A 1,153,433-nucleotide genomic window follows, 5' to 3' on the forward strand; every position below is an offset into this window, starting at 1 on the left:
TCAGACCAGATCTGTGGAAAGCGGGCGCTGTTACCCATCTGTACGAACAACAGGTAACGAGCCCACAATACAGGGGCAGATTTCACTAGGGCATTACATATACCGTCCGATCCGGCATCACGCAATGGGTTTAGTTGTTCGATCATTATTGTAATGTCCAAAATAGTGGCGCTTCAGGTACAAGATGTGTTAGGAAGACGGAATTGAACATCAACATCCTCACCTTGACACAGCGTACTAATTATGCGATTCTTCCATTCTGGCAAAGTCACTCCATTTATCAATAGCCCTCAGGACTGTTTTTTCTCAAAACCGTCCATATATTTATATTGTTCTTTTGTGTTGCTCCAATTGCGATTTCTTTCCAAATATTAAGATTGCAATTACGTTGGTAGCCCTTTAACCACTTTCAGTAATCCTGTTTTACTGCCCTTATGTTATGACACACTTCATTAGGCGTGATAGGTATTAACTGGATCATGATGTATGCGTCTAGACAGAGCTATATTAGTAAGCTCAATAGTACCTTTATAGATCCGCCGTACTTTAGAGCAATCTTTAATGTGACTGACCAGAAGGGAGAATGCAGCCACAATCGCATTCACGTCTTCATTAGCTGCTTCAGCAAAATGCAAGACAAACTCATGAAGCAGCACATTAGACAGCTGGCCGGCACGAGCCAAGGCTGATGGGTTCCATCGAATACGATTACCCTGTGTATTAATTAAGATGTCACCGTTGGTAGCATATTCACAAGGGTTATCCCATGTAGCTATGGAAGATAGGAGTAGACAAAGTGGCAGATGGTCACTTTCTGGGTGGGGAATAACCGCCATATCTTTAACTAAGTACATAGCACATGGGTTAACAAAAATATAGTCTATGGCAGTGGCGGATTTCCAACTAACTCTTGTGAAGGCCATTGGATTATCGCCAGGACATAGGCCATTCAGGCATCACATACCACATTCATCAAGAGGTTTGACCCATTTCCGTCCTTCCCTAGCGGGCTGCAGCTGCGGGTTACTGGTCGAAGATTTATGATCATTACTATCATGATGCACTGGGAGATCAATAAGAGCATTAAAGTAGCCTACAAGAATTGTTGGGAGATTACCCAGATATTTATTCAGTAAACTTTGACTGTAGCAACATTGGACTGTGTAGCTATATTGTTAGGGGGATCGTAAACATTTATCAAAATCAGGTGAAGGTAGCCCAGTTGGAGTGTAGAAGCGTGTACCATAGAGGTAGTGCCAACAAGTTCCTCTTGTGTCCACGGGGATGCTACTGAGATTAATAGGCCTCCTTTTGGTCGCCCTTTAGCACCTTAAGTTGCTGCTTTTTGTATTGTCGCACTACCATCAAAATCATCATGATTAGTTAGCCAGGTTTATTGCCTGGCCAGAATTGTAAAGTTGAATAGATGAGAACTGAATCATTCAACACTAAACAGATGAGAAAAGCCTTGAGTGTTCCATGAAAGTATAATCTGAGTGTCATTGAGATTGGTTTGCAAAGTGTGGCTTGAAAGCTGCAGGGAGCCATTGCCAGTACCCAGCCTCTTGGTCTTTATGACTATTAACTGTCGAACAGGTTTGTGTATTGGAATTGAATCAGGCGGTACCTGGCGTTCAAGGATACCTTCTTGGTGAGGAGGCAGTACTGTGCCCAAGTGTCATCAGAGAGCTCCTGACCTGTATCTGATTCTGTGCGAAATAGTCCCACGCTCCAGCTGTATTTTTGCATACAGTGTCAATACCATTCTATGGCCAATTGCATCTTGTATAATGACATTTATCAACGTGTGTCTCTCTGACTCTAAGGGTAACATAGTCCTTTCTTTCTTAAATGCTGTGCTCATACGGATATATATGAGTCGTAGGGTCAGCGTGCCATCTAGCTTAGTTGTAAATTGCAGCATTGTAACAAACCATCCTCAGGGGACATGTCACCCATTGTGAGCTTATTGTCAGGGTACTATTTTGCCTGTATACACACTTCTTTGGTGGGCAAAATGTCCGGGAAGCCCCATAATGGCGCTTTCCTATTGTATGGGTATCAATCCCCAGACACCAAAATATTCTAGCCCTGGGACTAACTGTTGTTCGGACCGGATCAAGCGTACAATTATCATAGTATTTCTCACCAAATAGAACTCAGTGTAGATTGAACAGTCCAGCCCCAATCTTTTCTATCGACACATGTCAGTGGACCAGAATTGTTTCATACCAGTATGTCGCAAATTGGGCTTTGGTCACTAGATAGTATAATTCACAGTCGGGGCCTTCAGACCCCCTTGGTCTCATCATATCTGACCAAGAAAATCTTGCTGTTCACGGGCCCCAGAAAAATCGGGAAGTCAATGAACAAAGCGTGTTAAAGAGCACCTTGCCCAGCCAGCTAGAAATATTGATAAAATAATATAGGAGTAATATAGGAGTTTTGGGAACAAAACCATTTTCAGATAGGTGCTGTGAGGAACTCATAGTGCAACAGTACAGACAGACACAAGTGATCACAGTTCAAGGGTTTTTATTAAACTGTAAATGCAGGCTGGAAAAACACCTAACCTAAATCAAAGAAGGAAGCAAGCTTTTGACCATCAAATGTGGTGTCTTGTCAAAATAAAAAGACCTATACTAAAGAAAACGATTGCTAATTCTTTACAACTAATTACAGAAAGAGTGTTGGATAGGGTTTCAAGAAAGAAGTGTTCACAAATAATAAGTCAGGATGTGATTGCCAGGGGTCTCCACCACGTTTTGAGCACGGACAAAGCCGACAGTTCTGTTCCAACTATCAGGGTCATCAATGGTTAAGTCTGTTTTCAATAAACGTCTCTTACCTTAGAGGGCCTGATGTATTCAACGACAAAAAAAAACAAGTTCCTTTCCAAACAGACGTTGGGTGATGACTTTCCACCCCTGGATTTCTCTCTCTTTCGTGCTTGGACCCCTTCCAGACATTAACCCCCCCTTCGGAATCACTGTGGCCTCCTTTGCATTCATGAATCTTAATGTCTTTTCAAACAATTCACTATGGATATACCTCCATCGGCTTCATTCCTATCACTACACTGTTCATGGGACTTCAGACTTCGTCCCTTCTTTTTAGCATCCCTCTGCCGGGTTCACTCTTGCCAACCTTTACGAAACACAGTTCATACAATAGTTTCACCAAGTAGGACTCCCATCCCTTTTCTTCACAATCATGTGTTGGTCAAAAACTTTCGATGGTAAAGTGATTTTACAAGGCCCCTGTATGACCACTTTGACCTCTCTTCGCCTCTTCTCAAGGCCGTCTGGTTACGGTAGTCTCTACCATTTGGTAATCGCCCAGAGTTTCCTGCGTGAGCACCCACGTGGTGCCAGACGCCTCTGTTGCCGGTTCACCCGCTCTTTCATCAATATTATCTTTAAACCTTTCACAGTTAAAATTAGCCGTTGGCAACTTTTCATCCAACACAATTGGGTTTCTTATGGACTCTCCCCTCGACTCACCAGCTGTGATGAACCACCTGGCTTTCCTTCTCTTTGGAGTCAAGGTTGGTACCTCCGAGACAAGCGTCTCTCCCCAGCTTAACCAACAGAGGAGGGTCTCATGTACCGTTGACATCTGCTGCAACACACACTGGCTATTGTTTGCGGTCTTATGATTCCTTCTGTAGAGGTTTCTCAGGCTTTGGTCAGAAAGGGCAAGGTCACTTCTCTCCTTGTCACCCTCTCGGTATGCGTCATCTTCCTCCTCCTCTTGAACTGCTGTGCTGAGTTAGCTCTCATGTTGTGCGGTCTGCCTTGCTCGTCTTGTGCTCATGTGCTCCACCTTTTATTCCTGTGGGGAAGGGAAAGGGCTGTCAGGTGTGTGTGTGATTCTGGTAAATTGCCTGACTTTGCCTGACCCTTGTATTGGGACATGTCAGGTAAACGGCTCTGGTGTTAGTCCATTGTCTTTCGTGTTGTGTGAAAATGTTCGTGTGGGAAAGGGGGGGGCAGTGTTTTGAAATATCCTACGTGGTAGGATGGGGAAAGGTGCGTCTCACCCATCGGTGTCCCACTCCCCAAGGACCCCCCATCCAGGTGATCCTCCCTCACTGGTCCACCCCCAAGAACTGCATCCAATAGCGATGGCCGTGTCCTGGCCACCTGGATGACAGTTCCCTGGGGACTAGCTAGGGAGACACCTTCAGGTTTCTGACAGTGCCTATATAAGGACTGAGGGATTCCCCGACCAGAAATCTAGTTTTGCACTGACAGTTGTTAGGTAAGTGGCAAGGTTATCAGTATAAAGTGTTTTGGTGGACTTGGACACTTTAACCCCTAAATATGAAATATCTCTGGCGCACGTCGGAATCGCAGCATATCACAGAAGGGTTTTTGTATTTCGTGTGATCAGGAAAATGCTCCGACTTGGACCAGTTTATGCAGTCCCAGAGTTTTGAGAGAGGTCCTCTATTTCTTCCAGGGTGAAGCGAAGGTTCAGATCCAGGTGACGGACATAGAGTAAAGCATTGTCCGCATACAGAGATATTATATTAGGCGAGCCGAAATATGGACACCTTTATGTGTGTGACTTGTGCGGACCATGCGCTTGAGGATCAATTTGTGAGAGGAGAGCGAATAGACATCTCAAGTTCAAAGCTGTTGACCCAGAGGGAACCAGAGGGAACAAAGCCAGATTGATCCGGGTGGATCAGGTGCAGCATGAATGGCAACAGTCTACCCGCCAGGAGTTTAGCAAAGACTTTATCGTCAGTGTTTATGAGAGACAGTGGCCGGTAGGAGCGCATTTTGTCCAGCAGATTATTTGGCTTCAACAGAACCGTTCTAACCGCTTCCCGTAATGTGGCAGGTAATATGCCCCTATCCATATTAATTCCACACTTGCAGCAGTGAGGATGAAGGATGAAGATGAAATCATTTCTAGATACTTAATTGCATGCTATCAATGTATCAATCCCTCTAATATCCATGTCCAGGGAGCCTGTTATAAAACGTCAGTTAAACAGAACAAAGTTGGTGCCTCAAACGTTCAGGAATTAAAGATGAAAACCTTGAATTGTCATAATTGTTCCTTAATGAGAAATACTCTACTGTAGAATTACAAACTCTTTCCGTAACCTCCCCTTACTGTAATAACTCTCAGTTAATGGAACAGTCTGACTTAGTTGAAAATAGCATGAACCAACTATAATGCTAAAAGTACTGAGACGAGCAAGAGAAGTTCAGAGGCAATGAGAACTGAGAATTGTGAATATTCAAAGGTGCAGTCTAGTTGCTGTCACTCAAAGCCCATGAGCAGGATATTTAAAATCTAAGATGAGGCCCAACTAGGGAATTAAGGAAATGAAGGGGATGAAGGAAACGAAGGTGAAGCAGAAGTAGAAGGAGCAGTGAATGTCTGATTGGGGTTGTTTGTCTGAAAATGTTCATGTTGAACTAACCGCAATAAATGGGCTTGTCTTAGCAATTTGTTCACAAATGGATGCATGCAAACCGTCCCTTACACCACCACCCCAATCCCCCCTCCCCTACTTACCTACTTGCTCGCCTCCACTTCCCCTGCAGCGTCAGATCTGTCCCTCCAACGTGGGTCGGACGTGACGTGCAGGGACCCTTTTTCTTTTTCTTGCTTTTTTTTGGGTTCTGTACTTCCAATGTTAAGGAAGGGGGGGTCAAGGCCAAAAATACCAACCATGGAGAGCGGGGGACACCTTCGGAACCCCTGCTCCACATGTTCAGTATTTTTTATAATTGATCGAATGGTACTGGTCGAATTCGGTCAAATGTACCATTTGAGCAATTATATTCAAACAAAGTGGCTAATTCGGTGAATGTCCATGTCGGAGAAGTAGCTGGGCAAGCTGAAGCCATCCTAGGTGCAGGAGCAGCCATGGAAAGAATCCCGCCTGTAGGAGTCACCCCAAAGGGTGAAAGTAAGCAGAACTGCAGAGTACACGCAGCAGATCGCGTTTACTAAGAAGAAGCCCAGCTGAGGCGGGGACATGCTCCCACAGCAGCGTGTGGCAGACCGGTGAAGCCTGAGCTGTCAGCACTCCCGAAGACCAATGCGCAACTTAACCGAGCCTCGCACAAGCGGAAGAAACAGCACGCAAGATGTAAGAGGACCGTCACAAAGCCAAACAGCAAGAGGAAGCCGCCGCAGAGAATTAGTGAGTTGCAGAGAGTGAATATTGACTCCGGGGTGCTCCATTAATGCAAATTGTTACAAAACAATAATTTTGAATACTGAAAAATTAACAGTAAAAGAAAACAAAGCCAAGTGGCAAAGATGAAAGCTCCCTTATAAGTGACTGTAAGAGGGGAATGTTTATAACCAGTACTACCCACTGCCAAGAGGCTGTCAAAAGACTTTGGGAAAACTACCACTGGGGAAAGCCTCTAACCAATACTTTCCACAGCCAAGAGGCTATGACAATCACTGGAAAAAGCTCATAACCAGTATTACCATCAGAAGTTGTGATATACTCTTAATAAAGCAACCAAAGCATGAATCCCCTTTACAGAGATATACTTTTGGGAAGGCTTGTATCTCACATTGCCAATAGCCAAGCAACTGTGAATCCTTACTAAGGTGACAAGGGCGCAGCTCTTCCTTTTTTGGGATGTCACGTGGAGGAAGCTTGTAACGCAAACTGCTATCAAGGAGAGGCCCTTTGAGAATCATTTTTGTACTTTCGTTCTCAGTTTAGGGAAAACTGGAACACAAGATGTCAGGAGTCAAGAGACTATAAGAAAAGGCAGTTATTGGTCAAATCTCCTTCCAAGAGAGAGTGGTTGGAGAACCTTGGAATTAATATTGCGAACAAGTTTAAAATTCCTTGTAGGAGTTTTCTTCCTGGCAGGCGAATATACCAGGAAATGGCTTAAAGTAGTTAGTCCTGGCAGGCGAGTGGACCAGGAAAGAAGATGGTGGTTTGATAGCTTTCTGACAGAAAGATATGTGAAAAGAAACTTTGTTGAATAAAGAGAATTCATGTAGTGTATTATTTGTTTTACAAGCAGTAGCTTCACTGAGACAAGTTGCTTTTTGCTATCCTGACATAAGTGTTTATTCAAGAAGAAGTGTTGAGAAAGATTGAAGTGCTATCTTGACAAGAGGTAGTTTATTTGAAGAAAAAGTGTTACATGATAACAGAACATTTTCATTTGGTTTTGAACCTGTGTATTGAGGAGAAAATGAATCATCCTTTCAAGAGGGATATTGTGGAAGACATTGGGCCTCATTACTGGTCCGTCGGTAACTGCGTCGGTGTTACCGGGGGGTTCCCGCCGGACCCATAAATATTTAGCAGCGCCTGACTTCCGGGTGCCACTGGGAGATTACAACTCGGACAGCCCAGAAAGTCAGGCGCCGGTAAAATGTAAGTCCTCATTCCCATAGAGTCCCATTGGACACTACAGTAGTGGGGACACGGAAGCACTGGCACCGTTATTAACGGTGCCATCCAACCTTGCCCGTTTGTGGACATGTTGGTCACAGGCAGTGCTGGTGGGCTGTGTGTTAAAGCATGGTGTGGTATCGGCCATGCCGTGGTCGTACTCTTCCCTCTCTTCCTCATCGGTGGTAGGGATATGGCCCTGCCGCGATGTGCCAGTAGCGGCACACCATTCAATGGGGATGAGGACATGCTGGACCCCTAATGTCTGTGACCCACTGCTGGGACTGCATCAGTGTGTGCCACTCCAGGTGGTGGCTGTGGCATGGCACTGGAAGTTGCAGTGCCAGCTGTGTCACCTGCATGGCTGGTAGAGGGGCCACTGAGCACTGCCATAGGGATTGTGTCTCCCTCAGGTCTTGATGGTGTGTCCCTGGCAGTGGCAGGTGGTGGAGGCGGTGGTAGAGGTGGTGGTTGTGGTACTGTTAGCCCTGCCCTGCTGTATGCTCCTGCTGGCGATGGGTTTGGCCTGTGCAGGGGTGGAGGCAAATTATGTGCTTGTAGTTGAGAGTCCAGCCTCTTCACTGTCCGTGGACTGTGTACCTGTTGGGAATGAAATGACATGCTGTTAGTTACTGCCAGACAATTATTTCGGCTTGCGTTACTGTCATGCGACTTTGTGTGCATCCTAGAGATTTCATGTCGATGGCTTGGGTGGCATTGCTCAATGAGTGCTCCTGCTTGTAGGTTGGTGGTAGTGCCTGCCGAGTGTATACACGGTGCATGCATGTGAACATTGCCTGTTTGTTTTATTTGCTTGTATAGCGCGCCAAACCCACAGGTATCTAGCGCTTTTCTTAGGTACATGGTTACAATATGTATACGAAATACAATAATAAATGCAGTAGAATATACAGTAGTAAATATAGTATTGTACAGATCTATACAAGGTGAAGGATATATACAGCATGTGCAGGTTCATAGCAAAGCTTGTGCCATAGGTTTCAGGTGGGCTGAGTCAGCCCTTAGGCGTTTCCAGGTTAAGCTATGGCATGTCAAAAGGATAGCTGAGTCAAGTAGTCCCGCTAGTAAATAGTAGCAATATTACATTAGTTTGCTTGTGAGAACATCCAGGTTTTTACTTTATTCCGGAATGAGAGGAACATGGGGTCATTCCTAAGTTCTAGAGGTAGTTTGTCCATGTCTTAGCCGCGAGCACTGGAAAGCTAGTTCCTCCCGCTTTGTTGAGTTTGAATTTTGGAATGTTAAGACAGTGGGCATAGTTAGTTCTAGTGTGTCTGGTGGACTCTTTTCTAGAGAATTTGTCCATCAGATATTTTGGAGCTGAATTGTTTAGACATTTGTGAGTAATCATGAGCGTTTTAAAGGTGATCCTATCTTGCGTAGGGAGGCAGTTGGTGTTGCGTCGGATTTGTGAGATGTGATTAGATCGAGGAATACCTAGGGCAGATCTGAGTGCGTTATTTTGTAGAACCTGTAGCTTGTGAAGGTTCCTCTGGCTAGTGCCCAGGTAAAGAGTATTACAATAATCCAGTTTGGAAAGTATAAGGGCTCTTGCAAGGGTGATTTGCAAGGGTGATACAGCTATTAGTGGTCATAAATGTTCTGCAGGCGTTTATCAGTTTTGAAGTGTAGGCGGTAGAGGAGGAAGGGACATTGATTTGTCTTTGAAGGGTTAAGGCAGAGTCTAAGGTTTAAGGTAAAAGCCTAATGTTTTTGCCTCCTTGTCAACTTTGATGAGGTTGCCATCAATGTTGAATGAGGAGTATTTGGGACCTAGTTTATTAAGTCTTAACTTAGATCCAATGAGCAAGAGCTCGGTTTTGTCGTTGTTTAGACATAGGCCATGTTTGGCCATCCAGGCCTGCATTTTGCTATATTTATTTCGTTTAGGAGTATAGAGTCAGATTAGTAGTCGCCAGAGAGTGATGAGTATTTGCGTATCATCTGCGTAATTCGTATATGATATGCCTAGGTCATCCGATGGTCAAACAGGAGCTTCGTGAATATATTGTAAAGGGTGGGGGAGACACAGGAGCCTTGCAGGACTCCACATGTGATGGGGCAGGGGTCAGCTGAAGCAATTGGGGAGAAGACTCTCATGGATCTGTCCGCCAGGAAGCAGTTGACCCAAGCTGCAGCTTTAGTGGATAAGGAGGCGGCTGTGGTGGTTAGGATGTTGTTGTCAACTAAGTCGAACACTGCCGACAAGTCCAGTAGGAGGAGAAGAGCAGGCTTCCTGCTGTCCCTAGCCTCGCCATTTAGATTTTCAGATCCAAGAGGTCAGTTTCTGTCCCATGTTTTGGTCTGAAGCCAGACTCTCTGAGGCCCAGAAGATTATTATTCTCGAGATGATTTTGTATCTGGACATATGCAGCCTTATCTAAGATTTTTAGGAGGAAGGGCACTGTGGTGATTGGTCTGAAATTGGTTGAAATATTAGGATCAAGATTAGGTTTTTTGATAAGGGGCATGACCCAAGCGTCTTTGAGATTTTTGGGGACAGTGCAGGAGGCGAAGGAGTCGTCTATAAAGGAGGTGATAAATGGTGCAAGTTCTTTGGCTCCTTCTTTTATGATAGAGGCTGGGCATATTTCTCCTTGGCACCTAGACGGCATGAGACTTCTGATGATGGCCTCGACCTCTGTATTAGTGACGGGGGTGAATTCAAAGACAGTGGGCCTCAATACAAATCAGGCGGTCCGGAAATAACGGTGGCGGTAAACCCGCCGCCACCGTTGTTTCCGGACTGCCTGATCCCGACTCCTGCAGGCGGGAGGTGATGTTCCCACCAGGTTTGACCTGGCAGGTTTAACATCGCCCGCCTGCAGGCGGACAGGGAAACACCGGCAGTATTACGAGATGCTGCCGGTGTTTCCATGATCCCCATTCCCATTGAGTCCCATGGGAATCGGGATTAACACCATTCCGCCTCCATGATTCCCGGAAAACCGGGGTTGTAATGCCCCGGTAATTCCGGGAATCACGGAGGCGGAATGGTAATACGAGTCAGGCGGTAACCAGGCGGTTTTACCACCTCGGTTACCGCCGGACTCGTAATGAGGCCCATTGTTTTGATTGGAAGGCATAATGGATTGGGGGGCTTAGATTAGGCAGTGTATTGTCAAGGTTGCAGGTTTTGGCAGTGGTCGACAGGCTATTTCTTTTTGCTTCTATTTTTGCTTTAAGTAGAGAGATTTTGTTGAGTAAGGCCTTTTGGATGTTGGAAATCTATCTTACAGGAGTCTGGAGGGGTGATCGGAGATTCCAATTCTTTGAGGATAGTGAAAAGCTCCTTAGTGCTAGATTTGGCATTGATATTATGTTGTTATAGGTTTCCCTTTTTGTTTCTAAGATGGCAGTTTTGTAGATAGCTTAGGCAGTTATGAATTTATCCTTGTTCTGTGTGATGGACTTTTTTTTCCAGGACGCCTCTGCGTCTCTTTTAGCTTTACGGAGTGTTTTTAACTCAGTAGTGAACCATTTGTTCAAATGTGCTAGAGGTTTGGCTTTCCTTAATTTAAGAGGGGCTAGTTGGTCTAGTGCCTTGTTAGGGAGAATTCTCTCTTTAGGCTGAATTTCCTAACCTAGTGAGTCCCCCATCAGCTTTGCTGGATTTCTGGAGTTTGTTTTTTTCCTCCTGCCAAGAGTGAGACTCTTTTTCCTCCCACTCTTGGACATGATTTATGGTATTCTATTGACTGGTAATGTGTTTTATGGGCTATGGGGTACTTTACTCCATAGGGTCTCATGTGTTTTTACTATGTGTGTTACACAGCACCCCCCATGCAGTAACACAGGGGTGTAATACTGACACCCCACCATAGACTCCATACCCTGGCACTGACTACTGTCTCCCAGGGCATGTAAAGTCACCATTGGCTTTACTAGTCCCAAATTATTAACAGAAACCAGTACAAACCATCATATTGTGGACGTACTGGTCGGGGCAATTCGATTGCCCCGGGGTCTGTTAGTCGAGGGGGCACGTCTCCGTCCCCCCTGATCGAGTTTTGGCTGGTGGCAGTGGAAACTACTTTTTATATTCGACCGCGAATATTTCCCTATGGGATTTTCCCATTGTTCGAGGCTACCAACTTTAATTATTTAATTCTCATAGCCTCGAACATACCGCCGGTTTATTTAATTAATATTAATTCTCCGGTTGGTATTTTTTGCCAAGACTCGATTCTAAAATGGCGTTTGTGTTCTCTTCTGTGACTCCAACCCAAGTCGAGCCCTTTGTTCCACTTTTTGGCGGGCTTCTCCACAGAAGTCTCCAAAAGTGGTGCCACTCTGTCTGGGTACCACAGGGGGTGTGGGAGGGGGTTTAGGCACCCTGGACTGAGTTACCTTGGTAACTCAAGTCGCACTCTTGTGTGATTGGCCCAAGTGGTGAGCCGGCCGGCTCACCACTTAGCATGTTTGATTGACAGCTAGGCTGAGTGAAAGGGGGTATGCTGCATAAAAGCAGGGCTTTGGGGACTGGAACTTCAAACGTCGCCACAGGACCTGAGAATCCGACGAGGGAGAAGCTGAGCCGACCTACCACGACGACACCACCGGTGGAGCCCTGCAGAACCGACTCACCATTTCCCGACGACAGAGAAGATCTCCCGGCTGGAGAGGCTTCTTCCCCTGACTGGTGGGCACAACCAGTTTACCTTTCTTTCTTCGCACCCCAGACCGGTTTGTGGCCGAACTGCCCGTGCCAAGCACCCTGGCGGCCGGATAGCTACTCGCCACTGAACCGCGAATCAACGGACCGCTCCTTGTACCTGAGAAACTGGTTTCTTCCCTGGCAGTGCAACGGACTCCTGTCTTCCTCCACGACGAGATCCTCTCTTCCCCCGGACGAAGCACCGACTTGCATCCGCTGCCAGGAACAACTGCCCCCGCTGGAGTGTTCTCACCACTTTAAAGTACCGTGTCCGCCAGGCCTCCCTTTCTAAAGATTGCAATAAGGTAATAATAACTCTCCTTAACCTTCTGGACTGGGCTGGCCGCCTTGACCCTCTAACTGGTCCCTATCTTTGGTCCAACTCCTTTTTGAACCATTACAAGACTTTTGTGCACTGCAACCGTGTGACCTTGGACACATTTCGTTCCGATCCTATTAAAGCGGATCCGGCCTACTGACTCTGAATTCACGGTTTTACTTTGCCTTCCTCTCTTGTTATGTTCTTGTAAAAGTGTTGGGATCTGTTTCAATTTGTTCTCTGCTTTTCTCTCCCTTTTTAAAACGAACTATTAGAGTGCCATCTACGTTAAGCGCTCACCGCTGTCTGAAAATAAGTGGGGCTTTACTTAAGACTTGTCTAATATTCTTTTAAGGGAGTGTATATCTTTTAGTCACCGTGTTTTTGAATTGCTTACTATTAGTGCCTGTGTGTTTTTCTAGATGTGGTTTTAAATAAATAATTATATCTCCTTTACACCAAGCCCTGGTCAGTGTTTACTTGTTCTATTGTGTGCTCTTGACCTATTGTGAATACTCTGTATACTGCCTAACTCTTCTTGAGGGAAGTCTGACTGCTCAGCCACAGCTACCAAGTGAATCTGTGTGGTACAGACTGCTACCAAGTGGGTTTACTGCCAAACACCTGTAGTCTTAAATCTTTTGCAGTGGTCCCAGAGGGAACTGCACAGGTTTCTGCCTAACACTGGTGTACAGCGGTGGGATTTGTATTGAGTATACACTTTAGAGTGCTTGTTGAACACTTTAGGACAACTAATCACAGAGCTTAACACTAAAAAAGCTGATTTTCTAACTATGTCTGATATGGAGAGTTATACCCTAGAATCATTGTCTGCCAAAACTGCTGATTGCTTAAAAGTATTGTGTAGACCTAAGAATCTCTCTGAGAAGGGCAAGAAAATTGAACTTATAGAAAGATTGTTAGAAAACCAAAGTCTGGGTGGTACAGAGGAATCTACCCCCCCAGCAAATGTAGAAAACAGTAATGGTATTGATCTGAATCAAAGTCTTGAGAATGAGTCAGAAGAGGAAAGTGAACCTAATGAAGTTAGCCACTCTGAGCCTCTGTCTGCCTTACCTACTGGGCCTATACCAGGTCCTACATGTAACCCTGTTTATTTTGAACTTGAAAAAATGAAGCTTGAATTAGAGTACAAACGTTTTATTGCACAATCTGAAAGAAACCAAGAGCTAGAGTTCAGAAAAATGAATGCCCAGGCTGAGCAGAAGCAAGCTGAGTTAAGACTCAGAGAAATAGAGCTTAATCATGAATTAGAAATGAAAAAGTTGTGTGTGGAAAATGCTTCTCTCTCCTCTGGTTCTTCTAGGAGTGCCAGTCCCAAAAGACCCCGGATGCCTAAGGAATTAGTGGGTATGTATGAACCTAGATTGGATGTCTTGGATTGGTTGAAAATGTTTGAGTATAATCATGGGCTCCAGGACATCACAGGGAATGAGTTACTTCCCTGGTTGTACTCTAGGCTTCCCCCTGTTGCAACTGATATGGTAATGGAATTGGGGGAGGTGGATAAGAAGGATTATGAATGTGTGAAGCTAGCTTTGATAGCTAGATTTGGGAAGACCCCTTCCCAGTACCTTAGGAGGTTTAGGACCCTCAAAAAGCATGATGGTACCCCTTGGGCTACCTGGGTGAGTGAAAGTTTGAAAAACTTAGAGGGATGGATTAAGGGTTACAGAGTTAACACTTATGAAGGAATGAAGAATCTTGTGATGTTGGAGTCAATTTATGATGCCTGCTCTCCTGAGCTCAGACAGCACTTGGCTGATTCCAAGGAATTAGATTCCAGGAAGTTAGCTAAGGCTGCTGACTTGTGGGTTGCCAACAGGGCCACACACAAGGATTCTGGGGCTACTCAGAAAAAGGATGAGGGAAAACAGCTGAAAAAGGACTCCAAAGAGAATTCTAATAATTCCAATTCCAAAGAGGGCCCCAAACAGAACCAAAAGGGTAAGCCACCAGGGAAGCCAAATCAGGATAGTGTACCTCCTGGTGCCAAACCAGAAGGAGGTCAGAACAAGCCACCATTCCAGAAAGCATTTGGTAAATGCTTTGTTTGTGGCTCTACTGACCATGTGAAAGGAGATCCCAGATGTAAGGGTAAACCTTCAGGGGTCCAGCTTGTCTCCTTAGCCTTTGCTCCAGAGAAGACAGTACAAAAGGCAAGTTGAAACTTTCTATTACTGGCTGATGAACCCATTGGAGTCTCAGCCAGTGTTTCTTTTGTGACTCTGGGTCTGTGGGAACAACAGAACTTAGATGTCTATAATTCTATCCCAGATAATACTAAAGAGTATTATAAGGACAGTGTCCAGGTAAATGGTCAGGAGACTCCTGCCATCAGGGACACTGGGGCCAGCATAACTGTGGTGGACACATCGTTTTTTCAGGCTGAGGATGTTGCTAAGGCACCCAAATGTCTCACCAAATTAGCTGGAGGCCCCGTGCAGATGCTTCCCCAATTACCAGTTTTCATCCAGTGTAATGACATGACTGTGAAGATACCTGTCAGCATTCAAAGTGAGGTGCCAGGAAGGGTTCTGCTGGCTAATGACTTGAAAACTCGTGGAGTAGTGTCACACACCCCCAGAACTCCTAGTAAAAGGTTACAGGAGCTCACTAGACCTGCAAGGGAGAGAACCATGAGAGGTACTCCCAAGGAGATGATGAAGAAAGAGATCACTCCTGCTCCACTGGAGATGTCAGCTGCTGTCTCTAAGATAATAGAAGAAAAAGGGAAACCTAAAACTTCTAAAAAGAACCTCACAGCCACCACTCCAGTGCAGTCAACAAGGACTTCCCCTAGGTTGTCCAAAGTTACACCAGTAACTCCCCCTCCAGCTGAGGCTGAGAGGGAGGTATAACCCTGTGTGGTTGTGCTAGACTCTGAAGAAGAGCTAGTGGAAGGCCAGGAACTCATTGGAGATCTGGATCCTGTTGCCCATCCTGAGCTGCAGTCTTTACTGGCAGAAGGTGGACCCAACAGGGCAGACTTCAGTAAGGGACAGAGAGAATGTCCAACTCTGGAAGGCCTTCGCCACCAGGCAGATGCTCAGGCTGAAGGGCAAGAGCCTGGGAAATATAGGTGTCATGATGCCCGCTCCCGGGGAGCCGGTTCAAGCCCTGCGTCCGCGAAAGCGGACATCCAGTCCCCAAGGAAGGAACCAGCAACCCCATATACGGGCCTTTTGGACAGTGTCCTGGCGCCTATGGCGCCAGGCTCATAAAAGACATCAGTCCTGGCTCATTATGGAAGTGCTTGGGTGCACTTACCTGATGCAGACCATGCTGCAGGATCCCGGCCTCCTTGAGGCCTGAAAGGAACTACTTTACCTGTGGGACTAATTTACCATCCGGGCGTGGTCGGGGAAGGATACATACCTGATTGGAGGAAGGATACATACCTGGAACTTCTTCCAAGGCTATTTAAACCCCACCCGAACAGCCACACGTGCTTCTCGTTGTTCTGCATCTAGCAGCTGGACGCTCACCGTGTCTGCTCCTGCATCCTGACTTCTGCCACGCCTGCCAGCATCCTGGATCACCTGCAAAGGAAGAGAAGAAGAGAACAGAAGAAGGAAAAGTCCTTACCTGCTAAATCCGCATCCCGGCGACATCTCACCGACAATCCTGAAAAGGAAGACTTTTATTTAAAAGCTCATCGCGTCGATCGCTGCAGCGCCGCATTCCACTCACCTTTACAGGGCGCCTCCATGTTCAGCAGCGATCATCCGGATTCGCAGTCACGCCCCAGCGCCTAGGGAGAAAAAGACCAGAACAAAAGGTGAGAGAGAGAAGGGAATAAGGAAAGCTAAATCTCCATGTTAAGACTTACCTGTTGATTCATTCCCTCTTCATTTCGGGTCCGCGCCGCATCCTGGCATTTCCGGACCCCGGCCCCTAAGGGGAAAAAGAGACATCAGCGTTAATGAGCGAATGAAAAGGCATTACCAAAAAACGCTCATTAAAGACTTACCTGATTTCTACAAGGATTTCACCTCTCATCTCGGGTCGGTGCCTGTTCCCCGGCATTCCGTACTCCGGCCCCTATGGGGAAAAATACACCAGCATTAGTACATTAATGCATGGACACAAGGGGAACCTCTTATCAAAAAACTTACCTGGAAGCCAAGCAAGTTTGGTTCTCACCAATCCGAAAATCCAGTGAAGTAACTGGATACCAACGCGCCCCTGCATCAGAAGCAGGATGGAGAGCTCGTCCTTCCAGACCCTAAGGTGAGACGCTACGAGGAATCACAGAAGGGTTTCGAGGAGGGTGAGAGGGGAAAGTGGGAGGCTGATTGCATTACCCCGCAGACAGTTAATCCCCTATTTTCGCCTACAGAAGGATACTTCTGTGAGCCAGACAAGCCAGATTTGGGGGCCCGGTCCAGTTCGTCTTCCGAACCCTGCGCATCACCTTAGAAGAGGTCACAGCAGCGCGAACCAGGCCAGCGCCTCCATGGGAGTCAGGTGAGCGTTACAATAGGTTACATTGGGAAGATGGCCTCTACTACAGTGAACCAACCGAGTCTGCACCTGGGGACAACACACGACTTGTAGTACCCCAAGAGAACAGACCACAGTTCTTGCAGTTAGCCCATGAGATTCCTTTGGCTGGTCACTTGACTTTCAAGAAGACTAAGGAAAGTCTCTCACTCTACTTTTATTGGCCAAAGATGGGGGCTGAAGTAGATAAATACTGCAGGAGCTGCCACACCTGCCAGGCTTCTGATAAGGTTGGCTCTAAGAATGTGGCACCGTAGTGCCTCTCCCTGTAGTGGGAGTCCCATTTGAGAGAGTAGGGATTGACATTGTTGGTCCCCTTGATCCTCCAACTTCCTCAGGCAACAGGTTTATACTTGTTGTAGTAGACCATGCTACTAGATACCCTGAGGCAATTCCTATGAGGACTGTTACAGCTCTGGCTGTGGCTAAGGCTCTCCTTGGTATTTTTACCAGGGTTGGGTTTCCTAAGGAAGTAATCTCTGACAGGGGGTCCAATTTTATGTCCCACTACATGAAGGCCATGCGGAAAACCTGCAGAGTTACTTACAAGTTCTCAACCGCATACCACCTTCAGACAAATGGGTTGGTTGAAAGGTTCAACAGAACCATGAAGAGCATGATAGGTGCTTTAGAGGACCCCCTTAAAAGAAAGTGGGACCTTCTACTGCCATGCCTTCTCTTTGCTTATAGAGAAGTCCCTCAGGAGGGAATAGGTTATTCTCCCTTTGAACTTCTTTATGGTCATCCGGTCAGAGGTTCATTGGCCCTGATCAAGGAGGGGTTGGAGAGTGCTCTTTCCCCCAAGCCAGTCAGAGTGACTGACTATGTGATATGTCTCTGGAGGAGAATGTCACAAATGATGGCAGAAGCAAGTGATAACTTGAAAGCTGGACAAGCATTGGTCAAGCACTGGCATGACCAAAAGGCTAACATGGTCGAGTTCACTCAGGACCAGCTAGTTCTCGTTATGATTCCAACAAGGCAGAGGGCCTTGCAAGACAAATGGATGGGACCCTTCAAAGTTGTGGGTAAACTTGGAGAGGTCAACTATCTGGTGGACTTGGGCAACCCCAAGGAGGCTCCAACAGTGTTCCACACCAACAGGCTAAAAGCGTATGTCTCCAGACCTGATATAGGAGCTTTGCTGCTAGCATCATCAGAGGAAGAAGAAGAGAGTGAAGCTCTTCCTGATCTCCTCAGAGGCTTACCTTTAGACGAAAAGATTGAAGGAGTAAATCTCTCTTCACATCTGACACCTGAGCAACAGGAAGAGTGCAAATCTAAGTTAAATCAGTTTGCCTCTCTGTTCTCACTTTCACCAGGCTTGACCCCTTGGGGACAGCATGACATACTCACTGGTGACTGTCTGCCAGTCAAAAGCAGAGGATATCGAATGTCAGAAAATGTAAGAAACCACATCAAAGGTGAGGTCAACAAGATGCTTGATCTCGGGGTAATAGAGCCCTCTACTAGTCCATGGTCTAGCCCAGTTGTGTTAGTATCAAAGGCAGGATCTAAAGAACTTCTGTGTGGATTACAGAGCTCTTAATGCAGTCACTAAGACTGATGCCCACCCTTTGCCAAGGACAGATGAGTTGGTGGATAGACTTGGTGCAGCCAAGTTCCTCAGCACATTTAACTTGACGTCAGGATATTGGCAAATAGCCCTGACAGACCATGCCAAGGAGAAAACTGCATTTTCTACCCCAGTTGGCTTATACCAGTTTAAGGTTATGCCTTTTGGATTGAAAAATGCACCTGCTACGTTTCAAAGGATGGTAAACCCGGTTCTGAATGGGATGGAGGACTTCTGCCTGGCATACTTGGATGACATAGCAGTGTTCAGCAATTCCTGGGAAGAACATGTAGACCATCTGAGATATGTTTTGCAGGCTCTCGGAAAGGCCAATCTGACCATAGAGGCAAGTAAATGCCAGATTGGACAGAGTAAAGTGGTCTACCTTGGACATGAGGTAGGAGGTGGAGAAATAAGGCCTTTGCCCAGTATGATTGAAGCTGTGCAAAATTGGACAACACCTACTACTCAGATCCAGGTGAGAGCCTGCTTAGGTCTCACTGGGTACTACAGGAATTTCATTGAGAACTATGGGTCCCTAGCTTCTCCACTGAATGTCATCTCCTCTCCTAAATTCCCTAAAAAGGTTAGGTGGAATGAGGAATGCAATCAGGCCTTTGAAACCCTGAAAAAGGCTCTTTGCCAAGCCCCAGTACTCAGAGCTCCTGACTATCACCAAACTTTCATTGTGCAAACAGATGCTTCAAATGTAGGAATAGGTGCAGTCCTCAGTCAACTGGATGGGAAAGGTAGGGAGCACCCCATTGGCTTCATCAGTAGAAAACTGAAGGATCCTGAAACAAGGTGGGCAACCATTGAACGAGAGTGTTTTGCTATATTGTGGGCTCTGAAGAAGTTTAGGCCATACTTGTATGGTTCTACTTTTGTCATTCAGACTGACCACCAACCCTTGAGATGGTTAATGCAAATGAAAGGGGAAAACCCAAAACTATTGAGATGGTCAATCTTCCTGCAAGGGTTTGATTTCACCATTGAGCACAGGTCAGGGTGTCACCACCAAAATGCTGATGGTCTCTCTAGGATGTATGTCATCGACTAGAGGTATGAGATTCATCCAGGAGTGGATTAAATCCTCCTTTCCCTTAGTCTGGGGGGGGGGGCGAGTGTTAGGGAGAATTCTCTCTAGGCTGAATTTCCTAACCTAGTGAGTCCCCCAGCAGCTTTGCTGGATTTCTGGAGTTTGTTTTTTCCTCCTGCCAAGAGTGAGACTCTTTTTCTCCCACTCTTGGACATGATTTATGGTGTTCCTTTGACTGGTAATGTGTTTTATGGGCTATGGGGTTCTTTACTCCATAGGGTCTCATGTGTTTTTACTATGTGTGTTACACAGCACCCCCCGTACAGTAACACAGGGGTGTCATAGTGACACCCCACCATAGGCTCCGTACCCCGTGAATGACTACTTTCTCCCAGGGCATGTAAAGTCTCCATTGGCTTTACTAGTCCGAAATTATTAACAGAAACCAGTACAAACCACCATATTGTGGACGTACTGGTCGGGGCAATTCGCGGTCTGTTAGTCGAGGGGGCACGTCTCCGTCCCCCCTGATCGAGTTTTGGCTGGTGGCAGTGGAAACTACTTTTTATATTCGACCGCGAATATTTCCCTATGGGATTTTCCCATTGTTCGAGGCTACCAGCTTTAATTATTTAATTCTTATAGCCTCGAACATACCGCCGTTTTATTTAATTAATATTAATTCTCCGGTTGGTATTTTTTGCCAAGACTCGATTCTAAAATGGCGTTTGTGTTCTCTTCTGTGACTCCAACCCAAGTCGAGCCCTTTGCTCCACTTTTTGGCGGGCTTCTCCACAGAAGTCTCCAAAAGTGGTGCCACTCTGTCTGGGTACCTCAGGGGGCGTGGGAGGGGGTTTAGGCACCCTGGACTGAGTTACCTTGGTAACTCAAGTCGCACTCTTGTGTGATTGGCCCAAGTGGTGAGCCGGCCGGCTCACCACTTAGCATGTTTGATTGACAGCTAGGCTGAGTGAATGGGGGTATGCTGCATAAAAGAAGGGCTTTGGGGACTGGAACTTCAGACGTCGCCACAGGACCTGAGAATCCGACGAGGGAGAAGCTGAGCCGACCTACCACAACGTCACCACCGGTGGAGCCCTGCAGAACCGACTCACCACTTCCCGACGACAGAGAAGATCTCCCGGCTGGAGAGGCTTCTTCCCCTGACTGGTGGGCACAACCAGTTTACCTTTCTTTCTTCGCACTCCAGACCGGTTTGTGGTCGAACTGCCCGTGCCAAGCACCCCGGCGGCCGGATAGCCACTCACCACTGAACCGCGAATCAACGGACCGCTCCTTGTACCTGAGAAACTTCGCGGCTGGTTTCTTCCCTGGCAGTGCAACGGACTCCTGTCTTCCTCCACGACGAGATCCTCTCTTCCCCCGGACGAAGCACCGACTTGCATCCGCTGCCAGGAACAACTGCCCCCGCTGGAGTGTTCTCACCACTTTAAGGTACTGTGTCAGCCAGGCCTCCCTTTCTAAAGATTGCAACAAGGTAATAATAACTCCTTAACCTTCTGGACTGGGCTGGCCACCTTGACCCTCTAACTGGTCCCTTTCTTTGGTCCAGCTCCTTTTTGAACCATTACAAGACTTTTGTGCACTGCAACCGTGTGACCTTGGACACATTTTGTTCCGATCCTCTTAAAGTGGATCCGGCCTACTGACTGTGAATTCACGGTTTTACTTTGCCTTCCTCTCTTGTTATGTTCTTGTAAAAGTGTTGGGATCTGTTTCAATTTGTTCTCTGCTTTTCTCTCCCTTTTTAAAATGATCTATTAGAGTGCCATCTACGTTAAGCGCTCACCGCTGTCTGAAAATAAGTGGGGCTTTACTTAGGACTTGTCTAATATTCTTTTAAGGGAGTGTATATCTTTTAGTGACTGTGTTTTTGAATTGCTTACTATTAGTGCCTGTGTGTTTTTCTAGCTGTGGTTTTAAATAAATAATTATATCTCTTTTACACCAAGCCCTGGTCAGTGTTTACTTGTTCTATTGTGTGCTCTTGACCTATTGTGAATACTCTGTGTACTGCCTAACTCTTCTTGAGGGAAGTCTGACTGCTCAGCCACAGCTACCAAGTGAATCTATGTGGTACAGACTGCTACCAAGTGGGTTTACTGCCAAACACCTGTAGTCTTAAATCTTTTGCAGTGGTCCCAGAGGGAACTGCACAGGTTTCTGCCTAACATGCCTTTATTAGGTTCTGATTATATAGTTCTACCATAGTGGCAGGATCTTGGTCAGTGGACGCCTGGTGATGGGTGATAGGATGAAGCAATGGGAGTATGCTTTCTAGGGAGATAAGGCGGTTGTTTCTAGTTAAGGCTGGCAGGGTTTGGAAATCCTTAGGTGATGGTTGTTTGGCGTCATGGATTTCAAATAAGATGACATTATGGTCTGACCATGCGGAGGGCGTATTAGAGAGAATTTTCGTGTTACAGTTAAGGTCTGCTATCCAGTCTAGGATATTGCCCTTACAGTGAGTAGGGACAGATATCCGTAGTGAGAAGCCTAATTCCAAAATAGTGTTTTGGATGGCTAAGGCATTGGAGTCTAGGTTATCGTGTAGGCCGAGATTCAGATCGCCTAGAAGCAGGATTTGCGAGCCAGGTTTTGTATTTTGTGTGAGGAGGCCATTTATGTCTTCCTCAAAGGAGGAGACTTGGCCCGGTTGTCTATATAAGATTTGGATGAGGCGTGTCCGCTCTGATGAAAGAGGGAGTTTCACCGAGAGGAGTTCTCCCGAGGGGAAAGAGGTGCTGTCACTTTTTCTAATGGCTAGCGAGTTTTTGGCAGGAATAGCTACCCCACCTCCTCTCTTGGTAGTTCTGTCAGATCTGGTGATATTATACTCATCTGGGACAGCTAGTAGAAGAGCAGGGCCTGCAGCTGGGTGAAGCCAAGTTTCTGTAATTGCCAAAAAATCTAATTTATTGGTAATGATGAGGTCTGTGGTGTCTAGGGCATGAGCAATAAAGGATCGGCCATTAATAAGGGCTCCTTTAATAGTGACGGCTTCTGGATGTGATGGATTGGCATTGAGCATCTGTGTTTGTGGTGTGGAGAGTGCTGAGGTGCAGGAGTGTTTAGTGGTTTTGTGGTTATGAGTGGGAGTCTTGTGTTGTGCGTAAGGCTTTGCAATGGTGCGGGAGCCAAGTCTTTTGTTTCTACAGGTAGTGGAGCATAGTAAATTCATGATAATGTCTGCGGTCTACTAGGATGGGTTACTCATGATCATTATAGTTTTGGTACAAGGGGGCATATCTTAAATGCCGCCCCTGCACTGTGGGCATCTTGTGACCTTTGAATCTGCTCTACACCACGAGCCGAGCAGGCGCTGCGGATCAGGCTAGTGATGCAGGATGCAGCAGGGCACAAGGACACTATGGTTTGGGCCTGGAGTTGACGAAAAGGGGAATCTGGTTGGCAGATGCCCCTTTTGGAGATGGAATTACCCACATCATTTTATGTATTAAATAAAATAAAAAATCAGGTCTTGGCACCCTTGCCAGGTGGTTATTACTCACACTGTGTCCATTTTAGAATGTGACATACAGTAAATCATGCTCAGGAATTGATTAAATAAAACAGGACATTGATCAGAGGCGACCCATAATATGAAGAATATGTCTCAAAGAAAGCACAAATAAAGTAAAGAAGAGATGAAGTGGGCTATTATAAAGCCTGCTTTGAGAAATGCTAACATCACATCCCATTGGCATTTTGCATAAACCAGTAAATGGGTGACACTGAGAAATGTAGCAGCTATCATTTATCTTGCAATGCTGTTCTTGCTATAAAATATATTGGTGTGAGGAAAGGACACACACCATCAATAGCTAGACTGGCACCATAATGACGCTATTTTAGTTTACATAATTAGTTCTTTTTATTGCAGGTATGTTGTTTAGTAGCACAGAAAGTGCTGCCATCAACAGCATGGATATGCACACATTTGAACACAGATCTCTACAACAAGTGCTTAACTCACTGAGATATCTTCTTCACCATGGTGGAACTCAAACTTATCAATATTCATTTCAAATTCGATTATTGCATTTTATTCATATATTCCCAAAGAAAGATGATATTGCCACGAAGGCTGTGCTGTAGTGAATACACACACTTGGCATTTAGAGGTTCAGTTGATCTGATCTGCACTTGGTTGGAATACCTCATCTGCACACTATGCATTATCATGATGTGTTTAAGTTTTACAGGTAGCCAGGTAAGTGCCCCTCCCACAGTGCAACATCTCAGTTTATGCAGACAAATAGATCACACTTGGCCTGCCTGTTATCACTCTCCTTTTGTTTTCAGCCATCACCTTAGCTAGCCGATGATTGAGAATTGGGAGGTGCTAATGCAGTAGGGTTTGGATACCAGCCCTGCACCACAGATGAACTATAAAAAAGCATGCACTCGTAGAGAAGTAAGCATGTCAGTGGGCCTCATTAAAACCCTGGCGGTCGCGGTAACAGTGCCGATGAACTACGGCACCGTTGTTACTGGACCGGCAGAGTAAACGTTTGCGGACGGGATGCCCTCCCAGCCGCCAGGCCTGACCTGACCTGGCGGGTGGAAGGGCACCCGCTCGCAGACTTTGACGGTTGCACCAGGCACTGTTGCAGACACTGCTGGTGTATCCGTCCTCCCCATTCCCATTGAGTCCAATGTGACTCGAATGAGAAGGGGGAGTTTCTTTTTCCGGCGTCTGGCCGTAGGGACCGCCGGGGCTGTAATGCCCCGGTTATTCCCCATTGCCAGGCCCTGGAAAAATAACATGACTCCGGTGGGAGCCTGCCGTTTATACCGGCACGCTCCCGCCAGTCATAATGAGGCCCAGTGTTTTTTGTTTTCCAAATGATAGCCAACATTTTTTTTCAAATTTATTTGCCTTTATTTCAGCGCACAGGATTCTCAGGCATCCAGGCGCTAGTTACCTAAAGTGCATAGTACATTTAGCAAGAGTGCAAGAATACGCATATTAGTTAAAGATTGAATGGGCGTGCCTAACCTCATGGTACAGGGGGCTACACCAGGCATGTAAACAAGCAAGTGAAATATAGACTGGCAGAGTCTCACCTCATGGTACAAGGGGCTACACCAGGCATGCAAACAAGCAAGTGAGACATAGTAGGTATGAGTGTATACAGACTGTCAAAGCCTCACCTCTTGTTATGGGAAGGGTCTACACCATGCATGTAAACAAGCAAGTGAGACATAGTAGGTATGAGTTTACACAGACTGGCAGAGCCTCATCTCATGGTATGGGGGGCTCTACAATAGTCAGGAGTCTGAAGCCTTACTTGTCTGCCTTTCTTATAAGGCAGTAAGGCGCTTCCAGGCCTATCAGGTCGATCAGTATAGGAGGGCATCTGGAAGTGGATTACCTCCCTGATGGGGGTCGGGGTCATGGCGGCGAACATCTTGCTGTGGAGCAGAGGCTCACAAACAGCCATGGGCTGAATTTCGGACACTGCAGCCATGCGATGGTAACGAGGCCTGCACTGTTAGCAATGAAGGTCCGATGAACATTGAGCGCAGGGACTAAGGCATGATTGCAACCTATGGCTGCTTATTCTATTTTATATAGCTTCGCCCTCAAGTTTGACATGCAAATACTTGCCAGAGATAACATTCTCAATGAAAACCTCCACACACCAAAACATATTTATTGTGCATTGGGTCAACTTAATTTCCATTTCCATTCTCCAGCATGGGGTCTAGCATGGATTCACATGCTCATGACTTTAAGTTAAAAATGGCTTGTCTCCTCTATAGCCTATCAGTGTCACTTTTGTTCATACTGCCCCATCCAATGACACTCGGCCTCCTAAGCTTCACCCCTAGGTGCCATTTTCAGACCTTTTACTACACGTTTCTCGTGTTGGGAGTCATCGTCCTCCGTTTCTCAAAAAGCAATAGCTTTTAGCTCTTTGTTGCCTATTTTTGAGAATGTTCTTCATCTCTTCATCGTCTACCGTCATGTTGTGACTACCAGTGGCGGGAACCCATTACTGGAGAAGATCCTCAGTCCATCGTCGGATCTCCAGCTCTTGGCGCCACAGGTCCCGGCTTGGGCCTTGCTCTAACACCATGGTGGATGCCACGAAGAAAAGTCTTTTCAGGTTCTGTGAACACTGCGGCATGAAGGATATTTTCATCAAGGATTGGCACCTCAAGTTCATTTACTGTCTCCATCCCGACCATGATGCCAACGGATGTCCAATTTGCAGTCATTTTCCTCGAAGATACAAAAGGACCATCACCAGAGGTTGGTGGCGTGGATTGAAGATGGGAAGGCCTCTGATGGTGCCTCTGGGCCTAGTCATGCCTCTTCCAGGGCCGGCAAGTGCAAAGAGTCACCATTGTGAACGCTGTCGTCGACACGATCCTTGTCAATAACTTCATCCACTAAGACCGTTACCCTGTCAATTACCGTCCCGTCAACAAGTACCTCGTCGACAGCTCTATATGTGAAGTCTGCTCTTCCTCCGACAGCTGTAACACCAGAGGGCTCATCCACGACCGTCACCTTTACCACTGTGACGATTAACACGCCCAGGGTTTCCTTGCTGCCTAGACCTCGGTCAGCTGTTCCAACGACGGTCCTGTCAACGACGGCACCTTTTCCTGCTCTGCAGGCTCCACTTGTTGCCACTTTCCCTAAGGGCTCATATTTTGTGAGGGACATGCCTCCAGACCTGGACTTCCTGCCCATGCCCACCAAGGCTGCACTACGCTTCACTCCGGCAACTCTGGGATACCACAGAAGGTCTCCAGCAATCTAGACCAGTTCTGAAGAAGACCTTCCAGAGGGGTTTTACTCTGATCAGGAAGAGGGCCAAGGAGAACCCAACCCCATTCTACCTATGCCTCATCACAGTCACCGTCCCTCAGACCTTCCCATCCGTTTATCCCTCCAAGGAGCCCAAACCTGGCTTTTGCACCTGCCGGACCTGTTCCTGCACTGAGGGACATGTCCATGGACATACTGACCCCTTTACACACACTGGTGGCTGAGATCCAGCAGCAACTGCCCACTGCTCCTGTGCCCATACCAGCAAGAAGCCCTCTGAATCCTCCTCAGGCTCAGCCGCTGCCGCCTCATTAGGCTCCTGTAACCCCTCAGCCAAGGCCAGTGGCGCTGACCCCTGTGGTAGAGGAACCAGCTCAGATGGATACTGATACAGACACTGTCACCACCGGTACACACACAGATGTGTTTGATGATTACATCCCCACGGATGGGGAACCTCTGGATGTTGATGCACCCGCATCTCCTGAACGAGATTGGTTCCTTCCGCTCTATAATATCGAAAGCTTCCTAGCTTTTCCATCTGGTACCGGAGAAGAAAAAGTAGGATTTCCTTTTTGAATGACGGGAGTCCTCCACGAAGACCATCGTCTCGGTCCCCTTGTTGGATGACATATGGGAGGACTGCTTAGCGGTCCTAATACCACTCCTGCTAAGCGTGACCGGTTGGAGAAGAAGTACCGGTTTCCAGACTTGGCCCCTTGGTGCCTCAGGTCCCATCCCTCGCCAGACTGTGTGGTCTTCTTCATCCTTGGTGCCTCCAGACCCGGAGGGTAAGAAGCTAGGTACTGCAGGAAAGCTCATCATCACTATGGCAGCATCAAAGATAAACTTGTCAGGGCTAATAGAAGCCATCATTAATGGTTTAACCCTGAGTTAACTCAACTGAAAAGAGAAAAGAGGAGAAGAGAGGGCAGATGGCTAAAAATAACCTCAAAGTGTAACAAGGATAATTGGAAGGACACAGAGAGACTATATAAAAAAAGTATTATAGACGCGAAGAAAAACTTCTTTAATGACCAGATTGCATTGGCATCCAACTCGACAAGTAAATTGTTCAAAATTCTAAAATCTATGGAAAAACCCAAGGCCTTGACCCCACTCTTCCAAACATCGTAGGAAGACTGCGATAAGGTGCAGGAAGTATTCTCCAATAAAATAAACAGGGGATATGGAAGGGCGTTTGGCATCCATGAAACCTACCTCTTGTGTGGAGAACATACTTCCCCCGAAAATGATATTAGATAACAGGGCGATTTTCGCACCTCTGCTTACTAGGATGGTGAACACGTTCTTCAGAGATGAGAAGATACCTGAGTGGATCAAGGCAGTCACTATCACACCACTGGTAAAAATAAAAACAGGCCTGGACCAGAAGGACCCGGGTAACCTTCGTCCAATAACCAACTGCAATTTCTTGCTGAAAATCATGGCTAAGGTGGCCACCGCCCAACTCCAAACATTTGTAGTGGCTAGGGACATCCTTCATAGACAACAATCAGGATTCAGAGCATCCCAGAGCACCGAGACAGTGATGTTGGACCTACAAACCCATATGCTGAGCATCATGGATAAAGGTAAAACGGGCCTGCTGGTGCTATTAGATCTAAGCGCAGCATTTGGTCTACTTGATCAACAGCTCCAATGGGCACTGGAAAACGTAGGCAACTGCTCCACAGAAGCCACCAGATGGTTAGTCTCATTCCTATCAGACAGGAGGTCCACAATTCACTGGGGGGAAAAATTCTCAAGTGAAACACCCATTAATTGTGGTATTCCCAATGGCGTAAGCGTATCTCCACTTCTTTTCAATCTTTACCTGAGGTGTCTCTGCATAGTGCTCGACAACACAAGCTTATTTTACGAACTATGCAGATGACACACAGCTGGTGTGGAGTTGAGCGGCTGCTACACAAGTGATAGTACCAGGGTGGCAACCTTATATAACATCATTGATGCCTGGATGGAAAGGAATTGGATGTGCTTAAATGGGTGCAAAACAGAGCTGATGATTTCCGGCTCACACCAAGCTTGAGCCAAGCTAAATCAAGAGTACAAGTCATTTTACATCAAAGTCTCCCCCATCCCAGTGGTAGGGAAAGTGAAAAGGCTCCCGTCTAGGGATATTCTTGGAAGCATCAATGGGCGCAGAAGCGCAGTTTACATATCTTAACAAATATTGCCAATGCTACCTGCGTCTTCTTAATCCATTAGACACTATTTGAGCGAGCAAAATAGTGCAGCTATAGCAAGGGCCACAATACTATCCCGGCTCGATTACGGCAATGGACTTCTGATAGGCGCAAGCAAGGGGTGCATAGCAAGGTGTCAGACCATTCGAAACAACGCCGTCAGAATAGTACGAAAAAAACCAATGAGAAATCACGTCACGGCTGACATAAAGGCCCTCCACTGGCTGACTGTAGAGGACAGGATCTATTTAAAGGCTATGACTATAGTTCACAGATGTCTATTTGGGCAGGCTCCAGTCTACCTAAAAGAAAAAATCACACACTATGTCCCAAGGCGACCATTAAGATCAGACGCATTGGGACAGATTGTATGTCCTTCCTCTAAACGGTCAAATGGCCTGGGCCGGGCATTTCCAGTGAAAATGGCTCAGAAATGGAACAGCTTACCGACGCAGGTAAGACAAGAACAGTACTACTTAATGTTTAGGAAAGCCCTGAAAACAAATTTGTTTAGGTGAAGGAATCAGACCCAGAGGATATGTACCATGATTTAGGTAGACAATTATGTCTCGCTCTTTTATTTAAGTCTGAGTCAATGTGTGTGCGCCCCGATGCCTGAGAGCTTTTGGCACAATACAAATATATAAATAAGAAAGGTATCATCGATCAAGGCCGCCAATGCCCTCGCCATCCTCTCAAGGTACGACATGGAGTTGTGGTATAAGTTGGGGTCCATCCTCTACTTCCTCCCTAACAATAATGTCAGGAAACTGCGTCGGCCCAGACACTTGGGGAAAATAAGAACTTGTATTCAAGCAAGGGTTCCGCTCCCTAGTTCTCCCTCACGTTCGCACTCTCAGGTAACTGTTCCACGTAATCCTAAGGCTGTGGATATCCGCCGTGTATCAGTTATAGGAAGTTACCATGGAAATGAGGTCCTTCCGCGTTCATCCAGTCACGTGTCTTTTCACGTTAAGCTCTGTTTCATCTTGTCATGTGATCTATGGTTCCTATTTATGTCCTGCCCAATTTAGCATTCACTGCTTCTGAATTTGTTTTCTACGCCTTTGCATTGTTGGTGAATTTGCTTTCTTGGTTACCTACCCAGCTACGTCCTACGGAATTTCCTTGTCCTGCTCCCTGTCTGTCTGTTCATGAAAGCCACATTACAACCTTTGGACGTTTTTGACCTGCTAAGCTTGCCGATTTTGTACTTCATTCTGTCTGCACGGATATTGGCCCTGAACCCCCGACTACTCTTCCTGCTCTCGCAACTTGGTGTTCATCACACGCATTCCGCATTCAAAAACTATTCCAGCACTACCCTTAGAATCCTTGCTCTCTTACCTTGATCGAAACTCTTTACCTTGCGTGTACCGGGACTGCCTCCAGGAATTTCATTAGGCGTCCTCGATCCGGCGGGTGTTAGGAGGAGCATTTCTTCACTTCAGTTGGACTTGTACTGCTTCCTGGGAACTCTACTAGGCGTCCTTGTGCCGGCGGGTGTTAGGAGGAGCCTTTCTCCACGTTGGTTGACCTGGGACTGCCTTCTGGGAACTCTGCTAGGCGTCCTCGTGTCGGCGGTTGTTAGGAGGAGCATTTCCTCACCCCTGTTGGACAAGGACTGTTTTTCGGCTTTCCAACATCATTCCCTAACTAGTCCGTTTGCAGATGCTACTATCTACAGAACCCTACTCTTGGGCATATGGTAAGAGTGTTGTCTTGTTTTTTTATACTGTTCGTGATAGTGCTAACCTTCTTGGTTAACTAACCCAATTTCATTATGCTGTTATCCACTTCATAGGCTACGCCTGTTAACATATCATCAGGATTACTGATCTTAGTACTGGGACCTTACCTGCTAGTCCAAAGGTACTACTCCTCGATCTTGCCTTGTCATTTGTTCATGTGCATACATTTTGTACTAACCTTGACTTTCCTTTGCAGGTCAGCGGAATCCTGTGGCGTCCATCCATCTTTGGGTCAATTAACTCCTGAGGCAATTGTTATACATTCCTGAGAGGTATATTGGCAGAAAGAACTTGTCAACTACACGACGGGTTCAACTGCCGGAGCAGAACTCCAACCAGGAATACTATAGAGTTCTGACAAATAAGAAGTCCAAAGCCTTAGCCCTGTTCTCAGAAGGGGAGGTGGCTTCTGACCAAGCCATCACCGTTGCTCTCGACATTGCAGATTCCAGTTTTCACCAGATGGGGAATGGTGTGGCTCTCTGTCTCTGTTTCCAAGGTTCGCTCAAGACCACAAACTACCAGACAGATGTGCAGACCAAGGTAGTTGACATGCCTTTCGATAGGGACAACTTGTTTGGCAAGGCAGTCGACAAAACTCTTCAAGCCATAAATACTGACACTGAGATGGCGCGTTCTCTGGGCACCCTTCAGCAAAGGAGGCTGTGCTTTCGTTCCTCTAAGGGGAGAGTCTTCAGATACTCAAAGAGTTTCACCAGCCCCTATCGTGAGCACTCCCACTCCACCACCAAGGAGGCCTATAGGGGATGCCCTCAAGCCTACGGCAGTGACACCCAGTGTCATCTTCGCCCCTCTGTCCAGGACGCAGACGCTGAAGCAGGTCTGAACCGGCACAGGACCCGTGCCCCCACATCTTCACCCCAGTGGCTGACTATCAAACTTTGTCGATCAGTGGCGAAAGATCTCCACGGACAAATGGGTGCTCAATGTCCTTGAACAGGGGCATGTTTTGGAATTCCAGGTCAATGCCCCCAAATTCTTCCTTTTTTACACAAAATGTTGTCCCAACCAGAAAGTTATTTTTATATGGAACTAAATCACCATTATTCTAACATAGGCATGGTAATATTGGATGTATTGATTTACAAACCGTACATTTATTTCTGAAGACCGAAGGAAAACGGTTATTATTCACTTAGTCAGATATACATTCTCAGAACTATTAGACCAAAATAAACAAATACCGATCATAAATGATAACTGGCGCAACCTATAACCAGTTAGCTCCAGGTTAGTTCTTTGACTTCGTGTCAACGGTGGTTTCTGCAAATGTCGACTCCAAAAAGTTAAGTTGGATTCTAAAGCAGAGTGGGAGGATTTCCGCCTCTGTATGTTGAAAGTATTTGAGAACGCAGCTTTTCCCGCCCCTTCGAGGGAGCCAAAGAAGAGCTCAGATCCTGTGGAACCTTTTAAATCTGAAAAGGTGTCAAAAAAGGTTTCCTCTTGCGGGCCCTTAAGCCTGCAACTGAACCGGGTGACCCCTCGTGAGAAGGCAAGACCTAGCCTTCATCCTTCCATTACCTAGACGAGTCTCGAGTCAGGTACTTGAAGCCTTCGTTATCATCAAGGGAACCCTGGAAGGTTTACAAACCACAAGAGTTTACCTTTTTAAGTCAAAATCCTCAATTTTTGAGGAGGACGAGGCTTCTGAGCAGGACACTCGTCCTTTTGGCTTGGAATTTGGGACACCTAATGTTCCTGAAGCCTTTATTTCCGAAGAGTCAAAGTTGCGCCAACTGATAGACCCATTCAGGGATGCAAGTGACCTTGACACCGCTCCTGAGGTAGAGTGTGCTAGTTCAGAGCCCCTTGCTCATGCAGATGCCTCGCACAGTGCACTTATGAGGTGGGGTGAAAATACAGCTCCAGAGTGACAGAGATCGAGAGGCCATGCTAGGCCCATATTGTGAGAGTGAAGCTGGCTAATGTGGAGTCTCATTGAAATATAAAAGCCAGTACAAAACAGTGATTTCCAACATGAGGCCTAGTGAATGAGCAAAAATGGGCCTTGCTCAACTTTATCAAAATGGAAAGGCACTCAGCTGAAGGAGAGTGTGACTCAGAACCGTAACATTGATGACGATGCCCAATGAAGGGGAAAAGAGGAGTGCTGCAGATGCTGACTTCGTGTGAACTGGGAAGAGGCACTGTTTGACCGATTCAAAATGGCAGCAGTACATATGGAAAAAGATACACTGAAATGATAGGCATGTGAAAAATACCAAAGTGGAATTGTACCATACATTTAAGAAGGGAAGCCAAGTGACATATTTCAGCGAAAGAAACATACTTTTCACAAATAAACTGACATTCAAATGGAAAGGCCCACTTGTTGGATTTTCTATGTAACTGTGGACTATGTGTGAATAATACCTAAACCAAACGTATATCTGTTTAAATAGTATGCAATGAAAGATTGTATTATACACTACATGCACAGATATAATGCTAAATGTTACATGTAAGGACATCTTGTTGATTTTAATCTAAAGCTTTATTTTCTGAAGTAAGGATGCAGCCGGTGTTTTCCTCACTGAACTGAAACGTCGGTGTCTTTGAAAAGTTGAACTCAAAACCTGTAGGCTGGGCTGCCCAGGATAAGCAGGCCTGGTTCTGTTGGAAATACACAAAAATAACAGAGAATTAGGTCAAAATTGTGGGAGTTGTGGATAACACGGCTAACAGAGATGACCTATAAGGGCAGGTTTCCCCATTATCTGTGCATTAGTGGCCATCAGATATGACCTTTTCAGGGTTGACTCAACCTCAAGAAATGGTTTCAGAGCCACAAATGGATGATCAAACATTGTGCCCCATTATGACCCAGGCGGTAGAGGGTTAACGGTGCCAGTAGAGCTGCCGGTGCCGTTAACCCTCTACCGCCTCATTACGAGGTCTGCTCGCGGGTCCCGCTAAGGACGTCTGGTAAAACCAGGCATTCTTAGCGGGACCCGCTAGCAGACCAGGATGCTAACAACGGGCCCGTCATTAACGGGCCCGTTGTTGGCATCCTCCCCATTCCCATTGAGCCCTATGGGGGTTCATATGGGAATGGGGATGTACCGGGTATTGGTCCCAGGAAAGGGAATTACCGGGCCCTGCAAGGTCAGAATGGCCTGGTAATTCCCCATTCCAGAAACCCGGACCCGGTACCCAGTATGGAGGTAGCCATACCGCTAAAAGTGGCATGGCTACCTCCATGCTCGTAATGAGGCCCAATGTGTATGAAACAGACCTTGCTGGTAAGCAGATGTTTGTGTCGGGTCACAACAACAGAAATTAATCTTACAAAAAAGGTTGAGGCTAGTGTAAAGATGAGGGACACATGTGATGGCTTGCCATGTGATTAACATAGGCCATCTTTTCTTTAATTAAATGAGAATCTTATGTCCCAGTGAGTTCATTCTGGACTCGTATTAAAGGGGATAAGAAGCCTGTCGGTATAATGTAAATATGAATCCTGTGTGTTGTATACAAGTTGAGTTATAAAGACATTTACGATTCTGGCCATCTCATAATAACGAGGGAATGGAAAGTTGGGGTGGTGATAGGTTATTGAAGTAAGGTTTGAATCTTGAAGGGTCGGAGTTATGACTATTTTGGCTCAGGAGTAAATCGGTAAAAAAAACAGTAGCTCCTCCCTGGAAGGGCATGCCGAGATATGATTAGTATTTTCCGACTCGCCATATAGTATAGACCTCAAATATATACATGTGCCTGCAGTTATATGAAAAATTAGGGTGCTGCCATGTTGCATGATTTTTAAGGACAATGAAAAAGTTAAACCCACTCGTCATTTTGGAATGATGAATCTTTCTCCTCCATCATCCACACCTCCCAACTCTGTGTCCTATCAGCAGGCAGTGGGCGTATTGGGGGAGAGGGAGGGAGAGAGCAGGCCAATCTGTAGTGTGGGAATTATGATAACAATGCAGTGTCACCAGCCCTATATGAGATCCGTTTTCAACCTGAGAGGAACTTTTCTTTGACATTTGACACTTGGGAACTTTCTTTGGACTTTTGATTTTTCCCTTGACTTTCCCACTCTATTGCTGGAGGTAGTCTACTTTTGGACTCTTGCAAGGAACAACTAGCAGGGAGAGCTACCAAGGCCTTAAACATTGCGTGGGAGACACAGACTTGGTAATGTAGAAGCTAGCTGGCCCTGCCATTTGAGGGCCCAGAGGAAGTCTGAGTGCTGGGGACTGACCGAAGCCTTTGAAAGGCTGTGCTGTTCTTTGAGGAGCCCTGCTGTTTCCCTGGATGCCCCATAACCAAGGCCTCCCATGTAAGTAGATTAATCCAAATGCCAAAAAAGTGTGGGGGGAATCTGCCAGCTTAATCTTCATCTCGCATAGCGGGTAGGGGGGGGTGGACCTGAGGAGATCTGTGTCACATTTTGTTAAATCTAACTGAAATTAATTCCACTATAGAAAATCACCCTATCCATTTAAATTGAATTGTGTTGGGAACTGCCTCCTTTAATCCTTTCCATTGAATTGTGGGGAGGGGGTGAAACTGTAGATCCTTAGCACATTGAATTGAAGTTAATTCACATATAGAAAATCATGGGATGAATGTTATTAGAGTTTGAAACCAACAAAGTTCATGCCCAGTGTGTTAGAGCCATTATAGACAGTAAAGTACTTGGGTGACTCTACCATTCTGAAACTCCTGTCTTTTGTAAAAAAAAAAAAGGGGGGGTGTCCATAATCCCAAATTATGTAACCCTAAAACTCTGCCATTCAAGTGAATGTAGAGTATGCAAAACAAAATTTCTCATTTATTCCCTTGCCTCCCAAATCAGAATCCAAAGGCTCTGCATTTTATGCAAACTAATAGCCCACAACGATTTTCCCATTGAGTTTCTTTTCTAAACTATTTTTTTTCTTTGTGTCTTTTTCCCAAACCCCGCCTTTTTATAAAAAGCCAGTACGATGTTTCCATTGTATTCCCACTCCCTATACCTTGCCTCCAAACCAGAGTGGTCATATCTAATTGATGCCTGGGGTTGGGGGTTACTGGGAGAAATGAACTTGATAACAGACTAAGCAATCACGTTGTGAGTTATATTGTTTGTGGGTGACATTGAGAGAAATCTAATGTAATGTGATGACTGTCCATCTCTACATTTTACCTGTGTGCTGTGGTATCTGTAAGAAATATATCAGTCAATTGGTGCAAGTAATTTGACATTGTGATATTGTGTTGTGCCACAGCATTGGTGGCTGATGTTTTGCTTGTTTTTATCATTCTTTGTCAAACATTAAATTAATATATATTCTTACCATACACAGGCCAGGTTTGTTTTGTTTGTTTTGTTTTTATTACTTGTATTGTGCACCAGACCCAACGGTAACCGGACGCATTTTATAAGACAACTTACAGCTTAGTTACAGGAAAAACACATGGCAAAAAGAAACAAGAAATATACAGAGAATATATATACACAAAATACACAGCACAGAAACAAGGAATATGCAGAGAATATATATACACAAAATACACAGCAGGCAGGAATGCTGGTGTATGTATTTACAGTTCTACATAAGCAGGCAGTAACTGCTGGGCAGTAGGTGTGAGCAAAGTGCAGAAGTGGAGAGAGATGCAGGAAACGTCCAGGCGGGATAGAGGTCTGTTATTTGTCTGCGTCTTTAATCCACCTTGTAAGGTTGTTTCGGAAGGTGAAGTAAGGTTGGTTTGTCCGCAGGGTGGGTGGTAGGGAGTTCCAAAGTTGAGCTGCTTTAACCTGGAAGCTACAGCCACCGACTCTGGACAATTTAAATCTTGGTGTTGAAATGTTGTTAGAGTTAACGGATCTGGTGAGTCTTGTTGGTTTTGTTCTGGTGAATCTCGCAGAAAGGTAGCATGGTGCGGCATTGTTTAGGCATTTGTAAACAAGTGAGGCCACTTTTAGCTAGATTTTCTCCTGAGTAGAAAGCTAGGTTCCTAGCTCATTGGTGGTACGGAGGGTATTTATTGTGTGGTGTAAGATAGGTTGAAGGCCTCACAAAAGTTGAATCTGTATAAGCGCTTTGGGTGCATGCCACCTTGCTTGGGTGGGTGGGTAAGAAACACCCTGAGTTGAGAGTGACCGAATATCTAGGTTGAGGAAGGCCTGGTCCAGTTTATGAGCAGGATGACCTAACTAATATTTTGTATAAGGGTCCTCAAATAGATCCCCTCCTACCTTTTTATACTGCTCTAAAAAGAAGAAAACAGTAAAGGCCAATTGGGAAGCTCCAGATACAAACCCTGCAGTTAGTAAGGATCTCACAAGGAAGTATAGGCCTTCTTGTGTGGATCCGAACTTTCTTTCTGCACATCCATCCCCTGAAGGTTTGGTAGTCCAGGCTGCCACCTTATCTAGGGCTGCTGCACACCCAACTATTCCACCCGACAGGGATGACAAAAGGTTTGACACCTTGGCTAAGAGTTTTTCTGCCAGTAGTATGGCTTTAAAATCTATCAATACTACTTGTGCTCTGGACAAGTTTTCCTTCACGCTATGGAATGTCATAGCTATGGCAGTAGGAACATATCCCAGAAGGGGAAGAAAGGGATGGTTACATAAACATCATTAAAGATGGGAAGGAGGCCATGTGCAAGTCTCTCCAAACTTGGCTTGACTCAGCTGTCAGTGTCAGCCGGACGATGACAGCAAGCACTGTTTCAAGCAAGTTTTCTTGGCTACGTAAATTTAGTTTTCAGGCAAGATTGTTAAACATGCCCTTCGATGGCTCCCACATGTTTGGTAGCAAAGCTGCTGAGTGTTTAGAAAAGCTCCAGTCATCAAAGGCAGCTGCAAAGTCGCTTGATGCGGTAATTCGCCAACCATAGCAGTGCCACTCAGCTCCTCAATCCAGGAGGGGCCGGTACTTTCCAAATTACTCATCTTTCAGAAGGACGAGGGGCCAGACCACTCAAAGGAGCCAGAGAAGATATCCTCACATGGACGAGGATAAAAAAAACACTCAAACAGCTACAGCCTCCTTACCATCAGTTGCCACCACAACAACACCAAAACCTCTGAGGCCTTGGTCCACAGGACCGTAGTGGGGGGCAGGCTGAGTCAGCATTTGGAAGAGCGGTGGGGCATTATTTTCGATGCTTGGGCCTTGCAAACTGTATCCCAAGGTTACTGCCTCCCATTCTTGAGAAGGCCTCCTGATTGCCCACCAAAGAGCCAAGCCCTCAAGGCTCCTGGATTTGCTCCTTCTGCAGGAGATTGCCATACTGATGGAGAAAGGTGCCATGAGGCCGGTGCCTGTGGCAGAGATCAGCTGAGGGTGGTAATCCCTGTATTTCTGATCCCAAAGAAGAACCGAGGATTGAGACCCATCTTGGAATTGAGACGAACAAGTTCCTCAGGAAGGACAAGTTAATGATGGTCACTCTTTCTCAGATCCTCCAGGCCCTCCAGCTCCTGGACTGGACGCTATCATTGGACCTTCAGGATGCTTACTTTCATGTGACTATCCATCGCAAGAACAGGTAGTACCTGAGGTTCGCTATTGGCAGTTCTCATTTTCAGTTTCGGGTTCTGGCATTCGGGCCAGCCTCCGCCCGAGGGTTTTCACCAAGTTAATGTTGGTAGCGGCAGCAAGTTTCAAGAGGGGGGGAATTCACATCTACCCCTACCTGAACGATTGGCTGATTAGGGCTCATTCCCCAGAACAGGTCTTAGAGCATCTCAGCATCACCTCCCACTCTCTACACAAGCTGGGCTTCTACATCAATTTCAAGAACTCCCACATGGTCCCTTCTCAAAAGCATCAATTCATTGGAGCAGTCTGGGATGCTTGCCCTGGGAATGCCTCGCCACCCGAGTTGATGGTTCATCACATTCAGCAGATGGTCATGGAGTTTCAAAGTGCCCACCGTCTACCCACCCTCGAATTTCTGAGGTTGATCAGCCTCATTGCATGCTGCATTTTTCTGGTGCCAGAGACTTGGCTGAGGATGTTGTCTCTTCAATGGGACCTCAGAACCCAGTGGTCGCAATTCACCAGCAGAATGATGGATCTACTTCAGGTCCTGATCAAGGTCAAGCAAGATCTCCTGTGGTGGGCATGTGAGGAGAATGTGCTGGAGGGGAAACGCTTTTGGCAGCCATTGCCCGAGATTACAGTAGTTACGGACGCCTCTCTCTTGGGGGAGGTCACACCAGCGATCTGATGATCAGCAGTCGTTGGTCTCCATCGGAGTCCAAACTACACATCAACTTCTTAGAGCTGGGGGCAGTCACACTAGCGCTGATGGCCTTTCTGCCCTCTGTACGGGGAAAGAATGTCCTGATAATGACGGACATCACCACTTATTGTATCCCTTTTTAATGATGTATCTGCCCTCTGTACGGGGAAAGAATGTCCTGATAATGACGGACATCACCACTTATTGTATCCCTTTTTAATTATGTATAGGATGCATTATTATATACAGTGCCTTGCATTACCTCAAAAGGAGAGGAGGTGTAGGTTCACTACCACTGTGCAGAGAGGCAATGCAGCACTGGTTTTAGGCACTTCATGAACAAATCTCCCTTCCGAATGAATCAATTGTTCACCTAGGAAAACACGGCGGTGGACGCTGTGAGCAGGCTGAGCACGGTCTCCCACAAGTGGGACCTAGCTCAGGAAGTTCTTCAACAGACCTTCACCCTTTGGGGAACCGCTCAAGTGGATAAGTTTGCTTCCCGTGTCAACAGGAATTGCGACCTGTTCTGCTTCTGCGAATTTCCTCCAAGAGCAGCTCTGTGTAAGGTTCCTCAGAATCCGTAGAGATGGAACAAGACTTGGACCTGTAGTGTAGCCGTAGAAATCTTTCTACAAATATAACCCTCTGAACACCCAAGGTAAATACAGAGGGATCTATTAGCTGAAAGATAAGGAATACCACATGAACGACCAGGCGCTGCAGGAAAGCAAGAGAAACAAATTAGATCACGGAGTTGATAGCCAAGGTACAGGAGAATGGGCAGTAGTTGAATCAGAACTGACCAGGCTAAGGAGTATACCGGGAGGTTCTAGTCAGGCTGGGTCAAGATGTGGACTAAGAGGAAATCCAAGAGAGACAGTGGTGTTGATTAATTAGAAACAATAAAAGGGCAGTCTAAAAGGGCAGTTGTTGACAGATGAAAATTGAAGGCTTACCTGGGTCCTGAAGTAGATGGCATACCGAATTGACACCCAGTGTACTATCCTGAACCGACGACACGTCGACGCCTAAGCGGAAATGAGGCAGTCTCTAGTCCCAAGCCCTAACCCGCCGGCACAAGGACGCCTAATGACTAGCGCAGGATGGCAGTCTCAAGTTCTGCGCTATAAGTACACTGGGATGTAATTGGTAAGTTATTCAGAACCAAGATGAGTTGTTCCTTATACCAGCAATCCAATGGAGAGAGATTGTGAGTAAGAGTTCCAAGTTCAACACACACAGGTGCGTAAGCAAATCCAACTCGAAAAGCAAAGATTTGTAAATGAATGTTCCGGGTTCGGTACACGTGGAGTCAAGCAGTTTCCAAGCGGCAGGCAGAGATTTGTAAGCAAGCGTTCCGGGTTTGGTGCACGTGTAGACCAGCAGATTCCAAGCGACAGGCAGAGACTTGTAAGTAAGCTTTCTGGGTTCGGTTCACGTGTAGACCAGCAGATTCAAAGCGACAGGCAGAGACTTGTAAGTGAGCGTTCCGGTTCGATACACATGGAGTCAAGCAGTTTCCAAGCGGCAGCCAGAGACAGGTAAGAGAGCATTCGAGTTCGGTGCACATGGAATACCAAAGGAGGTATAGGGGCAAGGAAAAGCAAAGGCAAGGGCAAGGACAAAGGGCATGAGAGAAATACAAGACGTAATCGCGGCTCATAACAAAATCAGAAGCGAAGAGCAAGCAACCCGGAAGTCTTTAAATGGTTGCCAAGGGAACGCATTCCTAACGTCGTATGTAGCACGGAGGACGCAAAGGACGCCAAAGTCACCATGGCAACCCGTATCCGTGAATCCTATGGAATCGGGTATGGCGAGAGGGTTGTTCCACGCTCTGCTGTGGTTTATTCTTGCGAGGAAAAGAACAAGAAAACGAGTAACCAGGTCGGAACCGGACAGTTCCCCTCCTCAAAGATGCCCTCCGCCGCGCTGACCAAAAACGAGAAATCAGTAAAGGGGCATGGATGTTCCCAACTGGTTCCCAGGTCCTATCTACAGGACTGTAACCGTTCCAATCCGCGAAATAAAGATGTACACCCCGGGATACTTTAGTATCTAAGATGCACTGAACCTCGTATTCCTCTGAACCTTGAACCGTAAGAGAGGGAGGACGATCAGGCAGCCTAGTACCTAGATGGAAGGGTTTCAACAATGATACGTGAAAAACAGGATATATACGCCAAGAAGCTGGTAAGGCCAACCGCACAGTAACTGGATTTACAATGGCCTTGATCGGATATGGACCCACAAATCGAGGAAGAACAGACTGACGGCCAGGAAGACTCAGATTCCATGTGGCTAACCATACTTTCGAGCCCACCTTATAATAAGGGGCCGGAGATCTGTGTAGATCTGTATATTTCTTTTGTTGAGTTTTGGCGGTTAGCAGATCTGCAGAAATAGAATTCCGAACCTTGGTCAGATCACAAACACAAGCCACAGCAGCGGGACTGTTGGATGAGATCGAGGGTTCCAATGGAAGAATACGAGGATGTTGACCATACATAGCAAAGAACGCCTAGTACCGGTCGAGGTATGCAAGGAATTATTATACGCAAATTCTGCCATGACTAAAACCGATAACCAGGTATCTTGATGCTGTAAAATAAGACAAATTAAGTATTGTTCAAGAGTGGCGTTCAAACGTTCTGTCTGACCTTCCGTCTGTGGATGATATGCGGTAGAAAAACGATCCTTAATACCAAGAGAAGTCGTGAGGCTTTTCCAGAATTTAGAAGTGAACTGAGTACCGCAATCAGATATAATGACTTGCGGTAGACCAAAAAAACAATACACCTGCTTGAGGAACATGTCAGCTAAGACCGGAGCACTAGGGAGACCTTTACAAGGGATAAACAAAGCCATTTTAGAAAAAGAATCAATCACCACCCATGTAGAGTCATACCCTTGATCATCTGGTAGTTCAACGATGAAGTCCATGGACAACATTTCCCAAGGATGATTTGGAACTGGCAAGGGATGTAATAACCCTATGGGTTTGGAGGGTACATTTTTACACTGAGCGCAGACAGCACAGGATTTAAGGTACTCCATGACGTCTTTCTTCATTGATGCCCACCAACACCAGCACTGTAATAGCTCCAGTGTTTTCCGTATCCCCGGATGCGCAGAAAACCTGGAATCATGGCACCATCGGAGCGTGGTTTCCCGTGCTTCACAGTCAGGAAGGCATATCAAACCCATATGATACGGTAAGCCATTGCAAACGATCAATCCTAATTCATGAATGAGTGCTGGGTTATCACGTACCCAATTCAAGAGAGAAGTGCATAGGGGGGTTTGTATCACACACGCAAAAACAACCTGATGGGAGGACAGTTTCCTTGTTGGAACACCATGTATACGTGACAGTGCATCCGTTTTAGAATGTTTGGCACCAGGTCTATACGTTATTTCAAAATGGTACATGGAAAAAAAACTCATGCCACCCAGCATGTCGTGCGGTAGTGCATTTGACAGACTGCAGGGCAAGTAGATTACGATGATCCGTAAAAACCTGTACCAATACTGACATACCAAGAAGATGATGCCGCCAGACTAAAAAGGCATCCCTAACTGCTAGCAGCTCTTTTTCAGTAATGGTGAAATTAGCCTCATACGAGGTTAATTTCCTAGAATGAAAAGCAACTGGGTGTAGCTTCCCTGAATCCTGACATTCCTGTGAAAGGATTGCCCCAACAGCCACGTCCGATGCATCGCCCTCAACCACAAATGGCAGAGCAGGGTTAGGGTGTAGCAGTACAGGGGCAGTAGTGAAAGTCGATTTAAGTTGATCAAAGTCTTCCTGAGCTGCATCATTCCAGACAAAAGCATTTTTGGAACTGGTAAGAGTAGCCAACGGTGAGGCCATAGAAGACAAGGACTTAATAAAGCGTCGGTAAAAATTGGCAAAACCAAGGAAGGACTGAAGTTGTTTCAAGGTAGCAGGAACTGGCCATTCCAAAATAGCTTTAACCTTGGTATTGCTCATTTTGATTCCACGGTCAGTTATATCGTTACCCAGAAACTCAACCGAAGAGACATGAAAACTGCATTTTTCTAACTTGCCATACAATTGATTTTCTCTAAGCCGTTGTAGAGTGAATGAAACATGGGACACATGAGAATCGTAATGAGATGAATATATCAGAATGTCATCCAGATACACCACTAGGAATCTGTCCAACATATCTTTGAATACATCATTGATAAAATGTTGGAATGCGGCTGGAGCGTTACAAAGGCCGAATGGCATAACGCAATATTCAAATAGACCTACTTGGTTTTAAACGCGGTCTTCCATTCATCACCAGCCCTCATTCGGACTAAATTATAGGCCCCCCTTAAATCTAGTTGGGTGAAAATTGTGGAGGCACCTAATTGATCAAGTAGGACTGAGATCAGAGGGATAGGGTACTGGTTCCTTATGGTGACAGCATTGAGTTCCCTATAATCAATAGAGGGGCGAAGGTCTCCTTTTTTAGGTACAAAAAACATGGGTGAGGCTGCAGGAGAACGCGAGGGCCGAATAAACCCTGTGCTTAGAGACTTCTCTATGTATTGTTTCAAAACCCGTTCTCTTTCTGGGTCAAAGAATAGATTCTACCATTTGGTATTTTAGCCCCAGGTATTATATCGATGGGACAGTCATAGGGTCTATGTGGAGGAAGCACTTCAGCACCTTTGGGGTCAAACACATATTTATACGCTGAATACTCACGAGGTAATGATACCAGGGAAACAGCGCCAACAATGGGCGCAACTCCCAAGAGGGATTGGCAAGGGCTCTCACAGATAGTTTGTGACAAGAAACAATGTTCTGTGCAGTATGAAGACGAAAGCTCTATTTCCCCCTTAACCCAGTCAATGGTTGGGTTATGCAGTTTTAACCAGGGAATGCCCAATATCATTTTGAATTGGGGGGCTGAGATGACATCGAAGGAAATAGTTTCCGAAATGTCCTGAATCCGAAGTCATGATAAGAGGTGCCGTCTGTTGAGTGACTAAGCCAGACAAGGTATTACCGTCAACAGCATTAACTATCTCGGGATGATCTTTATTCACAAGAAGCACCTCGTTTTCTTGGGCATACATGAGATCTATGTAGTTACCCGTGGCTCCTGAATCAACCACAGGATCCCCGGACCAACATGAGCCCTTTGGAGGTCTGAAAAAGGCTGCGAACGTGACAGGCATAAGCATAGTGGAGTCCAGAGATACAGAACTCAGTAGCTGGACCCCTTCCACTACCAAGTTTTCGCGTTTCCCGACTTCTTAGGCTTTTTCAGGCAGACCTTTAGTAAATGTTCATTAGAACCACAATAAAAGCATAGGTTTTCCGTGCGTCTCCGTTCTCTCTCCTGAACGCTTAGTGGCCCTCGTAGAGCACCAATCTGCATTGGCTCAGGCTGGTTAGATACCGTGGGAATTAGAACCAGAATTTTGGGTCTTTTCTCCCCTTTTCCTTCGGCTCTGCGAGCATCAACTTGGAGAACCAAATCTAGTAGTTCATGGAAGGCAGTTGGGACCACAGGGACGGTGGCCATGGTATCCTTAAGCATGTCTGAAAGACCCTTATAGAACAAGGAGGCTTTCTTGTCCTCGGGCCAACCAGTTTCAGCTATGAGCTGGTTAAACCTAGTGACATAGGAAAGGAGTGGAGTATCACCTTGTTGTAAACTCAATAATTCTAACTCTGTGGCTTGGGTCTAATATCGTGTATCAAAAACCCGACTCATAGCCTCTAACAAGGCATCACAATCAAATAACAGTGGACTACCTGCTTCCAATAACGGGTTAACCCATGCTGCAGCCATACCGGCTATACGGGAAAGAACAAAAGCCGCCTTAGTAGCGGGATCAGGAAAAGCATTTGAACGACATAGAAAGTATAAACGACACTGATTCAAGAACGTCTTGGTTCGGGAATGGACGTATTTACTTCATGTAGGGGTGCAGGCAAAGATGGATTTGCAGCTGTGATATATTAGACAAAGGATCCTCTTTAGACTATATTGGACACCGTCCAAGATGGCTAAGTTGGGACTTTCGGACTCTGATTCATGTTGGGTTTGTGGATATGGCGGGGGTTCTTTGATACATATGTTATGGACGTGCTCGAGAGTTTCTGATTTCTGGACTGGGGTATTGGATAGACTAGACCTTGTATTGGAGGAGAAACTTCCTCGCTCTTTCCTATCAATCATTTTGTTATCCAACAGGGGTAGAGAGGACAGAGCTAGGGACTGTGCAGACTGGATTAATAGAGGTTTGGTCTTGGCAATGAAACAAATCTTACGGGTCTGGAAGTCAACGAAGAAACCGGGTGTGGAAGGGTGGTTATCAGATATGCAGGTCTTGTCGAACTTTGATAAAGTTATGCTATTTGGACAAGGTAGAGAAGGGCGTTATTCCCGGCTTTGGGGACCTTTCAATGACCTATATGGCTGAGGGTTGGGTTCCAATCCTTGGTGGATAATCCCTTACATGGGTTGGGGATGCTTTCTAGTGGTGGGGAACTGTTTGTTGTGTGTTTTTGTTTCTTGTTGTTTTGCATTATTGGTTGTGTGTCGGGGATCTTTTATAAAATTGTAATTGTTATTTACAAATATTATTGATGTTCATGTGTTCTGTATTATTTTGTTTAATTCTAAGGTTCTTATAGGCATTGCAATTTGAACACGATACGGTGTACTGGAGATTGCTGTATTGTTTGTTGTTAAAATTTTAAATAAAGTGATTAAAAAAAAAGAATGTCCTATAAACCCTAGGATCTCCATGAAACCGTTCAGGAGGAGCTAATGGATGTGGTGTGGACATATAGACTGAGGCAGCCGGTGCCACTTGAGGAGCAGGTACCCTGACACCAGCAACGGGTACCTGGGGAGGGGGCTGCTCAGTAGCCGGCAACAATGCCTGGAGTCCATCAATGCGTGCCTGTGTGGTAGTATGAACCGTCTGCATGTCAGTACGCAATTCGGCTACCAGTTGCATTAATGCAGCCAAGGTCTCGTTGGCGTCCATTTTTAAGGCTTCTGATTATGTAAGGTTCCTCAGAATCCGTAGAGATGGAATCAGACTTGGACCCGTAGTGTAGCCGTAGAAATCTTTCTACAAATATAACCCTCTGAACACCCATGGTAAATACAGAGGGATCTATTAGCTGAAAGATGAGGAATACCACACGAACGACCAGGCGCTGCAGGAAAATAAGAGAAACAAATTAGATCACAGAGTTGATAGCCAAGCTACAGGAGAATGGGCAGTAGTTGATTCAGAACTGACCAGGCTAAGGGGTATACCGGGAGGTTCTGATCGAAGAAATAACAAGGCTGGGTCAAGATGTGGACTATGAGGAAATACAAGAGAGACAGTGGTGTTGATTAATTAGAAACAATAAAAGGGCAGTAGAAAAGCGCAGTGTTTGACAGATGAAAATTGAAGGCTTACCAGGGTCCTGAAGTAGATGGCGTTCCGAATTGACATCCAGTGTACTATACTGAACCGACGACACGAGGACGCCTAGGCAGAAATGAGGCAGTCTCTAGACCCAAGCCCTATCCCTCCAGCACGAGGACGCCTAACGACTAGCACAGGATGGCAGTCTCAAGTTCTGCGCTATAAGTACACTGGGATGTAATTGGTAAGTTATTCAGAACCAAGATGAGATGTTCCTTATGCCAGCAATCCAATGGAGAGAGATGGTAACTAAGAGTTCCAAGTTCAACACACACAGGTGCGTAAGCAAATCCAACTCGAAAAGCAAAGATTTGTAAATGAACGTTCCCGGTTCGGTACACGTGGAGTCAAGCAGTTTCCAAGCGGCAGGCAAAGACAGGTAAGAGAGCACATGGAATACCAAAGGAGGTATAGGGGCAAGGCAAAGCAAAGGCAAGGGCAAGGACAAAGGGCAATGAGAGAAATACAAGACGTAATCACGGCTGATAACAAAATCATAAGCGAAGAGCAGGCAAACCGGTAGTCTTTAAATAGGTTGCCAAATGGAACGCGTTCCTAACGTCGTCCGTAGCACGGAGGACGCAAAGGATGCCAAAGTCGCCATGGCAACCCGTATCTGTGAATCCTATGGAATCGGGTATGGCGAGAGTGTTGTTCCTCGCTTTGCTGTGGTTTATTCTTGTGAGGAAAAGAACAAGAAAACTAGTAACCGGTCGGAACCTGACACTGTGGGAGACGCATTTGTAGTGGACCGGGACTTTCCACTTCTGTACGTGTTTACTCCGGTCCCAGTCATTCTTCATGTCATCAGGATGTCGAGGAAGTTTGGGAAAACCGTGATCCTGGTTGCTCCAGATTGGGCCAGGAGGACGTGGTACCCGGACCTTCTGGACATGTCCATCTGCCCTCCAATTCATCTTCCCCAAAGAGAGGATCTGCCCTCACAAGAGGGAGCCCACATTATTCACCCAGAAATCAGGACCCTGAACTTTGTCACCTGGATTCTGAAAGGTTGAGATACAGGTAATGGCACCTCACAGAAGATGTAATGGAGGTGTTGCTTTCAGCCAGAAGATCAGCAACAAAGTCTCTATACCGCTGCAGTTGGAATATGTTTTTCCTGCTGGTGCAGAGATATGAATGTAGACCCTTTCGTCTGGGACACACCGGTGATGCTGTTTTTTTAACTTAATTTGGCCCATCAGGGGATGCAGATTGGGAGTGCAAAGAGCTATCTGCCAGCGTTTTCTATTTCTTTTTTTTAACTTTATTTTTCACTGACAGTAATAATACAAAAATACAGGTTACATATATCACGGTACATTGCGCATTACGAAAACCATTACAGATCTGTGTCATGGATGGAACATTTGACCTGTCATAGGGCATACTAGATCCTCCTCTGGTCAGTTCTCATCGGACATGGTGGCCAGGTAGCGGCGGAGTGGGGACCATATGTCTTTAGGTCGGCTTGTTGGTGCCACACCTCTTACATAACTTTCTTCACATTCGTACACATAAATCCGGTCTTTGAGCCATGCATGAGTTGTGGATGCTGCATTCGCCTTCCAGTGTCTGAGGATGTTACGTTTGGCCACGGCACTTGCCACCGAGAAAAGCCTGCGCGTCTTGATGGGTACTTTCCCTATGTCCCCCAGTAGGTATTTCAGTGGGGTGGCAGGGATTTGGATGTGAGTATTTCGCTAAGATTGGTGGCCACTTCCTGCCAGAACTGCTGAATGGGTGACAGTCCCAATACATATGTATAGAGTTGGCCTCTTGGAGTATGAATTTGGGGAACAAGGACTGTTTGGAGTGGCCAAACCTCGCAACCTTTCCCGGGGTGATGTGCAAGTGGTTACGAATTTTGAATTGCACTAGCCTAAAGTTAGCATTAAGGGATATGTATTTAGTGTGCTGGCAGTACCTAGCCCATTGCGTGTCCTCATTTGTTATGTCTAGGTCTCTCTCATTTGGATTTCATAGTGTTTCGGGAGGGGGTGTGGGACTGAACTGTGGTGTTGTATAGCATAGAGATGTTCCCTCTGAACCCCTCCGGTTCTCATGATATCGAGTATAAATGGGTGGTGGCGGTTCTGCCAGGAAAGATGGCCATCTGTGCCTGCATGCTGCCTTCAGGCGATGGAACTGCAATGTTACTGTGAACCCTGAGTCGATCCTTCCCTGCACTTCCTCCAGTTTTACAAATTCCCCTCCCGGAAACAAGTCACCCATTGTCAGTTCTTTCCCTGGATCCCAGCTCCTCTGCATCATGGTATCCAGTGTGGGGGCAGTCCCGGAGTAGTACCAGAGCGGAGAGGTGGCCCAGTATGGCACTGCACATCCCACCCTCTGGTACAGAGCAGCCCAGGCACGGGTCGTCCAGGCCACTGAGTCTATCCCCCCTGTAGCTCTGTGTTTCTTAGTAAATATCATAGAGCATATATCTATGGGGGCTGCAGTGTATTTCTCTACTCGTATGTGGGCATAGTTCTCTGTATTCTGAAACCAGTATTTGGCAAAATGAGCTTGTGCCACATAAAAATACAGCGCAAAGTGCGGGGCTGCCAGTCCACCTCTGTCATATTTATCACATAATTTGCCCCAGTTGTGTCTAACCGTGTCTCCCCCCCATACTAAGTTGCAGGCAAGTCTCTGCAATTTATCAAAGAACGTTTCGGCCAGGCTATATTGTGATATTACTGAATAGGTATAATAGTTTGTGAACCTCAACCATCTTAAGCAGGGCTATACGGCCATATATGGATATTGGGAGTTTGTTACATAGGGATAGTTTGGTCTTGAGTTGTGTTATGTAAGGGACATAGTTGGTGTTGTATAGTGTATCTCTATCGGTGGCTACTACAATCCCAAGGTATCGGGCAGAGTTTGGGGACCAGCGATCTTGCGTTGTGGCGTCCGATCTTACTGTCCCCGGCGTCAAGGGGCTGATTTCAGAGTTGGTTCGGTTAATTCTATATCCTGAGAATTGTGCAAATTCTGTTACATCTCGCATTACGGGGGTTAAATTGGTTTTAGGATCCCTCATGTAGAGCATGGTGTCATCCGCGTAGAGCGAGATGAATTGGGGGGGGACACGAATCCGGATACCCCAACACGAATGTCTGTGTTGTAGATATGCCGTCATACCTTCTATAGTGAGGGCGAAAATGAGTGGGGAAAAGGGCACCCCTGGCATTTGCCTCTGTGTAGGGACAACCCAGAGGATAGGGTGTGTATTATGGCTTTGTGGTCTTTGTACAATAGCCGAATGAAGATCAGGAAACATGGTCCAAATCCCATTCGGTTCAGTATGGCATATATATATCTCAGGAATACCGAATCAAATGCTTTTTCAGCATCCAGGGAAATCGCTATTGCTTCTGCCTGGGAGTCTAATTTGGGGTCCAATTGCGATGTTATAGCAAAGACATATTTGTCTCGGGAGGATAGCTCAGGGGCAGCGTGCTCGAATTTGAAGCAAGACCACACGCAGCAACACCGTTTCGATCCCCAGGTCCACGCTTAGAAACCTCTGGGTATTAAGCGCATTGTAAATAACCTATCATATCATATCAAAGAGTCTATGCAGATTTAGGGAGGTGGATCTTGTGGGGATGAATCCCGACTGGTTGGGCTAGACCAGTTTATTTATGTGTGGTAGCGGTCTATTTGCTATGGCTTTTGCAAATATTTTGGTTTCTGTGTTTATCAATGACGGGGCGGTAGGATTTGGGGTCTGGCATGGGTTTGTGTGGTTTGAGCAGGACAGTAATGATTACTTCCCTCATGGATCCCGGGAGCATGCCGGTCGACAGGGATTCCTCCCACAGCTCCAGTTGTTTAGAGACTTGTTCTACCGTGTAGGATATATACAAGTCTGCTGGGAGACCATTGGGGCCGGGGGCCCTCCCGAACGTCAAGGGCCTCATTACGACTTTGGAGGTAGCCACGGTGCTATTAGCGCGATGGCTGCCTCCAAAATCGTGTCCAGGTCCGGTCTGGTGGAGTGGGGTCTTATCGGGACATTCCGCCCTAGGCGGACCCGGTAAATCCCAATCCAAATGCCATTCCCCATTCCCATTTGAGCCCCTAGAGGGCTCAATGGGAATGGGGAAGTAGCTAATACCGGTACCGCAATTTGCGGTACCGTTATTAGCGCCCGGGTCCTTTAGCGGGACCCGTAAAGGACGTGTGGTCAGTCCACACGTTCTTTGAGGCTCCTGCTAAGGGACCTCGGAATTGGGCGGTAAGGAATTACCGGCACCGGTCTCCTTACCGGTGCCCGGTATCCCTTACTGCCCAACTTGTAATGACCCCCCAAGTCTTTTATCGCTTGACCAATTTCCGTCAGCAGCGGTAGAGCGGAGGAGGGGACCAGACGGATACCCACGCAAATGGCGCCTTGACAAAAGACTTCCAAATTAAAACTCTGTCTCAATGCTTGTCGGCAACACGTTTAAATCACAAAGAGGCACCACACAGCGCAGTAATCCTTGAGACAAGGTGGACAAGTAGGGAGATCCCTCCCATAACTTGGGCTCCCCGCTCAGAAGCGGAACAGGGGGCACAACAAGGTGCCGGCACACAAAAAGCCCAAGAAACGTAATAGTGGCCAATACAAACATGAACACAGTGCGGCATGACTTCAGACCTAGACCTGCGCTTTAAAGGCAAAATACTAAACAGCAACTACATGGGACCATCAAGTCCACCAAGTCACTGCTGCCGCTGTCTGGAGGAGGGGGGCAGGGCCCCACAGCACCTCGACCTGCAACGTGGAAGCACCACTGAACCTGCACATCACCCCCACCAAATAAACCCAGCCGAAATATTAGGGAAATCAGCAACAAGCAAGTAAGCACTCTTTCAAAATACGCACAATAATTTGGCCACCCAAAGGGGTCATGACAAGAGACGCGAAGGATAACAAGTAGGGCCCAATCGACACCTATATAAGTGCGACCAACATGGAGGACTCCCAGGAGCGCCACCTCCCGCCCCGTACCGAACCAAGCCTACACCGAAACAAATATGGACACATATATGGCGGCGCTGCAGACGGGCTTGTCAGCAGTTAATAAGAAGCTGGACGATATTGGCAGCAACATCGCCTTCATTAGGGCCGACATACAAAAAGTCAACACCAAGAGTCATGGAAGCAGAGGAAAGAGTGAACACGCTAGAAGACACAACAGCTGCACACGGCAAAGACATAGATGAGATCAAAAAAAGTCTAAAGGCGGCACGGGATAAGTGCGCGGATTTAGAATCCAGATCACGCCGTAATAACATCAGGGTGGTCGGTATGGCTGAGAGCACCATAAATGTCCCAATGGAGGCGTTCCTGGAAGATGCTCTCCTCTCAATGTTCCCGGAAGCACAATTTTCACAATTCCTAGTGGAAAGGGCAAACAGATCACTGGCTCCACTGCCCAAACCAGGTGCCCCTCCAAGCACCATCATTGCTCGCCTATTGAATTAATGTTACCGGGACCTGATCCTTCATTTGTCACGAGAAAAGGGCTCCCTGTCGTACGACTCAACCCGGATTCGCATCTACCACGACTTCTCGAATGGGGTGCAGGCAGCCAGACGCACGTATGACCAAGTCAAGAAAACACTCGGGGACAGGAAGATACCCTATGCCATGCTGTTTCCAGCTAAACTCTGTCTGCGATACACGGGCAGAGCACACTTCTTCGAAACACTGGAAGAAGCCATGACTTACATTGAACAGCACATTCCTGCTGTGCCGAACGATGGATGACAGGTGAAATATCTTGGCTCAAGTACTGCAGACCTTAAACTTGTATAGCCCTCAACCTAAACACAGTACAAGGGTCATCCACTCCGCCTAAGCTAGAGGTTGCGGCTCCATTTGTGTTTGGTTTTCACTGTGCCGTTTTGCTCAGTTTTCACTCTTGCTCAAACTTGTCTACAATTTAACCAGGGAGTTGTGAATGCTTTTCTTGAATGATTTTAACTTGCTTTAATAACTGTGATTAATGTGTTGAATTAGAAGTGTGTAAAATAAATATATATATTCTTTTTAATACAAAGCTTTGGTCAGTGTTTCCTTGTGGCATAATGCTGTAGCCCTATTGTGTAAACCCTGCGTACTGCTCATCTCCCTCTTGAGATAAATAAGTCTGACTGCTTAGCCACAGCTAGCAACTAAAATGTTGTGGTACAGACTGATACCAAAGGGGATTTATTGCTCATACCTGTAGTCTTAATCTTCTGTAGTGCTCCCTAAGGGAATTGCACGGGATTCTGCCTAACAGACACATACCACACAAAAATGTAAATGCCATGAGTCACACAGCGTGCAGGCCCAAAATACTATGCATGTCAGATAGCATTGCTCTAGGCCAACATGAGTGACGCCGACGTATGTCTGCATAACCCACCCATGTATCAAAGAACGCGCTCATCCAAACACAAATGCCTATTACCCCCAATTTTGTGGATAATCAATTGTCCTAATGTGTGTATGATTCCTATAAAAACATCACTCATGCCGTCCCTCTCTTCGACCCCCACATGCTATGATCATGAAAGCGATGGGCAGGACGCAACCCCTGCACACTCCACACCCCGGGATGACAGCAACCGCCCTTTGACCTCGAGGGGGCAACCCAGGGGGCACCGTACACCAACAGGCAAGCCACCCCAGGTACCCATTACACCGGTGCCACCAAGGCCCGTAGAGGGCGAAGCACCACCACCACCCATTGGCCATCCCGAGGATTCAGGTGAGGCACCACAAATAGAGGAGTCCAGTTTGGCTGGGGTGGTGGCAGACACAGCACCCCTGGCTGTGGAAGACCCACAGGACGACATATGGGTTCCCATTGAGGACGATGAATCGGAAGTGGTCCGTACGCCAAGTCCACTGCCAACCCCCCAAATATCGTCCCTCGAAACAGAGCATGCCACCACTCCTGAGCAGTCTGGTCAGGAGCAGACGGAAGGGCACTTCAGTCCCATTTTGACAACTAGGGAGGCTGAGCAGGCTGCGCAGGACAGCCAGGGTCTGACCAGCTTACTGCCCTTGTGTGGGAGTTTTTCAAGAACAGACTGGCCAGACAGGAGTGGCATGAGGACAACATTGCCCCCATGGCCAAATCCTTTGCTGACAACACCAGCCGCCTCTGCAAGGAGGTCTCAGCCCTCCGCCAGGTCTTAGGCCGCATAGCAGATGCTATGGAGGCAGGGCATCCACTACACAATCACAGCAGGCGGCCACTACGTCTTCATCCAGTTCCACCCAGACAAGCCCTGCCACAGGTCGGCGCGTACCCTGCGCCGGCAAGACATGCCGCCACCTGGACCAGGGAGTGCCAATTGATCGTCAGGGCAGCCTCATGTAGGCATTGGAGACTCAATGGGACATGTGTGGGGGAGTTGTAGGGGCAGGGGGGTGAGGGTTTGTGGGGTAGTTGTAGGGGGAGGGGGTGAGGGTATGTGGGGGAGTTGTGGGGGGAGGGGGTTGAGGGTGGTTGAGGTTTTTTGCACTTACGTTTACATTGTTATATTTAATACACCCGTTGTGTGAAAAATAAGACCTGCGTGGACATTCTTCATGGCGCATGTGTCATTTATTCATTTACAGTGCATAGTGTACATGTACCCCCACACCCAGTGCCCTCCGTCCAACCATCATGTCACCCTCTGCTGCCATGTGTCTCAGAAATATTGTGCAATCACTGACTGGCGCACAGCACGTCCCTCCTGTGCATCAGCACCGCGATGATGTCCAGCCACATCTTCTTCTTCCCCTTCATCATTACCAGGTGGTAGCAGTTCAATATCAGGGGGTAGGGGCACGTTCCAGCGGATGCACATATTGTGCAGCATGACACATGCCATGATGATCTTGGCCACCTTCTCATGCCTGTAGAGGAATGCCCCACCCGACCTGCTGAGGCAGCGAAATCGTGCCTTCAACAGGCCAAAGGTCTGCTTGATGACCACACGGGTACGGTTATGGGAACAATTGTAGTCTTCCTCGTGCCTGTTCTGAGGGTTTTGGACAGGGGTGAGGATCCACGGCTTCAAGGGATAGCCATTATCACCTGCATGAGAGGCAATAAAAGGTAAATGTTAGTCGATTCATGATGGACAGCTGTACTAGTCACACATGCCTGCAGTTTATCGTTGTCCACATGCACATGTTCATCGATGTATTTACGCCATCCTCAGCCCCTCAATGTGGCCTGTGGCATGGACTAATGATGTGGGTTGCATCTTCAAGATGATACATGGTGTGCACTGACGTATTGTTGCACATGCATCCTGTACGCATACAGCTGTGTTTGTGTCAGAATTGTGATGTGTTGTGTTGTGTTCTGTGAGATTTACTTGGAGGGAGCATTGGCAGTAGTCTGTGCAATACTATGCGATCATTCCCATGGTGACATGCAGCACTCCTTTGGGTGTGGTGGCCCTGTGACAGACTGTGGATTCCCTAGTTGGTTCAGTTTAATGCACTCACAGGGATGCTTGTCCTGTGTGGTGATATGCTGGAGACAGCAACATAGTGCATATGCACTGCATGGTGCAGGAGGGTGAGGGCCGCTGATGAGTGGCGCACGTGATGTGGGGTGGTTTCATGTTAGTCATGTAGTGATAGGTGTCAACCTTACTACATTCCTATGCGATTTGGGTGTCATGTACCGTTTCTTATGCTTTGGGGCACAATGTTCGTTGATCACATCAACATTGGCAGCATGGTGGTGTGTGCATCTCTCCCCCCATTTCAATGCCATGTGCCAGTCATGCAATTTACCAAGCAGCCAGGCACATCGTCCAGCATGTATCTCCATGAAGCGAGCTAACGTGGAGTTCCGCAGGACCATGGAGTCATGAGTTGATCCGGGATATCAGGCACAACAATGTGTGATGATCTTGCTGGCGTCGCATAGTATCTGCACATTGATGGAGTGGTATTGCTTGCGGTTGCGGGACACCACCTCCATGGCATGCGGGACCACCAACTCCACCTGGGTGCAGTCCAGGGCACCTACACATTTTGGCATGCCTGCCAGTGCATGGAAGCCAACTTTTGTATCAAATATCTCCTGGGGGGTCTGTGTAGTCCCTTGTGTGCTTGAGGAGGGCATCCAGCACTTGGTTCAGAATCTTAGAAAATAAGGGTTGTGATATGCCATGCATGTGCCCCACTGTGTGTTGGTGGGTGCCTGTGGCAAGGAAGTGGAGCACAGACACTACCTTCAGTAGAGGGGGGATGGCGGTGCATATTTCAATGAGGCTGACAAAGTCGTCGATGTGTCAGGTCCACAATGGTGGTGATGGTGTCCAGGTCCAGACGGCACAGGGTGTGGATCTGCTCAGGGGTTAGGTTGAAAGGACTGGCTTTGATGCAAGGGATTGGGGGCTGCCTGCCTGGTAACGGTGGCTGAACTAGTGGGGCTGTCTCACCTTCCTTATCCTCCTACGTCTCCTCTGTGGTGCCGCCTGTTGTTGTTGCTGCTGTTGTGGCAATGCAAACATGTCCTCCAGCTCCAGTAATGCTACTACTATTGGAATCATCTTGGTGTGGGACGGGGTGTGGTGTGTGGGTGTGCTCCTTTTGTAGTGGGCCCGACTCATAGAGAATGTCTGTGTATTACACCCTCCTCTCCCTCAATATTGGGTCAATCTTTGGCCTTGTGAACTTCTGTGCTTTTGGCAGAGGAAAAACTAGAACTGAAGTAACGCCCGCAGTGCGTGCTATATATATATAGTCAAGTGACGTCATGCCTGTGAGCAGACGGAGGCCATCAAGGGGCATCGAGTCAACAACTCACAGTGCCCTCTGCTGAGAAAAAAGGTTTCCGAAGCAGTTGGCTTTGGATGACACATATCAAAGTTGAGAAATACGTGGGAGGAACATCCAGACGAAAGAACATAAGCAGGGTTAAGTAATTTGTTCTTCTCCAGCATGGGTCTTGCATGGATGCACATGCAAAGCCCCCTTCCTTCCCCTCTTTGGCTCTTCTTGTTCATAGTGCCACTTTACGTGTGCAAGCAAACCTGAAGAAGGCCACCAGGGGTGGCGCTTAGGAGGACAAATGGCATTGGAGATAAGCAGTTTTTAATTTTAAAGCTAAACTGCTTTAAATTGACAGAGGATTCCCAGACTGACATGAAGGAATATTCATGACAATGTGAATCCATGCAAGACCCATGCTGGAGAACAAGAGTTACAGGTAAGTAACTTGATCCTTACTATTATTTTACTTTTACATCTGGGGACATGGCCTATCTGTCACCTGCTTTTCTTTCTCTTGGAAACTCTGTCTCCAGGGAGGTTGCCCTGGCCAATAGCGACTGCGAATCAACTGTGCAATGGCTAAGAGTGTTACAGTATGTGACTGAGATAGCATTTGCCCGCCCTATGTGTGGTACAAGGCGCTGTACAAACAATTAGAAGACAGAAGACATGATTCATGCCATGGGAAAACTATACTCCGTTGCTTTCAGAATTGTTGTCCTTGCGGGCTATACATCACTGCTTTCTCAAACTATACACTTGTTTATGGACCCTGTGGATGGAGGAGCCTCCTCACTGTGTGCCTTGCAGAATCAAGGTCTCATGGGGGCTGTAACGGCAGAAATACTTTTCACTAATGTGACAACCTGCCAGTGCCCTCCTAATGCTCCCTCCCCAATGTGACGACTGCTTTTCTTCCTCAGACAAACATTTTTTTTAATCTATGAGTCATGTTATTTTGGGCACTTTAACCTGGCATTTAAATAATCAGGGCTTTCAATGCCTAGCTAAACATTACTCATTTTGTCCACCTCTGAAAGAATGAAAGGCTGAGTCATCCCTGATTGGTTCAGAAACGATGTCCTGCAAGTTACAGAGCTCAGTGCCCCATTTCCTTTTCCTTTAACTTGGTATACATTTTTTGTACTCTGAGCAGGTTATTACAAATCCAACATAATGTAAAAGGTAAACCATTACTGCCCGTCCCCTGTATCCTGCTGGATAAAAGCTGATATTTGAGATAGATGGCACCAGGGCCCCCTGAAACATGCGCAACTGTGCATATAACAATCTGGCCTTGGGGCTGTTGTATCCAAATGAGAGAATCCTAGAAGTGATGGGACGATATTAGCTGTGGCCCACTTGGCTTTAAAAGAGGACCCAGACCCTCTTTTGGCAGATCATCTGAAGACCTCACTTGAAGTAACAAAGAAGAATGCAACCTTGGACCCTGGCTGAAGTTATAGTCTGCCTTACATCTTCCCCCAGTGAAGGAATTCCAGGATTTCCAAAGAGGGAAGCAATATCTCTCCCCTAAAAATCTCCCAGGGAACAGAGGGAGATAAAGAGCTATGAGGACCCTCCAGACGATCCAGAACTGGTAACAACAGACAGGAAGATGGGTGGGAGTTAGTATCACAGGTTTTCACCCTTTCCCCTTTCCTGTTGCAAAGCCCTCTGGATATGACCTCATACCTACAGAAGATAGTTGGTAGGGCCCCCATGATTGGTTCATTAAGGTAGGCTTAGCCTGCAGCAATCACTCTGGCTCACTTGGCTTTAAAAGAGGACTCAGTCATTCTTTTGGCAGAACATCTGAAGACTACACTTGAAGTAACAAAGAACAATTCAACCTTGGACCCTGGTTGAAGGTATAGTCTGCCTTACATATTCCCCCAGTGAAGGAAGTCTTGGATTTCCAAAGAGGGAAGCAAGATCCCTCCCCTAAACATCTCCCAGGGAACATTGTCATCTAACACTGCTTATGGAAGTTAAAACACTTGGTATGGTGTTGGACTCACAATGAAAGCACATGTCAGCAGTCTTGTGTCCGGCGTTTCCCATTATGTTAAGCTACTGGTGCAGGTTAGCCCATTCCTTGATACAGCAGATAGTGCCACATTAGCTTGTGCAATTATCGGCTCTCGGCTGGACTATTGTGCCAGCCTTGTTCAGGGCATTGTAAAGACGCCGCTTAATCAACTGTAGGTAGTTCAAAATAATGCCGTCAGGGCAGTCACTGGCCTTTGTAGAACGGAGCATGTGTCTGCAGTAAGAAGGGCACTGCATTGGCTGCCCGTACAAAAGCGGGTCCTTTTTAGGATGCTATGAATTATGCATGCGTGTCCATATGGGAAAAGCCCGTCATATTTGACTTAATGGTTAAGTTGACTGCCAGTCCTGCGTACGCTACGATCCAATAACACTGGACTTTTGGAAGAACCTGCAGCCATGCTATCCCATGTACAAGATGGCTGCTTCGCTGTAGCAGCCCCTCGGTTGTGGAATCCCCTTCCCCCTGATCTAAGACTATGCGGGGCATTATCAGTCTTTAAGCGTAAGCCTAAGACCCTTCTATTTGAATAACTTCAGTAAAGAACCCCCATGATTCTCTGTCCTGGCTAACTCCCTGTTCTTGTTTTATGGTGTCTGTTTTGTCCTCGCGCTTCAATGCCCACGGGCGTTGTGCCAGCTTGTTACAAATAAACTAAATAAATAAATAAAAGAGGGAGATAAAGAGCTCAGAGGACCCTCCAGCCCCTCCAGAACCGGTACCCAGTCAGCACACAGCATGCTCTGCGAGGCTCTGCAGAAAGCCTCCTGGATAGGAAGTGCCAGAAGGCCTCTGAAGCTACAACCAAGGACAAGGCAGATGACAGCAACACACTCCTCTGCTTTGGGCAGTCCTCCTAAAAGGACAACACAAGCCCATTGAAGAAGCTGGTAGAAATCTCTTGACGAGTATCTACCGACATCCGCCTTAAAGGACATTTTCAAGCCAGACGAGTTCCTCGAGCTGCGACGCTGACAGTTGTGAAGCTGCAGTCACTTAAAGACATCCGTGACCTCTCGAACAGTGCTTCAGATCAACCTGACAGCAGTGAGACGATTCCTGACCCCAAGCCGCCGTGTAGGCCAGCTGGCAGCCGTTCGTCCAGCTTCACTCGGCGAACCGTGCTGCTGCCTGATATCCACAGCTGACTTCCATCTTGAACTCTGTTAAGAAAGCCTGCAAAGCGTCCTGAAGCAGACTAGACTATGTGGCGCACCAAGAACACCTACAGCACAAGGTACATTGTGGTTCTGTCCCGCTAGTCTTTCCCAGAAGGCCCCTAGAGACATATTAAGACCAATGCTCTTTTTATGCTGAAGCCAAGAAACCTTAAACTGTTGTGGTTATTAACCATACTAATTACCCTCCTGTCAGTATCCAGAGTTCATCCCTTTTCCTTCTTTGAAACTGTCTGTCCTCTGCATTCCTTTACAGGGTGGGTTGTATTTCGTAGTGTTGCTAGAACTGTCTGTTGTGATATAAATAAAGTAGATATTTTTGATACAACCTTGACTAGAAAGTCACTTTGATCACGATCCACAACCTTTTGGAGATAAGCCTGCTGTTCCGTCGACATTACCAAAATTGGACAAGGAGATTTATCATTTGCTTGTTATTTCAATCTGTTTGGATCCCTTCTGGTGTATTAGATGATTGATGGTTTAGAAACCGATATTCACCCCGGACCACTGGAACCCCAGAAGTTGATTCATTACAGTTGGCATTGCCAGTGCTTCTTTTTTTGTCTATTAAATGTGCCTGCAGGCAAGCTCGCTATGAGCATATGTTCTTTTCAGTGTCTAAATAATTATGTAAATGAGAGAAAGAAATAAAGAATGCAAAATGTTTTCTGTCCTGATGACTTGGCGACACATCATGAAGTCTCACCTCCCATCCCTCAAGTAGTGCCACACCTAAGCCCCCCAAAGGTGGGGGTCCGGGGCACGTCCCCGATTGCCAAACCTTAAAACATCTCTGCCTATTTTGTTTCTGAGGCTCCAACTGCCAATGTCGCTACTACCACCTCTGGGACATGTTTGCCTGTTCGAGTCCATGGGCCTCATTCCGAGTTTGGAGGTAATCATGGCGCTATTAGCGCCATGACTACCTCCAATACCGGTACCGAGTCCGCCCTCGTTCAATGGGGACTCACCGGTCTATTCTGACCTTTGCGGGAAAGGTAAGTCCCCATTGAAAATGCCATTCCCCATTCCCATTTCAGCCCCCATAGGGCTCAATGGGAAGGCGCTAATAACGGTAGCGCAAATTGCGGTACCGTTATTAGCTCTGAAGTCCCTTAACGGGCCCCGTCCATAACGTCTGGTAATACCAGGCGTTAAGGACGGGACCCGCTAAGGGACTTCGGAATAGGGCCCAAAAGGATTACCGGCACCGATGTCCTTAACGGTGCCCGGTATCCCTTTGCACCCTACTCGGAATGAGGCCCCATAACTCCATCTCACGCACTCCTTGTGCCTCAAGGGAGAACAGTCATGATGTACTCTGATTCCCTTCCCTCTGTCTCCACTCTCCCCAACATGTGTTCCCCTTATCCACTGACAATGCTATGCAGTGCCATCATCAGAAGGATTCTTATTCCACTCCTGATGATGGTGTCACTGCAGAAGCCGGGCCTTGTGCATCTGCGAGAGAGGTGGCGTTCTGCCCCATGACTCACCATGCACAGTTCCCCAACACGCAATTGACTTCATATGGCAGAGACAAAGCCAGATAGAACAATGACAGGCAATGTCTATTATATTTATTATTAATGTGTAATGACATTTTGGATTCATCAGAAAGGTTAGCATCCACTGTGTACAGTCAGAACAGGGGAGTAGCACATGGCACTGCTCCTTTCATGGTAGTAGGTCAGAGGATTCAGGAGTTGGCCGACTCAATTTTGGCAAGTAATGAGACCATGCTGAGGGCCATGACCCTCACACTGCAGCATATTCCGCGGGAGAGATGACTCAGCTAGTTCCTTCTGAACCACACCCAGAGAGGGATCTGTCCCCAGCAACTCAGTGTGACACTCGTCACAGAGTATCCCCAAACCATCAGCAATGCATGAATGTGGCACACCATCACATGTAGGAAATGCCATGCCACAGCCATTGTTTTGGGGATGTGGGACGTGTGTGGACATTGATTTCTAGAATTAGGGTTGGTGGTGGGAATGGGGATGTCCCTGTTAAATAAAATTGTTATAGCAAAAGAATCAAGTTATCATTTAGTGTCTATCATAGATGGGCTTTTATTGATAAGTAATCGTACAGTGAAATGTGAATAAGTATGGCTCAAACATAGTTCAAAATGAGCTCCTGATGAATGATACGTCCTTCCCTTCCCTCATCATGTCCACCATGAGGTGGCCTGTGATCCCCTACATCAACATCAGAGTCTAGGTGAGCATTGCTGTCCTCTGGAGGCATAGGGACATGTCCCCTAATGCATATGGTATGCAGCATTTCCTAGACTATGACAGTCTTTCCCACTTTCTTAGGGCTGTACGTGAGTCTGGCTGAATCATATGTCTGGCAGAAATACAATGGTCCTCATTATAAGGGGGGCGGTGACGGTATGAACGGTGCCGGTAAGGCACCGGCACCGTTCATACCATCCCGCTGCATTACGAGTTCTGCTTCCGGTTCCTGACAGCCCGCCAGGTCTTACCTGGCTGGCCGTGCGGCACCCGCGAGCAGAACTCGTGATTGCACCGGCACCGTTCTCAACGGTTGCCGGTGCAACCATGCTCCTCACCCCCATTCTGCCCTATGGGGCAGAATGGGGATCGGGAGCCCGGCAATACCGCCACCCGCGAATGGGCAATTACCGGCCCATTCATCTCGTATGTAGTGAGCCGGTATCAGTGTCAGTGCTGGTAGCGAGCATGGCAGTAGCCGTGCCTGCCATACAGGCATAGCTACCGCCATGCTCGTAATGAGGCCCAATTACCTTCTCTTAAGCAGTCCAAATGTGCACTTCATACACACACCCTGGTTCATATGTGTGCCTCGTTGTAGGCCATCTCCAGTGGTGTTTAAGGGTTCCTGATGTGTGTCATCAGCCATGCAACAGCAGATAGCCAGAGCCACCTGCAATAGTATTTCCTGATGGGAGTGTTAGTTGTCTAAGTGGTCATCATTGTCTGTGCTGCTGGACTTATCTTTCTGTCAGGCATATATGGAGACTTTTACACCACAACGATTGGAGTGTCTGTGTCTAAGAATCGGTCATGGCCTAATCCTGGTCCATGGTGAATGAGCTGACCATCGTTCTCCCCTCACTATCCAAACAGCTACCTCAGATATAATCAGTGCCCAATTGCTAGACTGCTGCAGGTAATTTATGCTACACGTTCTGTGCATTGTTGGGTGGGTTTGCAATTTTAATGCTTTTCACAATGTTACAGAGACTATGGTCGAGGAGTGGGGTCTGTGTCTTACTGTGTGCCTGGATGCCTGACTATTGTGCCCACTCATGTTACACTGTATTTCAGGCATCTTGTGCTAGGCATTATGGGAACTGTAGTTGCTTCCTGGATTTTGTGTGTAAGTGCCTAGAAAGCACTTCAGCTATGCCAACACCGAATTTACAAGAGGCATGTGCACACTAATCTTGCTTTCTTATAGGCATATGCAACATTTAGTGACAGTCGTTTGGCTATGCACGTAACATGTATATGGCAGTAGTCCTGCTCCCCAACTCTCATCCCCTTCTCCAGCCCACTTGAAGCCCCCTTCTCATTACTTGCTCTACATACATATTTCATTGTCAGTCTTGCTGCTTAAACAATATCCATGTAGGATGTTCCTTGTGGGTGTCCATTTACCCTGGCACGGTGCTGCTCTGCTCTGCAGCACCATGGCATCATGTGTGGAACCCGGAAAAATGAGCACAGCAGTAGCTCTCCTTCAGATCAGCATCACACATCATTTGTATGTTTGTTGAATGGTACTTCTTCCTGTTGCAGTAGACGTGCTGGGTACCTTTGGTGAGAACCATGCCACATGCATACAATCCAGCAGATAACCATACAAATTCAGTTGATTGACTAACATCTCTCTTTAACCTATCAGGGTAAATTGTTATACACCCTGGTATTCCCTATTCTGTAGGAACAATTTGCTTCCTACCGGGATTGTTTTTCAATTAAGTTGTTGAAAACTATCCAAATTGCTTTTGATGAATATACTTTTCTTTGTGAATCTATGTATATATGATGAATGCTTTGTTTTATGTCTTTTCTTCTTTTTCAATACCTTTATTTAACTTTTGTAAAAAGTGATTTGAATATAAAGTGTGTTTTGCATATAAAATTTATTTTTGTACTTTATAGACTTCTCTTTGGTTCCTTTTATGTGCCTTTTTTGAAAGCACATTCCTTTTGCATTATTTTGGAGATATAACTAAAATAACTGACAGAAATTAGGACTGTCTACAGCGTGGGTACCTTGTTTGGTTTTGTTTAAAAAACATGCATACAATCCAGCCAGCAATGACATTGGATAAATGTGCTCTTGCATAGAAACGTGCCTTGGTGGCATACCCTTTGGTGAGGTTATTGGGCAATTAAAATGAGATTTGGCACATGTTTAGTTCATGAAGCACCTGTTTCAGCACTTTTGAGAAGGTTGTCTACGACATGCCATGTAGCATTCTGATAATATGGCGATATCTGCCAGTTGCTGTGAAGTGAAGGATAGGCTTCAGCAGGGGTTGGATGACGGTCCTGAATTTGGTCCCATTCTGGAGGTCCACCTTTATCGGGTGAGCAAGTCTGCTCAAGTCTGCTACAGCGCCCCTGTTCAACTGATAGAGTGTAGTTATTTGTTTGTTGGTGTGACAGGTAAGAAATGAAAGCCAGACAGAAGGATGATATATTTTCATTCAAAGACGTTTATTAAATAATAATGGTTTGGGAAAATACCTCTCTGACCCTATGCTAAAGAGGAACTACCCTACCTAAAACTAAAAACAAAGGATCTGGCTGAGTCAATGTTAGGCAGAAACCTGTGCAGTTCCCTTAGGGACCACTGCAAAAGATTTAAGACTACAGGTGTTGGCAGTGAGGGTTCTATTACCCCGAGATCAAGCATCTTCTTGACCTCCCCCTTGATATGGGTTCTCACATTTTCTGACATTCGGTATCCTCTGCTTTTGACTGGCAGACAGTCACCAGTGAGTATCTCGTGCTGTCCCCAAGGGGTCAAGCCTGGTGAGAGTGAGAACAGGGAGGCAAACTGATTTAACATAGATTTGCACTCCTCTTGTTGCTCAGGTGTCAGATCTGAAGAGAGATTGACTCCTTCAATTTTTTCATCTAAAGGTACACCTCTGAGGAGATCAGGGAGAGACTCACTCTCTTCTTCCTCTGCTGCTGAAGCTAGAAGCAAGGCTCCTACTTCAGGTCTGGAGATGTACGCTTTCAGTCGGTTGTTGTGGAAGACTCTAGGAGCTTCCCTGGGTCTGCCCAGATCCACCAGATAGTTGACCTCTCCAAGTTTTCCCACAACTTTGAAGGGTCCCATCCATTTGTCTTGCAAGGCCCTCCGCCTTGTTGGGAGCATAACGAGAACTAGCTGGTCTTGAGTGAACTCAACCATGTTAGCCTTTTGATCATGCCAATGCTTGACCAAAGCTTGTCCAGCTTTCAGGTTATCACTAGCTTCTGCCATCATGTGTGACATTCTCCTTCGGAGACCTATCACATAGTCAGTCACTCTGACTGGCTTGAGGGGAGGAGCGCCTTCCAACCCCTCCTTAATCAGGGCCAATGGACCTCTGACCGGATGGCCATAGAGAAGTTCAAAGGGAGAATAACATACTCCCTCTTGAGGGACTACTCTATAAGCAAAGAGAAGGCATGGCAGTAGAAGGTCCCACTTTTGTTTCAGAGGTTCCACTAAAGTACCTATCATGCTCTTCATGGTTCTGTTAAATCTTTCTACCAGTCCATTGGTTTGGGGGTGGTAGGCGGTTGAGAACTTGTAAGTAACTCCACAGGTTTTCCAGATGGCTTTCATGTAGTGGGACATAAAGTTTGACCCCCTGTCGGATATTACTTCCTTAGGAAACCCAACCCTGGTAAAAATACCAAGGAGGGCCTTAGCCACAACCGGAGCTGTAACAGTTCTCATAGGAATTGCCTCAGGGTATCTAGTAGCATGGTCTACTACAACAAGGATAATCCTGTTGCCTGAGGAGGTAGGGGGATCAAGGGGACCAACAATGTCAATCCCTACCCTCTCAAATGGGACTCCCACAATTGGGAGAGGCAGGTATGGCAGCTCTTGCAAAACTTATCTACTTTGGCCCCCATTTTTGGCCAATAGAAGTAGAGGGAGAGCCTTTCCTTGGTCTTCTTGAAGCTCAAGTGACCAGCTAAAGGAATCTCGTGGGCTAAGTGCAAGAATTGTTGTCTGTTTTCTTGAGGCACTACAAGGCGTTTGTAGTCTCCAGGTTCAGACTCGGTTGGTTCACTGTAGAAGAGGCCATCTTCACAGTGCAACCTATACTTCCCAGGCTCTTGCCCATCAGCCTGAGCAGCTGCCTGTTGGCGGAGACCCTCCAGAGTTGGACATTCTCTTTGTCCCTTACGGAAAGCTGCCCTGCTGGGTCCACCTTCTGCCAGTAAAGACTGCAGCTCAGGATGGTCCTCAGGGTATAGATCTCCAATAAGTTCTTGGCCTCCCACTAGCTCTTCTTCAGAGTCTAGTTCAACCATACAGGGTTTTACCTCCCTCTCAGCCTCAGCTGGAGGTGGAGTTACAGGTGTAACTGTTGGAAGCACTGGAGTGCTTGCTGCTGACTTTTTCCTAGGAGTCTTGGGTTGCCCCTTTGCTCCTGATCTGGTAGTAATTGCAGTGAGTTGCTCCAGTGGTAAAGGAGTGATCTCTGTCATCATCTCCTGAGATAACCCTCGCAGGGTTTTCTCTCTTACAGGTTTTGTGAGCTCCTGTAACCTTTTACTAGGTGGTCTGGGGGTATGCGACACAACTCCAAGAGCTTTTAGGTCATTACCCAACAGAACCCTACCTGGCACTTCACATTGTACACTGACAGGTATTTTTACAGCCATGTCATTACACTGGATGAGAACTGGTAACTGGGGACACATCTGCACAGGCCCTCCAGCTAACTTGGTGAGGCATTTGGGTGCCTTAGCAACATCCTCTGCCTTGACAAATGATTCATCCACCACAGTTATGCTGGCCCCAGTGTCTCTAATGGCAGGAATGTCCTGACCATTTACCTGGACACTTTCTTTATAATACTCTTTAGTATTATCTGGGATAGAATTATACACATCTAAATTCTGTTGTTCCCACAACCCCAGAGAGACTAAAGAAACACTGGCTGAGACTCCAATGGGTTCATCAGCCAGCAGTAGAAAGTTTCCACTTGCCATTGGGACTTCCTCTTCTGGAGCGAAGGCTAAGGAGGCAAGTTGGATCCCTGAAGGTTTACCCTTGCATCTGGGATCTCCTTTCACATGGTCAGTAGAGCCACAAACAAAGCATTTACCAAATGCCTTCTGGAATGGAGGCTTGTTCTGACCTCCCTCTGGTTTGGCACCAGAGGAGACACTATTCTGCTGTGGTTTCCCTGGTGGCTTACCCTTCTGGTTTTGTTTGGGGCCCTCTTTGGAATTTGCAGTATTAGAATTCTCTTTGGAGTCTCCTTTTTAGGCTGTTTCCCCTCATCCTTTTTCTGAGTTACCCCAGAATCCTTGTGAGTGGCCCTGTTGGCAACCCACAAGTCAGCAGCCTTAGCTAGCTTTCGGGAATCTAATTCCTTTGAATCAGCCAAGTGCTGTCTGAGCTCAGGAGAGCAGGCATCATAAATTGACTCCAACATAAAAAGATTCTTCATACCTCCATAAGTGTTCACTTTGTAACCCTTAATCCATCCCTCTAGGTTTTTCAACCCTTCACTCACCCAGGTAGCCCAAGGGGTACCATCATGCTTTTTGTGGGTTCTAAACCGCTTAAGATACTGGGAAGGGGTATTCCCAAACCTAGCTATCAGAGCTAGTTTTACACATTCATACTCTTTCCTATCCTCCTCCCCCAACTCCATTACCACATCAGTTGCAACAGGGGGAAGCCTAGAGAACAATCAGGTGAGTAAGTCATTTCCTGTGATGTTCTGGAACCCATGATTATATTCAAACAGAGACAACCAATCCAACACATCCAACTTAGGCTCATACATACCAACCAATTCTTTAGGCATCCGGGGTCTTTTAGGACTGGAACTTCTAGAGGAGCCAGAGAGAGAAGCATTTTCGACAGATAATTTCTTCATTTCTAGCTCATGCTTGAGCTCCATTTCCCTTAGCCTTAGTTCTTGATTCATTTCCTGATGTCTCTGTTCAGCCAGAGTATTCAGTCTCTTGAACTCTAGTTCAAGTTTCATTTTCTCTAATTCGAGATATTGAGGACTTAGTGTGGGACTTGGCAAAGGCCCAGTAGGTACAGCAGGTAGAGCAGACAGAGGCCTAGGGGGGACAGTCACAGCAGCCTCACCCTCCTCTTCTGACTCTTCCTCAAGATTATTAACATTTTGATCAATATCAATTTCTATACTGTTATCTACATTTTCTGGCATGGAGGTTCCTCAGACCCATCATCCAGACTTTGGGTAGCTAATAACCTTTCTATTAATTCCATTTTCTTGCCTTTAGTCAGGAGGTTCTTATGCTTACATAATACTCTTAAACAATCAGCAGTTTTTGTAGCAAGGGACTCTTGACTATAAGTTTCCACAGTTGACATGTTAGAAAGATTACTTTATCAGTGCTAAGCTTTGTGGTTAGTTGTACTAAGGTATGCTAAAGCACTCTAAAGTGTATACTCAATACAAATCCCACCTCTGCCACCAGTGTTAGGTAGAAACCTGTGCAGTTCCCTTAGGGACCACTGCAAAAGATTTAAGACTACAGGTGTTGGCAGTAAACCCACTTGGTAGCAGTCCGCACCACCCAGATTTACCTGGTAGCTGTGGCTGAGCAGTCAGACTTCCCTCAAGAAGAGTTAGGCAGTATGCAAAGTATACACAATAGGCACTCAGATACAATAATACAAGCAAACACTGACCAGAGCTTTGGTATCAAAGTATATAATTATTTATTTAAAAACACACAGTTGAAACACTCCAGCACTCTTATTGTAAAATATTCTAAACACAGTTACTATTGTAATATATACACCCCTTTTTCCTTATCAGATAAGTCACAGTAAAACACCACTTATTTTCATACAGAGGTGAGCGCTTAACTAGATTGCACTCCAATAAGTTTGTGAGAAAGGGAGGGGAAAAGACAGAATATGGAAAGGTACACCACTCTAAGATTCAGGAACACTGTTAGCAAGGCAGAAGAGCAAAAGTCACTGGTGAGCCAAAGTCCAAAGACTGGGCCCACTCTTAAAGCGAGCAGAGCACAAATGCGCCCAAGATCACACAGTTACACTAGGCTTAGAAAGTCTTGCAGAGGGTTCAAAAAGAGTTTAGAGAGGCTTTAGAAAAGTTTAGCCAGGGTGTGCCAGACTAACCCAGGTTCGAAAGCCGGGGGCTAAATCTACCCCGTACAGTCGGTAGCAAGGGAAGCCAGGCGGGACACGGTACCTTAAGTGGGAAGGATCCTCCAGCGGTGGCAGTTGTTCCTGGTAGTGGGTGCAAGTTGCGTCATCGTCCAGGGGAGGAGAAGATCTCGACTTGGAGGGAAGAGGAAGGTCGTTGCACTACCAGGGAAGAAACCAGCAGCGGAGTTTTCCGATTAAAGGTGGTACCTTTGTTTCGCGGTCGTGGTAAAACGTGGTATCCCGGTTGCTGGGGTGCTTGGCACGGGCAAGGCGGCCACGAGGTACGTCGGGAAAGCGAAAAGACGGTGAAACTGGTTATCCCCACCAGTCAAAGGAATAAGACTCTCCGGCGGGAGATCTCCTCTGTCGTTGGGAAAAGTGATGAGGCAGTCCAGCAGGGCTCCACCGGTGGTGGTGTCGTGGCAGGTCGGCTCAGCTTCTCGCTTGTCGGATTCTTAGGTCCTGTGGCGACTTCTGAAGTTCCAGTTCCCAAAGCCCTGCTTTTATGCAGCAGACCCCCATTCACTCAGCCTAGCTGTCACTCAAACATGCTAAGTGGTGAGCCGGCCGGCTCACCACTTGGGCCAATCAGGATGGAGTGCGACTTGAGTTGCCTAGGTAACTCAGTCCAGGGTGCCTAAATTTCCCTCCACCCCTCCTAAGTACCCCAGACAGAGTGGGTCCACTTTGGAGGGCTTCTGTGGAGAAGCCTGCCAAAAAGTGGAACAAAGGGCTCAACTAGGGTTGGAGTCACAGAAGAGAACACAAACGCCATTTTAGAATCAAGTTTTGGCAAAAAATACCAACCGGAGAATTAATATTAATTAAATAAACCGGCGGTATGTTCGAGGCTACCATAAATAATTAAATAAAGGTAGTAGCCTAAAACAATGGGAAATCCCATAGGAAAATATTTGCGGTAGAATATAAAAAGTAGTATCCACTGCCACCAGCCAAAACTCGATCAGGGGGGACGGAGACGTGCCCCCTCGGCTAACAGACCCCGGGGCAATTGAATTGCCCCAGCCAGTACGTCCACAATATGATGGTTTGTACTGGTTCTGTTCAGAATTTAAGACTAGTAAAGTCAATGGTGACTTTACATGCTCTGGGAGACAGTAGTCAGTCCCAGGGTATGGAGTCTATACTGGGGGGTCACTATGACACCCCTGTGTCACTACACTGAGGGTGCTGTGTAACACACATCACAAAAACACATGAAGCCCTATGGAGTAAAAGACCCCATAGCCCATTAAACACATCTAGATTCAAAGAACACACACTCAAATCATGCCCAAGAGTGAGGGTAAAAGGGTCTCACTCTTGGCAGGAGAAAAAAATAAACCCCAAAAATCCAGCAAAGCTGCTGGGGGACTCACTAGGTTAGGAAATTCAGTCTAAACAGAGAATTCTCCCTAACAGTCAAGAAGTCAATAACTGAATAAAAAGCTGTCCCTGTGTCCAAAATGTCCTATCCTGACCCTCATACTACAAACAAACCAATTAAATGTGTAAAGAAATGTCTTCAACTCGATAGTGGCAAAAAAGTGTTCACAACTGCAAATAAGAATAGCTCCAACAAAAATGTTCTCCAAGGTGGAAAACCTTGGATCCAGAGGATGGACCCCTTCCCCAGGATTCTTAAGTAGGGTGGCAATTGTCTCTTTTACTAGCAGTGCCTAGGTGTCTCGCCTTGATTCACAAGGTTTCTGTTTAGGCAAAACATTTTGAAACAGTCTTTCTTTAACACAATTTCGCCTTTGTTTAGAAAACACTGTGCCTCATTACAAGTGCTCCGGTCCGGAATTAACGCAGCCGTATAACCATACCGGCACCGTTTCCGCTTCCGCCTAATCATGACCTGCGAACCCGGAAATAGCACCACCTCCAACCGCCACCGCAGAGTTAAAGCTCCCGTAAACTCTGCCTGCACGGAAACTCCTCCGTTGCCAGCAATACGAAACACCGCGAGCATCACAACTAGCGCGGACATGGAAACACAGACAACAAAATGGTGGTAAAACCGTGATCACGGTGGCGGTACCGCCGCCACAGCGAACATGACGTTAAACTGTGCCTGGTGTCCTGAATCAGGCCACAGGTGCACCAAATCAGCCCAGCTGGACCCAGCAGTCCACTGGGTGCATACAAAAGGGCCACACCCAGCCAAACTCAAAACAGAACCATGCAAGCAGCAGCTCTAGTAGCATTGCGACTGGGCCTACTCAACCAACAGGCAGCACTGCACATGATGGCAGTAATGTTGCAGAGGAGGCGGAGGCATAGGAGGTGCAGGCGGCAACCAGCTAACCCTGTACCCATGACAAACCCCATTGTCCAGCCGGCAGCACCCCGCAGGCAGCCTGCAAAACCACGCATCAGGGCCTCACCCTGGAACCTCAGCCCCAAGGCAGATCCACACATTATATCGGCTGGACCGTCCAACAATCCTGTACATCACTGGCCTGATAGAGGACGACATCAGCAGCCACATAGACACCCCCACCGCCACCCCCCCCTCCCGAAGGTCGTGTCTGTACTGCACTTTCTTGCCACTGGTACTTATCAACACACAGTCGGTGAGCTGCACGGCCTATCACAACCCTGTTTCTCAATAATCCTGGTTCAGGTACTGGATGCCCTGTTGCGCCATGTGTCTGAACAGATTGCCCTACCCCGTACCCTCCTCCCAGGTGATTGCCACCAAGTTGGCCTTTCATGCGATAGCAGGCATGCCAAATTGCATAGGTGCAGTCGACTGCACCCACATTGAGCTGACAGTACCACGTGCAATTGAAATGGTGTTCCGCAACAGGAAACAGTACCACTCACTGAATGTACAGATGGTATGTGATGCGACGCAAGTGATTACACATTGCTGCGCACGTTTCCCGGGCTCAACCCATGACTCAATGGTACTGTGGAATTCAACATTGCCATGGTACATGGAACGCTATGCTGGACAAAGCACATGGCTATTGGGTGAGTACAGCTGCCAATGCTCCGGACCTGTGTAAGTGGGGTGTGTGTGTGTGTGACCAGGGCAATGAGCTATGTTAGTGGGCTGCTGCGACTGCACATGCATCACCCCCCGCCCATCCACTGAATAGACAGCAGAACCCAAACTTCACAAGGCAACACATGACAGGTAGCCACAGTGTGGCCGTGCACACCCTGCCACCTGACACACACAGCCTGAACTCCCGCTGGCACACACACCTGGAGCCACAGCAAACCTCCCCCCCCCCCATAATATGCAACACAGCACTCACAATGCACATGATGGCTGTACATGAGACGCCCTGCATCTACTATATCATCACTGTGGAGTGACCCTGGCATGTGTGCACATCACTGCACAATGCCATACTCACAAGCCACATGCACACCAATGCATTGGTCAATGTCCAGCTGCCAACCCCCACTATGATGGCCATAGAAGATTAACGCCCATCATTGAAAACACTGCATGACACATACGCATGAATGAACAATGACACAAGATTGCACTGCATCTGATGAAGACATGATACTGCCAACACTGACATGTCTCCCACATCTACATCCCATGTAGGAGATTCCGGATATGCACTCGCGCCATGGCTGATGACGCCTGTACGGAGGCCAAGGAACAGGCATGAGGATGCGTACAACAGGGCACATGTCGGCACACGTGGCATGATTGAGAGGACATTTGGACTACAGAAGGCCCGGTTCCGCTGTTTAAGCAGATCTGACGGATCACTGGTGTACAGCCCAGTGAAGACGGGTAAAATTACGCTTGTTTGTGCCATGCTGCATAATCTGTGCCTGCGCAGGAACATTCCAATGCCCCCAGACGGGGATGATGAAGATGGGGATGGTGACGGAGACGGAGACGGAGATGGGGATGGGGATGGGATGACACAACCACCTCCTGGGGGTCCACTAGATGGACAACGAGCATGGGATGCACTGATTCGCATTTACTTTCGAGAGACAGCACATCCACAGCATTTCAGGGATATGGTGATGCCACTAAATGAATAAAGGGTATTTCCGTGACCAAATTGTAATTGTCCCTACGGGTCGGCCATGTGTTTTCTGGCATAGATCTGTCGATCGTAGAAAAATTTCCTATGGACCTTACCCGACTTTTCGTCCATGAAACAAACGATAAATCAGGCTGCTGTGCACCGACATTAGGTGATAATCCTATCACTTGCCCCTTCGCCCTGGCTGACCTGCTTTTGCGGCACTAAATCATATCCCCCGCCCCTGAGCCTGACATCAATAAAGCATTCATATTCCCCGCGTCTCTCCGTGACGTTACTGGGCTGCGTAGCCTAACGCGCCCAGTCGACTTCTACGCGACTTCACACAGAACCCGTAAAACAACACAGATATCTCACAACACAGCGCGCCACAATTTGGAATATGAAACTGTGGTTTAAAAGCAAACAGCAAGATTGTACAATTGGTAAAGTACATTTATTTGATGTCAAATGTTTAGAGAATATTCAGCGATTCGCATTTGTCTTTGCTCTCGATCCACAAAAGTTCATCTTGAGTCACGCGCTGTTCCTTTGCGGTACACAGGGTGTTGGTTTACGATAAAAGAAGCACTATGGTTGCACTGATAATCGCAAGGCTGTTCCAACAACGAGGCACTACACCACCGTAACGGTTGGTATGTTGTTTCTAGACGCTAGTACCGCGTAAGGGCATATTGGTCCTTGCCGATCATCCCATAAAATGGTCAGGGTGGTGAAGTTGTTGACATGGAGCTGCACCTGGCAGCTGAAGAACCCGTCGGCCGGGGTCTGGAAATTATGGCATTGGCAGTATGGAAGGATGTACCTGTATTAAAAATATAAATTAGTCTCTCCAGCCGATCTTCATTAAAATTATTCATTTTATTTATTGGGCCTGAAACTATTTGCTAGCGAGGATAGTGCAACGGAGTATGTTACGTTATTCCCACTAACCCACCTGTGGGATGTTTTTACCCATGCATCCAAGACCTACCATAAAACTGTGCAGTATTGGCATGGAAAACATCATGATGGCCAGAACTCCCCAGAGAGTGCACAGGGAAAACATGAAGAATAGGCTGCCACCCATTTTTGCCTATGTTGTGAGCACAGGAGGGCACTGCCTAAAACCACCATTGGGCTACACACACAGTAGCCTGAAACCATTGGGAATGGCAATGCTGATTGCCAAAAAGCAACTCAGAACTGTGGGGAATTAATTTTCTTAATCCCAAAAATGGTTGCATTACCAGTACTCACCACTATCAGAAAGCCGGCGTTTTAAAACCACCAGACTTTTGTGTAAAACTGAACAAATGAAACAAAACCAGACCAAGGAAAGACTTGCTAAGAGGTGGATACAATGTAAAACCATATTCTGAAATGACTTGAAGGAAATAATTATTTAATGTATAGGTAAAAATTGTCAGTTTGATTTGAATGTAGAAAACTGGGAACAAAAAGTGACATTTAGCTGAAACCTGGCTTAATGAAACTGAATTCTGCCTGACAACTACCCCCGACAGGAGTTGAAACTGGATCAACAGCCACTCTTCCCAGGCCTAGCTGCATCCTGCCACCCCTTGCCAAAAGGAGTTGACACCTCTCTGATTAGATTAGGGGTGGAGCACCTGGGAACTGGAAGGGACCGAACAAGGCAACTTCCTTGACTCAGGCAAATGTTATATTGGGGGCGTCGTAAAATAGCTTCCTCTTGGGAGAAACTGGGGGGCAGCTGTGCCTCTGTGAACAAGCTGGCTTGGGGGAAGTGGATAAACCAGTTATTCCACCATGTGATGTGGGAAGCCACACCCCTTTTTGACCAGGGCATAATTTAAAAAAAGATGGATAATTCATAGTACGGACTTATATAAGTAATACCATTATTCTTGTGATTTTTCGGTGCACATTTTAAGAGGCGTTAGGACCCAGTGGTGTATTCTGGGGGGTTGCTAGCGGAAAATAGTGTCTTACTCCAAATGTCTGCATGTTAAAAATCTGACACTTCATCAATTAATGTCCATACTCCTTGCGCACATGTGTGTAATTTTGGGTAAATGTCCGATATTGCAAAACCAGTTAAAAAGCGCAAAATGTTGTCATTTTTGAATGCAAGCCCCCAGGAAGATCAGAGGCGGACAAGCATGGACCATAAGGAATACATAATGTGTACATGTAATTTCAACAAATTGTGTATCTGGGAAAGATGTATTTGAATCAAATATAGATTTGTGGCCAAACTGACCAGGGGAGGATCCTCTGACCCATAAACAGGCCTCATCATGATGACAATCCATTTCCTTCCCCCAATCATGGGAGAGGGGAGAATTGGGCCAATGACAAGTAGAGAGGGGCAGGCTTAGCTAGGCCCAGGCACACACCTACTTCCAAAACACATAAAAAGAGACTGCTGGGACAGGTAGGGACATTCAATTCCATTTGCTGCGGAGCATGCTGACCGACGACTTCACATCCAGAGATCCAGACTTCAAATCCATCAATCTCCAGAGCCTGTAGCAGAAATTAACTCCAGAATTTGTAGCAGAGAGGCCTGAATCCACCAGCTGAATCCTCTTCAGCAGGCCTCAAAACTAACCAAACTATTCGACAGCCGAGCGAGCTGTTTGAAGTTTTGCCGAGAATTTTTGCAAGAACCTGTAGCAGTACGCAGAAAGCAGTGTTACATCCAGAATCCAGAGAGGCTAGACCAGCAGAGCAGAGCTGACCCAGATCGCTGTGAGCAGAACCGGTGCCTGATTGACCCGCCGAGCAGACAGAACCACAGCCGGACGTGTTGACCAGATCCGTGACGAGGCCTAGTTCAAATTTATATTGTGAGTACCTAGCATAACTGTGCAGAACCAATCTCTTAGTTAAAATAATCTAATCCAAACTATTTTAACCTAAGTAGAACTGCCTCCTAGAAATCGTGTCATCTGTCAATTCTGTAGCTGCAAGCTGTCACCTGTCATTTTGAGTTTACTTTAAATCCGAAAAACTACCTTTATTTAATCGTCCGTATCTCTGGAACCATTTGGGCTAGGAACGAAATTTGCTAAAGTGAGCCTGAACTAATACCAACACGCATCTCCCACTCACCCTGAATCTCTAGAGGGAATTAAAATCAGTTGGCACATTTTCCCATCCATTGGCATCACAGTTAAAAGCATTTTGGGCCTGTGTTTCAAACTCCTACCTGTTTCCTCTATGCTTGCTGGGGGGGAACTGAATTTCGTATTGCATTTGATTGCATTCCTGAGAACTGTGTGCTCCTCTTTCCATCTCCTTCAATTACTTACATTGCATAGGGGAGGGGAGTGAATTGTCAAGGAAAAGTGATTACATTGCCTTTTGTTGAAGCCATATCAAGTTATTTTCTGTACTGCATTTCATTCATCATTGCATTGTCCTTGAAGCCATAAAAGCACTCTCAGCTACCTCATCCTCTATACTACTCCTAAGTAATCAAGTGTACCACTGTAACATTACCCATTGTGGATCCACATCATATGTCTCAGTGTACTATCAGATATTAATTTATTATAAAAGTGTGATATATATAAATATTGTTTCATTTTTCAAATAAACCTTTTAATTTGCAAAACAAACCTACTTCTTGGCTCAGTGGGGCCAGGGGGATTCTAAGAGGGCGGTGTTATACAAGGGTTGTCATCCAGAGTACTGAACTGAATATAAAAATACATCAATAAGGGTTTTCCTCAGCATCCCAGACTAGGCATTGATTTAGCTGTAGTGTTGATTGAATATCGCTTACAAAAGTGGGGGCTCGGAGCCGGGAAATTCTGCGTTAGATTTACCACTTGTGCAGATTAATACAGTGTGCCAACTGACCAGATACACATATCCGGTTAGATCACCACGCTGTTTTACACTGTGAAAGCATCCCTCAAAGGAACGCTCTAAGGAAACGGTCTGCTTTGCAAAATAAAATACAAACTTCTGTAAGTCAGGAAGGAACTCAAATTCCAGAATGACGACCTTGGTAGATATGAAAATAGCCAGAGAGCACTTCTTACATAAGCTATTTGTGAGAGGTGAGTGGACTCATCAGGACCAAACGGTGTGGTTGCACTCAATCGCGCAACAGGTCACTGAAACAGGGTCAGATACATGGAGAGATCAGGGTCCATTACATGTGCAGGATAGCGGCATATTTGTATCTATATATGGGAGCCATGCAGGACAAATGTGCTGAAGGCCAAGATCTGGCAAATAGGCAACAGATGGCGTTAGAAAAGGCCCAATCTGACCTGGACTCTTCTGAGCAGAGGCTGCTCAGGAGCCAGGAGTCAGAAAATGACAGCAGACAGTACATCACTAAAATAAAGGAGGATATGGATACGCTGCAACAGGAAAAGGCTGACCAGGAAACCAGATTTCTGGCCTTGCAGAAGGAGTACCAAGAAGGTTTGGACTCCCTACTGCAGAGCCAGAAAAAGCTGGAGCAACAACTGGACTTCAACAGGGCATGCACAGAGCAGGTAGCCACCCTGCAAATTCGATTAGACACAGATAAAGAGGAAAGCAATAAATTGATTCTGAAAGACCTGGATACCCAGGCAGAGTTTGATCAGGAGCGCCAGAAAGCTGGTGCCTTCCAAAGGCAAAGGGACGACCTGGCGGCACAGATGCAGGCTCTTAGTCAGGAAAGGGATACCTTAGGCCAGGAAGTCTGCCACTTAAAAAGGAAAATGGAAGAAAATCACCTGGCCCTCCAGGGACTGGGTGACCTCCAAAAAGAACACCAGAACTTGTTAGAGCACACCAGGAGGGTGGAGGATGCTCTGGCAAGAAAGGAGCAGGCCAATAGGGACACAGCTCAGGAGGTAACCCTCCTGCAGCAAAGACTGGCCCAGTACTCCAGGACCAATCAGGAGGCACAGAGAGAGAATGAGGCTCTCTGCCAGCACAATGATAGGCTCCAGCAACAGGTAGCGATGCAGGAGAGACTGATAGAGTCTAGTAAGGCCTTAACTGAGGAACTGAAAGCGCAGGCTCTTGCATTGCAACAGGGAGCAGGGGCGGATAGAGATGAGGTTCGCTGGGAAAGAGAAACTCCTGAGCATAACCTCAGGAGCCCTAGTGCCAGAGGCCTTCACCTCTACCAGTCCCTGGACTCTGCCACCGCCATGTTCCCTGGCGCACATGAGCACGGGGCCACAGGGATGACAGATTACTATCCAGCTAAAAGTATGGGGCTCGTAGGCCAGTACCACCCAGGAATGGAGGGGCGGGCATCCGGGTATGGGCACCCAAGCACAGTACAATTTAGTGGGGAATCCCAGGAGAGTAGGACCATTAAGGGCATCCTGAAAACCTCTGCCCAGTTAGGTCAGTGGGGGGGTACCCATCAAATCCTGGCAGCAAGGAGGGGTCTGAAGACTCCTCTGAGCATTACAGGACACAGGAGACCAGGTCCCCACATTCTGCCAGCCATTCCCAGGCTCGCAGAATCCGGGAAATCCTGGAATATCAGACGGGCACCTCTGGGAGCAGTGCTTCTGAGTCAGAGGATGAATGGACCAGGGTTACCCGAACCAAAAAGGCCAATAAGGCAAAAAGGGCCTTGCTTAAGGACCCATTGAAAAAAATAAAGGCAATCAGGAGTGTCATCACTCCTTATCATAAGAAAGCCAAGTATTCCGTTTGGGAACACTTGGAGCTCTATGAGCAAATGATGGAGACTTTCCATTTGAAGGACAGCAGTAGCTGCATCCAGTACGCCAAATGGACATTCTCCCCAGAATACTCCAGTTTCTTTGCGGGGCTGGAGGACCAACATCATTTAAGATGGTCCACCTATAAGGCGGCCATCTTGAAACATTTTTCTGTTCACAGAAATCCTCAAGAGGCTCGCAAGGCAGCCTACAATTTGCAATGTGTGGAGGATCAGGCCCCACAAGAGTTTGTGCAAGAATTAAAGCGTGCTTTTGCGCAGACCACCAGAAGGGTGCGCACGGATAGCCGAGAATTTATCAATACGTTTTTCCATGCCTTACCCAAATACATAATGACCCAGCTCGTGAGAGATTTTCATGAGAAAAGATCTTTAGACTGGGTCATTGAACAGGCTACCCGGATCTATGAGGTGCAGAAGCCCATCGAAAATAAAAATAATGCACAGAAAAACCCCAAAACCAACAGCACCCCTCCTGCTGCCAAGGTGGCAGAGGTAAAGGTTGCCCCCGTTTTAGATTTGGAGATGGGGGGGCCTAAAAACCTGCCTGCACCAAATAATTCACAGCCCAGAAGGCCCTCGGGCCAGTCACAGACAGGGAGTCGAGGAGGTAGTCCCACAAATGGGGTCCCCCGCTCCCCTGACTATGTAAGTCCCCGCTACAAGGGAAACCGACCCATCCTGGGTTATGTGTGGACTCCTCCAGCCCAAGGGGGGGGATCCAGCCAAGCGCCTAACCCGGGGAACTTCCCTCCTAACTTCCCCCAGGAGGGCAGAAATTCACCAAATCCTGGGCAGAACTTTTTTCCCAGGCATCCACCCAATTTCCAACCCCAAAACCATCCATCCTTCTTTCCCCAATTCCCTGAGCCCAGACAACCTAATCCGGGAGAGGGGAGGCCAAGGGTGGAGGGGTACCCAAATCTTCCCAATCCGGGGTATTACCAGAGAAGGGATAGCTACCCTTCCCGGGATCAGCCAAGGGGAGAAAATAGAGCCCCGTATCAGCCTGAGCGGGTTTCACAAATTGAGCGCCAGGTCCAAAATATGGCACGGGATCTGGGTCGCATACTGAGGGCTCAACAGAACCCTCAGATGAGCACGCCACCGCAGAATGCCCCAAACTCTGAACCTGGTGCTCCAGAACAATGACGGGGCAGAACCCCGATAACCCACCGTTCCCCAGGGAGGAGGCACAAGGGGAAGGGGGGTGTAAAGCCTTGGAGGAAGCTTCCTTCCCAACTTGTAAACAGCCCCTGGAAAACCAGGAACCGGAAACAAAATCTCCTACCCCTGAAAGTCTGCCACCCAAGGAGCAGAGAGGAGGTAGGAGAAACAAAGTACCCAAACAGGCCCAGTTTGTGGAGGAGGTACAGATCTTCCAATTTGAGGGAGAGGGATCCTCAGAGGATCCTGGGGAAAGGATCTTCTCCTTTAAAGATGGGGGAACTCCTCCCAAGGAAAAATGGGTCCCAAGGGACGCCAATTCAGACTGGGTAGATGTGGAGACTGAGCTACTGCCGCCCATCATCTCATCCCAGAACCCACAATACTGAAATCCCCTGGTTCAAACCCATCCTGTTGACTGCCTCCAAAAAGGGGGGGTGGCCAGAACCGGAACCAGGGGAACCCACAATGGCTCTGATCTCCAGTTGCCAACTTTTTCTTTCAGATTCCCAAGACTCTCCACAGAATTCTGCCCAAATCTCTTCTCTCGCCATGTCCAAAACCAGAAAGTTAGCCCACCAGTTGTCCAAAAATGTGCATTATCTGTGCCCCCTTGAGGAGAAGGAGGGAAGATATTATGCCCCGGTACAAGTACAGGGGCAGGGTACAATTTTGGCACTGGTGGACACTGGATCCCAAGCTACCCTTCTGTCCAAAAGGGCCTTTGATGAACTAAATGCAGGAAGGGGGGATAATAACCGTATTCCTCTCACCTCTCTTCCTGGACAACTGCAGAACTTTGACGGGAAGGAAATTCCTGGCGAGGGGACTGCAGATTTGGACATCAAAATTGGGCGACACAAGGTGAAACACCCGGTCATAGTAGTGACTCCAGAGAGCACCCCTTGTTTACTAGGGAATGACCTCCTGAGAAGGTTGTTACCCCTAATAGATTGCGTAAACAATGTCCTCTGGACCCATAATAGCCGACCAATAAAATTAAAACAGAGTGTCAACCATGTAAGTTTAAATGGCACCTGCCACATGGTTGAACAAAAATCTGACCAAGTAGAATTTCACTTCCAGAACAACCAAATTCCAGACGTGACAGTAATAGCAGTAGGACAACAGACTGGTGATGGGGGGTCCTCTCTATTTCTGAAAATCAACCTTCCTTCCAGTTTTTGGTGGTATTCCACACTGGAAGGAAACACCCTGAAATTCTTTACTAATCCACAATCAGAAACTCCCACTCCGATAGTCCAGAAAGATGTGAAATCAGCTCAGAGCCTGGCTGATATTCAGCAAATTGGAGGGCATTTGTTCATCCCTGTTCAGTTAAATGATGGGAAGGACTCTGTTCTCGCTCGAGTGTGTGTGAACAACGGTAAGAGCTTCATCAGCGAAGCCATGTTCCGCCAACTCCCAAAAGATCTGGCCATTCCCACATTCAAACTGCTAGACAAATGGGAAATGGACCTGGAAGCACCTAATTCCAAACATCTCCTGCCAAGCAGGTGTATGCTCAAAATCTCCATTGGCAACAAGAGCATAGTCCATAATTGTTGGGTCGTGCGAGACGTCGCTGCCGCCTTTTACTTAGGCAGTGACATTCTCAATCGCTTTGCCATTAGTTTGGACCTTATAAACTTCAAAGCTTGGTCCCGATTAGCGGATAATCCCATGGGCTTTGATGATTCAGAAAAAGCATTTAGGTCAGCTCAATTGCTACCTTATGCAGTTGAAATTCAGATTAAAGAGGAAGTCACCATTCCAGAAAGGACCCGACAATTCTCCCTGGGAGTGAAAGCTAAAAGAGGACAAAAATTGAAAAACCCTGATGCTTATATTCATCTAAATGCTTCTCTCCAACAGCAAGGGTTAGGGGTAAACCCAACACCATTAGTCAACATAGAACATGACACCATTCCGATAGCGGTGGATAACAGCGACTTAAAGAGTATTACTCTAGCCGCAGGCACCATTATTGGAATGGCGGTTGATGACCGACATTTCTCCATTGATTTAGGAAATTAACTGTTAGGACCAATCCCCAAGGACTGTTTTGACTGTGACAGTGATGACGACACAACACCAGACAGGATTTTCACTCGGCATGGGGGGAACTTCCTGGTGTACACTTCTCGCCCTTATGGTAAGGAAGATGTGACTTGTGACTTCAGGAGGGATGAGGTGATTTTCCAGGTCCATGAGGGCTGCCTTTCCCACCTGAAGCCTCCAGTCCAAATCAGCACTCTGACCAGGGACTTCTCCACCCAGCTGGAGGAGGCCTCTGAGATGGCCAAACCAGAAGTATTTCCAGGCTTCAGGCAGATGGTGGAAGAGAGAGTCAAACTAGCTGATGCCTGTGTGACTCTGGAACAGAAGCAAAAGTTGAAACAAGTTTTCTTGGATTCCCAAGATCTCTTTGCGGTAGACTCATATGACTGTGGTCGCACCGACATCCACAACACAACAATTCCCACGGACCCTGGAATCACTCCAGTGTTTGTGAAGCAATATCGTTTGCCTCTCGCATCCATGGAGTCCCTTACTGAAATAATTAAGAACCTTGAGTCCCGGGGAACAATCCGTCCAGTACACAGCACCTTCAATAATCCGGTGCTGGGAATATTGAAGCCAAACGGCCAGTGGAGACTCTGCGCCGACCTTAGGGAGCTCAACAAATGGATCAATACTTCCCGATGGCCTCTGCCCACATTGACCAAGGGCTGGCCCAGATTCAGGGGTCACAGGTATTCACATCAATGTACCTGACCAATGGATACTGGACCGTGCCTGTCAGTAGGGAGGACCAATACAAACTGGCTTTTACCTTTGGGGGCCAGCAGTACACATGGACCCGGACTCCCTTCGGATACCTCAACTCCGGCAATGAATTCAACATTTTCCTACATAAGGCCATGCCCGACCTGGGTGCGAGGGGTAACCTGGCTTATGTAGATGATGTCCTCATCAAAAGTTCATCTGTGGAAGAACACATAGCGGAGATCCATTATGTTCTGACACAGTTGAGGGCCGCCGGAGCAAAACTTTACTTTCAGAAAGCTCAGTGGTGTAGAACCCGTGTTAATTTCTTGGGGCATGAGATTACTCCTCAGGGTCTCTGTCCCCAAGAAAAGAAAGTGGAAGCACTCCAGAAACTGAAAGACCCCACAACTCTGTGGGAACTAAGGAGCCTCCTTGGACTGACTAATTACAGCAGAAAGTTCATTGAAGGCTACGCAGAGATCACTAGACCCCTGATTCATCTCTTGAAGGGGGGGTCAAGTGGGAATGGGATTCCAGAACAATCCGAGGCGGTAAGACAACTCAAAAGAAGCCTCTCACAAGCGCCTTGCCTAGCTTACCCTGTCAGAAACAAGGAGTTCTTCCTGGAGACGGGGTTCTCTAATACGTGCTTGACGGCAGTATTATACCAAAAGCATGACAAGGTCAATAAAGTAATCTCCTATGCGAGCAAAACTTTATCCTCTGTGGAGGAAAAATTCAACGATTGTGAGAAGGCACTCCTGGCAACGGTGTGGGCATTGAAGAATTACCGCCCGTTTATCCATGGGGAACACATCGTAGTGGAGACTCCACACCAGCCTCTGCAATATCTCCAAAGTGACAGAATCCGGGCCGGAAATGTGAGTAATTCCCAAATTATTTCCTGGATTCTGTCAATGCAAGGCTTTCCTGTGGAGGTCAGATATGGCCAAAACAAGAAAAGTCCCCTCGCGCAAGGTCTGGCTGACTTGCATGATTGTGCCAGAGAAAACTGTCTCGAGGACGAAAGTCTAAAAATCAAGGACAACATGGAGGCATACCTTAATTCCGCACACAAAGTCTTTGAAGAAGACAAGTGTGAGGGAATGCCCACTGTCTATGTGGATGGATGCTCTTACCATGTTGTCAACAACGGGGAGAAAGAACTGGTGGCCGGCGTAGGGAATGCATGGGTGAAGGAGTTTCCAGAACCCTCCGCTGGATACAAAATTGGTCCCCGAAGTAGTCAGGTGGCAGAATTGATGGCTGTGCATCAGGCCATCCTCATTGCTGTCCAACATCAACCCCACGAACTGGTCATAATCACAGATTCGGATTATGTACGGAACGGGTTCGTGGAGCACATGGTTAATTGGAAAACCAGAGGCGTGTTATGTGCTAATAACAAACCCCTGAAACTTGGGAAGTTAATCCAAAACATTGATGATCTGGTCACATCGAATGGGATGACCATCTACTGGAAAAAGATCAAGGGTCATTCCAAAGTAGAGGGACCAGACAAAACTGGAAATGACTTAGCTGATCAGCTGGCCAAAACCGGGGCCATCCAAGGGGATCTAATAGAAATAGAGTCCCTATTGGGGGAAATACAGGTCACTGCTATCACTAGGTCCCAGACAAATGCTCACAATGGAGTAAGGAGACTCCTGATGCTGATTTAATTACAGCTCAGAAGGGGGATCCAATAATTGGTAAGTTTTACCAACACATTGAGTACCCTGAGAACTTTCCCCTGATGGATACCGATTACATTGGGAAAGAGGACCTAAGAGTGTTGATGAAATGTCCAAAAAGGTTCAGAATCCAAGACGGTTTGTTGGTAAGGAAATCCCAAGCTGGCCATGATCAGTGGGTGGTCCCTACCTCATTCCGAAGCCTGATGTTAAGTCACACCCATGATGCGGCCACCGCCGGTCATAGGGGGTTTCACACAACACTGGAAATCTTAAGAGAGGTTGCATACTGGCCACACATGGGGCAAGACCTCGACCAATACTTGAAGGGGTGTCTTGTGTGTGCACAATTTCAGCCATCATCCCTGACACACCGTGCGCCTCTCCAAAAGAGGGGGATGACACTGCCATGGTCAGATTTGCAAATCGACTTTGTAGGCCCTGTATTCCGCTCGTCTAGAGGAAACAAGTACATGTTGACCGTTACATGCTTGTTTACCAAGTGGGTGGAATGTCTCCCAGCCCCAAACTGCAAGGCAGAAACAGCAGCTGCCCTGATGATTAACCACATCTTTTCCCGTTTTGGTCTACCTCAAAGGATTGAGTCAGACAGAGGTAGCCACTTCACCAGCGAAGTAATGACAAAGATGTGGGAGATACTGGGGGTTAAAAGGAAGTTACATATTGCTTACAGGCCAGCTTCTTCTGGAGCAGTGGAGAGATATAACCGAACCATTGTGAGCATCTTAAAAAAGTTTGTGGCAGATTCTGGGCCAAGTTGGGATATCCGATTACCTCTGGTCCTAATGGCCATCAGATCTACCCCTTCATCTGCAACTAAAATGTAACCATTTGAGTTGATGACTGGACGCAAGATGGTACTTCCCCAGCATTTGCTCTACAGGACTCAAGAGCAGACACTGATAAATGCCTCCACAACTCATGAGTATGTGGAGAATTTAAGGAAACACCTTCAGCATGCTTTTGCCTACGCTCAGCGGAATCTAGAAAGATCAGCTGATAGCATGAAAACCCACTACGACCTGAAGACCACCAGGAAGGAATATACTGTGGGGGACCGGGTCTATCTATACAATTTCCAAAGGAACCAGGCCAAACAGCAAACATTTTTGCCTACATGGAAGGGACCGTTTGAAATTATAGACAAGATCTCCCCTGTTGCCTATAAGATCTGCATCCCCAAAGGCAGTCTGGCGGAAGGGGAAGACAAGTGGGTACATATAAATCAGCTAAAGTGTTGCCATCCCAGGCACACTCTGCAACAACTGGAGGAATCCACTGGAATCCCAGAGGGGGCCGCTCCAGAGTAATTCAGTTCCAACCCTAAAATATTCCACATATAGCATATAAAATTCTGTGATCCTTGTATATATATATGTTCTTGTCTCCTAATTTAAAAAAGAAAATGTATATGTTCATATCTTCTGATTCATAAAATGTATATGTTCGCCACACCATTAATAGTGGTGAAGAAATGTCTACGAAAGGTATTGCCGCTTTGCTTTATCATCCTAGGAGAGATGAAACCATGGAGACTGACCAAGGATGACGACCGGGGACCGGAAGCAGAGACCCGAGGGGCCCGGGGTACCGCCCAATCCTCCCATCAGGACCAGCAAGGAGAACTGATTGATCGACTGGAGGGAGGAAAAGATGCTGAACTGTGCCATCCATGGAATTGGAAGAAGAGGAGGTGAACATCCCAGATCTTGCGAGTTCCATCAGCGAAAGGACAGAATGGCCATCGCAAGAGGGGGGGCTTGTGGGATGTTTTTACCCATGCATCCAAGCCCTACCATAAAACTGTGCAGTACTGGCATGGAAAACATCATGATGGCCAGAACTCCCCGGAGAGTGCACAGGGAAAACATGAAGAATAGGCTGCCACCCATTTTTGCCTATGTTGTGAGCACAGGAGGGCACTGCCTAAAACCACCATTGGGCTACACACACAGTAGCCTGAAACCATTGGGAATGGCATTGCTGATTGCCAAAAAGCAACTCAGAACTGTGGGGAATTTATTTTCTTAATCCCAAAAATGGTTGCATTACCAGTACTCACCACTATCAGAAAGCCAGCGTTTTAAAACCACCAGACCTTTGTGTAAAACTGAACAAATGAAACAAAACCAGACCAAGGAAAGACTTGCTAAGAGGTGGATACAATGTAAAACTATATTCTGAAATGACTTGAAGGAAGTAATTATTTAATGTATAGGTATAAATTGTCAGTTTGATTTGAATGTAGACAACTGGGAACAAAAAGTGACATTTAGCTGAAACCTGGCTTAATGAAACTGAATTCTGCCTGACAACTACCCCCGACAGGAGTTGAAACTGGATCAACAGCCACTCTTCCCAGGCCTCGCTGCATCCTGCCACCCCTTGCCAAAAGGAGTTGACACCTCTCTGATTAGATTAGGGGTGGAGCACCTGGGAACTGGAAGGGACCGAACAATGCAACTTCCTTGACTCAGGCAAATGTTATATTGGGGGCGTCGTAAAATAGCTTCCTCTTGGGAGAAACTGGGGGGCAGCTGTCCCTCTGTGAACAAGCTGGCTTGGGGGAAGTGGATAAACCAGTTATTCCACCATGTGATGTGGGAAGCCACACCCCTTTTTGACTAGGGCATAATTTAAAAAAAGATGGATAATTCATAGTACGGACTTGTCAGAATTATATAAGTAATACCATTATTCTTGTGATTTTTCGGTGCACATTTTAAGAGGCGTTAGGACCCGGTGGTGTATTCTGGGGGGTTGCTAGCGGAAAATTGGTCTTACTCCAAATGTCTGCATGTTAAAAATCTGACACTTCATCAATTAATGTCCATACTCCTTGCGCACATGTGTGTAATTTTGGGTAAATGTCCGATATTGCAAAACCAGTTAAAAAGCGCAAAATGTTGTCATTTTTTAATGCAAGCCCCCAGGAAGATCAGAGGTGGACAAGCATGGACCATAAGGAATATATAATGTGTACATGTAATTTCAACAAATTGTGTATCTGGGAAAGATGTATTTGAATCAAATATAGATTTGTGGCCAAACTGACCAGGGGAGGATCCTCTGACCCATAAACAGACCTCATCATGATGACAATCCATTTCCTTCCCCCAATTATGGGAGAGGGGAGAATTGGGCCAATGACAAGTAGAGGGGGGCAGGCTTAACTAGGCCCAGGCACACACCCACTTCCAAAACACATAAAAAGAGACTGCTGGGACAGGTAGGGACATTCAATTCCATTTGCTGCGGAGCATGCTGACCGACGACTTCACATCCAGAGATCCAGACTTCAAATCCATCAATCTCCAGAACCTGTAGCAGAAATTAACTCCAGAATTTGTAGCAGAGAGGCCTGAATCCACCAGCTGAATCCTCTTCAGCAGGCCTCAAAACTAACCAAACTATTCGACAGCCGGGCGAGCTGTTTGAAGTTTTGCCGAGAATTTTTGCAAGAACCTGTAGCAGTACCCAGAAAGCAGTGTTACATCCAGAATCCAGAGAGGCTAGACCAGCAGAGCAGAGCTGACCCAGATCGCTGTGAGCAGAACCGGTGCCTGATTGACCCGCCGAGCAGACAGAACCGCAGCCGGACGTGTTGACCAGATCCGTGACGAGGCCTAGTTCAAATTTATATTGTGAGTACCTAGCAGAACTGTGCAGAACCAATCTCTTAGTTAACATAATCTACTCCAAACTATTTTAACCTAAGTAGAACTGCCTCCTAGAAATTGTGTCATCTGTCATTTTTAAAGCTGCACAACTGTCACCTGTCAATTCTGCAGCTGCAAGCTGTCACCTGTCATTTTGAGTTTACTTTAAATCCGAAAAACTACCTTTATTTAATTGTCCGTATCTCTGGAACCATTTAGGCTAGGAACGAAGTTCCAACGAACCTAGAACCGACGACTCCCTATACTTTTCCCGTAATCGCGAGACACGCACTCGCAAATTTTACTGCGATTTGCGATTTTGGCTCAATTTCTCCACTTGTCAAAATAGCAGCTCCATTCTTTCTTTTGTTAAAATCCGTTTGCAACTTGGTAATAACTCAGAGAGCATTGCTAAAGTGAGCCTGAACTAATACCAACACGCATCTCCCACTCACCCTGAATCTCTAGAGGGAATTAAAATCAGTTGGCACATTTTCCCATCCATTGCCATCACATTTAAAAGCATTTTGGGCCTGTGTTTCAAACTCCTACCTGTTTCCTCTAAGCTTGCTGGGGGGGAACTGAATTTCGTATTGCATTTGATTGCATTCCTGAGAACTGTGTGCTCCTCTTTCCATCTCCTTCCATTACTTACATTGCATAGTGGAGGGGAGTGAATTGTCAAGGAAAAGTGATTACATTGCCTTTTGTTGATGCCATATCAAGTTATTTTCTGTACTGCATTTCATTCATCATTGCGTTGTCCTTGAAGCCATAAAAGCACTCTCAGCTACCTCATCCTCTATGCTACTCCTAAGTAATCAAGTGTACCACTGTAACATTACCCATTGTGGATCCACATCATATGTCTCAGTGTACTATCAGATATTAATTTATTATAAAAGTGTGATATATATATATTGTTTAATTTTTCAAATAAACCTTTTAATTTGCAAAACAAACCTACTTCTTGGCTCAGTGGGGTCAGGGGGATTCTAAGAGGGGGGTGTTATACAAGGGTTGTCATCCAGAGTACTGAACTGAATATAAAAATACATCAATAAGGGTTTTCCTCAGTATCCCAGACTAGGCATTGACTTAGCTGTATTGTTGATTGAATATCGCTTACACACCCCCTCTCCTCCGCCTTTTTCAGAGCCGCCTGAGCTCCAGGGGACCACTTCGGCGTTGATAGTGCGCGGTACAAAATGCCACATTGAACGAACAAGTACAACTTAACCGGCCTTTAACGCTACGCTATTGTTAATATATTCCGGTATAAAATCATCTAAAGGGTTACTTACATTAGATTTGCATTTTCCATTGTCTAGGCGTAATGCAGTCTATAAATACCACTCCGTCTGTGCCAACGATCTTTCTCATAGTGAACAAACATGAAAATCGGTCTCGTTTCTGAAATTTCATCCTTATCATCTCTTACGTTATTGCACCCCTCCTTCAAAAGAAGTCTTTAGGCACGGTGCCTGTCTCTCAAGGTCAAAAAACAATAGAATCTTATACTGCGAGTCGTGGGCCACTCCGGCCCGCGAGCAATAAATCGAAGCAGCTGACCTTCACTGTGAACGTGCATACATTCTTACTTTGCAACATTCTGTGTAAAGCCATCCCTGAGAACTTGAATTTTACACTCCATCTTTGTATATTGTCCGCGTGCTTTGCAGCCCTAGAGAACCGTAACTATGGAGATAATTTATGTAAAAGTGAGATTTATCGTTTGTTTAGTGGACGAAAGGTTGGGTAAGGTCCATAGCAAATTTTACTACGATCGACCGATTAATGTTTAAACACACATGGCCAACCCGTAGGGACAATTAAAAATTTAGGACCGGAAATACCATTTAATTGTACTGCATATGAAATGACAGATGTCCACTCATTATGGTACTTTTCAAAGGTGTATTTTCGATAAACCAGGTAAGAAAGTGCATTCGGTAGGTAAGCTGTACACCCGTGCCCACCCACCACCCAAACGTACACACCCCTAACCAGGCCCCAAACAACTAACCCCCTAATGGATCTCCCCAACGTACCCACCCCCCTACACCCATGGTGTCCCCAAATGTCATGTTGACTGGCATCCCCACATGGCACTATTTGCGGGGGCGCTTATGCGGTGCCGTGTCCTTGCTGGCGGCTCCAGTGACCCGACTAGAACTCCTCCGTGTCCTGGCAGTGGCAGAGCTGGATGGGGTGGTGCTGGCTGAGGTGACTGTCGGTGTGACTGTGGGCAAGTGCCCTTGAAACACCTGCTGGGCTACCAACATTGACTGAGCAATGCTGGATTGCACACTGTTCCCTTCCCTGACATGGCGTGCCAGGGTGACAATGGTGGCCGCAAATTCTCCAATCGACCTGGAGAGCCGCCACACCGACGTAGCATTGCTCTCACGCTGCAGCCTGGCCTCCTCCCGCTGATGCACGGCCTCCTCACGCTGCAGCCTGGCCTCCTCCAGCAGACTTTCCACCAGCTGCGTCAGGGTGGCCTGTTGTTGCTCAAAGTGCTGCAAGCGTGTACTGAGCTCAGCCATTTAGGGAGTTGGGGAGCGCATGCGGCTGTGCAGTTCTTGGGGGCTGAACTGTAGGCCATGGATGGGTGACATCTCATCCATGTTGTCCCCCTCACCCTGTTGTACTGCTTCGGCCTGCATGGCCGGGGCACTTCCATCACTTGATGCAGCCTCCTCAGCTGTGCAGATGGGCTGCAAATCATCATCCGGGGCTAGGGTGGGTGCCTGCATGGGGATGGTGGCGTATGCTGGTGTGCCTGATGTAGCCGGTGTGCCTGATGTAGCCGGTGTGCCTGATGCAGCCGGTGCTTGTGTGCTGGAGCAGCTAGCATCATCCTCCTGGGCAGAAGTGCTGAGTTGGGCACGTGCAGGTGGCCGCTGCGTTGCCTCTTGGCTGTCGCTGTCACTTGTCTCGACTGTGGGGATACTGAGGGCATGCTGTTAGTTGTGTGGTGTTCCTACATGTGTCCATTACATGCATCCAACATGATAATCCATGACCACTTGCATGTACACACTTGTGACTATTGATGCACTCGGGTGTGTGTGTGTCTGCTTCCAGTCAGGCATGCACTGTGTGCATTTCCAGGGTTCATGCTTTGGGGATGTGTTACTTGTCATCTGGCCAGTCAATGTGTCCATTGGGTCACTCCTGCCCTGTTGGGGGGGGGGCATTGTGAGTGGGTCCATTGGGTCACTCCTGCCCTGTTGGGGGGGCATTGTGATTGGGTCCATTGGGTCACTCCTGCCCTGTTGGGGGGGGGCATTGTGTGTGGGTCCATTGGGTCACTCCCATTCACACTTATGGCTTTGCACTATGTGCACTTATCAGCATGTGCAGGTGGGCTCACTCCTGCCTCTGCCTCTCCTATGCCGTGGATGCCTTCGAGGTGCATGACACTGCTGCAGCGCTCCTCCCACGGTTGCAACTTGAGAGGGGATGCAGGGCCTCCACCAGTGCCAGTGCTGTGTTGGCGGTGTGCAGTCATGAGGTTGCGCACCCGGAGCCTGAGGTCATCCCACCTCTTATGGCAGTCATTCACAGAGCATGTGGTCACACCGACCGCTGTGCACTCGCTTGCTGCCTCCGCCCACACCTCCTTGCGCCGTTGCTGAGTAGCGCTCCGCTGATCTGTACTAAAGAGCATTTCCGCATGCTCAATAATGTGGTCCACCAGAACTGTGAGCTCAGCCTCACTAAAGCGCAGCTTTCGCTGTCTGCGTGCTGGTATCCTGGATGCCATTCGGTGAGTTGTCAGTCTCAGGGAGGTAATCTGACCTGTGGTGTCTGAGGATGGCAGTGGATTGTGCTTTATATAATGGCCGCCTCTCTGTTTCAGTTTTTTCCCCGCGGTCATGCTGTTTCCGCTTCCGGTGTTGGTGTTTCCGCTTCCGGTGTTTCCGTGTCGGCGGGGGCGGACACTGGTTTAGCTCCGTTTTCTGTGGCGTAAAGTCCATGTGCGTGGGTGTTTACATGACGGCGGTGACTCCGTTTCCACCTCGGTGTGTTGCGCGCGACCCAAGTGCCGTAATCGGCCCTTCTTTCCGCAACCTTGCGGTCGCGGAAGTGGAGTAACCATTGTCACGGAATCACCGGATTCCGGCCGACTTGTAATGAGGCCCACTGTCTTTCTTTAACATCAATTTCTCCTTGGTTTAGAAAACACTGTCTTTATCAATTTCTCCTTGGTTTAGTACTGTCTTTCTTTAGCGTTTCTGGAAGCTTTGAAAATTGCCTGGTATACTCTCGTGCCAGGACTCTATGCAATTCCGACTGCCTGATGTACTCTACTGCCAGGACTCTTTATGCAATGCCAACTACCTAGTATACTCTCCTGCCAGGACTTCACTTGTTGTTTTCACTTGACTGATATACTCCCCTGCCAGGACTTTGTATATAATTCAATTGCCTGGTTTCTTTCCCTTGCCAGGACTTCTCATGCTTTTCAATTGCCTAGTCTTGTCTCGTCTTGTCAGGACTTCTCATGCGTTTCAATTGGCTGGTTTTACCTTGCCCAGACTTCACATTTTCTCTGTATCATCAATATTGTATGTATTTCTCTGGGTGTGGTTAATATGCTTGCGGCAAGGTTTGTTCAAGTTTTGCCCACACTTCACACTCATTGGGAATTGCACTTTGCCTTTTTTGTTTTCAATCAATTTTCTGGGCATTTTAACAATGTTATCACATTAAAATTGTCATTGGCGCTGCTATCCCCAGGGTCCTGTAAGGTTGGCATGGTATCAAAGTAAGACAGACACAAGTGATCACAGTTCAAGGGTGTTTATTGAACTTTATCAGGGGTGTGAAAACGCCTATCTAAACCTAAATCTAAGATGGGAGCAAGCTACGACCATCAAATAAAAATACCGTCCTATTGGAGTCTAGTCAAATAAAAAGGGTCTATACTAAAAAATAACTATTGCCAATCCGTACAGCTATGCTACAAAATAGTGTGGTATAATGTTCACAAAAAGAAAGAAGTGTTCACAAAATGATAAGTCAGGATGTTTGGGCCGTTGGCCTCCCTTGCTAATTTTTTTTATCACAGGCCTATTAGGGCCACTCGTTGTGATGCTGGAAATGCATCGGAGGGACAGGGCCTCCGTATTCTTGTCCTTTATTGCTTTATTATGTATGTTCTGTCATGTTTTCAGCACAGGCGTTCATGTGGGACTCCTGGCGGTGCGGCTCTTCCTCTTTTTGGTTTGGTGAACAGAGCCTTGGGATACCCTTATGCCATCCATGGGTGGGAGTACGACCCTGTGCTTGTAGTGTATGTTTTTGGGCACCTGTGTGTGGCCCACAGTGCAGGGTATGGGCCGGTGGCAGCTCCATGCTGACTTTGACAGGTGGTCTGGGTATCCTCCAATTGGGATGCCCAGGTCCTACCACTGGAATCAGTTGATTCCTGATGGGAAACAAGATGGCCCCTGTGGCCTCTCACTTTCTATCGCCTGTTACCTTATTTTTCCCGAAGTCCCGGGAAGCCCTGACTCTGTCCCTCCCCCCTGACTGGCTGTTGGGTGGAAGTTCCATATATGGTATGGTGGGGAAGTCCAGTCCAGACCGGCTGGAGCCTTCCAATGACTGTATGTTGTGGGAACGCCTGTGGGGTGGGTCCTGGGTGAATGGAGTGTGTGACGAATATGCATTTCATGTTATGTGTCAGGTGTCAGTATCTGGTGTTTGACACTGACTGAGACAGCCCAGCCCGAAACTGGTATGAATGCAGAGTGGAGTGCTGAATGTCAGAGTGCTTGTCCGAATTCACATTCCATGTTGTGAGTGTCTGGATGGAGAAGAATGGCCTGAATGCACTGTGAGCCTGATTGGCTGCCTGCCTGCCTGAATGCCCTTCCTAATGATTGGTTGCCTGAGTGTGACCCAGCGGAGTGAATGAGAGACCAAACAGTATATCTGGGGACCTCTCACTGATGAAAATCGTTTAGAAGCTGAAGTTGATACTTGATGCTTAACCTTGAAGCCCACTGGAAGAAGAAGAATTGCTGCTGCTGTCCTTCGCCAATCTGAAAGCTGCGCAGTGCCTTCAAGGAACTGATCCAAGAGATGACCTGGTTAGGAGACCTCTTCCCAAGCTACTAGGGACAATCATGCACCAGCTGATCTTTGCCAAAGCTCCGTGGACGTCAGATCCTCGAAAGATTGCCGACCGGAGACGGGGACCGCTGCGGAATCGCAAAGCGCCCGAACATTGAAGTCCGTCTCTGACCGCCGTCGCCGACCGGAGCCGCGCCGTGCTCCTTTGCCTAAGAACACTTTGAACAAAGGACTCCCTTGCTCATCACCGACGACCGATTTGTCCCGCCGGAGAAAGTCAAGGCTGCTGACACGCCGAGGAGAATCCACTGGTGGGTTTCCCGCCAACTGAAGACTGCAGAGACCACGACGACTTGACGCCCTTGCTGGGCCAAAGTTCTTCATAGACTCTTTGCGGCAACAAACGTTTGTCGTTGAGGTGCACCACAAGCATCATCTTCGCAGGACGTCCACGACCGATCGTTGACGAGCACCTCCAGGAACGAAGCTGCTGTCTCGACACCTATTGTTTACCATTTCCTCATGGGATCTTGACGATCGGTGGCTCCTGCCTTAAAGGGAGCTGCTCAAGAAGGATCCGTCGACGACCCAACGCCGAACTCTGCTATTCCAGGTACATTGGGGCGGTAGAACCGTTTTAGAGGGAAATAAGACTCATATAAACAATATATGGACTGGACTTGTATTAAATCTTTATTTACAGGTTGCCAAGGTGGGGGGGATCCTCACACAGAACTGTGCCTAGCGGTAGAGGCCCAGTATTCTGCCTATTGTTTTAACCAACCTGCTTTCCTCCTATGTCTATTATTTACTTTTTTTTCTGACATTTGAACTGAGTACCGTTAATGCATTTTAATGGAATCAAAGAGTAATTGTGGTACCACATAGAAACAGTATATATTTACCATTTTAGATTATCTTCAGCACAAAGTGTGTTATTGTGATTGTGTACATAACGTGAGGCTATTTATATAAAGAACGTTGCTTTCACTAACATAGTGTGTGGACATTCCTTTTTGGGTGCTTGGGGACTACTCTGTACTTAAGAACCAGCCTGCATCACCTCCTGAGAGCTTAAGCCTTGATTGCTCGTCCACAATACCACATAGAGAATCTTGGCTGGGTTGCTCTGTGTCTCTACTCTGCTATATAGAGAGCAGGAGTACAGATACCCCCCCTCCAGTCTTTACACTCGAGCACAGCACACTCTTGGGCTTCTTCGGCACAAGCTCACAGTTCATTTTACCAACATCAGGGCCTTCTGTGCCTAAGTCTCTTTCCTTCAAAGTCTCTTGCCTCAGAGGGTCTGAGGTACCAGAACAATAAAGAAAAGATCCGACAAAGAAAGGTTCCTTTTCAAATATTCAAGTTGGCCGATTCACTCTTCGCCCGGGATCCCCCTCAGTCAGGCTCTGATCCTTCTTTCACAATTAGTCTCCCTCAGTCGGGTTCGGATCAACTTTAATTCGCAGGCATCCCTCAGTCAGGTTCACATTTGTCACAACAGTATCTTTGCGGGTGAATTTTACTGTTCACCCCGGATTCCCCTCTTCTGGGCTTAGACTAATTTCAGTTTGTAGGCAATCGAAGACTTTCGAATGTGCATAGGATTCAACTTAACCCGCTCCAGGACCACTTCAATTTCACCGTTCAATGTTTACTCGCTCTGGCGGTACCAAACAGAGACCTTAGAGTGAGCAACCAGGGGTGCCGGACCGCTCTATCTGGTAACTATTTTGTTTGGTTTCATAAAGTTCAATCACACACAAGTTGTTTGCTCATACCATGTTGCCGCTTGCAGCCTTGCGCATAACACAGGCGGGTCTGCTATCGTTTTCTCCCGACTCACCGGATGTGCTGAACTCGTTGGCGTTGCTTTTCTGTCGGAGTCAAGGATAGTACCACGCTGGCAATCGCTTCTCCCCGCCTTGGCTTTCAATGCTGGAGGGCCCTGTGTACCTTTGACACACGCTACACCATTCGTCAGCTGTAATTCCTGGTCTTATGTTTCTTTTCCTTGAGACTTCTTGAAAGTCGCGATCCTTTCTTGAAAAGGGCATGGGTAACTCCCTCTTTGTCGTCCTCTCTGGTCTTGCCGAACTTTCTCCTTGGTTTAAACTGCCATCTCGGAATAGCTGCCTCCTCATGCATTTGGCCTTGCTCATAGTGTGCTTTTGTGCTCCACCTTTTATCCGTGTGGGGAAGTCTGTTGGAAGTCAGGTGTGTGTAGTTATCAGTAATTGCCTGACTCTGCCTGACCTTTGTGTTGGGTCATGTCAGGTATACGGCTCTGGTGTTAGTCCTTTGTCGCTCACGATGAACTGCTGTGAGAAAGTGTTTATGTCGGAAGAGGGGGGTGGTGGGGGGGTGTTGAGTTTCTAGATATCCTACCTGGTAGGATGGGGAAAAGGTGTAATAAGGAAGGGGATACCACATCTCACCCTTTGGTGTCCCACTTCTACTCCCCAAAGACCCCACATCCAGGTGATCCTCCCACACTGGTCCACCCCCAGGAACTGGATCCAATAGCGATGGCCGTGTCCTGGCCACCTGGATGACAGATCCCCGGGGACTAGCGGGTGTGACACCTTCAGGTTTCTCACATACTCTTACTCCATGCGATGTAGCCGCATCTACATCACAGGGGAACCGGGAAAGGAAATCTACGTTCCCTGTGATCTTTACCTTTTCAGTATAGTATTCCACAGTGAAGCAGTAGGGTGCAGGTCTAAGAACAATCACATGACACAAGGGTTGGAGTCTTTTTGTTGGCTAATCCAAACTAGTGGAGAATGGTCTGTAACCAGTGTGAACTTTCTTCCTAAGGTGGATAATGGCCCACTTCATGGCAAGGGCCTCTAATTCCAGCACAGAGTAATTTTTTTCACGTGGGAAAAGTTTGCGACTCGTAAACAAGATGGGATGTTCCAATCCATCGCAGACTTGTGATAGGACTGCTCCTAACCCTGTAAGGGAGGTGTCCATTTGCAATACAAATTCCTTTGAGAAATCTACTACCTTTAGGATAGGGTTCTGGCACATGGTTTTTTTTAAGGTGTTGTGACATATATCATCCTCGTCAGTCCAATGAAGTTTCTGGGGTTCAGTGTTTTTAAGTTTATCTGTCAGCCTAGCCCTTTTGTCCGGAAAGTTAGGGATAAACCTACGGTTATACCGTATTAACCCTAGAAAAGCTCTGAGATATCTTTTGGTTTTAGGTGTAGGGGTATCCAAGACGTCTTTCACTTTCTCATGTTGAGGTTGTACATTACCATTCCCTACAAAGAAGCCAAGATATTTCAGGGCTGACTGGGCCAGTCTGCATTTGGATGGATTAGCCATTAGGCCGGCCTCTCTGAGGACTCTCATAATAGTAAAAAGATGGAAGGTGGTCCTCCCAGGTTTTACTATAAATGACGATATCGTCAATAAAAGCTCCACAGAAATCGGAGTAGGGTTGCAATATTTTATCCATGCGGCGTTGGAAAGTGGCTGGAGCGCTGTGCAACCCAAAAAGGAGGACTTTCTCAATTGAAATAGTCCTAGGGGCGTTGAGAAAGCAGTCTTTTCCTTATCAGGCCCATATACTGGGACCTTCTGGTACCCTTTAGTTAAGTCTAGGGTGGATAGAAAGTGGCGATTCCAAATTTATCAATTAGGTCATCGATGCGTGGCATGGGATAGGCATCGAAGTAGGAAATGGCATTAACTTGACGGAAATCTATGCAAAACCTCCAGGAATGGTCAGGTTTGGTGACCAACACGATAGGGGAGCACCATGGGCTTGAAGAAGCCTTGATAATATTTGCTCTTATCATCTTATCATTTCCTCAACCACTATCTGTTTACAAGCTTACAGGCGTCTATACGGTTTTAGATGAAACACTTTTCCCTTAGGTGTTCTAATGTAGTGATAGGTACCTTTTACTCTTCCTGGTTTTTCGGAGAATACATCGGAAAACGATGCGAGTATATCTTTTAGATCATCGTGTTGTTGAATAGATAGCTCTGGAGGAATTCATTCAAAGTTGTCTATTTCTTCTGGAACCAAACAGGTTAGTATTGTGGCATGAGTGGCTGACGGGTTCTCCTTCCACACAAGAGATTTACAGGATATCGATGGACCTTCTGTTTCCTGTCCGGTTGGGCAACCTTATAAGTACAGGTTCCTGTTTGTTCCAATATTTCATATTGCCGTGCCACTTTCTTCTAAGTCTTTCTTCACTGGCTACTTTTCGATCTGCAGAGGCGGACCTAGCCCATTAAAACTCCAGTGCTAGCTGAGCGATCGGAGTGCGAGAAATGTTGTGGTGTCTGGCTCCTAGCCTTGGAAAGCTGTGCAAAACTGAAGTCTTTCTTCACTTGCTACTTTTCGATCTGCAGAGCCAGACCTTGCCCATAAAAACGCCAGTACTAACAGAGCGAGCGGAGTGTGAGGAGTGTTTGTGGTGTTTGGGGTTTCGGCTCTGGTGTGACCGAGTTTGCTTTCTAGGACCGGTCCCCTCCAAGCCCATAGTTCCCCTGCAACCTGTATTATCTGCTCTGCTTAGCTGTTATTGACTCCACTAATGTGGTAAGAGTGCTTCCGATATACATACAATTCTATCTGAGTGATTGATTGTTTAACAATGACCTCAAAGAAGAAATATGTTTTGCGTATTTGTATTTTCTAGTTGTACTTGGTTATTTATATAGCGCTCTTTCCCCATTTGTATGGCCTGAATGCGCTTTGTGGTTGGAAAGCCCTCAGTGACCGTAGTCAATGTGCTGGAGGTTGTAAGAGTTTTAGTTTTGGAGTTGCATGTGTGCATTTTCGCTAGGATTTAGGTGGCTGGCTAGGCACGATTAAGCAGCCCAAAAAAAGAAAAGAAAAGACGAGGCACGCGGGTGGGCGTGGTGGTTTGCGATAGAGTGCTATTGTTGAAAAGAGTCAATGTGTGGCCAGCTATACAATGTTTCTTTCGTTGGTAGTCGCTGTATACTAGTTGCAGAGGTGTTGAGGTACGTCAGGTGTTTCAGTGTGGATGGCTATATGTGCTGCTAGACCGGTTAAGCATAGCCATAGCTGCTTTCTACGTTGCATGGATGCTTGGCCATGCCTGTGGCCTGTGTCCACAGATGAGGTGTAAGGAATACGTACCGTAGGCCTCGAAATGTTTGGCTGCATCGATCTTTGTCCAGTGTGGACGGCATTGTCTCATTATTAGTGGTCTCTCTGGTGCAAAAGTCTGAGCGTTGAGAGCGAGTGAGTTTATTGGGGTGTGCCACAGCAAATGCTGCTGGCTTCCCTGATGTATGTGTCCGGTAGGAAGTTGTTGTTCAATATAATTTGGGTATGGGAGAAAATGGCCTGGATTAGGGTCCTTTACAATGGGAGAAAGAGGCCTAGGTTCAACAGTGCAATTTGGATATGGGAGAAACACACCTACATTTGAGAGTCCTGAATAGTGTGAGAGAGGCGTAGTGAAATAACTAAGGCTGGGAAACATACCCAGAGCCCTGTAAAAACTCTTAAGCATTGAAGCCGTGCGCCACGGGTAAAAAAAGGTAAACTGTATAACGCCAACAGCTAATTACCATCACCTCACAATAAAAGCTAACTGGGTTCTGGGAAATGACACCGGCTCCTGCGGTGCCTGAGCCAGAGCTTTTACAAACGGCTGTAACCCCCTAATGAAGATATGCAAATGATCAAGGTCCAGTCTCCTCTTAACAAACTTGTTGAGAATTGCAATAATAGTCTTTTATATTGTTCGGCGTCCATGGATGATGATAGTTCTCTTCTCAGGCTATGTAGTGTAAGAAAACCCAGGCTGTTTCTCCATCAAACCCCTTGGAATCCTCTTTTTGTATGACCGGAGAAGGGTCCTCGTTGTTGGGTTCAGAATCGGAGAGGGAGGAGTCTCAAGGTGACACATGGGATCCCCCTTTCAGTAACACCTGACTACCCGACCTTCCCTAGTCACCATACATCATTTCAAAACCCATACCGTTAACCCCTCCCCAATTCCAAAAAGCACCAACACGCAAGAGAGGAAATCACATGTGTTACCCCGTGCCCTACAACAACAGGACTACCCCCCTTTTCCTGACCATATTTTAGCAGATTTTCCTAAACTCCCTAGTTAAAACTACACTTGCCAGAATTCCTCTCCTCTGTTGCCAGAATGCCACTGAGACGAGGAGGAGAGAGATTGGGAGGATAAAGATTACAACGGGGAACCACAGACACAGTCAACAGACTCTCTGCTTATTAGAGCAGACTGTCCCGCTAACAAGGACCGGCAGAGTCAGGCATTCCCTTCCAACCACTCACACCTGGTTCTACTTAAAACTCCCAAGAAGTATAAAAGGCGGAGCTGGAAAGCACACTCTGAGTGAATGAGAAAGCCTGAGTGAATGAGAAAGCCCTGGAAGAACTGGAAAAGGACCCTAACACTGGCCTTGCTATTTGAGAGGAGACTGCAGTGTGGAGGAGGGAGCTGTACTTCCAGAAGACAAGACCAGGGGCAGCTGGCATTGCCTGTTGGCACCTATAGCAGAACACCTCCCCTTGGACCAGACAAGCGAACCCAGGTAAATGAGGGGCAGGAGGTAAAACCCTGACCTCATTGAAACATCCCACTTGTGGCTCCTACAGCTCCCAAAACATGGAATGCTGTTTTGGGGAACTGTGAAGTGAAAGCAAAATTATCACAAGTGCATTCTAGGACTGGGAGTCCAAAAGCATACTTTTGTAGATTGTGAACTTTGTGAGAGGGGTCTGAGCCTGGCAGAGGGAGACCTTGTGAACCTTTGTGAGAGAAACTGGCACCAGAGATAGAGTGGTCCAGCGCCACGGGGGCTCTCATTCGAAGGTCTCTGGCTGGTGCCCTCTCTCCCGAACCAGGGGAAACAACAAGTACCAAGGGGCCTTAGGGGAGGCCGGCGTGAGGTGTCAAGGTGGTCATATCAGTGTCAAACCAAACCCCTTGTAGAGTAGTAAGTCTTTGACATGTTGTGGAGACGAATCTGGGTGAACCCTAATACACCCTAGGACATTGTGATGAATGAACTGTGCGATGCCTGACTGTGGGCTTTAGAAAAAGCCTGACTGGGGGCTGAGACCCGGACTTAGGTAAAGGGAAGAACCTAAGGGTTGTAGAATGTCTTTTTGTTGAAATGTGAACTGTGGCACATGTGAACCTGATGGAGGGATGCGAAGAGAAAGCTAGGGGAAGGGAAGTCCCGCTTTCGGATGAGATTTAGAAATTGTACGACTGTGGAAAGTGTTAACGCGATTTAGGGAATTGTGAAACTGGCGTTTGCGCCCGGCTGAGGGGATCACTGTGCGAACTGTGATATTGTGAAGCATGCGCTTGCCATAGAATAACATAGTGACCCAACGACACATGATCACCCTTCGGAAGCTCATGTTTAAATTGGCAAGTCCTTTGAGAGGCTTGCGCTGAAAGAAGGATCGATGCCCTGCTGAGGGGGATCCTAGGGTGAAGTGTAATCACCCGAAGTGAAGGTTACCAGAAGGAACTGTTCGTTTTGTTGTTTTGTTGGCTATCAGGCTCTCTGAAGCAAGAGACATTGCATGAGAAGAGCCTTGGGCACAGAAATCCCTGATATAGAGAAAAGGAACTGTAAGCTCTTGCCGGAAAAGCCCAGGAGTGTGCTGTGCTCCAGAGTCCCACCTTGTCCCGTGTTAAAAACGTGGGGAAGGGAGTCCCCGGCCATAACATCCTGACTTATCATTTTGTGAGCACTTCTTTCTTTTCTTGTGAACACTATCCCACACTAGTAACATAGCAGTAAGGATTGGCAATAGTTTTTTTTTTATTATAAACCCTTTTTATTTGACTAGACGCCACTATGACTGTATTATTATTATTTGATGGTCGGTGCTTGCTCTCATCTTAGATTTAGGTTTAGATTAGGCGTTTATCTCACCCATGTTTACAGTTTAATAAACACCCTTGAACTGTGATCACTTGTGTCTGTCTTACTTTGATACCATGCCTTCCTTACAGTAGGAAACCTAAAAGTAATTAATTGGACTCTTCTTTGGCCGGTGCTAGCCACGACGAGGAGTCTAACATCTCAGCTACACCTAACCTGGAACGCTTGCATCCCTGCTCGAGTCGCTCTATGAAGGCAGTGGGGATGAGGTAGCAGAGTCTTGAGGAGTGTTGGAGGAGTTTTGGAGGCTAAGCTGACTGATTCATTCTGCTACCTTCTTTGCACTATCATTGGCGTTTTCACAGTCTCTTGTCACGCTCCATTCCAGGAGGTGGGGCGTTACCATAAAAAACACTGGTGACCCGCGGTGCGGCATGGAGTCAGCAGAGTCTTGAGGAGTCTATGGGAGACGCAGGGGAGACCTGTCCGAACTCCCGACCAACCCACGTCAAGTTACTGCTGCATACAGTCCTACATCGATAGAACAGTGGGTTCGCTGACCGTGAGTGAAAACACAGCGAGCGAGGGAAGAAATGCCCATCACTTTAGGATTGCACAATTGACAGGAAGAAAAGGAAGACATGAGCTAAGAATCATCTGGTGAATTACTCCTGTTTAATTGAGGAACCCCGGACTCATTGAAGGGGCCCCCAAACGCAACATCGCACAAAGAAAGTACCGCCCACGAAGCACCGGCTCTACCAGGCTTTGCCTCTCTCCTTGCTCCACCCCAGTCACCATGCAAACTGAACAGAGCGATGACTAAATTGAAAAAAGAACAACACGCGGCACTGCAGGTGAGTGAACAGGCATAGAGTGCTAGCTTAAATCAAGACCATAGGGCCTATGATTCAACACAAGGAGATGTACTACTAGATAGCGTGCACTTGGTGGGTGGGGAAAACTTCATAAAACTGTCTAAAGTCCTGGGAAACCCATATCAAGACTCACTAACTGCAGATCTAGCTGCTTTGGCTGGATACAAAGATATAAAAATGTGAAAGGCTTTGCACTATAGATTTGACCCCATGCTTTCAAGCCACACAATCCACAATGTCGATACAAACGGACCACTCCAAAAGACAACTGTGGAACCTTATTCCTACTACCAACAAAAGGACAGAGAACAAACTGACAATGATAATCCCCTTGTAGGGATAGACTAGTAGGATAAAAGGCACGAGAAGTCCTTTAATAATGGAAAAAAACAAGCAGAAAACATTGAATCCCCTGGTAAATGTCGTCCTATAGACGTAAGCTTGGCTAATGGGGCATCAACCAAGGAATTGATTTACGGTGCTCATCAACAAAGGAAATAGAAAAGTATACATTACAGCTGAAAGAAACAAAAGATGCGCCGATAGAAAATGATATGACACCAGTAATGGCACAACAGAAAAAAGCGGCACAAGCAAAGCGCTTATGGCAACAAAAGTTTGAGCAAGACAACAAACTCACCAATGTATTAACGACAACCCCTATGGTAGAGCGTCAGCGGCTGGCATGTCTCTCACTTGATATAACGGAAATCGAATCATTGATGACAAACCATGAAAAAAGACATATGGGCCTCATTACAACTGAGGCGGAACGGGTTAACGGGCTCCGCTCAAGAAGGCGGACCCGTGAAACCCGTTCCGCCTCATTACGAGGTGCCCCTCGCGGGACCCGGTAAGGAACGCCTGGTCAAACCAGGCGTCCTTACCGGGTTCCGCGAGGGGACCAAGGAGCTACCAACGGGCCGACCATAATCAGCCCGTTGTTGGCTTCCTCCCCCATTCCTATTGAGCCCTATGGGGGCTCAAATGGGAATGGGGAAGGTCTGGGCCCGGGTTCCTGGAGGGAGGAATTACCGGGCCCTCCGAACTCGGAATGGCCCGGTAATTCCCCATTCAGGGAACCCGGACCCGATTTTGGCGGCAGCCATCCCGCCAATATCGGCATGGCTACCGCCAAAGTCGTAATGAGGCCCATACAGTGTTTAACAATCCCTCGTCATCACATACAAAATTCTGGGAAATAGAAACGACAACAACACTAATGGATGATGTTATAGACTTCACAACAATACCGACATTTAGGATGCCAAGGTAGAACCGGAGAAAAAAACAAATGGGAGCTCAGCTCAATCAAATAACCAACAATGAAACGTTCAATACAGGACACCTACAACAGAGAACAGAAAAGGATTTGAGCAATATGACTCCTAATTGTTGCCAGTGTGATCCAAAGCAACAGGAACATCATCCAGCAATTCCCACTACGATGCTAGATTTACAGAATACGCTCATGGAAGCATCAACACACGCTCTAACTCCATTTCTCAAGCTATATGCACCATTAATGACTCTATGAAGGATCAAGCAACGCTATTGGCGCTAGTCCATACTAAGCAAATCTTCATAGACGTTTATAAACAAAATTCAACTTAGACTACATACAGGCAGAAACCACTGCACAATGGCAAGCCCGCCTCTTTGACATTGCAAGAAATGACAGAGCTGATAAAGCCTACATGACATTGGTCGTGATAGACATGATGAGTAATATGCAAAAAGAAAGGACTCGACCCCAAGACCCGAACAAGGAACAAGGACTACTAAATCCACAAGATAATGAGATGCCAGGCAATCAAGCCTCAGAATACTTATGCACCCAGGACACAGAACCATCAAATGAAAGGAGCGTCTAAACCAGACAAGAGTGCTTGGGCAGCATTACTGATCTAATCCACCCAAATATGTTGATAGATTTGAATTTGCATGTGCTAGTACAAGTAACATGTCAAAGCGCATAGGAAAGGCATCTAAAGTCGGCCAAGTAAGACAGTTAAATAAGCCGACCAATAAAGAAAAGGAAACCTCAAGGCAGGGAAAGCCTGTATCAAAACAGAATATTTTAGAGCAGCTAACACAACCAAAAACAACCATCCGAGAGACTTTCCCCATATTTGACCGTACGAAAGATGATTCGATGACTACAGGACCAAATATGGATAAAAAAGAGGAACAAAAGGAGAAGAAATCTACAAAAAAGGAAACCAGAAGAGGAGGGGCTCAAGAGCATTCTTGAGAAATTTGACTCTATTTGATTTGAGGCCTATTAATGACCAACAAAAACAAAACCCTCACAAATTAAAGATGTAAATACAAGGAAAGATGTGATAACACAAAAAGATCCTCCAGCGAGTCAAATGACAGAAAAAGATCCTTCAATTAGCCAAATGACAAATGAGAGAGACCAACAAGAATTTCTAATGAATCTCTTGACTTATACAACAGGGAGTGAAAACAGCATACCCGACCAAGAAATAGAAGAAACCATCTTCAACGAACAGGAATTGTCATTGTACATCATAGACAATGTGATGTACAATATGAAGAAGGTCATTCAACGTATAACAAGGGAATTGATCTCTCCTGTGAAGACATATCAGAGACAGAATTAGAAATGTCAAATGAAAAATCATTAAAAATAAATGAAACACTGGGATACCACGATATGCCTACTCCTCAAAGAGACAGATGCCCCCAAATCCCGACTACATTACCAGCAGAGGAAAGGAATCAGACCAACTATAGAAAATCAAAACGAGAAGAAAGATGCCACTCTCAAAACTCTATTTCATTAGAATTAACTACCCCTAAGATTCAACTAACAAGAAGTAGAATAAGTGGAGGCAGAGATAAAAGATCACAGAGTACAGAGCTGGAGATAAAGCGACAACCAAGGAATTCAAGCAATATAAAACAAATAAGTTATAGAACACAAAGAAGTATGCATCCATAACAACCACAAACCCTAAAAAGCTTGACACTTACAATTTGTTCCTGGAATACGAGGGGTTCGACACATATATTCTGAAATGAAAATGGAGATCTGCTAAATTTTGACATCTTGTACCTCCAGGAGACATGGCTTTCTCAACAACCAATTTTTGATGGATATTTAACTCTCATGAATCCAGCAATAATGAGATTAAAAGGCCGACCATCTGCAGGCCTGCTAACTTTGATAAAAGTAAAAGCAAACCTTGTCATCATGGAGTCATATAATCATAACACTTTCATTCAAACCACAACCTTAGAAACTAAACTAATAAATGCTCATCAAGAAAAGTGCCAAAAAAAAGAAGGGGAAAAGATTTGCGCTATTCAATTTATATTGGAGCACAGCTGCCTTACAAGCTATGGCATTTATTGACATGGTGTTATCAACCATCGATGCCACCGAGCTGAAATATAACCAGATCGAGATCATACTGTTTGGCGACTTGAATATACACCTGTTTGGTACAGATGGAATGAAAATCCCCTATGAAAACCTTACATCTATGGCACAAACTTGGATGAATGAAATGGAAACAAGAGACATGATACTCACCAATGGAATGTTGCTAGATGATTTATCCGCTAAACCAACTTGGACAAGCGGGCGGTTAACTGCATATCTGGATTATAGCAATACCTCAGATTCACGGAGGGCGGAAATCAAAAAGATAACAGTTATTCCGTCCACAGAGAGCGACCATCGCGAAGTAACCATGGCATGGGAAACTAATCATGAACGTGCCTTAAGACATACACTGCCTAGACTTGAATTAAACAACGGCTTAAATAGATTACGTAGCACTGATGCCCAAGTCAAAGGCTTAAAAGAAACATTCTGTAATACAAGGATGAAGGACTTAGAGAAATAGGAATATGAATGGTTACTAATACCCTTTAGATCTAAGCAAGGGGGCATAAGAAAAGAAAGAGCTGGACATGCCCATGCCTTTAAAAAGCAGATTTCCTTGAAGAAAAGGCAGCTGCAAAATAATATTAAATCCATAAGATAAATGGATACGGAGAGCACTTAAAATGTTCTAAAGCATTCTCATGCAACAGTATAGGAACTGGCTGAAAAACTCCCAGGCAATTATGTCTCAAAATGACGCGGAATTGATGCTTAAGGCAATGTCGAATAAAAACTCCAGAGATCTGTGGAATCTAAGTAAAGGAAATGATCATCAATATGAGCGACTAATCTCAGACGTTCCTGAACTCAAATGGGTGACATACTTCACAGCCCTTTATGGGGAAAAAACAACACCGAAGTAGAATCTGGACCAGAACCGATGAGAACATTGAATGTATTATGGGATCATGAAGAAAAAAGCACGCACATTAAACAGCTGAAAAGATCATGAGCACCCGGCCCTGACGGGCTGAGTAATGCAATCCTTAAACGGAATTCAGAAGCGTGGGCAGAATTATGCTTACAGATGTTTGCCATCATTGTGGAACAGAACCAACTGCCGATGACTTGGAAAACCGCCACATTGATTCCTATATTAAACATGGTAATAGGAAATTACCCTGTAACTACCGCCCAATAGCTCTCCTCGGCCCATTGGTAAAGGTATTTGCTTCAATACTTTTGCAGAGACTCACAGAATGGGCTAGAAGGAATGGGAGGTGTGATCCAAGGCAAACAGGTTTTATCAAGAATGTAGGAACGAACGAATGTCAACTTAATTCTACTAAACCTGTTAAAACTAGAAACCCTAAGGAAGAAAACTCCCATCCATGCAGTGTTTGTAGACTTAAAACTAGTTTTCGAAAATGTAAATCGCCGAAAGCTATGGGAAAAGCCAACCATTTGGAAATGCCCTACAGAATTTCTGGAGCCGATAAAAGCACTCTACTCAGAGACATCGATTAGAGTCAGATTGTTGCAACAGGGCACAATATCAACTGCAATTCCAACATGGCACGGCTTAAAACAAGGCCGTACTCTGGCTGCAACGCTATTTAACTTATATACATCAGACCTGTCAGAGGACCAAAATACGATAGTTGCAAATCCTCCGAAGCTGAATGCAATGGAAATCTCATATATCATGTATGGAGATGACCTTGTTGTTCTTGACAGAACCCAAGTGGGTGTACAAAAGAGACTAGCCAGTCTAGAAAAGTATATTGAGGCAAACATGGGTCCTTCCTATCGTCTATCTTCCTCTCTACCTGTGGTGTTCCCCAGGGGTCTAACCTCTCGCCCTGGCTTTTCAACCAATACCTGGCAACTCTTGCCCACTGCATTGCGATTTTCTGCTCAAATTTCCGGTGCTAAGCTGACGACACTCATCTCATTTTCTGGCTGCCCTCGGCCACCTCCTCTCCCTCTCTCATCTCTAATTGCCTAACTGCCATTCAAGATTGGTGTTCCGCCAATGATCTTTGTCTGAATGCCAGCAAGACGGAGATCCTCCTCATCGGCACACCTTCACCATCCTTTCCCCTCACTCTCTGGCTGACTTCACTTGGCCCTCCTCCTACCCCCACCTGTGAGGCTAAGAACCTCCTGGGTTATCTTTGACTCCACACTTTCCTTCTTAGCCCACATCTCTGAGGTCTCTAAAAAGTCAAACTTCCTACTGCACCTCCTCAGAGGTACTCTGCCTTTCCTCTCCTTCCCCCAGAAGCTCATGATCTCCCAAGCTCTGGTTCTCTCTAGGTTGGACTATTGTAACAGCCTCTTTCTAAATCTACCTTGCTCTACTCTCCGCCCTCTGCAACTAATCCAGAACAGGATTGCGAGGCGTGTCCTTGGCCTCAAGCCCTGGGATCGTATCTCTCCAGCTCTGAAATCTCTCCATTGGCTCCCAGTGGATGCAAGGATTAAATTCAAAACCCTCTGCATTGTCCACAAGGTTTTCTGGGACCTGGGTCCAAAATACCTTTAGCTATCCCTCTGCAAATACCTCCCCTTTTGAGCTCTTCGCTCCTCTACCTCTAACTCCCTCAGGGTCAGTTGTTTTTCAAAGAAACAAGCTGGGGGTAGACCTCTGTCTTTGGCTGGGGCCTCCCTCTGGAACAGCCTACCTGTCAATCTAAAACTTGAGGAGAACCATCTCCGGTTCCAGAAGCACCTCAAGACCTTCCTCTTTTCTTCTGCTATCGCTCCCCCTCTCCCCTGCTGATCTGTTCTCTCTTGGCACCATGCACCTGGCCACCATCTGTCTCCCGAGTCCAGGTACATGCTCACCCTGCCACCCTCCCACACTGCCTCCGGGCCACCCCTTCCACTGGGGTCTGTATCTGTACCCATACAGCCCCCCCTTTTTTCTTCCTGCACTTATCAGACCTACCCTGTCTGCTGCCTTAAACCTAGCACTTGCAAATTGCTGGATGCACTAACACTGTTTGTTGCCTTTATTATGTATATATTTATTATTATTTAGCTGTTTTTCCTTTGCTTCGCACGTTCCACTTCTACCCCCCTTCCATCCTCTTTTCCCCCTCCCCCTCTCCCATGCACTTGCACATTCTCAATGTCGCAGAGCATAGTAAGATCGTTGTTTTGTTCTCCCATGTTCCACTGCCTTGCCTTGTCGCGCTCTGAAACACTTGTGTACGAGTGCGATAGAAATAAAATATCAATATCAATGATCGAACGATTAACATAAACAAATCACAGGCAATGTCAAAGACACACATACTCAAAGAACAAACCTCTGGCAGTCTATATCAAAGAGAAAAAAATTGAAATCGTAAAATCAACCAAATATCTATGAGTTTGGTTAAATCAATCCGAAACTGAAAAAGAGTGGACAGAACATTTTAAAAATAAATTGCTTTCATTAGCTCGACAAGGACTTTAAATACACAGGAAATACTGAAAATTCTTGATGAAACCGGTAATGGCATTTTACCAACAAAAGGTGGTAGCCATATTAACATACGGGAGTGAAACCATGCTCAACTTGCCCCGTCAAACATGGAATCTGATAGAGGGTATCTTCTGGTGGAAGATACTGTCTCTACCTCCTGCATATCCGATCCCTCGTATTAGATTAGAATTGGCTATCCAATCGCTAGAGTCTATAGTAAATTGGAAATATCTTGACTTATTCAGAAAAACAATAACAGATGATGACATACCTCCAATTGATGTTTTGCGATCCACACCTAAATCAACAAATACTGATGAGCTAAACATATGGAAAGAAGCATGCATTCAAATCTTAACCAATGCCGACTCAACTCAGGAAATCTTAATCAATCTCCCACTAGAGGTGAAAAAGAAAATTCAACGCAAATGATTGGATCAATACAATAAACCAAAAAATGCAATATCAGTTTGACTTTGAACTCCCACTTTGAAGTGAGAGCACTAAATCAACTGCCACAGTATCTGATCCTCTTTCCAGAACGACATATGAGACACCTTTTTCCAAATGTGCTTAAATTTGCTGCCCGCTTGTGAAGTTCTTGCAAAAACAAAACAGTTGCCCGCTGGAGAAGCCTACTGTAGATTCTGTAAACAGACAGACCAACTGGGATCACTATACCATATTATCATGGAATGTACAGCCCTCTGTGTTAAAGGAAAACTGTTTGCAGACATGCTTCCTCGAGACATTTCGCAAATGGAGACGGAAGATCGAGGGGAACAGATATTAATAGGCAATAACAAAGCCATCGTCTTTGGAGTAATTCAGTTTTGGGAAAATGTAATGAACACAAATCAGCAAGAAAATCAAGTGAAGATGTACACCCGATACGTACCTTAACTGTTGAGTAGGAAGCAAGAAGCAGTCCATACCCTAAGCTATAATGATAGCAGATGTGAATAAATTATATTGGACATAAACGTGAACCAGCGGAAATTGAATCAGAAACCAAGAATGTAGATGTTTCTATCTAAAATATTATGAACGTTTTTAAAAGGCTGATTAATGAAAAGTTTGTAATCAAACTATATCATTTTGAAATAAAAATAAAATGGGGGGAGATATTACTGCCATCAACTAATACAATCTTTACGAAAGTGGAGGCCATACTCACGCTAAGTCCCAACATTACTGCAGAACAACGAGCGCATAAACATATGCTGGTTAAAGTGGTTGGTGTAATGCTTGATGAGAGTGCCTCTTCTTCAGATCTTGGATGCCGGCAATAATAAATTAAACACTGCGAAAGACACCAAACTGGTAAATGAAGCAGAGTGCATAGTCGATTGTGCTATCAACCAAAATGCTATTGTGATACCCGATACGTTAAAAATTGTGGCGACTTCTGAAAGTGATGCTATGGAGGCACTTTGTAATAAACTATCGATGATCGCTAGCCCTCCTATTCAATGTAACAAGAAACAACGGAAGCGCCTTATGGGCATCAAAGGAGGTCTTAATAGGAAATGTGCGTTTTATTTTTAACACACCTGCAAACTGCCTTTATGTTAACCAAACCCACTCTATCTATGTCTTTACCCACCTCTGGACATAGGGTGGTAACAAAATCTCAGGGTGATGATACTACACGCCAAGTGACTTTGCAGGGCCTTATGGACAAATGGGTACACTCGGCACAGCCAAATACTCCTAATCTCTTATCTGCCTTGCCTGTGAAAAATCCAAATTTAATAGCCAACCCTTTGAGGAAGATGGTAGATAATGCCTGTATAAACTCAGAAGGTCTTGGTTGTTTGATTACAAGCACCACCCTGATACCAGGCCTTGACCAGTCCTGGCCAACGACATGTCCCCCATTTAGCTCAAGCATAGGCAAACTTAATTTAATTGCTGGGAAAACTAATAAAACTTGAAGAAACCCCTCCCAAAATGGAGAGACCTTTTTTTAATCGTACAAATCTCTCATTATGGAAAACTTTCCCTTGCCTGGCCGCTATTACAAACTTTGATATTCTTTGCATTGAGTTGACAAAGTGGGACAGCACACTGAATTGGATACTCATAGAGTTCCTGATCGCCTGCTGTAGTATCACTACTATGGACATGTGTTGGAATGTTTACATCGATGAGTTTAAAACTTATAGGATGCAATAGGAATGCTGAGAAAAAAGTTCTCCACCGCACTGCTTCCCCATTTCCTAGCGGCCTGAGTAGTCAGTTTCCTACCTCTGAAATGGGGGAACTTATTATAAGCCAAATTGCATGTGCCCCTACTCTAGGGGTGGCAGGGGGAACGGCTACAGAGAACTGGATCCCATGGCCCAGGATGCTATCTGACTCTGGCGTCAGGCTGCTGCTTCTAATTGGCTGTGTTGGAATACCCGTGGCTTTCGATCGTTCCTTGCCCACCCCTTAGGTATATCCTACATTAGAGCAACTGATGTATTCTTATCACTGGAGACTTGAGCTTATGAGGTGTTTACTATCGATGGCTATAATATATTGTATACCCGGTAATACGAGGTGAAAGGGGTAGACCACATGGGGGCCTGGCAATTGGTGCTCAAGCTAAATATATATTAAAAGCTTACGATATGCACACACCTTCATCATATGTTATGGCTGCCACACTTTTTGAGTCTACTAACAGAATCCTTATTATTGATATGTATGACACTTCCGGTGGCATGGTCACAGCTGGGAGTATTATTAATATAGAGAAAACCTTGGCGATCTGGCAGGATGACTGTCCCAGGGGTGGTATCATTATCGCAGGGTATCTTAATGCTCCTCATCTTTTACAGAAGGTGTTACAATGTCAAGATGTGATTGATAATATCGGTGAAGGCGGAAATACGAATCTCGCTTCTTCCAATGACTCCGGACCTGTTTGAGGTACAGGATCTTATTAGCCTAAACAATAAAAACAGAGTTAATATGACTGCCAAAGGCACCTGGACTAACAGTGCTACGTTGTGTTTGGACTACCTCATGGTTGAAAGGCGTTATTGGGAAAACTGTGGGAATCTCCTCACAACATTTAATACTGATAGCCATCACACCACATTTTGCTGGATTTATAAATTGCCTACCCCTAGATATTTGAAACGTATGTATTCCTCTAAAGTTATGCATTTCCTCAACAATCAGCTACACTTCCGTTTGTAATGTCACTACCCCGCTGATCAGCCATCCAAGTAATTTTTATATTGTCAATCATCACGGCAAGAAAACCCATCGAAGAAGATATAATGCCATCAAGAAATCTGTAATTCTTTTTATTTTTTTTATTGTTATAACTGAAAAATATCAACTTTACAACATTTCAAACCACAAAGAAGAAAAAAATAAAAGAAAAAGAAAAAAAAGCATCTAAAGTTTGCAAAATTTACAAGCATGAAAAAAAGGAAAAAGGTCACAAAAGAAGAAATCACAGAATAAAGTTGCTCACCTGTATAAATATAAGATAAAACAAAAACAATAACATGCGAGAGGGAGCATTGATTTTGTATACAAAACATACAGGCCTTGAGGCCAAAATTAAGCTTCTGCACCAATTTCCCCAATGTTCTCACGCAATTTGAGTCCACACAGCAGCGCTAAAGATCGAATTCTCTCTTTCACAGAGTAGCCAGAGTGAATCATCTGCCACAAAGTGGTAGAGGTTTTAACTTAGTATTGATCAACAATTGCTTTAAAGTGGTGTTGGCGCTGGGGTAACAGTGCTTTGCACTCAGTCAATAGGTGCTGTAGATCTTCTCTTTTAGTGTCATCGAAGCAAAAACGACAAATGTTCAGGGCTTCATTAATAATCTTCCTACGCATCAAGACTTGTCTTGTCGGCCATAGATTTAGTCTTAACCGTAGAAAGTAAGATAAGTAGTATGCCTCAGGTATGCTGCGTTTTTAAAATCGATAACCTACTGGATCGCAGTCGCGATATTATGCGCACTGCTCGCAATTGTTAGCCCAGTCCATAGCATACAATCGAGTTTTGACTTGCATGGGATTTTGGAGCAAAGTGGTTAGAGATACATCTATTCCAGCCATAGCCTGAACCACATGGGATCGCCATTTACTTATAAACGGATCGGTTGACGTGAACACATAATTAGCCAGAAATCCCAAAACTGAGTTGTTTGCAATGGCCATAATGCACTCTCTAAATAGTGCGATCACGTGCCAGGTGTATCTGCTGGACAGTGAGATAAGACCAAGTTTGTATTATATTAAAGGAAGCGGTGTACAATTAGGCAAGTTTAAAACTCCTCGCCAATATTTCCCTTCTAACAAAGACCAGAACTCCTTGGTCAAGATGGGTCTGGTTTCAGCGGCGTAAAGCAAAATGGGAGTAGCTTTCTGTTGGTAATAGATGTTTGTTTAATACTTGGCTGTGTTGACCTTATCAATCAGAAACTGTTTATAGATTTCGGTAGCCCCTTGGCTAGCTATTTGAACACCCAAATAGGTGTAGAGGTGAACCACTTGCAAGCTTTGCCCTTTGAGAGTCCAGGTTTTTCCCTTAAGTCTGCTCTTGCCTTGTACATTAAATTCCATGATCTAAGATTTGTCAAGATTGATGGTTAGAAAATTATCTTGAGTGTATACTGCAATTGCATTCAGTGCATTCTGGAGTCCACTTGGCATTTTGGATATAATGACCAAGTCATCCGAGTACATTAGGAATGGTATTTTTTTCTGGGCCAATTTCAGAGGATCAGTTAATATGTTTTGAAATACCTTACATGCATCAGAAATGAAAAAATTGAAAATTGCGGATGCCAGGGTACATCCCTGTCTTACTCCATGATGAACGTTAATTGGATCTGAGAGTTTACCATCAGCAGACAATCTAACCTGCATCGTGTTGTTGTCATGCAGATCTTTAATAAGGGAAATTATATGACGCAGACAGCTTTGTTGCAATAGTTTGCGTATTAGCAATTCTCTGGAGATTGAGTCGAAAGCTGCTTTCAAATCTATGAATGCCATATACAACAATTGTTTTCTGATTTGATGACTATGAATGATAGATGATAAAGTCAGCAGATTAACACCCATTCCGGAGATAAAACCTGTTTGGAAAGAATCTCTAATACCTTCAACACGGGTCCAGTTGTTGAAATCTCTAAGTATAAATTTAGCCAACAACTTGCCAGGGGCGTCCAAAAGAGAGATGGGCCTGTAGTTATTGGCCACAGACCGATCTCCCTTTTTAAAGATTGGAACAATCCTTGCAGAAAGCCAGGAGGAAGGGATCTTATTGAGAATTTGATTGAAAATTTTGTTAAGAATTCTTGCCCACATTTCATCATTTTGTTTAAAGACATAGTTGCTTAGCCCATCAGGTCCAGGGGCACGAGAGTTATTACATTTTTTTTATTTCTATGAGAATATCCCCCTAATCAATAATAAGGCCATCATAGTTGGAAGCCTCCATAGGTGCATAAGATTCCCATCCTGTCGGCCTTTGATACAGGGTAGAAAAATGTGCTATCCAGTCTGACTCACTGGCGCCATTGATCTGGACAGATTTTTGGGTGAAGTTGTTCGCAATGTTTCTCAAGGCTCAGGTTTGGGCAGAGTTTTTACATCGAACACTTCTCAACATTCTTAAGCCATCAGTTTGCAACAGCTGTATTTGATGACTATGCATCCAGTTGCGATACTGACAGTGCAATGCACGTAGCCGCTCATGTTTGTTCGCACAATTAGAGGAAGCCTCAAGCTTTTTGTTTTTTCGCAAAAGCGCCTTCTTGAATTGTACCAAGGGATCGAATTTGTACCGCAGTTGAAATTGGACTTGTGAGCAAGAGATTACCCTCTCACGGTAGCAGTGTAAGTGAGTGGTATAGTCGTTATTTGTCGCTATGGCATCCTGATTACAATTCGCCACCTGATTATGAAAAGCCAATAGAGATTGTGAGTTCCAACTCAGTCGCGTTCGAGCATTGTTGACTGTCAACGTCTGAGGAAAGCTAAGTTGACCATTGTTAGGAGCCCCCAAATTGACCGACCACGCAAGGATTAACATGTTGTGGTCACTAAAAACTTGGGGTATTTCTCTGAAACTCGTGGCTACCTCAAACGTGCTTATATCGACGAAAGTATAATCAAGAATCGATGTACATCCTCCTCTCTGCCATGTGATTTGCAGAGTCTTATCTCCAGGTAATGCGCCATTGCACATGTAGAGGCCTCTGTTTTGTACTACCGGCAGCCATCTTAAACATGCCAAGTTGAATTTCGGATTATTTTCTGGGAGAATTTGTAAGTTTAGATCTCCCATGACAATGATGTTAGTAATTTTGGGAGATTCAAAGACTTCATTTAGTAGGAATTCTAAATCACAAAAGAAATGATCATCCGACATCCCCATTAGATTGCAGTAAATATTCAAAATTGACACTGGTCCTCCCGGGAGGGTAAGCTTAGTGAGTAGTAGATAGGGATTTGGAGCAGCCCACCAGACGAGTTGCCAATCCCTATGATTTTTTATTTGTTTTTGAATATTTTTTATTGATTTTCTACATGAGAAAGCATTACTAACAATTATACAAACAATTAATTTCATTATATTCAAATCTAGATCCTCCTGTCCCCAACAATTCCTCAGTATTTCACATATTTGGCTTTAAATAACAGTATTTGGCTCAAATTATATAGTTCATTATATGTCTTCAGTTGATTAATCAGGGGTAACAAGAGAGGGAAGGAAAAAAAAGAGAAAAGGAAAAGAGATACGAGAAGAAGAGAGAGAAGAAAAAAAAAGATGAGTTTTTACAAAGTAAAATTCATTGGGTCAGCTGCATCTCACTTGACAGTTCATGAACATGAATTTATTAAATTAATGTTTCATATCCAGAGCTCATAGGCATGACTTTCATTGACTCGCATCACCTATCAAAAGTGCATAAGTGCGAGTCTGACAAACCAACAATCAAATTAGGAATTCATAAAGTGCTTCAGAAGCTGTGGATGGAAGAACATATGCACTCTATAAGAAACAAAGCCCAGGAAAGGGCACCAGGTTTTCTGGAACCTCGAGAGCTTTCCTTCCAATATGGCCGTAAGTTTTTCCAAGCGTTTCCCACGTTTTTATCTACCAGTGGGCCTTCTATCGTTTTCCAGAATCGGGCTCTGGTGATGCGGGCCGCAACAAGTAAATGTGAGACCAAAATTGCTTTATGCCCTGACATGGGGAAGGTTCCATCGTCTGATACATCCCCCAGCAAGAGTACCCTCGGGTCCATGGGGAGCAGGGAGCCCGTGATTTCTTTAATTCTTGACCGCGCCTCCAGCCAATATGATTGGATAACCGGACAGTGCCACCACATATGAGCCATCTCTCCCCGCTCACCACACCCATGCCAACACGTGTCTGGGTATTCTGGATTAATTGAGTGGAATCTGCTGGGGGGTGAAATACCACCTAAAACAGACTTTGATGGCACTTTCTTTTACGAGAGCACAACGAGAAGTGGTCTGAGTTCTATGCCAGATCCGCTGCCAGGATTCATCTGAAATTTCCAGGCCCAATTCTCTCTCCCAAGCTTTCATATATGGAAGTTTCTCGTCTATCGAAGCTTTCTCTAACAGCCGGTAACATAGCTAAATCTTATGGGATTGCTGACCCTCAAGAATTTTGAGTTCTATCCCCAGTGGGACCGTTCCAGCTGCCCGGCGGATGTCCCTGTTAGTAAGCCAGTGGCGTAACTGTATGTATCGGAAACGTTCCGCCTCTGTGAGGCCAAACCTTTCCTTACATTCTTGGAAAGTCAGGGGTTCTTGATTAACACACAAATCTCTCAGGCGCAAGGGTTTATCTTGGCTCCAAACTCGGAACGTTGTGGGTGTGAGCCGTGGGGTGAAAGCCGGGTTCTGAGTGATGGGGGACAATGGCCCTAGTCCCAGTGGGATGCCCCTCTGCGAACGTGCTTTATCCCAATTCTGCAGTGTGGACAAGGTGGTTGGCAATATCCCACCCCTATAACTACGCGCTTCTTTCTGGAGAAATGGGAGGTGAGCCAAATGGAGTGAGGCAACCGCCTGTTCAATCCTAAGCCATTTAGGGGGATCTAGGCAATCGCCCCAAGCAAGCATTATAGCTACTTGAGCTGCTCTATAATAGCGTTGTATCGAGGGAAGACCCAGACCCCCCAACATCCTTCCCCTTGTTAGGAGTTTACCAGAGACACATGGTTTCTTCTTCTTCCAGATGAACCGATATATCTCTTTTTGGATGTTTATAAGTTCAAATTCAGGAATGGCAATTGGCAAGGAGTGGAATGCATACAATAACTTCGGGACGAGCGTCATCTTAACCACATTAATACGGCCTAACCACGAGATCTCTTGGGAGTCCCACCGCTGCAGCCATTCCCTTACCTCTTTAAACAGAGGGGAAATATTCGCCCTGTAAAGGCCTGCATATGTTGGAGTCAGTTTTATACCCAAGTACGGAATCTCGGTTGGAGACCAGGGAAAGTGCGTTATTGCTCGCATTTCTTCCAGTCTGTCGGGATCCTCAGAAAGGGACATTCCCACTGATTTAGCTGGGTTCACTTTGAAGCCGGATATTGCAGCGAACCTGTCTAGGAGGTCTAAGAGGGGAAAAGCGGGCGGGGGGGCGTCCCTCAAGAAACAAAGCAAATTGTCCGCATATAACGCTATTTTATGGGGCTGCCCCTCCACCTCAAAACCCTGGATATCTGGGTGTAGCCTAACGTGCTGAACAAAGTGCTCCATTGCCAGGGCAGAAATTAAAGGCGACAAAGGACAGCCTAGCCTATTGCCTTTGGCTAACCTAATTAGAAGAGTCCAATTTATATTTACCTTGACTTTGGTTGAGGGAATTTGGAAATTTGAGAGTATTAATCTAGAAAACTCAGGGCCGAATCCAAACCTATCCAGCACCATTTCCAGGTATCCCCAAGACATACTATCAAATGCCCTGTGGGCATCTAGGGATAGCAGAGACAGGCTACCTGGAATCTTCAGGGCAAGAGCAATTAGGTTAATAGCACGGCGCACATTGTCATAAGTGGACCGATTGTGTATAAATCCTGTCTGGTCATTATTTATCAGGGACGTAAGAATAGGACACAGGCGGCTTGCTATTATTTTCCCCAGCAATATAGCATCTGTATTTAATAATGCAATTGGCCTATAGGAGGCACAATCTGTAGGATCCTTCCCAGGTTACTACACTAATGTAGTAGCTGATTCCGCCATTGATGCTGTCACTACTCCCGCCTTCCACACCGAGTTAAAAAGTTCCATTGGATGAGAGGTAATTCATCCTGGAAAGTCCTATAGAATTTGTTAGTAAAGCCATCTGGCCCCGGAGCCCTACCCAGCGGGAGGGAGCAAATTGCCGTTTCTGTCTCCTCCGTAGTTATCGGGGCCTCTAGACATTCACGAAATTCAGGAGATATCTGTGGGAGATCTGCCCTCTGGATAAAGTCTCTGGCTAACTGTGGGTCTGATATATGAGGGGAGGAGTGGCTTCGAAAAAACTCTTCCACAATCTGAAACTTCCCAGATTCAGTGAAAATGTGCCTCCTATCTGCTTCTTTTAGCGGTTGCGCTTTGCCTGCTGCCTAAGTTTAGCCGCTAACAAGCGATTCGCCTTGTTCCCCCTAGAGTAATAGTATTGTTTAGTGTGCATTATTCCGAAGGCTGTCCGGCTCATATGGTGAGCTTCAAGTGCTTTTTATGTTATACGAACCTCCCTGAGTGCGCGTCTAGAGGGTTTCCTCCTATGCACCTCTTCTGCCTCACAAAGCCTCAATTCCAACTGAGCCTGAGACTGCCTGTGAACTTTACTCCGCTCAATTGTTTGAGTTATAACCTGACCCCTGATGACAGCCTTCGCCACATCCCACACTACTGCATATTCCAACTCCTCAGTATCATTGTCTGCAAAATATTGGTTTATGCAGTTTGCGATGCAGGAGCGGGTCTGAGGGTCCAGCAAAATTAGCTCGTTCAGGCGCCAGACCCGAGGGGGCTCTGGGGAGTCGCTAAATGGAGATATGGACACTAGTACCAGAGCATGGTCAGATAAGGCCTTCGGTAGGATCTCTATCTCTGTGGTGAGGGGGATAAGAGTGTCTGAGAGAAAGAACATATCTAACCTAGGGAACCCCCTATGCACAGGAGAGTAAAAAGTATAATCCCGTTCCCCTTGGTGAAAAAAACGCCACCCCTCTATCAATGAGTGTGCCCGGAGAAGAGAAGTGAGAGCCATGACATTTTTCTTATTATCTGGAGTTGGGGGGAGGGATTTATCTTCCAACGGATTAATCACAAAATTAAAATCCCCTCCAATTATAAGGTCTCCCTCGGCATGTTTACTCAATATTCTATATATAGAGGTAAAAAATAGGTTTTGATTAACATTGGGCGCATATATCAACAACAGGTCACCTTCTTCCCATACAACGTGGCCACCACCAGAGCATATCTCCCCTCAGCATCTAGCAGGGTTCTATGAACCTTCAGCGGGTTCCCCTTCCGAACAAGAATAGCCACCCCACATCGCTTTGTCCCAGAGGAAGCACAAAATTTGGTTGGATAGAGCTTGTCATTCAAACGGAATTAATCAGTTGGCAAAAGATGAGTTTCCTGCAAAAATAACATTGTGGGGTTGTATGTCGCCAATCACTGAAATAAGGCTCTCCGTTTTAATGGGGAATTGAGACTCTGAACATTGAGGGTGAGACAGATTATATTCAGGTTCGTTATTTCAGTATTCCCTTGTGTTCTAGACACACTTGACATAGTTGGCAAATTACATGGGTTATTACATTACATTCACCAGTCAACACTCTCTCACTCCATATCTTAAAGGCCTGGAAATGAACCTTCAGTGAAGCACTTAACTCACTCCAGATGACCCAAACCATAGAGCACCTTGATAATATTTCAGACTTGAGATTAGCATTATGCGAGTTGCTTTGTTGTTGACAGTTTCCTCTCGAGACAGACCCAACATCGGAATTCCATATAGGGGGAAAATAATGAAAATAATACTGGACGACTGCAAAACCAAAAAGAAGTAAAAGAAAACAATTTGTACTGTTGAACAATGAGATATAATACCTTGTAGAATGATAAGAAACAAGTTGTGAAAAGCTTTTGTGAGCTTCAACTTCCATTCAAACAACAACAAACCTTCACTGCACTTCCCCTCCCCCCACCCATACCCAACTGTTGCCCAGCTCCATTCCTGGATCTCAGGCGCCCCCGCATCTAGCCTCTTTCCGGCCTAGCAGCTCAACGGGGAATCGTCACCCTAGTGGTGACCTAACTATTCTACTACTTGGGGGTGAGCCTTCTCCTACAAATAGCTCCGACTTATTTTGTTAGACTGAGCGCCATCTGCACTGCCCATCTAACTTTTAACTTTTCACTGGTTATATTCAAATCCAATATGTCCAAAATACCCTTAGTGCAACTGAAGTTCTTGAATCACTATACCATCTCACACAATTACTCTTTGCCAATTGCCCACTCCCCTCCCTCCTTATGCAGCATAACAGTCACTTATCGCATTCTTGTTGTGCCTGCTCCTCATCTCGATCCGGACAGCCATGCGCATCCAGCCACTTTGCCGCCTCCTCCGGGGTGTCGAAAAACAGCACCTTATTCTTGTAGACAATTTTGAGCCTCGCTGGGTACAGGAGCATCTATTTGTGTCCCGCAGTGCATAGTCTTCTCTTGACCGCCACATAGCTATACCGTTGTCTCTGCACCAGCATGGTGTAGTCCGGATATGCTGAGATGGTCGCCGGTCCTCTCTCTATCGTCCCTCCTTTCCAAAAAAATTCTAATATCTTCTCGCAGTCCTTGTAATTAAAAATTTTCGCTATTATTGCCCTAGGCGGAGACCCGGGTTGCGGCCTTCTCACCAATGCTCTGTGGACTTGCTCAACCGCAAATCCCTGTGACAGCTCGCCGGCTCCTATCTCTTGCAGCAACATGTTTTCCACATACGCGTAGGGTCTTGTCCTTCCTCTCCCTCCGGCATTCCAACCACCCTGACATTGTTGCGCCTCGCGTGGCCTTCTGCCTCCTCTGCTCTGCTCTCTAGGTTCGCCACCTGTTGTTTCAGAATATGGACCTCTTTTGTGTTGTTCTCTCCAGTGTCCATGTTGACCTTCACCGCACTTTCTAGTTTGCTCGTTCTTTCCGCAAGGGCCCTCACGTCTTGTCTCAACAAATTCACTTCGATCCCCACTGCATCTATTTTGTTCTCAAGTGCCGTTCTCATGTGCGCCATCGTTGTACCCCACTTGGAGTTCAGATCTGCTATGGCTGCTAGAATGGCGCTGTCCTCACGAGGGGCAACTGTTTCCACGGGCGCACTCTCTGTCCCTTGTGCTGGGGTGGTAGGGGTTTGTTGGGACTTTGCAAAAATGTCCATTGTGGGTTGTTTGCTCTTAGCTTTGCCGCTCTTCCCGGACATTGTTCCTCTGCGTTCCTGCCCCGAGGCCTTTTCTTGTCGGGGATGGCTGTTGCCGCTTGCCATGCGTGTCTCACCCATGAGGTAAGTTCTTATGCTCCCCAGTGCAAGTTTCGCCAGGCCTTATTTCTGTGTTGTGGTTGTTGGGACCTTAGTATGCTCTCGGGCTTTTGTTCCCACCTATATCCCCCTTGCTGCAGCCGTTCTCTCATCCCCAGTCCGCTAATAAGTCTTAATGTGCCCTCTTCGTCTTCCAGCACATTTATCTCCCTTAGGTATGTTACACACTGGCCCCTTCTGACTGGTGACCAGACTGCGTAGCGCAGAGACACTCGTCCGGCAATTTGCTCTTCCTCAGCATCCCAGGGAGGGGGGGCCTTGCGTGCCCCCACCCTCTGTGTTAGTTATTGGCGTTCTCGCCAGTCTTACAGGTGGGGGCACCCTGTCATTGTGGCTTCTTTTCCCCCAGCTCATCTGTCGCCCGGTGTGCCAGTGGTATACCCCTTATAGGCCACTACCTGTCAATAGCCCATGTGCATGTCCTAAAGACACTTGCCCAGCACTTTCACCTTTTCCAGCAGCCCAGAGTAGAAGGAGCCTCGCATCACTCTGTTCTGTTATCTGTTCACTTCGCGGAAGGGGCCATCTGCTCCTTTCTTCCATCTGCCCTGTTCTCCTTATTTGCTGGCTGGACGTTGCGCATTTATTCTGATACGTGTGGCTACCTGCCGCGGCTCCAGTGCTGTGTCTCCTTTGATCTCACGATCCGATGCATCTGCCGCTCCCCGAATGTTCATGTTTACATTCCCAGTGCCTGTCCTCCGGCAGCGATTTTGTAGCCCACGTTGTTCGTGGGCTATGGCGCCTGGCGCCTGCTCAGCGTTTGCAAGCGGGTGTTATTTTATATTTACATTAGCAGCGGTCCCATTTATTCTTTCGGTGCCAACAAACTCATGCCCTATTGTCCCTTGTCGGTCTCGTCTGAAGGGGCCAGCTATGTGCCCCGCAGTGTGTATTCGCACACCCTGGGCTGCCGCACTCCACTATGCTGGCGGGTATCTTCGCCTCCTAGACCGCTCTGCTCGCCCAGATGCCGGCCTACTTCCCCTGTGACGAGGGCGCTCCTACTTGCCGGGTGCCCGTGGAAGTCGGGGCTGCTGTTCTGTCCGTGCGTGTTCTATCGCCTGCAGCTTCTTGTCACCTGCGGTCCCCGCGCATTGCCAGCCTCGCGCTGTCGCTCTCCAGTTTCATTCTAGCCGACTGAAACGTGTATATATTTACGTTTATATGTTTATGAATTATAGCGCGGTGCACATTCTCTGTCCTCTGATGTCTTGCCACATTTCTGCGGGCCGCCCGTTACGTCCCGTCTGATCGAGTCCTCACGGGTCTCTGTGCTCCGGCCACACCGCCATCTTGCCTTTGTTGTCCTCACTGGTATCCACTGCAGGCTCAGCAACAAAGTATCAATTCGACCAAACGTGTTGGTCTATCAGCTCGCCGGCGCTCACATATTGCTCCATGCGCCTTCATACACCCTCGGTGTTAATTTAATGCCAATTGCATCTGGCAGGCAGCTCGCGTTCTCCAGGATCTGTTGTCGGATCACAGAGCTCAGTGAGGAAGCAGCCTACTCCATGCCCCCCAAACAACAACAAACCTTCAACAGAATCGGGCGCATTCCGACTCGGGGCCCCACTTTGAAATCTTGTGTAATTTTTGCACACCATATAGACCTCACCCAGGGGATCTCTCCCATGCCCACCTAGAGCCCCGTGACCAACCAGCAGGTTTGCTTGAGTCTGTGTGGCCGATGATCTCTCCCATCAATAGGTGATCCCTCCAATACTTCTGCACCCTGCCAGGATTTTAAGACATTCAATAAGGTTCTATTCTCATGAAAAATGTTCACCACGAAGGTTGGAGTCTTGCCTCCACATTCCCCCCGGAAAGAAACTGAGGGTGTGCTCCCTGTGTCTTCTTTTCTACTTTCTTCCTTTAATGTCACGCAGGCGCACCGTCATATCGTGGGGGACTAGCTGACTTAGAGCGGCCATTTGGGCTGTCTGGAGAGAGGCGAGTGTGGCCTCCATCCGTAGTTTGCTCTTTACGGAGAGCAGGACCACCCATACGCCGCCAACCCCTGGGCTTTCTTCTTCTGTCTATCGGAGTAGACTGTGAACCGTGATCTACCTCTGACGGGGCATCTCGGTCCGGCCGCGAGGACAGCAGTATCCCCAGCCATTAGCTCCCTCGCCTCTGCCTCCAAAGAGATCGCATAATGTTGATTACGAAAATCAAAAATCAATTTGTTGGGGCACGCCCAGCGGTAGCGGATCTTCTGGGTTTGGAGCCATGCAGAGACCTTCTGTAGACAGCGTCGGCAAGCTAAGGTATACGGGGAGAGATCTTGAAATAGCCGAACAGACGCTCCCCGAAATTTCACAGATTCTGGCCGCCATCATGATTTCCTCTTTTTGATGGAAGTAATGGACTCTGGTAAGGACATCTGGGAGAAGATTTCTCCTCTGCTGGGCAGAGGAGTATACACGGTGCATTCTATCCAGAGTCAGGGCTTCAGAGGGAGGAAGGCACAGAAGGCTTCGGAACAGTTCGCTGACATAGCTGGGTAGTTCTTGATCGGAGATTTGCCGAGGAATACCCCGAAGGCGCACATTATTACGTCTAGACCTATTTTCAAGGTCCGCCTGCTTAGCCCAGATCTCCTCCAGATGGTCCTCGATCACCCGCACCCGTTCCGAGAGCACCTCAGTATCATGCGTTAGCTCACAGGTTACATTCTCCATATCGTTCACCCTGGTTTCAAGACCACCCAGGTGGGAGGTTAGCTCTGCCAAGGATCTGGCCAGGGAGTCTTTAGAGGTGTTTATCTCTGCCTTGATTTCATGAGTGATCTCTTGTTTGAAGGCCTTAAGCAGACCTTCAAAGTCAGACCTGGTAAATGCCATGTCCGCAATGGGGTCTGTAGCAGGGGCCGGGTGGATGTCCACTGACACTGTATGGCTCTGGAGTGCGGGAGTCGTCTGAGGTGCCAAGAAAGCCTTTATACCCTGTGTTTGTGCTTTCTTTTTAGCTCCTGCTTTGGGCATTGCGGGGAAAGCAAGACTTCAAATTATATAGTCCCAGAAGTAACACAACGTTTGTAGGGCGCGCCGTGCAGAAAATCAGTAGAGTCGTCCACCAGGTGTAAGTGAGTTCCCAGAGGGTCAGTGAGTCCCCTTAACGTTGCCCATTAGAGGTAGTAGGCTGGGACGGCACCAAGCACCACCTCGAGCCCACTCAGAGAAGGATCCAACGCTGGAGCGTAGCTAAGTGGGGGGGCGCAAGGCCGCAATGATCACAATCCGCCCTTGCAGGCAGGGCCCAGCAAGCTCTGCGTCCCCGCGGGGCCTCTCTCTCCTCCAGGCCTCAACGAGTGGGAGCCCGGCCCCACACCTCAAGGCGACCGCCTCTGAAACAGCAGATGCGGATTGCTCCCCCCCCGGGCAGGCCGGTGACTCACCTCGGATTTCCGAGCCACCCGCCCCACCACACCAGTCACAAGTCCCCACAGACGCCCTCCGGCTCTCTTCCCACAATGGTCGAAGGATGGGAGGAGTCCTCCCCACACAAAGACACACAGGTAGGCGAGCAGCGCACCCCAAGTCTCAGACGCTCACTCCACTGAGGGGCAGGTGGGATCCCCCGCTCCTAGATCCGCTGACTCTCACAGTGAAACCGGGGACCACCACCACCCGGACCGGTGAGATCTCCGATGTCCGCCAGGTAAAATGGTGCGCGCCGCCATATGGGTCCCAGAGGTCCCGAGGGGTTCCAGCCCGGACCGTCTGCTTGCAGTAGACGCGGCTCGCCTCCCCCTCACGCAGGTAGGTTACTCGCCCCTGGTTCTCCATGTAGCCAGCCTCTCCACGCCGGACACAAGACTCCCACAGTCCCTCCTCCGAAACCTTCTCCGTGATGACCGGAGGGCAGGGAGAGTCTCCCTCCCGCAGAGGGACACAGGTAGACAAACGGTGCTCCCAGAGCCTTCGGAGCATCGGCCCCTTTGCTGCAGGAGCGCTCCGTGTCAGCACGTCTCAGTCGCTCTTCCCTCTAAGGGACAGGGGGAGTCCCCGATGCTTAAATCTGCTTCTCTTCAGGCTGAAGCCGGGGACCACAAGCCGGGGTGACGAGGCCTCCGCTGTCCGCCAGGTGAAATGGCGCACTCTGCCATGTTGATCTCAACGGTCTCAGGGGGCTCCAGACCGTCCCGGCGATATCTCCGGCATCCGTGCTCCGGTTTCTATCAGGACCGCGACGCACAGAATCAAGCCGGGTTCACCCTTCACTCTTCTATATTTGCACTCATCGCATGGGTGCAAAAATGCCAAAACAACATTACTAAAGGGGCCCGTTGGCGGAGCTCACAGCAGACACGTCCTCATCGTGTGCTGCCTAGCCACGCCCCCTCCAATCTCTATGATTTTTAATTGCTACTAACATGCCAGATGAAGGGCGCCCCTGGGTTGAAGTCTTGGTAGGATGGAACACAATTGAATGATCTTCCCAAACTGGTTTTTCCTTTAACCACGTCTCCTGTAATAAGATTATATCATACTTGGATAATACAACCGCACTTTCACTAAAGAGATGTGAATTTCCACATATGTTCCAACTGATTGTTAGAATCTCATGTTTACTTGGTTCAATTCTTGGTTATGAGTTTCGATTGGGGTTGCCCTTATCAGGAAAGGGATACTGAAGTGATTTCTCCTTATTTGATTGGCTCACTCCATAGATGTTATTATGAGTTTTGACTCTCTCCGAGCTCGTGACATTACTCACAAGAATTAACTTGCCCTCTGTGTCCAGCATAAACGGATCAATTGCTAGAACAAAACCCATAGCAAAGATATCCATCCTTGCCTGCCACAGGGCATTTCTTATAAAATGGGATTGCAACCATATTCTGGCAATCTTATTATCGTTGCTCTGAACAAAATCGACTTGGTCGATGTCCGCTGGTGTTATGACTTTAAGCGTACTGTTGAAAGGTGCAGGACAACACTTGAGAATTAGACGATAGAAATTGGCACGTTTCTTGTTAACCATATTGGTTTTGGCTTGTTTTGTGTTCAATCTCGGTGTCTCAGACCCTCTTGGAGTAAAGTTTGTTTTTTGTGAATCAGAGTTAGTCACAGGACTCAATTTGGTCAATTGTTTCTTGGCCATTATATGGGCCTGAGTCAAGGTATCGTGATGTGGCTGATTTCGGTCAAAATAACTTTGCACCGCTTTAGCAATTTGGTTATCAATTTGCTGCCCCACATGTGCCTGAACCTCCTGGACTTTGGGCTGAGTTGCCCAATCAACATGCATGGAAGCATGACGTTGCGACGAAGGGACTTCAATATTTAGACACTCTCTTCTGCTTTCCATAGGCATATTGACCTGACATATCTCAGCTTGTGAAAGCCAGAGGTCCACCAAGGGTCTATGTACTTCTCTTGTCGCCTGTGCATGAGACACTGCGTACATTGGGATCACTGTGTCTACTTCCTGATTGTAGTGCACTGCAGATGAGTGCATCAAATCAGTTGCAATAGGTGTTTTAACTGAAACTCCCAGAGTCTCAACATCAGCGATTTGTGTGTTTTGTGCCAATATACAGGGAACCTGATTTACCACAGGTATTTGAGGTTGTTTAAATTTGGTATTGACATGTGTGCGTTGGAACTCGATGTACTTATGAATGGAGCCTTCGATTTGCTCTTGAATGTCTGTCAGGACAAAGCTACTCCTGGCTTCCTGGATTGGGGATAGCACTCCTTTGTAAATATGATTAGATGTGATACAGCCGTCCACTGACCCAATAGCCCCCACTACAACGACCTTGGCCACTTCAACAGTGCTCGGCAATACAGCAACCGGAGTATCTACAGTGCTTATTTTCGCAGCATCTGGAGTCTCAACAGTGCTCACTTTTGCGGCATCCGGAGTGCCAGAGGAGGTACATTTCTGATCACAGATAGAGATAATAAGCTTGTTTAATGGTTGGTAATCCTCAATGATAGAAACAGTAGGTACAATCTGTGTTGAATTAGCAGGTGGACTGGGCAATGTTTTACAAACATTTGTTTTCAAAGTGGACCCAGTATTCACTTGCAGGATTAGGCGTTTCAACAATTGCTTGAGATTGGCTCTAGAACGCTGGGGGGGAATCGTTTGATTCTTCGATTTCTTGGTTAAACCTAGATGCCCACTCCTTCGCACCGCACCTGTTTTATTTTGAAATAGCCTATAAGGTACCTTTTTGCGTTGGTCCAAATGCCCTTCTGTATCTACAGGCAACTTGTGATTTTGATCCATTATAAAATCATCAGCTTCATGACAAAACACAGAATTATCAACGAACACAATTTCAGAACAGAGACTAGTCGCAGGTTGCATTACAAGATTGATGACAGACTTGTTCATGCTCGTATTCCTTACATCATCAGACATGACCATCTTATTATTCATACCATCAGCCCTTAATTGTTTACATGCCATAGGCTTATCCAAATCGATTCCACAATCAACAACAATGGGCATTTGCACGAGAGCATCATAAGCTGTTACATGTCCCTTCGTACATTTCGCTGCTGTTTTTTTACTCGGATGATTTACATCTCGTAACACTATCACTCATCCAGCTCACGATTAAATCAATCTGTTTAGCTTGAGCTGAGATTTTGTAGTCTAGCGTTTCAAACAGCTTTACTAAGGTGTTAATTGTCGTGTTCAAAGCTTGTATGGTAATTTCGTACAAATTGGAGGGTAGAGGCCTCGATGGAAATCGAATAGGAGTTAGTGGTTCGGTTTGGCCCCTTGATGTTTGACCCTCCATGGGTAATGGTGCAAGTGATAAATTAACTGTTTTTGCTGGAATTGTCAAATAAGCTTGGAGACTGATATAAGCTGTTATCATGAGCACTTATTGAGGAAGAAGACGCAATTATGGAAATGTCCCCAATACAAACACTGCAATGATCAGGACATTTGACTGGAGTAACCGTGGATGTAGAAATAGAGACATTTGCACTAACATTGTTCACTGAAATTTCAGATCCGCCGCCAAGTTTTGACACAGGGATGATGGCAGGGATGCTCTCACCGTCTACCTCGTTTGCGGATCGCGGCTCCTCAGATGACGTTGATTCTAAGTGACTTTGCAGTGACGAACCCGGCAATGCTTCTACCTCCAGTAATTGCGTGTCAGTGATCGAAATGCTATTGGACACTGTTGCAGGGGGACCATCAGGAATCAATGTGCGAATGACATCCGCTGCTTTCACATCAAAGGAGGTCAAATACACAGGTTTGCAAAAGTCTTGTATATCCCCAGCAGAGGGTTTCTTTTCCCCACAGTCAAGCATAGATTCCACCATCTTCTGAGTGCACTCGTCGACGAGCGACGTACTGGGGTGGACTTTAAATTAAGTGAAGTGCTGGTTATTCGCAAAGTTGGGGGAATATCTGTTTTTAGTGAGTAGGTGTTGTACACCATTTGTTGCTGTAAATCCCCTTAAAGCAAACAAAAGTCCAGCAAACGTTGCCCCACTTAGACCGCCGTTTGCAGTTATACAAAGTGACGGTTCCCTCGACTGCTCAAAAGGCCTAGCCCCGCAGTCACAGTGGAGCACCACGAAAAATAGTTGAACGAAAATTCAGCAAATAGTGCCCCACATCTGCAATCGTTTAACTTTCTGCGGTGTGAGAATTTGCTCGACTGCTCAAAGGGACTTTGCCCCACAGTTGCAGTTGAGCACCAGAATGGGAGGTGGGCACAAAAAGCAGTGGTATTACTTCTGGAAACAAATGCCTTGGCCTTTGAAGCTAAGGAGAGCTCCCCTTTATTTGTAGGAAAAATCGTCTAAGTGAGCTCTTAAGGGAATTCAGAACCACAGCCTCACCTCAGCTCTCGGCCCGAGCCACCGGACACCAGACACACACTCTTATAAATATAGGGTGACCAAGAGCCGGACAATCCAATAAACCCAATGAAACTGTAGATAAAGCGGTGTTACAAAAGCAGTGCTTATATCCTTGTTCAGGCGAGCGGGATCAAGGGATTGCTCCTGCAGTCTCCCGCTCGCCTTGTCAGCAAACACCCAGAAACCTTCTTCACATTTGACACTTATTTCATTCTATCCTCAGTGCTTACCAGAGCTGCTATCCCGACAGTCCACCTCCAACTCGTGTCCAGTTACTGATTCCTCTGTGCTAGATGTTACTATGCACGAGTTGATGAATGATCCGAGGCCAGCATGCTGTACTGGGCTGTTTTTCCACGGCGCCCCTTAACCATTGCTACCGTTGATACAGATAAACCCTGCTCTCTGGGCAGCTCAGGCAGCACAAACAGCAAATACAGTGGACAAAAATTCTCCGCCCTTATCTCCGCTTCGGACTTCTCTGTAATTTATAGCGATCAGGAGAAAAAGAAATTACTGGCCCACCTCTCTACTAAGTTTAAGAATTGTCAATGATGAGTGCCAACTGGAAAGGTTTGTTCCATCTGCTAAGAAGCAATGACGATACAAAATGTTGGTCGACGATTAGAACTTTTATAAATGGCACACACAAATCACAATTAAACCCTATTAGTGTTTCGAAATGGACCGACCCTATTCAACTTCTTTATGACAAACCTAGCGTTGATGCAATCTCGATACCTTACATTACCAGTACCACTTTTTGCACAGGATTTGATCATGATGATATTGAGATGATTAATAAAGCACTGAATAGGGGCGTGGCCAGCAGCCGAGCGATGAGGACGTGAGCTTGCATCGCTCCCGGGCCGCCAGCCAGATCCTGAAACAATCCTGTTTTTCCTGCAAGACTAAAAGTACCCAAAGTGCCTACTCGATGTGGGAACTTCTGCTGCACGTCCCTACCTGCTCCTGGTGAAAATCGGTGTCGGAAGAACCACTTAGCGAGACTTTCAAGAAAGCAAGCTTGCGCGCCACAGAGCACACAAAATGGCCGCTGCAGACCGCGGATGAAGGGAGGACACCGTGCGCCACCACCAAACCCTGCCCGAGTACCGGCGGCTGGCGAGTGGAGTGTGGGGTACTGTGTTGAGCTATACGGCGGGCAAAGGACCCTAAAAGAGAACCGGGCCACCCCCGGTGCTGCTCCCAGACTGCGGGGAGCGGGACCCCGTTGGGTGCCTCCCCGCCTCCAACGGCAGATCGAGGGGCGGAAGGGATAAACCCTTGGAAGCGGCGCCGGCGGCTGTCGTTCACAGGCAGTGAAATCTGCACCAACGCAACGACGTATGCGCCCGTACACTACTTCTGCCTGCTGGCGCCATCGGGACGCCCGGAGCCGCCGGGACTCCTCGAGCGCTCCACTTAGCGTTGAGCGCCTACCAGACTCCTGAGGTGGCCCCCGCTCGCTGTCGGACAGCTACTACCTCAATCTTGCGGTAAGGAGAAGGGGGGACGGGAGAGCAGGCAACACACTTACGTGCTTCCCCCTCGCTGCCAGTGGGCCCGCTACAGGGACTCTTCCAGTTGCCCCATCATAGCGAAACGGATATGTCATATTAAGGCACACAGATGTCCTTCATCCTCAACGAGGGCGAACGCGGGCTGAACTCAACGGACCCCGAGTAACCTGCATCTTCACCCCCCCCACTGCCCAAGAGAAATCGTCATCGTGGCCCCAATAGAAGCACACTTGCTGGACTTACCACCACCTTCCCACCGAGCATAACGGAAGCGACCAAATTTCGACGAAATAAGCAACACTGGGCAAGGTGATCAGAACATAGTAGTGCACAGTGACACTGTCTTACGACGCACCTGCCTGTGTGGGAACGCCGATACAGTTACGCCAAAGAAGTGCTGGAAGGTGCGGTGTGGAACTTTGTGTAATCCCAAGGTGTCACCAAACCCGGCTTCTGGCGCGGTGTTACAGTACACAGAGACGATACGATACACCCGCCTTCACGCAGGAAAACAAAGAGAAACAGGAAACAAAACACTACCCATATTGTGCCGGTACAGACCCGTGAACACTCCAAAAGACAAGACACAAGCCCCCTGAAGGCTAAAACAAGCTACACATCAAACCTAACACAGTATCCGGCAGATTACACCCAGACCGGAGCAAAAAGTTCTATAGCGGAACAATCGCTCCCAGAACGGTCGCAACCCGCCTCGGATAAATAGGCGGAATCCGCAACGAACTGCCCACCGATTAACGTTACAGACCATGCCAGCCAGCTGCTATGGGGAAAGATAAAACAAGAAAATGGACAAGTCAAAGCAAAATGAACCAATTCACCACGGCCACGGCGAGCACACAATTGGACCACGAACAATCAGACACCATGTTGGAAACAGAGCATAACATATCCCTGAAGGATATCATGGCTGCAATAACAAACTCCAGAACCTCCATGGAACAAAAGATGGATAGCATCAGCACAGACGTTTCGCTCCTCCGCCATGATCTTCAGAAACTGTCCTCCCGCACAGGAGAAGCGGAACAGCTGATCTCTGGGACTGAAGATGGGCTGCGCACTATGGAACAAAGGATGGCTGGGGTAGTGGCACGTCTGAAAACACTGGAGGAGAAAGCAGAGGATAGTGAAGGCCGATCAAGACGAAATAACGTTCGCATCCTGGGCGTGCCGGAAAAAACGGAAGGCCCTTCCATGGAACTGTTCCTTGAACAATGGATAACCGATATGTTTGAGCCCCAGACATTCTCGAAGTTGTTTTCAATCGAACGATCGCACCGTGTACCCACTGGAAGACCGATACCTGGTGCACCTCCACGCACCATAGTTGCAAAACTGTTGAATTATAGAGATAGAGATGCGTTACTCCAGACGGCACGGGCCAAAGGCACACTGACCTTCAATGGATCCAAGGTAACATTCTTCCCTGACTACACAAGGGAGGTTCAGAGAGCCATGCAGTCTTTTGATCAGTTCAAAAGACAACTCCAGACCCTACACGTGAAATACGGCTTGCTATTTCCGGCCCAGCTCAAGATCTATCATGGCGGGACAACGGTACACTTCACTGACCCAAAAGAAGCGTGGAACTGGGCAGAGAAACACATTGAAGGCGACAGGAGACTTGCAAGCAACAGAAGCAGAAACAGGAACCGGCGTGAGCCACTAGACAGAAGGCGCCCAGCTCCACAACCTATGATGCAGGAACCACCACAACAAGAGGAAATGGGCTGAAACAGTGACACTAACAAGAAATACTACTCCGTCGTGGCCCATTTAATGGACTATCATGCCACACCGATATAAATAAGGCATGCGGCCCGCGAGGCACGGGAGTACTCATTGTATCGGCCAAGGCCACGCCCTCAACTCAAGACTTGAGACTCGGAACACCAGACTTGCTAAAGAACAGTAAGTCGAGAGGAAGGTGTAAACAGTTCACACTAAGTTAATCTGGCGATATAGTTGTTTGGCGCCAGTAGAGTTAGGGCGACAGATACTTCATGTTGGGGAGGAGTATAGGGAGGGGGGGTGGGAATTTGTTTCATGTTAGTTATGTTCCAGGAAACCACACCATATATAATGTTAAGAAGCACACCATCCCTAGCACACCAATTGTCACTCCACTCTTGCCAGCAGTCCACACAACACAAATGGAAACACATGTCCTGACAGGAAACCAGCCTTCCCTTAGCCATGGCAGATATTATTATAGCATGAAATACCACAATACTATCGAGGGCCCGACGCACACAGTTGTCATCCATACACGTGTCAAATGGCGGGAGTCACTAACGTGAACAAAAACAGGACAATCCGAGTGATGACATGGAATGTAAATGGGCTCGGCATTGTATTAAAAGACGTCTAGTACTGCAAACACTGAATAGACACTCCGGATGACACATCTAGCCGGTACCAATTGCTCATTCTTTAGACGCACCAACTACAGACTAGCATTTCACGCCGGTTTTACCATGGGGTCACCAGGGGTACTGATCCTAGTACACAAAAGACTCCCCTTTTTGCCCGCATCCATTACGCAAGACACAGGAGGGAGGTTTGCGCTCACGACAGGTACAATTGGGGAACGCTCTGCGACCATGCTGGCGTTGTATGCACCTCCTAACCTACTGACCCCCCTGACTAATGACATTACGCCTCTAATTATGAATAATCTTGCAGACCTTACGTTGATTGGGGGAGACTTTAATGAGGTAATGAACGTGGACCTTGATAGAACGCATAGAAGATCCAGAAACCCGAACACACGTACAAAACTTGCCACATTCACTAGCGCATTGGGGCTGCAAGACGTATGGACAATGCTGCACCCTGTCACAAGGGAATACTCATACCATTCTGGTGCACACGCCTCGCTGTCTAGGCTGGTCTATCTTCTACTGCCACTAAATAACATGCACGAAGCACGTGAGGCACAATTTCTCCCCAGAGGTATATCGGATCATTCCCCACTTGTAATAACACTTAACACCAGCAGGTCGATCCCCCCACCTAGCTGGCGATTGAACAGCTACTACCTAGACTTCCCAGAGCTAGTTGAACACGTCCAAAAGACCACTGAAGAATATTTTGAGATGAATACTGACTCAGTGGATAACCCGGTAACGTTATGGGAGGCATTCAAGACAGTGCTCAGAGGGGAAATTATAGCCTGGACCACAGCCCATAAAAAAAAACAATTAGAAGCAATACGCCATGCCGAAGCGAAAGTGCAAAAAGCAGAGACCGATCACCTAACCCATGACAATTCGGAAACGCATTGCGCACTACAACTAGCGCAGACACAACTTCAACACATAGCCCTAGACAATGCAAAGCAGGCACATACTGCGATGCGCGCAAAGATATACAAAACAGGGGACAAAGCCGGGAAAATGCTAGCATGGCTGGAACATAGAGACCTGGGCTTCAGCCAGGTCAGGCAACTGACAACAGAAGAATCAGAACTATTAGTGACAGACGTAGACATAGCGGAGGGTTTTGCAAAATACTACACTGAGCTATACAAAGCACCAACCTCACCACCCGTAATGGACATCCTGGAGGAGATCACTCTCCCCACCCTAAACACAGAGCAGTCTACTCTACTAGAACAGGTAATCACTGAGGAAGAACTAACCCAAGCCATGTCAGAACTCCAATCGGGCAAGACCCCAGGCCCGAACGGCTTCCCCATTGAAACATGGAAAAAAATATGCGCAAATGTAATCTCCCCACACTTACTTCGTTTACTACAACACTCACACTCACAGGGCTGTCTCCCTCCTGACTTAAGGAAAGCCACAATTATAGTCCTGCCCAAAGCAGATAAGCCACCCGATAAATGTAGCTCCTACAGGCCCATCTCTCTCATAAACTGTGAGGCCAAAATATTGGCAAAGGCACTAGCCAACCGCCTCCAACAAGTCATACACACACTAATACATCCCGACCAGTGTGGATTCATGCCACAGAGATCCACTAGACAAAACATATATAGGCTACACACGGCACTGGAGAAACTACCTGAGATACAGGACCCCCTGGCTTTACTTGCCATAGACTTCGAGAAGGTGTTCGACTCTATCTACTGGGAGGCAATATGGGCTATTATGCAACGCATGGGCATAGAACCGTACTTCATGAGTTGGGTCAAACTGCTATACAACCGCCCCGAAGCAGTCACAAAGGTAAACGGGCACGTCTCCAATCCCTTTCAACTAGGCAAGGGCATGAGACAGGGTTGCCCCCTGTCCTCCCTAATCTTTACAATAGCAATTGAGCCACTAGCAATTCTATTAAGATCTACACAAACATGGAGCGGCTTCAGATGGTCAGACGACTGGGAGGACAGAGTATCCCTATATGCAGACGACTTGTTAGTATATCTGAAAGACCCACGCAAATCCTGCCCCATAGTGCCGCGATTACTAATAAAATACGGTGCGTTTAGCGGCCTTCGCGTCAACTGGACTAAATCCATACTATTCCCACTGAAACAAATAGATAGCGCGGTGCCAGACGAGTGTCCATACTGTGTGGAAAAGGAGCAATTCAGATACCTAGACATCCAAATCACGAATAACCTAACAGACTATGTGCCCAAAAACCTGTACCCAATAATGACGAGATTTAAGGAAGACGTCCGTCACTGGATGTCCCTACCACTAACACTACTAGGCAGAGCCGCACTCTTTAAGATGATGGCGCTCCCCCGTTTCCTCTACATACTTCAAAACGCGCCACTACCTATAGCGCCCAACGAATTCCATAAAATAGATCAGACGCTCAGAAAACTGCTATGGATTGGAGGTCACCCTCGCTTAGCATTAACCACACTACAAAGATCTGTATGGGAAGGCGGAATTGGACTTCCCCGATTGCAAACCTACTACTGGGCTAGTCAGATGGCAATAGTGTTCGACAGACTCCATGCAGACACAACATTACCACACAACAGAGAACAAGATCCCAACCGAAATGAAAGATCCGTATTAAGATACCTCTAGCGGAAAAAAGACCGATCTGCTGCCCCTTCCATGCTATCACACATATCCCTAACATGGACAGACACCCACAAATACTTAGGCTGGGACAAAAAGCTGATCCCAGCTCAACCGTTGTGGAATAACAAACTACTCCCGGAAGTGAATAAACTTCCAAAATGCCACTCTTGGACCCAATCGGGCATCACTAAAATTGGCGACGTAGTGAAAGGGAACAAAATAATACCATTTGCGGACCTAATCACTACCTTCGCTCGGCCGATAAATGAGCAGTATCACTACACACAACTCAAACACGCACTACAGGATCATCTCCCTGAGATGATTGACATGCCTGATTATACCCCTTTAGAACTTAACCTATTCCCGGATGTGATTAAAAACAAAGTCACATCCACCATGTACAGTGCCATAACATCCTTTGCCACCGGGGAGCTATCGAGCCTGAAAGCCAAGTGGGAGGGGGACGTGGGTGACATACTCCCAGAGGAATGGGTAACTGCCCTGATGTTCCCCAGAGAAACGACGATCTCCTCCAGGCTAAGATTGATCCAACTTAAATTACTGCATAGAATATACTACCCGAGGGTAGCACTATTCAAATGGGGTAAGATCTCCTCTTCAGCCTGTCTGAGATGCAAACGATAAGAGGGCTCATACTATCACATACTATGGGACTGTACCATAATCCAACAATACTGGCAGCAGTGCTGCGATGATCTTTCAAGGGTACTGGGTAGAACGATCCATAGAAATGCAAAACTGTTACTGCTGGGGATAGATGATGAGGTCGAACTGTCACGCTACGAAAAACTGCTCTTATTCACAACCACTGCGTTAATCAAGAGAAATATAGCGCAACTCTGGGGCTCTGAAACGGCACCAAGCTATGAGCAATGGACCACGGATGTGAACATTTGTATTGCAATGGAGAAGAGAGTCTACACAGCCAGGGGCTGTCCTGAGAAAGGCCCAAAAATTTGGCAAAAGTGGGAGGACGCACACTGAGAGGTAGCCCCCGTCAGGAATTGGGCTAACATCCAAGGACATGCACAGAGATTGAAAATCACATACTACTGGCATAACAAAGGCAATTGACAGTGCTAAGAAGCTTCATTGTAATGAGTACGTGGAATGCATTTGTTGGTGGGAGGGGAAGGGACATAACCTTTATCTCGCTGCGCGAGACGTATGTTTTCTTTATGCGTAAAAAACAATAAAAAATGTTGTATTAAAAAAAAAATAATAATAAAATAAAGCACTGAATAGCTCCCATGCTACGGGTCGGATATGATGGCCAATGTGATATTCAAGGCTGATCCTGAATTTTGGTCTTTTGTACTAGAAAAATTGTGTTTACAAATTTTTAAATCTGGTAAAAGCTCACAAAGCTGGAGAAAATCCATACTCTTTCCGGTATTTAAAAAGGCAGATTGTGCTAGCCGTCAAGATTATAAACTGCTTGCTATGTTGGATATTCGCTCTAAAATCTTTTCTACTATCCTTCAGAAAAAGTTATCTAAATGGGCCCTAGAAAAAAATCTACTTTTCGCCGTTGCTAACAGGCTTCCGGAAATCACATAGCACACTACGTAATCTTAGTGCATTGCACAACATCTTCTCTCATTGTCAGGATAGTACGTATGGTAATTTGTATCTATGCTTTGTGGATTTCACTAAAGCATTTGATACAGTATCCTGTACTCTATTGTGGACCAAATTAGCAAATTGGGGTATATATCACACACTTCTTTATTTTCTTATCTCTCTATACACCAATACCTCAGTTTCAGTCCGGGTAAATCAAGATGGTGAAATCACGGATGAAATAAGAACTAATATGGTTTTAAAGCAGAGTGGTGCCTTGGCCCCTTTGTTGTATAATCTATATGTTTCTGATTTCAGCCTTGCCATTGAATCTACACATAACTTTCCGCCTCGTGTTGATAACATCCTGTTGCCTTGGATAGGCTATGCAGATGATACATTATTGCTGGAGAGAACACTGATAGGGCTACTGCGGACACTAGATGCACTTGCAATTTATGCTGATGCTAACCACCTTCGGGTTAATAGTATCAAAAGGAAAATCTTAATATTTAGTAAGAAAAAGAAAGTGAAACAGAATTTTAATTGGTGCTATAAAGGTGCACCTTTGGAAGTGATGGATAAATATACCTGCTTAGGCGTACCCATCTGTAATATCCCTACTCTGCAATTTTATGGTGATTTTATCCAAACGTTAATAATGAAGAAATGGTTGATACTCAAGACTTTAAATGCAATAAGGGGGGGCTATAATCTTGAGGGACTGTTTGCCGGGTACCATAAGAGTATACTTCCTGGGATCCTATACAGCTCGTCAATTTATTACGAGCAGATGATGACCTGGGCAGACAGATTCAAAGGTAAAATTCTGAGCTCTATATTGGGAGTACCGTCTTCGGTATCTGTAGAGGCTCTTCAGTGTGAACTTGGGGTACCCCCTCTATTGGCTCCCTTTTGTTGCATCAGCGATGCAAGTTGTTACTTTCTATCTATTTCTCTTCTCCGTCGGCAAATAATTTACTTAGCTGTATAGCTCGATTATATTGTAAGGATTGCACTAACAAATTTCGTACCCAACTGCGCCATAGAGCAACCAAACATTTCCAAAATATTCCTATTGATGTGGATGAATTGATCGCGGTCCTAATGCGCACATTATTATTAGAAAGAAAAATAGTAGTTATGATTTTATTTGTAATATTTCCTGCCTATGTAAAAAGGCAAATTATAGTGTTTTTAATGTGCAAGGATTTAGTCATAACCATTTTACTACATATCTAACCAAGTTAACTTCTTTAAATATTCTCAGTTTTATCATATATATATTTACATTTTAATATACTTCCTACCCGGCAACTTACGGCGCGTTGGATTAAATTGGCAAGTCATGAAAGAACCTGTCGCTTATGTAACTTGAAGCTTGAGTCCTCGACACCTTCTTACTTAATGTCATGTTTTGAAGATCTATTATATTAAAAGCTATAGCTGCTTTGTACATGATCTTTGCTCTATTCAGGAAGAGCAATTTCAGAGCCTAATATATGGAGCTGAGAGTATTGTTATTACTGCAGCAGCTTTTCCTGTATGGAAAGAAGCATTGTATCAAATTGCACTTGTAAATAGTGACTAATTGTAATTATCTAAGACTGAATCGTGTATATTAGGTTTACTTATATCTATATTAAAAGTTCTTTATTTTATTCTGATTTTTTATATGTATTGCTATTTAGGTACAATATGATATACTGTTTGATTGATATGTGTTTTATATGATGATTTCTATTTTTGCTAAAGATTTGTTGTCTAACCATATGCATAAATAAAAACATCAAAATACATTTTCAATAAAGATAGTGTTCTTTATGTATTTATTTATTGTGCATTTGTAAGGCGCTTATACATCAAGTACATTGTGTTTCAGAGCGCCCACAGGGCAACAGGGAGGGAGCATGGGAAAGAAAAGCAAATATAACAATGAAAGATAGAGGCAGACCTGCTAGGCCCTGTGAGCATTCAGAACGTGCAAGTGCGGAGAGAGAGAGGGATGAGGAAGGGGGGGTAAGTACTAGGTGTACGAAAGAGGGGAGTGCTAGGGATTAAGCAGCTGTTAAGTGACTTGGTGAGAATGGTCAGCTGCCAATAAGTAAGTGCAGCCCTGAGGTGGCATATGCCAGTGGGTGCCAAGGCAAGTGCTGTGAGCAGGTGGAGGCTGATGGTGATTGGGTGTGGGGGGACAGGATGCAGGAGGACACATAAGGGCCCTGGTCACCAATCTCAGGAAATGTGAGGTTTCGCAGAGGAGGGAGAAAGGGAAGGAAGAGGTGAAAAGCAAGGTCTTGGGGAGCTTCCGGAATTTGGGGAGATCCGGCTCAAGACGAAGAGGAAACGGGAGGATCTTCCATAGGAGGGAGCCTGCAAAGGAAAGAGAATGGCCATCAGCTTGCTGTTTAGCAAAGCACTTGACACACAGAGAGTTGGTGCCGGAGGAATCTAAAGATATGGAGGGAAAGTATTTAGTGAGAGCCAGTTGGAGATAGTGTGGTCCCCGGCCCCGGATAGCCTTGTTAATGATGCAGAGGGATTTGAATTAGATTTTTGCAGCATCTGGCCAGTGGAGAGATGTTAGGACTGGAGAAATGCGGTCCCTGGGCTTGAGGCAAAGGATAAGTCTTGCAGCCTTATTCTGTATTAGCTGGAGGGGTCCTAGAGAAGAAGAGGGCAGATTAAGGAAAAGGCTATTGCAGTAGTCTAGCCTAGAGAGAACCAGAGCTCTGGAAACATTGAGCTTCTGGGGGAAAGTGTGGACAGGGACGAATTCCTTTGAGGAGGTGGAGTTGAAAGTGGGCCTTCTTGGCAAGTTCCTGAATGTGAGGGATGAAAGAGAGGAGTCGAAGATGAATCCAAGGTTTCTGGCTTCAGATGAAGGAGAAGGGGGAGAGCCCATAGAAGATGGCCAGAGTGAGGGGATGAAAGAGGGAGCAGGAGTCCCAATAGGAAGGATCTCAATCTTGCTGCCGTTGCGGCAGATATCATTGGAAGTACACCAGGACTGGAAGGCAGATAGACAGGAATGATGGAGGAAGTAAGGAGAGGATCAGAGATAAGTTTGAAGAGTTGTGTGTCATCTGCATTAGACTGGAAGTTGGGGGAGAAGGTGGGAATGAGGTGTGCAAGCGGAGCAAGATAGGTGTTAATGAGCCAGGGAGAAAGGTTGGAGCCCTGGGGGACACCGCAGGTGGAGATAGAGGTGGGGGAGGAGAAAGAGCCCAGAATAACCTGGGATGGACCGTCATTGAGGTAGGAGGTCAGCCAGTCCAGTGCCCGCTACGGGATACCTAGGGTATCTCGGATCCGTTTTATGATGATGGAGTGGTTGACCATAGCAAATGCAGAGGAGAGATCAAGTAGAATGAGAACAGGTGGAAAGTTGGGGTCAAGAGATGCAAGCAGTTCCTCACAGGTGTTCAGAAGTGCAGTTTCCGTGCCTCTGGATGCTCAAAATCCAGATTCATCGTCATGTAGGCAACCAACAAGTTCAGTGTGCTGGGTCAGTTGGGGGAAGACCATCTTCTCCAAGAGTTTCCCAAGGAATGGGGTGATAGATATGGGGAGGTTGTTGGCTGGACGAGACAGGTCAGCAGAAGGTTTTTTCAGGAGTGGCACACAAGGGAGTGCTTGAGGGAGGCTTGGCAAGATCCAGTAGCAAAAGAGTGGTTGCAGAAATCAGCAAGTGCAGGGGTAAGAGAGCCAATATTGTCCTTAATGGTTCTGAAGGAACAGGGCGAGACCTGCTTGGAGGAGACCTTCATGGGACGGACAACTCTGGTGACCTCATCAGGAGTGATAGGAGAGAAGGAGAAGAGAAAGTCAGAGGGGGGATGTGTAAAGACTGGTAGGGGGGTCTGTACTTCCGCTCTCTATATGGTAGAGGGGAGGCACAGAGGACCCCAGCCAAGATTCTCTAATATGGTAACGATGGACGAGCAATCAAGGCCTAGCTTCTCAGGAGGTGATGCAGGCTGGTTCTTAAGTACAGTGTATCCCCAAGCCCCCACAAAGGAATGTCCACACACTGTATTACTGAAAACACAGTCTTTATATAATTAATATTCAAGGGTTATGTACACTTATCACAATAACGCACTTTGTGCTCAGGAAAATCAGCAATGGTAAATATCTACAATTCTAAAGTGGTACCACTAATATTAGACCTCATTAAAGTGCATTCACAATACTGTTAAAATGGCACACAGATCAATAAGAAGGAAACCAGCAATAGAGAGAGGAGAGATAACAGAGGGTTGAAACAATAGGCAGAATACTGGCCCCTACCACTGGACACAGTTCTGTGTGGAGATCCCCCCACCTGGGCAACCTGTAAAATAAAGAGATATAACACCAGCCCAGTCCATATATTGTTCAATAGTCTATTTCTCTCCTATAATGTTTTTACCCCCCCAATGTACCTGGTGGAGTCGAGTTCTTCGAAGAGGCGTCGACAGATCCTTCTTGAATGACCCCCTTTAAAGCCGGAGTCACGGATCGTCGAGAAGCGTCGAGGAGCTCGGTGTTCGGTGTCGGGGAATCGACGGCCCTTCTTGAATGCCTTCCCTTTCAAGCGGGAGACACGGGGCGTCGAACGTCCGACAACAAACAAGGTAGAACGGCGTCGATGAGGCGGCAGGCTTCGATCCAAGCGGTGCTCGTCGGCGTCGAGACGTCGGCGTCCTGCGAGGAAGAGGCGTGCGGGGCACCTCGGCGACACTAGTTCTGGACCGCAAAGATTGTGGGTGACGGTGGCCCAGCAAGGGCGTCGAGTCGCTCGAGTCTTTGGGGTCGTGAGGTGGCGGGAAACCCACCGGTGGATTCTCCTCGGCGCGTTGGTCGTCCTCGACTTTCTCCGGCGGGACAAAGCGGCCGACGATGCGGACGAGGGGGTCCTTCAAGGCAAATGTTCTTAGGCAAGGAGCGGACGGCTCCGGTCGTCGGCGGCACGGCGTCAAGTGGTTCCCACGGCGGGGCAACACAACTTCGACGGGCCTCCAGCGGTTACACAGACCTGCGAACCCTGGTCGACGGCAATGGACTTCGACAGCGTCGATGTCCGGGTGCTTCACTTCGATCTCCTCGGCGGTCCCGTCTCGGGTCGGCAGCCTTTCGAGGGTCTGACTTCCAGGGCGCTTCGGCGAAGATTCAGCGGTGCTCGATGGTCCCTCGGAGCACGGGAAGAGGGCGCCTAGCCAGGTCCTCTCTCGGGTCAGTCCTCGACGATTTCGACAACCTTCAGTTCCGTCGAAGCAAATGCCACAGCAAGTCTTCTTCTTCCAGCTGGACGTCGAGGATCAGCAAATCCAGTTACTCTTGAGTGGAGACTCAGCTTCTGAATGCTTCTGAACAATTTCCAGTGGTGAGAGGTCCCCAGATATACTATCCTGTCTCTCATCCACACTGCTGGCACACACACAGCAGCCAATCACACAGAAGGGCATTCATGCAGTCAGTCAGCCAATCAGGCGCACAGTGCATTCAGGCCACACTCCTCCCTTTCAGACACTCACAACAAGGAATGTGGATTGGGACAAGTACCCAGCCATTCAACACTACACACTGCATTCAGGCCAGTTTCGGGCAGGGCTGTCTCAGTCTTTGTCTCACATGCCAGAAACCAGACAACCACAACAAGAAGTGTATATTGGTCACACACTCCATTCACCCAGGTCCCACCCACAGGAGGTACCCACAACATACAGTCAAAGGGAAGGCTCCAGTCAGTCTAGCTGGGCCTTCACAACAACACCATATATGGAACTTCCACCCAACAGCCAGTCAGGGGGAAGGGACAGAGTCAGGGCTTCCCAGGACTTTGGGAAAAACAAGACAACAGGCAATAGAAAGCAAGAGGCCACAGGGGCCATCTTGTTTTCTATCAGGAATCAACTGATCCCAATGGCAGGGCCTGGGTATCCCAAAATGGAGGACGCCCAGAGCACCTGTCTAATTCAGCATGGAGCTGCCACCAGCCCATACCCTGCTCTGTGGGCCACCCACAGGTGCCCAAAAACATACACTAGGGGCACAGGGTTGTACCCCTACCCATGGGTGCCATAAGGGTATCCCATGGGTCTGTTCACCAAACCAAAAGAGAGAGCTGCACTGCCAGGAGTCCCAAATGGACTCCTGGGCAGAAAACATAACAGAACACACGATAAAAGGCAGAAAAGGACAAGGATTCAGAGGCCCTGTCCCTCTGATGCATTTCCAGCATCACAGTCGCCCCCCCCAGACTGAGGTGGAGGGTGTCTAATCTCCCACGGGATAGACACCCTCATCCAGACGGTCAACATACCTTCTGGAAAGGCCATCCGCATTATCGTGACTCTTCCCTGGTCTGTGCTCTATGGTGAAGTCTAGCCCTTGCAGGCTAATGGACCACCTGAGCAATTTCGGGTTCTCACCCTTCATCTGCATAAGCCACTTCAGGGGCTTATGATCTGTTTGGACCTTGAAGGTAGACCCCGTAAGGTAGGGCCTAAAACGCCTAAGGCTCCAAACTATGCTAAAACACTCCTTTTCAACAGTAGCCCACCTAAGTTCTCTACCCTTGAGTTGTCTACTGATGAATATGATAGGGTGTTCTCTCCCTTTGTCATCTAACTGGGACAAGACAGCTCCAATTCCGGTGTCGCAGGCATCCGTCTGGACGATAAAGGGTCGGCTGTAGTCAGGCGCACACAACACAGGTGCCCTACACAGACTTTCTTTCAAGCCATCAAAGGCCCTCTGACAGTCTTCAGTCCAATTAACCTTCCTAGGTTGTTTGGGCGAAGTTAGAGCTGTCAGGGGTGCAGCTATGGTTCCATAGTCTGCCATGAAATTGCGATAGTACCCAGTGAGGCCCAAAAAGGCTCTCACCTGGGTTTGAGTAGTGGGAGTCTCCCAGTTCTGTACGTCCTGTACTTTACTGGAGAGAGGTTGGATTTGACCCCCTCCTACCTCATGACCAAGATAGGTAACTTTCCCCTGAGCTATCTGGCACTTGGTGGCCTTGATAGTGAGGTTAGCCCTTTTCAAGGCCTGCAACACCTTATCCAGATGTGTCAAATGCTCTTCCCAGGTGGAACTGTAGACGGCAATGTCGTCTAAGTAAGCCACACAAAAGGCTTCCAGCCCACTGAGCGCATGGTTGACCAATCTCTGGAAGGTGGCAGGGGCATTCTTCAACCCAAAGGGCATGACCCTAAACTGGTAGAGTCCCTCAGGTGTTGAGAAGGCCGTCTTTTCCTTGGCATGGTCCGTCAGAGCTATTTGCCAATAGCCTGAGGTAAGGTCAAAGGTGCTCACAAATTTGGCAGCACCTATGGTGTCCACGAGCTCATCAGCCCTGGGCAATGGGTGCGCGTCAGTTTTGGTGACGGCATTGACTCCTCGGTAGTCCACACAGAACCTCCAATCCTTGGTACCCGCCTGGGAACTTGCCTTGGGGACAAGGACCACTGGACTGGACCAGGGACTGGTTGAGGGTTCAATAACACCCAGATCCAACATCTTGGCGACCTCAGCCTGGATGTGGTTTTTGACGGTATCTGACATACGATAGCTCCTGCTCTTGACAGGCACGCTGTCACCAGTGTCAATTTCGTGCTTACACCACGGTGTAAGGCCCGGTGTCAGTGAAAACAGAGAGGCATACTGCTGGAGCAAAGCCCTGCAGGCCCTCTGCTGCTCCGTTGTCAAATCGGGAGAGAGTTGTACTCCCTCCACTGAGCCATCCTGAGGGTTGCTATGCAGCAAATCAGGAAGGGGCTCACTCTCATCCTCTTCTTGCCCTGAAGCTAGCAAGAGACATGAGACCTCCGCTCGTCTGTGGAAAGGCTTGAGCCTGTTGACATGGAATACCTGGGGGGCTACCCCAGAGGCTCCCATGTCAACCAGATAATTGACTTCGCCCATCTTGGAGATGATCCTGAAGGGTCCAGTCCACTTGTCTGCCAAAGCTCTAGGCTTGGTAGGCTCCATCACAAGGATTTCCTGTCCCGGAGTCCAATCCACTTGCGAAGCTTTAAGGTCATGCCAGTACTTGTTCAATTCCTGGCTGGCCTTGAGATTTGCTGTTGCCTGACCCATCATTTGTGTCATCCTCCGCCTGAGGCCTAACACATAGTCCCCCACTTGCTTGGCGGGACCTGGAGGGGTGGCTTCCAAGCCTTCTCGGATCAAGGCGAGGGGCCCCCTCACGGGATGTCCAAAGAGTAACTCAAAGGGGCTGAAACCAACACCCTCTTGAGGTACCTCCCTGTAAGCAAACAGCAGGCATGGCAGGAGGAGATCCCATTTCCTCCTTAGGGGCTCTTCCAAAGCACCTAGCATGCCCTTGAGAGTTTTGTTAAATCTCTCAACCAGACCATTGGTCTGGGGGTGGTAAGAGGTGGAGAACTTGTAAGTTACCCCGCACTCTTTCCACATGGTTTTCATGTAACTAGGCATGAAGTTGGATCCTCTGTCAGAGACAACCTCCTTGGGGAATCCAACACGGGTGAAAATGCCCAGGAGAGCCCTGGCAACCACCTTGGCAGTAACAGTCCGAAGGGGTATTGCCTCAGGGTACCTGGTGGCATGATCTACCAAGACCAGGATGAACCGATGTCCACCTGAAGTGGGAGGGTCAAGGGGACCGACGATGTCGATGCCCACCCTCTCAAATGGTGTGCCAACCACTGGTAATGGCTGCAGTGGGGCAATGATCCTGCCTCCAGTCTTGCCAGACAACTGACAAGTGGGGCAGGTCCTGCAGTGGGACTCCACTTCTACCCCCATCCTTGGCCAGTAGAAATGGGCAGAGAGCCTCTGCTTAGTCTTCTTAGTCCCAAGATGACCAGCCAAGGGCACCTCATGCGCCAACTGCAGTAGGAAGGGCCTGTAAACCTGGGGTACCACCAACCTCTTGCGGGCACCAGGTTCAGGCTTAGTGGGCTCACTAACAAGGAGCTCACCCTCCCAATAAACCTTGAATGTCCTAGGCACTTCACCTTGTGCCTGGGACAGGGCCTGTTTCCTCAGACCCTCGAGAGAGTGGCACTCTCTCTGTCCTTTACAGAAGTCTGCCCGGGAGGGTCCCCCTTCAGCTAACAAGCATTGAAGGTCGGGGTGCTCCTCTGGGTTGAGAACCTCTCCCACAGGAGAGTCTTCTGTCTCTTCTCCCACAGGAGTTGAGTTTGGGTTTTCCACTGGACCCAGCCCGTCCGGAGTATGGATCCCAATGGGTGCTGTCGGAACAGCAGGAAGAGAAGGTGTTCCCTCCACAGAGGTGGCCTTCTTGGTCTTCCTTCTTCTTGCCTTAGGCCTCGCCTTTGGCTCGGGTACCTGACTCACAGCCAGACCCGGTGTCACCTGTGACCTAGTGACCGCAGTAGCAGTCAGGGGAAGACCATCCGAGATCAACCCCAACTCCACTAGATCATTACCTAACAGAATGTTAGCAGGGACATTGTCCTGAACCAGGACAGGAAGCTTTGCTGTCTTGTCTCCAATCATGAGTGTGACTAAGGCTACAGGTGATAATTTGGGAGGCCCACCAGCTAATCTGGTGGTTTGCAGAGGAGCACCTTCATAGTCCTCTGGCTTGAGCAGGGTCCTGTCCACCACTGTCATGCTTGCCCCAGTGTCTCTCAAACCAGTAGAAGGCTGGCCATTCAAGAGGACACTTCTCAAAAACCTACGGGTGTTCTGTGGGATAGTCGCCAGTACTTCTGCGTACTGGTCCCAGGCCCCAAGGGACACTAAGGAAATCTCTACCGGAGCACCAAAGGTGATTCCGGTAGAGGAGGGGAGGACAGTGGCCTCCACCTCAGACACGGGGTAAGGGTAGGTCAGGCTGACAGCCTGTACTCCAAGTGCCTTACCTTTACACTTGGGGTCACCCCTTTTGTGATCCAGAGCCCCACAATCCCAACAAGTGCCAGGAGTGCGGGGTACGGTACTGGAACCACTGGGAACCTGCTTTGCAGCAGGTGGACCACTACTCTTATTCCCACCCACAGAGGACTTATCCCCACTAGATTTTTGGGTCTTAGGAGAGGAAGGTTTTGGTTTACCCGACTGTGACTGCTTTTGGGACTCCTCAGCTTTCTGAGAGGCCCCCTTTTCTTTGTCCTTGTCCTTCCCACTGGGGTCCTTAGGGGACACCCGATGGGAGACCCACTTGTCAGCCAACCTAGCCAGCTTAAAGGGGTCCAAAATGTTCTGGTCAGCCACATACTGACGCAGCTCTGGTGAACAGGCTTCAGAAAAATGCTCAAAAAACAAGAGGTGGGACAACTCAACAAAAGTTTTCACCTTGTATCCATCAATCCACCCCATCATGTTCATGTGCGCAGTACTCACCCAGTCAACCCAAGACACATTCTCTCTTTTCTTAAATTCCCTGAACCTTTTAAGGTATTGGGCAGGTGTCTTGCCAAACTTGGCAATCAAAGCAGACTTCATACACTCATACTGACCCCTTTCTTCCACACTCAGCTTCAGAATACAGTCATATCCAGTTTGAGGCACTCTGCTTAACAAACACTTAGCCCAATCTCTTTTATCTACATCATGAATTGCACAAGCCATTTCAAACGCTTCAATCCATTGGAGGATATCTGAACCCTCCACAAACACACCAACCAAATCTTTCATAAACTTGGTGGCTGGGGACCTGCCACTCTCAATTGGTCTAGCTGAAGTCTCCACTCGAGCTTTCTCTAACTGGATTCTCTGACATTCAGTGTCCTTTTCTTTGAGCGCAAGATCCCTATTCTTGAGTTCCACTTGCTGTGCCAGCTCCTCTTTCTTAAGCTCAGCTTCTATTTCCAACTTGCGATATTCAAAGGCTAACTTCATCCTTAATAACTCAAGTTCCATGGAATTGCTGGGGTTTGGAACAGAGGCAGCAGGAATGGTGGCATTCCCAGAAACATATTCAGCGACAACCCCAGGGGCAGAGTCCTCACTGGTTGCATCCCCCCCTTCCTCAAGAGTTTCACCATCAGTCTGGTAATCCACCAGGGCAGCTATCAGCTCAGCCCTAGACTTATCCACAAAGTCTAACTCCCTGGCTTCACAAGCACTCTGGAGAGCCTCTAAGCTCATCCGAGTCAATTTACCATTTGCAATGGACTCCATTGCTTGTAATGCAGTTATTTGGAACACACCCGAACCTTAATCTAACAAAAGTGCGGATATTTTGTAAGTGGCACGGTTATACACTGAGTCTTAAAACCATAAGCATCCCACCGCTGCCACCAGCTGTAAAGACTGGTAGGGGGGTCTGTACTTCCGCTCTCTATATGGTAGAGGGGAGGCACAGAGGACCCCAGCCAAGATTCTCTAATATGGTAACGATGGACGAGCAATCAAGGCCTAGCTTCTCAGGAGGTGATGCAGGCTGGTTCTTAAGTACAGTGTATCCCCAAGCCCCCACAAAGGAATGTCCACACACTGTATTACTGAAAACACAGTCTTTATATAATTAATATTCAAGGGTTATGTACACTTATCACAATAACGCACTTTGTGCTCAGGAAAATCAGCAATGGTAAATATCTACAATTCTAAAGTGGTACCACTAATATTAGACCTCATTAAAGTGCATTCACAATACTGTTAAAATGGCACACAGATCAATAAGAAGGAAACCAGCAATAGAGAGAGGAGAGATAACAGAGGGTTGAAACAATAGGCAGAATACTGGCCCCTACCACTGGACACAGTTCTGTGTGGAGATCCCCCCACCTGGGCAACCTGTAAAATAAAGAGATATAACACCAGCCCAGTCCATATATTGTTCAATAGTCTATTTCTCTCCTATAATGTTTTTACCCCCCCAATGTACCTGGTGGAGTCGAGTTCTTCGAAGAGGCGTCGACAGATCCTTCTTGAATGACCCCCTTTAAAGCCGGAGTCACGGATCGTCGAGAAGCGTCGAGGAGCTCGGTGTTCGGTGTCGGGGAATCGACGGCCCTTCTTGAATGCCTTCCCTTTCAAGCGGGAGACACGGGGCGTCGAACGTCCGACAACAAACAAGGTAGAACGGCGTCGATGAGGCGGCAGGCTTCGATCCGAGCGGTGCTCGTCGGCGTCGAGACGTCGGCGTCCTGCGAGGAAGAGGCGTGCGGGGCACCTCGGCGACACTAGTTCTGGACCGCAAAGATTGTGGGTGACGGTGGCCCAGCAAGGGCGTCGAGTCGCTCGAGTCTTTGGGGTCGTGAGGTGGCGGGAAACCCACCGGTGGATTCTCCTCGGCGCGTTGGTCGTCCTCGACTTTCTCCGGCGGGACAAAGCGGCCGACGATGCGGACGAGGGGGTCCTTCAAGGCAAATGTTCTTAGGCAAGGAGCGGACGGCTCCGGTCGTCGGCGGCACGGCGTCAAGTGGTTCCCACGGCGGGGCAACACAACTTCGACGGGCCTCCAGCGGTTACACAGACCTGCGAACCCTGGTCGACGGCAATGGACTTCGACAGCGTCGATGTCCGGGTGCTTCACTTCGATCTCCTCGGCGGTCCCGTCTCGGGTCGGCAGCCTTTCGAGGGTCTGACTTCCAGGGCGCTTCGGCGAAGATTCAGCGGTGCTCGATGGTCCCTCGGAGCACGGGAAGAGGGCGCCTAGCCAGGTCCTCTCTCGGGTCAGTCCTCGACGATTTCGACAACCTTCAGTTCCGTCGAAGCAAATGCCACAGCAAGTCTTCTTCTTCCAGCTGGACGTCGAGGATCAGCAAATCCAGTTACTCTTGAGTGGAGACTCAGCTTCTGAATGCTTCTGAACAATTTCCAGTGGTGAGAGGTCCCCAGATATACTATCCTGTCTCTCATCCACACTGCTGGCACACACACAGCAGCCAATCACACAGAAGGGCATTCATGCAGTCAGTCAGCCAATCAGGCGCACAGTGCATTCAGGCCACACTCCTCCCTTTCAGACACTCACAACAAGGAATGTGGATTGGGACAAGTACCCAGCCATTCAACACTACACACTGCATTCAGGCCAGTTTCGGGCAGGGCTGTCTCAGTCTTTGTCTCACATGCCAGAAACCAGACAACCACAACAAGAAGTGTATATTGGTCACACACTCCATTCACCCAGGTCCCACCCACAGGAGGTACCCACAACATACAGTCAAAGGGAAGGCTCCAGTCAGTCTAGCTGGGCCTTCACAACAACACCATATATGGAACTTCCACCCAACAGCCAGTCAGGGGGAAGGGACAGAGTCAGGGCTTCCCAGGACTTTGGGAAAAACAAGACAACAGGCAATAGAAAGCAAGAGGCCACAGGGGCCATCTTGTTTTCTATCAGGAATCAACTGATCCCAATGGCAGGGCCTGGGTATCCCAAAATGGAGGACGCCCAGAGCACCTGTCTAATTCAGCATGGAGCTGCCACCAGCCCATACCCTGCTCTGTGGGCCACCCACAGGTGCCCAAAAACATACACTAGGGGCACAGGGTTGTACCCCTACCCATGGGTGCCATAAGGGTATCCCATGGGTCTGTTCACCAAACCAAAAGAGAGAGCTGCACTGCCAGGAGTCCCAAATGGACTCCTGGGCAGAAAACATAACAGAACACACGATAAAAGGCAGAAAAGGACAAGGATTCAGAGGCCCTGTCCCTCTGATGCATTTCCAGCATGGGAGGCCATAGGAGGCAGGCGGGCGTGGGAGGGGGAGGAGGAGGAGGAGAGAGATGCAAGGCTGCTCGGGATGTCCTGAGTTTTTGCAGTGAAGTCTGTGGCCAGTGCCTTGCAGAGAGCTTGGGAGGGAAGAGGTGAGGAGGAGACTGCGGTACATTGTATGAGGATTTATGTTGGGCTCCGGATCTCCAGAGTTATGCTGCCTTTTTAGTTGCTGCTCAGCAGCATCCCCAAGGTTTTATTTTTTGGTGCAGATTTCTGCGGATTTAGCACTGGAACTGTTAATATGATTTTCTGGTGCTAGTTCCTCAGGCACTACTTCCTCTAACGGTATTAGCGCCAGCCGAATTTCCACTGATTTGGTGTCACTTATGATTTGGTGGTGGTAATTCCGTTACTGCTACTTTTTTCCGTTACTAGCAAACTTGCAATGTTATTCAATAGTTTTATGGTGAGAGTTGTTTATCTGCTGTTAAAAGTGTTCCAAGTACCCGCACATACTAGGAGATGGTGTTTATGATATCCAGGTCGATGGCATTGAACGCAGACGAGCCACAGACCAAAGGCCAACCCCATTTCAGAAGATCCTTAGTTTAGTCCAAGTTACCTTCCAGAAGAATATGGTTATTCATGGCTAAGAGATTGAGCATTGAGTAGTATTTGACTTTTCCTGGGCATTGCCTGAGCCCGGCACATTCCCCTTTCTCCCATTTGACCTGGATTGAGTCTGATGGAAACTCATGGTGAGGTTAACAGAGGTTCCACATTGCCCCTCACTCTCTCGCCGCCCCCCCGCCCTCTCTCTTTTATTATTTTCTCTCAATCTCTCTCTCTCTCTGCGGAACTAGCAAGCATTACTAACTTTTGTTGAGTTGCTTTGATGTGCCCATAGGGTGACTAAGCAAAATACCTAAATATAGAAATAAACACTTACAAATTTCACAGCCCACGCTTGCAATACTTTCAGAACTGCTCATTTGAAAAATATTAATTTCACATAGATTTTATTCTTGGCTTCAACAAATGTTTTGCACTTGATATGCATATGTTTGCTTGACATGGCTAAGATGACAGGGAAGTAACTGGTGCATTCATTATCCTTACTTTCAAAGATTCAGATGAACATCACATTTATTTTCCTTATTTTTGCATGGACATCTGTTATTATTGATCTTGTTGTGTATTAAAGGCACATTTTTTATACTGCACGGTCTAATTTACATAGCAATCATTTTAGTTTGTTAGAGGAGCCCTAAATACTTGTATAGCTGTGACACAGTAGTTCACTTCAATGGTCAGAAATGTAATATAATTTATTATAACTGGTTTGTACGCATGATCCTAGGTCTTAAATGACAGGATCCCATGACCCCAGCGCTGAGATCACTTCACTGGTTTCCACTGGAAAGAGAATGTTTTTTAAGCTCCTCGCTATGCACACTCCGGGAAGGGCAATAAATACTCATGTAAACTATTAAAACTCTATAGGCCTCATTACAAGTTAGGCGAACGCCCTTAAATCTGCTCCGTCGGATCATGAGTCGGTGCAAATACTGCTGGACCCAAAAGGAACCAGCGCTATTACAGCCGGCACTATTACTGACCTCAATGTTACAGCCGGCGCTAGCGCAGACAACACAAAACGCAAATACAGCCGTATCACAAGTGCATTCTCAGCGGTATTAACGCACAAAACCTGCGTTAATACAGCTGAGAATTAACCCAAGCCTCCATCTGGAGGTAAATGAACTCAGGTGTCAGGAATCAAGCCACAGGTGAACACAATGCACATCAGAGGCCATAAGACCCACCGAGGCCCCACTTGTTCCAACACCACGCTGCAATTATTTACTGGAAGCTGGGACAAGCAGCTGTACCTTCAGATGCAGGACAACCAAACAAGGGCACAGGGAGTACAGGGGGGGAGTGGAATGAGGAGGAGGAGGAGGAGTGCATCCCCAGCAAGGCGAGCACCCATCCCCAGGGTCAGGACATCACCCTGGTCCCTCAATGACACCCAGTTGGTAACTGAGTACCGCCTGGACAGGGAGACCATCACTGAGCTGCTGGCTACAATACATGAAGATATTGGCAGCAGGATCAACATCCGCATTACCGTGCCACCATTAGTGAAGCTGATGGAAGTCCTGCAGTTCCTGAGGAAGGGTACTGTCCAGCACTCTGTAACCATGATGCATGGCATGGCACAGTCAACATTCTGCGCATTCCTGGGCCAGGTGATGGTTGCCCTTCTGCACCATGTCAACCAACACATCGCAGTGCCCACCACCCAGGCCCAGGTCAATGAAATGAAGGCACACTTTTATGCCACTGCACAACTGCCCAATGTGATAGCAGCCATCGACTGCACCCATGTTGTGTTCCGGGCGCCCCAGGCCCATGAAGTCGTTAACAGGAACCGCAAGCACTACCACTCCATGAATGTGCAGGCGACCTGTGGCCCTGACCTCATCATAACCCACTGCTGTACCCGCTACCCAGGATCCATCCATGACTCCACGGTCCTACCCAACAGCACACCAACAGCACACTACCGGGATACACGGAGAGGCACAGAGGACAACAGACCTGGATAGTGGGTGAGTACACAATCTGCTACATGCATGTTGAAGCATAATACAAAAAGGGGGGGATAGCCACAGGAAGCATTGCATATCAAGAGGAGGCACTGGCAGCACCAATTCAGCCCCTGCAACATCAATGGTGGGCTTCCAAGGGTGCTTGCCCACGTATGACACACCTGGACACAATGGTGATGGACACACAACGCTGCCATCACAATGACACATCAGACCAAATATACCACAATGCATCTTGAATGTGGCACTGCGCAGTTCCACACAGCAGCACCCAACAACATGTCCACCCATGCCAACGCCGTCTGCCCATGTTCAGTCAACCTGGACACGCCACAGAATATACACCACAAAATCACTGTGTGCATATACAGGTCAAGTAATCCATGGCATCATATACAAATGATGCACACCCATCACGCATACATATTGCATGGCCCGGATGCACACAAGAATTCTCAAAGCTAACAATTGCCAGATACATTGAGACGGAAGACCTATGCATGAGACAAAAGACTGATTTCTGTATTATACCCCATGCAGGTGACTCCGGATATACGCAGCTGGCGTGGCTGATGACCCCTGTGCGTGACCTGCGTACACCACATGAGAGTGCCTACAGCCATGCCCACAGCCGGGCCTGTGCTTGAATAGAGCACGCATTTGGCCTACTGAGGGCACGATTCAGGTGCCTAGACCGCACTGTAGGGGCCCTGATGTATTCCACTGACAAAGTAGGGTAAATAGTCTTGGTGTGTGCTATACTCTATAACATTTGCCTAAAGAGGAATGTGCCTCCACCCCCTGCGCTGACAGGCCACGCCCAGAGAAAGATGGAGATGACGACCATGTGGCAGAAGCGAGGGCAGTCACATACAGGGATGAAGTGAGGGAAGCAAGACTGGCCGACAGGCGCTAATAGACAATACCTTTTAGTGCGTTGACCTGACCCTGTACACAACCTGCACAGTGTGAATAAAGAGCACAGGAACAAAATCGTGAATGTCGTTGCATGTCACTTGTTCAACCGATTTGCATGTAACCTTTTCAAACTCCGTCCCCCCGCCCCAACACCGTAGCACACAACGCCCCTCTCACCACCAACACCACACCACACTATCCCCCCAGCCACCACCAACAACCCAACACACTATCTCCCTTCCCCCACCCACCACCAACACCCCAACACACTATCCCCCCCACCACGCACCCGCCACCAACACCCGGGACACTTTCTCCCCACCCGCCACTAACACCCCAGTACACTATCCCCCCTCACCCCACCAACACTGTGTCCATATCAAGGCCACTCGGGCCAACAATAGTCATTGCCATTTATGATGGCCGTGCTCTCTTCCAACCTGCAGCATCCGGGGAGTGTGAGTGCAGCTGGTGCAGGAACCTCTGCCTAGGGATGCTTTGTTGTGATTCCTCCATGGTAGTGGTGGAGGTGAAAGGTATTGAAGCTGCCACCTGCAGCTGCTGGCATTGGAAGGCATTGCTCTCCCTCAACTGCTTGGCTAGGGCAGATACACCCTCGCACAGCTTGCACACCTTCTGTCCAAACCCAGTCGGTGAGGCTGTACATGCCTCCACGTCTCTCCTGGTCCGCGCATTGTCGTGGCCCATCCTCCTTGTGGCCGCTTGGATGGCCTCACTGATCACCTGCATATGCTTGCTGTGTGCAGTGGCAATGTTATCCATCTGCTGCTGCTGTTCCTCCATTTCACTTAGCCGCTCCATGGATGCGAAGATCCCTTCGACGCATGGATCGGCGCCATCGACGCCGTTGTCGAAGGGTTCTTCGACGCATTGGTCGATCGACTCGATGAAAGAGAAAACCACGGCTACTTCACAGCCAACGGTGATACCAAGAGCCCCCGGCACGACGCCGAGACCGTCGTCGACATCCTTGAGTAGGATCCCGATCCTCTCGAGTTCTTCGAGGCCTCTTCCAGTTTTCTCGACGCCGTTCTCGGCGCCTTCGAAGCCTGTCACATCGGCGTCGACAACATCAACGTTTTCTCGCCCAGTAATGACGAGTTTGGCCTTAGAAATGGGTTTTACACCATTTTCGAGGTCAGAGTACCTCAGATTATCTTCAATCTATGAAGAAGGGGAGGATTCTGACCAGGAAACCTTCGGGTTGCAGAGGACCACACTACCTGTTTCAGAGGATTTCACCTCTGAGGAAAGAAGGTTGAAAGACCTACAGGAGTCATTAAATGAGGCAAGAGGGCTGGACACATCCCAGAAGTGGAATTTGTTAAACCAGACCCAGGGAAACATGCCGAAACACCCTATAGAACCCTGATGGCAAGGATTATTGAATTTCTCCAGCATGGGGTCTGGCATGGATTCACATGCTCGTGAATATTCCCCGTCGTCAGGCTGGGAATCCTCGGTAAAGAAAAATCAGTATCAGTTTCGTTTCTGATCTGTCTTTCGTAGTAGTAACCAATCACTGATCTCTGCGTCATACTGACCACAGCCAATGACTGCCAACTCCCTAAGCCCCGCCTCCGGCAGCCATCTTCAGATTTTTACCGCACGTTCAAGTGTTGGGATCCTTGTGCTATTGCTCTCGAGCGTTAGTGCTTTTTTCGCGCTTTTTCTTAGGAAAATGTTCTCTTTTTCGGTCAAAAGAGCCTCAAGCTCCACCGTTTCTTTATCCGATCAACGGGGAACTACGCCAAGTCCCACCTGGTGCCCGCACAAGACGCACTGTTTCTGGGAGCGAAGCTCGACACAGTGTCGCTTCTGGCCTCTCCGTCGGAGGACAGGACGAGGGCCATCTTGGGCAAGGTGCAGCGGATGCTGGTTGCGGATGCGGCCAGGGTGAGGTCCATCAAGTCCCTCCTCGGAATTATGTCTTCTTGCATTTATCTCATCCGCCTGTGCAGGCTCCGGATGCGCCCGTTGCAGGAGTTCCTGGACGCGCGCTGGATCCAGACGACGGGCAGCTTCGAGGAGAGGATCACACTCGACGAGAGTTTCCGACGAGCGATCCGGTGGTGGGGCACCCGCGCGCATCTGACGGCGGGCATGGACTTCCAGACCCCGGGCCACCAGAAGACAGTGACCACGGATGCCTCCCTGGAGGGGTGGGGAGCGCACACCGAAAACCTGCACGCGAGGGGTCTTTGGCTGCCGGCGGAGAGGTCCCTCAATATCAACGTCCTGGAACTCCGTGCAGTGTTTTGGGCCCTCAGGTCCTTTCTTCCGTCCCTCAAGGGCAAGGTGGTGAGGATCTTCACCGACAACACCACCACCATGTTCTACATCAGGAAGCAGGGCGGTACCAGATCCCCAGCGCTGTCCAAGGAGGCACAGGATCTGTGGCATTGGGCCGTCGCCCAAGAGATGTTTCTGGTGCCGTTTCATCTGGCAGGAATAAAAAACACCATTGCCGACTCGCTCAGCAGAGAGCTGCGCTCGTGCCACGAGTGGGAACTACGACAGGATCTAGTGGACCGCCTCTTCCGACGGTGGGGTACACCCCTGATCGACCTGTTCGCGACGGCGACGAAATCCAAGTGCCGGAGGTTCGCCAGCAGGTTTCCCCAGCCGAGGAGCATGGGCGATGCTTTCTCGTTCCCCTGGGAGGGCCTGTTCCTATATGCGTTCCCTCCATTGCCGCTGCTGATCCGGCTCATCAACCAGCTCAAGAGGTCACGGTGCAGGATGATCCTCGTCGCACCTGCGTGGCCGAGGCAGATATGGTTCCCAGACCTTCTGGACTTGTCAGCGTCCCCGTCAATCAAACTGCCAGTGGACGCAGATCTTCTCTCCAGGGAAGGAGGCGCCATCCTCCATCACGACCCGAAGTCGGTGAACTTGCAGGCCTGGCTCCTGCAGCACTAGAGTTTAGAGGTTACGACATACCGGCCGACTGCAGAGAGGTTCTTGCAAAGGCCAGGGCGTCCTAAACTCTTAAATGCTACGGACACTAATGGAAGAGGTTCTCTGTCTGGTGCCACGCACAGAAGATTAACCTTCTATGGATTACGGCTCCCCAAATACTGCCGTACCTGCTGACGCTGGCCAAGGCTGGACTGGCGCACGCTTCCATCAAGATTCTTCTTGCTGCGATCTCCCGATACACCAGAACCACGGGACGGTCGTCTTTGTGGTCTCATCGTCTGGTGAAAGAATTTATGAAGGGACTGTTCAGATCGTTCCCGCCGGTGAAGGCCCCGGCCCCGGCGTGGGAGCTCAACGTGGTGCTGACCAAGCTCATGGGACCTCCGTCCGAGCCTCTGCACTCGGCTCCGTTGAAGTTCTTGTCGTGGAAAACAGCGTTTCTTGTGGCCATCACCTCCGCACGACGGGTGGGAGAGATCCAGGCCCTTTCCTGCAAGCCCCCGTACTTGACTTTTCACGACACGAGGGTAGTGCTCAGGACGCACCCCTCCTTCATGCCCAAGGTGCCGTCGGACTTCCACCTCAACGAACCCTTGGTGTTGCCTGTTTTCTTCCCGTCGCCTTCGTCGCCGGCTGAAAGGACTTTGCACTCGCTGGATGTGGCTAGAGCGCTGAAGTTCTACGTGGACCGCACGAAGTGTTTTCGGAAGACGTCACAACTTTTTGTGAACTTTGGACCTGTCAATCAGGGGAAGGCTCTCTCGAAGGCTTCCATTCCAGATGGCTCTCCGGCTGTATCATGTACTGCCATCGGTTGGCAAACCGACCGCTGCCTGGCCGTCCGAGAGCCCATTCCACCAGAGCGATCGCAGCTACCACGGCGTTCCTATCTGGTGTGCCCTTGCTGGACATCTGCAGGGCTGCTACGTGGAGGTCGACGCACACCTTCACGAAATTCTACTGCGTCGATCGGGATTCCAGGGAGGAGTCCAGGGTCGGCCAAGCAGTGCTGCGCAACCTGTTCGCCTAAGGTGAGCCTGGTGAGGAGGTAAGAATTGCTTAATGTTGAGTTTTGATGTAATGCTTAATGTTGAGCCTTTGCCACCTCCCGTGGTTGTGCATGTGTGTACTGCTATGTATTATTTTATTCATGAGCATGTGAATCCATGCCAGACCCCATGCTGGAGAAGGAACAAGTTACTTAACTGTAACTGTTGTTCTCCAGCATGGGTCTGGCATGGATTCACATGCGAACCCTCCCGCCTACCCGGCGGCTCTTTGGTCATACTGCCTCTTCACGTGCTACCAAATCTGAAGATGGCTGCCGGAGGCGGGGCTTAGGGAGATGGCAGTCATTGGCTGTGGTCAGTATGACGCAGAGATCAGTGATTGGTTACTACTACGAAAGACAGATCAGAAACGAAACTGATACTGATTTTTCTTTACTGAGGATTCCCAGCCTGATGACGGGGAATATTCATGAGCATGTGAATCCATGCTAGACCCATGCTGGAGAACAACAGTTACAGGTAAGTAACTTGTTCCTTATGGGTTGGTCTGCGCCTTTGCCTGTTTTTCAACAGGATGACCTGACAGACATATTAAACAAAGGTCCACAGGAGGATCCTGTGGTCCCCTTCCATGCAGCCTTACAAAGAAAGATTGCATCTAATTGGGAAACTCCTGAAGTTATCCCTGCAGTCATTAAAAGATTGTCAGCCAAGTATAGGGTAGCTGCGGCTGACCCTGAATACTTATCAAAACACCTGACTCCAGAGAGCCTGGTGGTTCAAGCAGCAGGTCCGCTTACCCTACTGTCCCACAGGATAGAGATTACAAGAGGTACGATTCTATGGCAAGAAAAGTCTTTTCTGCTTGTAGCATGGCGTTGAAGTCCATCAACGCCACCTGTACGCTCGCCAGGTTCAGTCACACACTGTGGGAGTGTGCTTCATCAGTGGCTGACTGCATACCCGAAGGAGAGGAAAGGGAAGCCTTCCTTAACATTATTAAAGATGGCAAAGATGCCATGTGCGAGTCACTTCAAACTGGCAGCGATTCCGCTGACAGTATCAGCAGGGCCATGGCGGCAAGTACGACAATCCGCAGGCATGCGTGGTTGCGAAAGTCTGGCTTTGCTCCAGATGTACAGGCCAGACTTTTGAATATGCCCTTTGACGGCTCTTCTTTATTCGGTAAAAAGGCTGATGACAGTCTGGAAAAGTTGCAGACGTCCAAAGCAGCGGCAAAATCGTTAGGAGCTGCAATCCGCCAAACTCCTTTTCGCCCCTCAGGAACCTCTGGAAGAGGAAAGTCCTTTCGCTATTATTCCGCATTCGGGAAAGGCAGAGGACAGCCGGCTCAAAGAGGCCAAAGGAGATCTACCCGAGGTGGACAGGTCAAAAGTACTAAAGCCGCAGCAGCAGCAGGTGCCTCCTTACCCTCGGCATCTGCATCAGCCGCCCCCAAACCACTCTGAGGTCTTTCCACACAAAACACCTGTAGGGGGCAGGTTAACTCACCATCTGACGGAATGGCAGGCTATAACGTCAGATGCTTGGGCATTGGAGACAGTTGCCCAGGGTTACTGCCTACCCTTTCTACACATCCCTCAGAGTCATCCACCGGGGCATAGCTCTCTAAAAGTTCCAGATCCGCTCCTCTTGCAGGAAATTATAGACCGGCTAGAGAAAGGTGCCATAGAACCGATACCTGTAGCGGACAGGAAAAAGGGCTGGTACTCCCCCTACTTTCTCATACCAAAGAAGGGCGGAGGACTGAGACCTATCCTGGATTTATGAGAATTGAACAAGTTCCTCAGGAAGGACAAGTTCAAGATGGTAACTCTCTCTCAGATCCTTCAGGCTCTCCAGCTCTAGGACTGGCTGGTATCTCTGGACCTTCAGGATGCTTATTTCCATGTGCCAATCCATCTCAAACACAGGAAATACCTGAGGTTCGCAATTGGCGACTCTCAGTATCAATTTCGAGTTCTGCCATTTGGGCTGACCTCCGCCCCGAGGGTCTTCACCAAGCTAATGTCGGTAGTGGTTGCGAGTCTAAGGAGGGAAGGGATCCACGTCTACCCCTACCTGGACGATTGGCTGATCAGGGCTGTATCTTCGGAACAAGCTCAGATCCAGCTCGATTATGTCTGCCACTTACTTCACAAACTGGGCTTCTCCCTCAATTTAAAGAAGTCACAGATGATACCATCACAGAGACTCCAGTTCTTTGGAGCGGTCCTGGACACTTCCCTGGGAAAAGCCTAGAGGTGAGGGCTCAAGATATTCTGCAGATAGTCAACAAGTTCCAAAATGCCCAACGTCTCCCAGCCTTCGACTTTTTGAGGTTGCTAGGCCTCATGGCATCCTGCATCTTCCTTGTGCCAGAGGCTCGCCTGAGAATGAGATCTCTTCAGTGGGCACTGAGAACTCAGTGGTCGCAATTCTCAGGGAGAATGATAGATCTCCTCCGGATTCCGGACAAGGTAGCCCACGACCTTCAATGGTGGACCTATCCAGAGAACATCTTGAAAGGAGAACTGTTTTGGCAACCATGGCCGGAGATCACAGTAGTCACAGACGCCCCACTCACGGGGTGGGGAGCCCATGCCAACGACTTGACCATCAGCGGTCGTTGGTCTCCATCGGAGTCCAGACTACACATCAACCTATTGGAGCTGAGAGCGATCAGGCTAGCGCTGAAAGCTTTCCTGCCATCAGTACAGGGGAGACATGTCCTGATAATGATGGACAACACGGTGGCCATGCACTACCTCAACAAAAGAGGAGGCGTAGGGTCACTGCCACTGTGCAGAGAGGCAATGCAGCTCTGGTTTTGGCCAATTCAGGAAGGAATCTCTCTATCGGCAGTCCACCTAGCCGGAGAGAAGAATTTGACAGTGGACGCTCTGAGCAGGCAGAGCACAGTCTCCCACGAGTGGGGGCAAGCTCAGGAAGAGCTTCAAGAGATCTTCGCCCTTTGGGGCACCCCTCAGGTGGATCTGTTCGCCACAAGCACCAACAAGAAGTGCAATCTGTTCTGTTCAAGGGAATTTCCCCTGAGAGGAGCTCTAGGAGATGCGTTCGTAGTGGACTGGGAGATCCCACTTCTTTACGCGTTTCCACCAATCCCTGTTATTCCTCAAATGATCAGGAGGTTGAGAAGATTCCGGAAAACCATGATCCTAATTGCCCCGGACTGGACAAGGAGAACGTGGTACCCGGACCTTCTAGATATGTCCATCTGCCCTCCAATCCGTCTTCCACTCAAAGAGAATCTTCTCTCGCAGAAGGGAGGTCAGGTTCTCCATCCAGACATCAGAACCCTCAACCTTCACGCTTGGCTTCTGAAAGGGTGAGGTACAAGGATTGGGACCTCCCTGATGACGTCATGGAGGTGTTGCTTTCGGCCAGAAGGCCAGCAACAAAGTCTTTATACCGCTGCCGTTGGAACAAATTTTGCAGCTGGTGTAGAGAAGGGAATATCGTCCCTTTTTCATCTGGTACACCAACGGTGTTATCGTTTCTACTCTACTTGGCAAACTCAGGCTTTCAAGTTGGCACTGTAAAAGGCTATCTCGCAGCGCTTTCAATCTTCAAGCGCACTGCGGAGGAACCATCGTATTTCAAACTACCTCTAGTAATACAATTTCTCAAGGGATTAACTAATGTTTATCCTCCAAGACCATTCCAAGTTCCCTTATGGGACTTAAATTTAGTCTTTAACTTCCTAATGGGTACTCCATTCAAACCACTCCACTCTTGTTTGCTGAGATTTCTCACGCTTAAAACTGTCCTATTGGTAGCCCTAACATCTGCTAGGACGGTGCGCGAGCTACAAACTCTCTCTTTTAACCCCCCCCATACAATTTTCCATAAGGACAAAGTTGTCCTACAGGTGAAGCCTAATTTCCTCCCAAAGGTGATTTGTGAATTTCATATTACTCAGAATATTACCTTACCTTTGTTCTACCCTCCTCCCCATCCGGGGAAAGAGGAAGACAGGCTACATAGGCTGGACCCAAGGCGAGCTCTGAGCTTTTACATCAGCAGACTGGCTAGGATTAGGCAAGCAGACCAACTGTTTGTAGGATACTCAGGTCACAAGTTGGGACTACCCATAACAAAACAGACCATTTCCAGGTGGATTATTTTGGCCATTCTGGAATGTTACAAACTGGCAGGGAAAGAGCCACCCCAAAATCTTAGGGCTCATTCAACCAGGGGTTCGGCCCTCCACAGAGGGGTACCGGTTCGAGACATATTTGCGGCTGCCACATGGTCATCCGCACATACGTTCACAATATTTTACAACCTGGATTCCTCCGCTAGTCAAGAGACCAGATTTGGAAAAGCCGTATTACATGCAGTTCATTCCTAAAAGGGATACATGACATTATTACTCCCACCTCCAATTACATGCCACTGCTATGGGAGTCTATCAAAGATAAGGAATACGTCGGAGGACCCAATCCCTTCGAAGAACAAGTTACTTCTTACCTTGTAACGTTCTTTCGATGGGATGTTCCTCTGACGTATTCCTTATCGCCCCTCCCATCGATCCCCGCAGTAATACTTCCCTTGTGGTTGCAGCTTACGCTCCTTCAAGGTCAATAACCAATTCAGGCATGATTTATCTTATGCTACAAAACGGAACTGAGCAACGGACGCTGCGCGTGGCTATTTATGGGCATGGTGACGTCGGTGCCGATACGGTGGCTGTCGAGGGACATCGACTCTCCGGACGTCGACGCGCAGCGCCCTCTACAGAGAAAAAACTTCCGAGGCCAGCAAGCTGGAGATGAATTATCAAAGATAAGGAATACGTCGGAGGAACATCCCATCGAAAGAACGTTACAAGGTAAGAAGTAACTTGTTCTTCTCTTGTTGGCAAGAGATTCAATCTTACTCTAAGAAATAGATCTCTCTCCTTTGGGCACAGAAATCTGTATAGAAATGAAGCGAGTTGATTCAATGATCGTACATCAGCCTTACAGTTGATTGATAGTTTATATTTTGCTTTATTCTGTTGAGTCTGTATCCAGTCATTCCACCGTATTTTCTTTTGATGATTAAGGGATTTAAGATTTCTTCTGTAGAGTCTAGTGATTCCAGGCATCTTAGATATTGGCTCTTCCAGAGATCCAGCATACCCTTTTCTTGCATCGTGGATTTTCTTCTTAAGATATCTAATGGCAGAACTACATCATTTGTTACTATCTTCCGATTGAGGTCTAGTGTTTTCCATGCTATGATGGAATGTATTGATTGGATTGCAAGTTCAAATCTTATTCTCGGCACTGGAAATGCTTTGGGTAACGAGAGATCTATCTTGCGAAACAAGGCTTCGAAATAATCCCATACCATCCAAGAGAGGTTTAAACCTGCCTACACTCCATATGCAAGAATCGGGATTACTTTATGGCGGTAGAATAGAATAGTCAAACTGGTCTTATGGAGATATTCCCAAACTATGTAAATGTAAGGCCTGCCGTGCTAATGACTTGGTCTTTGTGCAAAGTGCCTCTCCCCATTCACGTTCATCTAACGATGAGTTGATCCACACTCCTAGATATTTTATGGATTCCACATGTAACAACTTAGCTTCATCGAGGAACAGGGCAAAGGTCTTATTCTTTTGCAGTCTGCGATCCCGGAATTTTAAAGTTTGGGTTTTGGACCAGTTGATTGAGAGACCATTTTCTTTTAACTATAATGGTAAGGCGTTTAGACTCCATTGTAGATGATAGGGGTTTTGTCCAAGAGGACAAGGTCATCCGCATAGACTATCCATGCAATCGGCTTGAAATGTAATCTCGGATGGTTTGTTTTTGTATTAGTTTGGGAGGTATTCAGATCTGAGATGTAAAGATTAAAGAGTTTTGCCGCTAGAGGGCAGCCCTTTTTAAAACCAATCCACGTTGTAGTAATATTTATAGCTCTTTATATATATATCGCCTTGTAAGAATGTATAGCGCTTCAATAAATGTGATGGCATTTTTTGTTGTTGCCAGCAATAAAATGGCACACACATATAGTTATTTTATGTTGCCAGTATAACATGTGAATATGTTGCTGGTGGTTACCAGACATTTGGTCGAAAAAAATTGGTCGACCAGACAAATGGTCGAACCAATTTGGTCGAAAACCAAATGGTCGAATTTTTTTTTTTTTTTTAACCCTTTTTTAAAAATGTTTTGGGGGGGTCCCCCCCCAACCCTCTTTTTTTCTCTAAAAACCCCTTTTTTTACAAAACGAAAACCCGAAAAATAAATATATAAATAAAAAAAAAATTCGACCATTTGGTTTTCGACCAAATTGCGTCGACCAAATTGCAGTCGACCAGTTTTCAGTCGACCAAATGACTGGACACCGTTGCTGGTGGCATGCAAGTTACAGAATTCATAACATAGCAAAAGCTCAATGTGAAACTACAGAGAATAAGTGCACCATTTTTTTTTTCTTCTTGAATACCTCATACATAGAAGACTACATTATTTATATATAACTGACTAACTTTAATTAACATTTACTAATCACTAACTCTAATTACTCTAATTTCCTTAAAGGATAGTTCCGGGACTTTTTTTTTATTGTTCCTACGGTTCGGCCATGTGTTTTTAAGCATAAATCGGTAGATCGTAGAAAACTTTCCTATGGACCTTACCCGACTTTTCGTCCATTAACGCACTCGAAATCAGCCGCCATTTTGTGATAATCCTATCATTTCCCCCCATCGACCTGGCTCACCTGCGTTTGCGGCACTAAATCATATCCCCCGCCCCTGAAACAGACTTTATCAAAACATTCATATTCCCCGCCTCTATCCGTGACGTGACTGTGCTGCGTAGGCAAACGCGCCCAGGCGTCTTCTACGCGACTCCACACAGAACCCGGAAACCAACACAGATCAGCTCACAACACAGCGCGCCACAATTCGGAATATGAAACTGTACTTTTAAATCCAACCGCAAGATTGTAAATTTGGTAAAGTACATTTATTTGACATCAAATGTTTAGAGAATATTCAGCGATTTGCATTTTTCTTTGCTCTCGATCCAAAATAGTTCGTCTTGAGGCAAGCGATGTTCGTGTGCAGTACACAGGGTGTTGGTTTACGATAAAATAAGCTCTTCGGTCGCACTGATAATCGCATGGCTGTTCCAACAACGAGGCACTAGGCCACCACAACGGTATGTATGTTGCATCTAGCCATTAGTACCGCGTAAGGGCATACTTGTACTTGGCGATCGTCCCATAAAATGGTCAGGGTGGTAACGTTGTTCACGCGGAGAAGCAACTGGCGGTTGTAAAAGCCATCCGCCGGTGTCTGGTACTCGTGACACATACAATAATGAAGGATGTACCTGTTTTAAAAACATAAAAAATGAAATTAGTCTCACCATCAGATCTTTATTAAAATTATTCATTTTATATATTAGGTCGGGAAATTATTTCATAGCTAGGACAGTGCAACTGGGTATTATACGTCATTTCCAGTAACCCACCCCCTCTCCTCCGCCTTTTTCAGAGCCGCCTGAGCCCCAGTGGACCACTTCGTCACTGATATGATATAATATGGCATTTGCAACGCGCCTATACACAAGTGTTTCAAGGCGTGGCGAGGCAGGGAGGGGGGGGAACAAGGAGAAGACAGACAACGATCCTACTAGGCCAGGTGTCATTCAGATCGCGCAAGTGCAGGGGTAGGGGGAAGGTAAAAGTGCAAGGGGAAGGGGAGGGGGGAAGTGGAGTACAAGGTAAGTAGCATAAAATAATAAATACATAGGGCCAGCTGGTGGCGAGTGCAAGGTAAGTGCAGAACAAGTGCTGGGAAGGGGGGGCTGTAGGATACTGAGACAGTCCCCCAGTGCAGGGGTTGACAGGGAGGCAGTGCAGGTGGAGAGTGGAAGGGCCCAGGACCGAGGTCGCAGACAGTGGACCAGTTGTAGCAGGGGAGAGGGAGAGAGAAAGCAGAAGCAAAGAGGAAGGTTTTGAGGTGCTTCCGTAAAAGGAGATGGTTCTCCTCAAGATAGTGCGCGGTACAAAACAATATGCCACATAGAACGAACAAGTACAACTTAACCCGTCTTTAAAGCTACTGTATAGTAATTAAATTGCGGTATAAACTCATCTAAAGAGTTACTTACATTATATTTGCATTTTACATTGTGTCTGTGCGTAGGGCAGCCCCGAAATACCACTCCTTCTATGCCAACGTTATTTCTTCTAATGAACGAACATTAAATGGCTTTCGTTTCTGAAATTATATTCATTATCGTTTCTTACGTTATTGCACCACACCCCCAAAAAGAAGTCTTTCGGGATGGTCCCGGCCTGTCAAGGTCAAATAACAATAGAACCTTATACTGAGTCGTGGGCCATTCCGGCACCCGAGCAAAAAATCAAAGCAGCTGACCTTCACTTTGAACGAGCACACATTCCTAGTTAGCTACATTCAGTGTAAGGCCATCTCACAGGACTTGAAATTTACACTCCATCTTTGCATTTTGTCTGCGTGCATTTGCAGCCCCAAAGAACCATAAATACGGAGACATTCTATATTTTTTGAAAAATGATTTATATTACTGTTTGGTTTAATTTAATGCGCAAATGAACAAGGTTGGATAGACACATTGCATGTACACTGAGCAATCACTTTTATTTACACAATACATAGCTACACATATTCAACGGGCCTGCGACATGAGGAGACTCCAGAGCAAAGTCACAGGTGACACCCGGGTGGTTCGCACAACTGCACGGTGAAGGGAGGGGCAAGGGTGGAGAGACACATTGCATGTACACTGAGCAATCACTTTTATTTACACATTACATAGATACACATATTCAATGGGCCTGCAACATGAGGAGACTCGAGAGAACAGACAATCAAATTACAATCATTTAAACCGTGATGTGTATTTCTCAATGAGCTCTGCTTTAGGTGGACATGGAACAGAAGCAATGTTGGGTGGCAATGCAGTTGTCCCCTGCACAGGTTCGTTCACAACTCCATGTATGTGCCTATCTAGGACATCAACAATAAGTCTCTCAATAAACTCATATTGCATATCCTCAAACACTGGTTTGATCACCCATTGTTTACTTCTTTTAGTGAAGGCCTTATTGTAGCGAAGCGTCCCTAAAGTTCCGGTCGTCCTACTTTGTTGACGGCCAACATTATGGTTATGTGCCAAGACCGCTAGAAGAGTCCGATTTATCATGCCCTCCATGCCAAAATGCAATCGTTTTGGCCTGTACTTTAGGCACATATTGTGGAACACCTCCAAATCTCCTGTGTGGCAGAATTCCGTGAGTCCCCTCAAAGCTCTTGTTATAGTTTTATCAAATACAATCTTTTCAATGGCTTTGTGAGTGGGTGATGAAGGAATCAACCACTTCTTCTTCTGTGCCTCCTCTGTGGAGAAATGGCCATGTTCACAATTGTGGAAATGTTGGTTTGTGGTCCAGCGGTGAACGTTGCTACAGTGTAGCATTACTGACCGCCATTTTTCCAGTAGAATTTCCAACAACCCTCCACATGTTTTTGAGCTCCACCAAAGATGGTTGCTGATTGACTTGGACCACTGTGAAATACCTTGCATATCTTTTTTTTTACCTGCAGCCGACATTTTTTTATTGATTGTTTTTGCAAGATGCCATACGTCAAATTGGTGATTTATATTTTTGTACTCTTCTCTCATTGTCTTGGCAATTGAAACGTGTCTGTCCGTGGCTATCAGGTCGATCACCATTCCCCGCGATTGTAGTTCTTGCAATGATGCTACAAAGCCAACTTTCTCCATGGCCACTGAGGTTGTACTTTGTGACACCTGCACGACCACCGAACTCACAATTTTCTTACTTTCCATGTCCTGAAAGTGGTAGGTGCAGTACTTGGCTGAAAATCCTGGGCTGTCGCACTGTCCATCACCGGCTAGCCTGAACCGTTTGCCCGCGAATGTACTATCAATAGACATTTTTTCCATTCTCCAAGCTTCGCTAATGGCTGGAAATAGATAATCGATTTGGTATTTGTAGAACTGAGTTTTCGCAATGAAATGGATTCCCACAAACTGAAAGAAATACTCTAACTTTTTAAAACTTGAACCACTAAAAAGTGCGGCCGCTGCACAAAGTAGATTGCCTGCTGGCAGTTGCCCCAGCATGGGTTGTGCAGACCATGAGAAAGGATGATATTTTGTACAGGTGGCATGTATTTTAAGGTTAGTGCCTCGAATTGCACGAGTCACATTAATCAATGGCTCCCCACATACTTCCCCACCAACCGAATGCCCACATTTCATCCTAATAATAATATCAATCAAACATCTATCGAATACAATGAATTTGGCCTCTTTCCTTATACTGTCACTCTACATCCCAGCTGGTTCGGCCTGTAACGTTGAGGACATGTCACTCACATGAAAGGTAGAATCTCTGATATCGTCTTCCGCTATGTTCAGTGATATTGATGGTGTTTCATTGTCGTCCACTTCATTCTCTTCCATTGCAACATCTGTTCCTTCTCCGGCGATGGGTGAATAAAACAATTTCTTCAACTTTCTCGCGGTCTTAATTTTTGCGGGTGTGGATTCTGTGAATTGATCTCCGACTGCATCCGAACTACCAGGAGGACATTCACTATCAATGGCTGGTGGTGGTATAGCTCCGTTGTCAATCACTTCATATTCTTCCCATTGGCACGATGCATCTCCAGTCTCAAGTCCCTGCCAAAAGGTTTGACAAGCAACATCTCTCGTTCGCTTCACTGTCTGTGTAGATCTAGTTCGTACACCCACTCGCAACTAGAGGACAGATTGGAAAAGGGATGTTCAGTTTAAACACAACTTACAGTATTGAACTATTAACAGTGAAAAACAACATAATATAGTGACCAGGACACTAACCTTCTTTTGCTTTCTTTTCTTTGAAACTTTCTTGCCTCGAACTTCAACATCAGGACGCTGTTGCTCCGACTCGTGTGTGCATGTCTCCACTTCCTCTTGCGCTGCAACGACTATATTTTCATGATAAGCACATCCATCACGCACTGACGCTCCATCGACTCCCTGAAACATAGAACTTTCATTAGTATGTATAATAATATTGAAAACACAAAATGTACTTGGGGACCAATACCCACGTACATCTCAATAGCAAAACACGAATGAACGCATTGTGTAGAACATTCAAACGACAATTATTCACGCATTGTTGATCTAGTTAGATGGAACTGTCAAGATCCATACCTCGGGCTCTGCATAGACTTCCATTGATGATATTATTGAAGATGACGCTTCAGCAACTCCCTGAAACACAGTAATTGCATTAGTATGGTTTTCTATTTTGTTAAAAAGAACATAAACTTTGTGCAGGCGTCAACGGCTCATCTAAATAGACCTGCACAAATGATCAGTTGTCTAAAATAAGTAATGGATATCTAAATATGATTCGATTTGCTCGATCGTTGGAAGTGTCACCACCCAGAGATCTGCATCAACTACTAGGGGTGATGTTCTTGTAGAAGAAGCTCCGTCATCTCCCTGAAACATAGTACTTGCGTTAATAAAGAAGGAAGTATAGCGGATGTAATCACGTCATATGATCTCGCTTGATCGAACTGTCAGTATCCATACCTCGAAATGCATAAGAACATCAAGGGACGCTGTAACTGCGGTGCACACTTCTGCAAGCTGTTGCGCCGACCCGTAACTGCATGCTCCCCCTTCTTCTTGGACTAATGCTCCATCGACTCCCTGAAACATAGGACTTTCATTAGTAATGAACACAATATTGAAAAAAGAAGACACATAGGAGGGCGACGACAGAAGGACATATCAATGGCTAAAAACGAAAGAAACATTGTGTGTAACAATCACGCTACAAGAATGCAAGATCTGATGATCTCCATCGATGGAACTGTCCGGAAACGTACCTCGAGCATCTGAGTGACATCAACGGTCGTCATCAATGCGTTGGACTCCTCAGCATCTCCCTGAAAGACAGTACTTGCATTATTTTGGATAACAATTATTATAACTGAAAACAAAGACTAGAGGACGAGTACTAGGGTGTACCATTAGGTAAAATAATTACACGATAAATTAAAACTATTGATTTACATGCCTAAAACAAGTCAGTGGCAGAATAGCTAAGTAAGATTACCCGATAGGCGATTGAAGTGGCTGATGACTGCAATAACGACACGGATGGAGAATCTTCCGCCTTCATATTGAGTGGATACATAAATGGGGAAATTATTGTTAGCTAATGCTACACACTACCGCAAGGCCGAGAGCTAAATCCGTAAACTTGACTCACCAGTGGAGGGATGTGGACGAATAGAGTGGGAATAGCGGTTGAGAGCAATTTTCGCTTCGCTCGCGGTGTGTTCTTCTTTATTAGCAATGATGTGGAGTACATGTCTGAGCTAAAGTGCCTGCTGCAGATGCGGTATCGATCACCCCTCTTGTCCGCAAAGACTTCTAGGACTCTACTTTCAAGCTCAGACGGTGGATATCCACAATATCGGACCCATTCTCTTATCTGATCTATTGTCTTAGGGAAAACATGCATTATAGTACCTTCACATTTTTTATGGGTCTTCGAAGGGCAACCGCCAATGGAACAGGCAGGCATTGTGGAAAGTTCTGAAAAGTAAAGATCAACAATTCTCTATGAATACCAATGTGTTAAAAAATTAAATGACACATAAAAGGTTCAATGCAAGGTTCGTTTTGGTTCTTGGAACTATACACGTTATTCACATGCGGATAAGTATTTGAATAACTTAAAAAAAATAGAAAAATAATTTGACTAAACTCAGAACATGTGACTAGTTCCTTGCATGTACTGTCTTGAACGAAAAGAAAACATGGATGCAATTTGATGACTACTAGCAAATAGATATAAATTAAAAAATTGGACGCAAAATGATTATGGTACATGGCCTTACCTTGACGAACAAACAGTTAGATGCAGGGATCAGAGTAGTTTCTTGGCGTAGAACAGGGAGCAGTTCACAGGTTGCAAACTGACGAGTTTGCTCGAAGTGGTCACGGAAGTTCACAGAGACGAAGAGCAGATAACCAGCACCTTCACGGGTTGACTAGCAAAGCGCAAAGAAGTTCTCATTAGAAATATGAAGTGGGTTATAAAGAATTCGAAACAGGGGTGTGTTTGTGAATGAATGACGTGTATATGTCGTGGCATTATGCGGTTTGCAGGGGGGCGTCCAGCGTGAGGGGGGATGCTTGGCAGGAGACACGGGGTCTGGAGGTAGACATGGGAACAACAACCCATGCTCTATAGACCACTTTGAAGTGTACATGGTCTTTGGCACCTCTTGGCCTTTATCGCTCCCTGACAGCTCCACTTGCCAGCGCAAGTACCCCGGTGCGAACTGCCTTTGATAGGGCGGGGGTGGATTGGGGCGGTGGTCGTGCAGACAAGACACAGGAAGACTCGTGAATGGAGACACACTTATGTGGATTGCAGGGGGGCGTCCAGCGTGAGGGGGGATGCTTGGCAGGAGACACGGGGTCTGGAGGTAGACATGGGAACAACAACCCATGATCTATAGACCACTTTGAAGTGTACATGGTCTTTGGCACCTCTTGGCCTTTATCGCTCCCTGACAGCTCCACTTGCCAGCACAAGTACCCCGGTGCGAACTGCCTTTGATAGGGCGGGGGGTGGATTGGGGCGGTGGTCGTGCAGACAAGACTCGTTTGCCGCAGGGCCTCACCAAGGAGAGGCCATCTAACTGCATGTAAGAGGCAGGCTGCAGGATCTAGTACATGGAAGGCAGGGGGGTGAGTTTATAAATACCTCACCCTCCCAGGAGAATATATGGGTGCAGTTCACCCTGGAGACCCTGGATGCCTAGGCAGTTAGTCAGCAGCAGGCTGGCCTGTGGTGGCAAGGCGGCACGGGCCAGAGGGGGTCATCTCTGTACCCGGTGCCCAAAAGGATGATTTATTATGATCAACCATATTGATTATTTACCTATAACCATGTTTTGTATCAATAAAATCCAACGGCCTTTTATTGCCAACGCTTGAACAAAGTGGTGTGGTAAGTATTTTTGGGGGAGGAGGCAAGGCCGGGAGGCTTGATGCCAACCCGCAAAATAACATATGTATGTCTGCTGCATATGGGTTCAACGGTTATGTGGATTGAAGGTGGGCGGCCAGCGTGAGGGAGGATGCTGGCCGGAGACATGTGGTGTGACAAGACAAGGCACAGGAAGACTATTCAATGGAGACACACTAGATTCATTTAAAAAATCAAAACAACCATTGTTAAAATATATGTTGGGTTTTATTTTAGATCTTAATTTCAATTGAACATAAATAATAAACATTACACATTGTAAAGTTCCGGTTGCAGCACATCCAGGGAAAATCCGCGGTATTGTCCACTGTCGCTGGGGAAATGTTGTCTAATGGCAAGTACCGCACAGGCAGGTATTACTCTCCGAACGCGGTGTCCGAGCCTCCCGTGAAGCCACCAAGTGAAGCAACGATAGGCCACCAGCCTGTACCACCTGTGAAAAAGAAAGATGCAAACTGTATTAAAATGACATAACTTTCTTATCAATGTCGATTCAGGTAAAAAATGTCATTCTGCTTTGAAAAAAATTCTATCTAGAAAATGCACAATATGGAACCAATTTACATGCGTTCGAATGATATGTAGATGTAATTTTATATGTGGGAGACGACCATGAAATAGTAGTGGCATCACTGACATCACAACCAGAGTATTCTTACTCGTTACTCTGATTACGCGGACGAACAGTGCCGCGAAGTTCGTGCATAAGCACCATCATCATCCTCAACACGGTCCGTGAGAGGCAGGCTTCCCTGAACTCTGGCAGCTCGGTGATGCATTGCGGACTTGGCTCGCCTTCCGAAATGTAGGCCAAGCACCCGGAATTTTCACGGCAGCAGCAGTTCTCCTCCTCAGTAGGCATTAGCTCGCACCGATTGCACGTGCACCAGGTGGAGACGCCGTCCATGCGACATGGTCCAGGCTCTTCATCCGTTGACTGGTCCTCCCAACTGCCGTCCGAATCCCCATCGTTTTCGCGTGCTTGCCTTTCCAGTAGTTCCTCCTCCGTGTACTCGGGCTCGTACATATACGGCATTATTGTAGCCATTGTGTGGTAAAGAAAGTAAAATAATTTACAGAGATGGTACAGGTGTTCACAAGGCCTAGAAGCGGCGAAGGTAGCTGACCAGAGCACAGAAACGAGTCACAGAATACTCAAAGTAACACAGAGAGAGTAATGGAATCGAAAATCTGCTGCTGTGTGTTGTGAAACGGTGTGTTTATACTTATTGAGGAAAGAGGCGTCCTGCCATTTCCATGGCGACACTTCATTAGCTGAGGCGCAGCGATTGTTGACACGAAACGTGCTTTGGCGTTGGGAAATGGGCGGTACGCGTCTGCTGATGTCAGGCTCAGGGGCGGGGGATATGATTTAGTGCCGCAAACGCAGGTGAGCCAGGTCGATGGGGGGAAATGATAGGATTATCACAAAATGGCGGCTGATTTCGAGTGCGTTAATGGACGAAAAGTCGGTAAGGTCCATAGGAAAGTTTTCTACGATCTACCGATTTATGCTTAAAAACACATGGCCGAACCGTAGGGACAATAAAAAAAAAGTCCCGGAACTATCCTTTAACATCATAATGTAGTTTCATGTACAAAGTGAGGTGAAAAGAGAATTCGTTTTTAAAAGTGCACTGGCATTTTTTTTCTCTTCTGTGTTCAGTTAGCAGAATGCATGCGTAGCAGGAAATAATAATTGATACAGTTGCTTGGTGTGCAAAGATTCCATTGTTAGGAAAGTAAAGAGTGCCGTTGAAAAAATCCTTTTTTTTTTCATAGCACTTTTTTATTGGCATTTATAACAACAACTGAACAGAAAAACTTTAACCCCCCCAACCCCTCCACCCCCTCCTAACACACCCTACCCTGCCACCCCCACGGGTCATGGTGCATCACTACATTTCTCTTAGGTTCTGTCCATCGTGATTTCCTTACTTTACCCATCCCTCACTCCCACCCACCCATACTGCACACAGTCCAAATTCCATCGAATGGATCCACTCATGCTCCAGAGTCCTCCCATTCCAAACCTCCCCCCCTACCCTGTTCCTGGCCCTGTATCATGCCAATCCCAAGAGCTTCATGCTACGCGGGCACCAGGCAGCCCTGGAGTCTCCTTTGAGAAATTGCAAAACCAAGTCCCAATCCAAAAGAAACAACTGATGCTCTCCTTTCAATGAGTACGTCACCATCTCCAGTGCTGCTAGCCTCCAAATCCTTCCTACCCATTCATGCTCCTTGAGCCCCTCCTTCGCCTTCCATTTCTGTGCTATCACCCGAGCCCCCGCCATCACCAAGATCACATATACTTTCCTTTGAGCCTTCGTCTGTATCTTGTCTAGGGTACCATCCAGCCCCAACATAAACAGCCCCATGTCTGCGCCCCCAATAGTAGCAGTGCCCATCATGTCTTGCACAGCTTCACGAATCTTGACCCAGAACGGGGCCACCTTCGGACAAAGCCACCAGACGTGTCTCCAGGTACCCTCCTCCGCACACCCCCTCCAACACAAGGCGGTACCAGTTCCGGGCCGACATATTTTAGCTAACCTGTGGGGGGTGAGGTGCCATTGGTACATCAACTTCACTCAAATTTGTTGGAGCTGTAGAGAATTCGTCAGCTTGGGAATCCACGCCCATAGGGATTGCCATTGCTCCAGAGAAATTGCTTGTCCAGTTTCTTTTTCCCAATTGGTCATAAAGCCCCTCTTGCCCACCTCTTCTCCCTCCTTGAGCACTCTATATAGATCCCCCACAAGGTGTCTATCCCCTGCTTTAGTACAGACATATTTCTCGAATTGGGTAAGCTCCCTAGTGGCCGCCCCTTTTATCGCGGTGTGTAGGGCCCAATGTCTCAATTGCATATATCGGAATCGCTCCTTTTCCCCCACCCCGAAGGTTCTCTTGCAGCTAAAGAAGTCTCTAATCAGCCCTCCTTCGTAGAGGTCTTTGAGGCACCTTCAGCCCCCCTCTTGCCACGCATGAAAACCAGAGTCAATCCCCATCCCAGGGGTGAACTGAGGATTAGCAAAAATGGGTGTGAGAGGTGAGGGAAAGGTAGTGAGTTTTGATCTACGCACCGTTTCATCCCATAGCCTACCCACCAACTCCTCAATTGCGCTACAGTACATCCTCCTAGGCCTGTCCTCCCGAGGGAGCCACAGAACTCCCTCCATCCCATGACCCACTACTGCTATGTCCATCACCCTCCACACCTTTCCCCCGTCATCCTTCAACCAGTCGTGTAGTATCCTCAACTGCGCTGCCCGGTAATAGTTCACCATATCTGGTTCCCCCAAACCCCCTCTATTTCTGGGCATTTGCATCAGCCTACTAGGAATTCTAGGTTTCCTCGACCCCCATATGTAGGCCTGAGTAAGCTTTCTTAACTTTCTAAAGAAGGGGGCTGGTACCCTAACCGGTAATGCCATAAATAAATACAACAACTTTGGAAGGATAACCATCTTTAATGCATTCACCCTGCCTAACCAGGACACAGCCAGTGGACCCCAACCCAAAAGCAGCCCCTTGATTGTCCCCAATAGCGGGAGATAGTTTGTCTCATACATTTGCTCTATCGTTCCCGTGATAACAGTCCACAAATACCTTATTGAACCCTTCGCCCAGGCAAAGTCAAAGCTCTCCCTTAACTCCTTCTCCACCCCAGGGGCTATCTGTAAACACAACACCTCAGACTTACTCTTATTAATCCGTAGCACTGCAATTTGGCCAAACTCCCCAAAAACTCTCTCGACTGCCTCCAGAGATTCTCGGGGGTTCGTCAGGGTTAGCAACATATCATCTGCAAAAGCGGCCACCCTATGCTCCCTCCCCCCAAACATCACCCCTTTAATCTCATGATTAAGTCTGATTGTACTCAGGAGCGGTTCTAAATATATCGCAAAAAGATGCGGCAACAGCGGGCAGCCCTGCTTCGTGCCTCTAGACACAGCCACTGAATCGGATTCCTCCCCATTAATCATCATGCGCAGTGTGGGACTACAATAGTTCGCCTCTATCTTACCCATACATTTTCCCCCAAAACCCATCTTACGCATAGTGGCAAAGAGAAAGCTCCATTCCACTCTATCAAACACTTTCTCAGCGTCAAGGGCCACCACAATAGCCTCCATCCTGGATTTATTTACTTTCTCTATAATGTTGGCAATCCTCCTAGTGTTATCGTGCGCCTGTCTCTCCTTAATAAAGCCAGACTGATCCTGATCTACTAGAGAAGGAAGGAGAGGTTCGATGCCTAGACGCCAAGATCTTACTAAAGATCTTTGCATCCAAATGAATTAAAGCAATCGGTCTATATGCCCTGCACGATGTAGGATCCTTACCCTGTTTAGGGAGTAACACCACTTTCGCCTCCTCCATAGATGGGGTTATCCCTTTCCCTCCCCCAAAGGCATTATACAAAGCAAGCAATCTCGAGGCCAGTACATCCCTAAACATTTTGTAGAAGTCTGCCGTGAACCCGTCAGGCCCAGGAGCTTTGCTGAGGGGAAGAGCCACGATAGCTTTGTGTACCTCCTCTATAGTTAGGTCCTTCTCGAGTTCCTCCCTATCCGCTACCGCTCCATCACTTCCCTCCCCCCCGCCGTCTTAATTCTCAGTATTGTTCTATCCTTCTCCTCGCTCCTCAGCTTTCTTGCCAGTAACCTATCCGCCTTGTTCGCCTTCACATAATACTTCTGTTTTAGGTGCAGCAGTGCCCTCTCCGCCTTAGCCGAGACTATCGTATCCAACTGGCCCTTAATCACCCTATACCTTCTTCTGACCTCAGCGGAGGGTCTAACAGCTAGCTCCTGCATGACCGCCTTCAACTTCGCCTCTAGATCTTCTTCCATCTTCCTGCATTCCCTATCCCTCCTCACCTTGATCCCAATAATCCTCCTCTAATGGTAGCTTTAAAAGCATCCCATACTATCCCAGGATCCATGCCCTCCGTATCATTCCTCCGAAAGAAGTGAACCATCTCCTGTCGCAGCTCCTCCTGAAGCACCGCATCCTTAAAGATATGAGAAGGGTACTTCTCACTTCCATAGCCCCACCGCCTATGACGGAAGTGGCAGCTCTAACACAATCGGGGCATGGTCTGAGGTCGAAATCGTGCCCCACCTCAATCTCCCTGAGTCTACTAACCAGCGAACGAGAGATCCATACATAATCTATCCTAGATGCGGATCTGTGCACATGAGAGTAGATGGTATACCCACTGTCATTACTCCTCTTTTCCCGCCATGCATCTACCAACGCTAGGTTCTCCAATTTGGACTGTAACTCTCTGGAAGGCTTAGTCTGGGCATGAAAGAGTCTCGCACTCCTATCCCTCGCCGGATCCCAGGCTAAATTAAAATCCCCTGTGAGTATTATGTTACTCCTAGACGCCCTTTCCAGTTTACCCAACATATTTTGTATAAAGTGATCCTGACCCATATTGGGCGCATATAGGGTAGCCACTGACCACACCTCCCTGCCGCTTTGAAGGTTCAACACCAGAAACCTCCCCAAACTATAACGGGAAGAACCTATGACCACCACATCTAAACCGTTTCTTAGGGCTATGAGGATGCCCCCCTTCTTTCTTCCCTTGGCCGTTCGATTGATGGAGACGGCCGAACCCCTTCAGCTTCACCCTCACTCTGTCCTTTTCTTGTATATGAGTTTCCTGAAAGCTAATAATGTCAGGTTTTTCTCTCTCCAGCATGAGTTCCACTTTTTTCCTCTACACCGGCGAATTCAAACCCCTGACATTCAGGGACAAAATTTTCAAACCTTTACCCATTGCCCAAAAAACCCATGGATCTGCATCCGACAGGATCAAAACCCAAGTCCTGAAACCCCCCCACCAGACCCGTGACCCCCCTCCACCAGGTGCGCACTGCCAGCCTCTAGCTCCCCGAACCTCTCCCTCGGGAGCAGTGCCGCTTCCCGACCCCACGACCCCATTGGCCGGTCAACCCTGACCCATAGGTAATCCTCCATGACCCCAACCCAGCCCCCACCCACTACTACTACATCTAGACACCCCGAAAACCAGCCAGAACATAACCTAGAAATCAACGTGACGACAGTCTCCATGCCTCCCCCTGCGGGCTCGGAGCCCCTCCCCCCGGGCGGACCCCCGCCAGGCCCCCCCTCCTCCTCACTTTCCTCCTTGGCGCCTGGGTTGACCACTCCCACTCCTTACATTTGAGGCTGGCTTTCCCCCTGTCCGGCGATTCACCTGAAGATTGATCCACCTCTATCCCGAGGATGGATGCACCCTCCTCCACTGATGTGACCCTTCTCTGTCTGCTGTCCAGCTCAAACACCAAGCCAAATGGAAATGTCCACTTGTATTTTAAGCCCCTCTTCTGAAGCTCCTGCGTTATTGGTCGCCTCGGCCTCCTCTTGTTGAGAGTAATAGCCGACAGATCCTGAAATAATTGAATCGATCACCCATTGAAGGTGACGGCATCTGCCCCCTTTGCAGCCCTTAATATTTTCTCTTTTTGCGCGTAATCGTGGAGCGCCACTAATACATCACGCGGTCGGGCGCCTGGCTCATCCCTTCTGGGCCCCACTCTATGAACCCTGTCTACTCTGATCTCCTCCGGGCTCGAGACATCTGCAAGGGGAGCGAACAACAACCTCACCATCTGTAGGAGGCCTGAATCTGAAACAGACTCCGGTAAAAACTTTACTCTGATGTTGGCCCTCTGAGACCTATTCTCAAGATCCTCGGTCCGAAGCTCCAGGTTGTGAGTAGCGCTGGCCAGACTCTCCACCCATTCCTGCACTTTATGAGAGTCTTCTACTAAATCTTGGAGGGCCCTTTCATTGGTGTCCACTCTTGAGCCCAGATTGGTTAAGTCACTGCTCACCTCCCGGATCGCCCCGGCGAGGTCCTCCTTCATTTTGTCAAGTTGCACTTGCATGACTTGGACCATCCTATCTCCAAAGGATTGAAAACAGTCCTCCAGGAGCTTCCTCATGACCCTTTCATCCTCTTGTCTATCCTCCAGGGCCAACCCCTCCTCGCTCCTGCCACTCGCTTTCCTTTCCGCAGATTCTGCCCCCCCCCTCCTCCTTTCTCCATAACTTCTGGAGCATACCCTCCGGTGATTTCTTCTCACCTTTCGCCGGGGTCCCTGGAGCCTTTCCTCTGTTCTTAGACATCCTCCTCCGCAATGAGACCACCAGGCACCTCCGCCTCCCTTGCCGGAACCTAACGCCACCTCCTTGTGCGGACCTGTTTCTCTACTTGCCACCGGGACTTTGTGCCACTCACCCCCCAGGTCACCGGGGTGCGAGCCCCCTCGGCCATGTGCCCAGTATATCAGGGGTTGCAATACCTTCCTAAAGACTTGATGTGACTTTACAGTGTCCTGAGGCCTTTGAAAACACTCCAGAAGATCCACTGCTCCTCCCCTTAGGGTGGGGTTGGGCCCCCTACTATCAAACCTCCTCGCGCTGGCCCACGCACACCACCTCCCCTGATACGAACTGTCCGACCCCACTGGACACACCAATACCGGAACTGACCCAATTTAAGGCAATAGGGCGAGGGGGGTCCGAGGGCAGCCCGAGTCAACTTCTCTGAACACTGCAGGCACAGTCTTAATATAGCAGTTAAAGTGGAGTGGCGAGTGGCCAAGGAGCAGGCACAGTGCACAGAATTCCAGGTAATGTCGTAATAATTGTCCCCCATAAAAGTCTTCCTTTGTGCCACAATACTCCCAGTGACCCTCCACCTGTCCCCACACTCAGTCGCCGCTCGTTGCAGAGGCCATTAGAATTATTGACAACCTCACTACTGGTCTTCCCCGGAGATGCTCTGCTTTGTGTGTCTCCACAGCGGCCTCCTCCTCCCCCCTCCAGTGGGAGCGGGGCCTCAGGCCGCCCACTCACTCAAGCCCCGGCCTCCCACAGGCTCCTAACGATGCTCCGGGACCTCCCCGGGAGCTGCACAGCCTCTCCCCTCACTGCAGGGTGCCCCTCCTCCATCCTCCACTGGGGTCCAGGAGCGCCCGCTCTCACCTCCTCACTGGAACCGCCTCCTCCCGCAGCTTCGGACCAAGAATGCCCCAGGGGTGATGACAAGTCCAGGACGGCCGCAGGTCCCACACGGGTCCCCGACTCTCCGCCCGCGTTCCGCACCTGCCAGGCTACGAGCCCCGGGCCACCGCCGTATGCCTCACTGCAGCGGGCTCCTCCTCCTGCACCGGCTCCACATGCACGCTCCACCAGCCGTGCCGCGCGGCCCGATCACTGTGCGTTCTCTCGCTGACGCGGCCCCCCGCGCCTGGGGTACGCACCCGGCCAGCTGCACCGGCGTCCCCCAGTGACAGGCCACGCTTCGCCGCCTCGGCTGGGAATCACTTTTTCCAAGCCCGCCTCGCAGCACCACCAGGCTCCACTGCTCCAGCCACCAACACCAGCAGGTAGGGGTACCCGGGGAGGGAACTGCTCTAGTTATCCCACTTTTTAGGCTGGGGGCTCCGGGAGCGCCTCCAGCATAGGGTCATCGCTCTGGCGGCCATCTTGGATCTCCGAAATAATCCTTTTTAATATGATTGGAGGAAAGTGTCGGCAGATGAAACTACGTAAAAAGGGGCTGGAGGAGAGCTCTCTTGATGATAAGGGTGGAAAAAGAAAGTTAGTTCGAGTTGACTGGGCTCTGATGTCATTGAGCGCTGGCTTGAGAATTTCTCGCTGCGCATTCCATTCACCCAAGATTACAGGAGCAGTTCGTTGACTGGGCCTGTCCCTCTGAGGCGAGCAAAGCAAGGTCGTATGAGGGAATCTCAAACAGATACTTCTGGTAAGCAGAGAAGTGACTGAATTAGAATGTCATATAGGCAGTATTAGCAAAGGAAATCCCCTGCATTTTACTTCGTCTTGTTTAGAATGTTAAAAAATAACACATGTTTTTAAAAGGCTTGCTTGTTCTGTTTCTTTTTCTTGTGTCACAGATGATGGGGTAATGTTCATGGTAAGCACTGATATTTGTGATTTGTATTTGCATATAATATAATCAGAATATAAAAACGAAGTGTTTAGTGTCATTTTTGCATTTGGGACTTTATATGAGGACACAGGAGGGATTAATTCTCTTTGGTAATACATTTGTCAATTTACCCATGCAGATAGAATAACAACCCAGAATAAGCAGTGATAAACTGGTGTGTGTGCGCCCTCCTTGCATGTTGTTGGAGGGAATCTAATATAATATATAGATTGCTGGAGGTCCATGAGTCAGCAATGCCTACGGGCGCATAGATCGCTGGTGTAGATAAGCCAGTGATACCGGCCACAAGCTGTAAGTGGCGCTCTGCATAAAAATGTTGGGTTTCATTGTATGCATAGGTCCAAGGCTCTCTATAGATCACTGAGAGGTATTCTAATAGAAAGGAAGGTTTTGTTTTATGATGGGATCATAATATAGGGAAGAAAACTATGCTTGCCACTAAAAACCGCAAACCATAAACCACCACAAAATACTGCAAGTAATATATATTACTAGATTCTCCAATATAATATAACAAGGTATGGTCACTAGAATAATATGAGGCCAAACCCAATCTAAATGCAAGGATAATTTATCACCAAACCACTGCTCATATTTTGGTGGTAATAAAATGCCGCCAAACCCCAAATTTACACAAAATATCCTACAAAGTCCTGATTTTTTGGGATAGTGCACCATGATCAGATAATCGGATTTGTATTGATGGTTCAGTATATAGAGCTTTGATAGCCGCAAGCAGATCTAAAGGGCAATTCCAGGCTTGTAGCTTGCACCATAGTCTTTGCCGATCAACACTATCAACAGCCTGTTTGAGATCTATGAATACTGCATAGATCTCTGTTTTGGCTTTCAAGGCTTCTAGTTTGAGTACGGCGAGTAGATGTGAGTGCCTACTCCTTTTGCAAATCCGATCTGTCATGGATCGATTCTCCCATTCATTTTCGGCCATTTCTGTAACTGACGTAGTGGTAGTGATGCAAATAGCTTTCCCAAAGGATCTAGTAATGCGATAGGGCTGTAGGTGATGGGTAACGCTCTATCTCCCTGTTTATAAATCGGAATCAGGATCGCCTTTTTCCAGGACAATGGAATCTGCCTTGTTTGCATTACTGAGTTGAATAAGGTCACAAAGAAGGCAGCCCAAGCCTCAGGATTGGATTTCAAAACACTATTCCGAAGACCGTCTGGTCCAGGGGCTTGTGACATGTTTAGATTCTTTATTTTTATCAGGATGTAATCTCTATCCCAAATTAATGACCAGCGACTGGAGTCATTTTTAGAGTGGGGTTCCGGTTCCTTAGCATTCTTTGCATATAATGCTGAGAAGTGGGCAACCCATTCTGTTTCAAGGATCACTGCAATTAAGGCAGCCAATGTTTTTGGATTCCCATTTAATAACGCTGATAGATCACGTGTATTTCGATTATTCAGGGTTTTAAGGATCTTCTCTGCGTCTGCTTGCAGTCGTTCTTTGAAGGAAAGCAGACAATTCTTGTAGTTCTATTTTCTTTTCTTAATCAAGTTGGGTCGGTTTTTGTGGTGGTTTTGTTACTGATAATATGCTACAACTGTAATTACTGTCAAAAGCTGTAACAATTTTTACCACAGTTGGGTCAGTGTTTTGTGGTGGTTTTATTACTGATAATATGCTAGAACTGTATTTACTGACAAAATCTGTAACAATTTTAACCGCATGTCAACTACAAACTAAGTAGTGGCCATTGAAATATACTCTGAAGTATTCATACGTGTGTTGGTTTAAAAGTGATTCTTGTGTAAATATAATAAATATATATTTTACTAAACATTTATTGAGTGTTTCTTTGATGTGCATTACTAACTAGCTTCAGTGTACTTACCTTCAATTCACATCTTCCTATTATGATAAGTCTGCCACTCTATTAAGGTTCCATGAGTAGAAGAGATTGATACTAAGAGTTGGGATAGTTTTGTGGCTTAGCTGAGTTTTTAGGGGTGCCACATCCTTAGCAGGCCCCCCAAGAGCCAGGAGTGCTGGCAGAGGCTTTGGCATAGTACACCCTGGGCTGCTTGGGCATTCCTCTGCAAAAAGATGTACTGTCTTTGGCCAAAGAGGTTTGGGAAAAGCCTCTGACCAATGGCCAGATAAACAAGAAAATGGAAAATGGACAGCCGCTTTCGGCTCCTGGATGGGGAACCAGTTCTCCAATATATGTTATGTATGTCTGGATGTGATGCAATGCTTGGAGGCTTTTTGTCCTCAGCTGCCAAGCTGGTAGTCATATGGGACCATGCCTCAGAAAGAAAGTGACTCAACACTATCTTCTATTTAAAACGACTTAAAACTACATAAGACAAACTTGTAATACTAGCTTATGTCACATCCAAATAGAATTGTGAATGTCAGCTTGCATCACATCTAGATAGAATTATAAAGATTAGCATTGCGTCTCATCTAGACAGGATCTTTAAAACTAGCATGCATCGTCTCTAAATAGTGATGCCACTAACCAACCCCACTAAACAATCTCTCCCTTCTGCATACAACTCTCGCACTCTACACAAAAACAACCACACCTCCACAAAGCACTACAAACCGCACGCACTTCAATACATCGTGACAACATAATATAACACACGTAGCCTTGCACAATAACACACGACTGCTACCAACCGAAAAGCACACCTAAGCATAGCGAACAGTGTTAACCAAACTGAGGCTGCCAACAGCACATCACAGCTCTCTTGCTCATTTTCCTGCTCAACCTTACTAACCCATCCCACCTTCTTCCCATCTCAGATCCGCCAGAGTGCCAGAGGACCACTACGCTGGTGATAGTGCACAGTATAAATATCCTTTAACATAACATTCTCGATTGTATTTCTTGGCTATTGGGCAAGGACTGTCTCTCCAGAACAAAGTAATAATTTAGTTCCCTCATATCCATGCACATTCTCACCTTCCCAGAGTTCTTCCTGACCACCACCAGGGGAGACACCCACTCTGATGCATCTATACTTTCTGTGATTCCCTGCTTTTCTCGATTCTTCAGTTCTGCTTCTACCTCCTCCATCATGGATATTGGAATGCTCTTCAGTTTTTTGACATCTGATGGACGAATCCTGAAAGGGATCCAATTTTGTCTTTAAATACCTCATATTGCATGTGTTGGTGGGTATCTGGAAAACCATCAACAGATCCAGTTTGGCTTCAGGTTTCTTTTGGTGTGTCAAGCTCAATAGAAGAGTCGCCCCTCTCTTCGACGCGTATACTTTTCAAGTGACCTCTGCCCTCAAATCAAAGTACTGAATGAAACTACCCCAGAGGTCTATTTTTGCCGCACCATAGGCTTTTGGATTAGTGTCCACCTCATTCAGGTATTGGCGACCTACATTTTCCCAATGGTTCCCCTGCATTAGAGTATACTTTGCTCCAGGGTCCGTCATCCTCATGAAGGGATCCCCATTAATAAAAACAGGGGCTGTGGGCCTGTCCAGTTCCTCGTTTTCATTACCAACAGATGCAATGCATTAATGTCTTTATTCATCACTGCAATCAGTGCCCAATCAATGAGTAGAAGACGTCTTGATTCTGCAACACCTGGCAAGTTGCCCTTTGCTCTTGCAAATTCTTCATATGATCCTCAGAGCCAGATAGTCCGGATTGTCGGCCCAGTGTGAGGCACTGTCACACCTGTGACACCTCCTAAGGCTACTACACCACCTCATTTGGGGCTATCCTCTTCCCCTTGTATTCTCCACCCTTTGTCCTCCCCCTTTGTAGGTCCTATCCTCTGTTGTCCATTTCCTACCCTGAGGGTTACTGTCCACTGCTGCTATCTCTTATGTCGACACAACAGGAGTCGTGGGCATGGGCGTGACTATTAGTTTAATTGCAGTGTCTGTCATCCTGTTTTCCAGCTTCTTGACACATTTCTCAGTGTGCTCCACTTCTTTGGCAATTCAAAGTACGGTATCCAGTGGGGGATCATCCTCTGCCCACAACCTTTCTCTAACCTTGCTACTGCTGCACTCCAGCATAAACTGATCTCTGAATCTCTCATATAGTTGTTGGTTAAAATTGCAGGTCCTAGCAAGTTTCCTAAGGGCTATGATATAGTGCGTTACGCTCTCTGCTCCTTCTTGTACCCGTTTCCCAAATTTGTAATGCTCTAATATAGTGCTTATTATCTTCTCATAGAGCTTCAATACAAGTGTTCCGGTCAGGAAAAAATGCCGGAACAAATGCTGGTAATTCCGGCTCTGGCATTTGTTTTGCACCGGCACACTTCAAGTGTGCCAGTGGCGGCCACAGATCTCCTGGCAGGCCTCACTTGACAAGAGTTCAGGCCCCTCCTACCGGCAAAGAAATGCCTGACTCATCGGCATTGTTACTAACTGTGCCAGTGATTCAGGAAATACCATCCCATGGAGTCCTATAGGCGGTGAGGACCAGTGGCTCTACGGTGCCACCTCCAGTCGCCAGGGAGTCCTGGCGGTGTTGGGACAGGAGTCCACGCACTCTGACCCAGAGGTCATTCCATCATTTCCGACAGTCCTCCCCGCCATGTGGTACGCTGGCAACAGCAGTTACCTTCTGTCTGATGTCTTGCCTGATGGCTGTCCTGCGCTGGGCTAGGTTTTCCACCATATAGCTCCTCACATGGTCCCACAACCTCATCAGTGAGGACCCACGACCAGCTCTCCCTCACTGTACTTTGGTTTCCTCGAGCGATTTTCAGGCACCTTGCCTCGAGTCCTTTCCTGTGACATTTTGCCTTGTTTCCAATTCCGGATGGCTGCAGGTAGTGGGAGATTCTGGGTGGATTAGGTTTTTCAAGATGGCTGCCACCATGCTTCCCTTTCTGGTGATGATGCAATTTCCTCTGGTGCTAATAGCGCCAGGGACAATGGCGGTAGTGTTATTAGCGACAGCGATTATTGGTCAATAACCCTTATTCCGGTGCAGTCTCCGCTGGCTGGTAATAGTGTTACTGCTGGAGTGGGGCACGCTTTCATGCCAGGTTTTGATGCAGCACTAATACAGCGGCATGACCCGGCGGTAATGCTATTTCCGCTCAGCAGCAATTGCACCTAAATACCGCCCTACTCGTGATGAGGACCTATACCTTTGACAATGGGAGGTTTAGAAGCATTATCGTCTACACCCTTGTTCCTATATTCTGGTGGGGCTGTATTTCTAGCTTTGAGGTTTCTGGGAGGCATGAGAGCAGTCATATCCCCTGATTTGTATTTGTGACATTATATTAAATCAACCCAATCCCAGCCAAAGGCCACAAGAGATGCCTCTGCGAACACCAGTCAGGAACAAATGACCTTATCCCAGCAAAACCAGGGACAGAATCAGAGAGACTGACCGCTGATTGACTAGGTAATCAATTGACGGGAACACGTCTAGTAGTTCTCAACTGCGTTGGGGTGTCCAGCCAGGGGCACCGCAATTAAGGGCGGCACAGTGAAGCATGACATCCAGCCCCTGACCAGCGTCTTTGCCTCTATACTTATGAGCCTTTGCTTTTCTATCCCCTGATACTTGTCTGTAAGTACCCATTATTGCTTCTTCTCAGCTTCACCCTCAGCATGCACTTTTCATGCTATCTACTCTTTTCCCTTATACTTCTCTCTTCACTCTCCTCCGCGCAGAACCATCTCAACTCTCTTCCCAACCTTATCTTTTCTCCTCGTCACCACCTCTCTTCTCACTCCATTACTCTCTCCATTCACAAAACCTACTTGCACCCTAACTTCCATTAAACTTCCTTCTCTCGCATCTACCCCCCAGTGCCTCTCTATTTCTCAAACTCAACGTCAATATGCTTCTATTTTTCACTCTCTTTCTGATGCTCTTTGGAATGAGCAGACGGTCTGCAATAAAACCTCCTTCACCTCTGACTTCTTCCTTTCTCATTCTCCTTCTCTTGACTTCATTACCCTTACTGAAATCTGGATCCCTCCCTCTGACTGTGCAACCTCTGCTGCCCTTCATTACCTGCCCTTCAACTTCACTCACAATCCCCACCCCACTGGCAGAGGTGTTGGTGTAGGTGTCACAGCTTGCTTCTGTCACTGGTGCCTTGCCGCAAATAATGGAGCAGGATATTGCAGTGGCACCTGTGGTACCGGGGACACACTCCACACTATGCACCCTGGAGTGTAGGCGTGGCGTGTAACCTATCCGGTCATGAGACGAGCAGAGAGAACACAACGTGGCATTAAAACGCCTGTGTTCTATGGATTCAGTGCTCATCAAAGGTATTTTTGTCCATGAGAGGCATTGTTGATTCATTCCGGTCTTGTTCTTCTGATTCCTGTTTTCTTTTGGCTTTCTGAACCCCTGGTTTGCTTCTGCACAGACTTGCCAACTTGGATCCTCCTACTGGCCTTGGTTTGGTTGGTTCTTTGGATTTATGTTTTTTGTGAACTTTGGCTCTTCTTCCTGGATTTTGTTTTGGATACAGAGGAACAGCTGTGTCTTTTCATTAACGTCTGGATTCATTGAACTCCTGTAGTTTTCACCCTCGTTCCATTCAGGTTAGGTCCATGCAAAGTTGTGTTTCTCTTTTTGTGTTTTCTGCCCTTTGGAATCCTTGCACACATGGTAGTCAGACTACTATAGATTCAGGCACATCTCTGTTGGCTCTGGCAAGACACGTAGGTCCATTGTCCGAACACTCTTTTCTCGAAACATGGGAAGCTGTGTTTTGCTCAACCACCTTTTTTCCAGACTCCACTTCCCAGCAGTGATTCCATTTCTGTTTTTGGGGGTGTGGTCCGGAGGAACATATACTATTCTTCAGTGAATCAACTGCTCATGACAGATTGACAAACCTTATCTCCCTCAAGTGTAGTGTCATGGAGTCTGATGCAGCCAATGATCCAGTGATTGCTTTTATACAGGCTATTACCGCCCTTGGGGCAGACATGATGGCTGCACATTCAGCCCCGGATGAGAGGATGGGCGTCATGCAAAGCTAGCTGCACACTCTCCCTCCTGATCCTGAAGAGGGCCCTGCGGCAAACTCCCGGTGGCTACCGCAGGAGGTCCTGCTCTGCTTTTGGTGGTCCTGCCTCATCCGTTTCCTCAGGCATCCATGGAACGCTTTTCCGGAGTCTCTGCGTCATACAGAGCATTTATTAACCAATGCCGGTTGCACTTCTTGTGCAGATCCTGTGCTTTCCTGACCTCTACAGCAAAAGCAGTATTTGTATTATGACATCTAGGAGGGTTGGCAGCAACCTGAGCCAAATCCTTGTTATAAAAGAACAATCCAATTATGTATGACTGTGAGGCTTTGCTAATAGCTATGGGGAAGGTGTTTGACTCCCGCTTCAAAGCCCAGGTTCAGGACCTTGAACTTTTGCATCTTTGCCAAGGCAAGGATGATGTCCTTAGATACGTAGTACATTTCAATCAACTGGCTGCCGAAACCTTGTGGCTGTCAGCAAGAAGGCTGCTGTGTTTTACAACAGCCTTTCTGAGGAACTAATAGACGCTCTGTCGTTCCCTCGATACCTATGCCATACCCTGAATCTACAAGTAGAGCCAAGCGTAGAGGCTCACTTTGCCTCCCTATGTTTTGATCCTCAGCGAGGGGTGACCCACCGTCATCTGTAGAGACTACAGACACCACTCAAACCATTCAGATAGGTGTTCCAATGGCACCCCTTACACAAGAGGAGAGAGAAAGAGAAAGAGGGTACTGCCTTTGTTTCTATTGCGGGGAGGCACTTCATTACATTCGTACCTGCCCAGTTAAACCCTCCAAGAAGGAAGACAACACCAGGAATCCCCCGTAGGAAGTTCCTCTCAGGCGAGTCTTAGCACGTCTCTGTCCTATTTTTCCCTGGAGGGCTAAGGTGGTTGCAGCCTCGATTCCTGGGAGCATTGATTACTGCAATGGTATATATTTGGACCAACCTGCTTTTTTGGTTCTTAGATTACAGCTTCTACAGAATGCTGCTGCCCGTTTGCCTCTTGACGCGTGTCGTATGTACCACTCCATCGACCTTCTCCATCAACTGCACTAGATCCCAGTGCGTAGTCGTATTGAGTTTAAGACTATTACTCACCGGGCTGTTCACCAGCATGGGACTGAGTATTTGCAGACAAAGCTCATTTATTATGCTCACTCCAGGGGTCTTCGCTAAGAGTCTCAGAAAGTCTTTATAATACCTCATTTTCGAAGAACTTGGGAGGGAGGGCACGCTTTTTCAATTCTTGTGCCTGGTATGTGGAAATCGATTCCAAATCACCTGCACAGTATTGATGACCACTTACTATTCCAGAAAGCCCTAAAAATTGATCTTTTTTAGTTTCTGTATTAGCTGAAGTTTTTGGAGTGACTCTTTTTCCCCCATGCTGTTTCTTAGTGCCTAGATGCCTTGTGGCCTTAGTTTGCACTTCATAAATGTTATTACATTGCATTACATTACATTACAGCAAGGTTTTTAAAGTCCCAAACCAACCCTAGCTAAAGGCAGTTCGTAGAAGGCTCAAGGTCTTGACAAGCAGCAGAACAATGGAAATTCCTGCAGATATTTTCTAGTCTCTAGTCTTTAAGATGCAAGAGGATACAACCAACGTCGGAGAACCTGTTAAAGGACTCGCTAAAAGGACACAAGCAGCAGCTTGGGTCGGATGTACGAGGGGGTTGTCCTGGACACCTCTACGTGCACTCCAACGCTCTTGCATGACTTTTCGTAATACCTCTTTCCCACAGTAACTTTGGTTTGAAGGAATGCTCGTGGCTGGATTCTCCTTGATGGGGCAGTGTTGGACCCGACCTCTGGATCAAGGGATGAGCTGGCACGTATTTTACCAACTTTGAAGGCACGCCCCTGCACGCTCATACCAGAAAAAATACAGCCCGCTAGGGAAAAAGGCCAAGGCACGCTTGCAAGGATAACATTGTATTTATACAAAAATAGGTATGAACTCTTCTGCCGCCGAACGTTCTAAGGTCCGTTGGCATGTGTGGTACATTATAAGCAAAAAACTTGTCACAAATGATCTCATCATATGTAGTACAATTCTACAATATGGATTGGCAGAGGCCTATAGATGTAGGGCCTGCTCCAAATGGGATGCCAGGCTATTGGCTATCTTCATCTGTTCCTCTTTGTTTAGGTGGGTGCTGCAGGGCTCTTCATTTGCGGTGAGCTGACCTTACAATTAATTAGCTACTCTGACACACAATGTTATTCTTATGATTGTAACAATGCACCTGGCAGATACAGGGATGGGTTTGGGGGAGAGCCGAGGTCACACCAACTCACACACTCTTCACTCGCTCCCAGACACATCAGCAACCCCCAAGGTCCTCCACCTTAGTTGTAGGCTATAATTCTGATGCCACCCTGCACTTCGCTGCAAAAATCAAGTGACCCATTCCTGAACGCGCAATAGCCTTGCCTTCTGATCTTAGTGATTGATCGATGGATGTAAAGGTTTTATGGTCAGTGGTCTAGGTTTGCATGGGATTGTGGCATGCAGGGTCATGGGATGAAAGCATGGCAAAGCTGTATTTCTCATGTGGGAATCGCTGCGGGCAGAAGGGCCCTGCTATCTGTTTCGTGGGATGGTACTGCCAAGAGGCGCTCTGCTCCCTTCTCATGACCGTACCGGGTGCATTCTTCCCAGGGCGTGAGGACCTGTAACTTTCTGAACAATGGAGGAGGTTTTGAAACCCTGAGACCTTGCCAGGGTGGGAGTGGTGTTCGCGCTCATGCAAGGGGCCTAATACTAACACACAAAATGCTGTTCGCCGTGCTTGGGCCTAACTTCTAAGATGGCTGCCGTCTGCCAATATGGCGTTCACACCCGCATCTTTCGTATAGCTCATAATGCATGCACTAAGGTGATTGTGCACCCCCCTTTATGGGCACCCCCAGCTCCTTGGATGTGCTCTACTAGCACCTAGTTCTTGTTCAGTATCGCCCAGCGTGTGGGAAGACCCTCTCTCCTTCCCAACAGCTTCTCTGGTCACTCCACGATTTTGGCACCTTTTCTGCAGCACCAACCAAGGACACGATTTGCCTGGTCAATCTTCTTCAGTTCCTGAAGTCCTGCACTCTGGTGAGGGGACTTGGACAGGCGGATTGTGTCTCTGGAGATTCACCTGGAGCTCATCAAAGACTTGGACAGATTCGGTCTCCTGGTATTGGGGGTTCCGCAGCTCTGGAAAGTCACAGGACCTCGGGAGATGGTTCTGATCAAAGTTGTCCTGGGACTGGTTGTTCCCACCAGTCAAAAGGAAGGAGTTGTCCTCTTAGGAGTTCCTCTGTCCCACAGTATACGGGTTCAGGACAGCAATGGTCGCTTTACAGTGTTGCAAACGGTCTGCAGGAGACTCAGGCCATCGTCTTCTTCGGTTACTTCAGTTTCCAGTTGTTGACTTGCCTTTCACCTCAGGAACCGCACCTTTTATTCAGTTTCAGCACACACTCCTCTGCAATCTCTCTCAGCAGTTTACAGAAAGAGGCGGGTGGCTGTCAAGTCAGGACAGCCAGATCCCCAGTGGGAGCTGGTTCCATTCAGGCACTCAGACAGACAAAGGGCAGGGGAGTGAAAACCTCCTCCCCCTTTTCCTGCCTGTCCAGACTCACTGGAGCCTAGGTGGGGACAAGTTCCCATCCAGTGTCCAGTTCGTTCTGGGTGAACTGTGCTCCTTAGCTTTATCTCACATCAGGGTGAACTGTGTTGCTCAACCATCTCTCACATCTAGTTGAACTGTGTTGCTGAGCCTTTACTCACATCTAGGTGAACTGTGTTGCTTAGCCTCGTCTCACATCTGGGTGAACTGTGTCGCCCGGCCATCTCTCACATCTGGGTGAACTGTGTTGCTGAGATTTTTCTCGCATCTGTGTGAACTGTGTTACTCTGCCATCTCTCACATCTAGGTGAATTGTGCTGCTTGGCCTTATCTCACATATAGGTGAGCTGTGTTGCCTAGCCATTACTCGCATAAAGGTGAAGTAGCAATACCACCAACATAGTTGATCCTTCCCCACCTCGAATAAAGGTGAACCAGACTGGCTAGGATCGGTTTACCCACCCACCCGCCAGCACCACTACTAAGGCGTGCCAATCCAGCTAGCTCAAGTTTGCCCCCAATCTGTCATCAGTGCAAGGAAGGGTACTATGACAACTAAGTGTAGGCAGGCATCCCCACTCAAATCCACCCGAAATACCTTAAAACAAAACCCACAAATAGGCTAGCAGTCAAATACTCCCAGGAAAGAACCAGGAGCCCCTCCCCACCCAGTTTAGCCCACCAGCAATCACCCCCACCCCGACCCCAGCGAACCACCACTCCTGATCACCAAGACTGCAACAAATACGGTGGCTTCTGCTAACCACCGACCGGACAAAGACGAGCTCTAGACCCTGCAACCCCACCAATAAAAGAAGTCACACAAGGAAACAACCACTTAAAGAAGCCTCACACCAAGCCATAGAGGAGAACAACCACAGGGGAAACAGAAACACAAATAATAACACAGGAGGGCAAATGCCACTGTACCCACCCATTAACTCCGCCAACGACCAATCACGGGAAGCCATTCGCAACCGTAAGACAAAAAACAATCAAACCCAAACATTCATTCTAATCTATAGGCCACCAACCTACAAGGCAATCAATCACGGGAAGCCACTCCCAACATGAGACAATTCTGAAAGATACCTGAAGAAAAGACTATGGCCCTCATTCCGAGTTTGGAGGTAAGTAACGTTCCTTACCGGCATGGTGTAAATAGCGCGTATGTGCTGTCACCAGTCCGTTAATATAGGACTATTACGACTTTGCGGGCACAAGCTTTACGCCATGCCGGTAAGGTATTTTGTGACATGCCGTTTACAGTGACTGCTAATAAGCGGAAACGGAAGTAGCGTCATCGCACAGGAACGGGAAGGAGCACGGCGGCCATCTTTAAAAACACAATCCATTGCCATCCTCACCGCACAGGACCCCTCGGACTCTGCTGATTTTTGCAAAAGATCCACCTCCAACACCACTATGCTTAAGGTCCTGAAGAAGGGAGCTGCCTGCCTGTGAAAAGAAAGGTTCAATGAGGATGAGCAGCAGATGCTGGTAGACACACTGCAGGAGCATGCTGCCACAGTGTTCTCTAACAACATGAAGAGAGAGGCAGTGCTAAAGAAGAAAGAGATCTGGGCACTTGTTGCCCACAAGGTCAGTGCTGTGGGGAACACCCCAAGCACGATTAAAGACTGTCACAAGCGCTGGGACGACCTGCGAGTAAGGGTACGCAACATCCTCTCTGTGAACCGCAGCCAGGCCATGGGAACAGGAGGAGGTTCCAGTTCCCCGATCAAGCTCACACCATGGGAGGACATCTGCGCCAGCATGATAGGGATGGAAGGCATCGAAGGAGTTGGCGAGATGGAGTGTGATGCCACAACATCGGGCGATGGAGGTGAATGTCCAAAGTAAACATTGCTATGGCAAATCTGATGAAAGTCAACCAATATGTCAGTTCTAAGAATCAAGCCATGGTCCCCCACACACACACTCCCAGCAAAGTAGGCTGATGCATTACAGACACATGCAGATGCCTGGTGCAAGGCAATATCGTACATGACACATATCACACAAAGATGAAAATGCCACGAGTCACACAGCGTGCATGGCCAAAATACTATGCATGTCAGATAGCACTGCTCCTGGGCAACATGAGTGATGCCGACGTATGCCTGCATAAACCACCCATTTATCAAAGAATGTGCTCATCCAAACACAAAAGCTTATTACCCCCAATTGTGTGGATGAGCAATTGTCCTAATGTATGTATGATGCCTATCAAAACATCACTCATGCCGTCCCTCTCTTCGACCCCCACAGGCACTGACCATGACAGCGATGGGCAGGACACTACCCCTGCACAGGCCACACCCCGGAAGAGGTACCCATTGCACCGGTGCCACCAAGGCCCGTAGAGGGCGAAGCACCACCACCACCTCCACACATTGGCCATCCTGATGACTCATGCAACGCACCACCAACCGAGGAGTCGAGTTTGGCTGGGGAGGTGGCAGCCACAGCACCCCTGGGTGTGGAGGACACACAGGACGACATCTGGGTGCCCATGGAGGACGATGTTTCGGAAGTCGTCCATACCCCAACTCCACCGGCATCCCCCCAAGTATCGTCGCTCGATACAGAGCACGCCACCACCCTGGAGCAGTCTGGTCAGGAGCAGACAGAGGGACACTTCAGTACAATTATCACAACTAGGGAGGCTGAGCAGGCTGGGCAGGACAAGCAGGGCCCCACTACCTCCACAGGTGCACCTGCAGGGCCGCAGCGGTCTGACCTGCTAATTGTGCGGGAGTTTGTCCAGGACAACAGACTGGCCAGAGAGGATTGGCGTCAGGACTTAGCTGCTCTAGGGAGGTCCATCACAGACAACACTGCCTCTATGGCCAGATCATTCACTGATAACACCAGCCGCCTCTGCGAGGAGGTCTCGGCCCTCCGGCAGGTGTTAGGCCGCATAACGGATGCCATGGAGGCAGAGCATCTCGCTACACATTCACAGCAGGCGGCCACACTGTCTTCCTCCAGTTCTATGCAAACAAGCCCGCTCCGCAGGGCGGCCGTACCCTGCGCCGGCAAGACATGCCCCCTGGACCAGGGAGTGCCATTTAATTGTCAGGGCAGCCTCATGTAGGCTTTTGAGACTCAATGGGACTTGTGTGGGGGAGTTGTGGGGGGAGGTGGATGGGGGTGAGGGTGTGTGGGGGAGTTGCGAGGGGAGAGGGAGGGGGTTGAGGGTGGTGGAGGGATTTTGCACTTACGTTTACATTGTTACATTTAATACACCGGTTGTGTGAAAAACAAGACCTGAGTCGACATTCATCATTGCGCATGTGTCATTTATTCATTTACAGTGCATAGTGTAAATGTACCCCCACACCCAGTGCCCTCTGTCCAACCAAAATGTCACCCTCTGCTGCCATGTGTGTCAGTAATATTGTGCAATCACTGACTGGCGCACAGCACGTCCCTCATGTGCATCGGCACCGCAATGATGTCCAGCCACATCTTCTTCCCCTTCATCATCACCAGGTGGTAGCAGTTCAATGTCAGGAGGCAGGGGCACGTTCCGGCGGATGCACATATTGTGCAGCATGACACCTGGCATGATGATCTTGGCCACCTTCTCATGCCTGTAGAGGAGTGCCCCACCCGACCGGTTGAGGCAGCATAATCGTTCCTTCAACAGGCCAAAGGTCTTCAAGGGATAGCATCTATCACCTGCATGAGAGGCAATTGAGGGTAAATGTCAGGGGGATCATGATGGACAGCCGTACTAGTCACACGTGCCTGCAGGTTTACGTTGGCCACATGCACATGTCCCTGGATGCCTTGACACCTTTTTCATTCCCTCAATGTGTACAGTGCCATGGACTGGTGGTGTGGGTTGCATCTTCAAGATGATACATGGTGTGCACTGACATCTTGATGCACATGCATCGTGTACGCATACAGCTGTGTTAGTATCAAATTAGTGAGGTGTTGTGTTCTGTGAGATTTACTTAAAGGGAGCGTTGGCAGTAGTATGTGCAATATTGGGCAATCAGCGCTGATCATTCCCATGGTGACATGGAGCACTCCTGTGAGTGTGCTGGCCCTGTGCCAGACAGTGTATTCCCTAGTAGGTACAGTTTGATGCACTCCCAGGAATGCTTGTCCGGTGTGGTTATATGCTGGAGACAGCAACATAGTGCATATGCACTGCATGGTGCAGGATGGCGTTACGGAGGGTGAGGGCCACTGATGACTGGTGCTCGTGTTGTGGGATGTGAGGTGGTTTCCTGTTTGTCATGTTGTGATAGGGGTCAACCTTACTTCCTTCCAATGGGATTTGGGTGTCATGTACCGTTTGTGATGCTTTGGGGCACAGTGTTCGGTGATGTGCACATCGTGCAGTCACCACACCAATGACACCAGGGTGGTGTGTGCATCTCTCCCCCCATTTCAATGCCATGTGCCAGTCATGCAACTTACCAAGCAGCCAGGCACGTCGTCAAGCATGTCGCTCCATGATGCGTGGTAGCGTGGAGTTCTGCAGGACCATAGAGTTATGTGTTGATCCGGGATATCGGGCACAACAATGTGTGATGATCTTGCTGGTGTCGCATACTATCTGCAAATTAATGGAGTGGTATTGATTGCGGTTGTGGTACACCGCCTCCATGGCATGCGGGACCAGCAACTCCACGTGGGTGCAGTTGAGGGCACCTACACAATTTGGCATGCCTGCCAGTGCATGGAAGCCAACTTTTGGATGAAATATCTCCTGGGGAGTCCGTGGTAGCGATATGTAGTCCCTTGTGTGCTTGAGGAGGGCATCCAGCACTTGGTTCAGTATCCGGGAAAATAAGGGTTGTGATATGCCATGCATGTGCTCCACTGTGTGCTGGTAGGTGCCTGTGGCAAGGAAGTGGAGCACAGACACCACCTTCAGTAGAGGGGGGATGGCGGTGCATATTTCAATGAGGCTCACTATGTTGTCGTGTATCAGGTCCACTATGGTGGTGATGGTGTGGGAGGGGGTGTGGTGTGTTGGTGTGCTCCTTTTGTACTGTGCCAGACTCCATTGCCTCCACCTGCGCTGATTGTGTGCACCTGTGGCAGTTGTGTACACTGCTCAGGGCATTTTACGGTAGGTCGGCGATGCCTGTATTTACGGCAGGCCGGTAACCACTTTTTCTGCCTTCTTGAAGCCGTTATTTGCATGTCCGCTTCACTTGTGATCTACTCGAGTTTACGGCATGCCGTTATTGCCGGCATGGTGGGTCGCGTGCCCGTGCCCATACCACTATTTACGGCATCGTACTTTACGGTGCCGCTAATAGCGGTCGCACTGGTCAGAATACCCGTAGCGGTAATCTATGCCGCTATTCCTTTACCGACATTGTTGTTCCCTTAGCACCAAGCTCGGAATGATCCCCTATGCCTCGCCAAAGAACCAGCCGGCGCAAAAGAAAGCAAGACAAATTGATAACCACAAGGGACCCACAAGAGATTCCCATGCCTTCCAAACTACAGAAAATCAATAAAACGCACACCCATAAACACCACAGAAATAGGAGCAGCGGAACAAAAAGAAGACTAAAATCACTCTACCTGACATCCTACCTTGCAACAGAGAGACCACCAGAAAAGACGACCATACACGCCAGTAGGATACCAATACTGCAAAGAAAAAAGGACGAAATAACTAGAAGACTGAGGAACCACACCTTCACCCCGTTCATCAACAAACACCAAGGTAACCTCCACCATCACCAGCCTGAATCTAAGGAAGAACCAGAACAAGCCACTACCCCAATAAGAAATCTAAATGACCTATTAGACGAAACTAGAATAACTAAACACACTCAACAACCCGCAGCGGACAGAGAGAATCAGCAACAAAACCACACAAAAACGCAAGCCGGCCAAAAAAAAAACAGCCCTAAAGAGGAAACTGCACTTCAACCTAATCAACGCCAGATCGATGTCCAAACACGCAACCGAGATTTACGACCTACTATGCGTCAGGGGACTCAACATCCTATTCATCACAGAAACCTGGCTAGCTGAAAACTACAAAGTGATCCTACACAGCAATTTCAAATGCAATCAAGCAAACAGAAAAGGGAAAAGAGGAGGACACGCAGTAGCCTACAAAGAACACCTAAAAATAAAATCAGCCGACCCTTAAAAATCCATAACTGTGAATCCCTCGTCCTTCAACTTACCACAGACCCACAATCAAGCCTCACATTCATTCTAATCTATAGACCACCAACCTACAATGCGACCTTCGCACAAACCTTCATAGAAGCAGTTACAAACCTAGCCCTACAGCATGAGCATCTGATCATTCTCAGAGACTTCAACATATGATTCGAAGAAGAGAACCCCAACACGCATAAAACATTAATCAAGCAACTCGAGACATTGAATCTCTGACAGATGGTGAAAGGAGAGACACATACAGTAGGGCACACCAGGACGCAATTTTTTGCAAATAAAAACCTGATCACAACATCACCAGCCATCCAAATACGATGGAGCGACCACCTCATTATCCCTTTCGTGATCCACACACCATCAAAACCACCTAAAAAAAAAAAAGAAAAACACTGATTTGGAAAAGAAACTGGAGAACCATCAAGAACAGCAACTTAAAAGAGTGACTAGAAATATCAAAGCCAGCAATCACATTATTGGATGCAACAGTGCAACAGACTTAGACGGAAAAGCAAACCTAATCCAGAAATGGATTGCAGAAACAATGAGTGACATCTGCCCCAAAAATGCGTCGTCCCCCCCAAAAAAGTGAGCTGTGGCAAGATGGTACACACCCCACCTAAAAGCAATGAAAATAATCAATAGAAAACTAGAAATAAAATGGAGGAAAAACCCTAACCAGGGCAAAAGAGTGAAATACCTACTACAAATCTGAGCATACAAATCCAAAATTCTCAATGGAAACAAGAGATACTACAACCACTGTATCGCAAAAACCACCAAGACTCAAAACCAACTATTTAACATTATAAATGAGATAAGAAACCCGCCGGGAAGCAACACTTCACTGATACCCTCCCAAAAACTATGCGATTATTCTCCAGACCAATTCAAAAAACAAAATCACCAGCATGCACTGAGTCATAAATAGCAGACTAATCAACCAAACAATCTTCCAGCTACTACCAGCCCTGGGTCCAATGAAAAAAATGCACTGCCACCAACAAATGACGAGAGAAAAACGCATACATTTGGTGAAAAATAGCACCAAGACATCTACAAATCAATCCTCTCATAGCACACCCCATTGGAATACTACCTAAACCTCTTCAATCAATCCCTCTTAAATGGAAAAGTACCAAGTGCTTTCAAAATGGCCTACATCAAACCTCTACTTAAGGACACTGCGGACGATGTGGAAGACCTCTCAAATTATAGACCAACCTCGAACATCCCCTACCTGGCAAAAACACTAAAGATCTTCATCTACCAACAATTATTGGAGCACATTGAAAATAATCGTCTACTAGAACATGCACAAGTAGGATTCAGAGCCTTGCGAGGAACCGAAACAGCACTAGTCTCAATCTGGAATGACCTAAAGATGAACGCTGACTCAAACACCAAGACAGCACTGATATTACCTGATCCCTCAGCTGCCTTAGACACTGTCAACCACAACATCCTGATTAAAAGACTGGAAGAAGTAGGGCTCACTGACACAGCACTGCTCTAGATAAAGTCCTTCCTCGCAGAAAGGACAGAAACGATCTGGCTAAAGCCTTTGAAATCCACGCCACAGGATTCCTCCTGTGGAGTACTCCAGGTCAGACCTGGCGGAATGAAAGTCACCCGTGAGCACAACTCAGAGTTTGCCGGTCCGGATACAACGGTACCAGCAAGCTTACCGGCAAGCTCATAATGAGGCCCATTGTACGATCTATGAAAGTCTCGTCAACGCAGGTTCTCCCCTGCTCATCCAGAACCATCAAGGACTACATTGACATCATGGCTCTAGCCTGGGCCGATTTCTGCTATCAATCCTTTGCCACTGGAATCTTCCCTTCCCCCCTTAAGCACTCCCTTGTGCACCTCCTTCTTAAGAAGCCCTCTTCCGATCTTTCCTCTCCGGGTAACTATCGCCTGATCTCCATCACTCCTTTCCTGAGCAAACTCCTGGAAATGTTAGCCATCTACCAGCTTAATCTGCATACTGAATCTGTTGGTTTTCTCCACGACCACCAATCTGGCTTCAGAGCTGCCAAAGCATGGAAACTGCTCTCCTGAACACCTGTGAAGACTTGCTCTGTAATCTTGACTCTAATCTTACTTCTCCTCGATCTATCCTCTGCTGTTGACGCGGTCAGCCATGCCATCCTGCTCAATCGCCTCCATGACAACCTGGATATCACTGGTCAGGCCCTGTCCTGGTTGACGTCCTTTTTCTCACTGATCAACCCTCCCAGATTCAACTGATATCTTTCCTCTCTTCTATCTCTCTCCCTACTTGTGATGTTCCCCAGGGGTTTGACCTTTCTCCCTGGCTATTCAACAACTACCTGGCACGTCTGGCCCACTGCATCACTACATTCTGTTCTAACTTTCAGTGTCATGCAGATGACAAACAGCTCTCCTTCAGGCTCCTCTCAGCTCCTTCTCTCATACCAGACTGTCTGGCCGCAATTCAGGAATGGTGTGCTGCCAATGATCTCTGCCTTAATGCCAGTAAGACAGGGCATCCTTCTCATCGGGATACCTGCTCCCGCCTTTCCTCTCTTTCTCTCTGGTCGCCCACCCTGTGCCTTCTTCCTGCTCCTATCTGTGAGGATAGGAACCTTGGTGTCATCTTCGACTCCACCCTCTACTTCTCTCCTCACATCTCCGACGTCTCTAAGAAGTCATACCAGCTGTACCTCCTCAGAGGTATTCTGCCTTTTCTCACTTTCCCCCAGAAGCTCTCTTTCTAAATATGCCTGTCTCTACGCTTAAACCTTTACAACTCATCCAGAACAGGACTGCGAGACTTGTCCTTGGCCTCAAGCCCAGTGATCGTATCTCTCCAGCTCTGAAATCTCTCCACTGGCTCTCTGTGGCTCCAAGGATCAAATTCAAGACCCTTTGCATCGTCTACAAGGCTTTCTCTGGCCTGGGACCACACTACCTCCAATGTTCTCTTCCTAAACATCTTCCTTCTCAAGCTCTCTGCTCATCCACCTCCAATTCTCTGAGGGTTAGATGCTTTTCCAAGCAGAGAATAGGGGGCAGATCTCTTTCTCCAGCATGGGGTCTGGCATGGATTCACATGCTCATGAATATTCCCCGTCGTCAGGCTGGGAATCCTCGGTAAAGAAAAAATCAGTTTGTTTTATTCCTGAACTGTCTTTCTCCTAACAACCAATCACTGGTCTCTGGGTCATACTGCCCCCAGCCAATGACTGCCCTCTACCTAAGCCCCTCCTCTGGCAGCCATCTTCAGATTTTTACTGCACGTTCAAATGTTGGGGGTCCTCGTGCTATAGCTCTCGAGCTTTACTGCGTTTTGCGATTGTTCTAAGAGTTTTGCTCTATTTTTTCGGTCAATCGAGCCTCAAGCTCCATCGATCTATCATCCGACTAATGAGGACGCGCTTTTCTGAACCTTCTATGCCCCTCAAGGACGATTTTTCATTGAGTTCCCTTCTTGGAGGATTCCAGAAGATTATTGGAGGCCTACACCGCGTGGACATGGCTGAAGATAGAGGAGACTGTTTAGGATTTGCCCTGGATGCGGCCTACGGAACATTTTCCTGGACGATGGCCACTCCCTGTGCCTCTACTGCCTGCATACCGACCAGACGCACGTGGAGGAGGCCTGTGCGTGCTGCAAGGATATGGTTCCCCGCACCATGAAGGACCGTTGCAAGCGGCTTACCGAGTGGCTCCAGACGAAGACCCCCGCTATGGATGAGTCCTGGCAGCATGCCTCACCCAGCCACAATAAGAAATCTGAGCAGTCTTCTAAGACCTTTGAGGGCACTCTTGCGACGGGGGCCCAACAGAAGGCAAAGAACCGTGAGTCTGCAGGCAACGGGAGCGCTGTTGGGGCGGGCTACTCGGCAGCCAGGGCGGCGCACCATCTCCGGCACCTTTGACCACGAGCCAACTGTCCGGCTCGGCGAAGAAGAGGAAGTGGGATCACCCGGGTAAACTTCTGGAGAAGTCCCTGTCGGCTCCGATGGAGAAGGCCAAAGGGGAGCGTGGCGCTGACCCTCCCCCCACGGTGAAGGCCCCAAGCGTGACCAAGGTCATGAAGGCCCATTGAAAGAGTAGTGGCATCCCTGGCGAAGGCTGTTGATGCAGGTTCACAGGAGATGGCCTCCAGGGCGAGAGTTTCCCTGCTGGCCAGGAAGGAATCATCTTTCGTGCCCGTAGAGAAGACACCGGTGAAGACGATGCCGGTCATCTCCCTGAAACCGTCTCCCCTGATCGAGAAGAAGGAGGGGCATGGGCATGGCAGATGTGGAGAGTGGTGAAGACACCGATGAGGAGGAGCAGGGCGTTCAGGATCCGGAGGACACTACGCCACTGCCACCATCCCCTCAGTTGCAGCCACCACAGCAGCCACCGCTGCGGCGGACATTTCGGTGGACATCCTTCAGGCCTTGCATACCCTGTGCTCAGAGATTCGGACAAGGAGTCCCCTGTCGCCAGCGGAAGACCCCACGGCACCTGGGCCATCAGGAAAACCCCTGCACAAGAAGAGGAGAGGTCATCCTCCACCTCCTTACCATCCATCACCTCCCTACCCTCCGTCGAGGGACGAGACAGAACCGGATACGGCAACGAGGGGCACGGGTACGGACGATGACGTCGGCGGAGTGGATCTCCCGTCCCCGCCACCCAGAGCATCTTGTTTCATGCCATGATCTCTAGGGCCTCGGAATTCTTCCAACTGGCTCCTGAGGAAAAGAAGAAGGAAGGCTTCCTGTACCAGCGCCGGGAGGCTAAGAGGAAGACTGTGCTGTCTATCCCCCTGTTGGACGACATTTGGGACGAGGACTGTCCCTCATGAAGAACCCGTCCTCGGTCCCGGCGAAGAGGGACCGGTACTAGAAAAAGTACAGGGTGCCGGACTCTACACCCAAGTGCTTGAGATCACAGCCTTCCCGGATTCGGTGGTCTCTGCCGCGGCTAGAAAGAAGTCTGCGGGTTTGTCTGCGTCAACGTCCTCCGCCTCCCCGGACAGCGAGAGAAGTAGCTAGACGCCATGGGACGACGAGTCATCTCGTTGGCAGCGACGATCATCAAGGCGGCCAACGCCCTCGCCATTTTGGCTTGTTACGACAGGGAGCTCTGGTTCAAGATCGCTCCCCTCCTGGACTTCCTTCCCGAAGACAAGAAAGCAGAAGCGCTGGAGATCCTGCAGGAAGGCGAGGTGGCATCGAACCATGCCATCACAGTGGCCACGGACATCGCTGACACGGGGTTTCGCCAGATGGGCAACGGCTTTTGCCTTCGTCGGCGGAGTTGGTTGAAGGCCACTAACTTCCGCCAGGATGTGCAATCGAGGGTGTTGGACATGACCTTCGACAGGGATAACTTGTTCGGCAAGAATGTGGACGAGTCTCTTCAATCCATCAAGGCGGATACCGAGACGGCGCGCGCTTTGGTCACGCTTTAGCAGCGACGCCCGTCCTTTCGGACCTCCGAAGGAAAGTCCCAGGGTTCCTCCAAAGGCTTTGGTGGCTTTGCGTCATCTTACCATCAGCTGTCCCGCTCTTCGACCCAGGAGGCCTACAGGGGCTGCAGCAAGCCCGGAGGAGATCACCGTCGTTGCCAAGGTCCCCAAGGCGGTTCCGCCACAGCGATGCAGGACTCAACCGGCCGGGACGCCGGGCCCCCACCCGACACACCCTGGTGGGAGGCCGGCTGGCGAACTTCGTCGGACTGTGGAAGACCATCTCCACTGACCGTTGGGTGCTGGACGTACTGGACCACAGACACACTCTGGAATTCCAACAAAAGTGTCCTCGTATACCACCCGTGGCCAGGCAGGAAAACCACGTCCCTCAGGTTCTGCTGTAGGTGCAGGCTATGCTGAGGAAGGACGCGGTAGGGCTCGTCCCAAAGAGGCTCTGTGGCTCCGGAGTGTACTCTCAGTACTTCCTCATCAAGAAGAAGATGGGCGGTTGAAGGCCCATCCTGGATCTCCGCCGCTTGAACAAGTACATCAGATCCCAGAAGTTTCGGATGGTCACCCTTCAGCACGTGCTAGGACAGCTGGACGAAGGGGATTTCCTGTCATTGTTGGTCTTGGAGGATGCTTACTTTCACACCCCCATACACAAGGGACACCGCAAGTTCCTGCGCATCGTGGTTCAAGGGCAGCAGCATTGTCCCGGGAGGATAGCTCAGCGGCAGCGTGCGCGTCTTGGAAGCAAGACGACACGAAGCAACAACAGGTTCGATCCCCGGGTCCGCGCTTAGAAAGCTCTGGGTGTTTAAGCGCGTTATAAATACGTAACTAAGACAAAAAAAAAAAAACACAATTACGCAACTAAGAAAAACAAACAATTCCTGTAACAGCGCCTCGATGCCTGCGGGCTGTGTGAGCGCTTTATAAATGTAAAATAAAAAAATAAAATCAGTTCAAGGCCCTTCCCTTCCGATTAAAGTCGGCACCAAGGGTTTTCACGATGTGCCTGGCGCGAGTGGCGGCGCGGCTGCATCTACGAGGGATCCACGTTTACCCCTAACTGGACAACTGGCTCATCCGAGCGTAGTTGAGGGAGATCGCCGTCACTCACACGGAGGAAAGCGTCCAGCTGCTGACGGATCTGGGGTTCTCGGTGAACTATGCAAAGTCTTGCTTGAAGACGCACTGTTTCTGGGGTCTCGACTCCATCGGACGAGAGGATAGCGGCCATCCTGGGCAAAGTGCAACGGCTGTTGACCCTGAAGATCGCAAGGGTGAGGTCCATCAAATCCCTTCTCGGCATGATGCCGTCATGCATATACCTCGTTCGACTGTGCAGGCTGCGAATCCGGCCACTGCAATAATACCTCGACGCCCGTTGGATCCATGTATCGGGAAGCTTTGAGGACAAGATCTCTCTCGACGAGATGTTCCTCCGAGCAGTACGGGGGTGGGGTGTCTGCGCGCATCTGTCGGCGGGCAGGGCCTTCCAGACCCCACCTCATCAGGAGACGGTCACGACTGACGCCTCCCTGGAAGGATGGGGTGCACACACCGGAGGTCTCCACGCAAGAGGCCTGTAGCTGCCGGAGGAGGAGTTGTTGCATATCAACATTCTGGAGCTACGGGCATTGTTTTGGGCCCTCAAGTCTTTCCTTCCGTCCCTCAAAGGCAAGGTGGTACGGGTCTTCACGGACAACACCACCACAATGTTCTACATCTGGAAGCAGGGGGGCACCAGACCCCCAGCACTCTCCAGAGAGGAACAGGACCTATGGCACTGGCCCGTCGCCCAGGGGATATTCCTCGTCCCGTTTCATCTGGCGGGAGTGAACAACATCATCAGCGACTCCCTCAGCAGGGAGCTGCGCTCGTGCCACGAGTGGAAGCTTCGGCAGGATCAAGTGGACCTCCTGTTCCGATGATGGGGCAATCCCCACATCGATCTGTTTGCGACAGCGACGAACACCAAGGGCCGGAGTTTCGCCAGCTGGTTTCCCCAGCTGGGGAGCATCAGGGATGCGTTCTCTTCCCCCTGGGACGGCCTGTTTCTCTATGCGTTCCCTCTGTTGCCGTTGCTTCTGCGACTCATCAATCAACTCAGAAGGTCCCGGTGCAGGATGATCCTCGTCGCACCGGCGTGGGCGAGACAAATGTGGTACCCGGACCTTCTGGACTTGTCAGCGTTCCCTCCAGTCAAGCTTCCGATGGTCGCAGATCTTATCGTCAGAGAAGGAGGCGCGATCCTGCATCACAACCCAGGGTCGCTGAACTTGCAGGCCTGGCTCCTGCAGCACTAGAGTATGGGGGATACGAGATCCCGGCGGATTGCAAGGAGGTACTTGCCAAGGCCAGGGTTTAATCTACACTGAAATGCTACGGACATAAGTGGAAGAGGTTCATCGTCTGGTGCTGTGCACAGAAGATAAACCCTCTACGGATTACGGCCCCGCGGGTGTTGCAGTATTGCTGTCGCTGGACAGAGCAGGACTGGCACAACGCTTCTATCAAGATTCATCTGACGGCTATCTCCTGCTACACCAGAACTCTGGGGCGGTCGTCGCTGTGGTCGCACCGCCTGGTCAAGGAGTTCATGAAAGGACTTTATCACTCGTTCCCGCCGGTGAAGGCTCTGGCCCCGGCGTGGGAGCTCAGTGTGGTGCTGACTATGCTCATGGGTCCTCCGTTCGAGCCTATGCATTCGGCGCCACTGAAATTCTTATTGTGGAAGACAGCGTTTCTTGTAGCCATCACCTCTACACGACGAGTGGGAGAGATCCAGGCCCTCTCCTGTAAACCTCCGTACTTCACATTTCACGAGACGAGGGAAGTGCTACGGATGCACCCCTTCTTCATGCCCAAGGTGCCGTCGGACTTTCATCTCAACGAGCCCTTAGTGTTACCTGTTTTCTTCCTGACGCCTTTGTCGCCGGCTGAGAGGACTTTGCACTCGCTGGATGTGGCTAGAGCGCTGAAGTTCTACATGGACTGCACAAAGTGTTTTCGGAAGACGTCACAGCTGTTTGTGAACTTTGGACCTGTGAACCAAGGGAAGGCCCTCTCCAAGGCTTCCATTTCCAGGTGGCTCTCCGGCTGCATCACCCATTGTCACCGGTTGGCAAACCGACCGTTGCCTGGCCGTCCGAGAGCCCAATTGACCAGAGCAATCGCTGCAACTACGTTACCTGTAACTGTTGTTCTCCAGCATGGGTCTGGCATGGATTCCCCTGCGACCCCTCCCGCCTACACCTCTGCGGCTCTTCTCTTGGTCCTACTGCCACTTTACATGCTACCAAATCTGAAGATGGCTGCCAGGGGAGGGGCTTAGGTAGAGGGCAGTCATTGGCTGGGGGCAGTATGACCCAGAGACCAGTGATTGGTTGTTAGTAGAAAGACAGTTCAGAAATGAAACTGAAACTGATTTTTTCTTTACCGAGAATTCCCAGCCTGACGACAGGGAATATCCATGTGCATGTGAATACATGTCAGACCCATGCTGGAGAACAACTGTTACAGGTAAGTAACTTGTTCCTTCCTTGTCGTGGGCCCCCTCTGGAACAGCCTCCCTGCCTCTCTCAAACTTGAGCAGAATCACCTCTGGTTCCGGAAGCAACTCAAGAGCTTCCTTTTCGCTTTCCGCTTTCTCTCTTCCTGTCCCCTTCTAATGTCCCTGATAGCTCTGCACACTGGTCACCTGGCCACCCCTGAACTCGGGCCCAGGATCTTGCATGTCCAGATGCCCTTGCACTGCCTCGGGGCTCCCTCAGCACTTAAGGGTCTGTATCTGTAACCCTACAGTCTCTTCTTTTTGCACTTAAGAGTCACCCTCTGGCAGCACTTATTGAGTCACCTGAAATTCTTCCCATCCCCTCCACCCCCGGCACGTCTCTCCTCCTCTCTTCCCCGCACTTCCGCAATCTGAATGACACAAGGCCTAGTAAGATTGTTGTTTGTCGTCCTTCTGTTTTCCCCTCCTTGTCTTTTCACGCCTAGAAACACGTGTGTACAGGCGCGTTATAAATGACTAATCCTATCATATCAGTTCAATACAAATGTCGTGAGAGCGCCCATGGTTTTGAGAGATCTTTGTACAATTTACAATGTCGTCTCGAATTAGAGACTTGCATTTCCAGACTGTTCGAAGCCAGTGTGTGCATTTATGGATTAGGGAATCCCTGGGCTCAGAGTGGTCAATAGCACCTTTGGGGACTTTATGAAAAAATATCAGTAGCTGGTATTCCTTTGGACATGTGGAATAGTCACAAGCCCTGCCTCTTAGCTGTATTTATCGCTACAAAGCATATGTTTTGAACCCCGATCTGTCTGCCCAAGCCCATGCACAGCCCATGGCGATATTTGAACTTTCTCTTCCTGCTGGGTTAGAATATCAGGACAGGTAATGGATCAAATAGTGGGTTCAGCTTGCATCAGGGACCCCTTTTCTGACAGGGACAGGCCAGAACCAGGGATTACATTCGGGTTTACAGCCACTGGCTGGGTGCCGTATGTTTTTGCAGGTGGTAACTGAGGAGCCCATGTAGGTGCCTCAAGGTTTGGTTGGCTCCCCCCCATAACACTACCTCCCCGATATTCTTCCAATATAAGTGTGAGCAGCCTCTTAATATCAACCAGTTCTCTCAAGACTAAGTCACATTTACAGGCAGTCAAAGCACCCTCATTGGCTGGTGCCTGAGGGGGGGTCGGTGTGGCAGGTATCCGGGTGGAGATTGGAATGCAACCAGGGGTAGCACTTGGCTGGTGACCTTTTTTCTGGACACATGCCCTGCACATATCTCATCGGCTTTATGGACTTTACGCTCATTGGTGGTGATGTGGGCAAGTTGGTCCCAAATGGCAGGTCCCTCCCCCATGCAGCCCTATCGGTGGGGTGCTAGGTACTGAACTCTTAGTTTGATGGATATGAGCACCATCGGGACTGAGCAATATTACATTCAAGACGTTGACCCTGCCAGAGCTGGGAAGCGTGGGGGGATGTTGGGCTGCAGCAGTACCGGGGTCTAGGGCAGTGAAGGCAGCAAAGGTGGGTATAAGTGAATCACAACTCCCCGGGTTAACCTTACAGGGATCAATCGCCCTACCATTATGTAGCTCCTCGGAGACAGCACTATAAGTGACCTCTTCATGGGGGATGGTAGTTTTACCACCCAAAACATCCAGCGTTCCCAAAACGAAATGATTTATTTCTTTTATCACCTGATAGGCGTCCCCAGTGAACTTGATGGGGCTGTGAGGCAGAGGGCCTCATTACACGGTAGGCGTTAGGGATTTAACGTTACCGGTAATGGAATACCGGTAACGTTAAATCCCCATACGAATTACGACCCGGCCCACCGCTATTAGCGGCACCGCTAAGTACGGTGCCACTAATAGCGGGCAGTCTGCGTGCGCGCGACCCGCCATCCCGTAAATAACGCCATGCCGCTAATAGCACAGCATCACAAGGCAAGTGGACATGCCAATAGCGGCATGGTAAAGCCCCCAAAACCCCTTACCGCCATGGCGCTAATACCGCCACTGCGAACCACCCGTTAAGAGAACTGAGCAGTGTTCCCACCTGCCACAGGTGGACACAATCAGCACAGGTGGAGGCAATGGAGACTGTGGCAGCTCAAAAGGAGCACACCCCTTCCCACACCCCTTCCCACACGAAGATGGTTCCAATACTTGCAGCATTACATGGGCTGGAGGACATGATTGCAGCACAGCAGCAACAACAACAGGCAGCACAGAGGAGACGCAGGAGGAGGAGGAGAAGGAGGAGGGCAAGACAGGCACAGCAAGCACCACCACGGCACCTAATCATACCACAGAGGCACCCTCCAATCCCCAGGATCAGAGCCAGTCCATTTAACCTAACCCCAGAGCAGATACACACCCTGTACCGTCTGGACCGGGATACCATCACCAGCATCGTGGACATGATACACAACGACATTGTGAGCCTCATAGACATCCGAACTGCCATCCCCCCTCTACTCAAGGTGGTGACTGTGCTCCACTTCCTGGCCACAGGCACCTACCAGCATACAGTGGGGCAGATGCATGGCATCTCACAACCAGTATTCTCACGCACGCTGAACCAGGTACTTGATGCCCTCCTGAAGCATGCACCTGAACACATATTCATGCCACGGACTGCCCAGGAGATTTCAAACACCAAAGTTGGCTTCTATTCACTGGCAGGCATCCCAAGTTGCATCGGGGCAATCGACTGTACCCATGTGGAATTGGTTGTAGCACATCACAATGAAGTAATCTACCGAAACAGGAAGCAATTCCACTCCATCAATGTCCAAATGGTATGTGACGCCAACAAGATAATCACACATTGCTGTGCCCGATTTCCCTGACCAACCCATGATTCCATGGTCCTGCGGAACTCAACTATCCCACGCTACATGGAGCAACAAGCCGGACAACGTTCGTCGCTACTTGGTGAGTAGCAGGGCAAGCACATGGCAGTGTGATTGAGGGGGGGGGAGAACACCTGGATGAGGGGTGTTCATGGAGTGGAAGTGGGACACAGAAGGGTGAAACGTGGTATGACACCTTTCCCCCATCCTGCCCAGTAGGGAGACTCTAACTCCCCACCCCTTTCCAACACCCAAAACACTTTCTCACACCGTGAGCGACACCGGACTAATAATACCAGAGTAGTTTACCTGACATGTCCCAACACAAGGGTCAGGCAGAGTCAAGCAATTGCCGACAACTACACACACCTGACTGCCCATTCCCTTCCCAATAGGGATAAAAGGCGGAGCACAAGAGCACACTCTGAGCAAGGCCAAACGCACTAAGAAGCAGCTTTTCCAGGACGACAATTCAAACGGAAGAGAAAGGCGTCGAGACCTGAAAGGATGTCAAGGAGGGAGTCGCCCTTGCCCTTTTCAACGCAGTCCTGCAAATCCTCTGACAAAGGAAACATAAGACCGTGAATCGCAGGTGGCAAATGGTGTGACGGATGTCAGCGGTACATGGAACCCTCCCGCACTGGTAGCCAGGGCAGGGAGACGCAGTTGCCATTGTGATATTGTCCTTGACGCCTGAAGCGAAAGAAACGCCAACGAGTTTATCACAGCCAGTGAGTTGGAATAACCTGATAGAGGGCTGGTCTGTGTTTGACTCAAGGTTGCAGTGGCAACATTAAGATACTGAGGGCTTTTATGAACAAACTTAGTATCAGAGATAGAGTGGTGCAGCGCCATGTGGGGACTCATTCGGAGGTCTCTGGCTGGTACCCGTCTCCTGAACAAAGAGACTGTGTTAAACTAAAACTGAATTAAAAACTACAAGTACCAAGAGGCCATATGGAAGGCCGACGTGATGTATCAAGGTGGTCATACAAGGGTCAAGTCAAATCCCTTGTACACTCGAAAGTCCTTGACACGTTGCAGAAGTTTTGATGATTGTGAAATTGTAAACCCGACTGAGGGAATTATGAAACAGGCGTTTGCGCCCGATGGAGGGGAACGCTGTGCAAACTGTGATTTTGTGAACAAACATGTACTCGCCATAGGCTAATAGAGTGATCCAGCGAGACGGGAATTCTTTGTTTAAAATTGGCAAGTGCTGTGGAAGGTCTGCGCCTGGATGAGGGGGACCTAACTAAACCTAGGTGGTTGTTTAAAAAGTCATTGAGACTTTTGAATATTACAAATGAGGAGATTTGGATTGAAAGGCGGTAGTGAACCCTACTGAGGGACACCAAGAGAAAAACTAAGGGAAGTGAATCCCACATTGTGAAGAAGCTAAAGTGACTTACATTGTGATGACAAGTATGAACCCAACTGAGGGCTGGTCACAGTGAGTGGTTGGTCTGAGCCTGACTGGGGGAAGCTGACGACTGAGAAGAATGATCAGAGTCCAGCTGAGGGGAATCCAGTGGTGAAGGGTAACCACCTGACATGAAGATTAGCAGAAGGAACTTTTGTTTTGTTGTTATTTTTGGCATACCAGGTCCTCTGAAGCAAGAGACTTTGCATGAGAAGAAACTTGGGCACAGAAGGCCCTGATATAGAGAAAAGGATCTGTTAGCTTGTGGCAGAGAAGCCCAGGAGTGTGTTGTGCTCAAGAGTCCCACCTTGTCCTGTGCTAAAACGTGGGGAAGGGAGACATCGGCCATAACATCCTGACTTACCATTTTGGGAACACTTCTTTCTTTTCTTGTGAACATTATCCCACACTCTTTTGTAGCATAGCGGTAAGGATTGGCAATAGGTTTATTTAATGTAGGCCCTGTTTATTTGACTAGACTCCACTAGGACTGCATTATTATTATTTGATGGCCGTAGCTTGCGCCCAGCTTAGATTTAGGTTTAGATTAGGCGTTATCTCACCCATTTTACAGTTTAATAAACACCCTTCAACTGTGATCATGTGTGTCTGTCTTGCTTTGATACCATGCCTTCCTTTCATGATCCTGGCCAGATAGGACATGGAATTGTGGCACAAGATGGGTCCGATCCTGGTGTTCCTCCCTGATGATAAGAAGATGGAGTCCATCGCTCTCTTCCAGGCGTCGGATAACGCCATCATAGGGGCAGTGGATGTCGCCGACACGGGGTTCCGGCAAATGGGGAGCAGTGTCTGCCTTCATCAACAAGGTTGGATGAAAGCCACTCATTTCCATCAGGAGGTCCAAGCGAAGGTGCTGGCTAGGCCCTTCGACGGACAGAATCTGTTTGGGAAGCCATCGACGAGTCATCAAGGTGGATGTGTAGATGACTCGTTCCCTGGGTATTCTCCAGCAGCACCGCTCGTCTTCTTTTTGCTCCACCAGGGGAAAGTCGAGCAGTCGAGCAGGTCTTCAAAAGGTTTCCCCATGTTGTACCGACAGCCTTCCAGATCCTCAATGCAAGAAGCTTACAGAAGCCGTTCCCAGGCCTACGGTAGCAGAGGACAGCGTTGCTGTCACCCACAGGGCAGGAGGCCGGCCCAAAGCAAGCCTGAACCAACTGGGACGTCGGGCCCCCACTTGTGCACCCCGGTGGGAGGCTGGCTGACAAGGTTCATCAGCGAGTGGAGAAAGATCACCACCGACAGATGGATGCTGGACGCTCTCGCCCAAACACATACTCTGGAGTTCCAACGCAGGTGTCCGCGGATCCCTCTGCTACCCCGTCAGGAGCAGCACATCCCTCAGTTTCTGGAAGAGGTACGAGCCATGCTGCAAAAAGGGGCAATAGTGGTGGTTCCCCAACGGCTCCGGAGTCTACTCCAGACACTTTCTTGTCAGAAAGAAGACAGGGGGCTGGAGACCCATCCTAGACTTACAATGTCTGAACAAATACCGAAAGTCCCAAAAGTTTGGGAAGGTCACGTTGCAACACGTGTTCTGCCAACTGGAAAAAGGAGACTTCTTGACGTTGTTGGACCTGGAGGACGCCTATTTCCACGTCCCCATTCACAAGAATCATCAGGGGTTTCTACGTTTCGTGGTCCAGGGACAGCACTACCAGTTCAAGGCCCTACCTTTCAGCTTGCAGTCGGGCCCCAGAGTGTTCACGAAATGCATGGCACCAGTGGCAGCCCATCTGCATCTACAGGGCATACACATATACCCTTACCTGGTCGACTGACTAATACACGCCCGCTCGTGTGAGCTGGCCGACAGACACATGGGAACAACTGTCTGGCTGATGATGGATCTAAGATTCTCTGTCAACTATCAGAAGTCCTGCTTAATAGCATCGCAGCACGCTCTGTTTCTAGGCGCCAGACTCAATATGGTGTCTACTCTGGCATCACTCGACCTCAGAGGAGAGGCTCGCAGCCATTCAAGGAAAGGTGCAACGACTGTGGTTGACAGAGACGACCACGGTGCCGGCCAACAAGTCGTTAGTAGGCATGATGTTGTTCTGCATGTATCTTGTACATCTCTGCAGGTTGCAGATGTGACCCCTATGGGAATTCCTGGATGCCCCCTGGCTTCAGGTGTCCGGAAGCTTTACAGACAAGATCTCTCTCAACAAAGAGTTCCGTTGCATGATAGGATGGTGGGGCGTCTGCTCCAACATCGCCCAAGGCAAGGGGTTTCAAAAACCCCCATATCAGGAGACGGTCACCACGAATGCCTACCTGGAAGGTTGGGGATCACACACCAGATGCTGCCGGAGATGGACCTTCATATCCTGGAGCTACGGGCAGTGTTCTGGGCCCTCATGTCGTTCCTCCCGTCTCTGAAAGGCAAGGTGGTGAGGGTCTTCATGGACAACACCACCACCATGTTTTAGATCAGGAATCAGGAGGGCACTCGATCCCCGGCGCTCTCCAAAGAAGCACAAGATTTGTGGCGCTGGGCTGTCGTATAGGGGATGTTTCTTGTCCCTCTCCACCTGAACACCATTGCACACTCCCTCAGCAGGGAACTGCGCTCCCGCCATGAGTGAGAACTTTGTCAAGATCAGCCGGACCGCCTGTTCATCAAATGGGGCAGACCCAAGATTGATCTGTTTGCGACTGTGGCAATCTCCAAATTCCAGTCATTTGCCAGCAGATTCCACCAGCCGAGGAGTCTGGGGGACATGTTCTCCTTCCCGTGGGAAGGGCTGTTTCTGTACCCGTTTCCTCAGTTCCCTCTCCTGCTATGAGTCATCAACACGCTCAAACAGTGTCAATGCAAGGTGATACTCATCGCCCCCCATTTGGTATCCGGACCTTCTCAGCCTGCCAGCGTCGCCTCTTGTCAAGCTGCCAATGGTTCCGGATCTTCCCACCAGAGAAGGAGGCGCAATCCTTCATTACGACCTAGGGTCACCTAACCTGAGGGCTTTGCTCCTGCAGAACTAGAATTTGGAGGGTATGAGTTACCAGCAGACTGCAGGGAAATCCTTGCCAAGGCCAACTGCGTCGTCAACCTTGAAGTGCTACGCTCACAAGTGGAAGCGTTCGGCTACGTGGTGCCGGTCACAGAAGTTTAACCCTCAAAGGGTCACGGCCCCACAGATCCTTCCGTAGTTGCTATCCTTGGCCAAGGCCGGACTGGCTCACGCATCCATCAAGGTGCATCTGGCAGCTATCTCCCGCAACACCGGGTCCCCAGGAAGATGTTAATTTTTGTCCCACTGACTCATCAAAGAGTTTCTCAAAGGACTTTTCCGATCTTTCTCGCCGGTGAAGGCTCCTGCCCCGGCGTGGGAACTCAAACGTGGTTCTGACAGGGCTCATGGCGGCCACCTTTGAGCCTATGCAGCAGGCCCCACTCAAGTTTCTCGTGGAAAACGGCTTTCCGTGTGGCCATCACCTCTGCCCGAGGTTAGGTGAGATCCAGGCCCTATCCTGTAAGCAACCATACCTGACCTTCCACGAATCAATGCTGGTGCTGGGGGCGCTCCCCTTTTTCATCCCGAAGGTTCAGTTGGAATTCCACCTCAACAAGCCTTTGGTGTTACCTTTTTTTCCCAAAACCTTTGTCGCCGGCAGAAAGGGCTTTGAACTCGCTGGACGTTGCTCGTGCCCTGAAGTTCTAAATGATACGCACAAAGAGCTTTTCGGAAGACTTCACAGCTGTTTGTGAACTTTGCTCCGGTGAATCATGGGACGGCCTTATCCAAGGGTTCCATTTCAAGGTGGCTCGCTGACTGCATCACGAACTGTCATTGGCCGTTCCGAGAGCCCACTCTACCACAGCGATCGCTGCGACGACGGTGCTCCTGTCTGGTGTGCCCCTGCTGGACATCTGCAGGGCTGCTACGTGGAGGTCCTCGCACACTTTCACAAAGTTCTATGCGTCTACAGGCATTCCAGGGAGGAGTCCAGAGTCGGCCAAGCAGTGCTACGCAACCTGTTTGCTTGAGGTGTGCCTGTTCCAGAGGTACAAGTTAATTGCTTCTGTTGAGCCTTGCCCCCTCCCATGTTTGTGTAATGTTGTACTGCTATGTATTTGTTATTCATGAGCATGTGAATCCATGCCAGACGCCATGCTGAAGAAGGTTTAAGTTACTCACCTGTAACTATTGTTTTAAGTGAAAGTGAAACTGTTACTGAAGATTCCCAGCATGACGACAGGGAATATTCATGAGCATGTGAATCCATGCCAGACCCATGTTGCAGAACAACAGTTACAGGTAAGTAACTTAAACCTTACAGTAGTCCAGCCGTGAATTAATCAAGGCTGAAGCCAAGAAGAGAGCTGTTTTTTGTGAAATATAGGGACGGATATCTTAAAGAAGTTTAGCAATAAATCTGCAGAATGCGCGAACCTGAGCCACATGCGGTTTCATAGACAGCTCAGCGTCCAGGATGATGCCCAGAGATTTCACCTTCTTCGATACATTGATTATGTTCCTCGCTATGAGCAGGCTTTCATATTCTAATGGCATTTTGCTGATCTTTATCCCTGAGTCTACGATCAGCAACAATGTATTTTCTGTGTTTAGTGCTAGGGAGTTATTACATATACACACCTGCATCGTCTCATGTACCATATTAATGGCCATTGCATCTTCAGTATAACAGCCTGAAAGTTCAAAGACGACTTCGGTGTTGTCTGCATAGTTCATATACCGGACATCTAGGTCATCCAACAGAGCAAGAAAAGGCATGATGTAAATATTGAAGAGCTACAGTGAAATACAAGATCGCTGAGGGACTCCACAGGTAATGGATGTAACAGAAGAATTGGTGTTTTCCACAGCCACTCTTGCATTCCTTGGTCCCAAGAAAGAGGCGATCCACTGGGAGGCCTTATTGGAACAATGTGTCTGAGCACTCAACCTGGAGATCGATAACGAGTGATCTACCAGGTCGAACACAGTCGACAAGTCTAACAGCATAAGCAATGCTGGCTTACTTTGGTCCACAATGCCACCAATGTTGGACTTGGTCTAACAGTACCATCTCTGTCCCATATCCAGCTCTAAAACCTGATCGTCTCGGGTGGTTATTCTCTATAAAATCCCTCAACTGGACATAGGCAACATGATCCAACATTTTCAACAAAAACGGCACGTTACTTATTGGCAGATAGTGTTTTGCATTTTTGGGATCAGGGTTGTTATTGTTTAAGAGAGGAGTAATCCATGCCTCCTCCAGCCTTGTAGGAACAGCAGCTTCTGTAAATGTCAAATTTACCAGTTTTGTCACCCAGGGAGCATGGGTTCCCATACATACTTTGAATATGCCTGCTGGGCAGCTATCCCCCAAACAAGAGGTGGGCTTCATCCGTGACAACATTTTTACAATTTGCACCTCCGAGCAGGGTCTGAATTCAAATACCAGACTACCTGCTCCTCCATCACTCCTGGTTTTAACAGGTCTACAGTTACATAGGGATTAGTCTTTCTAATTGGGCAAAGGTTTTTTTCTGTTTGATCGTAATTGCATGTTGATGCCCAATAACTTTATGGTTAAACTCATCATGTATCATCTGGCACCAATCCCTGCTTCGCGTCAACATCTACATGACACCGCTAATTAACCTCATCAAAAGACACAGACTAACATGCTACAACTATGTCGATGATACACAAATCAACTTACAATTCAGTGACATACAAGAAGAGAACGCGCCTCTAGGAGAGTGTCTCAAGGAGCTCTACCAATGGATGAACATTAACAAACTCAAAATCAACCCAGACAAAAATGAAATCATGATTACACCAGAAGACTGAAGAAACAACCAACACATGCCATGGCTAACAAAACTAGGAAACCCACCAACACGATCCAAAGTTGTAAAAAACCTTGGAATCATCCTAGAAAACGAGTTAACACTTGAACCCCAAGTCAATGTAATAATTCGAAAATGCTTCTTCCTCCTGCGCGCCTAGACATACTTGTGTACAGGCGTGTTATAAATGCCATATCATATCATATCATATCATACAAACAAAAAAGATCTTACCATCCCTCTCCTTCACACACAAAACACTAGCCCTCATATCTCTCATTATGTCCAGGATTGAATATGCTAACAGCATAGACCTTGGAATGCCAGAACACCTGCTGAGGAAACTACAACGAATACAAAACACCGCATCCAGACTTCTCTTCAAACTCAGCAGAAGAGACCACATCACACCCACTCTCAGGATGCTACACTGGCTCCCGGTCAAAAAGAGAATCTCTTTCAAAACTTTGTGCATATCGCACAGGGCAGTCCACGACCAAGGAGCAGAATTTATCCAAAAGAAATTCTCCATTTACAAACTAGCCCGAACCCTGAGATCCTGCAATGACCTCCGCCTTGAACCCAAACGATACACGAAGAAAAAGCTGGGCAGTTCAGCATTCTTATGCTTAGCCATGAATTTATGGAACTCCCACCCAGGGAAATAGGAACCCTTGAGGACCATACTGTTATGGCAAATCTTGCCACGTGTCTCATCTGGATCCTGGTCTGCCTCCTCAGGAGTGGAAGAAGTATGGTTGTGGATCTTCTGGCACCTGTGCACTTTATAAAAACCTTTAACATTAACATATAAACTGGGCCATGGTCATATGATAGCACTAATTTCCATTTGGCAGTAATATGTGTTTGTAGGATTGTTGTATCTGAGCATATTAAGCTGTGCATGACATTTGAAGCTTTAAATCAGCATCAGATCAATACCTAGGCATAGAGGCCTTTCCTCGACATATTGACTAAGGATAGCTGTGAAATTATGCATGTTTATATAAAGCAGGACATAGGCATATGAGTCTGATTCTGGACGTATAATGGTAGAACCTGGACATATGTGAAGCTGTATGTATGCGGTATGCAGTGGTTAAAATTATCTTTATTTGCTCTATTCATTCTAAGTGAGTCGATCAAATACATACTTTACACTTGTCTTACACATGAAAGAACATCTGGGGAGTAAAGAACAAAAAAGGTTGTTCTTTGTTTTCAGGTGTTTTCAGAGTCTTACAAAATACTGCATTAGACCTGTCTTTTATTTGAAACAAACTGTGGCGAGGTGTGTGGATGTTGAGAATGGGGTGAAATATTTGTAGCAAAGGGCAAAAAAAGGGCGTTGTTTCTTTTTCGATGTCCGCAGACATTCAAATGTGTGGGGACTACTGTTATGTTCGTAGATACTGTGATGGGTTGGAAGAAGGAGTCGGACACAAAGTAGACATTTTGAGGCTTTTTAAAAGGCCTATTTTACTATATAGGGGAATTCCCTACCTAACTAAATTAGACTGAAGGTGCTCATTTGTCGCTAGGAAGTCAAAAACCACAATGTCCTCAGTTCAAACCTATATCTACCTGACCCTACGATTAATAAATACAAACTAAGCTTGAGCCAAAAGAATGTCTCTCTTATGGTGGCCTGCTCTTTGCCTTTTATCTTGAGGAGTTCCTTCAGGGTTTTTTTATTCAGTACAATTCTTCAATGTGCAAATGTCTCTATTTGGAAAAACAGCTCCTGATCATGATCACTTCTGATTAGGCTTTTGGGTTTTCTTTACTAGCTCATGTAGCTCTTCCCAACTGCTCATGGATCTTGCCTTCGAGATCATGTGACCCTTATCTTGGTTCTCCTCTGAAACATGTTCCTTTTGCTTTATGTTGTGCTCTTGCTTCTTCATCTTTGGAAGTTCCATAGCTCTGGGGTTTTCTTACTGAACCCTTTCCTCCTTGTTTATCTCAATTTGTATTCTTAACTTATAACACGTTCTATAACTTCTTGTTAATTGGTCTTCCCACTCTTCAGCACTTATCACTATTTTAGTTATCTCCTGGGATTCTTTATCTCTCCCCCAGGTTCGTTGTCTGCACTTTCTTAATGTTTCCAAGTTATTCTTATTTAGGGGTTTGAACAGTTCTTTAGTCATCTTGTGATGCTAGTTCTCTATTCTGTTATTGCCCTTATGGCCATTTATTTTTTATTTTTGTATTTCATTATTTGAAGCGCAGACCTAGATCGAGAGCAGCAGAGTGCTGTACGGAGTGTGTGTAGTCAGCACTTGAGCTGGCATCTTTTAACAATAGCGCAGTATTGTGAGGTCTGTGCGTCGGTATGTGCAACTCAGATTAACATCCTTTGCTTCTCGGAGGGTTGCGGGTTCGTCGGACAAACTTTACTCCGCCTCTCATAGCGTTGTGATGTGGGGGGGGCTTCCCCTGCATACCATTCTCTCTCCTCGCTTCGGGATTCCTCATCCGATTTTCATGCAAACTGTTTCTTAAAGGTGTATTACCTTTATGTGCAGACGGCTTGCTTGATTCAACATTGTCTTCAGCCAAACAGAAGGAGGACATAGGGCCTCATTACAAGTACTCCGGTCCGGAATTAACACTGCCGGTAAAACCATACCGGCACCGTTTCCATGTCCGCCCAATCATGACCCGCGGCCCCGGTAATAGCACCACCCTCAACCGCCACCGCGGAAATAGGGGTCCCGTTAAGTCCGTCTGCACGGAAACCCCTCTGTTACCGTCAACACAAAACACCGTGAGCATCACAACTAGCGCGGACACGGAAATACCGGCCAAAAATGGCGTAAATACCGTGATCACGGTTGCGGAACCGCCGCCACCGCGAACATGGCGTTATACACTGCCTGCTGAACTGAATCAGGGCACAGGTGCACCAAATCAGCCCAGCTGGACCTAGCAGGCCACTGGGAGCCTACAAAAGGGCCACACCCAGCCCTACACAACACAGAACCATGCAGGCAGCAGGTCTAGTAGCACTGGGACTGGGCCTACTCAACTAACAGGCAGCACTGCACGTGGTGGCAGTAATGGCGCAGAGGAGGAGGCGTAGGCGGAGGAGGCGCAGGCGGCAACCAGCCAACCCTGCAGCTATGGCAAACCCCATTGCCCAACCAGCCCGATCCCGCCGCCAGCCAGCAATACCACGCATCAGGGCCTCACCCTGGAACCTCACCCCAGGACAGATCCACACACTATACCTGCTGGACCGTGCAACAATCCTGCACATCACCACCATGATTGAGGACAACATCAGCAGCCAAATTGACACCCCCACCGCCATCCCCCCCTCTTGAAGGTTGTCTCAGTACTGCATTTCCTTGTCACTGGCACCTATCAACACACGGTTGGTGAGCTGCACGGCATATCACAACCCTGTTTCTCAAAAATCCTGGTACAGGTACTGGATGCCCTGTTGCGCCATGTGTCGGAACACATATCCCTACCCCGCACCCTCCCCGAGGTCATTGCCACCAAGTTGGCCTTCCATGCCATAGCAGGCATGCCAAATTGCATAGGCGCAGTTGACTGCACCCGCGTTGAGCTGACAGTACCACGTGCAATTGAGGCGGTGTTCCGCTATAGGAAACAGTATCACTCTTTGAATGTCCAGATGGTTTGTGATGCCATGCAACTGATTACACACTGCTGCGCACGTTTCCCAGGCTCATCACATGACTCAATGGTACTGCGGAATTCCACGTTGCCACGGTACATGGAATGCTATGCCGGACAAAGCACATGGCTTTTGGGTGAGTACAGCTGACAATGCTACAACCCTGTCGAAGTGGTGTGTGTGTGTCCAGGCCAATGAGCATTGTGAGTGTGCCGCTGTGACCGCACATGCATCACCCCCCTTCCATCTACCAAATGCACAGCGGATGCCAAACATCATGAAGGAAGACATGACAGGGCACCACAATGTGCCCGTGCACACGCTGGCACAGCCAATCCCGTCACTGTTCCATGAACCTTGTGCCACTGCAGACACCCACCCTCAATTGAAACACTGCCTCAAAAGGCACGAGAGGCGTGTAAATGAGACAACGTGTATTTACTACTTCCGTACAGTGGAGTCACTCTGCCATGTGTGGACAGCACTGCACCGTGACATGCACACAATCAAATGTCACCCGCAGGGCACAGTAAACATGCAAGTTAATGTGTAGGCCCATATCCAGTTAGCGACATACATCGTGATGCCCAAAACATACCTCCATACACTGCATGGTACATATGCATGAATGAATGATGATACAAGATTGCACAGCAGCAGATGAGGACATGATGCCACAAACACTGACATGCTCCCCCATCTACATCCCATCACATGTAGGTGATGCGAGATATGCACTCACGCCATGGATGATGACACCTGTATGGAGACCAAGGAACAGGCATGAAGAGGCATACAATAGGGCACATATCCGCACACGTGGAATGATTGAGAGGACATTTGGACTGCTGAAGGCCCGTTTCCGCTGTCTGAGCAGATCTGGCGGATCACTGCTGTACAGCCCAGTGAAGATGGGTAAAATCACGCTTGTATGTGCCATGCTGCACAATATATGCCTGCGCAGGAACATCCCAATGCCACCAGACGCAGATGAGGAGGATGGGGATGGGGATGTGGATGGGGATGGGGATGGAGATGGGGATGGGGATGAGGATGGGGATGGAGATGGGGATGGGATGGCACTGCCTCCTCCTGGGGGTCCACATGATGGCCAGAGAGCACGGGATGCCCTGATTCGCATTTACTTTTGAGTCACAGCACATTCACAGAAATGCACGAACATGGTGACGACAATGAATTAATAGTTGCACTGCAAAATAAATGATCAATGTCCACACATGTATGCCTTGATACGAAATGGTGATGTATTGATGTAATAACAACAGGGAAGAAGGTGCATTGGTTAGGGAAGCTGTACACCCGGGGCCACCCACCACCCAAACGTGCCCACCCCCACCCAGGCCCCATTGTTCAAACCCCCAAAACTACCTACCCCACCACCCAAACGTGCCCACCCCTCTCACACCCTTGTAGTCCACATGTGTCCTGCACTGCCCCACACACGTGCCATCACTTCCGTGTGCGCTTCTGTGCCTGTGCAACCTTGCCCGAGGGACCTGTTAGCCTACTCGAGCGCCTCCTTGGACTGGCAGTAGTGGAGCTGGATGGGATGGTTGTGTTTGATTGCGCAGAATCTGGGATTGAGGGCATCCGTGCCAGATTTGCCTGTTGGCCAACCAACATGGCCTCTACAAGCCTGGAGGTGTGGTTGTTGCCCTCCCGCACATGGCGTGCAAGGGTTACTATAGTGCTTGCAAATCGTCCAATGGACCTCGACAGGCGACGCACTGAGGTGCTGTAGCTCTCCCTCTGCAGCCTGGATTCCTCTAGCTGCCTCTCCACCAGCTGGGTGAGGGTAGCCTGCTGCTCCTCCATCCGCTGCATGCGGGCATTCAGTTCGGCCATGGATGGGGTGGGCGACCTCATGGGACTCCTCAGTGATGAACTCCAGCTCATGGAAGGAGCCCAGGTCTTCCAATGTGGGCATCTCCCCCTGTGGCCCCGTTTCCCAGTGCTCTTGCGGGGCACTGTAATCACTGCAGGCCGCCCCCTCTCCAGTGCTGCTGCCTTCGGTGTTGTGTTGGGTGGCCATGATAGGTTCCCGTGGCACCTGTCTAGACTCAGGCAGTGTGGAGACGGTGGGGATGTCGATGGTGGTGGTGGGCGGCACATCTGTAGTGGCTGGTAATGTGGCCAGAGGTGCAGAACTGCCAGCAGCATCCTCCTGTGTGGTGGCGGTGGCTTGTGTACTTGCCGGTGCAGATTGGCTGGCCTGTTGTGCAGTATCACTGTCACTTGAAACGGCTGTGGGGACACAAAGGGCATGCAATTAGTGTTGTTGTGGTGGCAGATGGGTGCATCACATGCGTCATTAAGATTGTACATTGAATAGTGTTAGTCACATGCATCTGATTGCTGGTGTATGCATTCTGTGATATTGGTTGCCATACGGATCATGATGGGTCCTTTGGCCCACACATGCACTGCCCGGGGGCGGGGGTTGTTAATGGGTCCTTTGGCCCACACATGCACTGCCTGGGGGGGGTTGTTAATGGGTCCTTTGGCCCACACATGCACTGCCTGAGAGGGGGGGGGGGTTGTTAATGGGTCCTTTGGCCCAGTACTCACAACTGCATATTTTCATGTGGCATTCATGTTTGGGCACTTACCGGCATCTGCAGGTGGGCTCACTCCTGCCTCAGACTCCCCGATCCCATGGATTGCCTCAAGGTGGAGGACGCTGCTGCAACGCTCCTCCCATGCTTGCAGCCTCAGTGGGGAAGGGGGTCCTCCGCCTGTCCCACTGCTGCGTTGGCGGTGCGTGGAAATGAGGTTGCGTACCCTCAGCCTCAGGTCGTCCCACCGCTTGTGGCAGTCCTTCACGCTCCTCACTGTCACGCCCACAGCAGTGCACTTGCGTGCAGCTTCGGCCCACACCTCCTTCCTCCGCTGCTGTGTGGCACGCCGTTGGTCGGCGCTGAACAGCATCTCCGCATTGTCCACAATGTGCTCCACCAAGACGGTTAGCTCCGCCTCGCTGAAGCGCTGTTTGCGCTGCCTCTGAGCAGGAATCCTGGCAGACATGCTGGTGGTCCCTTTTGGCTTCTCAGAGTTAGGATTGTGCTTGTGCTGACTCTGGATGGCAATGGATTGTGCTTTTATATGATGGCTGCCTCTCTGTTTCCTGTTTTGGCGATCATGGTACTTCCGGTTCCGTGTGCGGCGGAGGCGGACACGGGTTTTGCGCCACTTGTGGCTGCGTTATTTCCATTTCCGTGGGGTTTTCCGTGACGGCGGAAACAACGTTTCCGAGTCCGTGTGGTGCGCGTGACCGACAGCGTGTAATCGGACGGTTTTTCCGCAACCTTGCGGACACGGAAACGTTTTTACCGCCGTCACGGATTTTGCACGGTCCCGGACTGGCAGGTTGTAATGAGGTCCATAGTGTTTTGGACGAGAGGCAGTCCCATATATGTTGATAATTTGTATTTATAGATAAGGATTGGCAATAGGTTTATTAATATAGGCCCTTTTATTTTGACAAGACACACTAGGACTGCGTTATTATTTGATGTTTGCAGCTTGCTCCCATCTGTAGATTTAAGATTAGACAGGCGTTTTTCAAAGTTACTTTCTTCGTAGGTTTTCACATGTACAAATTCTCAGGTGGATTTCTGTTCACCCGGGTCCACCTTGGCAAAAGTCAGACCCACTTTAACACAAAATCACAAATGTTTTAACAATGTTCGTTCCAGTGCTTGCCATACAATGTTGCTTCATGTAACCTTGGCTTCAACATAAACCGGTCTTGTTTCGGTCTCCCCGACTCGCCGGCTGTGTTGACTTCACTGATGCTGCTTTGTTCTTGGAGCCAAGGGCGGTACCACAGTGGCTGGCAATTCTCCTCATCTTGATTACTGACGCAGGAGGACCTCAGGTATCTCCGACCGATAATGCAGGATTCTTCAGCCTGATTTCCTGGTCTTACGCTTTCTATTCTCGAGGTCTCTGGATAGTAATGGTTCCTTGTCAAAAAGGTCAAGGGAATTTCCCTCGTTGCAATCCCCTCAGTTTTGCCTCTTGCTCAGCTGCCGTCTCGAAACTGCTGTTTTCTTGTGTGCTTTGCCTCGCTCAGAGTGTGCTCCCGTGCTCCGCCTTTTATCCTTCTGGGGAAGTGTAATTGAATCTAATACTGGGGTATAAACCGCACTCCTGACAGTAATGAGGGTAATTGAGACTATAAGCGGATTTTAAGGGGACACAAGCTAAATGTGTTATGATTCAAGGTACAGTATAGAAATGGCCGCCCTGGCACATGGGCTGTAAATGTATGCAATGCAAGAAAAGAAAGTTCCCCAGGTGTGAGTACTCCAGTTCCCTGCAAACTATTTGTAATGAAGTAGGAAATAGAGTTTCTCGAAGTAAGTGTACTCAAATAGTGAAAATGAATAGATGCAACACATAGATTATTCAGCAGAACTGGGAATCATAAGTAAAATCAAATGTTAGATTCTTTTGTTCTTCAAAGCTGTTTTTCTTTTAATTGTTGATCCAACACGTTTCGAGCTTGAGCGCTCTTCATCGGGGGTTCTGATCATGTGTACTGAGTAAAAACTGTAATGTAATAATAGAAAGAACAATTTCAATACGCTCGTTATATCTTGTCAAGTAAACATAGTCATACTGTTATGTTGTTCCAACAATTCAAAATGGTATCATGTTGAATACACATAATAAGTGGAATGGATGTCAGGTGTGAGTGATTGTCAATTATAGCCTGACCTCGCCTGACCATAGTATTGGGACATGTCAGGTACACAGGTCTTTAGTCCATTGACACGGAATGTCAGGATCAAGGTCCTTCTCCTACTTTACGGTCAGTCCAGATTTTCTCATCATGCTGAGACTTCTGCTAAGATATGGTCTTTATTGCCTCTCTTCATGGTATCCACAGATCAGTTATCATTTTTCTGTTAGTAATTGAAGATATATATATATATATATATATATATATATATTTATTTTTTTTTAATTAAAATGATATAGTTTCATTTACAAAACCTTTCATTTATGCTTTCGCACGTCTTAATTGAACAAAAAACCAAGCATCCAAAATAGAAGTAAAAATGGTATTACCACGAAAAAACGATAATAGATCATATAATCATAATCCGGACGTCTTAAATGTCATTTTGAGCAAACTGTGAGTTCCTTTCATCCAATATTTGGGTGTTAAATGCCCTTCTCCTCCCGATCGACTGTTGCAGTTATGTTGTTCCAAAACTGGATAATTGCAATAGTTAGATTTAAATTTTTCCTTGAAAGTACTGTGGCCCATCTATCTTTAGTGTCGCAAGGGGGGGCCAGGATTTGCAATCATTTCTCTAAATATGTTCTTTTCTCAGTCAATGAGGGACATTCTATTATGAGATGAAATAGTGTCTCAGTTATATGTTGTTGTTCACAAAATCGACAGAAAGTTTGAGATTTTGGGATCTGTCTGGTTATTGTTAGTAGTTCACGAGTTGGTAGTTGATTGCGGCGAAGTCTCAAGAATTGGTCTCTAATATTACGATCAGGAAATTAAATCAAATAAACTGGAAATTGATTAATTGCGCGAATGTCCAAATCACAATTCTCCAGAAATAGTATGTATTCAGTCGTTCTGTTGTCCTCGCTTCTTAGCGAGTTGTGGCCGGTTAAGTAACATCTCTAGAGAAATCTCATTTCCTGTCATGTGTTCTTTAACTGCCATTTTCCATGCTTTTAGCGCTGTGTTAGCGACAGGATTTTCTTTGTCACGAAATATATTAAAAGCTGGAATGTCGTCTTCGCTTGTCCTTTTTCTAAATAAGTCTAGTGGCTTCCATATTACTATAGATTGCAAAGATTGTATAGCTATCTCTTGTCAGATTCTCAGAACTGGAAATGATTTGGGCAATCCTAGAATTTACCGCGAAAAAAGACCTTCAAGGCAATCCCATGTAGTTTGGTGTATATTAATCACGGTTTCATTCCCGTAGGTGATAATTGCACTTACTTTCTGGCGGTAAAATATTAGTGTAGGTTTCATGTATCATTGCATCTTGACATGCAAGTGAGGAAATTTTTATTTTTAGTTGCATGACCCAGTCTTTCTCTACTTCTGACTGGTTCAGCAGCATTCCTAAATATTTGATAGATTTTTGTTGGTCGAGTTTTTTGCCAATCATGTAGAAGTTAATTGTCTTTGCTTTAGTTTTCCGAAGACTTGTCAAAGACATGATTTTAGATTTGGTCACGTTAATTTCTAAGTAATTTAGCTGCATGTAGTTTTCCAACCCTTCAGGCTTCTTTGTAATCCGATTGGAGTTTTGTCAATGATGACGATGTCATCTGCATACATGAGATGTTGGATCAGAGTGACATTGTGTTTAGGGGGGTTTGAGAGTTCAAATCAATGATCTTTGGGGATATCTGAGGTATACAGGTTAAAAAGAGTGGCTGCGAGCGGGCAGCCCTGTTTTAGACCGTTGTTGCAGTTAATTGAAGCAGACAAAACTCTGTCTACAGATAGCCTAATCCTGATTTTTGTATTACTATAGAGGTGGTTTATAGGCTCCAGAATGTTCGGTTCGATATATTAATTTCTTCTTAGTCATCTAGGGCTATGAGCCATGGAGAATTTTATGTTTGTCAGGAAGACCGTTGTTTTTCTTGCCATGGTCTAAAGATCTGGTATTATGTAAGAGTATTTTGTCCAATAGAGTATATCATATGAAAACGTTTTTGGGTTGTGAAGACAGTGGATAACAGCCTTAACAAGAGTCCTTTGTGTATTTTGCTATTGGTTATAACCTATAGCAAGTGGCTGAGAAATGTTATGCGAAAGATTGTCACAGTTTCAACACTGATCAAATTTTAAACACAGAAGGTGACATACCAAGCCTACTTTGTGGTACATATAAATCATGTTGTATATTACTAGATTGTTTAGAAGAGTCTTTGTCTAGAATTATCTTGTTGTGATTATTTTCAGAACCTGTAAATGATTATACCTCTGATGAAGAGATATATTTCTCAGGTTCAGCTGTTTTTGTTTGTAATTGGGTTCAGCTGTTTTTGCTCAAAATCAATAAATATAATCTGTTAATAATGATTTGGATGCCAAATAAGTTGTGTTTCCTAACATTGTATGATTATTTACTATATCAGAATAATGTAAACTAAATCATAATTATTAGTATTCCTACATTGAATCATTTGGCTTTTTAGGCTACAGGAACTTTTTTCTCTTTCAAGTTGTTGTAACGTTCATGTGCTAGGACTGTTGTTTCTCCCCTGCACCTTGACACATTCGTTACATCGCTTTAGCTGAGTTCACTTATACCTTGAGAGATTCTCACTCACATTTTCTATAGAGAGGTGTGCTCTGTATCCATTCCGTTCTACAAAACGTCAGAGAGATCAGCTCACACAAGAGCGTCATGGGCATATGGGGGGTTTGTGACATGCCTTTTGTCACCCCATCTTTTGCCGGGAGGGCCGGTGGGCCGCATTGTGGCTGCCACATTCATCATTTAATTGGACTACGCAAGCCTGGCTGAGTCGCTCGTGCTCAGCTAGGCTCACACTGTCTGATTGCATAATGCTGCACTGCCTGATGGCCACGCTGCAGCTTGTTCAGGGCCCAGACCGGGCCCGCGTGGCTCAGTCCCTCACCCTGGCTGGCCTGACTCAATGTCAGCAGCCACTGTCAGGATGCTCAACTGGGTGGTGCGGGCCCGGCACCCGCGCTGTCAGGCAGCAGCACTTCTGGATTGCACCGCTTTCTCGCTTCGCGCTCGTCGGCCCATGAGAGACACGCACCGAGGAACTGAGAAGCTCATTTAGCTTCCTGGTTTCTGTCTGGAGGCGCAAAACCAAACGCACAAAGAGATTAGCTGTTAACATCAAGTGGCCTGCAGCTTCTGAGCAGAGGTATTTTTTAATTGTGTGTTTGTTTGTCGGAGGGCTGGGCTGCGGGCTGACCCTAGTGAGGGGTCGCATTCAAGGTCGGACAGGGGAATAAAAGTGTCTCAGGCACCAATGGGCCACAGTTGCAAGTAGCAATTCATTCCTTTTGTGACTGACTGTTTTGAGTAGTACACCAAGGGGAGGTGTTTGAAAAAGTTGGATCCAAATTGGGCATTTTAAAGAGTATTGATTTCAAAACTACTAGCCACATGGTGAAGTAAAATCAAACTGGACTTAAATGAGCCACAAAAGTGTCCCACTTCGGCCCCAAAAAATTAGCCCACACTAGTATTTTGTGTTTTTGGTTCGGGCATTGCCCTATAGTCCTGTCCCAGGCTGGTCACATTTGGACAACATGTTCTGCCTGCATATCAAGTCTTGCATTTCTTTCCCCCACATTTTAATCGCTTTTCTGCAGAGGAAACTATGCGGTACCTTGTTTTTGCTAATATGCACGCACATATACAAGAAGCATACATAACATCTGGGAAGGGCAGTGAGGGGGCATATGTCGCACAATTACACACATTGTATATCGTTCCAACAACAGAGGGAAATTGAGCCCCCTGCCCCTTCCTCTCATTTAAACATCTGTCTGCGGAAATCCAGGCTCTGGGGCAGATTCTGCTAAAACCGGCAAAGTCATTAAAAACATATTAACTGAACTGTGAAAAACTCCTCTGGGGGAATCAACCAGGGCAGTCCTAAGTGGGGGCACTGTCGGTGGCACATGGAGGTCCCCTTTCCTGCTGTCCGTTCATAAGGTGGGGGTGTATCCTGGAAGGCGACTCTTGCAGACATAAGAAACTTGCTGTATTTATGCTAGATATTTCCTTTACACCACACCCTCCCTCCCTCTCTCCCAACCTCTTTGGCTTGAGGCAGGTGAAATTCGGTCATATAAAACATATGCATTTAAAACATCCCTAGATGAAGTTATTTGTGACTGGTCACCTTTTCTTTCCTAAAACCATCTAGGGACAGTACGCACCCTTCATGTTTACTCGGCCCCATCCCCTTAATCTTTAGTCTGGCTTTCATTTCATATTTAAGGATCCTTGCAAGCTTATCAGGGCAAGTAGAGCATTCCTCTCCCATGCTAGCTGCATCATCATCGCTAACGCCCTAATACTCTCCAGACTTGACTATTGTAATGCCATGTACCTAGGAGCCAACAAATACATAACCGACAAACTTCAAACACTGCAAAACAACGCACTCAGAATAGCCCTTAACTTACCTTCCAAGGAACACATCTCTAACAAAAGAAGAGAACACAAATGGCTCAAAATATGTGACCGCATCTCACTCAAAATGGCATCACTCACCTTCAAATGCTTAAATAACGCAGCCCCCCCATCTCGCAGCCAGAATAATAAAAAGAACCTCCACCCGCCCCACCAGAATGATTAACTCTTACTGCCTTCAGGTACCTAAATTCAGACAAAAGTAAACGGGCGGCAGTAGCTTCCCTGTCATGGCAGCCCAACATTGGAATGCTCTCCCACTCAACATCAGAACAGACCAATCCAACTACAGCTTCAGGCGAAACACTCTCACCTGGTTACGATCCAATGATCCCCATGACTGAACCGTGCCCTCTTACACTAACTGACCCTAGCCAACCTGACTGTATATATGTACACTCCTTAACTGACCTAACGAAATGTAATTTACTGTATGTACATATGTATATATGTCCTTTTACCAGATTCTACGAAATGTAATGCTCAGCTCTATACTCAATTGTGCCTTATCTTGCAACTAAGCTTTTATGTAATCTTATCTTCCTGTTCTCTGTTGCTCCCTGTTACCTCTGTGTTTGGCGTGCCATATTTAATCAATAAACAAACAAACAAACTTGCGTCTTAATGGCATTGAAATAAAAGACAGAGTGAAGGGAGATGCGTTTGTGTATGTGGAGGTGGGTGGGGGGGGGCAATGAAACGGGCAGATAACTGGGTTTTTTGGGATTTCTAAAAGGGCTTATTTTAGAAAATAAATAAGCCGATTGAGAGTGTAAAATAAAGTGTAGCACACAACAGCCTGGCTCAGAGTCCACCCCAAACGTGTAATTTACATCATCAGTTAAGATGGGATTGAGGGGGCTTACCCTTTTCCCATTAAGTTTGGTTGCAGAAAGAGGAACGCTGCTGTTTTGGGTGTATTTATAAACGTTGGGGGGAGAAGGCCTGGGAGTCAGGGGAGTATCCAGTATTGCAAGAGTGGTGGGGCGAGGGGTGCCACAAAATACAGTGTGTGTAATTCCATATGGTCTCATTCACGCCCCCAAACTGCCCACCCCTGTCCCATCTGCTATTTTGGTAACATTAGTGGCAGATGGCATTTTAACACATAAAAAATTATAAAACCAGATGTAGGAAACTCATCTATTAGAGCTCTGTCTAGGAGCTTTGGGGCAAACTACATGCAAAGGAATTGTGTGTAGAGGTGCACTCGTTGTTTGAATTCAAGGAAAAAGGAAAGGATTGCTCAAGGAAATTAGGGGTAAATCAGGTGCTCCCGGTCTGATCTTGGCTACAAGGTCAAAACTATAATGAAGAAAGGTGTCCTCGAATGCTTAAGGGGACAAGACCTGGGCACACTGTGGCAAGTCAATTGCCATAATAAATTGGATCACAGTCCACAATGTTAAATAGTGAGCAATTATTTACTCATAAATAAAAGTTAAATACAAAGATATAAATTATGACAGTTCAATGGTTACAGAAAAGAGAAATTAACATTTAATTCCAAAAGAAGCTTTAAATATTGACAAAAATGTGTGCACTTCTCATGAAGATCTTTTGAATATAACAAATTTCATAAGTTCATTTGTATGCAAACAAAATTACATGGTGAAATTCATAATTGAAAAATGTATAAGAGCAGATATCTCAGTAGGGAAGAGTTCTAGGCTGAGAAAAGTTGGTAAGGCTTGGCGTGTCTCTTCCTATTTGCTACGACGCGTTTCGGGGCAGTGCTGCCCTTCATCAGGTAAGTGATATCTGTAGTTCTATATGACACAGTAATAATGTGTACATTATGGTATTCATCGAGTGATGAAAGTGGTCCTGTATGGGCTGTGTACATTGTTAACTAACCTGAGAGTTCTCTGAATGACTGCATGGGAATCTTCTTAAACCGGGTAGACCTTCGTCTTATCTGGTGAAAAAGGATTGTGTGCACTTAGATTGGTGAGCAAAAAATAATTTGTCATGAGCGGTCAAACATGGGACCAGTCACTAGAAAATAGCGCTGGGTCCCAAGTTTGACCGCATTGATAAACTATAAAGCATTACATTTTCTGGTATGTCATGAAAAAACACTCACCTCAAAGCTGAGGAAATCGTTGATCAGCAAGATATTGTGGGTGTCAGGAGCATAGTGCGTGAGACGCATGTCCTGTGGGACACAAATGCTGTGTGAGAATCAGCTGGTTTAGGATATGCATATTCAGCTAGTAAGGGCAACTTCAGAGTGGCTGCCGCGATTAAGCCGCTCACCCCGGGTCATAACCATACTGATTCTATCCTACTTGGGTGGGTAAAGGCAATGGACTTACTGAAAATAATTCAGGAAAGTGGTGACGGCTGGCTGGAGCTGTGCCGCTAGCCGAGTGCGTGCCAGGACGCAACTGGTTGCAATGCGACAAGGACGCTTCCGCTGATGCTTAGAAATACTACTTTTGCCTCAAATGGTTGCAAAGGCAGCGCGCCATCTTGGAGATGTTTTTATTCTTATAAAACAGTGTGAATATTGTAAATGTAATCAAATACAGAACAAATAAAACTGTGTGCAACACAAAAAGAGGGGATGTTAAAACACTGGCAGATTTGGTGGTGAAAGTGACACTTACATGTAGTATATTTACATTCTGTCGATCATGAGTGTTAATTAGAGCATTATTACATATACCTTTAACATAGTTTTAACAAAATGATAGATGAGGGGAGTTGTCGTTGTGGAAGTCACAACCAAGAGGGTGAGTTGAGGTTGTAAACTTCACAGGAGGTATGTAGAACAACTTCAGTTCAAATTGGAAGTAACAGATTGGTTATAGGGCTACAAGAAACAACTTAGGTCCCAGTCTAAGTTCATCCCTCGTGGGGACATAGGGCCTCATTACAACTCTGGCGGCAGCCGTGCCCTTATTTTTTCCGGCACCCGCAAATGGGCACGAACCGGGTCATGCCGAACTCGGCGGACCCGGTAATTGTCCATTTGCGGGTGCCGGAATCAAGGGCCTCCCGATCCCCATTCTTCCCCATAAGGCTGAATGGGGATGGGGAGGTCAGATGCACCGGCATATGCAGAGTTGTGCCGGTGCATCCGACGTGCTATGTTCGCGGGTGCTGTTACACCCACCAGGAAAAACCTGGTGGGTAAAACGGCACCCGCGAGCAGACCGCCATGCTTGTAATGAGGCCAGAGGATCAATATAGTGGACCTCCCCTTGCTGCAATAGTCTGTTTAAATTGCCACCCCTTATGGGTAGTCAGACATGTTCTAGAATTATGAACTGTTTTTGAGCAATAGTATGTTGTGATTGCTTAAAATGTTGTGCCACTGGTACATTTTCAGATGCTTGACTAATATTGGATTTGTGCTCTACCCAGCGCGTTTTAGCTTTCCTGGTCGTCATTTCTACGTCATACCATCGCAGAGGCATTTGATGCCGTAAATTACATTCCTTGTGTCGAATGTGGATGTGGATGTATGGTGAAGAGCAGTGTTGTAACCTTTATGTGGATGTGTAATAGAATTACCCTCGATCACGTTATGACAGTTATTTCAAGGTAAGGCTCATTTGAAGATTTATTGTCCATTTTTTTTGTCGCAAAGCCTGTCTTGACGAGGTGATCACGTAAAGATTTGCTTTTGCTGTAATAAAATAGTGGGGGATTAGGAAACAATCTAGCTAGGGTCGGGTCGAGTGATAGAGTTCTCCAGTTTTTCCTGATGATTTTCTTGATCTGGACACTTTGTTGGGAATATGTGGTAACATAAACTAGATCATTGTTAATTAGGCGCTCTTTAGGTTGTAGAGCTTCCACTCTTGTGATATTTTTTACCTTTTCCGCACATGTTCATACCGAGTCCAAATTGTAGCCTCGTTTCGGCAATTTCTCAGTCTGCTATTCAGCTTTCATAGAATGATCTTGGCCATCCCAGATAATGCGTCTGTATCTGAGAAAGTGACTAAGTGGAATGCTTTCGATGGTTCTCTTAGGATGAAAGCTTGTTGCATATAATAGACTGTTCCTGTCTGTGGGTTTTGGATATATTGTAGTTTGAAGTTTTCCCGATTTGTTGTAGATGAGTATGTAAAGAAATTCAATCGACGTCAAGCTGAATTTGCTAGTAAACTTTATTCGGGGTGCTAGTGAGTCCATGAATGTGAAAATTCAGCCAATGCTTCCACTGTGCCATTCCAGATTCCAAATAAATCGTCACTGTATCTGAAGAAACATTTGAGATATTTCATCCATCTCTCATTGTGCAAGACATGAGTTTGCTCTTAGTAAGCCAATTATGTGTTGGCGTAACTGGGAGCCATGGCTGCTCCCATCGAAGTACCAGAGATATGTACAATGTACCTGTCTTCAAGCATGAAGAAATGTTTAACCTGTATTCCAAAATACAGACCCTTCTGACACTAGTACATATATAAATCCACAGTACATAGGTTCAAGGCACATCGTTGACTACAGGCACACTCCCCAGCAACAGGAAGGGATCGAAATCAAGGGACAGTTTCCCCAGGAAATCCTAATCAGAATTTCTCACAGGAAAGAAATCCAAAATCCCCTCCAAATTTTCAGGACAATAGAGCCCCAAATCAAGGGGAGTGGAGACCCATAAATGAAGTTGCAGTTGTCATTTTCAAAAATACTTTAGTTACTTTTTTCGCAGGGATAGCTGCCCTATGGGGAACAATGACAAGGGGCAAACTTTCCAAGTAGCAGTGTCCTAGTGGAGGAAGAGCAAGGGGATATGGGGGAAGAAATATGCCACTCTTTAGAGGAAGCTTCCTTTCGGATCCATACAACATCCCCCGGAATTAAATCAAGAAATGCAAGAAAATAGTTGCGACAACTCTTTGCACTGGGAACTAGAGCCAAAAAAACAGTGAAATTACAAGAAAAGAAATATATAATAGGCACCAGTGCGGAGAAATCAGAAAATTGCGTAGATAACCCCTAGATATGAAATCTAATCTGATAAAATAGATATTATAAGGTAATCCTCCCTCTTAAACAATTCTCAATATTGTCCCCTGAAAAGTTAAGACAACACTATCAGAGCCTTGGCGGTATCCCGGCGGTGATACTGCCAGGATACTGCCAACGCAAATAGCGTTACCGCTACTCGGTCTGGCACTATTAGCGGTGCAGGAGTAAGTTCCCATTCCCATTGGTGTCATGATCCACAGAACACGCCCCTTTTGGACTTCCTGGTCCCTATCACAACAGGGCTTGCACTCCTTGGCACTCCCAACATGGCTGTCTAACATGGTACGCCTTCCACCAGCCTCCACGTCGGACAAATAGACCACACCCCCGTGGCCCTGGGCGTCTCAACGCTATAGCTGGTAGTGGCTAGACCTGTGCTCCGTAGTTCGCAGAACTATTCTCCTGTTCCTGGTACCAGGACCATCTAAATCCCATCTCCCTTCCTCCCTCTTCTCTCTACCTTGCTTCCCAGATTTCGTGTGCCGTCTTTGTGTACACCTTCCTCGTTTCCTGGACTTTCCGGAGCCTCCGAGTATCTCGGAACACTGAACGCACGCTGGAGCCAGAAGAGGCTTGCGCGGGCTTGTACAAAACCCGAACCGTGTGCAAGAAGACTCCTCCTAAGAAATCCTGCAAGGATCAATCTCAGGTGAGAAAGGGGGAAATCCGTGACAGTTTGAGAAGCCAAACAACTGAAGTTGAATTTAACATGGAAGCGGCCGTTCAGGATCTCATGCGTGGCATGCAAGAATTAACGACCGAGGTGCAGAATTTAAAGGCGGAAAATGCTGCATTGAAACAATTAGTTTTGTCCCGTGATTCTGCCACAAAGTAAAGCGTACAACTGGGAGGCATTGTAGACAAATACGATGGGTCTGCAAAAACCCTTCGTGGATTCCTTGATTCCTGTTTAGTCCACTTTACCTTTAAGCCCTACTACTTTTCAACTCCCAGGGCTAAGGTGGGCTTTATAATCTCACACCTCTCCGGAAATGCACTAACCTGGGCTACACCTTTGGTCAATTCTGGAGATGCCCTCCTGGATGATTATGACGGATTTATAAAGGCCCTTAAGACCATGTTTGACCGCCCAGAACAGGCCTATAGCGCCCAGGAACGTCTACTTGATTTTCAGCAAGGATCCCAGGACATGCTTACGTATGTAACTCGATTCAAACAATTGGCTAAGGAAGCGGATTGGTCTTCAGAAGCAAGTTTTACTCTTTTCCAAAGGGGCTTAAATGAGGAGATCAAGGACGAATTAGCTGGAGTGGCTTGCCCAAGTTCATTCCAGGCCCTTATGGATCTTGCCATGCAGATAGACTTTCGTATCCAGGAAAGGATGGCAGAGAGGAAAAAGTCCAGGATGCCCTTCCAGAAGGTGTCCTTTGAGACCTCATCGAAACCTGACCCTACTCCAGTCTCTGTCAATGATCCAGAACCCATGCAAATAGGGGCTTTCCGTGGACCCATATCGCCGCAAGAGAGGATGATCCATACAGGGTTATGTATGTATTGTGGCTCGGATAAACACCTGGTTAGAGAGTGCCCTCTAGCCCCTCCACAGCGTTTGGGAAACGCCAGCTCCCGATCCTAGATGGAGCAAGGCTTCGGGAGAGAGATGTGTGCTCCACATCTATTCCATCCTTGAACTCTCCTAGACAGAACAAACAAGTGATTCTACAGGCCTTCCTATCGCCATCCAAGAATGAGACCTACCCCATTTTGGCCTTGGTGGATTGTGGGGCTATGGGAATATTCATTAATCAAGATTGGGTCTTTAGCCACCACATTCCATATGAAACACGAAGCATCATGCAACCTGTAGAGGCGATCGACGGAAGACCTCTCACTTCAGGACCTATAACCTTGCAGACCAAAGAGATCCAACTCTCGATAAACCATCACCTAGATGTGATCAAATTTGACATCATTAAGTTGGCTCATTACCCCATGGTACTGGGCATGCCACGGTTGCAGAAACACAATCCATATATCAACTGGGCAGCAGGATCCTTGTTTCTTGGTTCTGAGTTTTGCATGTCTCACTGTCTATTTCTGGATTCCTCCTTGACATCTTCCGAAAACACGCCAATAGACCAGCAAGGCCCACTCATGGTTTCTAATATCATACAGGTTCCTAAGGCCTATCAGGAATACGCTGATGTGTTTTCAACTGCTATAATCCAGGCCCTACCCCCTCACAGACCTGAAGACTGCGCTATAGATACAGAACCTTCAGCAGTGATTCCTTTTGGAAGGATGTTCATTCTATCCGAACCGGAAAAAGGGCCCTTCGAGAATACTTGGATACTAACCTTGAAAATGGCACCATAAGACCATCTAAATCCCCAGCTGGAGCATCGTTGTTTTTTGTTCCCAAGAAAGACACTAAAGAGCTTAGACCTTGTCTTGATTATCGTGGATTAAAATCAATGCACCCTCAAGGACCGCTACCCCTTGCCCTTAATCTCTGATATCCTGGAAGCGGTGAGAGGAGCTGTAATCTTCACGAAATTGGATCTCAGGGGTGCCTACCATCTGATCTGTATTAGGGAAGGAGACGAATGGAAAACAGCCTTTAGAACACCCTTTGGTCACTTTGAATACTTGGTCATGCCCTTCGGATTTGCTAATGCCCCCGCGGTCTTCCAACGTTTCATGGATAGGGTGTTTTCTGACATGCTGTTCCTCTTCGTCATCGTTTACCTGGACGATATTTTGATTTACTCCAAGGACCTTTTAAAGCATGAAGAGCATGTAAAGGCAATCTTACAACGGCTACGTGAACACAAACTCCTAGCTAAACACGAAAAATGCCTTTTTCATGTCATTTCTGTTCATTACCTAGGATTTGTCCTTAGCCCAGAAGGAATTGGAATGGACCATTCAAAGGTAAAAGCCATACTATCTTGGCCGGTTCCCACTTCCGTGAAACAGATTCAATCCTTCCTGGGGCTTGCCAATTTCTACTGGAAGTTCATACCGTCCTTTTCTGAGATAGTTCAACCGATCATTGCTCTCTTGAAGAAAGATACTCCCTTTCTCTGGACCTCAGCTCAAGACAAGGCATTCCAACGATTGAAAACAGAGTTTACTCAAGCCCCATCCTAGCTCAACCCGATATTAATCGACCATTCCTAGTGGAGACGGATGCCTCTAACTACGCCATAGGAGCAGTGCTAAAGCAGGAATTCGAGGACAAATTGGAGCACCCCATTGCTTACCCTTCACGAACCCTAACTCCCAGAGAGACTCATTATTCCGTCTTGGAAAAGGAGCTGTTAGCCATCTGCCAAGCCTTCACAGAATGGCGACATCTACTTCTGGGAGCTAAACATCCTGTCCAGGTCCGTACAGACCATGGAAATCTCCAAGTTCTACAATCTTTGGAGTGTAGGAACAGTCGTCAAGCCCGTTGGGCCTTTTTCTTTGCCCAGTACCAGTTCCACATCCATCGTGTCCCTGGATCACAGAACATAATTGCTGACGCCTTATCTCGACGTCCTAATTACGAAACTCTTGAAGATCAGGCCTACCCAAAGATGTTTCCCCACACAATCTTTGTAGCTTAAGCAGTCAGTCTCCTGGAAGATATTCGAATGCAAACCCAGTCCTCTGAGATCTGGAAAGAATTCACGGGGAAAAATCGGTGGAGTCTTAGAACTAGAGACGGGTACCTGTTCAAGCACAATGCCCTGGTCATTCCCACACAGAGACTGCAACTACGGATCATTAACCTCTGTCATGACACTCTTCACTCCGGGCACCGTGGCATCACCAACACCCTGCGTCTAATACAAAGACAATTTTGGTGGCCTAAAATGAAAATTGACGTTCAACGGTACATTCAAGCCTGTGCAGTCTGCAATCAAAACAAGCATGATAACAAGAAACCGGCAGGTCTCCTATTTCAAACTATATTACCTTCTAGACCCTGGGAATTCATCGCTACGGACTTTATCGTGGAGTTTCCACCATCTAGGGGCTATACGACTATCATGGTCACCATTGATTTATTCACCCACTTGGCCCATTTTACACCCTTATACAAGTTGCCATCTTCCTCAGAACTCGCTGGCATTTTCCTGGAACATATATTTCTCCTTCATGGACTCCCTTCCAAGATCATATCAGACCGAGGACCTCAATACATCTCACAATTCTGGAAACATCTATGTCGCATTCTAGGAATCCAACGTGCCCTCTCATCAGGTTACCACCCACAGACTAACGGAGCTACTGAACGGCAACAATACCTTCGCTGTTTCGCCACCAAGGTACAAGGCGACTGGTCGCTCCTTATACCCGTGGCTGAATTCGCCTACAACAATTCTGATCACTCGGCAGTCAAGACAGGCCCTTTTTATTGCAGCCAAGGATTCCACCCGTCAGTTCTACCTTCCATTCTCCCACATCCCACACCAGTACCAACTGTCGACTCCTGGATTGAAACTCTCATCAACGTACACAAGGAAGCCAAAGCACATTTAGAAAAGGCCCGAACACACACTAAGCGTTATGCGGATACCAAAAGAAGACCAGGGCCTTCTTATGCCGTCGGTGATCAAGTCTGGCTGTCCTCGAAAGTACTGCCTCGACATTTACGACCAAACAAACTGGTCCCCCGATACTATGGCCCCTTTTCCATAAAGGAAATCATAAACCCAGTCTCATTTTGGCTCAAGTTGCCAGACTCCTGGAAGAAGATTCATCCAGTTTTTCACACTTCTTTATTAAAACCTTACATCCGATCCTCCCGGAAATCCTGCAGACCCAACCCTGTGGTTGTGGACGACCAGCTGGAATATGAAGTTTCCAAAACATGTGACTCCAGGTATAAACGGGGTCAACTCCAATACCTGGTCGCGTGGAAAGGATATCCTCCTAGTGAAAGAACCTGGGAACCAATTTCTAATCTGAATACCCCTCGATTGCTCAGAAGGTGTCATCTCATACACCCGGGCAAAACCTGGTGGAACAGGTTTTCGGAGGAGGCATGCTGTCATGATCCACAGAACACGCCCCTTTTGGACTTCATGGTCACTATCACAATGGGGCTTGCACTCCTTGGTACTCCCAACATGGCCGTCTAACGTGGTACGCCTTCCACCAGCCTCCTCGTCGGAAGTAGCACATTCTACAAATAGACCACGCTCCCGCGGCCCCGCACATCTCAACGCTATCGCTGGTTGTGGCTAGACCTGTGCTCTGTAGTTCGCTGAATTATTCTCCTGCTCCTGGTTCCTGGACGCTCTAAATCCCATCTCCCTTCCTCCCTCTTCTCTCTACCTTGCTTCCCGGATTTTGTGTGCCGCCTTCGTGTACACCTTCCTTGTTTTCTGGACTTTCTAGAGCCTACGAGTATCCCGGAACACTGAACGCACGCTGGAGACAGAAGAGGCTTACGCGGGCTTGTACAAAACCCGATCCATGCGCATTAAGACTCCTCCCAAGAAATCCTACAAGGATCGATCTCAGGTGAGAAAGGGGGAAATCCGTGACAATTGGGTCCATTGGACCCAATGGGGTTGGGGGCACTATTAGCGCCGGTACAACAAGCGCTGGCACTAATAGCACCCAAAAACGGGCGGAAAGTGGAGTATTTCACCTCCAGCAAAAAGCTGTAGGTAAAACTCCAAACATTCCGGCCACTTCATGATTTGGTCAGCACTTAAATGCGACGGTAATAGTGTTACCACCGCATTTAAGGGCTGAGGCCAAACTCGTGATGAAGCCCAAAGAGTCTGCGGATAGGGGGGATACACCTACTCCATATCTTATCAACTCGCTTGAACTTGACCTCAAGGAAGGAAATGCATGCATGTGGGTGACCAAAGATCATGCTGTAGAGATAGATGACATCAAGAAATGTCATGCTGACTTATCTAATTGCTCACACTTTCTTTGTAAACCAGAGTCTAAAGAATGTATATCTATGCTTCTGTCCAGATACAAGGTCCGTCTGATTTATCAGCACTGATGAACACAGGGTCTTAGGCAACCTTGATTTCAAAACAAATGTTTGGTAAACTCAACCTAGGAAGGGGGGTCATAACATTTATTTATTTAGATTTACATTGCGCGTAAACAGCCCAAGGGCATTGAGGCACTGTTACATGCAACAGGCTTAATTACAGTGGGTGTCAGTGATGCTTATTTGAGTCAATACAAGTTAGTTACATACATACATAATGCATTTTGGCAAAAGTATATGTAACAGCTAGGGGTGAGTGAGGGTGATTAGGTGAAGAGTAGAGTCTTGACTGCTTTGCGGAAAGCGATGTGTGAGGTTTCTCCTCTAAGTGTTGGAGGAAGGGCGTTCCAATGCTGGGCTGCAAGATAAGGGAAGCTGGATCCACCTGCTCTGACTCTCGTGATTCTGGGAACTGTTAGCATGTTGGTGTAAGGAGTTCTGATAGGTCTAGTGGTCGTGGATCGGTTCATTCTTTGGTGCAATACCTCTTAAACCACTATAGGAGAACTCCAACATTTTGTCGGGAAGGATAGTTCTGTCAATGGGATTGCGGATCTGGAAATCAAAATTGTATGACGCTGTCCGAAACAGCCAGTGATTGTCGTGGCTCCAGAGAGCACACCCTTTTTACTGGGGAAAGGTTTCCTTCAGAGGCTGTCCTCTCTGATTAATTGTGTGAACCCAGTTCTCTGGACTCAAACAAACCATCCCATCTAGTTGAAGAGTACTACCAATTATATCAGTCTGTATTGCACTTGTCACTTGATTGAACGACATCCCAACCAAATAGAATTTCATTTTCAGAATAATCAGGTTTCCGAGACTACCATTATCTCAGTAGGATTTCTGAGTACTAATGGACCACCAATGGTCAACTCATGAAAATGTATCTCCCTCCTAACAACAAATGGTTTTCCACGTTGGCAGGAGATACTTTGAAATTCTATATTCTGGAGGACCCCAAAGAAATCCAAAGGTCTCCTGAAAAGAGTCCAGAAAAATATATTAATAATTTGGCCGACATCCAGAAAAAGGGCCAACACAAATTCTTCCCCATTCAGATAAATGGAAGGAAAGATCCTTTGCTTGCCAAAGCATTTCTCAACAATGGAAAAAATCTTCATAAAGCAAGTAAATAAGCACTATTTCGGTGACTCCAAAAAGATCAGGCCATTCCCTCTTTTAATTTGACAAATAAATGGCAAGTTGGTCTGGAAAACCAAAATTCAAAATGCGTATTTACCTAGCAGATGCATATTAAATATTTCGATTGGCAATAAAACTATTGACCATAATCGTTGGATCATTAGAGATGTCAGTTCTCAATTTTATATGGGTAGTGGTATTCTCCATTGATTCACAAATAATTTGGATTTTTATTAACAACATTGTTTGGTCAAGACCTGGGTGTAACCCGGTGGGCTTTGACAATATTGTGAAAGTGTTTTGGTCAGCTCAACTGTTGCCTTTTTCTGTGGAACCCAATCTAAAGAATTTGTTACTGTCCCAGGACCGGTGTAAAAGGTATGGTACCAATAAAAGTACAAGTAAAAATCAGCAAGCGTTCATACATTTGAGTCATATTCTCCAAACACAAGTATTGCCATTACATTCAACACTACTAGTCGATCTAAAAGATGACACCATTCGAATATTGGTGGATAACAGCTCTCCTCAAAATGTTTCTTTGAATGCAGACACGTCTGTTGGAATGGCGGCCGATTTGATGCTTGTGAGAACGATGAGCAGCAACAACAACTGAGACAGGTATCCCTGGATTTCCAGAGTATCTTCTCAGCTGGCTCCTATGATTGTGGTGATATAACTATTCATTCAACAACAATACCCACAGAAGCTGAAATGACTCCTGTGTTTGTAACGGCTTAAACAGAGTCAAGTTGTCCTCTTTTTTAAGGGGCTTTGTGTATGAGGACTAAAGTATCACAGAGCAAACATTCCACCAAAACAGCTACCTGCCCTCACAACTGTTGGTGTTGAATGACTACCTGACACAGATGTACACAAAAGAGATCATTTAAATTTAGACCAAGGTACACCAACAAAAAGAATACATATTTTAATTTTAACAACTACAAATCTATACACATATTAAAACACATAAAAGAACTATAAATCAGTCTTGTTTAACAAAAAACATGTTACTGCCTCAACATAATTCATTCGCATTTTCACAAATTGGGGTGAGGTTAGTAGTGCAATCGTGAAATTGTGACACTGAAAGATAGAAACTATCTTCTTTCAGTCACTTTTGAAACACAATTATTCAATAGCTTATTTTTTTAAACAAAGGTTTGTCAGCATACTCCGTGTGTTTCTAGAACCCATCTATTATAACACGTAAATGACTTTATCAGAATGGCGTGTTTTGTTGGGTCTGTCTTCAGGACACTTCTTATTCAAAATCACATTCTTGCATTTGGCATGTAGTCTAACATGACTTTTTACATTCCATTCTAAAAACCAAGGCATAGATAGAATTGGTTACTCTGATGTACCGTACTTTAGACACTGTGTTAAAAATTGGTGGATTGATCAAACTAACCTGAAATTTCTTTTTCAGCGTGTGAGCAAATTTATTTATTTAATTGGCGCAATAATGAAGATCGCGTTCAGGGTTGCATCCTGTGTTTGTAAGACAATACCGGCTGCCTCTTGCGTCTATGGAATCACTCACAGAGATTAGCAGAACTCTGGAATCTTGTGGCATTATTCACAGTACCTTTAACAACCCAGTTCTGGGGATCCTAAAACCCAATGAACAATGGAGGCTTTGTGCTGAACTGAGGGAGCTCAATAAACTGGTCCACATGTCAAGGTGGCCTCTTTCCTATTGACAAAGGACTGACACAGATCCAAGGAACAAAAGTGTAATCAGTCCTTGACTTGACAAACGTCTATTAGATAGTACACGTGAATAGAAAAGAACAGTATAAGCTTGCCTTTACCTTAGTGGTGGCAACAATAGACTGGGACCCGCAATCCTTCGGATACATCTATTTAGTAAATTAGTTCAACATTTTCCTTCACAAGGTCATGACTGATCTGAGCAAAAGAGCAAACTTGGCCCATGTGGATGATGTGGGAATCTTTTAATTGGGCGACATCTAATTCAGGGGAACTTTCCATTGCCCCTGCCTTGCCAGACCAGGCGTGCACAGTTTTCCCTAATTTAATAAAGGTCATTTTATGAATCTGGGACCCACAATTTAATGACATTGAGTCCTTACAGGTTCCTGCCGCTTTCTGAACAAGAAAAACACAGGGTTGAACAGAAAGTATATTTATTAAACCAAATAGAAATAATTGTCTCAATTTAAAGATAAACAAATTATTTCCTCATGAAAGGCCAATGATAAGAAATAATGAACACACTATTCACCTCAGTTTCCAAAGCTACAGTTATAGAAATGAAGACCTTTGTAACACACACATCATCATAGGTATCTATACATTTAATTCACCCTGAGCGCGCATGCACCATGGATTTAATGCATGAGCGTCCAGAAGGAAGCTTTCACTTGTAAAAAACAACAAATATGTTTAATGTATCACTGCATATCCAATTCTATCTACTGCCCCTTTATTGAAAATACCACCCCCTTTCTCAATAGACCTGTCAGAATTTCAACAGCATTTTAAAAATGCGGTTGTAACAACAAACTACTAGACCTTAATATATGTGGGTGACTTGTAGAAAACAAAATGTATGTTTAACATGAATAAAGGCTAGATTCCCTTCAGTGATATTTCCTTTAAAATTACTGTGTAAAAAGATACCTCTCTCACTTTCAATGGGCACCTTAAACAACGAGAGACTGGGTATGGAATAATCACCCTCTCATTTTTGTCTTGAACAACTTAGCTTTAACAACAATATTCTGCTTGATGGTATACCCATGAATTATGTCAATTATATTATTTTTCTAGGAATGCACTGAGTGAGATGACCATTTAACTCCCCGATAATTCTTCCGTTCTAGACGGCATTACACAGAGAAAGAGTGGCACACACACCATGGGACCTAGTCTATAAAATATACATTTTTCCAGAAGAACATAGACTTCTGAAATGTTCCCTATCTTCTCAGGATGCAGAACCAATTTATATATTTCCAACCCTCAGTACTGACGAATAACAGGGGTCAAGATCAATCTAATTCCCTTTATAGTATCACTCCACTCAGGATTGTTTCCACTTTATATTATACTTGCATATTGATTCTTTTTTGGCAGGATTACAGACAGATGGGTACCCTCTTATGGACTGATTCAATTCTCCCCCTCTAGGAACAGGTGAGCATCAGTTAGCAAGATGGGATCAGCTTTCTCCAGAGCCTGTCTACTGTTTCTTCCACTGAAGAAGGCCTGGGGCTTTAACTCCTACTTGGCTTCAGTGAAAGCCTCTCCTAATCACCCATAAATAGGTCCAAAAGGAGAGCAATCTATTCCTTCTCCTTCTTGTTATCAATATTTCCACTTCCTCTCCATCAGCCAGTGAATGGGTGATTATGTCAGTGTCTTCCCTAGTGAGTGTCTGCTGAATCTTTTATAGACCCAAAACCTCACCTTTCTAATTGGTCAATGTATTGTGATTGGACTGTGTTCCAAACGTGACATCACAGTAGACATACCCCTCCACAGTCATTGGGCATATAGATGAAGGGGGCAGTCTGATGGGAGTAGCTTCTAAACCCAGTTGTGCTCCCATTTGATGTGATGTCATCTCAGAGATGTCTTGCATTAAACATTGTAACATTCTGAAATAGTACGTTCCACACATATCACCACTTTACTAATCATCTTAACAGATTTCTCTCTCTGGCACGAATGAAACAACACAATTTTCATCAAGATATCACAAATGGTTACCGAGTTACAGATATTTCCATTTATCTCACTCCAAATAATTTTCTCATTCTAACATACTGGGCTCATCACTGCGGACGCTAGGAAATGTGACACATGGGTGTGCACCATTTCTGTGCAATAAATTGCATTATAAAAATAACATCACCACATTTAGTTTTTCTATCACTAAATAGAGCATCTCATCTGGAATATTTCAAAAGAACAATTAACCTTCTATAACATTCCCTGTAGGAATTGTGAGCAAAATAGTACATACCAAAGTACCATTTAAAGGACACATTTCTCACTCACTTCATTCATATCACACACATTCATTTGTTTTTCTGCCCACTATAGAACGTCTGGTATCTTTGGTTCTTTAGCTGTTAGTTCAAGGCTAAATGTTCTTGTGACTTTTGCCTGGCAGTGGTACAGTCTTTGAAGTTTACATTCCTTGGGGTTTATGACTGATTTCCGGCCAGTTTTCAGGGCCTGGCAGATCTTTGATAACCTTCACCCTTTTTTCCAAAGGTCAGTTCCTTCCTCCAGGAGAGTCCTGGGAGATCGGATTATGTCTAATGAAATTGCCATCTATTGGCAAAAACAAATCAAAGGTCATTCCAATATAGAGGGTCCTGATAAAACTGGAAATTATTTGGCTGACCAATTAGTCAAAACAGGAGCTCTTAAGGGGGACTTCATAGATAGAGAACTCCTCCTGGGAGAAATCCAGGTAACAGTGTACAGCCTCCTCTTTCAGGACAGGAAACACCCAGGATTCCAAAGAAGGTATATTTATGAACCAAATAGATGTAATGGAATCAATTTAAAGATACATAAGTTATACTCCCATGAAATTTCAAGGCCAATAAAGAAAAATAATCAACACTCTGTTCACCCCAGTTTTCAAAAGCTACAGTCATAAAGATAGAGGGGGTCATTACAAGATTGGCAGTAAGGAGTTAACGGCGCTGGGAAAAAGAAGCCGGAGTCGTCAACGCCTTACCGCCGCATTACGAGGTCCTTTAGCGGGTCCCGCTAAGGGCGCCTGGTTTTACCAGGCGCCCTTAGCGGGACCCGCTAAAGGACCAGCATGCTAACAACGGGCCTGTTATTAATGGGCCCGTTGTTAGCATGGTCCCCATTCCCATTGAGCCCTATGGGAGCTCGAATGGGAATGGGGATGTGTTCCCTGAATGGGGAAATAACGGGTCCTCCAAGGTTGGAATGGCCCGGTATTTCTCCATTCAGGGAACCAGGACCCGGTATGCGGTATGGGGGTAGTCATGCCGCAAATAGCGGCATGGCTACCTCACCCTTGTAATGACCCCCAGAATATTTTATAGCAGACACATCACCACTTATGTTTTGTTTACCGTGGATGCACTTGCACCATTGATTAAAAATGCATGAGGATCCAGGATGAGATTTTAATTTGTTAAAAAGCCAATTAATTCAAAACATTGCTGCCTACCTAATTCTCTCTTCTTTCCCTTTACTGAAAATAAATACCCCTTACACTATGAATATGTCACAATTTCATACAACGTTCTAGAAAACCCCAAATTGAACTACTGGTTACATGATATTCCAACATGTAAATTGACTGTAAAAGGAAAATGTTTGATCAATTCCCGATGGTGGTGTTTCTATTGCATTGATGTGAAAAAGTTTAAGTTTCTCATTTTCAATGGACAACTTAAGGCAGGAGAAAGAGTATTTATTTATTTATTTATTGTTTGCTTGTTAGGTGCTTATACAGCAAATACATTCTGTTTCAAAGCGCCCACAGGGCGACAGGGAGGGAACATGGGATTGAAGTACATTAAAAATACACCAATATAAAAGCAGCAGGGGAAGGAACGGACAAATCTATTATGCCTTGTGAGTATTCAGATGTGGGGTAGGTGCTGGGGTGTCCACATGCTCGTGGGTGAGTCACATATGAAGTGCAGAGTATGGTAAGTGCTAGACAGCCTGCAGCCGCTTTGGGTGGTAAAGTGCATGTCTCCAGGGCGGAGGGTGTGCCAAGGCAAGTGCTGAGGGTAGACAGAAGCTGGGAAGATTGGGTGTGAGTGTCAGAGGCCCAGAGGATGCATAAGGGTTCAAGAGACCAATCACAGAAATTAGCAGAGGAGAGAAGAAGGGAAGAAGGAGGAAAAGAGTAAAGTCTTGAGGTGCTTTCAGAATTTAAGAAGATTCTGCTCAAGACACAGAGGGAGGGAGAGCCTGTTCCATAGGAGGGATCCAGCTGAGGAAAGTGAACGTCCTCCTGCTCTCTGTTTTGCGAAATGCTTCACACACAAGGAGTTGGTGCCAGAGGAATGTAGAGGTCTAGAAGGAGAGTATTTTGTGAGAGAGAGTTGAAGATAGTGAGGTCCCCGGTCCAAGACGGCCTTGTGGATGATGCAGAGGGATTTGAATTTGATCCCTGCAGCCACTGAGAGCCAGCAAAGACTTTTTAGGGCAGAAGAGATACGGTCCCTGGGCCTAAGGCCAAGGTTAAGTCTCGGTGCTCTATTCTGGATTAGCTGAAGGGGTCACAGAGTGGAAGAAGGAAGATTGAGGAGGAGGCTATTACAATAGTCAAGCCAAGAGAGAACCAGGGCTCGGGAAACATTACGCTTCTGGGGGAAGGTGAGAAAAGGGAGAATTCCTTTGAGAATGAAGAGTTGAAAGTGGGATTTCTTAGCAATGTCCTGATTGTGAGGGAGGAAGGAGAGAGAGGAGTCTAAGATGACTCCAACGTTTCTGACTTAAGAAGAAGGAGAAGGAGGAGAGCCCATGGAGGGAGGCCATAGAGAAGGGCCCAATGCTCTGCTGCACTATGTGGATGAGGTGGCATTGGGTTGGTTGGACCCTGAGCAGGGTGCTGCCCTTAATGATCCAATTACAGAACAGGAGGTGCGTATGGCTATAGAATCGCTCCCTAATGGGAAGGCACCTGGCCTAGATGAAATCACTGCTGAATTCTATAAGGCGTATTCAGACCGTGTCATTCCCCATCTCCTTGCAATGTTTGAAAGCGCCATGGCCAGCAGCACCATCCCGGAATCTACAAGATCTGCATTAATAACTGTGCTGCCGAAACCAGGCAAGGATCCCCTATGTCTCTCGTCTTACCAGCCCCTTTCATTTATTAACACAGATAATAAGATATTGGCTAAGATCCTTGTGAGTCGTATCCTTCCGTACTTGTCAGCCCTGGTACTCCCAGATCAGGCTGGGTTCATCCCTGGGCGCTTGTTAGGGAGAATTCTCTCTTTAGGCTGAATTTCCTAACCTAGTGAGTCCTCCAGCAGCTTTGCTGGATTTCTGGAGTTTGTTTTTTCCTCCTGCCAAGAGTGAGACTCTTTTTCTCCCACTCTTGGACATGATTTATGGTGTTCCTTTGACTGCTTATGTGTTTTATGGGCTATGGGGTCCTTTACTCCATAGGGTCTCATGTGTTTTACTATGTGTGTTACACAGCCCCCTCCGTGTAGTAACACAGGGGTGTCATAGTGACACCCCACCATAGACTCCATACCCTGGGACTGACTACTGTCTCCCAGGGAATGTAAAGTCACCATTGGCTTTACTAGTCCCAAATTATTAACAGAAGCCAGTACAAACCATCATATTGTGGACGTACTGGTCGGGGCAATTCGATTGCCCCGGGGTCTGTTAGTCAAGGGGGCACGTCTCCGTCCCCTCTGATCGAGTTTTGGCTGGTGGCAGTGGAAACTACTGCGAATATTTTCCTATGGGATTTTCCCATTGTTCGAGACTACCAACTTTAATTATTTAATTCTCATAGCCTCGAACATACCGCCGGTTTATTTAATTAATATTAATTCTCCGGTTGGTATTTTTCGCCAAGACTCGATTCCGAAATGGCGTTTGTGTTCTCTTCTGTGACTCCAACCCAAGTCGAGCCCTTTGTTCCACTTTTTGGCGGGCTTCTCCACAGGGGGTGTGGGAGGGGGTTTAGGCACCCTGGACTGAGTTACCTGTCTGAGTGACAGCTAGGCTGAGTGAATGAGTGAATGGGGGTTTTCTGCATAAAAGCAGGGCTTTGGGGACTGGAACTTCAGAAGTCGCCACAGGACCTGAGAATCCGACAAGGGAGAAGCTGAGCCGACCTACCACGACGACACCACCGGTGGAGCCCTGCAGAACCGACTCACCACTTCCCAATGACAGAGAAGATCTCCCGGCTGGAGAGGCTTCTTCCCCTGACTGGTGGGCACAACCAGTTTACCTTCTTTTCTTCGCACCCCAGACCGGTTTGTGGTAGAACTGCCCGTGCCAAGCACCCCGGCAGCCGGATAGCCACTCACCACTGAACCGCGAATCAACGGACCGCTCTTTGTACCTGAGAAACTTCGCGGCTGGTTTCTTCCCTGGCAGTGCAACGGACTCCTGTCTTCCTCCACGACGAGATCCTCTCTTCCCCCGGAGGAAGCACCGACTTCCACCCGCTGCCAGGAACAACTGCCCCCACTGGAGTGTTCTCACCACTTTAAGGTACCGTGTCCACCAGGCCTCCCTTTCTAAAGATTGCTACAAGGTAATAATATCTCCTTAACCTTCTGGACTGGGCTGGCCGCCTTGACCCTCTAACTGGTCCCTTTCTTTGATCCAACTTTTTGAACCATTACAAGACTTTTGTGCACTGCAACCGTGTGACCTTGGACACATTTCGTTTCGATCCCCTTAAAGCGGATCCAGCCTACTGACTCTGAATTCACGGTTTTTCCTTGCCTTCCTCTCTTGTTTTGTTCTTGTAAAAGTGTTGGGATCTGTTTCAACTTCTTCTCTGCTTTTCTCTCCCTTTTAAAACGAACTATTAGAGTGCCATCTACGTTAAGCGCTCACCGCTGTCTGAAAATAAATGGGGCTTTACTTAAGACTTGTCTAATATTCTTTTAACAGAGTGTATATCTTTTAGTGACCGTGTTTTTGAATTGCTTACTATTAGTGCCTGTGTGTTTTTCTAGATGTGGTTTTAAATAAATAATTATATCTCTTTTACACCAAGCCCTGGTCAGTGTTTATTTGTTCTGTTGTGTGCTCTTGACCTATTGTGAATACTCTGTACCCTGCCTAACTCTTCTTGAGGGAAGTCTGACTGCTCAGCCACAGCTACCAAGTGAATCTGTGTGGTACAGACTGCTACCAAGTGGGTTTACTGCCAAACACCTGTAGTCCTAAATCTTTTGCAGTGGTGCCAGAGGGAACTGCACAGGTTTCTGCCTAACACCACTCCACTCAGAACAATTTACGGCGCCTTTTCACTCTTATGCATAGCGTTAACCCTAGAATACCAATAGTAGTGGCGGCCTTGGACGCTGAAAAGGCATTTGATTCGGTTGAGTGGCCCTTCCTTCTCGAGGTACTTCGCCGGTGTGGCTTGGGCCTGACGTACGTCAAGTGGATCAAACTGCTATATACGGCCCTGAGAGCTGCGGTGTACACAAACGGGCTTATCTCAGAGCAGATATATCCCACACGCGGCACAAGACTGGGATGCCCTTTTTCCCCAGCTTTGTTCGCTTTAGTGATGGAACCCCTTGCGTGTCATATACGAGAGATGCATGCACACCGAGGAATTTATGCACGTACACATCTTTCCATCATATCATTATATGCTGATGATGTTCTTCCTTATGTTAAACACCCGCGCCAAAACCTCCCCCCGCTGATGCAGGAGGTGACCAGGTTTGGGGAATTATCGGGGCTCAGGATCAACTGGGAAAAATCTGAGGTTCTTCCTCTAACCCCAGAGGTCCAAAGAGCTGATGTGGGTGGTGATTTTCAATGGCGACCGGAGGGCATACGATAGTTGGGGATCATGGTGTCCACTGTAAGGGATAAGCTGTATAATGATAACTATGTTTTGCCATTGGAGAACTTGGAGCTGAAGGTAGAGGCGTGGATACGATTGCCAATTTTGCAAGCTGCCCGTATGGCGCTGGCGAAGATGGTGATACTCCCTAAACTCTTGTATATATATATATATAATAATGTCCCGGTGGGGCCCTCTGCTGGTTATTGGACTCGCGTTAGGAGGATACTCACTAGGCTGGTGTGGGTGTATAAGCAACCTAGGATAGCCTACGATACTCTTGCCCGGCTATATGAGATAGTCGGCATGGAATACACAGGTGTATATTTATACTATCTTGCTGCTCAAGTGCAGTACATAGCTGGGTGGAACCCTCCTAGATCAGAATCCCTGCATACCTTATTAGCTAAAGCCCTTGCTCACCCGGATGCTCTAATGGGTCTGCTGTGGGGCGAGAGAGATCCAGTCCTGATGGGTGAAATCCAGCCTGTGCAGATAACATGCAAGGCCTGGGGAAGACTGAATCAGTTATTGCAATTACACGCCTCACTCCCTCCCAGAGTTCCCGGTGTATAATGTGGTGGGGATCCCGCTTGCGCATGAGAGGTCCTTTAGGGACCGGTTCCAAGCACTAGGGATACAGACCCTGGGAGACCTGATACAGGACGGGCGTTTTATACAGTGGGGCAAGATGAGTGCTGAAGGTGATACAGATGCAGTGACGCTATTACACTACTATAGGTTGAGGGGCATCATTAGGGCTAATTGACCCGAGTTTCCACGACCCCCATCTGCTTCGCCGGCCCTATGCTATATAGTTCACCCCGTGTCGGGGGGGGGGTAATTGTTGTCTACCATCTATAAGCTTGTGAAAAAAGGGAAGGTTGTACAGGAATTGGCATGTAAGAATGCATGGGAGGCTGTATTGGGGAAAACACTAAGTGGGGAGCAGTGGAAATCCGTCTGCTTGCAGACACAATATATTTCTTTAAATTCTCGATATAGACTGATTCACTATAAATACATCCACCAGGCATACTATTCCCCGCTTGCACTCAGCACATTTTTTTCCGACCGGTCATCTGCATGTAAAAGGTGTGATGCAGACCGAACAGACTTCTTTCATATCTGCTGGAGTTGTCCCAATATCAGATCCATTTGGGGAAAGATTGAAGAGGTCATGTTGGAAATGTTGCCATCGCCTCGAATTTACCCACCTGAACTTTGGCTCTTGGCTCTGATTGAGGAGGGTACACACCGCGAAAAAAAATTGTTGGGCATGGCCTCGGTAGTGGCCAGATATCAGGTGCCCAGGACATGGGGAAGGCGACTCCCCCTACCTTTTCTAGATGGTCAGAATGCATGGACATGTGTGAGCGACGGGAATCTATGTTTGCTTCAACACTTCTGAGCACCAGCCGTCCGTTCGATTATTGGACCCTGTACAGACAATACCAAAGGGACAGGATGCATGCCACGCAATCCCCTGGATCGTCCTTGGATTGATACGGGGAAGAGGGACATGCACTCTATAGTCCTGAGAACATGGCATGAGCAATAATTTTCTATTGTCCGATATGACCTTGGTTTATGGTTGAGAAATGCGTTTGAACTTAATGGTGGGAGTAGACTGGGATGGTAAGGTTGTGAGTCATATGTTGTGGGGTCGGGGGCCATGGGGGTTATTTTACAGTTTGAGTGTTGGTTCCTGCTTTAAAATAATAAAGAAAGTTTTTTAAAAAAAAGAAGTCTCCTTGACAGAAACGATCTAAAAGATCTTGATTGAGAAGTCGATTGCGCCATTCTTCGTCTTCTTCGAAGAAGGCCAAGTAACGGCGTTATAGGTCACCTGTCCCGCTAAGTCAGACTCCCCAGCGAAATGGGATGCATTTCGTAATGAAATGCTTAAGATCTTTGAGAATGCAGCCTGACCCCCTCGAAGGACAAGCAGAAAGCCCAGGCCCCTGCCGATCTACATCAAGACAAGACAAAGTCTTCAAAAACAAGGCAAAAGCCGGTACCGCATCGAGAAAAATCTCGATCCGACGAGAAATCGTTGAAGGCTTCGACAAGTCAGGAATCCAGTCCATCGATGGTTCCTTTGAAAAAACATAAGAAGTTGACAACGCCGACGCCTTCGCTAACACCGTCAGAGGCGTCGACGTAAGTGTCGAAGTCGACTCTGACAAAATCGACTCCGACTTTAAAGTCGTTGTCGACGATTACGTCGAAGTTGTCGAAGCCAACAGTAACCCAGGAAAAGATGTTCAAACCCTTGCCAAAGAAAGACTTTTTTAAGTCTTTATCATCTATGAAGATAATGAACCTTCAGATGATAACACACCTCTATTTGGGTTACAATATGGCACCTCTATTGTGCCTGAGGACTTCATCTCAGAAGATTCTAGGTTAAAAGACTTGTATGATTACGTTCAATCAGTCAGTGAGTTACATACCTCTCCCAAACTGGAATTTGGTAAACCAGATCCTACTGTCCAGGCTGACTCCTCATATAGGAAGCTGATGAGCAAGGTGATAGAGTTTTCAGGATGGAGCAGGCCTACTCCTTCTATTGAGCACGATGACCTGCCAGATATTTTGGATCAAAGTCCCAAAAAAAGATCCAATGTTGCCCTTTCACATTGCACTACAAATAAAAGGGGTATCAGCAAATTGACTGCAGTAAATAAACATTTTGCTAATAAATATAGGCCATCCAGCAGTGACCCAGAGTATTTGACAAAACACCCAACACAAGAAAGTTTGGTGGCTCACGCTGCAACATCGGCTAAGGAACCAGCATACCCCTCTATGCCACCTGATAGGGATGATAAGAGAGTAGATGCCTGGGCGAGAAACATATTTACTGCTGGCAGTATGGCATTAATTCAATTAACGCAACTTGTACCTTGTCATGATTTACGTTTACCCTATGGAACTGCGTAGCTATGGCGGCTGATCAGATCCCGGTGAAGAAAGAGCCGGCTTCCTGGAAATCATTAAGGATGGTGAGGAAGCAATGGGTGAATGCCTCCAGTGAGGTCTGGGTACTGCCATCAGAAGATCCATGGCAACTAGCACAGCGTTACGCAGATTTGTGTGGTTGTAGAAATCAGGATTTGCACCAGATGTGCAGTCTAAACGCATCAATATGATCTTTGACGGCTCGAGGCTGTTTGGCAGCAAAGCTGATGAGAGTTTGAAAAAGCTGCAGACCTCGAAAGCGGCGGCTAAATCCCTCAGCGCTGCCATTAGACAGCCTCAACACCCCTACGCCGGTTCATCTTCTTGGAGGGGTAAGTCCTTTCGATTCTACTCCTCAATTGGAAGAGGAAGAGCGCAAGCAGGTTAATGAGGTCAGAGAAGATTCCCTCTTGGGGGATGCGAGAGAGGTGCTAAGCCAACCTAAGCAGCGGCAGTTGTACCCTCAGCCGCTGCTTTAGCCGCCTCAAAACCACTCTGAGGCCTTGACTCACAAGACCCCGGTGGGAGGCAGACTTAATCAGCACCTGAAAGAATGGCGGGCATTATTTCAGATGCTTGAGCACTGGAAAAAGTAGCCCAAGGTTACTGCTTTCCATTTAAAAAAAGGCCTCAGGATCATTCACCCGGGAACAACTCTTTCAAAGTTCCAGATCCGCCCCTTGTGCAGGAAATGTTGTCCCTGCTAGAGAAATGTGCTATAGAACCAGGTCCTGTGGCAGAAAGGAACATGGGTTGATCCTCCCCATTCTTTCTAATTCCCAAAAAGGGTGGAGGATTGAGACCCTTCTTGGACTTAAGAAACTTGAACAAGTTCCTCGGGAAGGACAAGTTCAAGATGGGTATCCTTTCCCAAATCCTTCAGGCTCTCTTAACTCCAAGACTGGATGGTGTCATTGGACCTTCATGATGCTTACTTTAATGTGCCTATCCATCACAAGCACAGAAAGTACCTGAGGTTTGCGGTTGATGGTTCTCATTATCATGGGTTCTGCCATTCGGGCTGACCGGCGCCCCAAGGGTTTTCACCAAGTTGATGGCCGTGGTGGCAGCTAGTCTCAGGAAAGTGGGGATTCATGTCTACCCCTACCTGGACGATTGGCTGATCAGGGCACGTTCACCCGAACAAGCCCGGGAACATCTCAGCATAACCTGCCACTCTCTGCACAGACTGGGCTTCTTCCTCAGTTGCAAAGAAGTCCCACATGATGCCATCTCAAAGACTCCAAATTATTGGAGCAGTCCTGGATGCTTTCTCAGGGAAAGCCTCGCCACCCGAGGTGAGAGCTCAACATATTCTGCAGATGCTCATCGAATTCCAGAGTGCCCAGCATCTTCGGGCCTTCGATTTTTTGAGGTTACTCGGTCTCATGGCATCCAGCATTTTTCTGGTGCCAGAGGCTCGCCACAGAATAAGATCCCTCCAGTGGGCTCTCAGGACTCAATGGTCCCAATTCTCAGGCAGAATGTCAGACCACCTGACAGTTCCATGCAGAGCCTCTCAGGACCTTCTGTGGTGTGCTTGCAAGGACAACATTCTCAAGGGAGAATCTTTTTGGCCGGAGATAACTGTAGTGATGGACGCCTCACTCACTGGGTGGGGAGCCCATGCCAACAACCTGACAATCAGCGGTCATTGGTCTCCTTCGGAGTCTAAACTACACATCAACCTTTTGGAGCTGAGGGCAATCAGACTAGCGCTGAATGCCTTCCTGCCCTCTGTACAGGGAAAGAATGTCCTGATAATGACGGACAATACGGTGGCCATGTACTACCTCAACAAGAGAGGAGGCGTAGGGTCACTACTACTGGCCAATTCAAGAAGAATCTCCCTATCGGCAGTCCAACTAGCCGGAAGGGCGAACACAGCAGCGGATGCTCTGAGCAGGCAGAGCACAGTCTCCCACGAATGGGAACTAGCTCAGGAAGTCCTTCAAGAAATCTTCACCCTTTGGGGAATCCCTCAAGTGGATCTGTTTGTGACCAGTGTCAACCGGAAGTGCGAACTGTTCTGCTCCAGGGAATTTCCCCCAAGAGGAGCACTAGGGGACACGTTCGTAGTGGACTGGGAATGTCCACTCCTGTGCACGTTTCCTCCAGTCCCCGTCGTTCCTCATGTGATCAGGAGGTTGAGAAAGTTTGGGAAATCCATGATTCTAATTGCCAAGGATTGGGCCAGGAGGACGTGGTACCCGGACCTTCTGGACATGTCCATCTGCCCTCCAATGCGTCTTCCACAAAGAGAGGACCTTCTCTCACGAGAGGAGGGTCGGGTTCTCCACCCAGAGGTCAAGACTCTCAACCTTCACGCATGATTTCTGAGAGGTTGAGATACAAGGATTGGGACCTCCCGGATGACGTCATGGAGATCTTGCTTTCGGCCAGAAGACCAGCAACAAAATCTTTGTACTGCTCCCCTTGGAACAAGTTCAGCAGCCGATGCAGGGATAAGGATGTGGATCCCTTTCTATGTGATACACCTATGGTGCTTTCTTTTTTGTTACATTTGGAGAATCTGGGGCTCCAGATTGGAACAATTAAAGGTTACTTGGCAGCGCTATCTGTTTTCAAGCACTCTTCAGAGGAGGATACATTTTTTTAAATCCCTCTGATTGTTCAATTACTAATGTATTTCCACCAGTTCCATTCAAAGTCCCTGTATGGGATCTTAACCTGGTGTTGAAATTTCTAATATGCATTCCTTTTGAGTCTATACACTCATGTCCATTAAGACTGTTAACCTTGAAAACAGTTTGGCTAATTGCAATAAAGTCAGCCGGCAGTGTAAGCGAGTTGCAGGCACTTTCCTGAAAACCCCCACATACGAATTTCTATAAAGACAAGGTTTTTCTCAGAGTGAAACCTTACTTTTTACCAAAAGTAGTGTCTGACTTCCACTTGTTGCAAAAAGATTATTTTGCCAACTTTCTATCCACCTCCTCATCCTGGAAAGGAAGAGGAAAGCTTAAATAGGCTGGACCCAAAAAGGGCTCTCAGTTTTTATATATCAAGAATGGCTAAATTTCATCACAGTGACAAACTATTCATTGGCTATACAGGCCCTAAATTGGGTTTAGCTGTTACAAAACAGACCCTATCCAGATGGATAACCCTGGCTATTGGGGAATATTACAGATAAGTGGGCAAAGACCCACCGGAAGGCTTGAGAGCACAGTCCACAAGGGGCATGGCAACCTCTGCTGCTCTTCATAGAGGTGTCCCAATCTAAGATATTTGTGCCTCCAGGCCCCTGTGTGCCTGCATCCCCTCGCTCTCTCCCTTCCTGCTTCCCAATAGCTCCCTCCGCCCCAGCTCGCCCACTGCCGTGATTGGTTGATTGTCCCCAGTGTTTGATCTAGCGACCCACGCTAGACTTGCCTGCCTCCTCTGCCAGCATATCCAGCAGGTGAGTGTTGTGCCCGCTGGACCTCCATTTGGCCCTGTTTTGCACATTTTAAAGTGTCTTGAGGCCCCAGTCCCCAGTGTGCCCGCATCCCCTCGCTCTCTCCCTTCCTGCTTCCAAGTAGCTCCCGCCTCCCCAGCCCGCCCACCGCCCTGATTGGTTGAATGTCCCCAGTGTTTGATCTAGCGACCCACTCTAGACTTGCCTGCCTCCTCTGCCAGCATATCCAGCAGGTGAGTGTTGGTCCCCCATGGACCTCCATTTGGCCCTGTTTTGCACATTTTAAAGTGTCTTGAGCCCCCATGCCCCTGTGTGCCCGCATCCCCTCGATCTCTCCCTTCCTGCTTCCCAGTAGCTCCCGCCTCCCCAGCCCGCTCACCGCCCTGATTGGTTGATTGTCCCAGGTGTTTTGATCTAGCGACCCGCGCTAGCCTTGCCTGCCTCCTTTGCCAGCATATACAGTAGGTAAGTGTTGTGCCCGCTGGACCTCCGTTTGGCCCTGTTTTGCACATTTTAAAGTGTCTTGAGCCCCCAGGCCCCCGTGTGCCCGCATCTCCTCGCTCTCTCCCTTCCTGGTTCCCAGTAGCTTCCACCTCCCCAGCCAGCCTGCTGCCCTGATTGGTTGATTGTCCCCTGTGTTTCGATCTAGCGACCCGTGCTAGCCTTGCCTGCCTCCTTTGCCAGCATATCCAGCAGGTGAGTGTTGTGCCCGCTGAACCTCCATATGACACTGTTTTGCACATTTTAAAGTGTCTTGAGCCCCCAGGACCCTGTGTGCCCGCATTCCCTCGCTCTCTCCCTTCCTGCTTCCCAGTAGCTCCGCCTCCCCAGCCCGCCCACCGCCCTGATTGGTTCTCCAATTAGGGTCATTAGTAACCACTCCAGGGCAGCCCTCTGCCCATGCTGCCAGCTGCTCAGGACCCGAGGCAAAGAGCGGCTCCCACAGAAGCAGCTCCAGCTCGTGTCTGCGGGTGTCAGCAGGAGAAGCCAGTGGCCAGCCGTCAACATGCAAAAACCAATAAGGTAAGTGTAGCCAAGGTGACTCCAACCTTACAAAATATCCAATCAGTTAACCATTAGTATACAGCACACCTAATAACCCTTTCAGACCGACCCATGTTAAAATAATATATGCCACAGACTCCTTGAACTTCCACCTTATAGCCTGTCACTCTTCTAGATAGTGCACTCAAAGTGTAGTATTCTACCTCTTAAGACGGTGTCACGTCTAGATAGCATCTAGATAGTGCGCTCAAAGATTACTGTGTTGTATTCTGCCTCTTAAGACTGTGGGCCTCATTACACGGATGGCGGTAAGGGATTACCAGTACCGGTAAGGGTACCGGTAATCCCTTACCGCCTTACTACGAGGTCTCTTTGTGGGTCCCTACCTTAACGGCTGGTTTTACCAGCCGTTAAGTACAGGACCCGCAAAGGGACTCTGAAGGTAATTACGGTACCACAATTTGCGGTACCGTAATTACCGCCTTCTCCATTTCTATTGAGCCCTATGGGGGCAAAAATGGGAATGGGGAAGTGCCATGGTGAATGGGGAATTACCGCCCCCGCACACCTTGGAATGGGGCGGTAATTCCGCCATTCACCATGGCGGGCTCGGTAAAATACCGGCGGCAACCATGGCGCTAATAGCGCCATGGTTACCGCCTTCCGTGTAATGAGGCCCTGTGTCACATCTAGATAGTGCACTCACAGATTAGACTGTGTTGTATTCTGCCTCTTAAGACTGTGTCACATCTAGATAGTGCGCTCAAAGATTAGACTGTGTTGTATTCTACCTCTTAAGACTGTGTCACATCTAGATAGCATCTAGATAGTGCACTCAAAGATTACTGGGTTGTATTCTGCCTCTTAAAACTGTGTCACATCTAGATAGTGCGCTCAAAGATTACTGTGTTGTATTCTGCCTCTTAAGACTGTGTTGCATCTAGTTTCTGTGCCCAAGAGATATTGTGAGATATTGTGTTGCATTCCAACCGCCTAGCCTATCTCAAATCTAGATAGTGCGCTCAAAGAATACTGTGTTGTATCCCACCCTCTTAGCCTGTCTCAAATCTAGATAGTGAACTCAATGATTACTGTGTTGAATTCTGCCCTCTTAACCTCTCTCAAATCTAGATAGTGCACTCAAAGACTACTGTGTTGTATTCTACCTCTTAAGACTATGTTGCATCTAGATACTGTGCCCAAGAGATATTGTGAGATATTGTGTTGCATTCCAACCTCCTAGCCTATCTCATATCTAGATAGTGCGCTCAAAGATTACTGTGTTGTATCCCACCCTCTTAGCTTGTCTCAAATCTAGATAGTGCACTCAATGATTACTGTGTTGAATTCTGCCCTCTTAACCTCTCTCAAATCTAGATAGTGCACTCAAAGGGCCTCATTACGAGGTGGGCGGTAACGGATTACCAGCACCGGTAAGGGCACCGGTGCCGGTAACCCTTACCGCCCTACTACGAGTTCCCTTTGCGGGTCCTCCCTTAACGCCTGGTTTTTCCAGGCGTTAAGGACGGGACCCGCAAAGGGACTCTGGAGCTAATAACGGTGCCACAATTTGCGGTACCGTTATTAGCGCCTTCCCCATTCCCATTGAGCCCTATGGGGGCTCAAATGGGAATGGGGAAGGGCCCTGGTGAATGGCCCAGTAATAGCTCCATTCACCAGGGCGGAGTCAGTAAGGTTTTGGAGGCAGCTATTGGCGCTAATAGCGCCATGGTTATCTCCAACCTCGTAATGAGGCCCAAAGACTACTGTGTTGTATTCTGCCTCTTAAGACTGTGTTGCTTCTCGATATTGTGCCCAAGAGATATTGTGCTGTTTTCCCCCATTTAGCATGTCTCGAATCTAAATAGTGCGATCCAATATTTCTGTGTTGTATTCCGCCCACATAACCTGTCTCAAATCTAGATTGTGTGCTCAAAGACTAGACTGTGTTGTATTCTGCCTCGTAAAACTGTGTCACATCTAGATAGTGCGCTCAAAGATTACTGTGTTGTATTCTGCCTCTTAAGACTGTGGGCCTCATTACACGGATGGCGGTAAGGGATTCCCAGTACCGGTAAGGGTACCGGTAATCCCTTACCGCCTTACTACGAGGTCCCTTTGTGGGTCCTTTACCAGCCGTTAAGTACAGGACCCGCAAAGGGACTCTGAAGGTAATTACGGTACCGCAATTTGCGGTACCGTAATTACCGCCTTCCCCATTTCTATTGAGCCCTATGGGGGCAAAAATGGGAATGGGGAAGTGCCATGGTGAATGGGGAATTACCGCCCCTGCACACCTTGGAATGGGGCGGTAATTCCGCCATTCACCATGGCGGGCTCGGTAAAATACCGGCGGCAACCATGGCGCTAGTAGCGCCATGGTTACCGCCTTCCGTGTAATGAGGCCCTGTGTCACATCTAGATAGTGCACTCACAGATTAGACTGTGTTGTATTCTGCCTCTTAAGACTGTGTCACATCTAGATAGTGCGCTCAAAGATTAGACTGTGTTGTATTCTACCTCTTAAGACTGTGTCACATCTAGATAGTGTGCTCAAAGATTAGACTGTGTTGTATTCTACCTCTTAAGACTGTGTCACATCTAGATAGCATCTAGATAGTGCACTCAAAGATTACTGGGTTGTATTCTGCCTCTTAAAACTGTGTCACATCTAGATAGTGCACTCAAAGATTACTGTGTTGTATTCTGCCTCTTAAGACTGTGTTGCATCTAGTTTCTGTGCCCAAGAGATATTGTGAGATATTGTGTTGCATTCCAACCGCCTAGCCTATCTCAAATCTAGATAGTGCGCTCAAAGATTACTGTGTTGTATCCCACCCTCTTAGCCTGTCTCAAATCTAGATAGTGAACTCAATGATTACTGTGTTGAATTCTGCCCTCTTAACCTCTCTCAAATCTAGATAGTGCACTCAAAGACTACTGTGTTGTATTCTACCTCTTAAGACTGTGTTGCATCTAGATACTGTGCCCAAGAGATATTGTGAGATATTGTGTTGCATTCCAACCTCCTAGCCTATCTCATATCTAGATAGTGCGCTCAAAGATTATTGTGTTGTATCCCACCCTCTTAGCTTGTCTCAAATCTAGATAGTGCACTCAATGATTACTGTGTTGAATTCTGCCCTCTTAACCTCTCTCAAATCTAGATAGTGCACTCAAAGGGCCTCATTACGAGGTGGGCGGTAAGGGATTACCGGCACCGGTAAGGGCACCGGTGCCGGTAGCTCTTACCGCCCTACTACGAGTTCCCTTTGCGGGTTCTCCCTTAACGCCTGGTTTTTCCAGGCGTTAAGGACGGGACCCGCAAAGGGACTCTGGAGCTAATAACGGTACCACAATTTGCGGTACCGTTATTAGCGCCTTCCCCATTCCCATTGAGGCCTATGGGGGCTCAAATGGGAATGGGGAAGGGCCCTGGTGAATGGCCCGGTAATAGCTCCATTCACCAGGGCGGAGTCAGTAAGGTTTTGGAGGCAGCCATTGGCGCTAATAGCGCCATGGTTATCTCCAACCTCGTAATGAGTCCCAAAGACTACTGTGTTGTATTCTGCCTCTTAAGACTGTGTTGCTTCTAGATATTGTGCCCAAGAGATATTGTGCTGTTTTCCCCCATTTAGCATGTCTCGAATCTAAATAGTGCGATCCAATATTTCTGTGTTGTATTCCGCCCACATAACCTGTCTCAAATCTAGATTGTGTGCTCAAAGACTAGACTGTGTTGTATTCTGCCTCGTAAAACTGTGTCACATCTAGATAGTGCGCTCAAAGATTACTGTGTTGTATTCTGTCTCTTAAGACTGTGGGCCTCATTACACGGATGGCGGTAAGGGATTACCAGTACCGGTAAGGGTACCGGTAATCCCTTACCGCCTTACTACGAGGTCCCTTTGTGGGTCCTTTACCAGCCGTTAAGTACAGGACCCGCAAAGGGACTCTGAAGGTAATTACGGTACCGCAATTTGCGGTACCGTAATTACCGCCTTCCCCATTTCTATTGAGCCCTATGGGGGCAAAAATGGGAATGGGGAAGTGCCATGGTGAATGGGGAATTACCGCCCCCGCACACCTTGGAATGGGGCGGTAATTCCGCCATTCACCATGGCAGGCTCAGTAAAATACTGGCGGCAACCATGGCGCTAATAGCGCCATGGTTACCGCCTTCCGTGTAATGAGGCCCTGTGTCACATCTAGATAGTGCACTCACAGATTGGACTGTGTTGTATTCTGCCTCTTAAGACTGTGTCACATCTAGATAGTGCGCTCAAAGATTAGACTGTGTTGTATTCTACCTCTTAAGACTGTGTCACATCTAGATAGCATCTAGATAGTGCACTCAAAGATTACTGGGTTGTATTCTGCCTCTTAAGACTGTGTCACATCTAGATAGTGCGCTCAAAGATTACTGTGTTGTATTCTGCCTCTTAAGACTGTGTTGCATCTAGTTTCTGTGCCCAAGAGATATTGTGAGATATTGTGTTGCATTCCAACCGTCTAGCCTATCTCAAATCTAGATAGTGCGCTCAAAGATTACTGTGTTGTATCCCACCCTCTTAGCCTGTCTCAAATCTAGATAGTGAACTCAATGATTACTGTGTTGAATTCTGCCCTCTTAACCTCTCTCAAATCTAGATAGTGCACTCAAAGACTACTGTGTTGTATTCAACCTCTTAAGACTGTGTTGCATCTAGATACTGTGCCCAAGAGATATTGTGAGATATTGTGTTGCATTCCAACCTCCTAGCCTATCTCATATCTACATAGTGCGCTCAAAGATTACTGTGTTGTATCCCACCCTCTTAGCTTGTCTCAAATCTAGATAGTGCACTCAATGATTACTGTGTTGAATTCTGCCCTCTTAACCTCTCTCAAATCTAGATAGTGCACTCAAAGTGCCTCATTACGAGGTGGGCGGTAAGGGATTACCGGCACCGGTAAGGGCACCGGTGCCGGTAACCCTTACCGCCCTACTACGAGTTCCCTTTCCGGGTCCTCCCTTAACGCCTGGTTTTTCCAGGCGTTAAGGACGGGACCCGCAAAGGGACTCTGGAGCTAATAACGGTACCACAATTTGCGGTACCGTTATTAGCGCCTTCCCCATTCCCATTGAGCCCTATGGGGGCTCAAATGGGAATGGGGAAGGGCCCTGGTGAATGGCCCGGTAATAGCGCCATTCACCATGGCGGAGTCAGTAAGGTTTTGGAGGCAGCCATGGGCGCTAATAGCGCCATGGTTATCTCCAACCTCGTAATGAGGCCCAAAGACTACTGTGTTGTATTCTGCCTCTTAAGACTGTGTTGCTTCTAGATATTGTGCCCAAGAGATATTGTGCTGTTTTCCCCCATTTAGCATGTCTCAAATCTAAATAGTGCGATTCAATATTTCTGTGTTGTATTCCGCCCACATAACCTGTCTCAAATCTAGATTGTGTGCTCAAAGACTAGACTGTATTCTGCCTCGTAAAACTGTGTCACATCTAGATAGTGCGCTCAAAGATTACTGTGTTGTATTCTGCCTCTTAAGACTGTGGGCCTCATTACACGGATGGCGGTAAGGGATTACCAGTACCGGTAAGGGTACCGGTAATCCCTTACCGCCTTACTACGAGGTCCCTTTGTGGGTCCTTTACCAGCCGTTAAGTACAGGACCCGCAAAGGGACTCTGAAGGTAATTACGGTACCGCAATTTGCGGTACCGTAATTACCGCCTTCCCCATTTCTATTGAGCCCTATGGGGGCAAAAATGGGAATGGGGAAGGGCCCTGGTGAATGGCCCGGTAATAGCTCCATTCACCAGGGCGGAGTCAGTAAGGTTTTGGAGGCAGCGATTGGCGCTAATAGCGCCATGGTTATCTCCAACCTCGTAATGAGGCCCAAAGACTACTGTGTTGTAGTCTGCCTCTTAAGACTGTGTTGCTTCTAGATATTGTGCCCAAGAGATATTGTGCTGTTTTCCCCCATTTAGCATGTCTCGAATCTAAATAGGGCCATCCAATATTTCTGTGTTGTATTCCGCCCACATAACCTGTCTCAAATCTAGATTGTGTGCTCAAAGACTAGACTGTGTTGTATTCTGCCTCGTAAAACTGTGTCACATCTAGATAGTGTGCTCAAAGATTACTGTGTTGTATTCTGCCTCTTAAGACTGTGGGCCTCATTACACGGATGGCGGTAAGGGATTACCAGTACCGGTAAGGGTACCGGTAATCCCTTACCGCCTTACTACGAGGTCCCTTTGTGGGTCCTTTACCAGCCGTTAAGTACAGGACCCGCAAAGGGACTCTGAAGGTAATTACGGTACCGCAATTTGCGGTACCGTAATTACCGCCTTCCCCATTTCTATTGAGCCCTACGGGGGCAAAAATGGGAATGGGGAAGTGCCATGGTGAATGGGGAATTACCGCGCCCGCACACCTTGGAATGGGGCGGTAATTCCGCCATTCACCATGGCAGGCTCGGTAAAATACCGGCGGCAACCATGGCGCTAATAGCGCCATGGTTATCGCCTTCCGTGTAATGAGGCCCTGTGTCACATCTAGATAGTGCACTCACAGATTAGACTGTGTTGTATTCTGCCTCTTAAGACTGTGTCACATCTAGATAGTGCGCTCAAAGATTAGACTGTGTTGTATTCTACCTCTTAAGACTGTGTCACATCTAGATAGCATCTAGATAGTACACTCAAAGATTACTGGGTTGTATTCTGCCTCTTACGACTGTGTCACATCTAGATAGTGCGCTCAAAGATTACTGTGTTGTATTCTGCCTCTTAAGACTGTGTTGCATCTAGTTTCTGTGCCCAAGAGATATTGTGAGATATTGTGTTGCATTCCAACCGTCTAGCCTATCTCAAATCTAGATAGTGCGCTCAAAGATTACTGTGTTGTATCCCACCCTCTTAGCCTGTCTCAAATCTAGATAGTGAACTCAATGATTACTGTGTTGAATTCTGCCCTCTTAACCTCTCTCAAATCTAGATAGTGCACTCAAAGACTACTGTGTTGTATTCAACCTCTTAAGACTGTGTTGCATCTAGATACTGTGCCCAAGAGATATTGTGAGATATTGTGTTGCATTCCAACCTCCTAGCCTTTCTCATATCTACATAGTGCGCTCAAAGATTACTGTGTTGTATCCCACCCTCTTAGCTTGTCTCAAATCTAGATAGAGCACTCAATGATTACTGTGTTGAATTCTGCCCTCTTAACCTCTCTCAAATCTAGATAGTGCACTCAAAGTGCCTCATTACGAGGTGGGCGGTAAGGGATTACCGGCACCGGTAAGGGCACCGGTGCCGGTAACCCTTACCGCCCTACTACGAGTTCCCTTTCCGGGTCCTCCCTTAACGCCTGGTTTTTCCAGGCGTTAAGGACGGGACCCGCAAAGGGACTCTGGAGCTAATAACGGTACCACAATTTGCGGTACCGTTATTAGCGCCTTCCCCATTCCCATTGAGCCCTATGGGGGCTCAAATGGGAATGGGGAAGGGCCCTGGTGAATGGCCCGGTAATAGCTCCATTCACCATGGCGGAGTCAGTAAGGTTTTGGAGGCAGCCATGGGCGCTAATAGCGCCATGGTTATCTCCAACCTCGTAATGAGGCCCAAAGACTACTGTGTTGTATTCTGCCTCTTAAGACTGTGTTGCTTTTAGATATTGTGCCCAAGAGATATTGTGCTGTTTTCCCCCATTTAGCATGTCTCAAATCTAAATAGTGCGATCCAATATTTCTGTGTTGTATTCCGCCCACATAACCTGTCTCAAATCTAGATTGTGTGCTCAAAGACTAGACTGTATTCTGCCTCGTAAAACTGTCTCACATCTAGATAGTGCGCTCAAAGATTACTGTGTTGTATTCTGCCTCTTAAGACTGTGGGCCTCATTACACGGATGGCGGTAAGGGATTACCAGTACCGGTAAGGGTACCGGTAATCCCTTACCGTCTTACTACGAGGTCCCTTTGTGGGTGCTTTACCAGCCGTTAAGTACAGGACCCGCAAAGGGACTCTGAAGGTAATTACGGTACCGCAATTTGCGGTACCGTAATTACCGCCTTCCCCATTTCTATTGAGCCCTATGGGGGCAAAAATGGGAATGGGGAAGGGCCCTGGTGAATGGCCCTGTAATAGCTCCATTCACCAGGGCGGAGTCAGTAAGGTTTTGGAGGCAGCGATTGGCGCTAATAGCGCCATGGTTATCTCCAACCTCGTAATGAGGCCCAAAGACTACTGTGTTGTATTCTGCCTCTTAAGACTGTGTTGCTTCTAGATATTGTGCCCAAGAGATATTGTGCTGTTTTCCCCCATTTAGCATGTCTCGAATCTAAATAGGGCCATCCAATATTTCTGTGTTGTATTCCGCCCACATAACCTGTCTCAAATCTAGATTGTGTGCTCAAAGACTAGACTGTGTTGTATTCTGCCTCGTAAAACTGTGTCACATCTAGATAGTGTGCTCAAAGATTACTGTGTTGTATTCTGCCTCTTAAGACTGTGGGCCTCATTACACGGATGGCGGTAAGGGATTACCAGTACCGGTAAGGGTACCGGTAATCCCTTACCGCCTTACTACGAGGTCCCTTTGTGGGTCCTTTACCAGCCGTTAAGTACAGGACCCGCAAAGGGACTCTGAAGGTAATTACGGTACCGCAATTTGCGGTACCGTAATTACCGCCTTCCCCATTTCTATTGAGCCCTATGGGGGCAAAAATGGGAATGGGGAAGTGCCATGGTGAATGGGGAATTACCGCCCCCGCACACCTTGGAATGGGGCGGTAATTCCGCCATTCACCATGGCGGGCTCGGTAAAATACCGGCGGCAACCATGGCGCTAATAGCGCCATGGTTACCGCCTTCCGTGTAATGAGGCCCTGTGTCACATCTAGATAGTGCACTCACAGATTAGACTGTGTTGTATTCTGCCTCTTAAGACTGTGTCACATCTAGATAGTGCGCTCAAAGATTAGACTGTGTTGTATTCTACCTCTTAAGACTGTGTCACATCTAGATAGCATCTAGATAGTGCACTCAAAGATTACTGGGTTGTATTCTGCCTCTTAAGACTGTGTCACATCTAGATAGTGCGCTCAAAGATTACTGTGTTGTATTCTGCCTCTTAAGACTGTGTTGCATCTAGTTTCTGTGCCCAAGAGATATTGTGAGATATTGTGTTGCATTCCAACCGCCTAGCCTATCTCAAATCTAGATAGTGCGCTCAAAGATTACTGTGTTGTATCCCACCCTCTTAGCCTGTCTCAAATCTAGATAGTGAACTCAATGATTACTGTGTTGAATTCTGCCCTCTTAACCTCTCTCAAATCTAGATAGTGTACTCAAAGACTACTGTGTTGTATTCTACCTCTTAAGACTGTGTTGCATCTAGATACTGTGCCCAAGAGATATTGTGAGATATTTTGTTGCATTCCAACCTCCTAGCCTATCTCATATCTAGATAGTGTGCTCAAAGATTACTGTGTTGTATCCCACCCTCTTAGCTTGTCTCAAATCTAGATAGTGCACTCAATGATTACTGTGTTGAATTCTGCCCTCTTAACCTCTCTCAAATCTAGATAGTGCACTCAAAGGGCCTCATTACGAGGTGGGCGGTAAGGGATTACCGGCACCGGTAAGGGCACCGGTGCCGGTAGCTCTTACCGCCCTACTACGAGTTCCCTTTGCGGGTCCTCCCTTAACGCCTGGTTTTTCCAGGCGTTAAGGACGGGACCCGCAAAGGGACTCTGGAGCTAATAACGGTACCACAAATTGCGGTACCGTTATTAGCGCCTTCCCCATTCCCATTGAGCCCTATGGGGGCTCAAATGGGAATGGGGAAGGGCCCTGGTGAATGGCCCGGTAATAGCTCCATTCACCAGGGCGGAGTCAGTAAGGTTTTGGAGGCAGCCATTGGCGCTAATAGCGCCATGGTTATCTCCAACCTCGTAATGAGTCCCAAAGACTACTGTGTTGTATTCTGCCTCTTAAGACTGTGTTGCTTCTAGATATTGTGCCCAAGAGATATTGTGCTGTTTTCCCCCATTTAGCATGTCTCGAATCTAAATAGTGCGATCCAATATTTCTGTGTTGTATTCCGCCCACATAACCTGTCTCAAATCTAGATTGTGTGCTCAAAGACTAGACTGTGTTGTATTCTGCCTCGTAAAACTGTGTCACATCTAGATAGTGCGCTCAAAGATTACTGTGTTGTATTCTGCCTCTTAAGACTGTGGGCCTCATTACACGGATGGCGGTAAGGGATTACCAGTACCGGTAAGGGTACCGGTAATCCCTTACCGCCTTACTACGAGGTCCCTTTGTGGGTCCTTTACCAGCCGTTAAGTACAGGACCCGCAAAGGGACTCTGAAGGTAATTACAGTACCGCAATTTGCGGTACCGTAATTACCGCCTTCCCCATTTCTATTGAGCCCTATGGGGGCAAAAATGGGAATGGGGAAGTGCCATGGTGAATGGGGAATTACCGCCCCCGCACACCTTGGAATGGGGCAGTAATTCCGCCATTCACCATGGCGGGCTCAGTAAAATACCGGCGGCAACCATGGCGCTAATAGCACACCATGCTATTGGTTACCGCCTTCCGTGTAATGAGGCCCTGTGTCACATCTAGATAGTGCACTCACAGATTAGACTGTGTTGTATTCTGCCTCTTAAGACTGTGTCACATCTAGATAGTGTGCTCAAAGATTAGACTGTGTTGTATTCTACCTCTTAAGACTGTGTCACATCTAGATAGCATCTAGATAGTGCACTCAAAGATTACTGGGTTGTATTCTGCCTCTTAAGACTGTGTCACATCTAGATAGTGTGCTCAAAGATTACTGTGTTGTATTCTGCCTCTTAAGACTGTGTTGCATCTAGTTTCTGTGCCCAAGAGATATTGTGAGATATTGTGTTGCATTCCAACCGTCTAGCCTAAGCCTATCTCAAATCTAGATAGTGCGCTCAAAGATTACTGTGTTGTATCCCACCCTCTTAGCCTGTCTCAAATCAAGATAGTGAACTCAATGATTACTGTGTTGAATTCTGCCCTCTTAACCTCTCTCAAATCTAGATAGTGCACTCAAAGACTACTGTGTTGTATTCTACCTCTTAAGACTGTGTTGCATCTAGATACTGTGCCCAAGAGATATTGTGAGATATTGTGTTGCATTCCAACCTCCTAGCCTATCTCATATCTACATAGTGCGCTCAAAGATTACTGTGTTGTATCCCACCCTCTTAGCTTGTCTCAAATCTAGGTAGTGCACTCAATGATTACTGTGTTGAATTCTGCCCTCTTAACCTCTCTTAAATCTAGATAGTGCCTCATTACGAGGTGGGCGGTAAGGGATTACCGGCACCGGTAAGGGCACCGGTGCCGGTAACCCTTACCGCCCTACTACGAGTTCCCTTTCCGGGTCCTCCCTTAACGCCTGGTTTTTCCAGGCGTTAAGGACGGGACCCGCAAAGGGACTCTGGAGCTAATAACGGTACCACAATTTGCGGTACCGTTATTAGCGCCTTCCCCATTCCCATTGAGCCCTATGGGGGCTCAAATGGGAATGGGGAAGGGCCCTGGTGAATGGCCCGGTAATAGCTCCATTCACCATGGCGGAGTCAGTAAGGTTTTGGAGGCAGCCATGGGCGCTAATAGCGCCATGGTTATCTCCAACCTCGTAATGAGGCCCAAAGACTACTGTGTTGTATTCTGCCTCTTAAGACTGTTTTGCTTCTAGATATTGTGCCCAAGAGATATTGTGCTGTTTCCCCCATTTAGCATATCTCGAATCTAAATAGTGTGATCCAATATTTCTGTGTTGTATTCCGCCCACATAACCTGTCTCATATCTAGATTGTGTGCTCAAAGACTAGACTGTATTCTGCCTCGTAAAACTGTGTCACATCTAGATAGTGCGCTCAAACATTACTGTGTTGTATTCTGCCTCTTAAGACTCTGGGCCTCATTACACGGATGGCGGTAAGGGATTACCAGTACCGGTAAGGGTACCGGTAATCCCTTACCGCCTTACTACGAGGTCCCTTTGTGGGTCCTTTATCAGCCGTTAAGTACAGGACCCGCAAAGGGACTCTGAAGGTAATTACGGTACCGCAATTTGCGGTACCGTAATTACCGCCTTCCCCATTTCTATTGAGCCCTATGGGGGCAAAAATGGGAATGGGGAAGTGCCATGGTGAATGGGGAATTACCGCCCCCGCACACCTTGGAATGGGGCGGTAATTCCGCCATTCACCATGGCGGGCTCGGTAAAATACCGGCGGCAACCATGGCGCTAATAGCGCCATAGTTACCGCCTTCCATGTAATGAGGCCCTGTGTCACATCTAGATAGTGCATTCACAGATTAGACTGTGTTGTATTCTGCCTCTTAAGACTGTGTCACATCTAGATAGTGTGCTCAAAGATTAGACTGTGTTGTATTCTACCTCTTAAGACTGTGTCACATCTAGATAGCATCTAGATAGTGCACTCAAAGATTACTGGGTTGTATTCTGCCTCTTAAGACTGTGTCACATCTAGATAGTGTGCTCAAAGATTACTGTGTTGTATTCTGCCTCTTAAGACTGTGTTGCATCTAGTTTCTGTGCCCAAGAGATATTGTGAGATATTGTGTTGCATTCCAACCGTCTAGCCTAAGCCTATCTCAAATCTAGATAGTGCGCTCAAAGATTACTGTGTTGTATCCCACCCTCTTAGCCTGTCTCAAATCTAGATAGTGAACTCAATGATTACTGTGTTGAATTCTGCCCTCTTAACCTCTCTCAAATCTAGATAGTGCACTCAAAGACTACTGTGTTGTATTCTACCTCTTAAGACTGTGTTGCATCTAGATACTGTGCCCAAGAGATATTGTGAGATATTGTGTTGCATTCCAACCTCCTAGCCTATCTCATATCTACATAGTGCGCTCAAAGATTACTGTGTTGTATCCCACCCTCTTAGCTTGTCTCAAATCTAGGTAGTGCACTCAATGATTACTGTGTTGAATTCTGCCCTCTTAACCTCTCTTAAATCTAGATAGTGCCTCATTACGAGGTGGGCGGTAAGGGATTACCGGCACCGGTAAGGGCACCGGTGCCGGTAACCCTTACCGCCCTACTACGAGTTCCCTTTCCGGGTCCTCCCTTAACGCCTGGTCTTTCCAGGCGTTAAGGACGGGACCCGCAAAGGGACTCTGGAGCTAATAACGGTACCACAATTTGCGGTACCGTTATTAGCGCCTTCCCCATTCCCATTGAGCCCTATGGGGGCTCAAATGGGAATGGGGAAGGGCCCTGGTGAATGGCCCGGTAATAGCTCCATTCACCATGGCGGAGTCAGTAAGGTTTTGGAGGCAGCCATGGGCGCTAATAGCGCCATGGTTATCTCCAACCTCGTAATGAGGCCCAAAGACTACTGTGTTGTATTCTGCCTCTTAAGACTGTTTTGCTTCTAGATATTGTGCCCAAGAGATATTGTGCTGTTTCCCCCATTTAGCATATCTCGAATCTAAATAGTGTGATCCAATATTTCTGTGTTGTATTCCGCCCACATAACCTGTCTCATATCTATATTGTGTGCTCAAAGACTAGACTGTATTCTGCCTCGTAAAACTGTGTCACATCTAGATAGTGCGCTCAAACATTACTGTGTTGTATTCTGCCTCTTAAGACTGTGGGCCTCATTACACGGATGGCGGTAAGGGATTACCAGTACCGGTAAGGGTACCGGTAATCCCTTACCGCCTTACTACGAGGTCCCTTTGTGGGTCCTTTATCAGCCGTTAAGTACAGGACCCGCAAAGGGACTCTGAAGGTAATTACGGTACCGCAATTTGCGGTACCGTAATTACCGCCTTCCCCATTTCTATTGAGCCCTATGGGGGCAAAAATGGGAATGGGGAAGTGCCATGGTGAATGGGGAATTACCGCCCCCGCACACCTTGGAATGGGGCGGTAATTCCGCCATTCACCATGGCGGGCTCGGTAAAATACCGGCGGCAACCATGGCGCTAATAGCGCCATAGTTACCGCCTTCCATGTAATGAGGCCCTGTGTCACATCTAGATAGTGCACTCACAGATTAGACTGTGTTGTATTCTGCCTCTTAAGACTGTGTCACATCTAGGTAGCATCTAGATAGTGCGATCAAAGATTAGACTGTCTTGTATTCTGCCTCTTAAGATTGTGTCACATCTAGATAGCATCTAGATAGTGCACTCAAAGATTACTGGGTTGTATTCTGCCTCTTAAGACTGTGTCACATCTAGATAGTGCGCTCAAAGATTACTGTGTTGTATTCTGCCTCTTAAGACTGTGTTGCATCTAGTTTCTGTGCCCAAGAGATATTGTGAGATATTGTGTTGCATTCCAACCGCCTAGCCCATCTCAAATCTAGATAGTGCGCTCAAAGATTACTGTGTTGTATCCCACCCTCTTAGCCTGTCTCAAATCTAGATAGTGAACTCAATGATTACTGTGTTGAATTCTGCCCTCTTAACCTCTCTCAAATCTAAATAGTGCACTCAAAGACTACTGTGTTGTATTCTACCTCTTAAGACTGTGTTGCATCTAGATACTGTGCCCAAGAGATATTGTGAGATATTGGGCCTCATTCGGAGTATGGCGGTAAGGGATAGCGGCCACCTGTAATGAGACCGGTGGCGGTGATCCCTTACCGCCATACTCCGAGTTCCCTTTGCGCCCTCGCCCTTAACGCCTGCTTTGAGCAGGTGTTAAAGTCGAGGGCGCAGAGGGGCCTCCAAGCCAATAACGGTGACCGTAATGAACGGTCACCGTTATTTGCATCTTCCCCATTCCCATTGAGCCCTATGGGGGCTCATTTGGGAATGGGGAAGAGCCTTGGTGAATGGGGAATTACCGCCCCGCCAACCTTGGAATGGGGCGGTAATTCCGCCATCCACCAAGGCGCTGCCTGTCCGGGTACGGCGTCAACCAAGGCGTTAATAGCGCCATTGGTTAGCGCCGTACTCGGAATGAGGCTCATTGTGTTGCATTCCAACCTCCTAGCCTATCTCATATCTAGATAGTGCACTCAAAGATTACTGTGTTGTATCCCACCCTCTTAGCTTGTCTCAAATCTAGATAGTGCACTCAATGATTACTGTGTTGAATTCTGCCCTCTTAACCTCTCTCAAATCTAGATAGTGCACTCAAAGGGCCTCATTACGAGGTGGGCGGTAAGGGATTACCGGCACCGGTAAGGGCACCGGTGCCGGTAGCCCTTACCGCCCTACTACGAGTTCCCTTTGCGGGTCCTCCCTTAACGCCTGGTTTTTCCAGGCGTTAAGGACGGGACCCGCAAAGGGACTCTGGAGCTAATAACGGTACCACAATTTGCGGTACCGTTATTAGCGCCTTCCCCATTCCCATTGAGCCCTATGGGGGCTCAAATGGGAATGGGAAAGGTCCCTGGTGAATGGCCCGGTAATAGCTCCATTCACCAGGGCGGAGTCAGTAAGGTTTTGGAGGCAGCCATTGGCGCTATTAGCGCCATGGTTATCTCCAACCTTGTAATGAGGCCCAAAGACTACTGTGTTGTATTCTGCCTCTTAAGACTGTGTTGCTTCTAGATATTGTGCCCAAGAGATATTGTGCTGTTTTCCCCCATTTAGCATGTCTCGAATCTAAATAGTGCGATCCAATATTTCTGTGTTGTATTCCGCCCACATAACCTGTCTCAAATCTAGATTGTGTGCTCAAAGACTAGACTGTGTTGTATTCTGCCTCGTAAAACTGTGTCACATGTAGATAGTGCGCTCAAAGATTACTGTGTTGTATTCTGCCTCTTAAGACTGTGGGCCTCATTACACGGATGGCGGTAAGGGATTACCAGTACCGGTAAGGGTACCGGTAATCCCTTACCGCCTTACTACGAGGTCCCTTTGTGGGTCCTTTACCAGCCGTTAAGTACAGGACCCGCAAAGGGACTCTGAAGGTAATTACGGTACCGCAATTTGCGGTACCGTAATTACCGCCTTCCCCATTTCTATTGAGCCCTATGGGGGCAAAAATGGGAATGGGGAAGTGCCATGGTGGATGGGGAATTACCGCCCCCGCACACCTTGGAATGGGGCGGTAATTCCGCCATTCACCATGGCGGGCTCGGTAAAATACCGGCGGCAACCATGGCGCTAATAGCGCCATGGTTACCGCCTTCCGTGTAATGAGGCCCTGTGTCACATCTAGATAGTACGCTCAAAGATTAGACTGTGTTGTATTCTACCTCTTAAGACTGTGTCACATCTAGATAGCATCTAGATAGTGCACTCAAAGATTACTGGGTTGTATTCTGCCTCTTAAGACTGTGTCACATCTAGATAGTGCGCTCAAAGATTACTGTGTTGTATTCTGCCTCTTAAGACTGTGTTGCATCTAGTTTCTGTGCCCAAGAGATATTGTGAGATATTGTGTTGCATTCCAACCGCCTAGCCCATCTCAAATCTAGATAGTGCGCTCAAAGATTACTGTGTTGTATCCCACCCTCTTAGCCTGTCTCAAATCTAGATAGTGAACTCAATGATTACTGTGTTGAATTCTGCCCTCTTAACCTCTCTCAAATCTAGATAGTGCACTCAAAGACTACTGTGTTGTATTCTACCTCTTAAGACTGTGTTGCATCTAGATACTGTGCCCAAGAGATATTGTGAGATATTGTGTTGCATTCCAACCGCCTAGCCCATCTCATATCTAGATAGTGCGCTCAAAGATTACTGTGTTGTATCCCACCCTCTTAGGTTGTCTCAAATCTAGATAGTGCACTCAATGATTACTGTGTTGAATTCTGCCTTCTTAACCTCTCTTAAATCTAGATAGTGCACTCAAAGGGCCTCATTACGAGGTGGGCGGTAAGGGATTACCGGCACCGGTAAGGGCACCGGTGCCGGTAACCCTTACCGCCCTACTACGAGTTCCCTTTGCGGGTCCTCCCTTAACGCCTGGTTTTTCCAGGCGTTAAGGACGGGATCCGCAAAGGGACTCTGGAGCTAATAACGGTACCACAATTTGCGGTACCGTTATTAGTGCCTTCCCCAATCCCATTGAGCCCTATGGGGGCTCAAATGGGAATGGGGAAGGTCCCTGGTGAATGACCCGGTAATAGCTCCATTCACCAGGGCAGAGTCAGTAAGGTTTTGGAGGCAGCCATTGGCGCTAATAGCGCCAGGTTTATCTCCAACCTCGTAATGAGGCCCAAAGACTACTGTGTTGTATTCTGCCTCTTAAGACTGTGTTGCTTCTAGATATTGTGCCCAAGAGATATTGTGCTGTTTTCCCCCCATTTAGCATGTCTCGATTCTAAATAGTGCGATCCAATATTTCTGTGTTGCATTCCGCCCACATAACCTGTCTCAAATCTAGATTGTGTGCTCAAAGACTACTGTGTTGCCTATCCCACATCTTGATAGTGTACCCAGGAGATTACTGTGATAATGTACCCAAGAGATTACTGTGATTGTTTCTGCCTGTCTCACTTACCTAAGATTGTCGCGTCTTAGTTACCACTGGGTTGTATTCTGTCAGTCTAAAATTGTGATTGGTTCTGCCTGTCTCACTCACTTAAGATTGTTGCGCCTTGTACAGTTGCCACTGTATTGTATTCTGCCTGTTGCACCTTAGTCACTACTGTGCTGTATTCTGCCAGTCCAAATCGCTTCAAAACTGTTCCTGTTAGCATCTCTTGCATCTAGTTAGTGTGCCCAAGAGATTACTGTGCTGTATTCCCCCTGTCTAAAATGCCTACAATCGTTCAAACTAGCCTATCCCTCATCTGATTTGTAGATCCAGGGCCCATTTACCAGCACTAGCTCTCCAATCCAAGCGTCCCATCACCTGATGGAGATACCATCTCGCAAGATTCCTCCTCTCGAATCCATCCCGATTCCTGGACTTCCCCACTCCCGCCCTCTCCTCCTCACTCATCCCCCACCGCACCTGGTCTGCACTCTAGCACCCCCCTTCTCAAACCTCCCTCTATTCCCCTCCTGAACACATCAGTTGAAACCCACCCGCACACTTCACGGCAGCCTAATGCCAATCGCCCTCTCTCCTACCACCACCCCACTTCCAACTCTAAAATCAGAGGTGCACTCTGGCGCGCCAACCACCTCCCTCCACAGAAGCCTACTCCCGTCCACCCTTCTCACTCTAACCCCCTGCCCCCATCCTCCCTCTGACCGCTATTGAGAATTCCCTAATACCCCACGTCATGACTCCTTGCCCCCTAACAAACTTCCAAACCAGAGGAGCCCTCTGGCGCTCCAGACAGCTCAAACCCTCGTCTTCTTCCCCTCCTTCCGTACAACCCCCTGCGAAACATCCCTCCCTCCCTTCCACACCCCCAAGTCACTCTCCCCTAACCGACCTCAGAACTGCCCACCCTCTCACCACCACCCTACCCCCCCTACGCCTACCTTAACCCCCCCTCAACTCCTGCCAACAAACGCCCCCCTTCATATCTCTTCCTGTCTCTAAAAAATGCATGTCTCGCCCTTGCAAGAACTGTAGCTTCATCTCCATCACCTTACGACCCCCCTACCCTCTCTCACACCACCATTGCACCAAAACCCGTAAAAAGTAGAAAACGAGTCTGGCCCCCTTCCGTGACTGCCTAATCCTCACCACTTCTACCTCAACCCTACCTCCCAATCTCTCCCTCCACACTGCAATCCCCCCTGCCCTCACCCTGCTCCTACCCCCTCTCTCTCCACTTCTGAACCTGCACACCGGACCCCCGATCCCTTCGAGACTCACTCCAATCTCTAACCCCCTCACACCCACCGACCATCTGTCCACTCGCCCATCCCTTCCCGTCTCTACCCACACCACCCTGATATCCTCCACTGCCCGCATACTCTTCCCATCCACCACCGATGTAACCTCCACCACCGAGAATCCGCTGGCACCCTCCCCATCACTAACCCCCCTCCACTCCCAGTCTCAATGACCCGGAATACCCTGACCCTCCCTCTCCCCGTCCAAACCCCCAAGCACCCCCTGCCCACTACCCGATTACTTCCTCCATGACCACACCCCACTCTAAAGTCAAATGCATCCTTTTTAATGCCTGCTCTGTAGCAAAAAACAGACATCATCTTCAACCTCCTCTCCTCTGAATGGGGAAATACCGGGCCCTCCAAGGTCGGAATGGCCTGGTATTTCCCCATTCAGGGAACCCAGACCCGGTACCCGGTATGGGGGTAGCCATGCCGGAAATAGCGGCATGGCTACCTCCATTGTCTTAATGAGGCCCCTAGTCTTTATCATTGAAAACTGTCTCTCCAACAACTTCGCCACTGTTGCACACGAAGCATTCCCTCCTCCCCCCTCTCGGCTATTCGCTCATCCGGCTCAACAGACCGTGCAGAGTAGGCGGCGTGGCAGTCCTCTTCAAATCTAATTTCTCCTTCTCACTTGTCAATTCTCAGACATGCATTCCATCATGCAAATCCCTCCTAGTTAAACTCTCACTACCCCCGACTATCTCCCATAGCTTCCTTCGCGTCTACAGACCTCCGGTTACGACACAAATTTCTCAAACAACCTCTGTGACTCTGTGGCCACCATTCAAGTAAAGCACCCCTCGCTGACTCTCCTAGGAGACTTCAATATCTGGCTGGACATTCCCACCAACCCCATGACCTATCCTCTGGTCGACAGTCTTGACACGCTCAACGTCTCCCTTCATACGAACGGTCCAACCCACTCAAAGGGGCACACCCTTGATGCAATCTTCAGCTCCCTTGACCTGATTCATCTATCTCCCCTAACCCCTTATCTGCTCCGACCACTTTGTCATCCCTTTCTCCATCCTCAACCCTGCCCCTGCCCCTACAGCCACCTTGGCCTCACCCCAAGACCTGAAATGTCGTAACAAAATAAAGATCCTTCCTGACCTTGCCGAAGCCCTACTTCTTAGATCCCCTACAATGCCCTCTCCCCCCCCAGACAGATCCCTAACCGTCGACTCCTTCGACTCTTGGCTAAAAATGAATCTCTAATCCCTCTCACCCCCTCACGCCCCGCTTCCTCACGCAATGGACCATTTCCCAAATGTTTCACGCCCGGACTGAGGAACACCAAAAAACAGAATAAATCTCTAGAATGCAAGTATTAAAAAAACAATCTCAGCAGATCCGCCTTCGCCTTGCACCATTGTAACTACAAACCTGAAATCCGGAAAGCCAAAAAAGCCTACTGCAACACACATATTCTCAACTGTGGAAACCGCAGCAAAGAACTCCATAAAATAATTTCTGAATTTGTCAAACCCACTTGCACCTCTACCCAATCTGCCCCATCACAATGGCTTTGTGACTCACTCTCCCTACACTTCTACACCACCGCTCTTGATAGGACGACCGTACTTAACAACAAACTGTCCCTCCTCTCCCACCCCAACGACTGAGCAACCCAACAGCCACCTCTCCCTCCTCTGCCCCATCCCCCGACTTACCTACTTTCGATTCCTTCAGACCCATCTACAGCAATTAATTTCTTGGCCTACCATCTGCTAGCAAACCGTCTTGCTCGCCCCTTAACCCCTGCCCCACCTCTGTCCTGAAATAGATATTCTCGTCCACCTGCGCAGGAGAACACGCAAGAACCATACTAAATGACTCTCAGCTCTTGCACCTTCCCCGACGCCTTCAAAATCGGGCATGTCAAACCGCTTCTTAAAAAGCCATCCCTCGACCCTTGCGACCCCAAAAACTACAGACCCATCTCGAACACCAGATTTTTTGCAAAACTCATACTCCCAGCTAAACACCTTTGTTGAATCCGTCAACCTCCTCGACCCAGCACAATCAGGCTTCAGACTGCGACATGGCACCGAAACCACTCTAACCGCGATCTGGGATGATCTTAAGGTCACTGCAGACTCTGAAGGATGCTCAGCATTAATTCTCCTCGACCTCTCTGCAGCCTTTGACATGATTAACCACTCAATCCTCCTTCACCATTTCCACTCCCTTGGAATCCGTGGCACCGCTCTCAAGTGGATTGCCTCCTTCCTCAGCAAGAGGAAACAAATAAACCTCCTCTCCCCTTTTGTCTCAGCTGCTTGCTCGGTTAATACTGGAGTACTGAAAGGCGCATGTCTATTTGCTCTCCTATTCAACCTCTATATGTCCACCCTCCCTGGAATCATCCACCCGCACAATATCTCGTGCTACAACTACGCTGACGATACCCAAATAATCCTTAAATTCCACAATTCTTTTTTTTTTAAAACCTTTATTTATTTGACTTGACAACGCACGTGCAAACAGAGACGTTCACAGCGTAATAACAAGACATACCTTTACACAATGCATACTTTACAGTACAGTGCTGGCATTTCATGTACATTAAGAGGGTCGGGGTCTAGATGATGTCACGGATACAGGATTCAAGAGTCACAATTCAAGGGATGGCTCTAGGGGGGGAAAGGGCAGGGGTAGAGGATTCAGTGTCTGAGTTCAAGGTCATGGTGGGCATATAACTACAAAACTTCCGCCAAATGTCCCTTGGTCTCGAGTGCATATGCTGCAACAAACCCCAGGCCTCCTCTGTGTTATGCGCCCATGTGACTGTCCTGAGCCACTGTGCATACGTGGGTGCTCTAGGCCGAAGCCAGTTCATCAAAATGCAGCGTTCAGCTAGTACCATGCAGAGTCCAGATAGCTTCCTTGAATCGCGCCCCAACTGGGGGAAGTCGTGGAAAAGGCATCGCCCTGGGGATGGGTCTATAGTATGGTCCAGTATGGCAGACAATGTGGAACATATTTCGGTCCAAAATTGCATCAGTCGCAGGCAGAACCAGATCATATGGATGTAGGGAGCTTGGTCAGCACCACATCTAGGCCAGCTGGAGGGGAGTTCACTGAACATATGGTGTAGTCTGCCTGGAGTGTGATGATATCTGTGCAACACCTTAAATTGTATTAATTTAAACTGAGAGTTATAGGATACGTTGTGGGTGCGAGCACTCATTCGGGACCAGCCTTCATCAGTAATCTGAACTCCGAGATCCTCTTCCCACCTATGTCTCAGTTTAGTGAAGGAGGGGGCAGCTCTACTCTGCAGTAGAGTGTAAAGCCTTGATACTTTCCCCCTAAAGGAATCAGAGGAGCACAGCTCAGCAATTATGGGCTCGTCAGGTGGCATTGTAGAGAAGTTGGGGTATCTGGCTTTGTGATTTTTCAGGCGAGAGGAGTATTGCAGCCATGCTGAAGGCTTCCGCTTGAGGGGGAGTGGGAGGTCTGCCCATTCGAGAAAATTGCCCTGTTCATAGACATCACGGGGTGCCAAGAAGCCTGCGTCAGCCCATCGAGATACAATGGATTGGGGGATGTGTGGGACATCAGGGAAGAAGTTCCAGAGTGGGAGGTCCCTGTGGAAGGGGTGAGGCGTGTCCATCAGCAGTTTCCAGATCTTAGTGAGAGCCAAGGATGTACTAGCAACCGGGTCCGCTGAGTCAGGGTCAGCCGGGACGGGTTTGAGAATAAGGGAACCAATTACTCGATCGCTGACCGTTAGTTTCTCTAACCGGACATGAGGGGGGGTCTGCGGTGTTAAACCAGTGGGAAGCAAATTGGGACTGGGCTACCAGCCAATATCTGGTGAAGTCGGGGGTGCTAAACCCGCCGAATTCGATAGGAGTGGTCAATTATGTTAATTTGAGTCGGACTGCGCCGGAATGCGTTAGGAAGGTGTTGGTTATGTGGCGTAGCGTCCGGAAAAAGTCATCGCCTGGCCACAGGGGGAGATTAGTGAATCGGTAAAGGAGTTTGGGCAGTACAACCATTTTAAGTATTCCTATCCGACCCGCTAAGGAAATAGGAAGTCTAGCCCAGCTAGCGGTTTTAGTGGCCAGGTTTGTGAGGTAATTCCGGTAGTTGTCCTCACGCAGCTTCACCGTGTGACGGGAAACCACCACCCCCAGGTAAGTGAAGTTGGATTGGGACCATGTGAATCCCTCTAGGTTAGAGGGGGGGTTGGGTTCAGTCTGTAAGTGGAAATAGGACAGATTTAGAGCAGTTTACCCTCAGCCCGGATATGTGTCCAAAACGGACCACATCCTCTAGGATCGGGGCAAGATTGGTTTCTGGGGAGCGGATATAAAGGAGGGCATTGTCAGCGTACAGTGAGACAATATCGGACTGGCCCGCAGTACGTAAACCTCTATGAAAATGCGACTGGCGCATCATGTCAGCAAAGGGTTCCATGGCTATAGCGAATATTAGCAGGGAAAAAGGCCAGCCCTTTCATGTTCCTCTGGGTATCTGGAAGGGGGTGGAGCACCTATCCTCAGTGCGGATCCTAGCCAATGGACCGGTGTAGAGCATCTTAACCCAGTCTTCTCAGGTTCAGGGAGGTGGATCTGCCTGGGACAAATCCCACTTGATCAGGGTGAATGATGTGGGGCATGAATTGGGCTAGTCGGATGGCTAGTAATTTGGCATATATTTTAACGCTCCACTTAATTAGCGAAAGGGGGCGGTATGAGCCGCATTGCGTGGAGGGTTTGCCAGGTTTAAGAAGGACCATTATCATTGCCTCTCGGAGTGAAGGGGGGGTATGCCTTTCTCACATGCCTCTTACCATAGGGCCAGTAGGTGTGGAACCAGGAGAGATTTGTATCGTTTGTAAAAGTCGATGGGGAGGCCGTCCCGGCCAGGAGCTTTACCTGATGCCAATGATACAATGGCTTCCGTGAGTTCTTCAGGTGTGAACGGTCTCTCCTGGGAAATGCTGGTGTCAGTGGAGAGGACCGAGAGCGGGAGGTTTTCTAAATAGGAGTCAATTTCTGATATCTGGGCGCCATCAACTTTCTATTATAGGGAAGTATAGAATGATAGAAATTCTGAGTTAATGTCTTGTGGTGATGTGGCCAGTGTTCCATCGGGTCTCTCTATCGCCGGTATGTTGGGGGCTCCGAATTCTCGGCGTATCAACCTGGCTAGCAATCAGCCTGGCCGTTCTCCCTCACCATATTTCCTTACCGAATGGGGGCTATCCAGGAATTTAACTTCCCGTTTGGCTAGACTGCGGAATGTGTCTAGTTCTGACCCTAGTAGTGCTAATGTTTCAGGGGATTGATCCAGGGCATATTGGGTCTCAAGGGTAGCTAGGGTCGATTCACTACTTGCGATATCCGAGCGGATTCCTTTCAGGATACCACTCCCTTTGGAGATGGCAATACCCTAATGTATGCCTTAAAGGATTCCCAGAGGGTGGCTTGTGATGACACAGAATTAGCATTAACCTCAAAGAATTCCTCGATGGAAGATTCGAATTCAGAGGCGAAGACCTGATCAAGTAGGGCATGAGGCCTCATTCTCCACTGTCTCGCTCTATTGTAGTCTTGACCCCAGTTCAAGGAGCTAATCACTGGCGAGTGGTCGGATAGAGTTCTAGGGAGGATTTCCAAATGGGATAGGCACCTGACCAATATGTCTGATATGAGCCACCTATCTATCCTAGAATGTGAGTCGTGTACTGAGGAATAATAGGAGTATGTGCGGGAGTCGGGGTACATGAGCCACCAAGCGTCCACAACCGCCAAATGAGGGAGCGTTGTCAGAATAGTATGGGCTGCCCTGGAGAGCTGGCGAGGTCTGGAGCCTGATCTGTCTAGGTTGATGTATAGTATTGTATTAAAATCGCCACCCCATATGATCGGAACCAGGGGGTAACTCTCCAACACAGAGGCCAGGTGCAGGTAAAAATCTGGGTCACCAATGTTCGGGCCGTAGATATTCAAAATGGCTACCTCTTTATTTTGTAGTCTGCCGAGGGTTAGTACATACCTCCCTTGCAGGTCTATCCGTGAGTGACAGCATGAGAATTTAAGGCTTCTGTGTATCAGAGTAAGGACATCTCGACTTTGGGTGGAATAGTTGGTGTAGTACCTCTGGGGCCCAACTGTTTAGCGAACCTTTCACATTGTTCAAAGCGGTCTCTTGTAAGCATAGGATTTTAACACTGTGGCGTTCCGCATGGAGTTGTATCTGCCGCATCTGTTTGTGGTTACCCAGATCCCTGACATTCCAGCTCATGAACGCTAAGCTACTATCCGCCAGTTGTGTGGGGGAGTTGGTTGAGCTCTGGTCTACGGAGTATCTGTGGCCAATGCCAGCCCAACTGGGGCGGACACGTCGCCCTATCCGTATGCTTGTGACCTAATACTGCGGCATGTGTGGCATCTCTTGTGGTTGTCAAGTCTTTTTTAACATAACTCCCAATCCACCCCCCCCGCCGCATCCCTCCCCCAAACAGAGGAATGATAACCCAACACAACCATAACAACAGCCAACTCATCGGCATCAATGCCTGGGGGCCTGTTATCTAGCCTGGCGGTGACGCTCCGGACTGGGGAGAGTGTAAGGAGATTTTCAACACTGCACAATTAGCCATTGTAATTAGTATAGACCGCGTGAGTGGAGGATCAGCAGTTCAGTAGAAGAACAAGATCAAACTGTTAATGCATTCCCGTGGAACATAGCCACAACTGTGTATGCGGCCGTCGATGGGCCTGTTTCCAGGCAAGTACTTAGTGTGCAATGACCGGACCACATCGGTGCCATCGCGACGGTGGAGAATCAGCCAGGGAAATGTTCATCAGTGAATTTTGAGGCCTCTTCTGGGATCGTAAAGAAGAATGTCTGATTAGAGTGTTCAATTCTTAGTTTGGCGGGAAATAACATGGAGTATTTAACCCCTAGATCTCTGAGCATTTTTTGACTGCTACAAAGGTTTTGCGTTCATGCTGCACCGCTACAGAGAAATCAGGGTAAAGATGGATCCTCGCCGCCCCCAGGCGCAGCTCCCCCTTGACTCTAGCCGCTCTCAGGAGAGCATCGCGGTCCCGGAAATTTAAGATTCTGGCTATGATGGGTCGTGGAGGTGCGCCAGGCATAGGCTTTGCAGTTAAAGAACGATGGGCTCTTTCCACTGCGAACTGTGGGGAGAGTTTGGGCGAGTCTAGAACTGTCAGCAACATGTGCTCCACAAAGTCTTCCATGGGCTCGTTGATATTGTCCTCAGGCACTCCGACTATGCATAGGTTATTGCGTCTCGAACGAGATTCTAGGTCATCGTTCTTTTTTTATACCGCCAGCACCCAAGTGGAGAGTGAGGAGACCGTGGCCCGTAGAGACCCCAGTTCATCTTCGGTGGCACCCACCCTTGTTTTAATCTCCGCCACCCAGCCATCAGTCTTCTCGATATGTGCCTTTATGGATGAGATGGTGCCATTCATATCATCAAGTTTGGTGTGTAGAGTGGTGAATCCCTCGCGGATATATTCTAGCATCTTCTGCGAGTCATCAGGGGCCGGTGTGGCCGATGTTGCAGGGGCCTCATCCAGTGTCTCAGCTGTTGATTTAGCTGGGGTCTTTGTGGACATGTTCAAGGAGCTCTGTTTTTTCCCCGTACCCGCTCCTTTGGTCATGGTGTCAGCAGAGGGGGTTCTGGGAATATGGGCAGGTGTGGGTGACTAGAGATGTCAAAGTTTTATCGCCACTCCGCGTGTAGCAGGATATCCAAGGCCGCCCTGGTCGGATTGCTAAGAGAGCTGCCTAGGGTCCTCTAAGGTAAGTTATGTCCTGAGCCCCTCCAGGGGGTTGTGAGTATGTTACAGCAGAGATTGTGTCCCCACCCTATCTGTTGAGGGGTTCGAACCAGGTGATGGGGTTGAAAAGTCTTGCTTATCTGTGTGCAGGGTAGGCGACTGATCCAATATAGGGCAGGGCCAGTGGGTAGAGCTCGACCCGTGTCAGTCTCCTGTAGGGTGTCTGTCAGGGGCTTGATTTATTTGGAGGGAGTGCTCGAGTTCCAGTTCTCAGGGCAATTTGCTCCCGGTGCCAGCGGATGTTGGATGGTGGGGGGGGCCTTTCCAGACCCAGTGGCAGGGCTGATAAGATAGAAGTGGGACCGCTCCCGGCGGTGTGCGCGGGGGCGAGTAATGGCTGCCAATATTATATCATGACGTGTCGATAGCCTCTCAGTCCAGCATAAGAGGCAGCAGATGTAAGCGCCACCCCTGTGAGGGCTTCCCCCGTTGGGCTCCGTTAAACCCAGCAATCCCCCCAGCTCCCTACCGTGTCTTCCAGTCTGCGGGGTTCATCTGCCAGCAGGGGGGGCGGCGAGGGGCGGGAGGCCAGTGCTGGAAACACTGCAATGCCCAACCCCCGCGGTGCACCAGCCCAGCACTGTGCCCATCCGCTGGGCCGCCCGCAAGGGACAGGATCGAGTTCTGGTGTTCAGGGCCGAGCGGTGTCTGATCGGGTGTCTCCCGTTGCTCCCAGTCCACTGCTAGCAGGCAGGCGCGCAGCGAGGGCCGAGTCGCCCCACTCCCTCACAGGCGGCCGCGCCGCGGCACACAGCAGCCGAGCAGGCTGCGCCCCTTGGAGCCGTAGTGCGGGGACAGCCAGCACGCTCCTCCGCTGGTACTAGAAGCTTCCTTATCTCCACAGTTGTAGGATCCCTGGAGGGATAGACTGTGGAGGTCTGTCCGCAGGATGCAGGGAGATGAAAAAGGATTATTGGTGTAAAGCCGGTTATATTTTGAAAAAGGATAGCCCAAGTCTGGAGCTCGACACTTAGGCTGCCAGTTCCATCGAGCGCAACAGCGCCCCGAAATTCCACAATTCTGACATCAACCCCCAGCCCGACCTCGAATCCTGTCTCCTAGATATTGACCGATGGATGACAATTAACCACTGCCTCTTAAACCCCCAAAAACCGAAATCATGGTGTGTGGCAACACAGCACTTCTACCTCATCCTCTCCCTTGGACCACTTCCCTAGGCCCACTTCTGACACAGTAAAAAACTTAGGCTGCACTATGGACGCTGGCCTAACCCTCTCCCGACAGATCAACAATGTGTCTAAATGCTGTCACTAGTAACAACAAATCGGAGTAGAAAGGTAGTCACCTCCCGTCTATACCTTAAACATTGTAACACATTAATGACAGAAGGATAATTTGTTAAAATGTTATTCCTAACGCTGGGTCCCTAGCAGTAATTAATTAGCCCTATATGTGAGGAAACTCATGCCCATTCGGTACCGGCCCTAGTTGGTGCTGGTGTGCCGGCCACAATGGGATGTAAAGATCCTGACCCTATCCTCTCTCACTACTTTCCTAGTGTCTAAAAGTAAATGCACACGTGGTGGGGCTCGGCATTTGCGTCTTTAATATTGCCGCCTCTGGAGCGTGTGTCTTATCACAAAAAGGATTCTATGACCAAGGGTCAGTAGAATGTTATTAAAAGCGAATTTTCTCTTCACTAGACAGTGGTATAGAGAAAATTAGTAATGATAAATTCTTTAATTTCTTTATGCAAGCCCTTTCATCTGTGTATGAGGGTATCGGAGTCTGGGTTATAAAGCCAGTACTACTTAGGAAAAAAACAAAGCGGTTTCAGCGGGATTCATGAGTGGCCGCTTTCTTCAGGATGAATACTTGTGGATATGGTATTCTATATATGATCTTCAATTCTGTGAAGGTTATGGGGATATCTTCGGGTGTCCAATGGGCCTATTGGGTCAATCCCTAAATCCTAAAGGATAAAAAGACAAGAAAGACAAGTGGAACTGTCATCAGTCTTAGGGTGCTTCTAAAGTCAAATTTCAGGTCTAGATATGTGGATGGGTTTACCCACATACTCCAGGGGTAAATGTCTTCTTACCTCTATGTAGCAGTTTTCTTGTTCATGCCTGCTATATGCTGAGCTATATGCTGAGCGGATCTTAGGCTCAACTGGATATGTTCCTTGCTGGAATCTGTAAGAGATGGGTGATCAATGCTGGTATCCCATTCTCTTTATCGGTTCCCCGAAGGGGAGGTCTATTCAAACAAGACACAGACTATTCATTCACCTGTCTTCACTGTTTGATCCTATTAAGAGGAAGGTGCACGGTCAGTTCTTCTGTCCTTGGGGTATTTTTCTCCTGTAATAAAAACAGGGACCCTTAGACATTTGATTGTGTTATGGGTCTGGTGTGCATTGTTGTTGCTAGTTTCCATGTGTGCATTTACTTTTAGACACTAGGAAAGTCGTGAGCGAGGATAGGGTCAGGATCTCTACATCCCATTGTAGGCGGCACACCAGCACCAACTAGGGCCGGTACCGAATGGGCATGAGTTTCTCACATATAGGGCTAATTAATTATCGCTAGGGACCCAGCGTTAGGAATAACTTTTTAACACATTATCCTTCTGTCATAAATGCTGTCACTACCATCTCAAAGTTTGCAGGTGCATCTTTCCCTACCTGTCCTTCCCGAACAGACTTGCCGCTGTTATGTCCATTGTAATGTCGAGACTGCACTATGCCAACTCCATATACCTAGAAGTGTCAGCATACCACCTTAATAAACTCCAAGAGCGCAAAACGCTGCTGCTAACTGCTCCTCGCTCTGGGTCCTAGAGACCACACTTCCCCGGCTCTCCGAACCCTCCACTGGCTCCCGGTCAGACGAAGGGCATCCTTCAAGGCCCTCTGCATCACTCACCGTGCATTACACAAGACCGGCCCATTAAACTTGCAAGAAAAGCTTAAACCTTACCTCCCACCCCGCACCATAAGATCAAGCACTGCCCTCCTCTTAGTGATCCTCCCTCCAACTCTGTCAGGATCGGAGGATCTGCCTTCTCTACCTTGACCCCAACTGTGTGGAATTCACTTTCCTAACATATTCGACACACCCAAGGCTATATGACATTCTACAAAGTACCAAAAACATGGCTGTTCCATAACACCAACTTCAACCTTAAAAGCGACTGAACTTCCAATAACCCATTGACTAAATGCACACTGGGACTCCCAACCATGTCTTCAATGAATACGACCATTAATTCAGCTATAGACAACTGTATTCCCGAATCCAGAATAATGATCTCCTTGGATCAAAACTCCTCCCATCTCCCTGTTCGACAACTCGTCTAGTCCCGTGAGGTCACTGTGTGACCTGTGTGTCGCTGTGTATCTCGGCCAAATGCTCCTGTGATGTTGCAATGCATCCCTCTGGATTGCCCTCCCCTTTAGTCCCTGTGATGTTGCTGTATACCCCACTGTGCCCGTGTATCGCTGTGTATCTTGGCCACCTGCTCCTGTGTTGTTGCAATGTATCCCTCTGTATTGCCCTCCCCCATAGTCCCTGTGATGTCGTTGTATACCCCACTGTGCCCATGTATCAATGTGTACCCGCCTCCCTGTTCCCCATGGTGTTACTATGTATCCCTCTACCTACCCGTCCTGTCGCTGTAAGCCCAGCCTTCTGTCTCCCTGTGCTCCCTATGCCTGTGTGTCGCTGTGTACCCTTTCCCTGTGTTGCAGCTATATATCCCTGTGATGCTGCTACAAATCCCTCAATATTACCTGCCCCTCTGGTCCCAGTGATGTTGCTGTGTACCCCACTGTGCCTGTGTGTCGGTGTGTACCCCTCCCCTCCAATCCCTGTGATGTCACTGTATGCCCCACTGTGCCTGTGTATTGTTGCGTGCCTTATCTCTCTGTTCCCCATGATGTTGCTATGTATCCCTCTACTCCCCGTCCTGTCTCTATAACCTCAACCCTCTGTCTACCTGTCCCCCTTTTGTGCCCATCCACAAAGCATATTTGTTCTGATGTGGCTATGTATCCCTCTACCCCCCCATACTATCACTGTAAGCCAAGCCCTCTGTCTCCCTGTGCCCATTATACCTGTGTGTCGATATGTACTCTGCCCCCCTGTTCCCATGATGCAGCTATATACCCAGTGAAGCTGCTGTATATCCCTCAATATTACCCGCCCCTCTAATCCAGGTGATGTCACTGTGTACCCCACTGTACCCATGTGTCGCCGTGTACCCCTCCCCTCCAGTCCCTGTGATGTCGCTATATGCCCAACTGTACCTGTGTATCGCTGTGTGCCCTGCCTCCGTCTTACCCATGATGTCACTATGTATCCCTCTACCCCACTGTCCAGTCACTGTAAGCTCAACCCTCTGTCTCTCTGTTCCCCTTTTGTGCCCATCCACAAAGCATATGCGCTCTGTGGATGAACTATTATATCACCCCATTTCATATCCCTATGCTTACTCTCGACTCTACACCATCACACAATTAGAATACAGCTATACCCCTCGATAAAATCGGCCTCGCTGCTCACATACGAACACTACCCCATAAACACCTTATCACTCTAATAAAACGCAGCTATATCCCAGATGCAAGTCATCCAGAACAGTGCTCTTCGTGCAGCCAAAGGCATATCCAACACATCACTGCTGCCAGAAAATTAGCCCACTGGCTTCCAATAAAAGAGCAGGTCATATATTCAAAGCCCTGACACTTACCCATAAGTGCATCCACCTCTCTGCACCTGCCTACCTATCACGAAGAATCCACCCCACTTCCCGTCTACCTCCACAAGGGTTTATAGTGAATAAGTCGAATTCAAAAAAGTCGCGTGCAAAAATGTCGAAAAAAAAAAAAATCGAATGTGTTTTTTGGGGGGGTTCCTTCCCCAACCTCCCGTTTATTTTTACTAGCTAAAGCCAAAAGAAATACAAATAAAAAAAAAACACATTCGAGTTTTTTTCGACATTTTTTTTTCGACATTTTTGGATTCGACTTTTTGCATTCGACATTATGACTGGCTACCCTCCACAAGGCTAACAAGAATACCATACTCAAACATGCTAATGGTGCCTATGGTAAAAATAGCTAGAGCAGGTGGTGCTAGCTTCCCCTACCTAGCATCCTTACATTGGAATTCCCTACCACCAACTCTTCGAGCTGAAGAATCACTCACAGCATTCTGCAAGGCCATGAAAACCACACTCTTCGCCTGATTAACACCACACTCACCTCACGTGATTACTTACTGCATCTCCTGTTAACCTGCAAAGTGTATTGATAACCTATGATCAAATATGTATAAATGTACAACATGTAAATGCTTAACCCACTTGTACCTTCCCTGTAACTAAGTTCCCCTCAAGTAACAGCGCCACGATGGCCAAGGGCTGATTGTGCGCTATATAAATTTAAAAATAAATAAATAAATGTCAAACCGGCCTAGCTGCTCACATAAGCGTCTGCCTAACGCAGCCAGAACCCAGTTTGGGTGTCCACCCACCAGACTGCACACATTCAACTGATATTTCCACCACCACACCTAATGCCAGGATGCAGCTCCGATTAGGCTATCACATCAGCTGCATACATAACTGGTGCACCCATGCACCGTATGACACTAACCCTCTCTACTCTCTCTACTGCCCTGGACTGTGGTCCTCGAAGGCGTTCAACCCACCAGCGCTTTGAGGTCATACCAATGATATATAGAACGCTATATAAATGCCAAATAACATAACATACCCCCTTCTAAACCTGCAATCCCTGCTCTCCCTGCAAGTTCTTTCCACTCTACAAACACTGCTGGGACAACTCAATGCCAGGCTTCCACCTCCTCAACCGCAGGTAGTGCATCTATGCAGGAAAGACCAGGGTACGCCAGGTCAACAACAACAAAGGGATCCAGAGCATTTTTCCAGGGACCAAGACAAACGTCCAAGAGCCCAATCTCCTTCTAGACCCCTACCTCCACGAAGGGATAGTTTGCGAATACGCGAACAAGAAGAGGGGGAACTGGTATATACAGACCAAGATACAGTTCCAAAGGACACAAGCTGAACCGCCTCTTCACCTCCTTGCAGAGACGATACGTGTGTCACAGATGACCTGGATCAAGATGCACAAAGTAGTCCTGCTCAACCCTCGTCTCCAGATCACATTGGGGCTTTCCATTCCATTCCATGGTATCTAAGGCGTGCCAGGAATTTGGTTTAACTCCTGAAGAAGAAAAGAAGGACTGCTTTCTTTTTTACCACATGGGTAAGTGCAGAAAGGATGTGTTTTCTATACCCATCCTAGATCACATTTGGCCTTTGCACTCTGAAAAATGCATTTTCTGAGCCTGCACTTAAAGGGAGACTGGACAAAAAATGTAAGGCACTAGATACAACAACAAAATGTCTCAACTCACAACCCTCTCCAGAGCCGGTGGTGTCAGCGGCAGCGGGTCGCAAGGCTTGTACGCAGCACAAATGCGCCACTGCCCCAGACAATGAATGCAGAAAAATGTATGCCTTTGGTAAAATAGTGCTGACCATCGGAGCAACAACAGTCATGTCTTTGCTTCTATCGAGAGATGTGACATCGTTTGGCTCCTATATTAGAGCACTTGCCCGAGCAATGGAGGAAAGAAGCCATGACACTGGTGCGTGAAGGTGAGGAGGCTTCAAACCACAGTATTGACATTGCTGTTGGTCTTGCCGAAGCAGGATAAAAATAATTGGCAATGGGGTAGTCCTCAGAAGACAAGGATGGCTATGTTCCACTGATTTCTGACAAGAGGAACAACATAAAGTGGTTGAAATGCCGTTTGAGGGAGAAAACCTGTTTGGGGATAAGATTGATGAGGCCCTCAAAACAATGAAAGCAGACTCTGATACTGCTAGATCTCTAACTTTGCAGGGCAGAAGGTCTTTTCGTTCCTTTCGAGGTGCCTGTGGTAATTCTAGAATCTCTTCCTCTAGAGTGTTCTCTGAGACCCCCAACCGGCCCATAGAGTCGGGGTTTGCTCAGAAGCAGTTTAAGACAAGATATCAGCACCCGTGAGATGGATTAATACTCCAACACCAAATCAATAATGACAACTCGACGGTTTGGCAAAGGGAGTCTGTTTAATGACAAGTGCAAAAAACGGGGAGTCTCATGAATATCAGCAGATGTGCGATCTTCCTTCTCGCTTCACAACTCCAACGAACTTCATAAAAAACACATTAGTTATACTAAAAACTTGTCATCACTGACGTTTAACGCTCAAAAGTTGGCATACAATTCTATTGGCTTGGGAAAGGTAACTTTACTATAGGTACTTTATCTGTATATGATAACGGAGTAAGGGGATTGGGTAAACACTGTCAGGTGGGGCATCTAAGCCCTATCTTCAAACTGCCTACTGTAGACGTCACTAAAAGTACGACGTCCCATTGGTTCTACTAACTATAGGACCCTAGATTACTTGGTCCATTGTGATTGGGTTGGAACTAACCCCACTCGTACTTTTTCACTTTGCTTAGCAGCACGCAGAATGATCGGCCAGGTGCAGGGTGCCCCTTAGTTCCCCCGGCCTTCCTCCAATTATTGTTACAATCAATCGTCACTTTAGTGGCCATGTGTCAATTATTTCACTGTGGTTGGCCTCGAGACTGCATTTCCTTTCTGGAAAGTTTCTGATATCTTCTCCTGGCCTGTTGCCATGCGTAGGTGTGAAGGTCTTACTTCTGCTCGCTCGGCTGGTCACGTGATTCAGACACCGTGAATTTGCCTCTTTTTCATCAATTTGTGTATTTGATTTTCGTTTCACCCACCACCTGCCTTCGGCTTCTTATCTTGACCTTTCAGAGCATTATATTCTGCTCTTTGCTTCAATTAATTGTAGCTGCAGTTCGTCTATTCCATTGACAAGACTTTGGTTGTCCCGGAACGGTTTGCCTCTGCTGAGTTTCGTTTCTGACGCTTTATTCTTGATTTTGCTAAATATGAAACTCTACTCGTGTGGCCTTTAATAACCCTTTTGGTTGATTCTGCTTCTTGTGCAAAGTGGAAATATACTTATATAACATGCTTCTTTTGAGGTAGATATGTATCGGTGGCGCTTGCCGCACTATCCTTCTACTAAGCATAGCAAGCCACACAAAGGTATAAATGTGCAACATGATTTTCCGATTTTTGCACAAACACCTCCATCGATAGCTGTGATCCTGTCAAGGACATATCTGTTCTGAGGAGTCATCAATCAAACTGCCCTTAACTCTTCCTTTATGGCGTTGAATCCTTTTATGGTTGTGTTGATAGTCTGTAGTAACTCCCATCTGGTTATCTGCAACCATTTAGTATTTGCTCCAACTTTAAATCTTGGCATGAAGATTGTCGTGAACACTGATGAGGTGAGGCTAAACAGCCTGTGTTCGTATGGGATTGCATGAAAAGCTTCTTCTGATTTGGCAGAAAAGTAATTCTCTCTCTTCATTCGATTCAGCCGTTCCACAGATCTCTTCTTCCTCAGGTGAGCATCTGCTTTCGGGAAACTGTCAATGCTCAAGTCACTTTTCGGGATCACCAATGCTGGAACGTGGACATTCACTATTATGCATATACCTCCCCAGTTTCTCAGCAGTCTGATGTATGCATTGGATCCACATGCCCAATAATGATCCATAATTACTGTAGTTCCATGCACCATTCCTGGAGCATCAAAAATTCGTCCACAGTTCTGATTCTCTCCCATCTTTCTTGAGCCATTAGTCCTGAAGCACAGTTTTGGGCTTTCCAACGGCATTATCTGCAAGGGTCCTCCTCGGTCTTCGACCCATGTCAGCAGTTTTGCAAGCTTTGGCCATAATGGTTTGCATATCCTTTGTGCATTTTCAATTGCTTCTTTGCAGGCTCCAAATACCATCCATGCCCTGCAAATCACTACTCCTTTCTCCCATTCGTCTGGTGAAAGCACTGTTCCCCAAATCTGCATCCGGCCTCAGTTTTTCCAACTTCGAGCTTCTTCTGGAGTTTTTCCTTGGACGTTCATTTTTTTATTTGTTTCTCTTCTGATCTCCGCTCCTTTAACTCCAGGCTTCTGATATCTGATCACAATGTGTTTTGTCTTTCCATTGTTTCTTGTCTTTATGTCCTGGACATAATCGTCTTCATTTGGGTCGGTTGCTTCGGTTGCCCATTTCAATGAGGCATCACTACGCATGAACTGGCCTCTGATTTTGCACATTGCTACGTGTGATAGACAGTGCGCTGTCTGGACATCAATTTCTACCGCTACGAAGATCTTGGACTTCCCCCTGCTGTATGGTAGGAGTGCACAAACAAAACATTCCCCCTCTGAACTTCGTCTTCCAACTTCTTTCATATACTGGTACCAAATGTTGTTTCCCAAATGTGCTGTGCTGTCCAAGTAATTGTTATGCTCACCTGGACCCCACAGGGGTGTCGATCGGACCCGGACAGCTGTGGTCTCCTTCAACATGATGCGTAGTGCAGAGATGACTGTCTGGACTGGCCCGCCTAGTCTTGTCTGCTGGACCCGAAGAAGTATTTTCCTGCAAGTGGAGACAGGGATTAACCACCTGTGGGTTTTAGTGATGGCCTCCCAACGGTTATCGCTCTCCCCCACTAATCTCCTCCAATATCCCCTTAGTAACCTCACCTTATGTTCGTAAAAGATGAGCTCTCCATCCTGCGTGTCTTGCAGGGGAGTGTAGATACCAGTTACTTCACTGGTTTGAAGGCGTTGGGAGAATTCCGGTAAGTATTGACTCTGAAGTCCCTAGCGGGATTGGTAAGTATCAAGTTCAAAGAGTTCAATGTGCCCGATGTTCACTCTTGTCCCCTTCCTTCCTTAAGTTGCAACTGAGTTCGTGAGAAGAAGGTCTCATAGCTGCTGCTGGCGTTCAGGTAAGAGTCTGTGTTACCCAACGCTGTCCGGTAACTATTGCATGCGTTACCGTGTTGCTTTTCTCCCTCTTTACAGATGCGGCATATGAAAATGTGGAGAGTTATGGAATAATACCGCCGTTGGTAAATCAGGTAAGTCTATGGTGGTAAGAGGTTGTATTTGTTGATTCCCTTGGCTCACCTTGTTTTTTCTTGTGTCCCCTAGGTGCCGGATTACGGCGAAGAAATGATGGAGACAGTGCCGGATCGAAAGATGCTGTGAGAACTGGTGAGTATGGCGCCGTGCTGGAGCTGGCGAAGCGACGCGTGTAGGACTGATGTACTTTCCAGGTCCAGAGATGAAATGGTTCCGGAATTAGGTGAGGAATTTGAAATAAGTTTGTTTTCTAACCTTGTCCTTTTCTTCTTCTTTATTCTAGGAGCTCCGGATTCGTGGCGGGCGTGGCAGAAGACTGGATGCTGGCTGCAGGCACGCGGGCGTGGCAGAAGACTGGATGCTGGATGCAGGCACGGTGAGCGTCACGCTGCTGGATGCAGAATAACGAAAAGCATGTGCTGCTGTTCGGGTGTGGTTTAAATAGCCTCCAAAGTAGTCCCAGGTAAGAAATTCCCTAGAGCCACGCCCGAGTAAAAAATAGTCCTTGTAACAAAATAGTCCCATCCAGGCCTCATGTAGGCTTGGCCTCTTTTGCAGCATGGTCTGCATCAGGTAAGTAAAGTCTATGAGCCTGGCGCCTATGGCGGCAGGCCTGATTTCTATGATGAGCCTGGCGCCTAAGGTGCCAGGACTGAACCCAGACAGCCCCTAGCCGGGGCTGCTGAGGTTTAAAAAAATGTCTGCATGCTTGCTCCTGGAGCTGAGGGCATTGGTCCTGATGCCCGGGGGTAGGCATCATAAGAGTAATCGTTTAGTTCACTGTCGTCTCCGTGTATGCTTTTCATAATCCTTAAGATTTTCATGTAGTTTGCTATAACTACTTCCCTGAATGCATCTGTATGGCTCCTTCTTGCTGGAGGATTCTCAGGTATCCCGGTCCATGATGCAGGTATCTTCATCTGTACTAGTCGAGTGGAGTAAAGTCTTGCGATCCTTTCTATTTCCTCTTGCCTTTTCCTGGCTCTGGCTAATGACAGTCAAATCGATTCTGCTATCAGCTGTGCTCATGAAATATTCTTTGAGCTTGTTTTTTCCTCCATCGGTGTCGCATCAGCAGTGTTCATTAATGTTATTTTGGTTGGTTTCTTCTCCAACTCCTCTCGCATTCCTTCTCTTTTGGTCAACAGTGTCCATATCCATCCACTCTGTTATTGGGCTAGTATATGGCTGTATTGTAGAACTTGTACTTGTCCCCTTCACTGGAACATAGGTGCTTGGCAATGTTGTCTCTGTTTGTTTCTTCTCCAGCTCCTTTCGTCGCTTCAGGAGTTCAGCTTTTTCCATTTGTCTTTTCACTTAACTTGTGGTGGAACTTCTCATAGGAGGCAGTCTCTTCTTTTTCCATGCTTTGGATTGTGGTTCTACAGTTATTGACACTAGGCCTTTTGTGTGTGCATTCAATGTTTGCATGCTTGTGGTTGTCAGTAACCTTTTTCCATTCACACTCTACCGACCATGTCTCCGGCTTTTCACTTTAAGTGTGTGTGTGTCATTGCTAATCACATCCATCTCAAGTTCGCTCACTCCACAATCAGATTTCCTAGGGACGGGACTGACTATGTAAGGTCAGGGTACCTTTGTGGGCTTCATGTGTGCACCATTAGGTGCGTGCACTGGGATTGGGACGCTTTGTACACCAATAGAAAATGCAGTTCTGATCGTCAGTGACAGTAAAATAATGATGAATATAATGCATAAATACATAATTCCCCTTTAGGTCAATCTACAGCATTTACTTCCAGAAAAATACAGACGTCTCTCCTCCCGAGGGAGGACGAGATTGCTGCTCTGGATCCCCATCTCGATTATCCTTTGAAATATGCTAACTTTTAATACAACTTCTAAACAATATTATCTCTGGATTCTGTTGGTTCTGGTTGTGAGCTGCAGATACTAAAACAGTTGTCCCCCTTTTGTCTGAACAATGGATTGTCTATTACTTCTGGACATGGTTCTCTTGCTGGGCTATGGGAAGTGCCCAACTCAGGCAATAATTCAGCAAGTCTCTTTACTGTGCATGTTCAAAATATACTAGATCCCAGTCTACGCCTCTGATCTGCTTCGTTCCTGAAGACATGTTGTGTCCTTGTCAGTTTAAAAAATGAAATCTCTGGCACTGCTTTCTTGATCTATCCCTCGGCAGAAAGTTTTAAAATCTTCTCAAATAGTTCTGTTGATGGTTAGAAAGTTCCACTTGCATCACAATACCATGCAAGAGCATGCCCATCTGTGTAGAATTAGCTGGGTCTCTGATGAATGTGAGGACGTCAACATCTATGGGTCTCCCCACAAGCTCTGGAAAATCCTCGATTAGGCGAAAGAAAACATTACTCGCCAATCTGCTGTCTTCTGGTGACAGGGACATTTGTCCTGCCTTTGCTGAAGTTTGGGATTGTTGGCTCTCACTGTGAACAGTCTCTGCAATTTCGGTGTGCGTGAAGAGCTACTTGCATAGCAATTCCGTTTAGTATTATACTTAGAAGTTCCGTATTCGCTGGATCTCGAAGAAATGTCAATACATCTGTAGTTCTTCTGACAAGAACTGGACAGTCTTCAATTAGGCGGAATAACAGTACATTAGTAAGCCTATTCGCTTCTTCCTGCGCTTGGGACATTTGGTTTTTCCTCGCTGTATTCCGGAAGGAGGAGGAACTGTTCGGCAATCACAGTGAGAAACCTCCTTATAGTCTTTTCGTTTTCAGGCTCTTAAAGAAAATCAGTGACACTGGTGAGCGTCCCCACCATGACAGGTATGATCTCGGTACTAGTTCAAAGTATATTAATACATCTTTGGTGATGTCATTACTGTGGGACACCATAAGTGAGTCCGAACAAAGTGTCTGTGTTGAAAGAGTCTGGATACTGTATTTTCTTCCAATGTATTTGTCCTCGATCGAAATTTGGCATATTCTTTTTTTCTTAATCAAGGCTTCAGTGTGCCTCAGTCCAAAGTTCAAAGTCACCAGACTATGTTGGTGCTTCCACGTGCACTTTTCTTCTTTACCCTGCAACTAGGATGCACAGAGTGTCCGTTTTTATGCCCTTATCCTCCTTTTGCTTAGAGGAATCTCCAAAATGAAGCCACAACTTTTGCACAAAAGTTCTTTGCTTTGCTGCTGCTCATGTGTTCTTCTTCCTCTTCATGGATCTCGTCTGCACGTGCTGTGGTTCTTCCCCGCTGTCCGTAGTCTCTTCGCACTGGGGTGCAGGCAGGGGGCCTTCTCCGATGTATGGCTTATTGTCACCCAAAAAGATCCAAGCTCTTCTTCCTTGTAGCTTTACTGCAGAGGGAGTGCAGTCTTCCACTGTAAAGGGACTGTTAAACCTTGGCTCGTCCCACTTTTTTCTCGTGTGGTTTTTTACCAGGACGGTGTCTCCAGGGAAGATGGGTGGTACACGTAATCCTTGAGCTGTGTCGGCAGTAGTATCTCCTTCTGTGTTCCGTGCTGCCCTGCACCCTTTTCATCGTCGCTGCAGCTGCCGTGAAATTACAGTAAGGCAAGATGTCATGCAATTCAAGTAGTTTTGCATTTCAGACCCTAGGATTTCTCCTGTAGACTGGGCATCACATCTAGCTCTGTCTCAGTTTGTCAGGGGAGTGCGCATTCTTCTTCCTGTGGCTATTTTGTGCGGCGTAAGATGGTGGTCAGAACCAGGCTGGTTTCTGAGTGCATACAGTGTCAAAGGATGGCAGTGTAACAATCCCTTTCTTAGAGTAAGCTTGAACTTGGCTATCCTCTCCCTTAATAAGCCGTTGAGCTTCTTACATATCCTGTTACCTTGCAAATGATACGTCGACGAGAACTTGTGCTTTATACCAAGCAACAAGCTAATCTGCTCAAAAACTTCATTTACAAGTGAGTCCCGTTATCTGATCTCATGGCTTCGCATACTCCCTACCTGGGAAATAACTCTCTCACTAGAAATATGGCTGCAAAGGTAGTCTGGGTAGTCTGGGTGCATACATGGACCTGTTTCTATCCATCTAGAGAATGGACACACCACAACAATTAGATACATGTACCAGTCATATCGACGTAATCGACATGCAAGTGCTGAAAAGGTCCATTGGGCCTTGGTATGACTCCTCTAATTACTTTTAGTGTGTGTCCAGCTGTGAACTGTTGTCAAATTATACAGTTCACCAGAAAAAATGCAACGTGCTCTGCTAAGTTCGGTATGAACCAGTCTTCAGAGAGTATTGCCGCTAGATTCTCTTTTGTCATGTGTGCTGGATAGTGTAACTGCTCCAGCGCTATTTTTAACAGGGCTATAGGCATGACTGGTTTACCAGTGCTGTCTTGTCGCCACAAGCTTTCGGAGGGGTTTAAAGAACACCCTCGCCGCTTCCATAAGTTCTTCCTCTCCTGTGGTGCCTCCCCTTGGAGTTCCATTTACTGTGTTTGTCCCATACTATTGTAGCTCTCAGGTTCACTCCGTGCGACAACCATTTTCTCATTCACATTTGCGACTTCTACATCCATGATCATCTCGCTCTTGGATGCCATACGCTTGGCTTCTGTGTCTGTTGCTTGATTTCCTTGTGTGATAAAATCTGTCCCTTTCGTGTGGGTGGTGCATTTCACGAGCGCTATGTCCACTGGTAGCTGTAGTGCCTTAATCAGCCTGTCCAATAAGGCTGCGTGCTGCACTGGCGTACCGTCCGCACGGAGGTAGCGCCTCCTTTTCCAGAGCGCTAAGACTGTGTGCACTGTGGAGGTCACATAGGCGGAGTCACTATACACTGTTACTTCCTGGTCTTCAGGATTCTCAATCGCGAGTATCAAGGCCAATAATTCTACAGCTTGCGCTGAATAGTGAGATGGTATTCGTGCACTAAGAAGCACTCGAAATTCTCCATTTGCTGGGTGCTTCATCATAGCAACGCCTGTATATCTTTGCCCATCATTTTGATCGATTCTCAAAGAACCATCAATGAAGACAATTTCTCCTTCTGCCAATGCATTTTCCTTTATTCTGGAAATTTCATCATAGAATTCTTTGTAATTTGCACAGTCATGTATTGGCTCTCCTTCAGTGACTGGCTCTGCTATAAACATAGCTGGGTTCACTATCTTGCATCGGACTATCTTAATCGATGGATTCAATATGATCACTTCATAAGCAGAAGCTTTCTGAGAGGTCAGTGTGCCTTTTGGTTTCTCTAGAATAGCAAATAGCGAGTGCTCGACGTACAATGTCATTGAGTATCCCATTACAATGGTAGTAGCCTTTTCGATGGCGAATGCTGCAGCAGCTAAACTTTGTACGCACAGGAAATGGCCCCTCATCACTGGGTCCAAGTTTCCACTATAATATGCCAGGGGCTTGTACCCGAGTGTGGTTCTCTGTGTGTGAGTACTGCCGCTATAACGCTGCCATTCGCGTGAGAGAACAGGTAGAATTCCTCTGCATAATTGGGAATCCCTAAAACTGGTGCAGTGCAAATGGCTCTTTTGAGTTCAGCAAATCCTTCCTCCATGTTCTCAGACCATTCAATCTTTTATTTCGGTACTTGAGCCTTCTTTAGGGCATGAAGAAAAGGCTTGGTGTATGAGCTGTAGTCGAAGACCCATGCCCTGACATAATTACAAAGGCCTAAGAAGCTCTGCATCTGCTTCACTGTGTGTGGCTTGGCTGTGTTCAGTATGGCTTCAGCTCTTTCTGGGGTAACTCTTTTCTCCTCATGTGAGATCAGCTGACCTATGTATAGCACTTCTTGTTGACAAGATTGTAACTTCTCCTTATTAACCTTATATCCTTTTTCAGCCAATATAGTCAATATCTGAACAGAATCGTGTCTGCATTTCTCCTCTCTCGCACTGCAAATTAAGATGTCATCCACATATGGTAAGACAACACTTTCTAATGCAATATTGCTTAGGTCCGTCTGCAGGACTCTGTTAAAGATAGAAGGAGACTCACAGTACCCCTGGGGTAACCTCGTGCTTTTCAGACACATTTGTCTGAACGTAAATGATGTCAGCTCTTGTGAGACTGTGCAATTGGATTGAGAAAAAGGCATTTTTCAAGTCAATCACTGTGAAATATTTTGCCTCAACAGGTATATTACATAGAATTGTAGCCGAGTTAGGGACTAAAGGGAACTCGGCTTCCACAATATCATTTATCGGGCTCAAATCTTGAATGAGCCTCCAAGACCCTCCCTTTGATTTTTTGATAGGGTAAACTGCAGTATTGCATGACGACTCTGACATCACTAAGATGCCCTGATCCATCATGGCAGAAAATGTCTTAAAAATTCCTTCATCGGCCTCCCTGGACATGGGGTATTGCTGTGCTTTTGGTAGAATTGCTCCTGGCTTCAGTTTAATTTTCACCTCTCCGACTCCTTTCAATAATCCTACGTCATAGGAGCCTGTGGTCCACACTGAGACAGGCACCTGGGCCATGTCATCCTCGAAATATGCAGGACGGTTCTGTGCTAACATCATTCTCTGAGACACTTCTCTTTTGATAATTTTCATCCAAAAGGTGAGGTTCACCTCAACTGCTGTTTCTCCCCCGTCTGCTTGCTCATCAAACAGATTGTCGTCAGTGACGTCAGTCAATCTGTATCCTTCTTCAATGGCGATTACTATGCACCATTGTCAGCCTTCATCATCACAACCATTGATCAAAGCCATTTTCCCTCATATTGCGGCTGTGTGTATCACTAAGGGAAATACGTGTCCCTTTTCCTCGTGCATAGGTATTCTTGGCCTGAACAGAAATTCATCTGGGGTCCTCATGGTTTTCTCAGCAAGGCCTGGCAGCTCTGCCATTAACACGCGTACTCCATATGCAAATATTTCTGGCTCTAATGGCATAGCCCTCATAGCTGTGTGCCCTGCGTATGCTCTAACCATTTTGCATATGTTCAAAGAGTGCATTCCTGGAGTTGAACATACTATGCCCTCCTCCGTGAATGAGATTGTCATGTTTAATTTCGTCATTAAATCTTGACCCAAGATTTTTACTGGTGTTTGAATATAACAGCAGTACATTCATATCACATTCTCCTATAGAGACGGGAAGTGCGTTTGTAAAAGCAACACGACTTGTACCTCCTGTGAAACTCTATTTATAGCATCGTCGGACAAGGAAAATTTGCCTTCAAGTATACACGAACGTGTATCACCCGTGTCAACTATGAAGGAATATTCTTTATCCCCTATAACGACATCCACCCTTGTTTCCTGGTGAGGGTCTGGTGTCACTGATAGGATAGAATACATCAGGGTTCCCAGTGAACTGTCCTAGTTCATGTATAATTTTGTCCCACCCTGTGTGAATGGACTTCCCCCATCACCAGTGTTATTCCTCATTCCAGGATTCACGGCCTGTCCTGTACTTACTGTGACAGTTGCATCGGTGACTGTTGATACTGTCCCTGTGGAAAATTCATCGAATTCTGAGGTTGCAAGCCTTGCTGTGTTCCTGGCATTTGTTGTTGCACTGTGTGATTCTGTGCAACTCCATTTCCTCCCTGCTGTAAAAACACAGGTGGATTCACCATACCTGCTCCTGTTCCTTGGCCATTTTGCATCATGCCTTGATTCCTGCATGTGCATGCTAGATGCCCTATCATCCCACACAAACAACATACTGGTGGTGGTCTGATAATTTGCCCATTTGACATATCTTGATTGTCATTTTGCATGTTTTGAAAGCCTCCTTAATTATTCTGGAAACCTCCCTGATTACTCTGCCATCCTCTCCCTCTGAATCCTCTTCCCCTGTGGTAAAACCCAGTATTTCCCTGATTATTCTGCTGTGGATTATTGGCCTGCTGCATGCTCGATCCATCTGCGATAGTTATCTTTGCCCCTTCAAGGGCATATTTTGCCAATTTTTTCTGTACTAATTTTGCCTCTTCACCCTTTCGTGCAGCTTCTTTTTTGTGATTCTTTTCTTGCAGTAGCCTGCAATAGTGTGCAATGGTCAGCTGTAGTTCTGGCCACAGTTTGGCCTCAATTCCTACCAACTTCTTGAGCTGTTTCTGTACCGGCTCTGGCAGCCCATGGCATAATATATGGTAGAACATGGGTATAGATTTCCCCCAAGATTCCCGCGTCTCAAGTACCCACGCATCTTGGAAATTCTGAATGTAAAGCAACATGTCTTCCGACTCTTTCATCTTACGTGTCATTAGAGCTCCCATGTCAGAAGTGTCTGGATATAGCACTCGTAATGCTTTCCATACCGTCGCTCTGCAATTGTTAAATGAAGCTCCGTCATGCGCTGTATTAACTGTGGTCACTCCAGGGTAACCTGCCCGTGTCCACACATCATCTGCTCTGTCACCAAGTATGGCAATTAAGAGACCTTTAATATCCCCTATGGCTAACGTGTTCCCTCCTGTAATTTATTCTAGCTCGTGTATCTATTTTCCAGCTCCCGATGTAAACTTTGGAAGCTTATTTTTTAGGTTTTCCCGATCCATGTGTGGCCATCGAATATACTGTAGTCTCGTTCCACCTTTCTCGAGCAACGGAAATTGGGATGCCTAGCCCTCTCTCTCTTCTCTCATTGTTCTGTCTATTGGAGGAGTAATATTCCTGCATCGCCGCCTACCTGGCAATGTCCCTAGCCGGCTCACATAGGGTGGTGGAGACACTCCCCTCTGACCGTGAGATACTTCTTCGTGTCGGGCTGACTGTGTGTCTGATTCCCTCGGTGCAGACCCACTAGAATCTAACCATCTTATCCCTTTCCCTCCTGAGAATTGTTTTTCACGTCTCCTCTCTTCCTCCTTTTCCTCATGCTCCTCTCTTTCAGCGTCAGACATTGTCTGTCCCCGACTTGTGCAACGTCTTGCATCATCTTTGTTTCTACTTATTTCCAACCTATCTAGGGACAGTTCTCTATTTCCACTACTTCGGGAAACGTCCTCAGTGTTGTAAAGCTGAGTGCTCTCCAGGCGCTCATCTTCCCCCTCCCCTTGGGGTACTTGTTCTAGCCCCATTTCATCATATATTCTATTGATCGTTTCTCCAATGCTTCTGATGTCGAAGTCATCCTCGATATTGGCCCTAGACGTGCCTGGTTCTAAATCGTACTCAGGAAAGAATTCTTCTATATCTTCCCAATCTACTACTGGCTCAGGTCTTTTAACCTCCCTTTCCAGATATTCAAGATCGCATGCTCTCTGTCTTCGCTTCCGTTCTACATCATCATCGAATTTTCTCCGCTTCCTCGCTTCTTCTCTGACCCTATCCTTTCCTCTTTCTTTGCGTCTCTACATTCATTTGCCCTTTGGATTTCCTCATCCCTTCGTCTCTTTATTCTTTTCTCCCGTATCCTTTGTTCTTCTTCTATCCTTTGCTGCTCCTGTCTGTCTTGATCATTGGCTACTCTCTGTCTACGATTGTGTTGCCTTTCTTGCTCTTCGTGATATAACTGTTCTCGTCTCTGCCTATCTTTTTTCCTTATTCTTTCGTCTCTCAATTCTTTTTTCCTTTTCCTTCTCCTTTCTCTGTACATCGTCTAACTTCTCTTTTTGTTTCGTGTCATCAATGCCTTTGCCATCAAGTTTCAATAGGATCTGCCCTCCCATCCATTCGTTCTGTGTGAATACTATCTCATCAGTTCTATCCTCGCTTCCTTTCCATCTTTTGCCTTCTCTCTCTGTATCGAAAGATGTACTTGCTTGTGTCTGGTCCTTTATCTCGTTCCTGCGTCTCTCCTTGTCCCCCGGGACTTTGGAGGTGATATCTCTATCTCTATCTTTGTCTGGATTTTCATCACGACTTTGCGTAGCTGACTCATATACTGGGTTGCTATACCCTGTGGCTGCTTTAAGTTCTCTTAGCGGGTATAACCCTTCGTCCTTACTGTTTTCAATTTTGGTTTCAAATGGGCAGAGTGGCGCTGAAGGCGTCTCACCCCCCTCTGTGCATACGTTAAGTATCCAGTCTAATGGGGGGCGTGGCTTGGCAGCCATGGAATAGGCTGTGACTCCTGAGAGCTCCGTGATCCGGCATTTAGATCCGTCGAAAAACGCGCATCATATTAGCTGATTGCAGCTCCAAAACTCATGAAATACGTGCGAACGTGTTGGGCAGATTATGAGTGAGCCGGTGGTATGCTTGAAGTCACAGAACAGCAGAAAGGCTACTTTGTATTCCAGATCCGGCCACGGAATGGACATTAAAATGGCGGCGAACCGGAACAAAGAGAATCCGAGGGGCGCACCCCTGGGAAGAAGTAGCCGGTGCCAGTGAATGGCTACAGTAGCGGGAAGCAAGTGTTATTTGTACAGAATAACAAACTGCCTAGCGCGGGCGGCTGCGGCGAATGGGAGCCCTCCGAAACTGGAGGGGCACATTGTGTGTGAATGGATGGTAATCCCTATCACGCGGAACGAAGAGCCCAACGATCTGACACAATTGGGACATGCATCGAGGACGCACAGGAACGGGGACAAGGGATATTGCAATCATACAATGCAGAATCGCCGGCGTTAAGGAGTGACGGCTAGGGCCCGACAGAACAAAGGGCCGCCTCTGCGAACAAGTCAACGGCGTAACCCGAGGTGCAGAGCGGGAGCTCCCGGGACAGTGGGACCTGCAGATATTTGAACATTGCATGCGGTGCTGACTATAACAATGTACCCGGCAGAACAACCGACCCTACGGAGCCGCGACTAGTACATTTGCAGACTGTCCCTGCAAAGGGCAGATGTAAGCTGGCCGGCTGGCAAGTGATCACGAACGAAGAAGTGAGCCGTACAAGGCACAGTGTGAGGACAGAGCCCCCTCAAGAGTGTATCCCGTGACTACGACCAGGGGAGAGTCCATGGCGCAACGCGGGTGGATTACAGCTGCACATCAGTAAACCCCGCGGACTGGAAACGGTTTGCGTGGGCAAAGTGCTGCTGCACCCCCAACACGGCAAAGAGGGGATAACAAAGACAATAAATGATAGCCGATAAATGAGAGTGTGCAGCACCTCAAGGGCACAACTAAATCCCCCAAAATCCGGGTGTGACCAGGTGCATAGAAGAAGGTGTTCTTGCATGCGAGTGCTTCTGGGCTGATTGTCCCAGGCGCTCGACAGATCTGGTACTTTGTTGCAGAACTTGTCCCAGGCGCTCGACAGATCTGGTACTTTGTTGCAGAACTTGTGACAAGCGACAACGAAGATAACAAAGGCAAGATGGCGGCATGGCCGGGATAGAGGGGACCCATGAGGATGTGAGAGGATACGGCGGAACGGGCGGCCGAACAAAGTGCGGCATACCTGCAGTAAAACAGAGGAAGGGGTCAGAACCCGACTTGCCCTGGTCAGTTGCTGGATGACAGCAATATAAGAAGTAAGGAATCAAGCAGGCCACATGCAGATGCCTCGGGGAAGCTTCCCTTTAAAGTAGACCACACTGTGATAGTGGCGTGTAGGGTGTACCTACTGGCCTCAAGAAACACGCTAATGGTGCACTGACTACAGTAGTCAGAGGAGAGACGTGGGAGGACACAGTACACTCGAAACGCAACTTTACGTGCCACCACACAACGCAGCCTATTGAGGCAGACGCTCCAGCACCTGACTGAACTGGTGGAGTCACAACAACACTGAAGAGCTGGAACCAGACACGTAGGAAGGATTGCATGATTTCAGTGAAAGGGGCGAGAGCCAAGAGGAAACAACTCACAATGGAGACCTTTGCAAAGGCACAGCGGACCCCCTCGACCCTGGCACAAAGTGCGGTTGCGGCTTCCGTGAATGGTACCCCAGAAGGAGATAACCATCAGGTCCTAGCAGCCATAACAGAACTGAGCGCTAAGTGGGGTACAGCAATGGCGGATCTACGGACGGCCCTGGAGAACAAGATAGATGCTGTAGGAATCGAATTCACCCTGCTGCGACAAGATGTTAGGATGCTAGCAGAAAGGACAAGTGGCCTGGAGAGCGCGGTGAAGACCAACACAGATGTCAGCACAAATAATGCGAAAGAGGTCGATGTACTAAAACAGCAGGTTGCTAACCTTGAAAATCGAGTGGAAGAAGCGGAAGGAAGGGCGAGAAGGAACAACATATGGGTGGTCGGCTTGCCGGAGGGAGAAGAGGGCCAAGACCCCACAGACTATGTGGAGAACATGATCCTGCAAGAGATAGGGGCAGACAATCTCTTGCAGGATCACGGTTGAACGTGCACATCGGGCCCTGATGAGGAAACCACGGCCTGGGGCCCCACCGCGGCCGATAATTGTGAAAAATCTGAACTATAAAGACAGGGAGAAGATCCTGGAGTATTTTCGTAAGGGCGGAACGATAGAAAGAGCATCCACCAACATCACGGCATACCCTGACTCTACGATGCTGGTGCAAAGACAGCGGTATATCTATGTGGCAGTCAAGAGGAGACTGCGTATAACTGGTATCAAGTACATGCTTTTGTACCCTGCGAAGCTAAAGGTTTTGCACAAAAACAGAGCGCTCTTTTTCGATACCCCAGAGGAAGCGGTGTCATGGCTGGATTTGCAGGGCTGTCAGGAGCGAGATGAGGAGCAAGATCGCAAGGAGCACGATAAGTGAGGAGACTGTATCATGAACACTGAGGGGATAAGCGGGGGGTGGGAGTCCTAGTATGATACATGGGGACATTTGATCGGTATTATGTAGCCTTTAGACTCTATGACCTTGTTGGACTGGAATATAGTGAATACAATGCACAAGTGAGCTGGGTAGCATTAAGCGTAGCAAATTTGGAAACAGGAGCAACAGGATGGAAGCAACCTACCCCTGAGAATTAGTAGTAAGGCGGACACTAGGGTGACTTCACCCTGCTGAGCCACGAGTACAGGCTTTTGCCAGAAAGGGCTAGATGCGGGGATGCCAGAGATCCAGGGATGGAGCTAGGCAACAGTTGGGGAGGGTGTTGTTGGGGAAGGGCAGGGAGGTGGGAGGGAGGGAGGCGGGAGGGCTTGTTGTGTATATAGTTGGGGGGAGTTCAAGTTGGGGTACGAGCCTACATAGAAGAGTTAAGCAACTGGAGTTGGACTGCATAGGTGGGGGCGGAAGAGGGACTCTGACATGCCATGGGGGATCTTAATATAGTCACTTGGAACGTCAGGGGGCTTAATAGTTACCTGAAGAGGAATAAAGTTATGCTATACTTATGGAGAAAGAAGATAGATATTGCCTTGTTGCAAGAGACGCATCTGACGAGAGTTAAGATGGAGATGATCAGGAGGAAATGGAAGGTAACGGTGGTGGGTTTGCCATATTCGGCTTATGCCAGGGGAGTGATCATCTGGGTGGCGCCACACGTCCCGTTTCAGCTGTTACAGACGCTGGTGGAGACGGACGGGAGGATGGTCGTGGTGAGGGGATTGGTGGAAAATAGGGAAATAAGTATTGTAAACACGTATGCCCCCAACCAAAATACTGCGCCATATTTTAAAACGTTGTGTCACAATCTTAGCATGTGTGTGGGGAGCGCAGTGATTTGGGGGGGGGTTTAATTGCCTATTAATCCCTATGGTGGACAGGTCAGATGGGAAATATGATAGGCCTGCCCCATTGGCGAAGGCGTTACAGACGCTGTTGAATGATTTTGGGTTAGAAGATGTATGGAGGGCGCGCCATCCTCATGAGAGGCAATACTCGCATTATTCTGCCCCGCAGCAACTACACACAAGGCTGGACTATGTCTTTGTCACTCCAGAGATACTGACAGAGATCACGCAAGTCGAATATTAAGCAACGGTCCTCTCGGACCACTCGCCCCTGATCCTTAGATGGCAATGTTGTCCCCCGAGTGCAAGAATTCCGACGTGGCGCCTCAGGGCAGAGGCGCTCAGAGACCCCCTTTTTAGGGAGGACATGAGGGAAGAGATAGTTAGCTACTTTGAGACGAATACGGGCAGTGTGGATTCAGCGGGCACATTGTGGGAGGCCTTCAAAGTTGTGATGAGAGGAGTGGTTATAGCGAAATCTAAAGGATTGCAGGGAGGGAACCTGGCAGACCTGCAGGAAGCCGAGGGAGAACTGAAAAGGGCACAAACAGGAGAAACCAGTACCAACCAAGACATTGATCTGATACTAAGACTGCAGCAAATGTGCGCAGGGCACTGGGAAAGATTGTGTAACCTTAACTATAAAAGGTATATAGAGAGGCAGCATGCGGGAGGAGATAAACCAGGAAGGATTTTGGCATGGCTATATAAGAGTGAAACCCCTAGACCCCCGATTAGATCGATAAAGAGGGAAGACGGAAGGGTGGTGGATACCCAAGATGGAGTGAATCAGGAGTTTGCAAACTATTATGGGCTGCTATATGGGAATGATGGGGAGGATAATCGCGCAATGATAGAGGAAACACTGGAGGACATAGGATTGCCACAGATCAGTGCTGAGGAAAGAGAGGAGATGGACGCACCGATTACTTTGGAGGAGCTAGAAGAGGTGGTGAGACAGTTGCCAACAAGTAAGACCCGGGGGCTGATGGACTCCCAAGTGAGTTTTATAAAATATTTAAAGATGAGGTGCTCTCCCTGTTAGACATGTTGAATGAGGGGTATGAGCTAGGCAGACTACCAGAGTCACTCAGAGAAGCGATTATAATACCGCACCCCAAACCTAAAAAGCCAGGACGTAGCTGCAGTTCTTAAAGACCCATGTCGATGTTGAATCAAGACAGTAAAATTCTGACTGCCGTTTTGGCAAACAGACTAAGGAAAGTCATAGGCAAATTGATACACCCGGACCAGACGGGCTATGTCCCTAACAGGAACATATCCAATAATCTTAGAAGGCTCCACAGAGTCATTGAATATGGAGGACAAATTGGCAATTGTGTAGTTGGACACAATAAAGGCCTTTGACTCGGTCAAATGGCCATGGTTGTTGGCGTCCCTGGCTGGCTATGGGATGGGTCCAGGATATCTGCAGTGGGCTAAAATGTTATATAGTGAACCGCTGGCCTGGGTTAAAACAGGGTCAGTGGTATCGGAAAGGTGGAAACTCCGTAGGGGAACCAGACAAGGCTGTCCATGGTCCCCTATGCTCTACATATTGACTCTGCAACCCCTAGCGATCTATTTAAGGCAACAATATGACATGACCACAGTGGACCACACTGTGGTAGTGGCGTGTAGGGTGTACCTACTGGCCTCCAGAAACACGCTAATGGTGCACTGACTACAGTAGTCAGAGGAGAGACGTGGGAGGACACAGTACACTCGAGACGCAACTTTACGTGCCACCACACAACGCAGCCTATTAAGGCAGACGCTCCAGCACCTAACTGTAATGGTGGAGTCACAACAACACTGAAGAGCTGGAACCAGACACGTAGGAAGGATTGCATGATGTCAGTGAAAGGGGCGAGAGCCAAGAGCAAACAACTCACAATGGAGACCTTTGCAAAGGCACAGAGGACCCCCTCGACCCCAGCACAAAGTGCGGTTGCGGCTTCCGTGGATGGTACCCCAGAAGGAGATAACCATCAGGTCCTAGCAGCCATAACAGAACTGAGCGCTAAGTGGGGTACTGCAATGGCGGATCTACGGACGGCCCTGGAGAACAATCCCTGTGGGTGGTGAACGACACCTGATATCATTATATGCAGATGACATACTATTGTATTTGCGATACCCAGAGGAAAACCTCCAATAGGTTTTGGAGGTGATGGGAAGATATGCGTGAATGTCCGGTATAGCGGTGAACCCTCAGAGGTCTAGCATGTTCCCATTGGGTGGATATAAGGGTATCCCCCTGGAACAATTACTGGTGCTACAGGTACCATGGGCAGCTAGTACATTTCGCTATACAGGAATAGATATTTACCACGCAGTGGAGGAAGAGCATAAGCGCAATACAGAAGTAGCTATTACGAAAATTGAGAATTGCATGCGGTAAAACTGCCCTTAGCCATGATGGGACGTAGCGCAATGTTGAAGATGGTGGTCTTGCCTAGACTCCTGCACTACTTCGGGAATATCCTGTATTTGATACCAAAGAAGTTCTTTAGTAGACTGGCCAGTATGTGTAGGGACTTCCTGTTGCATGGTACACGAAACAGAGGGTATACACGCATTTCACCGGGGTGTTTTTCATTGCGGGTTTTTTCATCGCCGTTTTTATTTCGAAAAAAAACTCATTGGTTTTTTTGGGGGGGTTTAAAAAATTAAATATATGGTTGTGGGTGTAAGGGAATAAAAAAAATGTGGGGGTTTGGTGGGGTAAACCTCCCAAAAAAAAAAAAAAAAAAGTTTTTTGAAAAAGAAATGGCGATGAAAAAACCTGCGATGAAAAATACTGCACCAAAATAACATAGAACCAAACAGAGTGGCCCTCTGGAAGCTACAGAATTCTTACGAGAATGGGGGTATAAAATTACCTAATTCTGAAGTCTAATATGTGGCCAAATGGCTCTCAGAGGATGTAACCTCCGAAACCAGGCTGTTCCGACAGGACTGTGTCCCATTTTATCTGAAGGAGATTATGTGGTTGCCCCCAGGCTGTAATGGATGGGCGCCCAAAGATGTTGGTGCTAGATGGAAGATGTGGCGAAGGGCATGTCAACTGATGGGGAACCCAAGCCCGTGCACTGCTAGCAGCACTGGGGGGGAGGAGGAAACTGAAACCCTGATGGCCTGGAGACTGCTAACAGCAGAACTATTTGGATCAATGAATCCGATCCCACAGAAAGGGATGCCCCATCACAAGATGCAGGAATAGAACATTAGTAGAAGTAGGCTTGGAACGGGGGGTGGGAAAGGGGAAGCAGTGAACATGGTTTAATGATGTATAATTGAAACGTTATTGTGTACACTGCAAGTTTAGTTTGTATTGTTTGTTTAAATATTCAATAGAAATGTTTTTTTTTTAAAAAAGTATCCAGTCTAATGGCGGCTCCTCCTCTATATCCTGTTGGTACATTTTCCACAACTCTAGACTAGCTAGGCGTTTGTCTAACCTTTTGCCCGTGTATGTTGCGTGCAAGCATGTTGTGATGTGTTGCAAGACCGTTTTAGATAACGATCCACCCTGTGGCCAAAGCATAAACATTTTGTTTGAGGTTCCTTTAAACCATCCTGCACTGTACTTTTTCAGCTTAGGTGCATGTTTTGGCAACTGTTTGCACTGGTGTACTAATGGAGTTATGTCTTCCATATTTAAATTTGTTCACTTTCTCTTTATACAACACTTGTTATGTCTTTCCTTATTTAAACAATTCCAACAATATGAGCGAGCACTAATCGTCGCAAGCTCCAATCCCGTTTTTCCACAAAATTTTATATCTTCTATTTTACTCCAAAAACATCAGGTTATATTCTACAATATTCCAATTATCCAATTGCGTAATTTTATGCTAGTTCCTCGAAGGAAAATTTTCGTACTATGACGTCACAACAGAAAACACATAAGACAGACGTTCACAGTCTAGACAAACTCCAGCTGGTTACACAGACCTCTGCCTCTAATATGTTACCCCGACATGGAGTTTAAACTCATCGCTTTCACGGGCGTCTTTAACCGCCGTGGTGACCTATTTGTTCCTCTTCATTCAGGACTCTGGATGCAAGTTTCTTCTAGCCGCTATATTAAAGCGTAGAAATAAGGCAAATCCTCTCTCTTGTCGGTTGTGTCCCCCACGGTATCCTCTCTCTTCTCGGGTGTCCTCCCCGGTATCCTATTTTATTACTTTTAATCACCCTTTAAGTCACTATTTCCTTCTCCATATATATATACACATTCTACTCTACTTCTGACTATATTTTGCATTCCCGCCTGCCTCCCTCCGTTACCTTTCCCTTACTTGTTCTAAGGTATATACTTTTGCCAAAGCATTTTGTCTTTTTCACTCACCGTTCGCATGTTTCCTCTCTGGATGATCTGGATCACCTCCTTCATCACTACCTCTCCTGCCGTTCGCCCGCTTAGCTGCCTGTAGGAGTGGGAAGGGGTTATGTGGGGAAGCACAGGTTCCTTCAGACCTTTGTCTGCAGATTCTACTTTTATTGTAACCACTGTCTAGGGCGAGCTTCACAGTCTACTCAGCCGGACGGCAAAGGACTTGTGATATTGCAGAGGACCTAGAGTTACTTTATGTCGACGGTCAATGGGTGTCTTATCTATTCGATAATCGATAACCATCCTCTGCTACCAAGTGTGCTGTGAGACCCCCAACCGGCCCATAGAGTCAAGGTTTGCTCAGAAGCACTTTAAGCAAGATAGCAGCACCCGTAAGATGGATGGGGGTGCAGATTAATACTCCAACACCAAATCAATAATGACAACTCAACGGTTTGGCAAAGGGAGTCCGTTTAATGACAAGTACAAAAAACGGGGAGTCTCATGAATATCAGCGGATGGGCGATCTTCCTTCTCGCTTCACAACTCCAACGAACTTCATAAAAAACACATTCTATGACAAGACAGGAGTCTCGCATTATGCTATACTTTCTTTATTACTGCCACAATAGCTTTTCAACTTTTAACTTTTAAAACTACAACATTTGTAATTTTTTTCTCCTTATTTTAGAAAAAGATGCAAATCTGGGTTTAAAAGTTTTCAAATCAAGTACATTTCTAAAGTCCAACTTCAAAACTAAGACTTCCATGATCCTCAAGGGTTTGGTAGTCTTGACCTCTCCTCCTGCACCTATCAGCATGCAGGTCAGTCCATAAGAACCCTCAACCACAGGTCCTTTCCTCTTTCTTTTTTGCTGCCTAGAGAAGATAAGTACATCATGTTTATGATGTTTCTATATTAACTGAATTAACATTATTTGAACACAAATTCATTGTACCGCGCGCGTATGAAGCACAAATCTCACTAGAATGCGTAGTTTAAATGCCAGCGTTTGTTTGAGCGTCGTGTTATTGTGAGGAGACACGCGGAATCTTATCATGCATTTCGACGGGAAATACAGGTGAGTAAACCGTTGTAATATTGTTAAGAAGGAGGCGGGGCCGGCGCCGCGAGCAAATGCGCCCGCCTCAGGCAGCCGGCCCTGCTCCTCTGTATTACGAAGCCGCGCTGGCTAACCCGGCGGGCATCAGGACCTAGGGGAGCGGGAGAGGATTAATCTCCCAGCATCCCCTGCGGATCTCTAACGCTTGCGCGCACAGTTTACCAGTGCGATTGCAGATCGAACAAGGGATTGCAGACTCACAAGCACTTCAAGAGTATATATTTAAAAAAATAAAAATAAAAAAGGGCATATTGGATCGAAGAATCCTTCCAAGACGACATTTTAAACAGCATACCCTGTCAGCTTTACATCTGAAGAGACAGGTTCAGAGCTTTTCCAACACCTTGGCTGCCAGCCCAGAAGTTGGGACTGCCAACAACAAGAAATGGCTCAATGTAGAAGCCCTGGTCTGACACCATCCACCTCACCAGAGTGGTCAGATGAAGAATGGGAGGAATGGGAGGAAGGTCCTTAGCATCAAGCCGCAGACATCTCCCAGAGTTTTAAACAAGTACTTGGAGACTCGCTCACAAAAGCATTCTCACAGGGCGTCCAGCCTATCACACAGAGGTTGGATGTTTTGGAGGCAATTATGGCAGAACAGCAAGCACGGCTTGCCAGAAAAAGAAGGGCAGAGAGCCCAGAGAGGCACCCTCAGCCAGACACCCCACAGGGGTTGAATCTGAGGGGCATAAATCAGCTCGGAAGAGCAAAAACTCTTTGGTCCACCCCACCCCCGAGGACCTTAGAAAGGGAGGATGCTGCTAGGCTAAAAAGAACCTTCCTGGAAAAGAAAAAAGAATGCCAGGACAGACCTTTTCCCCCAGGGGTGAACAATTCAGGGATAATGATGAAGGATATATGCCTGACTATGAGGGAGGAGATGAGAACGACACCTTTCAACATGCCGACCCTCAAGAGGTGGACAACACCACAGACATGTTTGTCCCAGATGCTTCGGAGTGGGTGCCGTCACCCAGAGTTGCAGCTTACATGGCCCAACACATACAGAAACCGCTGGATAGAGATGTACGGTCACGTATGCGGTCAGAGTGCCCCAGGCCAGACTTTCCGGGGAAACTAGCAGATACACCAGACCTAGATCCCAAGATGGTCACTTTTGTGACAAAGACTGCACGGGACATCAGAAAAGGAGTCGACCGCGCATGGCGAGGATGCCAAGACAAGCTCCTCGACATTAGAGGTCCATTAGCTAAAATAATGGACCTAGCAGAGAAAGCAAAAGACACTGGGACCCCGGTGGACGTTCCCGCCCTTGCTAACTGGGCCCAAAGAGCAGTGTGTCTCCTGCGAAACGCAAACTGTGCGCTCTTGTCAGAGAGGAGAAGAGGTGTTCTATTGAAAATCAACAATAAACTGAGCGATCTAGCCTCTTACGAGGCAGGCGAAGGCGCCAAGGGCCTGTTATTTGGCAAAGCGTTTGATAAAAAAGATTTTCCCAAGTCGAGTTTTTTCTGGGACCGGACGCCGCAGGGGTCGTGCGTCCGCTCGGTTCAGTTATCGTCATAAACCCCAAGGACCGTGCACCCAATACTGTGAAGGAAAACAAGATACCTTCTTCCCGACCAGATCCAGGTTTCCCAGAGGTCGTAGAGGGAGAGGATCCTATCGTCAACCCAATTCTTCAGGAGGTGAGTACAGCGAGCATAAAAGTAGGAGGGAGAACCCTTCAGTATCTGAGCGCATGGCAAGCATTGTCGCGCGATGCATGAGTGCTGCAAGCGGTAGCATGGCTACGACTAGAATTTGTGGGAGATCCCGTCCAGAGCTCAGAGCCACGTCCCATTAACCACGTCCCATTCACATGACATGCGAAGAAGCAGCGCTGTTGCACAGCGAGCTGCTCAAATTGATGAACAAAGACACCATAGAGCGAGATGTTCTATGGGATGTTTGAACCCACTCATCCAAGCCCGACAACATCGCTGGCAGCAGAAACATCATAATGGCCGCCGGAAAGCATGCTGCTCGCCAGAGATCATCCAAAAATGCACAATAAAAATCTGAAAAATAGGCTGCAACCCACTTCTGAAATGTCAGTGAACACCGGAGATCACTGCCTAGAACCACCATTGGGATACCCACACAGTAGCCTCAAACCACTTGGAAAAAGCAATACTAATTGCCAAAAGCAACCCAGAACTGTTTGGGAATTCATTTTCTTGATCGTCAAAATTGCTGAAATCATGGCTCACAAAACCACCAAAAGGATACAACTTCTTGTTGGGTGTTCTACATTACTCTACTGCAAGAATCCACATCAATACAATATCAGCAAGAATCATATGCTATCAAAGTAAAATCCCTTTTAAAGATAGACAGCTGTCAAAAATGGGTGCAATACAGGTGCTTACCACTGACCGGCGCTGGTGATCTAAATTCTGACAGGAGACCTGTATTTCAGAAGCTAAACAGTAACCTGAGTTAGCTGGGACTTCAAATGGCTTGCTTTTCGATGAGAACTCTTCACACCTAGTCTTCTCAGCAACAAGGCAAGAAATCGCATGGCACTGTTAATCAGATGGAGAGTGGCACCCTGGTATGCTAGCAGGAACACAAGACAATGGGGGCTTTGGCATGAATAGAATATGCTGATTTGAGGTGTGACCACAACAACTGTTCTGGGAGAAATAAGACATGTGACCTCTGAGTCAAGTCAGGTTTCTAGGGGCGGGGACAAACCAATGGGTGTACTGAAGTGAAGGCAAATATATGTTTTATAAGAATACTGATAACTAATTGTAACCAGTTGATAGAAATGTGCAATTTTGAGATTCTTTAAATGACACCTTCACTCACAATTCAAGACTAAGTTGGACGCCGTGGGATGCTCTGAGACCAAACCCTGGATTTATTAATATTGTAGCACTGTGTTTATACTAGAAAAATGCAAACTTACAGTAATATGCGCAGAGAGGGTGTGTACCTCTGTGTAAGATTTGGTGCAAACTCAATATTGTGAAACCCACGAAAATCGCGAATAAGTTGTCATTTCTGAACCCGACCTCTTAGAAAGAGCAGGGTTGAACAGAGACCTGTCTTAATTAATTTGTGATGTGTACATGTAATTTCAACAACTTGTGTATCTGGTAACTATGTTTGGTTATGAAAAATTGTTTTCTAAATAAATGCAAGGGGGAGTGTTCTTTCTTTCAGCCATAAAGATGATACCTGATGACTCATTCTGACTCACTACTCCCTTCTCCAGTCAGAGGACAGTAAATCCTTTAACCTATCAGGATCCTCAGAGGGTTGGGCATAGAAAGTCAGCCTCCACACCCCCTTTGAGAACACATAAAAAGAAACACTAAGACCCAGATAGGGACACTCATTTTTCCACTACTCATCGATTGCTGGTCAGCACGCTGCCCAACCATAACTTAGACTCCAGATAGACTCCAGAACCAAACTCTAGAACTAAACTCTAGAACCTTGGAGAAAAGAGGCCTAATCCACAAGCTGAATCCTTTTCAGAGGCCCCAGAATCCGGCAACCTAACCAAACTATTCAACAGCCTTGCCGTGCTGTACGCTTCTGGCCCAGAACCCCATACCAGAACCGAAATCCAGAGAGAGCAGTGCTGTATCCAGACTGACCAGACCGCTGTGCAGTGCCAATAGCAGACCAGAGTGCGTGCTGTGAGCAGAACCAGTGCCTGACCGTCCGGTGGCGAGAGTGCAGTCCCAGGCCCATTCCAGTCCAAAACTTGGAGTGAGTATCCAGTCTAAGAATTGTACAGAACCAATCTCTTAGTCTAAAATAATCTTATTTAAACCATTTCAACCTGACCAGACTTGCATAGAAATCGTGTGTCCATTCTGTGATTTCAAATCTGTAAAAGCGTCATCTGTCATTCTGAAAGATTTACTTTAATTTTGAAAATCTACCTCCACAAAAACGTCTGTATCTCTTGAACCGCATGTCCTAGAAGCAAGATTTAACTGTAAACTTAAAGATAAGATCCTAAGCTTTCCAACAAACCGGCCGAGCAATCTTCGGGGATACCCCAGACCTCATCATAGAGTCAGATGCGAGCAGATCTGGCTACGGGGCCCGGTGCGAACACATAGAGACAGGAGGAAAATGGTCAGAGCAGGAATTGCGCCTCCACATAAACTGTCTCGAGTTATTAGCAGGGTCATTCGCAGTCCGCGCCTTTACGAAAGACAGTGTCAAATGTTGTGTGCTGCTCAAGATGGAAAACATCTCTGCAGTGCGTTATATCAATAAATTAGGTGGAACAAAGTCCAAATTGCTAGCAGAACTGGCAAAGGACTTCTGGCATTATTGCCTCCAGAATCAGATCGAAGTCACAGCAGAGTACCTACCAGGCACTCTCAACGAGGTAGCAGACTAGGATTCACTGTGTCTTGTAGATTCCAGTGACTGGATGCTACACCCACGAGTGTTCAAGGAATTACAGAAACTCTGGGGTCCCTTACACATAGATCTGTTTGCATCCAGACTGAACGCCCAAACCCAGATATACTTCAGTTGGAGGATAGACCCGGGTGCAGCTGGCACAGATGCCTTCCTCCAACCATGGAGCGGGGTACTCCACTATGCCTTCCCTCTGTTCCTCATGATCACAAGAGCGTTAGCGAAGGTTCGCAGGGAGCAAGCAGATCTAGTAATAGTACTCCCCATCTGTAAATCGCAGTCCTGTTTTCCAGTAGCGATCGAACTTTCTACGGATTTTCCGAGGACAGTTCCTCATCAGCCGGACCTTCTGCTCCAGTTCGGACAGATGCACCCGCTAATAACAGCTGGCACATTGCGGTTGATGGCCTGCAAGTTTTCAGGAGAAAGTGGGAGTTGCCAGGCATTTCGCAAATCGCTACAGATTGCATCAGAGATTCCTGGGCGCCTTCCACCATTAGGAGCTATAACGCCGCATGGAAGGGTTGGACCCAGTGGTGCACAGAGCATAGTTTGGATCTCGTTTCTGCCCCTGTAGTACAGGTACTCAACTTCTTAGCAGAGAAATTTCAGGAGGGAAGCGCCTTTAGGACTATAGGAGTGTTTAGGTCAGCGTTCTCAGCAGGACCTAACAGAGTAGACAATACCGCTGTTGGCGAACACCCCACGGTCCTGCGACTGCTGAGAGGCATGAAGCTGAAAAGGCCTCTGGAACCAAAATACACAGTATTGTGGGATGTCGGAGAAGTCTTCACACTTTTCCTTACATGGCCAGAGAACGAGCATCTTTCTCGCTCTCAGCTATCAGGCAAGCTAGCAATGCTATTGTGTCTCCTGGCGTGCCGCAGAGTATCCAATGTGAAGCCACTGGAGATTGATAGAAAGATATTCTACCCAGATGGATTGGCTTTCACCATCGCTAAACGAACAAAAAAAGATTATAAGGTTATTTCGTACCCTTATTTTGTCGAGAATAAGAAGCTGTGTGTAGCGCAGTGTATTAAAGATTACGAGACCGCGACAGCGCACTTGAGACCGCAAGTAGCCCAGTTGCTAATAGCGCGTAGAAAGCCTTACCATGCAGTAGCAGCAGCGACAATTGCTAGATGGGTGCGAGAAGTTATGCAATAAGCAGGGATAGACTTGGCCCAGTTTGGCGTGCATTCTGCTAGGTGCGCGATGGCTTCTAGAGCTTTTTCAGCAGGGTTATTGCTTCAGGATATCATGAAGTCAGCCGATTGGTCCTCTGAGTCAACCTTTAAAACATTTTACTTCAAGCCTGTGTCTGACATAACGAATAGAGTGGGGGCGAGCTTTGAAAAAGCATAATGCGAGCCTCCTGTCTTGTCATAGAATAAAGATTGCCCACGCTTACAGCTCAGGAAGTCTTCATTCTATGAAAGACAAGGTGGCGAGCATTATATCCCACCCAGATGATTGACAAAGGCTGAACTTATGTATCATGTATTGAGTGTTCAACTTTGTCTGAATACCCGCCCTGATGTATTATTCTCAGTTTTTTGTAGGAGACTGTCACACCTCAGGGAACCTGGCGGCTTTGGGCTAAATGGAAGCTGCGTCCTCCATTGCTGGTTCCTTCACGTACGACGAAGCGCAGAGTTCGGGTCTAGTCTTTTTTTCTACGCATTCCGACGCCGGTTCTTTAGCCACTCACTTCCGGTGTCGGATGCGTTGCAACGAACAGTATCTCTGATCGCCTGCGCTGCTGTACCCCTTACACTTCGCTCATCAGTGTTTTGTCTCCTTACCGTCTCCTGTCTCCCCGTCCTCCCTTTCTGAATTTCCAGCTTATCCTCTCGCCTCCGTATCCTCGCCCTTCCTCCTTCTACTTTTCCGCTTCCGTCTTCCACCGGTCCCTTCCTCCCGTCTTGTGTAATTTTTCCCTCAGGCTTACTTTCTTTCATTCCTTTCCACTCCGCCCCTTTCCCCTTTTCCTTCAGCCTTGCCATTCTGTGTATCGACCTCCTTCTGTTCAACGGACTGCCTAGCCTCTTCCCTATTGGCATTTTCTTGTACTTCTAGTGTACCGACTCCAGCCTGTCCTACGGATTGCCTGCCTCTGCCTGAATTGAATTGTTGCTACCGGAACACTTTACCCGTGTTTCTCAGACACTCTACTGCTGTTTATACGTCCAAGTTTACCATCCCTGGCATTTCCTGTTCCACTCATCTCTTCAGCAGAAGTATACCTTACTGGGGTTTTTTATGCCTCTGGCTTTTTCCCCACTGTTCAACGGCTGAGGAGGGTAGCCACAGTTCACCCATTGGGTGTCACTGTGGCGTCCTTTCACAGTCGTCCATATCTACAAAAAAAAAGGGGGAAGACTCGAACTCGGGATAACCCGAAGCTTGCATTACATCGGAAAATCAGAGGTGAGGAGGAAGGGGAGGACAGGGAATCAGACTCTTCACAAGTGGAAGAGGATATAACAGATATATCTGACAGAGACGACCAGAAAGCTGCCTGATCGGAGACAAGGGTGATTAATGCGAGTGCACGTCCCAGTCGGCCATGGAATTCCGGGCAGTGCCAGTTCGAAAGCACAGTTTACAGTTCTGTTGGGGGTCGTTGTTGGTCGGCCTTAAGACTGTTGGAGTTCATTACGAAGAGTTGAAATGTAAAAGAAAGAGGAAAGGACCTGTGGTTGAGGGTTCTTATGGACTGACCTGAATGCTGATAGGTGGAGGAGGAGAGGTCAAGACTACCAAACACTTGAGGATCATGGGAGTCTTAGTTTTGAATTTGGACTTTAGAAATGTACTTGATTTGAGAACTTTTAAACCCAGATTTGCATCTTTTTCTAAAATAAGGAGAACACAATTACAAATGTTGTAGTTTTAAAAAGTTATAAGTTGAAAAGCTATTGTGGCAGTAATAAAGAAAGTATAGCATAATGCTCGCCTCCTTGTCTTTAATAGAATGAAGACTTCCTGAGCTGTAAGCGTGGACAATCTTTATTATTTATACTAAAAACTTGTCATCACTGATGTTTAACGCTCAAAAGTTGGCAGGTAACTTTACTTTAGGTACTATATCTGTATATGGTAAAGGAATAAGGGGATTGGGTAAACACTGTCAGGTGGTTCATCTAAGCCCCACCTTCAAACTGGCTACTGTAGACGTCACTAAAAGTACAACATCCCATTGGTTCTACTAACTATAGGACCCTAGATTACTTGGTCCATTGTGATTGGGTTGGCACTAACCCCACTCATACTTTTTCACTTTGCTTAGCAGCACGCAGAATGATCGGCCAGGTGCAGGGTGCCCCTTAGTTCCTCCGGCCTTCCTCCAATTATTGTTACAATCAATCATCACTTTAGTGGCCATGTGTCAATTATTTCACTGTGGTTGGACTCGAGACTGCATCTCCTTTCTGGAAAGGTTCTGATATTTTCTCCTGGCCTGTTGCCATGTGTAGGTGTGAAGGTCTTACTTCTGCTCGCTCGGCTGGTCTCGTGATTCAGAAACTGTGAATTTGCCTCTTTTTCATCAATTTGTGTATTTGATTTTCGTTTCACCCACCACCTGCCTTCGGCTCCTTATCTTGACCTTTCAGGGCAATATATTCTGCTGTTTGCTTCAATTAATTGTAGCTGCTGTTCGTCTATTCCGTTGACACGACCTTGGTTGTCCCGGCACGGGATGCCTCTGCTGAGTTTCGTTTCTGCCGTTTAATTCTTGATTTTGCTAAGTATGAACCTCTTCTCGTGTGGCCTTTAGTAACCCTTTTGGTTGATTATGCTTCTTGTGCAAAGTGGAAATATTCTTATATAACATGCTTCTTTTGAGGTAGATATGTATAGGTGGCGCTTGCTGCACTATCCTTCTACTAAGCATAGCAATCCGCACAATTTTCTTGGCTTTCTTGCAGTTTCAAGCATATGTACATGTGTAAACTTGGCGAATATCTTCATCGTGCTCATAGCTTAAGCTTCTTACATTTGACATCGCCCTTTCACTTTGTGTTCATGATGTCCTTTATTCATGGTGTTTCGTCTCTTTTTATCGTTCTCAGGTCGGTATGTCTTCTATATGTGAGTCAATCCAGGTTCTTGTGACGTCACTATTCGTCTTCCATTAAGACCTTTTTGGTTTCTTCAGGGACTGTATTTAGACGATCTTCATTTCATTTTATTGGTTGATATGGCTTGCTCAATGGATACCTTACTGTCCATGGGTTCCTTGGTATCGGTACTTCAATAGGTGCTGTTCTTCTGATAGGTACTGGACAGAGCCGCACTGTGGCTCTCTGTTGGTTTATTTGCTCAGCATACGTCACATATTTCGGCGTGAAAGTTCCTGGTACTTCAAAATGGACGGTTGGAGTGCAGGCTGCCTTTGGGACCTCCTCTACAAGGGACAGAAAATGCGGCAAATCACAATACTACTCTCAGGGATACAAGAGAAATGATCAGTCCTCCCAGCGCAACAGGGAGTATCACCAGAGACAGCGCAAACGCTTATCAGCCACCTCTCAAAGAGGTAGGCAGAACAAGGCCAAACAATGACTTCCTCAGGGGCACACAGGTGAGGGGAAATGTGGTGTTTTATCTCAACAACTGGCAAGAAATTACAAAAGACAGATGGGTGCTCGATGCCATCTAGCACGGCCACTTGTTAGAATTCAAATGCGCAGAGAGTCCCTTACCTCCCACAAAGGTATCACACCCGCACCTTTCAATTCTACAACAGGAAGTGCTTGAAATATTAAAGAAACGGTCAATTGAAAGGGTTCCCCAGGCAGCAAAGGGAAAAGGAGTATATTTTGTCGTAATAAAAAAACAGACGGGAAATGGCGTCCAATCCTGGACTTGCGAAAGCTAAACAAAAACATCAAAAAGCAAAAGTTCAAGATGGTCACACTTCAAGATGTCATAAAGGCCGTACACCCCATGAATTTCTGACAGCGCTAGACCTCAAAGATGCATACTTCCACATCCTGATACATCCAAGACATGTAAAGTATCTCAGATTCAAGGTCGGCGAAAGCCATTACCAGTTTTGAGTACTTCCATTCCGCCTCAAATCAGTCCCCAGTACGTTCACAAAATGCCTAGCACCAGTGGCAGCTTTTCTCAGAAAACAGGGCCACCATGTCTCCTCATACCTAGACGACTGGTTGGTTCGAGGTCCAACATATCAGCAAAGCACGGTTTCTCTGAGAAAAACAGAAGCTCTTCTCCAACAATTGGGATTTGCAATAAATTACACCAAATCTTGCACAGTTCCTTCAAAATGTTTGGTGTTCCTGGACCAAAGTCTTGTCAAACGCTCATCAGAGTGAAAAAATGAATAAACCTATCAATTTCCTTCACTCCAAAAGAGCTAATCGCGGTGTGCAAATACATGGCCCTATTAGGGACCATGTCGTCCTGCACTTCACTCATACCCAACTGCAGGCTGAACATGCGACCAGTACAAAGGTTTTAGCTACTAGATGGTCCCAAACACACGGATCCTGGTCAGACAAAATTATCATCACTTGGACTCTCTCCAACACACTAAAATGATGGACAGTCCCATACAACATCTCAAAGGTGATCCCCCTTGTAGAACCCAATTACCATCTCATAATCGTGACTGACGCTTCCCTGGCAAGGTGGGGAGCTCACCTAGACAACACCAAGTCACATGCCTGTGAACCCCCGAAGAAACCGCCCTCCCCATAGATGTGCTGGAGCTGCGTGCAATACATTGGGCACTGAAGTCTTTCCACCCGCTAATCAGGGATTCAGTTGTGCGAGACCTCACAGACAACACAACCACAATATTTTATCTGTGCAAACAAGGCAGAAGGCGGTTAAACACCCTGTCTCAAGAAGCCCAGACCATTTGGCACTGAGCCATTGACAACAACATTCTGTTGCAGGTCTTCCACCTCACAGGGATACACAAAAAACAAGTGGACAGCCTCAGCAGGGATTCGTCACAGTCCCACGAATGGCAACTACACAACAACCAAGTATCCAAAATCTTCTCGACATGGAGTCATCCTCCTCTGGACCTCTTAGCCACTCAGACCAACAAGCAGTGCAAGACGTTTGCGAGCAGGATCCCACATCCCGACTCTCAGGGGGACGCATTCTCGTTACCATGGACAGGCATGTTGGCATATGCGTTCCCCCCATACCCTCCCATCAGGAAAACGATCCAAATGATATGCACATATCGCTGCAAAATAATTCTGGTAGCACCATACTGGGCCTCCTCCGGCTAGTGGCGGACAATCCACTCTATCTAGGATATCACGCCAATCTCCTATTGCAGAAACACGGGGTGATTCTACATCATGACCCGGGCTCCCTCAAATTAACAGCGTGGCTCCTGATCAAACGGAAATTGGCCACTTAAACATCCTGCAAGATTGCCAGCACATTCTAGCTGCAGCCAGGTCTCCGTCTGTAAAGACTGGAGGGGGGTCTGTACTTCTGCTCTCTATATGGTAGAGGAGAGGCACAGAGGACCCCAGCCAAGATTCTCTATTATTGGTAACGTAGTCGAGCAATCAAGGCATAGCTTCTCAGGAGGTGATGCAGGCTGGTTCTTAAGTACAGTGTAGTTCCCAAGGCCCCACAAAGGAATGTCCACACACTGTATTAGTTAAAACACAGTCTTTATATAATTAATATTCAAGGTTATGTACACTATCAGAATAACTCAATTTGTGCTCAGCAGATCTATAATGGCAAATATACACAGTTCTAAGTGGTACCACAATTATTAGCAGATCTAATTAAAGTGCATCAACTGTACTCTGGTTAAATGTCACACAGATCAAATTAATAAAAGAAACCAACAGTAGATATGGGTGGAAAGCAGTTGGTTAGAACAATTGGCAGAATGCTGGCCTCTACCGTTAAACACAGTTCTGTGTGGAGATCCCTCACCTGGGCAACCTGTAAAGTAAAGATATATCCCAAGCCCAGTCCATATATTGTTCTAAGAGTCTTATTTCCTTCTATAATGTTTCTACCCCCCCCAATGTACCTGGTAGAGCAGAATTCTTCAAAGAGGCGTCGATGGATCCTTCTTGAGTGACTCCCTTTAAAGCAGGAGCCACGGATCGTTGAGTGGCATCGAAGAAGGTGAACTTGGCATCGATGAAAAGTTTGATGGTGCCAAGACCACGGCGTCGATCCAGGCGGTGCTTGTCGGCGATGTCCTGCGAGGATGAGGTGTGCGGGGCAGCTCAGCGTTTGATAGTTCAGGACCACAAAGAGTTTCTGTAGAACTGTGGCCCGCCAAGGCGTCGAGTTGTCGAAGTCTTTGTGGTCTTTGGGTGGCGGGAAACCCACCGGCGGATTCTCCTCGGCACGTCAGCGTCCTCGACTTTCTCCGGCGGGACAAAGCAGTCGACAGGGCGGACAACGGAGTCCTTAGATTCAGATGTCTCTTAGGCAAATGTAGAGCGTTGCGGCTCCGGTCGTCGGTGGCACCGCGTGAATCGGTCCCCGCTTCTGGGCAACACGGCTTCGATGGGCGTCCAGCGGTTACGCCGATACTCCGAACCCTGGTCGACGGCAATGGACTTCGACGGCGTCGATATCTGGGTGCTTCACTTCGGTCTTCTCGACGGTCCCCATCTCCGGTCGGCAGCCTTTCGAGGGTCTGACTTCCAGGGAGCTTTGGCGAAGGTTAGCGGTGCTCGATGGACCCTCGGAGCACGGGAACAGGGCGCCTAACCAGGTCCTCTCTCGGATCAGTCCTTGATGAACTCGATAGCTTTTGGATCGGGTCGAAGCAAATACAGCAGCAATTCTTCTTCTTCCTGCTGGGTGTCAAGGATAAGCAGTTCCAGTTACTCTTCAAGTGTCAACTCAGCTTCTGAACAATTTCCAGTGGTGGGTGACACTCAGCAGCCAATCATACAGAAGGGCATTCAGGTAGTCAGTCAGCCAATCAGGTATTCAGTGCATTCAGGCCATACTCCTCCCTCTCAGAAACTCACAAGAAGTACCCAGCCATTCAACACTACACACTGCATTCATACCAGTTTCGGGCAGGGCTGTCTCAGTCATTGTGTCAAACACCAGAAACCAGACATCCACAGCAAGAAGTGCATATTGGTCACACACTCCATTCACCCAGGTCCCACCCATAGGGTGTACCCACAACATACAGTCACTGAGAAGGCTCCAGGTAGTCTAGCCTGGACTTCACAACAACACCATATATGGAGCTTCCACCCAACAGTCAGTCAGGGGAAAGGGACAGAGTCAGGGCTTCCCAGGACTTTGGGAAAAAAAGGTAACAGGCAATAGAAATAAGAGGCCACAGGGGCCATCTTGTTTCCTAACAGGAATCAACTGATTCCAATGCAAGGGCCGGGGTATCCCAAAATGGAGGATACTCAGAGCACCTGTCAAATTAGCATGGAGCTGCCACCAGCCCATACCCTCCTCAGTGGGCCAAACACAGGTGTCCAAAAACATGCTCTAGGGGCAGAGGGTTGTACCCCCACCCATGGGTGCCATAAGGGTATCCCATGGGTCTGTATACCAAACCAAAAACAGGAAGAGCTGCACTGCCAGGAGTCCCATGTGGACTCCGGGGCAGAAAACAATACAGAACACAAATGAAAAAGGACTGCAGGACAAGGACAGGGAGGTCCTGTCCCTCCAATGAATTTCCAGCATCACATTCGCCCCCACCCCCAGACTGAGGTTAGGGTGTCTAATCTCCCACGAGATAGACATCCTCATCCAGACGGTCAACATACCTTCTGGAAAGGCCATCTGCATTATCATGAGTCTTCCCTGGTCTATGCTCTGTGGTGAAGTCTAGCCCTTGCAGGCTAATCGACCACCTGAGCAGTTTCGGGTTTTCACCCTTCATCTGCATAAGCTACTTCAGGGGCTTATGATCTTTTTGGACATTGAAGGTAGACCCCGTAAGGTAGGGCCTAAATCGCCTAAGGCTCCAAACTATACTGAAGCATTTCTTTTCAACAGTAGCCCACCTAAATTCGCTACCCTTGAGTTGTCAACTGATGAATACGATCGGATGTTCCCTCCCTTTGTCATCTAAATGGGACAAGACAGCTCCAATTCCGGTGTTGCAGACTTCAGTTTGAACGATAAAGGGCTTGCTGTAATCAGGCGCACACAACACAGGTGCCCTACACAGACTTTCTTTCAAGCCATTAAAGGCCCTATGACAGTCTTCAGTCCAATTAACCTTCCTAGGCTGTTTGGGTGAAGTCAGAGCTGTCAGAGGTGAAGCTATCCTTCCATAGTCCTCCATGAAATTGCGATAATACCCAGTGAGGCCCAAAAAGGCTCTCACCTGGGTTTGAGTAGTGGGAGTCTCCCAGTCCTGTACATCCTGTACCTTACTGGGGAGAGGTTAGATTTGAGCCCTCCTACCACATGACCAAGATACGTGACTTTCCCCTGAGCTATCTGGCACTTGGTGGCCTTGATAGTGAGGTTAGCCCTTTTCAAGGCCTGCAACACCTGGTCCAGATGTGTCAAATGTTCTTCCCAGGTGGAACTGTAGACAGCAGTGTCGTCTAAGTAGGCCACACAAAAGCCCTTCTGCCCACTGAGTGCATGATTGACCAATCTCTGGAAGGTGGCAGGGGCATTCTTCAACCCAAAAGGCATGACCCTAAACTGGTAGAGTCCCTCAGGTGTTGAGAATGCCGTCTTTTCCTTGGCATGGTCCGTCAGAGCTATTTGCCAATAGCCTGAGGTAAGGTCAAAGGTGCTCACAAATTTGGCAGCACCTATGGTGTCCACGAGCTCATCAGCCCTGGGCAATGGGTGCGCGTCAGTTTTGGTGACGGCATTGACTCCTCGGTAGTCCACACAGAACCTCCAATCCTTGGTACCTGCCTGGGAACTTGCCTTGGGGACGAGGACCACTGGACTGGACCAGGGACTGGTTGAGGGTTCAATAACACCCAGATCCAACATCTTGGCGACCTGAGCCTGGATGTGGTTCTTAACTGTATCTGACATACGGTAGCACCTGCTTTTGACAGGCACACTGTGACCAGTGTCGATTTCGTGCCTACATCACGGTGTAAGGCCTGGTGTCAGTGAAAACAGAGAGGCATACTGCCGGAGCAAAGCCCTGCAGGCCCTCTGCTGCTCTGCCGTCAGATCTGGAGAGAGATGTTCTCCCTCCACTGAGCCATCCTGAGGGTTGTTATGTAACAAATCAGGAAGGGGCTCACTCTCATCCTCTTCTTGCTCTGAAGCTAGCTAGAGACATGAGACTTCTGCTCGCCTGTGGAAAGGCTTGAGCCTGTTAACATGGAATACCTGAGGGGCTACCCCAGGGACTTCCATGTCAACCAGATAATTGACTTTGCCCATCTTGGAGATGATCCTGAAGGGTCCAGTCCACTTGTCTGCCAAAGCTCTAGGCGTGGTAGGTTCCATCACCAGGATTTCCTGTCCGCGAGTCCAATCCACTTGCGAGGCTCTAAGGTCATCCCAGTATTTATTCAGTTCCTGGCTGGCCTTGAGGTTTGCTGTTGCCTGATCCATCATCTGTGTCATCCTCCGTCTGAGGCCTAACACATAGTCCGCCACTTGCTTGGCGGGACCTGGAGCGGTGGCCTCCCAACCTTCTCTGATCAAGGCAAGGGGCCCCCTCACAGGATGTCCAAAGAGCAACTCAAAGGGGCGGAAACCAACACCCTCTTGAGGTACCTCTCTGTAAGCAAACAGCAGGCATGGCAGGAGGAGAACCTATTTCCTCCTTAGGGGCTCTTCCAAAGAACCTAGCATGCCCTTGAGAGTTTTATTAAATCTCTCAACCAGAACATTGGTCTGGGGATGGTAAGAGATGGAGAACTTGTAGGTTACCCTGCACTCTTTGCGCATGGTTTTCATGTAACTAGACATGAAGTTGGATCCTCTGTCAGAGACAACCTCCTTGGGGAATCCAACACGGGTGAAAATGCCCAGGAGAGCCCTGGCAACCACCTTGGCAGTAACAGTCCAAAGGGGTATGGCCTCAGGGTACCTGGTGACATGATCAACCAAGACCAAGATGAACCGATGTCCACCTGAAGTGGGAGGGTCAAGGGGACCGACAATGTCGATGCCCACCCTCTCAAACGGTGTGCCAACCACTGGCAATGGCTGCAGTGGGGCGATAACACTGCCACCAGTCTTGCCAGATAACTGACAAGTGGGGAAGGTCTTGCAGTGGGACTTCACTTGTACTCCCATCCGGGGCCATTAGAAATGGGCAGAGAGCCTCTGCTTAGTCTTATTGGTACCAAGATGACCAGCTAATGGCATCTCATGCGCCAACTGCAGCAGGAAGGGCTGGTAAACCTGGGGTACCACCAACCTCTTCAGGACACCAGGTTCAGGCTTAGTGGGCTCACTAACAAGGAGCTCACCCTCCCAATAGATCCGGAATGTCCTAGGCACTTCTCCTTGTGCCTGGGACAGGGCATGTTTCCACCAGTCCCTCTAGAGAGTGGCAATCTCTCAGTCCCTTACAGAAGTCCGCCCGGGAGGGTTCCCCTTCAGCCAACAGGATTGAAGGTCGGGGTGGTCCTCCGGGTTGAGAACCTCTCCCACAGGAGAGTCTTCTGTCTCTTCTCCCTCGGGAGTTGAGTTTGGGTTTTCACTGGACCCAGCCCGTCCGGAGCATGGATCCCAATGGGTACTGTAGGAACAGCCGGAAGAGGAGGAGCCCCCTTCACAGAGGGGGCCTGCTTGTTCTTCCGTCTTCTTGCCTTAGGCCTCGCCTTTGGCTCGGGTACCTGACTAACAGCCAGACCCTGTGTCACCTGTGACCTAGTGACTGCAGCAGCAGTCAGGGGGAGACCATCCGAGATCAACCCCAACTCTACTAAATCATTTCCTAACAGAATGTTAGCAGGGTCATTGTCCTGAACCAGGACAGGAAGCTTTGCTATCTTGTCTCCAATCATGAGTATGACTAAGGCTACAGGTGATAATTTGGGAGGCCCACCAGCTAACCTGGTGGTTCTCAGAGGAGCACATACATAGTGCTCTGGCTTGAGCAGGGTTCTGTCCACCACTGTCATGCTTGCCCCAGTGTCTCTCAAGCCAGTAGAAGGCTGGCCATTCAAGAGGACACTTCTCAAAAACCTACGGGTGTTCTGTGCGATAGTCGCCAGTACGTCTGCGTACTGGTCCCAGGCGCCAAGGGACACTAAGGAAACCTCTACAGGAGCACCGAAGGTGATCCCTGTAGAAGAGGGAAGGACAGTGGCCTCCACCTGAGACATGGGGTAAGGGTAGCTCAGGCTGACAGCCTGTACTCCAAGTGCCTTACCTTTACACTTGGAGTCACCCTTCTTGTGATCCAGAGCCCCACATTCACAACAAGTGCTAGGAATGCGGGGTACGGTACTGGAACCACTGGGAGCCTGCTTTGCAGCAGGTGGACCACTACTCTTATTCCCACCCACAGATGACTTATCCCCACTAGATTTCTGGGTTTTAGGAGAGGAAGGTTTTGGTTTACCCGACTTTGACTGCTTTTGGGACTCCTCAGCTTTCTGAGAGATCCCCTTTTCTTTGTCCTTGTCCTTCCCACTGAAGTCCTTAGGGGATACCCGGTCGGAGACCCACTTTTCAGCCAACCTAGCCAGCTTAAAGGGATCCAAAATGTTCTGGTCAGCAACATACTGACGCAGCTCTGCTGAACAGGCTTCAGAAAAATCTTCAAAAACAAAAGGTGAGACAATTCAACAAACGTTTTCACTTTGTAACCATCAATCCACCCCATCATGTTCATGTGCGCAGCCCTCACTCAGTCAACCCAAGACACATTCTCTCTTTACTTAAAATCCCTGAACCTTTAAAGGTATAGGGTAGGTGTCTTTCCAAACTTGGCAATCAAAGCAGATTTCATGCACTCATACTGACCCCTTTCTTCCACACTCAGTTTCAGAATACAGTCATATCCAGTTTTAGGCACTCTGCTTAACAAACACTTAGCCCAATCTCTCTTATCAACATCATGAATTGCACAAGCCATTTCAAACGCTTCTATCCATTGGAGGATATTTGAACCCTCCACAAACACACCAGCCAATTCATTCATAAACTTGGTGGCTGGGGACCTGCCACTCTCAACGGGTTTAGCTGAAGTCTCCACTCTAGCTTTTTCTATCTGGATTCTCTGACACTCAGTTTCCCGGTTCTTGAGTTCGAGGTCCTTATCTTTGAGTTCAAGATCCCTATTCTTGAGCTCCACTTGTTGTGCCAACTCCTCTTTCTTAAACTCAGCATATATTTCCAACTTGCGGTATTCAAAGGCCAATTTCATCCTTAATAACTCAGGCTCCAAGGAATTGCTGGGGTTTGGAACAGAGGTAGCAGGCATGGTGGCATTCTCAGAAACAGATTCAGCAACATCCCCAGGGGCAGAGTCCTCATTGGTTGCATCCCCCCCTTCAAGAGTTTCACCATCAGTCTGGTAGTCCACCAGGGCAGCTATCAGCTCAGACCTAGACGTATCCACACAGTCTCCCTCCCTGGCTTCACAAGCACTCTGGAGAGCCTCTAAGCTCATCCTTGTCAATTTACCATTTGCAATAGACTCAATTGCTTGTAATGCAGTTATCTTGTACACAGCTAAACCTCAATTTAACAAAGTGCAGATATTTTGTAAGTGGCACGGTTAGACACTGATTCTTAAAACCATAAGCATCCCACCGCTGCCACCAGTGTAAAGACTGGAGGGCGGGGTCTGTACTTCTGCTCTCTAAATGGTAGATGAGAGGCACAGAGGGCCCCAGCCAAGATGCTCTATTATTGGTAACGTAGTCGAGCAATCAAGGCCTAGCTTCTCAGGAGGTGATGCAGGCTGGTTCTTAAGTACAGTGTAGTCCCCAAGCCCCCACAAAGGAATGTCCACACACTGTATTAGTTAAAACTCAGTCTTTATATAATTAATATTCAAGGTTATGCACACTATCACAATAACTAACTTTGTGCTCAGGAGATCTATAATGGCAAATATATACAGTTCTAAGTGGTACCAGAATTATTAGCAGATCTCATTAAAGTGCATCAACTGTACTGTGGTTAAATGTCACACAGATCAAATTAATAAAGGAAACCAACAATAGATATAGGAGGAAAGCAGTTGGTTAGAACAATTGGCAGAATACTGGCCTCTACCGTTAAACACAGTTCTGTGTGAAGATTCCCCCACCTGGGCAACCTGTAAAGTAAAGCTATATCACAAGCCCAGTCCATATATATGTTTCTAAGAGTCTTATTTCCTTCTGTAATGTTTCTACCCCCCCCCCCAATGTACCTGGCAGAGCAGAGTTCTTCAAAGAAGCATCAATGGATCCTTCTTGAGTGACTCCCTTTAAAGCAGGAGCCACGGATCATCGAAAGGCGTTGAAGAAGGTGAACTTGACGTCGACAGTGTCGATGAGAAGTTCGATGGTGCCGAGACCACGGCGTCGATCCAGGCGGTGCTCGTCAGCGACGTTCTGTGAGAATGAGGTTTGCGGGGCACTTTGGCTTTTGATAGTTCAGGACCTCAAAGAGTTTCTGAAGAACTGTGGCCCGACAAGGGCGTCGAGTTGTCGAAGTCTTTGTGGTCTTTGGGTGGCGGGAAACCCACCGGCAGATTCTCCTCGGCGCGTCGGCATCCTCGATTTTCTCCGGCGGGACAAAACGGTCGACAGTGCGGACAAGGGAGTCCTTAGATTCAAATGTTTCTTAGGCAAAGGTTGAGCGTTGCGGCTCCGGTCATCGGTGGCACAGCGTCAAGTGGTCCCCGCTTCTGGGCAACACGTCTTCGATGGGCCTCCAGCGGTTACGGTGATACTCCGCACCCAGGTCGACGGCAATGGACTTTGACGACGGCGATGTCCGGGTGCTTCACGTCTGTCTCCTCGGCGGTCCCCGTCTCCGGTCGGCAGCCTTTCGAGGGTCTGACTTCCAGGGAGCTTCGGGGAAAGTTAGCAGTGCTCGATGGTCCCTCAGAACATGGGAAGAGGGCGCCTAACCAGGTCCTCTCTCGGATCAGTCCTTGATGAACTCGACAGCTTTCTGATCGGGTCAAAGCAAATACAGCAGCAGTTCTTCTTCCAGCTGGGCGTCAAGGATAAGCAGTTCCAGTTACTCTTCAAGTGTCAACTCAGCTTCTGAACAATTTCCAGTGGTGAGAGGTCCCCAGATATACTATTCTGCCTCTCACCCTCACTGCTGGGTCACACTCAGCAGGCAGTCAGTCAGCCTATCAGGCATACAGTGCATTCAGGCCTTACTCCTCCCTCTCAGACACTCACAACAAGGAATGTGTATTGGGACAAGTACTCAGCCATTCATCACTACACACTGCATTCATACCGGTTTCGGGCAGGGCTGTGTGTCAAACACCAGAAACCAGACATCCACAACAAGAAGTGCATATTGGTCACACGCTCCATTCACCCAGGTCCCACCCACAGGGTGTACCCACAACATACAGTCACTGGGAAGGCTCCAGCCAGTCTGGCCTGGACTTCACAACAACACCATATATGGAGCTTCCACCTAACAGCCAGTCAGAGGGAAAGGACAGAGTCAGGGCTTCCTAGGACTTTGGGAAAATAAGGTAACAGGCGATAGAAAGCAAGAGGCCACAGGGGCCATCTTGTTTCCTATCAGGAATCAACTGACTCCAATGCAAAGGCCTGGGTATCCCAAAATGGAGGATACTTAGAGCACCTGTCAAATTCAGAATGGAGCTGCCACCAGCTCATACCCTGCTCAGTGGGCCACACAGAGGTGCCCAAAAACATACACTAGGGGTACAGGGTTGTACCCCCACCATTAGGTGCCATAAGGGTATCCCATGGATCTGTACACCAAACCAAAAACAGGAAGAGCTGCACTGCCAGGAGTCCCACATGGACTCTGTGGGAGAAAACAATACAGAACACAAATGAAAAAGGACTACAGAACAAGGACAGGGAGGCCCTGTCCCTCCAATGCATTTCCAGCATCACACCGTCCACCAACGCTTCGTACAACCACAAAAATAGAAAAGGTTCTGTACATGGTGTGTGCAGCGGCCCAACCTTCAATTACTGACCATAAAACCTCAACAGGTTCTTCCCTACCTTCTCAAACTGGCAAAAGAAGGTCTAGCGATCTCCTCTATGAAGGTGCACGTGGCTACAATGTCTAGATTCACAAGGAAAAGAGGATAATCTCAGCTCTACTGTGACAGGCTACTCAAACACTTCCTAAAAGGGCTCTTTCGTACCTTTCCTCCAAAGAAAAAGATTCCACTTTTATGGAGCCTGAATCTCGTCCTGGCCGGTCTCATCAAGACTCCTTTCAAGCCTTTATCAACAGCACACATCAAATTTGTGACCTGTAAAGTGGCATTCTTAATCACTGTTACATCCTCTAGACGAGTTGCGGAGCTACCGGCTTTGGTGGTGGACCCTCCGTATCTCCAATTCGCGAAGGACAAGGTAATCCTTTCTACCAATCCTCACTTCATTCCAAAAGTGCCTACAGAGTTTCACAAGAATGCAACCATAACTCTGCCTACAGTCTTTCAAAACGCCACTTCCCCAGCGGAGAGAGCCCTACACTTGCTGGACGTGAAAGCAGCGTACAAATATTATCTGGACAGCACAAAATCATTTAGAGAAACAAAACAGCTCTTTGTCGTCTTTGGCCCCTCAAACACGGGAAAAGCCATCTCAAAACAAGGCATAGCACGATGGATATCCTCACCGATTTCCTTCTGCTACACAAAGGCCAGAAGGCATCTACAATTGGCTACTAGAGCACATTCTACAAGGGCCACAGCCGCCTCAGCAGCCCTCTGGTCTGGAGTGCCCATCAAAGATATTTTCCAGGTGGCAACATGGGCAGTGCCTCACACATTTACCAGGCACTACTTTCCACAACAGCAGCATGCTGAAGACGTGCAGGTGGGACGGGCTGTCCTTCAACAGCTGTTCCAGTAAGGTAAGCCCTGCTGCTTCTGGGGTATTTTCTTGTTCTTACGTATGTATACTTCTCGCATGAGCGCAGAAAATCTTTGTTTGCCTGGTTTATCGCCTCCTGACATGTATACTGCTATAAAATCTATTCAGAGCATGTGAATCCATGAAAGGTCCAATGCTGGAGAAGGGAGTAGTTTCTTACCTGTAACTCAATTTCTCCAGCGTTAGTATCTTTCATGGATTCACATGCGCCCTCCAGCCTTCCCTTCCATGCAAACATCCACAACAGGGGGTTATCCTCCATCTGGAGTTGTTAAAATCTGAGGGGGGCGGAGCTATATACTCAACGTCCTATTGTTGGGGACCAAAAGCACCCACAATGACGTTGATGGCACACTCAAGGTGTCAAGTTTTTCCATAGGAAAATTACTAAATAAAAGTAACCAGTGATTCCCAGCCTGATGACAGGGAATATTCACAGCATGTGAATCCATGAAATATACCAACGCTGGAGAAAAGGAGTTACAGGTAAGACACTACTCCCTTATCCCTGGTAAGATTCTTTCGATTGGATGTTCCTCCCATCTATTCCTCGTTGCCTCTCGCAGCCTAGCCTTCCCCTGTAGAATGTATGTGTTCTTACACTACGCTTTCTTGGAGCCTACGGTCTATGGTACGCCTGGTAATTCCTCTTCAAGGCGGGAAAAACAGAACGAAAGCCGTTGGGCACTGCGTGCGCTACTTATACTGATGATGACATCGACAGTCGAACGGAGGCCCTCGAGGGACATCGACTCGATAAGAAGGCACAGAGCAGCCCCTGTAAAAAAGAAAACAATTCTGTGTCAGCTGAAGCTGGAAGGATATTCATCATAAAAGGAGGAATACGTCGGAGGAACATCCAATCGAAAGAACGTTACCAGGGGTAAGTAACTTATTCTTCTGCATCTTATCTTCTTTGGGATACATTTCCCTACAAAATACGCCTCTCCCTGCCTTGATCTTACTCCTTGTGGCAGCAAAAGGGAGAGGAAACGAAATGCAGAGGTGGAAGGCACAACTGTGTCAATAATACGTGTTTAGGCCATTAAGTTGAGGTATAATCATAATTCTCAGAGATGTTTCCTGGATTTCTGGTGCAGCAGGGAGAATCTCGAGGCCACTCGGGATTCAGAAAAAGGAAACACTAGACACACACCAGCCGTTGCCAGCTGGTAGCCCTATGCTGCACTCTTAATGGGACACAGTCCCCAATGTTATTTTGTAGAGTCTCGTGAGTCTCATCCCACTCCCTATCGGAGAGGTTTTGGGTCACGAGAGTCAGAAATGTAAGTATTCTTACGATGCAATCAGCATTTACTCAGTACATCATATATTCATTAATCAAGATGTTTTGAATCTGTCTATTAGCTCGTCTCCAGCAAGGCGCCACAACACTGAGACGAGACAGAATTTAAACAGAACACGTATTGTTTATATTGGTTTCACTAAGAACCATTTAAATTAACAACACACTATTTTCTAATAGTGTGGGAAAACATTGTCGACAACAAAAACGTATAGCATATAGACATATTAGCAGTAGATGGGGTTGAAAAACCGTCCCCACAGGTACAGAGGTATATTCAGAAAATTATATACATTGTCACATCTTCAATTAAACAAGGAATTCATATATTGCTGAGTAACATTGGTTTGATTGTCCTTCTGAGCAGTACAATTCTTTCCGCTCAGAGTTTTATAAACACACTCCTGTCAATCATGTGTGCCGACGCGTTTCGGATTAAACAATCTTTCTTCAGGGCGGGGTATGTTACAGTTTCATGAATGTCCATAAACTCCTACAACAAGGAGGGATATACTAGTTAGTCTTATGGGAAAATAAAGGGATTTCACCAGTAACTTTTAAGAGAAGGTGTAGTACTGACCTTAGTTCCTGTGTGTATGGTCAAAAACCGGTGTCAACTTGTGTAATGAATGTGCAAACGTGCAAAATCAGAATTTGTTCTGTGGCATGAGTAAGCTTGTAACATGATGTAAATACGTTCTTGGCATACTCACCCGGATGGAAGATAGCTATCTCTCCCCGGGTGAAAGAATGGTGATAGGCTGTGACTTCCAGTGCGCAATGGCTGAAGGCAAAGACAGAACAGATGTGTACCGTTAATGCCGTGTGAATAAATTAATTGGCAGTAGATACTGTTTGTCATAAAGGATATAAGGGTATAAATGAAGTACTGCCGTTGTGAGTTAATATGACCACTAATTGATGTTCGTAATTGCAGCGGGATACGCCAATCGTGCAGGTATCTAGAAAAATCTATTCTCGTAACATGCACGCTGGCACGAGATATCGGGTTTAGGGACGTAAACCTCTGCTCTCTAAATGTCAGGGTCCACCATGTGTACCGTGCCCGTCACCGTGCGTACAAGACACAGGGTATCTCAACAAAGGTACTCACTTTCTTGCGATCACAAAACTCTGAGAACGATCGAGCAGCCCGTCGCCAAGACGCGCTGCTCGAAAGTGCTCCGTTTACATGGTCGTCATGGAGTCGGCACGCGTGCGCGTGTCCACTCCATACCTCCATCTTGGTGTGGGACTGGCCGCCCGTAACGAAAGACTCGCGGCGTACTCCTCCCACAGGCATCTGGTCATCGCTACACCAGATTAATGCTCAGGTTGAGTTCAAAATTAATTAGATGTCGAAAGGGAGAGGACCACAGAGGTGATCAGGAATCTTTTTCTTCTAGTCGACTTTGGATGAGTCTTTCCTCCACCATCACTTTCAGTTTGAGGAGCGATGGAAATCTTCTTTTCTAACTGGATCTTCTTCTGTCTGATTTTTTTCTTGGATGTACTCTTCCCCATTCTCCAGGTCCTGGAAAGAATTATTCAATTAGTGAACTACAGAGAGGGGTAGAAAGACTGGTTTAGTAACACATAGAGGCATACATTATTATGGACAATGCACGTCCTATCATGGAATTTTTACATTATCTTCACTGATTTATACTGATGTTTTCAACCAGTCATTCTCTTGCACTCTAATTTGATTACTTACCAGTGAATTTTTATTGTTACTACTTTTGTTTTTCTGTACTTCAGATTTCATTCTTCAACATTCTCTTCAACCCTAACTTCGGAAGACTCCTCAATTATTCTCAAAGCTGATCGAGGGTAACAGATTTTGAGTTGATTGATATCGAACCAATTTTCCTAAACCAGATCTCCTTTTGGGATGCAGATCTTATTCGTGACAGTAGAGATCTTATTGATGTCTGCAAGGAAACAATGTTATTTATTAAATTGGGGGTCCCAGAATTCATAAAAAGAACTTTATTAAATACAGGGAAATTGTGCACGCCTGGTCGGGGTGGGTGAAAAGATATCCTGAATTAGAGGTTGCCTGATTAAAACATCCTACAACTGTCATGTCAAACACAAATTTGATAGGCAAATAAGGTTTCGAAAGCCTAACACTGGGACATAAAGTTCCTCTGTAATTCAAACTCAAAGCCAAGCATCATGCTTTTGGGAAATGATGCAAACGTTTCCACTTCACCTAAAATCCTGAGGCTTTGCCACTGTACTCCTTTAAGGGACTGAGATGGCCCGTCTGTAAATAGTGGATAGTGTTCACCCTGCAGCCGCATCTGATACTAAATGCCTGTTTGTGCTCCTGGATTGGTTAGGGCCCTTCTTTTACAGTAGACTTTAAAACCCTCGTCTCCCATCGATCTTAATTACAAAAATAAGTTGATCCTGGGGCTCTGAAGTGCTTTGAGCTCTTTTGGAGGACAGAATATGCATTACTTCTTTGTATATTGTAAACTTCCTGAAGAAGAAATAAGAAGAAATAAGTGTGAGGATCATTAAAGGGTCTTGTTCTCACCTAATAGCTTCAACATATATTTGATTTCAGATGTTCACCTGATTACATTCTTTAGTTTGACCTGCCATTAGTATGCAATTAACTAATGGAACTATGCTGTGGCGAATGATGGGTCTGGCAAGTCTGAGGCTCGATCCAATTGCTTTTTAGCAGTAAGGGCATGGTTGAGCTCCAATCGCTTCAAGCCAAAAATTCTGTTAGACTGTGGTTGTTTTCCGCAGTGAGACATAGGGCAATTAAACATCTTTCTCCCATATCTTCTCTTCCTGCTTACATTTGTTCACTACACAGTTGATAGAAAATGTTTAAAATCTAGGGGCCTCATTACGAGTATGGAGGCAACCATGCTCTTAAAAAGGGCCTGGCTGCCTCCATACCGGGTTTCAGCTCCGGGTTCTGTGAATGGGGAATTACCGGGTCATTCCAACCTTGGAGGACCCGGTAATTCCTCATTCACAAAACCAATCCCCATTCCCATTTGAGCCCACATAGGGCTCAATGGGGATGGCGCTAATAACAGACCCGTTAATAACGAGCCCGTTATTAGCTCCTTGGTCCCCTTGCGGGACCCAGAAAGGACGTCTGGTCTGATCAGACGTTCTGTGCGGGTCCCGCTAGCGGACCTCGTAATAAGGCATCCCGTAATGAGCGTTGCCAGTCCCGTACCGGAACCCTTCATTACGGGAGCGCCCGGGCCGTAATGAAGCCGTAGAAGTCTGATGAGACATCTTTTTTAATTCCATGTTTTGAACCACTATATGCTGTGTACTTTTAATTATTGTGGCTATAATTTATTCTTCTCATTATTCCTAAATAATGAGCTTTAGTCATAGGCACAGTAACAAGTTTGCACTTACAATATTCAGAGCAGCCTCTATACTGCTCATCCTAATGACCTTTTCCATTAACTGCGGTTGGTCCAAAACAGAGCTGTGAGGCTGGGCCGATGGATCACAAACGCGACCTGCACTGGCTTCAAGTTAAAGCTCCACTAGATTTCCTCACTCATAAAGCCCTGCTTGGACTTCCCTCTAAATGTGTACAAGCCAAAGTCACCAACTACTTTAATGTCAATCACAAGTCTGCGTATTAGTCACCATAGCTTGGCCTTGGCACCTCCGGGTTTGGTCGCTATACAAGAACAACAATAAATAAAAATAAATACCTCCTTTTCCCCAAGATATTGTTAGGTAAACAAAGTTTTCAAGGCCTTCCGCTGTGAAATAAAGTTCCTGTGTGTTTCAGACTTGAAGCCAAGCAGCATACTTTTGGGAATTGACTCAAACGTTTCCACTTCACCTAAATTCCTGAGGCTTGGCCACTGTCTTTACTCCTCGATTTTTTTTTTCTCTCATCAGCTGCGTCATAGTTCGTGTGTTCATCAAGACAATACGATTCGTGTGTGCGTGCCTGACAAATGTGGCCAGTTATTCACATATTTATTTGTGAATTAATCAACAAACAAGGATTTCATCTTAAGATACTTGACGGATGCACACATTTTTCTGTTTTGATTTGGCCATTGCTATTTTTCAGCCTCTTCGAATTCTACACACAGTTTTGCAAATAGATTTTAATATACAAAGCATCGGAGAGTATGTAATAGTTCTGCAAAATATGTGCATAATCGTTCAATTTTGAATAAATGTACACAACTTATGCCTTTTAAAGAATTTAACATATTTTGCATGAAAAATATGCACAGATTGTTTGAAACAGTGCTTACAATCTCTGTCGCTATAAGTCCTAAAAACAGAACTTGATGGAATGCAGTGTTAATGATATATAATGTGTTGATGCGAATAAGTCTTCTGCCAGTTGTCCTTGGTTTATGTTGTGTTTTGCATTGTTCTACTCTCTAGAAATCTCACATTTCCCTCTTCTGCATCTGCATGCATGATCTTGTCATTTTACTAACAAAAACGGTAATTATAGTCCCCGCAAAGATCGTAATTTACTGGCGGGAGAGAACTCCAGGTATCTCCGATCGCATTGAAATTTCACGCAGGCATGGATGCTTGATTCACCATGGAATACTGCTTGCTTTTTGCTCCTGCCAAAAACAGGCAGATTTCAAGGGGAATGTGTAAATGCTCTCTGCTATGCCCTAATATGGCAGGAGACATTTACGATTCGAATTTTGAGTGGGCGCAATCTACCCGCTGGATTTCTGTGTTGTATTCAGGGCCATCTTAAACTCTTTTGGGGCCGGGGCACAGACACCTTTGGGGCTCCCCTCCATCGACCTTAACGAATTAAGGGATCCACAATATCTGGTCTCACCCCCCATTTCATGATCACAACAAAAAGATTGAAATGTTTAATCGCAAAAATCAACATAAACATGGGTACTCACTTTTAGTCCCCTTCATTCTTGCTGCATTCAGAATAATAAATAAGTAATATTTCAATGCCAACATTAGCAGTTCGCGACCAGGGCACTTGTGTTCTAGCACAGATGCAGGACACTTCATCAATAACAGGCACTAAGAAGGTATACTGGCCATCCTATAAATGTAGCACACAGACGTATGAAAAAGGTGCTCATAATCCAGAACAGAAAGATGACTCAGATTAGCTGCATCAAAGAATACAAAAGTGTTCAAGCATGGATAAAGGAGACCACTTGGAAGCAAGAAGAAAGTTACACATACCATAGCATGGATAGTGGATGCAGATTAGAAGCTACCAGGAAGGTGTCTGTATGCAGATGGACTAAGATTATAAGAGGGCCATGGTTTTCAAGTGGTGTTGCTCTTAGAGAGCATAGAAACAAGTGACTCTTATGTGTAATGTATCCATGCTCACTATTATTATAGAGGAAGCAACACCATAGCCAGTGAAACCATATGTGATGCTTTTTTGAAGATCATACAATGAGAACAAAATCACTCTAAATGGCAACAGTTTTAAAGGGGTTAGAGACTGGGAATTTTGACAGGTTAGGTATTACAAGGTACTAGGGCCGATTCATGGAACAAATGTGCGCTGAAATTTTTGGCGCAAGCTGGCACACGCATGAAAAAGCAAGCGCACGCGTGCAATTCATGGAAGGCCCTGCGCGTGTTTTTTCCCGGCATGTGCTCCAAATCTGTGGGCGATGCACACGGGCGCACACGTCACTTCAACATCCCGAACGTCGTGCGCGACGCGCACAGCGAAAGCGCACAACGTGTAGCGTACACACCAAAAAAGGGGCGGAACACGCAGAATGGGGAACAACGTGTGAAAATGAAGGCGTAACTGGGGAAGTACTGCTGGGAAATAGACGGAACGCCCACATGCGTGCGAACAACACATATTCATGGAATCGAATACGGGAAACCCATGCAAGCCAAAAGACACGCACAGGCGTAAACACGTCCGCCACAAGAAGGTAGGCGGAAGCATCCCCGCGCAGTATAAAAGTGCGCGCAAACAACAAACACGTATATATAGCTACGATGAATGTCCCATTTCTCGCAGCACTGATCGTGGGACACCGCAGGAGGAGGAGAATAGCCAGGGCCTGCATTTTTTTGTCCAGGACCAGCCTTTTTGGGATGCCTGATGACCAGGTCTATGGTAGGTATAGGTTTCCACCTCGTATCATCCTAGACCGGGTCACAGAGTAGGAGGATGACCTTTCATCACCCAACTTGTGCTCCCAATCATTGAGCCCCTTGGAAAAGGTGCTCAAAGTCCTGCATTTTTTGTCCACTGGGTCATTTCAGTGGACAACTGCCATAGTTGGGGGTGTCTCACAGGCCACGCAGTCACGCTGCCTACGCCAGGTGTTGGCAATCATGGCTGCGCGCCCCTCAGTCGGCAGGCACATAGACATGCCAAGAACACCCGCAGAAAGGCAGGCCGTCGTCCAGGACTTTTACAGGGTGGCACACTTCCCCAAAGTGCTTGGTGCCATAGATTGCACCCATGAGGCCCTACGTCCACCTAGGGCCACTGAGCACATCTATCGAAATCGCAAGCACTGGCATTCCATCAACATACAGGTTGTATGCAATGCCCATGGAATCATCACCTCTGTCTATGCAAACTATCCTGGGTCTACCCATGACAGTTTCATATACAGAATGTCCGCCCTGCGCCGGCACCTGGAAGCTGGAAAGCATAGCGAAACATTGGTGAGTACAAATGTCTGTGCACATGCATGCATGTCACACACAGACAAATACACAAACCCAACTAATGACAACCATCCTCACCTCCCCAGGGGACAGTGCCTACCCTCTGAGCAACCACATGATGACGCCAATACGGAACCCCACCACACCACCCCAGGTAAGATACAACGCTGCCCATATTGCAACCAGGGGCATAGTGGAGTGCACATTCGGAGTGCTCAAGTCACGCTTCCGCTCCCTTGACCGCCCTGGCGGGCAGCTACTATATGCACCCCCAGTAGTGTGCAGGATCATTGTGGCAGCATGTGTCCTGCACAATGTTGCAACACGGCAGGGCGTACCGGTCGACATGGTGGTGCCCCCACATCCCCAACCACAGGCACAGGCGCTGCCCATGGGAGGGGAAAGGGCACATGGCGAGGCAGCCCGGACCCAGCTTGTAGCCACATTTTTCACCTAAACACCCACCCCTGCGGAGTGCACACAGGCCTGGCACATACCAGGTGACAATCGATGATGACAAAGAGACAGTCAACTGTCACAACCTTAAAACCCTGAGAATGTTGACACAGAAGTGCTACATTGTGTGCATCCCTAGCTACTTAAACATAACCAATCATGTGTGACCAAAAGGAACACGTGCAAGGTGTATATCACACCACCCCCCTGCAGAACAGGCCATGACAATCAGTGGTATGTCACCAAAACCCTCCCAACCCGCATCACCCTTTTCCGCCACACCATGACATGGCATGCAACAGCAAAAGAACAAACCAGAAGCACAACACATGACCAATTAGATATGAAGTGACACGTGATAAATGGAAAGAGGCCTGACACAATCACACCTGACATGGAATCAGATGAAATGACAGACCAACAACCTCCCACACATACAAAGCCATACACAAATGCATGCCACCAGCGGTACCATCAACAAAAGACAGAATGCTTGTTGTCATGCACATTGGCCAAGCCAAATCCGCAAATCCCTAACCCGTGTGCTGTGTGTGTCTCCTGCAACACACTGCTCAGCACACAGCACAGTGAGCAGCTATTGTGTTGGTGATACACCTTGAGCATCATATAAAAAGGACAAGCAACAAAAATAACCTATTGACGCATGTACACGATCCCCAAATGGTAAGTGATCATGCGCTGCAGGGACACAGTATGCCAGAGAAGGCAATCTGTGTGCACGTGTGGGCATGGAAGGGTGGTTGTATGTGTGGTGGAGCATTGTGTAAGTGTGTGTGTCAGTAGGGAAATGCACTCAATACATGCATGTGAAATCAAGTGACCCTCAGTGTCCTGTACACATCACATGTGACCATTGGCCATGTGTACACCCCAGTATATCAAACCACAACAATCCCTTGACACCTGAAAAGTAAACACAACACAGGAACAGCCATTGACCAGCAGAACATATCATGTACATAGTACCCCACAATGACAATGTCAGTCCGTACCCAAACACTATAGCCCAAGGGTACTGTCTGACAACAAAAGGCCCTCCCTCATTTACTCATCACCATGACCTTCAGAAGAACTGTGTCTGGGGTCTGTTGGCTTCTTCCTTCTAGTCTACCTAGCTTCAGGATCCCCTACACCTTGGTTTCCTTGTTCCACCTTTCGTGTAAATAGGGTCCAGCCCCCTCAGAGGCCACCTTGACTGGTAAAATTACCAAATCGCAGAGAACTCCAAGGAGCCAAACCCCACAAACCTGGGAAAAAGGCGGTAGCCACAAAAAAAAACCTGGAAGAGTCTCCAGTAGATGACTTGAAGTCATTGAATATGGCCAAGCACATGTCCAAGCAGAATGATAGAATAACTACCAAGGTAGCACAGTTGAACAATGGTTGGGGAGCAATTTAAGTACACAACAATCAATGAGGATGCACCAACTGATGGGTAGTGTCACAGCTCCGGTCTCCAGGTGCAGGAGTGGCATGAACCAACCACCCCCTCCACGGTCTGGGTGCATGCAAGGTAAAACTTACACAGGCCTCCGAGACCTCAGCGGGGAAAGAGGGTTAGAGATTCGTTGGTTGGATAGGCATTGGTATTTAGGATAACCGGAAAGAGGGTCAGGAGAGGGGAGGTGGATGGGCAAGGGAAAGTAGTGAAAATACAAAATACAACTATTGACAATTACACATACTCAATCAGAGAAACCATGTACTTTATGCACATTGTACAAAATGGCTCAAAGGCGAGCCAAAGAGAGACTTATCTCTGGGGTAAGTGCTGGCCTCCTGCCTGCGCACTCTCAGGTCCAGTATCAGGAGCAGTTCACTGCTGCAAAGAGAGCGTGAGTTACTATTCTGTGTGTGTTTTCCCCACACACACACATAACATCATTCATGCCTCGAACTTTGTGACTCCTCCCCAAACAAGCACTCTTGTCTGCTGCTTTGTTCGTATACTTTTGCTTGCCCCGTGATGGTTCATACACTGTTACTGCGGTAAGGAAGCCGCGCGTGGCCCCGTGGTAAATGGAAGACCATGGGCCTCATTACGACCCAGGCGGACTTCGCGGTGCTAAATGCACCGCGAAGCATGGCGGAAAGCCGCCGATAGCGCCATGGGGGTTGGCGGATTTACCGCCCCATTCCGACCTCGGCGGAGCGGTAAATCCCCAATCCCCATTCTGCCCTTCCCCATTCCCATTTTTGCCCCATAGGGTATAATGGGAGTGGGGAAGGAGTTAATTACGCCACCGTAAAATACGGTGGCGTAATTAACAACGAGGTCCCGTAGCGCCATGGTTTTCTCCGGCTGGTAAAACCAGGCGGAGAAAACCTCCATGGCGCTACGGGAACTCGTAGTATGGCGGAGAGGTACGCCATGCACTACGCTGGCGTAATACCCTCTCCGCCAGGGTCCTAATGAGGCCCCATGTGTTAAGAATAACACATGATAGAATGGGCCTTGGGTGAGCTGCTAGACGCGTGAGGCGAGGTGCGACTTCAGTACAAGTCGCGTTCTGCCAGCTGCAGATTCCTATAGGTAGCGCACGTGGCAATTTGCATATGATAATGATATGCACTGCACTCGAGTTTGTGCGTCACTGTGTGCCCCCCCCTTGCGCTGTATCAGTTTGTGGCTAGGAACACTACTGTGCTAATAACTTAGCTTCTATGGAGCAGGGTGGACTCCAGGATATGGGTGGTGCCCCCTGCGTGTGCCCCTGACAATTTGGAAAGCTTCTTGGCATTTTCCCCTCAGCGCGGCTTAGCTGTACTGTGCGCATCTTCCCCGACGCCTGGCTAAGCTCCCCAGCACTGGCGCTACTTAGCTTGCATGTGTGAGAGGCCTGGAGGAAGGTCGACCGGGGCGTGGCCCCTCGTGCTGCTCACCTTGCTTGGAGCTCCTGGAAACACGTCTGCTTCTGTCGGACATCTGAGCTCAAGCCCCGTGCTTCAGCTCGCGCGTGCATGCGCACATGTGCTCCACCCAACGTGGCAAGGGTTTTGCAGTTCTTGGCCCGATGTCTGCTGGGAAAGGTAGTCTTGAGGTTCCTTTTCCTGCAGAAAGAGCATAAAAGCCTTTAATAAGGCAGGAAAGTTTTCTGTGTGTGTGTCTTCATGCTGCTTGTTACTGGGCCATGTCTGAGACCTACATCTGACCTCCTCCCACACAACCCCAAGTTCTGTACCCTGACAGGTAGAGCTGGAACTTAAGTAGAAAATAACCAAGGAGGCTGGCACAACTGGATGGTTGAGCTGAAACCCAATCAATCCTTGATAGCGTGAAGAAAGAAAGGCAGAGACAGCACAAGTCTGGAAAGGCACAGAGAATGCGAGATAGCCGGAAACAGCTGACTGCAAGTTAAGAGCCACAACAGTTCAATAGCATTGGTAAAAGCTAACAGTCAACATAAAAGCATGGTTGCAATAGATGAAAGACAGGAGGAGCGACAGAGAGATGCAGTTGAACAGAAGTGTACTGAGGCAAACCGAGGCAGTGTAAGAGTACGTGGAAATAACTGCCCGAGAGACGGGTGGACAGATCTGCAACAAGGACAGTAGCATGAAGAAGAACAGGGACTAAAGTCACCAAAGTGTGGAAAACAAGTAAAAGAGCCGTAGTCCAGTAGGAAAACTGTGCCGTCAGGCAGCATCAAAGTCGTAGAGGGAAGACAGACACAACGTGCCGTCCAAACAGAACATAGTGTAGTAGTATTATAGGCGGACATCTCAAGTGAGGACTGGACCGTGAGTTGTGCCTGTTGGGTCACATTCCTAATGCATCCTCCTTTGCCACAATCCCAGGTGCTTTACTCAACACGTACCAACTTCACATTGTCACCACCCGGCCCCATCCCACCATCAGTGTGACTTTGACAGCTAAAGGGTGCAGGCTACCGTCTACAGCATGAAGTGCATCAAGCACATATACAGGCAAGAAATGAACCTACATCCCAATCAACATCAATAAATGGACAGTTCAATAATGTACTCAGCAAAATTGATTGCAGACATGCCATGGAGAAAACATCCATAATCCCCACTAGGGGTGTTAACACAAGTATTACAGCAGCAGACAGGCCACAGATATGACGAAAGTCCAATGCCCTTGTGTAAATGGTTGTCACACCGAACCATCCTTGGGAGCCCATGGATAGGGGAAGCAGGAGTGGCATATGTCTCAGGACCCCAAGCCACAAACACATACACGAGACAAGCTTGAATGGGCCCAGCTGGAACAGACAGTGAATGCTTTCAAAAGCCACAAAGAACCCCACCGTCACATGAATGCAGAATAGACAAACAGTTTTAAACTATATTAACTAATTAAACTAACTATAAAAATAAAAAATGGCCCCATATGACACTGGGTTGGGTGAGGGGGAGGCACCCAGGAGGGGGCAGGTACAGGATGCACCTCAACATCCACATGCGATGATGTTGAGATTAAAAAAAACTCTATGGGCTCAACGCCTGGACGGCCCGACCTGTGTGGGAGATAAGTCGTCGTCCAAGTCACCCTCTGAATGGAAAGCAGAAGGTGGACGTGGCAAAGTACCCTGACCACGCCTATGTGCAGCTTGCCCCTCGTCAGCAGCAAGTCTGCGAGACTGGTAAGCCTGGTCTTGTGCGGCGATGACACGTAGGTCAGCATGCAGCACCTCACGTGATACGCGTGCTTTCTCTTGCAAGGTAGCACGTGTAACACAGAGTTCTTCCTGCATGGCCTGCGATGACATCTGGAGCACCTCCCGGCAAGCTCGTAGCTCAGCCGAGATGGTATTCTGAAGCTGCTCCAACCTCTCCTCTGTCTGCTGCCTCTGGGACATGTTGAGCACACCCAGAGTAGATCTGAGGGATTGATGGTCATCCCTCAGGGCCTCCCTGTGTGCCTCTGCGTGGGCAGCAAGTGCGTGATGCACAGACACCATTTCAGCCCGGCGTGTCCTGTCTGAGGCCGCCATGCCAAGACTGATCGAGCGAGCCATGGACTTTGCTTCCCGCTGCTGGAGATCCACCTGCCTAGCAGGGGGGAGCACGGATTGGGCCACATGTTCCATGATCTGAGCGATCTTATCAATTGCTGCCCCCTGTTGTTCGGAATTAGCACACATGGCTTGCTCCCACTCAGTATACCCCAGTGGCCCACGGCCACCGCGTTGCTGGGCTCGACACGCGCGGGGCCCAAGGAGCCGCGGTCCTTGTTGGGTTGGCACCGCCCGCGGCTGCAGGACTACATCCCTCCATTGACGTGATGCCCCAGGCACATCAGCAACCGGTGTGGCGTGTGACCATGCGTCCTGATCCACCACAGGCAGAGGTTCCAACACCATCTGGCCCTTCAGTGCAGGTGTTGCGGATAGAGGATCGCCCACATCAGAATCACTCACCGTCGACGAATGGCCATGACACGCATCCAACTCAACATTGTTGTCAGAGTGATCATCCGAGCTAGACCCATTGCCAGCCCTGGACCCGATCGTCTGCAGCACAAGTGGGTTCTCGTGGCCTACCACCCCACGACCCCCACTTGTGCCGGGTTGCCAATGTAATAGCAACCCTGTGTCAGGATTGACATCACCATCCTCTGGCTCCATTGCGTCATCATCTGTAATGTTGAAAAAACAAACATGAGTACGCATGTCAGATTGATTGATTGATTGAGATTTTATTTCTATTGCGCTCGTACACAAGTGTTTCAGAGCGTGACAAGGCAAGGGAGGGGAACAGGGGAGAACAAAACAGCGATCTTACTAGGCCCAGCGCCATTGAGACCGCACAAGTGCATGGGAGAGGGGGAGGGGAAAAGTGCACGGAATGGGGGAGAAGTGGAAAGTGCGAAGCAGAGGAGAAACAGATAAATGACAATAAATAAATAATAAAGGCAACAAACAGTGGTAATGCAGCCAGCAATCTGCAAGTGCTAGGTTTAAGGCAGCAGACAGTGTAGGTCTGATAAGTGCAGGAAGAAAAAGGGGGGGCTGTATGGGTACAGATACAGACCCCAGTGCAAGGGCTGGCCCGGAGGCAGTGTAGGAGGGTGGCAGGATGAGCAGGTACCTGGGCCCAAAGGACAGAGGGTGGCCAGGTGCACGGTGCCAAGAGAGAACAGATCAGCAGGGGAGAGGGGGAGCAAAGGCAGAAGAAAAGAAAAGAGGAAGGTCTTGAGGTGCTTCCGGAACCAGAGATGGTTCTCCTCAAGTTTTAGAGTGGCAGGGAGGCTGTTCCAGAGGGAGGCCCCAGCCGAAGACAGAGATCTACCCCCAGCTGGTTTCTTAGAAAAACGACTGACCCTGAGGGAGTTGGAGGTAGAGGATGGAAGAACTCGAGAGGGGAGGTATTTGCGGAGGGATAGCTGAAGGTATTTTGGACCCAGGCCCCAGAAAGCCTTGTGGACAATGCAGAGGGTTTTGAATTTAATCCTTGCATCCACTGCGAGCCAGTGAAGAGATTTCAGAGCTGGAGAGATACGATCCCAGGGCTTGAGGCCAAGGACAAGTCTTGCAGTCCTGTTCTGGATTAGTTGCAGAGGGCAGAGAGTAGAGGCAGGTAGATTTAGAAAGAGGATGTTACAATAGTCCAAGCTAGAGAGAACCAGAGCTTGGGATACCATGAGCTTCTGGGGGAAGTAGAGGAAAGGCAGAGTACCTCTGAGGAGGAGCAGTCGGAAATTTGACTTTTTAGAGACCTCAGAGATGTGGGCAGAGAAGGAAAGGGTGGAGTCAAAGATGACCCCGAGGTTCTTAGTCTCGCAGGTGGGGGTAGGAGGAGGGCCAAGGGAGGCCGCCCAGAGAGTGAGGGGAAAGGATGGTGAAGGTGTGCTGATGAGGAGGATCTCCGTCTTACTTGCATTCAGACAAAGATCATTGGCGGCACAACAATCTTGAATGGCAGTTAGGCAATCAGAGATGAGAGAGGGAGAGGAGGTGGCAGAGGGCAGCCTGAAAATGGGTTGAGTGTCGTCAGCGTAGCACTGGAAATTTGAGCAGAAAATGGCAATGCAGTAGGAGAAAGTTGCCAGGTATTGGTTGAAAAGCCAGGGCGAGAGGTTAGACTCCTGAGGAACACCACAGGTAGAGAGGAAGATAGATTAAAGGAAGGACCCAAGTTGGACCTGGGAGGTTCGATCTGAGACAAAAGAGGTCAGCCAGGCAAGAGCCTGATCAGTGATACCCAGGTTTTCATGGAGACGGTTGAGCAGGATGGTATGGTTGACCATGTCGAAGGCAGAAGAGAGATCGAGGAGGATGAGGACAGATGGAATTTTAGAGTCAAGGTTGGAGAGAAGATCTTCACGGATGTCCAGGAGAGCAGTTTCCTTGCTTCTGGCAGCTCTGAAGCCAGACTGGTGGTCATGGAGATAGCCAACAGAATTGGAATGAAGGTTAAGCTGAGAGATGGCCAACTTTTCCAGGAGTTTGCCAAGAAAGGGAGTAATGGAAATTGGGCGATAGTTGGCTGGACAAGAAGGATCAGCTGTGGGTTTCTTGAGAAGAGGATGCACAAAGGAGTGCTTCAGAGGGGAGGGGAAGGATCCAGAGGCAAATGAGTGGTTGCAAAAATTAGCAAGGGCCGGAGTGAGGATGTCAATGTGGTCCTTGATGGTTTTAGAGGAACAGGGATGAACCTGTTTTGAAGAGGCTTTCTTAGATCGGACTTGTCTAGCAACCTCATCATGGGTGAAAAGAGGAAAGGACAAGAAGGATGGTGGGAGGGTGGCTAAAGGAGGGTCAGCAAGCACAGATGGAGAGGAAGAGGAGGGGTGTGGGTGGAGAGGGTGGACAGGATGTCCTGTTTTTTTTAATGAAGTGAGAGGCAAGGGCATTGCAAAGAGCCTGGGAGGCAACAGGAGGGATAGAGACTGCAGCAAGGTTGGCCAGCTCCTTGCAGATTTGAAAGAGTTCGGTCGAGTTGTAAGATACCGCAGAGACACAAGCTTGAATGTGGACTCTTTTCTTGGTGAGGACAGAGAGTCGGTATTGCCTTTGTAGCAGGCGACAGGCCAGTTTGTCAGAGGATGAACAGGAAGTCCTCCATTTCATCTCAGCTGCCCTACCCTTACGTTTAAGTGTAGCTAGGTCAGAGTCACACCAGGAATTGCACTTGGCTTTGGACTGCAAACGGATCCTCATGATAGGGGCAAGAGCATCAAGCGTATCAGAAATTGAAGAGTAGAGCAGAGACAGGGCTGTGTTAGAATGTGAGACAGCCACAGGTGGAGGGTGGGGGAGAGAAAGTGGCGGCAAGACCCTCAACTGACACACGCTTCATGGGCCGGATGTCCGAGAAGGTAGGTGGCAGTGTTGGGGTAGGCTTGGCTTGGGGGGAAGAGAGGGAGAGATGAGATGGGAGGAGGGAGTGATCGCTCCAGGAGAGAGGAGTGCTCAGAGGGATGGAGAGGGAGAGGTCAGAGGAGATCAAGACATCGAGTGTGTGCCCTGCAAAGTGAGTCGGGCCAGAGGGGAGGATGGACAGGGAGAGGGAGTCACAGAGGTCACGGAAGAGTACAGAGGAGGAGCAAGGGAGTCTAAATGTATATTTAGGTCACCGAGGAGGAGGAGTTGAGTGGTAGAGGCCAGGAGGGAGGAGGATAGGTCTGCCAACTCAGAGAGAAATTAGGTGATTTGACCAGGAGGCCGGTAGAAGGTAACCACAGTAAGAGAATGGGTAGGCGAGAGAGAAAGCCTACAGACAAGGCATTCAAAAGAGGAGTAGGTCTGAGTGGGAATGATAGAGGCAGGAATCCACTCAGGAAAGATCAGGACTACCCCCGCCCCACCGGACTGGGGGGATCTGGGTGCTGAGAGGATCTTGTAGCCATCAGGGAGGAGAGTGTCAAAGCTGTGTGTCAAAGATGCACATAACGCACACACACATAGACATCACATCGACAGCCAACACATGAAGCAGACATGTCACACACAAATGAAATTCCGGCATGCATCCAGTGGCATTGATATGCAAACACATGCCAAAAGCAGAAATGGATGTGTGTAAATAGCAAAGCCTACACATGTACTGAATGTAGTATATCACCTCCATCACACACCACCTCTGTCAGGCACATGTCACAGGCAGAAATGACAGATGGCATCAAAGAGATCACACATACCATAAGCATGTCCGAACTGCCAAATGGCCACAGCTGCAAGTGAATCCAAACACACCATGGGGGCCATTCCGAGTTTGGAGGCAGCCATGGTGCTATTAGCACCATGGCTGCCTCCAAACTCGGGTCCGGGTCCGGTCAGTCGGATTCCGACCTATGCGGACCCGATAAGTCCCCATTTCGAAAACCATTCCCCATTCCCATTTGAGTCCCCATAGGGCTCAATGGGAATGAGGAAGGAGGTAATAACGGGCCCGCAAATAGCGGGCCCGTTATTAGCTCCATTGTCCCTTTACAGGTCCCGCTAAGGACGGCTGGTCAGACCAGCCGGTCCTGGTGGGACTCGCTAAGGGACCTCGGAATGTGGCGGTAGGGGGTTAACGGCACCGGCATCCTTACCGGTGCCGTTAACCCCCTACCGCCATACTCGGAATGACCCCCCATGACTCACGTAATATGCATGTACACATGCATCACTAAATAATCATCACCAATATTGATTCATCCATCTGCAGCTCGGCCCATACCGGGTGTCATGGGCCATGTAGACATAGTTAATGTCCCGAGCAAAGGGAGGGCCTGCAAACAGGCATGAGGGACCATAACGCCCAGTACGGTCCGAGCTGACGGCCATGAAGCCTCCAGAACACCCCTCAGGGTCTTGTTGAGCACATTGTGCTATGAATGTGCCCTAAACCATTTTTCAGTGTGTCAAATCATCACGGCCAGGCCCCACCAGATAGGCTAAGTGGGCCTGGGCGTACACATACTGCACAACAGTGCACCTTCAGGATTGTGCCAGTTGAACATAACGGGCGCAATGCTGAAATCTCACCAGCATTAATGTCAATCAACTACATATTAGTCAGTCAACAAAAAAGCTGCAGAAGACACATGTGTAAATGAACACTTTCACACACACATAAGTGAGTAGCCGCAATGTTGCACTACACAACGTTGAAGCTGCTTGCATATGTACATGTGAAAGTGTTCAAAAACACCCGTTTCCCTATACACCCGTATTGTGATCATGAACAGCAACCAATACAGCAAAGCAAGCAGCTGCAATGCTGCTTGCTTTGATGTATGTGAAAGTGTACACATACACATGTGCAGGCAGCTCCACAGTCATTACAACCCGATTGGCAGGCTACAGTCAATCTGCGGCCTATACCCGTTAGCACCGCCCCCCTAGTGAAAATGCAGGGAGGCATTGCATGGCAGTGAAAGGTTGACCAGATAACTGTGTATTGGCAGACAGTGTTGAGTAGCGTCAATTGCATCATCTGAATCAACTGACAACACAGCCGATGAGAATGGGACAGTGAGCAGAACACATGATGAACCCTCTGTAGTACACTCATTTGTGCAGAAGGGACTACACCAGTTTGACAGAGTCAGGGGGCCTGAGACAGGGGAGGCCTGTGCCCCACACAGACTATGACACCCTAAATATGTGCGTGATGCCGGACTGAGCCACAGTGAGCATGGAATGGTTGATGAAATGTATGTCATCCTGGACACGTACTACAATGCTCATCCTGCAAAGGACACATGGGCGCATGCATGTAATGCACATGGAGCATGAATGGGCACTCATGTCCCTGCGGAGCATCTGCCATCTGCACAGTCCGAGTGAGACACCCTGCATCAAGGACATAGGATGTACCCCACAGTATGTGTCTGGCAGGTTGGCAGGGGGAATGTACACAGGAGCGTTGAACAGGCCATTCCAGTAGTCCAACATGTTACCCACCAGTGCAATGGTGTAATAGTGGTGCAGGGGGCTGGAGGGGCAAGGGAGTATGCCTACGTGGAGTACCAGCATGCAGGCAGAAGACACACGCATGTCAGTCTTGCGATGACATAGTCTGAGTGCTGAGTGGAAAGACACCCAGGCTACATGCAGAAGGGCCAGTGAGCTGGAACATGGACCGGAGGGGGAGCCGGGTGACTAGCATGTGAGTAGGGTGCAAGTGTGGTGATGAGGACAGTCCCTGTCTGCACTACATGTCCAGCATGCTGCACAGCAGGCACGTATTAGTGAAGCATTGCAAGACTCGCACATGAGAACCATCTACACATAGCATGTATTGGCAGTCAAGCACAACACATAGCACAAGCAAACCACACATGGCCTGGACAAACACGCAAAAACACTCAGTGGATGGGGCATCAAAATCCAGCATCTCTCCCACTCCTTCGACCAATTCTGCCGGTATGAACTCTGCAGCGATCAACTCGTGCAGAGTGAGTTCTTCCTCCTGAGGTGGTGGCTCACCGCCAGTCACCCCAGTCATGGCATAATTGGAGGCACGCTTTAGCTTAGCACAGCGTCGGAGGTCATCCCAACGCTTTTTGCACTCCTGAGCTGTGCGCACTTCATGTCCGAATGCACTAACACTCTTGTCAACACCCTTCCAGTGGTCCCAAGGCTGGGCAGCCGTAGTGTGAAAATTTGGGCCCGCTAGCATATCACGTTTGTGTTCCGACGGAAGTCCAGTTCCTGCTTGCCGAAAGGCTTCTTCCTCGATGTGCCGGAGGCCGGAGCCATGTGTGGGATATCAGCCTCTTGTGCAGGGGTAACCTTCCTCCTCTCGGGCAGTGATCCGGCCCCTGGCTGGCAAATGCTGCCCTGATCAGTAGGGGCAGTGGCGCTGGTGGATTGATCCGAGGGAGTGGCTGGTGGAACTAGGACGGAAGCCCTGACTTGCGTCAGTGGCTGCTGGGTGCCCTTGACTGGACCCTGCGCAGCAACATCCGCTGTGCCAAAGTCATTGACCGGGACTGTCCTGGATGGTAGACTCACAGCCGGGGTGGTGTCGGCTGCATCTGCCCATGCACTTGCCAACACCCGGCTGCTCAGGGCAGCAGATGACAATACTGCCCCAGGGACATGTGCCTCGGTCAGGGCAGCCCTGCGTGCACATACCATGTGCCTCCTGACCTCCTGGATATCATCCTGGGACTCTTCAGGTGCCAACGCAACATGCGCTGGCTGACCCTGAGCCTGGGTGGTGGTGGACACAGCTGCACCTGCAGCTACCACTACCCTTGGTCCCATGGCAGTCGATGAAACGGACTGCCGGGTCACATGGGTGCCAGTGCCAGATGCAAGAGCTGCATCTCCCGGAACCAAAGGGGGTGGTGGCATGACTGCACCAACACATGGCAGAACATCCTACCGAAGTGGCGTACCCCTGCCTCTTACCCCTCTGCAGCCACCCTGGGCACCCTGGAGTCCCTCTACTCCCTGGCCACCCCAGCCACATCCCTGACCATGCCCGCCATGTGGAGGATGCCCAGCTGAGGCGCCCCTCACCTTTCATGGCCTCCCAACCATGGCACAGATGTAGGAGTGCCGGCACAGATGTAGTAGTGCCAATGGGAGGTGTACACGACAATTGTCCTGGGCAATTGGGGTGAAGGGGATGGGATACTAAATGTTAACATTACCCCTGTGCGCCTGCAAGGCTGTATGTGACCCCGGTGATAAAGTGACGGGTCACGCAATGCTCTGGCACCCCAAGACTGCAGTAAAACTGTGCACGCAACCCCGGTATCCCACTTGTGTGGAATTAACCTCCCGCAGTACACGGTGGCACCCAGGGACCCGAAAAACACGTATGTGTGGGACACGCAGGCTATTATGACCTCAGAAACGGGTAAGCAATACACAGGGGGACCCGCAGTGGGAAAAATAGCGTGCGCGACTCACCGTCTGACTAGCATGGTAATGAAAAACACATGTAGTCAATACCGCCGCCAAAAGAAGAGATACGTCCTTGATCCGCTCTGAAGTAGTGATGGCGCGTGAAACAACCAGAAGTAGCAACTCACGCGTCGGTCTCCACGAAAGGCACGTACAGCGAATTGCTGGGACCCGCTTACCTTTAACTCGTGCTGAGGGAAACGCCTGCGCGCGTCACATCACTTACGCACTTATGCCATCTCCTCGAATTACATGCATTAACACGCGGACGTGCTGTTTTTTCACGTGCTGAATCACTATGCACCCGTGACGAGGGAAACGCCCGCGCATGTTACGTCACATACGCGCTTGCACGCTAAGGGCCTTCCCTCGAATTACACGCTGACATGCTGTTTTTTCACGTGCCAAATCACTCCGTATCAAGCTGGCCACGCGACAACACACGGAAGACCACGCTCCTGCCCAGAAGGCCATTTTCCTGCCCCCCAGAGCCCCGAGCCGACTCCCACCAGCCATCTGCTGCTGCCTGCCTACTGGCCACGTGCCCTGCTATTTGGTGCCTGCACGTCAGCCATCTGCAGGGGTCCATTTGCTGTGACCACCCCTGCTGGAACAGAAGACTCCTGACTGCAGTTCCATTGCTCCACAGCCCAGCACCAGGACCCAGTTGCCCACCCACACCTGCCTCGGGGGTTGCCATGTTGGGGCAAACACCATCGGAGACCACTGGCAACCCCCAGCCAGAGAGGCAGAGGGCTGCCAGCTTCATGGCAGGAGAGGTTGGCATCCTGGTGGAGCAAGTCCTGGTGCATTATGATGCCCTCTTCGGAAGAACACGCGCCGACAAGGATGGACGGGAGAGGATCTGGACGGACATCGTGATTGCCATCAATGTGGAGAGGGCAGCCCATCACCCCTGGCTATGCCCTGCAGGCAGCCCATCACCCCTGGGCATGCCCCGCAGGCAGCCCATCACCCCAGTCCATGCCCCGCAGGCAGGCTATCACCCCAGTCCATGGCCCGCAGGCAGCCCATCACCCCTGGCCATGCCCTGCAGGCAGCCCATCACCCCTGGGCATGCCCCGCAGGCAGCCCATCACCCCAGTCCATGGCCCGCAGGCAGACCATCACCCCTGGGCATGCCCCGTAGGCAGCCCATGACCCCTGTGCATGCCCCGCAGGTAGCCCATCACCCCAGTCCATGCCCCGCAGGCAGCCCATCATCCCTGGGAATGCCGTGCACGCAGCCCATCACCCCAGTCCATGACCCACAAGCAGCCCATCCACCCTCCCCATGCTCCACAGGCAGCCCACACCACAGGGGGGGACTTTTTCCACGCAATTTACCTAACGCGAGCGGGGTACATATATTCGGAGGGGTGCGCTGGGAGTTTTACATGCGATTTTGCTGGCGCGAGCGGGGTACGCGTGTTCCGAGGGGTGCGTGGGGAGTTTTACACGTGATTTCAATGGTGCGAGCGGGGTACGCGTATTCCGAGGGGTGCGCGGGGAGTTTTACACGTGATTTCGCTGGCGCGAGCGGGGTACGCATGTTCCGAGGGGTGCGCGGGGAGTTTCACACACGAATTCACTAGCGCGAGCCGGGTACGCATATTCCGAGGGGTGCGCGGGGAGTTTTACGCATGATTTTGCTGGCACGAGCGGGGTGCGCATATTCCGAGGGGTGCGCGGGGAGTTTGACACGTGATTTCACTGGCGTGAGTGGGGTACGCGTATTCCGAGGGGTGCGCAGGGAGTTTTACACGTGATTTCGCTGGCTCAAACGGGGTACGTGTATTCTGAGGGGTGCGTGGGGAGTTTTACATGCGATTTCGCTGGCACGTGAAGGCTGTGTGGGTTTTTTGCGCATTTTCATGGTTGGGGGCTGTATACTGGTTTGCACCATGTAGGGGATTTGTGCAATGTTTTGGCGCACGGGCGGGGTTAGGGGCGTAGTTGGCGCTGCGCCACTCTGCGCCACGCCTGGTTATGGATGTAAAAATTCATGAATACGCTGTGCGTCAAAATGGGTTTTGGCGCAGGCGGCTGGCACAAGCTGCTGCACCCGCACTCCGTGCGCCAGCCGCGTGCACCACTTATGCGCTTGATTCCATGAATTACCCCCTAAATGAGATGCCCAGGATAACACATTGGTTAAGCAGTGAAGCTGGTATTTCCGACAACTCTTTAATTTACACAATAGTCCACTTTCTTTTCCAGTTCTTAGAATTAACTAAAATAATCCCATTTTAGAAATTTGGCTTGGAAAGTACACAAATCACATAAGCTAACATGCCAATTTTAAAAACAAAATGTTATAGAAGCCTTTTATGCAATATGGGAATGATTCTAGGTGCATTGTCTCTCATCGTGGGTAGTAAATAAGTGCCAGAATACTAATTGAGGCGATCGTAAAAGATTTCATATGGTTTTCTCTTCTGTATTTTAAAGCTTTAAATATGTCAAAAACACAGGCTTGTGAAATTGTTATTTATAAATGTGCAAAAAACCTTTAAATTGTACAAAAAAAGCAAACCGTTTTTTGTGTCAAATGAGTAGACCTTAAAAAATGCTTGCCAGAGGCCTGCGATATCTGATCCGCTGTCTTCTCTCTAATAACGGCCTACATAAAAACAAATCAGGAAATGGACTACACAATGACACCAGCATGTGAGAAGGCAAACCTTATCACAGAAAATAGCAGAGTATTCCCAGTGATGATTTATTCAGGATCATTGTACTGTCTGCTGTCAACGCCAGGATACAAGCATGATTGCTTTTGTGGGATGTTTTTACCCATGCATCCGAGCCCTACCTCAAAAACTGTGCAGTACTGGCATTAAAAACATCATGATGGCTAGAGCTTCCCAGAAAATGCACAGGGAAATGCATGAAGAATAGGCTGCCACCCATTTTTGCCGATGTTATGGGCACAGAAGGGCACTGCCTAAAACCACCATTGGACTACCCACACAGTAGTCTGAAACCATTGGGAATGGCAATGCTGATTGCCAAAAGCAACCTAGAATTGTGGGGAATTCATTTTCTTAAATCCCAAAAATGGTTGCAGTACCAGTACTCACCACTATCAGAAAGCCGGCGTTTTAAAACAACACCAGATTTTTTTTTTAGTGTAAAACTGAATAGATGAACCCAAAGCTGGCCAAAGAAAGACTTACTGAGAGGTGGATACAATGTAAAGTTATATTCTGAAGTGACTTGAAGGTTTATAACAAGACTGGCTGAGCTGTGGATTTCAGCAGTTCAAGTAAATTTGGACTGAAAGACACTAAAAATCTAAATGTTTAAAAGAAATGAGTGACCTACTTTTGAGTGTCACACAGGTTTCAATTGTTTAAATGTCATAGTTTTAAACTTAGAATCAGCATTCTAGCTGCATACGTAAACATTGTCTTGACTTAAACTGGGTAACTAAAAGTGACATTAGCTGGGGCCTGGCTTAAGGAACTGAATCCTGCCCACCAGCTACCCCCGACAGGAGTTGAGACTTGCACAACAGCTGTGTTCCCAGGCCTAGCTGCCCTTTTGCTGCTCCCACCAAAAGGGATATGACACTTCTCTGATTGAATTACCTGGGCTCTGCAGGAAATTGAACAAAGCCCTGTCCTGACTCAGGCAAATGTTTTATTACGGGGGCCGTAAAAAGTGGCTTCCTCCTGAAGGAAAGGGGAGGAGCACTGCCTGTGAGAGCAAGCTGGCTTGGCAGAACTGGAAAAACCAGAAATTCAACCTTGTGCTGGGGGGAAACCACACCCCTGTAGCCAGAATATGGTTTTAGAAAAAGATGGATCATTCATAGAGCGGACTTGTGAAAATTATTTAAATGATACCATAATTCTTGTGATTTTTCTGCCCACATTCTAAGAGGTTTTTAGAACCGGTGGCATGATCTGGGGGCAAGCTAGCAGTTAAGAGGGTATTACTTAAAATGTATGCATGTTAAAAACCTGACCATCAATTAATGTCCATACTCCTTGCGCACATGTGTGTAAATTTGGGGTAATGTCCGATATTGCGAAACCAGTTAAAAAGTGCAATTGTCGCCATTTCTGAATGCAAGCTCCCAGGAAGAGCAGCTTTGGACAGGGTATACCTCCTGTAATGCATGATGGTGCATGTAATTTCAAACCACTGTGTAGCTATGAAATATGTCTTTTGGGTCAAAATATAGATTGTGTGTAATTTGACAGGGGTGGGTTCTCTGTATCATGAACAGACCTCATCATGATGACACTTCATTTCATTCCCCCAATCAAGGGGAAGAGGATGAAGTGGCCAATGACAAGTGGAGAGGGGTAGAGCCTAGTGATGCTGCACACACACCCATTTTCAAAACACATAAAAGCAGACAGTCAGGACAGATAGGGACCTTCAAATCCATTTGCTGCGGGACGCTCTGCCGGGAAAATCCATACTTTACCTCCATCAACCTTCAGAGAGCCAACATAGAGACTTCAATCTATCCACATCCAGAGATCCAGACTTCAAATCTATCAATATCCAGAACCAGAGAGAGAGCAGAGCTGACCCAGACCGCTGTTAGCAGAACCAGAGAGCTGACCCAGATCACTGTGAAGTGCCGAGACCAGACCAGAGTCCAGTCTAAAACCTGACCAGATCCGTGGCGAGGCCCATTTATTTCAAAAATATATTGTGAGTACCTAGGAGAACTGTGTAGAACCAATCTCTTAGTTAAAATAATATAATTCAATCTATTTTAATCTAACCAGAACTGCCTCCTAACTGTCACCTGTCATTTTCTAGTTGCTAGCTGTCACTTGTCTTTTTGAACTTTAAAATTTCAAATCTGAAAAACGACCTTTACCATATCGCTCATATCTCCGTGACCGTTTGTCCTAGAGACTTGCAGTAACTTTCATCTGGAAGCTGAGATCCTAGGCTGTCCTAGGACCCAAAAAGGATAGTGCTAGTCCTTGTAGTTCCTCTGTAATCGCGAAAAACGCACTTGCGAATTTTGCCGCGATTTACAAATTTCTCCACGTGCGAAAACAGAAGATTCTTTGCTTTCCTTGCTAAAAATTCGTTTGCCTCTTAAGAACCATCCCTGTATCATTGCTAGAGTGAGCCTGGACTAATATTAACTTGACACCACTCACCCTGAACCTCTAGAGGGAATTAAAAGCTTTTTAGCATATTTTCCACTTCATTGCCAGCACATATAAAAGCATTTTGGGCCTGTGTTTCCAACTTCTGTAGTCTAAGCTTACAGGGGTGAACTGAATTACATTTGATTGCATTTCTGAGAACTGCGTGCTTTCCTTCCATTTCCTTGCATTGCATAAAAGGGGGGAGGGGATTGCCAGAGAAAAGTGATTACATTGTTTTGTTGAAATCATATTGAGTATTTTCTGTATTGCATTTCCATTCAACATTACATCCATCTGAACTTATATAAAGCATTCTCTACCACCTTATTCTTCTGTTCCTATTCACAAGTGTGCTAGTGCCAGATTCTCCGTTGTTAATCTTTATCATATCAGATTAAGTGTGATATCCAATTATTAATTATTATAAAGTGTGATATACATATCTATTGTTTAAATTATCAAATAAACCTTTTAACTTGCAAAACAGAACTACTTCTTGGCTCAGTGGGGTCAGGGGGATTCCAAGAGCAGGGGAGTTATATAGGGGTATTCATCCAGAACGCATGAACTGGACATAAAGATATATCCATAAGGGTTTCCATTCAGTATCCCAGACTAGGCATTGACTTAGCTGTAGTGTTGAATTGAATCCTCTTACAAATTGGGGGCTCGGGCCGGACGTTTGGGTTAGATCTATCACTTGTGCAGATTAATACAGTGTGCCAGCTGACCAGATACACATATCCGGTCGGATCACCACGCTGTGTTACGCTGTAAAGCACTCCTCAAAGGAACGCTCTAAGAAAAAGGTCTGTTTTGCAAAAATAAAATATAAACTTCTGTAAGTCAGGACAGAGACCAATCTCTAGAATGACGACCTTAGTAGACATGAAAATAGCCAGAGAGCACTTCTTACATAAGTTATTTGTGAGAGGTGAGTGGACTCACCAGGACCGCATGGTCTGGTTGCAGGCCATCACGCAACAGGTCACTGAAACAAGGTCAGATATATGGGGAGATCAGGGTCCCCTACATGTGGCCCTGAGTGAACTATACATGGCTCCTAAAGCTAAGGATGAACAAGACAAGATGGTTAGGATAGCAGCATACCTGTACCTATATATGGGAGACATGCAGGATAAATGTACAGAAAGCCAAGATCTGGCGAATAAGCGACAGATGGCATTACAGAAGGCCCAATCCGATCTGGACTCTTCTGAGCAGAGCCTGTAGAGGAGCCAGGAGTCAGAAAATGATAGTAGGCAGTATATCATTAAAATAAAAGAGGACATGGATATACTGCAACAGGAAAAGACAGACCAGGATACCAGAATTCTGGCTTTGCAGAAGGAACGCCAAGACAGTTTGGACTCCCTACTGCAGAGCCAGAAAAAGCTGGAGCAACAGATCAATTTCAACAGGGCATGCACAGAGCAGGTAGCCACCCTGCAAATCCAACTAGACAGAGAGAAAGAGGAGAGCAATAAACTGATCCTGAAAGACCTGGATACCCAGGCAGAGTTTGATCAGGAGGGCCAGAAAGCTGGTGCCTTCCAAAGGCAAAGGGACGACCTGGCGTCATAAATTCAAGCTCTTGGTCAGGAAAGGGACACCTTAGGCCAGGAAGTCTGCCACTTCAGAAGAAAAATGGAAGAAAATCACCTGGCCCACCAGGGACTAGGTGACCTCCAAAAAGAACACCAGGACTTGCTAGAGCACACCAGGAGGGTGGAGGAGGCTCTGGCAAGACAGGAGCAGGCCAGTAGGGATGGGACTCAGGAGGTAACCCTCCTGCAGCAAAGACTGGCCCAGTGCTCCAGGACCAATCATGAAACGCAGAGAGAGAATGAGGCTCTCTGCCAGCACAATGATAGACTCCAACAACAGGTAGCGATGCAGGAGAGACTGATAGAGTCGAGTAAGGCCTTAACTGAGGAACTGAAAGCGCAGGCTCTTGCATTGCAACAGGGAGCAGGGGCGGATAGAGACCAGGTTCGCTGGGAGAGGGAGACTCATGAGCATAACCTCAGGAGCCCTAGTACCAGAGGCCTTTATCTCTCTCAGTCCCTGGACTCTGCCACCCCCATGTCCCCTGGCGCACGTGAGCACCGGGCCACAGGGATGGCAGATTACTATCCAGCCAGAAGCATGGGGCTCATAGGCAGTACCTCCCAGGAATGGATTGGCGGGCATCCGGGTATGGGCACCCAAGCACAGTGCAATTTAGTGGGGAACCCCAGGAGAGTAGGCCCATTAAGGGCATCCTGAAAACCTCTGCCCAGTTAGGTCAGTGGGGGGAGGGGTACCCATCAAATCCTGGCAGCAAAGAGGAATCTGAAGACTCCTCTGAACGGTACAGGACACAGGAGACCAGGTCCCCACATTCTGCCAGCCATTCCCAGGCTCGCAGAATCCGGGAAAACCTGGAAGATCAGACAGGAACCTCTGGGAGCAGTACCTCTGAGTCAGAGGACGAATGGACAAGGGTTACCCCGAACCAAAAAGGCCAATAAGACAAAAAGGGCCTTGCTTAAGGACCCCTTAAAGCAGATTAAGGCAATCAGGAGCGTCATCACGCCTTATCATAAGAACGCCAAGTATTCTGTTTGGGAGCACTTAGAGTTGTTTGAGCAAATGATGGAGACTTTCCATTTGAAGGACAGCCAAAGCTGTATTCAATATGTAAAGTGGACCTTCTCCCCGGAATACTCCAGTTTCTTTGCGGGGCTGGAGGACCAAAATCATTTAAGATGGTCCGCCTATAAGGCGGCCATCTTGAAACATTTTTCTACTCATAGAAATCCTCAAGAGGCTCGCAAGGCAGCCTACAATTTACAATGTGGGGAGGATCAGGCCCCACAAGAATTTGTGCAGGAGTTAAAGCGTGCTTTTGCACAGACCACAAGAAGGGTGCGCACGGATAGCAGAGAATTCATTAATACGTTTTTACATGCCTTGCCCAAATACATAATGACCCAGCTCGTGAGGGATTTTCGCGAGAAAAGATCTTTAGACTGGGTCATTGAACAGGCGACCCGGATCTATGAGGTGCAGAAGCCAATAGAAAATAAAAATAATGCGCCCAAAAACCCCAAAGCCAACAGCACCCCTGCTGCTGCCAAGGTGGCAGAGGTAAAGGTCACCCCCGTTTTAGATTTGGAGATGGGGGGGCCTAAAAACCTACCTGCACCTAATAATGCTAGGCCCAGAAGGTCCACGGGCCAGTCACAGACAGGGAGCCAAGGAGGCAGCCCCACCAATGGGGTCCCTCGCTCTCCTGATTATGTAAGTCCCCGTTACAAGGGAAATCTACCCATCCTGGGTTATGTGTGGACTCCTCCAGCCCAAGGGGGGGGGATCCAGCCAAGCACCTAACCCAGGGAACTTCCCTCCTAACTTCCCACTGGAGGGCAGAAATTCTCCAAATCCTGGGCAGAACTTTTTCCCCAGGTATCCACCCAACTTCCAACCCCAAAATCATCCATCCTTCTTTCCCCAATTCCCTGAGCCCAGACAACCTAATCCGGGAGAGGGGAGGCCAAGGGTGGAGGGGTATCCAAATCTTCCCAACCAGGGGTACTACCAAAGAAGGGATAGCTACCCTTCCCGGGATCAGCCCAGGGGAGAAAACAGGGCCCCGTATTAGCCTGAGCGGGTTTCCCAGTTAGAGCGCCAGGTTCAAAACATGGCGCGGGATCTGGGTCACATACTGAGGGCTCAGCAGAACCCTCAGATCGGCATGCCGGCGCAGAACACACCCAACTCTGGACCTGGTGCTCCAGAACAATGACGGGGGCAGCACCCCGATAACTCACCGGTTCCCAGGGAGGAGGCACAAGGGGAAGGGGGGTGTAAAGCCTTGGAGGAAGCATCCTTCCTCACTTGTAAACAGCCCCTGGAAACCCAGGAACCGGAAACAAAATCTCTTGCCCCTGAAAGTCTGCCTCCTAAGGAGCAGAGGGGGGGTAGGAGAAACAAAAGACCCAAACAGACTCAGTTTGAGGAGGAGGTACAGATCTTCCAATTTGAGGGAGAGGGATCCTCAGAGGATCCTGGGAAAAGGATCTTCTCCTTCAGAGAGGGGGGAACTCCTCCCAAAGAAAAATGGGTCCCTAGGGATGCAAATCCAGACTGGGGAGATGTGGAGACTGAGCTACCGCCGCCCACCATCTCATCCCAGAACCAACAGCAAGAAAATCCCCTGGTTCAAACCCATCCTGGTGACTGCCTCCAAAAAGGGGGGCGGCCCGGAACCGGAGCCAGGGGAACCCACAATGGCTCTGATCTCCAGTTGCCAACTTTTTCTTCCAGATTCCCAAGGCTCTCCACAGAATTCTGCCCAAATCTCTTCGCTAGCGATGTCCAAAACCAGAAAGTTAGCCCACCAGTTGTCCAAAAATGTGCATTATCTGTGCCCCCTTGAGGAGAAGGGGGGAAGATACTATGCCCCGGTACAAGTACAGGGGCAGGGTACAATTTTGGCACTGGTGGACACTGGATCTCAAGCTACCCTTCTGTCCAGAAGGGCCTTTGACGAACTGAATGCAGGAAGGGGAGAGAATTACCAAATTCCTCTCACCTCACTTCCTGGACAACTGCAGAACTTTGACGGGAAGGAAATTCCCGTTGAGGGGACTGCAGACTTGGACATTAAAATTGGGCGACACAAGTTGAAACAACCGGTCATAGTTGTGACTCCACAGGGCACCCCTTGTTTACTAGGGAATGACCTCCTGAGAAGGTTGTCACCCCTAATAGATTGCGTAAACAAGGTCCTCTGGACCCAGACTAGCCGACCAATAAAATTAAAACAGAGTGTCAACCATGTTAGTTTAAACGGCACCTGCCACATGGTTGAACAAAAATCTGACCAAGTAGAATTTCACTTCCAGAATAGCCAAATTCCAGACGTGACAGTAATAGCAGTAGGACAACAGACTGGTGATGGAGGGTCCTCTCTATTTCTGAAAATCAACCTTCCTTCCAGTCTAAAGTGGTACTCCACGCTGGAAGGAAACACTCTGAGATTCTATACTAATCCACAATCAGAAACTCCCACTCCTATAGTCCAGAAAGATGTGAAATCAGCTCAGAGCCTGGCTGATATTCAGCAAATTGGAGAGCAGTTGTTCATCCCTGTCCAATTAAATGATGGTAAGGACTCTGTTCTCGCTCGAGTGTGTGTGAACAACGGTAAGAGCTTCATCAGCGAAGCCATGTTCCGCCAACTCCCAAAAGATCCAGCCATTCCCACATTCAAACTGATAGACAAATGGGAAATGGACCTGGAAGCACCTAATTCCAAACAGCTCCTGCCAAGCAGGTGTATGCTCAAAATCTCCATTGGCAACAAGAGCATAGTCCATAATTGTTGGGTCATGCGAGACGTCACTGCTGCCTTTTACTTAGGCAGTGACATTCTCAATCGCTTTGCCATTAGTTTGGACCTAATAAACTTCAAAGCTTGGTCCCGATTAGCGGATAATCCCATGGGCTTTGATGATCCAGAAAAAGCATTTAGGTCAGCTCAATTGCTACCTTATGCAGTTGAAATTCAGATTAAAGAGGAAGTCACCATCCCAGAAAGGACCCGACAATTCTCCCTGGAAGTGAAAGCTAAAAGAGGACAACATTTGAAAAACCCTGATGCTTACATACATCTAAATGCTTCTCTCCAACTGCAAGGGTTAGGGGTAAACCCAACTCCATTAGTCAACATAGAACATGACACCATTCCAATAGAGGTGGATAACAGCGACTTAAAGAGTATTACTCGAGCCGCAGGCACCATTATTGGAATGGCGGTTGATGACCGACATTTTTCCATAGATTTAGGTAATGAACTGTTAGGGCCAATCCCCAAGGACTGCTTTGACAGTGACAGTGATGACAATACAACACCAGACAGGATTTTTAGCCGGCATGGGGGGAACTTCCTGGTGTACACTTCCTGCCCCTATGGTAAGGAAGATGTGACTTGTGACTTCAGGAGGGATGAGGTGATTTTCCAGGTCCATGAGGGCTGCCTTTCCCACCTGAAGCCTCCAGTCCAAATCAGCACTCTGACCAGGGACTTCTCCACACAGCTGGAGGAGGCCGCTGAAATAGCCAAACCAGAAGTCTTTTCAGGCTTCAGGCAGATGGTGGAAGAGAGAGTCAACCTAGCTGATGCCTGTGTGACTCTGGAACAAAAGCAAAAGTTGAAACAAGTTTTCTTGGATTTCCAAGATCTCTTTGCGGTAGACTCATATGACTGTGGCCGCACCGACATCCACACAACAACAATCCCCACGGACCCTGGCATGACTCCTGTGTTTGTGAAGCAATATCGCTTGCCTCTCGCATCAATGGAGTCCCTTACTGAAATAATTAAGAACCTTGAGTCCAGGGGAATAATCCGTCCCGTCCACAGCACCTTCAATAATCCGGTGCTGGGAATATTGAAGCCAAACGGCCAGTGGAGACTCTGTGCCGACCTTAGGGAGCTCAACAAACGGGTCCATACTTCCCGATGGCCTCTGCCCTACATTGACCAAGGGCTGGCCCAGATCCAGGGGTCACAGGTATTCACTGCAATAGACCTGACCAATGGATACTGGACCGTGCCAGTCAGTAGGGAGGACCAATACAAGCTGGCTTTTACCTTTGGGGCCAGCAGTATACATGGACCCGGACTCCCTTCGGATACCTTAACTCCGGTAATGAGTTCAATATTTTCCTACATAAGGCCATGCCCGACCTGGGTGCGAGGGGTAACCTGGCTTATGTAGATGATGTCCTCATCAAAAGTTCATCTGTGGAGGAACACATAGCGGAGATCCGTTATGTTCTGACCCAGTTGAGGGCCGCCGGAGCAAAACTTTCCTTTCAGAAAGCACAGTGGTGTCGAACCCGTGTTAATTTCTTGGGGCATGAGATTACTCCTCAGGGTCTCTGTCCCCAGGAAAAGAAAGTGGAAGCCCTCCAAAAATTGAAAGACCCCACAACTCTGCGGGAACTACGGAGCCTCCTTGGACTGACTAATTACAGCAGAAAGTTCATTAAGGGCTACGCAGAGATCACCAGACCCATGATTCATCTCCTGAAGGGGGGGGTCAAGTGGGAATGGGGTCCAGAACAAGTCGAGGCAGTAAAACAACTCAAATGAAGACTCTCACAAGCGCCCTGCCTAGCTTATCCTGTCAGAAACAAGGAGTTCTTCCTGGAGACGGGGTTCTCTAATACGTGCTTGACGGCAGTATTATACCAAAAGCATGACAAGGTCAATAAAGTAATCTCCTATGCGAGCAAAACTTTATCCTCTGTGGAGGAAAAATTCAACGATTGTGAGAAGGCACTCCTGGCAACGGTGTGGGCATTGAAGAATTACCGCCCGTTTATCCAGGGGGAACACATCATAGTGGAGACTCCACACCAGCCTCAATATCTCCAAAGTGATAGAATCCGGGCCGGAAATGTGAGTAATTCCCGAATTACTTCCTGGATTCTGTCAATGCAAGGCTTTCCTGTGGAGGTCAGATATGGCCAAAACAAGAAGAGTCCCCTCGCGCAAGGTCTGGCTGACTTGCATGATTGTGCCAGAGAAAACTGTCTTGAGGACGAAAGTCTAAAAATCAAGGACAACATGGAGGCATACCTTAATTCCCCACACAAAGTCTTTGAAGAGGACAAGTGTGAGGGAATGCCCACTGTATATGTGGATGGATGCTCTTACCATGTTGACAACGACGGGGAGAAAGAACTGGTGGCCGGCGTAGGGAATGCATGGGTGAATGAGTCCCCAAAACCCTCCACTGGATACAAAATTGGTCCCCGAAGTAGTTAGGTGGCAGAATTGATGGCTGTGCATCAGGCCATCCTCACTGCTGTCCAGCATCAACTCCACGAACTGGTCATAATCACAGATTCGGATTATGTACGGAACGGGTTCGTGGAGCACCTGGTTAATTGGAAAACCAGAGGCATGTTATGTGCTAACAACAAACCCTTGAAACATGGGAAGTTGATCCAAAACATTGACGATCTGGTCACCTCGAATGAGATGACCATCTATTGGAAAAAGATCAAGGGTCATTCCAAAGTAGAGGGACCAGACAAAACGGGAAATGACTTAGCTGATCAGCTGGCCAAAACCGGGGCCATCGAAGGGGATCTAATTGAGATTGAGTCCCTGTTGGGAGAAATCCAGGTCACTGCTATCACTAGGTCCCAGACAAATGCTCACAACGACCTTTCAATTGCACAATGGAGTAAGGAGACGCCTGAGGCTGATTTGGTTACCGCTCAGAAGGGGGATCCAATAATTGGTAAATTTTACCAGCACCTTGAGGACCCTGAGAACTTTCCCCTGACGGATACCGATTACACTGGGAAAGAGGACCTAAGAGTGTTGATGAAATGTCTAAAAATGTTCCGGATCCAAGAGGGGTTTGCTGGTAAGGAAATCCAAAGCTGGCCACGATCAGTGGGTGGTTCCTACCTCATTCCGAAGCCTGATGTTAAGTCACGCCCATGATGCGGCCACCGCCGGTCATAGGGGGTTTCACACAACATTGGAAATCTTAAGAGAGGTTGCATACTGGCCACACATGGGGCAGGACCTTGACCAATACTTGAAGGGGTGTCTTGTGTGTGCACAATTTCAGCCATCATCCCTCACGCACCGTGCGCCTCTCCAAAAGAGGGGGATGACACTGCCATGGTCAGATTTACAAATCGACTTTGTAGGCCCGTGATTCGCTCTGCTAGGGGGAATAAGTACATGTTGACTGTGACATGCTTGTTTACCAAGTGGGTGGAATGTCTCCCAGCCCCAAATTGCAAGGCAGAAACCGCAGCTGCCCTGATGATTAACCACATCTTTTCCCGTTTTGGTCTACCTCAAAGGATTGAGTCAGACAGGGGTAGCCACTTCACCAGTGAAGTAATGACAAAGATGTGGGAGATACTGGGGGTCAAAAGGAAGTTACATATTGCTTACCGGCCAGCTTCTTCTGGGGCAGTAGAGAGATATAACCGAACCATTGTGAGCATATTAAAGAAGTTTGTGGCAGATTCTGGGCCAAGTTGGGATATCTGATTACCTCTGGTCCTAATGGCCATCAGATCTACCCCTTCATCTGCAACCAAAATGTCACCATTTGAGTTGATGACTGGGCGCAAGATGGTGCTTCCGCAGCATTTGCTCTACAGGACCCAAGAGCAGACACTGATAAATGCCTCCACAACTCATGAGTATGTGGAGAATTTAAGGAAACACCTTCAACATGCTTTTGCTTATGCTCAGCGGAATCTAGAAAGATCAGCTGATAGCATGAAGACCCACTATGACCTGAAGACTTCCAGGAAGGAATATCAGGTGGGGGACCGGGTCTATCTATACAATTTCCAAAGGAACCAGGCCAAACAGCGAAAATTTTTGCCTACATGGAAGGGACCCTTTGAGATTATAGACAAAATCTCCCCTGTGGCCTACAAGATCCGCATCCCCAAAGGCGGTTTGGCAGAGGGGGAAGACAAGTGGGTCCACATTAACCAGTTGAAGTGTTGCCATCCCAGGCACACTCTGCAACAACTGGAGGAATCCTCTGGAATCCTAGAGGGTACTCTCTCAGATTAATTCAGTTCTAACTTAAAATATCCTACTTATCGCCTATCAAATTCTGAGTTTCTCAATGTGGGTGTTTTGGTTTTTGAATGCAAAAAGAAATGTGCATGTTCATATGTTTTGACTATAAATTTATATGCCACCCCACTATATCAATGGTGGGGGAAAAATGTCTATGAATAGGTATTGCCGCTCTTCCTTTGTCGTCCTAGGAGAAGGAAAACCTGGAGACGGGCCAAGGAGGATGATCTGGAGACTGGGAGGACGATCCGAGGGGCCCGGGGTACCGCCCAATATTCCCATCAGGACCGGCGAGGAGAACTGATCGATCAGTACCGGATGGAGGAAAAGATGCTGAACTGTGCCATCTATTGGAAGAAGATGAGGAAACATCCCAGATCTTGCGAGTTCCATCAGTGAAACCGAATGGCCGTCGCAAGAGGGGGGCTTGTGGGATGTTTTTACCCATGCATCCGAGCCCTACCTCAAAAACTGTGCAGTACTGGCATTAAAAACATCATGATGGCTAGAGCTTCCCAGAAAATGCACAGGGAAATGCATGAAGAATAGGCTGCCACCCATTTTTGCCGATGTTATGGGCACAGAAGGGCACTGCCTAAAACCACCATTGGACTACCCACACAGTAGTCTGAAACCATTGGGAATGGCAATGCTGATTGCCAAAAGCAACCTAGAATTGTGGGGAATTCATTTTCTTAAATCCCAAAAATGGTTGCAGTACCAGTACTCACCACTATCAGAAAGCCGGCGTTTTAAAACAACACCAGATTTTTTTTTTTTTGTGTGAAACTGAATAGATGAACCCAAAGCAGGCCAAAGAAAGACTTACTGAGAGGTGGATACAATGTAAAGTTATATTCTGAAGTGACTTGAAGGTTTATAACAAGACTGGCTGAGCTGTATATTTCAGCAGTTCAAGTAAATTTGGACTGAAAGACACTAAAAATCTAAATGTTTAAAAGAAATGAGTGACCTACTTTTGAGTGTCACACAGGTTTCAATTGTTTAAATGTCATAGTTTTAAACTTAGAATCAGCATTCTAGCTGCATATGTAAACATTGTCTTGACTTAAACTGGGTAACTAAAAGTGACATTAGCTGGGGCTTGGCTTAAGGAACTGAATCCTGCCCACCAGCTACCCCCGACAGGAGTTGAGACTTGCACAACAGCTGTGTTCCCAGGCCTAGCTGCCCTTTTGCTTCTCCCACCAAAAGGGATATGACACTTCTCTGATTGAATTACCTGGGCTCTGCAGGAAATTGAACAAAGCCCTGTCCTGACTCAGGCAAATGTTTTATTACGGGGGCCGTAAAAAGTGGCTTCCTCCTGAAGGAAAGGGGAGGAGCACTGCCTGTGAGAGCAAGCTGGCTTGGCAGAACTGGAAAAACCAGAAATTCAACCTTGTGCTGGGGGGAAACCACACCCCTGTAGCCAGAATATGGTTTTAGAAAAAGATGGATCATTCATAGAGCGGACTTGTGAAAATTATTTAAATGATACCATAATTCTTGTGATTTTTCTGCCCACATTTTAAGAGGTTTTTAGAACTGGTGGCATGATCTGGGGGCAAGCTAGCAGTTAAGAGGGTATTACTTAAAATGTATGCATGTTAAAAACCTGACACTTCATCAATTAATGCCCATACTCCTTGCGCACATGTGTGTAAATTTGGGGTAATGTCCGATATTGCGAAACCAGTTAAAAAGTTCAATTGTCGCCATTTCTGAATGCAAGCTCCCAGGAAGAGCAGATTTGGACAGGGTATACCTCCTGTAATGCATGATGGGTGCATGTAATTTCAAACCACTGTGTAGCTATGAAATATGTCTTTTGGGTCAAAATATAGATTGTGTGTAATTTGACAGGGGTGGGTTCTCTGTATCATAAACAGACCTCATCATGATGACACTTCATTTCATTCCCCCAATCAAGGGGAAGAGGATGAAGTGGCCAATGACAAGTGGAGAGGGGTAGAGCCTAGTGATGCTGCACACACACCCATTTTCAAAACACATAAAAGCAGACAGTCAGGACAGATAGGGACCTTCAAATCCATTTGCTGCGGGACGCTCTGCCGGGAAAATCCATACTTTACCTCCATCAACCTTCAGAGAGCCAACATAGAGACTTCAATCTATCCACATCCAGAGATCCAGACTTCAAATCTATCAATATCCAGAACCAGAGAGATAGCAGAGCTGACCCAGACCGCTGTTAGCAGAACCAGAGAGCTGACCCAGATCACTGTGAAGTGCCGAGACCAGACCAGAGTCCAGTCTAAAACCTGACCAGATCCGTGGCGAGGCCCATTTATTTCAAAAATATATTGTGAGTACCTAGCAGAACTGTGTAGAACCAATCTCTTAGTTAAAATAATATAATTCAATCTATTTTAATCTAACCAGAACTGCCTCCTAACTGTCACCTGTCATTTTCTAGTTGCTAGCTGTCACTTGTCTTTTTGAACTTTAAAATTTCAAATCTGAAAAACGACCTTTACCATATCGCTCATATCTCCGTGACCGTTTGTCCTAGAGACTTGCAGTAACTTTCATCTGGAAGCTGAGATCCTAGGCTGTCCTAGGACCCCAAGCCGATAGTGCTAGTCCTTGTAGTTCCTCTGTAATCGCGAAAAACGCACTCGCGAATTTTGCCGCGATTTGCAAATTTCTCCATGTGTGAAAACAGAAGATTCTTTGCTTTCCTTGCTAAAAATTCGTTTGCCTCTTAAGAACCATCCCTGTATCATTGCTAGAGTGAGCCTGGACTAATATTAACTTGACACCACTCACCCTGACCCTCTAGAGGGAATTAAAAGCATTTTAGCATATTTTTCACTTCATTGCCAGCACATATAAAAGCATTTTGGGCCTGTGTTTCCAACTTCTGTAGTCTAAGCTTGCTGGGGTGAACTGAATTACATTTGATTGCATTTCTGAGAACTGTGTGCTTTCCTTCAATTTCCTTGCATTGCATAAAGGGGGGAGGGGATTGCCAGAGAAAAGTGATTACATTGTTTTGTTGAAATCATATTGAGTATTTTCTGTATTGCATTTTCATTCAACATTACATCCATCTGAACTTATATAAAGCATTCTCTACCACCTTATTCTTCTGTTCCTATTCACAAGTGTGCTAGTGCCTGATTCTCCGTTGTTAATCTTTATCATATCAGATTAAGTGTGATATCCAATTATTAATTATTATAAAGTGTGATATACATATCTATTGTTTAAATTATCAAATAAACCTTTTAACTTGCAAAACAGAACTACTTCTTCTGGGGTCAGGGGGATTCCAAGAGCAGGGGTGTTATATAGGGGTAGTCATCCAGAACGCATGAACTGGACATAAAGATATATCCATAAGGGTTTCCATTCAGTATCCCAGACTAGGCATTGACTTAGCTGTAGTGTTGAATTGAATCCTCTTACACTTTGGCTCCACAGTCTTGAATTTAGTTACCTAAAAATTTCTTGTGATGACACTTGATGCTCATCGTTGAAGGTGGCTGCAGTTTTACAACAAACCAGATGCTATTCTATGATAATTTTTATAGCCACCACTATCTGGTGCAGGTACATTACTGATAATGGTATCTGCTGTGTTACAAAAGAAAGTACATATACATGCAGGTTTATCAACTTCAGATATAGAATAGGCTGAGTCGACCTTAGATAAAAAAATGTGCTAGTCCCGAGTCACGGCGGTCCCGACTTAAGTGCACCCCGGATCTTTTCAAGACCTAGCAACACCCCTGATGATCGGCATAACAGGACTGACACGCACCCATGCCCCTTTCTTTCCCTGCCTGTGTTTGTAGCATCAATGTTCTGCATCCGATCCTCTTATCTTTCCCTTGCTCGTTTTCATCCCTTCAGGGGACTACAGTCTTGATATCTTTTGCTGGGCACGGGAAGCTAGCTACTCCACAGACAAGCCTGGGCACCCAGAAACCACAAGAGTAGTCATATGACACAGAATAAAAGATAATTAATATAACAGTCCCACTACCAGCACTTGACACCTGATGTCTGCACTTACCTTTGCACTTGCCACCTGCTGGCCGTTACCTTACCTATTGTTATTATTCTATGCCATGTACTGCACTTTCCCCCTTCCCCCATCCCATGCACTTGCGCGATCTAATTGACACCTGGCCTAGTAGGATCGTTGTCTGCCCTCCCTTTGTTCCCCCTCCCTTGCCTCGTCACGCCGTGAAACACTTGTGTATAGGCGCGTTATAAATGCCATATCATATCATAACACATGTACAGTTGTTTCCTGATCAGAGTGTGTACTAAAAAAATCCTCAAAATCAATATAAAACATGCAACAAGTTTGAATTGAAAAATAAATGTCCTTTTCTTTTAATGAACGTGCTGTAGATCTGTTTTTGTTTTATCTAGTCCGTTTATTGTATCAGTTAGTTCCCTTCTCACTAGACTCATTTCAATGTAGCTTATTATGAGTTGCCATTGCCTGGGACAGCATTTACTTCACGGGTTACATAGAAAGTACAGTGAAGGGTATAGTCAATGGTTGCCCCGTGTAGTATTTTTATATACTCGCTGCTGAAAACATCCCATGTAATAGCAATTAAAATGTAAGTGGTATTTAAAAAAAAAACAAGTGCCACATGAAATTCCACATGTTTTATTAGCACCATGCACTAAAGCACCGGATGCCTCCTCTCACACGTCTGTGTTTATATCCTAAAACTGTGAACAAGATTCTGTTAAGCTCACTTTGGCACTTTTACAGTGGTCATTGAATTGCATTTGGATCGACAATATTCTACCGTTGTTGCCAGAATTGTCTAAGAAGGTGAATATATTATTAGTTGGTTAAAGTTGTGCAGAGATGTCACTGTCTGTCTGCTTTCCACATGCCATTACTTTGAGGTGGCATCCAGCCTCTGTGTGTCCTGACCAGCCAGCACCTGCTCCATTTCCACTTGTCACTTCGGTCACCCAACGTTGATCAAAGCAGAACTAGCAAATGCGCTGTGTTCCTGCAGGTGCGGGAGTCGGCCGCTCGTGTGTTACAGCGCAGAAGGCTCCCCCTGCTGCTGCCGCCTGCCCAGGGCTTCCCCTGGCTCTGGGAGGTGGTGCTGAGCTGTTGTTGTGGTCCCCTCTCTGCGCCTCCTGCCGCTGCTGCTGTTTCGCCTTCTCGCTGCCATACTTCCCATTGCTCCCCCTTATTCTGGGTATTGTGTGTAATAGATGCAGAGCCGCCTCACTCTAATCAAGCTGATTAGAGATTCCTGCGCGCCTGGCCGGAAATAGCATCTCCCCCCGAGTCCCCCGTTTCCCTCTACCTCCCTCCCTCCCGTATCGGTGAACCCCCCCTCCCTGATCTGCCCCTCTCCCTCCCCCATTCCAGGACTCCTGCCGCCGCCGGGGAAGGGCTCCGGGGCAGCTGCATCCCGGCGCTGGGGGTGCGATCACAAGCCCCAGCACTCCCCGGGTTTATTTTATAATAAAATGAGGAGGAGGAAGAAGAAGCAGCAGCAGCAGCGACAGAGCTCTCAGCAATAGAGCAAAAGAGATCCGGAGACGACGGCGGCGGCAGGAGGAGGAGGAGTGATGAGTCAATACAACTAATAATTTAATGGGGACACAGAACGAGAGGCAGGGAGGGAAGACACACACACACACACAGCCACAGAGCCGCGCACCAGCCCGGCCTAGAGCCCACACTGCATGCAGCCCAGCTCTGATCGCAGCGCACACGGAGCCCTCGGACCACGCTCCCCTGTTTGTGAAACTCCAGCAGCACTTTTGGGCTTTAATCTTTTCCCTTGTGGGTGTGCGCAGCCTGGGGACGGCTCCCTTCCGCCTCCCACCCTCGCCCGCCCGTGTTGTTCTTGTGTCCTTTTTGTGCATTTGTTTTGCTGTCTGGGCACAGCCTCCCGGGGTCTTCCACATGTACGGGAGAGGCAGGTCCTCCTTGCTCTTCTTCCAGACGACCAGGCGAAACTAAAAGTGGCAGCGTAGCGTCTTTCCTGCACGGCGCTGCACGTCTGTCCCTTCCGCATGAGGTTTAGGCTGTGTAGGAAAGTTTCGGGTGTCTCCAGTTTCAATTGTTGCAGTCTCCTGTTTTGAATCCCGATTCGGGTTGCTGGATAGCCGAGGGCTGGTGTCAGAAGTGCACTTCTGGGGTCCTTGCTCCCAACCACTCTCAGGAAATGTCGCTCTCGCTTTAAGCACAATGTAGCCTTTCACCTGTCAGATCCTGTACACTTTCACCCTTTCATCTCACGTCCTGAAGCAGGCTGCCTTCGTAGGCGTGTATTTAATCTTTTCGTGTATTTGCCTGCATATTTCACGGCAGTCTAGAGTCCCATACCGTGGCCACCCCGCCTCCTGTTTATTTCTGCCATCCCCCTCCCCCAGCCCCGGCAAATAAACAAAACAGAAGCGAAATCGCGCACATTGTCAGGGGAAGTGTCGCCTCCAGGTCGGCTGTCAGGAAGGAGGACCTCGAAGAGACCCGGCTGGACTCCCCCGCCTCCTCTCTGATGCACAGGGGCTCGGCCACTCTATTTACATGCTGTCAAGTTTGCAACGGGTGAGTTCCACGGCGGATTTGCCGATTTCAGTTCGAACTGCAGCTGCTTCTTTTCCTTTCCCAGATGAACTCGCACTTTGCCTTTGTCTTGTCTCTTTAAAAGGTCAGTAGCAAAGTCTGGCCTGGATTTCTTTCCGACAGCCAAACGGAATGGCGAAAACGAGAACCTCAATATATGCTGTTGATTTGCGCGAATGGGAGGTGGCAGAGGGGTAATGGAGGGAGTTATTGTACGCAGAGTGGCATTATGCAGGACACATGGTGCGGGCCAATCGGGTACTGTAGAGCTTCCATTTAGACGCTGGATGCATGTCACCCTGAAGTGTTCATGAGATGAAGAACTCAGTGCCTGTGTCCAGACTGCGAACTTGCAGCTATATCCAAGGTATGCTGCCAAGGGCAGGATGCTTGCTTAAAAAACAAAAACAAAGCTGTCCTGCTGATGCCATCTCCTCGTTATGTGCATAGTGAGTGAGATCTCGGTGAACTTTAGCCGCCATGGGCCCAGAGTTTAAAGGAGCAAATTAGGAGTTGTATGTGCATGATGTAGCTCTCGGCATTGCAGAGCGTTATTGCAAGACTACCCCATGTACACAGAACAGCTTACGATGTTTATTGCAAAGGTCGTTTCTAAATGGCGTGCCAGAACGGGTGATTCTATAGCCTGGCTTATTTATTACCTTAACATTGTATTGACTTTTATCACTTACGTTTAATTTGCAGGTATTTCCATAGTACTTTTTTTATCGATAGTCTTTGTGAAATAGAGTTGTTTATTACCGGCGGTTAACGCGAGAGCGTGTTAAGGCAAGTCGTATTTTAATTTGTACCGCCACATTTACACCTTACTATTGTTGTAAATGTAAATATTAACAGTAATAATAATATTAACAATTGTGCCAATGGTCTTTGATTTTTATTTTATATTCAGCTGCAGTTTTATGTAATTCAAATCCGGAATCTTCGCGAAAAGTTTTACCTGTTCCCGTGTATCTATGCTAATATTCCTAACCACCCAGTGATAACCCTATTGTGTCCCGCTTACCATCCCACCTTATGTGGGGAGTTCAGTTATGTAAATGTGAGTTCACTTTTTTTCCGTTGCGTGTTTTTCTACCTGACCAGCAACAGTTATATATAATGTTGCAAATTGTGATAAAGATAAGTGTAAATATAAGGCAGACTAGAATAATACAACAAAAGTAATGTTGTGAAATATCTAGTGCATGCCGAGCTACTAGGCCATATTGAGTAGCAGGTTCTGAATGCAACACCTCAGGAATTAATGTTCCATTCCCAGTCAAACAATGCAGTTGGCAAGTCATAAGGCTTGCTAAATTGCTCACCCTTAGGGATCCTATCAAGTAGTATTTAGCTTAAAATAGGATGTGGAAGCATGGCAGGCTATGTCTTGCTGGCATGGATTTTCACGTGGAGCTATTTCCAACTAGTGGGATGTGGTAAACGTTGATATCATTGCAGCGCAAGTCGATATTTGAAGTCCCTGCTGTGTCAGCGGGCTCAGACCCATTGTCTGAACCTCTTGTCTCAGTTTGGGTCAGTATATCATTACGCTTAGTGGTCACTGGTCAGATTATGAAACTGTCTGAAGGGATGGAATCCAATCTCTTCCACACGAACAGTTGTCTTTTGATATAACATTGGGGTGATTTACTACTGATGTTGTACACGTACACACCCATACGTTCAGTTCATCACATACAAGGTAATGCATTTCATCCGTTGCATATATGTGACTGCCATAATGGCAATGCTTGCACCGATGCTTACTAAGAAAGATCCGCACCTTATAGAACAACGACCCAAAGACAGTGAAACGAAGTAAATACGGTTTAGCTGGCACTAGCAGTCTCCTTTCTGACATTAAATTACATTATTCCCTATCTAGGTATGATTGCTTTCTGCCGGGTTATGAAAGGACGCTAATTTATTTTCGGCTTTAAAAAAATCATACTGTGTTGATGACTTAGTCCAAGCAACATTTTCTGTTATTTTCAATTATTTTAAAGGAGAATAGTCCTGCCAGAAAATTCTCCACTGATATCAAAATGGCAAAGATTGCTTTTGGTATTCATTCTGATAAAAATGTTATAAATGCACAGGTTTTGTGTGTGTGTGTGTGTGTGTGTGTGTGTGTGTGAGTGTAATTGTGTGTGTGTAATAGATACACACATCTGTATACTTTGAGAATTGTGAACGTACCATACATACTCTCTTTTTTTAACCATGGCAGGTGATCTTTAGAGGCGGGACCAAGTATGGACCATTCGAACGAAACAACTCAGGGGATAGAACATTCAGAAATGTCTAACAATGTAAGCGATCCGCAGGGTCCTCCAGCCAAAATTGCACGCTTGGAACAGAATGGGAGCCCATTAGGAAGAGGAAGACTTGGAAGTACAGGCGCTAAAATGCAAGGAGTGCCTTTAAAGCACTCTGCGCACATGATGAAGACACACATTAGAAAAGGTAACATTCTTAAACTCCTCCGTATGGGGCAACTTAGCCACTTATTACTTTGCACCTTGAAAACTCTGTTATTAAGCTGCAAGTTAGGGTCAAACTTTATTTCTAATTTTCTCCAGCGCCCCATCTCTGAGTGTACTTGTATTCTGGAATCTTCGTTATAAATTCTGCCTGGGATATGTATGCTGCATGCTTGGGTGGCGCATCTTTCTAACTCAGGTGGAGGCTGACCGTTTGTGGAAGAGAAAAAAGTCTAACTTGGTCCTACAGGTCGTGTTTGTTTGGAGGATCTCCTGTAAGACAACCTGTACAGCCAACTTCTCTCCTTTCCGCTAACTTTTCAATAAAGTGTTGTTCCAGGCTATGTATGCTGGAGCTTAATGTACTCATTGTGGTCAGGGTATCCAGAGCTGGCACAGCTCAAATCATCTACTGCAATAACGATCTGTTTTTGGGTGTAAAGCATTGGGCACCATATCTATGGAAAGTTCAGTTTGATGTCCCGTTTTGAATGTTGACCTTTCGAGTGCCAATTTTTTAATGAACAATAAACCACTAAGGCGCCATATTTTTCTAAGGGTGATTGCCTTGCAATATGATATATTTTCACAGAGGAGAGCGCATTTTAAAAATCGTTTTCTCAATGCGTGGGATTTCTTTGACATTTTTGAACACTTGAAAATCGTAAAAAGTCACTTGCACTGCGTGCCCATTTTTCATTGGTATGAATCGGTAAATCAATTGAGGCTATTCAGACTTTCCTTCTGTTTGCATCTTAATGTGCAGAATACAACATTTCAGCAGCTGAGCCTGTTTAGCATGTAAAGTTTGAAGGTTGAGGAATTTCATTGTGCGAGAGGCACAACATTTATTCTACAATCGTTTACTTTTTCTTCTGTTTGGCGAAAACAATGCATATATTGATTCAAAAATGAACAGACACAGCAGTCCGTATTGTTAGATCTTTATCTATTAAAATTGAAAAGCAGCTCTTCAGCAAATTCTTTGGCCTCTGTTCATGATTACTCCTATTATTGATTGTTTGCCAAGAATGTATGCATCTTAAGAAAGCCGGGTAAGAGCATTAAAATATAATTTATTACAGCTTTTCAAGCAGAGTGCATTAATATTGTACTGTGCAGCACTAGAGCTATATAAAAAGACTTTCTGACGCCTGCAAACATATACGTACCATAAATTCCTAAAGAAGAGATTTCAGCTGTCTCTCGTATTATGTGATATTTACACAGTAAACTTTAATGCCAGGACAGTTTTAGACAAGGATTCTACAGACTTCATTGCGCCTTATGGCTGGGGGTGTTGTTTACACAGTCTCGAAAGCTTCAGCAGAGGCTCCAGCACAGCTTCCAGGTTGAAATCATATTGTATTTTTAGCACCAGCCACTGACCACTGCTCCCCCTTTAATACCGGTGGGTTATAAAGTTGCCGCAGTTGAATGACTGGCCAAGTAAGTAAGACCATCCAGCTGAAGAGTGTTCCTGTGTGACTTGGAGTAGGAGGGTGGCTAATGACGGGCACACTAAATGATTTAGCATCAAGATTTGTTGTCATACGATATCGTACCACGGTATTAACCTTCATACTTAATTGCAGCCATTCAAAACCACAAAATGAAAGAAACAGATGACTTTTTATTGCGAAAGGTGAAGCATTCAGTAGTGGCTAATATATTTACTTTAAGTGCCGTAGAGCCACCTAACACAAAAAAGCACCCTTTGCCAGGGGATGGAACTGCAAAGAAGTCTGTTACATAAACATGAGTCAATTTCAGAAGTCCCTTTATAAGTGAAGTAACTTCAGTGCTCGACCTCAATGTAGCATATGGATGTGCAAAGCTAAGAGCATGTACAGTGGAATAGGTAGCTCTGGCAGAGTTCTGTAATCCTGTGTTTGCATGTTAGCACAGGCAACGCTTAACAGCTTGAGTATCACACATGGTCTAGTTTTATTTATGATTGAATTAAAATATAAATGCATGCCCTACACAATAATTTTTGTTTTCTTAAGCTTTCGTTCCTCATCACAATAGCCCTTTAAAATGTATGATAGGGTTTTTTTAAACTCATAGGTTATGTTAATTCAAACCTGTTTTGTTTGCCGACAACTTACTGTTCCTAAACTGCTTCAAGTGTAGGTTTTATTATCATTAACAAGCGCTAAACGTCTCCACATTTTTGAAAAGCAGCTCAGCACTTAGTTCTCTGTATTCAGCTCTACCTTAGGCACCCCTGAGCGGTGGGCTTTTGAAAGCATACTGTGCGGCTAGAAGCTGTACAGCTGGAAGGCTAATTGGAGCTCCTGCCTGCCCTGTTGACGTGTACCCAATAGTCGGTTTTCTAAAGGAGCCCCCTTAGAGGCAGTTTGTAAAAAGATTCTTGGCCCATGTCAGACCCTTTACTGTTGGATTGTTAGGAGTTTTAAAAAAAGTGAATCTGGCTGCCTATCCAAGGTTTTGGATGTGGCATATGATCGTAGATCACTCCAGAATCTTGTGATTTGAGCGTTTAATCTATGTGATGTTTGTTTGTGAATGTTTGTTCATTTGACTAAATCTTGTAATGTCTAGCACTTTGAAATATCAGTGCCAATAGTGCTACTTCAAGGGTAGATGCATATACATTTAAAAGATTGCCAGTGCCTCAAAAAAACACTGAATTTCCGTAGCTGATGATTAATGGCACACATGGAAGCAAGGAACGACATGAAAATAAAGTAAACATTGTTCAACAGTTAGGCTAGTGCTACAGGGAAAAATGTGTCTTCTTAAATTAATGCACATTCATTTGTAAAACTCGTTCAAAGGAAAGATGGCACAGCGTTAACTGACACTTTATACTTTACAGGACGGCACGAACAACAGGTACAATACAAGCACAAAAATAAGTAATGGTTGTAGTTCTAAAGAGGGTAGGGCTCAAACAGTGTACTAGATCACTAGTTAAACCCAGTGCAAGAAGTGCCTTGCGATAAAACTATTGTCTTATCTAATTGTAATCGGTCCAGGCCAAATTTGGAATGCTGCAACCATTAAAAAAAGTATTTTGGCACCAGGTTGTTTTTTTGAGTATTGCTTGTTTCTCTGAAGTTGGTGGCATGAAAAGATGTTATCATGTAGGCGTCATTAGAAAACTCTTACTCTGAGGGTGTTTGCGGTATGTGGATTCTTGCCACCAACTGCTCACAACATACCAGACAGGACAGAGGCAAGCAGCTTCACACCATTTGTCTTCACAGTCTTTTACCAGCGATTGTTTGTACATTTCAAGATTTGATGCCCACTCACTTTTATACTTTTGATGCATTTACTGTTTGTGTGAATTTACTTATATATAATAGTTTTTGCAATTTTATAACCTTCTCATATATTTGGTGGATACTTCAGTGAAAATTAGGTGATGACGTGGTCTATCCTGTGTTTGGTTTCATAGGAAACATGCTTCCTGTCTTCTGTGTGGTGGAGCATTATGAAAATTCCATTGAGTATGATTGCAAGGAAGAGCACGCAGAGTTTGTGTTGGTACGAAAGGATATGCTGTTTAATCAGCTGATTGAGATGGCACTGCTGTCCCTGGGATATTCTCACAGCTCCGCTGCCCAAGCAAAAGGTAAATATGAACTAGGCACCCTATTTCCACCCCTTTTTTAAATTCACTAATACATGTAGTTAGGATTTAACAACCAGGCTTCCATAGTATGATTGTGAATTGCGCCTTTATAACATGTGTTTACTGTTGTTATGGTGACAAATTGCAGTAATCTGGATTTGTTTCAGAAAATATGCGTTAAGTGAATCATTAGCATGACCACTGACCTTAATAATCTGCCTTGTTGAGAATCCACAAGAAACTAGAGTGCACGCAGCAGATGGAATGTTGAGAGTCAATTTGCATTTATGACTGAATATTTAACTTGCGTTCATTTGTACTATTTTCCCTGATGATTTCGTAGCATTCTTTTTTTCCACCGTTGTTTTATGTTTCTGTAACTATGCATTCTCCATTTCAAGCTATACGTGTTTTATGAATAATCATTTGGTACCTTTTCCTATTTTGCACAACTATGAGCTTTCATTCTTTAGGAATATTCCACCAAAGATGTAAGATCATATTTTATTTTTGAGACTTTGAATACATCTTTGGGAGCTTTTTCAAATGAGTCACTTGTTCAAAGCAGAAATCTAGTCTTTTGCGTAGCACACAATCCTATGTTGACCATGCACTTGTATGAACTTTTGACCCTTTAATGCTCTGTTGGAATCAATAAACTTCCCACAACCTCTGGCTGTGTCTGTATATGTTTTTTTATTGAACCTCTTCCACCTCTATCAAAACAGGGCTTATTCAAGTTGGCAAATGGAACCCTGTCCCTCTCTCCTTTGTGACAGATGCTCCTGATGCTACGGTTGCAGATATGCTGCAAGACGTGTTTCATGTGGTCACATTGAAAATTCAACTGCACAGGTGAGTTACAAAGTAGGACAAGCCCCGCTTCGTTGGTGTTGAGCTTCGTGTCAGCTGTGTTAAATGACTACATTGTTAGTTAAGCAAGCTCTCCACACAGTAGTCTGACTTGTTTTTGTGGTAACGATGCGTTTTTAAATTCCCAATAATATAAAACATATTATTTCCTTTTGAATTATAAAGCACCGGCTTTTTGTTTTCACCCCATTAAATATTTTGTATTGTATTCCGCCAATAGCATAGTTCACATGTATTCTAAAGAGGTACTTTACATGAAATTTACTTGAGCGAAAATATTTTTGCATATCTTGAACTGTGCCATCTGTGTACGGTCTGCAAAAACAAAATGATTTTACTAGTAGTATTCATATATTTTATGTGTGGAGGATTCATTTCTTTAAAAGATAAACGGCTAATATGAGGTGATGTGTTTTTTTAAAAAAATAATCCGTAGCGAGAAAGCATTACACCTTAAATTGTTTTACCAAGCGCATCAGAGCAGGAAGGTAGAAGTAACATGAAAAAATAGTCGCCACATGCAGCTGATGTATAATTCATGCATCAATACAGCAGATGTGTTGTATAAAGTAATTAACTAATCGGAACAATCAGGAGACCGAGAGCAATCTCCAGATGCATCTGCTTGATGCGCAAAATGAAATCTGTCTGTCTTTAAGGAATGTTTTTGCAGCAAGCTGCAATCTTGTAATAATCCGTTTTCTAATCTTTGTCTCAAATAGTTGCCCCAAACTAGAAGACTTGCCGCCTGAACAGTGGTCTCACACAACAGTACGAAACGCTCTGAAGGACTTATTGAAAGATATGAACCAGAGTTCGCTGGCCAAGGAATGCCCCCTTTCCCAGGTATTCCACATACTTTCATTTAACAGCTGACATGTTGACGGATAGTGGGGAGCAGTGAGAATATATGTGCAAAAAAAGGCAAAGAGCTGAAATTTTCTTACACGCTTCCAGTGATCTCTAAAGAGTACAGATACAGGTCTGAAAAAGGATTTGGCCGCCCTAACATCTTCTTAACAGGGATTGTTAAAATATGAATACGATTTTACTCTAACGAGCTAATGGAGGGCACTTTGTACTATCGGTTTCTCACCACAATTAACATGTTTGCAGATTTAATTTTCCTGTGTCGTTATTATGAGTTTCTTGATGTGAAATTTTGTTCCAATGTGTAGCTAAATGAGAGTACATTGTGCAAAAGCAGAGGAGGGTGATAGTCCTTTGTGATCTGTCGAGAGGCAGCTTTAAAGAATTTAAGAAGAATATTCTTGTAATTCAATGCATGCTGAATCCTAAAGGATGGTCTAGTTTCTAATGTTGAATGATGAAAAATTTGAATGACAGTGCTGACGGTGCTTTGGAATCGATACTTATTGTATATAATTCCAGTATTTCAATTCCATATAGCTGTGATATATTTGTGGAATTTCCTAATTTTGCCTAACAATTGTCTATGTAGTCTGAACGCTGGTTGGTCGACACATAACATTGAAAATATGTGTATGAAGTGATTCTTTTCTTTTGAAATGCAACATTATATTTTGTTACTACAGTTCTTGGCTAAATATTTGAATATTTGGGAAGTTATGAATGAAAACCTTTGTTGTGGTTGCCACACATAAGGCTTATTAACATCCTCGGTGGGGAAGCCAGCCAATCAGGAGGCTAGGTACGTGGGTTGAATCTTCGATGTTAGCCAGAACTCCAAGCCGCCTGATGGCCGCTTCTCCCACCCACCATCTTCCTCTAACCCCGGACATCTTTGTAACTAATCCCCCCTTCCCACTTAACTTATTCCTCTTCGTCTTCTTCATGCCATACATTTTCCCGTTATGTTTTTTCTATCCAAAATTGTTATGGTGCCCTTTTGTGCAAGTGTCACTGCTTAAACTGCCTTCTATTGCAATTCCTTCCCTCCATAAGAGTTATGCATTGGGAAGTTAAAATGTGTTTCCCATTAAGATAGTAAATGCTAAAGCGTAAGTGCAGCATACCCCATCGAGGAGTTGTTGTTCTAGAAACCTGGCTTGTTGCATATTGATGTGTCTTCTTAGACAATCAAATACAAAAAGACTGGGGAATTCAGTATTTAGGCTGCACCCTAGTAGTAAAAACGATTTCACATTGTAACTTTAATCAAATGTAATATAAATAATGGCTCTTGACTGCTTCATAAAAGTGGTCTTCTTTTCTTTATTAGTACAACTTCCAAATGAGTGATTCAGAGGCAGAATGCAAACATGCGGCCAATGCATTTTGGACCCAAGGCCCCTCGTCGGGGGCCAAATCTGTGAGTGATACAAAATGAAGTGTCAGCCTATAACTAAACACTCTTCTCTGCATGATAAAATATAGTCAGAGTATATTAAAATATATTAAATCGTTACATACCTGAATTAAATAGAACTCATGAAATCCCAAGAATTCCTAAAAACAAAGTAACGCTAAATGTACATGATGTTACTCCTAGATGTCTAGTCATGATTAAGTGCAAAACATATATATATATATATGTATAAGGAAACCTATACTTAATCTGTACCTTATCTGAGGGGTCTCTTGTAAGACTGCTAGCTCGGAGACAAACGGCTGTAACAAAGTATAGAATAAACACATTTATGAATTTCAGTACTTGCAACTCATTATTGCTAAGGATATGCCTCTAGGACCACCTGTTTCCATTTACCAAATGTGCCCTGTAGCTATCTTCATCTGACAACCAGTTTAACTGAAAAACTTGCGGCCATCCGTCATTACGCCCATGAACAGATTAATGAAAGATACTTTTTCAAAAAGCTGGGTTAGACCGCATGCAGATGACATCATCAGATGATGATGTCACCGCGCGATAACGCTATTTATAAAACATCAACAATGTCATCATTGTCGTACAGGCATCAATTAAGTGCCGAGCAGGCGGTGTATCTAGAAATAAACGCATACTATGAATCACAAACAATATGTTAGATGTAACTTTATACATTTTAGATTGCAATGGTTCACGAAGCCAGAAAAATAGAAATGTGCCCTTATAAATGTACGCAGGTGAAGATTCTCTTTGTATTTGCATGTGTTTAAAGAAAGATGAGATTCTATTATCCTTTAGTTGTTGGTGTCTGACGCTTGGTAACATAGCTTCAATGAATAATTTGGACGGGAAGTAATCGAATATATATTTGCAGGTTTGAATCGATACATGTAATGTGTTTGCAAAGCTGTCAAATTCTTACATTCTGCATAGGTTTGCAAGCATCTTCTCTGTTAATTCGTGGAGAATGTCGGTCATTCCGTTTTTGCTTATTTTTGATCAGTCACCTTCATTCCCTGTTTCAAAGCAGCTGAACAAAATACAAATATAATGTATTTGGTGAGCTGGAGTAAGGAATACATGAATGAACAGACAACCTCTTTTCATGACAGTAATTCTGTTGCATCAATGCATAGTGCTTGTATGTATAGGTGGACATTATTGGAATGCTCGTTTATGCATATTTTTTGTGGGCTTAGAGGAATATGTTATAATTTTTTTATACTAATTCCCAAATGTTCTCCAAATACTATTACAGAGTGATTTGTTTATACTGATGCAAAGGATGGCTGATGTAGGAAGTTATGTATTTCTATGAATGGGTGAATACATGAACTAACTGGCTTAGATGTGCGAATTAGTTTGGAAACAAGTGATTGGGAGAGTACATTATTTGTTATCAATATGGGAATTAGTGTTGCAACATTTGACATAGCTTTGTCCTCCTTCTCCCCAATGCACCAAACTATACCTGCAATAATATGTCACAACATCTATTGCGCTTTCAAAGAACTCTCACGCACTTTTTGCGAAAAATGTGTATTTACTTCCTTCTAAATATTTGTCTCCAGTGATATGATATGATAAGATATGGCATTTGTAATGCACCTATACACAAGTGTTTGGAGGCGCGACAAGGCAAGGAAGGGGGAAACAGATGGAGGACAGACAGCGATCTTACTAAGCTGGGTGTCATTTAGATTGCGCAAGTGCATGGGAAGGGGGAAAGGGATAAGTGCGGGGGGAAAAGGGGAGGGGAAAGTGCACTACATGGGAAAGTAGAATAAATAAGATAATGGAACGGCCGGATGGTGGCAAGTGCAGGTAAGACAGACACAAGTGCTGGTAGGGGGACTGTAGGGATACCGAACAACAGTCCCCAGGTGTGGGGGTTGCCAGGGAGGCTGTGCAGGTGTGCAATTGGCGGGGCCAGGGCCCGAAGATCAGAAGGGTGGCCAGGTAGCCAGTGCAATTACAGCCAGGTATTCAGCAGGGGGGAGGGGGAGAGAAAGCAGAATCAAAGAGGAAGGTTTTGAGGTGCTTCCAGAACCATAGATGGCTCTCCTCAAGTTTCAGGGAGGCAGGAAGGCTGTTCCAGAGGGAGGCCCCTGCCGAAGAGAGAGATCTACCACCAACTCGTTTCTTGGAGAAACGACTGACCCTGAGGGATTTGGAGGCTGAAGAGCGAATAGGAAGATATTTGGGAAGAGAATGTTGAAGGTATTGCGGCCCCAGAAAGCCTTGTGGACAATGCAGAGGGTTTTGAACTTAATCCTCGCAGCCACTGGGAGCCAGTACAGAGATTTCAGTCCTGGAGAGATACAATCCCTGGACTTGAGGCCAAGGACAAGTCTCGCAATCCTGTTCTGGATGAGTTGCAGAGGGCGGAGAGTGGAGGCATGCAGATTTAGATAGAGGCTGTTACAATAGTCCAGTCTAGAGAGAACCAGAGCTCTGGAGACGGCGAGCTTCTGGGGGAAGGAGAGGAAGGGAAGAATACCTCTGAGGAGGTGTAGCTGGTAGTGTGACTTCTTAGAGACGTCGGAGATGTGAGGAGAGAAGGAGAGTGTGGAGTCGAAGGTGACCCCAAGGTTTTTTTCCTTGCAGGTGGGAGCAGGAAGAGTGGGCTCACTTGCTTCTTTGAATAGCCACCCTGATCCTATAGGACTATGTCGGGTTTTATTCTTTGTAAAAATAAATGTCACTCTCTTTGCCATAGTGACAAAAATGTGAAAGTTCTTATGATGCAGCAGAGGCTGCGTCAAAACCATCCCAGTGCCCATAGTTCTGTCTTATTTCCCTTTTTGCTGCTACGGCTGTAGGAGTGCTGAATGCTCTGGAACTTTTGATAGGTATTCAGGAACGTTTTATCCATGCTTTATTCCCGCCAGTGCAGAAGCTGCCCAGTCAATATATGACAGAGGAAAGTATTACTTCCATTTCATCAGAAGACAAAAGTGCTTGAAGTCAGCGGAACATATTATTTGTTGTAGTAAATAATACTATGAGGGTGGTTTTATCTGACCATAGAGTTTGCATCAGGAGTAAAACTCCGGAGACAATCTTACCTGCCTGCCTGGATTTACAACTGATGTTTATGCTAGTTGATAGAAAAAAGTCTGTAAAATAGAGGTGAACTCCAGGGAATTATATTTGTACGAGTAAGGCATCATCATTTGGGCAACCTCACCAGAGAGATGCATTCACTTTCTTTAGTGCCTGGTTAGATTAGTAATACATGTAATTGAAAGTGCTTTGGTGTATGCGGCTGATAAAGCAAGGATCCACCCTACAATGTAATCAGGAATGGGGAGATCCCCAGGACATGAGCCATTTTAAGGTGTGTCCCGTTTGCGTGTGTTTCTTTTGAAGGCAGGTACAGAAGGTGGTTTTCCTTAAGCTGGTGATTATTTCAACTTTAGATACGGACTAACAGGATGTGTTGTTCAGTATATAGAACAGAGACCTGTCAGCTCTATATTGTCAACAGATCAGACCCTCGCCCTTTAAGAGGCTATTTGATTGAATCATCTATTGTAAGGGGGTTCAAACATTTTAAGCATGGGCGGCCAGTACTCAATTCTTCTTGGTCCCCTCTATGGGAAAAGAAAGCTCAAAAGCGCGCTTCCAGAACATGAGGAACCCAGAAGGGCCATGAATTGGAGATGAGTAAAAAAAAAACAAGCGCACATTCTCTTTGGGGATAACCACTGAGAGGATTATTCAGCAAGCAAAATGAAAAATGGCAATATGCCACTTTCGTAAGAATTCAAAGACATTTTGTATTCCATTTCTGCTGAAGAGGCCTCTGACACACATGGTTTTGATAGCCCTTACCTAGGTCAAACAGATCTGGTACTGTGGTCTGTTTCAGCTGTCAAATGACCAACTGTAGCTTCCCTTTAGGCCAGACTGAATAAAGGGCTCCATGTATCAACTAGTGTCCACGAACCTATGAGCCAGATTGCTTGGCTTTTAGCTTGGACACTGCAATCTTCCTCTTGATGGACTGGAGCTAGTTTATGGATTTAGAGGACTTGTTCAGTTCTTACCTGAAGTATTATTCCGGGAAACAGCCTGTAAGCAATGCAGTAAGTACACAGGCAGACTTTTATTTCCATTGTTATATTTAATGGCAGCCCTAAGGAAAATGGCTTGCTCCAGGGGACTGATTCCTATTTGGTAGCCTGCCTTACTTATTTTCTAAATTGATGCTGTCACCATTAAAAGCACATGCATATTTTTGATTTAAGAGCACCTCCATGATATTTTTGATAATGTAACTCCTACGAAGCCCGTAACAGGGCCCATTTCAGATCCCTTCTTAACGAACATGTGCCTTTCTCTACTTGTCTCTTGGCCCTCATCCCTGACATCGCTGCCATTGTAGGTTTGACTACGTCATGCACAGATTATGTTTGTTTCATGTGTACAGCGCGTCCACAGAAGTGCTTTATAAAGCCCTTCAAATTACATAAAAATAAAATTAACCACTACCAGAATCTAAAACATCCTTTACTAGAGATGACAATGTAGTGTTCTTTAGTGGCGTCTGCTTCGAAGGCTCTCTGCAGGTGTCGTGGGTGGGCTCTACAAACGCTTTGGCCCTAATCTACAAAGCAGTTTCTCTGCTTGCATGTAGCAGCTGCGCACTAAAGTACGGACAATGACACACTTTTCACATTTAAACATAAACATGTGCATGTGCAAATAAATATGCTCATTCACTTAGCTCCACGCGACAAGTGTCCGAATTTTGGGGCATGCAGGGTGTGTGACAATTGCATCTCAGGTAAATTACTGACTGCCACGGATCGGGGGAGAGGGGAGTCGTCATCATCCTTAATTCACGCAGCTCCCATTTGCGAAGCGTTCGCAGTATTCGATGAGCTGTGGTCTTGTGGCATGCGTTTGTCGAGTTTGCTAAGCGGAGCCCTTTTTTAATTAGTGGTTCTATTTTTTGTGTGTTATATGTTGTCAACGTGGATCACTGGACACTCTGTAGTTATTTTACGCCAAATAAGTTGCATTTGCTTCCAGAGTCAATTCCAGTCACATTCGATGTGGCCGTGTTTTGTTCATTGCGCAGTGCAGGCATACAGTGGAAGAGCGATGATAAATGACCTAACGTCACGTGTGACTTGCAAACATTACGCTATTTTGTGTGTTTGCAACATAAGTGTTCAGATGCAGTTTGCACCGGTTTCTTAATTTCCCCCTGCTTTCCGTGTCTTCCCCGTGTGTTCTTAGTTACTCTTTGTTTTCTTGAGTTACCAATGGAAGTGGACATTGGAGTTTGTTGACACCATCCATGTAGTGCAAGTAATGGTGCAATTTTCCAGAATGGTGGAAGTGACGTTCACCGGTGCACAGTGAAATTGCCCTGTCAGAAATCTCTGTGTGAGTTAAGCTAGAGATTAGTGACCTACGACAAATCGCTCATAACTGAGATGCATTGGTGATGGGGTCTGGCAACTCATACGTAATCTTTTTTTTTTTTTTTTTACTTAACATCTGTACAAATGGTGTGATATGTAACCGCAGAAAGTCTGTAGAAATCAATGATTGGCAGCACTAAGGTACTAGAAGGTACCAGTCTTTGGAGGATAGCTCAGTGGCAACAAGCTCGCCTTCGAAGGAAGATGACACAGAGAACCACTGGGTCCGCGCTTAGAAACCTCTGGGTATTAAGCGCGTTATAAATAACCAATCATATCAATGATACCAACCCTTTTACACTCTCCTAACATTCGAATTACAACTTGTCAAATATTTTCTCGAGAAATAATGTAAAAAAAGAGCTACATATTGTTCAAACATTTCTAATATTAGAACAGCAACAAGTAAGGGTTAGACTCATAACTAATGTATGGTAAACGGTCTCAGATTCTCCTAAGGGTCCTAGCATGTCCCAGACCCTTAGTCTAGCTAGACATGAAACGTCTTTGTTTTGAGATTTAATGAATTCAAGGAAGCATCCCCCAATTTAAAAAAAAGGGTTTTGTGTCTCCTCTTAGGCCAAACGCCAGTATTTCACCCATTACTTTAACCTCATCTCGTAGTATCAATCATTTAGATCTGGAATGTGTGCAGATTTTGACTGACCTGCCACTGCCGGCCCACCATTCAAAAATGACTTACTTTGTATGCAGTGGGCCGGTTTACTAAGCCTTTGAAGGTTCACTCAACTGGTACACCAAATGATCACTATGGGTAGGAAGCCCTGTTAGTTCTCTTATGATCTCTGCCCAATATTTCATTAGTTTGTGGCATTTCCTCTGCATGTGGCAGGATGCCACATCCCTCTGCAACACCTCCAACACAGGGTAGATCCCCGTTTCACAAAGTGTTTTACTCTTGCAGGAGCAAGATACCATCAACAAATAGTTTGTTCATATTGTGCACATGTGGACAACCTATTTATTCTAGCCTTAATGTTCTCCCTAGTGGTGTCTCTCAGTTCTTCACCCAAATTAGCACGCCAATCCACCATAAGGAATATTGTCCCTGGGGGATGCATATTTAATAAGGTATATAGCCCTACAGTTCCCAAACCGTTCAGCGAACGGGAGGAAAAAAGTAGCTTTTCAAAATGTGTGAGGGGCCTCGTTATGCTTGCTCTCCTTTACCTATTCATCAGTCAGTGACAGACCAGACCATTCTACACTGCTGGAAGTTTCTAATTGTGTCAGTCAGCTTGTTCAGATCCTCCATTTTCCCCATGCCTTCAAATGTCTCTGTACACAGGCGTGATATTAGGATTACTATTTAGTGGGGTTGTAGGGAACGATACAAGTCCCCTTTTATCTGCCAATCTGTATTATAATGTCATCATGCTTTTGATCATATGTAGTTCATTAACTGCAATCAGTCAGTCCCTTTTCGGCAGCCTTGTAGCATAGCGCAGGCCATCCTCTGAAACTTCATCCTCTATCCTTTTTCATAATTTGGTTGACAGAGAGTTCAATTTCTGCTTTACTGTGGGCGATTCCTCCCAAAAGGATGGCTTCCTCTAGAACAAAATATAAGTGTTCCACATATCCTTGATGAGGAAGCTCACCACACAAATGCCATTATGTCCTTCTTCAAGTTTTTCAACACCGTATCAAGGATGAGTAATAGAAGTGTCTGGAAGTGGTAGATGAGCCAAAGAAAAATATTAATCTTGACTGAGGCCTCTAACAGACCAAGAAATCGCCATGTTTCCAATGATCTTACATCCTCTACTTGGCTCCAGCCTTCAGTTATTGCCAGTGAAATTGACCCTGAGTTATTTCAGCAGGGACAGAGCCCATTGAAACGACATTAAGGGATAGCAGCTGCACACTGATGAGGTTAAGATTCAATGACGCTGTTTTGTCCAGGTTAAATTTGACACTGATGCTGCATCCAATTCTGTGAAATCTTCACTTGATGAGGGATAGAAGGGGACCAATGTGCCATGGAAAATAGTACATATTCTTCAAATTATAGAACTTTGTGTGCGTCCCCAGTATATGATTTGATATGATGAGCCATTTATAATGCGCCTGCACACAAGTGTTTCTAGGCACGACAACACAAGGTAGGGAAGACAGAGGGAGGCAAAACAAACGATCTTACTAGGCCTTGTGTCATTCAGATCATGGAAGTGCAGGGGGAAGGTGGAGAGGAGAAGTGCCAGGAGGAGCGAAATGGGAAGTGCAATCAGGGCAGCATTGCTTTAAGTAAGTGCAGCCAGGGTAGCCGACTCAGGGTAAGTGCAAACGAGGCAGGGGACTGTAGGGTAACAGATACAGCCCGTAAGTGCCAGGTAGGCCCCAAGGCAGGGCAGGGGCTACTGGTTGGGGAGGAGCCTGCGGCCCATGGAAGTTCTGAGGGTAGCCAGGCAACCAGTCAGCGCAGCAGACAGGTAGGTCAGCAGGGGAGAGGGAGAGAGAGGGAGAGAGGGAGAGAAGGCTGAAGCGAAAAAGGAAGGTCTTGAGCTACTTCTGGAACCTCAGGGGGTACTGCTCAAGTTTTAGAGGGACAGAGAGGCTATTCCAGAGGGAGGCACCTGCAGAGGAGAGAGATCTACCCCCCACTCTCTGCCTGGGGAAGCGTCTAACGCTCATAGAGTTGGAGGTGGTTGAGCGAAGGGCTCGAGAAGGAAGCTGTTCAGGAAGAGTGATTTGGTCGTAGTGCAGGCCCCGGCCCCCGAAAGCCTTGTGGGCAATGCAGAGGGTCTTGAACTTGATCCTTGCAGCCACTGGGAGCCAGTGGACAGATTTCAGGGCTGGAGAGACACGATTCGTGGACTTGAGGCCACGGTCAAGTCTTGCAGTCCTGTTCTGGATTAGTTGCAAAGGGCGGAGAGTAGAGGAAGGCAGATTGAGAAAGAGGCTGTTGCAGTAGTGCAGCTTAGAGAGAACCAGGCCTCTGGAGACAGTGAGCTTCTGCGAAGGGGCCTTCTTAGTGAGGTCAGTTATGTGAGGAGATTAGAAGCGGGGTGCCTGATGAGAGAGAATAACACTTTATTCGGTTTTCACCATTAACAATATATGAAATACAAAACACGATGATTAATAAAAAAAGAGCTTAAAATTCCTTACCAAACATTTAAAAGCTTCAACAGTATACTTACAAATGTCATTAATAAAACACGCATCTACACATGACAAAACAAAATTCATAGCATCTGAGACATGCCTGAAGTTATTAGCTTTAAAGTGATCTTTCAACCATAATCGCCTCAGGTCCAAGACTTTTGGATAAATAAATAAAAAGTGAATGAAGTCCTCCTGAGTCCCGCAACTAAATTTAGAGAGCTTTGAGTTAAGCAACCACTTCATCCGCGCCCTAATGGGCAAGACATTCAGTCCGATCATTGCAATGATACGCCTTTGTGTTGGTGAACGGATAGCACTCAAAAGAAAATATTCATGGTAGATCTGACATGCCCTCCTCAAATGATATGATATGATATTTATAACGCGCTTAATACCCAGAGGTTTCTAAGCGCGGACACGGGGATCGGACCTTTGTTGCTCCGTGTCATCTTGCTTCCAAGGTGAGCACGTTGCCGCTGAGCTACCCTCCCGAGCTCCCAGTGAGCTTAACTTATCCATACTATTTGTTACAAGAACAACGTTTCTCCTTCTGGGCTTCATGGATAGTTGTTGCCTGGTAATTAGACCACTCTTCAACTTGTCAAAACCAATTTCCCACTTTTTGCACTGGATGCAGCAATCCTCATACCAGGTATACATGGCAAACCTCTCGCCTTCTCTACTTCTTCTCTTGCATTCAAGAGATTAGGATCAGCAATCGAGCAGAATGTAGTCTACAGAAATATTGTAAAAACCTTAATTCAGCCTGTACACCTATGCTAGAAACTCCAATCTCCAATGCAAGAGGAGTTCTCGGAGTACTGGGCATCAAACCTAACAACTTTCTTAGACAAATGCAAAGTATACGGTCCAAAAAGGTACACCTCACACATCCCCACACCTCACTGCCATAAAATATGGCTGAATAAATCTTAGTCTCAAGGGCCTGAATGCATTTATCAAAGCGAAATCCGCCAACATTTTGGGTAAAAACACCTGAGCCACCCAAACTAGTCCTTAGACGGTTTTCCACCATTGCTAGATGTGCAGATCACTGATAATTACTTCCGAGTGTGACTCCCAAATAGCAATATGAATCCTCCACATTTAGGATTACCTTGTCTTTAGACCAATTATATATCTTTTATTTTTTAGAACGAAACACCACGGTCTTGGTTTTGTTGAAATTTAATTTTAGACAGTTGATTTTGATATAATTAGATGCATAGGCCAGGCTGCAAGCCAGCCCCTTAAGTGGCAGATCTAGTAATAACGCATAATCTGCATAGAGAAGAGAAGGGTATAGCACCCCATTCAAACTTGGTGGAAAAGAGCCCATCAGACATGAGGGCGGTGAAAAATCAGATTAAAAGATAATATATATAAGCGGGCCAAGCGAGCATCCCTGACTCACTCCTTTATTCGTAGGAAACTCACTTGAATTCCCTTCACTGGAATGGCCTCTGACAGAGGCCTTGGTGTCTGAGTATAAATGAACAATCAAATGGAGTAATGCAGATGGAACACCCAACCCGATGCAAAGGATCTTACTGGCGTCAATGCAGAGATCGTTGGAGGTGCACCACTCCTGAATTGCAGATAGACAGTCAGGAATTAATGAGCGAGGATAGGATGCTGAGGGGAGCCTGAAGGAGAGCTGATTGTCACCAGCATAACACTGAAAGTTAGAGGAGAAGGTAGAGATGAGGTGGGCCAAAGGGGCTAAGTAGACATTGAAAAGCAAGGGTGAGAGGTTTAAGGCCTATGTAACACCACATGTGGAAGGAGAGGTGGTGGAGAGAAAGGATCCAAGTTGGATCTTGGAAGGGTCGGTTCAGGATGAAGGAGGGCAACCAAGCCAAGACTTGATTCGTGATGTCCAGGTTCTTACAGAGACAATTGATCAGGATGGCATGATTGACTGTGCCGAAAGCAGAGGAAAGATCAAGGAGGATGAGGACAGAAGGAAGGCTAGAGTCGAGATTAGTGAGCAGACCTTCAGGGGTGTTCAGGAGACCAGTTTCCATGCCTTTGGCTGCTCTGAAGCCAGACTGATGGTCATGGAGACAAGCAACAGATTCAGTGTGGAGAGTAAGCTGGGAGATGGCCAGCTTTTCCAGGAGTTTTCCTAGGAAAGGAGTGATAGAGATCGGGCAGTAGTTTTCCAGACAGGAAGGATCGGCCGAAGGCTTCTTCAAGAGGGGGTGCACAAGGGAGTGCTTAAGGGGGAGGGGAAAGTTCCAGTGACAAAAGAGTGATTGCAGAAATTGGCCAAGACTGCAGCGAGGGTATCGATGTGGTCCTTGATGCTTCCAGAGGCACAGGGGAGCACCTGCTTAGACGACACTTTCATAGATTGGACTTGTCAAGAAACGTCGCCAGGAGTGATCACAGAGAAAGCAAATAAAGGAAGAGGAGAGGGAAATGGGGCCAGAGGGTGGCCACGAGAGCTAGTGGGAGAGGAAGAGAAGAGAGAGCACAGGATGTCCTGAGTTTTAGTGGTTAAGTGAGAAGCTAGAGCTGGGCATAGGACCTGGGAGGGAACAGGAGAGGTGGAGACTGCAGTAGGATTGGCCAGCTCCTTGCATATTTTAAAGAGTTCGGCCTTGTTAGGGGCTGCACAGACACGGGCTTGGATGTGGGCTCTCGTCTTGGGCAGGACAGAGAGTCTGTAATGCCTTTGGAGCAGGCGGCAGGCCAGTTTGTTAGGGGATGCGCCTGATCTCGTCCACTTCCTTTCAGCCTCCCTACACTTGCGTTTTAGGGTAGTGAGGTTAGAGTCATACCAAGAGTTGCACTCAGAGGTAGGCTTCAGGCGGATTCTCATGACAGAGGCAATGACATCCAGAGTGTTCGAGATAGAGAGTTGCAGGTTAGAGAGGGCTGTTTCAGAGTGTGAGTCAGCCGCAGGCGTAGGAGGCGGAGAGAAAGTAGTGGCAAAGTCCTCCACTGACACATGCTTCATGGTCCGGATGACTGAGAGGGTAGGTGGCAGTGCTTGGGTCGGCTTCACCTGGGGGACAGAGAGCTTCAGGTGGGAGGAGAGCAGAAAGTGGTCAGTCCAAGGGAAAGGACTGGTGAGAGGGTTAGAGAGGGGGATGTCTGAAGAGATGAGAACATCCAAGGTGCACCCGGCAGAGTGAGTCTGATCAGAGAGCAGAATAGAAAGAGAGAGTGTGTCGCGAGATTGCGGAAGATCCCAGAGGAGGGATTAGAAGCATCCAGATGGATGTTGAGGTCCCTGAGGAGGAGAAGTTGAGAGGTAGAGTCAAGGAGAGAAGAGGAGAGGTGAGCCTACTCTGAGAGGGAGAGGGCGTCCATGCCAGATGGCCTGTAGATGGTGGCCACATTCAGAGAGAGGCCAGGAGAGATAGAGAGCGGTTATATGTGATTGTACCAAAGATAAAATCAGAGTGGTAAATTTCAGAATGGTCAAAATGCCAAAAAAATATGGACTTGTTTTTTATTTATTTGGGGGGGGTTCCCCCCAAGCCTTCTGTTTTTCTATCCTTTTAACCCCACACCAATCCCATCCCCACCCATTTTTTTTACCAACTTTATTTAGGTTTTCAAGAACATTGGTTACAAACATGTATGCATTTAGAGAATAGTAGGTGTTGGCCCTTCCCCATCATCCCCACCCATTTTAACCCCTAACCCCACTACCATATATATATTTAATTAACATTGTATTTTTTCGGTATTTTGGCTATCAGTAAAACTTACCACTCTGTTTTATTTTCCGGTAAAATTACTGGGTACCATAGAGAACCTGCAGACCAGGCATGCAAAGGAGGCGTAGGCTTGCAAGGAACGACAGAAGCAGGGACCCACTCTGGAAAGATCGGAGCTACTTCACCTCCGGGACGGTCGTTTCTGGTTTCGGAGAGTATCTTGTAGCCATCAGGGAGGAGAGTGGCACAACTTGTGACAGAGAACCAATGGCTCAACACATACGTAGGAACAGTTCAATCCAGGGAGTGGGGGTCCATGATGCATCCCACAAGGTATCTCTGTACGCCGACGAAGTACTTCGCACCATCACTAACATTCGTTCTTCTCTCCAAGCGGCCTTACAAGAACTTCATACCTTCGGCAGTGTAGCCGGATTTGAAATACATTTTGGGAAATCAGTGGCTCTGTCACCACAGGACATCAGTTCTCTTCAAGGATTATGCCCGATTCACTGGGATACCATATCTATCGAATACCTGGGGGTCCGGTTTACAGCTTCCCCAAGGCAGCCAATGTACCCCCTCTCCGTAAATCGTTCAAAAAGGACCTAGATAGATGGGTAGGCCATGAGATTTCGTTCATGGGCCGAATCACTGCAGTAAAAAAGAACTTGCTCCCTCGCGTACTTTACTTTTGTTCATCCCTCCCGGTGGTAATTCCGAAAATAGCACTGGACCAGCTCCAATGTAAATTCCTAAGATTCAAATGGCGGGTAAGAAATCTAGAATCCCCAAGAACGTAATGATGAAATGGATAAAAGGCAGGGGGTTTTGGCGGCTGCAAATCTACAGAAATATGCAGAGGCAGCCCAGCTTACACACTTGTTTACATGGACAGCCGATGCTCCAGCACCAAAATGGATGGAGATCGAGCAATCCCGAAGTTCTCTCCACCTCTGCTTTTTGCTGTTTGTCCCCCACACGATACGAAAACAATGGCTGCACCATCTCTCGTCAACAAAGGCCACCCTAAAGTCCTGGGACAAGGTGCTAAAAGGGAAAAAGATTACTAGGGGCATGGGCCTGCTTTCCCCAGTCTTCGGCAATCCCGCCTATACACCGGGCATGCCCCGGGGGGCTTTTGGGAACTGGAAAAAGGGCGGCCTACTCACACTAGCACAACTATTCGAGGAGGGTCAGCCGCGTTCATTCGAGGATTGCAAAAGGTAATTCCACCTTTCAGAATTAGATAGGTTCCCATACACTCAATTACACCACTGGATCACACACCCGGAAATAAGGCAAAATGCCACTTGAATCTGAGCCCGGTTGAACTGACTACCTGGCAGGGCATAGAAGGTGTATAAACGTTTGAGGGATGATCCTCTGACCTCCAGCTGACCAGACTATATGTCCCAATGGGTCGCTGACCTGGACCACCAATTGGACGATGCAGAATGGCTAGACATTTGGGCCAGGGGTCACACCTCGTCCAGGTGTGTGACGAACAATCAATGCGCCTTAAAACTGCTGTTCCGATGGTACTATCCCCGGCACAGATACATCACTTCCAGGCCTCAATTCCCCCTGCCTGTTGGCAAAACTGTGGGCACATGACTCCTATTTCCACATGTGGTGGGACTGTCCCTGAATCTGTTAGTTTTGGGAAGCCATTGTGGAAATCACAGAAGCTATTAAGGGTAGCAAAGTCCCGGTCTCCTCCAAAACCTTGCTTCTGGGGGCTCCACTCGAGGAAATATACCCGTAATCCGGGGCACACACTAGGCTGCTGACACACTTGCTACTGGCGCCACGCATTACCATCGCCCGACGTTAGAAATCAGTGGAAGGCCCTGACTTAATTCTATGGTGGATCAAGGTCTGGGATGTGCTGGTGGCAGAGAAGGTGACCGCGGCGAAGGATGGAAAACATCAATTTCAATTGATCTGGACGCCACTACTGGAATATGATCTTAAATATCCAGCTTTGACCTACAAACCCTGCCTGGCATGACCGTACTTAAGCCCGGGAGAGAACGGGTGACAGCGGCATTGCTGGTGTAATGGGTGGGGATAGGGGAGGAGAAATAGCGTTCTCTGGGGGGCTTTGTTTGCTAACAATGAGCTAAGGAACTGGTGCTGAGTATGGTGACTAACTCGTATGTAATGATTGCCCTCTCGTGTTAAGAGGTTGATATTGTATGCTCCAACCATTTAATAATAATAAAAATATGTTTTTTAAAAAAACTTGTGATAGAGCTGGCCATGAACCTTGTCTCGGTGAGAGCGAGCACATCCGGTTCAAGTTCTTCGAGGAGGTGGCAGATGTCAGAGCAATGTTTGACAGCAGAGCGAAAGTTGAGATTAACGACGTGGAGCAGGTGGCCACATTTGAAAATCTTCTGTGGTGAGGTACAGGCTTGAGAAACGCCCAGTGGATGTGATGAAGGGGCCCGGGAATGGGCACAGGTGGCAGAAGGTGGTGACATTGTTGCCAGAGAGTAGGAGGAGGGTGCCAGAGAGGCGACCGAAGAAGGAGGTGGCAGAGAAGCCAGAGAGGTGATAGTAAGAGTAGCGCGCGAGGGAGGAAGTTGACGCGGGAGACGCCTATTGAAAAGGAGGAGATTGGGCTGGGGGCCCTGGACCATGACGGTGCCATTCAGATAGACATTAATGATGGTCTTGGAGGAGTGGAAGTAGGCCAAGAGAATCTCCTACAGAGTGCAGCCATTAATGGGAGAGGAGGAAAAAGAGAGAACAGAGACCGTATGAGGGGTCCATAGGTCTGGAGAGGGAACGACAAAGAGTATGTCAGTGAGAGTTTGTCTGGAGGAACACTTATATGGGTATCAGGGATAGTGAGGCCTGGGTTGGAGAGGGTAGCACTCACTGCACCTCATCAGGATATCCCTCTTGAACTTCTTCCTTCCTTACTTAGTGAGAGGGATAGAATATGAGATCGAGTAGCAGTTGGAGAAGATAGGGGAAACGGAAAGCACCATAGAGGGTGCGAGGGGAAAGTAGGAGGAGGAGGGGGTGAGGAGAGCCGATGGATACACATCCCAGTGCCACACAGTACAGGATGCGCCGAGCGGAGGGCAGGGGGGTCACACAGGAGGGACCGCACAGAAGGGGCACAAAGGTACCCTCAATAGTACACAGGAACTCCCAACAGAGAGAGGACCAGGGGAGTAGGAGAAGCCCAACGAGACACAGTTAGCAGTAACACAGTTACCAGAAGTGAACAGATTCAACTTTTCTAAAATGTGGGAAAAAGGCCTGGTTTATAACACAGCAGCAATGCAAAGCATCCAGATTAAACATTCTTAAAACGGGGGGAAGGCGCTTGGTTTCTAACAAGCAGCAATGCAAAACACCCAGATTCAACTTTCCGGAAAAAAACGGGGGAAAACGCCTGGTTTCTAACGCAGCAGCAATGCAAAACATCCAGATTCAACTTTCTTAAAGCGTGGTGAAAAAGGCCTGGTTTCTAATACAGCAGCAATGCAAAAGGATATGTGGAAGGCTACACCATACAGTTTACTGAGAATCTTATGTGTGGGGTGGTTGCCAACATAGGAATGCTATGGTGGGGTGGGTCCGTTTAGTGAGGTGAAGTGAGTGATACCCTCCCTGAACCCCTACCTGATTGGTTGCAGCAGTTTGATGGCTGCTAACTTCTTGCTTCCCCCGCTGAGACCGGCAGACACCAGCTGGACCTGTTCAACGGGCTGTCCTTAGCCTCAGGGTCCTTCTCCGAGTGGGCTGCCAGGCAGGGGCTGCTAAGCTTAGGTGTCTTAGTGGGCTGGATGACCATTGGGAGCTCAGAAGGGTGGGATGGAGGAGGGGAAGGAGCAACCATGAAGCGGGGGGCCAGGGAGGGGGAGCGGGTTGACACGTGCTGTGGCACAGGCAAGGTAATGATCCAAAAACCAATTTCATTGTGCCTGCAGCACGGGCCATCTTACCCCCAGCACTGGAGATCTGGAATATTTGATCTCTTTGATAGCAGGGAGATTTCTGCTAGATTGAGCAATGGGAGTTCTACTGCAGGAGCAAAGAAGATGAAAAGGGCAGTGAGTGCTCCTGGAGTGCTGATTAGTAACCATTCTTCCTCAACCGGGCCGCAGAATGTGCATTAATCACCTTACTAGTGCTTATGATCTTCTTGCCCATCCCCACTCTGCTGGGAACCTCCTCTAAAAATGTAATTTGACTCAATGAAAAGTTTCTTCAGCCTCCAAAGAAGTCAGCATAGCCGGAAGATTGCTCCTGTGTTCTGTATTCATCAAGTTGATAATTGTATGCATTTGTCAGATGCTTTTATTCCCATGACAATAATCACACTGATCCTCTCTGACCACTGTGGGTGGTAACACCACCAACCTGTCTGCCAGCCCTTTTGCGTACAGTTTGACCTTGTTATTCAGGAAAGCTCTAGATTTGTATGAGACGCGCTAACCTATAGCACACTAGTTCATGCAATATTGAGATTGTTGCTTTTCCCATAGCCCTTTTCACTACCCCCATTAGCAATATAGAGCTAAATAAGTCTTTCAGTCTGATACTGATCCTGAGTCTGCCGACTCTTCTTTTATAGAACGTCCTTTCCCTAAAATCAGGAGAAATAGAGGCAACGTTGACAGATTGTCCCAACGCTCCAAAGTCCTGAAACATGGGCCAGTCTTAAGTACAGCACTGCCGTCAAGAGAATTACAAGAGCTGTTATTATCTACACTATCTATCTCATTGGCACGATTCATGAAATTATACGAAAACGTACACGAGGCAACTAGAGATTTAACAACAGTTGTGGCTTTATTAAACTCCAAAGTAGTAAATCTGGAACAAATATGTGGTCAAACGAACAATAAGCAACATGAGGATTCTAAAAGATTGGAGGAACTATACAAGCTGCTACATATGCAAAGGAGCAACGACGTGACTGATAAAAAGCTGTTTGCCGAAGTTGCAAAAGAAGCACTTGCGTTATTTAAACAAGATGGAAAAAGATTGCTACCTGCGGAGTACTGTAATAGATCTAATGGTTGTACACGCTTGACCTTGGATGGAGAATCACACGATACGGCCAATAGTGGTAGTATCGTAAAGTCACCTGGATGTATGCCATTAGCAGGGAATAACCAAGCGCAGAATACTTTAAAACTCGCTATCGAGATTCCACTCCCACAAAAGCCGACTACGGTACCCATGACTTTGAACCTTAATAACGGCGAGACAAGCATCTTGTCACTCAGGGACACAAATATGCCACAGAGCTTTGATGAACCAAGTCAATCTGTAGTACCGATCATCGAAATTGTGGACGTGTCTTTCCATACTGCCTTTGAACAAGCAAGAAGTTCGGCAAATTTGGCTCATGGCGTTACTCAGGTTGAATCCCCATCTAATACGATTCCTCAGGAGGAGGTTATAAGTCACATCGCGGAAAAATCTACTACTAATATAGCTCCAACAGTATTCCCTATTTTTAATAAAGAGGCTGGGGCACCTTTAAGCACAGGCACAAGAAAACAACAGAACGTGCCCCAATGCAAAGGGAATAAACTAAATGGAGCACAGAAATTTCTTCGGAACATTAAAGTGGTGCACGTGTTAGTAAATGAAAACAACAAACAATTGTCTAATACAGCTAAAAATCAAGTTGCCACAATTCTTCCGGCTATTGAAATCCGAGACGTCGTTAATGACAAAGGGAGCGTGGAGTATGGAATTCCAACTGAATTGCTTAACATGTCAACTTACGACGACATTGAATATGAGAACGTTGTTGAGTCCACTATAACTATTGGAGAAAAACAACAATCCGGCGCTGATACACCCGTGGGTAAAAAAGTGGCAAGTGACCTTACTGTAGGAAGACTTGTTGTTATTGGGAAAGAAGTGCCAATATGGGACTCAGCAGTCCCCTGTCAGGCGGAAACAGCGTTTTCACTTGAAAGGTCTAGTTCCAGCAAAGACAAGATGATTGAAACACCGCCTGGGTTAGTGCAATTGAAGAGTCCCACTTTTCTGACAATGCAGGCAAAACGACAAGAGATAAAGAGAAGTTACCATGCACAAACCATAAAGAATGGGGACTTTGACTGGAGGGATAGGGATCTGGCGGTAAGCCAAGACCGAGGTTGTGAGGAAAGGGTTGTTCCACATCAGCCAATGCTGCCTGATAAACAAAACAAGTGTAAACCAATAAGCGATCACAAAGCTGACCCCACACGATCTAGGAGCAATTTAACCAGGAGAACATCGCAACAAACCCTGGTTAGATTATTGGTTGAGAGGTTACAGTCGTCTGACAACTTGATCTTAAATCGTAGTAACGTCATAAAATTATTACACCACGTACCTGGATTACGCGCAATCACCACTGAAGATCTGCAGATCGTTGAATTGCCAGATGAGCGGCGTAACGACAAAGTGGTGCTTCATATAACCTTGCCTTTAATAGCTACATCTATTTTGGATGCCAATGTGTCTCTTTTTTCCTTGGGCTTTGATGTCTACATGTTGCGAGACGGTCAGTCAGTAGTACAAACAAACGACAGAGATGTGGCATCCCATCCCCTAGAATGTGTATCTACCGCACATAAACCAGTAATAGGACTGGTCACAGATGCCTCAAATCGATCTGTAGGATCAATTACGTCATCCCGTAACATCCTTAGAGACGATGTCCTTAAAAAAAGAACGATACACACTGGAAAGAAACAAGTCTCGTTTGCGGAAGACCGATGTCCAGAATCAGTGGGCGAGATCAAACAAATAAGCATAACTATACAAGGTCAAATGCACTCAGACGGACTAATGGACAATCCTCATAGAAGCAGTATCAACCAAGAAACAGCTCAAAACTGGCAATGGTTGGCCACAAAGTTAAATAGTAATCAACCGCAATAATGCCAGAAGGAGCCTGCCTCGCAATATTACACATTAGGATCTTGGAATACGCAAGGTTTTAGTCATATGTTTAATAGAGAGTGGTTGGGGGATTTGTCTATTGCTTGCCTACAGGAGACCTGGCTAAGCATTTGGCCAACGGTATTGGACTTTCAGATTGCATTAAATCCGGCTAGACATCTAGAAAAGGGTCGTCCCATGGCTGGCCTGATAACTTTGGTAAGACGATCATCAGGCTTTGAGATCATAAATTCAGTAAATCACTCACCATTCATTCAAGAGTCAACAATTGCTAAACTGGATTTTAGGTCCCAAATAAGAGAACAAATGACTACAATAAACTTGTACTAGAACAATGGAAGAGCGGGGAAACAAGCGTTTATCAACGCAGTTTCCACCATTATTGACCGCTTACTTGTAGATCAAAAGGGTTCTAACATAATAATCTGTGGTGACTTGAATATCGACCATTTCAACTCGAAAACATCCCAGACTAAAAAATTATTGTCACAATGGATGAAGTGAATGAGTGCAAGAAACTTACAAATGCTGAATGGATATTCACTAGGCGACATACCACCGGCCCTAACGTGGAATCAGGCGAATCATGGCTTGACAGTCGACTACAGCAGGCCTTCATCAACGTGTGAAAACACTGAAAGTGGCTCAAAAAGAAAGCAGTGTTCACGACATGTTGATTATGGAATTTGAAAATACTGTGCGAAACGTTAAAGCTAAATGGTCACAGAAGATTGAAGTGGAAGCAAGCAGAGTGAGGCTAAGGTTAGCTGAAGAAGAGGTACTTCAGATATCGAACCAATACTGTGATGGGGGAACTATGCTTGAATATGCACACTTATTGGTCATTTTAAAACAAGCAATGGTGGATCAAAACATGTGAATATGAAACGTCTGCACTGTTTTGATTTAGACATATTAATCCAAAAACGATTAATGAGACGTACAATTCGCCAAGCCCGGTCCGTTGACAAAGGCACATGTGGGTCTAAGGTAAAGGCTGCCAAACAAAGGTATACAAATTGGTTCAGAACACACAAAGGTTTAATGCTGCAAAGAGACTCAGAGCGAATGCTGGAAAGCCTACAAAATAAGAACAGTAGAGCCTTTTGGAACATCATTAATGATACACAAGCCCCGCAGGCAGCTTTACAAGCATCCATGGTACTGGAAGCAGCATGGTTATCCCGCTTTAATGAGTTATGTAAAGAGAATGTAAGACCCTCAAACTTGTATGTTCCAACTATTAAAAAATGGGCTTTAACATTTCCGAAAGACAAGATTGTAAGAATAATCATGAAAGCAAATAACTCACGTGCACCTGGGCCTGACGGCTTAACAAATTTCATGATTAAACAACACCCGCAGTTATGGGCAGATGTCTGTGTGGCTCTCTTTCAGAGAGTAAATGATCAGCAAACTCATGGATATCTGCCGTAATTGTACCAGTGTTCAAAAAGGGGGACAGAACTTGCCCGAGAAACTACCGTCCGGTTGCTTTACTCAACGTTTTGGGGAAAATTTATGCAACCATGTTACAACTTAAACTAGTAAAAACATGTAGATGTCAGGCAGACTGGATTTGTTAAGCAGGTCGGTTGTTCGTTGAACTTGCTACTGCTGAATTTACTGAAAATGGAGGCGTTAAGATCACAAACAACGGCATATCTCGCCTTCATTGATTTCTCCTATGCCTTCGACACTATTGATCGAGGATTGCTATGGAACAAAAATGCGTGCATGGGGTTGCCCGGAAGATCTACTGGCTGCAATAAAAGAACTGCACTCTGGAACCTCAATTAGAGTACGCCTGGATCAATCTGGCACCTTGTCATCATCATATGTTGAACTATTCCCAGATCCAAATGCCAGAAGGTTGTTCATGAGTCTTCGGCTTAACATGTTCAAAACTAAAGAACGTTTGAGAGCATGGTCAGTCAACACGAACTTGGACCCAATGTGTCGATGTTGTACACAAGAAACTGAAACTCTAAAACATTTGGTGCTATTTTGCAATAATTTACGAACAGAAAGAACTCGATATCTGGGCTCTTGGAGCGAGTCTCATCCGTCTCTTAATGCAGATGATTGGTGGCAACTAATGTTCAACGGAACAGATATGAAATTGATATTTCCATTGACATACTCCTTGGCGATAATTGAAAAGCGGTTATTGGCCTAAGAGCACCATGTCCGTTGTGGGCTATGCTAACCTGTGATTTAGAGTAGAGGTTCATGAGAACGTAAAAATATATTGAACAAAAAAATGTTAGTTCGTAAAAGAATACACTATAAAGATATGTAATGGGTAATAATGGATGGTCTTATTTTAAAGGTTTGTATGTAAACCAATAAAATTAATAATAAAAAAAAAATAAGTCTTTCAAAGTTCTCAGTAGGTAATGTTGGGCGATATCTGGACGGGGACACTGATTTATTGTTGGTGAGCTAATTGCTTTGTTCATCTTCTAGTTGTGTCCGATCTTCATGCAACACGATATTAAGTAGTTGAGTCTTATCTAAGAATAGCCATGTTTCCTGCTTTTTTGTCATCAGAGGTGTTTAAAGGACTATAACTCTCACGCAAGCAGAATTCTTTCCCTCCCTAAGAGTATGCTCCAGCCTGAGTGTCTTTCTGTCAGACATTGAGTTTAAATGCTGAAAGGCATGTTTGTTTCCCTTTCATAATATAGTTGTACACACAGTACACTTGTGTACATATAGCTCCTCCATCTTTTCCTTCCAATGCCTTATTGAGCAACTTTCTATCCCCCACCCTCATCTCAAATATCCACCTGTCTTTGCTCCGCCGTACCACTTCTGAATGGTCTTTCATACTCCTACTTTGGCTCTCTGACAGACTTTGTATTTAACTGAGGTCTGAAAACTTGGAAACTGCTTTAAGCCTGAAGGAGCTTTTTTGTTGTTTTATGCAGCCTTTCTAAAAACTTTGATTTCTTTAGGTGAGGCAAATTCCTCCTTGTGCCATCTTCAGTCTCAAGTCTTTGATCTGGAGGCCTTCTCCATCGCTTTCCATCTCAGAATCACCTTCAGAACATCCCAATGTAAGCCGAACGTAAGGCCTCATTATTGTCAGTAGCATTATTAAGAATTAGACATTCATTGAAACCTGGAAGAGCTTCCATATTCCAGGCTTTGGTGCGTGGTGAGATAATGAAATAGGCCCCTAATATCTCATCAATAATGGGGTAGGTCCGATGAAGTTTTCCGGGCTCCTCCAGCCCGGAAAACTTAGAAAAAAACCTGCAGCTAGTGCTTATTTAAAAAAAAAAAAAATAGCACTTACCGAGATGCAGCTGCAGCTTTTCTGCCTGTAGTCTCCGGTCCGCGTCCTCCGAGTCCCGGCACCAATGAAAGAAAAGCCACCCAGTGGTAGCTTTTGTTTACTACAGCTGGTTGGCTTTTCCTTCATTAGTGCCGCAAAAGCCAGCACCGGCGGGCATCCATTTCACAAAATGGATGCGCCCATGTGCTTGCTTTTGCAAATTGTGAGCTTGAATTGCTCAAAATTTTACATAGGGACTTCGAAAAAAAAATGCCAATCGTTTTTTTTTAATATTGCCTATCTATTTTTGAAATAAAAAAATGTGGGCGAACCATTCCTTTAATCTAGCCAATGCTACCAATATATGTATACGACTTTCATACCTTTTGGCCCCACTCTTAATGTCAACGCCAAATAGTGTTTATTCCGAAGTTGTTTTAATTTTCTGATCAACAGCTGCACTAGCTAGGGCGATACTCTCCTTCTAAACATTTTCCAGTTTCGGGCAGCTGGAAAATCATGTGCTGGATTTAGAGCCTCCGTACTAGGGGCAATCTCAATGTTCCACCCCGCCCCCAATAAGGTTTGTGTGCTGAAGTTGGATGAAATCAATTGTGCTCTCAGTAGTCTTAAAATGTAAAGAGATGATAGACCCTTTGACCTGAACATTTTCAGTGCAAGGATCACATTTCACCTGATTTACAAAATAAGTGCTAAATCCACTCAAAACAGTTATTTATTTATTTGGATATTTATAAAGCGCACACGTAACCCAGAGGCATCTAGGCGCTGGAATTTAAGAGATTGGTTACAGAGGTGTACTTCATAAGGTACAATTACAGTATTTCACATATTTACAGCATACAGATATACAGATATACGAGCAAGCATGACATACAGAATATTACAGTTCACAAGAGTACTTAGAGGTATATGATACTGGGGGATTCAGACACTGCTATATTGGTAAGTCTACCTAATAGTCTTTGTTACAGGAGTGAACAGTTGGATAGGAGGGTCTGTCCGACTTGGGCCTAGTGTCTCATTGTTGGAAATCTACACTAAATAGTCAGGTTTTAATGCTTTTACGGAATGACCAGAGGGATGGATCGTTTTTCAGTTGTGGGGGCAGGGTGTTCCACAGTTTGGCTGCTAATACAGGGAAGCTAGAACCACCTGCTTTCTGTCTTCTAAATCTTGGAGTCGCGATAAGGTTCGCATATGAGGCCCGTGTAGGTCTATTGGATTGAGTTTTGACAATTTGGTTGCTGAGGTAAGCAGGTGTGTTACTGGTGAGACATTTGTGGGTGAGAGTAAGGTTTTAAATGCGATCCTATCTTGGACTGGAAGCCAGTGAATGTGTCATCTGGTTGACGATATATGTTCATTTTGCGGTCTATTCCAGGCAGCTCTGATAGCATTATTTTGTACTATTTGGAGTTTATTTTATGTTTTTGCTATTGGATCCCGCAAAGCGAGAATTACAGTATTCGATCCTCGAGAGGATCAGTTCTCTTGCTAAGGTAATGCTGTTATCTGTCGAAAGGAAAGATCTACTGGATCTGATGAGTTTTGACGTGTAGGCTGCAGACGAGACAATGGCATTGACCTGTCTGGTTTAGGGTAAGCGAGGAGTCAATATAGACCCCAAGAGTTTTTATTTCGTTGGCAACATTAATAGTGTTGCTATCAATGTTGAAAGATTTGTATTGTTTTGATAGGTTGCTTAACTTGTAGTTAGCTTGAGAAAGAACATTGCGTGGACGTGAAGAATAGCGCTGGCAGCCGATTGATGGAATCAAATGCGTGCAGAGACCTGCAGCACAAAGAGTAATGAGTAGTGCCTAGCATGCCCCCAACATCCCCCCATTACATAAATACAAAAAAGATAGCAAGCGCCCCTCGCTGTCATCCCCCCATTACACACAGAACATAGCAGCGTCGAACTACCTTTGTGCCGGACCCATGGAAAAAAGTAATTAAAGATTACTTACCAGCCGTCACCATTACTCCCACTCCACTCCTTCGACTGGCAAGTCCACGTCCCAGCACCCCACTAAACTGCATCCCTCCCCCCTCAACTTAAGGCAGCTCCCATGTAACCCCACTAAACTGCGCACCAGCCCCCTAACATAAGGCAGCACCCATGTACCCCCACTAAACTACACCCCGGCCACCTAACTTAAGTCAGCACCCATGTACCCCCACTAAACTGCGCCCGACCACCTAACTTAAGGCGGTACGCATGCACCCCCACTAAGCTGCACCACAGCCCCCTAACTTAAGGCAGCACCTACATACCGCCACAAAACTGCACCCCAGCACCTTAACTTAAAGCAGCACCTACGTATCCCCACTAAGCTGCACCCAGCCCACCTAATGTAAGGCAGTACTCACGTACCTCCACTAAGCTGCACCCCAGCCACCTAAATGAAGGCAGCACCCATAAATCCGCCGTCATCCCAGTACCCCCACTGATCTGTGCCCCAACCCCCGACTCAAGGCAGCATCCACAGTTCCACCGTTGTCACAGTACCCCCACTAATCTGTGCCCTAACCGAAGACAGCACCCACAAGTCACCCTTGTCCCAGTACCCCCTGTGATCTGTGCCCCAACCCCCTAACCCAAGTCAACACCAACTAGTGTGCCTTCGTCCCAGTACCCCCACCTTTGTTTCCTGGAGGGCTTGAAGGGCTTTGCTCATCTGAGATTCTATCTACTCCGCTTCCCTGCAAGACTTCCCCAGGATGGCAACCTGCGCCAACATCTCTTCCACCTTGGCCCTGGCCCTGGCTATTGACGCATCACGTGCCCACTGCCTCCTCCCCCTGCTGCCTCATAAAGAGCATCTGGCCCAACACCAGAGCCCGCAGGCGCCTTCGTGCCTACTGCCTCGCTCGTACCATGTGAGTGCCTGCTTGCCTCCACCTACTGGCAGTGCCCTCCAGGATTAGCCTCCTCACTGTCAACATGTTATGTTGCCTGGCATTGTGTGTGCGGCGCAGGTAGTCCCTCCGACTGGATGACATCAGCCTGCTCTGCCCTCAAGTGCCTGATATTTCTCAACAGCCTGTTCCCCTGTAGGCTCCTGGGCAGGCTCAGTGACCACCTCATCTGCTATCGAATGGACTTCCACCTCCACCAGGGACACAGGCACATCCAGTGGTTGAAGTGGGCAGGAGCGGTCGGGAGCGGTGCTCCTCCACTTTTTTAAATTAAGGTTTACTGTTCCTATACTTTTATTTTAAAAAGAACCCGTTCCGTACTGGTTTTATTTTAAAATAAAAGTCTAGGAATAAGTTGAAATTTGCACTTCAGTGCACTGCACTGTACATTCCATTAAACAGCAGGTGCATTTGTTTAGGGGTATGTATGACACTTCGGAGGGGGTGCAGCGATGGAGTTTGTGGGGAGCTGGGACCTGTCAGGGAACATAGTTCCACTACTTCTTTTCGTACACTTCGACCACTGGACACATCCAGACTGGGCAATGGTGGGACAGGTGCACAGGAGGCCATGGTGGTAGCTGGCATGAAGGTCTCAGTGGAGGATGACTGGGGCACAGATGAGAAGGAATAGGAGGAGGGGGCCATTGCAGTGGTCTGTCTCGAGAGACCATCAGAAAGAAGTGCTCCTGCCAGTTGTGACAGATGGCCCATCTGCACATGATGCTCTACAAGCAGCTCACAAGATTCTTGCACAGCATCACGCATAGAAGCTTGCTGCGTTTAGCCACCCATCAGCATGGACAGCACCTCACCCCGGGTGGCCACATTCGCTGGAACTGCAGACTCTCTCTAGGTGGAGGCATCAGTGAAGGTGGGTAGTGCTGTAGCTGATGGCCCTGGGACACATGTGGACTGCAACTGTCTTAAGGCTAGGTATGCAGTCTACCCTCCCACCCCCTTGGTACTCCCACCTGCACCATGGGCATGCCTGCAATGGCCTCTGCCATCGACCCAGATACCTCTAATGACGTCTACATGGTTTTGGGCCCCTGTGTGGAAACGTCACTACTACCCTGTCCACTGCTGCCGAGGTGCCCACCACAATTACGTAATCCTGGGACTCGCCCTCGGCAGCATTGCTCGATGTATGAACCGCTTCCCCAGCCACATTGCCCCCAGAAGAGGTGGTAACAACTGGGCGTAGCGGGGGTCTGGGTCTGGAGGCCATGTCCCTGGGTTTCAGCTCCACAGCACAGCTTGTACCTTCTCCTAGTTCAGATTCATTCAAAACCTTCCACCCATCACTTTTTTGGTTTTAGTTTGTCTCCCTATGTGAGAGAGGGTATGCCCAACGTGGGTCCCTTGCTCGCTGCGCCATAGGGAACTAAGTTGCACCTAACTGAGGATGCCCAACAAGGCCGAAACATGTCTGGGGATACTTGTGTTTCTGTGGAGAGGGGGACCTGGCCTAGCAGTTCGGGCAGGGCTGCTCCCATTGGTGGCAGTACCTGACTGATTTGCATATGGCTGGAACCCTTTTCCAATGACGCAGACAGGCAAGAAAGCGGTGGTGTGGAAGGTTGCCCAGAGCAATGCTAGTGGTTAAGATCTATTCAAAACCTTCCACCCATCACTTTTTTGGTTTTAGTGTGTCTTCCTATGTGAGAGAGGGTATTCCCAGACGTGGGTCCCTTGCTCACTGCACCATAGGGAACCAAGCTGCACCTCACTGAGGAGGCCCAACAAGACGGAAACATGTCTGGGGTTGCTTGTGTTTCCGTGCAGAGGGGGACCTGGCCTAGAAGTTCGAGCAGGGCTGCTCCCATTGGTGGCAGTACCTGACTGATTTGCATATGGCTGGACCCCTTTTGCAATGGTGCAGACGCGCTAACACGGTGGCGTGGAAGGTTGCCCAGAGCAATGCCAGTGATTCAGATTCATTCAAAACCTTCCACCCTCACTTTTTTGGTTTTTGTTTGTACCCTCTTTTCCAGCCGCATCAACTGTGCAAAAGGTAACGAATAACATAGGCATCAATCAACAGTGACAATGCATGTGTAGTCTCCACAACAGTTAAAGTACCATGCAATCAGCATGAGTCAACCAGCAATTGCCTCACACACACACAGGCTCATTCCGTGAAATCAGAATAAATACAGTCACACAAGTTTAGGAAAAATGACAACTCACAATGATGAGACATGTACATGTGAAACCCGCAACAACTCATTCTACATCTCAATACAAATGATGCAGTGACAAAAGTGTATCCTGCAGACGGGGCCATGGGAAGGGTACCTGGCTACATGTGTCAGTAGCACCATAGGCACCTCTCCATCCAACCACATCTAGCAACATACACCTCTGACAGTCCAACATGAAAGCATGCAACACCTACATGTACCCATAACTGAGGATCCAACAGCAGTGCAGTTGCCCAGAATAGATGGCCCCTCATTCAGTGGCCTGACAGATCACAATGCCTTCCCAGATATTAAAATGCACAACATTGACATACTCCTACGTCCCGTTGCTTTCCTTCATACTGTATGGGCGTCCCTCGCTAGGGACGGGAAACGGAACCTTTTTCACCAGAAACAATTGTCTTCCCCTTTAAATTTAGATGCACGTGGGGGAGCGGCTCTGGGAGCACGAGCTCCCTGATTCTGCCCACCGGAGCTACTCCCCAGTCCTCTTTTCCATGACGGGAGCTGACCGATTTCACCAGCGCTCCTGGGTGAGGCCTCCTAATGCCACACGCACTTTCCCGGGATATTTTTTCCCTTGGTTTTTCCATAGTGAATTCTGCAGAGTTTAAAGTACTATGTCCTCCGGTGCCACGCTCCTCCCTGGTGCATGTCGACAGCGCAGGAATTCAGCAGGTATCTGGCCTGCGAGGGTTCCTTTCCTGCGTTGGATCCACATGCGCTCTGCTTTAGGTGCCTCGGTCCAGACCACGGCTGGGACGGCTGCTCGGCAGGCGACACGCTCACCCCGCGTTCATTTGAAGAACCGCTTGGCTAGGTGCCTCCCGGTCCCCCCACTGAGGGGCCGCAAGGCTCTAGTACCAGTGATCTCCCAGAGGGGCTCTGCTCTGATACCGGGCTTGATCCCGAGCTGGCCTCTAAATGCAGTACCAGTCCTACGGGCGTCATGGCCGGGGGCACTTTGCCTGAGGTGAGGTACCTAACTGAGGTGCAGGGTAGGTCCGAGCCTTTGCAAACAAGCACGCAGGTGGAGACTGGTCCCAGTACAACAGTCATCACGCAGCGGGCATGTGGTGCAGTACAGGATAAAATGGCCACCCGGCCAGACAAAATGGCAGCGCTTCCAGGGCCTTCACATCCCTGTGCGCAGGCATCAGCAGGCACGCCAAGTTGGGATTGGTGAACGCCAGTTACCTGGTCCACCTCATACCCAACTGCATTCACACAGGGGCGACACACAGACCCTAGCTACATCAGGCAAGGGGCGGCAAGAGCACAGCAACAGGTACAGGTTCAAGGACCCACGCAAGTAAGCTCCTAGCCAGTATGCAAGGAAAGGTTCTTCAAGAAGTTGATCACCCTCATGAGGTCGTCTCGAATGGGCACCATACTCAGGGGGTCATCCAAGACATGCCTCTTCCTGTACCGCCTCGCCCTCCTGTCTTGGTCCAGAACCCGGTACCCATGCAGGCCCAGACTTCGCCCCAACCCCCCCAGGAGCATATCGTCATAGCGGCTCCAGGATCGGCGCAGCCCCCACCGCAACAAGCGCACTGCCGGTTAGCGCTTCAGAGCTGTCCGCAGCAGCCTCCAGTACTCCACCAGCAGCACCTGACCTGCAGGACACAGCTGGGAACACAGAAGATGATGAGGACTAGGACACTTTGTCCTCAGCTAGGGTCTTCCATGAGACGCTGGAAGGCATTTCTGAGTATCTGGGGATCCCGCAACTACAGGTTGAACAACCGGACGTGAGGGTATTCACAGAGGTGCTGACCATCCACTCAACCACAAAAACCGGCATCGCTTTGCAGAAGGATGTTGACGCTTTGGTCAAGAAAGGCTGGGTAAAGCCACTTTCCACACAACGGGCCTCATTACGACCCAGGCGGTAAGTTACCGCCTGGGTCGTACACTTACCACCATGGTGTAAACTATGTTTACACCATGGTGGATGGCGGATTTACCGCCCCATTCCAAGGTGAGTGGGGCGGTAAATCCCCATTTCCCATTTTACCCTTCCCCATTCCCATTTTTGCCCCATAGGGCATAATGGGAGTGGGGAAGGCGCTAATTACGCCACCGTAAATTACGGTGGCGTAATTAGCACCATGGTCCCTTAGCGCCATGGATTTTAACGCCTGCAAAAAGCAGGCGTTAAAATCACCATGGCGCTAAGGGACCTTGTAATCAGGCGTTAAGGGTCGGCGCCGTTTACGGCACTGTTAACCCCTTAACGCCTGACTCGTAATGAGGCCCAACCTACGAATAGGCACCTAGATGCCAAATATAGGCAGGCGGAGTGGGATGCCCTTGTGCTGTCAGTGCATCCTCAACCTCATTCCTCAGTTATAGCGGCTGCCTCAATGTGTTGTAAGCCACAAGTCTCCGCTTCTGCTCCTACACCAGCCCTCCTAGGAAAAGAAGAAAAGCTCCTGGAGCCCTATGCAAAGAAGATCTATTCCAATGCTACGCTCCAACTGTGACAGGCCAATGCTGACGCCATGCTTGCCGCGGTGAATCAAAAACATTGGCGTGAGATAGCATACTTCCTTCCTGATCTTCCGGCACACAGTCAGGCAAGATTCAAGGCTCTTCTGGCAGAGCCAAAGATAGTGGCACAGGATATCGTGGAGTTGACAGTGGCCCATATAGACACAGCAGGCAGTGCTATTTGTGTTGCCAACTTGGCTTAAGGCAACTAAGTTTAACCCTGACGTTCCTGACCTGCCATTTGGGGTGGACTTGTTTCATTTAGCCACGGACAAGGAGCTTGTTAAAAAGAAAAACAGCTCCGAAAAAACGAAGTCCCTGTCAATTCTAAGTCTGCGCCCAAGACATATAGCCAGAGTTACCCTCGCTCTGACAGAGGAGCGCTGTTCTAGGCAGCACTGATGCAAGTAGCACAAATCGTCGCACATGGGATTCTTCCAGTCCTCCTCCTAGGCACCAGCCTCAGAAGGAAAGAAACAGTGACAGTGCCATCCAGATCCACAGTTCTCCAGTGGGGGGCAGGCTTGCCCTTCACATTCATTCCTGATGGGCAAGGTTTGTGGACCCATGGATTCTCTCAGTGGTTTCCTTGGGCTTCCGCCGGCTGATACCTCCATTTCCTCTCCACCCACCCCACTCCCACAGATTGGGACGGCAACTCTTCTGGCAGAGATTTGCTTGCTCATGGCGATTCAGGCGGTGGAAGAGGTTCCAGCCTCACAGCGAGGAATGGGCTTCTATTCCTCTATCTTTGCCATACAGAAAAATAACCATGCTGTCCTGAGAGTTGTAATAGACCTTTCATCCTTGAACTTTTCACTACCCCTCAAAAGTTCAAGATGGTTACGCCAACACTCATTGCGGAGATACTGTGTCGGGGGGACTGGATGTGCTCCCTGGATCTGAAAGATGCTTAACTGCACATCCCGATTTGGGAGCCACATTGTTCCTTCCTCTGGTTCAGGATCAGGGGCTTTCATTTCCAATACAAGGTCCTCCAATTTGGCCTCAGATCAGCCCAGAGGGTTTTTACAAGGTTAATTGATGCGGTAGCAGCTCTGCTCCTGGCGAAGAGCCACCACCTTTATCCATACCTCGACAACTGGCTCGTACTAGCGGAGTCGCCCGAGGGATTCCAGCGCACAGCTGGCACACTTATGCACATGCTATACGATTTGGGGTTCTCTATCAACCTTAAGATGTCGCAGTTACTTCTCGCACAGTCTTTAACATTTCTGTGGCTAATTTGGGATAGGAGGGTGGAGAGGATCTTCCCCTCGGTGGACAAGAGTACGACAATCAAGAAGGCTTTGGCGCATTTGCTCAGTAGACCAGTAACCTCGGCATGGTGGTACCAGCACCTGCTCTGAATAATGGCAGCTTGTCTCTTGGCTGTGCCACATACAAGACTCAAGATGAGGAGGTTGTAGCTGCATTTCTCAGCCTCTTGGAATCAGGAAACAGGCTCCCAAGCAGCTCTGGTCAGAATACCTCAACACCTTCAACAGGACCTTTCGTGGTGCATTGCAGAAGCCAACCTGTTAGTGGGCTGCCATTCAGGCGGCTGCTACCAGAGATCAATATTAACACAGACCCGTCCCTAGAGGGATGGGGGCCTTCCCTGGACAACCACAGTGTCCACAGAGTCTGGACGAGACAGGAGCAACTGGAACACATCAACTGGCTCGAGATGATGGCCATCTGGCTTGCTCTCAAAGCGTTCCTTCCCATTGTAAGCAACAAGTCAGTTTGCATTCAGACAGAGTGCACCATATGCATGTATTACATCAACAAGCAGGGAGGTACCAGGTCTCCTCCACTCTGCAGGCTGTCCATCGACATATGGGAGTGGGCACTGTCGAATAACATTTTCTTATCAGCAGTCCACCTCCTGGGGGAATCCAACCTGGAGGCAGACAGACTCAACAGGCTGGGGGACGTCAACTACGAGTGGCCATTGAACGAGGATGTCCTGAGGGAGAGCTTCTTCAAGTGCGGCCACCCTCAGGTAGACCTATTCGCCACCTTGAGCAACAGGAGATGCCATCAGTTTGCGTCCTGGGTGGAGCAAGGCAGAGGATCCCTAGAGGGTGCGCTGAAGAATCAGTGGAACGACATGTGGGCATACACTTTTTCCCCCACTCCTTTGATTCACAGGGTCATCTGCAAGGTCAATGAGTCACGCAGGCTTTGTCTCATCTTGATAGCGCTGTTGCGGCCAGCCAGACCTTGGTTCTCAGAACTCCTCTGACTGTTTGATCAACCTCTGGTCCCCCTTCCATTGGGACCAGTCCATCTACTATCCTAGCATGGAGGTATAGTGGTTCACCCCACTCCACAGAAGTTAGCCCTAGTAGCGTGGTTCCTGAGCAGGTCACCCTGGCACATCTGCACTTGTCACAGCACTATTTAGATATCATTCATGGGGCAAGAAGCAACTCCACAAGGAGTCAGTATAGAAACAAATGGAACAAGTTCTGTCAGTGGGCCAAGGCAAACAAGATAGATCCTCTGGCATGCACAACAGACAATATCTTTCCTTTCTCTGCGCATCTGGTTCATTCGGTGACATCTGTCGTACTTATCTGGCTGCCACAGGGGCTTGCAAAAATTACAGAGATAACATCTTATCCTCCTCCAATCCGGTGGTCAAGAAGCATTTGTTGGGCCTAACCAGACTGTATCTCCCAGTCAAGCACCCACATCCGGTCTGGTACCTTAACGTGGTGCTGGGCGCACTGGCCCTCGAGCCTATGACATATGAAGATATCAGGCTGGTTACTATAAAGACTGCTCTACTGGTTGGCCTTACCTCAGCACACATTATCATTGAGATACAGGCGCTAATGGCTTCAGAACTGTATGCCACATTTCACCGGGACATGGTGGTGCTAAGGACGCACCCTTCATTTTTCCCAAAGGTCGTGTCATCTTTTCACCCCAATGCAGTGATAGTACTTCCGACATTCTTTGCAGGCCCAAAGACGAGGCACAGAAAGTGTTGCACTGTCTGGATGTCAGACGTGGTCTAAGATTTCACCTGGACAGGACTAAGAGCTTCTGTAAATCGAATGCCTTGTTCAGCACTTTTGTCGGGCGTCGAAACCAGGCTGCCAGGCATCCTAGGTTACAATAGCTAGATGGGTGGTGATGGCCATCAAGGAAGCGTATACGGGGCAGCACATATCTTTGCCAGCAAGCATGCACGCCCACGCCATCAGAGCCAAGGCCACGGCTGTGGTCTTCCAAAGACTCATTCCATGGCAGACGATCAGCGAGGCCGCTACTTGGGCTTACCCATAGGCCTTCTGCAAACACTACTGCTTGAATGCCAGTGCCAGATCTGACGCAGTATTTGGCCAGGCAGTTTTGAAGAACTTGTTTTCTTAGAGGGCCAACTCTCCTCCCCAAGGCTACATTCAGTTGTAATAGCCCATCCAGTATGGAGGAATGGGGACGGGACGTAGGAGTAATTCTCCAGCATGGCATCTGGCATGGATTCACATGCTTATGAATATTCCCTGTTTCACTTTCATTTAAAAACTGTATTTCTCCTCCAAACCAATCACTGTCCTGTGGGTCACACTGCCCCTGTCCAATGACAGTCCTCTCTCTAATCCCCTCCATTGGAATCCATCTTCAGATTTGGTAAGCACGTAAAGTGGCAGTATGACCAAGAAGAGCTGCAGAGGGGTCGGAGGGAGGTCTGCATGTAAATCCAAGCCAGACCCATGCTGGAGAACAATAGTTACAGTTAAGCAACTTAACCCTTCTCCAGCATGGGGTCTGGCATGGGTTCACATGCTCATGAATAACAAATACATATCAGTACAACATTACATTACCACGGGAGGTGGCAAGGCTCAACAGCAGCATTTAACTGGAATAGACTCACCTCAAGCGAACAGGTTGTGTAGCACTACTTGGCTGACTGTGGACTCCCTCCCGGAATCCCTGTTGACGCAGTAGAACTTTGTGAAGGTGTTCATGGACATCCACATAGCAGCGCTGCAGATGACCAGCAGGGGCACATCAGACAGGATCGCTGTCGTCGCATCGATCACTCTGGTGGAGTGGGCTCTCGAACGGCCTGGCAGCGGTCGGTTCGCCAACCGGTGACCATGCATGAAGCAGCCAGAGAGCCACCTTGAAATGGAAGCCTTGGACAAGGCCTTACCATGGTTCACAGGACCAAAGTTCACGAACAGTTGTGAAGACTTCCAAAAACTCTTCATGCGTGTCACATAGGCACAAGGAACATCCAGCGAGTGCAAGGCCCTTTCTGCCGGCGGCAAAGGTTTTGGGAAGAAAACAGGTAACACCAAAGGCTCTTTGAGGTGGAATTCCGATCGAACCTTCGGCATGAAAGAGGGTGCATGCACAGTACCACCCTGGATTTGTGGAAAGACAAATGCGGTTGCTTACCTACCCTCCTGGCAGAGGTGATGGCCAAAAGGAAAGCCGTTTTCCACGAGAGGACCTTGAGTGGGGTCTGTTGCATAGGCTTGAAGGGTGCCCCCATGAGTCTCGTGAGAACCACGTTGAGTTCCCATGCCGGGCAGGAACCTTCACCGGTGGGAAAGATCAGAAAAATCCTTTTGAGATCTTCCAGGAGACCAGGTGTAGTGGAAGATAGCCGCCAGATGTACCGTGATAGAGGCATGGGCCAGATAGCAAGTGTGGAAGGACCTGTGGGGCTGTGACCCTCAGAGGGGTAATCTTCTGAGACCGGCACCATGTAGTGAAGTGCTTCCTCTTGTGGCCATAGCACTTCAAAGTTGATGACGCCCTGGCCTTGGCAAGGACCTCCCTGCAGTCTGCAGGCAACTCATATCCTCCAAACTCTAAGGCTGCAGGTGCCAAGCTCTCAGGTTCAGCGATCCTGGGTCGGGATGAAGGATTGTGCCTCCTTCTCTGGTGAGAAGATCCAGAATCACTTGCAGCTTTATCGGAAGCAACGCTGACAGGCTGAGAAGGTCCAGATACCAGATCTGCCTCGGCCACCCTGGGGCGATGAGTATCCTCTCGCATGGGCAATGTGTGCGTGTGTTGATGACTTGTAGCAGGAGAGGGAATGGAGGGAACCCATGCAGGAACAGCCCTACTCACAGGAAGGAGAACTTGTCACCCAGGCTCCTCGGCTGGTGGAACCTGCTGGCAAACTTCTGGCACTTGGAGTTCATCACCGTCACAAACAGATCTATCTGGGGCCTGCCCCATTTGACAAACAGGTGGTCCACCTGATCCGGACGAAGCGCCCACTCGTGGCAGGAGCGAAGTTCCCTGCTGAGGGAGTCTGCAATAGTGTTCTTGGCTCCCGCCAGGTGGAGAGGAACAAGGAACATCCCCTGTCCGACGGCCCAGCGCCACAAGTCCTTCGCTTCTTTGGATAGAGCCGGGGATCGAGTGACCCCCCCTTCCTGATGTAGAACATGGTGGTGGTGATGTCCATAAAGATCCTCATCACCTTGCCTTTCAGAGATGCTAGGAACTATTTGAGGGCCCAGAACACTGCCAGTAGTTCTAGGATGTTGATATGAAGATCCTTCTCCTCCGGCAGCCACAGGCCTCTGGTGTGTAGACCTTCCGGTGTGCGTTCCGCATCCCTCTAGGAAGGCATCAGTGGTGGCCGTCTCCTGGTATGGTGGGCTTTGAATTCCCAATGCCCCACCATACTATTGCCCGACGGAACTCGTCGTTTTCCATAGTCCTCTTTCCTCCATACGTCCCAACATCCTCCCCCATTAAAAAACCGGTGTATTTAGGCAATTGTATTATAGACGATGCGTCAAAGGGGACTGAGGAGTGGCGCCGATGGGTGGAGTCAAGGCAATGCATGCTCCCAGGGCCACGCCCCGCGCGCATCTAAATGTAATCGGGAAGACAATTTTTTCTGTTGAAAAAGGTTCAGTTTCCCATCCCTAGCGAGGGACGCCCATACCATATGGAGGAAAGGGGACTATGGACTACGTTAGTCACTACGGCGAGTAACATATAATTTACCACACATCCATACACGTGTCAGTCTCAGCTGCTGAGTGGGGATGATGCAGTCATCATACACAAGTGAACAACTATAGAGAAACCTCTCAACGCTCAGACCAGAAACAATACAACCCACTAGGGATAAAAAGCCCAGCACACCTCTTGCAAGGAGAGCAAAGTTTTATTTCGACAAAAATAGAAATACGCCAGCAAAGAGCTCTGCTGCCACTGAACTTTCTGCCAAAAGTAGTATGAGCAACATTTTATAAAGACACACATCATCATCAGTGACGTAGTTTACATAGGGTGCAAATCTGAATGGCTGGTTGGTGCAGCTACCTGCTCCATATGGGATGCCAGGCCATTGGTCCCAGCCCCGTCTGTCTCACGCCTTGAAACACTTGTGTATAGGCGCGTTATAAATGCCCTATCATATCATATCATGTGGGCTCCTCCTCACATGTCAGGAGACATGAAGTTACAATTCACTGCTCGTTAGGCAAAGGATAAACAATACACTCGAAGGGATTGTGTCCGCCGACGTATTCCTTATCTTTGATAGATCATCTCCCAGCTCTCTGGCCTTGGAAAAAAATTTCGGTAGAGGGCGCTGCGCGTCGACGTCCCTCGAGCCGATGTCCCGCGACAGCCTCCGTATCGGCGCCGACGTCATCACGCGTATAAATAGACTTGCGCAGCGTCTGTTGCTCAGTTCCGTTTTTCCGGCCTTCGCGGGGCCTCGGAATATCGTTGCTCAGTTCTTCAGTCAAATATAACTTCATTATTCCTCGTGAATACCGACTCGTACTCGATGGCTTCCTCTCGCGAACCGACGGCTCCACGGTCCGGCTTCAAAAAATGTCGAGACTGTGGAAAGAAAATGTCATTGACGGATCCTCACAGGATCTGTTTGTGGTGCCTGGGAGTCGAGCACCATTGTTCGGAGTGCGAGGACTGCATGTCAATGACGGCGAAAGCCTTGAAGGATCGTAAGGGGAAGCTCGAGAGAGGTAAGGCAGTTAAAACTTCTTCGAAAGTTTCCTCGGCGGAGTCGAGACATTCGTTCCCATCACTCTTTGAGATTTTAGCATTCAAAAAAGAGACGTCGAAGATCCCCCTTCCTCGTCGTCTTCTTCTTCCGTTTCCCCAAAAAGGGTCTCCTGCCCCACAAAACATAGCTCTCAGGCTGAGTGGGAGGAATTCAGGAAAAAGATGCTGAGCGTCTTCGAGAAAGCGGCCTCGACCCCCTCGAAGACTGCTGAGGGTGATACCCTGGGTGAAAGACCCGAAAAATCAAAACGCTGCGAGTCGCAGCACCCGGCGAAAGAAGCCACTCGAGAGCGTCACAAACCCTTGAGTAAAGGCAAAGTCACGTCTTCGACGCCGCCGTCGAAGATCCCTTCGACGCATAGATCGCCGTCTTCGACGCCGTTATCGAAGGGTTCTTCGATGAACAGGTCAGTCGATTCGACGCCGACATCGACGCCGAGAAAGGACAAACCCACGGCCACGTCACAGCCAGTGGCCATACCCAGAGCCTCGATCAGGAGAATGTCGTCGACAACCTCGAGTAGAATTCCGATACTCTCGAGTTCATCGAGGCCTCTACCACCTTTCTCGATGCCTTTTTCGGTGGCTTCGAAGCCTTTAACGTCCGCGTCGACGACGTCAACGTTTTCTCAGCCAATCATGACGAATTTGGCCCCTTCTGCTCTGGAAATGGGTTTTATAACATTTTCAAGACCTGATCACTCCAGAGTCTTATCATCTATTTATGAAGAAGGTGAGGATTCGGATCAGGAAAGACCTTTTGAGTTGCAGGGATCTGCAACTCCTGTACCAGAGGAATTTACCTCTGAGGAAAGTAGGTTGAAAGACCTCCATGAATCCTTACAGGAAGCAAGTGGGTTGGAAACTTCCCCAGAAGTGGAATTTGCCAGACCAGACCCAGGGGAACATGCTGAAACCCCTTATAGAACCTTGATGGCAAGGATAATAGAGTTTATGGGGGTGGTCCACACCCTCACCTGCTTTTCAGCAAGACAACCTCACAGACATCCTGGTCAAAGGTCCACAGGAGGATCCTGTGGTGTCATTTCATGCGGCATTACAAAGGAGAATATGGGCAAACTGGGAAACACCTGAGGTAATCCCGGCGGTTAACAAAAAAGTATCAGCTAAATATAGGGTGTCTACTGCTGACCCTGAATATTTATCCAAACACCCAACTCCAGAGAGTCTGGTTGTTAAGGCAGCTACTTCATCAGGGAGTAAATCGGCTTACCCTGCTGTTCCACAGGACAGGGATGATAAGAGATATGACTCTATGGCCAAAAAAGTATTTTCTGCATGTAGCATTTCGCTGAAATCCATCAATGCTACTTGTACGCTCGCAAGGTTCAGCCACACACTTTGGGAGTGTTCTTCATCAGCGGCTGACTGCCTCCCGGAGGGAGAAGAAAGGGAAGAGTTCCTAAACATCATCAAGGATGGTAAAGACGCTATGTGCGAATCCCTTCAAACTGGCATCGATTCTGCTGACAGCATCAGCAGGGCCATGGCGGCAAGTATAACAACCCGGAGATTTGCTTGGTTGCGGAAGTCTGGTTTTGCTCCAGATGTGCAAAGCAGACTTTTGAATATGCCCTTTGACGGCTCTTCTTTGTTTGGTGAGAAGGCTGATGACAGTTTAGGAAAACTACAAACATCAAAGGCAGCAGCAAAATCCCTGGGAGCTGCAATCCGTCAGACACCATATCGCCCCTCAGGAACCTCTTGGAGAGGTAAGTCCTTTCACTTCTATTCCGCATTCGGAAGAGGCAGAGGACAGCCGGTTCAAAGGGGTCCGAAAAAATTCACCCGAGGTGGACGGGGTAAAAATACAAAAGCTGCAGCAGCAGCAGGTGCCTCTTTACCCTCGGCATCTGCATCAGCCGCCTCCAAACCGCTCTGAGGACTCTCCTCACAAGACACCAGTAGGTGGCAGGTTAACTCAACATCTGACGGAATGGCAGGCTATTACGTCAGATGCTTGGGCATTGGAGACAGTTGCCCAAGGTTACTGCCTGCCTTTTCTACGCATCCCTCAGAGTCATCCACCGGGGAACAGCTCTCTGAAAGTTCCAGATCCGCTCTTCTTGCAGGAAATTGTAGACCTGCTAGAGAAAGATAGGGAGAGAAATGGGTAAGTCCCTGGGTTTTTTGTTTAAGGGGGATTGAGCAAAGAAGGGGACTATTCATACAATGTAAACAACAAGAACAATGCTCAATTACCTCTCTTTTAGTCCACCTTATAAGCTAGTCAGATAGAAACTAAATCAATTGAGGTGAATAATCTATTTCATTTCCCCACTAAACATATATGTTGACAGACAACTTTGTCATACCAGAGAAATACAGATGTTTAAAACCACATTTTAATCAATAATTAAATTCAATACATAGTGTGGTATATGCTTTCCACAAGACATTACCATCTTACAAATATATTAAAAACAAAGTACATTTGAAAAAGACAATTTAGAAAAAACAATTTAGGCAAACAAATCCGGAGTGCTGGCACAATGATGCCAATTATGGCTGAGATTAGTCAATGACAGACACGATTATGCATAAACATAAAATGTTGTTATTATTGTCTGTTTTAGCAAAGGAGCAAACTATCAGTGTTCAAACACAAGTTACACAGATGTTTTGTGTGGAAAAGACAACGTTGTTTAAAGTGTCTTGGGATGTCTACATATGTTTCGGCTGAACAGAATACCGTGAACACATTCCCTGGTGTTCCGCTGTTATTGTTTAAAGCCCTCTTCAGGACAGTGTGTTGTTCTAAAAAATTGACAGTACGTTCAATGCTCCCGTCTCCGTTTGATTGAAATTGAAAAGGAGACTCTAAAGAAAGAAAAGAAAAGAAATTGAAGTCCTTTTTTGGTTAATTGTTCCCGATTGTGCAAAGTTTCAAAAACAAAGTGATTTTAAAAACATTATCTTTGGCTAAATGTATATCTGATCGGGCAATTTGCATGCCCTATATGAGCAGTTTCACTGACCTTTTGATCTTGAAATGGTTGGACTAAAGTATTTGATAGTTTTTTCAGGCCGTAATTTCCTGTTTCATGAATTTGTAAATTTGGACAATTTATCCACTTGGTAGCTTCAAATCTGTTTCTCAACAATTCGGAAGACAACGTGTTTTTGCATTTTATTTTGAGGCTCTAAACCTATTGTGACATAGACAGAGAGAAGGAAAACAGACACAAGATTGTTCGATATGTTTTTGAAAAACATTTTGTTTTGTTTTTTTAAAAGAAGTTTCTCTTGCAGAGATGCGTTAATTAGCATACCTCCTTGCTTTGGCTTCTTCACGGCTTTTTGATGCTGTTTTCTGTTTCTAAAGGAGATTCTGAGGGCCCGCGTGCATCGACTTCAACTTTTTGAACGTCTGCCTGAGGAACAAAGTGAACGGGCGGGTTTGTAATTATATAAGTCCCCGATAGAAAAAAAGTTACCATATTTTTGCATGTTTATCTAGCCGCCTGTGTTTAGTCACTCAGTAATCGCTGAATCGATTCTATATTTGTAATACAAGCGGCTATGGTGCAGCGGCATTTGTTTACCTGATAGTTGCTCTCGTTTTCAATATTCATGCGTGGGCGTCTTTCAGATCTCCGTTCGCGTGCACCTTCGTAGTCAAACAGTTCGAAGGAGCCGCAAGTTATTCCCTGCCATGTTTATGTGGTCAGGTGATCATGTGTATGCGTGATGACGCACCGTAATGCAGCGTGGTCTAGAGCGCAGTCAGGATTTGTGATTGGGAGACGTTGAATGTACCGTGTTTTGAATGCATCTCAGGGCCGCCATCTTGAAGTGGTATGCGTGGGCGTGAGTGCATATTGGAATGCTACTTCACTCAGTAATAGGTGGATGATGCAAACACCAAGATAATTAATGAATTATTCAGAAATATATATTATATTGTGTGGATTTGAATTGGTGCCGTCTGATTTCGCAATTACGAAAGATTCTGCCGCCGTGAGATGTATTCTAAAACTGGCATATTTCTCAGTTATTTTGAGGACGTCGTTTTCCACGCCCCCTACTTAGGGGTTTCGATTCATGATGCAGTCGCTAATGAAATCAATAGTGCATCTCAGCAAGCTTATTTCAGATGTTATATATATCCGCTTGATATTCACGCCCCCTACTTAGGGGCTTAGATTCATGATGTAGTCACTGATGAATTTAATAGTACACCTTAATAAGCTTGTTTCAGATATTTATATACATCAGCTGGATTGGTGAGGGAGATCTAGAAGTTAGAAAACGATGCCCCATTCGACTGCAGAGTTCAGACCGTTGTTCACAGTATCTAAGTCGAAAATCCACTTTTGTTCACTCTTCCGGAGGGCCAGATCACTATTGCCCCCTCTTTTCGATGCTTGAGATGTTTGGATTATAAACCAAAACATTTCACTTGGTTTATGTTTTAACTTCATGTAGTGGGCCACTAGAGGTTTATTAGGTGTTTGATTTCTGATGTTGCATCTGTGTTCTCCGATCCTAGTTTTAATTTGTCTTTTCGTTTTGCCGATGTACAATAATTGGCACGGGCATTGGATGGCATAAATAACCCATTGTGAACAACAGTTTGTAAAATTTTTAAACACCCAAGATTTTCCCTTCAGTTGAATACTCTTCATATTTTTGGTTAGAGAGCAGACTGAACAGTTGCCGCATTTAAAATGTCCTGTAACAGCTGGGAGATCCCATAGTGTTCTTTGCATGTTGGTTTTTTTGTTTTCTTTGGGATATTTATGTACAAGATTAACTCGTAGATTGTTTTGTCTTTTAAAGGCAAACCTCGGTGGTGCTGGTGAAAAATCCTCTGTTTTAATGATGTGCCAGTTTTTCAAAATTAGTTTTCGTAAATTGTGACTTATCGGACTGAAGGTTGTAACACAGGTAATTTTTTCTGTGGGTTTTTTTTTTTATGGGGTTCAAACATACCTCACGGTTTTGGTTCTTAGCCCTCTTACATGCCACGTTTATTTGTTTTTTTGGATATCCTCGTTGTTTGAGTCGTTGTTTGACTTGCTTTCCATGTGTTTCATAGTCTTCCAGGCGAGTGCAATTTCTTCGGACTCTTAAGAATTGTCCTATCGGAAGATTTGATTTTAGGCTCGCAGGGTGAAAGCTTTGGTACTCTAGTAAGGTGTTTTTATCAGTTTTCTTCCTGAATAGATTAGTAATTAGAGTGCCATCGTTTTGTGTCCTGATTTCTAGGTCCAAGAAGGGAATGGCTTCAGTGTTGTGAGCCATAGTGAAATCGATGTTTTGATTACATTGGTTTAGCCATTGGTGGAAATCCTCAAGGAGGGAAACTGGACCCCTCCATATCATGAAACAGTCATCAATATATCTGTGCCAAGCTTTTATATTTAATGAATATGGGTTGTTGTTGTGATAAATTGAATTGGTTTCCACATAGTCCATATATAAGTTGGCTATATCTGGTGCAAATGTTGCACCCATACTTGTTCCATGTTTTTGATTGTAGAAAGTCTCCTCAAACAGGAAATAATGTTCTGTAAGAGCTAACCTGGCACATTCCAGGATAAAGGCGGTGGGCACCGTTCTGTTGTTTGTATTTCGTTGATTCAAATATTGTTCAAGGATTTGGAGACACTCTGCTTGCGGGATACTGGTATATAGGGCCACTACATCTAGCGTAACTAGAATATCGCCATTTTCCATTTGAATGTTTTCCAAAGTATTGATCATACTAGTAGTATCCTTGATGTAGGATTTCATTTTTAAGACCCATGGTCTTAAGAACCAATCAACATATATGGACAGAGGTTCCAAGATAGAATCTATTCCTGACACAATCGGTCGTCCTGGTCGTCCTGGTGGTTTTTCACTGTGTTTGTGCACTTTTGGCAACAAATAAAAGGCTGGAATCATAGGATTAGAGTTAGTGAGGAACATTTTTTCGTCATGATATATTCATTAAATATGAAAGCTTGGCAAAGATATATTGATGACTGTTTCATGATATAGAGGAGTCCAGTTTCCCTCCTTGAGGATTTCCACCAATGGCTAAACCAATGTAATCAAAACATTGATTTCACTATGGCTCACAACACTGAAGCCATTCCCTTCTTGGACCTAGAAATCAGGACACAAAACGATGGCACTCTAATTACTAATCTATACAGGAAGAAAACTGATAAAAACACCTTACTAGAGTACCAAAGCTTTCACCCTGCGACCCTAAAATCAAATCTTCCGATAGGACAATTCTTAAGAGTCCGAAGAAATTGCACTCGCCTGGAAGACTATGAAACACATGGAAAGCAACTCAAACAACGACTCAAACAACGAGGATATCCAAAAAAACTAATAAACGTGGCATATAAGAGGGCTAAGAACCAAAACCGTGAGGTATGTTTGAACCCCATAAAAAAAACCCCCATGGAAAAAATTACCTGTGTTACAACCTTCAGTCCGATAAGTCACAATTTACGAAAACTAATTTTGAAAAACTGGCACATCCTTAAAACAGAGGATTTTTCACCAGCACCACCGAGGTTTGCCTTTAAAAGACAAAACAATCTACGAGATAATCTTGTGCATACATATCCCAAAGAAAACAAAAAAACCAACATGCAAAGAACACTATGGGATCTCCCAGCTGTTACAGGACATTTTAAATGCGGCAACTGTTCAGTCTGCTCTCTAACCAAAAATATGAAGAGTATTCAACTGAAGGGAAAACCTTGGGTGTTTAAAAATTTTACAAACTGTTGTTCACAATGGGTTATTTATGCCATCCAATGCCCATGCCAATTATTGTACATCGGCAAAACGAAAAGACAAATTAAAACTAGGATCGGAGAACATAGATGCAACATCAGAAATCAAACACCTAATAAACCTCTAGTGGCCCACTACATGAAGTTAAAACATAAACCAAGTGAAATGTTTTGGTTTATAATCCAAACATCTCAAGCATCGAAAAGAGGGGGCAATAGAGATCTGGCCCTCCGGAAGAGTGAACAAAAGTGGATTTTCGACTTAGATACTGTGAACAACGGTCTGAACTCTGCAGTCGATTGGGGCATCTTTTTCTAACTTCTAGATCTCCCTCACCAATCCAGCTGATGTATATAAATATCTGAAACAAGCTTATTAAGGTGTACTATTAAATTCATCAGTGACTACATCATGAATCTAAGCCCCTAAGTAGGGGGCGTGAATATCAAGCGGATATATATAACATCTGAAATAAGCTTGCTGAGATGCACTATTGATTTCATTAGCGACTGCATCATGAATCGAAACCCCTAAGTAGGGGGCGTGGAAAACGACGTCCTCAAAATAACTGAGAAATATGCCAGTTTTAGAATACATCTCACGGCGGCAGAATCTTTCGTAATTGCGAAATCAGACGGCACCAATTCAAATCCACACAATATAATATATATTTCTGAATAATTCATTAATTATCTTGGTGTTTGCATCATCCACCTATTACTGAGTGAAGTAGCATTCCAATATGCACTCACGCCCACGCATACCACTTCAAGATGGCGGCCCTGAGATGCATTCAAAACACGGAACATTCAACGTCTCCCAATCACAAATCCTGACTACGCTCTAGACCATGCTGCATTACGGTGCGTCATCACGCATACACATGATCACCTGACCACATAAACATGTCAGGGAATAACTTGCGGCTCCTTCGAACTGTTTGACTACGAAGGTGCACGCGAACGGAGATCTGAAAGACACCCACGCATGAATATTGAAAACGAGAGCAACTATCAGGTAAACAAATGCTGCTGCACCATAGCCGCTTGTATTACAAATATAGAATCGATTCAGCGATTACTGAGTAACTAAACACAGGCGGCTAGATAAACATGCAAAAATATGGTAACTTTTTTTCTATCGGGGACTAATCTAATTACAAACCCGCCCGTTCACTTTGTTCCTCAGGCAGACGTTCAAAAAGTTGAAGTCGATGCACGCGGGCCCTCAGAATCTCCTTTAGAAACAGAAAACAGCATCAAAAAGCCGTGAAGAAGCCTAAGCAAGGAGGTATGCTAATTAACGCATCTCTGCAGGAGAAACTTATTTTAAAAAAACAAAACAAAATGTTTTTCAAAAACATATCGGACAATCTTGTGTCTGTTTTCCTTCCCTCTGTCTATGTCACAATAGGTTTAGAGCCTCAAAATAAAATGCAAAAACGCGTCTGTCTTCCGAATTGTTGAGAAACAGATTTGAAGCTACCAAGTGGATAAATTGTCCAAATTTACAAATTCATGAAACAGGAAATTACGGCCTGAAAAAACTATCAAATACTTTAGTCCAACCATTTCAAGATCAAAAGGTCAGTGAAACTGCTCATATAGGGCATGCAAATTTCCCGATCAGATATACATTTAGCCAAAGATAATGTTTTTAAAATCACTTTGTTTTTGAAACTTTGCACAATCGGGGACAATTAACCAAAAAAGGACTTCAATTTCTTTTCTTTTCTTTCTTTAGAGTCTCCTTTTCAATTTCAATCAAACGAGACGGGAGCATTGAACGTACTGTCAATTTTTTAGAACAACACACTGTCCTGAAGAGGGCTTTAAACAATAACAGCGGAACACCAGGGAATGTGTTCACGGTATTCTGTTCAGCCGAAACATATGTAGACATCCTCAAGACACTTTAAACAACGTTGTCTTTTCCACACAAAACATCTGTGTAACTTGTGTTTGAACACTGATAGTTTGCTCCTTTGTTAAAACAGACAATAATAACAACATTTTATGTTTATGCATAATCGTGTCTGTCTTTGACTAATCTCAGCCATAATTGGCATCATTGTGCCACCACTCCGGATTTGTTTGCCTAAATTGTTTTTTCTAAATTGTCTTTTTCAAATGTACTTTGTTTTTAATATATTTGTAAGATGGTAATGTCTTGTGGAAAGCATATACCACACTATGTATTGAATTTAATAATTGATTAAAATGTGGTTTTAAACATCTGTATTTCTCTGGTATGACAAAGTTGTCTGTCAACATATATGTTTTGTGGGGAAATGAAATAGATTATTCACCTCAATTGATTTAGTTTCTATCTGACTAGCTTATAAGGTGGAGTAAAAGAGAGGTAATTGAGCATTGTTCTTGTTGTTTACATTGCTAGAGAAAGGTGCCATAGAACCGGTACCTGTAGCGGAGAGGAACAAGGGCTGGTACTCCCCCTACTTTCTCATACCGAAGAAAGACGAGGACTGAGACCTATCTTGGACTTACGAGAATTGAACAAGTTCCTCAGGAAGGACAAGTTCAAGATGGTAATTCTCTCTCAGATCCTTCAGGGCCTCCAGCTCCAGGACTGGCTGGTATCTCTGGACCTCCAGGATGCTTATTTCCATGTGCCAATCCATCTCAAACACAGGAAATACCTGAGGTTCGCAATTGGCGGCTCCCATTATCAATTTCGAGTTCTGCCATTTGGGCTGACCTCCCCCCTGAGGGTCTTCACCAAGCTAATGTCGGTAGTGGCTGCAAGTCTAAGGAGGGAAGGGATTCACGTCTACCCCTACCTGGACGATTGGCTGATCAGAGCTGTATCTCCGGAACAAGCTCAGATTCAGCTAGATTGTGTCTGCCACTTCCTTCACAAACTGGGATTCTCCCTCAATTTAAAGAAGTCACAGATGATACCATCACAGAGACTACAGTTCATTGGAGCAGTCCTGGACACTTCCCTGGGAAAAGCCTCGCCACCAGAGGTGAGGGCTCAAGATATTCTGCAGATGGTCACCAAGTTTCAAAATGCCCAACGTCTCCCAGCCTTCGACTTTTTGAGGTTGCTAGGACTCATGGCATCCTGCATCTTCCTTGTGCCAGAGTCTCACCTGAGAATGAGATCTCTTCAGTGGGCACTGAGAACTCAGTGGTCGCAATTTTCAGGGAGAATGACAGACCTCCTTCAGGTTCCGGACAGGGTGGCTCGAGATCTTCAGTGGTGGGCCTGCCAGAAAAACATCTTGAAGGGAGAACTGTTTTGGCAACCATGGCCGGAGATAACAGTAGTCACAGATGCCTCACTCACGGGGTGGGGAGCCCATACCAGCGACTTGACCATCAGCGGTCGTTGGTCTCCATCGGAGTCCAGACTACTTATCAACCTGTTAGAGCTGAGAGCAATCAGACTAGCGCTGAAAGCTTTTCTGCCATCTGTACAGGGGAAAAATGTCCTGATAATGACGGACAACACAGTGGCCATGCACTATTTCAGCAAAAGAGGAGGTGTAGGATCACTGCCACTGTGCAGAGAGGCAATGCAGCTCTGGTTTTGGGCAATTCAAGAAGGAATCTCTCTATCGGCAGTTCACCTAGCCGGAGAGAAGAACTTGACGGCAGACGCTCTGAGCAGGCAGGGCACAGTCTCCCATGAGTGGGAACTAGCTCAGGAAGTCCTTCAGGAGATCTTCGCCCTTTGGGGAACCCCTCAAGTGGATCTGTTCGCCACCAGTACTAACAGGAAGTGCGATCTGTTTTGTTCAAGGGCATTTCCCCTGAGAGGAGCTCTAGGGAACGCGTTCGTAGTGGACTGGGAGTTTCCACTCCTGTACGCGTTTCCACCAGTCCCTGTCATTCCTCAAATGATCATGAGGTTGAGAAGATTCTTGAGGACCATGATCCTAATTGCCCCAGACTGGGCCAGGAGAACGTGGTACCCGGACCTTCTGGACATGTCCATCTGCCCTCCAATTCGTCTTCCACTCAAGGAGAATCTTCTCTCACAGAAGGGAGGTCAGGTTCTCCATCCAGACATCAGAACCCTCAACCTTCATGCCTGGCTTCTGAAAGGTTGAGATACAAGGATTGGGACCTCCCTGATGACGTCATGGAGGTGTTGCTTTCGGCCAGAAGGCCAGCAACAAAGTCTTTATACCGCTGCCGTTGGAACACATTTTGCAGCTGGTGTAGAGAAGAGAATATCGACCCCTTTTCATGTGGTACACCAACGGTGTTATCCTTTCTACTCTACTTGGCAAATTCAGGCCTTCAAGTTGGCACTATCAAGGGCTATCTCGCAGCACTATCGATCTTCTAGCGCACTGCAGAGGAGCCATCGTATTTCAAATTACCCTTAGTAATACAATTTCTATAGGGATTAACTAATGTCTACCCTCCAAGCCCGTTCCAGGTTCCTTTATGGGACTTAAATTTAGTCTTAAATTTCCTGATGGGTACTCCTTTCGAACCACTCCACTCTTGTTCGCTAAGATGTCTCACCCTTAAAACTGTCTTATTAGTGGCTTTAACATCTGCTAGAAGGGTGAGCGAATTACAAGCTCTATCTTGTAAACCCCCTCATACAATTTTTCATAAAGACAAAGTTGTCCTACAGGTGAAGCCTAATTTCCTCCCAAAGGTGGTTTCTGAATTCCACATCACTCAGAAAATTACCTTACCTTCATTCTATCCGCCTCACCATCCGGGGAAAGAGAAAGAAAGGCTACATAGGTTGGACCCAAGGCGGGCTTTAAGCTTTTACATCAGCAGACTTGCTAGGATTAGGCAAGCAGACCAACTGTTCGTTGGTTACTCAGGACTACCGATAACAAAACAAACCATTTCCAGATGGATTATTTTGGCCATTCTGGAATGTTACAAACTAGCAGGGAAAGAGCCTCCTCAGAATCTTAGGGCTCATTCAACCAGGGGTATCGCAGCCACCTCGTCCCACTATCAGATGTACTTCAGGGACTGCCCGGAGTGCTGAGTGTAGCGATGCTAGCGAGCAGGTGCCCCTCCATTAGGTGGGAGGTCCAAGAAGGCCTGCTGGCCGTGCATCCAGTAATTATCCATCCATCACAGCTTCTGTCCCTTTCTTGAAGTCAGGGATATATAAAGTCTTGTTGCACCTATTATTGGATCTCACAGAGACACTTCCTTCGTTATAAAAACACAGCTTACAGTCTTTCTGCGTTTGCACTTTTGCTGGTTTCTCCATTGCCTCGATCCATGTGAGGTTTGCCACTCGCTCATTCCAGTATCAGCTACATACACTGTTCACTTTGTCTATCACTTCTTTTCTGAATCCTACCGGTCATTCTGCCATACAGCTAATTGTGGTTTCCTGCCATCCGTTTCAGGAAAGATTTGGATGGACACCACTTTGGTCAGTTGTATTGTTCTCTTAGAGTGATTAAGGTAATCAGCGCATACGCTGGGGCCTTGGCTCGGCGATAGCACGCCACTGGAACGAGAAGAAAGACAATATCAGCCAAATACATTTCCAAATAGTGGATGTGGTCACGAAACACAATACACATGAAAACCTCACCATACGTCTAGACCAGAGGGAAACCTACTGGATAGACCGTCTTCATTCTCTCGCTCCAGGTGGAATTAACCAAGAAATACGTGCTACCTATGATCCAAACTGGCACTGACATTTTTACATGCATATGATCAAGGACTTTAACCACAGCGAAGCAGGATCCAGCTCAGATCTAATCACATAGTAATATCATAGAGGCACAGAACATCACAAACGGAGGATATACACAATGTATCAGTTCCTGCATCAATTAAAATTAATCATAACAAATGACTGTATTAGCCGCAACTATTGTATATTAGCCACCTATGTATTAATGTTCCTTGATATTATGTAGATGATCCATGAAGTCGGATACATACTTCCTTCTTTGACCGATTATTCAAACAGTTAATTCACAAGACATTGCTTGCATACAGCGTACTGTTAGAACATCTCCAACTTTGCGATACAACATCAGGTTCGCCTTCCCGCAGCCCCTGGAGACAGAGCTGTTGGGACGTGAGGCGTACCTCACGCCATTGCGTTCCAGGACGCATGGTGTCACGTCGCAAAACAGCAAAGATTAAGGTAAGACACACGTCTATGAATCCTGAATCTCTGTACATCATTATCCCAACAATGAGAATATTTGTAAAGCAATCATTTTGCTTCTAGGTGAACAACCCTCTAAGGGCGAACACGCCAATTCCAGGAACATTTTCAAACCTTGAATCTCCAATCCTGGATTTCTCATTCTGACATGTAATTCACTATTAAGTCAGCATTCCCAGGGCAGTCTAAACCTCAGCCTTATTTACTCATTTATTTCATATACACCATAAGGCCTTGCCTTATTCATTTGAGATAAGCCATATGTCCCTCTTGTCAGGTAATTATCATGTGCTAATCAAAGATATGCCCTCCAATCATGTATCCGCATCGTCACTGATTTCTAATGCACAAGCACTAATTCTTTGCCCTATTCTGTCTTATTTCATGAACTTGTTGACTCGAACCCAACATGGTATGTAAACATTTATTTCTTATGTTTTGTTTTGTTTTGATCAATGTACAAATGTTACCATTCACTGTGAATTTACCCAGTGTCTTTGCCCTGAAGACAGACTCGATCTGAAATGCATTGGCATACCACAATGGTGACACTCGATATCTGTATGCACTTTTGCCTTTCAAGCAATTACAAAAAAGAAAATCTTTATTGATTTCTCGTCTTAATAATTGATGCATATGAGACAATTGAACAGAAAAAACAACATCAGCTTTTTAAAGGACCACAGCGCGAGCATACCTTGAACTAGAATTAATTCTACCTCCTTTTCTTGCCATCTGCTTGCCACGAACTTGACAACTTTTAACTGTAGAAACGGTCTTTGCAAGCATTGCACACTTTTGGGATTTTGGGGACGTTGCAGTTCATCAAGGTCCGCCACTTCTAACTGCACTCTTGGTGCCTGGAACGTGCTTAAAAGCCTACACAATGTCAGATGGAGTAAACATTGCGCCTCTACCACGCAGGTTTCCTGCAGCATTAATACCTTGGGGGCCCCCGACGCGTGTGGAATCAAGAAACACACGTAACAACTTCCATTAACTTAAGTTTTCCTCACTGAGCTATGTCTGCGTACCACATGTTACTTAATCTGGATGGTGCACATACTCTATTGTATCTAATCCAAGCCCTCGATATTGGTCATACTTGATACTTCTAATTTGTCTTTTCACATGTTTTGCGACTTTAAAATGTGAGATGCCAGGCTGAAAACTATTATTTACAAGGATGTCATAGAGCACAGGAAAAAGTGATGACAACATCAGTGTATCTGTGAGTTTTCCCATACGCTGGTGGGTAATCTGTGTTTCAATAATAGATACATTAGGCAGCATGTTATGGACTGGGGTCTCAGTATAATTCACTTCCCTTGTTTTAGTTAATACAGATACGTTTGCAGTAGTGGGGTGCACACAAAACCCTAAGGAACCATTATCTACAGTGGCATTTATAAATGTTACATTTATAGTGGTATTTGCAGTTTTTCCATGTGTTATACCCCCCTTTTTATATGCCAAAATATATTAATATATTAGCTAAAATAATAGCTACACAGTAAATAACACAAGTGTACCTAGAGGAATACACTGTTATAAGAGTATATTCATACGAGTGTGTATTTTTCTTTTTTTAAATGGAGTTGTTGTACCCTTGCATTTCCATTAGAAAAAGGAGGAAAAGGGAGGGAAAAAGAAAGAAAGAGAGAAAGAGAAAGAGAGAGTTGTGTTTGTACAAACAAGACGTAGCAGCTTTTAATGTATCAGTGAGGTAGTTGCGTTTGAGTCATTTTTATTACTTTTTTTTGCAAATAGAATGTAAAAACTCAAAAACACAAACGGGAGTTTCTTGCAAAAAACACATAATAGGGTAGTCTCCTATCCTTTCTTGGGGGGCAATATCAGGAGCATAGTTAGTAAGCTCTGTCTGTGCTGCGCAATTGAATCATTTTAATGAGCTTGGGCACAGTGTGTGGGCTGCAGTGGTTTGCTATCATCAGGTAGGTGCATCCAATATCGCAATTCATGAACTTTTACTCCAATGGGGGTAGCATATACAACCTCAAAGGGACCATTGTACCTAGGCTCGTTCTATCGACAAACAACATTTTTCATAAAAATAAAATCTCCTGGAAAAAGCTGGGGATGGGTGATGTGAGCTGTGAATCAGATGCACCGCTGGTTGTTTCTTCAGTTCTTGGAGGTGCGATCTGTTGAGAAATTAATGTTATGGTTTTGGTTGGGGCATGCAATTAGCTCCCAAAATCATTCCCCAAAATAGACGCAGCCCTGTGAGCATCAGATGCTCTCCTGATTGGAGATAAGGGCGTATGCATTCGTTCCTGGTTACCACCTCATGGGGCGATAGATTATAGTCCTTACAGGGTTGCGTCCACATGCTGAACAGAGCAAGAGGTAAGCAGTGCACCCACATAGTCTTCAATGTGGTGCACAGCTTAGACAATTTACCTTTGAGAAGTCCATTGATCCGTTCTGCAAATGCGCTGGCCTGTGGGTGGTAAATTATAGCCATCTGATGCTTATTACCCAATAATACAGTGATTTCTTTAAGGAGCTCATTGGAAAAATGTGTGCCATTGTTGCACTTTAAAACTTCATACACACCCCATCGAGGAAATACCTCCCTGACCAGGAATTTGCCTGCACATTTTACATCAGGGTGTGCACAAGGACCAGCCTCCACCAATCGTGAGAAGGGACACACAACAACTATGAGGTATCGTGATCCGCCACATCTTTTGTCCATGTCCGGGTAGTCAATATGCAACTTGCGGAATGGCCCGATAGAGCGGAGCAGTGTGCCTTAAATTGTTCTTAAAGTGAGTTCAGTACTGTAAATTTGACATGTGATGCAGTTAACAACCATTTTAGTTATCGTCTGCGGCAGATTCAGAACAAACCAGTCCTGTACATCTGTGGCAATATGATGTTTGGGCACGTGGGATGGATGATGCAGCTGATCAAAAGGGACCTGCAACAACTCTTGCGGCATAACCGCCTTGCCCGGAGTTTGATGTTGCACACTAAATCTGTAGGTGACTGCTTGCACCCCTGTTTCAACCACAAATCTTTTTTGTCTCGTGGAGCTTGTCCCTGCTTTTCAAGGCATTGTAAGAATCTGGCCGCTGTTCTTTGCCCTGTGCTATGACTGGGTATTAGAGATACTGTAAGTATGCTGCATGTTTGGCCGCTTCATCCACGGTGTTACAGGGTTGCAAGCTTGCATCAATTAATTTGTCCAACAGTACCACATGTTGTACGGGGGACCTGTCAGCATTTCTGAATCCCTTCCTCTTCCACCGCCCCAGACCCGCGTGTACCATAGTGGTGACATAGGTAGAATTGTAATAGATGGAGACACAGCACCCCTGAGACGCCAGAAGCCCCTGCTTGGGCTAAATAGTACATGGGTAGTCTTCTTTGCACCAATATCTCAAAGACACCATCTACTAGGTGGACCACTGCTGCTCCATTATGTCTCAGACCTATGTTCTGATCAATAGTTTCTGACCCGTCAACCAAAATTACCTCCCCGCTTGAGGGTGCTATCCTTTGCCTTTGGGATGTCATCCTCCTCCCTTTCAAAAGTTACACAATCGTGTGCTGCAATGTCTTCTTCAGTGCACTGTTCCGTCAGGAATATGATGGGATTTACAGTTTTACATCTTACAATCGGGATGTTTGGGCTGGACAGGATAATCTCATATGCGGACGTCCGCTGCGTGGTCAGAGTTGATTTGGAACGCTCTAAAATGGCAAACATTGCATGATCCACATACAATGTTAAAGAGCAACCCATATCAATTGTGGAGCTCTTCTCAATCACAAATGAAGCTGCTACAAGTGCTTGTTCGCATGCGAGCTGGCCAAGCATCACAGAATATAGCAGCCTGTTGTAGTAGGACAATGGCTTGTGTCCCATAGTGCTTTTTTGTGTTAGTACTGCAGTCATCATTAGAATGGGAAAACAAATAAAACTCTTGTGTACAGTCAGGTGTAGCTAGTGCTGGGGCAGTAGATATGACCACTTGACCACTTTTAGATCCTTGAAACTGGTAAGCATGTCTTCTGTCTTTTTTTCTGAGCCTCCTGAGGCCCTGCAATAAGGGTCTTTTGTTTGCTTTGCAGCATGATCTAAAATCCATGCTCGGCAGTAGTAACACAACCCTACAGACCTCTGCATTTCCATGACAGTTTTAGGCTGAGGAGTACTGCACACTTAGGCGGTGCAATCGGGTATAATTTGACAGATGTCAATTGGCCGAAATAGAGAATCTCCTGAAGGCAATACTGCAACTTTGCCTTATCAACCTTGTACCCCTTGTATGCCAGCAGCTGCAGGAGTGTTATGGAATCCTTAATTCACTGCTGCTCACTGTTGCTACACACCAGCAAGTCATTAATATATTGAATAATGGTACGTACGTGGCACTTGAATATTCCCTAAATCAGCATGTAAGATCCTGTTGAAGATGCTGGGAGACTTAAAATACCTCTGAGGCAATCTTGTGTGCTTGAAACGCATTTCCTCATGCCTGAACATAGTTAGTTACTGCGATTCGGGATACAGAGCTATGGAGAAAAAGGTGTTCTGAAGGTCTACCACAGTGAAGTGTGTTGCCACTTTTGGGATGCTGCGCAATATTGTCGCGGCATTTGGAACTACAGGAAACTCCACCTCAACAATATCATGTAGGGGACGATGGTCCTGGATCATCCTCCAACTCCCCTTTTTTGCCTGTTTTATCGGATAGATAGCTGTGTTACATGGGGAGGTGGAACACACTATTATTCCCTGGTTTAGGAGTGCTATAATGGGGTCCCTTATTCCCTCTTTCGCCTCTTTGGACAATGGGTATTGTTTAGCTCGTGGTAAAACTGCGCCTGGCTTCAGTGCTATTCGAACCGGTGCCACCCCCTGCAGGAGCCCTACATCATGAGCATTAGTAGTCCATATTCTCTCTGGGACCTGCTCTAAGGTTGTTTCACTGAAAGGCAGAGGGGAAACAAGGGCCATCAAGGAACATTGCTTTTTGCGGTATTGTACCATAATTCCACTGGGGATACAAATTGCTAATACAATTTCTACATGGCCCTTCCTGTCTTCGAACAATTCTGCACCTGTCACCTCTTTAAGAGGCACTGTAGGATCAATGCACAGCAACGTCCGCCACTCACATCCATGTGTATCTGTCCCAACCACAACAATCCTTTTGCCTGACACATGCAACATCGGCAGCTGCATGCCCACTCCCCTCCTCTCTTTCTGCCCATCACTTCCCTTTTCCTTGACAATGCTACCTGCCCAAATCGGTTCTTCAATCGCGGTCCCCACAAGCTCTCTAATCTGGGTGTTATCTCGGGCGACTCCTGGCCCCCCCCTTCGTCATCTTCAAATCCATCCACAATATCCCATTCTCCTTCCTGCAGTCCCCTGTCTGCATCCCTATCCAACCTCAATGTTCCGTTTCCTACCCTCTCCACTCCGCGTTGGTCCACCTTCCCTCTCTCCCCATGCACATCCTTTATTGCGGTGCTATCCAGTCTGAACAAAATGTCTCCCATCCTCCCTCATCCAACCCACACCGCTTGTTGCCCTCTACTTCCTTCACTGCCCTGAGAGGGGCCAGCTCTGCTTGCATCTTCTCTAAAACCTCTTCTTACTTATTTTGCGACTTGCTTTCTTATGGCACTATGCAGCTGGGTGTTGGTTTAAATGGGGGTGGGGCAATGGCAGCCACAGGCTCATATGTTGGGTCAGTATATCCTGTGGCTGGGTGGGTGGTGAGAGGGTAAAGCCCCTCACTAGGCACAGGTTGCAGCCCTTCCTCTAGTGCTGTGGTGTTCACTATATTTAAGCGGGCACTATCTTTGCGTCGGGGCCCACACCTGGCGGTATCTTCTACATTCTCTACCATCTTCCTCAGGTCTTTAATCTCTTTTTGTATTTAGATGCTAGGAGCGTGCTCATATGTTCCAGTATCTCACTGTTATTAGTCCCTTGCTCCGACCAACGGCTTCCCCCCTGAGTCTCTGTCACCCACTGACGATGATCCTTCTCTATTTTATCTTTGTACAGTGGTAAAGCACTATACATATACTCCAGCATAGTCATTACCCTATAGCAACAATTCTATTCTCAAAAAGAACCTTTTAATATACGTTGCACATGATACTTGAGCACCCGTCCCTACCAGTCCTTCAAGCCCACCCCCCAGTTGCCCTCTGTTTTACTCTTCCCTCCTCCCCACGCTTCCACACTCCTTATGCCATGCACTCTCAACACTTCCACAGGCCCTCCTTCGGCCCTCACCAAATCCACAATAATAATTCGATACACTAAAGCAATAAACTAAAATAACAAGCCAAAATAACAACCACTAATTTTCCTTTTTCCACAGGAATCCAAGTTCTCTCACTGTACGGAGCTCCTACTTTTGTATCCTCCTTATCACAATAAAAAATGGTGCTGCCTTCTCCCGTCACTCAGGAAGGTTCCCACACTCCTGTTTTCCTCCACATTATCTCCTCAATAATAAATGTAAGATTAAGAAACAAAACTTTGCCACATGGTCTTTCACACTCTCCTTCCACACATACTGCACACCCCCACTCACTCTCGTCTCTCCGTTGTCGTCATTCGCAATTGGTGTGCTTACATCAGCGTGTTCACCCGAGCTCCTGCGAAACGGGCTCCCAACAACGACCTGCACCCTCCTAGGAGCCACGCCCCGCTTCAAAGCGCAGACAGGAATTCTATAAAAAACGGCTCCTGTAAACCACTGCGGGTTTGCGTGCTTGAGACCGATCACTGTAGGTGGGTGCGGCCCCTCCAGAGGTGCGGCCTGGAAGCTTTCATCTTCGCGGGGGTTGCTGGGATCACGTCAGGGTCACCAAAATGTAGAGAAGCCCCTCAATGCTCACACCAGAAAAAACACAACCCATTAGGGAAAAAAGCACAACACACCTCTTACAAGGAGAACAAAGTTTTATTTCTACAAAAATAGAAATGTGCCACCAAAGAGATCGAACGTTCTGCCAAAAGTAGTATGAGTAACATTTTATAGAGACACAGCGTCATCAGTGACGTAATTTACATAGGGTGCAAATCCGAATGGCTGGTTGGTGAAACCCTATACATAGGCTACCTGCTCCATATGGGATGCCAGGCCATTGGTCCCAGCCCCGACATGGGCTCCTCACACATCAGCAGGCATGAAGTTACAATTAATTGCTTGTTATGCAAAGGAAAAACAATATGTTCTCTATCTCTGACCTAACATGCACCTGGTACTGCAGACATAGGCTAAGAAGAGACCTTGAGGCCATTGCTTCTAACTAACTACAACTCGATTCCATGCCAAAGCTTCCCACCCTCATTTTAGCTATGTTGTTTTATTCCTCCCAGCAACTCGCAGCACAAATAACATGCCCTATGGTGAAAGCAACTGGTCTCTGCTTTCTGAACTTTTCTGAGCGATTGTGGGTCTAACAATTTTATGGTTGGTTATCTGGGGCTGGCTGGTACTTTGGAATGCTATGGGTCTTGGGGATGGGGGCATTTTAAATGCTATCACTGAGAGTTGAAACAGGGAAGTTTGAAGCCTTGTTCCCTCCTTCTCGTGGGATAGCTTTTTACAGAGAGCTCTCAACTCCCTCGTGGCTTTGCAGGGCACATTCTTTCTGGAATACGAACACTGGCAACATGAGACAATGTAAGGTCTATGAATCTCTGCAGCCCTATCCTTTCTCACCGGTGCCCATACTATGACCTATTCTTGCATGCAATCATCTACTTCCCTATGTGTGCCTTGGGGCCTGCGGTCCCAACTGCAGTGCAATGCTAGGGCTCGATTTTAACATGGCTTAGTTTAGTTTAGTTTAGTTTATTGATTTTTAAAGCGCACCTAACCCCCGGGTACCTGGGCGCATGAACTTGATACATGGTTATAAAAGCAATCAGGAATGACATACAGGTAGAGTAAAGAGACAAGGTGACTCAGAGTTACATACTAGGAGGCGTACATGGTTACAAAAGCAATCAGAAATTACATACATGTAGAGTACAAAGACAAGCCGACTCAGAGTTACAGACTAGGCGTCGTACATGTGAATACAGGTAAGTGCTGGAAGTTGCCATGGCTGCTGTTAACTAAGGTGTCATTTAGTTCCCCATGTATACCAGTGTAAAAAAAGTACACTACCCTCCTTGCATAACGATCCCTAATGACAACCCGCTGCCCCGTACCTTCCTCAAGCTCCTACTGTACAGACCCAGGTCTCTGCCTCATCCGAAAGCGCTGGTGGGCCTACGGCGAACGTCCATCCTTCCCAACACAACCCATGGAGGAGGTATGTATGAATGTACCTCAAATCTCCACAAAATCTCAGTCCGGCAACTGTTCCTGTCTGAGTCCTTGCTGTCAGCATCTCACATTGCATGCACACGAGTATACTTTGTCATCCGTATATGACAGAAGTCATCCCTACACTGTCCACTTCACAGTTGTGTGCCATCACATACTCCCAGTATTGGCATGAGGTTGCATGCCAGTTGAGAATTATGCGACAAAGACTTGCTCAATCATGTATACCCATGCACGACACACAAACTATGTGGAAAAAGTCACCCTGCGAGTACTGCTCGGCAGCTTGGATCCGTACCTTTAGGTCAAGGATCTGGGATTGGAGGGCTGGGTTCACCCTCTAAAGGACCTGGAGTTGAAGGGGTGACAACCAATGGCGGCCTGCATGGTGCACCTCCACAGAAGTACCGGCCAAGAGGGCCGCCTTCACCTGACTCCCGATTCTGTGGTCGTCCCAGCGCTGCTTGGCATGATGAACGGTACGGACTGCCACCCCCTGTAAATTGGTGGCAGCCGTGATGTCCGCCCACATCTTCTAACGCCCACACGTCCCAAGGTGCTTCTGCAGATTGAAGAGGGCATTGTAATGGGCCAGGACCTGCTCACTAAAGATGCCAACTTCTGCTGCAGTGAAGTTGACAGCACTCAGCCTCACCGTCGGGTTGCTGTTCGATGTTCCGGACATGGCTCCACTTGAGGCTGGTGGGGTGAAGCTGGGCCCTGACGGGTTCTGTGGGGCTGCGTGGTTGTTCTGAGGTATGGATGTCTCAAAATGGCAGATTATTATTTTTTATATATTGGATATTTGGAAGGCGCCAATAAATGGTGTTTCAAGGCGCCACAAGAGAAAAAAGCGGGAAGAACAGGGGAGAAAGATAACAATAATGGTCGTACTCGGCCTTGTGACAAGAAGTGCGAGGGAAGGGGCTCAGCCAGTCTGCGTGAAATATGAAGTGCGAGAGTGGAAAGGGAAGTGCAGGGCAAAGAGGAGGGAATGCAAGTGAAAAAAGGGCGAGAGAGGGCCACGGGGGCTAGGCGAGTGCAAGGGGAGACCAGGAGGGCAAGTGCCAGAGATTGCAGGGGGTGAGGGTCAACATGTTATGTGCAAGGAGGGGGGTGGACTGGGCAGGGGGCCCTGGGGCCCTGTAGAACTCAAGGGAACCAGGCAGCCAGTCACTGCGGCAGACAGAGGTGTTAGCAGGGGAGGGATAGACAGAAAGAAGAGGAGAAAGGAGGGTCTTGAAGAGCTTCCGGAACTTAAGGAGATCTGACTCAAGTCTGAGAGCGGAAGGGCGACCATTCGAGAAGGAGGCCCTTGCGGAAGAGAAAGATCTACCCCCCACTCTCTGCTTAGATAAGCGTCGGATCTGCAGAGAGTTGGAGCTAGAAGACTGAAGAGCACTAGTAGGGAGGTATTTAGGGAGAGAAAGTTGTAGCGGGGTCCCAGTCCCCAGAAAGCCTTGTGGATGATGCGGAGGGTCTTGATCTTGATCCTAGTAGCAACCGGGAGCCAGAGGAGCGATTATAGGACTGGAGAGATACAGCCCCTGGGCTTGGGGCCAAGGATAAGTCTTGCAGTCCTGTTCTGGATTAGTTGAAGAGGTGTAGGGAGGATAGAGGAAGAGGCTGTTACAGTAGTCAAGCATAGAGAGGGCCAGAGATCTGGAGACATTGAGTTTCTGGGGGAAGGTGAGGAAAGGGAGAATGCCTCTGAGGAGTTGCAGCTGATAATGGTCCTTCTTGGCACGATCCGCGATGTGAGGAGAGAAGGAGAGAGACGAGTCAAAGATGACACCAAAGGTTTTTTGCCTCACAAGAAGGTGAGGGGAGGAGACCCATAGAAGGCAGCCAGAGGGCAGGAGGGAAGGAGGGAGCGGGGGTCCCAAGGAGAAGGTTCTCAGATTTACTGGAATTAAGGCAGAGATCATTGGCAACATGCCATGCTTGAATAGCAGACATATTTAAAGAACAGAAACACCACTAGCTACCCAACTTCCCTACACACAGGTAGTGAAATGAATACTCCTTTGAGTGATATTTAATTGCACTCAGCTGTATTGGTCAGTCACATCGGTATAAAAAAAAATATTTTAATTAGTGTACACATAATTTAAAAGACAATGTGTGAACTAGACACTTCAATGGTCTAACTAAAATGAAAAAGACATCAGCGTTTTTTGAAGTACTCCAAAGTGCAAGTTCAAGAAAACATCATGTGCGTCACAGGAACATAATCGTGACAGCTATCAGGATGTGCCATGATAAAAAGCTGTGATTTCATGTTGACCAATGTCACCTATGGTACTAACATCACATCTGTCTGAACTGATTTATGTTAAAAATGATAGCTGTCACGATGTTTTCTTGAACTTGCACTTTGAAGTACCTCAAAAAACGCTGATATCGTTTTCATTGAAGTGTCTAGCTTGTAGCTGGCAGTGAACCACGTGTCAGTGAGAGCGAGAACGTCAAGGTCAACGTCTTCAAGAAGGAGACAGATATCAGAGGAGCTTTTAACAGCAGAGCGAGAGTTTAGGGTGGCTAGTTGAAGCTGGTTTCCACCTTGGAAGGTCTTCCAAGGGGGGTAAAGGGATGTGGTATGCCCTTCGATGGTGGTGAAGGGGCAAGAGGCGAGGCAGACAGAGGAGTGGCAGGAGAAGGGAGGAAGTTGAGGAGAGGCGTAAGACGCCTATCAAGAAGGAGGAGGTTGGGCTGAGAGCCCTGGGCCGTAACAGTGCCATTCTGATAGACATTAATGATGCACCTACAGGATAAGAAGCATGCCAAGAGTACTTCCCATCTGGTGCCACCATTAATTGGCAACAAAGAGAAAGGGGAGACAACAGAGACTATGTGGGGAGTCCATAGGTCAAGAGAGGGAACGACAAAGAGGATGTCTGTGACGTTCTGCCTGGAAGGAGCATTGACGTAGGTGTCAGCGATGGGCAGGCCTGGATTGGGGACCAGGAGATCTTTTTTGAATGTTTTACTTCCAGGCATCAAGAGAGAGGTAGGATAGGTGATAGAGGAGCAGTTAGCGCAAATAGGAGAGATGGAGAGCACCATGGAGGGAGAGAGCAGAGAGATGGAAAGGGGGAGAGTGTGAGGAGAAACTACAATGCAAAGAGAAACTGCACAATGCACGACAAAATCACCAGGCGGCCTAGCAGCAAAACAGTTGCAGACAAGTCAGATGACACTTTCAGAGAAGAACTAGTACTCCACATCTGGAACATCTGGAGGTCATTGGCATGGCGGTGTAACTGTTGCTGGGGATCTGAGAGGATTGCATATCCTTAATCATTCCAGAGGTTGTATTCATCCACTACCTGACAGGTGACCCACAGGAGAACAGGCTATGAGGGAATACCAGGCACTCCAAGGCAGTGCTAGTGGTCAGCAGCCAGTGACACACTGCCAGGCACATGGTAAGGTTTGGAGGCAATATAGGGCAGGGGGAGGCAAAATATGGCCCGAGGCATGAGGAGCCCGTGTCTCCCATACATGCATGAGGCAGCAGTGTGAAGATAAGAGGAAAGGGCCTACGCGAATAAGTTACACCGTGCATGCAGCATGCTTGCACGCTTAACGCTGTACATGATGTGCACTCCCTTGCGTGCGTTGAGGCGGAGACCTTTAGGGGTGCCACGTGCCTTTCGTGATGTGCACGTAGTCGGTTATTGTTAGTGAATGCAACACGCATTTCCTGTTATGCACAGAGCCGGAGAGTGTTAGGATGTGCAGTGCATAATTATCATTGAGATCTTAGGGTACCTTGACATGAACCCCATCAGCACCATTAGTGGGAGAGGATGAGGACCGGGAAGAGGGCAGAAGAAGGGTCCAACTGCTGTATGTGGTGGTGCGCCTACAGGTGCACTTGTACCACTAGGTGCAGGAAGAGCCAGACTGCTGAGCAGGAACAGGCAGCACCCCATGAGAGGTACAGGTGAAGGAGAAAGGGCCACCAAGGAAAAGGCTCTTTAAAGAGGAGGCGCTGACAATCCTCACAGATTACGTTGTTGAACACCATGGCAACCTTTACACTTGGGCCGGCAGTACCCTTCCTGTGACCCAGCGGTGAAGGATGTGGCAGGAGGTCAGAGATCAGATAAATGCCTGTGGTGTGTAGAGGCGCACACCAGAAGAGGTCCACCAGAGGATGGGAGACCTCATGCGACGGACCAAGGAGAAGCGTGGCAGCAATGTTTCCTCTGCCCAGGCTACTGGAGGGGGATCACCACATGTGGAGGAGCTGACTTCATTTGAAGAAGTCGCTAGTGGACTCATTAGCAGTGAGCAGTTGATTGGCCTAGGTGACATGGACACTTATGTAGCCTCATCAGGTATGTGCCATGTGTGCATGTCATGTATGCCTCCATCTTCACATGAGATGCTGTCAGATGTTGTGGTACAGTTGTCCGGGCTACTTCTGACCCATACATGAGTACTAAAGTGATGCTTCCGTGGCCACTTCCGTCACATGTTGTGCAACCTACAAGGTGGATTTTTGACCTCTGTGTGCAGTTGACGTTGATCTTGCAGAACACATTACTGTTTTCAGATGTTTTAACAATGACAATACACCTATATGTGCCATGGCCTGAAAGACGCATGTCACTGACACACTCAGTCTCATGCTAGTGGATAGTGCTTGCGGAACACAAATTCTGACTCGCATGCAATGACACCAAGCAGGTGACAACGTCAGAGTTAGCCATTCAATGGCCATGGCGGCCTGTGGACATAGATGAGCAACAATGTCAGTGTAAAGTCACATGAGGATGTGTTCCAGGCAGGAGTTGCAGAGGGAGGTCAATTGATGCTTCAGTGATGTTCATTCAACATTTGGAGTGTCTTTTGTTCAGTGGTCATGCAAGTTCACACGGGTTATGTCCATGTTGCACTCTTCTCACACATAGTTGCAATGCATGTGAGCGTGTGTAACCACAAATCCGCCTTTGGCCAATGTGGGATAGTAGGGGGGGATTTTGGCTGTAATAATGCCTGCACGCAGGTGTGCTCAGAAGGAGTTAACATGATACTTCCACATGCAGCACGTAGGCATGGTTGTCGCAGAGAGGGGATCAGCAATAAGGCACGTACCTCCATCAGTCAACTGTTAGGCCTTCCACTCTGATACATGTCTTTATGTATGTGTGGGTGCCTACTCCCCCAATCTGTGGCTTGTTGTGGGGCCTTTTATGCACCAGCATGATTGCACATAGCATTGAATTTCAGTCAATGTGTGATGTATGCATGGCTGGCCCTATATCGTCTGTATGCATTTGGATCCACATTTGTATGTTCAGTCAGATGGGTAGGCCTCTGAATATTATCGTCTGACTTTGTGCAGGTGAGGAGGCAGCAGAGGAGGAAGTGGATGAGGCACACACATCCACTAGAGGAGACCGGGATGCTGTGCCTGGTGAGCCTGCTGAGCCACTGAGGACCAGGCTTTGGCATTGCCTGGTCAGAGTGCACATCGTAGGATCCACATGTCTGAGGCTTCTAGTTGAACCACGCAGGTGATATTATTGCCCATGACCCCACACACGCCACTCCTCTTGCTACCACCACACCTTCTTTGTACACCCTGGTGTCCATGAGCCCGTGGAAGGAGCATGTACAATTTTTTTTCTCCACCCTCTCCCTCCCCACTCCAGAGTGGCCAAGTTTTTTTTGGTATGTTTTTTTACCCCTGTAAAAGGTGGACTGGATTTGTTTTTACCCCCGTCCAAGGTGGGACTGGATTTGTTTTTTACCCCCGTCCAAGGTGTACTGTATTCTCTGTTTGTCCTCGCCTAGGGCAGGCTGTATCATTTTTGGTGTCCTCTTGCCATGACCATTGTGCTCAAAAGTGCAGTGGGTTAACTGCACGTGCTAGTGTGCACAACTTCGGACCGGAGGACAGGATATCTGACAATTCTCAGAGGAGTTAACTGAGGTGGTATTGTGGCGTACTATCGCCTCCCACACACAGTTGAACATTCCATTCAACATTGCTCTATCTATTTGCAGACTCCTTTAGCTTGTCCAAACAAATGTCTGATGTTATTTCAGCTATGTTGACTCATCCGGTGCCCACATTCCCTCAGAGGAACTCCCAAGAACCCTATTTACACCCAAGTCTACACCCAAGTCCCCATTACCTCAGCTGGACACTGGCCCTCCTAGCACCAATGCGGAGGTTCAGTGTTAGGTGGAGGTGGTGAGGGATTCAAAGCACCACAACTGTGCCACCAGGCACGGTTCTGCATTGTCATTCATTTTCATGGCTGATGACATCTGCATTCCAATTGTGACATTATGTGGCACACGTAGGGTTTACATGGATGATGTGATTTGGTGATGTTTGGGTGATGGTCACTGTCACTGAAGATGTGAGTTGTCCTACATAATTGTGTGTGTGCATGTCTCCTTGATCAACTATGCATGTGCATTGGGTTACTGGTTGCACATCCACAACTTGCTGCTTGGAGTCAATCTGCTCCGGATGTTCCTGTGCACATGTTTTATGTGAGGGCTAATGCAGTGGCTTCCTTTTCTGTATGGCATTACATTTGCACTCCTGTCATGTCAGCCTTTCATGCCATCTCCTGACATGTGCTAGGTAGAGTAGCCACTCTATGATCAGGGGTGGACTGGTCTATTGGGGACTATCTCAGTAGGACTCTGCACGCTGGACCCCTTGTGTGTGTTTTCTTCTGCATTGACTGGGAATAGGAATGGCCTTGTAGTAGAAGAAGTGTGATATGGGTCCACTTTGTGTATTGTTTTCAGGGCCACTTTGGATCCCAGCCCTGCCCTGTCCATGTAGCAAGGCATACTCAAACACCTAACTGTCAGAATCAATAATAGTTGGATGATCCCGTTGACAAGTATGCATGTGGGTGATGTGTGTAATGTGCAATGAATTGCTGGCGAGGGGCTTGTGTCGCAGGCCGACATTGTTTTTCTCATGTGTCATGTGTAATGTTGCTGATATGTTCCCATTGATGCCGTCAGAGGCTGTTAATGGAGAGGCTTGTGGTACCTTGCCTTTTTTAACCTTTTTGTGTATCCTGTGGTTGGCCACTTTGCTTTCTGGTATTTCTGGAGGCCATCTTCATGATTGGACAAGGGACATGTGGAGGGGGTGGCGGAGGGGGTGGGTGGGCAAATGTTGATTTTCTCTATGGCAGGTGCATCAACATGGCAGCGCCGAGTGGAGGTGGGCCGATCCAGCAGCAATGGTGTGGAGGGACACATAATGAAGATGGCAGTCTGATGAGCCCTTATTTGCACTTAATGCATGTTATACATGGTATGGGGACATTTTGCCAGGGGTCGGCTTAACTTTGTTTTGGTTTTTGGGCCTGCGGCATGGTAATGTTTTATTCTAATTGTAAGTACTTGAAAGTAATGACTCTGGTCGTGGTGTGTGCATTTCATGTGATGGATGCTGAAGGGGTGGCATTGCACGTTTCATGTTATGGGGCCCACACAGTTTTCCAGTCCAAGGTGCACTTTCTCAGGGTGTTGTTATGGGCAAGCTGGATGAGCCCAATTGTATCGTTGAAGGCCATCAAAGTGTGTTCCAGGAAGGTTGGTATTCATGTGAAGTAGGTTGGTACTTCCTGGTTGCGTGTCTTGTCCCTGTGCTCGTTGGCCTGCTAAGGGAATGGGTTGTGCTGTGGATGAGGGCGGTAGCCCTCCTGCACCTCTACTGCTATTCCACGACAGGTGGCAATATTATGGAGGATACAAAAAGCAACAATGATTTAGCATACTACCGGGGGTGCATATAGCAATACATCACCTGTTTGGTTAAGGAGCAGAAGTGGGACTTGAGCACTCTGAATGTCCGCTCCACTATGCCCCTAGTGGCTATGTGTGCTGCCTTGTAGTTCGCCTCACCTGGGGTGGCTGGATTCCTGCCGGGTGTCAACAGGAATGTTGACAGCTGGTAGGCACTGTCCCCTGCAAAGGAGTAAATGATTGTCAATTGCATATTTTCTCATTTCCTGTATTTCTGTGTGTCAGGGGACTGCTTGTGTATGCATGATGGTTGATACTCAGCCACCAGCAAGGTGTTTCTGAAGGTTCCCGATAAATGGGTCTGGTATATGGGAGAATGGCGGAAGATTTAGCTGTCATGCATGCATCCTGCGTAATTGGCATAGCCATGCATGATGTGTCCCTTGGCATCACAGATCACCTGCACATTGATGGAAGGCCAATATTTCCTGTTTCGAATATGCGCTCTGTGTCTCAGGGGCGGGGGAGGGGTTGCAGCGCTACTTGGGTGCAGTCGATAGCTCGCAGTACCCGGTTGGTGATACCAGGTCAGTCTCCTACTCCCGAACCATATCTAGGATGACATGGGGAGAGAAGTGATATCTTCCATGCATCTCCTCATCTGGTATCCCAAATAAAGTTGTTAGTGGATGGAGTATTCTGGGCCTCCTCCCCATCTTCCTCCTGTATCAGTGCTAGTAATTCAGAATCCGCCATTGGGCAATCGTATGTTTATTGGGGTTGCATTGCGCTTTTATATGTGTACTTTCATTGCGCTTTGTGCTTTGTAACATGTAATGTGTGGTGGTAAGATCGCAAGATGTGCGTTCTCCTTTGGACTCCAGACAATTGTGTGATAGCTTCTGTGAATAGGGTTTTCTTCTCGCTGGATTGGGCGTGTTTGTTATTTGCAAGGTACCTCCCTGCCCATGTTCTTCCTCATTTTCCTCCTAGAATGGGGATTTTGTATGTTCCGCCCCCTATTTAGTTTTTTGCGATGGCCCTTCCCGACCGTTGCGCTCCGTGTAGCGCAAAGCGCACAAGGTAGGTAGGATCAGTGCAAAGTCGATCTGTGAATCGAACATTTCTTTTTTGCTCAGTTCAAAGTATACTTTTACAGCACAAATGTCCATTTTGCACTACACTAAGGTTTTTGTGTAATAGGCCCCTTGTTTTTTGGAAAGTGTTCCACATTGATGCTAAAGTGAGTACCTGTGACAGGTTTTCAGCTATGCTGAAGATACCCTGGAGAACTAGAAAGTACATTTTATTTACCTGATCCTCCCAGTCTCCTGAACCAACTGACTGAAATGACATAGAGTGGGGGTGGTTAAATTGTTTGCCACCGGTTATATGATTTTAAGAGGATATTTGAAACCCATACACTCACATCTTGTACCCATTTTTCTTTGCATCTCAGTGAGCTATGCTTTGCTCTTTCTGTCTGCCATGTGCTTTTTACATAGTGCTCTGCAGTTTGCACAAAGGTGGAACTTTACCAAACATCTGCAAGGGTTGCACTGCAGCTTGCCTGGCAGCCACATCACTGGTTAATTGTGCATTGGTTTAAAAGGCAAAGATTCATCATGGCTGAAAAATAAATTGCATCGGCAGAGTTACTGGAAGATGTGGTCTCTGTGCTGGGGTTAGTGGGCATCCTAACACTTAAACCCTTTGCTCTCTGCATCCTCACAGTTGGGAAAAGGTTATTTTTGTGAACTTGTTTTAAAGTCGTTTGCACACAGGTATGTAGGTATGGTAGGTATCTGTGGTTTCAAATTACTTAAAGAGAGAACATTTTATAGCTAACAGTCACCGATTAATTGCACTCCTCGTCTCAATACAAAGATCCATTTCATACAGAAACGTGATGTCTAGAGCAATACGATTTTGTGTATATGTGTATACATTGACTTAAAACTTTAGTATCCGCTTTCTTTTAAGTTGAACGCCTTAATGGAAATAAAATAGGTCTTTGAAATTGCAGCTCTATACATCATACCTGAAATCCTGAGAAGCTATAGTTGCTGCAATACAATCAACACCTTTTATTAATTTTCTGATTAAAATACGATCTTAGCTCCAACTAAACTATCAGTTAAATACACTGCGTGTTATTCTGTAATGTGTCAAGTGTGCCAGAGTGGTGGGCATGACAGAAGCTGTAGCTCTTAACTACATTGTTAAGTGAAGTGTCTCCCTTGCTTGCAAATATGTGTTAGCTGTGTGTTACCGGATACATTCAACACAGTGGGATCTTTGCCGTTATGGGTCTGTTTTCAATGTAATATCTCGTTTGCCTTTTATAAATGAGTCCATAAGTGTTGCCTGCTTTATTTTCATCCAGTCATATGTGGGGCATGATTTTCATTAGGGAACCCAGACCGACCAGAGTATTAATCATTGCTTTGTACTTACCAAGTCGTTAATATGTGATTACTAAAGTGGCCTATTTGAAATGAATTCAAATTGACCTGGTGGCATGAAAAAAGTGTAGTCAAAATGAGGTAATCCACTAAGATTCTAGCAGTCCACCTATATTTGTAGGTGACCACAATTATTAAAAGAATTAGTGGGAGATACTTGACAAGTTATATGGTAGTGGTGGAATTGAATGGGGAAGACATCTATGGTGTAACTCAATAAATAAATATGTGATGCAATGGAGGAATAGGTTGCGTCTACCCTAGGATTAGTAGAGATCATGGATTCAAAGTATTTAAAGCAATATAACAAATCTGAGATTAAAATGGTCCGGAAACAATACATTACTTCAAATGTCCTTCAATTTAAAAAAGCTATTACACATAATGTGGATTGTGAACCTCCTGAATTTTCATGATGGTATATATATGGGGTAATGGATGTCAGGTTCAGTACGATCCTCGTGAAATTGAGATTAGGTTAATTGCCATTACGGTCATATTGTGTCTGCTCCTCGTATAATCTACCAAAAGAAGATCAATGGTGTAATTATGTAAAGGGAAACTACAAGTCTCAATTATATGTTTCATGTGAGAATGTGAATACTTTGCGAACTCTAAAATTATACAGAAGAACTTGTATTATTAACTGGGTGAATGTTGATTGATAGGCTTATTTATAATCTTAAATATAATTGTTATGGTTTTTTACATTTTTGGGTAAAGTTAAAAATAAAAACAATGCGTGCTCTTTGTTGTAATGGGGAAACTGATTTCAGGAAATTTCCTGAATGCAGAATGGAAAATACCAATGAATGGTTCACAAGTCATAGCAGCATTCCCTGACAATAATGATAGCAAGCAGTGTTGGAAGGGGGCAATAGAGGTCAAAGAAAGCTTGAAACATTCCAAAACATTTGCTTTACAAGTCTTGATTTTAGATAGACGTTCATTTGTTTCATGGTACGGCTGTAGCTAATACGCACAGACATTAAACCAGAGAAAACTTTTATTTTACCAATTGATTTTACTAGAGAAGTGGGTGTAGGTGAGACGAGACCCTCTTTGATGTTGCCAAGTAGCTGTGGTTTGGGGATACAATTATACATATGCACATGCAGAGGGATGGCACAAAAAAGGAATACTTGCATCATCTTATGTGCTTTTGTCTATACTCTCAGTATATCTACCTAATTCTTATGTTTTTTGTAAAGATCAACAGAAGTGTTGATTGTTTTTCCAGAGCTATCATGCAGCTTTAGAATGTCATTTGCAGACGTATAGTTTTTTTTATTAATCTCTGTATATAGTTGAAACAAACCTCATTCACACGATTACAAAACGAGTGAAATACACATCATCAAATGAATATATCTGCACCTTTTGAAGCCAGTGCATTACTATAAATAAATTACATAAATACTCATACACGACCTTATCATTCACCATAAAATTCAATATCCTATTTACAACTTGAATCCGGACAACTCATAGCACAAGGGCCAACATTTTAGTTTTTAGTGATATTACTGAATTAATAGTGTTTTTTGAGATATAATCTAAACCTGGAAGCTATAAGATAACATTTTTAATTGTAAACATATATTTTTTCTTAATGGGGTGCAGAACTTTGCACATAATCTATTTAGGAATGTGCACAGCCCTATAGCATTTAATAGATGAAGCATCACTATGGTGCACTGATAGCACTTTACATTGTCCTTTTTCTATGTTAAGCGCTTTTTGTAATTTGAGATGTATAAAAATAAGTCCTATTCCAATGTTCTGTTTACTGCAAAACTTCAACCATAACTAAGCTGTGCATGCCGCGAAAAGTTAGTTTTGTTTTTTATCATATAGCTTTTATTTTGGAACTGATGATTCAATTTGCATGATTGTTGTTTTTACAGCCCAGTTTCGTGGTAGAGTTCCCACAGTAACAGGCCGAACAACAAGCAGCTTTGTCTGGTTTTAGATAGCTCATGTAAGCCCAATGACGAGGGATTTGTTAAAATATTAAATATCGTTTCAAACAGCATAAAAGAAAAGGAGCATTCATGCAGCTTTTGCTTTTGAACAAATCTACAACAAATACCTTTGAGTATCAAGAGTGACACTGCATAACCCGAAGTACATTCTCTGTTTGGTATTGTTGCCAAACCCCAGTTATCTCCGTGTTTTAAAATGTTTTTAAACAATACATTGACCATTTTCACACACCTTACCTCAGGTGGGTTTTTCATCTAAATAAGGGTGAATACCATATATGCCTTGACATTGAGTTACATATTTTTGAGCTAAGACCTTTTAGGCCGGAGAAGCCAAGCTCTTCTCTTTATTAACCTTTTTTAATTCATGTTTCGACACTGGTTTAAAATAGATCTGATCTGTCAAGATGTTATATTTTGGAGAGCACCCCCTTCAATAAAGATAACCATGCAAAATATTCTGCCATGTACCACTTAAATGAAAAACTCTAAAGAACACAAACCATATTGTCCAGCAAGTTCATTATCGTACAGCATCTGACCTTTCCTGCAGAATTCTATATAATGCTAAAGGGCTCGCTCATTTAAGGAGGGTACATCTTCATGAGCTGTATGGGATCCTTTTATTCAGATGCAGCAAAAATCCCCAGAATTCCCTCTACAAAATGATCAACTCAATCCTACCATTTGAGAACCAGAATTTCACTCCATAAAGAACTCTTGTTGAGACTCTAAATCCACTCTTGTTGAGTCTCTAAAGTCTATTCACCCCGATCTGTGGTGAGGGCAGGAGCCCTCCCACCACCTTCGCTGACACCATCGGAGAGCAGCATAACTGAGATCCTATCCTGTGCTGCAGCAGCAGCGAGGCAACCATGTACATCTCCCTCACATGCAGTGAGTAAAGCTGAGCACGCCCGTGCACCTCGTCGCCTACATCTGGGCTATGCACTTCGCTATTATGATTAAGCTTTCTACGAGGCTTCACCCCCTACTGCTTTGAAGAGCGGCCACCTGCACCTAAGATGGCTACCCGCTCTGATTGAGCAAAGCGTTGCATTGCTAAGCAACGAGGGTTTCTTTAAAAAAAAAACACATCGGCCGGCACAGGCGGAAGCCGGGCCCGCATCAGATAAAGCCCTGTTTGCCTCTGTTCGCCACGGGGAGCCAGGATCCTCTGCCTACGCTTACGAGTCGCAATCACACTGTATTACTCCCATTGCTGCCTGCCTTCTCTATGCCGTGTAGGTAATGCTCGCCCCACCATTCATAACTTACGAACCTGCTGTACTTTGTAAACTGCCACTAAAACTAGACTATTATTGTTTGCACATTATCTTGCTAAAACTAAACTAGCCTATTTTACCAGAGTGTATTTTGCCCCACTGTTAACAACCTAATCTAACCTATGCAGTTTACCGCATCTTGGTATACTGTGCCAAACCCTCTTGGCGGACTTTACTCTTTTGCACTTTGTCTTGATTAACTGAAATGGCCGATTCTGCCAGACTGTGCTCTTAGCGTACTTAAACTATTTACTCTACCTGCCATGTTTCCCATAATTTTTAACAATGTCCTCTTTCTATTTAATTCATAGCGAATGCCTACGTGCACACTACCATGCCCTCCAGCAGTACTCTCGGGCTTCTGTGTTAGTCCTTTTCTCTCCATTCATGGGCCTGCGGGCTTGGGAACATTTGGTCCCCTCCCCTTTTTATATTTTTAATTATTGTCCCATTTACTATAGTTCCTTGTTTTTATTTGTGCATCCCTTCTGCCTATTCCAGGCAAAACTGGATTTTCATCTTGTGCGAGCTGTGAGCATCTGGTTCTGGCCTAATCCTGACACTATCTGGCATTAGTGTTTTGGGCAAGCGCACCACTGAGCGCGCTGTTGCAACACACTCTTGCTGATGCCATCAACCCACCAAATGTAGAGGTGGGAGGATGTCCCCTTCCACAGAAACCTCGACTAGTTCATTGTGCTGAGTAGACTGCCCTTCCTGAGGTTCATCTTCGCTCTTCCAGGGGTATGCCCAAGGTTCCCTGTTCTTGGGCTAAGACTGGATCTTGTCCCCAGGTTCGTGTTTTGGGAGCTTAAACTGGGTTTTCATCTGAGTACCCCATAAAAGAAATTATAAGGTTGCATGTTGGTCTTGCTTGCTTGTTACTGCAGTACATACTTGAAACGTCTTTCCAGTAGAGGCAGTGTGACATATGCACGTGTTCAGAAAATAGCAGACATGACTGAACAGCGGCAAACCACCCCCATGTTGCAGCCCGTGATGCAGATGCTAGCAGGGCCAGTGAAGACCCCTGAACACAACTCTTCACCTACTGTGATCTTTAGAATGTTCGCCTTTGCCCCTAAAGTGAAGTGGTTTGTGGCCGGGCTTATTTTGTTTCAGCCTCTCTAAATGTGATACTAGACAATACCACGGCTATGACTTATAGTAACAACCGGGCCTACCAATTAACCCATCTAGTTTTTCTGTCTGGAAAAGTGGAAATGGGTCATCACTCACAAAATGTGTCTTGAAGCTCTCCCTCATGCAGGCGAGCTCACCATAGATGCATACTTTCTCAGCAGGCATGAATCAGTCAACCACAAGTTGGAACTTCATCCTTGGGTCCTTCTGGCAATTTTCCTGGAATGGGAGTTTCTTCTGTGGAAATGTTTGCAACTCAGAGTCCAACTGCAAGTGCCCCATGTTTGCCTCCCAGTTGGGTATAGTCTTGAGATCTCAGGGGAATTGGTATGCTGATTGAAGGCCTCTTTCTGTGGTGTTCATTCCCCTCCCACTTGTTCCCAAGGCTCTTCTCAGGTTTCTGGCAATGCAAGCTTGTTTGATGATGCAGGTCATCCTATGATGCGCAGCCACGTTCTGGTTCTCAAACCTAACAGCCCTCGCTTCTGCTCCCCTGATACACCTTTACTGGACGACCAATCTCCTTTCTCAGCGGGGGTCCTGATTCTTCTTCCCTGCAGTTTGTCTCTTAACCTTGTGGGTTGGTTCCTGAGACCATCACCTTAAGCCACTTGAGTAAATCGGCAACCAATATGTACATAATTATTTCCGTCAGAAAGGGCTCTTCTAAAAATCAGTATGAAAGTAAGTTAACCAGGTTCTGCCACTCAGACTCTAAATTCAAGATTGACCCTCTGATATGTAGTTTGGATGATTTTGTCTGGCAATTGGCTGGTTCAGAGTTTGTAAAAAAAAATCTTTTCGAACCTACCTTTGAGTCCTCTGTACCTACCAGAATTCAGGGAATGCTTGTTTCTCACTCTCAACTCAATGATCAAGGGACATGTGAAGGGTCTGTCACATCGCCTTCCTTCCAATGAAGGCCCATCAACCATCTTGGAACCTAAACATTGTCCTTACAGCCTTGGCCATCAAACCTTTCAAGCCTAAGGCCACGACTGACGTCAGTGTATTTCCTGGAATACTACCTTCCTAATAGTGCTATGTCGGCGTCTGAGTAGTAAACAGTCTTCCACAACTATAAGGTTTCCACTTTTAAGGACATTTCTCTTTCTACATTCTTCCAGAACCTTTTTTTGAAAGCAGACAAGGTCCTTCATAACGTGGATGTGAGACAAGCTATTACATTTTACCATGTTCCTCGGAAAGGCTCTTCAAGGATTACATGAGACATCTAGGTGCAAACAGGTGTCCAAAGGCACTATCACCTTATTGATAGTATGATGCATTTCTATGAGCTGTTCCATTCAGAAACTCTCCCCTCCTAAAACGCTCCATGCTAATTCTGTAAGCGTCACAATGGCCCCTGAAGCCATTTAAAAAGCACGTCCTCTGGGATGTTATTGTCACGACCGGCACGTAGTCCTCACTTTCAGCTTTTTCCAAACTGTGTGGATGCCAGTTCTTGGGCCACTCTTGGATTGGGCGTTTACGCTTGGCTGTGTATGTTTAATTGTACCAACATTATAAATTGCCTCCTTTTGAAACTTTACAATGTTAATTTCTAATGTTCCCTTCCAGTATATATTTTAGTTATAATAAGACCATTAAGTGACACACTACCTCCCTTGTTATTGAGTCCTCCTTGTCCAGCCTGGGCTTTCTTAGCAAAGGGATAAAAGTAGCAAAGTTCAACTTCCTGTTTGGGGCAGAAAGAGCATGGGCCAGAACTCCTGATGAAGCGAGGACTTTGCTGAGCTTGCACTTCACATGACTCCTACTTCCACACATAGGGATCTTCGACCCAGTGAATCTCCAATCACTGCAGAGCTCCTATTAACTTGAAGAGCTAAGCACCATCCATGCTTGGGCTTGTTGACTGTCATTTGGTCAGCTACGGCATCTACGACTCCATTCTAGCCCACCTGCTCCTTCCCAACCAGCCGTTCTCTCGTTCTCTTTCCTTGCCGTTCACTCACCTCCCCTCTCGTGCTGCACCCTTCCTTCACTGACCTTGACTTTGCTTGACTTTGCTCTCTTCCTCTTCATTCTCACTCTTCCCTTCCCTTTTTATTGTTGCCTTAATCCATAACTCTGTCTAATTTCTTCCTCACTTTTCCCCCTCTCCAGCTCCATCGTCTCCCCCTGAACCTGCAGCACTCAAACCTGATGCTCCCAGGATCTCAAACCTCATCTAGCCCTCTTGGCTACTGCACAAAACCTGCTCCACTCCCCTATATCCTCTTTCACTTGGTCTCTGGAATGCACTGTCCCTTATCCTAAAGTTTCACTTTTTGCTAACACAGAAACCTGGATCTCCCTTATGACTCTGCTACACTAGCTGCTCATTACACTTACTGTACCACCTTCTCACACTCTCCCCGAACTGCTGCTAAGGGCGGTGGAGTCAGGTTCCTTATCAATAAGGCCCTCAGCACTGCTCTGTTGCCTCCCTTTGAATCACTTACTCCCCTTTTGAATATGCCACTTTTCAACTCCTGCCTCTTACTACTCACTTTTTAATCCATCCATCCAGCCGGCAGAGCAGGCATGCCCAACCAGTTATGAAGGTGCGAGAACAAGGACTAAGAAAACCGGAATCACCATGAAGGCAATTTAATGGAATTTTACTAACAAAGGTTCATTTTCAGATCCCAAAAACCTCCATAGCTGCCACTTTCCCCTACATCTGGTGTCACAGCAACATCCTGCTGATGCAAAGAGAAAATATAGTACCTCAAAACTGAACATTTTATGCCAATTATAGTTAAAATACGCATGTACACCTTTTATACACCGAGAATTCCTGTACGTCTGCTCTCGTACTTTAGTGATGAAGATGGGCTCATGTGCGAATCGCTCGTCAACGTCCGAATGGCCTTGCAGGGGGCACTGCTGCAGTAGTTGTCAGATATGCCTGAGGGGCACTGCTGCAGTGCTTTAGATATGCCTGGTTTGTTGTAGGTGGCTCTACAGCATGCACTTGATAACATTTTGTGTGATATTTGAAAACAGCACATGTTCTCACGTTTTCAAATTTTAGTATGCAAGTCAAGCTATCGAGTTTTGTTTTCTGGCTAAATACTGCGAGTTACAATAATGTAGACGGTTTTCCGTTTTCATTTTTTTTTTGGTCATATGTGTTCTTTTTTCGTATACTACATTTTCCTGCATTGCCAAGTGCAAAGTGACAGTTTCAGGGCAGACTGAAATGTGCATCATTTTTTTTTACTTGCGTTTTCTTGGTCCTCCACCAGCCTCGAAGCTTGTCAGATTTGTTGGTTACAATTAATTGGCATCTCGACTATGCTGATGCTTTTTTGTAGTATTCATGAGATCTCTGTTGAAATAACGTTTAAAACGTGTGGAAATGTGTTGGAACACACAGATGGGAAGAAAGGCAGAAACATCTATTTTACTGGGACTCAGTGTAAATGGAATATTACATTTTGCATCCTTCTGATTGCCTTGTGTAAACAGTTTTTGTCATCTGTCTTTATAGTTTTTGAGGCGAGGGAAACGTTGCTACTCGAGTCATTTTAAGTTGCATCCTCCATTTCAGTCGTACTTTACCTGTCTTATGAAAGCAGATGGTCCACATGTCTTCTGAATATTTATAACTATCAAAAACAATCTCTTGCTATTCACCCTTAGGCTTATGAGATGTCAGCACTGTTCTGGTTGCTGAAAGAAATCATCTTGGGTGTTTACAGAGAGGGGATTACATTAAGCTGGAATGACTATACATTTTGCAGTTTAATATTTGTCCATCAGCCGCATAATCGTATTTAGATAATTGTGTAAATAAGTTGTTGCAGCCCTTGCCCTCTCCGTTGATCGAGCCTGAGAGCTTTAAACACTGGTAGTCAGTTCTATAAACACATAACGTATTTGTCACTAAACAATCCACAGAATCCCAAATAAATTTAGCTGGGTCTCACTCATTTCAGATGAAAATTACAAATACATATGGGTATATATGATTATGCGGTGAACATTACTTTCATTACAGCACTATTCATTATGATTCTTGATAATGCTCATCGCATTTCTAATGTCCCCAATAGTATAACCCCACTTTAATTACGTTCTTGAATCACTCTTTGAGTAACCTAGGACTGTGTGCTGTGCTTCAGCAGTCGTACCTTTATTCAGACTTGGCAGTTTTTTTATTCTTTGATATGCTCACTTTGATTTTTTGGAGATGGTTCATGTTGCAGATTTCAAACTGCATGGCGAAAAGAACTCCGAATGCGTATTTGTTAATCAAAAGCTGAGCAATCAATGATAACACAATTTTTCTGGATGGTTGATTTGGGAGAGTAGCCCAAAAGGTTTTGCTTGAGCTAGAATTAACCTGATTAGCTTTGTGTCTGCGCTAGTGAGTGCGGATGTGTGCTTTGCAAATGTCCTTTAGTATATAGTTCTGTGACCTGGGTGTCATATCATCATTGGCAAAACCATCTCTCCAATGGCATCTTTCTTTTCCACCAAGCAAAGCATGCAAACCTGACATGTCTGCAGATAAATGTTTTGGGTTTGCAAACGGTGTACAGCATGGGTAAAAATGGTAAACCGCAAACTGCTAGCCACGCGTCCACAGTCACTCTTGCCCTCAAATCATACCTTCTCACAATGGCTGGTAAACATTTTGAGGTCTTGTACACAGAGTGTTCTTTAAGACAATTACTGATCCATTGTATTTTGTGACTCTTACATCAGATAGTTGCTCCTGTCAACACTTTTTTTACTTGTCTTATATTTGTATCCTTCAGATTCCAGGCTCGCTGGGGTCGTGATTCTGGAACGATATAGGGCATGGATGAGTGTTTTCCTCTTTAACCTTTTTATCTTATCACATCTGGACACTTTGATCATTTGGTGATTTAGCAAAGTTTTCATGTAGGAACAAGAATGTTGAAAAAAGGGTGTTTGCATTGGATTTTCAACAGACAAACGAAAACAATCTTTTCAGGACACATATCTCGAAATTGCCCTCTTTGATTTGCATGTTTATGCGGTGCCCATTGACCCGAGACACACATACACATTTTGAAAAATTGGCTCCCCAAACTAGAGCTATTCACGTTTTAGGAAAAGAAAATGTATTAAAATGTACTGAAAAGCGCAGTACACTTTAACAGAACAAACCACCAACGTGTGGAATGAACAGGGGCAAACACCACATTTCTGTAGTGAAATCAATATCCGGCAACGGGAAAAAAAGAAAATCTGGAACGAATGGATGAAAGCAACACCAAATCATGAGGAAATTAGGCAGCTGAAATGGAATGTAAAAACAGAAAAAACATAGTACTGAGTGGATGAAAAACCTAAAACACATGACATTTGGTCAAAATAGCATGGTTCATCCTGTATATAAAATTAAATAAGTAGAACAAAACACCAAAGAGGAGTGAACATATGAAAGGGACACACATACACATCAAGCATCAAAACCTGCAAATACAACGTTATCTCACCACCAACTGTTATGAATATTGATAATAATATTTCGTATGGATTGTGTCCTCCAACGTATTCCTCATCTTAGATGTATTCGTCCAGCTTTAGCTGCTTCAGACATTTTTTCTCAGCAGAGGGCGCTGTGCGTCGATGTTGTCGAGTCGAAGTCCCTCGAAGGCCTCCGTCGAGGGTGACGTCATCGGGTATACAAGAAGCACGCGCAGCGCCCAATGGCCTCAGTTCCGTTTTCCTCAGTATGTGTTGCTTCGGAGACTCGTCTCGCCTCGATAGTTCTGTGATGCAGTTATTCTGAAAGAAGATATTCGAGATGTCCTCGTCGTCGACCCCGACTACCCCGCGTTCGGGGTTTAATAAATGTAAAACCTGTGGTTCCAAAATGTCGACCAAGGATCCGCACCGAGGATGTTTGTGGTGCCTCGGCGAAAACCACGACATGGAGGCCTGTACGAAGTGTCAGCCAATGATGGGCAAGGCCTTGCGAGAGAGGAAGAGAAAGCTACAGGTAGGCCGAAAACCCGACCGAAAAGCCTCAAGCGTTGAGTCGAGATCCCATGTGGAGAAATCTCCTCGACGCGAAAGGCGAAAACATAGGTCTAGGACCCGAAGTGGTTCCAACCACTCTTCGTCTTCGATGAAAAAGTCTAAAAAGAGACACCACAGGGCCTCTTCCACCTCGTCTTCTGACGAATCCCCCAAGAAAATGAAATGCCCCACAAAATATTCTTCCTTCGAAGAATGGGAAGCATTTAGAGTTAAAATGATGGAGGTTTTTGAAAATGCTACGCTTTGGTCCGCGCCTTCATTGGCAGATGGCCGCGAACATAACTGTTCCGACACTCGCGCACCCTCGAGCCCGGGTGATCGAAAGGAGGAAAGATCAGGAACCTTCCAGGACCCTGAGTGATAAAGATTGCTCGAGTCGAGTCGACAGCTCGAGGTCATCGACGCCGTCTGGAACCCGACACACCTCGAAGGGCGAGCCTTCGAAGAGCGTCTCGACTCCAGCTCCGTCGACGACTGCTATTTCGTTGACGCCTTTGTCGACGTCGACCCCCGAAGCCCTCGGTGCCAAAAGTTTCAAAGGCTCCAGTTCAGCCAGAAACTGACAAAATAGCAGCAAAAGAAAAAGCTGCAAAGACTACAAAACCTTCAGCCTCCACTGTAACAGCTCCTCCAGAAAAAATATATAAATCTCTACCAAGGAAGGAATATTTTAAATCCTTGACTTCAATATTTGAAGAACAAGAAATGTCTGAGGAGGAGGATGTTCCTTTTGGCTTAGAGTATGGCACCCCTAATGTCCCAGAATGTCTAATTTCTGAGGAAAGCAGAATGAGGGATTTAGTGGAAACCTTGCATAACGCAAGTGGTGTTGACACATCACCTGAGACAGAATTTGGCAGACCAGAACCAGGGGAACATGCCAGTCGCTCATACAGACAACTGATGACAAAGGTGGTGGATTATTTAGGATGGACTAGACCACCAATTCAGTTCATACAGGATGACCTGACATATTGGATCATGGCCCAACCGAAGATCCGATTTTACCCTTTCATGAAGCCTTACAAAATAGGGTGGCCAAAAATTGGGAGACCCCGGGCTCAATTCCTCCTGTGAATAAGTCCTTCACTTCAAAATACTGCCCTTCCAGTAGCAACCCCTGCTAACTGTCCAAACACCCTACTCCTGAGAGTCTGGTGGTCCAGGCAGCCACAGCTTCGAATAAGGTGGCGTACCCTTCCATCCCTCCGGATAGGGATGACAAGTGTATGGATAGTTGGGCATGCAAGGTATTTTCAGCTGGGAGTATGGCATTAAAAACGGCCAACCCCACATGTGCCTTGGCAACATTTTCGTACACTCTGTGGGAGTACATTGCAATGGCGGCGGAGCACATACCAGAATGGAAAGGGAAGGATTCCTAACCATCGTTAGAGATGGAAAGGAGGCCATGCAGGAATCCCTTCAGTCTGGATTGGACACTGCAAATAGTGTGAGCAGGTCCATGGCCACTAGCACAGTGATACACAGATTTGCGTGGTTGCGAAAGTCGAGTTTCGCACCAGACGTGCAAAACCGTCTTTTGAACATGCCTTTTGACGGGTCTCACCTTTTCGGCAACAAGGCTGACGAGAGCCTTGAGAGGTTGCAGACCTCGAAAGCAGCAGCCAAATCTTTAGGAGCTGCCATTAGGCAACCTCAGCCTTTTCGTGCATCAGGACAATCTTGGAGGGTACGATCCTATCGTTATTACTCCTCACATGGAAAGGCGAGAGGATTGGCCAGTCAAAGAGGCCAGAGAAAAATCACTTGTGGTGGACGAGGTAAACGTGCTAAGCCGGCCCCAGCTGCAGCTTCTTTACCATCAGCAGGTGCAGCAACCGCCACAAAACCACTTTGAGGACTTGCATCACAAGATACTTGTAGGAGGCAGGCTGTCACAGCATCTGCAAGAATGGCGAGCCATTACTTCAGATGTTTGGGCTCTAGAAATAATAGCCCAAGGTTACTGCCTTCCTTTTCTAACGCAACCTCAAAGCAATCCACCAGGGAGACACTCTTTGAAACTTACAGATCCGCTCCTACAGCAGGACGTTTTAACCCTGCTAGGGAAAGGTGCTATAGAACCAGTACCTTTAGCGGAGAGGAACAAGGGATGGTACTCCCTATATTTTTTGATCCCCAAAAAGGACGGAGGACTGAGATCCATCTTGGACTTAAGAGGCTTGAACAAGCTCCTCAGGAAGGGCAAGTTCAAAATGGTTACTCTTTCTCAGATCCTTCAGGCACTTCAACTTCAGGATTGGTTGGTGTCATTGGACCTTCATGATGCTTATTTTCATGTGACAATCCATCTCAAGCACAGAAAATACCTGAGGTTCGCGGTTGGCGACTTGCAATATCAGTTTCGAGTCCTACCATTCGGGTTGACCTCCACCCCGAGGGTCTTCACCAAGTTGATGGTAGTGATGGCAGCACACCTCAGGAGAGGGGGGATTCACGTCTACCCCTTCCTGGATGATTGGTTGATCAGGGCACGTTCTGCCAAGCAAGCCCTGAATCATCGGAAAGTCACCTGCCACTTCCTCCACAGAGTGGGCTTCTCCCTCAATTTCAAGAAGTCACAAATGACACCTTCCCAACAGCTCCAGTAGTTAGGGGCTGTATTAGACACATCCTTGGGAAAGAGCTTGCCTCCCAAGTCGAGGGCTGAAGACATTCTTCAGATGGTTTCCAAAATCTGCAGGCCTACGACTTCTTGAGGTTGCTTGGTCTCATGGCATCCTGCATTTTCCTAGTGCCCGAAGCACGCCTCAGGATGAGATCCCTTCAATGGGCTCTAAAGACTCAACGGTCCCAATTCTCAGGACAAATGACGTATCTCCTTCAGATTCCGAACAAGGTTCGGCAGGATCTTCTGTGGTGGACTTGCACAGAGAACATCCTAAAAGTAGAACATTTTCAGCAACCATGGCCGGAGATTACAGTAGTGACGGACGCCTCACTCATGGGGTGGGAAGCTCATGCCAACAATCTGACAATCAGCGGTCGTTGGTCTCCATCGTAGTCCAAATTCTCCAGCATGGGGTCTGGCATGGATTCACATGCTCATGAATATTCCCCGTCGTCAGGCTGGGAATCCTCGGTAAAGAAAAAACCAGTATCAGTTTCGTTTCTGATCTGTCTTTCGTAGTAATAACCAATCACTGGTCTCTGCGTCATACTGACCACAGCCAATGACTGCCCTCTACCTAAGCCCCGCCTCTGGCAGCCATCTTCAGATTTTTACCGCACGTTCATGTGTTGGGATCCTCGTGCTATTGCTCTCGAGCGTTAGTGCTATTTTTTCACGTTTTTTCTCAAAAACTTTGTTTTTTTTGGTCAAAAGAGCCTCAAGCTCCACCGACTCTCCATCCGATCAACGGGGACCCGTGTCGGATTCGTCTGCGCCCCTCAAGGGTGAAGATTTCGTCGAGCTATGCTTTTGGAGGACTCCAGAAGTTTCTCAGGCCCGTCCCGGAGATGGCCCAGGAGAAGGGAAGCTCGACGCCCGGAAAGCTGTTCAGGGTCTGCCCTGGATGCGAGCTGCAGAACGTCTTTAAGGAGGACGAACACTCTTTACTGCTTACATGAGGACAAGACGCACGTGGAGAAGGACTGTGCGTTTTGCGGCAACATGTCGGAGCGGACCATGAAGGACCGCCATAAACGTCTCGCCAACTGGCTGGAAGGGAAGAGCCCGTCCGGCGAGAAGAAGAGGAAGAAATCCGAGCGGTCTTCTAAGACCTTTGAGGACGCCCCGGCGACGGGGGTCCAACACAAGGCCAAGCACCGCGAGTCCGCTGGCACCGGGAGCGCCGAATGGTCGGGCTCTACGGGCGCCAGGCAGGGCGCACCCTCCCCGGTACCATCAACCACGAGCCAACGCTCTGGGTCGGGTAAGAGGAAGTCCGAGCACCCGGCGAAGCTCCTGGAGAGGCCCCGGTCGAGCTCGAAGGGCCCATCGGAGGGGGAGCGAGGCAGTGTCGCCCCCCTCAAGGATAAGGCGGTGAGCGCACCTAGGGTGGTGAAGGCCTTAATCCATCCGGCCAAGGCCTGTATCGAGACTGTCGCGGCGGCCCTGGCTCAGACTGTGGAGGCTGCGCCAGTGGTGGCGACCTCGGGGCCCAGAGTCTCCCTGCCACCTCGGAGGGAGTCCTCCTTTATGCCCATCGATAGGACCCCCGTGAAACCTCCGGCGGAGAAGAAAAAGGGGGGGCAGGATGTCGTCGTAGACTCGGCTTCAACCTCGGAGGAAGAGCTGATCGAGGTCTTAAGCCACGGCCTCGGCGTGGAAGAAGACCGACCCGTCGGGATGGATCCCGACGCAGGTGACGACGACATCGTCGAGGGCGCCAACGGGGCCCCTGATCGCCCGTCGGATTCCCCTCTGCCAGCGCCGCAAGACAACTCGGCGGCCATTTTGTTGGCTATACAGTCCTTGTGCTCGGAGATAAGGACGAGACTACCGTTGCCAACGGAGGAACCACTCCCGTCGGGGGACCCAGAACCGGGACCTTCTGGCGTTCCTCCTCCCAAGAAAAGAAGGATTCACCCTCCACCTCCTTTTCAGCCGTCGCGCCCCGTCCAGCCCTCCTCCCCGTCCACGACGCGAGGGGATGATACGGGGACTGACACGGCCGCGACGGGTACGGACGACGAGGTCTACGACGAGGATCTTCCGTCGTCACCTCCCACCAGGGCTTCTCCGCCCGACGAGATTGGATCGTTCCACTCCATGATCGCCAGGGCATCCGAACTTTTCCAACTCTGCCCTGAGGAGAAGAAAAAGGAAGGATTCCTTTATCAACGGCGCGAGGCCATGAGGAAGACGGTCCTCGCGGTGCCTCTACTGGACGACATTTGGGATGAGGGCCTCGCCCTCCTCAAGAACCCTTCCACGACGCCAGCTAGAAGAGACCAGTACGAAAAGAAGTACCGGGTCCCGGACGCGGCCCCCCTGTGCCTCCGAGCGCAGCCTACCCCGGACTCCGTCGTCTCCGCGGCGGCCAGGAAGAAAGCGGGGGGGTTTGCGGCCTCCACATCGACTTCCCCGCCGGACGGCGAGGGAAAGAAATTGGACTCTATGGGACGCTGGGTCATCTCGTCTGCAGCGACGACTATTAAGGCGGCTAACGCCTTGGCTATCGTGGCCCGCTACGACAGGGAGCTATGGTACAAACTGGCTCCCCTGCTGGACTTCCTACCGGACGACAAGAGGGTGGATGCCCTAGAGATCCTACAGGAAGGTGAGGTGGCGTCGGACCACGCCATCACTATTGCGCCGGACATCGCCGATACGGGATTCCGCCAGTTGGGCAACGGCGTGTGCCTTAGGCGGCGTGGATGGCTCAAGGCTACGGACTTCGTCAAGACGTACAGACCAGAGTCCTGGACATGCCGTTCGATGGGAACAACCTGTTTGGGAAAACAGTGGACGATTCCCTTCAGGCCATTAAAGCGGACACGGAGACGGCCCGGGCCCTTGGGGTTCTGCAACAATGACGGTCGCCCTTTCGGAGCAGCGGAGGCAAGGGCGCCTCCAAAGGTTCCGGCGGCGGGTTCTCCACCTACCGTCAAGCGGGCCGCTCGTCGTCTCAGGAGGCCTATAGGGGACGAGGCAAGTCGGGCGGACCCCGCCGTCGTCGCCAAGGAGGTCAAGGCGACAAAGCCTCGTCGAAACAGGATTGAACCGGCCGTGGGGTCGGGCCCCCACCGAAGCACCCCGGTGGGAGGCCGGCTGGCGAGCTTCGTCAGCGTGTGGGAGTCCATCTCCACCGACCGTTGGGTGCTGGACGCCTTAGCCCGGGGCCACGCGCTCGAGTTTCAAAGAAGGTGCCCGCGCGTCCCCCCGTGGCCAGGAAAGAGCTTCACGTCCCGCAGCTTCTCCTGGAGGTAAAGGCGATGCTCAGGAAGGGCGCCATCGAATTCGTCCCAAAGAGGCTTCGGGGCTCCGGAGTTTACTCGAGATACTTCCTCGTGAAGAAGAAGACGGGAGGATGGCGCCCCATCCTAGACCTGCGACGTCTGAACAAGTACATCAAGGCTCAGAAGTTCCGGATGGTCACCCTCCAGCACGTCCTGGGTCAGCTGGAGGAAGGGGACTTCCTGTCGTCGTTGGATTTGGAGGATGCCTACTTCCATATTCCCATCCTAAGGGGGCACCGAAAATTTCTCAGGTTCGTGGTCCAAGGGCGTCACTACCAGTTCAAAGCCCTCCCCTTCGGACTACGGTCGGCACCCAGGGTTTTCACCAAGTGCCTTGCACCGGTGGCGGCGCAGCTGCGCCGAGAGGGGATCCACGTCTACCCCTACCTGGACGACTGGCTCATCCGAGCCAAGACGAGGGAGCTCGCCGTGGACCACACGGCAAGGACCGTCCAGCTTCTCACGGACCTGGGATTCTCCGTGAACTACGCCAAATCCCGCCTGGTACCCGCGCAAGACGCACTGTTTCTGGGAGCGAGGCTCGACACAGTGTCCCTTCTGGCCTCCCCGTCGGAGGAGAGGACCAGGGCCATCCTGGGCAAGGTACAACGGATGTTGGTGGCCGACGCGGCCAAGGTGAGGTCCATAAAGTCCCTCCTCGGAATGATGTCTTCCTGCATTTACCTCATTCCCCTGTGCAGGCTCCGGATGCGTCCGTTGCAGGAGTTCCTGGACGCGCACTGGATCCAAACGACGGGCAGCTTCGAGGAAAGGATCACACTCGACGAGAGTTTCCGACGAGCGATCCGGTGGTGGGGCACCCGCGTGCATCTGACGGCGGGCATGGACTTCCAGACCCCAGCCCACCAGGAGACAGTGACCACGGATGCCTCCCTGGAAGGGTGGGGAGCGCACACCGAAAATCTGCACGCAAGAGGCCTTTGGCTCCCGACGGAGAAATCACTACATATCAACGTCCTGGAGCTCCGTGCAGTGTTCTGGGCCCTCAGGTCCTTCCTTCCGTCCCTCAAGGGCAAGGTGGTGAGGATCTTCACCGACAACACCACCACCATGTTTTACATCAGGAAACAGGGCGGAAACAGGTCCCCAGCACTGTCCAAGGAGGCGCAGGACCTGTGGCATTGGGCCGTCGCCCAAAGGATATTTCTGGTGCTGTTTCATCTGGCAGGGATAAAAAACACCATCGCCGACTCACTCAGCAGGGAGCTGCACTCGTGCCACGAGTGGGAACTACGGCAGGATCTAGTGGATCGCCTCTTCCGACGGTGGGGCACACCCCAGATCGACCTGTTTGCGACGGCGACGAACTCCAAGTGCCGGAGGTTCGCCAGCAGGTTTCCCCAGGCGAGGAGCATGGGCGATGCTTTCTCGTTCCCCTGGGAGGGCCTGTTCCTTTATGCGTTCCCTCCATTGCCACTGCTGATCCGGCTCATCAACCAGTCAAGAGGTCACGGGGCAGGATGATCCTCGTCGCACCTGCGTGGCCGAGGCAGATATGGTTCCCGGACCTTCTGGACTTGTCAGCGTCCCCGTCAATCAAGCTGCTGGGGGATGCGGACCTACTCTCCAGGGAAGGAGGCGCCATCCTCCACCACGACCCGAAGTCGCTGAACTTGCAGGCCTGGCTCCTGCAGCGCTAGAGTTTGGAGGATACGACATACCGGCCGACTGCAGAGAGGTTCTTGCAAAGGCCAGGGCGTCCTCGACTCTGAAATGCTACGGACACAAATGGAAGAGGTTCTCTGTCTGGTGCCACGCACAGAAGATTAACCCTCTACGGATTACGGCTCCCCAAGTACTGCCGTACCTGCTGACGCTGGCCAAAGCTGGACTGGCACACGCGTCCATCAAGATTCATCTTGCTGCGATCTCCCGATACACCAGAACCACGGGGCGGACGTCCTTGTGGTCTCATCGTCTGGTGAAAGAGTTCATGAAGGGACTGTTCAGATCGTTCCCGCCGGTGAAGGCTCCGGCCCCGGCGTGGGAGCTCAACGTGGTGCTGACCAAGCTCATGGGACCTCCGTTCGAGCCTCTGCACTCGGCCCAGTTGAAGTTTCTGTCGTGGAAAACAGCGTTTCTTGTGGCCATCACCTCCGCACGACGAGTGGGAGGGATCCAGGCCCTTTCCTGCAAGGCCCCGTACTTGACTTTTCACGACACGAGGGTAGTGCTCAGGACGCACCCCTCCTTCATGCCCAAGGTGCCGTCGGACTTCCACCTCAACGAACCCTTGGTGTTGCCTGTGTTCTTCCCGTCGCCTTCGTCGCCGGCTGAGAGGACTTTGCACTCGCTGGATGTGGCTAGAGCGCTAAAGTTCTACGTGGACCGCACAAAGTGTTTTCGGAAGACGTCACAACTCTTTGTGAATTTTGGACCTGTCAATCAGGGGAAGGCACTCTCGAAGGCTTCCATTTCCAGATGGCTCTCCGGCTGTATCATGTACTGTCATCGGTTGGCAAACCGACCGCTGCCTGGCCGTCCGAGAGCCCATTCCACCAGAGCGATCGCAGCTACCACGGCGTTCCTTTCTGGTGTGCCCCTGCTGGACATATGCAGGGCTGCTACGTGGAGGTCGACGCACACCTTCACGAAATTCTACTGCGTCGATCGGGACTCCAGGGAGGAGTCCAGGGTCGGCCAAGCAGTGCTGCGCAACCTGTTCGCCTGAGGTGAGCCTGGTGAGGAGGTAAGATGCTTAATGTTGAGTTTGATGTAATGCTTAATGTTGAGCCTTTGCCACCTCCCGTGGTTGTGCATGTGTGTACTGCTATGTATTCTTTATTCATGAGCATGTGAATCCATGCCAGACCCCATGCTGGAGAAGGAACAAGTTACTTACCTGTAACTGTTGTTCTCCAGCATGGGTCTGGCATGGATTCACATGCGAACCCTCCCGCCTACCCCTCTGCGGCTCTTCACTTGGTCATACTGCCACTTCACGTGCTTCCAAATCTGAAGATGGCTGCCAGAGGCGGGGCTTAGGTAGAGGGCAGTCATTGGCTGTGGTCAGTATGACGCAGAGACCAGTGATTGGTTATTACTACGAAAGACAGATCAGAAACGAAACTGATACTGGTTTTTTCTTTACCGAGGATTCCCAGCCTGACGACGGGGAATATTCATGAGCATGTGAATCCATGCCAGACCCATGCTGGAGAACAACAGTTACAGGTAAGTAACTTGTTCCCTACACATCAACCTTTTAGAGCTGAGAGCAATCAAACTAGCGCTGAAGACTTTTCTGCCATCTGTCAGGGGAAATAATTTCCTGATAATGACGAACAACACAGTGGCCATGCATTACCTAAACAAAAGTGTAGGGTCACTACCTCTGTGCAGAGAGGCAATGCGGCTCTGGTATTGGGCAATTCAGGAAGGAATCTCCTTATCAGCATTTCATCTGGCCAGGCAGAAGAATATGACGTCGGACGCTCTGAGCAGGCAGAGTACTGTGTCCCACGAGTGGAAACTGGCTCAGGAAGTCCTTTAGGAGATCTTCACCCTGTTTGCGACCGAAATCAACCGGAAGTGCGAAAGGTGTGCAACTTCCCACTGCTAAATGCGTTCCCTCCGATCCCCGTTATTTCTCAAGTCATCAGGAGGTTAAGACGGTTCAAAAACCACATGATCCTAATTGCCCCGGATTGGGCCAGGAGAACGTGGTACCCGGACCTTTTAGAAATGTCCATCTGCCCTCCGTTACGTCTTCCTCAGGGAGAGAACCTTCTCTCACAAAAGGAGGACAAGGGTTCTCCATCCAGAGGTCAGGACTCTCAACCCTCATGCTTGGTATCTGAAAGGCTGAGATACAAGGATTGGGACCTTCCGGATGACGTCATGGAGGTGTTGATTTCGGCGATTAGGCCAGCAATAAAATCTTTGTACCATTGCCGCTGGAAGAAGTCTTGCAACTGGTTCAGGGAAAAGAATGTTGATCCTTTTCTGTGTCCTATTCCTTCCTCTTATCATTAGCACATAGAGGTCTCAATGTTGGGACCATTAAAGGGTATCTTGCAGCGCTTTCATCTTCAAGCGCTCTTCGGAAGAATGTTCCTACTTTAAAATTCCTCTGATTGTACAATTCTTAAAGGGACTCACCAATGTGTTTCCCCCTTCTTCTTTCCAAGTCCTAGTTTGGGACCTTAATCAGGTTCTAAAGTTTTTGATGTGTGGCCATTTTGAACCTTTGCACACATGCCATTTAAGATTACTACAGTTGAAAAACGTTTTCTTGGTTGCTTTAACATCTGCACGAAGAGTGACCGAGTTGCAGGCACTGTCTTCTGGGCCACCCTATACTGTGTTCCACAAGTACAGAGTTGTATTGAGGGTTAATCCATCGTTCTTACCAAAAGTTGTGTCTGATTTCCATTTAAATCAGAAGATCATTCTGCCCGCATTCTATCCTCCACCTCATCCCAGCAAAGAGGAGGAAAGATTGCACAGGCTGGACCCGAGAAGAGCTCTAAGCTTTAACATTTCTAGGCTCTCCAGGCTTAGAGTGGAAAATCAACTTTTCATTGGCTACACCGGAAGGAAGGTAGGCCAATCAGTGTCAAAACAAACCCTATCACGTTGGATTCTATGTCAAGACCGGAGGCTCCCATTACAGTCTCGGTTTCCTTATAAATTGGGAAAAGTCAGTTCTTCTTCCATCCAAGAACATGGAATTTCTGGGCTTTGTTGTGGACACCCAGAATTGTCAGCTCCGACTCCCATCAGCCAAGATCCATTCTACCAAAAGGGAGATATGCAGGATCTTGCAGAAGGACCTGTTCTCTCTTCGAGAACTGGCAAGAGTGATAGGGTTACTATCCTCCTCCATTCAGGCGATATTTCCCGGCCCTCTTCACTATCGCGAATTGCAAAGACTGAAAGGCCAACACTTAAGACACAGTCTTTCATACTCTCAACTCCTAACATTATCTCCTCAAGCGAGGACAGAACTCAACTGGTGGCTCACTCACATGGAGGCCTGGAACGGCAGAGCCATTTTCGGATCTGCTCCAGATATCATCATCGAGTCAGACGCCAGCCGCTCCGGATGGGGAGCGAGATGCGGCTCCATAGCCACAGGAGGGACCTGGTCTTATCAAGAGCTAGACCTGCATATCAACTGCCTAGAACTTCTGGCAGGTTCCTTTGCAGTACGCTCCTTCGCCAGAGACAGAGCGAGTTGCTGTATCTTGCTAAAAATGGACAACATTTCCGCGGTAAGATACATCAACCATCTAGGTGGCACCAAATCAAGACCGTTGGAGGACATAATCCATTCGAAGAACAAGTTACTTACCAACTGGTAATGTTTTTTCAACTGGATGTTCCTCCAACGTATACGTCATCGCCCTTCCATCCTACCCCTATGTAGATTTTCCGGTGTTATTACCACTTCAACTCTCGCAAGGCTGACACCTGGCTACCTACACTTTCTATACAGCAGAGCAAGAGGGGAAAAACAGAACGTAGGCCAATGGGCGCAGCGCGTGCTACTTGTATACCTAATGACGTCACCCTCGACTGAGGCCTTCGATGGACTTTGACTCAACGACATTGACGCATGGCACCCTCTGCCGAGAAAAATTTTCCGAAGCAGCTGAAGCTGGACGAATACATCTAAGATGAGGAATACGTTGGAGGAACATCCAGTCGAAAGAACCTTACCAGTTGGTAAGTAACTGGTTCATTTGTTTACTTGCTTGATTCCCTGCTGCCCCTGACATCCATCCCCTCACATAATTTTGACATGGCCAGAAGGGGCCTGAGTGCTCTGCAAACACCCCTAACAAGTACAAAAGCGGCCTAACGGAGAAAGAGCCTTAGGCTGACTACATCACACCAAAAGTGATTCCTAGGCTTGAGCAGCCAGCCTTCTTCTTCCAGTTGATAGCACAGCTTTGTAAATATGGTGTCAGCTTTGCATCCCATTTACATTTGGACATTGACTGAGGGCTTTAAAAACTTTTCCCTGCTGAAAAGTTAATGTATTAAAAAAGATGAATGACAGGGAAATACTGGTGAACTAAAGAAGAGAATAATGTACTTCTATGTCCCACCACCTCTCCTCCCTACTCATTGAATCAGATGGGGACAGAACTCTCACGCATTTAAAAACATGGATTAAAATAAGGATTTGTTAAGCAGTAGTTAAAAGCAGCTTTTGCGTATTTGGCATCATCCAGTAAGCAGGAGCTATTGCAGAGCGAGGAGCTGCAAATCTAACTTTCATGTGAGAGGCAAACTATATCCTTTGTAGTCCTTTTTACAACACCCAACATGGTTTAAATATGAATGCCCCTTTGGCCACATTATAAATAACACCCAGAGGTAACGTTACATAGGCATGTTTGTATGGCACCAGTTGGCCTGGGGAGTCAAGCGTAGCTCCTGGAAGATGTTGATGTCAAGCGAACAGGGGCCTTGCAGGCTACAAGCAGGAGCTAAATAGCTCTCAGCTCCTGGCAATTTCGAGCCCTGACAGAACACTGAGACAGATGCGTGTATCCCCAGCCCAACAACCAAACTACATTGAGCATTAGGTGGGGTATGTTTTCTTCACACAGCAGTTCTACATTTTATTTGAGATCTTTGAAGGAATAGCTAACCCATTTTCAACTGAAATGTAATGGCATTGAGTCGTGCAGTATCTTACAGGCAACTCCATCTTAGCATCTTGAAGATATTAAAAGCTCAGTAGTAGCTCATCTCTCCAATGGTGATTACAGATGGGATCATTGGTTAGTGGTAAAATGGCAGGCTGTTGTTCTTTGACTTTTGACCCATGTGTGATTGTAAGAAATCTTTTTGGAGTATAATTTTTAACTCCTGTAATTAACTCACAATAATGCAGGCACATCAAACAATAACGCAGATCATAATTGATGGAACACCTCCATTGTTTAAAAGATATAATATACCAAGACAACATGATGAATGTTTTATAGTCCCTGATTAGAGTAGCATGTCATTAAAATTATTAAGACCAGGGTGAATGTGGAAGGTGCCGAAGGATGAGGCTGGTATGGTTCTTGTTGTATGAGGAGGTGTAGTGCTAAGGCTTTGTTACAAAAGCGAGGTTTGATCAGTCATTTAAAGGTGTTGATTGAAGATGCCTGACAAATTATGAAATAGTCAAGAAGTAGAGACCCTGATAGAGTGCAATGTATGAACACACTGAGATTAAGGGAAGCGTGAGCAAAGTGGTTCCAGAATGGATTTATTTGTTTGATGTGCGTCAATTGTAAACCCCTCCACTACCTTTAATACATTTATTCGCAACATACTTAGACTTGCGAGTAAACATCAGCCTTTCTGCACTAATCTGACGATTTTCTTACCTTGATCACTGATGATAGCTTCTGCCATACACCACTCCTGCCCCTCACCTACACACACCTGTCTATTAGTAGGTATCTTCCAAACAATTTACTTGCCTTTTCCTCTCTCTTCTCCTTATACACATTCTCTCCCTGTAACATAATATTGTTAAATATTTTTATAACTTCTCAATACTAATGGTACCCCGATATTCTCCTGCCTCTTGCTTGTTGATTCACTGTAGTAGTGTGTTTTTAAGCCTTGACATTCAGTACTGGATTTATTTTATTTTATTTTATTGGACATTTGTACGGCACCAATACAAGTGTTTCCTGGTGCCACGAGACAAGAAAGAGGTGCAGGGGGACATGGAAAATCATACAAAAAAATAGCAGCAAGAAAAAGAGACGATTATATTGGCCTTGTGATAATCCTACTGTGCAAATGCTTGAGGATAAGTGCCAGGGGGGGGGGTAGAAGGAGAAGTGCAATAGTGGGGGGAACACACAGGGGATGCAGGGGCGAGTGCTGTACAGACCAGGGCGGTAAGTGCCAGGGAAGAGAGAGGGAAGGGGCGACGAAGTTCAGTGGGCAGGTGGACTGGGTAGGAAAGTCCGGGAAAGGAAGCCCAGGGGCAAGTGCTAGACGAGGATGCTGGTAGAGACTGGTAGGGGAGGTGGTCTGGTCTCTGTAAGACTCAGAAAGGGACCAGGCCCCAGTCGCAGCGCCAGGTGGAGAGCTTAGCAAGGGAGAGGGAGATGGAAGGCAGAGGAGAAAAGGAAGGTCTTGAAATGTTTCCAGAACTTAAGAAGATCTGGCTCAAGTCTGATGGGGAGAGGGAGGCTGTTCCAGAGGGAGGCACCAGCCGAGGAGAGACGTGCTTGGCGAAACGTCTGACATGCAGAGAGTTGGAGCCAGAGAACCGAAGGATTCTGGCTGGGCAGTATTTAGGGATGAAACATGGATGTAGAGACGACCCATGCGCCGGACAGCCTTGTGGATGATGCAGAGGGTTTTGAATTTGATCCTTGCAGTCACCGGGAGCTAGTGGAGAGAATTAAGGGCTGTAGAGATGCGGTCCCTGGGCTTGAGGCCAAGGATAAGTCTTGCAGCCCTATTTTGGATTAGGTAGAGAGGGTGGAGGGAGGAGAGAGGAAGGTTGAGGAAGAGGTTGTTGCAGTAGTCAAGCCTAGAAAGAACCAGGGCTCTGCAGACATTGAGCATCTGGGGGAAGGTGAGAAAAGTTAGAGTGCCCTCAAGGAGATGGAGCGGAAAGTTGGATTTCTTTGCAAGGTCGGTGATGTGTGGAGAGAAGGAGAGGGAGGAGTCAAAGATGATTCCAAGGTTTTATGCCTCGCAAGTGGGTGAGGGGAGGGGACCCAAGGAGTCTGGCCAGAGAATGAGGGGGAAACTGGAGGAAGGCGTTCCAATGAGAAGGATCTCGGTCTTGCTGGCATTGAGGCAGAGATCATTGGCAGAGGAACATGCCTGAATAGCAGTCAGGCAGTTAGGTATAAGGCAGGAAGAAGAGGAGGATAAGGTGGGGGAAGGCAGCCGTGAGGAGAGTCATGTGTCGTCTGCGTAACACTGTAAGTGAGGAGAGTAGGTGAAGATCAGGTGGACCAAAGGGGCCAGGTAGATGTTGAAAAACCATGGCGAAACGATAGAGCCCTGAGGGACGCCACAAGTAGAGATTTAGGTGGAGTACAGAAACTGACTCATTTGAACTTGGGAGGTTCTGTTAGTGAGGAAAGAGGTAAGCCACGGCAGTCCCCTGTCCGTGATGCCTAGGGTATCACAGAGACAGTTTATGAGGATAAAGTGGTTGACAGTGTCAAAGGCCGAGGAGAGATCGAGGAGAATCAGTACAGATGGAGAGTTTGAGCCCAGATTGGAGAGTAGGTCTTCTTGTGTATTCAAAAGAATGGTTTCCGTGCCTCTGGTGTGGAGGGTCAGTTGAGGGATGACCAGTTTCTCCATGAGTTTGCCCAAGAAGGGTGTGATAGAGATGGGTCGATGGTTAGCCGGACAACAGGGGTCAGCAGACAGCTTTTTTAGAAGCAGATGCACAAGGGAGTGCTTGAGAGGTTGAGGGAAAGAACCGGTGGCAAAAGAGTGGTTGCAGAGGTCAGCCAAGGCAGCAGTGAATGTGTCGATGTTGTCCTTGATGGTTCTGGAGGAGCAGGAAAGCACCTGTTTAGAGGAGACTTTCATAGAGCGGACAACTCTAGAGGTCTCATCGGGTATAATGGGAGAGATGGAGGAGACTAAGGGGGGCAGGAGAGTCAGAAGAGGTGGATGGGGGCGGAGTGTGGGAAAAGGGAGCAGATGACAGAGAGGAAAGGATGTCAAGAGTTTTGGAGAAAAAGTGGGAGGTCAATGCAGAACAGGAGGGGAGAGGAGAGGAGGAGACTGCAGTAGGATTGGTGAGTTCCTTGCAGATTTTGAAGAGTTCAGCCGTGTTGTTTGTGGCTCCAGAGATGTGAGCTTGAACATGAGCTCTTTTTTTGGAGCAGATTGAGTTGAGATTCGGTACTTCCTTTGGAGTAGGATGCAGACCAGTTTGTCAGAGGATGAGCTAGATGTCTGCCACTTCTACTCTTCTGCTTTGCACTTTCGTTCCAAGATGACTAAGTCAGAGTAATACAAAGAATTGCATTTGGTGGTAGGCTTCTTGCGAATCCTCATGGCAGGGGCAAGGATGTCTGGGGTGTTAGTGATTGAGAGATGGAGGTTAGTTAGGACAGAGTCAAGGGGAGAATACAAAGAGGGAGACCGGGGAGGGATGAAGGAGGAAGCAAAGGCAGCAGCTGACACGCTTCACTGGTCTCATGATGGAGAAGGAGATTGGCAGTGTGGGGGAAGGAGTCTGGGGACAAGGTAGGACAAGAAGGGATGAGAGGAGAGAGTGGTCAGACCAAGATAGAGGGGTATTGAGGGGGTTAGAGGGATGAGTGGCTCATGAGATGAAAGCATCCATGGTGTGCCCTGCAGAGTAGGTAGGGTCAGAAGGAAGGATAGTGAGGGCGAGAGAGTTACAGAGGTCACAAACAAGAGAGATGGCTGCATCAAGGGAGTCGAGATGGATGTTGAAATCCCCAAGGAAGATAAGTTTGGGGGAGGAGTAAAGAAGAGAAGAGGAGAGGTCAGCCCATTCCGAGAGGAAAAGGGAGGACGGACCAGGGGGGAGGTCTGTAGATGGTAGCGAGAGTAAAAGAAAAAGAAGGGGGTCATAGACAGCCTGCAGACTAGGCTTTCAAAGGAAGAGTAGGATTGAGTGAGGATGATGGTGGCAGTACCCCACTCAGTGAAGATCAGAACCACTCCGGCCCAAACGGAGCGGGAGGGACTGGGGTTGGATAAGATCTTGTAGCTATCAGGAAGAAGAGTGTCAAAATCAGTGACAGAGCTGGCCTTGAACCAAGTCTCAGTAAGGGTGAGGACGTCAAGGTCTTCAAGGATTTGACAGATGTCAGAGGAGTGTTTAATGTCAGAGCAATATTTTAGGGTAGCTAAGTGAAGATGGTGACCCCCTTTAAAAGATTTGAGGGGGGAGCACAGGTGTGGTGCAACCCCTGGGGAGGAGGCAATGGGGGGAGGGTAGGGGTGGAAGACGAGGGAGGAAAGTTGAAGCGAGAAGACGCCTGTCCATTCGCTTCCCAGTTCATCACTCAAAGCTGAGATCGTCTAAACTCTTGCAGCTTCTTTCCACCATACTTGTGGGACATTTAAAAGCAGCATTATTAAAAACAAAACATCTTGTTTGACGCTTGCACATTTGCAGCCACACCCAGCTCGTGTCCGCCCTCAGTCATGCTCCCGGCCCCAACCACCAGTCCTTTTCTTAACATGGACAGGGCAGGGACAGTGTGGACCGGTTACATTATTTTCTGTGCTACAAATTACTTTTTTCACTTGATTAGTTTTGTTTTTCCTTCTTCATATCTATAACCTATGAAATAGGGTTTAGATGCTCCCTGATGTAGCTCCTTAGGCTCTGTGCTTGCAATAATTTGTAGCCTGACTGCACTAAGTGATGATTTCTCCCCCAGTGCTCACTTCACTCACCTCCTCCACTGGAAGCTTTTTCATTGACAACCACCAAGGAAATTCATTATTGTTGTGTTTTACTTTCATAGGCACACTGCCGAGATGTCGTTATTCCAACAGCTCACCAGGCCGGTAAACACTTGGGCTGAGGTTCCTGCCGTCCCTTACATTCCGCTTTCCCCTGATGTTCTCTCGGATGACCAGTCTCAGCCATCTCACAGTCCTAAGACTTTGACTAAGGGACAACACAAGGGCTTTCAGTGTTTCTCACTGTACATTACAATTCTGTCGCAGAATGAGTACTACCTGCGCATCGTGCCCAGCAACCACACTTATCACCCATCATTGGACTGGGAGGATAGCTCAGAGCCCTTATCTTAGAAGTTAGAAAACTCCATGTATCACAGGTTCGATACCTGGTCTTGCGCTTAGACAGTGGACTCCTGCATGAAACGCAATATAAAAAACAATGTACATTTTCTTTATCGGTCCCAAACCTTCACTGAAAGTGTTGATAACTTTAAGCCATTTCCTACAACAAACCCTACATTTGCACTTGCCCAAAATTAGAGTCCACAAGGAGGCCTCTTTGGATCCTTCCGAGCACAAGAAGACCAAGACCCTGTCAGTGGATCTATGTAGGCCCACAATCAGTGGCTCTGTCAGTTTTCTAGCCTTCACAAAGTGTGAGAATCCCAGAGTATTACGACTTCCACGGCCCCTAGGTCTATGAAGGTAAGATAGCCATTGAATTTTGTGCTAGATTTCCACAGCTGGATTGGTCAGTACCAGTGATGAGGGGCATGTGTTTTTATCCGCTTAGTCCTTCGCCTTGTATAGCACAAGGAAATTCTGGGCATAGAAACACACACACGCCTTTCCAAGAAGACCTATTTCGAGCATGAGAAAGCCATGATGCACTCAGCATTGAAGAAGAGAGTGCAGTCAGACCAGATACCAGTAGCAACTCTGAACTACCTTACACTGCTCTACCAATAGCCTTTGGACCGAAAGGCTGATGTTCCTCACTGTGCTTTCTCCTGGGTTTCTCCAAGAGAATCAATCTCAGCCCTCCCACATTCCTTAGACTGTGACCAAAAGGGTTTTAAGAGTTTATCAATCTTCATCAAACCTTTGTAGAGGGAAGGACACCACGCAGGCCATGCCCAATCAACACATCTATCACCTCTCTTTGGACCCACGCCTTCACTAAAAGAGTCAATAAGTTCAAGCCGTTCTTTACTACATTAGTGAGGGAAAAATGAGAGGCCACATGGAGGCTTCTTCAGACTTTCTCAGGTGCAACACTAAGACAACATCAGTGGCTCAATGTAAGATGCCCTATGTCAGACTCCTAGCCCTCAAATCTCATGGAAGCTGTAGAGTACTACAATGTCTTCTGCTACACATTAGGTTTCAATAGTAACAGAGCTGACACCCCTACCCCTCCAGATCTATGAAGGTCAGGGCTTTATTTCACTCTGTGCTAGATTTCCAACTGAGGGTGGACTCTCAGCCTCAGTGGCCAAGGCCGTGTTTTTTCCATCCACCCTGTACTCAACCTTTTATTACCTACCAGACCCAAGCATGCCTTTTGCCGTGGATGTACTGGACACACACATATACATAGTAATGATATATTTTGGGACTTCCCTGTCGGTCTTAAGCACACTTTTATCAATATGATTAAATACTATGTGGGAAAAATTGGCCATGTAATTAAAATAATGAGCATGAATTGTCTATTCTGGTGTAGTGCTTTAACTAGGTCAGTGAGATGGAAGTTCTTACCCTGAATCTTATTTCAGAATAACCAATTTCTGCAAAGATAGATTATAATGATAATGTATGAGGGGAGTCATAGACGTCCGATGCTAGTGACACTTTACAATGAAAGATGAAATGCGTAGTGCAAGGCGCATATCTCTAGACGGAAACTAGTCCGGTGAGAGTATGTTCCCTTAAGATCCGCACAAATGCGTTGATAAGGATTGATGAATTGGTAAATACTACCCTTCAGTGGGTTCAGCGATGTGTCTGTGACAGACAGAAGTATAAAATGAATATCAAAGTAAGATGTGTCACCATTAGAAAATGCACGGCCGATTTGCACCATTGAAAAGTTCTAAAGATCAGCTCGCTAAGTATCTCAGTGTGTATATCCATGTTGAGCGTCCGTCACATAGACAGTTATAAATAAGATTATGATTCTTGCAGTCATCATATATTATCCAAGCCTCAACAAGAAAATAAACAGACAAGTGAAAATGTTAATCTTATATATGTCAATGAAATATTCGCAGAGAGAAAGAGGAATAGGTATCTCAATGCGTATTGTCCAAATCGAGCATCGGTCATATAGCTAATTATAAATTAGGTAATGATTCGTACAGTCTTTCTATGATGTATAAGCATCAACAATAAAATACAAAGACGAGTGAAAGTATCAGTCTCACCCGTCAATTCGGTAACAAAATCAATTCCAGGGGCTCGATCCCCGCTTCCCGTACTTTAAAGAACCGAATCTGCCATTCTCCAGCATGGGGTCTGGCATGGATTCAGATGCTCATGAATATTCCCCGTCGTTAGGCTGGGAATCCTCGGTAAAGAAAAAATCTGATCTCTGCGTCATACTGCCCCCAGCCAATGACTGCCCTCTCCCTAAGCCCCTCCCCTGGCAGCCATCCTCAGCTTTTTACCGCACGTTCAAGTGTTGGGAGTCCTCGTGTTTTAGCTCTCGAGCTTTTACTGCGTTTTCGCGCTTTTTCAGGAGATTTTTCTCATTTTTTTGGTTAATCGAGCCTCAAGCTCCACCGTTTCTTCTTCCGATAATGGGGACCCGTTTCGGAATTCTCCTACGCCCCTCAAGGGTGAAGTTTTCCTCGAGTTACGCTTCTTGGAGGATTCCAGGCCTACCTCAACGGACCTGGCCCAGGACAAGGGAAGCTCGACGCCCGGATCCAAGCTGTTCAGGAGCTGCCCAGGATGCGGATTGCAAAATGTTTTCAAGGAGGACGAGCATTCAAGATGTCTCTACTGCCTTCATGAGGACAAGACGCACGTGGAGAAGAACTGTGCGTTCTGCAAGAACCTGTCGGAACGGACCAAGCAAGATCGTCGTTCCCGCCTCGCCGCCTGGCTGGAGAAGGGCACAGCAGGTGAGAAGGCGAAGAAAAAGTCTGAGCGGTCTTCTAAGTCCTGTGAGGGTGCCCCTGCGATGAGGGCCCAACAGAAGGCCAAGCACCGCGAGTGCGCGGGCACCGGGAGCGCCGAAAGGTCAGGCTCCTCGGCTGCCAGGCAGGGCACGACTTCCCCGGCACGATCAACCACGAGCCAGCGTTCTGGTTCGGGGAAGAGGAAGTCCGAGAACTCGGGTAAGCTTCTGGAGAGGCCCCGGTCGATCTCGAAGGGAGCTGAGGGGGAGTGAGGCGATGACCCTCCTCCCAAAGCGAAGGCCCAGGACGCACCTAAAGTGCTGAGGGCCTTGATCCAACCAGCAAAGGCCTCTATCGAGGTTGTCGCAGCGGCCCTGGCAAAGCCGGCAGAGGCTATGCCAGTGGAGGCGGCCTCTGGGCCCAGAGTTTCCCTGCCACCGCAGCGGGAATCCTCTTTCCAGACCATCGTTAAGACCCCCGTGAAGACCCCGGTGGAAGAAGAGGGGGGGCCTGTGGCCATTACAGACTCGGATTCAGCCTCCGAGGAGGATCCGGTGGAAACCGTGAAAGGCCTCAACGAGAGGTTCGAAGGCCTCAACGAGAGGTTCGAGAACATTCGATCCCAGGGGAGGGTTCCCGCTGATGTGATCGAAGATAGCGACGATGGCGACGACGAGGGCCCAGTGGAGCAGCCATCCCGTCCGTCACAGCCATTACCCGAGCCCCAGGATAGCTCGGCGGCCATTTTGTTGGCAATCCAATCCTTATGTACTGAGATAAGGACGAGGTTACCACGGACTCCGACGGAGGATCCAGAACGAGGACCGTCGGGAAGCCCTCCGAAAAAGCGGAGGAGAGTCCACCCTGCGCCGCCCTTCGTCCCCGCGAGACCTGTGGACCCCTCACCCCCCTCGCCGGACCCTCGGGACGATACGGCGATGGATACAGCGACGGGGATGGACGACGACGGCGGCGATGATACAACGGACATCCCGTCATCACCCCACCCTCTGGCCTCTCTGCCCGACGAAATTGGCTCCTTTCACGCCATGATAGCCAGGGCATCCAAGCTCTAGCAGCTCTGCCCTGAGGAACAGAAAAAGGAAGGGTTTCTTTACCAACGACGAGAGGCCAATAGAAAGACGGTCCTCGCGGTGCCGTTGCTCGACGACATCTGGGACGAGGGGCTGGCTATCCTGAAGAACCCTTCCACGACACCCACCAAAAGGGACAGGTACGAGAAGAAGTACCGGGTCCCCGATGCCGCCCCCTAGTGCCTCAGTGCCCAGCCCACGCCGGACTCTGTCGTCTCGGCAGTGGCCAAGAAGAAAGCAGCGGGTGCGGCGGCTTCAACTTCAGCTTCCCCGCCGAACAGCGAGGGCAAGAAGTTGGACTCCATGGGACGACGAGTCAACTCGTCGGCGGGGACGACTATTAAGGCGGCCAATGCCTTAGCGATTGTGGCCCGTTACGACAGGGAGCTTTGGTTCAAGATAGCTCCTCTGCTAGACTTCCTACCGACGACAAGAGGGTGGAGGCCCTACAGATTCTGCAGGAAGGCAAGGTGGTGTTGGATCACGCCATAACGGTGGCAACGGACATTGCTGATACCAGATTTCGCCAACTGGGCAACGGGGTTTGCCTCCGACGACGAGGATGGCTCAAGGCAATGGACTTTCGCCAGAACGTCCAGACCAGAGTGTTGGACATGCCATTCGACGGCAACAACCTGTTCGGAAAGACGGTGGATGAGTCCCTCCAGGCCATCAAGACAGACACGGAAACAGCCCGAGCCCTAGGAGTCCCTCAGCAACGGCAGCCCTTTCGGAGCTCCGGAGGCAGACAGGGAGCCTCCAAGGGATCCAGCGGTGGCTCTTCTACTTACCGCCAGGCGGCCCGCTCCTCGTCCCAGGAGGCCTACAGACACTGCAGCAAGCAAGGAGGGTCTCGCCGCCGTCGGCAAGGAGGCCAAGGCGGCAAGGCCTCTTCCAAGCAGAACTGAACCGGCCGTAGGGTCGGGCCCCCACCGAAGCACCCCGGTGGGAGGCCGGCTGACGAAGTTCGTCAGCGTGTGGGAGTCCATCTCCACCGACCGTGGGGTGCTGGACACCCTGGCCCGCGGACACTCGCTAGAATGTCAAAAGAAGTGTCCTTGCATTCCTCCCGTGGCCAGGAAGGAGATTCACGTCCCTCAACTGCTGTTGGAGGTAAGGGCGATGCTCAAGAAAGGTGCCATCGAGCTCGTCCCCAAGAGGCTCCAGGGCTCCGGAGTATACTCAAGATACTTCCTCGTCCGAAAGAAGACAGGCGGTTGGTGCCCCATCCTGGACCTGCGTCGGTTGAACAAGTACATCAAGGCACAGAAATTCAGGATGGTCATCCTCCAGCACGTGCTGGGACAACTGGAGGAGGGCGACTTCCTATCGTCACTGGACCTGGAGGATGCTTACTTCCACATCCCCATTCTAAAAGGACACAGAAAGTTCCTCAGATTCGTAGTTCAGGGGCATCACTACCAATTCAGAGCCCTGCCGTTCGGATTAAAGTCGGCACCCAGGGTGTTCACCAAGTGACTCGCACCAGTGGCGGCGCGGCTGTGCCTGAAGGGGATCCACGTCTACCCCTACCTGGACGACTTGCTAATCCGTGCAAGGTCAAGAGATCTCGCCGTCCAACACACGTCGAGGAGCGTCCGCCTGCTCTCGGAACTGGGATTCGCCATCAACTACCCCAAATCCCACCTGGTTCCTTCGCAGGTGGCACTGTTTTTGGGAGCGAAGCTCGATACAGTGGAGCGATTGGCATCTCCGTCGGAAGAAAGGACGAAGGCCATTTTGGGCAAGGTGCAGCGCCTGTTAGCCACGGACGTGGCCAGGGTGAGGTCCATCAAGTCCCTCCTCGGGATGATGTCCTCATGCATCTACCTTGTGCCCCTTTGCAGACTTCGGATGCGTCCGCTACAAGAGTTCCTCGACGCCCGCTGGATTCAAGCGGCGGGCAGCTTCGAAGACAGGATCCCGCTCGACGAGGAGTTCCGTCAGGCGATTCTATGGTGGGGTACCCGTGTGCACCTCACGGCAGGCACAGACTTTCAGACCCCGGCGTATCAGGAGACGGTGACGACGGACGCCTCCCTGGAGGGATGGGGGGCCCACACCAGAGATCTCCACGCAAGAGGCCTCTGGCTTCCAGAGGAGAGGTCCCTCTACATCAACATCCTGGAGCTACGAGACGTGTTCTGGGCGCTCAAATCGTTCCCTCCGTCCCTCAAGGACAAAGTGGTGAGGATCTTCAACGACAACACCACCATGATGTTCTACATCCGGAAGCAGGGAGGCACCAGATCCCCAGCCCTATCCAAGGAGGCCCAGCATCTGTGGCACTTGGCTGTCACCCAGGGGATGTTTCTGGTTCCCTTCCACCTGGCAGGAATAAAAAACACCATCGCCGACTCACTCAGCAGGGAGCTGCGCTCGTGCCACCAGTGGGAACTACGCCAGGACCAGGTGGATCGGCTCTTTCAACGATGGGTAAAACCCCAGATCGACCTGTTCGCGACGGTGACAAACTCCAAGTGCCAGAGGTTCGCCAGCAGGTTCACACAGCCGAGGAGAATGGTCGATGCTTTCTCGTTCCCTTGGGACGGCCTGTTCCTGTATGCGTTCCCTCCGTTGCCGTTGCTGCTCCGTCTCATCAACCAGCTCAAGAGGTCCAGGTGCAGGATGATCCTCGTCACACCGGCATGGCCGAGACAGATCTGGTTTCCGGACCTTCTGGACTTGTCAACGTCCCCACCACTTATCAAGCTGGCGACGGACGCGGAGGAGGAGGCGCCATTCTTCATCACGACCCGGAGTCGCTGACCTTGCAGGCTTGGCTCCTGCAGCACTAGAGTTTGGATGATACGATAGCCCGGCTGACTGCAGAGAGGTTCTTGCAAAAGCCAGGGCGTCCTCAACCCTCAAGTGCTATGGACATAAGTGGAAGAGGTTCTCTGTCTGGTGACGTGCACAGAAGATTAACCCTCTGCGGATTACGGCCCCTCAAGTATTGCCGTACCTACTGTCGCTGGTCAAAGCTGGACTGGCTCACGCCTTCATCAAGATACATCTGGCTGCCATCCCCCGAAACACAAGAACTACAGGACGGGCGTCCTTGTGGTCTCATCGCCTGGTGAAGGAATTTATGAGGGACTAATCCGATCGTTCCCGCCGGTGAAGGCCCCTGCCCCGGCGTGGGAGCTCAACGTGGTGCTGACCAGGCTCATGGGGGCCCCATTCGAGCCTATGCATTCCGCGCCGTTGAAGTTCCTGTCGTGGAAGACAGCATTTCTCGTGGCCATCACCTCCGCACGACGAGTGGGAGAGATCCAGGCCCTATCTTGCAAGCCTCCATAGTTGACTTTTCACGACACGAGGGTGGTGCTGAGGACGCACCTCCTATATGCCCAAGGTGCCGTCGGACTTCCACCTCAACGAGCCCTTGGTGTTGCCAGTTTTCTTCCCGTCGCCTTCGTCTCCGGCCGAGAGGACTTTGCACTCGCTGGATGTGGCTAGAGCACTGAAGTTCTACGTGGACCGCACAAAGAGTTTTCGGAAGACATCACAGCTGTTTGTGAACTTTGGACCTGTGAATCAAGGGAAGGCTCTCTCGAAGGCTTCCATTTCCAGATGGTTCTCCGGCTGCATCATGCACTGTTAGCAAACCTGTTAGCAAACCGACCGCTGCCCGGCCGTCCGAGAGCCCATTCGACCAGAGCGATCGCTGCTACCACGGCGTTCCTGTCTGGTGTGCCCCTGCTGGACATCTGCAGGGCTGCTACGTGGAGGTCGACGCACACCTTCACAATATTCTACTGCATCGATCGGGACTCCAGGGAGGAGTCCACGGTCGGCCAAGCAGTGCTATGCAACCTGTTCGCTTAAGATGAGCCTGGTGAGGAGGTAAGAGATGCTTAATGTTGAGTTGTTGTATTGCTTAATGTTGAGCCTGTTGCCACCTCCCGTGGTTGTGCATGTTTATACTGCTATGTATTCTTATATTCATGAGCATGTGAATCCATGCCACACCCCATGCTGGAGAAGGAACAAGTTACTTACCTGTAACTGTTGTTCTCCAGCATGGGTCTGGCATGGATTCACATGCGAACCCTCCCTCCTTCCCCTCTGCGGCTCTTCACTTGGTCATACTGCCACTTTACGTGCTACCAAATCTTAGGATGGCTGCCAGGAGAGGGGCTTAGGGAGAGGGCAGTCATTGGCTGGGGGCAGTATGACCCAGAGATCAGTGATTGGTTACTACCAAGAAAGACAGATCAGAAACGAAACTGATACAGATTTTTTCTTTACCGAGGATTCCCAGCCTGACGACGGGGAATATTCATGAGGATGTGAATCCATGCCAGACCCATGCTGGAGAACAACAGTTACAGGTAAGTAACTTGTTCCTTTCACCACACATTATAAACACCAAAGTCACGGAAGTGACATTGGAGCGTGATGTCGTCACACGTCAGGGGCATGTGACGTCATGTGAGAATTACACGGTTTGGTGAGCAAGTCACTTGCAGCCGAAGTGATATTGTATGAGATACATTAGAGAAGTGATGTGTTAAAGTAACAAAAGCATGTATAATAATAACCTGAAGATCTCAATGAGTCAGAATTATTATACGAAACAAAATTACAGCTCAGGAACGTATCCGTAAGGTGATGAGATGGCAAGATAGATGCATGTATGAAAAGTCAAAAAGAGAAAAAGGTCATAATTTTAGATTACAAACAAAGTAAATTCAAAATTGAAGATTAAACGTATGTCAGGACTGTAAATTTATCCAGTATAATAACAGTTGTGCTCAAGCAAACAGACATTAATCCCCAGACATCAAAATATTTCGTGTGGACAATGCTGTTGCTCATGGTGTACTAGATGTTATAGTTAAGATACTAGAATCAAAATAAAGTATGTATCGTACCTAATTGAATACTAGGCCAGAAGTCTCAAGTTAGAGTATAATCATTCACAAATAGAACTATGTATCAAATATTACTAAAATAGTTGTTATTGTGTGTCACTGGTGGTCAAGCTGGTGTGTGCCGTACCTAATTAAATATTAGGCCGGAAGGCTCAAATTAGTGGTTGTATGACACATGAAGAATGAATCATTGACAAATGGAACGATGTAACCAAAGTTATTAAAATAGTCGTTATTGTGTGTCACTGGTGGTCAAGCTGGTTTGATAGATCTTCCTTGTGGATAATCACTTACAAGAACACATGCATTTTGTGATCACTGTTCAAACCCCTCTCAGTGCATCGTAGAAAACAAATAAGTTTTGATTCCATCTGTCTCAATTTGAGTTGAACATTGCCGCCTCTTTTGCCCCTTTTAGCTTTCATGAGACCAATAAATCTAATGTCTGATTTGTCACTCAACTGGTGTTTGAGTTGCCAGTGTAATGCCAACAGTGATTTGGGTTCTGGCATCTTAAGACTCGCTAGTTGTTCTCTTATCCTTGTTTTCAATTGCCGAATGGTGCTACCAATGTACAACTTTCCACACACACAAATAATTGCATACACAACAAAGCATGACTTACAGTTAATGACATCTTTGATTCTAACTACTGTTCCAAAAGCATCCATATAAGTTTGACAATTGTCATGTGCATACAGACATTGAGTGCAATTTCCACATTTGAAAAAACCACTGGTAGTTTTGAGGCAATTTCTGTTGGTACTGCTGTCATTGGTTTGAAGAAATGATGAACTCACTTTGTGTTTGATCGTGAGTGCTTTGGTAAAAGTGAATTTTGGTTTGTCAGATAGAAATGGCACAATGTCTTTATCAAGTCTAAGGTATCAAGTCTAAGGATATGCCAATGTCTCTGCACCAATCCATAGAGAGTTAACGAGTCCTTGGAGAAATGCGTTATAATGGAAATATATTTCGGTGATTCCCTGGATGAGCTCTTGTTTACCAAAAGATCACTCTGTTTTTTTGTCAGCAAACTTAGCAGACGCTTCTGTATCCTCCATTTAGAAAACGTTGTGTAAGGATATCACATTCTTTAATGTAATCCGCAGAGGAGCTGCAGTTCCTTCTTGCTCTATGGAACTCACCACCAGGTATATTATCAATGGTGGCTCTTTGATGAATACTGTGAGCAGAAAGTACAAAATTAACCTCTGTCGGTTTACGATAAGTTCTTGTCTGAATGGTGTTCCCCACAATAAAGATATGTGAATCCAAAAAATCAATTTCAGAAGGGCTCGAATTCCCAGTAAATTTGATACCAAACATATTAATGTTTGTGTAGTTCAAGAAGTCAGTCATTCACCTGTAGGTTTTTTGGCGTTTGAGCAGGTTAGAATCCCCTGACGAGTGCTGTCCTCATCTGAACTGTCGCTTCCACTTCCGCTTGGCCCCCCCTCATGCCCCTTGTGTGGCGTTTGGTGTTGGTGTAAACACATTGGGTGGGGTTTGAAATCTGACCTGCTTGGTGTTGATAAATCGTTTATTCCCTTTTTTGTATCTGCGTATTTGAGCAAAAAAACTGGTGCCATTTTTATTAATTGGTTCTTTACTACTGGTGCCATTTGTATTGATTGGTTCTTTACCACTGGCATCAGTTGTGTCTTGCTCAATTAGGTCTCCTTCCGAATCTGGATCAGAGCTTGCAGGGGTTGTATTTGATGAACTAGGTTTAGGTCTAGAGGTAATGTTGTCACACTTTGGTTGGAAAGTATATATATACGCTATCCAATCAATTTTCAGAATTTCCGCATCTTGATTTCATCTTGATATTCGATAAGAATATCATGCACTTTTTAAAAATTCTTTTGTTTGGTTCCTCAGCATTGGGCATATTCTTGATTTCTTCTTTAAGAGTGTTAATCTGGGTGATCACCCTTTTGTGTTCATGGATGGCATGTATATTCAATAAATCGAGCATATTTCTAGATCTCTGATTAAGATTATTAACCCACTGCTCAGCCAAATCAGCATCCTCATCATTATCGAAATTTGGAAATGTAAGGATACGCAGACCTCTAGGGATGATGTTATTCTCTAAATAATTAGTGAGAGACACTTCTCCCATTATTTATTTATTTCCCTTTTAGATAACCTTTCTAATTTAATACATTTCTTTTTTAGAGTCTCCTCTGTAGTGTAACTGCTTTTGAAAGCATTAGAAGTACTACCTCTCGGGGAGAATAGGGACAATTCATGTTCATCAATTTAATTACACAGATGATACAGCCAATTTTTCACACATGGTATTTAATCATATCGGCCAAAGGGTGCTTAAGACCATAGAACAAACTCAGACGGGGTGATATTGGTGGCAAGCCTAGATTGGCACAGTCTTTCTAATTTGGGTATTTCACCCTTTCTAATGGTAAATCAAATTTAGAATTTTGAAAAGTATGTAACAAAGATGAATAGGTAACCTTATTTGGATTGTTAATTTTCCTATTTCTTTTTGGCTCCTCTTTCTTCTCTCCATATTTTGTTTTGTCAATATTGTGCATCATTTGCTTGACCTCCCCATTGGCAACCCAAAATGTGGAATGTTTAGTTTTTGATTATCATTGATTTTAAATTCTCAACATAATTGGTATTAATTGAAGGCAACTGTTGATGTGGATGTAACCTACATTTTGTTATTGGATGATGTACATTGTATTTGTAATTGTTGTATACCAATGACCTGATATGTGGCATCATCAAAGCCTTGAAAACTACCTAAATAAAAGGATGCCCTCGACCCAGACCACCAAGTCTGTTGCAGTCGCCTCCAAGCCCAGATATATATAGTTTCAGCAGTCATCCTTCTCCAGGGATTACAGTGTTTTTTGGCTAGCAAGACAGAAAAGCCAGAAATCCTGACAAGTCTCCTAGTGCCCATAGAAGGAAGCCGCCTCGTTTCTCTTCCAAAGACTTCTTCACTGGAGTTTCATCCGTTCCAAAAAAGCAATGATCGGGCCTCATTCCGAGTTCGGAGGTAACCACGCCGCTCTTTGCGGCATGGCTGCCTCCGAACTCGTCCAAACTCTGGCCTGGTGAATGGAGTAATTACCGGTCCATTCCGAGGTCGGAGGGACCGGTAATTCCCCATTCACCAGGGCCATTCCCCATTCCCATTTGAGCCCCCATAGGGCTTAATGGGAAGGGGAAAGGCGGCAATAACGGTACCGTTATTGACCTCGGAGTCCCTTTGCGGGTCCCGCTAAAAGCAGGCACTAAGGAAGGACCCGCAAAGGGAACTCGTAGTAGGGCGGGAAGGGTTTAACGGCACCGGTCTCGTTACCGGTGACCGTTAACCCTTACCGCCCTACTCGGAATGAGGCCCGATCTTTCGAGCCAGTCCCACAAACACCATTCACCTGCATGCTACCCCATTACTTTTTCACAATGGCAGACCATCTCTCAGGAACCTTGAACAATCTCCATAGTCTAAAAGTAGTGCTGTCTTTCTGTTCTTTTTCACACCTCTTTCACCCCTCCTCTCATCCAGATGGGATCCACTCCGCTTCTGAGAGAGGTCAAAATGCTCCTCTCTATTTAAGACAAAGAAGCCATTTCTCTGGACCAGAGAGGTCAGGGCTTCTAATCCTGTCTATTCTCTGTGCCCAAGAAGAAACAGGCTGGCCTGCGGGCAGTAGAGATGGTAACGCCTGGCCAGCTCATTGGATCAGTTCAAGAATATTACTGGTTTTGCACTGTGGGCCTCAAAGACGCATACCTGCATGTTGTGATCTGGGAGCCACATCAGAGATTCCTGAGGTTCTCCATCATCAGGAAGCATTTTCAGTGGAGGGCCCTCCTTTCAGATTGAACTTGGCTCCGAGAGTATTTACCAAACCTATGAACACAGTATTCAGCTTTCTTCATCTGAGGGGGATACATGTTTACCCCTACTTGGCTGATTGTCTGGTACAAACCTCTTCTGCACGCACAGCGGCCGCATCGGCCCGATTATTAATGGACACTCTTCAGTCAGGCATTTTACATCAACCATCAAAATCGACCCTGCTTCCTTCACAGATACTAGCCTTTCTAGGATTTGTATGGTACTCACAGGCTTGGAGGACTTTTCCATCTCAACAAGGGATCTAGGACATTTTAGCAACTGTGGACCATGTTCAGTGGAGAAAGTCGACTTCTGAATTGAGGTTTGCATGTGTACTTTGTGTTCCGCTGGCACGCATGAAAAAGAGATGTCTCCAGTTACACTTAGCCACCTCATGGAACCAATCCACAGGAGACATTTTGATAATTTCCCTATTCCAGCCTGTCTAGACCAGGACTTGCCATGGTGGAGCCAGCTCAGCAATCTGACTCGGGACGCTCCTTTTCAGGAGTTGAACCCAGAGGAATGTGTCTCTATGTACTCTTCCCTCAGGGTTGGAGATCACCTTGGGACCTCTCTAGGTCCTGATGAGGAGAACCTTCTCCATATCAATAACCTTGAACTTCAGGGGATTTTCAATGGGCTTTCCTTCCAGTGCTTAGAGGAAAGAGAGTTCTCATCCAGGCCGACAGTTCAACATCTATGTTTTACATGAACAAACAGGGTTGGGGAGGAGGTGACACCTCCCTTGCACTTGCTGACATTAACAATTTGGAAGTGAGCCATCAACCACCAAATTTCCCTGAAGTCCATTCATCTACTGGGCATGCTCTAAGTGGAGGCCGCCCTCTTCAGGAGGATGACGTCACTGGACCGTGTGTGGGAGATCAAGCACTCCATCTTGAAGGCCATTTGTGTGCAGTTCAGTGACTAACAGGTAGTCCTCTTTACCACGGCTGAGAACCCTCTATTCACCTCCAGAGGAGGAGTGGGCAGGAACATTTTGCACAATGCCATATCAATCCATTGGGACTCCCTGTATGTTTTTCTGCCGATCCCTTTTCTCTCCAGGGACCTGGAGGGTTCTCCAACTCAGGAATGCCACTCTCATACTGATAGCCTTCTGGCGGCATACAGTCTCCTACAGCAACAGCAGGGCAGGCTCTCCCACCCCTCCCCTCGTTTACTGAGCTTCACAGCATGCTTCATGAGCAGCTCAACATAGGCTACCTTGGGTTGTCAGCAGAAAATATGGAAATAATTCAGGCAGCCAGTAAGGTACCTACCTAGGCGCAGTACAGAAGCAAGTGAACCAGGGTCTGTTGCTGGGCACTGGAAAAGCATGTCACTTGTTTGACCTGTACGCTGAACGAGATCCTTTCCTTTAACTCCCATCTGGATGCCCCTTGTATCTCTGTTGACTCCTGTGGATTTTGTATGTCACTTATCGAGGCTGATTGCACCACCTAGGATATGTCCTTTTCTACTTCCAACTCTATTGTTCGTAGACAGGGTCTACGAACAATAGACCTCTCAAAAAGACCTCATCTGATTTGGAATATGAGGTAGCCCTTACATTGTTAATGCACAATCCCTTTCAACCTTTAGCCTCCACTAAACTGAAGTTTCTGACATGAAGGTTGCACTTCTGGTGGCTCTCACATCTGCAGAGCAAGTCAGTGAGATTCAGGATCATTGGCTTCTGAGCCTTAGTTTTCCACATGGAGAGGGTGGTTTTACACACACACAGAAACGCACACACACGCACGCACACACACACACACATACACACACCCCACCCCCCCCTGTTTGCCTAAAGTAGTGTCCTATCAATGAAGAGGTGGTCTTGCACATCTTTGTTCCAAGCCCTCAGTCTTTAATTTGCTTGATGTCAGGAGAATGCTTAATTCGAAGGGATTGTGTCCTCCGACATATTCCATATCTATGACAGGTAATGTCCACAGCTGTGCTGCTTCGGAAAATTTTCGACAGAGGGCGTCCTGCATCGATGATGTGGATCTGATGGCCCTCGAGGGCCTCCGTCGAGGGTCGACATCACCGGATGTTATGTTATATATAGGACGCACGAGACGCTCGTAGCCTCAGTTCTGTTTTTTCCACAAACGTGTTTGCTTTGGAATCTCAGCACGCTCGATTCTTCTCTTCGAATGATGTCTTCATCTTCCTCTACTACCCCGTGGTCGGGCTTTAAAAAATGTCGGGACTGTGGTTCGAAAATGTCCATCACGCACCCGCATGACATTTGCCTCTGGTGCCTCGGCGAAAGCCACGCCACTGACGACTGCGAGGACTGCCAGTCCCTGACGTCTAAGGCCTTGCAGGAGCGTAAGGGGAAATGAAAGGTTGGTAGGGTGTCCAAACCCCGTAAATCAAAGTCCGCGGGGCTTTCGACCAATGACTCGAAAGGCGACTCTCCGCGTCTGAGAAAATCCAGGGGGTTTCGGTCTAGGAGTGGTTTCCCGCCATTCCTCTGCCTCGAGGTATTCTAGGAAGTGCCGGCACCGGTCGTCTTCCCCGTCCTCGTCGGAGGAGGACTCAACCAGACGGCTGTCATGATGCCTACCCCCTGGGCATCCAGACCAAGTCCATCAACCCCGGAAGCAGGCATCATGTTACCTGGAGCAAACCCTGTTAGGGGCTATCTGGGTACAGTCCTGGCGCCTATGGCGCCAGGCTCATAAGGGACATCAGTCCTGGCGCCATAGGCGCCAGGCTCATATGTTAAAACTTACCTGATGCAGACCATGCTGCAAGGGATCCAAGCATCCAAGCCCATGTAAGGCTTGAAGGGACTATTTTATTTTAGGGACTATTTTGTTACTCGGGTGTGGCTGTGGAGGAATACTTACCTGGGACTACTTTGAAGGCTATTTAAACCACGCCCGAAGAGCAGCACATGCTTCGCGTTATTCTGAATCCATCAGCGTAACGCTCACCGTGTCTGCAGTCAGCATCCTGCATCCTGCCACGCCGGGCTCGAGTTACTGGATTTCTTACCTGATTTCGGGTTCAGCACATCTTCAAACCAGAAACAGACTTCATTTTAAACGCGTTGCATCGCCAGCAGCAGCGCCGCGCCATACTCACCGTTCCTCGCAGAATCTCTACGATCTGGTGCTGTCTCCATCACCTGGTTGCCGCATTCCAGCACCTAAGGGGGACAAGAAAACAACAAGGTGAGCCAAGAGAACAAACAAGGACAATCTCTTGCCACCATATGCTTACCTGATTTTACCGCAGGAGGTATTATCCACCAGCACGCCAAATCTTCCTACGCTGCACCGGCAAGAAAAGAGAAAGCAGCGAGTTAAACCTTGGCATCATTTACCGGACAGTGTTACAAAACACAGACTCTTACCTGAACGCTTTCAGCTGCCACAAGACGATCATCTTTTGGGTCTAAGCTGCAAAATAAACAAGGAATTGAACAAGAGTGATTAATCGGACATTTTGAACTCATTAGAACTATATACTTACGGCCTTTCGCCCGGAGGTTTGGAGCCAAGATTTGTCCAGAACTCTTCCAATATCCTCAAGCCAGTGAAGTAACTGGCCATCAACGCGCCCCTGCATTCTTCGCAGGATGGAGAGCTCATCATACAAAACTATAAGGTGAGCTTTGTGAAAGGGAATGTCAGAAGTGATAAGTGAGGCCAGGTCTGTTCCGTCTCCTAGATTGGATTTTTTCCAACCTTTGCAAGAAATTTCGGAGGTTGATAAACTGTCTGATCAGGAGATGGGCTTGCCTGTGCATCCTGACGTCCCTGATGACCTTTTGTCTGGGCATAGTCAGATGGAGGAGGCCAGTGGCCTCAACACCTCTTCGGAGGGGAAGTTTGGCCGGCCTGAACCTGGGGCGCATGCTGAGTCGTCCTATAGGCATCTAATGTCGAGGGTGACGGGGTACTTGGGGTAGTCTGCCCTACCCCCAGTGGTGTTTGATCAGGATGACCGTCCACTGACCCGGTGTTGCCGTTTCACATGGCTTTGCAAAAGAGGGTGGCAGCAGCTTGGACTGCTCTGGAGAGTCTGTCGGCAGTTAACAGGTCATTTCCGGAAAAATACCCCCCATCCAGCAGTGACCCATGCTACTTATCATCGCACCCTACGGAGAGTTTTGTGGTGCAGGCGGCTATGGCCTCCTCGAAGCAGGCTACATACCCTATCACCCCTCCTGATGGGGATGACAAGCACGTCTATGGTTGGGCGAGGAAGATATTTTCTGCTGGGAGTATGGAGTTGAAGTCGGCCAACTCCACTTGTGCCTTGGCAAAGTTTACACACACTCTGTGGAACTGTGCGTCTTTGGCGGCTGAGCATATTCCCGAGGTGGAAGAAAGGGATGGTTTTCTGGCCCTCGTGCAAGACGGCAAGGATGCTATGTGCAAATCCCTTCAGTTGGGTTTGGACACGACAGATATTGTCAGCCGGTCCATGGCTGCGAGCACCGTGATGTGCAAGTTTGCGTGGTTGCGGAAGTCGGGTTTTGCCCCGGATGTGCAATCCCATCTTCTGAACATGCCCTTTGACAGCGTTTATTTGTTTGGCAGCAAGGCTGACGAGAGCCTTGAGAGGTTGCAGACCTCCAACGCTGCAGCAAAGTCTTTGAGCGCTGCAGTACGGCAAGCTCTGCCTTTTCGTCCTAGGGGACAGCAATGGAGGGGAGGTTCCTTTCGCTACTACTCCTGGTTTGGTAGAGCGAGAGGGGCTGTACCCATAGTGGTCGGGGAAAAATTGGTGCCAAAGCCGCTCGGGCAGTTGCCTCTTTGTCATCAGGCACTGCCGCTACAACTCAGTCATGAGGCCATGTCCCATGGTTCACCGGTTGGGGGCAGGCTAGCAAAGTATCTCAAAGAATGGCGGGCCATTACTTCAGATGCGTGGGTTCTGGATACCATAGCCCACGGCTACTGCCTTCACTTCCTGCAACGGCCTCACGACAATCCACTGGGGAAGCTCTCTTTGAAGCGTCCGGATCTGCTCCTTGCGCATGAAATCCTATCCCTGATGGAGAAAGGTGCCATAGAACTGGTGCCTGTGGCGGAGAGGAACAAGGGATGGTATTCCCCATATTTTTTTATTCCAAAGAAAGCCGGAGGACTGAGACCCGTCATGGACTTGCGTTGGTTGAACAAACTTCTCCGGAAGGACAAGTTCAAGATGGTTACTCTTTCTCATATCCTCCAGGCCCTTCAACTTCAGGATTGGTTGGTGTCTCTCGACCTCAAGGACATGTACTTTCATGTGCCGATTCATCCCAAGCACAGGAAGCACCTGAGGTTTGCGGCTGGCGACTTTCAGTTTCGGGTCCTGCCATTCGGTTTGACCTCCGCCCCGAGGTTTTTCACCAAGCTCATGGTGGTGGTGGCAGCGTACCTCAGACGAGGGGAGATTCACGTCTACCCCTACCTGGGCGACTGGCTGATCCGAGCTCGCTCTCCAGAGCAAGTGTTGGATCATCTCGGTCTCACCTGCCGCACCCTTCACAGACTGGGCTTCTCCCTGAGAAGTCGCATTTGACACCTTCCCAACAGCTCCAGTACATCGGGGCTGTGCTAGACACGTCCCTGGGGAAGTGTTCGCCTCCCCAGGTCAGGGCTCATCACATTGCACAGATGGTGGACAAGTTTCATGGCCGGAGTCTCCCAGCTTTCGAATTCTTAAGGTTTCTGGGCCTCATGGCATCCTGCATCTTTCTGGTGCCGGAGGCCAGACTACGGATGAGATCCCTGCAATAGGCACTCAAACTGCAGTGGTCCCAGTTCTCAGGCAAGATGTTGGATCTTGTGCAGATTCCACTCTCGGTCGCCCAGGATCTGCTGTGGTGGGCCGACGAAAGAAACCTGCTGAAGGGGGAACCATTTTGGCAACCATGGGCGGAGGTGACGATTGTGACGAATGCTTCCCTCACAGGATGGGGTGCTCATGCCAACGGACTGACAGTCAGCGGTCGTTGGTCTCCGTCGGAGTTCAGGCTCCACATCAACCTGTTAGAGCTGAGAGCCATCAGGCTTGCCATGAAGGCTTTCCTGCCGACTGTACAGGGGAAAAGTGTCCTGATTATGACGGACAACACAATGGCCTTGCATTACCTCAACAAAAAAGGGGGGGCTGGGTCTCACGAGTGGGAGTTGGCTCAGGAAGTCCTTCTGGAGATCTTCGCCCTTTGGGGAACCCCGCAAGTGGATCTCTTCGCCACCAGTGTCAACCGGAAGTTCGAGAGATTTTACTCAAGGGAATTTCCTCTGAGAGGAGCCTTAGGTGGATTGTTCATTCCCGCTGCTGTATGCGTTTCCTCCTGTCCCTGTCATTCCTCAAGTGTTTTGTGGAGGTTGCGGAGGTTCGCGACCAGCATGATTCTTGTGGCTCCGGATTGGGCCAGTAGAGCGTAGTACCCGGACCTTCTCGAATTGTCCATCTGCCCTCCACGCCGTCTTCCTTACCGAGAGGATCTGCTTTCGAGGGAGGGGGGTCAGGTTCTCCATCCAGGGGTCAGGGCTCTCAACCTTCATGCTTGGTATATGAAAGGTTGAGATACAAGGATTGGGACCTCCCAGATAATGTGATGGAGGTGTTGCTTTCGGCCAGGCGGCCAGCAACGAAGTCCCTGTACCGTTGCCGTTGGCGTAAGTTCTGCAACTGGTGCAGGGGACAGAATGTGGATCCTTTCCAATGTTCCATTCCTATGGTTTTGTCTTTTCTGCTTTCTTTGGCCCACAAGGGCCTGCAAGTGGGTACCATTAAGGGTTACCTGGCGGCGCTGTCCATATTTAAGCGCTCGTCTGAAGAGTGTACTTACTTTAAGATATCTTTGATTTCGCAGTTTTTAAAAGGACTGACTAATGTGTTTCGGCCGTCCCCTTTCCAGGTGACGGTTTGGGATTTGAATTTGCTTTTGAAATTTCTGATTCCGTTAGAGCCCTTGCACTCTTGTCCTTTGAGACTGTTGTCTTTCAAGACAGTGTTTTTAGTTGCGGTTACTTCTGCTTGCAGAGTGAGTGAATTGCAGGCACTTTCAGCCAAGCCACCCTTTACTGTTTTCATAAGGACAGGATTGTCCTTCAGGTGTGGCCTTCTGGCGTTTTATCCTCCTCCGCATCCTGGCAAGGAAGAGGAGAGGCTCCATAGGTTGGATCCTAGGATAGCTCTGAGCTTTTATATTTCACAGACGTCCCGGGTCAGAGTGTACGATCAGCTCTTTATCGGTTATGCTGGACACCGGTTGGGCCAGGCTGTTACCAAACAGACGTGGATTAGCCTCACGATTACTGAGTGTTACCATTTGGTGGATAAGGACCCTCCGGTAGGATTACGTGCTCACTCTACTAGGGGCGTGGCTACCTCCACTGCCCTTCAGCGGGGTGTTCCTATTCGGAACATTTGTGAAGCAGCTACATGGGCTTCTGCATACTTTTGTCGAACATTACGCCCTGGATTCAGTCCACGGGAGGGATCTGGTCTTTGGTAAGGCGGTGCTTTATTCCGCCATTTGATTGGGTATTCTAAATTCTTTTCCCACCTCCATAGTTTGGTACTGGTTTGGGAGTCTGTCATAGATATGGAATATGTCGGAGGACACAATCCCTTCGAAGAACAAGTTATTTACCAAATCTGGTAACGTTCTTTCGATGGGATGTTCCTCCGACGTATTCCACATCGCCCTCCCAACCTGCCCCTCTGGCGAATTTCCTATGCGATTGCAGCTTATGTTTCCGCAAGGCTATCTGCAGTAAGACTGCCAGGAGATTGGTGCAACACGTTCTGGGAAAAAACTACAACTGAGGCTACGGGCGTCGTGTGTTCTATATATAACATCCGGTAACGTTGAACCTCGATGGAGGCCCTCGAGGGACATCAGATCGATGCAAAATGCCCTGTTCCGAAAATTTTCCGAACCAGCACAGCTGTGGACATTGCCTGTCATAGATATGGAATACGTTGGAGGAAAATCCCATCGAAAGAACGTTACCACAATTGGTAAGTAACTTGTTAGTTTTACTTGCATTGAACTAATCAGTTTGGGAGACTAAAAGCCCTTTTCATTACTTCATTACTTTCTGTGGCCAACACCACTGCTCACAGGCCTCCAAGTCCACTATTGGATAGTTTCAGGCATCAGGCACTGCTACACCATGCAAAAGCACAAACCTCCTAAAGGCGTTCATGCTCATGGAAACGGGAATGAAGCCACGCCTGTGGATTTTCACCACAACGTCCCTTAGAATGTTATCTGCAGGGCTGCCACCTTGTCTTGACCATCGACTGTCTGCAAGCATTACTGTCTGAACACCAGTTCCAGGGCTGATGCCATTTTCGGGCAGAATATCCAACGCAACCTTGTCGCTAGCCAATTGGGTTTGCCTACTCCCACCCCCCCGCCCCCAAAAGATGCATCTTGCTGTGAAATCCTCCATCAGTATAGAGGAAAGGGGGGGGGGCGTAAGAGTAAGAAACAGTTACTCACCATAGTGCCTACTGTACTTCGAACAATGAGTCCCCTTTCCTCCATACTGATGGGAGTACCTCCACCAGGCACAGAAGCCTGTTACACTGTGTGTGGCAACACTGTCCTTAAAATGTAAGGTCACCATTTTAGGAGCCCGGAATGTACTCTCGGTTATGCATTTAGCTGAGAGGAACCCATTTTCCTGACAACAATCATTGAACTAAGCATTATCAAAGCCAATTTACACTGTCAGCTGTGAGAAAAAATATCTTGCCGTCTAACAACATTACACCTTGTTTAAGGTTTAAGGTGCTATTAGAACTGACTACATGTCATCTGGTCACAACAGAGATCAGGCACTTCTTGCATAACAGTGCACAACAGCATGCAGTGACAGCTGTTGCGTAGAGGACAGTGTTGTCTGGGAGGTGGTGGGTTCTCCAATTAGGTGGCTGCTCCCCCACCACAGAACCTCAAGCCCTTGGGTTTTTAGAAACTCGTCACCACTGTTGTAAAGCAGGAAATGAGCCTCACACATGAGGCTGGAGACATAAATATAATAAGAGGATTCTTCCTTTTCCTTCAAGATCTTCTGGATACTACGTTATATTCAGATGTCCTCAAGTTTAGAGGAGCACCCATCAGACCACCTTAACAGCAAACACTCAAGGGCCAACGCACACTGGAACACCCGCGCTTTACATCCACACATCTATACTATGACGACATGCTTGCTGTCTGTCACTGTGGTGCATGCGCTCAGGATAGAGCAAATAGTCTCAAGTGCAGTTTTTGCTTTCACCAAACATTGCTTTTGCTGATCTCCTGGCCACTTCCTAGTCCTGCCTGAGTCATCATGCTGTAACTGTATGTAGAGCACCATCATTGCTCTTTCCTTCTTTGTCCTCACTAAAAATCCCTGGCAGATTTCGCACTCAGGGATTTTGTTATCTGGGCAGAGTGAATAAATGCATTTCCCATGAGCAGTGGTCTGCAACCTTTGGCTCTCCCAGATGTTTTGGACTACATCTCCCCTTAACTCTACCAGGCATTGTCAAAGTTGAGAGATCATGGGACTAAGTCTAAACATCTGGAGATACAGGTTATAGATCCCTGCCCATGATGGTCTTCCTTAGGAACGTTTCTCAGGCCACATCGAGTGCATGGCTTAAGGGGTCTTTTCTTCTGTTTTCAGTAATTGTAAACGTACTGCACCTGTCTCGACACTGTAATTACACAGAAGGACAGTCTGTGGGCATGCCACTCAAAATATCCTTGACCTTTCCTCATAGGAAACAACAAAAATCTAGAGCAGAGTTTCAAAGGGTCCCCCTGCAGCTATATGAACAAGAACCCCTACGGTCCATAGAAAAACCTTAATGCAAGGCTCATACATAATGGTGTGAACATGCATGTATTGCTAAAGAAAGATGTTTTACATTTTTTTATTGAGGGGTTTCCCACTTCAGTGGTGGGGAATATCAATATATATGAATCTACGGTGAGTAACTTGTTCTTAGTTCTTTATCTACTAAACATAAACTGCTTACAAATCCATCCCATCCCTTTTCTTTCTCTGTCCTGCATGCCTCCATTCCCCCACAGCCCTACCAGCAACCTTGGGAGTCATTTTTATAACCAAATATTACTGCTGTTCAGCACCGGGATGGCCGCCTCCTGTTTCAAACTCACCTTACATTCTGCCAATACCCTGATTTCAATAGTAATCAGAAAGCTGAACTACTACTACACTAACCTCCCTCACTACTCCTTGCAACCCCAAATAGAAAAGTCTTCAAATCCAGTTCATCCTTTCCCAGAGTGACGTCTTACTCAAGACATCATGAAAGCTTGCTCACAGTATTCCACAGAACCCTGCTCAATCTGCAAATGCTAGTATTGAAATACTCTACAAATAAATTATTGAACAGAAACACTTCAATCAATTACCATAAGAGGTCGGATCTGATTTCATTTGTCCTTACCAAAGAAGGGGATGTAAATTAATATTTGAAAAGTAAAGAAATGTCCCCGGCGCTACAGGGGGTCAAGGAGAAAATCATGACAAAGACAGGTGGGAAAAGAGAGGTTTTGTGCAAGCGGCACAACAACAGAACGTTAAGGATGGAAGGCCAAAAATATCTGCAAAGTACCATATAAAAGGGCCATTGATATGAACTACATCGAATTCACAAAAAAAAATTGTTTTAAATTTGATGTTTTGCAATTGTCATGTAATTCATGTAAAGTGTTCGCATAGGACTATTCATATAAGTCCACAATCTCCCTTCCACTCCTCCACCCTGAAAAGCGTACATTCCTCTACACTTCTGCACACCTAGCTCTTCTACTCAATATCCAAACAACACTGTAAAACATGCAATCTCCACTACACCACCTTCTAGTCAGATAGTTTTCCTTCTGTCACTACCACAGCGGTATCCCAGGGGCAAGTTATAACCTGTTCTCTAGGACTTGCTCTAAAGACATCTGTCTAACTGATGATTGTCCACCCTTCTTGCCAAATACAGAAAAGTTCAAGTCCTCTCTACTATTTTTTATGTGACTTTTCTTCAGAATTACAAATCGCGAAAAACAAATAATTAAGTAGGGAATGTGTGCATACTGATGTGATAGATGTGATATGACTAGACATGTGTGGCATGCTACTATACTTGTGATCCACGTTTGGACATCTTGCTCTTATTTATCAAACAAAAAGGCCATTTCATTGACCAACCATTATACCATTTTGCCTGCAAAATATCCCAGTATGGTATTTGTCATTCAATAGTGGTCAATCCTCCTGCAAATCAATGCCTTGTCCGCAAAGCAAACTAGTGCACTGTTTACTGGTGTGCAGAACATTGATTTTCTTTTAACGTTTAGCCACTCGCCTGGGACAAGAAAGCAGTCAAGACTGCTAGGTTCGAGCCTCATCACTGATTCTTTCTTTTTATTTATTTTGTTTGTATTGCCCTCATTTAGCAAAGGCACTTACTTATCCAGGGATTTGCGAACAATATTTAAATTGCATGATAGAAATGTGTTTCCTACTATACATCAGGTATTTTACAAGATATACAATAAGGGCTCCATTCTAGTGAATTCTCTTCCCCTTCTGCCCTGCGTGTAAACCCTACATTTACAGAATGCATTTGAAATCTAAACCTCTGCGTGTGGCAGAGCATCAGTCGTTGAGGGGAACTGGTTGAAGCTTTACTCGTTTATTTATACAGTATCCAGTTAGGTGCCTTCTATGTGACCAATGCTGCCTGTGCAAACACAGGAAAGGTAATCCCTTGATGCAATCAAAATTGTTCCTTCATTGGTCACCATAACCATAGTTTGACCCCCCTCTCGACAGCCAATGTTCTTTTCCTTTGATTTGTGCCACTTTGCCTCGTAGCCCAATTTGAATAATAATTGTTTGTGAATGAAGCATGAAGTTTCTTTCTGTCTCCAATACAGTAACTCCACCAAGCTCCTCCTATTGTTTCTGTCTTTATGACCCCACCAGCTGTCTTTGTTCCTCGGTTAAGAAATAAAATGATATTTTGTAAACCTTTTAATATTATTATTTGTTTTAAGTGTAGGCTGTATTGTGCCATTAGAATAAAGCAAATTAAAGAAAATGTGCTAGGATCAATTTACAGTTAACCTGCCAGGAATGGCAGAGGCAGGGGCAGCAGCAGGGGCACAGGAGAGTCGACCAATGCCCATTTTCCGTTGAATATCTTGCTTTACATTCCATCAAACTGTGTAATTTCCAGTCGGTGCATATAAACAAAACGCTTTTTTCAGAGCTGACGTCTCCATCAAATTCTGACGTAATTTATTGGATTACTCAACTCCTGCCATTTTCTTGGCTACTGTTTAAACACACTCCTTAAATGTAGGTCTAGGCACTGCTCTATGTCCCTTCCCCAGACTGTGTTGCCTGTATTTGTACTGAAAGTGGCGGCAAGGGTTTATCAGCACAATCAGAAGCCTCAGTAAAAGTTGCGAAGGTCACTATGCATGCCCAATGTTTATTTTGGGAATGCTGTTAACGGAAAACTATTCCTCTGTGGTCACGTGAGTCCATATAACCATATATGACAGTGTCTTGGGTGTGGCTAGCTGTTGCTAATCTCACCACACATGTAATGTAGCATTCTAGGTTTCAATCCCTCAGCAACATTGCATTATGGGACTTGTAGTACTGGGGTCACATCAGTTTAATGTAGTGTGTAATATCTCTCCAAACAAATATTATTAAATGCAAAACCACTCCCATAGCATCAGAAAACGAGAAGAAATAATCCATGATAGAAATGACAAATTAATGCAGTTAGAAATATGTGTCTTATCTACGGGCTCATGTACAAACCTTACGCTAATCCCTTGATTTTATTTTTGTATGTTCCTCCACTGCGTTCTCTTCAGTGACCTGGTTGTCCAGGGCAGTGTCGCTGTACGGACATCTTGCATAATTCTTAATTCAGGAGTGTTTTAATTGTAGGCCAGTTCCTGAGAGGTAATGGCAGAAACTGAAGATCAGTGGCCTCAGTAAATATCTCTTCTCGCAAGCCATGAAGGTCTCTTTGCCTCTACCGGTGGGTGTGGGTGCAGTGGACCACCCTAACCTGAGGGATACTTAGGCATATCAGTGACCTGGCACACATACTTGTCAGAGGGCTGGCGGACCAGAGGTCAGAACACTTGCCTAAGAAGCTCTGGGTTCAATCCTTCACATCACTGTTTTTTCTGAGTACTACTGTAAACATATACTAAGTCTATTTGTTATTTATGCCCTGCTCATTGTTCTCTGCCAATATCTTTACAAACAGTACCAAATATCTAATGTGTTAAAGGGCAGTGTGATTAATCATCCCTGTACTGGAAAACAAATTGAATTACAACACACAACAACATGTGATTCCACAAATGTAATTTATGGGATCAGATGCCCATGTGGTATGTTTTATTTGGTCCTTACCACAAGAAAGGCCAAATTAAGGTGGACACATCTGCACTGGACAATCACACTCACCAGTAGCGCAACACTTGAAAGATGTTACTCATACAATTGTGCAGGTGAGATTTGTGATTTTAGAACAAGTGAAATGTCCTATACGAGGGGGTAACTGGAACACCCTACTTCCTCAAAAAGAAATCTACTGGATAGAGCGCTTAGAGACTTCAAGCTCTAAAGGGATGAACCTTGAATTTGACCTAACATGCTTTTTGTGACACATAACTGCTGCTACATAACTGCTGCTGTGAATTTACTGAGGTATGTTCATTTACTCATGTATCTGCTATAATAACGTGTTGATCTTTTTCAAGAAGTTTTTGTACAGCAATCAGCACATCATCAAAACAGGTGGATAGTTAGACTAACATTTTTGGTTTTACCATTATTCAGCTATGCATTGTGGCTGACCCACATTTGAATATAGCCGGTAAGAAATAAAAGAATTCTGTAAAAAATATTTTTTTCATATATTTTTGTTTCATGAGCAACATTGAACTCAACGTTACTAAAATCTGTTGTCTCAATGATAGAGAGCGTCATAGTGCTCGATACGGGTCATTCAGTAGGGGGGATGTTTTATGTACAATGTGCACTAGAGTGGAATAAAGCATGGCCCGCAGTTAACTTTACCAAGTTTGAATATTTTCACTTTTTGAGTGAACAAGTTATGTTCAGGGATAAAGTAGAGAGCGTCTAGATTTAGAGGTTGCTTGGGTAGTTTTTATCAGACTGATGAATTGACTATTCAAATATGGCCACGGCAGCAGTTTACAGTTGAGTCCGTAGTCACATGGGACGTTGCACGTGACGTTTGAGTCATGTGACGATGAGGATCGACCTTAAAATACCAATACAGAGCGGGAGGCTGTGTCCACAGCCGCTTCCCTGTTCCTTTATCGGGCATTGAACTATCATGACAAAGGAAAGAATGTTGGACTTGTTGCAAATGGGCCTAAGACAGTAGTGGTTTGGTACACTGGAGGTTTGCAAGTATAACATCAAAGGGTTATTTCTGATTGTGTCCCAGTAGAGTTGACTGGAAATAGAGGGGCTGAGTCATTGTTGACAGCCTTGTTGGGAATGAAGATTCCCCCTGCTAATAGCGCAGGGAGCTCTTGATTCTATTAAAGACAAGGAGGCGAGCATTAAGCTTTCATCTTCTTTATTTTCCACTCTCCAGCAGTTTCAACAAATATAAACTTTGTAAAACTTTCCTTTTAAAATGTAACTTTTTTTTTTTAACAAAGATACTTCAAGTCCCATCATTCCTGTAGTGCCACAGTCTCTGGCCATGTGACCTAGTCCTTCCTGTTCCTCTGTCCTTCCTCTTCTTTGACTGCTTGAACTGCAATCCTTCTTAACTGCGTAACTAACTGTCCAACTTGCTCTGGACTTCCTGCTTTGTGCTGGATTGGACTCTCACATTCGAACTTGCAAGCTTGTTCCAGATAACTGATCTAATTAGGATCTTCAGCTGTTCTTTTGCTCATCTCCTAATGCCAGGAAGAAACAAAATTGTGTATGTTAGGACGGGGAATACACACCCTATTCTGGAAGAAATGCTTGAACTGCAATCCTTCTTAACTGCGTAACTAACTGTCCAACTTGCTCTGGACTTCCAGCTTTGTGCTGGATTGGACTCTCACATTCGAACTTGCGAGCTTGTTCCAGATAACTGATCTAATTAGGATCTTCAGCTGTTCTTTTGCTCATCTCCTAATGCCAGGAAGAAACAAAATTGTGTATGTTAGGGCGGGGAATACACACCCTATTCTGGAAGAAATAGTCATGTTAATTATCAACAATGCAATACATCATTTACTTCATTAATTTGTGTATTCGGGACGGGAATTTAATGCTCGCCTCCTTGTCTTTAATAGAATCAAGAGCTTCCTGCGCTATTAGCAGGGGGAATCTTCATTCTATGTCAAGACGGAGGCAAGCATTAAGCTTGTTCAAAGCTTCGTGCCACTGTCTCTGCTATTGCATTTATTGGTCTAAAATAAAACGTCCTGAACGTTGAATCGCTAGCCCAGTCTGCTGCTTTCATGATGTCTTGCAACGCTGCGCCTTGCCCTAATGCTTTCGAGGCCATAGCTTCTCTGACTGAATGCGCACCGAATTTGGACATGTCAGTGCCTGCCAGATTCATGATGTCTCTGACCCATCTCGCTATAGTGGCTGTTACTACTCCTCTATGTGGTTTCCTACGCGCTATTAATAGTTGGGTTATTCCCGCCGACCTCACTTCCGCCGTTCTATTCTCGTATTCCTTAATATATGATGCCACGCACCACTTAGGATGATCTTGCATATACGGGTAAGTGATAGTAGCAGAATCTGTCTTTGTCCTTCTGGCTATGTTGAATGTCACTCCCTCGGGGCCATAAGTCTTCCGATTGATCTCTAATGCTCTAACGTCTGCTACTCTCCTGCATGATATCATGCACAGGAGCATAGCAAGCTTATCGGACAACTGCGCCAGGGACAGATACCTATTGTTTGGCTAGCCTGCCAGAAATCTTAACACTATCGACACGTCCCATAGTGTGTCGTACTTTGGTTGCGGGGGTTTCCTAAATCTTATCCCTTTCAAAATCCTTATCACAGCTATGTTTTCTCCCACTGGAACCCCTTCTATAGGCGGATGTCCTGCTGAGATTGCGGACCTATACACTCCTATAGTCCTGTAAGCTTTACCGTCTTGGAGCAGCTCTGCTAAGAAATTTATTATTTCGACTAGAGGGGCAGAAACAGGATTAATAGTTCTCCTTCTGCACCACGACGCCCACCTATTCCAAGCTGTGTCGTAGCTCCTTCTGGTAGAGGGTGCCCAGGACACGGCGATGAGGCTCGCAGCCTGCGCCGAAATGCCTGGGAGATTCCAGCATCTCCTGCTATCCTGCACGCCATCAGCGGCAATGTCCCCTTCACCCTAAGAGGGTGATATGGCCCAGCTGGGTCCGTGAGCAGGCTCACTTCTTGAGGTAGTAATCTCGGGCAGTCTATTAACAGCTCCATGTGCGTCGTAAACCACACTGACGATTTCCAGATCAGAGCTACTACTATGAGGCTCGCCGCCTCTCTGCGTACTTTCCCTAGTACCCTGCTCATCATTATAAATGGTGGGAAAGCATAGAGTACTTGTTCTCTCCAGTCCTGCAGGAAAGCATCCGCTCCCGCTGCCGCTGGGTCTAATCTCCAGCTGAAGAATCTCTCTTTCTGTGCGTTCAGTCTGGACGCAAACAGATCTGTGTGAATCGGTCCCCACAGTTCTTCCAGATGTTGGAATATGCCCTTCTCCAGCATCCAATCGCTGGAGTCTGATAGGTATCTGGAGTTCCAGTCCGCTATAACATTCAGCGATCCTGGGAGGTACTCGGCTACCACTGAAATCCCTGATTCCAGGCAGGTGTGCCAAAAATCTTTGGCTATTTCCGCCAGTAATCTGGATTTCCTTCCTCCTAAATGATTTATGTATTTGACTGCTGAAATGTTGTCCATTTTCAGCAGGATACAGGAGTTCACTCTCCCTTTGGTAAAAGCATTGATCGCAAAAGATCCGGCTAATAGTTCCAGACAGTTGATGTGCAGCTGGAGTTCTTCCGCGCTCCACCTCCCCCCTGTCTGGAGATCCCCGCATCGGGCTCCCCAGCCTGCTCGGCTGGCATCCGACTCTATTATCAGATTGGGGCGATCGCCGAAAATGGCTCGTCCGTTCCATGCTTCCATGTTCGCCAGCCACCACTGTAACTCCGTCCTGGACTCTTGGGCGATGTGTACTAACTGGTGATACTGGAGGCCCTGTTGCAAATGTCTTATTTTTAATCTTTGCAGGGCTCGATAGTGAAGCGGACCCGGAAAAATTGCTTGAATCAGGCTGCTAACAAGCCTACCACTCGTGCCACTGTGCGGAGGGATATAACTGTTTTGTTGAGGCATGCTCTCAATTCTCTTTTTATGTCTCTTATCTTCCTGCCTGGAAGCTCTAGAGTTGCTGTTCTGGTATGTAACATGAATCCTAGGAATTCTAGCCTCTTGGTTGGTATCATCTCCGACTTCTCCTTGTTCACTAGGAATCCTAGAGACGTCAGGAGTTTCGCCACCCAGTCGGCTTGGTAGAGGAGTGTTTCTTTGCAGCCGGCCATCAGTAGGATATCGTCCAGATATATGATCATACGAATCCCCTTCTCCCTGATCGCTGCTGCTACTGGTTTCATGATCTTCGTAAATGCACATGGCGCTGATGCCAGCCCAAAAGGCATCGTGGCGAATTGCCATAATTGCCCGTCCCAGTCGAATGCTAGGAAGGGACGAAACTCCTTGTGGACTGGTACCGTCAGGTATACATCTTTTAAATCTATCCTTACTAGCCAGTCGTCTTGCCTGAGTGTATCCCTGAGCTGATGGGTCCCTTCCATCTTGAAATGGTTGTAAACTACCCATCTGTTCATGCTCTTTAGGTTTATTACAGGTCTTACTTTGTCCTTTCGATGGACTAAGAACATATTTCTCACAAATTTTGGGCATGTGACGCATCGCTCTATTGCTCGCTTCTCTGCTAGCTTCTGCAATTCTGCATATAATAGCTTTTTCTCTATCTGCGTTGCAACGAGAGGATGGGGTGTTTGGCTTTGGATGGGGGTCCCTATGAGCTCTATGTACATGCCTTGTACTGTCTGAAGGACCCAGGCGTCGTTGGAAAGCGAGCGCCAGTTTTCCCAGAACATCGCTGTTCTCCCCCCAACCTGTGGGTATGCGGAAACTCTCACCTGTGGGGAAGTTGTGTCCTCTTCTCTGTCCTCTGCCTCTCCTCCCTCTCGGGAAGCGACCTCTTGGTGGGAAGAATGAGTCTGGTTGTCGGCTCTCCCAGTAGTTGTTTCTATTCCCTTGAGGCCTTCTGTACGATTGGAAGCGACCGGCTGCTCGGCCTCTGAACCGACGGGTCCCACTAAAAGCTCTTTCCGGATAGATTTTCTTCACTGAGGCTTGCGCCTTTTCTAGGGAGACGTAAATTCCCACGAACCTCCCCATTTCTTTGCCGAATGTGTCGCCGAATAAGAGGCCTTGTGCTGCCTCGCCTGCTTCATAAGACGACAGATCTCCTAGTTTCTTGTCTATTTTCAGCAGAAGGCCTCTTCTGCGCTCCGAAGAGATTGCGCAGTTCGCGTTGCTTAGAAGGCATACCGCTCTTTGCGCCCAGTTTGCTAGGACTCCTGGGTCCACCTCTTCTCCGGTGTCCTTAGCTCGTTCTGCCAGATCCATAATTTTTGCTAATGGACCAGCTATGTCCAGGATCTTTTCCTGGCAGCTTTTCCAGGAGCGGTCTATCCCTTTCCTGGGGTCTCTATTCGATTTTGCGACAAAGGAGAGCATCTTCTGATCGAGTTCCGGGGCTTCAGCCACCTTACCCGGCAAGTCTGGTCTCGGACACTCCGCTCTCATCCTCTGTCTTACTCCCTTCTCCAATGCTTTACGCAGTCTCTGCGTCATATATTTCGCTACCCTCGGGGAGGGCACCCATTCTGATGATCTGGGATTTCTTATTTCTTCAGGCTGGAACATTTCAGAGGTTTCATCCTCTTCTAGATTGTTCATTTTCCTAAGCCTTTTCTTCGGAGGGGGCTGACTCTCCTCGTCTTCTTCATTGTCTGCATCCTCCTGAAAGGAATTCGGGGATTCTTGTGTTTCCTCCTCTGGGAAACCTTCCTCTATGTTGCCCATATTATCGTCCCCTGGGTAGGGGGTCTCGAGGCTCGGCACCTGCGATTTTCTCATGAACGCTTCCCTTAGTTTGCTGAAAGCGTCAGAAGCCTCTGGGGCCTGTGATCCTACCCCTTCAGTGTGGCCCGGGGGGTCAGAAGAGTCTTCGCTCTTCCGGGCCTTGTTACACCCCTTTGGGCCCTTTACTGCGACCCTTGTGGACGTGCTATCTTCGGTGCTTACTTTTTTCTGGCTCAAAATGTTCTCGATGGTCTGGAGTCTCTCTTGCAGGGGTCGAACTCCCTGAGCCACTGCCTCTGTCAGCGTATCGCCCAGCACTTCTCTGAAGCTATAGGCTAGGTCCTCATGCGAGACCGCCTCCTGTTCTTCCTCACTCCATTCGTATTGAGACATATTAGTGCTGTGAGGTGCCTTAAATACCTTAGCAAGGTGTAGTGGCACGTCCACTGATTCACTCTGTGAGGCTGCACCAAATCTGCACCTAGAATATGTTGTGCAGTAAATTCCGGGGACTTCTGCACTGTCCCTCGTGTAAATTATCACTTAAAAGTGCCTTATTCAGCTTAAAACTGGTAATTATGCAGACAATAGGAGCTTATCACTGCTCCGTAGCGAGGCGATCGCTGTCTCAGCCTCAGAATCTCTCTCCACACGGAGTTTACTGTGAGAGGCCCCGCCTTCACAAGGGTGGGGGCTCCTCTGCACGAGCGTAATGCTCACATTCAACTGAGGGGAAACCCTCTGCCTGCGCGTTGTGCGCGAATGTTGGCTCCGCCCCCCCAAGGGTGGGGGCTGGAGCACACAGTCTACGCTGCGCGCGCGGAGGAGTTTCCGCTCACACTGCAGCTGGCCGCGAGCGGGAGGAAAAACCCAGGGTTTCCCTGCTCGTGCTTGGCCCCGCCTTCCCGAGGGAGGGGGCTCACTCGCTCCGAGCGCGAAAGCGCGCTATGGAGCTGCCGTATTATGAGAGGAAATCTGCAGGCCCCTGAGGTGCCGATAGTACGGCACGGGGTCGTAGAAATTCTCACAATCAATTCTTTCTATTCAGCATGGAAACGAAATGCTGCGCGCGCCTGCGCTTCAATAATATACTTTAACTATAGAATTATCAATACACACGTTAAATCACTCAGATTAATACACAATGTCACGTAGAAAATGAAAAGGTGACTTATCTCTTGGAGAGCAGGAAAAGAAGAGGAAGGACAGAGGAACAGGAAGGACTAGGTCACATGGCCAGAGACTGTGGAACTACAGGAATGATGGGACTTGAAGTTTCTTTGTTAAAAAAAAAGTGATATTTTAAAAGGAAAGTTTTACAAAGTTTATATTTGTTGAAACTGCTGGAGAGTGGAAAATAAAGAAGATGAAAGCTTAATGCTCACCTCCGTCTTGACATAGAATTCATTGAACACATTGGCTGCCCACAAGAAAGGAAGCAGGTTAGTTGATAGACTAATTCTGTACGTTTTGTGTTATAAATATGTGAAATGCGCAATGTGAGGTTTTTTGATGGTGAGAGACTGCATTTATATTCTCCACAGCACTCCAATGGGTGTTTTTCCGCCAGTCCGAGAATAGACAGGTGGCTATTAGAAACATTTGAACAGAATTGGTGTAACAGCATGACATGTTGATTGGTATCCTTTTCAATATTCTCGTTAGATTGTTGGATTAGATAACAGTTACACCTGATGAAGGGACGCGTAGTGTGGTGTAAATGCGGGAGCATGTCATTAAGAAAACCTCTATTTTGCTGATGTGGTATTGCTTGGATTTGACACAGAATTGTTATCTACATTTATGTATACACAATATTTCTCATGTATGACATGTGAAGACTAAACTGTTGAATGTAATTGTCGTGTCTCTACCGTGTGAAGAATTGAAAAGAGTACTATTTTTGTTTGAAGTATATGTTTATAACACAAAACCAAATTACTGTATGTTGAAGAGTTATTGATTTTGCATCATTTATCTTTGTATCTCTATTTGATTAAAGACTTTTTTGTGTAAAAGTCGAAAATATGTATGAAGGGGTTTTCTCGACCTCGACAAGAGTGACTGGGTTATTCATCAGTGATACTGATGAATTGTGAAAGGTTTTGTTCATTTTCTCTGTAGCCAGAGATGGACGCAGGGCACCTGAAAATGATACAATTTTGATAAACTGTCAGTCAAGAGAATTTTCTTTAAGAGTAACGAATAACAGTAGTGCACCCTAGTGAAACCTTTGTCATTCAAGACTTGGACATACCCACACGAAAAGCATCCATAAACAGCCAGATCACTATGGCGCGAATACACGCACCCTTCTAACAGTTTATGTGGTCCCCCACAAGCAGACCTGCATCTTGGGGAGCCTGCGCAGGATCCCCCGTAGCTGTTCCCTGCATCCTGAAAACATGCGTATGAAAAATCATAACTCGCTCTAAACTCAAAATTCTGTGTGCGATTCCACTACTTACGCGCATCCTTAGTAAGTTCGGAAACCTGGTTGCGTGCACGCACCCCTAAATCTGACATGCAAATCCACCCGGGAGTAAAAGCGCCCTTTTACTCCCGGGTCCGGAGTGCTATAGAAATAAAATAAACAAACAAATAAACAAACAAACCTCCACGGTGTGAATCTAGTAGGAAGGAGTTGTGTGACAGTTACCCGGCTCAGCGGTTGCGCGATCGAAACCATGAATATGTCTCGTGCTATGTAATTGTGGGCATGCGAAGGACTCCATTTTTGGTGTTCCGCCTCCTTCCCAGCCATCTGTGCAAGCCACGTCCACACTCTGCGGGGACTCTTACGCAAGGCCCTCGACGGCTCGCAAAGATGTTCCGAGCCTTCGCAAACTCCATGCAAGTCCAGGAAAAGTACAGCGCATTCGATTCCATGAAATGACGAACGTGGATTTGGGTGCAGTTTGGCGTTCAAGTACCCTTTTTTCCACGCAAATTATTCCATGATTCGGACCCCAAATCTCTACTCACGTACACATATATACATGTATAGAGGCGCCTTTGATTCATGGAATTATTTGTGTGTAAAACGGGAGTTTGTGTGCTATTCTGCACACAAATATTTGTTTGACAAATGGGGATGTGCGGGCAGAATGGCACGCAAATCACCGTTTTGCACGCAAATAATTCCATAAATCGGGAAGCTCAGCAAGTTACATCACTCTGCATTCTGCGCAGTCTTAAAAATTGCATTAAGTGCCTACTGTGCAGGACAGTAGATAATGTGGCATCTCGGGTATAGCTACAACATTGTGCATGGGCATTGCAGTTTGCCACTAGTGCCCCACCGTGGATAGAGTCTAGAGGTGCAATAATAGTTAATTTGCCCTCAGCCCTATTGGCAAAGGGGAAAATAGAAATCCATGTCTGTAATGCTGCTTGATGAGTATTGTATAGCCGCAAAGGGTGGTTCGCATTTTGGCTGATATTACAAATGGCGAGGAACTGTGTGTAGGACTAGTGTCCAACTGCTGTATGCAGAGGAGAGATTTAAAGGAGTAATTTATTGAAACATGTCCCAATAGGCCACAAACTCCACCTTGATATCACCAAACTCTTGGATCCTTATTGTTGGTGACTAATTGTTAGTGATACCCACATGAACAAGAACATTTGATTTATTTTCTTTTCCTTATGTGGTCTTTCGGCAAGTGCTGATTATGAACGTTATAATCTGTTTCGTGGACATTACAGACTGTATAGTTAATGAGACTCACAGCGAAGACCAAATATTTCCTTACGATTTCACCCAGGACTAGGTTGATACGGTTCATGGTGTCATCACTTGCCCAGGAATGGGTTGTCCCAAAAATAGTTTTTAAAGCATAATATCGTTTTGCAGTGGCATGCCTGTCCTAAACTATTTCAAACCTATGTTAATAATTTGTATGTACTTGCGCTATCAGTAAAATAGAATTGGTAATTCCATCTGATGCTTTTCGAACTGTGATGCTTGCTGTTCCTGGATTTACACAGATTAGATTATGGAAAAAGGCTCCAGGCTCGCCTCCCGTTGGCATTGCACTGAAATTTACAGTCAAATCAAAATGCAGCTGGTGCGCTACTGTGTGGGTCTGGCGCGTTCAGCGGGTTAACCCTCACTGATCGCTTTCCAGTAGAAGCTGGGCCTTGCTCAAAGTGCACGCCTGACACAGCCATTTTCTTCTAAACCATATTTCTCGAAAAACATAAATGTCTTGGCTATTTCCAGAGAATGCCAACACTAAATACTGATATATTCCAAATATCACGATCTAAGAAGCGCAAGTAATACAAAATCATTAGACTATTACCAAAGGTACACACAGCCATGCTAAAAACTGCCATGTTCCTTGCAGGTGAAGTTAAATAACGCATTCCTTAATTTTTCTTCCCGCAGAGCATGATTTCTTCCATTGTAAACAGCACTTACTATGCAAATGTTTCTGCAGCAAAATGTCAAGAATTTGGAAGGTGGTATAAACATTTCAAGAAGACAAAAGATACGATGGGTAAGTAAAATATCAAACAAATTGTGCGGCATTGTGTCAGGACATCTTACGTTCATTCCTCAAAGTCAGATATTGTTCTGGCCCAATAAGAAATCCGTTTGTCATTTCTTTGTAATAAAGTGTTTGCATCAGCCAAAATGCCTCGCGTGGCAGGCATGCAGAAACTCTCATGGAGTGGATAATGTCAGTTGTGTTACATTCGAAGAAGTCACAAAGCCTAGAATAACAGGTTGGTGGGCATTGTTCATGCTGGAGGTGACAGCTCATTAAACGTTCATTGTACGTCTGTCTGATGGAAAGAATGTTATCAAACAAAATCATACCATTGTTCCTTCTAGTTCCCACACTTGTAAGTATGAAAGAACAAGTATGTTCCATTTTAAATAATTCACATTGAGTAAAATGTAAATGAAGAGAACATGGTTTGTGATTGCTTCATAATTCGTTGCAGTGAGCATACACGTTGGAGCCAACGGTATTATATTATTATCTTCTTATAAAATAATAATTTTCCAAAGGGTTTAAAGCGGAAAGGAAATTGGTCTAATTTTATCTCAAAGTTTGAGAGTGTTTTAGCTTTTAGCATTTGAAAAAAAAGTATTCATCTACTCAAGCCGGTTCCTTGCCTGTTATAGTTTTCCTCTGTAATGAATGCAATGCATCACTTCTGTGGTAATTGCTGAATTATTATTTGCGAGTGACTCACTGGGGGTTACTATCTATGTTCATGTGTGGCAAACTGTCACTTGCCCGGCTTAGTCCTACTATCGGTACAGCAGTCACGTAGGCACAGTCGCAAAATTGAATCACATTTATAGAGACATATATAAGAAACAAAATGCGTTATGAACTTTTTGGTGAACTAAGCACATAGGAGTGATAGTTGATTGCAGTCAAAACGCCTTTGTAAGAAGTTCAGATAATTTTGCTGTATGTTATTGTGCCCCTCAGTTTACTCTCTTTCACAATTTAGACAAATAGTTCCACATGGTGACAAGAACTGGAATTTCTCTAAACGCTGCTAGGACACCCACTTACATACATTACCGCTAAATCTCTCTTCACTATGGATCCTGCATCCAAGGAAGGCAACCCTGTTGCTTAAAATATTTTTCAACCGTTTTGAGGGCAAGCATAACCCATCTCAGATGTGCTATTATAGGCAACATTACACAGAATCCCCTTGTTTGTTTTGTACCCCTTCTGTAGCATTTTAGGAGGCTGCTCCTGCCAGGCTTGAGCTGGCTGAACATGTACCTTTGGATTCCCGCAGCGCTTGGGCGCAGGTTGGGTGCAAGCGAACATTGGACGTTTTTTGTTTACCTCCCCTGCTAGTCTGCAGGTAAAGGTTGAGTAAAGGCCTGTGGGTTCTCCTAAATCTTGGAAGTGCTGGAAACCTGCAAGAGATTAATGCTGAAACCGAGCGTTGAACATTTAGGTTATTTAGCTGATTTTATATTCTTTTGACATTTCTTTAACTGTTCAGAATGAACGTATAGCTCGCAATCTGGGGGTGTTACTAGGAACAGGCATGCATGCAATGTTTGATGACTCTTAGTTATTACCATGGTGCTGCTTTCTGGTCCTGATTTGTATAGTCTACTGCATTCTTGGTGATGTAGCCTTGGCCTGCATCATACTTTAAAGATGTTAGCACTCAGGTTGAGAAGTAAGGAGTGTGCATACGCTCCACATAGGAGGCGGGTACAGGAGGAGTAGTAATTGTGAACTCTCCTGGTAGGCTAATATGCCTGCTATCGTGCTGGGCATGGCTCCTTTGGGAAATATTGGGCTTTTCAGTCTGCTGTGTTTTTCTAAAGAACTGCTGAAAATAATGTTTGCTATTATTCTCATTTGGGTTTGAAGTCAACATTTCACTCAGAGGCCTCTGATACTGACTAGAGATGCAATGATTATCACTTAAGGGGGGTGGTTTATAGAGAGTCCATGCGTTATCCAAGCATTAAGTCTATATGCTTATGGAGAAAGTACTGTGTCCCTACTGTATGGGAAGGCACAATCATAGGAGCATGGAAAGCTTTCTCCTATTGAATAAATGAAGATATTACTCCTACGTCCCGTCCCTTTCCTCCATACTGATGTTAGTCAGTCCCATGGGGATTGGACTGAAAAGTTTTCTGCACCGCAAAAGAAAACATTTTCCCTTTAAATTTCGAGCATGCAATGGTGTGCTGGGCGTATTGTCCATGTTGACTCCGCCCAACGACCTCTCCCACCAGTCCCTTTTGCCGTTTGGACAGGACACCTTTGCACCTGCCACAACCACATTTTTTCCACATCGCTTACTTTCCTTATTTTTTATTATTTCAATGTCACACCACCCCTCTCAATCATACCACTGTGTATGTCAGTGATAACCTGGTTCACATCCTGTGCTTCATGCAGCAGTAACGTTCCTTCCTCCGAAATCCAAAGCTTCTGTCTGAGTTGTTTGGGGCCCATGTACCAGTTGGACACTTGTATTTCCTGCAGCGTGCTAGGTTCCAGGGCAATACATTGTCTGTTGAGCTGGTGGAAGAACCTATTTGGTGAGTCGCCTCCTCTATGGTGAAGGACTTCGCCACACATAGTAGTAGAGCACCACATGCTCCTCAGGTATGTCCTATTTTATTCCAAGCAGTCCGCCGAGGTGACTCCTTCCCTGGGATCGCTTCGGTCCAGAGGGGTGCATCGGATACTACTAGACCCACCGGGGGCTACACAGGGCCATCAAGGCTTGTACCGACCCACGGGTCGAGGGCTCTTCAGGGCCTGTTCGTGGACCTTAGTCCGAGAGGATGTGAAATACCTGTGACATCATCACCGGGGGTACACCAGTTCCTCGAAGGAATCAAGACTCTGCAAGTGACACAGGGGGCCAGAGCATTTCAAGATAGTAATATCTCTCAACCTTTAAATTGTCCTGAATAAATCAAATACAAATAATTCATCAGTTGAATAATTCAAGATCTCAAAATATGTAGACTGGTCATCATCTTTAAAATTCTTCAATCTTTAAATTAATTAAAATCTCCTAAATATATTGAATATTCTTCGCCCTTAGAGTTCCTTGCCCAACATGTGTTTCAGACTAAGCGGAATGTAGTTCTTCCGCATACATTTTTATTTGATTTATTCAGGACAATTTAAAGGTTGAGAGATGTTACTTTGTAATATATACAAAAGTGTTGTTAAACTGTGCAAGCATTCAAGTCGGCACTAGCAGAGGCTAAGTTCGATGAATAAGACCTCCGCGAGGCATTGGTGTACGATATTGACACAGCTAGCCAGGGGATGGCACTTGTGTACAGGCGCGTTATAAATGCCACATCATATCATATCACTAGGAGCAGACATGCACAGGGTGGCATGATTGCATTCCATGAAATGTACAGAAGAGGTCCATGATCGTATTATAGATCTTGCTTTTGTTGGTCAGGATCTGTTTCACACCTGCACAGAAGAAGAGCTTAATAAACCAAGACATCTGCTCAAACAGCAAAATTGCTTGCAGTCCTTACAAAATCGTATCAGCGCCCCTTTCATCAGTCTGCCTTCTCCAAAATAGAGTAAAAAAAGTATTTTGGCTGGTTTCATGGTTACCAAGAAAGAAAGGCAAGAAACACGAATCAATCACCCAGTTCACATAGACGGAATCAAGCAAGAATTCATCAAACGTTTTCTTCTCTAGCCATACTTCATCCTCCACTACTGAGGGAAAAAAACAATGAAATAGAATTGCAAGTCCATCCGACTGAGTCGGCTGCAGATTCTAACTCCAGCTGAATAACTGGCAATCCATGTCACAGGACCCCTGGGTCCTATCCGTAGTATTGAGGAGCTTCCATGTCAGTATTCCCCCTCTTCCTCCTGCTTCAACTCCTCTGATTCATCTGCGCTCAACCACCCTGTTACAAGAGATCAACAAACTGCTCACAATGCATGCTATAGAACCAGTTACCCCAGCAAGAGAGGTCAACGATTCTATCTGAGAATCTTCTCGCTACCCAAGAAGAACCAGGCAGGCCTGTGGGCAATTTTGGACCTCTCCAGCCTCAACCCATAGCTCCCCAATGGGAACTGCAAGATGATCACTCCAGCTCAAATACTTGTATCTGTTCAGAAGGATGACCGGTTTGTGCAGTGTACCTCAAGGGTGCCTTTCTCTATGTACTGACCTGGGAAACCCACTGGAAATTCCTTAGGTCTTCAGTCGACATAAACACTATTAATACTGGGCTCTGCCCTTTGACTCAGGGAGCCCCAAGAATCTTCTGCAAGCTTGTGAACACGGTGGCCAGTGCCATTCGTCTCAGGGGGATTTATTTACATATCTACCTGGACGATTGGCTAGTGAGAAAAGATTTGGCCGAGGAGGTCTTTGCGGTTTCCCACATGCTGGTGAATACCTTGCTTAGCTAAGGACAGATCTTGTCTAACCTCAATTGGGAGACTGACGTTCCTGGGGTCCGTATGGGACTCCAGTCTGGGCAGGAGCTTCCAATCACCGCACTGAATCTCATACATAAACCTGACAGTAAAGCTCTTTGAACAAAAAAGGTCCTGATGGCTTGGTGGTACAAGAGGCTGCAGGGCCTGATGGCGGCCTTTGCTCTATGTATTCTGCATGCCAGGCTAAAACTACATTTAGCCAGCGTGTTAAGTCAAACCACAGACGAGCATTCACAGCGCATCCCAGTAGTGACGTCTTTGGATCAGGATCTTCTTTAGTGTTCCAAGCAACAGCAACTCTCTCAAGGGGTCCCCTTCATAAGAATTGCTTACAAAATCCTCCCTGAACGGTTGGGGAGTGAAGCTAGAGGGCTTGAAAACCCACAGTCTGTGGTCTAGCCAAGAAAAAAAACAGCATATCAATCTCCATATCAATCTCCTAGAGCTCCAGCTATCTTCATTGCCATACGGGCATATCTACCAAATATCTACGGGCATATGCAACATGTATGCATGTACCTGTAACACCAATGTCTGCATTTATCTGTAACCGTAACCATTGTAGCCATTGCCTACTGCATTCAATTGTAACTGTAAGCAGACATAAACTTACGCGCCCGTATGCGCCTGGGCCTGGATGCGCTTTATAAATAAACAAAATAGAAATACAAAATACATCTACCGGAAGGCTGCCCTCAACTGTAATGTTCTACATAAATAAGCAAAGAGGTTCCGGTGCGGCGTGGCCTACGCGCATAGAGTAAGGACGAGCTGCTCCTGAGCTCCCGTCCAGATCCGGCAGTTGATCCTCCAAGTGTACAGCCCGACCAACATATTTGCGAAAGAATTAGATGTCCGCATAGAACAACCGATTCTGCACATCCCGGTGACATTTCCGTCGAAAATCGGAACTCCCAACACGGAAAACGAAACCCCTGAACACAAACACCCAGTGAGACAAGATGGCGTCCGCTGAAGAGCGCTGATCCGGAGATGGAGGAGGGGCCAAATGTACACTTAGAAGGCCTCCTGGAAGCCCAGGGCTGACCCAGCACCAACGGACCCGCCTCCCGAACACCCCCCCTTGATGGGACACCCCCTCGCCGCTGGAGCTAGCTGCCTGACGTGGAACAACAAACAGGAAAACTTGAACGTGCAGCCTGGTAAAGAACAGAAAGCGTTGTGATGGATTGCGTCGCTGGCGGGCGGCAAGACCGCGACCGGGATCTCGCTCACCCACTCCGCTTCAAACCCACACACAGCGGACTAGCATGTGCCCCTCAGCTGCGGAAGTCCGCGCACACACGAACAGCGTGATCGGAGCGCATCAGCGCCACATGAAAGGCGCAATCAGTCTACCGGGTGTAGCACGCCACAAGCCTGCAGCTCCCGTGGACACTGAGCGTGACCAGCAAAGCTCCCCGGCCCCCATGCTACACCCTGCCGCCCTCATGGAAGGCCACCACTCAACAATCAGAAGCAGCGGCCCATTTACAAGCAGAGGGCAGCATCCAAGAAGTCGCACCAAGTAAAGCTACACAAACCTTGAGACCCGGGGCACGTATCCTTTTTTTTGGGGGGGGGGGTTGCTCGATGCCCAGGGGGGCGTGGGCCAGGGCCTGCACTACAACAAAGGGAATAACCACCAACCCGGGCCAAACCCAGAGCATGCCCAGATCCACCACGTGTGGACGACACCGAGTAATCACAGCTTCAGCTCCTAGGGCAGCAGCTAACTGGAGGACACTAGAGGAGGGACACAATCACCTCTAACCAGCTAGCACTCCTAACCTCCAGAGGAGTACAAGTCAACCCTCCCAAATATAGACTGACTCAGTGTCCTTGCGTAGCCCCCTGTCGCTAAGGTGCTGGTGAAGAAGACATTGCCTCGTAAAAACCCGATAACAAACAGCACCACACACACAACCTGAAGACACACGCCCAAACCACTCCTGCCCTCTGGATATCTTTTACTCTAGGCACCACTAACGCCCAGTGGCTACCCCCTGGCACTAATAACACACGCCCTCAAGTATCCCTGGAGGAGGCACCTGATCGCAGACAAAGACTCCACTCGGAGCCCAAAGGGTGCACGGCTTCCCCCCGCCTCGCAGAGCAGTGGGCGCACTGTACACAGCTATGGCGGTCTCTAAAAGGACAACCAAGACCACAAAAATGGAGTCATTCTCTGGAGCCAAACCTAAAGAAACAAGACAAAAGCCCAAGGGAACCGACCTTGAGTCACCAACACCAGCGGAACCGAACAGAGATGACCAATTACCAGAGGCCATTAATGGACAGCGCTCATTCATAAACACCAGAATTGAAGAAGTGAAGTCAGATGTGATGTTACTGCGCCAAGATTTACGCAATCTCGCAGACTGGGTAACCATCACGGAATCAACGCAACGGGAGACAACTGAGGCATTAAAAGACATGCAGAGCAGAATGCTGGACCTTGAGAAACGCAATAAGTTCCTAGAGGAGAGGGCGGAAGACGCTGAAGGGTGTTCTAGATGCAATAATGTGCGCCTTCTCAGAATCCCGGAGGGAATGGAGGGCTCTAACCCCACCTCCTTCATAGAGACCCTCATACAACAGGAAATGGGAGTCTCCCATCTCTAGCAAGGATTTGCTGTCGAAAGAGCCCATAGATCCCTGCAGAAAAAAAACGCAGCCGAGATCTCACCCACGCCCAATGAGTGCCCGAATCCAGAACTTTCAAGACAGGGAAGTTATCTTACTCTATTCACGCAAGGGCGGGGAAATCAAGAGGGAAAATGCCAGAATTGCCATATAGCCAGACTATACACCCACAGTACAAAAGGCAAGGAACTCTTTTGTTCCAATCAAAGCGCGGCTGCGCCAACTGAATATTAAATACATGCTAATGTACCCCTCGAGGCTCAAGATAATCCATAAAGGCAGAGCTATTTTCTGGAATCACCAGCAGCGGCCACCATGTGGTTAGAGCACAACAACATGGCTGAAAAAGAAGATGATACACCATGATACACAGATGATATATGCGCTCCAAGAATTTAAGGGTTAAGTGGGAACATTGACCTTGCAAAACAAGCAACTATAAAACACAACATCACAGCGCTGGACTCGGGGGACACCCCACTGTCATAAACACGGATTATGCTACCATGGACGGGGACTCATGCGATCGCCTATGCAAATTGCTACAGCCTACCCCACTGGAATCTGTTCAGGCATGTTGCCTGCATTATACCTGTGCCAAACGACCTGGATAGGCCAACGAGGTGCGGGAACCCCTGAGCGTTGACCCTTCAATGCAACTGCTGGGGGAAGTTCAATGTTGTTAAAGTTTGTTAATTCACTTGTTGGAATGAAAGTTAAAATAGTTGGACAGTCTCCAAGATATGAAGCAACACTTCCATCGTGAGCACAGGAGAGAGGAGTGGGCACTTCGAAACCAAGTGACCTAGGGGCGAGACGACCGCACTCCATGATCACTATGAAGGGCGAGAACGACAACATGAAAAGTACACTGAAACTTTCCCTGAGACTAAAATGGCTACATGCATCAAAGTACTAACCTGGAATGTAAGAGGGCTGGGCACATACCTTCGTAGGAATAGGATTAAATCCTACTTGCACAGGAAGAAGATCGGGGTGGCCCTATTACAGGAAACCCATCTTACAAAGGAATCCACTGCAACGCTGCAGAAGCACTGGGGCGGACAAGAGTTTGGGGCCACCTACTCCAAGCATGCCAGAGGTGTGTTCATATGGATCAACCCTCAACTCCCCTTCAAGCTAACTACAACTGAGTCAGACCCTGAAGGAAGGTACGTGATATTATGGGGCACATCGAACATACCGAAGTTTGCATTGTGAACTCATATCTCCCCAATAACAGCATACCAGCCCACCTAAACCTGATGTACGCCAAGGTCACGCAGTACAGAAGTGGGTTTTTCATCTGGGGGGGGCAATTTTAATTGTGTGAGCAACCCTGAACTTGACAGGTCCACACCCCTCCTCAGCGGCCCAACAGCGCCCACTGCAGCACTGAACACCATGCTGAACCGCCTCAACCTAGTGGACATCTGGCGGGAACTTCACTCGGGCGAAAGGGCCTATTCCTTCTATTCATCCCCACATAGCCTCCACACCAGGATTGATAACATTTTCACTGTCAGGGAACACCTACCCCAGATAGATGCGGCACGATACCTGGGCCGAACCATCTCCGACCATTCACCCCTAATGGTAGAATGGAACATCACAGGGCCCAGATCCCCAATACCCACATGGAGAGTGCCCACAGACGCATTGAAAGACCCGGTATTCAGAGATGGTCTCAGGGACTCCCTAGAAAACTATATCGAAGAGAACATGGGCAGTGTGGACCCCCTGAGCACAATATGGGACTCCTTGAAGGTAGTAATGCACAGAGAAATCATAGCAAAAGCTGGTGGAATCAGGTGACAACTATGGGCTGAGCTACAGCAGCAGGAAAGCGAGATCGAGAAGCTAGAATCTGACACCCAGGGAACCCAGCGGCATGATAATAAACTCAGTCGAATCAGAGCGGAATGCAAGGAAGCCTGGAGCAGACTAGCCAAGTTTGACTACATCACTAGAACCAATAGGGCGCACACTGAGGCAGACAAACCGAGCCGGCTCACCCCAAGCATCTGACCTTGGCCCTGAAAAATGAGAATGGAACACTGCACCAAACCCAGCATGGCATCAATGACACCTTTTAACAATGTTATGCCCAATTATACTCACACAGCACCCAGGTCCGCCCTGCCGAGATCCTCGACACACTAGAGGAGGTGGGGTTACCCAGGATAACACCCGCAGATAGCAAAGCCCTAGATGCAGACATCACCATGGAAGACATATCGGAGGCAATTAAATCCCTGGCCACATGTAAAGCCCCAGGCAGTAACGGGCTACCCTCCGAATTTTACAAGACCTACGAACCAACGCTAACCCCATTGCTGCACAAGGTCTTTCAAGAGGCATATGATTTGGGAATCCTGCCTAAAGCATGCGTGTGACACTGGTGGTCCCGATTCTTAAACGCAATAAACTGGCAGATGATTGTGATTCCTATCGCCCACTCGCAATTCTCAACTTTGACATTAAAATATTGACCACGATCCTAGCCAGGAGGCTCTCCAGGTTGCTAGGTAAAGTAGCACACAGTGACTAAAATGGCTTTGTGCCGGGCCGCAACACTACTGCCAACCTCTGCAGGCTCCAACATGTTATGTCCCAGACCAACCACAAAGGGGGTTACTACGCACTGCTATCGTTAGATGCTATTAAGGCATTTGATTCCATCTACTGGGAATGGCTACTGGCAGTTCTCAGGGGTTTTGGATTTGGGGATAAATTTATTAGATGGATTGAAGTGCTTTACACCAAGCCGAAACACATACAAAGAGGCACTAGGCAGGGTTGCCCACTCTCTCCCATGCTCTATATACTTGGGCTAGAACCTGTTGCTATCTACTTCAGAAAACAATTATTTGATGCAGGCATATGACTAGGTGGGTTAAACCACATAATCTCCCTATACGCAGACAATGACCTCCTATATGTAAGAGAGCCACACCTGAACGTGCCAACTATGCTAGAGGTTCTAGACAACTTTGCCAAAGTCTCTGGAATACGATTCAGCAGACACAAATGCCTCTTCCCGTTGGCAGATCTCAGAAACAAACACATCGAGGATCTGCCCCCATTTGGAATACAATGGCAACAGACCACATTCCGCTACCTCGGAATCAATATAATGCACACTCCTGAGCTAATGCACGAAAACAACAGCCTGGCGGCGCTACCCCCTCTATGTAAATCGATAAGTTTCTAGTCTAAGCTCCCCCTATCCGTGCTGGGCAGGGCCTCCATCATTAAAATTATAGTTCTCCCCAAGTTCCTTTATGGATTCCATATCATACACTACTATATTAAAGCCCCATTCTTTCGCTTACTTGAGACGATATTCAAAGACTTCTTATGGGGTGCAGGCAGACACAAGTTGGCGCTAACCACACTAACCCTCCCGAGCAGACAAGGCGGTATTCAACTCCCCGAACTAGAGAAATAATACTTGGCAGCCCAACTCAACTTTGTGGCCAAATGGTTAGCCGACGAAGCCACTTCTGAAACAGCATTACTACAACACCCAATCGCCCCAGTGCGGCTAAAGGAACTTATCTGGGCACCTCAACATCTTCTGAGCGAAACACCTCTACTGGCCACCCTGGGAAGGCAAATATGGCACAGGGAAAAATCACTCCTCCACTTGAGACACACATTTGCCCCGGACATCCCACTGATCTATGCAAGACCACCGTCGACTTGGCGACCATCAGGAACTGGAAAGGAAGGGTGTCTACACGTGGGGAGACCTATTCAGGGAGGGCTCCTTCCGAGATTTCTCCTCCCTGCAATCTGAAGATTGCATTCACAGCGGCCAATTCCTGTGGTATCAGAGTATTTGAAAAATGGCGCAAACCAAATGGGACACATGGCCCGAGAACCAGAGGCAAACCCCTTTGTAACATTACTATACAACTTGGGGGAGGGCTGGAAACCAGTGTCCCAAATATACGGTCATTTAATAGATAGGCCTAATTCCTGCAGCTCTGATCTGAAATCCAAATGGGACATGGATCTGGGGTGTGAATTGACTGACAAGGAATGGGAGAGAGCCCTAGCGTTCCCCAAAGAAGTATCTAGGAATTCCAGGTTCCGACTAATCCAATTGAACGTGCTATATCGCACCTACCTGACTCCACACAGACAAGCGAAGTTCAATAAACAATCTTACCATAACTGTCCCTGGTGCAACAGAGACAAGGCAGATCTCCTACACATGTTCTGGGAATGCACCAGGGTCTGGCTGCTCTGGGCCTAGGTTGAACAGACCTGCAGGAAGGTGGGCATGTCCAGATATGAATGGACCCGTAATAAATGCCTCTTAAGACTCTACCCCAGACTATCTAAAATCAAACATACTGTGAAGCTTATGGACATGGTGTGCATCCTAACTAAAAGGACCATTGCAATGTCATGGAAAAGACCAACAGGCCCACAATTCCAGGTATGGCATGGGGAATTTGAGCGATGGGTGGGGGCAGAAACTATGGCATGGGAAGACAGAGTTGCCAAATCCCCCGACGAAGCGAGTCAGGCACTGGACGCTTGGAAAGCCCTGACGTGGGCAGTGTTCCATCCTTCAGACGATGAGAAGCCCCCCTGAACGAATTACACCCTGTTGCCTGAGTTCGACACCCCCACGATACCCCAGCACGCAACTGCCTGAATCAGAACCTGGCCTCACTTTCAAGAGCCTGCCTTTGCACTACCCATCCCTTCTGCTCTACTTTTCTATAATTCTGTCACTCTGGTTAGATTCTCAAATCACATGGAGACAACCACTGTTATTGTTATAAGTTTATGTTATTGTTGATCATTGTCTTTACCTTGCGATATGTCATCTAAAATGAGCTATGCCGCAGTTGGCCATTTGTATCATACTGCTGTTGTACGTATAACAAACGCCAGTAAAGAAATTTAAAAATAAATAAACAAGCAAAGAGGCACCAAATCGCTGATGCAGTCTCAATATGGGAATGGGCACTGCTCCACAACATAGCGCTTCGGGCAGTCCACCTGTCAGGGGCGCTAAAGACAGAAGCAGATCTCCTCCGCAGACAACAGCACTCGAACCACAATTGGGAGATCAAGCACTCGGGTCTCCAACTCGTTTCTCAGGTTTGGGGTCACCCTCCAGTGGATCTCTTTGCGACACTCCACAACAACAAGTGCCCCTCTTTGTCTCCCGTTGCGTTACAGGAGCGGAGTGACTGGGGGACGCTCTGTCCATCTTATGAGATGTACCGTTCCTCTATGCCTTTCCGCCAGTCCCCCTGATCCCCAGGGTCCTGGCCAACTTGAATACATCAGTGAACACTAGACTCAAATTAATAGCCCCACAATCACCAGCCCGCTTCTAGTATTTGGAGCTGGCGGGTTTTTTGCAAGGAAGGTCCCACTCCTCTTCCAGATTGGTATGACCTTTTACAGGGCAGGATTCTTCATCATGACCTCAATTGCTCAATTTAGCAGCTTGGATTTTGAAGACCTGACATTGTGTTCTTTGGGTTACTCTTAAAAAAACATGAGGATTATTCAAGCTGCTAGGATGTAATCTACCCGTTCTGAATATAAGAGTAAATGAGCCAGATTTGCCACTGGTCTATAAATAGGGATATCAACCCACTGGTGAGTACCTTCTATGATGTGTTGGCTTCTTCTGGTGACTCTGTTGAACCATGCCACTCCTTTTTATCTGCCATTGGTGCATACTGGAACCTGGATGAGTCATTTTTATCCGCTTCAATCCCTATTGTTCAGAGACACGTAGAGGGCCTCCTAAGATTGCATCTTCTGGTTAAGAGGCCACACCCAGTCTGGAACGTGAATATGTTGTTGACTGCCTTGGACTTTTGACCTTTTGAGCCCATAGTTTCTACTGATCTGAAATTCCTTACCTGGGAGGCTGTCCTTTTTATTTAACCTTTATTTATACGACAGCCATGTAACAAGCGGTTTCCAAAATAACCAACCAGTAGTCTCTACCAGGGCATTTCAGTGCATTGATTTTCAGACAACATGCATGCCATGCAACCATTAAGTATATATATCGTGGCTTGCAGGGGAATCAGTAACATAGTACAGCCTAAATGGTCCCCAGATGTCTTTGGGTCGGCCTGCAGGAACGACATTGTTGACACGTCGTTAACATAAACCAGTTCTCGCAAACATTGCGCTCTGCCAGGGAGAGATTTTGATTTCTAGTATATCAAAATACAATGTTTCGCCACTGTACATGCAATATTAAAAAAGCGTTGGGTAACCACAGACACTTTGCCCAAGTCTCCCATCAAATACTTAATAGTTGCAAGGGTCGTGGAATTTTCAGTATTTTGTCTAGCGTCTCTGCCACCTTACCCTAGAATGCCAAGTACATGTGGAAAGAGTCAGCTTGCGTCGCCCCACATTTCATACATGCGCTACTTGCATCAAGTACCTGGCCACCCTGGCGGAGTTTAATGGAGATGGTTTAACATTTTGAACTGTATCAGACAAAGGCCAGCATTTGGAGAGACCGTTGTCATCAGTTGTCATCAGTTGGCAATATCTGATCCATTGGTCATCTTCCAACGGCCTACCCAAGTCTCTCTCCCAAGCAACCTTCATAGTGTTCCTCTGCGGCAGGTGAGTCTGCAGAAGACCATATAGTTTACACACCACGTCGCACCCCCTCTCCTGACATAATCAGATCTATGCACTTATGGGTCTCTGGCTCTGTGGGAAAGCAGGGCCATTTTCCTCGAAATGTCACATGCATCCGGCTGTATTGCAGAATTTAGAGGGGCACACACCCAATCTGCAAGAAAAGTCTTCAAATGATACAAAGCGTCCCTCTCGGAACATATCACCCATCGTCCTTTGGCACATTAAATCCCAAGACCTCCTGAGCGCTCTATCGAATGTAGGAGCTATGCCCGGGAAATTCCATAAGGGGATCGCCCTATGGTATGGCACTTACAAGAATCAATGTGTCTGTCACTAAATATTACTGATTTGAGGTTCGTGGGCGATGCACTATACCGCTCAAGCGGAAGGTGCATATTATCCCCATCATACCAATACCCCGCAAAGGGGTCTGAGCTCAAAATCTGGTGCAGCAAGACCACCCCACTGATAGGGTTCAGTTAGTTTTACCCAGTTAATTCTGGCTGCCCCCCCCCACTCCAAACAAACGCTGTCGCCAATGATTGAAGCTTGGTAAAAAAAAGGCCCTACACTGCGAGAGCGCAATGTTACAAAATAAATAAAGCACCTTCGGTACGACCACCATTTTAAGCATCGTGACTCGGCTATACATCGAAATCTGGATCCCGCCCCCAAAGACAGCTTCGCAGTTAATTGTTTCAGGTATGTTTCGTGATTATCTGCGTATAGTGATAAGTGATCTTGTGAAACAAAATCCCCAGATACCTAAGTGAAGGGGAGCCCAAGCAGGTCTAAGGAAGAATAGTACTGATTTAGCATTATTAATCTTATTCCCCAGAAATCTGCGTGAAGCTATGTATATCGTCCATGATCGGGCCCAAACTTTGTTCAGGGTTACAAACAAAAAGTAAAGTATCGTCTGCATATAGTGAAATTATTTGGGGCGGCCCTGCAATCCTGATCCCTCTATGTCCATGTGATTCCCGAACCAACTCTGCCAGTGGCTCATTTGTAAACACGAATAATGAGAGGGATTGAGGGCATCCTTGTCTGATGCCTCTCCCAAGTGGAAATGGGGCCGAAATGGTTAGGTTAGTATGACCACTGGCCATTTGGTCATAGTATAATAGTCTTATACATCGCATGAAATAGGGACCAATACAATGACGACGAAGAACCTGGAACAAGTAGTGTCATGAATCTGAATTAAAAAGCTTTTTCAGCATCCAAGGATGCCACCACAGCTCTGGCTCGTGGTTTTATCTGCACCATTACGCAGAATAGCTGTCTCAAATTATAGGCAGTGGTTCTGGCGGGGATAAAACCAGACTGGTCCAGGTATACTAAAACGGCAGATGTGGAAGGGTGGCCAGGACCATAGCATATAGTTTGCATCAGAGTTGATCAAAGACAGCAGCCTATATGAAGTCACATCCTGGGCAGGTCTATTGGGTTTCAGTCATACAGCAATAATGGCCTTGCGCATGGACCAAGGAAGTACACCCAACATCAGAGACTCCTCCCAAACCTTTAGCAGCCGGGGACAAGGGCCTGTAGAAATTATTTGTAAATTTCAATCCCCAACCCGTCTACCCCAGGAGCTAGCGACTTTGTTGCATCCACCACCTTCTCATTGTGCTGGGCTGTTCCAAACCCATGACCCCCTCGGCCGAAAACACTGGCAGGGTAATGCCCGATAGGTATTTAGTGATGTCTGCCTCTGATGCACTATCACAATTAAGAGTATAGTTTTGCGTAAAAATCAACAAATGTGTCATTAATGTCTTCCTCCTTCACAAGTACTGATACTCCCGGTCCCACTATATTGATGATAGGCTGCCGATTGCTTTCGGCTCTAGATATCCTGGCGAGTAGCCTGCCTGCCTTGTTTCCCTCACCATAACGCTGGGCCCTAATAGGGAAGGATATATGCAGGACTTCTCGATCAGCTAGATCATGGAACTGCGCAAGCAATCCATGAATCTGACCAATACTGCTCCATCCTTAGTTCTACCGTGTTCATTCTCAAAGCGCCTTAGCCTACCCTTCACTATATTTAATTCCTTTCTGACAGCTCTAATTGCCCCATTAGAGACTGATAGAAGAATCCCTTGTACCTACACCATAAATGACTCCCAAAGTGTGGTATACAATGCCACAACCCCTCATTTAGCTTATAAGACTCCCTGTGCAGATCTTCTACTACACCTGTAATACCTCAGTACTGCTGCTGGCAACCACCAAAGTGGACGCCGTCTAGGGCACTTTCCAAGCTCCTTAGGAGTGATCTGAGAGCGTTTGGGGTGAATTTCACATTTCTGGACCATCGAGAGTAAATCTGTGGAGCGATCAACCAAAAATCAATGTGTGACCCCGAGTCATGGACTGAGGAATAGAAGGTAAATTGTTTCTCCTGCGGGTGCAGAACTCGCCAAACATCCACAAGTTGTAAATTTGCTAACAATTGGTGCAAGGTCTGTGTCGTTCTGGACCATGCCCTGGGGTTGGTAGTAGTTCTGTTCAAGTGATGGTCCAGGACTGTATTAAAATCACCCCCACCCCATATTATGTATGCCCTGTTCACATCCCCCATCTCATTTGACACTTGATGGTAAAACTCAGGGTCATCTATAGTTGGCCCATAGGTATTCACCAGTACTAGTGAGTTACCCCTAATGTACCTCGCATTATGACATAACGGCCCGTCAGGTCCACACTGCTCCCGGATAACCGAAATCCCAGTGAATTGTGTATTAGAGTAAGAACCCCTCATGCTTGTGAGGAGTAATTGGTATAATACCTTAATGGGCCCCAATTGCACGCAAATGCCTCATGCACTTTCCCCACAGCATGCGTTTCTTGTAACATTAAGACCCTGGGTTTATGTCGCTCAATGTATGAAAGGATCTTCCTGGCCTTAATTGGATTATTCAAGGCTTGCATATTCCATGTTAAGAACTGCATCGAGATCCCTTCCCTGCTTGTTCCGCACCTGGCATATATGGCCGTCTGTTTTATCAAATATAAAACCTTGCCGTGTCCCACATTTTGCCGCTTTCAGAATGGCCATCCAACATTTTAACTTTTTAACCCCGTCCCCAACCCCCACCCACTTCCCTAACCATCCACCTCAACTTGACAGTGTATGCCCCAACTTCCTTCCCAAGTTACATCAGGGATCGCAGTGCGAACCTCAACTTGCTGCTTGAGATCATAAAAAAAAAAACAAACAGCATAGCGTCCTGTAAGGCACAACTGAACAGTACTCCTAGACAGCGGCAGGGTCATCACAGGCCTCAGTGTATAGAAAGAAATCAGTCTCCTGATGTGGCCCGTTCTGATGTACCATCTCCGGAGTCTGCACACAGGCCTCTTCGCACCGGCACCGTGATAGAACTCTCGATGTATGCTGTGACATCCTCTGGGATGTTGGATACACAGCTTTGCAGGAATCATCATCGCGTACAGCACTTGCCGTTCACGAAGAAGCCACTTGACGTGGTCATATGTCCTCCTGGCTGCCTGCACACCTGCCAAGAAGTCCGGGTAGAAATGTACCCTTGCTGACTCATACTGGAGCGTCCCCCTCTCGCATGCTAATTTGAGTAGAAGGTCCCAGTCCCGATAATTCAGGAGCCTAGGGATGATATTACGAGGTGGGGCCGCAGGTTTTGGAGTCGGGACGAGCCAGCAGTGTGCTCGTTCCACCAAGAACTGCAAGGAAAATTGAGTCTCCCCAAAGATGGAGTGCAACAGAGCCTCGACAAAGTATTCAATGGGGCCATGGACTGATTTCTCAGGGATCCCAACAATTCTAATGTTATTCCGGCGGGAACGGGATTCTAGATTGTCACATTACAAACGTACAGCCGTAAATTCCTTCTCAGTGAGTTGCAGCTCCCAACCATGTTACCCTGTTGTATCTTCTAGGCCCCCTGCTCTTGTCTGCACCTCAGGTTATTCAACCGCTTTCCTTATCCAACTTGGTGTGTAAGGAGTTGACCGTAGAGACAATATCATCAAGTTTAGTGTTCACTGTTGCAAATCCGGCTTGCATTGATGTCATGTATGTGTCCATATTGGTTGCACTAGGTAAGGCCCCATTTGGCACAGCAGAGGCAGTGTCACTCATATTAAAAGGAGTGTAACCACAGTCTCAGGGTGCCCAACTGTACAATTTACACAGGGCCACCAATATCCAGTTGTGCAGTATTCTCCCCTGCCACTCAGCCGGTGCTCCAGTATCACCTCCAGTCCCAGATCACACTCACCCAGCCCCGACCGGGACCGCCGAGCCAGCCCCTCACAAACACCAGGCTCTCACGTTCTCAGCTCAGGGCCCAAATTTGTGTCATTTGCCAGCAGTGGCTCGGGGTTGGGGGGGGTCAGCTCCACAATCCCTGTACCAAGGTAAGCACTCTGCGTATCCAACTGTTTTTACTGCGGGGAATCACAAGTTCCGGCCCACGCAGCTGGCACCTGTGGGGGAACGGTCCGGCTCCAGTTCATTTTCCTCCGAAAGTGTTGGGATGCCCACCAGCAGCGCCGCCCGGCACGAGAACGCTGCACAAACCCTATTCTGCCCGCGCAGCTGTGGTTCCAGTCCTCTGATCTTTTGGCGTAAGGCACAGCTACATGGAAAGGGCTCCAGGCCCCCATTGCGTTCGCCTGCAGTAAGAGCCTCCAATCGGTCTGCGTCCCGAAGTACACCGGCCCGCTGCCTCTGCGACTCCATTGAGGCCCGACCGGAGACAGCGCTCATTCTCAGTATGCAGCCGTTTCAAAGCAGATGGAGCTGAAACTTGGCCATTTTACCCACACCACTGTCAGAGACAGGATTTCACTGTTAAATCTGTTAATCGTGCCAAAAATTACAGGATATTTTCTGAGACAGATTTTGTTGGTCACAGAACTATCAGCTCAGGCGGCCATTACCGTTGCTGCTCGGCAGCACCCTCAAAGGTTTCCCTACTAGAAGCCCTCACTGCCTCTAGAAGGGTAAGCGAGATACAGGCATTTTCAACATCTGAGTCTTATACCTTCTTTCATAAAAACAAGTCTGTCTTCAGAACCCATCCTGCATTTTTGCCTAAAGTAATTTCCTCCTACCATAGAAATTAAGAAATGGTACGTCTGGTGTTTTTTCTGACCCCTAGTCCCCAGCAGACTTTGTGCTATACTGTCTTTACATTCGACAGGCTTTCTATATACCCAGAACAAAGCAGTTCGGAAATCTTATGCCCTCTTTGTTATAAAAACTCAGGAACACAGCATCTAAAGCTACTATAGCAAGATGGCTTGTACCTGCTCTTAGCCATTCGTACACACTGCAAAAGCTTATTCTGCCTAAAGGTATTCATGCTCATGCAGTGAGGGCTAAAGCTGCTTCGATCGCCTTCCAGCAACACATACCATGGGACATCTTCAGAACGGCTGCAACGTGGTCCATGCTGTCAGATTTCTGCAAGCATTATTGTCATGATGCCACCTCCAGGGCTAATGCCAGGTTTGGCTCGGCAGTTCTTCGCAACTTATTTGCTGTTCATTACAAAGCCCCTCCCTTGAGTTTCTCATGCTATGAAATTTCCCATCAGTATGGAAGAACTGGGACGGCACATAGTGGCAAGAAACAGTTAACGTAGTGACTACTGTACTCCTAATCCATAGTCCCCTTTCTCCAGCATGGGGTCTGGCATGGATTCACATGCTCATGAATATTCCCCGTCGTCAGGCTGGGAATCCTCGGTAAAGAAAAAACCAGTATCAGTTTCGTTTCTGATCTGTCTTTCGTAGTAATAACCAATCACTGGTCTCTGCGTCATACTGACCACAGCCAATGACTGCCCTCTACCTAAGCACCGCCTCTGGCAGCCATCTTCAGATTTTTACCGCACGTTCATGTGTTGGGATCCTCGTGCTATTGCTCTCGAGCGTTAGTGCTATTTTTTCGCGCTTTTTCACAAAAACTTCGATTCTTTCGGTCAAAAGAGCCTCAAGCTCCACCGATCCTACATCCGATCAACGGGGACCCGTGTCGGATTCATCTGTGCCCCTCAAGGGTGAAGATTTCGTCGAGCTACACTTCGGAGGACTCCAGAAGCTTCTCAGGCCCGGTCTCGGAGATGGCCCAGGAGAAGGGAAGCTCGACGCCCGGAAAGCTGTTCAGGGCCTGCCCTGGATGCCAGCTGCAGAACGTCTTCAAGGAGGACGAACACTCTTTCTGCCTTTACTGCCTTCATGGGGACAAGACGCACGTGGAGAAGGACTGTGCGTTTTGCGGCAACATGTCGGAACGGACCATGAAGGACCGCCATCAACGTCTCGCCAGCTGGCTGGAGGGTAAGAGCCCGTCTGGCGAGAAGAAGAAGAAATCTGAGCGGTCTTCTAAGACCTTTGAGGGCGCCCCGGCGACGGGGGCCCAACATAAGGCCAAGCACCGCGAGTCCGCTGGCACCGGGAGCGCCGAACGGTCGGGCTCTACGGGCGCCAGGCAGGGCGCACCCTCCCCGGCACCATCAACCACGAGCCAACGCTCTGGGTCGGGTAAGAGGAAGGCCGAGCACCCGGCGAAGCTCCTGGAGAGACCCCGGTCGAGCTCTAAGGCAGAGGAGGAGCGTGGCAGTGCCCCCTCCCTCAAGGATAAGGCGGTGAGCGCACCTAAGGTGGTGAAGGCCTTGATCCATTCGACCAAGCCCTCTATCGAAACGGTCGCGGCGGCCCTGGCCCAGCCTGTGGAGGCTGCACCAGTGGTGGCGGCCTCGGGGCCCAGAATCTCCCTGCCTCCTCGGAGGGAGTCTTCTTTCGTGCCCATCGATAGGACCCCCGTGAAACCCTCCGTGGGGAAGAAGGGGGGGCAGGGCGTCGTCGTAGATTCGGCCTCAACCTCAGAAGAGGAACTGATCGAGGTCTTAAGCCACGGCCTAGGCGTGGAACAAGACCAGCCCGTCGGAATGGGCCCCGACGCAGGTGACGATGACGACATCGTCGAGGATACCGACGGGGCCCCTGCTCGCCCGTCGGATTCCCCTCTGCCAGCGCCGCAAGACAACTCAGCGGCCATTTTGTTGGCTATACAGTCCTTATGCTCCGAGATAAGGACGAGACTACCGTTACCGACGGAGGAACCTCTCCCGTCGGGGGATCCAGAACCGGGACCTTCTGGTGTTCCCCCTACCAAGAAAAGAAGGATTCATCCACCGCCTCCTTTTCAACCGTCGCGCCCCGTCCAGCCCTCCTCCCCGTCCACCCGAGGGGATGATACGGGGACTGACACGGCAGCGACGGGTACGGACGATGAGGCATACGACGAGGATTTTCCGTCGTCGCCTCCCACCAGGGCTTCTCCGCCCGACGAGATTGGATCGTTCCACTCAATGATCGCCAGGGCATCCGAGCTTTTCCAACTCTGCCCTGAGGAGAAGAAAAAGGAAGGCTTCCTTTACCAACGGCGCGAGACCAAGAGGAAGACGGTCCTCGCAGTGCCTCTGTTGGACGACATTTGGGATGAGGGCCTTTCCCTCCTCAAGAACCCTTCCACGACGCCAGCGAAAAGAGACCGGTACGAGAAAAAGTACCGGGTCCCGGACTCGGCCCCCCTATGCCTCCGGGCGCAGCCTACCCCGGACTCCGTCGTCTCCGCGGCAGCCAGGAAGAAAGCGGGGGGGGGTGCGGCCTCCACGTCGACTTCCCCGCCGGACGGCGAGGGAAAGAAATTGGATGCCATGGGACGCAGAGTCATCTCGTCGGCGGCGACGACGATTAAAGCGGCCAACGCCTTGGCTATCGTGGCCCGCTACGACAGGGAACTCTGGTACAAGATAGCTCCCCTGCTGGATTTTCTGCCGGACGACAAGAGGGCGGAGGCCCTTGAGATCCTGCAGGAAGGTGAGGTGGCCTCGGACCACGCCATCACCGTGGCGACGGACATCGCCGACACTGGGTTCCGCCAGATGGGCAACGGCGTTTGCCTTCGACGTCGCGGATGGCTCAAGGCTACGGACTTTCGGCAGGACGTCCAGACCAGGGTCCTGGACATGCCCTTCGACGGGAACAACCTGTTTGGGAAGACAGTGGACGATTCCCTTCAGGCCATCAAGGCGGATACTGAGACGGCCCGGGCCCTTGGAGTACTGCAGCAACGGCGGACGCCCTTTCGGAGCGGCGGAGGCAAGGGCGCCTCCAAAGGTTCCAGCGGCGGTTTCGCTTCCTACCGTCAAGCGGCCCGCTCGTCGTCGCAAGAGGCCTACAGAGGACGAGGCAAGTCTGGCGGACCCCGCCGTCGTCGCCAAGGAGGCCAAGGCGGCAAGGCCGCGTCCAAGCAGGATTGAACCGGCCGTGGGGTCGGGCCCCCACCGAAGCACCCCGGTGGGAGGCCGGCTGGCGGGCTTCGTCAGCGTGTGGGAGTCCATCTCCACCGACCGTTGGGTGCTGGACGCCCTGGCCCGGGGCCACGCGCTCGAATTTCAAAGAAGGTGCCCGCGCGTCCCCCCCGTGGCCAGGAAAGAACTTCACGTCCCTCAACTTCTCCTGGAGGTAAAGGCGATGCTCAGAAAGGGCGCCATCGAACTCGTCCCAAAGAGGCTTCGGGGCTCCGGAGTCTACTCGCGTTACTTCCTCGTGAAGAAGAAGACGGGAGGATGGCGCCCCATCCTGGACCTGCGACGCCTGAACAAGTTCATCAAGGCGCAGAAGTTCCGGATGGTCACCCTCCAGCACGTCCTGGGTCAGCTGGAGGAAGGAGACTTCCTATCGTCGTTGGATTTGGAGGATGCCTACTTCCACATTCCCATCCTAAAGGGGCACCGAAAATTCCTCAGATTCGTGGTCCAAGGGCGTCATTACCAGTTCAAAGCCCTTCCCTTCGGACTGCGGTCGGCACCCAGGGTTTTCACCAAGTGCCTCGCACCGGTGGCGGCGCAGCTGCGCCGCGAGGGGATTCACGTCTACCCCTACCTGGACGACTGGCTCATCCGCGCCAAGACGAGGGAGCTCGCCGTGGTCCACACGGCAAGGACCGTCCAACTCCTCACGGACCTGGGATTCTCCGTGAACTACGCCAAATCCCACCTGGTGCCCGCGCAAGTCGCACTGTTTCTGGGAGCGAGGCTCGACACAGTGTCCCTTCTGGCCTCCCCGTCGGAGGAGAGGACCAGGACCATCCTGGGCAAGGTGCAACGGATGTTGGTGGCCGACGCGGCCAAGGTGAGGTCCATCAAGTCCCTCCTCGGGATGATGTCTTCCTGCATCTACCTCATTCCCATGTGCAGGCTCCGGATGCGCCCGTTGCAAGAGTTCCTGGATGCGCGCTGGATCCAGACGACGGGCAGCTTCGAGGAAAGGATCAAGCTCGACGAGAGTTTCCGACGAGCGATACGGTGGTGGGGCACCCGCGCGCATCTGACGGCGGGCATGGACTTCCAGACCCCAGCCCACCAGGTGACTGTGACCACGGATGCCTCCCTAGAAGGGTGGGGAGCGCACACCGAAAATCTGCACGCAAGGGGACTCTGGCTCCCGACGGAGAAGTCCCTGCATATCAACGTCCTGGAGCTCCGTGCAGTGTTTTGGGCCCTCAGGTCCTTCCTTCCGTCCCTCAAGGGCAAGGTGGTGAGGATCTTCACCGACAACACCACCACCATGTTTTACATCAGGAAACAGGGCGGAACCAGGTCCCCAGCGCTGTCCAAGGAGGCGCAGGACCTGTGGCATTGGGCCGTCGCCCAAGGGATTCTTCTGGTGCCGTTTCATCTGGCAGGGATAAAAAACACCATCGCCGACTCACTCAGCAGGGAGCTGCGCTCGTGCCACGAGTGGGAACTACGGCAGGATCTGGTGGATCGCCTCTTCCGACGGTGGGGCACACCCCAGATCGACCTGTTCGCGACGGCGACGAACACCAAGTGCCGGAGGTTCGCCAGCAGGTTTCCCCAGACGAGGAGCATGGGCGATGCTTTCTCGTTCCCCTGGGAGGGCCTGTTCCTCTACGCGTTCCCTCCCTTGCCTCTGCTAATCCGGCTCGTCAACCAGCTCAAGAAGTCACGGTGCAGGATGATCCTCGTCGCACCTGCGTGGCCGAGGCAGATATGGTTCCCGGACCTTCTGGACTTGTCGGCGTCCCCGCCAATCAAGCTGCCGGCGGACGCGGATCTACTCTCCAGGGAAGGAGGCGCCATCCTCCACCACGACCCGAAGTCGCTGAACTTGCAGGCCTGGCTCCTGCAGCGCTAGAGTTTGGAGGATACGACATACCGGCCGATTGCAGAGAGGTTCTTGCAAAGGCCAGGGCGTCCTCGACTCTTAAATGCTACGGACACAAATGGAAGAGGTTTTCTGTCTGGTGCCACGCACAGAAGATTAACCCTCTACGGATTACGGCTCCCCAAGTGCTGCCGTACCTGCTGACGCTGGCCAAAGCTGGTCTGGCACACGCGTCCATCAAGATTCATCTTGCTGCGATCTCCCGATACACCAGAACCACGGGCCGGACGTCCTTGTGGTCTCATCGTCTGGTGAAAGAGTTCATGAAGGGACTGTTCAGATCGTTCCCGCCGGTGAAGGCTCCGGCCCCGGCGTGGGAGCTCAACGTGGTGCTGACCAAACTCATGGGACCTCCGTTCGAGCCTCTGCACTCGGCCCCGTTGAAGTTTCTATCGTGGAAAACAGCTTTTCTTGTGGCCATCACCTCCGCACGACGAGTGGGAGAGATCCAGGCCCTTTCCTGCAAGGCCCCGTACTTGACTTTCCACGACACGAGGGTAGTGCTCAGGACGCACCCCTCCTTCATGCCCAAGGTACCGTCGGACTTTCATCTCAACGAACCCTTGGTGTTACCTGTGTTCTTCCCGTCGCCTTCGTCGCCGGCTGAGAGGACTTTGCACTCGCTGGATGTAGCTAGAGCGCTGAAGTTCTACGTGGACCGCACGAAAGGTTTTCGGAAGACGTCACAACTCTTTGTGAACTTTGGACCTGTCAATCAGGGGAAGGCTCTCTCGAAGGCTTCCATCTCCAGATGGCTCTCCGGCTGTATCATGTACTGTCACCGGTTGGCAAACCGACCGCTGCCTGGCCGTCCGAGAGCCCATTCCACCAGAGCGATCGCAGCTACCACGGCGTTCCTATCTGGTGTGCCCCTGCTGGACATATGCAGGGCTGCTACGTGGAGGTCGACGCACACCTTCACGAAATTCTACTGCGTCGACCGGGATTCCAGGGAGGAGTCCAGGGTCGGCCAAGCAGTGCTGCGCAACCTGTTCGCCTGAGGTGAGCCTGGTGAGGAGGTAAGATGCTTAATGTTGAGTTGATGTGATGCTTAATGTTGAGCCTTTGCCACCTCCCGTGGTTGTGCATGTGTGTACTGCTATGTATTCTTTATTCATGAGCATGTGAATCCATGCCAGACCCCATGCTGGAGAAGGAACAAGTTACTTACCTGTAACTGTTGTTCTCCAGCATGGGTCTGGCATGGATTCACATGCGAACCCTCCCGCCTACCCCTCTGCGGCTCTTCACTTGGTCATACTGCCACTTCACGTGCTTCCAAATCTGAAGATGGCTGCCAGAGGCGGTGCTTAGGTAGAGGGCAGTCATTGGCTGTGGTCAGTATGACGCAGAGACCAGTGATTGGTTATTACTACGAAAGACAGATCAGAAACGAAACTGATACTGGTTTTTTCTTTACCGAGGATTCCCAGCCTGACGACGGGGAATATTCATGAGCATGTGAATCCATGCCAGACCCATGCTGGAGAACAACAGTTACAGGTAAGTAACTTGTTCCTTACTCCATACATTCACCCCCACAATTTGGTTAATTTAGCGATTAGTAACTGACGAGCAGATAAAGGAATGACAGGCAAGGCCGGTGGACGGAGTCAGCATGGGCAGGAATGCAGAGCACGTCCATGTGCGTTCTAAATGTAAATGGAAAGTTTTTTCTTTTACGGTGCCAAAAGACTCTAGTCCCATCCACGTGGGACTAAAGGGCAATAAGGACTTAGAGTAGTAATTTGTTTTTTTAAATATGGCCCATTCTCTTCTTTAATTGGAACTTTGTTCTAATTCCACTGAGGTACAGATCTCCCATCCTCGTTGACCTTCTTTAGTTAGCATAGGAAGAGAAAGTTCTCTATTCTTAGTGTGACAGAAAAGAATGTGTAAACTGCTCAGGTCGCTGGCATCAAGCTTCACTGTAGGGTGACAAACCTTCAGAAGATGGTTCCTCTGACAATGCCTTTAACAAATATAAAAAACATTGATATTTAAGCTGATGTAATGCAGTGTTGTCTTGTGTAGCTCACTACTGCCAATCTGCAATTTTGGCAGCCTCATGATGTGTGGTTCTGCAAATAAATAGGCGGGGGGATTATTAGGGGTGCAGGTGCTAAACCTGTGGTGTTGATGAGTTCAAAATCCATCAATACTAACGGGTATTCCAGTACATCACACACAGGCGCAGAATCTTGAGTCTCAGCCGACTCACTTCCAAACAAACTTATCAAGCTCCCTTGAGCATGAAGAACAAGAGTAATAGATAGATAAGAGACAATGCATTGGCAGAACCCTCTTTAGACATGCTTGCATTGGTTGCATGAAGTGTGTTGTCCCTTTAGGTACATTAGTATTATAGAGGTGAAGGCCATTCTTGGTTTTGAAGGCTACTGATCAGGTGCTTTCTGTCCTTACACACAACATCATTGTTTGTGTTAATGATCATGAGCAAGTACATCTCTTTGGTAATGCCTCCTCATTGTGGATCTTTGGAACTGTCCACTCAATAATTCCATCACATCTTTTTAGTTGTGACCCATCTGAAATATATCCTTTTGTGTGTGAGGAGCCTATTTTGTTGGGTTCCCTTGCAGGTGGACCTCAGCGCCCTTTCCTGAATAATTGTTGACTCACAAGTCACGGTTGCATGACTGTGTAACAACGGAGTTTCCTTGGCTCCCTTACACCATTTGAATAAAGAATACAACAAACTATGTTACTTGTACTAGTGTCATGCGCCCTTGTCATGGAGAAGAAAAGGAAGAACAAACAATGCCTCTTATTCTCCAAATTGTAAGCTTTGAATTTTTAATTTTTAATTGTACATGGATTCAAGGCGTGCCCTTTGCGATTACACGTGTTTCGACGTCTGCGTCTTTTTCAAATCAGGGCTAGTAAGGTTGATTCAAGGTTCCTGTGTTGGTGGTTTGAGTTAGTCATGGGTTAAATCCCTGTGTCAGCGTGTTCCGTCTCAAAGAGTCCCCATCTGAAATATATGTTTAATACAAGAGGAGAGCTATCAGTTGTTTTAATCACATAATTGTTCTCTTCACTGACAGGTCGGGCACCCTCTCTTTCACTGGTGGGGATGTTCCCCAGTTTCTCTGTTTGCCTTCTGGAACAATATTAAGTGTTAAGACAGTCACCTTGTGTTCTGTTCTGATATACTTTCTCACTACTAAGGTGCAGCGAAAAATGTGGAAAAGTTGTGGGTGCTCCTTTCTTCTGGTTGTGCCGATGTGGCCCAACACTTCTGGTTCTCAGATGTGTTAGAACTGTCAAAGTCTGCTGCTTTGACAGTTGGAATGATTCCAGCAGGTTCTTGCATTCTCTGCCCTCCACCCTTCCCAAATGCTTCAGAAATATGTGCATCACAAGCAAGCCCCTCAATCCTCTGCTAAAGTGTGTCATCATAGTGCTTGGCATGCTGTGTCCATGCAGGCATAAACCCTGACCCTATAGATAAAACATCATCAAACATCACACCATGCTCATGTATCCCAACTATATTAATTCAGGAAAGCATTTATTTGCAGCCATCCCCCCATTTTGTCTGTTAGATGTTTTCTAATACCCTGTTGAACCATCTCAAGAGAGTGCTTTTTTTCCCATCATTTTCAAAATGGCAATTGTGTTTTTACCCATTTTTGCCGTATTACATAAATGACTGCTTGAAAAGATGTATTGATTGTGGCAGTCATTTTTTAGCGGCTGGCCCATACTGAACCTCTGAGACACACCTGGGCCTTTTGATGCAGGTTTGCACATAGGTCACTTATGGTATGCCTTTTGTCAGAGTCTTGAAGATTGCAATCTATTGGACATAAGTATGAGTAGAGATAGCAGGCATTTTGTGAAAACAAGTACTGCCTTTCGGGGCTGGTGTGAAGATTCACAACTCTATTTTGGTAATTCAAACACCTGGTTATGGTGTAATCATACTAGACACACAGGCCAGTACCGTCTGCAGGCAAAGTCCATCAGTTCCATGATCGTAGATGCTGCAGTAACAAATTACCTATTATAGCCTGATCAGACCATGAAGATAGCAGTGTGGGACACCAGCTGCAGCACCAAGCAAGAGACACCAGTCTTTCTGAAGGTCATCAGGTTCAGAGACCAAATCGTCCTACCAGGGTGCTTGTAGCATACAATCGGTACAGGTGGAGCCTAAGATTCCCTAGAGCCTAAAAACTGGAACTATTCCACAAGGTAACTTTGGCTTCGATTTTGGAGGCTTTGCTGCTGGATGACTGGATGTGTTCAATGGTTCCTCAGGATGCTTAGTTGCATACTCCATTTATAGAAGAGCCAAGGAAGTTTCTACACTTTGCAATAGGCAATGTTCATTACCAATGTAAGTATTTATGATCTGGAGTGAACACAGTTCCAAGGGTCTTCACAAAAGTGTATTACCTTGTGAAGCTCATCTTATACAGGAGAGTGTACACCCTGCTATTGCATACTTCTACGAATTGAACTTCTTTTATGCTGGGGTAATAGTATGTCAATGGTGAGGAAGCAGGATGAACAGTGGAACCAAGATGTTTTAGAGGGTTTAAAAGATCTCGAGTAGGCAAGTAGCAAGAGATATATTCTGCCCAGTAGTGAGGGCATAGGCATTCATAGATTTAATGACAATGAGTAGAAAGATGAAGAGGGAGTGATTATACATGGAAAGCCATCTGGCATGGTTGTGGTATGCTGCAGTGGGAGAGGATATAGGAAACTGGGAAGGAGCAGTCAAAGAGATAAAAGGCCAACCGTTTGAGTGTGTTGTCCTTAAAGCAAAGGGAGGAGAGTGTTGAAAGGATGTAAGGATGATCCAGAGTGCCAGGCAGCATAGAGCTCAACTAGAAGGATTATAGTGAAGAAATGTGTGTGATAAATAGTAGTAATACTGTTAGAGACATGGGTCAGAGCAGTTTCTGTGGAGTACCTGCTATGGAATCCAGATTGAACAGAGTCTCATAGAGTAATTGTCTCAAGAAGTGGCAATAAGGTTGATGACAACCCCGCTCAAGTATTTTGGAGTTTTGCGTTAGCAAAGAGACAGATCAGTAACATGTCACAGACAGAGGGAACAACAGATCACTTGACCCTCAATTAGGGATTCAAAAAAAGTCTTGTATTTAGTCAAAAACATAGTGTCTGGTTTAGGGTAACCGAATGAACGTACGTTTGTTAAAGTAGAAATGAAACCAATAAAAAGAATGCTCATAAAGTCTGGACCTAGTCCCCAATAGGATCATGATCCTAAGATCCAAATGAGTTCTGCTGTGTCACGGTTACTAGTTGGGCTGAGATCCCATGAACAATGTATCAAAGAAAAGAGAAGAAAAGTCACAATTGTTGGGTATGTGGCAACTAAGAACCATGAAACACATTGCTAGTGAGTTTTGACCATCCTGGGTGATGTTCCCGGCTTCTAGAAAATGGTGGTCCTTCTCTGGTTGACGGCCACTCATTCCTAGCGAATTCCGGCCAGCTGGGGTGTTTATTACTGAGTAATGGATAAGGTTGATCTCAGAAGCCTACCACTGGCTCATCTTTCTTGATGAACCCTCCTGACTGGGATCCTTGCAGAGCCCTCCATTTCACCAGATGGCAGAGTGTGACTTTAGCTTTCGCTCTTGCACCATCTGTATATGTACCTATATTGCTCTCTCACCCTCTCTCTTTCTTTCTCTCTCTGGTTCTTTAGGTAATGGCCCTACAAGTCTCTGAGCCTAATTTAACAAGTCTCCCAACCTCTCTATTTCTTATCCCTCAGTTGCAACCCGGCGCAGGCACCACTGGTTCTGCCAGCCATTTCTCAACATCCCCTCTAGCCTTTGGTCCTTTCTGCTTGGCCAAGGCATATTCTTTTCTTGACACCTCTGTGCTGCCTTCCTCCTCCACGTCCAGATTTCCCCTGCCTCCTGTGGTCTCCTTCTTCTCTCTCCTTCTCTCCTTCACCCTCCTTTGGTGCTAACGTTCCTTTTCCTTTCACCTACTACTCTGCTTTCGTGCCATGTTAAACACCCTGCTTTCCTTCTCCTCTTTGATCCCTCTCTTATCACCCTCTCCTCCAGAATCAACCTGTATCTGTTTCCTCCACCTTCCTACACTCTGCTGTTCTGTGTCTTGTGCATCTACAAACTCTCACTTAAAAGGTGTCCTTCTGCCTCCCTCCACATGTCTCCCAGACATGTCTGTGCTCAAGCACCTCCTCATCCCCGCACCCAAAGTCAAAGGAAACATCCTCTTTTATACTATAGGTAACATAATAAGGTGATTGGGGCTATAAACTCTCTTTTTGGCCTGTTCTTCTCTGGTTTTCCCTGGCCATGATTGTCCGTGAGTCTCTGTAGCTACATGCACACTATACAAGAGAAAATGCAGCAATACAAGCTTTCCTGAGATATTTTCATCTCTCTGAAATATAGGTCACCCCTGATGCATTTTATAAATATTAGTCTTTGAATGCTTCCACCAGAATAGATGCATGATTATTTCCCAAGGCATTGTGTGCAACCTGTTTGCTTGAACCTGGTCAGCATATACTGTTACCCCCAATCATTACTTTAATCTGTTTTATGTATTTTCTGACCAGTTGGAAATAATGGAAATCAAGACACCAGAGAATTCAAAAATGATCTTCATTGTGATTATTATCCCTGCAACTGTTTCTATCCCTTTCAATCCCAGCAAGCATATGCCTTATTACAACCTTACTATCATAAAGTAAAACACCTGTGGAATAATGTGTAGCCATTTATTGGTGCTCTATTCATAAGGGCAAGGCCTGCAAGCTAAGTGATGCAATAAGCAAAGCCCCATTTGAAAATGTTTCAGCAAAAAGCAAACTTTAGAGATGCTTGCTGGGGTTTCCTGCAGTACTGACATTTCCCGATTGGTTGTGAAGAAAAGAAAGAAAGAAACAAGACAACTGAAATCACTATGAGAGTCACTTTTCCTGAACTGACCTTTTCCTTATCTATCAAAAGCTAATCTGGACACTATCCACATAGCAACGAAAGATTCCACAAGACACCAGTACAGAAGCAAATGGTCATTTTTCTGACTGCATCACAATATAGCATGCTGGACCATGGCCCTCATTACAACACCGGCGCTAAACCATGGTGCTATTACCACCATGGTTGGTGCCGGTGTTGTAACGGGACCGCCATGGTACAATGGGGAATTACCACCCCATTCCAAGGTTGGTGGGGCAGTAATTCCCCATTGAACCATGGCCCTTACCCATTCCCAATTTTGCCCCATAGGGCTCTATGGGAATGGGGAAGGCGCTAAGTACGGTACCGCAAGTTGCGGTACCGTACTTAGCACCAAGCAAAGGGACCTCGTAATCAGGCGCTAATGGGTTAACGGCGCCGCAGCCTTTTACGGCACCGTTAACCCATTAGCGCCAGGGTCGTAATGAGGCCCCATGTCTTTGTCTTTTGTTTCTCACCTAGCCTGGTCTAATATTCAAGTATAGCCTGATCATTTAGTAAGTGATGATTATAAGAACTTGATTAAGACGTCCTTTTCCTTAAAATATCTAGCTGTTAAGAAATATTTTGAGGAGCGGGATTACCCTAGTTGAACTTGAAAGTTGGGCTGTCTGCTTTAGCCTACAATCCGTTTAGATAACTGGCCACATTGGATATTATTGACATGGCAGCAGCAGAGAGCTTTTGTAGTCAGAGGATTCATGGAAGCTAGGAACCCTGGATCAAACTAATCCTCTGGTAAGCGAGTAAAAACTTGCATCTCTGTGTCAGGCTTGTTAAGTAGTTCAGCCTTGTTAAAGTCTCTGGTAGAGTCCTAGGATGTTTGATCAGCTGTGGTGGGCCCTCACTGGAAATGTAGATATGACGTGCCAACTGAAGACAGACAAGTGTTGAATGCTGGAGCGTCTGACGCTGTGCTCATAACTTTGAATATTGGGTCCTCGCCATAATTATTTAACTATACATACAATCTACTCTGGGGTGGGGGCAGCAGGTTGAGGTTGCATGTAAGCATGTTACTGAGATTGCTAGCGTATTAACTAGGGAATTGTTTTGTAAAATAACTGAGAATGTACAGACATTGATTGATTTTATCTTACAAGTTGTCATCTACCTCCTTCCTGTACATTGATAGATGTTTTAATACATGGTCTGCGTTATTGCTTTCCTTGAAGGTCACCGAAAAGGCATAATAAGCGGGGTGTTCACTGCCCCACAACTAGACAGCACTTCGTATGGCTGAAACTCGGCTCCAGGTAATGCTAGGGAAACACTGAATGAGGCTATTCTCAATAAGGGCCATACACATTTTGGACTCTTATTGCAGTTAGCATGTTGGATTCAAAAACACCATACTTTTAAATAAATTTGTTTTAGGATACACCTCAACAATATATTTTTTTTTTATGGACCTCACACTGTGAATAGTGCTATTCATAAAATCAAAAAGGTCTCCCCAGACCTCTACTTAACACCTTGAGAGACATGCACACCTATATGAAGGTTAAATACTCTATGTGAAAACCGGGAAGTTGCCAGCTCTCTTTTACTCTCTGCAAGGTGTACATCTGGGGTTTGTTGCCGCTCCCCTGCTTTTTTAATTCAGATGTTAATGATTTACACAGACTCTCCTTGTACAGTCAGCATCGAGTTTTGTTTATTAGTATATGCTGATGATGCTGCATGTGTTCTGTAAACAGTATGTATTGGAAGTATATTCACCAGCTTATTTCATATTTGGCTAGGATATCAGAAAAGCTGTTTGGTCAATTCTCTGTTGCCGGTGCTACACGCTCTTTCCTGGGACTCACAATATCTGCCCTATAATTCTGGAAAACAGCAAAATTGATACATAATTTAATACAAGTGCTCTAGCATTGTCTTTTATATATCCACATACCTTTTTGTATATTCCCTCACATCGAAGATGATATGCTCTGGTAGTTATAAATAGAATATATCTATCTTACACCATATGTTAAGATTATGTATGCAGCCCCACTGTTTTAAGTTCCTACATCATTTGTGCCAAAATATACAATAATAGAGCATGCATTGTTATAAAAACGTTCTATTGAAGAGTCAAGAAAAAAAGGGTGTCAGAGGTTTATACTTGTATGTTATGTCAATATGAAAAAGCATGTGGATCACACCCACACCTTTTCATCAGTAACAATGAGCTAATTTACATATTGTCCTTATCATTGCTGAACTATCCATGTTTAAGCAAATTCAAATAAACTAAACTAAAATAACTGAGTATTATTATTATTTGGGTATTTATTGAGTGCAGACCTTGCGTCCGAAAGCAACAAAGTGCTTTACAATCATAGTGGGAAGAATAAGGTTGGGGAAAAGAGAAACAAGGGAGTGGGGATCTAACAACAGGGGAGGGAGAGCAGTTGTCAGTAATGGATCTACAAGTAACCAGGGGAGGAATGAGTGAGGATCAGATCACCCATGCTCAGCTATGGTGTGGAGTGGACGGTGTATGGACCTAGGTTAGAGAGGTGCCAAGTAAATCAAAGTACGCTAAACTAACTAAATATATATATAAAAGTGAAAATGTGTTCATGGCGGCATTTGTGACAAACTGTTCCTTATAGAATTCCACACCGTTTCACCAATCTGCACCAAATCTCTCATAGTTGCCTGTTAGGACCCTCGAGACATTACTGGCTACATAACATTTGGACACCACACACCTTATTTATTTTATTTTGATATATTTATTTATTGGACATTTGTATGGCGTCTATACACAAATGTTTACAGACGCCACAAAACAAGATGGAGGTCAGGGTACAAGGGAATCATGAGCGTAGGGCAACAAAAACTGGTTATATTGACCTTGTGACAATCCTACCGTGCAAGAGCTTGAGAAGGTGGTAAGTGCAGAGGTTGAAAGTATGTTTCCCCAGAAGGAGGCAAGGAAGTGCTGGGGTCCAAGAAGGCAAGTGCCAGGGGGAAAAGGGGGAAAGGGAGGATGGGTGCTGTGAGCAGGGCGGACCAAGTTGGGCTATTCTGGGAAAGGGAGCCAGAGTGCAAGTGCTGGCAAAGGATGCAGGGGGGACTGGTGGGGGTTGATCTGGCACCTGTATGACTCTGAAGGGACCACTCCCCAGCATCAGAGGGAGAGTTAGCACGGGAGGGGGAGAGGTAAGGTAGAGGAGAAAAGGAAAGTCTTGAGAAGTTTCTGGAACTGTAGACTATCCGGCTCAAGTTGGAGGGGGTAGGAAGGCCATTCCAGAGGGAGGAGTCAGCCGCGGAAATGGATCTACCTCCCACTCTCTGCTTGGAGAAACGTTTGACCTCCAGAGAGTTGGAGCCAGAGGACCGAAGGTTGGGAGGTATTTAGGGAGGTAAAGCTGGATGTTAATAGGTCCCTGGCCCCAGACGGCCTTGTGGATGATGCAGAGGGTCTTGAATTTGATCCTTGCAGTCACTGGGAGCCAGGGGAGAGATTTTAGTGCAGGAGCGATGCAGTCCTTGTGCTTGAAGCTAAGCATACGTCTTGCCCTCCAATTCTGGATTAGTTTGGGGGGCAAAGGGAGGAAAGTGTCACGCTCTCCTGGTCTCCACGGGGGCGTGCTCGTGTGCGAAGGATGATGTCTGCTCTGGTGTTGTTCGGCTTAATGAGGGCCTGCTTGCGTCTTCCCTTCTGTCTTGCCTCAGGAGATGTTCGTCTGCAAGTTGAAACAAGATATTAGCCAACTGTGTGGAGCTGGTTTTGGTTTTCACCTCTTTCCGTGTTATCCTTCTCTTTCCCTTGTGTATTATATGGGTGAGCTCTCCGTCCTGCACACTCTCTGGCAGGGGCGCGGTTACTCTGTAGTTCCAGGATCGAGTTACTTCACTGATCCAATGAAGGTTGCTGAAGTGGATGGACCGGAGTAAGCAGGTAAGTCTCTATTCCACTAACTCCTTGAAATAGCTACCTTAAGTCCTTGCATGCAAGATATCTAATGTTCGTTTTTTTGTGTTTCAGGTGCGGCACAAAAGCGGTTTTCGGATGATGGATGACTCTCATGACAATGATGTGTAGGATTCTTGCCGGTAAATAGAGCGCTGTGCGAGATGCGCTAATAGTTTGCTTTATTTTAGCCTTCTTGTTGTGTGCGACTAACCTGCTTTGTCTTTTCTGTTCGGCAGGTGCAGCGCTTTTCCAGGAAGAAGATGGAATGTCCGACTGACGGTGTCGAGATGCGGCGCGATGCAGAATGATGGAGAACTGCTCGCGGGAGTTCCTGGAGGAGGCCGAGTCAGGTGCGTCTCTACCCGAGAGGGTACCTTCTGTTCTGATCGTCTACAGATGCGGTGGCCCTTGGATAAGCGTAAAGGCGAGGTCCGGATGTTCTGTAGGTAAGGTCTTCAATGCGTGAATAACTCTTGTTCTTCTATTTTCACAGGTGCCGACGGATAGAAGACTCTGGACAGGCGTGGCAGAAAGGAAGCAAGAACTGACACGGTGAGCGTTACGCTGCAGGAGTGCAGATTAACGCAAAGCGTGTTCAGTTCGCAAGGTGTGGTTTAAATAGCCTTGCAAGTAGTTCCAGGAAAATAGTCCCCTTCATCGTATCCTGTCTCTCTGGTAAAGTAGTCCCAAGCCACACCCTGTACTGAATGGCTCAGCATCTCAGAGCCAAATAAATGGACCACGTATTTAACACTTACCATGAGCCTGGCGCCAGGACTGAGCCCAGGTGAGCCTAGCTGGGGCCTGGGAAGTCCCAAAGGAAGCCAGAATCTGGGCTGGGCTCGCGGGTTTTAGGGTTTTGGCGGCATGCACCATGACAGAAAGCGGCAGATTGAGGAAGAGGCTGTTGCAATAGTCAAGCCTCGAGAGACCCAGGACTCTGGAGACATTTAGCTTCTGGGGGAAGGTGAGGAAAGGTAAAATGCCCCTGAGAAGGTGGAGCCGAAAGTTGGACTTCTTGGCAAGGTCTGTGATGTGTGGAGAGAAAGAGAGAGAAGAGTCAAAGATGATCCTAAGGTTTTCTTACCTCACAGGTGGGTGAGGGGATGGGACCCAAGGAGTCTGGCCAGAGGGGGGGGGACAAGGAGCAGGTCTCCCAATGAGTAGGATCTCTGTCGCACTGGCATTAAGGCAGAGATCATTAGCAGAGCACCATGCCTGAATAGCAGTCAGGCAGTCAGGTATGAGGGAGGAGTCGTGTGTTGTCTGCATAATACTGGAAATGAGGCAAGAAAGTGGAGATCAGGTAGGCCAGTGGGGCCACGTAGATGTTGAAGAGCCATGGCGATAGAATGGAGCCCTGGGGGATGCCACAGGCAGAGAGTGTGGTGGAGGAGAGAAAAGGACCCATTTGCACTTGGGAGGGTCTGTTTATAAGGAAGGTGGTAAGTCTTGCCAGTGCCATGCCCGTGAAGCCTAGGGTTTATGAGGATGGAGTAGTTGACAGTGTTAAAGGCAGAAGAGAGATCGAGGAGGATCAGAACAGAGGGGGAGTTGAAATCCATGCTGGAGAGTAGTTTTTCACGAGTGTTCAGCAGAGCAGTTTCTGTGCCTCTGGTAGCCCTAAACCCAGCCTGGTGATTGTGGAGGCAGCCATCAATTTCGTTGTGGAGGGTCAGTTGGGGGATGACCAGTTTCTCCATGAGTTTCCCAAGAAAGGGGTGATGGAGGTAGGGCGATAGTTAGCCGGGGAAGAAGGATCAGCAGACAGCTTTTTTAGGAGAGGGTGCACAAGAGAGTACTTGAGGGGTTGGGGGAAATAGCCAGTGGCAAAGGAGTGGTTGAAGAGGTCAGCCAGGGCTGGAGCGAGAGAGGCAATGTTGTCCTTGATGGTTCTGGAGGAGCAGGGGACCACCTGTGTCGAGGAGACTTTCATAGAGCGGACGACTCTAGAGATCTCATCTGGCGCAATGGGAGAGAAAGAGGAGAGTATGGGGAGGGGGCAGGGGGCAAAGGTAGGCGCGAGAGGGGGTGCAGTAGGGGAGCGGAAGGCAGAGAGGACAAGGTGTCCAAAGTTTTGGCGGAGAAGTTGGCGGCCAGAGCAGAGCCGAGGGCCTGGGAGACGGAGGGGAAGAGGAGACTGTGGTAGGATTGGCAAGTCCCTTGCAGATTTGAAAGAGTTCAGCTGTGTTGTAGGTGGCTCCAGAAATACGGGATTGGACATGAGCACTCTTCTTGGAGCAGATGGAGAGGCGGGTGTAAAGGACCGGTAGGGGGTGGTCTGTACTTCTGCTCTCTATATGGTAGAGGAGAGGCACAGAGGACCCCAGCCAAGATTCTCTATGCGGTAGCAATGGACGAGCAATCAAGGCCTAACTTCTCAGGAGGTGATGCAGGCTGGTTCTTAAGTACAGTGTAGTCCCCAAGCCCCCACAAAGGAATGTCCACACACTGTATTGGTTTAGAACACAGTCTTTATATAATTAATATTCAAAGGTTATGTACACTTATCACAATAACGCACTTTGTGCTCAGGAAAATCAACAATGGTAAATATCTACAGTTCTAGAGTGGTACCACTAATATTAGATCCCATTAAAGTGCATCAACAGTAATGTAAAAATGTCACACAGATCAATAAAGAAGAATCCAGCAATAGAAAGGAAGGAAAGCAAGATGGTTGAAACAATAGGCAGAATACTGGCCCCGTTACCTAGACACAGTTCTGTGTGGAGATCCCCCCACCTGGGCAACCTGTAAAATAAAGATATAACACAAGCCCAGTCCATATATTGTTCTATAAGTCTTAGTTCCTTCTATAATGTTTTTACCCCCCCAATGTACCTGGTGGAGTCGGGTTCTTCGAAGAGGCGTCGACAGATCCTTCTCGAGTGACCCCCTTTAAAGCAGGAGTCACGGATCGTCGAGAGGCGTCGAGGAGCGTCGAGGAACTCGGCGTTCGGCGTCGGGGAATCGACGACCCTTCTTGAGTGCCTGCCCTTTAAAGCGGGAGACACAGGTCGTCGAACGTCCGACGGAGAACACGGGTGAACGGCGTCGATGAGGCGGCAGCTTCGTCCGAGCGGTGCTCGCCGGCGTCGGAGCGTCGGCGTCCTGCAAGGAAGAGGCGTGCGGGGCACCTCGGTGACAATAGTTCTGGCCCGCAAAGAGTGTGAGGAACTGTGGCCCAGCAAGGGCGTCGAGTCGTTCGAGTCTTTGTGGTCTTCGGGTGGCGGGAAACCCACCGGTGGATTCTCCTCGGCGCGTGGGTCGTCCTCGACTTTCTCCGGCAGGACAAAGCGGTCGACGATGCAGGCGAGGAAGTCCTTCGATTCGAATGTTCTTAGGCAAAGGAGCGGGTGGCTCCGGTCATCGGCGGCACGGCGTCAAGTGTCCCCACGGCTGGGCAACACAACTTCGACGGGCCTCCAGCGGTTACACAAACCTGCGAACCCTGGTCGACGGCAATGGACTTCGACAGCGGCAATGTCCGGATGCTTCACTTCGATCTCCTCGGCGGTCCCGTCTCGGGTCGGCAGCCTTTCGAGGGTCTGACTTCCAGGGCGCTTCGGCGAAGATGGAGCGGTGCTCGATGGTCCCTCGGAGCACGGGAAGAGGGCGCCTTACCAGGTCCTCTCTCGGGTCAGTCTTCGACGATTTCGGCAGCCTTCGGATCGGTCAAAGCAAATGCAGAAGCAAGTCTTCTTCTTCCAGCTGGACGTCGAGGAGCAGCAGTTCCAGTTACTCTTGAGTGGAGACTCAGCTTCTGAACGCTTCTGAACGCTTCTGAACAATTTCTGGGAGTGAGAGGTCCCCAGATATACTATTCTGCCTCTCATCCACGCTGCTGGCACACACTCAGCAGCCAATCACACAGAAGGCCATTCATGCAGTCAGTCAGCCAATCAGGCACACAGTGCATTCAGGCCATTCTTCTCCCGCTCAGTCACTCACAACAAGGAATGTGGATTGGGACAAGTACCCAGCCATTCAACACTACACACTGCATTCAGGCCAGTTTCGGGCAGGGCTGTCTCAGTCTTTGTCTCTCATGCCAGAAACCAGACAGCCACAACAGGGAATGCATATTGGTCACACACTCCATTCACCCAGGTCCCCCCACCCAGGGGTACCCACAACATACAGTCACTGGGAAGGCTCCAGCCAGTCTGGTCAGAACTTCACAACAACACCATATATGGAACTTCCACCCAACAGCCAGTCAGGGGGAAGGGACAGAGTCAGGGCTTCCCAGGACTTTGGGAAAACAAGGTAACAGGCAATAGAAAGCAAGAGGCCACAGGGGCCATCTTGGTTCCTATCAGGAATCAACTGATTCCAATGGCAGGGCCTGGGTATCCCAAAATGGAGGACACTCAGAGCACCTGTCATATTCAGCATAGTGCTGCCACCAGCCTATACCCTGCTCTGTGGGTCACACACAGGTGCCCAAAAACATACACTAGGGGCACAGGGTTGCACCCCCACCCATGGGTGCCATAAGGGTATCCCATGGGTATGTACACCAAACCAAAACTAGGTAGAGCTGCACTGCCAGGAGTCCCACATGGACTCCTGGGCAGAAAACAACACAGAACACAATATGAAAAAGGACTACAGGACAAGGACAGGGAGGCCCTGTCCCTCCAATGCATTTCCAGCATCACAGTATTGCCTTTGAAGTAGTCGGCAGGCCAGTTTGTCAGAGGATGAGCTAGATGCCAGCCACTTCCGCTCCGCAGCTTTGCACTTGGGTTTCAAAGAGGCCAACTCGGAGCCAGTTGCATTTGGAAGTAGGCGCCACGCAGATCCTCAGGACAGGGGCAAGGATATCCAGGGTGTTGGAGATAGAGAGGTAGAGGTTAGCAAGAACAGAGTCCGAGTGAGAGTCCAATGAGATGGCAGAAGGAGGAATGAAGGAAGAGGTAAATGCAGCGACTGACACATGCTTCATCGGTCGAATGATGAAGAAGAAGACTGGAAGGTCAAGGTGAGAAGAGAGGAGAGAGTGACGAGGAGAGAGGGTTAGCGAGAGGGAGGTCTGTTGAGGTGAGAGCAACAAGGGTGTTTGGCCGGCCGTGTGGGTTGGGCCAGAAGGAAGGATAGAGAGGAAAATAGTGTTGCAAAGGGTGCGGAAGTGAACAGTGGCACCAACGAGAGAGCCAAGATGGATGTTGAAGTCCCCAAGGAAGATAGGTTTGGGGGAGGAGGCAGGAAGAGAGGAGGACAGGCCGGACCATTCTGGGAGGAAGAGGGAGGATGGTCCGGGGAGTCTGTAGATGGTAACGAGAGTAAGAGAGAAAGTAGGTGAGACAGGCAGCGTGTAGTCTAGACTTTCAAAGGATTAGGAGGTTTGGGTGGGGATGATGGAGGCAGGAACCACCTCAAGGAAGATCAGAGCGACTCCACCACCAGCCCGTGAGGGCTTGGGATTGGACAGGATCTTGTAGCCTTCAGGTAGAAGAGTGTCAAAAGCAATGACTGAGCTGGCCTTGAACCACGTCTCAGAGAGAGCAAGGACGTCGAGGTCAAGGTCTTCAAGGAGGTGACAGATGTCAGAGGAGTGTTTGATTGCAGAGCGAGAATTGAGGGTGGCTAAGTGCAGTTGGTTGACCCCTTTAAAAGATTGCGAGGGGGGCCCACGGGAGGGTGACACCACTTGGGGAGGGGAGAGGGGGGCTAAGGGAAGGAGGGGTGGAAGGAGAGGGAGGAAAGTTGAGGAGAGAAGGAAGACGCCTGTCAAGGAGGCAGAGGTTGGGCTGAGAGCCCTAGGCCATTATAGTGCCATTATCATAGACATTAATGGTGCATTTGGAAGATTTGAAGTGCACCAAGAGCACTTTCCATCTGGTGCCGCCAGTAATGGGAGAGGAGGAGAAAGGGGAGAGAACAGCAACCATATGGGGGGTCGATGGGTTAGAAGACGGGAGGGCAAAGAGAATGCCAGTGATAGTCTGTCTGGAGGAGACATAGATGCAGGTGTCTGCGGTGGGCAGACCAGTAGTTTATTCCTTCTAGACTTAGTGAGAGAGGGAGATGGAGGAGCAGCTAGAAAAGATAGGTGACAAAGAGAGAGCCATGGGGTGAGAGAAGAGGATGAGGGGGCAGGGGGAATCAGAGGATACCAGGGGAGAGGGTTAAGCACTCTGCAACAGTAGAATCACACCAGGCGGCAAAGCAGACAAAGGTCATTGAGCATGTTGGAAATGCAATATATACAGATCAGTTAACCAAGTGGTAGGACACCTAAATTCGATTTTAGCCTAGAGCACTAGAAACAGTAGAAAAATGGTGATGGATGCACAGTTGGATACACGCCTAAATTTGCTTTTAGCCAAAAGCACTAGAAACAGTAAAAAAATCATGATGGAAGCACAGTTGGATGCACGCCTAAATTCGAGTTAATCCCAAAGCACTAGAAATAGTACACAATGTTGATGGATGCACAAGAATGCACACCTAAATTCGATTTAAGCCAAGCTCTAAAAACATTAGAAAATGGTGGTGGATGCACAATTGAATGCACACCTAAATTCGATTTTAGCCAAGCTTTAGAAACAGTACAAAACGGTGGTGGATGCACAGTTAGATGCAGGCCTAAATTCGATTTAAGCCAAGCTCCAAAAACAGTAAAAAAAGGTGGTGGATTCAAAATTGTATGCACACATATTTATTTAGCACATCTATGTTCGATTTTCAAAAATAAAGGGGTAGAGCAAAGTATTTAGCATCATTACACTATTGGAGAAACCCCCTAATAGACTTCTAAAGGAGGACAAAAGACAATAAATACATAGAGCAGGCAAACGCTAGTAGCGGAGGTGCTTAAAGTTTTAAGTCATTTGTTAGCCTTAGGGTCATTAACGCAAAACCAGCTTGGTAAGGACGCAAATGCAATACAAAAACGTGGGTATTGCCTGGATAGACAATCAGGCAGCGACAGAGAAGGAGCGGTGGTCCGTAGAAGGTGAAAGGAACAGTACTACAGCATTGATTGTGAAAGTGAGGCACAAGAGTGCTGTAGTTTTGACCGGCGAATAACTTGCAGGTGCATTGCAGTCGCGAACATTGAAGAAAGGTTTTACTTTGCAGTGTACATAGAAGGGCCCACGGAGCAAGGTATCAACAATTAAATAAAAGTCATTTTGCCAGTAATGAGTTGCAGGTGTAATATAGGCAAGACAAGCGAGGTGTGCAGGCAGGTGAGAGTGTCATTGAGGGCGGAGCAGGGAAGAAGATACGAGGCTGTGAGGCAGTGACGTGAGTATTACCCAAAAGGGATACAGGCGGTGCTGAGGGGGAGGATGTAAAAGTGGGAAAAACAGGAGTTCTGCAAGCCGTAGATCAAAGTGGTTTGCCGTGGCGAACGGGAGTGTGGAGGATTACCTGACATGGTGATATTCAGTGTGTGGTGACCCAAGTGCGCTGTTGTTGAGCAGTGGGGGCGGACCCCCTCCAGGCTCTGATAGGGCCAGACACGGTGAGCCTCAGAATTTGAGGTGGCCCTTCGATGGGGGCCGGCGTTCGCCTGCTGGCTCCCGGGCCTTGTAGGAGTATGAAGAATACTCTGGGTAATCAGGCTTGGTCAAATGGAGGCAGGGTGAAGCCTCAGGACGCCCCGTGGATGCCATCAACCATGTTTAAAAAGGCCTAGTAAGGAAGAAAGCAATGGTGTGCCCAGGCCGCAATTGCCTTCTCCAAGGTGTTTTCAGGTCGGAGGCTGGTAGAAATGGAAGGCCAGCCAGGGTAGCCTCAGCCCTTTGAGGTGTCCCTTCGATGGGGGCCGGCTTCTCCTTCCGGCTCCCGGTCCTTGTGGGAGTATGAAGAATAATCTGGCCAATCAGGCGAGGCAGATGGAGGCAGGGCAAAGCCTTAGGACCCCTCGTGGATGCCATTGACCATGTTTGAAAAGGCCCATGAAAAGAAGAAAGCAATGGTTTCCCCAGGACGCAAGGGCCTTCCCCAAGGTGTTTTCAGGTCGAAGACTAGTAGAAATGGATTTCCCCAGATTTCAGCAGAAGTAAAAAAAAATTTGTGGCAAAGCGTTCCTTATACAATTACATATCGTTTTACCAATCTGCACCAAATTGTGCATAGTTAACCTGTTAGGACCCTCTGGACATTACTGGATACATGACATTTGGACACCCCACCCCATTCCCCGGATTTCTGCACCAGTCAAAATTTGTTTGTGGTTTGTGGCTTGGCGAAGCATTGCTCCTTGTACAATTCCACACCATTTCACCAATCTGCACCATATTTGACATAGTGGCATATTAAGAACCTCCGGACATTACTAGCTACATGACATTTGGACACCCCACCTCTTTCCCCGGATACCCAGCACCTTTACGCATGAGACGGTTGCCTGAAATCGGCGAAACATCAATGTGGTCGTAGAAGGACCAGTCCCGACACGAGGAACAAAACACGAGGTCCAGGCCATAGAATGCACTGTTTCCAAGATATGTGCGCCGCAACAAAAGTGCACCAGGCCAAGGAGAGGCGACAGATGGGGAGAGAGCACAGAAGGCCCCAGTATGCAGCAGCACACCAACTCTCGCCTCCCCCCAATGTCTGCTCCGGGGTATGTTAGTCAGCCACACGCGCCCATTCTCAGTGAAGTTTACTTCAGGGTGCAAAGCACATCAAGCGAAATGCAAATCGGAATAGCGATCTACAGGATCAATGTTATCATGTCTGTCTACAGAACCCGTTTGCAGTACGAGTATTTCTGCTAGTACACATTCAAATAAGAACAGGTTTGATAATCAATGTTTGTTGTATTACTAGGCCTCAAAGGCATACTTCACCAGTAACTTTAATAAAAAGAGAAGGTCTCAATAACATTTCAGCTATACCAATCTCTCTGTAGGTTCAATCATTCCTACTATAAAATAATAAAGATTGTGTGCAGACCTTGCTTTGGGAAGCAACAAAGCGCTTTACGATTATAGTGGGAAGAACAAGGTTAGGGAGCAGAGAAACAAGCAGCAGGGCCGGCAATTGCCAGAAATGGATCTACAAGTAACCAGGGAAAGAAACGTTGGGGATCAGATCACCCAGTTTCAGGTACGGTGGGGAGTGGACGGTGTATCGACCTAGGTGTTAGGGAGGTGCTATGTAAATCCAAGTGTGCTAAACTAAACTAACTAAATATGAATACAAGCAAATACTCATATACAATAAAATAAGAACAGGTTTGATAATCAATGTTTGTTGTATTACTAGGACTCGAGAACAATCCTTCACCAGTATCTTTAATAAAAAAAAGAAAGTCAGTCTCAGTAACATTTCAAGTATACCAATCTCTCTTTAGGCTCAATCATTCCTACTGTAAAACATCTGTTAACATCATGAATGTAAAACAAAATGAAATCCAACACTCGCTTCATGCTAGCAGCGGATGACAGTCAGTGTATTTGTTTGCAGCAGCCGAGATACTGACCAAGATTCCTCGTCCCACAAAATAGCACACCCGCATGCCAGGTCATCAACATTTAATAGGATTTTTGACAATGAGCATCTCCTGTAACTCTTGATACATTTACTTTTTTTGACATACAACGTCCCTAGGAACATCCTTTAACCTCGGGGCACATTTTAGAGTCTGTTCGTACATCTGAACCCATTTCTATGACATGACACATTTTCTTGCTTCTGGTGGATCGCATTATTATATGGAAGCACTCACTTTGCTCCGTTACCTCAACCTCATGTGACACCCTTTCCATGCTTCGAGCAATGCAAAGCCTTGTTGTGAGCAGGTTCGTGCTTCAAAGCCGCACAGCCTTATGGTCTGTAACACATCTGAGTTACAACCAATCATAAGCTTTAGCCGCTCTATGCATTACTAATGATAGGGGCAATGCTTCCCTGTTCAGGAGGGGAGACACTTTTAAATCTTGAAAATCAGAAAATAATATTTTAGCTCCTACACCATGGAAAACACTATTCGGCAGTCACAAAGAAATACATTTGTGTACACAAAATATACATCTTGCTCTTGCCACTGCAGACAGATTGCATGTGCATGATTATTCACAAAGAATTCCATGTGGTCCATTTATCCCAACAGAGTAAAGGGTGTATCAGCCACTTTTACTCCCTAATATTAAGCAAATTCTCCCAAAAAATAAACCTACGAAGTCGAAATATTCCCAAGAAAAAAAAGAAAACAGACACATAAGGAACCAGTCCCTCTGCTTTCACCCACATAGCTCCATGTATATGCCTGGACTTATACTACATGTAGTGCCACAGGAAGAAACAAGTACTATTTGTGGCTGATCTGAAGAAGTAAAAATGTATATTTTAATGTGCTTGAATAACGAGGTGCAAAGATATATTTATTTACAAAAGCATTTCTATTTTGCATTAAAAAAAAATATTTTTACTCACTTATAAAGCACTCCAATTAGGGTTTCAACTGACCTTTTTGATCCGAACCTTTTAAAAAAAGGGAGTGAAGCACTCCAACATCGAAATTCTATCTGGCTCACTGGGCCCATGTGCATTTTGTACGTACCTCACTTTGCGGATGCATGTGTAGCTGATTTACAAAAAAGAAAGGGAAACTACAAGGCAAAATTCCCTGGTAACAAAATGTAACATGGGAAGGTCATCTCTTCCTGAAAGTAGAGGAAAACATTTGCGGAGATGAACCATTTTCAATATGTTAAAAAGTAAATTGTGTTCCTGCTGACCGATGGCATGCTGGAATTGTTGGACATTGCTACATGACTTACTACTTTGTGAATCGGGATGCTCCATTTTAGTTGTTTGTAGATGTCTCCCTAAGTACCATTATATCAGAAATCATGGAGGAACATAGTCCCCTGCACTTTCGAACAAAGCATAGCAATTATTTAACTAGACCATGCAGAAGGATACATATCTAATTCTACATTCCCCAGGATTCGCTAATGTCTGGGCAGGCTCCCTGAGCTGGGATATGACTGTTCAGTAAACTGGGAGCTAGATCTGGATTAAAAGGGACATGTTGTTTAGAATTGCAAATGGGCTTGTTTTCAAGGTGCAGAGTCGGTCATTCTGACACAAGGCAAGCGTGTCCACCCAAAAGGATCATTGGAGGAAGTATTTTCTAATCCATAGTCAGAAATCTTTGACTGCACCTTTCTGCTGATACCCCGAGCCTGAGAGATCTGAGCAACATGCATCAGTAACCTTGCACAGTAAGTTGCAGAAATGGGCTTTGCAGTATAAAATTGCAATATTGTTTCTCAAGGTTCTATTTTCTTTCACCTATGACAAATAAAAAGTGGACTGTTGGATTGTGGCCTTGAAATTTGTTTCCCCCTATCTAATGGCCACATCCAAGTAGTCCATTTTTGAAATGTAAGTCAAATAGCTGCACTCCGTTGCTCAATAGAAGCTCAACATACATCAATAAACTTGCACAAAGAGTTGCAGAAATGGGCTGTGCAGTATAAAATTGAAACATTGTTTCTAAAGGTTCTATTTGTTTTCTCCTATGACAATTAAAAACTAGACTGTTTGATCGTGGCCTTCAAATTTGTTTCCCCCTATCTAATGGCCACGACCAAATAGTTCACTTTTTAAATGTAGGTCAAACATTTGCACACCATTGCTCAATTGAAGCTGTAGCATACCGGATAGATATACACATCTTCCCTTGTGATATTGTTTTTTTTTAAAAATCTCCATTTGCATCTTTCAATAAAATCAATGAATTGCAAACACAAGAACACAATCATCAAAAAATGCTATGACAATCTTAGTAATAACTTTAACAGGAGTAACTAGAAAACAGAAGATGAAGAGAAAAAAAAAGAAAATACTTACTACATAAAAACACCTACATACAATTGACCCCATGTAGGATGAGCAATCAAATAGTGAAACCACATACACATATAAAAAGACAGTAAGACATACCTCAAACACATACACATACACGCACACACACACACACACATTCACCACACCCACACACACACACACACACATTCACCACACTCACACTTATAACTTGACGCACATTAGTTCACTCTCCCATAATAAGTTTAACCCACCCTCAGCCATATAACTCATTAAATGGTTCCAACATTTCCAAATAAGACACCTCTCGATCCTGTTTTTGCACCATGTACCTTTCATAGCTGGACAAAGTCTGTAAATCTGCCAGCCAGCCCTCTACCATCGGCCTTTTCCCCATTTTCCATACTGTCAAGATTTGCTTGGTCGCGAACATCAACACTTTATCCAACAACTAAAACTACAAGCCACATCACATCGCCTATCAGCCAAAAGCAGAACCACTGAGTAAGGTGTCCTTGGACATTTCACACCCAGTAATGTGTCCAGCCTGTATAACACTTCATTCCAAAAGTCAATAACCCCAGAACAGTCCCACAGCATGTGTAATAATGTGCCTCTTCTCTGGCCACAACCCCAACAGGACGCATCATCCAGCATACCTAACCCATGCATCTGCACCGGAGTCCAATACAAACAACCTAATATTCTTTGATGAGTACATCGTAAATTTAAATCGATCTTTTGACTTAGCTCCCACCCTCAATATGCCATCCCATTCTTTGACTGTAATATCTCTTCCTAACTCCTCAATCCATGTCTGCCTCAATTGTTCCTATGATGCCACATACAGCCCGTCCATAGGCATCATTCTAAGAAAGGTTGATACCATACTTGGCGGGGAATCAAAAAATCACAATCCACGGGTTTAGCCCTCATTGGAGCATTCAACATCCCCTATCTTTCTGACAAAAGCGCCTCCAAATCAGTAGTATACCAACTTAATTCCATTTTACCGAAGCCAAAATTATGACTAAGAGAAGCAAAGAATACAATCCAACCATCACACCAAACATCACCAATCTTCAAAATCCCTCTCACAATCGAACTACACCAACACAATGTCTTATTCCCAATTTGCAAGCCGGGATTATACCAGAGTGAAGCCCCATAATGTATCCATACATTTTGCCCATTACCAATAATCCTTGATGCACCTGCAATCCTACTAGCCTTGATAGATGGTAATTTGGTACTAATTTGGGCATCTTCCCCATGAGACATAAACCACACAGAGAATACAGTGAACATCTCTCTCTCCTTATAGACATCCAAAGTGGTGCAGATATTCCCCTTTCCGCAATATAAAAAGCTGATTTCTTCAGTAGAAATCCCCTATGATAATTCTCAAGATTGGGATATGTAAAACCACCCTCTCGTACTCTGCATACCGGAATATATTGTGAGATTCTGGGTCTGTTCCCTTCCCACCACAAAAACCCCTGAAAGACCTTGTCAATCCGTCTAAGCATATTCTTTGGAAATCTCAGCGGGAGAGAATTAATGATATAGAGTACATTTGTCAAAAGTACTATCTTAATGGTGTTAATTCTTTTCTTTTTTCAACATCTTTTTATTAGGTATTACACATGAACAGTAACATAGAACAAAGACAAAAACCCACCTTACACCCCCCCTCTCCCCACAGGCGAGAATCTCCTCCTTTCCTTTAAAGCCCTTAGATAGGCGCACAAATCAAGCTCAAAATAGGTACAAAATCTTAAGACGTTAATTCTTGCCCAAAGAGTCAAGGTTAGTCGATCCCATTTGCGTACATCTCTCAGGAGTGCCTCTATCAATTTATTAACATTAAATTCAACAATCTTCCTCAGATCTCGAAGAAGTTGTACTCCCAAGTATTTTACACTCGAGTCCGCCCACTGACAATTCCATGAAGCCAAGCCCTCACGTGAGAAAGACACATTAAGTGGAAAAACTACCGATTTCTCCCAGTTGATTTTATGAAATTACAAATGGGCCACCTCTTCAAACATGCTTTTCAACACTATCCCACCTCCATTTGGATTGATCAAAATCATAGTCATGTAGTCCGCGTCGGTCAGAACTTTAATTTTTTTATTTCCTACTCATAAGCCAAGAACTCCCGGTTCCTCCCTAATATAAGCAGCTAAATGTATCCAAGGCCAAATTGAAGAGAAAAGGCGACAACGGACAACCTGGCCGGTGCCCCTGGACAAAGGGAAGGGGGCTGAAAGTTCCCCATTCACCCAAATTCTTGCGCTAATAGCCCAATGCAATGCACTAGCCGCTGTCCAAAATATGTCCCCAAACCCTATCTTAAGCAAGGTATAATCTAAGAACTTTCAATTGACGCAATCAAAAGCTTTTGCCACATCCATAAAAATGAACAACGTATTTTCAACTTCAGTATCCGGGATCCCCAAAACATCTATAATTGTCCAGATGTTATCATAACCGTAATGCACCTCATAAACGCAACCTGCGATTGGTCAATGAAGTTCCCCATATATGTATCCAATCTGTTAGTTAGGATCCCAGTAAACAATTTCACATCTACGTTACGTAGTGAAATCGGCAGGTTGTTACTGCATTTTGTATCATCCCTACCCATTTTATGAATCAAGGTACCAACTGCCTCTCTCATGGATGGAAAAAGCATTCTATCTAACATGTCTCGGGAGGATAGCTCAGTGGCAACGTGCCTCGTCTTGGAAACAGGACGACACGTAGCAACACAGGTTCGATCACTGGGTCTGCGTTTAGAAACCTCTGGGTATTAAGCGTGTTAGAAATAACCAATTATACATTATAAATAAACAGAAAACAATTATGCAGCTCACTCAAGAACGGTGCCAGTTGATAGCTAAATGATCTATACAGTTCTACAGGTAAACAATCCAGACCCAGAGATTTACCAATGTTAAGCTGATCTATGGCTATCAAGACTTCTGCCACACTAATATGAGCATCCAAGGCGGCCGTACCCTCCACAGACAAGCTAGGAATCTTAATTTCTCAAAAGAAACCGTCTAGATCAGACCTTAATGGAAATACATCTTCGACATACAAAGACACATAAAAGCATCGAAAACTTTCACATATATCTGCTTTTTTCACTACTACGGCAAGCTTATTCTCAACCCTTTGAACATATGACCTTTCCACCATATCTACCCCTTATCTATTTGCTCCCAATATGTCTGTTTCATGAAGAATTATCCCTTCTCTGTATGTAGATCTATTTCACATTTCAAAGCCTCCTTAGCCCTGTCCATCTTCAACTTTTCTTACATACTCCTCGTATCAGCTCATACAGTTGTTGCGAGCTCCCAGGTTCCCCTTCCAAATGCTTCTCAAGTCCTCTAACCATAACCTTCTAGAACGAGGCAACCAGTTGATCGGTTTCCCACAAGTTATAGCCTTAAAGCTGTCCCAAACCATCAAGACATCCATTAACACTCTATTCTCTTCAAAGAAAAATGTAATGAAGTTCTCCAAACATTAGATTTTCACTGTTCAATATGAATACTTTTAGGCGCCACCGAAAAAACATAGATTTCAAGTCCACTAAATCCAACCCCAAATCAATCATGGAATGATCGGACAACCGACGGTCCCTTATGGTTACACTAGCAGTCTTTTCAATGAGCATATCTGAAATTAAAAAAGAAACAATCCTCGAATTTGCATCATGTTCCAGAGAATAAAACAAATATTCCTGGGATGTAAGACTCTCCTAATATCCACTAAATCAAACCCTTGAAGAAAATTCGGGAAACTCTACTTGCACCTACACCCCAATACCTGAACAACGCTGAACGGTCTATTTTGTGGTCAAGCACATCATTAAAATCACCACCCACAATAATGATCTCCCCACGCATATCTGGCAACAGCAGGGATGTCAAGCTTGCAAAAAAGATACTCCCTGTAGAACACGGACCATAGACGTAGCCTGTTGTGATGAGTTTTCCGTCATACCTCACATTAGCATGTATGATCTGACCTTCATCATCCATAGATACTCTTTCCATGACAACACCCAGTCCTCTGTTGACAAGATTACCCACCCCTCTAGATTTTGACGTATATCAATTTAAGATTACCTTAGTGTATCTGAAATTAATTTGTATCTGAAATTAATTAAGAGATTTTTGAAACCCTCTATCAAATGTGTCTCTTGCAAGAAAATAACATCAGGCCTAGTCCTCCACCCTCGACATGACTTTTGTGGGCAATTCAACCCTTTAACATTCTATGTGGAGACTGTTAGCAGACACATTAAAGTACAAACATTTTAATTTTCTTCCCAAGGAAATGTAACAATTTTCGCAATAGCTAACTATCAAAGAAATCGGGGATCTTATATAACTTCGAAATTGGTACTATAGACAGCTAAATAAAAAGGATATACCAAATATTATCCTGTGTCATATCAAGTCATTTCTTAATACCAGTTGTAGAGATTATCTCAGGAGACAATTTGCACATTCTTTCAAAAATTGGTGTCCACAGATGTTGGAGATTGGAAAACTCATTTGTATGTTTATGATAGTAGACTCATTAGACATTTGAGTCCGAACCATTCGAGTGGTATAGACATCCTAAACCAAGTAGGAGAGAAGTCAAAACATCCCACACCACATTTAAGTACACATTGAACAAACAACAAGGGCAGGACCACAGAGACAAAAAACATTTTTTTCTCAAAAAACAGTCTGATACACTACAGACAGATAAAAAGTACAAATATGTACAAGTCAATTGTTCTGAACCATACCTTCAGATCTCCATGCCCTTTTTAGTCAGTTTTACAATTGAATTGTAGACCTCACCCCCTCCCTCTAGAGTCTTCAAGTGTTAAGTTGCCCAATCTGCCATCAAACTCAACAATCCCATACCCAGATGACCACAACCAAACAAAGCCACATTCCATTACGTCAATATATACTTAATAATAAAACAATTATTTCCTCCTATGCCAATATACACAATATAAATCCTGACGTATATTCCCCACCTCCCACCAATATACAAGCATCTGCAACTCATAATGAGATTAAGAATAACTAACCTGCAACTAAAGCTGCCACATCAGTTACATATTTTGTTCTGACAGGTGAGGCATAAGCTAGCATATTCTTTCTAACGATTTTGCACTTCAAAAAGTCCTTCCATTGAAGATGTATTCAAGATGCCACACATTTTAAATATTCATTACAACTAGGCTCCTCAGTAAAAAGTACTATTTCATCAATAACGTTTAGTTTTGTCTTCAGCTCAGGAGTGGAGACTGACCCAAACGAAAGCCATCAGAATGCATTCAGTTTGTGGAAAAGGCATTTGCTTGTTCTGAACTTGGTACACAGTACAATACTCCAGTCAAGATAAATATTTAAGCACCACATAAAGCGTCACAGTGCTTGAGCCCACCTTTCCATTCACACCGCTCCTACTACCAGCTGATCACCGGGTTCAGTTGCGGTTCCATATGCCTGCGGTCCAATAGGCCTTCACTCGCTCAAGCCCATTCACAAAAACACGCTGACTTCAGCAACTGATGCATTGCCTCCCTCCAGACACCATTAAAGTCTGCATTATCCACGTCAGAAAGCCAATGCAGATGTGCGTCAGCCTCGACAATACTGAATATAAAAACCAGCACGGACCGGCCTTCCACGCACCGACAGAGCTCAAGGAACGGTGCGGTCACATGGTTGTCCCACAACATAGTAGGGTCCTTTATTCAAGTATCTTTAATCTCACACTCCGAACCATGGAACGAAAATAAACACAGAGCAGACCATCATAACGGCAACGGCCCATGTTTAAACAGCAAATTACATCTGCATGATACAAATCAAATAAATTATATAAATAAAATATATTAATTACATTGACAAAAATTGAAAAAATGAACACACGTTAATAGAGTGGCGTAAATCTGGACACAAACTCAATCATTAATACCAAAGACATCCCTGAAGTTAATCTCTCCACTGGCTCCCGGTCTCAGCACGGATTAAATTCAAATCTCTCTGTATCATCCACAAGGCTATCTGGGGCCGGGGACCACTCTATCTTCAACTCTTCCTGACCAAATACTCCCCTTCTAGACACCTGTGTTCCTCTGGCCCCAACTCCAAACAGAGAGCTGGTGGGCGATCACTTTACTCGACGGGCTCCCTTCTGTGGAATAGCCTCCCTCTCCCTCTGCGTCTTGAGGAGGACCTCCTTAAGTTCCGAAAGAGCCTCAAGACCTTTCTCTTTACCTCGTCCTCTTCCTTCTCCTCCCCTCCTCCCTACTAATCATACAGTAGCATGACTGATATGCAGGGCCCTTATGCATCCTCGGGGCCCTAACCCCCCCACATCTATCATCCCAGCCGCTGTTAATTTACTGCACTTGCTTAGGCTCACCCTCCTCACTGGAGGTTACACTTAAGTTGTTCTCTTCTTAGCACTTCACCCTGAGCACTTCTCCATGAGCACAACAGCACCTATCCCTTACCCCTTCACTTGCCCGTTCTGAACACTCACAAGTTGTAATTCATTGTCTTCCTTCCCCTGTCCCCACCATGTTGACCTCTGGACGCGTTGAAACAGTTTTGCTAATTGTATAAGTGCCAAATAAATAAATAAAATCTCTTATTTTTTGGCCTGTGAGCCCCTTTTTGTTACAGATGCAGTCTCCTTCATAGGCTTATGATCAAGGTCGGTCAAAAATGCTTCTGCTCTCCTGTAATCAGTGAAGGAGTGCAGCTGACCCTCCAGAATAACACTAAATATAGCTGGCTAAACCATGTATTATTTTAGTGTCTTGCTTCTTGCTTTCTTCTTTGCTCCATAAAATGCCTTTATCTTTTCCAGTATATCCCTGCTAAGATCCCCAAAGATGATGATTTTATGACAAGAGAGATCATCAACCTCATGTGCTTTCTTCAAGATCATCTCATGGGAAATCTTAGAAACCTCATAATGAAGTGTCTAGGTCTTTGGCCAAGCGCAGGTCTTTGATCCAGGGATCTGTGTGACACTTTTGGATCCAAGTTAACCAAAGCAATTAGGGTTTTCCCCAAGAAGTCCATAAGGATACCTCTCTCCACAATCGCTGGAAACCTGGCCACTCTGATGTCATTTCTTCTGGAGAAATTTTCCTGCTTAGATAGTTCGAGAGCCAATTTTTCATTCTGGATCTGCAGCTCTCTTATTTGGTCCGCCATCCTCAAGGTTTTTTCATCCACTGAAGTAAGATGCACCTCAACTGTATCCACTTAAAAGGTTTGCTTCACATATCCCTGCAGTGAACAGCTTTGCCTTCATTTCAGCTGTGTACAAAGTCACCTAGGTTAAAAGGTCCAACAATTTATCATCCCTCTTCCTAGGACTGTCCTCTGCGCCCTTCTGCCTTTTTGCTGGTTGGGATGTTTCAGCTGTACATGGGTCTTACATTGTACATTTGAGGGAGTCTTAAGTCTCAGGGCACGGCTGCAGAGCTTTCAAGCTGCCATCTCTGGAGATGATTTTCTAGCCCTATGATATAAGTTTAAAGGTATTTTACTTCCCAATTACACAAACTCACAAATAACATCCAATCCATGCATTAGGCATATCAACATCCTTCTATTTCAAATTGCCATATGAGAAAATGGCCATACTGCAAAACGTAGTAGAACTGTGTTGCTTAATAAGTTTAATTCAAATTTATAAAATCAAATGAATCAAATAAATGATTATGAATCTGTACATACGCTTAAACTTGTTTGACACCATAGGTGCTTCCTCAAAGCTTGATATATTGTAAATAGACTTCTCCAATTATCTGTTCAACCAGCATGATAACTGCTGTTCCCGATGTCATAGGTATGTTCTCTTTGGCAAATGACAGCCATATTTACTTGTGCTTTTTCACCCATAGCACTGATCCTGAAAGTCCTAATCAGCAAGCAACCTGATATTAACTGTGAAGGAATTGGCATTTCAAGTTTGGTTCTCAGATCTCCTTTTCCTGTTCACTCTGGACCCCAATGGTCTTTCCACCATACTTGGACCACCTACAAAGAAACAAAAGGAACATTTGCTATCATGACCAGTTTCTCTCAACCTGAGGGTGTTACTCTCGAATGCAGAGATTTTCTCACAAATGGAGAAACACTCTACATATTGCTAGAACGTACTCCATCATTACGACCTACAAATGCAAATTAAAAAGTTTTCTGCGATTGATGCAAGGAAAGGAATGTACACTACTTTTCCATACACCCATACTGTGCTTGTTTTACCTAACTAGTTCTGGTTTGGTTTCCTTAGTGTACATTTGGCAATAATGACAAGATCGACTTGAATTTTAGGACACATATTACTTTATTATAACAACATTGTTAAAGAATTCATGCAAGAACTGCCTTTCAAGTTTACCCTAGTCCAATATGTTTCACCCAACTCAGAGCACTCCACTGTTGTGTCCAAACTGAGGGGGCAACCCTTACACCATGCATTCTTAGTGGCTATAAAATCAGCCAAACAAATATGGTTGATGCAAGCCTTTACAGTTAACAGATTCTACCTTTGGTAGAGTGCGTTTAAGATGTAATGTGGAAAAGAAACATAAGATGACACACATAACTCACAGCCCGTTCAGAAATCAGCAATGAAAGCCCCTTTAAGTTATAAAGATAGCATAACAAAGATCACAGGGTAATGACTTGTTTCACACATTAGTTACATGAGTGACACCAAGTTCCCCAGTGCTGCTGTATACTTGCTCGCAAATTACCTATAGCAGCAAAATAAGGGGTCACTTCTACACATTTCCCAGGGCAGTCACGGGTGATATGTATAGTACATAATACCCAGCTATATGCAAAGTGCACACCAACATAACACAGTAATATTATCTTGGAAACCGCTACAGCAGGCTCCTTTTGTGAGGGACTTTCATCAGCAAAATAGGCAGCATATGTACCGGTGAGCCAACTGGATCTATTATTATATCTTCTGCAAGTCATGAAGGACCTTTGTGAGCTATCTCATAAAAGGCTACTTGCACAATGAGCCACCCTTAGTGTAAGAAGCAATCCTTCCCAAAAAGGTCATAGATATCTCTCTCTCTTGTCCATGGTACAGTTAAATCTTCTTTTTGGCAATAAGACATCTTCTCTCAGCACTAAGAGTATTTCCACATGCTGTTACAGTGCTGTTGGAACTGTTCTTCCACTATCGGCGCAAAGGCTGCTTGGCGCCAAAGGTGTCAGAACCCAGCATGGTACAGAGTCACCTTGCGGCACTGACGGCTCATTCTTGGTATGGCATTCTCAATAAAGACTGAGGCGCATGGTAGGCAGCCAGCGGGTTTACAGGCGCCATCATATTTGTTTTTCTTTATTTTGATTTATATATAAATGAGAAACAATTTCTAACAGTTTGTTTGAAAACAATTATTCATGAGTCTGGCCTGGTGGCAGCCAGTGGCCACCTGGTGGTTGGTAACTGTTTCTTATCTGCAACTATAGATGTTAAGCCTTGGTGTACCTCAAAGCTTCACATGCTTTAATTAGTGCCCATTGTCAGGCAGGGAATCCCCTGTACCATTTAGCATTTAAAGAGAAAAATTGCAACGTTTTGGAGTCACTTTTCCACCTCATTTGAGCCTTAGCCCCTGCAAACAATGAGGTTGGGAGATCCCAGAGGTCATGTTTAGGTTCTAGAAGTATAAAGGGAGCAGTAAATTATCGGTGAGTCTCATAAGAAGAGGCCGACGGGTCCTATGGAAATCTGTGGACATACCCACACAAGAGAAATACAGTTAAAGGCAAGTGGTTTTTTCTTCTCCAGCAGAGTCTTTTATAGCATCTGATGTCATGAATAGATAAAAATCCAGCACAGAGGAAAACATTATCAAGACAAGTAAGTGAACACGTGATGTTGAGGTTCATCTTTTTAAAGACGTTCTGAAAAACAGATTGCCTTACTATGATGTTGTCTGGTGAACCTATGTGGTACAGCCAGTCACCACCTTGCAAATGTCTTTAAGCAAGATGTCTGTCATCATTGCTAGAATAGTTTGCCTTGCTTTTTTGGCGTGAGCTCTTCCTCTCCCCACAAGGGATCCACTTTGTTAGGCCTTGGTTCAAAAGAGCATGTCCCTCGGTAGTAAAGGCCACGAAAAGCTGCAAAGTCTTGCAGATTTCTTTTACCCTTGTTCGGCAATACTTATAGGCATGCTTTCTTGACTCCCGGTAAGCTATCTTCAACCTCTGTGTGTAAACAATCTTTATTTTGAAGCACATACAAAACTCCATAAAAGACATGAAAACAGATCAAGAACACACAACGAAATATACAAAAACAGAATAGTAAAAACTTTATAAATGCATTTATCCGATTTTAAAATACATGTATAGACAAACCAACATAATTTATCAACATTTGGCCTAGTGTAGCCTTGTATGTTCTAAAACATTTTCAGCGATCAGCTGCATTGTTACCTATTTAAAGCCACTGCAGCCTCTCTTGTTGGCAGTGAGTATATATATTTGATTGCTTCCTTAACTGATTTACAATTTGATTTCCTTAAAATTGGAATTAAAACCCTCAACTTTGGATAATAGAAAATCAGACCGAAAAACAGAAAATGCGTAAAATCGCCTGTTCGAGTAGCACTACATGGACCCCGAAAGCTCAATTATGAACCAATAAGATTCCTGCTACCATGCATGTTGATTAATGACATTAAACGGCTCACCCTTAAATGAAACAGAACTCTCCTCTTATGTTTGCTTACAAACCAACTTGGGTAGTGAGCATTGAACCCATTGCAGCCATGGTCATTATACTTAAGTACAGACTGTTTCTCAGATTCTAAACTATCATGTAACTCCCTTCTATGATCCATAAATTGATACCAAACCTTGAATAATTCATCCTTTAAGAGGCTTGCAGGAGTAACATAGATACTCGCAAGGCCAAGGGACCCAAATGCTTTTTTCATGTTAGTCAGCCAGATAATATTCCTGCCAACATCTGAAATCATCAGATCCTTTATGATCTCTTGTGTTCAATGGTGCTTGGCTTGAGACTGTAATCTTATCAAAAATGTCAGAGGCTTTAGGCTTATATAATCATCTATGTAATCCATCCTTAGTTCTTGGCGGAGCAAATAGATTGAGGTACTCTTTCCAGTCCCCAAAACATTTTGTAGTAATCTATTTTTCTTTACTTAGATTGGTAATGCCGAGGACTGACCACACACCTCAGCCCCGTATACACATGACGCAGCGGGCCTTGCGTCTTAGATGTCGAGTCTAGTATTAATAGTTAACCCACCCATCTCTAATCCAAACTTGTGTAAAACACCACAAACTTGGGAAAATGTAGACGCTCACTCAGTAATACCATTGACCCAATTTGCCCTGCTATTAAGTGAATTTATTAGGTTAATTTGTCGACCCAGTCACATTTTTGACCAGTTGCAAGAATAAATGGTAGCGTTTCGCTAGGCCTGCCAACGCACATGACTTTAGACTTCTTCGCATTTAATGACAAATCTCTGTATCCCATGTATTCAACGTAGCCAGCAACAAGATTCTGCAGTGAGGGAGTATGCACTAACAGAACAACTCATCTGCATAAGACAGCACAGAGATATTTCTCCCTGCAACCCTGGGGGTGTCCCTAGTTTATTTATTTAGTGCTAACGTAAAAACTAAACAGTAGAGGGACCCTCGCACTATGCTGAATTGCATGGCCGATTTGCCTCTATTATCTAGTCTCACTTCAGCTTTATGGTCACTGTGCAGCATGATCAGTAGTTTTAGAATGGGCGCGTGCATGTCCATTGTATGTAACAAACTCCACAGCTTTTTTTTTATTAACCCTGCCAAAAGCTTCACTCAGGTGATTGAACCCCAGGTAAATTGGCCAGTCGTAGCCTTTAGTATATTTGTACAATATCAAATTGAGCTTAAAGGCCTGTTCTATGCCTACTCCTTCCCTAAACCCATACTGCTCCTCAGGCAGGATATTATTAGGTTGTGCCCAATTTACAATGCGCGTATAGATCACCCTGCCCAGACATTTTGCAGTGGAATCAACTAAGGATATTGGCCGGTAACAATCTGGAGCCAATCTATCGCCTTGTTTGAATATCAGTATTATTGTTGATTCCTTCCAGCTTTATGGAAACCTGTTGCTGGCCACAAATGCATTAACTTTTGTAGTAAAAACCGGCACTCAGATAATGTGATCGTGTCTAAACACATCCGTCGTCATCTGTTCTGGGCCCGGTGCCCTACCAGAGGGAATGACAAACAGGGCTTCTCATACTTTGTCAACCTGAAACTCAAAAGGGAATTGATTGACAGAATTGATGTCGTGGTGCAAACAGCTAGGCGTCTCCGGTTCGTCTCCATCACTTGAGTAGGTAAATAACCTAGAAAAAAGCCCAGTCCAGGTTCAGGCTACGGGAACTGCACACATATTGTCTTTTAATGGGAGACTATCTTCCAGAACTATCTCAAGGAGCTTCTTGTTCATATTTCTGCAATCCTGACTATGCCAGGGTGAATTTGAGCTCACTCGGAGTAGCGGCCAATGAGCAGTGGTCAAATTTAACCTACAAATTCCAATTATGCTATTAAAGGCTTGTAAATGCACGGTATCTGGTTCTGTACTAAACAAACAGATCTCAATCAATGGAAGGCATGAAGCAATTATATTTTTGGAGCTTGTTTCCCTATCCATGGCTGCCCATTTTAACGGCCTCCTTCTAATGTGTATATGGTATCTGGCTAGGATGTGTGATTGTTAAGCCTTACTGGCTACCTGTGAATAACACCGCCTCTCCATGCAAGCCTGCACCATAATTGGCCATATTTCCTGCCTCGTACCACGGAGCATTGCACATGCCTCTTTGTGCTCAATACAAAAAGAATTTGTCCGGAGTGAAGCGCTGCACCATGGCAACGCATCACAATTCAGCGTGGTCTCTCACTCCTAAAATGGCCACTGCCGTCTGATACTTTCGTTCCTGACGATCTTCTGTGTGCTGAAACATCACCGTACAGCTGATTGGGTGCCCACCCCAATATCAGCCAATCGCAGCCACCAGCAGGCGGAAGCCGGGCCTCGTAGAAGGCCTGACTAAAAGGCTCCTGACTGCGCCTGGATCTTCCATTCAACTCCAGCACCTGATAGAGAAGGATTCTCTCGGCCAGGAAGGCCCGCTGGACCCATGTACTGCAGGAGCAGTGCACACACAGAGATTTACTGATGATGTAAGCCTTATTGGCTACCTGTGAATAAAGACGCCTATCTGTGCAAGCCTGCACCATAATTGCCCATATTTCCTGCCTCGTACCACGGAGCATTGCACATGCCTCTGTGTGCTCAATACAAAAATAATTTGTCCGGAATGAAGTGCTGCACCATGGCAACGCATCACAATTCCGCATGGTCTCCCACTCCTAAGATGGCCACCGCTGTCTGATCCTTTCGTTCCTGACGATCTTCTGTGTGCTGAAACATCACCGTACAGCTGATCGGGTGCCCACCCCAATATCAGCTAATCGCAGCTGCCGGCAAGCGGAAGCCGGCCCTCGTAGAAGACCTGAATAAAAGGCTCCTGACGTGTCTGGGTCTTCCATTCCACTCCAGCACCTGATAGAGAAGGCTTCTCTTGGCCAGGAAGGGCCGGCAGACCCGTGTACTGCAGGAGCAGTGCACACGTAGAGATTTACTGATGATGTAAGTCTTACTGGCTACCTGTGAATAACAACGCCTATCCGTGCAAGCCTGCACCATAATTGTCCATATTTGCTGCCTCGTCCCACGGAGCATTGCACATGCCTCTGTGTGATCAATACAAAAAGAATTTGTCCGGAGTGAAGCGCTGCACCATGGCAAAGCATCACAATTCAGCGTGGTCTCCCACTCCTAAAATGGCAGCCGCCATCTGATCCTTTCGTTCCCGACGATCTTCTGTGTGCTGAAACATCACCATATCCGCTGGCAGAAAGAAGCCGGCCCTCGTAGAAGGCCTGAGTAAAAGGCTCCTGACTGAGCCTGACCGAGCCCGTCGAGCGGAGAGCGTTACCAAGTGAGTACTGTCCTCTATATCAGACCTTTACCTTCCCTGCTGTACCTCCAGCACTATCACCTGACTTGGTAACCCTTCCTCTATCCCTCCATATCAATGGAGCTTCAATAATTCTTGACCGAATGTTGCAACACCCACTGTAATTGTCCTAACATCTACCACCGACGCCTCGCTCAGCTGACTTTTGTAAACTGTCTCCAAACTATTGTCGATCTGTGCCTGGAATGGTGCAACCTCCATGGCCACTTACTGCATGCCCTTTGCAGACAGAACTCTCACTGTGCCTCCTAATCTTCCATCTGGGTGCCGTCACTGCTAATATCAATTTGTAGGAACATTACTTTGTCGCATTCCAATATTATTACTGTTGTTGTTAGTGCTAGATTGCCTGCCTAACCTCTAACTTCAGAGCTACATGACATTGCCTACGCTCTGGAACAAATCTCCTTGATTAACCGCTCGTCGCAATTGTTATTGTGTCCCTAGGAAGCTTAGACCAACCTACATTGTGCTGCCTATACCGGTTGTACAACGGTTCACTAGTCTGCATTTACCTGCCCATGCATCCCTAGCCAAACCGTACCTTATCAAATCTACCTCATTCTGTACACCTTGCACATTGTTAGCTTGCATTATCTCCTCAAATACATCTAACTGCTTGTATAGCTTGTACCTACATTTGTATTACTTATCAAGCAGACGAATTTGCCTTGATTTACCATTGGGATTGCATTGCTCGTGCGAAGTACATTAACTGTTTGCCTTAGCTTGTACCCACATAGTTTGTTACTTGTTGCCGCCTGCTTGTTAGCTACTAAATTCAGCCTACGATATCTGCTGATGACCGCTTGCCAGCCATTGCTGCTGCACATTTGGTAGCCATTTACTTCAGTTTATGATATCTGCCAAGGCACACCCATTACCTTGAATACCACGCAGCCTGAGCTCCCTCACAGCTCGCAACACATACTGATGTATGTCTACTAGCCTGTACTTAGCCTGCAATATAATGCTCGCGTTTACAGACTGACCAGACTTAGTTTAGCTAAGACATCTGTTCGGACCATTCGCTAGCTCATTCTCCCTTACAAGTATGTTTGTTCTCAAGCATGGGGTCTGGCATGGATTCACATGGCCATGAATATTCCCCGTCGTCAGGCTGGGAATCCTCGGTAAAGAAAAAATCAGTATCAGTTTCGTTTCTGATCTGTCTTTCTTAGTAGTAACCAATCACTGATCTCTGGGTCATACTGCCCCCAGCCAATGACTGCCCTCTTCCTAAGCCCCTCCCCTGGCAGCCATCCTCACATTTTTACTGCACGTTCAAGTGTTGGGAGTCTTCGTGCTTTAGCTCTCGAGATTATACTACGTTTTTGCGCTTTTTCAGGAGAATTTTCTCATTCTTTCAGTTTTATCGAGCCTCAAGCTCAACCGTTTCTACTTCCGATAACGGGGACCCGTTTCGGAATTCTTCTATGCCCCTCAAGGGTGAAGTTTTCGTTGAGTTACGCTTCTTGGAGGATTCCAGAAGATCTGTGGCCTACCTCAACGGACATGGCCCACTGTTCAGGAGCTGCCCAGGATGCGGATTGCAAAATGTTTTCAAGGAGGACGAGCATTCAAGATGTCTCTACTGCCTTCATGAGGACAAGAAGCACGTGGAGAAGGACTGTGCGTTCTGCAAGAACCTGTTGGAACGGACCAAGCAAGATCGTCGTTCCCGCCTCGCCGCCTGGCTGGAGAAGGGCACAGCAGGTGAGAAGGCGAAGAAAAAGTCTGAGCGGTCTTCTAAGTCCTGTGAGGGCGCCCCGGCGATGAGGGCCCAACAGAAGGCCAAGCACCGCGAGTCCGTGGGCACCGGGAGCGCCGAAAGGTCGGCTCCTCGGCTGCCAGGCAGCGCGCGACTTCCCCGGCACGATCAACCACGAGCCAGCGCTCTGGTTCGGGGAAGAGGAAGTCCTAGAACCCGGGTAAGCTTCTGGAGAGGCCCCGGTAGATCTCAAAGGGAGCCGAGGGGGAGCGAGGCGATGACCCTCCCCGCAAAGCGAAGGCCCAGGACGCACCTAAGATGGTGAGGGCCTTGATCTAACCGGCAAAGGCCTCTATCGAGGTTGTCGCAGCGGCCCTGGCGAAGCCGGCAGAGGCTACGCCAGTGGAGGCGGCTTCGGGGCCCAGAGTTTCCCTGCCACCGCGGAGGGAATCCTCTTTCCAGACCATCGTTAAGACCCCCGTTAAGACCCCGGTGGAAAAAGAGGGGGGGGGACTCGGATTCAGCCTCTGAGGAGGATCCGGTGGAAACCGTGAAAGGCCTCATCCCCCTCGCCGGACCCTCGGGGGATACGGCGACGGATACAGCAACGGGGACGGACGACGACGGCAGCGATGATACAACGGACATCCCGTCACCACCCCCCCCTCGGGCCTCTCCGCCCGACGAAATTGGCTCTTTTCACGCCATGATAGCCAGGGCATCCGAGCTCTTCTAGCTCTGCCCTGAGGAACAGAAAAGGAAGGTTTTCTTTACCAACGACGAGAGGCCAAGAGAAAGACGGTCCTCGCGGTGCCATTGCTCGACGACATCTGGGACGAGGGGCTAGCTATCCTGAAGAACCCTTCCACGACCCCCCCAAAAGGGACAGGTACGAGAAGAAGTTCCGGGTCCCTGATGCCGCCACCTTGTGCCTCAGGGCCCAGCCCAAGCCGGACTCTGTCGTCTTGGCAGTGGCCAAGAAGAAAGCAGTGGGTGCGGCGGCTTCAACTTCCACTTCCCCGCCAGACAGCAAGGGCAAGAAGTTGGATTCCATGGGACGACGAGTCATCTCGGCGGCGGCAACGACGATTAAGGCGGCAATGCCTTAGCGATTATGGCCCGTTACGACAGGGAGCTTTGGTTCAAGATAGCTCCTCTGCTAGACTTCCTACTGGACGAAAAGAGGGCGGAGGCACTACAGATTCTGCAGGAAGGCGAGGTGGCATCGGATCACGCCATAACGGTGGCACCGGACATTGCCGATACCGGATTTCGCCAACTGGGCAACAGGGTTTGCCTCTGACGACGAGGATGGCTCAAGGCGACGGACTTTCGCCAGGACGTCCAGACCAGAGTGTTGGACATGCCGTTCGACAGCAACAACCTGTTTGGAAAGACGGTGGATGAGTCCCTCCAGGCCATCAAGACAGACACGGAAACAGCCCGAGCCCTAGGAGTCCTTCAGCAACGGCAGCCCTTTCGGAGCTCCGGAGGCAGACAGGGAGCCTCCAAGGGATCCAGCGGTGGCTCTTCTACTTACCGCCAGGCGGCCCGCTCCTCGTCCCAGGAGGCCTACAGAGGCCGCGGCAAGCAAGGAGGGTCTCGCTGCTGTCGGCAAGGAGGCCAAGGCGGCAAGGCCTCTTCCAAGCAGGACTGAACCGGCTGTAGCGTCGGGCCCCCACCGAAGCACCCCGGTGGGAGGCCGGCTGACGAAGTTCGTCAGCGTGTGGTAGTCCATCTCCACCGACGGTTGGGTGCTGGACACCCTGGCCCGCGGACACTCGCTAGAATTTCAAAAGAAGTGTCCTCGCATTCCTACCGTGGCCAGGAAAGAGAATCACGTCCCTCAACTGTTTTTGTAGGTAAGGGCGATGCTCAAGAAAGGTGCCATAGAGCTCGTCCCCAAGAGGCTCCGGGGCTCCAGAGTATACTCAAGATACGTCCTCTTCAGAAAGAAGACAGGCGGTTGGCGCCCCATCCTGGACCTGCGTCGGTTGAACAAGTACATCAAGGCACAGAAATTCAGGATGGTCACCCTCCAGCACGTGCTGGGACAGCTGGAGGAGGGCGACTTCCTATCGTCACTGGACCTGGAGGATGCTTACTTCCACATCCCCATTCTAAAAGGACACAAAGTTCCTCAGATTCGTAGTCCAGGGGCGTCACTACCAATTCAGAGCCCTGCCGTTCGGATTAAAGTCAGCACCCAGGGTGTTCACCAAGTGCCTCACACCTGTGCCGGCGCGGTTGCGCCTGCAAGGGATCCACGTCTACCCCTACCTGGACGACTGGCTAATCCGTGCAAGGTCAAGAGAACTTGCCGTCGAACACACAGCAAGGACCGTCCGCCTTGTCACGGAGCTGGGATTCGCAATCAGCTACCCCAAATCCCATCTGGTCACGTCGCAGGTGGCACTGTTTCTGGGAGCGAAGCTCGATACAGTGAAGCAATTGGCATCTCCGTCGGAAGAAAGGACGGAGGCCATTTTGGGCAAGGTGCAGCGCCTGTTAGCCACGAATGTGGCCAGAGTGAGGTCCATCAAGTCCCTCAAGTCCCTCCTCGGGATGATGTCCTCATGCATCTACCTTGTGCCCCTTTGCAGACTTCGAATGCGTCCGCTACAAGAGTTCCTCGACGCCCGCTCGTTTCTATGGTGGGGTGCCCGTGCACACCTCACGGCAGGCATGGACTTTCGGACCCCGGCGTATCAGGAGACGGTAACAACGGACGCCTCCCTGGAGGGATGGGGGGCCCACACCGGAGATCTCCACGCAAGAGGCCTCTGGCTCCCGTAGGAGAGGTCTCTCCACATCAACATCCTGGAGCTACGAGCCGTGTTCTGGGCGCTCAAATCGTTCCTTCCGTCACTCAAGGACAAAGTGGTGAGGATCTTCACCGACAACACCACCACGATCTTCTACATCCGGAAGCAGGGAGGCATCAGATCCCCAGCCCTATCCAAGGAGGCCCAGAATCTGTGGCACTGGGCCGTTGCCCAGGAGATGGTTCTGGTTCCCTTCCACCTGGCAGGAATAAAAAACACCATCGCCGACTCACTCAGCAGGGAGCTGCGCTCGTGCCCCGAGTGGGAACTACGCCAGGACCAGGTGGATCGGCTCTTTCAACGATGGGGCAAACCCCAGATTGACCTGTTCACGACGGCGACGAACTCCAAGTGCCAGAGTTTGGCCAGCAGGTTCGCTCAGCCGAGGAGCATGGGCAATGCTTTCTCATTTCCTTGGTACAGCCTGTTCCTGTACGCGTTCCCTCCGTTGCAGTTGCTGCTGCGTCTCATCAACCAGCTCAAGAGGTCCAGGTGCAGGATGATACTCGTCGCACCGGTGTGGCCGAGACAGATCTGGTTCCCGGACCTTCTGGACTTGTCAGCGTACCCACCTATCAAGCTGGCGACGGACGCAGATCTTCTCTCCAGAGAAGGAGGCGCCATTCTTCATCACAACCCGGATTCACTGAACTTGCAGGCTTGGCTCCTGCAGCACTAGAGTTTGGAGGATACGATATCCCGGCTGACTGTAGAGAGGTTCTTGCAAAAGCCAGGGCGTCCTCAACTCTCAAATGCTATGGACATAAGTGGAAGAGGTTCTCTGGTGCACAGAAGATTAACCCTCTGCGGATTACGGCCCCTCAAGTATTGCCGTACCTACTGTCGCTGGCCAAAGCTGGACTGGCTCACGCCTCCATCAAGATACATCTGGCGGCCATCTCCCGATACACCAGTACTACAGGACGGGCGTCCTTGTGGTCTCATCGCCTGGTGAAGGAATTTATGAAGGGACTATTCCGATCGTTCCCGCCGGTAAAGGCCCCTGCCCCGGCGTGGGAGCTCAACGTGGTGCTGACCAAGCTCATGGGGGCCCCATTCGAGCCTATGCATTCGGCGCTGTTGAAGTTCCTGTCGTGGAAGACAGCATTTCTCGTGGCCATCACCTCCGCACGACGAGTGGGAGAGATCCAGGCCCTATCTTGCAAGCCTCTATACTTGACTTTTCACGACACGAGGGTGGTGCTGAGGACGCACCCCTCCTTTATGCCCAAGGTACCGTCGGCCTTCCACCTCAACGAGCCCTTGGTGTTGCTAGTTTTCTTCCCGTCGCCTTCGTCTCCGGCCGAGAGGACTTTGCACTCGCTGGATGTGGCTAGAGCGCTGAAGTTCTACGTGGACCGCACAAAGAGTTTTCGGAAGACATCACAGCTGTTTGTGAACTTGGACCTGTGAATCAAGGGAAGGCTATCTCGTTCCTGTCTGGTGTGCCCCTGCTGGACATCTGCAGGGCTGCTACGTGGAGGTCGACGCACACCTTCACAAGATTCTACTGCGTCGATCGGGACTCCAGGGAGGAGACCAGGGTCGGCCAAGCAGTGCTGCGCAACCTGTTCGCTTAAGGTGAGCCTGGTGAGGAGGTAAGAGATGCTTAATGTTGAGTTGTTGTATTGCTTAATGTTGAGCCTGTTGCCACCTCCTGTGGTTGTGCATGTGTATACTGCTATGCATTCTTATATTCATGAGCATGTGAATCCATGCCAGACCCCATGCTGGAGAAGGAACAAGTTACTTACCTGTAACTGTTGTTCTCCAGCATGGGTCTGGCATGGATTCACATGCAAACCCTCCCTCCTTCCCCTCTGCGGCTCTTCACTTGGTCATACTGCCACTTTACGTGCTACCAAATCTGAGGATGGCTGCCAGGGGAGGGCCTTAGGGAGAGGGCAGTCATTGGCTGGGGGCAGTATGACCCAGAGATCAGTGATTGGTTACTACTAAGAAAGACAGATCAGAAACGAAACCGATACTGATTTTTTCTTTACCGAGGATTCCCAGCCTGACGACGGGGAATATTCATGAGCATGTGAATCCATGCCAGACCCATGCCGGAGAACAACAGTTACAGGTAAGTAACTTGTTCCATCTCCTGCTCCCTGCGAATAGCAAGCTCACACCCTATACCGATGGCGGACGTAAGGGGTGTCCTTTACACATGACAATATAATTAACGCTGCTCAAAACCAATGCGTGCAAAAAAAAAAAAAACCTGCACATGCCTAGAATAGTTCAACAGCCTCCAATTACCATAGACCTTAAAAGGAACCTTTACCCTTCCATGCTGTGTCACCATCCAGTGCACACTGCCACTCAAACCACCACAAATCTATCCTGTTCCACCACCCTAAGGAATGAGAGACTTGGCCCGTATCACCACAAAAAGCTCTACACACTTCGGCCCAACTCCACAGCCATCAATACCAACTGTTCTTACACACACACTCCTAAGCTATTACAAACATCTACGCCTAGCCCCCCTTTATCACAATCACCGCCGGAAGTTCCCCATGTAAGGGGCCCTTATCAACGCCAGATCTTTAATTGCACATGCCTTAGATATAGCAGACCTCATCACCTTCAACAAATTAGACCTCTTAGCGGTCACAGAAACGTGGCTACATCCAGCAGCAGAGCCCTCCCTCATGCTAGCTGTCCCGGAACACTTTGCCGCCATCAGAGCTGACAGAACCACTAGCAGAGAGGGTGGTGTCGCTATCATTCCCAAAAACACTCTGGGCATCAGAGAATGTGATAGTTCCTCCTTCCCTTCTGGAGAACTCTTCTCTGTTAAACTCCCTCTCTCTTCTGCGCGTACACTTCTTATCCATATTCTATACAGACCACCCGGGCCGATTTCCTCCTTTGAGGAAGACATCGCCCGCCTTCTCTCCCAGAACACCAAACTGTGCTCCCAGATTATGCTTCTGGGTGACATTAACTTAGGCCTTCATGATAATCTAGACACCAATGCCATAGTCTTAGAAAATGCTATCACAGAATTAGGGTTTTCACTGCTTATCTCAGATCCACCACACTGCAAAGGCAGAACCTTAGACTGTGTAGCAGATTTAAACTGCAATACAAAAATTCTCTCCAACGCTCTGTGTGCTTGATCAGACCATAATGTCATCTCCTTCAAGATGCATGACTTTACACAACCCATCCCCAAGGATCATCAATCCCCTCCCAGCCTTAACTAGAAATAATCGCCTAATCACGCTAGAGAGCATACTCCCCTTAATTCAACCCATCACTAATCAACGGTTGGCCACCGATTTAGATCCATTTAAACTGGTGGACTCATACAATCAGAATCTACTCAATGCCCTTGACCAACTAACCCCTCTTAAACTCAGGAAAGCCAAACCATTGGCACATCTTAACAAATGGTTCACGACCCAGTTGAAGACGTAAAACCAAAAGAGGGGATCTGGAAAAAAAACTGTCAACCCATAACAAGGAACATTTCCTGACTGTCTCCACTGTCTATCAAACTACCATACTGAAAACAAAAAGTGAGACCTTCAACAATAGAATCCACAATGCCAAATCCAGTACCAAGGAGCTCTTCACTATCCTTAAAGAGCTGGAATCACACATCTCCCCCCCAGACTGATGCAATAAAGACGCCCTCTGGTGCGTCAATATCCAGAAGGCCTTATAGGACAAAATTGCATTACATCAAGCAAAAATTGAAGCAAAAAGATTTTGCCTGGCTGCTATGGCCAAACCCAGTGACCTAGATACAACACCGCCCAAACACGGCACCCATAACCACACGATTACCAATCAAAGCAAACTCTTTAATTTTTCCACAGTCATAACGAAAGAGGTAGAATCCATCATTGCAAGCCTTAAGCAATCCAGGTGCCAAGGAGACATCTGTCCAGCCTCAATATAAAAGATGGATCTAAAGAATTCGCCCCTTTCATCACATCCTTTATCAACATCTCATTTGCCTCCTGCACCGTCCCCAAAAATCTCAAAGATGCCTGGGTCATGCCCCTCATCAGAAAGCCTACCTCGACCCGAATATTCCCACCAATTTCAGGCTGATTACTACGGTGCCCTTTCTTCTGAAAATACTAGATAAAGCAGCCTACATTCAGATATAAAACCATCTCCAGGCTAATAATCTTCTAGGCCTGCAGCAATCTGTATTCAGACCCAGACACGGGACTGAGACAGCCCTCCTGGATCTAAAAATACAAATGGAGGAGGCGAGAGATAAAGGAAAGCCGGCCCTACTCCTCCTACTTTAGCTGTCGGCGGCGTGCGACTTTGTCGACCACAATATATTAACTAATCATCTCATCACAGCTGCCTCATTCTCCACCAAAGGCGCAGCCTGGGTCAACTCCTTCCTCTGCGACAGATCTATGATGGTATTTTCCCCAACCACATCCGCAGAACCTTCTCCAATCACATGCGGAGTCCCGCAAGGTTCATGTGTCTCCCCTACTCTCTATAACATTTTCACAGAGCTCCTGTTTGACCACCTAGATGACCTTGACGTATCCTACACGAATTACGCAGACAATATGCAAATTCTCATCACACTCTCAGGCTCCTATCACTCAGACTCAATACTCTTAAATGAAATCTACAGTAAAATCCAAGCATGGATGGCTAAGCATGAATTATGTCTAAACGACGACAAAACCGAGCTTCTGCTCATTGGGTCTAAGGTAAGACTCAGTAAGTTAGGTCCCCAATACTGCTCCTTGAATATCGATGGGAACAACATCAAAGTTGACAAGGAAGCCAAAAGTCTAGGTTTCTACTTGGACTCCTCCTTTTCACTCCACAGACAAGTTACAAGTTAACGCTGCATCTTCATCAAATGATTATACATCCAATTTAATACATGCATGTAGACCATTCCTGTCGCCTAGCAGCTGCATCACTCTGACAAGAGCTCTTAAACTCTCCAAACTGGACTATTGTAATACTTAGGCACTAGCCAGAGAAAACTCCACAAGTTAAAGTATTGCAAAACAACGCTCTCGGAACAGCCTTAAATATTCCTTGATACAATAATATCTCACAATTCTGACGAAACACTAACTGGCTCCCGATTCAAGACAGGATCTCCTTCAGAACGTTAATGATTACTCACAAGTGTCTAAATAACTCAGCCCCTAAGTACCTGATTGACATATTCTCCAGAAAGGAATCCACTAGACCTACCAGAGCCAACTACACCCACTGCCTCAACATCCCTAAATTCAAACTGACGAAAGCTGGAGGAGCTAGCTTACCAGTGCTAGCAGCCAAGACTTGGAATACTTTACCAGCTGCCCTAAGGACAGAACCAGTGTTCCTATCTTTCTGGGATAAGGTTAAAACCTGGCGTTTTCCCAGATTAAATAATCACCCTATACTACTTTTGCGATTACGGCCCAAAATGCAAGACCAGAATCTGCCCATAGCCTAGATATGTATCAACAGACAACCATCTGACGGTCACACCTCAATACTGTTTCAGCTATGTTATGTACCTTGTATATGTCCACCATGAACTTGCAACTTGATTTGTTTTACTAATCAAGGACCTGTGCTCGGCACCGCACTTTTTTCGCTTTCTCTATACTTATCTTGGTATCTGCATCCTAGCTAGAACTCTACCTGCACTGGATAAGAATACTACCTATGTTTGGACTCTCTACTCTCTTGCTGTAATCTTATGACTTGATCTGTAACACAAGTCCAACACTTGCTTTCTGCAACGCACCTTGTCTGCCACTTCTTGTCGCCACCTATCCTGTAATATTCTGTCATTGTTCTTTTTTGTAACCATTGTTGTATACCATGTAAAAGCACACAGATATCTCCGGTTTCGGCGCACTATATAAGCAAATAAACTAAACTAATAACTATGGCTGCAGAGCACTGACAATATCAGATTGTTGTGATCACTTTCAGGGCGTTGTTTGATTCTTAGATTGTGCAAGAAATGGCAGTCGTGTTCATACACTAAAAAGAAATCAAGAGTTGAACTACATCGGAATGAGCAAAAAGTGTATTGTCCTGGCCTATCAACTGGTAGCCTTCCATTGACTGATCGCAGATCACAATCGACAAAGTTCGCCAAAAGCATATCACCTGCTGTTTGAAGAACCATCTGTCATGATCGGTGGCGATATAAGAACAGTGTCCATTTCCTGCATTGCATTTATTGCTGACCACCAAGCCTTATGTTGAAATCTCCCCCTACAATTACAATTGGGTTCACAGTACGCTTTGCAAATGTGGCAGTTCTTTGACTGTCTAGGCAGTTCCATAAAGTGTCTATCAGTGCCCAAAAGCATACACTGTGAGTAATTATAAAAATGTATAACAGATATCGGTTGGTCCAAACCATTAGTAATATTGACCCTTAGTTTGAGACTACAGGTAATACCAATATGGGCTCTAATATATGTTGGAAAGGCTCCATTGTTTCTGCCTTTTATACTCAGAACTGCTGGAGCATAGCACCCATAAAAATGGTAAACCTCTCTGTGCGTAAGTTGTCCTCTGGTGTCCAAGCGATCCTGTATCTTTGGTGAGCTACATTTGTTCTTCAGCACAAGCAGTATCGCAGTCCAATCGTCTAATTTGCTATGTGCTATCTGTTCTCCAAACACCCATGCCCATGCTGCATGTAAGGGACACAGGAGGGTTTAAATTTCCAACAATGTTTCCTTCCTTGGTATGTTGGTGTCTGGAGCACCATCTGGCAGAAGAGGTTGGAGGGCAGGCAGGATCTGTGGGATCCTTTATATACCACCTTCAGGGCTATCATCCAGGCCTTCAAAGTCTTATGATACTCCCCAGCCTGTTTCTTACATAGGACTTCTTCATAGTGCAACCTTGTGTAGCCCTAAAGCTTTACTTCATGTCCATAAGGGAGATAAAGGCCCAGACATATTCTAGTTTATGCATTTACCGTGGTGGATCAACAGAACATGTGACACAGATGTATGTGCTTCAAGGGCCTTTATTTGTGTTACCTGGACAGGGAATGCATATTGAAGATAGGGGATTGCCTGCAAAGAAAACCACAATTCCTATTTTGTATCAATTACACACAAGGTGAAGGAGGGGGGCAAACTGTAGTGCAATCAAGTATACTGTCTAATAGGGATCCTGGTCTTTCCCTGGATCTCTGGTCCTAGTACAGTTTCAGGGACATAGAGCCCAACATGCTGCTTGGCTCCATAACAGAGTCTTGGTAGATAGCACCCAGCAAGCTTCTTGTCGGACAGAGGCTCAGGGATATAGCGCACGCCACTCTTCTTGAATCTTCAAAAGTTAGGCCATGGGATACAGTACCCAGCTCGCTATTGGTAATCCTTTCAAGGTATTGCACCTCTTTCACTTCTTTCCATAGTCTTAGGGATATCGCGTCCAGCTAACTTTAGTAGTGATATAGCACCAGCTCTCTGTGGTAGGGGTATAGTGCTTAGTTCACTGTTGTCTCGGGGTATCTGACCACACAGATCTTTCCATTATTGTTTTAGCTCTTAGGATCAGTAGCTCCATTGAAGAGACTAAATGGCGTAATTGACTGGTTGAGTCACCTTGATTAAGTGTATGCCTACCTGGACCCCATCTGCTGGGCCTTGGTGATTGCTTCCTGCCCTCCACCTCTGCTCTGGGTGACTCCCTCTCTTTATTCCTCTAGGCCCTCTGTAAGACTCTCACTCTATTCTGTATGTGTCCTTCAGGAACGTTACCACCACACTGAGGGTGCATTGTCCTCCTGGGGAGGAATTTAGGGGGATGTGGATAAGCTCTGCAGGTGGTGTTGGGGTTCTGACAGACCTTGTAATGGAGCAGAGGGCCAGGCTGCATGGTTTACGTTTGTGTTTCTTATTTTCTATTTTTTGTTAATCATTAGTGTCTTCACATACTATAACAAATGCTCTTCATTACCATCTAACTAGTGATCAGTACACAAAATCAGTCATTGGCTTAAGAAACGCATACTTGATTTTAATCTGAGCATGGCCCTTTCCAAAAATGAAGGACATTGTCAGAGGCATCATACTAAATATTCTCAGCATTTTTTTTTAAACCTTTATTTTTTGCTGACAAGCACATTACAACACATATGCAATATATAGTTCCATTAGCAAAACTTTGTGTATACATGCATTAACAATATATTATAATTTCTGGGTACATCAATTTGGTAGATAGATCAGTTTGAGTCCTTTTCTGGTCTTCCCCTATGTCGTCTAAGTAACGTCTTAAGGGGCCCCATATGTCTTTCGGTCTGCAGGAAGCTGTTATCCCTCTAACATAGTTTTCTTCACATTCCTGTACAAATATTAGGTCTTTAAGCCACACTTGCGGGGGAGAAGCGGTTTTGGTTTTCCATTCTTTAAGTATGTTCCTCTTGGCCACTGCGCTGGCCACTGCAAACAGTCTACGGGTAATGGTCGTGGCCTTGCCTATATCTCCCAGCAGGTATTTCAATGGGGTGGCCGGTATAGGTGTTTCCAGTATGTCACTCAACATTGCGGCTACTTCTTCCCAGAAGTGTCTGATTGGGGGACATTCCCAATACATGTGTATTGAGTTTGCGGCTCGGGCATTGCACTTTGGGCAGACCACTTGTTTTGAGGGGTCGAATTTGGCCACTTTTTGGGGCGTGATGTGTAGTTGATTTAGTATTTTAAATTGGATTAATCTGAAGTTGGCGATTATGGAAAAAGATTTAGTATATTGACAGTATTTCGTCCATTGTTGATCCTCTATAATTATGTCTAAGTCTTGCTCCCACATCTCCTTCATCTTGTTCTTGGATGGGTTGTGTGCTTGCATGGCTCTATATAGACGAGATATACTGCCTGTGAAGCCTTCTTGTGTCATGATTAGCTCAGGAATTGATACAGGATTGGTGCGGATGGAAATAATGGCCATTTTCTCCTGCACGCTGCTTTCAATCGATGGTATTGCAATGTTATGTTGAGGCCTACCCCCACATTTCCCTGGACGTCATCTAGCAACATAAACTTCCCATTCGGGTAAAGGCCTCCCAATTGTATTTCTTTGCCTGGGTCCCATTTTTTCTGCAGTGTCGTGTCTTGTGTAGGTTCGAGGTCTGGGTAATGCAAGAGGGGGGTGTGCGGCCAGTAGGGGTCCACCCTATTAAATAAATTGGACCATGCTCGTACTGTGGCGTTCAGTGGGTCTACTTCTCCCGCATCTTTTTTAGCTTTGGCGAACATCATGGATTGTAATTTAATGGGAGCGACTGCAAACTTTTCTGCCTGTATGTGTGCATATTGTTCAGTGGATTCGGTCCAGTATTTTGCAAAGTGTGCCTGTGCTGTATAGAAATATAACAGGAAATCCGGAGCCGCTATCCCACCTGTATCATACCTCACACACATCTTGGACCATATAAGTCTTATCGTACCGCCCCCCCCCATACAAAATTTGAAGCCAGTTTCTGTAGTTCATCAAAGAACTGTCTGTCTGGCCAGATCAGGATGTTGCTAAGTAGGTTTGGCACTACCACCATTTTAAGTAGGGCTATCCAGCCATATACTGATATTGGGAGTTTATCCCTGACTTTTAGCTTTTGTTCCAAGAGTATTAAATATAGTTTGTGGTTATTAGAGTGCAGGGTGTGTCTGTCTGTAGCCATAATAATACCCAGGTAACGTGCTGTGCTTGGGGACCAACGAAATTGGGCTGCAGCCTGTGACTCTCTGGTGGCCTGTGTTAGGGGAATAATTTCCGATTTAACTTGGTTAATTCTGTATCCTGAGTATTCTGCAAATTTGGTTATTTCCTGCATTACCGGTGGTATATGAATTTCTGTGTCTCTGATATATAGCATGGTATCGTCTGCATATAGCGAGATAAATTGTGCGGTCCCCTTATGCGTATTTCCCTCCATGCGTGTTTGTATCTTAATCTTGCCGCCATGCCTTCTATGGTGAGTGCAAAAATGAGGGGGGATAATGGGCAACCTTGCCGTGTACCTCTTTGTAATGTGAACTCCGCCGATAACGTTTTGTTAGTTCTGACCTTGGCACTTGGGTCCTTATATAGCAGTCATATATAATTCCTGAAGCCTGGACCAAATCCCATTTTTTTTTTCGAGAATGGAATACATGTACCTCCATGAGACAGAGTCGAATGCATTTCCAGCGTCGAAAGCGACAGCCACTGCTTTGGCATGTGGGTCTAGTTGTGAGGTAATGGAGAAAAACCTGCGATGGTTCAAGGCGGTGGATCGGGTGGGGATGAATCCTGATTGATCTAGGTGTACTAATTTATTCATATAAGGTAACAGACGATTGGCTATTGCTTTAGCATATATCTTGGTATCTACGTTAATCAGGGACAGGGGACGATAGGACGTGGGTTCATGCAGGGGTTTGCGTGGCTTAAGGAGGACCGTTATTATAGCCTCTTTCATGGTGTTCGGTAGTTCCTCTTTCCCAAGGGCCGCTTCCCATACTTCCAGCAATTTAGGAGTGAGTTTCTCATTAAAGACTTTATAAAGATCCACTGGGAGACCATCTGATCCAGGAGTTTTACCGATTGTAAATCCTTAATAGCCTGTTTAATCTCCTCTTTGGTCAGGGGAAGGTCCAGCGTCTCTCTGCTCATCGGGTTTAGTATGGGTAGCAGAAATTAATCCATGTTCTACCTCTGTCGCCTGATCGACATTTGCATATAGCTTAGTCCAGGAACACTTTACAGTTCGGGCATCTGTATGCACAGCTCCATCTGAGTCTGTTATACTCGTGATTTGTCTCATCCCTTGTTCGGATTTGATGAGGTTGGCCATGGATCTACTCGCCTTGTTTCCTTCGCCGTACCTCCTGGCTCTTATTGGTTGTGCTATGTAATACACTTCGCGTTCAGCCAGTGCGGTTGCAGATTATGCATCTCATGTGTTTGTGCATTTTCAAGATCTTTTAGTTCTTGCTCCGTTTGATTTAGTTCTTTTCTTATTTCTCTAATTATGCTTAATGTTTGTGACATTAAGTGTCCCCTCAGCCAGACTTTAAAAGTTTCCCATATCGTTGCAGACGATGGTACCGAACCAGTGTTGCGGTCGAAGAAATCTATGATATCTGATCTTGAAGGTATTGATTCGTCCTTCAAGTAGTCGTGGGAGGCATCCGCCAGTTTCTTAGATTTTGTTCTGCATCATCCGATTGTATTTCTAGAAGGACTGGAGAGTGGTCCGACAGCGTGCGTGGGAATATTGCACAGTCTCTTAAGGTTGGTATGTATTCGGGTGAGCATAACCAATAGTCGATACAGGAACTGGATCCGTGAACATATGAGTGGAACGTATATTTCTGCTGACTTGGGTGTAGCTCCCTCCATGAGTCGACGAGGGGTAATGTGGACATGATCTGAAGTATGGTCAGTGCTGCTTTGGTGTGGTTTCTGTGCACCTTAGATGAAGAGTCTTTTGATGGGTCGAGGCTTGTATTGAGGTCGCCCCCCCCATAGTATTCTCGCTTATCCCGCCGATGAGATAAGTGCCAGTACCTGCAAATAAAACTCGGGAGAGTCTATATTCGGTCCATAAGTATTAATTACTATTAGTTCCTGTTTGTGCATCCTCTCCCATATGATTACATATCTGCCCTCTGCATCTGACTTTGCTCTAGTTATCTGGAAAGCAGTATGTTTGTGTACGATCGTTAGTACCCCTTTAGCTTGCAATGAATAATCCGTTGCGACACGTATCTGGCCCCAGTTTTGGGCGAACATTTCAGTTACTTTCTTGACGGCATGTGTTTCCTGCAGGAGGAGGAAGTCGATTTTGTTCGCATATGTCAGCATTTTTTTTGCCTTTAAGGGGTTTACCAGACCTCTTATGTTCCAAGTCAGGAGTCTAATTGCCTGGGGCTTTCCAGGTGCGGCCATGTGTATTGTATTCTATCCTCTGTTCCTATTCTCAGCATTTCTAATGACATCTTGCAGTATACATTATAGTCATAACAAAAATGTTTGATTTACAGAGCAAAGTACATCATCAAATACTAGAATAACCAAATAAATTGTTTTCTGATAGAAAGTTTCCATTCCAAGATGCACAGTCTAATACACACCTATTGTACTCTCTTGAAATACCCCTATGAAAAAGGAAAAGGCGTGAACAGCCCCAATGTGGGTTCCTGGCTGCTTGGCATAAAATCAAAGATCATTTTGAAACATAAGTCTGACAAATATGTTTGTGATAAAAGGGTGGGTTGTTTGGATCACTAAGTACAAAATGCACACTGTGCATAGTGCTCATAATATTTTTCTCAATGCTAACACTAATATAAATATGTTTGTAACCATGAGCGATATGTACTCATTCCGACAGCTTCAGCATTTGGACATAAGGATCACATGCTGAGACACATCTGCCACTCCAGGGGAGAGGTGAGGACTGCCATGCTTCTCGTTTCCGCAGGAATCTTTCTCTCTCCCATATAAGGAGAGCCCAGTAGAGTTTTTGAAAAGGAGGGGCTGAGTCTCAGGGTAAAAATGGCTGAAAAATGTGTTTTCCTAAGCAGGAAAAAATGGCTTTTTAAGTAGGAGTTCTCTTAAATCCTGTGTGATATTCCTTTAGCAAAAAGCATGCAATGTATATTTCATTTATGTTCATGAGAAACTGGGTTTGAACTGTTATGCTATGTTTGGGTTTGATTATAGTGTGCGCCTCTGAACTTGGGACTTGCAGGCAAATCAACACAACCGTACATAATGTTCAAGTAAACTCCAATCCAGGAACAGGTAGGTAGGTCCTGATCTGTTTCCTGTAGGAGCATGGATTATCCAATGAGCTGATCGCTAATGGTATGGAAATCACATGAAAGAATACTGATAGAAATAAAAGGTCTGTAGACATGGATTACTTTTCAAAACATTTCTATGATTATTATTGACCAAATCATCTGGGCATGTAAGCCAGTCCTCAGACGCACACGTCATGAATTAAAGATCTAGACAAGCCTTTCTTAATCATGTCATGGGCTGCCAATCTGTTCTTATTAGCATAGCAAGTATTGACTACAGTCCAGTACTTTTGCAGGAAGAGACAGATGGGAGCTGGTGGAAATATTACATCCGGTGTGAAGAATGTGCCATACTTTTAGGCCGAGACTGAGAGTGTATTTACCAGTAGGATTGTAAGTCTTTCTGCTGCTGTACAAAGTTTTGTGAGAAGTCACAGACTCCATGGAACAGATGGATACAGACAGGCCTACCAAGTACCCAACTAATGGTTCATGTACCTCTAGAATGAGCTGCACCCAACCCAGTATAGCTAATAAGGTAGATACAAAGAAAGGACTTTGCCCCCAACAGTATTATGTTAAGTAAACACGTGCATGAAAAGCTAAAAAGAAGATATTGTTTGTGGGCAGTTCATGCTAGCAATTGAAAGCAGTGACAGATTATAGTTTAAGTGAAGGTAGGCTGGTGATTAAATAAAGGGGATTGCATTGGTTTGCCTGCTGTCTGCATTGTCCAGGAAACAATGAATCAAAAAACATTTACAGGGAATGCTAAGAGACAATTTCCCAAATGTTTCACCAAAACTCGGGGATATCAGAGGAAGGCAATGCAGAACAATTCCTAATTCCTCAGACAATAGTGAAGCTAAAGGAATCTCAAACCAGCATAATTTGGATAGCGCCAGATTGGTTGTGATATACAGACCTTCTACATATATTAATGATTTTTCATAAGGTGCTGTGCAACAGGATCTCATCACCAATACCGGAAGGGGACACCATCTTTCACCACAGCATGCCATCTCCAAGCCTAACTGCATTCCTCCTTAGTACCTATGGTAGGGTTATTTGTGTCCACCCCAAGACTGCAAAAACATTCCTGGAGTTACGAAAAGTTATTTCACCATGTCATACGCATGCGATTTTGCACATGGTGCCTGGGTAGCAACATAGTACTGTGCTCCTACCAAAAAAAGACACAATATTACCTTGCTTCTTTTATCTGAGGGGGCCGTAACCTTTGGTACTTAAGGTTTTTTGGACTGCAGGTTATATGATTACTTACCATTGATTATTCTGGCTATGGCTGATGGAAGATGTAGTCCAAAACATATTGAGAGCCAAAGGATGTAGACCTGTGATATATCTAAATCTGGGTTGCAGTACTTCTCGGTCTAGGTTCGGTTCTGGACATTTATAGGCTTTAGAAATAGTTTCATACAGACTTCTTTCTTTCTAGTTATGAATTATATTTTGATGATATTAAGTACATTTTCCATCTGATAAATAGAGCATCCTCTGCATGTCAGCTTAATATTATCCTCTGTAATTGTAGAGTAACGATCTTGGTCTCCATCTTCTCAGCCAAAAGAATGAGGGAAACACCAGCATTGTGTTCCCACAAGCCTCATGCAGTATTTCACAGTGATAGAGATTCCATTAGGACTCGCCCTGCTTTCCTTTGCAAATTGGCCTCTGTGATCTATGTTAACCAGACCATATTCCTTGTATCTTTTTTCCTAACCCTAGCTGCCTGCCAGAAAAATTGCTTCACATGCTGGACATAAAAGTCCCACTGGTACTATATGAGAAAATAAAAAACAATCTCCTCCCTGTAGGCTACATGATCCTCTCCGAACCCAGAACCAACCGTCCCGGAGGTGGAGTAGCCCGGATATTGCCATAGTGGGTCCCTGCCTCTGTCATCCCTACATAGGCCTACTCCTCCTTTGAATGCCTGGTCTGCAGGCTCTCTGTCTCACCTGGCCTCTCTCTAACTGTGGCCACCGTCCACAGGCCACCTGGCCAGGAAGCCCTCTTCCTCTCTGAATGGGCCGATCTCTCCTCTTCTCTCCTTGCCTCTACTTCTCAACTTCTCCTCTGAGACCTCAACATCCACCTGGATGCTTCTACTTCTTCCTCTGGGCTTTTCCCCAACATCTGCGACACTCTCTTTCCATTCTGTCCTCTGGTCCGACACACTCTGCCGGACATACTTTGGACGTTCTCATCTCCTCAGACATCCCCCTGCCTAACCCTCTCACCATTCCTCTCTCTTGGACTGACCACTTTCTATTCTCCTCCCGCCTGAAACTCGCTATCCCTTAGGCAAACAAGCAGTGCCACCTACCTTCTGAGCCATTCAGCTCATGAAGCGTGTGTCAGTGTATGCCATTGCCTCTACTTTCTCTGCGCCTCCTACTCCTGCGGCTGACTCACACCCTGACACATCACACACTGACACATCCCTTTCTAATCTGCATCTTTCTATTTCCAACACCCTGGACATCCTTGCCCCTGTCATGAGAATCCGGCTGAAGCCTACCTTCAAGTGCAACTCTATGATTTGGACCTCGCTGTCCTGAAACGCTAGTGTAGGTTGGCTGAGGGGAAGTAGGGGTTTGGGCTCATCCCCTGACAAACTGTCCTGCTGCTTGCTCCAAAGGCAATACAGACTCTCTGTTCTGAGAGCACACATTCAAGCCTGCGTCTCTGTGGCCTCTAACAACTTGGCCAAACTCTTTACAATCTGCAACGAACTGGCCAATCCTGAGTCGGTCTCTACCACTCCTGTTCCCTCCCAGGCCCTCTGTATGGCTTCAGCCTCTAACGTCTCCACTAAAAATCAGGACACCCTGTCCTCTATCTCCTCTTCATCTCCCTAGTCCTTTCTCGGCCCACTTTGGCCATCCCTCCCTCTCCTCCTCCTTTCTTCTCTTTCTCTCTGACAACACCTGACAAGGTTTCTAGACAAGTCTGATCTATGAATGTGTCGTCCAAACAGGTGTCCCCTGCTCCTCCAGAACGATCAAGGACCAAAGTGATACCCTCGCTCCAGCCTTGGCCAATTTCTGTAATCACTTTTTCACCATGGAACTTCCCCTCTCCCCTTAAGCACTCTCTTGTTAACCCGCTCCTCAAGAAACTGTCTGCCGATCCAACCTGCCTGGCAAATTATCGCCTGACCTCCATCACCCCTTTCCTGGGCAAACCTGAAAAATCTGGCAATCTCTCAGCTTACTCTCCATACTGAATCTGTTTGTTGTCTCCAAGACCATCAGTCTGGCTTCAGAGCTGCCAGAGGCACGGAAACTGCTCTCCTGAACATCTGTAAAGATCTGCTCTCTAACCTTGATTCCAGCATTCCTTCTGTCCTCATCCTCCTTGATCTTTCCTCCGCTTTCGACACGGTCAACCACGCCATCCTGATCAATAGATTCTGTGAGAACCTGCGCATCATGGATCCACCCCTGGAGTGGTTGACCTCCTTCCTCTTGGACCACCCCTCCCAGGTCCAATTTGGTCCCTTTCTCTCTGTCACCTCTCTCTCTACCTGTAACGTTACCCAGGGCTCTATCCTCTCACCTGGGTTTTTCAACCTCTATTTGGCCCCTTTGGCCCACCTGATCTCTACCTTCTTCTCTAACTTTCAGTGTTATGCGGATGACACTTAGCTTTCCTTCAGGCTCCCCTTAGCCCCCTCTTATCTCTCCCTCATTCCTGACTATGTGTGATTTAAGATTGGTGCACCTTCAACGATCTCTGCCTTAATGCCATTAAGATCGAGATTCTTCTCATTGGGGCCCCTGCTCCTGCTTTCCCTCTCTCACTCTGGCCGCCCGCCTTGGGCCCTCTTCCTTCGCCTTGCTGTGAGACAAAAAACTTTGATGTCCTCTTTTCGGATGTCGCCAAGAAGTCCCACTACCAGCTGCACCTCCTCAAAGGGACTCTTCCCTTTCTCACTTTCTCCCAGAAGATCACTGTCTCCACATCCTTGGTTCTCTCTAGGTTGGATGTCTGCAGCAGCTTCTTTCTCTAATCTGCCTTCCTCTATACTACGCCCTCTGCAACTAATCCAGAACAGGACTGCAAGATGTATCCTTGGCCTCAAGCCCAGGGACTGTATCTCTCCAGCCCTGAAATCTATCCACTGGCTTCCGGTGGCTACAAGAATCAAGTTCAAGACACTTTTCATTGTCCACAAGGCTTTGTGGGGCCGAGGCCCTCACTAAATCCAACGCTCTCTTCCAAAAAAGTTCCTTCTCGAGCCCTTCGCTCAGCTACCTCCAACTCTGTAAGGGCCAGAAGCTTCTCCAGGCAGAGAGTGGGGGATAGATCTCCCTCCGCTGCAGGTGCCTCCCTCTGGAACAGCCACCCGGCCCCTCTCAAGCTTGAGCCAGACCACCTGAAATCTGGAAGCAGCTCAAAACGTTCCTCATCTCCTCGTCTTTCTCTCTCACCCTCCCCTGCTGAAGCTACCTGGCCTACCTGTCTGCTGTAATGACTGAGTTTCACTGGGTAGCAGGCTCTTCTTCATCAGTCCCCCTTGCACTACCTAGAGCCACGCTACCCTGGCTGCACTTACTCAGAGCATTGCTGCCCTGCTTCCCCTCCCCTCTTCTTTGCATTTCCCCCTCCCTTTCTCCTTGCACTTCTCGTTCTCGCACTTGCACGATTTGAATGACACAAGACCTAGTAAGATAGTTTGTCTTGTCTTCACTCCCCTCCCTTGTCTTGACCCTCCTTGAAACACTTGTGTACAGGCACGTTATAAATGACTTAGCATATCATAGCATTATCAATGCACATCGACACAGGGCTTCCAATTTCATAGCTAGTTGATTTGTACATTGCTAATAGAACGCTAGCAGGCTTCCTCCTGCCATGTTCTGGTAGCTCCTTAGCACTAGAGTGCATTTCATTAAGACAGGGCCATCAAGCTTTTGGATGAACTGCAGCTCCCATCAGTCCTAGCTATCATAGTCAATGGTGTGGGATTATAAGAGTTGTAGTCAAAAACATTTTGAGAGCCATACGTTGCAGACCCATGTACCACTGAGACCAAAGCAAACATGGGGCAATACAGATCTAAGAACCAACAATAAAACAACCATACACCCAGATCCAAACAGAAACCATCTAACCACCCCCTCCTCTTTCCCACACTGCATACCTCTCATGTACTACACACACCCAAAAGGGCCAGCAAAACTATGCACAAAAACCCACAAACCACACACCCACCGCTAACCATGTCACGAGACCAAACATCTGCAAACAACCCAGACACTGGACACTACCCTTCCGGACACAACAAGCCCTGTGCACACAGCAAAGCACACACAGAAAACTGACACGCACAGATACCAGTTTCTCCTAGTTCTGCAAGCATCAATAGAAGAGCACAACTTCTATCCTCTCCCTCTTCCATCACTAACCAACACCATACACTTTTGTTACAGAGCCACGTGAGCACCTGGAGACCATGCAAAGGGCATTGGTGCGCCATATAAATCATTGTAACATGACATAACTAGTAGAAATGGAGGCACTGCTGCTCTTGATAATTTTCTCCTTTTGCAGAAACTCCCAGAGCAGCCGTATGGATGTAATTTCAAATATTCTTTTTTTTCTCTTTATTTAGTGTATGTAGTTAATACAAACCTTTTGCACAATTAATTACAGAATAACATTCAAACAGCATTCCAACAATATAACAATGTAAAAATACTAATATAAACTAAACTTTTACTACTGACTTCAGTTAGATTAAAATAAGAATGTGCAATTAGAACATTTAAGAAAAGGAAGAAGAGGAAATGGCAAGCAAAGCTTCTTCCTACTTATGGTATGCCACTACTGAATAAACAATGGTTTCAGCCCCACACATCATACTCCAAAATTGTTCACCTTCAATAGATCTAATATTGGAAACAGGCCCACTGTAATTTCTGATGTAACAGTTTCAAGCCCCATTCCACATATACAGCAAGTCCTATCTTTACATGCCAATTTAGTCCAGGGCCCAGTATGTTCTCTGGACGGAAGAATGTTAAAACGCAAGATTGTAATAAATCTGCGAATATTATACAAGCATAATACAGTCATATAATTAGGTAAGTGATTATGGCAGAATGTATGGGTACTATAGGTTTGATATATTACCTTATTGTTTAAGAAAGTAATGTTAGATATAAAAACTAAATCACTAGCTTTCTTCTTTAAAATGTTACATAAATTAGGCGTTAAAATTAATTCATCAAGCTCTACTTCAATATTATTGAAATGATTAATAGCTGTTGCTCTTAGCTGTGTTAAAAATTGGTTAGTTCCAGTCTGTCGGTAAAATCTTGCAAGATAACAAAAAATATTATTCACACTGGGAGGAGACATATAAATACCCAGGAAAAGTTTAGATCGTTGAGGGAACCATAAGGAGCGCATAGATAGGACACGAAGCTCACAGCGTAATTCCTCCACCGGTACCTAAGGGGGCACTCGGAGGATGGAGCGCAAAATTTTACCCTCAGATTTTTCTACCCACCTTAACATAGGCTCATGAAGGACCGCCAAGCCATAAATAATACCCGGGAGGGTACTAGTGCGGTAAATGGAGACTAGTCCCTCAATATTATATCCGCCTTTCTTCTTGATGAAATGTTTCAATACCAACAATTTTTGCCATATTTTGGTCTTCACAAAATCACCATAGAAATTCAGCGTCGGTTTATAAGTAATCGGGGCACCCAAATAAATGTAGCTATCAACATTCTCGAGAGGGGAGCCTTTAAGAGTGCCAACAAATGTATTCTTTTTAGATCCCTTGCCAAATATCATGATTTTGGTTTTTGAGCTATTGATTTTAAAAGAGTTTGCCTCAGCACAAGTTGTTAATGAGTCCAATGACCGCTACAATCTTATGGGTGTTTTGTCAAGTAGAATGGTATCATCTGCATACCTTAACCAAGAAACCGGAACTCGATCAATGTCGGTTGTGAAGTTTTGTGTAGATTCAATAGTGAAGTCCATATCATAAACATATAAGTTGCAAAGCAAAGGTGCAAGGGCGCATCCTTGTTTGAGACCAATATCAGTAATAATATCATCTGTAATAATATCACCTAACTGATTCACTCGCACCACTACTGACGTGTTAGAATACAGAGAGATCTAGAAATACAGCAGTCTGGGATCAATTCCCCATTTAACTAGTTTGGACCAAAGTCAAGGGCGGGGCACAGTATCAAAGGCTTTGGTAAAATCCACAAAACATATGTGTATGTTGCCTGCTGTACCACTACAATGCAGTGATATAATAGTACGTAGAGCACTTAGATTGTGTAATGTACTGTGCCCCTTCCAAAACCCAGTTTGAAACCGGGAAAATAAATTGCATGAAAGGGCCCACTTGGAAGGTTTCTTAGAGAGGATAGTTGAGAAAATCTTTGAACTAATATCTAGCATAGCTAGTAATCTATAGTCAAAGGAATTAGTCCTATCTCCCTTTTTAAAGCTAATATAAATCAAAAATTTCCTCCAGCTCTCAGGAATCCACCCTGATTTCAATATCCTTGCAAACAATCTCTCCAATACAAAGGACAAAAAGGGTATATTATCCTTGGATATAATGTTTGACAGTATATCCATGCCAGGTGCCCCAGAGCCATTCAATGACCTAATTATTATGTCAATATCTTCCATCTCGAAACCAGCCATGAAATTAACAGTAAGAATGTAAGGAATGGGTTTCTTTATAATCTCAGGGCTATAGAAACATTTTGAGATAGCTACACACCATGTACGCATGTTCATGGGATTAAGTTCTAATTCACATTGGCCATTAAAAAAATGTCTAACCATGGCTCAGAACTTTCTGTTAGCAATACTCCGAAGGCGTCTAAATATAAGCTTTCAATTACCACAACTAACAGAGGTTTTATAATTAGGCAGCCATTTTTTATACTTCATCGAGAAGTGGGCTAACAAGATCTTTTTTTACTTGTGTGCTATATAAATAAGTTCTCTTGATAATAGTACATTGCTTATGATAGCCTTTATTAGCATGGTAGATAACAACATCAAAGTTATTGGTATGGTCTGGTCTCGAGAAACAAATGTCAAACATTCACAAGGCGTTATTGCCTGGATTGGACTCAAGGGTTGGCTCCCAAGCTTGTCAACCATTGCTACAAAATGTATTTAATCAATTCCATAGAGCCTTGTATAACTTTCTTACTTGTATACTCTCAAAATTCCTATGTTACTATGGAATGTATAACTTTCTTACTCGTATACTTTCAAAAGTCCTATGTTACTATGGAGGTATTCTATTGGTTGTCACATACTGATTCCTGAGTTATTCTTGCATGTCTTCCTGTCAGATTATGAAGGGTAATAACAAACGTTTTTTCAACTGGCACTGCAGTACATGATATCGGCTCTCTGAGGGCCCTTGTCTTAAAGTGACAGTGGTATTCTTTGTAAAAGTAGGGGATTGACAGCATGTTTCACATTTTTTGTTTATTGTTTTTCCCAGACAATAAAAGCAGGCCAAACAATAGATCAGAGATATATCTTCACCACCAGACACTGCACTGAGTGCTCACATTATGCATCTTTGATAGAGGGCATTCTAACAGCTGTCTTTCTTATCAACTAGTTTTGATGGTGTGTCTGTATCTTTCACCCTTTATTGCCCTGTCTGATCTGTTCATGAACCACATAGTAATTTAGAAGCAACAATTGCTTTCTAATTTTCAATCTCCTAATTTAGATCCTCAATCAATTTCCTTCCACGTGAACCCCATCCCCAGTTAATATGTGTGGGTATACACAAGATGTATCTATATGCACACACATCCGTATATTACTTCTTTGTAGAATTTGGAATGCTATCTTCTGATTACTTTCAAAAGTATCCTTAACCCATTCTGATATCAGCTTTTTCATTTTAGCCTTCTCAGCACTTTCTAAATCACCAGATATATAGCTAGATGTTTGTGTGTGTTTGGTGTAGTTTGATTTATAGATAAATACACACATGCATATATACATATGTTCCAAAATTGATGACATGCATTTGAATTTCTTTGGAAGGCTATCAGGATATGTCAGAGAATGGGGGCTACAGAAGACTACAGATACTAGGAAACAAGCCACACCTTTATTCCTCTCTCTAGGAGAGATGGAGTATGTCCTCTATGGTGGAAGATAATGTTGGGATGCACGTACAATGTCCCAGCCAGGCCAAGAGGTTCAGGTTGAGAAAAACCTATTAGCGAGCAACATTGTGTGATCAGAGAGAAGATTGTGCCAAGGACAGCACATATATTCTCTTAGTTAGGTCTGACACATATTAGATACTCACATATAGCAACACAGAAAGAGCAACAAATGTATTAATGTTGTGGTTGCAGAGGTCATAGATATGGCAGTACTATAGGCCTGGTATTTAGTTGATGTATTGAAGTGACGTAGGATAGTGTAATCTGCGGGAAGGACTAACATAACCAGAGGATTGAGTAAGTAAGGTAGTGTGGTAGAAGCAAGGTCAGTGTATTAACTTGGCATGCGTGTCGCCATTTTTGTTTTTAACGCCTAGTGCCCGAAGAACAGAAGAGGACACAGACCTTGGTGTGGAGCTGCGGCTCTGGTAGTTCAGCTCCAAAACAAACCCCTTTCCTGTTCCCCAGGAGAGCAGCCAAGGTCAGAGGCACAGATGGGGCGCATATAAGCTCTAATTGTATCCAGCTGTAGGGCCTGAACGTGATGGGAACGGAATGTTAGTTGGTAAAAGAGCAGGAAGGGATGTGCCCTTTGAAGGACACATTCATGAGAATAGGGTACGAGACTCTATGATGCCAATGAGCCGGCAAAGATTTAGAACACTACTACCCTCACCCCGGGGTGGACACCATATATGAATTACACCTAGACACATACCTTAAGCAAACAAATCCTCTAAATTCAGACTCGAGAGCGGTGTCCTGGTCACGCCATCCTGGGCACCTGGAGTTAGGAGGAGATAAGGTGGAGCCGTGCCTTGTGATTTTGGATAGAAGGAGCCCAGGTGATGCCAATAAATTAATTTAGTACAAGGTCGGGGTGTAGCTCGTGAGCACCATGACGTCTAGGTTAATGAGGAAGCCTATTGTCTCATCAAAAGTAGGGTTGGCGTCCCAAGTTACTTTGATCGTGTCTGGAACAGGCGAGTGCACATCATGTGATGGTTCCAAATTTACAAACTAGTGAGAAGAACCTTGAGTGTCTAGGGGAATAGAATAGATGTGGCCATTCGGCCAAGGGACTATAGGGGAGATTAGCATGTTCTATAGGTGGTAGCCAGTGAGGGTGGTAGGATTATGCTGTACTCATAATTATGTATAGTATTGTTAATTTGCGGTTACTCAATTGTAAAAGATGTAATGTCTTGAGATAAGATGTGCTCCGTGTCAGTGTGGTTCTACGGAACCATCTGAGATCCTTTGCATGTAATAAACCTTATTTTCCCTTCAAAAGATGTGCTTTGGTTATTTTGTTGTTTGGATTGGTTTTATTCTCTGTTTTTTAGGCTGCCACCCTTTCAATACATGGAACACAAGAGCAGAGGAGAGTCAATGGCTTACAGTGTCAGGATGGAGGATTCACAGAAAATAAGTGTAAAGTTCTTAAAAAAGGGACCTGGTGTTCCAGTCCAAATTGGTGTCCCTAATCTAAATCACAAGAGCCCCGGACTCCCACACCCTGTGGGCTTTCTTCCCTTCACTCAGAATGAGGGTGTTTGTATGCTTTTTCTTGGCCTTAATGATGGCTCCTCTTGTAGGTTTGGCACTTTGGATCTCGTCTCCGTCCCAATTTCTAATAAATAGATATGGCACACACCGACCAGCATGAAATTTATGAGCGCATCTGGCCTTAGTGGATACCCCAAAATATTGGTTGCTGGATCTGCCTTCCCTGCTGCATGTGTACTTCTCCAACGGAAGTTGTTTTCTGCAAAATCCAGGTGTCACCCTCCTTTGCTGGAGACTGCTACAGGCATGCAGTTGCTCCTTCTTAATGTCTGGGTTTCCCCAGTGTCTGGTATGTGGCCCTCAGTAAGCTGACAACATGTGCTGTCTGCTCTGGTGGTGGCTGGCTTCCACCACATTGTTGGCTGTGACCTCAAGCATAAGGTGCCTCCCTTGCAAGGTTACACACGGAGATGCACTACTCATCAGACACCTTCCCACACCTTCTCTCTCTCTTCAACCTCCTTCTCTCACCAACCTCCTTCTCTGTAAACACTCTAACTCTCTGTAGTGTACCTTTCATACTATTTCATCAAACGTAAGCACCCTATTTGGCTGTGATAGGCTGGCCCTTTCTAATTAGATCTGGGTCAACGTTGGTCAGCGTTTCTAGGTCCTCTCATACATGTGTTACCTCTTCCCTTGCTATCATTCGTATGTGTGGGCCATCTCCTTATTCAATAGGTTCTCTGACGGTTTGATTGCTGTACATTTCATGGGCTAAAGGCTTTAGGATGTTACCCGCCATCTTATAATCAGGCAGACCTATCATGGTGGCTGAGTAGCTCAGTGGGGCATCTCCCTCTGCTGCCAGTGGGCACTCTCTCCTTCCCCTGTGTCATACGGGCTGTATGCGTGCAGCCTGCCTGCTCCCCCATACCTGGCATGCTTCATTTTCTTAGTGTTTTAGACAGATCACCACCCAGTGTAGCATTATGTGTTTCTGAAAACCCCAGCCTCATTTATCTTATGAGCCTCTGAGTTGCAGAACCCTGCATCACCACCTACACAACACATCCGCTAGTGGTCAGTAAAGGGGGATTTCTCTGAAGGAGATCTTTTTAGTCTCTCTTCTGGTGTGGTTAGGTCATGTCTCTTTTAGAGGGCTGTGTAAAAAATCGTGAACTCTAATTAAAGTGGACAACAATATAAATGTAATATATACCTATACCAAGCATATCAACACGAATATTTCTGCGATTTATTTGATTGATAATAACGTAAGGAAACTAGTGAAGGTGTATAAGAACATATTGTAACCAGTATTGAACAATAGATGGGGTATCGCCCATTTACTGCCTTTCAGGGTCGCATAGAAATAGACTGGGGCTTCCCCTAGCCCCAAGAACCGCTCGGTACTCCCCCACAGTCCCTGGTCAGATCACAACATCTCACATTCAAGTTTTAGAAACGTAAATATTTTGCTGCTGATATGTGAGAAGAAAATATATTAAACACGAAATGTTTTCCGTAGTTTTACTTTTTTGAAAATTCAAAGGGAATGTGCCTTGTTTGCTTCATTAAGAACACTGTAAACACAAACCTGCTTGAAGCTAAAAGGGTGCTTATAAAAGCGATAAACACAGTTTTGAAAGATTTTGTGTTTGGGAACATTCCTTTCAAGTGGAATACTATAATATTACGCCTATCAGTAATCTTTTCTAGAGGCTCCCTCCTCTTCACATCCTTTTGCTTTATATGTGCCATGGAGGTCACATGTAACCCTTATATTTCGTTATCAGCTGGAGAAAAATATTGTAGTTGTCATTTCATTTGGTCTGATAGAACATTTCTGAAGGCATTACAGTTCATCTACACGATGTGTATAGTGAACAAACACTGTTATAATGCTCTTCGACTTATAAATGCGTTAGTACGAAAATAGTGGTACTATAGTGTTAAGAATTTAGCTTTTTATAAGAATAATGAATATTTACCAAAAGGTTACTTGACTGTCGTGTAATATTGTGACGTGCAATGATTTAATTTTTTTAATATTGTATAAACTTTAGTGTGCAATACTTGGAGTAAAATCATACAATCTGTTTTGTTGTTTGATAGAATATCATATGAAGTTTATTGTCCTTCTGATAAATGATCAATAGAACTAGTTGTCTCTTACTATTTGAATAGGTTTTAAATGGAGCTGATACAATATTGTTACAACACTTATCTAACTCAGGGTTTTGGAAAAGAAATTATTCTAGCCCTTTCTATTAATCTACCTAAGTCTTGATTAAACCTGGGGAGCCCAGGTCTTCTTCTACCTTTAGTGAAGGTACATGTAGACTTGCTTTATATGCATGCTGCCTGTCATTTTCTCAGTATATATTTTTTTACAGCCAGCGAGGCAAGCTTGCATTGTATGTTACCACCACCCATTTTCAAAGCAGAGCACACAGACATTACTGGATAAAAAAACATTGCAGTAATTACAAGTTGAGTTCTCCTGAAATGAATAGTTATGGTGGGTATTTGGTGTGTTGATATATCATTTAAAGGCAGACACAACTCATCAAAAGGATTGCTTCATTATTGGCACCGCCATAATTTTAGCTTGCGAGTTGAAGGGCCGCAGGAAATACAATGGCAGTGTTAGGATCATTGAAAACAAGCCATGGAATGCTGCTGCATTTCAGAGCATGGCTTCAATTTAGACTCTTTACAGTATGAACAGTCTAATTATATACAACCCCTCTGCTAATATAATTTAACATTACCTCTCTGAGATACCGTTGGTCACAGAAACATCAATATTTATTTGCCAAATTATGTGAAGATTGACTTTGAAACAGTTCTGCCAGCACATATACATTGACTCAGCAGTACAGTCGATTGAGCCTGAATGATGCCACTAATTAATGTTAGCAGAGCAATAAAAGCTGATTTCTAATGTAATAACGGTTTGACTATGGCAATCAAGCTGTGATCACTATCACCATCTCACTCTGGTCCAAATGTTGCATTCAGGGGCTTGGAAGGGGAGATCATGATTTTGATGGGTGCGATACGTTGAAATAAATGTTTCCATTTTACTAGTGAGGCCCCATAGTCAAAAGCAAGTACTTGTTTGTTACTTTACTATAGTTGTGAGGACATAGTTTACAAACCACCTACTAATGAGGACACATCTATGGCCTCACTAAGATAGACTGTGTTGCAGTCCAATTTATAAAATGTCTACTCCTCAGTAGGTACATTCTGGGGACATATGTTAATGTGTATTTGACCTATATTCATATAACTAAATTATAGGGGCGCACAACACGGTTTTTGCTTGGAGAGTTCCTACAAGTATGCATATGCCAGTGTGTGCATGTGCGCACACACACACACAAACACACGCGCTCGCCTGGCAGGTTAAAGCAAGACTATTTTACACTCATCAGTGGGCACTTAGATTGTTCTTGCAAAGAGGCTTTCATCCAAAGGGCATTGAACCCATTCCTTGCTCACACGTGCTACAGACCTTTCCTTTTTAGGGGCATGTGTGTGTGTGTGTGCGCTCTAAACTGTGAAAGGGGTTAACCTTGTTACTAATTAAAAATATGGTTATCTTGTGTCTGTTAAAGTTCACCTACTTATTGCTAGATGTCCAAACAACACCTGATTTAATTATCTAGACATGATGGATTTTTTCAAAGGACTTAAAACGCACATTTTCTCTGGTAAGTAAACAAGTGCTTACTTTGAATATTAATATAGTCTCACTACATTGATGTCAGCCTCTTCAGTGATTGGAGTAAGATAGCCATTTCCTCAGCCACAAGAGTGAGTGAGTTGCAAGCCTTTACTGCAATTAAATGTTCCCTAAATTCTTGAGGGACAAATTAGTTCTGATTGCCCCAATAAGCTCCACATCTTGTGCAAGTTGCGGAATGGGTCTTTCCTTTTTCTACATTTACTCCCTTTGTTTCAGGTGCCTAGGCATTCCTGGCCTTTGTGTATTTTCTGTGATTAATTATCAGACAGAGAATCATTGTCATCAGTTGCGGCAGTGGCAACAAGAGGTTTGCGTTCCTCCACTTAGAGGTCTGCAGAGGTATGTGAATGCCAAAAATCAAAAATGTTTATTCTCTAGGTCTCCGCGGCATCGTGACCCATTTCAAGCATCTCAAGGACCAGAAAAGGTTCTTGAAATGTATTTGTTACCAATGCTCATGTTGTGGTTCTACATTGACCCAACGCCACAATCTCCCCTGAGGGCTTGCCTCAGAGGCATACTACCGGGCCCCTTTGCTTAGGTGTGCAGTGTGCCTACTTTTGAGAGTGTATCCGACCTTGGATCTGCTCAGAGCAGCCCACGACTGGGTCCACCCAGACACACCAGTGTTGGCTGGTGAGAGCTCCTCCCCCTTTGGGCCTCCAGCCAATAAGGAGTTGGCCATTGCTCCATCAAGCCCACTTGTGACTGATTCCTTTCAGCACAGGATGTTTCCCTCAGTTGGCTTCACACTGAAACTTGCATATCACATGTTCATGCGTGAAAGGTGTCTTCCACAGAAAAACCTCAGACAAAGAAGTATCCTTTAGCCTCAGTCATCTTAAATTGTCTCCTCTCTTCTGCAGAGAGATTGACTTTGTGCCCCAGACTTGCAGTTTACCTTCAGTGGATTCCAATCCATGCTGACCTACTCAGTACCTTGTGTACATAGGTTTTCTCTGGGACATCAACCTGGGTAGGGTCTTTCTAACTACAGTAGGGACAGGATACTTGCTCCACAGTATGCTTGCTCTACGATGGTCCGAACGGCCTCCACTCCAGAACTGACCTTCCAGAAGACGCGTTGCTTCATGGCCTCTTATAGTCTATCTGTCCCTTGCCTAAGGTGGTTTTTGTGGAATACTCCGCTGCATCAGTCTGCTTATTAAAATCAAGCGACACATCCTAATCAGTGGAGATTTCTCCAAACATCAAAGGATGCATAATCTGGTGAATGTAACAGAAAACCTATTCGAAGGGACACTCTTCTGTCAACAGGACCCGCTGCGCACTATGTCAACAGGATCCGACATGCAGTATCTCCACAGACTCCTCTCTGATTGGCTGTGGCACCACCTTGGGTTCTGTTCAAGTGCTCATCGTATGGAGCGCTGTGCAAGCAGAAAAGCCTGTTGAAATAGAACTGGAAGCTATCTTTGTGGCCCTCAAGGCTTTCATCATCTTCCTCCCTAGCAACAAGGTTTGTCTGTTTAGAGCTCCTCCCCTCTGTGAGAATTCTCTCTCACCACGTCTCCAGCTAGTAAGTGATGGCTATTCCTCCATTGAGCCAGGCCTCGCACATGTGAATTGATTGCTTTCAGCACAGGCCGTTGACTTAACGCTAAGACTTGCAAAGCACATGTTCATGTGTGAAAGGTGTCTTCCTCAGAGAAATCCCTGACAAAAAAACAATCATTTTGCCGCACAGGGCAAAGCATCTACAACTATAGCAGAAGAGATTTGTGCTGCTTTAGTAGAATTGAGCAATTTGACATCTCATTCTCCAAGTTAATGCTACTTTGTCATTACACAGCCTGCTGTACTCCTCTGGTTTCGAAGCCTTTTTGGACCAGGCATCATGATGTTTAACAGAGCGTGGACTAGATAGCCCCACAGCCAAAGGTATGGCGACTCTCTCTATGCCCTATTCAGCCCTCTGTCATATCATAAAGCTAGAGCTTTTGCAGCATTGAGTTTGTCCGATTATGGACATCTTTGTGACTTAGGAGAACAAAATGCGCCCAGTATGTTCCTCCTGGAAAGGTCAAGGGTAGTATTTGCCTTCCTTTTACAGTGGAGGGATAGGTTCCTCTGCATTTTATCGATTCCTCTTGTTTCCAAGGACATTCAAATACTTTGTAGGGCTCAGGACTGCCACAATATCTCCATAGCTTCTCTATGGCCAAAAAGGGTTTAGTATTCAGATCTCCCGGGCTGCCTCAGGCTCTTCTGAGAGGATAGGGCTCCTTTCTAAGAGAGCAGGTCTCATACTTCACTGCTCCCTATATTCCATGACTTTAGTGGCCGCCTGAGGACTTGATGTTTGTCGAGCTTTGGCTTGTCAAGGACAACATGTAGGTTTCGGAGCCTGCCAGAAAGAACTTTACTAGGCCTTAATTTTGCTGCAAGTGGACCAGATTCTGTCACTGGTGCCTGAATCGGCAGAGTATCCCTCTATTTTGCTCCTTGATCCTCGTCCTGTCCTTCATTTGTGATCTGGAAAAATCAGTCATCAAGTTGGATATTTTGCTTCTGCAGGAAATGTTGCTAGTTTCTCAGTGTTTACCGCTTCTCAGGGTCGGTACATTTATCATTATTGGATTGTATCACTATGAGGCATTTTAATCGAGTTAAGAAATAACGTCCACATGTTTGGGCCCCTCGTCCGCCCTGGGACCTTAACGTTATCTTGACTTCCTGGCTCACAATCCTTTTGAGCTTATGGCGTCTACTGACAGCAGGTTTGTTTCTATTATTACTATCCTAGTTGCCATAACCGCTACCTGTATGGTCAGTGAACAACACTGTTGCAACCACCTGTATGTTATTTTACATAAGGACAATGCAGTGCTCAGGACTCGCGATAGCTTTTTTCCCCAAGGTGGGTTTCACAGGAAATCACTTTACCGGTTTTCTTTGCCAAGCAATGTTCAGAGGCCAAAAAGATCCTCCACAGCCTGGACATTAGTATGGTAATTAATTTCCATCTTGAGAGAATCAAGGGCATTAGGCCCTCTAAGGTCTCTTTGCCATTGTTGGTGTGATTGCTCCATATTACAGGACAGCCAAAGCTGTTATTGCCCTCTGTATCCTTGTAGATATGCCATCAAAAAGATTCCCCCTACTAAGGGTCTTCATGCCCAGATATGCCTTCAGAAAGATTCACCTCCGAAATATCTACATGCAAATTTAGCTACTTGGGCCACTCCTGGGCATCCTAGGCCACTAACAATGCTTTTTGCAAGCACTGTTCTCTGGACTCCCCTTCCAGAGAGGATGCTGAGTTTAGTAAGGCAGTTCTCTGCAACATCTTTGACTTGCCCTTTTTTCACTGCCTTATTACTCTGTTTTCACTGTAACGCTCTGTAACCTTCCAGTTGAAGCATGAAAGAAGTAGTAAAAAAATGATGTGAGGTTGGAGCTGCAAAGGTGCGCGTGGGAGGCACACATGCAAAAGTTCTGCGCATGCATGCTGGCAACCTCTAGATTTTGACCTTTCCAAAACAAAATGATTATCCCTATGCATGCCTTAGTTACGCTCACCTTTTCTGAGAAAAAAATCTACAACTATGGAGGAAGCAGGACTATGGACTAGGACTACAACTGAAAGTGAAAGAAACAGCCGAAAGTGACAAGTCTTCACTAGATTACAAACCTGAGCCTTGAAACTAAAGATGTCCAAAGTGAATCCCAAATATTTGACTGACTGGGCAATTCCTCAAACTAGACTGAGGAGAAATGAAAAAAGAAGGTCATGCGCGTTCCCAGTCAATAATTCTTGATGCTAATAGTAAGTGGGTTAAATCCCAACAATATGCAATAGTAACAGGGTTGAATCCCATGTGCTGCTGTCCAATTCCTCTGTTGATTTTCTCCTCCAAGTACTTTCTTGTCTCAAACAATCTTCAGGGAGGCTGTGTACATTTTTTGCCATGTGTTGCTAATTAGTTATTAAATTACAGTCTCTAAGGATTCTGATATCTGTAATGATGACACAGTTCAGTCATTTCAGATGGCCAGGAACCAACTCCCCTCCAAACTCACAATTCCTACTCATGATTGGGGTGGGGGGCATCATTATGATCCTCCATAGTGGGGCATGGTAACGCCGGTGCTGCTGCCTCTAGAGCCTGGAACTCACATAGAGAAATGAAAAAAGAAGGTCAGGCGCGCACTCTAGTTCCCAGTCAAAAATTATTGATGCAAATAGTAAGTGGTTTAAATCCCAACAATATGCAATAGTAACAGGCTTGAATCCCATGATGCAATAGTAACAGGCTTGAATCCCATGTGCTGCTGTTCAATTCCTCTTTTGCTTTTCTCCTCCAAGTACTTTATTGTCTCAAACAATCTTCAAGGATGCTGTGTACCCTTTTTGACAGGTGTTGTTAATTAGCTATTAAATTACAGTCTCTAAGGGTTCTGGTATCTGTAGTGATGACAAAGTTCAGTCATTTCAAATGGCCAGGAACCAACACCCCTCCAAACACACAATTCTTACCCATGATTTGGGGAGGGGTGAAAACCATCATTATGGTCCTCCACAGTGGGGCATGGTAACCCCGGTGCTGCTGCTTCTAGAGCCCGGAACTCATATAGAGAAATGAAAAAAGAAGGTCAGGCACGCACTCTAGTTCCCAGTCAAACATTCTTGATACAAATAGTAAGTGGGTTAAATCCCAACAATATACAGTAGTAACAGGGTTGAATCCCATGTCCTGCTGTTCAATTCCTCTGTTGCTTTTCTTCTCCAAGTATTTTGTCTCAAACAATCTTCAGGGAGGCTGTGTACCTTTTTTGCCAGGTGTTGCTTATTAGTTTTTAAATTACAGTCTCTAAGGAATCTGGTATCTGTAGTGATGACACAGTTCAGTCATTTCAGATGGCCAGGAACCAACACCCCTCCAAGCACACAATTCTTACCCATGATTGGGGGAGGGGGAAAACCATCATTATGGTCCTCCACAGTGGGGCATGGTAACCCCGGTGTTGCTGCTTCTAGAGCCTTGAACTCACGTAGAGAAATTAAAAAAGGTCAGGCGCGCACTCTAGTTCCCAGCCAAAAATCTTGATACAAATATTAAGTGGGTTAAATCCCAACAATATGCAATAGTAACAGGGTTGAATCCCATGATGCAATAGTAACAGGCTTGAATCCCATGTGCTGCTGTTCAATTCCTCTGTTGATTTTCTCCTCCAAGTACTTTCTTGTCTCAAACAATCTCCAGGGAGGCTGTGTACCTTTTTTGCCAGGTGTTGTTATTAAATTACACTCTCTAAGGATTCTGGTATCTGTAGTGATGACACAGTTCAGTCATTTCAGATGACCAGGAACCAACACCCCTCCAAACACACAATTCTTACCCATGATTGGGGGAGGGAGGAAAACAAACCATAATTATGGTCCTCTACAGTGGGACATGGTAACCCCGGTGCTGCTGCTTCTAGAGCCCGGAACTCACGTAGAGAAATGAAAAAAGGTCAGACGCGCACTCTATTTCCCAGTCAAAAACTCTTGATGCAAATAGTAAGTGGGTTAAATCCCAACAATATACAATAGTAACAGGGTTGAATCCCATGTGCTGCTGTTCAATTCCTCTGTTGCTTTTCTCCTCCAAGTTCTTTCTTGTCTCAAACAAGGTTCAGGGAGGCTGTGTACCTTTTTTGCCAGGTGTTGCTAATTAGTTATTAAAGTACAGTCTCTAAGGATTCTGGTATCTGTAGTAATGACACAGTTCATTCATTTCAGATGGCCAGGAACCAACACCCCTCCAAACACACAATTCTTACCCATGATTGGGGGAGATACTACATGTACCAGAATCCTTTGAGACTGAAACCACAAACTAATTAGCAGCACCTGAAAAGGTTACAGCCTCCCTGAAGAATGTTTGAGACAGGAAAGTACTAGGAGGAGAAAATCAACGGAAGAATTGGAACTGCAACACATGGGATTCAAGCCTGCTATTACTGCATCATGGGATTCAACCCTGTTACTACTGCATGTTGTTGGGATTTAACCCAGTTATTATTTGCATTAAGAATTTTTGACTGGGAACTAGGGTGCGCCCCTCTCCTGCTTTTTAAAATCTTTCTACATGAGTTCTGGGCTCTAGAGGCAGCAGCACCGGGGTTACCATGCCCCACTTTGGAGGACCACAATGCTGGGACTCTCTCCTCCCCCAATTCTGGGTAACAACTGTGTTTTGGAGGGATGTTGGTTCCTGGCCACCTGAAATGACTGAACTTTGTTATCCCTACATGTACCAGAATCCTTTGAGACTGAAATCACAAACTAATTAGCAGCACCTGAAAAGGTTACAGCCTCCCTGAAGAATGTTTGAGACAGGAAAGTACTAGGAGGAGAAAATCAACAGAAGAATTGGGACTGCAACACATGGGATTCAACCCTGCTATTACTGCATCATGGGATTCAACCCTGTTACTACTGCATGTTGTTGGGATTTAACCCAGTAATTATTTGCATTAAGAATGTTTTACTGGGAACTAGGGTGCGCGCATGACCTATTTTTTTAAATAGACTGAGGAGAAAGCTAGTCCTGTGACAATTTTACTTACGAGTCTGGTGCGCATAACAAATTAATAAACAAAGAAATAAACAAACAATGAGTGCCAGGAAAGCTATCTGCAGGAATGCGTTTTCTGCTGGATTAAGTTTCAGAAAACGATGGGATATCCAATTCACGTTGGGATTGATACAATCCCTTTGGTCATATAACACTAGCCAGTGATAACCCACAACAATAGTCAATACTAATCATAAACAGCTGCTTATGTACTTTTTTATACTGAAAAGTATATTATGGTGTAAAGTACAGTCTGCTACAGAAGGTGTCAGAGAGAGACATGCTTGCCAGATCTTATTGGTATTTGGTGTCAGCTGTTCCTTTAAATCATAGCGAGGCTGTCCCTATAACCCCTGTGCCGGTGGCAAGTATGGTGCAAAGTGCATTCTGCTCCAGGAGGTGTCTGAGAGAGACGTGATTGCCAGAACTTGCTGGTATATGGTGTGAGCTGTTCATTTAAATCACAGCCAGGCGGTCTCCATAACACCTGCTCCAGGCATGACGCGCTGGTGCAAACTATGGTCTGTTGCAGTCTGGCAGCAGTTATGCTTCTGAAGCAGGAGATTCACCTTAATTTATGGGGCTTTAAACTGTAAAGAAATGGAGTCCAACTACACACTGTGAAGTAGAATTCTAACACGACAACAGGAGGAAGCAAGCTCTGAAGGGCTGTTCAGTGTGAGAGACAGAGAGGGCTTGGATTGTAGAGACCATCGGCCGGTGTATGTTAGCATCACAGTCAGATTTAAGCCTGAATGAGAATGACTGGGTTAACTCAATAAGGCCACCATCAATAGCGAACTCTACAGTCAGTGAATGAGAAGGCTCGTAGGGAACCAGCTTACGCTGCTAATGGGGCATTACATAATGCTGTGCAAGGAGATTGGAGAGTGTAACTGGAGACCATTGATAAGGTAATAAGGTCGGAGGACTCTAAAATGACCTCTTATATTCCGAGAAGTCTGATGGTATCAAAGCCGATGACTGATTGAGGGAGCTCACCGATACAGAGATCTTAGAAGGTGCTATGGTACCTAATCAGCAGGGCTTGGTGAATAATGTAAAACCCGATTTGACGACTATGTTAATTCAGTAAGAGAGTACGATTTTACAAAGTGTTGATGCAACTTTAACTCAACTAATAACTTTGGCTATCGCTTGCATTAATCATATGATAGGCTTCAATCGAATGTGTTCAGGCAAAAACAAAAGAAGCATGGCTGATGCGGGAGACAAATCAAAGTCAAGTGAATCAGAGAGAATCTCACTCCAGGGTTGTGGCAGAAATAGTGACAGAAGAAGTATTAAGCAAGGATGAAGGCGAAGAATCAGAGGATTCCTTGTGCTAGGCAAATTTGTTGGGAGACAGAACATTGTCCTGGTCTCTGCCTTTCTATGAGGGTGCCGAGACATGTGCCTAGACATGGGAGAAATATCAATATAATGTTGGCCCTCACAATCACCATTGCACCTTTCCTTAAATTATACAAGACTATCAATGATAACCTCAAATACCATGCAACACTATTAGCAATGTTGCACTCGAAAATGTTATTTATCAAAGGGTTCATCACTGTGAAAAATTATATAATAGTGCGCTGATCGAATCTTCATCAGAATCAGTACCGAATTATGGGAGAGGTATCTACAATTGGCAGAGGATGCCTAATATGGTTATACCTGAGGTAACTAACAGATTGGTAAAAAAAGTTAAAATTTTCATACCAGCGTGCCCTAAAAAAGGGTTAGGAGTACAGGATGTAATAATGGACTTAGTGAAGCAGGTGTAGCCTCCCAATTAGTAGAAAAGGAGATCACCACGCATGTAAATATTCTGGATGAGTGACTAGATCGAAAAGTGGAAGAAGTAGTGGAAGAACAAGTTGAAGCAGTATATTCTGTGATTGCACTCTTAGGAGACAATCAAAATGAAAGTGAGATTCTAATTCAAGAAAAATATCCAATATTTCTTCAAAGACGAAGATGAAACAAGGCAATAAAGGGTCGATTCAGAGTATGAAACCAAAGATCCAGAACCAGTTGCAGAGGGTGAAGTCTAATGGATCTTGGACATTCTTGTTAAGTTTGGACATTCAGAATAAATCCTCTACACCTATGAAAAAGAACAAGAAGGCTAGAAAGAATAAACAGGTTCAAGAATTGGTAGAAGAGGAAGATTGTATGCAAGAGGAGTTTTTATTTTTTATTTATTTAATTGTGTTTTTATAATGCGCCTAATACCGTGCCTGAGTTCGGTTTCTAAGCGCGGATCCACAATTTGAACCTCTGTTGCTCTGCGTGGTCTTGCTTCTCAAGACCAGCGCTTTGCCCATGTGCTATCCTCCGGAGTTAATGGAGTTGTCTGTTTACTGTGTAGAGAATAATGGGAGTGAAGAAGAGTCTATTGGACTAACAGTAGGAGGCGCAGATAAAGATCGGATGGACGAAAGCCAGATACCAAGTGGAGTGAATGGACATCTGCACTCTACAGAGAGACCTGTGAAAACCCTGGGCCAGAGTCAATCACTTATATTTAAGACATTGGAAGAAAAATGAAGGTATGAGGAATTGAGGTTTCAAAGAGAAAGAGGGAAAGATGAAGAAATGGGGTTGCCCCAAAAGTATGATAGCTGTGATTAAAGCCTTATACACTGCAACTACGTTAAGAGTGAGACTGAACATAGAGGGGAAATTATCAAGAGAAATAAAAACGTTAAGGGCCTCAAAGAAGGCTGCTCTCTGCCTCCAGCCCTTTTTAATGTATTAATTTTAGACTTGGGAGATACCCTGGGGAGGGTGAGATCTTTCTCCCCTCGATTGGAGGGTAGCACGTGCGGATCGACCATGTATGCGATGATTTGGTGCTTATAGATCAGACACCCATCGGCCTGCAGCGCCAGCTGGATGCGCTGCAGCTGTATGTGGAGTTAAATGGTTTGATAGTGAATGTAAAGAAATGATATGATATGATATGATAGTTTATTTATATAGTGCCTATACACAATGTGTTTCAAAGCGCTTCTAGGCAAAGGAGGGAACAAGGGAAAAACAATGACATTCTTACAGGCCGTGAACAGTAAGGATGTGAAATTAACTATCGTACTCGGCCTGACGACATTTCAGATAGTGCAAGAGCTAAGACAGAGATAAGGAAGGGAGGGGGAGAGTGGGAAGGAAATGGAAACAGACAGGCGACTACCGTACTAGGCCTGACGACATTTCTGGTAGAGCCGGAGAAAAACAAAAGGTGAGGGGTGCAGAAAGGGAGGGGAGGAACAAAACAAGTGATTATCGTACTAGGCCTGACAACGTTTCAGATAGTGCTGGAGTGAGGGGGGGAGGACAGTAGGTGATGGGGGAGTGACAGACGAGGTTGCTATCATACTATGTCCAGGGACAATTCTGATAGAGTAAGTGCGTAGAAGAAAGTAAGGGGAGGAGGGGAGGAGATAGAAAAAGGGAAAGGGGAGGAGAGGACTGAGAGTAAGCAGTCAAAAAGAGTGGAGAAGCAAGAGGGGAGAGCAAATACAACTGCAGAAGTCAGTAGTAACACATAATGTTGCAAGCCAGGATACAAGATGAAGATGGGAACAGCATGATTCAGGGCCACCATGCGTACAAGATGCAAAGGAAGTCCAGCATGAGAGTTGAGAAAGGGTAATGCACCGTGAATCAATTAAGTCCACAAAGTAAAATCCAGCATTGGCCACAAGACGGTGATGGTGAAACCAGAATTTAGCAGGACAGACTCCTGTGTGCGGGAAGGGGGTGATGTGCAACTCGGGGGGACCAGAGAGAGTGGGGATGACCTGTGGGTACAGAGGGTGTAAACACATGTTGGTGCATGCTTACCTGCTGTTTTAGCAGGGGTTCGGGTCCTGGATCCTCCTGGTCCAAACAGGAATTGCCCTTTTCTTTGACTGCCCTTCACTTTGGACGCCCGGGCGAGAGACGCCCTTGATCTAAGAGTTAAGAGGAGGAAGGAAGAGGCAGGGCTAAGAAGGTGGGTGGTGCTTAGGTCAGGTGACCTATATCCACTTACACCTGCTCCCCAGCTGCAAAGGAAAAGAGGCTGGAGGGCTCCTTAAGTAGGGAAAAGAGCAGCAAGCAGGAAGGCACCTGGTGGACGGGGCTTGCTAAGTGGTGAAAAGAGCAGCAAGCAGGAAGTCACCAGGTGGACGGGGCTTGCTAAGTGGTGAAAAAGAGCGGCAACCAGGAAGGCACCGGGTGGGCGGGGCTTAGGCCAGGTGACCTACATCCACTTACACCTGCTCCCCAGCTGCAAAAGAAAAGAGGCTGGAGGGCTCCTTAAGTAGGGAAAAGAGCGGCAAGCAGGAAGGCACCTGGTGGGTGGGGCTTGCTAAGTGGTGAAAAAGAGCGGCAAGCAGGAACACACCAGGTGGGCGGGGCTTGCCAAGTGGGGAAAAAGAGCAGCAACCAGGAAGGCACCAGGTCGGCGGGGCTTAGGCCAGGTGACCTAGATCCACTTACACCTGCTCCCCAGCTGCAGAGGAAAAGAGGCTGGAGGGCTCCTTAAGTAGGGAAAAGAGCGGCAAGCAGGAAGACACCAGGTGGGCGGGGCTTGCTAAGTGGTGAAAAAGAGTGGCAACCAGGAAGGCACCAGGTGGACGGAGCTTAGGCCAGGTGACCTAGATCCACTTAAACCTGCTCCCCAATCAAAGACATTGGCTTTACAATCGGCCCAGTGTAAACGGAAGGCTTCCCAGCATAAACGGAAGGCTTCATATTAGTGGTATTTAAATCAAGAAGCCTTACAGGAAGTGGAGAACGTCAAGAATTTAGAAATGTCTGTTAACTCTAGTATAGTAGACACCCCTAGGGCTATAGACCTCAAGGCAAAAGTGAAAAAGTTAGCGGTGCAAGGTTGCGTTGTATTAGAAAGGTATGGGTGTTACTCACTGCTGCCAGTGTTACACTTTTATAAACAAAAGGTAATGGCAATACTTACTTATGGGGCTGAAAGCTCATTTTTTCTTCCTTATAAAATATGGCCAACATACCTGGCTGGAGGGCGCTTTTTCAAAGAAAGTACTTTGCCTACAGAAGGAAGTGTCCAACCAGGTAATTAGATTAGAGTTGGGCCTTACATCCCTGTATGCAATGGTGTGCTGAAGGTTCTATCCCTTTTCCGGAAATGTTTGTTGGATCGAATGCTATCAATGTTCAGAATTTTAAACATTTCTATAAAAAATGCCAGAAAAAAGATACTGGCTGAGTGAAAGCAAGCATGTGCTGCGATTTTAAATAAATTCGATTTGACAGAAGAGGCTTTGGTAGATAATCCAGAAGCCGTTAAAAGTAAACTGTGGAGGATGGATTGGTTTAGGACCCATGCTGAAGATAATTCGTATAAATTATATTATCACTCTGCACATGAAATTAGAGCACTGAATATGACGGCTAGGTATTTGAGAACATTTTCAAGTCCTTTTTACAGGAGGTGATTGCTAAAATTGAGATTAAATCTCTATTTGACAAAAGAAGTGCTGGTTGCACGCAAAACAAAAGGATACGATGACACGAGTTGTAGTTGTTGTAGAACGCAGGGAGTAAGGAGACACTGAAACATATACTGTTATTTTGTACAAGTTTAACAGAAAAGCATTTTTTTGTATTTGGGAAGAATTGTGAATAGTGTTAATAGTATGTCTGCAGAGGATTGGTGGATAGTTTTCTTAAGGGGGGGAAATGTGCCATTATTTATGGCATCAATTACGTTTTTAGAGGACGTTTTTAATATGTAATGACATTATTTTCAAAGCAAAAAGGATTGTTATAAACCAAGAATGCTATAATAAATACAAAATAAATAAATATACTGTAATGTAACTCTTTCAAATAAAACCAATTACACATGCTAGCTGCACGTGGCTTATCATATTCGATCAATTGCTTTTTCTTTCTTTTTCATTCAATGGCTCTGTCATGCTCTCTGTGGACGATAGATGCGTTTTATAAGGTGCATGTTTGCAGGAGCCACCAGAGCCATTGCTGAAAGCAGTGCAAGAGAAAAAGACAGATATCTTAAAGGAGGAGGCGGGGTGTTTTTTTTACAGTTAAAAGTAGCTATGGGAGCGTCTCCCGGGATATGGACCAGTCTTGTATTTGTGGACCTACATTGCCATAGCTTGTGCCTTGCAGGAATTTCACCATCAAACTTAGGGTGCATTGTCCGTACAGGAAGGGCTGAGGAGGCCACAGATAGGCTCTGCTAGGGTGCCGAGGTTGTGACGGTCCTTGTAATTGAGCCGATAAACTGGCTGCAGGGTTTGCAATTGGTTTTATTTTTTATTTTTGTTAATTATTTGTGCATACTGTAACAAATGCATGGTCAGCATTTCAGCAGCTCTACCGAATAGTGGACAGCACACACAATGAAATATTGCCTTGGTGTTCACAGAAGAAGCAGATCATTGGTTTTAATCTGAGCAAGATCATTTTCAAGATGAAAGATACTTTGAGAGGCAAAATGGTTTCCATGCTCAGCAAAAAAAAGCTACTAAAAGGAAAACTATTTACTTGTTCTAACATGTTACACTTGTCTTACTGAGCAAAGCACATAACCTAGAATAACCACATAATAGTGATGAAAAATTATCTCCATAGTGAAAACCCAGAAGGCCCTCAGACACCAATGGTGTGACAGATGTCTCAGCTATTGTATCCTCACATCCAAAACCTGAGTCTGTGCGTATGAGTATATATGACTCATGGTTAAAAACTCTTTGTTCTTATGGGGAGTGTTGAGAAAAGGCAATGAGCTCCATGCAGTGTGTGCATTACAACCAGGATCCAATCTTTGTGAGACACAACTCATCAGCTCATTATTTTCTGGCTCCTGAAGCGTAAAAGAAGAACGTTTGACTAGCATTACTCTCATAAAGAGAGAGGGGGGGACAGTCCAGTGGCGGGAAACATTGCACATTTTGTTCATTATTGGTCTGACATCCTCTAAATGGGTACTCAACATAATAAAAGAATGCTATACCATAAACTTCAGAAGCTCTTTTCCCAATTTCTCTTCACCAGACACAAGAACAAAAGCATCACACAATATTATTTGTTTTAATTTTATTTGATATTTATAAGGTGCTTATACAACACGACAGTGTTTCAAAGCGCCACAAGGCAAAGGGAAGGGAACAATGGAGCAAATAAACAGTGAGACTGAAAATTTATAAATAACAACGGACCACGGTTCTACTAGGCAGGACCATTTAAGTGCAGTGAGATAAAAGGATAAAAGGGTGGCTGGGGGTAGGTTCTAATTAAGACGCTTAGTTCAGAAATGAAAAGTGCTTTTGTCAACAAATGCCTTTGGTACAGTTCCAGCATCTTAAACTGGAAGGAAGATTTGTGCATGACTGTATTACTCTGCTGCAGAATATGTGCATAAGTTCTGTCTACCCCTATCTCTCCGACTGGCTGTTCCAAGCAATATTGAAAGAACAACAGTATTGGTCCATAGACTCCATACTTATCCTGTTATCCTGGTTCAGTCTGCACGTAAACATAGTATCAAAATCCACACTGCAGCCTCATCAGATAATCCATTATCTCTCCATGTTTGTTTCATTCTTCCATTCAAAGAAAATGACTATGCCTGAGTAACATCTCCCACCATACATCAAGTTTGATCCTTTCTTCATTAGGCATTGTGGCTTCTTGCACGTTCCAAGTGTCCCATTCAGTTCTCCAACCTTGCAGGAGTGTCGGAAACATCAGAGGAGCGAGAGGTCAGGAATTTGAGATGACACTTTAATACTATCTGAAACAGTGCCATGTTCCTTCCAGTGACTGTGTCAAGCAGAGATAATTGTGACAAATAAACCCCTTAAAAGATTGGGAGAGGGCGTGGCCTGGAGCACCAGCGACGAGGCTGCTCCTTTAATAGCCTCTGCACGAAGCCTGCATTCGCCACATCAAAAGATGAAGTTTTAGATCAGCGATCCAGTAACTAAACCCATCCACAGTGCCCGGAATGGCTGGGTCACTACTGGCAACAATTTTAGCTTCTAACACTCTTTCGCGGCTCTGGACCACGACCAGCTGTCATCGCGCCCGTTACCGGCGCGTCCCAAGATGGCTGATAGACTCCACGCCGCAGATGGGAGGTGGCGCGCCGGCCCGTAATCCAGCAAACTGATCCGATAGAGTCCAGACCTGAGCGTTAAAACATCGCTGGTCCCTCCGACCCGAACGCAAACTCCAGTGACTTTCTAAATGCTCCGGCCATGATCCCGCTCTCATGATCCGGCGGTAGCCTCGCCAGGAGTCACGGGCACAATAAGAAGCTTCTTACGACCTAGCGCAATCCAGGGGGGCGGTCGCAGCTCTCAGGAACGGCGCATAGCAAGACCCGCCTCTCCCGGACGCTCTCAATGCTCGGCACTCCGACGTGGGACGATCCTCCATGAGCTACATAAGGGCTACGCCAATGTAATTAGCGTATCTGCAGCACAGCAGGAACTGCCTCCGGCAGTACGCACCATTTGGCAGCACAAGGGAAGGACTCACCCGTTTAGCTCTGCAGGCCTGACAAAGGCGAGCCTGGACATCGCATCAAATGCAACCAACACTGCAAGCCTTTGCCTTAACCTCTGTGAAGGTACCTGGTGCCGGAGACCCTGAGAACAGCCCTGGCAGTCGGGATATTTTCTACCTACCCGCTCCACCCCCCTCCTCACCGACACATAAGGAGAGGGCACCCATAGGCTTTATGGAGCACTGTACAGCATAACATCGGGGTGGGGACAGCCACTGGCCACCCCACCCCCAATGCCTAAGACTCCTAATACAACCAAGAAGTACGATTCTCCTGAAGTGAGGGTGGGCCAAGCAGGAGCCCACGCCAATACCTGCTCCAGTGCCCTCCATCTTCGATACCTCCGCCATACCTCGGTGAGGGCTCACTAAGGCTGATCATATCCTTGCAAAATGTCAAAATACCTCAAAGCCCCCAAAAGTGCGGATATCACGACCATGATGCTAACGGCTGAGAAAGGGAAGACGTCAGAATCACCTAAATCACCACCTCAGGCTCCAACAGAAGGCACAGGTCAACTGGCAACCAAAGGCGATATCCAAGCCTTTATGCTGGACATTAAAACAGAATTTCGGTCCTGTATGTCAGAGCTCACTACCAAACTTGAACAAACGGAACGAGGGTCCAGGAGGCGGAACAGAGAGTCGGAGAAGTTGAGGACCAAACCCAAGAACATTCCGCAACGCTCCTGGAAGTACAGCACATCATCCAAATCCTAATGAACAAAACGGAGATCCTAGAATATAAACAGGAAGACTTGGAAAACAGGGCGCGTCGGAATAATCTGCGCATTCGAGGGGTCCCCCTCACTCTCGGACCAAAATCTCGCAGAGTATGCGGGCGACCTGTTCCAATCCCTTTTGCCACACATGGAAAAATCTCAACTCTTGATACTCCGCCTCCACAGGTCGCACCCTGACGGGGGGTAGAGACTGACTCCCCCTCTCCCCTGGACGTGATCACCGGGGTCCATTTCTACACAACTGAAGAGGCAAACGTGGTGATAGGTCGCTTGCAGGACGAACTATCCTTCCAGGGGTCTCCCCTCCAAATCTTCCAGGGTCTGGCAGTGGCGACGATGCAGAAGCAAAGGGCCTTGCAACCCCTGACTTTGTTTCTCCGAGATCATGGCATCAGATAATGCTGGCTTTATCTGACGGCAATTCTATTTTCTTATAAAGGGGTTTCCCGATCTATCGAACACTTGGAAGTGATGATCCAGTGCCCTACTTCACCGGTGAGCAAACATGGCACCATTCCTGACGCCCCTGAGGGTGGCACTGCAGAACCTGCCCCTAATCCAAGGCGCCTGACCTGGTCAAAGGTCCAGAAAGGGTGAAAAATGAGAGGATTGAGCCATAGTCTCTGGCAAACATGAAGCTAGGAACTTCCAAGCTTTGATATCTGGCACTCCATCTTTTTAGTGGTCTGGGACAGCCAATTCTGTGAACACTGAGATCAATACGGATCACTATGCATCCTTAAAGCATCAGCCGGCTATATCCGGCTCATGTCTGACTCCAAGGTGGATGTCACCTAAAAACCCTTGGAGTGTATTACAGACTGTTTTGTTTCAGTTGTTTTGGGGCTCCCGCGACGTAGGATGGTCGGCTCCCCTCAAGTTAGTTGTTCAGGCCTCACGTTAGTTGTTAGTTGTTTAGTTGTTCAGGCCTCAAGTTAGTTTTTCAGGCTGCAGTAAAACCTTGGTTTCACTATGAAACACTGACTGTAGAAGACACAGATGGCATCTGAACATATCCCAGTTCACCCTCCCCATTCACAGAATGTATGCGCTCCAGAGGAACCCCCCTCCACATCAGAAACTGAATTTCATCTCACTGAACATAAAGGGACTTAACTCGCCCCTCAAACCAAACGAAAAGCAGCATTAAAACGACTCCAGGACATGACAGGATCAGTCGTCCTCCTGCAGGAAACACACCTGGTGCCTGCAGACTTTACACGCCTCCGAAATAGGCAGTTCCCGCGCCAGTATCTCGCCTACAGTGGGACAAAGAAAGGGGGAATGGCCTACTCGTCTCCAGAGGGGTCCAGTTCAGGATTCTAGCGACATTACGCTGCCCGGATGGACGCTATACAGCAGTCAAAGGCTTCATATATGGACAGCTTTACTCCCTTGTCTCGGTCTACGCCCCCAGTGAGGGGCAGGAAGCATTTTAAGACACATTGGGAAGGAACCTCCTCCCCTTCGTGGAGGGCCAAATCGTCATTGGTGGTGACTTCAACGGGGTCCCGGACCCGTAATGGGATAAATCCCACCCTGCGGCTCGTAGAGACTGTAAAATCGCAACAGCCCTCCTCCACCTCTTTTGAACACTGGGGGTGGTAGACTCGTGGAGAGTGCTACACCCAGACGAAAAAGACTTCTCCTTCTTTTCAGATGTACACAGGACTTCCTCCAGCATAGACCTGCTACTAACCGCCCCTCAGATGCTCACCTTTGTAGACGACATTGCCATCGAGACACAGGCACTATCGGACCACGCTCCCATCAAGTTGACTCTACGGGCGCACAACTCTGACCCACCCCCTTGGCGCCGCTGAAACTTGTGCAACCCCATCCTAAATGACATGCCAATGAGGGACACTCTCTCCAAGGTAATACAGAACTTCTTTGAGGAGAACCCAGTAGACACCTCCCAGGCAAACACCTGGGACGCCATGAAGGCTGTTGTGCGGGGAGAACTGATCGCACAGGGGGCAGCATATTGGAAACATCAACAACGGACCCGCAGAGACTTGGAAGACGAGGTCCGAAAAGCAGAGGCCCATCATAAAACTAAGTGGACCTCCAAAAATCATTGGGGCCTACTGAGAACCCGGCAAAAATTGGAGGCCCACTACGCTGAGGAAACGGCCCACTTGCTAGCCAAAACTAAACAAAGCTACTACGCTAAGAATAAAAAATAAATTGTTGGTGGAAAAATTGGCCAAAACAAAACGAAGAAACACCATAGTGGGTCTGCGCGATCCTCAAGGCCAAATCCACTACGCAGACAGAGAGAAGCTACACCTGGCAGCTACACATCTGTCTGAAACAATGACAGCGACCCCCCGGGACAAAGCGGAACAGATAAGCTATTTACAAGGGGCCTCCCTGCCACACCTCGAGGGGCCAGACAGAGAGGGCTTGGAGGCCTCAATAACAGGTGAGGAGGTGGAGGCAGCCATGAAATCCCTAAAGCCTAGAGCTCGGGGCCCAGACGGATTCACAACAAGGTTTTATAAAGTATTTTGCCCCAACTAATAGCCCCGCTGACCCCATCTATGCAAGAATCCATAACCATTCTCCTGCTCAAGCCCAGTAAAGATCCCAGAGAAAACGGCTCATATAGACCCATCTCCCTACTAAATATTGTTGCCAATATTTACTCAAACATTCTAGCAGCTACTCTCCCCAGCTTGATTGACCCAGATCAAACAGGGTTTATAATGAATAGGTCCACAGGGGATAACATCTGGAGAGCCCTGAACATAGTAGACTTAGCAACCCAAGACTCACACAAATTGGCCCTCCTAGCTCTGGTTGCCTGAAAAGCAGGCAACTTCTATAAAGTTGACTGTTCGTTTCTACAGCTGACTCTAGAAGCCTTCCACTTTGGCCCGAACTTTCACAAGATGGTCCTGGCCAATTACCGATCCCCTACAACTCTAAAACCTTCCTCCGGGTTAACAATAATCTGTCCAATACCATTCCCCTGTCCGGTGGAACCAGACAGGGGTGCCCCCTCTCCCCTCTCCTGTTTGCCTTGGTAATGGAGCCCCTCGCCCACCGAATACAATTGGATCCCACCATTAGCGTCCTACCAATAGTCAACCCCCAACACAAGATCTCACTCTATGCTGATCATGTCCTGCTCTCGATAACAGATATACGTCCTTCCTTATGATCTGCCCTTCGGGAGCTTCACAGGTTTGGGCGGGTTGCAGGGTTTTCCATTAACTTGCCGAAGTCAGCGGCCCTAGGAGTGGGCATAGATCCTGGGGAGTGGCAGGATCTCGAACCTTTATGCCCGATCCAATGGAGCGGAAAATCTATACCATACCTGGGGGTCCAAATTCCAGCCCATCCCAAAGATGTATATGCTCTGAACTTCCCTCTGCTTTTCAAAGAACTGGAGAGGGACCTGAAAAGATGGACCACACAGGAGATATCTCTTATTGGGCAAATTACTGTCTGCAAGATGAATCTCCTTCCACGTTTCCTCTACGCTTGTTCTTCCCTGCCCACCACAATCCCACTAGCCCCACTAATCCATATGCAGATGAAAATGCTGTGTTTCATATGGAGAGGTAGGAAGGCAAGAATATCTCAGAAGGTGATGACTGGTAGCGCCCGCCTGGGAGGCTTAGGGGTCCCTGACTTGCGGAAATATCAAGTGGCATCTCAATTGGCACGAGTCCAGGCCTGGGTTATAGGGGATGGGTGGAACTGGAGCAATCCCGTCTCTCACTCCCCCTTTGCTTTCTTCTGCACACCCGACCCCCCCACATCCCCACATCCCCGCTCCGGAAATCCTGGGCAGGCATCCTAGCATCCACCAGAAACACCCTCAGTATATGGGACTGGGCTCTGAAACATAAGGGTATCCCACAGAGCCTGGGCCCCATTCTGCGATTTTTCATAACCCAGCCTTTTCTCCAGGATCACAGCGCCCTCCAATTATAAAAACTGGATCACGGGTGGTCTGGAATCCCTGGGGCAACTATTTGAGAACGGCCAGTCCTGCACCTTTGAACAATGTAAAACTACCTTCCAACTGGCCGCAACTGACAGGTTCTCATATTCGCAACTCCGGCACTGGTGCTCTAATCCACAGACACGACAGGCAGCCACGCAGAATCTCAGTCCGCTAGAACTTACGCTCCAGGACCTTTCGCCAAGGGGGAAGACCTCCATTCTCTATAAGCTACTCCTATAATGCCCGCTTTCCATGAGACCTCCATATATGGCACGATGGGAGACAGACCTGGCTCGTCCTCTGGAAGAACAGACATGGGTCAACATATGGACTAGAACCCACTCATCCTCCTTTTGTGTCACCAACCGTGAATGTGCCCATAAACTACTCTTGCACTTGTACCATCCCTGGCTAGTCTTCACTGCTTCAATCAATTCCTTGGCCCCCAGTGCTGGTGCAACTGTGGACAACTTGGCTCATACATACACATGTGGTGGACCTGCCCCACCGTGCAAACATTTTGGAACCAATGCCTCTCGGCGATAAAGACATTACATATGTGACAATTCCAATTGAATCGGAGGTGGTCCTATTGGGCGCTCCAGTGGCAGGAGCGTACCCAAAGGCAGGGAGAATGGCCAAACTTCTCACGCAGCTACTGCTGGCAGGTAGAATCACTATTGCCCGTACCTGGAAGACCACTGAGGGCCCTTCAATGACCCTATGGTGAACAAACTCTAGGACATCCTAGTGGCGGAAAAAGTGACAGCGGCCAAGGCGGGCCTTTTTTTTTGCATCGGTTTGCAGATATTTGGGCCCCACTGATAAACTATGACCGGAACTTCACCCATAAGCCCCGGCTAGCCCGGCTAACCCTACAGCCCAAATCAGGCTCAAAGGGTGATGAACCCGCCTTATCGGACTAGAAGCAGGCTTGAACTTAGAGAGGGGAGTGATGGAGGGAGGAGGGTTACAAGGGGGATCGGGCTATTTCTATGATGTGCAATATATTCCGTTGTGATGTCTCATCTACTTGTATTCTCTGTGTGTTGAGTATGCTTGTGCAACCGAGTTAAAATAAACAAATTATAAAAAATAAAAATAAAAGATGGGGAGCAAACATTGCACTCTTCATATAGAAAGCTCCATTCTTAGAAACTGTAGAGTACATGCTGGGGCTGAAGATGGCACCTGTCCATGAAAAACTCAGTTCCTCCATTCAGGACAAGGATAATTTTGATACCACTGCACAACACCACAATCAGGTCCTATTGGAACAAACAGGGAGATACCACGTTGAGAATCCTTTTTAAGTGAGGCTTTAAAGATATGCCATTGATTATTAGCATGGAAACGACACCTGGTAGCAGTGCTACTTGTGAGTGGTGAAAAGGGTGAGAGCAGACCCCTAACTGGATGTGTGAGGAGCTTGATTGGGCTGCAGCATATTTTCCAAGAATGAGGGACCTCTTTGTCACAGCTCAGAACTTAGACTGCTAGAGTGCTCTGTTTGATTTGTCAATCCTCATCTGCCAAGACCATGAAGGACAAGCACAGGGTTCCATGTCATTTCATCGCGGGATGTACTCTTACGTCCCATCCCCTTTCCTCCATACTGTATGGGCGTCCCTTCCAAGGGACGGGAGACAGAACCTTTTTCACCAGAAGAAACCTTCGTCCCCATTAAATTTAGAGGCGCGCAGGGGTGCGGCCCAGGGAGCATGTGCTGCCCTGACTCCTTCCTCCCACGCCACACCTCAGTCCCCTTTTCCGCATCGATGGGAACGGGCCCAATTCATTACATGGCTTTGGCCATGTAATTCCACGCGCGGATACTTCTTCTCTTTGTCTTTTTTGTCTTTTTGGTCATTCAGGTACTCGGTCCTCAGGCGTCACGCTCCTCCCCGACTACAGGGTTCAGCAGGTGTCCATCCTGCAACGGGCTCTTCCCAACTTCAGACCCCCACGCCCTCTGCCTATGTTGCCTTGGCCCAGACCACGGTTGGCAAAAATGCTCAGCGTGTGATTCGCTGTCCTCGAAGGTGCTGAAGAACAGACTAGCCAGGTGGAGGGAGCTCTTCCAGAGGTTGCCTCCAGAGGATCTCAAGAACTTCGTGAAACATCGTCCCAGATCCGATATTCTCCAGCGCACCCCGCAAGAGAGACTCCTTCCCAGGGACTCTCCCGCACGGGATTGACTCACCAGGTCCTTCCACCGGCACGTGCACCGAGGCTGCTTCTGCTACCGGCCTTTGGGTCGAGGGGTCCTCGGATCCTCCTGGACGCAGTGTCGAGGGACCGGAAGGTTCTTGTACCGGGTCTACACCAGAGGGGCTATGCCCTTTTACCGGCGCAATGGCTGAGGGACTACGCCCTGACACCGGCAAGACATCCAAGGGGCTACGCCCTAATACCGGCAATACTTCCGAGGGGGCTCCTATACTCAGCTCTACCGACCCCCAGTTGAAGGTGTCACACCCACCGGGCCGAGACCCGAGGAGCAGGGTAGGTCTCGTGATCCACACGCGAGAGTCTTGGATGAGGCCGGACCCAGCGGGCCAGGCAACACGTTGCAGGCACGTGGCAGACAGATCGACAAAATGGCTGCCGCACCAGACAGGAACACCCATCCGACGCCATTCCATGAAATCGGCGAAGAACGGGTGTCCAGGTGGGACTGATCGCAACAAGGTACGTGGCCTACAGTCTACCCTTCATATGCTCAGGGCAACTTTCCCATACGTCCATACGGACTGGGTACGCAGTGGCTCCAGCAGTCCCCCGCTACCCCTTTGGTAACCCCTGTCACCTCTATTCTGCCAGTGAGGAGAGGCTCTTCGATAAATTCCTCAGCCTCATGAGGTCTCCTCAGATGGGGGTTATCATCAAGGATGCAGTCATGGAAGTCCTCCCCGCCATGCTAGCGGCACCACAGTTGCCTCCATCGGGCTCCCTGACCCCGGTGCAGCCGCCTCCTCCGGCTCCACAGCCAACTCTGCAACCTCCGCCGCTTCCTCAGCCTCCAGCTGCGGTCTCTGTACCCCAGCATCTGGCGCCATCTACACCTCCTCCTCCACAAGATCCTCCGGATCCGCAGGACACAGACGAGGAGGAGGATCTCGACACCCTATCCTTAGCCAGGGCCTTCCATGAACGTCTTGCTGGCCTGGCGGAGTACCTAGGCCTCCCTCAGCCCGAGATCCAACCGCCGGCAGAGGGGGTTCTGGCTGAAGTCCTCACAAGACGCCCCTCTGCCAACACAGGGATTCCACTGCAAACTGATGTAGTCTCCCTGGCCAAGAAGGGTTGGCTCAAACCCCACTCGGTCCAGCCGTTCAACCGACGCCTGGACGCCAAGTAAAGGCAGATGGATGGGGACACACTCTTGCTCTCGACCCACCCTCAGCCACACTCCTCGGTCATCGCCACGGCATCACTTTACTCCAAGCCTCAGTCGTTCTCACCCTCCTCATCTGCAGCGCTGCTAGGCAAGGAGGAGAAGATCTTGGAGACCTACGGCAAGAAGATCTACTCCAGCGCCTCCCTGCACCTGCGTCAGGCCAACACAGATGCCATGCTGGCTGCCGCCAACCAACGGTTATGGCGGGAAATTGCGGACTTCCTCCCGGAACTCCCCTCCCAATGCCAATCACGCTTCAAGGTGGGGCTAACGGAGGCCAAGCTCGTGGCGCACAACCTCATTCAACTGTGGCGCATATCGCTATCTCGGGCCGAGCCATCTGCATTGCCACTGACATGAGGTGCACAGCCTGGCTCCGGGCGACGAAATTCCACCCGGACGTCCAGACGCGCATTCTAGATCTGCTGTTAGAGGGGGGGGGGGCTCTTCCACTCCTCTACGGATGAAGAGCTGGACAAGAAGAAGAACAGCTCACAAACAACAAATTCTTTGTCCATTCTTACAAAGACCACACCCAAATCTTACACCCAATCTCTGCAGCATTCAGGGAAGGGTCGTACATATGGAGGGTTCTGCGGCTTCCAGGAACGTAGATCCAGGCAGCCGGACCGCTCACCGTCTCAGAGCCGGCGCAAACAACAAAAGGGAGGGGGAGTAAGAAGGCATGACATGCCCCTTCGGGCCCACGTGTCTCCGGTGGGGGGGCAGGATTGCTATCCATGCAAATTTCTGGCGCCAGAATTTCGCGGACCCCTGGATCCTCTCCGTAGTATCCACAGGGTACCGGCTACCCATCCCAGCCTCTCCTCCCTTCTCCCCTCTGCTCCCATAGGTTGGGACAGCAACTCTTTTGGCGGAGATCCGGTCGCTCGTAGAGAGCCTTGCAGTGGAGGAAGTTCTAGCCTCCCAGCGAGGCTTTGGCTTCTACTCCAGGATTTTCGCCATTCAGAAGAATAACCAGGCGGGCCTGAGAGTTGTGCTGAACCTTTCCACCCTCAACCTCTCCTTACCCCTGCAAAAGTTCAAGATGGTTACTCCAGCTTTTATAGCGGAGACATTGGACATGGGAGACTGGATGTACTCCCTAGACCTGAAGGACGCGTACCTACACATCCCGATTTGGCAGCCCCATCGTTCTTTCCTCCGGTTCAGGATCATGGGCTACCATTTTCAATACAAGGTACTCCTGTTTGGCCTCTACCCATACCTCGAAGACTGGCTCATCAGGGCTACATCTCCGGAGGCGGTCCATCACTCCTCCCATGCCCTCATGAACACACTGCACGACCTGGGCTTCTCGCTCAACCTCAAGAAGTCACAGCTGCTCCCTACGCAGACTGTGACGTTCCTGGGACTCATTTGGGACACGTGCTCCGAGAAGGTCTACCGACGGAAGACAAGGTCTCAGCCATCAAGAGGGCCTCCTTCCACTTCCTCGGCAGAGAGGTGACCTCGGCTTGGTGGTATCAACATCTCCTGGGACTACTAGCGGCGGTGCTGCTAGCCGTCCTGCACACGAAACTAAGGATGAGAAGGATTCAGCTGCACTTCGCAGCCTCATGGAGTCAGGAGCAGGGCTCTCTATCCAAAATGATCAACGTTCCTCCATCGCTCCACCCAGACCTAACTTGGTGGTCCAGGGACTGCAACCTACAGACGGGCAAGCCCTTCCGACTGACTTCTCTGCAGGCCACCATCACCACAGACTCCTTGCTCGAGGGCTGGGGAGCCACCCTGGACGAGCTCGCGGTCCACGGCACCTGGACTCGACAGGAGCAGGAATACCACATCAATTGGTTGGAGCTGAACGCCATCTGGCTAGCGCTCAGAGCATTCCTACCACTTCTCAAGGGCAAGGTTGTCCTCATCCAGACATACAACTCGACCAGCATGTACTACGTCAACAAGCAGGGAGGCACCAGATCCCCTCCTCTGTGCAGGCTGGCGATCAGCATGTGGGAATGGGCCTTGGAAAACGACATTTTCCTCTCAGCAGTCCACCTCCCTGGGGAATCCAACATGGAAGCGGACAGGCCCAGCAGGCTGGGAGCAGACAATTACGAGTGGCAGCTAAACAACCTCGTTATTCAGGAGATTTTCAACAAGTGTGGTCATCCCCAAGTGGATCTCTTTGCCACCTGGCACAACAAGAAGTGACCCCAGTTCGCATCCTGGCAGGGTCAGGGTCCCAGTTCTCTGGGCGATGCATTTCACCTCCAGTGGACCGTCATGAAGGCCTATGCCTTTCCGCCCACCCCCCGATCCACAGGGTAATTTGCAAGATCAATGAGTCACACCGACTCCTCATCATTCTGATTGGCCAGCCAGACCATGGTTTTCGGAGCTCCTCAGCCTCTCAGAAGTGCCACCGATACACCTCCCGACAGGCCCAGCACATCTTCTGGCACAGCAGGGGGGCAGGATCATCCACTTCGCGCCAGAGAAACTAGCCCTCACAGTGTGGTACCTGAGCAGGTAACGCTTTGGCACCTTAGCCTCTCACAGGCCAATCTGGAAATCATACAGGGCACCAGGAGCAAAGCCACCATGGACCAGTACAAGAGCAAATGGACCAGATTCTGCCACTGGACAGACTCCAAGCGAATTGACCCCTTGGCCTGCAATTTGGACGACGTGCTCTCCTTTTTGGCACACCTCGCTCACTCGGGCATACAGGTCGACACCTGCCGTACATACCCTCGCAGCCATTAGGGCTTACAGGAACTCAGAGCAAGGCATCTTCTCCTCCTCCAACCATATCGTCAAGAAACACCTGACTAGTCTTGCCAGGCTCTACCCGCCCGTTAAGAGACCACACCCTGTGTGGGACCTTAATATAGTCCTGGGCGCCCATTGCGCACAAGCCATTCGACCCAATGGTGGACATTAGGCTGGTCACCATCAAGACGGCCTTATTAGTCGATCTTACCTTGGCTTGCAGAATCAGCAAGATTCAGGCGCTGGTCGCCTCTGAACCATATACCACCTTTCACAGGGTCAAGGTAGTCATGCTGACGCACCCGACATTTCTACCCAAGGTTCCATCTGCATTTCACTTGAACGAGGAGATAGTCCTTCCTACGTTCTTTCCCGATCCCAAGGACGAAGCACAGAGGTTGCTGTACTGCCTGGATGTCAGGCATGCCCTAAAATTCTACTTGGACAGGACCAAGGGCTTTAAAAAGTCGGACGCCCTGTTTGTCACTTTCGGCGGTTCTAGGCCAGGTATCAGGCCTCTAAGGCTTCCATCTCCCGCTGGATGGTCTCTGCCATCAAAGAAGCGTATGAGGCCCAGCACAAGCTGCTTCCAGCCAACATGCATGCCCACGCAGTCAGTTCCAAGGCAACGGCCATCGCATTCCAGCGCCATGTCCCTTGGCAAGTCATAAGCAGGGTCGGCCACCTGGGCCTCTCCCTCGGCTTTCTGCAAGGATTACTGTTCGATACCAGCTCTAGATCTGATGCGGCTTTCAGACAGGCGGTTCTCAGGAACCTATTTGCTTAAGGAGGGTCTTCTCTCCACCCTGGGGCTACAATCAGTTGTAATCGCCAATACAGTATGGAGGAAAGGGGACGGGACGTCAGAGTAATTATAAGTTACTCACTGTAGTGACTAACGTACTCTTAGTCCATAGTCCCCTTTCCTCCATACGTCCCACCAGCCTCCCCCCTAATAATACTGGTGTCATTTGGCAATGTTAAATCTATTGTCAACGCGTAAATGGGGACTGAGGTGTGGCGCCGGAGGGCGGAGTCAGAGCAGCGCATGCTCTCTGGGCAGCGCCTCTGTGCGCCTCTAAATTTAAAGGGGAAGAAGGTTTTTTCTGGTGGAAAAGGTTCCGTCTCCCGACCCTTGGAAGGGATGCCCATACAGTTTGGAGGAAAGGGTAGTATGGACTGTTTGTGCCCTCCCCCTCTTACACGTGCAAGAAAATAAAACAGACGCACCCCGGGCGTGGAATAAGGCAAAGAGAGCAGGCTGCGAGAGTTCAAGGAAAAGTTTATCTAGATCTCTGAGAGCGCTCTGGCAAAATTAATGTTACAGTACATTATATAGGCACAATGACATATCTAACATATGATGCTACGTTGGACCCGGATTGGTCAGCCAGGGTGGTGTCTTAGGTGTGGGCATCATCTCTTCCTCCTGGTTGGTTGCTTGGTTGGCGGGAGGACGGCCGTCAGATATCTGTGCTCCGAATGGGTGAAGGTCAGGTCGGAAGCATGGTGGTCACTATCTAAGCTAATGAATACATTCTAAATAATGCATGCACTAAATAATGGTTGATCAAAAGACTCTCAGTAGTTTATCATGTCACTATACAAATCACACAGGTGTCTATATCATCTATAACATTTGGGTTTATACAGGTCACAGGTTTAAGGGTCTTGACCACTATAATACTCTCATTGAACTGTAGGGTTAGTCTCACAAGAATCTCAGATATGTGGCTTTTGTTAGTATTAGGCACGATATACTGCAGCAGGGGTCTAATGTTAGTTGGGGGTCTGTTGGGTGGGCCTCACAGCATGGTCAGTGGTCTGGCACATGAATGGAATATCTTGCAGGGACACAGGGTCAGAATGGCAGTAAGTTTCCACCGGCGAGGGTGCGGGGGCAAGGACACGTTTGTGGAGATGAACGAGCTATGTGCTTAGTTCATGCTGGTTCACATGCAGGACAGTGATCTCAGAGGAGGACTGATGTGATACATTTATTAGTTGTTGCAAATACCTCTGGCCACAGCGTGAGAATGGAGCCGCGGAGGTTTCCAGTCAGAGTGGGAACGAAGGTGGGGGCCATGTGCTCTGTGTGCCTGATCGCAGTGAGGAGAGGGAGAGAAGCGTTTTGTACTATCGCAGTGAGGCCTGGTCACCAAGATGGAGTCGAAAGGGGGCACAAAAGATGGATGCCCTGTGTCCTGCTCAGTGGTCCCAACTACACGAAAGTCAACGAAAGTTAACTTCGCATAAGGGCAAGGGGCGAACCCACTACTGGAGGCACTTGGTCCAAGCTTTGTACTGAGAAGTGAAGGCGGAGAGGGGCCTGCTGGCCCCTCTCTCCCACACAGGACTAAGAGTACGTTAGTCACTACGGTGAGTAACTTATAATTTTTTTCGCAGGTTTTTTTACCACAGATTTTTTTATGGAAAAACTCACTGAATTTATTTCTTTTTTATTTTGGGGGAGTTCACCTCCAAATTCCCCCATCCCTTTAAATTTTTTATATATTCCCAAATACCCACAACCAATTTATATATTTTTCTAAACACCCCCGTCCCCAAATTCCATTCGTTTTTTTGGCAAAAACGTTGCAGTTAAGAAACCCCGCGAATAAACATCCCACGATGAAAGGACGTTGTACCAAGCATAGGTAGCCTAGTGAAGAAATGGAAGATGACGAAGAAGAATACTTCTATTACTTGCACCAGCACTCCCACAGGTTTATTACGTATCACTGGACATTCTTGCCACTTTGAAGAACTTAGTTACTGAGCTGCTGTGAAAGGTCCTTATATATGATCCCAGAACCTCAGACCCACCTCTGGACCACCAACTTCCAGAGCATACACAATTATCAGCAGCTATTTGCACAGCTACTGATAAGTTGTGTCCTCCTGAACATCATTGATTGGTAAGGCGATCCCCAGAAAATGTTAAGTGTTTGGTCCCTCTGAATAGGTCTATCACTAAGGAAGTAGAGTTACTATTTTCAGTACCAGATGAGGTCCTCACAGGATTTCGACATGAGCATCCAGAATGGTGAACCAGCTGATGCCTCATGTAAACATTCTTCACAATCTGACAAATATAATGATTACATACGTGTGGTTGACATGCAAGCTGCGAAACCACCTGGGAATCACCACCAGATGAAATTGGTGCTTTCCAAACCACCATATCTAGGCTATGGTTGAGCAGGTCAAACAGGTAAGACCCATTGCTTAGCTTCCCCTCACTTGGCCGACAGACTGGCTGGATGAACTGATGAGTAAATACATATGGGAGGGCAGTATTTCTTATGATTAAGCATGATGCAGTAGGGCTGGGCAATATATAGAGTTTTGGAGATATATCAATATATTTTCAAAATCGATATAGGATGAGGCAATATCATTAACATCGAAATATATACATATATAGATTATTACATATACGACCATTTTTTATTTACATTTTGATATTTACCAGCTGTGTGTACTCTCAAACAGGAAGAGGAACTCTGTATTTGCACTTTATTTGGTTCACTGTCTTATTAATAAAGGTGTTTTTGACATCTCACAAGTAGTTGGTGACTTAAAACTGAGCATTTAACCCACATAAACAATATCGAGATATATATCATATGTCATCACCATTCAGCCCAAAAATATTGAGATATGACTTTTGGTCCATATCGCCCAGCCCTAGGATGCAGTGAGAGAGCCAAGCACAGGGCGTCTAGGGATCGCTGCATTCACCTCTTTGTATTGGCTGGCATGGGCTTTTCTCACTAGATGGCATTGCAGTAAAGATGCTGTTGGCGAAACTTGGACAGATCAATGTGGAAGTGCAATGAGTGCTTTCACTGTTTAGCAAGGCAAGGTGTTGACTCCTAGTCAAGTAGTTTGACGGGACCAAATGAGGTAGAAGGATTCAGTGTTGTCAGGTTTTGTGGGGGGCTCCAACCTAACCTCTTTGTTATGGCTTGCGTGGACTTTGATTACCAGTTGTTAACAAGGCAAGGTGATTAACCAGCCTATCGATGTCTGTCTTCTTCACCTATCCCGGACTCAGATTTTTATGTGGGGTCCCATACTTTTCATTTCAGGCGGGCTCTCAGAATATGTCTTTCTTGCACTGCATCCTCTAGTGTGATTAAGTCGCTCTTGCTTTCCATTGACCCTGGACATCAGGGTAGGAAAGATTTTCATTTATTTACTCAGGTGGGCTGTTTCCTTGGCGTAACATAAGTCACTGCACCAGAGGCATGGCTGCATCATGGGCTGAAAAGAGGGGTGTTCCTCTTCTTGTAACCTGCAAGGCCTCTTTATGTTCTTTCCCATACAAGTCTTTTACCTACTGTCGGCTAGACATGGACCACTCTTTGTGCTTTGCCTTGGATCAACTGTACTTTTTTCTGCACTTAGCTACATTTCTCCTTGTTTCAATGCAGCTTTTGCTCTTTTTGATCAAGCGCATATTGCTCTCTATACCCAAATAACTTAAAGCATTTTTGTTTTTTAATTCAGTCAACCAAACTTTATTTTGGATTAAAAACCAATCCTGAAAAGTGCATAATTTTTACATTCAGATACAATCCATGGCTCGTATAATACCATATATCAAAGCAAATATATGATAATATGCAGGTGGTTGAATAAATACATTGTTGTACAAGTGTGCTTCCTGACTATATAGCAAATGGCTATCATCCCACCAGCAGCTGTTCCTGCTGACTTCAGTGCTTCCTCTGCCTTGAAAAACAACTGAAAAAAGTGTTTCCCATTGTATGATATACACAGGTGTCACATAAACTAAGTACATGCAAAAAACAGTTCTATAGTGCACACACCCTTTATTCATTACACGGATTATGATAAAACACTATCTTAGATAATCACATATAGAAACAGAATAAAATCACATGGGCCGCCTTCTTAAAATCACCGGAACTGCAATGCTATCTAATTTCATCAATCATATTTTTTCCCCACATTCCAGTTTAAGTGATGAATGGCAAAAGGCCAAAACGAAAGCATGGTGGCAATGAGGTGCCTGTCTCTGGAGGTAACTTTAGGACCATGACGAAGAAGAGTCTGGCTCATGTTAATGACGATTGCTGAGGAAATTCATTTATAACCTCTGTGGTATTCTCACTCACTTGGGAACATGCTCATAATGTTGACAACAACGTGTTCAAGTCTTCCAGGGTGCCCTCCTGAAACCAGAATAGAATTTTCCAGCGTATTAAATGCACAAAAAATATCTATGATCGAAAAACTGTGTTACAGGTACATCATGTTTTCTTTTCTTGTAAATGAACAGTTTTTCTCCCAATTTACACTTCAAATTAGAACCTCCCAAATATTGAGAAAAGTAGTCCCGTGGGCAGTAATTGTGTTCTGTTCCACTGTTGTTCAGAGTGTAGTATTTAGAGGTTTCCATGTAGATAGTGTATGTTTTATATTAGTTTTTCCTTTTCTCCTTTACTGCAGTTGAAATGGAAAACATCTCTGAACTGTTCCAGCAGAGCAACAACCATGTTGGATTTGGTCAACAGCCAGTGGCAGGGAACACACCTGAACAGCCTCCATCACCTGTGCAACTCTCGCATGGTAATCAACCACCAGTTCGAACACCAATTTCAAACATGCACCCTGGACTTGTTTCTTCTCCGATAAGCCCTCAACTGGTAAACCAGCAGCTGGTGATGGCTCAATTATTAAACCAGCAATATGCAGTGAACAGACTATTAGCTCACCAGTCCTTGAACCAACAGTACTTGAACCACCCTCCTCCTGTCAGTAGAACTATCAACAAGCCATTGGAGCAGCAAATTTCAACCAACACAGAAGTGTCTTCCGATATCTACCAGTGGGTTCGTGATGAATTGAAGAGGGCAGGGATCTCACAGGCAGTGTTTGCACGTGTGGCTTTCAATAGAACTCAGGTAAGATTTCCCCAGCATGTAGTGTCTCTGCTATAAAGCACTTCATCAAAAAGGTGTTTGTTTTGTCCTTCTGATGAGCCCCTGTAGCTATGCCGAGATGCTGCACTATAATGGAATCTGCATAATGATAAAAACATAGGTCCTGTGGCAACTACTATACAATAATAGGAAAGTTGATGGAGTCGTGAAAAATGCTTTTGTATACTTTTATGAAGATTTGTGAAAAAGTTCTGAATTTTCAACATTTTCAAGATTAAGTTTCATAAATATGCTCCATGATGTAGTAGATATGTTGCAATCTGATCCTAGAACGATTACACAGCAATGTGGATTGTTTTGCAGAATTCTATTTTTTTTTAATGTTATTTGTATTTAATAAAATAAATAGATTTTTACAAAATTGAGGGATACTGTCAATCAATTTGACACTGTCTTGAAGTCCTTAAAGTTCTGTTTAAATTTCAACTTAAAGTTCAATTTTAAGGTAGCTTGTGTTGATGTCGTTGGATCAAAATGAGTTAAGATTGATTGATTGATACTTGCTCTAATCGCAGGCACAGTCAGAGTCAGCGTCAGAGAAAGAAATAGCAATTCATTGCTTCGGAACAACTGCTACAGAAAGATCACCATCTACATGCTTCTAAAAATAAGATAAGTTTGTGTTCATGGAACACCTGGGGACACGTCCACTTGACCATGCCAGGCGATTTAAACCTCAGATAATTTGATCTAATTTGCTTTCATGAAACGTGGCTCACTCAGCAACCAACACTCGAAGGCTACGAAACAATCCTGGCACCTGCAAAAAAGGGTCCCTTAGGACGACCCTCATCAGGCCTCCTGATAGATAGCCTGCAAACATGGATGCGGTATTTCGGTGGAAAAAAATCTTCTTCTGCAATCAACCACTACTAATGGTGATGGCTTGACTTAGAGGACATTTTATATGCTCCATGATTTTGAAGGTCGCGATTAACCACTTTGTTGACTCGCCGCTGATCAGTCTAGACCAGCGTGTTGGTTCGTCCATCAACACAAAGTCTGAGAAGGTGTTTTTCAGATAACGCAATCTGATCTGTTGATTCGCTGGGCACTGGAGCAGCAGATGTCACACAGTTTCTTTTTCGGTACTTGAGTTACAAAAGCGACATAAATTAGTTGTTGTAAGGCCTCTGATGGCAAAGATTTCGTACAGTCTGGCTCGCAAAAGGAGATCTGATCCCTGTTTGTTTGGAAAAAAATTTATGAAACTCTGGAGCTCATTCAGTTTTTTTGTGTTAGGTGGCAGGTGAGCTGTCAGTTTGTTTTTGTCCGCTGCTTCAAGCGTAGATATCCATTCTTGCTCCTTTAGTTTCGTTTGTATTCTAACAGGGTTGTTGAATAAGGTGTCTTCATCGCACCCAATCGAGTCCAGTGCAGCGGTGTTTGAATTCTGCCAGAAGAGTAGTTTTTTGGATTGCGAAGCCTCTAGTTCTTGATTGATAGTTCTTGATTGATCAAGTTATAAATATATGGAACAGGGGCCATCTGACACTTTTGATAAAGCATCAACCTACTGGATGTGACCATTTATTGAAGAGAAGACAGGCTTAGTTTGCGTCGTATAGACGCTACCAGGGTGGAGTTGGGCAAGCTGAGAACTTTCCTCCAAAATAGAGCTTCAAGTTTTCTTGAGAGATGTTTAGCATCGCATCTGCCCCATAAATCAATGTTGGAACCACCTTCTTTTTGTAAAACTCTATCACTGGAACCAAAGAGAAACAACAATATGTTTTGTCTATGGCTTTTCCTTGTGCAGCCAGTTTGATTGTTTTAGATCTTAACGACAGTTGCATGGCTGTTTCATGTTGGGTACTGTCGAGCATGACTCCCAAATATTTGAAATCTTGTACTTTTTCGATATGGTTGCCATCTAATTTGAGTCAGGTCTTTTTATGTTTTCTGTTGCGAGTTTCTAGAATCATAAACTTGGTCTTCTGTTCGTTTATTTCTAGATTATTTGACTGGATGTATTGATGTAGGTTGTTTAGTTGTCGTTGAAGACCGTTTGGTGTATAGTCGAGGAGAATGAGATTATCGGCATACAGTAAGCGGGAGAAGGCTGTTTTGTGTAGTTTTGGAGGGAATGCCCTGACAGCCGCTTCCGACTCCTTTAGATCTCCCAAATATGCCAAAAAGAGTGCTGCGGCTAAAGGACAGCCCTTCTTCACGCCTCTTGCAGTAGGAATCAGTGATGATAGAACCCCTTGTTGATCTAAACGCACATGCATGGTGGTATCGGTGCAAAGTGCCTTGATGGGAGCTAAAATAGCTGATGGACAGTCCCAGGCTTCAAGTTTGTTCCACAGGCGGGCTCTGTCTACTTTGTCGAATGCCTGTGTTAGATCTATAAACGTGATGAAAATTCGAGGCCCTCCTTCTAACACCTTGTTCTTTAACACATTCAACAAAAGGATGTTGGCTGCTGTACCCAAGTTCTTATAAAAAACCTGTTTGAAAGAGGTCATCACAAGGAGCTTTGTTTGGCCCAAGCTTTGAATTTGTCCAGTAGTAGCATTCCGAAGACCTTCCCTATCGAATATAATAGAGCAATATGCCTGTAGTTCGCCGGGTCACTCTTGTCTCCTTTCTTAAGGATCGGCACAACCAATGCAGATTTACATGAGGGTGGAATAGATTTTAGTTCCGCACATCTCTCAAACATTTTGCTGAGGAGTCTTGACCAATCTTTCGGACAGGATTTCAGATCAACATTTTGTCACCCCATCTGGACCTGAAGCTCTAGAGTTCTTTAAGATTTTAATCCGGTCTTCGATCTCTACCCAATGGACCTCATTACACAGACGGCGGTAAGGGTTTACCGGTACCGGTAAGGGCACCGGTACCGGTAAACCTTTACCGCCTTACTACGAGGTCCCTTTGCGGGTAGGTACTTTAACGCCTGCTGTTTAGCAGGCGTTCAAAACCAACCCGCAAAGGGACCAGGGTGCTAATTACGGTACCGCAATTTGCGGCACCGTAATTAGCGCCTTCCCCATTCCCATAGAGCCCTAGAGGGTAAAAAGAGGAATGGGGAAGGGCAATGGGGGAAGGGGGAATTACCACCCCGCCAACCTTGGAATAGGGCGGTAATTCCCCTTTCCACCAAGGCGTTGCCGGTATTTTACCGGCATGGACCAAGGTGCTAATAGCACCTTGGTCCTCCGCCTACCGTGTAATGAGGCCCAATGTGTGGTTACTGTAGTTGAGGTTGGAATAAGCCCGGTGGATGGGCATTGAAACAGTTTCTTGAAGAATATTGTCCACTTTTGCTCACTTATACATGTTATCATCTAGTTTTCTACTGCTGGTGATGTAGATTTTAGGAGAGTCCAGAATTCTCAAGCTTTGTGTCCGCTTATTGCCGTTAAGATGTTTTGGGCATCTTTTTGATAAAGGTCGAGCCGGTAGCTTTTTAGCCAGTTTTTATAGCCTTTTATTGCTGCAACAGCTTCAATAGACGATATCAGTGAAGTTTTTGCCTTTCGTTTGATTCTTCTCAACTCTCGTCTTTTTGTCACTAACATTTTGTCATATGTGTGGATGATTTGCATACTTGGCCTCTGTTTACAAGTGGGGGCTTTTTTGTACACCGTCAGAAGCAGGCTATCGCCCATTACATCTAGTCTCAATGCCTCTTATTGAATCGATCATTTGTCTTGGAGGGGCTGATGCGGACCATGTCATGGACAACGGGTTGTGGTCGCTCGCTTTGACTTGAGTTATCGCGAAGGCAGTTGTCACTTGTAGAAGAGATCTTGAGACAAATATATAATCAATAGTGGCTTTAGAGGTATCTCTCTCCCACGACGGAGGTCTCTGTGGGTCAGGGAACACCTCATCTAAGTTGTGTAAGTCTCTTGATTTCATTAACTGCATCCATAAATAGCTGCGATGGTTGGCGGGCGATGAGCTGAGAAGGAAGTTAGGACTGGATGAATGAGATACACATAGGGCATTCAAGTCTCCGCATATGAAAAGGTGGCGATGCTAAGTGCACGCCCATTGCTTTGTCAGTTGCGTCTTCTATCATTTCAATGTAGGATGAGGAGTCTGTGGAAGCCGGGTTCCAATAAGTGTTTGCAATAACAATTGTTGCTTGAAGAACCCTGTTTTTGCTTTGGTCTAAGTTAGACCATTTCGCTTTCACCATTAGGAGTGCTTGATTGCAGAAGAGGATTTTTTCCACTGAAATACTGCATCCATGTCTGCAGGCTATCAGGAGGCCTCATGAGGGTCGTCCTAAGGGACCCTTTTTTGCAGGTGCCAGGATTGTTTCGTAGCCTTCGAGTGTTGGTTGCTGAGTGAGCCACGTTTCTTGCAAGCAAATTAGATCAAATTCTCCGAGGTTTAAATTGCCTGGCATGGTCAAGTGGGCGTGTCCCCGGGTGTTCCATGAACACAAACTTATCTTATTTTTAGAAGCATGTGGATGGTGATCTTTCTGTAGCATTTGTTCCGAAGCAATGAATTGCTATTTCTTTCTCTGAGTTGTTAATACTTTTGGGAGCCAAGACATCATGCCTTGTGATGAAGTTTCCTTATCTACTAATTTTATCGTTGTTTGTTTAACAGGGACTTCTTCAGAGATAAGTCTCACAATAGGTATGTCATTTACTTGCAGGGTTCTGTTCTTGGATTCCGCAAAAGTGGTTCTGACTAAGTCATTGGTTTGTGTGTTACATGAAGGTCTTACAGCAGTGAATTCATTCATTTCTTGATTGGTCATTTTGTTGTCTGGTTCGGAGCGACTGTACATCACCTTTTGACTTAAACACTGCAGCTTTATGTGATTTGTACAACAGGTCTCTCAATGGTGTATAACGTGACTTCTGATGGATTGGATGACGGTTGATTTGTTCTTGTTCATCATTTGTTGTAACGCCGCTGGAAGAGCTGGTTCTAGAGGAATCACTAAGTTCATATCCTAGTTTGAGGAGATCAGGAGCTGCTGATTTTAATGTCTTCTTTACTCTTGCAGAAACTCCATGCAAGTGGGCTCTTGCTTTCTGATACTTGTGGCTAGGTTCCACTATTAGTAATTTGCCTGATTTAATCTGACGAAGATTCAAGATGTAATTAAAGAGCGATAGAACTGACCTCCGGTTTAGGATGACTTCATCATGATTTTCTTTGATTTGTTCTAGTTTGAGTATCCATTTTGCTTGGTCAAATTTTTTTGACTTCTCGTTGTATATTTGGGTTCTAGAGCTCTAATGTATGCCAGTATTGGATTTTACTTTGGAGATAAGGTTTGCAGAGACCGGTGTTCTATAATCTGACTTTTGCCTTTCATTCCGTTGGGCCTTTGAACGCAACTGATTAATCTTTAAGTGCTTGTTTGTCTTGTGGCTGTCAGAATCATGCCGGCTGAAGTGTGCGGGCCGGTCTCTTGAGAGTTGTTCCGGCATCGCTTTGTTCTGGGATGACCATTTGGCCTTTTTAGTTAGTTTATTACACCTAGCTTCTAAGGTGTAATATGGAGTGTCTGTGTTCTCGTCACTTTCGTTGCACTTTTCATTCAGTTTAATGTTGATCTTTTTTTTACATAAATTTGTGTCGGTTGAAGTTGACGCTTATGGGGACAAATGGTCTGATAGATGTTGACTTATATTCATTAGACTTTCGTTTTCAAGAAAGTCATCAGTTGATCTTGGTGACAAGGGTTGTGTGAGCTTTAAAACTTTTGTTGACATCACCGGATATGATTCAGATCTTTGAGGTATAGTCACTGGATCTGCTTGTATATCCAATTTTTGTTTGTGTCGGGACGACTGGTGTTGAAATATTGGTTCTATCGTTTGTTTGTCTATCTTACACAGATTTACAGTAGGAGTTTTCTTTATTGTGTCAGTCCTTACCACAGGCAGCTTTTTCACAGAATTCTGTGGGTGCGCTTGACCAGGTAGAATAAGATAGTTCTCCCTCACTAGTGCGTTGTTTGAGGTCTTAGGACGTGTCACTTGGTTGAAGAGTGACAAATTGGAAGACGGGCGAGACTCCAGGTTAGAGGCTGGTGGGAAAGCACTTGAATTATGGTCCGTCAGATCGATCAATATAGCTGTTTGTGTTCCCATCTCTGCTCGTTTCACTGCTGATATTGGATCTGCGACATCTGAGACAATGTTATCAGTTGATTCTGAGATACTGTTGACGGCATTGGCTTTAGATTCTAGAGCCAATATGTATGCTTCTAAGAAAATTACTTTGGTGTGTATCATCGATTGCAGTGTTGTGTGGTCTTTTAAGGTATCAGCAATTGCCTCATATAGCTTGGTAAAGGCGTAAGTGCAATCGTCACTGCAGACATTATCGAAAAGATGTCAGGCTTCTTCGTCCGAGTGTCGGAATTGCTGGGTGTCGGTTGATTTGTCGAGACTCTTTTCGTTGGAATATCAGATGGAAAGTCTGGAGCTGCTAGTCGATGGATTTTGGATGGTCTATATGAATCTAAAGAGTTTCTTCGGGTTCCGTGGCAATGGGGATGATTAAAATGACTGTCATCAAATAATCCATGTTGATTACTTTGTTTCTTAGCCCGGGTGGGTACATTATCATGGTTTGATGGAGTCAATGATTTTTGGTCACTCAGATAAGGGACTACAGGAGCAACAGTTAGAGTTTTGTGGTTAGACGAAGGTGCTCACGTCTCACTCTGAGCCTCAGTCTGCTTCGGCTGGACTTGATTGTCGACGGTTTCTGGGGAGAAGTCGTTCTCATCTAGGTTGGTGCAGAATTCCATTTCTGTGAATTCTCTTTCTATAAATATATTTCTCACCATTTTGCTGAGGGAAATTTTCAAGACAGGTCAACTTGAACATGGTTTGCATTTTTAATACCTCACTAAGAACCACTAAGAACCATATTTTCCCTTGTTTTCTTTAAATGCAAATAAAGCATGTTTTTATTTTCTCCTGCATCTGGCATACGCCTTGCTAAACATGCCAGAAATGGTGTAACTGTTCAGTTTGGTTTAGTATATCAAGATCGCTTCAGGGACATTCACAAAGGTCACAAAGGTAAAGAGGAATTGCATCTATCCTTTAGTGATAATTCTTATTAAAGATGTTTGTAATATTGATACTTAGGTCCTGATTCACAGAAGCCTTTTATAATGATGCAATCCCATTGGAAAACGCTCTATGAATCAGGCCCTTCATCTGCTGAATCAGGACAATTAAAATGTCTTTTACAGTCCAGAGACTCCACCAGCTTTATTCTACATTATTGTATTAGTGCTATATTTGGTTGGCACTGAGCTAATGCATTTATGGTAATAACATTGCAGTACAATGTATAGAAAAGTGCACACAAGATTGAAATGGCATTTTTAAATGACATCATGTTTCTGCCATTTGAAAGGTTTACAATATCATTGTCATGAACAAAGCCATACTTCTATTCAGCTTCCACGTGGTCCAATATTTGACTATTGAAAACAGTTGGGAAAGTAGAATTAATCAAAACTACGGTATGGAACTGGGTAATGGGCTTCTGGGCACATTCCTGTGTATTTAGAATTCTTGCTGAACTTCTTGGTGACTCTTTGGTTTAGCTTGATGTGTTATAGTTGCAATTTGTGCAGGTGGCCCATGGTTGGAAAGAAAAGTTGTTAGTTCCAAATCTGCATTAGCAGAACAGTTCAGAATGATCCCTGGCTGTCTAATCCTATACCAGTCGACTTTAGGGAAGTGGAACAAATCATATAAAGCATTTCCAGAATTCTCTGTCCACATGTCTGACAGTTACTGAATGACAGAGGTTCTTCCATGAGAGTCCTTGTTGCTTCTGAAAATGGATGCACAAATATGTTTTGTTCTGCTTTGCAGCCAGAAATATTATGATAAAAAATGTAATGAAAATGGTGCATGGAAATATGAATCAGCTCCTGTTCAAAGGTTGGCACTCTTGTAACTGCATTTCGTAACAATAATGAAGAAGGATCTGTACAAGTTGAGGATGTGGGACAAGAACAAGCCCCACAATCTGTTTACAGACACCTCTGCTAATTACTTTAGCCACATGTCTGTCTTCCTCTCAGTTTCTGTGATTGCTTTTATTTATCATTAACACCCTGGACATTTTTATATTAAGGGATTCTTCACTTATAAAAAAAAATGTAAATGGAAGTAGAATGTGAAGAGGTCCTTTTCTCCATCTTTTGATCTTTCATAGATTAAGATATTTCAATATTCCCTGTTACAAGGTAGGGAATCATAAATACAAAATAATACAGCAGTTTAAAGCAAATTGTATTTATCACAGCACCATGTCCACCTAATTGTAGACATTTATCCTGACAACCAATGAGGTGTGCACGCCTGAGCCCCGGAGGCCATCATCATATTATTTAACTCACATCATTTGTGAAGGTGTCCTCAGATAGTTATCCTTTAATTTTCCATTTTTCTTATCAGTGATAACATCCTAATTTTAGATTTCTGATGAGAAAGAAGATAACATGGGAGGAACGGTTGTGAGAACTACAGTTCCTTTGGCAGGTTCCTGGGATTTCCTTCAACTTTAAATATTACCTTGGCTGAGGCTAATCCTAAAAAGGACTTTTTTCATGAATTGTAAAGCTTGTGTCCTCAACATTATTTACAGAGAAACCAGTCTTAAGAAGTCTATGTATTGGCTGTAGATAAATCACCCATCTGATGACTGCGAGATTTGCCATCACTTTAATGCCAAGACTCTAAAGTATAAATTGAGGGAGGCACTTAATATTCTTTTTAAACAAGGGCTGCCTTTTATACAGTAGACTTTGAGATACTTATCTCAAGGCTTTCTGCTATGGCCCAGGTATCCAACGAATCATTGCAATGCTTTATTTCCTTCTTTAATGACCGATTCCAGCAGGTTAAATTGGGGACCTTTATCTCAGATGTTCTGGCAGTTAAATATGGACTTCCCCAGGGTTCTCTATCACCGCTGCTTTTCAACATTTATATTCAGCCTCTGCTGGGTATTTCGGCTGAATTGGCAGTACTCTATCATTCCTGTGCCGACGATACGCAGATCTATGTGCGGCTAAATAAACCCATGGAAGCCACACAAAGAAACTTGCATGTGCCATTAAAATCAAGAGCTGGATGGTTGCCAATAAGCTCCAGCTCAACTCAAACAAAACGGAGGCTATTTTGTTTGGCCCTAAGAACAAAATTGGCAAAAACCCTATCATATTTGCCCTGTCCAGAGTTATTTGAGGTTTCTACATCATTTACTTCAAAAGTAAAAAACCTCGGTTGTATCTGGCAGGCAAACGTAAGCTGCAACTTGAAGGTCAATGATACAGTGAAATCTGTATATTACCAACCTAGATTGTTAAAACCATTGCTACCATTGATTTCACTTAAAGATCGTCCCTACATGCTGTGCATAGCAGAACAGACAATTCCATAGCAATGTACTATATCAATAAGCGTGTCACTGGCCATTTTTCTCAGAGCACTTCATCTACCTGGGGAGGACAACACAGAGGCAGACAGACTGAGCAGGCTGGCAAGAACCTCTTATGAGTGGGAGCTCAGCCAAGAAGCACTAAACAAGATATTCCTTATATGGGGTCACCCAGAGGTCGATCTGTTTGCCATGGAGGAGAACACCAAATGTCCCCACTTTGCCTCTTGGACAGGTCAGGGCACAACATCCTTACTGGATGTGTTTTCGATGCCATGGGACCGTCTCTGGCGATATGCATTCCCTCCATTTCCCTTCATTCAGAGAGTTGTTCACAAATCACGAGTTCAGAGAATTGCATGTTTATTCTTATTGCTCCTCATTGCCCATCAAGAATGTGATTCTCTGTAATGGTTGTACTTTGGGAGGACATGCTAATTCATGAAAGCTGTTGTTGTGTAGTTTGGAATGTTTAAAACAATAAAAAAATGTTTTATCAAAAAAAAAAGAATGTGATTCTCTGATCTGCTCCATCTGTCACAGTCTGAGTATGTTCATTTACAGACAGGGCGTCTTCAACTATTAATACAACAGAAGGGTTCAGTTATCCATCCGACTCCGGACAAACATGTCCTCTCAGCGGGGTTCCTGAAGAGCTCACGTTAAAACATCTGGGTATAGCTCAACAAAATCTACAAATAATTCATAAAGCTTGCAAAGACTCTTCTAGAAGTCAATACAAGAGCAAGTGGATTAGATTCTGTTATTGGTCTAAAGACAAACCGTTGAACCCCTTACCTGCTCGCTGGATGAGGTACTATCTTTTTCTGTGTACCTTGCTCATATTGGAGAGCAGATGGATACGTGCCGTACTTACGTAGCAGCTATCTGAGCCTACAGAAACTCAGAAAATCTACTGTTATCCTCGGCCAATCCAGTGATCAAAAGAAAGCTGCAGGGTTTATTGAGGATCTACCCTCTCATAAATATGCACCATCCGGTGTGAGACCTCACTGTGGTTCTAGCGGCTCTAGCACACAAGCCTTTCGAGCCTGTTTCAATTTCTATTTCTGATCAGGAAATCATGCTTCCTATATTCTTCCCATATCCCACATCAGAGGCAGCCAAGGTCCTACATTGTCTAGATGTGCATAGGACAATGAAATTGTATTTAGACAGAAATAAAGAATTTTGCAACTCTGATACCCTGTTTGTCACATTTGGAGGAACCTCTATGGGTTCTACGCCATCCAAGGCCTCCATAGCGAGGTGAATTGTAACAATAATTTCGGAAGCATATAGACTTCAGAAAAAGCCCCCACCAGCGAGAATACATGCCCATGCACTAAGAGCTAAAGCCAAGGATGCGGCCTGCCGGAGGCAAGTGGCTTGGGAGGTGATCAGTAACCGGGGCTTCCCCATCTGCCTGCTGTAAACATTATTTCCCAGATACTAATGCCAGTTCAAATACAGCATTTGGACAGGCAGTCCTGAAAAATCAGTTTTCTTCTAGATCATATATACATTACTTTCAGCCCCCTCCCATATTAAATGGTGTGTTGTAATCGCACATGCAGTATGAAGGAAAGGGGACGGGATGTAGGAGTAATAAAATGTTACTCACAGCAGTGAGTGAAGTACTCCAATGCCATAGTCCCCTTTCCTCCATACGACCCACCCTCCATCCCCTACTAAAAAGTTGGCAATATGGACCATATAGTGCCCGAATCTACAAAGGGGACTGAGATGAAGTGACGGTGGGCGGGGTCGGCATGGCATGGTCACTCCCACGGCTCTGCCTATGTGCGCACTAAATTAAAAAAGAAAAGCTAATTGTTGTGGAGCAAAATGGTTCCGGTACCATCCCTGTACCAGGGATTCCCATGCAGTATGGAGGAAAGGGGACTCTGGACTAGGAGTACTTCAGTCGCTACTGCGAGTAACCTTTTATTCCTCAGGGCCCTATTCAGGAGCCTTTAACCTCAGCACATGCCTTGTGCTGCAATGATAGCTAATTTCCACTTTGCCATATTCTGCAGTGTCTGTCAGGTAGAATGTTAGCACTATACAAAAAAAGATATGGGAGGATTCTGGTGTCAATTTCTATTGCCTGAAGCTAGATATCTTGTGAGCTATAATGAGATTATATTGTGATTTGATCCGCTCTAGAGATACTCTTGAGAAAAGATGCCTGCTGCACCTGTAGCGGGACGGACGAAGGAGGCAGACCCTTCAATGCTATTTTGAGTGTGGTTTATTAAAATAATAAGAATAAGGCCTACCTTTCCCTATTGCTAGCCGGGTTTCCCAAACGATATACATATATCTCAAGGTAGTCGTCAGGAAGTCCGAAATGAGTATGTCCTCTGTCCAAAACGAATTCTAACTTACCCTACCACTATTTGACTATATATATATATATATATATATATATATAAGTATATATATATCCTTGGGGAGAAGGGACGATTACCCTGGATTTGTCACACACCCTATAAACCTCTTGGAATAAAAAAGGATATTCTTTATTGGGCATTGAGTACAGTGTTTGTTGACACTCCAGACAACCATCATTTTAAACCTCCCACTGAGTGGATAAAGTCACAACATTGTCTCCCGGCAGTTAGGGATAGATTGTGAAAATACATTAAGGAAAATGACCTTGTAGATTATTAGTTTACTACCTGTCTTGGGTCATGAGTGAAGTAAAACAGTTTAGCCTGTCTGGCTATAATGGGATTCCTTTGATCTTTTACATCAGCCAGGGAACCCACAATTAAAACAAAAAACACATTATACTTTGTGCAGTAATATTTTCAAGAATATCAAACATTGTGTAACAGAGATTTCTTGGTGCTTGTTTGCTTCAGATATTTGTTTACGTTTTTTATCCTATCGTGCATCGGTCATAGAATGCATCATAATAATTGATGGCCCAATGCCCCTTAACAGGGTTGGGAACTATATGACCCAATATTAAAAGATGTAGCAATGTGGCAGGAGATATCTGAAGCTCTCGCAAACTATTTTGAGGAAAATGTTGCTCTTGAATGTTCACTGTCTACTATATGGGATGCAATGAAAGCAATAACTAGAGGAGTAATCATGTGTTGCATGGCTGCATTCACTAGAACTAATATACTGCAACAAGTCCAATTAGAATGTACAGTAAAAGAACAGAAAAAGGAGCATAAAACCTAACTGTCAATGAAGATCTGGTAGAAAAGGAAAATGGCCAGAGTTCTGTTTGATATGCACCTGGCCAATAATTCAGTGCAAGCTTTAGCAAAAACCAAACAGCACTACTATACTCAGGATAATAAAGCAAACACATTATTGGTATATACATTTAAACAACTACATACCCGGAACAACATTGAAGCACTTAGAGGGGCGGGTGATAGGTTGTACTATAATCAGCAGGAAATATTAAATATAATAGTGGAATATTACTAGGAAAATCTATCAAGCTCTACCAAATCGAATGTAGGCCAATTAAATGACCTTTCTGGTGTGCCTTGCCCTAGTCTTCCGCAGGATTTAGTGGCTTGCTCGAGAAGCTCATTGACCTGGCTGAAGTTGCAGAAGCAGTAAAGTCCTTAAAAACCCTTCTCTAGTCCCGGACAGCTTTACAATTGCATCCCACAAAACTTTCTCACATATTTTAATACCCCACCTGACAGAATTGTTCAACTCGTTCCAATCCTCCTCTGGATGCTTGACTCCATCAATGGAAGAATCAGTCATAATCCGTATTCCCAAGACCACACAGATTGTAATGCATACAGACCCATTGCTATTATGAGCAATGATTTGAAGTTATTCATATTTGGCCTGGATGTTAATGGGTATTCTAAGTATTATCACAGATCCAGACCAAACTGGCTTTATTACTAGCAATACCACATTTGATAACATCCGAAAGGGTGTTAAACCTTATCGAAATCTCCACCATTAAGAAGGAAGAATTAGCTGTAATATCTTTGGACGCCACAAGACTTTTGATATGATGTGATGGGGCTATTTTGAGCAGGTGCATAAGGATTATGGGTTGGGTCCCACCTTAAGGAAATGGATCTTGGCTAATTCTCAACAACCTTTCACTGTTATTCAAGTTAATGGCTTACTCTCACCAGAATAAAGGATTTCCAGAGGAACTAGACAGGGCTGTCCCCTTTCTCCCTTAATATTTGCCCTAACCATGGAGCCATTTGCTACCAAATCAAATGCATTGGGGTCCTAATATCAAAACATTGCCAGAATACACGAGCTACACTACTAAGATTAGCCCAAGCACCTGGGTCATATTGCTCAGAAATTACCAGGGGGTCCAAATTCTGGGACAGATCTCACGCACATATCAATGCAATGTTCCATTATTCTTTAATTTAAGAATCGGCAGGAAGATTTAGAACGCTGGAGTAAGCAAGAAAGTTCTTGGTTTGGATGGATCACAGCAGAAAAGATGAATGTGGTTCCCAGACTTTTATATCAATGCCTCACGACCCGTTTAAAATCCCAGACAAAGAATTGAACCTCATGTCCTTTATTATGGGAAAAGAAAGAGCCTGGATTTCAAATAAAGGGATGTTCAAGGGCATTCAAAATGGGGATTTGGAAGTCCCAGGTATGTTTAGATACAATATAAGAACACAGGGAACTTTTTTGGAAGAATCACTCTTGGACCTCCGCGACTTGAGCTCTAATCACCATTTAGGTGGTGTTGCAATGGTGCGTGCAGGAAGACCGGAGACACTGAGTTCCCCCACTCCGATTGTAACAATAATCAAAGAAGCTGCACGCATCTGTTTACTGCGCCACAATAAGATTTGAAAGACTTGAAGTTGTTGCCAAAAAATGAAAAAATTATTTATTAATAGCCCTTTGTTTGATGACACGTGTTTCGGCACAATCCCTGTGCCTTACTCAGATCAGGGCAATGTCCATCAACTTATTTGTCAGCTACACATTAACGTGGTTATCAAATGAGTCCCATCAGACTCTGTTCGTCTTCTGAAAATTTCAAGATTCACGCATCACGCGTCGGATTACCAGGATGGGAGTCGCCATGCCAATCTCTCATATGTTTACCTGACAAGTCACTACAAATTCTCCTAAATGGAGGCAAATGGAGGAAGACTGGTTAGGGACTCTCATGTACCTAACTCCCTTATGTCAGGGTGGCCCATCCACTCCCTGAGACAAAGCCACTAACTTCTACTGAAAATTCCATACATTACTGGAGGAGGATAGCACGTAGATGGGGATTTAAATCTACTCTTGGCCCTTTCTCTCCAATCTGGAACAATCCAGACTTTCTCCCAGGTTTTGATGGAGTTAGATTTAAGAAGGGGGCCTGCTGCGTCTAGGTGATTTTTATGTAACTGGGAATCCCCTAATGTAAAAATCTATTTCAATTACAAGAATCAGAGCGATTCCAATACGCTCCATTGAGACACTGAATGTCCCGCCCGAACGTCCAAAAATATAGGGGCTGAGAACCCACAGCCCTAGAATTAACAGTAGCATTGAATGTTGACTTTATACAAGCTCTTAGATAGATTTGATTTATCAGTCATAGAAGGTTATATGGTTAAATGAGAAGTTGACCTTGGGAGAGAACTTGAACCTGAAAGGTGGAATCGCATTTGGGCATGTACATTTGGCAGCTCAGATGTGTAACTAATAAAGGATGCTCAGCTGACATTTGTTGTAGGTGGTACACCACTCTAGAGAAATGACACAAAATGAACTCCTCCTACTCTCCACTCAGTTGAGGGGTTTCTCAGCATTGGGTCCCCTCCTCCAATTCATGCGGACGTGCAATAAATCCCAGCTGTTCTGGAAGAAAGTGTTAGCGCAAGTGAAGAATATCACAGCAATGGTCCTCCCATGGGAACCAGCAATAGTTCTGCTAGGAGACATGGGCGATGATGACTTCTCACTATCGGTTTCATTGACAAAACTCATAACCTACCTTCTCACTGCGTCAAAAGCAACAATCGCTCGCCAATGGAATAATCCAGAAGGCCCCATGATCACTTGGTGGGGGATAAAATGCTGAGAAACTGTGGTCTCCGAAGAAAATGCAGCCCAGGGCCTGGGGTTAATAGGGAAATGTAACTCTGTTTGGGTCCAAATCTTGGAATATATTGATCAAATCCCAGGAATTACTTGTAAGCCTCCCTATGCTGGTTCTCCAATGCATGAATATTACGAGTTCTAACTTGTAAACTGTGTTATCCATATGATAGGTATCACATACAAAAGGGAAGCTGCATGTTCCTTTCATTACAGATAGTTCTATGTTGCCCATTCCAATGTCTATGTATACATTTGAGATGTAATGGTACCATATGTATGTTCTTTCAGTGGTATTTGATGTTTGATTTTTGAAATAAAAAGATTTGATTGAGAGAATTTACTTCTTAGGTTTACCAAGTAGTAGTCCAAGTTAAATTTAAACAGTTGTTTTCGGTCACGGATGACTTGAATACCTAGATATTGTATTGATTCAGGAGCCCACCGGAACCCTCTCCATTATGTAGGTTGTGTGTTTTTCTCACTGAGTGGGAATACTTTCAATTTAGACCAGTTCACTCGAAATCCAGAATGGACTCCAAATCTCTTGACTTCTTCCATAATTGGTTGATGTTTGGCTTTTGGATTGCGTATGTACAGTAGTACATCGACAGCATATAGTCAAATACTTTCCAGGGGTCCTGAGAATCTCAGGCCTCTCATACTTTGGTTATTTATTATTTAGACGGCTAGAGGTTCTACCACCAGGGTGAATAACAGTGCAGTGGAGAAAATTGACATACCTAACGGGTGCCGCAACCTAATGGGATTGGTGAATTGCCGTTGATGACTACTCTGGCCATGAAGCAGTGTATAGCAGTCTCACATATTTCCTAAAGCAGGGCCCAAATTTAAAACATTTAAGCATTGCTTGTAAGACGTTTCAAGACACTAAGTCAAATGCTTTTTTAGCATCTAGCGTGGCCACTACTGCCTGGGCCATTGTGTCTATTTGGGGTAAAATGCAAAACAGTGGGCGTATGTTTGACGCCGTTGATCTTTGCAGTAAACACCCAGATTGGTCCGGGTACCACTTGGCTTGTGTATCAGGAGTCTGTGTGCAATTACTTTAGCTGACATTTTCATGTCTACATTTATTAGTGATAGTGAACAATATGCACCTCCTGTTGTCCAAGGTTTGTTGGGATTAAGGATGACCTTAATTGTCGCCTCACTCAGGATTGTGGGTAGTATACCAGATGCTAGCGATTCCTGGCATAGTCGAATAAGTTTTGGAGCTAAAATTTCTTTATATTTCTTAAAGAATTCTACAGTGAATCCGTCTGGACCCAGTGGTTTGTCCAAAGGGAGGTTTTTCATGGCTGCTAGTCCACATCAATAGTAAATGGGGCTTCTAGAGCTACGTAGTTTTCCTAATTTAATGTTGGTAGTGAGGTGTTGTTCAGATAGGTGGTCATGTCTTCCAGGGCTCAAAATGTGCAATCCCTGCTAGAAATTGACTAGTGATAATTGACTCTTGGCGAATAAGAAAAAGTGTGCTGTGTGTATGTGTAGCATTGATGTGGCAAACGACTTTTATGGCTGGCTTGTGGCTTGTAAATTGAAATGTTTCCGCTTGATGTCTTCTACTGGTGTTGTGTCTGGTTAGCTTATAAAGTAGTTATATTTACAAACCACCATATTTATATCTTTATATCTTTATTGAAGTGAGCAAGTGAATGATCAGGTTTTTGTATTGATCTAATATTCGTTCCTGTTCTCTTCTTATCAATGTGGCTAGTAGTAGGCCGGTTTATCAGTCTCGCCATATTTCTAGCGTAGGTTGTTGTAGACAGTAGTCTGACCTCACATGTTGCTTACTCTCAGAAATTGTTGTAGTTCCCTTATCTTATTTATCTCTGCTAATACCGCAACCTTTTCCCTGCTCTATTTAAGGCCGATATGTGGTCTTAAGCGATATGCCTCTTATATGGCATTTAAATGCTCCAACTATATTTGTATATGATATGTCTGCAGTGATATTCATTTCCAGTTATGTTTTCTGCGGTTCTATGTGATCTGATCGAAAAGTTTTTATAGAATGTTTTTGTTTTTTTATTGGTTGCTTTGGTCACAAATATATATGCAGAGGGAGATCCCCTGCAGCCTCCACTTAACACCCCTACATTAGTTATTCGCCTAAGTCCACCCCCCACATATATTTGGGGCAAAATCCATTGAAAAAAATTTGATGAATTCTTCTTCGACAACTCCCTATCCCGCTTTCTTTTTTTTTTTTTTTTTTATTGGTTAAATTTCTTTTCAACCTTTAACAAAAGAAAGAAGATCCAAGTCCTTTTCCCCAGCCCCCCCCCCATCGTTATGTTTAATGTTTTAAAGTGTGTCCGTCCTCTTAAGATTCCACGTTTCCGTCCGTTAGTCCCTTTAGGATCGATTCTATGAATCTTAGGGCTTCTAGGGTGGGGCCGATTTATTGCACCATCATGATTCGTTCCCAGTATTCCTCAGCCATTGTTTCATTTATGTTAACCACCCATTCGCCTAAATATAGGCTCCTTTGGGCGCTTAATTGTGGACAAAAAAACAGCCAATGTTCCACTGTTTCCAACATCTCCGGGTCATTACAGAAACGGCATCTTGCGTCTTCCACTAGGATTTGTTTCCTTATCCATTGGACCTCTCTTGTTGGCAGGATGTTTAATCTGCATCTCATCAATAGGTCCCTATATTTTGAAGAGGGAAATCGACGCAGATAAGGGGGAGGTTCGTTCAGTGCTCTTCGTTCCCACGTAAGGTTGTGGCAGTTTGTATTCTGCATTTTTCGATTAATCCGTGGAGTTCCAGTCTTTTTCCCGCATGTTTTTCTTCGCTTTCTCAGGGTTTTCTTTTAGCATTGCAGTTTTGATGTGGTGATATTACGATATTTTGAGACCGTTCTGTTTCCAGGCCTCAAAATGGAAGTCTTTCTTTTTAAACTCTTTTTTGGCTAGCAATTCGAATGGGATGAACGGCTTATCAAGGATACACTTCCGGTATAAGGAGAGGGTCTTCCACAGAACCATTGACTCCATCGATTGTAGTCTTAGTTCGTGTCTTATTGTCGAGACAGGGAGGCAATTCGGGAGCCTGAGTACCCTTCTCCAGAAAAAAGCCTCTAGCACATCCCATGTTTTCCAATGGAGATTTAGCAGGGATTCTGCTCCGTATGTTAAGCTTGCCACTACCTTTTGTTTGTAAAATGTGATTACTGGCAGCATTGAGAAGGATCCGTAACGTAGGTGGAGAGCTCGAGCTTGGTTAGTTAGTTTTTTCAGCTTTGCTTTGATGGAATCTAATTGCCCTTGCTCATTGATGTTCTTATTGATTAGTACCCCCAGGTAAACTGTTGAGTCCACTATTTCCAGTGGGTGGTTGTCCAATGACCAGATTAATCCCTTTTTCTGTTTTCTGGCTCTTGCTCCACGCGCCGACTGCATTATTAAGATCATAGATTTTTTTAGGTTGACCTTCAGGTGATTTTGATTTAAGTAGGACTTAAATTCCACAATTCGCCTTTGCAGACCTATGGGGGTTTGATCCACAAATACGACGTCCTCTGCGTACACCATCCATGAGAGGGCTTCGTCCTGAAATACTGGAGGAAATGCACGGATTTGGTCCTGGGATTCTATTATATCTGCTAAATACAGAAGGAACAGGAAAGGTGCCAGTGCACACCCTTGCTTTATGCCCTTAGATGTCGGTATTTTCTCTGTCAGATCTCCTTGTTTTATGACAACTATCTGAACTGAAGTGTTGGTATATAGTTCCTGAATTGCCTCAAGCAGATCCTGCGGACAGTTCCACTTTCTTAATTTGGCCCATAGGAGTTCTCTGCAGATCCCATCGAAGGCCTTTTCCAGGTCGACGAAGCCCAGGTATATATTTCTCTTTTGTTCTAATGCTCGTAGCTTGAGTATATTCAGGATGAATAGGTTCAATGATGTTCCCACGCCGCTCATGAATGCCGTTTGCCTCTTGTCGAGGATCCCTGTCTTTATTGCCCAATTTTTCAGATCTCTCAGCATAATGGAACAGAACAATTTCCCTATACAGTCGAGTAGGGCGATAGGCCTGTAGTTCCTCGCGTTGTTACGATCTCTTTTCTTATATATAGGTACTATTAGGGCCTCCTTCCAGGATTGGGGTATTGATCTTGTTCTTAAGATTTGCTGGAATAATATTAAGATGAAATCTGCCCACCTTGTTTTCCTTGAGCATGCAGTTAGAGATGCCGTCCGGGCCGGCCGCTCGAGATGAACTCAACTTTTGTATCCTTATTAGGATATCTTCCCGTTCAATGTCAATTGACCATTCATTTCCTGATCTTTGCTCGGTCTTAATCGGGTCTTTCTCCTGAAAGAGATTTGTATAGAACTTCACCCAATCCTCCTTTGACACATTACTAGATGTCAATGCGGTCTGGAGTTCTCCCCCTTTATTGATTATCTCCCATAAGGTCCTTGAGTTCGACGTGGTTATTGCTGCCATCATTTTTTCAGCATCTAATTGTGCTCTCCACATCCTGGTGGATTTTAGCCAGTTTTTATAAGCCTGTTTGCAGAGTCTTATGAGTTCCTCTTTATTAGTGAGGGAGCTTTTCCACAGACGCCTCAATTCTGTACGGTGTTCCCTTCGTTTCACCACCAAGATTTTGTTGTGTGCATGTTTCCTTATCACCTCTTGTTTTTTGTTAGGGCCGATCTTAATCTCAAATTCCTTCAAAAGGCAACCATAGTCCACTGTGTCTTGGTTTTCTTCGACGTTGTGTTTCAGTCGCTCTGCTAGTAGGGGAATAGAGCTCGCTTTGATTTTTAGCCTTGTTCGTCCGTCCGATAACACCAATTCAGGAATGTTTCGGTACTTCGGCTCTTCCATCTTCCAGAGAAGTTCAATTTCAAGCAGAGCATGGTCACTAACCATCTGATGGACTACTTTGAAAGAGTTTATCCAGGGTAAGGTGTTTCTGGCAACGAAACAGTAGTCAGGGGAGGCCGCCCTCGAGTTCGCTGTCCAGGTGTTTGATCCTGGGAGGTCCCCTAGTGTTTGACCGTTCAACATGGACATCTCCCTGGTGTCCATTTCTGCGAGCCAGAGTTTTTCATTAGGCGGCATAGTCTGTCTTCTTTTCAACAGTCCCTTTTTATCCAGCAGTTTAATATTTAGGTCCCCGCATAAAATGATCAATTGGCCCTCATCCTCTAACATTGCTGCATCAATAGCCCTCATTATCTCCGCTAGATATTTACTTGTGGCTATTTCTGAGGGGTTCCAAAATGTGTTTATTAGAAGGAGTCTCCTTTCATTTCTACCTCTGTTTTTCACCACTTTGAGTATCTGTAGAAACGGGTTCGGGGTTTGGTGTTCTAGTACTTGCAATTGACAATCCTCCTTCACTAGGGTTACCAGCCCTGCCCGAGGTCTTCCTAAGGGTCCTTTCTGTGCCGGATTTATGTAGACTTGATAGCCTTCACACACCGGAGTTCTTCTGATCCAGCTCTCTTGTATACAAATTAATTCATATTTCACTAGGAAATTACTCTCCCCCGAGTAGAGATGTCCAAAACCCTGTGTGTTCCATGATGCCAATAGAGGTTTAATTCCTTTTCCACTGCAATTAATCTATTGTCTCTTTTTTTCTGGTATGATGGCGGGGTAGCTTCTTGTTTCCACTTCTTTCAGTCTCTGAGTACCGATTCCAGTCCCTTTTTCCCTCTGTTTCCATGGTACCTGTCCCCTTTCTTCCTTTGGAGGCTTTCTCGAGAGTCACACCTCCTATGAGATCTGTTTTCTTGGTACCTTTTCCCTGGGCTTCTTTTCTCATTTCGATGCTCCTCTTTCAGACAGTTGGTACATTTAGATCTTTGGTTGTCCACTTCATAGTTTGTTATTTTTTCATTGGGTTTCTTTTTCCTTTGATCTTTGGGTTTTCTCGTTTTTTTTTCCATCGGGGCAGAGTCTAAATGGTTGTCTATTGCTTGCCATTCAGATAAGCTGATGTTGTCCCACAGCTCATCCTCTTTGAGTTCTTCAGCTGTTTCTATGAGGTCACTCAAGCAGACACTTGTATCAGAATCTTTTTCATTCTGTTTGCTCGCTGGTTTCCCCTTTGATAGTCCTGACAAGCTTAGTTCTCTCCTTGGCTTCTTAGGTAGGGGCTCCTCCCTCTCCTCAATAGGCAATTTGATGTTCCTCAAGAATGCTCTGGATCCATTTGCTTTGCGCGTTTGAGCTTGATTTTTTGCTTTCTTTTCTTTGAAAATCGCATACATTGATTTCTTTTCCTCGTCGTCTATTATCAACAGGCAGTCTGAATTATTGGATCTAGTTGTCTTTAAGCCCTTCCCTAGTACTAGGGGAGCGCCTATTTTTTCCTTTGCATTGATCACTTCAGGGTTTTTCCCCCTCGACACTTCCGAGTCCTGGTCCCTTTCAGAATTTCGTTTGGGATCTGTTTTCAAAGAGGACTGCTGATTTTGCTTCCTTATCCACTTATGATCCTCAAGTATGGCTTCCATCAAGAGTTGCTTATCGTTGGATTCCTGGCGCGCCAAGTCGCAGAGGCGATTTTGCCACTGATGTGACAAGTCAGATTCTTTTTGCAATCTCATATCCAGTTGCTTCGTGAAGCTTACAATTTCCCCCATTCCTTCCTCAGTTTTCGTTCATGGACTCATAAAGCTTCAAGAAGGGGGCAAGTGTGATGTTTAAGGAGCCATCATCACATTCTGAATATGAGCCATGTCGTCCCTTTTTCCCTTGCAGAATAGATCGCTTATTTTTTTCATGGAAATGTCATCAATACTCATAGGCTGTGTCATTTTCAACGGCCCCTGCGGAGCCTTACTTCTGTAATCCGTTTGTCTGGGACCTGTATTTTGCTGTGAATTTCCCCCTCTTTGTGAGATATTTGCATCCAGTTGGTCTGTCAGGTCCACCTCATCATCAAACGTTGCCAGTTTATCCTTAATGAATGATAGACTCCTCCTTTTCTCCCTTACTATTTTATCAGTAATGTTTGAAATGTCCAGGATTAATTTAGCAGCGAGGTTTGAGTTACTAAGCGTTTCATGGGTCATGCCGTTGCAACCAGTTTGGGGAAGAAGGGTCGGCAAGGGGCCATTCCTCTGTTCCCTGCGATCATCCGAGACATTCAAAATGTTTGCGTCGAACATTCTCTGCCCCTCATTTGGTCGTGGGGATTCCCCCCAGCTGGGTAGTATGCACTGGGTGGCCAATTTTTTCTGGGGCATCTCTTTCTCAGTAATAGAGGGTACTGTGATCGTCCCCTTCCGAGTTGGTGTTTTATCCCGAGGGGTTACTGCCTTCCCTGCTTTGGGACAGGCAACTCCCGCTCCTGACGCGTCTTTTTGGTCAACCCCCTCCTCTGCTGTAATTGGGTCAGATGTTTCGACCCCTTTCCCCCCCACTCCCAGCACCTTCTCTAGTGGAGCCTCCCGCTCTGATTGTTCAATAGTCAGATTCTCCTCGATTATGTCGGGCATTTCCCCAACAAATTCTTCCCCGCTGAGCATCTCTGAATGGATGGGCTCATTCGGGGCCTCATCAGTCTCCTGAGACCTCTGGGGGCTTATCTTGTCACCCTGTTCATTTGGCAGAGTTAACTGTGTTGCCCCTGCCTGGCCCTTTCCTACTCCAGGAGGGGTCTGATCTTGGGCGACTCTGACCTTGCTAGTAATTTGGTCAAGTTCTCCGTCTTCGGGTGCTATGGCCGTCGGGGCGGGGTCTTCCCTGGCCATTTCAGTCGCCAGGTGCTGGTCCTGCTCCGGGACTATTTTTTTCGGGAAAGCCAGTCGGCTTTGTCTCCAAGGCAACATGCCTTTATTGAGGCCTCCCGTAGTTGGTGATTGGCCCCCAGCAGGGACCGGATAGGAAGCAACCCGCTGCCTTACCTGTTGTCGGGTTTTCACCCTTTCTTCCGCCCCATGGATCTGAGGTGTCACTTTTCAGGCATCCCATCGTCATGCAGCTCCTCTCTATTTGCACCAGGAGAGAGGGAAACTCAATCTCCCGGTCGGGTGCTCCTCTCCGCCGCACCGCTTTAGGCTGACTTGCCTCGGTTTGCCACAAGCCGCAGAGTAGGGTCACAGCCACAGCAAGCAGCCAAACAGAACAACAGCCAGGTAGTTCAGCCAGACGCCCTTTGCACGCTCGGGCTTAGCGCCGCAAGGGTGTCTGGGTGCAGGCTTTGTAGCACTCATCCCTCCTGGGGGTGGCAGGGGGCGGGGCCAGGCAGCGCTACGGCGCAATGGAGTTGTCCTTTCCTGCCTGCCACTCGCGTTCCCTCGCCTCACGTTCTCGCTGGGATTTCCAAAACAGCTGATCCCACAGCTGAAAGATTACTGACTGCAATGTAGAGACGCAGCCACAGCACAACAGCCAGGTAGTTCGGCCAGAAGCCCTTTGCGCGCTCGGGCTTAGCGCCGCAAGGGTGTCTGGGTGCAGGCTTTGTAGCACTCCTTCCTCCTGGGGGTCGCATGGGGCGGGGCCAGGCAGTGCTACGGCGCAATGGAGTTGTCATTTCCTGCCTGCCACTCGCGTTCCCTCGCCTCACGTTCTCGCCGGGATTTCCAAAACAGCTGATCCCACAGCTGAAAGATTACTGACTGCAATGTAGAGACGCAGCCACAGCCCGTTTTCTGCTAATATGGACTTGTAAGCAATATCTAATAGAGAATGAGAAGAAATTCTCCATAGTTCTCTAGTTTTATATATCTTGTGAAAAGTCAAAGTGAGTATTATAGGGATGTGGTCAGAATGTTGCAACTGATAATTCTATCTGAGTCCATTACCATCATAGGTCTATATGGGAGGACATGTTATGCACATTAGAGAGTAGTCTTTTTCTCTGTGACGTAGTGGTCCCCAAGCATTATTTAAGTCAATAGTTGTCAAGAGTGATTAATGACCTTAGCAGCTTGAGAGATCGGGCGAGCTGTCCTCCCACTGAGGTCGACGGGGAGGTCTAATATTTTGTTAAAGTCGACAACCTAGATTATACACTTGTTAGTTAATTTTTGTATATGTTGGGCAACTACAAGGTAAAACGAAGGATCGTCGACATTTGACCCTATTTGCTTACAAGAAGCAACTTTTTAAAAATATATTTATATATACATATATATATATATATATGTATAATGAGTTCTCTTTTATACAAGACAACTTGATCTCATCAACACAAAACATATCAACGTACATTTGTAACTGCCAACTTCCCCCCGGCTTTCCCCCATCCCTCTCTCGGTTCTCCCTTCATACTACCCACAGGTTCATCCGTCACTTACCACAGTTACATGTTTATTTATGGATTTACACATTTCCAACTAGGGTTATCATGTTATTCCTGAGAGACTATCTAATGTTGTGCATTTTATTTTGTATGTATTACCCTCTTCACCTCTGGTGTATCCACTTTCCTCATATTTAGCAGTAATTTTTCAGGCACTGTCTAGATTTAATTACTGTTTCTTCCAGTACAAAGTAATGATCCAATTCTTCCCACCATGTTGACACATCCAGAACTCCCTCTACAAGAAGCAACTTTTGATCGTTTAGTATACTGTCCACCAACACATATCTGCCAAGAGTGTTTACGACTTTCACAACAAGCTGGAAACCAAGATATCAGTGAATCAATATCATGACTCCCTTAGATTGCAATGAATAGCTATTGTAGTATCGATGCATGCCCCACTTTTTAGCAAAGGATTTGCTATCTGGTGTCAACGCATGTGTTTCTTGTAGGAGGGCAATTTTAATTGAGTGGCATTCAAAGTAGGCTGTATGTTTTCTAGCTCTGAGTGGGTTATTTAAGCCTCTAATGTTCAAGCTAATTAGGTGTAGGTCCCTAGCCCCCTGCGGCGCGCCATTGCTCATTATTGAGTGAATTGCCATGTCTTCTAAAGTAGAATATTGCCACAACAGTGTCGCAAACAAATCAATAAACATAGTCAATCTAGTATTTTGAGTAAACCTCTACCTCTCTTCCTCCCCTATCCTCAATTGAATGCAAGCAGCATAGTTTGCTGAGAGGAAACTGTGAGTTTAGCAACTTATAGAAACTGTGGCTGCAAATGACCAACACGATTTTGGGTTTCTATTTTGTGTCCTGGTTTGGGGCAAGTTATTATTGTTACAGCGAGACCTTGACTCAAGATCTTCACATCTTTGAGGATCGCAGGATTTCTTTGCATTTATTTTTTAACAAGTAATCTGTTGTTGTTAGAACATCAGGTTTGGATCAGATTGAGTTAAAACCTTTTTGATTCTTCTCATGACTTGTTGCAACTCTGACCCCGTTCACTTTCCCTCGTCCGTGCTCGCTTTTGGCTGGGGTTTAGTATAGCTTCTTGTCAGGGTTGATGTGTAACTATCCATCTGCCTCTGTTATTGTGTGCCACATGCCATTTCATGTCTTATTTCTTCCGTATGGGATTATTTCACAAGATTAGCTTTTATATTTTTTATTTAAAAATGTTTTATTGAATTATACAAACAACCAAACAATACAAACCGAACAAACAGTGCATGTTTCAACAGTTTCATTACACTTTCTTAACTTCTAACCACTACTTCCCTTAACCCACCCCCCTTTACGAGTCTATTGCATTAAACCTTCAGTTTCCGCAACCTGTGGTTCAGTCTCCTCTTCTACAGGCTCCGCCGGGTCAGCTAATGACCCAAACAGTTCGGCTATCTGTGATTTCCAGGCCATCAGGGACTCATTCTCCCCCCCCCATGCTACTCGCTTCTTGCCATGCCATGGTTTCGGCTTCCGCCCATTTTTGCAAATCTCTCCACAACACTTCTACCTTTGTCACATGGCATGACTTCAATCCCATGGCAATCCTCCTCTTTGCAAGCTCATAAGCCAGATCCCTCAGCTTACTTACGTGCCTGAGCTTCTGTGGTCTGGGGAACCCCCCCAGCAGACAGGCCCACACTGTATCCACTACCATCTTGACCCCTTTTTCTTCCAGTTTCTCTTTCACTCCCCTCCAGAATCGCTCTATGATCGGGCATGACCAGAACATATGCACCATGCCCACGTTCTTCTCATCACACTTGGGGCATGCTTGCCGCCCTGCATTTTCAAACCTCGATATCCTCCAAGGCGTCGTATATGCCCTGTGCGTTATGTACAGCTGAATCCTTTTCAGCCTTGCGTTTCTAGACACCTTCTTATGATACCCCTGCACCCGTTACCACATCCCGTCTCCCATCGGGGCTCCAACCTCCATTTCCCAGTCAAGTCTCAACTGCGTGACCTCCTTCCCCACTTTAGACATCAGCATTTCATACAATCTGGAAATCTCTGACCCCCCTCAGCTATGTCATATATCACATCTATGGTTGCATCTGATTCTTCCTCCAACACAGTTTCAGGCCATGTTCCCTTAATCCTCTGTACCACTCTATGATACGTAATATACTGGCCCTCGTGCAACCCAGTTTCTTCCCACAGCCCCTCAAAAGTAATACTAGAGCCCTCCCGCCAAATATCACCCATTGTTGCCACCCCAGCCGGTTCCCAGTGGTTCCTGAGTATCATTCGTAGCTGCGCGTCTGTCCCCGTCAATACAACCAGTGGTATCTGCGGTGAGCATGGGGACGGGTCCTCCATCATTTGACATGCCATGCGCCACACCTTCCACCCCAGTAGCATCATTTTAGGGCGCCCTACCATTTCTGCCCTGGGTACCCACATCATCTCTTTCAAATAGAAAGGTGCACAATCACACCCAAACAGCCTAAATTCAGAGGTCTCTTCATCAGAGAGCCATTTGGCAACATACTGTAACTGGCTTGCCAAATGGTACGCCTCATAGTTGGGCAGCTTTATCCCTCCTTTGTCATGGAAGTTCTGTAGCTTCCATAACGCCACTCTATTTCGCGTGCGATGCCACAAAAAGTCCCTACACATGCTATTGAATTTGGTGAAGAACTTCTTAGGAATTAGGTATGGTATGTTCCCGAAGTAGTGTAGGAGCCTTAGCAGGACCACCATCTTTAGCATTGCTCACCGCCCCATCATCGCCAAGAGCAGCTTTGCCAAAAACTGCATGCACTTCTCAATTTTCTTAGTGGCTACTTCTGTATTGCACCTATGCTCTTCCTCCACGGTTTGGTATATATCTATCCCCAGGTACCAAAATGTGCTAACCGCCCACGGCACTTGCAATACAGGTAACCGCTCTGCTGGAATCCCCATGTAGCCCCCTAATGGGAACAAGCTGGACTTCTGGGGGTTCACTGCAATGCCGGACAGCACAGCGTATCTCTCCAGCACTTCTAGGATGTACTGGAGATTTTCTTCTGGGAAACGCAAGTACAGCAGCATGTCATCTGCATATAGGGAGATCAGATGCCGCTCCCCTTTCACCTTGATGCCTATGGTGTCATATTGCTGCCTCAGATATATTGCTAGAGGTTACAGGGCCAGTATGTAGAGCATTGGAGACCACGGGCATCCCTGTCTAGTACCCCTGCTGAACTGCCACCTTTCCGATATCACAGATCCTGTCCTAACTCTAGCCAGCGGTTCGCTATATAAAATTTTCGCCCACCTTACATATCCAGGCCCTAACCCCTAGTGCTTCAGGGCCGCAAGGAGTCAAAGGCCTTGATCGCATCCAAAGACACAATTGCCATTTCCTCATCTCTTTCTCTGCCAAACTCAATGATTCTCTGGAGTCGCCTATGATTATTGGTAATGTTTCTATGAGGAACATAGCCCGTTTGATCCGGGTGTATTAATTTGCCAATATTTGCTAAGACAGCAGTTAATATCTTGCCGTCTTGATTCAGCATTGACAAGGGTCTATAGGAACCACAGCTGTGCCCAGGTTTATTAGGCTTGGGGAGAGGTATTATGACAGCCTCTCTCAGTGACTCCGGTAAGCGTCCCTTCTCGAACGCTTCGTTTAACATCTCTAACAGTGGGGGGAGGACCTCTTCCATGTATACTTTGTAAAACTCACTTGGGAGTCCATCTGTCCCTGGGGTTTTCTAGTAGGAAGCTGCCTCACTACCTCACCTAATTCTTCCAGGGTGATCGGGGTCTCTAGTTCCTCTCTCTCCTCCTCGCTTATCTTGGGCAACCCCATATCCGCAAGCGTTTCTTCCATAATAGCGCGACTACTTTCCCCGTCATCTGCATACAATACCTTATAATAATCCACAAACGCTTGATTAACTCCCTCCTGGGTGTCCTCTACGCTACCATCTTCTCTCTCTATAGTCCTGATTGTGACTCTGGGGGTCGCACTCTTATATAACCACGCCAAAAGTCTCCCCGGTTTATCACCTCCCTCATGCTGTCTCTCTACGTATTTTTTATAATTAAGGTTACACAATCTCTCCCAATATTCCACACATTTTTGCTGTAGCCTAAGTGTCAGTTCCAGCTTCTCTGCTGTATCGTCTCTGCCCCTTAAGGCCTCTTCTAATTTTTCTTCCTTCTCCTGCAGTTCAGCTAAAACCCCACCTTGTAGGCCCTTGGATTTCGCTATGGCTACTCCCCCTCATGACAACTTTAAAGGCCTCCCATAGTGTTCCCGTGGAAACCACGCTCCCAGTATTTGTTTCAAAATAATTCACAATCTCCTCCGTCAAGTCCTCCCTAAAAAAGGGGTCTCGCAACGCCTCTGCTCGTAGGCGCCATGTCGGGATCCTTGCTCTCGGTGGGCAGTATTGCCATGCGAGAATCAGGGGCGAGTGGTCCGAAAGGACCCTGGCCTTGTACTCTATTTGTGCAATCTCCGCTATCATTTCGGGTGATGTGAAGACATAATCCAACCTCGTTGATAACTGCTGTGGGGCAGAATAATGTGAATATTGCCTTTCCTGGGGGTGCCTCACTCTCCATGCATCCTCCAACCCAAAGTCATCCAGCAATGTCTGTAACGCCCTGGCTGCAGGGGCCGGTCTATCCATCTTCCCATCCGATCTGTCCACCCTCGGGTTCAATACGCAGTTGAAGTCCCCTCCCTAGATCATCGCGCTTCCCACGCATACGCTCAAATTCGCACTCAATGTTCTAATGTACGCCGCTGTGTTCTGGTTCGGGGCATACGTGTTAACAATGCTTATCTCCCTGTTCTCCACCAGTCCCCTCAGCATAACCATCCTCTCGTCTGTCTCAGCCACCACTTGCAATCGCTGAAAAGGGACATGTGGCGCCACCCAAATAAGCACTCCTCTTGCATAAGCAGAGTACGATGAGCCCACCAACACCCCTTTCCACTTCCCAGCGATCGTGTCCATCCTCTCTCGTGTAAGGTGGGTTTCCTGCAGCAATGCAACATCTATTTTCTGCCTGCGCAGATAGAACATAACTTTGTTCCTTTTTAAATAGCTGTTGAGCCCCTGCACGTTCCATGTAAGTATCTTAAGGTCCCCCATGGCCTGTACCAGTTCCGTTCCCCCTCCCCCAGGTGCAGTCTGACTTTGAATTCCAATCCAATCTGTATAGGCTTGCATCCCATTCTAAATTCCCTTTAACAAAAAACACGCCAAACTTCCCGTTCCGCCGCCCTCCCGCCTCCCGTCCCTTCCCAACATCACACCCCCCCAACTGTTGCCCAGCTCCATCCCTGGATCTCAGGCACCCCCGCATTTAGCTCTTTCTGGCTCTCGCCTGTACTCGAAGCTCCGCAGGGTGAGGCTGCCCTAGTGGCCAACCTACTACTACTACAACTATAATTCGGGGGATAGGGTGCTTTCGCCCTGCCGCTCCTATGACACATCGGATTGACTACCCATTGCTATACAATTTGAATATATGTACACGCTACTATATTCCAGTCCTTCAAGTCCGTTACAATCAGCGGTATTTTATCAAAATATCAGCCTCCTACAGCCGCGCCCATTGTTCTTAATCTTCATCTAGGCACCACTGGGGTGCTCACTCGACGCCTTAACAGTATGCGTACCGTATTCCAGTCACTTATCGCGTCCCTCTTGGGTCTCTTCCGTGTCTTGTTCCGGGCAGCCCTGCAGATCCAGCCACGCCGTTGCTTCTTCCGGAGTGTCAAAAAATACATTTTGCTCTTGTGCACCACCTTCAATTTCGCGGGGTACAGAAGCATATATTTTAACCCAGCCGCACGCAGCCTCCTTTTGATTGCCACATAGCTGTACCTTTGCCTCTGGACCAACATAGTGTAGTCCGGATATGCCGTGATGGTGCTCGAGGCCCTTTCGATTGTTCCACCTTTTCGGAAGTACTCCGGTATTTTGTCGTGGTCTTTGTAGTTCAATATTTTGGCGATTATCGCCCGGGCAGGGGTCCCTGGCCTCGGCTTCCTCATAAGGGCTCTATGTGCACGCTCCACTGCGAATCCCTGCGAGAGTTTGCCAGCCCCAATTCCTTGTAGGAGTAGGTTCTCGACATATTCTGTCGGGTCCTGTCCCTCCTCACCCTCCGGCAAGCCCACCACGCGAATATTGTTCCTCCTCGCTCTCCCTTCTGCTTCCTCTGCTCGAGACTCCAAGTTAGCCACCTGTTGTTTGAGTACCTGGATCTCCTTTGCGTTGTTAGTGCTGGTGTCCGTGTTAGTTTTCACCGCACCTTCCAGGCAGCGTGTTCGTTCTGCCAGCCCCCTGACATCTTGCCTCAGCAGGTAGACTTCTATGCCCACTGCATCTATTTTAGCCTCCAGGGAAGTGCGCAGGTCCAACATCGCAGCCCCCCAAGAGTCTTTCAGCTCTGTGATGGCCTCTAAAATCTGATGGTTATCAGCCACTGTGGTGCCCTCCGCTGGTAGCATCGAGCCTCTGGGCGCGATGGCCGCAGGAGAATGGTGCGTTTTGGCAAAAATATCCATTGTGGATTGTTTATTCTTGTTCTTGCTCACGGCCCCTCACGCCGACATTCTGCGGCCTCCGTTGGACCTCAATATCACGATTCAGCCTCCGCGTGCCTTCCTAACCGTCTTTTTCGCCCTTATCAGCTGTTGTAGTACTCTTCAAGCAGTCGCACCGTCCGCCGCCTCTCGCCACAGCTTACTGCTCATCGATGCCGAGCGAGCGCTTCCTATGTCTGATGTGGCGCGCCTATCTGTTCGCACCCCCGCTGCACCCGGCCTCTTGCCTTCCGGGTCAGCACGCAAGCCATCGTGACACAAGGCTTACCGCCACAGGGGTTTCGCTCCATCTCCACTCCGCCATCTTGTGTGACAATGGACCGAGCAGCCGCCGTCGTTCACCGAGCAATTCCTCCAGAATTCCACACACGATTCACTCGGTCTTTGTACAGTGAGCAGAACACACGTTCCTATGCATGTATAGTCAATCTGGGAACCAGTAGCGCGTTTTTGAAGGTAGTTTTCACGGATCATATGTCAGATCCTCTGGAGCTGCTCAGGAAGCACGTCCTACTCCATGGCTGCCCAAGCCACGCCCTTAGCTTTTATATTTCTGTGTTTCCCACTCCTTCCAGATACTCATATGCCTATTGCTTGTTCCACGCTGGATTTCTTGGAGTGTACTTGTGGTAACTGTTGAGCATCATGTGTTCAATTGTAGTGAGTCTTGTAGCTACTGCTGATAGTAAAACTCTTAATTATAGGTGCTGTTAGTCACTTTTGATGCAATCTCTATGTTGCTCACTGAGGCATTGGTGCTGGAAAGAGATGGCAGGTATCAAGTCTCAATTACATAGTCATCCTAGGTTAGAATATATGTTGAATTGTATTTCTAGTATTGCCTTCAGGTGCTTGAGAGCATGGTGCCATTTATTTGTTTCAGTTGTAGGAAAGAGTAAGAGCAGCAGCAACTTGCAATGTCTAAAGACAATCCGCTGCTAACTCTAGATTATTTTGGGAGTTACATCTGATATTTATAGTAGCAGCACAGAGTTGCACTCATTGTGGCCAAAAATGTATGGATTCTGTAATCACCAGTTCTGGTTATGATGCTTGCGTATTAGCCAGTCTTAATGCGACAGTGGGCTTTATTGGCGTTTGCCTATATTTACTAGCATACTGTGCTTTCTGTGATGTCGTTAATGTGTTCGTTGAGGGCTTGAGAGTTGAGATGCTCCCGTTTGGAGTACCTCCTCCCCAATCGTTGCTCAGTGTTCTGTCTCCACAGCTCTTGTCGCCGCAGGACACATAGTCGGCAGAAGGCGCCCCAGCCAGCTTGTGGCTCCGAGCACCTTCCCCGCGCTTCAATGAGCAGATACAGCATAGGCGGCCGAGCCTGTAGTCCAGCAATCTTATGGAATGAGATCAGGGAGCTCACATTCTGGCCGCCGAGGCACGGATTGTCACACAGAGGTCTTCTCATACACGGGTCCCTCCCTCACCACCAGTCTCTCCCACTAAGACTGCTCGCCCAGGCCACAGATCTGCAGCTGGGGAAGGAAGCAGAGGATAGAACTTAGCAGCAGAGCACTAGGCGGGGGCAAGCTTTGGCCCCCTCACACTCCCATGGAAGATTAGTTACCTGCACCAGGTTATGCAGCCTTCTTGCTGGCTGATGAACAGGGTCACCCCCACCCCAGCTATCCCCCACCATCTTGGAAGTACAGTGTTGCATTTGACTTTTACAAATGGGGATTTACTCTAACCCACTTTTATATAGTCCACCATAATTTCTGGATAGTGCAAGTTCCATTCTCGCTAAATAAATGCAAGTGCATTAGGAGAAATTATTCCGAACCCCTGGAATAGCTTTATGAAAGATGTTGTATTGTGGACTAATGTTTGTCAATTAACATTACACTGATTGCGTGGACCTGGATCTGCTGTGGTTAGACATGATGCACGGTAAACGAGTCAAGCTACAGATTGCTGTTGTCCGGCTCCTGAAGCGCTATTGCTTTAATCTAATGTGAAATAAGAGGAAGTTGTTGACGTATCAAGACCCCTTACTAAGAATTGTGAGCATTTTGTTTCCTTGTGAGGGAAATAAATGTTTTTATTTTTTATTTTGATAATTGTATATTGCTGTATGTGTTTATCAATTTGAAAATGAAGTGAAAATGTATGCTGTAAATGTGAACTTCTGTATGGAGAAATTATGTTTTATGTAGCCTTTGTACTACTTGTTTTAAATCACAAAGAATCTTGTTGTACAAGTTACTATGTAACTATAAACAAATAAAAAAAGAAATTAAAAAAAAGTAAAGGAAACAGCAAGTGGTGATGGAACAAAGACTAGAATTAAGGCATCCAACCATATACTAATGACACGCCAGTCACGAGGATCCAAAGTCAAATATATTTATTCAATAATAGAATTTGATAAAATGGATATCAGCGCCCCACGATGTGTAAGGCGGACACCATGAGGAGAGGGAGAGAGCACAAGTATAACAGACACATATAAAGCAAACTTCACAGCATTAGAAGGCATTGCCCGGCCCCCTTTGTCCAGACCTCATCAGACTAGGGTTCAAGGGGTTACTGCGTAATTCGTTATACTACACTCTTGCTGCCAGTGCCAAGACAATTTACTATCTGAGAACCGGGTGCATCTGGATGGAGGAAAACATATCATGTTCCCTATAATGAGGTGTTTTACCAGCCAATGTTATCTCTCTGTGCTAAGGTCAGACAGTTCTGAAGCAGAAATGAATAACAACTCCCGCGGGGAGCACATACAGCCATGTTTCTTTCTAGCTGCCTGCTATAATGGCCTAACTAGAAAGAACGGCACCTGAGTTTGCAGATTAATCGTGCTTATGTTCAGCTTCAAGGTTCCCTCATTATAAGACAAAACAAATCATGTGGCAGCCTGGCATTCCTAACTATGTAAGCAACTCAAAGTTCAAGCAGCGGTCGGTTACTGTGTTCAAGCTGAAAACCAGAATATATATATATGCAGTGAGCAGAAAGCAGAACAAAAACTCAAAATGGCGTCCTTACACAAAATGGCTTCTCAAGCAATGGTTTCACGTTCACATGTTGGCACATTGTTTCATGATGCGAAAGTGATACAAGTGTGGTTAGGCCAATATATAATAAGACGGCGTATTTGCATTTACATTGCTACAAAGCATCCTTTTGGCCTACGCCAAGAGAATCACCTAAAAACTGCTTCTTCCTCAGACCAAGTGTCTGAGCTGTTTTCATCGGAACAACCTCAATCATTCTCATCGAAATGTCAATGGACATGAATTCTTTAATCATGGCATCTTGTGCTACCATTGCATTGTTCGTGATTTGGGACAGTTTGGGTTTCATCTTGATCTTTGTGACAGCCTGCGCACAGCTACCCCCTATCATGGTGCAAATGGCGGGTAAACACTGCACGCAGCAACAGCAGAATAGTATGATACTGAGTACTATGGCCAAGAATGAGAATATCTTCAAACCCCAGTATCTTAGCATGTCCCAGAACCAGCCACCAATGTTCCAATCACCCTTGGGGACATGAATTTCTGTACTTAGTAGATGCAACCTTTTTATCACTTTAAATATTGTGAGGGAGGAGTCAGTTATGAAAACACAGCACGTGGACCCCACTAATTTGCATACACTACCACGCTCCGCCAGGATGACTTCAAGCACCATCCTATTTTGAAGGGCCACCAGCCTGATTGCCTTTTGCTCTAATGTCATATTATACATTATGTCTGTTGTCTCATTAATTGTCTTCTCCAGGACTATGGCCAATCTCCTAATGTTGTACGAGTTGATTGCCTGTCCCCAGAAGGGTACAAAAGATTTTGCCACATCCCCATAAATTTCACAGACTGTATCACCATCTGTCTGCCGCCTGGGGCGTGGTTTGGAAACTTCGGAAGTTGTTGCAAGATCTACTCCTGGCAAGAGTACCCCCAAGTAGCAGGTACCTCCCCAATCCCTGGGTAACCATAGGTATGCCTTATCCCCGCATACAAAATAAACGGGACCCCCTATGTACAATGCTCTGTCTTCATGCCCTAAGACAGCAGTATTTGTGCACCGATCAAAGTTGCCCGAGTGCCATTTTTTTGCATACACAATGGAACAGAGTGTGGGCTATTGTGTAGGAGGGTGGTATGGCATCCCTGTTGCCCACAGGTCTGGTGGATGCAATGTTTGGTTTGCTTTGGTCTGAAAATATCGAACAACCCAATGGTGTCAATACATGTCTCTCAAAGTCATTAATGTTAGTACCATTAAAGTTCCTGTAGCACTATCATTCCATCTTCCAAAAAATAACGCCCTAAAAGAGGCATAACAGGCAGTAGGGAGAGGATGTATGTACCAACCCAGCCCTCTTTCCCCATGCTGTGGTAGATGTGAGAAAACCCAGCAGTTTGTTTTGTTCACGATGGCATGTGTGGCGTTCATTATCACCAAGAGGGTGTTGTTGTCATAACCCCCTCTATGTTTAACGTCCCGAGGACGGAGAGTATGAGAAAGGACGTGTGGCGTAACCATTGTGGTCGTGCTCATAGTTGGCCACATAGTATCAAGCGGATGTAACTGCTCCAAATACCATAACAGGATTATCAGAGCTATTGCAACACATGCAAATATTGTGATCAATATACATTTGGCTTTCAAGGACCATCATTTCTTTTACACATGTCTAACTTCATCAAACTGGTTATCAGCATTGTCTGTACGGGCGGCCCCAAACAGAGGCATAGTTCTCTAAAAGTTTCTCAAAGTCCGTTTTAGAGCTTTGCTGTCAAGCTCTTACAGTTTCTTCATAGGCATCACCCGATCGCACTGTTAGTCTTGTCTGTAGGCAGCTTGTCTGTCCTTGCCTACCCCTTGCCCTCTTTCAAACTTCCAGCAGAGGGTTGATGAGGGAGATGGCGTGATTCAGGTATCCATCAATTTGTTGGTTCAAAGAGAACGCAAGTAGATCACAGAGGTGTCGGTACAATGACCTTGCTTGTCTCCACAAGGACGAAAGACCGTACACCTTCAAAAAGCATTGGGAAAGCGCATGTCAGTGCCTCCTTCTGGTTCAGACGCTCCCTTTCTCTAGCCCCTCTCCCCGGCCCTTCAAGTGGCAGGGCCGAAAGTAAAGGCTACTGCAAATTTGTAGCGTTCTTCTTGTCATGTGGTTGCAGCGTTGGTGGAAGATGATGCAGACAATAAGGAAGGCAGCAAAGATGGAATTGGCATTCTGCGTGTGGATCGGTGCTGATGCATTCTGGGATATGGAGTCATCGACGTCTTTGTCGTCCCACTTGTCGTAGGGCAGAGGAAACGGGATCCGCTTAACGTGTGTGGCATGGATCCAGTGCTTTCGGCCTTCGACATGTACTGCAGTCTGTGTGGCCATGAGGACCTGGAAGGGGCCCTTCCATCGTCGTTCATGGCAGTTTCTTCGATCAAAGTTTTTCGTGAGGACCCAGTTACCTGGCCGCAGACGATGACCTGGCCCTTCGTATTTGGCAGGAAGAGCCTCTCGCACCTGCTGATGAATCAAACGCAAGTTTTGAGTCAACTGATAGCAGTAATCGTCCAACAAAGGGTATTCTATGTCACTCAACTTCTTGGGCCTGGGTACATTTCATACGTTTTCTGGCCTCCCCATGATGATTTCATACGGGGAGAGACCTGTTCTTGATTGTGCGGTTGTCCGCATTGAGAGTAAGGCTAAGGGCAAGGCATCTAGCCATTTCAATTTGCTTGGGGCACATATTTTTGCAAGTTTATTTTTCAGAATACCGTTGTGACGTTCCACAAGTCCGGCACTTTGAGCGTGCCTCGCTGAGTGAAAACGTTTATCAATTTGCAGGCCTGCGCATATTTTCAGTATTACTGGTGCAACAAAATGAGGGCCTTTGTCTGACTAAATTACTCTTAGCAACCCAAACCTGGGGAAGTACTCCTTCAACATGGACTTGGCTGTAGACTGTTATAACCAGGTTTGTGATAATGAACACAACAGATACAGAAGGAATGTCTAAGGTTCACTTAAAGGATACAGACTGGTAGTTGCAAAGGATACACTCAATGTCGTCTCCCATCTACTGTTGTCAGAGGTAGAACGTAGTGTCTCAAGAGAAACCTTCTAACTAATGACACTCTCCGACTAGTAATACCCACAGTCAAAGAGAGCTATTAGTGAGAAGGGCAGGAGTGGACCAAGATTCACCAGGCTGTCGATAGAGAGTGGACTAATTAGAAGGTTATTGTTACAAAAGGACAGTAAGAACCTATGTTAAATACACTAACCTGGATGTACAGCCACAGGTAAGTCCCAACAATGTCCGATGAATCCAAGGAGAAAACAACGACAAGGAAAGGGTAGTGAAGAATCTAACCCGGGGAACGTGGGCCGCACTAGAGTCGGGTTGGTGCACACAGGTAAGCGTCCAAAGTTCTGTGCACTTTGTAGTAGGAGGAAAAGAAAATCTTGATCCAGGAAGACAAATCTTTACAATAGTTGAAGGTCCAGTTGAGTCCTGATCAGGAGTGAGTACAGAGACTGTCAGACTAAACTCTCCTGCAAGTAGGATTGGATTTAGCAGAGGAAGTATATCCAGAATGGAAATAAATGTCTACGGAAAAATGACAAAGAGTAATGAGGTTAATAGTATTGCTGAATTGGATGTATATGGAGTGGAACTCTGCTGGGTGTTGATTGCAGTCCATGGAAATTGCTATGTCACGTAGGAACGTGGCGGGGCTCCGTCTTGGAACGAAGCAACAGGTTGAAGAGCGTTGCATATTTAGTAGAAGGCTGCGTGAGAACGAGGAAGAAAGGAGTGGCTCTGAGACGAGCTGGGAGGTTGCCTGAAACTGCGTAAGAACGCGGGGAAAGGCAACCGCTTCTTGCGATGAAAAGAAGAGCGTCTGGAAAGAACAGCAGAAGCAAGCTCTGGAACGCAGATACCAAAAATTATCAGAAGCGCAGCTGTAAGGCATCAGCTTCGTTAAATGTCAGCTGACGTGCACCTGACCAACGCGATGATGCGTACGTTGGTCATGTGACGCAAGCTCTCTCAGTAGTGTCTCCCGGCCAATTTCCATTGAGTATAGAACGGCCTGGCCGTTCTGAAGGCTGAGGATGCCTGGAAATAGGAGCGTTTGGGTAAATAACGGGCTCTGGGGTGGCAGGCATGACATATACATAGCTGTACAATCTTTCAGTGGGTAGGCCTCAACCCATTTACTAACAAAGCAGATTACCATCAGGACATATTTGTAGTTCTGGCAACGCTCCATCTCAATGAAGTCAAAGTGTATCACTTCAAATGGCATGGAGGGAGGACCAAAACTACCCTTTGGTGTCGGTGTTCCCTTTCCAGTGTAATGTTGCAAACAGACCATACAGTTTTGTACAAGTCGTTCAGCAACTTTTGGATGTTCTCATTATACCAGACAGGGTCAAAAAGCTGACAGATCTTTTTCGCACATATATGTGTTGGACCATTTGCCATGGTGACTATGGCAGTAACATATGCGTTGTGTAACATCCATCTTTGGTTGGCATGATCAACCCAACAACCCTCATTGTCTAGTCCTGCGGGACTCTCTGACCATTGTTTGACTTCTTTGGGAGTAGCTTCCGTCTGAATTTCCTTTACGCTACCAATCGCTCCCTCCATTAAGCAATTGTCAGTGACCCCTTTTGCTAAATCTAAAATGTATATTTTGGAGTGCACGCCATTTGCAGTTTGCTTAGCAATTCTGTCGGCAAAAGCATTTCCTTTTCCCACATCGTCCTTCACTTTTTGATGTGCGGCGCATTTCATTATTGCTAGTTTGGTTGGGAGTGCGAGTGCCGACAACAACTGTACTATCAGAGTGCCATGCTGGATCTTTGTACCATGTGATGTCAAGAAACCCCTCTCAGCCCACAGACGTCCAAAGTTATGAACTACCCCGAATTCGTATTGGCTATCAGTAAATATGTTTACACTAAGACCTTCAGATATTTCACAGGCTCTAGTCAAGGCGATTATTTCTGCGGCTTGGGCCGAGTTATGTGAGATTTGTTTACTTTCTACAACAGTAGTCAAAGTGGTGATAGCACAGGCAGTAGTGAATGTATGTGCCATCTGGTAATGAAAACATGAGCCATCGCAAAATAGCTCTCCTTCTGGTTCCCTCAAGGGTGTGTCAGTGAGGTCAATCCTTCCCTTAGTATCGTGTTCAGTTACAAAAAGCCAATCATGTGATACAATGTCACAGTTTTCTGTCTCCTGTGGAGAAGGTAGCAATTCTGCTGGATTCAAAGAACATCTCTTAATTTGGATGTGCGGCGCAAAGAGAATCAGCTCGTACCTTGTCAGCCGACGTGAGATGTTGTGTCTGCGCTCTATTCAGCAGAACTTCTACTGAGTGAGGTACCATGATGGTTAAAGAGTGACCCAGAACCATCCCCTCACTTTGCTTTACTGATACAGCGGCAGCAGCAGTAGCTCTCAGACAGCGCAGCAAAGCGCATTCAACAAGATCCAGTGTGGAGGAAAAAATAACTGCATGGTCTATTCTTCCCCCCATGGTCCTGTGTCAATACAGCCAAAGCGCATTCCATCTCTTTCATGCACATACAGGACAAAACATTTTTCATAATTCTGTGTTCCCAAAACTGGAGCTGAACACAATGTAGCTTTGAGCGAATCGAATGCTATCTGACAGTCCATGTTCCATGGCAAGGGCGAAGGAATATCCTTCTTCGTCAATGCCAACATAGGCCTAGTCATCAAAGAAAAGTTTGGGATCCACTCTCTACAATATGAGGCCATGCCAATTAAAGCTCTGACCACATCTGTGTATTTGGGACAGACATATCAGATATGCTCCGAATTCGTTCTGGTGTCAAGCGTCTGCCCTCATTCGACAGGAGGTACCTCAAATAGGCCACCTCCTGGCGACAATATTGGAATTTCTTAAGTGATGGTTTATGGCCGTTTTCTGCTAAGTGTGTCAATAACAATACAGTGCCCTCCTTGCAAGCGTCCTCTGAATCTGCGGCTACCAGCAAGTCATCAATATACTGTAATAATGTGAATGTGGAGGGTAGTTCTAATGTGTCCAACTGTTCTTTCAGGGCCCTGCTGTAGATGCTCAGACTTTCTGTATAGCCTTGTGGTACTCGTGTAAAGGTGAAGGAGCGCCCGCCTAATGTGAAAACGAACAAATATCAGCAATCAGCAGGCACTGGAATGCTAAAGAAAGCATTCTTCAAATCAATAACGCTAAAATGAGTGGCGGTAGCCGGGATCATAGTTAGAATTGTAGTAACATCTGGGACAATCGGAAACTGTGGCGCAACAATCTTGTTAATCACACGCAAACAATGATAAAATGGAACTCTAGTGCATTATCCCCTTCTTTGTACACCGGAAGAATCAGACTTTTACACAAACTCCCTGCAATTTCTTCAATTAATCTATGCATCTTAATCAGAGACAATGCTTTTCAAGGCCTGCTCACCTTCAACCGAGATTCTATACTGCGGGATACATGGTAAGGAAACACCTGGTTTCAAGGTAATGTGGACTGGCTCTACTTGCAAGACACCAATATCATTATCATTCACGGCCCATAGACTTGCTGGGACTGTACTTAATTCAGTTGGCAATGGCATGGATACAAACTGTGAAACAGGATTTTGTTGCCGTGAGATCGTCAAACACACTCCATTCGGAGAACAGCAAATCACAGCATTCAGTTTCTTCAACAAATTTAACCCCAACAAATTCTCGCCACAATTCTTGGTCAGTAGGAATGAACATTGCTCAGTGAAAGGACCCAATGTAATGGGCACCGGCTTTGAAAACGCGCAGATTACTGGTGTACCTGAGAAGCCTACGGAGCCATTGCTATGCCCTGATCTGGAACCCGCTGATGGTCGATTGACCATTTCTGCACACTGATGTCTCCTAAGAATACATGCTCCCTATTCACAATTCTCATCTCTACGTAGGGCCCTTTTTGGTCAATGGGAATAGGTACTGGTTCCAGACCCTGTTTTGGGCTGTCCTATGGGAAAAGTGCATCATCAGATGTAAAGTTTTCAGTGTAATATGCATTGGAGAGATTATCGAATATGTTCCTGCCACCTGTATTCTGTTGTTGGTTCCCTTGGCCTTCTTGGGGTTGCGTCTGTGGCTGTGATTGTGGATTATTTGCATAATTATTCTTTGCAGGGCCCCCTAGGCCTGGACGTCCCCTCGATCGCCTCGATAGGGTACCATTCACTCTCTGCTGGAGAAGTGGGCATTGTGCGTGCTAATGGCCTTGTTGTCTACAGTATGCACATTGATTAATGGATGGGGGACCTAATTTGGCCTGGCCCTGTGGTGCGTACTGTCTTCTAAACTGTGTGTTAGTACCTCTAGCTCCCTTTGCCACTTGATGAAGCAAAACGCTTGTTTTCAATTCATCTTTCTTTTTCTCCACCTTATCCTTCTCTGCATTCACTCTATTTTCATAGTACTGAGCCATGTGTAGAACCTCAGATTGCGACTTTGCTTGCCATGCGCTTTCAGAGTTCATAATCAGTGTCTGTATTTTGGGCAACAAACCTCGCACAAACTTGTCAACAAACAATCTTTTACCTGATTCCGTACTCAGATCTTGTCCACTAAAATCCAAAAACACTTCGTCAAACCTATTAAACTATTCTGTGGCACCTTCCGACTTGTTTTGCATGCAAGCAGTGAGTTTGTCCCAAACAATCCTTTTTTCTGGGACAATCGTTTTCAATTTAGTGACAATGTTCATAGGCAATGTTAAGATAATTTGCGGCGGTCGCTCACCAGCCTTCCTATCCCTGTCTGCTTGTGTCATGTTAGCCCATGTGTCGCCTAATCCTGGCCCGTCATCCACGGACCTAATCCGTTTCCATATGTCAGCAGGCAAAATAACAGGAAATAAAAAATCAATATCGGCCAATGTAAACACAGATGAATGTAAAACAGAATAATTTCCTTATTGAATCCAGAAGGATTCTTTCTAATATCTGGAATCGACTGTTTAAGTGTATTTACTTCTTGGCGAGAGAATGGGACATGGACAAACTGGGAAATATAATGTGCTTCAATCGTGCATGCATTACCTCCATCAACGGCTGGAATTTCTACCTTGGGAACAAATGTTGGCGGAACCTCTCTCATAGGTAACAGCATAGTGGGTAGGTCAATCATGGGAAAGTCTAAACGTCTATTCAACAATAGGGCCAGATCAAGAGACAATGCAGTCAATGGGATTTCTGGTGAAAAAGCTCTTTTATAAATCAGCATTAAATCAGCGGACAAAATGTGTTACGCTTCATACAATCGTCCTGCAAATACTCAACCATCACCTGCAAAACTTTCCTTTGCATCGCAGCTGTGCATTGACAAAATGTATCATGAATTTCAATCGGGGGAATAGTGGCATCTGAAATCCACTTAAGGGCATCTCTCACACAAATACGCATCTCTTCATTAACCGGTTTTGAAGGACGGAAATACTGCTTCTGAACATACGATGTCTGCGTTTTATGCGTGTTTAGTGATTTGTGTAAACGATCAAGTTCTCTTCTTGAACACAAATATTCTACACAAATAATTTTGCATCTTTGCGCTGTTACTACAAGTCTGGGCAAGGACCACCTGGTCACGCAAGTCTTGTGGCGCAACTTCATCCGTTAAATCACCCCATATCTCAACCAAGTATGAAGCCATTCTTTCAATCAATACCTTTTGGTCAGTGAAATCCACATGATCGGACAAAGCAGATAAAGTGGCACGTTCATCGCCCCCTTCAACATATGTTTCAGCCCACCGGTGCAATTCCATCTTCCTTTCTTTTCTAACTGTACTACGGGTTTCCGAATAATCATTATAAACCTCCGACAATGAATCAGAACCATTCGGGCGAGAGTCAAAATGCAAATCTGCCTCGCTAGGCGGCAGAGGAAATGACGCAATCAGCGCAGATGGGAGAGAGGGAGTAGCAATGACAACAATTGGCACAGGTGCCAACACAGGAGGGCGCGCAAGTAGAGGAGCAGCCAGAGGCGGTACATAGGGAGGCGGTGCAGTGGAATCATCAATTGGATCTCTCAGCATTAGTCTTATGTTTGCGTGCATGCTTTTCTCTACTTCGCAAGCGCTGTGTTGCTTCCTTCCTCCAGTCCCTGATAGTGTCAAATGCAGTGGGCCTTGCCTTTTTGTGTAACAATATAGTTTCTAAGTGTGCTATGCGGGCTAGTTCAAAACTGCCGTAATTCGGCCATTGAAGCTCGGGTTCATGCCTGGTTTGTCTGTGCCAAATCATATTAAAAACTATTGCCCCTAATCCATATTTTACATACATTTCATATGCCAGCGTCCCTTCGGGTGGCGCCGGTTGGCCATATTCCAAAGATCGACTTCTGTAATGCAAAAATCTAGCAAAGCAGGATGCCAATTTCCCAGGCATAGTTACAACCCGTACTCTCTTTGCCTGGCCGTTTGCTTCTTGCAAGGCAACTCTCAACAACAAATATCGGGTATCGGGGCACGACTCACTTGATTTCAACAATCGTCCTGAAAGACACAGTTGTCATGTCTGGCGTGTCCTGACTCAAACTGCCTCGATTCCGGGACCCTCGCCGCTTTGCTCACAAGACGCCAGAGAAGGGCTGTGCGCAGATCTGCAGAGGAATCACTTCTCACTTTGAATAGGGGCGCCTCTAAGGCACACGGCGATCTTGGTCCCGTCACCTCATCCTCACTCGTCTCTGCGATGGGGCATCAGTGGAAGGGTCCCTATTCAGGCACCATCTTGAAAGATCAAAGACCGGAATTAAGGCATCCAACCATATACTAATGACGGGCCAGTCACAAGGATCCAAACTCAGATATATTTATTCAATAATAGTATTTGATCAAATGGATCTCAGAGCCCCACAATGTGTAAGGCGGACACCGTGAGGAGAGAGAGAGAGAGAGCACAAGCATAATAGGCACATATATAGCAAACTTCACAGCATTAGAAGGCATTGCTTGGCCCTCTTTGTCCAGACATCATCAGGCTAGGGTCCAAGGGGTTACTGGGTAATTCATTATACTAAAACATTCTTGCTGCCAGTGCCAATACAATTGACTATCTGAGAACCGGGTGCATCTGGATGGAGGAAAACATATCATGTTCCCTATAATGAGGTGGCATTCCTTGTTTTACCAGCCAATGTTATCTCTCTGTGCTAAGGTCAGACAGTTCTGAAGCAGAAGTAACAACTCCTGCGGGGGAGCACATACAGCCATGTATAATTCTTTTTAGCTTCCTGCTATAATGGCCTAACTAGACAGAATGGTACCTGGGTTTGCAGATTACTCGTGCCTATGTTCAGCTTCAAGGTTCTCTCATTATAAGACAAAACAAATCATGTGACAGCCTGGCATTCCTAACTATGTAAGCAACTCAAAGTAGCGGTCGGTTACTGTGCTCAAGCTGAAAACCAGAATATATATATATATATATATATATGCAATGAGCAGAAAGCAGAACAAAAACTCAAAATGGCCTCCTTACACAAAATGGTTTCTCAAGCAATGGTTTCAGGTTCTCATGTTGCGACATTGTTTCATAATGCGAAAGTGATACGAGTGCGGTTAGGCCAATATATAATCAGACGGCATAGTTGCATTTACATTTCTACAGTAGCAAGAATGATTTAACCTTTAACAGTTTATGGCACTAACTCAGTACTGTAATTCTCCAACATTGGAGCCTTCCTAGATTATTAAATGTTTGTATTTTATATTCATAAAGTAAAATAAACAAAATATTTTCCCTATGACTGAGCACAATAGAACTCATCATACTTTCCTGCTGACCATCATTCTGGGAGTTGCGGACAAATTATTTTAAAAATATTAACCCATTGAACACTGTTATGTCAGTTGTATGCCAGTTGTATTAGGGAAAATATCTTGTGTTTGTGAGACATTGAAGACCTAATTACACAATCAAATGGATGGCAAAATAGAAATGTAGGTTAAGACACATGCGCCAGGATATAGTGACACCAATTACAAAATGTTGTGTCTGGAACATACAGTTACCTTCTTTTATGTGTAATTAAAACAGCAATAGGTAGCTACTAAACTCTTGTCCTTACTCTGCCTCCTGATTTCCTTCAACTGTTGTGTGGACATTATACAAACTGGCGCTGTCTGCAATGAATATCAGAAATGGAAATCCATTTACCCCATACTAATTAAAATGAGCGTCCAGCAGATGTGTGAAATACCAAATGGTGTGCTTTTTGCATTTTTTTATGTGACTGGAAATTCAATATAAAATGGATGATCTGTTTGATTAACACCTACAGTATACCTTGTCTTTAGGTACTGTCAAAATCATCTAGATCAAAATTATTCCCTGTCTCTTCTCTAGGTCCTCTCTACCAGGGGTTGCTTGATGAGATTCCTATTCTTAATTGATAACATCATCAAGAAAATTGCAAATGATCCTGGGGCATAAGACCATGAGAAGTTGTCTAATGGTGGAATTGTTTCGTCTAATTCTCGCTTTTGGCATCTAATTCTGACATTTTGGCACCTAAATCTCCTGTGATTATGGGCAAATTACTATGTCCTTGGAATTATGTTGATATACATTTGTAAGAATGAACTGCAGATTGTGCCATGTAGTTTTCTCCCAATTGCATACTCCCACATCTTTATAACCTAGATTCCGGATCTCGATCCACCATTTTTGGTTCAACACTAATTGTTTTACCCCTCTACTGTGGAGAACGTGCATGTCATGCTTTTTTGGTGCTACCTTCCAAGTGCTAAGGCTGCAACAGACACGTTTTTAGTGCATTAACTGTCAAATGACATGAGCACTGCAAGAAAATGCATGCAACAGCTAAGGTGTTTATATGCTCCTGGCACTATAAATCATTCCAGATATGCATCAATTAAAGGCCTTAAATAAATATAATAAAATTGTTCTAACATGCAGACAACAAAAAGTATCAGTGTTAGATGGCGGTACAGAATAGGAAATGTTTACAGAGTTGGTTTACATTCACAGAGCAACTGGTTGTGGTAGTGCTACAAAGTGATGCCAATTTTGGTGTAGACCCAATTTTGGTGCAGACCCATATTTACACATTTTCTGCATGTATTGCTGACTGTAAAATATACAGTGACCTGTAGAGAAACAAACTAGTTGTCTGTTTTGTGTGTTTTAACGGTAAATTCCCGGCACTACACCGAGTTTTGGAGCAGTGGGTCGGGGTAACTATTTTACAAGCCTCCATCAGAGTTGTCCGTTGGCCACAGGCTAACTTCAGCACACCACTTTATATGCCAGATTCCTTTACTTGGGAGTGTGCATCTTTGGTAGAAAAGTACAGTGACTTGCAAGTCACTGCAGATTCCTGTATGCGTGGCCAGCTTAGAAATACAGGCAGCAACAGTCAGCTTGTAGGCTCTGGTACACCTGGTTCTAGTTTGGGACTTTGTTCCCTCTTCTGCACCCCCATTGTAAGCTCCCTAGCCCCAGATGTAGCTACACCATGTTATGTTTCCTCCCGCCTCAATGAATTGCCCTGGTCGATCAAGGTCTTAGCAATGGTATATCTCCCCTAGTCCTGTGGACCTCTCCCTGTCACTACTCTAGGTCCTCTCTATCAGGGGTTAATAGTTGACTCACCCTGCTTTTAAAGGATGTCTCTCTGCTCCTTCACCAGTTGCTATGGATCCATGTCTAAAGACAGTTTCAAAAGGCTGACCTTGCGGATTCCATATTGAAAGTCTGCATTCCGCAGGGTCTGCCTTTGGTAACAACCATCTCCCAGCCCTTTCGGGGTGGGGGTCCTCTCACACTCCCCCCACCCTACCTGGCTCACACCTCCACCACCTGCACCCCACCTACCTGCTACATACAGCCGCGCTGCATCCGGCTCCCATTCAGGCCTTGCACACTAAAGGCTTTCCTATGGGAGATGGCCTTTTGCATGCAGCCTCCCGTATTGTCAAGACTCCTGGATCGCCTAGTGTATGTATACCTCCGTCCCTAAGTATCAAACAACGAGAAACAAGAAAACTCGCTGTTCGATCATTACAGCCACAGGTGGCAGGAACAGGAACAAAGGGCCCTCCAAGTGGCTCCAAGTGGCTGAAAAAGGATGGAGCAGGTTAGGTGATGTATGTAGAGGCCCAAGGAATGGCACAGTAACAGCAGAACAATAATGGCACCTACTAGGTAGTGGGAAGCAGGCCGTAGGAGGGGAGGATAAGACAACAGGAACAGGGTCTTACCAGCAAAGAGTTCCTATTCCCTCAGTAGTCTAAGCTGCAGCAGCAGGGAGCAAACCCTGAGACGAGGGCTGACAAGCTGATAGTCCACCGGAAACACCTGAGAGAGAGGCAGACTTAGAAAGTCCTGATTTCATAGAACAAAAATACAAGGTTCAGAGTCTGGTTATCAGAACAAGAATGGGAAATCCGAAGGCAGTCCGTTATGCAAGTCCGAGGTCAGAATTCCAAGTAATCAGCAGATAAGCAACACACCAAGAGGGTAAGGCGCAAAGGCAGTCAGAGAAAGCACAAAACACATAACTCCAGATTCAAAGTATGTAACGCCAAACGCCGAGTAGCACTACAGTTGAGAAGTAAAGGTTCGGCGCAATCAGCCTTTGCTTTATGGCGTTGCTATGAACACCGGGTCAAGTGAACCTGAAAAGTGTGTCACGTGATGGGATCCGCGTCCTGTCATCATGGACGTGTGGCCAGCAGACGCGTGTGAGGCAGCCAGGGACATTGTGTCACGTGATCGTAGTCCATGTGGTATCCGCCTCTTTGCGTTGTGTTGCCATAGTGATGTGTGTTGTTGATGATCGTGTGGATATGTGCCATGGTAGCTGCCAATGGTGCAATGGATGATATCGCCCTGCGTGGCGTATTAATTGCAGGCCTCTTGATGAGCGTTTATCCTTTTGCCATAATGCCAATGAAGATGATCCCTGCTGCTGCAGCAAGGTAACATGGGGCTTACGCATGAGGGATGTCAGGGGTATAGAGTGTAGACCTGAGGGGACCTGAGACTGTGAGTGCATGACACGTATGAAGCCTGTTGGGGGGTGCAGCCTGCAAACCGCGAACAATTGTTTTAGGTGATATCCCCCATCTAATAACTCCCCCCGCCCCCCAAAGTTCTGTAATCACTTTCAAACTCCTTCCTTCTCCAAACACCTCTAACTCGCCAACTGTCTCCAAACCTCAACAACTCACACTACTAGTCTAGCCGCGCTGGCATTTATAGTGCAAACTCTCTTGTGTGGAATTCAAGTTCAGGTTTTGTTCCTGCGTTTTGACTGTTTGCGGCCATGTTCTTAGTACTGGTTTTGGAGAAGGTCTGGATTGCTCTCCTTTTTCCTGGGAATTGGTCTGGGATTCCCAACTCTTTAATGCTGTTCCTCTGCAAGAGGCGTATGAAATTGAGAGGCTGGGAGACTTCGGTCTAAACCTACCAATGAGCTTAATAGTGTGAGCGAGCTGTCTCTGATGTGTGTTTTGCAACATGGTGACACCTATTTTATCTCATACCTCAGGAGCACAGGAATTATTAGTTTCTTCCATTGCGTGAAAGACACACATGCATGGTCTTGTCTGTGGGGAGTGTATCAAGTGCAAGTTTGTATTTGTGTTGATCCCTTCTAGTCTGCACTCAGGTAAGCAGTCGAACAGATGCCTGTCTTCAACTGCTTAGTACCTTGTTTTGCCAGAGTCACTTTTATTCTCTTCAGGGGGTAGGGTTAAGTTTTCATGTGAGATGTTTCACTGGAGTTGGTGTGCTGAACTCGCTCTTGTGGGATTCAAAGGTTGTGGCAGGATGCTCAGGAAAGACTCCCTAGATTTTAGGCTGCCCCTCAAAAGAGGTAGGGTAATGGCTAATATAGGGACTGCTCTCTACCTTACAAGTGGCTCTCTTCAGGGGTTGTCTGGGGATCCTTCTATACCCACCCCGAGGCTGAGCATTCATTATCTGAGATGACAACGTGCCCCTTTTACAGCCCGTGTCAGACCCAGTAGGGGCGGTTGTGTGACAGTTCCTTAAAGAATGAAGGGATTCTTTTTTTCTCCATATATTTTCTATAGTTGGTTAAGTAATCATTGGTGCATTTTAATGATTACTGCATTCTTTTGAAATTAAACATCTCCATACAGAGCTATTCTCCACATTGTCCTTTTTGCGACAATATTGTGAATGTATATGTAGTTTCTAATTCCTTTTTATTAATTTGAAATTATCACTAATATCCAATATCATCTTATCTCACTTAAAATGATAACTAAATAAACAGTACAATTACACAAACCTATCCAAATAATCAATATGAGGGTACCAAATGTTGTCAAAACATGTAAGCTATTTCTTCATAAATGAAATGTCTTTCTCGAATATAGTGTATGATGACCTTTTGCATCATTCTCCAATTGTGGGAATGTCTGAATTGTCCATCTATTTTCTAGTAGGATTTTAGCAATAGCTATTCCATTGTGTCCCAGCATAAAGTGCATACTGTTAGAAATTCATTCTACCCACGTTTTCTCTTTCCCAAAATATTTTTTATGTCTCACACTCAGAAAATGCCAAAGTACTGATTCCTTTACATCTGAAACAACCGAGCTTAGGGAAAATATATGTATTCTTTCCGTCAGATGGTATAATCGGAACAGTACAAAGTATGACCTCTCTGCGATGGTTGAGAGACGATCCTTGCGTCAACAATGTATGCCAGCACTACCTATGTCAAATACATTTCATGATTCCTGGACCTACCATGTATGCCAGCAGTGCTTGCAGCTACTTTTAGGCGCGGGCATTAAGGACGTGTGCTTAACGAAGTGTTGGTGCATAATATGAGTGCAGGAATCATGAACATGAGCTTTAAAGTTGCAGCTTTTTGACTGCCCAGTCCCTGTGCTTCCGTACAGCTTCAGCCTAAAAATGCTCCCTGTTCTCGGTTGTCTTTCATTGACAAGTTGCCTTCTTAAGTCACACCTTCCAGGGGACAACCAAAAGCTATGTGAGCGTCTAACTAGACACCCTCATGGCTTCCTATGGGCTACAGATCATAGTGCTACCTAGTACAGGCATGGTGTTGTCTCCCCAAAAGCAGCTTTTAGCGTCTTGTTTCCATCCTTTACATTTCCCGGGCCCAGGTGTATGCAGGGAAAGACTAAAACGCTCACTGGGTTTTTCGGCATCTGCCGCTCTGCATTACCCTTTCCCTCTTCTTCGTCCCAGTACTTGAGTGATTCTGGGACAAGAAGTGCATTATTGTGATTGATTTCCAAAGCTTGAACAATCACTCTCATTAGTTTTAAATGGCAAAGTATTTTTGGTGATTCAGAAATGGACTTGGAGAAGGTGGTCTTGTAATTTATACAGGTTTCTATCATTTGATGTGGGGAAAGGCTTTCCTTAATCTTCAAAGGGGTAGGTGCAGATGAATGAGACTAGGTTCTTAAGCACAGCAGGATTATCTAAATGGGCAAAGGGGATACCATGTCTCATCCAATTAAGCCATGCCATCTCCCCGAAGGTTGTCTCCTCTCATGTGACCCTCCCTCCTAAAGCCGCCCCCAGGGTCAGGATCAGGTAGCGGCTGCTGTCCCCTGGCCACATGGAAGGAGGTCACCACCGGGGAGTGATGGCTCCATTCGATTCATTACACTGGTCCGATCTCGTTCTCATGCCAAGGCAGTGCAACATATAGTGGAGACAGTCCACACTCTAACCTCTCTGGGATTCTCCATAAACTATCCCAAATCCTGCATGGTGCCGTCCCAAAACTCTCTATTCCTGGGGGCCTGACTCAGTTCAGTCTGGTGCATCAAATCTCTGTTGGTGATGATGTCCTTGTCCATCCAGGAGTTCCTGTATGCCAGTGGAAACAGATCTGCTGCTCATGGAACAACAGGATAGCCCTCAATCAAGCTTTCCTCCAAGTCCTTCACTGGTAGTCCGTTCGCCCTCACATCTCGCAAGGAGCTTCCTTCAGTACCCTGCGAATCACGAGATGGTCACGACCAACCCTTCACTGGAAGAATTGGGTGCCCACATGGGCCAACTACATGCCAGAGGGGTATGGCTCCCGGAGAAGAGAGCATTGCATATCAATGGCCTGGAACTACGGCATCTTTCCGGGCTCTCCTTTCACGCCTCAGCTCTTAGGAAAGGTGGTCAGGGTCTTCACGAACACCACAACCACTATGTATTACATCATAAAGCAGGGTGGGGTGAGGTTGCCTACCTTCTCTCTAGAGGCACAGAACCTGTGGCACTGGGCCATTTTTAACTGGATGTTTCTAGCCCAGCCACGAGTGGGAGCTCCAGAAAGCTCAAGCCTATCAGATCTTCAACAAGTGGGGCCAGCCTCAGATCAACCTATTTGCAGCAGCAGCCAATACAAATTGCCAGTGGTTTGCAAGCAGGTATCCTCAGGCAAGGAAAATGGGGGATGCCCTTTTGTTCCCGTGGGAAGGGCTATTCCTTCCTGTATTCTGACCAATTCTGTTGCTCCTATGTGTGATAAACACACTTAAACTATCCCTATGCAACATGATCCTCATTGCACCGGTGTGGCCCAGATCTGGTACCCGGACTTTCTTCACCTGTCAGGGGTTCCTACCATCAAGCTGCCTCCTATTCCGGACATGCTATCCAGAGAAGAAGGGGCAATCCTGCACCACGACCCAGTGTTCCTGAACCTGTCAGCTTGGCTCCTGCACCTTAGAGTGCAGGCATTCTTGCTGCCGCTGGAATGTATGAAGATTCTAGCCAAGGTCAGGGCTTTGTCTACACTTGTATGCTACAAACTCAAGTGGAAGCGCTTTACAGTAAGGTGTCTGTCACAGAAGATCTCTCCACAGCACGTTGCAGCACTGCAACTTCTGCCTTAACTGCTTTCGCTGGCTAAGGCTGACCTTGCCCATGCGTCCATCAAAGTGCGCTTGGCTGCGATATCCCGGTATACCCAGGCTCCTGCCAAGCTCTCCGTGTGGTCTAACAGGCCCATGAATGAGTGCCTGAAGCGCCTCTTCAGAACAATCCCTCCGGGGAAGGCTCCTGCCCCACCATTGGTGTTGAATGTGGTCCTGTCCAAACTGATGGGTGCTCTGTTTGAGCCAATGCATTGAGCATCTCTGATGTTCCTCTCGTGGAAGACTGCTTTCCTAGTGTCGATCACCTCAGCCAGGCATGCTGGTGAAACCCAGGCTCTATCCTGTAAGCTTACATGTTTGTCTTTCCACCAACCCAAGGTGGTTCTACAAACTCCTCTGTCCTTTATGCCAAAAGGTCCCGTCTGGCTTTCATTTACACAAACCTTTGGTTTTACGAGTTTTCTTTGCAACTCCTTCAACGCCTAAGAAGTATTTGTATTCGTTGGACGTGTCACGTGCATTGAAGTTCTATGTGGCATGCAGAAATTATTTTCAAAAGACTTCTCAGCTTTTTGTAATCTTTGTACCTTTCGGTCATAGGAAGGCCCTATCAAAAGCGCCCTGATAGCTCTCCGGCTGCATCATGCATTGCCATCAGCTGGCCAATAGGCTGTTGATAGGCAGACCGAAAGCCCATTCCACTAGAGCAATCGCATCTACAACAGAGTTCCTCTCTGGTGTTGGCCTGTTGAATATCTGCAGGGCTGCTACATGGAGCTGTACTCACACCTTCATGAGATTCAACTGTTCCAACAGGGAGGAGTCTTGTGTCGGACAAGCGGTGCTTCGCAACCTATTTTTTTGAGGTGAGTGAGTTCCAGAGCTAAGTCTTATTGCTTCTGTTGAGCCTTGCCACCTCCCGTGTTTGTGTTTGTGTACTGCTGTGTAACAGTATTCATTGCATGTGAATCCATGTAAGACCCCATACTGGAGAAGGAAAAAGTTATATACCTTTAACTCTTGGTCTTCAGCATGGGCCTTACATGGATTCACATGCAAACCCTCCCTCCTTCCCTGTTATGGCTCTCCTTGGGTTCTATGATGGAGAACAAGAGTTACAGGTAAGAAATCTGTTCCATAATCGAATTGTGGGAGCATGCCATTAAAAGAAGCCTGTTCAATTCCCACAAAAAGTGTGCCCATTGCTTTTCTCCCAAATCAGAACTTACATATTTTCAGATTAACAGTTTAACACTGTATGCTCAGTGTTCTTCTACTTTGATCTCTCTCCACCCACACAAGTCTCTTCTCTTATTTTTTTTATTTTTTATTTTTTTATTTCTTTTTATTCGTGTTTCATGGAATATAAGACACTGTGACTAGGTAACATTAACATCTCCTACTTCCCCTCTATCTGCCCTGTCCCCTCCGCCCCATACCCAGGTAACCCTCGCCCCTCCCCTGCCCAATCTCTTCTTCTTCCCCAGGTGCCATTCAATGACAGACCATACTCCTTGCAGTACACAGTGTCTCTGCACCCTCTCCTGCCAGTTGACCAACGCCTTCTCTTTTACTCATGTGTGTCCCTTCGTGTGCCACTTCCACGTCACCAACTGCCACACCCAGTATCTTTTTTTCCACTTACTGGGCGGGTTGGGGTTGCAGTGCTCCGTGACAGCGTTTTTGCTGTCAATTACCTTTTTTATCCGGATTGGTGCGTTTTATTATTTTTCTTCAGCATAACTCCCTCTGAGCATGCTGTATAACATGGAATTCAAGCAACGCATCCATTGTAGGAAGCAGTTCCGATCATCATCATACCTGTTTCCGATGCCTGGGGATCTATCACATGGTGAGTTCATGTGTATTTTGCTGTAGAATTCACCCAAGCTCTCTGCAAAGTTTTCTTCTATACATATCAGAGCTGGGACCATTACCAAAGGTGACCAAGGACTTTGTAAGGACTACAAAGGAGGCCGACATTGGTAAGAGGGAAACCGTACCTGCAGGTGGGGAACATGTTTAGGCACCAAACTCCCGGTCCCCAAGTGAAAACCACAACCCCAGTTCCAGGGTCTTGCGTCTACATCTACGAGTACCTCTGGGTGTGAAACCATTAGTACCTCTTGGTGGTAAAAGGGAAGTATCTCCAGCTGGAATGGCTCAGAAAGGATCCACCGGTTCCGGAGGATTTGTTAATTCCTGAAAACATCATTATGGTACTGGGCTCATCTGCCTCGGATAAGAACCTAACAGGCAAGATTAGCCTTAAAGAGACAAGATCCTTGAGGGTTGAATCGATACTGACTGGCTACTCTGTAACTGCATCTGTACCCTAATTGGCTACTGCAGACAAATCTTCTAAATCTTTGGTACCGACTTCTCCAAAAAGACATAAGAAAAAGAAATTGTCAAAGGAGAGATGCAAGGAAAATGCATTGCTACTGAGGGTTTAAGATGAACACATAGTTCTGATTTCGGACTCTAAGGAATTTGATTCATCAAAATTCTTTACATTACCACTATAGAAACTCTTTGGCACTCCAGTGAGGTACAAGACCTCAGAGAATTTGCCCCAGTTTCTCCAGAAAACTCGGGACATTTTGGCTGAAACAAATCAATCTACGCAATTGGTGTTGGCAAGTGTTCAGGTACGGACACCTGTGGTATTTAATATTTCATATTTATAAACCCTCAAATACGGTACACCAGCCGGATAAAGTAGATTCTTCTACATCACCTATGAGAACAGAGGAAGATCAAGGTGAATCTTCTGAAATGACAAAGGACATCACAACTGCAGTACTTGCGACAATGCTGTCTGAACCTTTCCTAGAGGTGTTAGCACAACAAGATGGGGCCATCAGATGTCCCAAAAAAGATGGGTTCTACGGAAACACCACCATTGCCTACACCAGCAAACACTGGCAAAGAGGAAACTGCTCCTCCAAACAAGAAGCAGAAAGTGTCCAGAGGCTCCGATTAAGATGGCGAATATCCATTTATTTCACCTTCAAAATTATTTAATGAGATGTTGGCAAAGGCCAGGGAGGCTCTGTAGATTGTGCCAAAGGACAAACCGGAAACGTCTGGTGTGGTTGGCAAATTGCCTTCCCGGCAGGCTAAGTCGTTATTACCAATGGAAACATCAGTGATGGAACAAGCAATAAGTCATTGGGATAAACTCCACTAACACTCGCATGTTTCCAAAGCACTGGACGCCATGTATATGTTTCCAAAGAAAGAACCATTTGTACTAATGGGGAATTTAACGACCCAGTCTTCATTGGTGTCCGCAGCATTAGGTTTGAAAGGCAACGGACCAGCACCATCACCTTCAATGTTGTGAGACAAGAATGCTAAAGCCTGGGAGACCCAGGGAAGAAAGTCCTTTGCTAATGTTTCACTAAAACCGCGACAGATCAATGCAGCCACAGTACTTTTGGGTTTTTACATTCTAAATTCTGAGAATTTCTATCGCTTGGTGGAATTTCTCCCACAAGAAGTGGCAGACAAGTTCCCCTTCTGGGTCTCAGAAGGGAATGAGGCCGCTATACAACAACTTCAAGTCATAAAAGACTGGACTGTTACTACAGCAAGGGCTATGGCAGGGGCAGTGTGCATGCACAGACATGCATATTTGTCCACTACTCCCTTACACCAGGACATTCAAGAGAAAGTGGTAGACTTATCCTTTTATGGGAAAACTTTGTTTGACCCATCAACTGACAAGGTTTTGCAGAAATGCAAGTCAAGTGTGGCGGCTGCTAAATCTTTGTTCTATTTTGATGAGATAAAATGTCCATCAAAATTTCGGGTCATTTAAAATGAGTACTACCAGTAGTAGTAACGCTTCCTCAACTATGACCGACCCTTTTTTACTCGGCTTTGAAGAAAAGATAATGACTGAAGGTTAAATCAAGTGGTACCTCTTCAACGTCAACATCGCAGGATAGAAAGAAGTCTGTTTGACTTCCATCAGGGGACGTACAAACCATCTGCTCCTATCTACCACAAGGAACACACATCCCTGGTAGCACGAGGGATTGCGAAATTCCTACATCAAACATCACAAAGAGGATTGGGTAATGAACGTGATTCGTCTGGGTTACTCTCTTGCCCTTCCTATTACACCACCATGTTCAGAGACAATGCTCCAAAATGTATCTCTGGAGCTTCTGAGAGAGGTTCAAAAACGTCTCTCTTTGGGGGGTAATAGAATTGGTTCCAGAAAAAGAAATAGATCTGGGATTTTATATTTCCAAAAACGAATGGCAGAATAAGGGCAGTCTTAGATCTTTCAGAACTGAACCAATTCCTCCTAGTGGAGACTTTTCACATGGTAACAGTACCTCATATTTTCACATACCCATATGTAAGGATAACCAATTGGACTTAATTCGGCTCCCAGAGTCTTCAGCAAAGTTTTGGGCGCAGTGATAGCCGACCTTCAGTTTAAATAGGTACATCTCTACCCAAACCTAGATGATTGGCTGATAAAGGCCCAATCTCCGGAAGAAGTGTTGCAGAAGGTGTAGTTGACATGCGGCACACTGTTCGAGCTAGGATTCTCGATAAATGTGACCAAATCAAAATTAATCCCATCACAATAGATTCAGTTTATTGGAGCAGTGATGGATACTACTCTAAGTAAGGCTTTGCCTCCTTTAAACAGGGTTTGGCAATACAACAATCTCTTAAAATAACATGCAGCAATCCACTACAAAGCGGCAAAAGAATCTAGACTCAAACAGCCTTTGAAGCATTTGTACTTTCCTTGCTACTTAAGAAGAAAACACTGAACAAAGTCATGTATAATTTCCACAGTGCATCAATAAAGGACGATCTGAAAGCACCAGAGTTTGATCTGTCTGTATAGATTGGGTGGACTCATTGTAGCACATCTAACTTGGCGCAGTGTCACCGTCCTTAAGAGGCTCACATCCAATAAAACCCAATGTCCTGGCTGTGTTCTTGTTGCCAACAGCACAGCCATGTTGGAACTCACCCCAGTGCACAATCATCTGATCAAAAAATCTTATGACCAGAATCTCGAATATACCATCTCGACCTCTTCAATAAAACGCACAATATGCGAGTTAGGAAGAAACACGCATTTATCTCGAAGTTTAGGCACTGTGATCAATCAATCAGAAGTCAGTCATCTTGCCACATAAGGTCCTATTGGCTCCAGTGAGTCTTTGATCTCCATCTTTACAAAAATCTTCCTAGTGAGTAACCCTTTGCCGTCAATACAAACTCTCCTACAAAGAGACTCATAGACCTCAATGTGGACTGTATCCATCATACGTCGACAACTCCGCAATTTGATCCATCAAGCAGAAGTACAAACTTCAGAGGAAATACCTTAGATCAGTGTATTCCTCTCTCAGGGAGCCAATTACTAACAGATCCTATACAAGAAAGTACTCTGAAAGCACTAAGCTTCGTTCTGAACTCTTTGCTTAACGTGTTTGACTCACTTAAAAGTGAGATACTCATTTATTCAGGCATACTCATGGAACTTTCAAAAGAAGTGGGCATTTGCAAATCGTGGCTGGTAGGTCTATCAACAGCTATTAATAGTGAAGTGAAAGATCCGATAGACCGTTTATACGGACTCATCAACAAACACTCAATCTCATTGAATGATCTAAAATTGGACCTCCAAAAACAGAAACAACAGAACAAAAATATGTGGAAAGATATCATATCTTCACTAACAGATCTTTAGAACCAGCCCAAGAGCTCAAAAACAGTTGTCACTCTAGAGACGAATGCATGTTTCTATGGAGACAACACCCCACTCTTCACATCTGCACTGGAGGAATTTATGAGATTAGCTCAACCAGTAGACGATCAAGCTGGACCATTCTAAAATTGGCAGAACGTCGAATAACAAGTCTGCCCATCTTCCGGCATCCACAAATGCTACAACTGAGCCATTGAAAGACAAGCCTGTATCGGCACTAATAGACCATGATGTCTCTGACGCACAGCCCCCTTCAATAAATCAACCACAGTGGGGAAAAAGGAAAAAAGGTCAGAAGAAAAATTGAAAGTCAACACTTTCAGCAAAGGATTCCATGACTAAACTTGCTGAAAAACTAAAAGTAAAGAAGCAGAGTAAATCTAGTAAAAATAACTTTTTCAAAGTCCTCAACAATATCGCTGACTTAGAAGGGCGTTCAACTAAAAATAACACCCCAGCAAATTACATTTATCTCAGTCGTCAAAGCTAAGGCAAAGAAAATAAGTGATGGCGAAGATTCCTCTGAGTGCTGTGAAATGAATCCAAGCATCTCTCAACAAGCAGACCAGAAGACAAAGATCTGCCCTAGCTGACAGACAGGGGAATGGCCACTGGTTCTGCAAAAGCAGTTGCGCTTTGCTCCTATCTTTGACATCAGAAAGAAAAAAGAATGCGTAACCCATGACATAATAGTAGCAAGCCACCAAAGTAAATCTGACCCCCCAACACCGTCTGAAGTAGTCGTGGTCTCAACCTCAGCCAACTTGGGTTAACACGAGTCAACAAGTCTCACAGCAATGCCTGTAGCCACAGTAATTGCCTTGCCCAAACTCTAGCCCCAATGCTGTGGTTAAAACAATCGCCAAGTCAAAGTGTCACAAAGCACTAAATCGCACCAACATACTGACCCAATCAAAAAATATTCCTGATTTATAATATCTGTTTGCTAGTAAAGACATCGACCAGATTTTATTTCCACACTAAAATTGCACCTTCATAGTGGAACTTATTCTAAAATCAAATGAGGGTCAGAATGCCATATTAATGTGCACAGATGACTTGAAAATACATAACATCGAAGTATTTGAAGTATTACCATCCCCACCTCCAATTCCTTTTAAAACCTTCTGTGATAGATCTGGTAGCAATCGAGCTGACAATAGTATAACACTAGAGAAGATCGTGAAACCCACTTTTTCTATATAAGTCCAACTTCAAATATGCTCAAGGAGAAATCAAAGCTATGTACTCTCTTGCCAGATATTCTATATGAAGTCCTACAAAGGCTCACAGCAAGTGGAGACCTTCTGTAGGGAAGACTCAAAAAAACAACTTCTCAATTCTAAGTTGGAACATAAGAAGTCCCTAGTGTTTAAAGTCATTGGGGCGGGTCAAACAATCTTTAAAGAAAATGATCTGATTTTTCTCCGAGAAACATGCTTAAGGGACAACGTCCATTTAGATGGCTTCACAATCATAAATCAAGTTGCATCTTGTCGCAATAGTGGCAGTCCTTCCGGGGGCTTGCTTATTGCTACTCGGAAAGGTATAGCTAATGACATCACCTGTATGAGCCAAAACTCTGAAGGAATCCTCGTGGCCAGATGCCAGATCAAATGGGGTGAAAGTGTAAAAGGCCTTATCTTAATCAACATTTATTGGAATCCTGTGACCAAGAGCATTTTATCAACTCTGGAGGATTTGTCAGCAATTATGACAGAAACACACATCACATATGGCGATGACTTTATCATAATAGGAGGCGATTTTAATGCTTAGTGCTCCCCCCCTAGTGAGACAATCAGCAAAATCAAATCAAAAGAAGTGTAACGTCGAATTATGGGATGTCTGGTTTTCGGAATGGAATTTGATCCTTCTTAATGGGAATGTTGGTGATGATGTGGTTCCAGCATCTACCTGGTCTAATGGAAATGCAGTGTCAACTGTTGATTACATTATAGTGTCAGTAGAACTACATCATTTTTGCTCACTATTCAAAGCTGTATTTATGAAGCACAGCGACCACAAAGCTTTGCATGCCAGTTTTATGATTGACAGTATTCCTGCTGACAGTGTGTACTTACCCCATCTCCAAGTATCCACCCAATGGGTACCAGGTAGTGAATCTTGCAAAACAAGGGCAAACACTAGACTCCAAATTAAATAACATGTTAGATCACGGCTGTGAAATGGCAAGATGCCACCTAGGCGCTCATGGGAGCTCTGTTGAATTCCTTTGGTATTTAGATCAGCCACAAGTGAAAAAGGATTTCAAACCGAAAAACACTTGTCGTGATTTTGATGAGGAAACATACATTAAAAAGAAAGAGTGAAGAAGAAATGTAAGAGCTGTAAAAAAGAAGGCCTTAACAAAGAATCTTTGAAAAGAATTCAAAAAAAGCTTTGCAATAGTTATTGTCATTGGTCACGTATGCATAGACTCACACGTAGCATTCGCAATGGTCGCACAATGCTACAAACCCTTCTACCATTACAATCCATAAACTTCTGGCTGCTCATTTACAGCCAAACAAATTCTCAAGCGATGCAACAAGCTTGTTTCATCTCTGACCACACCTCGTAGGAATACTTTTGAGAAATCTCTGTACAAACACCATCCACTTTGAAAGACAGTGAAGTCAGAACCACTTGGTCTCTTAATGTCTCACAAATGGACATTGAGTTTCTAATTGCAAAATCGTCAAGATCCAGAGCAGCTGGGCCCAAAGGCCTAACCAATATGATTTTAAAATCAGACATTCCAATTTGGTCAAGCATCCTTCACAATCTATTTTTAAACATCATAAATAGCCCTTTATTGCCAGAGTCATGAGGCGGGCCATTATCATTCCGATTCATAAATAAATGGGGGACAGAACAGACCCTAACAATTATCGTCCTATAGCCATGCTTGACTGTGACAGTTAGATTTTTGCCGGTCTTGTACTTAAAGATTTAGTGATCATGCTGAAAGTAAAATGATTTTTGGCAAACACCAAACTGGCATTAGGAAAGGCCTGTCTACCATATTGAATGGCCTAATTATCTCTATACTTAAAGATCAAAGCACCTGCCCCCAAAGCAAACATCACATATATAGCTCTAATTGACCTCACAAAAGCATTTGATCTGGTGAATAGAACCAATTATGGAAAATATTAAACAAATGGGGCATTCCTGAGGGACTGCTGGCAATTATAATCGCCCTTCATCACCATACAACGTTTCGGGTGAGACTGAACCTCAGGGGAGACTTGTCCTCCGAAATATCCACCAGACACAGAGCAAGACTAGGGTGCATACTAGCTGCATATCTATTTAATCTTTATTTGGCTGATCTTGCAGAATTTTTACTGGCTCATTCACTTGTTATTCCAAGGATCGGAAACCACCCAGTCCACTTCCTAGCATATGCCCATGACATTGCCTTAATAGATCATACTCCTGTCGGCCTCAAACTTCGTCTTGATGCCCTGGAAAAATATGCAAAGTTAAATGAATTAGTGATCAATCCTGCCAAATCACATATAATCAGGGTCGGATTGGCCCCTCTGCCTTTCGGCCTGTGGCTGGGCGAAATCGTCCCTGTGGGGTGGAGGCCGGTTTCTGGCCATGCCTGGGCCAGTTTGGAAGACAAAAAAATGGAAGAAAAAACATATTTTTTTAAATAAAAAAAAATATTTTCCAAAAAGCTTTTCATCCTTCTTAGGTCGATAAAGGAGTACCAACACAGGCTGGGAGATACTGTATGCATATCTGTTCTATAAAAAACGATCTTAAGCGTAAGTGCTATACAATAACATATTAATCATTTGGCCTTGGACGTCCGCTTGGATTCACAGTAATTTAGTGTACTTAGGAACAATGCTATTTGATGCCACTTCCTGTTTTGTCAAGGGGTGACATTGCTTCCTAGGATGTCACTTTGGGGTGGGGTCAAATGACATCACTTCTGGTGATGTCATGAGAGGTCAAGGGTCGTGAGGCGAGGGGTGGCCCACTTTTTTGAGGGGTGGGCCACTTTTATTTGGGTGACCGGGCCTATTTCTTGTCCCAGTCCGACCCTGCATATAATGATTTTTAGTAATCAGCCCAAAAGTAGGAAACCCCATAGCTGGCGCCTGAGTGACCAAAGCTTTCCAGTTGAGAAAATAAAATACTATTTGGGCTTCAACCTCAGAACCGCTAGCTCGATAAAAGATCTTAACGAGAAATTACAATTCAAAACAACCCAATACATAAGTCAACTTAAAAAGATCTTGAAATCTGTAGATTTTCCTTATTACGATTAATACGGTTCTATAAGGGGAAGGTTATACCTTCAATCCTGTATGGTTTAGTATTTAATCAGAGTGCAGGTCAAATGAAGTGGGCAAGAATTGGGGGTCATATATTGAAAAAACGCTTAATCTTCCCATGTCGCTCTCTATTGCTCGCTTAAGATTCGAATTGGGATTGTATTTACTTCAATCTTATTTCCAATGGAAATAACTACTTGTATACCGATCTATTTTAGATCCATGTAAAGACTCTTTATACGAAAATGTGGGTGACCACATGACATCATAAAAATGTGAGTTCTTGTCCAACTTGAAAAGTGACGCAGAGCAAATATTACAGAATTGTGAGATCTCTAGTGAAACGTTGATTGAAAATCCGAATAAAGCAAAACGTGCGCTGTTAAGAACAGATTGGATAACAACTAGAGCGCAACTATGTAAACTCAAGAGTTCAAACAAACTTAGTGTTTGTGAAAAACCTCACAAATACATATTTCCGTACCTAAGAAGATTTCCAAACCCCAAATGGCATGATGAATTAGTAAGGTTTAGACTATATTTGGTAAAAACAAATGAGACTATGAGGATATGGAATAAACTTGAACAAAAAGAAGGGGCTTGCGACTTGCGCGATGAAGGCTATGTCCAAGACATCAGACATCTCTTAATAACCTGCACAGGAACAATAGCAATAAGAGAGAAATACTTTGCCAGATTTGTACACCAATTAGAGTGGATTAACACCCAAGATTTTTGGCACAGGCTTTCGGCAGGCAAAGAAATCTTCTTATCTATTGAGCTACTGAAACTACTGAATGAACTAAAGTTTATGAAGCAGATTGGGAGTCACGAAAATAATGGCCCACTAATGTATTTTGACCTGCTTTGTTGTATTAGGATCAAGTACAGTGTATTATGTGTGGTATATATGGATTTTTTTCTTTCGTACTATCATTTTTTTTACTTTTTATCTGCTGTGCTTTTTATTATTGTCTATAAATTAATCACCTTGTGAATTTGTGTAAAAAGTGAGAATTTGACTAAAAGCACAATAAAAATATTTTTTAAAAAAAGTCATCTCTGTTTTCATGGCTCATCAAGCACTGTCGGCCTGGTGGTACCAAAGACTCTTAGATCTATTGGCAACTTGCATCCATGTAGCTCATATGCAAGACTTCAGATAAGAATAATTCAATGGTACCCTGCCAGCAACTGGAACCAACCACTGGATCCACAGAGCATGGAGATTTCAATACCAATTCACATTCTTAAGGAATCTCTTTTTCGGTGGAACAAATCAGAAACTCTATTGTTAGGATTTCCATTTCAATCATCAAGTTTAATAACAACAAACTCTTCAGAATACGGGTTGAGAGCGCATTGTCAGGAGTTGACATCACACAGGGCCTCATCATAAATTGGGTGGAGTGGTAATAAATGCGGCGGTAACGCTCCGTCCAACTATGAGTTGGATGGAAAGTCACCCAGATTTACCTCCAGCTTTGCAGCTGTGCTTCACCCCTCCCCTCAATTACTTAACTGTAAGATGTGGTTCCTGAAGCAATGACCTTCACTCATTTACATTTATCTGAACAGAATCTAAAAATCAGGACAGCTTCCAGGAAGGCATCGACGAGGAAGCAATATCGAAGCAAATGGCTATGGTTTTGCCATTTGGCTCTGGATCGCAATTTCAACCCATTGAAACCGTCTGTTGACAATATGTAATTCCTGGCATCATCCTGAGTGAAAGTAGACAGCAAATGATACTCCTATGTCCCGCCCCCTTTCCTCCATACTGCATGGAAGTCCATTGCTAGGGACGGGAATGGAACCTTTTTCACCAAAAAAAGCCTTTCCCCTTTAAATTTAGCTGTGCACAGAGGCGTGGCCCTCAGGAGCATGCGCTCCCTTGACTCCGCCCTCTGACGCCACACCCAAGTCCTCTTTTCTGCGTTGATGGGAGTGGACCTGAATCACCTGCGCTGGTGGTTGAGGCCTTCTCCATTATAATTCCACACGCTTTTCCTTCCCCTGGGACCTTGGTCCCACTCTTTTTTCTAATTCTCATCTAACATTTTGTGATAAAACATTGATTACACGGGCTTCCGGTGCCTCACCCCACCCAGTAGCATGTCGGCCCCGGTAAGCTACAGTAGGTGCCCTTCCTGTAACAGATCCTTTCCCGCGACGGGCCTGCATGCGTTCTTCCTTTAATGTCGCAATTAGAATCACTGATGGGATGGTGGTTCGGCGTGCAGCACTCTTATTCCTCGGTCACTTAAAAACCATTTCGCGAGGTGGAGGGAGCTCTTCTCCAGGTCTCCGCCCAAACACATCAAGGAAAATGTACACCTTCGAGCAAACAGGTAGAGACATGTGACAGTACCTCGATGGACATGCATTTCCTGCGCTTGCAGTCCATAACAATATGAAAGCACCAACTGACAAGATGGCACTGCATGCGCCATTCTGAGGAATCCCAAGGGATCACGCCTCCAACACCTAGGCACGACTTCACGCCAAGGCTCGAATGGTCCCCATGCTAGCACCACTGATACCATGGTGTGCCACCTACCCAGTGCCCTCATTGTCGGTACGTTACATCGAGGTGAGTTACTCACAGGGTAGACATACATCTGGAAGAGCTCAGCCTTCTGCGCCCACTACCCCGGTTGGGCCTATGGGTCAGGAGCGAGCATCACCAGCATGTGAGGATCTCTTCTTCGATAAGTTCTTAACTTGGATGAAGTCTGCACAAATGGAGGGCATCTCGAAGGGCATAATAATGGAGATGATTCCACCTGTACCTCCTCTGCCTCAGGCTCCAGTTCGGCCACAGCCGGCACTGCCCGTAGCTCCAATGTTCTCTCCACCCACACTGGTGCAGGTACAACTACTGGCACTGGCGCCTCATTCACCAGCACAGTCTATCATCACAGCACTGCCCCCACCACCTCTGGTGCCGCAGACCACACAGGGTCCCCCAGCGACTCTGCCTTGTGACTTAGTGGGTCAGGGAAGTGTGAAACCCCTACGCCCACCTTGGCTAACTCCACTCCCCCATTTGACTTTAAAGACATTACTGAACTGGAGGTTATCACACTGCTCAAGTCCATCAAACCTTCCAACTGCAAGGGAGATGCCTGTCCAGCCAGTCTCATTAAAGACTCGGCACAGATCCTAGCCCCATTCCTAACTGCTTTTATCAACTCCTCCTTCCAGTCGGGCCTCGTTCCAACTGGACTTAAGGAGGCTTGGGTACGCCCACTCCTCAAAAAACCCTCGCTGGACCCAACGGTCCCGGGGAACTACAGGCCCATCACCACTGTACCTTTCCTGCTCATAAGTTTGGACAAAGCAGCCTAGGGGCCTGGCCTAGTAGGATCGTTGTCTGTCTTCCCCTTGTTCCCCCCTCCCTGCCTCGTCGCGCCTTGAAACACTTGTGAATAGGCGCGTTACAAATGCCATATCATATCATCATATCATACCTGCAAGTCCAAAAGTTCCTTGAAGAAAACCGTCTCCTCGGTCTGCGGCAATCTGGCTTCCGCCCACGACACGGCACCGAAACGGCTCTTCTGGACTTAAAGAACCAAATGGACGACCTACGAGATGCAGGGAAACCTGCCCTCCTACTGCTCCTGGATCTAACTGCTGCTTTTGACCTGGTGGACCACAACACCCTGTGCCACCACCTAGCCACCCAAGCCAACTTCTCCCCCAAAGCCTGTGAATGGATTACCTCCTTTCTCCAAGAAAGGGCTATGAAAGTCTTTTCTGACTCAGCCTGTGCCACCCCGAGCCACATCACATGCGGTGTTCCACAGGGCTAGTGTATCGCGCCCACGCTATACAACCTCTTCACGAGACCCCTGTTTAGCATCCTTGACTCCCTGGGCAACTCGTATACTAACTACGCAGATGACACACAGGTACTCATCCCACTCACGGGTGACTACCTAGCGGACACCAAAACACTCACCACCATCTACGCCACTATCCAATCATGGATGGCAGACAATTGGCTCTGCCTCAACAGTGAAAAAACTGAACTCCTCCTCATAGGGGCACCCTCCACCCTAGGGAACCTCGGTGAACAATACGCTTCTTTCACTATTGACAATATTCCCATAAAGGTCTCCAACCACGTAAAGACACTCAGAGTCTATCTAGACTCCGATCTGTCCATGGATAGACAGGTCAATGCCATCGCCTCCTCCTCAGCCTACTACTCTAAAGTCCGCAACGCTGCCAGACCCTTCCTGTCACGCCAGAATTGCCTCACCATTGCTAGGGCAATAATTGGATCAAGGTTAGACTACTGCAATGCCCTGCTCGTTGGGACCTCCAATAAAAACCTGGCCAAACTTCAGCTAGTCTAAAATAACGCATTGAGGGTGGCCACAGGTACCGCCAGAAAAGACCACATCTCTGAAGTCAGGAGGCAGTCCCACTGGCTCCCGGTCAAAGAGAGGATTGTCTTCAAGACACTGCCCTCACCCACAAATGTCTACATGAACTTACTCCACCCTACTTGACGCAAAGAATCACCAAGCATACTGCCACTAGACCATTAAGAAGGCTTTACTCCAACACGATTGTCATGCCCAAAACGCGTAAGGTGCGTGCCGGTGGGTCCAGTTTTCCCACCAGGGCTGCCATTCACTGGAATGCACTGCCACCTCACGTAAGAATGATTGAGTCCCACCAAACCTTCCGCAAAGCCATTAAAACCAAGCTCTTTGTTTGAAATGTACCTGACTTGTAAACTGTATAATGCATATCATGCATCACATGTATTTATGTTTGTATCTGTGTAACCAAGAGACCTCTGGTCACCTGTTTAATATTTGAATCAAAAGTTCTACAACTACTTGTAACAGCGCCTCGATGCCCCTGGGCTGCAAGTGCGCTATACAAATGCAAATTAAAAAAAAAAATAAAGTGCTCAGCCAAATCTGACATTTCTGCTAGGCCTGTAGTGTGTGTATTTATGTTGCAGGTATTCTGGTCCTTTGTTGTAAAAGGCTCAATGGGTGATGCACAGCACTTTGAAGGAGTATCGCCATCCATTCAGAAGCCAGTGAAGGACACACAGGGCGGGGGAGATGCGAGGGCTAGGAGGAGCCTCGCAGCAGTATTTTGTACTCAGAGTTTTCTTAGCTTCTATGCGGGGGCCCCTAGTCATAGGGCGTTAGCATAGTCTAGACGTGAAAGGATGATAGTAACATTTGCAGAGACTGTGTGGGAAGGTCAGGTGAAGAAAAATGCAGCAGTGAATGTGTATGTTTAGGTAACAGCAGTTTACCATGGAGTTGATACGATGTGACAGTGTCAAGTCCACGTCCATAATGCCTCTAAAATTTGTTTACTGTGGACATTCTAAACCACTGCCCCCACCCCTTTCCAACACATACACTTTCGCACTAACACCAGAGCCGTTTTACCTGACATGTCCGAGTACAGGGGTCTGGCAAAGTCCGGCAATTGATCAGAATCTCACACACCTGACGGCCCTTTCCCTTCCCCACAGCGTTAAAAAGGTGGAGCCAGAGAGCAGAGTACAAGCACGGCAGACAGCTAATCAGGCGAAGGAGAAAGGCAGCAGGGATCGAGAGGATGACGAGGAGAGAAGCGACTTTGCCCTTTTTTGACCCATACCCATGGAACCTTCATGGAAGAGAGCCTAAGACTGCGAACAATAACACAAGTGTCCTGCAGCAAATGTCAACGGTACACAGGGAAAGTCTATTCTGATACGCAGGAGCAAGGGAAGTTTCCACGCCCATGATACTGGCCTTGACTCCAAAGAAGCAAAAGCCAAGCGACGACACAGCCGGTGAGTCGAGGGGAGAGACGATTAATTAGAACCGGGCTGTGATGAATGAGAATCGCAAGGTGGCAAGTTTTGAACCAAAGCTAATGAACTGTAACAAGTACAAATATTGAAGGGGAGACCAGCTGCAGAAGGAAACCGACACCACATGGGTGCTAACGAGAGACTGGTCGAGCCCCATATGAGAGAAACTACAAGTACCAGAAGGCCGTAGGAAGGCCAGTGAAATAGGTCAAAGTGGTCATACAGACCGTCAAGCAAAATGCCTTTACAATCGAAAGACATTGATCTACAAGCACTGTGAAAGAAAGGGAATTGAATCCCGATAAAAGTCAAGATGGGTCAGAACCCGACCGAGGGAGATCCAGAGGTAAATCCAGCACCGAATAATATAAAAAGTCAAGGAAAGTCATTGAAAATTGTGGAATACGATACAAGAAGGGTCAGCGCCCAGAAGAGGGGGGCCCAGGGTTGAAGCCATCACCTTACGTGAAACTGTGATAAACAATTGAGGAGTGACAGCATTGGAAACAAACTTTTCATTTTGTTAAAGGAACTTTTGTTCTGTTATTAGAACCTGTCAGGTCCTCGAAGGCAAGAGACTTTCAAGTGAAACGAGACGTGACCATTGACGTCCTGATAGCTGGAAGCTCGAGAGTGTGTCCTGAGAGCTTCCATTAGAACTGTCGTCTCGTGCTGGAGTACCCCGAGACTGTACTGTGCTCCAAACTCCCATTTTACCCCGTGTCCAAAACGTGGGCAAAGGAGACCCAAGCTACCGCATCCTGGCATATTATTTAAGAATACTTCTTTCTTTTCTTGAGAACTATCAACACTCCCCTTTTTGTATTAATTGTGAGGTTTAGAAATAGGTTTCTTAGTATAGGCCATTTTTATTTTGACACAACGCCACTATGACTTCCTTCATTTTCATTTGATGGTTGATGCCAGCTCCCATCTTAGATATAGGTTTAGATTAGGTGTTTTTCCAACCTACATACTTTATTCAACAAACACTGTTGAACTGTGATCAATTGTGTCTGTCTTACTTGTTGTCAGCATGAGTTCCTCACAGATAGGCCTAGTCAGAGCTGCCAGGGGGTGGTTTGAGGGAAGAGGGCGGTCTTCCCTCATAACAATATTTCAGTTTTGTCTGGATTGAGTAGGAAGTGGTTGGCTGCCATCCAGCGTTGGATCTCCGACAAGAAAGATTGGGGCGATAGACGCAGGGTTGTTTGGGATTTGAAGATGATTTGAGTGTCATCTGCGTAACTAGCACAATAGACTGTGGGATCGAATGAGTGCGGGTAGCGGGCTCAGATAGAGGTTAACGAGGCGCAGTGAGAGAAAGGCGCCGTGTGGCATTCTGTGGGCAACAGGGCGGGGAGCCAAGCAGAACAGAGGTATGTGTACTATTTGAGATCTGTTGGCGAGGAAGAAGGTTATGCAATTCAGAGCTGATGTCGAGGGTGTGTAGTCTCTTGGTGAGGATGGAGTGGTCGATAGTGTTGAACTCTGCTGAGAGGTCAAGTATGGTTTTTACATTCTCTGGCTTTCTGGGTGCAGAGGAAACAACTTATGTTAATTCAAGTGGTATCTACTTTTCTGTTCTTAATTCATTCAATTTTGAATATATTTTCATATTTCTTTCCTGTCATGTCAAGCAACAAGATTGTAAAATGACACATGGGATTATCTTTAGTATAGACGTGAGACCAACCAGCAGCGCCGTTTTGATGGTGACTAGTCTAATGTTCGAAGTAGCCAAAGGCTGGAATAGCTTATGCGCAAGTGTGTTTAGCACCACATTTAAATCCCATACCGGGTGCAAGCGCCTAACCGGAGGATATAGCCTTGTCAGCCCAGCAGGATGTCTCTTCACCACTGGATTCGACATGGATTAGGACGTGGAATCTGAGTTTTTGGACGCCCCTACAGCTGCCAGATAGGTGCAACACATGCCCACCTGCACTCCAGACTTTGCCAGGTGCGCCGAGAATGACAATACATGGTCCAGAGAGCAAGCCACAGGGTCTATCCCATTTACTCCTATGTCTCGTCCCCTTTCCTCCATACTTATTGGACATCTCTTATGGGACCGGAGCACTTTGTAAAAAGCATCCACATTTTTTTCAAAAATGTGTCCCTCCTCTCTTTCCTGCTCGGGGCCCGGCACGCGGCCGTAACCCCGCCCACCTTGGCTCCGCCCCGCGCATCGCCCATGAGTCCTTTTCTCCGCACAATCGGGGCCGGACGCACTTGCATCCTCGGATAATTTTCTTCCGTTTTTCCCTCTCTGGCTCTCGCTAGCATTCGTTTACTAGTCTGTCTATGTCTTTTAAACTAGATTTTCCAAACTGTTCATCGTGTCACTGTCGCTTTGCGAGGGCGGATCCCCATACTCTTTGTTTAGAGTGTTTGGGTCCGGAACACCGTTGGGACTCCTGTTTTTCCTGTGACTCCCTTTCGGTCCGGGCTCTTCAACGTCGGTTGGAGCGGTGGGAGGAGGTGTTCGGACGGACTCCTCCTTTGCATTTTCAGGCGTTCATCGACGAGAAGAAAAAACGCCCGGTAAGTTGTTTGATTTTCAGGGCACCCCGGCCGGGGGATACCTTCCCGGGTTCCTCTCGAGCCGGGAGGGGCGTTGATCGCTCTTTTACCGGGGTTCGCCCTGAGGTGCCTGTCGGGCCTAATAAATCTACCAGAGTTTTCTCTGAGGGTCTCCGTAAGGGGCCTGTGATCACCGGCTCCGAGGCCCCTCCTGTGGGGACTGTGTGTAGACCCAGTTCTACTGAGTTGTGGGATACCGGAGCTTGCTCTGAGTCCGTTCTTTCGGCTTCCCTCAAAAACAAAACTGGGGTACGCCCCGAGGTCTTGGCTGGGCTTGAGGTTACCGAACACATGTTCGAGGCCCGTGCCGCTAAGGCTTCTACCGGGCCTAGGTCCGAGGTCCCTCGTAAGGAGGCTAAGGCTACCAACAGTTCTGAGGGGCCGGGCCAGGCCTTGTCGGTGACAGCGCACCGTTCCCGCTCTTGTGGTGACACCAGATCTGTTGAGAGGGCAAAGAAGAAAGTTTCTTCTTTTACCGGCAGTGCCGAGGCTCTTCCTTCGAAGGCTCAGTTGGCGGTTGGTATGTTGCAGAAACATTCCAGGCCTCATAGTACCGGCTCTGCCGAGGTTCCTTACGTTAAGGCTAAAATTAAGACCCCTGATCCATCGACGGGGACCCCTGCCTCACTTCCTCACGTGCTGCAGTTCCCCTCAGATGAGGACAAAATGGCACCCGTTCCCGCCGCGACCACGGCGGCCATTTTAGGTACTAACCCTACAACTACGCCATCGGCCCCTGGTGTAGGGTTCGGTCCTTCGGGTGAACCTAAGGTCCCGTGTGCGCATCCTTACCTGCCAGTTTATGATTGGAACGCCCGGATGCCTCTTCCGCACAATATTTTGTTGCCCGCGGGGGCGGCTCCCTTGATTTATGTGGATACGTCAGCGGAGGGGCCTGTGTGGCACCCTTCCCCGTTGCGTCCCTGGATTTGTCCACCTCATGAGAGGCCTCCTCAGGTTCCGAAGCAATCTCCTGAGGACGCCTTTTTCGGTAAATTTCAAGCGCTTATGCGCACCGACCCCATGAGGGAATATTTCAAGGGGCTTTTCAAGGAGATATGTCCACCCGCGCCTCCGGCTCTACCCGTTCACCCGGTGGTTCCGCCGGCGCCTCCCTTGCTCGTGGTGCCTCCCCCTGCGCTTCCGCCTGTGCCCCATTGTCCCCAGTGGACAAGGCAGTGCCTGACTCTGATCCGCAGGAGTCGGACCTGTCAGATGACCCTCAAGCCGATCAGGGCAACAAGGACTTTGCCCCGCTCTACCAGAGCTTTCCATGACCGGGTACTGGACATGATGAGCTTCTTAGATGTTCCGGTGCCTGAGGCACCTGCTCCGCAGGAGGGCATGCTTTCTGGGGCATTCACCTTGTCTCCTTTGGAGCGTACCGGCCTGTTCTTGCAGAAGGATGTTCTGCACGAGGTCCGAAGAGTTGGGAAAAGCCACACTCGGGACTTTTTGTCAATAAAAAGATTGACGCGAGGTACAGGCTACATTCCTCGGAAGAAGTGGCCTTGTCGTCGCGTCCGCCTCCCTCCTCCAGGGAGGCGGACGAGACGACGGAGGCAGCTTTATCCTCCGCGACGGCGACTCAGGTCTTGGGAAAGGAGGACAAGCTCCTGGACTCCCTTGGGAGGAAAATCTTTGCCAATTCGGCCTTGCAGCTCAGGCAGGCCAATGCAGAATTGATTTTGGCGGGAGCTAACATGCGGATGTGGAGAGGTCTGTCGGAGTTTGAGGAGCACATTCCAGTTGAGAAGCTGGAGGATTTCAGAGGAGGCCTTTCCAATGCCAGGGTCTTGGCCCAGGATCTCCTGGAGGCTGCGGCTTACCACGTAGACACCTCGGCTTGGGGTCTGATGCTAGGGGTTGATACCTCGCGGCAAGCATGGCTACATGCCACTAAGTTCTTGAAGGAGGTGCAAGACAAGGTTCGGGACCTTCCATTTGATGGTAAGGAGCTTTCTCACTCTTCTACTGATGTAGAGCTCACCAAAACCAAAGACAGCACCCAGACGGCCAAATCATTGTCTGTTCTGGTTAAACCTCCCTTCAAGACTCAAAGGCCGTTGTCGCAAGGTCGACCTTCCTCTGGTTTTAGGGGCTTCCTCGACCGCAAAAATCGCAGAGTGGATACTCCTGCGGGGAATAAACGCCGTAGACAACAGTGTACGCAGTATTTCTCCCGCTCCTCAGCCTCCTCATCAGGTTCAGGTGGCACCGCCACCGATAAACCTGCTGAATGAGTGTTTCCGCGCTCGCACGAGACCCCGGTGGGAGGACGTATTGCGTCTCATTGGGAGGCGTGGCAGACCATCACAGAAGACAGATGGGTCTTGTCAGTCGCTCAAGCGGGCTTCCGCTTACCTTTACCCCCTACCCTACCCCTCAACCCTCCTTTTCAGCTGTCGGGTTCACCCTCCCACAAGGCCGAGGTTCAGAAACTTCTGCTCCTCAGAGCTGTGGAACCCGTTCTCCTTGGGGAGCGAGGGGAGAGCTTCTACTCCCGGCTGTTTACGGTGCCCAAACCCAACCAGGCTGGCCTGCGCACCATCCTAGACCTTTCCCAGTTCAATCTCTTCCTACCCCAAGAGAAATTCAAGATGATCACGCCCGGCCAAATACGCTCCTCTTTGCAGGCGGGCGATTGGCTCAGCGTGGTGGATCTTCAGGACGCGTACATGCATATCCTGATTTGTAACCCACAAATGAGATGTCTCCGCTTCTCTTTGGGAGAGGAGCACTTCCAGTTTTGAGTGCTTCCTTTTGGCCTCAGCTCGGCCCCGCGTGTCTTCACGAATTTGATGTTGGTGATTGCAGCCTAACTTCGTCTCCAGGGTATCCATGAGTATCCGTATTAGGACGACTGGCTCTTATGCTGGGGTGCGCCCCGAGGCCTTGGTGGGGCTTGGTGCTACCGAACGGATGTTCGAGGCCCGCGCGATTAAGGCTGTTACCGGACCTGGGTCCGAGGTCCCTCGTACAGAGGCTAAAGCTACCAACATTTCTGAGGGCCTGGCAATGCCTTATCGGTGAAGGTTGTTTCTCACCGTTCCTGCTCTTGCGGCGACACCAGATCTGTTGAGGGGGCAAAGAAGGGAAATTCTTCTTTACTGGCAGCGCTGTAAGCGACTTCAATTCAACACTACAGCTAAGTCAATGCCTAGTCTGGGATGCTGATGGAAGCCCTTATTGATGTATTTTTATGTCCAGTTCGTTTACTCTGGATGACAACCCTTATATAACACCCCTCTCTCAGAATCCCCCTGACCCTGCTGAGCCAAGAAGTAGGTTTGTTTTGCAAATTTAAAAGGTTTATTTGAAAATTAAACAATATATATATCTATCACACTTTGATAGTAAATTAATATTTGATAGCACACTTGTGAGGATGATAGTGATTAACAATGGATAATGTTACAGTGGTACACTCTTTTTGATGGCTTAGAAGTGATATAGAGAGGATAAAGTAGCTGATAATGCTTTTATGGCTTCAAGGACAATGCAATGATGAATGAAAATGCAGTACAGAAAATAAACTTGATATGACTTCAACAAAAGACAATGTAATCACTTTTCTTTGACAATTCACCCTCCCCCCGTTATGCAAGGTAAAGAGATGGAAGGAAAGCACACAGTTCTCAGGAATACAATCAAATATAATTCAGTTCCCCCCTAGCAAGCTTAGAGGAAAACAGGTAGGAGTTTTAAACACAGGCAATATACTTTGATGTGGTATGCAAAGAAGTGAAAAATATGCTAAAATGATTTTAATTCCCTCTAGAGGTTCAGGTGGGTGACAGCTACTTTGTATTAGTTCAGGATCACTTTAGCAATGCTCTATGAATGATTGTCAGATTGCAAACGAATTTCAGCAAAGGAAAGCAAGGACACATCTTTTTACACGTGGCTGAAATTAAGCAAAATGTCAAATCGCGGCAAATTTCGTCACGTGCGTTGAGCGCAATTATGGAGGGAGTATGAGGAGTAGCAAGTCAGTTTAGAGCTTGTTGGAAAGCTTAGAATCTTCAAAATAAAAGTTAAATCTCGTTTCTATCACAAACGGTTCCGAAGATACGGCCGATTTAGTAAAGGTAGTTTTTCGGATTCGAAATTTTAAAGCTCAGAATGACAGATGACAGTTTTCAGGTTTAAAGATGACAGAATGACACAATTCTAGGAGGCAGTTCTAAATAGGTTAAAATAGTTTGGATTAGATTATTTTAAACTAAGAGATTGGGTTTTGCACAGTTCTGGCGGTACTCACACTATATTTTGGACAGGAATGTGACTTCGCCACGGATCGGGTCAGGATTGGACTGCGGCTCCCTCGCCACGGACGGTCTCGGCCTGGTTCTGCTCACTGGATAATTCTACCTTCTGGGTCAGCTCTGCTAGCGGCACTGCACAGCGGTCTGGATCTCTGGTTCTGAACAAAGTTCTCGGCACTGCACGGCGGTCTGGTCTCTGGTTCTGACAAAAGTTCTTGGCAAAAATTCAAACAGCTCGCCCGGCTGTTGAATAGTTTGCAAATGATTTGGAGGCCTGCTGAAAAAGGATTCAGCTTGTGGATTCAGGCCTCTCTGCTACAAATTCTGGAGTTAATTTCTGGTCTCTGGAGATTGATGGATTTGAAGTCTGGATCTCTGGATGTGAAGTCTGAAGTCAAAATGCTCCGCAGAAAGTGAAAAAGAAAGTCCTATCTGGCTTCCAGTGGCTCTTTTTAGAAAGTGGGTGGGTCGGCTAATTCTGCATGCCCAACCCTCTCAACTTATCATTGGCCAGTTCCTCCTCTCTCCCTTGATTGGGGGAACTGGGTTGTGAGTCAGAGTGATGAGGTAGGTTTATGGTCCGAGGATCCTTCCCTTGTCAAATTGCACACAAATCTATTTCTGATCCAAATACATATTTATCTATGTACCATGTTTCTAATATTATACGTCCAGTTAACATATTTTCTGTAGCACCAAACCATCCGATCCCTGTCTTTGTAAGATGACGTGTCCACTTATGACAGAATTTTGCCCTTTTCATCCAGATCACGACCTCTAAACCTTTCCAGATTTTACACAAATGTGCACCAGGGATATGAGTTTCAAATGATAAAGTGTCAGATTTTTAACATGCATACATTTGGAGTAACAACCTTTTTTTCTGCTACTATCCCCAAGAACATACCACAGGGTCCTAACACCTCTTAAAATGTGCACAGAAGAATCACAAAAATGATGATGTTATTTATATAATTTTTACAAGTCTGCACTATGAATTATCCATCTTTTTAAAATTATGCTCTGGCCCCAAAGGGGTGTGGTTTTCCAAAGCACATGGTGGAATTTCTGGTTTATCCACTTCCCCCAAGCTCAGCTTGCTCACAGATGCAGTGCCCCTCCCAGTTTCTCCCAAGAGGAAGCCATTTTACGACCCCCCCAATATAACATTTGCCTGAGTCCAGGAAAGACTTTGTTCAATTTCCTGCAGTCTGCAGGTACCACTCCCCTAATCCAATCAGAGAGGTGTCATCTCCTTTTGGCAGGGGCAGCACGATGCAGCCAGGCTTGGGAAAACAGCTGCTGAATTCCCTCTCCTGTCGGGGGTAGTTGTCAGGCAGAATCCAGTTTCATTAAGCCAGGCTTCAGCTAAACGTCACTTTTGTTTCCAGTTTTTCTTCATTCAAATCAAACTCACAATTTTTACACATGCAGCTAGAAAGCTGATTCTAAGTTCAAAACTATGACATTTAACAGTTGCAAACTATGTGACACTCAAAAGTAGGTCACTCATTTAATTTAAACATTTCGATTTTAGTGGTTTTAAATCCAACTTCAGTTAAGCTGCTGACATCCACAGCTCAGCCAGTTTTGTTATAAACATTGTTTTGGGCTCTTCATCTTTCCAGATTTTGTATGCACACAAAACTTCATTCTGCCAGATGTCTGCTGGTGTTCAGTAAGATTTTTGAATATCCTGCAATGTTTGAAATAGGCATTTTGAGCTTGCATTCAGGGAAACAAAGGTGATTTTAAAGCGCTTTTTTAGCCAACCGGCACTGCTGTTTTTCCTTTGGCACACATTTCACTCATGGCACTCCTGGCCCATCATGCTTGCACTGGTGGGTGGCAGGTTAGGCAACCATTTTGGTGTGCGCACAAACTGTGCGGTTTTCCCGGATTCTGGCGCGACTGTGGGCTTTTCCGACATCTTGGATTTTCTAAGCCCACAGCACCAAATGTTGCAGCTTAATAGTCCAAACATGGGTCAGGACACCCAACAGCGCTGAGGTCCTTCTTGAGAAGGCTAATTTGGCGGTTGGTATGTCGCAGAAACATTCCAGGCCTCATAGTACCGGTTCTGCCGAGGTTCCTTATTTTAAGGCTAAAGTTAAGACCCCTGATCCATCGACGGGGACCCCTGCCTCATTTCCTCACGTGCCGCAGTTCCCCTCAGGTGATGACAAAATGGCGCCCGTTCCCGCCACGACCGTGGCGGCCATTTTGAACGCTACCCCTACAGCTTCGCCATCGGCCTCAGGTGTAGGGCTGGTCTCTCAGCCTTGTGCGCATCCTTTTCGGTCAGTTTATGACCGGAATGCTCGGATACCCCTTCCGCACAATTTTTTGTTGTCTGCGGGGGTTGGAGGGCACCTTTGGTTGATCTGTCCATCCAGATATAGGAGTGGGCCATGCTTCATGGCGTCTGGCTGCTTGCGGTGCACATCCGGGCCAGCTGAATGTCACAGCGGATGCCCTCAGCCGGCGGACAGTGGTCAGCTACGAGTGGCAGTTGAAGGCGGAGGTCCTCTCATGGACTTTCTTGCGTTGGGGCACACCGGAGGTGGACCTCTTCGCTACGGTGGTAAACAAGAAGCTTCCTCATTATGCCTCCAGAGGAGGTTGAGAGCCTCCTCTCTGGGGGATGCTCTCGAGATTCCATGGTACAACATGAGAGCTTACGCCTTCCCGCCTCTTCCCCTAGTCCATCGAGCAATTTGGAAGGGGAAGATCTCAGTGAACTGTTCCCTTCTGCTCATGGCCCCGTGGTGGGCGGCCAGTTTTTTGGTTCTCAGAATTTCAACACCTGTCGGTGTTTTCCGCTGATCAGGTTACCAGTAACCCCAGATCTTCTTCATCAAGGGGAACAGCAGATGTGGCCCCCTCCCCACAATCGCTCAGCTTGGCGGCATGGTGCCTGAGTTCAAGTCTTAGAGCTTTTTAACTTGTCTACGGATAACATGCGTATTATCCAGGCAGCCAGGGAACCCTCGACCAGATCCCAATACAGGAGTAAATGGCTCAGATTCTGTCGTTGGTGTTTGGAAAAGCAGTTGGATCCAAGGGTGGTTACGATTGACACGGTGCTGTCCTTCGTGTCCTCCCTAGCAGAGTTCTGTCATGCAGAACTTACCTTTCAGCGGTTTCCGCTTATCTTGCTATAGACCAATGCTCTTATTCTCTGTGTAACCCAGTGGTTAAGAGGCATTTTGCAGGCTTGACACGCCTCTACCCTCCGGTTTGTAGTCCGCACCCGCCTGGGGAACTAAATGTAGTCCTGACGGCGCTGTGCCGTAAACCCTTTGAGCCAATGGCAACGGATGACCTCAAGTACGTGTCCTGGAAAGTGTCTTTTCTGGTAGCCGTTACGTCAGCGAGGAGAGTGAGTGAGCTCCAGGCATTGTCAGTGGAGCACCCTTTCTTGGTCTTTCACAAGGACAAGGTAGTCCTTCGGACGAACCCAGCTTTCCTACCAAGGGTAGTGACCAAATTCCATCTGAATCAGTTGATTTCCCTTCCGGTCTTTTTTTTCCGAACCCTGCCTCGGAGAGGGTTCTACACTACCTGGATGTCCGAAGAGCTCTTAGGTTCTACCTGGGCAGGACTTCCGAGCTTCGGAGCTCTTCCCAACTGTTTGTGACCTTCGGTAAGCCTCAGGGCAGGCCGGCGTCTAAGGCATCTATTTCCAGATGGATTACCGCCTGTATCACGGAATCTTTCACCGTCCAAAAGCTGAAACCTCCTAAAGGTATCCGTGCACACCAGGTGCGAGGCAAGGCAGCCGCGGTTGCTTTTCAGAAGTATGTTCCCTGGGAGTCCATCGCTAAAGCGGCTAATTGGGCATCCCCATCTGCTTTCTGTAAGCATTACTGCCTTGATATGAGCTCTAGAGCTGACGCTCAGTTCGGCCAGGCTGTGCTGAAGAACCTGTTTCAGTAAGGGGTATTTCCTTCCACCCATAGTTCCTGTAAGGAGTGCTTGGGAATCTCCCATAAGTATGGAGGAAAGGGGACGGGGCGTAGGAGTATTACCAGGTTACTCACCGTAGTGACTACCTTACTCCTAGTCCATAGTCCCCTATCCTCCATACGCCCGCCCGCCGTCCCCTCTAATAAGGTTCCTCTGTTATTGCTAATGGGTCTTTGACCCTGCGATAGAAAAGGACTGATGGGCGATGCGCGGGGCGGAGCCAAGGTGGGCGGGGTTACGGCCGCGTGCCGGGCCCCGCGCAGTAAAGAGAGGAGGGACACATTTTTGAAAAAAAAATGTATGCTTTTTACAAAGTGCTCCGGTCCCGTCCCACAGGACGGAGAGATGTCCCATAAGTATGGAGGAAAGGGGACTATGGACTAGGAGTAAGGTGGTCACTACGGTGAGTAACCTGGTAAATCCTTTGCCAAGAAACAGAAACTTGTCCACTTGCTTTTATATTGAATCCGCGTGGAGTCCTTCCTCACCTTCTGGATTATTTGCAGATTTTCCTCTGATAACTGTACGTGCTGTTGAGTCACGTTCTCAAGAACCAAGCCGCTAGGTCTAGTTTGTCTGGGGCTGGGTGTACCACTGCCGCCCCCAGCCCCTTTGGTTGAGAAAGTAGCACGGCTCCCTTTGATGGACGTGCAACTGGCCCCTGAGCTCCAGACATACCAGATCTGAGTACCAGATTCTGGTTGGCCACTGAGGCACCACTAGTATGAGGCGAAGACCCTAGGAGTCTCCCATCTTCTGCATTACCGACTGTATTAATGGAGTCGACGGGTGAGAGATGGCCCACTCCCATAACTGAATCGTCAGTCTGCACAGGGGAGGGGACCAGCTTGCCCCTTGCTTGTTGATTTAATACATACATGTGGAACTATCTGTTTGAATAAGAACTCCCCTTTTCCTGACCAAACGTAGAAAGGCACTCAACACTCGCTGCCTGGCCCTGAGTTCTAAAACATTTATGTGGCTGTCTTTGTCCATGCATGACCATAGACTGTGTGCTGAGTGGCTCCCTAGGATGGCCCTGCAGCCCTCTGGTGATGAGTCTTTTGTTATCATTACAGATGACATCGGTTGTAGCAATGGCATGTCCACAGAAAGGTTGTTCTTTTCTTTCCACCATAAGGGGTCCGGGCGGAGGTCTGCCGGTATGGTTGTCCAGGTGGACTGTCAGCCTTCTATTGGTTCCAGCAACTCGCCAGATGCAACTGAATTCTCTACATATTGAGCCTGGTAAAGGGGACCACCAGGAGGCAAGCCACCATGATCCCCCGCAAGTGTTGGAAGCACCACACGGTTTTCGATGTTCTGCTTAGAAAGTGATCAATGGAAGCCTTCAACGCTTCGATCCTTTACAGTGTATGGAAAATCTTTTGCTCTTGCGTGTCTAACAATAGGCCCAGAAAAACCAATGACTGGATGGGGCCTAGCTGTGACTTGCACTGGTTGATCGAAAACCCCAGCACATACAGAATGTCCAAGAGGCGGTGTGCTGTAAGTTTTGACGAACCTGGCGATGCCGCTCTGATCAGCTAGTCCTCCAGGTACGTGTAAATATGGTGTGCTTCGGATTGAGGTATTGAGGCCACCAAGTTCATTAATCTGGTAAATACCAGAGGAGCCAACTTCAAGCCAAACAGGAGTACTTAGTACTGGAAATGGAGCCCCATAACCGTGAATCTGAGATAACATTGATGAGCTGCCATATTGGGACGTGTAGGTAAGCATCCTTGAGGTCCACGGAGCACATCCAATCGTTCCCACACAGGGACTCCAATATTAAGGCCGGCATGACCATCTTGAATTTTTGAAGGGGTAGATAGAGGTTGAGGAATGACAGATCGAGCACCAGTCTCATGCTCATGCCCACCTGAATCTATTTTTGAATTGTGAAAAGTCCCAATCCGCAAAAGGGGTGGGATGAACAGAGGGACAGGAGGTAGGGGTAGACGAAAACCTGAAATGGTATACAGGTCTGCAAAATGCCCACGTCAGAACTGAGCCTTAGCCTTCCCCCTACAGAAGAGCTGTGAACCTGGATGCCTTCCTCATTGTTACTTTCCATCTAAGGCCGGGGCTTGGGGGGGAGTGAAAAAATCCCTTTGTAGAAGAGTGTTGCTATGTGACCTGTCGGGTTGACGCGTGCTGCACTCCTGAAACCTGTGGAAACCACCAAATGTTCTCCCTCTCTCCGATCTGCTTTGCTCCTGACCAAACACTTTAGATGCCAGCGTGGCTAATATCGCCAAGGACTTAGCAGTCTGGGAGCTCCCCTTCTTTTTGTAAAGCTACTCATCCATTCGGGAATGGAATAATTCCACCCTCTCGAACGGGGGATCCATAATCCGCTCTTGGACGCCTGCATTAAACTTAATGGCCCTCATCCAGGCCTAGCGCCTCATGTCTGTGGCTGTGCAGATGACCGGCCTGCTGTGTCTATATGGTCCAAGGCTGCATCCATCATGTCCTTCGCCAGCATCTTTGCTTCCGCTAGCCCTGATTTGAATGCACCCTGTTCGTGTATAGGATGCTCTGGCAGAAAATCTGAGATTTCTCTCCATAACCTTTGGTTAGCGTCTGCCAGCCTGGTGCCCGCATTTGCCTGCCTAAGATGCAGACCCACATTAAGATATACCTTCTTCCTGAAGGCTTCCAGTGTCCAGTCTTCCTTTGCTAACATGGCATTACTGGTAGTTGGCTTAAAGTACATTGACACAGCCGCTATGACTGACGAATGTGGCTGCGCAGAAAACAGAATGGTGTCGCCTTCTGCTTGCTATACTTGGCTTCTAGCCTTTTATTAGTCGGCTGCGTACTATGAGGCTTGATCCAGCCGCTTTTGGCCAAAGCCTCCACATCTCTTTGAAGGGGTAGTCCCGACTTCATTTATGCCCTTAACCTAAGCACCTCCGGGAGGACCCGTGCCTCTTGCTGTGGCTGCGGTATTCCTTAATTCTCCTCCAAAGCTGCTATCCTGTCAAGAAAGGTTCTAGCAGATGTGGATCCTTCTTCATCCTCCTGCTAGTCTGTGTCAGGAGGATCTGCACCCCCTGATCGGGGCCCTGTTACTGGGTTCCAGCTGGAAGCTCAGACTCCTGGCCTGCGGTGTCCGGCTGCTGTGGGCCCGGCTTCGGCGAGGCTTTCAGTACTGTGCTCCTTGGCGGTGAGTGCGGGGCACCTGTTCGACACTGGTGGTGGTACCTGCAGGGGAGCAGGTGGTTGAAATGGAGCGGGAGCTGGTGGCTGGGCCGCAATGGGAGGAGAAAGAACATCACATTCTTTATGAGGCCTTTAAGTAAAGCTGATAATGACTTCCCACATGTGCTGAATTTCAAGGGGTTTTGTTGAATTAAATCTGCGCAACTTAACTGCCTAAACTAAGGTTTTCTAAGTGAATATATATATATCCATCTCGCTGTCTCTCTCTCTGATTCCCTCCTTGAGATCCAAGCGGCTGCATGAGAAATGTTGTGTTGTTGAGTCTTGGTAGCTGCCAAATCATCCTTCAAAGATGACAGTCAATACGTCTAATCCTCTGTGCATACGTCACATGCTAGGGCTAAGATTCCTTGGACATTTCTAAACTAATATATTTGACAAGGTTTTTAAAGTTCGCAAGCATATACGTTTAAAACTGCACAGGGAGCCTCAGTTCCTACATGTCGATACAGTAGGATTTAGTTTTCATTTTCATCTAGTTGTGGAATGTGCATTTTACCACTTCAGTAACTAAAGTTGGCATCTTAGTGAGGAGAAACCTTTTATTGGGTCAAGTGTGATAGTTATGAAAAAAACGACATTGGCAGCATTTTTGCATTATAATTTCCAAATTTAACAGCTCTTGTCACATAACTTTGTGCTTGTGCATTACAGGTTTGTGAACCATTTGCACTGGGACAAAAATGCATTGCAGCAATATGTATTGGTACGAGAGAATCTTTTCACTAGTGAACATTTATATAATATAGGTGTGTATCGCTTAGTCGTTTGTCCTTGGTAATGGCTGGTTCAGTATTATAAGAAACAGTTAAGTGCGTCAAAACATCATAACCTTAAAACCTGATGTTCTCATTACGCACCTTGACACACTACAGGTTTGCGAGATTTTGGGGGAGCAGGGAGTTCTTGTACATTCATTGCCGAGTGCATTGCTCTAGCACTGGATCACATGTGGACGGTATCCAGTGATTATAACGAAAGAAAAACAGAGAATGATTTTTTTAACTAAACAATTACACGAGAGTCACCTGCTTTGAATATTATGCCCACAGGGCTGGGAAAAATTGGTAATGGAATATTAGGGGTCTGAGGGGGACGGGTGCAGACAATCGGGTTCCTTGGATCATGGACTGAAACTGCTAATCTCAGCCAGTGTTCTATGGAACCCGATGGCTGCTTCCCCCGCCATCTTCTCCCCAACCTCCCTTCAGTTAATTTTGTATTGTACCCCAACCCTCATCCCAGCCCAATTTACCTGATTGTGGGGTTGGCAAAGCCCGAAGCCGCCGCAGCTTCGCCCCATCTCCCTTTGCCGGCCGCCATGAACATGGATGAGGTGGCTTCATATGGATCCCCGCCTTCCAGCTCTGTGGTGGCTGTCTTAGTGTAGTATTTTGTTTCAATGAACAGTACGCTGTGTGACGTCCCGTTTATTCAAACAAAATACAATGCCCCTAGCTCCCGGGTTACCGGATTGGCAATCCAGGCGGTGTTAATAACCTTAAAACCCTCTCATGGCAGGCTGGATCGGTTGTTATCAGCCCGGGGTCCCTTGTTAAAAGCCCTCACTTCGGTCTGGCCTTTAACGTGGGCCCCGGGCTGAAAGAAACTGATCTGGCCCGCCGGGTTAGGTGTTAACGCTACTACTATGTCCTGTCCCCTTTCCTCCATATTGATTGCCGGTGCCATTGGAAGAGGCTGCAGTACCTGTGGAGCTGTTGGCTGTAGGACTGCCGAGTTGCAGGCATCAGAGATTGGGGCATAAGTTCTTTTATTAATCAGTATGAAGGAAAAGGGACTATGGACTATTAGTAAAGTAGTGACACCATGAAACAGCAGCATAATAGTAGTCCATCCACACCATGTGGCCCTTTCCTTTTTCTACTAATGACTGGATGTAATTCCCACCCGACCCTGCAGTCCAGATGCTTATTTACACCCTTTTCTCATAAGTGAGTCCGCAGAGCTCTATCACCTTAGGCATTTCTCCATATTAAAAAAAATATTTTCTAAAGGTTAGCTCTTTTGGGTTTTTCTTTAAAGCAACACTTGATCTTCCATTTTCTACAATGTCTCTGATAGTATCACAGCATTTTACCTCATGAAGGTGGCGGTTTCTCTTGGTGAAGGGTTTGTGCACTGCTGACAGGATGCCGTCGCCGACTGGGAAAAAGCGACTCTTCATTCAACATGTGCTCCAAAGGATAATTTTTGTATATAGCGAAAATATGTTATTTTCGAAAATATTTTATTTACTCATCGATGGTTCCTTGTCATCAGGAGAAAAAACATCCCTTGCAGCCTCTAAAAGGAGGACACATTTGAAGTGTCAAAAGCATGCAGGCACAAGCTTCCAAATGCTATTGCAGAGATAGGAGAGAAAAGGAATACAGATTATCTCCAGGTCCATGCTTGGAAATTCATCAAGGCCCTGCCAGACAGTGCTTCAGCGTCTACTTTTTGGGTGCTTTGAAGTTTTTTTCTTATTTTTTTAAACTCTTTAACATTATAGATAACAAGTTTCAGTACAACAAGCATCTTACCATAACAAAGTGTCCATACCGCAAAACTCATAAAACAGCAGAACTAAAGAGAAACCAAAGTCTAACAATATGGAACCCCAAAACAATTGTAAGATAACGTTTTCGAACTCAAGAAAAGATTCATGACACACAACCACAAAGACAAGACAACATAAAGACACACAACAAAACAGTCCTACACCACCCCCCATTCAAACAATGGGCCATCAAACACTGGAACCCATGCATTCAACAATACAGGTCATTAAAAGGCCCCCAAATTTGAAGATAACTTCCCTCCTTTCCTTGACCAAGAAGTATAACCTTATCATATTTCGATAAAACTTGCATGTCAAAAAGCCAATCCTCCACACCCGGTTTCTTCCTAGATTTCCAAAATCGCAAAATCTGTTTCATCGCCAAAACCATAACTCTGTTAATCCAATCCGCCCCCTTCCTAGCCCTGTCCCCTCTACCCCTGTTGGACAACAATATGGTCCAAAGGAATGTGCGTGGAAGCTTCTCCTCCAACACAAGATCCAACCTGTCCAATACATTGGACCAAAAATCAGAAACTCTCGAGCACATCCATAACATATGCATCAAAGTACCTCCACTACATCCACATCCCCAACACGAATCAGAGTCCGATAGTCCCAACCTAGCCATCTTAGACGGCGTCCAATATAACCTATAGAGGACCCTCTGTCTAATATATCTCAGTTGCAAATCCATCTTCGCTTGCACCCCCACATGAAGCAAATAATTCCACTCCTTAACAGGGATATCTACACCAACCTCATCCATCCAGGACAGGCGAAGTCTATCCCAAGCCCTCTCATCCGCCTCATCCAACGGCATTAATCCCTTGTACGTGGAAACCACATATGAGGCCGAACCGAGAAGACCACACAATGAAGGCCTCTCCTCCATAACCCCGCCGTCCAACATTCCAGTCCGTTCAGTCAATAGTGCATTCAAAGCATCATAACGACATTTCTCCCTAGCACCAATCCCAAAAGACGTTCTCAATAGGTCAAAGGAAATCATACGACCGTCTAACCACACATCACGAATACGAAGAATGCCCCTATTGATCCAGCTCTTCCAGCACAAGGGCTTGTTTTCCAACTGCAAACATGCATTATGCCACAAAGAATCATGATAGTGCATCCAAGCATTTCCCCCATCAACTTCTATAAAGCGCAACATCGCCTCTTTAGTAGCGCACATCGTAGGTAACTTCTTCACCGAAGACGGTACTTTCAACATAGAATATATATCTCTAAGAGCATAAGGTAAAAATTGGGAATTCTCAATAACATTCCAATTGGGAACATAGTCATGGTCATCAGAGAAGTATGAGGTCGATTTTTTCAATAGAAAACCCATACAATACTTCGTCAAGTTTGGGTAACCAAATCCCCCATCCTTCACAGGACGTTGCAAAATATATCTAGGCACTCTAGGTCGTTTACCAGCCCCCCAAAGAAAGCCCTGAAATGCTTTGTCAACGGGAGCAAGTAATTTTGTCGTGAATTTCAAGGGGATGGATTGTATGATGTAAAGAATTTTTGGTAAAAGAACCATTTTAATTGCATTGATCTTGGCCCATATCCCCATCTTCAACTGGTTCCATTTCAATATGTCCCTATTAATCATCCCCATTATTCGTGACACATTAAAAGCTGTCAGTCTTTTCAAATCTCGGACCAAGTAAACACCCAAGTACTTTACAACCCCCGTCTCCCAGTGGCAGTTCCAAGAGCCCAAAACATCACGTGGGATATCTCGCTCCAAAGGGAAGGCCACCGTTTTTCCCCAGTTTATCTTGTGGCCCGACAAATGACCTACTTCTTCAAACATCTGTTTGAGTCTCAGACATCCCTCTGCTGGATTAGATAAAACAATTGTCATGTCATCAGCGTAGCACAGAACTTTCATCTCATTATCTCCAAACCAAAGACCACGAAGACCCCTATCCTGAATCAAGTACAAAATGAGGGGTTCCAGTGCCAGATTAAATAGGTACAGAGACAATGGACAACCCTGCCTAGTCCCCCTGGACAACAAGAACGAAGAGGACATAGCCCCATTTACCCACACCTTCGCACTAATATCGGAATTCAATGCTCGTGTAGTGTTAACGAATGTAGTACCAAATCCCATCCTCTTAAGAGTTCGGTAAAGAAAAGACCAATTGACCCTGTCAAAGGCCTTTTCCGCATCCATAAAAAGCAACAGGGTACCTTGAACTCTCGTTTTCGGTAAACTCATGACATCAATCAACGTCCTAATATGGTTGTAGCCATATCTACCCCTCATAAATCCAACCTGTGAACTACCAATTAGTTTACCAATGCACCCATCCAGTGTATTAGTTAATATTCTAGTAAAAATCTTGAGGTCCACATTCAGAAGAGAAACCGCACTATAATTCCCACACTTTTTACTATCTTTCCCTGGTTTTTGAAGGACGACCACACAAGCCTCTTTCATAGTGGGGCAAATTATCCCATTCCTCATGAAGCCATTGTATAAGGTGCACAGAAACGGTATCAGCACACCACTCAGTGTCCGGTGAAATTCTACCGGGAGACCGTCTAATCCTGGTGACTTACCCTCATGAAGTTGATTAATCGCCACTGGTAACAGCCTTGAAGTTTTAACCATCTCCACAATCAATAATTATCTCAACATACTAGACTTCTTTGATGTTGTCCTCAGCATTGATTTACAGACTTGTGTCTGTCATTGAGTTTCTTTCCATTGATGCATTATGACCCACTTCCATTTTTTCCTTCTTTGTTCACGTCAACTGTGGCCTCAATGATGACAGATGCAAAGCGCCTATACAATATAAAACAACACTTTTGAAAACAAAGAGACCTTCTCTTCTTGTGAGTTCATTTTTACCATCCAATGGTCCATCATGGCTGCCAGACATGCTATTAGACGACGCCAAGATTTAGTATGTTTAGAGGATACTTGTTCCTTTAATATGCCTACAACCATATCGGTATTCAAAACCAAATGTTCTCACAGGTCTGAGAGCCTGTCTGCCGTGACCAGTGTTCCCGTTTTCTAGGCTGACTCACCCGCTGTTGCACATGGCGTTGAGGAAAGTCTTTTTATTGCCACAATCCATCTCTCGTGCAGCACCTCAATACTTCTGCAGCGGCTCTCCGCGGCTTCACGTCTGCCACCAATGTATCTCTCGCAGCTCAGGCCTCGCTCTGAAGCTCTGCCTGGTCACGTCTGCTTCCTATCTGCATTCTGCCTTGGGCTTCCAGCTTACCTCAGCTCCGCTTCTCGACTGCATACGCTTTGCATCTTTCTGGTGGTCTCAAGTACTTCTGCCATGCTGCCTTCCAGTAAGGGTCTGCGCTCCTCCAGGAGTCCGTAGACCTGCTTCCCCAGCTGACACCATCTTCTCTGTTCATGTCAGTGTTACACCTTCCGCCAGTTTGATTAGTCCCAAAAAGACTAGATTGCTTACTTCCTGTTTGGGAGTTCTGCATTGCTCTTGCTTGCCTCGTCGTCGTCAAAGTACCTAACTGGTGTAGGTGATTGTGATAATTAATGGGGAAATGTATGCATTGATCTTGTTTGCCTCTTCCTTGTCCCAGTACTTAACTGGGTACGACGTCCTTTCATAGCCAGGCATTTCAAGGCCTGCAATTTGAACGTGTACAACATAACGTGAAAGTTCATTGAATCCATTAACTTTTTGTTTATTTCATACACGTTTAAATTGCAGGCTTTGAAATGCCTGACGATGAAAGGACTTAGAACCCTTAACTGGTGGCTGTTAGTAGGTGACACACTGAGAAAATTGGGAAGGGAATGACAATGGCCTACAAAGACTTGGGGGAAGGTTCATTATGAAAGGGAAAAATGGATATCGTGTTTCACCTTAGGGTACCTCTCCACAAGCTACCTCCCCCAGGTAGTCATCCCTCGTATATCTGCCCCCAGGCTCAGGATCTGGCAGCTTCAGCCTTTCCCCAGCCACCTGGATGGAGGCATTGCTAGGGAAAGGGATGAGGATACCCATTGGTTCCTCACATGTGATTGACCTTAATGGAAGTGTGTGTCTGTGTATATATATTTTTCTTGTTGTTCTGCTTAGATTCACATGCTGTGCATAGGCCGACATCTAGTAGTAGGTGTGGAGTATTGCATTCTTGTTTTCGAGTTTCGAAAATAGATGTCGACTGAGTGTGCTTGTAAAATTATCCCTGTGACATGTATTGTACCGATGAGTCTTTACACGTCGCAGCCCCTCAGATTGATATTTTTTTCTGCCATTGTGGTCGGTCGCATACGTGGATCTCGTAGCCTTGCTACTGAGACTGCAAATGTAATAATATTAATATCATTATATTTTGAGTTGTCTCGACGATTGATCGTTCCTATGTCCGGTGACTACCATCTGAAGCTTTGACTAACGTCTTCTTCTCGACAGCCGACCATGGTCTTCACCAGGCTTCAGCCTTGCAGAAGGGAGAGCGGGCGGTCTCTATCCTGTTATAGAATGCCTCTCTCCTTCTGCTGTTTTTTGTTTGTGGGGTCTTTCTTGGGTTTTACTCTGTGCGTTAAGACAGATTCAAGCCCTTTGTTTGTTTTGCCTTTGGTGGGCTTCAGCCCTGAAAGCCGCCTCTGGCTCCAGTGTGTCTGGAAGGACAGGATGTGAGGGAGGGTCCAGAAACTCCCCTGTCCTTTTGTCTCTAGGAATGCCTGAATGCAACCAGTCCTGATTGGCTGGGTGATTGACAGCCTAGGCTGTCAGCTGTGCATGAATTGGAGAAACCTGCTTAAGAGGCGAGGGTTTTGGGATTAGAGACAGAGTCGACCACTGGGAGAAACACCCAACGAAGAAACCATGAACCAAGCTTGCTGCATCGTCCTGGACCTTTGAATTGCCCAGTGAAGCTCTGCTGCTGTACGAAAATTCCTTTTTCATTTTGACAGAAGCTCCGGAAGGGACGACTGCTCCCCTTGGGTTAGTGGGACCAACTAACCCTGAGACGAACTCCACTGGACCATCTTCCCCGACTGGCTGTACTTCTTCGTTGCTGTAAGAACCAAATGCCAGGGGCCGAGTAATCCATAGTCGTGTAAAATGTCTGATGCGTAACAAATCGGGCTAGAAGCTCCAGGAGTCTTTTAAGGACCCTCTGGAAGCAGGGCAACCAGATCCTTAGTCCCCTCACCCGAGTGCAGGAACCAAGATGTGAAGGAAGCCCAACCAGTATCCGCGATCCGCAACAGTGCTGTTTGCTAAGCGCTTAAACCATGAATGTGCTGTTGAACCGGACACAGCCCATAGCTGCCGACGACCTCCCAAGTACCACCGCAGAAGCCCTCTGGACGTCCTCCCTCTTTTCCCCACGACTGAGGCTCAGGAACAAGGGTCTGCACCACTGTAGCAAGACAGAATCCAGCTGGACCACTCTTCTTCAAACCAGAGGTACTCTTTAGGTTTGGGGTACTTACCTCATTGTCCTTTTAGCTGTGCTTTTCTCAGTTCGGAATTGTATTAGCTTACTTTTAAAATTGAATCCAACACATTTTCTCACAGGCTTAACAGCTCGTGACCCTACAAGTGATTTTCTAAAAACTCTCTAACTTTGTGCAAGACTGTTTCTGATCTAAGAGGTGCTGCAGCTCCATAGACTGTGTTCCAATTGACTTTGGCTGTCCTGGCACCTTGCAGACTCTTCTAGTTCTTTGACTTTGATATTGTTTGTCCCTCATAGGTCATAACTTGTTGTAGACTGTTACTGCTGGGACAGGCTTGTCTAGATTTCATTGGAAGATTTAGTTGTCCTCACATTTAGTGAGAACCTGTTTAACCCTTTACTTCCCTAAACCTTTTCTTTTTGCAACCTCAGAATCTGCAATATCAAAATGCCATTACTGTCCTTGTGATTGCAGTCAGGGTGTTGGAATTGTGTAAGAAGCATATCCAAAGATTATCCACTAACGTGTTCCGATTCTGAAAAGTAATTTTAAAATACATTTAATTTGTTACATGAATTGCCTTGTTAAAGAACAATTATTTAAAAATGGATGTTAATTAAATAAACAAATAAATACATAACTATAACAGAATCCATGAGTGTTAGTGTTACTTGGTTATTTGTATTTATGAATTTCATTTGTACAGCTCTACAGCTCACATTTAACCCTCTTAAGATAGGCATGGCTGCTCAGTCACACTACCAACTTGTGTAGTACAGACCTATATCAAAAGGTGGGTTACGTAATACCAGACAGATAAGTGTTGTGTAGTCTCACAAAGTGTGACTACATCAATTCTTACCTAACAAAGATGCACACCAAGTGTATAACAGTTGTCTTCCCTTTGATCACACAGAACGGCGTTGTGATTTAAACAAAAGATGGGCACACCATGCAGTGGGTGGCCTATGCCATGCAAGCCGATCCCATTTCCCCCATCGGCGCTGTAGACGAGGAAGAAGTTAGCAGATATGGCTTGTTTTGTAGGCCGAAGGCTTACTGGAGGAGTCGGTTAACTACTGCATGCCTGTCCCCAGTCCCACTAGTCGGGCCGGAAGCTCTGCTATGGGGATATCCGCTGGCAAAAAGGGCACACATGTGCACTCACTAAAGCATACAACCCTTAGCCAACCTTTGATGGATTGTCGAAAGGAGCTTCATCGGCAACCAAACGTTCATAAGCGTCATATAAAGCGATTGAACACTTGCGTTCAAAGCCTGCTGAGCATTTGCAGCGATGCTTGCTACATGGCTATAAACTCAAAGAAAAATCAGTTGCTACCCATGAACGCCTACTGACCGCCGATTACGTCGAAGCGGCTGGCGAAACATGCATCCAAACACAAACATAGGGATAAACATGCCATTCCAACACCACAGGCACCTACACAGCCGTCTAAGTACCATGTAACTAAATCAGTAACCTCTTATACATATACTGCAGCTACTGATACTTTATCCAGGTCCCTGCAGGGTAAAAAATCATCTATAAATCCAGAGGAAATTGTATTTCCTCTTCTTGACGTCCCTAGAACAAGTAGTTAGACAAAAGATAGATTTGAGAAAAGTATGAATAAGGTTTAGGAATTTGTGTCCTTAATGGAAAAATACCAAATTTAAAAAATCACTTTTTATAGGAGTGAGCCATCTACCAAGTCCAAGACGTTATCACTCTACACTACAGGTTTTCTCGGAAGACACCGCAAATATTTTTCAAGATGTCCAAGACAATCAGATTGATCTATCTTTTATTCCAGACAAAGTGGATGATGCTCAAAATATTTGTCAAGAGGACGCTGATCAGGGGACTTGGCCAGCAACTCCTACTCATGATATTCTGGATGAGCCAGATGTTTTTGATAACGACCCTCTTGAGCAGCCCAGAGACTTGGCTCCCATTCAACTATAAACCTTTAATAATTTACTGAAGGACAGCAGAGCATTTTCATATACAGACTCTGGGAATCTGTCACAGACTTTGTAGAGGACATCCTAAAAGAGAAAAGGGCGTTTAACTAGTATATCCCCTTCTTAAACTCTATTGAAAGGATGGCTCCTTCCCTTCTTATACCTTCCCTCTCACAGGCACTTAATCCAAGTGGGGGGAAAATGTTCACACCTGCTCCAATTGACATGCTATATATCCGCGGTCATGTAACACCTGACTCTGTTAGTCACTACCCCTAGGAAGTGTGCTGGAGTGACACTGTCCAATACCGAGGCACCTCCAGACAAGGAATATAAAAAGCTAACTGCTATAGACAAGAGTCACTGCTTCAACTGCTTACTCGGCACTCATTGCCAATAATATATTTTTACCAAGCCATTGCGATGTTCACTGGGGGTTGCTCCAAAATAACTTGACTGACATCCCTGACCAAGTCCCAACTACTTAACCTCATTAAAGAGGGGGTAGGTAAGTTACCCACAATATTTTGAAGAATACCCTTAACTCAGCAGAAACAGCAGGCAGAGTCCTTGCACAGGGAACTTAAAGAGGCACTCTTGGCTGAGCAACTCTGGAGTCAAACCGGAGACTCTGGCCACCTTTATTAACAAGCCCATTGAAAATTCTCTTTTTGGCAAGGCTGTGGATGCGGAAACAGCCAAGAAGGAACACAACATGCTTAAGACTTAGGGCCTCATCACGAGTTTGGCGGTAACCCTTAAATCCGGCGGTCGCGCTATTATCGCCGGATTTAATGGTCCACCAAATCAGGGCTTCGGCGGATTTCTCCCCAGCTCTGAGCAGCATAACAGAAGAATTTATCATCAACCCGACAATCAACCTAACAGATCGCTTCTGCAGGGATGCAGAATACATGGAGCACTAACCAAATTGTGGCCTAAACAAAGAAGAAGCCGAACAGAACAACCACAATGCAAGGCAAGGATTAAAAAACAATTCAAACCGCGTCAAAATGATCCGTGGCAACCTCATCAATGCCAGATCAGTGTCCAAACATGCCACAGAGATCTTCAAAGTCCTATGCGAAAGTGGTATTGACATCCTATTCATAACCGAAACATGGCTAGACAACTACAAAACCACTTTGCATAACTGTATCCCTGACAACTTCAAGTGTTCACAATTAAAAAGGAAAAACAAAAGAGGAGGAGGACTGGCGATAGCATACAAGGATCACCTCACAATTAAAACAGATGAACCACTAAACATCAAAAACTGCGGACCATGATCCTTCACCTAACAGCAAATTCCAAAACAAACCTAAAATTTGTCGTGCTATACAGACCACCAACATACGATGCAAGCTTCACCAACCTAGCCATCGAGCAGGTAACCCTCGAAGACTTTAACATCTGGTTTGATGAAGAATCCGCTAACTCACTGAAATCACTAGCCAAACAACTGAACACAAGGAAACTACAACAGCTAGTCCAAGGAGCAACTCACACTGCAGACATACGCTAGACGCAATATTCGCCAACAATAATCTCTGATTCCACCACTACAGATCCTCGTCATTCCATTCATGCTCACACTCAGCACAACGACCAAAAAAATAGACAAACTGCCAACTATCATGAAAAGAAACTGGAGAGCCATCAGAGCTAGCAACCTAGCAGAACAATTAGAAATCAACAAACCACTGACAACGACATTGGACGAAGCCGACATCAAAACAAAAACAGCACTACTTCCTAAATGGATTGCTGGAATGATCGATGGGATCTCAAAGGAAACACCTTTCATCCCATCATGCAAAAGAGCGACAGCAAAATGGTGTACCCCGCTACTCTGCGCCATGAAAAGGAAAAACAGGAAACTTGAATTAGAATGGAGGGGAAAAAACGATCAGGTGAAGAAACTACAACGCCAGCGACAAATCCACTAATACAAGAAGGAAATCCATTAGACCAAATAGAAATACTCTGACAACGGAATCACCAAAGCCACCAACACCCAAAAGGAAGTGTTTAAAATAATACACGAAATAAGAAATTCTCCTGACTGCAACAACGCTCGAATACCTTCAATGAAGCTATGCAATGACCTTGCAGACCACTTCAAACAAAAAATCACCACCATCCAATGAATCTTACAAAGCTTACCAATCTACTCCAACATGCGACCCACACAGCCATCTGAGGATCACCAGAACAAACTCTGAAGCTTCTGCCAGTTATCAGTGGAGACTTTTGTCAAGCTAGTAAGCAACATCAGCAAAGTAGGCTCCCCCATGGATCCATGCCACCCAGACATACACAAATCAATCCTCACACAAGGAACGCCCATGGATTACTACAGAATCCTTTTCAACCAATTGTTCAAAGCGGCATATATCAAGCCGCTACTCAAGGACACAGCGGGAAACGTGGAAGACCCTTCTAACTACAGACCCATTTCCAACATCCCCTACCCAGCTAAACTACTCGAGATATACGTCTACAGAATAATACAAGAATTCATAGATGAGCACCAACTGTTGGATCAAGCACAAGTAGGCTTCAGACCGATGAGGGGCACAGAAACGGCATTGCTCTCAATCTGGGATGACCTAAAGATTAATGCAGACTCAGACAAAAGCACAGCTCTAATACATCTGGACCTCACTGCAGCATTTGACAGTCAACCATGAAATCCTCGTCGGGAGACTAGAAGAAATAGGAATCACTGACAGAGCCCTACTATGGATTACATTCTTCCTAACAAATAGGACAGAAACTGTCTGGATCAAACCTTTCAAATCTACTACAAGAGAATCCAACTGCAGAGTACCATAAGGATCACCCTTCTCCCCATTGCTCTTTAATATATACCTGATGTCACTAATCATACTCCTCAAAGAACATGGCCTCACATGCTACAACTACGTGGATGACACTCAGATCGTCTACAACATACAAGACACACAGGAAGAAAACAAAACGCTGACCAAATGCCTACAAGAGCTCTACGCTGGATGAACACAAACAGCATTAAACTCAACCCGGGCAAAACTGAAATAATGATCAAAGCTAAAACCGGGCAAAAAAACACTACATCCCATGGCCAACGGAACTGGGTACAGCACCGACTCCATCAACGATAGTAAAAAACCGGGGAGTCTTGATGGACATCGAACTAACACTTGACCCAAAAGGAAACGCCATAATCAAGACATTTTTCTTCCTGCTACACGCAGTAAAAAGGATACTACCATTCCTCTCTTTCACCCACAAAACACTCTCCATCACTGCACTCATCATGTCCAGAGTAGACTATGCCAACAGCCTATAACTAGGAATGCCAGATTGATGGTTAAGAAAACTTCAGGGCACTCAGAACGCTGCAGCAAGACTCCTGCTCAGACTACCACTAAGAGAACACATTACCCCAACGCTGAAAATGCTACACTGGCTGCCAATGAAAGAGAGAGTAAAGTTCAAAGCTATGTGCATAACACACTGCGCAGTCCACGGCCAGGGAGCAGAGTTCTAAAGAACAAATAACCGTCTACCACCCGACAAGATCACTCAGATCAAGCAACGACATTCGCCTAGTTCAAAGTACAACAAAAGAAAACTTAGAGGATCATCTTTCACTCCCCTGGCAACCTCAACCTGGAATAACACACCAATAAACATATGCAACACAGGGGTCATTTGGAGTTCAGAAAACTTGGCTTTTTGCTCCAGATTCAGGAGGAACCAACTAGGAAGAAAAGACCACAACGAAACCGTAAATACCCCTGTAGGAAACCCTAATCCCTAACCTGCCCCTCCATTATAAAAGAGGGGGTGGCACGCACCGCCCACCCTGGCCCACACGCCACCAATCCTAAAGGATACTACTTGGATAGGTGGGGACAACCAACAAGATGGACAATAAGGGACAAGTCCTGTGACCAAAATTACACCTGCCGCAGGGCAGGGGAAGTAGCTGAAATGAGCTAGATGCACAAGCCTATGGGGTCACACAAAAGAGAGCTCCGACTACGCAGCATAGCCGCCAACTAGGTGGTCAAAGTAGAGTACCAAACACAAAGAATAACCATAGAGGTTTGGCGTAGAGTCACGAAGACAAAGTGGTAAGAAATCGACAAATTTCAACTTTCTGCATACTCAACATACAGAAACTCAAATAACCACTTCTCTGCACAGTAACCTGCATGCACTTCATCACATTGCAACAACAAACGAACAACACATAACCCGCCACAACAGCACATGGGAATTCTGGCACCGATTGAAAACCACACTTAAGCTGAGTGAACGGTGCAAACCGAACTGAAGCGGCCAACAGGACATCACAACTCTCACTTTCCAATTCCCACTACACCATACTACCCCCCCCCCCCCACACACATTCCCTCTTGACACCCTCCTTTTCAGATCCGCCAGAGCGCCTGGGGACCACAGCAGTGATGACGGTGCACAGTACAAATACCTTTAACATAAACCTTAACATTTACACTGAAAACACTGATTGTTCGTTTAGTTAGAAAACGTAAGCATTAGACCTGTGCAGTTATTCTGATAGCGCCATCTTGGCCAAGGTAGTGTACAACTGTCGATGGAAATCCTTATTAATTACTCTCAGTGCTCATCCAATCCGGTTAATAAGAAGCAACAGCCAAGATCTCCAACACAAACCACAATGCCAATATTGTATACATAGTCCACTGAAACCTAAGGATATGGTCTCCATGACATTTCTCAGCCATTAAAGGCAGTATTGGATCAATCCAGACCCGACCCTACTAGATGCACTTATAGCACTACATTGAGACCTTGCATACATGTTCTTCTGTAGAGGGTGTGCAGCCCCTTTTGAACCAATAAACAGACAGGAAAAGTACCTTTTGGAATACTGTCTTTCTGGTACCCGATCCCTGAGCCAAAGAATACAATAATTTCAAGTGTTTTTATTGTGCTAAGCCTTTCACTAATTGAAACTCAAAATGTGTTCCTCGGGTTTCAACTGTTTTTTATACGAATCAATCACGTTCCCTACCAGCATTCTTCCAGCATCTCAGAACATCTGCTGAGAAAGCCTTGCATACCTTGGATGTCAAGGGGGCTTTGAATTTCATGTGGTCAAGACAAATATATATCTTTTGGGAGCTTTACATTTAAACAATACTTTTGTAAGATGTTCTTAAATCAGATTCCCAGCTAAAGCTGCCCACCTACACGCAGTATTACAGACTTTGCACTGATACAAGAGCAGAGATGCACGTGAGCCATGCACTCATTGGTTGAACAAGAAGAAGACCAATTGACGTGAATGGATTAAAGTCTGACCTAATTCTCTTTTTGTACTGTGCATTAAAGTGGTCCTTTATTTGTAGATAGAGGATTAATAGCCTTGCAATGGCATGATTTAAATCAGGTGGATAGATCCCAACACTGGAGAAATATAGTGCTAAGTGGCTATTTTCTTCTCTTGGCTAGAGTATAAGGCTTGGATATTGCTATCTGGCGAGTCCCATTATCAGTGGAGTGCAAAGTTAACTGCACATTGACTTCAACATTAAAATGAGGAGCAGTACATGCATGCGTTCTTTTAATGTATTACTCTCCTCGCCTACCAGAAGTGGCAGCCTGTTAATAGTTTTTTGTTGATGCGGTAATAGACAAAACAGTATTGTTCCGTATAATTCGTGCTGTATAAACCCGTGTTTTAAAAAGCCAACCTTTAAGTGTAACTGCCTAATTGCTATTCCGCTAGGGTAATGTTTTGTGGTATAATTTAAAATTAAGCGTGGTATCTATATCATTATTTAGTAAAAGGTAAAAAGGTACCATTATACTGTCAGGACAACTATTCCTTTGCTACCAGGCGACGTTAAGCTGTGTCTGCTCTCAAATTACTTGGCAGCAATCTAGGCTCGTGGGTGGGGCCAAGATAATAATCGCCCACCTGGGCCTGTGATCTGTATGTGTAGTTTTGGAAGATGCTTCTTGCTTTAAGAAAATAGTGCACGGTGAGTCAGCATTTGTGCTTGCAGCAACTCGAAGCTTGACAAAATAGCCTGGAAGACCCTAATAATGTGGTAGGTTCACCAAAAGATAGAAGTGTTCAACATAAACCACGGCCAAGCCAGCTTCAGGATGATAATAGTGCTGCCACGGTAAAATGTTTCAATGAAGCCGCCACCAATATTTTGAACACACATTTCTTTTTGTTTTGTGAATTGAAGTTGGAGCAGCTTTACTGAATTAAAATCATTCCACTGCTGTATCATTCATTTTGAATCCAAGCCGGGAGGATGCACCTCTGTGACACACTGCCTTCTCTCTTTCTCTTCACTCATTCCTGTGCTGCCTCACTTCACGTACTTTAATTTCTACCTTTTATATTTGTGGTCTTCTACCACTTTATTCCCTTTCCCTGTTCATTGATTTTTTTCTCTCCCTCTTTCGCAGCTTCTGCCATTTCTCATTTTCATCAATATTATCTTTTCGTTATCACCTTGTGTCTCTCTTTCTTGATTTCTTTTCTCTCTGTTGCCCTGTTGCCGTTTTCCTATTCATGCTTTCTTCCTTATTTTCCTTTCTCTGCTTCCATGTTCCTCTTTGTCTCTCATTTCTTTATTTCTCTCTCTCTCTTTGTTATTCAGGTCCCCTGTTCATCTTTCTCCTTTGTGCATCTGCAGCTCGTTTTGCTTAACCAGAGCCCACATTTAACTTTCACCTACAGCTCTACGTCTTCTTTTCTCTCTCTTGTTATTATCAAATCACAGCACCAATCTCCCCATTCATAATTTCGTTCTTCATTTATCTTATCTCACATTCTGTGTCTCTCTTTCCCTTTATGGTTCCCCTGTCCCATCGTTCCTTCCTTTACTTTTTATTCGCTCTATCTGTTTTTCTCATGGAGATCATACCTTTGTCTCCTGGAATTTATTTTATTTGATTTTTTATAGCTCAAAAGCAGTGGAATGATTTACAACATGTGGAAGCCAGCATTGCCAATGGTGCAGTACTGTTGACAATAGAGCGGAAAGACATGGATAAAGTTGTGTGGGACGTATTGATGGAATAGCCATGTTTTTGTGTTTTGTGAAACTGGATGATGGTAGGGGTGTTCCAAACCTGGAGTGGGATAGAGATCCACAGAGTCAAGCGTGACCGCAATAAGGACTTTTTGCGGTTTTTCTCTTTGTGGGCCAGTTTTGGCACTAACCTTTGATGGATTTGCTGTGGAAGGCACGAGAGCCTCTAGATGTGTGAAGTTTAGCCATCAGGTATGTAGGTGTGTTATTCCGGACTGCTTTGTAGGTGATGCATGTAATTTTTAATATGATCCTGGTAGGGAGGAGGAGCCAGTGGTCGAATTTGCAGGATCATGTAATGAGGCCGACTCCAGCGTGGTGGACAGATTTGAGTCAGATTAAGATGTTGTTTCCCCATCAATGTGGGAGATCATAAGAGCCTGAACCATAGTTTGGAAGTTGCCATGACTCCGTTCCTGCTCTTTCCCTTGCCAATGTGCTGCAGATGTGGACTCTTACAGGGAGAATATATAAGGAGTGGGGCCTTGACGGATGGTTGATGTAGGCGAGGCGGGTTGCTGCGAGTAAGCCATCAACACATAGCCTTCTTCCCCTTCTTTCACTTTAACTCAGTAAAGCACAAGCTGACAGAATACTGCCACATCAGGTAAGTCTTTGAACTGTGTGTCAATGGCTGCCATACCCACCCCTCAAACGGCCTTGCCCATTGACTGCTTTTATGAACTATGTGTATATTAATTGATTGGTTGGTGTATTGTTTTTATAACGCACCATATTACCCTAATAACATCGCTTTCTGTCGCTTAGGAGAAAGGGGGAGGGAAAGGATCAGGCTTTTTACAGCAATCCTTTTAGCTGCACCCAAGTTCCTGAAAAAAGGTAATGGGCGCCAGGATTATTTATAGATCAGCCTTGCAGCTCCATTTAAAAACTTGAATGGTGAGAGGGAAAAGCACCATTCACTGCTGAACATTTTGGCTGCATTACAGATCCAGAAAAATAAGTGAGATTGGTGGAGAGGTCATTATCATTCAGAACTTAGCCTTGCGGTCACATTGAACAGCCTGAATAAAAAGTGGGTGAGGGTTAGGAAGTGAGCTGGTCACAGCAAAGCCATGCAGCCTCATTACAGATCCTAATAAGGGACGGGAGAGGGGGAGGTCAGAAAGGGAATAATGGACAAAGTATTGAACATTCACAGAAATTAAATTAATTGATGGGCATGAGCTAAAAGCAGTTCCAGAAAGTCAAGCATCACCCACAAAGCAAGAGTTGACCGTGGGGGATGAAACACTAGTTTATAGCTTGACACAAATCTCACTTCCACGTGAGATGCAAGCCATGACATTGTATCCATTAAATATGGCTTATTAAGCTTTAAAAGTATTCTAGATTGGACCTAATACTCCTCTATACACATTCCCAAACACAGAGAGTTAATGTTTCCATTTGGCCTGGTGAGCCAAAAGTAGCTCCTACTTGTTGATGGGGTCAAGCTAACCAGACTCTTCCAGTCTGCAGGCAGGAGCTCATTTTCTCTCAGCTCAAAGCACGTTTGATTCCTGCATTTAGTCACCCTTATTCATTTTTATCCTTTCAGAAATAAAAGTGGGGAACATAAGTTCTGAACTTATTTGTTCCCACCCTCAACAGAGCAATCACCACCAGCAGCACTTTGCACTCCTTGCTTCAGCTGTTCTCACTTCCACAGCAACTAAACCTCTTTGATTGATTTCAATCTTGCAGAGGCACACATCTCATATATAGGGGGCAGAGTAACTTTTTGCATATTATTGGTGGCAAATAACCTCAGACTCTAAATCTTGGACATCGTAGACAATGGCATAGACAATGGCTCCTGCCAATCGCTACTGTCTGCCATTTTCCTCCTCCCGGGTTTCTCCTGCTTCAGGAAATATATCAGCTTCTGCTGAGGGGAGAGGTGGACTTTGTCCCAGCAATGGAAGTCAGGAAAGGCTGGTATTCTCATTACTTCCTGGTACCAAAGAAGGATGGAAGCTCAAGCCCATTTTAGATTTGCGACACCTCAAAAAGCTCATCCAAAAGAATCTTTTGAAGATGGTCAAACTGCTGCAGTTCCTCCAAGCTCTGGAACTGCACAACTGCCTCATGTCATTAGATCTGCAAGACGCATATCTTACACATCCCTATCCACCCCAAGCATTGAAAATACCTTCATTCTGAGGTGGGAAGCAATCACTACCAATTCTTACTGCTCCCATTTGGCCTTACTTCATCCGGAGAGTATTTGCAAAGTTCATAGCAGCCAGCTCCACAGGAGGAAAGTGCATGTCTTTCCCTACCTCGATGACTGGCTACTGTGGGCCAGATCGGATCAGGCAGCTTCTTAGAACACAGTAATGACATGCACTTTCTCCATGAGTAAGCTTTCTATGTCAAACTCCCATTCCAACAGCTGTGGCCAAAGGTCACCCTGGTCACGGACATGTGTCTGATTGGGATAAAGAGCTCATCGACTGAATCTTTCAGTGAAACCTTCATTTCTACTAAACGTTTTATTGTGGTTATACTTACATCCCAGCATACACCTCCCAGAGGAAAGGCTTTACAGGCTGGACACCCAAGAACCCAAAATTCGACATTGTCAGGGCTAAGGACGACAGGTTGGGTGACTAGTTGTTTATCAGCTATGCTGGGCCTAAAAAAGAAAAGGCCATTACTAGGAAAATGATTTCTCATTGGATTTTCCTATGCATAAAGACCTTTTTAATGACTTAGGCAAGAAAGAGGGTCGAATGGCAATCAGAGTACTGGTCTGCTCTCCCCTCTTGGTTCAGCTGGGCTCCTTCGGTATTGCCTCTTCAGTACAGCAGAGTAGCTACTGGGCACAAAGTAACCCTGCTTCAGACTTCCTCTCCACTGTTTCCTCCAAACCAGCAAGACAGGCAACCAGTTCCCAGCGGAGGTAATTTGCAACTGAACCTAGTCTCCCTTTACATAGTCCTTTCTCCTCTCGTCAACTTCTGATTGGTTGAACTGTCTGGCTTCCCCATTGGTGGGTGCAATGTTAACATCATAGGCCTCCCAGGGTAGTTCATCCACCTCATTGGTTAGTTTGAATAATGGTTAAGTCAATTCAGGATTCCAATTAACCTTACTATATATGGTTTTGTCCGGTGTACCTGGTTTTCACCTACTAGGCAGTTGGTAGGTATAGCTCTGTTTGCTCCTCCTGTTCTGGTAAATAATCTTTTATTTTATTTTAGTCCTTGTGGTTTGGTATTTTTTATTTAATTAATTTAAATTCAATTTAATTCAAGGTCCTTGATGTGGAATCAAACCCCCTCTTTAAATGGGAGGTAATAATTCTACCCCTGGGTTATTTCGGCTGTGCTGCTACTTAGTTGTGAGGGAGGCTAAAGCCTTTACCCTGCAGTTGAAAGTGTTCTTCTCGCTCCACGTTGGCAGCGCATCTCAATGCATGTTGACGGCTTGACCAGCTGTTCCTCTTGTCCACCGTGATGCAAAAGCCAGATCTCCCCCTCCCGGTCAGCAACTCGAGCAGGCCCAATCTGCCCTAAGTAGTCAATTATACCCTGCTACTCAGCCAGCATCTCTCCACTCAGCAGCGTGGTGCCAGTAGCATATGGTTTAGTAAACAATAACATCATTTGTTATAAAAAAAAGGACTACAACCCCAATGTGAAGTATCGCATGGTGTTAAACTAGTTATTGGAAGAATCAACCCACATTGTTTGTACTTCTTTTGTTCTGTGAAATCTATGTTTTATATTGTTTTTATGGAGTTTTATGTAATGTGATCATTTTATGAGTATTAGTATCTACATGTTTAATAAAAAAACCATTTTAACGTTCATGTGTGAATTCTGGGTATAAGATATACCCACTGTCATTGTATGTCTTGGGATTAGACATCTGTTAGTATACCTTCTTTTTGTGTAATATATAGCTTATCCATGTGGTAAGAAGTGTATGATCCCCTAATACATGGTTTATGCCGTTTTGAGAATAGTGCCAGTAGCATATCCACATCTACTCTAAACTGCGTGGTCAGGCCGTGCCGGTCTCCCACTTCGCTGCCACAGGGAGTCAGAGCTATGTTGTGTGTGTGAGTCGAGGGAGAACCTCGATTCATCACAGGGTTTGGCTGAGAAACTTGGGTGTATGTTATCCATAGGGAAGAATCCAAGCTTTGGTAGACTACATCACTTTGGGTCTGGTAAACTTCTGAGGTGAGAGAGTGTGATATGGCTAAAGAGAAGAGCTGAGTTGTGGTGGTTCGGTTATTGTTGATGTTCTATGGCTAGCCTGTGTGTATGTGTCTCTGTGTGTAGTGTAAGGTGGTAGGAGATTTTAGAGGGGAGCCGGTTAGTCAGAGGAAGTGGTGGGAAGGCCTTGCAAGGCAAAAGAAATCGCAACATTGCACTCCTTAATCTGACCCTTTTCAGACAGGTCTCATTTCTCTAGCTTACAGTTCCACGTGCCAATCCCATTTGCTCTCTCTCTCTCTCGCCTGCTCACTTTCATGCTCTCCTCTTGCAATTTGAGGACGGTAGTCACCCATTTCACCTTCCTTAATATATTGATTTTCATGCCTCAACACTCACTCTAACATTCTCCTGTGCTATGCTCAGGCCCAACTGGAACGTTTGCCCGTCGAGGCAGGGTAAGGCGTTTGTCAGGTGATAGTCAGGCATTGGTCTGGGCAAGGGCCATAATCGCTGGTCCTTTCACCCAGGGGTCTTGCCTGCTGTCTCCTACAGGCCTTGAACTCTTCCAACATAGTCCCCATCTTTCCCCATCATTCTCAGCATCCACGACACATCAAGTTTTGACACAGCACAAGGACTGCAGTGCCAGAGTGATGTTGCAACCCCATCATGATGAAATGAGAATCAAAAAATATAGAAGGTGGACTGTGGATTCCTCTAAGAGTGGAGCACCTTGGCCTAATAGGGTGTGTGAGTGGCTCTGTGTGTGGCATCTACGTAGGATAGACTTTCCAATAACACTGCAATCTTCAGTTTGCAGTCTCTCTGGCCATTTGGTAGGTAAGGGTCTAAAGGGCATTTACCTACAAAGCTGTGTGCCACAGCTAACTAAATGATGAATCCAGAGCAAAAACAGCCATACTTTATTCATCCAGATTGTAAGGTCTGTCCATCTAAGGATAGGAAGGGGCTGTCAGGGACTAGCATATACACTAGGTATGAGCTTTTCCATACAGGGGATATCCTTGGGCCGGGGAAGTTAACACCTCACACATTAACAGCTATTTACAGAAGGGAATGGGAACGGGTTGAGATACCACACCATCACCCCTTTCAATACACACTGATTCAATTGTTCACGCTTAGAATAAATGTAGGCTTTGTTAACGATGGGCCAAATAAACACCAAAACACGGCTTGTAACTTACTGCAATCAATATTTTAAGCACATTTAATCAAATGCATTTGAGAACCATATTTTTGGTTAGATATAAGCAGTGTATTCAGATAGTTGGCAGTCTCCGGAAAAAGTACTAGCAGTGCAGCTCTTCAAAGATAGCTCTATCTACCGACTCATCCTTGCCTTGCTTGGAACTGTGCCAAGGGACCACCTCAGTGGTGAATGTTGTCTTCTACAAATACTAGTTATACATACATAAATAAATAAAGGTGTGTAAGGAACATGTTAGCTATCCAGTATTCATTAGCTGTGGCGTCCGTCAGGGCTCTATTGTCTCGCCTTAGCTTTTCAACATCTGCCTTGCTACTCTAGTCCATATGATCTCTGCCTTCTCTCCTAACTTTCAGTGTTATGCTTGTAGCATGCAACTCTCCTTCAAACTTCCCCCTTCCTCTCTCATTCGTGGCTGTCTGTCTGCTATTTAGGCTATTCAGGCTATTCAGGCATGGTGCACTGATATCCATCTATGCCTTAATGCCAGTAAGACTGAGATCCTTCTCATTGGGACTCCAGCTCCCACCTTCCCTCCTACACTCTGGCCGTCCTCCAAGGGCCCCCGCCCCTCACCCTCCTGTGAGGCAAAAAAACCTTGGTATCATCTTTGACTCCTCTCTCTCCTTCTCTCCTCACATCACAGACCTTACCAAAAAGGCCCACTTTCAGCTGCATCTCCTCAGAGGCATTCTCCCTTTCCTCACTTTCCCCAGAAACTCAATATTTCCAGAGCTCTGGTCCTCTCCAGGATGGACTTACTGCTTCTTCCTTAGCCTACCTAACTCCTCCATTCGCCCCCTTCAACTAATCCAGAATAGGACTGCAAGTCTTAACCTTGGCCTCAAGCCCAGAGACAGCATCTCTCGAGCCCTAAAATCTCTCACTGGCACCCGGTTGCTGCGAGGATTCTGCATCATCCAGAAGGCTTTCTGGGGCCTGGCACCATGCTACTTCCAACTCTCTCTCCCTAAATACCTTCCTACTAGATCCCTTCGGTCTTCTAGCTCCAACTCTCTGCAGATCAGACGCTTCTCCAAGCAGAGAGTGGGGGGTAGATCTCACTTCTCCGCAGGTGCCTCCCTCTGGAATGGCCTCCCTGCCCCTCTCAGACTTGAGCCGGATCTCCTAAAGTTTGGGAAGCTTCTCAAGACCCTCCTTTTCTCTTCCTTCTTCCTTATCCCCCTCCCCTGCTAATGTTCCCCCTCTGCCTCTTGTCTGGCTCCCTGGATCCTTCAGATTCTTACAGAGCATCTGGCCCTCTCCGAAAAGGTATAAAGAACTGGTCTGTGAAGACTGGGGTGGTTGAAACTCTCAACCTCCCCATGGCTCTCTTCTCCCTAACCCAGGCATCTCTAATGCCAAAAATCTCCCATCATACGCTAAGTGTAACCCCTACTATATAAGTCTTCCTAATCCTGATGGGGGAAACCTACAGACTTTGGCCTTTTCTAGGTAACTTTGTCCGGTGCTTTCTAGGTCAGTGATACCCAACGTGTGCTCTCCAGAAACATGTTGCTCATCTGGCACCCTTGAATGTTTCTTGCCAGTTGCTCTGGGAGATAGTATGAAGGTCAGAAAGAAAGAGGCACAGCTTTTATAACAGCAATGGTAGTGCATCCTGAGCCAGGACTGTGTGGACGAGCCAGCAAATCAGCATGCTCTGGAGACAGACCGCCATTATTTGTGGAGGCATCAGCAAATTGGGCTAAGGCATGTAGAGGGTTTAATGGGTTTGAAATGCAAAATGAATTTTGAAGAAAGTTGTTGAGACTATTCTTAAGGCTGCAGATTAGACAAGCCCCATGCTGTCCATACTACTGTTGTTGAAATCAGAAGTAACAACAGTCTACTGGTGCCTCTACACTGCTTGACTTATTTATTTATTTATTTATTTATACATATTTTTAAAGCGCACTCTCAGCCCGTGGGCATCGTGGCGCTGTTACATATAAGTATTTGGCTGGTTACAGAAGGAAGGTTGTTAAGTTTACACGCATTTTGAATTACGGTATCATGTTTTAGATATATACGTTTACAAGGCATTTCAATTTACAGTATCAAGTTTTAGTTACATACATAGGCATCGCCGACATCAGGGCGTTTAAGATATGTGTCGTTCATGTCGGAAGGGAAGTGCTTATGTGAAGAGCATGGTTTTGAGGGATTTCCGAAAGGAAAGCAGTGAGGGTTCCGCTCTGAGAGAGTTGGGGAGGTTGTTCCAGAGCTTAGGTGCTATGTGTGGGAAGCCAATGCCTCCAGCTTTAGCTCTTCTTATGGTGGGGACTCTGAGTTGGTTGTCATGTGGGGTTATTATAGGACGAAGGGAGGATTTCCTGATGATGGTTTCTGCTAGGTAGGAGGGAGCGGTATGATTGATGCATTTATGTGTAAGGGAGAGTACTTTGAAGTTAATTCTTTCTTTAACTGGGAGCCAGTGAGCGTTTCTTCTGGCCTGTGACACATGGTCGAATCTGGGGATGTGCAGGGCAGCGCGGAGCACATTGTTTTGCACTGTTTGGAGCTTGTTAAGATTTTTTGTTGATGTGCCGGCTAAGAGGGCGTTGCAATAGTCTAGCCTTGCTCCTATGGTGGCTCTAGCAATGGAGAGGCAATTGGGAGAGGTGAGATAGGGTTTTATGGCGAAAATGAGTTTGGTGGTCAGCGCGGAGGAGGCGGAAATGGCATTGAGTTGTCTTGTCATGGAGAGAGTAGCGTCTAAGTATGCTCATAGGGTCTTCACAGCAGTTGATACAGGTATGTTGGTGTTGTCGTATGTTTATGTGTGAGTAGTCTTGGCTGAGCTTGGCTAGGATTTCGCTGGGGGCCATGATGATGATCTCTGTTGTGTGGGCAAGGAATACAAATAGTCATAGCGAGGCAGCGATTGTGGAGCACCTAAGACCCAGACATTAGGCCTGCCTGACCATCCCTGTGAAGACTTTGCAATAACTGCTGTAATTAGCATTAAGAACTACCCACCAATTAATCTACACTTTCAGGGGCAGATCCACTTCACAGACGCTCCTTCACTTCGAACTGCATCACACCAGGGGGTGAGCTGCTGGCTGGAGCAGGTACACAATATTGTTTGTTTTGTTTGTTTGTTTGTTTATTTATTTTTAATGCGCACCAGACCCAAGGGCATTAGAGCGCAAGGAAGGACAAGAGGATTGTTCAGCTTGGGTTACATTGCTGTGCGTTACAGTGCAAAATAATGGTAGACAGTGTTGGAATATAACATACAAAAGATCGAATGAAATCATACAAGTGAACATAGGATACCGAGGGAGTCAAGCAACAGTTAAATGCAATATATACAATTGAGCAGATACAGACATATATATATATATATACAATTATGCACAGAGGTGGACAGTCGTTTGTTGGTAAGGTGGAAGGTCAGATGTCGTGCTCCTTAATCCATTGGATAAGGTTGCATCTGAAACGCAAGTAAGGCATATCTTCTCTTAGAGAAGGTGGGAGTGAGTTCCAGTTTTGGGCAGCTTTGACCATGAAGCTACTACCACCAGACTTTGAGCGTTTGAATCTGGGCACTTGAAGTAGGTTAGTATTAGCTGTCCTAGAAGGGCGATTAGTAGATTGTTTCCGGAATCTGGAAGTAAGGTACTGCGGGGCGGCCATGTGTAAACATTTATGAGTTAGGGAGGCTGATTTAAGGAATATTTTATCTTTGGTGGAAAGCCAGTTGTTATATCTTCTAAGGTCAGATATGTGAGCTTTCTTGGGGATGTAGAGGGCAGCTCTTAAAGCGTTATTTTGTAAGATCTGAATCTTGTTGGTGGTGTATTTGTTGCAGCCTATGTATAAGGCGTTGCAGTAATCCAGTTTGGATAATACCAAGGCTCTTGCTAGGGTAATGCAATTGGTAGGTGTAAGGAATGGCTTAGCTGCTCTGATTAGCTTACACGTATAGGCAGTGGCTGAGGCCAGGGAGTTTACTTGTTTTTTGAATGTAAGAGAGGAGTCGAGGTAGAAGCCAAGAGTTTTCACTTCTTTGGCTACTGGGATAATGTTATTGTCTATGGTGAAGTAGGAATATAGATGGCCTACTTTATTGAGATTCGCCGAGGTGCCCAGAATGAGGAGTTCTGTTTTATCATCATTCAGGCATAGTCCATGAGAGGCCATCCATGCCTGGATGATTAGATATACTCTGTTCACAAAGGCCAAATCCTTGTCGTAATCTCCCGTCAACGGGATGAGGATCTGTGTATCGTCTGCATAGTTAGTGTAGGTGATACCCAGGCCATCTAGATCATCAAAAAGGGGCTTTGTGAAGATGTTGTACAGAGTGGGCGAAACACATGAACCCTGAGGCACACCGCAAGTTATAGGAAAAGGGTCAGCGGAAGCTGAAGGTGCAAAGACCCGCATAGATCTATTATCTAAAAAGGATTGAATCCAGCCTATGGCTTCTTGCGAGAAGTGAGTAGCTGAATCTAAGTGCTGACAAAGAGTCTTATGATCAACCAGGTCAAACGCCGCTGAGAGATCAAGCAGCATAAGTAGTGCTGTGTTGCCGTTGTCCCTCAGGGTGTCGATTTGTGCTTTAAGGTCAATCAGTGCCGTTTCATTTCCGTGTTGCGGTCTAACACCTGATTGACGTACTCCTAGAAGGTGGTTACATTCCAAGTATCGTTGAATTTGGAGGTACGCTACCTTGTCCAAAATTTTAAGCAGAAATGGCACTGCCGTAATGGGGCGGTAATTAGTGGGAATAGTCGGGTCAAGTGTTTGTTTTTTTAGAAGTGGGAGGACCCACGATTGTTTCAGATTGTTAGGAATGGTGCCGGAAGAGAATGAGGCATTTATGAGTTTGGTTATGAATGGGGAAAGGTCCCTTGCGGCATCCTTTATGATTTGTGCAGGGCAAGGGTCGCCGTGTCAGTTGGACGGTTTAAGGGTTAAGATAACCTTTTCAACTTCTAGAGTAGATATTTTCTTAAAGTTAAAAAGGGGTTTGGATGTTTCGGGCAATGTGGGAGGTGAGGAAGAGATCGAAGGCACAGGGGCCAGAGTATTGTTAGAGTTAGCGGTTAGGAGAAGGGATTCTTTTTTATTGTTGATTTTAGCCTGTAAAGTCGTTATTTTATTAGATAGAGCACTCTGAATGTTAGTGCACCAAGTTTTGTCCTTAAGGCAGGTATCAGGGGCTTGGATAGGTGTATCCAATTCTTTCTGGATAGTAAATCGTTATTTTGTGTTAGACTTAGCTTGAGTAATGCGTAAATTAAGATTCTTGTTTAGCAAGGATTATTTCTTTTTTGTAAACGGAAGCTAGTTTGGTGAGGTTGTTTTTGTTATTTTCAGAGGGGTTTGATCTCCATATCTGTTCATATTTACGTTTATCACGTCGATTGGATTTTAGGTGGGGAGAGAACCATGATTTAACATGTTTTTTCTGTTTGCATTTTCTAATTTTCAAAGGTGCTATGGTGTCCAGGGCGGATAACATTACCTTGTTGTATTAGCGCCGGAGCTATAGTAGTGTTAGGATGAGGGACTGTAGCTTCGAGAGCGAAAGAGATCAGGTGATGGTCAGACCAGGGTATATGTGTTATGGCATTGATGGACGTTGCGCAATAGTGTTCCGCAATCCAATCAAGGGTTCTGCCCTTAGTGTGAGTGGCGCCTGTTATATTATATTATATTACAATCAACCTAGCATTTCCCTATTGCCCTATTTCAATGGGGCTATTCGCAGAAGCTTAGCAAGTGCATAAGGGGCAAAGAATAACATTAACACTCGCCTAAACCAGGTGCCCCCCCCCAGCACTTGCACGCTTTCCACTCCGACCTGCACTTCCTGGCCCTCCTTAGCATTAGTGTGCTCTGCCCTGACCTGCACCTCACCCCATCCCTCCGACTCTCCTGCACTTCTCGTTACTGCACTTGCACAATCCGAATGTCACAAGGCGTGTAGGACCGTTTTGTTTTGTTCATCCCTGCCCCCCCACTTTTGGCTAGTTGTGCCATTAAACACTGTTTTCTGTATAGGCACATTATAAATACTCAATTAAAAAAACTGGTTAAGTCTGTGTTTTATTCCACCCTGTGAGAAACTTTATAAACTCATTGTAGTGCATGCAAAATTGATGATCATAAAGTACTTTGCAGAAATTCCAATTCAAATCCATGAAGTTATAGTTTGTAATTAACAAGACTATAGGTTCTGCCATATATTAAACCAATTCTGTAAAGAGGTCTTCAAATGCGCCAAGTTGTGACCAATGATATTGATCTAATGTGCTTAGAAATTCATCATTTCTCTCTAAATTTCCCACAAGATCGCTCAAATCCTTTAGTAAAATCTTCTTTTACTTCTAATAACGTTTTGACCAATGTATCAGGTTCCCTTTGTGCTTTAAAAAGCACTATTTGCTGCCACATTTCAATGGGAATTCTTAAGGTAATAACCCCCAAAACCCAAATTATGTGATTTTTAAATTGTGCTATCTTTTGACAAGTGTTACTGGTCTTGTGTTCTTAAAAATACACCATCCATTAAGCCCACCGTGGAGTCAAGGGCGCCGTTCATTTACTGTTTTCCGCTGTGTTTCCTGCAATTGCGCTAAACTGACCTGATCAGCTGCTTACCTCATTGCCACGCTCCAACTCGCGTCAGACTGTTGGCTGGAGCCACAGCAGTTGAAGCGAGCGTGACCAACATCAAACTTGTTGTTAGAGTTGCGTGACATCCTTAAGCCACGCCTCCAGGAAGCCGGCACAAAACCCTGACCCGGCTGCCCTTGCAGCGTTAAGCCCGCCGTGGAGTCAAGGGCTCCATTCATCTACTGTTTTCCGCTGTGTTTCCTGCAATTGCGCTACACTGACCTCATCACCTGCTTACCTCATTGCCACACTCCAACTCGCGTCAGGCTGTTGGCTGGGGCCACAGCAGTTGAAGCGAGCGTGGCCAGTATCAAACGTGTTGTTCGTGTCACGTGACATCCTTAAGCCACGCCTCCAGGAAGCCGGCACAAAACCCTGACCCGGCTGCCCTTGCAGCGTTAAGCCCGCTGTGGAGTCCAGGACGCCGTTCATCTACTGTTTTCTGCTGTTTGCGGCTGGTTGCGCGGAAAGTGATTAAGTATTTACTACCACACATCCTAGATCACAGGGTCTCTGACTATCGAGTCCTACCATGCTAATCTAACTACTTTCCCAAAGTATAATGGACCCTAACAAACCTCACACTTGTTTGCAAGAGAAGCTCCAAGAGACTTTAGCAAACGTTACAAAAAATACCAATCTCACAGACTTAACTTTAAACCTTCTGCAAGACCCATCTAACATAATTAAAAAAAATAGCTACCACGACTGCCTCACTGCATGTTATTGCGAAGGAAAAAAATGAGGCTAAGTCGATTGTGACACTATTGACAGATCAAAATTCCTCATTTCATTCTATAGCAAATCAAGGTCAAATCTCAACATTGCTAACATCGAAGCCTGACAAGAAGAATACTCAACTAAATGGGTTGCCGTTTCAAGCTTCACAGCCTGTCATACCTCCTTTACTTTCTGAAGGTTCTCAACTTCTATCTAGCTGTAGTAATGATGTGTTGACTTCTCCGAAACATCAAAACTCTCCCGATAAATCAGAACAAGGGAGAAATCAGCCTTTGCCGTCCAGACCTTGTATTCAACCCGCCTGCGCATTGCAACCCTCTGCTCTCGCCAAACGTGAACTTACCTTACTAGGACATTCTCAATTGCAAGCTGTAAATACTCATCCAAACGCGCATACAAACATTTCTCATACCCCATCCTTACAACAAAGAGCACAAATAGCCAAACAACAATGGCAGTCAATGTACTACCTTCCAGATTCCCCACAAGGAAGCATAAACAAACAATTGGACAGACGGGTAGCTCGGCTTTCTCTGAACATAACAGAAATAGACCCAATTATGGATTCCCAAGAACGAAGAAAAGAAATCTTTGGAGAACTTCATAACAAGAAACCTGAAGTTTCAACTAAGACATCTACGCCTATTGCAAACAGAGAAAGCCACTTCGTCCTAAAAACTTCTCCTAAATACGATCAACAATTAAATTCCTTAACGGCTGGCCTTAAAAAGCCGGAACCAAAAAAGGATGAAACCGTGACCAACAGTCTAGGGGTTCCGGAAAGAATTCCAACTACGATGCTTGCCCTCCAGAACACGTTAGTTGCAGTCCTAGCAATAGCAATGGTACCTTTTCTCAAGATCCAAGAAGCAATGGTAGATTCTACAAAAGATCAAGCAACTTTACTAGCTATGATTATGACAAAACAAAAAACCTAGAAGGCTTCATAGGTACCATACAGGAACGATTAAATTACGAAACAGAAGCCACTAGGATATGGCAAAGTCGCCTCGCGGAAATTGCAAGAATTGACCTTGTCGACAAACAAAATTTGACAGATACATTGGCAACAATCACAAAGAAACTCATGGATGATAAAGTCAAAAAACTACCACACCCAATCTTTAAACCAGTGCAGCCTATAATGCTCCTTCCCACAGAAAAATCAGTACAAACAGATATAGCCAAAAGAGATCAAACCACCCAACATGAACCCCAAGTGCCCCCTATAAAGCCTTTGGATTCTCCATTGCCACCAAGTATTGCTAATATTGAACCTGCAACATGCACTCCATTTGGTATCTTTCATCTAACTAAACGAGGCCATTTGGGGCAACATCCAATTCCTAATTAAAAAAATCTAACAAAAACAACAGACAGGTTCTCGAGCATTTTTGAGGAAACTTCAAGTTGATCAACAGCAACACTCTCGATCTGCCTTAACAACGACGACAAGAAATGATAATAATAAAAAAGATAATATCTCAATTCAACCAAACACAGCCGTGGAAGTAAGAGCAATAGAAGAGGAACCTCTTGATGCACTACTAGCTGTGATTGATCAAGAAACAGCAACCCAAGTGTCAAAGAATTCCATTGACTCATCTTCAGGATCCGCTGCTCATTTAACTGTACTGAGTGACATGACAACAGATCCTCAAGACGAATTATTGATAGTGCTAGACGAATGTTACGAGACCTTGTCGGACTCCTCCCACTCAATTTCAATTAATACATCTAATATTTCCTTAGTATACTCAACTGTATCAAACGAAGAAGTTTGGTCCTCATCAGATATCGAAACGCCTGTGGTCCCAGGAGAAACATCACTAATTAGACCAAAATGTGTTAATCCGCAAAAGGTATCCAATATATTCAGAATGTCATTGACTGCTACCAGCCTAAAACCTGCTGAATCTTTAATCATGAACAGAGCTAACATCCTACGTCTAGTCAATGCTATCCCACATCTGGCTCAAATTAGCCCGAGGGATATTGATGTGTTACACTTCCCTAATAAGAACCGGATGGAAATAGTTCACATTGACTTCTACAATCACGAAACGATGCAACATGTTATGTCTTCAAATTTACAGCTAGCAAGATGGGGCCTTACGACAGAAGAAACCTGTGTAACAAGATCTATGTCCCTTAAAAAAATCAACATACTTGCAGTGCATGAAACTGAAACCTTTGATCAGAGAAAACAGAATAAATTTGATTCAAATCAGAACATCAGGGGACTGCCATCGAATAACGATTGCGGTCCAGAGATAACAGAAATAAAAATATTCAATCGAATCAACACTTGACCAATAGGATGAAAGATTTAAACTGTGCTATGAATGATAACTCTCAGAACAAAAGAAACCTGACAATCCAAGGTGACTTTCAAAGCCCACGAATTAAGACCTACTTATAACAACCAACACCTAAGGAGTCTTCTCCTAGCAGAATCACGCTATGTTCTTGGAATACTAGAGGCTTCAAACACCTTTTCAATGAAGGTTCTTAAACCAAAAAGAAATTACCATAATATGCCTCCAGGAAACCTGGCTCTCCAACGAAGTAGTCTGTGAAGGATTTTCTACCTACATGAACCCAGCGATTACTTCCCAACAAGGATGGAATGAAAATCTTGATTAAAATAGATCCAAACTGGTCAGTTATAGCGAAGAAAAACATCCACTCCTGGACACAATACACTACTATCCGTACAACGTCCTCAACAAAGGACTCTAATCGAAATCCGGATGTAACTCACTTAACAATCTTTAATATCTACTGGAACCCAACAGCAATGAACGACAATAAATTCCTCGACTCAATACGTGATGAATTTGATGCAATTGCTGGCACTTATAATCAGGCAGAGTTCATTATAGATGGAGATTTCAACATCCATTTATATAGTACAGAAGGTACTGATTAGAATTCCTTAAATTGTCACAAAGAGCAAAAAAATGGACCAAAGGAATTGCAATTCGTAATTTAACCTTGACAGAACAACCATTAAATCAGCAATGTTTACCGCCTTCAACTTGGACGTGTGAAAAGTCTGCCTCAGTTATTGACTATATTTACATTTCAGAAGGTATAAGGAAATCATTAACAGCAACTGCCAACCATCCTCAAGCAAACAGTGATCACCATCAAATATTAATAACATGGAATATATCGCGATCCCAGGTTCCACGATTAATCCTTCCAGATTTTGAATTATATAACGGTCTTAACAAACTCTGTATAAAACAATACCAAATGGCTGAGCTTCTTTCAAAGTTTGAAGCCTCCCCTCTCCCAGCCTATACAAAACTTAACTATGAGTGGATACTGCAGAATTACCAGCAACCTTAGAAAAACAATGGTAATCCTCACATCAAACATAAGCATTACTTCAATAATGACATTAAGTTGATGAAAAAAACCCTTCACAAAAGAATACGACTATTAAAAAAGCAAAAAACTACAAACTTTGCAGCTGAGATAAAAAAAGAAAAACAGAAATACTCAAAACTCAATAAAATCAATCAAATCCATAATGCACCAATCAGATGCAGAGGCAATTTTAGCGGCCTTAAAACAGAAAAATACGAGACAATTGTGGTAACTCCTAAACGAAAACTCTAAAGGATCGTCTATGATCCAAGAAGTAGAAGCTCAAGCGTGGTTAGAACACTTTGCTAACTTGTACAGCAAAAAATCAGATATCCTGCCATTGCAAGAAGAGAATAAAAAACCTCTGTGGGACCTAAAATGGGAAAGAGAAGACCTCATTAAAACTATCAGCTCTTTGAATCTGTCCCGAGCGCCTGGGCCATATGGCCTCTCCAACGTCAATCTAAAATCGGCACCTGAAGAATGGGCCACCTTTTTTGCTCGCCTCCTCTTTCTTATTGAGAAAACACAACAAATTCCACGTAGTTGGACTCTGGCAGTCTTGATTCCAATTTTCAAAACTGGTGACAGGAAAAAACCAGAGAACTACCGACCCATAGCTCTATTAGATCCGCTGGGAAAGCTGAATGCAGGTTTTTTATTAAAAAAACTCAACTCATGGGCAGTGGCAAATGGCAAACAAGAAAAAAGACAAACTCGGTTTGTAAACAAAATAGGAACAAACGTTAACCTATTGCTATTGAGTATGATCAAATATGAAGCAAGTCTAAAGAAGCAGCAGGTATATGCTGTCTTCATAGATTCAGAAATGGTATTCGACTCTGTTAACAGACTAAATCTGTGGAAGAAATTAACATCCTGGGGCTTCCCATTATCCATTCTTAATCAAATCATGCAACTATACTCTAACACTTCTATCCACGTTAGACTAACCAAAGACGGTGTAGTAACTAAACCAAGTACTACTTGGAATGGACTGAAACAAGGGTGCTGCCTGGCTGCCTGCCTACATAACCTGTATCCATTTGATTTTGTAAAAGCAATCCAAGACCCTCTCTCCAAACCCCCAAAGATAACAATGAAACAATACAAACCCTAATATATGCTGATGACATCATTGTCATGGACAAGACAGTGACAAGTTTACAAAAGACTCTCGATAAAGTGGAAATATTTATGAGAGCATGAGTTGCAGATCAACACCAATAAAACCAAGCTAATGAAGCTATCAACTCAAAAAACGAAGAATTGGCCAAACCTGAAATTACATCTTGACGGGAAAGAGATTGAAGCAATAAACACAATTAAATATCTAGGTGTTATGATAAATTCATCTCCAATTGAACAAGAATGGAAAGACCATATCGAGAGGAAAGCAAGATCTCTAGCCCGCCAAGGTCGCTTTTTTCATTGTAAATTCGGGACATACTCTATAAAATCCACAATTGCACTGTACAAACAAAAGGTGGTGCCAATCTTGACTTACGCCGGTGAAACCTTGATCAGCCAACAATCAGTGAAATGGCATCTTTATGAGGCCATTTTTTGGAGGAAAACTTTGGCTTTACCTAAAACTTTTCCGATGCCAAGAATTCGATTTGAATTGGCTCTTCAATCACTTCAATAATTAATTGCTTGGAAACAAATGGATCTTTTTAGAAAAATACTTTGTCAAGACCAAATTCCATCTTTAGAAATATTAAAGGAAAAAAACAATGCTTTACATGTGACAGCTCTCCATCATTGGTCCAACGAAATAAAGAAAATAATGAAAGAAGAAGAAATTACTGAAGACATGCTAATAAATAGACCACAATATGCAAAGCGCAAAATTCAGAGAAACGATTGGATTAGAACGATTACAGAACAAACAAAATACAAACGTTTCCTGAAATGCGAAATTGAAACAAGGGCTCTCCACGAACTTCCAGTTTATCTAGCATGTTTTCCAGGCCGATCTACTCGAGATCTATTTCTACGTCTTTGATTAAACATTCTACTGACTCGTGACTACCTAACTACGATAAAACATCCAAACATAAAGTCTTCCGATTCTACAAGACCGAGAATATCAAAGAGACTCTTTTCCATGTAATCATGATATGCCCTGCCTTGATGGAGAAAAGAAACCTGTTTAAAGACTTTTTCAGAATATCCCAGAAACAGATGACCACTCAAGAGCGATGGGCTCACCTCTTAAAAGGCCATGACAAATACCTAATTTTAACAGTTATCAAATTTTGGACGGCGATCCACAAGGACAGTAATTTGCACGAAGCCGTAATTCAATTTTAAAGTCTTTTATAAATGAAATGTTAACGAAACGCCATAATGAAAAGTTTGTATTATCAAACATATCATTAAAAAAAAAATACACCATTTGCCCAAAAAGAATTCCTTAGTGAAAACCATACATTTAGTCTGTAACCTGTATTTTAAATGCTCAAACTCATGGCCAGTTTTTCTGTACAAATGTGCTTTATTAAAATACAACTTTTGCCACTAAATGTCCAAACATTTTCATACGCAAAAATGTCCTCATTGTTCCTTATAACCATCAGCTCACAGTAAAAATGTAGTCAAAGGCAATTGCACGTTGCCTGGACCAGAACTGCACTTAGTCTAGATTACTGTTAATTAATGCACAATAACATATCTTCTTAGCAATATCAAGTTTCTTTATGTTGCCATAAATTCTGCACCAACTGAACGCCAATTTGTTCCATCACATGTATGGATGTTGCTCACTGTTATATTTGATACACACATTTTGCTAATTTCTTACAAAATTTGGGAATCTCTGTTCTGAGGTATACCTCTGCTCTGTTGGACTGCCCAATGTCATCAGGGTTTTCTCTTCCAGTCTCTCTGCTTCTTACTCTGTCTCCACTCTCCTCCCTCTGTGATCTTTCTGGTCTCCCTCCCTCTCGCTACCTGCACCGCTTTCCTTTTCCTCTGTTTCCTCTCCCTCTCTCCTTCTATCTGCTCCCATCTCCATCTCATCTCCCCTAACTTCTGCTTCCCTAGCACTACCTGATCCTCTCCCCTGTATCTACTCCCTGTTTCAAATGGATTGTGTCCTCCCACGTATTCTTCATTTTATGATAACTCCTTCCAGCGTCAGTTGCTTCTGAAAATAATTTTGGTAGAGGTCGCCATGCATCGTCAACTCACCTCGACAGCCTACGTCCGCTCTCTAGGCTGACGTCACCACTGGTATATATAGCACGCACAGACCCATTACTTGAGTTCTGTTTTTCCGCTGGCTTTACTTTGGATCCAGTGTGGTCCTTCTGTCGAATTTAGATGGTTATTGCTAACACGTCGACCCCTAAGATCAGGTTTAAGAAGTGTGTTGAGTGCGTGTCGAAGATGTTGATCACCGACCCCCACCGCATTTGTCTATGGTACCTCGGGATCGAGCATAAAACAGCAGACTGCGGGTCCTGTCAATCTATGACAGGACAGGAAAGGTACTCAAAGAAAGAAAGGGGAAACTTGCTGCGGGTAGGCCCCCTCTTAAGTCACCTTCGACGACGCCCTTGAAAAAAAGTTCATCGGACGTACAGAGTTCAAGGGTTGAGAAAATGTACTAAAAAGTGTTCTTGATCTCGGAGTGGGTCTCACCACTTCTTGTTGTTGAGGAAAAGGGCTAAAAAGAGTCACAGATCTCCATCTTCCTTTACCGTGATTCCTCTCCTGACCACTTATTTGCCTCTCCAGGCCTCAAAAACTGGATGGGAGACGTTCCGTATTCAAATGATGAAGATTTTCGAAACAGTGGCTCTGGCCCCTTCGAAGGAACTGGTGAAGGGTCACGACCCTGTCGCACCTACCAAGGCCGACAAGGAGTCCAAACAGGTTCAAGCTAGCGTGCCTCGTTGAGCCTGGGCTGAAAATCATTGAACCTTTGAGTCAAGGAGACCCACAATCCTCGACTCTCGAATACTTCTTTGAGTCATGGGTCGAGCCCGTCGAGAGCAATAAGCGTCGAAGCCATGAACGCCTTTGAAGGAGGTGAAGAAAAGCTTTTAGCCCTTACCCAAGAAATACTTTTTCAAGGCTCTTCTATTTTTGAGCAGGCAGAACCCTCAGACCAAGACAGTCCACCTTTTGACCTGGAATATGGAACACCTAATGTTCCAGAGGCATTTGTGTCTGAGGAGTCCAGGATTGAAAATCTATATGAGAATCTAAAAAGCGCAAGTGGCCTGGACACCTCCCCTGAGATTGACTTTGTTACAGCTGACCCTACTGAGCACGCTGAAGTGTCATACAGACAATTAACATAGTTACAGAATACTTGGATGGGTGAGACCTGCTACTGCCAATGAGCAGGACAACTTAACGGATATACTAAGACAGAGGTCCACAAAAAGACCCTACCTTACCATTTCACTCGCATTGCAAAAAATACTGATGGGCCACTGGGAGTCCCCTGACACCAACCGAGCTGTCAGTAAAACTCTGAGGAGGAACTACAAGCCATCCAGCATTGACCCTGACTTCCTCTCAAGGCACCCTACCCCTGAGAGCCTAGTTGTACAGGCTGCCACTTCCACGCCTAGGCCAACAGCTTACCGTACCATCCCTCCCGACAGGGACGACAAACGTTTTGACACCCTAGCAAAAAGGTTTTTTCGGCCAGTAGTATGGCCTTTAAATCAATCTTCACCACTTGCCAAATTCACCCACACTTTGTGGGATGTGATTTCGATGTCAGCTGATCATATCGCTGAAGGAGAATAAAGGGATGGCTTCCTTAATATCGTAAAGGATGCAAAGGACGCAATGTGTGAGTGCCTCCAATCACGGTTGGACTGATAGCGTTAGCAGAGTCATGGCAGCTAGCACAGTAACGTGCAGATTTGCCTGGTTACCGAAGTCTGGGTTTGGACCAGATGTCCAATCCAGACTTCTTAACAAGCCCTTTGATGGCACATACCTTTTTGCCAACAAGGCTGATGAAAATCTTGAAAAATCACAGCCCTCCAAGGTGGCAGCCAAGTCTCTCAGTGCTAAGACAGCCTCAACCTTCCCATTTAACTGCACAGGGATGGAGTGGTCGGCCCTTTTGCTTACTATTCCGCATGTGGAAGAGCGAGGGCTCAGATCAGTTAAAGAGGCCAAAGAAAATTACCTAGTGGTGGACGAGGGAGAGGTGCAAAGTCTGCCCAGGCAGCAACAGCCTTATCTTCAGCGGCTGCTTCAGCTACATCAAAACCACTCTGAGGCCTTATTCCACAGGACTGCGATGGCGGGCAGGCTCATTCAGCATTCGGAAGAATGGCGGGGCATTACTCCCGATCTTTGGGCCTTGCAAACAGTGGCCCAGTGTTACTGCCTCCCGTTCTTAAAAAAGCTCCCGGATCATCCACCAGGGAGCCACTCCCGTAAAACTCAGGATCCGTTCCTCTTACAGGAGATGTCCATCCTGCTAGAGAAAGGTGCCATAGAGCCGGTACCTGTGACAAGAGGAACAGGGGGTGGTACTCCCATGACTTTTTGATTCCCAAAAAGGACAGAGGATTGAGCCCCATTTTGAACTTGAGATACTTGAACAAGTTCCTCAGGAAGGACACGTTCAAAATGGTTACACTTTCTCAGATCCTTCTGGCCCTCCAGCTCCAGGATTGGTTGGTATCATTGGACCTTCAGGATGCTTACTTCCATGGGCCTATTCATCACAAGCACAGGAATTAGCTGAGGTTCGCCGTTGGCGGTTCTCATTATTAGTTTTAAGTTCTGTCATTTGAGCTCAATTCTGCCTGAGCATTTTCACCAAGTGGGTGGTGGTGGTGGTGGCAACAAGTCTTTGGAAGGTGGGTGGGGAGGTTTCACATCTACCCCTACCTGGACGATTGGCTGATCAGGGCCCATTCTCCCGAACAAGTCCTTGAAAGTCTCAGCATCACCTTCCACTCTCTCCACAGACTGAGCTTCTCCCTCAATTTCAAGAAATCCCACATGATACCTTCTCAAATGCTCCAATACATCACAGCATCCTGGATGCTTTGTCAGGGGTTCCCAGTGGTCTCAGTTTTTGGGCAAGATGTTAGACTTAATTCAGGTGCCGAATAGGGTTGCACAGGATCTCTTTTGGTGGGCCTGCAAGGACAACATTCTGAAATGAGAAACTTTTTGGCAACCATAGCTCTAAATAACAGTAGTTACGGGTGCATCCCTCAAGGGTTGGGGGGCTCATGTCATCGACCTGACCGTCAGCGGTCATTGGTCTCCATCAGAGTCCAAACTACACATCAACCTTTTGGAGCTGAGGGCAATCAGACTTGCTCTGAAGTACTTCCAGCCGTCTGTACGGGGCAAGAATGTCCTCATAATGACGGGCAACACTCAACAAAAGAGGAAGTGCAGGGTCACTACTACTGTTCAGATAGGCAATGCAGCTCTGGTTCTGGGCACTTCAAGAAGGAATCTCCCCGTCGGCAGTTCACCTAGCCGGAGAGGAGAACACAGCAACGGACGCTCTGAGCAGGCAGAGCACAGTCTCCCACGAGTGGGAACTAGCTCAAGAAATCCTTCAGGAGATCTTCACACTTTGGGGAACCCCTCGAGTGGATCTGTTTGCGTCCAGTATCAACAGGAAGTGCAAGCTCTTCTGCTCCAGGGAATTTACTCCAAGAGGAGCACTAGGGGACGTATTTGTGGTGGATTGGGAGTTTACACTCCTATAGGTGTTTCCTCCCGTCCCTGTCAGTCCTTATGCCATCAGGAGGTTGAGGAAGTTTAGGCAATCCATGATCCTGACTGCTCCGGATTGGGCCAGGACCTTATGGACATGTCCACCGGCCCTCCAATATGTCATCTGCATAGAGAAGACATTCTCCCGCAAGAGTGGGTATGGTTCTCCAGGGGTCAAGACTCTCAACCTTCACGCCTGGTTTCTGAGAGGTTGAGATATAAGGATTGGGACCTCCCGGAAGACATGATGGAAGTTCTGCTTTTGGCGAGAAGGCCAGCAACAAAATCTCTGAATCGCTGCCGTTGTAATACGTTTTGCAGATGGTACAGAGATAAGAATGTGGATCCTTTTCTGTGCAACAAACCTAACGTGTTATCCAACTTGCTACATCTAGCCAATCTGGGGCTCCAGGTTGGCACTGTGAAGGTATATTTGCGGCGCTATCCATCTTTAAGCGCACGCCTGACCCTGTATCTTATTTTCAAAATGCCTATTGTGATTCAATTCTTGAAAGGCTCATGAATGCGTTCCCTCCAGTCCCTTGTGTGGTTTACCGTTTAGGAATTAAATCTGGTTTTGAAATGTCTTATGTGTGTTCTCTATGAACCTTTTAATTCTTGCCCATTAATGTTACTAACATTGAAAAACATCTTTTTAACGGCCATTACATCTGCATGCAGATTCAGCAAGTTGCAGGCTTTGTCATGCAAACCGCTGTTCTCAACCTTTTATAAGGAAAATGTTGTAGTGAGAGTCCAACCCACCTTTCTCCAAAAGGTGGTTTTGGAATTCCACCTCTCTCAAAACATTGTCCTACCAACATTTTACCGTCCACCTCATCCTGGTAAGGAAGAGGAGAGGCTTCATCAATTTGACCCCAAAAGGGCTTTAAGCTTCTACATCTCCCATATGGCAAAGTTGACGCCAGATGACCAGTTGTTTGTTGGATACACTGGACAAAAACTGGGTCTTGCAGTGACAAAGCAAACTTTATTTCGTTGGATAATTCTATCACTGAGTGCTATAACCGGGCCCGGAAGGATGTCACTGTGGACTTGCGAGCACATTCGATGGGAGGTGTGGCCACTTAGTCAGCCTCGCAGAGAGGCGTTACAAACTTTTACGAGACATTACTGTCTGGACTCTGCATCGGGACAGGAGACAGGATTCGGGAAGGCTGTGCTTCACATCAATTAATGAAAAATTATAAATTCCTATTCCCACCTCCAATCCAATACTGCTTTTGGAATGAGAAGATAGCACCTCATGCGCTACAAATCTAACTTCCACATGAGAGTCAAACTATTATCTTGTGCATTATGTATAGCCCATTATGGTTTAAATGTCTACTATATAGGTTCTAAGTCTATTTTGGCCATATTCCCAAACACCTATGGTTAATCATAAGATGAGGAATACGTGGGAGGACACAATCCATTCAAAGAACAAATTACGTAACCCTGGTAATGTTCTTTCAACTGGATGTTCCTCCCATGAATTCCTCATCGCCCCTCTCATCCTACCCTTCAGTAGAATTTCTGTGCAATACACCTTTCTTTCCTGGGTGCCTGGTCTTTTGACCTAGCAAATGTCAGTGTTCTGATACCATAGGGGGAGGGGGGAATAGGAACTGGATTAACGGGCGCGGTGCATGCCATATATACCATGAGTGACGACAGCGTCCAGAGTGGATGGAGGCCGTCGAGGGACATCGAGTAGACAACGCACAACATTCTCTAATGAAAAGAAAAATTCAGAAGCAGCTGATGCTGGAAGTCATAAGATAAGGAATATGTGGGAGGAACATCCAGTCGAAAGAACATTACCATGGGTAAGTAATTTGTTCTTCTCTCTCTCTCTCTCTCTCTGTCCCTCTCTCACTCTGCCTCTGTTTCACACTCTCTCTGTCTGTGCTCCCCTCTGCTCTCACCTTTCTCCCTCAATAAACCTTGTCTACTCCTGTGTCTCCTTATCTCTTACACTCTCTCCCAACTAATTTCTACTTTTTCTCTCGTCACTATTCACTACTACTTCTACTTTCACTTTCTCCACCACTCTACTGCCATACACCCTCGGGTCAGTTGCTTTTATTCTTGCACCTGTTCTAAATCACCCTACACTTACCCTCTCTCTCCATCACTCACAATTTACACCCCTTTCACTTCACTCTTCACTACACTCCATAACTTACCTGCGCTCACTCAGAATACTGCCACATGATCAAACCATCGCTGCACCTGATCTCACACGAACACCTTTCGAGCTCATCTATGTTGGTTCGGCTTTTGTAGTATAGTCTTCCTCCTTCCAACACTCCTCCTAGATCTCATTGGTCCCTCTGGTCCCCTGCTTCCTTTGGCCAATCTCTGGCTAAGCTACCCTTGAAGGCTTCAGGAAGCATTCTAACGCCCCCCCTCCTTTTCAGTCTCCATTTGTAGGGCAACACCAATGTGCTCAGGCTGCTTGTTTCCTTTGTAACTTTCTTATGTGCTGGTAAGTTTTGCTTCCAATTCAGTTTGGGGAGGATTTCTATGTCTCTCCTGCTTTTCTGCGTGTCCCTACTCACTTTTGTTGCCCCACCATTCGTCTGGGGTTGGTAGTTGGGGTGTTTGGTGTCTCATCTCTGTTTGGTAAGAAAAATCCCATTCCATTTCTATTTTGATTCCATTCCTCTGGTTCTGATCTGGGTTTTCTTAGTTGCGCCCAAGTGCATTCTATGAGTTGCTGTCCTGAAAAAGACAAAAAAGAACTCTGGCCAGAAAAGAGGCTGGCAGGCATTTGGACGGACAGCTGTACCAACAGACATTTACAGTGTGCCCTCAGAGGTATTAGGAACTGCGGTCCCCAACTCCCTCACCCCGCCTCTGGGTGTGGATTAGCTCTGGCATACACACTGACAGACTCCCACCCCCTGGCCAGGAAAGGTTCCTGTAACCCCCTGGCTGGGTCATTACCATGTCCCTGTCACATAGGGAATGTTGCTCTTGCTCGGCTTCATGACCTGGTTCCTGAAAAACCTACATGCTGGCATGTTGCCAGAATTTCACTTATGAATGCTCTACCCGACATGATTCATTCATAGGAAGAGAAAAAGCAGCACGTTTATAGCATGGGAACACAGCAACAAGGAAAATCAATGTACTATTGTGGCTAATGTTTCCATTCCCATCAAATATACAAGCAGATGCTATTTTGGAATATCTGCTCATAACCTGAAATTCACATTAATGTCATATGTTTTTTTTTTTCCTTTTGATTCTCTAATCAAGCATGTCATCCTAAATCATGCTCTCGAATGTGTAGCTTCTAGTAACACCATGTAGATATCCAATTTGTAATCCTGCCGACACAGCATTTTTAAAATACAATGGGCCTGATTCACCGACCGTTTTCATATGGGATTGCGCCATTATAAAACACTTCTGTGAATCGGGCCCAAATGTGTTTCCAATTCCACGACGCTGCAGTGTAACAATGTGCAGTGCAAAGCAACCTTCTTACTGCTGATTACTTTGTGTACGAGTCGTCAACAGGTGCAGATTATTGTCATCCTACGGGGAGAGTTAGTAAGGGCTATCCAAGGGCACATGCAGCTTTGCATGCAGCGTCAGAATGGCAGCAGTGCAAGTCTTCAGTGGTGATAGGAAAGCAAAAAAACATCTTTCCTTCTCATTTATCACTTTTCCTTCGTAATGGCGTCCTTGAATGTGCAGCACAACTAGGGAGTATCCCTCACAGCCAATGACAATATGCCGTGCTGCTGATAAACGGACAGTTTAGTGCTGGAAGAACCACAAGTGCTTATATAATTTCAGGGGGCATAAGGATTTTGCAGCACATCCATCGAAATTAGGACTTGTTAAGCAGGAGCAAAAAGCAGCATCTGGTTATCTTGTATCACCCATTAAGCAGGCATTATCGCTGCGGAATGATAAGATAGCGCCTCGTGAGCTGCAAATCTAACTTCCACATGAGAGGTAAACTATAATCTTGTGCATTATGTATAACCCATTATGGTTTAAATGTTCTAGATAGGTCCTCAATCTCCTTTGGCCATAATCCCAAACACCCACGGTTAATGTCACATAGTTAGGTTTGTATGACACCAGTTGGCCTGGGAAGTCATAAGTAGCTCCTGGCAGCTGTTGGTGTCAAGCTAACCAGGCTCTTGTAGACTACAGCAACAGCAAAATATTTCCCACCTCCTAGTGGCAATTTCGAAACCTTGGAGCATGATGTGTGATTCAGGGGAGATGCGTGAGACACTGGCATATGGACAAGCCTTACTAGTAATATTCACTGTGTGTACGTACCCCTTGAATTTGCAGGGTATCAATCTGGTTGGGGCTAGAGCAGAACCCTGGTAAGACCATGTGAGGAAAGACGTTTGCCGGTGTTTTAGAGTGCTCCCAGCGCATGACATAGGCCCAAGGGAGCAACCCCTTGTGCGATATTCGCCTTTAGAAACTTGCTGGGGGATTTATGTAATTTGGGGAGACAATGTCATAAACTTAAATTGTGTGTAAAAACACTTCCCGGCACCAACATTACTTCAAGAGAGATTTCCTCACTGTGGATCCATTTGTACTATTTCTTTGTATGCAAGTATGCAAAGGTATGATCCAAGGGCCACTTGTCCAGAGAGCTTTTCAAGAGTTGGCCTTGTAGAAGCTAACTGGTAAGAAAACTGGGGCTAGAGATGAAGCGAGCAATCGATAATACCTAAATTACCTTTATAAGTGCTTCATTGAAAAGGCAGGTTATAGCCTCATATGAAGGCTGTTAACTGGACATCTTAGTTTGTAATAGGCAGGGAGGCTCAGTGTGTGATTCGGGGAAAGATCATAAAGTAGATAAATTTCGATCTCTGTATCCTGCGCTCAAACCCATTCCAATATAATGCAGCGAAAAAAAATCCAAGAAAAGCTGAACGTCTGCTCCTAGTCTGAGAGTATTGACAATGAACCGCAGGTAATATAATGCATTCCTATTCCTTTCCCGTAACATGAAAGGACAGCTTTAGGCTCACGTTTTGCAAACCTCCAAGATGAGATAGTAGGTGTTAGACCTTGCATGTTAGGTGAGCACTAGGCTAGCCAGTGAGCAGTCTGAAGACTCCCTCAAGTTCTTCCCACACGTAAACGCAATCTAAAGGCTTAATCAGCCTTTCTGAATGCCCATCACAATTCACTCCTGCGTTTGCTTTAACTTTTGCAAGACCGTATTGTAGCATAAGTACTCAGGGTGAATCCCCATTGTCTAGGACAAACGTGCCAAGTGTCTTTTGATTCTTGACAACTACTTGTTAGGCTGAATTGCAGAACTGAAAGCTGGTCATACATTTGCATGAGCAAAACTTTTTTATTTTTGTGCTCTAATATTTTTCATTAATAATGATGACGTTGAATTTTCATTAATTGAAATATGTCCACCTTCCTCTGACTTTAACATTGCCTGCTTTGTCTGAGTACCATTAGTCACCAAAAAAAGAAAAACCTTTACTGGTCATGTAACAAGCTGCTTAGAAAGTGTATGCACGCCTCCAATAACTAAGCAGTGTTACCTAACAGCCTCCATTGAAATACTACTTTTAAACACACGTACTACTCCTTCAGCTGTATTACATTTTTAATGAAGATTGCTCATGCGCTAAGCGCAGGAAGTCTTGATTCTATTAAAGACATGGAGGCAAGCATTATGCTTAATCTTCTTTATTCACTGCTCAACAGCAATTAAAAACTTTACTCTTAACTCTGTTTTTTTTCAGTTAAAGTATGCCCAACTGGCTTAACAAATAAAAATAAACCAAACATGATGAGCTCTGAAAGTGAGCCTGAACTGCATATCCCAAGAGTCTCAGAGGCTCAGTAGTCCCTAGCCTCAGTTAAGTCCTCCAATGAGGGCTCCCTGGTAAGTATAAGTCCCTGTGTCTCTTGGATACTTTCCTCTTCTTTTTTCTTCTCTCGCTGCTTAACTTCTGTAATTATTTCACAGATCCAACTTTTAACAACTTGTATTATCTCTGCTACTCTGCATGGCATAGCCTTCTATTCGATACGTGGCTCTCCTTCAATCCCGATTATTCTTCTGCTCCTCTCCTATGGTCAAAGAGCAATCAGGATTGTTAGGGCAGGGAATTTGTCTCTAACCTTGAATCATAATAATACAGTACAACATTATTTACACAACTAAATTCTGTAGGGAGGGATAATGCTTGCCTCCGTTTCTTTAATAGAATCAAGACTTCCTGCGCTTAGTGCATGGGCAATCTTCATTTTATGATAAGACCGGAAGCGAGCATTATGCTTGTTCAAAGCTTTGCATAACCGCTGCTGCGATATTCGCTACTGGCTTGAAATAGAAAGTCCCAAAGCGCCGGAAGCTATAGCTCCTCTGGCTGAATGAGCTCCAAAAACAGAAATGGCTGCTGTTATCTGGAAGGTATGGGTATGTAATTATTCTGGAGTTGGTCTTAGAACGCTACGCTATGGTGAATGCCACTCCTTCCGGATAGAAAATCTTTCGATCTATCTCAAGAGCCTTCACATCTGAAATTCGTCTACAAGATACTAGACAAAGTAAAGTGGCCAACTTCCCGGACAGTTGCTTCCCTGACAAGAGATCGTTTCTTGGCCAGTGCTCAAACAAGTGCAATACTTTCATAACATCCCACAGAACCGAGTACTTAGGCAACGGAGGTTTGCTCACTTTAATACCCTTGAGAAGTCTCGCCACTGCCGGGTGTTCTCCTGCTGGTACCCCGTCCACCAGCTCATGTCACACCGAAATGGCTGATCTGTACACTCCTAATGTTCTGAATGCTTTGCCTCCTGAACTAAGGGAGGCTAGGAAATTTATGACTTGAGTTATAGGAGCTGAAATGGGAGAAATACTCCTCCCCCTGCACCATAATTCCCAGGCCTGCCAAGCGGAATTATAGCTCCTGATTGTCGAGGGAGCCCATGATACTTTGATGAGCTCCGTAGCCTCCTCTGAAAGTCTCTGAAAGTCCTGGCAAGCACCATCTTCGCCTGAAATTCTGCAGACCAGGAGGGTTAGGGTCTGATTCTGAATCAGAGGGTGTGGTTCTCCCGCTGGATCTATGAGGAGATCCTCTCGGTGTGAGATCCTCTGAGGGAAATCCGTGGAAAGTTCCATCAGAACCGGAAACCAGGCTTGAGACTTCCACTCCGGAGTTACTATCACTAATCTGCGCACCTTCGCTAGTGCTCTGGCTAACATCGCGAAGGGGGGAAAAGGCATAATGGATGTGGAGTCCCCAATCTTGTAGGAACGCATCTGTCCCTATCGCTGCTGGATCTAGCTTCCAACTGAAGTTCTTCGGCAGGTGTGTATTTAGTCTGGAAGCAAACAGATCTGTATGAAATGGACCCCACCTGCGCTGTAATCTGTTGAAGACTGATTTGTGTAGTCTCCAGTCACTTGAGTCTATTAGATAGCGCGAGTTCCAGTCGGCCACAGTATTCTTCGCTCCCGGAAGATATTCTGCTTTGACCGATATGTTCCTGCTCAGGCAGAAGTGCCAGAAGTCTTTGGCAATCTCCACGAGCATCTTGGACTTTGTTCCTCCCAGTTTGTTGATATATCTCACTGCGGATATATTGTCCATGCGTAGCAGGATGCAGCACTGCGCCTTGTCCTTGGAGAAGGCCTTGACTGCGAACGATCCCGCTAAAAGCTCCAAACAGTTGATGTGCAGCTCTTGCTCCTTTTGGGAGCATTTTCCTCCTGTCTCTGTGTGCCCGCACCTGGCTCCCCAGCCTGATCTGCTGTCGTCTGAGTCCATTATGAACTCTGGCAGGTCTCTGAAGATGGCCCTGCCGTTCCATGCTTCCATATTGTAAAGCCACCAGCAGTGCTCTGTTCTGCTGTCCTCGTCCAATGGGACCTGATGATGGTATCTCCATCCTTTTTGCAGGTACCTGATCTTGAGCCTCTGAAGAGCTCGATAATGTAAAGGCCCGGGGAAGATAGCCTGAATCGAGGCTGCGAGCAGACCCACTATCCTGGCTAGATTCCTAAGCAAAATAAAAGTCTCCCCAGGTCCTTCTTGATGGATCTTAATTTGGAGGTCGGCAGGGCTAGAGTGGCTTTCCTCGTATCTATGGTGAAACCTAGGAACTCCAGTTTCCTGCATGGAATGAGTTCTGACTTCTCCACGCTGATCAGGAAGCCTAGACTGGAGATGAAAGCAGTCGCCCACTGAACTTGCTTCTGTAATCTCTCCTTGTTCTCCGCCATGAGCAGGATGTCGTCTAGATATATGATCATCCTTATTCCTTGTTCTCTCATCGTGGTGAATAGGGGCCTCATTAACTTGGTGAAGGCCCAAGGCGCCGATGTTAGCCCAAAGGCAGTGTCTTGAACTGCCATACGTCCCCTTTCCACTCGAATCGAAGGAAACAACGGTAAAGAGGGGCTATAGGTATCGTCAGATATGCATCTTTCAGGTCTAGCCGTGCTAGCCAGTCGTCTCTCCTTAGGAGGTCCGCCAATAGGTGGATTCCCTCCATCTTGAAGTGTCTGTAAACTAACCAACTGTTCAGTTCCTTTAAATTGATGACGGGTCTCACTTTGCCTTTGCGGTGGACCAAAAACATGTTGCTCAAGAATCCTTCTGAGTTGGGCTGTGCTCTCTCTATTGCCTGTTTTCACGCTAGCAATTCTAGTTCTGTAGCTAAGAGTGCTACCTCTTCCTTTGAAGAACGCATGTGCTGTGGGGGTTGAGACTGAATTGGCTCCCTTATGAAATCTAAGTGAAACCCCAGCGCTGTCTGACGTACCCATTCGTCTGCTGATAATTTGCGCCAATTGTTCATATAAAGCGACATTCTCCCTCCTACTGGGGAATATCTCGCTTCGCGCTCTCTCACCTGTGGAATTATTCTGCTGCCTAAAGTAACCTCTTCCTCGGCGGACTCTGAAACCTCTTCCTCTGTTCGGAAAGAATGCGTCTTGTTGGCAAGATTCCCTGTATTGGGCCCTAGGCCCTTGGGGTCTTTTGTTGGAATTGAAGCGGCCGGTCGAGCGGCCCCTGTAACCGCCGGCCCCTGCAAAAACTTGAGTAGGGAACACCTTCCGAATCGATGCTTGCGCCTTCTCGAGCGCCGTATAAGTCCCTACAAACGTATTCATCTCTTTGACAAATGTGTCGCCGAAGAGCAGGCCTTGTGCCCCTTCACCTGCCTCATATGAGGCTAGGTCCCCTAGCTTGTTGTCTATTTTTAAAAGCATGGACCTACGTCTCTTGGCTGAAATGGCTGTATTTGCATTACCAAAAAGACACACGGCTCGCTGAGCCCACCCATCTAGGATGAACGGGTCCACAGGCTCTCTGGTGTCCTTCGCTCTCTCTGCGAGGTCCATAATTTTAGCTATGGGGCCTGTTAGGACCAGTATTTTATCCTGGCAGGACCGCCACGTGCGGTCCATCCCTCTTCTAGCATCCTTCCCGGCTTTAGTAACAAAAGTCAACATCTTGGGGTCGAGTTCCGGGGTCTCTGCCACCTTCCCCGTAAGCTCTGGTCTGGGACACTCTGACCGAAGTCAGAACCTGGTCTCCTTTTCCAATGGTTTCCTGATCTTTTGAGCCATATATAGTGCTACCCTCGGAGATGGGGTCCAGTCATTGGATCTGGGGTGCCTAATGACCTCCGGCTCGAACATGTCTGATATGTCCTCTTCGGGGGTACTCTCCACCAAGCTGGCTTTCTTTTCTGTCGGTCTGTCTCTCTTTTTCTCCCTGTACTACCTCCTGACAGACGTCTCTCCTCCTCCTCTTGCTTGTCCTGGTCATATTCCTCTGAGGATGAAGACACTTCCCCAATGTTTTTCACCCCTGGGCTAGGGGATACGAGGCAGGGCACTGCTTATTTAGCAAGGAAAGCGTCCCTTAGCCTGTTAAAGGCATCAGCTGCCTCCTGGGGCTTCTCTCTCTTCCCCATATCTGAGCCCGGGGGTGGGGGGTAGAAGAGTGCTTCCTCTTCCGGGCCACTTTACACCCCCTATGCTGATCTTGTAGATGCTTGGTGGTGGATGCTCTCCTGGATCTTCACGCCTGCCAGCTCTAGTGCCCAAAATATTTTTCAGGACTTGAAAGCCTGTCCTGTATAGGCTGAACTCCCAGAGCTACAGCTCTGACTAGGAAGTCTCCCAAAACCCTCTTAAAACTTTGAGAGAGGTCTATTTCTTCCTCTTTAAGCTCCTGCTCATGATCACTGTACTCTTCCCAGTACTCATCGCCTCTGTCACAGGACATCCCTGACTTACTGTGAGGGCATGTCTTGCACTTGACATGTCTGCTCTAGTATCACTGGCAGAGTGCTTCTCAATGTAATCAAATTTTCTTTTATTATTATTATTATATTTTTATTATTTTTGCCTCTTAAATCACCAAGACCGCTCTTTCAACGTGGATTGGGTCTCTTTGGGCTCCGGAGCTGTGAAAGACCGTTACGTTTGAGTAAAGAACTTTGAAGGAAGAAAAGACATACCGAGGGATAATGGTTCCCCTGATGAGAGCGAAGTCACTTGTGGGACTACCATTCCCTAATTCTGACGGATTGATTAATACTGTGCCGATTCGTACCACGAAAAAACGCTTGTACAACCTATATATTATACGCGCATTAACTAATCACGCCTCACGTTCACCATGTAATCTCTACGCGCACCCAGTAAAATATTAAATCCTTAACTACGTGCACTAGGTAGTGCTAAATTTATCAGATAAACTATGCGAATATTGATATAATGGGAAACAGGAGGTACTTAGCTGTCGAGACCAGTGAAAAAAGAAGAGGAAAGTACCTAGAGACACAGGGACTTATACTTACCAGGGAGCCCTCATTGGAGGACTGAACTGAGGCTAGGGACTACTGAGCCTCTGAGACTCTTGGGATATGCAGTTTAGGCTCACCTTCAGAGCTCATCATGTTTGGTTTATTTTTATTTTTTAAGCCAGTTGGGCACACTTTAACTGAAAATAAAAACAGAGTTAAGAGTAAAGTTTCGAATTGCTGTTGAGCAGTGGATAAAGAAGAATAAGCATAATGCTCGCCCTCGGTCTTGTCACAGAATTATAAACGGTGATCAACACGAGAAAGTGGCATCCAGAGATTCTGACAAAAACAATATTAAATGCAAATCATACAGCTATATTTTGTTTATCTCGGTTTAGGGAGCTCTAACAGGTACAAGGGGTAACACTCTCTCCTCGCTACATCCCAGACCTCTGAAACAATGATGTTGTAGTCTTGGCCCTAGAGACACCAGTAAGCTGTAGGTTCTCCCCACATGCATAGGCTTAGTCTCACCCTTCTCTGGACCCTGGCTACAGGAGTTTTTTGTTTCCATCTTCTTTCAACCCGCTTCATTTCCTTCTCTCTTATAGACGAGTTCACAAGCCATTTTGTTAGAGCGTGCAAAGCTTTTCGAGATGAGAGATGTGTAGTTAATCCCCTAGGTTTGGGATTCTTGTATCTTTTCTGTCTTGTGCCCTGTGGTTAGTGCTGGACCTCTCTTACTTCAATGTTTTTCTTCCCCTAAGAAAATTCTACTCAGATTGCAGAACCCTTTGCAGTGGATTGGTTTGCTCTGTGAACCTGAAGGATGCTTATCATCATGTTGCAAGATGGAGATGGCTCCTCAAATACATGAGATTTTCAGTGATGGGCCACCACTTTCAGCATAGTTTTTTCTTTTGGACTCAACTCGACACATTGGTTGTTCATTGATGAAATTAATGCGATTGCGCTGCTCTGAGAAAAAAGGGTGTGCATATCTGGTTGTGTCTGAATGACTGGTTAGATCCACAATTAACCTCACGAAGTCGGAGCTCTCTCCCTCGCACACTCTTACGTTCATAGGTTTCTGGTGGGACAAGGTTCAGGTAAAAGTGATCCAACTCCCCCCACCCCGCCCCTCTCCGAGAGAATGGAGGGCATCCTCTTGGTGGTCAGACATTTTTTAAACAGGTTGATTACTTTGGCTTGCTGGTAGAAGAGATTACGGGGCATTATGGCAACATGCATTCTCTCTGTACCCTTGGCATTGCTCAAAATAACCTATTTACAACTGCAGCTGACGAATCCTGGCCCCAGAAAACCAGCAGCCATTCAGACAGGATACCGGTTCTGAACTCCCTGTGGCAGGATCTACTGTTTTGAATGCAAAGCCAAAACCTGTGAGTGGGGACTCCTCTGAAGGATCCCTCTACTCTGCAAAATGACAGCAGATTTCTTGCTGAGGTGCTACTCTGTCAGAAAACTCAGGTCATGGCATTTGGTCCATTAACAACCTCTTTCACCGCATAAACTTCCTGGAACTCAAGGCAATGTTTAACAAAGTCACGTCCTTTCTTCCTCTTCTCCAGTAGGTCGAGCTGATCCGGATTGACAGCACTACTTCAACATTCTGAATCAAGAAACAGGGCGGGGTCAGGTAGCTTGTTCTTTGTCGGGTAGCCATATAACGAAAAAAAAACAAATTACATCTTTTTTTATATTGTGCTTCGTGCCCATGCGACTCCTGTCTGGGCCTGTCTGGATCCTGGAGCTCCCTGGTGGCCCCATCCCACCACCTGCCACGCTGCAAACACCGGATACCAGCTCGATCCTCCAACAATTCTAATATCAAATGTAGGATAACGCTAATTTCAACACCTTTTCTCAACCCCCTATGCCCTTGCGACCGCTGCCTCCTCCGTCTCATACACTGCGTTGTCGTCTCTATGCCGGTCTACCACACGGCCAATCCTCCACTACTCCGTCCCCCGCCTGACCTCTACTGCAACTTGACGACTCTCCGCCGCATCTAATGCCCAGCATACTAACCTTTGGGTCGCACCTTCACCTGTGCACCTTTGCATCCTCTGCCCCCCTCGTCCATCATTGCGACAATGTGAACCTGACCCAGATCCTGCCACTTGGCTGCAAAAATCACCATAAACTACCCACTGGCTAAGGAGTATCCCGACTGTACCTGCATATGTACAAACCACTTCAACCGTACGGTTACCTGTATCAACTTTAAACCATGTGCAACCTGATGTAGCTCCCCATAACATGAGGAGTAGCTTTGTCAGACTGTATATATGTACCTACCTTGACCGCCATATGCAACCTGATATAGCTGCCCGTACCAGGAGGATTAGCTTTGCCAGACTGTATACATCTACCTACCATGCCCGCCATATGCAACCCGATGTAACTCCCCGTAACATGAGGAATAGCTTTGCCAGACTGTATATATGTACCTACCTTGACTGCCATATGCAACCTGATGTAGCTCTCCGTAACATGAGGAGTAGCTTTGCCAGACTGTATATATGTACCTACCTTGACCGCCATGTGCAAACTGATGTAGCTCCCCATAACATGAGGAGTAGCTTTGCCAGACTGTATACATGTACCTATCATGACCTCCATATGCAACCTGATATAGCTCCCCGTAACATGAGGAGGAGCCCATATTCTCTGTATGCACTTTCGGTAACTAGCGCCTAGATGCCTTTGGGTTTTGTGCGCTGTAATAAATGCTAAAATAAATAAAATGCCGGACTCCAGCCTCTCTAAGAACAGTACCGGTACTAGGTAACAAACCTGTGTTGCTCATTGTAGTCTTGCTTACAAGACCCGAGCGTTGCTCCTGATCTTTCCTTATCCTAAAGCAGTGGGCCATTCAGCACAGGATTCTCCTTCAAACTGTTTGCTTCCTGGTGGGCAGACAGTTTTAGCAACTGTAATCTTCTGTAAAGTTAGCTTGTAATCATCAGTGGAAGGTGAACCTAGATGTGTTTCAGGAGATTTTTTGCTGCTGGGGTCATCTGCTGGTGTACCTCTTTGCAATGGCTGGGCCTACGTCTCTTGGTGTGGTTAGGTGAGGGGTCACTAGAGAACACCAAGCAGTTGAATTGCAGCAACAGCCTGTTTTGTGCGGTTTCTCCCACCGCTGTTCTCCTGCAATTGGTCATCAATTTGTTTGTTGATTCCCAAAGCTCCTTATTTACCAGGAAGTGTATGGTTTTCGGACCTAGTCTGCTTGTTTTCTCAGAGGCTGATCATCCATCCAACTCAGGACCGTCTTTAAGAGCCGTACAGGTTTGTTTTCCATTCTTGCCCTCTGTTGCTGACCTCCGCAGATTGGTTCTGGAGAAACTGGCTCTTGTCCGTCTATTTCCCAGGAGAAACAAAGGATTTTCCAGGCATCTACTAAGTCCTCCAGTTGCAAAAAGGATACGAGAAAGGGGATTTACTACTGCCACTGGGCGGTCAGTTGGAGCATTAATACTCTTTCATGCCAGCTGGATGATGCCCTGTCTTTTACAGCCCACTTGGCAAAGAGCTGGGTGCAAGTTGACACTTGTAAAATGTACTTGGCTGCTCTTACGGCTTACAGAAATTCAGACGCCTTCTCTTTTTCCTCTTTTAAACCCATTGTGAAAAAGCATTTGCAGGGTCTGAATAGGCTTGTAATCTCTCGGTCCCACCCTACTCGGACCTTGGTGACATAGGCCCAATTAGTCCTTTGAGCCCATGACTTCAGCATATATAAAGCCTGTCATATGGAAGAAGGTATTTTTAGTTATCTTAACTTCTGCCAGGAGAATCGTCGAAATCCAAACATTCTCCACCTGTTAACCTTTCACTGTGTTTCATAAGGACAAGGAGGTGCTAGTCACTCACCTGGCTTCCCTCCTGAAAGTCTTTGTTTCACGTTAATGAGCAAGTTTCCTTGTCCACCTTCTTTCCATCCCCTAAGTCTGAGGTGGTATCAAATGTAGGATAACGCTAATTTCAACACCTTTTCTCAACCCCCTATGCCCTTGCGACCGCTGCCTCCTCCGTCTCATACACTGCGTTGTCGTCTCTATGCCGGTCTACCACACGGCCAATCCTCCACTACTCCGTCCCCCGCCTGACCTCTACTGCAACTTGACGACTCTCCGCCGCATCTAATGCCCAGCATACTAACCTTTGGGTCGCACCTTCACCTGTGCACCTTTGCATCCTCTGCCCCCCTCGTCCATCATTGCGACAATGTGAACCTGACCCAGATCCTGCCACTTGGCTGCAAAAATCACCAGAAACTACTCACTGGCTAAGGAGTATCCCGACTGTACCTGCATATGTACAAACCACTTCAACCGTACGGTTACCTGTATCAACTTTAAACCATGTGCAACCTGATGTAGCTCCCCATAACATGAGGAGTAGCTTTGTCAGACTGTATATATGTACCTACCTTGACTGCCATATGCAACCTGATGTAGCTGCCCGTACCAGGAGGATTAGCTTTGCCAGACTGTATACATGTAACTACCATGACCTCCATATGCAACCTGATGTAGCTCCCCATAACATGAGGAGTAGCTTTGCCAGACTGTATACATGTACCTACCATGCCCGCCATATGCAACCCGATGTAACTCCCCGTAACATGAGGAATAGCTTTGCCAGACTGTATATATGTACCTACCTTGACTGCCATATGCAACCTGATGTAGCTCTCCGTAACATGAGGAGTAGCTTTGCCAGACTGTATATATGTACCTACTTTGACCTCCATATGCAACCTGATATAGCTCCCCGTAACATGAGGAGGAGCCCATATTCTCTGTATGCACTTTCGGTAACTAGTGCCTAGATGCCTTTGGGTTTTGTGTGCTATAATAAATGCTAAAATAAATAAAATGCCGGACTCCAGCCTCTCTAAGAACAGTACCGGTACTAGGTACAAAATCTGTGTTGCTCATTGTAGTCTTGTTTACAAGACCTGAGCGTTGCTCCTGATCTTTCCTTATCCTAAAGCAGTGGGCCATTCAGCACAGGATTCTCCTTCAAACTGTTCGCTTCCTGGTGGGCAGACAGTTTTAGCAACTGTAATCTTCTGTAAAGTTAGCTTGTAATCATCAGTGGAAGGTGAACCTAGATGTGTTTCGGGAGATTTTTTGCTGCTGGGGTCATCTGCTGGGGTACCTCTTTGCAATGGCTGGGCCTACGTCTCTTGGTGTGGTTAGGTGAGGGGTCACTAGAGAACACCAAGCAGTTGAATTGCAGCAACAGCCTGTTTTGTGCAGTTTCTCCCACCGCTGTTCTCCTGCAATTGGTCATCAATTTGTTTGTTGATTCCCAAAGCTCCTTATTTACCAGGAAGTGTATGGTTTTCGGACCTAGTCTGCTTGTTTTCTCAGAGGCTGATCATCCATCCAACTCAGGACCGTCTTTATGAGCCGTACAGGTTTGTTTTCCATTCTTGCCCTCTGTTGCTGACCTTCGCAGATTGGTTCTGGAGAAACTGGCTCTTGTCCGTCTATTTCCCAGGAGAAACAAAGGATTTTCCAGGCATCTAGTAAGTCCTCCAGTTGCAAAAAGGATACGAGAAAGGGGATTTACTTCTGCCACTGGGCGGTCAGTTGGAGCATTAATACTCTTTCATGCCAGCTGGATGATGCCCTGTCTTTTACAGCCCACTTGGCAAAGAGCTGGGTGCAAGTTGACACTTGTAAAATGTACTTGGCTGCTCTTACGGCTTACAGCAATTCAGACGCCTTCTCTTTTTCCTCTTCTAAACCCATTGTGAAAAAGCATTTGCAGGGTCTGAATAGGCTTGTAATCTCGCGGCCCCACCCTACTCGGACCTTGGTGACATAGGCCCAATTAGTCCTCTGAGCCCATGACTTCAGCAGATATAAAGCCTGTCATGTGGAAGAAGGTATTCTTAGTTATCTTAACTTCTGCCAGGAGAATCGTCGAAATCCAAACATTCTCCTCCTGTTAACCTTTCACTGTGTTTCATAAGGACAAGGAGGTGCTAGTCACTCACCTGGCTTCCCTCCTGAAAGTCTTTGTTTCACGTTAATGAGCAAGTTTCCTTGTCCACCTTCTTTCCATCCCCTAAGTCTGAGGTGGTTAGGGTCTTACATTCCTTAAGGCACATAGGGCCTCATTACGCAGTAGGCGGTAGCCATGGTGCTATTTGCGCCATGGCTACCCCCTTACCGCATTCTGGGTCCGTGTGCCCGGAATAGGGACTTACCGGGTCATTCTGACCTTGGAGGACCCGGTAGGTCCCCATTCTTGGAACCATTCCCCATTCCCATTTGAGCCCCCATAGGGCTCAATGGGAATGGGGATGGAGCTAATAACGGGCCCGCTATTAGTTCTGAAGTCCCTCAACGTGTCCCTTCCCTAACGCCTGGTAAAACCAGGCGTTAGGGAAGGGACCTGCTAAGGGACCTCGTAGTAGGGGCGGTAAGGGATTACCGGCACCGGTGCCCTTACCGGTGCCAGTAATCCCTTACTGCTACCGCGTAATTAGGCCCATAGGGTCTTACATTCCTTGGATATCAGTCAGGCCTTGAATTTTTATATGGCTTGCACTAGGGAGTTTTGCAAATCAGATTCTCTGTTTATAACCTTTGGTTGATCATCTCCAGGACATGGGGCCTACCACGCCTCTATTAGCACATTAAGGTTTTCAGCAATTCTGGAAGCATACAATTGTGCAAAAACCGGGTACCCCCCAGGGCTTTAATGCCTAAAGGTCCCATGGGACATTATCAGTGGGGCAACTACTTGTCCGCCTGCCTTATGCAAGCACTAATACATGGACACTAGCTCCAGAGTCAATGCCGAATTTGGGCAAGCAGTTCTGTACACTCTCTTCTAAAGATTTAGTTGAGGTTTCTCCTCCCTGAATGCCTTTATATATGCAATCATCCATATGGTATGGAGGAAAAGGGGAAAAGGCCATAAGAGTAAGTAAATGTTACTGCAGTGACTATTGTACTCCTAGTCCATAGTCCCCTCTCCTTCCTACAACTCTCTCTTCAGTCCCCTTAAAGTGTAGTCAGTGCTGTCAATAAAGACAAGTGAAAAAAGGAACTGACAGATGCCATTGTTGGGTGGCGCTTGCAGTGCAGAGCTACTCCCTGTGGCGCAACTGCAATAACAAAACAATTTAAAGGGAAGGCACATTTTCCTGTCCCCTGTGGAGGAAGCATGTGCAGAATTGAGGAAAGGGTACTATGGACAAGAAATACAGTAGTCTGTCACTACAGTAAGTAACATTGCCTTTCCGTTATATGGGACATAATTGTGTTATGGCAGATCTGATTGTTGACTTTTATATTGACTTTTTAAGACCAATGCTAAAAAGACTATTCCAATGCCAAGAGGAGTGGATTTTCTTTTAACTGAAACTCATGAACGGGTATGCACTATCACTTTTAGGAAGCCCCTTTCAAAAATGATTGCTTTAGTTTGGTTAGTAAAGACTCCTGTGGAAAGTGTTTGGTATCACCTGAAACATTTAGAGCATGGGAATGAACCCACTACAACCTTGACTCAGCACCCATTGAAAAACAAAAGAAACCAGCACTGGAAAAGCTCACATGTTGTGGCTATCCTTTGTCATGTGCCACCTCCTATGCTGTAACCAAGTTCAGGCTATAACTACAGCACATCAGCAAAGTTTATACCATTACACGTAATAAAAATCACTAAATTACGTCAAGCAATAGAACAAACCAGACACTTTCCTGTGAACCCTGAATATCTGGAATTATTTCCAATAAAATGATATCCGAGGCAACCAGTTGCATCTAGGCAAACACAGATTGTAACCATTCAGCAAATCACCATTCAAAAAACCTACAAAAGGGGGCAATAATAACACATCAATACGTTGGATGTGTATTCATACAAATTAACTATCCAACACTACATTACCAATCATTTGTGCTCTATTAGGTATTGCTAAAGCGACACATGTGAGCCAAATATTCAAACAAGAAAATCATTGTCAACTGTGCATAATTCTGAGTACGGAAATCCACCTCACTGAATTCTTTTTAGCTATTTTATTTTTAATTTTTGCACTATACACATTGTATTCAAGGGGGCTTAGGGAAGAAAGGGTTATAGAAAGGATTCACTGACTCTCTTTGAACAAGTGAAAATTCACCATCAAAATGCAAGGGTTACCATACTGTTAGATGACAGAAACAAGAAAAAAGGAAAAGAATTGAACACACAAAGTGTTCGTGTTATAGGAGGAGTTTGGTCTGAGGCATGAGCCTATGCCTTCAATGTAGTCCTAGATAGTATCTCTATAGATATTGAACCTGGGGTAGCGGAGATTCTGTTTGAGCTTTAGTGGGATGGAGTTTTAGAGTGAAATTGTCCTGCCGCCCACTCTCTTTTTCAGAAGAGGACGCTTCCTTTTTAAGTCTTCTGAGTGTTAGGTACATGACATTGAGGGTGATATTGTCTTCTACAGATGGCCATTTGAGGACTTGACAGTAGTGATATCTTTGGAAGGTTTGTGTCCTAGTATCAGGCAATTTTCTCGATGTTGGATGATTTGAAGTTGGTGAAAGTTAGCTCTATTGATTCCCAATTAGATGACATTGCATTAGTCCAACTACGGCTCCAGTAAGCTCGCCCTTATGGTTCCTCTCTAGTAGCGGTGTGATTTTTCAGAGCATGTCGGTGGAAGTGTGATTTACACGGGTTTCATTTGTTTGTGGTGTGAATTACTGATTTTCGTTCATTGTCATACCAGAGTTTTAATTGGCCAGAGAGGGCTGGTTGATTGCCCATGAAGATGGGACAATCGAAAGGACGTTTTTTCGGTGCTGGTATGCCGAAAAAAATAATTTCTAGCTTGCTAGCATTTAAACCGAGGTGAAAGAGGTTGTTTATGGCCATCCATTCTTGGATGGTGACAAGGTTATTTGTAGTATGTGCCAATAACGTTACGATTTGCCTTTGAAACCCCTATAAAATATACATATACGCTTGTTGGCATTTGTTTTGGTTTCATATAGCTTATGTTTTATGGAAACTAACTTCATATGACAATTATTTGTAAAAATGTGCATGTGTATGGTCTGTATGAAGGGTGATGTTCGCTGATTAGCGTGAATGAAAAAAATCTACTGCTGCTTTCAAGTCATATAATGGGAAGTATAGGTAACTAATGGGAGATGATGAAAATCAGAAACTCATCTACTTTGCCAGCTAGAGAGCTGAGGAAAAAAGATCTGTCTACTTTATCAGACATAGAATATAGGAATATGAGCAACTCTACTACAGACAGAAATTGCAAGAACGAGAGGCACCCTACTTGATCAGACAGAGAAGAGAGCAATACGAGACTCCACAATTCGGAAAGAGATTGAAAGAATGAGAGACATGTTACTTTAACAACAGATAACAAAGAACACAATAATAGGCACCTGCTATATAAGCCCGAGAACAGAAGAATAGGAGGCACTTCTATTTTATTCGAAAGAGCGGAGGAATAATATACACTTCTCTTTTATCCGATAGAGAACAGAGGTGTCAGCCAGACAATAGATCAATGATAGACACCTTGCTTTATGAGACAGAGATTGGGATGCAAGACACTCCTCCAATACTGTCAGTCAAAGAATGGTACCGTGAGAGGCACTCTACTCTATCAGAACATAGAGTAATGGGATGCACCCTACTTCAGGCAAACGATGAGAGACACTCAACTTTATCAGACCGAGAAAAGAGCAATAAGAGACAACCTAATTCTAACAGAAAGTGAAAGAATGAGCGCCACCCTACTTTAAATAGAATAGAGACTAGGGCAATGCAAACACACTACTTTATCAGTCAGAAAATGCAAGAATGATAGACACTTTTCAGATCATGAACGGAGGAATGACCAACGCCTACTTATCAGACGGACAGAGTTGACGCACCATCCCTGCTTCATTAGACAATTAATGTAAAGCTTGAGAGATACTACTTACTTTATGAGACCCAAATGGGAAAGATTCTTATGATGGACACCCTAGAAACGAGCCTAGAGGAATTCCAAAAGTATTGTATTCTTGCATATGTTATTAGTAGAATACACTCCAATCTTCCTTTCCATTTTAAGCTGCCGACTACAGTTTCTAGTGTCAGGGCACACAGACGGGTGTGTGTCCTTTCATCGTGTTAATGCAGTAACTGCAGCTGGAAACTGAGCCTCTCAGTTGGTGGCCACTTATTCCACCCACATATTTAGCTATATTGTATGCGGATCACCATCACTTAAAGGTTTCCCTCCAAGACACGGGCACTTAGAGACCAAGGAGCACATTTTGCTTAATGTTAGCTTTTTGATTTTGCTTGGTTTATAGACTGAACTAAAGAGTAGTTTGTTGTTTGCCAAGTCACAATGAAAACAAAACAATCTAGCTTTGCACTGTGAGGGTTTTAGTTCTTCAGAACCTCACAAATGTTTGCATTTAAAAGAGTTCATAACAAGTTAAGCCGGGGAAGTACTGCAAATAGGCAGATTCAGCAAGTTTGTGTTGTATATGAAGCTACTGCTAAAAAAGCAATATTGCAATTGGGGTTTCACATTTATGCTACCTAAATCGTCACTAGTATATTCCTGTGCAGAATGAATGCCTTTGACTGTTCATTTTCTAAAGATAGTTTAAAGGGGAAACCAGGAATGATGATCAATGGCTCTGCAGAGCGCATTTGACAAAAGGTGGTCCAGGCCAACTGTTCTCTGGTCCCTTTCACACAGGGCTTGCTCTCAGAAATCCTCCGAAAGGAAGAGGACCCCAAGATAGCATCACAGTCTCTACTGGTGAACCTCCGGGCAATGCAGAATTTCTTGCAGCTGCCTGAAGCCAAGCGAGACAACATTTACCAGGATGAGAGGGAGCGGAGCCTGAATGCAGCGTCAGCCATGAGCCCAGCACCTCTGATAAGCACGCCGCCCAGCCGCCCACCGCAGGTAAGGCAGCTTCATTGGTTTAACAGGGCTGCTGCTTATGTTCGCCACTAGTTACATTCATCACGTAAAAATCTGAGTGCCTTTTAAAGGAATTAACCTTGCCCCCCCACCCCCCTCATCAGCATGAACAATATGGACCTTCAGATATGCTGGTGGGTCTGCTGATAAAGGAGGTTAAACCATTTCAATCCAAAATCCTTATATTTTCCCACTGAGCCATGCAGTTTGCTCTTCTGAAAGATCCTAATTCACCATTAAGGGGACTGATGTACCAGAATAAAATAAATTCCCATGCACTTAACAGTGAAAACTATAATATTCACCTTCTAGGATTTTAAATATTGTTTAAATAAAAGTAAACAGTTTTTGTTGTGTAAACTAAATAGGCTGCAGGTTTCGTCGGCATAATAGGGTATGGTCAAATAATGAGCACTGCTAGTTTAGGTATACAACCGATTATCCCACTGAAATCCAAGGACTTCCAGGTGAAAGCTATCACTTCCAGAAATAATGACCTCTGGGTCAAAGATGAATTACAGTGTAGTTACCAGTCAGAGATCAGTCGCATCACCAAGACTCACTCATTTCTAAACGGTTTCGACATTTTCTTCTTTTAATCAAACCTTATTTCTGTAGAGGATCCGACCACTGTAAGCCCACATGAAGCCCAATGAAAGGGGCTTTATGGATCACGTCTATAGGGCTCTGAAGAAGCAGAAGAAGAAGAAGAAGAAGAAGAAGAAGAAAGCAACGAAATGCTCTTGTCAAATGCTAATGTGTGTGTAGAGTTCCTTTTTCAAATACCAAATTAAAATGAAGTAAACTATTTTACTCTTTTTCTATTAAAAATGTGGAGCTAAGTGCATTTATTCCAAACCTGCTTTCTTAGCAGCTGGAATGATAAAAGTTCAATCGGTTTATTTTTATGTTTGCATAATCTTAAACCCCAATACATTTTTCAATAACTGGAATGTCCATGTATTTTTTTCAACTCTATGCTTTAAAGCTCTCAGCAGTAATACAATTGGTAGTAAAAATGTACAGTGTTTCAAATATATAGATTTAATCGGTTTCCAGCGAACATCTCAAGAAAACCCTGGAATGATTGATGGAAAGATGTATGTTTAGTGCCGTATTATTATACATTTGTTTCTGTTATAGCCGTACACTTCCCATTCGTGCAAGAGCTAATGTGTGCTAAAGATCCCAAAGAGAAATAACACTAGTTGTAGCTGACAGCGAAGAGCAGAAGGAAGTGCACGCGATAATGTTTTTGAAAAACCGAATACATTTCTGTAGCTAAAGGGAACATGGTGTGCTAATAGTCTGCACTGCCATTAATGGAAGCAACTGTGATGTACACCAAAGATACATTGAGAGAGTGATAAAGATGTCCAGAGTCTTTCACATAAGCATCTGCTTGAAGAGTATACTAGTGGGATACATGCAACGTGCCAAGTCCAGCGCTGTGGCCTTTTTCGCCTCTAGCAAGGCCAGCATTATCACTAGGACGCCACTGAACTGAAGGCACCTGTATGCAAGGCGGTTCGTATCCTTTGCGGCAAACATCGCTTAAAAATATCTTCAGCAAGATGTTATTATTTCTTTCACATTTGAACAAAAGACTGTATCCATTCTTGCAAATACCTGTTTTCTTGCTCACCTTGTGAGCAAAGTATTCTGCGTATCTACATGTGAATCTGTCTGTCTGTGTAGGTTCAGTTCTTTATTTAAAATCATCTGTGCTTTCAGTTACTAGAATTGGGAAGTGTCTACCTTCCAGAATAAGACCAGAACAGGGGAAAGTCATTTGTGAGTTCATTTCCAGTAGCACATAAACCCACGCTTTTGCAATAAATGTCAGTCCTGTGGGGATAACATAATTCGGAAACATGGTTGGGGTGTGTCTCATTTATTTGTTTTTCTAAAATGTGGATGTTCTTTTGTAATGTGGTGTTCATGTAATCTGTCTGCTTTCTTGCACTGCATGTTGGAATGCCTCTTTTGACTACAGAACTATTCGGTAAGGTCCATGACGCTACGATCTTGGTCACAGTGCAAGTTGTGTGCCCCATTCCTACCACAACACTCTCACATTCCAACCTTCATCACCGTCTGCCTTACTGACATCCAGGATGTGATGGGACGAGAGGTTTCCTTCCCATGCACATGCATGTGTCACACGTCCTCTTTCTTGCTTTGCACCCAGCATCTCTAGATGGCTGAGAGTGCATGGGATTTTTTCATCTTCGTCCAACATCGTCTTAAACTTACAATCACAGCGTTGAGTAAGAGGGCGGTCCGTGCTCCGTGGTCCCAGCACTGACATCACCACTTTCCTTTATCGTGGCCATGTAACCATGGCCATGTAACCCCTGTTACCTTTCGTCTCAACTACAGACGCACGTGTAAAATAAAGTTTAGGCCAAGTGATTAACATATCGCCAGTCCCATTGCCACCTTTCGTTCTAGTTTCAGCCTCTTGCCCGTAAAATAGCAGATCGTTTTTCAATTCTTCATATATTACATATAATCAACAGGTCATGTTTGTCAGTCTTGTTAGTCAGATAACCAGCAGGATTGTTGAGCACAGCTTGATATCATCCGGGAGGTGTCTCTTAAGCTTTTGCAAAGACAAAATCTCTACATTTTCAATGCCAACCGTTCAGAGTTATGCCTCATCTTGTCTGTGACTCATACCAGCAAAGTCAGATATGTTGTAAAGATGTGTATGAATGGGAGCAACGCCAGTTTTAAAAGAATAATTGAGTAATCACAAGGTGAATCAATCTAAAAAGTTGAGAGCACGAAATGGTTACACTTAAGAATTTAACTTGCAATTTAACTTGCACATCATTCCAGAATTCCTTTAAAAGGCACCTTTTCCGAACACGAGCATAAAAAGCTCAAAATGGATGCATTCTTCAAAGTGCAGCGTACCCTGGAAGCTGAAGATGGAAGCGAATTGCTGTCATGTCGCCCATATAAATCATGGCACTTTGATGGCAAGCCTGCCTAGATATGTCAGTCTTGCGGGGTGGGGGACTTCGCCTATAAATTCTTTCTCATGAATTACAAGAAAGCTTTCAGTACTGGATTTGCCGAAGCTCTAGGAGAGGATTTGGCTGCTATCCATGGGGCTTGTTTTATGGCTTTGTAATTCTTACTTGTCAGCGTGACAATGGTTATCGTGTTGCATTAACCTTTAACAGTGTGTTAAACATTGCCTGGAACTACTGTTGTGGCGTGCAGCAGCACGGATGACACATGAGCCGAGCCGCCATTGTGTTTCAGTGGTAAACCAGGAATGTGAACAGAAAACTGCATGATGTATGCATGTATGTATGTGCCTGATACTCGACAGAATCCTCCACGCGTGTGTAACCTTTCTATAGCAGTGAACGAGCATATGCGCATGTCTTCCAGGTGAAAACGGCGACAGTTGCGACAGAAAGGAACGGGAAACCAGAGAACGGCAGCATGAGCATCAACGCTTCCATCTACGACGATATCCAGCAGGAAATGAAGAGGGCCAAGGTGTCGCAGGCGCTCTTTGCAAAAGTGGCAGCTACCAAAAGCCAGGTAGGAATGACGTGTGGCACGATTTAAAGTAGTACTTTCTGTTTTAATGGGCCACAGGAGCATTTATATCATCTGTTTAGATGGCATTTCTAGGCAAGGCTGAGCTTCTTGAATGTCTTCCTGGCCTGTTTGAAAGCAAGCTGCTGATGGTGGCAAACATGTTCAGAGGCAGAGGCTTTTTAAGTTTTTGTCGAGTCTGCTTAGTGATTTCTTTAAATGGAATTTTGAGTGTGTGGGCGTGTGTATACGCGCGCGTATATATATATATATATATATATTTTCAAGGAACCAACTTTAGTTGCAGGGACGTTAAGGTGAGAAATTAACGAAACAAAACCCCTGAAATTCAACTAAAGCCACCATAACTTCACGCCCTCTGTTGCGCAGACTATGACCACAATGATGACATCATAGATCACATCACTGATGACATCACGAATTACAACCGTAATTGGCAGTAAGCAAGGCCTTCAGCCATGATCAGCGTGCATGGCCAAATACATTTTAACACATGAATGGCTACTAGTCAAGGCCTTCAGTTATGGACAGTGGTCAAAACCTTTACCCATGTGTACTGAATATGCTAAAACACTAACAGGCTACAACCATAATTTTGGCCTATACCAGTGGATACAGCTTTCAACCTTGTCCACTGTATATTATATACACTGATCAGGCACTAGTCATGGACTTTAGCACAAAACTGTGCCCAATATATATTCTAACATATAAATGGGCCACTGTATATTATATACACTAACCAGCCACTAGCCATGGTCTTCGGCTGTTCCCACTGTATATTATATACACTAACCAGCCACTAGCCATGGTCTTCGGCTGTTCCCACTGTATATTATATACACTAACCAGCCACTAGCTGTGGTCTTCGGCTGTTCCCACTGTATATTATATACACTAACCAGCCACTAGCTATGGCCTTCGGCTGTTCCCACTGTATATTATATACACTAACCAGCCACTAGCCATGGTCTTCAACACAATACTAGCCAGTAGACATGGCCTTTGGCTCTGCCGACTGTATATTCTAATATATTAATGGGCACTAGCTATGTCCTTTAACTATGACCACTGACTACAGCTTTCAAGGTTGCCAACTGTATATTTTAAAACAGTGATGGGCTACTGGGCATGGCTTTGAACCATGCAAATTGGTATTTCTAAACACTAACCAACCACTATCTGTGACTTTTGGTGCTGGCTAGTGACCACAGCCTTTGTCATGGCCAAGTCCATGGCCTAAATTGTTATTAAGGTAATCAAAGTTTTCATGAGCTAACTTATAAATGATGTTATGCCTAATTCCATTATTAATGTAATTAGTTTTGTCACCAGTGATGGCATCAGTGATGTGATCTGCGATGTGATCTGTGATGTCCTTATTGTGGTCATATGCTGCGCAACAGGGGGCCTGAAGTTAAGGTGGCATTAGCTGAATTTAAGGGGATTTGTTGCATTACATTTTTACATTAACGTCCCTGCAACTATAGGTTTTTCCTTGAATTTCAAAGGTTTTGTTACAATGTATTGCTCACCTTAATGTCCCTGCAACTAACGTTGTTTCATTGAATTTCAAGGGTTTTCTTATTCCATATATTTTTAGAATGCTTACAGACCACTAGCATGGTCTTCGGCCATGGCCACTGTCCATTTCAAAACGCTACCAGATCACTAGCCACTACCAAACCACTAGCCACGGCCACTCTGACCCATCGTTCAAAGACGTTCATCAATCACAAACTGATTTTGTCCTGTTTTGACATTGGTATTGTTATTTATAAAAGATTGCAGGCCTTGAGAACTCACATTGTTTTTAGGCAATGTGCAGTGAGATTACATTATTTGCCATGGACCACACACTTTGGTTAAGCAGCGTGCCTCAGGGCCCCTGTTTTATGGCCGGTCTCTTGGTGACTGTTGTGCTACATCGCATGACCTCCGACTAACCACATTTAAGCAGCATGGAAACGTGGAAGAAATGACTGGCTGCAAGAATAGCATATGCCCAGGTACTTTCTGCACCCAAAGCAAAAAATCAAAAGCTGGCACCCATGAATATACGCACAGTAAGTGAATATATATCTTAAAGTGAAATATACAAATGTAGTTCAATAGAGCTACAACTTAGACAAAAGTGCGCAAGACAAAATAGACTTGGACTTTAAAAAAAAGTAATGAACAAAATAACCTGAGCGAGGAAATGTTCCAATAAATATGCTGGCAAAGTATACAAGGTGCTCACCTTTTAAACCCAGCAATCTGTCGTGAAATATTCCCAATACGAAACAAGTGTTTGTGATCTTGTGAGTAAGCATCTGCACTGGGAACATGACAATCCGAGTTAAGTCTGGTAGCCAAATACATGAGAGCAAGTTTGCCAACCTCACAAAAACCAAGGGGTTGCGTCCACCCTCTGAAGAAAACGTATTCTGTCCACCCACATGTGTCCTTTACTTGTGCCCTGAAAAGAAGCCGCAATCAGGGGAAAATAACTGCTTCATTGTCCAGGACTGCAAACTCTTTTGCCACATCGTGGGCAAATACTCATGACTTACTTGCCCTCTCATCATTTCCCCTCCTCATCCCCATGTCTGGCTTTCAACAATACTCTGCTTTATAAAGATAACTTGAAATTTCCGCATACCATAGTGTCACTCAAATATATAAATCCTTATAGAACTATGTTAGGCAAAAAATGTACAATTATAACACTATCCCCTCCTCCCCCATCTTGACTGGGAACCTACAAATAGCAGAATGCAATTCAGCAAAAGGAAAATAAAATAGTCTCTGAGTGCAAAACATTCAAGGACTGACAGTAGCATGGTTTAAAAGAAATAATGCGTATGCTGTGTGTTATGAGATATTTAAAACTAGGAAAACACAGTATTCGGGACTATGGACTGTCTCCCATCCATGCAGTAACCGGGAACGACCCTGCTTAACTTCAAAGAGAGGAAAGATCCAGCCCCAGCAGGCCATGCTGCTCTAAGTGGTTTTGTAAGGTGAGCTTATTTATTAAGCAACATGGCCTGAGGGTGCTGTTCCCTTACTTGCTTTGAAGCAAAGCAGGGTCTGTCCCAGTTACTGCATGGATGGGAATCCCACTGTAGCTGCAAACATATCTATTTTTTTTTATTTGATTATGTATACAAGATTGCAAGCTTTGAGAACGCACAATGTTTTTAATCAATGCACAGTCAGATTAAGTTATTTACTGAGGATCACACACTTTGGTTAAGCAGCATGCTACAAGCCCCTTGTTTTATGTCTGGTCTCTTGGTGACTGTTGTGATGCATCGCAAAACCCCAACTAACCGCATTTAAACAGCACGCAAAAGGGTACAAAATTGTCAGCTGCAAGAATAACATATGCCCAGGTACCTTTGCCCCCATAGTGAAACTCAAAAGCTGGCATCCATGAATATACGCACAGTAAGTGACCATATGTTTTAAAGTGAAATATACAAATGTTGTTCAATTGATCTACTACTTAGACAAAAGTCTGCAAGACAAAATAGCATTGGACTTTTAGAAAAAGTAATGAACTCCAGAAAAATAACCTGATAGAAGAAATGTTCCTATAAATATAATGGCAAAGTATAAAAGGTGCTGTACCTTTAGCCAGGGTCCAAATGAGTTCTTCTTGTTAATCCTTGCAGAGTCTTCAGATGATCTGCCAAAAGAGGGGCTCACCCCTCATTTAAAGCCAAATGGGCCCCAGTAATTGGTGTAGGCTAATCCTAGCTTAATGAACCACTCCTGGGTCCCCACCAACAATCTTATGTTATGCGTGAGGTCATAACCAGAGTGCTTTGCAACAGGAAAGGTAAAGTGGTGAAACCATTTTCCTGTCTGTTGTGGATCAAAGGGACTCTCTGGTTAATTGAGCTCTCTGTAGTTCCTAATTAAAGGCAGGCCTCCCTTGAAGTTGTGGTGAGAACAGACTTTCTGTATCCATCAAATCACATAATCCTACTCTCTGCGGGGGTTGTCTACCGTGAACACATGTACCAGGCATGACAGCTCACTGTCATTGATACTAAGAGGCGGGAGCTGGCTTCAGGTTTACACAGATACATATCAAAGGTGTTGGGGTTTCCTGTCTATTGTCAGCCCTTCAACTCGGCCTCTTGTGGGCTTGCTTAAATTAACGCTCATTAGTATGCGTCACTGCCATCAGCAGGGCCAACAAAGGATTGGGCGGATCCATGGAGACTTCGATATTTAATTAGGCTGGCCATGGCAGGAGGAAGCTTTTGCCCTCCCCTTTTGAGATGCCTTGATGTACTCCTGTGTGTCACATTCCAACTAAATGTGACTGGGAGGACTGCACCTGTAGGCTATGTCCACCCAGAGTAAACAGATCTACGTGTATGTCATGCGATGAACATAGGAACATGTGTTCAGATTAGCCCCACACATTTTCCAGAGGTTGATCTACCATCATTCAATTTCATATAAAATTTCAAAAAAGCACAGGCGGGGGCAAACCCAACATGCAGATGGTTGAATTCCTCAGAATTATTATTTAATAAAATGCTAAGGTCTACTCAGTTTGCCACCACCAACTTATTAAGGCGAATGTATTAACTCAAACAGATCCCAACAAGACTAGGTTTTGGTTAGACAAGTTAACTTGCATAATCATCTCTTAGTTTGCAGGACAGGAATCTGGTCAAAGTCCAACATTAGTCATGGATATTCTCCAGTCTCCCTTCTATTCTGCCTCTCCTTGGTCAACGATTGTCCCTTTTCCTGGTTAGCAGTTCCACCCAGTTGATATCAGGCAACTTTCCTCATTCATTACCAAGGCAGTTCTCCCTTTCTTCCAATTGTGCAACTCCTTATAACCTCTACACCACACCCCCAATTTCATAAAATTAGGAGGTTCCAGTTTATTAGTTCTTGATTTTGATTGGACACCTATGGTTCATGCCTCCCCCCAAGGCCTAGCCTCTCTCTGTGGATAGGGTCCTGGAGCTATGAAGTATAGATTCGGGGAAGTATCAATCCACCCACTTTACATTTTTACACATGTCTATTTTTTCTCATAAAATCCTACATACAAAACCTATTAGTTTACAAATAAGTGCTAAATGGTATATATATATTTAGATTAATCTAATCATGCCGAATTTAATGAAGTGATTCCTATTTCGGCACAAGGTTGCAGGTTCAAGTTACAGTTTTTCAGGAATCTCTTAAAAATGATAAAAGTCTGGACCACCAAATTCTATATATAGTTACATGATTCAGTAAGCTACTACCTCCCTGAATATTTCTGTTCTGTATCATTTTCTGGGGAGCCATAATCAAATTTCTGATTGTCGCTCTTGGTTTCCATAGTCGAATATTTATACAATTACACCAGCAGAGCGGCCTCATGATATGTTTTCCAATGATACATGTCCCATTTTTGTAAGTATCACGGTTCCATAGTTAAACGTGAATCATAATATAAATCTAAGGCAAAATAATTACATGCTTCTGAGTCTTTCAGTTTCACATTTAAGTTTAATCTCCCGTCAGAACATAAAACCTGGGCATCTGCTTCCATTGTTGATTTTGGTCTGCATTTAACCAATCAGCCTTTCTTTGCCCAGTACTAAGGGGTCATCTTGTTGCTTATCTTCGAGAGCAGGCCCCCATACAATTCCTTTTTTGTCTCTGCCTGAGTGTTCTGAATCCAAAATGAAGCCATTTCACTGGAAACTGAAGCTGGTGTTTAAGTGTCACAATTACATTACAGATGAGGGAGGCATTGTGTTCATTTTTAAAATATTTCTGTCTTGCCATCAATGTTAATTTTTCCATCATGATATGTTCACATTACTCTGGCAAGGGACATTTTGACTCCATGTTTTCATTATTTCAGGCTGCAAAACTCACTCAGTAACATGGTTTCTTTTTATTTGTGAAAGGTTACCCTTTAGGCCTCAGTCACATGTATGAAAGGTACTTCCATGGCTTTGAATTTCGTATGCAAGGCACACTTAATTCTTAACCTTCCTGTTTCTGCCATCCTGTTGATGTATTTGGTAGTGTGCTTTCAAATGACAAGAACGGATTTCTGCATGTTTAGGCCCACTTAATTTTATTTCTCTGGAGAAGCATTTTGATGTGGCAGTTGGAAATTAATCCTGCCTTTCTGCCTATCGGCTCACAGTAAATGTTCCAGGTTCTGCACTTTTCAGGCCTCTATCAGCCAAATGCAGTTTCCTTTGTCTTTGGTAGACAATACCCCACACATTGTCAGCAGTTCAATTTGGAAAAAAAGAGGATTGCAATATTATTTTAAAGATGGTGGTGGGTATGGGTCTTAGTTCCACTCCAGCCAACCCGGATGGGAATGAGGGCTCCCAAGAGATGGCAGCCATGGTTAACACACCGATAATAGTGATAAGGCTGATAAGTGAAACACAGTTCCCTCATAAAGGAGGAGCGAAAAAGGGCATGTATGCATGCCTGCCTCGAACTGTGCCTCATCCAAATTATACTACTGGGACTTAGGTTCCTGCTTGTCAATGAGAAATAAAGCTGATAGGTTGCTGGTGCACCATTCACAGACGAAATGCTACTATAATCAAGGCTTGCAAACGTGTGCAATCTTCATTACTGTTAATTTTTATTTATTTTATTTTGGGCTTTTTTTTTGCCATTTACCTAGCTTTTGGAAGCAATTGAACGCTGTATATCTGCATTGGCTACAGGTGTGTATTTGATGGTTACATGGGGAATCATCAATTAAAACATAAGATTTATCACACCATACCCTTCAGGGTCTAAAAGAGTAGTTCACATTGACAGTTAGTGGGGACACTGTACGTGCTGAGAGTGTGTTTGGGGACTCTGCACCTAAAATCAGTACCTGTTCTTAGTACATCACACTTTATAGTGGTGAATTCCAAGGACCTGTATCTGTATTTTTAGTATTCTGTGCTATGTTTTGGCAATGTGAACTTTGCCTAGCATGTTGCACGATATTGGACTTCTGCACCTTTGTGATGTCAGGACCTATGGTGCGTGTCTTCTGAGCCTAGCCCTCACAAACCTTTTCCGGGACCCCCCAGGGTGATGTTATAGACGTCAAACAAACCACGAGTGAAATAGATGGGGACAACAAAACAGGCAACAAATTAAAGCCCTGTATACCAAGCGGAAGCAAAAGAAATATGATTAATGAATGTACAGTGGAGCAATGTTATGAACTGTAAGCAGGATGCAATACCTGCTGTTCCAGAGAAAAGGTCCACCCTAGAAAGTCAAGAAGGGAGTCTACTCTACACGCCGGGATTGAAAAGAGGTTCAATATCAGTGCCCCGATGACACACAGACAGTGTAGCAGATACAGAATTTAGTCCAGTTTTTAAGTGGCCAGGAAGAAATTTCAGAGTTAATGAGCGGTGAAACAGAGTTCAGGAGGCAGAGAGCAGAAACCAGTTCCAAGAGGGATAGCCCAAGTGGGAAGCCAGCATCATAGGTGAGGGATGGCAGTCTGTGTTTGAGATCCAGGAGCGAATCATCGTAGGAGGCCACCCAGGTGAGGATCGGAGAGGAGTGCATTGGTAAGGTAGGGACTACTGAAATTAGGGAGACAATGCTGGAAAAAGGCCTATATCTCTTAAATTTGAGATCTCAATGTCAAATGATCACACTTGATCTTATGTTAAAAATTCAGAGTTCCAATCCTGTACGGATGAGTCTATTGAGTCAAATGAGTATTGGAAATTCCCATAGTCTTATAATTGTGAGTTCTAGGCTCCAAAATTCAAAAATCACCATTAACTGGGCTTGATCCCAATCTATGTTCATGAAGCTAGATAAATTGGGATTGGGAACTCTGAATTTTTAACATAAGATCAAGTGTGATCATTTGACATTGAGATCTCAAATTTAAGAGATATAGGTAGTGTACAAGGGCCTTGAGAACGACCGGTGGTCGAAACACGTGTTGGCTGTGTTTTTCTCTAGAAGAATTAAAAACATTCATATTGAAGGAACACTTGGAGTGACTTTATGAATAATGATGTTGGACTTCAAAAATGTTTAAACTTAGATCAAGTGTATGGTTTGAGCGCAAGATATCGTCCCAAACTACAATCTTTTCAATATAGGGATATGCCTGATACTATCTCACATTGTCCGACCTTTCTTCCTAGAAACGGTATCATTGCATTTTCTTCATTGGGCAGTCAAGCTCCTCGGGATGAATGCAGCAAAACAGTAACTAGAGCATGTGCTAGAAATGGCACTTAAGTAGTCACCTTTAATTACTGAGGCAAACAGTGTCAAAGAGTCCCATTGGAAGATGATTCTAACCTCAAGTGGCGGTAAAAGTATACAGAAAGCAGCGATAAGTTGAGTAGACAAACAAGATGCTAAAGCATGTGGTTTGAAGCTGCCTAAAAGCAGAGAAATACATTGGGAATGGTGGCACAGAGGATTTGAAGCTGCCAGATAATGATAGATTTTACTAGGGAATTAAAGAACGGGAGCAGGAATACTTACATAGGCCTGGCTTTCTATTTGGGATAGAGATAACACACAAAACCTGTCAAAATGCAACGTTGTTCACCTTTTTGTATTCCCCACAAAGGAATACTGACTATTAAGCAGTGTATGGGTCCATGAGATAGATCGGGCCCAGGCCCTCTAGCGGTCACCCCAATTATCAGCAGAGAACACTTGGGCCATCAAAACACCCCGCCACAAGAACGGAAGACTCTGCCATGGGGCAAAGTTACTGTCTTTTATTAGCAAACAAAAATTACAGGGATCACACCAGAAAAACAAGTATCCTCCGGAGCTCTCGTCCTCTAAGCATATGTCACCCAGTTTTATCCTGTTGTGATGTCACAAATTCAGGTTCCATCCCGGAAAACTATCACACATTTACATTGGTCAGTTTGGATAAGCTACATATGGGAGCTATAAGGGGTAGTTTCATTATTGGATAGCCATGTCTAGTGGCTCCTCCCAGGACTACTTCGACTAGTATCAATCTACAATGTTGCAGGGTCGCAGAGAGACCATTGGCCCTTTCAACAAATTATATTCCCACATGAAAGGTGAATCTGGATTGGGTAGAATGTGTCCTCCCATCCCTGGGACCATGGACGGTTACCGGACTGAGTGTACCTTTTCAAGGCAATGGGAATGAACATGGAGGGTTGCCAGTCATTTGGTCGAAAACAATTGGTCGACTGGACAACTGGTCGAATCAATTTGGTCGAAAACCAAATGGTCGAATTTTTTTTTATTTTTATTTTTACCCCTTTTTTGGTTTTTTTTAGGGGGGTCCCCCCCCCCAAACCCCCTTTTTGTTTTTTTTTTGTTTTTTCTACACGAAAACCCACAAAACATATATATAAATAAAAAAAAAAATTCGTCCATTTGGTTTTCGACCAAATGACGTCGACCAAATTGCAGTCGACCAGTTTGTAGTCGACCAAATGACTGGACACCAACATGGAGGTGCAAAGGGTTCCCTAATGTTGCCATCTCTGATCACCTAAGCCTCGGAGAGTGCATTCAGCACCTGTAGCTTTTCCACTTTGTTTTGATGGGATCAGTCCTCTCCGTCGTCCCGTTCAGCTGGGTCACGTGTGTGGAGACCATGAAATGAAGCTGTCCTGCTTGTAATTATGATGATTTTAGCTGGATTTTCTGCAGGTGGCTCATTGTTTTGGTAACTGGAACCTTCTAGTCTCCACTTGTCCTTGGATGGGTGCCTTGTTTTTTGCTCGCTTCTGGCTTTAACGATCATGTCAGCCTCTCCATGTACCCGAAGCCTGTCTCTCTTTTGTACTCCATTTCAGAGACCTATAGCTTCCATATAATTCCTTATGGTTTCTCTATGTTGGTAGCAATCACGCATGTGCAAGCTAAATATATGAATACTTGCATCTTGAGGTATCAGCTTTGGTGAAAGATATGAAAATAAAGAAATATGTATGTATGTCTGTCTGTCCTCCACCTTCGTGAGTCATAAGCATGTGTTTTGTGCCTATATGCAATAAATTAGTGCATGTTCATGTAACTTCATGAATGGATGAATAGCTACTTCATGTATAAGTGCAGCTATATCGTGATGTCAGTGATGACGTAATCAATCTCTGGTTTTGCAGTTAGTTGACTGGCTCGATCAATGTCATTTCCATGTCGTCCAAATCATTGATTGGGTATGGCCTGAATGGCTGTCTGAGCGAGTAATGCTTCTCAGGCCTGCATTACATCGATGATCGCGGTGTTGGACCTAAGAGTGAGGCACATCCGTCGTTTCTCTGCTTTCGTGTTGAGAGTCGTGAGGGGGACAAGAGGGTCAGATTTGGCCACCTGTCTACACATGTTTTAATCTATAACAGAGTTACAAAGCGGTCGATAAGGGTGGTGAATGGTGCACATTGGTAGCAGAGCTAAAGCATGGCATGCTGGTGGTGGATAGAAGGAATGCTAAGTGTTCTGTGTAGAGATTGGGGATGAAATTGAGGTTGCTGCCAAAAAGGGCCACTCGGTCACACCTTGCCAGTAGCCCTCAAGTGGAAGGGTGTCCAACTGTGCCAGTGGAGTGAGGAAAGACAAGATAACAAGCATTCCAAAAACAAACATATATCTGACTTGGAACTGAACTGAAAGAGTAAATATTCAGGTGACCCCTCAGTTCACTCGCCCCACCCATCAACTCTCCCCTCTATATAAGATTGGATGGTGGGTTCCTGCTACATCTGAAATTCGTACTCCCAGTCTACTCTAAAATCAGGAAAGAGGCACAAACAACTCAAACAGCTACTTGGTGAGCACCAACCTCTTGCTGACACGCTGACCGTTATGTTACAGAGTTTTTTTATTTTTATTTTATTTATTATGCGCACAATGGGCCCTTAGGCATAATGGCGCGTACAGGCAAACAACAAAGAGACTTAAACAACATAGAATACATAAAGAAAAATAATAAAGAGAAAATAAGAAACAAGGTAGATGATAGGGCACAAACGCTAAAAGTAAGGGCCATTGAAACTAAAATTATACAGATATGTTAAAACATAAAAACTAATTGGTCACGACATTCAAGCCGGTCGAGTGGCACAGCGAGTAGAGTGCTCGCTTTGACATCCGTGCAGAGCCTGCTAGCGCAGGTTCGAATCCCGGCGGGGCCAAACTCAGCCTTTCATCCTTCTGAGGTCGATAAATGAGCACCACACACCGTGGGTAATAATAAGCAGCGCTCAGATACCTGAGAGTTCGTAGCGCAATATAAGTGCCAAATTAATATTATTATCGAGAAATACCCAACAGAGAACTGGGGCCTAAAGTATCAATTTGCAATTCGAACAGCCCCTAGGGACGTATTTGCAAGCTCTAAGATATGAGGGGAGATTACTGGAGCCACAACACACTAATACACAGTCACTCGATTGCTGTGAACACCAGTTACTAAAATCAATCCTACAGACAATCTTCAAGTCCAGTGTTCTGACCATTCCTTGCCGTAACCAGGCAAGTACTTTGTTTCTCAGTGATTCTTTGGATTCTTTCCCCTCCACTTTCCCAACATTTGTTATTATAAAGTTCCTTTGATCCAGAACGAAAGATTGAATGCCCATGTTCTCAATGTTGGGCATTAGTTGCTTCTTTGAGTGAAGACTGCGAAAAGACAATTGTCTAAAGATCGATCCTGCCGGTTGTTTGGAGGAAATTTGGCAGGGAATAGGCACTGAACGTTCATGATCCTCCCGTAGGGGAGTGGCAACCAAGGGAATGAAAGTCATAGCAGACTCTGCCTGTAGAGGCGAGCTTGGGGTAGAAAACTTTACACTGGGCCTCATTACAAGTGCTCCGGTCCAGAATTAACGCAGCCGGTAAAACCATACCGGCACCGTTTCCGCGTCCGCCTAATCATGACCTGCGAACCCGGAAATAGCACCACCTCCAACCGCCACCGCGGAGTTAAAGCTCCCGTAAACTCCGCCTGCACGGAAACTCCTTCGTTGCCGGCAATACGAAACACTGTGAGCATCACAACTAGCGCGGACATGGAAACACCGACAACAAAATGGCGGTAAAACGGTGATCACGGTGGCGGTACCGCCGCCACAGCGAACATGACGTTAAACTGTGCCTGGTGTCCTGAATCAGGCCACAGGTGCACCAAATGAGCCCAGCTGGACCCAGCAGGCCACTGGGTGCGTACAAAAGGGCCACACCCAGCCCAACTCAAAACAGAATCATGCAGGCAGCAGCTCTAGTAGCATTGGGACTGGGCCTACTCAACCAACAGGAAGCACTGCACATGCTGGCAGTAATGTTGCAGAGGAGGAGGCGGAGGCGCAGGAGGCGCAGGCGGCAACCATCCAAACCTGTACCATGGCAAACCCCACTGTCCAGCCGGCAGCACCCCGCAGGCAGCCTGCAATACCACGCATCAGGGCCTCATCCTGGAACCTCACCCCAGGACAGATCCACACATTATACCGGCTGCATCGTCCAACAATCCTGTACATCACTGGCCTGATAGAGGACGACATCAGCAGCCACATAGAAATCACCAGCGCCACCCCCCCCCCACCCCTCCTGAAGGTCGTGTCTGTACTGCACTTTCTTGGCACGGGTACCTATCAACACACAGTCGGTGAGCTGCACGGCCTATCACAACCCTGTTTCTCAATAATCCTGGTTCAGGTACTGGATGCCCTGTTGCGCCATGTGTCTGAACAGATTGCCCTACCCCGCACCCTCCCCCAGGTGATTGCCACCAAGTTGGCCTTCCATGCCATAGCAGGCATGCCAAATTGCGTAGGTGCAGTCGACTGCACCCACATTGAGCTGACAGTACCACGTGCAATTGAAATGGTGTTCCGCAATAGGAAACAGTACCACTCACTGAATGTAAAGATGGTATGTGATGCGACGCAAGTGATTACACATTGCTGCGCACGTTTCCCGGGCTCAACCCATGACTCAATGGTACTACGGAATTCAACATTGCCATGGTACATGGAACGCTATGCTGGACAAAGCACATGGCTATTGGGTGAGTACAGCTGCCAATGCTCCGGACCTGTGTAAGTGGGGTGTGTGTGTGTGACCCTACATGAGTGGGCTGCTGCGACTGCACATGCATCACCCCCCGCCCATACACTGAATAGACAGCAGAACCCAAACTTTACAAAGCAACACATGACAGGTAGCCACAGTGTGGCCGTACACACCCTGCCACCTGACACACACAGCCTGAACTCCCGCTGGCACACACAGCTGGAGCCACAGCAACCTCCCCCCCATAATATGCAACACAGCACTCACAATGCACATGATGGCTGTACATGAGACGTCCTGCATCTACTATATCATCACTGTGGAGTGACCCTGCCATGTGTGCACATCACTGCACAATACCATACTCACAAGCCACATGCACACCAATGCATTGGTCAATGTCCAGCTGCCAACCCCCACTATGATGGCCATAGAAGATTAACACCCATCAGTGAAAACACTACATGACACATACGCATGAATGAACAATGACACAAGATTGCATAGCATCTGATGAAGACATGATACTACCAACACTGACATGTCTCCCACATCTAATTCCCATGTAGGAGATTCCGGATATGCACTCACACCATGGCTGATGACGCCTGTACGGAGGCCAAGGAACAAGCATGAGGATGCGTACAACAGGGCACATGTCCGCACACGTGGCATGATTGAGAGGACATTTGGACTACTGAAGTCCCGGTTCCGCTGTTTAAGCAGATCTGGCGGATCACTGCTGTACAGCCTAGTGAAGAGGGGTAAAATTACGCTCGTTTGTGCCATGCTGCACAATCTATGCCTGCGCAGGAACATTCCAATGCCCCCAGACGGAGATGATGAAGATGGGGATGGGGATGGGGTCCATCTAGTGGACCACCTCTTGGTGGTCCACTAGATGGACAACGAGCACGGGATGCACTGATTCGCATTTACTTTTGAGAGACAGCACATCTACAGCATTTCAGGGATATGGTGATGCCACTAAATGAATAAAGGGTATTTCCGTGACCAAATTGTAATTGTCCCTATGGGTCGGCCATGTGTTTTCAGGCATCTATCTGTCGATCATAGAAAAATGTCCTATGGACCTTACCCGACTTTTCGTCCACTAAACAAACGATCAATCAGGCTGCTGTGCGCCGACATTATGTGATAATCCTATCACTTGCCCCATCGCCCTGGCTGACCTGCTTTTGCAGCACTAAATCATATCCCCCACCCCTGAGCCTGACATCAACAAAGCATTCATATTCCCTGCCTCTCTCCGTGACGTTACTGGGCTGCGTAGCCAAACGCGCCCAGTCGACTTCTACGCGACTTCACACAGAACCCGTAAAACAACACAGATCATCTCACAACACAGCGCGCTACAATTTGGAATATGAAACTGTGGTTTAAAAGCAAACAGCAAGATTGTACAAATGGTAAAGTACATTTATTTGACGTCAAATGTTTAGAGAATATTCAGCGATTCGCATTTGTCTTTGCTCTCGATCCGCAAAAGTTCATCTTGAGTCACGCGCTGTTCCTTTGCAGTACACAGGGTGTTGGTTTACGATAAAAGAAGCACTATGGTCGCCCTGATAATCGCAAGGCTGTTCCAACAACGAGGCACTACACTTCTGTAACTGTTGGTATGTTGCTTCTAGCCGCTAGTACCACGTAAGGGCATATTGGTCCTTGCCGATCGTCCCATAAAATGGTCAGGGTGGTGAAGTTGTTGACATGGAGCTGCACCTGGCAGCTGAAGAACCCGTCAGCCGGAGTCTGGAAATGATGGCATTGGCAGTATGGAAGGATGTACCTGTATTAAAAACATAAATTAGTCTCTCCAACCGATCTTCATTGAAATTATTCATTTTATTTATTGGGCCTGAAACTATTTGCTAGCGAGGATAGTGCAACGGAGTATGTTACGTTATTCCCACTAACCCACCCCCTCTCCTCTGCCTTTTTCAGAGCCGCCTGAGCGCCAGGGGACCACTTCGGCGTTGATAGTGCGCGGTACAAAATGCCACATTGAACAAACAAATACAATTTAACCGGCCTTTAACGCTACGCTATTGTTAATATATTCCAGTATAAAATCATCTAAAGGGTTACTGACATTAGATTTGCATTTTCCATTGTCTAGGCGTAATGCAGTCCCTAAATACCAATGCAGTTCCTAAATACCACTCCGTCTGTGCCAACGATCTTTCTTATAGTGAACAAACATGAAAATCGGTCTTGTTTCTGAAATTTCATCCTTATCATCTCTTACGTTATTGCACCCCTCCTTCAAAAGAAGTCTTTAGGCACGGTGCCTGTCTGTCAAGGTAAAAAAACAATAGAATCTTATACTGCGAGTCGTGGGCCACTCCGGCCCGCGAGCAATAAATCGAAGCAGCACCGACGTAGCATTGCTCTCACGCTGCAGCCTGGCCTCCTCCTGCTGATGCACGGCCTCCTCACGCTGCAGCCTGGCCTCCTCCAGCTGACTTTCCACCAGCTGCGTCAGGATGGCCTGTTGTTGCTCAAAGTGCTGCAAGCGTGTACTGAGCTCAGCCATGGAGGGAGTTGGGGAGCGCATGGGGCTGTGCAGTTCTTGGGGGCTGAACTGTAGGCCATGGATGAGTGACACCTCATCCATGCTGTCCCCCTCACCCTGTTGTACTGCTTCGGCCTGCATGGCCGGGGCACTTCCATCACTTGATGCAGCCTCCTCAGCTGTGCAGATGGGCTGCGAATCATCATCCGGGGCTAGGGTGGGTGCCTGCATGGGGATGGTGGCGTATTCTGGTGTGCCTGATGTAGCCGGTGTGCTTGATGTAGCCGGTGTGCCTGGTGTAGCCGGTGCTTGTGTGCTGGAGCAGCTAGCATCATCCTCCTGGGCAGAAGTGCTGAGTTGGGCACGTGCAGGTGGCCGCTGCGTTGCCTCTTGGCCGTCGCTGTCACTTGTCTCGACTGTGGGGATACAGAGGGCATGCTGTTAGTTGTGTGATGTTACTAGATGTGTCCATCACATGCATCCAACATGATAATCCATGACCACTTGCATGTACACACTTGTGACTATTGATGCACTCAGGTGTGTGTGTGTCTGCTTCCAGTCAGGCACGCACTGTGTGCATTTCCAGGGTTCATGCTTTGGGGATGTGTTACTCGTCATCTGGCCAGTCATTGGGTCCATTGGGGCACTCCTGCCCTGTTGGGGGGTGGGCATTGTGAGTGGGTACTTTGGGTCACTCCTGCCCTGTTGGGGGGGGCATTGTGAGTGGGTCCATTGGGTCACTCCTGCCCTGTTGGGGGGGGCATTGTGAGTGGGTCCATTGGGTCACTCCTGCCCTGTTGGGGGGGGGGCATTGTGAGTGGGTCCATTGGGTCACTCCCATTCACACTTATGGCTTTGTACTATATGCACTTACCAGCATGTGCAGGTGGGCTCACTCCTGCCTCTGCCTCTCCTATGCCGTGGATGCCTTCAAGGTGCATGAAACTGCTGCAGCGCTCCTCCCACGGTTGCAACTTGAGAGGGGATGCCCGGCCTCCACCAGTGCCAGTGCTGTGTTGGCGGTGTGCAGTCATGAGGTTGCGCACCCAGAGCCTGAGGTCATCCCACCTCTTATGGCAGTCCTTCACAGAGCGTGTGGTCACACCGACCGCTGTGCACTTGCATGCTGCCTCCGCCCACACCTCCTTGTGCCTTTGCTGAGTTGCGCGCCGCTGGTCTGCACTAAAGAGCATTTCTGCATGCTCAACAATGTGGTCCACCAGAACTGTGAGCTCAGCCTCACTAAAGCGTGGCTTTCGCTGTCTGCATGCTGGTATCCTGGATGCCATTCTATGTGTTGTCAGTCTCATGGAGGTAATCTGACCTGTGGTGTCTGAGGATGGCAGTGGACTGTGTTTTATATAATGGACGCCTCTCTGTTTCTGTTTTTTTCCGCTTCCGGTGTTGGTGTTTCCGCTTCCGGTGTTTCCGTGTCGGCGCGGGCGGACACGGGTTTAGCACCGTTTTCTGTGGCGGAAAGTCCATGTGCGTGGGTGTTTACATGACGGCGGTGACTCCGTTTCCGCCTCGGTGTGTTGCGCGTGACCCAAGTGCCGACATCGGCCCTTCTTTCCGCAACCTTGCAGTCGCGGAAGTGGAGTAACTGTTGTCACGGAATCACCGGATTCCGGCATGGCCGACTCGTAATGAGGCCCACTGTCTATTTGGCAACCTTGGTGGACCCTGTGCAGGAGAAGGGAGGTTTGCAACAATTTTTGAGATCCCACTGATGCCAATTGTAAAGGCTTCTGCTGATGACCAAATAATGGGGAGTACATGTTGGAGCCATTAAACAACATCAGTCTTTGAAAATCTTGCATGATGGAACAAGCAGAAATGTCCAGAAAAATCTGTTCCTTAAACAGACTCCAGGCCGTTGATAACTTAGGGTCACCAAACCCCATGTCCATACTGCTTGCTGCAGCATCCCCTATCTGGACAGCATTTAGAGAATGTTGGAATACCACCGACTGAGCCTCCATCAAGTTATGATCTTCAACCCTCTTGTGTTCCTTGTTCAATATAATTGTCCCATTTTTCCCTCCTTGGTCATAGAGATTATTTACTTTGGGACGTGGGGACATTAACGAACAAGAGGGAGAGCATACCACGTTTTCCTCATTTTTAAGATCACTCAAGATATCGTTATTGACATGCAGGATTTTAGTGAGGGAGAGTTGCTCTAGTAAGAGCTTCTGTCTCCTTTTGGCACTTTGTGCTAGGACTTCGAATACTCCGCCGGGGAGTTGCTTGTATAGCGCACCCAGTGTCAGAATCTTTGCACTGGTATCCATGAGTTGGGCTAAGATATGACGTATATATTTAATAAATATGAATTACAATCCAGACAGGTTTTAATCTGTTTTCTGAAACTGATATGTGAGATGACTGCGCCGTTCTCCACAGGCTTAACGTTCCATTCTGCCGAGACGAGAGAAACATTTTCCACCAACTATAGGAAATGTCAGCAAAGGGTAGTGGGAATAGTGGCAAAGGCTGTGACGAATCTAGGGAATACGTCCTTACTCCCCAAGGGGGAGCCTTCCCCTTTGAGTCTAGGGAGATGAGCCTGCTCTGCGAGACACTTCCCTAGGGGTCTGGGCAAGTGGGACCTCACTGGGAGAGACTCACACCTTGGGGACAAGGACTCTCATTCCACTGAGGAACTCCCTAAGCCATGGTGGCATACATGGGACAAACCAATGTGCAAAACACAACCACCTTAAGAAGATTGATGGAAGACGAACATAAAATATGCTTTCATCCTCAAGAGAAAGAATATGTGCAAAACACAACCACCTTTAGAAGATTGCCTGAAGACAAACATAAAGTATACCATTGTCCTCAAGAAGAAGAATCTGTCATTTCATAACCTCCAATTGACAGTGACAAGGAGGTTGAAAATAGAGGCCATGAACAACAAGGAGAAATGAGAAAGGCATGTCCACCAGCAGGAATGGCCCGCTGGAAACGCAACAGATAGATAGGCCTTACAGCTATTATTTAGTAAACATATTTCGAGTGGATTGTGTCCTCCAACATATTCCTCATCTTAGATGTATTCCATCCAGCTTTAGCTGCTTCGGAAAAAAATTTCGGCAGAGGGCACCGTGCGTCGATGTCGTCGAGTCGATGGTCCCTCGAAGGCCTCCATCAAGGATGATGTCATCATGTATATGATTTGATATGATATATTATTTATAACGCGCTTAATACCCAGAGGTTTCTAAGCACGGACCTGGGGATCGAACCTGTGGTGCTCCGTGACGTCTTGCTTTCAAGGCAAGCACGTTGCCCCTGAGCTATCCTCCCGAGACAAGTACAAGTAGCACGTGCCACGCCCATTGGCCTCAGTTCTGTTTTTCCACGGTACACGTTGCTTCGGAGATTCGGCGCGCCTCGAGTTCTGTGACGCAGTGAATATTACTGATATATATCGATATGTCTTCGTCATCAACTCCAACTACGACCCCGCGATCGGGTTTCAAAAAGTGTAAATCTTGCGGTTTGAAAATGTCTATCACAGACCCGCACCGAAAATGTCTGTGGTGTCTCGGGGAAGGCCACGACATGGAGGCCTGTACGAAGTGTCAGGCGATGACGGAGAAGGCCTTGCGAGAGTGTAAGGGGAAACTACAGGTATGTTGTAAATCCGACCGGAAAGCCTCTACCATCGAGTCGAGGTCCCGTGAGGAGAAATCTCCTTGACGCGAAAGGCATCGGCCCAGGTCCCGAAGCGATTCCCATCGCTTGTCGTCTTCGCTGAAAAAATCGAAGAAAAGACGCTACAGGTCCCCCTCAACCTCAGACTAATCCCCAAAAAGCATGAAATGCCCCACAAAACATTCTTCCTTGGAAGAGAGGGAAGCATTCAGAGTTAAAATGATGGAGGTGTTCGAAAAAGCAAAGCCTCGGTCCACGCCTTCTTTGGAAGCCGGCCGGGAGCGTCATCGCTCCGACACTCGCGCGCCCTCGAGCCCGGGTGGTCGAAGAAGGAAAGATCGAGAACCTTCCAGGACGCCGAGCGAGAAACACCGCTCGAGTCGAGTCGACCACTCGAGGTCACCGACGCCGTCCGAAACCCAACACACCTCGAAGGGCAAATCTTCGAAGAGCGCCTCGAAGCCAGCTCCGTCGACGACCACTTTTCCATCGACGCCTTTGCCGACGTCGACCCCGAAGCCCTCGGCACCAAAGACTCCAAAGGCTCCAGTTCAGCCAACTCAGCCAGAAAAAGGGAAAGAGAAAGCTGCAAAGCCTGTAATGCCTTCAGGGTCCACTAACACACCTGTCCCACCTCTCCCGGAAAAGGTTTTAAACCTCTTCCTAGGAAGGAATTTTTCAAGTCCCTGACCTCAATTTTTGAGGAACAGGAGAGATCTGATGAGGAAAATGTACCCTTTGGACTGGAATATGGTACCCCAAATGTCCCAGAATGCCTGATTTCTGAAGAAAGCAGGATGATGGACCTGGTGGAATCCTTACATAGTGCAAGTGGCATTGATACATCTCCTGAAACAAACTTTGGCAGGCCAGAACCAGGAGAGCATGCCAGTCCCTCATACCGTCAACTAATGACAAAAGTGGTTGATTATTTAGGATGGGCTAGACCACCAACCCAATTCATTCAGGATGATTTGACCGATATATTGGACCATGGTCCCACCGAAGATCCAATCCTACCCTTCCATGTAGCCTTGCAAAATAGGGTGGCCAAGAATTGGGAGACTCTGGATTCTATTCCTACAGTGAATAAATCCCTTACTTCAAAATACCGCCCTGCCAGTAGCGACCCCGGCTATCTGTCTAAACATCCCACTCCCGAGAGTCTGGTGGTCCGGGCAGCCACAGCTTCAAATAAAATGGCGTGCCCTTCTATCCCTCCGGACAGGGACGATAAGCGTGTGGATGGCTGGGCATGCAAGGTATTTTCAGCTGGGAATATGGCGTTAAAATCAGTCAACTCCACATGTGCCTTGGCAAAGTTTTCGTACACTCTGTGGGAGTGCATTGCAATAGCGGCAGAGCACATACCAGAAGGGGATGAAAGGGAAGGATTCCTAGCCATTGTTAGTGATGGAAAGGATGCCATGCAGGAATCCCTTCAATCTGGATTGGACACTGCAGATAGTGTGAGCAGGTCCATGGGCACTAGCATAGTAATACGCAGATTTGCGTGGTTACGGATGTCGGGTTTCGCACCAGACGTACAGAACCGCCTTCTGAACATGCCCTTTGATGGGTCTCACCTTTTTGGCAGCAAGGCAGCAGCTGCCAAATCTTTAAGAGCTGCTATTAGGCAACCTTTTCGTGCGCCAGGACAATCTTGTAGGGGACGATCCTATTGTTAGTACCCCTCATCTGGAAAGGCGAGAGGAATGGCCAGTCAAAGGGGCCAGAAAAAGGCCACTCGTGGTGGACAAGGAAAACGTGCAAAGCCAGCTCCAGCTGCCACATCTTTGCCATCAGCGGCCGCAGTAACTGCCACAAAACCACTTTGAGGACTTGCATCACAAAACACCTGTGGGAGGCAGGCTGTCACAGCATCTGCAAGAATGGCGAGCCATTACTTCAGATGTTTGGGCTCTAGAAATAATAGCCCAAGATAACTGCCTTCCTTTTCTAACGCAACCTCAAAACAATCCACCAGGGAGACACCATTTGAAGTTTTCAGACCTGCTCCTACAGCAGGAAGTTCTAACGCTGCTGGAGAAAGGTGCTATAGAGCCAGTTCTTGTAGCGGAGAGGAACAAGGGATGGAACTTCCATTATTATTTGATTCCCAAAAAGGACAGACGACTGAGACCCATCTTGGACTTAAGAAACCTGAACAAGTGCCTCTGGAAAGACAAGTTCAAGATGGTCACTCTTTCTCAGCTCCTTCAGGCCCTTCAACTTCTGGATTGGTTGGGGTCATTGGACCTCCAGGATGCTTATTTTCATGTGCCAATTCATCTCAAGCACAGAAAATACCCGAGGTTCGTAGTTGGCGAATCACACTATCAGTTTCGAGTCCTGCCATTCGGATTGACCTCCGCCCTGAGGGTCTTCACCAAGTTAATGGTAGTGGTGGCAGCGCACCTCAGGAGAGGGGGGAGTCACGTCTACCCCTACCTGGACGATTGGTTGATCAGGGCATGTTCAGCCGAACAAGCACTGGATCATCTGAAAATCACCTGCCACTTCCTCCACAGACTGGGCTTCTCCCTAAATTTCAAGAAGTCACAAATGAGGCCTTCCCAACAGCTCCAGTACATAGGGGCTGTTTTAGACACATCCTTGGGAAAGAGCTTGCCTCCCAAGTCGATGGCTCAAGACATTCTTCAGATGTTAGGTTACTTGGCCTCATGGCATCCTGCATCTTCCAAGTGCTGGAGGCACGCCTTAGGATGAGATCCCTTCAATGGGCTCTAAACACTCAATGGTCCCGGTTCTCAGGTCAAATGACAGATTTTCTCCAGATTCCGAACAAAGTTCAGCAGGATCTTCTGTGGTGGACTTGCACAGAGAGTATCCTAAAAGGAGAGCATTTTTGACAACCATGGTTGGAGATTACAGTAGTGACGGACGCCTCACTCATGGGGTGGGTAGCTCATGCCAACGATCTGACAATCAGCGGTCGCTGGTCTCCATCGGAGTCCAAACTGCACATCAACCTATTAGAGCTTAGAGCAACCAGACTAGCGCTGAAGGCTTTTCTGCCATCTGTCAGAGGAATATATTTCTTGATAATGACGGACAACACAGTGGCCATGCATTATCTAAACAAAAGAGGAGGTGTAAGGTCACTACCTCTGTGCAGAAAGGCAATGCAGCTCTGGTATTGGGCAATTCAAGAAGGAATCTCCTTAACAGCAGTTCATCTAGCCAGGGAGGAGAATATGACGGCAGACGCTCTGAGCAGTCAGAGCACGGTGTCCCACGAGTGGGAACTGGCTCAGGAAGTCATTCAAGAGATCTTTGCCCTTTGGGGAACCCCTCAAGTAGACCTATTTGCGACCGGAATCAACCGGAAGTGCGAAAGGTATTGCTCAAGGGAATTTCCCCCGAGAGGAGCCCTAGGGGATGCGTGGTGGAGTGGAACTTCCCACTATTATATGCGTTTCCTCCGATTCCCGTCATTCGTCCGGACCTTCTAGACATGTCCATCTGTCCCCCGGTACATCTTCCTCAGAGAGAGGACCTTCTCTCACAAATGGAGGGTCGGGTTCTCCATCCAGAGGTAAAGATTCTCAACCTTCACACCTAGTATCTGAAAGGCTGAGATACAAGGATTGGGACCTTCCAGATGACGTCATGGAGGTGTTGCTTTCAGCAAGAAGACCAGCAACAAAATCTCTATACCATTGCCATTGGAAAATGTTTTGCAACTGGTGCAGAGAAAAGAATGTTGATCCTTCTGTGTTCGATTCCGGAAGTACTATCCTTCCTCTTGTCCCTAGCACATAGAGGTCTAAATGTTGGGACCATTAAAGGTTATCTTGCAGCGCTTTCCATTTTCAAGCGCTCGTCGGAAGAATGCTCCTATTTCAAAATTCCTTTAGTAGTACAATTCTTAAAAGGACTCACCAATGTGTTCCCTCCTCATCCTTTCCAAGTTCCAATTTGGGATCTTAATCTGGTTCTAAAATTCTTAATGTGTGCCCCTTTTGAACCATTGCACACCTGTCCATTAAGATTACTGACATGGAAAACTGCTTTCCTAGTTGCTTTAACATTTGCAAGAAGAGTGAGCGAATTGCAGGCACTGTCCTCTGGGCCACCCTATACTGTGTTCCATAGGGACAGAGCGGTATAAAGGGTTTTTACCTAAAGTTGTGTCCGATTTTCATTTAAATCAGAAAATTGTTCTACCCGCATTCTACCCTCCACCTCATCCTAGTAAGGAGGAGGAAAGATTGTACAGGTTGGACCCGAGAAGAGCTCTAAGCTTTTACATTTTTAGGCTTTCCAAGCTTAGAGTGGATAATCAACTTTCCATTGGCTACACCGGAAGGAAATTGGGTCAATCAGTGTCAAAACAAACCATATCACATTGGATTGTGCTTTGCATTTCAGAATGCTACAGATTAGCAGAGAAAGACCCACCAGAAGGCTTAAGTGTCCATTCCACCAGAGGCATCGCCTCTTCGGCAGCCCTTCAAAGAGGTGTTCCCATAAAATCCATTTGTGAAGCAGCAACTTGGTCTTCGTGGCAAACTTTTTCAAAATTCTACAGTCTGGATGCTTCCCGGTCTAAGGAGCTGCATTTTGGTAAAGCAATACTATATTCAGCCATTTAAGGGTATCAAAAAATCTACTCCCCCCTCCAGAGAATTGTCCATACTGCTTTGGAAGTCTATCTAAGATGAGAAATACGTTGGAGGACACAATCCACTCGAAAAACAAGTTATCCAACTGGTAGAGTTCTTTCGATTGGATATTCCTCCAACGTATTCCTCATCGCCCTCCCAGTCTACCCCTCTGTAGATTTTTCCGGGTTATTGCCACTTCAACTCTCGCAAGGCTGATACCTGACTACCGGCACAATCTACACAGTAGAACAAAAGTGAGGGGGAAAAATAGAACTGAGGCCAATGGGCGCCGCGCGTGCTACTTGTATACCCGGTGATCGAGGCCTTCTAGGGACCATCGACTCGACGACATCGACGCACGGCGCCCTCTGCCGAAAGTTTTTTCCGAAGCAGCTAAAGCTGGATGGAATACATCTAAGATGAGAAATACGTTGGAGGAACATACAATTGAAAGAACGTTGCCAGTTGGTAAGTAACTTATTCATTGGAAATATCATCAGTGTCCGCCACAGTGCGCTCTGGGGTTAAGGGAAGATACCAGTTGGCAATGGATAATGGGTCATTGGCATGTAGAGACTTCCAGATGATGCACAGGACCATAAATGGTACACGTTTTCCTCGCTGTTAGCCATTTCAGTGTGTTGAAAGCAGTAGTGCTACAGGCGTGAAGCAGATTCAGAAGAATGTTGTCAGCAGCAGATTATATCAGCTGGAGCCTAGGCAGTGCGTAGTTGGGGAGACCTAGGTACACAGAGTTTGAGCAGTCAAACCTTGAGGTCACTAGGGCTTGCACTGCATAACTGCATTAAGACTAGTCTAGCTAGCAAAACAGTTACCATATATAGAAACAGCATATCTGCACCACTTTGGTTATCTGAGGTTCAAAAGTGAGCTTAGATTCAAAGACGACTTGAACGTTGAAGACATCACTGCTAGGGGACTGAGTGAATCCTAATGTAGACAGCCCGGGCATTTTGGCATAGAATTACCTCAGTCTTATTGTCACCTTTTCAATTAGAAGACCAATATTCAGTGGGCTGGGTTAAGATATTTATCTTAAGTTAACAGAACCTGACTGAGACTTACAATTTAAAGCACGTTCCTTTTTTAGACAGTCATGAACGAGCCATAACAGTTACTTCATAAACTGAAAGAAAGGCGGATGCTGGATATACAAAAATTGTGATAGTGACCGTTAATTTGGGAAATGTATTTCCTTGGTGTTATTATCTGCTGAATGTTAGTTATGACATATTTATTTTTCTTTAATGTTCCGATCCATGAGAAAAAATCGAAAGCAATTAACATGATTGATTGTATAGGTGATGTCAGCTCACACTTACTGTCCAAGAGCTTTATGAGTAGTCCAATCAACCGAAGACGCCATTCCTACTACCATAAACATTGTTCATAGCATCAATACATGTATTTAAAGCATACGCACTTTATACTATTGTTTGTTTCCTGGAATGCTTGTGGTGCGCTACATTCATCAGCCTGTGTGCTGTAACAAAAGCCACTACTCTAGTATTGCATTAGTCAACCTTTTACTTTTTGGGATCACCCTATAACGCAATCATGTCGGCTGACTTTCTTATAGCACTCCAGAACAGGCAGCATTTCTCTGTGAGTTAGTAGAAGGGTGAAGACAGCATTGATAATGATGCATACAGAGTTACTACGCTTCATATTAATACATTGAGACTGGAACAAAGCAATGGCCTAGTAATGATGGAATTCATCTGGAAGCTCTTAGGGGCGCATTTCAATTGCCCTCTTAACCACTTACCTTCTGCTTAAATGTTGTGTAAATCACACTCCTACTCAGATTAAGAAGGTTTAGAATTCTGCAAACAAGTCTGTTCAGGACCCGTAAAGAAGTAGTTTTGAAAAATGTGTACTGATAAGTCCTACCCTCAATGGCTACAGACCTGTTGGGTAGCCTGGATATTGAACCAATTTTGAGGTTTTTTTTGTCGGCCTGCTGGCTTTCTCAATCTGGATATCAGAGACAAAGCATATTCAACAGTTCACAGAACTCAAAGAATGCACATTCTGTAGGTCAAAGTTATCAAAACCTAACCCCACATCAGTTTTGTCTGCTGAGCTTCGGCTCTCTCATCTTGTATGCAAATGCATTCCCTTTCCAGTTTCTGAAAAATCTGTTATATGTGGGCTGAATATCTTTAGAGTACCAGTTGTGAAACCTTTTTACACATGAGCAAAATATAAGTAGACATCCTATCGAATTGCACAAGTTTAGAAGATTTGTTCTTTCCAGGTTGACCCGACTGAATGTGGAAAGACCCTTAGCAAAGTGAACCTGAGGTGCTGTTATGGCCAAACATTGGGAATCAATCCCAAGTGCCATTGTGATTAACACCAGAGTGTGTCCAATCCATCTTACTGAGGTGCATGCAGAGCCTAACTCAACCTGCTGCCTGGTATTTGTCTTTTGTTGATACACATGCAGTGTCACTCTTGGGATTCACCCAGAAAGCAGGGTCTGATCAGACACCCGAATCCTGGTACCAAATGCCTGATTGCTTGAGCCACCAGGACCTTTCATATGTACCTACTCTCATTTTGGTGCTAGAGATTGGAACTTTGGCCATGTCCAACATGGAATCCAGCCATTTCATATGAAAGGCAGAAAAGCGGGTACCCACGTAAGCCTTGTTTGAATAGACCCTCCAGTTTAGAAGAGACCACTGATTACACCCAGCAGAGGGCTTGGAGGATCGGCTTTTAAATAATTTGTACCGACTTCCTCTCAGAAAGCTTGGTTCTTGACTACAGAAAACCAGAAGGTTCTGAATCATGAGTTCTTGTTCTCCATAGGGGAACAGATGGTGAGTCTGTTTGGACTCTTCGTGGTCAGTGATTCTGTCCTAATCACTAGCTGCTGCATATGGTGGAAACTCCTGAGGGCTTTCCCACTTAGCAAACTCTACCTCTGTGGGAAATGTCAGGCAGGTGTGCCTGTGCCACAAGTTCTCTCAGTATTCTGCTCTTCCCGCAGTTACCCAGGGCAGTGAATTGAACATTCAATTAGATTTTCCTCCCCATGACAAATTCCCCCATCACGGCTGAAAATGTGGATTGCTCCACTGCGCTAGCTTGGACCACCAATGCTCTTTTATATGGCACTGGAGATCCTTATTAGTTTTTACCCACATGACTCCCTCAGCCCTCCCTCTCACACTACCCCACGTTTCCCTTTTGAGCCCACAAACTTACTGCATTTTCGACTCTCAGGGAACCATATACTGAAAGGCATACTCACCCCATTTATGGTGGGGGTTTTATAAAAGGAGCCCATGACTTGGTTGGCTACCCTACCCCTTTTTCATTATGGGGATTCATCCCTCTCCTTTGGGTACAGTTAAACCTCCAGTGAAAAAGCCACTCAGAATCCTGAGCCTGGCCCTTCAAGTATTCCTCAACAGAAGCGCAGGGCCATACCTCTGCACCTGGGTGCACTATTGCAGACAGGGTGCTGATTTAGAAGGAAAAATCAAAGATGAAGAAGACTGATCTACAGTTGTCCCGTTTCATGCTGAAATGTATAAAACCATGTATGGCCATAGTGAAGAAGAGATTGTGTCTCCTTTCAGCCTTCATCAAATTCATACAACTCTAGTACTCATTTGGATGTTAATTATAGTACCAATAACTCCATCTGTAGAACACCCACAACCTGTTTTATCTTTTGATGTTTAGTAATAGATGTCATAGTTACCCAGCGCAATGTTACTCAAGCTCTACTGAAAGAGTTCACAAACCTTCTTGAATTAGGTACCGGAGAGCTGGAAGCCATTGCCATTGCCGGAGTATTTTATGGGGTTTTATTTTGTGAATACGAAAAAATGAATTTCCTGTAAGGGTTCCAAAATGTAACAGGATATTCTAATTCCTAATCGTCATACCACATTTCATAAACAAGAACAGTAACTTCGGAATTAGTGCACAATTAACATTTCGTTTTTTTGCTTTTCTTATTCCGATTGAACATTTTCTTTCTATTTAGACCTTTTGCACAACCATTACATATGCCATATTTATTAAAAAATAAAGTTTTTTTGAAAGGTTTATCAAAAAAAGAAATTGATATGATAGTGCATCACTTTCCCTTGTGTGAAGAAATGTTGAATCTGATTCAAAAAGAACTTCAGGGTGTGCTAATCATAGATGTCTTTACCATCTTCTCTTTCCCTATGTGAAGGGAGTTGAAGGGGCAAGCGCATGCATTCAAACGTGCACAGTGATTTGCAAACTCGATGCTCTTTAAATTGCGCAAAAACAAAAAGCATCACACTGTGCTGCTTAAAACAGGCACATGGATATTCAAAACATATACAGGAGTGTCATTACTGACCTTGCAGGGACTTTCTTCCTCTGTGACAGCAGTGGTATCAGCCCCTGTAGTCCAGGTTGCATTTCTGTTCCTCAAACAGAGAAGAACAACGTTTTGTTTTCATTTTTTGTATGTGCTTCTCAATCGCTGCCTTTATAAGTGTCTGTCATCGTGAACTGCGCTCCCAGCACCCACATGGTTTCTACAGTGGTGGCTTCTGTGTATCGCCCCCTTGCTTGAGTGGCAGGCAGCGCAGTGCATCATTTGCAGGTGGACTGTGCTGCCTGCTTTTGAAGAGGGGTGTATTTCTCACCTCCTCTACAAACCTTTTTTGGTACTTTTACTGCCATAATGAGAGGTCGACTGGGACTTATTCTTGCACTAACAGCATAGACATGCTGGCTGACATTAGAGGAGTCCTCTCCTGTTAGCCAGCATGCTCGGTTGCGTAGAAGAGGGGCGGTCCATCCAGTCCTTTGGGGCTGCAGCGTTGTGTGGTCTGCAGAGGGTACAAGCAGATAGTGATGTATGGTGTGTGTGTGTGTGTGTGTGTGTGTGTGTGTGTGTGTGTGTGTGTGTGTGTGTGTGTGTATGAATGTACGTGTGTAGGTTTGTGTGTTTTTTAATGTATGCGTGCATGCAAGGAGTTGTCTGAATGAGCAAGTGAAGGAGAGAGTGTATGTTGTATTAATGCATGTGAATTAGGGCATGTGTACAATATCCTGCTGTTGGTCCCTCTTTCAAGAATTCAGGGAGGCATTTTTTGGTAGGCATAGGCAAGCTTCTGCAAGTACACTTACCTTGCAATGGGGCAGATATTACAACCATGAGCGTATTGTTGACAATCACAATGAGGGGGCAGGGACTACCAAAGTTGTTGCCATCGACCACACACCACACATTATGGCCCTTGACCTGCAATTTCTGATGTCTTGAGGGTACTGGATTATCCCGTGTTTTTTAGTCCAGCACCCCATCGGAAACAGGTTCTCCAGAGTTTCCTGGAACTGTAATGTAAACATTCTTATGTATGAAAGTGAGCTGATGATATGAGTGGTTTCAGGCACTCCTGCTTTTTGTACAAATAGACCACTTCAGTTTCCTTATCGGGATCTGCCCTGTGTCATTAAGTCAATTCGCCCGGGCCTCAGCTACTCTATTTCAAATAGAGCCACATTTATTTTGAACACCATGGAATTATGCTGGTGTATTACTGATGGTGTTTGGTATGTTTCATGGTTCTCGTTAAACTTCAAAAAGATCAGCAAAGCTTAGAAGAAACAGTTTTGGATAACTGAGTGGAAGAAGAAGCCCTGCAATGAAAGTAGTCATAGCATCTGCAAGTGTTTCCCAGTACGGTATGCAGTGAGGGCTCAGTGAGGGCTCAGTGAGGGCTGCGTCAACTCTCAGAGGGAAAGGTTTATTGGTGTATGTGATTTCATGGTTAAAGGAGTTGGCCCTCGTGGGTGTGGGTGTATGTGTGTGTGTCCGCACGTGTGTGATTGCTTTGGCAACCCCGGCTATGCTTTGTTACACACAAGCGCACACACACATCGATCCTTACTCCAGATCCTTCACAACTTCATATTGCAAACAATTCCGACTAAATTCAGATCGTGAAATATTTGCATTTAGAGCGCACACTGACTAGCATGTACATTTTACCAAATGGGATGTTTTAGAAAATGTTATATACACATGATTAAACTGAAACCGTGGAGTGTGAAAATGATAGCTTTACAGGAACACGTCTGCCTAACCCGCAATCACCGTCAGGATTATAATTTCTGCAATAATACGCTTCTCTTGTTGTGGGTTTCTAAACATCAAGCACAGAAAACTGCATTGTTTATGTTGGGGCACTGCTTGACGTGTCATACATCAGGCCACCATAATCCCTCCTGAAATGTAAAATTCTGCCATGAATCAGGGCTGCTGTATCAGAAATTACAGTCATTTTGATTGGAAATTATAGGGCTCTTGAAATGTTTCTAATTATGATACAATGTTGCAAATGCTTGAAACCTGTGTGCTCCTTCAGATGTCTGTATTTACGCAGGAAGACTATTTATTAAAAAGATATTTTTGCTCCACCCACAACAACCTTTGAAAAATATGTGTATATATTTACACATACTTTAGGTAAATTACAGTGCTCGCGTGTAAATGCATTTCATTATCGCTTACACTTCCATCTCAAATTAAATGCAGCAAGTCAAATCATTTAAATTTTTTGCCTTTGCCCAAATATTTTAAGTTGTTTTTTCTTAAATCCCAAGATAATAATTTAAGAAAGATGCAATAAATTGCAATTATTAACATAATGTATGAAGTAGTTGAGAAACGGTGTTTTGCATCATGTTTTCTTCCTCACTTTCTATAAAGACAATTTCACATTAGTAAAGCATAATTAGAAATGACTGCCACCTTTACGGCCACCGCCTGTCCCTTCGGGAATACAAATTCGCTTTCACCCTAACGTGACGTTTTATATAAGGACACCATTGCTCAGTTCCCTTATAAGAGGTTGAACTGGTTTGGCTGCAGGTACTCAGTTTGGTTCCTAGTTTTATCTGGTAATGATATGATATGATATGATTTGATATGATATGATATGGCATTTATAACGTGCCTACACACACGTGTTTCAAGGTGCGACAAGACAAGTGGGGAAACAGGGAGGACAAAAACAACGATCTTACTAGGCCATGTGACATTCAGATCTTGCAGGGGAAGGGGGAGGGGAGAAGTGCAAGGGGGAGAAGTTTGAGACAAAAGAAACAACAGAGAGTGCAGCCAACGGGTTGCAAGTGCGAGTGCTCAGAAGTGCCGCCAACGGGTGGCAAATAAGTGCAAGAGAGGGGGCTGTAGGGTTACAGATACAGGCCACAAGTCCAAGGGGTGCCAATAGGCAGTGTGGGTTGCAGCTGGACAGGCAGGGACCTGGGCCCGAATTTAGAGGGTGGCCAGGTGACCAGTGCATGGATCAGACTTGAGATCAGCAGGGGAGAGGAAGAGAGAAGGCGGAAGAAAAGAGGAAGGTCTTGAGGTGCTTTCCAGATCCAGAGATGGTCCTGCTCAAGTTTCAGAGAGGCGGGGGGGGTGTTCCAGAGGGAGGTCCCAGTCGAAGAAAGAGATCTGCCCCAACTCTTTGCTTGGAGAAGTTGGAGGTGGAGGAGCGAGGGCTCGAGTAGGAAAATATTAAGGTAGAGAGAGTTGGAGGTATTGCGGTCCCAGGCCCCAGAAAGCCTTGTGGACAATGCAGAGGGTCTTGAACTTGATCCTTGTCGCCACTGGGAGCCAATGAAGAGATTTCAGCTCTGAAGAGATACGATCCCTGGGCTTGAGGCCAGGGACAAGTCTTGCAGTTCTGTTCTGGATGAGTTGTAGAGGACGGAGAGTGGAGGCAGGTAGATTTAGAAAGAGGCTGTTGCAGTAGTCCAGCCTAGAGAGGACTAGCGCTCTGGTGACAGTGAGCTTCTGAGGGAAAGTGAGGTAAAGAAGAGTACCTCTGAGGATGTGCAGCTGTTAGTTTGACTTCTCAGAGACGTCAGAGATGTGAGGAGAGAAGGAGTGTATGGAGTCGAAAATGTCCCAGAGGTTCTTAGTCTTACAAGTAGGAGCAGGGAGAGGGTCCAGGTTGGGCGGCTAGAGGGTGAAAGGAAAGGAGGGAGCTGGTGATCCGATGAGGCGGATCTCCATATTACTGGCATTAAAGCAGAGATCATTGGAGGAATACCCCTCCTGAATTGTGGACAGACAATCCAGGATCAAAAAGGGAGAAGAGGCGGCTGAGAGGAGCCTGAAAGAGAGCTGAGTATCATCCGCATAGCACTGAGAGCCGCTATGTGGTGGGGGGCGAAAGGTACCAGGTATTGGTTGAATAGCCAGGGAGAAAGACAGGACCCCTGGGGAACACCACAGGTAGAGAGAGGGATAGAAGAGAGGAAGGACCCAAGTTGAAACTGAGAGGATCGATCAGAGAGAAAGGAGGTCAGCCATGCCAGGACCTGATCGGTGATACCCAGGTCATCACGGAGCCGGTTGAGCAGGATGGCATTGTTGACATTATCAAAAGCAGAAGAGAGACGAGGAGGATAAGGACAGAAGGAAGGTTAGAATCCAGGTTTGAGAGCAGGTCTTCATGTAAGCACTTAATGTCATTGTCCAGTGAGCGTGCATTCTCCAGCATGGGATCTTACATGGGTTCACATGCTCATGAATATTCTCGTCGTCAGGCTGGGAATCCTCTGTAATATTAAAAGCAGTTTTGCTTTAAAGCTATTGCTGTCATACTGCCCAAGCCAATGGCATTCGTCCTCCTCAGCACCACCCCCAGTGGCTATCAAATTTTTACTGCACACTTTCATGTTGGGTGTCCTTGGATTTCACGCCTCAAAAATCTTGCTATTCTGTACTATTTATGTGTCAATTCTTCATCGTTTTTCATCTTTGGTCATGTTGGTGATCACCCGCGGTGGGGACCCATTGCCGGTTAAGATCCATTCCATCGTCTGATCTTTTTTCTTCTCATTGGACTTGGGCCTTCACTACGCGGCATGGTGGATGCCAGCAAGAAGAGACTCTTCAGGGCCTGTTCCAAGTGCAACCTGAAAAACTTCTTCATAGATGATCGGCATGATAAATGTCTCTACTGCTTACACCCGGACCACAAAGGGACAACTGTTCCATCTGAAAATCATTCTCCTCCAAAACTTGACAGGATCGTCACAGAAGGTTGGTGACTTGGCCGGAGGAGGGTGCCAAGGCCTCTGACACGGACTCAGTGCAAAATCATGCGTCTGCCCAGGACGGCAGATTTGTTGAGCAACTCACTATACTTAGAAGTTGAGATCAGTTCAGGACACTTCCCCGGGCAAGAGACCTAAAAAGGACAAGAAGTCCCCCGCTCCAACTTTTTCTCGATAGACGGTTCCCAACTGGCTAAACACCGTTCATGAGCAGTCACTCCTTTACTTTACTTTAATTAATGTATAAAGCGCAACAATGGACCCAGAGGCATGAGGGCGCTGACAAACCATTTAGGCCAGACGGCTGGAGGCAAGTCACGTTCATGTTAGTGTCTCGTTATCGAAGCTCAAGTCTCCATTACAGTTGATGACCAAGACACCGTCATCGGTCCATCAGGCAAAATATTCATCTACTACCTCATTGACGGCTGCTCCATCTACCTTCTCGTCGATGGCACTGACTACATCAAGGATTATCCTGTCAATGGTGACTAGAATAACCGTCTCCAAAATTGCTCTACCTACACGGCAGCCCTCATCTGGCCCATCTTCATCTCTGTCAACTACAGCACAGGCTTCGGTCATCGCTTCCTTCCCCAGGGGTGCGAGTGTGGACAAGATGATTCCACTAGCTATATCTTTTCTCCCAAAGCCAACCAAGGTGAAACCACTCTTCATCCCGTCATCAGTTGGTTCTCCAACAGCGTTGCCACCTGCTCAGCTACTACATGCAGGCACTTTCTCAGACGACAAGCCTTGGGGGGCTGTCTCTTTTGATCTGGAAGCGGTCAGGGATTTTCCTGACCCCGTTCTTCCTATGCCTCATCGCTCTCCTCAGCCACAACCAACTCTACCAAATGTGCCCTTGCCCGCGGCGGCCATGGGAACAGTGCCTAGAGACTTGTCCTTGTTGATCCTGTCTACTCTGCACACCTTGATTTCCGAGCTACAGCAGCGTCTGCCTCCACCAGCTCCCCAGGCTGCTCCCTCTGGGAGTCCACCATTGTCCTCCTGGCCTGCTCCCTCCAGGAGTCCACCATTACCCAAAAGGCCTGCTCCCACCGTGAGTCCACCATTGCCCTCAAGGCCTACTCCCTCTAGGAGTCCACCCTTGCCCTCAGGGCTGAGGCTACATTTAGTGCCTACACCTAGGCCATTTTCCATCCCCGTAGCTACCCTCACAGACATGATACTAATCCTGACACTGACACCTCACAAGGGACTCAAGGTACAGACAACTGTGATGGCCTAATTACGGCTGATGGTGAACCCCCTGATGTGGATCTGCCCTCCAGAGACTTTCCACCAGATGAGATTTCATGCACTGTTAACCCATGCAGCAAAACTATTCGATCTGGTGCCTGAACAGAAGAAAGGGAGGGTTTCATTTTCCAAAGGAGAGAGTTATTTAGGAGATCAGTTGTGTCAATCTCTCTGCTCGAAGACATATGGGAAGATAGCCTATGGGTCATGAAAAATCTCTTCTCGGCCCATCCAAAGAAGGATTTCCTAGAGAAGAAGTACAGAATACCGGATTCTGCCCCTAGGTGTATTCATTCCCTGCCTTCACTGACTGTGGTTTCTGCTGCAGTGAGGAAAAGGTCCACTCACCTCTACTCTCCATGCATGGTTCCACCAGACCAAGGGGGTAAGAAGTTGGACGCGTTTGGGAAACGCATCGACACCACTGCCGCCTCCACCATTAAAGCGGCTAACGCTTTAGCTATACTCTCTGGATACAATATAGAGCTATGGTATAAGCAGGGACGACCCTTCTTAGACTTCCTCCGGGAGGACAAGAAGAATGAGGCATTAGCATTATTTCACAAAGATGAGGTTGCCTCTGATCACGGGATTACGGTTGTTTTAGACATTGCAGATTCAGGTTTCCAATAAATGGGCAATGGAGCAGTGCTCCACAGACAAGGCTGGCCGCTAACCATTGCCCTGAGGTTCGATCGAAAGTTCTTGATATGTCTTTTGGAGACATTGACCTTTTCAGCAGGCAGTAGATGAGACTACAGTCCATAAAAGTTGACACTGATACAGCATGCTCGCTGGGTACTCTTCTGCATCGAAAGCAGTCCTTTAATTCATCCAAGGGCAGTTTCTCCATTTCCACAAAGGAGTACAGGCCAGTGTATCCAGAACCTTCACGCTCCAGCATGCAAGAGGCGTGCAGAGGACGTTCACAGTCCTACAGAGGGAGAACACAGCATCGACATGGAACAGCCTCCAGGACGCAGATGCCCTAACAGGCCTGATCAAGTCCAGTGCCCGGCCCCCCGCTTCAGCACCCCGGTGGGAGGCCGGCTATCACAGTGTGCTCAGCATTGCCCAGCAGGGTCACACCCCCAAATTCCCAGACAAATGCCCCTCCATTCCTCCTGTCATAGGAAAGGAGCAGCACCTGCCTCTACACTTGTAAAAGATTCGGGCATTGTTACAAAAAGGGGCAACAGAGACAGTGCCAAAAACCTCTGTAGCTCCGGAGTGTACTCCGGATACTTCTAAGTGGGAAAAGCAGTTGGGTGGTTTGAGGTCCATCCTCGACCTGAGACAACTCAGCAAATTTCTCAAGTCCCAAAAGTTCTGGATGGACAAGTTGCAGCAAGTGCTCTAACAACTGGAGCACCGTGACTTCCTGGCTTCCCTAGACCTAGAGGATGACTATTTCACATTCCCATTCATCGCAGTCACTGCAGCCTTCTTGATTTGACGTACATTGCAAATTCAACGATCTTGCCTTTGGCCTCAAGTCAGCTCTGAGAGCCTTCACAAAGTGCCTGGCTCCAGTGGCAGCCCATCTACGTCGTTCACAGTTACCTGGACGACTGGCCAACTGGCTGATCTGCGCCCGCTCTCATCCATTGGCCTTGCAGCACACCATGGAGACCATCAGGTGCCCAACTTTGCTGGGATTCTCGATTAACTTTCCGAAATCATGCATGGTGCCATCGCAAAATGCTCAATTTCTATATTCACATCTCAACACACTGAGGTGTCTGGCCTCTCCCTCGGAGGAGAGGGTCAAGGGCATCTTGAGCAAAGTGCAAATGCTCTCAACTCTTCGAGTGACAACCGTCCGCTCCATGAAAATTCTGCTAGATTTGATGTCTTCATGCATTCCTCTAGTCTCTCATTGCAGGCTTCACATGAGGCCTCTCCAACAGTTCCTAACAAGATCACCCTCATTCCAGTGTTCAGCAAGACCCTACAGTGGTGGTCCATACATCAGCATTTCACGCAAGGAACTCCTTTTCACCTTCCAGCACCTCAGGCCACCGTCACTGATGCCTCCCTGGAATGGTGGGGAGCACACAAAGGTCAATTTCACGCCAGAAGCTTATGGCAACCAGAGGAGAAGGAAATGCACATCAACATTTTGGAGCAGCGAGCAGTGTTCTGGGCTCTCAAGTAATTCAAGCCCCAACTCCAAAACAATGTGGTCTGTATCTTTCTCATTCTACTTCATCTGGAAGGCATTCACAATACTATTGTAGATTCACTAAGCAGAGAACTATGATACTGCCACGAGTTGGAGCTTCAGCAGACTCAAGTTCTTCTTCTCTTCTCAACGTGGGGTCACACTCCAATCGACCAATTTGCCACAGCAGTAAATGTAAAGTGCCCCACGTTTGCCAGCCGGTACCCGCTACCAAGGAGTCTATTCAACATCTTCTTGTTGCCCTGGGAGGGCCAATTTCTCCTGATTCTGTGAGTGATAAGGGCACTCAAACAGATCCATTGCAAGATGATACTCATTGCTCCACCGTGGCCCAGGCAGATCTGGTACTCAGACCTTCTCCACCTGTCTGTGGCTCCTTGCATCAAACTGCCCCCTCTTCCATACCTGCTCTCCAATGAGGGAATCTGTCCTCCACCATGACCCACCATGACCCAGCGTACCTGAAACTGACAGGTTGGCTGCTGCAAAACTAGAGTTCGGCCATTACTCTTTGCCGACAGAGTGGATAGATATTCTGATTAAAGCAAGGACACTGCATGCTATAAGCACTAATCGAAACGCTTCTCTGTGTGGTGTAATTTGCAGTCGTTTTCTACCCTTCGCATAAATGCTTCTCGAATCCTGCTGTACCTGCTCTCCCTAGCAAAGGCAGGACTTGCTCACACGTCTATCAAGGTACACCTGGCAGCTATCTCCTGATACACTCCACGCCTGGCAGACATTCCTTGTGTTCTGACAGACCTGTTAAGGAATTCCTAAAAGGTCTGTTTAGAGCATTTCCTTCTGTGAAGGCTCCAGCCCCTGCATTGGAGCTCAACGTCGTTCTGTTGAAATTGATTGAGTCCTTCTTTTGAACCTCTTCACAGTGTTCCTCTAAAGCCGTTGTCTTGGAAGACTACATTTCTGGTGGATATCACTTCGGCCAGACATGTTGGAGAGTTAAAGGCTCTCTCTTGCAAACCATCTTATTTGTCTTTCCATCAGTCCAAGGTGGTGCTACGTACTCATCCATCGATCATGCCAAAGATTCCATCAGACTTTAATTTGAGCATGCCTTTATTTCTCCCTGTCTTCTTCCTCAATCATACCTCTCTTGCAGAGCGGGCTTTGAATTCACTGGAAGTGGCGCGTGCTTTGAAGTTTTATTTTGCACGCACTAAGACTTCTCGCACAACTTCTTGGATGTTTGTTACATTTGCACCTGGGGGCCCGGGAAAGCCCTCTCCAAGGCTTACTTTTCCTGGTGGCTCTCTGGATGTATCACGTATTACCACTGGCTTGCAAACAGGCCGTTGCCAGGAAGAACAGTGTCCATTCCACCAAAGTCGTGGCTGTTACTACGATGTTCCTGTCTGATGTTCCCCTGCTGGACATTTGCAGGGCTACTACATGGAGGTCGACTCATATTTTTACGAGATTCTACTGCATCAACAGGGATTCCAGGGTTGAATCCTGTGTTGGTCAGGCAGTACTTCACAACCTATTTAAGTGAGGTGAGTGTGTTTCAGAGCTGAGTTATTGTATTGCGTCTGTTGAGCCTTTGCCACCTCCCGTGGTTGTGTATGTACTGCTATATACTCATATTTATCAGCATGTGAATCCATGTAAGATCCCATGCTTGAGAAGAAGCAAGTTACTTACCTGTATCTCCTGTTCTGCACCATGGGTATTTTACATGGATACACATGCGAGCCACCCCCCCACACCCCTCTATGGCTCTTCTTGGTTCCTACTGCCACCTCAAGTGCACTTCTAAATCTGAGGATGGCCACCAGTGGTGGAGCTGAGGAGGACGAATGCCATTGGCTTGGGCAGTATGACCCAAAGTGACAGCAATAGGCTGTATAAGCGAGAATCATTTTGAGCTTTAAGGCAAAACTGCTTTTAATATTAGAGATGATTCCCAGCCTGACGACAGGGAATTTTCATGAGCATGTGAATCCATGTAATATACCCATGCCGGAGAACAGGAGTTACAGGTAAGTAACTTCTTACTTTTCGTATTCTCTGTTTCTCTTTTCAGATCAAAGTAGGATTTTTGTGTGTGCATCAGTTGAATTTTCGAGACTGTAGACATATCTTCGAAACAGCTCTTTGAGTCTCTTAGATTTATTACCAGGCAAGTATTTTCTGGTGTCCTATGTTATTGAAATGGATGCTGCTGCCATTGTTGCTTCCACTTCTCTACCACCTGACAAGTCAGGAGAAGTTCATTTGAAATTTTGTGAAAATTTGACACATTCTCTTTGCCCAAGATCATGTTGGTAGTAGTGATGGTTTAACCACATGCCATACCAACATCGACTCTGTCTTACTTCTGCAGCCCCATGTTTTGTTTCCATCTCGGCTAGGGGACATGCCCTGCATTTCTTAAAATGTGGGATTTTTATAGCAACATGCCATTTCGTTGGTTTAAAAGTATTGGGTCGCTACTCCATTGCATCCATTACACCGTGGGTAGGGACAATAGGAAGCACAGCTTGAGATATCAAAAGAGGCAAAGGCTGCCGCACCAGAGCCCCCATTTTCTTCTGGGTCCCCTGTGCATTACTGTAGCCTCTCATTCCACTTGTGCAGATGTGGAGAAGGAGCCCCGCTCAAGGCAGAAAGTGCCAGACGTCACAAATATGATGTTAATTTGCCACGTGAGATGGCCAGAAACGCATTGCTAAGTTACTGCAGTAATGGGAGGCCAGAGCAGTGTGAATTGTTTGGCAGAGAACAGTGTATTACTTGTTAATGTGTGACCCACTATGCTGGTTAAGGAGCTATGTAACAGCTGGTATTGCTCAATTTGAGCAGGGGATTTAATACATTAGATCATGTCTAATTAACATATCCTTCCCATGTGGCTATTTGGTAGACCATTATGAAACAGCTCCGTAGAGCAGTAGCGTTCTTCAGGTCAGGTTCAACCCCAGACTGGTGGTCATTCTTGAATCCCAAATTATTGATTTGGGAGAAGAATGATATAACAGTAATTCTTAATGCTTTCGCTGGTGAGACCCTTTGACCAACATTGTGTGGCCTTTGGAGCCTTTTTCCTCTCGAAGAAAATGCTGGTGAGTTACCAGATGTTTACTGGACATGTAACACAGATACATTTAAGGGACCTGGAGAAACTTTTTTGAGGCAGCTGTTTCACCGTACCCCACTCCCTGTTACCCTAAAAATAATATATGTTTCCTAAAACACCCACCCGGCGCCCTAATAAAATGGCACGTAAAATGCAACAAGGTAGGTAGATACACATTTAAGTACCTAGGAATTCAGGTTTACCACACATTAAGTGATGTTTTAGAAAATAACATCTGGAGAGTGGTACTAGTGTCAAGACATTTAGTCGGATTACTGTTAGAGTGCCAATCTAAATATAGAGTTTGCTACACTGAGTAACATAATGATCCTCCCATTCTTTTATATTTCTTTCATAAAATCACTACATATTTCAAGCCTGCATTTTTATCAGCAGGACTTTGGAAAGCCTGGTTGGAGAGACTAGTAGGGTAACGTTTTCCATGTTGAATTTGAAGCTTACTTAGATTGGGCAGACTTGGAGTTGTACTACTTTACTGCATAGCCCCAACATTCTGTGCATTGGGGGCCGCATAGTGTAGCAAAGACCAGAACAAGCTGTAGGCATTGACTCTGGAGGAGAACCTTCTCTTGTCACTCCACACTGCGATTCATTCTTTTCCCCAGGACTGTGATAAGAAGAGTACAGAGAAGGTTATGCAAACGGTTGAAGGTCACTATCGCTGCTGCCTATAAGCTCCACTTAGTTCCTGTGAACAGTTTAAGACTGCTAAAAATATTGATATCACTATGAAAAATAGAGAGTGCATTGCTTTGTCACCTTGAAGTCCACAAGCTACCTCACTGGAAAACTCAGCAACTGCGGAAGCTTACGATTCATCAGAAGTAAGGACATGTGCAGACTTGAACTCTGCCGGTGCAGGAAGGAAAGAACCTGAATACCGGCCTTCTTTGTCTACGCCTCAAGACTCTGAAACCTCCTCCCACTTAACGTCAGATTCACCCTGTTGCTTTTGCAGTTCAGGAAGGAGCTCAAGACACTCCTCTTTAAGGAATAGCTTCTCCCTAACACCTATGTCCACACACGCCCCACTACCCACACTCTTGAGACTGGAAAATCTGCTCCTCACTATTTCCTTGCAGGTTGCTTGAAGATCCCTTGCTTTGCCCACTCTTCCCTCCCCCGTTCTTAGCTCCAAGATCCCTTGTATCTCTGCTTTCCTTACTGGGTTCTTCCTCCTATGATTGTAAAGCGCTCTGTTGCTTCCTGAAGCGAGGTCTGTGCTCAATAAATAACCTAATATTAATAGTAATTGGGTATCCTAATTTTAATAAATATATTAAGGGTATTTAATGAGATGATAATGATTAGATGTACCATGAAGAGCATTCCTGCAGTATTGCAGAAACTTAGGAATAGCAAGAAACTGTTGCAAAGACCTGCCAGATACAGCAAAGCCCTCAGGAGGCATCACAGAATGTGGTAGACCTAAGGGCGAGAGAGCAGAGAAGTTGTTACCATCCTTCTGTTAGGGTCTGAGGACTCATGACTAACTGACCTAGTCAGAGTTCTGGAAAAGAGAACAAGGCTCTGGCAATGAAAATATTGGATCAACAGCGGGAGAGGGCTTGTCCAAATGTTAAAACAGTGTCTGCCAATCTTGAGTTCCCCTGGATTTAATAGTACATTGAACATAGAATGTGCCAGACACTCCAGTGCTCCATAAGATTGAGGTCTTTCTCAGAGCAGTGCCCACTTCGTTTGTACTAATGTTTACTTCCTGTAGATTTACCACAGCTCCATGTAGAATGAAGTCTGAAGACCCTGGTCTGTGATAATAAACTAGGCCAATACCTAAGTATAGTACAATGGAGGAGCTGTAGTAGTGGCACGCTCATGTGGAGTACTACAATGGCAGAGCCATTTTATGGGTTATACCCAAACTACTTGTAGAGCGTGACGCAGGCCTAAGTGACTGAGAATTTCATTGTAGTAGCCAATTGACGAGTGGCTGGTGAATCTCATAGAACACGTGGCTGCACATAGACTGTTTTTCCATGCTTTGACACTTGGCCAAGGACACAGTGTACTATCACATATAGCTGAGAATGGACAATGTGTGGGTGGTTAGGTATGTAACCAGACAAGGGGTCTGGTTAATATAGTCAGGTTATTCAGGCCTTGTTGCATGGACAGGCAGATTTCCATTCAGTCTGAGAACCATCTAGGAAGATAGAATGTTGTGTCAGGCTAGAACTCACAGCATCTTTCAAGTTATAGATTGCTCTGTAGTGAGGTGCTTGTGAAGTACGAAAAGGGGCGTGGCTTACCTTAGGCACAGAATTGCTGGCATGCAAGTGGAAAGTAAGTTAGAGTGGTGAGGTTTTTATCTTGGGGCCGGGATGATCTGCCCCAAGTGCAGCTGCCTTGTATGTGCTGATTTTTGTGAAGCGCATATCTAGCAGTGAAGCAACAGAGCACTGTAAAGCGGTGAGCTATGGTACCATGGTACAATAACATGGATGCATTTAAAAGAATTAACTATTATTAATACACTTTGAGTGGACATAGAGGGGGGATACAGAGGGTAACAGGATCCTCTGCTGTGCGTCTGTTAAAGCTATGATTGTAAGAGTTTCACACAATTTGGCCTAACTGCACTCTTGAGTCTGTGAGTTTGCACCTGCGATTCCCTAAACTAGACAAGTAGTCTGATGCTACATGCCCATGCCACCTGCTTAATGGTTCTTCATGGGTGAGAGTGAGGCCATTTGTGAATTTTCTGGTTTTCCCACCCCCATGTGGAGGGCAGAAGTGTTGTTCCCTGCACTCTTGATGCTGACCATGAATTGAACTGTTTGCCTCCCAATCTTCCAATCCCCGTTAGCAAGAGAAGCTTCCGGATATGATGTGTCAAGGTAGGTGGAGAGTATTGCTTGAATGATTCCACAAATATCAGTCTTGTCTGGGTCTTTCGGAGCAGCCTAGAGACCGCATTTGAAACTCCTGGAGCCCCAGGGACAAAATGCCTTGGTTGATTGCTCTACAGCATTGTTTGCAGCACATTAAGCATAATACAAAATACAAATATTTGCTTGTAAAGGTCCATAGGCTGCATTGGCTGTTCATGCTTTTATGGAAGTATTACCTTGGAATGGTTTACCTTGGTCTCTCGCTTGTTGAAGAGAATTTGCTTGCATATGCATCCTGCAGTGGTGTACTTTATTTTCTGGGATGCCGATAGGGTCCTCGAATTTCTGAATTTGTGGCTGATAAATGGGTTGTTGGAACTTACAAGGTTGTCCCTCTACCTAAAAATGTGGTCTTGTTTTGAGTTTTTTTGGAGCATGTTGGAAGTTGGGGGCACTTAATGTGTCATCAAGGACTTTTATGTATGAGGTGTTAGCTTCTGTTTATCCCCTTCAGTTTCCCATCTGGCTTTTGCGACCAAATAAGTATGCAATCAGTCCTCAAGATTTATTCTCAGTTCCCTATGTTGTTCCAGACAGTATTTGGACAATTTTCGCCCCCATGTTAGCTTCTCTAGTGCACTTGTGTATGACTGCTGTTTCACATGACATTTTTTTGTAGCCTGTGGCGCAAATTAGGCCCGTATAGGGAGGGCTGCGGCATGGGTGAAGACAATCCCGGGCCTCTCAATTGTCGCGGCATGGGGAAAGATGGTAAGCAGCGGCTCTGACCCTTCCTGCATCTCACCAATGTGATGCAGAGGGTGCGGGCCGTAAAGCGGTGGTAAAGTGCCATGGTGTGGGGGATGGCGTCCCCATAGCAACGGAGAAGCTATCTGGGGTCAAGATGGCACTGCAGGTTCAACATACTCGTGGGTGGCCTTCTAAGGCCCTGGGCTGCCCAGAAGATGGTAGATTGGCCGCCGGTTACGGCAGTGACGTAGGGCGCCCCTCCCAGACCATGTGGGCCACCGTAAAATCACTCTGTGTTGCTGGAGGGTCACAGCGGTGCCAATGGGCAGCTCCCCAATACACAGGGCACCCTGAAGAGAGAACTTGGCCATGGAGCGGCAGTGAACATTGTGGCCCCCCACCTGGAGACGGGGATGCCAAAAAAGACTGGATTTGTGCACGGGATACACGTGGTGCGATTGGGTGATCCCACGCTTTGAACGACGCCACCCAGAAGAACCAGCTATGGCAGGAGACCCCCACCCCTATTGTCATCATGGGGCAGAACCCCTGCCATCAACAAGGACAGCCTAAAAAGGTACTGAGAAGGGGTGATTTCAGCATTCACCTGTGACATAATATATGTTATATATTTCTGTGTGAGTATGTATAGATATATTTATATATATAAATGTATTAGTAAGTGTATAAAGTGAAAGTATAGATATTTCATTGATTTATATATAGTGCATGTTTATAGTTGGGAGTAGGTATAGAGTACGTTATGGTTAAATCAGGGAATGTTTAACATGAAAATGACTGGCTTTAGCCATTAATTAGCTCACAGAATCAGCCGGCACACCGGTGAAAGAACCGTTCTAGCACTTCCCATGCATAGAGCCATCAAAGTGCTGCAACCTGGGTGAGCAGGGGGGCAAAACCTCAGCTGCCGGAGCCAACAAGCCATTTGCCAGAAGTCCAGAACTGCTCCCGTAGTTCAAGTAACATCTGAAGTACAGAGGCCCACTCCACAGCTAAAGCCAGTCATTTTCATGTTAAACATCACTTCCCACAGGAGAAGACTCGCAACAGACTTACAGAATAGGTCATCCAGCACCCCTGATCCGAGCAACGTTTCTAAATCAATCAAAGATAGGAAAAGGAATCGCGCTTACAAAGGACCTCAGGAGTATAGGTGCTTATATCAGAAAGCTCTACACAGCATGCCTAGACTGGCTCTATCAGACAACATGGGGCCAAAGTCGCCTTGCAGTATTCCAAGGATTACTCCCTGCTTGCTCACTGGCACCAAACACTCACCTGCTCCTACAGAAGGGCCAGAGCCAAAAAGAGTTCTTCCTACTTTCCCATGGCTTATAAATTGCAGTGCAGATGCATGAGTTGGCTCGGAAAATCTGGGATGGTACCAACACTTTACTGGCAAAAAATAAAGCGCCCTTTGTGCGTGTTGCTGCCCACCTGCTTAGCACTTTGTGGGACAATAACATTAAGCAGTTTGGCTGGAGCTCCCTGCTGAGAATCACTCAAACCTTTCACGTGCAGTAGATGCGCAGCAGCACACCTTAGGATGGATGATCGACGGTTGAGGGTGGTGGGTGTGCTCAATTTTGCAGTGCTCACCCCCGCAGCACTCTTAGTGTCTGTTTCAAAGACTAGCTTGTCTCCAGTGTTATGATCTAACTTACTCTTTCAGCAGGTTAAGGTGATACAGAACAGGGATATTTAAAAGGGGCGGGCTTATTGTGTTTATGATATTAGGTTCCAGCCAATTAAGGATACAGGAAGATCAGGGTGTCCACTCACTGGCCATCCACTGGATACCAGCTCAGGTCCCAACTCAAACTCATGCATTAGTACACATCCAGTATTCCCTGATATATCATTCACTTACATGCACCAACTTTCTCACATCATTCATGGGTGAACATCAGGACTGCTTATACTTGTCAACTCAAACATGCATCACACTCTGACCGGTCCCAATGTCATGTACAATAAAGCTACGTCTTTCATATATCCTGGTCCTGATCCTTCTGTACCTGCTCAGAGAATATTGTGGATCATAACACAAGTGAAGAGGATGAGATACCAGCTCAGATCAGAGCTGACATTCTTGGAACACTCAAGCATCATCTTACATCCAACATCATTCCCTGAGCACTCACTCACTCATTCATCCAACACCATGCATAGCAGGACCACCTGCACAAGACAAGTCAGTCATGCCTCTCACCTAGGCCCAGGTTACCTTAGATGGTCAGAGAATTAGGAGCCAGAGTTGGCCTTGCTGGAAACATGCTGAGATCAGGATCCTCGAAGTGGTGAGAGCCAGTCTATAGATATTGCAGCAGTGCTGGCTAAAAGGGGCCTTTTCTCTTGGGGTGCAGAATGCCAGTACGAAAACAGTATATAAAAATGGGATGCCAAATTTGAGAATGTTTTGTGCAAATGGCAACACAATATTTAATAACACAGCAATGGCAATGAGTGGCAGCAATTCTTACTTTAATTGGAATAATACAAATCTCAATGGTGTTTCTTCTTCAAACGCTTCCAGCTGTAAATCTTTTGTTTTGCTAATGTTACCCCAAGTGCTAAGGGTGGGTCTTTAGCTTGCCCCGCCTAGTAACCAAAGATACACTTCTCTGACAATGCCCGATAAGGCTGAACCATGCCTGGGGTTACTTGAGGTCTCATACAGAAGGGATGTCCCAGCAGTACAGACTGGACTACTCCTTTTGTGGTGGGACCAAGCATGATTTGCTTATGGCCATTCTTCTTCTGTAATGGTTGGGGCTGACTTAAAACCGATGCACTGGTGGGTTGCCACACAACCATGCTGGAGGTTATGATTAATTCAAAGCCTTCCGGCCATCAGTATTTAGTTTGACTAGTGTTTTTTTCTGCCATGATCCATGGTAGCTGAGAAAAGACTGACTCCATTTGCTAGTATAGATTGTTTAAAACCGCAGCAGCGACCCAAGGCACAGCATAAGTGAGAATTAAACTAAATGTCATTGATTATTTCTTTTTTGTTTTGTGCAATTGGAAAGAGTCCACCTTAGCTGTAGACTCATTTTAATTTGTTCTAATTTTTTAGGATTCCGATATTGATAACATGTCAATTAAGGATTTCATTTTTAGCATATTTCTTCGAGCACAGGTCTAGTTTTAGGAAGCTCCGGAGCACTCCACAAGTCATAGGAGGAAGAACACAGAGAGGAAAGCGGAACACATGGGATAAATACAAGGGAGCAGGGAGCTAACAATGAGGGAGGGGCACAGCTGACAATATGACAGCAAGATATCTGCAAGAACCAGGTGAGGAAATGGAGGGGGTGCAGATCACCCAGTCTCTGGTTAGGGGGAGAGTGGGGAGCGTGGGGAACTAGGTTAGGGGGAAGCCATTCCTTCCAGGGGAGGTTCTGGAGCTCTTTCCTGAAATGTAGAAGCCAGGGAGCGAGTCGGGTGTTGACATGAAGTAGGTTCTACAGTCTTGGGGCTTAGACAGAGAATGAATAAATGTTATAAATAAAAAAATATGGTGAGCTATTAACATAGAGAGCATTGTGCCATTTTCGCCTTGTACCTTACATGGTACATAGCTGCACAGTAGCTGCCTAGATGGGGCTCATAAGCAAATTGCCAGCCGGTCTGACACGTTTCCTTATTGTGGTGGATAGCATCACTCTAGCTCAAATTTGTATTGAAGAAGGTTTTGATCTGGCAGGTACGTCCTTCAATCTGTCACTTTTGTAGGATCTGCCCAGTGTCACAGCTTTTGGAAACTTGCTTTTTTTTCTGTAGAGCTGCGATGTGGTCTCCTCGCCAATCTTTCCAGGGTTGAGGCCCAATATGTTGAGGCTGTGTTGCCCTCTGCCGAGGGTATCCAACTCTATTAATCCCCATCTTCCCTTAGGCATCTGCATTGGCATTTTGCTCAAGAGAGCATCTCAGCTGAGAAGAAAGTGGTCCTTCTCTTGAGCAGTGCTCTGCCATAGCCCTGGTCTCTATGCTTGACAGGTTATTTTCCTTTCAGCGGAACTGTCTGTTACTGAGATGTATGTGGCAGCACAATGCGCGCATTATTTGGGGCCATCCTGTGGAAGCAGTAGTTGTTGAGGTGCAATTTAGCAGTTACTTAACGTTTAGATACCACTGGAGGCCAGAATACAAGAGCGGCATTCAAGCATAGCACTATAATTACTTGCTAAGTAACTAGTTTTTCTTTCTCTCCGAAAGCGGTTAAGCCACAGAGGTTAAACACTGAACTTAATGCCTTTTTCGTACTAAAGAAACATGAGATCAGCTTTTGTAATGTTGAATTGTGTAATATTTAATACAATTGCTGAAACTCCATCAATAGGGGTGGGTGTTAATTTTGTCGGTGGATTCTTTTAAACAGAAGTGTGCAATATGCATTTATAGAAGCCCAGAGAAAAGTACGGTGGAGCTCCTTCAAGCATGCATTACCCATGTACTCCCCCGCTTTGCATCTGAATTACAGCTCAGTGTGAAGGATTCCCTAATCCACTTTCAGGCGAGCATCTGTGAAAAGAAACTGGAAGGGTAATAGGATAAGCAAAATAATCTAAATAACTTGATGACATTAGTCTGTAGATCAATGGAAAAAGTGCAAAGTGGTACTGGAGAAAACCAAGCTGAGAATGCCTGCATTCGGCTCCTCTCACTGCTTATGACCATGTCTCACATACACCTCCCCCACCACCTCAGCAAGGAGACGAGAAGACAAGCAAATCCACCTTTTTGTACTAGAGATGAACCCTTTTGGAGAAGGACGTTACACCATCTTTTATGATAAATATAACAAATGGTCTCAATCACTTCTACAGTCTTTTTTAAATAGGCCTGTGTCTTTAAAACCATGAGTAACCCAACCAGATCTGCCAGAGGTCAACATTTTCTCTTCTGCCAATGGCACCGCAATGGCACCGATCATTGGATCCTGAGCACATGCCAGATTTCATCCACACCTCTGTTCCCAGTACTCCATGGTCTTCTGCCATCGAGAGTGACGGCTCTGGAGGCATGTAAGAAGCCAACTGTACGACGTGTGTATGTTTCTGCCAAGCCCAATAGCACTGTTATTCATGGCTCTTTTTAAAGGGTGTTCGACCATTTCATATCAGTGACATTGTTGAACTGCATTGCTCGATACAACAGCAATTGCTGATTAGGTGTTATGGGCCTGTCTGAATATTACTGCACCAATCATTAGCTCCCTCAACTGGACAGATCATGCCCTGGTTAGGTTTCAAATAAATGATCCACAAAGCAAATAAAGCAGCTCTGTGTAGTTCAAGTCAAAAAGCAAATTAGGTGCTGCCAACTGCATACCCCTCCTAAATAAATAACGTATGCCTCTGTCTATGCTTGAACACCTCAAAAAGAGCCACCTTAAATACAGTCCAAAATATCACCACAGCATGCTGCAGTTACACAAAAATCTCAGAAAAAGGACACAAACTGAGACGCATGGGATGAGTCAAGGGCACCTGGTCACAAACAACTCAGTGAAACAATGTTGCATAATTAATTTTAGTGTGAATAATTGATTTGTTTTAAAGCATCCTGCTGCTAATTGTTGCACGGTATCTTTCTGCCGCCCCACCGTATAATTCTTAGAAGCACTATGTTATGTTACGTAGAACTGTTCAAGCCTAAGTACCACAATGTAGCAGTCGTAGTGAAATATGTTTTAAGCACATAGGTATACCAATGTATCAGTTAGAAAAGTAATTTGTATTGTTTTAAAAGAAGAAAGCGTCAAGCTTCACCCCTCCTCCCCAATTTTTGTAAATAATATTAATCTATTATTTTACACATTTATTTTTTCTATTATATTTAAACATTGAATGATTTTGATACTGTATTATGCTGTTTTTTTACATTTTACTGAAGTGATGACTTAACAATAGATTTGCATTTACTAATGAAGATAAGTAGCACATCTGATATTTCATGGCACAAAGGCCAGTTGCTTTTTGTATCTGTTCAGCTCAGTCTTTCTTCAATCTGACAAACCATGCCACTCCACAATTACCACAAGAAAAGAGGTCAAGGCGAATAACCTTACACTTCGATGCATACAACCCTACTGTACCTACCAGCCTCCCTGGGCTCTGGCACAAACCAGGGCTGCGGCATGCTCCATTCAAACACCTGCTGCTGTGGCTATTCTGGCCTGGCTATGGTTTCTGGTGCAGAGGGTGACTGCTAAGGCTCAGTAGACAACCCTTGACCTTGACACAAGTCTCCTCACATCCTGTTGTTCATATATGACAATTTATCCTCAGTAATCTAGGGGTTTATTAGTTCCAGGATATATTGTAAGTTTGTTTTTGGTGTACACATACCTTCTTTAGAGTTGAAAAAAAAGAACTGTTAATGGTATTTCTGATCAAGTAAACAGAAAACAATTCTTACTGGAAGAACTTATTTGTCAAAAGCAGGCAGTACGATAGTTCATAAATGTCAGAAGTTTCATATAATTAAAGAATTAAAGGTGCAGGGGGGTAGCACCGCCCTACCACAAAGGTCGTAAAGTATCAAGAACGTGTTTTTAAGCCTGCAGATAGAATTTTCCGTTATTGAGAAATATTATTGTTATACATCCACTTTGTCTTATTTCCATTTAAATAAACATGCAATTGTATAAAGATTACACCCTTATCTATACCAATTTTATAACCCTATGACACTAATAATAACAATTATGTTATCTTCACATACAATGTACAATATATATGTATTATATGATTTTCTGTACATTTAACATTCTATCGAATAGACTGTAAGTGTGTAATAATAACTTAATTTGCCTTTACCCAAGTTTTTTTCTGGCAACTCTTTTTCCGCACTTTAATTAACGCATGACCATCATTATCCGGTCACACTATTAGCGACACCCACAGTATATTTTCTCTCCTAATACTGTTAAGTTCCACCTATAATAATTACCTCAAATTATTTATTCCCTTTTGAGATAACCTTATTCATGGACATTCTAATTCATATGGTTATTTCATCCGCAATTACTGACGACAGCCTTAATGTGATTAATATCTGGGCAAAGAACCTTTAATATCTGTCATCCTTACTATATTCGCATTACACATAACAATGTACGTTTTTAATACACAGTGCTGGTTGACACAAATAAGTAATTGCGGGTCTTCCACGAACGCTGATTGGCAATAGAGATACGATATCACGAACAATGTCGTTACGTTGTGACATCATATAAACACTTGACATTACTGTGCTATGCGCAGATGACGTGATATTTATAAAGCACAATTTTTCTTGAACATGTAGATAGTGTAGAGAGGACCCAGTAAAGTTCAATGAGGCAACCTAATGATACAGGTAACCGGATGCCATCCTGACAGGCTCCCTGGTGAAGAGTGATGGAAGGGTGAGCATGGAAAAGAAACAAAGGCGTTTGTGTGGGCCTTTGTGTTGGGGGCCAGCTACTGGTTGGGCAGAAGAAGACTAAAGGCAGCCAATCAGGCGCAATGCGACCAAGTTGCCATGGCAACCCTCTGAGGCACTCATGTGCTCAGGAAGAGGGTGGCCATATTGCAGCCGATGAAATGCCCGCAAGCTTGTGCTTTCGGCACGTGGAATGGTGAAAAGTAGGGGGAAATGAGCAGTGCAGTGTTAAGGGAACACTGCAGCTACTGTAAATATATTTACTGTGGTCTCAGCACCACGCTAATCCAAACACCCAAGAGGGCTTACCATTCAGGGAGAAGCCTTAAGTGGATTCAGGAAGTCAGTTCATTTGCTACAGGGTCATGCCGAAGGAGGGGGAGAGCCAGGAGACCCTCGTGCTTCGGCACGCAGTGAAGAAAGAGGCACTGATTCTGGACGGGGCCTTGTGTGGGCTTTGGGCATGGGGGCGGCTTCCTCATCTGCCGGCTGCCAGTTGGTCAGGAGAAGACTGCAGGCAGCCAATCAGGAGCAACGCAACCACAGTGCCATGGCAGCCCACTGAGGTACTCTGGTGCCGAGGAAGAGGGCAGCCATATTGCAGCCAATCAAATGCCCACAAGCTTGTGCTTCCTGCACGTGGAATGGTAAAAGGAAGGGGGAAATTAGCAGCCCATTGTTAAGGGAACATTGCAACTCCTGTAAATATATTTACTGTGGTCTCAGCACCACGCTAATCCAAACGTCCAAGAGGGCTTACCATTCATGCAGGGTTTCAGGAAGTCAGTTCACTTGCTTCAGGGTCGCACTGATAGAGGGGGGAGCCAGGAGACCCTCGCACATCGGCGCGCAGTGAAGAAAGGCACTGATGCTGGACAGGGACTTGTGTACATGACTCAGCCTCAACACCTGAAGAATAAAGCTACCAAGTTCAGCGAGTGAATGGATGCATGAGGCACCGACCCCTCTGGTTGGGTCATTATCTGAGGTAAGTCTCTAAGAAATGTCAGGCCTTCCAGAGAAAATGCCAGATCTGAAAACTATGGTCAGGTCTTCCAATGCAGTGTGATGAGAATCTTTGTGGCATTCAGACTAGAGTTCCACTTGGACAGCACCTTGACGATTAGTTGAAGAGGAGAAAACGCTTAAAGTGTGCTGGTGGTCCATACAATGTTGAACGCATCTCAAATAGCCCTTGCCCCCGCAGAGACAAATGTTCTGAACTTGGTGTTAGATTCTGACGCAAACAAGTTTAACTGCGGTATAAAACAATGCTTTTGTTACACTACCATGCAAAAATCCGATACTCACCACTCCACTCCGAAATGGAGTTTGCATTCGTGATTCGCTTGTACAAGACTGCTGTGTGTGTCTGCTTCCACCTTTCTTGGACCAGGCACAAGCCTTAGAAAAATGCCGGGACTGAGTGGCCAGTATTAGATCTCCTCTGGCAGCCTGTACAGAGTCGACATTCTCATCTCCCTGTTTGTTGATGTAGAACATACATTTAGTGTTGTACATTTGGATCAAGTCCGCCCGTTCCAATATGGATGGGAGGAAAGCTTTCAACATCAGAAAGATGTGATTGTGTTTGGGGATATTGATGTGGTTCAGCTGTTTCAAGGTAGATCAGAGACCATGTATTGAGATGTTCTGGCAAGTTCCCTATGCGTCCACACCTATCATTTGAGCGATGAGTCTGACATAATCACAACCTCAAAAGGAGGATCTGTGGAAGGCATGAGCCCCCTCCCCCTCACCCAAACAAGGTGCTCATCCGTGAAACACCAACATAGGTTCTGATGGAGGACTTCTGAGACAGCTATAAAAGTTGATTGAGGTTCCTGCAGCTTATCCCACAAACTTGCTAGATATAGTTGTGTTCTTCTTGTTCTCAGTATGGCAACTTTTACTGCCAGGATACAGGTTGCCATAAATCTCAGCAGCCTCTTAAACTACCAAGCTGACACCTGAATCCTGGCGAGAAGAACCAGAGCCGTCACTGTCATTACTCTTACATTCCGCCCCTTTCCTCCATACTTATTGGTGGCTGTCATATGGGAAGGAACGGTATACTTTTGGCATTGCACAAAAAGATGTTCCCTTTTAAAAATGTTGTGCTGCTCGTGAGGCACAGAGGCGAGGAAGTGGGTGTGTCCAGCCCCGCCGACTCCTGCCACCGGCAACACCTGTCAGTTTTTTTTCCATGTTGACGGAACTGGACGCATTGCATAGCACATGCAATTTTTTGCTGCGCAACAGTTTCCATGAGCTATTTTTTGGCAGATTCAATCATTTCCTTCTTCCCCCAGGTAACTCCAGTACTTCTTTTATGACAGGCATCAATGGTTTAACAACCTGTGCTTCAGTCAGCAGGCCTTTCATGGCGGTGGTTTCCCAAGCGTGCTGTCTGGAGTCTCTAGTCCTCAAACACAGGTGGGTGGCCTGTTCCGCTTGTCACACAATTTCACCTAAGGCTCTTTGGCGAAGATTGAAGCGGTGGAGAGAAGTATTCAGCAGGTCGCCTCCCAGGCATATAAAGGAGATTGTCTCTTCACACACGTTGAGACATGAGGTAAGTCAGGCACCCTGCACAAGAGTCCTGTAGCGGTTAGCCACTGCATAACTGGGGTCCGCTCTGAGACCAAGTTGGCTTCTACCGGTGTTAGGAGAACCGAGGTTTCTTCAGGGACTTTGACCGGAGCAGTCACTGAGACCTTTGAGGCAAACACTGAGGACCTCCCGAGGTCTAGTAACAGGTAATCGAAACCCGAGGTGACGCTTCCACATCGAAAATCTTCCAGAACTAGACAAAAGCCCTGAGGGTCATTGACCTACCGGAGCAGGTTCTGAGGATTTTCGTTCTTTAAAAACACTGGGGCTCACACTAATGGTCTGACAGAGCCTCAGAAGAAGCAGAGCTCTGCATTGAACAAGACTCCCTGCTCGGAGTCTTGCTCAATGCAGAGCTCTGCTTCTTTTGAGGCCCTGTCAGACCATTAGTGTGAGCGGTTGCTCGGCCTCATGGCATCCTGCATTTTTCTGGTGCCTGAGGCGCTCCTGAGAATGAGATCTATCCAGTGGGCTTTCAGGACTCAATGGTCTCAATTCTCAGGCAGGTTGTCAGATGTCCTTCATGTCCCAAACAGAGTTGCTCAGGATCTCCTGTGGTGGGCCTGTGAGGACAATATTTTGAAGGGAGAACCATTTTGGCAACCATGGCCATATATAAAGGTAGTAACGGACGCCTCACTCACAGGGTGAGGAGCACATACCAACGACCTGACAATCAGCGGTCGATGGTCTCCATCGGAGCCCAAACTACATATCAACCTGTTGCAGCTGAGGGCAATCAAACTAGCGCTGAAGGTCTTTCTGCCCTCTGTAAGGGGAAGGAACATCCTGATAATGACGGACAACACAGCTGCCATGTACTCCCTCAAGAAAAGAGGAGGTGTAGGGTCACTACTACTGTGCAGAGATGCAATGCTGCTCTGGTTCTGGCCAATTCAAGAAGGAATTTCCCTATCGGCAGTTCACCTAGCCAGAGTGGAGAATACGGCGGCGGATGCTCTGAGCAGGCAGAGCACAGTCTCCTACGAGTGGGAACTAGCTCAGGAAGTGCTTCAAGAGATCTTCACCCTTTGGGGAACCCCCTAATTGGATCTGTTTACGACCAGTGTCAACCGGAAGTGTGAAACGTACTGCTCAAGGGAATTTTCCCTTAGAGGAGCTCTAGGAGACGCGTTCATAGTGGACTGGGAGTTTCCACTTCTGTACGCATTTCCTCTAATCCCCGTCATTCGTCAAGTCCTCTGGAGGTTAAGGAGGTTCAGGAAATCCATGATTCTAATTGCTCTGGAATGCGGCAGGAGGACGTGGTACCCGGACCTTCTGGACATGTCCATCTGCCCTCCAATACGTCTTCCACAAAGAGATGACCTTCAGAGAGAGAGAAGGGTTGCGTTCTCCACCCAGACATCAAGACTCTCAACCTTCATGCATGGTTTCTAGGAGGCTGAGATACAAGGATTGGGACCTCCTGGACAACGTAATGAAAATTTTGCTTTTGGCCAGAAGGCCAGCAACAAAGTCCTTCCGCTGCCGTTGGAACACATTCTGCAGCCCGTGCAGGGATAAGAATGTGGATCCGTTTACATGCAGTACACCCATGATGTTATCATTCTTATTATACCTGACCAACTTGCAGTTCCAGGTTGGTACAATCAAGGGGTATCTGGCAGCTCTCTCTATTTTTAAGCACTCCTCTGAAGAGGTATCTTTCTTCAAGATTCCCCTTGTGATACAATTCTTAAACGGACAGACAAGTACATTTCCCCCAGTACCATTTCAAGTCCCAACTTGGGACCTCAACCAAGTATTGAGATTTCCAATGTTTGCTCCTTTTGAGCCTTTCCATACCTGTCCTTTAGGGTTATTAACCTGAAAGACCATCCTATTAGTGGCCATTACATCAGCCCGAAGAGGGAGTGAACTTCAGGCTTGTCCTGCATGCCTCCTTATACAATCTGTCCTTAAGATGAAACCGACCTTCTTGCCTAAGATTGTGTCTGAGTTCCATTTAAGTCAGAAAATATTTCTACCTTCGTTGTATCATCCTCCTCATCCTGGAAAGGAAGATGAGAGATTACACAGGCTTGATCCAAGATGTGCACTGACATTTTACATCTCCAGGATGTCTAAAATAAGACACGATGATCAACTTTTCATAGGTTACACGCGCCACAAATTGGGTATGGCAATTTCAAAACAAAAACAAACCATATCAAGATGAATTATCTAGGGAATAACTGAATGCTACAGACTAGCAGGAAAAGATCCCTGCAGGGTTTTAGAGCTCATTCAACCAGGGGCATGGCTACATCTTCTGTATTACAGAGGGGTGTCCCAATTAGGGATACTTGTGCGGCAGCCACATGGTCGTCCGTACACACCTTTACCAAACACTATAATCTGGACTCTTCCTGAAGCTGGGAAGATTTATTTGGAAAGGCAGTGCTACATTCTGTGCACACAGACCTATGAAGGAACTCCTAAATTATTATGAGTTAGTATGAGTTTGAAAATTCTGACTCCCTCCTCCAGGAATACTTACACTGCTTTGGGAGTTTATCATAAAATGAGTAGTATGTGGGAGGACACAATCCATTCAAAGAAAAAGTTACTTACACATGAGAACGTTCTTTCAACTTGATGTTCCTCCCACGCATTCCTGTACATGCTTTAAAAATGGAACTGAAGCCAACGGTCACTGCACGTGTGTTATACCATCGATGATGACATTGAAACGTAGGCCTCCGAGGGACATCTAGTAGACGGACATCGACGCGCAGCACCCTCTGCTGGAAAAAAATTACAAAGCTGAAGCTGGATATGGAAATATCATAAAATGAGGAATATGTGAGAGGAACAGTCAGTCGAAAGAATGTTACCATGGGTAAGTAACTTGTCCTTCTCTGACCTACCTGGTTCTTTGGAGTAGAAACTCTGCTTTCATTCTGGCAGAGGACCATTTTAAGGCCCTCATGGACAGCAAACACAATCTCCATGTGGAGGGATGTCAAACCTATCTGACAAGGAAAGGGAGAGGAAAGAGGAAAAGAAGGGAGAGACAGTATGAATCCCTTTGAGACCACTTATAGAGTACAAGGGTCTGATGGCAGGAATTCCCTGACTGCTATGATATCCAAAACCTTGCTGCCAACGGGTGACATGTGTACCCAGATGTAAACATAATTTGCCTTGTAAAATATAGAGAAACATTTTACTTCTTTCCCTTATCATTGGCAAAGCATTGGCAATGCCCCAGATAAGGAGGCAAGAAGAGTTCTCCCACTGTTGAAGGCGTTTCCCCAAGGATCGATGGTTAGAGAATCGAAGGTTACGAACATGTCGCAGCTGTGGTTAGGATAGTGGCACTCCAAGCAAAGGGAGCACTGGACCCGCATTGCAAATTGGTGCATTGTAAGTGACTTCAATCCAGCAATCCAACTAATTCAATGCTTAGGATGGGATGCCAATTGGAAGCCCTTATTTATATATTTTTATGTCAAAGTTCGTTAAATCTGGGTGATGAACCCTTATATAACGCCCCTCTCTTTGGATCTCCCCGACCTCACTGAGCCAAGAAGTAGGTTTGTTTTGCAAATTAAAAGGTTTATTTGAGTAATTAAACAATATATATATCACACTTTTATGAACAAAATAATATTTGAATAGCGCACTTATGAATATGGGCGGTAATCAACAATGGATAATATTACAAAAGTAACAATCTCTTTAACCACTTATGGAGTATGGATATGAAGGATACTGTAGCAGAGAATACTTTATGTGATTCAAGGAAATGCAATAATGGGAAAGAATGCAACACAGAAATAGACTTGATATGATCTCAATCAAAAGACAATGTGGTCACTTTTTCCCCTGTGACTACTCCCTCCCCCCCTATGCAATATGAAGAGATGGAAATGATGGCACACAGGTTTCAGGAATACAATCAAGAATGCAGTTCAATTCCAGTTTCCCCAGCAAGCTGAGAGAAACAGGTATGATTTTAAAGCAGGCAAAAATACTTTTGAATGTGATTGCAGTGAAAGTGAAAATATGCTAAAATGATTTTAATTCACTAAAGGAGATTCAGGATGAATGATATCACTTTGGATGAGTTCAGGTCAACACTGGCAATGATTCATGAATGATTATCAGATGGAAAACGAAATTCAGCAGTGGTAAGCAAGAGACAGCTATTTTGACAGAAAATGAATTTGAGCTAAATCGCAATTTGCGGCAATTTTTCCGCGTGCGTAAATCACGATTACGGAAAAACTATAATGAATTGGAATGTCGTTTTGGGTTTGTTGGAAAGCATGGGATCACTTCTAGGACGTGCGGTTCAAAAGATACGGATGTTTTTGTGACGGTAGATTTTCAGAAATAAAGTTAAGATTTCAGAATGACAGATGGCGCTTTACAGATTTGGAATCAACAGGATGAACACAGGATTCCATAATGCAGTTCTGGATAGGTTGAAATGAATGGAAGAGAATTACTTTAAACTAAGAGATTGGTTCTGTACAGTTTTAGACTAGATACTCACTCCTAGTTTTGGAATGGAATGGAACTGGGCCCCGTCAAGATCTGGTCAAGGGATTGGGCTGCGATTCTCTCACCACCGGACAGGTCAGGCACCCTGGTCTGCGATCAGCACTGCACGGCGGTCTGCGCAGCCTCTTAGACTGGATCAAGCAGATTCTGGATACAGCTCTGCTTTCTCTGGATCTGGGTTCTAGCACAGGGTTCTTGGCTAGAAGCAAACAGCACAGCCCGGCTCTTGAGAATCAGGTTACAAAAGATTCTGAGACCTGCTGAAGAGGATTCAGCTTGTGGATAGACCTCTCTGCTTCAAGGTTCTAGAGTTTGGTTCTCTAGATCTGGAGTCTGGATTCTAAGTTCTGGTCTCTGGAGTCTTTCAGCAGGGTGCTGCGCAGGAATCAGTTGAGTAGTGGAAAGGTGGGTTCTATCTGGGTCTCAGCAGTCCCTTTTTATGTGTTTTCAAAGTGGGTGTGAAGGCTGATTCTACATGCCCAACCCCCTAAGGATTTGATAGGTTAGAGGATTTTCTGGGTTCTGACTGGAGAAAGGACCAGCGTGTCATGAGGTGTCATCATGTTGCTGTGTTTATAGTCCAAAAGAAATCCATCCCTTTTGCTTTTACAGAGAAAATCTCTTTTTCATAACAAACATATTTCCAAGGTGCACAACTTGTTCATAATACATATACACATCACAGATTACTTAATGTACATTCTTGTCCAACTCTGATCTTCCTAAGAGCTTTAGTTCAGAAATGACAACTTATTCGCGATTTTGGTGGGTTTCTCAATATTGGTTCTGCACCAAATTTTACAGATGCATGCAGATTCTCTCTGGGCATATTACTGTAAATTCTTATGTTCATAGCATAAATACTGTACCTACAATCCCGGAGTTTGGTCTCAGAACATCGCAAAAAGTCCAGCTTAGTCTTAAATTGTGAGTGAATTTGTCATTTTAAGAATCTCAAAGTTTGACATTTCTGTCAGCTTGGTAAAATTTGTTATAAGAAATTTCATAAAACATGCATTTGCTTTCAACTCAATACACACAATGGTTTGTCTCCACCCCCTGAAGATTGGCTATGATTCAGAGGTCACATGTCTTGTTTCCTGCCAGGAGTTGTTGACCAGGCACACCCAAATCAGCATATTCTATTCAGTTGAAAGAGTTGATTGTCTCTTTTTTCTGCCAGCAGGGGAAATCTCCTCCTCTCACAACAGTTCTAATTAACATGTCCATGCGATATCCTCTCCTATTGGTAGGAAGGACAAGATGTGAAGGGTTCCCATGGACAGAAGACCTCTTGAAGTTTTAATTAAATCAGATTCCTTCTAGTCAATTGCAACAGAGTTCCTTGTGAAAAAATGCCTTTTATAAACTTAAAAAATAAGCAATATATCTTTAAATCAAGTCTTTTTCAACATGAAATCACTGTGTAGCACTCTATATGGCATTTACATGGAATTCTCTTCTTTGGCATATTTAGCTTCTGAAACACAGCTCTCCTGTCATAATTTAGAGATCGCCAGCACCAGTGGATTCTTGCAATAGAGTAATGTGGAACACCCAACAAGAAGGTTGGATCTTTTTGGTGATTTGTGAGCCATGATTTTAGCACATTTTGACAATCAGGAGAATGAATTCCCAAACAGCTCTGTGTTGCTTTTGGCAATCAGCATTGCTTTTTCCAAGTGGTTTCAGGCTGCTTTGTGGATGGCCCAATGGTGGTTTTAGGCAGTGATCTCCTGTGCTCACTAAGATAGGCAAAAGTGGATGGCAGCCTATCTTTCAGATTTTCACTGCACATTTTTGGCTGGTTTTGAGCGAGCAGCATGCTTTCCAGTGGCCATTCTGATGTTTCTCCTGCCAGCAATGCACAGTACTGTTGCAGGGCTTGGATGAGTGGGTTGATGCATCCCACAAGCCCCCTTCTTGCGATGGCGTTGATTGTCAATCAATGGAACTCGCAAGACTGGGATGTCGGCCTCATCTCTCCGGATTCCAAAATGGCAAAGTCCATCGTCTTTTCCTCCATCAGGGGTGGATCGATAGGTTCTCCTCGCCAGTCCTGATTGGAGTATTGAGCGATACCCCGGGCCCCTCGGATCTTTGCTCCCGGTCCCTGGTCGTCCTCCTTGGTCAGTCTCCATGGTTTATCTCCCCTAGGATGACAAAGCAACAAGGCAACAACATATTCGTAGACATTTCCCCACAACCATTAATGTAGTGGGATGGGCATATACATTTTATAAATCAGGAGACATGTGCATTCTTATTATTGTATTTTATAGACTATATGTGGAATATTTTAGGGTTGGAATGTTATGGATCTGGAGTGGCCCCCTCTGGGGTTCCAGAGGACTCCTCCAGTTGCTGCAGAGTGTGCCTGGGATGGCAACACTTTAGCTGATTAATATGGAACCACTTATCTTCCCCCTCTGCCAAACTGCCTTTGGGGATGCGGATCTTGTAGGCGACTGGTGAGATCTTGTCTACAATTTCAAAAGGTCCCTTCCAGGTAGGCAGAAATTTCTGCTGTTTGGCCTGGTTCCTTTGGAAATTGTATAGATAAATCTGGTCTCATGTAACATAACGGATCTCCGCTATATGTTCCTCCACAGTTGAGCTTTTGATGAGGACATCATCTACATAAGCCAGGTTACCCCTCTCACCCAGGTCGGGCATGGCCTTATGTAGGAAAATGTTGAACTCGTTACCGGAGTTGAGGTATCCGAAGGGAGTCCGGGTCCATGGGTACTGCTGGCCCCAGAAGGTAAAAGCCAGCTTGTATTGGTCCTCCCTACTGACAGGCACAGTCCAGTATCCATTGGTCAGGTCTATTGCAGTGAATACCTGTGGCCGCTGGATCTGGGCCAGCCCTTGGTCAATGTAGGGAAGAGGCCATCGGGAAGTATGGACCCGTTTGTTGAGCTCCCTAAGGTCGGCACAGAGTCTCCACTGGCCGTTTGGCTTCAATATCCCCAGCACCGGATTATTGAAGGTGCTGTGGACTGGACGGATGATCCCGCGGAACTCAAGGTTCTTAATTATTTCAGTAAGGAACTCCTTTGATGCGAGAGGCAAGCGATATTGCTTCACAAACACTGGAGTCATGCCCGGGTCCGTGGGAATTGTTGCTGTGTGGATGTCGGTGCGACCCCAGTCATATGAGTCCACCGCAAAGAGATCTTGAAAATCCAAGAAAACTTGTTTCAGCTTTTGCTTCTGCTCCAGAGTTACACAGGCATCAGCTAGGTTGACTCTCTCTCTTCGACCATCTGCCTGAAGCCTGGAAATACTTCTGGTTTCGCTATCTCAGCGGCCTCCTCCAGCTGGGTGGAGAAGTCCCTGGTCAGAGTGCTGATTTGGCTGGTGGCTTCAGGTGGGAATGGCAGCCCTCATGGACCTGGAAAATCACCTCATCCCTCCTGAATTCACAAGTCACATCTTCCTTACCATAAGGGCAGGAACTGTACACCAGGAAGTTCCCCCCATGCCGGGTAAAGATCCTGTCTGGTGTTGTGTTGTCCTCACTGTCACTGTCAAAACAGTCCTTGGGGATTGGTCCTAACAGTTCATTGCCTAAATCAATGGAAAAATGTTGGTCATTAACCGACATTCCAATAATGGTGCCTGCGGCTAGAGTGATACTCTTTAAGTCGCTGTTATCCATCTCTATTGGAATGGTGTCATGTTCTATATTGACTAATGGTGTTGGGTTTACCCCCAACCCTTGCTGTTGGAGAGAAGCATTTAGATGAAGATAAGCATCAGGGTTTTTCAATTTTTGTCCTCATTTAACTTTCACTTCCAGGGAGAATTGTCGGGTCCTTTCTGGGATGGTGACTTCCTCTCCAATCTGAATTTCAACTGCATAAGGTAGCAATTGAGCTGACCTAAATGCTTTCTCTTGGTAATCAAAGCCCATGGGATTATCCGCTAATTGGGATCAAGCTTTGAAGTTTATTAGGTCCAAACTAATGGCAAAGCGATTGAGAATGTCACTGCCTAAGTAAATGGCGACAGTGACGTCTCGCACGACCCAACAATTATGGTCTATGCTCTTGTTGCCAATGGAGATTTTGAGCATACACCTGCTTGGCAGGAGATGTTTGGAATTGGGTGCTTCCAGGTCCATTTCCCATTTGTCTATCAGTTTGAATATGGGAATGGCTGGATATTTTGGGAGTTGGCGGAAAATGGCTTCGCTGATGAAGCTCTTACCGTTGTTCACACACATTCGGGCGAGAACAGAGTCCTTCCCATCATTTAACTGAACAGGGATGAACAACTGCTCTCCAATTTGCTGAATATCAGCCAGGCTCTGAGCTGATTTCTCAACTTTCTGGACTATAGGAGTGCAAATGTTTGATTGTAGATTGGTAAAGAATTTCAGAGTGTTTCCTTCCAGTGTGGAATACCACCTTAAACTGGAAGGAAGGTTGATTTTCAGAAATAGAGAGGACCCCCCATCACCAGTTTGTTGTCCTACTGCTATTACTGTCACGTCTGGAATTTGGTTGTTCTGGAAGTGAAATTCTACTTGGTCAGATTTTTGTTCAACCATGTGGCATGGGCCGTTTAAACTAACATGGTTGACACTCTGTTTTAATTTTATTGGTCGGCTAGTCTGGGTCCAGAGGACCTTGTTTACGCAATCTATTAGGGGTGACAACCTTCTCAGGAGGTCATTCCCTAGTAAACAAGGGGTGCCCTCTGGAGTCACTACTATGACCGAATGTTTCACCTTGTGTCGCCCATTTTTAATGTCCAAATCCGCAGTCCCCTCAATGGGAATCTCCTTCCTGTCAAAGTTCTGAAGTTGTCCAGGAAGAGAGGTGAGACGAATTTGGTATTTCTCCCCCCTTCCTGAATTTAGTTCATCAAAGGCCTTTCTGGACAGGAGGGTAGCTTGGGATCCAGTGTCCACCAGTGCCAAAATTGCCCCCTGCCCCTGTACTTGTACCGGGGCATAGTATCTTCCCTCCTTCTCCACAAGGGGGCACATATAATGCACATCTTTGGACAACTGCTGGGCTGATTTTCTGGTTTTGGACATGAGAGAAAAGAGATTTGGGCAGACGTCTGTGGGGAGTCTTGGGAATCTGAAAGAAAAAGTTGGCAACTAGAAATAGGAGAAGTTTTGGGTTCCCCTGGTTCCGGTTCTGGGTGCCCCCCCCCCTTTTTGGTAGGTAGTCACCTGGTTGGGTTTGAACCAGGGGATTTTCTTGCTGTTGGTTTTGGGATGGGATGATGGGCGGCGCTAGCTCAGTCCCCACATCTACCCAGTCGGGATTGGAATCCTTTGGGACCCATTTTTCTTTGGGAGGTGTTCCCCCATCTCTGAAGGAGAAGATCCTTTTCCCAGGATCCTCTGAGGATCCCTCTCCCTCAAATTGGAAGATCTGTATCTCCTCCACAAAGTGGGTCTGTTTGGGTCCTTTGTTTCTCCTACCCCTTCTCTGCTCCTTGGGTGGCAGACTTTCAGGGGCAGGAGATTTTGTTTCCGGTTCCTGGGTTTCCAGGGGCTGTTTACAAGTGGGGAAGGAAGCTTCCTCCAAGGCTTTACACCCCCCTTCCCCTTGTGCCTCCTCCCTGGGAACCAGTGAGTTGTCGGGGTCCTGTCATTGTTCTGGAGCACCAGGTCCAGAGTTTGGGGCATTCTTTGCCGGCATGCTCATCTGGGGGTTCTGCTGAGCCCTCAGCATGCGACCCAGATCCTGTACCATATTTTGGACCTGGCGCTCTAACTGAAACCCGCTCAGGCTGATACGGGTTTCTGTTTTCTCCCCTGGGCTGATCCTGGGAAGGGTAGCTATCCCTTCTCTGGTAGTACCCCGGGTTGGGAAGATTTGGGTACCCCTCCACCCTTGGCCTCCCCTCTCCCGGATTAGGTGGTCTGGACTCAGGGAATTGGGGAAAGAAGGATGGATGATTTTGGGGTTGGAAGTTGGGTGGATATCTGGGGAAAAAGTTCTGCCCAGGGTTTGGTGAATTTCTGTCTCCTGGGGGAAGTTAGGAGGGAAGTTCCCTGGGTTAGGTGCTTGGTTGGATCCCCCTTGGGCTGGAGGAGTCCACACATAACCCAGGATGGGTCAGTTTCCCTTGTAGCTGGGACTTACATAGTCAGGGGAGTGAGGGACCCCATTTGTGGGACTACCTCCTTGACTCTCTGTCTGTGACTGGCCCAAGGGCCTTCTGGGCTTGGAATTATTCTGTGCAGGCAGGTTTTTAGGCCCCCTCATCTCTAAATCTAAAATGGGGGCAACCTTTACCTCTGCCACCTTAGCAGCGGCAGGGGTGCCGGTTGGTTTGGGGCTTTTCTGAGCATTACTTTTATTTTCTATGGGCCTCTGCACCTCATAGATTCGGGTGGCCTGTTCAATGACCCAGTCTAGCGGACCTTTTCTCATGAAAATCTCTCACTAGCTGGGTCATGATGTATTTGGGTAAGGCATGGAAAATGTATTTACAAATTCTTTACTGTCCGTGCTCACCCTTTTGGTAGTCTGCGCAAAGGCACGCTTCAACTCAAATTCTTGTGGGGCCTGATCCTCCCCACATTGCAAATTGTAGGCTGCCTTGCGAGCCTCTTGGGGATTTCGGTGAACAGAAAAGTGTTTCAAGATGGCCGCCCTATATGTGGACCATCTTGAATGATTTTGGTCCTCCAGCCCCGCAAAGAAACTGGAGTATTCTGGGGAGAATGTCCATTTTACGTACTGACTGCAGCTACTGCTGTCTTTCAAATGGAAAGCCTCCATCATTTGCTCCAAGTGTTCCCAAACAGAATACTTGAGTTCTTATGATAAGGAGTGATGACGCTCCTTATTGCTTTGATCTGTTTTAAGGGGTCCTTAAGCAAGTCCCTTTTTGCCTTATTGGCCTTCTTGATTTGGGTAACCCTGGTCCATTCATCCTCTGACTCAGAAGCACTGCCCCCAGAGGTGCCCGTCTGATCTTCCAGGTTTTCCCGGATTCTGCGAGCCTGGGAATGGCTGGCAGAATGCGGGGACCTAGTCTCCTGCGTCCTGGGACGCTCAGAGGAGTCTTCTGATTCCTCCTTGCTCCCAGGAGTTGCTGGGTACCCCCCCCCCACTGACCTAACTGCGCAGAGGTTTTCAGGATGCCCTTAGTGGGCTTACTCTCCTGGGGTTCCCCACTAAATTGCACTCCAATTGGGTACCCATACCGGATGCCCGCCCATCAATTCCTGGGAGGTACTGGCCCATGAGCCCCATACTTCTGGCAGGATAGTAATCTGCCATCCCCGTGGCCCTCGGCTCATGTGCGCCAGGGGACATGGGGGTGGCAGAGTCCAGGGACTGGGAGAGATGGAGGCCTCTGGTACTAGGGCTCCTGAGGTTGTGCTCAAGTGTTTCCCTTTCCCAGCGCACCTCATCTCTATCAGCCCCTGCTCCCTGTTGCCATGCAAGAGCCTGTGCTTTCAGTTCCTCTATCAAGGCCTTACTAGACTCTATCAGTCTCTCCTGCATGGCTACCTGTTGCTGGAGCCTATCATTGTGCTGACAGAGAGCCTAATTTTCTCTCTGTGCTTCCTGGTTGGTCCTGGAGAACTGGACCAGTCTTTGCTGCAGGAGGGTTACCTCCTGGGTCCCGTCCCTACTGGCCTGCTCCTTTCTTTCCAGAGCATCTTCTACCCTCCTGGTGTGCTCCAACAAGTTTTGATGCTCTTTTTTGGAGGTCACCCAGTCCCTGAGTGCCAGGTGATTTTCCTCCAGCTTCCCTTTTAAGTGACAGACTTCCTGGTATCCCTTTCCTGAATAAGAGCCTGCCTCTGTGCCACCAGGCCGTCCCTCTGCCTTTGAAGGGCACCAGCTTTCTGGCGCTCCTCATCAAACTCCGCCTGGGTATCCAGGTCTTTCAAAATCAGTTTATTGCTCTCTGCCTTCACTCTATCTAGGTGGCTTTGCAGGGTGACTACCTGCTCTGCGCATACCCTATTGAAATCCAGTTGTTGCTCCAGCTTTTTCTGGCTCTGCAGTAGGGAGTCCAAACCTTCTTGATACTCCTTCTGCAAGGCCAGAATTCTGGTATCCTGGACTGCCCTTTCCTGTTGCAGGATACCCATGTCCTCTTTGATTTTAATGATGTACTGCCTACTTTTGTTTTCTGACTCCTGGCTCCTCTGCTGCCTCTGCTCAGAAGAGTCCAGGTCAGATTGGGCCTTCTCTAATGCCATCAGTTGCCTATTTGCCAGATCTTGGCCTTCAGCACATTTGTCCTGTATGGCTCCCATATATAAATATAAATATGCCGCTATCCTGACAATCTTGTCGTGCTCATCCTTGGCCTTCGGGGCCATATATAGTTCACTCAGGGCCACGTGTAAGGGGCCCTGATCTCTCCAGATATCTAACCCAGTAGCAGTGACCTGTTGTGTGATTGCCGGCAACCACACATTCTGGTCCTGCTCAGTCCATTCACCTCTCACAAACAACTTGTGCAAAAAGTGCTCTCTAGCTATCTTGATATCTACCAATGTCGTCATTCTGGAAATTGATTTCCTTCCTGACTTACAGAAGTTTGTTATTTTATTTTGCAAAACAGACCATTTCCTGAGAGCGTTCCTTTTTGAGGGGTGCTTTTACAGCGTAACACAGCGTAGTAGCCCAACAGGATTTATGTATCCTGTCAGTTAGCACACTGTATTAAGCTGCACAAGTGATATATCTAATCCAGAAGTCCCGCGACCGAGCCCCCAATCTGTAAGTGACTTCAATCCAGCAATCCAACTAAGTCAATGCTTAGGATGGGATGCCCAATGGAAGCCCTTATTTATATATTTTTATGTCAAAGTTCGTTAAATCTGGATGATGAACCCTTATATAACGCCCCTCTCTTTGGATCTCCCCGACCTCACTGAACCAAGAAGTCGTTTTGTTTTGCTAATTAAAAGGTTTATTTGAACAATTAAACAATATATATATATCACACTTTTATGAACAAAATAATATTTGAATAGCACACTTATGAATATGGACGGTAATCAACAATGGATAATATTACAAAAGTAACAATCTCTTTAATCACTTATGGAGTATGGATATGAAGGATACTGTAGCAGAGAATACTTTATGTGATTCAAGGAAATGCAATAATGGGAAAGAATGCAACACAGAAATAGACTTGATATGATTTCAAACAAAAGACAATATGGTCACTTTTTCCCCCTGTGACTACTCACTCCCCCCCTATGCAATATGAAGAGATGGAAATAAGGGCACACAGGTTTCAGGAATACAACCAAGAATGCAGTTCAATTCCAGTTTCCCCAGCAAGCTTAGAGAAACAGGTATGATTTTAAAACAGGCAAAAATACTTTTGAATGTGATTGCAGTGAAAGTGAAAATATGCTAAAATGATTTTAATTCACTAAAGGAGATTCAGGATGAATGATATCACTATGGATGAGTTTAGGTCAACACTTTCAATGATTCATGAATGATTATCAGAAGGAAAACGAAATTCAGCAGTGCTAAGCAAGAGACAGCTATTTTGACAGAAAATGAATTTGAGCTAAATCGCAATTCGCGTGCATAAATCGCGATTACGGAAAAACTATAATGTTGGAAAGCTTAGGATCTTAGCTTTAAAATGACAGTTAAATTTCACTTCTGGGACGGTTAAAAAGATACGGATGTTTTTGTGAAGGTAGATTTTCAGAAATAAAGTCAAGATTTCAGAATAACAGATGGCGCTTTACAGATTTGGAATCAACAGGATGAACACAGGATTCTATAATGCAGTTCTGGATAGGTTGAAATGAATGGAAGAGGATTACTTTAAACTAAGAGATTGGTTATGTACAGTTCTAGACTAGATACTCACTCCTAGTTTTGGAATGGAATCTAAATGGGCCCCGTCAAGATCTGGTCAAGGGATTGGGCTGTGGTTCTCTCGCCACCGGACAGGTCAGGCACCCTGGTCTGCGATCAGCACTGCACGGCGGTCTGCGCGGCCTCTTAGACTGGATCAAGCGGGTTCTGGATACAGCTCTGCTTTCTCTGGATCTGGGTTCTAGCACAGGGTTCTTGGCTAGAAGCAAGCAGCACAGCCCGGCTGTTGAGAATCAGGTTGCAAAAGATTCTGAAGCCTCCTGAAGAGGATTCAGCTTGTAGATTAGGCCTCTCTGCTTCAAGGTTCTAGAGTTTGGTTCTAGAGTTGGTTCTAGATCTGGAGTCTGGATTCTAAGTTCTGGTCTCTGGAGTCTTTCGGCAGGGTGCTGCGCAGGAATCAGTTGAGTAGTGGAAAGGTGTGTTCTATCTGGGTCTCAGCCGTCCCTTTTTATGTGTTTTCAAAGTGGGTGTGAAGGCTGATTCTACATGCCCAACCCCCTAAGGATTTGATAGGTTAGAGGATTTTCTGGGTTCTGACTGGAGAAAGGACCAGCGTGTCATGAGGTGTCATCATGATGCTGTGTTTATAGTCCAAAAGAAATCCCTCCTTTTTGTTTTTACAGAGAAAATCTCTTTTTCATAACAAACATATTTCCAAGGTGCACAACTTGTTCATAATACATATACACATCACAGATTACTTAAGGTACATTCTTGCCCAACTCTGATCTTCCTAAGAGCTTTAGTTCAGAAATGACAACTTATTCGCGATTTTGGTGGGTTTCTCAATATTGGTTCTGCACCAAATTTTACACATGCATGCAGATCCTCTCTGGGCATATTACGGTAAGTTCTTATGTTCATAGCATAAACACTGTACCTACAATATTAATAAATCCCAGAGTTTGGTCTCAGAACATCACACGACGTCCAGCTTAGTCTTAAATTGTGAGTGAATTTGTCATTTTAAGAATCTCAAAGTTTGACATTTATGTCAGCTTGGTAAAATTTGTTATAAGCAATTTCATAAAACTATCAGGACTAACACAATGATCTACGGGGTCTGCTAGAGGGTCTGCAATATCTTCTTCTTCAATGGTATTACTGCGTTCCCCTGTTCTCCCCTCCTCCTCCTCCTCACCTGATTAGGTAGAATAGTCCAACTTCTTTCTGTGGGAAAGTCCGACATATGTTTTTTTCTTTTTTAGTAGATAGGGTCTGCCTCGGAAAGAAGCCACCATGACTCCAAGATAGAGACCCATCGTGACTCCCCCCCCGTGACAGCCAGAGGGGAAAAAAGCCATTGGATGGAAAAAAAAAAAACCTTGGTCCGGAGTGGGTGCAGGTGTGATGGAAATCTGCCGGATCTGCAGCGATGTCTGGTAACTCCTCGGCCGGGGATACAGGGACTGTGAGGCCAACGTACCCGTGCTGACCGGCGGTCGATGGCAGCAGGAAAGCAGGTGATACAACACAGCGCCTGGGCGGAAGAGACGAGAGAATACCAGGGAATCCAGGAGAGAACCAAGAGAGCGAAGGAAGGAGCAACAGGGGAGGAGGCAACGAGAGACACTGGGAATAGCGGAGAGAAAAAACGGGAGAGCAAGCGGGCAGAAGGGAGGAATGGAAGACAGTCGCCGGAGGGTGAAATGTAGTCACAATAGGAAGGCAAACTAGCGCAGGCAACGGAACAGGAAAACAACCCAGTTGCAACGCGCAGAGCCGCCGACTGCCGTATGATGATATACGAACGGCAGCAGCCATCTTGGGAGACAACTAGACCGTGGCACGCAGAAGGGAGAAAACGTGACGGAACATTCTAATGACGTCCTTGTTTCCACCTTCTCCACAGACGCTAGTCGCCAGCGGCTGTGACAAAAACATACATTTGCTTTCAATTCAATACACACAACGGTTTGTCTCCACCCCCAGAAGCTTGGCTCTGACTCAGAGGTCACATGTCTTGTTTCCTGCCAGGAGTTGTTGACCAGGCATACCCAAATCAGCATATTCTATTCAGTTGAAAGAGTCTATTGTCTCTTTTTTCTGCCAGCAGGGGAAATCTCCTCCTCTCACAACAGTTCTAATTAACATGTCCATGCGATATCCTCTCCTGTTGGCAGGAAGGACAAGGTGTGATGGGTTCCCATGGACAGAAGGCCTCTTAAAGTTTTAATTAAATCAGATTCCTTCTAGTCAATTGCAACAGAGTTCCTTGTGAAAATAAATGCATTTTATAAACTTAAAATAAGCAATATATCTTTAAATCAAGTCTTTTTAAACATGAAATCACTGTGTAGCACACTATGGCCCTCATTACAAGTCAGGCGTTAAGGGTTTAACGGCACGGTCGGCGCCGTTAACCCTTGACGCCTGATTAAGAGGTCCCGGGTTTTAACGCCTGCTTTTTGCAGGCGTTAAAACCCATGCCGCAAAGTGACCTTGGTGCTAAGTACGGTGCTGCAATTTGCAGCACCGTACTTAGCGCCTTTCCCCATTCCCATTATGCCCTATGGGGCAAAATGGGAATGAGGAAGGGCAAATGGTGAATGGGGAATTACCGCCCCGCTCACCTTGGAATGGGGCGGTAATTCCGCCATCCACCATGCCGTGTCCGGCATGGACCATGGTGCTAATAGCACCATGGTCCACCGCCTGACTCGTAATGAGGGCCTATATGGCCTTTTGATGGAATTCTCTTCTTTGGCATATTTAGCTTTTGAAACACAGTTCTCCTGTCAGTATTTAGAGATCCCCAGCACCTGTTGGAGGTGAGCAACGGTACTACACCCATTTTTGACAGCTGTCTTTACATCAGTATCTTTAAAATAGGATTTTGCTTGATAGCATATGATTCTTTGCTGATATTGGGTCTCATTAGAACTCCGGCGGAAAACCGTGGTGCTATTAGCACCATGGTCGATGCCGGAGTCCCCCGTGGCGGAATAGGGAATTACCACCCCATTCCAAGGTTGGCGGCTCGGTAATTCCCCATGCCACCATGACCCTTCCCCATTCCCATTTTTGCCCCATAGGGCATAATGGGGAAGGCGGTAAGTGCGGTACCGTACTTACCTCGAGCGTCCCTTTGCGGGCCCCTACTTTAACGGCTGGTCTTTTTGGTGATTTGTGAGCCATGATTTTAGCACATTTTGACAATCAAGAAAATGAATTCCCAAACAGCTCTGTGTTGCTTTTGGCAATCAGCATTGCTTTTTCCAAGTGGTTTCAGGCTGCTTTGTGGATGGCCCAATGGTGGTTTTAGGCAGTGATCTCCTGTGCTCACTAAGATAGGCAAAAGTGGATGGCAGCCTATCTTTCAGATTTTTTTACTGCACATTTTTGGCTGGTTTTGAGCGAGCAGCATGCTTTCCAGTGGCCATTCTCATGTTTCTGCTGCCAGCAATGCACAGCAGTGTTGCAGGGCATGGAGGAGTGGGTTGATGCATCCCACAGCATGTATGCCCTGCACAAAGAAAAGGTGATTATTCCTGACATAACCAGGGGAAGGGACAACAGGGAGTCTGGGTAGTGTAATTAAAGAGAACAAAGGAAAACGCAAAAAAAACAAAAGAAAAAAAGAACTGCTGCTGTGATGTGAAAAAAAGAGGCTGGAGGGCATTGCTTGTGGGCAGAGTCGGTGTACACCAGTAGCACACTCTGCACGTGTGCGCCTGGTTCCATCCCAAATGTGAATCTTGACGGACACTCATAAGGATCCTATGTAATATTAATTTATGACAAGGACTCTGCACTTTAAGGCAACTAGAATGGTGACTAGCACAACATGAAAGTAAAATAGTATAACATGTGCATGATTTAGTGAAGAGAAATCCATCCAGTGAGTATTTTATGTATGTAAGCCAGAGGGTTTTAATCATTACATGCTAAAATGTACTTGTTCCGATGTAGGGCAACATATTTTAAATGTCATATTTCTATAACACGATCGGTGCGGTGGGCAGTGTGATGCTTCCCCTGGCTGCAGTATTGCCGTAAATCTATGCGAGTGACACCCTCCAAGAGAAAAAGCGCCCTTCTCCATGCACATGGCTGCCTTCCCGGGTGGTGCACTCAGCCCTGCCGCGGTTCTCCTAGCACAGCCAGGCAGCGTGTTGTCATATAATAAGGTGTCTGATCCTTATTACCAGTTTGTTGATGCGGAGACTCCTTAAATTGACCATTGCAGCACATGCTTCCCACTGAAACTAGCTGTGATAATTAGCGTGGCTCTAATGAGACAGAATGGCAGCGATCTTTTGCTGAACCGTCGAGTTTCAGCACTACGGATGGGACCTGTCAGAGGCAGCCATCTGTGGCCGAGCGTGGAGCAGTGGGCGCCCAGCTCCTGCGACCATCGTGCGCTAGACAAGCGTTATCACACCATCAGGTGCTGCTGAAACTGATGAAACCGTCGCTGTGTGTATTTCAGACATGTTTGTTAACGGACAATGGTCATTTTCTCAATGATGTGAGTTATATCAGTTCATTCCGTCCCAGTTTATTAAAAATGGCCTCTCGCTACTCTGTACCAGCGATTCCCTTTTCTGAAGATCAGGACGCATTTTTCTTTAAAAAGAATTCCGCACAGCCAACGAGAATTTAAAAACAGATTAATAATCGCCGCGGATTGTCTGAAGAAATGTGAACTGGATACGAGAAACCAGGAGTGCCCCCTTGCAGGGAAGGAAGCAGCCTTTGGCAAGACCGTAAAAACTACACTGCCTATCATTCCAAAATATGCTTTTCTGCTTTTCCCCTCCTCCTCTGGCAGACCACACAGGGCTTGTTCTGAAGAACATTTTCACTAATCTGATCAGGCAGTCAAATACGCCGGGAAACCTGCTTTAATGATCCCGCTAATTACCTCAAGTCAATATGAACTGTATTATTAGACCGAGGGAAAATATTCCATTAGGTCTCCCTCTTGGGAATGCCTCCGCTTTATGATGTCACCGGAGCCTTCGCCCTCTCGCTTGTAATTAATTTTATTTACACACGCCAGCACGCACAAGGTCACACCTGCACAACCGGGGCTGGCCAGGGAGCTAGTGGCACTCAGCCTTAATCAGATCTGTCATAATTACCATTCCGCGTGTAACCGACACACGCTGTGAAATATTTCAATTTAACTGCCGCCACCAGCACCAACAGATGCAGTGCGAGTGTGGCTGCATCAGAGATGTTATTCCTCGGGATAAACTCTCAGCTCTCTCCTCCTCCTCCTCCTCCTCCTCCTCCTGCCTGTTCCACCCACTCTCGCCCCCCCCCCCAGAGCTAATGTGGCACAGAAGCGGATGCATCCTGTAAATCTTGAATGCAGCGCTAGGCTGATAACAGCCAATTAGACAGTTTAACCACAAACAGCTTGTTCATTTTTCACAAATGAAAACCACATGTGCTGGAACAGAAATGTTCAGGCGTTTTAGTTATGGTATTGGTTGGGGGTGAGATATGTTTTGCATTTTTTTAAATGGGCCTCTGTGTGCATTTGTTTGCAGACAGTTGTTCTTTGTAAGGAAGGGCTTAACACATTGAATCATTCCACCCACCCCTTCTCACAATCCCCTTCAAATCACAAAAAACCTTTTTTCTAGCTCCCCCTAAAATCGGCTAGACATGACCTTCCCTTATTTGGCTAGTAACCCACACATCTCGCACATTCTTCCAGCACCCCCCGCCAGGTTCTGTAAAGCGCCCACCCTCGATGCAGTGTGTATTACAGGAGGCTCCTCACAAGCTGAACCCTATGAATTCTTGAAAACATTCTGAGTCTCTAACGGACACAGTTTTGGGTTAATCAGATTCATGTCCAATAAAAATCTTCCTGTGCACAAATATCTCTAGTGTCAGGAAAAATATGTGCACTTCTATAGGCTTTTAAATGTAAACATTCTGCCTCTGAGGACAAATGTTTTATGAAACAATCAAACAAGACAAGTGACTCCACCCTGGATCTTCTCAAGCTGGATCCTCCTTAAATTTGTTTTGACTGCAGTTTATGATTTTATATTTTTATTAAGCGTACCTGGTATAAAAAAAAGTGCATATATACAATATTTGTTCTACATTTACTTGATAAAACATGCAAACATACCACTTTTATTTTTTAAGTTTACTTGGTAAAAAAGTGCGAGCATACCATTTACGTTATACGTTTACTTGGTAAAAAGTGTAAGTATAGCACTTATGTTTTAAGTTTATTGTTCAAATAATACATCCATATCATTTTTGTATACATACTATCAACATTTTTGTATATGTACTATCATTGTTGGTTCCCAAAATGTTATGACTAATAAACACTTAAAATATCCCAACATAATTTCTCTTATAAAGTTACTGCTGTGGTGACCAAAAGTCCAAACCATCAGCACATTATAAGTTATTCGCCTGCTGTAAGTCCCAATACTCTTAAGGCCATGATGCTGATTGACATAGTACAGACATTTTGGTAAACCCAACCCTTAGATACTGATTGCAAGGTCCAGACAGAAGCACAGTCTGTCACCCCAGATTGTAAACAGCCTTTATTGGGCGCTCCCTATAACAAGGCAGTCTGGAAGCATATACGACCCTTTCTTAATTAAGGCACCTACCACCGCAATCCAAATGATTTCTGGACTCTAAGGCATAGAATAGTTCTCCTTTCCAGATGTTGACAGACTCTAATGATTTATTGCTAAAAAACAGAGTTTATGGCTTTTATTTCCTTGCACATCCCAGATCTAGGTGTCTTGTGTCCAGGAATGACGGTGAAACAAGCTCCCTTTTATGTTTCATCTGGTGCAATATCGCTACGTACAAGGGATAAGCTACCAGGATTGTCACTTAAATATTTGGATGAACTCCCCTTCCCCATTGTGGAAACTACCAAGAATAATGATTGGACCGGTACTTTGTGAAATAAGACATCAGTCAGTTTCACTGCTCATAAACCAGTCCGATAGCACAGCGAGTAGAGCTTTTGCTGTGACATCTATGCAGAGCCTGCTGACGTAGGTTCGAATCCTGGCAGGGCCAAACTCAGCCTTTCATCCGTCCGAGGTCGATAAATGAGCACCACACACCGTGGGTAATGTTAAGCAGTGCACATATACCTGAGGGTTCGTAGCTGTATATAAATGCTAAATTATTGTTATTATTATTATTATCAGGACTGCAAACACCATGACACTTTTGTTAGGCAGTGTCCAGGACAAGTAAAACAAATTGTTGATATAGGGAACGCAGGTACATACCAATCTTGGAACAGAAGATGACTAGCTCACCTACAACCAGAGATTTAGGGCTGTGATTGACAGTTCAGATGTGTCAGATTTTGAAACTGCCTTCAGGTTACTACTGCAAGTGATTTTGCAGGTTCTCTTGTCACATCAGATATGTATGCATGTCCATCGTTAAGGATGTTTTCTTATCCAAAACCTTTGTTCAAAGAGTCTTCCAGATGCTTAGATGTACCTCCACTGAAGTATTATTGACATACTTCCCTGACTATTTGTAGGCTCCCCACTTTCTCCTAAGAAGCCTTAGCTTCATCAAGCCTCAAAAGCATTATAATTTGTACTGTTTCACAGCCCTAAGATTGTGATATTTAATACTATATAGATTCCAAGTTTCTACATTGTATTACAAATTCTGTCTTTTTTTACCTGACTCATGTTCAGCTGTTCGGAAAGGTCAGCTCTCAGATACTGTATTTCGTTTTTTGTGGATCTCAAAGAACACTCAACATTGCACAGTTTATCTTATTCTATGACAAAGCTTGCTTTGAGACAAAATCATTATGTTTTTGTAACACATACATCATTGCGTCGTCTCTCTAAAATCGAGGATGCATGTTATCGACTAACATGCATTAATACGAATTACCAAAAATTCTTTGCTTTTTGCATCTTCTCTCCCCAGTCTGAAAACTCTTTTCCAGCATTCCTACCTTGTTACAATTTTTCACGTTCTTGCTTCTAGCAGACTAAGTTGTGTTAATCCCAGGCAGTGACGCAATATGCCATTTTATGGACAATGACAGGTGCTTTGAAACTATCTTGGTGGTGATTTGGTGCAATACAAAAGCAAATATATATAACATAGCATATGGACATGTGCGCCAAGATACACAATGCATCTTCTATTCCTGAATAATTTTCTTTTGAATATTTAATCATCAAGATCTATTGGAGGTATAGACACACAGACATATACTCTTTCTTTACGAAATGTATCATTAGGATATTAGGTTATAGACACTGAATCGTGCACTGTACTCTTTCCAAGGACATATGCGGCAGTGCATCTTTTTTATCTGTGTCCTCCACCCCTTTCTCAAGTTTCTCCTCCAAAGAAAGCCTGGCAGGATCAGGTGATTGTGAGCAGTATGTATCCCGGCTTCTCTTCTGATGATGGTGTCAGTTAATTTGACCATATAAAACATTTTCAGGTGGTAATAGCTACATATGCTCTGCAACATACCCCTCCTCTTGAGAAACATGTGGTGTATGGTACGGTCAGGTGGTCTTTTAAAGGTGTTCATCACTTATTGATCCTTCAGATTAATGTTGGGTTTGATGGTGGCCAATTTACCTTAGATCCATTCCCCTTTTTCCTCCTTTGACCCTCTTGGGTGAGGAGGCTTTGGTGACTTCTTTTATAGGTTAATGGTGTTGAGCTATTGTGTTCAATGTAGAGGTCATTTAGGCAGACACGGGATGGGGGTGCATTTGAGGTGTTCTGCTGAATGTGGCTTCCCCCTTTTCGTCTTTTGATGTTATGTTTGGAATGGTTTTCCTCAACAAACCGATTAAAACAGATGCGTCTACCTCACCTACACTCATTATGGAAACCTTTGTGTTGGACCATTCTTTTGTAGCAAATAGTTGTTTTCCATGCCCCCTCTTTTTGTAGCACTCCAAATGAGGAGTGCATTATTGTGTTGGGAAATCTAGCAGCCCAGTCGGTCGTTTCCTTCTGCTGCTGTGGGTAAAGGGAGAGGTCCAACAGGGCCTGTGTCAGAAGCCATTGACAAGAAAGTCACACTGCAAGGAGGTCCTGCAGGACTCTATTCCCGTCTTTTGGAAGGCCCCACTTCCACTTCTATGGTGAGTTACCAATTTAAATATTGGAATGAAAAGTGGAGGCGTTGTGAGGCTATCCCTCTCAGACTCACAGAAGATGTTTTCATGCTGAACCTAAGAAGAGAAGCAGGTTTTCAGCAGCTTGACATATGCAGAGATTTCATGTTCAGCGGGAAGAGCAATGAAGTAAAGCATGCCTAAGGGGAACGGCAAGAGTAATGAATCAAAACGTGCCTATAAGAGGACCTGTCCAGCGTAGAACACCTTCTCCACACATGGACATTCAAAATAAGGTGATCAACATGTGCATCGATGTGAAAACGCTATTCCCTTCTACTGCTGATGAGCTGTTACAACAATAGTGATGACTGCTCAACTGTGAAGTCTTTTACTCTTCCAATGTGGGAGTTTAATTTTTTAAAGTCTTAAAATGATTTTAAAGTGTCACATTCATTAAAGGAAAAGAAGAAGATTTAAATCAGTAACCAAACCCAGTCCTGTTGACACCAAACATAAAATGAATGTTGCAGCTTGTAACTGCACGGATAAACCCCCATATTGAATTTCCCTGGCAGTTCATTCATTCCCTGATTCTTCTTACTCTGTCTAAAGAAGTTCAAAATCCTCTTGTCGTGGGTGTACTGAGTTATTGCCACCTCTTTGTATTTTATTATCTAGAATAAAACCTTTACTTGTAGTAACCAATCTTTTATCTGCAGAACTAAAACCATCCACTGACTTACGAATACTTTTGTAAGCCGTGCAAGTAGTACATTGGTTGTAAATGGGGATGTTCAAGTAAAATCACAGAACTGTTTAGGAACATTATGATGAGTACCCAATTCTTTGATCTTCTATCAAAGCTTTTCCTCACATAACCGCATTTGTTTTGTCTTTGTGTTCATCGTTGCCCAGACTTTAACTTGAGCTTCTTCTAAATGGTCAGGTAGTTCCCAGCCTAATGTTGATGTGCAAAAACATGTGCAACATGGGTTTCCCAATGATCCAGGATACATTTCACTTTTACACTTCTAGAGGTTTCAGTCAAGAGATGGTGTCTCCACACCCCTCCAGCTATGTACATTCAACATCGAGAACATTTCTTTGCTTTGTAGAAAGCAGTAGATTTCTTTGGATAGACAGAAACCATTTAACTTGTTGGTTCTAGAGCGTCTTTTGTTGATAGTCCTTAGTGTTCGTGTTGTTCTCCTTTAAAAAGGCTAAGATATTGGGCAGCTTATATTCAGCGTTCTATTGATTTTCCATCTTCATCAGACAGCCTATCGTGAGGTACTCCAGACTCCAACCTTCGCTCCTCACTCCTGCGTGATTTCGACACAAGAGGGTGTCCACAGAGTATGTTAGGAGGGCTGTTTCAATCAGCATCAATGCCTTGGATATGACCATCCTGCCATAGTCTTCTAGAGCTACAAGCTGTTTCATTGACATTGAAGTTATGAGTTATAATCTCTCTAACAGAAGATTTTCCAAGTTATCATAGGTAACAGTAAAACAATGTTGTATATAAACACTACGATAGACCATCTCTTCAGAGATTAACCAATCAAAATTTGAGAGTGAGCCATTTTCAGGCACACCCTTTGAATAGCAGCATGAATGGGGTTGCAGTATGGAAGCAGACAAAACCAGCACACTTCATGGCCAGATAGACATTTTTGTACCAGAGTAAACACCAGCTGGTCATGTTGGCATCTTGCCTCTTAGATGGCTAGACGCTTAGGCTCTCTGAAACATGTTTTCATAGCAGAATATTCCGATGAATTAATTTGAAATATACCATTATGTGAAATAGGTTCACATCCAGCAGCCACATCACTATGATTATGATAGATCCTGCTTTGGAAACAATCTTAAACTTCACACAGTATTGTTATCTTTTATATCACAGGGCAGGTCTTTCCCCATACTTTCCATTGCTGCATTTCAAGTGTTTCTTTAGAAAGTTTGGTTCATACACATATTGCTATCTCTGTGTGTTCACAAAGTAAATCACTAGTAAGTAATATGCACCTACCTTCATCAGGTTATGTTATTGAGGCTTTGATAAAACTATTATCCATTACCCGCTTCTGTTAATGATTACTGACCTTTGTCACATAACCAGTTCAATAATTCAAGTGACTCTTGCATGTATTACTTATCAGAGCTGTTATCTATGACAACTTGTGTCCTTTCAATCAGACTGGCAAGCTTCATTTTGGTTGCATACTGCCTGTGTTCACCTCTGGGTGAGGACTTCCTCCTCAGGGGAATGCAAATCTAGTGCATGCACCAGCTGGACGTCAGTCTTCTTGGTAGTTGTTGCACCGTCTAGGGGAGTTAGTGATTCCAAAATATTTTGAGAAAGGAGTCTTTCATTGTACCCTACCTTTTTTTGTCCTCAAATGTTTCTCTAATTTCCTACTACACTAGAGAATGGGTTTCCTTGTTTTTCAGCCTGTGTTTTACAATAAACAACGAGAAGAAACTTCACTCTAGCCAGACCACTAAACCTCGCCTTGGAGAGAATGAATTCTTCGAGAAGTTCTGCTCATGTGTGTGTTACATATGGTGGGTTCCATGCTGGAAGGATGACTTCAAAGTTCAGTGTTGATATGTGGATAGTCACTTGTATTTGCAATTTACAGCTCCTGATATACTTTGTGCTCATTTCACAAGGTCAAACATGTGTCACGTTTGAAAGGAATATGCCGAAGGTTTGTGAACAATCTCATATGCTTTTTGCAAGCATCATTCTCTGTATACCTTTTCAAGCAGTGCTGTCTCTTTGCCTCAAAATGTTCCATGAAATGCATATGCCTGAATCCTGGTCATACATATGCTGTCTCCAATACTTCCCTTCTTTAGAACGTGTTCAGACAAGTAGGAACAAAATAAAACAAAATTACCTTTTTTTGCAATTCAGGCACTCTTCGACCATGCACTCCCTAAACACTGACCAGCCATCCTCGTTGTCATGAGTTAGGGACAACATTGTGGCATGTGATAAATCCTTTGTGAACAGGTGGTTAGACATCAGACATTTGATTTCGTACCTAGAAACACTTGTTTATAGACGTGTTATAAATGCCATATCATATCATATTTTATTTTACTCACACTTTCGGCTCCATCGACATTTTGTGAAAGCATACCAACGTTTATCTTGGGAAAAGCAAACTGATAACTACCAAAATCAAAGTACAGATAGAAAAACTAAAACAAGTTAAAATTAGTGTCACTATACCCTTCAACACTAACAAGGATTAAGATGGTTAAAATGTTGGAGGAGAGGCGGGAAGGAGTTCAACTACAGGTATCACAGTGCTAATACAAGGACCAAAGGACTAAGCAGCAGAAGAGCTTAATAAGAGGAGTTTCAGTCATTTGCAGAAGTTCTTGCACAGCGTATCTCAGTCAAAGAGTATTCCACAAGGCATAAACATGTGTTTGGAAAGCACGCCCCAGTGCTTTCTTACATTAATAGCATGGGACTATTCCTAAATGTTTGTCTCAGGAGCGTAGCTGCCTCTTAAGCGGATACCATTTAATTCTGTAGGCTATGTGGTCTGGCCATATGATATAATATGATGGGCCATATAATGCTCATTGTGTGGGCGACAACTCTTTCAGCACGTTTCTGGCTTTCACCGGCATGCAGTGCATCCCTCTCCACATTGGAGCAATGTGGTCTGTTTTGGAGACTTAGAGACACTCCTTGCAGTGGTATCAAAAGGAACTTGAAGCTACTTAATGAGGTTGTTTCTTGTTCCCAAAAAAGGATATTACTGTAATCCAGTTTCTCCAGCATTGGATCTTTCATGGATTCACATGCTGTGAATATTCGCTGTCGCCAGGCTGGGAACCTAACCGAGGTTAGCAATGAAATGGGGTAAGCAATGTATCGATGTCATGCAAGGATGTACTTTGCTTACCATGCAAGACTACCCGAGCATATCATGGCTATGTTTGTCCATATGACCCATATTATTATTAATACAGGACTAGACCTTTATACAGCAAATTCCAACCTGTTGACTTTATCATTGATTGATGGTGCTTGGCCCTGTTTGCGATAACATGATGAAAGAACCCCCTGTGAATCGTATTTTCTTACTAGATTTGAGCACTCAAATCTGATAATATGGACTTGCGCTTTTGCATAGTTGAAACTTAGACAAATAAAATTTAAATTCTTACTTGAGCGACACATATCATTTCCATAATAACCCAACAACATGCGTTTTTTATATTTTGCACTGCATGGCCAAAGATCAAGTAATTTCTTTCTATAGCACATAGAAATCAAGAGTAGGGTGCACATGCACTATAACATGCAAAGCAACTGTCATGCTTGCTATTTGCAACACAGAGCCTTGCAAATTCCCAAAAATCCCACTAGACCTGTATGGCGAGTTCTTTAGTATACATACACAACCTGTGAGAAATGCACTCGCGCCAATGGTTTATTTGCAGTAAATGCCAAATAAAAGTTTCAAACATCCCCATAATCACCATCAAGGCCGAGTTCCATGCAAATCGTACTCGCCCTTCATAAAATCTTGTCACCATTGCGAGGGAGCTAGTAGATTCTGCGAGCCATGCAACCCCTGTACATAAACCATTTCTGTCCGTGATATTCTTTGCTGCACATCATAAAACAAAAGTCCAAAAAACATCTTGTTGCTTTTGTCATGCTAAGAACGCCACACGTTGCTCCATAGGGAAGAAATTGCAAAACACATTAAAATAGACTTAAGTAGCAAAGATTGCTCAAACTTGTTTAATCATTCTAAAATATGAATGAACCTGCATTAATGTGAGTTTAGTTTGGTAAAAACAAAGGGCTTTCTTCCGCCTCAAATGCTTTTATAATCACTAAAAAGTGCAATCATTTTTCAGTGCAGTTGCTTTCCAGTATAGGCATGTCATAGGTGTGTAAATATTTATTTATTCTGACAAAATAATTGTTTCGGTTCTGCTCTTTTACATTTACACTACTCCATGATGTTAAATTAAATGTACTATTGATTACATTAAAACACACCTTTTCTCTTAATCTTTGTGATTACAGTAAATTACAGTAATTTTGAATTGCTCTAATCAGAATCCTTGCCAGATATACATAACAATAAGTTGCCAACATTCAGGAAGGACAAAGTTAAGCAACATAATGATCAGTCTTACTTAACTGTATAAATGCTCCCATTGCTTAGTTATATTGCAAGTGTACAACATGGCTGTGACAAAGGAACACCTGGGACTGTCATATTGCCTGACCAGGCCCACATTTTCTTCTCACTCGTTTCTTTATTCCAAAGACATTGCATTAAAGTCCATCACACTACAAATTACAGTTAACCTTAACTCACAGTACTTGAATGGGAGCTACCTAACATGTAAAGCAGGATTCGCCAAGTGGTGTGGTGTAAGTGTAAAATAAGGTTTAATTTGTACTGTGATTGCCTTTTTATTAGGGTAGTCCCTCCTGCATACTGAGTGTTTGTACCTTACTTCACACTAGCATTCTGAAAGTTTGTCAACGTCCCCTTTTTATGGGTAATAAATGCAGCTCTTTCTTTTAAAACTTGTTTTTCTCACTAATTTCATCTTTTTTGTGTGCAAAAGGCATTGTGCTAAAGGCTATTAGCAAGCTATCACTATTGTATTATTCTGAATGTATTGTTTTTTGTGATGGCGCGCGTATGGTGTGGGCTTGGATGCATTGCCTGTTATATACACGTTTTTTGCTGAATTATATTCTGTGCGTTTTAATCTGGGTGTATTATTTAGAATGTATTGTTTTGAGTGTATTGTTTTCATTTAATTGTTTTGAGGGTTTTGTTCGTTAGTGCGTTGTTTTGATTGTTTTTATAGTATCATATTCTGTGCATTTTATTGATAAGTGTATTGTTTTGATAATTTTGTTGATGGTCATGGTGAGGGTGAGGGCTAATATGTGCATGTTGTGTATGACCTGTGCTAAATTGTATGATATGCATGTTGTTCTATGTATTTGTTTGAATCTGAGAGTATTGTTTGAACATTATTTTGAGCGTATTGTTGTAGGTCATGGTGTTCTCATGGTATTGGTATTGTTTATTTGTAAAGCGCCTATACACAAAGCAAGTGTTTCAAAGCACTCAAGGAGGGGTGGGGTGGGGCAGAAAGGGAAAAAACAACAGTCATTCAGAGCCCTTGAATTTCTGAACGATACAAGTCTGCACGGGCAGAGTGGGTGCATGGAACAAGTGCATATAATACAATTAACGGTGTAGATAACAGCAAATAGGTCTGACGACGATTCTGCAGTTTTTCCAAGTGCATTGAGGCGCCACCATGCAAGGAGCGTAGACAAGGGAAAAGCAGATAGACGATCTTCAAGGCATGGTGCATTCAGATAGTGCAAGTGACAGAGGGGAGGAGGGACAAGTGAAGGGGGGGTGGGAAGGCGGGGGAGGGGTCCAAGTGAGCCCAGTCAGTCAGAAGCTGGGGTAAGTGCTTAGAGATGCCACTCTCATTTGTCATTGACCCAGTGTACTAACGATGAGGCAAGTGCAAGGCCCGGAGGCAAGTGCGAGAGGGCTGGCAAGGGTGCCAGGGACCTATGAGACTCTGAGGTACACCAGGCGGCCAGTCAGCAGGCTGCGCAGAAAAGGAGGGAGAGGGATAGAGTGGAGAGAAAGGTTAGCAGGGTAGAGGGAAAGAGAAGGAAGAGGTGAAGAGGAATGTCTTAAGCAGTTTCCGGAACTTAAGGAGATCAGGCTTAAGAGGGGGTGCGGTATTGCATCTGCTATTCCAGATGGAGGCCCATGCAAAGGCTAAAGATCTACCTCCAAATCTCTGCGTGGAGAACAAGCTCACTCGCAGAAGGTTGGAGGTAGATGAGTGGAGGGCTCGGAAGGACAGTATTTAGGTAGGCAAAGTTGGAGATAGGTAGGTCCCTGGCCCCAGAAATCCTTGTGGACAATGCAGAGGGTCTTCAATGTGATCGTTGCAGCCACGGGGAGCCAGTGGAGGGGTTTCAGCGCTGGAGAGATGCGGTCCCTGGGCTTGATGCCAAGGATAAGTCTTGCTGTTCTGTTCTGTCTGAGGTGCAGGGGGCGCAGAGCGGAGGCAGGTAGATTGAGAAAGAGACTGCTGCAGTAGTCCAGCCTTGAGAGAACCAGGACTCTGGAGACAGTGAGCCGCTGGGGGAAGTTGAGAAAAGGAAGAGTAAATCTTAGGAGGTGTAGCTAGTAGTTGGACTTTTTAGAGATGTCAAAATGTCAGTGGAGAAGGAGAGAGTGGAGTCGAAGATGACCCCAAAGTTTTTTACATCGCAGGGGGGTGCGGGCACAGGGCCAAGGGAGGCCAGCCAGACTGAGAGTGGGAAAGCGGGAGCAGAAGTCCCAATACGAACGATCTCAGACTTACTGGCTTTGAGGCAGAGGTTGTTTGCAGCACACCATGACTGAATTGCGGACAGTCAGATATGAGCGAGGTAGACGAATTGGCTGAGGGTAGCCTGAAGGAGAGTTGCGTGTTATCCACATAGCACTGGAAGTTAGAGATGAAAGTGGCAATCACACGTGCCAGGGCAGCCATGTAGACATTGAAGAACCAGGGGGATAGGTTAGTACCCTGAGGAACGCAACAGGTTGAAAGAGTGATAGTAGAGAGAAAGGACCCAAGTTCCACCTGGGATGGGCGGTCCGAAAGGAAGGAGGTTAACCACGTCAGAGCCTGACCTGTGATTCCCAGGGTGTCAAGCAGACGTGCGATCAGGATGTTGTGGTTTACCATGTCAAAGGCAGAGAAGAGGTCATGAACAAAAAGGACAGAGGGAGTGTTAGTGTCAATATTTGAGAGCAGGTCTTCACGGGTGTTCAGAAGAGCAGTTTCCATGCCTCTGGATGCTCTAAAGCCAGCCTGATGCTTGTGGACCCAACCAGCAGTTTCAGTGTGGAGGGTGACCTGAGAGATAGCCAGCTTCTCCTGGAGTTTGCCCAGGAAAGGGGTGATAAATATAGGGTGGTAGTCTGCCGGAATGGAGGGGTTGGCAGAGGGTTTCTTAAGTAGAGGGTGCACAAGGGAGTGCTTAAGAGAAGTTGGGAAAACTCCAGTGGCAAAAGAGAGATTGCAGAGATCAGCCAAGGCTGGAGTAAGAGAGTCAATGTTGCCCTTAATGGTCTTGGAGGGGCAGCGGTCCACCTGTTTGGATGAAGCCTTCATAGACCGGACGTGAGAGAAGAGAGGAGAAGTGGTGGAGGGGCCAAGGGAGGCTTCAGAGGTGCATGTGAATGAGGTGGTGTGGAGGAGAGAGAGTAAAGGATGTCTTGGGTTTTTGCGGTGAAGTGTGCAGCCAGGGCCGAGCAAAGGTCCTGGGTGGGTGTGACAGAAGAGGAGGCTGCTGCAGAATTGGCCAGTTCCTTACCAACATAGAAATGTTTGGCCGTGTTGTTTGATGCTGCGGAGATGCAGGCTTGAATAAAGGATTTTTTTTGTGGTGTGGATGCAGAGTCGATGTTGCCTTTGAAGGAGGCAGCAGGTCAGTTTGTCAGAGGGTCCGCGCGACAAATTCTATTTCCGCTGTGGGATGTTTTTACCCCTGCATCCAAGCCCTACCTCAAAAACTGTGCAGTACTGGCATTGAAAACATCATGATGGCCAGAGCTTCCCAGAAAATGCCCAGGGAAGTGCATGAAGAATAGGCTGCCACCCATTTTGCCGATGTTATGGGCACAGAAGGGCACTGCCTAAAACCACAATTGGACTACCCACACAGTAGTCTGAAACCATTGGGAATGGCAATGCTGACTGCCAAAAGCAACCTAGAATTGTGGGGAATTCATTTTCTTAAATCCCAAAAAGGGGTGCAGTACCAGTACTCACCACTATCAGAAAGCTGGCATTTTAAAACCACCAGATTTTGATTAAAACTGAATAAATGAACCCAAAGCGTGCCAAAGAAAGACTTACTGAGAGGTGGATACAATCTAAAGTTATATTCTGAAGTGACTTGAAGGTTTATAACAAGACTGGCTGAGCTGTGGATTTCATCAGTTTAAGTAAATTTGGACTGAAAGACACTAAAAACTGTTTAAAAGAAATGAGTGACCTACTTTTGAGTGTCACATAGGTTGCAATTGTTTAAATGTCATAGTTTTAAACTTAGAATCAGCATCCTAGCTGCATATGTAAAAAATTGTCTTGACTTAAACTGGGGAACAAAAGTGACATTAGCTGGGGCCTGGCTTAAGGAACTGAATTCTGCCCACCAGCTACCCCCGACAGGAATTGAGACTTGCACAACAGCTGTGTTCCCAGGCATATCTGCCTTTTGCTGCTCCCACCAAAAGGGATATGACACTTCCCTGATTGAATTACCTGGGCTCTGCAGGAAATTGAACAAAGCCCTGTCCTGACTCAGGCAAATGTTTTATTATGGGGGCCGTAAAAAGTGGCTTCCTCCTGGAAGTAAAGGGGAGGAGCACTGCCTGTGAGAGCAAGCTGGCTTGGCAGAACTGGAAAAACCAGAAATTCAACCTTGTGCTGGGGGGAAACCACACCCCTGTAGCCAGAATATGGTTTTAGAAAAAGATGAATAACTCATAGTACCGACTTGTCATATTTATTTAAATGATACCATAATTCTTGTGATTTTTCTGCCCACATTTTAAGAGGTTTTTAGAACCGGTGGCATGATCTGGGGGCAAACTAGCAGTTAAGAGGGTATTACTTAAAATGTATGCATGTTAAAAATCTGACACTTCATCAAGTAATGTCCATACTCCTTGCGCACATGTGTATAAATTCGGGGTAATGTCCGATATTACGAAACCAGTTAAAAAGGGCAAATGTTGCCATTTCTGAATGCAAGCTCCCAGGAAGAGCAGATTTGGACAGGGTATACCTCCTGTGATATGTGAAGGGTGCATGTAATTTTAAACAATTGTGTACCTGTGCAAATATGTCTTTTGGGTCAAAATATAGATTGTGTGTAATTTGACTGGGGTGGGTTCTCTGTACCATAAACAGACCTCATCATGATGACACTTCATTTCATTCCCCCAATCAAGGGGAAGAGGAGGAAGTGGCCAATGACAAGTGGAGAGGGGTAGAGCCTAGTGATGCTGCACACACACCCACGTTCAAAACACATAAAAGCAGACAGTCAGGACAGATAGGGGCCTTCAAATCCATTTGCTGCGGGACGCTCTGCCGGGAAAATCCATACTTTACCTCCATCAATCTCTAGAGAAAGCTGTGCAGAAAGATCCAGACTTCAAATCCATCAATCTCCAGAATCCAGAGAGGCTAGAGAGAGAGCAGAGCTGAACCAGACCACTGTTAGCAGAACCAGAGAGCTGACCCAGATCACTGTGAAGTGCAGAGACCAGACCAGAGTCCAGTCTAAAACCTGACCAGATCCGTGGCGAGGCCCATTTAATTCAAGAATATAGTGTGAGTACCTAGCAGAACTGTGCAGAACCAATCTCTTAGTTAAAATAATCTAATCCAAGCTATTTTAATCTAAGTAGAACTGCCTCCTAACTGTCACCTGTCATTTTCTAGTTGCTAGCTGTCACTTGTCTTTTTGAACTTTAAAATTTCAAATCTGAAAAACGACCTTTACCATATCGCTCATATCTCCGTGACCGTTTGTTCTAGAGACTTGCAGTAACTTTCCTCTGAAAGCTTAGAATCGTGGCTTTTCAACGAACCTAGAACCGCATTCTTCCCCCGATACTTTTGCTGCAATCGCGATAAACGCACCCGCGAATTTGCCGCGATTTGAAAATTTCTCAACGTGTGAAAACAGCAGTTTTCTTGCTTTCAGTTGCCAAAAATTCGTTTAACCTGCTAGTTACTCCTAGATCCTTGCTAAAGTGAGCCTGGACTAATATTAACTTGATACCACTCACCCTGAACCTCTAGAGGGAATTAAAAGCATTTTAGCATATTTTTCACTTCATTGCCAGCACATATAAAAGCATTTTGGGCCTGTGTTTCCAGCTTCTGTAGTCTAAGCTTGCTGGGGTGAACTGAATTATAGTTGATTGCATTTCTGATAATTGTGTGCTTTCCTTCCATTTCCTTGCATTGCATAAAGGGGGGAGGGGATTGCCAGAGAAAAGTGATTACATTGTTTTGTTGAAATCATATTGAGTATTTTCTGTATTGCATTTCATTCAACATTACATCCATCTGAACTTATATAAAGCATTCTCTACCACCTTATTCTTCTGTTCCTATTCACAAGTGTGCTAGTGCCAGACTATCCCTTATTGATTACTGCTCAGATTAGGTGTGATATTCAATTATTAAATTAGTATAAAGTGTGATATATATATCTATTGTTTAAATTATCAAATAAACCTTTTAACTTACAAAACAGAACTACTTCTTGGCTCAGTGGGGTCAGGGGGATTCCAAGGGAGGGGTGTTATATAGAGGTAGTCATCCAGAACGCATGAACTGGACATAAAGATATTTCAATAAGGGTTTCCATTCAGTATCCCAGACTAGGCATTGACTTAGCTGTAGTGTTGAATTGAATCCTCTTACACCGCTCAGCTACCCTACACGTGCGTTTAAGGGCAGCCAGATCGGAGTCGTACCAAGAGTTGCCTTTTTTGGAAGGCTTCGGTTGGACCCTCATGACATGGGCAAGAGTATCAAGGGTGTTAGAGATAGAGAGATTGAAGTTAGCTAGGGCTGTGTCAGGGTGGGAGTCAGCCGCAGGAGTAGGAGGCGGAGAGTAGGTGGTGGCAAAGGCAGCCGCAGTCACTCTTTTCATGGGTGTGCCGATTGCAAGAGGCGAGGAGAGCTTCATGTGTGATGAGAGAAGAGAGTGGTCCGTCCAAGAGAGAGAGGTAGTGAGAGGGATAGAGAGAAGGATGTTGGTAGAGATGAAAGCATCCAAAGTATGGCCTGCTGTGTACGTGGAGTCAGAGGGTAAGATTGAGAGGGAGAGAGAATCACATAGGTGCACAAGGGTCCGGAGGAGTCAGGAGAGTCCAAATGGATGTTGAGATCACTCAGCAGGAGGAGTTGAGAGGAGGAGGAAATAAAGAGGTAGAGAGGAGGCCACGTCAGCCCATTCCGACAGAAAGAGAGTGGCCTGTCCTGGTGGCCGATAGAAGGTGGCCATAAGGAGAGAAGATTTAGGAGGGAGTGAGAGCCTGCAGACTAGGCACTCGAAGAAAGAATAGGCCTGAGTAGGGATGATGGGCACAGGTATCAATTTTGAGATGATCAGGGCCACTCCCTGCCCTATCCCCTGGGGCCTGGGCACAGAGAGGATCTTGCATCCTTCAGGGAGGTGTGTGAAAGCTTGTTACACTGTCCTTGAACCATGTCTCCGTGACGGCGAGCACATCAAGATCCATGAGTTCAAGGAGGTTGTAGATGTCAGACGAGTGTTTGACAGCAGAGGGAGAGTTAAGAGTGGCAATATGGAGCAGCTTCCCATCTTTGAAGGTCTTGGGATGGTTGTCCCCCCGAGGGTGGCAGAAGAGCCAGAGGGATAGTGGAGGGTGCCGGAGGAGCCAAGGCCGAGCAAGGGAGCTGGGACAGTGAGGAAAGGCGAGGGAGCCTGTGCAGAGGAGGAGGAGGGCACAGTAGGCAAGGAAGGTTGTTCAGAGGAGGAGGAACGCACAAAAGGCAAGGGAGCCTGTACGGAGGAGGAGGAAGGCACAGTAGACAAGGTAGCCTGTGTGGAGGAGGAGGAAGGCACAGCAGGCAAGGGAGCCTTTGCGGAGGAGGAGGAAAGCACAGCAGGCAAGGGAGCCTGTGCGGAGGAGGAGGATGCCCAGTAGGCAAGGGAGTCTGTCCAGGGGGAGAGGTAAGGTTTGAGAGGTGAGGCAGGAGCCTGTCAAAGAGGAGAAGGTTAGGTTGAGGACCATGACCCATTATGGTTCCATTCAGCTAGACATTAATGATGACCCTGGAAATGGCGAAGAGGTCAAGCAAGACCTCCCAGCGGGTACCACCGTTAATGCGAGAAGAGGCAATAGGAGAGAGAAAGGCGACCATGTGGAGAGTCCACAAGTCGGGTGAGGGAACGACAAAGAGGATGTCTGTGAGAGTCTCTCTGGTGGAAGCCGTAACATTAGTGTCTGCAATAGGAAGGCCTAGGTTGGAGCCCAGTATGTCCTCCTTAAGTTTCTTCCGGCCAGATTTAGTGATAGTTGAGGGATAGTAAATAGAGAAGCAGTTAAAGATCATAGGAGAGATAGATAGCTATATAGCTAGCTACAGTGGTGAGGAGGACACTTACCAGGCGGTTCTACTGAGGCACAAGGGGGAGTGGAGATGTGGAAAACACAAGGGGTGAGGGACAGTGGTTAGGGGAGGCACAGAGGACAAGGTAGGACGTGTAGGATCTTAATGCAGGATGTACTCACAGCCAATGCTATTTTTAAAGGTAGTAAAGTAACAGTTGTGCACTCAGGAAAAAAAATGGTAACCGCAAGTTCACAGCCGTGTTCGATTTTAGCTAAAGCAGAATGAAACACAGTGCGGCATGGCGCAAGGGTAACAGAAGCACCCAAATTTGAATTAAGCAACACACCCCCAAAAACGTTTTGAAATTCAGCGCTGAATGCAAATGGTGCAAGGGAAACAGAAGCACTGATATACATGTATGAAAGAAGTAGATGTATTCAAAAGGAATGAGGTTAGTTAACAAAATGGATTGAGAGTACAGCATTGGCAATGCCTCAGGAGAGCTAGTAATGGTAGAACACCCAAACTCCCAGTCATTACTGCAGGGATCGTGGGAAGCCTTTGATTCAGAGACAATGGACCAGTCCAGGATTTAGTCCGGTGGACGGAACATAGTTAAAACTGAGTTTTCTATGGCACTGCAGGCCCTCCATGGCCCGTACAGGCACAGACAGGCTCCTTAGAAAGTGGTCCTTTGAAAGAGGGGTCGGCTATTCGCCTTCCGGCTCCTGATTGGCTTGAAATGGAGAAGGAAGGCCAATCAGAGTGAGGCAGAGGCAGGAGGCTGAGCACTCGGTGAATGGAAAAATTAAGCAGCCATTTTAAAGGTGCAAAGAATACAAAGGCACTGCATGGCCCGCTTCCCATAAACGCAGCCAAAGCATGAACTAGCACACTTTGTTGGAGGGGTACGTAGCAGCAGAAAAGTGATAGCCAGCAAAGGTGAAATGAATTTCGTGCTCGCAACATACACACTCTAAATGCCCTAAATTGCAGTCCCAAGCCCCTTCTGGGCTTACAATCGCAGATGTGATGTTGGAATTCACAGATGTGCTGTAAAGAGGATGAAATTCAGCTTCAGATGCAGCTAGCAGGAAGTAGTTGCATGTTTTAGGTGAAGTGGACACAATGCTGTGGACTTGTTTTCAGTGCCTGTTGTATATGATGACTTTTGTGCTGAATTGTGTTCCTTACATGTTACAAAAAAGGTAGCAGGCGCTCCTCTCTCGAAAGAACACAGCATGATAACCTGTTTAGTGTTTATTAACCACTTTGAGAGTTTGCAGCCATCTGCTTTTTGCTCACTGTACCTTTCACTGATGGGAAATATCCATTTGCATATCAGTCTTTGTCCCGCCCACATGGGACAAAGACTGATATACCAATTAATATTCTGTTCTTTCAAGAGAGAGGGGGGGAGGAGGGTGTGTGTGTGTGTGTGTGTGTGTGTGTGGTGGGGGAGAGCAGAGGGCTTGGCAGATTACCTTGTGAATTACACAGTCTATTTTTCACTTTGTGATATATTGTTCATTGTGTGTTAGCTCTTCAGCTACTGCATGTTGGGTGCAGCGGTTCATCTTGTGTGTTTTGTGGTACATTTTACATTGCTTTGTAAACTTTTCTTTTTAGTTTGTCCCTCGGATTCTACTGATCATTTTGTGCATTTCAAGGTATACTTTTCTTTCAAAGTAATAATAATAAGTATATACTGATTTAGTTCAAAACTAGAACTTTACACAAACTTAAGCCAGATACAGATAACAAATAAAATACAAAATGCTTCTAATACAAATATGAATGAATTGACTTAGATAAATAAATACATACAACAATTCTCATATAAACATCAAAATTCATAAAATTCACAGGTTTTCAGAATTCATAGATACATAGATTCATCAGTTCCCAGCTAATAAAATGTGATCTATATAATCTGCCTGTCATCAGGAACATGGGGTTAAAGTTAGTAGTCCCATGGGAACTTGAACTGTGGTCACCATGACAAAAGACCAAAGGTCCCTGCTGGCAGAACTTCTTTCTTAATTCTACCGATCTTACCATAAGCACTTCTACCCCAAAAATAGTAAAGAAGAATATCACATACTGACAGTAAGGGATCCTGGGGCCAGAGTACCCTTACTTCAGCACCCATTGTAGGGCAGTCGTTTCGCCAGCGGCAGAATGTGAACTTTTACCTCGAGCAAGATTACATCCACCATATCCCAAAGTCTCAAGGTGTAGATCCCCTCATTCAGGCAACAGGTATTTAACATGCAGCCACAGACGATATAAAGCAATTTGCATAGAAGTAGTATATGTATTTAAGCAGTAATCCCAGAAGGAATCTGCTACAATTCCCTCATATCTGTGCACAAAACCACTCAAGTTGCATATATACAAAGGTCCCAATTTATTGGATTGTGTAAGCACATGTCTGGCCGATTCTAATTTGCCTATTACACCGCATATGCAGCAATACCGGTCTTCAACGACCAAATTGAATCGAGGTCCCGTGACTGACTGGACCGGCAATTGTTTTCTGTGTAACTTCAGTAGAAAAAGTATTATGGCCGGGTTGGGCAGAGTTGCAGGTATGATTGAGTTTTCCTGTATCGATGGACCACATGCGATACTGCTTCATTCCCCTTTAATTTCGAGAGATTGAATTCCGGCACCAATCCCATTTATTAAATTCTTTCTCGAAAGCTTTTTTCAGGTACATCTAAGGCGTATTTCTGCTTCAGTCAAGAGTCCAGCCGATCTCCATAAAGAGCACTTCATTTAGAGACTTATAGTTGGAACCCCTATCTACCCTCTCTGTGTCATAACTCTGCCCTGGAGCTGCCAACAACTTGCAAACTGGGCCAGAGCCAGATCTTAAATAAAAGCACTCCCTTGCCCGGAGTGCCATACCCTTAGCGATATTAACCCCAGCTCCAGCCGGAGGTACCCCATTGGGCAGGAGAGTCCCAGGCCCAAAACAAAGTATATGTTTTGTTTCGTTTTGACACTCCAGTACTACTGAGTGCAGTACTCAATATAGTTTTCATTTTACAGTGTATGTTCTTTTTAAATAAGGCTAGGCATGTTTCCTAAATATTAAAAATCGAAAAAGATAATGTCAAAATATATGCTGGGAAAACATGAGTCTGAGGCTGTTCTGAAATTGCAATGAAAAAAACATGTTTTATTCAGCAGTGATTTGGTACATTAAAACATTGATAAAACATCACCAAATCTGGCATGACTGGATACGTTGGATGCCAAATTTAGTGAACTTTCATGGATAACGAAAACGTTTACACATGAAAACATTATTGTATTTTCCTATATAAAATATCATATAACCTTAACTACCGAGCTACAACCGCGACTGTATGATGTTGTATGTTAATGGCTAATATTCAGAATAAACTTTATTCCTCCTGGGAAAAAACAATTAGGGTTTGGGTCATATTGCAGCACTGGGCGCACTCTCAAATTCACAGCTCAAGTCTATGCTTATGCAAAAGGCCGTAGATTTGGATTTTGGTGTGCTTCAGGACCGAATTGTTAAAATGTCACCCCACACTTCTATTCACCACCCCCAAACGTCCTAGGCCGGCATGCTCCGTAGCTAGAATTAAATCATCTGAGTGTCGTAGATTTATTTTAATGGCTAGACTAAATGTATTACCACTCAGAGTAAGGAGGCCTTAGCTGGCTCTGGGGAGGATATGTCTGTGTCGGTTGGGCCGTGATTTACATGGCAAAGGCAATTTGTTTGCATTGACTCATGTAAGGTTGCATTCACAAATACTTATATGCTATCCTTGGGAATCTATATTTCTCCAGCATTGGATCTTTCATGGATTCACATGCTTAGAATATTCCCCGTCGTCAGACTGGGAACCCTCGGTACACATATATATAGTCATTTCCAATAGGAAAAACTTCTGCCCTATCCCCGTCTGCGTCCTCTACGGGGCCGCCCACGTACGCCCCGTTGGACGTGATGGTATATAAGCCCCGCCCCCGCGGGTCCCTTCAGATTTCAACCGTCTCCAAAGATAGTGGGATCTCCTCGTGTATTTTCTTCAAATACTTATCGATTGTTTCTAACTCCTGCGAGTTGGTCTGTTTGGTCCGCTTCCAACTCCTACGAGTTTTGTTAGTTAGTCTGGCAATAATGTCGGGTAAGCCTCTTTTCCGCCTGTGTGCCACGTGCGGTCTAAAGAAGGTTTATGAAGGGGATGGCCATCTTGACTGCATCTACTGCCTTCACCCCCACCACTCGGCGGACCAATGTGATATCTGCAAGGGGTTTTCCCAAAAAACCCTGAAGGACCGGAATCGGCGACTGGTCTCGTGGCTGAACGACGGCGCTGGAGCGTACCCTCAGTCGGAGGTAGGATCGGTGCGCAGTATCGCCTCAGCGAAAACATCAGAAGCCTCCCGACGCTCACATCCGTCGGAACCTCCGGCCAAAAAATCACGACCTACGGGGAAGGACGTGCCTCGAAGTCATTCCTCTAAGGCCTCATCGAAAGAATCGACGAAGAAATCATCTTCCTCTTCTTCTTCGTCGAAGAAAGACAAGGACAGGCCAAAATCCTCCTCGAGCGATCAGAAAAGATCAGCTACGAGTAGAGAGGCGGATAAACACAGGGAGAGCTCCGCGAAGGCGGGACCGCCTAAGCCACCTGCAGGCCCTCCGTCGACGACGACGACGGCGACGATCCAAGTGCCTACTCCGTCACAGTCCCCCGCCTTTCAAACGGGCTCATCGTCGACGACGATTCCCTCGTCGACGGAGTTCCAGGCCTGGAGGCCAGAAACGTTCGACATGGGGCTACCCGACACACTGCTACAAGAACAGCCAGTTTCGATCGCCTCCAAAGAAGACGACGGCTTCAGAATAGTGAGCCCGGAAGACCTGGGGCTACGGCCCAGATTTCCTTCTGGTGCAACCTGCTCTCAAGTTTTCACCCAGCCTCCAAACGCCCAGGCTACTCTCTCCATGGAGGTACTTTCCTCCTTACACTCGCTCTTGAAGTCCCTGGACGAAAGGCTCCCGCCTGTTCCGACGACTCCCCTCGTCGACGAGCCCGGACCTTCACACCGCCCGACTAGATCGGCCGTGGGCCCAACTGCGCCAACAGTCCAGGAAGAAGGTGAGCTCTCGGACTCCCTCTCTGAACAGGGGTCAGCTTCTGATATCTCCCTCTCGCCGTCGAGAGACCCGTCATGGGTTTCGGATGTGGAGGTGGATCCTCCGAAAAGTCCCATTCACCCATCTCCACCGGATGACATAGGGGCCTTCCATTCCATGATGGAAAAAGCCTGCAAGGAGTTCGGTTTGACCCAACAAGAAGAAAAGAAGGACTGCTTCCTCTTTGACCACATGGGCAAGAATAGGCGTTCCGTTTTTTCGATTCCGATACTGGACCACGTATGGAAAGAGGGCGTCCAAACCATGCGGCATCCATTCTCGGAACCTGCGGTCAAAGGCCGCGTAGAGAAAAAATTTAAAGTTCCAGATTCGACGCCAAAATGCCTCTCTGCGCAACCCACGCCTGACTCGGTGGTATCGGCGGCGGCGACGAGAAAGGCAAAGGCCCAGCATAAGTGCTCTACCCCGCCGGACTCCGAAGCTAGACGCCAAGACGCTTTCGGTAAGAAGATCCTGTCAGTGGGAGCGTCAACAGTGAAAGCAGCGAACTCCCTGGCAATCATGGCCAGGTATGACAGGGAGATGTGGCACAGACTGGCACCCATTTTGGACCACCTCCCCGAAGAACACAGAAAATCAGCTATGTCCCTGGTTCGTGAAGGAGAAGAAGCCTCGAACCATGCTATCAATATAGCGGTGGACCTGGCGGACTCGGGGTTCAAACAAATTAACAATGGAGTGGTTCTACGACGCCAGGCCTGGCTCAAGTGCACCAACTTTAGACCCGAGGTGCAATATAAGGTCGTCGACATGCCTTTCGAAGGTGACCACCTGTTTGGCGAAAAGGTGGATGAGGCCTTGAAAGGAATGAAGGAGGACTCTGAGACGGCGCGCTCGCTGGGCTCTCTCCAAAGCGGTAAGCCCTTTCGTTCCTTTCGCCCCTTTAGAGGAGCTACGGGAAACGCACGATTTGCGGGATCCAGGGATAGAGCATTCGGGAGGTCTTCATATCCGTCCCAAGGCTATAGACGCGCCTCACAGTCCTCGACCCGACGCAGAAATTTCCAGGCCTCTAAGAGACGTCCCACCTACTCGTCGTCGACGGGAAAACAAAAAGATCAACAATGACGTTCTAGGAGGGAGAGTGTCAAGTTGCGTCGAGGAATGGGAGTCAATTACGACAGATCGGTGGGTTCTGGACACGGTGAGACTGGGACATTCCCTAAGATTCAAATCCAGACCTCCAAGACGTCCACCGATACGCCTGTCTCAACCACACCTAAGCGTCTTGCGTCGAGAGGTTGCGCTCATGCTAAAAAAAGGCGCCATCGAGTTAGTCCCTGCTTCACAGAGAGGCTTAGGGGTTTACTCACGCTGCTTCGTAGTAAAGAAACCAAACGGGAAGTGGCGCCCCATCCTCGACCTACGGGACCTCAACAAAACCCTGCTGAGTCAAAAGTTCAAGATGCTTACTCTACAGGAGGTAATCAGATCGGTCCAAAAGAACGATTTCCTAGCGTCTCTGGACCTCCAAGATGCGTATTTTCACATTCCGGTGCGCACTCACCACAGGAGGTTCCTGAGGTTTCTAGTCGGCCAAACACACTACCAATTTACTGTGCTCCCTTTCGGCCTGAAGTCCTCCCCAAGAACCTTTACAAAGTGCCTAGCACCCGTAGCAGCCTGGCTGCGGAAGGAAGGGCATCACGTTTACCCGTACCTCGACGACTGGCTCGTGAGGGGATCCTCCCCAGCGTCGACCAACGACAGCCTATTGACCACCTTGCGACTGCTACAGCGTCTGGGATTTGCAGTGAACTACGAAAAGTCTTCACTAAAGCCCTCGAAGAGCTTGAAGTTCCTAGGTGCTCAATTCGACACCCACACGGGACTAGTGAAACCATCCCTGGAAAGGTTGTTGAAAATCAAACACCTGACAAGCCAACTTCGTTTACAGAGAAGGTTGTCAGTAAGAAAATATGCGGCTCTCCTCGGCTCCATGGCATCGTGCATCCACCTAGTCGCGAACTGCCGGTTGTTCATGAGACCTCTACAGGAGTTCCTATCAGACAGATGGAAGCAGGCCACAGGCCGCTGGTCGGACAAGATAATAGTCGACGACGAACGAGTTATCAAAGCCATCCGATGGTGGAAAGTGGCGCGCAACCTGGACAGAGGGGTCCCCTTGCAGGAGCCGGAATTTCAGAACACCATCATTACAGACGCCTCTCTGTCGGGCTGGGGAGCACACATGTCACGTCACCAAACCCAAGGCAGGTGGTCGTCGACCGATTCTCGCCTACATATCAACGTCCTGGAGCTAAGGGCGGTGAGATGGGCCCTGAAATCTTTCCTCCCACACATCAAGGGGTCAAAAGTAAGAGTGCTCACGGACAATACGACAGCTATGTTCTACCTGATAAAACAGGGTGGCACCAGATCCAGGACCCTCTCGAAGGAAGCTCAAAAGATCTGGCATTGGGCTTTAAAACACCACATCTCCCTAGTGGCATACCACCTACCGGGAGCGAAGATCTTACAGGCGGATTCCCTGAGCAGGACTATGTCACAAATACACGAGTGGGAGCTGGACTCCACTCAACTCGGGGAAATCTTCGAAAGATGGGGGACCCCGTCGATCGATCTCTTCGCCACGGAAAGAAACCGGAAATGTGCTCAGTTCGCGAGCAGATGGCCCCAAACAGACTCCCTGGGGGAAGCGTTCTCGTTTCCGTGGACAGGCAAGTTCCTCTACGCCTTCCCTCCATTTCCCCTCATACGGAGGACGATCCAGGGGATCCACAGGTACAATTGCCGGGTCATCCTAGTGGCCCCGCGCTGGCCGAGGCAACCATGGTTCTCAGACCTCCTTCATCTGTCGCTGGATCAGCCGATACCATTCAGGAAAGTACCGAACCTCCTGTCCAGGGACGAGGGGACCGTGTGGCACCACAATCCGGACAGCCTGAACTTAACTGCATGGCTCCTGACTTCTCGGAGTTCGGGAACCTAAAAGTCTCGACTGATTGCCGAAGGATTCTGCAGGCGGCCAGAGCCCCGTCCACTAACAAATCATATGTAAGCAAATGGAAAAGGTTCTGTATATGGTGTCAAACACAACAGAATATACAACCTTTGGAAGTAACTCCGGAGCAAATCCTCCCGTATCTTCTTCATCTTGCGGAAAGCGGACTGTCATCATCGTCAATCAAAGTACACCTGGCGGCTGTTTCGAGATTTACCAGAAGAAGACAGTCCCCTCCACTATTCAGTGACAGGCTAGTGAAGCATTTCATGAAGGGTCTGTTTAGAACCTTCCCTCCGGAAAAACGTTTCCCACCGTCGTGGAGTCTGAACACGGTTCTAGCTGCCTTAATGAAGCCTCCCTTTGAGCCAATGTCCTCTTCATCTCTACAATTTCTATCTTGGAAACTCGCGTTCCTAGTTGCCATCACTTCGGCTAGAAGAATGTCGGAACTACAGGCACTGGTCATAGACCCTCCATATCTGAGGTTCTTTAAGGACAAAGTTATTTTATCAACTAACCCTTCATTCATCCCAAAAGTACCGTCGGTCTATCATAAGCACTCGATCCTGGTACTCCCTACTTTCTTTGCATCTCCTTCGTCGACGGCGGAGAAGGCTCTTCACACTCTGGACGTCAAAAGGGCACTAAAATTTTACCTACAAAAAACGTAAGATATCAGAACCACCAGACAGCTATTCGTCGCCTACGGCCCCTCGGCTAGGGGTAAGGCTATCTCCAAACAAGGTCTGGCTCGCTGGGTCTCCTCGGCGATTACCCTGTGTCATTCCAAGGCTGGGAGACCTCTACTACATCGTCCCAGAGCCCATTCCACGAGATCGACATCTTCCTCCGTGGCTCTATGGGCAGGAATTCCGCTGACGGACATCTGCCAGGCGGCGGCATGGTCTGTTCCGCACACGTTTACGCGCCACTACTGCCTGGAAAAGCAGCACGCGGATGAGGTACAAATGGGAAGGGCAGTGCTTCGCCACCTTTTTCAATGAGGTAAGCCAAAGTTTCAAGTAGAATGCTGCCTATTATTATTTGGCCTCAGCTGGTTTTTCAGAGTGTATACATGAATGTGCATAGTTTATTGACCTAAACATAAGTGGTTGGGTAGATATGTGCGCAAGGGGTGCATACTGAGTCATATGACATAGCATTGTATGGCGAAAATCCGTTTCGTATCAGTATAATAAGTTGTTGCTTACATACATGGTGTAAACGGTAGTGTTTGGGGGTGTCTCTACGAATGTAAGTTACATTGCACTCTCACCTCCTTCTTGATGTTACTGCTTTACAATCTATTCTAAGCATGTGAATCCATGAAAGATCCAATGCTGGAGAAGGGAGTAGTTTCTTACCTGTAACTCCATTTCTCCAGCATTGGTATCTTTCATGGATTCACATGCGCCCTCCGGCCTCCCCGGACTGCAATGTGGAAGATTGGTATGTAAGCAAGTTTCCCCCCCGTTATCTTGGAGGGGTCGAAATCTGAAGGGACCCGCGGGGGCGGGGCTTATATACCATCACGTCCAACGGGGCGTACGTGGGCGGCCCCGTAGAGGACGCAGACGGGGATAGGGCAGAAGTTTTTCCTATTGGAAATGACTATATATATGTGTACCGAGGGTTCCCAGTCTGACGACGGGGAATATTCTAAGCATGTGAATCCATGAAAGATACCAATGCTGGAGAAATGGAGTTACAGGTAAGAAACTACTCCCTTGTGCTGTGAATCCACATGTATACTACGTTTCCTGCATGTGTGGGTACAGTTATCTATATGCATATTTGACTTTTATTAAACCAGGAATGGCTCTTTTGCCTACTCGGTGTGTGTGGGTGGCTTTCCTTACACATGAATGGATTCCACATGCACAGTTTTAAAGGGTCTTACATCTAATGCTTTTAGTCTCTTTATATTTCTGGGCTGTAGATGTACTATTCTCAATTAACAGATATTTAGTTGAAAATGTTCTTCCCTCCCCCACTACACCTGACTCTGCCTATGCATTGACAAACAGGAGTATGCAGAGGATTTGCAATTCGCACATTTCTTAATGAATAGTATTACTTATTTCAATATATATTTTGTTGCACAAACATCCAGACTATACTATGGGCTAGAGTGGCTTTAGTAAAACATGATATCATCCCAGGCGATAGATAGTAATAGCTTTGCACTTTGACATACCGTGACATAATACCACATTCAACCATAAGCTATATTTGCAAATACTTATAATACAAATAATAAGTATCCCACTTGGAAGTAGCAGCCAAAATGTTTTCAGTTTTTAATTTTTCTTTTCACTACAATTAGGCCTTTAAACGACAACCTCTCACCTTGTAATCAATAGATGTAAAGAGAAACACAGGGTATGCATTTATCAATACCTATTTTCATGTTTTTAAAGTGCACCCCCTTGCATTCCCAGACTTTACACTGATCAAAGTTTGACTATGATGGCAAATTGGTAGGAGTTTCTTTTGATTTACCTTTTAAGATGCAACTTCTGATATTGTAAACCGTATATACTTGATTAAAAATATATATATTTCTGAGGCTTGCAGAATCTGCTTAGATCACATGCTGTGCATAGGCCGACATCTAGTGGAAGCTGCGGAGTATTACAGTTTGTTTTTCGAAACTCGAAAATGGGCGTTGACACAGGGCGTGCCAGTAATACTATCCCTAGTGTGACGTCCACTGTACACATGATCCCTCACGCGTCTCGGACCCTCAGATTGTTTTTTTCCGCCATACTGGTTGGAAGCATTCCGCGGAGTTCCCTGGCCTTAGCCACACTTTTGCTAAAATATTGTTATATTTCCCCATTTCTCCACCCCAACGTCGAGTCACCGATCCAAACTCGACACCGGCCCGGAGAAAGAATCGACCGTCGAGAGCTGCACGACGGATTTGGGCCTCGGAAGGCCTCTGGCCTCGGCCCTGCGAGTAGGGAGAGTGGGGGGTGGACATACTCTACACTCTTTTGGTATATAGGTACATTCTTATATATTCCTACACTTATTAGCCCGCTGCCACAAGTTGCGTAAGGAGGGTATCCCTTTCCAATTTTGCCCCAAGTGCAACCGCAAGTACCCTTGGGTTGACAGGCACGCCACGTGCAATCTCTGCTTACCCAGGGACCACTGCGAGGCTAACTGCAGAGCGTGTAGTAGGTTCAAACCGAAAACACTCAAGGACCGTTCGATCAAGCGATGGGCCCACCACGCCAGGCGTCAAGAGGCCATGACAGCGGAGGGCGCCTTCAGCGATGGCAGCAACACCGTGCTTTCGGACGGCAAGGGCAACGTGGCGTCAATTGACAGCCAAGCGCAAGTCCCCGACCTCGGAAGGTCGTCCGGCAGGGCGGCTATGGGGAAGACCCTCGGCGACACAAGCGCTACCCACAGCATTTCCACAAAACACATGAAGTCCAACCGAGACTCGACGCGCACGTCGAGTACTCGGAAAGAGGCACATAGAGAACGGTCCGAATCGGTGTCCTCTGGGCGTTCTCAATCTAGATCGCCGCATGACTCCAGGCAACCATACACTGTTGCCAGAAGTGCCTCGCTCCCCAAGGTAATGGAGGTTTGATCATCAGAAGACGAAACCGACCTCTATCCCCAGTCCGCACTCCAGGAGTCGGCGTCAACAGACCACGCAACGGCTGCTCCCGAGTCCCAACCTCCACTATCCAGAGATAGGGACACTACCCCCGAACCTCGGCGCCAGGCGTCGAAAGGCTCCGGAGGGGCGAAAAAACAGGGTAAACACACTTCCACACACGGGGACGGGGAAAAACAACAGAGGAGGCAGTCTCAGCCTCCTTCCACACCTCAAAAACATTCTACCCCACATAAACAGATGGACAAGTCTCGGTCTTCTGTTATCCCAAAGACCCCTGTTCAAACTAGTAGGTCTAGTCTAGATAAGACAGGGAAAGGCCTTCAAGAAAGAATCATTCCAAGTTCAAGAGAATGGTCTACTGATGACATAGACAGAGTCATGTCAAGGATGTCATCATTGGCAGATTTCTATGCCAAAAACCCTGAACACTTTCTCTCTTTTACCCCCGACGGGTCAACTCCCTCAGGCTCTAAGGATCCTATACCCCCAAGTAAGAGGTCCCGGGTTGAAGCTCCTACTTCAGACCCCTTCCGTATACAGCCCTATTCTCAATATCAGGGAGATCCATCCCTTTATGAGGATCCAGATTTGGGCATGTTGGAAGAACAAACAGAGACAGGCTACTATGGGGATGACGAGGACCAAGAGGAGGAGGAGGACAACCCAGAAACCTACAGGCCAGATTCCCCGGTAGATAAAGAACCCCCGGTTACCTACTCCCCTGTCGATAACCAGCCTCTCTTGAATGAAGTGCTGTCCAGAGCGGCAGAACACTTCCACATTGACACCCAGGGTGCTCAGGAAGAGAGGGACTTTGACGAGGAGTTAGTGGGAGAAAGGAGACCTGTTGCCCAGGCCATCCCTATCCTTAAGTCAATACAAAGGAGGATAGACCCTTCCCTTGTTAATCCCTATCTCACTAGGGCGGTAAACCCCAGAGTTGAGAAGCTTTTCAGGGCAGCCCAAACAGACCCACTGTACATAAAAGGGCATCTGAAATCAGACTGCCTGGTAGTTACAAACACCCGTAAGAGGGCGGGAACACCCTTGTCATCGTCTGAAGCTCCTCCCGACAAGGAGAGCAAGAAGATTTATGGCTTGGGCAGGAAAGTAGCCTCCACTTCTGCCTACCAGGCAAGGATTGCCAACTCCACCACCCTGCTGGCGAGTTACAACTGCCACCAGTGGGAAGAAGTCGCGGCACTCATAGATTCCGCCCCAGAACCCTTAAAAAGCCAATTGGCACGAGTTTCGGCAGAAGGAAGAGCCGCGTCCGGTTGCATATTAAAAGCAACCTTTGATACCGCGGATAACGCTGGCAGATTGATAGCAGAAGGTACTGTTATCAAAAGGCATGCTTGGTTGCGACAGTCTGGGTTCAAAGCCGAAACCCAGGTTTCATTGATAGACAAACCGGTGGAGCCGGATCTATTGTTTGGAAAGGCGGTCGAGAACGCACTGAAAAATGCCAAGGACGAGTATGAGACACTCAAATCCCTAGGCCAGCTAACTAATAAACCCCCAAACCAGAGAGGGAATTGCAATTTTTGTCACCCACGCGGACACAATTCCCAGAGAGGGGCTAACTATTCCCAGGGGCAGGGTACACAATGGAACAACAACAGCCAGCAATCTACCCCGGGTTATTGCAGGGGTAATAAAAGAGGGCGTAGTAAGGGTAGAGGCAGCCCCAGTAGAGCCGGCAGCACGCCTCCACCAAAACAGTGACGTTCCGTTCAGGGTCCCTTCTCACACATCCCCAGTAGGGGGACGCATTTCCAACTTCACCCTAGCTTGGGAAGGGATCACTTCAGACAGATGGGTGCTGTCCACAGTGTCCGCAGGATACTACATAGAACTGCTAGAGCGTCCCCAAAACCACCCTCCACGACAAAGAATACATTCTTTGGACCACCAGAAGATCCTCCTCGAGGAGATCGTCAATCTTCTAGCAAAGGATGCGATAGAACTCGTCCTGGGACACCAGGTAAACAAGGGTATCTATTCAACTTACTTCATTGTGCTAAAAAAAGATTTGACAATGCGCCCAGTATTGGATTTACTGCCTGCAAACAAGTATGTCAAGCCCCAAAAATTTTGCATGACTACTCTCCAAGAAGTAATCCCCCTCCTAAAAAAGGGGGATTACATGGCAACATTTGACATGAAAGATGCCTATTTTCATATTCCCATGTTCCCAGCGCACAGAAAATACTTGCGCTTCAAGGTGGACAGTCGGCACTACCAGTTCAAGGTACTGCCCTTCGGGATAGCCTCGGCTCCAAGGGTATTCACCAAGGTACTGGCGGTGGCGGCAGCACACCTACGCAGGGAGGCAATCCCGGTGTACCCTTACCTGGACGACTGGCTCATCACGGGGGGGACCCCAGTAATTTGCAGAACAAACATTCAAAGGACGATCGACCTCCTCTTCGAATTAGGCTCTCAATAAACGAGAAGAAGTCAAGTCTGGTGCCAAGCACCTCCAAACAGTTCCTAGGAGCTATCCTAGACACGCAAGAGGGGTTGACCTTTCCATCAGAGGAAAGAATTCGGAATATACTGCTGAAAATTCCGCAATATCAGGCCGGTCGCCAGATAGCAGTAAGCAAAGCAATGCGTTTACTGGGCATGATGGCGTCATGTATTTACCTGGTCCCCCACGCGCACCTGCGCATGCGTCCCATGCAAGAATGGTTGGCGAAACAGTGGTCTCAGGCAAGTGGTCAGTGGGACGGTCTAGTGGTCGTTTCGCCAACACTGGTACTAAGCCTTCACTGGTGGACAAGAGAAAATCTGTCCAAGGGGAAACCCTTTTACGATCCCGAGATACAGGCGGTAGTCACAACCGATGCATGCCTGACAGGGTGGGGAGCTCACCACCTCCACCACACAGCTCAGGGTCTCTGGTCTCACTCAGTGGCCAAGAATCACATCAACCTGCTAGAGCTTCTGGCAGTAATCAGAGCGCTTCAAGCGTTCAAGCCCTACCTGCTGGATCTGTCAGTGCAGATCCGGACAGACAGCACTACAGCCATGTTTTACCTAAACAAGCAAGGAGGGACTCGTTCGCCAAATCTGTCGAAGCTTGCACAGAAAATTTGGATATGGGCACTCAGACGGAAGATCTTCCTGTCATCTCAACATGTTCCAGGGGATCTCAATTCTCTGGCGGGTGCTTTGAGCAGAGATCCCCTCCCAGAGGAACACTAATGGTGTCTACACAGAGAAATCGTAGAAGATATCTTCTCTCAGTGGGGTTTCGCCACAAGTGAAAACAGACAGTGCCCAGGATTTGCATCCAGGTTCCCCCAGCCAGACTCCCAGGGGAACACCCTGTGGATGAACTGGTCAGGGATGTTTGCTTACGCTTTTCCACCAACACCTCTCATCAGGAAGGTGGTCAACAAGATGAACAGAGAATCAATGACGCTCGTCGTAGTTGCTCCCATGTGGGCGAGACAGCCGTGGTTCCCACACCGACGCAGACTAGCGGTGTGCGAACCCATCAAACTCCCGGGCTGGTACAAACTACTGTCCCAGCACCAAGGTCAAACAGTGCATCCTCAACCCAACTCAATGAACCTAGCAGCATGGCTCCTGAGGTCATAGAGTTCGGACATCTCAAATTACCACAGAGATGTATGTACATCCTAAAAGAATCTAGGAAGGCAAACACGAGGCACTGCTACTTTGACAAATGGAAGCGATTCGTTATCTGGTGCCAGAATAAGCAAATCGACCCAGTTGATTGCACTCCTTCCACAGTTGTCACATACATGCTCCACCTGCTGGATGCAGGACTGGTATTTAACTCACTGAAGGTACACCTGGCAGCGCTGTCAGCATACACCACATCCCATAACAAGGTGTTGTGGTGGAAGATACCAGTGGTTAAAGCTTTCATGGAAGGAATAAAGAGACTTCACCCTCCTATTTCAAACCCACCACCAGGTTGGGACCTTAACATGGTGCTATCTAAACTCATCGGCCCCCCCATTCGAACCCATGCATAAAAGCAGTCGCAAACACCTGACTTATAAGACGGCCTTCTTAGTAGCTATAACTTCTATAAGAAGGGTCAGTGAAATTCAGGCTCTATCAGTGCAGGATCCATTCTTTACAGTTCATAAAGATAAACTGGTTTTACGGACACACCCTAGGTTCTCACCTAAGTTTATTTCTAAATTCCATGTGAACCAGTCCATTGAGCTTCCGGCTTTCTTCCAAGACCCACAAAGCACGGCTGAGTTGAAACTACACACCCTAGATGTGCGTAGGGCGGTCCTCTACTATGTAAAGAAAACCAGACCGCTAAGGAAAACAGATCAGCTGTTTGTCTCCGTAGCTACAGGCAGAGAGGAGATTGCGTCTCTAAAGGTGCCATCTCTAAGTGGATTGTTAACTGTATCCAGCTGTGTTACTCTCTTTCTGACAAAACTCTGCCTTTCACGCCAAGAGCCCACTCTACAAGAGGAATTGGGGCCACTCTGGCTTTCATTGCAAATGTACCCCTTGACACCATTTGCAAAGCAGCTACTTGGAGCTCTATTCACACTTTTACTCAGCACTACTGCATTGACACGCATTCCAAGACAGATACTCAAGTGGGACAAGCGGTTCTAAGACATTTATTTGCTCATGACCCTTCTCACATCCCACCTCCTTCTTCTAACACTGCTTGCCAATCTATGCACAGCATGTGATCTAAGCAGATTCCACAAGCCTCAGAAGAGATATATTACACACCGTATTCGTATTTCTGATGCTTGTACCTGCTTAGATTCACATGCGACCCACCCTTCCTCCCCTCTGAGAGAAGGCGCATGGATGCTTGTAGTCTTATCTATCTATCTATCTGCTTGGATTATCTGCACTCACGCTACTCCTCATGCTACCTCATGTCAGAAAAAATACAATCTGAGAGTCCTAGACGCGTGAGGGATCATGGGTACAGTGGATGTCACACTAGGGATAGTATTACTGGCACGCCCTGTGTCCACGCCCATTTTTGAGTTTTGAAAAGAAACTGTAATACTCCGCAGCTTCCACTAGATGTAGGCCTATGCACAGCATGTGAATCTAAGCAGATACAAGCATCAGAAATACGATTACGGTGAGTAATGTATCTCATATATTGCGAGATCCAGCCAGGGACCTAGTTAGGCAGGCCTCATTCTGTCAGCAAAACCCTCAATTCAGGTGGCTAGTAAATTCCCCTGCGCAGACTGGACATCCTTCTATGGGCTGCTCTCAATGGACAGGTATCATGGACTGGTCTGACATCTGCTATGAGTCAGTTCTCTTAATCTGCAATCTCCATTTGGTTCCCTCTTGTATCTTCATTGCCCAATATTCCATAATCCTTAATCCAGACTTCTCTTCTTCTATCTCTCTGTCCTATGGGTATGCCATTATATCCTCTCTAACTCCACCTCTGGCTGGTCAGAGGTAAGATTTGCTTTCCACATGACCAAAATGGTGGAGGGAACATTTTTCTTAAAAGAAGCTCATTTATTTCTTGTGCTCTCGTGTCTGACTCCTATGCTAATGTTACAGAATGGAGTTCTGATTTGTTGACCGTTTTATGTGTTTTTAGCAAATAAAGGTAATTTGTAACATTGTGACATATAATTTATATCAATATTCTGACAGGGATCACTTTTATCTACGAACTGACAAATTATGGGGCCAATCTGATTTTTCAATGTGATGCACCACTAAATCTTGTTTTTTCAAGCTTGAAGCAAGATCGTTGTTCATGCAAAGCCATTGGGATGTCCTTGGTGTGCACTTTAAGCAGTGCCCCAAAAGAGGGCAGCAACAATATATACCTAAATATTCCTTCTCCATACTACCACTATTCACAGTTAATGTCTTGGTTGTACATATCTTCAATGACCTTTAACCTTGACTAGTCCAAGGCAGCTGGCTAATGCCATGCATCTGAGTGCCTGTGAAGAGATCAGTTAACCTTTCCTGACTAATTCACTTTGTATGAGTTTGTGTGAAATAGACTCTTTGAGGGCAAGGCATGATATCATGAATGAATACATTAAGAAGATGTATAGTGTTTACATCGTATGAAAGTCTCCATTGAATCCAATGATTAAGCATCTCCACCGTAACCTGTAATTATCTTCTGACTGGCTCCAACTGGACTGGAGGGCCTGAACTCTTTAGTATGCCTACACATGTGAATAGAAACTTAAAATGCAATCTAATTCCTTTTTTCATTTTCCTTCTTTTGGTTTTAATTTCTTCATGTATCCTTACAAATCTATCTTTTCAGTGTACATCACACAGTGAAATTAAATTTAATAGCATCTCCATTCCTATTCTTGAGTTTCAAACAATATTCTTTGAATGAATTACTGACATGACAAAATAAAGGAACACATATGTGAATTTGCCCATTGACTGAAATACAACTTTTGCTGTAACAATATCATCTTTAAATATGCTGTTCACATTGTAAGGACACATGAAGAAATCAAATTATAAACCTTTGATTAAATGGCATGTGGTGGTTCCTGCAAAATAACTACTATAATTCTAGGCCTGCCTTTCACATGTAGCATGATTCATTCTTGAAACACTTTAAACCTTACAGTTTTCCCTGCACAAAGCTGCACCCCCAAATGAATAATATCCTCTGTTTGGGATTTTGGGCACAGGATTACACACATGGCTGAGATATGCTTTGCCATGAAAGCCTGTTTACTGCACAACACATATTCAAGATGGGCATTAATGGAAATATATTTCTGATACATTTTCTATGGGTTGCACAATGGCTGAAGGAAAATATCACTGTACATTGGTATTATGAAGTCTGACTTAGAAATAAATTACTGCAACAGTTCATTTCTCAACATTTGAGGGCGCACTGCAATCTGACAGGTGTCGCTTTTTAACATTATAGCAAGGAAGAGGCAGCAATCCCTAATAAGCGGCAAAGTCAGTACATCTTATTTCCCTTGCCCTTGCCAGGAAGGCCTTTCTCATTTTATTTATTTTAGGCCTCATCTTTATTATCTATAAATTATAAAACACACACTTAAGCCCTACTAATCTACGTGTGGACACCTCATCCATGGTGTTCCACATATGTATTTGCCAAAGCTTAAATGCGCAGCACATGCACACCCCATTACTAGTGTCACACAGACATGCCATCCTAGTGTTTGACACTTGCACACACAATCTCTACTGTTTTACTATTCCACACACGCACACATAATCCCTACTAATCTACAAGTGTCAACATCATCCATGGTGTTCCACATATGAATATGCCACCCTTAATACTCAACGCATGCACCCGCCATCCATAGTGTCATACACATGGACATGCATCCTAGTGTTCTTCACATGTACACGCCATCACTGGCCCTGGCTTCCTCTCACAGAATCATCATCTCACAGATTCCTGTGTTCTGCTTTAGAGACGAAGCTTGGAAACTTGCCTGCACCTCAGTGTGGCACATCTTTGCCCACAGAGCAGGTTTCTTTTACTTTGTTCCTGTGCAATGTGAGTATAGGTCAGTGCCCATCTCAAAACCCATTCTCTATCTGGTGCATTGAGATCATATTTTGCTCCTGTGTCATGGTGAATGTCCTAGCATCAAAAGCAGTTTATAGTGCCTTTTCCCCTATTAGACAGATGCAGTATCCGGTTGTTACAAGAATTCACTGGCCCTCCCCATTCCCAGTCTGCAAGAACCATTCCCAATATCCACAGCTTGCTTTTCCTGAGTCCTTAACCATCTTCATAGTCTGTTCTCTTTAGTACTTTAGTCATTCTTTTCCTTCTCTGAAATAAGATGAGTGCCTTTTCTTAGATTTTACTGGGCCCCAAGCCTTGGCTCAAGGCTTTTTTGCCATCAGTTTCTCCATTCATTGCATGTTTTATTGTACAGTTGATGCTGAAGTAATACTACTGCACATGGCGATGTGCTATCTGTAGCTCATGGAGAGTGGAGTTTCATTGTACACGGCATGATTGTCACTGTCCTCCACCAGTGCTTTTTAAGCAAAGATATTCAACAGCATGCCTAGGCCTGTGATTCTGGGGCCTCCATGATGCTCTCTATGGGCTATGTTTGCCATTTGTTGGCAAGACTGAAGTTACCTAACAAGCCCTTCCCTGAATTCGGCCGGTGGTAAGGATAAGTAAAAGAGTGTTGTTCCTTCGGCACCTGGTCCTACCTAGCTCGCCATTGGGTTGCTCCTTGTAGCTCCTTCTTCCTCCACCCTTAGCGCTAATTTGGTTCTCCTGTTTGCACTTCTTTTATGTTTTTTGTGTATACTTTCTTCCTGGCTATTCACCTTCCCCTCAGCCCTCTCCCTCGTACTTTCCTGCTCAAATTGAACCAAGGTTGCAGAGCTCATTGTCCTCTCTTCCCTTCTGTTGAGGTGCCTCGAAGTGACTGTGTTTACTGCAGGCCGCTTACAAATAACAAATACATCTTTGCATGATCTTATATGGGGAGCTTATATGGGCAGATGCTTTGACTGCTTCTGTGTCACAATTTAATGAAAATAAATAGCAGTGCCTAATTAGAACTCTTTACTATAGCTTGCCTTAATATACACCCATTACATCCAACAGGGTTGGGGTTACTGCTGAAGAGTTGTAGGGTGGTCAGGATGATGTCTCTGAAATAAAAATACATTTATTGTGATGTCTCTGAAATTGACATGGTCATTTCGGCTCACTTGCTTAAGGGCTGTTTCATCACAACGGTTTTGTCTAGCTTACTGCGTGCAGCAATTGCCATTACCACAAGCCTGAGAAGCTGTATCTATTAAGAAGAATTCTCTGTGTACAATAGTAACAGATGTCTTGACATACTATGCAGTATTTCAGTAAAGCTGCATTCATTCTTTTTAAAACATTACCATCCTCATTTGAGGATGGCATCGGATTATGATTATGTATAGTAGCCGATAGTACTGCTACTGTACACATTTTTATAAGGGTGAAAAATAATCCAAACTGCTTATTTTTTTACCAGCTTTGAGGGTCACCACACAGCGCTTGTGCTTCCTTTCACTTCATGGAAAAGATATTCTGAAAACTTCAGGGGAACTTTTAAAATGTGTGCCTCCATTAGTGTGATAGTTATGATATGATATGATCTGATATGATCGTTTATTTATACAGCGCCTATACACAATGTGTTTCAAAGCGCTTCAAGGCAAGGGAGGGAACAAGGGAAAATACAACCACATTCTTACAGGCCATGAACAGTAAGGATGTGAAATTAACTATCGTATTCAGCCTGACGACATTTCAGATAGTGCAAGAGCTGAGACATAGATAAGGAAGGGAGGGGGAGAGTGGGAAGGAAATGGAACCAGACAGGCGACTACCGTACTAGGCCTGACGACATTTCTGGTAGAGCCGGAGAAAAATAAAAGGTGAGGGAGAGGGGTGCAGAAAGGGAGGGGAGGAACAAAACAAGCGACTATCATACTAGGCCTGACGACATTTCAGATAGTGCTGGAGGGATGGTGGGGAGGAAAAAAACAGCAATGGGAGGGTGGAGGAAACAGGCGAGGTTGCTATCATATTAGGTCCAGGGACAATTCTGATAGAGTAAGTGCATAGAAGAACGTAAGGGGAGAAGATAGGAAAAGGGAGAAGGGAAAGGAGGAGAGAAAAGAGAGTAAGCAGTCAAAAAGAGTGGAGAAGCAAGAGTAGTTCAATTTATAATCTCGTGGTGCTTACTCTAAACGGTGAACACCCCAGAGGCCATAATATGTTGGGCGGCAAAACAGACGTTATTTGCAAATGCTGTCTGTTTTCACTGTTGCCTCTACACGTGTAATAGGGTTGCTTTTACTCAGTTCATGATTATGCAGGCACGGTTCTTGAAGTAAAAGGATAATTTAACGAATAACTTTCTTCATGTCAAATCCCACTAACAAGGACTCCAATGGCTCCCTTGACACTTATTAAATCATCGCCCTTTCACATTTTATAGTTCTTCTTTGACGGTTGCTGGTTTGGTTTGGGGAGTACAGTGGTCCAATATCGGGCTCTTGGCCTCGTCATTGCGTCCTAGAGTGGACTGAAATTCTGCTCATACAGTTTGAACACTTTCTTCCCTATCTCTTTACAAACGATATTGTTTTAGATAACGTGTTATTTTCAGTATGTCATAAAGTGTTCTGTGCTTGACTTCAATAGTGTATATCTGCTTGAAACATCGAACTTAAATTATTGCTCACAACCTTGCTGAAAAAATGCTGGTAGACAACAACTCAGGGACTATACATAGCTAAGTAATATGTAACACTAGTACACAAGAGACTGTTCAATGATCCTTGAAGACAAAGGGGGCGAGACAAGCTACACGTGAATACATAATGTGTAACAATTTGTTAAAGTCCTTATTGCCGTGGGTTCTGGGGATGTGGTAAACCACAAGGCCCTTTGTCCTGTGTTTTTGTAAATGTCACCTGCATACAGCCATCATTTAAGCAATAACTCCTAAGGTTGGCCTCATTACTGACAGTTAATGGTCTAGGTCCCAATTTAAGGAGGCCCAAGCCACAATTCCCTGCCGTTAATGACTCCTCATCAAAGAGGTTATAGCTATCAGCACCCCAACATGATTTTCCAGGATGCTAAAAGATTTTTTTAAAGTTGAGAAATGGCATGGTGGACTTTACTGAAGTAAAAAAAAACTACAAAGCTCCCATGAAAGACTGACCCTTTCTCAATTTCCATGGTGGCCATTTTAACAGTGTCAGCTGTGGAGAGGCCAGCGGGCCTGCAGCATTGGTAGAGCCGGTGATATAGGTAGATGACTGCAGGCGGGGGAGGCGGTAAACAGCAGGGGCCAAGGAGAGTGGGCAAAGACTGGTTTCCACGTCCAGTGGTGTAGGGGACAAGCAAAATGGGAAATAGCATGTGGTAATGTCCACCCTTCAAGCTCCATGGCTGCCGTGGAGGCCTAGTGGCATCGCCTCCTAGGTACTATTCCTCTTTAAATGAAAAGGCCCTCTCCTCTGCAAAGTGGATTCGAAAGTGAGAATGTGATGGAAATTCCCATAGTCTCTCTTAAGTTAATGCTACAAATGTGTCTTTACATGGGTTTAGCCCATTCTTCTGGTAAAACATTTTCCCATCAGTCTGCCTTTCACAAATGGCAACCTGTTCAGTGTTGTTGTGACATTAATCAACCTAATTCAGACACAGCAAACAACTCTTCCTCACAATGTATAGGTTGGAAGGATACCTTATAACACTGAGTCCTGTATTTAAATAGACACCTCATAAAAAGTACAAATACATTTATTGCAAAATATTAAAACCTCATTTAACATATATGACAACTCTGACAACACTTAGTGAAACATTGAACAAGACAGGTACCGTTGATCAATTTACAAAATGAAAGTGAAAAATAAGCAGATTAAAGTGCATTATTTCTTCAATCTCCTACAGCACCATTTGAAGCACAATGAACATCACATATTCTCCAGCATGGGGTCTGGCATGGATTCACATGCTCATGAATATTCCCTGTCGTCAGGCTGGGAATCCTCGGTAAAGAAAAAATCAGTATCAGTTTCGTTTCTGATCTGTCTTTCTTAGTAGTAACCAATCACTGATCTCTGGGTCATACTGCCCCCAGCCAATGACTGCCCTCTCCCTAAGCCCCGCCTCTGGCAGCCATCCTCAGATTTTTACCGAACGCTCAAGTGTTGGGAGTCCTCGTGTTTAGCTCTCGAGTTGTTTTTGCTGCGTTTTCACGCTTTTTCAGGAGATTTCTCATTTTTTCAGTTTAATCGAGCCTCAAGCTCCACCGTTTCTACTTCCGACAACGGAGCCCCGTTTTGGAATTCTTCTGCGCCCCTCAAGGGGTTTTCGTCGAGTTTACACTTCTTGGAGGATTCTGGAAGGTCTGCGGCCTACCTCAACGGACATGGCCCAGGACAAGGGAAGCTCGACGCCCGGATCCAAGCTGTTCAGGTGCTGCCCTGGATGCGGATTACAGAACGTTTTCAAGGAGGACGAGCATTCGCAATGTCCCTACTGCCTTCATGAGGACAAGACGCACATGGAGAAAGACTGTGCGTTCTGCAAGAACCTTTCGGAATGGACCAAACAAGATCGTCGATCCCGCCTCGCCGCCTGGCTGGAGAAGGGCACAGCAGGTGAGAAGGCGAAGAAGAAGTCTGAGCGGGGTTCTAAGTCCTGTGAGGGCACACTGGCGACGGGGGCCCAACAGAAGGCCAAGCACCGCGAGTCCGCGGGCACCGGGAGCGCTGAAAGGTCGGGCTCTTCGGCTGCCAAGCAGGGCGCTACTTCCCCGGCACGTTCGACCACGAGCCAGCCCTCTGGTTCGGGGAAGAGGAAGTCCGAGGACCCGGGTAGGCAGCTGGAGCGGACCCGGTCGATCTCGAAGGGGGAGCGAGGCACTGACCCTCCCCTCAAGGCGAAGGCCCTGGACGCACCTAGGTGGTGAGGGCCTTGATCCACCCGGCAAAGGCCTCTACCGAAGTGGTCGCTGCGACCTTGGCGAAGCGGGCTGAGACTACGCCTGTGGAAACGCCCTCTGGGCCTCTGAGGAGGAACTGGTGGAAACCGAGAAGGGCCTCAACGAAAGGTCCATAGGCCTCAACGAGAGGTCCATAGGCATCAATGAGAGGTTCATAGGCCTCAACGAGAGGTTCGAGAAGGTTCGATCCCAGGGGACGGTCCCTGCTGACGTGATGGGAGATAGCGACGATGACGACGAACAGGGCCCAGTGGAGCGGCCATCCCATCCGTCGCAGCCATTGCCCGAGCCCCAGGATAGCTCGGCAGCCATTTTGTTGGCAATCCAATCCTTATGCACCGAGATAAGGACGAGGTTACCACGGACCCCGACGGAGGATCCAGAACCAGGCCCGTCGGGAAGCCCTCCGAACAAGCGGAGGAGAGTCCACCCCACTCGGCCCTTCGTGCCGGCGAGACCGGTGGACCCCTCACCCCCCTTGCCGGACCCTCGGGAGGATACGGCAATGGATACAGCGACGGGGACGGACGATGACGGCGGCGATGACACAGCGGACATCCCGTCGTTAGTCCCCCCCCCGCGGGCGTCTCCAGCCGACGAAATTGGCTCTTTCCATGCCATGATAACCAGGGCATCTGAGCTCTTCCAGCTCTGCCCTGAAGAACAGAAAAAAGGAGGGGTTTCTGTACCAACGACGAGAGGCCAAGAGGAAGACAGTCCTCGCGGTGCCTTTACTCGACGACATCTGGGACAAGGGGCTTGCTGTCCTCAAGAACCCTTCCACGACACCAGCCAAGAGGGACAGGTACGAGAAGAAGTACCGAGTTCCCGATGCCGCCCCCTTTTGCCTGAGGGCCCAGCCCACGCCGGACTCTGTCATCTCGGCAGCGGCTAAGAAGAAGGCAGCGGGTGCGGCGGCTTCAACTTCCACTTCCCCGCCGGACAGCGAGGGCAAGAAGTTGGATTCTATGGGACGACGAGTCATCTCGTCGGCGGTGACGACGATTAAGGCGGCCAATGCCTTAGCGATCGTGGCCTGCTACGACAGGGAGCTCTCGTTCAAGATAGCTCCCCTGCTAGACTTCCTACCTGATGACAAAAGGGCAGAGGCCCTAGAAATTCTGCAGGAAGGCGAGGTGGCGTCGGATCACGCCATAACGGTGGCAACGGACATTGCCGATACCGGATTTCGCCAACTGGGCAACGGAGTTTGCCTCCGACGACGAGGATGGCTCAAGGCGACAGACTTTCGCCAGGACGTCCAGACCAGAGTGTTGGACATGCCGTTCGACGGCAACAACCTCTTTGGTAAGGCGGTGGACGAGTCTCTACAGGCCATCAAGACCGAGAGACGGCCCGGGCCTTAGGTGTGCTTCAACAGCGACGGCCCTTTCGGAGCTCCGGAGGCAGACAGGGTGCCTCCAAAGGTTCCAGCGGTGGCTCCTCCACTTACCGCCAGGCGGCCCGCTCCTCTTCCCAGGAGGCCTACAGAGGTCGCGGCAAGCAAGGGGGATCCCGCCATCGTCGCCAAGGAGGCCAAGGCGGCAAGGCCGCCTCCAAGCAAGACTGACTCGGCCGTGTTGTCGGGCCCCCACCGAAGCACCCCGGTGGGAGGCCAGCTGACGAAGTTCGTCAGCGTGTGGGAGTCCATCTCCACCGACCATTGGGTGTTGGACACCCTGGCCAACGGGCACTCGCTGGAATTCCAAAAGAAGTGCCCTTGCATTCCTCCCGTGGCCAGGAAGGAAAATCACGTCCCTCAACTGCTGTTGGAGGTAAGGGCGATGCTCGAGAAAGGTGCCTTCGAGCTCGTCCCCAGAAGGCTCCGGGGCTCTGGAGTGTACTCAAGGTACTTCCTCGTCAGGAAGAAGACAGGCGGTTGGTGCCCCATCCTGGACCTGCGTCGCTTAAACAAGTACGTCAAGGTGCAGAAATTCAGAATGGTCACCCTCCAGCACGTGCTGGGACAGCTGGAGGAAGGCGACTTCCTGTCGTCTTTGGACCTGGAGGATGCTTACTTCCACAACCCTATTCTAAAAAGGCACAGGAAGTTCCCCAGGTTCGTGGTTCAGGGACGCCACTACCAATTCAGAGCCCTACCTTTCGGATTAAAGTCGGCACCCAGGGTTTTCACCAAGTGCCTGGCACCAGTGGCGGCACGGCTGCGCCTGCAGGGGATCCACGTTTACCCCTACCTGGACGACTGGCTAATCCGGGCAAGGACAAGGGAACTTGCCGTCGAACACACGCCGAGGACCGTCCGGTTGCTCACAGAGCTGGGGTTCGCCATCAACTACCCCAAATCCCACCTAGTTCTATCGCAGATAGCACTGTTTCTGGGAGCAAAGCTCTATACAGTGGGGCAATTGGCCTCCCCTTCAGAGGAGAGGACCAAGACCATCCTGGGCAAGGTGCGGCGCCTGCTAGCCACGGACGTGGCCAGGGTGAGGTCTATCAAGTCCCTCCTCGAGATGATGTCTTCATGCATCTATCTTGTACCCCTCTGCAGACTTTGGATGCATCTGCTACAGGAGTTCCTCGACGCCCGCTGGTTTCAGGTGACGGGCTGTTTCGAGGACAGGATCCCACTCAACGAAGAGTTCCGTCGGGCGATCTTATGGTGGGGCATCCGTGCTCACCTCACGACAGGCACAGAATTTCAAATCCTGGCGTTTCAGGAGACGGTGACGACGGACGCCTCTCTGGAGGGTTGGGGGGCCCACACCGGAGGCCTCCACGCAAGAGGCCTTTGGCTCCTGGAGGAGAGGTCTCTACACATCAACATTCTGGAGCTCCGGACAGTGTTCTGGGCTCTCAAGTTGTTCCTTCCGTCCCTCAAGGGCAAAGTGGTGAGGATCTTCACCGACAACACCACCACGATGTTCTACATACGGAAGCAAGGGGGCACCAGATCCCCAGCCCTATCCAAGGAGGCCCAGGATCTGTGGCACTGGGCCGTCGCCCAGGGGATGTTTCTGGTTCCCTTCCACCTGGCAGGAATAGAAAACACCATCGCCGACTCACTCAGCAGGGAGCTGCGCTCGTGCCACGAGTGGGAACTGCGCCAGGATCAAGTGGATCGACTCTTCCAACGATGGGGCAAACCCCAGATCGACCTGTTTGTGACGGCGACGAACTCCAAGTGCCAGAGGTTCGCCAGCAGGTTCCCACAGCCGAGGAGCATGGGCGATGCTTTCTCGTTCCCTTGGGACGGCCTGTTTCTGTACTCGTTCCCTCCATTGCCATTGCTGCTCCGCCTCATCAACCAGCTGAAGAAGTCCAGGTGCAGGATGATCCTCGTCGCACCGGCGAGGCCGATGCAGATCTGGTTCCGGGACCTTCTGGACTTGTCAACGTCCCCGCCAGTCAGGCTGCCGGCAGACGCGGATCTTCTCTCCAGAGAAGGAGGCGCCATTCTCCATCACGACCCGCAGTCGCTGAACTTGCAGGCCTGGCTCTTGCAGCACTAGAGTTTGGAGGGTACGCTATCCCGGCTAATTGCAGAGAGGTTCTTGCAAAGGCCAATTCCTCCTTAACTCTCAGGTTTTACGGACTTAAATGGAAGAGGTTCTCTGTTTGGTGGCGTGCACAGAAGATTAACCCTCTGCGGATTACGGCCCCTCAAGTGCTGCCGTACCTACTGTCGCTAGCCAAAGCTGGACTGGGTCACGCCTCCATAATAATACATCTGGCTGCCATCTCCCGATATACCAGGACTACGGGACGGGTGTCCTTGTGGTCTCATCGCCTGGTGAAGGAATTTATGAAGGGACTATTCCGATCATTCCCGCCGGTGAAGGCTCCTGCCCCGGCGTGGGAGCTTAATGTGGTGCTGACCAGGCTCATGGGAGCCCCATTCGGGCCTATGTTTTCGGTGCCTTTGAAGTTCATGTCATGGAAGACAGCGTTCCTCGTGGCCATCACCTCTGCATGACGAGTGCGAGAGATTCAGGCATACTTGACTTTTCATGACACGAGGGTGGTGCTGAGGACGCACCCCTCCTTCATGCCCAAGGGGCCGTCGGACTTCCACCTCAACGAGCCCTTGGTGTTACCAGTTTTCTTCCCGTCGCCTTCGACGCCGGCCGAGAGGACTTTGCACTCGCTGGATTTAGCTAGAGCGCTGAAGTTCTAAGTGGACCGCACGAAGAGTTTTCGGAAGACGTCACAACTGTTTGTGAACTTTGGGTCTGTGAATCAAGGGAAGGCTCTATCGAAGACTTCCATTTCCAGATGGCTCTCCGGCTGCATCATGCATTGTCACCATGCCAAATCGACCGCTGCCCGGCCGTCCGAGAGCCCTTTCGACCAGAGCGATCGCTGCTACCGCGGCGTTCCTGTCTGGTGTGCCCCTGCTGGACATCTGCAGGGCTGCTACGTGGAGGTCGACGCACACCTTCACAAGATTCTACTGCGTCGATCGGGACTCCAGGGAGGAGTCCAGGGTCGGCCAAGCTGTGCTGCGCAACCTGTTCGCTTAAGGTGAGCCTGGTGAGGAGGTAAGAGATGCTAATGTTGAGTTGTTGTATTGCTTAATGTTGAGCCTGTTGCCACCTCCCATGGTTGTGCATGTGTATACTGCTATGTATTCTTTTATTCATGAGTAGGTGAATCCATGCCAGACCCCATGCTGGAGAAGGAACAAGTTACTTACCTGTAACTGTTGTTCTCCAGCATGGGTCTGGCATGGATTCACATGCGAACCCTCCCGCCTACCCCTCTGTGGCTCTTCACTTGGTCATACTGCCACTTGGCGTGCTACCAAATCTGAGGATGGCTGCCAGAGGCGGTGCTTAGGGAGAGGGCAGTCATTGACTGGGGGCAGTATGACCCAGAGATCAGTGATTGGTTACTACTAAGAAAGACAGATCAGAAACGAAACTGATACTGATTTTTTCTTTACCGAGGATTGCCAGCCTGACGACGGGGAATATTCATGAGCATGTAAATCCATGCCAGACTCATGCTGGAGAACAACAGTTACAGGTAAGTAACTTGTTCCTTATTGTTTCCACTATCAGGCTATTTCGTAGTATGTCTGTTGGAAATCTCCATGTCCAGATTCCTCCCCTCACCCTGTTGATGTTGAAAGATGCCGTTATCGGGGCGTGATCTGAGAGGTTTATCGGTCCTATTACTATATTGACCACTTTCCCCACTAGGCCCGTGGATGCCCAGACGTAATCGATTCTAGATTGGGAATTATATATGTTTGAGAAGTGGGTGAAGCCCTGTGTTTCCCCTTTTGTGGCACGCCAGATATCCTGGCAAGCTAAAATTTCGAAAGCTTTCTTCAGGGCTTTTGAAGGGACATTTGCCCCACTCGTGTCTTAAAGCTTCTGTCGAATCTGGGGTCCCACGCTAGGTGGAGGTCACCCACTAGTATGATTTCCCCTGTGGCAAATCCCTCTATTGTCATCAGGGTCCCTTTTAGGAAACCGTCTTGTCCCGTGTTGGGAGCATAGATCGAGGCTAATGTGAGTTGCTTGCCGCCTATATTTATGTTAAGAAAAAGGTAGCGTCCCTCCTTGTCTGGCAGAAAGCTCTGGACGAGTGCGTTTAGTCTGTCTTGTATGGCTATTAGGACTCCCCCCCCCTCTTTTCCTCCGCATTTGCTTGGTAAGTTTGTGATGCCCCTCTAATTTTAACCAGTGCCTTGTCTGTCTTCTTTATGTGGGTTTCTTGGTACCTGATAATGTCTGCACACGGACTCCAGGCCTGACGCTCTAGTTTCTTTCTCTTAATTAGTGTATTCATCCCCCAAATATTGTGTGTCAGGATTGTTATCGGTTTTAAGCTCCCACTATCCATATTCCACTATGTCAGTTCTTGCGCTCCTGTGGTTCCACTCTTGACTGGTTCTCCTCTTTGCCCCGCTCAGTTCCCTTCACCCTTTCCCTTTTGTCCACTCCCTTGTCGCACTCCTCCCTACCCCAACTTCCCTTTCCCCCTGAGGAGGGGCTAGGTACTTAGGAGCGCTCAGACAAAATGTCCCTCGCGCCTGGCCCCCCAATCAGCCTCAGGTTCAGTTTGTGGGGGATCCTAAACCCCACTTGGGATTCCAACATCACCCTCCCTCCTTCTTCCCTTGGGTCTTGTGTTGTGTGATTCCGGGGGGGGGTGCGTTTGCACCCCATTGACATGTTTTTATGAACTCCATGTTCTTATGTTCTTACTTGTAATGTATCAGGGATTGAGTTGTCTTCATCTTTTCCTTCCTCCACGATTTCTTCTCGCTACTGGTTTGCATTCTTCCAGTTTGCCGGGGGATTTTGCTCTTTTGTGCTTGGTCTTGGCCGTCTCCATCATCCTGGTGCAAGCCTAGAATTTGTTCCCCTTCCTCGCATGTTGTGATCCTGTGTTGTCTCTCTTCCCATGTGACGAGGAGCCCGAACGGGAAGATCCATTTGTATCTCACTTGGTTGGTCGTTAAGTGTTGGACTACTGGGCCTATTTTTCTTCTCTTCAGGAGCATGGATTGGGAAATGTACTGATATAGTTGTACTTCCTGTCCATTTATTCGCAACAGACTTGCTGTTCTTGCCTTTCGTAGGATTTGCTCTTTTTGAGTGTATGATGATATAGCTGCCAACACGTCCCTAGGTTGTGCCCCTGGTTCTGCTAGTCTTCTTGATCCTACTCGGTGCAGCCTGTCGACCAGGACTTGGGCATCCGTGTCTTCTGCTAGGACTTCCGCAGAGAGTTGGAGTTTCGGTCAAGTCTTTGTCTTCAACTGAATGTTTGATCTTCTCCATCTGTTTTCCAAGTCCTCGCATTGGAGTTCGAAGTTTGTAGAAAGGTGAGATAACTGTTCCAGCACCTCGTCCAATTTTTGGGGGTCATCCTCTATTTGTTGCACTACATTTTCCAGCGTGTCCGTTCTCTTCCAGTTTTGAAATGTGTATCTTTACCTCTTGCAAGGATTGCTTCATGTCTTCCTTTGGCGTCTTAATTGTCCCTGGAAGGAGAGTAAAAATTGGTTCTGGAATTCTTTAACACAGTTTTGCATGTCCGCTTTGGTCATGGTGTTCTCCTGCATTTCCTGCTGGTCCTGGGTAAGAGTTTCTCGAGTGGTATCCCCTATCGGATTGTCGCTGTGCCGTCTGCACTCCACAGCTGTTTCACTGTGTATGTGGAGTCCGTAGTAAAGTTCCCTCTTAGTATTGGCACCTGTCTTCTTGTGGTTAGCCCCCGATACATGAGTGTCTTGATTGTAGATCGATGCTGGTTTTAGATATGTGCGCCGCGGTGTGACTGCATATTTCTGGTGGTCAGTTTATGACTCTGTGGGTCCTTTTTTTCAGCATGCTGTTTGCACTCACTGTGCGTTTGGGCCCCTGCCATGTGGGTTTCCGTCAGGTGCTGGGTTGCTTGTGTGGTCTCCGTTGATCCTTTCTCCCTCTGTTCCTGCACCGGTCGGGTCTTTTATGTTTTCCTGCTCGCCGGGCATAAAGTGCCTTCGTGTTCATGGGGGGGTCCGCTGTGATTGGGCCTGTACCATGTTCCCCCAGTTGTCCGCTGCTCTCCGGGTTGGGGTTGGGGGTTGGTCGTGGGCTTTCCCCTTATTGCTGGTCTCTGTCTTCTAAAGGGTAACCTCTGTTGTGTGAGGTTGCCTTAGATAGAGATGAATGCGGGTTGTAACGTTATGTGCAGTAATGTGGCAGCGTGATTCTGGGGGTCAGCGTAGGATTCTTTGTACTGTCAGTACTCACTGTTAGCTGGGTGCAGCGTGTTTACTGTGGAGAGGCTCAGTTGTGGTGGGGCCTATTCCGCCTTCCCCCGTTGTCCGTTGCCCTCTGGGGCTAAGCACTGATTTTGATCACTCTGTGGCGTTTCTTGCTTCCTGGTCTGTCGTTGCTGCAACCATTTGGTCGTTCTGCTGGTGCAGATGTTCCCGTGTGGCGCTGTGTGGGCACCCGACTGGGTCTCTTTTGTCGGAGGCTGTGTCACTCGGTGCCTTGTGTGTCCCCCGGAGGTCGGGGGGGGGGGTTTCAATGCCAGGGCCCCCGTGGGACTTTCTCTTGATCCGTCCTTGTGCTGGCACTGGAGAGGAGCCTGGACCACTCTGTTTCCCGCTGCTCGTCCTTTTCTCCCTCTGTCCCACTCTACACCTTGCCCGCCTGGGCCGCCTCTACCTCCCCGGCACTGTGTTGCGGCCCGGCCGCTGAAATGGTCTGTGCGCGGGAGGCGCTTGGGTACTTTTTCCTCCACGCCTGCAATCTCCCGTGGCGGTGATGGGGGTCCCTGGGAGCGCAAATCCACTCTGTACCTTTGTCCCTTTTGCCTCTGGTTTCCTGCCGGCGCTGCGGCTTGCTGTGTCCACGCTAGGGGTCCCCCTCTATTCCGTGGTCGCACTGCAGTCTGCGTTAGTTTTCCTCCCTCGCCTTTCAGAGCGTGTTGCAGAGGTTCTCCCCTTCGGTTAAAGCTCCTTTGCTTAATTATGCTGCTTGTTGGCGCGGCTCGGCAAGAAGCAACACCTGCACACGTCGTCCTCTGCCGGCCGCCATATTGGAATCGCAAAAAAAATATGTTTTATTCTTATATGACAAATTATTTTATGTGTTGACACAAACAAGTCTGTCGTCCTCTCCCTTATCACTGTTCTGCTGCTCGAGACTTGTCGAGTGTTGTGCATGCCCTAAATCTTGTATGCCTCTGTGGACCCTGAAAGAGCAGCAGTAGGGGGTGAAACCGGTATGGAGCAAGGAGGGGTGGGGGTTGAGTACAGGGGTTGGAGCTAAAAATGGTGGGAGCGAAGCAGGTGCGAGAGAGAGTGGCAGGTTGGAATAACACAAAGCAATTAGTTGTGGTCAGGTGGAATAGGGGAGTTGTGGTGCGTGCCCTCCCCCCTTTATGACAGGAAGGAGTTGGGTGAGAGGAAATGGAGCAGGATGTAGGGATGTCCCCACGAACATAGAACGTTTGGGCACCAGTGCGCAACACAATATGCGTGTTCATTAGTAGGCATGAAAAAAGTATTTGTGGTGTGTGGTTGCAGGCAAACCAGCCCAAGGTCTATTACATGCAATCAACTTCTGTAATTATTGGCTGCCACTATGATAATATGATAGTTATGATAACTCTTCAGAATTTGTACTCCCTTTTTATTTTTCCATGTCCTAAAAAGCCCTGTGCCCCAGCAGCACCGGTGCAGGCACTCATGCAGTGTCCTGGTGGCAAGAGATTTAGAGAGAGGTCGGAATAGTTGTTAGTCACAGGAAATAGTTTTCCCCATGCATTTAGGATTTTGGAACTACATGCAATATGAATAAAACTGTGGTTTCAAAGTGTGTAGGAATTACATCATTTTGTCAGTTACGCGCTGTATTTCACTTGAGTGACATCATTCCTATCAATTACCATGTTTCAGAACCAAATGCAACTTTCATATCTGCTACATACCATGAAAGAGAGGCCCACCTGTCAGAGTAACTGGGGTGCCTGCTATATCATACAGAGGGATGTGCAAGAAAGACGTGGCCCTCTTAAAAGGAGCATACTTTTGTGACCGTTTCACTCCCGTCTCTGGCTAAGTAATAAACATTGTATCTCAAAGGAGACTGCACCCTTGAAGTACCAATAATGTTTTTTTTCAATATAATGTAAAAGCATGAACTATACAAAAACACAAAATAAGTAACTGTATTGTGGGTCAATATTGCAATCTCTGGGTTTTGCAGTAATTTGCCATCAAGTCGTCATATAACGTGATAGATAGATAGATAGATAGATAGATAGATAGATAGATAGATAGATAGATAGATAGATAGATAGATAGATAATCAATGAATATATTGTTAACTTATATTCTAGATGTATCAAAACATGACTTTCATAACTCTTACTTCTCATGCAGCAGACCCTGCTGATGAATTGTATAACCCTACCACTGAAAGGTTTAATGCAATTTCAGCTCAATTAAGAAGAACATATATTTCAGCTGTAAGGCCATGGTTTCACTCATTGCATTATATAATATTTTCACATTCATTGTCATGACTTCCATGTGAGATATTTGCACCGTTTAAAGGTTAATGTGCAAGGTAAAGAATCATATTTGACCATTTTTATATGGAAGGGATATTTAATATCAAATTATATTAAGATTTTAATGGGAAATGGAAATAGAGTACTTGCCCTCAACGTTAATGCCTTTAATCAAATAATGACATTCTGGAAATAGTTAATTTTAAGCATTTGAAAGGATCAATACCACTTTGCTGCCAAAAATGGACAAGATGTTGAAATCTGATGTATTTAAAGTCCCATTTCACTGTGCTAACCTGGTAAATAATGTAAAATGCTTTCTGTACTTCTGTGAGAGCATTACGTATCTCGTTCCAACCACTGTGATTCTTATTTGTTTTTCCAAATGCATCCCTGCACCGCAGTGTCCATTTAGATGTATACAAAGATTAAAGACAGCCCTAACTACTACACATTTTCTGATTTATTGTACGTGGATAGCAATAATATTCCTTCTTGCTTTGAAACATGTTTCTCTCATAGTTAAGTATAATTCACATACCTTTGATGACACGTGTGATCCTCCTTCAGCTGGGGGGACATGATTTGCTTCACATGTAGAAGACAGCAACCAACCCCTTGTCCTTAAACTGCCAACCTGTAGCCTTGCAAGCTTCATGTTTCATGTTTCTCTTGATTTTTCTCTGCTACTGGAGCGAGACTCTCAATGTAGTTTACAGTTGACTGTGTCTTCAGTTGATATGTCATCATTTTCTAGGAAATGTGAACTTTGTATCCACCTGACACCAACCCCAGGAGCAATGTTGGTACCGGTATGTAAGGCACATGGTGCCATAGTATTATCGTCTTGCTGGAAGGTGGCAAATATCATTGAGAGCACAGATACGGTGGCAGCGATGGCCCTACATGAGCGACCGCAATTAGGGGCTACCTCATGCAATGGCTGCAGCTGTGCGTCTATGCGGATTTCAGGCCGCTTCCACGCATTGGGGTGTGATTTTAGAGCGGGCAGTGAGGAAATGGGGAATGCATTTCTGGTGCCCACTCTTAAAAAGTGGGTTGTAGGGCACCCGGACCCCTTTCCCTGCCTTTATGATCAACCACCCGCCCATCCACTGGTTTACTGGTTTCTATGCTGCGGCATGGGCACCTAGGCTATATTTGATTGTATGATACATTTTGTGTATCCGTTCTGCAGCTGTGCTATTTGCTGAGCTATTTGTCCCATTTTGTACTTTGTTGCCGATTTTGACTGTGACCTTTGCAATTTGAACTGGAGATTTGATGACCATTACCCTTGTCTCGGGAGGATAGCTCAGGGGCAACGTGCTCGCCTTGGAAGCAAGACGACACAGAGCACCACAGGTTGGATCTATGTGATCACTGCACCCCCCGTAACTGCGACAGGTGAAAATGCTGACACCAGTTACGGCGCAGCGCAGTGATCATATGGACCACTTCCCCTGGTTTGCATTACCCCTACCAACTCCCCCACTCCACTAACCTTTATGGCGGCACACCCGCACTCTGCGATCCCCGCGGTGTCAGCTCCTCCCACTAAAGTGGTTTGGAGCTGACGCAGCAGGGTGCTTTTCTTTTTTTTCTTTTTTTTCTTACGTGTCCCCTGCTTTCCGAAATGGTAAGCGGGGGACACCCCCGCAACACCCACCCCCGTTACTGTGTCCAGGTAGACCGGGGGACACCCCCACACCCCTGCTCTGCTTGGGCGCAGTAAATGTCACCCTCATTTTGTGCGCCTCAAAAGTCTCAGTGACTGCGGGGGTGCACAAATGAGGGTGACATTTTGGTACAATACCCCACAGATTCGATCCCCGGGTCCGCTGGGTATTAAGCGTGTTTTAAATAACCTATCATATCATATATGAACGTGCTGCATGAATTACACTTTCCAGGCTGTGGTGAGGGTTGTTCTGCTGTCCACTAAGATAGCAAGCAGGCATAGACTTTGGCTGGGTCCCTCAGGTTGCCCATTAGGGAGGAAGGCCATTCCCAGGTAGGGTTCAAGGACTGTCCGTACTGGCATTTGTCTTATCAACTGGACCAAATCAACTCTGACAACTGGTAGGCCAACAGGGTAATGGTGGCTTGAAAGGAGCTTTTGGTGAGTTGGTCAAGTGTTCATGCAGGGTCCCCATCAATTATTATCATAAAAATTGTTTGCAAAAAAAAAAGACGGCCTATTTGCCTCGAGTGGCTGTCCATCCAGTGATTGTTTGCTGTATGAAGCTAAGCTATGAACGAGTGCACCCCCTATTGTTTTTTCTGTACATCATGGTTTAGCTTATCCTCTATGACGCCTAGAAAACATTCCCTATTTTGAATGCCTTGATTTTACTCATGCCTTCAATATTGCTTCTGGACAACATGGACAGAAAAGGAATGCACCTGATAATAACACTACAGGCATACGACGGTAAATGCATGTGATTGATGACGCGCTGGCCATTTCCTGCTGTTGAGATATGACCAGTCACACATGTGGAGTATCATTCACGTCAGTAGTTTGGCTGTGGTAAGGTAGCATGGCATAACACTTCTTGTTCGTTTTTGATTTCCATATGATTTTAGATTTACATGTGAGAGATTAAATAATCAAAGATTCCAAAAGATTCAGATACAAATTGATTGGCATATAGGTCATTCACTTTGACAGTAGGCAGGACATCTATAACCAAATTCACAATCCAGCTTACCTAACTATTTATAAAGTGCCTTTATAAACAAATTACGAATTATTATCCCATGCCAAATTGAATATGGTGAGAAAATAATGAAAACCTAATGTGGTGCCTTGGTCGGTCGGAGACATTGCCTGTTCTTTGACAAACTGGAGATTAGTTGCCATCAGTATCAAAATCGTCATTGGATCCTAAAGGTATATTGGTTTTATAGACATACATTGATACAATTCTTTTGTTCTCATAGTATCATGTGCATTTTCTGAAACATTGAATAAGGAAATTGTGAGTTTCTGCACAACGACCTCATTTAGAGTTCTGAATTGTGTCTAAATTTTAGTAATGTTATGTTGTGTTATGAGGTTCTTGCACTGCACACTGTTGCCACCTGCAGGGTCTCTTGGCGCTGTGCAAAGCTTTCTACGTTCCCTTAATGCTTGTCTATACTTTTCATTTACTATACGGTATAGGAACCAGTACATCATTTCCGTTTGCCCAATTAGTATAATGATGTACTGCTGAACCGGTTTTTCACAAGATACAAAATGGCAGTTGACCACAGCTGTTACTACATGGAAGCTATGATTTGATTGTTTTTTACTTGTGTTCTGGACTGCAGAGGAATTCCGCAGGGTTTTAATGAAGTGACATTTGAGCAAGCTTAGGTGAACAGCATAGAGGATGACTTCAATTTTTAATGCAGTAATGTAGTAATTTGGCAATTGTACACATGCTTCTCACATTTTGCTCCAAGATGCTGAAAACGTAACTAATGGAAATTAATTTAAAACTAGAACAAATTGGCATATGACCTTTGACTCCTATGCCAGACCTGGGTTATAATTAGACAGTTCTCTTTTGTGGTGGGCTGTAGTAGGTGGTAGTGGCCTACTGCCTGAGTTACTAGGTATGCGTGAAGTTAGAGCCTTTAACAAGGGCGACGGTCTGTTGTCATCCGTTTGGCAAGCCACTGAAAGCATAATTGCTGTTAGCTCCCAGGAAACCTTCCAGCTTCTTATATTTGTTTTTGGGTGGATCGTGATGCCCAGCTCCAAGAAAACATAATCTTCAACAAAGATGGTCACCATCGAAATAGGAAAGTGAGTCATGGTCCATGGGGTTCAGGAGCACGTGGCTATGGTAAACAACAACGAAAGCAACAGGTGTGAGAAATATGTCTTTAATCAGATTAAAAGAGGTCAGCAAAGGAAGCTGGTTGAACAAGGCAAAACAGCCAATTGTCTGCTTGGAATTTAGGTTTAAGCCCACGGTCCAAATAACCTGATATGCTACAAACCCAGCCCTAGAAGCTTATTAGGCAATACTGTCCTAGTTGGTGGGCAGACCCGACTGGTAGGAAGCAGCCTGCCATCCCGAGGTAAAAGCTGGCAAGTGTACTACATGGAACAAAAACTTGCCAAGCAAAAAGTAGCGCCCTGGAAACAAGAAAAGGGCCCTCGGAAATGATCCACTTTCCTCTTCCCTTGGCGGGAATGGCGTAGTTTGGTGGTGAGGCTTTAAGGCAAGTGTAAGGCATTTTTTGTAAGAAAAGGCAAGAGGTGAGCGGGAAGAGTTAGGTGAGCGGCAGACAAAAGGTGGAGGCGACATGACTGAAAACCACACGTTTTTATTTTATTTTCTGTCAGACATGTATAGATATTCGCTTTGCCATCCGTGGAAAAAATGAATAATTGGCAGCAGGAAAAACATGTATATAGGTGGAATGTATATTTTCACTGAGGATATAAATCGTACTATGCAGAAATATTTGGGGAGTATTTGAAGCAGCAGCAGAGCCTAGAGGCATCCGAAAACATCTCCTTCTGCCTTTAGTAGATGTATTTAAAGGCTGTGGTCCGTGGTTCCTGTGAAGCCCCCCACTGGTGCTCCAGTCTGTACTGCTTACCCAGTCTCTTTGACTTCAAGCCTGTGAGCTCCCGTCCGTGTTTTAGCAGATGCTGCGAGGCTGCTGTGAACAGATTTCTCGAGCTCTGCCTGTCCCAGTCAAGTCCTCAGGGTTCAGAAGGGCGACAGCCTGCCAGGGACGTCATTGGGGCCTCTCCAGGGGTCGAACTGTAACCCCTTGCAAGTCCAGTGCAACCCCTGGCACTGCCTATGTGACCCCTCGTTAAGGAGGAGGGCTCCGATTTCAAAAATACATTTATTTTTGAAATCTGACTTCAAAAATAAATTATTTCCGTTTCGGTTTTCTGTAACGGAAATCATTTCCCCCCCCACCCACCCTGTTGTTTACACCCCACTCTCTTGTTTCTCTGCTCCCCTCACCATGTTAACCCCCTATGATTGAAAAGCGCTCCATTGCTTTGCAAAGCTAGGTCCGCGCTAATAACATGTGCGGAATTTGTATTTCCACCCTTTCAGTGGTATACTTTTAATGAGCCCTGGACCCATTCATTACAGTCATAACACATGTATGGCAATTTTGAAAAAACACAGCAAAACTCACAATGATCGCATCGGTTTTCATACATTCTCGTGTGCACTGATTTAGCGGCAATGCATGGCGTTTAGTCCCGTAGCATCCCTACGGATGAGTTGAGGCAAAGTACAATTGCCAAGAATTCACCCCTTAGATTCTTGAATGTTGTCGATTTGCAGCATAGCAAAATGTAATTGTGCTCAAGTGAATGGAGCCTTAGTAAAAACAAAAAGGTGTTCTTTCTGTTTACATTTTCGTTTAAAGATTGAAAACTATCTTCGTCGGTAAAGATTTATTTATAGATGTTATCCTTCAAAAGTGAAAATGTATTCGATGCATGATTAATTGAGTACACGGCTGATAGTTGCTGACGGTACGTTCAGCTCATTCAATGTGCCCTTTAAACAGTACACTGTCTGGGCCTGGAAGCTTTAGTTAATTTGTAGAAAGAATTTCCAGCCAGGGTGCAGGGGTCTGTTCACCGTTCCCCGTCCGCCATCAGCCTGTGAAAGCCACCTGCACCAAATACTTCCCAGGTGAGCCCAGCGCCATTATTGAAGCAGGTTTGCGGCTCCTTGATTGGGAGACATCATCCTGTGACCCTACTATCCCTGTCACATGACTGGATAAAGAGGAGCCATCCCTACAGTTCACTAAAAACAATGCAAGCTCCCTGCACATTTTATTGTTCTTTTTGTAATCCTTACTTCTTTAAAAATAGAAATACACATTTTTACATCATCAACTACTTTGTGGCACAATCATTATTTGACAACCTGCAGTCTGAATTCCACATTAAAGATTCCACCAAAACTGTGGGCACATGTATCTCAAACGTTCTCACCATTGCTCACCATTTCCATCTCTCCTCCACCCTCTTCCTACTTGATCACCATTCTCTCCTCCCTTGCTTTAATGACACTGTGCCTAAAAGGGTGATCGCCTATCTTCTTGACCGTTATCTTTCTGACCGCTCCTTAGCCATATCACAGAACATTTGACCTCCTCTCCCACCTCTACCCTTCCAGGGGGCACCATTATCCTATAACCTCCTCCCTGAGTGAAATAATGTAATCTTTTGGCATTGATTACCATCTCCTTGTTGATGACACCCAAATCGTCTTCTTCCCACTTTTCTTTACCTTTGAAATCATAGAACAGGACACCTGCTGGCTCATGTTACACCCCTCAAAGGTTGAAATCATCTTTCTCCCTGCCTTCAAACCCACCCAAGACTCGAACCTTAGGATTCGCTTTGACACCAAACCTAAACTAAACTACTTAATCACTGCCATTGCAGCCTGGATTAACATTCTAAATATCAGGACGTCCCCACCTGGACTTTAGCCACATTTCTTCCTAAACTCTAATCTTCACACTGGGCCTGAAAAAAGCAGATTATTCTATCCTTCTCTGGGGCCTTCCCCCTTACTCTTTAATTTCCCATCACAAAGTACCTAGTTCTTCTTCCACCTGTGTGTACCAGCACCAGACAGTTGGCTTTCTATGCAAGGTAACTCACTCTCTTAAGTTTTTGCTTCTCTTCAAATGTATTCATGGTGCTTCTCCCACAACCTTACTGACTGCATCTCTCTATACTCTCTATCCCTGGATGCCTTCTACTCCTAAACTCTCAACAACGCCTCCACTTACATCACCTGCACCACCTCCCGCTTCTCTTTTGTCTCCATCACTGGAATGCATGATCTTGGTGTTAATGCAATCCTGTCAGTGACACTATTTAAATACAGGCTCAAGCTCCTCCTGCTAGCTAGTGAAAGGGCACCTTTGACAACACTTCACATGCACATTGGCTGAACGTACACCATATTTATGTATGACTGCTAGTCAGCAAATGTCCCCTTTTATTACCAACTCATAATCCCTACAGTACCAGGGGCGCCTTTCTTGTTACAATCAATGTAACTTTGTAAAGTACACTGCAATATTATTGACTTGTGTACGGCACTTCTATAGAAGTGTCTGACCAACCTACCAAATAATTACAAAATACATGCAATGGATGAAACTAGACACACATTCCACCCTCAAGCAGAAGTTTCCATGATTATTTTATGACTTAGCTCTGCCCCTTTAAAAAACATTGTGCGTTATTTGTTTTATTAACATGCCATAAAAGGGAAACTGCTGTCCCCTTCCAAATAGATGTTCAACTAAGAGAATATTTTCAGTCACTCTCCCAAAATGGGGCATGGCTCAGAAACACCTTCTTCTAAAACCAAAATTAAAAAAAGGATACAAAAAGTTATAGTCATATTTCTTTACACTTCTTGACAGTGTTCTCGGTGACAACGGTCTCGCCTATGTATTATATCGTTTTCTGCCTGCTCTTCTATCTGAGCTCTTGTCTACTTAGTCAATCGTCCACTAGTCTCTTGTCCCTTTCTGACTCGTCTGCTTGCACCCCTCCTTCTGTTCTCCCCTAGTGTCTCCCCACCCACCCCATCTTTTCCCTCCACCCCTCTTCCTCTCGCCTCTTCCCCCAGATACTCTATGGTGTTCTCTGTTTCTCCTATCTTTTCAAACTGCTTCTCTATCGACTGTCCTGCTCTCCTCACTAAGTCTGGTAGAACGAAGTTCAAAAAGGATATCCTGGTCTCCAACCCAGGCCTCCCTATCACTGACACCTATACCAGTGCTTCCTCCAGACAAACCCTCACCAACATCCCCTTTGTCGTTCCCTCGCCAGACCTATGGACTCTTCATATGGCCTCTGTGCTCTCTCCTTTCTCTTATTCTCCCAAAAATGGGGGCACCCGGTGGGAGGCCCCCTTGGCCCCCTTCCACTCCTCTAAGGTCATCATTAATGTTTACCTGAATGGCACCGTCTTTGTCCAAGGCCCCAGTGCCAACCTTCTCCTCTTTGATAGACACTTTGTGCGCCTTTTCAATTGCCTTTCTTCTCCTGCTGTCCCTTCTCTCCCTTCTTCAGCTTCCTTGCTTCCTCCCTCTGCCTCCTCCTTGGCTACCTTGCCCTCTCCTCCTTCCTCTTCTGCCACCCCCTTGGGCTACTTTTACACCTCCTCAGGGCAAACCTCAGATTTGTACCCCTCCCCGGAAGTCTTTCAAGGGTGGCAACCTTCTCCATATTGCCACTCTCAACTCTTGCTCAGCTGTCAAACACTCCTCTGACATCTGCCGAGTCCCGGAAGAACTTAATCCCAATGTCCTTGGTCTCATCGAGACATGGTTCACGGCCAGCTCTGTCACAAGCTTTGACACTCTCCTCCCTGATGGCTACAAGATCCTCTCTGCGCCCAGATCCAACCGTCCCGGAGGGGGTGTAGCCTTGATCTTTGGAGTGGATTCCTGCTTCTGTCATTCCTATGCAGGCCTACTACGCTTTCGAATGCCTTGTCTGCACGCTCTCACTCTCTTACCGTGGCTACTATCTATCGGCCACCTGGTCAGATCACCTCCTTCCTCTCTGAGTGGGCGGACCTCTCCACCCTCCTGGCCTCGACCACTCAACTCCTCCTTCTTGGTGACTTTAACCTCCACTTGGATGCTTCCTGTCCCTCTTCTGGACTCTTTTGCGACCTCTGCAACTCTCTCTCTTTCCATTCTCCCCTCTTGCCCGACTCACTCTGCAGGGCACACTCTGGAAGTTCTGATTTCCTCAGACCTCACCATCTCTATCCCCCTCACCACTCCTCTCTCCTGGAGTGATTGTTACGCTCACCTGGTATCCACAGGGACGCCACCCAGCCGGGCTACTCGCTGGTATGCTTTTCAGTTTTGCCCAGATGTGGTCTGCGGGGAAGGTTCTGCCTGATAATATAGGAAGACTGTGTTCAAGACTGGCCGACCAGGGTAAGTATCCTCCCTCCACGCCCGTATGATTTCAGCCCCTCAGGGGCCCTCTCCTCACCTTGTGCTCTCCGTCCTGCCTTCTTTGCAGGGGCGCGTTGTCTTTCGTGGGTGTGTGCGGTCCAGTTACTTCACTGATGCCGGCCCATTTGATATCGTTCAGGTAGGTCTTATTGCTGTTCTTTAGTATTGTTGCTATCCTGCATGCCTCTCTTTGTTTAATAATGTCTCTTTTTCTCCCTTAGGTATGCAGAGCTTCAGCGCGGCGAACTGGCTTGGTTGAGCCCCGCTGGTAAATGATGGCGCTTTAAGAGCGCTATGATGCGGTAAGTAAGCGCTATGCGCAGCGCTGCGATGGCTTGCCTTTGCTAACCTGTTTTGTCTTCTTTCCTTGCAGGTTGCAGTGTTCTTCAGTGTGTGTGGAATTTCCGGAGTGGTGCCAGCCGAGAGACAGCCAGCCAGGTAAGCCTTTTGAGCAGTTTGTAATTTGCAATGTCTCTTCTGCTTTCTTAATGTTGCCTCTATCTTCCTCTTTCAGGTCGTGCAGTCCGGGAGGCGTGCAGGTCCAAGGAAAGCTGTTCTCAGGAGCTGTGAGTAACTAAAGATGAAGACTACAGGTAAGATGCTGCTGCTAATGATGTTCCTTTTGTCTCCATGCAGGTTCAACTTCTCCGAGGTTCGGGGGTATAGCTGGTCACGGTGAGCGTCACGTTGCAAGCTGCAAAGTAACACGAAGCGTGTTGTCTTGCTCGGGTGTGGTTTAAATAGCCCGAACAAAATAGTCCAGGTAAAGTAGTCCCTAGGCTACCACACCCAAAACACTAGACCGCATAGCTTGGTTCCGAGGAACCAAGCTATGTGGATGCCTTCATGTTGGCTGACAACACAATAAAGTAGTTCCCAAGCACATTGTTTTTCATGGTGTATGAGCCTGGCGCCATAGGCGCCAGGACTGGCCCCAAGAGGGTTTTGGAAGAGGATGCCAGGCTCTAGAGGCCCGAGTCCTGACTCCACCTGGCCAATGGGTTTGCCAGAGGGGGCTTTGGGCGAGGGCTGTGACAGTGATCACTTTCTCTTTTCCTCTAATCTCTCCCTCTCTACCCCTCATGCCAAGCCAACTCCACACTGCCACCTACCTTCTCTGTCATCCGACCCATGAAGCGTGTGTCAGTTGAGGCTTTCGCCGCCACTTTTTCTCCCCCTCCTCCTCCTCTGGCTGAATCACATCCTGACAAAGTCCTTTCCATGCTCCACTCTTCTATATCTGATCATCTTGATTTTCTTGCCCCTTTCATGAGAATCCGTTTGAAGCCCAAAGCCTGGTATGACCCTAACCTCGTCATCCTTAAACGCAAGTGCAGGGTGGCTGAGAGGAAATGGCTAACTTGCGCATCCTCTGACAAACTGGCCTGCTGCCTGCTCCAAAGGTAATACCGGCTCGCTGTCCGCTCTAAGAAAAGAGCCCACATCCAAGCCCACCTCTCTGCGGCATCTAACAACTCATGGCCCTGGCTTCTCATTTCATCTCTAAAACCCAGGACATCCTGTCCACCCTCTCATCCTCACAGCCTCCCCCCTCTACTCTCTCCTCTACCTCTGCCACCCCTGTGGCCACCTCTCCTCCCTCTTTCTCTTCCTTTCTTCTGTTCTCCTCTGACAAGGTTTCTAGATAAGTCTGATCTATGAAAGTCTCGTCGAAACTAGTTCTTCTCTGTACTTCCAAAACCATCAAGGACCACATTGACACCCCCGCTCCTGCCCTGGCTGACCTCTGGAACCACTCATTTGCCACTGGAGCCATCCTTTCCCCCCTGAAGCATGCTCTTGTGCACCCTCTTCTCAAGAAAACCTCAGCCGACCCCTTCTGCCCGGCTAACTATCGGCCAATCACCATCACTCCTTTCTTGGGCAATCTCCTGGAAAAGCTGCCATCTCCCAGCTTAATCTTCACACTGAATCTGTTGGTTGTCTCCATGACCATCAGTCTGGCTTCAGAGCAACCAGAAGCATGGAAACTGCTCTCCTGAACATCCGTGAAGACCTGCTCTCTAACCTTGATTCTAATCTCCCCTCTGTCCTCATCTTACTCGATCTCTGTTCAGCCTTTGACACGGTCAACCATGCCATCCTGCTCAATCGTCTCTGTAATAACCTGGGTATCACCGATCAGGCCGTGGCCTGGCTGACCTTGTTCCTCTCTGATCGAACCTCCCAGGTCCAACCTGGGTCATTCCTTTCCTCTATCTCACTCTCTCCCTGGCTGTTCAACCAAAACCTGACACCTCTCGGCCACCTCATTGCCGCTCTCTGCTCCAACTTTCAGTGCTATGCAGATGTCACTCAGCTCGTTTTCAGGCTCCCCTCTGCCTCCTCTTCTCTTTCTCTCATCTCTGACTGTCTGTCTTCTATCCAGGAGTGGTGTGCCGCCAACGATCTCTGGTTTAATGCCAGTAAAATAGAGATTCTCCTCATCGCCACACCTGCACCCTCCTTTCCTGTCATTCTCTGGCCGGCCACCCTTGCCCCTCTCCCTGCTCCCACCTGTGAGGTTAAGAACCATGGGTTCATCTTCGACTCTACACTCTCCTGTTCTCCTCACATCTCAGACGTTTCTAAGAAGTAATAATACCAACTGCACCTCCTCAGAGGTATTCTTACTTTCTTCTTCTTCCCCCAGAAGCTCACTGTCTCTAGAGCTCTGGTTCTCTCTAGGCTGTATTACTGCAACAGCCTCTATCTAAATATGCATTGTTCTACTCTGCGCCCTCTGCAACTCATCCAGAACAGTACTGCAAGACATGTCTTTGGCCTCAAGCCCAGGGATTGTATCTTTCCAGTGGCTGCAAGGATTAAGTTCAAGACCCTCTGCATTGTCCACAAGGCCTTCTGGGGCCTGGGTCCTCCAATACTTCTCTCTTCGTAAATACCTTCCTACTCGAGCTCTTCGCTCCTCCACCTCCAACTCCCTCTGGGTCATTTGCTTCTCCGAGCAATGAGTTGGTTGTAGATCTGTGTCAGTCGCTTCTCCAAGCTATGAGTTGGTGGTAGATCTCTTTCTTCGGCTGGGGCCTCCCACTGGAACAGCCTCTCTGCCTCTCTGAAACTTGAGGATAACCATCTCCGGTTCCGGAAGCACCCCAAAACCTTCCTCTTTGCTTCTTCCTCTCCCCCTGCTGATTTCCTGTCTGATACTGCACTGGTCACCTGGCTACCCTCGTATTTCGGGCCCAGGTCCCTGCCCGCCCAGTTCCACACCCGCAATGCCTCCTGGCAACCCTTGCACTCGGGTCTGTATCTGTAACCCTACAGTCCCCCTACCTGCACTTTTGGACACCTGCTGTCTGCACTTACCCTTGCACCTGCCACCTGCTGGCCGCACTTCTTGTTATTGTTTTGATGCCATGTACAGCACTGCCCCCTCCCCTTTCCCTTGGCGCTTTTCCCCTCCCACCCCCGCAGTTGCACGATCCTATTGTCACTTGGCCTAGTAAGATCGTTGTCTCTGTCCTCCCTCTGTACCCCTTCTCGTTGCGCCTTTAAACCCTTGTGTATAGGCACCTTACAAATGCCACATCAGGGCACATGTGGCTGTGTGATTATTTTAGGAGCAATAATGAAGCGCCATTGGCAAACCTTCATCACTGACAAATCAGGTTTCGAAACACAGATATTGTGCCTGAAGAGGTAGCTATTCCAAGGTGTAAATAGCAGTCAGGCATGGTAGTTAAATTAAATCCATACCCATGCTGTTTCAGTATTTTATTTCATAGGTGCTCATCAGTAAAGTGCACGCTTTATTTCTAACGTTGACAATTTCATGTGGGGGGAAATAGATGGTTGTGTTTCTTAACCAATTCAGAGCCGCAGTGTAAGAAGTTTAGAGTTTGTTTTAAGACACTTCTAGTTGTCCCATCTTTTCTAAGGCTCAACACAACAGTGCAAGTGAACATTGTATAATGTCTATGTTGTACTATTTATTACTACTACTATTTTTCCTTTCCTTATGCAGCGCTAATGTTACTGGAGAACTATAATCAGAAGGGATTGGGTTCATGGTTTAACATCGTGGCTTAAAAGTGGCAAAACAAGAAACTACTAGCTTGTTCAGATGCAAGACATCCTGACAGATTTCTGCTCCAGGTGGTGTTTGTGGATTAGATGTGAATGAAATAAGATGAGGGAGGAACAGCTTCTCTGGTTGATGTCTGCTTGCGCACTTCCCCTTTTAGGCTTGTTCTTTATCTCAGTTCCTGTGTTGTTCAGGATTCAACAGAATGGTTAATCCCCCTCACTATTGTGAGAGGGGGTTTAGATTCTATTAAAGACAAGGAGGCGAGTATTATGCATAACAATCTTTACTAATTGACACCATAGCAGAAAAGAAGAAAAACCTAAACACAAAATAAGTTTGTCTACTCTTCAAAAACTGAAAATCAGTACTTTAGCTAAAGTGCAGGGAAACATCCCAAACCAAGATGGAAGATATGTCTCTCTGGAAGCCTCAGCAGACGGTATGGTACAGGCATCTGGTCTCCTGAGGGGTACATCTACTCATTGCATCCTAACGGCTAGACACCTCAGGAGCATCAACACTTTGACCAGGAGTGGCGACACAGCACCTCGGAGGGCCGAGCCCCTAGGGATATGGTGACTAGCACGGACCGCTTCTTCAAGCGATTCCTCCTCCTCATGCGTTCCCCTCAGATGACAGGGCTCCTGAAGGATATAGTGAAGGTGGTGATCCTGCAGGTCGTGCCTCCCCAGCCTCATCCTCTAGGTCCTCTTTCTGTTCCTCCTGTGCTACCAGTGCTGGTCCCTCCCCCAGTCCAGGCCCTACTGGTTGTTCAGACTTCTCCACCTCCTGTATCACCAATGCCTCCCCCTCAACAGATGCTGGGCCTGTCTTCGGCTCTGGACCTAGGGGGGACCCTGCGGGCACCTGTGTCCCAAGGCCTGGACTCCCCTCGGTCTGCAAAAAAGGGGTGTTTAATGACGGTGATGATCACGATGACGCCCAGGACGATGAACCCTGTGGGATATTTTACCCATACATCCGAGCCCTACTACAAAAACTGTGCAGTACTGGCATTGAAAACATCATGATGGCCAGAGCTTCCCAGAAAATGCCCAGGGAAATGCATGAAGAATAGGCTGCCACCCATTTTTGCCGATGTTATGGGCACAGAAGGGCACTGCCTAAAGCCACCATTGGACTACCCACACAGTAGCCTGAAACCATTGGGAATGGCAATGCTGATTGCCAAAAGCAACCTAGAACTGTGGGGAATTCATTTTCTTAAATCCCAAATATGGTTGCATTACCAGTACTCACCACTATCAGAAAGCCGGCGTTTTAAAACAACACCAGACATTTGGGTAAAACTGAATAAATGAACCCAAAGCAGGCCAAAGAAAGACTTACTAAGAGGTGGATACAATGTAAAGTTATATTCTGAAGTGACTTGAAGGTTTATAACAAGACTGGCTGAGCTCTGCAGGTCTGCAGCAGCCTAACTGAAAATGGATTTAAAATTACCAAAAATCGAAATGTGTAAATAAACTGAGGGACAGACTTGTGACTGCCACATAGTTTGTCACTGTTAAAATGTCATAGTTTTGAACTTAGAATCAGCATACTAGCTGCATATGTAAAAATTGTCTTGACTTAAACTGGGGAACAAAAAGTGACATTTTATCTGAAACCTGGCTTAATGAAACTGAATTTTGCCCACCAGCTACCCCCGACAGGAGTTGAGACTTGCACAACAGCTGTGTTCCCAGGCCTAGCTGCCTTTTGCTGCTCCCACCAAAAGGGATATGACACTTCTCTGATTGAATTACCTGGGCTCTGCAGGAAATTGAACAAAGCCCTGTCCTGACTCAGGCACATGTTGTATTGGGGGGGGGGGGTCGTAAAAGTGGCTTCCTCCTGGAAGGAAAGGGGAGGAGCACTGCCTGTGAGAGCAAGCTGGCTTGGCAGAACTGGAAAAACCAGAAATTCAACCTTGTGCTGGGGGGAAACCACACCCCTTTGGGGCCAGAACATAAATCTAAAAAGATGGATCATTCATAGAGCGGACTTGTGAAAATTTTATAAGTGATATCATTATTCTTGTGATTTTTCTGTGCACATTTGAAGACGTGGTAGGACCCGGGGGTATGTTCAGGGGGGTTTTAGCGGAAAAGAGGATATTACTATAAATGTATGTATGTTAAAAATCTGACACTCCACCACCTAATGCCCACACACCATGGGCACATCTGTGTAAATGCAGGGAAAAATCCAATATTGGTAACCCGACCAAAAAGTGAAATATGTTGCCATTTTTGAACCCAAGCTCCTAGAAACGACAGAATTGGAACAGGGGCTACCAGCAGTAAATGCATGATGTGTGTATGCAATGCCAAACAACTGTCTATCGGGGAAGTATGTATTTGAATCAAATATAGATTTGTGGGCAAACTGACCAGGGGAGGATCCTCTGACCCATAAAACCTACAGCATCACTCTGACTCACAGTTCCTTCCCCAATCATGGGAGAGGGGAGAATTGGGCCAATGACAAGTTGAAAGAGGGGCTGGCTAGTGATGCTGCACACACACCCACTTTCAAAAGACATAAAAAGAGCCACTGGAAGCTAGAGAGGAGATTCTATTCCATCTGCTGCGGGACGCTCTGCCGGGAAAATCCATACTTTACCTCCATCAACCTCCAGAGAGCCAACATAGAGACTTCAATCTATCCACCTTCAGAGACCAAGACTTTACTTCAGAATTTGTAGCAGAAAGGTCAACTACAAGCTAAATCCCTCTTTAGCAGGCTTCAAATCATTGCCACTATTCACAGCCAGGCGAGCTGTTTGAATTCTTTGCAAGAACTCTTGCCATTTGCCAGAGAGCAGTGTTGTATCCAGAGAGAGACCAGCTGAACCGGAGACCGCTGTATCCGGACCCACAGACCTGATCAGAACCAGAGACCCAGACCAGACCAGCAGAGTAGAGCTGACCCAGACGCTGTGCGCAGAAACCGTCCGTGGAGAGGCCTAATTCAAAAATATATTGTGAGTACCTAGCAAAACTGTGCAGAACCCAATCTCTTAGTTAAAATCATCTAATGCAAGCTATTTTAACTTGAGTAGAACTGCCTCCTAACTGTCACCTGTCATTTGCAAAGCTGTCACTTGTCATTTTCTAGCTGCAAGCTGTAACCTGTCACTTTGAACTTTTAAAATTTCAAATCTTAGAATCTCGACTTTTCAACAAGCCTAGAACTGACTTCCTACTCCTCATACTTTTGCCGTAATCACGATTCTCGCACTCGCGAATTTTACCGATATTTGCGATTTGGTTAAAAATCCAGCCACGTGTGAAAACAGCAGCTTCCTTGCTTTCCTTGCTAAAAATTTGTTTGCCTCTTCAGAACCATCCCTGAATCATTGCTAGAGTGAGCCTGGACTAATATTAACTAGATACCACTCACCCTGAACCTCCTAAAGGGAATTAAAAGCATTTTAGCATATTTTTCACTTCCTTGCAAACCACATTCAAAGCATTTTGGGCCTGTGTTTAAAACTCCAACCTGTTTTCCTCTAAGCTTGCTGGGGGGGGAACTGAATTTCGTATTGTATTGATTGCATTCCTGAGAACTGTGTGCTTTCCTTCCATTTCCTTGCATTGCATAAAGGGGGGGAGTGGATTGCCAGAGAAAAGTGATTACATTGTTTTGTTGAAATCATATTGAGTATTTTCTGTATTGCACTTTCATTCCACATTGCATCCATTTGAAACCATAAAAGTATTGTTGCTATCGTATCCATCTTATAACCACTCATCATTGATTATAAAGAAGTGTGCTAGTGCCGGACTATCCATTATTGATTACTGCTCAGATTAAGTGTGATATTCAATTATTAATTTACTATAAAGTGTGATATATATATCTTTTGTTTAAATTATCAAATAAAACTTTTAAACTTGCAAAACAGAACTACTTCTTGGCTCAGTGGGGTCAGGGGGATTCCAAGAGAGGGGTGTTATATAGGGGTAGTCATCCAGAACGCATGAACTGGACGTAAAGATATATCAATAAGGGTTTCCATTCAGTATCCCAGACTAGGCATTGACTTAGCTGTAGTGTTGAATTGAATCCTCTTACAAATTGGGGGCTCGTCCGGGATCGTTTGGGTTAGATCTATCACTTGTGCAGATTAATACAGTGTGCCAGCTGACCAGATACACATATCCGGTCGGATCACCACGCTGTGTTACGCTGTAAAGCACTCCTCAAAGGAACGCTCTAAGGAAAAGGTCTGTTTTGCAAAAAATAAAATACAAACTTCTGTAAGTCAGGACAGAGACCAATCTCTAGAATGACAACCTTAGTAGTCATGAAAATAGCCAGAGAGCACTTCTTACATAAGTTATTTGTGAGAGGTGAGTGGACTCACTAGGACCGCATGGTCTGGTTGCAGGCCATCACGCAACAGGTCACTGAAACAGGGTCAGATATATGGAGAGATCAGGGTCCCTTACATGTGGCCCTGAGTGAACTATAAATGGCTCCTAAAGCTAAGGATGAACAAGACAAGATGGTTAGGATAGCGGCATACCTGTACCTATATATGGGAGACATGCAGGATAAATGTACTGAAAGCCAAGATCTGGCGAATAAGCGACAGATGGCGTTAGAGAAGGTCCAATCTGACCTGGTCTCTTCTGAGCAGAGGCTGCAGGGGAGCCAGGAGTCAGAAAATAATAGTAGGCAGTATATCATTAAAATAAAAGAGGACATGGATATACTGCAACAGGAAAAGACAGACCAGGATACCAGAATTCTGGCTTTGCAGAAGGAACGCCAAGACAGTTTGGACTCCCTACTGCAGAGCCAGAAAAAGCTGGAGCAAAAGATCAATTTCAACAGGGCATGCACAGAGCAGGTAGCCACCCTGCAAATCCAACTAGACAGAGAGAAAGAGGAGAGCAATAAACTGATCCTGAAAGACCTGGATACCCAGGCAGAGTTTGATCAGGAGCGCCAGAAAGCTGGTGCCTGCCAAAGGCAAAGGGACGACCTGGCGTCACAAATTCAAGCTCTTGGTCAGGAAAGGGACACCTTAGGCCAGGAAGTCTGCCACTTAAAAAGAAAAATGGAAGAAAATCACCTGGCCCACCAGGGACTGGGTGACCTCCAAAAAGAACACCAGGACTTGCTAGAGCACACCAGGAGGGTGGAGGAGGCTCTGGCAAGAAATGAGCAGGCCAATAGGGACACAGCTCAAGAGGTAACACTCCTGCAGCAAAGACTGGCCCAGTGCTCCAGGACCAATCAGGAAACGCAGAGAGAGAATGAGGCTCTCTGCCAGCACAATGATAGGCTCCAACAACAGGTAGCGATGCAGGAGAGACTGATAGAGTCTAGTAAGGCCTTAACTGAGGAGCTGAAGGCGCAGGCTCTTGCATTGCAACAGGGAGCAGGGGCGGATAGAGACCAGGTTCGCTGGGAAAAGGAAACTCCTGAGCATAACATCAGGAGCCCTAGTACCAGAGGCCTTTATCTCTCTCAGTCCCTGGACTCTGCCACCCCCATGTCCCCTGGCGCACATGAGCACCGGGCCACAGGGATGGCAGATTACTATCCAGCCAGAAGCATGGGGCTCATAGGCCAGTACCTCCCAGGAATGGAGGGGCGGGCATCCGGGTATGGGCACCCAAGCACAGTGCAATTTAGTGGGGAACCCCAGGAGAATAGGCCCATTAAGGGCATCCTGAAAACGTCTGCCCAGTTAGGTCAGTGGGGGGAGGTACCCATCAAATCCTGGCAGCAAGGAGGAATCTGAAAACTCCTCTGAACGGCGCAGGACACAGGAGACCAGGTCCCCACATTCTGCCAGCCATTCCCAGGCTCGCAGAATCCGGGAAAACCTGGAAGATCAGACAGGAACCTCTGGGAGCAGTGCCTCTGAGTCAGAGGATGAATGGACCAGGGTTACCCGAACCAAAAAGGCCAATAAGGCAAAAAGGGCCTTGCTTAAGGACCCATTGAAACAGATTAAGGCAATCAGGAGTGTCATCACGCCTTATCATAAGAACGCCAAGTACTCTGTTTGGGAACACTTGGAGCTCTATGAGCAAATGATGGAGACTTTCCATTTGAAGGACAGCAGTAGCTGCATCCAGTACGTTAAATGGACATTCTCCCCAGAATACTCCAGTTTCTTTGCGGGGCTGGAGGACCAAAATCATTTAAGATGGTCCACCTATAAGGCGGCCATCTTGAAACATTTTTCTGTTCATAGAAATCCTCAAGAGGCTCGCAAGGCAGCCTACAATTTGCAATGTGGGGAGGATCAGGCCCCACAAGAATTCGTGCAAGAACTGAAACGTGCCTTTGCGCAGACCACCAGAAGGGTGCGCACAGACAGCAGAGAATTTGTCAATACATTTTTCCATGCCTTGCCCAAATATATAATGACCCAGCTCGTGAGAGATTTTCATGAGAAAAGATCTTTAGACTGGGTCATTGAACAGGCTACCCGGATCTATGAGGTGCAGAAGCCCATAGAAAATAAAAGCAATACCCAGAAAAATCCCAAAACCAACAGCATCCCTGCTGCTGCCAAGGTGGCAGAGGTAAAGGTCACCCCCGTTTTGTATTTGGAGATGGGGGGGCCTAAAAACCTACCTGCACCTAATAATGCTAGGCCCAGAAGGTCCTCGGGCCAGTCACAGATAGGGAGTGAAAGAGGTAGTCCCACAAATGAGGTCCCTCGCTCTCCTGACTATGTAAGTCCCCTTTACAAGGGAAACAGACCAATCCTGGGTTATGTGTGGACTCCTCCAGCCCAAGGGGGGGGATCCAGCCAAGCACCTGACCCGGGGAACTTCCCTCCTAACTTCCCCAAGGAGGGCAGAAATTCTCCAAATCCTGGGCAGAACTTTTTCCCCAGGTATCCACCCAATTTCCAGCCCCAAAATCATCCATCCTTCTTTCCCCAATTCCCTGAGCCCAGACAACCTAATCCAGGAGAGGGGAGGCCAAGGGTGGAGGGGTACCAAAATCTTCCCAACCAGGGGTACTACCAGAGAAGGGATCGCTACCCTTCCCGGGATCAGCCCAGGGGAGAAAATAGAGCCCCGTATCAGCCTGAGCGGGTTTCCCAGTTAGAGCGCCAGGTCCAAAATATGGCACGGGATCTGGGTCACATACTGAGGGCTCAACAGAACCCTCAGATGAGCATGCCACCGCAGAATGCCCCAAACTCTGGACCTGGTGCTCCAGAACAATGACGGGGGCAGCACCCCGATAAAACACCGGTTCCCAGGGAGGAGGCACAAGGGGAAGGGGGGTGTAAAGCCTTGGAGGAAGCTTCCTTCCCAACTTGTAAACAGCCCCTGGAAAACCAGGAACCGGAAACAAAATCTCCTGCCCCTGAAAGCCTGCCTCCCAAGGAGCAGAGGGGGGGTAGAAGAAACAAAGGACCCAAACAGACCCACTTTGTGGAGGAGGTTCAGGTCTTCCAATTTGAGGGAGAGGGATCCTCAGAAGATCCTGGGAAAAGGATCTTCTCCTTCAGAGATGGGGGAACTCCTCCCAAAGAAAAATGGGTCCCAAGGGATTCCAATCCAGACTGGGGAGATATGGAGACTGAGCTACCGCCGCCCATCATCTCATCCCAGAACCCACAATACCAAAATCCCCTGGTTCAAACCCATCCTGGTGACTGCCTCCAAAAAGGGGGGAGCGGCCCAGAACCGGAACCAGGGGAACCCACAATGGCTCTGATCTCCAGTTGCCAACTTTTTCTTTCAGATTCCCAAGGCTCTCCACAGAATTCTGCCCAAATGTCTTCTCTTGCAATGTCCAAAACCAGAAAGTTAGCCCACCAGTTGTCCAAAAATGTGCATTATCTGTGTCCCCTTGAGGAGAAGGAGGGAAGATATTATGCCCCGGTACAAGTACAGGGGCAGGGTACGATTTCAGCGCTGGTGGACACTGGATCCCAAGCTACCCTTCTGTCCAAAAGGGCCTTTGAGGAACTAAATGCCGGAAGGGGGGAGAATTACCGTATTCCTCTCACCTCTCTTCCTGGACAACTGCAGAACTTTGACGGGAAGGAAATTCCTGTTGAGGGGACTGCAGACTTGGACATTAAAATTGGGCGACACAAGGTGAAACACCCGGTCATAGTAGTGACTCCAGAGGGCACCCCTTGGTTACTAGGGAATGACCTCCTGAGAAGGTTGTCACCCCTAATAGATTGTGTAAACAAGGTCCTCTGGACCCAGACTAGCCGACCAATAAAATTAAAACAGAGTGTCAACCATGTTAGTTTAAACGGCACCTGCCAAATGGTTGAACAAAAATCTGATCAAGTAGAATTTCACTTCCAGAACAACCAAACTCCAGACGTGACAGTAATAGCAGTAGGACAACAGACTGGTGATGGGGGGTCCTCTCTATTTCTGAAAATCAACCTTCCTTCCAGTCTAAAGTGGTATTCCACGCTGGAAGGAAACACTCTGAAATTCTATACTAATCCACAATCAGAAACTCCCACTCCTATAGTCCAGAAAGATGTGAAATCAGCTCAGAGCCTGGCTGATATTCAGCAAATTGGAGAGCAGTTGTTCATCCCTGTTCAGTTAAACGATGGGAAGGACTCTGTTCTCGCCCGAGTGTGTGTGAGCAACGGTAAGAGCTTCATCAGCGAAGCCATGTTCCGCCAACTCCCAAAAGATCCAGCCATTCCCACATTCAAACTGATAGACAAATGGGAAATGGACCTGGAAGCGCCTAATTCCAAACATCTCCTGCCAAGCAGGTGTATGCTCAAAATCTCCATTGGCAACAAGAGCATAGTCCATAATTGTTGGGTCGTGCGAGACGTCACTGCCGTTTTTTACTTAGGCAGTGACATTCTCAATCGCTTTGCCATTAGTTTGGACCTAATAAACTTCAAAGCTTGGTCCCGATTAGCGGATAATCCCATGGGCTTTGATGATCCAGAAAAAGCATTTAGGTCAGCTCAATTGCTACCTTATGCAGCTGAAATTCAGATCAAAGAGGAAGTCACCATCCCAGAAAGGACCCGACAATTCTCCCTGGAAGTGAAAGTTAAAAGAGGACAACATTTGAAAAACCCTGAAGCTTATATACATCTAAATGCTTCTCTGCAACAGCAAGGGTTGGGGGTAAACCCAACTCCATTAGTCAACATAGAACATGACACCATTCTAATAGAGGTGGATAACAGCGACTTAAAGAGTATTACTCTAGCCGCAGGCACCATTATTGGAATGGCGGTTGATGACCGACATTTTTCCATCGATTTAGGAAATGAACTGTTAGGACCAATCCCCAAGGACTGTTTTGACAGTGACAGTGATGACAATACAACACCAGACAGGATTTTTACCCGGCATGGGGGGAACTTCCTGGTGTACACTTCCTGCCCCTATGGTAAGGAAGATGTGACTTGTGACTTCAGGAGGGATGAGGTGATTTTCCAGGTCCATGAGGGTTGCCTTTCCCACCTGAAGCCTCCAGTCCAAATCAGCACTCTGACCAGGGACTTCTCCACCCAGCTGGAGGAGGCCGCTGAGATAGCCAAACCAGAAGTCTTTCCAGGCTTCAGGCAGATGGTGGAAGAGAGAGTCAACCTAGCTGATGCCTGTGTGACTCTGGAACAAAAGCAAAAGTTGAAACAAGTTTTCTTGGATTTCCAAGATCTCTTTGCGGTAGGCTCATATGACTGTGGTCGCACTGACATCCACACAACAACAATCCCCACGGACCCTGGCATGACTCCAGTGTTTGTGAAGCAATATCGTTTGCCTCTCGCATCCATGGAGTCCCTTACTGAAATAATTAAGAACCTTGAGTCCCGGGCAATAATCCGTCCAGTTCACAGCACCTTCAATAATCCGGTGCTGGGAATATTGAAGCCAAACGGCCAGTGGAGACTCTGCACCGACCTCAGGGAGCTCAACAAACGGGTCCATACTTTCCGATGGCCTCTGCCCTACATTGACCAAGGGCTGGCCCAGATCCAGGGGTCACAGGTATTCACTGCAATAGACCTGACCAATGGATACTGGACTGTGCCTGTCAGTAGGGAGGACCAATACAAGCTGGCTTTTACCTTTGGGGGCCAGCAGTACACATGGACCCGGACTCCCTTCGGATACCTCAACTCCGGCAATGAATTCAACATTTTCCTACACAAGGCCATGCCCGACCTGGGTGCAAGGGGTAACCTGGCTTATGTAGATGATGTCCTCATCAAAAGTTCATCTGTGGAGGAACACATAGCGGAGATCCGTTATGTTCTGACGCAGTTGAGGGCCGCCGGAGCAAAACTTTCCTTTCAGAAAGCACAGTGGTGTAGAGCCCGTGTTAATTTCTTGGGGCATGAGATTATTCCTCAGGGTCTCTGTCCCCAGGAAAAGAAGGTGGAAGCACTCCAAAAACTGAAAGACCCCACAACTCTGCGGGAACTAAGGAGCCTCCTTGGACTGACTAATTACAGCAGAAAGTTCATTGAGGGCTACGCAGAAATCACCAGACCCCTGATTCATCTCCTGAAGGGGGGGGGTCAAGTGGGAATGGGGTCCAGAACAAGCCGAGGCAGTAAGACAACTCAAAAGAAGCCTCTCACAAGCGCCCTGCCTAGCTTACCCTGTCAGAAACAAGGAGTTCTTCCTGGAGACAGGGTTCTCTAATACGTGCTTGACGGCAGTATTATACCAAAAGCATGACAAGGTCAATAAAGTAATCTCCTATGCGAGCAAAACTTTATCCTCTGTTGAGGAAAAATTCAACGATTGTGAGAAGGCACTCCTGGCAACGGTGTGGGCATTGAAGAATTACCGCCCGTTTATCCAGGGGGAACACATCATAGTGGAGACTCCACACCAGCCTCTGCAATATCTCCAAAGTGACAGAATCCGGGCCGGAAATGTGAGTAATTCCCGAATTACTTCCTGGATTCTGTCAATGCAAGGCTTTCCTGTGGAGGTCAGATATGGCCAAAACAAGAAGAGTCCCCTCGCGCAAGGTCTGGCTGACTTGCATGATTGTGCCAGAGAAAACTGTCTCGAGGACGAAAGTCTAAAAATCAAGGACAACACGGAGGAATACCTTAATTCCCCACACAAGGTCTTTGAAGAGGACAAGTGTGAGGGAATGCCCACTGTCTATGTGGATGGATGCTCTTACCATGTTGACAACAACGGGGAGAAAGAACTGGTGGCTGGCGTAGGGAATGCATGGGTGAATGAGTCCCCAGAACCCTCCGCTGGATACAAAATTGGTCCCCGAAGTAGTCAGGTGGCAGAATTGATGGCTGTGCATCAGGCCATCCTCACTGCTGTCCAGCATCAACTCCACGAACTGGTCATAATCACAGATTCGGATTATGTACGGAACGGGTTCGTGGAGCACCTGGTTAATTGGAAAACCAGAGGCATTTTATGTGCTAATAACAAACCCCTAAAACATGGGAAGTTGATCCACAACATTGATGATCTGGTCACCTCGAATGAGATGACCATCTATTGGAAAAAGATCAAGGGTCATTCCAAAGTAGAGGGACCAGACAAAACTGGAAATGACTTAGCTGATCAGCTGGCCAAAACCGGGGCCATCCAAGGGGATCTAATTGAGATTGAGTCCCTGTTGGGGGAAATCCAGGTCACTGCTATCACTAGGTCCCAGACAAATGCTCACAATGATCTTTCATCAATTGCACAATGGAGCAAGGAGACCCCTGATGCTGATTTGATTACCGCTCAGAAGGGGGATCCAATAATTGGTAAATTTTACCAACACATTGAGGACCCTGAGAACTTTCCCCTGACGGATACCGATTACAACGGGAAAGAGGACCCGAGAGTGTTGATGAAATGTCCAAAAATGTTCCGGATCCAAGACGGTTTGCTGGTAAGGAAATCCAAAGCTGGCCACGATCAGTGGGTGGTTCCTACCTCATTCCGAAGCCTGATGTTAAGTCACGCCCATGATGCGACCACCGCCGGTCATAGGGGGTTTCACACAACACTGGAGATCTTAAGAGAGGTTGCCTACTGGCCACACATGGGCCAGGACCTCAACCAATATTTGAAGGGTTGTCTTGTGTGTGCACAATTTCAGCCAACATCCCTCACACACCGGGCGCCTCTCCAAAACAGGGGAATGACACTCCCATGGTCAGATTTACAAATCGACTTTGTAGGCCCCGTGATTCGCTCCGCTAGAGGAAACAAGTACATGTTGACCGTTACATGTTTGTTTACCAAGTGGGTGGAATGTCTCCTAGCCCCAAATTGCAAGGCAGAAACAGCAGCTGCCCTGATGATTAACCACATCTTTTCCCGTTTCGGTCTACCTCAAAGGATTGAGTCAGACAGGGGTAGCCACTTCACCAGTGAAGTAATGACAAAGATGTGGGAGATACTGGGGGTCAAGAGAAAGCTACACATTGCTTACAGGCCAGCTTCTTCTGGGGCAGTAGAGAGATATAATCGAACCATTGTGAGCATATTAAAGAAGTTTGTGGCAGATTCTGGGCCAAGTTGGGATATCCGATTACCTCTGGTCCTAATGGCCATCAGATCTACCCCTTCATCTGCAACCAAAATGTCACCATTTGAGTTGATGACTGGACGCAAGATGGTGCTTCCGCAGCATTTGCTCTACAGGACCCAAGAGCAGACACTAATAAATGCCTCCACAACTCATGAGTATGTGGAGAATTTAAGGAAACACCTTCCACATGCTTTTGCCTATGCTCAGCGGAATCTAGAAAGATCAGCTGAGAGTATGAAGACCCACTATGACCTGAAAACTTCCAGGAAGGAATATCAGGTGGGGGACCGGGTCTATTTATACAATTTCCAAAGGAACCAGGCCAAACAGAGGAAATGTTTGCCTACATGAAGGGACCCTTTGAGATTATAGACAAGATCTCCCTTGTGGCCTACAAGATCCGCATCCCCAAAGGCGGTTTGGCAGAGGGGGAAGACAAGTGGGTCCACATTAACCAGTTGAAGTGTTGCCATCCCAGGCACACTCTGCAACAACTGGAGGAATCCTCTGGAATCCTAGAGGGTACTGTCTCAGATTAATTCAGTTCTAACTTAAAATATCCTATATATCGCCGATCAAATTCTGAGTTTCTCAATGTGGGTGTTTTCGTTTTTGAATGCAAAAAGAAATGTGCATGTTCATATGTTTTGACTATAAATTTATATGCCACCCCACTATATCAATGGTGGGGGAAAAATGTCTATGAATAGGTATTGCCGCTCTTCCTTTGTCGTCCTAGGAGAAAGAAAACCTTGAGACTGGCCAGGGAGGACGATCCGGAGACCGGGAGCAGAGACGCAAGGGGCCCGGGGTACCGCCCAATCTTCCCATAAGGACCGGCGAGGAAAACCGATCGATCCGACCGGATGGAGATAAAGATGCTGAACTGTGCCATCTATTGGAAGAAGATGAGGAAACATCCCAGATCTTGCGAGTTCCATCAGTGAAACAGAATGGCCATCGCAAGAGGGGGGCTTGTGGGATGTTTTACCCATACATCCGAGCCCTACTACAAAAACTGTGCAGTACTGGCATTGAAAACATCATGATGGTCAGAGCTTCCCAGAAGATGCCCAGGGAAATGCATGAAGAATAGGCTGCCACCCATTTTTGCCGATGTTATGGGCACAGAAGGGCACTGCCTAAAACCACCATTGGACTACCCACACAGTAGCCTGAAACCATTGGGAATGGCAATGCTGATTGCCAAAAGCAACCTAGAACTGTGGGGAATTCATTTTCTTAAATCCCAAAAATGGTTGCATTACCAGTACTCACCACTATCAGAAAGCCGGCGTTTTAAAACAACACCAGACATTTGGGTAAAACTGAATAAATGAACCCAAAGCAGGCCAAAGAAAGACTTACTAAGAGGTGGATACAATGTAAAGTTATATTCTGAAGTGACTTGAAGGTTTATAACAAGACTGGCTGAGCTCTGCAGGTCTGCAGCAGCCTAACTGAAACTGGATTTAAAATTACCAAAAATCGAAATGTGTAAATAAACTGAGGGACAGACTTGTGACTGCCACATAGTTTGTCACTGTTAAAATGTCATAGTTTTGAACTTAGAATCAGCATTCTAGCTGCATATGTAAAAATTGTCTTGACTTAAACTGGGGAACAAAAAGTGACATTTTATCTGAAACCTGGCTTAATGAAACTGAATTTTGCCCACCAGCTACCCCCGACAGGAGTTGAGACTTTCACAACAGCTTTGTTCCCAGGCCTAGCTGTCTTTTGCTGCTCCCACCAAAAGGGATATGACACTTCTCTGATTGAATTACCTGGGCTCTGCAGGAAATTGAACAAAGCCCTGTCCTGACTCAGGCAAATGTTTTATTGGGGGGGGTCGTAAAAGTGGCTTCCTCCTGGAAGGAAAGGGGAGGAGCACTGCCTGTGGGAGAAAGCTGGCTTGGCAGAACTGGAAAAAACAGAAATTCAACCTTGTGCTGGGGGGAAACCACACCCCTTTGAGCCAGAACATAAATCTAAAAAGATGGATCATTCATAGAGCGGACTTGTGAAAATTTTATAAGTGATATCATTATTCTTGTGATTTTTCTGTGCACATTTGAAGACGTGGTAGGACCCGGTGGTATGTTCAGGGGGGTTTTAGCGGAAAAGAGGATATTACTATAAATGTATGTATGTTAAAAATCTGACACTCCACCACCTAATGCCCACACACCATGGGCACATCTGTGTAAATGCGGGGAAAAATCCAATATTGGTAACCCGACCAAAAAGTGAAATATGTTGCCATTTTTGAACCCAAGCTCCTAGAAACTACAGAATTGGAACAGGGGCTACCATCAGTAAATGCATGATGTGTGTATGCAATGCCAAACAACTGTCTATCGGGGAAGTATGTATTTGAATCAAATATAGATTTGCGGGCAAACTGGCCAGGGGAGGATCCTCTGACCCATAAAACCTACAGCATCACTCTGACTCACAGTTCCTTCCCCAATCATGGGAGAGGGGAGAATTGGGCCAATGACAAGTTGAAAGAGGGGCTGGCTAGTGATGCTGCACACACACCCACTTTCAAAAGACATAAAAAGAGCCACTGGAAGCTAGAGAGGAGATTCTATTCCATCTGCTGCGGGACGCACTGCCGGGAAAATCCATACTTTACCTCCATCAACCTCCAGAGAGCCAACATAGAGACTTCAATCTATCCACCTTCAGAGACCAAGACTTTACTTCAGAATTTGTAGCAGAGAGGTCAACTACAAGCTAAATCCCTCTTTAGCAGGCTTCAAATCATTGCCACTATTCACAGCCAGGCGAGCTGTTTGAATTCTTTGCAAGAACTCTTGCCATTTGCCAGAGAGCAGTGTTGTATCCAGAGAGAGACCAGCTGAACCGGAGACCGCTGTATCCGGACCCACAGACCTGATCAGAACCAGAGACCCAGACCAGACTAGCAGAGTAGAGCTGACCCAGACGCTGTGCGCAGAAACCGTCCGTGGAGAGGCCTAATTCAAAAATATATTGTGAGTACCTAGCAAAACTGTGCAGAACCCAATCTCTTAGTTAAAATCATCTAATGCAAGCTATTCTAACTTGAGTAGAACTGCCTCCTAACTGTCACCTGTCATTTGCAAAGCTGTCACTTGTCATTTTCTAGCTGCAAGCTGTAACCTGTCACTTTGAACTTTTAAAATTTCAAATCCGAAAAACTGCCTTTATTTAATCGTCCGTATCTCTGGAACCGTTTGGGATAGGGACTTGGTTTAACTTTCCTCTGAAAGCTTAGAATCTCCACTTTTCAACAAGCCTAGAACCGACTTCCTACCCCTCATACTTGTGCCGTAATCACGATTCTCGCACTCGCGAGTTTTACCGCGATTTGCTATTTGGTTAAAAATCCAGCCACGTGTGAAAACAGCAGCTTCCTTGCTTTCCTTGCTAAAAATTCGTTTGCCTCTTAAGAACCATCCCTGAATCATTGCTAGAGTGAGCCTGGACTAATATTAACTAGATATCACTCACCCCGAACCTCCTAAAGCGAATTAAAAGCATTTTAGCATATTTTTCACTTCCTTGCAAACCACATTCAAAGCATTTTGGGCCTGTGTTTAAAACTCCGACCTGTTTTCCTCTAAGCTTGCTGGGAGGGGGACTGAATTTCGTATTGTATTGATTGCATTCCTGAGAACTGTGTGCTTTCCTTCCATTTCCTTGCATTGCATAAAGGGAGGGAGTGGATTGCCAGAGAAAAGTGATTACATTGTTTTGTTGAAATCATATTGAGTATTTTCTGTATTGCATTTTCATTCCACATTGCATCCATTTGAAACCATAAAAGTATTGTTGCTATCGTATCCATCTTATAACCACTCATCATTGATTATAAAGAAGTGTGCTAGTGCCGGACTATCCATTATTGATTACTGCTCAGATTAAGTGTGATATTCAATTATTAATTTATTATAAAGTGTGATATATATATCTATTGTTTAAATTATCAAATAAACCTTTTAAACTTGCAAAACAGAACTACTTCTTGGCTCAGTGGGGTCAGGGGGATTCCAAGAGAGGGGTGTTATATAGGGGTAGTCATCCAGAACGCATGAACTGGACGTAAAGATATATCAATAAGGGTTTCCATTCAGTATCCCAGACTAGGCATTGACTTAGCTGTAGTGTTGAATTGAATCCTCTTACAAATCTCGGCATCCGTTAAGGCCTTTCATGATCGCCTTCAGGGGCTGACAGAGTTCTTGGAGGTCCCTCTGCCGGAGGAAGCCCCCCAGGAGTCGGGAGTGCTAGCAGAGGTTTCGGGTAAGCGCACCACGTTCAAGTCTGGAATCCCTCTCCAGAAGGATGTCCTGCAGGTGGCGAGAAAGGTCTGGGAGAAGCCCAGGACCAATGCCCAGATAAACAAGAAGTTGGACAGCAGGTTTATGCTGACGGACAGGGAGCCAATCCTACTGTCCTCCCACCCGCAGCCACATTCTTCAGTGGTGGCTGCAGCCTCAATATATTCTAAACCATCGTCTTTGTTGTCTTCCTCCCCGTGAGCCACCTCCAGTTGTCTTTCCAAGGAGGACTAGGTCCTCAAGTCTTTGGACAGACGCTGTTATGCATTTCAGGACTGCATCTGCGGCTAGCCAACGCTAATGCCCTTTTAGCCCCGGCTAACCAGAAGATGTGGCGGGAGCTCAGGTAGTTTGTGCTTGACCTCCCTTGGAGAGGCAAGCATCCTTCAATGCCGTTCGGTGGATTGCCGGTCCGTTGCGCAGGGCCTCATGGAGTCTTCGGTCTCCCACATTCACACAGCTAGCAGAGGTCTGTGCCTGGGTGTCGAAATGAGAAGGACGACGGCGTGGAGGCATGCCACTAAGTTTTCATCTGATATGCAAGAGGGGGCTTCAGGATCTTCCCTTTGAGGGGGCGTGGACCTCTTTAATTCATCAACCGATGACGAGTTGACAAAGAAGCAAACCTCCATTCAAACCGTCAAGTTCTTGGGCATCCTGACAAAGCCAGGGCAGAAGTCCTTCCCTCAGTCTCAGGGCGGGATTGAATTCAAACCCTGTCCTTTCACCGGCTTCAAGGGGATTCGGGACTACGGAACACACAGGGCTGACTGGCCACCCAGCGACAACAGGAGGAAGCAGCAGAGGACTTTGCGCCGGTTTTTCCGCTCCTCTTCCTCTGCCCCCGCCTCTGATGCCAAGAAACAGTGACATCATGGTTGGGGAACACAGCTTTCCAGTGGGGGGGCTGACCAGGACAGCTTGAAGCGTCCCTTCAAGAACTCCTGGATCCTATCCATAGTCTGCACAGGCTTCAGTCTTCCTCTACCTTTTCCTCTACCATACTCTGCTGCTCTTCGTCAGATCGGGTCCCGGGCTCTTTTACAGGAGTTTTTTTTTTGCTCTTGGAGATGCAGGCGGTAGAACCGGTTTCTACTCCAGGATTTCTGCGGTACCCAAGAACAACCAGGCTGGCCTGAGGGTTGTCTTAGACCTGTAATTTCTCAATCTGTCTTTACCGCAAGATCACTTCAAGATGATTACTCCTGTGCTCATAGCAGAGTTTCTATGTACAGGGAACACTGTATGTGTTCCCTTGACCTCAAGAATGCGTAACTGCATGTGCCCATCTACCAGCCGCAACAGACGTTACTGCGGTTCGCTGTTATGTCATACCACTTCTAGTACAAGGTGCTGCCTTTCGGAATGAACTCCGCCCCTCGTGTCTTCACCAAGTTGATGAACGCAGTGACGGATCTCCTCTGCTTGGAGGGCCATCACCTATCTGGACAAATGGCTGGTGATGGTGGGATCACCCGAGGGGGTGATACACTCCTGCTATAGATTGGTGGATACTCTTCATCAGCTGGGGTTCTCCCTCAAACACAGGAAGTCACCCTTGTGCCCCTCCCAGGATATGGTCTTCCTAGGGGTGCGTTTGAACTGTAAGAGGATTCAATTCAACACTACAGCTAAGTCAACGCCTAGTCTAGAATACTGAATGAAAACCCTTATTGATATATCTTTATGCCCAGTTCATGAGTTCTGGATGACTACCCCTGTATAACACCCCTCTCTTAGAATCCCCCTGACCCCACTGAGTCAAGAAGTAGGTTTGTTTTGCAAATTTAAAAGATTTATTTGAGAAATTAACAATTTATAGATATATCACACTTTGATAATACATTAATAATTGATAGCACACTTAGGCATATGAGCAGTAATCAGCAATAAGCAATCCTACAATAGCACAGTTCTGGTGACTTATGACTAGGAACAGGGGAATAAAGTATCAGAGAATGCTTTATGGTTTCAATGAATTGCACAGATGAAAAAGAATGCCGCACAGAAATCGACTTGATAGGACTTCACTAAAAGACAATGTAATCACTTTTCTTTGAAAATTCACTCCCCCCTTTATGCAATATAAGGAGATGGAAAGAAGAGCACACAGTTCTCAGGAATGCAATCAATACAATACGAAATTCAGTTCCCCCCCAGCAAGCTTAGAGGAAAACAGGTCGGAGTTTTAAACACAGGCCCAAAATGCTTTGGATGTGGTTTGCAAGGAAGTGAAAAATATGCTAAAATGCTTTTAATTCCCTCTGGAGGTTCAGGGTGAGTGATAGATACTTTGAATGAGTTCAGGATCACGTTAGCAATGCTCTATGAATGGTTGGCAGGTTGCAAACAAATTTTTGCAACGGAAGGCAAGCAGCTGCAGATTTTTACACGTGAGCTAACCTTTCAATTCGCAGCAAAATGTCAAATCGCGGCAGATTTTTCCGAGTGCGCCGGGCGCGATTACAGAGGAACTACAATTTCGTTCCTAACCCAAACAGTTCCAGAGTTATGAACGATTTAGTAAAGGTAGATTTTCGGATTTAAAACAACTCAAAATGACAAGTGACAGCGTGCAACTTTGGAATTACATATGACAGCTCGCAGCTTAAGAATGACAGGTGACAGGATCTCTAGGAGACAGTTCTACTCAAGTTAAAATAGCTTGCATTAGATTATTTTAACTAAGAGATTGGGTTCTGCACAGTTTTGGCGGATACTCACTCCTAATTTTTAGAAGGACTGGGCCTCGTCACGATCTGGTCAGCGGGTTTTCTTCACTCGCCACGGACGGTCTCTGCACACAGCGTCTGGGTCAGCTCTACTCTGCTGGTCTGGGTCTCTGGTTCTGATCAGGTCTGTGGGTCGGATACAGCGGTCTCCGGTTCAGCTGGTCTCTCTCTGGATACAACACTGCTTTCTGGCAAATGGCAAGAGTTCTTGCAAAGAATTCAAACAGCTCGCCTAGCTGTGAATAGTTGCAATGATTTGAGGCCTGCTAAAGAGGGATTTAGCTTGTAGTTGACCTCTCTGCTACAAATTCTGAAGTAAAGTCTTGGTCTCTGAAGGTGGATAGATTGAAGTCTCTGTGTTGGCTCTCTGGAGGTTGATGGAGGTAAAGTATGGATTTTCCCGGCAGAGCGTCCCGCAGCAGATGGAATAGAATGTCTCTATCTGTCCTGACTGTCTGCTTTTATGTGTTTTGAAAGTGGGTGGAGAGGCTAGCTTTCTAGGCCCTACCCCTCTCCACTTGTCATTGGCCACTTCCTCCTCTTCCCCTTGATTGGGGAATGAAATGAAGTGTCATCATGATGAGGTCTGTTTATGATACAGAGAACCCACCCCTGTCAACTTTACACACAATCTATATCTGATCCAAATACATACTTCCCCGATAGACAGTTGTTTGGCATTGCATACACACATCATGCATTTACTGATGGTAGCCCCTGTTCCAATTCTGTCGTTTCTAGGAGCTTGGGTTCAAAAATGGCAACATATTTCACTTTTTGGTCGGGTTATTGTCCCCGCATTTACACAAATGTTCGCAAAGCATGTGGGCATTAGGTGGTGGAGTGTCAGATTTTTAACATACATACATTTAGAGTAATATCCTCTTTTCCGCTAAAAACCCCCCTGAACATACCACCGTGTCCTAACACGTCTTCAAATGTGCACAGAAAAATCACAAGAATAATGATATCACTTATAAAATTTTCACAAGTCCGCTCTATGAATGATCCATCTTTTTAGATTTATGTTCTGGCCCGAAAGGGGTGTGGTTCCCCCCAGCACAAGGTTGAATTTCTGGTTTTTCCAGTTCTGCCAAGCCAGCTTGCTCTCACAGGCAGTGCTCCTCCCCTTTCCTTCCAGGAGGAAGCCACTTTTACGACCACCCCCAATAAAACATTTGCCTGAGTCAGGACAGGGCTTTGTTCAATTTCCTGCAGAGCCCAGGTAATTCAATCAGAGAAGTGTCATATCCCTTTTGGTGGGAACAGCAAAAGGGAGCTAGGCCTGGGAACACCGCTGTTGTGCAAGTCTCAACTCCTGTCGGGGGTAGCTGGTGGGCAAAATTCCCTCTCTTTTTAAGCTAGGCCTCAGCTAAATGTCTCTTTGGCTGCCAGTTTTCCTGTCCAAATCAAACTTCCAATTTTTATGCATGCAGCTAGAATGCTGATTCTAAGTTTAAAACTATGACATTTAAACAATTGCAACCTATGTGACACTCAAAAATAGGTCACTCATTTCTTTTAAACATTTAGATTTTTAGTGTCTTTCAGTCCAAATTTACTTAAACTGCTGAAATCCACAGCTCAGCCAGTTTTGCTATGAACATTATTTTAGGCTCATCCTCTTTCCAGATTTTGTATGCCCACAAGACTTTATTCTGTCAAATGTCTGCTGGTGTTCAGTGAAATTGTTGGATATTCTGCAATGTTTGAAATGGGCATTCTGAGCTTGCCTTCAGAGAAACAAAGGGTGATTTTTAAAGTGCTTTCTAGCGAACAGGCACTGCTGTTTTTCTCTTTGGCACCCCATTTCACTCATGGCTCTTCTGACCCAGCACACCCGCACCGGGGGGTGGCAAGTCAGGCGACCATTTTGGTGTGCGCACAAACTGCGCGGTTTTCATAGATTCTGGCGCTGTGGGCTTTTTCGGCCATCTTGGATTTCCTAAGCCCACAGCACCAAATTTTGTAGCATAATAGTCCAAACGTGGGTCAGAACACTCAACAGAACACATACGTTCAGCGGGTGTTCCCCATGCCCGAGCGGCTCCTCTCCCTTCGCAAGGCGATTGGGTACTTTCTGACCAACTCGAGATCCTCGGCATGGTGGTAGCAGCAACTTCTGGAACTGATGGCCTCATTCGTGCCCACTGTACAAGAAACCAGCACCATCTGACAGCCAATTGGGATCAGGAGATGGGATCTCATTCGGACAGGATCCTAATACCCCTGCTTCTCCTGCCTGATCTTCCCTGGTGGTTGATGGACGGCAATGTTTTTGTTGGAGCCCCCTTCACTCAACTAGAGCCTACCCTGGTGGTGACAAAAGACTCCACTCTTTCATGCTGGGGGGCTACTATGGAGGGCTACGCGATTCATGGTGCATGGTCCAAGGCCGAATTCCTCCTGCAGATCAATCAGCTTGAACTCAGGGCAGTTGGCCTGGCCCTCAAGGCATTTCTGCACCTCATCAGGGGCAGGTCTGTTCTGTTTAGGATGGATAATTCTAACACAATGTTTTACCTAAACAAGCAGGGTGGCACCTGTCCCCCCCACCTCTGCATGGAGGCATTATCGATCTAGGAATGTGCCCTGATGGAGGGAGTTTGGATTTCGGCAGTCAACCTCCTGGTGAAAGCAATGTGGAAGTGGATCAGCTGAGCTGCTTGGGGTTGCACAACGACACCTTATTGCCCCTGTTCCAGCATTGGGGGTTCGAGGACCTGGATATGTTGGCATCTCCTCAGAATTCATGGTGCTGCCAGTTTGCTTCGTGGGCAGGAAGGGGTTGGGGGTCTCTGGGAGACCCCTTCCAGGTCTGTGGCCACAGCCGCAAGTAATATGCGTTCTCGCCTGCCCAGCGACCGTGCTTCGGTTGGCTGCAGACTCATCCTGATTGCCTGCCACAGGCCTTCAAGAGCCTGGTTTCCAGATCTGCTACAATTGTGCTCCCAGGGTCCCAACAGAGGCTTCCTGATGCAGCAGGGTGTGTCACTAGAACGTCCGGACCCGGCCAAGCTGGCACTGGCGGCCTTGTTCCTGACCATCTAAGGCTTCAGCACGCACAACTTTCGGATGACAATTGGGACATCATTCAACAGGCCAGGAGGCCCTATACTCGGTCCCAGAATAAGAGTAAATGGACTAGGTTCTGCCATTGGGCTTGTTACAAGGGTCTGGTTCCTTTCATCTGTCCTTTGAATGACGTACTGGCTTTCTCAGCACATCTGGCTCGTTCGGGAGATCAGGTGGATACTTGCCACACTTATTTAGCGCCCATCGGGCATACAAGAATTCCTGTGAGCATGTGGTTTCAGCAGCCAACCCGGTGGTTAAGGCCCACCTCAAGGGGTTGTCTAGGCTTTTTGCGCCGGTGCATAGGCTGCATCCGGTCTGGGATCTCAATGTGGTTCTTGCAGCTTTGCAGTGCAAAGCTTTCGAGACAATGGCTTCATTTGACATCTGACTGGTAACGCTAAAGACGGTTCTACTGGTTGCTCTCACCTCTGCGCACAGGATCAGTGAGCTGCAGGCGTTTTCTTCGTGTGAGCCTGCACCACGTTTCACAACAAGGTCATCTTGCATACTCACCGAAACGTGTTGCCCAAGTTGGTCTCTCCATTTCCTCTGAATCAGGAGATCTGCCTGCCGGTGTTCTTCCTGAACCTGCAGTCAGAGGCAGAGAGGGCTCTACATTCATTGGACATCAAGAGGGTCCTCAAGTTTTACTTCTCTTGGACGAAATCCTTCAGGAAGTCTGAAGCATTGTTTGTTACTTTTGGGGGTACCTCGCCCAGCTCTCAGGTTTCCATCGCCCGTTGGATGGTTCAAGCCATTTCGGAGGCGTACACATCCATGGACAAACTGGTTCCTGAGGGGATTCATGCGCATGCAGTCAGAGCTAAGGCCACAGCCATCGCGTTTCAGATATATGCTCGGCTACTTTGGCCACTACATCGGCCTTCTGTAAGCACTATTCCCAGGATACCAACTCCAGGCGCGATGCAGAGACTGATCAGGTGGTTCTGAAGAACCTTTTTGATTCTTCCTAGATATGAGGCAGGTTGTCACGGCCCCACCCTATGGACTTGTTCAGTGGAATCACCCACAAGGATAGAGGAAAGAGGACGGGACATGTCAGTAATTAAAGTTACTCACCATAGTGACTAGAGTACTCATAGTCCATAGTCCCCTTTCCCCCATACGTCCCACCCACCTTCCCCCGCTTGTATGCCAGGGGCTGGTATGTAATAAGTGTAGTCAGCTATCTAAGCGTCCGATGTGTTCAAAGGGGACTGAGGTGAGGCGAAGGGGAAGCTACATTTTTCGCTGCCAAAAGTTCTGGTACATTCCCCAGAATGGAATAAAGGGGGTTATGAACTAAGAGTACTCTACTCACTACGGTGAGCAACTTAAATTCATAACTACTTGGCTCTAGCTGGTCTGAGCCCCACCAAGCTTGCCTACCTGTAGTCTGAAATGGTGCCAAAAATGATAGCTTATCCTAACCTGCTTTTGCTTTTTCAAAAATTTGTTGGATTCCTAGCAGTGCTGCCAAACGTATATATTTTATAGAAGGCGGGCGTAGTTAAACACAGCTAAATACACCATTTTTTTAAACACTCTTTATTAGCATTTTGTAGTAACAAACCATAAAAAATAACAATCCCAAAGTTTGCCTTCCCCTTTAAGCCCCTCAACTCCCCCATTAAGACTTTCTATTAACCTTTTATAACAGCATCAAAACCACAACCCCAGAAGTTACCCTTCCCCCATATCCACCCCCCCCTCCCAGAGTCCAGGTCATATCCTCCAGTCCACCATGCCTTCCATAAATCACCACGTGCAGTCCACAATGCTCGAAGATGGCTTTAAAACGCGACGGCTCCCCTCCCACTCCCTTAATCCATGTCCTCCCCCTTCACCCTTATTCCCCCACCCCCCTCCTCAGTCACTTTTTACTGCGGCCATAGATCATTGTCCTTTGACAAGTCACTCAGCAATTGATTCCAGTGTATCGACAGACCCTCCTCTTCCATTTCAGTTGCTGCCTTCTGAATAATCGTTAGTTCTGCCATGCCCCACCTCAGGGCATCCACCCGCCACATATTCACTGCCGGGCCTTGTGGACTCTTCCAAGCTATAGCCATTCGGCGTTTCGCCAAGATCAGTAAAAATCGGCCCATCCTGTTCTGTATCTTATGCCTTTTCTCCCCTGGGAGTTTACCCCATAAACACATTTCCGGACTCCGTTACCATCTGGTCCCTAACAGCCCATTCACCCCCTTAATAACCTTGCCCCAGTACTCCACCATTATCCTGCATTCCCATACCATATGCCAGAACCCTGCCTGTGCAACACTACACCTGGGGCATTCATCCGACTGCTCCCTATTTATTGCCCGAAGCCCCACCGGGGTCACGCACATCCTATGTAAAATATTAAACTGGACCAACTGGAAGCGGGCATTCCGTGATGTCTGCCGGACCAATCCCCAGATCTGTGCCCATTCTTTTTCCGAAATTTGACATCCAATGTCCCGCTCCCACCTCTTCTTTATCCTCAGCTCACCCTTGAGGTTCCCCTCCCGCAGGGCTTTGTAAATCCACGAAATACGCGCCTTACTCCCCATCTGGTCCAGCAACACTATGAGCACCGGACTCGCCTCTGGTTCCTCGGGTATTCCCTCCCATATCTCTGCTAACCTACGGACCACCGCGCCATATGCCAAAAAAAGTCCCTGCGGAAGACCAAACTTCGAGCACCATTCCTTGCAGGTTAGTAGCTTCTCGCCTTCAAATAGTAAATTCACAATTTTTTAAAACAAATCTCTGACCCCTTGATGCTATCCATATGTTTGGCTACCCCCACCCCTTCCCTGCTCTCCAATCTTGAAATGTTGCAAAAAAATACATAGTCTGCCTCTGCATCATGTCTTCTTAGAGGTCAGACTGAATGTTTGGCCTCTTTACAAATACTAAAACTGTGACAAGCCTTGTTTGACTTTAGACTACGGTCGAATTTGAATCAAGGTACACATATTTGGAAGTTTATTAAGAGTCCTTGGTCGCTATAGCCCAATTCCAGTCTTACAATAAAAATGGCATAATACACCCCAAAAAGATCAAGAGGTTGTAGTACATTGCACAAAGTGATGTGTATCCCTCACACTGTACCAGCGTAGGTGAGTGGCTGTCCAAAGTGAAGGAACGTGAAGCGTAGAATACTCTTGACCCCACATTTGATCACAGGGCAAGACAAAGGAATTTATAAGCCCATATCCTGTACCGTAAATAAAAATACATTTGGAGTTGTGTTTTGTAGTGATTAACTTATGTACTGGAAATTCGAGCACACAGAGCCAATTTGAATCTACTGTGTAAGTCATATTATTTTTCTTCTTATGTTGTATTGTGCTATCATGGGCATCACGTTATTTTACCTACTTTATCTGTAATGTTCTTCCATTTTTGATGAATCCTAACATGGAAAAAGTGAAAGGATTTTTTTTTCTCCCGACATTGAAAAAAAAGCGTTTGCGTCTTCTGCTGTTGTTTTCCTGATTACTGTTGCAAGACATTTGCAGATGCTGCTTGGTTGCCATGAGCACGTTGCCATATTTCTTTGGTGGCAGATGGATTTAAGACCCGTAGTTCTCGATAAATGTAGGTTTACAACACATAACTTTACAGGATTTGTGTTGTATATAGCAGGTTTGAGCATATTATCTGAGAATTCATCTGCATGGCATTTTCAGCTTATCCAGGGCCACTGCCAATGTTTTAAGTAATGGGAAGGATATTGTGACGGGTAGCAGCCACGGGCATGATTCGGAATAGACACAAAGGCTTTAGAACAGAAGGTGTCAAATTAAACTTTGTCAGTTTGAGCGGTAACCGCATCCTGAAAGTTGTACTAATTTATTTACGTGTGGTTACTGTTTGTGTTTTGCATCGTAGCCTTTTGATATGCAGTGCAATGCTCCCTGTCAGTCTTCCTATGTTCTGTTATAAAAAAAAAGCAGCCTCCAGGCTCTTCCCACACACTTCCTTTAGTTAGAATTGGGTGAGCAAACTTTTAAACTGCCGTCAGGTTTGTCAGCAAAAGAGTCAGCTAATTGGGCGGACAGAAAATAATCGGTTCTTGTTTTTGCTGATTACTGAATAATTGATTAGCCACCTTAGATGTATTTTCCAAAAATACGATGTATTCCTTTGAGACCTGAAAACACAACACCTGTTGTCACTTTTATTTATTGCCTCTGTGATGAAGCATAACGTTTTTCTGTAATAGATCTACTTTGCAATAGCATGTGCAAAAATACCCTTGCGGAGTCATGGGAGCTTCATTTGTTTACCGGGCCGGGCGCATATCGCATACTCATTTTAGAAGTCTTTCCCTTCCTAGTGTGTCTGATTTCACACCATCTCCAACTGAAAATGGAATCCTCGCCACAGGCGTGTCCTCTGCATACCTGACACCCTGCCTCTTGACTGCTTTTGCCGAATTCTCCCGAAGCCGCACCAAGCTCTCCATTTCAGTAGCTCCTTTCAAACAGCAGTGACCTTCTTGTCTTTCTGCAGCCAGAAAGTCGAAGGGTTTTTCTACGTTAAATGTTCACCTTAGCGAGCGTCTCTTTAACTGAGGTTTTTTTCAGTATATATATATATCATATATATATGATTTACTAAGCTTAACTTACTTATTTAGCTATATCACTCAGCCCCATGTATATGTGTAAGTAAGACTAAGAGCCTGATTCACAGAAGTGTTTTATAATGGCACAGTCCCATAGGAAAACGCTCTGGGAATCGGGCTCTAAATGTACTAAGCTGAAGAAAATAAGGTGTAAGTTACACTTACACCAAAAAATGACTTCTGTTCTTACTGAAGCTACTTATTTAGCTTAGTAAATCAGCCCTATATAAAGATAGATTGCATGGACTCATGCTTATGGTATTCATGGTTAGTAAATCAGCCCTATATAAAGATAGATTGCATGGACTCATGCTTATGGTATTCATGGTTAGTAAATCAGCCCTATATAAAGATAGATTGCATGGACTCATGCTTATGATATTCATGGTTAGTAAATCAGCCCTATATAAAGATAGATTGCATGGACTCATGCTTATGATATTCATGGTTAGTAAATCAGCCCTATATAAAGATAGATTGCATGGACTCATGCTTATGATATTCATGGTTAGTAAATCAGCCCTATATAAAGATAGATTGCATGGACTCATGCTTATGATATTCATGGTTAGTAAATCAGCCATATATAAAGATAGATTGCATGGACTCATGCTTATGGTATTCATGGTTAGTAAATCAGCCCTATATAAAGATAGATTGCATGGACTCATGCTTATGGTATTCATGGTTAGTAAATCAGCCCTATATAAAGATAGATTGCATGGACTCATGCTTATGATATTCATGGTTAGTAAATCAGCCCTATATAAAGATAGATTGCATGGACTCATGCTTATGATATTCATGGTTAGTAAATCAGCCCTATATAAAGATAGATTGCATGGACTCATGCTTATGGTATTCATGGTTAGTAAATCAGCCCTATATAAAGATAGATTGCATGGACTCATGCTTATGGTATTCATGGTTAGTAAATCAGCCCTATATAAAGATAGATTGCATGGACTCATGCTTATGATATTCATGGTTAGTAAATCAGCCCTATATAAAGATAGATTGCATGGACTCATGCTTATGATATTCATGGTTAGTAAATCAGCCCTATATAAAGATAGATTGCATGGACTCATGCTTATGGTATTCATGGTTAGTAAATCAGCCATATATAAAGATAGATTGCATGGACTCATGCTTATGGTATTCATGGTTAGTAAATCAGCCCTATATAAAGATAGATTGCATGGACTCATGCTTATGGTATTCATGGTTAGTAAATCAGCCCTATATAAAGATAGATTGCATGGACTCATGCTTATGATATTCATGGTTAGTAAATCAGCCCTATATAAAGATAGATTGCATGGACTCATGCTTATGATATTCATGGTTAGTAAATCAGCCCTATATAAAGATAGATTGCATGGACTCATGCTTATGATATTCATGGTTAGTAAATCAGCCATATATAAAGATAGATTGCATGGACTCATGCTTATGGTATTCATGGTTAGTAAATCAGCCCTATATAAAGATAGATTGCATGGACTCATGCTTATGGTATTCATGGTTAGTAAATCAGCCCTATATAAAGATAGATTGCATGGACTCATGCTTATGATATTCATGGTTAGTAAATCAGCCCTATATAAAGATAGATTGCATGGACTCATGCTTATGGTATTCATGGTTAGTAAATCAGCCCTATATAAAGATAGATTGCATGGACTCATGCTTATGATATTCATGGTTAGTAAATCAGCCCTATATAAAGATAGATTGCATGGACTCATGCTTATGATATTCATGGTTAGTAAATCAGCCATATATAAAGATAGATTGCATGGACTCATGCTTATGGTATTCATGGTTAGTAAATCAGCCCTATATAAAGATAGATTGCATGGACTCATGCTTATGATATTCATGGTTAGTAAATCAGCCATATATAAAGATAGATTGCATGGACTCATGCTTATGGTATTCATGGTTGTTTCGTTTTCCAAGCCTTTGTTTTGATTTTTTTTTCATTTTATGGTACCATCTTGAAGCCTTAAAAACATAATCTCAGTTTTATACTAATTGTTAATCTCCAGATTTTGAACTAGAAAGGTGGCCTTATTATTGCAATGATCACGGGCAGTTAAGCAGTTTCACAATATATTCCATAACATTTCCACTGATGCAGAGCAGCGTTGCACTGGGACACAAAATGTCCAAGTCAAAAATATGTCTCAACAGTACCCTTGTGCATTAGTCAGTTATTGTTTCTGTGCAGAAGCTGGGGCAAAAAGCCAATCACACTGAGACCTTCCTGTTAAAGTAGAAGATTACTCGTTCCTCTTCCTTAACGAGCCTTAGACCACCATCTTCATGGTTCAGCACTCAGATTCTGTACTGAATAGTGAACATTTTAGTTAGAAAGTCATTTACAGGGCAGCAACAGGCCTGTGATTATTGTTAATTTAAAAATATGAATGAAACGTGACTGTCTTAAGTGACGACTGACATTACAAGGAACGTTTGTGAACACTAATATTTTAGAACCATAAATGCAATGGCTATTATGCTGTACTAACATCTTGTTAATTCTTTCTTTTGAAGGGGTGGCTGTGTGAACTTCTGCGCTGGAAAGAAGATCCCTCGCCAGAGAACAGGACTTTGTGGGAGAATCTGTCCATGATTCGTAGGTTTCTCAGTCTTCCCCAGTCAGAGCGAGATGCCATCTATGAACAAGAAAGCAATGGGATTCATCACCATGGTGACAGGCCGCCCCTTATGATCCATGTTCCAGCAGAACAGATCCAGGTGAGTTTACCTAGCCCAATCCAACATTGAACAGATGAAGCATAAAGTAACCCTGTTAATCGGTGCCTTTTTTCAAGAAGCTGCTGACTATAGTACCACTATCCTTTCACTAAGGTAGTGGTCAAACTAAAGTTAACAGCTAAACGTGGTAGTGTATGATGCTCGGGTAATGTATAACGCCTCTTTGCAGGGATGCTGTACTTGATATCGCTGGATGATAGATGTAGAATGCTGGTACATGAACGTGCATGGGTTGGCACGTGTTTCATGTGTGACAGCTTTTTAAGTGCTGACCTAGGGAATAGATGTGCAGCTGGTTAGGTGCGACGTCCCTCAGTTATGGGAAGACCCTTTATTCAATGTGTTGATATGTTGTAACCCAAGATCCCCTCCTCCGCACTTCCTACCGCACTTCCCCTGATGAATAGGACTGTATCATAGATGTAAAAATGTGACCCTGTCGTTCTTCAGTAGGCCTTAGCAAACTAAATTCACCCCTCCACTTTCTCCATGCTTTGGTGCAAGCTGCACTTCGCGGATCAGGGACATCTGCTCACACTAGCGTCTTGATTGCATTTTTCGTAGCATTTCGTATGGGGAGCAGGCCCCCCATGCCTACCTCTTTTCGCAGCATTTCGTATGGGGAGCAGGCCCATGGCCTCCCACTACTCCCAAAATCAATATTTAATGTTTCCTTAGGAAAAATGAAAAGCATTGAAAAATCTGGCAAATCGACTATTTCACCAAATGTGGTGCAACAGCCACAATCAGATGGGTGGATACCGCAAATCGCACTGCCCATGCGAAAAGTTTTAGCCCTATTGAATATGTTGCATTGTCCACTGTCATACAATATATGTACTCAGTGTCATCCAGGAATGTGCTTAGTGCATGGTCATGATGTACAGTGTTGAGCCGAAGAGTATGCTTGCTGCACACACGTCATGAGCACTTTCTGAGCATGGAATTGGAAGTGTAGAGGTTTGAACCAGCCTTGGCAGCTGGGACTGACCCTCTACTTCAATTTTAATGTGAACTCTTATGGCATAAAATGACTCATAATGTACTACAGAAAATAATAATCATTATACGATCAGTTGTACAAGGTATCATTTTTGGGAATGCCACCTCACAGCTTTGCTGGCCAAGGTGATATGCCGCCATCTGATTACTGGAGGTAGTCCATCCATAGGTCAAAAGGCTAAAAGTTCAGATCCCTTGATAACCATTGCCATTATAATTTTTTGTTTGTTTTCCCTCTACAAACAGTAGCCCACATTTCAATCAAGCAGTGTTTTTAATTGTATGCTGTTGTGGTGTGTCACTACAATAATTATAAAGTAAATAATAGAACATTCCTTTCTTTAAGATGGAAAATGATACTGTGTATAACTGATAGTTCTATTTTAATTGTAGGCCAGCAAAGGTCATTTACGTTCACAATTAAAGTGATTGGCTAAGTAGCAGAGGAGATCCTCCACCACATAGCTTTAGATAATTCTATCATTGGTCAAAATCCAGTTCGAAAATATAGGGTGCAGACTAAGGCCTCATCACGAGTTGGGCTGTAGCCCTTAAATGCGGTGGTAACGGTATTACCGCCACATTTAAGGGCTGGCCCTATCACGAGTTGGGCGCTAAATTGGCTATTTTACCTCCAGCTTTTTTGTGGAGGTGAAAATCCCTGTTTTCAGCTGTATTACAGCCAGCTGTATTAGCCCGCAGTATTAGCACCGAAAATTTCCCATTGGATCCAAAGGACCCAATCAGGAATTGGGATTTACCGTTAAAGCCCAACCCGTGATCCAGTGGTAATACCAGCGGACTGGTCGGTGCTAGGGCTATTACAGTCGGCGGTATTACAGCCGGGAATACAGCCCAACTCGTGATGAGGCCCAAGTGGCATTTTCTGTAGTGGATGTTTTTGGTTGAAAAAGTTAGAATCACTTCAAAGCAGTCTGGTAGGCAGACATGGACCACAAAGCTCCATCGTGGCAACCCCATGCCAGACGTGTGCAGTGTAGGAATGGCACCTCTCTCCTCACCATACCTGAGACTGGGTGATCTCATCCCCATGGTTTCCTCCCTTGGTTACTTGAGGATCCATTGCTGACAATTACCCTCACTCCTCTGTTGTTAGATCCTCACTCTCTTGTTTCTTGTCTCTCTAATCTTGCTTTTCCCCCTTGGTTGTAAAGCATTCCATTGCTTCCCAGATCTAGATCCAAACTCAATAAATACCCTAACAATAATAATAATATCCTAATAATAATATGAAAATAGAAGAGGGCAAGCAGCATTCGTCAAGGCTCAGGCTGCATGTCCATGAAAGAAATTGCAGGGCTGTCAGAGCGGCAGAAACCCAGCAATCAGGCACACTAGTGCAGTTAGGTGCAGGTAATCTCCCGAGGCCAGGAACCTTTGTTAGATAAGTGGTCTTGTAGCGAGCCCTTCTGTCGATAAGGTTGACCTAATTACCTCTGGCTCTGTAAAAAAGATGGGTGTGGTGGAGACTGTTAGTGGCATAGAGGGTTCAGGTGGAGAAAGTATGCTTTTCCGGTTATCCATAAGGGAAGTCTCTGGATTTGGTGAGCTGCAGTGAATGTGGTGTGGTAGCAGACAGAGAGGGTAGGAGTCTGATATGTATGCTAGGCATTGATGGTCATCTGATGAGGTTATTGAGTGTGGTGTGAAGCATTTGAGATGTTACCACTCAGGGTGTTAGTGAGTCTGGATACCTCGGGAAAAAGGAGCAAAGTTTGGGAGGAATTAGGAAATAAAAACGTCCTTAGATGCTTCATGTGCTGTTTCCTTGAGTGCAGCAGTTGTCCGAATTAAATATTGTGGCTAGGGGATTAGCTTTTAGGCAAATGTATGCAAGGTGTCGTATGTCTGTGGCATGTACAGTACACAAACTCTTTGCTCAGCGTTGACTATGTAGTTATAGCAGTTAGTTGAAGAGCCCTATCTCGACCTGTTTCTTGTAGGTTTAGTGATCCTCTTTTATGCGACGTTGCTTGGGAAGAGAGTCCCAGAGTTTGGTGGTCAGTATTGTAAATGAGAATCCACCCTTGCTTATCCTGCTAAAGCGAGGAAGTAGTGTGCTTTAGCACCTTGAAGCATTTGTTGTGCTGGATGGAATTACCAAGAAAATACTTCGGAACCAATAACCGGACAGACTCAAAGGAGATGGTAAAATACTGCTTTAATCTCAAGAAGTAAAGCATGGCAAATATACACTCATTAATTCGACTCAGTATCACACTGTTTTTTCAGTCATGCATAGTTTATATAATGCTAGATGCGTCAGCTATGGCGTCATCCTACATGGAAAACTACACAAACCTATCGAGGTGCGGGATTGGATTAGGGGATCATCTCTACATATAGAAAATATGCGTGTTAGTCCCTCATTGGTGGTCACTTTTCTGTGAGACACACCCTGAGCTACTTTTAATCACATGTTATAAGGTAATCATCACAGCAGAAAATGTGGCAGCGGACTAATATTTTGCAACATTGTATGAAAAAGTGCGTGGCAGGGTATTCATTTGGTTGGTCACCCAGATCCAACCTTGGACATTCGGCTTGTTAGCGGCACATACATAGGAACCCAGGTGGTTGGAGATACGTCAGTTCTTCCTTGGTTTCCTAATTAGGCCACCATCTCTTATCAGTAGCCCTCATGCCAGTGTCTTCTGTTTGAAGGTTGACCTTGCCAGTCTGCACAGTCTCGGGACATCCGAGAGAGTGTAAGTACCCCGCTATCTTAGCTCCAGGCCTAATGAATCGCCCTTGTTTGCAAGCTCTTCATCAGGTGTTGCAAGCCCATGAATTTGTCCATATCAACAGTGTTTTTAACCTTATTTGATTCAGCTTTGGCTGGGTGAAGTTCTCCTTTTGTCCTTTAGAGACTTGCTCATTCTATCCCATATTGACTGTATGCCTTTTAATCATCCAATATTTGGCACCAGTAAATGTTCGTGTTCCTCCTCATCTTTAGAAAATATGTCCTTGTGCATGGGCTGCTCATAGACTCCCCTCATGCTTTTTCGTCATCTCTCGAAATAGCATCCTTGGTTCAAAGCCAATGTACTCCCCTATTTCACAAGGAAAACATTGTCTCTTCATGTTTAAGATCCTGGGCTCGTATTTTTGATGTAACTGGGTTGATTGACATGAGCCGTCGTCCCTCTTGTCCTGATGATAGTCCTAAACGTTGAATATATACCTCTCATAAGCAAGCTTATATGTATTATTTCTACCTTGCGTTTCAACGTATTTACAGTTTTTGACCAGGGGGGTCACTTCATTCATAAATAGTGCATGGAGTACATGTTTCTATTACTGCTTCAATGACATCGTTATTCTTAAGTATTCTCATATCGTTTCAGCATAAGGTCATAAAACGTCTTTCGGCATTCTTTTGCTGTCATAAGACTTTGTTTAACGTACATCCATGTCGTGCACCATTTTATTCATGGATGCTTTTCGACAACTCGACAAGGGGCATCATGTTGGTAGGTTTCCTCCACTGTTTCAATTTGAGGGTATCTTTTGAATGGCTGCCTGAGTGCCTATCGTTTTTCATACAGTTGACGCGGTATGGGCATGTCGCATAAACTTGTACACGGGTTCCCAGTTGTAGCTCCTCGTCTGTTACTCCAGTAGGGTGGTGTAAGGGGGCGTTGACTAGGGAGAATGCGTCCACTTGTTCTTCTACAGTAGTACTAAAGTGCTGTCAGGACCTTGGAGCCTTAAATGATATATAATGCTTAAATGCAATGTTCTTATGAAGGAGCCTGGTAAGCATGGTGGGCGATACAGAGGTATTTGAACTGTATTCGTTTCTTGACTAGGAGCCACTGGAGCCTGCACAGCACCAGGGTAATGTGTGCAACCTTTTTATTCAAAGCAGTTGTCTGGCTACTGCATTTTGCATTTCCACTAAGTATTCCGGCAGGCCGAGATAGAGGCTTTTTGCGTAGTCCATTCTTGAGAGAACTAATGATATAATGGGGTTGTCCCTGTGGATAAAAGACACATTAGGTAGTAGAGTTCAAAGTTGGAAAAACCAACTGCTGACAATGGCTTTCCCCAGTCTTTCGAGCATAGGGTCACTGTCCATTGTGTTTGTTTACTGAGGATGATGATACTGGGCATGGTCCTTCACATAGAGCCAAGTGATTGATTTAGGTGGCATTTGATGCAGCCACACTGCAGATCAGAGGCAGGCCTGACCAGCGTTGCACTCCAGTGTATGACTTAATTCCTTACTGTCAAGAAAGCGATCAAATGCTTCCGGCTTCTACCTTTGCTATCTGATGTCTACACGACTGCCTGTGGTGTTCCACAAGTATCGACTACCTATAGTGTTACACAAGTATCCAGCCTTTCTGGCAACCGATTTGACACCTACATGGCGCTATGCATGGGAATCATCAATTAACACAACCTTACATACTACTCTATGTAGATGACACCCAAGTAAGCTCTAGTCTGGCTTTATGATGTTTTGATCTTTCTGAGCTCTCCAAGCCCAGATGCCCGCGGGCTATCGGCGCGTTACAAGCATGCATAAACATAAACATAAAAAAACATTAGGGGACAATCAGGACACATACACATGGTCTATTTAACTGCCTCACACAAGTGGAAGATTGGATGACACAAAAACTGCTCAAATCCAACCCCAACAAAACGGAAGTACTAATCTGCTGCAGCATAGCATGACTCTTCACGACCATCTTGTGGCAACACAAAATGGGTCCTTGCTCTGAAGCACAAAAATAATAAAGATCTTGTGAATGGTGATGGACTACCACCTCACATGGGAAGCACAAATCAAAATCCTGGTGTGAGAATGCTTCTTTTACCTCACATCAATCGGGTGTGTAATGCCCTTCCTTACCTTCACACAAAGGACGTTAGCCATTAACTCCCTGGATGCATCAAAGCTGGGATATGCAAATAGTAACTAGGACTTAACAAATATTTCTTGAGACAGCTGCTGATTACAAAACACTATTGCAACTGGATCAGAGGGAACACGTCCAGCACTTTCATCACTTGACTGGCTGTCAGTCATACCCCGGATCTATTTCAATGTATTATGTACATTCCAATTCATCATTTGGGACAAAAGGCAGAGCTTCATCCAGACTTAAACCCAGCACTACATACTGTGAGGAATGGGGTCAATCTCATACGGATATGAAAAGGAGTTTAGGCACAGGGATATTCAGAGTAGATACAGCGCTAGGCAGAAATGAAAGTAAAATTCCCACGCAACCACTTTCCATAATCCTTAGAGCTCTCCTAAAGCAGTTATTTGTGGCCCGGGGGTGGAGAAGGGGGAGGGGGTCAGAAGACATATGGCTTTCCATGTCTATAGTCCTTTTTCATGTTCCTTGCTGTGATCCTGGAATATGCCTCTCTCTCTACCCCCTGATTGGCTGACTCCTTGAAGACTTCATCTACCATATCTTTGCTTTACCGTAGCCTTTTATAGGTCGTGCCTTTCTATTCTCTTACTAATGTCTTTTCTGATTGGTTCTTATCTGTCTTGTACTGTGTGAGATTTTTATATTGTTCTAATTTCCTATTTGTATTATTGGCCCCAACTGGTGATCTCCATGCAGAGCTTGTCCAATCAGTTTTTGTTGTGGTCTCCTGCACTCCATAGGGTTCCTGCACCCAATGACCTCCTGATCTTGGGTCACTCTCTGGACCCCGGGACAACAAATAATGTCTCAGAACATTTGCTATTTGTATGTGGGATGACCTTCCCTGGAGTGCATTTAGGAACGGAGTATAGGGTTAAGGCAAGAGTACAACTTTGTATCATTGGGTTCTGGGCTACCTTGCTCTAAAATTGCATCACTGAGGTGAGGCACTCTGGATGGGAAGGCTACAGCTCCACGCCTGACCTGTCTTCAAAAAGCTTATGGCTCTGGGGATACTTTTGTAGCAGGCCACTGTAGGGAAGGCATGGTATAACAAGTATGACACTGACACAATGGATACAATTTATAAAACCTTTATTGAAAATGTTGGGGTCGGAGAAACTTCTATTTTGCCTTATAACTAAGATGGGAGTAGTCTCGACCATCAAAGGATAAACAAATCAGGCCTAGTGGAGTCAGGCAAATCAAAATGGTCTATGCTAACACAAACCTAATGCCTGCCCTATCTCTTGTAGAAAAAGTGTAGAAAGGAGAAATGTATGCATCAGTGTTCAAAAGAATAAAGGTAGTTGAACCAGCTCTCCTCACGTTAAACCTCACGGGGTAAGTCTGGCCCTTGTAGGCAGGATGACACACTCTGGCTCAGTTTCTGACATTCTAAGCAGTTCAAAATGTGGATTGAGGCCCACCTGGCATTTCAGGTTAAAGTCTCTTTCTTGACTTTCAAAATTGTATTCCAATGTAAATGTCACAAAGGTCCCCCTCTGCCTGGATCAGACCTTACAGCACACAGATCACATAGGCCCCCCTCTGTCAGGCTCAGACCTTACAACACACATCCATGTAGGTCCCCCTATGTGAGGCGCAGACCTATCACGTCAGAGTTCAACACAAACTTGCCAAGGCTCCCTTGCCCAAGCGTTTTGTACTTCGGGTCTCCCTCAATCGGGCTCGGACACTGCCCAATTGTAGCCTTTTGAATGTGCATGGTTCTCTTTGCAGACCACCGCAGGATCACTTCGACTCAAAGTTCACTTTTACTTTCGCTTAATTCACTTTTGCTGTTTGTTCGCTTTATAACTTCATACAATGTACTTTTCACTTAGTATCGCTGATCTCACAGCTGCCTTTTTTTTACTTTAAAGTTCATTCACAGGTCTACCTTTCTTCTCATTTCATCCACACGTGTGCAGCCTTCACTTGTGAAATAATGTTGCTACTTCATTCGCTTTAATACACACCCGTCTCTCAGGTCGCTTGCTAACTCACCGGCTGTGTGCGCTTCTTTCTTGTTTTGCTACTTCCAATTTACGAGTCAAGGTTAGTAACACAGGCTTGGCCTCGCATCGTCAACTCTGCCGTTCACCCGGCAGGGTCGCTGGCGTCTTTGAAACATAATAAAATATTCACTGGTGGGATCTGGGCTTCTCCGCTTGTCTTTCGCGGTTTGTCGGAGGCAAAAACCTCCAGTATGGAACCCTTGGGGTTTTCCAGCCCACTGCTCTCGTCCCTTGGTCTGTTGCTCTGCTCCAGTAGGTGTGCCTTCGTCCCGGAAAGTTCTGCTCGTATTCGTGTTCCGCCTTGCTCAGAGTGTGTCTTTAAGTGTTGCCTTTTATTCGTGTGAGGAGAGCTAACTAGTATCAGGTGTATGCACTTAGTGCAAAGTGCCTGACTTTGCCTGACCCAGTTAAAGGTACATGTCCAGTACGATGTGAGAGACTTAGTCTGATTACTCTCAGTCACCCTCTTCCTCGGCTCAGTGTATGTGTAAAAAAAGGGGTGGGGGGAGTTGGGACGTCGGAAAATCCTAAAGAATAGGATTGGCTGGATGACCAACTGAGAGAGAGATCCCCAGGAGCTAGCGGGTGAGACTGCCTCTGGGTTCTCATACCACCTTTCCAGGGTTGCAGAGTCCCATCAAGTCCTTTAACCCTTTCCAGGGATCTGACTTGTCCCGCATATCAGCAAATGTGTGAATTGTGTCAAAAGCTGATTCAGCCATTATTTAGAGACAATTGTTTGCTAACCGTAATGAAAGGGCTTAATGTTTTACTGAGTGGTGTCACAATGTCACATGTGAGCAGCCGTGGAAAGGAGAGACTATGGGTGCCAGGAAACACTGTCTGCTCCACACTACAGACTTGGTGGTGGTATATGGAGGACCCCCACACCCTCTCATCCATCACCAGACAGTTTACCTGGCCCACACATGCACATTCAGAGATGTTTAAGGCCGAAGATCCAAACTTTATAAACACCAGGAGGCAAGAGTTGTCTTTAAGGCTGGACCAGAAGCTCAACATAGATAGCTGCGGGGAACAGTCCGAGCATGCGATCTGTACAAGACCATGAATGCGATCGCAATCTCACCAATTGTACTTTTCAGCATGGCCCATGGAGGAAGTTGCTTGCGAGCAGAAAGATTAGAAGGGAATCTATAAGGGAAACATGAAACAGAAAGCCAAACCAAGGGGAGCCCTGGTGAAGTCAGGTAGCCGTCATGAAGGGGCTTCATGATTTCAAGATGGTGCCCTCCAATCCCCCATTTAACATTTAACCCGCAGTGCTACTGGTCTACAGCCAATAATACAGACAACATTTGGCACACATGGTCAGTAGAGGTGGAGGGGGGTCAATCACTTCGAACATATCCAATACTCCTACTGCCAACAGGCCCCAGATGTCCTGGAGGAAATCATTAGTGCCCCAATTCTCACACATCTGAGTCTAAAAAGGGGGTGGCTATGACAAAGTGTTTAGAAGGAGGTTGGAAGAGCAGAACGTTTTGGCTTAGTTGGAGAGGAAGAAGGAATGAGTTCTAGTGAGAGGTTCTAGTTGGAAGAGGGAAATATTATGAAGGAAGATTAAGGAATTAGAGCAAATGAGAGGTTGGAGTTGGAAGAGGGGAACAATGAAGAAAGAGGAGGAAGGAAGAATAGCAACAGTGATGATGTAGCTGGAGGAGGTACATTTCAAACCGGAGGAGGAAAACAGCAGAGTGAAGAGGTGACTGCGTTTTAAAGAGTGAAAGGAAGGAGTAGGAAAGGAAACATCAGTTAAGAGTTGGAGAGAGAGAACCAGAAAGAGCCTGAGAAAGGTGCAATGCTTTCTGAGTTGGCCGTGGAGGACTCTTGGCCATAACTTTCTGGGGTTCTGTCACCAAGTTCAAACAAGTACAGACGGGAAATACACAATAAATGAACCGCATATTTCTCAAGAGACGCATTGTTTGTGAAAACCTTTAATTGCAGGAAAACATTTTTGACATACTTTGTAATGAGGTCAACAGAAAAATAAAAACTGGCAACCATTAATCACAATCATTTGCCAGAAAATTGATGTAGTATGTCTTGGTAGCGAAACCTATTGACCTTTGAATATACTAATTTTCAAATGCACATTTGTTTTTGGGGTGGCGTTGGTAACCCTTAGCAATTAAGGGGTTTATATATTAAATGACATTAATTCATGTTTTTCTTGATTTTACATTACAGCAACAGCATCAGCAGCAGCAACATCAGCAACAGCATCAACAACAACAGCATCAACAACAACAGCAGCAGCAACAACAGCAGCATCAGCAACAACAGCAGCAGCAGCAGCAACAACAACAATCTGGCCCTCGAGTGCCTCCAAGGCAACCTTCAACAGCATCACCTGCTGAATCCGATGATGAGAATCGCCAGAAGCCACGCCCCCGCACAAAGATATCAGTAGAAGCTTTAGGAATATTGCAAAGCTTCATACAAGACGTTGGTCTGTATCCAGATGAGGAGGCAATCCACACCCTCTCTGCACAGCTTGACTTGCCCAAGTACACAATCATTAAGTTCTTTCAGAATCAGCGATACTATGTGAAGCATCATGGGAAACTGAAAGACAATTCGGGCTTGGAGGTGGACGTGGCTGAGTATAAGGAGGAGGAATTGCTCAAGGACTTGGAGTTAAGTGCCCACAACAAATCTAATAACACACATTTTTCAGTGAAACTAGAGAATGAGTTGACAGGAGGCAGCAACACACAAATAATTGCAGATCTGGAATGCTAGTCTGCAAGTATTAATTCAAATAATTTCAACTGTTCCACTGGTGGTACTTACAAAAAAAGAGCCCTTCTTATGCACTGTTAATAACCTTTTATTATTCATGGTTTGGCCAATGAATCTTCAGCAAACTTAAACAATGGAGCGTGTGAAAAGAAGAGAAAACACTGACTTGCACTAGATATTCCAACCTATTTATGAACTGATGTCCAGTTTTGGACGAAGAGTTTGGAATGGATGTTACTGTGTTCACTGGAAAAGCCATGGCGTACACAATTAGCATGATTTTGTTCCAGTGAATTTGGTTCTACTGCTTCAGACAAGCGTTACAACTAATGTGATTTATTTCCTTTTTATTTGTAATATTACTGTAAAACTCCACAGCTGTTGGAAGCTCACAAAATTATTATGAAACAAAATGTCTGTTACTTTGCTCTGCTGTACGTTACAGAACAACTAAAGACTGGAATTCAATTATAACAGATGACATGCCAACAAATGCCTTGTATGATATGGCACTGCCGTAATTTCAGTTTGTTTGTAGATTTCGTTTGGAAAACAAAAAGTCACTGTACATTTTACTTCACTATCATTGTTACATAGACGATTTTTATAAGAAAGGAACATTGAAAAAAATTGCGAAACACAATTTAGTCCATCTATTTATTTATTTTGACATCCTGCAGCATGACGTTGTAATTATTTTTTTGAGGGGAAATGTTTTATTTTATGTAATATTTTACGCCTTCATGTTCTCATTCAGTTTCTTTTATATTTATAAATGTATTTTGATGGGCAGTAAAAACAAAAGTGTCTTAAAAGTTTTAAATAGAGAAAATGTGATTTACAGAGTTGCCTATAAAAAGTGCTCTATGTTATCAAAGCAATTCATACTGTCAGCTTCACTCCTATTGTTGTATGCAATTTTTAATATCATGCAAATAAGCTTAGATAAATAAAATGAATAGATCACCTTAGAAACTTATGCAATTAATGTGAAAATAATTGATGTTTGCAATGTGTCTTCCTTTCATTTACAATCTATTTGAAAGCTAACATCTGTACAAAGGTGTGTTTTCTTTTTTATGAGTTTCTTGCTATGAAAACACCAGTCATTTTGTTACGGCTGGCTGTTTTTGTACGTATATCACAATTTTCTTTATGCAGAAGATGTTCTGACTAGGAGTGGGTATTGACTGTAACTACACAATTAAAATTGTTTGTATGGTACGATTAAGCAAAGTGTTGTCTTCTTATTTATCAATTTTGTATATTCCATGAAAAATAATTATTTTTTCTATATATATTTCCTATTACATTGTTTTGTATTTTTGTTCAAGCAGCTGACTTTTTCTACATTTTACTTTGGTCTTTTATTAAATGTAATAATTTAACATTGGCAGAGATGTGTGAACAATGTTGTGGGTAAAGATCATACAGTTGCTGTACTATTGCTAAATGGAAAGAATTAATAAAGGACAAAACAAGTCATGCATGATATGTTGTATGTGTCAAGCAGCTAAACCAGCATTGTAGGATGACTACTGCCTTGAAAAGACAGTATGTTTATTATCAGATCATCTGAAGAGCCACAAGAAGCTTTTAGTTTTTTTTGCTGCAGTTTGAATAACCATTCTGGTCACCTGCTTCAGGTCAACATAGCTGTTCATGAGCACTCTATGTAGTTTTGCACTGCTTTGCAGCTCTTGATTTATTTATCTGTGTTTGTAAATATACACATATCAGGTAACTCTGTATTAATGCCCAGAAAAACTGCCGAAGGGTTCAGGTTACATAGGCAGCCACAAGTTTGTAGGTCAAGTGATTTGTAGAAATCACACAAACTCTTGAAATGTTAAACAGTATGTTATTGTATGTTAAATATTAAGACATATGTGGGCTTCACAATAGTTGACATTCCTAATTCAGGAGAATAATGAAGATTACCCAGACTAGGTGTGTTCATAGAGTCTTCTTTCTGCTAAAGACACAGAGGCAAGCATTATGCTTCCAACTTCATTTATTCCAGCCTTCAGCTGCAAAGGAAAATGTTAACACCAACACTCAGGACTAGCATTCCCAACAGCCCTAGTGAACTATTGTTCATTCCTCCAGTCCAGTCTAATTCCTCTGCCCAATCCCAGGCAGTCAATTCCTATACATCACTTCATGTCAGTGACTCTCTCTCTCTTTCTTTTGACATTAAACCATAACTCAAATCTTAGAATCCATGCAGTCTAGAAGGTGAGGAGGACCAAATAAAGAAAGCTCAGAATCTAGACAATAGCAACAATAGTAGAAACAAGATGATAGCGACTGCAACAGGAAAGACCAAAAACCACTACAAACGAAGTTCAGGGGACACGTAGAACACTATTGACTGAGTGAATTTTGTTTGACCTCCTGGAGGCAGTCTACAGTTCTCAAGCAAATTAGAATTGATACCTATTAGTCCTTTTGAAGATACACTATACTTTAATCCAGACCACCCAAAATCCTGAGATTTGTTCTAGAGAATAAACTTTGGTTGAATCAAATTTCTTGCATCTTGCATTGGTAATCCTTCGGGTGTGAAGGGAGAGACATCTAGCAGTACTGGCCTATCCCAAAACACTGATTCTTGGCCTCTTGCCGAGTCAATTGTCCTACCCCAGTTAATCAAGTTCCAAATCTAGGTGTAATACTTGAAAGCTAGATTAATTTAACAACTCAAATCTCAGAAGTCATGTAGTCCTGTATGGCACATTTAAAATCCCACAAAAGACTTTTGAGTTTCTTCCACTCTCCCCAAAATGTAACCTGGGTAAATGCCTTTGTATTGTTTTGCGTAGACTGCTGGAGTACAGCTTATCTGGGCCCCCCACTTTAATCCATTAATTGACTCCAATGCATGCAGAATTTGGCTGCCCGTATTTTTATGAAATTTCCCAGGGCGCTCACATCACACCTGTACTCATTTCACTCCATTGGCTTCTTTTCAAGCCCATCTTTAATTCAATCTGTTCAGTACTGATTTTAAATGTATACAGGTACTCGCCCCTCCCAGCTCCCCACCTCTCTTTACTGGTTTTAGTCTATGCTTCTCCACTTTCTCCTTTCTTTCTCTTAACTTTTCCTCCGTCTCCTTGTGTGCAATCCTGTATTCACTCTTTCATTCTCTTGGCCCCAAAACTCTGGAAAGCTCTCCCTCTCTCTGCAGGATCTTCCCCTACGCTTTCTACTTTTCGTTCTTCTCTTAAAACCTCACCTGTTCCCGAATAAAATGTGTTCTCCATAACTAATCTTTTGTAAAAACCTACATTTCTTTTCTAACAGTTTATTCTGTGCAGTGCTTTGGTGAAAGCGCTCTATAAAGCTATATAAATAAATTGGCACCCTGGGGCCGAGCCTACAGACTTTAAATTAGTTTCCTGGAGACCACTAGATGGCATGGAGCAAGATGGCCTCTTGAGGTTGAAGCTCTGCGTCCCGTCAGCAGTTAACAGCACATTTTCACCCCCTTCAGCTGTCTACCGGAAGAGAGGAGAAGCTTCCCATTTCCCTAAACCATAAACAAAGAGATCTGGCGAGCCGCGGCGTAGAGAACTCCTCGGGCGCGGCCCGCCAGACCTCTTTCGGACGAAAGCAGGAGGTAAGCCCCTGCTCTAGAGAGCATTCCTGCATGCGTTCGAACCCTTCACTTCGCGTAGCAGGCGCAGATGCAATACACTCGGTCTCAGCAAAGACAATGATGGGACCGAGTGATCGGATCCCGTCGGATGTGGGACATTTGCTGTGGGAATTGGTACGCCTTCGCGCGGCCACCCGCACAGTAAACCACTAGCAATTTTTGGTTAATTAACAAGTTTTCAATGAGTGAACAAAATGCCAGTACGCATGGCGTTATTGCTTACAGTTGCATTTATATGCGCTCCAACCCGGTATTTATAACTGTGTTTGGCCCCTAGGTCACAGGCTGCCTCACCCTTCCGTGCCCAGAACCACTGACTACATGGAAAGGGTAAGCCTCCCCTTCCATTTTGTGCACAATCAATGTACAATGTGTAGTACTAGCACTATATGCAAGACCAATTCGGTGGGAGTGAATCTATCAAGTAATTTCCCCCCCTCTTTTCTTCACCCCCCTTCCTGTCACCCCTACAGGGAGAGGACATTGAATGGTCTAACCACTTGTATACCACAGAAACCGGTCGGCTATTGGCCAAGAAAAGAAGCACAGGCAGAGTCTTCCACATTAGGACCCTGGAGAAATAGACATTAAGGGCCCTACAAGATTCTTCAACGTAACTTTGTAAAATAGGAACACACTGGAGAATACAATGCACTCCCTCCAGTCTTTTAAGAAACACACTCGTACCTCAGTCCACCGGGCTCCGTTCAAACACCAGAGGGAAATGGGAAGCTTCTCCACTCTTCCTGTACACAGCTGAATCACAAGGCTGACATGGATTGCAACAATGGAGAAGCCCGTGCGAATACATAGACCCATGAATTATGAACTTTGTTTCAGCAATGAAGGAACAGATCCTGTTGGTGCAAACACACAGTGCAACCACAATCTTGTGATCCCTGATATGACGAAAGGTACGACAGCGATGATGGATTACTCCAGAGTTTGTGGCCAACAAGCCTACTTGCACCTCCCACCCTGTTGGAAGGGCAAGTGTTCATTGGCCACCCTGCACTCAGTGCTACTAGTAATCCCAGAAGAAGACCTGAAGGGAGAAGAAATGCCTGTCAAGGTGCCAACAGCCACTCGAGCAAAGAAGCAGAAAGAGACTTGCAGACCACACAAGAATTTTGTATGCTGTCAGAAAAAGGATGATTTCAACAGCGGGGAACAAAGAAGAGATCAAACTATGTCTCAAAGGACTCTTCCGCACTGCTCAGTGGAATAGCTGACCAGTATCGGCTTTTTAGCTCAGCAGAGACTTTCTTTTCATCTCTTTTGGCTCCTGGGGTACAACAAGCGGCTAACGCCAAGTGGGTTCAGATCGTCGGATGGGAGCTAGTCCAGCTGGCCAATGACACAGCAAATGGGTTCAACGCCATTAAAGTAGAGCCTCGTGCATCGAAACTCATGACGATGCAGAACCGCTACATGTTGAATCTGCTGACAGCCATAGAAGGAGGAGTGTGTACAAAATTGGGAAGCAGCTGCTGCACTTTTATACCCCTGGAGGATGCTGAGAATGGGTCACTATCCCACCTCATTGAGGCGGTGCACAATCTAGGTGTTCAAATGAAGAAAGAAGGTGGAGTTCAGAACACAGATTTGGCTATCGCTTGCCTTTGATTGGGTCCAGTCATGGCCGGGGACAGCAGTAAAAATACTGGTGCCTGTGATCGTATTCTTCTTGGTCCTCTTCTGCACGTGCCAATTGGGTCTCCGATGTTGTGTTCATATAGTCCCTAATAGTGCAAAGATGATGGTATCAATTGGGGGATCTGAAACACCTTGCCATACAATAAACAGCGAAACTCAGACTAATATTTCTGGGATTGTTGATATGTCGGGCGGGGATGAGTTTGTTACTGTAGAAGTAACGAATGGGGAGAATGTTGGGAAGGAGCTAGGGCCTTTCTTCATTTCCAAGCGCTTTAGAATTAGGCGAGGCTTCTGTTAATTGTTTTTGGGCAAGACTTCTATAACTATTTCTAGGCACCACAAAAGACCAGGGGTTAGGGGAGCATTAATAGCAGACAGTTATATAAATATAAGGTGCATTAGCTGAATGAATTTGTAAATGTTAAAGCTTATGCAGTTCTTAGCACATGACTCAAAAATACTCCCCCTCCCTTCCCGGAAAGAATGCAGCCTGTGCTCAAAAATAGACTACAGGCACTACTGTGGTGCTCTGCTAGCACTGGCCAGCACGTAACTTGGCAGCTGTTTCCTGTACATCAAAAAAACCCAGGTAGTCTGGGGTCCAGGCACACAATGCAGAATTATGTTAAAGCGAGGTTTTAAGGGGGATTTCTGGATCGGATAAAAATATGATCACACTCAGGAACGCACAGTTTCTTTATTAGGGTGGGTTAGGGTAAGTACATATCTATTCCTAGGTTTACAAGTGCAAGTGTGTGCACTCTAGCGTGCTAAAAACACATGTTGAGCCACTCCGGGCTGTCTATATGTCAGCCACTGTTCGGATGAAACTCTGGAAATTTTAATAGGTTTTCTCTGTCAGGCAGGTACGAGTGTGTTTCTTAAAAGACTGGAGGAAGTACATTGTATTCTCCAGTGTGTTCCTCTTTTACAAAGTTACGTTGAAGAATCTTGTAGGTGCCTTAATGTTTATTTCTCCAGGGTCCTAATGTGGAAGACTCTGCCTGTGCTTCTTTTCTTGGCCAATAGCCGACCGGTTTCTGTGGTATACAAGTGGTTAGACCACATTCCTCAGGGCTTAGGGGGACATCAAGTTGGGTGCCTCCTAATTTACAATGGCAGCGTGGTCTGCATAATTCAATGTCCTCTCCCTGTAGGGGTGACAGGAAGGGGGGGGGAGAAAAGAGGGGAAAAAAAATTACTTGATAGATCCATTCCCACCTAATTGGTCTTGCATATAGTGCTAGTACGACACACTGTACATTGATTGTGCACAAAATGGAAGGGGAGGCTTACCCTTTCCATGTAGTCAGTGGTTCTGGGCACGGAAGAGTGAGGCAGCCTGTGACCTAGGGGCCAAACACAGTTATAAATACCGGGTTGGAGCGCATATAAATGCAACTGTAAGCAATAACGCCATGCATACTGGCATTTTGTTCACTCATTGAAAACTTGTTAATTAACTAAAAATTGCTAGTGGTTTACTGTGCGGGTGGCCGAGCGAAGGCGTACCAATTCCCACAGCAAATGGCTCACATCCGACGGGATCCGATCACTCGGTCCTGTCATTGTCTTTGCTGAGGCCGAGCGTATTGCATCTGCACCTGCTACGCGAAGGGAAGGGTTCGAGCGCATGCAGGAATGCTCTCTAGAGCAGGGGCTTTCCTCCTGCTTTGATCCGAAAGAAGTCTGACGGGCCGTGTGCGAGGAGTTCTCTACGCCACGGCTCGCCAGATCTCTTTGTTTATGGTTGTCATGACACCGCTGCGTGGGGCAGGCGCGTACCAAAACATGGCCGTCTGGAAGTGACCTCCGGCGGCCATTTTTGGGTCAGGCTCTTCATTTGATTCTAATGAAGAGCACTTCTGTCTATCAGTAATGTGTCGCAAGGTACTGTGACCTGGAGGGTGCATGGTTGGTGAATGGAGTTAAGTGATTCCGAATGATGTTATGACACATAGTAACATTGTGTGTGATCGTACCAAAGAGGCAACAGATACTACCACAGCCCGTATTACAAAGTTCGCATCTTTTTTTTATTTTTATTTATTTGTTTTGGTAGCAAAAATTAATTTACACCTTGACAAATAGTACATAGCACATATAAAACATATATCATGTAAAAGTCATAAAAAAACAGCCAAAGTTAGTCAATACTTGAGTAACTAAAAGATAATAAAAACACTTGAGTATATTTCCAATATATCATCAAAGATCAAATATCACCAGTGGAGGACTACAACAACAGATAGCCTGCCTAACATAAGAAAACAATGATGGTATGGCATCGCTACCCTCCACCAGCTTAAACACTCCCACAAACAGTTGGCTAATACCATCAATCATAAGAAAAACAAAATCTCAGACACCCAAAATGTACCCACTCCAAAAGGTCCTATTGAGTGACAACAATTGCTCCTCAATTAATGTAACAAGTCTGACAGTTACTAGTATGATGGAGTTTGAATTTCCCTGCATACATCTCAGCCATACTAAATGACATTCATACAGAGAGAAATAAGTAAGATATGCGACCAGGCAACATTGCCTCTGTTTGAGAAAGAAGTTGCAGGACATAAAGAGATGTTCCAGAGTTTCGGGCTCAGATGTGTTTAGGCAAAATCTGCATCCCTCCCATTTTGCCAAAGCCCTATAACAATCCCAATTCCTAATACGAGCACCCGTGTGGATAAGGTCCAGGCGGAAGCGCATATAGGACCTTCTTGCTACTTTGTCTGGGAAACATAAAATATATGGCAACCGTGGTGCAACTGCATGCCTGAAAGTGGCATATTCAGTAAAGGAGGAGTAGCTTCCAATCTGATCAGAAATATGAGCCCAGGAATTTTTGAAAAAGCGCCTTTTGACTTTGGCAGGGGTATTTATCAAATCATCCTGCGTCATATTCAATGAACTTAAAATCGCATGTGTCGTCTCTTTCACCTTGAGGATCGAAATTGGACACTTTCCAGCAAGCATTTCCTAAAAGTCCTCATAGAGTGAGTTTGGGGGTGGAGAGATCATTTTAGAAAATGCAGATACAGTCCGCCAAAGGTATTTGTCTTCTAATGGATATAAGCCCAATTCATGTATGATTATAGCGTTGGGTAGATATCCGGAAAGCCCCAAAATATTTTTCCAGAGTTTGCCTTGTAGGAGATTTAAGAGGGGCCCCAAGTTCAGAAGGCAAATGTCGACTGCATATAGGAGAATGGGCTCTATTTTCATAGTATAGTATTGTATGAGAGGCAGGAGGGAGTAACGACAATATTTGGTAAAGATAATTCTCATTTGGGCCAGGAGTGGGTTAAACTTTGCGTTCAACACTGTACGCCACTTGCTAGCAGACGTCCCATTCGATAAGTGATAGCCCAAATACTGAATCTCTTCTTTTCTCACAATCGGCTGGGCATTTATTGTAAGGTTGAATCTAGGAAGCTTTTTTTTTGCAGTGAAAACCAATATATGTGATTTAGCTGAATTAATGGTCATGTTATTCAGCTTACAATATTCGCCAAACAAATTTAATTTATTTTGGAGTCCAAACGGCACTCTATCGAATATTATGATGTCATCGGCAAATGCTAGCCAATGGAGCCGCATAGAACCCAGTATAACCGGGAAAGAGTTGGAACCCTGCCAAATCTTGTCGATATCGGCAAGGTAAAGATTGAATAGGACTGCAGCCAAATTGCAGCCCTGTTTAACACCTATGTACGTAGGTATGTTGTCAGTCAATAGCCCTTCCGCATTAATATGGACCCGGTAGGATGTATTCTGGTGTAATGCTGCGATTAACGCTACTAGTGGAGATGGTATACCATAAGCCGGCATCTTTTGCCATAGCCGAGTGCGAAGTACATTGTCAAATGCAGCCGAAAGGTCCAAAGCCGCCATGTATATGGTGCCGTTGGACTTAGAATGTGCATTCCGAAGAAGATGGGCTAAAATAGAAGCATTTAGTTGGGTGCCCATTGCTCTCTGAAAACCAACCTGGGCTTTTGACAGAATTTTTAGGTCGTGTATGTAGACTTCCAATTCTGACAGGATCAATCGTGCAAACATTTTCCAAGCTGTATCTATAAGGGCAATCGGCCTGAAGTTTAGAGGATTATTTAACGCACCCTTTTTATGTATTGGAATTATTATGGCGGTCAGCCATGATGTCGGAATTTTGCCAGTTTTGTAGATCAGCTGGTAGCAAGTAAGGAGATAACTGGCCCAGAAATGAGGATCGTCTTTCAGAACACAAGGGGGGAGCCCATCTGGACCAGCTGCTTTTGAAAACTTCAATTGGGAGATTGCCCATATAATATCTTTTATGTCCCAGGGACAGACTCGCGGAAAGGGCAAATACATATTTCTACTTTCTTTTTTGGAATGCATAGTTGGCAAAGCATATTTTTGGGAAAAAAACTTCTCCCATTCGGTTCCCGAGATGGTCGCCACAGAACGAGTATCCGCCTTACCTGACGGGTTTCTTAAAATGGCCCATAATTCTCGAGTTTTTTTTTTGCAGAGCAGACTAATCATATGTTGATTGGCGAGGGTGTAGGCAGCCTGGCGGAGATGCTTTATTTGGTGCTTAAAGCCCCTAATGATGTAATTTTTTTCACGATGATAGATGATAGGACTGAGTGACATTTTTCTTATGTTAGCCAGTTCTCGATTTTTTTGCTTTTTTAAGGTTGCTATCTGATTCAAATTTGGATGGGCATCTAAAAAGATATCTTTACCCAAAGTGTCCTTCACTAAGGATATTAAATGTGTCTGAATCATATTGATGTTTTCTTTCGTTAATTTTTTTAATATTCGCCAGCGATATGAGGTCATCTTGGCATGATATGAGATCTCTATTCACCAGGAACGCCAGTTTCCTACACACGACAGGATTCCAGTTGACAGAGATGGAATTTCTGTCGGGAGCCGCCAAACAGACAGGAGGTGAAAACATATAGACATCACACCCCATATGGAGTTCAGAACACAGCATATGGTGGTCGCTCAGGCCCAGATCTAAAATTGAGACTGGTTCAAGCAACCCAGAACACACTTTGGATGCAAGGACATAATCAATGAGGGATGAGGCATTGCCCCGTGACCATGAAATATGTAAAGAGTGAGGTGCCAAATGAATCGGGTAAATACCCCATTTCTCAAAGAAACTTGACAATTGGTACCCTCTATGAGAGGCTTGTTGAGCATAAGAGGAGGAAGAAGTAGGATAGCATAGTATATTAGAAAACTGGAGGTATGAGTTTAAATCACCTCCGATCACAATTTCATGATTGGGGCATGAGACTGAAGCATGTCCCAAAATTCTGTCAAGATCCTCCAAGAGAGAAGGGAGGGAGACTGACCTAGGATTCCAATACAACAACATTAAAAGCAAGGGCAAGACCTTAGCGTGTTCAAACGACAGCTCCACTAAGATGCATGATGTCGAAGTATCCAGAATAGAAGCCACTGTTTTTAGACCATTTTTAATAAGAATAGCAATACCCCCAGAAGGACGGCCTGCAAGTAAACGGCTAGCTGGAACAGAAAAACTGGAATACCCGTCGAGAGAAATCTCATTTAGGCACATCGTTTCCTGAAGGAAAAGTATGTCGGGTTTCTTGTCAGGGACAACCCGCTTATGCCATTCAACCAGGTTGCCCAGGCCACAACAATTCCAGGATGAGATAGTCAGACTGGCCAGTTATGAACCTGGAGAGGGCCCCTTAATGGCTGCAGCTGTTTTTATCAGGGGTTCCAGCCAAGCTAGCCCACTCAGTACTTGGGTTAGTGATGCTAATTGAAGTGATAATTGAGTAACCTGAGAGTCGGACGAATCTATACCTAGCCCCACTGTACATACTGGCAAAGTGGGAGGTACCCAGTCAAGAAAAGCCCATGCACTATCCATATCCGGAAATAGGCATGGTGTAAGACCAATGGAGTGAAAATCCTCAGCAAACTCCAACAGCATTTTAGTTATAATCTGCGATTGGACTCTGCAGAGGGCTCTATGGTTGTTATGGGTTGCCAATTTGACCCAGTCGAGGTCCTTAGATGAGAGATTCCTGAGAGCTGGAATTTGAAAAAACGAATTCATCAGAAATGACCTATTTATACGAGCCGGGCCGTTTGTCTCTAAATTACTAGTCCAACCAAGGATTAGTTTCATGTCCTTTGGTGTATGCGTAAAGGACAAGGCGTCAGGAAAAGATTTTCCAACCGCTATATGCGGGAGGTGCATAGCCTCCACATTGAAGGCCGTGCCGGAGACGCCAAAATCACAGGCGCTTCTGGAAGCAGGGAAGGACAAGCGCGATCTTCACTTACGGCAACAGGAGGTGCTAAAGGAGTAGCAGCTACATCCTTACCGACCAAAGACCCTTCCAACTGTACGGGAGCACTGCTTGGGCTCACAGCAAGTGTCACTGTCGCCTCAGCTGGAATCATAGTGCTCGCCTTTCTAGGTTGGATGTTAGGAAAGAAGGAATGGAGCTCAGATTGCAGCTTGACCGTGGGAGTTCCTTGAGGGCCACGAGGGGCGATCTGAGTATTGTCATTTTTCAAGGCTGCAATTTGTAGATGTTTCCTGCTTTCCTCGTCAAGATCACATAAGGCTAAACCAAGGTCGTCGTGGCAATTCCCAATACCCACATTTACTTTAGATTCAGAGATCGAGTGGGCACAAACCGGAGTTGGTGTTTTAAAGATAGCTTTCTTTTGACTAGCCTTAGTAAGGTTTAGGCGTTTTTGAGCTCTAAGGAAGGACTTCCTTGCTTTACGCGAGACAAAGTGCCTTCCTTCATGCACCACAGGTCCTTCCTCCAAGTCTGAACATAAATCTGCCACCGTCGATACAGGACTAGGCGGGGCCTCGATAATGTCAGTCAGGGCAGAGGGACTGTCCGGAGGGGCAGCAAAACCTTGAGTACCAACGGATCCCTCTCTTGAGGAGTCTATTGGGTCCAGTTGATGTTGGGTTACAGCTAGCTTATAAAGAAGCTGCTCTACGTGTAATAGACTTCATGCTGGAGTTTAAGAACCTCCACCAAGTCTATGACCTCCGAATTTGCATGCTCCAACATAACCGGGTTTACCCCTTTCACGACCTGGGAGCAAGAAGTCTGTGGGGAAACTATCGAACACATTTCCGGATCAGTCTGGGAACCTTGGTTGAAAGTTGAAATAGAGGTAGGGATCTGAGGTGGTCTAGCTGGAATATTCTCCAGCATTTTTTCCAGATGGGCAAGATAGAAGGATCTGGAATGTTCTTCAGCTAGAATAAAGCCTTCCAGTCTGGCCATCTTGTCTTTCATAAGAGATAATGAAGACTGCATCTCTCTTATGGAGCAATGTGTCAGCTCATGCCCCTTGTCCAGCAAGTTGAGAATACGTGAAATTACTGGAAAGTTGAAGGGTTCATTGAACTGAGAATGTGAGCAGAAGTCCTCTGGGGTAGAGGCCGATCTAACTTCTCCCTTTAGAGCTGCAAGGTCGGCCTCTTCATTCACTAAAGAGATGGGGACCGCACCTCCTACAGAGAAAGGCCCTACCGACATCTCGTCGCCAGTCTGAATGTTGTCATAGAGGGAGGCGGGGCCCCCTTCCAAAACCCTTTCACTGTTAGTTTCTGAGGGGAGGTGAAAGTGAACTTGTTCACAAAAGGGAAACGCAGTCGACGCAGGAGACGAAGGTCCCAAAGAGAGCCGCACTCTTTTACTTAATTCGCTGACAATGGTAGGTGCCAAAATAGACGTGTCAGTGATACAAGGAAGGCCTCGAAGGCCTTGTATGGAGGAACAGTCTAAATCAAGGCCGTGGCTAGTCACGACACCCTCATCTCCGACAAAGTCGTTGGCTTCTTGGACTGAGAAAGTTGACACAGCCAAGGATGGAGGCGGTCCATGAGAAGAGGCGGGGATGACCAATGATGGTACCGCCGATATGACAGTCTCGTTACACCCCACCTGGCCCAGCCCAACCCCCCTCTCTATTAAGAGGTTTGACATAGGTAGTGAAGGTGCAGATGCTGCCAGAAACAGGGGAAGAGGAGTCAATTGGATGTGAGTAATAGATTCTTTAGCGGGTTCTGGCGGAGAGGAGCCGGTTTTACAGCCACTTCTTAAAGTCGGGCTCATACTCAACCGCTGTACACACCCCAAAACCAAACAGTAAAACCCACCCCTTTTTGCCCAAGGAGAAGGGTAGTGCCAAACAACAAAATGCCAGATACCGTAATAACACAAGCCCACACTTCAAGAAATGTCCTCTGTAAATTCACTAAGAGATTTACCAAAGGGTAAACATAGCCTCTAAACACATAAAAGTAGCATATTAGAATTATGTCAGAGTTGTTACACATATGACTCATCTTGGACACGATGAAGAAGGTGCCCCACACAGGGAACCTCCCCAGGGACTATCTCCCCCCGGTTCTCAAAATGGTAGACCACAGTATCAGAGTTCGCAGCAAAAAGTGTCAAATGGATTGCACTGTGTTTGTGAAAAAAAGGATAACAGAGCACTCGCCACACTAGGCCATGCAAGACGCTGCAGGAAGCCTGAAAGCCGCCTCCGCCCTCCGCGCTCCCCGCGAACCGCGAACAGCCAACAGTACTTAGATTGTACTTGGCAGGTGCGCGGCGCGGGTGCGCGAGGAGGCTGAGTTTTAACGAGGCTTCCTGGGCGTCACACGACACGAGGGGGCGGGGCCTCCTCTGAAAGGGAAACCTAAGGGGGAGGAACACAAAAGGGAGACCGTTAAGCCACACCTCCAGGGAAACGCTAGGGAAATACACACTTAGAACAATAAGGCAGCAAAAGATAGAGTAACGAGAAAGGTTCCCTGCCCAGGGAACAAATCAAGTGAGAGAGGACAAGTCGTGGGCAGGGACAAGTCAAGTAGTAAGAAACAGTCACCTCCTTTCCTCAATCGAGGGCCAGGCAAACTGTGTGTAACACAGTGAGACGTCCTCCTGGCTTTCAGGGACTCCAAGCCGTACACACGGCAACCGGAGGCAGAAGCGCGGTGCAGCGCGAAACAAAGGAGGCGCTGTGAAGGAAAAGATCCAAAGGACAGGGCAGTCCAATCCAAGTCCACAGCCAACAGTACTTAGATTGTACTTGGCAGGTGCGCGATTGAGGAAAGGAGGTGACTGTTTCTTACTACTTGACTTGTCCCTGCCCACGACTTGTCCTCTCTCACTTCATTTGTTCCCTGGGCAGGGAACCTTTCTCGTTACTCTATCTTTTGCTGCCTTATTGTTCTAAGTGTGTATTTCCCTAGCGTTTCCCTGGAGGTGTGGCTTAACGGTCTCCCTTTTGTGTTCCTCCCCCTTAGGTTTCCCTTTCAGAGGAGGCCCCGCCCCCTCGTGTCGTGTGACGCCCAGGAAGCCTCGTTAAAACTCAGCCTCCTCGCGCACCCGCGCCGCGCACCTGCCAAGTACAATCTAAGTACTGTTGGCTGTTAGCGGTTCGCGGGGAGCGCGGAGGGCGGAGGGCGGAGGCGGCTTTCAGGCTCCCTGCAGCGTCTTGCATGGCCTAGTGTGGCGAGTGCTCTGTTATCCTTTTTTTCACAAACACAGTGCAATCCATTTGACACTTTTTGCTGCGAACTCTGATACTGTGGTCTACCATTTTGAGAACCCGGGGGAGATAGTGCCTGGGGAGGTTTCCTGTGTGGGGCACCTTCTTCATCGTGTCCAAGACAAGTCATATGTGTAACAACTCTGACATAATTCTAATATGCTACTTTTATGTGTTTAGAGGCTATGTTTACCCTTTGGTAAATCTCTTAGTGAATTTACAGAGGACATTTCTTGAAGTGTGGGCTTGTGTTATTACAAAGTTCGCATCAGTCATCCATATTGGCACACTCGCGTTATGCTCGTGATGGTTTCGTTGTTTATCTTCAGAGTCAGATCCAGAAAATGTACTGAGACAGTGCTGTGTATTTCAGAAAATCTGAGGAAGGGATTTTGCATATTGAGTCATTCCATAAACGAGACAAGGTCTGTTTCGTTGCCTGTGAAAATGAGTAGTATGTCGTCAATATACCTTGACCAGAGGTCAATGAACCAACCAGTTGGCAAACACTTGCCACAATGTGAACAACAACAGTACCAGTTGGTCAACCCTTAAAGTGTGGCACCCAGCTGCCCGGAATCTATCCTGGATGAAAAGCCCATTCTTTTTACTTTGCGTGTCTTGTGTGTGTCCTGTGGCATTGGTAACAACCAGAATCACATAAAACTACTGAGAGTATATGGCAAATAGATGTACTGTGAGGCCCTGCCAGCCACCCATCCTGATGCATACCACGTGATTAACAAATTGCATAAATGTACCTACATGTAATCTGTTGCAAGCATGGAAACGCACGTTTTTGGCACTGTACTGTTTCTCGAAGCATAACGCGAGTGTGCCAATATGGATGACTGATGCGAACTTTGTAATACGGGCTGTGGTAGTATCCGTTGCCTCTTTGGTACGATCACACACAATGTTACTATGTGCTATAACATCATTCGGAATCACTTAACTCCATTCACCAACCAGGCACCCTCCAGGTCACAGTACCTTGCGACACATTACTGATAGACAGAAGTGCTCTTCATTAGAATCAAATGAAGAGCCTGACCCAAAAAGGGCCACCTGAGGACACTCCCAGACGGCCATGTTTTGGTACGCGCGTGCCCCATGCAGCAGCGTCATGACAACCATAAACAAAGAGATCTGGCGAGCCGCGGCGTAGAGAACTCCTCGGGCGCGGCCCGCCAGACCTCTTTCGGACGAAAGCAGGAGGTAAGCCCCTGCTCTAGAGAGCATTCCTGCATGCGTTCGAACCCTTCACTTCGCGTAGCAGGCGCAGATGCAATACAGTCGGTCTCAGCAAAGACAATGATGGGACCGAGTGATCGGATCCCGTCGGATGTGGGACATTTGCTGTGGGAATTGGTACGCCTTCGCGCGGCCACCCGCACAGTAAACCACTAGCAATTTTTGGTTAATTAACAAGTTTTCAATGAGTGAACAAAATGCCAGTATGCATGGCGTTATTGCTTACAGTAGCATTTATATGCGCTCCAACCCAGTATTTATAACTGTGTTTGGCCTCTAGGTCACAGGCTGCCTCACCCTTCCGTGCCCAGAACCACTGACTACATGGAAAGGGTAAGCCTCCCCTTCCATTTTGTGCACAATCAATGTACAGTGTGTAGTACTAGCACTATATGCAAGACCAATTCGGTGGGAATGAATCTATCAAGTAATTTCCCCCCCCCTCTTTTCTTCACCCCCCTTCCTGTCACCCCTACAGGGAGAGGACATTGAATAATGCAGACCATGCTGCCTTTGTAAATTAGGAGGCACCCAACTTGATGTCCCCCTAAGCCCTGAGGAATGTGGTCTAACCACTTGTATACCACAGAAACTGGTCGGTTATTGGGAGACCTAACCTAGTGCCCAAGAAAAGAAGCACAGGCAGAGTCTTCCACATTAGGACCCTGGAGAAATAGACATTAAGGGCCCTACAAGATTCTTCAACGTAACTTTGTAAAATAGGAACACACTGGAGAATACAATGCACTCCCTCCAGTCTTTTAAGAAACACACTCGTACCTGCCTGATGGAGAAAAACTATTACAATTTCCAGAATTTCATCCGAACAGTGGCAGACACATAGACAGCCCGTAGTGGCTCAACATGTGTTTTTAGCATGATAGAGTGCACCCACTTGCACTTGTAAGCCTAGGAATAGATATGTACTTACCCTAACCCACCCTAATAAAGAAACTGTGCGTTCCTGAGTGTGATCATATTTTTATCCGATCCAGAAATCCCCCTTAAAACCTCGCTTTAACATAATTCTGCATTGTGTGCATGGACCCCAGACTACCTGGGTTTTTTTGATGTACAGGAAACAGCTGCCAAGTTACGAGCTGGCCAGTGCTAGCAGAGCACCACAGTGGTGCCTGTAGTCTATTTTTGAGCACAGGCTGCATTCTTTCCGGGAAGGGAGGGGGAGTATTTTTGAGTCATGTGCTAAGAACTGCATAAGCTTTAACATTTACAAATTCATTCAGCTAATGCACCTTATATTTATATGACTGTCTGCTATTAATGCTCCCCTAACCCCTGGTCTTTTGTGGTGCCTAGAAATAGTTATAGAAGTCTTGCCCAAAAACAATTAACAGAAGCCTCGCCTAATTCTAAAGCGCTTGGAAATGAAGAAAGGCCCTAGCTCCTTCCCAACATTCTCCCCATTCGTTACTTCTTCAGTAACAAACTCATCCCCGCCCGACATATCAACAATCCCAGAAATATTAGTCTGAGTTTCGCTGTTTATTGTATGGCAAGGTGTTTCAGATCCCACAATTGATACCATCATCTTTGCACTATTAGGGACTATATGAACACAACATCGGAGACCCAATTGGCATGTGCAGAAGAGGACCAAGAAGAATACGATCACAGGCACCAGTATTTTTACTGCTGCCCCCAGCCATGACTGGACCCAATCAAAGGCAAGCGATAGCCAAATCTGTGTTCTGAACTCCACCTTCTTTCTTCATTTGAACACCTAGATTGTGCACCGCCTCAATGAGGTGGGATAGTGACCCATTCTCAGCATCCTCCAGGGGTATAAAAGTGCAGCAGCTGCTTCCCAATTTTGTACACACTCCTCCTTCTATGGCTGTCAGCAGATTCAACATGTAGCGGTTCTGCATCGTCATGAGTCTCAATGCACGAGGCTCTACTTTAATGGCGTTGAACCCATTTGCTGTGTCATTGGCCAGCTGGACTAGCTCCCATCCGACGATCTGAAACCACTTGGCGTTAGCTGCTTGTTGTACCCCAGGAGCCAAAAGAGATGAAAAGAAAGTCTCTGCTGAGCTAAAAAGCCGATACTGGTCAGCTATTCCACTGAGCAGTGCGGAAGAGTCCTTTGAGACATAGTTTGATCTCTTCTTTGTTCCCCGCTGTTGAAATCGTCCTTTTTCTGACAGCATACAAAATTCTTGTGTGGTCTGCAAGTCTCTTTCTGCTTCTTTGCTCGAGTGGCTGTTGGCACCTTGACAGGCATTTCTTCTCCCTTCAGGGGTTCTTCTGGGATTACTAGTAGCACTGAGTGCAGGGTGGCCAATGAACACTTGCCCTTCCAATAGGGTGGGAGGTGCAAGTAGGCTTGTTGGCCACAAACTCTGTAGTAATCCATCATCGCTGCCGTACCTTTCGTCATATCAGGGATCACAAGAGTGTGGTTGCACTCTGTGTTTGCACCAACAGGATCTGTTCCTTCATTGCTGAAACAAAGTTCATAATTCATGGGTCTATATATTCGCACGGGCTTCTCCATTGTTGCAATCCATGTCAGCCTTGTGATGTATTCGGACCATATTTGAACACACATAGGGCCTCATTACGACCCAGGCGGTAAGGGATTACCGGTACCGGTAAGGGCACTGGTGGCAGTAATCCCTTACCGCCCAATTACGAGGTCCCTTTGCGGGTCCCTACCATAACGGCTGGTTTTACCAGCCGTTAAGGAAGGGACCTACAAAGGGACCTTGGAGGTAATTACGGTACCGCAATTTGCGGTACCTTAATTACCGACTTCCCCATTCCCATTGAGCCCTATGGGGCAAAAATGGGAATGGGGAAGGGCCAATGGTGAATGGGGAATTACCGCCCCTCCAACCTTGGATGGGGCGGTAATTCCACCATTCACCATGGCGGATTCTGGCGTCAACCATGGCGCTAATGGCGCCATTGGTTAACGTCTGGGTCGTAATGACCCCCATAGTCTCTACTTGGGCTATTGCTTCTGGCTGTACTCGATCAGTCCATCTGCCGGGCACATCACTGTGCTGCCTTGCCATTTGTTGTTGACATGTGAGTAACCTCCCAATGAAAAATATGGTAGAGGGAGGGGAGAGAGGGAGAAAAGGGAGCGGGGAGAAAGGGAAAGAAGGGAGAGGGGAGAGAAGGGAGAGTGGGAAGAGAGAGGGGTAGGAGACCCTTTTCCCACCAGGGCCGACTGGGTTCTGGACCTTCAAACTGAAAACCCCCCAAAAAGAAACAGTAAAAATAAAAAGAATAGAAAATGAAAAAAGAAAGAAAAAAGAAAAAATCAGTCGTGTGCCACTACACACCACCCTGGCATGGATCCCTTATTTTGTTTTTCTTCAAATTGTGTTCTTCTGTTACTAAATCCTTATTGAGCTTTGCTTTGTCTCGGGTGCTCTTCGGACATCCGAGAGATGCACCCAATATTTTAACTCCTTCACACGGACGGCAAGGTGACTAGAACACCACCTCATAGGGTCCTTGAAATCTTGGATTTTTCCTTCTATGCACAACATTTTTCATGTAGATCAGCTCCCCAGGTAATAATGGTCCAGTTGTGGCAGATATATTTGCAGTTGCTGTCCCTTCCGGTGTGGCCTGTCCTTCACTCCTGGGTGGCGCAATCTGTCGAGAGATATATATGATAGCACATTTTAGTGCTGTTAAATATTCCCTATATTCTTCTCCTAGTATTGTTGCTGATTGATGTGAATCTGACGCTTTCCTCACAGGGGATATAGGGGTCTGCATACGCCTGCCTGTGACTATTTCATGTGGTGTGAAATGGTGGTCCTTACTAGGTTGTGTGTGTAAACTGAAGCGGGCCAAGGGCAAACAGTGCCCCCAGTTTTTCTTCAATGTGGAACACAATTTTGACAGTTTACTCTTCAAAACCCCATTGAACCTCTCTACGACGCCATTAGCCTAAGAGTGGTAAATTGAGCACATTCGATGTTTTATGCCCAATAACGCTGCAACATGCTTAAATTATGTATTAAAGAAATGTGTGCCAATATCTGATCTCAATACTTCACACACGCCCCATCGTGGAAACACCTCTCTGACCAGGAACCGGGCTGCACACTTTGCATCATGGTTGTGCACATGGTTCTGCCTCCACCCACCTTGAAAAGGGGCAAAGCACCACAATAAGGTACCTATATCCATTGTACCTGTTCCTCATACCTGCATAATCTATATGCAGTTCACAAAATAGCCCTATAAGGCGAGGTAATGTACCTCTTAATGTCTGCAATGTCATCCCTGTGCTGAAACTTTGGCATGTCAGACAATGTGTTGCTTTTTTTTAAATGCTCTCCTGGAGGTTTGGCACAAACCAGTCCTCCTGAATATCTGTCACAATATGTTGTTTGGAGCTGTGGGAGGGGAAACAGAGTTGCTCAAATGCCACAGAGAGTAATTGTTGGGGCATCACCACCTTCCCACCGCTCTCCTGTGTCCACGATAGTTCAGTGGGAGAGAGTTTGCATCCCCTCCGCAACCAAATCTCCTTTTCCCCCTCTGGCGCTTGCCCTTGCAACTCTATAATCTGTGATATAGGCACTGTTGTTTATGGAACTGTGGTCTCGCTCTCTGGAGGGGCAGTCACTGTACATTCTGTTAACATTGTATCTGGGAGATAGGCTGCCAACTTGGTTGCCTGGTCTGCAACCGCTTTGCCTTTAGAGTTTTCATCAGTGGCATTAGTATGGGTAGCACATTTGATGACTGCCACAGCAGAGGGCCATAATAAGGCTTCAATCAATTCTTCCAACAGCCTTGTATGCTGCACTGGAGAGCCATCTGCGCTCCGAAACCCGCGCCTCTTCCACCGAGACAGACCCGCATACACTGTTGTCGTGACATATGTTGAGTCTGAGTAGATGGTGACAGACTGCCCTTGAGAGGCTCTCAATGCCTCAATGAGAGCGACAAGTTTTGCTGTCTGAGCTGAATAATACATAGGTAATTTCTTCATGATCAGAACTTTATACTCCCCCCTTTACCGCATCCCATACCGCCCCTGTGTGCCTCTGTCCCGCCTCCTGGTCAATTGTTGATGACCCATCAACATATAGTGTCTCTCCTTCAGTTAATGCGCTGTCTCTAGCTTCAGATTTACCCTCCTCATCACCCTTGTATGTAGCACAGGTATGCATTTTCAGGTCATCATCAGTGGATGCCTCTGTCAAAAATGTGGCGGGATTCACCATCCTACACCTGACCATATGAATATGAGGTTTTGATATTATAATCTCATATGCAGAGGATCTCTGAGTTGTCAAGGTCCATTTAGATCTTTCCAAAATGGCGAACAGTGAATGTTCCACAAACAAGGTGACAGAGCACCCCATGACAATCGTGGAACTTTTCTCTATCTCAAATGTAGCCGCTGCGAGTGCTTGTTCACAAGCGAACTGTCCCTGCATGACTGAATCGAGCGTCCCATTATAATAGGCCAATGGCTTGTGGCACTTTGTCAATACTGCTGTCATGAGCCATCCATCCGAGTGGGAAAATAAATAAAACTCCTGTGTATAATCTGGAGTTGCTAAAAAAGAGGCCGTGCAAATAGCTTCTTTCAGGTCTTCAAATTGTCTAGTCATTTCTTCAGTCCATTCTAATTTACAATTTTTTGCTTTCTGTCCTTCCCTGAGACTTTGTAACAGCAGCCTTGTGTAGGCTGTGTAGTCTAGGATCCATGCCCGACAATAATTACATAAGCCCAAAAACTGCTGCATTTCTTTGACAGTACTGGGCCTAGGGGTGGCGCGTACTGCTGCCGCCCTATCTGGCAATATCTTTTTCCCATTTTCAGAAATGAGTTGACCCAAGTATAGTACCTCCTGTTGGCAGTATTCTAGCTTCCTTGTATCTGCCTTGTACCCTTTGTGAGCCAGCAATTGCAATAATGCAACAGAAACCCTCCTGCACTGTTTTTTCACTACATGCCAGCAGATCATCCACATACTGGATGATTGTGCTAGGCACCTGAATATTTCCCAAGTCAGCATGCAGTACTCTATTGAAAATACTTGGACTTTCACACTACCCTTGAGCTAATCCTGTGTGCGCAAAGCGCCGTTGACCATGTGTAAATGCAGTGAGATACCATGAACCAGGGTCAAGGGGGATTGAGAACAATGCATTCTTTAGATCCACCACTGTGACGTATGTCGCTGTCTTGGGAAAGCTACATAGGATTGTTGCCAGATTTGGGACTACCGGAAACGCCTTCTACACCACGTCATTAAGAGGACGTAGATCCTGGATCATCCTCCAACTACCCCATGTTGCTTTCTTGACTGGGTATATGGCCGTATTACGCGGGGCCATGGATGAGACAATGATCCCTTGCTCTAATAGAGCCTGAATAGTGCCTTTTATCCCTTCCTCTGCTTCCCTTGACAACGGGTACTGCTGCACCCTCAGGAGTACTGCTCCTGACTTCAATGTAATCTGTACTGGGGTCACATCTCTCAGTAACCCAACATCATGTGGATTAACAGTCCATAATTGTGCTGGCACATATTGCATGTCCTCCTCAAAAAATAAAGATGGGGTCACCGCTGCCATCGGGGGGCACTGTACCTTCCTATACTGCACCATGATATCACAGGGGATGCATATTTCCAATATGATCGCCCCATTTTGCTCACTGTCCTCAAATAACTCCTCATCTGTCATTTCTTTCAATTGTACTGTCGGTCTATACATAATACTGTGCGCCACTCGCCCCCGTCTTGGTCTGTTCCAATCAGGACTACTCTTTTGTCTGACACTACTAGTCCTTATTGATCTAATGACAATATTGTTCCTGCCACCACCTCAGGTGGCATCATGGGTAGAAAAGAAAATCTGTGGGCACTCGCCAACATTTTGTCGCAATTTGAGGCACTGCATTTGCTAATACCTTGATACTATAGAGAAATATGTCTGGGATCACAGGAACCCCACGGACTACTGCCTCCCTTGCCATTGCATTGATTATTACCATTGCTCGAGCTACACACATACCTGGAGTGGAACAAACTACCCCTTGATCTGTGAATGCTATAGTTACATTTAGTTTGCTGAGCAGATCCCTTTCCAACATGTTAACAGGGGAACTCTCTGAATATAACAAGGGTCCTCGTACTACCTTTCCTCCCACTTTTTTATCGAGCTCCTCAGATGGAACCATAGAAATAGCCCCAGAGAATCTCTGCATGTCAAGAGTTTTACCTGATAATGGAAAATTCCCCTCCATGAGGCATGATTTAGCTGCACCTGAATCTACCATAAATATACATTTCTTATTTCAGCCTCCACCAAGGGCTCCTCTTCAGGGTGTGTGTTTGTCAATAGGATTGGACACACAAGTGCTTTCTGTGGGCTGTCCTAGTCAGAATATGTATTTGTCCCAGGGAATGAAAAAGGGCCGCCTGTTCCCCCTGCCATCCTGTTAAATTGTGTTCCCTCACCCTGCTGTAGTTGTTGTCCACATTGCCCTTGCCTGTCAGCCCCATAAGGAAATAGATTTTGACACATTCGCCTAAATTGCTGTTGCCCCAGTCCTTGAGGCTCTTGGGGTCCCTGCCCTGAAGGTAATGGCCCATAATTGAATCCCAACCCAGGCCTGTTCCTCCATTCTCTTGCAAAATGCCCCCATCTCCCGCAATACCAGCACTGTGATGTTCCCAATCCTCCCCGGGGCCCTATCCGTGCAAAAGCCCCTTGCTCTTGCTCCTCAAAATCCTCCTCTTCCCCTTGGTGCTCCTTCATACTGCCATTGTGGGTTGGGGTACTGTCCCTCCCCACCCCATTGTCTCTGTCCTCCTTCACCCGATAGTGCCACAATTGTGGCATTCACAATTTGTTCCTTTCCCCCTGAACCGGTGCCGTCACTGGTGCTTAGACGACAACCTTATTTAGTTTCTTTTCCACTAGGTTTGCATCATCCGTTTGCCGCTTCGGGGCTGTCTCCCTGTCCCGCTCCTTGATTCTCTTACAATGGTGGACTATTATACTTTGTTTCTCCAACATGGGGTCTGGCATGGAATCACATGCTCATGAATATTCCCCGTCGTCAGGCTGGGGATCCTCGATAAAGAAATAAAATCAGTTTCAGTTTCGTTTCTGAACTGTCTTTCAACTATTAACCAATCACTGGTCTCTGGGTCATACTGCCCCCAGCCAATGGCTGCCCTCTTCCTAAGCCCCTCCTCTGGCAGCCATCTTCAGATTTTTACTGCACGTTCAAGTGTTGGGAGTCCTCGTGCTGTAGCTCTCGAGCTTTTACTGCGTATTGCGTTTTTTCATAGAGTTTTCAGTCAATTTGAGCCTCAAGCTCCACTGATTCTTCTTCCGATCAACGGAGACCCGTTTTGGAAATGTCTGCGCCCCTCAAGGGCAGATTTTCATCGAATTACACTTCTTGGAGGATTCCGGAAGAACTTTGAAGCCTACCCTGAGTTGGACATGGCCCAGGACAAAGATCTGACGCCTCCTGGATCCAAACTCTTTAGGAACTGCCCAGAATGTGTAATGCAGAACATCTTTAAGGAGGACGAGTACTCTCGGTGCCTCTACTGCCTACACGTCGACAAGTCACATGTGGAGGAGGACTGTGCGTTCTGCAAGAACATGTCAGCCCGGACCATGAAGGACCGTCGCACGCAACTCGCCAACTGGCTGGAGACGAAGAGCCCAGCAGCAGGTGAGAAGAAGAAGTCCCAGCGGTCTTCTAAGACCTTTGAGGGCACTCTAGCGACGGGGGCCCAACAAAGGGCAAAGCACTGCGAGTTCGCGGGCACCGAGAGCGCCGTTGGTTCGGGTTCCTTGGCTGCCAGGCAGGGCGCGATGTCACTGACGCCATCATCCACGAGCCAACGCTCTGGCTCGGTGAAAAGGAAGTCGGAGAACCCGAGTAAGTTTCGGGAGAAGCCCCGGTCGATCCCGACAGAGAAAGCCAAGGGGGGGTGAGGCGGTGACCCTCCCCCTAAATTGAAGGCCTCAGATGCGCCCAAGGTCATGAAGGCCCTGATTCACCCGTCTAAGGCCTCGATTGAAGGAGTCGTGGCGGCCCTGGTGCAGCCGGCAGAGGCTACCCCAGTGGAGACGACCTCCGGGCCTTGAGTTTCCCTGCCGCCCCGGAGGGAATCATCTTTCCAGCCTATCGAGAAGACCCCCGGGAAACGCTGGATCGAGAAAGAGGGGGGGCATGGTAGCCCTAACAGACTCAGATACCTCATCCGAGAATGAGCTGGCTGGCGTCACAGCTATCCTGGACAAGAAGTTTGAGGAGGTCAGGACCTATGGGAAGGATCCAGACGAGGTGGACGTAGAGAGCGACAGTGGGGCTGACGAGGAGCCGCAGGCCGTGGAGGAAACGGAGGACCCCACGCCCCAGCCGACACTCCCATCGCAACAGATGCCTACGCCACAGGACAACTCAGGAGCAATCTTGATGGCCTTGCAAACTCTGTGTATGGGGATAAGGACAAGGTTGCCCTTACCCCCAGCGGACGATCCAGTGGCGCCTGGACTGTTGGGCAGCCCGCTGAGCAAGCGGAGGCGAGTCCATCCTCCCCCTCCCTTCCAGCCTTCACCCCCATCCCCTCTGCCGAGGGACGAGACAGAGACTGCGACGAGGGGGACTGACGACAGTGGCGACGACGGAATGGATCTCCCATGCACTCCTGCCCGCACTCCCCCCTCCCCCCTCCCGACGAAATTGCCTCCTTTCAGGCCATGATTGCCAGGGCCTCAGAGCCTTTCCAGCGGTGCCATGAGGAACAGAAGAAAGAGGGATTTCTTTACCAACGACGGGAAGCCAAGAGGAAAACGGCACTCTCAGCCCCTGCGTACCGGACTCCGCTCCTATGTGCCTGAGGGCGCAACCGACCCCGGATTCCATAGTCTCCACAGCAGCCAAGAAGAAAGCAGCAGGGGCGACAGCGTCATCCTCCACTTCCCCGCTGGACAGCGAGGAAAAGAAGCTAGACGCCATGGGACGTCGAGTCATCTCATTGGCAGCAACGACCATCAAGGTGGCCAATGCCCTTGCGATCGTGGCCCGCTATGATAGGGAGCTGTGGTTCAAGATCACCCCTATCCTGGACTTCCTCCTGGACGACAAGAGGGCAGAATCCCTGGAAATCTTGGAAGAAGGCGAGGTAGAGTTGGATCACGCCATCAAGGTAGCCACGGACATCATCGATACCGGATTTCGTCAGATGGGTAGCAGCGTTTGCCTGCGCCGGCGAGGTTGGCTCAGGGCCACCGACTTCCATCAGGACATGCAGACCAGGGTACTGGACATGCCCTTCGACAGAAACAACCTGTTCGAGAAAGCGGTGGACGAGAGTCTGCAGGCCATCAAAGCAGACACTGAGACGGCCCGTGCCTTGGGCACTCTCCATCAATGACGGCCGTCCCTTCGGGCCTCCGGAGGCAAATCCCAAGGTTCCTCCAAAGGATAGACGATGGGGGGATGATCTCTGAAGAAAGCTCCCACCTTTGAGAGGCTATTATTGCAGAACAAGAACACGAAGGGGCAGAGAGCTCAACTATATTTTGAATGAAGGCGCTGTGATCCAGTTGGCATCCTGCCGACGAGGGGTAAATGGGCAAAGGATCTGAATAGCAACATTTAAGATCAGTTGTGGTCCAGTATTTGTAGGCGTGTCAAGCTATCCACGGTATCTTTGCAATACAGAATTCAGGTGGTCAAGCGTATCAATCGGTGGCACTACCCCCAGGCCGTACTGGCCAGAATGCACCCGGAAGTGGACTCGCACTGCTGTAAGTGTAAGCAACCACAGAGCGATTATTACCATATGTGGTGGGAATGGCCCCATAAACAGCAGTACTGGGCAGAAGTCCTGGCATGACTTAAGGGGTTGGATCGGATACAAAGGAATCTATCGCCGTGGCTGTTGCTATTTGGGGTGTGTTTAGAGGAGGAACAAGAGGACGGGGTGGGCTATATGGTGTGCACATTATTGGTGGCGGCTATAAGCTGCATCGCCCAGCATTGGAAAAGTGACAAAATCCCCACTCAGAAAGACTGGGTGCAAAAAGCAAGCGTCATATATGATATGGAATACTTAACAAATTTGCTGGACGAATCACGCACAAACATAGAGGGAGTCCGGCTTCCATTCTTTACCAAATACGGACGGTGACCTGCCATGGTGATCTGTAATTGAGTTTCAAATTGTATTCACTGCATTGCATGGGGGTAGGGGGGGTCATGTGGGTTGAAGGGTTGAAATGTACAGGAGTCATATGTTTTCTTAAGGTACTGCGTTTCACTGTGCAATTGGATGTCAATTTTTAAAATTCGTTTCCTGGCCTTGAGGCCCTACCATGTAATTTCCCAGTTTACTGAACCAAAATGTCATTAGGTATGTCCCTGATTGCCCCTTATGCTCTATCGAGGAGATTCCTAATATCTCCAGAGCTAAATGGGTGGCAGTCCATTCCCATTTCTGGCACCTGTACCATGAACTCCTTGTACCCACCTTGAGGGCCACTGAAAATCAAAATCATTTAAAATTCAGGAAACGATTCAAAAGGTTTTTACATACGAAATAGCCATGCAGTGATATGACGCTCATCCCGTTTCTCCAGTGCTTTAAAGAAAGAATAAATACGTTTTTAAAATGTTGTGGTAAAAATGCAATAAATCATAATTTGCAGCAAGCTTTCAGCAAAAGGTTTACTTCTTGAAGGAATCTAATTTTATTTTCACTAGGGAGTAACACTGAATCATAAAAGAAATTCATAGCATTTCTTTTAATAATTCAAACTTGTTCCAGATGCTTACATTATTTGTATAACTTAAAATGTATTTGGCCTATTTACTTAAATATTCTGTTACTTTAAGTGCTAGGAATGTATGAAGAATATTCCTGTTCAAAATAAAAAATTCTACTGAAGAACTAATTTGTTCTAGTTATATTTCTGCCTGTGAATTTGCAGCAACATTCCTATGGTTTAAATTAGTGAATTTTTGGTGATGGCTCAATTAGCAAAACATTAACATGTCTAAAACTCTGCAAGGTCATGACACTGCAAAGTGCGTTGTTCGGCATGCAGCACTTTTCGTTTCCTTTCCCTGGATTACAGATGTCTTATATATACATATATATTTCTCCAGTATTGGATATTTCAAGGATTCACATTTTTATTGAATATTCCCCGTCTTCCGGCTGGGAATCCTTGGTAATATTAAAGCAGTGTGCCTTTTAATAAAATAAAAAACTGCTTGCACTAAAGTACTCTATTAGTGTCGTTTTGGGTAATACTGTCCACAGCCAATTAGACAGGTCCCCTTGGCCCCACCACTAGTGACCCTGTTCAGATATTTTACCGCACGTTAAGTTTTGGGAGTCCTCGATTTTATCTCTTCAAGAAATGTTATGTTTTGGATCTATTTTTGATAGTTTGTCCATCAATATCTTCTGTTTTGGTGCTGCATCGCTTCTTGCATACGCTGGTCCATGAATGGTGAAGTTTCGGCCCATTTAACCTCCAACAAATTCCTAATCCCGTCTGAGGCCTTCAGTAGACCGTGGAGATGACAGACACAAGAACGAAAAGCCTTTTTATGGCCTGCTCAAGATGTAACCTGCAGAAAATGTACATTGAAGATCTGCATGAGAAGTGTCTTTATTATCTATACTCAGACCATGATGTGAATGGCTGTTGCATCTGCCAATCATTCTCATCCAAGACCGCCACCGCAGGTTAGTGGACTGGTTGGAAAAAGGTTCTGGGGGCTTCTGACTCAGCCTCTGTTCGTAGTTATGCCTCTGCCAGGCACAGCAGATCCATAGAGCACACTCCCTCTTCAAAGAGGTCGAGGTCCAGTGATGAATCTTCCCGGGGGAAGAGAACTAAAAAGGGACAAATGTTGTACGCCGTGCCTGCTCCACCATCAACCATGTCGTTGACGATTCCGTCTACAGTCACCTCGTTGACCACTTCAGCTCCTAGGACACCTTTGTTGACAGTTCCATCGTCCAAGCACTCTTCGAAAAAGCTGCGCTCATCCACGACGACGATGACCCAGTCAACGACTCAGTCGGCCCAAATCATCGTTGACGTCAAAGTCTTCTTTGACGACGACCACTTCATCGATGACCCCGTCGACCACCTCGTCAACTGCTACCACATGGTCGACTATAAAGGCAACTATGAGCAAAACCATTGCTACTCCATCGACCAACTCGTCGACAACATCAACCACCTCATCGACAACAAAAATGTCTATTTCTTGGCAGTCTAAACCATCACCAAGCACATTTCTATTGTCTACGACACCAAGTCAGAGGCCATTGGTTTCCACATTCCCCAATGGAATTAACATGGGAATGCTCAGCCATTGTTTTCACTGGCTCCCAATCCACCACCTGCAGTCCCCTGTCCATCCATGGCCCCTCCTGAGCAACTGCTACAGCAGGGTGAAGAATCAAACATTGAGGCTCTGGAGTCTATAGGCTCGAAATACGAGGTCCCTTCTCTTCCCAGCATGCCTCTACCAGCTACTTCAAAGCAAGGCCTTCCTATAGCTCGAGGCCATACTCAACCTCCTCCATCAAGCGCGCCTGTCCCAATGGGCACTCCTTCTGGCTGCAGGGAAATGTCTATCGATATACTATCCACTTTGCAAACACTGGTTTCCAAACTTCAGCAACACCTGCCTGCTCCATCGTTGCCTCTTCCAATACAACCCCATGAGAACCTAACAAGGGAGAGTTTAGCCCCCACCCCATGCCATGCAGACCTCTTCTGAAGGCTCCATCTCTGCCACCTGTCACCCTCACTGACACTGATGCTTATGATTATTCATCAGACGGTCTCCAGGCACGCACTCAGACAAGTTTGAAGACCTAGTGCCAGGCAACAGTGAGCTACCAGACCTGCTGCTGGGAGATTCGTCTCCAGAAGAGATTGACTCCTTTCATGCACTCATGAAACGGGTGGCCAAGCTGTTCGAACGTATACCTGAGGAGCAAAAAATCTAAGGTTTGCGTTATCAGAGACAACAATCTTTGAGAAAATCAATGATTTCCATGCCATTGCTAGAGGATACCTGGGAGGACTGAAAAAACCTTTTTCAGTGCCTCCCAAGAAAAAGTACAAGGCCCCTGATTCCATGCAACAATGCCTGCTCACACAACTGTGAGACATCAGTTCACATCTTTTATACAGTTTTCCAAAAGTTAAAACACTCCCAAATACTTTAGTTCAGTACACCCCCCAAACATGATTGGACAAAAACTGCTTCAAACAAGTCCCATCTTTGATTGCGATCTCAACTAGCCCAGACTCCTGGCGCTTCTGAAACATACGCATTTATGCGACCACTACTCTAGAACATCTAGCCTCTGGTTTCGATCTGTAAAAACAATTGATCACCGGACACCCAGGCCTCGGGCGCCATTTTTATTACCAGCCCAAACAAATGTACACCCCCTCTACGCGACTTCAATATAATGAGCAAGATAACATTTATTCCCTTTTACAGATCTGTTTAATCATAAACCTTTGTTCTGTTTGCAAGCTGACCTTCCTACTAGATGACTCATTCTTCTTTCCGTCAACGAATGTCCCTGCTACTTAAAATTCATGTGCAGCAGCTAGCTACCATATTCTTTGCAAAGCACCCCATGTGTCGATGGTGTTCATGTTTCATTTGCAGTTTTAACATTGTATATTTCTACGTGCGTGAAGATCTAATATGTATACATTATAAATAACAGTAACACTAAAAGTAACATTTCCCATCCATATTTAACTGCACACGATACATATGAATTTGCAACATTGTGCAGGGTTCGCTGCCATCCCCCGTCATCAATATGGTGCACGCAACATAAACCCCTCACAATCATGGGGACCCTTCCTGACCACCCCAACGAGGAAATCAGCATTGACGCAGAGTTTCAACCAAGGCTAACGCACCCAAGCAGGCCTGTTCAAGCCTTGCACCTGACCCCCCACTTCAACACCCCAGCAGGTGGGGGCGGTTAACCAGCTTTGTCCCACAGTGGAAAAATATCACCACTGACAAATGGGTACTAAACATCATTTGTCAGGGTCATACCCTGGAATTCATAGTAACATGTCTCTCCATACACCCATCACAAGGATGGAAAAACAGCAATCCTTGCTCCTGCAAGAAGTACAGTCCCTCCTAGGGAAGGAGGCCATCTGAAATCGTCTAATCACACCTCTAAGGCTCCGGAGTGTACTCCAGATACTTTATGGTGAGAAGAAAGTCAGGAGTATGGAGACCTATACTAGACCTCAGGGGACTCAAAAAATTCCTCGTGTCAAAACCTTTGCATGGTCAAGCTGCAACACATCCTATACCAGCTGGAAAAAGGGAACTTCCTCTCCTCTCTAGTCCTAGAGGATGTGTATTTCCATATCCCGATCCATCAGCGACATAGGCACTTCGTCCGTTTTGTAGTCCAGGGAAAGCACTATCAGTTCAAGGCCCTGTTGAAGTCAACACCAAGGGTGTTCATGAAATGCCTAGTACCAGAGGCGGCAAACCTCAGTCACTCAAACATTCAAGTTTACCCTTACCTGGATGAGTGCATGGTGAGTGCACCATCTTTGCCACCAGCAAAACAGCACACCACAGATACCATCCAGTGCCTAACATCTCTGGTGTGCTCACTGAACTTTCTGAATTCCCGCTTATGGCCTGCTCGAAGCTTGCTATTCTTGAGCTTAATATTCTCACAGGTTTTGCGATTCCCTCGAAAGAAAGGGTCAAGATGATACTGCACAAGGTCCAACAGCTGTCAAGTTTGCCGATTGCATCAGTCCACACCCTCAAGTCTCTGCTGGGTATGATGTCCACATGTATCCTCTTGATTCCACACTGCAGGCTCTAGATGAGACCTCTAAAAGAGTTCCTAGATGCCCTTTGATAAAAAATATTAGGGTCTTGGGAGGACAAGTTTCGCCTCACACCATCTTTCCGCCAAGCTCTCTGGTGGTGGAATTGTTGCTGCAATCTCACGCAGGGTACTTCCTTTCATCTTCCGATACACCAGGGCACAGTTACCACAGATGCCTACCTGAAAGGGTGGGGAGCCCACACAGGAGAATTCCACGCCAGGGGACTATGGTTTCCTGAAGAAAAAGCTCTACATCTCACCGTTTTAGAGTTGAGAGGGGTTTTTTGAACCCTGAAGTCCTTCAGACAGCAACTGCAGAGCAAGGTAGTTTGCATCTTTACAGACAACACCACCACCGTGTCCACAGAAGCACAAGTGCTAATTAAAAGTGCAATTGCCACACAACATGTATCTCATTCCCTTCTACCTTCTTTCTACTGGGGATCAACAATACCATTGCAGACTTGCTCAGGAGGGAACTCGGGTCCTTCCACAAATGGGAACTTCACCAGAGCCAAGTGCTTTGCCGTTTATCCATGTGGGGGCATCCGGTGATAGACTTGTTTGTCACAGCGGAGTGTACCCAGTTTGCAAGTTGCTTTCCCCAAGCAGGGAGCCTACGGGACACGTTATCATTCACATAGAAAGGTTGTTCCTCTACACTTTCCCCTCAATTCCTCTGTATCTTCGAGTTCTCAGTACACTGAAACAGAACCGCTGTAAGATGATCCTATTAGTCCCGACCTGGCTGCGCCAGATTTGGTACTCAGCACTCCTCCTCCTATCAGTGGCTCCTTACGTCAAATTGCCTCCTCTCCCTAACTTGCTCATCAGAGACAACGGGTCAGTCATACACCACAATCCAGTATCCCTCAGCTTGACAGCTTGGCCCCTGCAACCCTTGAATTTGGTAGCATCCTGCTACCTTCAGAATGCAAACAGAGCCTGGCCAGGGCAAAAACATCATCTACGCTGTTCTGCTATAGAATTAAGTGGAGACATTTTGCCATATGGTGAAACCTTGACAGCTGGCCTGTTACACACACAAGCTGCTCATATCTTGTCATAGGTCATGTCCTGGTTTGGCACACTGATATATAAAAGTGCATCAAGCAGCCATTTCACGCTACATACGTACCTCAAGACAATCTTCCCTCTGGTCTAAGAGATTAGTAAAGGAATTCCTCAATGGACTGTTCCGTGCATTCCCCACTGTTCAAGACCCTGCTCCAGCTTCTTAACTCAATATAGTCCTCTCTAAACTAATGGGCCCTCCATTCAAGCCTCTCCACAGAGCTCCTCTGAAATTCCTCTCCTGGAAGACAGTTTTTCTAGTGGCCATCACTTCAGCCATGCATGTAGGTGAGCTGTAAGTTTTATCCTGCAAACTTCCTTTTTGGGTTTTAACCAGTCCAAGGTGGTTCTCTGTACAAACACTTCCTTCATGCCGAAAGTGCCTTGCACTGGAATGAACCGCTAATACTTCCTGTTTTCTTTGGCTCGCCTTCGTCTCCAGCAGAACAAGTATTGCATTATCTCGATGTTGCGAGAGCCCTCAAGTTTTATGTAGCTCACATTAAAGAGTTCTGCAAGTCATCACAGTTGTTTGTTGCCTTCGGTCCAGTTGGTAAGGGCAAGGCCCTTGCAAAGTCTTCCGTTTCAAAATGACTGTCGGCGTGCATTTCCCACTGCCATCGTCTGGCCAAAAGGCCTCTGCCAGGTAAGACCAGGAGCACTTTCAACGAGAGCCTTGGCTTCTACTGTAGCCTTCCTGTCTGGTGTTCCCCTACTTGACATCTGCAGGGCAGCTACATGAAGGTTTGTCCATACCTTCACATGGTTCTATTGCGTCAATAGGGATTCCAGGGAGGAGTCCTGAGTTGGCCAAGCAGTGCTTCGCAACCTGTTCCCATAAGGTGAGTGTTCCAAATATGAGTGAATTGCTTCTGTAGAGCTATGTCTCCGTCCATTGGTTGTGTATGTGTGTAATCTTATTCATTAAGCAGGTGAATCCATAAAAGATCCAATGTTGGAAAAGGGATAGGTTACTTACCTGTAACTCCTGTTCTCCAGCATTGGTATCTTTCATGAGTTCACATGCAACCCTCTCTTCGACCCCTCTTTGGCTCATTCTGCCTCATCAAGAACAATGTGATTAAGTCTCATGCATGCACTCATGCTGAATGCTTTCTAACTTTAATTTAAGTATTGTCCAACGGGAACACCTCTTGGTATCTATATGGTGTATTGCTCCCCTCAGTTCCCGTTGAGTTTGGAGTTCCCTTTAGTTTTACATCTTATATTTATAGCACTGAAAGCTGTAGTACAATACTAGGGATAATAAGCTCTTCAATCATTTTTCAGTGGGGTGATAGATCAATCAGTGCTGGTAAAGAGGTATTCTAATTGGCACGTGTTAATCAATTATAATGGTTAAACACTTGTTACTGTTTCATTGATATAAAATGTGTAGCCTTGAAAATGCACTGGCCACCAAGCAGGACTGTGTCTAGTAGGCCTTGACCAAAACAGCTAAAGCAAAACAAAGTAAACAGAGACTGAATGAAGCCTAAACAATCAATTGGTTTTTTGTGTTTCTCACAGAATCTGGGACATTATCAAGCTTTTTTTAGCAACATGCTGTTACCTTAAGGGGATTTTAAATACTTGCTCAATACTGTGATAACCGTGGTATACTGTCACCATGACAGCAGGTTATCATACTGCTGCAAAATCGATATCATGGCATGCCTGAGGAGGGGGCGGAATATGCCCAAAATGGCCAAAACTCAGGTGGTTTTCTTCTCTGATGCCTACAAATGTTTTAGATTACTGACATTTCTGCCATTTAATGAATCTGAACACAACTTTCCAAAAATGTAAAGGCTTTTTGAAAAGTTTATTGCGGTTACATGAAGGGGGCACAAAATTATAGGAAGCGTACCAAAACGTTCAAAATTTGGATTAACTTGAATGGGAAAGAAATACCAGTAACAGCTGCAGCCCAAACTGGTGGGTGGATTTTCACCAAACATGTATGAGGAGCTCCGGCCAGGTGCCAAAAGCATGATCTAACTTGGGGACCGGCTATGGGTGTTAGAGTGGGCACTGCACCTGGGCTCTGGCAATGCCCAATGTCTGCTCTGAGATGGCTAGTAGAGCCTGTAACATGGCTTAAGCCCAGGCCCCAGGGATTGTGGCCACTGGGCCCGGTGCGATGGCAAATGTTTACTGTGGGTTGATTTGTGGGGCACAGAGGCGTTGCTAGGGGCGCTGAGTGGGCTATAGCCCTGGGTCTTTTGGTTGTAGCCCCGGATAGAAGCTCTGGGGGTACAACTAAAATGCTAGCTAGCCCCGAGTCCCAACAATTCCAACATTAGTGTAGCTCCGTATATTTTCCAGACCTAGCAACAACCCTGGTGGGGCAGTCAACATGGCAAAATGTCATGGCCCGGTGACCATGGCCGTAAATCATGGACAGTGGGCCACAGTCCCACAATTGGGCTACAGCAGCCGCTTGGCCGGGCTGCAGGCCAGGCCCAATCCTCATTGTGGGTTGCTTCCAGGGGCCGGCAACAACTCTGAAGCCTATGCCCCAGGGTTTGTGGCTACGGCCATGGCCACAAGCGGTGGACAGTGGCCCACGGTCTCATTATGGTTTAGTGGGAGCAGTACCTGGCTGCAGGCTATGTCCAGTGGCTATTATGGGTGACTAGGTGGGGCTTTGGGCATTGCTGAACCTCATGCCCCAGGCACTTCAGCCATAACTTGCATCCCCCGAAAAGGTTCCTCAAAGGGTCACCTTCGTCAATGTGCTCTTTAATAAAAAAGTTAAAGGAACTTAATAAGAATAATAATTTTCAATAACGTTCATAAAGTGCTGGAACAGAATGAAATATCTCCAGCGTGTTTTGCTATATGGTTGAATCCCATGCGCCAAGGATTGCGGCCTCTGGCCATGTCCATAAATCATCGACAGTGGCCCTTGATGCTATTAGATTGCCATAGTAGGTAACTGGACCAGCCTGCAGACTAGGTCCAGTGGATATTGAGGGTGGTTTGGTGGGTCATGGTTTCCGGAGTCATGATTAAGCCTCACGCCCTAGCCAATGTACTCATGACTTGCTTCTGCCACATGTGCTGCCCAAAGTGGTAAACATCAGTATGCGCTGCTTACAATATGTTTTAAAAAGGAAAGTTATTTTTCTTTCATATATGTTAAAAACTGAATTGTTAAAAACTTACATGCAATGCTGGAACATCATGAAACTTCTTTAGTTATAAAAACTGTTAAAATTCAGTGACAAAACTCTGGTAAAGGGATGTTATGGAAACCTGTGAAAGTCAGTGAAAAAGTGTTAGCGGGATTTTATGATTAAGTTGCCCCAATAAAGGCCTTTGAAATTCAACGAGAACATGTGTAAAAAAAACGTTGTGGTTGTGGGGTGCATTTACAGGCCCTAAGCAGAAATCCCTGTCACCTAAAAAAACGCATTTAAACATTGCCAGAAAAAAACGGCTGTGCTTTGCTTTCCCTGGCACATATGTGGCAAGCATTTGAACATTTCACCAAGAAAGGCTCTGCATTTGCTTTTCTTTCATCTGAATAATAAAAAGTTATGATGTACATTCAAAAACGGCCCTGCGTTTGTTGTTCTTGCATCTGAATAACAAGAAGTTACGCACTGCATTCAAAACGACCTTATCTTACAGTTACTTTACATGAGGGGAAAGGATTTCAACATTGAAACCCGACAGGGCTTTTGTTTTCCCTTTCATGTGAACAGCAGCGCTCTAAAACACTGCAAATTAAAATAAAATGGTGGCTTTTGCTTTATTTCATGTCAAATCGAAGAACCCTGTGCAGGGGACCTACCCCTCCATTTCAAAAGACCAACAGCAGATGCAAACTCACTCAAAAAGGACGAATTAAAGAATCCCATGACCTACAGAACAGCATTTCAAACGTTACATGAAAAACGGCTTGCACACATGTGAAATAAAGAAAAATTACTTTTAAAAGCCACTGTGAAAGGATGGCTTGCTGGCACAGAAAATATCAGTGAATCAGTGAAATATGTTGCGGGCGGTGTATTGATTAAAGCCATGCACATTATGTTTTCCCCCACAAGACTGCAATCACCTTGGAAGAGGCTCAGAAAACCAGAAGACATTTTTTTGGGCTCATGCACAAAACTCAATTGAAAGCCTTGGCTCCCACTGGAAGTCGTACCTATAAGTGAACTATTCTGCAATGACATGTGATGTGACTGAGGGAGCTATAATTCCCTGCTCTGCCAGACTTGAAGGCAGTACTAGCAGGGAGGACAAGAATGTAAGTATGGCTAGAGCTTGGCCATGAAGTGTGAGTTCCTCCTGCACCCATTAACAAGGACAAACTGACAAACTACAAAGGGTGTAATAAAAATCTCTGGTCACCGGCTGGGCCAAGCGAAGACAGTTGGCTGCGGGGGATGAAGCACCGCCCTCCCATATGTGACAGGTCCTCCAAATTGACATTAAAGGATTGATTCATTTTAGGCTTTTTTTCGCAGCACTCAGAATAAAAAGTAATTTTGTTTTCTGCAATTTTTCCATGTGACTTTCAGACGGTTGTTTAGAGACTAAGGGCCTCATCACGAGTTGGCCGGTAACGCCGGCACTAATAGCGCTGGTGTTATTAGCCCTACCGCCAAACCCACCGGCACTATTAGCGCCGGATCACGGGTTTGGTGGAACGTGTATTGCCCATTCCCCATTGAGCCCATTCGGGAAATCCCCATTCCCCATTGGGCTCAATGGGGACATTTCGCACTTTTACTGCAGGCGGATTTCCTGCCGGAGGTAAATGCACCAAAAATCAGCAAATTCTCCGCGGATTTCCCCCCAGCTCAGAGCTGGGGTAAATCAGCCGAAGCCATGATTTGGCAGACCCTTAAATGCGGCAGTAACAGCGCTACCACCGCATTTAAGGGCTACCACCAAACTCGTGATGAGGCCCTTAGTGCATATTCCTAGGACTTTGTGGACTGAAATGGCCAGTAAAGACTAGTTTCTGGCTGATTTTAAAATGTGACAAGCATGAGATTTGATGGAAAGATGCAAAATGAGATTATGGGCATGCTTAATCATTGGCAGAGTTATAACTGTTATATATTTTATGAAAAGGACAAAAATGCACGAAAGGGCCATGCTACCTCACACAGTGCTGCCGATCGGCTTACCTAATTCCCTATGACTAACTGCAACCGCATATCTATTTCTTATGGCAGTGGCTAGCATAAATACGAAGCTAGGAAACATAACTCAGTTTTGCTAAAAAATTGACCTGAGAAAAAAAGAACTGTAATAAATGCCAAACAGATGGTGCTCCCTCCCCTTGAACCAATGATGCCAGGGGGCGGGATAGGAATAGAAGATTGCCTTATCACAGGGTAGGAGTAATTCCAGAATACTCCCCCTAGATTGTAAAGTGAATGGTGTCATTTGGGCTATATCAGGTGGGATAGTACTAGACAGACAGAAACACACACAAGAATCTGGGGAGACAGGAGAAGGAGGACGGAGGGGAGGCAGCTGAATCTCATCCAGGAGAGTGCAGAGACCAGACTCCTTGCCTGGCTGTTCAGAGTGTCCTGAGATCCAGCTGGCTGTCCTGAATCCCATCCAGGAGAGTGCAGAGACCAGATCCCTTGCCTAGCTGTCCAGAGTGTCCTGCGATCCAGTTGGCTGTCCGGAATCCCATCCAGGAGAGCGCAGAGACCAGACCCCTCGCCTAGCCGTCCAGAGTGTCCTGAGATCCAGCTGGCTTTCCAGAATCCTAAACCAAGGCTTACTTTGTAAGTAGCAAATAACCCCAGCCCTAAATTGTATAATCTTTTGCTTTTTGCAAAATAACCCCATTGAAAATCCCATTGAAAGTCCCAAATTGCCAGTATAATACATTCACCTTTCCATAGAAGAATCTGTATTAGCCTGTGTATGCTAGCGTATTCCTTTGATACATTTTTCAGTTGTTTTTCTAAGTCCTTAATATCATTCTGAAATAAATCATTTAATTCCACCATTGAAATTCACGTTCAAAATGGTTGCAATTCGAAATCAACAATCTTGTCGAGTGTTTTTATTAATTATTCTAGTCCTTAAAGTACAACCTCAACAGAGTTAGTCTCTGTGTGACTCAAAACCGAATTTACCTGTGTATTGTAGGGATTACCCCACAAACTCTTAAATTGCATCTGTCCTGTTAAAAAACTCAAACCGTAGTCCCCTTGAGAGCAATCCCTTTTGCTAGTATCTTACCTGCTATGTGCCTCTGTTCTTGTCCTTGAAAACCGATTTCTGATTTTGAAACCTAAACCCTTTCCTTAGCTACTGGTCATTGTAAAATCCTGTGTGAAACGATTTTCCATTTGCTGTTTGTATTTTTTCCTTTTGCATTTGCTTTCTCCCCAAAATCGTTTTTCCTACCTCATCTCTACATTGTTCTGTGTGCTGATTAGTAGTCTCTAAGCTTCCCTTTCTCCTCAAGCGTAGCAACACGAATTTCCTTTCTAGCTGTCCCTAGCAGTTGTGAGTAGCCGTGCGAGTAATATGCAAAATCCGATTCTGCCGTTTTGCTCCAAAAACGGGTTTTCACTTTATTTTCTGGCCTCCCTTGGGTTGGTGGGCTTTATTCCAAATTTGACTTTTCTCGCTCTATCCTTACTCCTTGACACTGCCTTCCATTCAAAGGAATTAAGTTAGCTGATGTTTGTGGGTAAGGGTTACAGGGGTGTGTGCTAAACCTTGATGCTATCACTTGATTAAAAACTGTTCTTTTTCCTGTTTTGCCATTAAAGATCTGTGTAAACTGTGATAGGATATCTGAAACTAATTTTCTAGGAATCATTGCATTTGTGTTGCCACATATTAGTGGCGGTTGTATTTTGAATAGTTTTTCTTTTTCATTAAATAATACATTAATAAATATCTTATTAATACACACCGGCCTGGTTCCCAGCCCATCGTGACACAGAGTGTTTGTGAAGGTTGGGTACGAGACTGGTTGAAGGCCTACTCAAATAAAAGAACCCGTGGTTTATTAAAAATAAAAACGCGTTTTTATTGTACCCACATTCATTGTCAGGGAAGGAGCCCCGGGCTGGAGTGTGCCGTGTTATAAAACCGTGACATGGTTACATTTCCCAAATAAAATAAATTGAAATTCAAAGAAAATACTTTGTTAAAGTGACGTTATACAAAATCGAAAAACCAAAGAAATTTGCTAATTATAGTTAGCTATGCAACCATCATTTTTCAATGGCTTCTTCATAAATTTCAGATAACCCGTTTAGGATTTTCCAACGCTGTAGGCTCAGAATACACGCAAATATGAGCTTTTAGAAGTCCAACGAAACAACCCAGGTATTAATTGAGAGATCAATAAAGACTTGCTCTCTGGAGGGGCCCTTTATTTCTATTGACACTTGCATGGTACGCCTGCAAATAAACTAAAGTGCACAGAGCAGTGCTCAAGTTTTCAAACATACGAAAGGTTGCAATTGGCACAACTTGTATGTTGCATATGTGGGCACAAATAATGTCTAGCCATGTTCACTGGACAGACGGCAGTGGCTTCAAAGCCCACATTAGACAGGGACGAGGCTGTGCCTGTGAGTTATTTTCCATATGTCATGGAAATTACATACGTCCTGTGAAGTAGTGCTTGCATTCAGCAAGCAGACTAGACTAGGAACCATGTCAATGAGAACCATTGGTCTCTAACAATGTCGATCATTTGCAATATTAGAAGCACACCAAGCCAAAAGCCTCCCTGCAAACCTGTGCTTTGGCGCACTATGCAGCGAGCGGCTGTGAACCCATGTTCTCAGTTCCACATGTTTAATTGGCAGCTATCTTGCAGGAAAAGATGAACATTCTGGATATGGAAGATAAAAAGTCAATGCCAAGCAGTTGTGAATGACACAACAATGGCATAATACATACATTCATGTTCAGCTATTTATTTGCAGATTCTATGACAAGGCTAGAGGCGACCAATATGCTTCACATTTCTTTATTCAACCCTTCAGCAGCAAACAAAAATAAATTAAATTAACATACGCGCTCCCATTACCAGGCCGGAGGCGGTTCTTCAGGACATTATTTATGGCCAGTGGTGGACTGGCCTATAGGGTACTCGGGAGATTTCTCGGTAGGCCTCTGCACCCTGGGCAGGCATGGACTGGCCTATAGGGTACTCGGCCTATAGGGTAATCTGGAAATTTCTTGGTAGGCCTCTGCACCCTGGGCAGGCATGGACTGGCCTATAGGGTACTCGGCCTATAGGGTACTCAGGAGATTTCTCAGTAGCCTCTGCACCCTGGGCCTCTTTTGTGTTGTAACTTCCACTTTTCCTCATAGGACAAGGGTTGGGCTTGCTGAAAATGTGTGATATGGGGCCACTTGGAACATTATTTCCACGGCCTCTTTTGGTTCCCAGTCCATCCCTGTTCATGGCTCTCCAAGTAAGGAAGTGTTGCCTGGCCTAAAGTCCCTTTTTCTCTTGGTATCCCGATACCTGCATTTTTGCTTCTATTTAAAACATGATTTCAGTCCCATAATATGAATAAATCAAAGTGCTAATGCCATTACAAGCCAATGTATCACACCTGTTACAGTTAAAAATTAGAGCAATATATAAAATGTGTACCTCATAATGCATGTTTTATTTGTTTCATTCAAATGTGCGCTCTAATGGCCCTACCCACCCACTCATCCCCATCGACAATTCCGCCCACTTTATGGCACTTGTACGGTACATTTGACCCTCCAGCTCAATCAGTTATCCAACCTTGTCCTAGTGGTATTGAGAAGTCCAATCAATGGGCCTCATTATGAGTCCGGCTGCGGGTTCCCGTCGGGCTCGTAGCACTTTTCCAGCGCCTGACTTCCCAGTGCCACTGGGAGATTACGAGTCCCGGCGGATCGGGAAGTCAGGTGCCGGAAAATGTTAGTCCCGATTCCCATGGAGTCCAATTGCACTCCATGGGAATGGAGACACTGAAGCACCAGTACCTTTGCTAACGGTGCCGGTGCTTCTGTGAAAACTTGGCAGCCGGGTGCTGTTACGCAGGTCAGACGTGCCGGGCGCAACGGCCCCCGCCCGCTGAGTTGTAGTGTGGCAGTCCAGAAAAGGGTGCCGGTATAGTGCGGCCAGCACCCTTATTTCCGGCCCATCACACTTGTAATGAGGCCCAATGTTTCGTTCACCCACCACAGGCTAATCTTCCTGTCCAATCCAAATCAGTCTATCACTATAAAACATTTCCTGTCCGTGACTCCTCCTCTTTTCTTTTTCTGCTCTTCAGAAAGTTAATTCCTTTGGTGCATATGTTGCAGCTTTAATATCACGAATCAGACTTTGTTTTGATAAGGGATTCTGTGCTGACAATGAGTTCTATTGATGCTCTGGTGTATTTGTAATTCCATGAATCAGGCAGCCGCATTACTGCAGCGATGATCCGGCTGCTTCCCTTGCTGCAGTCGCGAGTCTGACAGGGAAGTCGTGCTGGAGGGAAACTGACTGGTGAGCAGAGGAAGACTGCAAGCAGAGCAGAAACATAGCCAGGATTGTCTAACAAGTGGGGCCTGAAGCTAATGTTGTTGTGCCCTCTGCAGTGTAAATTCCCACACAACGCTGCTGAGTGGGCATTTCCAGATTGTGGGTGGGCCTTGCCCGCTCAGGACCTACCCTGTCTACGTCTCTGAAGCAGCGGGATACATTTCTCTTGAGCGTCCTAGCGAGGCATGCTGGGGGAGCAGCGTGAAGATCGTGTTGGGCACCCACCCAACGGCAGTAGGACCACTCAGGCAATCAACAGCCTTGTGATGTCACACGAGCAAGCGTGGAGCAGCAAGATGGTCATTTTGAGAGAGAGGCAGTCTTGGAGGGAGCCCACGCCATTACGTGTGATCGCAAATCATCCTAAGAGACAGTTAACCATACATTAGGAGCATGACCTCCAGTCTTTGGGTTACATTACTCTTAACAGCACCAGTGAACCATTTAGGCAGGGAAACATGCATAATGGCGGTCAAAAAGGTGACCTCTTCAGAGTCCATCATTAAGTTGAATCCCTGCCGCATGGATCTTCCATTCCTGTCAATCTCCCCGGCCACATGACCAGGGACAGTCAGCCTGGATAGTTTGGGGAACCATGGCATAGAGATACGTAAGTTTAAAGATGGCGCATAGCCAATGTTAGTCCAAATAGGAGGATGAATTTGATTATGAATATACTGGGGGAGGGAGGGTGTGGGTCCTGGCATTCGATGAGGCAGGGAGAAGTTATCCCTGACAGGGTCCTGTCCATGACTTTAAAATGAATGTTAGTCAATTTACTAAAACTGGCAGTAGTTGAACGCATCAAGCCAGTTCAGTCCAATCTATAATCACTACTAGTACACAAGAGAATATTTACAGCAGGGCAAATTGCCAGAGGAACAGCATTTTATTGGTTGTCATTTTTTATTTTGTATTTATTTATTTCGATTGATAAAGCGCCAGCGGGCCAGGGGCACCATGGCGCTGGTACAAGGAGATTTGCTGGCGGATACAATTGTTTATACATTGACGGTACATTTCGGTATCTAGTACAGTCGTATCTATACAGGGATAGATTTACATGGTGGTTTGTTTACATACGTTTTCTCCGTTATTATATTATGAACACGAGAAGTGTTTCTACTTGTACGGGCTGTCAAATTGGGTTGTTTTGTTTCATGGTATTTTTTATGCTCCCTTTCAGTTGTTTGGGGTGCTGTTGCTATAGCGACTGAATGAACGCTCATCTTCTGGGACCAGGTTCACTGGAAATCATGTCACTGTTACCTACAGCTCTTTCCAAATGTACATGCCGGATGGCGCAGAGCCCTGACATAACCTTTCACAAAACAACTTAAATGTTATGTTTTACAGCTCATTATTTTAAGTGCTTACTTTGATCGGGATAAAGGTTTCCTGAAGTTGCAGTGACGATCCTGCATGTACGTTAGATTGGTTTGCATCGTCATGGAGCTTCGTTTAGTTCAATCTCCTCATGAACTGCTTTCTCAAATATTTCAGCCTTCGTGATGTTTCAAGGACACATTACATTGCATCATTTGTGGAGAATCCGATAGTGTATTAATGCATTTTTATGTTAATTTCCTTAGGAAATCTACAAAAAAAGTACACATTTTGTCACTGGTCAAAATATTTCCACTATGGTATTTTGACAGATTAAACAGCATAACCGAAAGTTAAACAGCATACTCGGGACCAGGGATTTCCCCCTTGGGATGCCTTTTATTTTCCTTCTTATGCCCTAGTGGCAACCCTAAAGGCGCCATGATATATGATGGGAATAGTTATTCTTGACATACTTCCATACAATTTTGATTTCCTGGTGATAAATGGTGTCTGCACAAATGCAGGTGGGCCACAAAGAGTTCTTTCAAACGTTTTTTTAAACATTAAACCAATTTAGTGAGTATGGCTGATCCACCACACTGAGTACTTCTGAGCTGTTAGCAGTGATTCCACTCTGACAGTTAAAAGCTTTTGTGGCCAAACGTATTTATTGTTAGGGTGACTTTTGTTTTTAAAAAAAATGGAAATACGTGCTGATCCCAGCATGCTTTAAGTATTTACATATTCAGTCATAGAACTCTCACAGAGATATATGACAGATATAAAGTTCTTTGGTCATTCTTATATTCCCAAAATACTCTTTAATATGCAAAACAGCCAAAACCTCATTGAGTTTATTGGTACCACTTCACATTATCGTTGGACATGAAACCGTTGCAACAATGAGGGTTTTCCCTTCAGAAAAGTAAAGGTTAAAAGGTATGCATCATTTTACAATATTAAACGTATGCCTATGCTTAAGTCAAGCACAGAATTCCCACAGGTGGCACTAAAATGATGTTCAGAAGCAAACACTAATTTCCCTCTCCGGCGGTACCACATGTCATAGGTCTGTGGTCGCCCAAAAGGTGCAGGCATGAAATAGATCATAGAGAAGTTAAAATGGAGAAGAGTAAATCTGAACGCGCAGGTACATCAGAAACCTGTAAAACGATACGCAAAGCCATAGGAGGGTGAGACCAACAAAAACCGCGTGCCAAAGGTACACACTGGGCCGCATTACGAAGGTGGCGATAAGGCAACAACGGCGCCGGTAGTGCTACCAGCACCGTTGTTGCCTTACCGTCACATTATGAGTTCTGCTTGCGGGTCCTACTCTGCACACCTGGTAAGACCAGGCGTGCAGAGCGGCACACACGAGCAGAACTTGTGATTGCACCGGTACCGTTATAAACGGTGCCAGTGCAACCGTGCTCCCCACCCCCATTCTGCCCTATGCCCATACCGTAACCCGCGAATGGGCCATTACCGGCCCATTCAACTCGTAATGGGCCGGTAATGGCCCATTCGCGGGTGCCGGTGCCGGTAGCGAGTTAGGCGGTAGCTGTGCCCTTACTAAGGGGACAGCTACCACCAAACTCGTAATGAGGCCCACTGCTTCACTGCTGTAAAGGTGACCCATCAAGATATTCATTCAGCCATCTTTACAGAAGCTGCTCAGTGCTAAGCAGGCAAATGGCATCCCTAATGGGATTATCATGTGTCTTTGATGATATTCTGCTGCACGCTCTTCAGAACAAGCATTGGCAATGCCAGTAGTTTTGGCGTTTGCTGTTGTTCTTTGCATTATGCATTTATAGACACCATGGTGTAAAGAGAGTGTCAAGTTTTAAAGGAGGATGCGATAAGGGGTGTGCAAGAGAATGAGAAGGGAAATAGAGCAAGAGAGGAAGCCATTGATAGAAGGTGCCATCGATGATAAGCAAGCAGAAATATGAGCGAGAAAGGGCGAGAGGGTAAGAAATAAAGTGTGAGAGGAAGGATGAGAGGGGGTAGAGAGAAGAGATAAGGTTGGTGGGTGGAGGAATAGAGGGTATAGGTTGGGTGGGGCAGGAGGGGGTAGGTGTGCATGGGTCGGGGTAGCTACGGCACCCACATATGCCAAAATATATTGGTTGTTTATTCATATAGCACTTATTTACAGGTGTAGTGCTTCAAAGCGCTTCAAGGCTGGAAGGTAACAAGGGAATACAGTAATCATTCTTAGAGTGGTACAGTTGAGACCAAGCTCGGGAGGGGGAGGGAAAAACACTGGGGGAGGACAGGACAAACAAACTGACTGGTCCTAGTACATTTAGGCCATGCATACGTACAGGTGGAGGTGCAGAGACGAGGGGGTGGGGTAAGGGGGGAACAAGGAGTCCCATCCAGCAGGACCCTGGGTTAAGTGCAGAGAGGGTGCCCACGCTCAAGGAACGTAAGCTGAAAGTGCAGTAATGTTGAACAGAGTGCAGCGGCCCGGAGGCAAGTGCAAAAGACTGGCGGGGGGCCTGGGACCTGTAGGCTCTGGAGGTGAAGCAGGCAACCAGTCAGAAAAAACTGAACAGAGTTAGGGATGAGAAGGACGGTGGAGCAAAAAGACAGGAGGTTAGCAGGTGAGAGAGAGAGAGAAGGAGGAAAAGAGAAGGAAGGTCTTGAGGAGTTTCAGGAACTTCAGTTGCCCGGATAAAGACATAGAGAGGCAGGGAGGCTGTTCCAGAGGGAGGAACCTGCAGAGGATAAAGATCTACCCCCAAATCGCTGTTTGTGAAAGCGGCCCACCCGCAGAGAGTTGGAGGAGGACAAAAAATCAAAGCAATTGGTGCCCCGAACAAAATTAGTGCATACAAATGCACGAAAAAATAACATATTCAAATATTTAAAGGGGCACGTGCTGAGCTTCCGCAAAAGTTGTCCATTGTTTAAATGTTTCAGTTCAAAAACAATTGCATTCAAAATATAGCTCATTCAAGTTCATTTTAGGGCCATGGGTGGGCAGGGGTATTGTACAACCTTTCCCCGATTTGCCTGCACCATTCGCAGGAAAAGCCACCAGTTTCGGGGTGCCACAGTGTGAGAGTCACCTACCGTGTTGGGTGGCAGCTGCTGGGGACCACCATCCACTTGGTACTGGCAATGGCAAGGCCTATGCTGGTGGCGTGCATGTGTGTGAAAGTTCCCACGAGTCCTGGTCTGGGCACCACTAGGCAGTACATTTCTAACATCTAGACACGCACCAAGCAGGGCTATGCCTACAAGGGCTATTTTGTGCATAGCTGAAACAGGCACACAGTGCTTGGGGCTGTTTTTTAAAATTGTTATTAAAGGTCTGCTGAGAATATATCTCCGTTTTACAGTATAAACATCTTCTCCGCGCCCGTTTATCTTGCTGTGAAATCAATAAGAAACTGTGCTTTAAGTGGTCAAGGCGCGGTACAGCACCTTAAGTAAAACCCCTTGTGTTGGCCCTTCTTATTACCTTCATGTCCACCCTTCCTCATACCAACTCAAAACAGAGGAACCCTCTTTCTCTTTTTAAAATCTTCAGGCCCCTACCCCACCCGCCTCCAGGCATAACAGCCCACCTTCCCCAAGACCCAACAGTTTGTTTTTTCCTGCCTGTGGCAAGGCACTCTGTTTCCTTCTATCCCCTCTCTCGGCATAGCCAGAGTGGAGGATTCGTTATTGTTTCCCAGCTCGTTGAGGGTCCCTTGCCGCAGGGATTGGCTCGAGTTGAAGGATGTTCTCCGGGTGTGGGGGGTGGACTCGGGGTTGCCCGCCCCTGTCGGGGTGCGAGTCGGTGGGGCGTCGTGCAGCGACTCGCACTCCAGATCTGCATACTCTGGGGTTTTTCCTCATCCGGGTTGAGGTGAGCAGGAGCGGGTGGGGGCATGCTCTATACTATTATTGTGTGCCCCTGGCCTCCCAGGCTGGGTTTGGTTGCCTAGCAGCCAGGGTTTTTCCAGATGCCGGGTTATATTTGTACAGTGGCCTCGAGAAGGTTGTCACTGTCTCCTCTGTGGCTGCTCCTCTCTGCTTGTGCCTTTGCTTCTGTGTGGTGGTGCAGACATGGACCCCTTGCTCACTATTCTTAGAGAGGCACAGCTCCTCCCTTCTGATGAGGTTCAACCAGGCCGAAACACGTGTCTGGGGATGCTGTTGGTACTCTTGTTCAGAGGAGAATTGCCTAGCATTTCAGTGCCGGACTGCCCCAGGGCAGGACAAAGACTGATATGTTTGGGATATTTCTTCTCTGTGAAAGATAGTGAGCTAAAGACTCTGGGTAAGTCTCTCGTAACCAGGACTAATGCCTGACAGAGAGATTCCCAGGACCCCCCTTGTCAATTTGCATATTCAAGTAACTTTGGGTCTCACCCTAAGTTACTAGGGGAATCCAGACGTGGACCCCTTGCTCACTATTCTTAGAGAGGCACAGCTCCTCCCTACTGATCAGGTCCAACCAGACCGAAACACGTGTCTGGGGATGCTGTTGGTACTCTTGTTCAGAGGAGAATTGCCTAGCATTTCAGTGCCGGACTGCGCCAGGGCAGGACAAAGACTGATATGTTTGGGATATTTCTTCTCTGCGAAAGATAGTGAGCTAAAGACTCTGGGAAAGTCTCTCGTAACCAGGACTAATGCCTGGCAGAGAGATTTCCAGGACCCCCCTTGTCAATTTGCATATTCAAGTAACTTTGGGTCTCACCCTAAGTTACTAGGGGAATCCAGACGTGGACCCCTTGCTCACTATTCTTAAAGAGGCACAGCTCCTCCCTACTGATCAGGTCCAACCAGACCGAAACACGTGTCTGGGGATGCTGTTGGTACTCTTGTTCAGAGGAGAATTGCCTAGCATTTCAGTGCCGGACTGCCCCAGGGCAGGACAAAGACTGATATGTTTGGGATATTTCTTCTCTGTGAAAGATAGTGAGCTAAAGACTCTGGGTAAGTCTCTAATAACCAGGACTAATGTCTGGCAGAGAGATTCCCAGGACCCCCCTTGTCAATTTACATATTCAAGTAACTTTGGGTCTCACCCTAAGTTACTAGGGAAATCCAGACGTCGACCCCTTGCTCACTATTCTTAGAGAGGCACAGCTCCTCCCTACTGATGAGGTCCAACCAGACCGAAACACGTGTCTGGGGATGCTGTTGGTACTCTTGTTCAGAGGAGAATTGCCTAGCATTTCGGTGCTGGACTGCCACAGGGCAGGACAAAGACTGATATGTTTGGGATATTTCTTCTCTGTGAAAGATAGTGAGCTAAAGACTCTGGGTAAGTCTCTAATAACCAGGACTAATGTCTGGCAGAGAGATTCCCAGGACCCCCCTTGTCAATTTGCATTTTCAAGTAACTTTGGGTCTCACCCTAAGTTACTAGGGAAATCCAGACGTCGACCCCTTGCTCACTATTCTTAGAGAGGCACAGCTCCTCCCTACTGATGAGGTCCAACCAGACCGAAACACGTGTCTGGGGATGATGTTGGTACTCTTGTTCAGAGGAGAATTGCCTAGCATTTCGGTGCTGGACTGCCACAGGGCAGGACAAAGACTGATATGTTTGGGATATTTCTTCTCTGTGAAAGATAGTGAGCTAAAGACTCTGGGTAAGTCTCTCATAACCAGGACTAATTTCTGGCAGAGAGATTCCCAGGACCCCCTTGTCAATTCGCATATACAAGTAACTTTGGGTCTCATCCTAAGTTACTAGTGGGTATCCAGACGTGGACCCCTTGCTCACTATTCTTAGAGAGGCACAGCTCCTCCCTACTGATGTGGTCCAACCAGACCGAAACAGGTGTCTGGGGATGCTGTTGGTATTCTTGTTCAGAGGAGAATTGCCTAGCATTTCGGTGCTGGACTGCCCAGGGCAGGACAAAGACTGATATGTTTGGGATATTTCTTCTCTGTGAAAGATAGTGAGCTGAAGACTCTGGGTAACTCTCTCGTAACCAGGACTAATGTCTGGCAGAGAGATTCCCAGGACCCCCCCTTGTCAATTTGCATGGGAAAGCGCTCCTCAAAATCTTGACATGTGGAGCCACGCTCTCCTTTGTGTTTTTTGGCAGGCCCTGCAGTAGAGGGGATTCAGCCTCATCGTGGAAGGGGGATCGCTCCTTCATCTTCCTCATGCTCAGACAGCTCCTCCTTCAGCCTGGGGGATTACCAGAGGTCAGCTGAATTCAAGTGCAAGTACCTGGACAAAGTAGCCACGGCGGGTGCTCTGCTTCAAGTGTCCCATTATATGGGGTTTCCAGTCTCTGAGCCCCCGTCTGCCCTGGCTGGAGGGGTTCAGCCCCCTCTGCCCAGTTTAAACACACTCTCAAGAAAGGTCTACCACTGCTTTTTGAAAAGAAGACTGAGATTTTGAGGGAGTGGGTTGATCCGGACAAGTCGGCAGTCCCCAGGTTCCTTGCCAAGCTGTATCCCTTGAAGGGGGAGGTGGTGGCCCTGCCGCAGGTGGTTCTGGTGGGTGACATCATTCCCAGTCTGGTGGGGAGATCATCCTTGACCTCGGCCGATTCTCTTTGGGATGCCTCCTTGAGAAAGGGTTATGGTGGGGCTCATCTGGCTTTAAGGGCTGCCACTTATTCCTCTTACATGGCAGAAGCTGCCCTTTGGAGTCTGAAATCCGCCCTGAAAGCGGCAGGGGAGGGCTTGGATCCTGCGCCCCTTCTGCAGGCCGTCAAGTTTCAGGTGGAGTTTTTGTCATACTTGGCTTATGATGGTGTGAAGCCGGCGGCCGCCATGTCCATGGGTTCCATCGTGGGGGGCGTCAACACATTCTTATCAGGGATTGGAAGACAGAATCCCAACAGAAGTCTACTGCCATGAAAAGTCCCTTTGAAGGACAGATGCTGTTTGGGGATTCCCCGGAGGACAAGGTCCATAAAGTCTTCAAGGTGGACAAATATGCTGGCCAGCTGAGTAGGAAGTCTGCCCCTGCTCACAGGGGTTCTGCAGGGCCATCTGCCCGTCTCCAGTGGTCGGCCTCAGCCTGTGCCTGGGCGGAAGTGGCGCTCAGGTCCGGTCTCCCCCTCAACAGTAGATGTCCTGACGTCAGACCTGTAGGGGGACGCCTGACATTCTTTTGGAAGGAATGGTCCCAACCTCTCAGAGGATGCCTGGGTCAATCATCTGGTGAGATGGGGGTACACATTGGAATTGGTCTCCCCACCTGTTCAGTCTGGTCCGGTTCGGACGCCTCTGCCCAGGGGCCCTGTCAAGAGTTTGGCTATGCAGCAGACACTCCGGGAACTTCGCTTCACGAGGGTCCTTTGGTGGGTGCCTCGATCAGAGCAGAGTTTGGGGATTTACTCAATTGTCTTCCTGATACCCAAACCTTTGGGGTCCTACCATATGATTGTAAGCCTGAAAGTCTTGAATTGGCACATTCTGACTCAGAGCTTCAAAATGGAGTGTCTTCAGTGGGTCATTCCTCTGGTGAAGGACTCAGAATTCCTGGTATCTTTAGGACGCCTACCTGCACGTTCCTATTTGGTCTGCCCATCAGAAGTTTCTCAGGTTTGCGTTGGGCAAGGAACATTTCCAATTCCGGACATTGCCCTTCCGTCTGAGGTCAGCTCCCTGGGTCTTCACCAATGCCCTCTGGCCGGTCGTCACCGCTCTTACCTGTCGGTCCTCACTCTTACTGTGGAGGAAGAAAACACCGCCTAAAACATGAACACACGGCGGCGACAGAATTAATTGAAAATGTTAAGGAAAATCATCCCCTGTTTTCACCCGTAGACATTAGAGCGCAGGGACAGACTTTTAAGACAAAACAAATCAGGACGAAAGGCAGGGCGGCAGAAAGTCTAGCAGAAAAGGAGTGCCTGAAGTGCCTGTTTGATTTTCAGAAAGCTGCTACAAGCCCTCAGGTCAGGCGGAAGATCATTCCATAGCCTTGGGGCTGTGTGGCGAAGGACTTCTGTGCAACCATGGCCAGTCTTGCCTTGGGGATGAGCAGAAGATTAGAGTTGTTTGATGTCAGGACTCTTCTCTCTGGCAGCCGGACCACTTTCTGAGCGAGATATCTAGGGACATTTCGGTGGAGACATTGGTGTGTAATACACTATCTGAAAGATCACTTTCTTTTCCACTGGAAGCCAATGGAGACATTGTCTGGCAGCAGAGACGTGGTCCGATCGTTTGAGACCCTCCACCACTCTCACCGTATTATTTTGAATGACCTGGAGTCTTGCCAGTTCCCCTTTTCCAACGCCCTGAAGAAAGCTGGAGCAGTAGTCAATGCGGGCCCCAATAATTGCTCTTGCAATTGCCGCACATATGGATCTGCTAAGGAAGGCCTAATCTGGGCCAACAATTTCAGGTAGTAGCCTGTACTGATACCAGGCCACTGATATGTGCTTTTGTGGCAAGCTCCTGATCTAATACCACCCCCAGGGTCAAGGCTACGTAAACACTGGTTCAATCATGCAGGTGCAAAGAGCTGGGGCATCATTTGTTTTCACTCCGGTGGTCCTTCACACACAGACGGCTATGTAAGGAACTCATGGTGGCAACAGTAAAGACAGACACAAGTGATCACAGTTCAAGGGTAGTGCCAGGCTATTATTGAAGTCTATGTAAAAAGAACGAGTATACTCGTCCTTGGCACTTAAAAGGTTAAACTGTATAATGGGTCAGAAAAATGCCTAATCTGAACCTAAATCTAAAATGGGAGCAAGCTACGACCATCAAATAATAGGCAATCCTAGTGGCATCTTGTCAAATAAAAAAGGGCCTATACTAAGAAACCTATTGCCAATCCTTACAACTAAGATTCAAAATTGTGTGGGATAATGTTCTCAAGAAAAGAAAGAAGTGTTCACCAAATGATAACTGCAGGATGGTATGGCTGGGGTCTCCCTGCCCCACGTTTTTAGCACGGGACAAGTTGGGACTCTTCAGCACAGAACACGCCTGGTGCTAGCCAGCACAAGGTTATAGATCCTTGGAGTGAAACCAGGATCTGCAAAGGGCCAAGTCTCTTTTCATGCAAAAGTCTCTTGCCTTAGAAGGCCTGGCAGACCATAAACAACAAACAAAAAGTATCTTCAAGAAATCTTCACGTTGGGTGATTTCTCTTCACCCTTGGATCCCTCTCAACCGGGCTCCAATCCTTCTTGCAACGCGGGCATCCCTTGGTCTTTTGCTCAGAATATTTCACTTGTATTCACAAGTCTCAAAGTCTCTTTAAACAATCTTTCACTGTGGACATCCCTTGGCCGGGTTCACTCTTGTGAACAAAATGTTCACAGGGTTATCGTACTTCATGCTGTTTTGCAGGAATCCCTCAGCCGGGTACACACTTGCCCGCTACACAGTTCACTTTACTTAATACAATGCAGGATTTACCTCCATTTGCTTACCTCTTGGTTAGGGGTCAAAGACCTTCGATTGTACAAGGGGTTTTACTCGACCCTTGTATGACCACTTTGACCTCTTGTGTCACCTGTCCTAGGGCCTCCTGGGACCTGTAGTTTTAACAAACGGGGACCGGTCAGAGTCTTTCAAATGAGTGCCCATGTGGTGCTAGACCACTCTGCAGCTGGTCTCTCCCTGGATTGTTTCAACAGTTCCTCAAAACACAAAGGGCCTCATTACAAGTTTGCCGGTCCGGTAACAACGGTGCCGGTAGGCTACCGGCACCGGCAAACTATGAGTTCAGTGAGCGGGTGCCTTTCTGCCTGCCAAGTCTGACCTGGTGGGCGGACCGGCACCCGCGAGCAGGCCTCGACGGATTCACCGGCACCATTCATGAATGGTGCCGGTGCATCTGGCCTCCCCATTCCCATTGAGTCCAATGGTACTCAAATGGGAATGGGGAGTAATAATTACTGGCACCCGGCAATGGGGATTTAACGGCTCCACCGGTGCCTGGTAAGTCCCCATTGCCAGGTGCCAGTAAATTGATGACTCCGGCGGCAGCCGTGCCGGTATTTACCGGTACGGCTACTGCTAGTGTCATAATGACCCCCAAAGTCTTTGTTCTTCATTCACATCATGTTGCCATCTGCAACATTCATTCAACACAGTTGCATTTAATATTGGTTCTCCCACCGACTCACCGGCTGTGATTAACTGCTTGGTATTTCTTGTCTTTGGAGTCAGGGGCGGTACCACGATAGCAAGCGTCTCTCCCTGGCTTGGTTATCAGTGTAGGAGGGCTCCATGCACCGTTGACATCTGTTATTCCACACATTAGCTATTGTTCCCAGCCTTATAATTCCTTTCACAGAGGTTTCGCAGGTCTGGGTCGAAAAGGGCAAGGGCCCTTCCCTCCTTCTCGTCCTTTTGGTTATCTCCACCTTTCTCCTCCTCTTGAACTGCCGTCCTGGAATAGCTGTCTTGTACGGTTAGCTTTGCTCGAAGTGTGCTTTCGTGCTCAGCCTTTTATCCCTTTGGGGAAGGGAAAGGGCTGTTAGGTGTGCATAGTTATTGTCAATTGCCTGACTCTGCCTGACCCTTGTGTTGAGACATGTCAGGGAAACGGCTCAGGTGTTAAAGGTGTTATAGGGAAGGGGGTACCGCGTCTTACACGTCGGTGTCTCACTTCCACTCCCCGAGGACCCCCTTCAAGGTGATACTCCCGCACTGGACCACCCCCATCCCTGGGGCACTGGTCACCTGGATGACAGATCCTCAGGGACTAGTGAGTGAGACACCTTCATGTTTCTCACAGCTAGCAGCGCTGGTCGTGGAGAGCTGTGTCTGGACTACGAGCCCCGGCATGCTACCAAACTACCCAAACACCTGTGCCGCCCCCTGCTTCCTCTTGTATAGTGTACAGCCGCAGACAGACTCATGAAGAACGTGATGCGTGCGCCGGTCATGGCGCTTGGCTAGAAAACAGATCACTCTGCAGTCAAACTAATAAAAACATAGTCCACAGGAGCTTAAGTGCCTAAAAGCATTAGTAGATACACATTTAAAAAACTAGCAGCATATAGTAGAGTGCAGTCATTTTGCTCATACTTCGGAGCTTGCACAGCTCCCCGGCAACAGCAGCAGGCTGGCAGACATGAGCGAGAGGGTCAAGGCCCAAATGGTGATTCAACCATTTAATCATCAAGCGTCGGCAAGTTGCCATACCAACGCCATACACTGCTCCCCTTTACAGTATTTATTTTTACAATAGCAATGTTTTGACAATACTTTGGTGGTTGCCCCACCAAAATGCGCCAAAACCAACCAGGAGAAGCAACTGCAAAGTATGTCACACAATGCATAACTGTGATGTTTAGAAATAATCTTTAAATGCATTATATTTTAAATACAAGGTAGGACTTTTACAGTGCAACAGTACTTTCAACGATAGCAGGACATCTACATCTATACCCACACATCCCAAAATATTTCTTTGTATTGCAAGTCCAACCAACTCTATAGAGTTAACAACATTTTGAATTACCTAAAATGCAAGCTGGTAAGACCCATAGCTCAGGGGCAACGGGAAGTTAGCTCAGGGGCAACGTGCTCGCCTTGGAGACAAAATGACATGAAGCAACACAGGTTCAATCTCCGGGTCCACGCTTAGAAACCTCTGAGTATTAAGCGTGTTATAAATAACCTATCATATCACAGCCTAAACCACACCAAGAAAGGTAATATTGTGCTCTAACGCCCAATCCATTGCTCAATTTTACTCTTGGAGCGTTGGGTATATTGGGCAATGGCACAAACAGCATTGATGTAAACAGTATGCACCTCTTCATTTGTTATAAAAGGTGCCTGCATTGTGCAGCTACGAGGAATGCTGTTTCTTCCCACGCATGAATATTCAGGGTCGCCCTTATCCATTACCCCACCGTGAGGATGCACAGCCAACGATTCTAAGAACCTTCTCAAGAATCTTCTGCTGCACCTCCCCCCCTGGGGAAGGTGCAGAGTCTGGCAGAGGTGGAGTAAAGTTGGAGGGGGCACATGCACGTATTTGGGCATAGGGCAGCAGAAAGCCTAAATACGCCATTGCTAGTACACAGAGGTACCGAGAGACACAAGAAGGATGCCCTAGGTGGAGAATATCCAAAAGACACCACACTGACAACACGTTCAAAGGGAAGTACGGTGGCCTGTAAGAGGAACTCCTTTGCTGAGCTGCCACGCCATGCGAAAGGTGACGGAAGACCTTCCTGAGGTGGAGTCCACATTCTATAAGCTTGATGCAGCATTTAGATTGTGCTGCAAAGTGATCAGACTCTTAACCCCTGCCAAGGGGGGAAGAACATGGGGATTGCAACATTCTCAGCCCCAATGGAGGCGGATCTTGTTGAAGTAGACTGTACTTTGGAAGGCAAGATATTGTACTCAGAAGACAAGGAGAAGACGGATAAACAGAGGAGAGCAAGAGTGACAGAGGTCATAACACAGGAGCCATCAAAACTAGATTAGTAGGAGGATGTAAGCGATCTGGTAATCCCTGATGACTTCCGACATCCAAATCCTCCAAATCGACACTTTTCACCAGGTGGCAGAGTGTATGAAAATTATATTTTGCATGCTCCTCAATAAGGAGGTCAGGTAACGTCTGCAAGCAGAATGCCCTAGGCCAGACTTGGGCAGGAAGGTGTCTAAAACTCCAGAACTAGATCATAAAATAGTGACTCTTGTGGCAAGAAAGCACTGACATGGCTCGTTCCTGGAGAACCTTCCAGGATAAACTGCTAGAGCTGGCAGGCTTCCAGGAAAAAAACATAGATTTTGTGAGAAGCCAGAAGACACTGGAGAGTAAGTAGATACCACACTCATGGTAAACTAGGCGCAGATGGTGGTATGCATTCTAGGAATTGCCAACTCTGTGAATTGTACTGCTCCTAGGTGGAGCTTCTACTTGAAGATAGAGACCAAGCTAAGTGACATGGCTACCTATGAGACAGGTCTGGCGGCATAAGGCCTGCTTTTCAGTGATGCATTTGCTAAAATAAATCGGAAAATGCATTGGTCATATGCGCCCTTCGATAAAGCCTGGGCATCCATTCGAATAATTTTTCCCTCTAAGATTTTTGGTGGGTATGGCTGTGATAGGGCCATATAACTGAGTTTCTGTTTGCAGTCTCGGACAACCCTCGGTTTAATAATTTCGCATATAACAATCCTCCTCATGATCTAAGACAAGAAACAAGCTGGTTTAAAATAACAATTTATTTTATTAAACAAAGTATCATCAAAATAACATGACAGTTGTTTCCCCACTTGAATTACAATAGGACCTCACCTTCACGTCAATCTAAATCAGTTAAGCTATTCGTTTTTCTCTGAGTAGGCCCACAACTTGACCATGGTCGGTGTCATAAAAATCAAATAAAATAATTGACAGCTCAAAATATGCTTACATTAGCTCACATCCAGCATGAAAACCAATGAAGAATCACTTGTCAGAGTACAGTTTAAGGCAAAACAATTCACTACAGTGAAATTTCCCAAAGATAAATCTTTGGCTTTCCTATGCTGGGGAAGCACCCTGAAATGAGGACGCCTGAAGGAGGCAGACCACAGAACAGATGCAGAGCCCACTTTCGAAGAATGGCTGAATGCCCGATTGAGACGCTGGAGCCCCCGCGTATCCAACAACGGGAGAACTGTTATACTGCAGGAAAGCATAGTCCTGCTCAGGTGGTGACACGACCACGTCTCTACCATGGTGGGCAGGGTGCCCAACCAAACACACCGAGACCATAAGAGAAGGCAACTGGCTGGAAGTGTGAACAGCTTCCAAGCCCATGCATGGTGTAAGGAAATCTGATAATGGAAGACCAACAAGCATGCAGAATAAAAGAGACATTGGGAACGCCAGCAGCTTCCCAACCACCCACTCTGCATACGGCAGAAGGACAGCCGGAGATGAAGGCACGAAGAAGAGAAGGAAGGAGAAACTCAGTACCAGAGAAGAGCACACGAGCAAATGCAAGTGTCTGCAACGTTCCCCAGCCTGCAGATAGGTAAGAGAGAGAAGTGGGAGGGTGCTGGGGAAATGGAAGACGAGACAAGAAACTGCTCCCAGTACTCACAAAGAGTTACTTAATATAAACGTATGTAATTGAAACTGTGTAAAGCTGAGAAGAAGGGAATTGAATAACCCTGGATGGTTAGTTTAGGAAGGTTGTACACCGGAACCTAATAACAAAGAGAAAATACTATATGAGCAACAAGCTGCAAAGATAAGAAACTGTGACAGAAAGTCTGTTAACAGTGGAGGACAGACACATTTATCAAGTACAGAAAGTGCGATAAAGAGAGAATCCATAAGTGGGGAAATATCAAGTGGACAGAAACTACAACAAAGCTGAGAGCACCTGGATCAATCAATTGTCTGAGGTTTAAAACCGCCAACCAATAAGTGAGAAAGTATCATGAGGAAGGTTGGCCTAAATACTTTGATAAAGAAAATATCAGATCCAAGAATGGAATTTCAAGTGTTAGTTCAAGAAATAAAGAGAGACCAATACTGAAGATACTTCCAGATAAATACCATAATAAAGAAATTGATATAAAGAAGCTGTTGGAAAAGATTGATATATCAGGAGAATCAAGCCAATCCCCTGGAACTGTTTAAGTTTAGTTTCTTAGTGATAGTGTTAGGATAGAACTGGGTTTAGACTGAAGACTTTTCTTTCTTTCGGACATCCTGACGACAGATGAGCTAATGTAGTTTCTTTAGACAGGTTGGGGAACTCCTTTAGAATAGGGAAACCAAGGACATTTAAAAAAAGTAATTTGGAAAATGTCCTCCAAGAGTCTGACTCCTTCTTCTGAACAACATATAAGGTGTCAGCAGTGGGATGTCAACCAACTGTCTGATAGAAGTTTGGGGTCCATGCTGTTTAATAAGTTAAGTCCCAACGCCAAAGCCCCTAGCATGGCCACTGAAGAATATATAGGTTTTGACTTAGAAAGTATAGCCTAAATCGTAATTTCTCCAGGTGGGACATGCTGTCTCAAGGGCATCATACCCATTTACCTTCAAAGGTACATAGGAATAAAATCTAATCTCAGAAATCTCCGCTCCAATAATCAGAACCTGCTTCACCAGCCCAAAGTAAAAACCAAGAAAGCACAATGGGGTGCATTCGCCTTTGTGGCACCAGCTATCTGGAACACCCTACCAGTTCAGTTGAGACACTCTGTAGCCCTGAGCAACTTCAAAAAGGACTTAAAAACCTTCCTTTTCAAGTAGTAGCACACGATCCTTAGCTTCTCCTTTTCTGCTCCCGGTCCTACCGGTCTTCTTCTTTATTTGTCTTGTCGGCGCCCTCACACCTCTGGGTTTATGGATGCGCAATATAAATGCAATAAAGTAAAGTAAAGCTGGATACCTACGTGGCTTACCATTGTATCCCCCGGGTATTTATATTAGGCTAGCTTCCAAATCAGGACTGGCCTGGACATTTGGGTTGGATGTTATGGTGAGAGTCATAGAAGGAGAGAAAATATCCTGGAAAAGACCTTATTCCCAACACCTCAAAAGGCTGATGTACTAAGAGACACAGAGAGAGGATCTAAAGGGTTTGGGGAAGCAGACCTCCCCATAGTAGATCCCCACCAAGAAGAAGCAGAGGAGGTCCCACCTCTACCAGACCTACCCTTTGCACAATGAAATTACCCAATTCTCACAGTGGCTAGGGTAATTATAGAGGAAATTGGACGTAGCCAGGCAAGTAAATTTTTCTTCTTAAAGAAGCGGTTGTTACATTGGGGTGATGTACCCAAAGATGGTTTATCTCGAACCCAGTTGGTGGTTCCCTGATGTCATTGAAGATTTGTGTTACAGTTGGCCCATTCACATTTACCGGCATCTCACCAAGGCATAGGGAAACTTCAGAGTCAGGTAATTCCCTGGTTCTACAGGCTGGGGGTTTTGCTGATGTGATAAACTAGGTCTTGACATATGCGATATGTCAAAAGGCTGCAGCAACTCCAGTCCGGGACCACCCTTACAACTCTTATCTATTATAGAAGTACCTTTCTCAAGAATAGAGATGGACACAGAAGGTCCAGTTGAAACATAGAAGTTAGGAAACTGCTTTATTCTAGTGATTGGGGATTATGCCATCCAACATCCGGAAGCATTTTCCCTTCGCAATAAAACTACCCAACAGATACTAAAACATCTCCTGCCCTTTTTGTCTTGAGTAGGATTTCCAAAAGAGATCCTTACTGACCGAGTCACTACATTCATGTCCCTCTTCATGCAAGAAGTAAAAGAATTACTTAACATCAAGACCCTACGAAACTCGGTCTACCATCCACAAAACAATGGTTTCATAGAGCGGTTCAACCAAACATTAAAAAGAATCCTACAGAAGTTGATGGAAACCAACATCAAAAATGTTGATATCATGATACCCTGGGCTTTATTTTCAGTCCGTAAATATCCCTCATGCATCTCTGGGTTAGTCCCCTTTTGAACTACTGCATGGGAGGGAACCTCTGGATGTTTTGGATATGCTAAAAGAGACCTGGGAGGAAAGAGAGGAAACCATCTTACCCATTTCCCAAACCACTCAGAAATGTAAAACTCATATGGCTGCCAAAAGAGAAATTGTAAATAAAACATCTAGTCCAAGCACAAGAACAGCAAAGAGCGGTCTATAACAAACACGCTATTGCCTAGTCCTTCTCAGTGGGTCTAGCAATCTTAGTTCTATTCTTATCATCTGAGAACAAGATGATTTGCAAGTGGTACAGACCCTACACAATTCTAGAAACAAAGGTCAACTAGATGATCCTGTCTCCCAACCTAATAGATGGCAAAAGACCCAAGTTTATCATGTTAACCTGCTCAAAGAGTGGAAGGTAGACCCTAGTGAGATCGGTGGCCATTCGGAGCTGCAGCTCCAGACCTTGAGGTCCATTGATTGTGGCCTAAAACCATCTCTCCTGCTTAGCACTAGGTGATGTGCTTGATGTTTTGCTGGCACCCTCACCTGCCATGTGCCTTTTTGATCAATGTGAAGGCGTAACCGTACTTACCATAAAGTTATTAAATTTGTGTTTCTTGCTCGCGAAAAGGTGTATACTACAACATTGGACTCAAGGACTCAAACAAAGGCACTGACCGAAGAGCAATGGATGAGAGACATTGGTAGGGCAAACAACATGGCAGAAGCATGGCTACTGCAATCTTCAATTACCTCTCAACCAAGAGATATGGGGTCGGAATTTCGGTCTTAGTGGCTAAAAGAGCTGTCAGTGGAAGTTCGGGGGGAATAGGTGGTATATATATTGCACAATGCTTACCATTCTCTGACTTACCAGGTTATAATGTACTCTGTGGAATTGAAATGACTGGTAAGTGGTAATGTGTGATGTGATAATACAAGTGGACAAGTGTTACTTTAATGTTGATATTAATGAAAAGTTGTAATGATGCCAGGTATCACAAATTAAAAAAAACTCTCGCCTGCTGCTGCTCTTCTGCATAAAGAAGGACCTTCCAAGAGCCAAGTCTTTCTCATTACCGCAAACTGCGCCTCCTGCCCCCAGACCTGGGGTTTCTTTGCTGCTGCTCTTCTCCGCAGTGACTCATAGGCCTCTCCACATTGTGGGACCTATGATGGCTGCAGTCCTGTTTGCAGTCTGTCGGAACCGTCCTACTGGAGTTGTGACCAGCTTCTTAACTCGACCCAATCCCAACGCCAACTTCAATCACTGCACCTGCATCCCATGGACCTCCATTTGACTCAGCTCTAATTTATTGTACCAATAGTAGAAGTGTTTCCAGTAATTCTGAGTACCCTAAAGTGATCACTCAGAAAATATGAGTAAAGAATGCAAGTGTGCTTTCCTATTTTCGTGCCGCTCTGCCGCAATGGGGATTGCATGGGTGCTAAGTGCATTCTGCGAAAATCTCTATGGCCTGGATCCCCTGCAGATAAGTAAATGTTTTCACAGGTGCTCTCACGATCCCACCACAGAAGGGGTTATTCTGTGGTGGAATTGCAAGAGCACCGTTGAAAACATTTACTATCTGTTAACTTCAAAAGTGCTTTAATTCTGCAACTTCCACAAAACTATTGGCTTACCCAAAGCTTAGCAAATCTTGTTAATTACTTTGACTTTTGATTATGTTGCTGCACTGGGCCTATTTATCTGGTAGGGAAGGACTACTGAAGCTATAGGTACCTTACACTTAAAAGGCAGAGTATAAGGTTTTTGCCTTAATAGCATTGTTTTCCCTGTACTTATTACAGTTTTCCGGTTTCATTCATTTAAACTGCTAGACTGTGTTTAAGTGCCTAGCGCAGGTAGTTTCACTTTGAGACTACCGATTGTGTACATATATGTATATAAAAGTGTGGTTTGGGGTTGTATGGTTTTCTTAGATTTGACCTGCTTAGTGTGTTAAAGACCTAATAAATTAGTATATTGGTATACTTATGACTTATACATCCCCACTACTCTCTTCCTACCATCCAACTCCACGAAACCCTCCAATCACACAACAAGACCAAGAACCACTAGCTATAGACACCAACGACTAGGCCTTCGCTCTAGACACCCACCCAAAACCTCACAAGCCAGCCACTGTAACTCACAGAAGACAGGTTGTTCAAAACCGGCAACAACCCCAGCCTTATACAGCATGCCCAAGGCTACACCCACCTCTACCACTATGGAAGCAACCATAAGTAAAAACAAAGAAAAATAGACCCCTATGACACCTTCCAACCAACAGTGCACACTGATCAATGCCAGATCCCTTCCTACTCACGCCATAGAAATCCATGCCCTCCTAACCAACCTCGACCTTGACATCCTCGCCATCACTGAAACTTGGCTACACAATGCAGCTGGCCTGGCCCTCTCACTAGCCATTCCACCAGAATACACCATCATTAGACAGGACAGACATCTAACCACAGGCGGCGGGTGGGGTTTCCCTCATAGTTAAGGACCACTTAGAGATAAGACAATCCTCCTCCAACCTCGGAGAAAATATTGACTCCCTTGCAGCCAAGATCTCGCTATCCGCCAACACCACCATCACCATCACCATCACCATCAATCTAGCCTACCGCCCACCTGGCCCTATATCTGACTTCCATGACAACTTGATACACCTCCTAGCCGAAAACCTAAAAACAACCACTAAAACCATCCTCCAAGGCAACCTCAACTTGGAATTCAACAACCAGAAGGAGAGACCATCCATTCCCTTGGCACAAGCACTCCTAGAACTAGGCTTTGATAAAAGAAATCCACACACCTACACACGGCAAAGGACGCACCCTTGACTGGGTAGCGGACCACAACTGCAACATCGACATAAGCTCCATCACACCCACCCCATGGTCCTACCACTCACTCATACATTTCCTCATCCATACTCCTGCAACCACAACAACAAAAAAACAGCCCAAATCCGCCAGCCATGGCCAGAAGCGCCAGGAACCGCACTAAAGAAAGGATTCTCCCCTACTTAGACACACTCATCACCAACCTCCCTTCTGTCCAAGACCCAGCAGTACTGGCGGACATCTACAAATCAACAATAAGTACAGCGATAGAAATCATCACCCCCTCCAAAAGAAAAAAGCCAAAAACATTAAACATACCAATACTTGGTTCTCATCAGATCTAAAAGATCTCTGCAACAAAAAACGCAAAGCGTTGAACAAATGGCAAAGCTCCCCAAACGCCTCTTCGCTATCCCTGTACAAATCACTGGCTACACAATACAAAAAAGCCATTATTACAGCCAAATCTACCTCATACAATGATAGAATCTCTAATGCAGCTCGTAATCAAAAGAGCTCTTCGCCATTTTCAAAGAACTATTAACCCCAGCCACGAAAACCCATGTGATCGTGAAATATCAAACCTGGTGCAACACCATACAGTCTGCCCTTCTAAACAAAATTTAACTCCTGCAGAAGAAAATTCTAGTCCACCACAAAAACCTCACTCAACACATCAAGTCAGCTTCACACGTTGAGACCGAGACAGAGACCACAAAAGACCCAATTGCACCCTTCAAATTCAGAGAAATCTCCAAACTAGAAGTAATAGAAATTGTGAACAAAATCAAGCCCTCCAACTGCAAAGGCGACACCTGCCCCGCCAAACTAGTCAAAGACTGCGTAGAAACACTTGCACCGTTTCTCAAGTCATTTATCAATGCCTCCTTCAACTCTAACTCAGTCCCAGGCAGCTTAAAAGAAGCCTGGGTGCTCCCACTTCTCAAAAAACCTACCCTAGACCCAGCAAATACCAACAACTACAGACCTATCACCATCGTCCCCTTCCTGCTGAAGATCCTGGACAAAGTGGCTTACACGCAAATCCAGCAATACCTGGAAGAAAATCACATCCTAGGAAAAAGACAAACAGGCTTCCGTCCAGGACACGGGACTGAGTCTGCCTTACTCGATCTCAAAATACAACTTGGCGACATCATGGACAATGGTAAACCGGCACTTCTGCTCCTGCTGGATCTGGCCGCTGCCTTTGACCTAGTCAACCATGACATCCTAGGTATGCAACTGAAAAACGAAGCCCACTTCTCTCCTCAAGCCATCTCCTGGGTTACCTCCTTCCTTAAGGATCGACTCATGAAAGTCTTCTCAGACTCCGCTTGTGCCACCCCGACTACCATCCACTGTGGAGTCCCACAAGGCTCATGCACAGCCCCTACTCTGTACAATATATTCACCCTTCCACTCTTCAATTACCTGGATCATCGCGACATAGCCTACACCAACTATGCTGACGACACCCAAGTCCTACTCCCCTCACCGGCATCTATGAGCAAGATGCCGCAGCGCTAACTAAGATCTACACAGAAGGAAACCCTGAACAAACTGCCACCACAATACAAAACCTTTAATATTGACAACTCCACCATTACTGTCTCCTCTGCAGGCAAAAACCTAGGAGTATACCTTGACTCAACTCTGTCAATGTCACGTCAAGTCAATGCAAGAGCCTCCTCCGCCGCGCTCACCACGAAAGTAATCAATGCTGCTAAACCTTTCCTCTCTACTAAAAACTGCCTATCAGTAGCCAGATCCACAGTAGGCACCAAACTGGACTATTGCAATGCCCTTTTCTTGGGCACCTCTGCAAAAAATCTAAACAAAAGGCAAATCACACAGAACAATGCCGTAAGAGCAGCTCTGAGTATTCCCAAAAGGGAACACATCTCTGAAGCCAGGAAATAGGCACATTGGCTACCAGTAAAAGAACGTATCCTTTACAAGACCATGGCCATCACATATAGATGCCTCTCTGCTGACGCTCCTCCTTACCTATCAGAAAGGGTCCCCCTCATCTCGCCCACCATACCCAATAGATCTCATCTGACCAGCCAGATCTTCGTACCCACCTTCAAAAGAAGCAAAGCAGGCGGGTCCAGCTTCCAAAACCAAGCACCAACAAGTTACTACCCACTGTACTAAGAAACAAATAATCCTACACTACATTCCGCAAACTGCTGAAAACCACCCTGTTCAACTAACCCGCTTCCTCACCTTGCCTAGCCTCTTTGACTATATGTAATGCCATGAACGTACCTGATGTAATGTATTCATGTACCAAGTGAGCATACGGTAACAGCGCCAAGATGCCCCGGGCTGATGTGCGCAATAGAAAGTTAAATAAATAAATAAAATAAATGTGTGGACTGTAATCATTGATTGTTTAGTGTGTGGTTAACTGTACTTTTACACCCTCCATATGCCCTGAAGTCTGCCTTACTACTAAGTCTACTATACATCCAAGTGTGCTCGAGGCATGCCGCCCCGTGATTGGTCTGCTACCCAGAACATCTGACTGCCCAGATGAGCCGGGTGGCGAAGTCGGCCTCTGCAGAAGGCGGATGCAAAAGGCCATCAGCTGCAGTCTCAGCCGGTACTAATCAGGCACCTGGCAGCAGTGTGTGCAGCCCCTTCAACACCACCATATCTTCCTGCATAATGCAGTCCTTGGACCTGGAACAACTACCTAAGATGGCTGATCCCCGAGAAGGCACACCACTGGTATCCCAGTGTGCTCCAGCAGGCCTGCTTGCCTGTGATTGGTCTGCTGCCACACAACATGCGACTGCCCAGATGAGCCGGGAGGTGGTGCGCGGGCTGGAGGCGTTCTCTGGAAATCATTTGCAGTGGAAAGGCTGGTTCCGGGGCGCCACGACACATATGCGCTGAGCCGGGCATATAGATCTTGCGCAGCGTTGCTAGGGTCCGTTCCTCAGATGGGAACTAGACCCGGGCGGACTTAGGTAGGGCGGAGCGGTGTCTGGGAGGAGGGTGATGGGCTTGAGGAGGCGGAGCGGTCTCTCTAGGCGGGTGCAGGGGGAGAGTGTGCCTGGAGGAGGAGGTAAAGATGGCAAAGGGGGGTGGGAAGGCTGAAAAGAAGGGGGGGTGGAGGAAGGGGAGAAGAGGGGGAAGACGCAGTCTGTGAAATCTACACCTGTGGAGAGGGGGGGGAGTGAGGGACGGCATCGCAGCAGATCTCCACAGAGGGATGATGGAGGGGGGCTGGTCCGGGGCATCTCAGGGTTGGGGACCAAAGAAAAGTGTGCTTTGGAGGGGCTGGAAGCCTCAGGGAGTGGTGTGTCTGGGGAGGAGAAGATGCAGTGTAACAGTGTGTGGAAGGTGGTGTTGAAGCCTGATAGTCGTGTGAAGACGTTTCAGGGGGAAAATCCGATGGTGATTGCTGGATGGGTGAAAGAGGCTGTGGGAGATGTCACTCGGGTGCAAGTGGTGACTGGGGGCCGGTTGTTGGTGGAGGGGACGGATGCTGGCAGTAAGGCTAAGATTCTGGAGGTGGGTTGTCTGGGTAGACATGCGGTGCGATTGTTTGATCAAAGTGGTGTGTCGTGTAAGGGGGTGTTGTATGGTGTGCCGGTGTCCATGAATATGTCTGAGGTGGAGCAGCAGCTGGCGGATGTGGGGGTAGTGGAGACGTGGAGGCTGGGGAGGAGAGATGCACAAGGGGATGTGGTGTCAACGACTGTGGCAGTGAGGTTTGCGAGAACAGAGTGTCCGGAGGTGGTGGAGATGGGTTTTCAGAGGTTCCGTGTGAAAGTTTATGTGGCGATGCCGTTGAGGTGTTATAAGTGTCAGCAGTTTGGACATGTGGCGAGAGTGTGCAGGAATGAGAGGCATTGTGGGAGGTGTGGAGGAGATCATGATATTAAGGAATGCAAGGTGGAGACCCCGGAGAAGTGTGTGAATTGTGGGGGGGGCACTCTACTGCGTTTAGGGGGTGTGAGAGCCATAGGGTGGCGAGAGAGGTGGTGCAGGTCAGGGCGGCAGAAGGTTTGTCTTATGCGGAGGCAGTGGCAAAGGTGAAACCGGTACGAGTAGTGAATGAGGTGTGTGGGAGAGAGCCGGTGGTGGATGAGGCTGCGGGAAGGAAGAGAGTGGTGGGAGAGGTGAAAGGCGTAGAAATGATGGTTGTCCCGAAAACTGAGCTTATGTGCTTTATAGTGAGTGTGCTGGAGCTGGTTCAGGGAAATTTGTCAGTCAGTGTGTCGGATCTTACGAAAGGAGTGGTGGAAGCAGGGAGGAGGTTTCTGAATGTTGTGGATGTGTTGGAAAAGGATGTGTTCAGGATGGTTACTAAAGTGCGGAAGCAGAGTGGGGTGTCGGCCTGAGGATTTTGCAGTGGAACGCGAGGAGTTTGTTGAGGAATGGGCAGGAGTTGAAAGCGGTGCTGTGTGGGGAATTGAATGTTGATGTGGTTTGTATTCAGGAGACGAGGTTAAGGGGTGATCTGAGCTTTGTGATTCCGGGTTTTGAGTTGTTTCGTAAGGATAGATTTGAGGAGAGAGGGGGGTGGGTGGCTCTGGCAGTTCGGAAGGGGTTGGCTGTAAGAGAGATTGTGGTGGATGGAGCAGTGGAGGCTATTGGGGTGGGGATTCGGGTAGGGGGATCGGAAGTCTTGGTGTTAAATTATTATAATCCGTGTGAGGTGGTGGAGTTGGATGTGCTGTCTGGAGTAATAAGGGGGCATGTGGGACCTTGCGTTTTGTGTGGCGATTTTAATAGTGCCAACACGTTGTGGGGTAGTGATCGGACAGATGCGAATGGGGAACTATTGGAGCACATGGCGGATGAATTGTGTCTGTTTTTGCTGAATGATGGTTCGGGTACGCGGTTGGATGTGAGGACTGGGAAGTTGTCGTGTTTGGATTTGACCTGGGTGTCTGCTGCGATTGCGGGAGAATGTGATTGGGAGGTTTGTGAGGATGGGGATATGGGGAGCGACCATTCTGGTATTTTGGTGACAGTGAGGGGTGAGGTAGGGATCAGGCCACGGATGTCTGGGAGCCGGTTGAACTTTAGGCAGGCTGATTGGGAGTTGTATAAGAGATTGTGTCAGGAATTGATTGTTCCTCGGGATAGGGATGGGGGGGTGGATGAATGGAATGAGCATTTGGTGCAGGGAATGAGAGCGGCGTCGGTGGCGGCAATTCCTGAGGTTGAGAAGGGGAAGGGTGGGAAGGTTGAGGTTCCTTGGTGGTCAGTGGAATGTTCACGGGCTGTGGCAGCACGTAAGAAGGCGAGGGCCAGGGCGGTGAGAACGGGAATGTTGGAGATTTGGTGGCATACAAGAAGGCGAAGGCGGTGGTGCAGAGGGTGATTAGGGAAAGAAAGCGCGGATATTGGAGGGGCTATTGTGGGTCTCTGGGGAGTAATTCTGGCATGGGTGAGGTTTGGAAGCAGTTCAAGCGGATGTCCAGGTTGATGAGGCGCAGGGTGGTATGTCTGTGTTGTTGAAAGGGGTGGAGGTGGTCAGTGAAGATGGGGAGAAGGCAAATTTGTTGGGGGAGCATTTTGCGGGAGTGCCCAGTTCAGGGAACTTTCCAAAGGCGGTGAGATTAAGTATGGGAGTGGTTGAGGAAGAGGTGCGGGAGTTGTTGGCGAATGTTGGGCCTTGGGAAGAGTAGTATGAGGTTCCGTTTTCTATGGTGGAGTTGGATGGGGCGATTCGGAAGGGGAAGTGGTCTAGTCCAGGGGTGTATGGAGTCATGTATGTATTTTTGGAGAAGTTGTCAGTGGAATGTAAATTGGAGGTGTTAGCATTGTTCAATGAGATCTGGAAGAGTGGAGTTTTACCGAGGTTGTGGAAGAGAGCGATTGTGGTGGCGATATTGAAGAGTGGCAAGGTCCCGACGGAGTGTAAGTCGTATAGACAGATTGCGCTGACTGTTGTGTTGTGTAAAGTTATGGAACGGATGGCAGTTGAGTGTTTGGGGTTTTATTTGGAGTCGAATAGGTGTTTGAGTGATTTTCAGAGTGGGTTCAGGAAGAATCGGTCGGTGGCAGATCCGTTAGTGAGGTTGGTGACTGGAGTGGAGGAGGCGTTGTGTGATGGGGAGATGGTGGGGGCATTCTTTTTGGATCTGGAGAAGGCGTATGATATGGTGTGGAAGAATGGGTTGCTGGTGAGACTGTTGGAGATGGGTGTGAAGGGGAGGATGTTTCGGTGGATTAAGGCGTTTTTGGCTGACAGGACCTTTCAGGTGAGAGTGAGGGGGGTGATGTCTGAGGTTTGGAAGATGGAGAATGGGACGCCGCAGGGGAGTGTGATTAGTGCGATGCTGTTTAATGTGATGGTGGATGGGTTGATTTGAGCTTTGGCGGGTTTCAGGTGTCAGGTGGATTTCTTCGCAGATGATGGTGTGGTATGGGTAAGAGGGCGGAGTTTGTTGTTGGTGTAGAGTCGGCTGCAAGCTGCGATAGTGCGTATGGAGGAGTGGTGTGGGAAATGGGATTTTCGGTGTCTGTGGATAAAAGTGTGAGTATGGTTTTCTCAAGGAGAAGAGTGCAGCAAGGGTTGGACTTAGTTTTGAAAGGTGAGAGGGAGAAAAGTGTGGAAGAGTTTCGGTACTTGGGAGTGATTTTGGATAGGAAGTTAAACTGGAATTTGCAGGTGAATGGTATGGTGGATAAGTGTAAACGTAGGTTGAATTTGCTGCGGGCGGTGACTGGGAAAGAGTGGGGTGCGCAGCAGAAGTGTCTACGAATGTTGTATAAGCAAGGGGTTGATTCTGAGTGTGATGGATTTTGGATGTTAGGTGTCAGTGGAAATCACAGCGAGTCAGAAGTTGCGGTCGGATAGGGTACAGGCGAGGGCATTGAGGGTGTGTTCGGGTGTGATGAGGTCCTCTCCAGTGAATGCAGTTCAGCTGCTTGTGGGGGAGATGCTGTTGGGGTTGAGGAGGGATGCGTTGAATATGAGATGGTGGGTGAAGTGCAGTGCGAAGAGTGTGGCTCATCCGGTGCGTGAATGTTTGAAGTATAATTGGAGGTTTGACTATTATAGGGACCGGTGGAGGAGGAAGGGGGGCACTTTTGGGTTTCACATGTGGGAGAAGGGAGTGCAGTGGGGTCTGGGCGATTTGATGCCTGTGACGGGTACGGATTTGGAGAGATGGCCGAGGTGGATGATGGGGTCTCCTGAGGTGTGTGTTGAGGTTGGCAAATGTGTTGTCGAAGAAGAGAGGATTGCGGGGCGAGATCAAAGCTTTGAGTCAGGCGTACGTGGCAGGAAAGGAAGGATGCAAGGTGTTCACGGATGGTTCAAAAGACCCTGTGTCTGGGAGAGTGGGTATGGCGTATTATCTGGAAAGCACTGGGGAGTATAAAGTGGGACGATTGACGAATGATGTGTCGATCTGTACGGCTGAGTTGGTGGCGATTGCATTGGCGATTGATAGGGTGTGCGAGTTGGGGTTAGAGAAGGTGGTGATGTTTTCAGATTCATTGAGTGGGTTGCAGGCGATTGTGGCAGGGGATGGCGACAGGAAGGATGTGATTTTGGACATCAGGAGGAAGATTGATCGGTGTGTGCATGGGGGAATGGATTTGGAGTTGGCGTGGGTCCCCAGTCACAGTGGCATTTTGGGTAATGAGTTGGTGGATCTGGCGGCGGGTGAGCGTATGAGAAGGGGAGCGGTTGATGTGAGACTGCCTTTGAGTGTGGATGAGGTGAAGGCTGTGGTGGTGAGACGGGTCATGGATGAGTGGCAGGAGAGGTGGGTGAGTGGGGTGAAGGGCAGGTGGATGTTTGGTGTTCGTGGGAAAGTGTCGGTGAAGGTGGATGCGGGGAGTCTGGAATGGAGGAGGGGGGAGGAGGTGATGCTGAATCGATTAAGGATAGGGCATGTGGGGCTGAATGACTGTCTGTATCGAGTGGGGAAGCGTGAGACGAGGGATTGTGCGGTGTGTGGGGTGCCTGAGACTGTGGGACATTTTCTGCTTAGATGTGAGAGACATGTTGAGGAGAGAGAATTGATGAGGGTTTGGTTATCTGTGCTGGGTGTGGCTATGCTGAGTGGAAAGGCTTTGCTGGGAGGTGACGGGGTGAGAGGCAGGAGGAGGAACAGTGTGATGTTGGATTCTGTGAGGCAGACGGGGCGGTGGGAGGAGTTGTGAATTTATGTGAAACAAGTATTGATTGGTGGGTCTGGTGCACATCATCCTTTAGGATGGGGAAGCGCCTGCGTGGGTCCGCCCATGCACCCGATAATTAAGAAGAAGAAGAAGAGCTGAGAGGTGAAGCAGCCCGAAGGAAAAGGCAATCAGCTGCCGTCTCAGCTGGTCTCTGCCGCATGCCCCCAGATCTCTGCATCACCTCTGAGCCACGCTCTTTAACTGAAGGTAAGCATGAGCATGTGCAGCCTGATAGGTATAGCGCAGTACCATGTACCCTTCAAGTTACTAGCAGTCGCTCTGTGCATCTTACACTCTCTGCACATATCCCATAATCTGCACCTAGCACCTTCCTCCCACCCATATACCCATTGTCCCGGGAGGATAGCTCAGCGGCAGCGTGCGCGGCTTGGAAGCAAGACGACACGAAGCAACAACAGGTTCGATCCCCGGGTCCGCGCTTACCTCTTGGTGTTTAACCGCATTATAAATACGTAACTAAGACAAAAAAAAACACAATTACGCAACTAAGAAAAACAAACTATTCCTGTAACAGCGCCTCGATGCCTGCGGGCTGTGTGAGCGCTTTATAAATGTAAAAAATAAAATAAAAAAATAAATTGCCACCTATAATCATGCCTCCCCTTCCATATTTATTTACATTTAGAAAGCACACCGCAGCCCTCAGGCATCATGGCGCTGTTACAGAGACAATACAATATTGCTGGTTACATGGCATATAATCTAGATGTACATACAGTGTCTAGAAGTAGCAAGAGGTGTGAGGGGGGTATGGTGGAGGGTGTGTGTTAGTTGAAGAGTGTCGTTTTGAGTGTCCGACGGAATGGCGCGAGCGAAGTCTTGGCTCTGAGTGCGTTAGGCAGGGCGTTCCAAAGTTTGGGTGCTAGGTGTGGGAAACAGATGCATTAATCGCATCAGTGCTGCCTCCGAACACTTCCCCACATGTTTCATTTCACCACCCGCTTCAATTGAGCTCCTCTTCGCAATGCGCTGCTCAACATCCAACTAGCCTGATTACCCATGCGATATGTCGGCCTGTGTCAACACACACACACAAAGTGCCTCCGTGCTGTCAAATAACTTACAGCATGTCTCCACCTGAGTTGCACGTCTTCCAGCACTAGCGCCTCTCCAACGCTGCTCAGTGCCCCCTATTGCGTCAATACCATTCCTTTGTCCACCCCTTGCCTTTTCCTACCTCCTCTGTCTCCTATGCACACCATCCAACCTCCAGAAGTTACCCCTACCTGCTCAGTCAAACCCCAAGATGAATCTGTTGCCATGGCATGCACATACCATAGCTCAGCCTTTCACACCAATGCCACTCACCCTCTACATGGATCGCACTGGACGATGAAGCCTACTCTGCCTGCTCACCTGTGCAACCACCAGCAAGCCCCTGGCATCTAATCAATGCACGATCTATGGTAGCACATGCCACCAACATATATGCTCTTATTGTCAAGAACAACCTCGACATCCTGGCAGTCACTGAAACCTGGCTCACTCCATCCTCAGGCCCATTCCTATCCATTGCCATCCCCCCTAGCTACTCTATACTACGCAATGACAGACCTATCAAGAAAGGTGGCGGGGTAGACTTTATCTACAAAGTCTCCCTTAGGCTTTATGCCTCAGACCCCGCCTGCCCCTCACAATGTGAAACCACTTCAGCCAAAATGTGCTGCTCACCTAATTCCACCACTACCATCCACCTAATCTACCGACCCCCTGTTCCTATCGCCTCCTTCGAATCCAAGCTTACCCAACTCATATCCTCCAATCTCAAACCCACCTCCCAACTCCTCATCCTGGGTGACCTCAACATAGGTTTTGACCGCCCTGCAGACCCCATGTTAGCCTTAACCAGCTCGACCGCAGCACTAGACTGCACAGGGCGTTTCCTGACACCCACACATCTTAACAGCCGCATCCTAGACTGCCTTTTGGACCTCAATTGTAACAGCTCCATTACCTGCAACCAACCTTGCCCCAGGTCTGACCATGACATAATTTCCTTTACTATCCCCTGCCCCAACAAGTGCCCCAAGATTAACTTACCCTTACCCCCGATGATAGCCTGCAGCATGCGCAATTTATCCCCACCAAGCTACTCCCTTTCCTCGACCAACCACTTCCTCCCCTCCTTGACACTGCTTTCTTGGTCACCTGCTACAACACCCTGCTTATTAACACGTCAATTCCCTGGCCCCTCTCAAAGCCCGCAAAGCAAAACAATTCTAGGCACGACAGCCCCTGGTTTACTGAAGACCTTCATTCAATCTGAGCCAAAAAATGAGCATTTGAAGCCGCGTGGTATAAAGAACCCACACTGAGAACAAAGCCACCTTCCCTAACATCTCACAAACATGTAGATAAGCCATCCACACCACCAATGCCGCTACCTACAACAACAGGATAGCCGCTGCTACCTCTAGCTCCTGTGAGCCTTTTGCCATCCTCCGGGAACTAGGGTCTCCATTCACGCCTCCCTCCACCACCGTGAAAGACTCCCAGTGGTGCAACGACGTTCAAAGCGCCCTCACAGGCAGAATTACCAACCTACAAACTAAAATCACCTCCAAGACCTCCTACACCCCAGTCACCTGGGCACCCGCCCTGTCACCTGACCCTCTGGCCTACATCCTTCCCCTCTCCTTCAAACCCATTTCCAATTCCGACCTTGCAGCCATAAGAAAATGTTTTTAACCTTCTAAAGGTGTAAAGCTGATATCTGCCCCACTTATGTAGTGAAAGAATGCACCGAGCCCCTGCTTCCTCTTATCGCTGCCATCATGAACTCCTCTTTAAATCCTGCCACGTACCTCTATCACTGAAACAATCCTGGGTCTCCACCCTCTTCAAGAAAGCATTGCTAGACCCTGCTATCCAACCAATTGCCGGCCCATCACTACCGTCCCTTTTCTACTGAAAATCATTGACAAGGTGGCCTATTTCAAAATCCAATGCTTCCAGGAATCCAACAATATTCTCAGTGCCCTTCAATCAGGATTCTGCCCAAGACGGTTTATAGTGATTCCATCGAATTAAAAGCATCGAATCACTAAAGCATCTAAAACAAAGTATCGAAAAAAAAGCATTGAAAACCTATATTTAACATGCAAAAATGCATTTCCCTCGAAACCAATCCATCGACAATAGACATGGGGGGTCATTCCGAGGTTGGAGGTAAGTAACGGTCCTTACCGGCATGGCGTGAATAGCGTGTCCGGGCAGTCATCAGTCTGCTAATAGAGGACTATTACGACTTCGCGGGCACAAGCTTTACGCCATGCCGGTAAGGTCATTACCGCCATGCCGTTAAAGGCACCATAAATGCCCTTAGCGGCATCAAACACAGAGCAAATATCACTACCGACAAGGTTCTATATGGCATTAGCAGTGACCGTTATTAGCGGTGACCGTCAATAGCGGTCACCGCTAATAACGGTCACCGCTAATAAGCGGAACCGGAAATAGCGTCATCGCACAGGAACGGGAAGGAGCACGGCGGCCATCTTTAAAAACACAATCCATTCCCATCCTCACCACACAGGACCCGTTGGACTCTGCTGTTGTCGTGAATACATCCACCTATTACACCACTATGCCCAAGGCCCTGAAGAAGGGAGCTGCCCGCCAGTGGAAAGAAAGATTTAATGAGGATGAGCAGCAGATGCTGGTTGACACACTGCAGGAGCATGCTGGCATAGTATTCTCCAGTAACATGAAGAGGGACGCAGTACTGAAGAAAAAGGAGACCTGGGCACTTCTTGCTCTGAAAGTCAGTGCTGTTGGGAACACCCCACGCACAATCAAAGACTGCCGCAAGTGCTGGGACGACCTGCGACTGAGAGTCTGAAATATTCTGTCAGTGAACCGGAGCCAGGCAATGGGAACAGGAGGAGGTCCCAGCTCACCAATCAAGCTCAACCCATGGAAGGACATCTGCGCCAGCATGATAGGAATGGAGGGGATAAAAGGTGTTGGCGAGATGGAGTGTGGCGCCACAACATCGGGCAATGGAGGTGAGTTCCCAAAGAAAACATTGTAATGCCAAGTCTGATGAAAGTCAACCAATACGTCAGTCCAAATAGTCAGGCCATGGTCCAACACACACACACTCCCAGCAAAGTAGGCAGGCGCATCACAAACACATGCAGATGCCTGCTGCAAGGCAATGCCGTACCTGAAACATACCACACAACGATGTCAATGCCATGAGTCACACAGCGTGCAGGCCCAAAATACTATGCATGTCAGATAGCATTGCCCTTGGACAACATGAGTGACGCCGACGTATGCCTGCATAACCCACCCATGCATCAAACAACGTGCTCATCCAAACACAAATGCCCATTACCCTCAATCGTGTGGATGATCAATTGTCCAAATGTATGTATGATGCCTATCAATACATCACTCATGCCGTACCTCTCTTCGACCCCCACAGGCACTGCCCATGACAGTGATGGGCAAGACGCAACCCCTGCACAGACCACACCCCAGAAGAGGTCCCGGGATGACGCAGACAGCCCTTTGAGCTCGAGGGGACAACCCAGGGGCCGCTGTGCACCAACAGGCAATACACCCCAGGTAGCCATTAAACCGGTACCGCCAAGGCCCGTAGAGGGCGAAGCACCACCACCCATTGGCCTTCCTGAGGAATCGGGCGAGGCACCACACTCAGAGGAGTCCAGTATGGCTGGGAAGGTGGCAGCCACAGCACCCCTGGCTGTGGAGGACCCACAGGAAGACATTTGGGTGCCCGTTGAGGACGATGTATCGGAAGTGGTCCGTACACCAAGTCCACTGGCATCCCCACAAATATCGTCCCTCGATACAGAGCATGCCACTACCCCGGAGTACTCTGGTCAGGAGCATATGGGAGGGCACTACAATCCCATTTTGACAACTAGGGAGGCTGAGCAGGCTGAGCAGGACAGCCAGGGACCAACAACATCCACAGGTGCACCCGCAGGGCCGCAGTGGTCGGAACAGCTCACGGCCCTTGTGCGGCAGTTTGTCGAGGACAACAGTCTGGCCAGACAGGAGTGGCGTGAGAACTTCGCCTCTCTAGGCAGGTGCATCACATGCAACACTGCCTCCATGGCCAAATGGTTTGCAGACAACACCAGCCGCCTCTGCGAGGAGTTCTCGCCCCTCTGCCAGGTCTTAGGCCGCATAGCGGATGCCATGGAGGCAAGGCATCTCGCCACCCAATCCCAGCAGGCGGCCACACCGTCATCCTCCAGTTTGACCCAGACGAGCCCGCTCTGCAGGTTTTCACGTACCCTGCGTTGCCAAGACATGCCGCCACCTGGACCAGGGCGTGCCAATTGATAGACAGGGCAGCCTCATGTAGGCATTGGACACCTGATGGGACATGTGTGGGGGAGTTGTGGGGGGAGGGGAAAGGGGTGAGGGTGTGTGGGGGAGTTGTGGGGGAGGGGATGAGGGTGGTGGAGAGTTTTTGCACTTTCATTAACATTGCTATATTTAATACACCCATTGTGTGAAAAGCAAGACATGAGTGGACATTCATCATTGCGCATGTGTCATTTATTCATATACAGACCTTAGTGTACATGTACCCCCACACCCAGTGCCCTCTGTCCAACTATCATGTCACCCTCTGCTGCCATGTGTGTCAGAAATATTGTGCAATCAGTGACTGGCGCACAGCACATCCCTCCTGTGCATCGGCATCGCGATGATGTCCTGCCACATCTTCTTCATCCCCTTCATCATCACCAGGTGGTAGCAGTTCAATGTCAGGGGGCAGGGGCACGTTCCGGCGGATACACATATTGTGCAACATGACACATGCCATGATGATCTTGGCCACCTTCTCATGCCTGTAGAGGCGTGCCCCACCCGAACGGCTGAGGCAGCAAAATTGTGCCTTCAACAGGCCAAAGGTCTACTCGATGACCACAGGTGTACGGGTATGGGAACGATTGTAGTCCTCCTCGTGCCTGTTCTTTGGATTCCAGACAGGGGTGAGGAGCCACGGCTTCAAGGGATAGCCACTATCACCTGCATGAGAGGCAATAAAAGGTAAATGTTAGTGGATTCATGATGGACAGATGTACTAGTCACACATGCCTGCAGATACTCGTTGCCCACATGCACATGTCCCTGGATGTATTTACGCCATTTTCAGTCCCTCAATGTGTCCTGTGCTATGGACTAATGGTGGGGGTTGCATCTTCAAGATGATACATGGTGTGCACTGACGTCTTGTTGCACATGCATTGTGTACGTATACAGCTGTGTTAGTGTCAAATCAGTGAGGTGTTGTGTTCTGTGAGATTTACTCAGAGGGGGCATTGGCAGTAGTCTGTGCAATATTGGGCAATCAGCGCTGATTGTTCCCATGGTGACATGCAGCACTCCTGTGGGTGTGGCGGCCCTGTGACAGACAGTGGATTCCCTAGTTGGTTCAGTTTGATGCACTCCCAGGTATGCTTGTCCTGTGTGGTGATATGCTGGAGACAGCAACATAGTGCATATGCACTGCAAGGTGCTGGATGGCGTTACGGAGGGTGACGGATGCTGATGAGTGGTGCAAGTGTTGTGGGATGGGGGTGGTTTCGTGTTAGTCATGTAGTGATAGGTGTCGACCTTACTTCATTCATGTGGGATTTGGGTGTCATGTACTGTTTGTGATGCTTTGGGGCACAGTGTTCGGGGATGTGCACATCGTGCAGTCACATCAACATTGGCAGCATGGTGGTGTGTGCATCTCTCCTCCCATTTCACTGTCATGTGCCAGTCCTACAACTTACCAAGCAGACAGGCACGTCGTCCAGTGTGTCGCTCCATGAAGCGTGGTAGCGTGTGGTTCCGCAGGACTGTAGAGTCATGAGTTGATCTAGGATATCGGGCACAACAATGTGTGATGATCTTGCTGGCGTTGCATACCATCTGCATATTGATGGAGTGGTGTTGCTTGCGGTTGCGGTACACTACCTCCATGGCATGCGGGACCACCAACTCCACGTGGGTGCAGTCGAGGGCACCTACACAATTTGGCATGCCTGCCAGTGCATGGAAGCCAACTTTTGTATCAAATATCTCCTGGGGAGTCCGTGGTAGCGAAATGTAGTCCCCTGTGTGCTTGAGGAGGGCATCCAGCACTTGGTTCAGAATCCGAGAAAATAAGGGTTTTGATATGCCATGCATGTGCCCCAGTGTGTGCTGGTAGGTGCCTGTGGCAAGGAAGTGGAGCACAGACACTACCTTGAGTAGAGGTGGGATGGGAGTGCGTATTTCAATGAGGCTGACAATGTCATGGTGTATCAGGTCCACAATGGTGGTGATGGTGTCCCGGTCCAGGCGGTACAGGGTGTGGATCTGCTCAGGGGTTAGGTTGAAGGGACTTGGCTCTGATGCGAGGGATTGGGGGCTGCCTGCGTGGTAACGGTGGCTGCGCTGGTGGGGCATGCTGGGCCTGTCTCACCCTCCTTCTCCTCCTGCGTCTCCTCTGTGGTGCCGGCTGTTGTTGTTGTGGCAATACAATCATGTCCTCCAGCTCCAGTAATGCTACTACTATTGGAATCATCTTGGTGTGGGAGAGGGTGTGGTGTGTGGGTGTGCTCCTTTTGTACTGGGCCAGACTCCATTGCCTCCACCTGTGCGGATTGTGTGCACCTGTGGCAGTTAGGAACACTGCTCAAGGCATTTTACGGTTGGTCTGCGATGCCTGTATTTACGGCATGCCGGTAAGCACTTTTAACGCCTTCATGAAGCCGGTATTTGCATGTCCGCTTCACTTGTGATCTCCTCCAGTTTACGGCATGCCGCTATTGCCGGCATGGTGGGCCGCGTGCCTGCACCCATGCCGCTATTAGAGGCGCCGTAATTTACGATGCCGCTAATAGCGGTCAGGCTGGTCAGAATAGCCTGTAGCGGTTAGCAATGCCGGTATTCCTTTACCAGCATCGGTTTTACCTTAGCACCAACCTCGGAATGACCCCCATGGACTGGTTTCAATGGAAATGCACTTTTACATGTAAAAAGTAGCATTTCAATGCTTTTTTTGTAACTTGAAAACGTTACATGGAGTGTCTAGTGCCGAAATGTCAGCACTGGCCAGCCCCTTGTAACGTTTTAAAGTTTTTGTGTATAATGGGGGGTTGCCCCCCAGTGTTCCCAACCGCCACCCCACCTCACCACCCCAACCCTAACCCAAGACCCAACCCTAACCCTAGCCCATGCCCCAACCCTAACCCTAAAGTAACCCTTAAACTAACCCAAACCCCAACCCTAACCCTATTTTAACCCCTAAACTAACCCAAGCCCCAACCCTAACCCTAATGTAAGCCTTAAATTAACTCAAACCCCAACCCTAACCCTAACCCTATTTTAACACTTAAACTAACCCTAACCCCAACCCTACCCCTAAATCCTAACCCTAGTCCCAACCCTAAACCTAATTCAACCCCTAAACTAACCCAAGCTCAAACCCTAACCCTGTCCCCAGCCCTGCCCTAATACTCACCATTAAATGTCGATGGAACCATCAAATTTTATTCAACGAAATGGCCATTCAATGGAATGGCATTTCGATGAAAAAATTTTGATGGTTCGCCATTTGATGGTTTTTAATTTGTTGGAATGACCAGCTACCACCCAAGACATGGCACTGAAGCAGCTCTTCTGGACTTAAAAAAACAACTTGACTGCTTCAATGACTCTGGCAAAATCACCTTCGTCCTGCTCCTTGACCTCTCGACCGCTTTTGATCTCGCCAATCACCAGACTCTTTGCCACCACCTCACCACCACAGCTCACTTCTCAGTCGCAGCTGCCATATGGATCTCCTCCTTCCATGCAGACCGAACTTCCAGATTCTTTGGTGGTCAAGCCTCCGCAACTCCAACACCTACCTCCTGCTGCGTCCCACAAAGCTCCTGGATCTCCCCAACCCTCTATAATAACTACCCAAAACCCTTATTCGACCACCTGGACTCCCTTGGCAGCTTCTTTCCAAACTATGCAGACTACACTCACATTTTGGTACCCCTCTCTGGTGACCACACTCAGGACAGCCTCAAAATCAACACCATCTATGAAAGAATTCAAACCTGGATGGCCGCCCACTCCCTATGTTGGAATGACAACAAAACTGAACTCCTTCTGGTGGGTACCCCAGCCCAGCTTGCAAAACTGGCTGCTGCCTACAACTCCTTCACCATCGATGGCAACACCATTCCAGTAGCCTCTACTTTCAAAACTCGGGGAGTCTACCTGGATGAAAAGTGGAAGAAGGTGGGCACCACTAATGTATATTATGCTTCTTTTTTTAAAATTAAATCTCTTTATTAGTATGTCATTAAATTAAATCACAGAAGAATCAAATACAGAAAGGAATAGTGAACCAGTGAACACAAATCAAAATGATTCAATTAAAGAACATATCAATAAACAAACAGCATAATCAAATGATCCCTCCGACATACTAAGAAAATTTTCATTTTTGTAAACAATAAAAGAGCAAATTACAAGAGTCAATAAAAACATTTAACATAGAGCATACACACAAACACCAACAACACACAGACACCAAACCAAATCCCCCAAAAAGTATAATATCGAGAAGAAAAAAAACAAAAAAAACAAAACAATTTTTTTAAATCTATTACTAGTTGTATTGACTTCTTCACATGGTTCATATGGTAGTTTTGGAGCAAAATGGTGTGAAAGCCCTTAGTGCAAGGGTGTACCCGACCAAAAATGAAAGGTTCAGAGAAACCTCTGCCTCATTCATATGGTCCCATAACAATGTTCAATAATTCATTCATATATTTCCTTCTACATATGTTTGAATATACTCTGTTTAGCTTCAATCATATCTAATTGATCCAATATTTTGACTCAGTTTTAATTTATTGCAACATCAAAAAGTGGCAGTATGCAGTGCAGAAGCCAATGCATTTCGGAACAGAGTCCGCCATCAGGGCCAGAAATACATGTAATGCATATCCACAGAAAACAGAGTCTTTCTTGCAACCTGGTTACATTGGAAAAATGGCACTGACTGTCTTCTGGCTCACTATAACAGGAGCCCAGATACCAATGTACGCAGTCTACCTGTATGCAACACTCACCAAGTCCAGGCATGTTAACCATGTCGTCTCCTCCGCGGCCTACACCACCAAGCTTATCCAATGCAAGCAAATTCTTTCTGTGGACAACCGCATGGGCTATCTCACATGCCCTTATTTGATCCCAACTAGACTACTGTAATGCCCTCCTTTGTGGAACATCAGATAAGAACCTGAACAGGCTTCAGATTGTACAAAATAATGCCATCCGAGCTGCTTTGGATCTAAGGAAACTGGACCACATCTCTGATGCCAGAAGAGCCGCTCACTGGCTCACCATCCGGAAGAGGATCACATTCAAAGTCCTCTCCATCTCACATCGCTGCCTCTAGAACGATGCACTCTCTTACTTATCCCAGAAACTATGCAGATACTCACCAGCCAGAACGTTATGCTTTTCCACCAGCCACCTCCTCACCATACATAGGACGCGCTGTAAAAAAAGCAGGTGGAGCCAGCTTCCCAGCCTGCGCGGCCACCCTTTGGAACAATTTACCCATTACCCTTTGAGCCGACCCCTCCTATCTCTCGTTCAGACTCACCTGTTTTGCTAATCTGTTGGACCCAGTCTAACCTTTCATTCCTTCATCTTACCAGACTTTGATCTACTGTTAGTAGCGCCTAGATGCCTATGGGCTCTGTGCGCTGCTATAAATACAAAAATAAATAAATATTATAAATAAATACATTGACAGAGTTTTTCAGTGTCAAATCCTGTGTTCACTAGCTAGTGTGGCTTTTCTTCTTTGTTGCAAGTTTATTTCGGAAAATATGCTCCATAAAACCTTACACATCAAATACAAGTAACAATTACATTAAAAAGTATGTTGTATAAGGCCCAATAAGCTTTAATGATTTATATGGTAATGGAACGTCAGTTTGAGCAATTTGTTAGTCTAAAATGTTCAATTATTAGCAGAGTAAGGATATAGATTTTTGTTGTTGTTAGTGTGTGTGTACTTGTTTGTTTTGTGCTTTTCGTCTAAGTGTTTAGGAACATAATAATCGCTTTGTAGCTAGAAATGATGCTATTAGGATTGGTAATTATTACCCTGATGAATATGTAATTGATTAATCTATGCATAATTCATGGGGTATGAGTGATATTTTGTAAATGTATGTGTTAGGATTGCAGTTTTACATTGTAAATATTTGAGTATATATTGTGTTATCTTACATATGCTTGTTTGAAAATGATACATTGCAACGTTAACACATAGTAACATTAGATATAGAAGATTAAAACAGCATCAACATTACCAATTGCTGCTATTATTATTATTATTCTACTTTCTAGATTAAGGAAGTTCAATCCACAAACTATTTCTGATTTTGACTACAGCATGTAGGAAATACAGCAAAAACCAAGCAATGAATGGGGTGCCAAACTTGCACAGATAATAAAGCGCCGGAAAACATTGATTAAAATACATGGGTCTAAGAACTGGTAATAAAAAAGCGTTTGGGAGGTTCCCTATACAGTGGGCAGAAGAAAAGCAGATGCAACACATCTTTTTGAGCCATACAAAATAGACAGGTAATGTTACTCTCATTGGTCCATTTGGCTGCCATGACAGAGAAGGCACGACTGCCTCTACGGGCACAATTAACGATAACCACCTGGCAAGAGTGGACCGAGTGCAACTCCCGGGTAGGGACGTAGCGACAGAATTTCTGCTCGAGGTATTCCGTGCCGTGCTCATAGAAGGCGCGATGGACCAGACAGATAGATTTAAAGGAAATCGGTTTGGCCACTGGAAGCGAGTGAAGATGGCGAAGAATGGGGCTGGCATGGGTGAAGTGTGTTACAATAGCCCAGGGCAGACAAGACAAAGGAACCAACCACAGGGGCCCTGAGCTGGGTGGGAAGGAAATGAAGAAAGCGTCTGAGAACTCCAGGGTCCTTTACAACAGAAACAGGAGTGGGGAAAGGAGCCAGGGAGGGATGCCAGAAAAGAGGGGTCCACATGGCCACAGCGCAGAAGGATAAACCACCAACACCTCAGTTTTATCAGCATGAGCCAGTTACTCCTCATCCATTCCCCCACGGCTGCCAAGCACACCCGAAATGTGGGCGCAGTTTCTGGAGAAGAGAGGATCAGACACACAATGATCTGGGTGTCATCAGCGTAGGAATAGCAAAGGAAGCCGTGGGAGGATATGAGTCAGGCTAGAGGCTGAACGTAGATGTTGAACAACATAGGTGAGATGGCAAACCCATAAGGGTCTACATTATACCACCACTCTTGGGTACCAGCTCCTTTGCGGCATGGCCGCCCCACTACGCTGAGGCTGTCCTCGTGCCATGGCGGGGTCCCTGGCCTCCTTTGGAGGGTAAAACTCTAAGGTGTCAAGGCCCGATCTCGGGACGACCTGGGTGGCACAACTACCTCTGGGCGCCAGGCTTCTACGTGGCTCGGCGGCTCCTGAAACCAGCGGCGGTCTTTGTGCACCCCATCAGGTGCCCGATCCTCCCTTGAAGGCAAAGTACTAAGGCGCTGAGGCAAGACCCCCGGATGGCTGGCGGTGCGGAACCCACCCTTAGACATCAGCCTCCCATGGGTTCCATGTGATGTTACCAAAATAGGTAATACTGATAATTGTTTAGGGTAATACCGAAAAACGGTGGGGTTATGAGCTTCCTAATGCTCATAACCCCACCCTAACAACCCCTCTACCAATGTCACCCACTTACCCCATCCCATATATATATATATATATTCTTTTAAACGTTCTATATTTCTTTCAGTGAAAATGTTCTCGCTGTAACCTTCTTCGCTATTACCCATTTGATAACATCACTGCATGCCCCTCCCAGGCAGGGCCGATGCTGCCCAGCCCAGCGACAGTCACTGTGTGCCATGGGAGGGGCCCCTCTTCTCCGGAGGGCTAATTTGTAACATGTTGAGGCCAGAACCCCTATCTGCTGCACCCCCTTCAACCTTCTCCACCGGCCCTGGGTGACCAGCCACCGATGTGGAGCAGGCACGCACCCCCTATTCTACCTAGCAGCCGCCTCTGTGTTTCCCACGGGAGGGCCCTCTGCCCTGCAAAGCTCTGATGTCTTTTGAGCTTACCCTACCCAACCAGGGGCCCCCCAACAATCACTGGGTTGTTGCCTGCCAGGGGACCTGGGGGCCTGCCGGTCATTTACCACAAGGTCAGAGGCCCTTCTCGCCCACACCCATTGGAATACATGGTACTACCAGATGGCCGCTCTCCAAACCCGGCCATCTGGTAGTTGTCCATAGGAATGAATGCATGGACCAGATGGCCACACTGCTATGGTGGAAGTCTGTATGGACGTTTTACTGTAGGTAGTGTCTATAATTCCACTTTACCACACCAAGCCGGCCAAGGGATGTTCCAGTAGAGCTGGCCTGCTGGGGGTGTCCTGCCGGCCCACGCAAAGGGCCTCATTACGACCCTGGCGGTAAGGGGTTAGCGCCAGCGTTAGCTGCGCCGACCCCTTACCGCCAATTACGAGTTCCCTTTCCGCCATGGCGGTTTTTACACCTGCTTTTAGCGGGTGTAAAAAACCATGGCGGTAAGGGAACTTGGTGTTAATTACGCCACCGTAATTTACGGTGGCGTAATTAACGCCTTCCCCACTCCCATTATGCCCTATGGGGCAAAAATGGGAATGGGGAAGGGTAAATGGGGATTGGGGATTTACCGCCCCGCCAAGGTCGGAATGGGGCGGTAAATCCCCTTACCGCCATGGCGTTAACGTAGTTAGCACCATGGCGGTAAAGTCACGGCCCTGGCGGTAACTTACCGCCAGGGTCGTAATGAGGCCCAAAGTCTTTAGTAATCTCTCGAGAGGACTACCATTCTTGAGAGCACAGCGCCTGGCCGACAAGAGAACCTCAGCTGACTTGCACATGGACAGCAGGGGAGCCTACCCTTGTGCCTCCTCACACTCCACATGATCGATTTGGCACACTTGGTCCATCTTGGGTTGGACTGCTTGGCCGGCTTCTGCATTTGTTTCAAACAATTAGCTTCCACTCGCCTTGGGACTGTGTTGACGCAAGGGTATGCCGTGGGAAGGACCCTTACTTGTGTGGCCCTCCTGTCCAAGCAGAGCGAAGGCCAATCAGCCTGGCAGCTCCCCAGTGATCAGATCAGAGTGGAAGGGGTCTGGTGCCAGGCCCCGGTCACAGTGCGGCAGTGCAGGCCCTGTGAGCCATGCCGTTGCCCTTCATCACAGAGCACGTGTTTTTCACTAGCAGTTTGGAGCAACTGCTTCATGTGGTGCCGCCTCAGCCAAGCCGGTGGTGTGCATGAATCAGGTGCAGGTCAGGCCACCAGTTCCCATGCGAGGGACCTGTCCATCCAAACCGCGCATGTCCTGGCACACTCTAACTTTCGGGTCCTGCAGACCGGCCAAACGGCGCAAGGTCAGCCTTAGGTGGGTGCGTGGTTCCCCCATTACCACCCTCCAGCAGGTGTAGCTACCTGGTTGATCCTGTCAGTAGCATATGCTTGTGTCAAAGATTAAGCCATGCACGTGTAAGTATACACAGCTGGTATAGTGAAACTGCAATTGGCTCATTAAATCAGTTATGGTTTATTAGATCTCTCCATTTGTTACTCGGATAACTGGTAATTCTAGAGCTTTTACATGCTCATGAGCGCTAGACTCCTCCGGTTTAATTACTCTAGATAACCTTTGGCCTATCGCACGCTCCAGTGACAGCAACAATACATTCAGATATCTGCCCTATCAACTTTTGATGCTACGTTCTGTGGCTACCATATTGACCATGGGTAAAGGGGAATCATGGGCCCTCATTCCGAGTTTGGAGGTAAGTACCGTCCATTACCGGCATGACGCAAATAGCGTGTCCGAGCTGGCAATAGACCGCTAAAAGCGCACTATTACGAGTTCGTGGGCACAAGCTTTGCGCCATGCCGGTAATGAACGTAGCGGCATGCCGCAAAAATGGCCGGAAAACTCCCTACCGGCATGAACCGCACCGTAGCGAACACTACCGCCTTAGAGCAACGCGGCATTAGCGGTGACTGTAAATAGTGGTCACCGTTATTTACGGTCACCGTTAAAATGTGGAACGGGAAATAGCGTCATCGCACAGGAACTGGAAGGAGCACAGCGGCCATCTTTAAAAACACAATCCATTGCCATCCTCACCAGACAGGACCCCTGGCACACTTTCAACATACCGGAAAGATACCGGTACCAACGAGGAATGCCAAAGCAGCAAAAAAGGGAGCTGCCCGCCTCCGAAAGGAGCAGTTCAGCCCTGACGAACTCCAAATGCTAGTGGATACCCTCCACGAGCATGCTGACACTGTTTTCAGCAACGACATGCGGAGGGTGGCAGTGATAAAAAAAAAACGACATCTGGGCTCTAGTGGCGCAGAAGGTGAGCGCTGTGGGCAACAGCCCCCGCACCACAAAGGATTGCAGAAAAAGGTGGGACGACCTGCGGCTGAGGGTGTGGAGCATCCTCTCTGCCAATAGAAGCCAGGCCTTGGAGACTGGAGGAGGGCCAGGTTCGCCCATGAAACTAATTCCGTGGGAGGAGACATGTGCGGCCATGATAGGCCCCGAATCCATCAAAGGGGTTGGAGAAATGGAGTGCGGGGCAACGTCATCTGCTGATGGAGGTGAGTGTCCAAAGTCAATACTGCCAACGCCAATGTTATGAAAGTCACTGCTAAGGTCTGGCCAAGGAGTCACGGCATGGTTGGCCACACCCCCTCTCCCCTGTAAATCATGCCGATGCAAGTAAGACCCAGGCTAGTGCCAGGTGCGAGGCCGTAACCTATATGACACATACCACACGAAGTGGCCCATTCCATGAGGCACACAGGGCAGTTGATGTAAACAGTGTGCATGTGAGCCAGCACAGTACCCGGCCAACATGAGTGACACAGACATATGCCTGCATTTACCACCCTAGTATTTAATTATGTGCCATTCCCCACCCAAATGCTGATAACCCACAAATATCTGAATGTGCTATTGTAGCCATGTACAAATGCTGGCTCTCAAATCATCACTCATGCTGTCCCTCTCTTACACCCCCACAGGCAGTGAGCATGACAGCGAGGAGCAGGAGAGCAACTGGCCCAGCACCTCCAGGGGCTGCCGTCTCCCTGCGAGGAAGAGAACACCTGGAGGCAAACCACAGGCCAGGGAGTTGTGGTGGGAGAGGGAGTGGAGTGAGGGTGTGTTTGGGAGTTGTGGTGGGAGGGGGAGGGGAGTGAGGGTGGTGGACGGTTTGTTTATCACGTTGAAATTTCCACTTTAAATACACCGGCTGTTCATCTAAAAAAAACAGAGTGGACATTCATTATTGCGCATGTGTCATTTAATATTGCACAGTGCATAGTGTACATGTATCCCCGCACCCAGTGCCCGATGTCCAGACATCCTCACACCCTCTGCTGACTTGTGTGTCAGAAATATTGTCCAATCAATGATAGCCGCACGGCACGTCCCTCCTGTGCATCGGCACCGTGATGCTGTCCTGCCACTTCTTCCTCCTCCTCCCCTTCTTCATCATCAGGTGGTAGCAGTTCCATGTCAGGGGGCATGGGCACGTTCCGACGGATGCACATATTGTGCAGCATTACACATGCCATGGTGATCTTGGACACCTTCTCATGGCTGTAGAAGAGTGCCCCACCCGACCGGCTGAGGCAACAAAATGGTGCCTTCAACAGGCCAAAGGTCTGCTCAATCACCACACGTGTACAGGAATGGGAACGATTGTAGTCCTCCTTGTGCCTGTTCTGTGGGTTTCGGACAGGGGTCATTAGCCACGGCTTCAATGGATAGCCACCATTACCTACATGAGAGGGGAATGAAGGTAAGTGTTCGTACATTCATGGCGGACAACTGTACTGGTCTTAAATGGCAGCAGGTGATTTCTGGCTATACGCACATGTCCCTGGGTGCATTGACCCCATTTCTGGCCCCGCTATGTGTCCTGTGCAATGAAATGATGGAGGGGGTAGCATCTTCAAGAGGGGTTATGGTGTGCACGCGCATCTTGTTGCACGTGCATCGTATATGCATGCAGCAGTGTTGTGGGAAAATCATTGATGTGTTGTGTTCTGTGAGATTCGGTAGTAGGGAGTGTTGGCTGTAGTCACTAGCATATTCGTCATTGTGCACTGATCAGTACCATGGTGACTTGCAGCACTCCTTTAGGTGTGCAGAACCAGTGACACGCTGTGATATCCCTGTTAGGCTCCCTTCAATGCACTCCCAGGGATGACTGTCCTGTGTGGTGAAATGCTGGAGGCAGCGACATAGTGCCTTTGCAGTGCATAGTGGAGGATGCCCTTATGGTGTGTGATGGCCACCAAAGAGTGTTGCATGTGTTGTGCGATGTGGCCTGGTTACCTGTTAGTCATGTAGTGTTGGGTGCCTTATTTCATCACTGTGGGATTTGGTAGTCATGTGCCGTTTCACTTGCTTTGGGGCACAGTGTTTGGTGAGGTGCACATCGTGCCCTGGTGTCAACATTTCCACCCAGGTGAAGTATGCATCTCCCCCCTTCCCACCCAGGTGTAGTATACATCTCCCCCCCTTCCCACCCAGGTGGAGTATGCATCTCCCCCCTTCCCACCCAGGCGGAGTATGCATCTCTCCCCTTCCCACCCAGGTGAAGTATGCATCTCTCCCCCCCTTCCCACCCAGGTGTAGTATGCATCTCCCCCCTTCCCACCCAGGTGTAGTATGCATCTCCCCCCTTCCCACCCAGGTGAAGTATGCATCTCTTCCCCCCCTTCCCACCCAGGTGTAGTATGCATCTCCCCCCTTCCCACCCAGGTGTAGTATGCATCTCCTGCCCCTTTCCCACCCAGGTGGAGTATGCATCTCCCCCCCCTTTCCACCCAGATGTAGTATGCATCTCCCCCCCTTCCCACCCAGGTGGAGTATGCATCTATCCCACTTCCCACCCAGGTGGAGTATGCATCTCCTCCCCCCTTGCCACCCAGGTGGAGTATGCATCTCCCCCTTCCCACCCAGGTACAGTATGCATCACCCCCCCTTCCCACCCAGGTGGAGTGTGCATCTCTCCCCTTCCCACCCAGGTAGAGTATGCATCTCCCCCCCTTCCCACCCAGGTAGAGTATGCATCTCCCCCATTCCCACCCAGGTGGAGTGTGCATCTCCCCGCCCTTTCCCACCCAGGTGAAGTATGCATCTCCCCGCCCTTTCCCACCCAGGTGGAGTATGCATCTCCCCCCCTTCCCACCCAGGTGTAGTATGCATCTCTCCCCCCTTCCCACCCAGGTGGAGTATGCATCTTCCCCCCCTACTCACCCAGGTGGAGTATGCATCTCCCTCCTTCCCACCCAAGTGTAGTATGCATCTCCCTCCCTTCCCACCCAGGTGGAGTATGCATCTCCCCCCCTTCCCACCCAGGTGGAGTATGCATCCCCCCTTCCCACCCAGGTGTACTATGCATCTCCCACCTTCCCACCCAGGTGGAGTATGCATCTCCCCCCCTTCCCACCTAGGTAAAGTATGCATCTCCCCCCTTCCCACCCAGGTGGAGTATGCATCCCCTCTTCCCACCCAGGTGGAATATGCATCTCCCCCCTTCCCACCCAGGTGGAGTATGCATCCCCCCTTCCCACCCAGGTGGAGTATGCATCTCCCCCCCTTCCCACCCAGGTGGAGTATGCATCTCCCCCCCTTCCCACCCAAGTGGAGTAGCATCTCCCCCCCTTCCCACCCAAGTGGAGTATGCATCCCCCCCTTCCCACCCAGGTGTAGTATGCACCTCCCCCCTTCTCACCCAGGTAGAGTATGCATCTCCCCCCCTTCCCACACAGGTGTAGTATGCATCCCCCCCTTCCCACCCAGGTGGAGTATGCATCTATCCCACTTCCCACCCAGGTGGAGTATGCATCTCCCCCCTTCCCACCCAGGTGGAGTATGCATCTCCCCCCCTTCCCACCCAGGTAGAGCATGCATCCCCCCTTCCCACCCAGGTGGAGTATGCACCCCCCCCTTCCCACCCAGGTGGAGTATGCATCACCCCCCTTCCCACCCAGGTGAAGTGTGCATCTCCCCCCCTTCCCACCCAGGTGGAGTATGCATCTCCCCGCCCTTTCCCACCCAGGTGAAGTATGCATCTCCCCCCTTCCACCCAGGTGTAGTATGCATCTCTCCCCCCTTCCCAACCCAGGTGTAGTATGCATCTTCCCCCCTTCCCACCCAGGTGGAGTATGCATCTCCCCCCTTCCCACCCAGGTGGAGTATGCATCCCCCCCCTTCCCACCCAGGTGGAGTATGCATCCCCCCTTCCCACCCAGGTGTACTATGCATCTCCCCCCTTCCCACCCAGGTGGAGTATGAATCTCCCCCCCTTCCCACCCAGGTCGAGTATGCATCTCCCCCCTTCCCACCCAAGTGTAGTATGCATCTCCCCCCTTCCCACCCAGGTGGAGTATGCATCCCCCCCCTTCCCACCCAGGTGTATTATGCATCTCCCCGCCCTTTCCACCCAGGTGGAGTATGCATCTCCCCCCCACCTTCCCACCCAGGTGGAGTATGCAGCCACCCACCTTACAACCATGATGCACTGCCATGGCCTAGTCAGGCAACTCACCAAGCAGCCAGGCATGTCGTCCATCATGTCGCTCCATATAGCGTGGTAGCGTGGAGTTCCGCAGGACCAAAGAGTCATGAGTTGATCCTGGATATCGGGCACAGCAATGTGTGATGGTCCTGCTGGCGTTGCATACCATCTGCACTTTGATGGAGTGGTATTGCTTGCGGTTGCGATGTACCACCTCCATGGCATGCGGGACCACCAACTCCACGTGGGTGCAGTCGAGGGCACCTATACAATTTGGCATGCCTGCCAGTGCATGGAAGTCAACCTTAATATCAAATATCTCCTGGGGAGTCCGTGGTAGAGCTATGTAGTCCCTTGTGTGCTTGAGGCGGGCATCCAGCACTTGGTTCAGTATCCGGGAAAATAAGGATTGTGATATGCCATGCATGTGCCCACTGTGTGCTGGTAGGTGCCTGTGGCAAGGAAGTGGAGCACAGACACTACCTTCAGTAGAGGGGGGATGGTGGTGCGTATTTCAATGAGGCTCACTATGTCGTCATGTATCAGGTCCACTATGGTGGTGATGGTGTCACGGTCAAACCGGTACAGGGTGTGGATCTGCTCTGGTGTTAGGTTGAAAGGGGTGGCTCTGATGCGAGGGATTGGTGGCTGCCGGTGTGGTAACGGTGGCTGCACTGGTGGGGCATGCTGGGCCTGTCTCACCCTCCTTCTCCTCCTGTGTCTCCTGTGTGGTGGGGGCTGTGGTTGTTGTTGTTGCTGTTGTTGTTGCTGCCTTGCAAGCACGGCCTCCAGCTCCAGTAATGCTACTACTATTGGTATCATCTTGGTGCGGGAGGGGGTGTGGTGTGTGGGTGTGCTCCTTATGGGCGGTGCCAGACTCCATTGCCTCCACCTGTGCTGATTGTGTGCACCTGTGTCTCTTGGTAACACTGCTAAGGGTTCTTAACACCTTCTCCGAGATGCCAGTATTTACTCCATGCCGGTAAGGTACTTTTCGGGCTTCAGTAGGCCGTTATTTGCATGTCCGCATGGCTTGTGATCAACTCCGGTTTACGGCATGCCGGTAATGCCGGCATATTGTGTCACGCGTGCGCGCCTGGACTGCTATTTACGGCATCATAAAGTACGATGCTGTAAATAGCGGTCTGGTTGGTCAGAATAGCCCGTAGCGGTAAGCGATGCCAGTACCGGCATCATTTTTACCTTACCTCCAACCTCGGAATGACCCCCATGGTTCTATTCCAGAGAGGGAGCCTGAGAAACGACTACCACATCCAAGGAAGGCAGCAGGCGGGCAAATTACACACTCCGGACTAGGGGAGGTAGTGATGAAAAATAATGATACAGGACTCTTTTGAGGACCTATAATTGGAATGGGCACACTTTAACGAGGAACCTTTGGAGGCCAAGTCTTATGCCAGCAGCCACGGTAAATCCAACTCCAATAGCATACATTAAAGTTGCTGCAGTTAAAAAGCTTGTAGTTGGATCTTGTGATCGAGCTATCGCCTGTTCCTCTTGGAACCCCCTTGATGCTCTTGACTGAGTGTCCTGGGGTCAAAGCGCTCAGCTACCTGAGGGTTTATAGCGCTATATAAATGCTAAATTATTATGATTATGATGATTATGATTAAGAGGGACGGCTGAAGCATTCGTATTGCCATGCTTGAAGTGAAATCCATGGACCGGAGCAAGACGAACCAAAGCGAAAGCATTTGCCAAGAATGTTTTAATTGATCAACAACAAATGTCGGAGGTTCCAAGACGATTTGATACCACCATAGTCAAACCATAAATGATGATTACCCACAAGCAGCTTCTGGGAAACCAAAGTCTTTGCGTTTCCGGGCGGAGTATGGTTGCAAAGCTGAAACTGAAAGGAATTGACAGATGGGCAACACCAGGAGTGGAGTGTAGAGCTTAATTTGGCTCAACAGGGAAAACCTCTGGCCCGACAGATTGATAGATCGTCCTTGATTCTGTGGGTGGTGGCGGAGTTCTTAGTTGGTGGAGAGTTTTGTCTGATTAATTCCGATATCGAACGAGATGCCTCCATGCTAAGTAGTTACGTGGCCCTCCCCGCAGTCAGCGTTCAACTTCTAGGATGGACAAGTGGCATTCAGACACATGAGGTAGAGCTATAACACCTCTGTGATGTCCGGGGATGCAAGCTCTACACTGACTGGATCAGCATGTGTCTACCGTTCACCGAAAGGTGGGGGTAACCCACTCAACCCTGTACGTGATAGGGATTGGAGCTTTCAAATATTTCCCATGAACTAGCAGTTCCCAGTAAGTGTGAGTCATACGCTTGTGTTGATTAAGTCCCTGCCATTTGTACATACCACCCGTCACTACTCTCGATTGGATGGTTTAGTGAGGTCCTCGGATCCCCCTGCAGGGTCAGCAACTGCCCTGGCAGAGTGCCGAGAAGACAATCAAACTTGACTATTGACTATCTAGAGGAAGTGAAAGTCGTAACAAGGCTTCCGTAGGTGAACTTGCAAAAGGGTAATTAACGGCAGAGCAGCAAGAGGGAGAGCCTCAGGCCTGACCTCAGTTGCATTCCAGACGCACACCCACAGCCCGGGAGCCCCTCACGTTATGGTTTGACCAGTGGAGATGGCCGTGGCACATGGGGACCAGGCTCTGGGGCCGGGATCCTGTGGGCATATGCTGACGGGGCACCGTTTGGACAGGACGTCCTGAGTCAGGGCAACCATGACCCAAAGGAAACCCTACTGTTCTCGAAGGACGCCTCTTCGGCTGGGGCCTCCCTCTGGAACAGCCTCCCTGGCTCTCTCAAACTTGAGCAGAACCATCTTCAGTTCCGGTAGCAACTCAAGACCTTCCTTTTCGCATCCGCTTTCTCTCTTCCTCTCCCCTGCTGATGACCCGTCTGTTCCACGCACTGGTCACCTGGCCACCCTCTGAACTTGGGCCCAGGCCCCTGCATATCGAGTTGCACCACACACTGCCTCTTGGCTGCCCCAGCACTTGTGGACTGTATCTGTAATCCTACAGTCCCCTCTATCTGCACTTATGAGCCACCCGTTGGCTGCACTTTCTGATTACCTGCACTTAGCCAGCCGCTGGCTGCGCTTTTTGATTACCTGCACTTCTCCATCCCTCCTTTTTGCCCTTCTCCCCTTCCCCTTCCCTGTGCTTGCGTGATTGTTTTGTCCTCCCTCTGTTTCCGTCTCTTTGTCTTGTCGTGCCTAGAAACACTTGCGTACAGGCGTGTTATAAATGCCATATCATATCATATATCATATCCAGATACCTGGATTTCAGCCCCGCGTGGCTGGGCTAGGGTTTGTAGACACTAGTGGTGCCACCCGACCTCCTGCCACTTCAGGCCTTCGTCTCCGTCCTTCGATGGGTGGGAGGTCATGGTCAGGGCATGATCTATTGCCATCTGCCCTAGTGAGTCGGTTGCCAAGGTAAACCCTTTGTGCTGCTACACATAGTGGAAGGGCTTTCCGGGCCGAGCGACTGGAACCAATTTGTTTAAAACCATGAAGGTCTTGGCCAACTCCCAAATTCGAAAGCTAGATTGGGCACTAGTCTGTCTCGAAGCGTGGGTGGGAGGGGCGGCCAGGCAGATTGGCAGGACCTAGCCTGGGGAGGCAGTGAAGAGAGGCTGAGCCTCGGTTGCGGATGGTGGCTTAAGCCCCAGCACTGGGAAATTAAGCTGGCGGCATAAACCCCAGACCATTGGCGGTGGCATTAAGAGCCAGACGGCAGCAGGAACACTCTTGTGACTGCCCAGGTATATGGTTGGGACGAGCACGCCCTGACCATCTAGTTTTTTGGCTGGGTCCGACTGGCCATCTGGCCAGTAGTTGGACCAGATGGCTTGACTCACGGTCGGCCTGGTTGACTCCAACATTTGTCTCTGGCCGCGCTCCATAAGCCCATACTTTGTGGGGGCTTGAGGCTGTTATGTTATCTTATATGAATTTGTCAAGTGCATGGTCACCTGAGGGTATCATGGCGCTGGAGAGAGGGAGGTCAGTAATCCAGAACCGTCAGATGAGTATGCTAAAACAGATACGTTTTTAATACTTTTCTCAAAGCCAAATGATTTGGCAAGCTTTTCCTTGTCAATGGGAGGGCATTCCATAGTTGAGCTGAAACAACCGAACATGCCCGACCTCCAATGCAGGAACAGCGAAAAGAAGGAATGCAGAGCAGACCTGCTGAGGTGGATCGTAATAACCGCCCGGGAAGGTAGCGGGTACATTTAATGCGCAAGTTTTCGGCACCGTGACTGTTTATGGCACGATGTTCCAGGTAAAGAGCCTTAAATCCAATACTCTGAGTGACAGGGAGCCAATGAAAAGCACGCAGAACCAGCGAAATGTGGGCCCCATCGGGAGAGCCCGTAGCCACCCGGGCAGCCATATTCTGAAGGCGCTGAAGCCTCTGGACTAGGCCCTTTGGCTGGGCCAAATATAATGAATTGCAGTAGTCCAAGCGACTCAGTACCAAGGCTGGAACCACTGGTGGCTTCAGGTGTGGGGGTATCAGGGAAAGCACCTTTTTTAGTATTTTTAGATGGAAATGGCCTGCTTGGTAGACCGTCGAAACTTGTGCCTCCATCGAAAAGGCTCTGTGGCGCAGGCTGCGGACACCTCCTATGCACTCGGACATGACCCCCAGGAAGGCAGCAAGCTATCTCCTAGGTTGGCCAGAGGAACCCCAGTGCATCTGGGCCCCAATAGGCCTGAGTGCAGGATGAGGCTTAAGTAAGATTGGCAGCTGAGGCCCAGGCGCGACAGGGGGTCTTGCGAGAGACCCATAGGAGAGCTATGGTTCCACGAGTTTGCCCGGGAACCTCTGGTTGGCAACCCAGAGCAAAGGGCCCCCCTTGGACACCAGCCTCCCACGCGGTGCGGCCCCCCCTGCCAGGTTTCCCAGTTCCATTTGTGACCCCCTCTAGCCTTTCCTGTTTTTTTCCAATAGCATGCTGGAACTTGTAGTTTTCTTTTCCCATTGTAAGGACGGGCCAACACGTCCCAGCATGCAGTGGGAAAAAGAAACAGGACTGGACTGGCTCTAGGAGTCACGCATGGAAGTGGGCCACTTGGCAGCTATGGAGAGACCTGTTGAATGTCCACTCCGGGGGTTAGGTGAGATCAAAGTATTTCTTGTTGCTGGGATGACAGCATAGTGTAGCACATTCTTTGAAAGACTCCTTGTTAATGCAACATCTATTTCTAATTGAGGGCAATAAATACTTACAAGACTAAGGTGCATTTCAAGTGCATTTGTTTAAGTACAGTATTCCATCAAATGTATCTGCAAACTTGCTTACTGTTAGCTCCGCAAGGTCACATGGATTTACCGTGGGATTATGAGTGTGGGAACGGTGAAGTTACACTCCTTTTAGGGAATCCATAGGACATCATGGGGATATTGACAGATTTACCACCGTTTTTTCTGTCACCGCCAAATGTATAATGCAGCCTTATTGTGCACTCATTGGACACTTTCATTTTCCAGTAATCCCAGCGGGGGCTTCAGTGTTACCTGAAGCCCCCACTGAAGGGCCTGAACAGTGATAGTGAGATACAAGTTATTAAAAATGAATACAAGTTATAAAAAATAAAGACAAGGCTTCACATGTAAAATGAATGCAACAGATTGAACTGAATGTATTTTCTTTCAGATGCAAAATATAAAGGCCCAAGAAATGCAAGTATGTAAGTTTCGATTTCCTGAGAAGGAGTCGGTTGCTGGGCAGAACAGTTAGGCAGTGATTGAGGAATTTATTGGGGGCCTGGTCTCTGAGACAAACAGCAGGAGAGCCATGAGAGAACAAAGGCTGATGGGATAATTGCAGGCAAAGTCAACAATGGGAGAACAGAGAGGCCTGAACATATGTTTCAAGAGAAATGGTTTTCGGGACAGAATAAATGCCCCGTCACGCAAATCTTGAGGGCTGGGGTACTAAAAGCAATATGACATTACCTGAGTCCCCGGCAGGGGGCGAAGGCAGCCTCTCAGCCGTAGTGAGGCTCGAAGCTGGGATGGACCCGCTTCGAGCCTTCTCATTGTCTGTGGGGCTGCCATGCCCCTCGCCAGGTACAAAGGCCGTGGAATCCCGGCAGAGGGATTGGCCGAGGGCCAATTAGAATGGTTGTTTCATTCTTATTGCGCCCTCGCCGTGTAATAAAAAAATATATAAGACATTTGTTTGTAGAACCCACGTATTTGTCGTTTAGGACTTTTTCCGTTACATGTGTAAGCATGTTTTCATGGAGGTGTGTTGATCCATTCTTCGCATCATTTCAACCATAGAACTCCAAGGGCATACCGGTGGAGAGGGGTTAAATCTTGGGGAGGAGTAGACCGTAGGGGGTCCAATGAAAATTCAGTGCTAATAAGTTAACACCTCTTGATCTCAATATCTCAGGGGGAGGGGGCAGGAATTAGGGGATACAAAGTGGCTGCGCAAGGCAGAAAGGGAGAGATGCCTAAAAATCTTGAGGACAGACTGGCCTAAATATAATCTGGGAGAAATACTGAAGGACGGATAGCTGCCTAACCATCATCTGGGTGCCACTGTTGAAAGCTGGATGGAGATGTAACATTGCATGGGAGCCAGTAATCGAGAAAGGCAAAAGAAACTGGGATTTTTGAAAGGAGAGCAGTAACAGTGGGATGAAGGCTGGTGGCTATCTTTGACAGAAGTGCCTGACCAGACCCCCGGACTTCCCCAAAAGAGGAGCTCTACTGACTTTCCTGAGCACCAAAAACAAAGATTTCCAATGTAAGTAGCTTAATCCAAACGAAACCAGGTGTTTATGGGGGATCTCCTTGCCTTGTTGTTTTCCCTTAATAGTGGATGGGGGCAAACTGTGTAGACCCTTGCATATTTTAATGAATAATAATGTAATTAATTCCCATATAGATTGCCTCTTTCCTAGCTGTAACTTAGTAGGCATTTACAGTAATTGGGTATTCCTATTTTTTCTTGTCGCCCCCAGACTTCCCTAGAGAAGGGGGTGTCCTTGTCCAAAAACGAAATTCATAACTGTCCCCACTCCACTGACATGGCCTTTAAAGAGAGGGGTGCTGAAAATAACGGAAGCCTGGGTTTTTGGTGCTGGGGAGAGAAGTGATTTGCCAAATGCAATCATGTGTAATTCTCCATTGAACCATGCACACTCTTTCCGGAGAGTGAGAAAATGACCCTGACTGCGGAAAGTATTGCTTTGGAGTGAAGTAGGAAGGGGGTTTCTATCAATCATACCTGTTCTCAAAGGTCTGTGTAATTTCAAAAGTACTAGCATTTTCAAGTGTGCAAGGAAATGAAACATATGCAGTGCTGCATGTGAACTTGCTTTGAAAATCGAAAATGTGTATGTGATTTAAAACTAAAACCATATCAAGAAATGCTAATGCTCTGGTAATGTGCAAAGGTATTATTGAATTTTGACAAAAGGGGTTTGTGGCACAAGAGGGCGGTACTGTTAGTTAGCCTGTGATCCATGGGCATGGCAACAGTAAAATCCAAAGAAAAAGTGAGTTTTGTATTGAAGCTTTGTTTCGTGCCACAGAGAAGGCGGTGTGTGTGTGCTCATTTGGTGCAAATATTCATTGAACTTATAATTTAAATAAATATATATTCTTTCTGGTTTTGGCTCATTGCAGGCCTTGTGGGAGGGATCTCAGTGGATCTATATGAATCATAGATGGGTTAGTTTGAACTATATAAATTAATTATTTTGTGACACCTTATTTGTGGGAGGGGGAAGGAACTCTCTGCGTTAAGGGTGGTCTCTCAATATATCGTTGAAGGCCGGCTAGTGCATCTTTTGTGCTTCTGCAAAGCCCCAAAAAAACTGCACGGGCCAGTATTGTTAATACGGTGACTGCATATTTCTTAAAGGGCTACAGTGAAAAATATGCATCCTCTGTGCTTTTTTTTTACTTGTACCACGAGAATCTGGCTGTCAGTGTTCAGGCCTTCCCTGAGCTCAGAGGGCTCAGAAATGGACCCCTCTAGATCTAATAAAAATGCTGACATGCTCCATTCCGCCCATACAAGTCAGATGTACTGTGTTCATGCGTGTTGATAGCACATTTGAAATCCACTGCCTCATCGTAGAGCCTTGTCCTGAGTTTGGTAGTGTGGTAAAAATGTGGCGTTAATTTCATTACTGCCCCTTTGTTGGCCGGTAAAAGAATTACCGCCTTTTTTACTACACTGCTGTTCGACAAAAGGTGTAGGATACACCTCCAGCAAAAGCTGCATGTGACTCCTCCAGTTTCCCTCTAAACATTGGGGGATTTACCCCACTTGAATTACTGCTCACAGTAAATCGGTCAAAATCCCCATGGAGTTCTATGGACTCCAGAAACGGCAAATACACTGCCTAACCACTACTCATAATACCGTGTTAAGCACATGGGACAGAGTGGCAGTAACGGTAAATAGTTTTGGTGGTAATTCAGCCGATTTGCCGCCAAATTACTACCAAATTCGTAATGAGGAAGTATGTCCTTTGTTTGAGTAAACAGTGTAACGTCAGTGGATGACAGGCACCCCAGGCTGGAACTGACTTTCTCCCAGCCTAAGGCCACAACCTAGCTGTGGTAAACTATTCCAGCTTCACCCCATCTTGATCATGCAGGTCTGCATCGAGTCAGACATGTTGAGCAAGAACCAAATAATCCCTTAAAATGACATGCGTCTCTACATATATCACCAGCAATATGCCAGTAGGAACAGCGACACGTTTACGCCTGAGCGATACGAATGACCATGTATACAGACTGGCAAAGCCTCACCTCCTGGTGCGGGGCGCTGCACCAGGCATGTAGATAAGCTAGGTGTGTGTGTACAGACTGGCAACGCCTCACCTCATGGTACAGGGGCTACATCAGGCGTGCAGACAAGCAAATGAGACAAGATAGGTAGGTGTATGTGTATACAGACTGGCAAAGCCTCACCTCCAGGTGCAGGGCGCTGCACCAGCCATGTAGATAAGCTAGGTGTGTGTGTACAGACTGGCAACGCCTCACCTCCTGGTGCGGGGCGCTGCACCAGCCATGTAGATAAGCTAGGTGTGTGTGTACAGACTGGCAACGCCTCACCTCCTGGTGCGGGGCGCTGCACTAGGCATGTAGATAAGCTAGGTGTGTGTGTACAGACTGGCAACGCCTCACCTCATGGTACAGAGGCTACATCAGGCGTGCAGACAAGCAAATGAGACAAGATAGGTAGGTGTATGTGTATACAGACTGGCAAAGCCTCACCTCCAGGTGCAGGGCGCTGCACCAGCCATGTAGATAAGCTAGGTGTGTGTGTACAGACTGGCAACGCCTCACCTCCTGGTGCGGGGCGCTGCACCAGCCATGTAGATAAGCTAGGTGTGTGTGTACAGACTGGCAACGCCTCACCTCCTGGTGCGGGGCGCTGCACTAGGCATGTAGATAAGCTAGGTGTGTGTGTACAGACTGGCAAAGCCTCACCTCATGGTACAGAGGCTACATCAGGCGTGCAGACAAGCAAATGAGACAAGATAGGTAGGTGTATGTGTATACAGACTGGCAAAGCCTCACCTCCTGGTGCAGGGCGCTGCACCAGCCATGTAGATAAGCTAGGTGTGTGTGTACAGACTGGCAACGCCTCACCTCATGGTACAGAGGCTACATCAGGCGTGCAGACAAGCAAATGAGACAAGATAGGTAGGTGTATGTGTATACAGACTGGCAAAGCCTCACCTCCAGGTGCAGGGCGCTGCACTAGCCATGTAGATAGGCTAGGTGTGTGTGTACAGACTGGCAAAGCCTGACCTCCAGGTGCAGGGCGCTGCACCAGCCATGTAGATAAGCATACACAGAATGCGTGGTTGGAGACAAGATAGGTTTCAAGAACAGCAGAATCTAGCAGGTCATTTTACACATCTAGTGAGATGGCGCAGGCTGGCAAGGCCACGCCTGAAGGGTACCACTGTTAGATAGTTAAGTAAAAGGGCACAGTGGAGTGGGTATCTCATCCAGTTACAAAGCTAGGGAAGTAGCAAAAGATCCCTGAAGAGTCTAACCATTCCACAACGCGCTGTGCGAAAAGCTTTATTGTTGCAGGCTGAGGGTGCATGGGGTGTGTGAGCAGACATACAGAGGGGAGTCACATGATGGCAATGTCAGGCACATTTGGGACGGGAAAGGAGTTGTGAGCCAGCGGCATCGTAGCCAGGTCGCTATGTAGCTGTTTAAGTATATAGGCCCTCATTAGGACTCCAGCGCTAAACCATGGTGCTATTAGCACCATGGTCCATGCCGGAGTCCGCCATGGAGAAAGGGGGAATAACCACCCCATTCCAAGGTTGGCGGGGCGGTAATTCCCCCTTTCTCCATGGCCCTTCCCCATTCCCCTTAGGGCTCAATGGGAATGGGGAAGGCGGCAATTACGGTACCGCAAATTGCGGTACCGTAATTGCCATCAAGGTCCCTTTGCGGGTCCCTACTTTAACGGCTGGTCCAGACCAGCCATTCAGGTCGGGTCCCGCAAAGGGACCTCGTAGTAAGGCGCTAAGGGGTTAACGGCGCCGCAGCCTTTTATGGCACCGTTAACCCCTTAGCGCCAGGGTCGCAATGACCTTCATAGTGATGTGAGGATGGTGATTTTAGGGATTCATAATTTGATTAGAATGTGTACATGGGTGTGGGTGATGAGGCCTATCTGTGGGCCAGGCATTGAAGAGCGGGGGAAGGAGGGTTGAACCTTGTGCACTAAGCATGGCGACCCTGTGGCGCTCCCTCCAGGCACCGCAGCTAAATGTATCTATTACGGATATCGAGGAGGCCAGGGAGTGTCTCTCTGCAGACATCCTGATTACCCTCCCGCTCTTCTCCCTGGCCTCTAACTCATTCCAACCCTCACGTCCTCTCCATGCCATACCTCCCACTCCACACGACTATCCTGCACCTCCCTACCTTCCTCCCACAACATGGTAGCGCTTTTTATATTTATTTATTCATTATATAATAGTTCAAAATAAACGGAACTTTTACAATATTTACAATTACTAAATTACCAAAGTTAGATCCATTTTAGGTGGACTTATGGTCGCCAAAAGTCTATGCAAGCAGCGTCTATGCAACCCACCAGTCAACACATAACCGCCAATCTCCACGCTTTACCGCCTCAGCGTACAGAGCTGTCAATCAAGCATATTTCAAAGGCATTAAATTCTGGATTTAAGTGGAAGAGTGCCTTTTAGCTACTGATACCTAGTCGCTCCTAGAAGACGAGTATTAGAGACGTTTAACGGCTTCCAACATGTTTGTGCTTACAGCACTCAAGTATTTTTTTCCCTCCTCGTCATAATACAAAGAACACTTAATGAATCCATGGCTGGCGACATGCGTATGATATGCAGACATACATTATCCGTGCGTGGGCCGCATACTCCCCGGGGACTATGATGGCAGCACATTTTATGATCGTTCCTGTTCTGGCGTTCCAGTGCTTTTCTGCACTTTTACAGTAATCAGGGCCCTATATTCTTGGAAAAAAAACGTACTTCAAAGAAATAACCATTTTTAGTTTTGGCCACATGCATTGGAGTACAGCTAGGGAAAGATTGCATATGAGAAGGCACACAATGCTTGTAGGTGTTGTTTGGTTATTTACCCACTCATTGACTGTGCATGACCATGCTAATCCCTGTGTCCATTCTAACCCACTGTTAGGGAGAATTCTCATGTATGGCTAATTTCCCTCACCTAGTGAGTCCCCCAGCAGCTTTGCTGGACTTCTGGAGTTTATTTCTTTCCACTTGGTAAGAGTGAGAGCTTTTCCCCCACTCTTACCTGTGTTTTGCCATGTGTTTCTACCTGTTTTTGTGATTGTGGACTCTGGAGTACACCACTTCAGTAGCCCCCTTCTTTTTGTGTGTCACACAGCACCTTCAGTGCCGTGGCACAGGGTTGTCTCTGAGACTTCCCTCGACTCCATTTCTGAGGTGACGACCATCCCCCAGAAAAGGGATAAAGTTACCATTAACTTTACTTAGTCAATTTCCCACTGATCTAGTACACCCCATCTTCCATGGAGCACTGGAAAGGGTTAATTCGTATCGCTTTGTATCTGTACCTCCTAGAGCATTGTCTCGCTCTTTTAACATTTAGACTTGGCTGGTGGCAGTGGTATCTACCCAAACTTTTCTACCGCGATTATATTAGATAAACGTGGTACTGTTCTTGGCTATTATATTAGCCTCGAACATAAACCCTCTTGACCAAATTGTCTTTCTTTTGGCTCAGGTTGGGTTTATTCGCCATTTCATTTTGTTAAAGTCCTTCTTGTGTTTTACTTTGCGCGGCAAACTAGGTTTGCCTTCTTTGTTCACTGTCTTTTGGCGGGCTTCTACTCGGAAGCCCTCCTCAAGGCGCCTGGGTGTCTAGGTGGGCTGAATGTGAAGGAGGGGTGTAGTTACCCCCTGCACAGGGTATCCATGGAAATCCAAGTCCAAGTCGGACTTTGTCATGATTGGCCAGGGTAGTTGTCCAGGCTGGACAACCCCCCTGCTGGGTGATTGACAGCCAGGCTGTGTGAATGGTTTTTTTTCGCCCTGCTGCAGTCCTGAGCTATCTTCCCTTCAAACGACTAAGAGAAGATCCAGTCCGGAGTCTTCTTCCCTTGAGCTTGGTGGGGATAACCAGCTCATCTGCCACAGCCAGAGGATCCTCTTCCTTGGTCGAAATCGCTGCACGCTGCTGTAGTGGTCCGGATAGCCACCTGAAGAGTCTCTCCTGTTTTTAAGGAGCGCACCTTTTATTCCTTGTCGCTGCTGCCGGCTTCATCCCTGTGTGGTGCAGACCCCCTTCAGACGTCCTCCTTCACAACGAAGCTCCAGGAATCGTGGGTCTGCGGGAAACCAACAGGAACAACTGCAAGGGCACCAGCTGCACCATTGGAACAAGGTACTGTGTTCTACTTGAGGAAACTGGGTGAACCCCTTTTCTTCATTTTCAAGGCTTGCCCTTGTCTTCCCTCCTTCTTATAACTTTTGCTTCCGAACATTGACAATATCGAAGTACTTTTTGGCTACGTTGAATCGTGAACCGTTTGACTGTGTGATCCTCGGCAACAGGGCCCGGTGTCTTTCGACCCTGGCTCCGGCCCTTTGACTTTTGAACTCCTGTGAGTGTTTCTTTATTCTGTCTGCCTAACCAAAATAGTGCCAGTGATTTTTGCCTCCAACTCCCTCTGGGTATCTCAGGTGCTAAGTGTGTTTTGCCCCGGTAGTATTTCATGTCACAGATACACATTTAGTTAGTAGACCGAACTGTCAAAAAGTGATCACAATCGTATTTGCGGTAACATGTTTTGTCCGTAACACTGGTTCATTCGAACACAGGATACTTACCTTGAGACTTACTCTACAAAGTGAATTGGTTAGTTGTAGTGTATTTAACGTGTGTTTTTTTTAAAATGTCAGTTTAATAGAAGTGTTGTGTTTATAACGAATGGTTTAAAAATAAATGTACTTATATTTTTCTACCTGAAACCTTGAGTCAGTGTTTGCTTGAGTCACAGTAATTGTGGTCCCTTTGTGTAATCTCTGCTACTGCTCTTATACTCTTGAGATAAGCCTGGCTGCTCCGCCACTGCTACCACTCTGACATAGTAGTACAGGCTTGTACCAAAGGTAAAACTTGTATTGCCACCTGTAGTCTTAATTGTGTCTAGTGGTCCCTAAGGGCACTGCACGGGATTCTGCCTAACACGCACTTCCTGCGCCTTCCCGCCCAAAACACATCTTCCGGGGGTTCTCTTTTGAGCTAACTTTATCAAGACTACAAACTTTACACTCGCAGTGCCTGCCACAGGTTTTCAAAGCAGTCTTCTGAGAGTTAATGGTTTAATTGGAGCTGAAAACATGATATTGGTGTCATAAAGTTCTCTTAACTAGGTCTGCCTGCAGCCTATTGATTTATAAGCAGTCTTGGGAGGATAGCTCAGGGGCAATGTGCTCGCCTTCGAAGCAAGACGACACGGAGCAATATAGGTTTGATCCCCGGGTCCGCGCTTAGAAACCTGTGGGCATTAAGTGAGTTATAAATAACCTATCATATCATGCATGCCCTTTACTGAAGTCCTGTCAAATACAAGCATTAGCAAAACCAACAGTTTTGGCTTGTGAGTAGGTGCACATTTTCCAGGCACGGCTTTCATATGCCCAGGTACTCCTACGTCCCATCCCCTTTCCTCCATACTTGTGTGACATTCCGTCCTCCGGGACGGGACTGGAGCACTTTTTGAAGCATCAAAAAATGTATTGTCCTTCTTTTATTTTATTATTATTATTATTTTTTAATTAAGATTTTTGGTTTATTACAAACCTTTGAGAAAGTTCACAAGAAGAAAAGAAAAGAAGCAACAAAAACAATAAAAATAAAATGCAGATGTGATAATCATGCATATTTCGGCAGAAATGTTTCTTATATGTGCATGTGAGGGGCCGTTACTTTTAACTTCACTGAAGACCCTGTTGAGAAAATGGATCACACTGAAGATGGACAAAAAGTTGTTTCCTTGAGGAAGAAAAGCCCACAGTACGTCCGCGCTGTTCTTTTAGGGCGTTGTCATCCATCTTTCTAGATACGAAGCTCACAAATCTATCAGCGCTGTGCAGAAGAGGGTGACATGTTTCAAGGTTTCGGTTTCTTCTGGCTTATTACAAAGCAGAATCCAGGGGTTTGCTTGTAGATGTTAAGTTGCTGGTTAGTAGGAAGCAGGTTCAGTCTGAAGCGCAAGACAGTAATTCCTGTACCACAGGTTCGGGAATTTCGTGAGATATTTAGGCAGCTGATTCCTGGATTTGATGTTGTCTCTAATCGCTGTAGGAAGCTTGTACCCATTCTTGTTCTCCTGGGTCTTGATCCAGTCGTCGGCCCACAATTTCTGTTTAACGTTTGAGGGATTGCGAATTAGTTTGTCAGATTCTAACTGTATCAAGAGAGTGCAGCATCCTTTGAGCCAGACCTTCAGAAGAGCCTCCAAACTGTTTATCAGCGCCAAATTCAGACTTGGGTAGGGCTTGACCGGGGGGATTTATTTGTACGCGGGCCCAGACCCACTTTCCTGACCCCCACCCAGCACATCGCCCTTCAGTCCTTTCCTCTGCGTGGTCAGGATCGGACGCACTTGCATCTTGGGAGTTTTTCTTTTTACCCTACTTGTCCTTTCAATGTGTCCTTCTGCTTCAGTTCCAGGGTCAGCTCCTGGGCCTATGATGGAGCGCATGGACTTCGCCTTGCATACCTCCTGCAAGCGTAACTGCACAGCAGCGGATACTCACATTCTTTGACTCAAGTGCCTGGGCTAAGACCAGTGTTGGGACGCTTGCTTCTACTGTGACTCCCTTTCAGTCCGCACACTCAAAAGAAGGATTGTCAGGCAGGAGAAAGTCTTCCACAGCTTGCCTCCGGTAAACATACAGAGATTCATTGAAGAAAAGAGAATTTGCCTGGTAAGTACTCTTCTTTTTAGAGCACCCTGCCCGGCTGACTCCATCCCAGGGTGATCTGCTGTTGGGAGGAGTCGCAACGGCTCTAGCATTAACAGGGTTCACTGTGAGATGCCCCAAGCAGGGACTAATCTGGATATCAGAGTTTCCTCAGAGGTTCACCCTCTTGGAGCTAAGCACACCAGGGTCACTCCCAAGGTTCCCCAACCAGGGGCTGAAATGACTGGGATACCTTACAAGGTGCCCCTTAAAGGGGCTAAAAGAAGTTCCAGGAAGGCTGAGGCTCCTGGGGCTAAAGGAACCAGAGTTTCATCCGAGGTTCCCCTCATAGGGGCTAAACACAGTAACAGCCCAGCTGCGGGAGCTAAAAAGACAGGCATCCAAAGTATTTAATTACTGGGTTTGCAGAGGATCCCTCAAAAGGGCTAAAGTTAATCTCGAAGCACCTAAAATTCCAGTCCAGACGACAATGTCTTCTGACAGACCTGTGACTCATGTCACTTCACAAAGTCTCAAAATGGCACCTCAGCCAGTGTCAACAGCGTCAGCCATTTTTTTTGGGCCCTTTGGGTTCAGCCATTTTGTCAGGACCCTTATGGGCTTCAGGTCTAGAAGCAGGCCTAAATATTTGCTGTCTGTGCCTTTGGGCAAAAACCCTTTCAATCCTCCTTTGGACTGGAATACGAGGATGCCTCTTCCGTCTAAGATTTGCTTCCAACGATATCAGCTCTGTTGCACTATGTGGATCCATGGATGGGGGAGTCCATCATGGCAGCAAGTTTCAACTGACTCCTGGAGGTACAGTCCTCTGGATCGCCCAATTCCTATGCCATAACCTAGGCCTTATTCGGAAGAGGTGCTCTTTAGGCGCTTCCAAGACTTGATGCACTCTGATCTCATTAAAGCTTACAGAGATGCTTTCTCCAGTGTCTCCTCTGAATCCAGTGGAAGTGTCTCCTCCTCCACTGCCCTCTCTGGTTGAGCGGCCACTGATGCTGAAAGGTTCTGAGTCTGCACGCTCTTCTGTGCCTGACGATGATCCCGCAAAAGGGGATGGGTTGGATGCCTATGAGGACCTGCCCTCTTCCATCAGAGCATTTCATGATAGGGTGTAGGATTTGATAGCATTCTTCGACATCCCAATCCCTGGGCCTCTAGCTCTGCAGGAGGGTGGTTTATCTGGTGCCCTTACGCAGAAGACATAGGAGCGTTCAGGCCTGTTCCTGCAAAAGGACACTTTGGCAGAAGCCTGCAAGGAGTGGGTAAAACCCAATACAGGGAGAGAGGCGAGAGTGCACCGCTTCTTTACTGGACTTTTACTTTATTCTAATAATTCTTAATCCTGTGGATTGTATATTGATTAGTGGGGTGTAGCCCACTATCTTGTGCCACTGTGTAGGGCACAGAAGATGAACATGGACTAAGGAGACCTAGGCATGTATGCCTTCGGTGTGGGCCACACACCCCAGATTCCCACTTGGGATTTGGTCAATTTCTTTATATTTGTAATAAGTTGAAAGACACTCTTTGGTGATTTTTCAAAAAAATAGCCTTTTTTAATATTCAAAATTAGAGCTTCATTAAGTTCCAAAAAATGTGTGCGCTTCATTGGTTTAACTTCACCAATAAAGCTATTGTTAAAGGATGAGGCAAAATAAGAAACCCGTATGGCTAATGCATTTTGGAATTATCCTTCTTCGGAGCCAGGGTATTACTGTACTGCACACATTGTGATTATTGTATATTGCAATATCAACATTCAATTAAACACATCACATTATCAGATTAGAGTATCAGATTAGAGTTCAACAGTGCACCGTACATAAAGAAAACAATTTGTGAAAATTAAACAGGGCGCCCACAAGGACAAACAGATATTCAACAAAGATTGCACATTCAAGAAAAAGGGAGAACAAAGAGAAAAGAAAAGAAAAAGATTCTATCATTATGTGTGTTCATGGCATAACATACCAATACTCTGATTGAGGTAATAGTGGTTATACCTTGTGTCCCATGACATTCTAATTCGTGTTATCAGATATGCACTGCAGTAAATAACTACATAACACCATTGTATTCAATCGAATGCAATATATCTTCACTTTCACGTAAAATGTAAGTCATACTGTGCTAAAAGTAAATATTCACGAAATTCAATTTGTGCAAATGCATTAGAACTGTGCTTAAAGTAATGTGCCTTTAATCACTGACCTGATTGCCAAGTTTCAAAACGCTTGCGGTCTGTGTGCGTGTTATCTTCAAGAAAACGCTGCCTAGTGTTGAGAGAGCAATTGTATTAGCTCCTGTATTAGCTCCTGCTCTCATTAATCTTACTCATTCACTTAGTATATCTAGCGATCGTAGATCGCGTGTGCCTGTTCTTTCTATACGGCTTACCTGGAGTGCAGCAACAGCGTCCTGCTGTGTCTTCTGCGACTGGCGTCTGATGCTCGCGGTTCGTGTGGTTGTCCTTAGCAACATAAAATAAACAATATGGCCGCACGTATGCTCACGTGTCGGCCATATTGGTTGGGGCAATAGGTATTCATTGTAAATACTCGTGGATATTCAATATGTTGAATTTAATGCTGCGAGCTGTAATTAAGTGTAAGTAGCTGCCGTGTCTGTAGATATTTAAATTCGGCAAGTATGATCTCCAACAAGTGACAATGTGACTTGTAATATAGCTTTAGATTACAGGTATTGCCGTTACTGGGCATATGTAGCATACACAATGCCAAAATGAAAAGTGAGCGGCTGGTGTAGATGTGTACTGGCTAGCTAGTGCATGGAGCTGTAAAAAACGGATATTGTAACGAATATTGTGCTACAGGTAAATGTATAACATCTGTGTTCGTCTCGATAAAATCATGAAATAAAGATGTGCCTAAATACAGTGTCAATAATGAGACGTGCATAAAACAAAGACGTAAATAGAAAAGATAACTCTAATTTACCAATATCTTTATCAGTCTTCTCCAGACTGAGGGGTTAGAGTCTGAAACAACACATTTACTTAACATGGTAAACCCGCTGGTAATATTTTCATGACATGATGAACGTGTAACATTGCAACCTTATTGTTTTTTACGTGACATGGTGAACATGCAACATTGTAGCATTATTACAGAAAGCAGTTGAGATCAAACTCTTCATTGAGTCCTCGTGGTGCCAAGGCTTCTACACGATCTATCCAGTGGGCTTCTCTTTGTTGTCTTCTCTTTTTCGAGTCTGTATGTGTGTTTTCAAATGTTTCCAAAACTTGGAACCTGACTTGAGAGATATTATGTTGTTTTTCATTAAAGTGTCTTGCCACTACTGAGGTGGTATTTCTATTTCTTATACAAGATTTGTGCTCATTGATCCGGACTCTCAACTTCCGTCCTGTTTCTCCGACATAGTAAAGTCCACATGGCAACGTATGCAATAAATGCAGTTTTCAGTGTTGCAAGTTCCATAACTTTTTATTGCGATCTTTTCACCCGTGTATGGGTGCGGGACTATTCCCACTATGATGTTGTTATTGCAATTTCTGCAATTCAAGCATAGAAATGTTCCTGTTCTCTTTGGTTTACTTCTTTTGGTTCTGATGTCCCTAGTGTTTACAAGTAGATCTCTTAGGTTACTTGATCTTTGGTAAGCAAACGTTGGAGTCTCTAAAAAGAGATTTCTAGTTCTTTCATGCTTTGAGAAGAATATTTTGACACATATACCAGTGATGGAGATTGTTTTGTGTCCTTTGGGACAAGGGTACTGGCTCTTGTTTTAGCTTGAACCTTCTCTTTTGCTGCCTGTAGATCTTCGTTGGGATATCCTCTTTCCTTTAGTTTGTTACTTAGTTTCTCTAGTTCTTGTTCACATTCTCTTTCATCGCTGATGATTCTTTTAAGTCGCAGCATTTGTCCATAAGGTAAATTCTTCAAGGTGTTCTGTGGATGGAAACTCATGCGATGTAATAAGTTATTTCTGTCGGTGGGTTTGGTAAACAATGAGATAGTGATCTGTTGGTTGTGTACATTAAACTTAATGTTCAGATAATGTATGCCCGGGTTGGCAGTCTCTGAGGTGAATTGAATACGAGGATCAATACCATTTAGGTAAATCATAAAGTCATCAAGTGATTCTCTTGTTCCCTGCCAGATACGAAAAATGTCGTCTATGTAGCGTACCCATTTTTTCAATATGTTCTGCCATTCGTTTTTTTGCAAAATATGGGTCATCTCAAATTGATGCATAAACGTATTAGCGTATGCTGATGCCATTGTGGCGCCCATAGCCGTACCAGAGGTTTGAATATAGCATTCTTTCTTGTATTCAAAATAAGAGTTCATTGAGATAAAGGAAAGTAGTGACAAGATGAATTCCTTGACAGCTCCTATCTCTTCTTCCTGTAAAAGAAGCCACTCGACGGCCTCTTGTCCCAAATCGTGAGGAATACTTGTGTAGAGGTTTACAACATCTATGGTGAAAAGGATATCATGTTCTGTCAGTTGAACTTCTTCTATGATGTTCAGAAAGTGTGTGCTATCTTTCACGTACGTCGGTGTTTTCTGTATTAACGGTTAAGAAAGAAGTCAATATACGTCCCTAGTGGTTGCAAGATTCCGCCTGTTGCGGCTACTATTGGTCTTACCGGTGAATTGATGAGACTCCTATGGATTTTGTGCAATAGATAGAAATGAGGTATGTTAGGTTTCAGATTAAGTAGAAATGCCTTAGTTTTGTTTGTTATCATCTCTCTTTCCTCTGCTTTGGTTAAGAGTTCATCTAGATCTTTTAGTATCTCCATGGTCGGGTCGTGATCTATTTTTGAGTAAACGTTATGGTTGTCCAATTGTCTCTTGCATTCCTTTTCGTAATCTGAGGTGTTTAATAGCACTAATGCACCCCCTTTGTCGGCTGGTCTTATAGTGATTGTTCCATCAGAATATATGTTTTGGACAATTGACATCTCTCCTCTACTGAGGTTTCTGTTCTTTGGTGCTCCATATTTAATTTTTTTGAGATCTGCTGTGACCATTTTCTCAAAATGTCTATTGCTGGAACACTAATTGGTGGAGAAAATGTGCTCTTTGGTTTAAATTCAACTAGGCCTGGTGGTTCCGGTGTACAGTCACTGTTTTCCATTTCTGCGAAAAAAACTTTAAGTTTTAACTTTCTGGTCAATTTGTGTAGCTCCACTTTAGTATTGAATAGATTGGTGTTATAAGTCGGTACAAATTTCAGACCTTTCTGTAGAACTTCTTCCTCTTGTTTGGTAAGTGTTCTGTTTGAAATATTCACTACTAAGTTGTTCGTGCTTGAAATCTCGTTTGTGCTCCGGTGCCCTTTCCTCTTGCCCCTCCTCGTTCGTTTCTTCCTTGCTGGTTGTCTAAAAAAGACATTTGTCGTGATGATGCACTGGTACTGGGAGTAGCCCCACTACAGGCACTTCCTCCTTCTGCTCTTTGGTGCTGGGTTTGTGAAGACTGTTTGTCTCTACTGGAGTCTGTATCTGAGCTGCTGTTGTCCGAGTTGGGGTTGGGATTACATGGTATCTGAGGTTGATTTTGAAATGTATCTGCCCATGTGTAGACTTTGTCTCGTAAATAGTCGAACGTATCCCTTCTGAATTTCCTTATTTTTCTTGCTTCTAGATCTGTTTTGTATCCCTCTAATCTTGTGTTAATGTCAACGAAAAAGAGAAGACAACAAAGAGAAGCCTACTGGATAGATCGTCTAGAAGCCTTGGCACCACGAGGACTCAATGAAGAGTTTGATCTCAACTGCTTTCTGTATAATGCTACAATGTCGCATGTTCACCATGTCACGTAACAAACAATAAGGTTGCAATGTTACAAGTTCATCATGTCATGAAAATATTACCAGCGAGTTTACCATGTTAAGTAAATGTGTTGTTTCAGACTCTAACCCCTCAGTCTGGAGAAGACTGATAAGGATATTGGTAAATTAGAGTTATATAACACCCATTTCCTGGATGGGTAGTAATGTTTGTTCTAAAAGGGGGCAGAGTTATTGGCCCCAAAGGATTTTCCCCAGCCATTGCACACACTCACAGGGTCTCCCAACAAGGCAAAGTCTAATTTTCTGGAAGGATTATATGCAGTGGCAGGGCAGTACCCACCCTCTGGGTCTCCTTCTTCGCAAGGAAACAGTGAACAGGGAAAAAAGAGGTGATATTCCTTGAACATCTTGGGTCCCGTATTGTTTCCTCTCAAGATGTTTTGATTTTGAGGTATTTATAGCGCACACACAACAAACTGAATCGTATCCTGGCGCAGGTGGAATCCCGAAGTGAGGAACAAGAACAACAGAATGATTAGCTATTGCTACCCAAAAAGAGCTGAGGGGATCGTGGCATAACCAGAACCTACTTAAACCGGTACGTTTTTAATCCTGCCCTGAAGATTTGTAGAGAGACTGCCCTTCCTAAAGTAAGTGGAAGACTGTTCCAGAGTCTCGGTCCGGCAAGTGAAAAACTACAGTCTCCTCGAGAAACACACTTGGTCCTGGGGAAAATAAGTAAACATTGATCTTCCGACCTTAGCGCCCTAGTCGGTGGGAGTCTCCCAAAAACCGGAAGCTCTATACACCATTGTCTGGATCAGGGACCCCCTGAATCAGCCTTTTTTAGTGTTGAGACTGCAAGATGAGCAGCTTCCTCCTGAGGGGGAGAATGAGAGCATGTGGCACTCCTCGGGTTCTGCATTCTCTTCAGTATCTCCATAGGCTCTAGTGTGTAGGACAACCAGCAAGACACGTCTCCTCTGAAGGTCTTCTCTCCCTTCTCTGGTTTCCTCAGCGATTCTCTCGATCCACCTCTGACCCATGGTTGAAACCACTAACAGAGGGAATTGAGGGAGAACTCATCCAGTTGGCATCAATATTACCTCAATGCAGCTCCCTCCCTCTCGATAACCTGACAGCCCGGTTCCAGAGACCATCGGTCATGGCTCACCAATAGGAATTAAATCTGTCTTTCTTCCTTTTCTAGAGACCCTGTCTCACTAGTCTGACTTCACTTTCCACCCAGGAACTGACTAGGCCGAAACCAATGAGTGAACTACATCCATTTGCCTACCGAGATGCCCACACTGGTGTGGAGGTGTGTCCCGGCTCCCAATTTGGAGTAAAGGTCCCATATATATATATGGCTTTCCATGCACGTTGTGGGCAGGGGACGCATACAACATTGTGAGGGGGAAGTCTGGGTCATATGCATAATGCTTTTCCCCATACCCCTGTCTGACCTTTCCAGGGCCAGGGTGGTAAACACTGGTGGCACCCCAATGCAACATGGGCTGGGGAGTTTTCAGGTGAGTGCACCAAGTAGGTGGGCCTGGCACCCCACCAACGGGATGTTAATCATGGCCTCCCCATGAGCAGGGTTAGTTACATTTTTGTATCCCACAGTTGCCAAAGACTTGGGGGCATATTAGACATATGATGCCACTGCAAATCCCACCGGTGGATCGTGCTAATGGCGGTCACCCTGTCCTGTCCTTGGCCTCTGCAACAAGAAGCGGGAACGTGTGCATGGCTCCGGTCATGCACACACTTGGGTGTTGCTCCAGGCCGATCTGCTCACTAATGCTGGCTTTGTGGCATGCTGGTGGGAGACAATAGAAATGGAAACATTCCTGCTGGGGGAGCCGTCAACAGACTGATGCCCCAGAAGCACTCACGGCTCAACAAACAAGCAATACTGGTAATGGAGGGGCTGGATTGGAGAACACAGCTGCTTGTGACTGAACTCAGCGTCCACTGTGAGTACAGGTTCTGGACAAAGACTCCTGTCACCTGGACTCGCTGGCCTTTTAACCGGTTCTATGTTCATTTATCCCCAGGTTTTTTAGCTGCAGGTTTTATTTCCCCCCCCAAACCACCTTCCCCAATTGTTTATTCCCTATTCCCCATCCTATCCTACTGCGAATGGAGGATAGCACAGGGGCAACGTGCTGGTCTTGGAAGCAAGACCAGGCAGAGCAACAGAGGTTTGAATCCTTGATCCGTGCTCAGAAACGGAACTCTCTTATACGCCCTTACCCCAACCCACATTTTTCGATGATTAACAGGCTGAACGTATTCCATCTGCCTGGGCCTGAACCATGATCCGTCCCCCGCAGCTCCCAAGTGTCGACCAGCATGCAGAGCTAGAAATGGAGAAGCCTGATTGGAGGACACAGCCTCTTGGAAGAGCGCGTGTCTCGGCTCACTGCCCTTTACCCCGACCTACTGGCAAGACCCCGTCAACAGGCCCAGGTTATCTCATTTGTCCCATACTCCTTCCCTGGTGACTCCCAAGTGTTGCCCAGCATGGAGCGGTATGAGTAGAGAATGTTGTCTCTTTTGACAAGCCCTTGCCTACTTCCGTATGTGCGGGTCTGTCGGTCAGCGAAGGGTGGATGGGTAAGGGTTCATCTGTTTGCCTGTTAACTGGTTCACCCTCCACTCCTAGCTGCCCGCGTGACTGCCACTGTATCCAAAAGTGGCAGGCAAGGATGCAGTGCTCAACCACCATGCATGTAAGTATATGGATATGTGCACCCTGGCTACTTATGAGCCAAGGCCTCAATTGGTATCGCAATGGTTCCATGACATTTCATTGCGGGATGGTTTTTCGCAGGGTTTTTTACTGTGATTTTTTTTACGAAAAAAAACATCAAATGTTTTAAAAATTATTTAGAGGGGTTCCCCCTTCAACCCCTCCCCCATTTTCTTTAATTTGCATTTATTCCCAAACACCCACACCCCATATATATAATTTACTAATCCCCCTAAAAAATGTGATTTTTTTTCGAAAAGAAATTTGCAGCAAAAAACCCACGAAAAAACATCCCGTGATGAAAGGACGTTGTACCATCTCAAGTACAGCTCCCCTTAATGTTTCTAGGACCTCTCTCTTACTGGCACGGCGGCAGGAGGCATGAACCTCCCAGTTTCACTCCACTTTTTCCCAGGAACTTCTCAGACTCAAGCGCAGCACTTAAAGTCATCTTTACCTTAGCCCCTAGCATTGCTCACATGCTGAATGTTCTAACATGTAGTTCTTCCTTACCTCCTCCTCCTTACTTATTAGCCTTACCCGCTAACCTTCTTCTTTTTATTCCTCTGCGGATCACTCACCCTCCTGTCCCCTTTATTTCCCCCTTGCACTCCCCCATTGTTAGGATCACGGATGTGACCTCCTGGGATTGGCTGCATTAGCTTGAGCCATAGCTGTCTAGTCTCTTTCCCTCACTCGTCAGGATCAGAAATGCAACCCCCTGGGCTTAGTTTCAACAGTGCCCTGACATATACCCTCCACCACCCTGTATCTCTCTCCCTCCCTCCATCCAGCAGGATGGACCCCCATTTCACCGTCACCGCTCTTTGAAGCGATATTGTTTTGCAATGTACAGTGTTACAGAGCAGCAAATAAACAAATAAATAGCTCGAGCCCCTGACTACAGTGGTGAGTCAAGAGCAATGGCAGCGCTCCCGTTATACTATGAAACATACTAAATTCAAATAAGTTGAAAAAATAATAAACTATTAACTGGTTATACAAAAAAGGTAGCAGGCGCCCCTCTCTAGAAAGAACATGACTCGATAACCTGTTCTGTGTTTTTACCCACTTGGAGAGTCCACAGCGATCGCACCATAATGCCAGGCAAACCACCTTTGAACAAGAGTACCAACAGCAACCCCAGCCACATGTTTCAGCCTTGTTGGGCCTCATCAGTGAGGTGGAGCTGTGCCTCTCTGAGCACAGTGAGCAAGGGTTCCACGTCTGTGTTCCCCCGGGTAACCTAGGGTGACCAACCCCAAGTTCCTTGTAAAAATACAAAAAAGGTAGCAGGCGCCCCGTTCTAGAAAGAACATGGCATGATAACCTGTTGTCTGGAGTTTTCCCACTTTGAGAGTCCACAGCCATCGCTTTTTGCATAGCGGTGAGACAAGAACAATGGCAACGCTCCCGTTACACTGTGAAACATACTAAATTCAAATAAGTTGAACAAATAATAAACTATGAACTGGTTATAACTGACATCATTCATTCTCTCTCTCTCTCTCTCTCTCTCTCTCAATCTCTCTCTCTCTCTCTCTCTCTCTCTCTTTCCCCCCTCTCTCTCTCTTTGCTTTGTTGCTCTTTCTGTCTCGATCTCTCTCTCTATGGCTCTCTTTTCATCTCTCTCCCTCTCTCTCTGTGCGTATGAGTCTTGTTGTCCAGTGCGCATTTTCTAGAATGACCCCCCAGGCCCCCTGCTACCATATTGCTGACAGCAGCACGATGAGAGAAAAAACACAGATATCTTAGAGGAGGAGCAGTTAGAGGGTGCTGTGCTTTTTTCTTGTTGAATTTAGACTGAGAGCAGTAATAACAGAGGCATACCCTGAGGTGGGGGCAGGCATTTGCATTGCATGAATCCTGCAGGAATTTCACCACCACACTGAGGGTGCACTGAGGGTGCAGTGTGCATAGGGGAAGGTGAAGAGGCGTGGGTAGGCTCTGCACTGACTGCTGGGGTCCTGACCGAACCGGAGGACCCCTCCCAGGGTCTTTTCAATTTGTTGTTGATCATTGGAGTTTGTGTACACTCTAACACATCCACAGCACTACCTGCCATTCAGTGGCCAGCATGCACAATTAAACCTTATCTTGGTGGTCAAAAAGCAAGGAAAACTTGGGAAACAAAATCGCGTGTAATCTTGTCAAAAGAAGCAATTACAAAAGAAAATGATTTAATTGTACTTAAATTGTAAACTTTCTCTTTTTTAAATGTCACAATGTTTTTTTCTAATAATCACTTATAGTATATATATTGCATTTATAATAAAATCATTACACAGTCTTACATTGCAAAGCACATTATTAAACCTGGAATACACACATGCATATATCATATTCTGATTTAAGGTATCATTTCAAGATGGACGGTCTGGTACAGTGCTATTGTACTCTTTCGAAATAACCCTATGCAAAATGGAAAGGCGACGAATTGCACCAGCATTTTGGGAACAACATATTGAGCACAGATCTCTATACTTCACAAAAAGGACAGTGATAAAAGGAGTGTATGCTTGAATCTCTAAGTACATAATGCACACTGGACTTAGCTTTAATTTAATTTTTCTCAACTCACCCCTAACAATATAGCAGTAATACCCCTTTATATAACCGTAACCATAACCGTAAGCTATATAAGTAACATGCTTCTAACTGTACCCATAACCTTAAGCAATGTCAGTTACAAGCATGCTACAGCGCCTTGAAGCCTACGGTTTTAGTGCGCTTTACTTCACTGGCTGGCAATGGCCTGGAACCCAAGTTATACGCCTTAGCAAAGCCAGGGCCTTAACGCTGGGCTTCACGACATTACCCACCAGTGCAGCCTGTGGAAAGGCTTATTGTTACCATTAACATCATGAGGCAAATGTATTTGTCAGAATTAATGGCCGCGGTGAGCGTGCAACACATTGTTTCTGACAAAGAAATCCTCAGCAAACATGGCCACCATAAAAATGGCAAGCGGGTCTCTGTGTGGAACCCCTCTTCTATTTCCATGGTATCCAGGGGAAGTGGTGCCATGATTGAGAACGTTCAATGTGAGCTTGGTAGGGCAAGGGTAGGTGTGTAGTGGGTGGGGGAAGTGGAAGGGAGATGGATCAAAAGATTATGGGCCATGTGAGTAATAATAAAGGGTTTGTAATCAAAACCCCTATATACTCATTCGGACCAACTCAAGATTTGGATGTCAGAATAACATGGCTGCGAAATCTGTCATTGCATTGGGATCCATATACATTTCCTAAGGCCCACAGAGGTTTTTAATGGTACGATCCCAGTCACTAATGCACAGACATCCTTAGAGAATTCTATATATAGGATTATAAACAATCAGTATTATGTTTTTTGTATCAATTAAATGTAATATTCAAAGGGATTGTTCTACAATAGGCAATTGTAGGTTGTTACCGAGGGTGCCACTAGCAGTCGTGTCCATGGGCAGCACCTTTGGGCTCCAAAGCATCGAATGTTGTCCTAATGTGAGCACCCTAATCGTACTTCTCCTGGGATTGGCAACATTTGGAATTGCATGCTGTATGTTTTATCAATGTAAAGGTAGATGCCACAGGGTTGCACATGTCATTAGGGAAAATGTTCCAAGAATTGGGCAACTCAAATGCAAATGGGATCTTGCGAAACAAAATAAAGGCCAATAGCGTTCTTCTGAAATGGGATCGGGTCCTTTTCCTCTCATAGACCCTCCCATTGGCCATAGTTTATTCCACAAGACGCGGTTTTCTAGGGCTTAGTGGCTTCTGATGCAGTGCCCCAGTTCATAGAGCACAAAAAGTAGTTACTGCTCTCCTGTCTGGTGTTGCGGGCTTTGGTGTGTCCCAAACACTTCTTCTTGGTCTAAACTATATATGGGTTTCCTGGGGTCCTGTACCCCTGGACTCACTCTGTTTTGAGCCTCATTAACATATGGATATAGAGAGGGCTCCCTGGGGTATTGATTGACCTGTGCTTCCTCCTGGTTTTTCTTCTCCCACCTCTGTGATCTCACAATAATCTCCTTGATCTTGTCTTTCCCTGCTCCTGCCCTCTGGTCCTGCCTAGAACTGACTGGGCCCACCGGAATCTGCCTGCCCTGGCTGTCTAAGTGTTGGTTATCTCTCTTCCTAAATTCTGCCCTCGCCAGCGGATGGTCTATTCTCAGCTCCCACCTCCTCAGATGTTTCCCTCATGCCCCTGCCTGCTGATGTTACCTCTAAGCCACCTCCTCTTCTGGCCGTTACCTCTTTCAGGGGTATTCCCGTCTCCCATTGATGTTACACTTCCAATCCTCCTCTGTAATACCCTTGCTACCACCCTCACTACCCCTTCTACCCCATGGAGTTCCTTCCTCAACCTCCACTGTATCACTCTATCCCCTTGATGTTACTTTCTTTATGTTCCTTCTAACCTCTAATGTTATCACTTCCTCTTCCCCATTGGGTTGAACCACCTCCTGTTGCACCGTGATTTCTGTTACCTAGTCTTGACTCCCACGCTCGAGCCCTGATGCTTCACCTCTTCTACCAACTCTCCTCCTCCTGATGTTACCCCCCCCGTCAATCCCTTAGTTCTCATTTCCTACTCCTGACCTGTACCTTACCCTGTTTTTCTCACCTCCTACTTCACCTTGCCCACTGCCGCCACCTTCTACTGTACACTTTCACCCTCTGATGCCACCACCTTCTTCTTGACCCTCTCATCTCTCAACACTTCCTCCTGCTCTACACCGCTTCGACCCCTCTACTCACCAATCTCTGCTTTTTCCACTACTCTCCAGTGTCCAACCTTCTACAAATGTGAGCCTCCCGATATCCACGCTGAGCAACTGGAACTGGGTGCCTTCATACTGTGTTCCCTCCTCCCTCTGGGTGGGTCGTTTAGAATTAACTTGTGGATTATAATATTAATGGTATTCATAATGATATGATATGATACGTTATTTATAACGCGCTTAATACCCAGAGGTTTATAAGCGCGGACCCGATGATCAAACCTGTGTTGCTCCGTGTTGTCTTGCTTCCAAGGTGAAGCACGTTGCCGCTGAGCTATCCTCCCGAGATAAATGGTTGCAAGGTCCTGAGAATAATGGTTGCAAGGGTTGGGCTAAGCCCATAACGGACCTGTCTGCTGCCTCTGATATCAGCCTTTTCCCTGTGAATCTCCCTGGCATTTTGCCATCTTGATCTTAGGTCTCCTGTGCTTTCAGAGTGTGAATCGGAAGCTAGAAGCGCACCGGGTAAGGTTGGTTAATAGGATGTGCCTGTTCTTACCTTGGGCAAATCAAAAGACTGTACCCGTAGCCCGAGGGTAACTTCCTAGGGAAGGTGCTTTGTTAACTTTGCTTCCTGGGCTGAAAAGTTGCAGACTAGCAGCACAGTCTCGTAGAGCTGGGATATACCGGTTAGTCCCATGGACTTGTAAACAGATTGTTTTGATCTGTGGGATGAAGCTGTAACTATCAACACATTTGCTACTATCGACAAGGGAAGTGACATCCTTTACCTTAAATGGAAAGCTGCTATTGCACTGATAGGACATTGGGTCTGCTCAGCGGGAGCTTCAAGAACCTTCAATCGTGGGCAGGGCACACACATATTTCCCTACAGGGTCTCATAAGAGCCTTGGTAAGAGCCAGTGATCGAAATGGACGGGAGCGGTGTTCCTCTACTTTTTCATTTTTGGTTTTACCGTTCCTATACTTTTATTTTAAAAAGAAATCGTTCCGGACTGGTTTAGCTTTAAAATAAAAGTGTAGGAAGAAGTTGAAACTTGCACTTCAGTGCACTGCACTGAACAATCCCTTAAAAAGGAGGTGCGTTTGTTTGGGGGTTTGGAATGCGCGTGGGAGGGGGCGTGGCAAAGGGGTCTGTGGGGAGCGGTGCAGGCCAGCAGCAACATAGTTCCACTTCTTCTTTTCATACACCCCAACCACTGGTAAGAGCCTAATCTTCCAGGGCAACTCTGTCCTGGTGGACAAGTGGTGTGGGAGGAGTCCAGGCTGCCACGTCTGTTGCATGCTGGCTACTGGGATTGTACCCTGCCATGTCTTATTTTGCAATGGCCACATTCATCACAAAGTCTATCCTGGGGGGCAGGGCTTGGGGGAAGCATACATAGGTGCTCAGGGAAAGAGATAAGGAAATAGCAGAAGCATAGGGGTGGTACAAGGTAAGTGCTCGTCACAATGCATAACGTCAACAATGTACTCTTCTCCATAGGGTATATACATTTGAAGACCAGACCAAGCATTTTGATTCAATATTTTACAACCTTTGTATTGTACCTTCTTTTTCAAATGACAATTTCTCTACGTTTACTGGAGTGTTCAAGTCCTCTAACACTTCCTCAAGTGATGAACAGTGCTAGTCCTCATGTAGCCCCAGTTTGATTTCCTTATCTCTATCTCCCACCTGGCCGGGAAGGGCCCACTAAACGCCAATCCCCCTGCCCACACGAGCAGTGGAGAGAAAGCATAGGTGGGGAAACCTGCATTATTACACTATACACTAATTACAAGAGATGGGCTGCTATCCTGAGTTCACATTACTTCAATGACCATTCTGAACCAAGTGAACCACTCTAGATTAAAAACATGTGCACTGACACAAGGTAGCATTAAATGTGCCTGGTTGCTTATATTAAGCTTAATATCTGCATGGTCCTGTTGTATTCATTGATGCACGCAGTGATGACTCGCAGATGGTAACTTCGGTGTACTGCTGTTTATTGGTCACGGAAAATATAATGGTGTCATCTTAACAAGTATATATGAGTAGCCACTGGTCATCCATGCTGTCCCTTTCCAGCCAGCATATGGGAGTTCCAGGATGTCATGAGCCTGCTTGCTCCAACAGGGAAGTGCAGGATACAACACACCCTTCTCCTTTACACCATTTAGACAACAACATAAGAAATGATAACAGCATGTTCCATTCTTCACCCATATACCAGTCTGACCTGACTAGAACTCCTGTGACCTAGTGGAGCACAACATTATAGACAGTGTGTATGAGGAGCTCTGTGTACATTATGCACTGACCATAAGCCTTTGCTTAAAATACCAAGGGGAGGTGGTTTTGTGGAGAGAGCATCACCCAGACTATTCAGGATTGCTTCCAGGCTGATCGTGTATAATTACAGATTGGAATTTAAAGATGACCAAGCAGCAGATTGATATTCAAGATTACCAGTTATGAGAGTGGGGGAAGAGGAAGTAATACTGGATGGAGCAATACTGATTGCTGAAAAGTGTGTGTGGTGGCGGGATGTGTGGTAACACAGGAAAATTGGATGTCTGCACAGTGAAATTATAATGAAATTGTAGATGTTTGAAAATATATATCAGAGGACTGTCTATTGGCAAAGAATCAGAAATGGCAGGTAAAACCATTTAGCATATTGGAGGGAGAATTATCCACAGAAGGCGGAATATTGAGGACGGGACAACGAGTGGTGCCACCTGTTGATATTCAAGGGTCATCATACGAATTGCTCATGTTGGGCATTCAGATATGACAGGGATGAAAGAGTTAGCAAGAGAAATTCTTTGGTGGCCAGGTATGAATAGAGAGATGACCAGATATGTAAGGGGGTGCATTCAATGTAGCAACATTGATAAGGCGTTTTTCACTGGAACCCCTGAGTTAGTCCCGTCGAAAATACAGAGAGCACCTTGGGCAAGGGTGGCTATGGACCTAATAGGACCATTTAATGGATTGGGGCAAATAGAAGGACTGCATTAATTCTGATGCACTATCATAGCCACTGGCCCGGAGAGAAATTTTTGAGGGAGGTTGCTACAGACGTGGTAATAAACCTTTTGCAGGAAATATTTGAAAGTTAGGGTGGTCCAAAGGAACGTATTACAGACAATGGTACGCAATGCATGTCGATGAATGTTTAGGTATTCGGCACAAAATTATATCAAAAACATGACTACACCTTCATATCAAACCCTACTCATATGGGCTGTGGCAAGGTTTAACAGGGTGGTTAAAACTTAATTCAGCTCTGTAGAGTTTTGAATCTGGACCGAGATGAGGAGATGATTGCAATGTTCTATGCATACAGGGTACGCAAACATCCCAGTACGGGGAAGGCACCATTTGAATTGATGAGGGGACGCGTCAATAGAGATGCCAGGTGTCCTTAAGGGATTATGAACATATTAGGGAGCAGAGATCAAGATTCACATAAGAGTGTGGATTATGAGCAAGCAGAGAGAAATAAGACCAAGATGAAGCAGAGGTAGGATAGAAAGAAAGGAGCAGGATATTTGGATATCAACGTAGGTGATGTTGTTAAGGTTAAGCTCCGGTATGGTATACACAAAAGTAAATCTAAATTCAATGCCCCAATCAGAGTATCCAAGCTCAGGAATTCAAGCAGTCATGTATGTGATGGGCGGTGGTGGAGTTCGAGCAAGATTGCTAAATTCAGTGGGTAATTGACAAAAGTGTGTTTGTCTGAAAGGGGGAAGATGTGTTGCGTTCACTTGACAGTGTTGCGTGAGCAAGTAGAATGGATGGTATGAGCTGGCTACAAGCGAACGTTCCAGAATGGATGAAGAGTGAAAGAAGAGCTGTTGGAAGAGGATGAGGCCAGTTGGCCGCTTACAGCATCTTGCAGAAGCCAATGAATAGATAAAGAAACTCATCCCGTTTCCTGTGGATGTTATGTTATGTTATTTTATCTTATACCGCGCCAAAGCCCGTAGGCATCCAGGCGCCGAGAGACAGAACATGCAGGCTACCTCTAAGGAGAGAGAAGTACTAATGGAAGAGATAGGTCTTCAACTGTTTCCTAAAGGAGAATAGATCCTCAGTTTTACACAATGTAGCCGGTAACACATTCCAGGCCTTAGCGCCTTGGATATGAAATGCTCTGCCAAGCCCGCGGGATCGTTTCACACGATGTTGGACTAGTAAGAGATCTTCCGCTGATCTGAGTCTTCTTGAGGGTTGGTAAGCACTTATAACATCCTTCAAATAGATTGGTGCAGTCCCAAAGATGCATTTGTGACAGATGGTAAGTAGCTTAAACCGAATTCGGGCCTCAACAGGAAGCCAGTGCAGTTTTTCCCTAGCAGCAGTAATTGGTTCTGAATATTTGGATCTGAATCATTGCGTATGGTGAGGTTACAAGGAACATAGGGCCTCATTACACGGTAGGCGGTAAGGGTTTACCGGTACCGGTATGGGCACCGGTACCGGTAAACCCTTACCGCCTTACTACGAGGTCCCTTTGCGGGACCCGACCTTAACGGCTGGTGTAGACCAGCCGTTAAAGTTGGGACCCACAAAGGGACCTTGGTGCTAATTACGGTACCACAATTTGCGGTACCGTAATTAGCTCCTTCCCCATTCCCATTATGCCTTATGGGGCATAAATGGGAATGGGGAAGGGCCATGGAGGAAGGGGCAACTACCGCCCAGCCAACCTTGGAATGGGGTGGTAATTCCCCTTTCCTCCATGGTGGTACAGGTATGGTACCGGCAGCAACCATGGTGCTAATAGCACCATGGTTTACCGCCTTCTGTGTAATGAGGCCCATAATATTCAGGTTTAAGGAACATACTATTGGTGACAAGGTTGACCAGCTGTTAGACCACATCTGCCCTGGACGACTGATCCGTTCCATCATGAGTCCTGGTGCGTGCGATAAGGGTCCCACCCTGACTTGCTGTAGGTACACCTTTGGTGAAATCCTAAATAACCTTTTTTGGGGCTGTGTACCCACGCCCTCACGGATGCGTCTTTCAACTTCTTTCAACCGCCAACAATCGACGAAGCGTTGCATCGCTTTAGAGCAAGCCAGCCCACGCGTCTGTTAACGTCCTCCCGTGGACATTGTTGCTTGGAGATGAACAACCTAGTTCCCGATCCCCTGCTTTGGAATGTTACACAGAATGTATTTGAATGGCACAATGCTGTGAACTGAATGTAGATACTAACTCAACTGGACACAAGTGCAATCGCTAAACAAACTGATGTCATAAATACAGTTTGAGCGGTATCAGGTAATTATGTCCCCATACATAATGTCACCAGGAAAAGCCACTGGCGACATTATAAATGGTGACATTATGTGTGGGGACGGGATGTGGGCTGTGGGATTGTCCCCTGCTGCCCTTGTAAAAAAAATATTCAGGGTTTGCGAGTGTGTCCCCCGCATGTTCAGTGTAATAATGTCTCAGCAAAAAACAGCTACTTTTATGTCAGGAGACATTTTTGTGGGGACATTATTACATGAAACCGTTTAAGCCAAGTTTGCATGTTAGTATTGCATTTTTATTATTTTTACTCGAAAAGTAACACACACACACAAACACTGGTGGGGTAAACAACAAAATACAGCACTTAGATCCTCAACCCAAGTTTCTCCAGTTCTCTGGCTGCCCACCCATGCGCTGGACGGAGATTGAAAGCTGAGTTTGACACCAATCTTGAGGCCATTGACGAAAGCAGGCTAATAGCTGCTCGGAAAAAGGCTATATTCATGCACAATGTGGGCTCTGAGGGGCAAGAAGTATGCAGAAATCTAGCCCCAATACTAGAAGCTCAGGAAGATGAGGGGATGAATATCCATGAGGAGGTAGCGGCCAGGATGGAGGGACAATGTAAATAAAATAAAGTGTAATTTTGGAGAGAAATGTGTTTTATGCCATAAATCAATTAACTGGTGAACCTATAGATGGATTCTGTGCTGCACTTAGAGGAATAGTGACGTGCTGTAATTTTGGGCAATTTCTATATGAAATTTGAAGGGACCAAATAATGGTGCACACCAACAACTATCAAATACGAGAAATAATCTGGGAATCAGAGTCGACTTTAGAGGAAGTTATACGCATTGCGAAAAGCATAGAGCAGTCATCGGAAGCTTGCAAGAAAATAACAAAAATACTTTAATGAAAAATGCACCAGTATGTGCAACAACAGACATATAGGATGAAAGTAAGCATGTGAACAACGATCACATGGAAAAGAGACCAAGCAATATACTATATTACAAATACAGAGCCAGAGACTATGTTTCCACTTCCAAAACATGCATAGCAATAGACAAAATGTGGAATGTATGTGGACGAATGGGCCACATTGCCAAGGCTTGTAGAAACTGATTCTACAGATTGAACAACAATAAGGACAGAAGAGAAGTGGCCGTCGTGGGCGAAGAAATTACTGACAAACTAGAACTTGGGAACTATGAAGCGAGTGAGTCGCTGCATCGCAAGGACACTCTTGTGGTATGGGATCCAGATGAGGACTTAAATGATTTTGCCAGAATTGAAATGCCAAATTTTGAGATGAAATCGCCGGTGTAAAGTTATTATTGATTGCGGACACAGGGTCCTTGCATACAATAATAACGCAGAGTCTGCACAAAGGGACATTGGAGTACGTAGTGAAGTCATTGAATCCAGTACCAGGGATCCCATGTGATTGGTATGCTGGGTTGGTTTGTGCAGAGGATTTAAAGACAGGGAGATAGTAGGAAAAATAAACGTTGTGGACAAAGGACCACCTATTTTCAGCTGGAGGAATCAAGCAGAATTTGGCATGGAATTGAAACCAGGTGCAAAGGAGCACATTTTGGTAACAAAGCAGAACTTACAACAACAGAATTGGCTTGTGAAGTATCCACAAGTGTTTCTCGAGAGCATTGACCCATTGAAGGGATATCAACATCACAATAAGTTGAAAAAAGGAGTAAAAAACATCTAAGCTTAAAGTCAGAAAAGTGGCAATTAGGTTTTCTATCGCCTGCACTTTTAAAAGATGCAATTGGTTTGTACTGGATTGCTATGCCATTTTATAACATGGTACCTTCATTGGGGGTTTTGTCGTGGTTTATTACGCAGTCACACTCAACTCAGGGAGATCCTTCCCCCCAAAGGATGTGGCGCACAATAAAGCACTATTAGTTTTGTTAAGGTTCAGTTTGGTAAGGCCTCCAACCCGTCTCTCGCACCCAAACCCAACAAGTACCCGGTGCCACAATAGACTAGGAACCAGGCCGGCGTGCAGTAAGAATATAGATTTATTAATTTATCTAAATCAAATTTGACAAACAGACTAACATCAGCCACCATGGCCGTGGCACTTCCGTAATGGCAGCATCACAGAGATAATACTGAGATATGCAGTCACAATTTCCTGCTGCTTTCTTTTCAAATCACCCACCAATACAGAAAAAGAACAATTCAAGACACACACTGATTGCTGATTTGGTTAAAATACTTTTTTTCCCAGCAACCCACACCCTGCAAACATCAATTAGACTTGACCCATCTGAATTGAAGGCCAGTGGCAGAGAGTGGGGACACAATGGGAAGATCGTTGTGGGATTCTGATAAAATGGACTTTTTTGAAAAAGGCATTCAAGGGGCAAAACTTTTTTGTTTACCTATTACCACAGATCCGATATGAGGGAAAGAAAAGCGTTTTGCCACACCTAAAAAGAACAGGCAGAGATTTGTGGTATTGGTCAGAGCACAATGGGAACAAAGGGGCAATTTCATTTTGCACCCTGCACACCCACGTGGAAACAGGGTTTTGGGATTAAGTCTTTTGGCCAATCTTTGTCTATACTGGCTCAAAACACACTGGGAAGAGCTTAATCGTTTCGAATGCCAACAAAACACATCCCGTGATATTTATAGGGGAACGAATTGATTTACTTTAATTAAATATACTAAGGATCTACACAGACAAACAGGATATTTTGCTATGGGGAAATAACTAAAACAATGCTTGACAATGCAGGGCCTACACAATCTACGGTTTTTGGGATAGTTTTACTTACAGGAGAGGCCTTGTAATGAGGATCAGGGAACAGCATGGCACCTCTGGGGCAGCAAGGGTGTCAGTCCAGGAAAGTCCCCTCTGGCTCCTCCAAGAGGTCCCAGTCAGCTTCTATGTCTCCTGGTCCCTGTCTCCAATACAAAATTTGGGGCCCTCTCTGCTTGGATGTTTCTAGCAAGAGTTCAGCAGCAGGTTACCTCTAGGAATAAGTGGAAAAAGTCCAGTTCTAATGCAAACTGGTCTACTTATAGGGCAAATGACATCACAAACATGTCATGATTCCCGTGAAAGGGGTTGGTTGGTTTTCTCTACCCGCCTCCCACCTGTGTGCTAATAGGACAAGGAGATGAGGGGAGTGAGTTAGGAAAGCTGTGGGAGGGGAAAGCTGCATCATCCCAAACTGACATGTGGGCTCGGCATGTTAAAAACTCAGAAAATCTATGAACATGGCAAGTACCCTAATTTTTAAAATATTTACATGCATGAATATATTTTTAAGAACTACATTTTAAGGCAAATCAGATGATGCTAATCTGAAGTCGGCATGCCCTTTCAGGTTTTCTTCATTTACTCAGGATCCGCATCAGTGAAAAATATGCCACTTTATAGTTCCCATGTTAATTTTATCCTTTGAAGGCACTCACTCCCCACTTCACAAACAAGAACTCAGAATGAAGGACACATCCCAGTAGGGAATGAGACCAAGAGATTGGGTTGCGAGTTGTCAAAGTTTTATATAAGATTCAGCATCCAGAGAACTCTGCTGCTTTGAGAGTGCTCTGGCAAACAGTACAAATACAATGGGCCTCATTACGAGTTTGGAGGGCATGGCTGCCTCCAAACTCGGGTCCGGGTCCGGGCGCCCTGAATGGGGAAATACCGGGCCATTCCGACCTTGGAGTGCCCGGACCCGGACATCACCATTCCGATTTGAGCCCCCATAGGGCTCAATAGGAATGGGGAGCATGCTAACAACAGGCCCGTTAATGACGGGCCCGTTGTTAGCATGCTGGGCCGCTCGCGGGACCCCCTAAGGACATCTGGTAAAACCAGGCGTCCAGAGCGAGTCCCGCGAGGGGACCTCGTAATGAGGCCCGGCGCCGTTAAACCCCTACCATCTCACTCGCAATGAGGCCCAATATGTTTTAAAGGGTTACAGCGTCACCAGTGATGATTTCTATACTGGCTACAAGTTACAGTTTCATTGGTTACAAAGGAGGTGCACATATAGGGGCCGGCTACACGGGATAGGCTGATGACTTGGCGGGAGGTTGGACATTACGTGGTTCAGCTGGGCCGAACAGTGCGAGGTGAAGGGTATGCAGTTCAGAGAAGCGGCTGGTCCTTACTAGGCTAATCTACACACTTATTTGAGACATGCAATAAACAATGAGCATCAATATACCTTTGAGTAAAGCTTAGAAACCTATAAATTGTACATGTGTGTTTGCATTGTCCCACTTTGGCTCATTTGGAAGGTGAAGGGTGTAGGGGTCCTACCACTGCGGTAACCTGAGGGCTGGGATTGATAGCTGTCTGGTCTGGCACATCAGAGTGGGAAGGGAGTGGCATGCGTGTGTTAGTTTAGAACAGAATATACTGTGATAGGAGTCAGGTTTTATTGAGGGCACTCTAGGGTGGTCACTCAGAACGGGTCAAAAGGATAGCTTTGGAGGGGCACGGGGTTGACCAGGCAGTTATTTTCCATCGTCGGGGGTTAGGGGTGCAAGTGGTCCCTTTTGCGTAAAATGTATGGGGTCGGCTCAACCAGCCCCTTCCTTCCTTACACCTTCACCCTCACACCACTTTCAAATCTCTCGGAATCAAGGGAAGGCCTAAATAAAATTTTCATCCGTAATGTTTGTTATGTTGATCACACAAAAATCGTTTTAGCATGGTTCAAAGGGGGTTACTGTCACCTTTAAGTCTGGAATGACCGTTGTGGCATAAAGGCTGCCCTTTTTATGAAATACTATGTATTTTTCCATTAACTAAATGCAAGTTTTCTTTCCCTTTATTTTCTTTCAGTTGCATTTTCCCTTGAGCATTTGATCAGCCAGAGGCTGGCTCATGTTTATCTTCGCCTCTCTCTTCATGGCCTGTAATGGCCGTGGCTGCAACTCTAATGGACATTTTATGGGAATTGTGACCTCAAGGTCACTTCTGCTGAAAGAACAGGCATGGCCTTATCTGTTTCCACCATGGTTTAAATCTAGGCAGTGTATTTAATTCTATATTTTTAAGCAATGGCCCTGATTGAATGTTGACAACCAGATCTACCTCTCCAGAATCAGCAAAGGAAAGGTCTTACGTTTCATCGCTAGGAGAAATGACCGGCTGCATATAAAATTCTGCAAGAAATGGCTTTTGAACTCACACACAATGCATTTTACATGATATTTTATAAGGCATCTGGGCCCTATATCCATGTGTAATGTACTTCTTTAATCTCACAGTTGCAAAATACATGAATTTCACTTCTGGATTGTCCATATGTATATGGCAGTTATATGAGAAAATCGTGTTCAAACTCTGAAAGTCTAGTGAGCACTTCTCTTAGCATACTGTCATTCGGATGAGGAAAAAGCAAGTTCTTTCATTTCTTATAATTGCAATGAGCTCAGTTTCACTTGAGATGACTGGAGCACAATCTGGTGTTACATTGAAGATAATGTACACACCTATCTGTCTCTTTAAGTAAAAGTGCAGCTCTCCATGGATTTAGTAAAACAGCATTGTCAGCCACATGTCTTTCTTTTTCTTGTTGAAATGCATTGCACATATCTCCACACTTTAGAGATTCAAGCCCCCTTTCTTTCCTTTGAGATTTAGGCCTTTATTTGGTTCAATGGGCCTCATGTCTGACATCACCAGTTCTGTGTTGGCCTTATACTTCAATGGGACTTCCCAAATCACTCTGGCCTCTTTATTTCTGGCATTTAGGGGCTATATTTCACCCCACAATACGGTAATCTCACAATTATGATACTGTAAGGCTGTTTATTGATTACAGTAAACATATATGTAGTCATCTTAACAAGTATATGTGAGTAGCCACCGGTCATACATCCTTTCCCTTGTCAGGTCTCCCTCTCAACATGAAACACTCAACCTGCCAGCAGATGGGAGTTCCATGATGTCATGAGCTTGCTTGCTTACACAGGGAAGTGCAGGATTTAACAGGTCCCAACCATTGAAGCTCTGCTTAGCTGGCCCACCTCACCCTCAAGGATTTCACAAGGTGGATCCCATGAGATGGCAGGGACACTCCACATACCTGGAACCCTTCATGTGGTTGACATCTGAATTAGGGCCTAGAAGATCTCTCGAAGGGAGACCCCATCTAAATATGGGGCCTATGTTGGGCCACCTCACTGACTTTATGGATAGCATTCCTGGCACAGGTTACTTTACAGATGATACACCTCAAATAATTCTACAATTTACAGGTTTCTACATTCAGTTGTAGCTCTATATAGCCATACACATTTCAATACATCCTAAGGGGTGCTGCAGTCGTGATTACTCTTATTTATAAGCACTAAAGTACCTAGGTCTCATTGTCTCATAAATGTCTGTTGGCATAGCGCCATGCTGGGATCTTTATCATCATCACACTACTTCTTCCAGGAGGAGAACCCACACACTCTCCACATGATGCCAACACTCACGGTCCACTGGTATAACTGAGTACTGATGTCTCCTGTAGGCGGGGCATGTCCTCCCTCTCTATAGTTGCACATCTGAGCAGAATTCTAGGGGAGGCTGGCTCAGGCTATGCGCCTTGCTCCGATTAATCCTGCGGCGCATCTGCCTGCTGCAGGTATCTCCCTGCTTGGCTGCCTGCACAATGGAAACTGAGAAGTACCTCTGGGAACAATTAACTTCTCTGCAGTTTCACACTGCAGCCCCAACACATACCCAGCAAGTTTCCAGTGTCCCGCCCAGGTCACTGCCTACCTGGTCAAGGACCTTGGCAGCGGCAAGCAGTCCCTGGGGATGTACGAGGCCATCTAATCCACACCCAGTCTATTCTCACCCGGGCCTCTTCCCAGTCTCCAGCCCGGGTGCGACAACGTTGCACTGCCCCCAGACCATGCCAATCTAGGCGGTGCCACCACCTTCACCTGGGCTGCACCGCTGATGCCTACCTGATTGCCTCAATCTGTCACGTTTGTCCCAGATCTCTTCATTAGCTGCACCATCCTGGGATTGCTCTCCTCTACCCCGGCCGCTCTCTCCTCAACGACACAGGTCTTTAACCACAGCCCTTCTTTATGGACTTCTGTGCCCCTGAGTGGGCCATTCCTTTGCATTGCTTCACCTGTGCCACACATGACAGATGTGCATGGTGTTTCTAATGTTGGCAGCCCTGGGAGACTGCCCAAAGACACAGCGCACCAGGTGACAGAAACACTATCCCGCTCTACTCGAAACACTTGTCTATAGGCACGTTATAAATAATACATCATATCATTATAAATGCCATATCATATCATATCATACTCTCTCTCTGTCCTACCATCGTTTTTTGAATAGTTGTTTTCTCCTTTCTCCTTTTCCGGCTGGATTTCATCATGGCCTCCTGGGAGAAGGGCAGTCTTACTCCAACATTCTATAATCTGCCCTGCAAGGCAGAGCCAATTGTACAACCTCCAGTCAAGGCACATATTTTAGTAAAGCACAATACAAACAGGAAATAAACTGTGTGAACCACCCAAGTTGTCTGCATATTATTCTATTTCTTATTTTACTCTATAGGTTTTATATATATATAATATATATAAGCCCAGTGACGCTAACCTCATTAGAGCCACAGGGTACATTACTCGTTCTATTTCCTGAGGCTTCACACATGTGATTTCTCCGCTGGTGACTGCGTAACCACCCGCACCACCACCATCTGCCCGTGGACGTGGTGGCTCTGTGTAGGACATTTCTAGAAGAAACATGGAGGTCTATGCATCACTGTGAAATGCAATCAGGATGCCACACAGGTTGCCAGTGAAAGCAAAGTCTTCAGTGTGGGACTCCTTGACCCTACACAAAGGAAGCCACAGCATTGTTATGTGTATGCTTTATAAACACAATGTGGGTCAGGAAAGCAAGGAGAGCACCTAGGCACCCCAGGACAGGTTGCCCACATGATACCTCACCAAAAGGTTGCCTGGTGTGCAACGCCCAGACCCAATGGTGACATCAACCTACTGGAGCTGTGTTTCAGGCAGTGCTTTTACCCTCACTTCCATAATAGATCCAAAGCTTGATGCCAGCCAGCAAGGGTCAGGAGAAAGCTAGTATGGGGGTGATGCGGAAGCCCTGCCTAGAGGAGGCCCCAGTAAATCCACCCTATACACCTGCGGCAGTGAAGCTGCTTCAGAGCACAGGATTGCTTTGGAATTGCTGTTGTTCTTGATTATTCAGTATCAGAGTTTGAGATAGCTTATGATGTATGTGGCATCAAAGTGGAAGACATCAAGACACCTGGCTCATTCTGGGCGGCAAAGGGTGGGGTGGCCACGGGGACTGGACGCAACAACATGCTACAAGATGCTGGGCCCATAGCCAATCTACACGACCAGCACCTGTTTGATGGTACTGTAACCAAGAGGTATCTGTTGTGGCGAGGAAGTCGGAAAGGCCCCTTTAAGGGGGAAGGGCTCTGGACACAGGGAAAGTGGTGGGAGGAAGGAGAGGGGACAGAGAGAGATAGGCAGTATGTAGAATGATGCATTAAGTACTTTTGTTGGGCCGCATTCTTGTAACCCTGAATCAAGCCTTCATCCATGCCCTTTCACAGCGCCTCGATGCCCGAGGGCTGTAGAGCGCTCTACAAATCTTAATAAATAAATAAATGCATAAATAAATAAAATAAATACGGAATAAAGAGGACGTTAACGACACTTGCCTCTGTGTAATCTGTTAATGGCCTGGCCAGTATACAACAGTATCCTCTACAGGAACAGCAGGTTTGCATATCTCCAGTAGGAGGTCTGGCAGGGCGGTCATAACTCCTGCTATGGTAATCCTAGGACCACTGGGCAAAATGGGGCTGCCAAGTTCTGGCTGCAAAGATAGAATGGTATCAGGATTGCTAGATTCTTGAAAATATGTGGCCAGCCCTAAAGATACTGTGTCCCAAAGTGAAACACATACGCAAGCAACCACGCACCAAGAAGCTCTACTTTTCCTGAATTGCATCTGTGATTGAACGGTACTGTGTAAGAGTGTGGAGGATCACTGCATCACCTCTGCTCCTCCCATTCCAAGATGGCCACCAGCATTCATCTAGACTCGACCCGTGTCTCCACCAATGAAGGTGTGGCGTCCCAGAAGCAGCAGAGAAGCAGCAAACTATTACTGCTTAACAAATCCAGTGTCAAGCCTCAAAAAGCAAATACATGAATGTGGTTTAGTGAGTGCAGTCCCGCTGGATGGGGCCAGGCAGCTATCACTACATAAGATGCTGGCTTTTTCACAATACTGTCTGCAGGCAGAAGAAGAGCAGCTTTGGAAAGTGCTGCAGGGAGATCAGAAGCAGATTGAGTTGGAGGCGGAGAGTGTTGGCTAGAGCACCAGAGGCACAGGTGGTAAAATATTAAGGAGGTGGTGGAGAGTGTTACGTCCTGGACCCACATGGCCACAGGGCACTGGGGTCCAGGCTCATCAGTGCTGGGGTCACCCTGCTGATATACAAGGACAGGGAGCACCCTGTCATCCCATAGACATACCGGCTCTTCCATGGTTTGGGGGCACCGGCTTATACTTGCAGAGTTGCCTGGTAGGGGCTCTGCCAAGACAGTGAGGGACATCAGGGACAGCGTTACCCAGCGGGGGCACTGTCCTGGTAGAGGGCCATGCAGGAGAAGGCCCTCTGCCTGCTGCACAGCGCCAACATCGCAGAAGGAGGTAGTCTGTGGTTCCTATATATAACATTATACCCTCCCGGTGCCTCCAGTCACAGCGAGGCTTCCACAGAAGACTGGCAACCATTTATGGATCCACTATTCATTTTATTTTGGTCTCACAAGGAGAAATTGGACTTCCCTGAGCCAATCTCGGTCTCACACAGTCTTCCTAGTGTCGCGGTCCTCATTCCTTCCCTATGTCCCTCAGTTCAGGACCTTCCCCTTGATGCGTCAAAAACAGTGCTCACCAGGCATTTAGTGTCATGCGTCGGCCATCCTAGATTTTCCTCTCAGGTCGTTCAACTGTAACACATTCCCTCCTTTGATAGCGCTGTAGACTTTAAAAAAAGTATTATTCTTGGCAACTTTTCTTTATCAAACATTTTATTGGGCAAGCAGGTTATTTTGTACCCCATTTTCGGTTCCATGTGATAATATCACCATACAAAAATTTCGCCATATTTATGCGGCGATATTACCCCATGGAACCTGCGGGGGACACCCCTGCAACACCCATATATTTTAAAAGGGAGCGGGGGACACCACCGCAACCCCCCCATCAATTTACCCCATAAATTATTCCCACCAAAAATATCGCCTATGGCCGTTCCCGACCACCATATGTACGGCGATATTTATGGTGGGGATAATATTACCTGATACCCCATTTTCATCTTTATGCTTGTATTTGCAAACTTCTCATGTAGTTCAGCTCATCAAAAACCTCTGTTTTTATTTTTTTATTAGCATTTGGTTTTACATTAGAAAACCTTAAGCTTTTATCATATCAACATAAACAAAAAACAGAAAAATAAAAAGATGAAATTATACAGATTAAAAGATAACATTCCAACCATGGAAGCAAGTAGTAGGCATGCAATGAGGACAGTGATAGATCTGCACACACACAAGGTTTTTTTCAGTCAGTTTTCAATCCATTTTAAACAGGCTATCCCTTCTCCTGTATTTTTTTGAAAAACAACTTTCAAAAAGCCTAGAAGATGAAGTGCTGCTGTGTAAGGGATGCCAACTCCCCTTGTAGCAGTTCTAACCACCACTTCTCTAATGTTCTTGTTGTGTATTTCACAAAAAATGTACCCAACCATTTATTGCGATCTTGTTGTAGGTTAGAGCAATGCATAGTGAAATGAAATAAGGTCTCTTTCTGGCCTTTGCACAACCTGCAATCGTAGCCTCTTAAATGTGATGCTTTCCTTGCTTCCAGCAGTTCTTTTGTTAACATTAAGTTCATACAGAATCTCAAAGTCCATTCTGCGCTTCGGACATGGGAATCGTTTTAAATAACCTCGCAAGCTGCCTCTTGGAGCATTGGCAGGATATTTTTGGCCGTGTATTTTGAACGTTCTTACCTTTTCTGTTGTTAAGATCCAATCTAAGTCAAAAAACTTGTTTTTAAAAGCTCTGTTTTTATAACTTTTTTCTGGATTATAATTTTATTCTACTGCCTTGTACTAATGTTTCATGTTTTATGATATTACTTACTTCTTCAAGCGTACAACGTGGACCCCACTGCCATGAGGTGAGACAGCAGAGGCGTCGCGAGGAGGGTTCTGGCAATAGCCCCGGGTCTTTTGATTGTAGCCCCAGATAGAAGCTCAGGAGCTACAACGAAAAGCCTGTGAGCCCTGAGTCCCAACATTAGTGTAGCCCCAGATCTTTTACAAACCTAGAAACACCCATGCGAACCAGGTTATACTCGTAAGAAAACTCCCTGAGTTCAGCTGTGGTGATGGTTCTGGGCTAGCATATGCGTTGATCATTCCCTCCACTTCAGCTGTGGTGAAGGGTCTGGCCTAGCGTATACGTTGATCATTCCTTCCACTTCAGCTGTGGTGAAGGCTCTGGGCTAGCATATGCGTTGATCATTCCTTCCACTTCAGCTGTGGTGAAGGTTCTGCCCTAGCGTATACGTTGATCATTCCTTCCACTTCAGCTGTGGTGAAGGTTCTGGCCTACTGCATGCGTTGATCATTCCTTCCACTTCAGCTGTGGTGAAGGTTCTGGCCTAACGTATGCGTTGATCATTCCTTCCACTTCAGCTGTGGTGAAGGTTCTGGCCTAGCGTATGCGTTGACCCTTCCTTCCACTTCAGCTGTGGTGAAGGATCTGGCCTAGCGTAAGCGTTGACCCTTCCTTCCACTTCAGCTGTGGTGAAGGTTCTGGCCTAGCGTATGCGTTGATCATTCCTTCCACTTCAGCTGTGGTGAAGGTTCTGGCCTATCGTATGCGTTGATCCTTCCTTCCACTTCAGCTGTGGTGAAGGTTCTGGCCTAGCGTATGCGTTGATCATTCCTTCCACTTCAGCTGTGGTGAAGGTTCTGGCCTAGTGTAATACGTTGATCCTTCCTTCCACTTCAGTTGTGGTGAAGGTTCTGGCCTAGCGTATGCGTTGACCCTTCCTTCCACTTCAGCTGTGGTGAAGGTTCTGGCCTAGCGTAAGCGTTGACCCTTCCTTCCACTTCAGCTGTGGTGAAGGTTCTGGCCTAGCGTATGCGTTGATCATTCCTTCCACTTCAGCTGTGGTGAAGGTTCTGGCCTAGTGTAATACGTTGATCCTTCCTTCCACTTCAGTTGTGGTGAAGGTTCTGGCCTAGCGTATGCGTTGACCCTTCCTTCCACTTCAGCTGTGGTGAAGGTTCTGGCCTAGCGTAAGCGTTGACCCTTCCTTCCACTTCAGCTGTGGTGAAGGTTCTGGCCTAGCGTATGCGTTGATCATTCCTTCCACTTCAGCTGTGGTGAAGGTTCTGGCCTATCGTATGCGTTGATCATTCCTTCCACTTCAGCTGTGGTGACGGTTCTGGCCTAGCGTATGCGTTGACCCTTCCTTCCACTTCAGCTGTGGTGAAGGATCTGGCCTAGCGTAAGCGTTGACCCTTCCTTCCACTTCAGCTGTGGTGAAGGTTCTGGCCTATCGTATGCGTTGATCCTTCCTTCCACTTCAGCTGTGGTGAAGGTTCTGGCCTAGCGTATGCGTTGATCATTCCTTCCACTTCAGCTGTGGTGAAGGTTCTGGCCTAGTGTAATACGTTGATCCTTCCTTCCACTTCAGTTGTGGTGAAGGTTCTGGCCTAGCGTATGCGTTGACCCTTCCTTCCACTTCAGCTGTGGTGAAGGTTCTGGCCTAGCGTAAGCGTTGACTCTTCCTTCCACTTCAGCTGTGGTGAAGGTTCTGGCCTAGCGTATGCGTTGATCATTCCTTCCACTTCAGCTGTGGTGAAGGTTCTGGCCTATCGTATGCGTTGATCCTTCCTTCCACTTCAGCTGTGGTGAAGGTTCTGGCCTAGCGTATGCGTTGATCATTCCTCCACTTTAGGTGTTGTGAAGGTTCTGGCCTGTCGTATGCGTTGATCCTTCCTTCCGCTTCAGCTGTGGTGAAGGTTCTGGCCTATCGTATGCGTTGATCCTTCCTTCCACTTCAGCTGTGGTGAAGGTTCTGGCCTAGCGTATGCGTTGATCATTCCTCCACTTCAGCTGTGGTGAAGGTTCTGGCCTATCGTATGCGTTGATCCTTCCTTCCGCTTCAGCTGTGGTGAAGGTTCTGGCCTATCGTATGCGTTGATCCTTCCTTCCGCTTCAGCTGTGGTGAAGGTTCTGGCCTAGCGTATGCGTTGATCCTTCCTTCCACTTCAGCTGTGGTGAAGGTTCTGGCCTATCGTATGCGTTGACCCTTCCTTCCACTTCTTTTTGTCAGAACCAAGTTCTCAGGTCCATCTGATGGTGCACCTATGGACGAGCCTTCAGAACGGACAGGTAAACGGGTGTGTCTCCTCACATGAGAGGGATCCCTTTCCGCACTACAGCCCACGTGAAAGCAGATCACTGGCGTTCACCACGCTGCACCGCCTCAGCTTCCACAGCTGTCAATCAGGTGTGTTTTACAGGTATTAAATTCATGAATTAAGTGGAAGAGTGCCATTTAAGCGGCCGATACGTAGGCGCCCCTAGAAGACGATGATTATAGGCATTTATCTCCCTCTAACATGTTTGCACTTACAGCACTCAGGGCTTTTTGCTCGTCGTCATAATACACGAGATGTGTAACACCGAACGAATCCATGGCTGGCAACATGGGCATGATATACAGACAGGCATCATTGCCATTCACCGTGGGCGGATGGAGTCCCCGGGGGACGACTATCGCGGCAACACATCATGCGATTGTTGCTGTTCTTGGAACCCTGTGCTTTTCATGGACTGAAAGCTTCCTACACTCGTGTAGGATGGTAGGTCAAATCACGACCTGCAGGGATACTGACAAAAAACGTTGTGTCAATTACCAGGAATAGCATAATAAAATGTGGTCACATTTATTGCGCGCAGTTTCTTGTCATTCCATCATTTCACCTGTAGTTAAATTGAAGAGGAGCAGTTTTTGTCAAGCAGGAATATTCTACTGGGAGGATGGTCTCCGTTGCGGCTCTGCAGTGGTGTTCAGGAACAATGAATGGTTACACGTAATTGCACCATCCCTGTCATGCTACATGCAGGCTCCCACCTGGTCAACAAGCCAGGATTGTCTAACAAGTGGGGCCTGAAGCTAATGTAGTTGGGCCCACCGCAGTGACATGGGCCTAGCAAACTCGGCCTGGCACCTGCAGGCGTGCCGGGGGAGGACGGGAAGTCCTGTCCAAAGCCGCTCTCTGAATCTTGAGCACTGAGATGTGTGGGAGCAGAATTTCATACAACAGCAGCAACTTCAGAGCGACCATCATTCAGAGGGGGAGCACTGCAGGAGGTCTGGTCAGGGCTTGTTTGCTTGCGATGGGCAGCGAGTTGTGCCCCACAGCCATGATGGTGGACCATGTACACCTCTAATTGAGGTAGGCCACTGTTACTCAAGCAGGCTACCTGCAATTTTCTAGCAAGATCCCGTGTTGCTTTTTTCTTGTAATTCCAACAAAATGCACTGTTCCATCTTTCTTCCATTTCCAACCTCTCAGTTACAAGCTAAAGCTATTTCCCCAAACCTAAAATCACAAGTTCATTTCTGTAATTGAAGGTATGTTTATTTTTTGTGGGAATAGAACTGTTTTTCGCATCATGCTTTGTTGGATGGTTTACGGTATCAATGAATGACAGATGGTGATGTCAACACAATGTATGAAGTCGCCCAGAGATTGAGGCAACCTGGCTCTCTGTTTCCTGCGTCATCCATAAGAGAGGAGGGCATGATAGGGTGAACAGATGTCTCGGGAATGAAGCTCCTGTCCTGATATTCCTTTTCATTTCAAAACCCTATCCCAGTTTTTTTTTTATAATTGGTTATTTATAACGCGCTTAATACCCAGAGGTTTCTAAGCACGGACCCAGGGGTTGAACCTGTGTTGCTCACGTCGTCTTGCTTCCCAGACAAGCTGTTGCCCCTGAGCTATCCTCCTGGGACTTTTGCGAAAAAGAGCACTGCCACATTGTCACACCTCAGTCACCAACATGGCTATATTTTGGAAATCTTAAATTTAGACATAAGCCAACGAAGGGTGGGCTCGAACCCTCAACCTTACAGTTAACAGCCAGATGCATTAACTAATTGTGCCACATAGGCTACTTGGGGGAAGGCTCTAGAGCCATCAGAGCAAAAGTCCCTTTGGTTTGAATGCCTACGGGTCACAGACAAATCTGCACAGTTTATCTCCAGGGGAACGTTCGCCGCTTCCCACTACTGAAGTATAGATATGGTAGCAAATTCCAGTCCTACATTTATGTCAGTGCCCTGCCTCGTTTTTCACTTTTTAAATCTAGTCACCCTAAGGCATGAGTCATCTGAATGCTACTCATCTCAAACGAGGAATTGAATACGTATGAACGAGGATCACTCAGCCTAATTGGCGTCAAACCAACCAATCCAAGACTGGAGGAGAATGGACCTCTCAACTATGGCCTATACAGGACCCACCACCCTGGGACATCCAAGCCCACTTACCTACAACATAGCCTTGATAAAGAGCCCAGAGGTCGAAACACGTGTCGGCTGACCACATAAGATTATACGTCTGAATAAATACCACTGAACTCACTCAAAAAAGTGTGCAGATATTCATCCCCTTCTATAAGCCAAGTGTGAGGTATCCGGGTCTCTGCTCTTACTTTTATTGCTCTCAGAAGGAAATTGTTGCCGTCTCATTCAAGGTACAAAACGAGCGTGTAGCAGCTTGCGCATAGATATCTGCAGCAGGTGCAGCAACCGACTGAAGACCCTTTCAAATTACGTTCAAAGTGTATAGTCTGCTGGTTTTACCACTTTAATATTGTCGAGTGCAAGAAAGTTGTTGCTGTGCTGTTGGTAGCTTGAGCTGGAAAAAACGGTGGGTTTGTTTTGCGATGGCACGGTATTGGTCTGTAGGTCTGTATACGATTGTTGTGTGTGTCTGTGGTGGAGTGCTGGAAATAAAGTTTGTTGGGGTTCAGTAGGATGTCGGAGGGTGTGCTCTGTTTGCTGTGTAATTTCAAGTACGTGCTGTGGTAGTGGTATATGTGTGCTGTATTTGATGGTTGAGAGGTGAGTTTGTAGGAAAATCGAAAGTTCTAGTATGGTTAGTTGTGAGAGAGGTCTGTGCATTCTTGTACATCTGAAAAGAAAGGAGGTTTAGGGAGGGTTAGCGGGATAGAGAGGGGGAGCACAAAAGACATTTTTCTGTGTTGCTGGCAGCTTCAGTTTCAAAAAACAGTCACTGTATGTTGGGTTTGCTGGTTTATAGTTAATATTTCGAACTTAATAATTTAGAATGCAAAAATGACGAAAATATTAAGTCGAAATTTTTGTTTTGAATGTCTTTATTTTTTTTTAATGGGGGGGTTCCCCCCCAAACCCCTGTTTTTTTTTTACACTTTTTTTACTTACCAAACCCCCCCAAAAACATATTAAATAAAAAAATTATACATTTGACTTTTTTTTCCGACATGTTTTCGACATTTTTGCATTCGAAAAATGCATTCGACATATTAACTGGACACAGGGTTTGTTGCTAGATTTGTGGCTTTGGTGTTGTTTTGGTGTGTGGGTCTGTGTACGATTGTTGTGTGTGTTTGTGGTGGAGTGCTGGAAATTTAGTGTGTTGGGGTTGAGTGGGATGTCGGAGGGGGTGTGGAGCTGGCTGTGTGATTTCAAGTTTGTGCTTGAGTAAAGGTATGTGTCTCTTGTATTTGGTGATGGAGCCGTGATAAGAACCTTTAAAGTGTTAGGAGGTTTAGTGATGAGAGAGGTCTGTGCATCCTTGTAGGCTGAATTCCTTATATGTCGGCTGGCGATATTGTGCTTTCCTTCAGTGGGGCCAGCCGAGTTGGGTTGATGCAGTTTTGGTGATACAATGAATTGTTGTGTCTCTCCTAGTGTCGAGTTAAAACATATCTTAATAATGTTCCTCTTCGCCCAGTCAATTTTTAAGCGCCCTGTGTGTCCTTGCATTTGTTCCTTGCAGTCCTGTCTAAACAAACAATCTCAAAGCCAGACGTTTTTAGACAGGCATTTGATATGCAACGGCATGACATGCCAGGTACTTGTACCATTTTCCAGATGTTCCCATCTCATGGCCAGGTCGTATTAAAGCCGAGCCTTGAAAATGCCTATCCCATGCTTACTCAAAAGCTTACTGTTGGCTTCTCTAATATGTGTTGGTTTTAGTTTGTCTCTCTACGTGAGAGTAAGTGGTAGTGCATATGCCTGGATGTGGAAGCCTTGTCTGCTATGCGGAGGGAATCAAACTGCAATTCACTGAGTTAATCTAACAAGGCCCTACCTGAAAGTGTCAAGGCTAGGATGGCGAGTATGGGCCACTTTTAGTTTTCTCCTCAAGCGCACTTACCAGTGGAGTTCTGACCTAAGTAGAATGTATGTCTGTCTGGAAGCCGAGCCTTCCGTGGCTGAACTTTTCATGATTCGATAAGTACTGACTGTTAATCTCTGGGTGAGCCCCGGGGCCTCCCAACAGCATAAGCACGGTACCTTTATTAACTCACACAGACACGGCTTACTGCTTCGGGATCCCGGCGGCTAATGCGTTGCACGGGCTTCCTCTTTATTAACCGTGCATGCGCGAGCCAGAACGAGGCTCGTGCATGCTTATGGAAACACACATCGCTCTGTAACACTGACATGATAACCTCATACTGTTTCAGTTACTATTAACCGAGCCTGTGTGTAAACAGAATATATGCTGGAAATGGAAATTATTTACTGTGGGCTCCCACCAGTTGCGGGTGGGAGGGGGAGGCAGGAGGCAGTGGCGTAACACAAGATCTGGGGGCCCCCCTGCAAGCCATGTTGAGGGGGCCCCCCCAACTCAGCAACAAATCACGGGTCGCGCCACACTCTCAGCCGGCCTAGATTACCACGCTTGCGCAATAGGCACGAATATGCTGCTGAAGGGGTATGCCGCACACTGCACTAGGAGAAAGATATAAATATGTGTTTTAATGCAATATACAGCACACTTTCTGAGAAAAATTGGCTAAAAAGCCACAGTGTTTGCTCTTGTTTTGTAGGGTAACACCAATCCAATACATACAAGTCACCAACAGTGCACAGGAACATTAATACTTTGCTATTAAAAATGCCATGCCACAATGAAAACATGTCCAACTGGCTGCACAATGTAGACCTCTATAGACACGTAATAACATTACAGTAAAGAATGCCAGGCCACATTTTGACATTCCGAGACTGGTTGCACCAAAATGCCAGTCGAAGCAATAACACTCAACAAGAAGAGAGCACACATTCAAGTCTGCGTCTCTGCGGCCTCTAACAACACGGCCAAACTCTTTAAAATCTGCAAGGAACTGGCCAACCCTTTTGCGGTCTCTGACATCTCCTGTTCCCTCAACAGGCCCTCTGTATGGCTTTAGCCTCTCGCTTCTCCGCTAAAACTCAGGACATCCTGTCCACTATCTCCTCTTGCTCTCCCTCTTCCTCTCTCGGCCCCCCTTTGGCCATCTCTCCTTCTCCTCCTCCTTTCTCCTCTTTCTCTCTAACACCTGACAAGCTTTCTAGGCAAGTCCCATCTATGGAAGTGCCGTCGAAACAGGTGCTCGCCCGCTCCTCCAGAACCAACAAGTACCATATTGACACCCTTGCTCTAGCCTTTGGCGATTTCTGTAATCATTCTTTTCCCACTGGAACTTCCCCTCTCTCTTTCCGAACTCTTGGAAAAACTGTCAATCTCCCAGCTTTCAACTCTACTCTCTCTTTCTCTCCTCACATCTCGGATGTCACCAAGAAGTCCCACTACCAGCTGCACCTCCTCAAAGGGACACTTCTTCCCTTTCTCACTTTCCCCCAGAAGCTCACTGTCTCCAGAGCCCTAATTCTCTCTAGGCTGGACTACTGCAACAGCCACTTTCTCAATCTGCCTTCCTCTACTGTCCGCCCTCTGCAACTAATCCGGAACAGGACTGTGAGACTTATCCTTGGCCTCAAGCCCAAGGACTGTATCTCTCGAGCCATAAAATGTCTCCACTGGCTCCCGCTGGCTGCAAGGATCAAGTTCAAGACCTTTTGCATTGTCCACGAGGCTTTATGGGGCTGAGATCCGCACTACATCCAACGCTCTCTTCCAAAATACCTTCCCTCTCAAGCTCAAGGGTTAGATGCTTCTTCAGGCAGAGAGCGGGGGGTAGATCTCTCTCCTCTGCAGGTGCCTCCCTCTGGAATGGCCTCCCTGCGCCTCCCAAACTTGAGCCCGACCACCTGACGTTCCAGAAGCAGCTCAAAACGTTCCTCTTCTCCTCTGCTTTCTCTCTCTCCCTACCCTGCTGACCTACCAGACCTACATGTCTGCTGTACCAACTGGTTGCTTGGCTACCCTCAGTCTCACTGAGTCCAGGCTCTTTCTTGATCAGTCACCCTTGCACTGCCTCTGGGCCCACCACGCACTTAGGGGCTGTAACTGTAACCCTACAGTCCCTTGTTCTCCTTGCACTACCGAGAGCCGCGCTGCCCTGGCTGCACTTTCTCAGAGCATTGCTGCCCTGTTGTCCCCTCCTCTCTCCCTTGCACTTCCCCCTCCCTTTCCCCTTGCACTTCTCATTCTCGCACTTGCACAATCTGAATGACGCAAGGCCTAGTAAGATCATTTGCCTTGTCCTCCCTCTGTTTTCCTTCCCTTGTCTTGACGTGCCTAAAAACACTTGTGTACATGCGCGTTAAATATGACTTATCATATCATAATTTTATCACAGATGCCCAGAAATACAAAGCTGCAGTAAGAAACGGATAGGCTGGCAGAAGCCAAATGCCAGTCTAGCCAGGTAATTCCACTTAGCAGGACTGCTTTATTAGAAATGGCCAGTTAAAAAAAGTCATACCAAACTGAGGAATGACTAGACTGGCGGCACTAAAATGCCTCTCTAGCCACTAATACCACATTTCATGCCTGCTTAGCATGGACATGGTCGACCATTATGATTTATTGCACTATTCCGCCCCCACACAAACCCTCTCCCTCACATCCCCTACCCCAACCTCCAAAATCAGCTCATTGGCCCAGAATTATCCACGTCCCTCTTCCTTGTACCAGTGCTTACATATGATCCTCCTTTCCTCATAGCTAAGCACTGGGATGAGGAAGAGTGGGACTAGGAGTAATGAAGATTACAGGTAGCCAAGTCAGGCATTACCTTCATGTACCTCTATCTCATCCCAGTACTTGTGTATGAGGCATAGTGACACATACACAAGTACTGCCTCATACACAAGTACTGAGATGAGGAAGAATAGGGCTAGGACTAATGCAGATTACTGATACGTAATCAAGGCATTAAACACAATTAGTACCTGGCGAGGGTCAACCAGAATGTTACAAGCATTCTGATTTTCCCTCGCCGGGGAATTACCATGCCGGGAATCCCTTGCACACACGTACATGCCTTCGTTTGTTCCCGGCGGGGGTGTGGCAGCCCCTTAGCCAATGAGGAGGTTCAAAAGGGGCAATCCCCCGCTCCGAGCCTCCCCATGGCTGGAGGCTGCCCTCGTCCCCCGCAGGGGACTCAGGTATGTTTCTTTTTAGCTCCACCCCCCTCCCCTGAAAACTATCCCCTCCCCACCCTCCCAACCGCACTTACCTTCTTTTTTCTTCTTTTCTCGGGAGCGAACGCGCTGGGAACACTTCTGTTCTCAGCGCGTCATCTCCCGATGGCTGCCATGCAAAAGGAAAACAGACCTTTTTTTTTTCTTTCTGTTCCAAAACGCAGCAGCGTTTCGGAACAGAAGAAAATGCAATTAGTCTAACGGTCTAACGGGCCGGGGTACTAATGGCACTAAGCCCCTCAACGGCGGGCCAATACCACCTGCGGTAATGACCCTGGGCCTCATTAACTATGTAACTATGGGCCCCAGGGGCATTACCGGGGGCGGTATTGGCCTGCCGTTGAGGGGCCTATTGCTACAGTAGTGGTGCAGCACCATTGAGCTGACTGTACTTCAGCACTCCCCCACTCCCCATGTAATTGTGGGCTAGGTTGACTTGACGTGGCTGACCTACAGAGCAGTTGCGGGACAGAAAAGGACACAGATGTTAAACGGCACCTGGGTTTCACTGTTAACAAGGGCCCGGCCCAGCAATTACTAACGTACAGCATTTCACTCTTAGTACCTACATTCAAATTCAATTTTTTTAGGCAATTGAAGTTGTGATGTGGGTTAAGTACTTGCATGCAAGGGGAGTGATTGGAAGGGTAGAGAGGGAACAGGAGACCAGTCATTCTCACAGCAGTCCATAAGTGGGTGATTTCAGACTTAAAGGAGAGTTAACTGCTTGTAACATTGAGGCTGCACTAGACTAGTCTTATTAAAATGAATAAAGAAGTTTGATGCCCCCACACAAATAAGTTTGCTCCTCCCCCACCACACGTGAAGTTAGCGCCTCTCACAACATTTGAAGGGTTAGCCCCCCTGAAATGTATGTTTTGTTGCGTCCCTGAACACAAGCACACACACACCAATAACCATATATACACACGCAACCCAGCCATCCATACATTTAAGTGTGCACTCTTTCACCATACAGGCACACCCAGGCAGCCTCCTGTACATTTAAATGTGCACCCTTTCACCATATAGGCACACCCAGGCAGCCACCCATACATTTAAGCGTGCATCCTTTAACCGTACACTCACAAATGCATACCCAGCCACCCATACATTTGTGTGCACTCTTTCCCCATACACTCGCATACGCACACATCATGGGGTTGAGGGGAGCCATAATGCTTCAAAAATAAATTGTTTCTTTTTGAAGTCACTCAGACTTCATAAAGAAATTATTTCCGTTAAGGAACGAACCATAACGGAAATAATTTCTTTATGAAGGCAAAGTGACTTCAAAAATAAACTATTTTTGAAGTCATAGGGCTGCCTCCACCCCATGACATGGAGGCTTCCATCCTAGGGTTTTAATCTCATGGAGTGGGAGTAGCCCCGGAATTTCAAAAAGAAAGTTTCTTTCTGTATTCACTCTTCCTTTATAAAGAAATTATTTTTGTTACAGAAATAATTTCTTTATAAATGCAGAGTGAATTAAAAAAAGAAATGTAAAAAAAAATAGAATTTGAAAACTTTTTTTTTTCTACTCCAAGTGGGGCTCCCTCCCAGGCCATGTTTTTGCGCATCCCCCCCCCCCGCACTGCGGGGCCCGCGCAGGCCCCTGTTACGCCAGTTGCAGGAGGATTGTTACCTCCCGTATTGTCCTCCCCACAATACACAGTTGCCTGCCAGAAGATTAATCATGAACTCCTGAAAAGTAACACAAAAGAGGAGTGTTTCCTGTAATGTTGCCGGCAAAGTATAAACGGTGCACACCTTTAAAACCTGAAAAGGCTGCATTTAAAATATTCCGTGCAGGGTGTAATTCTTACAAGTAATTTCACAAACATGCTGATCAGACGTTCCTGTAGTCTTGCAGGTAAGTATCTCACCCCCAGTCCTAATGGCCTGAGATTGAATCTATGCGTCTGCATCTTTTTAATCAGTCCAACACACTAAACCTATTTAAGGGTGCAATTGGATTTTTCTGGATTTTGGGAAGACATGTTTTCTAGATCATGGATCTGGGAAAATCTGGCACATTTAATCTACTCCTACACCCACACCCAATGGAAAGCGTGTCCACCTGGTTGTAAACCTAGCCCACGCAGATACAAATTCCTGGAGCTGGCCTGACGTAACAGTTTATGAAACTTCGAGGCACTTTTATGAAATGTTGGCTGTTTGACTCTTTTCTCCATAACCTTAACCCAAGAGCTAACATTTATTTGCTTGTGTTCCTCACAAGTATTTGTTGAAAGGTGCAAATATAAAGCCCTTCGATTGTTTAACTTATGAAGTTTTACTAAGTAGGAAGCTTAAGACAAAGCCAAACGTAGAACGCAGAATTCCTTCAATTTCCAGCAATATGTACTTATCTTCGCCTTCCATATGACCTGCAAAACATCATCTGAAAGCCTGCCTGTCCCTACTCTGTTTTTTTCAGTGTCCACAATTTTTGGAAAAACAAAGAGCTGATGGCTGGAAGGTTTGGAATTAATCTTAAACCTCTGTCAGTTGCTCTGGATAACCCCCCAGACCATCGTTCCATCGTTCTATGCTTGCCAAGTCATTTCCGTTTTGTTTTGTTTTATTTTGCCACAATTTCCGGAAAACAGCACAGAGTGGCGGCCTCATGTCAGAATATACCAGAGTGGAATGGAAAATAAGGATTCCGGAAAACTAAGGTGGATGTTTGCAAGCTAGAATACCTGCACCTAGTGGAACTATTAGAAAACCTAGAACACTCTGCTACCTTGCCGGATGAGAGCACTTGGGGATGCCTAATGTACTTGTGTACAGGGCCATCATAGCATCTTTCTCATAGAGGTATCCAAACGTATGTTTTGGTACCATAGAAACATGTATTTTTTGGGGTGATTTTTCATCCCCGGGTCTAGGAATTTAGTTAGAAGGGTTAGTAATCCATTGCAAATGTGAATGACTTGCTTACTCCCTAAAATACCCTTTTACTCACAACTTCCAAAATAGGGAGTAAAAAGGTCATACCCATGATTTCTTATCTGGAGCCCTGCTTGCACTTATCCAGACTGTGGTTTGGAGCCATTCACCGCCCTGTTAACATTGCCTGGGGCAGGCCATGTTAGCATCTGCCACTTGTGGCTCTATGTCCACTGGAGGCTTCTAGAGCCCACTTAGGGCTCGACACCAGCAACGTTTGCGCAGTAGGAAGAGTAACTTGAACATATATATTTTTTAAATTTCATTTAGTTCATTACAAACTTTTAAAAAAATGCCCACCAAATATTTCAAATCCATAAAAAAGAGTTAAAAAAAAGAAAAGATTTTTCTCTTTTCCCCAGAATGTACTCACATTGTAGATTTCTTGGGACAATATTTGTGTTCATCTCATTTAGCTCAGAGTGAGCATTTGAGTTTGTTCCATTCTTTTGGTTTTCAGTTTTTATTAACAAAGTTTCCTTCTTTAGCATTTAGTTTCTGAGCCAGTTTTTCGAGGAAGAAAGTTACTGCGAAGGTTAACTTTTTCTCTGTTCCTTCTCTCATCATTCTCCACCACTCTTCTGCATTTAGATGTGGTCTTTTCAATATCACCCTTCCGGGGTATGCCGTTCGTACATCTCTTAGATCATGGTAATCCAGAACCAGATGCTTCAGGGTTTCACTCGACTTCTCGCAGAATGTGCAGTTTTCATCAACTACCGTTTATTTTGTCAAATTCATTACTTCTTTTGTTTTGAATAGATTCATGCGAAACTTCCTAAAAGTGTTCCTCTTGTTCCTACATGAGAACAACTCCAAGTACTTCGGGAGGGTGTTCCTAGCTCTAGCTTCTGAGGGAACCAAGATCATACATCTGTGTTTTCTTCTTTGTTTGTACGTTTCACACCAATCTAGGTCCAGCAATTTTTTCTTTACTTGATTTGTGTTTTGAATCAAGGTCTCTGCATTTTCGTTTAATTGATCCAGAGTTTCTTCACACCTTAGCTTCCATACAGCAATTGTTGAATCTGATTTTTTCCTTTTTGAGGAGCACAGAATCTTGATTTGAGCCAGATTGTCAGCACCTTTCACTTTCTGGTACAGCACTAGGGTATTCCAAATCACCCTTGCGTTAATCGTGGCCCGATTTTCTCCTGCCCATTTGTAGAACAGGATCACAGAAAAGTCCATCATTATCACAAACCTCTCACCACCAACCTGAAGGACCAATAGATGAGGAGACTGATGGACCTCTCCGAGACCCAGAAATGTTATGCGTTACTTCTGTTAATGATAGTTTCCCAGGTGAGCGTTTAGAGTAATCTGGTAACAACGTTAATCCAGTAATAGGAGGGTCTGAAGAAGAGAATCCTCTGCAGGCATGAGAGAGAGAGGAAGAGACTACCTGCTCTAGTCCTTTGAAGGCATGGACTTAAATGATGTGGGGCCCGATACATACAATTTCATTTCAGGCAAGTAAAGCAATGCTCTGAAAAAAAGTTGTGTCCTATGTACAAAGGGCAGAGGAATGTGCACATCTTTGATGCACATATTCACATGCCTTTCCCCTTGTGTGTAACGTGTAACTGTACAAAATAGGACGGGGGTGGGGTTGGCCTGCCTAATGACCTCAAGATCTTCTGCGGGGTGGGTAAATATAGATGGCTACGATACTTACTCTTAGTCTAGCCAGATGTGAACAGACAGAGGATATCTTGAAGAGTCTTGGCCCTAGCGTTCCTGGAAATCCCCCAGTTTCCCTCAAGGCCAGTCTGCCACTTATCTAGAACACTCAATGGACTGAATCCTTCTTCTGATATTAACGTAGAGCGATCATCCTAACACTCAATGGTCTGAATCCTTCTTCTGATATTAACGTAGAGCGATCATCCTAACACTCAATGGACTGAATCTTTCTTCTGATATTAACGTAGAGCGATCAACATAACACTCAATGGACTGAATCCTTCTTCTGATATTAACGTAGAGCGATCAACATAACACTCAATGGACTGAATCCTTCTTCTGATATTAACGTAGAGCGATCAACATAACACTCAATGGACTGAATCCTTCTTCTGATATTAACGTAGAGCGATCATCCTAAATCATTTCAAATACATGTATTCAGGCTGTTTTCTGTCTTCTTGCTTAGATGCCCTCTCCAAGTGCCTCTCCCTTCTTAAACTCTGCCGGTCCTTGTTCGGTGGTGTAACTCCCTTATTGGCAGTCACTGATATGCAATTTGGAATGTGGTACACAATATTTAACAGAAGTTTGCCTTAACCATGCGGCTTGTCTTCCATAGGGATTCTAGTTTTTCCAATCTGAATGGACACATTTCCATTACAAATGCCAGGCAGATTTGAAAGTGCCACGCCTGGAATGTTTGAGAAGCAGGGAGTGGTGTTTAGACCCCTGGGGGAGTATCCAGAGAGGGGGAGAGGATGAGAGCTAGAGCAGAAAGTGGAGCTGGAAGATTGAGCTTAGCTGGAGAGAGATTTGAAGAAGGCTAAGTTCCTGTTCTGAAATAAGGAATCTCCGAAGCATGGCCTGAGGCACTATGGAGAGCTGCCCAAGCTAGAGGAATGAAGACTTGATGGCTTACTGGCCTTTGACTCATGAAAAGTGCATTGTGACAGAAATCGCATGGAGGTGGATAGAACGTTATTTTTGTTAAAGTGCTGCAAAGACTTGGGCCCTGAGTTCCAGGGAGGTGTATAGATGAAAAGGGAGATTGATCATAAATTTGATTTAGAATTGTGTGTGGAAATCAAGCAGGAACAGGCAGAGTTTGCCCCTTTCTCAAAGAAAGTGTTACAAAGGCACAAAAAGCTATTTTAAAATGACTACCGTAGAAGTGTGTGAGGCCAGGAACCATCTCCTGGCGAAGCATTCCCTTTGAGGAGAATGTAGTGAGGGCAAAGCTGGGAGGTGGAAGACTACAATGGTACAAGAACTCACATCAGTAGGAAATATTTGGCAGGATCATGGCATTTTGCATCAAGCATTAACTGAATTTGATATGACTCAAAGTATTCGTGAAGAGAAGATTTGAATGGCTCAACTCACTGCTCATTTATATTTTCATGTGCAATTGCTGGAAGAGCGAGTGAACAATAGGGAGTCTTGTGTGCTGAGTCAGACTGAGAAACAAACTTGGTCAGAAAGAAATCAGATGGTTAGAAGACAAAGCACAGCAGAGTCAGATTATTGAAGGAAAATAACAAAACCTCACTGAACAATTACAAAATGAGGTAAAAATCCACACACAGGCCAGTGCAGAGCGAGAAATAGAGTTTTCTGTCCTGAAAGACACATGCAAAAAGAGCACTGAAACTGTGAGCCACCTCCGATGCAAATTAAATGACCAGCCTGGTCATAACAGATGGTTGTTAGATGACATTATGGCCTGAAAACAACAAATTAGAGGAATAGAAAGGGAACACAGTCAGTTAATCATCAAAGAGATGGACTCATGACAGGAGTTTGCCAAAATGCTTCAGGATTTAATAAGCAACAGAATTTACAACTAAGTAAAGACCAAGATGCATCGCAATTGGAAAGGGATGCAGAGAAGGCTCAGTCATATACTCAGGAAAAGACCGGAATGATGCAAGAGAACATGTAACTTGTGGGGCGTGTGAAGCAAGCAGAAGCTGACCTGTTACAGGCAGCGAATTGAAGGGGCGTGCAGGAGAAAGATGTGTTTCTTGAAAGAAAAGCGCCAAAAGTATGCACGCATAATGCAGGAGTCCCAGAAAGAAAATGAAACATTTCCGGAAGAATTACATGAAATGAAGGATCGATTGGTGGCTCAGGGTAGGGTGCTAGAGACTAGTCACCCATTGGTGTCAGAATAAAAAAAACATCTCTCTGTATACCACCTGGAAAAAAGGACAGAGAGAAGCAGGTGTGAAAGTCTCACAAAGGAAATTGAGTTACCCTGACCAATCAGAATACGGGATAGGCCCCACTGATCAAAGTGAGATGCCCCTCCCATCAGGGGCCTCAGGCCAGTCATCTTCAACTTCCCTGGTACAAATGGGAACTAACCTCATGCATGACACTGATAGAGAACAGGGGAACATGAGACTGTTGGACTTACCTAGGTTTAGCCAAGCTGACCCAGAAGGACAGTCCTTGTCTGATCCTGATTAGTATTCATCTCTACCATACAGAAGGGGCTGGACCAGCGTGTCCTGGGAGACTAAAAAGAAAACTGTGAGTACTTCAGACCATGAAAACTCCTATGAAGAGAAAATCAAGGAGTTAGATTGGCTGAGGATGAGACTACAAAGAGACCACCTCTCTCTCCCCCTCGGCTTGATTCACTGGAGGAGAAGGGCCAGAGCTCCAGCCCCAAAAGGGCCTACTAAAAACCTTCATATATTCAGGGGAAGGGGGGAATTCCCCAGACTCCCTGGAAGGAGGGATGATGAAACTGGGTTCCATCCTGGGCCTAAAAGTGACTACAGGGAAAGAGACCCTGAGAGTTCACTGCGGTCGAGGCGAGAGGAGGCCAGTTCCTATGAGTCTGGGAGAGATTCCCAAACTCACCATGATAGGGAGAACCAAGCGGACAGAGAATAGAGCAGAAATAGTAGTTCTGAGAATTAATGGACTCAGGTGCAGAGGAAGAAAAAAACAGCAAAACAGGGCAAGGGTTTTGATAAAGACCCAATAAGACACATCAAGGCCATAAAGAGTTTACTGACCCCATACCAGAAGAATGCCAAGTATTTGGTATGGGCGCACCTGTAACTGTATGAGCAGATGATGGCATCATATAAGATCAGAAATGATATGATGTGAATTGGATCGCATTTGCGAAATGGACACTTTCACCTGAGTACTCCATTCTCTTTGCTGGACTGGAGGACAAGGGTCATCATAAATGGTCCACTTATAAGGCATCTATTTTAAAACACTTTCCTATACATAGAAACTCACTGGAGGCCTGTAAGGCAGCATATCATTTGCAATGTGGGGAGGATCAGGCGCCTAGGGAGTTTGTGCAGGAGTTAAAGTGCGCTTTTGCTCAGACTTCCTAGCCAGTGAACCCCCATAGTAGGCAATTTGTGACCACTTATTTTCATGTGCTCCCCAAATATATTATAACTCAGTGGGTGCAGGGTTTTCATGAGCTCAGGTCCCTGGGTTAGGAAATTGAACATGCTACCCAAATCTATGAACTCTAGAAGCCCACTGAGAGTAAAAACAACCCTAAAACTCCTAAGCCATTTAACAAACCTGCTGCTGCCAAGGTGGCAGAGGTGAGAACTACCCCTCCTTTCAACCTTGAGATGGGGGTGAAAAATAACCCTCATACCAACAAGCAAAAAGGAAGGCAGAAGGGACACACCACTAACCCAATCGAATGGAAGTTAGGCAGGGGTTCAGAACAATGATCCCTCTGACTCTTACACCTATGTAAGCCCTAGGTACAAGGGTACCAAACCAATCCTGAGGTATGTATGCACTCCCCCTGCCCTGGATGGGGCGACCTAACCAGGAACCAGGTAAGTACAGCCCTGGGAAACTTCCCTCAGGATAGAAGTATCACTCCAACTCCCAACCTGAACTTTTTCTCTAAATACTCCCAAACCATAACTTCCAAAACAATCCTCCTCTCTCTTCGCGCTTCCAGGACAATAGATCCCTGAACCCGGGAGAAGGGAGATTCAAGATGGAAAATTATGGGGAAAATTTCTACTACCGGAACTACTCCGGAAGAAGGGGCAGTTACCCTTTTCGGGAACAGCGGAGCTATGACGCAAGATCTCCCTACAACTCAGAAAACGGGGCCTGAGTGGAGGGGAAATGCCAAGCACTAGAGGAAGCTTCCTTTCTCACCCAGACTGAACCCCTTGAAACCTCTTAGCCTGAAAGTGACTCTTCTACCCCCTGGAAGTTAGAACGCAAAGAGCAAAGGGTAAGTAGGAGAGGTCAATGAAGAACCTAATATGTGAGATCATCCCCCTTGAAAGAGAAGAGTCCTTGGAGGATTCAGGTAAGCAAACCTTCTCTTTCAGGAATTGGGGAATTCCTCCTAAAGAAAAATGGGTCCCAAAATAACCTGAAGTTGACAGGGTAAGTATGGAGACTGACCTAGAACAAGAAACTATTCAACCCCAAAAATGTGAGCTGGGCAAGGTAGGAACAGCGGATGTGTTCTCCCCAAACAGGTTCTGAGAAATTCCTCCAGTTAAAGGGGGACAGAAAAGGATTGGGGGAGAAAGAGGTTTGCCCAAATCCACCCATTGTTAGTTGCAACATGTTCCTTACAGATTTGCAATCTCCGGCACAGATAATTGCTCAATATCACCCAGTGTTGGAGTTCAATCTCAAGAAAATGACCACCGGGCTGGCAAATAACTCACACGTTCTTTGCACCTTGGATGAAGAAGAAGGCAGATTTTATGCACCGGTCAAGGTGCAGGGTCAGTGTGAATTATTAACTACGGTAGACACTGGATACCAAGCCACCCTCCTGTCCAAAAAGGCCTTTGACCATGTAAACTCAGGACAGGGGGAGGGTCACCAAATTTCCCTCACACCACTTCCCGGACGACCAAAAATGTCAACGGGAATGACATTTCCGTCAAAGGGACTGTGGATCTGAAAATAAAAATTGGGCAACATCGATTAAAACATCTGGTGATAGTCACGACTCCCGAGGGCACATCTTGTTTAGTAGGGAATTATCTCGTGAGGAGGTTATCACATCTGATCGACTGTGTAAACAAGGCCCTCTAGACAGACTAACCAGCCTACACAATTAAAAATGAGCACCAATTATGACAGCATGAATGGTGCCTGCCATTTAATTGATCAACGCTCTGAGAAAGTAGAATTCCATTTCAAGAATAACCAGATCCCAGACATCACCATCATCTCTGTAGGAGAACAAACTGGTGATGGGAACCCTTTCCATTCCTGAAAATCAACCGTCCTCCCAGTTTTAAGTGACATTCCACACTAGAAGGGAATACTCTGAAATTGTACACCAGTCCAAAATGAGACGAAACATTGAGTCCTGTTAAACAAGACAATGAAGAACCAGCTCAAAGTCTGACGGACATACTGAAAAAGGGCAAACAGTTGTTTTCCCCATTCAGATAAATGAGGGGGGGGCCTGTCCTTGCCAGTGTATGCCTGAATAATGGAAGAAGCTTCAAGAGCGAAGGATTATTCAGGAAACTCTCAAAAGATCAGACCATTCCCACATTTAAATTGATTGTCAAATGGGAAGTAGGCCTGGAAACCCCAAATTCCAAACATATTCTGCCTGGCAGGTGTATGCTAAAACTTTCCATTGGCAAAAAAAGCATAGAACATCATTTTTGGGTTGTGAGAGATGTTCCTTCCGCCTTTTATTTAGGCAGGGACATTCTCACTCGATTCGCAATCAATTTGGACCTAATTAATAATAAAGCATAGTCACGACTGGGTGGTAACCCCATGTGCCTTGACGACAATGAAAAAGCATCCCGGTAAGCTCAATTTCTGCCGTATGCATTTGAAGTCCAAGTGCGAGAAGAGGTCACCATCCAGGAAAGGTGCGACACTTCAAAATTCCCTGCAAAATTAGAACAGAACCTCAAAAGTCAGGACGCCTACATACATTTGAATTCCCACCTCAAACAACAAGGTATGTCTTTAAATTCATCACCCCTATTAGACCTAGAGCACAGCACCATTTGAATACTGGTGGATAACAGAGACCCTCAAAGTATCAATTTGGGTGCAGACACCTTTATTGTAATTATTGTAATTACTTAATTAGGTAATTAAATCATTGGACCCAACCCAAATGACTGTTCTGACATCAGAGACAGTATTCCTCCAGAACAGATTTCTATCAGGCATAGAGGGAATTTCTTGGTGTACTCTTTCTGCCCTTACGGGGTGAAAGAGGTGACCTGTGACATCAGGTGCGATGAGGTAGTACTTAGAGTCAATGACCACTACCTCGAATCCATGGAACCTCCTGTCCAGGTCAACACCATCAAAAAAGATCTCTCCACCCAACTGGAGGATACCAGTGAAATTGCAAAGCCTGCAGTCTTCCCAGGTTTCAAGCAGATGGTCGAATAAAGGATCAATCATGCTGATGCCTGTGAGACCAAGGAGCAAACACAAAAGCTGAAACAGGTCTTCCTGGAATTCCAAGATATCTTTTCAGTGGACTCATACGACTGTGGATGCACATCCATTCATTCAACCACCATACCCACGCACCCTAAGATGGCTCCAGTATTTGTTAAACAATACCGATTACCTCTCAATTGCATGGAGTCCCTCCCAGAGATTATTAAGGTTCTAGGATTCCGTGGGATAATTTGCCTGATCCACAGTACCTTCAAAAACCTGTTACTGGGGATACTCAACCCAAATAGCCAATGGAGACTATTTGCAGACCTGAGGGAGTTGAACAAATGGGTCCACATGTCAATATGGCTACTTCCTTACATTGATCATGGCCGGCACAGATCCAAGGGTCAAAGGTGTACACCGCCATTGATTTAACCAATGGCTACTGGACAGTACTCGTGAGTAGGGAAGCCTTTACCTTTGGGGCAGCAGTACATATGGACCAAAACCCCTTTTGGATACATTGACTCCGGCAATGAGTCCGACATCTTTCTACATAAGGCCATGCCCAACTTGGGCGAAAGGAGAAACCTGGCCTATGTAGATGATGTTCTGATCAAGAGCTCAACTGTGGAGGAACATACATCAGAAATCTGCTATGTTTTGATCCAGTTGCAGAAAGCCAGAGCAAAACTGTCCTTTCAGCAGGCACAGTGGTGTTAGACCGACATGAATTTTTAGGGCATGTGACCACCCCTGAGGGTCTTAATCCCCAGTGGGAAAAAGTAGAAGCCTTAATGAAATTAAAAGACCCTACTAGTCTGCGTGAATTAATAAGCCTTCTTGGACTCATTAATTATAGTTGAATGTTCATTGCAGACTACGACATTTGGTCCATCTAGTAAATGCTTGAGTCAAGTGGTAGTGGGGTCCAGAACAATCTGAGGCAGTTAAACAACTGAAAAGAAGCCTTTCCCCGGCTCCTAGTTTGGCTTACCCCATATAGAACAATGAGTTCCTCTTGGAGACGGGGTTCTCAGATACGTGCCTAAAAGATGTATTGGGCCTCATTACGACCCAGGCGGTAAGGGGTTTACGGCGGCGTAAACAGCGCCGACCCTTACCGCCTGATTCCAAGGTCCCTTAGCGCCATGGAGGATTTAACACCTGCTTTTAGCAGGTGTTAAAATCTATGGCGCTAAGGGACCTTGTTGTTAATTACGCCACCGTAATTTACGGTGGCGTAATTAACGCCTTCCCCACTCCCATTATGCCCTATGGGGCAAAAATGGGAATGGGGAAGGGTAAATGGGTTAATGGGGACTTACCGCCCGGCCAACCTCGGAATGGGGCGGTAAGTCCGCCAACCACCATGGCGTAAACTTTATGCCATGGTGGTAAAGGTACGACCCAGGCGGTAATTTACCGCCTGGGTCGTAATGAGGTCCATTGTGTTAGAAGCATGACACGGTCAACAAAGTAATCTTGTACACGAGCACGACTTTGTCCTCTGTGGAGGAAAACTTCAATGACTGCGAGAAGGCTCTCCTGACAACGGAGCGGGCGTTGAAAAATGTGTTCCCAGAGAAAAGTTATTTTTATAAAGATCTTTTTGCTGAAAGGTCGATTGAAAAAGACCACTCCATGACCGCAAAACGGAAAAACTCATTTTAAAGGTCTCAAGGGAAAAAGATCTTTATAATGCCAGTTTTCCGATCAAAAGAAAATCGGTCAAAGTAAATTGGTCTTTTACTCTTGAGACCTTTAAAGTAATTTCACATAGAACCAAAACATTATCACCCAATCATTCAGGGGGAGCACAAAATTGTCACGATTCCTCACCAACCCTTGTAATATTTACAAAGTGACAGAATCTGGGAGGGGGACGTCAGTAATTCCAGAGTAACTTCCTGGATCCTGTCCATGCAAGTCTTTCCTCTGGAGGTCAGATATAGCCAAAACAAGAAGAGTCCCTTAGGTCAAGGGCTGGCAGACTTGCATAATTGTGCTCAAGAAAACTGTCTCGAGGACGAAAGTCTAATGACCAACATCAAGTTGGAGATGTACTTAACTTCTCTGCACAAGGTCTATGAGGAAGCCACGTGTCAGGGGATACCCACCGTTTATACGGATGGGTGCTCCTAGAATGTTGATAACCACGGGGAAAAAGAACTAGTGGTTGGCACTGGGAATGCTTGAGTGAACGTTACCCCGGAACGCTTTGCTGGTTACAAAATAGGACCATGAAGTAGTCAGGTTGCAGAGTTGATGGGCGTTCATCAAGTCATCCTCACTGTAGTGCACAACCATCACAAAGAACTGGTCATAATCACTGACTCTGGTTATACCAGGAATGGGTTTGTGGAGCACCTGATTATTTGCAAGACTCGAGGCATGCTTTGTGCCAACAACAAACCTTAAAGCATACCAAACTGATCCAGTCAATTGATAATATGGTGACCTCCAATGAGATGACCATCTATTGGAATAAGATAAGAGGTCATTCCAAAATAGAGGACTGTGAATGACCTGGCTGACCAGCTGCCTAAAACCAGAGCTCTGCAGGGGGATTTCATAGAAGCGGAATCCCTACTGGGCAAAACCCAAGTTGCTGCTGTCACCAGATCACAAACACATTGCACCAGTGAACTCTCAACTGCCCAGTGGTGTAAAGGTATCCCAGATGCACAAAAAGAGGACATGATTGTTGTTAAATTCTATCGACACATTGAAGACTCAGTATGTTTTCCCCTAACAGAATCAGATTATGCTGGTAAAGAGGATCTCCGGATGTTGATGAAGTTTTCCAAGATGTTCTGGATCCAAGACAGTTTATTGGTACATAGAGCCCTATCACGATATGATCAGGGGGAGGTCCCTACCTCATTCCAAAGCCTGATGTTGAACCTACCCCCTTGACACGGCCACTGCTGGTCATAGGGGGTTTCATCTGATATTAGAAATCTTGTGCAAGGTTGCTTACTGGCCACACACGTGCAATGACCTCAACATTTATCTAAAGGGGTGTCTTGTGTGTGCTCAATTCCAACACAGTTCACTCACACACAGAGCTCTCCCACAAAAAGGGGAATGACACAGCATTGGCCAGATTTGCAAGTCGATTTCATCGGGCCAGTGATTCGCTCCTCTAGAGAAAATAAGTAGATGTTGACTGTGACATGCTTGTTCAAAAAGTGGGTAGAATGTCTTCAAGCCCTGAATTGTAAGGCGGAGACAGCGGCTACACTATTGATCAAGCACATATTCTCTTGTTTTGACCTCCCACAAAGGATTGAGTGGGACCAAGGAAGCCATTTTACCAGTGAGGTGATGGCAAAGATGTGGGAGATTCTAGAGGTAAAAAGAAAACTCCACATTGCCTACTGCTCATCCTTGACCGGGTGGAGGGTGAGGGTGTGGATAGAGGGGTACAACAAGACAATTGTGAGCATCTTAAAGAAGTTTGCGGGAGACTCGAGACCCAGTTGGGACATCCAATTACAGCTTGTCTTGAAGCCCATTATGTCTACACCATCTTCTGCAACAAAAATGTCTTCATTTGAGCTAATGACTGTAGAAAAATGGTGTTACCTCAGCATCTGCTCTACAGAACTCAGGAGAAGACACCGATCAATGCATCCACCACTCATGAGTGCATTGAAAATTTAAGGAAGCACCTTCAGAATGCTTTTGCTTATGCTCAGTGCAATTTAGAAAGGTCGGCTGAAGGGATGAAAACATATGATCTCAAGACCAGAAAGAAGGAGTACAACGACAATGACAAGGTTTACCTGTCCAATTTTCAAAGGAATCAGACCAAGCAGCAGAAATTCCTTCCATCTTAGCGTGGTACCTTTGAATTTGTAGATAAAATATCACTTGTTGCCTACAAAATAGGCATCCCAAAAGGAGAACAGACGGAAGAAAAATTGGTCCACATCAATCAGTTGAAAAGCTGTCACCCCAGACCAGCTTTATGAGTGATTGAAGAGCCCAATGAAAGTTGAGCACGGACTATCCGAGAATTTAGTTTAGTTTATTATTTGTAGGGCGCGCCAGGCCCTGGAGCATCAGGGCGCACAAGACAAGAATATGCTCAGCTTTGTTACAGGTACAATTACATAAACATAATACATTCTGCCATGAATAAAATATATACAGGTACATGTGCATGGTCATAATGCAGTATACAATAAGCAAGAATGAGCAGGGCTGGAGCAAGGTCGAGACAGGAGGTGATCAAAGTACAGGAATATTCACAATGTGGAGGTGATATACAGTGGAATAGGTGCAGTAATATACAATGGAGTAAAATACAGAAAGTGGTATCAGAACTGGGGCATGCAGGTGGAAAGCTAGTAGGGACAATCAGGTCAAGCAGGTCGGATTAGTTAGATGTCATTAGCTCTCAGCCACTTGGTCAAATTCTGCCTAAATTTCGCAAAGGGCTGGGGTTCTCTTATGTCATGTGGTAGGGAGTTCCAAAGCTGTGCTGCTTTGACTGCGAAGCTATGTCCTCCAATAGTGGCATGTTTAAAGCGAGGGACATAGAGGCAATTTGCATTGACCATTCCTGTTGGTCTAAGTGAAGTTCTTAAGTGTAGCCTGTCCATGAGGTAGGGTGGTTCCATGTTATTGAGGCACTTGTGAGTAAGGGAGGCAATTTTAAGTTGGATTTTGTCCTGAGTCGATAGCCATTTATATTCTCTTCTTATAGAGGAGATATGCTCTTTCCTGTTGATCTTAAGCGCGGCTCTCAAGGCATTATTCTGTGGGACCTGGATTTTTTGGATAGTCTGTTTGTTAGCCCCAATGTAAAGACCATTACAGTAGTCCAGTTTGGACAGAATAAGGGCTCTGGCAAGCGTGATGCAGCTGTCTGTAGAGAGGAATTGCTTGCTGGCTCTAATGAGTTTGCAAGTATATGCTGTGGAAGATGCTAGGGAGTTGACTTGTTTGCCAAAGTTTAAGGTGGTGTCAAGGTAAAAGCCTAGGGTCTTGACTTCCTTTGCTACTTTGATATTGTTCCCATCGATAATGAAGCTGGCATAGTCAGTGTTGAGTTTAGTTATGTATGTCGGGGTGCCTAGGATTATGAGCTCAGTTTTGTCGTCGTTCAGGCATAAGCCGTGTGTGGCCATCCATGCCTGAACGATGCTGTAAATTTTATTCACTAAAGCCAGATCCACGACGTAATCTCGTGAAAGCGGAAGGAGGATCTGGGTATCGTCTGCATAGTTGGTGTAGGCGATACCCAGATGATCCATTTCGTCAAAGAGCGGCTTTGTGAAAATGTTATAGAGGGTAGGTGATACACAAGATCCCTGGGGTACACCGCACGTTATAGGGATCGGGTCAGCTGAGGCTGATGGAGAGAAGACTCTCATGGTACGGTTATTCAGGAAGGATTTGATCCATAATATGGCCTCTTTCGAGAAGTGAGCAGCAGAGTCTAGGTGGCTGCATAAGACTGTATGGTCGACTAAATCGAACGCTGCTGAGAGGTCTAGCAAGAGGAGTAAGGCTGCTTGGCCAGTGTCCCTACATTGATCTTTTTGGGCCTTGAGATCTATAAGGGCAGTCTCTGTACCATGCTGGGGACGGAATCCAGATTGGCGGGTTCCGAGCAGGTGGTTGGATTCAAGGAAATTTTGTATTTGCATGTATGCCACTTTGTCTAAAATTTTTAGAAGAAAGGGCACAATCGTGATAGGCCTAAAATTGGTAGGAATGGCAGGGTCGAGGGTTTGCTTCTTTAGGAGTGGCAAGACCCACGACTCTTTAAGATTTTTCGGTACAATGCCGGTAGTGAAGGATGAGTTGATGAGTTTAGCTATGAATGGCGATAATTCTCTTGCAGCATCCTTAATTAATTGGGCAGGGCATTGGTCACCTTTACAGTTGGACGGTTTAAGTCCCAGGATCACTTTTTCGACTTCAATGGTAGAAACCTTGGAGAAGCAGAAACGTGTTAATTGTTTAGCTTTAAGTAGGGGTGCTGGGGTTAGGGCGTCCTGAGGTGTGAGAGATGCTTTTTTTAGGGCGATTTTGGTTTGTAAGTTGACTACTTTGTTGATAAGGGCAGATTGAATGTCTGAGCACCATTTTTTGTCCTTGGTGCAGTTTTCTTGGGGAATGATGGGTGTTTCCAGCTCTTTCAAGATACTGAACAGTTCTCTGACACTTGATTTAGATTTAGGATGGAGAGGAAAGGATGAAAAACCTGGATGGAAACTTATAAAAGGTGAGTAGTTGAATTCTTCTTCTTTGGAAATGTTAAGAAACGATGTGTCATGTTTATGTTCTGAAATGTTATATCTATTTCCATCTAATGTTGTGTTTTCTCGAATGCTATGTCCTGTCTTCTGGGGGAAATATGTTGCGTAAACAGTATTAAACCTCTCTTTTCTTCCTATTTCTAAATAACTAACGTCTTTCACTTCCAGCCTGGGGGCACAAGTGGAGTCCAGGGAGGGCCCCAGGGCTCAAGGAAAGGAAAGGAGAAGGAGGGGTCCATGACCAGACCCGGAACCCAAACTCAGAAGTGGAGGCCGGAGTGCCCACACCCTAACGAAAGAAAAGGAGTCAGACGGGCTCCAAAAAAACAAAAGACTTCAGAGAAAATCCCCACTCTCCCCTACTCTTTCCTATGAATGATCAGCAGGAAAGATACAGGGGGGGGCTAATGGGTGGGGTTTAATGACAGCCAGAAAGACATGACCTGAAAGGCCATGTTAGGCCTCTGCTGCAAGATGTATTGGATCCTATGGCATGGCACATAAAAAATATGATAGGCCTAAAACCTTAACACAGAAAAAGGGCCGGTTAATGGAAAGATGTGTCTTGCTGAAATGACACAATGAATAAGGTATCACAGAACAGATGTGTCTTATCGAAATAGCACAATGAACAGTGTGTAATAGAAAGTGTGTGTCTTTCTGCATTGGAACAAGGAACATTGTGACTGAGAGATAAAAGCAGCATTTTTCAGTGAAACTGCCACACATCAAAAGGCAGTGCATTATGACAATTCAGAGCACAAAGTGGGCCTCGCTTGCAAAATACAAAACTATCTTTCATTTCAGGTGAATAAGGCCCACTTTTTAGAAATCAGAATGCATTTGGGAATGACCAAACTGAACAGCAACCCTTCACTTAAACCTTGCCGCATTAATACAAGTTACTGTGTTCAGATCAAGGGACTGAAATTGCAATGTCCAGAAGGGTGTGTATTTTGCAATTGGAAATGGACACGTGGGGAAAAGTGTTCAGCTTACAAAATGAACAGTGGGGTTGACTTCCACATGGAGATTTCAATTTTAATTTCAAATTGATTACTTCTACTTTCATTGAAAATCTCTGTTCAAAGAAGCCAGCTGCATTTCAGGATCCTCTTTGGGACAGGGCTGGAACTTGTCACATCTCTGTCAAGTAGGGTCACCAGCTCCTCACCATAGGGCCCAGTCAACCATTAGGCTTCCCCAGTTTGTCTCGCTGAGATGATTTTTAGGCATTCTTCCCAGTGCTCTATCGATGGTTGTTCCCAAAATCTCCCAACCAAAATCTCCAGCAAATATCACCTGTCTCATAGAACATCCACTTTATATACTACTCATCACACCAACAAAATTAATAATCTTAGGAGGTGCTAGCTTATTATATCGCGCACCTGATTGGTCATTTACTCCAACCCCATGTCCAACCCCTGTCTACAGATAGGTTGTGGGGGGGGTGACATTGAAATCATGGAAAGGAAAGGGAGGAGAGAAATCCACTGTTCTGCAGTAACATTTCTTTATATATGGTATTTTTCAAATTCTCACCTTAAAGTCTCTACATGGGAAATATGATTATTTTACAACTAACCATCACGATACATATATATATATATTTAAGTTCCTCTCATCGTGACAGACCTAGCTTGACGTTTCCCATTTCGGCACTATGCTGCACGAGCATGTGGCATTTTTTTGCCATTTATACAAAAAGCATAACAGTTATGATTATGACATTTAATCTCCAGATTCCTAATGTTACCCTCCATCAGCTCGCCAATTTTCAAATTCCAAATATTTTCTGTAAAGCTAGAAACAGAATCCAGGTGATAACATGATTTCCAAAAATTGCATGTGGATCAAATTTATATCAAAAATGAAAAAGTGGAGAGGAGGGCACTACACTTGATAATTGTATGTTGATCCAATTGTATATTTGAAAAATACCCCAAATAGAAGACAGTTTGTGGACTAAGTCTTGCTTTCAATGTGATGGGCTGCCCTTAACAGTGTCAATGAGGTTAAGAGACCATCTGGACCGAGAGATAAAATCCCCTCAGCCTGCGGTAGCCCGGCATTGGTCTTCACATTTGTGATGTCATCTTTGATGTCCTGAGTGTTAGTGTTAGTAGTGCACGGTGGCGGCGCGAGTTATGGTTGCTTATCTTACCATAACTGCCAAATTTCAGGGGTTTTTTCGGTTTTACTTTGAACCATAACGTCCCTTTAACAAAGTTATTTCACTGAATTTCATAGGTTTTTAGTAGCGCAACTTAACCATAATATCCCTGACTTCATATACATGTAACATAGAACATACTAACCCCCTTGTAGTGATTTTCATGTTCGCGGACTACCGCCATGTCCGCGGACACATCGAAAATCTGAGCGTGGTGAATGTAAATTTAAATATTGTGTCCCATTTCCCCTTTGAAGTTGGCTCTGAAAAGAGCCGTTTTTTAACATTTTTTTATAGATGCTTGACAGACACCTGTTATTTTGTATTTTTTTTCTTGTTTTTTTTCTTACTTTACTCCTAAAATCTTTACATAACCTTCTCCAAAGCAACCCTTACATTCGAAAATAGAAAGGCATTTCCCGTAAAAGATAAAGAAATGCCATCTTCTTTAAAATGAACAGCATTACTGGCATCAATATTCTCATTGTTACAGAAGAACATACTAGCTCTAAGCATGAAGGTACACATGCCTCGGTTGATGACACACCTAGCAATGTTTTGCTGAGGACAAAAAACTGAACTATTGTCCCATATTGCCCCAGGTAGTAATCCAGAAAAAATTACTTTCGCATTTGGAAGGATCTTCATTACGGCTTGAACTAAGCATTCCAAATCAGCCAACAAAGTAGGGGCACTGACGTTGCCCAAATGGAAAGCACCATAGTGCAAAACTACCACATGCGGACTGTTCATCGTGGCCATATCCTCACAAACTTGTACAATTCCCTGTACATAGCAATCAGGCACAGTGCTCCACACGACCTCCACTCCTTTCACATCAAAGTTCTTTGCAACATGCCTGCATTCTGCGTATTGCTGTTAACCATGCACAAACATATCTCCGAGCACCAACACCCTGACTTTCTCCACTTCTGCCATCTTCACCACACACAGTCTCTTTCAACACAAAACGACAACCTCGACATCTGATTGGCTGATCCGTACAGTCTTCTTTCCATGTTGGATTTCCTGGAAAAACCCGGATGTAGCACGCCCTGTCCACGAACAGCCGCAGTGTCCGCGGACGGCGTCCACTTTACTCTCTGTGCCATTCCCTTATTGCATACAGCTAAGCAATCACACAATACGCATAACGTCCTCAGAACACCCCCATTTTGTGAATTTTTCGAACATTTCAGGACAATTATCATTTCATTATTCAACATATTAACATTACAAATATTATACTTTCATCTTGTACTCTGCACACAATGCTATGTTTCTCCATTAGTAGCTCAGTATACTAGATAGAATCCCATAATACAATGCTATTTATATCAATGCATCGTTGAAACCACTAATAACGGTATGATATTTATTGCAATATCCTTGACACTTTTTTCGCAACATTATAATAAAAATCCCTAGTACACAAATTCCATGAATAGTACATGCACATGTGATGTCATCAGTGATTTCATCATTGACATTTGCGATGTCATCTTTGATGTCCTGGGTGTTAGTCTTAGAAGTGCACGGTGGTGGCGCGAGTTATTTTTCATAGCTTACCATAACTTGCGATTTTCAGGGGTCTTTCGGCTGTACTTAAAACCATAACGTCCTTTAAACAAACTTTTTTTAATATCACGCAAAAAATATACAAACATGGCGTGCAAAAACCAACTTCTCACAGATGGCTTTACACAGAATGTTGCAAAGTAAGACTTTATGCTCATTCACAGTGAAGGTCAGCTGCTTCCATTTTTTTCTCGGGCCCCGGAGAGGCTCACGAAGCGGACTATAAGGTTGTATTGTGTTTTGACCTTGACAGACAGAGATTGTGATGAAAGACTTCTCTTGAAGTAGTGTTGCTAAAACGTAAGAGAAGATAAGGATGAAATTTATGAAACGAAACCACTTTTATATATTATATCACTATGCGAAAGATCGTTGGCACATGCGGATTCGTATTTTGGGACTGCACCACTCGTAGAAAATGGAAATTGTAATTGTACTGTAAGTAACCATTTAGATTATTTTATACCAAATATAATTACAATAGCGTAGCATTAAAGACCGCTCAAGTTGAACTTGTTCGTTGAAAGTGGCATAATGTTTTCTACCGCGCACTATCACCGCTGAATTGATCCCCTGTTGTTTATAGGGCTCTGAAAAAGGCAGACGACACAGGGTGGGTTAATACAAATAATTTAACCGGTCTGTAGGCGGTCAAGCGCTCTACTCGCTGTGCCACTTCACTGTAGCCTGTCAAATGGCACAGCGTGTACAACGCTCGCTTTGACATCCGTGCACAGCTTGCTAACGCAAGTTCGAATCCCGGCAAGGCCAAACTCAGCCTTTCATCCTTCCGTGGTCGATAAATGAGCACCACACACCGTGGTTAATAATAAGCACCGCTTAGATACCTCACAGTTCTTAGCGCTATATGAATGGGAAAATATTATTATTTTATTATTAACATACTCCGTTGCACTATCTTCGATAGCAAATAGTTTCACGCCCTGATAAATAAAATGATGATTTTTAATGAAGATCGGCTGGTGTGACAAATTTATGTTTTTTAAAACAGGTATGTGGCCCCATTTTGCCTATGTCACGATTTACAGACTCCAGCGGATGGGGTCTTCAACTGCCAGGTGCAGGTCCAAATATGCAACTTCATGACCCTCACCATTTTATGGGACAATCGACAAGGACCAATATGCCCTTATGCAGTACTAGCGGCTACAAACAACATACCAACCAATAGGGTGGTCTAATGGCTCGTTTTTGGAGCAACCTTCTGATTATCAGAGCGACCATTTACTGCTTTTATCATAAACCAACAGCCTGTCTACCGCAAAGGAACAACGCGTGGCTCCAAATAAACTTTTGCTGATCGACAGCAGAGACAATAGCAAATCACTGAATATTCACTAAACATTTCATGTGAAATAAATGTGCTTTACCAAATGTACAATCCTGCTGTTTACTTTCAAACCACAGTTTCATATTCCGAATTGAAATTTTAAACCACAGTTTCATATTCCGAATTGTGGCGCACTGAGTTGTAAGCTGATCTAACACCCTCTGTACCGCAAAGGAACATCGCGTGCCTCAACATGAACTTTTGCGCATCGACAACAAAGACAAATGCAAATTGCTGAATATTCTATAAACATTTGATGTCAAATAAATGTACTTTACAAAATTTACAATCTTGCTGTTTGCTTTTAAATCACTATTTCATATTCCGAATTGTGGTGCGCTGTGTTGTGACATAGTATGTGTTGTCTTCCGGGTTCTGTGTAAAGTCACTTAGGACTGGAGAGGACTGGGTGCGTTTGATGACGCACCCTGTAACGTCACGGAGAGAGGCAGAGAATATGAATGCTTTGATAATATTAGGCTTAGGGGCGGGAGATATGATTTAGTGTTGCAAAAGCAAGTCAGCCAGGTCAATAGCGCCAGTCATAGGATTATCACATAATGTCGGCGCACACCAGCCGGATTTATCGTTTCTTTAGTGGACAAAAAGTCGGTTGATGCCCATAGGAAATTGTACTATTAGCGGACAAAAGGAGTGGTCTTAAAACACTTTCACCCTGACAACGAACAATACAAACAACGTTCTCAGAACACCCCCATTTTGTGTAATTGCAACCATTTCGGGACACCGCGAGTGTTCTTAGAACACATTCAACTAGACAGATTACAATACGGAAAGCGTCCTGAGGACACTCCCAGTTTGTGTATTTACGAACAATTAAGTACACCGCGAGTGTTCATAGCTCATTTTTACCTTCCTTGCGAACAAAAATGACACATACTCCGTCCTCTAAACACCCCACCATTTAGTTTATTTACAAAATGTCAGAACAGCCGTGTACTCCGCGGACAAATCGAACGCAACAAAAACGTCTAGCACATAAAAAAACAAAACATTGAACCTATCTCATCCTCCCTCACCCTCCCCAACCACTCTTACACATCAACACAGGGCACTAAATACAATTTTTTATCCACGTTTCACCGCGGTGTACGCGGTCGATGGTGAATACAAGATGGCGGGCGCCACAGAAAATCTGACGCGCTCCACGCCCCTCGCCGTCCAATCAGCGAACACGTCACATGTCTGCGGACATGATGCAAGGCCATGGGCCAATCGGGGTGCTGTCCGCGGAGCGAACAGGGAAGTCCGTCCGCGAAGCGAACACAGATATCACACATTTTTTTGCCTTACATTTTGGTCATTTAAAAAAAAACTACTGGACGGATTTACACCAAATTTGCAAAAGCACGCTTTCGGGACCAGGCCGCCGCTCCTGCTGCAAATTTGGTCTATGGGAAAAAAAAAGTTTTGGGACCCCCCTATAACTTTTCCCCCCCTGGACAAATCCTCACCAAACTTTGCAGAGTGGGCCATATACTTTTTTTGCAAAGTTTGGTGAGGATTCGTCCAGGGAGAGCGAAGTTATAAGCCGCCCAAAAAGTGCTCTTCCTATGGAAACACCAACTTAACCATAACTACATGGTCGCCCCCGCGGCCATGTAATATATATATATATATATATATATATATATATATATGTATATATATATATATATATATATATATATATATATATATATATATATATATATATATATATATGGTATTTGTAAAATAAACATATTTCCCATGTACCGTTACAAATGATGGGAAGGCATACTGATCCAAGCATTGAGAAAAGTCAGTGGAAGCGTCCCTCTTTGCCAGAAGCCCTAAGTTGGAAGGCCAAGGATAAACATGTCTTTCAGTTTGGGTTTCTCCTATATATCCTCAGTCCTCCTAGCTCTGGTACAGTGTAAATGGAAACAGATTGCTGGGAAGTTCTCGACATACACCATTTTGGACTCCAAAGTCCATGTGCCCATGGAACGGCATCATCTTCCCAAAATGCCTAATCAAATCCCTGGCATGGAGGAAGTAAAAGAAAATGTTGTTATCTGTTTTTAAAAATGCTGTTCCTGTTGCATTAATAATTATCACATTGTAAAATATACATGTGTATTATGTACATGTTTAATACAAATCTAAATCTCATTATAGACAAAACCACTGGGGACCCAGACCCCAGGGTGCTTCAGAACACATTTCCCTTTGCATTTAGTTTCATATCTGTGCACATTGCAGTTCACCTGTGTTTTCTATATTGCTGGCTGTGCAGAGGGGTCTGCCCAATACTAATGATGGTGGATTAACTAAGCTATGAGTAACCACTGTAACCAGCGCCACGATGCCCACGGGCTGCTGTGCGCTCAACAAATGTGAATAAATAAATAAATAGCCAGGGGAAACCCTGTTCACATATATCAAGACACCTGGTAACAAGTCAGCCAACATGTTTGAGACCCTACACGTTATGAAGGATCTAGATCAAATACAGTACACATCCTATAGGTATCCTGAAGTAGCCTTGCAGCAGGTTGACCACCACAACTGGTTTCAAGGGGGCTTCACATACCCCACCACAAGGGCTAGATATGATAATTTTGATAAGGAAGTGTTTACTTTAGCATACATCCTTAGGTTCCACCCAAACATGGAGTCAAAGGACCCATATAACAGGGCGCACTGTGACATTCTGGTGGGACTTTCTGTGACACTGTCTGCATTCAAGCTGTGGAATATAAAGCCCTGGGAGCTGATCGAGCAGCACCCAGACCAGTTATAGCAGGGGGGGGGGGAACACTTCCATTCCATGCCCTCAAAGCCATATTGGGCACCTGCCCCACAAGGCAGGAGGAAATCCCTAGATAGTATTCCACGAAACTAAGCCAGTTAGAGGCAGCCTACCCTCAGCATAATCTTCAGCAGAGGCAGAGGGCTGTAGCAATTATAATGCCAACAGGTTGTAATCCTCCTATGGCAAACTGTGATAGTTGGGTTTCACCTTCATGTAATCGGGACTCCTTCAATTACAGCACTTAACTCCATTCTGGGAGAGATATTGAGCTAAGGAAAAGAGGGCATGCATTGCTACCTGCCAACCCTTAGTGCACTCCAAAAGGGATGTAATTCCCAAAGTTCTTTGATGTCGCAGGCACACAAGATCTAATAAGAATCCCACTGCTTGCTATTACGGGTTTCAATAGGTTATGATTACTTATGTTGAAAGAGGAGGATAAGTTAGGTGTATAACACCCAATTACATATTAATATACCAGACAATTGTGTTTTACACTCCAAGATCAATACACAAATCTTGGCTATTTGTTAAGTCAACCGCAGTCAATGTAATCAGTTCCTTGATATAAAGATTAACAACGTAAGAGAGATATAAACACCCTCTATGGGTTATTTTAAGAAAAGTGTGCAATTTTTTAAACAAAGTGTACCATTTTTTCAAAAAGCTTTTTTGTTATCCACACCATCAATTTAAAGGCTTTTGGCTCACACATAAAGTATTCAAAAAATTCAACAAGTTCAAAAAATGCGAACAAATTAAAATCCAAAAGTTAGCAAAGTCCTTTTTTTTCTGATGACAAAGTGAACAAAAATAAAGTTATTTGGTTAGAAATCACCACTCCAAAATAGCATCAGGGTTTTTCAATGTATTGCCAACGCGTTTCGGACTTTTACAACAGTCCATCTTCAGGGCCAATGATACTATTTGTTCCGACAATATACATGTTCTTGAATTCAATTCCTAAAGTAAAAACATAGAAAGTATTCCACTATTAGTGTTTTTTTTGGCCGATTCAATATCGACAATCTCTACTCCAGTAAATAAAACCTTTAACAGTCACAACTGTAACAGTTAGTAACATTTCTATTGACGCACCTCTTTTGTTCTTGGTCTTCGGACACACCCTATTGGTGCGATTAGCTGTACGTAACTTGCTCTGTGTATGGTCAGATATGCCTTAAGAAGACTCTCTCCAAGAGAATTTCTAGAGGAAACAGAAAAAGTGTGGATTCAATACAAACTCCTCACGGAATTCTTTTTTTAAACCTTTCCTTAGTTGCTGTAGTCTACTGTTTTTAGTTGCTATGGTGAGCTAGGGAGTCCCTCTCACTCTCCTAGGATGGACCTATTTCCTTTGTTTACTATATAGCAGAGTCAATGTAACATAAGCATTCTTATAGTTAGTTCCTAAAGTAGCTCTGTGATAATATAGGCGCTTAGCCTACTGTTTAAGGTCCAGATCTGTCTCTCACCTCTGGGTATAAAGCGCGTCTGTTCTCCAAGATACACCAGTCTTCGGTTGTCGAGTCGCTCTCTGCACTCCGTGACCTTGGTCCGCATATACTGCTCTAATTATTATTCGAATGCCCTTTGCGCATGCGGGTTGGATCACTATCCTCTCACGCATGCGCATAGTAGGCATTTGTCAGGATCCTATAGAGCATGCGTGGGTGGGCAGCGCGGTTCGCCTGTTTGCGCAGGCACAGACTGCGTCGTATGGCAACCTGGTTCTCGCACACTGCTCCTTCACACATGCGCGTTTGTGTTCGCGACGTTCCTGCAAGAGGAACAAAAATGTACAATTTAAGTGTCGGTGATCTCAAGGTAAATATAGCCAATATGTTAGAGCTGTTCGGGGTTTCCACTGTATATGGACATATTGGTCTATGTGTACAGTTCCTCTTAATCCGTTCCTCCCATTCGTTATACTCTGATTCAAAGCTAGAATTCCGATTTTTGAGTCTAATTTAGCATTAAGAAGCAATGTGGTTGTACTTCATATGGCTAGTTCTAATTCCTGTTAGGGATTCTTGTCCTTTATGCCACAGTATGGGTGAGTGGGGAGTAGCGCAGACAAAGAGTCTGCTTGGGTCCCCGTCTGTCCCATGCTATAGCTAATATGTAGTTCCACTGTAGTCTTAATGAAGTCCCTAAAGAAATGGCTCCATTTGCTGTTCCTTTCCTAATGTGGTGTTGGTATGAGGATGGCTGGCTCTCATGCTCTGATCTACTGAGGATCTCTCCCGTCTCGTTTTTTACTAAATGTTGCCTGTAATGGACGGGTTCTGCATGTGTATACATAAGCATTCCGTATTGGTTCCTGCCGACGTACCGGCTCACATTCTACAGTAATCATTTATGTACATTTATCTCCTAGTCATCTCACATAAAGGATTTTGGCAACATACATACATACAGACATCTTATATGTATTTTAAAGTTACAAAATGACACTAGGACAAAATCTGTCCCATGAGATCAAGTGCCAAGAGATAAGCTAGGGTAAATTTCACTTCAGTGTCAACTTTGCATTTTGATCCTTTTAACCACAGCATCTCAGTACAATTAGTTCTTTTTAAGCATATCACATCAGGTCGAACTCTACATTCATGCCTCTAGGGCTAAAACAGTCCAGGGTATCGATCCATGTTATCTCCCTCTGGTGGAGAGTTCTCACAACATCCCTGCCTCTAGGACCAAGTTTCACTTGTTCAAGTATCACGCATTTCATTTGTGCTACAGAATGTCTTGCTTCTGCAAAATGTGTTGCAACAGGTGATTTCTGACTTTTTGGTCTGATGTTGGATTTGTGCTCTTACCATCGGGTTTTTGCTTTTCTGGTGGTCATGCCTACATAAAATAGGCCACAAGGACATTTGAGTCCATAGATGATGTTGGATGCATTACACGTGCAAGAATGTTTAAGGGGATGGTTTTCCCTGTGTTTGGATGACTGATAGTGTTTCCTTTTAGTATATTGCCACAATGTTGGCAGTTGTGGCATGGGACGGTACCTTTGAATACAGTTTTCCGGTTCCCGTGGTGGTTATGTCTGCTCTAATTAAGCTGTTACGTAAAGATGTATTGTTCCTGTAGGTCGAATGTCGGTATCTCTGGGAAGAGTTGTTGTAGTTTTGGATCCATTTGTAGTAAATGCCAGTGTTTCTGAAAGATCCTTTTTATTCTCTTGCTCTGGGTAGAGTATGTTGTTACATATACCAATTTCTGTTGCTCTTGGGTGGTTCTAGGAGTAAGCAGAGTGTCCCTCTCGGTCAAATTCACTTTTTCTTGAATTTCAGAGATTAGATTTCTGTTATATCCCCTTTCGATAAATTTCTTTTGTAAGGATAATGACTGTCTGGAGAATTCTGCCGTTTCCGAGATGTTCCTTCTGTACCGCAAGAATTGGCTCAGCGGTACACTATCCAGTGTTCTTTGTGGATGAAAACTCATGGCTAGGAGAAAGCTGTTTCTATCTGTCTCCTTCGTGAAGATCCGTGTTTCCAGTTTTCCTTCTTTTACGTAGATTTCAACATCCAGACAGTGTATTTTGGATTCACTAATCGTTGACGTGAACTTAATTCTGGGGTTCATCAGGTCCATCATGGCAAAAAATTGTTCCAGCTCCTCTTTTGGGCCCGTCCAAATTCCAAAGATGTCGTCAATGTATCAGGTGTACAGTGATAAATGTCTAGACCACCTTGGAGAGGTCAAAACATTCTCATGCTCCAGATAGAACATGAAGATGTTGGCAAAACATGGTGCCATTGCGGCTCCCATGCTGGTTCCTGATATTTGCAAGAAATAGCGCTCTCCAAATTTGAAAACGTTATTCATTAGAACCAATTTTAATAGGGTCAAGACGAACACCCGGTCCGCCTTACAGTCAGCTGATTTTAGCAACATCCATTCCACTGCCTCTAAGCCAGTTTCATGGGTAATGTTAGTGTAGAGGGATGTGACATCCATGGTGAAGAGGATGTCACGACCCTCTACATATTCAACGTCCTGTAGTTTCTGTAGGAAGCTTGTTGTGTCCTTCAAGTACGACTCTGTGTTCTGAATCAGTGGTTGCAGAATCCGGTCCAGATACTGTGCTAAAGGTTCCAAAATGCTATTGGTTGCTGCAATGATTGGACAGCCTGGTGGTTTCAGTAGTTTTTTGTGGATCTTGGGCAGTATGTATAAGACGGGCATTGGATGTTTATTGTTTAGAAACTTATGTGTTTTCTCCAAGATTTTACCCATCTCTTCTGCTTCATCAAGAGTTTCCTCGATCAATGTCATAATCTGATTGGTGGGGTCAAAATGAATTTCTCTATAGGTTTCTCCGTCCATCAGTTGCCTCTCATTTTCCTCTAAATAATCGCTTTTGTCCATTAGGACCAGTGCACTTCCCTTGTCAGCAGGTTTAAAAATTATTGTCCGATTGTCCTATAGATTCTTAAGGGTTCGTTTTTCCCATGCTGAGAAATATCCGTAGCCCCTGCTCTTGAATTCAAGTTTTTTAAGATCTTGAATATCATTTTTTCAATGGTAGATAGTACATGATTCTGGACTTGAGGGTTGAATTGGCTTTTCGGGTTAATTTCGAAGAACTCAGATGTTTCATTAAGGTCTTGATCTTTTTCGAGCTCGTCGTAAAATACCTTTAGTTTCATTTTCCTCAAGATCCTAAAAAAGTCAATTTTTTCTTTCAGCAATGTGCTGTTGCTCTGGGGGACAAAGGACAGCCCTTTCCGAAGTACCCGAAGTTCCAAGATGGTCAAAGTATGTGATGAAATGTTGATTACTAGGTCTTTTTCTGGATCTTCTTTCTCTGGACATTTCTTCTTCTGTCCACGTCTTGTTGGTCCTTTTCTAAAAAAGGCACTTCCTCTGTTGATGGTGTTTCTACCCATGGGCTGGTTGGTTGGGAGGTTTTTGGTGTCACTATCGGATCCATTTCTGTACTGGGTGCCTCTGAAGTTGTTGCTTCAGCATGTGATGTAGCTGGTTTCGGTGTCTGTCCCTGGTATGGCTCGTTTGGGAGTTGTCCATAGTATTCCTGCCATGTGTACACTATGTCTAGCTTGTAGTCCAGTGTATCTCTATGAAATTTCCGTATCTTCTTGGTCTCTAGTTCTTGTTTGTATTTCTGGAGTTTCTGGTTGGTATCGTCCAGAACCTCTTTAAGTTGGTCTTCTGAATAGCACTTACTCAATGAGGCTTTAAGCATATCAACATCTTCTCTTAGTGTTTTAGGGTTGTGTGCTAGTTCCTCTATAGTAAGGAGTATCAGGTCCAATGAGCATTTGTTTAATATCTGGCACCACCTTTTAACAAACGCAGGGGTTTCTTTACATAAGGTCGGTTCCATGTTTACTCTTAGACCACGGGGTATTCTCTGTGCTTTATAGTAGCGAGCTAAGGTCGAGGCATGTAGTTTAAGGTTAATTTCTTGTCTTATTTTCCACTCCAGTTGTCTAATGAGTGCCTCGGGTTTCTCAGATGTAGCTAGGTCTTCACTTGTTAGTTTGATTAATGCTAATATCCGATTTGCTTCTGCTTCACTGAAGCCTAGTGTTTCTGTTCTTCTGTCTGTAGTTTGATCAATCTTTTTGAAGGACATTCTATTTGAGTGGATTGCTGAGTATTTGGGCACGTGTGCTCTCCCAAAATATGTGGCCGGTAGAACAATGATTGTGAGGGTAATGGGAAGGGAGGCACTACTGTAGTTTAATTTTTAGAATTTTAACTATTTTAGAGTAATGGAGATTCCATGTGTTGTTGTTGTACTCTAATAAGACTTCAGGTGCACCAGGGTGAATGTCACGGGGCCAATTGGGACTGGTAAGGAAACTAAGGAAAAGAGGGCATGTATTGCTACCTGCCAAATCTTAGTGCACTCCAAAAGGGATGTAATCCCCAAAGTTCTTTGATGTCGCAGGTGCGCAAGATCTAATAAGAATCCCACTGCTTGCTATTACGGGTTTCAATAAGGTTATGATTATTTATGTTGAAAGAGGAGGATAAGTTAGGTGTATAACACCCAATTACATATTAATATACCAGACAATTGTGTTTTACACTCCAAGTTCAATACACAAATCTTGGCTATTCGTTAAGTCAACCGCAGTCAATGTAATCAGTTCTTTGATATAAAAGATTAACAACGTAAGAGAGATATAAACACCCTCTATGGGTTATTTTAATAAAAGTGTGTAATTTTTTAAACAAAGTGTACCACACCATCAATTTAAAGGCTTTTGGCTCACACATAAAGTATTCAAAAAATTCAACAAGTTAAAAAAATTCGAACACATTCAAATGCAAAAGTTAGCAAAGTCCTTTTTTTCTGATGACAAAGTGAACAAAAATAAAGTTCTTTGGTTAGAAATCACCACTCCAAAATAGCATCAGAGTTCGTTTCGGACTTTTACAAGAGTCCATCTTCAGGGACAATGACACTATTTGTTCCGACAACATACATGTTCTTGAATTCAATACCAGACAGGAACCTGGCAAAAATACTTTCTCAGATAGAGGCAAAAAGGGAAGAATAAGGGCTTCCAGTATGCCCCATTGTAAAAAAGAAAAGGACACCTTTCATGTCTGATCTATATATGTAGAAAGAGATAGTACCGGTCCCAAGCAGGACGTTGGTTGGGATAGAAGACCCTACAAGGGCAGAAGTAGTGAAAAGAGTACCTATCAGGTAAGGGATAGGACATAGCTTTGACAGCCACACATATACAGAGATGAAGGCTATTCTTCTTCTCCTGCACAGTAAGAGAAGACACAGGGTTTGGCACCCAAGGAAGACTAGAAGCCCTCCAGGAGGGAGGAGAAGACAGGAGAAAGGAAACAAACTGCAGCTTTGAGACTGGACAATAATAACAATGTCAAAAACTCTAAACCAGACTCACAGGATAATAACACTGGCTAAACATTCAAGGGATTGGCTAGTGGTACATTTGGACTCTGGCACACAAGTCTCCATATTTAAGGAAAGCCACAATAAACTGTTACATCACATTTCTACTACTCAAAAGGTAGAGGTTATTATTCCCACAGGAGAAGTGGTGAGGACAATAATGTGTATACAGTTATAATTCAACTTGAAAGGGAACATCCAAAGGAAATAGAGGCACTATTCTGTTCTTATTTGCATAGAACACAAGAAGGTCTTTTAGCAGAACCTGATTGGCCCAAGCTATATGTTAGGGAAACCAGCTTTTTCAGATGAAGATGAGGAACATGCAGTGAACTCCTATGCAGCCTTGCAGGCTGCTATAGATGCAGCACAGTTATACAAATACATGGCATAGACTGACCCCACATAAAACGCCTGTGTTTGAAACACCAAATACTCAGAGACAATATACAATCAAAGCAGAGGCTATACCACATTTGGTATATAATTCTGGATCAATCCGTTATTAGATCAAAGTGTTCTCATGCAACAAGCAAGCCCCTAAAATACAGCATTACTTCCGGTATCCAAACTAGATGGTACATATCGGTTGGTACAATACTTTAGAATCTTAAATGCTAATACACATACAGAGGCTGTAAAGCACATGCATAGTTCAGACCTTCTGAGTAACATACAGAGATACAAATATAAAACTGTATTGGATCTGGGGAAGGAATGTTTTTTTTAACAGCCCTTGGATTCATAGCTATAGCCTTTAGGGGAAAACAGTCATGGGCTATTCTCTAGTAGAATACAATCCCTCTTAGAAGGCATACAAACATGCTGAACATATGTAGATGAAATATACTGTACAGATGATGACTTAGATGGAGAAGGTGGATTTAATCATTAGGACTCTAGCAGCTTAAGGGTACATTTTCAACTTTAGGAAGGCTAAAATAGCTCATAGAGAAATCATATTTCTTGGGTTTTCATTATCTGATGAGGGAAGGGGATTTGCTACACAATTCCTAGAGCAATGTGCACACTTGCAGAGCCCACGTACACTGAAGTAGTTGCAGGACATATTGGCCTTGTAAACTTTGGGAGATCGTATGTGGCAGACTATGCAGCATTAGTGAAACCACTATCTGACTTGTTAAACCCCAACATCCGTCCAACAGACTGAAATGGAGAGCACACATGCATCCTGCACCATGTCTACCATCAGATGACACAAACTAGTTCTCTTCAGGACAGGAACACAGATACGACTTATAAGTGACACTATTTCCTGGTCCAAAAGCTTTTACATATGTAGTATGTAACCATGGAGAGAAACACCCATTGCATACCATTCAAATGTCCATACAATTCCAGAGCTAAAATGTACCCCAGAAGAAATGATTCTTGCTGCCGTACAAATGATAGTGCAGAAGGAAAGCACCTTAGCTGCAAACAAAATTAGGCACATAAAGGCACTGTTAGTGCAGTCAGAGGAAGCTACACACTCTGGTATGGTATTGTAAATAGAAATAATATACACTGAAGAAATATATCCAGAGCACTACATTTAGTAACTACATATCAAAATAATTTATTTAAACTAATGCAATAATTATAAATAACAATTAATCATGAACAAATCATCACTAAGAGCAACAATTGGGCTGCAGGTAAAATCGCATCTAAAACAGTGTAGATAGTATTAATCATTTCTACACAACACAGGTTGGGCAATTAGTATATAATTTGATTCCCTGATGAAGACGTGGTCAAAATAAACTAGCACGTTGATACCGGTTGGAAACTGAAATTAGTTGATGATGCCATCATATAAACTATAACCATCATTAAGATCCAATCCAAATCATGACGACACATTTAACACCTGTTGAATATTATGTATCTATTTATGTTGTCATTAAATATTACCCATAATATATGTGAAATTATTTTTGTATTTGTTTGTTTGTATGAGTATTGTTGTTGAATGAATGAGATTGTGTTGTGTAGAAATGATTAATACTATCTACACTGTTTTAGATGTGATTTTACCTGCAACCCAATTGTTGCTCTTAGTGATGATTTGTTCATGACTAATTGTCATTTATAATTATTGTATCAGTTTAAATAAATAGTTTTGATACATAGTTACTAAATTTAATCCTCTAGATATATTTTTTCAGTGTATAATGTTGTGCTAATTCCCTGGTCCAGAGTGTGGGGTATCCCTGCTTTTGAGCATACTATTGTAAATAGAAAGGCATTACACTCCAAATGGGTTCAGTGGGCCACAACGCAGACAGCACAAGATATACATTATCCCTATAAACCAGAAGTGCTACACATGTCTGAACTGGAATGGGCTCTACAACCAGAAGCAGATGCAGCAGTACCAGACATCCCACATTGGATGTTTGCAAATGTACTATACTGTGATAGAAGTTCTGTATCAGCAGTTGGGACACACGCTTAGTATGCTGCTGCCTGTGCTGCTGTGAAAGGGTGATTGAGCCATAATAATGAGTTTGAACACCAAGATAGACAAACAAAATACTTAGGGGATACATCAGTTCAGGTTGGCGAGTTACAAGGCCTCCTCCCTGAACTAAAGCACATTGATCCACATAAGCTCACTCTAATTGTGTCTAATTCAGACTATTCAATAAGAGGTTATAATCTTGACCTTCAATGGTGGCAATCCCACTCCTTCAGAGATTCTAAAGGCAACACAATATTGTCAAAGAAATCTGGCATACAATATAGGATATCAAAAAGGCTAGACCTCTTGTCTAGATTATACACACAAAAGCACACAGAAGAGATTCTGTGCACAGGGCATGCAATGACCTTGCTGATCAGTCTGTGAGACAGCAGACTGTACAAAAAGTGGTAGCAGCATTAACACTCTCAGCCACATACATAGATGATGATATAAATGCAAGTCTGTATGTAAAAAGTCCTAACCCACAAGGGTTCCCCCCTACCTATAACTATACTGTAAAAGGGAATATAGCGCTAGTCACTATACCCAGGTCAAAAGGGAGGCACTGTTGACAGGGTACTACCGACCAAGCAGGAGAGACTAAAATGTATCTCTGCAGCACATGCAAGTGTAGCCTCAACCCACTTTGGGATTTCAGCTACTACATATCTCTTGCAGGATAGATACTAGTGTCCAGGGCTTAGCAAAGAGGTATGACGGTACATAGCAAATTGCCCCGTATGTTTACAGACAACAGTGGACAGTAGCCCAAAACCACCATTAAGCACACAAACAAGGGCAACAGTACCTTTTGAATGCATGTATATGGACCACATAGGTCCATTGACAACTGTCAATGAATACAAATATTGGTTAATTGTG

The 1,153,433-nt window shown here is 46.4% G+C and overlaps 1 protein-coding gene across 5 annotated transcripts; it reads left to right on the top strand.

The window, feature by feature from the left end:
* The first annotated feature begins 377,800 nt into the window (after positions 1-377,800).
* Positions 377,801-973,269, top strand: SATB1 (SATB homeobox 1). 5 transcript variants are annotated; one of them, XM_069648886.1, is made up of 11 exons: positions 377,801-379,373; positions 381,628-381,863; positions 385,311-385,487; positions 386,216-386,342; positions 387,083-387,206; positions 521,654-521,765; positions 645,951-646,405; positions 790,211-790,423; positions 793,850-794,005; positions 961,095-961,298; positions 971,479-973,269. In XM_069648886.1, exons 2-11 carry the CDS (start codon positions 381,653-381,655, stop codon positions 972,031-972,033), a joined length of 2,334 nt encoding a protein of 777 aa, XP_069504987.1. In that variant the 5' UTR covers positions 377,801-379,373; positions 381,628-381,652; the 3' UTR covers positions 972,034-973,269. The 5 variants fall into 5 exon arrangements, with proteins under 5 accessions (XP_069504987.1, XP_069504992.1, XP_069504990.1 ...); XM_069648888.1 differs by lacking the exon at positions 377,801-379,373 and adding an exon at positions 379,391-379,476; XM_069648887.1 differs by lacking the exon at positions 377,801-379,373 and adding an exon at positions 379,613-379,758.
* Positions 973,270-1,153,433: the final 180,164 nt, after the last annotated feature.

Source organism: Ambystoma mexicanum, chromosome 2q (assembly GCF_040938575.1).
Source record: "Ambystoma mexicanum isolate Mex_15411 chromosome 2q, UKY_AmexF1_1, whole genome shotgun sequence".
NCBI classification, from domain to species: Eukaryota; Metazoa; Chordata; class Amphibia; order Caudata; family Ambystomatidae; genus Ambystoma; species Ambystoma mexicanum.

Excerpts from the sequence above, each read along its gene's own strand:
- SATB1 (XM_069648886.1), top strand. The coding sequence starts at position 381,653 with ATGGACCATTCGAACGAAACAACTCAGGGGATAGAACATTCAGAAATG. Across the intron at positions 381,864-385,310 it reads GAAGACACACATTAGAAAAG|GAAACATGCTTCCTGTCTTC; the intron begins GTAACATTCTTA and ends TTGGTTTCATAG. Across the intron at positions 961,299-971,478 it reads TTCCAGCAGAACAGATCCAG|CAACAGCATCAGCAGCAGCA; the intron begins GTGAGTTTACCT and ends TTTACATTACAG.